The sequence below is a fragment of the Miniopterus schreibersii genome, assembly GCF_964146895.1.
Source record: "Miniopterus schreibersii genome assembly, chromosome: X".
NCBI classification, from domain to species: Eukaryota; Metazoa; Chordata; class Mammalia; order Chiroptera; family Miniopteridae; genus Miniopterus; species Miniopterus schreibersii.
In genome coordinates, this window is record NC_138104.1 from 71,924,929 (window position 1) to 72,912,619 (window position 987,691).

General features: G+C 43.5%; 12 protein-coding genes, 2 long non-coding RNA genes and 6 pseudogenes across 69 annotated transcripts; 10 read left to right on the top strand and 10 right to left on the bottom strand.

Annotated features, from left to right (window-relative positions):
• Positions 1 to 24,684: 24,684 nt before the first annotated feature.
• On the bottom strand, positions 24,685 to 25,123 carry LOC308551014 (nucleoside diphosphate kinase B pseudogene; annotated as a pseudogene). Its single transcript has one exon. The product of its transcript is annotated as a nucleoside diphosphate kinase B pseudogene (transcript).
• A 29,578-nt stretch (positions 25,124 to 54,701) lies between these two features.
• HUWE1 (HECT, UBA and WWE domain containing E3 ubiquitin protein ligase 1) lies at positions 54,702 to 196,229 on the top strand. 15 transcript variants are annotated; one of them, XM_081125940.1, is made up of 85 exons: positions 54,702 to 54,812; positions 55,011 to 55,109; positions 60,928 to 61,064; positions 86,054 to 86,122; positions 90,425 to 90,523; positions 91,181 to 91,387; positions 92,780 to 92,932; positions 111,432 to 111,494; positions 113,502 to 113,579; positions 114,440 to 114,487; positions 114,569 to 114,637; positions 115,183 to 115,282; positions 116,746 to 116,867; positions 117,171 to 117,321; positions 117,457 to 117,584; positions 118,200 to 118,340; positions 118,548 to 118,653; positions 120,768 to 120,887; positions 121,387 to 121,488; positions 121,950 to 122,030; positions 127,008 to 127,114; positions 127,372 to 127,549; positions 128,434 to 128,525; positions 129,268 to 129,479; positions 134,238 to 134,295; positions 135,262 to 135,438; positions 135,722 to 135,967; positions 137,053 to 137,186; positions 137,893 to 137,987; positions 140,521 to 140,712; positions 142,756 to 142,972; positions 143,312 to 143,434; positions 144,056 to 144,293; positions 144,676 to 144,906; positions 147,004 to 147,126; positions 147,645 to 147,740; positions 148,313 to 148,582; positions 149,771 to 149,923; positions 150,968 to 151,095; positions 151,272 to 151,353; positions 152,472 to 152,648; positions 153,127 to 153,286; positions 153,565 to 153,923; positions 156,219 to 156,414; positions 158,079 to 158,246; positions 159,483 to 159,628; positions 160,039 to 160,105; positions 161,808 to 162,022; positions 165,162 to 165,373; positions 165,771 to 165,953; positions 168,598 to 168,770; positions 169,123 to 169,271; positions 170,022 to 170,097; positions 170,929 to 171,027; positions 171,597 to 171,730; positions 171,919 to 172,087; positions 173,382 to 173,610; positions 174,253 to 174,431; positions 174,719 to 174,808; positions 174,973 to 175,127; positions 176,303 to 176,348; positions 177,835 to 178,122; positions 179,028 to 179,319; positions 179,482 to 179,612; positions 180,147 to 180,361; positions 180,439 to 180,727; positions 180,866 to 180,968; positions 181,776 to 182,319; positions 183,008 to 183,611; positions 184,350 to 184,465; positions 184,580 to 184,736; positions 185,819 to 185,951; positions 186,219 to 186,421; positions 187,009 to 187,136; positions 188,343 to 188,439; positions 189,476 to 189,625; positions 190,070 to 190,315; positions 190,578 to 190,695; positions 191,285 to 191,425; positions 192,340 to 192,627; positions 192,735 to 192,840; positions 193,395 to 193,512; positions 193,821 to 194,002; positions 194,289 to 194,479; positions 195,033 to 196,229. In XM_081125940.1, exons 4-85 carry the CDS (start codon positions 86,078 to 86,080, stop codon positions 195,133 to 195,135), a joined length of 13,290 nt encoding a protein of 4,429 aa, XP_080982066.1. In that variant the 5' UTR covers positions 54,702 to 54,812; positions 55,011 to 55,109; positions 60,928 to 61,064; positions 86,054 to 86,077; the 3' UTR covers positions 195,136 to 196,229. The 15 variants fall into 15 exon arrangements, with proteins under 15 accessions (XP_080982066.1, XP_080982068.1, XP_080982067.1 ...); XM_081125942.1 differs by having other exon boundaries at positions 187,009 to 187,091; XM_081125941.1 differs by having other exon boundaries at positions 179,518 to 179,612.
• A 44,172-nt stretch (positions 196,230 to 240,401) lies between these two features.
• LOC308551015 (high mobility group protein B1 pseudogene) lies at positions 240,402 to 775,883 on the top strand (annotated as a pseudogene). The gene is made up of 3 exons: positions 240,402 to 240,953; positions 775,407 to 775,499; positions 775,867 to 775,883. The product of its transcript is annotated as a high mobility group protein B1 pseudogene (transcript).
• Positions 259,158 to 261,665, top strand: HSD17B10 (hydroxysteroid 17-beta dehydrogenase 10). The gene is made up of 6 exons (XM_081125125.1): positions 259,158 to 259,239; positions 259,575 to 259,739; positions 260,530 to 260,694; positions 260,822 to 260,950; positions 261,033 to 261,141; positions 261,331 to 261,665. The coding sequence occupies exons 1-6, from the start codon at positions 259,213 to 259,215 to the stop codon at positions 261,519 to 261,521; spliced, it is 786 nt and encodes a 261-aa protein (XP_080981251.1). The 5' UTR covers positions 259,158 to 259,212; the 3' UTR covers positions 261,522 to 261,665.
• Positions 261,789 to 279,989, bottom strand: RIBC1 (RIB43A domain with coiled-coils 1). Of its 9 annotated transcripts, none has more exons than XM_081125117.1 (8): positions 279,798 to 279,989; positions 279,285 to 279,399; positions 274,289 to 274,405; positions 272,439 to 272,520; positions 271,652 to 271,996; positions 262,986 to 263,104; positions 262,173 to 262,363; positions 261,789 to 262,060 (listed from the first exon to the last, which is right to left on the bottom strand). In XM_081125117.1, the coding sequence occupies exons 3-8, from the start codon at positions 274,403 to 274,405 to the stop codon at positions 261,979 to 261,981; spliced, it is 936 nt and encodes a 311-aa protein (XP_080981243.1). In that variant the 5' UTR covers positions 279,285 to 279,399; positions 279,798 to 279,989; the 3' UTR covers positions 261,789 to 261,978. The 9 variants fall into 9 exon arrangements, with proteins under 9 accessions (XP_080981243.1, XP_080981241.1, XP_080981238.1 ...); XM_081125115.1 differs by having other exon boundaries at positions 262,173 to 262,426; XM_081125112.1 differs by having other exon boundaries at positions 262,173 to 262,567.
• On the top strand, positions 280,032 to 312,536 carry SMC1A (structural maintenance of chromosomes 1A). Its single transcript, XM_081125107.1, has 25 exons — positions 280,032 to 280,249; positions 285,283 to 285,471; positions 285,556 to 285,668; positions 286,511 to 286,714; positions 286,808 to 287,046; positions 287,968 to 288,226; positions 288,326 to 288,466; positions 289,255 to 289,337; positions 289,495 to 289,702; positions 290,661 to 290,846; positions 290,935 to 291,114; positions 291,205 to 291,351; positions 291,443 to 291,580; positions 292,324 to 292,440; positions 292,544 to 292,650; positions 295,829 to 295,970; positions 298,300 to 298,445; positions 298,537 to 298,690; positions 299,705 to 299,815; positions 307,059 to 307,215; positions 307,686 to 307,840; positions 307,982 to 308,133; positions 309,240 to 309,309; positions 309,575 to 309,685; positions 310,099 to 312,536. The coding sequence occupies exons 1-25, from the start codon at positions 280,141 to 280,143 to the stop codon at positions 310,180 to 310,182; spliced, it is 3,702 nt and encodes a 1,233-aa protein (XP_080981233.1). The 5' UTR covers positions 280,032 to 280,140; the 3' UTR covers positions 310,183 to 312,536.
• On the bottom strand, positions 314,024 to 355,562 carry LOC308551664 (small ribosomal subunit protein uS2 pseudogene; annotated as a pseudogene). Its single transcript has 2 exons — positions 354,865 to 355,562; positions 314,024 to 314,164 (listed from the first exon to the last, which is right to left on the bottom strand). The product of its transcript is annotated as a small ribosomal subunit protein uS2 pseudogene (transcript).
• Positions 357,098 to 435,111, top strand: IQSEC2 (IQ motif and Sec7 domain ArfGEF 2). 6 transcript variants are annotated; one of them, XM_081125106.1, is made up of 16 exons: positions 357,114 to 358,046; positions 381,892 to 381,921; positions 394,425 to 394,520; positions 414,873 to 415,134; positions 416,557 to 416,958; positions 419,223 to 420,118; positions 421,478 to 421,639; positions 422,098 to 422,220; positions 423,645 to 423,811; positions 426,009 to 426,148; positions 426,822 to 426,947; positions 429,189 to 429,288; positions 429,838 to 429,999; positions 431,574 to 431,747; positions 432,212 to 432,261; positions 432,854 to 435,111. In XM_081125106.1, the coding sequence occupies exons 1-16, from the start codon at positions 357,340 to 357,342 to the stop codon at positions 433,817 to 433,819; spliced, it is 4,563 nt and encodes a 1,520-aa protein (XP_080981232.1). In that variant the 5' UTR covers positions 357,114 to 357,339; the 3' UTR covers positions 433,820 to 435,111. The 6 variants fall into 6 exon arrangements, with proteins under 6 accessions (XP_080981230.1, XP_080981232.1, XP_080981227.1 ...); XM_081125101.1 differs by lacking the exon at positions 394,425 to 394,520; XM_081125103.1 differs by lacking the exons at positions 394,425 to 394,520; positions 432,212 to 432,261 and having other exon boundaries at positions 432,854 to 432,946.
• KDM5C (lysine demethylase 5C) lies at positions 442,906 to 475,554 on the top strand. Of its 9 annotated transcripts, none has more exons than XM_081125092.1 (26): positions 442,906 to 443,374; positions 447,124 to 447,201; positions 449,515 to 449,637; positions 449,947 to 450,117; positions 450,646 to 450,780; positions 451,517 to 451,640; positions 451,751 to 451,932; positions 453,154 to 453,312; positions 455,246 to 455,365; positions 455,497 to 455,655; positions 456,229 to 456,410; positions 456,505 to 456,667; positions 463,685 to 463,804; positions 463,915 to 464,109; positions 468,707 to 468,888; positions 468,978 to 469,102; positions 469,231 to 469,378; positions 469,988 to 470,093; positions 470,785 to 471,143; positions 471,727 to 471,865; positions 472,337 to 472,516; positions 472,676 to 472,813; positions 472,987 to 473,586; positions 473,856 to 473,925; positions 474,062 to 474,261; positions 474,365 to 475,554. In XM_081125092.1, exons 1-26 carry the CDS (start codon positions 443,225 to 443,227, stop codon positions 474,728 to 474,730), a joined length of 4,674 nt encoding a protein of 1,557 aa, XP_080981218.1. In that variant the 5' UTR covers positions 442,906 to 443,224; the 3' UTR covers positions 474,731 to 475,554. The 9 variants fall into 9 exon arrangements, with proteins under 9 accessions (XP_080981218.1, XP_080981222.1, XP_080981223.1 ...); XM_081125096.1 differs by having other exon boundaries at positions 469,997 to 470,093; XM_081125097.1 differs by having other exon boundaries at positions 469,997 to 470,093; positions 473,859 to 473,925.
• On the top strand, positions 478,861 to 491,363 carry LOC308551665 (WD repeat-containing protein 5 pseudogene; annotated as a pseudogene). The gene is made up of 3 exons: positions 478,861 to 478,878; positions 489,380 to 490,316; positions 491,316 to 491,363. The product of its transcript is annotated as a WD repeat-containing protein 5 pseudogene (transcript).
• KANTR (KANTR integral membrane protein) lies at positions 493,463 to 522,788 on the bottom strand. 3 transcript variants are annotated; one of them, XR_013997972.1, is made up of 3 exons: positions 522,644 to 522,788; positions 522,468 to 522,541; positions 493,463 to 494,300 (listed from the first exon to the last, which is right to left on the bottom strand). XR_013997972.1 is itself a non-coding variant. In XM_081125130.1 (3 exons), exon 3 carries the CDS (start codon positions 504,690 to 504,692, stop codon positions 504,462 to 504,464), a length of 231 nt encoding a protein of 76 aa, XP_080981256.1. In that variant the 5' UTR covers positions 504,693 to 505,524; positions 522,468 to 522,541; positions 522,644 to 522,752; the 3' UTR covers positions 501,123 to 504,461. The 3 variants fall into 3 exon arrangements, 2 of the variants coding, with proteins under 2 accessions (XP_080981256.1, XP_080981257.1); XM_081125130.1 differs by lacking the exon at positions 493,463 to 494,300 and adding an exon at positions 501,123 to 505,524 and having other exon boundaries at positions 522,644 to 522,752; XM_081125131.1 differs by lacking the exons at positions 493,463 to 494,300; positions 522,468 to 522,541 and adding an exon at positions 501,123 to 505,524 and having other exon boundaries at positions 522,644 to 522,752.
• LOC308550833 (small ubiquitin-related modifier 2 pseudogene) lies at positions 526,245 to 526,532 on the top strand (annotated as a pseudogene). Its single transcript has one exon. The product of its transcript is annotated as a small ubiquitin-related modifier 2 pseudogene (transcript).
• On the bottom strand, positions 528,844 to 535,262 carry TSPYL2 (TSPY like 2). Of its 2 annotated transcripts, XM_081125109.1 has the most exons (8): positions 534,914 to 535,236; positions 534,251 to 534,649; positions 532,928 to 533,005; positions 532,707 to 532,818; positions 532,478 to 532,623; positions 532,249 to 532,346; positions 531,308 to 531,960; positions 528,844 to 529,525 (listed from the first exon to the last, which is right to left on the bottom strand). In XM_081125109.1, exons 1-8 carry the CDS (start codon positions 535,088 to 535,090, stop codon positions 529,386 to 529,388), a joined length of 1,803 nt encoding a protein of 600 aa, XP_080981235.1. In that variant the 5' UTR covers positions 535,091 to 535,236; the 3' UTR covers positions 528,844 to 529,385. The 2 variants fall into 2 exon arrangements, with proteins under 2 accessions (XP_080981235.1, XP_080981234.1); XM_081125108.1 differs by having other exon boundaries at positions 534,251 to 535,262.
• On the bottom strand, positions 535,598 to 559,078 carry GPR173 (G protein-coupled receptor 173). Of its 4 annotated transcripts, none has more exons than XM_081125122.1 (3): positions 558,182 to 559,078; positions 557,508 to 557,576; positions 535,598 to 540,598 (listed from the first exon to the last, which is right to left on the bottom strand). In XM_081125122.1, the coding sequence occupies exon 3, from the start codon at positions 540,499 to 540,501 to the stop codon at positions 539,380 to 539,382; it is 1,122 nt and encodes a 373-aa protein (XP_080981248.1). In that variant the 5' UTR covers positions 540,502 to 540,598; positions 557,508 to 557,576; positions 558,182 to 559,078; the 3' UTR covers positions 535,598 to 539,379. The 4 variants fall into 4 exon arrangements, with proteins under 4 accessions (XP_080981248.1, XP_080981249.1, XP_080981247.1 ...); XM_081125123.1 differs by having other exon boundaries at positions 557,491 to 557,576; XM_081125121.1 differs by lacking the exon at positions 557,508 to 557,576.
• On the top strand, positions 589,432 to 698,984 carry LOC308550831 (uncharacterized protein). 8 transcript variants are annotated; one of them, XR_013997966.1, is made up of 9 exons: positions 589,432 to 589,551; positions 604,120 to 604,276; positions 604,531 to 604,654; positions 609,752 to 609,926; positions 643,480 to 643,627; positions 669,108 to 669,282; positions 688,449 to 691,824; positions 695,144 to 695,225; positions 696,398 to 698,984. XR_013997966.1 is itself a non-coding variant. In XM_081125127.1 (7 exons), exons 3-5 carry the CDS (start codon positions 604,564 to 604,566, stop codon positions 669,139 to 669,141), a joined length of 300 nt encoding a protein of 99 aa, XP_080981253.1. In that variant the 5' UTR covers positions 589,432 to 589,551; positions 604,120 to 604,276; positions 604,531 to 604,563; the 3' UTR covers positions 669,142 to 669,282; positions 688,449 to 691,824; positions 696,398 to 698,984. The 8 variants fall into 8 exon arrangements, 2 of the variants coding, with proteins under 2 accessions (XP_080981253.1, XP_080981252.1); XR_013997968.1 differs by lacking the exon at positions 695,144 to 695,225 and having other exon boundaries at positions 688,449 to 690,643; positions 691,649 to 691,824; XR_013997967.1 differs by lacking the exon at positions 695,144 to 695,225.
• On the top strand, positions 602,374 to 602,988 carry FAM156A (family with sequence similarity 156 member A; the record flags this gene model as incomplete). Its single annotated transcript, XM_081126337.1, is given in 2 exon segments — positions 602,374 to 602,730; positions 602,734 to 602,988. Coding segments are annotated over 2 exon segments (612 nt in total).
• Positions 673,419 to 685,490, bottom strand: LOC308550836. The gene is made up of 3 exons (XR_013997974.1): positions 684,039 to 685,490; positions 681,841 to 681,857; positions 673,419 to 674,730 (listed from the first exon to the last, which is right to left on the bottom strand). It is a non-coding gene; the product is annotated as an uncharacterized lncRNA (long non-coding RNA).
• Positions 695,200 to 742,585, bottom strand: LOC308550835. The gene is made up of 3 exons (XR_013997973.1): positions 742,257 to 742,585; positions 716,602 to 716,776; positions 695,200 to 695,284 (listed from the first exon to the last, which is right to left on the bottom strand). It is a non-coding gene; the product is annotated as an uncharacterized lncRNA (long non-coding RNA).
• Positions 775,884 to 787,770: 11,887 nt separating the features above from the next.
• Positions 787,771 to 788,389, bottom strand: LOC308551016 (protein FAM156A/FAM156B pseudogene; annotated as a pseudogene). Its single transcript has one exon. The product of its transcript is annotated as a protein FAM156A/FAM156B pseudogene (transcript).
• Positions 788,390 to 971,115: 182,726 nt separating this feature from the next.
• MAGED4B (MAGE family member D4B) lies at positions 971,116 to 978,937 on the bottom strand (the record flags this gene model as incomplete). Of its 2 annotated transcripts, XM_081124991.1 has the most annotated exons (13): positions 978,789 to 978,937; positions 977,573 to 977,809; positions 976,461 to 977,291; positions 975,794 to 976,033; positions 975,641 to 975,704; positions 975,358 to 975,437; positions 974,871 to 974,962; positions 974,185 to 974,264; positions 974,057 to 974,099; positions 973,589 to 973,651; positions 972,563 to 972,677; positions 971,515 to 971,945; positions 971,116 to 971,321 (listed from the first exon to the last, which is right to left on the bottom strand). In XM_081124991.1, exons 1-13 carry the CDS (start codon positions 978,927 to 978,929, stop codon positions 971,312 to 971,314), a joined length of 2,427 nt encoding a protein of 808 aa, XP_080981117.1. In that variant the 5' UTR covers positions 978,930 to 978,937. The 2 variants fall into 2 exon arrangements, with proteins under 2 accessions (XP_080981117.1, XP_080981118.1); XM_081124992.1 differs by lacking the exon at positions 971,116 to 971,321 and having other exon boundaries at positions 971,511 to 971,945; positions 978,789 to 978,897.
• Positions 978,938 to 987,691: the final 8,754 nt, after the last annotated feature.

A 987,691-nucleotide genomic window follows, 5' to 3' on the forward strand; every position in this document is an offset into this window, starting at 1 on the left:
GTTGAATAATATTCCATTATATATATGACACTTATAGTAGTTTCCATGTTTTGGCTATGGTGAATAATGATGCAATGAACATGGAGGTGCAGACATCCCCTTGAGATAGTAATTTCATTTCCCTTAGATATATATCCAGAAGTGGAATTGCTACATCATCTATTTTTAACTTTTTGAGGAATCTCCATTCTGTTTTCCACAGTGGATATATCAATTTACATTTCCAGCAACAGTGCACAAAGGCTGGCTGCCTTTCTCCAAATCTTCGCCAACACTTACCTTTTTTATTATAGCCATTCTAACAGATAAGAGGTGACATCTCATTGTGGGTTTGACTTGCATTTCCTTGATGATTAATGATGTTGAGCACCTTTCCATATATATATTAGTTGGCCATTTGTATGTCTTCCTTGGAAAAATGTCTACCCAATTCCTTTGCCCATTTTAAAAATGAACTATTCGTTTTTGTGATATTGGGTTATATGAGTTCCTTATATATTTTGGATACTGACCTCTTATTGGAGAGATGATTTACAAATAGTTTGTCCCATTTCATGGGTTTCTTTTTCATTTTATTGATTGTTTGTTTTGCTGTGCAGAAGCTTTACAGTTTGATGTAGTCTCACTTGTTTATTTTTGTTTTTTGTTTGACATATCCAAAAAATTGGTGACACATCCAAAAAATTTATTGCCAAGAACAATGCAAAGGAGTTTTTTCCTAAGTTTTCTTCTAGGAGTTTTATGGTTTCAGGTCTTACATTTAAGCCTTTAATCCATTTGAGTATACATACATAGATATATGTGTGTGTATATATATATTGTTATTGATATATATACACATAAATATATCTTTATTGATTTCAGAGAGAGGAAAGGAGAGGGAAAGAGAGATAGAAACATCAATGATGAGAGAGTCATTGATTGGCTGTCTCCTGCAAGCTTCCAACTGGGGATCGAGCCCGCAACCCGGGCATGTGCCCTGACCTGGGAATCAAACCCCGATTGCCTGGATCCTAGGTTGATGCTCAACCGCTGAGCCAAGCCTGGCCAGCATTTGAGTATATTTTTGAGTGGTGTAAGATAGGGGCCCAATATCATTCTTTTGTATGTGAATATCCAGTTTTCCCACACCATTTATTACAGATATTATTCTTTCCCTTTTGTGTATTCTTGGCACTCTTATCAAAGATTGTTTATTCTTGGGCTCTCTATTTTATTCTTTGGTCTATGTGTCTGTCTTTATGCCAATACCATACTGTTTTCATTGCCATAGCTTTGTAATATCGTTTGAAATTATGAAGTGTGATACCTCCAGCTTTGTTTTTTTTTAATTGCCTTGGCTATTTGTGGTGTTTTGTGGTTCCATATAAATGTGGGGACTTTTTTTCTGTGAAAAAAATATGTCATTGGAATTTTTATAAGGATCACATTGAAACTGAAGATTGTTTTGGGTACTATGGACATTTTAACAATATTAACTCTAACAACCCATGAGCATAGAATATCTTCATTTACTTGTGTCCTCTTCAATTTCTTTCATCAATGTCTTACACTTTTCAGGATACAGAACTTCACCTCCTTGTTAAATTTATTCCTAAGTATTTTATTGTTTTTAATACTATTCTAAATGGAATTTTAAAATTTTCTTTTTCAGATAGTTTGTCATTACTATATAGAAACACAGTAGTTTTTGTAAGTAGAATTTATATCTTGCAGTTTTACTGAATTTGCTTAGTAGTTCTAACAGTTTTTGGTGGTGTCTTTAGGATTTTCTACATAAATGAGATCATATCATCTGCAAACAGACCTTTTTACTTCTTTCTTTCTGATTTTATTTCTTTTATTTATTTTTCTTGCCTAATTGCTCTAGTTAAGATTTCCATTACTATGTTGAATAAGAGTGATGAGAGTGAGCACTTTGCCTTGTTCCTGATGGTAGAGGAAAAATTCTCAGCTTTTTACTCTTGAGTACGATATTATCTGTGGGCTTCTCATATGTGGCCTTTATTATGTTAAGTTATGTTCCTTATATACACAATTTATTGAGTGTTTTTATCATGAAAGGATATTGTATTCTTTTGTGGTTGTTGTTAATCCTTACCTGAGGATATTTTTTTCCAGTGCTTTTCAGAGAGAATGGGAGGGAAGGAGGGGGAGAGAGAGAAAGATAGAGAAAAACATTGATGTGAGAAAGACACATCCACTGGTTGGCTCTCACACACATGCCCTGACTGGGGGTGGAGAGTGAACCCACAACTGAGGTACATGCCTTTGACCAGAAATCTAACGCGAGACCCTTTGGTGAGAGGGCTGACACTCTAACCACTGAAACACACTGGCCAGGGCAATTGTATTCTGTCAAATGCTTTTACTTCATCTATTCAGATCATATGATTTTTCTTTCATTCTATTAATGTGTTGTATCATATTGGTTCTGACTCTTTTAATGTGCTGTTGAATCTGTTTGCTGATTTTGTTGAGGATTTTTGAATCTATGTTCACCAGAGATATTGGCCTGTAGTTTTCTTTTCTTTTTGTGTCCTTAACTGGTTTTGGTATCGGGGTAATGCTGATCTCATAAATTGAGTTTTGGAGCCTTTCCCCCTCTTTAATTTTTTTAAAGAGTTTAAGAATGATCAACATTAATTCTTCTTTAAGTATTTGGTAGATTTCACTGGTGAAACCACCTGTTCCTGAGTTTTTCTGTGTTATAAGGTATTGATTACTGACTCAATCTCTTTACTTGTTACTGGTCTGTTCAGATTTTCTAATTCTTCATGATTCAGTCTTGGTAAGTTTCATGTTTCTGGGAATTTATCCATTTCTTTTAGGTTATCCAATTTGTTGCCATATAATTGTTTGTAGTAGTCTCTTGTTATCCCATGTATTTCTGTGGTATCAGTAATAATGACTCTTCCATCATTTTTTACTTTATTTCTTTGGATTTCTCTATTTTCTTACTTAGTCTAGCTCAAAATTTGCCAATTTTGTTTTAATTTTTCAAAACAAAGCTTAGTTTCTTTGATCTTTTCTATTGTTTTTGTGTTCATTCATTTCTGCTTACCTTTGTTATTTCCTTCCTTCTGCTAACTTTAGGATTAGTTTGTTCCTTTTTCCTCTTAGTTCTTTGAGGCGTAAAGCTAAATTGCTTATTTGAGATATTTCTTTTTTCTTAATCTTGGCATTTATTGACATAAAATACCCTCTTAGAACTGCTTTTGCTGCATCTCATAAAATTTGATATGTTGTGTTCCAATTTTGCTTATATCAAAATATTTTTTATATCCCTTTTTATTTGCTTTGATCCATTTAATATCCATGAGAGTGCTGTTTAATTTCCACACATTATGAATTTTCCATGTGTCTCCCTATTATTGGTTTCTAGTTTCATACCATTGTGGTCAGAAAAGACAAAAGTTATTATTTCAGTCTCCTTAAATTCATTAAAATTTGTTTTGTAAATTAATATATAGTCTATCTAAGAGAATGTTCCATGTGGTGACTGACCTTGGTGTATCCTGAGACTGTTGCTGAGTGGCCTCAGACCGAGTGCTGGTGCTGAGTTTGGATCTGTATCAATCTGGTGGATACCACTTGCCCCTACCTGGTGACTCACTGAGAACATTCCTCATACAACTTGTGTACTCCCAGAGGCTCTTACAATGACTAAGCAAAACAGGCAGCTCACAGGCAAAGGCCATTCTTGGAGAGACTTGGGCCTTTTACTGAACTGCCCCCAGGCCTGGTGCTGGTTAGACATCAGCCTTGGTGTGCAGCTTGGCTCCTCCCATGCACACTCAGGCCCAGCAGAGACAGCCACAAACTGTGGATCACTTTATAGATTCATATAGGTAGCCCAGGGCAGTCACAAACAGGACCTGATAATGACCTGCACTGGAGTCCTTCCCAAGTGGCCCCAGAACCAACACATCTTATGGTGGGATTCAGACCAAATCAAAGTATGACCCAGTTAGTTCCACAAGTGGCACACACAAAGGAAGATCACGACAAGCACCATACTCAGCAACTCTATCATCTAAAATTGAACATGAAAAAGAGAGCTTCACAGACAAGAAAAAGCTAAAGATCATTCCCATCAAACCAGTATTACAAGAAATATTAAAGAGTCTTCTTTAGGAAGAAGAAAGAAAAAAAAGAAGCATACTAACAAGAAAGAATGGCAATAAATACATACCTATCAATAATTACTTTAAATGTAAATTAAATTCTCCAATCAAAAAACATAAACATAAGGTGGCTGAATGCCTAAGAAAACAAGACCCATAAATATGCTATCTACAAGAGACCTACCTCGAACAAAAAATACATACAGATTGAAAGTAAAAGGATGGGAAAAGATATTTCATGCAAATAAAAATGAAAAAAGCTGCAACGGTAATACTTATATCAGACAAAATAAACTTTAAAACAAGACTATATATGAGACAAAGAAGGCTATTACATAATGATAAAGGGATCAATTCAACAAGAGGCTATGACTCTTGTAAACATTTATGCACCCAGCATGGTTTGTCAGTATTGTTGATCTTTTCAATGAACCAATTTCTGGTTCTCTATTTCACTTATTTCTATGCTAGTCTTTGGTACATCCTTCTTTCTTGCTTTGGGTTTAGTTTGCTCTTCTTTACTTAGTTTCTTAAGGTGGAATGTTATTAGTTTGATTTCTTCCTTTTCAATATAGGTGTTTATAGCTATAAGTTTCCCTCTTAGCACTGCTTTAGTTGCATCCCATATGTTTTGGTATTTTGTGTTTTTAATCTCAAAGTGTTTCCTAATTTCCCTTGTGATCACTTTTTTATTATTTAAAAGTGCATTGTTTAATTTCCACGTATTTGTGAATTTCCCAAATTCCCTTTTATTATTGTTTTCTAATGTCATACCTTATGTTCAAAGAATGTATGATTTTGAGTCTATTAAATTTTATTGAGCTTTGTTTTATGGCCTAACATATGGTCTATCCTGGAGAATGTTCCATGTGCATCTGAAAAGAAATTATAGTTTACTGTCATTCTGGGGAGTGTCTTATGAATGTCTTGTTAGATTTAGTTAATTTATAACATTGTGCAAGTGTTTTATTTCCTTGTTGATCTTCCTAAGACTTCTATCAAATATTGAAAGTAAGAGATTGAACTCTCCAATTATTATTGTTAGTTTGTCTCTTTCCCTTTCAATTCTTTCATTTTTTTACATCATGTATTTTGGGACTCTACTGTTAAGTACATATAAATTTATAATTGTATGGTTTTCTGGCTGATCTTTTCATCATTATAAAATGTCCATATTTATTGCTAATAATAATTTGTGTCTTAAAATCTATTTTGTCTGATAACCAGATAGCCACTATCATTATGCATATGGTGGTTGCTACACTTGATTTCCCACAAGTCCATGATGCTCTGTTAATTTTTCTTTATTCTTCTTTCTTTCTTTTTCTCAGAAGGGATAATCTCAGTTGACCCATTTTCAAATATGCTGATTTGTTTTTTGTTTTGTTTTTTAAATATATCTTTATTGATTTCAGAGAGAGGAAAGGAGAGGGAGAGAGAGAGATAGAAACATCAATGATGAGAGAGTCAGTGATCGAGCCTGCAACCCAGGCATGTGCCCCGACCGGGAATCGAACCCCCATCCCCTGGATCCCAGGTCGACGCTCAACCTCTGAGCCACGCCCGGCTGGGCCTGATTTGTTCTTTTGCCAACCCAAATCTCTTATTAAGGCTCTTTAGTGAATTGGTCATTTTAGTTATTATACCATTAAATGCAAGAATTTCTATGTGCTTCATTGTTATAATAGCTATCTTTTTACTGATATTATCTAATTAATGAGGCATTGTTCTCACATTTTCCTTTAACTCTCTAGGCAAGTTTACTTTGCTTTTTGAACTTATTTATAATAGCTTACAAAGTATTATTTTGTAAGTTCAGTATCTGAGCTCCTTCAGGTTGATGGCTTTTCCCCCTATGTACAGGCCATACTTTACTCTTTCTTTGTGTTTTTATAATTTTTTGTTTTAAACTTAGGACTTTAAATAATATAATGTGGGAGCTCTGAAAATCTGATAACCCTTCCCCCAGAGTTTTTTGTAGTTGTTACTGCTGTTGTTGCTGCTTTTTGTTTGTTGAGTGACTTTCCTGGACTAATTCTGTAAAATTAGCATTCTTTGACATGTGTAGCCATTGAAGCTTCTTCTCATTTAGCTTACTGGTCCACTAATGATTAAAGAGATTCTCTTAAATTTATTGGACAAATAAGTGTTCTATAATTTCCCAAGGGGATTTGTATGTGTTGGGACATGCCTTCAACACTGGCAGTTTAAAATTCTGATTTGGCCTTCACTTCTTTCTTGTGTAAGTTCTTAGTGCTAGTGCATAGTGATATATAATGACCTTCTCAGATATTTTCTGGGCATGCTCACAGCCATGGGCATGCATTTGCCCTTCTAGATTCCCCAGAATATGTTGAAGTTTTTTTAACCCTTTTATGGACATCTAATTTACCAGATTCTTTTTTCATGGTTTTTGGCAAGTCTTTTATTTTCTATAACTAGTAACACATTTTTAGTCATCTGCAATGTTGAACAACTGTTGCTGATAAAATGAAAACTTAATTAATGAGTTAAACATCAGATTAGAAGTAGTTGAAAAGAGAATTGGTGAGTTGAAAGATATATGGGAACAGTTTATTCCAAAAACAACATACAGAGATACAGAAATGGAAGATGTTAAAGAGAGGTTAACAGAGATGGAGAATAGAGTGAGAGGATCTAACAAATGTTGGGAAACTCAGAAGGAGAAAATGGAGAGACAATATTGAAAAAAAATAATGGCACAGATTTCCAGGTTGCAATTATGCTAGGCTAGGCTATTTGAATCAACTGTCATATGTAAAACTAAAAATGTATAAGGTGTATACCACATTCTATCTATCTATCTATCTATCTATCTATCTATCTATCTATCTATCTCTATCTATCTATCTATCTATCTATCTATCTATCTATCTATCATCTATCTATTATCTATCTATCATCATCATCATCATCTATCATCATCTATCTATCATCTATTTATGTTGTGATATATATGTATGTGTATATATATATATGTGTATGTGTATATATACACACACGCACATATAGAAATTACATGTGTGCATATAGAAATTATAAAACAGTGAAGACCTAAAAAGATAGTTGGCAAACTGTTAGGCTGTATTTGGGTGGAGTGGGTAGAGGTTGAAGCAAAGTCTGAATTTATAGGGGTAAGGAGAATATCAGAACATCAGAGAAGATTTTTCCCTGAGGGCATTTGCCCCCAATCACACCTGGGCTTCTGTTCAATTTTGAGTGAGATGAAAGGGAAATCTCAGTTCTTCCTTCTGGGTAAAGGAGCATAGAGGAGACCTTACCCCACATTAACTGGGGACTCCAAAGGTCTGCGTTGTCAGGGTAAGGGAAAACCAAAATTAATTCTCCTTCAATCCCAGGGGGTTCAGAAAACGCCATATTAGCCTGTAAACCTATAATTATATGCCCATCTCCTATATCATTCAAGAACAAAAACAAATGAAGACATTGTCACAGAAACAACAATTAGAACTTAGAGAGTTCATCACCCTCAGACTTACTAAAAAAGATTTTATAAGATGTACTTCAGGAAGAAATGGGAGGTCTGAGGTGCAAGAAGGACTAAAGAGCAAAGAAAGTGGTAAATAAATGGGCAAATGTAAGTAAGCATTAATGATTAAATAATTAAAGTACCAGACAATAACATGTAGGTTGGGAGAGTATAAAGGGAGATATCTGGGATGAGGGTAAAGGTTTGATGAACTTTAGACTCTGATCAGATGCAGGGTAACCAGTAAACGAATAGAAAACAAGGACATAACTTTGAAACTAGTAGAGGTTTTAAAAAATGAAGTAATAGCCCAGCAGGGCGTGGCTCAGCGGTTGAGCGTCGACCTAAGATCCAGGCGATCTGGGTTTGATTCCCGGTCAGGGCACATACCCAGTCGGGGGCGTGCAGGAGGCAGCAAATGAATGACTCTCTCATCATTGATGTTTCTATCTCTCCCTCTCCTTTCCTCTCTCTGAAATCAATAAAGATATATATATTTTTAAAAAATCAAGTGATAGAAGTATTCAATCTAAAGGGAATAAAAGACATAAGAGGAAGTAAAAAGAAACAGAATTGATGTCTAAAGAGAATGCAAAAACTAAGATGGAAAATTTAAACTCCAATATATCGGTAACTACTTCAAAGACAAAAACAAAACAAAAAACAAAGTCTTTAACTTGATAAACAGTATATATAAAAATCTTCAGGAAACATCATACTTAGTGGAGAATTAATGGAACCATTCCATTAAAGTAAAAAACAAGGATTCTTATATTTTCTGTCTCAATATTGTACTAAAGCACTTGACCTATGCAAACATGCAAAAAATAAATAAAAGGTATAAGAATAAGAAATAAAAGACAAAATTGTCATTATGATTCAATATGATTGTCCACATGGAAAAATTCAAGAAAATCTACAAATTATTAGGTATAATAAAAGAGTTCGCCAGAGTTGCTGGATAAAGATCACCATAGAAAAATAACATCCCTATAACTACTAATAATCAATTGAAAAAGAAATTTATAAAAAGAAGCCATTCATAAAAGGAAACAAGCCCATTCACAGTAATAAGGAAATAAAAAGGAGGTACTTATTGATGAAATCTTACATAATGTAATCTAATAATGGGAGTGACTATAGGATCATATTCATATCTACAAACAAGGGAAGGTAATTATACAAGGCATGTATACCAGGGAGTAGAAATCTTGGGGGCCATCTTAGAATTCTGCCTACTCACTTAAGAATGACTATAACAGTCCTAGCTGGGTGGTTCAGTTGGTTGGAGCACCGTTCTGAACACCAAAAGTTTGCCGGTTCAATATCTGGTTGAGGCACCTATGGGAGGCAACCAATTGATTTTTCTCTCTCCCTTTCTCTCTCTCTAAAAATCAATAAAAGCATATCCTTGGGTGAGGATTAAAAAAATGACCAAAAATGTGCAAAATATTTTTGAGAAAAATATGAAACATGATTGGACATCAAAAAGAACCTATTTGAGCCCGGCCGGTGTTGGCTCAGCCGTTGAGCATCGACCGATCTATGATCCAGGAGATAGCATTTCGATTCCTGGTCAGGACACATGCCCAGGTTGTGGGATCAACTCCCAGTCGGGGGCATGCAGGTGGCAGCTGATTAATGACGACTCTCTCATCATTGATGTTTCTCTCTCTCTCTCTCTCTCTCTCCCTTCCTCTCTCTGAAATTAACAAAGACGTATTAAAAAAAAAAAAAGCATATTCTTGAAAGAAGAAAAAAAGAACCTATTTGAATAAATGGAGAACTATAACAAGTTATTGTATGGTAAGACTCGGTATCATAAAGCTATCAACTATCCCCAATTAATCTCTAAATTAAGTTAAATTCCAAATCCCAATAGGATTTTTAATGGAATTTGTCAAACTGATTTTAAAATTCATGTGGAATAGATTTGTTTGAGAATAACTAATTCAGTTCTGAGAACGAATGAGGGGAGAAGGTGAATGTTTTACCAGATATCAAGACTTATTAAATTATTATTATTTTTAACCCTCAGCCCAGGATATTTTTTCCATTGCTTTTCAAAGGGAGTGGAAGGGGGAGAGAGAGAGAGAGAAACATCGGTGTGAGACACACATATCTATTGGTTACCTCTCGCACAGGTCCCGATCAGTGCCAGGATCAAATCTGCAACCTACCCACATGCCCTTGGCTGGAATTGAACCCAAGACCCTTCAGCCTGTGGGCTAATATTCTAACCACCGAGCCAAATTGGCTAGGCCTCAAGATTTATTTTAAAACTATAATAATTAGAACAGTGTGGGTATGGTGTAGGAATAAACGAATTGACTAGTGGAAGAAAATAGAAAACCCAGAAACAGGTCCATGGAACTTACAATAGTACGGAAGGGACACTTCAAATACCTGGGAAAAGATATTGAATAAATGGTGTCGGACAACATATTTTTACATGGAAAAAACAAAATTAGATCACCTCCTTGTATCTTACAAAGAGAGCAATTCTAGTTGAACTAAAACTCTAAATGTGAGAAACAATTTTTTAAATGTATTAAAAAACACTATATAAAGATATAACATGACCTTGGAGTAAGAAAGGCTTTTTTAACCAAGATACAAAAAACCCAAACCATAAAGGAAAAGAATTGGTTTTACTTTATTAAAATTAAAACTCCTTTAAAATAAAAGCATTGTAAACAAATTTATAAAACAGGTGTCAGTCTGAGAAAAGATATTTGCAACACACATAGCAGACCAAAAAAAATGGTATAAAGAATTTCTACACTGCAATAAGAAAAGACAAAACTCAAAGGAGAAAGAAGCAAAGTATATGAACATACTATTACATAAAAGGAAAGAAAACCAAATGAAAAGATACCGAACTTCACTAAATGTCAAGAAAATATAAATTAAAACAATAAAAAACCATTTCATATCCATCACATTGACAAAAGTTTTAAGTCTTCTGTTACAAGATATGTGAACAACAGAAACCCTCATGTACTGCTGGTGGAAATGTAAATTGAGAAAGCCACTTTGCCAAGCATTTTGGCACTATTTAATAATATAAAAGGTGTATTTATCATATTTCACAGTAATTTCACTTCCAGTTGTTTTCCCTAGAGAAATTCTCCACGTGCACAAGGAGAAAATACTAAGCTCTTCGTCTCAGAATTGTAATAGTGTAAAATTGAATAATGTGTAAATGCCCTTCAGTAAATTAATGGATAAATAAAATGTGATATACTGCTACAATTAAATACTACACAGTAGCTAAAAGAAATGAACTAGATCAAAAGTGTTATCAACATTTGAGTGAAAGAATCAAGTTACAAAATAATATCTCTTCTAAACATTATTGTATATCTCTTCTATGCAATAATACATAAGTATGTATAATCTGAAAATACTTCTATAAAATCAAAAAGTGCACAGTGCAATACTTTGTTGCTTATAGTAACATAAATGTATGTAAGTATTATTAAAACATGAATACTAAATTCACAATAGTATTTGTGTCTGGGTGGAAAGAGGGGAATATTATTGAAGATGAGGGGACAAAAGATACTTTGACTTAATTGTTTTTAAAATTGCTTCTGGGGTTACCTATTCAGGACTCCTCTCACTGTGGTGGGAGCTTTTGTCTCTCCTTCAATAAACTTTTGATTTCTCTTAAAAAAATAAAAATAAAATAGCTTCTAAAATCATAGATTTGTAATAGATGTGATAAAATGTTAATAATCAATAATTCTGGGTGTATGGGCATTTGTTACACTATTTTTTGTACTTTTCTGTATTTTTAAAATTACAAAAGAAAATATTCCACAGAAGCCAATATTGGAGGCCTTTCCCAAATGATGCTGACACATTTTAGAGCCAATTCCAGGATGTTTGTGCTGAGCAGCAACCTAAAGTATAGAGGGAACAAAAGGGAAGGAGATGATATGCATAATCATCACACGGTTCCCATGGACACGCTACTCAAGTATTCTTGTCTATTTGTAAATCATATTAGTCCTCCCAAATCTCAAAACAATATGATGTGATAACTAATACACCCATTAATATGTCTATGTGTTCTATGAGAGCAAAACTCTAAGGCTCTGAGCAGCAGTTGTATAAAGTGTTAAATTTTATAGGAAGACAAAGTATATAGGTACAAAATTATTGAAAACCTTGCATATTAAAACAAGATTTCTTTTTTTAAAAAAAACATATCTTTATTGATTTCAGAGAGAGGACAGGAGAGGGAGAGAGAGATAGAAACATCAATGATGAGAGAGTCATTGATCGAGCCCGCAACCCGGGCATGTGCCCTGACCGGGAATTGAACCCTGATCGCCTGGGTCCTAGGTCGACGCTCAACCGCTGAGCCACGCCCAGTCGGGCTAAAACAAGATTTCTAAAGAGGGATTTAGTAGAATAGAAGCTCTCATATCTGATACAATTACAACTGTAGTTAGCCAGCTAATGGAAAAAGTCAGTAAAGCAGGGAGTCATAGACATGATACATTAATATATTAAAATATTTATTTTAAGTGAAAACATATAAATGTACATTTAGTCACCAATCTCTGTTTAGAATCAAGGCCTTTTCTTGGTGTATGCTTCCACTAATTGGTTTATTTTTCCTACATAATCTGCTTTCTTTTTCCTACGTAAACCATATTTGCAGTGCATTATCTATGAGTTATAGTTTTGGTTTCTTCAAAGTGGAGCAAGAACTTAGAGAGGACTCTGAAGCAATCTGAGAACAAAATCCTTTAAGAATTTTAGGAGTGGCTAATGATATTGAATGTCTTTTCACATGCTATGTGCCATCCACGTATCCCCTTCAGTGAAATCTCATGTGTGTTTCTGTTTAATGATACCTTGTTTAATATATATCATTCATGCATTAACATTCAACTCACAGCCAACAGCGTAAGTTCACCTAATGTGTGTAATTTCTCTATAAGGCACATCACAGTCTTCTTGTGCTTAGAAACACTAGACAGCACTTCAGCACTATGCTTGGGGACCATTTTAAACAGTGAAATCACCAACAAAAGACACAAAAATGTGAAAAATGTGGCACTAAATATACCCCAGAAAGAACACTTGTTTACAGTATAAGAATTTAAACAAGAAGGCAGAATGTAACCTTGTTTGACCTCAACTGGGAACATACATATTAGATAGCTCAAATTTTTTTGCCACTCTGCTTATGTGCATGTCTGCAAATGACTGTGAGTACTGTGAGTATTAATTTTAGGGTACGAATAAGTTTTAGAGAGTAAGTGAATTCACGAATACAGAATCCATGAATAATGGGAATTGATTGTATATCTAAAATCACTCCATAGGAAGTCTGGTAAGGGTTCCACTCTTGGCATACCAACTATCAATGGACTCTTGATGCTACTGTCACTTGTGTAAATAATTTCTCAACATCTTCTGTGCCTCTGTATCACCCTCTTTAAGATTCAACCTTGTGATGGAAGTATCTTATGGGAGAACCCTAGAGCCCTGTCTCTTAGCAAGACTCACAGTGGGAGGTAATCCTTGCATAGAAAGGGTATTGTAATGCTGAATATTACTCCCAATGATAAATGCCCACTGAAGTCTACCACCTTGCTCAAAGTCTGCAAACACCCTTATTTATGACTTTACACTTTGTGCCCCAAATTGCTCCTACCTAACATAATACAGCCAAAGTTCCCACAACTGAAAATAGGCTTATCCTCCCTTCAAAATGAGGAGTATCTCAATCTCATCAGTTACTGCATCTGGTTCCAGTTCTAAAATCTCTGAGTAATGTTCATCTTTTCTCTAATTCTGACACAATACTATGTCAATATTCTGCAACTATGGAGTAAATTGTAAAGTTCACCCTCACTACCAATATCCCCCACATGATGTAATGGAGAAAAAAAAAAAAAAGAGAGAGAGAAAAAAAAGGGAGATTCATTAAAATATATTAAAACATACATGGCATACTAAAAAGTAAGCTCAGGTGGAGTCTACAATTCTTAATTTTACATCTAATAAAGATGTAATTTGTACAACATTATTGGTACAAAGAGGAGGAGAAACAGGGATATATTGAGTCAATTACCTACTGTTTACAAGAAACAAACTAATTCAAAGGCACACATAGGTTGACAACATAAGAATAGAAAATGATATAACATGGAAAAACTACCCAAAAGAGAACTATAATGGCTGTACTAATAGCAGGCAAAATGGATCAGATATGGGTTTCAAGGGAAGCAAAAAGGAAAGCAGGGTTTTCCTTTTGGACATGTTAAATTTAAAATATCTGTGTGACATCCTAGCAGATATATCATGTAGGCAGTTGGATTATAAATATAGAGCCTGGAGGAATGGTCCTGGAGGAATGGAGTTTAAATTATGAATCTTCAGATTTAAGTCAGGAGACTAGACAAAATCACTTAGAGAGGACATGTAGAGAGAGAAGAGGGCCAGGACCAAGTCCTAAGGAGGTCCAATATGTAGAAGAAAAGTCATAAAAGAAGTATGAGAAAAGGAAGCCAGTGATACCGGATAGGGACAACCCTATAAGTCTTCTGTGACTGTGGTATCACAGAGCTGAGAAGGAAAACATTTCAAGAAGGAAATAGTGGTAAACTGTGCCAAATCCTGATGGAAGCAGGCATTAGAAATCAGCAAGCTGGCCATTGTATTTGACAACATGGAGTTCACTTGTCATATTGACAAGAGAAGTTTCTGTTGAGTTATGAGGGTAAAAGCCCAATTTGCATGGGCTAATGAGTAAAGGGAAGTCAAGAGGTAGTAGCAATAAAGAAAAATATAGACAACCATTTTGAAAAGTGTATCTGTGAAGGAGAACAGAGAGATTCATTCATTCATTCTGCAAATAGTTACTGAATGACTGATATAGGTTAGGCATTGTTCTAGGCTCTGGGGATATAGCTGTGTACAAGACAGGTTAGGACATGTCTTAATGAAGAAAAATGTCTGGATAAGGACTCAAAGGAGGATTTTTAAGCAGGAGAGACTAAGTATGTCAATAGGTGAAAGGGAAATACTATTATGCAAGAGAGGGGATAACCCGAGAAGTCCTTGAAAAAGCAAAAGATAATCATAAGCTCAGAAAATAAATATCCCCAGTACCTCCTTGTGAAAATTACCCAAAGATGCTCTCCAAACAAATGGTGAAGCAAAGTTAAGAATGGATTTCCAGTTTTAAAATAACGATTTTTTAACATTTTGTTGTGATTTTTTTTCAAACATACAGAAAAATTATAAGAATTATACCATGAACACTCATACATTCTACAGTCAATATTTAGCTATATTTGTTTTATCACATATATATCCATCAACCCATATTACTTTTTGCTGCATTTCAAAGTAAGAGACATCAATACACTGAGCACTTTAGTATGCATAAAAGATAATGGTTTTAGCACATGTTTAAATTCTTTCCTTTCATAATCCCATTGAAACAACTGAAGGACTATAAAAATAAGCCCTAACCAGTTTGGCTAAGTGGTTAGAGCGTTGGCCTGAAGACCGAAGGATCCCAAGTTCGATTCTGACCAAGGGCATGTACCTTGGTTGCAGGCTCGATCCCTGGCCCCAGTCAGGGTGTGTGTGGGAGACAATCAATTGATCTCTCTCTCTCTCTCTCTCTCTCTTCCACTCTCTGAAAAGCAACGGAAAAAATATCCTCAGGTGAGGATTTAAAAAAAGCAAACAGCAGTGAGTAGCCTACAATTCACCTCAGACAAAGTAGGGGTTCATCTAAGAAGTAAGAGGGCTATTCCCCAGAAGGGCTTTGGAAATATCCAAAGTCAGCAGCAGGGACTGGGAACACAGGAATGTCACAAGACAGATACCAAGGAGAAAACCAAAGAACTGGGTTAACTGTCCCAGCATCCCACATGTGGAAAACTTGCTAAAGTCTGACCCAGCAGCCTTCATTTGCTGCAGAAGCACCACCATAGCAAGATTTTAAAAACAGTAGTTGAACCAGTTAGCAAAGAGGTGTTGTGCCCCAATTATCTATAGGCTGTCACAATAAGCATTGGAACTTTCCTTGTTGTACTGTGGGCTCTCTATTTTCCATGGGCAATTAGACCTATGACTTACACAAGAACTCCAAATCTCAGACAACAGGAGCCCGAGGCAAGAGTGGAATGAAAGGTCACTTACAAAGAAAATTAGAGTCATGAGAGACACTAGGAACTAATACATCATTGTGCTGGCACATGGAATAGTTGGGGGGAGAAAGTGATTATTTAACAAAAGAGTTAATCTCCCTGGCACATGACTACCTTTTAGTACCTCATTCCATCCTTTTCATGTCCCAGTTGAATTTCCCCAATATAGCAAAATAAAACTACAGAAAACATAAACTTTCTCTTCTACCCATTGTCTAGGATACTGTCTCAGAGAGAACCTATCTCTAATGTCAGTAATAGACAAACATGCCCCCCCTTCAGAATGGTCAGAGACATGTTATGAGCTTGTGAAAAGACTGAAATTTAAGAGAGACCGTTCTTAGGGAATGCGTATCTTTGAAATGCTCTCAGTGGGATCTGAGAGAACAGTCCATCTTTGAAGAGGGATAATACAAGCTCACTTTAAGATGAAAAACATTATTATCAAATTTGAAACTGTAATGCAGATAGTGAACAGGACATTAGATACTGCTGTAATCCAAGTCAGTCATTGAGATAAACATTAACAAATCTTCTATAGCCAGAAAAATAAAAATATGATGATAATGGCTTAAAAGAAGAACAACATGAAAGAATTCCCTGAGTAAGGAAAGAAATTGTGTAAGAATCCAGAAAGAAAAAAGCAGATTAATCACAAAGGGGGGAAAAATCAGGTCACCCTCAGATTTGTCTTCCACACCACAAAATGTGAGTAGACAACTGAGTAATATCTATAGAGTTTTAGGTGAAACCAAGGTAGTGATCCAAGAATTCTATATCCCACCAAGCTATCACTCATGTATGAAGACAGAAAAGAAAGACATTCCCAGATATGCAGGGACTCAGAAGGTATACACTTTTATTTTTATTTCCTTTATGCCCAGTCTTGCTTCACAGAGAAACTTCCCTATACACAGACCATGGAAGGTGGCCCCAAACACCTGACCACAGCTCTTTGTACCAGTGATGGACGCATACCCCAGACTAAGTCAATCAGGTTATTCCGAGAACTGGAAATGGGTTTCTGAAGGACTGGTCAAGAAGATAGCTCTAGGCATTTGAATAGAGATGTCATGAGGTCATGTAAAATCAGGTCGGGAGTCACCAGCATTGTAAACCTTCAAACTGAAATTATTGTGGGGAGAGTGGAGAGGCGGGAACAATAGAAAAAAGGAAATTATGGTGGAGCAGTGTAGCTCTGAGAGAGAGGAAAAACCTGATTTGCAGAAAGAAACAGGAGACTGGAGTGTATCCGGAGAGAGAAGAAAAGAGGAACAATGATTTATTTTCCTATCCTTGGTTATCTAAAGAAGCTGCCTGTTGCTTTTGTTTTATAAAACTCTTTTTTGTCATTTTTGTGTGTTTTACCTCTGTATTAGTTAATATTTTTTATTGCAAATAACAGAAACAACTCAGATTAGCTTATGCAAGAAAGAGTGCTTTATAAAGATACAAGCGTGGCCTGAAAAATCCAAAGAAGAAACTGGGCCTCATGAAGGAATCCAAGTCTCAAACACCCAGGAAGTCCCCTCTTTCCATATCTAATCTCTGTTTCTCAATACATATTTGCTTCATTCCTCTCTCTTACTGCCCATTGATTCTTGCTGCTTCCTGGTCCACAGGGTGAGAAATGATTACCAGCAGCTGTAGAAGTTTCGTCTCCTCCACTGTTTAAGAGAGCTGTCAAACTGGGACTGGAAAGAGTCTCAATTCTAAGGACTACAGGGAAAAGGCTTATTAATTCTCTTTGGATCAGATGGCCACTCCCAGTTCAATTATCTGTTGCCAGAGAGCAGCATCATGTTTACAAACTTGGTGTCTGGAAGACCATACCTGCTTATCCAGGGTGGTTCTCAAAGTCCTCCTAAGAGGTCTCTACAATCGATTATTTTAATTGCAAAAATAAATACATTGGACAATAACAATGTTGGTGAGGATGTGGAGAAATCAGAGCCCTCATACATTACTACTGGGAATGTAAATGGTGCAACTGGTTGGAAAACAGTTTGGCAGTTTCTTAAATAGTGAAACATAAAGTTTCCATATGAACCAGCAATTCCACTCCTAGATGTATACTCAAGAGAACTGAAAACATGTGTCCACATAAATGCTTGTACACAAATGTTCATAGCAACATTATTCACAGTAGCCCCAGAGTGGAAACAACTCAAATGTTCATCGGTTGATGAATACATAAACAAAATGTAGTGTATCCATACAATTGAATATTATTCACCCATAAAAAAGAATGAAGCCCTGGCCAGTTTGGCTCAGTGGTTGGAGCATCGGCCTGCGGACTGAAGGGTTCCGGGTTTGATTCCCACCAAGGGCATGTACCTCGGTTGCAGGCTCTATCCCTGGCCCCTGCTGGGGCTCTTGCGGGAGGCAACCAATCCATTTGTCTCTCTCACATCAATGTTTCTCTCTCTCTCTCTCCCCTTTCCTTCCACTCTCTCTAAAATATCAATGGAAAAATTATCCTTGAGTGAGGATTAACAAAACAAACAAACAAAAAAGAATGAAGTACTGATACATGCTACAACATGGATAAATCTCAAAAACTGCTAAGTAAAAGAAACCAACATTAAAAGCCGCATATTGTGTCATTTCATTTATATGAGATGTTCAGAAGAGGCAAATCTATAGAGACAAGAAGCAGTTGCTAGGACTGGGGGAGGAGGAAAGGGAAGTAACTGCTAATAGGCATAGAGGTAATTCATGGGATGAAGAAAATAATCTAGAACATTCAGCACCTAGAATTAGGTATTGGTGATGTACAACTTTGTGAATACACCAAAAATCAATGAACTGTAAAGGAGTGAATTTTTTGGTATGTGAATAATATCTCAGTAAAGTAATTATATGAGAAAAAATTAGTAAAAGGGACCTTAAAAAAGAATACATGCTGTTCATTTTTTAAAAATTTATCTTTATTGTTGAAAGTATTACTAGTCTAAAAAAAAAAAAAAAAAAAAATCTAAACAATAAAAAACTCCATAAAGTGAAAAGTAGTAGTTTTCTGGTCACTTCTAAGGAGTAACCATTGTTCACTGATTGCTGTATATTCTTCCAGACCCTTTTTAATGCATATTAAATGTATATTCACTCTCTGTTCCCTGATTGCTGTATATTCTTCCAGACCCTTTTTAATGCATATTAAATGTATATTCACTCTCTGTTCCCTGATTGCTGTATATTCTTCCAGACCCTTTTTAATGCATATTAAATGTATATTCACTCTCTGTTCGCTGATTGCTGTATATTCTTCCAGACCCTTTTTAATGCATATTAAATGTATATTCACTCTCTAGAAATAGATTTGGTGAGTTCTCTTTTTCACAAAAATCAAATAGATGGAATCATACAATATGCTGATTCAAAATTTTCTCTGAACCTTGCATGAGTGCTATAATTGTGTTAACCAGAGCCTGTATTCAGTGTTGGAGGTGGGGCCGTCGGGGTGTCTCAACTTGCTGCTGGACAGAGTGCATTTATAGGTACTCTTCTATAAGGTATATTCCCTCTATAAGGAAGGTAGGAGAATTCCTTCCCTTTCAAGAGTCCTTGCTTCTGCAGCCCAAGGACTTCTCACACAGCTGCCCTTGTTTTTCATCTCACCCTTGGCTCTCTTTTGCTACAAGTTTCTATTATCTCTAAGCTTGAAACACCCCCTCCCCCAGGAGGCCTTAACCTTTTGTAGCTTTTTTTTTTTTTTTTTGCCTGCTTGTGTGATTCAAGGTTTGGTTTCCTTTGTCTTTCCAATCACTTTTGTCTTCTTTCTGTCACAGATTCCTCATAATTCTAAGTCTACTGGAATTACCTCTTCTAGTTTTCAAGCACTATATTTATTTCTTTTAAAAAAATATCATTTCTGTCATTTTCAAGTATTTAGAGTAGGAGCAGGATGCTGGAGCATGTCCTCAGTCCTCTACTCTCCTCCACATTGCTTTATGACTTGCTTTTTTCATTCAGCAGCATATGATGTATTGGTTAGGGTCCTTTAATCTCAAGCAATGAAAATCTACTTTAGTCTAACAAAAAAACAAAAGGAATTTACTGGAAGAAGAATAATATAACTCATAGAATCAAAGAAAAAAACTGAACAACAGAACCTCAGAAAAGACAAGAACTAGGCCAACTTCTAAGATCTAGGTAGTGGTTGGACAGGATGCCATTGCTGAGATCTTTACCAGTAATATCTTACCTGTATTTGTGTTATTACACTAAAAGAAAAACCTCATAGACACGGACAACAGCATGATGACTGCCAGAGGGAAAGGGGGAGGTAGAGGAGGGTAAAGGGGGACAAATGGTGATAAAAGGAGATTTGACTTAGGGTGAAGAACATACAATACAATATGCAGATGATGTGTTATAAAATTGTACACTTGAATCCTATATAATTTTATTAACCAATGTCACCCCCAAAATTCAATTAAAAGCATATATAAATATACACACATATGTGTAGCACATAAAGCAAGGATATTCAAGTGGAAATCTTCATTTCTACAACCAGTCAGGAGGCTGTGACTGGTATTTATGATTTCCTTCCCCCATTCTAAATTCTGAGCCCTTGGTGGTCCTGCTTATATGGAGTTGCTTTAGTATTCTACTACCTTTTATTTCTGGACATGGTAGTAGCAGGAAGTGCCCAGAAGATCCCCTGGTGCCATCCATGCTCATCCCTGTCCCACAGGACAATAGCAGCTGTATTTCTCCTTGATAGAGTCAAACATTCCAGCCTAATCAGTAACTCCCTCCCTTTTTTCTGGCCTATCTCCCCAATGGCATGAGAAGCTTGAAATGACCAGGTGGCTGTTGTCAAATAATACCTCGGGGAAAGCATTCCTCTCTTCAGTATTAAAACTCTAAACTGAGAGAGTTAAGACTCACAGAAACAGGAAGCAAAGCATTTACAAGTGATTCATTATGTGTAATTGTGAGATGAATCACTCTTCTTTCCATTCCTTGATTCCTGGATCCATGTGTTCTAGCTATGAGATAAAAGCACCACATATTTATCAGTTGGTGTAGAATAGTATCCCAACCTAACAAGGTATTGTTTCCCAACTGGTGCTACTGCTGCCCTTCCCATTCTATAAGGCTAGTTGTTTTTAGGTGATAGGATATGTGATAAAACCAATGAACACCAGCTCATTGTCTGACTTTTTCTGCTGTAAGATTAGTTCCTTGGCGGGAATAGTGTTCTGTGCAATATCATAATGGTGAATGAAGAATTTAATAAGCCCATGGATAGTGAGATTTGCAGAAGCATGGTGGGCAAGAAAAGTAAATCTATTTCCAGAATAATTAGACATTACAGAGATAATAAGTGACAAGGGAAGTGCTATAGTATAATCAATGTGCCACTATGTAGCTGGATTGTCCTCTTGAGCCATAATCCCTCATTGGAAGCTCATGAAAAGCAATCAGGTTTAACAAAATGGCCACTCAGCAAAGACCAATTCGGCTTTATGAGGGGAAGTTGGTCTTTTGTTCATGAGTCTGTCGAGAAAGCCCTGGGTGGCTGGGAAGGGAAGTTGACTGATATTTATAAGATGGGTCATCTTGTCCACCAGATTATTTAAAGCCTCTTCTACAGTTGGGGCCTTTGGTGAGTATTCTCAAGTTATATAAACAGTCCCAAGCTCTGGGACCATTTTGAGAGTTCTGTGTGCATGTGTTTTCCCTAGATTTCTATGCCATTATACCTCCAATCTTGTTCTTTCCCAGTTCCCAACCCTCCAACCAAACCATTAGAAATTGCCTATGATTAATGTAGATCCAAACTTCTGGCTATCTCTCCTTCCTGACAAAGTGGACTACCATTTTTATTGCTTATATTTCTGCCCACTGATAAGATGTCCCTTCAGCACTGCCTTCCCTGAGTAGAACTATAACACTATAGTGGTCTACTTCTGATAGCAAACACATCATGGAACAATCGGTAAACTAGACCAAATAGTTTTTTTTTTTTATTCCTCTATAATTTGGCCATAAGTAATTCTTCACGATCCCATAGGTATGGGATCCAGGGAGTGTGAGCTACCTGTTCAAGCAATTTACTTGTGCCTCCAGGATCTGCTTGAATGCAATTTCTATTTGCTTCTTTTTCATTATGGAATATTTGTAGGAACACCATATTTCATTGCTTAGTAGATCAGAAGTAAAAACTAATGGTAAGCAGTTAAGGTTGTATGCCTAAGGGTGTTGTATGCCTAGGGTCAGACATTCAGTCTCCATCAGAGCAAAGCAAGATATGCTACTCAAAAGGAGATTAGTGCTTGATAAAGGAACACAGATTTATTTCAAACCCCTAAAAATCTCAGTTGTGAGGCCCCTATCAGGGCCTTCTATATGATCCCTTCCCTTTGCAGATTAAACTGTTTATTCCATGAAGGAGATAAGGGAAAGAGTCTGGAAGGATTTCGAATTTTGCAATGGCTGCTGTTCCCCTCCCCCAACCAGAACCCCTGCCTGGGGTGGAGAGATTCCCGGAGGAAAATGCAGCAAGAAGTTAAGAACTTCCCTGTCGCTACAGTCCTAGGAAATCCATACTCTCATGATAACTCACACTTCAGCAATTGCCTCCAGCAATCCAACAAAGTTTCGAGTTTAAAGTTCTTGCTGTCTTATATGGCATCTAGCAGTTGTCTGCCTCAGGGAAGCAAATGCTCAGGTCCTGTGTCTCCCTGCAGTGCCTGACTCTCTCCAGGTCATTTGACTTGTGACCTCAGTTCTCTGAAGGGTTCATGAAGAGTCCTTAATTTGCACTCTGTCCACCTTTTTTCTCATTAGGGCAGGAGTGACAGCTTTCTAGCTCCCAACCTCAGTGAGTCAAAATGGGAAGTTCTTTGGACACTGAAATTTGAATTTTGTATAATTTTCACATGTCACAAAATATTATTCTTCTTTTGAATTTTTCATTCCTATAAAAATGTAAAAACCATTGCTAGCTCACAGGCTCTACAAAAGCAGGCAACAAACTGGATTTAGCCCACTGGTGGCAGTATGCCAACCCTTGGCCTAAGGGATTTCATTGATGGTCATGTCTTATGGGGAAAGATCTGCTGAGGGTCTTCCAAGAAACGCTTCCTCACTCTGAGAAACACATAGAAAACACAGTTTAGATTTTTCATTTTGATGTTGCACGTCTGAACATGATACACAGAACTTCAGCGGCCACCTTGCAACTCTGTGGGGACTAGCCTGAAGATAAAGCCAGAAGGCTGAGGATGGCAGAGCATAAAAAAGAAAAGAATCTGGTTTCTTGATGACATTGTTTAGCACTTAAATTAACAAACACTGGAACCATCCTACCTCAGAAATTTTTATATGAGATAATAAAATTTTATTATCTTTAATCATTGTTTTATCAGTTATAGTTTTAAAATTTATCTTGATTGTTGAAAGTATTACAGATGTCCCCCTTTTTCACCATTGAACCCCTCCACCCAATACCCACCCCCTGCCCCAGTCAAGTTATAGTTTTTGGTAAGCATTCTAACTAAAACAATGAGTCAAAAATTCTGTTTTTTTACATCATCAAAATGAAGCATTCTGCTCATTGGCAGACACTGCTAAGAAAATGAAAACACAGCCACAGAACAGGATCAAATATTTGCAAATCATATATGTGATAAAAGACTTGAGTCCAGAATCTATAAAGAGCTCTCAAAACTCAATAATAAAAAACAAACACAATTACAATTAAAAACAGGCAAAAGATTTGAGCAGACAGCTTACTACAGAAGATATATGGGTGGCAATGAGCACATAAGAAGATACTCAACATCATTAATCATTAGGGAAATGCAAATTCAAACCACAATGAGCTATCACTACTCCTTTGTTAAAGTGGCTAAAATTAGAAAGACTAATCAAACCAATTGTTGGAGAATGTGGAAGAACTGGAACTCTCATTCACTGCTGGTGGAATATAAAATGGTACAGCCACTATGGAAAACAGTATGGAAGTTCCTCAAAGAATTAGGAATAGAGTTACCATATTAGAGTTACCCAGCAACCTCTCCTTTGGATATCTACCCAAAATATTTGAAAATGCTTGTCCTCAAAGATACATGAAACCCTATGTTCAATGCAGCATTATTCATGGTGGCCAAGACATGGAAACAACCAAAGTGTCCCTCAGTAGATGATTAGATAGAAATGTGGTACAGTTATACAGTGGAATACTACTCAGCCATAAGAATAGATGAAATACTGCCGTTGTGACAACATGGATGGATCTTAAGAATATCATGCTAAGTGAAATAAGTCAGACAGAAAAAGTCAAGAACCATGTGATTTCACTCATATGTGGGATATGAAACAGAAAGCAAAATGAACAAACAAACAAAAACTCATAGACACAGACAACAGTATGGTGGTTACCAGAGGGAAAGCGGGGTGGAGGGAGGTAGTAAAAGGCAAAGGGAGTCAAATATATGGTGTCAGAAGATTTGATTTTGGGTGGTGGGCACACAATGCAATATACAGATGATGTACCATAGAATTGTACACTTGAAACCTATATAATTGTATTAACTAATGTCACTTCAATAAATTTAATTTTAAAAACATTAAATATTTATCTGCCATACAATTATAAACCATTCTTCTCCTAGGAATTTACTCAAGAGAAATGAAAGTATATTTTCACACAAAGATTTGTACAAGAATGTTTATAGCCACCCCCCCACCCCCCCCCACCCCCAGTTTCCAAAGGCTTTATTGGTAAATATGCTTTAGAAAAGAAAGATTGATCTAATTGCTTCCAAGTCAATGGAATGGAGCACTGTGTCCAGGGACACATCCAAGCAGAGCTGAAAGTAACTGATGCTTTGTGCACCTCTTAGTCATAGATCCAGTCAAAAGGACAAGACTTGTAGTCAATCAATTCTTTGGGCTTAAACCATAGGCTGATTTCTCTCTCAGCACTACATATGATGTTCCCATCAACTTGAATGCAAAAGTCTCCTCTGAATAGTGCCGGGCTTACAACCTGCTGGATTGGTCTCCTCAAGCATCATTCTCCTTATCTTCTTCACCTTCAACCCCTCCCGGACCATGACTACAACAGGCCCTGAGTTCACGTACTTCATCAGCCTGTAGTAGAATGGATGGTCTTTCAGGTCATTGTAGTGCTGCTTCAGGAGTTCTTCAGAGGCCATAAGAATCTTCATGGCCACGAGGTGGAACACCTTCTGCTCGAAGCGATTGATGATGTTGCCCACCAGACCGAGCTGCATGCCATCCTTGATGGTGACAGAGGTACGCTCCATGTTGGCCATGGTCTGAGGAGCTAGCTGGGAGTTGGAGGGACTGAGGGAGTTACCTGGAGAGACCACCAGAGCTGGGAGTCACCCCTATAGCCACTTTTTTTTACTTTGTTCCCAATTTCTGTGTTATTCTGATACCTATCTGGAGTCTTCTTTTCCCCCCCTCCCTGCTTTGGCTTGGGAATTGTGATCTCTTTCAACACTGATTTTTTTTTTTTTCCTTTTAGTCAGATAAAAAGTATTCTCTTATAAGGAAGCATCTAGTATGTAGCATCCTCTGACATTTAACAGACACGAATATTCGTGTGTATATAGAATCCTACATACATAACCACCTATATGCTATGTACTCTGAGTGTTGTTTTTTAGAATCTAAGCCCGAGTAGATGGTGATGCCATTAACAGAAATTAAGAGCACAGGACAAACAACAGATTTGGGGAGTTATCTACTGATAGCCACAAGAACACTGAAGCACTGTCTCAGTATCTTCTCAAAGGGTTTTTTCCTTTACAGGATGGGACAGAATTCATATGTTAAAGAGAAATGAGTGTTAATTGACAGAAAACTCAATGTGGGTCAACACTGAGATGTAGTTGCCAAAAATAACTGTAAGGTTATAGCCACTTTATTTTTAATAGTCTCAAACTGGAAACAATCCAAAGGCACATCAACAGGTAAATGGATAAACAAATTGTGATATAGCCATACAATGAAATTCTACTCAGCAATAAAAATGAGTGAACTACTGATACAACAGCATGGATAAATCTTAAAGTGTGCTGAGTAAAAGAAGTCAGATTTTTAAAAGAAGACTATGTACTGCATGACTCCATTTATGTGAAGGTCTAGAAAGTACAAACTAATCTATAGTGATAAAAAGCAGAGCAGTGGTTTCGTGGGGGTGTGGGCAGGGGGGCAAGGGTAGGTGAGAGGGATTACAAAGAGTCATAGGGAAATTTTGAGTGGTGATGGATATATTCATTACATTGATTGTGGTGATGGTTTCATTGATTATATATGTATATGGTTCATTGAAACATCAAATGTACATTCTAAATATGTGCAGCTTATTACATATTAATTGCATCTCAGTAAAACTCTTAAAAAATCTTTGCTTACACAAGTTTAAATGGGTTTTCTATTATTTTTAGCTAAAATTTTTAACTGATATGGCTGTCATACTTAAGCAAACTATGCCTAATTGATGCATTTAACTAATCTCCAATGGTGGAAGGAAAACCAGATAATTGAAATTAAAACTAGTATTTAGAAATGAGAAAAGGAAAACAGCATACAGCAGTCATTATCAGTCCAGACTCTACTAGGATAGCAAAGATTCCCTTCCCTGCTAGTAGAGTGTATTTCTTGATCAACCAGTCTATCTGCTCTCACTTCTGGGTCTGTCTTGGGAGAATATCTCTGGCTTGTTGTCCCCTTGGCCCCATAGAAGATGGTTATTGGGAAAAATACCATTTTAGTGGCCTACTTCTTGTTGGCAGGTTCAGTATTTCTGAAAGAATGTTCCGTAATCTGCTTGAATTAGAATCACCTGTTTAAAATGCAGACTCCTGGGCCTCACATCTGAACTACTGAATCAGAATTACTGGGAGCAGTGCTAGGAATCTACATTTTACCAAACAATCTAGGGGATTCTTAAGTATACTATAGTTAAGAAACATTGGATTAAGTCTTGAATTGCAACCCTCATGTCATACAAAGAAAAGTCTAATTTAGGTTTCGATATTATTTCTTTTCATTTTGACAGTCCCTTCTGAGACTGTCATAAACTGATGTTTCTCAGACTAGGGTCCATGACCTGTGAGGGGTCCAAACATGTATTCTCAGTTGCCCATAAATTCTTCATAAAATATTTTAATTTTGTATTTTTCTTTTGATAATAATCTAAATACAACAATTATAATTCTTACCCAGCCTGGCGTGGCTCAGCGGTTGAGCGTCGATCTAGGATCCAGGAGATCAGGGTTTGATTCCCGGTCAGGGCACATGCCTGGGTTGCAGGCTGCAGCCGATCAATGAATCTCTTATTATTGATGTTTCTATCCTCTCTCTCCCTTTCTCTCTGAAATCAATAAAGATATATTTTTAAAACAACAACAACAATTACAATTCTAGATTTGGATACCACTGCTTTTTGTAGTAAAGTTGATACCAAGGCATATTATTTCAGTTGTCAGGTGTATAAGAGTGTCTATGCCCCCTCTGTCCCTTGTAAGTGATGTATTAAACATGTCCCAGTCCTTGTCTCAAAGTGTAGATATAGGAGCTCCTCTCTGACATCAGGAGATGTCCAGAGTGACCTGAAAGCACCCTTTCAAGTGCCATAGCTAAGGGTCCTTAGACATTGGCTAGATGATTGTGGTACAAGATCTCAGGACACAGACATTATCTTTACATTCCTGTGACAGGAGGGCTGTGAGAAGGTGAGGTCCTGGGATACAAGCAGAACAACTATTCTCTCATGTAGATGCTTAGGTGGCAAGATCTCCAAGAACAAATAAGGCAATGCTTCCATTCATGGGACATATACCCTTGAGACTTAGCCCCTGGCCATGGTTCTGGGTTCTGGTCCAAATCAGTGCTTCTCATAGCAATACTGATCCATTGACCTGGCCCATCTCAGGCCACTGACCATCTGTGTAACTACACCCAGTGGCTGGTCTCTATTACCTTAAAGGACAGGTAAATGTTTTCATTTTTTCAAGATCTTGGCCTACCCCTAAGAAGAACTTGTGTCACAATTTGAGCTTCCAAAACGTACTACACAGTAAAAAAAAAAAAAAATTATTCCTCCACAAGGAAAATTCACTCCCTATCCCACAGCCCTCTCCAAGAGAAAAAGAATGGGTCATTTTCTAGAACTGGTTCAAAAATAGCTACATGGTAGTTTCAGGGTTGATTTAATCAGGAATCGAATGACATCATCAAAGGCACAGGGGCTTCTCTTTTTTTTTTGCCTTCCTCTACTGACAACAGATCTTTCTTCCTGGTTGCAAGGTGACTGTAGCAGTTCCAGCATTGCATGAAGACACAGCAACATCCTGTTAAGAAGAGGGGAGTTTCCTCCTATATATCTCCTTTTATTACTGAGGAAAACTATCCCAAAAGTCCCCCAGTAGACTTCCCCTCAGGTCCTAGGACTGGGTCACATACACATATCTAAACCAATTATTGGCAGGAGAATAAGCCCATCAATGACTGGCATTGACTATCCAACGTTCCACTGCCACCCCAACAAAGGGCTGGGGTAGGGCCCCTTCCCTAAGCATATGACCTCAGGACCATGCCAGAAAGGAAAAAGGGGGAGAAATGGATTTGGGCAAACAAGTAGCATTGTCTTCTTTACTCACCTACCTCCAGATTCCCCACATTCGAACAGTTTGTTTCAAAAGGTGCTGCACAGGATTCCCCAAGGCTGTCAGTGAGTGGGCAGCTTGATAGGTGGCTGTTTCCATCTTCCCACTCAAATTCACCACCAAATCCCTCACTCTCTGATGGTTTAGGTGCTGTTTCTCTCCATTTCATACAAAGCTGAATCCCTCAAAGGATTTGTTCTTGCCTTCCCTTCTGGGTGTGGAGAAATTGTTCCCTGTCTACACTGGGTTATGTGGGGGTAGTTTTCCTAAAGAATTCCTTTATGAGCAATAAGTTATTTTGGTAGATCACTTTATCTGGACTTGCCCTACATTCTGACTATATTTTGTACACAGTAGAGGGACTCAAGTTTCCTTACCACAAGCTAGGAGGTAGAGGTCTGGTGATGGCTCACAGGACAACCTCAAATTTCACAGCAGCATTCGGGCCTCTTATTCTGTCTTTTTTCTTTTTCTCATGGTGTGAAGTAGTAGTGGTTAGCTTACCAGCCACTCTAAAGATCGTAAGGGTAGATGAACACTGAGTGAAGTTCCCTGTAGTCTTTCCTCCCTCATTCATTCCAAATCAGAGCTCAGTGAGCAGCCAAGTATATGCCAAACACCAAAAAGCAATGGCAAAAGCTATTGCATTAATTCACCCTGATGGTATTCATTCATCCTGGTGGCATTTCTGAAGTGTGCCCAAAATGCTTCATATTGGTTCCACTGCCTTTTCTGATTAGGCCTGAGCACCCCAAATATATTTAATAAAAGTCAGTTAAACCCCTCTGGTCGTGGGTCTCCAAAGGGACAAATGCTCAGTTCTGAGCTTCTCATTGAAGTACTGTTGTCAGCAAATGTAAAACTAGGGGAAAGTTCATATGCTGAGAATTTTAGAGCAGAAATCCCCTAAAGTTGTTATACTCATGTTTTTTGGAATCAGATGGCTGCAATCAGAAAGTATACTGTGGTGCCTGATATTGTCCCCACGTATGGTCAGGTACATCCCATCAAGGGATCAAAGGCAATCACTTGCTGAGAAAAGTACTCTAATTCTTTCCTTCTACCCACTGCCACCACCCACTTTCTGCCAGATCACCCAAGTCATCATGCCAGGGTGTCTAGACAAGGAAGTTACCTTCTGAGAACAACACCTATTGCTTTCTCTGCCTTGTACAGGGCACTGAAGCTCCCAATACAGGCCCACCCAAAACCATTAGGCAGTTCTCCTTCCCCTAAATCTTGCAGCAAAATATTAAGGCCTTGAGGGAAAGAGTCCTTATTTCTTTCTTTGATCACTTTCTTCCGCTCAGAGTCCTCTACTCTGTCCGCAAATGAGGTAGCAATGACTAACTTGGTGCCACATGATACCAAGTAGCCCCCAACCGTCAGCCTGTGTTGGGTCTTTTGCTACTCTTTTTGGGTGTGCATTTGAACCCACTTCCTCTGGTTAGGGACTTCCCCATCTCATGATTCTTGGAAGGAGGCAGAGCCCACCTCCCTCTACAGACTTAAGAATGCCACATTTAGCCTCCCTCCTAGAGTGTTGGCACATAACCTAGACCAGTCATTCTAGACTTAGTCTTAGGAGTTAGAGACAAAGAATCAGGGACCCAGACAGACTCTCAGGCAACACTACCACTCACAGCAAGATACAGGTCTCTGCAGGGCAACAGTGGTGAAAACTGTAGATGAAGTGCTCGGAGGTGCTGCAGTGGGTTCCTCACCAGACCAGTTCTGCAGCGTGGTTTGAGTTTTGTTCCTGCCTGCAAACCTGCCTCTCCAGCCCGCCTGCTGATTCTGGGAGCTGCCCAATATCCTTTTAATGAGTTATTTTTCTGCCTGAATCATCCAGAGTTCAATTCTGTTGCTCACAATCAAGGATCTGGACTGATACACAGCTATACTATACTTCCTTCAGGAATTTGTCCTACTTCTGAAAAGTCCCAAAGGGCTTTCTTTGTCTCCAGGGAGAGTTGAAGGGGATTCTTTATAAATGTCCATTCTGTTATGAATACTAAAATTAGAACAGTAGAGCTACCCACCATTGTCCCACAGTATCTAGTTTAGTATCAGTGAGCACTTATGTTCTGAGCAATGCTGGAAAGCCCCTTTTAAAGAGATTTTACCCTGAAAAAAGACTTTATAATGCTTCTAGAAATAATAAATTTTATGGTGTCCTTTATATACTAGACCTGATCTCTGTGAACACATGATTTTGAAATTGGGATTTAAAATGTGTTTTCGCAAGAATCAAATATTCAAATGTAAAAAGTTTAATTGATTATGAGAGTGTCTCTTTTGAGATGATGCAATACCTGCCTGGTATTGAGTCTGCTGTTCCACTGTGTGCTGGCAGGAAGGCTTTCAGAGTTTATCTCGGTACATTTGAAATCTGGTAAGCAATTGGTTCTCTCTCTAAGCTCTGGTGTAGAATCTAGCCTTAAAAGACAAAGCACTAGCCATGCCTTGCTGAAACTTTGAATTTCAGTCATGTGGGTCTGTCTGCGAAGATCATGAGGCCATCTCCCCTCTGATGTCAGGACTCAACTTTTCCTCTTATCTCCATCTGCTGTACCCAATTCAGGAAGGTCAAAAGTGGGCTGTATTGGATGTTGTGCCAAAACTGTCCACAGAGCCCTAAGCTGCTGGGGCTTGTGGGGACAGATGAAGAGTGTCTTCATGCCAAGCATGCATGTGCTGGTAAGGGGATTTCAGGGTGTGATGGAACTATTCTATATCTCAATTGTAGTGGTGGTTATACGACTCTAGGCTCTGTCCAAACTCATAAAATTATACACTAATATTAGTAAATTTTATTATATGTAAATTAAAAATCAATTTAAAAAATTTTTAAAGAATATGAGTGCTGTAATACTTATTTTCCATGTGTGAATTTTGGCTGTGTAGTGGTGCAGGATGCAGGCACATGACCACAGTGGAGGACAGTGTCTCCAACTAATCTTAGAGCACTGTGTGCCTGTCAGTTCACATTTCATTAGCCACCTCATATATGAAATTCTAAAGTTTGTGAGTGACTGCCCATTTTAGGGTCAGGAATTCAAATTTGTAAGGAGGTTACTGGGTGTGGTTTTCTTTCAGGTTCCTGCTGAAGGTTGAAAGAATCTGTTCCCCTTTTGTCTTGATATAGTACTATTTATTCCTAGACCCTGAAAACTGACATCTGTGTGCTTGATGAAAGCTTAGTAGAATCACTGAATGCTGAGAAATCAGTTTACACTGTACAGTTGATAAGGTCTGAATTCCCAGTAATAGGACCAACTTTCCTTAAAAGTTTTGTGGGGTGGCTGGATTCCTACAATTTCCTGCTTTGTGGGTGAAGCCCTAGTCTCAATCATCTTCAGCCGCTATGCCACAAAACCCTTGGTTGACCTCCTGTCTCAGCAGTTCTCAATCCTGGTTATAGTTTAGAATCACCTGATACCCAGGCCACAACCCAAACTAATTAGATAAGAATCTTTGGGGTATGGGGCCCAAACATCAGTATTCATTTAAAACTCTTCAGGTGATGTTTATAACTCTAAAAGGGGGAAAGTTTCTACTTTATATACAGGCAGGAACATAGGAAGAAGGATGTATTAGTCTTCTCAGGCTGCCATAACAAAATGCCAGGTTAGGTGGCTTAAACAACAGAAGTTTATTTTCTCACAGTTCTGGAGGCTGAAAGTCCAAGATCAAAGTGTTTGCAGGGTTGATTTCCCCTGAGGCCTCCCTCCTTGGCTTGCACATGGACAGCCTCTTGCTGCCTCTTCACAGAGTCAGCCTTCTGGACAAACAAGCCCCTGGTGTCTCTTTGTGTGCCTAGTCTTACTTTTCTCTACTTATAAGGACACTAGTCACATTGGAATAGAGCCCTTCCTATCAGCCTCATTTTAATTGAACCTCCTCTTAAAGGCCCTATTCCAAATACAGTCACATTCTGAGGTACTGAAGGTTAGGGATTCAACATATGAAGGAGGGAGGGGTCACAATTCAGCTCATAACAAAGGAGATCATGGTCCCTCGAATACTCCTCAACATTTTCCTTATTTTAAACTATTGGGTTTAATAGCCAACCTCATGGTCTTTTGGGAGTGTGGCTGCCAGCATCAGGGGTAGGAGAATAGAGTTCAAAAGGGAAGTTCAGCTTTCACCTTCGCGAGACCACTCTTCCAATGCCAACAACTGTTCTTTTTAGGACCAACTTTGGGCACTTCTGCTTTGTCTACAGAAGGCTCTGAAGTGGAACAGACCATTAATCAATTTAACTCCAAGTTCTTTACTTCATCATAAGCTATAAAGTCTATCACTGTTATGTTTCTCATCCTAAATTATGCCTGGCCACATTGTCCAATATGGCTGACCAGAAGTTATGTGTTCAGCCCAAATGATAGCACAAAAATGTCCCAAGTAATGTATAAATGCCCCAAATTTGAACAATGTGAAATTCCTGGGAAACAAATAAATTTCATAACTCCAAAGAAATTTAAACTCACAAGAATTGCCTGATTTCTGTTTCTGCTCTCAGCTAGAAGGGTCTTACTCTGAGGTGTGAAGAGAGTGGGGGTTCCTTTGGCAACTGCAACCTGGATGGTCATCCACGGAAGTAGGTGAAGTTCACATAGGACCTCCAGAAAAGAATTAATCCAACTCCAAGATTCTCATATGTCCCACATTCTAAGAGTTCAGAAAGTTAATTGGACACAAGATTTTCCTGGCACCAATGCCACGTGTACAAAAACTTTAGAAGAAAATAATGCAAAGAAGCAACCAGACAAACACAGTTACGACATTCTGCAGAACCATTGGCCTGGTATCTTCAGCAAATCAGTATCATTAAAAATGGTATCTATGCTAGATTAAAAGAGACTTAAGGGACATAAGAACCAGTTGTAATGCATGGTCTGGATTGAGTACTGCTTTGGATGAAGCAAATGTAAGGGACATATTTTAGGTCATTTGGGGAAATATGAATGTGATCTGACTGCTAGATGAGTTGGGAATTTACTGAAATAGCAAAACAGAGGTTGATGACTGAAAAAAGCAGGCTACAGAACAGTATGTGTAGTAAGATCTCACTTTGGTAATGAAACAAAATCATGTATAGACAGAGAGAGATAAGAGAGAAATCTTGCAGGTTATGCACCAGGGTCTTACAGTGCTGATTTCTGGGTAGTAGAAGTTTTACTTGTTTAATTATTTATTTATATTTCTGCTTGTCTATACTGTTTAACTTTCTACAATGTTTCTGTATTAATATAAAGTTATTATTATTATTATTTAAATCTTTACCCAAGGACATGCTTTTCATTGATTTCAGAGAGAGGAAGAGAAAGAGAGGGGGAAACATTGATGTGAGAGAGAAATATTGATCAGCTGCCTCCCGCACACACCATGACTGGGGATTGAACCCGAAACCTTCTGGTGTTCGGGACAATGCTCCAATTGAGTCACACTGGCCAGGGCAACATAAAGTTATTTACAAGATAATTTTCTTTTTTGTTCTGTGAAGTTTTAAAATCAAAGTACTACTTTATTACATGAGTTATTTTACACAATATGAACATCAATATAATTACAACTGAAAAGAAAACTTTATAACAAGGATGGACTGATTTTCAGATTTCCGAATCAGAGCCAACTGTACATTTACACAGAATTGTTTTTGCATGAAGTCCAAAAGGAAACAGCATAAAAATAGGTGTTTCTGTAGCCCCCTCATGTTTGCTGATCAACAGTTTGTTAGAAAAGCCACTGCACGTTTGTCACCTAAGATCTGAGACAGTAGAACAGTCAAAGGTGTCATGAACTCAGCCCTAGACAAGTTTATGCAGGAACCTCAGCCAGTTCTGGAGGAAGTGGAGTCAGGACACTTCTCTCAAGTGCTGCTAGAAGGTCTTAGGGACTGGCGTTCGTGTCCTACAGACAGTGCAGGTATACATTAGGGCAGCTTTGGCAGCAGCCTTTTGGTCATGCCCTTGTTTCTTCTTTCATCCAGCTTGCTTTTTGGCATTTTTCTGCTGAGGCTGAATCTTCTGCAGTCCACAAGCCATATCCAGGCTTGGACAGCCTTGTGTCTTGTGTCTTATGTCCTGTGTCTTGTGTCGGAGATGACCACACAGAATGAAAGGGGAGGCGATGTCTGGAGGGAGAGGAAGGGGGAGCACGCCAAGCACTGCTTGGGCCTCATCCACCTACCAATGAGGGGAAAGAGGAAAAAGAAAAAAAATTCTTAGTCACAAGCAAACCTCAGCCCCTGAAGCAATTATCCCAAGCAAAATTATCTTCCTAGAAACTAGTACATAATACAGTCCAGCCTCACACTGCCATGAGAAAGCAAAGCTTATAGCAGAGACAGTGATATCTGGAGGAAAGAAGGGTAACCATAGAAAACGTGAGAGAAAGAGGAAATCGTCTTTCTTTCAGCCTCAATTGTAAGTGAATTAGATGGTGCTGTCTAGGGGCCATTACCTCTCAGTTTAAACTCTACTGCCTCTTGCTCTGGAATTTCTTGGTTGTATAAAGCCTGCCTCTCTGGGTGGCTTCCTCTCTCTCTTTCTCTCCCCCCCCCCTTCCCTTATTTTACTCCATGAATTACCCTTAGTGAATTCCTAAACAGACAGTCAAAAGCTTGTGCTCTTGGGTCCTGGTGAGGGAAAAATGCATCTGCCTTGGGCTTGCTGCCTTATGAAAAGCCTTTGACTTTTCCAGGCCTTAAATACCACTTCACCAATAGCAGAAACTGTTCTTTCTGTCCACTCTTCTGGCTTCCTTCCTCTGAAGCAGGCTCAATAGCATTTCCTCTTTTTTTAATTGTGAGAAATGTAAAGGCTACAGAAGAAGTATAAAGAATACTATAACAAAACCCCGCATTCCCCTCACCCAGAATTGTACATATTTTGTCCAATTGTACATATTAGAGACATAGATAATTTTCCATTTAACCACCATCTACATTGCCATTCTCCTCTGAGGCAACTGCTATAGTTTGGAGAGTATTCTTTCCAGTTTCATGCTTTATAAGCATATGTACATCCATAAACTGTATGTGGCATTTTTGTGCCCATTCCATTTACATAACTGTATGATTTTTAGTCAGCATTGGTTCTGAGACCCATATTGCTATATGGAGCTCTAGCACCATTTCGGTGTAGTATTCGATTGAATGACATCACCACATTCTATTTTTTGGACAGCATTTTGACAAATTGCTCTCCAAAGTGGTTGAAGCAGTTGATGTTCCCACCAGCAGGGTAGGAGTATGCCTATGTCCCCCCATTTCCCAACACTTGCAATAGTCAGATTTTAAAGTATTTGTCTACCTAATGGGTAAGAAACAGTACCTCAGTTTTGTTTTCATGGTCATGTGTGAAATGTCTCTTGTTCTAGGCTGATTTCCTGACTCAGGTAGGGCCTTGCTTGGCTTCCCAGCTTCAGCAGGAACTGGTACTCCAGCCCCTAGAGCCTGTGTCAGTCTTGGATCCCTTATTACACATGCATGCATGTCTATGTCACCTTTAGGGAGTCTTCTCTGTTTCTGACTCCTGGAGCGTTCCTTTTTTTTTCTTTCTTTTTTTTTTTTTTTTGTAGTTTTCAAGCTCAGATGTCTATTTTTAACTCTAAAAATATTTTATAAAAACATAGGACAACTGTTTCAAATCCAAACAAACTAAAAAGACATAACAAAATGCAATGCACGAAACTTGACTGAATCCTGGTTTTTTAAAAAAGCTATAGAAAAGAAACAGAGGCATGGATAAAAGCTGTCAGTGGGGAGGGGGGAGAGGGATGGGGGAACTGGATGAAAGAAGGTGAAGGGATTAGCCACAGAACATATGTGCATAACCCATAGACACAGACAACAGTGTGGTGATGGCCAGAGGGAAGGGGGGCGGGGGCTGGATGGAGGGGGGACAAAAGTGGGGAATGGGGACATCTGTAATAGTGTCAACAATAAAAATGAAGTTAAAAAATAAGATAAAAAATTAAAAAGCTATGAAAAGACATTTTGTGGACAACTAGAGAAATCTTAATATGGCCTGATAATAGATGATATTAAAATATTATTGTGAGAATATTATTGTTCATTCCCTTAGGTGTGATAAAGGTTTTGTAGCTAAGTAGGAGAATGTCTTTTCAAGATGTGCATTGAAGGTTTTAGGGATGATGGGAATCAACTCACTTTCAGATGGTTCAAAAAACTAGATAGATAGGTAGGCAGATAGATAGATGACAGATAAAGCAAATATGGGAAATGTTAACAGCTGACACTGAGTGGCGGGCGCAATGATATTCATTGTACTAATGTGAACTTTTCTACATATTCGAGATTTTTCACAATAAAAAAATAGAAACATTTTACACTAGGCTTCTAGGTATTTGAAACAGGGCTGAGGGCATGTTTTAGCAAATGCTCAAGTCACCATCTTGATCCAGAAGCTCAGCTAACTTTTTCACATTTTCATCTGCTTCATAGGTTGGTTACCTTTCCTCCTCTAATGTGTGCATGGCTGTATTAGTTAGGATAGAGGTCTAGCTTCTTGTAGCGGAGACCTAAATTAACAGAGGCTTAAATAAAACAAAAATTATTTCCCTCAGATGTAATAGACCAGAAGAAGGCAGCCCAGGACTACTATGGTAGCTGTTCTATGAGATTATCCAGAGATTCTGTCTCCTTGTCATCACCAGAATGATGCTCCCACCCACATGCTGCAAAATGGCCCCCATTTTAGCCAATAGGATGAAGGAGGGATGGGCTCTCACATTAAGGGCTGGATCCAAATCTTGTACACGCCATTTCCTGTCACATCTCCTTTGCTGACATTTAGTTACACCTCGCTGCAATGGGGAATAGGAAATGCAATCTTTAGCTGGACAGGTATGTGTATACCTAAAAAAACAAATTACTTTGAAAGAAGGTGAGAACATGTATTGAAGGACAATTGGTAGTGTCTAACGCAATGCTTACTACTTTTTGAATCGCAGTGTGTTCCTTCCTTTTTCTTTAATTTTGCTTTCAGGCACAGCCACTTATTTTTGTAACAAACTCCTTTGTATTTTGCCTTGTGAGGTCCATCATAGTGAAAAAGATGCCTTCAGAAATTCTAGTTAATTAAACCTATTATAGTGATCATTTTGCAATATATACATATATCAAATTGTTATGATGTACACCTTAGACTGAGATGACATTATATGTCAATTACATCTTACTAAAACTAGGGAAGAGGAGAAATTCTGGATCTGGCAAAAACATCCAGATTCAACAAGTCTTTTCTACCTTAACCTCCCAGAACCGAGTAATTTCACCAGAAGGTATTCTGCAATTAAAACCAATATCTATTCTAGGCTTAACTCAATCTATTATTTTCTTGCCTGAGTCCCCTGTTGTATGCCTTATCTTCCCTGGTTTTTTTCTTGGAGTCTTAACCCCGTACACGTTCTGAGTTTGTGCCCACAAGGACATGCCATACCAGCTTGCCCACCCATAATTGTGCTGCCTAGAAACTCATCTAAAATGTCTGAAGTACTTTACAATCATCTTCTTAGTCTCCCTTTCATAAATCTGTCCAAATTTTTTGTACCCTGTTAATATTATGGCATACAGCAGTTTTCTATTGCTATTGTAACAAATTACCACACATTTCAAAGCTGAATAATAAGAATTTGTTATCTCCCTATTCTGTAGGCCAGCAGTCCGGATTGGCTCAACTGGTTTCTCTGCTTCGAGTTTCACAAGGCTATAATCAAGGTATCGGCCAGCTGGGCTCTTGAGAGGCTCTGGAAAGAATCTGCTTCCAAGCTCACTCAGGTTGCTGTTAAAATCTAGTTCTTTCCACTAAAAGATCTGATGACCATGTTTCCTGTTGGCTGTCCGCTGGAGGCGGCCCCTACATTTTATGCTTGGAGTCCTTCTGACTTCTCCTTCTGCCATATCTCTCTTGCTGCCAGCCAGGGTAGGTTCTCTGCTTTTAAGGGCTCATGCTATTAGATTGGGCCTACCTGGAAAATCCAGGATAATCCTCCTATTTTGAAGTTTGTTCCCTTAATCATATCTGCAAAGTCCCTTTTGTCATGTAATATAAGGTATTCACGGATTCTAGGGATTAGAGTATGAACATCTTTGGTGGGGGAATGGTATTTTGCCTACTATGTGTGTGTTTTCCAGTTGTTTTAAATATAGACTCTAAAGTTAGCTTTCTGAGGATACTCTTATATGAGAATATCTGCTCAGAGCATCGTAATCCTAGACTCTCACCTATAGAGTAATTCCAGTGTGGTGTGTTTTTTTTCTCTTCTCCATATCTCCCCTTGATTTCTTTGGGATCCAGACGACCCCTCTGACCTAGTAACAATTAAAATATCTCCTTATTTTTTAGTTTCGTTTTTAAGAATCTTTAGATTTGAATGTATCTTCTTTTTCCCTTTTACCTGTTTAACTAGTTCTCCAAGGTCACTTGCTCCTATGAAAAGTCCTCTTTCTCCAGCTTAAGTAGCGTATGTTCCTGGGTATTTTCCTTTCACTCTCTCACTGGTCTTGTTCTGACAGTAAAACCAAAGCTTGTTTTTGTTTTTCAAATGTTTTATTATGGGAAACTTCCAACACACACAAAGTGAGAGTGATACTATAGCAAACCCCTATGAATAATATAATGAATCACTCGGCTTCAACAATTATCAACACTCTGCCATTTTTAATTCCTCTGTTCATACATTTTTCTGGATTATGCTTTAGCAGATCTCAGACATCATGTCACATAACTCACAAATAAGCTAGCATGAAGCATTATTTTGAAAGAAATCAGTAATTCCTTGATTTTGTGAGCAAACCATTCCTAGAGAAGGTGGTCTTTAAAGTTTTTTTGTTTAACTTCAGAATTTTAATAATTTAAAATTCACAATACAAGGTGCTCTCACTTCTTTATCTATACCTTGATAAAGATCACCTGCCTTCCTAGGTTAAACCCATAGTCTGGGTCTTTAAAATCCAAAGTCATAGTCATGTCTCATATAATTAATAAATCCAGAGCCAACCTGAGACCATGTGAAGGTGGTGTTTGGAGGGTGGGGGGAGTGAGTCTAGGAGTCTGTGGATGTGCCATAAAAATTCAAGAAGTCTCCTCCAGAGTTTTTTCCTTGTCTCAGGAACAAGAAGCAATTCAAATCTAGGTAGAGGAACAGCAATGATAGAATGCCACCTACTAAATATAAAAGATAGAACCTCACTCTCTAGGAATGTATGATTCACATGGAATTTAGCTACTTTTGCAGTTAAAAGCCCTAGCCTATAGTCCTAGCTGAGAAATGAGGAAAAGGGAGCAAACATTTTCTGCCCTCTGATACTGAAAAAGCCTGATTATTGAAGCTGTTTTAAGGTAAACCTTAACCAGGACCAAAATGTTATTTTCCTGATACTCTAATCCCTGTCTCAGCCACAGAAGCATGCACAGTCTGTCCTTACCAGGGTCCACTTGGCTCCACCTGCTTTCATACACCAGCCACAGTTGTAAGGTCAAAAACATATGAGGCCTGTGCTTTCTAAAGCTGCTGTTTATTAAAAGCAATTGTGTGCAGCAGACACCAATCGTAATATAAAGTGCTGCAAACTCCCAAAGTCAGTGATGTGCATGGCCAGTGCTTTCGAAGGCCTGCCCTAATGGGAGGAAGGCAGGTGCAACACCTGTGCATACCAGCCACCACGTACCCACAAAGAGAAATGCCTCCCTCAAATGTTACTCTAGATGGCAAATGCCAGCTATTGTATCCAATTCTCGAGGTTTCTCAACCAATACATAATGGGGATCTCTCTAAGGGCCATATAACCACATCACTCTCTCCCCTGAATTCTGAACTAATTAAGAAATAAACACGGAATCAAAGAGTGATCAGAATATTGAAATTTATTGTTGACCAGATTGGTTTAGAGAATGGATCTGTAGCCTGCAGCCTGAATCAAGTTTTCAAATTTTTCTTCCCAAGCCTAGACTTTTGCACCTTCCTGAAGGAAGAGGTGTGTCTGTACGGCAGCCCCTCATCCTGCTGAGCTCGTCCTAGTGGAACTGACCACATACAGGGACAAAGAGGAGGACACAAGCATGCTATAAGCAAGGGAGCTCTGAAAAGTAGAAAGCAGGGAGCACAGCAGAGGCTGAGCAATAAGCCCTCAATTACATTTCGGAATCTCACCCATCAGTCACTGTGGGGAGGAGGTAATGATGATTGAAAAGGGGCACAGGTGGTACTGGGAAGTTCTCTTTCCAATACTTTTGAAAGAGCAGAAGTTTCTAGTTCTCGTATAGATGGAATACTAGAAAGTGAAATATCACATAACTAATAAATATGGGCAAAGGGGAAGAACCAAGGAAAGGGTTCCCTCCGCTCCCCAGGGCTTTCTCCAGTGGCTGGCTGTATATCCTCGATGCATTACTGGAACAAACTAGAATGCAGTAATATGTAGAAATGGATGCTCCAGTGCCCAAGAGAAACAGTGGGACCCATTGGATTTACCCAATGAATATCTCTTAAGAGTCTAGCCTAATTACTGTGACCATCAGGGAGGAAGAAAACTTCGGAGCTAAGTTAAGCCCGTTATTGGTGGGGGTGGTTTGTTTGTTTTGTTTTGTGCTTTGTGGATTTTTTGGGGGGAGGGGCAGATGGCAGAAGACATCAAGTCCAAGTGCAAGACAGAGGATAAAAGAGGGCTTAAAACAGCTTGTAAACTGGTAGCCTGCTGAACAGATCCAGTCCACAGGTGTGTTTGATTTGCCCCATAAGAATTTTTAAAAATACTTTTGAAATTACTTGTCAGCATATAAAGGTGGTAGAGTTCATATAAAAACCCAGATTTCATAGTTTCTCTGGAAGAGTTGGAAGATTCTGGATTAGTGGATGTGCATTTCTGTATGGCAAAATCTGCTGGATGGAGTAGCCACTGCTTCCTTTAGAAAGGGGCAAAGTGCCCACTTAGGCTTTTGTGTGATATGCCTAGCTTGTGCCTACATTTGAGTTTGTGATGTCTGATTTAAATTGATCAGCATTAGAGATTGTTTGTGATCTGAGAGAAATTCAAAAAATCTATTTCTGTGAGTATTTAATCATGTCAGAGCGAGTGTTTGGCAATGTGGAGAGTGCCAGGGAGGTGTGCACCAAGAATCTGACCATCCATCAAGAGGGGGAGGGATGAGAAGACATCTGTTTATATAATGAGGATGGAGAAATTGTTATGAAAGGCAAGAGAAAAGGGGGGCCACAGCCTGAAGTGTGGAGAGGCAGGCTAGTCTGGAGCAGGTGACAGCAGGAGTCAATTACATCCAAGTGTTGCTAGGGCAACTCAGGTTCCATGAACAGCCTTGAGGGCCTCTGGCCTTCACACTGCTAAGGTAGCTGATTTAGATGGCCCGAACTCTGAGGTCAGGGAAGCTTATGAGGAAGAAAAATAAGGTTGCAGAAGCATTATCATGATTTAGGGCTCAAGTCTTGGTAATAGAGACAGTCACAACATCTCACACAAAGCTACTGTTGGCCACTCTAAAGGCCTCTGGAACTGAGAACAATTACATCTCCCTCCTTAAGAGCACTACTTTCCAAATTGCAGGCCATAACTCATTGGTGGACTGTTAATTTAGTGGGGCAAGATTAGCATTTTTAAATGGAAAAAAAAGAAAAGAAAAAGAATATAATTTTTTAAAACCAGAGTGCATTACATACAGTAAATGCTGTTTTGCGAAACATTGGTTTCAGATGTGTGTGTACATGTGCACAGGTGCACCTGTACTGAGTTGTGCTGTCAAATATATTTCTTACTATGTGATTGCACTAAAAAATGTTTGAAAACCCGAGAGTCACTCAGTCATTGTGACCAGCTGACTCAATTTGCCAAATTTGGCATGTCTAATGGATTTTTTCTTCTTCTTTTGTTTTTGCTGCTGTGAGCAAGAATGGCAGATGTAGGCCAATTATAACCTTCTAAGGAGAACTGTCTGATATCAGAAAAACACAGGTAATGTTGGGCCAGTTGGGAAACAGGTTTTGAGGTGTGGCTTCTCAGGAGAGGCACAACTCTACCAGACTTCTCGAGACTCCACCCCCTGGGAGTGGTGGCACTGCAGGTGAGTGTGCAAGTGAAACCAAAAAGAGCCTGCTCCACAGTGCCGGGCCCAAATTCTGTTCTTGTCTGGAATTTTCCAGGGTTTCTAGAAGCAACATCATTCCCACCATTTTTTGCATGACTCACACTGTTGGTACCCTCCCCAATAGCCATCCTTCACTTTCTTCCTCCATAATAAGCCCCCATTTTTGTTGATATTTACGATAAGCCTGCGCATCACAGGAGCTGGGATTCTCAAATGAAGACCTACAAAATATCAGCCCCCAGTTTTTATTATATTCAAAGGACATAACAATTAGTCATCTTGTTATAAAGTTTCTAAATGTTTAATCTCAATTTCTGCATTTAGTTTGTCACGGACTGGTAACCAACAGTTGGTAGACTAGCACCAGTCCAGGGACCACACAATGAGTGACACTGGTCCGAGCCAGTTAATCATGGTAATTCCATTTCCCTTGACAAATGATTGATTTAAGCATGGCCAAGAGACATGCTTTTCAGCCATCGAGATAAAAGGGGATGTCTACTTGGGCACCTGTGAAAAAGTTTCTCTTGGTCTTAATAAAGGACACATGACACGCATACTCTTTCTTCCAGCCTTTTGACGTTAGCGTATCACCATGTGGTGCTTGAATAGCTGCAGCCATTTTGGGATCATAAGGTGAAGGACAAACAGGCTGAGGACAGCAGAATAAGATGGAGGGAAACTGGGTTCTTAATCATATTGCCCAGCTGCTGAATCATTTACTTTCTTTTTTTTTTAATATCTTTATTGATTTCAGAGAGGGGAAAGGAGAGGGAGAGAGAGAGATGCAAACATCAGTGATGAGAGAGTCACTGACCAGCTGCCTCCTGCACGCCCCCAACTGGAGATCGAGCCCGCAACCCTGGCATGTGCCCTGACTGGGAATCAAACCCTGAATGCCTGGATCCTAGGTCAACGCTCAACCACTGAGCCACACCCAGCCGGGCTGAATCACTTACTTTTGAATCCCTCTATGTCTGAGATAATAAAATGATCTTATTGGTCCAATTTGATCCACATTTTATTGGCTTTACTGTTATCTGCCACTGAAAGAATTCTGATTGATGCCCCTTGCAAGACATGATAGAGTTACCTAGTTTGGGTACAGAGGTCTATCTATACTTAGGATATTTTATGGAGAGCTTAGAATTGCCAGGAAAAAAATTGTAAGGATAGTTACACAAATGGTTAAACAAAGCTGCAGTTGTCATTCTAATTCTTGCACTGTTTTTTGTATGTTTAACATACAGTAAATTTTATTTTTGTGTGTATAGTATCATGAATTTTAACACATGCTTAAAATTGTGTAACCGCCTCCACAGTTGGAATACAGAACAATTCCATCACCCTATAAAACTTCATCATGCTATTTCTTTTAAGTCATATCCTCTCCTCACTCCTAACCACTGATCTGTTCTCCATCACTATATTTTATTCTTTCAAAAATGTCATATAAATGGAAGCATACAGTATGAAATATTTTAAGATCATCTTTCACTCAGTGTAATGCCTTTGAGATTCATTCAAGTTGTTGCATGTTCATTGCTTTTTATTGCTGAGTAGTATTCTACTGGATGGATGTACCACAGATTGTTTATCCATTCATCCCTAAAAGATATTTGGGGTCCAGCTGGGCTTGTCTCAGCAATTGAGAATCAGCCTAAGATCCAGGAGATCGCAGTTCAATTCCCGGTCAGGGCACATGCCTGGGTTTCGGGCTTGATCCCCGGTTGGGAGCGTGCAGGAGGCAGCTGATCAATGACTCTATCATCACTGATGTTTCTATCTCTCTCTCTCCCTCTCACTTCCTCTCTCTGAGGTCAATAAAGATATATTTTTTTTAAAAAAAAGATAATTTGAGTTGTTTCCAGATTTGGGTGATTATGAAGAGAACACCTTAAATTTTTGTGTACCGGTTTGTGTGAACATAAGTTTTTATTTCTCTAAAATATATACCTAGGATTCAGATTGCTGGGTCATATGGTAATTGTATATTTAATTTTATAAGAATTTGCCTAACATTTCCAGGATGGCTGTACCATTTTGCATCTCCACCAGCAATATAAGAGAGTTCCAAATGTTTCCCTATATTTTCTTCTAAAAATCTTACAGTTTTATGATTTGCATTCAGATCTATGATCCATTTTGAGTTAATTATTGTATAAGGTGTGAGGTTCTGGTCAAAGTTTATTTCTTATATATGAATGTCCAATTGTTCCAGTACTATTTGTTGTCATTTCTCCATTAAATTGTTTGCACCTTTGTCAAAAATCAATTGAACATATCTGTGTGGGTCTACTTCTGCATTTTCTATTCTGTTGCATTGATCTATATGTATATCCCTTTGCCGATACTATACTATTTTGATTACTGTAGCTATATAGTAAGTCTTAAAATCAGGTGGTATGATTCCTCCAATTTCATTAATCTTTTCAAAATCACTTTGGGTAGTCTACTTCCTTTGCCTTTCCATATTAATTTTAGTGTAAACTTATCTGTATCTACAAAAAAATTATGCTGGAATTTTGATAGAAACTCCATTAAATCTATAGATCAATTTAGGGAGAATTGACATCTTTGATATGTTGAGTGTTCCAATCCATAAACATGGTTATTTCTCTGGTTATTTTAAGTCTTTGAAGATTTCTTTCATAAGCATTTTGTCATTTTCAGCATATAGATTCTGTACATGCTTTGTTAGATTTTTTTACCTAAGTATTTTGTTTTTTGGAGCTATTATAAATAGTATTGTTCATAGCTAGTATATAGAAATGTGATTGATTTCTGAGTGTTGATCTGGTATTCTGCAACCTTGCTAAATTCACTTACTAGTTCTAGGGATGTGTGTGTGTGTGTGTGCGTGTGTGTATTATTTGGAATTGTCTGTGTGGACAATCATGTCATCTGTGAATGTGGACAGTATTATTCCTAACCTCTCCTTTTTTCTACTCTCTCTCCCTAACTGCCTAGAGTTGAGATGCCTAATATGGATAAAATATAAGAATGGAAGATACTTATATTTGTTATAGGTCATCTCCAAATTATTCAAGTTGTTTAGAAGTAATTCTAAAAAAAGTGATAAAAAGATTACATGCAGATGATGTGATCATATACTATTAAAATGATAAAATAATAATAAAACTTTTAAAAGAATAAATATTACAAAAATACCAGTACTTCTTATGTGTCAGGGACTGTTCTAATAACTGTACATAAATGAACTTATCTATTAATCACAATCCCATGATGTGAGTACTATTATCCTCATTTTACAGATGCAGAAACTAAATGGCAGAACTAGATACAAACCCAAGTAGTCTGGCTCCAGAGCTTGCACTCTTTAGTTATTACACAATAGAACAGAAATTTCTAGAAATGGACTCCAAAATGCCTGGTAGATTAGTATTTCATAAATGGGGCATTTCAAATGAATGAGTAAAGTATCAACTATTCAATAATTATGTAGGAACAATTGGATAGCTACTGGGGAAAATTAAAGTTGGAAACCTACGTTTGTACTGTACTTCAAAATAAAACTCATAGGACATAAGTATTTAAAGGTAGAAATTAAAACCATAAAGGTGCAAGAAGAAACCATAGAGAAAGAGTTTTATAATCTTGCCCGGCCGGGCGTGGCTCAGCGGTTAAGCGTTGACTTAGGTTCCAGGCAATCAGGGTTCGATTCCCGGTCAGGGCACATGCCATGGTTGCGGGCTGCAGCCGATCAATGACTCTCTCATCATTGATGTTTCTAGCTCTCTCTCTCCCTCTCCTTTCCTCTCTCTGAAATCAATAAAGATATATTTTAAAAATAAAAAAATAATAATAATAAAAATTAAAATTAAAAAAAAAAGAGTTTTATAATCTTGAGGTAGAAGAAGCTTTCCAAAATACAGCACATAAGCCAGCTATTATAAAGTCAATGATTTGTAATTTGATTACATAAAATATTTAAAATTTTTATATTCTAAGAAACAAATTTACAAGGTTAAAAGACAAATAACAAACTTTTATATTTGGGAAATATTTGGGACAGACAGACAAAGAGTTATTATCCACAATATAAAAAGTTATTCCAAATCAAAAGAAAACACTAAATTCAATAAAAACATGAGCAAGGAACTGCAAACAGGCAACACATTTGAAAATAGAAGAATACAAAAGGTGCTCAACTTCACAAAAAATCAAAAACATGAAAATTAAAGCAATGAAATATCACTTTATATCAGAGTAGCAAAGAAAAAAATGAGTGAAATACACAGCTTTGGGAAGGTATGGGGAAAACACTTTAATACTCTGCTACTATGAATATAAATGTATATAATCTCTTTTGGAGTACAAGTTCGCAATATCTATCCAATTATAAAATGTATATCCTCATTGCAGCAATTCCATTCCCAGGCGTCTGTCTTACAGAAGTATATACATGTACTAAGCTATTTATAAGGATGTTCATTTTCACACTCTATAATAATGAAAACTTATTAACAATCCAAAGGATCATCTACTCTATGCAACTAATTAAAAAATAAGGTAAAACTTTAAGTATTGACATATTAAGAAACACATGATCGATTGTTACCTCATCCACTTATTTCTGAGAATCCTCAGGGGATTTCTTATAGGGTGACTGTTACTATTACTTAAATCAGCATAACTTTGTAACCTGTAAAGTGGGCATAATTGTAGTACTTGTCTCATAGGATGTTGATTCATTCATTCCTTCAAAAAGTATTTGTTGAACAGGTACAATTGCCAGGCACTGTGCGAGGTGCTGGGGTACAAATATAAACAAAACAGACATGGTCCAGCTCTTGAGGAGCTCATTATCCAGTGCAGAGTGTGTGGAGTGTGTGTCTGGGCAGGGCAGACATTAATCACACACACAACTGTACAATTGTCTTGGGTGCCTAGGGAGTAAAATAGCAGAGTATGATGAGCGTGTATTATGGAGTGCCCTGATCCAGTTTGGGGGAAGCAGGGAAGGAGTCCCTGAAGTGATATTTGATGTTTTTAAAAAAGATAATGATAGGCTATGCACTTTGTATAAATGTCAGCTCAGAGATTAGTTAAAAAGGATACGGTAGATGTATAATCACTGAGATAGAAAGAATGTCAAGAGAACATTAAGTCAGTAAAGCAAGTTGTAAAACATATAGCACGAGTACCCCCTTTTTCTGGTTTAAAAAAATCTGTATTATAATACATATATATCAATGTATAGATAGAAAAGAGATCTGAGGAATATATACCATACTAACAGTTGTTAACTCTATTTGAATAATTTATAAATTTGCCTGGCATTCTGTAATCAGGAAAAACACACAAAAAAGATATGTATATATATAGAAATGATAGTATGAACATTAGAAATATTAGTATCCAAGGCAAAAAGTTTTAAATAAGGTAAAGAGAGACACTGATAAAATATACTATCTACCAAGAACATCTTGTCATAAACATACAAACCAAACAATATTCCATTAAAATATATTTAAAAATTAGAGAAGCAGATAAGTTGTATCTTATAAAGTAAGTTTTTAATAAAAAAGATGTCTATGCAACCCTTGCAAAAATTGGTGGTGTACTGAGTCACAAAAGAAAGCAGAATACATTTTCAATATTAGAAATCATAAAAGTCACATTACTGGACCACAATGCAATATAACTAAGCTCTATCCACAAAAACAGCCACTTCAAAAATCAAATAACACGTTTAAATAACTCGCAGTCAAAGAAGAGATCGAAACCTAATATAATATTGTATGTCGACTGTAATTGAAAAATAAAAAATGATTTAAAAAAACAAAATTATAAACTAGAAATTAATGAGAATGAAAGCACTACATATTAAGGTCAAACACAGAAAGAAATTTACAACCTTAAATGCTTTTAGAAATAAGAAAGAATGAAAATGAATAAACCACACATTTAACATAAACCATTACAAAGAAAAGAGCAAAACAAACAGAGCTAGAAGAAGATTTAATAAATGTAAAAGCTGAAAATAATTTGTTAAAGTAGAGAATAGAAAAATGGTGGAATAGGGAAGTAAATCTGAGAAATAGTTCTTTGAAAATATCAAGAAGACAGAAACCTCTATAGTCTAGTTAAAATAGAGAAATGCGTCGAAAATATAACATGATTTGACTGATGGACATATAGATAGATGATAGCTATGTGATAAAGCAAGTATAGCAGAACATTAAAATATATGTTGTGGGTATGCAGGTGTTCACTGTAAACATTTCTAAACTTTGCTGTATGTATGAAAATATTTATAATAAAATAGATAAAAATCTATTATCATCCAGAACATCAGTTTGGGAAACATTACTCTAGAAGTTTCTTTAAAACCTGGAAAAAGACAAAGATGCCAACTGTTGCCTCTACTATTTAACATTTTTCTAGAAATTCAATAAAACACAATATGTCAAGTAAATGCATATAGAAATTACAAATAAAACAAAGGAGGAGAAATCATGATTTGCAGATGATATCATTATCCACCTGGAAAGCCAAAGAGAATGAATAGAAAAATTATTCGAACTGATAAGGAAGGTAGGTAGAGTGGCCAGTTACAAAAAGATGTTCTATTATGCACAAAAAATATAAAGGGCTACTTTTAAACAGGCATGGTAGGAGGGGAAGGATGGTGAAAGGCGTCTTTCATGTTTTGCTCTGATTACAGTACTTCTGTGATGTTTGAATCTTTTACAACCAAAATGATTCATGTAGTTGTTTGAAAAAGGGAAAATGAATCAATGGTAGGCGGAATCCTAAAAGGCTGCCCCCGCCCCATTTCCCACCCTAATTTCCGGACTGTGGCTGTGATGAGATATCTTGCCTGTAATTATGTTACATTATGTGGCAAAAGGGATTTTGCAGATGTAATTAAAGTTCCCCTTAAAATAGGAAGATTATTCTGGATTATTCCAATAGCCTTACTCTAATCACAAAACCCTTTTAAAAGCAAAGTTTTCTCAGGCTAGTGGGAGGAAGAAAAGTCAGAGAAATTCCAAGCAAAGGAGGGATTCAGCATGCTACTGCTGGCTTGAAGATAGAAGGGAGCACATGAGGGGAAATGTGGGTGGCCTCTAGAAGCTGGAAGCATGGGGATCTCAGTCCTACAAGTGCAAGGAACCGATTCATGACAACCACCTGAATGAACTTGGAAGTTGATTCTTCCCCAGAGTCACCAGATAAAAGCCAAGTCCGGGGACACTTTGACTCTGGCATTGTAAGATCCTTAGCAGCAAATTCAGCCAAGCCCACCAGGACTTCTGACCTATAGAACTGCGAAACAATAAGGTTGTTTTGAACTGCTAAATATGTGGTAATTTGTTATGTAGTAATAGAAAACAAATACAGATGCTACTCTACTTGCAATGGGGTTCCATCCTGATAAACACATCATAAGTTGAAAATACTTTAAGCTGAAAATGCAATTAATACACCTAACCTACCAAACATCATAGTCTAACCTAGCTTACCTTAAATGTGCTCAAAACACAATATCCGAAAAATGCTGGCAACACAGTACATTGTAGAGTGTCTGTTATCCTCGTGCTCGAGTAGCTGACTGGGAGCTGAGGCTCAGCGCCATCACCAGAGAGTATTGTACTAAATATCATTAGCCCGGGAAAAAGATAAAAATTCAAAATTCAAAGTATTATTTCTACTAAGTGAGTATTGCTTTAGACCACCTTAAAGTAAAAAAATCATAAGTCGAACCATTGTAAGTAAGTTGGGGACCATCTGTACAAAATACATCAGCAAAACAATGAGATGTGTTGCCTAGCAAATTTTCAAAGGTTCAACCCCAACAATGACCCAGTCCTGCAGTAGGGTAGGGAAATGACACACCCATACACCCCATGGGAATGTAAATTGGTAAAATCTTTCTTGAAAGTACATTGGGTAATACCTATCAACCTCCCCCAAAACTTGAATATGCTTTGCCTTATTGAAATTTATTGTAGTTAAATAATCAGAATGGTAAGCAAAGATTTTTCTTACTGTCTTTTATAGAACTGCTTATAACAGTGGTCAATTAGAAACAACAGGAAGGTACAGCCATAGAAGACTGGTTTGTCGAATAAAATATCCTACACCATTTGATGAAATAAATGTATGCAATCAAAAGCCCAGTAGGAATTCTTAGAGAACTTTACATGCTAATTTAAAAGTTCATCTGAAAGAAAATGCACATGAATAGTCAAGAAATTTGTGGGGGAAAAGACAGAAGGGCTTGTCCTAGCAGATATGAAGCAATAATTTAAAGCTTAAGTGCTTAAACTGTGGTATTGGCACTGGTACGGATTTTAGTACTATTGAACTGATGATTTACATTCAAATGCATATGTTTAGGAATTGGGTTTTTGATAAAGGGAAAGAATGATCTGTTCAATGAATGTTTAGGGCCCTAGAGAAATACCAAGAAACACCAAGTAGTATTACAATGGAATAATATTCACCTATTAAACATATCACTGTTAGAATATTTATTTAATGACTGAGGAAAATGTTTACAAAAAGCAATTTCAGAAAATTAAAGAGCTACATAAACAATTCTAAAACGTTGCGAGTAAATACAGAACAATGTTTAAATCTTGGTGTAGAAAGGCCTTCTTATGCAAGATTCAAAATGCAAAAGTCATAAAAGAAAGAACTGATAAATTTGAATACATCAACATTTAAACCTCTATACCCAAAAAGACCCCATAAGCAAAAAAAGTCTGCAAAAAATGTCCCCACACATGTAACAAAGATTTATTTCCAGACTACAGAATTCAATATTAAGAAGACAAACAACCCAACTGAAAAATGGATGAAAGATATGAACAGGCAAGTCAGGACACAACATGAGCAAATGGCCAACAAACACATGAAAATATTCCTTAACCTCAATAAAAATCAGGGAAAGCAAGTAATGAGACATTTTTTATCCATCACATTGGCAAAACATTCAAGTGATTGTTTAATAACCAGTATGGATAAAAATTTAGGAAAATGGTTATTCTTATTCACTGCTGGTGGTGTAAATTGAATCTTCCTACACGGCAATTTGGCATTACAGGCTAACATTTCAAAATGTGCTGTCTTTGAGCCATCTATTTCACTTCTCTATATTTATCTTACAGAAATATTTTAGTTAGCCCTGGCTGGGTAGCTCAGTTGATTAGAACATTGTCCTGATACACCAAGGTTGTGGGTTCTATCCCCAGTCAGAGCACATACAAGAAGCAACCAATGAACTCAGAAATAACTGGAACAGCAAATGGATGTTTCTATCTTTCCCTCTTCCCCCCTCTCTAAATTCAATAAATAAAAATTTTTAAAAAGAAATATTTTAGCAAATGCAGAAAAAGCATATACGAGGATTTTCACTGTAGCACTGTTGATAGTAAAAAATGCACTGTTATAGTAAAAGATTGAAAACAATATGTATTTATCAATAGGTAACTATATCAATAGTTAACTGTAGTACACTCATCCAATGGACTACTACTATTCAGTTCGTAAAATGAATGAGGTAGATTTATATATACTAACATGCAAAGATCTTCAAGCCATAGTAAGTGAATAAAGCAATTAACAAAACAATATATAAAATAGGATATCATTTATATATTTTTAAAAGTAAAAACACAAAATGAAGCTACGTGTTTCTATATGTGTATAGGAATGTATGAGGAATTTTACTGATTTTAAAGAAAGAAGTAGTGGGGGAGAGAGAGAGAAAGAAACATCCATGTGAAAGAGAAACATCCAGTGGTTGCATGGGGATGACACTCAATCAACTGAGCCACGCTGGCCAGGGCCTGTCTTGTGTTTTGTAATAATGCATTAATTCAGGTGTAATTAGGAAAACATTTTTTAAATAAAAAAAGAACAAAAAGCTAATTACATGTTAAAGAATTCTCCATGTTCCCATTAAGAGCATGTTATAGACAAATATTTAATGATATGACAATATTCACTAGGTTATTAAATAATAACATGCTATGATAATACTTTTGTTTAGAACTATAAATACATATGTAATGCAGAGAATAAGACTGGAGGGACATAAAACCAAAATCTTAATAGTGGTCCTCTTGTCTGGCTGGGCGTGGATCCAGGCGATCAGGGTTCGATTCCCCCTCAGGGCACATCCCTGGGTTTCGGGCTCCATCCCCAGTCAGGGGCATGCAGGAGGCAGCCGACCAATACCTCTCTCATTGTTGATGTTTCTATCTCTCTCACTCTCCTTTCCTCTCTCTGAAATCAATAAAGATATATTTAAAAAAAAATAGTGGTCCTCTCTACGTGGTGGTATTACAACTTTTTTCTTTTCACTTTTTCTTCATGCTTTCATATATTTTCTGAATATTATACAATGAGAAAAATAGAAACAACAGGTGTGTGTGTTGGAGTGTGTGTGTTTGTGGGAGGATGTTGGTTGGAATTAGGATTGTAAAAGAAGTGTAACTGGCAAGAGGACTAAAGGCTGCTGCAGGATGAAATTAAAACTAGGGTTGGGGGTATGTGGGATTTTAGAATTAGGAGTTGGGGAACTAGACTTTAAGGGGCCAAGGAATTAACAGTAGAAATGTAGGGATTAAAATTAGTAGCAGAGACCATGGATTATTAGAATTAGTGCAGATGCTGTGAGAGATTTTAATTAGAATCAAAGGCCTTAATAGATTAAAAGGTTTTTTGAAAACTATAATAGCAATATTGGTGAGGGTATGGAAATATCCAAATAAATTGGAATTCTCATATATTTCTGGTGGGACAGTATATTGTTCTGGAGAGCCTGTGACCTTTTAACCCTAGCTACTCCATTTCTACCTATTTCTCCTTGAGAAAAATCTTAGAAATATGCAGATATTTAGTTACATCAAAGTTCATGTCTATAATAAAAAAGACCTAAACGCGGAGTTCTTGGTTAAATAATTAGCATTACAATGGAATATTATTCACCCATTAAAAATAATATTGTAACCCAGGCCAGCGTGGCTCAGGGTTTGAGCACTAACCTATGATCCAGGAGATCTCCATTGGATTCCTGGTCAGGGCACATGCCCAGGTTGCCTGCTCGGTTTCCAGAAGGGGGCAGGCAGGAGGCAGCTGATCAATGACTCTCTCATCATTGATGTTTCTATCTCCCTTCCTTTCTCTGAAATCAATAGATGTATTTAAAAAAAACAAAAAACCCACATTGTAAGAATATTTAATGACCTGATCTATCTCAAAGGGGCTTCCACAAAGCTGAAATTTTACACAAAATTTTATGTGTAAATATATGTTTGACCGGCAGTGGGTCCATTTGTCAGATTCTCAATTCGGGGCATGAGCCATTGCTCTGAATTAGAACTGGAGAGTAAAATTACAGTTTTATTTCCCCTATGACTCCAGAGTATTTTGGATAGTGCTTTTGTCTTTATACTTTAAAATACTGAGTTAATACACGCTTTTTGTTAACAACTGAAACCTTACGGAAATATCTGGAGTTGCGAGACAAAGCTCCTCTCTCCTCTCTCACCCTGCAATCTTATTGTGCATCCCAGGTGAAACACAGTGAATAGTTAGGGGTATCTCCTAGGAGATGCATTTTCTTCCTATGCATTCACAAATACAGATCCTCTATAAGGTCTTTGTCAACCGCACTGCCACCCCAAATAATGCCAAGGAGAAAAAGAATGTTTATTGAGGGCTTACTTTGTGCTTAGAAGTAAGTGCTCCAAGGCTTTGCCCTTGTGAACTCAGTGTGGTCTGCGCCCAAGTTGTCTCCCGCCCTCAACCACGCTGTGTCCCCGCTTGCCCTCTTGCCCCCCATTCTTCACAAGGCAGCTGGAAAGATTGTTAATTTTTAAACGTAAATCAAATCCTGTTACCCTTCAGCGGCTTCCATCTTGCCTGGAATCAAATCCCTACTCCTTAGAGACCCTACTATCCTTTACGGTTGAGTTTGCTGGGCCGGGAGCAGCTCGGGCGCAGCCCCGGGTGAGAGACCAGGGTTTACAACAGAGGGAGCGCCCTCCCCAGGGGCGGGGGCGGGGCTTCTCGAGACGGGGGTGGAGCCTCGGATCCACTGTTAGCAGAGCCGGAGGGGGAGGCTTTCAGCGGAGGGCGAGCGAGGGGAGCGGGGCTGAAGCAGGGCCCCGGACCCGGCACGCTCCTGCGGGCCCCGCGGAGCTCTTGCCGACGAGGTGAGCGTCTTTCCCCCGGGTGAGGGGGAGGGCTTGGCTCCCGTAGCCCCGTCGGCTCCTCGCCGGGGTTGTTCCCACGGGACTCTGTGCGGAAGCTCAGAGGTGGCGGCCTTGGGGAGCCTGCGTGAGAGGCTGGTGAAGGGGCCGGACGGCCTGTCCCTGTACTCCCACCACCCCGCCTTCTTTCCCCTCCCCCAGGCCTCGGCCAGCGCCAGCGGAGAGCCAGCCGCATCTTCGGGGGCAGCGGGACAGTGGCCGGCAGCGCGGCGAGACAGCAGCCGACAGTGGGGATGCGAGGTACCGGCATTAGCCGTGGCCAAGTGGCCCTAGAGGGAGTACAGGCCGGGCCTTCGGCGTTTCTCTCACGGGTTGGAGGAAGGCGGCCTCAGGGGAGGGGGAAGGTGAGGGGCGGGCGGGCAGGCTTCGCGGGTAACTACTAGGCATTGTATATGTATGTTTTGAGATCTAAATGGTACTACAACACGCAAATACATATTCGTTTCGGCAAATTGCTTGTTAAAAACTTAATATGTCTTGTAGATCTTCCTATATCAGGGAATTTCAATTTGTCTCATGTATAAACAGCTGCATTGTATGATTGTACTACAGTTTATTTAACCATTTCCGGATTGATGTACATTAGCTTGTTTCCCTTTTTGGGGGAGGGGGCTATTACAAGCAATGCTATAATGAATGGATTTGTATATGTTTCATCCACATGTGTGAGTATTTCTGTAGGAGAAATTCTTAGAAGAGTAATCGCCGGGTCAAAGTGTATATGCATTTTGAATTTTGATAGATTTGTCCAAATTGCCATCCCAAAAGGCTATGTTAATTTACACTCTCCAATGTTGTGCGAGAGTGCCCATTTTTCCACAATTGTGCCAACACAAATTATTATCAATCTTTGTAATTTTGATCAATTTAAAGGGCAGAAAATGGTATGTCATTGTTTTCATTTGCATTTCCCTGATTACTACTGAAGTTGAACATATTCTTTATTTGCCAGAAAAGTAAATAGGCAAATATCAGTAGTCTTCCTATCTATAAACAATAAGCATTTTGAAAATTTAATACTAGAAAAAGCCCCATTCGCAATAGAAAGAAAACAAGTAAAATTACTTAGAAGTAAACTACAAAACTTTATTGAGGAATATGATAAAAGAACGTTTGCATACACGGAGAAGGGATACATGCTTCTAGAAAAGAAGACTCAATTTTGTAGCGATGTCCATTTTCCCCATGTTGCTTTATACAATTGATGCAATTTCAATAAATATACCAAGTTTTTGGAACTTAATATGATTCTAAAGTTCATCTGGAAAAAACGATGGCTAAGAATAACCGAGAAAATATCTTAAAAGATAAGTAAAAATGGGGGTATTTATACTACCAGGTATTAAAATGTACTCTAAAGGAATTATATTTAAATTACAATGGACAGAACAATGTATTAGAATAGAAAAGCCCACAATTAGAGCCAGATTGTATTCCCAGATTTATTGGAGAAACATTGTTGCCTAGACGTGGAAAAACTGCCATATTAAAAGCTACAAGCACGCACATCCCGCCCGCCCCCCCCCCCCCCCCCCCCCAGGAAGCTTCAATTTTCCTTTGAGGGCAGACTCCTTTGTTTGGAGAAAACCACTTTATTGGGTCTGTTGGTTATACCAAGGTAAAGCCTCAGGAGTTAAAATTAGTGACTTTGTAGCTAGAACTAGCGATGTGACCCTTTAGTTAGATTAAGATGGATTCAGGTTAGCCTGCAGTGCGGCGAGGGAAGGAGTGTGGATATTAAAGGTCTTAAAATTTTTTCCCGCGATCTAATGGGCAAAAACGTTATGTCATTGTTTTCATTTGCATTTGCTGCTTATTGTGAGATTGAACGTCTTTTATGTGTTAGTCCAGGATAATATGTGATTCCTGGTGGCAGGTAACAATGGGAGACCCATTGCTCCTCTTCTAGAATGGAGTTTGTCTAATTGGTACAGCTCTGCCCGGAAGCGTGAGAATAAACAGGTTGACTTTTTAAATTTTCCTCTAGCACTAGGCTCTAGACACCTTAGATCGGGGGCGGAGGCAGTTTTCTGGACATGGCCGAGATTTGGCGCTGAGCTGTGTCATCGCGAGGTTTGGCAGCCAGCACCGCAGTGGGTCGGAAACCTCGTGGTAGGCGAGATCCCTGCAAGACGGGAGGTTCCTCCCTTCCCCCGAAAAACTCCCAGTCATTTTCATGAAGCCCCGCCTCTCTCCTTTTTAGGAGCGTGCACTCGGTCTCGCGAGAACCCGTCTCCTAAAGACGAGGCGCGGGCGGCATCCTGCGGTGATTTCAAAGGTCTCGTAGAGACTAAAACGTAATATCGCGGTAGTTGTCACGGCGCATGCGGGAGCCAGTGGCGGCAGATTGACTCCGCCCCTCGACGCTTCGTGAGGTTGTGCGTCATTTGCTTTTCGCTTCGCGTAGGTTGAGAGCGGAGCCGTAGCGACTTCGGCTTTGGTGGGAGGAGGGGGTCTGGGAAGGGCTGGGCTCTGGCTTTTCCCGTCCGGTAGAGGTTCTCGCGGGATCGCGCTGAGGCAGCCGCGGTTCAGCCACGGACTGCAGCAGCCTTGGAGGCGACGGCAGCGTCTTCGGCTCGTGCTGTTCTTAGCCCATGAGTTCTCGCGGGAGTGGCGTTACGTCCTCGTGGGATCCTTTGGCGGTGGCGGAGGTAGCTTGGAGGTGGGGGGGCAGTGACTAGGGTCGGTCCGCTTGCTGTTAAGATGGCGGCGGAAGCTGATGTCTGTCCGGCCAGGACCAGAAACTGAGGTGTTGGCTGTCCGCATTTGTGACGCCTCTCAGGTACCCGACGGTATGGAGGTGACGGTTGGCGGAACGCCGAGTTGCCGAGAAACCGAACCTGAGGCAAAGACCATCCCGTCTCGAGTCGGTTGAGGCGACACCATTTCCCGGGCCTCAGCCGCGTGTGGGCCCGCCTTTGCCCCACTAGTCAGTCAACGCCTCCGTTGTCGCCGCCGCAGTGGGCGGATTGGGAAGGGTGGGGGCGAGAGTCCTGGAGTTCGTGGGGTGTGGGGTTGGGGGTTAGATTGGGCGGTCAGGAGACGAGGACTAACCTACGACGACTGGTTCCCTACCCCCCCTACCTTTTTGCGGGCCCGCCTCCGTTCTCCGCCCCTGCGGCCGCCCAAATCAATCACCTAAGTTTTTCTTGAAGTAGACTCTACTTCCCGAACTCCCATGGTCTTTGATTAAGGGGTCAAGCTTTGGTACTTCTGACGTACTCCTCCCACTTCTCCCCTAATTCTGTGGTCCCATTCACTCTTCCTTATCTACGTGGATATTTAAGGCTGTATTTAAGAGGAGAAGGTACCGCTTTTCCATGTCATCTCTTGCCCAGTCCTAAGTAAGAGCTTTGCCCAAGTCCCCTATCCTGTCCGGTTTCCTCTCTTCCATTGGTCCTCTTGACTGTTGAATAGAACCTTTTCCTTTCCCTTCATTTACTCCACCTTTATGGATGGAGCCATAGCAGTCTTTCATTTCCTCAGGTCTTTGCACTTTATGACTCCAATCTAAGTACAGGGCACCAATTCCTCCAACTCTACATGCTGTTCAACTTCTCAGGTGGAACAGTGAATGGGTTGATGATTGGATGGCTGCAATCTTCGTGACCTCTTCATTCTAGGGCCTGCTAGTCTTCCCTTCATAACAACCCCACGCCCCCAAAACAGCTAAAATACTGTAGAGGGTAATCCTCCTGTAAACCACATTTTTGTTCTACACCCCGCGAAACACCTCCATCCTCCATGAAAGCTCGGGAACCGCCCCTTTTCCCTGCCTTTCTCTGAGGTCTTGTGACCTGTTGGTCTGTGAAAATCTGTGTTTGCTTCTGACCACCTCTTACATGCTAGTCCTTTCTTAATCCTTCTTTTCCCTGCCCCCCCCATACTCTTTTTCTGCAGGAGCTGAATTCCCTAGAGAGAAGATACTTTCCTGTCCGGATCGACTACATTTCCCCACCCCCATTTGCTAGAAAATGAAATAGCTTTGATAGATTATCTCCTGCCTCTCAGTCTTTGCCCTGTTCTACTTTTTTTTCTACCCCCACCATTCCATCATTACTATAGGCCTATTGTTTCCTTTCTAGAGTACATGTTCAGTATCGTTTTACCCCCAATATTGTTAGGTTGAGGAGACACCAACATTCCCCAGTCAAAGGAAGGCAGCCTAGTATGGTGAAAATACTCTATGCTTTGGGTTCATGTTGAACTTTGTGACCATGGTCAAACTACTTTTCGTATTCTCAGTTTCTTCATCTGTATAATGGGGATAGTAGCACTTGTAGTTGTTAGAATTAGACATTTTGTAAAGTGCCTGGCTTGTGGTAGACACAGTAAATTGTGGCTACTTTTTCTTGGTGTAAGAATGCCTTGTCAGATACATCTGTGATGTGGTAGTTTTATGATCTAGGAATAAGAGATTTTGTTCCTTTAATTTTTTCATATATTTCTAGGCCAATCCTATCAGTTCTGTATTTTTTCCCTTTTCATAGGCCAAACTCTTATCTTTTTAAAATTTATCTTTATTGTTAAAAGTGTTACAGATGTCCCTTTTTCCCCCCATTGGGATCCCCTCCACCCTGCATCCACCCCACCCCCAGGCCTTCCCCATACCAACACCAAACTCTTATCTTGAATGGTTCCTGATGTTTGGATGTGATTCCCACCTGCGTTAACCTTGTAGTCAAGGAATTTTAGTGCAAAATCGCTATCCTGGAATAACCACCAGCCATAATGTTCCTCTCGAAAACACCCCTCCGTGCCCCCCCCCATGTTCTGTCTTTTAGAAGGGGTGCCTCATCCCTTGCCTCTTCCCACCTACTCCTTCAAAGGCAGTCTGTCCTGTTATTTATCCTAGATGAGATTTGGTGCCATGCATTTCATAGTAATAAAGGGAACTTTTGCTAGCTCGTTTTCAAATGTTCATAGTACTTTTCCCCTACTTCCTTTGTTTGGTACCTCAGATCATTGTAGGGATCTGGTATTTGGTCTTACCTGGGCAGGATAATTCCTGGCTGTGAGAGTTTAGAAGGGTTGTTTGGGATACCAGTTTTCTTTTCCAAAGGGAATTACTGTCAATTCTTTAATACATTACATTACCTTCTGTTACTCTTTTGACATTTTACATTTTCCAACATTCTGACTTAACAATATGGAGGTAGTTTACTTACTGTTATATTTTGATTAGAGCCATATTAAAATGAGTGCTTTTTTCTAGTTACCTTGGTGGATGATGAGGTTTGAAATAGGAATATGATTGTGAAAAGCTTACCTAGGATTAAAAATTTACCGTGAGTAACCATCCAGTAATTAACTATATGTGGACACTAGTTTTGAGCCTTAGGGTCTATTTAAAGTCCTTTGGAGGTAATAGAATTTCCCTCCTTTTTCATTGGAGGTCAGAGGATCACTTTCTGTTTTGAGATTTTGCCTAGGTGCTCTTTACAATGGGTCAGCAATGATTAGAAATTAACTGAACTTTAATTTGACTCTTGTCATTTAGAACTAGAATAAATCTGGGAATGACAATCTAGGTGTAGACTAAAAGGTTTAATATATTCTAGGTAGATCTCTGAGAAGAGAGAAAGGAGTGGAAATACCAGTTAAAAACTTTGTCTAAGGTTCAGTGGCAAAGTTCAACCTGAGTTTCTAGGGTGTTTATTGTTTGTCTCCCAGTGTGGCCAAAAAGCATGTATAAAGGTGAAAATTTTTTGTGTGTGCAATTTTTCTTTTACCAAAAATAATAAATTTAACACTGCCTTGTTACCAGTTTATCATGAGGATAAAAATTGTTTATAGAATAATCACTACCCCTATAATTTCATTTGGTTTGAGAACTGAGTTGAGTTTTCAGGGAGTGTTGTCAGATTAGAAGAATTGTTTTAGCTGTTGGTTCTGAATTCTTGTTACTGTTCAAAGCAGGTCCTGAAAAATGCAAATTGATATGTGAGGGCAATTGCTTAAGAAATAATAACTGTGATTATGTTTGAACATTGATATAATAATGGTTAACTCCCCTGCACCCTAATAAATGTTTGTATACCCCCACATTTTTTTGTAGGTACTTCAGTAGTCTGACCTGAGTGTGTTAGCACTCCAGAGGAACCAGCAGACCGACTTGGTCAGGAAGGTTCAGAAAGCTGTTGGAGCAGTGTTGGTATTTCCCACCAGGATGAGTATGATTGGCTGTGATTTTAGGTTAGTTTTTTAAAATCTTTGTGGGTAGTATTTGTATTTTACTTCCTGGAATGGAAATGTTGGAGGTGTGTACATTTTCCATTCTGAATTGAGTTACTCTGGTTTCTAACATTGATCTTAAGTGGCACTAGTTGGTTCTTGCGTTTAAGTGGAGCTTATTACTGAATTAAACTGTTTGAATGAATTCTGTCTGTACATGATTTTTTAATTCACCTTAAGTATCACTCAAAAAATAAAATTGCAAGATTTGTCTAACCAGCTCTGTTTTAAAGAGCTATGGAAATTTTCAAACATAAAAAATTGGATGGTATAATGATCCTCCTGTGTACCTATTACCAGCTTTTAACAGTTACCTACTTGTAGCCATTCTATTTCGTCTATATTTCTACCCAGTGCCCCCCCCCCAACTATTTTGAAATAAACCCCTGCTGTCATATTTTTATTTGCAGATATTTGTATCTCTAAAAGATAAGGGCTCTATAGGCATAACCTAAAACCATATCACAACTCAGAAAAATTAATGCTTTTTTAAAAATACCAAATATGAAGCTAGTGTTCCAATTTGATAGTTTGAATTAGGATCCAAAGAAAGTCCGTTTATCACAAAGGATTGATATAGCTCTTAAATCTATTTTAATCCACAGGTTCCCTCCCTTTTGTTTTTTTCTTCTGATTTATTTGTTGAAAAACTTGTCCTATAGTTTTTCCCACATTTGGTGATTATATACCAGTAGTGGTATCTAACCCATTCTTGCTAAGTTAAAGACCCTGGAGGACCCCATTATAATGGAACAATGACAGTAATCTCCTGTATCCCAGTTGGGGTTGATACTGCTGGCCTAGGCACTATCCCAAAATAACTAGTCATGGATTCTTTTTTCTGTGGCAGAGTCTGATTTAATTGATACCTGACTTCAGTTCCATGTCTTGGCGCTGCTTACTGCTCCACATGAAAAGTAGGCCTCCTTGTGGAAGAAGCTAATGTTTCCTAGATAATGACCTGATTGTGCCTTTGGGGTTTTTCATCATGGTTTCAATTTCCTTAGGTGGTTTAGTTATTTTTATACTATGTCATAATGCTGCTTTTTATTCTTTTGATGTTGGTATCTCAGCTACTCTGACCCATAACTTCTAAGCTACTAAGACTTAGTGATGAGTTCCTCTGGCTGGAATATACTTTTTGAACTGGCAGTACTAAACAACTTTTGAGAGCTTCCACATACATTCTGATTTTCAGTAATTTTACACAACTGTAGTTTTCCTGTTATTTTTCATTTTATTTCTTCCGGAAATGATGTGTCCCCGCCCCCGCCCCCCCGCCCCCAGCATAAAATCCTTTAAACTATTCATTTCTTTCCTTGTGTAGCATTGGCCATCCTGGGATCTACTGTCTGTCTTTTCTACCATCAAAACCTGAGAATGAAAGTTGGACACAGACTCCAGCCAGCCTTTGACTTAAGCACAGATGGGGACAGAGCAAGGCCATTTGTGCCTACCTGTAAAATGAGAGTGATTCCAAATTGAAGGGGTAGAGAGGGTGTAGAGATCATGAAAGTTTTTGAGGTATTAGATGAAATATGATTGTGAATCCAATGCTATGGATCATGACTTCAGACTTTTCAGTTCTTTATTTGTTAATGGAGAAATCAGATTGCTAATTGAAAAATAGACTAAGTATTAAAGAAGTGATTTCTTGGGAAATGCAGTGAAGTCCATTCATTTCACAAAAAAATTTCAGGCACATTAGATATGCTGATTAGATATTTACCCCTGTCCTATTTTCTGTAGTTAGAAAGTTTGAATAAGCTCACTTAAACCTTCTAATTTTGAGTTTGTAAAACTAGGATAACTGTAGATTTTGGGGACAGAGCTTTGCACATAGACATTTTATTATTTGAATTGTTTCCAGAGTTCTTAACAGTTAAAAGTTTACAATGGAAATGCTGTTGGCTTTTTTTCTTCTTTTGTTGTGTGTTTTAAACCATGGTTTCAAAGTATTATTGAAATGCCAAACTTGGTTGCTCTGGAAATATATGCTTTTTACAGTCCATATTACCTCTCCTGCAGTTAGATTAAGTTGTTAAAATCTAATGTGTAGTTGTAACCATATTAGGCTGCATTACAGTGGTCTCACCATCTATAAGGTTGATAGTCATAAACACTTGGGTTCTGGGTGTTTTGCTGTATTGTTCTCTGGCTCATTTTCTCAATGACTGGTTACCAGATGTTTATATGTTAATGTCAGGGATAATTCAACTCCAGAGATTCTTTGGAAGCCCTCTCATTTGATGTGTCATAGGGGTTGAGTTGCTAAAACTTGATGTACTTGTTGATCAGCTTGGTCTTCTGATTATAGCAATACTTTCAGATGGTGAAGGAGTGGCTCTCTGTGAGTAAAACAACTATGGGTTTTGTTTGGGCTTTTAACCTGAGCATTTTCAACTGTTAGTCCCCTTAAAAAAGTTTTTAACCATTTGGCTTTAAAAATTACAGTGGTGACATGAATTGTTCCCAGAATGTGATTTTACAGAAAGTTGGAATTTATTTTAGCTTCTTATGAATGTATCATTAAGTGGAGATTGATATTGTAGATAGATACAGTCTTGATTCTTGGTTGGACTACATGAATATGGAAATTCTTTTTCAACCTTGAGATTCTGATAGTGTAGTCTTAGATATTGAGAAAGAAAGCGATTTTTCTTTTCAATAATCTTTAAGTAGTAACTAAAAAGGACTAGGAGTAGGGTGATGCAAATTTTTTCTGGAATGATTTTTTAGTATAATCATTTAGATTTTAAAGATTGATAAAGTGTGAACATGCTGCCATGAACTTATGTACCATCTTTAGCATAACCCAGGCTTTAAGTCCTTATAACGAGATACCAGAGATAATTGCTCTGGAAGTACTTCGGCATATTGTATTTGGTGGCTCTTTATGTTTTGGAACACTTTTGGAAGACTGCTTTAATGATTTCATTATTTGCTGCGATTATTGTCTTTATAATGAGGCATATTTCTCCTGGTCTTTGCTTTTTTGTTTCTTACTTCCACTACTAATTCTTTATTATTAGATTTTGTTAATTGAGTTTTTATAGATGGTAGTACCTTTCAGCATAGCAATTAAGAACACTGGAGCCAGACTCCCTGAGTTCAAGTTCTAATTTCATTTCTTACCAGCTGTGTCATCTTGTGCAAATTATTTAACCTCTGTGCACAGTTCTTAATCTGTAAAATTACCTACCTCATAGGGTTTTGGAGAAGTTTAGCTGAGTTAATGCATATAAAATGCTTAGAACAGTGGTTCTGAAACTTTATGGAACATCAGAATCACTTAAGAGGGCTTGCTAAAACACATTGCTGGGCTCTACCCCCAGATTTCTGATTCTGTAAGTTGGGAGGTTGGGTGCTGAGAATTTGCATTTCCAACAATTCCCTAGGAGATGCAGTTGTTGATCAGGGGAACCACTGGAATAGAACAATGTGAGGCACAGTGTGGTTTTTTTCCTGGACTACCTTCTTAGTCTCTGAGTAAAAATACTTCACTCTTCAGTACTGTTTAGTACTGCCTTCTCTAGAAGCAGTTTTGAAATATTTTGTTGAAGTGGCTTTCAAAATATGGCCCCATATCAGTATCAGCAGTATCACCTGGGAATTTGTCAGAAATTCACATTCTCGGGTTCTACCCGTCTGTATTTTAAAAGTGTGTCTTGGCTTAACTGGGGTGTCTTAGACTCTTTCAACAGCTCTATTGAGGTATAATTCATGTACCATGTAATTTACCCATTTAAAGTAACCCGTTGGTTTTTAGTATGTTCACAGTTGTATAACCATTACATTTCAATTTTAGAACATTTTCATCACCCCTCAGGGAAACTGAGTACCCGTTAGTAGTCACTTCCCTTCTCTTTTCCAACTACTCCAGTACTTGGCAATCACTAATCTACTCTATGTCTCTATAGATTTGTCTGTTCTGGGCATTTCATACAAGTGGAATCATGCCATATGTAAGCAGCTTTCATGTGATTAAAATGTTTTTTATTGCAAAAAAAATAGAATACAGATACAGAAAACCACCCAAGCCTGGCCAGGTGTGGCTCAGCGGTTGAGCATCAACCTAAGATCCAGGAGATTGCAGTTTGATTCCCAGTCAGGGCACATGCCCGGGTTGCGGGCTCTATCCCCAGTTGGGGGTGTGCAGGAGGCAGCTGATTAATGACGACTCTCTCATCATTGATGTTTCTGTTTCTCTCCCTCTACTTCCCTCGCTCTGAAATCAGTAAAGATACATTAAAGAAAACCACCCAAAAACAAATTTATAGTTTAATGAATTATTTTAAGGCAAACACTTTTGTAACAGCTACCCAGATCAAGAATTAAAACTCTGCCTGTCACCCTAGAAGTCCTTCCATGTGCCCATCCCAATCACAACATCCTCCCTCGGAAACTATCTGCTGTTCTGATTTTATAGTAATCACTTCTTTGCATTTTGTTATGGTTTTATTATCCAGGTGTGTGTCCCTGGATAGTATAATTTGTCCGTTTTTGAAAAACTTGATTTGTCTTTTAAATATCTATAGCTTCTGTTTTTTGCTTTTCTTTTCCCTATACTATATCTGTTGAACTCAGGCCATTGACCTGTAGTTTCCCACAGACTGAATTTTTCTAGTTGCATACTTGGTACAGTTCAACATGTTCCTCTGTCCTCTGTATTTTCTCCAGATTAACAGCTGGATCCAGAGACTTAATAACTTCAAGTTCATTCCATTTGGCAAGAATTTTGGCAGTGCTGTTTTCATTCACAATATTCATCAGGTTGTAATGATGTCTTGGATTTTTTTTTATATTAACAGCCATTGTTGTCCAAAGCTTAGATCTGTTAATTCATTGAAAGTGTCAAAATGGTGATATTCTAACTCCATCATTTTTTTTTTCATATATTAGCTGGAATAATTTTATAAGGTTATACTCAGTGATATAACTTATATAAGAAGGGCAGGAAAAATGCTCGATTTAAAATTTCTTCTGGCCATTTACTTGTTCTGTCACTTTGGGCAAGTAACCTAACGTATCAGTTGCCTCTGTGTGGAAAATACCATAGTTGTGGGGTTATGGGGATTAAATGAGAAAATGTAAGGTGCTAGTACACTGTAGGTAGTCAGTAGATGGTAATTTCTTTAACATACAATTTTGCTTAACGCCTCCAACAGCTCAGAGATGGTCAGCCATGGTGGTGAAGTGATGGCCAATTAGCAAAGCGTGTCTGGACCCTTCAAGTCTGTGTTGGGGTCATCAGTAGTGGGAAGGAATGGGGTTTGTTCTTTGGTCATTTGGGGGCTAAGACTCTGGCCAATGATAACTAAATGTTCCACCAGAGTAGTTTTTCACTTTGACAAGCCTTGGGAGTCACATTCATACCCTGTGAAGTGTCTTATCCAGTTCTGTGGTGATATGCAATACATTGGTTGCCCTGATCTCCTTCCGTCTACACAGCCCCCTATTGTTCAAGTTTGTTCTGTTCAAGGTTCTGCTGTAACCTTAGTAACCCATAATGAATCTTCCTAATAGTCATCAGTATCACCACTATTAACATACTTGATTGGCATCATATATAGCAGGTTAGAAAAGAGGTAATTATTACTTCTGATATATGTTATCTAAAAAGTACAGCACTGGGTACATAGTAAGTGCTTAATAAATTGGAAAATATTTTTAAATTAATATTCTATCTTTTTCTCTCACATCTTACCTCTCTTCATTCAACTAAACAAATATTTACTGAGTATTTCTAAGTACTATGAGCTGGGAACAAAATGAATGAGAGTTGGTCTCTGCCTTTGAGAAACTCACAGTACAATTAAGGACTAAGTGAGATCATGTTTAAAGTTCCTTAGCCTTTTCCTTTGTGTTACCATTTCTTCCCCTGCATTGTCCATGCATAATGTAACCTATTGTTTCTCAAAGTTCTTCTTAGCTCTGTGTCCCTCCCCGCCCTTTGAGGCTGCTGATATGTGAGAAAGCCTGCAATTGTCTTCTGTGAATACAGACTAATATATTAAGAAAACTCTCTGGGCCAAGATTAGATTTCAAAGTGTTACATGTGACACTACAATATTATTTTATGGTGTTTAGATGGACCTACACCTTGTGTCCAGCTTCTGTCCTGTTGCTTTTAACTGCTTTCTCCCTTCACCTCTACCATCCCCCTAGATGTTTTTCCCCATAAAAATAAAGGCTCCTAAACCCAGTTAGTAATCTATCAAGTATGTAAAGAGACAGCTGTACTTCAGATAAACTAGGATTTGAGTGGGCCTATGATTTATCACTGAATTTTCATTCTCATCTATAAAATGGTAATCAGAAAGCCTACTTCATCAGCTGTTGTGAACATTAAAGTGAAATGATGTATTTTAAAATGTTTAATTATGGAGTGCCCTACAACGATAAAGCCATTATAATTTATGTAAAATAAATACTTAATAGCTATGTTACTTGGGGAAAATTACTTGATCATTAAGCCCGTTTCCTCATCCTTTAAATGGGGGTGATGATAACTCATTCACTCAACAAGTATTTGAGGACATAGTACTGCTAGATAATGGGAATAAAAAGATAAGCAACTGGAGAATGGAGGGCAGCATGGTCTATGGGAGGGAGACTTGTAAATCACAATCAAAGGGATCTGTGCAGTAACTTGAGGAGTGAACAAAATGGACTATAGCAGTTTACTGGAGGGCGTCAGAGAATGACACATAGTAATTTTGTTAGGCTTAAACAAGATACATGAAAAGTACATCATGGACTCAAAAGTGCTATACAAATGAAAGTTAAATGTATCCCAAATGAATCAATAGCCTCAATCATTGTTTCATTTCCTCACAATACTTGTACTTTAGATGTGTTTATTTCTTTTAGCTTGATTTTATAAACTCCTGAAAGGTGTTACCTACACCTGTAGTAGAGTACCCTGAAACTAATACTTTTTAATCTAAAAGGATTATTTTCAGCCATTTTGTCATTTTCAGTTTTTATTGCTGAATTAATTTAGGAAAAACTAGAAAGTGTGTTTTTATTTTGAGAAAAGATTCCTACTCTACAGCATATTCAGTCACCATTAACATTTTGGTTGGTGTGCTCTCATCTTTTTTAAAAATATGTTTTTATTGTAGAGAGAGGAAGGGGGGGGAGAGAGAGAAATATCGATGTGAAAGAGAAACATCAATTGGTTGCCTCCTGTATGCACCCTGACCCAAGATGGAACCTGCAACCTGGGCATGTGCCCTAGCCAGGAATTGAACCAGCATCTTTTCAGTGCACGGGATGACGCTTAGCCAACTGAGCCACACTGGCCAGGGTGGTGTGTTCTCATCTTAATGATGAGAGTAACATTTAGAATATTTGGGACATGCTTTTCCCAGAATAGGAACTAAAAAATGTCTAATAACAAGAAAAGATACTCAAAGTAAACATTGTAAATGCAAATTAAGATGAGATCTCTTTTAACCATTAGATTGGCAAAAAAAAGAAAAGAAAAAAAATGGAAATAGCAAGTCCTAGCAGAAATATAGGGAAGAGTCTGGTTTTAAATAATGCTCACAAGTGGTATAAATTAATACTGCTATTTTGGAGATAATTTTGGCAAGTTGCAAGATAGTATAGATTATATGATGCTATTTATATGTATTTTTAAAACTGGAGTAAACTGATACATTTATTTGGGAGGAGTGGTCAAGAGGAACTTAAGCTTGTTCTATAATGTTTGCATTTCTATTTCTGAGAAATATAAAATATATTATAGAGTAGAGAATAATATAATAAAAACTTACATACTCCCTCCCCAAATTGATAATTTTTAACATATATTTTTGCCTAAAGCCTTTTACTGGGGAGGTACTATAGGCAAAAGGGAAATACTTTTTCGGAATACTTTAACACAGTGTTCCCTTCAGTGATAATTACCATGAATTGCTTGGATTTTTATACTGTGAAAATGGTATAAAATACTCATGTAAGTAGAAATTCAAAAACTATGTGCTGTCTACACAACGATCTGTTATCTCTTGTGTAATAGTAAATTTGCATACTATTTTAGAGTTGTAAAATTAATAAGTGGTTTGGGAATGAGACTTTAGTCATTTGTTCATTTTATTCTAACTTGTTTGAAAACACTTTCTTGATTTTATCTTTACTCTTCTTCATGATTATAGAAGTATACATTGCTTATTGTTGAAAAATACAGATGAACACAGAAATCTGAAATTCTACCATTCAGAGATATGTTGGTGTACAGTATGTTCTTCCAAGGTTTTTCTTTATGCTTGTGTAGCATAAATGTTTTTAAATAATTTTTAAAAATATATCTTTATTGATTTCAGAGAGAGGGAGAAGGAGAGAGAGAGTTGAAACATCAGTGATAGAGTCATTGATCGGCTGCCTCCTGCACGCCCCCTGCTGGGGATCGAGCCCGCAACCCGGGCATGTGCCCTGACCGGGAATCGAACCTCATTTCCTGGATCCTAGGTTAATGCTCAACCGCTGAGCCACGCCTGGCCGGGCGCATAAACATTTTTTTAAAAAATAATTTTTTAAAATGTAATTCATTACCTTCCAACATTTTGTTTTGAAAATTTTAGAACAAAAATGCTGAAAGGAAGAGCACAGGAGCATTTGTATATATCATCAGCTGTATCCAACAATTGTTAAGAATTTGCCATATTTGATTTATATATATTTAACTTTTCTGAAGCATATGAAGTAAAATGATACCTCATCTTTAAATCCTCCAGCATATATGTTTTGAGAATAAGGACCTATAAAACCACAATACTATTATCACACCTGGGGAATTTATTCTTAATATTATATAGTATCCAGTCCATATTCAGACTTCCTTAGTTTTCTCCAAGTTGTCGTTTTTTTGTTTTTTGTTTTTTTTTAGCTGTTTCTCCAAACAAATATAGAAGTGGTATTTTTAAATTTGCTGTTCCGGGTTAATATATTGACTCCTGTTCTCTGTCATAATGTATACTTCTATAATGTTTTTAATGACTGCATTGTATTCTATTGTGTGCATGATTTATAATTTATTAACTAATTCCTTGTGTTCAAACCTTTAAGTCTTAGTTTTTCATTACCTTAAACAATGCTTTCTAGCACATAGTAGACGTTTTGTAAATATGTGTTGAATGAAGGAAAGAAACAGAGGAACATTCTAATAGAGAAATCTTTGTAACATCCATGTTTATTTCCTTAATAAATTTGTAGACCCCAAGTGCAAAAACAAGGCTTTTGATACTTACCATTCTTTAGAAAGACTATCCTGCATTATTCACTCTGCTGTGTTTAGAATATAGTCCATGTTGATTTATAGTATACAGCACCTCAGGGTAAGCCCTGATTGATACTTTAGTATTAGTAAAGAGCATAAGCCTGGATAGACAGACCCATTTTCATTGCTGTAGATGGCCCCCTCCTTATATCTGCTGCCATATTTTTTGCAGGGGCTACTTTGACTCCTCCAGCCTAGAGTGAATACCTGCAGTCTGTCGACCTAATTGGGGCTCCAATTTTCTGCTTTAATTTCCTTATCTGTCTTGAAGACGCATTTTACATAGAGCATTATATATTTGCTTTTTAAAAAGTAAAGGCAGACTGCATGGGTGAATTCAGATCTCTACCTCTAGCAAAACAAAATGATAATTTTCTCCATGTCCAACAGAAGAGTGGGATAAGACCTTATATTTGATATTATCCATTTCAGACTCCTTATTTTATAGGCCTAGATTTGGGGAAAATGACTTGTCCAAGGTAACAGGGCTGGTTAGTGGTGACGTCGGGCATTGAACCCAAATTACTTAGTTAACTTTCTACTGTGCTATATCTTTTCTTTAAACTTACCTCTATTTCTAAATGTGCCAACAGGTGTCGTCTATGGAAGTACAGTATAAGTGACTCCCTTCTAATAAAGTTCCCCCCTCAAAATGGGGAAAATTTAAGGGAGTAGAAAAGTAAATGATCAGTTCGAGCCCAAAGAAAGCTCAGTTTCTTTGCCATTTTGACTATGATTATTACTTTTCAATATGCGGTCAATTTGGCACTTTTTTATGGTACTAAATTTCCTGCTTGTAAAACTTTCAAATTAAGATGTTAGAACAAATAGCTTGACTCCATTCTTTTTATTGTTTGCATTGCATCCCAAAGCATGGACTTACTATAATTTAATCATTTCTTTTTGTTAGGCCTTAGAAGTAGAATTCATTCTGGGTCATTTAAATTTTAGATAGGTACTGCCAAAATGTCCTCCAGAAAGGCAATATATAGTATTGAATTTTCATTCCCACTAGCAGCGTCCGTGATTGCCCTTTTCTCCACCTGTATCTGCCAAAACAAGTCATTATTAATCTTTTTAATTTTGACCAGTCTGATGAGTGACAAATAGCACATCCTTGGTTTGATTAGCATTTTTGTAATGACTAGACTAGTGAGGATGAGCAAATATTGATATCTTCTGCAAATTGTAAGTTCATGCCCTTTTACTTGGTTTTCAGTCAGATTATTAGTCTTACTGAGTTTTGAGAGGTCTTCATATATTAGAAGTACTAACCCTTTCTTTATTCTATTGCAAGTGTTTTCTGCTTATGGTTTGGAATTTTTATGTAGTCAAATCTGTCCCCCTTTTTTCTTTCCTTTGTGGTTTCTAGATTGTGTATCTTGCTTGGAAGACCTTTGCCAAGATTACAAGAATGTTTTCCTATATTCTAATACTTTTATAGTTTAGTTTTTATGTTTGAGTCATGGTGTGAAGTAGGTATGTGCTTTTTGTTGTCGTTAATCCTCACCCAAGGATCTTTTTTCCATTGATTTTTAGAGAGAGTGGAAAGAAGGGAGGGAGGGGGGGGGGAGAGAAAAACATGGATGTGGTTGCCTTCCTCAGGTACCCCAACTGGGGCTGAAGATGGAACCTGCAACCCAAGTATGTGCCCTTTACCCGGAATTGAACCCTTGACCCTTCAGCGTGCGGGTCGACACTCTAACCAAGGGCACATACCTGTGTTGCAGGCTTATTTTCATCCAAATGGTTACCCAAAAGTTCCTATTTTTCATCTTGGGAAAACTTATTTGATCTTTCAGAATGTACTAAGCTTAAAAGTGAATTATTTGGAAAAGTGTAGTTTGTAGAGGGAGGACAAAGGGGGGGAAATGGGGGACACCTGTAATACTGTCAACAATAAAAAAAAAAAGTTGGAATTTATGCCAAGTAGAAAACTGGCTTGGTTGCTTTTTGCTCTTCAATTTTGAGAATAATTCAGATTGGTTGTGTTTAATACTTAACATTTATCTTGAACCAAAGGCAAAGTGTTATAGAAAGTGTTTCAAGGGATCTTAGTAATTAATTCCCATTTTATGTATATTTGAGGCCCAGATTGTCCTAAGGTCACAAAGTCAGTTGGTGGCAGGGAACTAGACTACCTTTGCATACTGTTCTTTCATTTTCAGCTAACACCTTTCATGTTAAAAGATACAAATATTTTAAAGCAGCCAATTGTTTGCATTGTTTGGTTTATTTAAAGAACATTCGAAATGATTATGTGCTGGGCTGTGTGTGGTACTGTTAAATTTACTCAAACAGAGCCAGTTATGTCTGTATATTGGGACATGATCTTTTTTCTAAACACTGTATTTTAAAGTTTTTTTTTTTTTTAATCAGTGAACTAATTTGATCCTTGTAACAAACCTGTGAGGTTGGAATTATTTTCATCATACTGAAAGGAGCTTACTATCATGTCGATAATTGCTATAAATAATTTGTTCTCTTAAACCGTATAAAAGAATTTGTCTCCGTTCCTCTCATATTCATTTGATTTGGCTTAAAGTAATTCAGATACACTTAAAATCTCTGATTGTTAAGTGGCATGGCCCAACCAAACATTATTTAGTAGACTATTTATAACTAACTTGAGAATGAGACCCAGAGCATCATCCTAGTTTAATTTTTTGTTTCATGAAACAAAAAATTGTTAGTATTTCAGGCTAACAAGTCTGGAGATTAATATGTACTTTATGTTCTCCTTCATATGCAGATAACATGTAGAAGGATTGAAAAGACCGGCTCTTTTTTGTTTTTTGGGGGGGGTGGGGTGAGGAGGGGAGATCTGGCATAAGATTGCTGCCCTTAGATTAATCTGGAGCTAAAAGAAATGTAACAAATAATGATATGGTTTACCCTTTGCCAGGCACAATCCTGTGGACAAACTGTGTTGTTTATTTTACAGAGGTTTCCTGACTCAGAGTGGTATGGTAACTTGTTTAAGATCATACAGCTAGTAAATAGAGTTTAAGCCCAGTTCTGTCTGACTCCCAGGCCTCTCCATTATGCTGTTGTCCTCTACTTCATTTTGACTTTGTTCCAGTAGTTTTTCATCACTCTCTGTCTTAAAATACAAAAATAATGATCAGTGTGTATGATAACAAATAAATACATTATTGAGGCCTCTCTTTCTTCCCCCATATAGATAAATCTTCTGTCGGAATATTTAAGACATTAAAGCCTAGCTTTTACTTAGCAATATACTTAATCTAGCTTTTCTATGGAAGGTTTGTGCCTTTTTCTACCTTTCAGGATACAGGACTAGAGGATTTTTTAAATCCAGGAATACAGAATTCCCCCTTACACAGAGGATATTTAATCATTAGAGATGCTGCGTATTTCTTTGAAAACTCAGGGATATGACAGAACTGGAGCTGAAGAATGCAAAAGGGTTAGAATTCTTTTTCTTTGGTTTCCTATCATGTTGCTTTAGGGGAAATACCATGTACCCGTGTTTCATAAATGAAAGTGAAAACATTGTACCACTAAGCAGACAGTGTCTTGGAGATATTTTTGTGGGGTGATGGTTCCTAATGTTTTTCAAGTCATGGATCTCTTTAAAGAAGCCAGTGAAAGCTATCAGTTAACTTCCCAGAAAAAAAACCAACACATGCAAAGATTTTTCAGAGAATTTTAGGATTTTTGTATTAATCCCTCAATATAGGACAAGAAGAAATCTAAAGATTTCTCCATGTCATTAAGAGGATGTCCAAATTGTGTCGTTTGTTCTTATATTTTCTAATTTTTAAGACTAAAGCACTATGGCCAAAGATAAAAGCTGGGCTAATTGTTTCACTTTTGCTAAAGGTGTTTTCTACTTTATGAAATTTAATCTCTACATCCAATTTTTTTTTAAAAAAAAAGGATTATGCTTGGTGTTACATAAGGATTTATTTAATGGACTGTGTTGATCTTGTAATTGATTGTTTCTCAGCTTTGCGTTGGCCACTAGGAAGTTGTAATTGTGCATTTTTGTGCACTAGAGTTTCATTGCTTTTATATTACCATTGCTCCTAATCTTCCTTTTTTCTAATTTTTTTTTACATTTATGTACACCCAGCTAATTCAGAGTACCCATTGCAGTGCCCTGCATATAGTGTGTTTATTTATGTAGTATTTATTGAGTGGAAAGATTCAAATCGAATGAATTGTATAAATAGGTGTTTCTCAGTTGAAAATTTCACCAAGTTTAATGTGACTTGGATTTTTTTTTAGCTTCATTAGACATTTACTGGATAGTTGTTTATTCATTTATTAATATACTAAATGACAGTCTCCGTGCTGGTGACAGGAATGCAAAGAAATAGATGCAGTCCCGTTCATGCTGAACTCTAATGGAGAGATAGACGTGTAAATAAACAGAGGTATGTTGATTGAGGCTGTATATGCAGGGTACAGTGGGGGCACAAAGGAGGGAGTAGTCAATTTTACATGGAGAGGAGATACCTGGAGTAGCTTCATAGAGGAGGTGACATGTAAGCTGAGTTCTAGGGGACATGCAAGAGCAGCAGCCATTTCAGCAGAGAGAGGAATAGCAACCAAGGCATGGAATCGAACCCAGGAGCCTTCAGTCCACAGGCCTATGCTCTAACCACTGAGAAACTGGCTAGGGCTGTTACCAAATTCTTTTGATACCAGTTTCTCTAAATAATTGGGAGTAATGACCAGGAAAATAACTTTTGGCTCTGCAGTTTCCCACGACAGCAGGGTAAAGGGTGTGTAGGGTATGCATTCTCAGACACCATTCCTACCTCCAGAGTCAGTGTTGAAGTATTGGATTCTTCTTTGGTGTCCCTACCTGTATTTTCTTTGAGTATACTGAAGTGCAGAAAAGCACCAAGAGCAAGCATATACACTTAGCTGAGGTATAGTGTTTTCAGGTTTTGAAAGATAGGCTCTGTCAAGGTATTTCTGCACATAATTTCCAAATTTGTCTTGAGTGAGTAAAGGCTATTTTTCAGTTGCTTTATTATTATTGTGTGTGTTTTCCTTAATAGCAAACATTGAACAGTTACTATGGACTGCTGTTTTTTCTGCATGTCATTTTTTTAAAAAAATAAATCTATTAGGGGTAACATTGGTTAACATAATTTTCAAGTGTACAACATAATTCAACATCTGTATACTCTTAGTTGCTTTATTATTACATCTTATTATCCATGTCCAATGAAATCTAGGACAGAAAATCCTCTAAGTTATGTTTTATGTTGCAAAGGATAGGGATATTGGTGTCTGTGGGGGGGGGGGGTGGCAGGGTGGACTGTGCATATAGACATTTTATATACTATAGAGTTGTGGAGCAACTTTGGTTAGAATCCAGGTTCTGTCACTTACTGGGTATGTGACTACTCTTGGCTTCAGTAAATTGGAAACAGTCTTCACCTCCAAGTTGTAAGAACCTAGAGATAATGCATAATGGTCAGTAAATGTTAGCGGTTGATAATAATAAATGGATTCTCATAATATTTTTTGGGTGGATATTAATATAAATAAACACTAGACTGGATGGAAAGGCTTGACCGTCAGGTGATGTCCCCTTTAACAAATCAGTTAACGTGATGTCTGCTGCTGGAATCAAATAGTGAATAGCAGGCTGGATTTCAAGATTCAGGTTGCTGCTTACTGACATGATGAATGGTTTAGACAGTTCTCACCTGAATTTACTTTTAGAGACCACAGAGAGGCAAAGGGAATCACTCATTGCAAGGCAAAAATCGAGTGCTTTGCTTTGTGGCATGTTGGAGTTGTGTTTTCTAAGCATTTTTTTTTTTTAATAAAAACTGCCATCATGTTTTCCCATGATTTCATTGGGAATTTTAGACTGATTCATCCACACTCTCATACTTGTGTGTAGCATTACTTACCCTACCAATAATAAACCAAACCAATAAATATTGAGTGTTAAACTCCAGGATTAAATAGCAGAAGGCATAGGAAAGAAGCTCCAAGAGCAGGCAGCAGCCAATCGAAGGCATTTGTTTAGATTATATTGTTCTTAATTTGGTGCATGCCCTTTGGCTCAGGGGTTACTGTTTTCTATCTTAAGAAAAATTGTACAAAAGAAAAATTCTCATAAGTGGATGCATGATTATAGAAAATTTGTAAGGATTTGAAAAGCATGAAGCAAAAATAAAACTATGTTATCCTGCCACCTAGAGGCAACCACTAATTAAGTTTCTTTCCTTCCCAGGTGGCTTTTTTCTTTGTTCCCCACCCTGTGGCAGGCATTCTCTCATTAATAGGGAAGTGATAGGTACAGGATACAATATAAACACATAGGGAAGGACACTCAGTCAAGTTTTAATAGATCAGGGAGAGGATTGTCCTAATTCTGGGTAGTATTCGTGCTATTCAAAACCCACGTAAGTGTTCATTATGTTAAGATGAAATAATGAAGGACTAAATGGTCCCCTACATTCAACTTTCTTAGGGATTTTCTTTCCATTCTCTTCTCTTCCTAGCTCTTCCCCACTACCTTTCAATGGCCCTATAATTCTCTGCTTGCATTCACAGCCAACCTTTCACAAGAGTTTTCTGCACATGCCATGTATATTGCCTCACTTCCCATTGATTTCCTGACTCACTCCAATCTGTTTTCCTTTTCCACCACCCCAGTGGAACTATTGCTCTCAAGTTATCTATTCCCAGTTTCAGTGGACATTTTCCTGGACATATCTCATTTTGACGTTTGACAAAATTGATCAGTCCTGCCATCTTTTGTCTTTCGTGATACTGTGAATTAGTTTTGCTTCTACCTCACTGGCCTCTCCTTTGCTGAGTTCTCCTCCTTTGCCTTACCTTTAAATGTTAGATCAAATAAGAAGTCAGTTCTGGGCCTCCTCTTCTCTGTAAGCAATTGTCTCCAGACTCATGTCTTCAAGTACTGTTTATATACCAACAATCAGATTTTTTTCCTCAGGGCATACTTCTTTCCTGAACTCGATTCTATAAATATATGTGTATCTATCATGTATTAGATGCTAAGAGCTTAACACTGTAGAATACCAAACCAGTTACATTAATCGATACTTGCTAGAAGAGAAAGAAGCAGGGTACTGTAATAGAAAAATAACAATTAGACCAGCTATAGGTAGGTTGCCATGAGAAGCCATTTTTTATCTTTTTTTAAAATTTATCTTTATTGTTGAAAGAATTACAGTTGTCCCCCTTTTGTCCCCCGTTGACCCCTTAAGTCAGTTCCTCAAATGGAACTGGTCATGGGAAGAATGGGAGTGTGGGGCAGAAGCATTCAAGTGGGAATAGCACTTGTAAAGCTTTAGAGGCCAGAAAGAACTTAAAGTGTTCCAGAAAGTAAACGGAAAGACTAATGTGGTTGTGGAGAAAGGAGTTTGGAGAGAGTTTTAGGAGCCAAATCATGCCAGAGCCCAGTGGGTCATGGTTAGAGTTTGGATATGATTCTAGGGAAACTGTTGAAAGGTTTTTAAGCAAGGAAGTAATATGAGCTGATTTATGTTTTAAGAAGATTACTTGTGCTGCTCTCTGGAGAATGGATTGGATGGAAGCGGGGAGATCAGTTATCCCTATTTCACAGTTGAGGAAACAGAAGTACACAGAGGCTGATTTGTCCATGTTCATACAGTAAGTGATAAAGCAGTGACTCCAACCAGGGTTTCCTGATTTTGAGCCTGTATTCTGATCTGATGCTTCTCAAACTTTAATACATGAATCACATGAAGGTCTTATTAAAATATGGATTGTCTTAAGGGGAAAAAATCAAGGAGATGCCTGTGGATTATAATAATTTAAGAGACACATCAATTTCAAGGGATGGAACTTATTTAGATTCTAATCTGAACAAAAACTATGCAAAACTATGAGACAAAAATGTGAACACTGGATATTTGATTACATTAAGGAATTATTTTTGATCTGATAATAGTAATGTGGCTATGTGAGTTTTATGTTTCAGAGGAACAGTTCTATAATAAATCATCTGTACAGTCAAACCTTGGTTCTTGAACGTCTCCCATTTTGAATAATTTGTTTCTCAACCAAGTTGTTCATGGAAAAAATGTCTTTTTTTTCTTTAACCAAACTTCCATTCTCAATCCAACAACCCTTTCATTCTGATACCTGTATGATCAGTCCCGCATCTCTCAGGCGACAAACAAAGGAGAGAATGAATGCGAGAGTATGAATCAGTTTACTGCTAAACCTCACATTGTTAACATCTCAGGAAACTGTGCTGTGAATATTTTCGCTCCCCCCCCTTTTTTTTTGCTTTTGTTGCTTATTATTAAATATGTACAGTAAGTCACTATGGGTCCTCAGAAGGTTAGTGATAGCAAAGTGAAAAGGAAAGTTGTGGAACAACAATAAGGCTTAGACATGCACTATATATAAGAAAAATTAAAACAATTGGGAATCTGGAACAGATTAATTCAATTTACATTATTTCTAATGGGAAAAAATGATTCAGTTTTCAAACAAATCATGTCTTGAACTGTGTTCCAGAATGAATTAAGTTCCACTGTGTGTTGTATGTTCACTATCGCAAGTCAGGTCTTCCATCACCATTTATTCCCCAATTTACTCTCTCCTACATCACCCCAAACCCCCTTTCCCTTTGATAATCACCATACTGTTGTCTGTATGAGGTGTTTATTTGTTTTTACTTAATTCCTTTGTCTTTTTCACTTAGCCCCCCTACCCCTGCCCCTCTGATAGCTGTCAGTCTGTTCTCTATGAGTTTGTTTCTATTTTTTTGTTGTTGTTAGCTTATTTGGTTCATTAGATTCGACATATAAGTGAAATCATATGGTATTTCTCTTTCTCTAACTGGTTTATTTCACTTAGCATAATATTTCCCAGGTCCATTTATGCTTTTTCAAATGGTAAGATTTCCCTTTTTTATAGCTGCATAGTATTCCATTGTGTAAATGTATCACAGCTTTTTAATCCATTCATCCACTGATTGGCACTTGGGCTGTTTCCAGGTCTTGGCTATTATAAATAGTGCTGCAATGAACATAGGGGTGCATATATTCTTTTGAATTAGTGTTTCAGGTTTCTTTGGATATATTCCCAGAAGTGGAATTGCTGGGTCATAAGGCAGTTCCATTTTTTAATTTTTTGAGGTAACTCCATACTGCATTCCACAGTGGCTGCACCAATCTGTATTTCCACCAACAGTGCACGAGGGTTCCCTTTTCTCCACTATCCTCTCCAGCACTTGTTTGTTGATTTATTGATGATGATAGCCATTCTGACAGGTGTGAGGTGATACTGACTGCATTGTGGTTTTAATTTGCATTTTTCTGATTAGTGACATTGAGCATCTTTTCATATGTCTATTGGTCATCTGTATGCCCTCTGTGGAGAAGCATTTATTCAGGTCCTTTGCCCATTTCTTAATTGGCTTGTTTGGTTTTTTGGTGTTAAGTTGTATGTGCTATTTATAAATTTTGGATATTAACCCCTTATCACATCTGTCATTGGTGAATATGTTCTCCCATTCAGAGGATTGTCTTTTCATTTTGTTGATGGTTTCATTTGCTGTGCAAACATTTTTTAGCTTGATGTAATCCCATTTTTTAATTTTTTAAATTTTTTCCCCTTGTCTGAGGAGATATCAGAAAAATATTGCCCCGGGAAATGTCCAAGATTTTGCTGCCCATGTTTTATTCTAGAATTTTTATGGTTTCGAGTCTAACGGTTTAAATCTTTAATCCATTTTGTGTTTATTCTTGTATATGGTGTAAGAAGGTGGTCTAATTTCATTTTTTTTGCATATATCTATCCAATTCTCCCAACAGCATTTATTGAATAGACTATCTTTACCCCATTGTGTTCTTCCTTCCTTTGTCAAATATTAATTGATCATAAAGATGTGTGTTTATTTCTGGGCTCTCTATTCTGTTCCATTGATCTATATGTCTTTTTATGCCAGTATCATGCTGTTTTGATTACTATGGCCTTGTAGTAGAGTTTGATATCAGGTAGTGTGATTCCTCCAACTTGATTCTTCTTTCTCAAGACTGCTGAGGCTATTTGGGGTTTTTTTGTGATTCCATATACATTTTTTGAATATTTGTTTTAGTTCAGTGAAAGGCCATTGGTCTCTTGATAGGAATTGCATTGAACCAATAGATTGCTTTGGGTAGGATGAACATTTTAATGATGTTAATCTTCCTATCCATGAACACGATATATGCTTCCACTTATTTGTATCTTGTTCATTTTCTTTCTTCAGTGTCTATAATTTTCTGAGTATAGCTCTTTTACATCCTTGGTTAAATTTATCCTAGGTATTCTATTTTTTTTTTATGCAGTTGTAAGTGGGATTGTTTTCTTAGTTTCCTTTTCTGATAGTTTATTATTGGTGTATAGAAATCCAACTGATTTCTGGACATTTATTTTGTACCCTGCTACTTTACTGAATTAATTTATCATTTCTAGCAGTTTTTTTAAAATGAGATTCTGCATTTTTAATAACTCCCAGGTGATGTTAGTGCTACTGATCCTTAGACCATACTTTGAATAAGAAGGCTAGCCTACCACTATACTCAACTTTAAAAAGGCTGGTAGTATATTGAAAGCCATTGTAAATACGATCAGTTGGAGGTGATTATAACTTTCCTCAGTCTATTTTAATTGTACACATTTGTTTTGACGTAAACCCTACAAAACCAGTATTGAAACCTCAAAGGTAAATGAAGTTTGGGGGAATGAGAAAGTGAAAAAAGAAATAGTCAATTAAATGAAAGTCATGGTAATAGCTACAGATGGTGGTTAATAATTCATTAGTTTCCTTAAAGTTGATCTTTCTAACCTTAGTTTAGGAAGAAATGTTTATTAAATATAGAGATTGCTTGGTGCTAGAGTTCTAGAGATTGCTTGGTGCTAGAGTTCTGATCTGATCCAACAAAGGCAGTAGACCATTTTCAGGGATTTTTTTAGAGCTAACTTCTTTTTGTTAGAGGCTTTTTTATGTAATGGGATTTTCATCTGTTTAACTTCTAAGCATTATATAGAACTCATTCCCTAGTTACTGTTCCCCTCATTATTAGGTTGACAATATCTCAGTTTCTTACCTTGTGCCCCAGTCTCCTCTCTTGCAGTAATTTTTTGAAGAGTGGGTTCCAACAGTGTAGAACTTGTCACAAGTTGCATTTATTGTAGTAATGAAAATAGTAAATATAAAGTGAACAGCATGTTATTAAAGCATGGGTATGGGAGTCAGAAAGGCCTGGATTTAGATCTTGGTGCCAACATTCACTAACCAGGCACGGTTATTGCCTGAGCCTCAGTTTTTTATCTGCAAATGGGGACAAAACTTGGCTTGAGTGGTGAGGATTGTATGAAAGACTATTATGAAACCCCTGTGCAGCATGTCTCAAAGTGTATTCTTTGGGGTACTTAAATCGGTGGAATATAAATAGATGTCACTTGAAAAAATGGTTTTGCACTGATAAGTTTCCTTTACCCAAAATTTCTTGGAGCCATTATTAATGTCAGTCCGTATGACTGTCCTAAAGGAAGAGAAATTCCTTTTGTAACATTTCCCAAATTATAGGAACCTTGTCGTCCTTCATGGAGCAAGATGCTCTAACGTGCTTTGGGAAACACCAGCCTAAGTATTGTCTGGCTAGTAATGGGCACTCCAAAATATTCTCCTTTCCCACTGTGAAACCAACTAAATGTAGAGTAACTAGGAATAAAAAAAACTTGAATTTCATGGAGAGTAGTAGATTTCCTTTTTAATCTATAGATGTTTCTTGCAATGAAGTTTTAGAAATCAGCTTAACATTGCACTTGTTATGGGGATATGTGTATTTGTTCATTTGTTTTGGCTTGGTTTTTGAATTGGGTGCTTATCTGAATCTGTTTATGAAAAGTTTGGAACCTGAACACCGTGGAAACTGAAAAAGCCAAATGCACTTGCTCTCCCAGAACCTCAGCTGTTAGGGCATGGGCATAGAACCTATGCTTGACCAGTCAGATGCTCACACTTGGAACTTTGCATCTAGAGTCACTGATACCTAAAACAAATAACCTGAGATCATTTAGAAATAATTCTGCCACTAGCAGTATCTTCTAGACATCTAGAGTCTGGTCTTGGCAGTGTAGGTACCCCCAGCTAAGCTGTATCTGTGGGAGGTTTTTTGCTGTAGTTCCAGGCTGTGTAGCTTCCTTGGTTCCTCCTCTTTTCTGAATGTGGATCTCTAAGTCTTCCTGTTGGTTCTGTGAACTATCAGTAATCCTTCTAGGAAATCACTTTTTAAGCCAGAGTCTATTGTTCTCAATCTATACTCTTTACGAGTACAGAATCGTAAGTCAAAACAGCCTTAGACAGACACTTGTGTGAAGATTTACAGGTCATCTCGTCTGCATTTTTTAAAATCAGTAAAGCAGTTTATTTGTGCAAATAACTCAGTGCTCTTGCTTTGGAGGATTGCTTTGTTTTGTTTTTCTGGGGGAGTTTTTGGTTTTTGTTTTACTGTTGGGTTTTGAGAGTTCTATAATATATATTCTAGATACTATATATGGTTTGCAGATATTTTCCGGTAAGTTATATAGTTTTACATTTGGGTTCATGATCCTTTTTTTACTTTGCCATTTTTTAATTCAGATATAATCAACATGTAACAGTATATTAATTTTAGGTGTACAGCATAATGATTCAATATAACTAGAAGTTTGTACCTTTTGACCACCTTCACCCATTTCACCCACCCCCACTTTTGGCAATGACTAATCTATTTTCTGTATCTGTGAGTTACAGGATTTTTTGTTTTATTTTTTTGAGATTCCCTATAGAAGTGAGAGCATACAGTATTTGTCTTTCCCTCTGTCTGACTTACTTTGGTTAGCATAATGCCCATCTGTGTTGTTGCAGATGGCAAGATTTCCTTATTTTTTATGGCTGAGTAATAGTTCATTTTTTGTGTGTGCACGCTTGTGCATGTGTATGTGTACACACCACATTTTCTATGTGTTGACTATTGTAAATACTGTTATGATAAACATGGGGGTGCATATGTCCTTTCAAGTTAGTGTTTCAATTTCTTTTGGATGAATACCCAGAAGTGGAATTGCTGGATCATATTTTTTTATTTTTTGAGGAACCTCCATTCTGTTTTCTGTAGGGACTGCATCAGTGTACATTCCCATCAACAGTGTGCAAAGGTCTTCTTTTCTCACCACATGATCCACCACATGAGTTGATTTTTATATAAAGTATTAGACTTTGGTTAAAGGTGTTTATTTGTTTGTTTGTTTTGCCTATAGATGTCTACTTGCTCTGGCACCATTTGTCAGTGAAACTATCTTTGATTGAATTGCTTTTTCCTTTGTCAAAAATCAGTTGGGCACATTTGTATAGGTCTCTGGTACACTGATATATGTGTCTATACCTTCAATAGTACATATACAGTCATGGTTACTGTAGATATATCTGGATATAAATGTAGATAGATATGTAACAAGTCTTAAAATTGAATAGAGTGATTCCTCCCTCTTTTCTTTTTTCAAAATTGCTTTAGCCCTGGCCGGGTGGCTTAGTTGGTTAGAGCATTGTACCATTCACTGGAGGGTTGCCGGTTTGATTCCTGGTCAGGGCATAAACCTGTGTTGTGGATTCGATCCCCAGTAGGGTGCATACAGGAGGCAACCAATCAATGTTTCTCTTTCACATTGATGTTTCTCTCCCTCCCTCTCCCTTCTTCTCTCTCTGAAATCAATAAAAACATATTCTTGGGTGAGGATTTTAAAAGTTGCTTTAGCTATGGTAGTCCTTTTAGAGTCCACATGTCCATTGCCAGTATATAGAAATATGATTGATTTTTATATATGTTTATCTTGTATCTGCAATTTTGCTGAGATTACTTATTCTGGGAGGTTTCTTGTAGATTCCTTGGGATTTTCTACTTAGATAATCTTTTATCATCTGCAAATAGGGACAGTTTTATTTCTTCCTTTCTGATCTATATATCTTTTATTTTCTTACCCTATTGCAGTGGCTATAACTTCCAACAGGTGTGAATAAAAGTGGTGAGAAGGGGCATTCTTACCTTGTTCCTAACTTTAGAGGGAAAGCATTTGGTGAGTTGGATTGTATGGTGTTATATGCAGCAGAGGCAACCAGTAGCCTCCCAGCAAATGATTGCTGTAAGTAATGGGTGTGAGAAAAAACAAGCCTGAGAGTAAGTGTATAAAAAGCTCACTTATAGTTTCTAACTGCATGGATCAAATTGTTGCCAGAATCCTGTTGGCCTCATTTTAGATATTTGGAAGTTATTGGCAGCAGGCATTTTACCCATTCTCTATTAGATGCTGAGGTAATTTTTTAAGAAGTAATCTGGATTCACCTTAAATGTGAACCATAAAGGGAAAACTTTTTTTTTTTCTTCAGAGATGGTCTCTACAGGGACATTAGAACATACTCTGGATTAAACATTAGAACAACTCTTACTAAATGCCCATTGGTTGAATGGATGCTGGCCACACATGCAAATACATGTTATTTTCACAGTACTGAGTATACTGGACTAAATCTAGGCCAAAAGTTGCCTAAAATTTATACTTGGCTTTGTCATCTTTGTATTATGATGGCCTTCTTGGGGGAGGGACATTGACCTCCAGTGACAGCTGTGTCGCATATATGTTATTGGCATCAGAATCTTTGGTGTGTGAAGAGCTTGCAATTCACCTCTACCTCTGTTCATGTGTACTAGTTACTAATAGGAGAAACCTTTATTTCTTCCTGAGCCTTGGCCAGAGCATCTTGAAGGACCTGTCTGCTATCAGATCTGGATCACCTAGATTTATGCTATGGGTCTAATTAGACTGTTGTTCACTTTTGAGCCTTTCAAATTCCATAGCCTTAGTTCTACCCTCAGGACATTTCTAGTGAGTCTTATACCTTCTTTTCTAATTAAAAAATAAAAGTATTATGTTTTTATTAGTTAAAAACAGTAAAAGATACAGAGATGCATAGATAAAACGATCATACATAATACTTCCGGTTAGCAATGAATTGACATTTTGATGCATTTCTAGCTATTTTTTAAGACATAGGTTTATAGTGTTCATTCTTTCTTGTAACTTTTTAATTTCACCATGAACATCTTTGTGTGCTGTATATTTGTAACAGTTGTGTGATATTTTATTTTAAACCAATTATGTTTCGGACATTTTATCATTTCCAATTTTTCACTGTTATACATGGTAATTCATTCAGTATGGATTCTTGTGGTTAAATATTTATGTACATCCTTCTGATTTTCTTTGGATAAATTCCCAGAAGTGGAATTGCTAAGTTTTCCAGAAAACTGCAAGGATATTGAAACTGCAAGGTGTTGAAAATATTGAACTCTTTTATTTTCAATTATAAGTTTAAGAGGCTTGTTATAAAAAAGACATTTTAATTTTGGCTTAAATTGATTACAGACTTTTGCAACATATGGATGTCAGCCAGTTTTATCTGGAGAGATTCTTTACCCCTCCCTACCTCATAGCTGTGCCTCCGAGTTGGCATGGCATCTTAACTATAGTTTTACTTTAAGCATTTTGCATGCTCTTCATTCTATATTGTCTATTTCCAAGCATGTAGAGTTCAAGATTGCAATTTTAATTCTCACTTCTTTTGGGATTTACTTTTCAGATCATAAAATAGAAAATCGAAAACATGAAAGTAGACAGAACTAAACTGAAAAAGACACCTACTGAGGCTGTAAGTATCCAAAAGTTTGCTCTATTTTTTCATTTCAGAAAAAATCCTTGCAATCTTCTCATCCATACTGATCTTCCAAATACATCATCACTTATATATATAGTAAGTGCAGTAAAAGAGTAACTTGTCTTGAAGCAGTCAGATTTTCTTTTGAACTTTTTTTGATTAAAAAAAGTGAATAAGCTAGTGACCAGTGGAAAGTGAGCCCTAAACAGTTTATGTCTACATATACCTGAAGTAGGCTTTCTGGCTGCTGTTTCTATGCATTGAAAGGCTCTGTGGTATAATGAAAGAACAGATGTGGGTTAAAATTGTTTCTATACTTGTTGAATCTTTCTCAGTTTCATTTTTTAGAAAATTAAAGTGGTAACACCTTTCTTACTGGATTTCTTGTGAGGCCAGCATTTTAGCTTTCCATATTAATGTTTCTTAATCATAGAATTCAGCTTAACCTCTGTATTGGTTGGCCATGTCAGTTAGTTGATCCTATGTCAGCAGTGGAAATCCTAGCTTCAGAACTGTATTTATCTCCTAGCTTAAACTGTGTTTGAGGTTAAGAAAGCATTGAATTGTAATGACACTCTTGTAGGCCCTATGTCTTGCAAGAAGTAGAAGTTTTGGAATTAAACATGGATTTGAGTCTTACCAGATTTTTGTGACTGAGAGTTCATTAACTTGTGCAGGTTTCCACAACTATAAGACAGGGTTGATAATCCCCGCCCCCTTAGTAAAGTATTTGGTACATATTCAAGTAGCTCATTTTCTAAATATTGGCCATTTGGTTTTTTTTAAAGACTGTAACTACCTAGCAAGTATTATTTACAGATACCACTATTAACATTTTGCTATATTTCTTCTAATCTTTAAAAGATTATTGCATGGGTAGTTCTCCTGACCTTTTCATTTAGCATTATACTAATGAGTGTGGGAGGTACTATCTTCCCATACCCTCTTCAGCATTATAGATTATCTTTTAAATGTTTGTTACTAGGTGGCAAAGAAATATTTCACTGTGCTAATTTGCATGCTTTAATATATATATTTTCAAATTTATTGGCCTTATATCAGTTTGTTATTTAATGCCATACATATTATTTATTTATTTTTCATGTTTGTTGCAAATATTTTTATTTCCTTTTGATTTTGTTTTTGATGTGTTTTGGCATCTAGAGTTTTTAACAATTATGTACTCAAATATATTTTGGAAACTGAAGAACAGAAAGAAAGCTTGCCTTAAGAAACTGTACAACTAATGGAAATGTAAAGTACTATATCCAAAGTAAAAAGGCACATGACAGTCACGGGAAAATATTTTAATGCAATGTATTTAATGTCTTTCATAGCTAAATCAGTAGGAGAGATAAATACTCCAGTAACAAAATGTATGTAGGCCATTTCAGAAAAGAACAAAGTTGGTAAACTTGCAGAATAATTAAACTTTGTAGATAATCAGATAAATGCAAATTAATTTTTTTTAACCTAGTGGATTTTTAGGATTTGTTCTTTGAGTCACACCTGTATACAAATTCCTGATTCAGAACATTTTATACCTACTAGCAAATTACTTAAGATAAACTCCTCAACCTGGAATTTTTAGGTTATTGATTATGTATGTTTTTATGGCTTGAAGATGCCTATTTTTTCAAGTAGCCCAATTTTCCCTTGCTGTGGTCAGTACTAGGTATTATTTTTAAGAAAGACATTTATGTTTTTAAATTTCAATTTTTTTTTTAACCTTTTGACTCCTTTAACCATTCCACCAATTCCCTACCTCTGGCAACCACCAGTCTGTTCTCTATGAATTTGGTTTTCTTGTTTGCTTTTAATTTTTTAAATTCCATATATAAGTGAGATCATATAGTATTTGCCTTTATCTCTGACTTATTTCACTTAGCCTAATGTTCTCAGGGTCCACCTGTGTTGTCACATATGGCAAGGTTTCAGTTATGGCTGAGTTAGTATTCTATTGTATATGTATACACACCACATTTTTTTAATCTATTTGTTCATCAATGGACACTTAGGTTGTTTCCATATCTTGGCTATTGTAAATAATACTGCAGTGAACGTAGGGGTGGATATATCCTTTCAAATTAGTGTTTTCATTTTCATTGGATAAAAATACCCGTAAGTGGAATTGCTGGATCATATGGTGGTTCTATTTTTAATTTTTCGAGGAACCTCCTTACTGTTTTCCATAGTGGCTGCCCAAGAAAGACATGTATTGATCACTTTGTGTATCAGCAGCTGTTCAAAGGATTTTTCCCCCTTGATATGATATCTTTATAGGAGCAAATCAATATAAACCATGGTAATTGGTATGCAGCCATTGAACTGGCAAGTGCTTTCTTTTACATTACCATGAGTAAAGATAGTCACACTCAGTTTGCATTTACTTAGCAGGGACATGATGCTAAAGGTATACTTTTGTCCCTGGGGCATTCCTTAAACTGCAGGGTCCAGAGGGACCTTGATACTCCTGATAAAACAGAATGTGCTGGTATGTTAAATTGATGCCATAATGTTACCTGGACCTTGTAAGCAGAAAACACAAGCAACTTAGATGCCTTAGGTGTGTGTTCCAGAGGGTGCCCTTTGAAGTTTGAGGGCCTGCCACATCAGGAAAGTTTCCAGGGATCCAGAGGTCTGGGAAATGTTGAGATTTCCCTTCTAAAGTGAGAGACAAGTTGCTGCACACTGTGAAGAAAGAGGAACAGTGTATGGGGTGCCTCTTTGGATTTTGGAGCTAACATATATCACATTTGGGCATGCTGTTTTGATCCATTTACTGGATCAAATCTAAAGTGATAGTGAAGTCGGGATCTAGAAAAGGCTCTACAATAAAGATTTTAACATAATGTTTTAACAAAAGAAAATCTGCCAGAGGTTCAGGCTGTGGTGCAAGCTGCCCTACTATGTGGACATTGTGACCTAGTAGATCTAGGTGTCTGACTTGGGTGTCAGCCAAAATGCTGTGTGATACCTCTGGCAAACCTGTGTAGAAGAATCACAGCTAAGACTCCTAGAGTTTGAGCCATGCTATCCTCTACCAACAACTATTTTAGCATTCAGAAAAGCAGCTTCTGGCTTGCTACAGGACCTTAATAAAGAATGAATACCTGATTATGATGTAGATAACAAGTGATTATAGGACCCACATGTTCATCATGAACTGGGTGTTATCTAACCCACAGAATCATAAAATTGGATCTGCATAGCTGCACTCCATTAGAAAATGAAGTGATATATTTGATACTAGGCACAAATGAACTGCATGAGCAGATGGTTCAGACTCCCAAGTTTTCTGTTTCTACTGCTTCACCACCTCTTCCTCAACCTATATGACTTCAAGAAGAGGAAGAAAAAGTACATGCCTGGTTTATGGAAGAATTTTATGCCAAGGACTTTACATACATTTAATTACCACAAAAATTTGAGGTAGCCTCTTTAATAATGCTCACTTTAGAGGGAGGAAAGTTTGGGGACTTAGCTTAAGAAAACCATTTACCTTTAAGCCCTTATTGTTCCATGTTCTGTTTTGAGTGCTGAAAATACTCCTAGTTCAAATCTCACAACAACATTGCTAAATAAATAAGTAGTGTTTGTTTTGCAAAAGAGGATACTGAGATTCAGAGGTAGCTTACCAACTCCCTGATTCCAAAACCCATGCTCTTTGTAATACTATTCTGTCTCACAATATTTAAGCTCCTTTTATGTGAGATAAGTGCTTTATGTATGTGGCAAACATTTGAGCTGCACATTACTAAAGTCGTTATTAGGTCTGTTTTTCTTGTAAGAAAACTGGGGCTTATAGGTTGTACTTGTTCATGATCAAACAGCTTAGTAAACATCAAGGTAAAAACTGAACCCAGATTTGTTTGCTTCCAAATCTAGGCCCATCGCAGGATACTATACTGCTTGACAGAGTTAAAGAGCAAATGTGGTCACTTCCAGGTGCCATCCATTAATAGAAGGCCTCTCTGTCCCTGTCCCTATCTCCTGCTTCACTTTCAGAAGCTTTACTATAAACTTTCAGTCCCCACCTTGTTACTTGACAAACAGGCTCTTTCCTCAGTAAAAGAGATCAGGGATGTATGGAAATGGAAACCCTAAGTAAGAATAGAGTCCTGGCTTTACAGCATTCAGAAGCTCTTTGCCCTCCTACAATTGGAGGGTTAAGTAGTTATTCTATTAAAAGTTAAATTTCTGAGTGTATTGCTTAAAGATTTATTTTTCCATTTTTTCTTCTTTGTGTCTTCCTCATATTCTGAAACACCCTTTGTGAATACCTGGTTTTCTCAGCCTGCAGACTGCAGAGCCTTAATAGACAAACTCAAGGTTTGTAATGATGAGCAACTCCTCTTGGAACTGCAGCAGATCAAAACATGGAACATTGGAAAGGTATGTGAACCCATGCTTCCAAAAGACAAAGCTCCTTGGACTAGTACATCATTTTGTATGCTCTGATAGGGAAAAAGATACTATAATGAGGTAGTCTCATTCAGCAGTCACTTAATAAGCATCTAGTGTGTACCTAGCACAGCTCTATACCAGTAACTTTTAGCCTGTGGATGGTTGCCAAAGAAATTTTGAAAGAGGAAAATTTTGCTAGCTGAGGAAGAGGAACATTTACATGGGCGATGATAATCTCAACCATAAAATTCCTTTAGTTTTACTGGCAGTACAAGTTTGAGATAGTCTTAGGATTTTTACTTTTAGTTTAAAAGTGTCTTTTTTAGATAACTAAAAATGAACACTTCAGAGAAAATGGCTTCTGGCAGGGAGAGTCTCTGTTGACCTCAGAATGTAGCCAGAATTCTCCCTCAGAAGACTTAGCAAGGGGTTTTGTGGCATCTAATGGTGTGCACATATACACACTTTGGATATAACAATGAATTCATGTCCACGTGGCTCAAAGTACAATCTTTCTCGTATGGGTTTCTGTATTGATAGATTGAAGAGAAACAAAGATGGGAAGTGAACTTGTCTAGGCATTGTGCTTAGCAATACATTGTAACAAAGCACCCACACAAACACCTCATTCTTTTCTCTCTCCAGTGTGAGTTATATCACTGGGTGGATCTGTTGGACCGCTTTGATGGAATTCTGGCAGATGCTGGACAGACAGTGGAGAATATGTCATGGATGCTCGTGTGTGATCGGCCAGAAAGAGAACAACTGAAAATGCTTCTCTTGGCTGTGTTGAACTTCACAGCCTTGCTCATTGAGTACAGCTTTTCCCGGCATCTGTACAGTTCCATAGAGGTAGGAGAGGTTCAAGCCTATGTGATCTGTTCTTAACTAGAATTGTTCATGTCCACAAATAAGGAAATTGCTGTTTCTCTCTGAGGATTACTTGTTTCCTTTTCATTATGGAACTCCGGGGTTTTCCATGTCAAAAACAATGGTAGGATGTTTCTTGGATATAGACATCCTTCACAGGATTGATGGGAAAATTGACTATCACCTTCACTCTGCCTTTTAAGATTCAAGAAATAATGAGAATGTAATACATGTACTGAAGTATTCTTGGGAATTTGCAGGAATTGATCTTTGTCCCAGGTTATTAGAGCAGCCTCAGATTACTTTTAAACTATTAGAAATAGTTTGATTTCCTTGACACATTACTGTACTTACTGCTTTTCTAAATTTCTGTGCTGCTTTTCAGTCTCTTTTCCCCAAAATGTGTATTAATATCAGGCTGTGCATTCTGAAAAAGTAAAGTGGGCACAGGAATCAGTGAGCTTTTGAATTGGTCAAAAATCACTATGAAAAGAAACTTTTCCTTTAGCCTGACTTTAGGCTTTTCTGTCACTATTGGTTAAGTGCCTTGTTGTTCTGTGTTAATTTTCTATAGACTTCGTAAAGAAACAGAATCAGAACAAACAAGTACAAAGAAAATAACTTAGGAAAAGAAGTAGAACAACTGGACTAAAGACCTAGCACCCAGAGTTTTAAGTGGGGAATGGATAAGCAGTCTGTTGGAGATGAAATAGATTAGCTGCTCATTGAATACAGCCTTTCCTGGAAGTCCATGGCCTTTGGGATAATCAGCAACTGAAAATACCTGGGTTCATTTCCAGTTGAATTACATACTGATTTTAATGCCGATCAAATGCTTCAATATATTGGTGATTTTTTATTGTATTAAAAAACCAAAATAGACACTCTTGTGTTACTGTTACATACACTGTACCATAACAGTCATATGCCTTCAAGTGTTGCTATCTTTAGCTTCTATATGAAGGACCCTGTGTTTTAATTCCACTTTTATTTGTCATAAAGAATACAGAAGAATAAAATTATCTTTCTTTTACAATACTTTTAGTCTAATTGGAGATGGTGTCCTTGAGTTCTACTATGTGTTAAAAGACCGCTTTTGTTTCTTTTGTAATCTCTTCCTGTGGGGACACCTTTGCAGTTTTGAACTGATGTTCAATTTTTTAGCTTTTATTGGACTTTCTGACTTGCTGCCAGATTGTAAGTTTCTTGGGGACAAGATTGCATGTTGTAAGTGCTCAAATACTTATATATGTTTTTTGTATTCTTAAACTTCTTGATAGCTTTGTAAATGTTGGCAAATCTATATTGGCATTTTAAGTTTTCAAGGCCTAGTGTGCTTGATACCATGAACCTGCCCTTTTTTGTCCCCTATAGCATTTGACAACTTTACTGGCTTCCTCTGATATGCAAGTGGTGCTGGCAGTCCTTAACTTACTGTATGTATTTAGCAAAAGATCAAATTACATCACACGCCTTGGATCTGACAAGAGAACCCCACTGCTAACCCGGCTGCAACATTTGGCAGAGGTGAGTCATGGGTGAAGAGTTGGAAGGGCACAAAAATTGGACCATGTAGTACCTTTTCACAGGTAATTCTTGCAATGTCAAAATGGATAGGAGCCCCTAAGTTACCTTTACTGGTCTAATTGGGTAGAACTGTTAGAGCCCACTTAGCTAGGCTCCAAAAAACCCTAAGAAGTATTCTCAACTAATGGAGTAGTTTTAAGGGATTTAATGAATCTCTGCTCACAGAGCAGAATCTCTCTTTGTTAAAAAATGGCAACTTGTCTTCTCGAAAGTTCAGAATCAGATTCTACTTGGGAAGGAAGTATGGGGCAATAAAAGATGTGGATTTGTGTCCTGGCCCTGCTTATTTATTAGCTCTGATGTAATTTTCATTTGGGAATTTAATATATCTACCGTAAAAGTAGTTTCAGAGTAAAAACATTTAAGGTACTTAGTGCTATTCTCAATAATTAATTGGTTTGTGATGGTAGTAATTGTAATTATAGAAGGTCCACTCGACCAAACTATTGTCCAGTGTTCCTAGAGCTACATTGATAATACATACTTAGGTTTGAGAGAGGTAGCCATTGCTAGAGAGCTTTCTTGGAAGAAAATTGATAAGGCTGGTGTTTAGAAGCTGATTCAAATAATAACTCAAGTTCCAGGCTGTTTTTAAGTGCATGATTACTTAAAAATATTTTTGTATGATTACAAATGTAACATGTATTGTGAAAATTCTAGGACATGTAGGGAAGTATTAAGAAAATATTAACCACCTGTAATTCATCCGGATGGAGCTTCCCTTAAGATTTGAGCATTTTTTCCTCTTGCATTTACAAATATGTACATACAGGTATACAACCTGTTTTCTTAACATATTGTAAATATTATCTTTTGCTGCTAAAAAATGCAAGACAGTTTAATATTGGATCCCCAAGTTAACAGTTAAAAGGAACAAGAAGCCATATCTCAATAGATGCTTCAAAAACATTTGATAAAATTCAGCACATTAATAAAAGCTAATACAAACTTTTAGGAAGCTAGGAAAAGAAATGTTAAGTTTATAAATTATCTACCAGAAGTCACACAAAAATGCCAGCTATTATCATTTGCCACTTAAATTTGTAGTAGAGGTCCTAAACAATACAATAAGAGGAAAGAGATGAAGGTTACATATAAAAAAAGAAAAGTCATTATTGGTAGATGATGAGATTGAGACTCTTGGTTTTCTGGGGAGAAAATATAAAATTATTAGAACTAATGAGTACAGTGAGGTAACCAAGTAAACAATTAATATACAGAAACAAATAGCTCCTCCATATATTAGTAATAGCCAATTAGAAATTATTAGAAAAATCCCATTCACTGTGTCAACAAGCATAGTATCTTTAAAATACCATATTGGGTAAAACTAAATTTAAGAGACAATGATGTAGAAAGATATATATAGGGATATACTGGTGAAGAAGGAATTCTTAAAAATCCCAAAGCATAAACCATATGGTAAAAATTTGTACTTTAGAAATTTTCCTTTTCAATGAAAGACATCACTGCTACTCTTAAGGTGCTTACACCGCAATGGAAATCGGCACACTGCTTTCTTCATGAAGAAAAATATCAATTGAACGATGTACTTACTGATGTGGTTGAATAGCACTCTGATGCAAACTCATTTTGTCATGGACCAGTAACATTCTAACAATTGGTGGAATAGCAACTGGTCTGTGGACAACATTAAGCAACACTGCCAAAGACAAAAGTTAACAGACTGGTGATAGATTGAGAGGTTTTTAGCAATGTTTTAAAACTATCAAGGGACTGTTAATGTAGAATATCCAAGGAGTGTCTCCAAATCAACAAGGATAAACAGACAAAGGATATGGATAGACAATTCACAGACCAGTGAATTTAGCACGTGAATAGATGCTCAAACTCATTAGTAATTAGAGAAATAAAAATAAAATGGTAAAACTTCATAAAGCTGTATCAGATTAGTAGAAATTAGAAAACTATATAATGGTAAGTGCTATCAGTCATCTGAAGCTATAGGCACTCTTATGTATTGCCGGTAAGAGTGTAGTCTGGTACTCCTGGGTATATATCTCAAAGATAATATCACATTGTTCCATAAAGTGACATCTGTGAGAATATTGCATCATTGTGGTAGGGAGAAGTTTGGGGCAATCTAGGTGTCCATTATTAGTAGATTGGAATGTAAAATGAGGTGCATGCAGCGCACCAAATAATACACATAGCAACATTAATAGCTTTCTAAAAGTGCTGAGTGCGAGGGGGGAAAGTTAAAAAATGTTTGCACTAAACCCTCAATTTAACAGACTTGGATTTAGCGGACAAAATTTCTGGTCTGTATGTCATGTGTAAATTTACAGGTTATTTTTTTGTTATTAATTTGCTGTTATTTTTAACAAATCTTAGTGAATAGGCCATATGTTGGAAAAAACACTGTAGTAATTTCACCGACATAAATAAATATTACATATCTACAACTATATTTAAATTCCAAGAGTCACCACTCCTAAACAGTGTTCTGCAAATGATTAGCACATGATCACACCACATTGCGCGCAGTAATTGGGTGGCGTGACTTTCTGCAGCAGTTTTAGTATGTGCTAGCCAATGTTCCCATGTGAGCTAAGCCATGCCCCAGCCCTGTGCATTTGTTTACTTGTGTTGACTGGTGAATGTACTCATTTACTAGACCTGTTTGGAATAAATTTAAAATTACAGTAATACATATAGAAAACTTTTCTGTGGAATTAAACTTTTCATACATAATTTTAATTACACAAATGTGTCTACATACGTAAAAACAGGTAAACTAACTAATTTGTCAATTTTTTAACATACGCATTCGGAAAACCTTTATTATATAATGGACTTTCAGCTTTAATGGACACCCCCCTCGCCCGAATTAGTCTGTTATATCAGGGTTTTACTGTATTGCTCAGTACCATTTCTGAAACTTAAAATGTACCCACAAGGCAAAATGGAATTTTGAGAAATCAAAAATTAAAGGATAGATACCAGTGAAAAGTGTTGCCTTTGGCAAAGAGAAAGGAATACGAATGGCAATAATGTGTCAGATGGGCTGTATAAGTAAGTAAAAGAAAATAAAGTGAACCAGCAATATTTAAGATCTGATAGAACAAAACTAAACCTTTACTTACAGATTTAAAAGATGATCTAAATTTGTTAACAGAGACAGGTATCATTTTTTGCATGGGAAAACTCAGTAGTACAGTGGAGGCTGTCTTTGATGAAATTAGAGCCAGTAGTTGGTAGGGTAATTATTTTTAAGATCTTGTTAAAGCAGAAACTTTCTTTAAAATGTGACTAATACATACTACTTTTAAAAAACTAAAATACAACTGGGTGGTGCTGCTCAGCAGTTGAGCATCAACCTATGATCCAGGAGATCCTGGTTCTGTTCCTGGTCAGGGCACATGCTTGGGTTTCGGGCTCAATCCCCAGCAGGGGGCATGCAGGAGGCAGCTGATCAATGACTCTGTCATCATTGGTGTTTCAAAGACATGCTAAAAAAAACACCGCCTAAAACAGGTGTCAATTCCCTTACCTGTCTTTCTCATGTAGAACCAAGGACTTGACTTTGAGTAAGAAACAGTCTGTTATCTTACTTATATAAACTACAACTATAATCTGTGGTTTCTTTAAAGTGGAGGAACAGTGTAAAGACTTTTTAGTATGTAAAGGAATCTCAATACAGAATTACAAATTTTTGTAGTTTACCCCTGAATCTCTTTTCCCTAATTCAACAGTATTTTTACTTTAGCATCTTGCCTTTTAGTCTTTGCAAAATTTTCAGTTTAGTTTTTATAAAATAATTCCCTTTTCAGTTTAAATCGCTTTACATAGTATTTAAAAGTACATAATTATAATACATACAATTGACATAAATGAGTTTGGGGATGAACACATTTGGCTTGGTACACTTACAGAAAACTGGTGGGAGCAAAAAAGTCCCTGCAGCAGGCTGCATCATGATTTACAGAAGGCATGGAGAATGCAGTTAATCTGTCAAATTGGTTAAGTGGAGGTCTGTTAATAGCATCAACTGGAAAGCAGAAATGTACAAAAATATCTAAGAAAACACTGATTAAGAATCAGAGTCACTTACTGTACCAGATAAAATATAAAACCATAGTAATTTTAAGTTTTTTAATTGGCACAGAAAGACAAGTATGTCTGCAGAATGAAATAGTAAGCCTTGTCTTGCATAAGATCAAAATAGTAGGACAGTTGACTGAGGGAAGAAAAATATGTTTAGATAATTTCTTCACACTATTCACATAAATCTTAGAAACATATTTAAAGGTAAACACGGGCAACTTTTAACATCTTTCATGAGGAATAATTTCCTAATAAAGTGAAGAAACCTAGAGGCCATTTTAAAAATTGACATATTTTATCATGTGAAAATATTAAAACTTCTGTATGACATAGTTCTGAATAAAAGTCAGATGACTTCTTAAACTGGAAAAATATATGCAATATATACAACAAAAGAATAATATAGCATGTAAATAACTTCTAGAAATGAACTAAAATGTAAGTAACCCAGTAGAAAAATATGCAAAAGCATATAAATAGACAATTCAGAGAGGAATACAAAATATTTCTTTAAAATTGGCCACTAATGTCTGTGTCCATGGGCTATGCAAAAAAAAAAAAAAATGGCCACTGAAACATGAGAAGAATGCACTAGAAATACTTAGGGTAAATGTATATTGAAGTGAGATAATTTGGTTAGGTTATGGGGAAACAGGTACTTACAAATTGTTGGTGTATGAATACCCTTTTGTAGGGTCATTTGGCATCACTTCTCATTTGAAATTGTGTTACAAGCAAATTTAAATGCACAGGAAAATGTATGCATGAGTATTCTCAATTGTACCATTCTTCGAAAAAATTTTGAAATTTTGTTTATAACATGCCATAAAGCCTATGTATGACCCTGAAACATATCAATGAAAAGATCTCTTAGCAAAAAAAGCTAGTTGAAGATCCCTATTTATGGTCTTTCAGAAGTCCAAAAATAAAACTGTATTACTAAAGTCCTGTAGGTTACATACCTAATTGTAAACTTAGACAAAGGGAATTGAATTTGGGGAGAAGAAGATGGGTGAGTTTCACTTTTTGGTTCTCTACTTTGAATGTTTTATAGCTATAGTATGTTATGTATTGCTTGTATAATTAAATGTATTTTTAATGACGCTTTGCAGATGCATTTTTAGTGACTGTTTGTACTGTAGTTCAGTTGTTACCTGATTTAATACCCATATGTAATCCTCTTAATATCTGAGGGTAGGAATTCTTTTATATAATTTTTTTAGTATATTAGGAGTTCTTTTTACTTTTTAATTTTTTAAGTACAGTTGATATTCAGTATTATTTTAATACAAGGTGTACAGCATAATTATTAGACATTTATAAGTGATCCCATGATGTTTTGTGCCCACCTGACACTATATTTAGTAATTAAAAATATTATTGACTATATTCCCTAAGCTGCACTTCATGACTATTTTGTAGCTGTCAATTTCACCCAGCCCCCTAATCCCCCTCCCCTCTGGCAGTCATCAATCTGTTCTCTGTATCTATGAGTCTATTTCTATTATGTTTGTTCATTTACTTTACTTCACATATAAATGAAATCTTATGGTATTTGTCTGTCTGTGTTTGACTTATTTCACTTAACATAGTACTTGGAGGGTGGGGATTCTTATACCCATTTTACAGATGAAGAGTATGAGGTTAAGCAAGGCGAAGTGATTTCCTGATAATTCCCACGATTAGGAAGTGATGAGACTGGGTATACCCTTTCCAAGTGCTGTACCATTTCACAGGGTTTTGAGATTTCAGAACAAGCTTTACATTTAGGGATGGAAGAACACTCCAGAGTTAATTTGGTACTATGTATAGAGCCACAACAGCACCTATTAGAATTAATATCTTATCAAATCATAACATCCCATCTTTAGGCTTATAATCGCACATTAATATTTCATACTTAATTAAATTAGAAGTTAAGATGTAGACTGTGCTTTTACATGGCACACATCTGTAAAGGGTGGGGTTTTTCTTTTGCTGTCGTTTTAAGTAGTTCAGGATTATCATGTTCTTTTCTTCTCTTGGATCATTCTTTCACCAGGGACGATTGCTTAGATGATTGCAGTTATCTTCCTTCTTATTTCGGACTCCTTTTAACTTTGACAGATTTACTTCTTTCTGAATTGAGCTAACATAGAAACTGTAGATTGAAGGTTGGTTTCTAGTCCTGTACAATTTGGAATCTTGATGGGTGCGGTACATTGCTGGTTTGGCTAAGTGATTTTGTGCTTGATGCTTTGCTATTACAAATAAAAGAATCTTACAGGTTTTTGAGGGGTAGAAATAATATGTTAGGTGTTTAGTAATAGTAGCTGCCATTACTAATGGCCCCCATTAAAATTTTAAAACTTTATTTTTCTCTAAAATGTAAAATTTCTATAAAAATGTAACGTTTTGCCCTACATCTTCCTTTTGATATGTAACTTTGGTTCTTATAACAGTAATCATTATAGACATTATTTTCCATGTCTTGATTATTTGGACAGCTTCCTAAATCTGAATTTCTTTTGTTGTCTCTGCCCTTGTGCATCACATACATTCCCTTCCATGTAGTTAAGAGCCTGGATTTAGGAATTGGTCCTAGTTCTGTGAACAGATCCATATTCATCTCAGCATATATATCTTTTAATTGGGGGTTTTGATATCTACCTCATCATTTTTAGGATTAAACTAAATGCGGTCATAAGTAAAACTCCTAGGTTTAATGTCAAAAGTACTTAATAAATGGGAGCTATCATTGGAGATGATTATGAGCACATAAACTACATGATATTTTCTTTTATATTTGCTTTCTTTTAAAGCTGTGTATGTACATTATTTGATATACATATTGTCACATGATTTTTTCAGTGCAGACTTTTTTTTCTTGGGCCATTTTCCCACAACTTAAAGTGTATCCTTTTGTATGTATTTTTATCTTTATATTATAGTGACATGCCCCTGACTGAGAATCGAACCTTCTACCCCTCTGTGTGCGGGCCAACTCTCTAACCACTGAGCAACATGGGCCAGGGCTCATCGCAGTTTTTTAGTGACTGAATTAACCCAGCGATGTGGGCTGACAGTGAATATGAACAGTGATTAGTGAACTGCAGATGTAGGGGAAGTTCTCCAGGAAGACTTGTTGAATAAGTTGAAAGCCAGTTGATTGGTTTTTGCCAAGATCTAGTACACAGGTTCTCACACTTGACAATGCAGCAGAATTACTTTATTGAAGTGTAGATCGGTCTCCCTCCCCTGCTCCCACCCTTTTACACCCCCCCCCACTTCCAGTTTCTGATTCAGTAGGCCTAGGGCGGGGCCTGATAATACACATTGCTAACAAGTTTCCAGGTGATCCTGAGGCTGCTGGTCCAAGGACCACACTTTGAGAACCACTGGTCTAGTCTATCCTATTTGATAAAGTTACAGAATTTTAACAAATTTTTATAGTTCCATCTTAAAGAGTATCAGGTCTTTAGCAAATCCTATCCAGTGAGATGGTGTCAAATATGCCTTTCTGGCATGGTTGATGTCTACTTAACTGCCAGGAACATATGGTAATACTGTTGGGTTTAGGTGAGGACAGTAAGATTCAAGTTATATTATTTTTGGGGAAAGCCAGTGGGCTTTTTTGCACCTGATAAAATGCAGTATCCGCTGTTCCTGTCTTAGACATTTGGAGTTGATTGAGTATGACTTTTATTCTAAATCTGGGTGTCAGTCTGAGACCTAATTCCCGAATCCATATCCAAACCTTCCAGTTGATATTATTCAAAGTATAGGACCAACCTTGTACTGAACATAGTATAAAACACATTCTTTTCTTCAAAAAGTTCACATGGTAGTTGAGAAAGCAGATTATGTACATAATAAAGAAGACAACTAGTTATTCTGAGTAGTACTGGCTAATAAGTAACCTAGAATCTTAAACATTTCATAGATTTATCTTGTTGGCTGCAAAACAAACTTTTTTCATATTAAAAATGCATGCTCAGTATTTTTAAAATGTAGAAATGTACAGAAGAAAATTTATAATGTGTATTCTTAGTGTTTTGGTACACTTTTCTTAGTCTTTATGCATATTTCTTTACATAGCTGAATGCATGTGGTATATATAATTTTATCTTACTTTATTTACTTACCATACTAACATTAGTGTTTTCCCATATTAACTTTACATAATTTTGTAAGAAATACTTCTTTGTATTTAATATAATGGTAATATATCATAAATGTCACAACATCACAGACTTTCATGAATCAAGTTTGGCTTGAACATGTTCTATTAAGGGTCCCAGCTTACCACAATTTTCTAATTATAGGTGCTTGATTTTTATTAGATCACAAAAGATAGAAAAGAGATTTTTGTGGTGACAGTAATAATAGAAATATTCTAAAATAATTGTGACTACAGAAGAAACAAAAGGAAAGCTGTTGTGAAGATATACAGCCTTTCAAGCTTATTCCATCTTGCAAATTCAGGTCCTTGGATTGAATTACCTTTTTTGTTATGTGGCATCAAGTGTTAATACCCTTTATCCTCATGGTTTTCAGCAAATTCCATGTTTCTTTAATGGAAGCCCTGGGAACAGCCAAGAAAATATTGAAAATGTAATGAGGAAGTACTTTTTAAGTATTAAAACTTTTTTTATAAAGCTATATGAATTAAAATAGTGTGGTAATAACAGTGGAATTGACCAGTTGAAAGTTTCCAGAAACAGTTCCAACATATAAGAATTGAATTTATAGTAAAGATGGCATGTCAAATTAGCCAAAAAATTATTGAATAAATGGTATTCTAACAACTGGCTAACTATTCACAAGGTAATTAAGGTAGATCCTACCTCATCAAAGTAAAATTAAGATGTATTAAAAGTCCAGTGTTAAAAGCATGAAGCTAAAAGCATTGAAAGAAAGTATAACTACATGTTTTTATGTTTGTTGTGGCCAAGGTCTTTTCAGGAACAAGGCTAATACCATCAAATAAGAAATTAATATTCTTCTATATGTAGATGTTTTAAATACTGTCACATTATGCTTTCATATGATTATCTCAGTTTTTTTATATTTCTTATATTGCCACAGTGAACAATACATTGATATTTGGCCATATTAAGTTCTTTATGAAGTAAGACCTTGTACTTTACACATTCTTATCTCATTTAATATTCTGAAAGATGCTACAGGCATCATCTCAATTTTGTACGTAGGCTCAATTTGTTTCATTTATCTCTGCTCTAATTTTTACTATTTCCTTCTTTCTGTTTGGATTTAGTTTGCTTTTGTTTTTCTAGTTCCTTAAGGTGGAAGTTTAGGTTACTACTGATTTGAGATCTTTCTTTTTTAAATGTAGGCAATTACAGCTGTAAATTTTCCTCTAAGCACTGCTTTCAGTGTATCCCATAAGTTTTGATATGTTGTGTTCTCATTTTTGTTAATCACAAGGAATTTTCTCATTTCCATTGTGATTTCTTTTACCCATTGGTGGTTTTCCAGATTTCCTTCTATTATGGATTTCTAATTTTTTTCCATTGTCGTTGAAGAAGCTACTTCATATGATTTTATTCTTTATAAATTTCTTCGTTTTGTGGCCTAACATGTGGTCTATGCAGGAGAATCTTTTACATGCACTTGAAAAGAGTGTATATTCTGCTGCTGTTGCATAGATCATTGATATACATATCTGCAAGGTCTAATTGATTTAATATTCAGGTCTTCTGTTTCTTGTTTCTCTTTTCTCTAGTTATTACTGTTTGACATATAGATTATGACTAACATCTTAACTAATGAAGTTAGTTGAACTTAATACCAACTTATTTTTATTTTTTTTATTTTTTTAAAATATGTCCTTATTGATATCAGAGAGAGGAAGAGAGAGGGAGGGAGGGAGATAGGAACATCAATGATGAGAGAGTCATTGATCGGCTGCCTCCTGCACACCCCCTACTGGGGATTGAGCCCGCAACCCAGGCATGTGCCCTGATCAAGAATCCAACCGCCATCTCCTGGATCCTAGGTCGATGTTCAACCACTGAGCCATGCCGACCGGGCTCTCCTACATTTTTGAAGGATAATTGTGCCAAATATAGAATTCTTGATTGGCAGTTCTTTCCTTTTAGCACTTTGAGTATATCTTCCCACTGCATTCTGGCCTCTGATGAGAAATCAGCTGTTGCCCAGCTGGGCGTGGCTCAGCGGTTGAGCTTCGACCTAGGATCCAGGCGATCAAGGTTCGATTCCCGGTCAGGGCACATGCCCGGGTTGCGGGCTGCAGCTGATCAATGACTCTCTCATCATTGATGTTTCTCTCTCTCTCTCTCCCTCTCCCTTCCTCTCTCTGAAATCAATAAAGATATATTAAAAAAAGAGAAAAAAAGAAAAGAAATCAGCTGTTGATTTTGTGGAGGAACCCTTGTATATAACAAGTCACTTTTCTTTTGCCGCTTACAAGATTTTCTCTGTCTTGGCCTATGACAATTTTATTATATTGTGTGTTTCTGGGGTTCTCTGTAGATTCATCCTATTGGAGTTCATTGAGCTTGAATTTCAAGATTCATATCTTTTGTCAAATCTGAGACATTTTTGCCCATTATTTCCTTAAATAATCTCTTCCCCTTTTTTCTGTCCTCTTCTGCTGGGACTGTCATTATACATATGTTGGTACACTGATGGAATCCCAGAGATCTGTTATACTATGTTTACTTTTTTCCCCCCTTTCTACTTTTCAAACTGGGTAATCTCGATTTATCTTCAAGTTCATTGAGTCTTCTTCACCTCCTCCCCCACCATCCAGTATTTATTTTTAAATATACTATTGTCCATATTTTCACAGAAGTTATACATGTTCAGTTTTGAAAATTAGGAAAATACAGAAAATTTTGAAGAAAATGACAGTAATCTTCAACCACCACTATGTAGAAAAAAATAACTATTAACATTGCGTTTCATATGCTTCTTCCTCCTCACCAACCTATGGTGAATATTTTCTCCCATAGTATTAAATATTCTTGAAAGTACCATTTTAAGAAACTAGATAATAGTCTTGGTTTCTAGTCCACCCTCCTGGTCCTCCTGAGTTTCCATGGCTATCCTGCTATGTCTGCTTGTCTGGTGCCTCATCCTTTGCTCAGTGGCTCAAGGCACCACCTCAGGCTTTCTGATCCAGCTACATTCTGCCTCAGTGATCTCATTCAGTTGTATGGTTTTAAGGACCTCTAGCTTCCCAAATTGTATCTGTTTTCCTTGAACTTCAAACCCTCATATTTATTGCCTTCTCTAAATCTCTACTACATATCTAATGAACACCTCAATTTTTAAGCATACTTTTCACCACCCATATTTTCCCTCAGGCTCAGTCCGTTCCTGAGACCTGGCCCACTTGCATTCCTGGACAGTGCCAAGCACACTCTCGCTGCAGGGCCTGTACATAGCCCTGTCCTCAGTTGTCTCTATGGCTTGCTCCCTCATCTCCTTTCAGTCTTAAGTTCCCCCATCTCAATGAGGTCTTTTCTACCATTCTGTTTTAAAATTGGAACACCCTCCACACTCCCTATGGCCCTTTATGCTTTATTTTTCTTTGTAGCATGTATTACCATCTAACATTCTATAGGGTGTCCCAAAAATGCGCACACACTTTGAATAATTATAAAGGCAGTGTTTGTACTTCAGCTGTGTTTTCAAGCTTCCAGCAGCATTTTGGGATGAATTTCCTTTGTTCAGAGCTTATTCTGCCTGAAAAGAAAGAAATATCAATTGAGCTATCAGCTGTTAAAGTGTGTATACATTTTTTTGGGACACCCTGTATATATTTAATTAGGTTCATGGATTAATTCTTCTCCTTGATTACATCTACTGTTGAACCACTCTAGCAAACTTTTAATTTTTAATTGTTGTGCTTTTCTATTTGCTTTCCTTCTTATAATCTCTTAATTCTTTATTGATATTCTTTATTTGATAAAGGCATCATTCTCATGGTTTCCTTTAGTTCTTTGTATATAATTTCCTTTAGCTTTTAAGTGTGTTTAAAATAGTTAATTTGAGTCATTGCCTATTAAGTGCATTGTCTGGACTTTCTCAGGAACAGTTTCTGTTTTAATTTTTCCAGCTTTATTGAGATATAATGGGCATATAACATTGTATAATTTTAAAGTGTACAGCAAAACTTGTACACTTACACATTGTGAAGTGATTACCACAGAAGGATTAATGAATACCTCTGTCAACTCACAATTACCATTTCCTTTTTATACTGAGAACATTTAAGATTTACTCTCAGCAACTTTTTGAACTCTATAGTACAGTATTGCTAACTATAGTCACCATACTGTATATTAGATCTTTAAATCTTATAGCTGAAAGTTTGTACTCTTTGACCAACATATCCCTATTTCTCACAACCCCTAGCCACTGCCAGCCACTATTCTACTCTCTTTTTCTATGGGTTGAGCATATATAATATATATTATATATACATATATAATATACATATATTATACATATATATGTATACATATACATATATACATATATGTACATATATAATATATATTATAGATATATAATATATGTGTATGTGTGTGTGTGTGTATATATATATATATATATCTCCCACATAGTTCGTTTTATCCATTCATCTATAGATAGGTTGCTTCCATAACTTGGCTAGTGTGAATAATGTTGCAGTGATATTAGAGTGCATATTCGATGTCCTCATTTCCTTTCCTTTTTAATTTTTTTGAGGAACCGTCATTCTGTCTTCTATAGTAGCTGTGCCAATTTACATTCCCATCAACAGTGCAGAGTGGTTTCCTTTAAACTTTTGCCGATATTTACCTCCTTTTGATAATAGCCATTCTGATAGGTGTGAGATGATATCTCATGGTTATGATTTGGATTTCCCTAATGATTAGTGATGTTGAGCACCATTTAATGTACCTGTTGGCCATTTGTATGTCTTTTGGAAAATGTCTGTTCAGTTCCTCTGCCCATTTTTGTAGTCATTTTTTGTTATTGAGTTGTGTGTGTTCTTTACATATTTTGGATAGTAATTCCATATCAGATATTTGGTTTGCAAATATTTTCTGCTGTTACCTAGGTTACCTTTTCATTTTGTTGATTTTTTTCCCCCATGTGCAGAAGCTTTTTGGTTTGTAGTTTCACTTTCTTCTTTTTGCCTTTGTGCTTCTTGGTGTCATATCCAAAAATTTGTTACCAAAAACCAACCATGTTTTCTTTTAGGAGTTTTAGAGTTTCGGGTTTTATGTTGAAGTCTTTAATCCATTCCAAGTTATTGTATTGTATTGTATTGTATTGTATTGTATTGTATTGTATTTTTTATTTTATTATTTTATTTTATTTTTGCGTTGTGTGAGATAGCGGTTCAATTTCACTTTTTTATGCATGTAGTTTTTCCAGTTTTACCATGTATTGAAGAGATTATGCTTTCTTCATTGATTATTATTGGCTCCCCTTCAGATATTAGTTGAGGGTTTATTTCTGGGCTCTTGATTCTGTTCCACTGGTCTGTGTGTCTGTTTTTATGCCAATACCATGCCGTTTTGATTACTGTGGCTTTGTAGCAATGTTTGAGATTGGGAAGTGCGATGCCTACCTTTAGCCCTTTAGCTTTGTTTTTCTTTCCCAGGATTGCTTTCTATTTCTGTGAAAAATGTCATTGGAATTTTCATAGTGATTACATTGAGTCTGCAGATGGCTATGGATAGTATGAACATTTTAATGATATTCTTCCGATTCATAAACACTAGATATCTATTCATTTTTTTGTGTATTCTTTAATTTGTTTCATTAGTTTGCAGTGTATAGATCATTTACCTCTTTGGTTAAATTTATTTCTATGTATTTTACTGGTTTTGATACTATTATAAATGGGCTTATTTTCTTTATTTCTTTTACACATAGCTCATTGTTAGTGTTTAGAAATTTGACTGATTTCTGTGTGTTGATTTTGTATCCTGCAACTTCACTGAATTTATTAGATGTACCAGTTTTGGTAGAGCCTTTAGTGTTTTCTATACATGATCATATCATTTGCAAGCAGACAGTTTTACTTATCCCTTTCCTCATTGGATGCCTTTTATTTTCTTGCCTAATGACTTCCAGTACTATGTTGAATAGGAGTAGTAAGAGTGGGCACCCTTGTCTTCTTCCTAATTTTTGAGGGAAATCTTAACTTCTCACTGTTGAGTATGATGTCAGCTTGACATATGTGGCTTCATTATGTTGATGTGTGTTCCATTTATACTCCATCTTTTTAGTTTTTATCATGAAAGGATGTTGAATTTTGTTAAATGCTTTTTATATGTCGAGATGATCACATGATTTTTGTCTTATATTCCATTAATCTGGTATGTATCACATTTTTTTATTTGCTTACGTTGAACCATCCTTGCATCCCAAGTATAAATCCTACTTGATCCTTTAAATGTCCTGTTCAATTCAGTTTGCTACTTTTTTGATGATGGTCTTGCATCTTGTGTTCATCAGGAAAATTGTCTTGTAGTTTTCTTTCCTTGCAGTGTCCTTTCTGGCTTTGGTATCATAGTAATTCTGGCCTCATAAAATGAGTTTGGAAGTATTCCCTCCTCTTCAATTTTTTGGTAAGAATTGAGAAGAATTGGTATTAATTCTTCTTTAAATGTATGGTGGAATTGGCCAGGAAATGCATCTGGTCCTGCGCTTTTCTTCGTTGGGTGTATTTTGATTATCAATTCAATATCCTTGTTATTGGTCTGTTTATATTTTTTATTTCTTCATGATTCAGTAGGTTTTATGTTTCTAGGAGTTTATCTAGTTCTTCTACGTTATCCAGTTTGTTCGCTTTTTGTTATCCAATTTGTGGGCTATTTATTTACCCATTCATCTTTATTGATTTCAGAGAAAAGAAAGGAGAGGGAGGGAGAGAGATACAAACATCAATGATGAGAGAGTCATTGATCGGCTGCCTCCTGCGTGCCCCCGACTGGGGATTGATCCCACAACCTGGGCATGTGCCCTGACCTGGAATTGAACCGCAGTCTCCTGGATCCTAGGTCAATGTTCAACTGCTGAGCCACGCCCGGGCAGGCATGGGCAATTTATTCATAGTTGTCTCTTGTGAGCCTTTGTATCTCTAACATCAGTTGTAATGTCTTCTCTTGTTTCTCATTTTATTTGACTTTCACTTTTTTCTTAGTCTAGCTGAAGTTTTCTCTGTTTTGTTTATCTTGTCCCCCAAAAAACAGCTGTTATTTTCATTGATCTTTTCTATTGTTTTTATGGTCTCTAGTTCATTTATTTCTGCTCTGATCTTTGTTATTTCATAACTTCCTTCTACTAACTTTGGGCTTAGCTCTTTTTCTAGTTCCTTGAAGTATTATAAAGTTAGGTTGCTTATTTGAGGTCTTTCTTGTTTCTTAATGTAGGCCTTTATTAATATAAAATTCCCTCTTAGAGTTACTCTTGGTATATCCCATACATTTTGATATGTTGTATTTCCATTTTCATTTGTCTCGAGATGTTTTTCTAAGTTTCCTTTTGATTTCTTCTTTTGATCCATTGGTTGTTTAAGAGTGTTATTGTTTAATTTACACGTTTGTGAATTTTCCAGTTTTTCTCCTGATTTCATACCCTTGTGGTGAGGAAAGATACTTGGTGTGATTTCAGTCTTCTTAAATTAGCTAAGACTTGTTTTGTGACCTATTATATAATGTATTTGGGGTTCCATGTGCATTTGAGAAGAGTGTGTATGCTGCTGCTGTTGGTAGAAATATTCTGTATATGCCTTGTGTAGTTCAAGTCTAAAGTATAGCATTTCCTTATTGATTTCCTGTCTGGTCGATTTATCCAATGTTGAAAATGAGGTTTTGACATCGCCTACTATTATATTGTCTATTTCTCCCTTGAGATCTGTTAGTGTTTGCTTAATATATTTAAGCGCTCCAGTGTTGGGTGCATGCATACTTACAATTTGTTATATGTTCATGATGAATTGACTCCTTTATCATTGAATAATGATGTTCTTTGTTGTTAAAGCTGTTGAGTAAAAGTCTATTTCGTCTGATACAAGTATTGATACCCCTGCTCTCTTTGTTTCCACTTGAATAGAATATCATTTTCCATCCCTTCACTTTCACCTGTGTGTGTCCTTAAAGCGGAATTAATTCTCTTGTAGGTAGTTTATAGTTGGGTCTTGTTTTTTATCCATCCAGCCACTCTATGCCTTTTGATTGGAAAATCAACCCATCTACATTTAGTGTAATTATTGATAGGCAAGAACTTAGTAATGCCATCTTATTAATAGTTTTATGGCTGTTTTGTATTTCCCTTGTCCTTTCTTTCTGCCTTTCTTTGTGAATTGATGATTTTCTGTAGTAGTATGCTTTGATTCCCTTCTCTTTATCTTTGTGTATCTAATCTAGTATTTTGCTTTGTGGTTGCCATGAGCCTTACATAAAACATCTTATAGATATAACAGTTTAATTTTATTTGCATACAATGTAAAGTTTATACAATTTAATTTTATTTACATACAAAACTCTACCTTCTTTCCACACTTCCCCTCCCTTTTATATTTTTGGTGTCACAATTTACTTCATTTTACATTGTGAATTCCTGAACATACTATTTTAGCTCTTATTATTTAAACAAAAAAATTTTTTTTATCCTTACCTGAGGATTTTTTTTCCATCGCTTTTCAGCAAGGGGAGAGGGAGAGGGAGAGGGAGAGAAACATCGATGTGAGAGAGACACATAGGCTGGCTGCTTCCCGCATGAGCCCCAACTGACAGGGGCCAAACCTGCAACTGAGGTATGTGCCCCTGGCTAGAATCAAACCCGGTACCCTTTAGTCCCGGGCCGACACTAACCACTGAGCCAAACCAGCTAGGGCAGCTCTTATTATTTGTAATACTTTTTTCCTTTCACTTTTATTACCTATTGGTGATTGTTTAAGACAGTGTTCTCCTGGGGCTCTCAGATAGCTTCTGAGAGTGGCTGCAGCCATTTCACAGGCCACTGTAGGGTCCACCTCTGGCACCAAAGTCTACATACCTATTACCCTGAATCTTTTGGCATATGGTGCTGGATTCCACAGTTTACACAAAGGCATTTTTGTCTGGATGGATGCCAAATTGTTGTGGGGGTAGGGAGCAAGAGACATCTTAATCAGCCATTTTGCTTATGTCGTTCCTCATGTTGCTACAATTTTTTTTTAAATATTATAATGTGGTTACTCTAGAAATCATTTTCTCACCCCTCCTGAGAGTTTATTATTGTTACTGTTTGTTGTTGTTTAGACTTTTCTGAACCGACTTCGTAATTCTTTGTTTTGTGTGGTCATTGATTTCTCTGTTCTATTAGCTTAGTGATTTGCCTTAAACACTTAGAACCAAACAAACCCAACCTCCCAGTCTTTGCAAGTGGGTTCTGTGTGTATTTTGGTGTCTTCAGTGTCAGTAGTCAGTATCTTCAATACTCAAACAAAAGCTTACAACTCTGCCTTAAGTCTTCATTTCTGGTTTGTGTAGAACCTGATGGTCAGCCAGAGGTGTGTGAACTTGAATCTTCTCAGATCTTTTCTGAGAATGTGCTTAGCCTTTGCCTTCCAGATTCGTAGGAATTAAAAAGCCCTTCTTTCCCAAAGCATTTCACTCCCCAGCTTTACTTCCCAGGCTTTTCAGTTTATCCCAGTTTTATGTCTTATTCCAGAAAGTGGGGACTAATGCATTTATTCTTGAATGTTTTCAACAAATGCCCAATTCATCCTTGGAAGAGTTCCAAATTAGGTAAAAAGAAATTATGGTTAGCTCAAATGCTGTTAAAAATGCAGGCCAGTTATTAAGAAAGATTATATGGTTGGAGTTTTGGATATGGAAGCCAATAATAGTTTACAGGAGCCATTCTCCCCCATTACCTTAGAGACTAGTACTTGTTGAGTTTTTTGACTTTGTGGAGGTAAAAGTACAATAGCGGTGATAAATGCAGAGACTTCTCCTTTGCACCTTGCCTCATGTAAGAAATGCATGTGCTGCCACCCTAGTGGGGGAAGTGAGCAGGATGAGTACAGTACTGAAGGCCTGATGGGACAAAACTCACCTGTCAGCAAGCACAGCTGCAGGCATGTAGAATGCAATTGCTTGCTGTAGCTGCCTATGTTCTCCCCAGTAACATCCTCACAGAACAGTGAACTTGATCTCATGGGAGAAATTACCTTTAGGCAGACCATCTTGCCTTGAGTCTTAAGTTCTTGCTTTTATTTGCTTCCTCTTTTCATTTGACTTTCACATTTTATGTCTTCTCAACACTGTGTTCCAGGCTGCCACATACTCTTAAATGTTTTATACACAGGGCTACCTTAAGCACTGTTTAAACACTGTCTTTTTCATTTTCCAAGAGCTGGGGTGGAAAGGAGAATGGCTTCGGACTTGCAGAGTGTTGCAGAGACTTGCATATGATGGTAAGTCACTCTTTTGGATGTGGGTGTCTTTTGGCAGAGCTCTGTGTGATCTCTGTTTGAGCCTTTACAATGAATATGTGATATATAAAGTTGCCACTCCACATCAGGACTTTTGAGGAACCTAAGATCAATTGGGACATAGTACACCTCATCTAGAAATGGTTGGCCCCTCAGTGTGCTGGCAGTAAATGAAGAACCTCAGAAGCACAGTATATATTTATACCCTGCTCTTGAGTAGAAAGCTGCATTGGGTGAATCAGTTTGAAACTGATGAAAATTCCCAAAAAGTGCATTTGTGCTTACATTCTCTCACTGGAGCTGTTTGGAACTCTGGACAGTCTGGCATGATTTAAGAATGTTTGAAGAACAATTCTACCATTAGAGTTAAGAACTTAACATGTTCTGTGTCCTTTCCATGTGTTACCCCTCATGCCCTGTCCTGCTCATACCTTTCATCCATGCATAGGTTATGAGCTCAGACCATCTATCCTCTGCTTTGATATGTTACTATGGGACCACAAAGCACAACTGGATTTGTTAAAACAATTCTGTGCCAAGAAGCAACTGGATTTTCCAGCAGATATACTTCTTTTATCAGTTTGTCGTGTGTAGGACAAGTGGCGTTGGTGAAATTTAGTGAATTTTAGCAAGCCTTTTTCCCCTAGCAAAATGGCTTTTTTTTCTGGTCACAGAAAATGACAAATTAAAACTAATTACTTTCCCATCTTAGCTGGTATATTTTATTTAGTGTGCATTATATTAATGGATATTGTATAATATGGGAGGTGAGTGTTGTCTGTTTAATAATCAAAGCTATATAAATCTTAACAGTGTATTTAGTTTGGAATTCTAATTTTTCATCTTGAAATTTAGTTGGTTAATTCTGAGCCTTCTTATGTATAAGAAGTTTGTTCTTTGCACCTTGGGCAAAACAGTATGATACACTCTGCATGATGTCTGTTACCCACTTTGGTCCCAGCCTATGTTAAGAAATCACATATCTTTTTTTACAATTTTTTTAATGGATTTTTAGAGAGAGAGGAAGGGAGAGAGAGAGAGAAACATCAATGCGAGAGGGAAACATGGTTCGGCTGCCTCCTCCATGCCCCCTAACAGGGATCGAGCCCATAACCCTGGGCATGTGCCCTGACCAGGAATCAAACCAGCAACCTTTGGGTACATAGTACGACACCCAGCTAACTGAGCCACACTGGCCAGGGCACACATCTTTTTATTTATTGATATTTGGCATGTTATGAGACTTTGAAAAATATGTGTACTTTAAAAGAAAGTAATACATAAGCATGTTAAAAATTTTAAGAATATAAAGGGGTATACAATAATTCTCTATTCCCAGATGCAACCACTGCTACTGGTTTCTTTCAAGGATGCATTTTAATGGGCATGCTGTTGTGGTCTTATTTTGTTTTTCACGTTGCTTTTCTATAGTTAAAGAGGATTTGTTGTCAGGGTCTGAATTATATTGATTTGGTATCTGCCTGTGCAGAAAAGCAGTTGGATATCATGAGAAGTGGTATAGAATGGTATGGAAAGGGAGTATATGAAGAATTATGAGGGTATACCCATGAGGCATAGTTTGAATAAAATATTTCAGTAGGCAGTGCTACACACTAAGGTATCCATAAGAATGTTTTTTTTTCCATTCTCGAGCTGGTGCCTAGACCCTTGTATTTGTCTTTTATCCTTTCTTGGATTCTTACTCATTACTGCTTTGCAGATTTGCCCCTCTTTTCCCTATTGAGAATAGTTACAGTCCAAATTGACTTATTAGTAAGAAATATGAAAGCTTTTGGAGCTCTGGGTTCCATCATCCTGATTCTGTATTGTTATATGATGTCTGAGCTCACTAGGACGGAATGAAGGCACTGTAGCTGCTGTCTACATTGCTCATTCTGCTGCCACAATAAGTTGCACAAAGTGGCTAGGACTTTGAGGGAAGACTTGGGAAAAGATGGTATCTGATTCTTTCATGTGCTTTATACACAGAAATACCCACCCAGTGCAACTACACTACACTTTGAATTCTATGCAGACCCTGGGGCCGAGGTCAAAATCGAGAAAAGGGTGAGTCTCAATCAGACTTGTTCTGATAGAGTCTATGATCTACTGTAACTGGGGTTGACTTTTCTAGAACTCCTCAGTTAAATGAGGGAATGGTTTTGAGCTACATTGCTGCCTTCCCAAGCTAAACATACCTAATAGCTTCTCAAGAATAAGTGTTCATTGTATGCCCAGCTCTGATAGGTTTGGGTCTTAAGGTTGGAGCTGCCAAAAGCAGGACTCCTTACATGGGGCACTGCTATAACTTGTATATTTTTCTCAGTCTCAGTTCCAACATGCAGTGTAATAATCTGAATAGTGATGGCTCGACTTTCTCTACTTAAGCCAGCCTGCAAGAAGTCTATATTGCTCACCAGGGTTCTGCTTCAATTATCTGGTCATTCCATATTCTTTGAGGAAATACTAAAATTCAATTTGGTTTAGAAGTGGCCTAGTGAATAAAATCTTTTTCCTTTTGCCTACAATAACAACAATAAACTTTCTAGATTATTGGTGCCTTGAAAAGAGCTCTAATGCATATTTAAAGAGAAACCATTTTCATGGATTTAGTTTTGCTATGAATATAGAGGTTGTGGGGATTAAGACAATGAAGTTAAAAGGGGACAAGGAAGAATATGAAATGTGTCTGGTTATGTATGTTATATTTTCACGCTACTGGTTTCAAAGAAGTTTCCTGAGAATAGTCTGTATATAAAATGGGTATTTTGGGAGATTCTAAAGTTATTATCTTGATTTTAAAAGCATTCAGTCAGGCTTCACCCTAGGGTGACATCTTGGTTTTCAGACAGCTCTTGCAGTCTTATGGCAGGGGAAGCTAAGGCATCCAGTGACTCCTAACAACGCTCCTATCTTTTTAATTTCAGACAACTAGTAACACACTACATTATATTCACATAGAGCAACTTGACAAGGTAAGAGGAATCTTTGACTATTGACTATTTTCTTAACATTTGGTTCACTTTTTGTTCCTAACTATTTGTTTTCTAATGTAGATTTCAGAAAGCCCTTCTGAAATCATGGAATCTCTTACCAAAATGTACAGCATTCCTAAGGATAAGCAGGTATGATGTGTCCTAAAAATAGCTAAAGGGTGTGGATGTTATTCATATAGATTAATCATATGTACTGGACTGGGAGACACCATAGCAGAAAGGATGTAATCAGACCATGGGCAAATTAGCCTCTGTGAGCCTTAGTTTCCTCATTTTTTTATGAGGCCAACACGTCCTAGGGTTCCTATGAGAGTTAAGTGGTGGTAGCACAACACTTCGGATACCAAAGGAGAAAATACTTAGTTTTTCTATTTTTTCCTGCTCATTGTGATGGTGATAAAATACTTAGTTTGATTAATATCAGAACTCTTGACAAATGTCTCTAGCTTGTTGCCTATCAGTTGGCTTATGTTGGGATAATAGAATTCTATGTGCCTCTGTTTTCTCGCTCCCATTTCATCAGCTAACCTCAGAGTGGGACTGTTCTGTTTGGCACCTTAAAAAATAGCAACAGTAAACCATTTCACCAAATAGTTCAACAGGTGTGTTAGCCCTCAGACAGTATAGTCATCTTTTCTGTTGATTTCCTAATTTAGGTCTTAATGTCTCTACAGATGCTGTTATTTACACACATACGGCTGGCCCATGGCTTTTCTAATCACAGGAAGCGATTGCAAGCTGTTCAGGCAAGGCTGCATGCAATATCTATATTAGGTAAGAGAACAACACTGTAATTAACAGGCCCTGGTTAGGCAATTTAGACTTGATTTCTTTTGAACTTCAGCTGTCTTTGTTGCTGTGAGGCTTATTCTAGTTACCTAGTTGGCAAGTTAAATTGTAAAATTGCCAGCATTCCCAGTGTTCACTGTATTCATTATTCCTAAACTCCTTAAAGTTGGATCAGAAAGAGCATAGGGTGGTTATTGATACACTACATGAGTTCAATCTTGATTTTGATCTTTTTTGGGTGTTCAGATAGTCATCTCCCCTGGCCCTTCTCTTGCCATTTAGTCTTCCTCTTCTCTGTCCTTCAGGAGTATAATTTTGAAATTATTCAGAAAGTATATGTTAAGTAGTTAATACTGTGCATTTTACTTTTACCGTAGGGTGGTAGAGTAGAAAGCACACTAGTTTCAGAATCCGTCCTGGGCTCTCACCCTGACTCTGCAGATTATTAGCCACATGTTTATGTTTTTGGCTTCAGTTTCCTCATTTAATACAGTACTTATTTTATAGGCTCATACGAGATTTAAACAAAAGCCTGTAAAGCACCTAGTATAGGCTGGGCACATAGAAGGTATAAAATGGTATCTACTGTTAATATTGCCAGTTTTCATTATGTTATTACTTGTCTGCTATTTTAAACTATGAGTTCCTTGAAGTGAAATTCCTACTCTTTGTACTCATACCTAGCATAAATTCTGGTTTGTTAGTGGTTACTCAGGCAATGTTTGTTGAAAACTAAACGTGCTTATGGTGATTGCCAGAGAGAAGGGGCATGCAGGGAGGTAGAAGAGAGTAAAGGAGGGATAAATGATAATGGAAGAAGACTTGGGGTGGTAAACTTATAGTACAGTATTGATGTATTGTAGAATTGTATACCTGAAACCTATATAATTTTATTAATGTCACCCCAATAAATTCAATTTTTTTAAAAAGAAAACTAAATGTGCTTAATCCCACTAATTTTCACTTCATGAGACTAGTCCAGTATAAATTATCTCCGTGTGGGTATTCATTGAAGGTGTATTACATGCTTTCTCAAGTTTTACTCCAATGTCATATAAGTTTCTGGCTTAGTCTACAATAGTCCATAAATTCTGTTCTTTACAGCTTGTGTTCCCAGTGAAAACAGAAGCATATGAAGAGACTAAAATGGAAGTCTATGTCCAAGGCTTAATAGAGTTATATCAAGTAGTGATATTATAAAAAATCAACTCTTCATTCTCTTTTCATACTTCTATTCCCAAAATCCTTGGTCAAGACAACCGATACCATTAATCGGAGACTCTGTCAGTGAAGTGGGTATTTAGAGTTCGTCATATTTGATTTGATCCTCTAGAATTCAGTAATTCTGCCCTCCAGTGCTGGTTGGAAGGGGATCCTTACCCAGAACCAGTAGGTGCCAAATGGTTTCTCATTGGGCAGTGGCTTGACCACTGCCTTCTTGCCTAAAGTGTTTATTTCTCCTTTTGCAGTGTATTCCAATGCCTTGCAGGAGTCAGCAAACAGTATCTTGTATAATGGGTTGATAGAGGAGTTGGTAGATGTCCTTCAGATAACAGATAAGCAGCTTATGGTAAGAATTCATTAATATTCTCCTGTGTATATTTAGGCTTGTTTGTATTTATTTGCCTTTTGGTATTTCTCAGGGGTCTAGAATGAACCCCAAGAAGGAATCTTGGCCCTTTTACTTCTTCCTCTGGGTATTTAGCTGCAAAGTTAATAAATGCTGGATATTTAACATTATTCTCAACAAAGTTCTATCTCCCTCAAGCAGTTACCAGTAGAATGACCTAAGTTTTAGAGTTTTTGGGTATTAGCAACTTGTTTTCGTCACTTACTTAAAACATATATCATTGTTTACCTTCTGTTTTCATAGGAGATTAAAGCTGCTTCTTTACGAACATTAACATCAATTGTCCACTTGGAGAGAACTCCCAAACTCAGCAGTATTATTGACTGTACTGGAACTGCATCCTATCATGGATTTTTGCCTGTACTTGTACGGAACTGTATCCAGGCCATGATTGGTAAATTTTGATGGTTATTACCCTAGACAACAAGAGGAATCCCACTCTTTGCTTGTCTGCCTTTGTTTAACATCCTGCCAGCTTAACAACAATCTGAGCTTATTCTTTCTCTCCCTCTCCCAACCTCACTTTTAGATCCTTCCATGGATCCATACCCTCACCAGTTTGCCACTGCTCTCTTCTCTTTTTTATACCATCTGGCCAGCTACGATGCTGGTGGTGAAGCCTTGGTCTCCTGTGGAATGATGGAAGCCTTATTGAAGGTGCTCTGCTTTTTAAATATATATATAGATTTGTGGGGAAATCGGCTAAGAGAGGGTGTAGAGTTGCAAGTTTGAAATGGTTCACAGTGAGAGCAAATAGCATAAGAAAGCTTAACCAGAAAATGTTATACTTAATTTTTATAGTTTAGCCTTCAAGTTATCTCATTAGCAACTTTTAAGGACAACTATCTCCATCATTAAGAATTGATCATGGTCCAGATGATATGATAGTAGGCCCCAGGACTAGTGAAGGCATTGCTATATCTTATCATGACCTTAGGTGTGACACTGAAGAAAATATAAAGGTATTTTGTTAAGTTGTCGGTTATATTAATAGGCTTTACTCTATATTGGGCACTGGGTGTCAGCTTTTTCCTCCTGAATATTTTATTTAATCCTGAAAAATATATCACCATTTTCTCAGGTCCTTGAGTTCCAGAAGTGATAGAGCTATCATTTAACGAGCACGAAAAATCAAACACTTGTTTTTTTCCTCTTATACCATGCATACTGCCTTGCTGAGATCCTAGAGCACATGTTTCCAAAAAGATTGCATTAATTACAGTTTTGTGTCTTTTCATTTGATTGTTTTTTATCTCTCTCTCTCCCTGATAGGTCATAAAATTTCTTGGCGATGAACAGGACCAGATAACATTTGTTACCAGAGCTGTCAGAGTGGTTGACCTCATCACCAACCTGGATATGGCAGCTTTTCAATCCCATAGTGGACTTTCTATCTTCATTTATAGACTTGAGGTATTATGCAAGGAGCACTTTGCATAGGCTTATACCCAGTGAGACCTGAGTATAGGAACTACCCTCCTAACCCTAAAGACCCATCTTATTCCTCTTCTGTTTTTAGAAACTAATTTTGTAATCTGCATGCGACATTCTTTCATTATAATTATTTTTAATCCCTGGTATATATGTAGGATTTTCTTACTACTTCTCCCTTGATCATAGCATGAAGTAGATTTGTGCCGAAAAGAATGTCCCTTTGTGATCAAGCCAAAGATCCAGAGACCAAGTACTGCACAAGAAGGAGAAGAAATGGAAACTGATATGGATGGTAATTAACAGTTACTAAGTCAATATTTTTGTGCTTGACATTTAGCTGTCATCCAATCCCACTTTTCATTCTTCCTCATAAATTCAAAAGTGCACAACTGACCTGATTATACATTTTCAACAACAAAACAACTTTTTTCTACAGAAATAACTTGCACGTTTTCATGAGGATAATTAGAAAAGGGAGGCACATGTTGGGAACAGAGATGAAAGGTGAAGCAGATGGTAGGGCTGCTATAAAGCCTTATAGTCATTCTAGGTTGCTAATCTGTTTATTTCGAGACTTAATAGCTGTTTTCCTAAGTATTGGTTCATTATCTTCTTATTCCCACTAAAATGTAAACTCCGTAAGATCAGGGTACTGTTTTGTTCATGGCTATATATCTAACAGTGCCTGGTAGAGTGTAGATGTGTTTTGTTTTATTTTTATTGATGAGAGAGAGAGAAACATTGATGAGTTGTCTCCCACATGAGCCCCGACTAGGGATTGAACCTGCAACCTGGGTATGTGCACTGACTGGGAATTAAACCCACCACCTTTTGGTGCACGGGATGAAGCTCCAACCAGCAGCCGCAACGGTCAGGGCATGTAGGCGTTTAAATGTGTGTTTGGGAAAGGTAAAGAAAATGTAGGCTCTAAAATGGGACTTTCTGAAACTATCTGGCTATTTTGAGAAGGGAAAGGAGAGGTGATGAAAAAGTTGTTGGATAGGGAACAACTTTTAAATCATTTAATGAGAAAGCTAGAAGACCAAATATTCTTAATCTGCATCATGTGTATCCTTTTTTTTAATACATATAAAATTCTCTTCACCCACATGCATAGTTCATAATCATAGTACCAAAATTCAAAAATTTCCCCAAAGCAGCTTTCTTATTATTTTAATTAATCTTAGCTTGGTGTCCCAGGTTGTTATTACATGTATCTTACCATGCTTATAATAAAGTTATTAGAATTTATAGTGCTTTCACTCTTGACACTATCAATAGGTTGTCATTCCTTCTTTTTTCTGAGCATAATTCCCAACTGCATTTCCGTCCCTAGAAGCCCCTTTATCCAGATTCTATCTCTAGTCTTATTATTGGGCAAGCTGGTATTTGAGTTAGTGGGTGAGATCCCAGAGTATTGATTAAAATGTGGCATTTAAATGGTGTGATGTAGAAGACTAAATATTTAAAGAATCACTGTTCGGTATAAATCAGTGGTCATCAAGCTTTAGTAAGCATAGGAATAAATGAAAGAACTTGATAAAGATTTAGACCTCTATCTAGAGTGCTTATTTTTATTCATTAAGTTTGTAAGTGGAGAGCAGGAAACCTGCATTTTTAACAACCAATCCAGGTGATTCTGATGTACTCAGAAAATTTATATTCAATGAAAAGCAGGTTACAAAACCATGAGTTTATGCTTCCCTTATATAAGTAGGCACAAGTATGTACGTATGTGTATAAAAATCTTGGAGAAAAAGTATTTCAGAATGTAAACAGTGGTCTATCACTAATGGAGCCTTATTGTATTTTATAAGTTGTAAGAAGTAATTATATTTTGTGCTCTATTAATTAAAGTTATTCAAGTCTTTAAAGTAGGAATGAATGCTTACTCTGTACTCAACATAGCTACTATTATTTGGGTGTAGTTTTTTTCTAGTTTTTCATGCATATTCAAGTACATGTTGATATAAGTATATAGTTTTTTAAATGGAAAGATGAGATCATTAACATACACAACGTTCATTCGATGTGTCATAGATATTCTTTCATATAAGTATATTGAGCATTTATGTCTTAATGCTTTTTATATTCATTAAGTTACCCTCCCAGCAAGCTCTACCTATTATCTACCTACTATTACCCACCAGTAGTATATGAAATTGCATGTTTTACTTGCCACTTTCTTTTCTCTCAAATTTTGTGGTTGAGAAATATTGAAGGACTTCTTTTATATGATTGTTTTTAATTTTCATGTCTTGAATAACTAATATTGTTAAATACCTTTCTGTTTGTGGAAAGCTTACATTTTCATGTTGGGTTTCAGTACCTTAATTCTTCTCCATTTTGATATCATTAATCTGACCTTTTATTCTAACTAGTTTCTTTATTATAACTTTTACTTAGTTGCAGATGTGACAATGGAAAATAGTCCTGGATCATCCACCTCTATGGAGAACCGTCTAGATGTTGAATTAAGGGCATCAAGTTCCAGCGTCAGTACTATCTGCCCTGGCCCCCGTCCTGGTACGTAGGCACATAGATGCACAGTGTCCTACACTGATTGAATTACTGGTGAAGAAGGGTGCTTCGGGTGGGGAGCTTTCATGAGATGTGACTGTGCATGTTACTCTGCCATTCTGGTGTTTGTTTTCTCATATTAACAGTTATTCCATAGCATTTGATAGCTTTCTAAAGATCGTACATAGATTATTTTATCACAACAGTGGTGTTGGAGGGCAGGTAATATCTAAAACGGAAACAGGATCAGAGTTTAACCCTTTTACTTTGTAATTTTTCTGTGGGCTTTTAACCTCAGCATTAGTTTTATGCAGTCCTTGGTGATTTATTTTTCCGGTGTTAAAGCTTAGGTAAGTATTCTTTCCAACATCCAGAGATCTCACTTCAAATGTTTGTTAGTGTTGCTATAGTGTATATGGGTCTCTTAAAAATTTGTTTTATTTGTTTTATGTGCTTGCTCACTGTGGTCTAATGGTAAACCCAATGTAATCCTCTTCCTTGCCAGGAGTCCAGTGTATTCCACAACGAGCAGCACTTCTCAAATCCATGTTGAATTTCCTCAAGAAGGCCATTCAAGACCCAGCTTTCTCAGATGGCATACGACATGGTATTTGATTGTAGATACCTTCTTGAAGGGTTTTTTACTCTAAAGATTGGTACTTTTCATACTTTCTGAAGCTACATTTGTAAGGCAGGCTTAGGAAAAGGCCATTCCATTTTGAATAGCTTATAGTCGTTTAGTGTCACTTTCGCCAAACCTAAGGATCGTTTAGCAATTTTCCTAATAATTCACTATTTTTTTCCTTTTCCAGCTTTTGACTCTGTACTCACTTCCAACTCTATGTGTCTGTATTCTTTAATTCTTTGACTCACTGGGGAAAGGTTATTACATGGACAAGGAATAAATAACATGATATGGGGAGGAAAGACAAGTAGAGGCCACTAGATTAGAATCAACAGAAACTTTGTTTACCACAGTGTGTTATATGTCACATTGCTCCATCATCCCCACCCATTAAACTACTACTGGACTGATCATATTCTCCTTAATATTCACCTTTTTCTTAGTGATGGATGGTTCTCTGCCTACCTCCCTGAAACACATCATCAGCAATGCAGAATACTATGGCCCATCACTTTTTCTCCTAGGTAAGTAGAGTTAATATTTGGTTATAGCAAGCTGGAATAACCTAGCAGGGTTCTCTGTGTGTTTTCTATCCTTATATATAAGATTTTACTATCTACATTTGTCCGCTGTGATTATATGTCTTTCAAGTTGGTGATGAAATATAGAAAGATCAGAATTCATTCTCAAATATCCATCTTTTTTTAAAAAAAATATCTTTATTGATTTCAAAGAGAGGAAAGGAGGGGGAGAGAGAGAGATAGAAACATCAATGATGAGTCATTGATCGGCTGCCTAGCCCGCAACCCAGGCATGTGCCCTGACCGGGAATAACCCTGATCTCCTGGATCCTAGGTCAATGCTCAACCGCTGAGCCACGCCCGGCCAGGCAAATAGCCATTTCTGAAACGCTAAATATACCTTCTATAACCAGTGTATTGTGAATCATTTGTAACAAACAGTAGTGTACATTTGGCTTTTTGTGCTATATTTTCACTACAAGTATAATTAGAAATGTGTCATTATTCAATGGTTAGTCCCTAACCTTAGTCTGGAAAATCCAATCAGAATGGTTTCCTTTCTCAGAATTGAATGTCAGACCCGCAAGCTTTAATATAGAAAATTGTTTCTCACTATAGGAAATGCAGTTTTAGATCCTGTGGGTACTTTGTAGTTACTTGCAATTTGATATTGGTACTACTTTGTGTATTCCTGCTGTTTAAACCTCATTTTTATTAACTGGCATTTATTCAGTGCCATACATATTCAGGACAATACACAAAATACATTGGCTTTTAGAATTCTCCTCAAAACTGTAAAGGAATTTAGTGGGCGGTATAGAAATGGAGAAGCCGCCTTGTACCAGTAGCAGGCATTTTTTTTTTTTTTTAATACTTTGGGGTATCTGGAGGGAGTTTTGATTACCACAACTTAGATATTCCTTTGCTGAAACAATTTAAGAGTTTTGTATAATAACTTTATATCCTGTGACATTGCTTTATTTACTTAATAGTTCATAATTGTTTTGTTGGTTTTTAAGATATTCTACATAGTCTTGTCATCTGCAAACAGACAGTTTTGCTTCTTTATAATCATTGTTCTTTTTGTTTGTTTTGTTGTGTTAATGAATTGGCAAAGATTTCTGCTACAGGGCTAAATGGAAGTGGTGAGAATGGGCATCTTTGCTTTGTTCCTGAACTTGGAAGCATTCAATATTTCACCATTAAGTTTGAGGTTAGCAGAAGGTTTTGAGTTGAAGGATTTGTTCCACTTTATCAAGCTGAGGAAGTATTCCTTTGTGTTACAGCAGCTTCACCTTGAAATGGAGAGGCTCCCTCCCAAGTAGTTAGGTTCACACGGCAAGACTCACAGCAGTAGTACTTTGATATGATCACACACACAAAAAAGGATCGGTTGTACCTGTGAAGTCCCCGGTCAAGGGGGAGGGAAGGATGGCTTTGTCTGGGAGAAAGCCCCTAACAGAGAGAGAAAAACAAGTGCACAGGCCTTTTTTATAAAGGGGAAGTTTAAAAGAGTCCACAAGAGGACAAAGTGCTTGTGGGTTAGGGATGGAGAGCAGGTAAGCTCTCAGGATCCTGTAGGAGGTAGGAAATGAGACTGAGAACACTAAAACAAACATGAGTGGAGGTCAAAATTCCTTCTCTAGAGTCTCATTTCATCCCTGACATTTGAATTAGCATAGCAACCTCCCAGGTTTCCTACAAAAAATCTGTACTTGTGAGAGACCGAATTTGTAAAGCCAACCCCAAATAATTAGGCCAGCAATTGTTATTTTAGGTCCATAAGTAATAGTTTAGAACCTTTCACCCCAGGCAGAAGGAGATGACCTGGAAAAGAAATTAAAGGGGGAGGGGGAGTCTGAGAATCTCTTGGGGTATTTTAGTAATAAAATTGGCTATTTTGGTAGGTGGTTGAACTATTCTGTGTGTCTTTCCTGTATTATTGACCCACATGCAGCAGGAGACCTTCTTTAAGGCACACCTCCACCTTGACATATTAGTGGCTAGTTTAATGCCAATCTGTTGTCAGCTATCTAGCAGCTAGACTGCTTTTTCCCTCATTAAGGGCTTCTAAGGCCTGAGCTGTTTGTTTTGTGAGATGGGCCAGGAGTTGTGCCATTGTCTGGACAGCGTTTTATGAAGTAAGTCTCTTAAAGAATTGAAAAACACCTAAGTTTGTGCATGTTATACCAGAGATGGTGATGAGGCCCAATATAATAGGTAAAAAGGTAGCCCAGTGCTCCCTTTTGTGGTAAGACTTTCTAGTTGGATCTGGGGTGCTGTGGATGTTAAATAAACCCATAGGAAATAGGTCAGGGTGTCAGAGTTAAAAGGGAGTGGTTGGTGGAATAGAGTGTATGACCTTGCTGAGCAGGAGTTGTGTCACTGGAGAACTAGTAGTCCAAGGGGGTTGTAAAGGAATTTTCTACTAGCCAAATTATATCAGGCCAGATATGGAAGGGCAAAATAGTCTCGAAAGGGGTTATTGTAGTATAGACTCAGTTGGTGGGGGAGGTTAGGAAGAGTATGAGGGCAGTCAGTAAGGAAGCACCTGGTGAGGTTGTGATGTCCTCCTGCAACAATTCCATGCTGAAACTCACCAAATAAAGATTCTGTTCCCTCCTCAATCCTACCTCTGGCTCTTCTACCACACTTATATACCCAACTATATTCTCTTTAACTTCTCAGCTGCCTTTTCTTCTCTCATTTCCTGTCTTAGCCCTGCCATGTTTTAATCTCTTCAAGTCTGCTTTTGCTCTGTTCCTAGTCTAGCTGATGCTAACACTGTCGTGGTTAGTGTGGACCGCTTAGCCAGAGAGGATGACAAGGAGTCAGTATGAATATTGAACACTTCCAAGGCGGCAAGTTGTTTGTATAAGTGGTTGCCTGAACTAGGGTACCTGGTAACATTGCTGGAGGTTTAGCGTTCAGGTGACATTTTCTGTTACTGTTATATAAACAGTGTCCATCAGATTGAGGAGGATAAGAAAGGTGGATAGTGATGGAATAATAGAAAGTGAAATGTGGGACTGTCAGGTGAGGGGAAATCAGTTGATGGGGCTGTGGAGTTGTGATGAGTGATGTGGCGGCAATGATCAATTGTGCTGAAATCATCATCGAAGATTCTGGGTTGATGGCAGTCCTGGCCAACTCCAGAACTTTGATGTAAAGTTTTATACATTTGAGAAATAATTACAAAAGTGACTGAAGATCAGTATTCCTTTGTCTTCAGGAGTTAGAGTAATTTCTTGTGGGGAAACTATAAACTGATTGAATACCCCAAACAAGTGAAGGCCACAGCATGGGCAAAAGAATCCCAAGGAGTTTGGCATTGAGCTGGAACTGCAGAATCCCAGACCCAGGCCATGAGCCAAATGAGGCATTTCCAGGTCTATCAGAGCCAGAACGTTCCATTGTATTTTCATACCTGTGGTCTAGCCTTGTCATGCTGGAAGTACCTGCTTATTATGGAAGTTACAGGCATTGTTATCCCAGATCCTGTAGTTGCTTCCCATTCATTATCTCTGTAATAGGGCGGATCCAGAATAAAGAATCCTATTTAAGAATGATGGAAAGTACTTCTTTTTGTGGCTAGAACAGGGAATAGAGAGGTCCTAGTTGCATTTTGTTTGGATATCACATGACTTAAAAGGTTGAGAGTTCAAGATAACTAAGAAAATGGGCAAAAGAGATCGATTTAGGGAGACCATTGTCCATTTTGTAAGTTTAAGAGGATGTCCTTGAGTAGGACATTATGTCTCTATTAGACCTGCTGTCTTCAGACAATAAGACAAATTGGAAGCTCCAAGTGATACCTAGGTTTTACGGCTTATGCCCAGACTGAATGAACAGTATAATGTATACCCTGGTCAGAATCACTGTTATCTGGAAGCCCAAAGGAACTAACATTTAGTAAGGCCTATAATAGTAGTGTTGGCAGTAGCATTGTAGGAAAGATAAACCGAGAGCAGGCTTGTATAACAATCTTAGTGAGGGCATAGCAGTTTGCATCAGCAGATTGAGGCTCAATAAAATGAATTTGCCAGTTAGAGAAGGGATGTTCACCCCTTTGTATTCATTCCTGTTGGTTGTGATGCCTGTGGCATGATGGTGCAAAGATCACATTGAGTTTGGGCTAGGGCTAGTGGCATGGGGATGCCATGGCATTTACTCCAAGTTTTAAAGGTCCAGGGACTGTGATGTCTGGAAGTTTCATGAACCCTTTGAGCCCTGGGCAGGGAGTAATATCTGAGCTTATTCGAAAAGCATGAGCAAGTTAATCAGCTATTACATCAAAATGAGCTTCCTCTATGGCAGCTTTGGCCTGAGCTGAGACATTAGAGACTTTCATTATAATATGCCAAGTCTGATCTGATATAGTGCAATGATTTCTACAGTCGAGCTAATTAACATATCCTCATGTAGTTGCCTTTTTAATGTGATGAGAACACCTGAAATCTGAACTATTAGCGTATTTCCAGTATTCAGTACAGTATGTTATTAACTATAGTTGTCATGCCTGTACATTGCTCATAAAAGTCTTGAAAGGTAGTCACTAATTTTTTTTTTTTTTAATCCTCGCCCAAGGATATTTTTTCCATTGCTTTTTAGAGAGAGTGAAAGGGGGGGGGTGTTCAAGAGAGAGATACATCAATGTGAGAGAGATGCATCGATTGCTTGCCTCCTGCACACACCCCGACCAGGGCCAGGGATCGAGCCTCCAACTGAGGTTCACGCCCTTGGCCAGCTCAAACCTGGGACCCTGTAGTCTACGGGCTGACTCTCTTAACAACTGAGCCACACCAGCTAGGGCATCACTAAATTCTTAATAACGATTAATCTCTGATGAGTAGTATTAGCAACTTTCATGTTAGGAACAAGCATTTGAACTGTTGTGCATTTAGCATGTGTGTTTTTTCAACCTTTGGAGTTTTGTTTTTAATACCTGTGAAGAATCATATTTCTTTCTGTTTTTTTAAGCTACTGAAGTGGTGACTGTGTTTGTATTTCAAGAACCATCACTGCTCTCCTCACTCCAGGACAATGGATTGACAGATGTCATGCTGCATGCACTGCTTATCAAAGATGTGAGTCCTATCTGCTGCTCTGTAAAGAATATTCCATGTATAACTCCCTGCAAAACACACACACATATATACTTGAAAAGCAGTCTTATGGCATGAAAATCTTACCTCATGTCTTCTGTATGTAGTATTGAAACTAATTGGGACCTGATTATCAAGATCCCTGCTATCTATCTATACAATATCCCTGGCCGAAGTTTTCTTAGCATCTACACCTGATTCTTTCAGGTGTCTTCAAACTCTCTTTACCTTCTCTCTAGGTTCCTGCTACCCGTGAAGTCCTTGGTTCCCTCCCAAATGTATTTAGTGCACTCTGCTTGAATGCACGAGGTCTTCAGTCATTTGTACAGTGTCAGCCTTTTGAACGTCTCTTCAAAGTTCTTCTGTCTCCAGATTACCTCCCCGCTATGCGGAGGAGGAGGAGTTCTGATCCCCTTGGTAAGCCACCAGGATTTATCTTACAATAAATAAGTGTTTTGTAGTTGTAATAAGTAATTGGTTTGCAGTTGTGCCAAGATTTTAGATGATTAAAAGTCACCAATTGGCAAGGAAACCCTTCCTTGACCTCACATCATTTCTCTGGCTAGGTGTGCTAAGTATAATGGGAATTATCACCATACATGAAATTGCAGATGGAAAGGAATACTTCATCCTTAGTCTCAGCTTATAATATTTCCTTGCTTCTCAACAGTTCACTGTTAAATGTACCATCATGATGGTGGTGAGAAATGGGTATTAGAGAGCAGCAGTAGATTTCCAGATCCATCATCTAGTCTGTAGCAAGAGGAGATATGGAGTCCCAAGATGATCTTGGTAATCTTCTGTTCTAATATCCAAGTCCCTAAGATAGTAAAAAATGAATAGATTTCCTTCTCAGTATGTTTGAGACCAGATCATTGAAGAATAGAAAGAAGATAAGACTCCAGAAAGAATCCAGTTTTCAAAAATGTGCTTTATGCTTCCAGTTACCATTGTAGCATTCTAGCTGCTATCATTCTTTACTGGGGCAGCCAGAGGGTTAATGGTTATGCTTCTTTCTTTTCTCTCTCTTTACTCTGCAATAGTAGTTCAGACCTTGATAAAGATTGCCAGGGTAGAATGTGGCATACATGGTTACTTTACAATGTTTACTAGACTGATAACGATTCCTTCCTCCTTCCCAGTGATTTAGTTGTTAAGGTTGGTTTGAATTTATTTAAGACAGCATGGCATTAGAAAATCACAACAGCCAGCTCATTTTCTTCTTTCCTCCTTATATTGGCACAAAATAGGTCAAGCTTTATTTTCTTCAGTCTTTCTAACAGTTCATTTTTTGCTTTAAGGGGATACTGCATCCAACCTGGGGAGTGCTGTTGATGAGCTCATGAGACATCAGCCCACCCTCAAAACGGATGCAACAACTGCGATCATTAAGGTAGGAAGTAATAAGGTTGTGACCATGGAGATGAGACAGCAGTGAAGGGGGGTAGTTTTTAGAAAAAGGCCTGGCCTACTGGAGGTCATTTGGATTCTTAGACTGTGCCTATAAGAGGATTGTGTCTGCCTCATTTTCTTCATGTCTTTAGGTTGGTCCTTTGCCCCTTCTCCCCTTCAAAAAAGCACTTAGTATTGCTTTCTAATACAGGGTGGGGCAAAAGTAGGTTTACAGTTCTGAGTATGTGAAACACATTTATTCTTGTATTATTATTTATTAATTATTGTATTGTTTCCCATACGAACAACTGTAAACCTCCTTTTGCTCCATCCTGTATAGGAGATGAAGAAGTTGCTAAGGCCTAGCTTTTGTTTGTAAAAGCATATTACCCTTCCTAATCTTTGTTTCTTGATTTTTTTCACATTTATTAGCCCTGCCAGTTCCCTGTCAGGATTGTTGAAACTAGTATATGCGTTCCTGGTGCTTAGTAAATTAGGACATGCAGTCATACCGGTCAGTCACTTAACAGCCATGTGACCCTGAACAAGTTGTTTAACTTCACAGAACTTCCCTAGTTTATAAAATGGGCTTAATGATGACATTTCAAGAATGGTGCATATAACATGCATACGATGTTTTGGCACTTCTGTGTGTAGCACATAGAAAATGGTCCAAATATTGTTAGTCACCCCCCCCCATTCTTTAATTACTAATAAATAATCTTATTTTGTGTACCTTTCAGTTACTTGAAGAAATCTGTAACCTTGGGAGAGACCCTAAATACATCTGTCAGAAGCCATCAATCCAGAAGGCAGATGGCACTGCCACTGCTCCTCCCCCAAGGTCTAATCATGCTGCAGAAGAGGCCTCTAGTGAGGATGAGGAAGAAGAGGAAGTACAGGCCATGCAGAGCTTTAATTCTGCCCAGCAGAATGAAACTGAGCCTAACCAGCAGTGAGTGTTTGCAAGACAGGTTCACTAGCCTTGTGATCTTGGGCATGCTGTTTTCATCTATAAAAGTGAGGGGTTTTGATTAGATGATTATAAGGTTTCTTCTGGCCCTAAGAGTCTATAGATGGGTTTTTTTTCCTTTGACCCTTGTGTGTCATTTGTGCTTTGATATTTAATTGTATTGGTTACCTTAGCAAACTCTCTTTTTTTTTATCCTCACCCGAGGGTATGTTTATTGATTTGAGAGAGAGAGAGGGGAAGGGGAAGGGAAAGGGAAAGAGAGAAAAATATCAGTGTGAGAGAGAAACATCAATCGGTTTACCTCTCACATGTGTCATTACCAGGGGTTGAACCTGCATCCTAGGTCTGTGCCCTCACAAGGAATCGAACCCGTGACCTTTTGGTGTGCATGATGACACTCCAACCAACTCTCCCACCCGGCCAGGGCCAACAAGCTATCTTTCTTAAAAGCGGTTCATAAAATTGAATCACAATTCATTATATCAAGTTAATGGGCTTTCCTCAGAGGTCTTATTTTCTTTTTGTTGATTGGGTATTTCATATCATTGACTGATTGTTTCCATAAGTGAGCACAAATGGGAACACATTATATTTTTTAAGCCTGCCTCCTAAGAAGTCCTTAAGAGTAGTAAGGAGATATGTTGTTGGCTGGACTTTGCTTTTGTTTTATTACTATCTGTTTATTCCAGGTAAATCAGATGGCTTTGGAATGTACTATATGATTTTCCCAGGCACAGTAGATTTTCTTTCTTATTCCTGTTTATTTGAGATTTAACATAATAATTGGCTATCTGGATGGTGGGCTTAAAGACTGCTCTCTGGTTATAGATAGTTCACCTGACTATTGAAGTTGTAACTTAATCACCTTCTTGCTAGAAGTGGGTGTGATCCCTCTGGACAGTCATGCATTCATTTAATAGTGCTCTTTTGGTATATAGATAAGTAGTTCTGAGAGAAACATGAGCATTTTATGCATGGATATGAATGGGTTTGAGCTCAAGACCTAAGAAATTACTATGGTGTAGACAGCAGGAGCAAAGGCCTAGACTTAAACTGGTGTGCCCTATTGGAACTCAAGAAAATATTGAGCCTGTTGGTAAGAGTTTTTTTGGAAGAGGCATTAACTTGCTTAAGTACATTGCCTTATTTGAGTAGGTATCTTACCTTGTCTGAGTAGGCAACCTTACCTTCATTTTAGCAGCATCTTCTGTTTAATTAAAATGTTTCTGGAAGAGGGTCATCCTAAAAAAAAACAAGACTATTTGTGCAAGTGTTAGAATCTTAGTGCTCTCTTGCCATACTCGACTATCAGCCAGTCTGCTGGGATAGTTTCCTTTGCTTGCTACAAACAAGGGAAAGATTTCTTAAACATTTGGGGGGGGGGGGGCTGGTTTTGAGTCAAGCTGTGTACATTCATCTGAACACAACTTCTTTTCTACCTGGATATTTTACAGATATGTTAGATCTAACATGCCCAGATTTCAAATTGTTGTGGTATATTGACATTTTCTCAACCCCTCCATGTCTTCACTCTCCATGATCTTGGGATATCGTGTGTCAACTGTGTTCTATCCATATTTATCCCCCATCCCTGAATTATCTTAATCTCCTTTTTCATCTACCAAATTCTGCAGGGCCAGCTCAAGTGTCTCATTCTTAAAGGAACTTTTCCTTTTACCTCCAAATAGACAGTCTTTTGTGTTCTTTCAACAGTTTTCTTAAAATTACTCATACATTCTAATGGTTTTGTCCCACTAACCCGTATGCTCCTTCAGGGCAGGGACAATGTGTCATTCAACAGTGTATCCCAATCACTTTGTATATAATAGATAATCAGTCAATAAATGTTTATTCAGTGGGTTGATTAAATGAATCAAGAGCATTAGATTAGTGATTTTCCTGAGTCTTAAATGCCAAGAGAGCTGGCCCTAATGAAACATGAATGAGAATGAAGAGATAGAAAAAATCTAGACCCACAGCATTAATACCCTACCATAGTGTTAGTTGTGTGTAGCTTATGAGATACAAAGGACTCTAGTAGTTACGTTCCATGGTATCAATATTTTTCTGTACTCAGAATGGTCTGGGTGTTCACCACCTCATTCACATAACATATCTAAGAGTCTCACAAATGTTGATACATAAATATTTTTCCACTTCTCCCACCTTGAGAAGCCTCAGTTGGAAGGATCACTATGTGAATTATTAGGGCTGGAAGGAAAGACTAGGACACTGTCTAGTAAACTCAACCTCTGTTTTGAAAGCTACAGTATTTTAAAGGATTATCTCAGGTAGTTGTTATGGTAGGAGCTGCTATATACTTTCTGCCAATACGAGAAGAGGCTTAGAAAAATTTGCAGTGTATGCCACCCCTCTCCCTAAAAGTCTTGTTTGTACCTGCCTCCAGTCACAAAATTCTTCAGTGGGATTCCCAAACAGATTCCTGTCTCCCATGCCCTAGTCTGTTTTCTAATGCCTTAAATATACGAGTAAATTTTTTCTGTTATTTTTTATCAAGGTATAATTTCTATGCAGTAAACTGCACAGATTTTAAGTTTTCTGTTTCCCCACCCTAAAATAAGACAACTAATCTTATTTCTATCATAGAAGTTTGCCTATACTAGAACATCATATAAATAGGGTAAATGGAGTGTTAATGTGTATCATGTGATGTGTGTACTTTCTTGTACCCAGTTTCTATTGCTCAATGTGTTTTTGAGATTCATTTTGTTGCATTTATCAGCATCCTTTTCATTGTTGAGTAGTATTCTATTGTATGAATATACTTCAGTGTTTATTCTCCTGTTAGCTTCTGAGTTTCCTCCTTTTTCCAGGCTAAGACAGTGTTCTTGTCCCTTATTTTTTTCCAAAATTCACAGCTAGTATTTGAAAATGATGTTTGTATTTGCTCTTGAGACACACAGTTTTGTGGTAGAGATCTGGAATAAGGAAACATAGGCACTACAGTCTCCCCCACATACATGGAGTTCTGTTCTACATTTGGAGGCATTCATCATAAGTGGTTCTAAATACTTGTCTTGACCTCTTCTGCCTTCTAAATTGTTTGATCTCAGCAAAACTAATATTGCTGTGAGTGAATATAGTTGCCATTAAGAAACCAGAGGTTTTAATTGGGGCAACATGGTGGGAGTTTTTGGTGGTCAATTCCATTTACTTTGCCAAACTTAACCTAAGCCTATCCTGAACAACTTGAAAGATACAGGTTATATAAATCCATGTAGTCTTGAGAACTTGAATAGCAGCTGTTTGGGCTTTAAAGGCAGCAAATGCAAAGAAGCAGTTGTTCCCTGAATCATGGCCCACTAGGAGGGCTTCTTTTCCAGAGGCAGCTGTTTCCTCAAGAGCTGGAAGAGACCTGGTTTCCCCCACCCACCTCCTCAAAAAACCCCATGAGGTCTGTTGTATTATGCACTGTACTATGACACTCACTTGGAATCCTCCTTTACTTCCGATTAAGGGCTTCGGCACCATAAATACACATGTAAAACTGACCAGAGTAAAATTGAGCTTGGGAATGTGTTCATGTTTGAGAGAGGGGAAAGAAGACAGGAAGTTTTTAATTTGATAGTTAAGATAAATTGTTTCATTCATCTTGGGAATGCAGTCTTTTATTGTTTGAAAAATGCTATGAGTCAAAGTTTCATACAAGTTTAAGATTAGAATGACTTAAAACCATTTTGTAGGAGAATTTCTACTGGAGATCGCTGATCATTTTTACTATTCCTATATGACATTGTGAGCCTGGAAGCCAAAAGATGAGGGTAGGAAGAAAAGTGGTTTCTGAACAAGTTTGTTCCTGGAGTTGGATTAGGAACATCTGTTGGTTTTTCTCTCTTGTTCTTCTCTCCAACTTCCATTTAGTAAATGAAGGAAGTACCTGGGTCCCATTTCTTGGTATTGCTTTGGCTCTTTGCCATTATATTTGGCTTCCGCAAAGGGACGGGTGTCTCAATAGGCTAGAGCCACACCTGTATCCCTTAGCTATAGAGGTGGATCTCTGGGTTCTTTCCAAGGAGGTGTAACCTATCTTAGTGTAAGTGGCAGGGAATGCTGCAATGGTTCCCCAAGGGGAACTTTATAGTTAAGGAAAGGTTTGCAATTTTCCCATGGAATTGTTTCACTCCTAGCTTTTGGATTCTCCCTTTGTACAAACCTCCTTCCCAAATCCTTCACTGAGTGTCTTTACAACATCCTACCAACTTTGACTGTTCTGAATCATTTGTCAATAAGCATAGGATTTTGAGCAAAATTAGATTCCATTTCCTGTTCTCTATAACTTCAGACCTGATACAAGAACATGGTCAGATGTTTATGAGTTTGTTTCTTCATCCAACTTCTTTCTTCAAGCATATGTTTAGTCTCTTAATTGAACTTGATTATTTAATATTTTCATATTGATGAATTCCTCCTATGGTAGTTTGCCTAAGATAGGGTCATTTCTTTTGACATACACACAAATGCTGAGTTTGTGAAGGCTGGTGGTTTTTTCTTGGTTTTTCTCAATCTAGTCAGACTAGGAAAGCTAGCTGCAGAATTGATTTTAGCTCTCCCTCTCCCACGCCCTCCCCCCCATGAGATAGACAGACAGATAGATATAAAAGGCTGTAAGTCTAGCTTAGAAAACGGCCTAGAATTTCATACTATTTTCTTTTCCTCACTTTGTTCTCTTGCACTGGTATTGTGAATTTCTGTGTAACTCACTCTTTTCTCCCTTAACAGGGTTGTTGGTACAGAGGAACGTATTCCTATTCCCCTCATGGATTACATCCTTAATGTGGTAAGATTCATGGTAGGGCCAAATGAGTAAAGGTTTGTGATTTTCTGGAAAATGTGTGGGGTTACCAAATAGTCCGGAGAGTTCTGTATTTTTATTTTAACTGGGGCCCTTAAAATGCAGAGAAGTGGAGAAAGATATGCAAACCTTGTTCTGTGAGACTGGTTTTCCAAAAATTAACCAACATCATCTTTTTTTTTTGGTATATTCCCGATTTTTGTTGGTTGTTACCATTCCCCGTTTGAATCCAAACAGGAAGAGTGGGATTTGTTAGGCCAATTCAGTATTATGTTCTTTGAATGTGTCCCATATATTTTTTCTTGTTACTTGTCATTTTTTCTTTTAACTTCCTGTGTGTCTCACAGGAAAAAGTGAAGAGTTTGAATTTTCCCAGAATTGTTTCACTATAAGGGGAGGCACACTTAACATTTGTTCTAGCCCATTAAACACTTCCAAGACTTCCAGAGATGATTTGTCTTGTGCATATGTGTTTGTTGCCCACATTTTACTTTCTTACCCTTATAAAATACTTTATTTGGTCTGAATCGCTCTTCCCGAGTTCTAAGTTTAATTTGCATCATGAACATATTTGAGGAAAAGTATCCATGATGTTTGCTTCCAGGGGAGAGCCAACATATTATCAATGTAAGGAGCACAAAATGAGGAAATTAAGAGATGAGACTTGATTCTGCCAGTAGTTGTGTGGCCCTGAGCAAGTCATTTAACCTTTCTGTGCTCTCAAATTATATGACTGTGTGTGTGGCTGAAAAGGTAGCTTGGGAAGAAGTTGCAATTATTCCTTTTTTCTGGATGTTTAGTGTCCATATGTATCCCTGTTTACCTGAGGTTTTGGTATTCTAGAAAATACTGATTTCGTGACTATAAGGCTACCCCTGTCCCTTACTCCAAGCTGGCCTTTTAGTTCCAAGTGTCAGACTCTAACTCTTTTTTAAACTTTTTATTACTTAGATGAAATTTGTGGAATCTATTCTGAGCAACAACACAACAGATGACCACTGCCAGGAATTTGTGAATCAGAAAGGACTCTTGCCATTGGTTACCATTTTGGGTCTTCCCAATCTGCCCATTGACTTTCCCACATCTGCAGCCTGTCAGGCTGTTGCAGGTGTCTGCAAGTCCATACTGGTAAGAAGCATCTGGCCAAATATTTTCATTTCTTTTTAGAAGTCTATTCCAGTACTTTTATCTATGTGTTTCTACTGTGGTTTCCCTTTTACCTCAACTAAAAAATGATGAAATCTGTGGTTAGGTACTGCATGTTTTGGCTCCACCATTTACCAAGTAAGAGACCATGGCCAAGTTTGAAATTTTGAGATTTCTCTTCCACGTCTTCTGTTGTGACTATTAAAGCTATGATGCATATGGAGTTCGTTGTACATTAATGCTTTAATTATTTTTCTTGTTTCAGACATTGTCGCATGAACCCAAAGTCCTTCAGGAGGGTCTTCTTCAGTTGGACTCCATCCTCTCCTCTTTGGAGCCCTTACACCGCCCAATTGAATCTCCTGGGGGCTCAGTGCTGTTGCGAGAACTGGCTTGTGCTGGCAATGTCGCTGATGCTACCCTCTCAGCTCAGGCCACACCTCTACTGCATGCACTCACTGCTGCCCATGCCTACATCATGATGTTTGTTCATACTTGCAGAGTTGGACAGGTAAGAATTATCTTAGGGGTGAACATGTTGGCTTAAAGCCAATGAAATACCTAGGGCATATACCTGGCATCTTACTGTACTTAGCAATTCTACCTGGGCTATCTGCAGAAAGAACAGTTTTAGGGTGAGATTTTTTTCCATAGGTGGTTATGCTTAAAGTTGCTTTCTAGTTTCACTTTCCCTAAGTTGTTGTTTTTTTTTAATTAGATATTGAGTAGCCATATAATTTGTTTTATGAATTGGATCTTCTTAAGTATAAAAGAGGTTGGTGTAAATAACAAGTAGATATGTAGCATTCATATAGGCCAGCTGGGATATATAGTTAATCTTTTTAGCAGACAAGCCTCAATAGGGTGCTCACCTGGCCAGTGCTTCCTAATCTTTCTACAGATGCATGAAGGCCTAATAAGGGGATGGCAAGAGGGAAGTTTGACAACAGAACATTTAAGTCAATATAAATTAACAGATTACTAAAGGTTCCTCTTGTGATTCCAGAAGGCCGGGTTTATTTGTGTGCTCACAGTTTTACTACCTTTAGTTCTCAAGTAATCGATTCAGAAGATTAATAATACAATATTTTAGCAGCCCTGTTTTATGCTGATGAGCAAGAGTATGTTCATTGAATCAAATGAAATGAAAAGTAGTTACACACTCTTTAGAAAAGAATTAGACTACATAAAGCATTAAATGAAATGTTTAATTCAAGGAATTAAATAAATATAAATATTTATTGAACTAAATAAGGGAAATAGCATGCCCCACCACCTAAAAATATTAGAACACTGTCAATGAATCTACAGAACTGTTTCTTTGATTTAGAAAAACAGAGTTGCCTGTGACTCTCTCACTTTACAAAAAGCGATGAGGGATGTTATAGGCAGATTATAAATATTGTAAGATAATATCTTACAGAATTGTGGTCTTAAATGTGGAAACTTTGATGAAATGATGAAATACATAACTGTGAAAATAACACAGAAGGGAAAATAGAATCCCTCATCGTTTTTAAACAGCTGAAAGTTGATTTTGAATATAATTTTTCAGAGAGCATTCCAAAGATCAGTTTCTTTTTACTTTGGTTGCAGAGTGAAATTCGTTCCATCTCCGTAAACCAGTGGGGCTCTCAGTTGGGTCTGAGTGTTCTGAGCAAGCTGAGCCAGCTATACTGTTCCCTGGTGTGGGAAAGCACTGTCCTCCTCTCCCTGTGTACCCCAAACAGGTAAGGGAATGGTCATCTCTTTTGTTATCTGTTTTCTTTACTAACAGAAAAACTAAGCTCAGTGAGCCTGGAGTATTGGGCTTTATTTAGTATTTTAGTCAAGGATAGAAGGGTATATATAGTAAAGAGTTCAGAGACTTCGTTATCTGTCTTACTGCTCAGTGTTCTGGAGGCTTGAAGTCTGAGATGGTGCCAGCACAGTTGGGTGAGAGCCCTCTTGCAGGTCACAGATTTCTTATATCCTCATATGGCAGGAGGGACTAAATACACTAGTTCCATTTGTGAGGGTTCTACCCTCATGACTTAAGCACCTCCCAAACGCCTTTTCTACTAATACCATCACATTGGGTATTAGGATTTCAGTATACAAATTTTGAGGGGCACACAAATATTCAATTCATAGCATTGTCCTTCCTACTTACCAGCCTAAGGACTTGCTTATAAAAGTCATCTTGTGTATCTTTGATCTGATTTATGGTGAGTCAATATGGTAGGTATTTAAAATTTGGCCCTTTTTTAGCCAGATTGAAAAAGTTGAGTTGGAAACCTTGTTGAATAATACCTCAGGAATTCGATCATTGCAGTTCTATTAGGCTAACGTACCTTCTATAGGAAGGGATAGTGTCAGCCAAGCAGGTTAGAGACCAAGCACAACATAAGAGGTGAACTATCCAGGTTTTTTGGCTCACTGTCTCTCTTGTTGCAGCCTACCATCTGGGTGTGAATTTGGCCAAGCAGACATGCAGAAATTGGTTCCAAAGGATGAGAAGGCAGGTACGACCCAGGGCGGAAAAAGAGCAGGTAACTCCAAGAAACTAAAATCTCAGTCATTCTCTTAAGTTCTGTCTGTCTTTATAGGTCTGTTGTGAAAATTTAGTTAACTCTCTGTCATCTGTGGTCCTCAATTTTTTTCCTTTCATCGATTTTTTTAAATATTTTTATTGATTTTTTTTTTTTTTTTTAAAGGGAGAGGGAGAGAGAAACATCAATAAGCTGCCTCCTGCACACTCCCTACTAGGGATCAAGCCTGAAACCTGGGCATATGCCCTGACCGGGAATTGAACTGGCAACCTTTTGGTACATGGGATGATGCTCAACCAACTGAGCCACACCAGCCAGGGACCTTTCATCGAATTTTAATTCTTTTAAAATTAAACTTTTTACTCGTTTTTGGTATAAAAATGTACACACACAATGGTAAAAATTAGAAGATGTAGCACCACAAAATAAATTTTTGAAAGTGTCTTCCTAATCTTTTTCCCTGAGGATATATTATATTAACATAGTTACAGTTATCTTAGATATAATATTTTATAGATCTCTTCTCACTTAACATTAAGTGCCCTGTAAAGGTGCAATGAATTAACCATTCCTTTAAGTTTCTAATGTACTGTTGAAAAGTGAACATCTTTGTACGTACTTTTGTGTAAGTCTAAGATTGATTCCTAGATCGTACTGTATCACAGGGTATGATGGGACTTTAATTTTTTGTATACTTATTTTTCAGAAGCTTAATATTGTAGCTTAAAATGGTAAAAAAAAAAAATATTTTAAGTGACTGTGGAACACTTTAAAACCACACTGTCCAATATGGTAGCCTCTAACCATGTGTTACTGTTTAATACTTTAATGTGGCTTATACATCTAAAAGACTGAATTTTTCGCTCCCTCCTTTATTCTCCCTTACCCTCCTTCCTCCTTCCCTTTCTCACTCTCTGTATCTCCTCCTTTTCTTTTTTTTCTTTTCTCTTATTTAGGGGAAGGTGTTATGGGTTGAAATGTGCCCTCCCCCCAGCCCCTCAGAATATGACCTTATTTGGAAATAAGGTTGTTGCAGATATAGTTAAGATGAGGTCTTAGGTTGTGTGCAGAAAACTTAATTTTTAATTTTTATTAATTTAAATACAACAGCTGTTACCCTGTTCAATAGTTAGAACACTTTTAAGTATGTTTAGAACAACTTAGGTATGTGAATTTTTTTTTCAACTAAGTTGTATGAAATATAAACACAGATCAGTTATTTTAATGAAAATTTAATGTCTTGATTGAGATATGCTATAAAGCATAAAATAGAGACCATTTTAAAATGTTTAGTGTAGAATGTAAAGTCTTAATTTATATTTGATTACATGTTGAAATAACAATTTTTATTATATTAAAATTTATGCTTGTTTGTTTTTACATTTTAATATGAATATTAGAAACTTGAAAATACGTGTGGCTCACATATTTCTATTAAACAGTGCTATTTTAGAAAATAGCTTTTATGTTATAGCACAATAAAAGTTCCAAATTTCAATAAGCAGAAATTATACACAGTTTTCTGACCCTAATGTAACAAACCTAAACTGAATAAAAGCAGCTTTTTTAGAAAGTTTTTTTTTCTCCTATATTCTGCATCAGGGAGGAAATACCTTTGATATTAAACTATTAAAACAATAATTTTATGTATAAAAACTTATCTGATATGTTTTAAAGTTTACTGAAATTACTAAAGGTAGGAATTAAGAAAGCAGACATAACTTGCAAAACAACCGATATGACAATATAGGAGTGGTTACAGAATTAATAAAATACATACATGCCTCTGACAAGATTAATTTTGGAGAAAATGGACCAAACCAAAAATAAGAATATCAGATTTAGTCAAAATAGATCAAATTTAACTCAAGGGAAAAAACTGAGAACAAAATTAAATTCACTGTCAAAGAATTGCCTTGCCTAACAATCCAGATAAATATTTTTTCCCAGCAGTATCTTTCACACATTTAACAAAGGACTCCATTTTCACATACTTTTTCCAGAAAATTTGGTGCTGTTTTATAATATTTTCCTAAAGCCAATTCTTACATCTAAGGGCATACACACACACCAAAAAAAAGAGAGGCATATCTCTCATATTATATACAAAAACCCTAAATGCTAGGATCTAGGAAATATATTTCTACAGTGGTATAATCTATGGTGTTCGATTTGAGTTTACTAACAAGCTATAGAATTCTAGCAGGGCATGCTCCTTGACCGCATAGGGGCACCATGCACATTGTAGTCTGTGTGAATGGTACCCCCTGTATCGTGCAGTGCCTACAGTCTTCCAAAGTAGCCCTGGGTTAAGACTCTTCTGTCATTGAAAGATGTCAGTATTAGCTAAAAAGGGCTAAGGAGAGGAGCATGTCAGTACAGTTTGGGACTTTTTTCTTTTCAGATTTAGGAAATCCTGGGCATTTAAGAGTAAGAAGCACCATAGGTAGCTCTTTTTTGGGACTCTCCAGAACAAGGAACCAGGTAAGTGCTAGCTCAACATGGTCTTACTGCTCCCCTTTTATGTCTACAGATGGGGAACAGGATGCAGCAGCTGGAAGTATGGATGCTTCTACTCAAGGCTTGTTGGAAGGTATTGGGCTTGATGGTGATACATTGGCTCCTATGGAGACAGATGAACCTACTGCTTCGGACTCTAAGGGCAAATCTAAAATCACACCTGCCATGGCTGCCAGAATTAAGCAAATCAAGCCTTTATTGTCAGGTAAATGACTCTTTTTCTACTCCCTTTTCTGGCTTTCAGAACCTTAACCAGTTCTCAAACAAATTGAATTGGCATGGCTGTGTTGTTTCCTTTAAGGAATTTTAAAACTTGGGCAGCTCCCCCTGGCTGATGCTGCTCAGTGGTTAGAGCTTTGGCCGGGGCACCGAAGGGTTGCAGTTTCCATCCCTGGCCCTGGTTGTGGCCCATGCTGGAGGCAACCAATTAATGTGTCCTTCTCACATTGATGTCTCTCTCCCTCCCCTCCCTTCCCTTCCACTCTTTCTAAAAATCATTGGGAAAAAATGTCCTCAGGTGAGGATTAACCAAAAAAAAAACAAACAAACAACTTCGGTGGCTTGTTTTTAGGTGTACTTTATTGAGTGTCTGCTATGTGACAGACTCTCTACTTATTGCTAGGGATAGAGATAAGAGAATCACTTCCTAAAAACCATCTACTCCCTCCTTATCTATAATTACTTTCCTCCGGTTCATTCTTCAATTGCAAATGGCTTCTGCTTCCACCAGTTCCACTGAAATGTCTTTCCTAGATACCTACAACTTCCTTGTTGTTGCTAAGTTTGTGGTATACATTTCAGTTCCCTTGTCACTTCTCTACAAAATGATAGTTGACCTACCACCTCCTTCTTGAAATGCTCTTTTCTCGACTTTTATGGTATAAAGCTCTCCTGCTTTCCACTTATCTGTCTTGCTATTTTACCCAGTCTCTTCTTCCTTTCTCTGTCCCTTAAACATAGCAAGTGGCGTGGTTAATTTGTATTTTAGTGAAGTCCCTTTGGCAGCTCTGGAAATTAATATGATACAGGACCACATTAAAGGTGTACACTAATCTGTCTCTGCCATCTTTTGCCCTTTAATGTAATTCTAATGTTTGGGGATATATTTTTTATGTTCCTCAATGTTTGCCAGTTTCTGACACCTTAACGTAGAGGAAAGTGAAGATGTAACTCCTGGGAATCTGGAGCTCTGCCCAAAAGCAAGCAGAAAATGGCCTTTGGCATTTCCATTTGTTATCTTAAAACTCCCTGAATTTTACATTCTGTTCTAATTTGCTTAATTCTACTTCTTTTGTTTTAATTTGAAAGTCTACCACTACTACCCCAAATTGAAGGAAAATTGACCAAGAAGACGGCCCATGTTTACCTCTCCTGTCTCTATTAGACCTCTTGTACTACTATGACCTTAGAACATTCTGGGGTTTCTGTCTGGGTCCACTTCGTGCTTTTGATTTCTATTTCTTTGTGGTTGCTGACCTTGCTGACTACCTTTGAGCCACTTTGGTGTCCATTCAACTGAAGGCAGTGTTGAAAAAGCTCAAACTTAGATTTGGATACATTAGATTTTCAGAGTCTGGGCATATTCAACCTCTAGCCAGGCAATGCAAATATCAAGAACAGAGAAATATTTTAAGAAAAGTGAGTTAACACCAAAATATATGTTTAAACATACTTTCTTTTTTATGCATTTCCTTTTACAATCTACTGTTAACACCTTAAGAATGCCACTTAAAGATTTTTATGCTTTTCCTAACCATCTTTTTTTCCTTTGGGGCCATATATGTAATGTTGTGATAGGACAATATATAGTGTGTATGATGTTCTCTTCTGGTCTAAGTTGTTAACACTTTTGCCATTTTTAAAGTTCTCTGTAGGCATTATAAGCGACTTCATAAACCAGTAGATGTATCATTTACTTAACTAGTTCTTATTGCTATGTTGCTCTCTGCAAAGGTGGTTTCAGTTTATACTTCCTCTAACAGTCTGAATGCTTATCTTGTTTGACTTTCACATTTGTTATATGTTGAGTGCAAAGACACTTCCCTGTCTCCTTCCTTTAAAAGACGTATTTGTTCCCTGTGGAACTTCCTTTTTGAATTATCATGTGTAGAGACAAGTCCAGGTGTTTCCTAGGTGTTGTGTGGGAGGAAGTGGTCAGTTATAAAAATGTATTAATGGTGATGTGTCTGTTATAAATGAAACTAAGTCTGAGAATAGTGTCAGCCTTATTCTAACTTTTGGATTCCAGCCTCTTCCAGATTAGGCCGAGCACTTGCTGAGCTGTTTGGACTCCTTGTTAAACTTTGTGTGGGGTCTCCTGTCCGCCAGAGAAGGAGCCATCATGCTGCCAGCACCACCACAGCACCGACACCCGCTGCTCGATCAACAGCCTCAGCCCTCACTAAGCTCCTCACAAAGGGCTTATCTTGGCAGCCTCCACCATATACACCTACTCCCCGCTTCAGGTGAGGTTCTGCTTAAGAAACAAAATCAAATTGACTTGTTGATCCCTTGTTTACTCTAGGTGTGTTACCCAAATACAGTTTAACATACTTACTGTGGTTCTTAGTCTAGAATATAGGGATTTTTTATGCATTTATAATCAGACTGCATTTCAATAACCTTGTAGTAGGTAGGAGCCTACTTAGAAACTTTAGAAATTTTAATAAGCAGACTAATCACCCACCTGCATTCTAGTCAGTCAGTTCAGTGCAATGTTAAATTTTACTCTTGGCTTCTACACGAATTTCCCATTGCTTTGGTGTCTGCCTCAGAGAATGTTAAATATTTTTTCCCTCTTTCAGGCTAACATTCTTCATCTGTTCAGTTGGTTTTACATCCCCAATGCTGTTTGATGAGAGGAAGTATCCCTACCATCTCATGCTGCAGAAATTTCTCTGCTCTGGAGGCCACAATGCTCTTTTTGAGTAAGGATCAAGTTGCTTCACTGAGAAGCATTTCTTGGAGTTTGCTCTTTTCTATGTGCCTTAGCAGCCCACAACTTTCTAAGTCACCTATGACAGTGGGATACATAGAGACACCCATCGGTTGTACCCTTTCACATTTTGAACTCTAGCCATATTTATCTATATCTTTGAGTATGTGGGATTCAGCATTTCTTATAGGTATTTCTAGGGTCTCTGTTTTTCCTCATGTGGTTTCCAATGTCTGGTACACATTTTCCTAATAAGCTTGTCTTTTCTATTGTTTCTCTTAATATGGTAATTTTTCTGCTTCTCTTTGTCAGAGTTTTAAGCTAAGTTTTATTTTTTTTTTTGTTTTGGCTTTAAAAAGTAATGCTAGAAGTGGTAATCATTTTGTAGTGTATATGTGTATCAAGTCATGACATTGTATACCTTAAACTTACATATGTTATATGTTAATAATATATCAGTAAAGCTAAAATGAAGACCAAAACCTAATAAAAATGTTAGATTGGAAGCAGTAGCTCTAAGAGAAGGGACATATAGTGCCAATATAAAGACTTCTAACACTACCCCATCTAAAATACTAATGTTCTCTCTATATTTTCTCTTATTTGAATTTAGAACTTTTAATTGGGCTCTGTCCATGGGTGGCAAAGTTCCGGTTGCTGAAGGATTAGAACATTCAGACTTACCTGATGGCACAGGTGAATTCTTAGATGCTTGGCTTATGTTGGTGGAGAAGATGGTGAATCCCACCACGGTGCTTGAATCTCCACATTCACTGCCTGCCAAATTGCCTGGAAGTGTCCAGAACTTTCCACAATTCAGTGCCCTCCGTTTCCTTGTGGTAACACAGAAAGTGAGTATTCAGCATTCTAAAGCCAAGAGGAATTTCTCGTGCTGCCTGCTAGGTAGCTCCCACTCTCCTTTGTTCTCCTTAATGAAATAACTTGATTATTGGAGAACCATTAGATCCTACTCCCAGATACGGCTGCATTACAGATGGGTATAGAGGTCATTTGAGAATTTTCTGTGGTGTACACACTTAAACTGTAAACTTCAGATTGGTACTTCCAGGTTGTATTAAATGCCCCTTCTCTGTGCTTGCTTAGCCTCCTAAGTACTGACCTAGGATTTTGTTGTTGGTACAGACTAATTGTGGGAAGGACTTTGGCTTATTCTTCCCGGGGCTTTGAATTGAGACAAAATGATTTTCACACAGCTTTTCAAATGATTTCTAGGCAGCTTTTACTTGCATCAAGAACCTGTGGAACCGGAAACCCCTGAAGGTGTACGGTGGGCGAATGGCTGAGTCCATGCTGGCCATCTTGTGCCACATCCTCCGAGGAGAGCCTGTAATTCGAGAGAGACTAAGCAAAGAGAAGGAGGGGTCTCGAGGCGAAGAGGATACAGGGCAAGAGGAAGGTGGCTCCCGCCGAGATCCTCAAGTCAACCAGCAGCAACTACAACAGGTAGAATGCTGGCTTAATACTCCAGGGCCCAGACTTTGCACCTGATAGAATGCGATGCTTGTGGGTTTTCTAAGTTTACATGCCACTAAGTGCCTGGTCCTGTTAGCCAGGAGATAGATTTAAATTTGCTCTTTATCTTACTGTTTATTTTTTCATCTTTAAATAAACATAAACCACATTTTGAAAATTGTAAGCTTAGAATCAGTGGGAAGCAGAGGTTGGGGGGAGGCACTTATGAACCTAACATTTCAATCTCAAAAGAGTATTTACCATATTCCACTGGGAATTTGTGTGTATGCATGTGTATTCTCTTTATGTTCAGAGTCCTGTTCAAATATGACTTCTACATATACATGCCACATTTTTTATCATAACAGTAACAAATACTTTAAGAAAATTTGGGAATACAGCAAAATATTTTTAAATGGCATTCATAATGTCACCACACAAGATAATTATTGTGTTCTTTTTTTATTACTTGGTTCTATGCCTAATTTTTATTTAACTTTATTGTATAGAGTATTACAGATGTCCCCCATTTTTCCCACATTGCCTCGCTCCAACCAGTTCCTGCCCCCACCCCACCCTAACCCCCCAGGCCTTCACCACACTATTGTCTGTGTCCATGGATTATGCATATATGCATATAAATTCTTTGGTTAATCTCTGCCCATTCCCCCTACCCCTCCCCTCTAAGATCCGTCAGTCTGTGCCATTCTTCCGTGCCTCTGGACCTATTTTGTCAGCTGGTTTAATTTGTCCATTAGATTCCACATATATGTGAGATCATGTGATACTTGTCTTTCTCTGACTGGCTTATTTCGATTAGCATAATATTCTCCAGGTCCCTCCATGCTGTCTCAAAGGGTAAGAGATCCTTCTTTTTTACAGCTGCATAGTATTCCATGGTGTAAATGTACCACAGTGTTTTTATCCATTCATCTGCTGATGGGCACTTGGGCTATTTCCAGATCTTAGCTATTGTAAATTGCACTGCTATGAACATAGGGGTGCATATATTCTTTCTGATTGTTGTTTTGGGATTCTTAGGATATATTCCCAGAAGTGGGGTCACTGGGTCAAACAACAGTTCTATTTTTATTTTTTTTAAGGTGACTACATACTGTTTTCCTTAGTGTCTGCACCAGTCTGCATTCCCACCAGCAGTGTACTAAAGTTCCCTTTTCTCCACATCCTCTCCAGCACTTGTTGTTTATTGATTTATTGATGGTAGCAATTCTGGCAGATGTGATGAAGTGATACCTCATTGTGATTTTAATTTGCATCTCTCTGATGATTAGTGACTTTGAGCACTTTTTCATATGTCTCTTGGCCATCTGTATGTCCTCTTTGGAGAAGTGTCTATTTAGGTCCTTTGCCTATATTATAATTGGATTGTTTGTCTTCCTTTTGTTGAGTTGTATGAGTACTTTATTTATTTTGGAAATTAACCCTTTGTCGGATGTATCATTGGCAAATATGTTCTCCTATACATTGGGTACCTTTTGCATTTTGAGGATGGTTTCTTTTCTATGCCTAATTTTTACGTAGTTAACATATATGTAGAATTGTACTGCTGCCTTTAAGAAAATTGGTTTTTTAATGTCTTAGTCATTCTTTTATTGCTGGGTGTTAATTTTCTTGTTTGTTGTTGTAAAGCTGTGGTATATAGTTTCTTTTTGTACAAATCTTTCTGTACATCTCATGATTATTTCCCAGTGGTGGGAAACCTGGGTCATTTTTTCAGGCTCTTTTTCTGTTGCTAGTTTGTTTTCCAGAAAAGTAGGACCAATTTTTGCTTCTTATGTTGTGATTTTCTAATTAGATTAATTCTCTAATGATAATAACCATCTAACACCATTTTCTTAGAGGATGGAATTCTGAATCATCTGCCCCATTGTGCAGCTCTAATGTTCAAATGCTATGGAAGCACTACATAGACAGGTCCATTCGTGATACCTGTCTTAGCTTTTAAACGTTCTCAGTTCACACGAAGTTAGAAAAACTTGTTTACATCTTGAAAGGGTTCCTTTCTTTTTAAAATGCATTTGGATTTCTCTTTTACTGTGGTTCTGAGGTCCTACATTCTTTTTGTAGCTCATGGACATGGGCTTCACAAGGGAACATGCCATGGAGGCCTTGTTGAACACCAGCACCATGGAGCAGGCCACAGAGTACCTTCTAACCCACCCTCCCCCGATCATGGGAGGAGTTGTTCGGGTGAGTTGGCTCAGGGGCTCTAATCTTGTAGGACATTGGTTTGGCTGCTGATGTGCTTTTTTCCTCTCATGCTTTCGTCACTGGTCTTCCTTATGTAAACTACTTCTCATTTGCAGACTTCTTTGTGCCAATATTTTCTTTTCGTGATAACTCTTCTAGCTCTAGAATGTAATGAGCAGAAGTTCCCTATCTCCCAGCCATGCAAATTACTGGACTTCGTTTGCAGAAGAACTCTTGAATTATCCACAGTCAGAAAGCCATGGAAGAGGCTCTCTTTTCTGAGATGCAGAATAGGTGGTCACATTAAAGCCTCCTTCCTATACTTAATTTCATTGTGATTTTCCCTCTCTGTTCTGATTTTCCCCTCTCTGTTTTTACAGCAACCAGGTAAGTCTAGTTTGTTTTAACTCAAGAGAACAGCATTCGGAGCCCATTCTCTAAAGCTTGAGCACAGGATGTCTGATTCCTTATGAGTTGGGGTAAGTATAGTTGCTGGATTTTCTGTTGTTGCTCTGTAGGATCTGAGTATGTCCGAAGAGGACCAGATGATGAGAGCTATTGCCATGTCTCTGGGACAAGATATCCCAATGGATCAAAGGGCGGAGTCACCTGAGGTAACTAGAATACAGGGCATCCAAAAGGGTCTGACACATTAATCTTAGTATTTCTATGAACATTCTGCTACCACTGCAAAGTAATTGGTAGAATTAAAGTCTAAAGAAAGACATGGGAGTACTCATTTATCACTTTGTCATTGCTGATCTGCATTGTATTTGACCTAAAGTTTTAAGTGGGAAAGATTAAGCATTTCTCTTTACTGTCAAATAAGAAACCCAAGATGTACTTGGTATACCCATGAGGTCAAACTTGGATGTCTATTCTTAAGTAACAGTTGTTTCTGTTTGCTATACTGGTAGAGAGTGCAGGACAAAGTCTACAGATGATTTTGTAGGACAGAATGTAGGATGCTGTAAATAAATTGGCAATGTTTTAGGGGTTGGAGGTGTCCTTCCTCTCTGCTTTCCTTGTCTTGCCTTAGCCTTTGTGGCTGCCCTCATACTCGTTGCTACACGAGCATATTGCTTGCTTGAGAAGGTAGAAGGTATTCATATGATAGGGCAAATGCATTCTTAGAGTCTTCCTTCACCTCTTCCATATGCTATCACTCTTCCTTCCCTGCCTCCAGGAAGTTGCTTGCCGGAAAGAAGAGGAGGAACGGAAAGCTCGGGAAAAGCAGGAAGAGGAAGAGGCTAAATGTCTAGAGAAGTTCCAGGATGCTGATCCATTGGAGCAAGATGAGCTACACACTTTCACAGATACCATGTTGCCAGGTTGCTTCCACCTTCTTGATGAGTTGCCAGACACAGTGTACCGGGTGTGTGATCTGATTATGACAGCAATAAAACGTAATGGAGCAGACTATCGAGACATGATTCTGAAGCAAGTAGTCAATCAGGTAAGCTCTCCAGGGACCAGAAGAGAGGAGTTTATAAAGTGGTTTTCCTACCATCTATCAAAACCTGATATCTTTTTAAAAAATTAATATTTTTACATTTCACCCAGTGTGGATGTATTCTTTTAAATCTTTAGATCTGGTAATCTACGTCTTTCTTGAGAGTGTTCCTGAAAAACGTAAATTAAGTATTTCACAAATACTTAAAGGACAAAACAAAGTGCTCTATTTCTAGGCATTTCTTCCTAGATTCATCTTAAATATCCAAAATGTGTCTTACTTCTGGGCCAAGATAGGCCCCCTGGACTAACAGTGAATACATGTTTTTGTCTCCCCCTCATATCCAACAACCACTTGGACAAATGAGTCTCCATCCTGATGGATAGTTGTGACCTAGTGTTTGTCTTTTTTGAGCAGTACTTTTCCTCATTATGAAATTAATATATACTAATTATAGAAGTAAGATAAGAAATAAATTCTCTAAATCCCCACACAAACAGATAGCCAGTTAACATTTTGGTTGTGTTTTCTTTACTATTTATGTATTTAAATCAATGTTTTATATATTTTTAAAGTTGAGAACTAGAGGAAGAAGTCAAAAAGTGATGCACATTGTAACCTGAGTGGATGGAAACATCACAAAAGTAAAAGGCAAACTGGATAAACCATTTTTTCCACAAAATATTACCAAGGTTTAGTTATCTTTAATCCATAGCAAGAGCATATAGAAATGACTTTAAGAAAACTAAAACTTTAATAGAAAAGTACAATTATATAAAATTCATTATAAGAAATTTAACATACAAACTAAACTAAGACCAAGATTTCTAACCTTCTGGATTTTTGTTTTTAATTCTGGGACAGAATATAGTGAAAGATTGTTGACTGAAGTATAAGTTGGTGGAATCTTTGTGGGGTTGACTATATGCATCAGAAATTTTTTCAATATTATTTTCCTTTAACTTAGAATTTAGGCTTCTTGTAATCTAGCCTAAGAAAATAATCGTTAGAGATTTTCCTGTAGTAGCATACATCATCTTTTAATACAGTCATTAAATCTCAATAATAAATATATTATTATTTACCCTTACTCCTTTGGCAAATGTGTTGAGGATGGGGGTTGAAAATGTTTTGACAAACCATATCACACTTTATCTACAGTTATCTTACTTGGCCAGTCTGCTTTTTTAGGTGTGGGAAGCTGCTGATGTATTGATCAAAGCCGCTCTCCCCCTGACAACGAGCGACACAAAAACTGTGTCAGAATGGATCAGTCAGATGGCCACCCTGCCCCAGGCATCTAATTTGGCTACTAGAATCTTGCTTTTAACACTGCTTTTTGAGGTAAGGTTTAGATCTTTTGTTTCCTCTTCTACATTGATCAGAAAATTAATTGAACACCTATTATTTGAGACATTGAAGAAAGTTAGAAATGTAAGGCATGGTCTCTGCCTTTCATGAGCCTGCAGTTTCTAATAGGCACGTAATTAAGTACAAAATACAGCATTCTGTGCATGGATGGTATAAATAGTCCAGGGAGGACATATACATCACTTCTGGATAATGAGAGATAGGCTTCTCAAAACAAGTGTTAATTAGTTGAGTATTAGAGGATTTGGGGGTTAGTCATTAAAAGCAAGGTTGGTGGTGAAAATCAGGTAATAGGAATCAGATAGAATCTGACTCTTCTTTTGTACCTGGCCAGTCAGCAGATTATTTAAGGAAAAAGCAATTTGACCAGGACATGTTCTTGTTCCAACCAACATAAGAATTAGTATGTAATTGATTTTGAACATATGACTCTTCATGTGTCATATTATGTTTAATAGTAAAACCTGAACTTAATGGAGTAAATACTTTCTAGCAACTTGGGAGAAAAGTTCAGTATGCGTCAAACTATGTCTACAGTCTTGGGGCTTTCCCTTATGGTGTAAGTGGTGGTTCTTATTATAGCATTTGTGAATAGGTTGCAAAGTACAGAATGCTAGGGATCCCTCAAAACATTGCAATATAAAGAGAAAATCACAAGTAACAGTCTTATATTTTGTCCTGGCCCTTTTTTTATATAGCCTAGATGACAGTCCTTAATGATACTAACAACAGTTTCCATATTAAGCACATACTAATGTGCCAGGCACTGTGTTGGGCACTTTGAATATATAACCTCATTTAATCATCACAATTACCTTGAAGGTAGAAATTATTATTTCCTGTGATCTATGAGGAAACGGAGGCCTAGAGAATTTAAGTAACTCATCTCAGATCACACAGCTGGTACATGTAGAGGTGGAATTTGAATTCAGCTAATTCTGTTAGGATTTACCCCTGTGATTATTGTCTAGAAGCTGGTATTTGTTTTATTTTTTTCCCCTTTGATTAATTAATCAGGAGTTGAAGCTACCTTGTGCTTGGGTGGTCGAATCTAGTGGCATCCTTAATGTCCTAATCAAACTCTTGGAAGTGGTTCAGCCCTGCCTACAGGCTGCTAAGGAGCAAAAGGAGGTCCAGACCCCAAAGTGAGTTACCCTGTATCCTGGTTTCACTTCTGTTTTTCTGGGGCATGTATGGGGCAAATCTTGTGTACCTTTTGTGGTTTGAAAATTGTGAGTTGCCTGATGATGTCAAGGTAAGTTTTCCCATGTTGTATATAGGTTTCTGGCTTGCTCAGGGTAAACCATTTCTCCTTTTGTAGGTGGATCACCCCAGTGTTGCTCCTGATTGATTTCTATGAAAAGACAGCCATCTCCTCAAAAAGGAGAGCCCAAATGACTAAGGTACATAACATAGTGTATATGGTTGGCATAACTGCTTAAATTCTTGAAGCAAAGAATAGGCCAGCAGAGAATACAGAGAGTGATAAAGAATGTAAAGCTCTCTGATCAACGAATATCGAGGGATATTGGTAGCTAGATTTCTCTTCTGAATGGGGTCTTAGAATTATTTTTTTTATGGAGCTTCTTGCTAAAGGTCCCAAGAACTTACCCAAGTGCAGTAAATGTTTAAGAAGTGTGCAGAGGAGGAGTGACTCTTCTATTGTGTAAAGGACTGAGTGTGCATTAATTCCTCCAAAAGCAAGTGCTCCTTATACGAAGATTACATATGTCACATTATGTCAGTACTTTCTCAGAAACAGAAATTTTGTTTCGGTACATCTAAAATAACTGTTCCCCTTTTGAGGAAAAAAATTGGAAACAAAAGGAAAGCAGAGGATTGTAGGACAAGGCTATAGAGGGTTTTGTGCTTGTGAAAAGGTTTAGAAATACGAGGGTTAGTGTATTAAAAATTATCTCTTGCCCAGCCAGTGTGGCTAAGTGGTTGAGTGTCAACTCATTAACCTGTATGATTCTCAGTCAGGGCACATGCCCAGGTTGTAGACTCAATCTCCAGTAAGGGGTGTGCAGGAGGCAACCGATTGATAGTGTTCCTCTCTCATTGATATTTCTCTCCCTCTTCCTTCCTCTCTCTTTAAAAATCAGTAAAAACTTATTTTATTTTATTTACTTTTTTATCTTCACCTGAAGATATTCTTTCCATTGCTTTACAGAGAGGGAGGGAGGGAGGGAGAGCAAGACATCAATGTGAGAGAGAGACATCAATTGGGGCCAGAGATTGTACCTGCAACCAAGTTTTGTGCTGTGCCCTTGGACAGAATCGAACCCGGGACCCTTCAGTCCATGGGCCGACTTTCTAACCACTGAACCAAACCAGCTAGAGCATAAAAACATACTTTTTTTTAAAAAAAATTTCTCTCTTAGTTTTCAAAATATACTAAATGTTCACTATATTTCTTTTTCCTGGAATTGCTTTATCAATAAACACTGGTGAAGTTGATATTCTTTCTAACAACCAACCTTGTAGAAAATACAAAGAAACTTTGTGCTCTTATATTTAGTACTTACAGTCCAACAACAACAACTGGCGCTGGTTTGATGACCGCTCTGGACGTTGGTGTAGTTACAGTGCAAGCAACAACAGCACTATTGATTCTGCCTGGAAGTCTGGAGAGACAAGTGTTCGTTTCACTGCAGGCCGAAGAAGATACACTGTCCAATTCACTACAATGGTTCAGGTACATACTTATTCAATGCTGTAAGTTTTATTGAAAAGAGGGGAAGGTACTCTGATGCCTTTTGGTTCCCTTCTTCCTGAATCAACAGTCCTGATGTGTTATAAGGAGCAGTGTTACCATACCACTGCTAAATTGGGTATAGTTTTCCAAAAAAATGAGTTTTCCTAAAGTCATCAGGTAGGCCATGAATCCGTGGCAATTTGATACTGTCCCACCTGGAAATGATTTTAATTGTTCACTCAAGGATTAGGGGTTGGTTAGGGATGGTGTGTGCTCTATTGGAAAGTTTCCAATTTGTTATAGGGCCTTGTGTATGCCCCTTCTGGGAGCCTTCATGTTTTCTCTCTGTAAATGACAGGGATGGTATAAATTGCCAGGGCTTCTCTCTTTTGTAGCATTTTGCCTGGGAGTTCTAATAGCCCCCCCCTTCTATAGTTCCTTTTTTGGTAGAGATATTTTTGTCTGCTTGAATTACTAGGTTAATGAAGAAACAGGGAACCGACGCCCTGTGATGCTGACTCTCCTGAGGGTACCGCGGCTGAATAAAAACTCTAAAAACAGCAATGGACAGGAACTAGAGAAGACACTGGAAGAAAGCAAAGAAATGGATATCAAGCGTAAAGAAAATAAAACCAATGGTATGGACTCTTAGTTTTTAATCTTTCAAGGAGTGTTTTACATGAAACTAGTGTGCCTTTATGGCTTAAATTCTGGCCAGTTTCATTGTCATTTCTTATCAGTCAGATTGCTTGGTGACTTAAAGATATGCAGTCCTCCTTTTTAAAGGCCTTTTCATCTGGCCTTAGAATTGGTGTTTGGTATATTTCTCTTCCTACTTGACTGGTTACTTAGGAAGGAAAAGTATGGGAGGAAATGTTAGGTTAAATTGTCTGAACTCTTACTTTCCCATTTGCAGATACCCCATTGGCCCTAGAGAGTACAAATACTGAAAAGGAGACAAGTCTGGAAGAAACAAAAATTGGGGAGATCCTGATCCAGGGCCTGACAGAGGATATGGTGACTGTTTTAATCCGGGCCTGCGTGAGCATGCTAGGAGTCCCTGTGGACCCAGACACTTTGCATGCCACCCTTCGCCTCTGCCTGAGGCTCACCCGAGACCACAAATATGCCATGATGTTTGCAGAGCTGAAGAGTACCCGCATGATCTTGAATTTGACCCAGAGCTCAGGCTTCAATGGGTTTACTCCCCTGGTCACCCTTCTCTTAAGACACATTATTGAGGACCCCTGTACTCTCCGTCATACCATGGAAAAGGTGCGTCTTTTGGTGTCGGATGTTGGTTTAGCTTTTACATCATATTTTTGTTCTCCTTGGTCTCAGAACAGGTAGACTTCTGGTTCTTCTTAGGGCCTATAGCTATATATGTAGACTGTATACCCTGCCCAGCAAAATTTCCCAGCTGTATGCTTAGGTGCTTGCTTAAATAGGGTAGATGATCCCAGTGAATGACATGAAAAAAGAACTAGAAAAAAAATATTTTCTGCCCTTAAATTTACTGTAGTAATAGCTCTTATCTAGTAAGTTCTTTCTGGCAATGTAGCTTTCTTGAACCAAAAAAAGCTGTTATTAAGGAATTGGAATACCTCCCACCAAGTTCATGTCTTAAAGATCATTCCAAACATAGTTTTTGGGATTATAAAAGTAGTAAAGTTTTTAGAATGTCTATGATTGCCAGACACTATGGTAGGCTCTTTACAAATACCTGTTGTGCAAATCAGAAAACTGAGGCTTGAATTTTTATTTTAGCAACATATAATACAGTGGGAGAAATGACAAAGTAATTAGAAAAAAATAACATAACATCAACATTAATGCATAAATGGAGGGGTGGAGAGAAAACATCGTACTAGTAAGGCTTTTCCTCCTCAGTACTTTTACAAAATTCTCTTTCCTCCTGCAAATTCTTTGTCAATAGTAATCATGTGAATGTTACTGGGTTTCACTTCTATTTTCCTCTCTTGGGACATTGTTTTCCACATGTATAATGTTATGCATTTTTGTGCATAGCTTTGTTACATTAAAGATTATTTTTCTTAGAGATTTCTAGAAATTGAATCAAAAGGTATAAATATTTTTAACTCATTTGCCAGAAAGCTGGCACCATTTCATATATATGTACGCATACATCTGATGTTCTTCAGATAGTTCTTTTTAGCCCAGCCTATTTGATTTCACCTGACATCAGCAAAAGCAGAAGAGCTTAACGTTAAAGGCAGCATATGCATTGATCCAAGGTCAGGAGACAGCCCAATAAGGAAGAAACAACTATATATAGACAGGGTTCTGACTTAAAACAAAATAGTTATAATGTTTAAAGTTTATGCAACTTTAAAAATGCTAGGAAAAAATACAGGTTCTTGTTGGATGAGAGGAAACACTGAGCTTAAAGGAAATTGTATTTGGGGGTGTTGGGAGCAAAAGGTCAGTGGCAATTTTAACATACCAAGTTGGCAAAATGTAAATGCTTGATAATATCCATTGCAGGTACGGGTGTGGAGAACCAGGCATACTCTTACTTTTGGTAGGAGTGGAAATTGGTGAAGCCACATTGGAGGGCAATTTGGTACTGTCAGTTTAAGATATCCTTTGACCTAGAAATTCTGTGGCTAAGAACTTATAACTAAAGTCAAGTATGCCAAGGTACATATACAAGAATTTTCACTCTAGAATTGCTTGTAATATCAAGAAATTAGAGATCTAATACCCAGCAGAGGACTGGATAAATAAATTATGGCACATTTTTATAGTGAAATTATACTTCTCTATATTTAAAAATTGAGAGTTGTTTTATAATTGCAGCCTGACAGGCAAGATATAGGCATTAATATGCCAAACTAAAGAGCATGGCTGATTTGGTAAGAAAAGCATTAAGATTCCAAAAGATGTTTATCTTTGTGAACATCGTTCATGAAAGAATGGATAATGGAAAATACAATGGGAATTGTTTTCTTTACATTTTCCTGTATTTTCCATGATTGACAAGTCATTTTATGAGAAGAGCAAAACCATAATGGATATCTAAGCCCTGTGGTATCAAAGCAAACAATCCATAAACAGTTTTATATCTCCTGTGGCTATCATCTGAAGTGGATGATTGGCTTTGAGGCATAAAGAAAATGTTTAATATTGTTCTTATGCACTGACTGGATATCAATATTACATATCTTTAGAGTTTGAACCATTCTGGTTTAAAATTAGGACAGCATTTGGGAAGGCTAGGAGCTGGCACTTAAATGTGAGAGCCATAATTTGGATAAATGATCAGCGGTCTAGATACATTTTCCAATTTATCTAAAAGGTCATAAGCCCATCTGGTCTAATAATGGATAATCTTGGGATATGCTGAATGCTATTAAGCCACATTTTTGAATTGGGAAGGAATAGGACTTGAAAGACCAAGTTTATCTTTCTCCCCAAAATCTAAAGCTGTCATCCACTGTCTTGAGGCAGAGCTTGGTTAGTATTTTAATCCTTGGAAACTTCCTTGAATGCAATTCTATTTTTAGAATGTGGTCTTGAATCAGCAGTGTTTCTCCCTCTCTTTACTAGGTTGTTCGTTCAGCAGCTACAAGTGGAGCTGGTAGCACTACCTCTGGTGTTGTATCTGGCAGCCTTGGCTCTCGGGAGATCAACTATATCCTTCGTGTTCTTGGGCCAGCTGCATGTCGCAATCCTGACATTTTCACAGAAGTGGCCAACTGCTGTATCCGCATTGCCCTTCCAGCCCCTCGAGGCTCGGGAACTGGTAAGTTTACCCTTCTCCTGGCCTTTGAGACATTGAAGTCTGTGGCATAGTATAACTCCAGAGATTTTCTGTGAAGAGGTCTGTAACTTGGAAAGCCTCCTTAGGCAAGCATTGGGACATTGGCTGATTGATCATGTGGGTCAGTTCAGAGGTACTACAATAGCTTCTGTGGACCTTGCCGCGTGATAATCCCTGTCAGAGATACCAAGGATTCATCCAGTCTTGTCCTTGCTTTCTAAGAACTCATCTTAGTGTGGCAGCAGGGCTTACATGCAATGAATGGTTTACAGATAGAATGATAATTGAGGAACAAGTAGACAAAGAACATGTGATGCAGAAGAAAATATACAATATCATCGGTATATTCTTGCCAAAAGTGTTTGGCCTATGTTTAATTATGAGGAAACAGACAAATGAATTGTGAGACATTCCATAAGAAAATGAAAATGGCCTAGATTCTTCAAAAATATTAATGTACTGAAAGGGGAAAAATGCAAGGATCTCCTAGATGTAAAACTAGAGAGGGATATCCAACAACCTTGATGGGATTGTGGATCCAAATAAAGGAGATTTGGAGAAATTTGAATACTGACTATTATTGTTAGATAATATAAATTGTGTTGGTGTTAAATTTCTTGGGTATTATGTTGGTATTATGGTTATGTAGAAAATATCCTTGACATTAGGAGGTATGGGTAGATATATTTAGAGGTAGACAAATGGTGATTCTATGTGAAAAGTATATTGATGTTTATTTACTAACCTTTCAACGATTCTGAAGGGTTGTGGGGGTTTTTAATTAAAAATTGGGTGGGCCCAGACGAGCATGGCTCAGTGGTTGAGTGTTGACCTAGGATCCAGGAAATCTGGGTTTGATTCCCAGTTAGGGCACATGCCTGGGTTGTGGGCTCTGTTCCTGGTTGGGGGTATGCGGGAGGCAGCCAATCAATGAATCTCTCATCATTGGTGTTTCTGTCTCTCTCTCTCTTTCTCTCTCCCTCTCTCCATTCCTCTCTGAAATCAATAAAGATCTATTTTTTTAAAAATAGGTTGGGTGGGGGCTATTTTTGGAACCTCAGTGTACCTGACCCTGTGCTGGGCATGTATGGTCTTGTTTAATCCTCAGATTTCAAGAATGAGAAATTTGAGGTTTGTCGGAAGTAATTGGCCATGACCCTGTAATAGAACTGGATTTTAAAACTGAGTCTCCCCAACTCCAAAGCCTGTACTCTTTTTACCATTTAGTACAGCTGAATTAAATCCTGTGGGAGCCCAGCCGGGCGTGGCTCAGCGATTGAGCATCGACCTAGGATCCAGGAAATTGAGGTTCGATTCCCGGTCAGGGCACATGCCCAGGTTGCGGGCTCGATCCCCAGTCGGGTGTGCAGGAGGCAGCCGATCAATGACTCTCTCATCGTTGATGTTTCTCTCTCCCCCTATCCCTTCCTCTCTCTGAAATCAATAAAGACATATTTTAATAAAAATCCTGTGTGATTTGAGGAAGGTAAAAGTCAGATATTCTGATAGGATACTTGAACATTGGAAATGGCCTCCTGTCCCAAGCTTATGTATATTATATAAGCCTCCTTCTAAGTCTTTACCAGTAACCAAGTGTAGGTACCGGTTCACTATTGACTGATTATTCTGTCTCACTTTGGCTTTAGCTTCAGATGATGAATTTGAGAATCTTAGAATTAAAGGCCCTAATGCTGTACAGCTGGTGAAAACAACCCCTTTGAAACCCTCACCTCTGCCTGTCATTCCTGATACTATCAAGGAAGTGATCTACGACATGCTGAATGCCCTGGCTGCATACCATGCTCCAGAGGAAGGTATGTAGCTAGCCCACCACAGGAGACTGGGCACTCTGCTTGGGTCATTTCAACAAACTCATGCCTTCGCACTCACTATGTGCCCATGCTCTGAGAATCAAGATGAGTAAGCCACACAGTTCCTTTTTCTAAAGAAGCTAATAGTAATATAGTATGACATGCCAATGTAGTAGTGAGTGCTAGAGCAAGGCACCTGACCTAGTGGAGGTGGGGCTGTAGGGAAGTTTCTTAAAATAAGTTTTTTCTGAAAGAATGCTTGAATGATAAGGTTAAGAAGATTGCCAGAGTTCTGTCATATGAGAATACATCCCATCCAATGGAGAAAATAAACAATTAAAAATGAGATAATAGCATCTTATTAGCAGGTTGAAAATAAAATACCAGCAAGTCTCTTATGTGTTCACTCTCAGAAATAAAACGTCTTTATTACCCAAAGATCTGGGAACAATATTAGATGTAGCTGGGCTGCCTGACCTTTGAGACCACCATCTCAATCCATCTTTATTCCTAGTTAAAATGCTGCATATACTTACTGGGAAATTCATGAGTAAATTGCTTGGAACCCAAGGTTCCATTCCAGTAAGATCCTTCTGGGTTTTATTCAGGACATACTTATTTGATAGGTACCACAGTATTGTCAAAAGTGGATGAATACTGCCTTCAATATATCAAGAAAATATGAGTCTTTCTTTGGTGCTTTTCATCCATACAGCATTCTGATGCAGAACTCCTGGCATCTACAACCACAGAATCTTTAACCAACTTTCTATATCCCTGCACAAAAATAATGTGGCTATCTAGCTATAGTAACCATTTATTGACCTTCCCACTGCACTAGGCATAATACCAGGTGTGTTCATTTAAGCTTAGTGTAGTGGCAACCAAGGAAAGTGAGGAGATTAAGTAAATTGCCTCTGGTCACAAAACTAGTTAGTGAATAGAATGAGGTACACAGCAGGACCTCGAATAAAGTCATTTTGTTATAAGGTTCATAAGATGCCTTAGGAACTTTACTTTTGTTTATATCAGTTAGCCTGTGGTAAAATTGCTTTTATTAACATCATTTTTGCTTAAAGTCACAGAACCTATCAACAACATTAAGTGAGAACTTAACTGTACTACATCTAGCAATACGACTGTGTAAACAGTTGTGGCAACTTGGAATGGAATTGTCCAAGCTACCAAATAGGCATTAACATTGCATAGTTACAGAATAGTTTTGTTTTGTTTTTCTAGCAGACAAATCTGATCCTAAACCTGGGGGCATGACCCAAGAGGTTGGCCAGCTCCTGCAAGACATGGGCGATGATGTATACCAGCAGTACCGGTCACTTACTCGTCAGAGTAGCGACTTTGATACACAGTCAGGTTTTTCCATTAATGTAAGTCAGTTCCAACTTCCCATCTTCCTTCTCCCTTTCCTATACTTGTGTGTTCTCAGTATTTAGGGTTATGCCAGGGAAATTTCTAAGGTATCAATTTTGATGTAACTGTAAATTATATGTTGCCTAAAAGTGAAGATAAAATTAGGGTGTCCTTAGTATTTTCTTCTCACTCCTTGGGTTGGAAATGTTCCCTTAATTCATTTTTCTTTCCCCCTATCTCCTAGTCACTGTTTATAATGATAACTTATAGCATATGAGGAAGGGAGGGTAGAGGTTAGATTGTTAAAAGATCAACCAAGAGAATATGTAGCATTTACAACCAGTACCCTGGGAAGGAAGGAGTCCTGCCATGTAGGGACAACTGTCTTTGAAATTAATAATGGCTCAGGAGTTTTCTTCTTCCATAGAGTCAAGTTTTTGCTGCAGATGGTGCCTCTGCTGAGACAACCACATCTGGGGCCTCCCAAGGAGAAGGTAATGGTTTGCTTTTCACCCTCTTTTGTTCTAATTTCTTGAGGACTAATTGAAGAAACTGGATGTCCTGGACAAGAGAGTAGAGGAATACAAGCATAATTGTCAAGTTACTTATTTAAGTGAACTTTCTCAAGGTAGTGCTTAGTGTTCTGCAAATAAAGGATTTCTATATGCTAAAGTTAATGGAACTATGACTTAACTAACCCAGTAATGGTGACTATGGTGATATTCTTTAGTTGTACTCTTTAAACCACCCCATATATATATATTTTTTTCTTGGCCTGGTCAGTTTCATCAGAGATTGCCACTGGAAGGGTACCTGGCCCGGAGTGGGTCAGCCTTTGACTGGGCAGTAGTGAGTAGGTTCTTGACTTTGTGCAGGAAAGATTTCACAAGATGAATCCAAGTAACTTTGAGAGCATGCTTATTAAAATGGGGGATAATAAAACAAAGGAAGGACTTAGGATAGAAGAAGCAACAGGAGAGAGTCTAGGTAGTACTCTGCTTTGACTCTCTAGAAACATTATAGGAAAGAAGTGAGCCACGGTGGGGCTGCTGTTAGCTCACTGAAAAGTCAGAGAAAAGTGGGCCTTGGAGACATTCAGGGGGTGAGCCCAGGACGAGCTGCCACTGCCCAGTGCTCCTGTGGTTGCAAGTCTCATGGGGACCCTTAAAGTTTAAGAGAGAAAAGTAAAGATGCTGGCCTGAGAGGAAAGAAAGGCTTGAGTGTGCTCCAAAGAGAAAACCAGCCCACTCCATATATTTTCTTGATGGCTTCCATGTTGACTTACAGAGCTATGGTTCCAGTGACAGTGTTCTAGCTATAAGGTTTGCATGGTGGATTCTTGCCTCCTAACAGTGTCAGCAGAGCTCATTGGCTACTCACCAAGAATTAAGAGAAATGTCATGTGGAAGCAATTCTAATGAGACTTTTCTAGAGCTGCTTCTCCTTAGATAGGAAAGATCTTTGCAATCTAAGTTAGGAAACATTGTACTTAATATCAGACTAGTCCCTGGAGATAAATCAAAAAGGCTGTTAATTGGTAAAATATTGGTTAATTCGTTTTGATGGACTTGCTGTCCATCTGTAGTATATAGTATGGGTGATAGTAATATCATTCAAGGGAAGCATTAGGTCCTTTATGTAGCATACTATAGTAAACACCAAGAAGAATCCGATTCATTCCCTGTACTTAAAGAATTTTGTCTAGTGAGGGAAACCTGTAGCTGTTACAGTACAAGATAACTAACTGCTGGAATGGAGGTATACTGGGATAAGGTATAGTGGGCATGGGATATAATAGCATCTCGGTATGCCTGGATGAGACGGGAAAGCATAGAGGGGATCAGCATTTCAGCTGAGCTAGGTAAGTAAATGTGTGCTAGGCAGACGTGTGGGGAGGAAGAGGTAAAAGAGTACACAAGGCATGTTCGGAGAGCTATTAGTACAGTATTTCTGGAGCATAACATTATATATAAGAGGAGGGAAGTGGCAGAAGATGTGTGCGCAGTTGGGCAAGCCTCCCTGATGTACTGTATCCATAGACCATGTCTGAGACCTGGGTTGTCCTACCTGTCTATCCTTCCACTTCAGTTTGTACCATTCACCTAAAGAGGAGAAGTGGTTTTCTTTCCACCTAAGGCTTGATTTTTCCAATATTCCAGTTTGGAATTGAACCAGTGTTTGACACTTTCTCAACAGCTTCAACTCCAGAGGAGTCTCGAGATGGGAAAAAAGATAAAGAAGGGGACCGGGCCTCTGAAGAAGGCAAACAGAAAGGCAAGGGCAGCAAACCTTTAATGCCCACCTCCACTATTCTTCGTCTTCTGGCAGAGTTGGTGAGATCCTATGTTGGTATTGCTACCCTGATTGCCAACTACAGCTACACTGTGGGCCAGTCTGAGCTGATCAAAGAGGTAATATTTTCAACTTCTGCATAAGATTTTATACTGTCATCATTTGATACCTGCTATGTGTTAGATGCTTTGCCAGGAACCTATGCATGTTAGCCCAATGACAAGAGAGGCAGAGGCCTCTTAAAACACACTAAAGAGTGAGGCCTTTTTCCCAAAATGTGGAGTCATCAGGCTTACTGCAGGGAGCGAGTTGATACAATTCATTAATTTGTTTTGTAGAAAATCGCTTGGTCTGCAGTATGGAGACTGCAAAAGGCAAGATTAGAATCAGAGCAGTTAGGAATCTGACCTAGTAATCTAAGTAATACAGGATCTTGGTTAATTTGGGGGAGGGGGTAGTTGGGAGATGTTTTAAAGGTAGAAATGGAAAGAATTGGATTTGGTGGATGAAGGCGAAATAAAGGACTCAGATATTTTTTGCTTTGGATTTTGTGTGTGTGTGTGTGTGTTTTTAATATATATTGATTAGAGAGAGAGAGAGAGAAACAAACATCAAGGATGAGAGTCATTGATCGGCTGCCTCCTGCATGCCCCATACTGGAGATCGAGCCCGAAACTTGGGCATGTGCCCTGACCAGGGATCTAACCAAGATCTCCTGGATCCTAGGTCGATGCTCAACCGCTGAGCCATGCCAGCCAGGCAAGGACTCAGATGTTTTGTTTCTTTATTCCTTTTATGTTACAAGAGGAAATGGTTTGAAAAGAAAATGTGGAATTTGAGAGGTTATCTGTGGGTCACTTAAAGGTGTCTGTGGGACAGTAGAATAAACCAAGTACATAAGAATATCGGTGTTTCTCTTCCAGATGTACTCACACCTATACAAAGATACCAGATGTGGTAATAGTATTAATAATACGTCATATATTATGTCCTGATATATAGAATTATCTTCAAGTTAGACTTTTCAAGTGAGAGCACTTTAAGAAACTATATCATGTTCCCACATATATAAAAGGGGTGCCCAGGAAGGTTTTTTCAAAAAGGGGACCTTGTTTTAAGGGTAACATAGTAATTTTATGGTTATTAAGTAGTGAAGGGTCTGAGAATGAAGCAGGAACAATAATGTTGCAAAGAATCTATGAAAGTAGCTGTCATTTTTTTAAGCTATTTTTACTTTAATTGAAGTTTTTAAAGCGTATAAAAACACGTGACTTCTAAGTGATTCATCAATTAATCTTTCTTGGATGACCACCACCCAAATTAAATAAAACATTACAAATTCCACAAAATCTACTCCCTCATACCTTCTTGCATCTCCCCCTCCACTTTGAGCTTCCATAAGTTCACTGTTATCTTGAGTTCTATTGTTGTAGATTAGATTTGCACTTTATATAAATGGAATTTCACAGTATGTACTCCTTTGTGTCTGGCTTCTTTTGCTTAACATGGTTGCAAGATTCTTTTTGTGTGTAATTTTAGTTTATTTTCATTGCTGTATAGAATTCCATTGTGTGAATGAATATAACAGTCTTTTTATCCATTAATACTAATAGACAATTGGAGGTATTAAAAGTAGTGCTGCTACAGTTATTCCTACACATGTTTTGGTGAACGTATATTAAGCATTTCTTTTGGATGGTATATGTCTAGGAGTAGAATTGCTGGTTTGTTCAGCTTTAGCAAATGGTGCCAAAAGTTTTCCAGAGTGGTTGTATCAATTTATATTATCACCAGCACAGCATATGGGAGTTCAGATTGTTTCACCTCCTTGCCATTACTCGGTACTTTTCCTTTTTGTTAATTTTAGCCATTCTAGTGGGTTTATAATAGTATTGCATTATCATTAAAATCTCCTTGTCTTTCAAAGTTTTTACTCATTTGTGCGAGATATAGTTATAATTTATAATAGCATTACATGTGGACTAAGACAGTTGCAAATTTATTAAGTATCTGCTTAATATGTGTCGAGTGACCCACTGGTACTGGGTACTCATAGGTGCTTTGCAAATACTCCTGATAATCCTCACCTCAACACTGAAAGGTGGTTGTGTTGTTCCCCTTAATAGAGAAGAAAGAAGGCTCGGAGACGTCATTAACTTGTCCAAGGCCACACTTCAGAGTAGTAGGACTAGAACTGAAACCTGGGTCTCTGGTTCCAAACCCTTTTTATTTTATCACACTGATTCCCCAAATTACAAAGTTTTCTTTCCAGTTTTTACTAATGTCACATAAGATTATTTACACTTACACTTTTATTCATAAAACTGTTTTAACTTTGTATTTTAGTCACTACTGGGAAATTTTTAATTCTAATAGTTGTCTTAACAAGGTCACCTTATCTAGTTTTCCAGACTCTAGAATTCTTCACTACATTTTATTGAGGTAAAATTCACATGAAGTTAAGCCTTTTAAAGTGTACAGTTTAATAGCATTTTGTACATTCAGTTGTGCAGCCATCATCTCTTATCTAGTTCCAAAATCATCAGTGCATTTTGATCCAAAATCTGCTTAAGTGACAACAGAACTGAGTTTTCTTTTTAAGATAAGGAATTATCGGGGCACAAATCATTGTTAGAGGGGAAAGTCTGACTTAATTTTCTTCCTTGCTGTTGGGCCTTTTTTGCTTTTTCAAGTAACCCTGCATTAAATGTTTTTGCATGTCCATGTCTATGACTGTGCTGTTTCTCATTCGGCTCCTGCCAGTTTCTAGCCCTGGGTCCTGGGCACATTGTAGATGTCGGTAATATTACAATTTTATTGAATACTGAAGGCATTCTAGCACTCTGTTAGGAATCAAGATTTGAATCCTTGCCATTGACTAAGTTCTTTTTGCAAGTCACATTTCTTTGGGCCTTATATTGCCCATCTGTTAGATGAGGAAAATAATGAACTGTCTTAACTCTTTTATAGGTTTGCTGTGAACAGTTGTATTTAAATATCACACATAAAAAATGTTTTAAGAAATGCCAAGTAATATCTAAGTGAAGATGTGTAAACTCTGTAGTAAGAAATGAATGGGATTTGGAAGCATAAAATCTGGATTTGGTACTCACTTAGCTCTTGTACCTTTAAACCGTAGTTTTCTCATCTGACTCAATGACTTCATGGATCAACTCAGTATGTGTGCACCTTGTTGATGTGCAAATGATATGGCATAATTGTGCTTGTGAATAAATGTCATGATTAATGACTTTTCAGGACTGCAGTGTGCTAGCATTTGTCCTGGACCACCTCCTCCCACATACCCAGAATGCAGAAGACAAGGACACGCCTGCCCTGGCCCGCCTATTCCTCGCAAGCCTGGCTGCTGCAGGGAGTGGCACAGATGCCCAGGTGGCCCTTGTGAATGAAGTAAAAGCAGCCCTGGGACGGGCACTGGCTATGGCTGAGAGTACAGAGAAACATGCCAGGTAAAATTTCATGCCTGACCTAGTGCTGATAACCAGTAGCATCCCCTTTATTCGTGGCCAATGGGATTTCTTGCATTTGAACAAGAGTTCTGGTTATACTGGCACTGTACACTCTCTGGTTTTCTGAAACTGATTACATTTGGAGGAGGTGGGTAAACAACTTAAAACAAAGGATTGTTTTCATCCTTCAAGCAAGTGGTTGAGCATATTATTCAATCTTGTTTTTTAAAGGAAGTTTAAAGGAAGTGAATGCTACCACCCAAGGAGTCCTCACCTGTTTAGTTGTTACTTTTAGGAGGAAACAGAGCACAGGAGGGTTATCTGAGGCAAGTTAGTGAAGATGCGGCCTAAGAATGGGCTGTATTCACATGATAGAGATGTCAAACTTCTCTCCCAGGCTTCAGGCAGTGATGTGTATCATCAGTACTATCATGGAGTCCTGCCCCTCCACCTCCAGCTTCTACAGCAGTGCCACAGCCAAGACCCAGCACAATGGCATGAACAATATCATTCGACTCTTCCTGAAGAAGGGACTGGTTAATGACCTGGCCAGAGTGCCTCACAGCCTGGACCTGTCCAGGTAAAATCATTCTCAAGCCCCAGCCCCAAGCTTTTGCCCTCTATTTAATCATGCTGCTTACTTCTCCATTTGCCTAATATTTCATGCTTTCTTGCCAGATTAGTCGTGAGCAGCCAGTGTGATAGGGAAAGTTTGGGTGTAGGTGGGAACCTGAGTTCTTAGTATTGTGGCTTTTAAGCACTTCCTCTTTTTAGGCCTTAGTTTTCTCATTTGCTGGAAACTAAAAACTATAGTGGACTATATCACCAAATTTTTCCCAAGCTTCCCTCCTTTAATTAAAAATAGCCTTTTGCTATAAGATTATATGTGTATCATAAGAATACAGATAAGCAAAAATAGACCACATATTCCTGCCACCCAAATACCACAGTTATTGTATATCTTTCAGTGGTTTTTTTCACACGCATAACTAAAACAGTATGTATGCTATTGTATAACCTTAGGTGGGGTGGGGGGTTTTTTTAGTTTTTGGTTTGTATTTTTTTGTTTTTTAGGTTTTTGTTTCTTTTAGTTACTAGCCTCTACCTTTCCGTGTAAATAAAGTTTCATCCTATCTAGTGCCCAAATCTATATTCAAAAATTTTTGTCTAAACCAGAGTTCAGTTATGGACCTTGCATTACATCTGATTGTGTCCCATGCAACTCTATTCTAACAAAGGTCCTTAATTTATTTTTAAATCTTCATTTTATTGCTGTTGTTCACGACACTAACTTGTTGAAGTGACCAGGCCTGATGTCCTCCAGAGTGCTTCATCTTCTAGATTTAGCCCATTTGGTGCCTTGCAGCATAGTTTAACTTGTTCCTTTACTCCCTATTTTCTGTAAACTTCTTGTTAAAGCTAGAGGCTTAATGGAGCAATTTAAACATTATTGGCTAGGATATATCGTAGATGATGTACATCTCATATTGTATAATGGGAAGACACATTCTCTTTGAACTACCACTATTAATCATGATAAGGTTGACCACTAGAGTGCTAATCATCACTGTGCTGTCACATTTCACCCCCTCTTACTAGAAAGTAATCTGTGTTATTACTTTGACACTGTACAAATGTCTATCAACCATATACCTAATTAATGGTCTTTACGCCAGTTGATAATCCTTGCGTGCACCAGTTAATTTGTTTGGGAGTTATCAGTGACAGCTTTCTAATTTCTATCATTCCTTCTATATTATTAATGGGCATTTTTCTGTGATTTAGCCCCAGTTAAAGAGGGAAAGTCCGGTTATTCTGAAATATAGTTCCTACTGAAAAAGCAAGATAAAAACTCAGTTTTTTTCCCCTTAAGTCACCAATTTTCAGAGTAAAATTTTTAAAATAGGTTAAATCACCACCTCAAATGTTAGTTTTTTCTGGCTTCCTATTTTTAGTAGTATGGACTCGTGACTTTTCATTCTTAAAATCAGTGATTGAATTCTTTTGATCACTACAGTTATTTTCCCTTTTTGTGCTCTTTTTCATTACACCTTTGGCCCTTGGGGCCTCTTCAGGCTGACTTCTTTGTCCTTTTGACACAACCTCATCAATTTTTTAAAAACTTGTAATATTTTTGCATTCACAGTAGTGTAATGAGCACCATATGTCTCACCTAGACTAACCAGTTGTTAACATTCTGTCCTATTTGCTTTAATTACCCCCTCCCATCCTCTTTTCAAGCGGTGAATGGGGGGTGAATTATTTGAAATTCATGTAAACAACTTGATGCTTAACCTCTGAATACTTTAGCATGTTCTCCTAAGAACAAACATTCCCTTACATGGCTAGAATACCATCATCACATTCAAGAAATTTACCATTATATGATAGTACTATATATATATTTCATATTCAGATATGCCCAATTATTCCAAGTATGTCTTTATAGCCTGGCGGAGAGTGTTTTGATCCAGAAAGCATCGCTCAGTTGCATTTGGTTGTCATGGATCTCTTGTTTTGGGGGTTTTTATGATACTTGACTGTTTTGAAGAGTCCAGAGGGCCAAATGTGTTATACTAATATCCCATAGTTTGGATTTGTCTAATTGCCTTCCTTATGGTTAGATTCAAGCTAACAACCATTTTGTCACAAGTAGTATATAGGTGATTTTTGTCCTCATTATATCACATCAGGAGACATGTAATGCCAATTTGTCCTATTATTGGTGATGCTACGTTTGATTGCATAAAGGTTAGATTTCCCCTTTGTATCAATAAGTTATCTGTGAGATGATGCTTTTGAGTTCATGAAGATCATGTGAATATCCTGTGTCCTGACGATTTTTAACTCAGTAGTTTTAACATTCATTGGTGATCCTTGCCTGGATCATGTACATTGCTGGTTGCAAAGTGATGATTTCTGATTCTCTCATTCCTTTGAATTTGCTGGCATTCTTGTAGGTTCTTTTTATATTTAATGTGTTATAATTATAGTCATTATTCTTTTTGATGCTCAGATTATCTCACATTTGGCCTATAGTAATGACCACATTAATTTTTTAAAGCCTTCTTGCTTTTGATAGCCTTCTAGCTCAACAGTATGTCCCAGGTTCACCTTGTACCTTCTGTGCCCCATTTTTGGGATAATTGTACTATAATGGGCCTTGTTGCCTTTTAGTGTGGATTTCTGTGTTCACTCCATCTCTGTGTCTTTCTTTATCCCAGCCCCAACATGGCCAACACAGTCAATGCTGCTCTGAAGCCTTTGGAAACACTTTCCCGGATTGTGAACCAACCCAGTAGTCTTTTTGGCAGCAAGAGTGCTTCCAACAAGAGCAAGGCTGAGCAGGATGCCCAAGGCGCCACTCAGGACTCCAATAGCAACCAGCAGGACCCAGGTAGGGATTCAGAGCCAATGGACTGGAGTGCTGGCCGGGTGGGCATAGTTATTTTATGGGCATGGCCTCACAACTGTTCTGGCTTGGTATTGTTTCCCTGGGAACTTGCTGGCCTTCCAGAGATCTGTCACAGTGGCGTGGGAATCTGCCCCACAAAGAATTGCTTAAAATTGCAGCCTTATTTGGCTGTCCTCACACGTAGCCTTGTCTTTTCCTTTGTCACCCATTCATTTATTTTCTGAGAACTTGTAAACTTGCCCAGGGAAGGAACCTTATTGTCTTCATTCTTGCCTCGTGGTGCCCTGCACATAGGCACCCTTTGATTATTTTGCTGGTTGGTTGACTGTTACAGGCGAGCCTGGGGAAGCAGAAGTGCAGGAGGAGGATCATGATGTCACTCAGACAGAGGTGGCAGATGGGGATATCATGGATGGGGAGGCTGAAACCGACTCAGTGGTGATTGCTGGGCAGCCTGAGGTGCTCAGTTCACAAGAGATGCAGGTAGGGAGGCAGATCACCCAGCATACCCCTTTTGCGGCGCTGAACCAAAACCCCCAATTGATGTGGGTGGGTGAGTACTTTAGGTCCTTGCCGCAATGCTGACTGCTTTGTAGAGGAGCACAGATGATATGTTTAGTAGATGCTCAGTAAATGTATTTGGACTATATTAAATGATGGGTGGGGGTAGGGCCAGTATGCTATGTACTATGATATGGAATAGATCCCAACAAGAAAACTTAGGCACAGGTGAAATGTTGGTGTAGAAAGCTGGCTTTTGAGCCCTTTGGATCCAGGGTCTTTGATTTATTTGGCTCTGGTATTAATGGAAGCTCCTTAACATTACTGCCATGCCTATAGCACCAACTCTCACTGGGGTATTCAAACAGTAGTCTTGTAACAACCCTAAAGAAAGCTCTATAATTTCTGAAGCTGGTAACAATGGTAAGAAATCAGGCCTATAGTCCTAAGCTGCTAGCTCTAGGGAGATCTGCATGTATTCCTGGACAGTGTAAAGACTAACCTGGTCTCAGATAACTGGGATGGATCCATTTGAAGGACAGTCTGAGTGTGGATTGGCAGCACGTGGTAGCTTCTGTGCTTTTAGCACCACCAAGTGTGTGGTATTTATATAACACCCTCTGTCACACATTATCCTAAAAATACATGCTCCCTTACCGGCTTTTTTTAGGGTTTCAGTGCTAGCACAATGATAGATTTGTGTGCATCTATGTATGTTCTATTTCTCTCCAGGTTGAGAATGAGCTGGAGGACCTGATAGATGAGTTGCTTGAGAGGGATGGCGGATCTGGGAACAGTACAATTATAGGTGAGAGCCCCAGAACTGAGTATAGCCTCTTCCTTTACCTCAGTCTCTCTTGGGAGGACCCTTTTTCTCATCATCTGCTTGCTCAGCTCTGCCTAAGGGCTCATAGCCAGCCTAGATTGCTGCTTGTCTTGATGTTGACTCTCTTACAGATGAGAAATTCACAATCCATCTACAGACCTGTGGTGGGTCTGAAGTGTTGCCTGTATGGGGGAGGTGGCGGGGGTGGCCATCAGTATAGATGATACATCAGGCACATTAAGAGTGTTTATTATTCATGGAGGCCTAGAGGAGGCTGTAAAGGCTGTAGGGTGAGAAAGTGCTTTCCTTTCAGTTCTTCAGCAAAATTCAGGGGCTTTCTGCCTCTGAGTCTCAGTAGTGTAAAAAGAGTGATCATTCCCTAAGGGTGGCCCTTTTTACCACTGAGAGGGAAAACGGCAAAGAAACCCTACTGTCACCTGGCTCCAAGGGTGTATGTGTTACTTGTTTTTATTTTATTGATGAAGGAAATCAAACGATTAACAGAAGTAAACAAGTATTAAATTTGACAAGGCTTTTCCACACCCATTATCCTCTGTGGTTTTATAATTAGTGGAATTGGCAGGTCAGATGTGATCATCCCATTTTACAGATGAGGAAACTGAGACTCAGACAGGTAAAGTGACTGGCCAAGCTCAAGTAGGTAGTCGAAAGCAAGAGAACCCAGGTCTTCTCCCTCATCAAAAAAATTTAAAAAAGGATATCTGCTGGGTGTATGTAGATACTTTAGGCGCACCCAATCTGGAAAGGGGAGTCCTCTGTTGTTCAGTGAAGGCTCTGCTCTGTAACCTTCAGTGAGCAGAAGTGGAGAGGATGAATCACAAGAGGACGTGCTGATGGATGAAGCTCCTTCCAACCTCAGCCAAGCTTCCACCTTGCAGGCCAACCGAGAAGGTGAGAGTGCCGAGGCCGGAAAGGCCTCCCTTCTTGCCCTGCACGTCTGACAGATACTACACTAGGGTTTTCCTGGAGGCAGCTGCCCAAATGTGCAGAATAAGGAAGCATCTGTCTGCATGCGCTGACATACACCATCCACTTTATCCTCAGCCAGTTTTTCAAATAACATGTTACTACTGCTTGCCCAAAAGTTTGTCACTTCTTACTTGGTTCGCTTTCTTCTCACCCACCTGCTATCATCGCTCCAGATCCCCTCTTACCAACAGGATGCAGTCAGTAGCAAAGTAGGGCTGGAAAGGCAAGGGGGCACCAGCAGACTTGGCCAAGTCCTAGACCATGGCTCTTCAAGCCTCCACATTCAGCCACCCTGCTCAGCGTTTGATGCACTGATTAGCACTTTCAGGAAATCGGGGCTGGCTCACTAAGTCTGTATATCACCCCAGATCTGATTCTTCCTCTCTTAGAGTCAGATACCACATCGCCTTCCCACTCAATCTGCCGGCCTGCACAGTAGCCTGTTTTCTAGCTACTGAGTATAGTCCTCCAATGTGCTCCCTTTGTTTTAGATTCCATGAATATCCTGGACCCTGAGGATGAGGAGGAGCACACTCAGGAAGAGGACAGCAGTGGCAGTAACGAGGATGAGGATGATAGTCAGGATGAAGAGGAGGAGGAGGAGGAAGATGAGGAAGATGATCAGGTGAGGGGGGACTGTGTTTGGGGTTGGTTCAGACAACCTCTTCCATGGGAACACAGAGCTGGAGAAAACCAACAGTCTGGGTTGCTAGCCTCAGCGCCTCCCTCCCTCATGCGCAAATGTGGCCATGACACCAGACTTCAGAAAATCCTTACCTCCAGCAATTCTCCATCTCCTATTTTCCCCTTAAGGAGGATGATGAAGGTGAAGAGGGAGATGAAGACGATGACGACGATGGCTCTGAAATGGAATTGGATGAGGATTACCCTGATATGAACGCTTCTCCCTTGGTCCGATTTGAGCGCTTTGACCGGGAGGATGATCTCATCATTGAGTTTGACAACATGTTCTCCAGTGCTAGTAAGATACAGGGGCTCAGCTGGGTTTTATCTCTTGATTCTTATACCCTTCTCCAGGGTAAGCCAAACAGTGAATGAAACAGCAGCTATCAATCTGATAGATAGCACTTCTTTTCCTATGCCAACTTCCTGGGGCAAGGGATATCTGAATCCATCTCTCTCAATAAGTGTATACTTAGAAGAAAGTATAGTGAGAGGCTGCTCTTGTTCTTTCCACCTCAGTAAACAGGCAGCCATTTTAGAGCCTGGACAACTTGATGATTTGCTTGAATTTCTAAAAAATGGGATACCAAGGCTGACTACATCAGGCACCCATGTGCACACTACAGTAACAGGGCATTCAGTAATCTTTATGTCTAACACTGGATCTTGAGAGTTTGGATGGACACCTCTGAGCTTGGCATTGGGGAGTAGATTTGAGCACATTCACTCTGTTCATCAAGGATGCATCTTTTCGGAGGAGAGAGTGAATCTCTTCCCTCCACCCCCATCAACGTCACAGTTCCCTTTTAGCATCGAGGTCTTAAAATCACCCTGTCTTGAGAAGGCAGCTCTTGACCCCAAATCACAAGCATGATATAGCAGAAAAGTCTGGACCATTCTGGTGGGTTGTCTTGGCCAAGTAGTCTCTTACCTCTTTGAGCCTCAGTTTGTCACCTGTAAATGAAAAGTTTGAAAAGGGGGGGAAAAATGGATTACATAATTTGGGGGGGTACCTTTTAGTCTGATTTTCTTTGCATTTTTGTGATTTCGGTCAATCTTATGTTGAGCCTTTGTTCATTCAACAAATTGAACAAATATTTGAGGAGTGCAAAGAAAACGGCCCTTTTCCCTCATAGGAGCTTATGATATATTAGGAATTATAAATAAGCAGGAACTACATTGTAGTATGGTAAGAAAGCACAGAGTAAAGGATTATTAAGCCAATCTATAGAGTCAGAGGAAGTGACATCTAAGCCAAGAACAAAAGAGCAGGTGAAGAAGAGGGAAAGGAGTCTTCAAGGTGGAGGGAGCAGCATGTTTTTGAGGGGCCTGAACATATCAGCTGTGGCTTAGTGTGGAGAATGAATTGGGAGAAGGTACTATTTAGGAGGCTGTTGCAGTATCTAGGTGAAAAATGGTAGTATAAGCTATGGTAGTGTCAGTGATTATAGATGAGGTGTGGGAATGAGGGAGAAAGGACAAAGCTCAGGTTTCCGTGTGAGGAAGTAAGGCCCAGGAGACACGGTTCTTCTTGAACAATCATAGAAGAAATTTCTTTTTGGCACTGACCCCTTTGCATATTGTCCTTGCAGCAGACATCCCCCCATCCCCAGGAAATATCCCTACCACCCACCCACTGATGGTACGCCATGCAGACCACAGTTCCCTGACATTGGGAAGTGGCTCCTCTACAACACGCCTCACCCAGGGCATTGGACGCAGTCAGAGGACCCTAAGGCAGCTGACAGCCAATACAGGCCACACCATTCACGTTCACTACCCTGGGAATCGACAGCCCAACCCTCCTCTCATACTCCAGAGGTGAGTTACAAAGGTTGTTGGGCTCACTGAGCTTCAGCATTGTCTTGACCCAGAGGAAGCAGTTCATCACTTAATGCTCTCATCACATACATAAATAACGTATTTGTCCCATTTCTTTGTGAACTGTATGTGCAGCTTTTTGGGGAATGTCAAATTGTATAACATGTTCTTTTGCTTTTGCTTAAGTGTCCTGTGTATTCAGCAGTCATTAAGCATCTCATATACCAAGCAACTTAAAACTTTAGATACAGACAGGTCAGGATTCATTCCCTAGTGTTTAGTGTTTCTTTAACTTCTAAAGTTACTTTTAAGTAACTAGAAGTGAAAGAAAGGGATATGGGTGGCATAATGGTCATTGTACAAAATACAGTGGGTGTGCAAGAGAGACATTATACCCTAACACAGTTCCTGGCATTATCAGTGACACTCTGTGCCAGGAACTGTGGAGTAATGTGCAACCTCGGCCCAAATAAAGTTCACAAGCTGATGGAGTAGTTACACAAAAGTAACTAAGACTTATGTGTAGTATGATCAGTCCATAACAGTGTTATGCATTTTGAGAGGATACAGAAAGGGTCTCACAGTAACAAGTTGTAGGGCCCCTATGTACAGTGACCATGGCTTTCCACCATTGCCCTACAGGTTGCTTGGTCCCTCCGCTGCTGCTGACATCCTTCAGCTGAGCAGCAGCCTTCCCTTACAAAGCCGGGGCCGGGCCCGCCTCCTGGTGGGCAACGATGACGTCCACATTATTGCCCGGTCTGACGATGAACTGCTGGATGACTTTTTCCATGACCAGAGCACAGCTACCAGCCAAGCAGGCAAGTTTGTATGGTGAAAGGGAGGGTACATTTTTATCAGATTCTACTTTTTCCGTGCAGAGGGAAAGCAGGACAGTATTTGCCCTGCCTGGAGGAAACCCCATTTTATAATAGAAGCCAGAAACACTCAATGACTTAGCCAAAGGCAACAAAAACTTTAATATCTGGTACCATGATGTGCCAATGCTTGTGACAGACACTGGGTCCTGTTAAAGAAATACTGATATTTTTGAATCAGTTGACATATGACAAGGCCAGGAGTCTCACTTTCCTTTGTTCCCCTACAGGGACCCTGTCCAGCATTCCCACAGCCCTGACCCGCTGGACAGAGGAATGTAAAGTTCTCGATGCTGAGAGTATGCACGACTGTGTTTCAGGTGTGTGGTGACAGCTTGGCTATCAGGGCAGTAGTGAGCCCTCCAGTGCTGGAACAAGTACATGGAAAGTGGTTTCCCTGGTTCTCTGTGGCCACGATCTCTGCCTCTTTGGTTCCTCCCCCACCTCCCCTGAGTAGCCTCTGATCTTTGCTTCTTTGATCCAGTTGTTAAAGTGCCCATTGTTAATCACCTGGAATTCCTGAGGGATGAGGAGCTGGAAGAAAGGCGGGAAAAACGCAGGAAACAACTGGCTGAGGAAGAAACAAAAATAACTGACAAAGGCAAAGAAGATAAGGAGAACAGAGATCAGAGTGCACAGGTGATTCTTGAGGGCTGGGAGGATTCATTTTTGTCTAGGTCTGCCTTAACTTTCTATGATTTTGACATACTACATGCCACCAAGAATCATTGAAGAATTCTTGGATGTTCACATTGAGCCTGAGAAATGACCCCCTTCCAAATTTGCTGCACACTCACGTGGTTTTAGAGGGAAGAATTCAAGCCAAGAGGGAATATAATTTCTCGAGTGTCTTGCTGGGGAAAATAAGCCAGAACCAGAGCGGCTCCTGACTCACAAGTCACACTGTGTAGTATCTACCTTCAGTGACTGCGACTGGGCAAGAAGAATAACCTTTACTACCACCATACTTTCGTTGGTTCAATTCCATTTCAGTAGATTGCCTTACCAAGTGTGGAGAGGGGACCTTACCAAGATAACTCCATTTCTTCATCTGCTTAGGCTTCAGAGCAGAGAAGATATTTCTGCCCTGAACTCCATCACCACATGTTGTTGTCTAGGGCTCAAAATCTCTACCATGATTTTGGTTTAGAAAGAAACTAGCTACCTACCTTTTTCTGAAATTTCTGGAACCTCCAACAGTATAGCTTTAAAATATATGAATTAAAAGCTAATAGAAATACAAAGAAATTAAAAGACTTTAGTGAAACACTTTATTACACCCTACTCAGCAGTTGCGGTATCCAATAGATTAAAAATAAGGACATTGAGATGTTCAGTTATGATAACAAGCTTTATCTAAGAAAAACATTTGTATAGGACTTTTACCTAATAAACAGTAACATTGTTTTAAACATGAAAAGGTATAGAAAATAAGCAAGCCTGGCATATTACTGAAAAAGCTGAAATGGACAAAATGAGCTCAGGGAAGGGAAATACATAGAGATGAGACAGAAATTCTTGCTGGTCTCATGATTGTGTTCAGGTCATGTCCTATGTCCAGCCCAGCTCTAAAGTGGTTTTTATTATCCTTCTCATTCTTCAGTCAGCCACCCTGCAGTTCCCCCTTATCCCCAAGCCATCCTTGAATATGAGTATATATTAGAGAAATTGTAGATATATTTGCACACTTAAGGGCTCATCTTCCATTCAGGCCATTGAACTCCTAGATGGCATATGTGGGGGCTGGTGCCTATTACAGTTGACCTCTAGTGTGCTTGCAGAGTCCCACATTGGTCTGTCCCTTCTCTTTGCAGTGTACTGCATCTAAGACAAATGACTCCACTGAACAGAACCTCTCAGGTAACTTTTCCTTCATCTTTCCCTTTTTTCTAATTGGTTGATTCTTTCTCCTGACCCTTCCAAGTAGCTGGCCCAAGTGGGCTGAAGATGAATGCTGGTGCTCTGTGGGATGAGGTAGTAGATTGTATAGTTTTAGGGTCATACCCCATCTTGGAGATAACTATACAGTCTACTGTCTTTCCCACGGTGGTTCACTTCCCCTTCGACGTGCTCTGTTCAGCTGCTCATTCTGATTATGCTATGTTGCCTTCTGGCATGTGTACTAAGGTCATATGTCCTGTCCCATTTGGTGGCCGTCATGGTCGGTGCTTCATGAGAACACCTGATGACGGTGATTCCCAAATGTGAGTCCTCGGTGGAAATGAAAAAAATACAGGAGGCTTAATGAGTTTTTCAGAAAGCTGAATTTATTCAACTTTTAAAGGACTATTTTTTTTTTTTTTATAGAGATTATGTCCTTCCTATTTCTTTGGTATTGAAATGTTTTTTATGAAATGATATCGATGAGAGTTTTTCTTAGCTAAACTAAAAGTTGGTAATGCTATGTTAGTCTCTCTTTACTTTTTACTTTCTGTATAAATTTTATGGGTCTGTGGAGTATAAAAGTCTAGGAACATTATCTTGAGCAACCTGCTGTTGGGGAAGGTAGCTTTGTAGGCTAAATGGCATTATTATTATATGCTTTCTATTCCTCCTTCTAATCTTAATGTCAGTAGCCATTTTGTCAGTGATAGGTCCATGTGGTATTATATGTCTCCCCCACCCCTATTTCCTCAGCAGAACTTCTGCTTCCCTATACCTTCTGTCTCCTTTGGCACTTGAGTTGGGAAATGATTGTACCAAAGCCTACACAGTCTTTTTTTAAAGCAGTGAAAGAGGGTAGGTGTCTTGGTGCCCTTAATCTAGCAAAAGGTCTTTGAAAGGGTCTGTCATCAAGCAACATGACCTCTTGCCTGCTGCCCTTGCTAGAGGATTCTGCTCATGCCGGGGTGAGGTAGTAAGTTGTATTGTTGTGGGGTAGGGATTTTAGGCCCCAATTAGAAGATAACTATACAACTTACTACTTTCCCTGGTGTGTGGCATATTCACACTTAGTCTTGGCACAGTTGTTTCCATCGGACAGAATTATAGATGTTCCTTGGGTAATCAGGACTGGAAGAAAGGAGTAGTGGAAGGGGGCTGGTGAGAGTGGAGCAAATATAAAGCGACAAACTTTTCCCCTTTCTGGGGCACAGAAAGGATTTAATTTTTAGAATCTACAAAGGGATCAACAGTTCTTGGGTCTAAGATAGCACTGTGCCTTAGCCCTTATCCTGGGTATACCAGACCAGCCACGAGCTGTTCCTAAGAGCAGTTGGTGGTTGGGGGGAATCCTGCATCACAGGCTGGGTGGGATACTTTCTCAAGTTGTGTGCTGATTGAGTAGCTCCCCCGGTCCTTGGCTGATTGCCCCGTAACACACCTATTGTCGTTCTTTCCGAGAAAGATGGGACTCCTATGCCTGACAGCTACCCAACAACCCCATCTTCAACTGATGTAGCTACATCTGAGTCCAAGGAGACCAATGTCACTCTACAGCCCTCACAACAGCAACCAACACTCCCACCTCCAGCAGCCTTGGGAGAGATTCCTCAAGAGCTGCAGTCCCCAGCTGGAGAAGGGGGGAACTCTGCACAGCTATTGATGCCTATAGAGCCAGAGGAATTGGGGCCTACAAGGCCAAGTGGAGAAGCAGAAACGACTCAGATGGAGTTATCTCCAGCTCCCACTATAAGTGAGTAGAGTCTCAAGGTTTTGAGGGGAGGTAGTATAGGAGGGGAAAATAGACATCTTTGTAGTTTCTCTTTCCTCTCTTACTTTAGAGAAATAGTAGGATCTCAGCTTGCACATTAGCTTTTTAGCTAAAGTTGAGATTTCTTGTTTGTGTCCCCAAGTGATTATACATCTGAGTGTCTAATGATACTAGCGGTGATGCCAACAGTTTATTGAGGTAGTCACTCTGTTCCTGGGCTATCATGATGGGCTTATTATTTAACTTCTTTAAAAACAATCCTCCAAAATAAGTGGTGTTATCTCCATGAATAAACTGAAACTTAGAAGTGAAATAATTAGCTCAAGGTCAGTGAGTAGTTGAGCTGAGATTAAAATTCAGATCCGTGTGACTAAAGCTTGCTCTCCTTCAGTAGTTCTAGGGATGGCAAGCATATGACCTCACACATACAGCTCTTCCATCCTGGCAGGCATATCTTATCTCATGGCACTATTTCCTATTCGTCTGAAATGGGACCTCATAATTCTCAGCAGTGTTCCAACAGGGTAAATTGAAACCTGTTTGCCATCACTGCTCTATACTATGCTTATGCTGTCTGTGATGTGCTTTGGAGAAGCCTTAAGATATGGGTTTTTTTTTCCTTCAAGAAACTTTGTTGAAACAAGTAGAACCAACATGCATATACAAATGGTACCTGTGGGAAATCTGCAAGTGACAGGATCCCTAACCTGGGGTGCCTAGGGAAGATGTTTCACAGGCATGCCTGGAATACCATAAATGTTCAACAGGTGATAGAAAGCACTGGAGCTGAGCCTTTTAAAGTAGATGAAATTGAGGGGGAACATTGGGCTAGCATGGTGTGAAGGTAAAGGAGTAAGAAGTCTAATCTGGCTGCTTCTTAATTCCAGGCAGAGATCTAACCTCTCCATGTGACTTCCTCCTAGCCTCTCTTTCCCCAGAGAGAGCTGAAGATTCTGATGCACTGACAGCTGTCAGCAGTCAACTGGAAGGCTCTCCTATGGACACCAGCAGCCTGGCTTCCTGTACCCTGGAAGAGGGTGTGGGTGACACCTCAGCAGCTGGCACTTCTGAGCAGCCCACAGCAGGCAGCTCTACTCCTGGGGATGCCCCACCAGTTGTGACAGAAGCACAAGGCAGGGGTGATAGGTCAGGGGAACCTGCCCAGGCCACTGAGAACGGGTAAGCATTGTGTGAGCAAGAGGAGGGCAAGATGTGTTGGTGGGTGTTTAAAGCCACGTTCATACTTGTTAACTAATGCACATGCTGAGAAAGGGGTATTGTAGGCGTATTTTATAAATGGGAAAACAATACAGAGAACAACGTGGAAATGATTTCCTTTAGCTCTACCCCTGCAACCTCTGAGAGTTCTTCCACCAGAGAGTCCACCGTGGCCATTTCTGGAGCAGATTCGCGGGGAATCCTAGAAGAGCCACTGCCTTCAACAAGCAGTGAAGAGGAAGATCCCCTTGCAGGTAAGCTGTGTGTGTGTTCAGGCCGTCCTGGAGTTGTTTAGGCTTCTTGTGTCCATTGGCTTGGAAATGCCCACCAATCAAATGGTTCTCTTCAGATGGATGACAAGCATATATATATATATATATGTATGAGGAGAACCAGCAGAAGGGGTATGCTGAAGCTACATAATGGAATGAGCCCAGGCTTTGGAGTCAAACTGATCTTTGCTCAAATTCCCATCTGCTACTTCCTGCCTTTAGGAACTTGGGGCCATTATGTAACTTCTCTGATCTTCTTGATACTGAGGGGGTGATAACTACATGATGGGGTCTTGATGAAGGTTAAGTGACAGTATACACACAGAACCTGGCATATAACAGGAGCTATTCTGAGCCTGGGGAAGGTGGGTGGGCTATGTGTATGTGTCATTTGCATGCAGTGAGGACAAAAAGCTGGTTTCCTCAAACAATGCCATGGGTTTCTTTCCTTCAGTTACATCTTAGGCATCAGTTAGAGGTGTTGTGAGTTCCTTTACATCTTGTATCTCCCTTCAGGTATCAGTCTCCCCGAAGGTGTGGACCCCTCTTTTCTGGCTGCTCTGCCTGATGACATCCGCCGGGAAGTGCTGCAGAACCAGCTAGGCATCCGTCCACCAACCCGGACTGCCCCCTCCACAAATAGCTCAACTCCTGCAGTGGTAGCAAATCCTGGTGTGACTGAAGTGAGCCCTGAGTTCCTGGCTGCCCTGCCTCCAGCCATCCAGGAGGAAGTATGTGAGGGGAAGCTGGTGGGGCCAGGCTGCCTGGCCATGAGTATTCTCCCCATTGACTTCTTCTGCTCAAATAGGTGCTGGCACAGCAGAGGGCTGAGCAACAGCGACGGGAACTAGCACAGAATGCCAGCTCAGACACCCCCATGGACCCTGTGACCTTCATCCAGACTCTGCCCTCAGACCTGCGCCGTAGTGTTTTGGAGGACATGGAGGACAGTGTATTGGCTGTGATGCCACCTGACATTGCAGCTGAGGCTCAAGCCCTAAGGCGAGAGCAGGAAGCCCGGCAGCGGCAGCTCATGCACGAGCGGCTCTTTGGGCACAGTAGCACTTCTGCACTCTCTGCCATTCTCCGAAGCCCAGGTATGAAGGGGAGGCTGTGGGAGGGCTCTCGAATGTCGAACTTTGGCCACATGAGGTTCTGTTGTTTTCCTTTGTGTTACCTGGACCTAGCTCACCACCCCCTTTCCCAATTTCAGTTTCCTTTTTCTTTCCTTTCAGCTTTCACCAGTCGCCTGAGTGGCAACCGTGGAGTCCAATATACTCGCCTTGCAGTGCAGAGAGGCGGTACCTTCCAGATGGGGGGCAGCAGCAGCCATAACAGGTACCTTTGTCTTTTTTCACCTTGCCATACCACCTCTCACATCTACAACTGGTCCATCTCCCTTAATATATAGGTGGAGAGATTGGATGACCTCTTTAGGGTGTTTCCTTAAATGAGTTGGGGGAGCCAGATCTTTGCACTCCTCCTTCAAAAAGCCACACTTGGTTTAGTGTAACTAGTATAGACAATAACCACAAAGTAAGGCAGACTGGCACTAGTTATGATTGTAACAAGGAAAATCAGCTTCCCATGCAAATAGTAAAACAGTGAGCCACTTGCCTTTGAGATTATAGTGTCTAGGCTGTGGAAGTAGAGAGGAGTTGATTATTAACCAGGCTGAAGTAGAGTGGAGTCAAATGGGAAGGGAATGATTAGTTCCTGCATAAGGCAGGCAACCTATAACCCTCTGGTAGTCTAGAGAAGGCAGAAATAAGCATTGTCTCCTAAGACTTTAGGTACAATCTGATTTTACCAATTGATAATACAGACCAGGGCTGGAAATCTCTGCTCTCTTCTCAGTCGCTGTGTGATGTAGGGCAAGTCACTAACCTGTTTGAGCCTCTTGTTTATCTCAAAAACGGGTGATTCTCTAGTCTTTACAAGCAACCCCTTGAGGACACTATTAGAAATTGTAGAGTACCTGGTACATAGTAGGCACTCAAGGGCAGCTCTTGTTATTTACTAATTAAGAGCCCTTGGACTGGACACCCTTCAGTCTTGAGCCTCCTTGGAGGTATCCAGCTCATTCCTCTCGTGATCCTAGAGCTCTAGCTGAAGTGTTAACCCAGAAATGATGCTCTGTTCCAGGCCTTCTGGCAGTAATGTGGACACTCTCCTCCGCCTCCGAGGACGGCTCCTTCTGGACCACGAAGCCCTGTCTTGTCTCCTGGTCCTACTTTTTGTGGATGAACCAAAGCTAAATACTAGCCGTCTACACCGAGTACTGAGAAATCTCTGCTACCATGCCCAGACCCGCCACTGGGTCATACGCAGCCTGCTTTCCATCTTGCAGCGCAGCAGTGAGAGTGAGCTATGCATTGAAACACCCAAGCTCTCAAGTGAGGAAAAGGGCAAAAAGTCAAGCAAGAGCTGTGGGTTAAGCAGTCATGAGAACCGGCCCCTGGACCTACTACACAAGATGGAGTCTAAGAGCTCCAACCAGCTTTCCTGGCTCTCAGTATCCATGGATGCAGCCCTAGGCTGCAGGACTAATATATTCCAGATCCAGCGTTCAGGTGGGCGCAAACATACTGAGAAGCATGCAAGCAGTGGCTCTACTGTCCACATCCACCCCCAGGCTGCTCCTGTTGTCTGCAGACACGTTCTGGACACACTCATTCAATTGGCCAAGGTGAGGAGCTTGAAGGAACTCTATTCCTGGGGTTGGAAGAAGGATGGCACCTACAGCCTAGGTGAAATCTGAACTCTGAGGGAGCTAGCAGGTCTTTCTTAGCTGTTATTGCTGAAGCCTGTATTGTTTCTGGGAAATTGTCCAGTAAATAACTTCGTGGGTTTTTTATTTCCTCTCTACAATTTTTATGCATTATCTCATTCAATCATCAAAACAACCTTCAGTAGTCTGGATTATTTCCATTTTACAGATAAAGAAGGTGGGATACAGAAATTTTTAGTGGCTCTGTCGTGTGACCAGTAAGTGATGGAGCTGATTGGACTTAGGACTTAGTCCTCTTTTTAATAAGCATTGCTGCCATTTGTTAGAGCCTGCCTTGTGCCAGGAACTGTGTAAAATATATGATGTCCTTTACTCTTTAATTTCACAAAGCGGCGTTAAGTGTCCTCCCCATTTTATAAGTACAGAGGTTGATGCTCAAAACGTTTGCTAATCGTCTCCCTACAAAGCCCTTGTTTCTAGGCTGCTTTGCCATCAGTTGGATAAAACTGTGTTACTACATCTCTCCTGTGTTACCAAAGCTGTCCAAAGGAGTGGAGAGCCTAGGAACCAGTTGTCATCCCTTGTCAGGAAGGCGTATTTTCTATGTAGATCCCCCCAGACAAGCTTGTTCTTCTATTCCCTACAGGTGTTTCCCAGCCACTTCACACAGCAGCGGACCAAAGAAACAAACTGTGAGAGCGATCGGGAAAGGGGCAGTAAGCAGGCCTGCAGCCCATGCTCTTCACAGTCCTCCAGCAGTGGCATTTGCACAGACTTCTGGGACTTACTGGTGAAACTGGACAACATGAATGTCAGCCGCAAAGGCAAGAACTCCGTGAAGTCAGTGCCAGTGAGCACTGGTAGTGAGGGGGAAACCTCCCCATACAGCCTGGAGGCCTCTCCGCTGGGGCAACTCATGAACATGTTGTCACACCCAGTCATCCGTCGAAGCTCTCTCTTAACAGAAAAACTCCTCAGACTCCTTTCTCTCATCTCAATTGCTCTCCCAGAAAACAAAGTGTCGGAAACACAGGCTAATTCTGGCAGCGGTACTTCCTCTACCACTGTAACCACCTCAACCACATCTACCACCACTGCCACTGCTGCCTCCAACACGCCCACTCCCCCTGCTGCAACCACCCCTGTCACTTCTGCTCCAGGCCTGGTTACTGCCACGGCTATTTCTACCATTACTGTAGCTGCTTCAACCACAGTGACTACCCCCACGACTGCTACCACTACTGTTTCAGGTAATTGTGGATGTAGGCTGGGAGCAGTGGGGTGTGTACACCCACCTCACTCCCCATCCAGTCATTCCTCCCTAAATGATAGTGATCGGCTTGGTTTGTGTTTGTGAGACCAAGATGTGTTCATTCTATTCATTCTCACCCTCATCGGTCCCAGTTCTCTCTCTCTCCTCCTCCTCCTCCCCTCCTCTTTTCCACCCCCCCCCCCCATACACACACACAGTCCTGTGAAGACCAGCAGGCATTCAATGAATGTGGCTTCTCCTAGGCTAAGCAACAAAAGGAGGAGAAATAGAAGGTTCCTGTCTTCAAAGAACTCCCAGCCTTTCCAGCCTGGTTGAGGAAGCCAGTTCTCAGAGGAAAGAGTTCAAGAGAAGGCAGGATACAATGTGAATCAGGGTAGAATAGAGTAGCCAGGCTGTTTCAGGAAATAAAGGGAATGAACCATATAGCAGACTAGTAAGAATTATGTGAAGAAGTAGGTTTTGAAGAGGGAACTTTCAGAAGGGACTTGGATAGTAGGGCAACAGTTGAAGCATCTGGGATTCTTTGTCACTTTAAAAGGTACAGTCATAAGAGTCCTTGGCATCCTAAGTCATTTGGCTTTGGTGGGTGGGACTTCATTTTCACTACTTTCCCATTTTGAATCCCTGGATAGTCAGTGATTCCTTGATTCTGCCACTTAAGTCTTTGGCATGGTGAGTCTCAGAGGCTTACAGTGTTCTGTTTGTTTCCTCAAAGCTACTACTAAGCCCAGCAAATCTCCAGCGAAGGGGGGTGATGGGGGCAGCAGCAGTGCAGAATTTAAGATGGTATCTTCGGGCCTCACTGAAAACCAGCTACAACTCTCTGTGGAGGTGAGTCCAAACTCTTCCTGTTCTCCCAAGATTGTGGGGAGAAAGGGTAGACAGAGGTGGATAAGGTTTTAGTTCTCAAGTTGGGGCTCACTCCTCCTCTCTTCCTTTTCCCAGGTGTTGACATCTCACTCTTGTTCTGAAGAAGGCCTAGAGGATGCAGCTAATGTGTTACTGCAGCTCTCTCGGGGGGACCCTGGGACTCGGGACACTGTTCTCAAGTTGCTGCTGAATGGAGCCCGCCATCTGGGTTATACCCTTTGTAAACAGATAGGTAATGATTGGAGTAAAGCCTTCCCTGAACCTCCAAGCTAAATTGAATGCCTATGCTTCTATAGCACAGCCCACATGCTCTCTCTTCTATCATAGCACTGATAGTACTGAGTTGTCATCTAAAAGAGCAAGGCTGGGCTTCTCTCTACATCCCCAGTGCCTGGCACATGGCAGGTAATCCATGCTTAGTGAAGACAAATGAGCATGCGTGGGACTGGCATGCTTGTTTCTCTTGTTTCTCCATTCCGGACACCTGTTAAGAACCCTGTGGCAAGCCTGCTGAGACAGCTTTGTCACCTCAGATGCACCTGCACTGAGTTCAGGCTCAGGAATAGAGAGTTAAAATAATACCCTCTGCCTTTGTGCGGTTTCAAGGATACAGAAATTCGAAGAACACTTGTAAATTACCTAGTTTTAGTCGTCTTCGAGTTTTACCAGGAAGAAAACTAAAATCCAGAGTGATAAAATGATTGAATCAAGGAGTAGAGCCAGATTTTTCTTTCAGCATAGTGTCCCTTTGCTCCGCTTAGTTATCTCCTCCTCAGGAGATTAGGTGATGAGAGTTGATTAGACTGAATGACCCAGGGCATGAGAATTGTAAGCTGCTTCTGGAAGAGCCCTCTGGCCTTCCTTGACTGCTACCATTTATTCAACACCCATGGGCCAGGCAACATGCTAGGCACTCTACTACACAGTTGCTTCCTGATTCTCAAAGCAGCCTTGTGAGGTTAGGCAGTATTAGTCCCATTAAGATGGGTAAGCAATTTGCCTGAGGTCACCACAAAAACCTCAGAAGTTCAAGTGGTATACAGGCTCCAAAACAGAAAATTTTGCTCTCTGCACTGAGCTGTGTTGCGTGCAGATTCATCAGATGTTTGAGGCCAGGTAAATTGGTGGTCCCTGGGTGATTGTGCATCTTGCTATGCGTGCTCTGGATGAATCAAAGAAAAATTCCTGCTCACTCTAGGTTCTTTGTAGCTGATCAAAAAGGATGCCCTGATCAGGTTTCTTGGAAAGGTTTGGCTTTTAGCTGCTTTACTGGGACAGTCTCTGAACACTTGCTGGCTCATCCTGCCTACCCAGGTACCCTTCTGGCTGAGCTCCGGGAATACAACCTAGAACAGCAGCGACGAGCCCAGTGTGAGACACTCTCTCCTGATGGCCTTCCTGAGGAGCAGCCACAGACCACAAAGCTGAAAGGCAAAATGCAGAGCAGGTGGGTGGTAGCTGCCCATTTGGCTGTGGGACTGGAATCTGGGACATTCTGAAAGGTGGCTCTTGCTGGTTTCCTGGTGGGGTTTTTCCTCCTCTCTGGGCAGATTTTCTTATCTGTCCTATACACATTTGACCCTATTTTTTCCTACTTGTGAGATTTCCTTGTGAGATTTCTTACTCCTCTGGTTGACACCAGAAAGCCCTGCTTGCTCTAAGTGTTTATGCTTTGATGCTGTCAGTATACGCAAGCCACCTCTACACTATCCAGGTTTGACATGGCTGAGAATGTGGTAATTGTGGCATCTCAGAAGCGACCTCTGGGTGGCCGGGAGCTCCAGCTGCCTTCTATGTCCATGTTGACATCCAAGACATCTACCCAGAAGTTCTTCTTGAGAGTACTGCAGGTCATCATCCAGCTCCGGGACGACACACGCCGAGCTAACAAGAAAGCCAAGCAGACAGGCAGGCTAGGTATGGAATTGGAGTGTCCAGTTGAGGGGCAGGGTTGGTGGTGGAGAACCCAGAGTCCCTGGAGGGCAAGACTTAATGTCATATCTCCTTCCTGTTTCACCTTTCCAAAAGGAAGTGATGATTCTTTCTTAAATGTTGATGGCTGCATTCTGTATCACTCAAGCTGCCTGCATAGGAAATTCATTAGTGCAAGTAGGAATTAAGGGGGAGTGGAAATCTGGCAAGGAAATTGAGGGTGGATCTTTTGCTGAACAAGATTTAACTCACTGAGTGTGCCTCCTTTCTGCTTCCTTGATCACTCCTAACTAAAACATTACAGCCATGTTGCCTCAGCCATGGCTTGCCAAATCCTACCTTCTTCCTCCTGTCCCATAGAACCCTCTCACCTGCCATCATCCACCTAGTACCTTGTCCCCTGCCCTTGTCTGTAACAGGAGCTCTTAGTGCCTAATGATAAGCACTCTGAAGCTGCCTGAGCTAAAGTTCAAAGACCTCAGTAAGATGCCCTGTGGCAGCCCAGGAGATGGGAGAGTATTGGGCATTCCCTCTTTTTACATTTTATATCTTGCCTTCTTTCTTTCTCCCAGGTTCCTCCGGTTTAGGCTCAGCTAGCAGCATCCAGGCAGCTGTTCGGCAGCTGGAGGCTGAGGCTGATGCCATTATACAAATGGTACGTGAGGGTCAAAGGGCGCGGAGACAGCAACAAGCAGCAACGGTTAGCATGATGCCTGTGGCCCCTCATTCATTTCTCCCCCTCCCCCCCCACCACACCATCAGTGGGGTTTCACTGCCCTTACCTTGTATGCTTTTGCATTAAGTTTGCTATATGAATGCTCTGAACAACAGGGTTACTTTTTGTTGGTGTTTTCTTTACTGTTTGTTCGTTGGTTTATTGGTTTGGTTTGGTTTGATTTTAAAGCTTGGCCATCATACCCCATTCCCAGCTATCCTGTCAACAGTGGCGCTTTTGCAAACTGCATAATGCTAAGTGTCTGGGTTCTGAGGGGATGTGGGATGAAGATTTTTCAGTCTCATGGAAAAATGCAGGTACATCAGAGACATCTCAGGAATCCTACCCTTGAAAGTTCCCCAAGCTTGGTACACATCCTACGCAGCCTGTTCTGGCTATGGCTGTTCCCTCCACCCTGGCCTTTGCCTCTGTTCTCCATACTCCCTTGGCGCTTAGGCACTCAGGTACTTTTAGAAGGAAACCTTCAGGTTCCTAGGTAGCCAGCTCATTATTGGGATCCCAGCACAGAGTGGATACAGGAAAGGCCTGGCATCGTGTATGTATGCTGTGGCACTCATTGTTTTCCTGTCCTTGCAACATGCAGGTCACCTTCCCAAGATCCAGGATAAAAGGTATCCTGAGGCCTGGTTTTTCTTTCTATACAGTACAATTTCATTGAGCATGCTGGGAACAGCCTAGAACTTGAGGGCCTTGACTCAGCAGGATAGAAAGGGAAATAGCTATTCTGGAGTATTAAGACATGTCTTTTTAAATAATCCCACCCATCAAAGGTTGCACTGATTCCCCTATTATTTACCTTTTGTGAACAAAGAGTAAACCTCCCTTCTGCCCATCGGAGCTTTATATTAGTGTACACATGTAAACTGTCCCCAGAAGAAATCTTGAAGTCTATATCCAAGAGGCTAGTGTATGACCGGACATAGGTCTGGAATAGAGTGGAGGCCATGCAGGCAGGCGTCCAGGGAAGGAGCTTGCTAGCTCAGGGTAGAGGACAGCAAAGGAAATGGGAAGGCCATTCTTTTGTCCTGGAGAGCTACAGTTTCCTGACCAGATATGGGAAACTTATTTCTAAGCCTATGATGTGTGAGAAGTGGCAGGACCAGCCCCTAGCCTGTCCCTGAGGAATGCAGAGTTGCACCCTTTAAGTGACTTTGTTTCCCTTCTATCCAGTCGGAGTCAAGCCAGTCAGAAGGATCTGTCCGGAGGGAGGAATCACCCATGGATGTGGACCAGCCATCTCCCAGTACCCAGGATACTCAGTCCACTGGTCAGTACTGCTGCTCATTTCCAGCCCAGCAAAAGGAAGAGTCTGTCTTCATGGAATACCTGCTGGAGGCCCTGCTCTTGACATACCATAAGATCAGTTGGCATTTACCAACCAGGATCACTAACTGTCACCACCTCACCGTCGTCTCAGATTCATAGCACACATTACAATTCCTGTAGTAAAGAAACTATGGGTCCAGCCAGTGTGGCTCAGCGGCTGAGCGTTGATCTATGATTCCCAGTCAGGGCACATGCCCCAGTTGTGGGCCCGATTCCCAGTAGAGGGCGTGCAGGAGGCAGCCAATCAGTGACTCTCATCACTGATGTTTCCATCCATATCTCTCTCTCTCTCTCTCTCTCTCTCTCTCTCAAATCAATAAAGACATATTTTTAAAAAAAAAGAAACTATGATATGATATGCATGGAGACAGCATGTATTTGACCCTTGCCTCCCCTGTTTACTAGCTCTGGCACCTGAGGCAAACTTCTCTTTGTTTCTGTTTTCTCCTTTAAAATAGGGATGTGTTCATAGTTAGGATTGAATGAGTTAATGCATGTATATAGTGCTTAGAGCAGACCTGGCACACAATGGATGCTGTTATTAACAGCATTTCTCAAAAATTAATTGCATATAGAATACTTGAACACATTCCTTTGGGATAATGTCATAGGACATCCATTTCTGGAACTATATTAAATAATTTAATCCACACCTACTCCAAGGGTTAATGGGGCAGTAAGTAGACCAGTACTATCTGGTAGAACTTTCCTGCAGTAGCCACTATTTCAGTAGCCTGCACTTGAAATGTGGCTAGTGCAACTGAGGAACCAATTTTTTATTGTATTCATCTTATTTAATTTAAATTCAAGTGCCATTCAGTGTAGGACTAGAGGTTGTTTTCAGATGTCACTCAGTATTACTCTAGCCAGTGGGCCAGTCTACTTGGTCTAATGGCCTGTGTATTTGGTCTGGGGGAAATCTAAATGAATGTAAAATCTCAAAGGCTTTCTGACTCTCTCCTCTCTGTGCCCTGTAGGCTCGGAAGTAAACTCACAGGGGGAGAAGGAAGAGAGGCCACCTGAGTTACCCCTGCTCAGTGAGCAGCTGAGCTTGGATGAGCTGTGGGACATGCTGGGAGAGTGTCTAAAGGAACTGGAGGAATCTCATGATCAGCATGCGGTGCTAGGTGAGTTACGGCCTAAGGGCCCAGGTCCCAACCCACTAACCTGCTCTGGGGCCCATTCAGCCCGCTTAATTTTCTTCCTTCTAGGTCTCCCCTCTTTCTCAGTGTCTCTGTAACGAGGTTTCAAAGGAGAGGGTTTTAGGGGTTTTTTTCTCTGACTTCAGTGTCAGGGGCAAAAATATTTTCCTCCTCTCTTTTTATGGCTGGTATCTTTTACTTTTTAGACCAGGAGACTCTATACAACTGGTTACCTATCCCATTTTTCTTTGGCTTCAAGGAAGCTCTGACGTGCTCTTTGGCCTCATTTGTCTATGCTACCATTATATTTCTCCTGCAAGTTTTCCTTATTTATTCTTCTGTATTGTATTTTTGTAACTTGATTATCAAGGAGAAGAGATTTCTGTGTTGAAGTTTGTAAAATGTCGCCTCTTTCATTGCTACCCCCAGTGCTCCAGCCTGCCGTCGAGGCCTTCTTTCTGGTCCATGCCACAGAGCGGGAGAGCAAGCCTCCTGTCCGAGACACCCGTGAGAGCCAGCTGGCACACATCAAGGACGAGCCTCCACCACTCTCCCCGGCCCCCTTAACCCCAGCCACTCCTTCTTCCCTTGACCCATTCTTCTCCCGGGAGCCCTCGTCTATGCATATCTCCTCAAGCCTGCCCCCCGACACGCAGAAGTTCCTTCGCTTCGCAGGTACAGGGAACTCTTAGGCCCCCAAATGTAGAGGGCTTCCTTTTTTACAAGGTCATTTCATACATTTTATCCTTAGGTGGGTGGGTGGGTGGGTGGATGTTGGTTGAAAAGTGAGGCTAGTGAGGTGTGGACTGTGGTAGCACTTGTTTGTCACAGTACCTTCTTCCCTAAAACAAGGAAGAAAGACTTACTGGCTACATAGCTGTCATCCAGTCTATGGGACCCATGATGTGCTAATTCCTGCTGTCCTTTCTCCCCTCAGAGACTCATCGCACTGTGTTAAATCAGATCCTACGGCAGTCCACCACCCACCTCGCTGATGGGCCCTTTGCTGTCCTGGTAGACTACATTCGTGTCCTTGACTTCGATGTCAAGCGCAAGTATGTGCCCTGGATGTTGGTGGGAATGAGAACTCTCCAAGTAGTTTCTCCCCTCCCAGAAAGGAGCCAAAGTTCCTCCAGGGGCAGTGTTTCCAGAAAAAGAAGTTTCCCTTGGTGGCACCCCTTGGAATGGTGCCAGGAGGGAGGGAATTCCGAGACAAATCTCTGCCACTGACTGTCATTGTGCCTAAATACTTGCTGGCCTTCTCCACCCCAGTCTCCGTTCTTTATCAGAGAAATGGGAACTGTAACTGTAGTACACACAGCGGGGCTCGGGGCTTCCAGAACACACTCATCTTCCCTGCTCTTCCTTTCTGTGCACCTACACATGCTTACCTGCTTGTTGCAAAAATTCCATGCCACAATCTCTGGGCCCTTACTTGGTGGAGATGGGAAAAAATGAGAGTTGGTAGTAAATGGCCTATCTCTCCCAGCTACTGGGCATTTCCCCAGGGGTATAGGTAGGGACAGGGATCAGAGTGGTTGGAAGATGGGGAAAGCATCATTGTGAGTCTTCATTCTAATCAGGAAAACAGAAGTTTGCTCTGCTACCCCCAATCCTGTTTTCCTTCCTTTCCTCCCTCCCAAGGTATTTCCGCCAAGAGCTGGAGCGTTTGGACGAAGGGCTCCGAAAAGAAGACATGGCTGTGCATGTCCGCCGTGACCATGTGTTTGAAGACTCTTATCGTGAGCTGCATCGGAAATCCCCTGAAGAAATGAAGAATCGATTGTAAGAGTCCAGAGCAGAGAACAAACAAGATGGGAGGGTGGGCCCCTTTCTCTGCCACAGTGAAGGTTTACTCAGGCCCCAGATGTGCAGAGGAACTTAGGGATGTGCTGCCCTCCCCACTAGGAATTCCTGATTGGAATCTACCTGATGTCATCGCACTGAGCTGCCTCCCATCTTCTTGGCCTGGTCTCATAAGACTGGTCTTCTGCAGGCCCTTGGGCTGAGCTACCCAACAATTCTCAGTCAGGAGTCTTTGGCGTTTACAAAGAGAGACCTGATGGCTTTGTAGAGAGCTTTTTTCCATTGTTACACTAGGAATGGGCAGCCTACTGAGCAAATGGTGCCTTGGGTTGGGGGAGATACTGCTCATTGATGATTCTGAAGCCACCTAGACAAGTTTGGCAGTTTGTAATACCAGATGTCATGGGAGCGATGAGACAATAGACCTATTAGTAGATGCTCCTAAACTGAGGAACTTGATTCCTCCCCTCCCTCGTGGCATGGGCTTACTATCCCTGTAATCAAACAAGAAGTCAGAAAGGCTTCTAAGGCAGACTAGGCCCTGCTCCTCCACTACCAAATCCTTATTCACCTCAGACTCTAGGTTCAGGACTCCGATTCCACTTGACCTTTCCCTGCTTAAATGAGGCCTCATTTAGGCCTCTATACCATTCCTATTGGTGTTTTTTAGAGTATTGGTCAGCCTTTACTGGTACTTCAGCATATCTATCAGTGATATCCTTTTTCATCCCAGAGCCCTCCTCCGGGCTCTCCTGGTACTCTGCATTCACGTCTGTCCTGTAACCTTGCACTCCCCAGCCACCATGTCAGTCACTCCCTCCCTCGGCCATACTGTGTGAGTGAGTGGCTTTGTCCTGGGCTTTCTGCACATGTCTGTTTCTGTTCTTATGCAGGTACATAGTGTTTGAAGGAGAAGAAGGGCAGGATGCTGGAGGGCTTCTGCGGGAATGGTACATGATCATCTCTCGGGAGATGTTTAACCCTATGTATGCCTTGTTCCGTACCTCACCTGGTGACCGGGTCACCTACACCATCAATCCATCTTCCCACTGCAACCCCAACCACCTCAGTTATTTCAAGTTTGTTGGACGCATTGTGGCCAAAGCTGTATATGACAACCGCCTCCTGGAGTGCTACTTTACTCGGTCCTTCTACAAACACATCTTGGGCAAGTCTGTCAGGTGAGGATGTGGCACAGTCCTGGGAATCAGGTCCTTTTCTTGTGTCCCACTCCATGCTGCCTCTCCTGCACCCCAACCCATGACCCTGTCTAACTGTGTTTTTCTAGATATACGGATATGGAAAGTGAAGATTACCACTTCTATCAGGGCCTGGTTTATCTGCTGGAAAATGATGTCTCCACTCTAGGCTATGACCTCACCTTCAGCACTGAGGTAGGTCAGGAAATCCTGACTGCAGCACACCCCAGCTAGTCTAGGAAACCCATTCCGGGATCGCCCTTGAATTGGTATTGGGTGACCTCATGATTTTAAGGAAGTATCTTGACTTCTTAAAGTCCCATGCCCCATCTCGCATCTGGCAGAGAGCAGTGGGTGTTGGTATAAGACATCACAAACAGAAAAACCAGAATTTGTAAACTAATCAAGGCTGTTTCCTGGTTTCCCCCTTTATAGAAAACACTGCTGCAGTGTAGTATTCATTGTAGAAAAATTATACAAATGAAAACAGATTTTTTAAGGTTACTCTTCCACCAAATTGTTTTCTATAGTGTTTTGTTGTGTTACATGTATTAGCCGTGCCTTTTTTTCTCCTTTTACCCTTGGCCTTTCCCTTTTAGGGAATTATGAGAAAAGTCACTGTTTTTTATGACTTTGCATTATCTCTCTGCCCAGGATATGGCAAAGAATTTAGGGTGTGTTCCCAGGTATATGTAAATCCCATCCTAGACCGAGCCTGATACATATGGTTGGTGTTTTGGGTGTTCTAGGTCCAAGAGTTTGGAGTCTGTGAAGTTCGTGACCTCAAACCCAATGGGGCCAACATCTTGGTGACAGAGGAGAATAAGAAGGAGTATGTTCACCTAGTGTGCCAGATGAGAATGACAGGTAGGGGACGCCCCTTATACCCCTTGTTGCTCAGTATGGGAAGTGGCCAGGTTTCATTTCATTTCAAACTTCATTTCCTCTTTTCCCCTATGCCAGCCACAAATGCCTTGCACAAAAAGGGAATCCAAAAGCTTAACCAAAACTATTTCCTTTCATCTACCCTCATGGGGACCCAGAAACAGTGGCAGGTGAGGCAGGCAGACCAATAAGCATCCTAGTAGCAACAGGAGGCAGATTGGGGGGATCTCTGACCTTCTGATAGGTTGTGTGGGTTCCAATGCCACATGGCTTGTTGATTCTCTCTCCAGGAGCCATCCGCAAACAGCTGGCGGCTTTCTTAGAAGGCTTCTATGAGATCATTCCAAAGCGCCTCATTTCCATCTTCACTGAGCAGGAGTTAGAGCTGCTCATATCAGGACTGCCTACAATTGACATTGATGATTTGAAATCCAACACTGAATACCACAAGTACCAGTCCAACTCTATTCAGGTGAGCTGCTGCTGGCATTCCCCCCGCTCCCCTTCATCCCTAAGCAGTACTAGTTTGTATGACACCAAGTAAACCAGCACTCTTAAGGGAAAGGCATTATGGATGACCACTTACCTATATGTAACTCTTCATTCTTCTGGATTGTGTTTTCAAGTTATGCTCTTGCTCATCCTATGAATGAACTGAAGCCCATCTCACAGAAGAGACTTGCCTAGATTCCAGGTCCCACCCCCACCCCTTTTTCTGGGAGCTATCTAAAGCTGGCTTCTTGTGTCCCTTCCTGCAGATCCAGTGGTTCTGGAGAGCATTGCGTTCTTTTGACCAAGCCGACCGTGCCAAGTTCCTCCAGTTTGTCACGGGTACTTCTAAGGTACCCCTGCAAGGCTTTGCTGCCCTCGAAGGCATGAATGGCATTCAGAAGTTTCAGATCCATCGAGATGACAGGTCCACAGATCGCCTGCCTTCAGCTCACACATGGTAAGAGGAAGAGTTCAGCATTCAGATTGAGCTTGTATATATGCCAGTTTTAGGTCCCTATCCAAGTTCAGGAACTTAAATCTGGCTCTGGCTACTTGGTGGTTTTTTGGAGAGGCTGATGTCTGAGATGAGAAGCTGGCCCAGACTTAATGGAGCTGTGGGGGAAACATTGTAGATGACCACCACCACATGAGACCACAGTGTGTTCCAGTGCTCAGTGTGGCTGGAGCAAGGAATTAGAGTTGCAAGGAGCACAAAGCTGAAGACTTCAGCAGGGGGGTCAGATGATCGATGGCCTCCTTTGAAGCTTGCACTTTAGCCCATAGATGAGGCCATGGTGTTTAAGAAGTGACAGGGTCAGGTTTATGTTTTAGGTGCCCGATGGCCAGTAATGGGGCCAGATTAGAGGAGGGCAGACCAGGCTAGGTCAAGATTGGGAGTTCACAAGAAGTGAGGAGTAGGTTCCCTCAGGGAGAGGTCAGGTGGCTGTCAAGGGAACATAGGGACTTAGTTATCATCTGTCATTATGAACTGATCTTTCTTCTTTTCCTAGTTTTAATCAGCTGGACCTGCCTGCCTATGAGAGCTTTGAGAAGCTCCGCCACATGCTACTATTGGCCATCCAGGAGTGCTCTGAAGGCTTTGGGCTGGCCTAATTAGCTCCCCACCACCATTGTGGGGTTTTTCTACCATTGTTGGACCTGGGAAGGGAGGGAATGGAAACAAAATGAACCAGAAAGAAAATGTTGATACCAATAAATGAAATCCAACCAACTCACCGTGTGTGTCCCAGCTGCCCCAACCTTCTCCAGCGCATACCTGTTCCTGTTCTCCTGCTCATTCTTTCTCCCCCTCTCCCTTTTTCTCACCTCCTCCCATTCCATGCCGTCCATGATCCCCAGCCCATGTGTTAAAAAGGCAGTAGCCTTTGCAGGGACCTGTTTGTCCCAACTGTTTGAACAGTGTGCTCCTCAGAGTCTGTGTTCAGAAGGATTTGCTGCATTGAGACTTGAAACCTTTGGATAGGGGAAAAAATTATATATATATATATTTTTTTGTTCTGTTTGCATTTCTTAATTTGTGCTTGGAATGTGTTGATGTGCACAGCTAATGATTCAATGCGAGACAAGATTGGCGTCTGTGTTGTGGAGGTTTCAAATAAAGAGCACTCTTCATAACTCATTTTTCACAATGGAGTTTTTTTCAAACTTTAAAAGAAAAAACCCTCGAGCACGTGCTAGACATCTGGAGAAGAGATCCAAATGGACTCTCCAGAAAACCATCTCTGCCACCACCACTGGTGCATCCTCTCAAAGTTGGTTTTCCTCTAGTCAGGAGAGAGAAGCAGCCACCAGGAATTGGGGGGAGTCTGTTTAGAATGGGATCTGCACTTGGGAGTGGTGATGGTGTTAAGAGATTGCAGCCAAGGACAAAGCATCTTGCTCGAGAGGAACCAATAGGTTGTAAGAAATGTTCTTAGAACTCACTCAACCCAACCCACCATTTTATTTGGTGAGTCTTTACAATAATAGTTTATTTCTAACAAATTTCAAATATGACAAGCTCTCCAGAAAAAGTCTTACCATCCTTTTTGTTTTGTTGTCTGCCTGTCTGTCTGCCAGTCTGTTCACAGATTACCCAGTAGTCTCCTGTGGTTGTTACTCCATCCAACCCTTAAAGCTAATCTAAAGGACTTTGGTTCCAGCCTCCAAAGAAAAAAAAATAAAAGTTTAGTTAGAAAAATAACCCCAAGTGGTGGTTTCTTTGTGTGGTCTTTCTCATTCTCTAAGGCTCTACTTAAAAGATTTTCCCCTTGACCATGTCCCAAAGTATGGATTTAGGAAAGCAGTGGTGTGTCTTTAACCTAATCCTTTGGTCCTGATGCAAATGGCTGCTGGACATTTTCTCCTTTTTTTCAAAATTCAACCTTGTCTGTCTGGCCCTGCTGATGACTGAGAAGACAGGTGACTCAACCCTGTCCCTGATACTGAGCTTCCAGTCAAGAGGAGGAGAAAACTGATTCTTTGAAAAATCAAAGAATAAAGTTTTCACATTTAAATTTGAAACGGGTGCAAGGGTTGAGAGTTGGATGTAGAAGCTGGGCACACAGGTGGAATAACCCTGAAGGAAATAAAAGTGAATCTAATTCAATGGCATACTACAAAACCCTAACAGGCAAAAGTAGATTTGCCTTTGGGATGTGCATATGATGTGGTAGTAATCACCTGAATGTGAAATGAGGAAAATCCTGTCAAACATTTGCTAATGCTCAATAACTATTCCTGGTAACTTAAAGACACTTCCTTGATGAGGTAGTCTCAGACCACAGCCAACATCACACTGGAAGCATAGGTGGCTAGCCCATTAGCACTGTTCTGCTCTTAAGCATTAACTAAAGCAGGAAATAAGTATAACTGTTGACTGCTAAACCAAGATAAGTTACTAGAACTTAAAACAGTCCAGCAAGAGGCTTGGTTATAATGAACAAAATACTCATGTAAACATTTATTGTCCAATGAGTATGAATAAATTGTAATAAATTCATACATTGGAATCTATACATTAAAATATCCATTCCATGTATCAATATGCACAATAGTGGTAAGCAAGAAGTATGAGGCATGTTTAAAAGTTACAAACAATACTACATACTTATGTACCTTTAAAAGCTACAAACTACTACATATTTACATATGAGCATGAAAACCACATCCATATGCACAAAGTATGAAAACGCATGCATGGGTATAACTAGTGCACTACGTTCAGGATGAGCTAGGGGGGCCATATGGGGATTCAGCTGGGAAGAGTGCTTCGTCTACATTGGTTAAGTTTTATTAAGCTGGGTGGTGCTGGGTATATGGCTGTTCCCTGTAATACTACATGCTATAATACTTTATAACTTTTATACCTCTGAAATAGTTCATAATAAGTTTGATAAACAATTCGTTAAGTTTCACAATGCATTTGAGGTAGGTAGCGGGGAGTCAATAACAGGCAGGCCTAATTTTACATGAAGGCCAGCAACAGCTTGTGTGATAAGATGAAACATGTCTCTGTCCCAATAATTTCCTCCACTGATCTGTCTGCATTGATTACCACAGGTTATCTCATTAAATTAGTCCCCTTCTCTTATAATTAGGGTGCCCATATAATTTATCACCCAAAGTAATGGTGCTATTAATAATTATGCTGGGGCTGGCATGGCTCAGTGGTTGAGCATGAACCCATGATCCGAAGTATATTCCCGGTCAGGGCACATGCCGGGGTTTCGGGCTCAATCCCCAGTAGGCGGCGTGCAGGAGGCAGCCGATCAATGACTCTCACCATTGATGTTTCTCTCTCTCCCTCTCCCTCCCTCTCTCTGAAATCAATAAAAAAAAAACAAGTTAAAAATAATTATTATGCTGGGCCATAAATGCAAACAAACCAGGTAAACTGATGTATGGCTCTATGCTTATGATGCTTATCTGTCTTGGCTGGGGAAACAATTATTACCCATCAGAAAGAATTTGAGCACTTACCATGTGCTGAAAACACTGAGAAGTCTGCTTTCCAAAAAGTCACTGAAGGGAAGAAGGCAGATGTTAGGCAAGTGCAAGGAGGCAATGCGTACACAAAGAGACTTAATAGGCAGGAGTAGCAAGATTAAACACCTCAAATACAAGCACTAACCAGTTAAAAAAATACGGATTCCCATTACCACACTAAGAAAATACTTAAGAATAACCTTAAGCCCTAGCGGGCTTGGCTCAGTGATTAGAGCTTCGGCCCACGGACTGAAAGGATAAGAAAGCTGTGGGACATTTACACCATGGAATACTACACAGCTGTAAAGAAGAAGAATCTCTTACCCTTTGGGACACTATGGATGGACCTGGAGAATATTATGATAAGTGAAATAAACCAGGCAGAGAAAGACAAACATCACATGATCTCACTTATATGTGAGATCTAAAGAACAAAATAAACTGATGAAGCCCAGCCGGGTGTGGCTCAGTGGTTGAGCATCGACCTAGGATCCAGGCGATCGGGGTTCGATTCCTGGTCAGGGCACATGCCCGGGGTTGCGGGCTCGATCCCCAGTCGGAGGCGTGCAGGAGGCAGCCAATAAATGACTCTCTCATCATTGATGTTTCTATCTCTCCCTTTCCTTTCCTCTCTCTGAAATCAATAAAGATATATTTTAAATAAATAAATAAATAAATAAATAAAATAAAATAAACTGATGAATAAAATAGGTCTAGAGACATGGAAGCATGGAACAGACTGACGAATCTGAAAGGGAATGGGGGAGGGGGGACGGGAAGAGATTAACCAAAGAACTTACATGCATACATGTATAACCCATGGACACAGACAATAGTGCAGTAGGCCTAGGGGCGGTGAGGTGGAGGGGGGAAAAGGGGGACATACGTAACACTTTGAACAACATATATATATAAATCACTAAGAGACAAACTCCCCAATAGAAAAACATACAAGGGGAAAAAAAGGCAATTCACAAAACAAGAAATATAAATGAGCAATAAGCATATAAAATTCTTACCTTCGGGATAATTATTACCTATATAATAAATAAAGATCCATTCCATGAAATCTCAATGAAAACCATTTACCAAATTGAAATATATAGGTGTGTGTGTTAACACAGGTGGGAGAGAATGTGAAGAAACAGGTACTCTTATACACTGATGAGAAATTGACACCACCTTTCTCGTGTAATTTTGTAGTAGCTACTGACAAAGAGAAAAGTACTCCTGACTTCCAGGAGCTGGCCTGACATTCACAGTTAGACCTTGGTGGCCTGTCGAACATAAATATTTCACAGAACTTAAAAATCAGACAAGGTAACTCCGTGATGGACAGATTAAGACAATTAAAATGACTCCATAATAATGTCTGAACACAGACAAAACAAACATTGTCCAAACCACAAAAATTAACCAAACATCCCCTATCCTGATTTATTAATCATACTTGAGGGACTGCTACTTTTTTTTACCAATTGCAGCTTTAGCATCTCTCTAACCTGTCCTCTCTATACAGAAGATGAGTATTAGCATATTCAATCATAAAATTACCCCCACTTCTAGATAGTATTCAATCTAGAGCAAAACCTCACTTCCTTAACCTGTTCCCAAATCACCTAACACATGCCCAGATCTACTGGCAGTTCCCCATGCCGTGCTCAGAGCAGGTTCATGTTCCCGGCCTTTGTCTGCAGGGGCAGACACTACCAAGAACCTTCAAACATACATAGTAAGATGCCAAATGGTATGTATCCTCTACTTCTGTTCATGCTTTCTAATATTCACAAATTCAGGAAATCTGTCAGTCCAAACTTTAAAAAAAATAATAATTTCACTCATTTCAGAGAGAGGAAGGGAGGAGGGAGAGAAACAGAAACATCAATGAGAGAGTCATTGATTGTCTGCCTCCTGCATGCCCCCTATTGGGAAATGAGCCCTCAACCCCGACATGAGCCCTGACCGGGAATCGAACCGTGATCTCCTGGTTCATAGGTCGATGCTCAACTGCTGAGCCATGCCAGCCAGGCTGGCAGCCCAAACTTTTTGGCTTTCAGACACAACATTGTGTGTGCCAATGTGAATGGTTTGAGGTGGACATCTCTAAGTCCCGTGGTCCCCACCACTCCTTTTTTTTTGAGGACCTTCCTCTTCTATTGATTTTTTTTTTTTTTTTTTTTTAGAGAGAGGAAGAAACAGAGAGTGAGAAACATCAATGTGAGAGAGAAACATGGATTGGTTGCCTCCCGCACTCGCCCTGACGGAGGATCAAACCCAAAACCTGGGTGTGTGCCCTGACTGGGAATCAAACCCACCACCTTTTGGTGTATAGGACGACACTCCAACCAACTGAGCACACTGGCTAAGGCACCACTACTCCTTTTTATTGCTTATACCCTCTTGCTCTGTTCACTCATTCATTCAACAAGCATTTATTGAGCACCTACTGTGTGCCAGGCATAAATTCCTACCATCATGAAGCTGACGTTCTAATGGGGAAGGCAAACAATAAACAAATATATCAGAGAATAAATGATATTTTCTCTGAAGAAAAATAAAGCACAGTAAAAGGATAGAGAGTTGAGGGGGGAGCCTTTTTTAGCTGGGGTGGTGGAGGAAGGCCTCTCTCAGGGGGTGACAGTTGAGCTTGGAAGACATGCTTGGAAGAAGTGAGGGTATAAGCCACTGGGGGAATCTCACGGAAGAGTGTTCCAGGCAGAGGGAACAGCCAGTGTAAAGGCTCCCATCCACATGACATCAAGAAGGAAGACCAGGCCCGGCCGAGGCGGCTCAGCAGTTGAGAGTCCACCTAGGATCCAGAAGATCGTAGGCCGGGGCACATGCGGGGGTTTCCGGCTCGATCCCCAGCAGGGGGCCTGCAGGAGGCAGATGATCAATGACTCGCTCATCATTGATGTTTCTATCTCTCTCTCTCCCTCCCCTTCCTCTCTCTGAAATCAATAAAAATATTTTTTAAAAAAAGGAAGACCAGTGGAGCTCCAGGGAGGTGAGTGATGAGAAGTATCATAGGAGTTGAGGTCAGAAAAGTAGACAGAGGTCAGATTCCTGGCCTTTTTTTTTACTCTGAGCAAGGTGGGAACTACCAAAGGGTTACTGCGCAGAGATGTGATCTGAAATCTCAGCTTCTCACAGAGAGTGCGTGGGAGGGGCCCGCATGAAGGCCCGAAAGCCTGAGGAGGTTGCTGCTCCCTTCTTCCAGGTGGGACACCAGTTGCCTGCCAGGACTTCAGAAAGAGTCCTTCATAGGCTTATATATATGCCCGAGCCATACAAGGCACTGTGAAAGGGATAGGGGTCTGGGGGCCTGAGGTGAACCAGAGTCTCACCCTTCACGCTTGAGGTTTTTGTCTGGAGGAGGAGGAGGAGGATGATTTCGTTTCCTGTTTTTCACCGTTGGCATGTATTTCTGCAATTAAAAATAAATAGCCTAGTTTCAGAGAGCACCCCTTGCCCCCCTCCCCTCCTAGACACAATCCGTTGGAATCAGAGGCATCCCGCGCAGCCCCCCGCGCCCGGCCGCAGTGCAGCCTCGCTCAACTCGTCCGAGTTTGCCCGAGGCCTCCCTGGTTTTAACGGTGAAAGTCCCGCGTCCTAGGAGAACTGTACCCCTCTGTGAACGGACTGGCTCCTCTGCAGCTGCGAGTGCAGGGACGCGGGGCTTCCCCAGGGCGCAGGGCCTCCAGCCAATGGCAGATCGCGACGTGGCGCCCAGGCGAGCTCTGCCTGGCAACCCCAGCACGGGACGCAGTGCCGCCGCCCAGAGCAGTACCGCCTGAGGCCCGGTCCTGGGACCGCATCTCCCGACCCCGCCTCCTCCTGGAAATCAGCATGTGTGACTCTGTGTTTATGTAATTTGGGGGAGGGGGCATTATTACTGTGTCGGGGAGGCGGTGAATACATCTAACTGCACGTGATTGTATGACTGGGTGTGACTGTGTACTGATTATGTGTAACCGAATGGGCTTGTGGGGGCAGTTACTGTGTCTGTGGTTTCAAGAGTGAGTGGGTGTTTGTGTTACTGTGTGACCATGCGTGGCCCGGATCTGGTGCCTTGAGTTATGGTGACTGTGTGAATGTCAGCAGTCAATACCTGATGGGAAAGATTGGCCATCACTGAGAGTCTGTGTTTCTAGGACAAGGGGTGTGTGTGTGTGTGTGTGTGTGTGTGTGTGACTGTGTGAGCACATGCCCTCATGGAATTGTGTTTGGAACTGGCTTTATTGCCGCCAAAAAGTGTCTCTGTATGTCCCTGCATGTTTCTAGGCTCCTGTGTGAGTTTTGGGTAGTAGTGAGGCCCATAGGTTCTGGAGTCAGCCAGACTGGTCTGGGTGCAATTCCTGCCTCTGCCACTTACTGGACAGGTAACCTTGGACTCTTTCTCAGTTTTCTCATCTGCAACACACAAATCCTAATCATTTCTACCTGCTGGAGCATAAAATGAAGCCATGCTTATCTGGTGCTCAGCATAGTGCCTGGCTTGCAGGACACACTGGGTAAACATCAGCTCATATTAACACATGGCCGTATCTGAGTATGCACCTGTGATTCTATCTGCACTTCAGAGATCATGCACCTGAGTGTGGCTCTCCTGGATTTCATCAGTTCAAGAAACAATTTGGCACCTACTAGACACCAGGCACTGCAGTAGACACTGCATAAGCTGTTATGGAAGAAAAAAACCCAAAAAAAACACAGCCTCTGCCTTCAATCAACTGCCACCTTTAGAATCTGACCACACTGACCACCTTTAACACTACAGATATATATACCTGATGATGGGCAAAATGGCATGGGCACAAAAGCATTGCAGGAAAGGGTTGGAGATGATTTTAAATCAATGGGTGACTACTTACACACCTATTATAGTCCATCCTCATTATGGGCTTTCTGCCTCTTGCTGTCAGTAATCCCTCACTCTTCCTCCATTTTTTGACTCTCTTTTCCATTCCATTCATCTGTCTTGATGCCAATACCATGCTGTTCAGATTACTGTAGTTTTATAATAAGCCTTGAAATCAGGTAGTGTTAGGCCCTTCAACTTTGTTCTTTAATTACAACATTGTTTTGGCTATTCTAGGTCCTTTGAATGCCAATTTTACCCCTACCCCAAAAGCCTCCTGGCATTTTAATTGGGATTTTATTGCATCTATAGATTAATTTGAGGAGAACTGACAGCAACAATATTAAGTATTCTAATCCATGAACATGGTATATCTCTCCATTTATGCAGATCTTCAATTTCTCTCAACAATACTTAGTGCTTTTTAGTGTAAAGGACTTGGAGGTCTGTTTTGTTCTGGTGTCAGCCTATCAATAACCAATGTTGTGGCCAGACCAGACCGTATGGTTCTTATTATGATTGCAAGATGCCCTTCAGCAATAACAATCAGAAAACTTTTAAAAGATCCAGGTTTATTACTTACAAGACCTGGAAATGACATAGCACACCTGGGGCCACACAGAGACATCACAGAGAGAGGAGGCTGAGGGAGGTGGGGTGGGGCGGGAGGAAGGGAGAAAGAGATAGAGAACAGTTCTGATGTTCTGCTTTTTTTTTAATCCTCACCCAAGGATAAGAGGATATTTTTTCCATTGCTTTTCAGAGAGAGTAGAAGGGAGAGAGAGAGAAACATTGATGTGAGAGAGACACATCGATTGTCTCCCACACATGCCCTGACCAGAGCCAAGGCTATAGTAATCAAAACAGCATGGTACTGGCGTAAAAACAAACACACAGATCAATGGAAAAGAATAGAGAGCCCAGAAATAAACCCATGCCTATATGGTCAATTAACATTAGACAAAGAAAGCAAGAACATACAGTGAGGTAAAGACAGTCTATTTGATAAATGATGTTGGGAAAATTGGACAGATACATGCAAAAAATGAAACTAGACCACCTTCTTACACCATATACAAGAACAAACATAAATGGATTAAAGACTTAAACGTAATACCTGGCCCGGCCAGTGTTGCTCAGTGGTTGAGTGCCAACTCATGAACCAAGAGGTCACCAGTTTAATTTTCAGTCAGAGCACATGCCTGGGTTGCAGGCTCGATCCCAGGGGGTGGGGAAGTGGGCCTGCAGGAGGCAGCCGATCGATGCTTCTCTCTCATCGATGTTTCTCTCTTTCCCTCTCCCTTCTTCTTTCTCTAAAATCAATAAAAACATATTTTTAAAAATAAATTAATAAATGTAAGACCTGAAATCATAAAACTCCTACAAGAAAATATTGGCAATAAGATCTCAAACATTTCTCATAGTAATATATATTTTTTGACATATCTTCTCAGGAAGGGAAACTAAAAAATAAACAAATGGCACTATATAAAACTAAAAAGTAGGTTTTTTAAAAATCTTCATCCAAAGATATTTTTTCCATTGCGTTTCAGAGAGAGTGGAAGGGAAAGAGAGAGAGAGAGAAACATCGATGTGAGAGAGACACATCAATTGGTTGTCTCCTGCACTTGCCCCATCCTGGGCCAGGGAGCGAGCCTGCATCGGAGGTATGTGCCCTTGGCCGGAATCAAACATGGGACCCTTCAGTCCTCGGGCCGATGTTCTAACCCCTGAGCCAAACTGGCTAGGGCCAAAACTAAAAAGTTTTTGCACAGCAAGAGAAACCATCAATAAAATGAAAAGACAACTACTGAATGGAAGAAGATATTCACCAATGAGACATCTAATAAGGGGTTAATATCCAAAATTTATGAAGAATTTATACAACTCAACACAAGCAAAACAAACAACCCGGTTAAAAAGTGGGCAGAAGACCTGAATAGACATTTCTCCAAAGAAGACATACAGATGACCAATAGACATAGGAAAACTTGCTCAACATCACTAATCATCAGAGAAATGCAAATTAAAACAATGAGATCACCTCACACCTGTCAGAATGGCTGTCATTAATAAATCAGCAAACCTCAAGTGTTGGCAAGGATGTGGAGAAAAAGGAACCCTCGTACACTGTTGGTGGGAATGCAGATTGGTGCAGCCACTGTGGAAAGTAGTGTGGAGGTTCCTCAAAAAGTTAAAAATGGGCCCTAGCCCATTGTGCTCAGTGGTTAGAGCATCAGTCCTCAGACTAAAGGGTCTTGGGTTCGATTTCAGTTAAGGGCACGTACCTCAGTTGCAGGCTTGATCCCCCTGGCCCTGGTCGGGGTGCATGCAGGAGGCAACCAATCGATGTGTCTCTCTCACGTCAATGTCTCTCTCTCTTTCTCTTCCACTCTTTCTGAAAGGCAATGGAAAAAATACCCTTGGGTGAGGATTAAAAAAAATCAAAATGGAATTGCCTCATGACCCAGCATTTCACTTCTGGGAATATATCCAAAGAAAACTGAAACACTAATTCAAAAGAATATACGTACCCCCATGTTCATTGCAGCGCTATTTACAATAGCCAAGATATGGAAGCAACCCAAGTGCCCATCAATAGATGAGTGGATAGAAAACCTGTGGTCCATGTACACAATGGAATACTACTCAGCCATAAAAAAATAAAGAAATCTTATCATTTGCGACGGCATGGATGGACCTAGAGGGTGTTTATTATGCTCAGTGAAATAAGTCAGAGAAATACAAATACCATATGATTTCACTTATATGTGGTTTCTAAAGGACAAAATAAACAAAATAGAAACAGACTCATAGATACAGAGAACAGACTGACAGTTGACAGAGGGGAGGGGATTAGGAAGCTGAGTGAAAAAGATGAAGGGATTAAGAAATACAAATTGGTAGTTACAGAATAGTCATGGAGATGTAAAGTACAGCATAGAGAATATAGTCAGTAATATTCTAATAACTATATATGGTGTTAGGTGGGTACTTGAAGTATCGGGGGAGCCACTCTGTAAAGTATATGATTGTTTAACCACTATGCATCTGAAACTAATACAGAATAATGCTGAATGTAGACTGCAATTGAAAGAAACATTTTTAAAAAAGAAATACAATTGATTTTTTCTATTAAACATGTATCCTACATGTATCCTAGCTAACCTCATTCAAAATAGTAGATTTTTGTAGATTCCATAGGATTTTCTACATAGACAATCATATTTTGTGCAAGTCAAAACCTTTTTACTTCTTCTGTTCCAGTCACTTTGCCTTTTATTTCTTTTCTTGCCCTGTTGCCCTGGCTAGACCCCCCATCCAGTGCAGTGTTAAACAGAAATGGTGGGAGTTGACATCCTTGCCCTTTTCTTGATCTTAGGGTGAAAAGACAGTCTTTTTTCCCCCCATTGCTTTTCAGAGTGGAATGGAGGAAGAGAGAGAGAAACATCGATGTGAGAGAGACAGATCGATTGGTCGCCAACCTCACATGCTCCAACCGGGACCGGAGATCAAGCCTGCAACTGAGGTACATGCCCTTGGCTGGAACTGAACCCAGGACCCTTCAGGCCACAGGCAGACACTCTAACCACTGAGCAGAACCGGCTAGGGCAAGACGTTGTCTTTAAGAATGAAATAAGCTGTACTTTTATGTAGATACCCCTTATCAGATTGAGGAAGCACCGAAATGTTTAATTTTCTAAGAGATGATTTTTTAAATTTATCTTTATTGTTGAAAGTATTATAGATGTCCCCTTTTCTCCCCCATTTATTCCCCTCCACCCCAATCCACCCCACCCCCAGGCTATCCCCATACAAATGTCTGTGTCCATAGGTTATGCATATAAGCATATAGATTCTTTGATTAATCTCTCCCCACTCACTCCCCAACCCGCGCCTTCCCTCTGAGGTCCCTCAGTCTGTTCTATGCTTCTATGTTTCTGGATCTATTTCATTCATCAGTTTATTTTGTTTATTATATTCCACATATGAGTGAGATCATGTAGTACTTGTCTTTCTCTTACTGGCTTATTTCACTTAGCATAATACTCTACAGGTCCATCCATGCTGTCCCAAAGGGTAAGAGATTCTTCTTTTTTACAGCTGTATAGTATTCCACGGTGTAAATGTCCCACAGCTTTTTTATCCATTCATCTACTGATGGACACTTGGGCTGTTTCCAGATCTTAGCTACTGCAAATAAATAGTGCTGCTATGAACATAGGGCTGCATAAGTTCTTTCTGATTGGTGTTTCAGGTTTCTTAGGGTATGTTTCTTGAAGTGGGATCACTGGGTCAAATGGCAGTTCCATTTTTAATTTTTTGAGGAAATTCCACACTGTTTTCCATCGTGGCTGCACCAGTCTGCATTCCCACCAGCAGTGTACTAGGTAGGGTGCCCTTTTCTCCACATCCTTGCCAGCACTTGCCATTTGATGATTTGTTGATGGTAGACATTCTGGCAGGTGTGAGGTGGTACCTCATTGTGGTTTTAATTTGCATCTCTCTGATGATTAGCGAGCGACAATAAGCATTTTTTCATGTCTCTTGGCCATCTGAATGTCCTCTTTAGAGAAGTGCCTATTTAGGTCCTTTGTCCATTTTTAATTGTATTGTTTGTCTTCCTTTTGTTAAGTTGTATGAGTTCCTTATATATTTTGGATATTAACCCTTTATTAGATGTGTCATTGGCAAATGTGTTCTCCCATACAGTGGGATCCCTTTTCATTTTGTTGATGGTTTCTTTTGCTGTGCAGACGCTTTTTATTTTGATGTAGTCCCATTTGTTTATTTTCTCCTTTGATTCTCTTGCCCTAGGAGATGTATTGGCAAGGATATTGCTAAGAGAGATGTCTGAGATTTTGCTGCCTACGTTGTGCTCTAGGATTTTTATGGTTTCCTGGCTTACATTTAAGTTTTATATCCATGGTGAGTTTATTTTTGTGTATGGTGTAAGTTGGTGACCTAGTTTCATTTTTTTGCATGTACTTGTCCAATTTTCCCAACACCATTTATTGAAGAGACTGTCTTTACTCCATTGAATGCTCTTGCCTCCTTTGTCAAATATTAATTGAGTGTAATTGCTTGGTTCAATTTCTGGGTTCTCTGTTCTTTCTACTGATCTATATGCCCGTTCTTGTGCCAGTACCAGGCTGTTTTGATTACAGTGGCTTTGTAGTATAACTTGATATTTGGTATTGTGATCCCTCCAGCTTTGTTCTTCTTTCTCAAGATTGCCATGGCTATTCGGTGTCTTTTTTGGTTCCTTATAAATTTTTGAAGTGTTTGTTCTAGATCTGTGAAATATGCTGTTGGTATTTTAATAGGGACTGCATTGAATTTATAGATCGCTTCAGATAGTATGGACATTTTAATGATGTTGATTCTTCCAATCCATGAACATGGTATATTCTTCCACTTGTTTATATCTTCCTCTTTCCCTTTTTGCAAAGTCCTTTAGTTTTCTGAGTACAGGTCTTTTACCTCCTTGGTTAAATTTATTCCTAAATATCTTAATTTTTTTGTTGCAATCCTAAATGGGATATTTTTTAGTTTCTCTAAAAACTAAAAGTTTAGTACATTATTGGTATATAAAAATGCCATTGATTTCTGGGTGTTTATTTTGTATCCTGCCACTGTGTCGAATTCATTTATTAAATCTAGTAGTTTTTTTTGGTGGAGTTTTAAGAGGTTATTTTTTGTTTCTTTTTCTTTAATCAGAAATGGATATTGGATTGTGTCAATTGCTTTACTGGCATCAATTTAGATGATCATATGGGTTTTCTTTATTAGTTTGATAATATGGTGAATTACAATTATTGCTTTTCAAACGTTAAACCAACCATGTATTCCTGGGAGACATGGTCATAATGTATTGGCCTCACTTGGTCATAATGTATTGTCCTTTTTATATATTGTGTTGGATTTGATTTGCTCAAATTTTATTAAAAATTCATATATCTATGTTTATGAGGGATAGTTGATCTGTAGTTTTCTTGTAATATCTTTGTTTTAAAAAGACTTTTTGAAAATATATTTTTTATTGATTTCTGAGAGAGAGAGAGAGAGAGAAACATCAATGATGAGAGAGAGTCATTGATCAGCTGCCTCCTTCATGCCTCCTGCTGGGGATTGAGCCTGCAAATAGGACATGTGCCCTGACCGGGAATCAAACCTCGATCTCCTGGATCATAGTCGATTCTATTTTTTAAAGAAGTTTTAGGTTCATAATCAAATTGAGCAGAATGTACAGAGATTTTCCTTATGCATCTTGCCTCCACATGTACAGCCTCCTCCATTTTCAATGCCCTGCACCAGAGTGGTACATTTGTTACAACTGATGAACCTACACTGAGACATAATCAACCAAAGTCCATATTCTATGGGTCTGGACAAATGTGTACTGGCATGTATCCACTACAGTATTACAGAGTAGTTTCACTGCCTTAAAAATCCTCTGTGTTCTGCCTATACATCCCTCCCTCCCTTCCCCAAATCCCTGGAACCACTAATATTTTTACTGTCTCCATAGTTTTTTAAATGTTTTTATTGATTTTGGAGAGAGAGGGAGAGGAAGAGAGAGACAGAAACATTGATCCGCTGCCTTCTGCATGCTCCCCGCTGGGGATTGAGCCTGAAACTCAGGCATATGCCCTGACTGGGAATTGAACCCATGACCGCCTGGTGCATGGTCTTAGCTCAACCACTGAGCAACACCAGCTGGGCTGTCTCCATAGTTTTGCCTTTTTGAGAATGTCATAGAGTTGGAATACAGTATGTAGCCTTTTCAGATCAGCTTCTTTTACTTAGTAATATGCACTTAAAGTTCCTCCATGTATTTTCATGGCTTGATGGCTCATTTCTATTTAGCACTGATTAATATTCGATTGTCTGGATATACTACAGTTTATCCATTCACCACTAAAGGACATCTTGGTTGCTTCCAAGTTTGCACAGTTATGAATAAAGCTGCTACAAACATCCATGAGCAGATCTTTGTGTGGACATAGTTTTCAAATTTCTTTGGGTAAATACCAAAGAGTACAGTTGCTGGATGGTGTGTTTAGAGTATGTGTAATTTTGTAAGAAACTCCCAAACAGTCTTCCAAAGTGGTTGTACCATTTTGCATTCCCATCAGAAATGATTGAGAGTTCCTTTGCCACACATCTTAGCCAGCAGTGTCAGTGTTCTAGATTTTGGCCATTCTAATAGCTGTGAAGGGTATCTCATTGTTTTCATTTGCATTTCCCTAGTGATGTAAGATGTGGAATATCTTTTCATATGCTTATTTGCCATCTGTTTATCTTCTTTGGTGACATGTCTAAGATTTTTGGCCCATTTTATTTATTTTTTTAATCTTCGACTATTAAGCTTTAAATATTCTTTGTACATTTTGGATATCAGTCCTTTGTCAGATATGTCTGTTTCAAATATTTTCTCCCAGTTTGTGGCTGGTGCCTTTCACAGGGTAGAAATTTTTAATTTTAATGAAGTCCAGCTTATCAGTTCTTTCTTTTATGGATCGTGCCCATGGTGTTACACCTAAAAAGGCATTGCCAAACACAAGATCACCTAGATTTTCTCCTTTGGTATCTTTTAGGGGTTTTATAGTTTTGCATTTCACATTTGGACGTATAATCCATTCTGAGTTAATTTTTTAATTTAACTTATTGGGGTGACATTGGTTCACAAAACCGAACAGATTTCAACTGTACAATTCAACAAAACAGCATCTGCACACTGCATCCTGTGCCCATTGCCCCAAGGAAAGTCTCTTTCCATCCCATTTTATCCCCCTTGGCTCCCTCCACCTACCCCTACCCCACTTCCACTCTGGCTATCACCACACTGTTGCCTGTGTCTATGTGTTTGTGTGTGTGGCGGGGGGTTGCTTAATCCCTTCACCTTCTTTCTTCAAGCCCCCCCAAACCTCCTCCACTCTGAGATCTGTCAGTCTGTTCCGTGTATCCATGCCTCTGTTTCTATTTTGTTCGTCAGTTTATTTTGTTCATTAGATTCCACATATGAATGAGATCATGTGATATTTGTCTTTCTCTGCCTGGCTTATTTCACTTAACATAATACTCTCCATTTTCATCCATGCAGACCTATAATCCAAAGGGTACAAGAACCTTCTTTTTTACAGCTGCATAGTGTCCCATGGTGTAAATGTCCCACAGCTTTTTTATCCACTCATCTACTGATGGGCACTTGGGCTGTTTCCAGATCTTAGCTATTGTAAATTGCTCTGCTATGAACGTAGGGGTGCATAAGTTCTTTCTGATTGGTGTTTCGGGATTCTTAGGATATATTCCTAGAAGTGAAATTGCTGGGTCATAGGCAGCTCCATTTTTAACTTTTTGAGGAAACTCCATTCTGTTTTCCGTAGTGGCTGCACCAGTCTGCATTTCCATTAGCAGTGTACTAGGGTTCCCTTCTCTCCACATTCTGGCCAGGACTTGTTGATTTATTTATCGTAGCCATACTGTAACATGGATGGTTTCTGTGGCTTCACCCAGCATTTTGTGCAGGGAATGGGGAAGCAAGATGGAAACAGGAAGAGAGCGAGTGAGAGGCTAATATAGGCATTTAATGCTATAAATTTCTTTTTAGTCCTCACCTGAGAATATTTTTTCATTGCTTTTCAGAGAGAGTGTAAGGGGGGGGGGGGGACATATCGATGTGATAGTGATGCATCGATTAGCTGCCTCCCGCACAAGACCAGGGCCGGGGACTGAGCCTGCAACCGAGGTATGTGCCCTTGGCCAGAATCGAACCTGGGACCCTTCAGTCCACAGGCCAACACTCACCCCTGAATCAAACTGGCTAGGGCTATAAATTTCTTTTTTTAAACACTGCTTTTGCTGCATTCCATAAATTTTTATGCATTATATTTTCATTTTAATTCCATTTAAAATACTTTCTAATTTTCCTTACGATTTATTTTTTTGAACTTTAATGTGCTGGTTTTCAATTTATTACTTCTCAACTTCAAATTCATCCTTTCTGTCTGTTCTGTGATAATGGAACATATTTTAAGTATTTTTCCTTTGCCAGTTGGCATTGAATTTTTCTCAGTAGAGTGTGCTAAAGAGTTATTGCAAGAGGAAAAGAGGTTTCCTTCCTGATTCTTATGTGTTTGCTTGGCAGTCTCCTTCTGCATGACTTTTTCTGGCATCAAGACTCTTGCAGGGCTGAGTTTGTGCAGTGCATGGCAGCCAGTAGCACCCAGTGACCAGCAGATTTCCCCTTGCCCCAGCACTCACCATCAGGCAGCTTTGTAGCAAGGAGAGGGCCTCTGGATACTGCAGCACTTGCAGCTTCCCCAGGGCCTGGCTCATGCAGGACACAGAAGCCAGCCACATTCTGTGAACAGCTTTCTCTCTTCCCCCAGCAGACAGAGTTCTGGCAAGTTCCAGAGGATTGATTTCCAACAAGATACATCAGTACAGCACCACAATACTTCTCTGGCCCAGCCGGGCGTGGCTCAACGGTTGAGTGTCGACCTAGGATCCAGGCGATCGGGGTTCGATTCCCGGTCAGGGCACATGCCCGGGTTGCGGGCTCAATTCCTAGCAGAGGGCGTGCAGGAGGCAGCTGATCAAGATCAATGACTCTCTCATCACTGATGTTTTTCTCTCTCCCTCTCCTTTCCTCTCTCTGAAATCAATACAGATATATATTTTTTTTAAAAAAGAAAGAAAGAAAAAATACTTCTCTGTTATCCAGTGAGCTACAGTCATACCTCTTCAACAAAATCTGGATCTCAGCTCCAGGGCCATTCTATCTTAGCCTAAGGATAGTGACTACATCTTAATTCTGTGATTCCTATGCTCTTTTTTTTAAAAAACCTCACTCAAATATATTTTTCCATTGCTTTTCAGAGAGAGAGAGAGAGAGAGAAACATCGATGTGAGAGAGAACATTGATTAGTTGCCTCCCTCATGCCCAGGCTGGGATCTAGCTTGCAACAGAGATACATGTCCTTGGCTAGAATCAAATCCGGAACTCTTCAGTCCTCAGGCCAACGCTCTAACCACTAAGCAAAAACTGACCAGGGCTCCTATACTCTTTAGAGTTCACTTTACATCTTATTAGCCAACTCCTTATCATTTTAATCCCCTGTTATAGGTAATTCCTTATATTAACTTTCCCTGTTCAAATTACTGTCATTCCTCTCTTCAGACAGGACACAGACTGACAGAATGGTTACCAGGAGTGGTCCCAGGAAAAAGACCTGCAGAGATGGGACTTTGGGGTTGGTTCATTCATACCTCTGAACTTGAGCACAGTGCTTGCCAATGGGAAATGAATAGCTAGTAATCCATGCCAATAAATGGCATCACAACTAATCAACCTATAATTGATTGTGATGAAGTGCACGTGGCTTGGAAGCCTTAAATGGCTGCTGCACTTGACTGTTATGGCACTAATCATGGCTATAAGGACTGGAATGCAGGATAGATTTTTTTTAATGCATTTGAGCAACTCAAGCCACAGTCGAAGAACTACAGAGCTTTCATGATGCCTGAAAGAGGCTCTTCTTTCTTATAGCTGCAGGGCTAATATTGCTGAAAATCAAACACAACATTTAATTGTGTAGGTTGTTGAATTGCAATGATGAAGTCACAGTCTTCACAAGTTTCTCATGTGAAAGTTAGAGTACTGACTCGTACTGAATGGGATCCCAAAACTTGGAATGGGGACAACTGTTTGGTCCCAGACGAAACTGACAATCTTGAACTACCAAGTCACTCTGAGCCTCCCTTAGTAAGTAGCTAGCCGGTTAGTGTCTGAGACAGCCTTTTTCTCCTTGAAAACCCTGTGATAAATTCACATGGTCCAGATGACTTGAAAGAGGATGCCCCTTCTCCTCAAGACCTACCACAACCACCGCTTATTGCTGACAGACCCATAACTGAAGTCAAAGTTCAGCATGTTCCTGGGGAGCAAGTGCACACTATGACCAAGGAGGAAATAGCTTATACACCAAAAGAATTGTAAGCCCTGGCCAGTGTGGCTCAGTTGGCTGGGTGTCATCTTGTGCATGGAGGGGTTGCTTGTTTGATTCTCAGTCAGGGCACATGCAGGGTTGCAGGCTCAATCCTTGGTGGAGGGCGTGCAGAAAGCAGCCAATCGGTGTTCTGCTCTCACATCAATGTTCCTCTCTCTCTCTTTCTCTCTCTCTCTCTCTCTCTCTCTCTCTCTCTCTCTCTCTCTCTCTTCAGTCAATGGAAATACTTTTTAAAAAAGAATTGTAAGACTTTGCTGGTATATATTGACAGAAACCCAGGGAACATGTGCAGAAGTAGATTTTAAGGGTGTTATATAAGGAGACCAGACTATAACACTAGATTGGGCAGAATTCATTGATATGGGTTATCTTACTAGAGATTCTACATGTACTATGGCAGCACATGCAGCTGGAGGTGGCTCTAAGGGCTTACCTGGTTGGCTGGCTGAAACTGTGACTCAGTTGTGGCCTACAGTTAATGAGGTTGAGGTGCCAGATGTGCCCTGGCATGATATGGAGGAGGGAATCCAAAGGCTTAGGGTGATAGTAACGTGGACAGAATTTATCATGTATGATCTGCACACAATTCCCAACTATGTTCCACAAAAAGGCTCAAAAGACACTCCTTTCACCAAAACATCGATGAATCCTTTAGTGAGGAGCATGTGCACCCTTGGAAAGCTTGTGGTCACTCTCCTTTGTAGGCCAGGTATGACTTAAGGGAAGAAGAGCCCTGAAGGTAATTCAGAGATCATCAGGGCTGCCTCTCTGATCACAGGACCACAGTGCAAGGGCCCTGGGACAGAGTGGTTTCAAAGGAGGGACTTCTGGAATGCCTCACATGGTGGGTTTCACTCCCACATTCCAGTATCTTGCTCCTCAGCTGCCCCAGGTGCAGCTCCAGAGGGCCCTGCAGAGCAAAGGAGGTAGTGCTTCCACCTAGATTTCAAAGAAAAGGCCTCCCGCAGGCTCAGGACATCAATCAGAGAGACACCCGAGGGCCGGCTGCCCAAAGCCTTGGGGCTCAACCTTTGTCCAGTAAAGCTGCAGGGCAGGCACATCACCCCAGTGTGCCTTGTTCCAGTGTATCCACAAGGCAGGGCAGAGCACCCAGCAAAGAAGATTATTCTCAAGCCTTAAGTCTTAATGGAATTTGCCCCTTGGATTTGAGACTTGCTCAGGACCTGACATTCCTTCCTTCTCTTCTATTTCTTCCTTTTGGGATAGGAATGTCTACCCTATGTCTTCCCAGCATTGCACTTTGAAAGCACATAACTTGCTGGGTTTCACAGGTTCATAGCTGAAGAATAATTTGCCTCAGGATTAATTGTACCTTGAGTTCCACCTATACCTGATTTAGATGAGATTTTGGACTTTAAACTTGATAGTTGACTTGGGACTGTTGGGATGGAATGAATATATTTTGCATTTGAGAAGGACATGAATTGGGTGGGGCCAGGGGCAGAATGCTATAGACTGAATGTGCCCCACCCAATGTGCTTCGGAATGTGCTTCGGTCATGATCCCTCATGAATGAGATTAGTTCTTTTATGAAAGAGACCCTACAGAGCTCCCTAACCCCTTCCACATGGGGACACAGAGTAGGAAGTGGGCCCTCACCAGACACTAAACCTGCCAGCGGTGTGATCTTGGACTTCCAGCCTTCAGAAATGTAAGAAATAAATGTTTGTTGTTTAAAAGCCACCCAGTACATGGTATCTTGTTATAGCAGCCCCAACGGACTAAGACACCTTGGCAGACTTCTTTGGATTTTGGAAGGAACATTTGAGTGTGCTACTTTGAACCCATCTAAAGAGTTGCCCACAAGATTTGAAGCTTTGCAGTTCAGACTACAGTGCAAACTGCTCTTGAACTTGGACCTAATGATCCAGCAGATCCAATGATATATGAAGTGTCTGTGACAAATAAGAATGCCGTACGAAGATTCTAGCAAGCACCAATGAGGGAATCACAGTGTCAGCCTCAGGATTTTAGACCAAGTCTGCATCCTCTTTTTCAGATAACTATTCTCCTTTTGTTTTTTTAAATATATCTTTATTGATTTCAGAGAGAGGAAGGGAGAGAGAGATAGAAACATCAATGATGAGAGAGTCATTGATTGGCTGCCTCCTGTAGGTCCCCTGCTGGGGAAGGAGCCCAAAACCCAGGCATGTGCCCTGACTGGGAATCAAACCGCCATCTCCTGGATCCTAGGTGGATACTCAACCGCTGAGCCACGCCCGGCCGGGCACTATTCCCCTTATAAAAAAAAATTTTTGAGGTTTAACTGACATACAATATTAGTTGTAGGTTGTAGTGTACACCCTGTCAGTTAGTTTATTTCTCTTTTGTAATGCAAGCGCCTGACTTAAACTTTGATCACTGAGAAATCCCTTTCAAAGATGCATCCATTTCAAAGGCAGCTGTCTCCAATAAACACAGTGCCAGCCAAAGGACTAAGGAGCCAGGCGCCTCCCCCCTCCCCCTAGGCTCCTCTGTTTTTCAGATCCTGGTTGATTTCAATAACTGAACATTTGGGCTCCTTGCTTGTTTTCTCTTACTGCATTTTATTTATTTATTTATTTTTATTTTTTTAATCGTCACCTGAGGATATTTTTTCCCATTGCTTTTTCAGAGAGAGTGGAAGGGGAAGAGAGAGATAGAGAGAGAGGAAGAGAGATTGATTGGTTGCCTCCCGCATGCAGGGATCAAGCATGCAACCGAGGTACATGCCCTTAGCTGGAATCAAACCCGGGACCCTTCAGTCCTCGGGTCGATGCTCTAACCACTGAGCAACTGGCTAGGGCTCTTACTGCGTTTTAAATTCCCTGCTTTTATGTTTTAAATTCACCAATAAAGAGTGAGCCCATGAAACCCTAGGCCCCCATGCTCAACCCCAATAAAAGGAGAACCCTAGAACCATTCTCTCTCTCTTTCCCCCTTCCTTCCCTCCGTCCCTCTCTCTCTCCCTCTTTCTTCCTCTCTCTCTTTTTCTTCACTTTCCTCCCTCTCTTCCTCTCTCTCCCCGTGACATCACTGCGTTGACCCAGGTGTGCTGTGTGCTACGTGCTGTGTCATTTCCAGGTCTCGTAAGTAATAAATCTGGACCTTTTCAAAGTTTCCTGATGGTTATTGTTGAAGAGCATCTAGCAGTCATAATAAGAACCACAAGGGCCAGCCTAGTCACAACGTTGGTTACTAACATTAGGGAAAGAAATATTAATCATGATCTGTTAACTGTGATTGTTCTGTTCTGATTTGAGAAAGCACATTCTAACCTGGCTGAGAGTTGTATGCCCTGGGACATGGGAGTTAAATTTGGAATGCAGTCTATCATACTGGGAAAATTAATAGCCTCGTTCCCAAAACAATGGAGTCCCAGAGTCACCAGCCCTTTGCAAACCCCAGACCACCTTGCCTAGTTCCCCATGCCTATAATTCCTACTTTTCCGTGTAATCTTTGTCCTTCTACTCAATATAAGCAGCTGGCTGGGGGGCGGGGGTCAGTAGAGCAGATTTTTCAGGATGACCTAACTGTTCTCTCATACTGCAGGCATTATTGGAATAAACGCTCATATATGATTGAACCCTGTCTCTGCTTAATTGGCTCAAGTGTTGACAGGCAGCCTGGACCCACTGTGTCTGGTTTCACTGATAGGCTGAGGTCAGAACAAAACACAGGTGTACAACATAATGATTCAGTCTTTGTATTTGTTTCAAAATGGTCACCACAATAAGTATACATAGTTACCCAATTTTTTTCTTGTGATGAAAACTTTTAAGATCTACTCTCTTAGCAACTTTCATATATACAATACAGTATTGTTAACTATAGTCACCATGCTGCACATTACATCCCCATGACTTATTTATTTTATAGCTGGAAGTTTGTACCTTTGATCACCTTCACCCATTCCATCCACCCATACCTCCTGCCTCTGCCAACTGCCAATACTATTCTTCTTTTGAGGAATAGCTTCTGGCTTAATACTAGGTCTCAGCAGAGACAGAACACCTAGCCATGAGATATATAATAATTGTAGGCAACGGGAACAGCACCAGGTGTTTGACTCGGGGGTCAGACCTGACCTGGGTTCAGCAACCTCAGTACTTGGGTTCTGGCTATGAAAGAATTCAGAGCTAAGACCCAAACTGTAAGATAACATTTATTTGGTAAATTATACAGGTGGAATAAATAACTTGTAGAAGAAATGGGCTTAGGAAACAAGTTATAGGGGCAAAGGAAGGGCCCTCAGAACTTGGGAGTGAGGGAGCTAAGGTAACATGCCTGGGGGTTACGGAGGAAGGGGAAGGGAAAGGCATGGTAGTGCTCCCAGGAGGGAGAGCACTGGGTCCTCCATCCTAAGGGTTTTAAGGATGGAGATTTTAGAGGAGGTCCCAGGGGAAGATCTCATTATAATATTCAGCAGCTTTCCTGGTGTGTCCTTTCAGCGTGGGGTTCTCCACTGATTGATTGGCCAGCACCTGGGCAGGGGGTCATTACCCAATACAGCTGGTCCTGAGGTCAGCTGTAGCTGGTTTTGTTGCTTTTCTGGGCCTGGAGCTGAAATGCAACTGAGGCCTAGATGTTATCTCTAGGGAGGAAAGGTCAAGGGGTACAAACCGCAGGATGAGTGATAGGCTAGGGGAAGAAAGGTGACCCTGGGGGTGAGGTCCCATCCTACAATAGTCCATTGCTAGGCATATGGAGCTTTCCACCATGATGACCTTCTGTACCTGGCTCATTGTCCTTGCTCTGCTCATATCTAACTGCCTACAGTGTAATAACTATACAGCCTGAAATCCCCATCATGAATGGGTATCTTGTCTGACTCACATAGCCATGAAATTAGGCATTCATCACGGCAATCTGTTATCAAATAAAAATGGTATAGAAGAAATAAAGTTGGGCAGGTCCAGAAGGTACAGTAAGTTGCATGAGCAGGTAGCTCAAACTCTTTTGACACCAACTGTTGTACTGCCTCCTCTCGTTCAATTCATGTCTATGGTGTCATGGGATGTTCCTTATGACCAGTTGACCGAGGAAGAAAAAAGTCAAGTTTGTCTTATATCTGGATCTGCATGATATGCTGGTACCATCCAAAAGTGCACAGATGTGCATTACAGCTTTACTCAGGGGTCACCCTGAGTGATAGTGGTGAAGGAAAATCCCCTCCAGTGAGCAAAACATGGAAAGCATATTTCGCTGTTCACTGTGTCTAGAGTGAGAGATGGACAGAAGTATGTATCTACATTGATATATGGTCAGGGACTTGGAAGTAATGTGGTTGGCAGTTAGACAGACATGAGCAGAGTAAGGATGATGAGCCAGATCCAGGTCACCAGGGCACAAAGCCCAGGTGCCTAACACCAGACAATTGTAGGGTGACTCTTGCCCTAGGGTGACATTTCCTCCCCTAGTATAACCGGTCATGCGGTTTGGACCCCCTGACCTTTCCTCCCCTAGCATATCCCTGGTCCTGCAGTTTGGACCCCCTGACTTTTCCTCCCTAGAGATAACATCTAGGCCTCAGTTGTATTTCAGCTCCAGGCCCAGAAAAACAACAAAACCAGCCACAGCTGACTTCAGGACCAGCTGCGTTGGGTAATGACTCCTGCCCTGGCCCCGACCAATCAATCAGTGGAAACCGCACCTTGAAAGGACACAAGAGGAAAGCTGCTGGGACCTCCCCTAAAATCTCCACCCTTAAAACCTTTAGGCAGAGGACCTATGGCTGCCTAGGCCTTTCCCTTTCTCTTCTCCCCCTGACCAGGTGCTTTACTATTACCTTCTTCACTCCCAAGCTTAAGGGGCCCTTGCTTTGCCTCTATAGCTTGTTTCCTAAGCCATTTCTTCTACGAATTACTCCTTCCACCTATGTAATTTTATAAATTTTTTAAATAAAGGTTCTGTTATAGTTTGGGTTTTGGCTCTGATTTCTTTCCTAGCCAGAACTCAAGTACTGAGGTTGCTGAACCCAGGTCCCATTTGACCCCACCAGACAAACACCTGATGCCCTTCCCACCTCCTACAACAGTTACTGAACTGGGATATTAGTGACAAAGAAGTCTGGGGAAGACAGAGGTGAATGGACCTCTGAGTGGACAGACAGTGAAGATATTTGTGTCCCATGTGAATGCCCACCAAAAGGTATACAGTGCAGAGGAAACTCTTAATAATCATGTAGACAAAATGAGTGCCCTGTGCATATTAGTCAGCCTCCTTTACCAGACACCTCACTGTTTGGTAAAAGAAACAATGGGCCTGGCCGGGCGTGGCTCAGTGGTTGAGCGTCGACCTAGGATCCAGGCAATCGGGGTTCGGTTCCCAGTCAGGGCACATGCCCGGGTTGCGGGCTAGGCAGCCGATCAATGACTCTCTCATCATTGATGTTTCTATCTCTCTCCCTCTCCTTTCCTTTCTCTGAAATCAATAAAGATATATTTTTAAAATAAATAAATAAAATTTTAAAAAAAAGAAACAATGGGTGCATGTATCTGTCAGCTCAGTCTGTCATCCAAAAATGGACAGATGTGAATTTCAGCTCTACTCAGAGGTCACCCTGAGTGATAGTGGTAGTGATAGCGATATACACCCTGAATGTATTTCTCAGAGTTCTAGAGGCTGGAAAGTTCCATGATCGGGGTGCAGGCAGATTCTGTTCATAGTGAGATCCCTTTTCCTGGTGTTTTTGTTGTTATTTTGTTTTGTTGGGTTGTGGGTTTTTTTGTTTTAATACATCTTTTTTTTTTTTTTTTTTTAATCTTAATTTCGGAGAGAGGAAGGGAGAGGAAGAGAGAGAGAGAAACATCAATGATGAGAGAGTCATTGATTGGTTGCCTCCTGCACATCCCCCACTGGGGATTGAGCCCACAACCTGGGCAAGTGCCCTGACCCAGAATCGAACCTCGATCTCCTGGATCATAGGTCGATGCTCAACTGCTGAGCCACGCTGGCCGGGCAACATATTTGTTTTGAGGAACTCAGTTCAGTCCATAGCAGCCCATGAATAAAGTGGCAAGGATAGAAACTATGCCTGGGCTCAACAACTTGAACTTCCCCTTACTGAGGATGCCATGGCTCATGCTAATTCAGAGTACCTAATCTGCCATTAGAAGAGACCAATATTGAGTCCTCGATATGGCACTATTCTCTCTGGGACTGGCCAGCCAGCCACTGGTAACAGGTTGATTATATCGGACCTCTTTCATCATGGAGGGGAACAGAGATTCATCTTCACAGGAACAGACACATTTTCTGGATATGGTTTTCCCATCCCTGCCCATAATGCTTGTGCCAGCACCACGATCTGTGGGCTCTTCTACACAGCATTGCATCTGATCCAGAAACTGAATTCACAGCAAAGAAGGTGTAGTGATGGGTCCATGCCTAAGGAATTAACTGGTCTTACCACACCCCACATCATCTGGGTGCAGCTGGCCTAATTAAAAGGTAGAATGGCTTTGGAGACTCAGTTATGATGCTAGTTATGAAACAACACCCTGAAAGAATGGGGTTTTGTTTTATAGAATGTAGTATATACTTTGAATCAGAGACCAATATATGGTTCTCTCTCCCCCATAGCAAATATAAATGGATCCTGAAATCAAGGGATAGAAGTAGGAGTGGCTCTTCTCACTATTACACCTAATAATCCACTCAGGGAATGTTCACTTCCCATCTTGGCAACTTTGAGCTCTGCTTGTTTAGAAACCTAAGTCCCTGTGATGGTTAATTTTATGTGTCAATTTGACTCAGCCATGTGGAGCACAAATATTTGGTTCAACACTATTCTGGATGAGATTAACATTTGCATTGGTAGACTGAGGAAAGTAGATGCCTCCCAAGGTGAGGGGCTCATCCAATCCCTTGAAGGCCTGAATAGAACAAAAAGATCAAGCAACAGAGAATTAATTCTCTGCTGGATTGTTTTTGAGATGAGACTTGAGTCTTCTCCTGCCTTCAGACTTGGACTCAGACTTGGGCTGGAACTACACCATCAGCTCTCCTGGGTCTCCAGCTTGCTGACTGCAGATCTTGGGACCTCTAACCCTACATAACTGCATGAACCAATTCCTTGTAACAAATCTCTTTATATATAAATATATCCTTTTGGTTATGTTTCTCTGGAGAACCCTAATACAGATTTTGGTACTGGGAGTGGGGTTAGAGGAACATAATGTTAAGAATGAGTTTTCTGAACTGGTTCTGAAGTTTCTGGAATTGGCTCTCTAATCTGATTATATTTAGACACTAATGACTCTATTCCTAATAGTAAAGAGAGCACTAATAGTCCATGACATGGACTGTGGAGATGCTCAAAATATCTCTCTTGGATACATAATCAACCACTTATAAGAAGCAAGGAGCTGGGCAACTGTGTGTATGACACTCATATATTTTTGGAAAACTAAAGAATATAATGAGATTGGCTGTCTAATGTCTCTGGACAAAGTGGTGCAAGAAAAGATGAGCTCAGAGATTGGAATTCCCAGCTCAAGCACCACATAAATGACCTGAAAGCTTCTAGGTGTGCCCTGAAAGAGAACCTAGCTCCTGTAGTTGGAGGGCTGAGATTATTGAAAATCAAACCCAGAATTTCATCACGCACCTGGCTGAATTACAAGGTAAATTAAGCTCCTAGCCTGGCAGTGTTTACTGTTAAAGTCAGAGCATTTATGGGGAAAGAATAGGATTCTGACAACTGGGAGGTATTTGTGTGGGAAGGCCCTAATGAAGCTAGGGACACTGTGCCCTAAATTCTAATAAGTCCTCTTTGCCAGTGGGTGAGGCCTCCACCAGGGAGCACAACAATGGTTCCATTGAATTGGAAAGTGAAAAATTTTGGACATTTTAGTCTCCTATGCCAGAAAAACTACAGGCAAAAAAAAAAAAAAAAAGGAGAGGAAGTAGAGTTAATTTGCTGGCTAGAGTGATTGATCTTCATTACTAAGGGGAAATCAGTTGCTGCTACATAGTGGAGGCAAGGAGAGTTATGCAACCCAGAGGAGTATCCCAGGCACCTCTTAGTACTTCTCTTGTAGACAGCCAGGAACACCAGGTGTTAGGCCGGTGGGGTCACACAGGACCTGGGTTCAGGAACCTCAGTACTTAGGTCCTGGCTAGGAAAGAATTCAGAGCCAAGACCCAAACTATGAGAACATTTACTTGGTTAATCACAGAGGTAGAAGAAGTAATTTGTAGAAGAAATGGGCTTAGGAAACAAGTTATAGGGGCAAAGGAAGGGCCCTTGGAGCTTGGAAGTGAGGAAGCTAAGGGTAACATTCCTGGGGGTAGGGGATGGAGGAAGGGAGTGGGAAAGGTGAGGGCATGCTCAGGAGAGGAAGAGCGCACTGGGTTCTCCAGCCTAAGGGTTTTAAGGATGGAGATTTTAGAGGAGGTCCCAGGGGAAGATCTCATTATAATATTCAGCAGCTTTCCTGGTGTGTCCTTTCAAGGTTGTGGTCTCCACTGATTGATTGGGTCAGAGCCAAAGTGAGGGTCATTACCCAATGCAGCTGGTCCTGAGGTCAGCTGTAACTGGTTTTGTTGCTTTTCTGGGCCTGGAGCTGAAATGCAACTGAGGCCTAGATGTTATCTCTAGGGAGGAAAGGTCAGGGGGTTCAAACTGCAAGACCAGGGATATGCTGGGGGAGGAAAGGCCACCCTGGGGACGAGGTCCCACCCTACAATTTTCTGTTGCTAGGCACATGGGGCTTTCCATGCTGATGACCTTCTGTACCTGGCCTAGCGTCTTTGTTCTGCTCAGGTTTGTGTAACTGCCTGCCACACTTCCATGTCCAATAGGAAAAGTTAATGGAGAACTGTAGCAACCAAACCCAGGCAGGATGATTGAGGACTAAGACTCTCGAGCAATTCAAGTTTGGGTGACTCCATCAGGTAAAAGAGAGCATCTGAAGTTCTGGAAGAAGGCTGGGAAAATACAGAATGGATAGTGGAAGAAGGAAGCCAAAGATGGCAATTACAGCTTTGTGATCAATTATAGAAATGAGTACTACTGTAGCTTTGCTTATTTTCTTCTTGCTTGTTATATTTATGTATTTATTTGTATATGCTAGCCATTTTCTTTTTCTGTCTCCTTTCCATTTTAATTTTATATACAAACAGTTGTTGGAAATTAATAATTTCATTTTTAGATACTAGAATACTAGTGGGACTGTGACTAAATTTGAGGAATAATTAATATAAACAGCAATGGATATAATGACTTGAGATTGTGTGTCTCCTCATTTGGGGGAAAGAGTGAAACTTCCTTTCTTGTGAGGATAGCTGTACCTTGTTAGATATATCTTGTAAAGTTGTTTTGTTGTACAAGAATTCAAATGTGTGTGGAAGGGTGCATATGGAAACTGAGTAATCAAAGGGGTGGACTGTGCCACTTATTGATTTTTGTCTCTTGACTTCAAATTCATTCTTTATGCCTGTTCTGTGAAAATGACTCTGGTCTGTTGAAATATTTTTCCTTTGACAACTGGTACTGAAGCTTTGCCAGTAGAGGGCACTGGAAAGACATTGCAAGGAGGAAAATGGTTTTGCTTCTGGCTTCTGGTGGCCCACTCAGCTTGTTGCTGCAGCATACGCAGCTTTCTCCAGCACCAGAGTCCTGAAGCATCACAGGTTCTGCAATGCCTGGCTCCTGCAGGGCATGGTGACCACCAGCACCCAGTGGCCAGCAGCTTCTCCCTGGAATCTCCCACCAGACAGTTTAGTATGCTTCTGGCTTCTAAAGCACTCACAGCTTCTCCATTTTCCCAGTTCTTGCTGTGCAAGGCAGCCAGCAGCACCCAGTGGCCAGCAACTTCCCCTGACACCTTCCCTCACATACAGTTTTGTAGCAGAGTGCCTCTGATGACTCACCTTCCCATGAACAGCTTTCTTTGGCACCCTAGATAGTGGATTTCTGGCAAGTTCCAGAAAGTGATTTCCATCCAGCCAGTTCCACCATTCAGTGAGTCACGACCATAGTTTCTTGAACAAGGACTAGATCTCAGCTCTGAGTTCAGGAGCAAGGAGCCGAGGGTGGAGGGTATGCAGAGTAGGGTCTTCCATGGGTGCCATATGTCAGCCATGTTCATGCTTTCCTCCACCTTCTTTTTTTAAAATATATTTTTATTGATTTCGGAGAGAGGAAGGGAGAGGGAGAGAGAGAGAGAGAAACATCAATGATGAGAGAGTCATTGACTGGCTGCCTCCTGCATGCCTCCGACTGGGGATCGAGCCCGCAACCCGGGCATGTGCCCTGACCGGGAATCGAACCTCGATCTCCTGGGTCCTATGTCGACGCTCAACCGCTGAGCCACACCCGGCTGGGCTGGATCATTTTCTATGGATTATTTTTCTCCATGTGGGTCATAGTCTCCTGCTTCTTTTCATACCTGATAATATTTTATTGCATGCCAGGCACTATAAATTTCACCTTGTTGAGTGCTGAAATTTTTTTGTACTTAAAAAATTGGGGCCCTAGCCAGTTTTCTCAGTAGTTAGAGCATCAGCCTGTGGACTGAAGGGTCCCAGGTTCGATTCTGGCCAAGGGCATGTACCTTGGTTGCAGACTTGATCCCCATGTGAGAGGCAACCAATTGATGTGTCTCTCTCACATTGATGTTTCTCTCTCTCTCTTTCTCCTTTCCACTCTCTCTGAAAAGCAATGGAAAAAATATCCTCGAATGAGGATTAAAAAAAAAAATTGGGGTGCATGGCCAGTGTGGCCCAGTTGGTTGAGCGTCGTCTCATGCACCAGGAGGTCAATGGTTTGATTCCAGTTCAGGGCACATACCCACAAGGGCTTGATCCCAAGTAGGGAGCATGCAAGAGGCAGCTGAAGGATGTTTCTCTCTCATTGATGTTTCTATCTCTACCTTCCTTGTTCTGAAATCAATAAAAATATTTTTTTAAAAATTGGGGTAGGGGGCTTTGTTCTGGGACACAGTTAATCAATTTGATACTTTTGAGGCTTGCTTTTAAGTTTTGTTTTTTTAGGGAAGGCCTGAATAACATTTAGTCCAGGGCTAATTTGACTGATAGTCTAGAGCTAACTTGGTATTGATGCAATACCCTTCTGAGATCCTTATTCAATGCCTCCTGTGTTAACAGGTTTTCCCACTTAGGCTGTTGTTGGGGAATGAACTCTTCCTGCCTCTGGGGATTGTTCTTTCTGACCCTTTTCAGTGGCCTTCCCTGGCCTCAGGCAATTTTCTCATACATGTGTGCTAATCAGTACTGGTTGAAGACTTGAAGGGAACACTTTGTAGATCTCCAGAGCTTTCTCTTTCTGTGCAGCTCCTTCCTCCATAGTACTCTGCCCTGTCCTGTGAATTCTAGCTGCTTTCAGAGTTCCCAGATGTCCACCTTCACCCTGGGGTGAACAATTGCATTTATCTATGGTTTATCCTTTGTATGTTTCTTTTTGCAAAAATAAGCAGATACGCATCTATATTCTTATTTCTTCTTTATTATCAAAAGATAGCACTTTATTTAAAAAAAAAAAACAAACAATAGATTAAATGGTTAATTCACCAAACCATCAACTCACCTAGAACCCAACTGATGAAAGCTAATTTGCTGAAAAATCAATGTGCTGAATTCTTGAGGATTTGGAGATCATTTGAATTTCACTCTAGTACTGGGTGGTAGGTACCAAACACCTTCAACCAAGTCTAGGTCAATTCACTGCTGCTCTTCTGCAGACAGAAGCAGCAACATGGATGATGGCAATGCAAAATCTTGGGGGGAAAATTCATAGACATGGGTTGACTTGGTCACTTGGCAATTGGGCACACAGGGAAGGATTCTTGGGAACGGGGTGAACTTCTTTCTATTGGGGTTTGGGGCTGGGAAGGAGATGGGGCCAGAAAGTGAAGATGAGAGGTAGCAATGTTCATCTCAAAGTGGAGCTTTTCCAAGATACCAAGAGCCACCCCAAGAAGAGGCTCCAGTAAATCTTCATGACCTTGGATTTGACAATGGAATTCTTCCCCCTCCCCCAAATCAATACATGGCTTTTATGGAAAATCTTCAAAATATCAAAAAAAGAAAAAGAAAGAGAAAAAACTCATGGACATGAACAACAGTGTGGTGATTGCTGGGGGGGGGGGGGAGGTGGAGGAGGGTATAGGGGGAATAAATGGTGATGGAAGGAGACTTGACTTAGAGTGGGGAACACACAGAACAGTGTACAGATGATGTGTTGTAGAATTGTGCACCTGAAACCTGTATAATTTTGTTAACCAGAGTCACCCCAATAAATTCAATAAAAAATAAAATATCGCAAAGAAATCTGAGGAATTATTTGGTATCTTGCTGTTTCTATCAACTGATCCAGCAATTCCATTCCTAGGTAGATTCCCCCAAAGAACTGAAAACTGGTACTCAACAAATACCTGTACATGCATCACTATTTTAAACAGCCAAAAGGTGGAAACAAACTGTATGTCCATCAACAGATGAATGGATAAACAAAACGTGGCATATACATGCAATGAAATATTATTCAGTCATAAAAAAGTATGAAGTACCTAATGCATGCTACAATGAACCTTGAAAACATTATGCTATGTGAAAGAAGTCAAACTAAAGAGGTCCTGCATTGTATTATTCTGGAATAGGTAAATCCATAGAGACAGAACACAGACTGGTAGTTGCCAAGGGCTGGGGGGTGGGGAATGCAGGCAACTGTTTAATGAGTACAGGGTTTCCTTTGGGGTGATGAAACATTTTTAAAACTAGACAGAGGTGGTGGTTGCACAACACTGTAAATATACTCATTGCCGCCTGGACAGCGTGGCTCAGCGGTTGAACATTGACCTAGGATCCAGGAAGTGGAGGTTTGATTCCCGGTCAGGGCACATGCCCTGGTTGCGGGCTCGATCCCCAGTCGGGGGCGTGCAGGAGGCAGCCGATCAATGACTCTCATCATTGATGTTTCTATCTCTCTCTCCCCCTCTCTCTTCCACTCTCTGAAATCAATAAAAACATACTTTTTAAGAATGAAGATTTCTGTTCAAGTGTGGTCATATGTTTAATCTTTAAAATATATATATATATACACACACACACACACATATATATACTCACTGCCACTGAATTGCTTACTTTATAATAGTTAATTTTATGTGAATTTCACTTCAATGAAAAAAAAGAAGGGGAAGAGAAGGAGAGGGAAGTGGAAGAAGAAACCAGCTCTCCAGGGGGACACAGGCAAGTAGGTTTTCCTTGAGACATTCTTTTCAGCTTTATTGAGATACAATTGATACATAACACTGTGTAAATTTAAGGGGTAGAATGTGCTGATCTGATACACGTGGATAGTGAGAAATGTTTACCACAATAAGGTTAGTTAACACATCCTTCACCTGACATAATTACCATTTTGTTGTTGTTATGGTAAGAATGTTAAAGCTGTACTCTCATAGCAACTTTCTTTTGTTGTTGTTTAATAAATCCTTTCCATTTTACTTAATCCACATGATCTTCAAGTAGGTGCCTTCACCTAAGTTTTAAAGATAAGAAAATTGGACTAAGCCTAAGTCACACAGCTGTTAGGTTTGGATCTAAATTTCAAACTCTGTCCGAACCTCAGACACTGTGTACATTTTTGTACCTTCAGTGTCTAGTAGGGCTGAAATGTTAAATTAAGCCTCATAATTCTTTATCAACCACAGACCACCTGTTTTAGATCCATGGCCTTAGCTTCCATGTTATAAGTCCTCAGGAAAACACCAAGGGAAACCCATCACTTCACCTTTCTCCCTTGGCACCACCATGGAAGATGCAAGTTCAAACGATCCAGTTATTAGTTTGTACAACGGAATAAAGCCTTCCTGACACCTCTTAACTCCCATTATTTAAATCAATTAAGCCTCCCCTCATGCTTCCTTATATTTGATGGTCCAGAATATCCACTAAAGGTTGTCATGATAGATTTGACCTACAGAAACCATGCTTCCCAGTATGATTCCCATAGAGCACTAAGGAAAGAACTCTCCACCAAACCAAACATAGCAGCTGAGTTTTAGTAGGTTTTAGTACCATCTTAACTATTTCTTTGGCCAAGGTTCCACTGCAATTTTTATTTTGGGTCAAAAAATTTTTAATCTTTAAAAGGACTATGAAAACTGTAGCAAATTATAATTTATCCTGAGATCACTGAGGGGCCTGTCTGCACACAAGCATTGGTCATAATAGTGTTTTGCAGGAGATACAAACCCTAGAAAACCTGATTCCAGTTTCTGGCCTTTAGGAGTTCTCAAATTTCTCTACTAGATACATTTCAGCCTAGAAGAAAAATTGTTAGCATTTCATGATGTATTTCTTTGAACATTAAAAGTCCTATACACGGGGACCTGTAAATCCTGACAACTGCTTTCTAGAATCCAAACCACTTCCATATATAAAATCCCTGCTGTGTTTAAAATTCAGATTGCTGAGCCTGATCTCAAGATTTTGGTTATGACTAGAATGGTTTAGTCCAAAGTCCAAGATGAGGGAGCCAGGTGGAAAAAGCTTAGGTTCAGGAAGTAAGTCCTGAAGAACTGCCTCAATCTTATCACTCTGTCCCTTCTTTAGAACATGACCCTTTAGGAACCCTCGTGCACTGTTGGTGGGAATGCAGATTGGTGCAGTCTCTGTAGAAAACAGTATGGAGTTTCCTCAAAACATTAAAAATGGGGCCCTGACTGGGTAGCCCAATTGGTTTGAGCATTGTCCCGATACACCAAGGTTGCAGGTTTGATCCCCGGTCAGGGCACATACAAGAAGCAACCAATGAAGGCATAACTAAGTGGAACAATAAATCAATGTTTTTCTCTCCCTTCTTCTCTCTCTCTAAAATCAATTTTAAAAAGGTTAAAAACATTAAAAATGGACCGCCTTACAACCCAGCAATCCCACTTCTGGGAATATATCCAAAGAAACTTGGAACACTAATTCAAAAGAAGATATGCACCCCCATGTTCATTGCAGCGTTATTTACAGTAACTAAGATTTGGAAGCAGCCCAAGTGTCCAAGCAGTAGATGAGTGGCCATAAAAAAGGAAACCTTGCCTGGCTGGCGTGGCTCATTGGTTGAGCATCGATCTAGGATCCAGGAGTTCGAGGTTCGATTCCTGGTCAGGGCGCATGCCCAGGTTGCGGGCTCGATCTCCAGCAGGGGGCGTGCAGGAGGCAGCAGGTCAATGACTCTCATCATTGATGTTTCTCTCTCTCCCTCTCCCTTTCTCTCTGAAACCAATAAAAATATATTAAAATAAAAAAGAAGAAACTCTTACTCTTTCGACAGCATGGATGGACCTGGAGAGCATTATGCTCAGTGAAATAAGTCAGTCAGAGAAAGAGAAATACCATATGATTTCACTTATATGTGGAATCTAATGAACAAAATTTTAAAGAAAAACAGAAACAGATTCCTAGATACAGAGAACAGACCGATGATTGTCAGAGGGGAGGGGGGTTGGGGGGCTGGGTGAAAAATATGAAAGGATTAAGGAAAAAAACCTCATGGACAGAGACAACAGTCTGGTGATTACCAGGGGGAAAGGGGGGTGGGGGCAAGTAGAAGAGGGTATAGGGGGGATAAATAGTGATGGAAAGAGACTTGACTTGGGGTGGTGAACTCACAGTACAATATACAGATGATGTGTTATAGAATTGTACACTTGAAACCTATATATATTTTTTGTTAATCCTCACCCGAAGATATTTTTTCCATTGATTTTTAGAGTGGAAGGGAGGGAGGGAAGGAGAGAGAGAGAGAAACATGGATATGAGAGAGACACAGGGATTGGTTGCCTCCCTCACGCGCCCCCACCCCCGAATGTGGCCGGGGATCGAACCTGCAACCCAGGTGCATGCCTTTGACCGGGAGTCAAACCTGCGACCCTCCGGTGCACAGGCCGACACTCTAACCACTGAGCACACTGGCCAGGGTGAAACCTATATAATTTTAATAGCCAATGTCACCCCAATACGTTCAATAAGAATTTTTTTAAAAAGAAAAAAGAACATGACCCTTCAAACTCCTGTAAAGACCATGTCCTATCAAAACTGAGTTTTCCCTTTTGAGCCCCATGGAGCAGTTAGGGGCACATTCTCACGCTCATCTTAAATTCAGAGAATACACGGCAAACAGGCCTTCCAACTCTTCCATATCTGTACATGAATATGTATAAAACCACCAGTAGCATTCTCACCTTATAAATGAAAAGGCTCAAGTTAGGCAACAGGCCAAGGACCCTAACAGTCTTTTGCACCCCTTTTTCCTCAGGGGAATTGGCAGAAGAGCCCAGACCCTTACACCCTTAACTCCTAGAGCCTTTAGGCAGGTTTCTGCTGCACAGGCAGGGAAATAGAGGTGCAAAAACCCTACGGCCAGACCAGAAGAGAAAAGCACCTGTGAGCACTCAATGAACTTTCCTCCATATGGCTTCAAGCTGCCAGGACACGGGCCCCCCACCTGCCCTGCCCCCAATACCCTTAATCTTCTTTTCAACTCTTTCTTCTGCTGAAGAATTTGGCCTTTGGGCCAACAGGCTGCTTTGGGAGCTTTCCCTTCCCCAGACTCTGTAGCAGCCCAATCGCGCCACATGGATAGGAGCAGCTCCAGTCTTGTTTTTGGCAGCATTTACCCCCGTCTGCTCACTGACCAGACTCCACTATTTACCAATGTTGACAATTGGGCAAAAGCTTTGGTTCCTCTTCAAGTGGTATTGCATCATATGAACTTTCCCAACTGGGTGATGTTTGTCGAAGCTGACTGTGTGATAATGCATGTCACCAGATTACCTTGGGCCTCCCGGGTGTTCCCAGTGCTGCCACAGAGTGGCTTGCATGGATGGCCCTGAAGTTCCTGGGTTTTCCTCAGTCTGGATGGCATGTTGACGGCTGAGACAAAAGAGCCATAGCAACTTTCAAGTTTCCAGCACAATACTGTTAACTATAATCACCATGCAGTACATTAGATCCCCTAGCATATCCATCTAATAACTGAAAGTTCAGACCCTTTGACCTTCAGATATTTTTATCACAGTAGCTCCTGAGCGTGGGAATAAGTCCCACAATCCAGAGGGGCTTTTGGTGAAAAGCAAGGTTGCTGCTTGCCCCTCCCTACTTCAAATCACAGCCCCAGAGACAATCATTTTTACCTCTTCAACCTCTTTCTGCTTTCCTAGTGCTTTCTGCCGTACCTCTGAAACAGCAATGTCCAGTAAAGCATTCTGAGCGATGGAAATGTTTTACATCTCTGCTATGCAATATGGTAGCCACTAACCACATATGACTATTGAGCACTTAAAATGTGGTAAGTGGAACTGAGGAATTGATTTTTTGCTTTATTTGATTTTTATTGTGGTAAAAGACACAAAATTTAAAACTTACCATCTTAACCATTTTTAAGTGTGCAGTTCAGCAGTATTAACTACATTCACACTGTTGTGAAACCATCATCCACCTCCAGAACTCTTTTTCTCTTACAAAACGGAAACTCTGTCCTCATTAAACAATCAGTCCCCATTTCCCCCTCCCACAGCCCCTGGGAGTCACCATTCTACTTTCTGTCCCTATGAATTTGACTATTCTAGGTACTACACGTAAGTGGAATCATATAGTATTTGCTCTTCTGTGGCTGGCTTATTTCACTTAGCATAGTGCCCTCAAGATCCGTCCATGTTGTAGCATATGTCAGATACTTTATTTAATTTTAATGTGTTGAAATGTAAACAGGCACATGTAGCCAGTGGCTACTGTATTGGACAGCGTAGTTCTAGATAATATGCTTCTAGTACTTCGTCTCAGTTCATCAGCCTGACATAAACTCTTCCAGAGTAGAGAAAAAGGTAATTCCCCAACTGACTTATTGTGGTTCAATAACTCTGTGTACTGGGAATTCATCTAGAAAATGTTGATAGTATCTTATTCTCCCCACTTTGGGAAAAGAGAAGCAGAAGTCATATTTATTGTATTTAGCATCGAGGAAGTATGTTTTGTGACAAAATGTGCAATAGCCTTTGAAGATGAGCTATGAGCCCTGCTTCTGCCTTAATGTCCTTGGAAGGAGGTGGAGCTTGGAAATGAGGCACCTATCTGCTTCTGATCGACAGAAAGCAGGTGGGAGGATTATCAGGAGGGCTGAGCTGGGCTGGGACTACTGCTCTGGTGCTCTGCCAGATCCATTCATTCTTGCAGACACTTACTCCACACATGTTTGTGTATCGCTTAACTCTGTACCAGGCCATATTCTAGCTGCTGGGGACAGAGCAACACAGAGATCAGACAAAGATCCTGCCTTCATGGATGCCACTTTCTCACAGGACATAGACAAATAATCAACAGGTAATAAAAATAAGAAACTCAGATGATGATATTGAGTGCAAAGCAGAAAAGGGGGAAAGGGTGGTTGGGGATAGGGAGGGCTTGCTATTTTATATGAGATGGTCAAGGCAGACCTCACTGAGGAGGTGACATTTGAGCAGAGACCTGAAGGAAGTCTGATTATTAGGCTGATTACTTCCCATGGTCTGTTCAATATGTTCTTTTGTCACCTAGATTTCTATAAACTGGTAGTTGGATCTAGACATTGATCTGCCAGTGGTTCAATTTTCAGGCAAGAATCCTTCATAGGTGGTGCTGTGAGTTCTTCTATCAGGAGGCACATATGCCTGCTCACTCTCCTGTAACTTTGTGCCCCTAGATAGCCATTGCCTGGACCCATTATTTCATTAGTGGTTTGCGAAGTAATGACAATCATTCCTTCTTCAATATGAGAGTTCTTATTAAACACTTTGGTGTACAAAGAATACTTTCTTTTTTTAATATATATTTTTATTTCAGAGAGAGGAAGGGAGAGGGAGAGAGAGATAGAAACATCAATAATGAGAGAGTCATTGATCGGCTGCCTCCTGCAAGCCCCCGACTGGGGATCAAGTCCCCAACTCGGGCATGTGCCCTGACCAGGAATTGAACCACAATCTCCTGGATCCTAGGTCGATGCTCAACCACTGAACCACACCGGCCGGGCCAGAGAACACTTTTGAACAATTCTCCCTGAAATCCCTCAGTTTTGATGCTCATGTTAGGACAGTCCCAATTTATTAAAGTAATGTGCCAACCCTCATTGCTCTAGAATTTTAGCTCCTAGATTACTATCACTCTCTCCAATACTACCTCTCCTTTGAACCTTGGTAATTTCATTTCCACTTAAATGATCCTTCCACTTCCACACAAAGACCTGGCCTCTCACTTCCTTAACCTCCTCTCCTCCAGTGATCTTCTCAGCCACTCACTCCCACAGAAATAACCTTGACACCATCACCCAAACTGGAACAAGTACATTATTAAGTTCATGCATCCCACTCTCAGACAACTTCTTCCTATTTTTCACTTCATTCCCTCTAGTACTCCAACTATAATAACCATCACACTCTAAAAATCAGACACTGACACATCTTAGAGACTTCGCACCCATGGATACAAACACCTTGGTGTATCAGTGATAACTCACCATGGAAAGATCTCCCCAGATCGTTTGAATTTCAAATCTTGACACAGTCATGAAAATCTCAGAAACCTCCCACAATGGACAGAACCCTCAAACTCAGGTACCTCACAGATTGGATACAAATCCCCTGAAATCAGAGACCTGACACATTGGGACAAAGACCCCCCCAAAAGTACAGGGATTTCACAACCTGGGAAACGGATCCCCAGTAGCACACACCTCATCCTCTGAAACATAGCTGCAAACAATTTAGACACCTAACTTGTTAGAAACATAACCCCCAAAAGTTCTGAGACCTCAAACACTGACACAAACCTGCCCAAATCTCAGAGACCTCAAAACCTAGAAAGAGAATGACCAGTCATTTCAGGCACCTCACACACCAGACAGATGCAAACCCTCAAAGAGCTCAGAGGTATCACACACCAGATCTCAAACACCTTGAAAACTACACACCCTAAAGCAGACCCACAAAGAGCTCATAGACCACAAATAGTAGGTACAGACCCCCCCAAAGCCTACACAGTGCATGCAGTGGACACAGAATCCCAAACAGATTTGAGACCTTACACCTTGGGACACAGAAACCCTGAAAGAATGCAAATATCAGATCCTGGGACAGAAAACTTGGTATTCTCATTCCACATGGCCCATTTCCAAGAAAGCACCATAGAGAACTTACCCAGAGACACAGCCTTGGAAAGAGTTCAGAGACATTTTATTCTGTGATGGAATGTCCCAAACAACCTTAGATGCCGCACGTCTAGGGATACAGACTCACAAAGTGCTTGGGCCTGATCATCTTGGACAGAAACCCAGACAGAGGAGTGACTTCACATTCTGGTTGTAGGTACTAAATCAGCTCAGAGGCCTGAAACATAACCAAGAATGAAAACCTTAAAATGCCCAATCCTCCATACTCAGGGACATAGACCCTCAGAATACCAAAAGCTGACCCTAAGGGAGAGTCTCAACAAATCAGCTTGAAGAATTCACAACCTACAAAACAGGGCACCAAACAGTTTAGAGACCTCACATCTGGGACACAGATCCCTGAGAAGCTCAGAGACTTCACACAACATGCCACAGGCCACAGGCTACAAAACAGCTCAGAGATTTCACTCCATGGAATAAAGACCCAAGTAATTCAGATAACACACACCATGGTGTAGAGGCCCTAAAAAATACAGATTAAAGAAATCACGACCTGGACAAAGGCCCTCAAGCAGGTCAGACACCTTGCACCCTGGGACACAGAATCTGCAAACAGCTATTATCACCATGTGATCAAATGCCTACATCAGCCTTCGAGATTTCCCCAAATTACTTGTGCATTTAACATCCGGCCAAGACACTAAAAATCTCAATGACCTCACATTTTGGACAAAGTTGCTAAATCAGCTCAGAAACCTGGCACACAGCTAAACATGCCTTGGAACAGCAACATGGCCTCAAAATCAAGGAGAGAACCTCAACAATTCTGAGGTGTTTACAGTCAGGGACACTGACCCTCAAACTATCAAACACCCCACAACCATGGAAATGGACCCATGAAGACTTCAGAGAACACATGCGACGATGGTCAAAAATAAACCAGCTCAGCCCAGCAGGTGTGGCTCAGTTGGGCATCATCCCTGTGCACCAAGAGGTCGCCAGTTCGATTCCCAGCCGGGGCACATGCCCTGGTTTGGGGCTCAAGTTCCAGTAGGGGGCATGCAGGAGGCAGCCAATGGATGTTTCTCTCTTATCGACATTTCTCTCTTTCTCTCCCTCTCCCTTCCTCTCTCTGAAATCAATAAAAACATATTTTAAAAATAAATAAATAAACCAGCTCAGCGCATGCACACACTAGGAAGTATGAGATGTTACATGTTGAGAAGTAGAATCCCAAGGGGATCAGAAGCCCCACAGCTTGAGATACAGCCTAGAGACCTCACATCGTGAAACTCAGACCCCAAGCATCCCAAGGTTTTCAAAGCCTAGGACAAAGAAACATCTCAATGACTTTACATCCTGTGACCCAGACTCCCAAACACCTCAGGATCTCATACTGTGGGCCAGCAACCCCCAAATACCTCAGAGGGCTCATACCCCAGAAACATAGACCCAAAGTACTCAATGTCTTCACATAGTAGAAAACAGGACCCAAACTGTGCATACACCCCCACACCCTAGGACACAGATCCTCAAAGAACTAAGATCTCACACCTGGGGCATGGTCCCTCAAACAGCCTAGAAGCCTTACACTGTCCCCTGCTAATAATGGGGACAGTCAAGGTGCTGACATTGTGGCTGCTGTCTCTCTCCTCCAGCCATGCAGCCAGCAAGGGAGCTTCCTCTGGATCCTCCCTTATCTTTCCTGTCATTCTGGTAGAGTTCCTAGAGTAAGCACCCCCTCCCATACTGTAGCCCCCAAAAGCTTTACACTCTCTCCCCAGCCTGTGTTTGGTCTCTAGCAACTTGTCCAAATTTCTAGTTTAATGTTCCTTTTTATAGAGGCGCTTATAATTTCCAAAGATTGAGCACCTGAATCTGAAATATAATTATATTTCTTATAAAATTGTAGAACACATATACTTATGTAAGCAGGGATTTAAGGTGTTTTTTTTTCCTTAGGCTTCTTTCTCCTAGGCCTTTGCACCCTGCACTCCCCTTAATCCCAGACTGAAGCAATTAAGGAGCTGGCGCAGCTGTAAACAATGGGTTAAATTATCACCTTATCAAGACCAAGATGCATGACCAGGCTGACCTAACAATGAGTCAAGATATCACCTTATTGAGATATCGCCAGGAGACCAAGATGAAAAGAATGACTTCTAGGACTACACGTAGCTGCATTCCATTCCCAGCCTCAGTTTGCCCCATATAACCCTCTCCCGCAGGTCACTCCTGAAGACAGGTTTCGGACGCTCGGATGCTCCCTGTCTTCTTGGTTGGCGGCCTTCTCCATAAACACCTTATATGATTCAACCCTGCCTCCGTTGAATTGGATACAGTGACAGGCAGCCCAAGCCCCACCGGGGTTTCCCAGTTACACTTTCGGTTCATATAGCATCTGGTGGCTTCTGCCCCAGGTGAGCAAATGCTCTGGTCCTGTGTTTCCGTGCAGGCATGTGGTTCTTTCCAGATTTCAGGATGGCTATTTGTCCTGTGACCTCAGTTCTCTGATGTGTCCACACAATTATTAATTTGCTACCTATAAAACTTCTTCTTTCTTGTAAGGATGGCAGTTCCTTTTCTTCAGGTTTTTACACATCCAAGTTGGAACCAGAAGTCTTTTTTTTTTTTTTTAAATATATATTTATATATCTTTATTGATTTCAGAGAGAGGAAGGGAGAGGGAGAGAGAGAGAGAAACATCAATGATGAGAGAGTTATTGATCGGCCGCCTCCTGCATGCCCTCCACTGGGGATCGAGCCTACAGACCCAGAATCGAACCGTGACCTCCTGGTCCAAAGGTTGGTGCTCAACCACTGAACCACAGAGGCCGGCCTAAGTAATTTTTTAAAACACTCCTACAAAAAAAAGACATCAACCCATAAGGACAAAAAGAATTGGAGAGGAAAGCCCTGAAATGCACTTTGGTATGTGGAAAGCGTATGGGTGAGCAGTAGTGAATAAAGCAGACCTTAGAAACCTAGATCATATACTAGCAGTTGGGATGGTGAAAATCAGTACAACATTGCGCAGTGAAAACCCTGACATTGGTTTTGTTCTCTTTTGTAATGCAAGTACCTGACTTAAGCTGTGATCACCTGAGGCATCCAATTCAAAGAGATACCTGCTTTCAATAAACACACTGCCAGCCGCTGGACTAGATAAAAGTCAGGTGCTTCCCCTATTGAGGCTTCTTTGTTTTAGAAATCTTGGTTGATTTCTTTTCCTTTTTTATTTTTTGAGAGAGAGAATAAATTATTGCTTTAAGCCACAAGTTTATTGTAATTTACTACAGCAGCCACAAGAAATTAATACAGCCCGGCCGGGCGTGTCTCAGCGGTTGAGCACCGACTTGGATCCAGGAGATCGTGGTTCGATCCCCGGTCAGGGCACATGCCCGAGTTGCGGGCTCAGTCATCAGTCAGGGATGTGCAGGAGGCAGCCGATCAATAACTCTCTCATCACTGATGTTTCTACCTCTCTCTCTCTCCCTCTTCCTTCCTCTCTGAAATCAATAAAGATATATGTTTTTAAAAAAGAAATTAATACAATACTTTGTATAAAACCCCAAACATTTAGAAGTTTTAAAATTCCATGGGGGCGGGGAGATAGAAGAAGGTAAAGGAGGGATAAACGGTGATGGAAGGAGACTTGTCTTGGGGTGGTGAACACATAATACAGTATACAGATGATGTATTGTAGAATTATGCACCTGAAACCTGTGTAATTTTATTAACCAATGTCACCCCAATATATTCAATTTAAAAAATCTTTTTCTGATTGAATGGAATGATTTCAATAACTGACCATTTGGACTATGCATTTGTTTTCTCTTACCACATTTTAGATTCTCGCTCTTACGTTTTATTTATTTATTTTTTTTAAAAATATATTTTTATTGATTTCAGAGAGAGGAAAGGAGAGGGAAAGAGATAGAAACATCATTGATGAGAAAGTCATTGATCAGCTGCCTCCTGCATGCCCCCTGCTAGGGATGGAGCCCGCAACCCGGGCATGTGCCCTGACTGGGAATGGAACCGTGCTCTTCTGGATCCTAGGTGGATGCTCAACCTCTAAGCCATGCCCGGCCAGACCACTCTTATGTTTTAAATTCACTAACAAAGAGTGAGCCAGAAAAACCCTAGGCCCCCACCCTTGACCCCAATAAGAACAGAACCCCAGGCCGATTCTTCCTCTCCCTCTCCCTCTCCCTCCCCCTCTTCCTCTGTGGCTCCAAGTGTGCTGTGTCATCTCCAGGTCTAGTAAGTAATAAACCTAGATCTTGTGAAAGTTTCCTGATGGTTATTGCTGAAGGACATCTTGCAGTCACAGTAAGAAGCACAAGGGCCAATCCAGCCACAACATTGGTTACTGATAGGCTGAGACCAGCACAAAACATACTGAAAGTAGAATCCCCAAAATTAATAGCACCAGGTACCTCTGGAAGTAAGAGTGCACTCAAAACTATAGATAGATTGGTTAGAAGTTTATTTAAGAAGAACTTACACCCAAGTACTTTCTTCCCACTCCAGGAGTCTGGAAGGATATAGAACATATAAACAACTAATGATTGACATACACAGGATATCACAGTCAATGACAACAGAATAAACTTTTTTGAAATCCATATAGAACATTTACCAAAATTAACCATATCCATAGCTATAGAGGAAGCCTAATGAATTTCAAAGGATTGAAATTCATCCTCTGATCATAGTGGAAATAAATGATATCATAAATAACAATATGATAACTAGAAGATCTAGAACTGTTGGAAAATTAACTAGTGTATCACTAAATAACAAAAGAGTCAGTGTAGAAATCAAATGGTAATGAGTATAAACTATATCAAAACTAGGGGGCACAGCCCTGACTGGGTGGTTCAGTTGGTTGGTACACCAACAGGTTGTCGGTTCAATTCCTGGGCAGGGCACATACCTAGGTTGTAGGTTTGATCCCCAGTCAGGGAGTGTATGGGAGGCAATCAATCAATGTTTCTCTCTCACATCAATGTCTCTCTCTCTCTCCTTTCCTCTCTCTAAATAAATAAATTAAAAAATATATCCTCAGATGAGGATTCAAAGCCAAACAAACTAGGGGGCATAGCTAAAGCAGTCCTTAAAGAAAATTTTATAATCTTGAGTGCATGTCTTAACAGAAGAAAAGCCTGAAGTTCAATTCATCTTAAGGAACTAGAAAAAGAAGAACAAATAAAACCCAGGGTAGTAGTAGCTGGCTCCTACTCTCAGGGCCATTGCAGTACACTGAGCTCCACAGAAACAGTGCCAGGGGCAAGAGCGAGCTGGGCACTGGGTAACTCTGTGCTCCCTGATGAAAAATAATTAAACATGGGCCAAGGAGATCCTAAGATGCTAAGAGGCAAAATGGCATCATATGCTTTCTTTGTGCAAACTTGCCCAGAAAAACAAAAGAAGCACCCAGGTGCTTCAGTCAATTCAGTTTTCTAAGAAGTGCTCAGAGAGGTGGAAGAGCATGTCTGCTGAAGAGAAAGGAAAATCTGAAGACAACACAGCAAAGGTGGGCAAGGCCCGTTATGAAAGAAATGAAAACTTATATCCCTCCTACAGGGGAAACAATAAAGAAGGTCAAGGATCTCCATGCACCCAAGAGGCTCCTTTGGCCTTTTTCTTGTTTTGTTCTGAGTATGGCCCCAAAATCAAAGGAGAGCATCCTGGCCTGTCCATTGGTGACGCTGCCAAGGAGCTGGGAGAGATGTGGACTCGCCCTGCTGCAGGGACAAGCAGCCCCAGACGGCTGCTGAGCTGAGGGAGAAATACGGAAAGGAGATCGCTGCCTACCGAGCCAAAGGAGAGCCTGGTGTGGCAAAAAGGGAGGCGTCAAGGCTGCAGAAAGCAAGAAAAAGAAGGAAGGGGAGGAAAATGCAGAGGATAAGGAGCAGGAGAAAGATGGAGAAGAAGGTGATGACAATGAATAAGTTGGTTCTAGCGCAGTTTTTTTATGTCTACAGCATTTAACCCCCCCTGTACACAACTCACTCCTTTTAAAGAAAAAAAAATGAAATGCAAGGCTGTGTAAGATTTGTTTTTAAACCGTACAGTGTCTTTCGATAGCCCTGTCCTGGTGGTATTTTTAATAACCACCAGTAACCTTGTCTGGTACAGTTTGGGGGTTGGAAATTGGCATGGAAATTAAAGCAGGTTCTTGGTGCACAGAACAAGTTAGTTATATATGGGGATAGCAGTTTTTTGTTTTCAGTTGTCTCTGATGCAGCTTATATGAAATAATTGTCCCATGAACTGAATACCACTGTGTAATTGGAAAAAAAAAAAAAAGTTGCAGCTAGGTGTGTTGTTGAAATTCTGAATGCTTCTAAGTAAATACAATTTTTTAATTAGAAAAAAGTCCAAAGTAGTAGGCAAAAAGAGGAAAAAGGAAGTACAGAAAAGAAACACATAGAAAACAGATGCACAAAAATATCTATAACCAAGAGTTGGTTATTAAAAAAATTATCTTAAAAATCGATAAACACCTAGAAAAATAAATAATGAATAGAGACAGGATACCGATAACAAATATCAGGAATAAAAAGGACATCCCTACAGGTCTTATGGACATTGCAAATATTAAACAACCTTATGTCAATCCATTTCACAATATAGATTAAAATGGGCCAATTCTTTGAAAAACACAACTCTCCAAATGAACATGAGAAGATATAGCTAATCAACTTTTTGTCACAGTAAGCTGACATCATAAAATGAGGTGAGAAATATTTCTCATTCTCTTTTCTGTAAATTATCATGTAGGATTGGTATTAAGTTTTCCTTAAATGTTACATTGTATTCACTGGTGAAGCCATATGGGCCTGAAGTTTTTTGTGGGTGAATGTTGTTGAATATAATTTCTTTAATAATTATATGGAGCAGTTAAGAGTTTCTATTTCTTCTGATGCCAATCTCATTTTCAGGGAACTTGCTTATTTTAGGTAAGATATCAAATTATTCAAGTTGTTTGTTGTGTTTACCTATTATCCTTTATATATCTGTATGATGTGTAGTGATGTTCTAATTTTTATTCTTGGTGTTAGTAATTTGAATTCTCACTTTCCCCCTCTTGACCAGTCCTGCTAAGAGTTTTCCAATTTCATTGATCTTTGAAATGATTAATAAAACTTGTTTCCAAAAAAAGTGCCTACATACTGGCATTCACTGCAGATAGGGATGCAAAATAGAACGAGAACCTATGGAGGATAATTTGGCAACATCTATTGAAATTTCAAATGCATATATATCCTTTGACCCAGCAATTCCTTTTCTGGGAATATGAAAAACTGCTGCATATACAAGGTTATTTATTACAGTATTTTGATAGAAACTCGAAACACCACAAGATTAAATAAATTATGCTACATGAACACAAACGAATACTAACAAGCTGTAAAAAAACAATGAAGAAGCTTTCTACGTACTGATTTCCAGGATATTTTGTTAATAAAGTAAGATACAGCCCTGGCTGGCATGTTCAGTGGTTAGAGCATCAGCCCTCCCACGGAAGGGTCTTGGGTTCAATTCCCAGTCAAGGGCACGGATCTAGGTTGCAGGTTCAATTCCAAGCCCTGGTCGAGGCACGTGCAGGAGGCAACCAATTGATGTGTCTCTCTCACATTCATGTTTCTCTCTTTCTCTCTCTCTCCCTCCATCCCTCCCTTCCTTCCACTCTCTCTAAAAATGAATGAAAAAAAAAATTCTCCAGTGAGGATTAACAAAAAATAAATAAATAAAGCAAGATACAGAACAGTGTATCTAGTATGCTACCTTTTGTGTAAGAAACAGGGGAATACATATTCATATTTGCTTATATATGCATAAAGAAATTCTGGACAGATACACTCTAAATTAATAAAGATGGTAACAGAAACAAACCCAAGCTCTTTGGCTTGGAATACACGTCTTTCTAGTATATGTTGGAAGCCAGACTGCCTGCCACTTACTTTGATATAGGATTTTGTTCAAATTACTGTTTACTCATCTGCCACACAAGGATAATACAGTGGTACCTCGGTTTTCAAACATCTCCATTGACGAACATTTTGGTTTATGAACGCGATAAACCCAGAAGTAAATGCTTCGGTTTTTGAACACGCCTCGGAAGTTGAACATGCCGCAGGGCTGCCGCTGAGGGCAAGATCCTGAGGCCCAGCTGTCGGCTGTTGATCCCTCGGTTTCCGAACATTTCAGAACTGGAATGGTCTTTCAGAATGGGTTACATTCAAAAACCGAGCTACCACTATAATACCTATTTTCACAGGGTGGTGAGGATTAAATAGATTAATAAAAATGTCTGCCACATAGTTAACTTTCAGTAAACGTTAGCCAACTTATCACTACTGTTATCTGGCTCTAGCCTACCTTTCCACCCATGTCCTAACTAGCTGCTCTACAACTATGGCTCCCAAGCCCAGCTGTATATTAGGATCACCTGGGAGCCTTCTTAAAAATATTGAAAAAAAATAAACTACTAAGGCCTGGGCCCCACCCCTGGACCATATAAATCAAAATCTCTACAGGAGGAGGGGAAGTGGGGCCCAGGCAGTGATCATTTCAAAAAGCGCCCCAGATGGTTTTGATCATTTCTACCAGATTGTTAGTTCCTCCACTGCACCTGACACATCAGGCTCATTCTGCCTCCACTCCTTTGCTCACACTGCTCCTCCTCCTCTCTCCACCCCCATCCATCCCACATCCCTGCTTGGTAAATTTTCACTCATCTTCCAAGCTCTAAATTAGATGCCCTCTCCTCCAGTAGAACCTCGCTGTTCTCTGCACACTCCTCCCTTCAATGAGCCTGCGCTGCCTGCAGGGTGAAGCCTGGACCCAGCATCGCACACGGGCCCACTTTCCCAGCCTCATCACCTACTTCTCCCTCATCAATTTATTCCCTGTGCTTCTACTGTGCCAAACTATTTGCCCTTCTGCAGGTGCACTGACACCTGAGCCTTTGCACATGCTCTCTCTAACCCCCAGCCTCAAGGATGCCCTCAGGCAACTCCTACTCGTCCTCTTTTTTTTTTTTTTTTTAAAAACATATCTTTATTGATTTCAGAGAGAGGAAAGGAGGGGGAGAGAGAGAGAGAGAAACATCAATGATGAGAGAGTCATTGATCGAGCCCGCAACCTGGGCATGTGCCCTGACCAGGAACTGAACCCCGATCGCCTGGATCCTAGGTCGATGCTCAACTGCTGAGCCACGGCCGGCTGGGCCTCCTACTCGTCCTTTAAGACCCAGCTCATGCAGCACTCCTGCGAAGCCCACTCAGCCCCGCGCTAGTCTCCCTGAGGTAAAGTTAGGTACAGCCTGCCCTCAGTTCCCTCGCACTTGGGACTTATCTCTAGCACTCAGCACATTATGCTCATTGCTGTATATGTGTTTGGGTTGCTGTCAGTCTGAGCTTGAGGACAAGGACTGGGCTTTTTCCATCTCTCTTACTTTCAGTGCAGCACAGACCCCGCATAAAGGAAACACTTAGAGAATGTTTGCTGAGTTCTATTACCCTGTGGGGATTTACTGGTAGTCATTGTGAAAATAGCTACTCTCCTCTTCAAGTAAAAGCCCCATAACTGAACACAATAGTTTAAAACTAGTATGAACAGCACTGAGGAAACCAGATTATGACCTCTCATTTTAGTCCATTTTTGTCGATAGACTCTGGAGCTAAGATCTCAGTACCTTATTTACATTGCATTATCAAGCCAGGCTTTGAGGTCTAAGATCTTATTAATGTTAACAAAACAGCCTTTGAGTACCACCCCCTCAGCCAATTCACTGCCTGACAAATTGCTTTGCTTACTCAATGGTTTGCATCCAAAATCCACTGGAAAGCTTTTCAACATCCTACTGCCCAGGCCACCCAGCAGGCCAAATGCATTAGAATCTCTGGGGGGTGGGTCCCAGGCATCTATGTTTTTCGAAGTTCGGTTGAAAGTCACTAGTAGATTTAAAGCCATACAGTTTCCTCCGCTGGCTTTGCCCTTTTATTTTGTCCTCCCTTGTCTACCCTCCCTTCCTATCCTCAACTCCACTCTCCTCTCCTCTCCCACTTGCCTGCTCTCCAGTTGCTCACACTTGTTCTTTTTTTATTATTATTAAAAATATATCTTTGTTGATTTCAGAGAGAGGAAAGGAGAGGGAGAGAGAGAAATAGAAACATCAATGATGAGAGAGTCATTGATCGAGCCCACAACCGGGGCATGTGCCCTGACTGGGAACCGAACCCCGATCGCCTGGATCCTAGGTCAACGCTCAACCGCTGAGCCACGCCTGGCCGGGCAAAAAATAAAATTTTAAAAAACAAAACACAAACAAAAAAATCAAATCTGCCCTGGCCAGTTGGCTCAGTGGTTAGAGCATTGGCCTGCACACCGAAGGGTTGCAAGTTCGATTCCTGGTCAAGCGCACTTACCTGGGTTGCAGGTTGGGGTACATGTGGGAGGCAACCTATCGATGTGTCTCTTTCACATCAATGTTTCTCTCCCCCCCCACCTCTAAAAATCAATGGAAAAAATATCCTCGGATGAGGATTAACAAACAAACAAAAAAATAAAATCTGACAAAAATGTGAAGATTTGATTGAAGTAGGGGTGATTTATAGTATTCTCTACTTTTCTGCACACTTGAAAAGAAGATAATAAAATAACTATATACAACATAAAGCTATAATATAAAAATATTTAAAGCAAAATAAATAAAAGGGATTATCATCATCTTGCCCTAGCTTAATTCTATTGTCCACCCTGGTATAGTGGCAGGAAATGATAGATCTTGGAATTGACAGTTGCTTCAAATTGATTTCGTAAGATAAAGATGTATAAATCAATAACTCAGTAAATTTTTAAAAATCTTGTCTGTTTCCTCTACCTGATTTTTAAAAATATGTCTTTATTGATTTCAGAGAGAGAAAGGGAGAGGGAAAGAGATAGAAACATCAATGATGAGGGAGAGTCATCGATCCACTGCCTCGGGCACGCCCCCTGCTGGGGATCGAGCCCACAACCGGGCATGTGCCCTGACTGGGAATCGAACCACGATCTCCTGGATCCTAGGTCGATGCTCAACCAGTGAGCCACGCCGGCTGGGCCAAGCTACTCTTTTTAAAGACAGATGCTCAACTTTTTCAATAATCTCAACTGATCTGCTACCCTGACAACCACTAGCTCAGCTCCATAGTTCACCCGTCTAGCACCTTCATTTTATTTAGACAAAGGTGCCCTTCTGGGCAGAGGCAGCCCCTCTGGCTCACAGTGTGGCTAGCTATGTTTAATAGAAAAAGGCACCCTTTCTCCCAGCTCATGCAGCCCTGCACCAGGATGCACAGCACAGCTGGGTGAGCACTTTCATTTTTATTTTTATTTTTTAAATCTTTATTGTTGAAAGTATTACAGATGTCCCCCTTCCCCCCCCCAATTGACCCCCTCCACCTCCCCACCCCCCTGGGTGAGCTCTTTTAGATCCCCATTCTCACCCCATCAGCACAAAGTGTCCTATACAGTGAAAACTTGCACGACCTTATACATGGGGAGGTCCTGCTGTGATTTGTGATTTGGCCCCTGTCTGTCTCCAAGACCTCAGGCTTCTATTATGCTAGCACCACTCTCATTCACTGCTTTCACTGTTACCTGCACTCCAGAACACTGGCCTTCACTCCTGCCCTAGCAGAACACAAGCCATTCCTGCCTCAGATCTCCTCATGTGCTCTTCCCTCTGGACTGCTTTCCTTCCCAGACCTTTGCATATTCGGGTTCTCAGTTCACCAAGAAAGTCAATCCCTTCTCCAGATCTCCCAGGTCTTCAATATCATCACTACCTGAAAGTTGAATTTTCATGCTTATTGCTGGTTCCACCTCCCTTGAGAACTCCAAGAACTCTCCGCATGAACACTCCATTCAAACACCCACCCCTACTTAGCTCAGTAAGCCTGGGTTGCTCAAAGCCTGCAAATTCTGAAGAAAGGCCTGTCTTCAGGACTGGCCCTTAGCTGCCTCCTGGGACATAACCTCTGAGCCCTGGGAATATCCTGTAGATGAGAATTGTTTTTAGCCCTAGCCAGTTTTGCTCAGTGGTTAGAGCATTGGCCCTCAGACTGAAGGGTCCCAGCCAAGGGCACGTACCTCGGTTGCAGGCTTGATCCGATCCCTGGCCCTGGTCGGGGAGTGTGCGGGAGGCAACTGATCAATGTGTCTCTCTCACATCGATGTTTCTCTCTCTCTCTCCCCCTTCCACTCTCACTAAAGAGCAAGGAAAGAAAAAAATCCTCAGGTGAGGATTAAAAAAAAGAATTGTTCTTACACATGAAGCTTTGGACCATACTCTATCAATGTGACCAAATAAATTCATCCTAACATTGTGAAGAAAACAAAACAAAAACACAACATCCACCCCTACCCCTGCACAAAGGGATTCGGTCAATCTTTAGCAACGCTTCCAGCAGCCTAAGCTCTAGTCAGTGGGATGACCCAATTGTCATCTGGAAAAGCTCAGGGGTGTCAAAAGAATTTACCTCTTCTTCTAGTGGATACCTGACATAGGCTCCAGACCTCCCTTGCTTAGAGCATTACTAAAAGGGGCTTCCAATTGTGAATTCTTCCCATGTATGTCCTACAATTCCTTTGTGTGTCTCTCTCTAGGGCCATTCTCTTGAAATGCAATCCCCAGGAAGCCTAGGGCCTCTACCTCCCGGTCTCTGTGGGAGGATAGACTCCTAACTTCAATAATTGACAGCTAGCAGGCACAGCTGGCCTAACTGCACCTACACTGGCCAACCCTTTATAATTTTTCACTTCCCTGACTCTACTGAGGCCCTGCTTGCTTCTCTCCCTCCTTTAAAACACCCAGACAGCCCTGCGCAAATGGGAATGGGGCCCAGCTCTTTCCCCTACTGTCCGTAGTGACTGAATAAAACCTTGTTTCACTGCTTTACTGTCCGCCCTTGGTTATCTTTGAAACCCTCCCTCAGAGACTCAGGACAGGGACCACATCTATTTTGTTCAATACTGAATCCTAAGTGCCTCCAAGAATGCCTGGTACAATAAACATTCACTGAAGGGACAAATAAATATTTGTTAAAATGCACATAGTAAAGGGGGGGGGGCAAGATTGGGAGATAGGAGACCTAGACTTTAGTCTCATTATTTGTCTTGGTCAACTAGTTACCTGAGTCAAATTGCTTCATCAACATGATCCAACTATTTTCTGTGTGAGCTGAGGCAAGATATGGAACCTCTCTGTCTCAGTTTCCTCAACCAGCATTTCCTTCCTCTCAGGGTTGTTGGGGGAAAATGAAAACAGTGTGAGAGAAACACAATAGTGTGGGAGTAGGGGCTCAGGAAATGAGTTCCAATCTTGACCTTTTACAGGATCTCTCTTACCTGATCTCTTACCGGGAGCAGCAGAGTTTGTGCTCTTAAGGGTATGGCCTTTGGAGCCAGAATGTCTGAGTTTGACGGTCCACTTTGCTCCTTACTAGTTATGTGACTTTGGAAAGTGGTTTAACTTTTCAGTACTCACCCTGGCCTGGTAGTTTGGTTGGTTACAGCATCGTTCCGAGACGCCAAGCTTGCACGTTTGATATCAGGTCAGGGCACATAAAAGAAGCAACAAATGAATGCATAAATACGTGGAACAACAAATTGGTGTTTCACGCTCTCTTTCTTTCTGTCTCTCTCCCTCCTCCTTCCTCTCTCTCTAAATCAATTTTAAAAAGAGAGTTAAAAAAAACTTTTCAGTACTCAATTTCTTCATCTATAAACCAAGGATGATTGTAATCATAGGGTTGTGGTGAGAATGAAGAGTAAACACACTCACAGCAGAGCCTGACATGTCATATACCAGTGTTAAATAGTATGACTGGGCCTCAGGATCCTCATTCATAAGAAGCATTAGGCTTTAAGGTCCCTGAAGCCTCTATGACGTTACCCCTGCAGCTGGAGCAGCCGATGGCTCCTTTCCCTTTGTTTGTTTCTTTCTTTTTTTAAATATGTTTTTATTGATTTCAGAGAGAGAAAGGGAGAGGGAGAGAGAGAGAGAGAAACATCAATGATGAAAGAGTCATCCATTGGCTACCTCCTGCATACCCCCTACTGGGGATCCAGCCTGAAACCCCTGCTTGTGTACTGACAGGGAATACGAACCGTGACCTTGTGGTTCATGGGTTAATACTAAACCAGAGCCACGCCGGCCCGGCCATTTCTTTGTTTTTTGAAAAGTTTTATTGAAGTATAGTTGGCATACAATAGTATATTAGTTTCAGGTGTACAACATAGTGATTCAACATTTATATACCTTACTATGTGATCCTCACACTGAGTCTAGTAACCATCTGTCGCCATGCAAAGTTATTACAGTATTATTGACTATATTCCCTGTGCTGTACATCACATCTCTGTGCCTTAGTTATTTTATAACTGAAAATGTGTACCTCTTATTCCCCTTCACCTTTTTACCCTCCTCACACCCACCCCTCCGAAAACCAGTTTGTTCTCAGTTTTGCTGAGTCTATTTTTGCTTTGTTTGTTCATTTTTTTAGGTTCCACATATAGGTGATAGCATAAGGTATTTGTCTGTCTGACTTATTTCACTTAGTATAATACCCTCTGGGCCCATCCCTGTTGTCTTTTTTTATTGCTGGGGTCTGGGGTCAGAGTTTTAACCCGATCTCACGCTGGGTGGCTTCGCTCCTCCTTCAAGCTTCACTTCCTGATAGGCGGTCTGAAGTCACACTTCACAGCACTTGCCCATAAAGAAAGCAGAGGTTCTTCAAGGCTACAGGGGCAGCTCCACAGCAGGTGTTTCAACTCACCCGCCTCGCCCTACGGGACCCCCTTTTTTACTCAGAGTCCTCCTGAGTGTGGGGTGGGCTCCTGGAACTGACTGGAAGATTGGGGGTGGGGTACGGCGCGGTTACAATCTAAGTCTAGCCTCCCTTTGGGGGATGATCTGGGGTGCAACTGGACCTCGGATTGAGTCCCTTCTAGGGCATGGAGACGTGAGGACCGGATTGAGAGGGGTTTCCTCTGGGTCTAGCACACCCACTCCCTTCCTTCCTCTGGTTTTCAGTCTCCCCAAAGGACCGCTAACTACCATCCCTGGCAGCTGCGCTTCTCCTCCGCGCTCTGTGACTAGTCGCTGTCACACGCCGCTTTGTCAACATTCCCTTATAGTCACCCCCGAAGTGTCAGACCGGATGGCACCTCCTGCTCTACAGGGGGCTCTCCAACCTCACGGAGAACAAGGAGTCGGACACGCATGCGCGGACCGCATTTCCACCCAGGACAGGCCAACCCCGCCCCAAGGCCCGGTGGGGGCGGAAGGCGCATGCGCAGGCGCCAGGCATCATTCCAGCGGGGAAAATGCCCCAAGTGGGTGGCCGCGCCAAGCTGAAGTTGTGCATCTCCGCGCCCCCTGCCGCCCCCTTTCTATCTCCGGGTCTCGTCTTCCCGCACTCAGGTCTGTAGGACAGCCCCGTATTGGAGTCTTAACGTGAATCCTTCCGTTTCCGCTGGCAGTCCCTCTAATGAAACGAATGAGTGAATGACAAGCACAGTGAAGCTAAGGTGCCTCTGCTTAGGGTGGGTACAGTCTGTACATGGATTGCCATCTAATCCTTGGTTTCAGACCGGGTGTCTTTTCTTCCCCACCTGGAAATGGTAGAAATAAAAGAGGAACTCGTCTCCTGCCTGAGTCCTTTCGCCAGACACTTTGGGTTCCATTAGGTCCTTTGAAGACCAGAGCACCCTTTGAGCTCCCAGTGATGACAGATCAGGGCCTCCACTGTCCCCTGCCATTGGGACAGTCTCGTATGGCGCAAGTGGCCTAGGGTGGAGGGCACAGCACTAAGACGGACCACCTTTTATGACAGACATAATACACTCGGATAGAGCGAGTATTCATTCCCACTTCAAGGCGGAGAAAATTGAGGCTGGGAGACCAATATGACGTGACCCAGGTCCCACAGCCTCTCCTTCCATGGGTGCATCGTCCAGATTTATTACAGATACTGCCTCTAAAGCCTCGCACCCGGAATGGACACCCCACCCCGCTGGCCCCCCACTTCTGATCACACCGGTGGGGATTTCACTCGCAGCTGCCGCCCGGCCCAGGCTGACTCATGCTCCCCCCTCCCATTTATTCTGTTCCAAGTCTTTCCTAATTCGACCCGGGCGTGGGGGAGAAAGGATTATCAGAGTCTCTCCCTGGTCCTCCAGATTTGGGGGCCGAGGCAGTGGATAGAGAAACTACTCTAACCCTGGGGTTGGAGAGCTGGGAGCCTCAGAAGCTGAAGGCCCTGGTGTCCCAGAGGGAGAATGGTTTGCCCACATTGCCAGAGTCTCCCTCCTCCAGGCTCCCATCCCCTGCCTGCAGCGGCTGTCACTCCTCACTCTGGTGCCAGCTGGCTCCCGGTTCCTCGCCTTCATTCCTACCTGCTTGCTTTCCTGCCTTCCATGGGCTGTCCACATCCCCTTCTCTTCCTTCCTCACAGCCTCCCTGGCTCTGGGCCTCTTTTTCTTTCTCTACCTCCATAGTGCCAGGATGCCATCATCTCCCTCCCATTCCTTCCCTCTCTCCAAAAACAAACACCCCCAACTGGTCCTCTAATGGCTTCAGGAAGCCTGCAGACACTCCCAGCTTTCTAGCTCTCCTGCTGGGTGGATATGTAAACCATGAGGTAATTCTTCCAAGGCTGTGCAGGCGAGGTGGGGAAAAGTGGAACTGACACTGCACTGATCACGATACTTACTGATTCCACCAGACGATTCAGGTTTAGTTCAATGTCACACATATGCATTCATTCACTCAGCAAACACTGCCATCTGTTCTGCCCAGTGCCCTGTATGACGTACCGAGGATACAATGATTAGAAAAGACCCCTGATCTCTCAGGAGGTAAGTATTGCTTCAGAGGTGGTCATACAGAGGTGGTCATACAGAGCTGCAGGAGTCTGGGTTGGGGGGCATCTCACGGTCCTGAGGATAATCTGTGGGGTAGAGTTGCCAGGTTTCGCAAATAAAAATACAGGATGCCCACTTAGATATGAGTTTAGATAAACAACTAATAATTTTAGTTAATAGCATAATTTTCATGATAGTATGTCCCAAATATTGCATGGGAGATACTCATCCTAATAATTATCTGATGTTTATCTGAAATTCTAATTTAATTTAAAAAATCATCTGGCAGCACTACTGTGTGTTGTTGCTGCAAAGTCCAGGATTATACAGGCTGAAGTCAGGAAATCAGCAGCTGTGGATTATGGAGAGCCCTAAAAGTGAAGGGGAACCACTGAAAGAGTTTAAAGTGAGGAGGGTAACATAATAAAATTTGAGTTTTAGGAAGAGGCTTCCGCTGGCTTCTTGGAGGGTCCCTTTAAGAGGGACGGCAGTGGGATTTGACCAGTTGCAATAGTACAAGAGATTTCGGATAGGAAAGAGGAAGTGCAGGATTCAAGAAGTATGTAGGATTTAAGTCAATAGGATTTGGCAATTGATTAGATGGTGTGAAAAGAACATTAGCCCCAGGGTCTAGCTTTGGTGTCAGTGAAGGTAGTATTGCTACCAACTGAGACAGAGCAAGTTTAGGGGGGGAATGACTGAGTTTAATTTAAGACATGTATTGGAGGTGCCTAAGAGCCATCTGGTGTAAGGGGCTAGCAAATGATCGGCTATCTCATCCTGAAGTTCAGTGGAGGGGTGAGCTGGAGGTAGAGATTGGGAAGTCCTCAGTAGAGAGTCAGTATTTTTAAAAATATATTTGTTTTTTTTAAAATATACTTTTATCGATTTCAGAGAGAGAAAGGGAGAGGGAGAGAAACATCAATGATGAGAGGGTCATCCATTGGCTACCTCCTGCACACACCCTACTGGGGATGGAGCCGGAAACCTGCCTTGTGTCCTGACCGGGAATACAAACCGTGATCTCTTGGTTCATGGGTTGACGCTCAACCACTGAGCCACACCAGCTGGACGAAAGGCAATATTGAAAGCAGGAGCCTGGCCGGGCCTGGCTCAGCAGTTGAGCGTCGACCTAGGATCCAGGCAATTAGGGTTTGATTCCCGGTCAGGGCACATGCCCCGGTTGCGGGCTTGATCAGTGACTCTCTCATCATTGATGTTTCTATCTCTCTCTCTCCCTCTCCTTTCCTCTCTCTGAAATCAATAAAGATATATTTTAAAAAAGAAAGAAAGAAAGAAAGAGAGAGAGAGAGAGAGAGAGAGAGAGAGAGAGAGAAAGAAAGAAAGAAAGAAAGAAAGAAAGAAAGAAAGAAAGAAAGAAAGAAAGAAAGAAAGAAAGAAAGAAAGAAACCAGGAGATTAATGAGCTTCCCAGTGAGGGGGCAGAAGAAAAGGAACTGCCCTAGCCTGTTTGGTACAGTGGTTAGAGCGTTGGTCCACAGACTGAAGGGTCCTAGGTTTGTACCTCAGTTGCAGGCTCAATCCATGCCCCGGTCGGTGTGTGAGCGGGAGGCAACCAGTCGATGTGTCTCTCTCACATCGATGTTTCTCTCTCTCTCTCTCTCTCTCTCTCCCTCTTCCACTATCTCTGAAAAGCAATGGAAAAAATAGCTTCAGGTGAGGATTAAAAATAATAATAAAATAAAATAATTTGGTTTAAAAAAATAAATAAAAGAAGAAAAGGAGCTCAGGTAGAAGACCTGGAAGGAACAGTCAGGGAGGTAGGAGGAACCAGGAAAGTGAGCTGTCATGGAGGCCAAGGGGGGTTTCTAGCAGGAGGGAGTAATCAACCATGTCAAAAACAGCTGGAAAGTTTTGATGACACAAAAACTGAACAACGCCATTGATTTGAGCATGACCTTAGACTGGCATCACACGGGCTCATTTAGATGACAGTCGTATTAATTCAAATGGTAAGCACTCAGCTAGCATGTGTCCTCAGCACACTCTCAGAGGCTAGCCACAGTCATTCTTATGTCCTGCACACTGCTTCAGAGTTTAAACCATTCACTCAAATTGTGCCCCAACTGCCCTGGCAGGTGTGGCTCAGTTGGTTGGAGTGTCATCCCGTGCACCAAAAGGTCACCGGTTGGATTCCAGGTCAGGGCACATGTCCAGGTTGTGAGTTTAATCCCTGGTCAGGGTACATACGAGAGGCAACCAATCGATGTTACTCTCTCACATCAATGTTTCTCTCTCTCTCTCTCTCTCTCTCTCCCTCCCTCCCTCCCTCTTCTCCCTCTCCCTTCCTCTTTCTCTAAAATCAATAAAAACATATTTTAAAAAATTGTGCCCCAGCTCACTCGGAAATTACAGGTACACATTTGAGTCCTCTCCATACTCATCATTTGAGGTCTTTTATAGTTGCCAGTGTCCCCTCAGAGCTAGCGGAACCAGTGCACCTCTGTCTTTGCAGGGGTAACTGCAGGCCCCCACAGGGGTTAAATGGTTTATCTTGTAGTTTTTATCTCCAGGGAGTGAAGACCACCTTTGTTTTTCTCTCATCTCCTGGTACAGCTAATACCCCTTGGGGATTATGAGGTAATGTTGGATGTTGCTGGTTCTGGTGTCCCTGACATGCCCCTTCGCTCACCCCTGGCCCTCATACACCCAAACTGATAATATCTGTTGTGTGCAAAAGTTGAGTTCGATCTGTTCCCTTTTTTCCAATGATCTTGAAACAGAGGTGAGAACAATAAAGACAGGGCATGCTCAATGGCACAAATCCCCAAGAAGTGGGAGAGGCTGAGACTCAAAGCCCAGTGGGAAGGGCAAGCCCCAAACAAGACCTCTGTTCTCTGAGGCCCAAGGAAAGGAGAGTGTAGCCAGAGAGAATGTTGGAGATGACAAGAGAGGAAACATTCACCTAATGGCCTCCATTTGCTCTAAACACAGGAGTTCTTAACCCAGGGTCCAGAGCCCCTTTGGAGTCTGCAGAGAGAATTTAAGGAGCCCATGGACTTGAATGGGGGGAGGAATTGCATCTTTATTTTCACTATCACTAACAGAAATGTAGCATGTCCTTCTAGGGGATGTGAGTAACAAGCTACAGCAGTATAGCAGTACCTATGGCTTTGTCACCAATGGAAGTCAGATTTTCATACCTTATCATGGTTGTTGCAGATCTCTCAAAATAACATCATTATTTTGAAATCATGCTAGTCATTAAATCTGTTGATAGAGTTGGTGTTTAAGGTATTAATAAAGAAGCACATATGTTAATACATGACAGATGTATTTCTTATTATTTTGATAATTGTATTTCTTTTCTTTTTTTTGAATCCTCATCCAAGGATATTTTTTCCATTGATTTTTAAAATATATATATCTTTATTGATTTCAGAGAGAGGAAGGGAGAGGGAGAGAGAGAGATAGAAACATCAATGATGAGAGACTCATTGATGTGCTGCAGCCCGCAACCCGGGCACGTGCCCTGATCGGGAATCAAACCGCTATGTCCTGGATCCTAGGTTGATGCCCAACCACTGAGCCACGCCCGGCCGGGCTCCATTGATTTTTTAGAAAGAGTGGAAAGAAGAGAGAGAGACAGAGAGAAACACTGATGTAAGAGAGACACATCGATTAGTAGCCTCCCACACAGGCCCTGAGGGGGGACAGAGATAGAGCCTGCAACCGAGGTATGTGCCCTTGACCGGGGAACCCGCAACCCTTCAGTACATGGGCCAAAATTCTAACCACTGAGCGAACCAGCTAGGACAATAATTGTTTCTTTTGTAATCCTCTTTATCTTATGCATGCATTATTCTGGGAGGGGGTTTCTTAGATTCCACCAGATTGCCAGAGGTGTCCGCAGCATAAAGAAGGCTAAGGGCCCGGCCAGTGTTGCTCAGTGGTTGAGCCTCGGCCCATGAACCTCTATGTCACTGTTCAGTTCTGGGTCAGGGCACATGCCCAGATTGCGGACTCGATCCCCGATAGAGGGTGTGTAGGAGGCAGCCGATCAATGACTCATCATTGATGTTTCTATCTCTCTCTTCATCTCCCTTCCTCTCTCTGAAATCAATAAAAACATATTTTTTTTAAAAGAAGAAGGCAAAGGGACACTGCTCTGAAGAGTAACAGTAGCTAACAAATATATAGGTCTTGCTAAAGGCCAGGTACTGTTTGAAGTACCTTTTTTTCTTATATAGTTGTTAACTCATTTATTCCTAACTGTACAAGGTAGGTACTTTTCTTATACCCATTTTACAAAACAGGAAACTGAGGCACAGTAAAGTAACTTGCCCAAGGTCATTCAGCTAGTGCATGATGGAGCTGGGATTCAAACTCAAGCCTTCTGGCTTCAGAGTCTATGCCAAAAAGTCAAGGACTTGAATTGGTAGAACACCAAGGGGCAAATGGGTTGAGGGTGCAGCGAGAATGGGTAAAGAGAGAGGGACAATGAGACAGGGTCTGCTCTGGCCAGAAGAAAAGTAGGAAGAGGCCACTAGGCTGGAAGAAAATAGAAAGGCCCACAGAAGAGCAGGATTCAAGTAGATAAAAGAAGTGGAGGAGACCCGAGATAAGTGGGAGAATAGGCCAGAGTGAGAGACGGTGGTGTGTAGATGCCAGAGGTGTGAGGAAGTCATTCCAGGGCATGACAAGGTGAATAATGTGGCATAGACAGAGGTGGTTAAAGTAGAGGGGAGGTAAAGGTCCCTAAAGTTGAGTAGTTGAAGGAATCATGAGGCCGGGCCTGCAGATTCTCCCAAGATTGCTTGGTTGACTGATTCACTCATGTATGCTTTTGTACTGAGTGTCTAGTACGTGCCAGGCAGTGTTCTTGGCATTGGGCAGCCAAGAGGTGAACCAGAAGGACAAGCCTCTGCTGTCGTGGGCTTACTTTCCAGCAAGGGAATAACTACACAAACACACAGACACAAACAAGGCCCAGTTAGACAAGGCTCAAAGCCTTTAGTCACAATTTCATACTGCCAGAAGTTCTGAAAAGCATAAGGTTTTTTATACTTTGGAACCCAAGCTCATTAGGTGACTAAACTTGACCTGAAGTAGCGTGAGGCTATTTATAGTCTTGATTCATGTTTAGTGTAAATTTTCATATTTTTCACTCTAGAAATATTGTCTAGACCTTTCTCAGTAGGTATGTAATATAGAGTATATGAAGTATGTAGAGTTACATAATATTGAGTATGTCTTCCTTTGTAGAATTGAAAACATTCTGAATTCCTCAACACATTTGGCCCCAAGGTTGTAAAAAAGATTATGGACCTGTAAGTGCTGTGCAGAAAATTAAAGTATGCACTGTGTTGGTTTGCAAACTGGCTCCTGTACACAGAGGGTAAGGAGAGATGGAAGAAAGGGGCAGACCACTCCAGATTGGTGGGTGGCAGGTTTAATAAGCAAGGGAGCTTACATCTGAGGCTTGTCTTGGGTGGCCACGAGATGAGTACATCTCTGTACCCACCCATTAGAATTTTAAAAATTTATATAGAGGACTTAACTGAGTTACCAGAAAGGGGACCTGGCCCTGAGTGGATCTGCCTAGGGCCAGCCAGTTGTGAGTTTGTACTTGACTTCATGCAGGAAAAATTTTACAACACGTGTCCAGGTGAATTTTAGAGGACATTTATTAAAGCTGGGAACAGTGAAACAAGGAAGGGCTGGGGACATGAGCCTAGGCTGGTCTGCTTTGGCTCACTAAGAAATCAGAGAAAAGGGGAACTTGGGGACAGGTTCAGGGGGTTTGCCCTGGATGAACTGCTGCTGCCCCCTGCTGCCCTGGTTGCAAGCCTCGTGGGGGCCCTTAGAGTTTAGGAGATGCATGTCTGTCTGTGGGGGAAGAAGAAGGGGAGGTGCGGGCATGCTCTTGGGAGGGAGAGCCTACACTAGCCCTTCAGTTTGAGGGACTTTAAAGGCAGGCATTTAGGGGAGGTCTTAGGGGAGGATCTCAGAGGGAACAGTTAATGCAAAGATGAACACAAAGAGGCCACTGTGGCTGGAGCATATTGGGCCTGATGAGGAGCTATAAATTGCCGGAAGGACTTCATGTAGTCAGAAAGATTGTGAGTTTGGTTTAGAAAGATCATGAGTTTGGTAACAAATCTTTTGATGAATATGGTGTAGTGACCATGAACGTGGTGGTTGTCAACAACCAGGAGGCCCAGAGGGAAGTTTTCCTGGGTGGGAAAACACAAGGGGAGATAGTTTAGTTAGAGGAAATAGAAAGCCAAACAGGGCTGAACATGTAGAGTAATATGGACTGAAGACCTTGGTTTGGGGGAAATTATAGAAGGAAGTCAGATTAGGTAGATTAGGTGGATTCAAGATTCTAATTGGGATGCTGGCTGAAAGATGTTCTAGGATGACCAAAGACCTGGGTCTTAAATGACAGCCTCTGCTTGAGGTCCAATCTGTAATGTGCCATCTGGGCTTTGGGGTTCAAAATACCTTAGACACAGAGGACAGTAGTAGCAAAGGTTGAAGTGGTGAAAGATCTTTTTGTTTCTTTTTATGCCTCTCTGGACTTGTGCTTCTCAGCAGCTCTGTCTCCGAATGTCTGTCTCCTAGCTTCTGCATCTCTTAGTGGCTCTTCACATCCCTATCTATTTCTGTGATCCATCCTGGCATCTGTGTTCCTCACAATCTCTCCCTCAACATATTCCTCTCTACGTGTCTCTCAGAATTTCCAACTTTGAATATTTATGTCTGTGTCCCAGAATCTGGTTCCCTTACCTTCCTTTGTGTTTGTACTGTAATTATCTCTTTTCCAACTGAACTGTCCTCTCCTGGAAGGCATGAACCCGTTATCAGTCCTCTGGGTATCCCCAGTGTCCCGCACAAAGCCTAGCCTATAAGTCTCTCAGATACATTTATACTTGAATGAAGGATTTTTCTGAGGAGTAAGGGACACTCGATTTCCTGCCCCCCACTCGCGCCCCTGGCCCCCGCGGAGCTGGCTGGCTGCCCCCGGGACAGCTAGGTACCTGGGCAGAGGGTGTGGTATTGTGCTGTTACTCTTGTGTTCTTTGCCCAGGTGACACAACTCTTTGAGGGCACCTTGCCATGTTCTAACCCTCTCCGCAGGAAACCGGGGCAGTCAGCACAGCCCGGGACGCCCCGCCCCCGCCTCGCCGGCCCCGCCTCGCCGGCCCCGCCCCCCGGCTTCGCCATTAGAGAAGCGCCGGCTGCAGCCGGGGGGGGGGAAAGGCGGGCGAGAAATGGCTGCGGTGTGTCGGAGCGTGAAGGTATCCCGGTCCTCGCCCCTGCGGCCTGCCCCGCTGCACCTGCTGGGACTGTCGCGTCCGTGGAAGTAGGGGGAAGAGATCGGTGCTGGGAGAAATGGTCACGCGTATCTAGGCCTGGTATTGCGGTGGTGGGGCTCGGGGGGTGAAGGTCAGCTCTCCGCAGCACGTGTGTGTGGGGTCACTGGATGGACTATCCGGGGATGAGAAACCTAGAGGGGCTCATCAGTAAGGAGAGGAGTCACACCTGAGTCATCTGCAGGGGCAACCAAGAGCCTCCCTTGCAGGCAGTTGAAAGGGTCTGCACAGTGTAAATGTTGTCCGTACCTTCTCCACAGGGCCTGGTCGCCATAATAACCGGAGGCGCCTCGGGGCTAGGTCTGGCCACAGCAGAGCGACTGGTGGGGCAGGGGGCCACTGCTGTGCTGCTGGACATGCCCAGCTCGAATGGGGAGGCCCAAGCCAAGAAGTTAGGGAAGAGCTGTGCCTTCGCCCCAGCTGACGTAAGTGGGGTCGCTTCACATCTCCCCAGGACACCGGCCTGGGAAGCCATGGGGTCCCCCCCCCCCATAGGGTACTGTCTATGTAAGGGGTGGGCCCGTCTCCCTTTCCTTTAAAAAAAAAAAAAAAAGTTTTTTTATTGATTTTTAGAGAGGAAGGAAGAGAGAGAAACACATCAATGTGAGAGCAAAACATGTATGAGCTGCCTCCTGCATGCACGCCCCCTACCAGGGATTGAGCCTACAACCCCGGCTTGTGCCCTGACCAGGAATGGAACTGTCAACCTTTCAGTGCATGCCCAACCAACTGAACCACACCAGCCAGGGCGACCCATCTCCTTTTCTCTTCACAACAGTGAGGATGGGGATTGAACATATCAGAATCTCCTGGAGGGTATAATTTGAAAATTCATATGGAGCTCTATAGTTTTATATCTACAAAGTTGAAAAACTTTTCATGAAACAAACTACAGACAGTAAAGCTTGATGCAATCATCTTAGCAGGTAGAGGTACAAAAAAGCTAATCTGTCTTCATATCACTAATTCTCAAAACAGTGCTCTGATCCACAGCAATTGAGACTCTCCACTGGTATGTGAATTCATCAAAAGAGGATATAGATTTGAAAAATGTTTTGAAACACTGTTCTGTAGTACCTAACATTTTCAGCTTTATCCCACTCTTGAGTTTTCTCTTGGTCTTTCTCTTGGTTATGTAATTCTGCTCTCCCCTCCCATAGGTTTAGTGGTGTGTGTGTGCTCTGGGTGATACCTCCTCCACTTCTCCCTCTAAAGGTGACCTCAGAGAAGGACGTGCAAGCAGCCCTGACTCTAGCAAAAGAAAAGTTTGGCCGTGTGGATGTGGCAGTCAATTGTGCAGGCATTGCACTGGCCATCAAGACATATAACTTAAAGAAGAACCAGGCCCATACCTTGGAGGACTTCCAGAGAGTTCTCAATGTAAGGCCTTGGAGGTTCTCCAAGGGTAGGAATAAGAGGTGTCTGGCTGTGAGTGTTCCCAAAGCTTTTAGGGGACAAAAGGCTGCTTCTGCCTCAGGTCCTAACCATGTCTCTACTGGTCCTCCAGGTGAATCTCACAGGCACCTTCAATGTGATCCGCCTTGTGGCTGGAGAGATGGGCCAGAATGAACCAGACCAGGGAGGCCAACGTGGGGTCATCATCAACACTGCCAGCGTGGCTGCCTTTGAGGGCCAGGTGTGTGAGTAGGGGCAAGGCTTGTGCCTCCTCAGTGACTTGCTGGGGGCCCTCCCACCTATGACCTCTACTCTTTCTCCAGGTTGGACAAGCTGCATACTCTGCTTCCAAGGGGGGCATAGTGGGCATGACACTGCCCATTGCTCGGGATCTGGCTCCCATGGGCATCCGGGTTATAACCATTGCTCCAGGTAGACATATCCCCTCCCTGCCACACCTGGGATTGGGTGGGATCCATGGACAATTGAGACGGGAAAGTATCCATCACCTAAGCAACAGCAGCCTTCCATCCCTGGGCATAAGGAAGTACTACAAGTAGGGCTGGAGTTGGGTAAACATGAAAGCGAGGGCAGGCCTCTGACTCTGTCTGTCTTGTCTAGGCCTATTTGGCACCCCACTGCTGACCAGCCTCCCAGAGAAAGTACGCAACTTCCTGGCCAGCCAGGTGCCCTTCCCCAGCCGACTGGGAGACCCTGCTGAGTATGCTCATCTGGTACAGTCCATTATCGAGAACCCATTCATCAATGGAGAGGTCATCCGACTGGATGGAGCCATCCGCATGCAGCCATGAAGGGAGAGGGCAGAGAAAATACATACTCTTCCACCCTTCCCCTGACATACTATACTCCAGCTTGGGAGGAAGCCCAGTAGCCATTTTGTAACTCTGTCCACTAGTCACCTTCTGTGCCTAATAAAGTCTATTTCTTACAGGAAGTATGCAGTGCTGTGCGCTGGGGGAACTGACATGGGGAAGAAAGGTGAATGGGTGAAGACTGACAGGGTTGGATGCACAGATCGCAGGGGTGGCATGGGAAAAGCAAGACCTCACACCTTTTGTGTCCTATTACAACACGTGGCCTTGATTTTAATGAACAACTTTATTACCTAGGCTCGCAGGTTGGGGTACGGGCTCAGCTATCTTCCTCTGGGGAATGGACTATGGTAGGGGTCTGCAGCATTTTCCTCTGACTTCTAGCTTCTGTGAGCTTGATGGGGGTGAGGGGAAGGAAGAGATGACCATCTGGAGTTCAGCGGCTGCTGGTGTTGAACTGTAGGTGATATTGGGCTGTAGGTTGATTGGTATAGATTACTGAATTCAGGTAATTCTGCCTGTGAAAGAAGTGCAGAGGCCTCAACTCATGGGCTTTCCCTCTCTCCCTGGCCCTCGCCATTCCTCCCCACCCCTTGGCAGTCATCCCGGCTGCCCTCCCCTAGAACTCACTGGGCTTTTTGCTCGCTAGCCAGCTGCTGGTTGAAGGAGCCCAGTCCCCTCCGGAATTCAGCACACAGTTGCCTCTCCTGCTCTTCTAGCTCCATGGCTGCTTGGGCCAGGCATATGGCCTGTCTTCCCCATTCAGCATCCTGTGCTTGTTCAGCCTGGCGCTGTGCCTCCTTTTCTCGGCATTGCGCCTCCTGGAATTTCTTGATATCAGTTTGCTGCTCTGCAGCCACGCTCTTCCCGCTATGGGGCAGGACCTGGTGGGGAGCCACAGAGCACTGGGCGATGTGGGGTTTCTCATTTAGTAGGTCACTCTTGATCTGGTTCTGGATCTCCTTCAAGTTGGCCTCCTGTTCACGCTGATGTTCATGGCGCCGTCTCTCAGCCACCTCAGCTGCCTGGTGGGATCCCCAAATGTGAGCATTTGGGTGCCCAACCTCAGGGAACTCTCAGTCACGGGAGGGGGAGATGTGGCCCTATTCTCCTCCATCTCAGAGCTATTGCATGGCCCTTGAGTGACCTAATGTGGGGAAGGGGTAGAATGGACAGGGAACTTCCCTGCCCTCTGAAAGCCCATAGACTGAGCAGCTGGGGAAGGGAGGGCAGTGTTCTCTTCTCAAGTCAGCCTGAGTCTGGAGGTAGGGAATGGCTTCTGCCCTAAGAGGGCCCTTGGGTAAAGAGAGAAGTCCTCAGGTAGATGAGAGGGTTGGTGTTGATTCGAGAAGTATTGTGAGGGGAAAGATGTGGCTAAGATTCCCCAGGACTTTGTTCAGAGGGTTAGGGAGAGCCCAGAGCACTGGATGGCTCAGGCCATACCTGGGCTTTGTTGGCGTTGGCCATGGCACACCTCATGGCTATGCGACAGGATTCCTCCAGCTTGGCCAGCTGGGCAGCCCGTGTTTCCACGGCTAGGCGCAGCTTCTCACGGAGATCATCTACACACAGAAATATGACCAGGGCACTGTACTGGCCTGCTTCATTCCTGGTCCACTCATTCAGCAGCCATTTGTTCGACAAGCGTTGTTGGTGTATGTGTATGCATGTTTCGGAGTGGGGGGTAATATCCTAATTGTAGGGATGTGCAAAGAGCTACTTTGTAGGGCTAAGGATAGCCAAAGTGGCAGTAATGAGGATTTCTCAAGTGCCTAACTGAAAGATGCCTCCAATGGACCTGGATCCCAGTGCCAGCTCTATTGCTTCTAAGCTGTGTCACCTTAGGGAAATCGTTCCATCTCTCTGAACTTCAGTCTAAGACCCATGTGTTGGGTTCTGAAGATACCATGGAATTAGATCCTATCCTCAGAGGGCTCCCTGTCTAGTCGGGGAGTTGGATCAAACATAGGTCATCACCATAGAGATGTGTACAGGGCATTATGAGAGCTTTAAATGATGGGTCAGAGGAAGGCTTCCAGGAGGAGGTGATCCTTAAAATACAGGTTGCATATAGGCATAAAGAGCAAAGGGCATTCCAGGCCACGGGCATAACATGAGCAAAGGTATTGACACTTAAATTGCCACACTGGTCTTGCTGTTTCTAAAACATGCCAGAGACTCCTGCCTCATAGATTTGCAATACATGTTACTCTTGACTCAGCTTTCTCACTTCCCACAGGTCTTTGCTCAAATGTTACTGCTTCAGTAACACCTTCCCTCTCCCTCCTACCTAAAATTACAACCTGCCTCCCTCCAACATTTATTTCCCTTTCCTGATTTTTCTCCCTAGCATTTGTCACCATCCAATATATTCTACATTTAAAATTATTTTGTCTATTGCCTGTCTCTCCTCACTAGAAGGTAACCTTTGCCCTTGCCAGTTTGGCTCAGAGGTTAGAGTGTTGAACCTGCGGACTGAAGGGTCCTGGGTTCGATTCCCGGTCGAGGGCATGTACCTCAGTTGTGGGCTTGATTCCCGGCCCCAGGCGGGGCATGTGCGGGAGGCAACCAATCGATGTGTCTCTCTCACTTGATGTTTCTCTCTCCCCCTCTTCTATTCTCTCTGAAAAAATATCCTCTGGTGAGTATTAAAAAATAGAAATAAAATAAAATCAATAAAAGTGTTTGGGAAAAAAAGAAAGTAACCTTTGTGAGGGCAGGGTTTTTGTCTGTTTTATTTACTACCATGTTCTAGCACCTAGTAGGTGCTCAATGAATTCATTTGACAAACATTTATTGAACACCTACATAGTAGGCTAGAGAGTTTTGCAGGGCTAGACTAAGGGCCAGAAACTTCACTTGAGGGTGGTGGGGAACATGGGAGGACTTTAAGCAAGGAGGTGACACAGATTTGCATTTTAGAAAGCTTCTGGTGGGAGACAATGGAGGTAGAGAAGCCATCTTGGAGGCTAGCAGTAGGCCAGTTGGCAGGACTCAAACTAGGCCAGTGATGGAAAGGATAGAGGGGAAATATATAGGAGGTTACATCAGCAGGACTTGGATGAGGGAGTAAGGGAGAGAAGACTCGAGTGCTTCTCAGGGTGCTGGTTTAGATGACCGGTGCATGGTGTGGCCACCACCGGAAGTAGAAGATACAGAATAAAGAGCAGGTTAAGGGGCACTGATGAATTCTGTTTAGGAAGCAGAGTTGGAGGCGGTCAGCAAGTATCTGGCTATCTGATTCTGCATGTAGAGAGCACAGAAGTGATGACATAGTAGCTAAAACCAGAATGGGGACTGAGGACATCTGAGGTTAGTGTGCAGGGTAAGGAGAGCAGTGTGCCAGGGACAAGGTCCCAAGAAGAAAGGAGTAGAAGGAAGAGGAGCCACAAAGGGCAGACAGAGAAGGATGGTCAGAGAGCTACGGGCAGAATGTGCTGTCACAGAAGCCACGGAAGAGAAGTTCAAGAAGGAAGATGTGATTAGAGTCAAGTGGAGCAAGAAAGATCCAGTCAAAGAGAAAAGAGTAAACAGAGCCTCTTGGACCTGAACCTGATAACACCAAAGGCCTTGGTGATTTTAGTGAGAGTGGTGGCAGTGAAGTTGTGTTGGGAGAAAGGAGATCTGAGGGACCTGAGGTGTGACTGGAAAGTACGGAAGAAGAGACAAGTGGAAGCAGATTTTTGCAAAAGCATAGTTGGGCTCGGCCAGGCGTGGCTTAGCGGTAAGTGTCGACCTAGGATCCAGACAATCGGGGTTCAATTCCCGGTCAAGGCACTTGCCCGGGTTGTGGGCTCGATCCCCAGTCAGGGGTGTACAGGAGGCAGCCGACCAATGACTCATCATTGATGTTTCTATCTCTCTCTCTCCCTCTCCTTTCCTCTCTCTGAAATCAATAAAGATATATTTTTAAAAAGAAAAAAGAAAAAGTATGGTTGTAAAGACAGCCGGCTAGCTCACAGCTTCTAGAGGAATCACAGGGTGGAGGGAGGCATCTGTCTCTTTAAGATGGTTTAGGCTTTAGCATGTTTATAGCCTGCACAGAAGGGGCCAGTGGAGGGGGAAGTTCGAGAACACAGGGGAGGGGACCCCTGAGGGAGCACAGCCTGGGGGTGGGGCAGGGAGAATGAAGTCTAGAGCACAGGCTGAAGGCTTGGCTTTGAAGAGGCACAGTGACATGGACTTCAGAGACTGGAGGGCTGGGGGTGGGGAGGGGGAGACAATAGGGGTGTGCTGTTTCATTTCACTCTTCACAGCAACCTGGAGAATCAGCCCAATTTTTCAGATGGGGACACAGAGAGGTTAGAGGTGAAGTGAAAATACCCAAAGTTACAGTCAGCAAGTAGCAGGTTGGGATTTGAATCCAGGTCTCTGAAGGAATCAGCCCATGTTCCTTCCATTGCACTAAACGGACTCTCACTTAGCACAGTGCTGTCCCTGTGCCCTGCTCTGCCTTCTCATATGCCTCCCTGCTGCCATCAGGCAGCTGGCCCCACAGTGCCACTACAACTGCTCCAACAAAAATCACCAACTACTGCTAATTTCCAAATCCAATACACAGGACACAGGGCTCCTTTGTTCCTGTCCGAACTGCTCCAGAGCATTTGACATTATTGACAACTCCCTCTCTGAAATTCCCCTCTTGGCCTCTGAGGCCCCACTTTCTCACAGAGACCAAGAGAAGGCTGGTATGGCGTAGTGGTCAAGAGCATGAGCTCTGTAGCCAGCCTGCCTGAGTTCACTTCCTGTTTCCATCACCCATAGCTATATGAGTCTGGACAAGTTACTTTGTTCTTCAGTTTTCTCTGCTGAAAGTGGGGATAATACTAGTACTTGCCTCATAGAGCTGTTGTGATGATTAGTTACATACATGGTAGAAAGCTTAGTATAGTATCTGCTACACAGTACGTGTTCAATGAAGGTTTGCTATTATCATTATTTTGTGCATCTTTTTCCTACCTCCCTGATCCCTTGTCAGTCTTTATTATAGGGTCCTTCTCCTCTACTCATTCACTCAAGATATATTTACTGATCATCTATTATGTGCCAGGCCCTGTGTAAGTCACTGGGGTTGTAATGGTTAGTAAGACAGCTTTGGTCTTTGGTCTCACAGGATGCACAATTTGCTCACTCTATTCCCAGGCACCAGGCTTAGCATTCTGCTCATTTGCACACACACACCCCCACCATGGCCCCCAAATCTCTCCCTGCAGCCCAGACTGGCCCTGGAACTTCAGGATCATATTAACTATGTAGCTGCCTGTCAGCCAACTCCTCTTGGCTGCAGTAGTCTTCTACCTGATCTCTTTGCCTCTAGTCTAACCCCCTCTAGTCCAACCTCCTCTTTTGGCTGACAGAGTTTGTCTAAAACACAAATCCTGTGACTCCAATGCTCAAAACCTTCCTGTGGTTCCTACCTCACTCAGTAAAAGCTGAAGTCCTCATTATCCCATAAGGCCTACTCGATCAGGCCCCTTTCACCTCTCTGACCTCACTTCCTACCATTATTCCCCTCACTCACTTTACTGCAGCTACTCTGGCTTCATTGTTCTTCCTCAAACATTCCAGATACCCTCTCTCCTGCCTCAGGGCCTTTGCACTAGCTATTTCCTCTACCTGGACAGTTCTTCCTTCAGATATTTGTGCTACTCACACCCTCATCTTCAGATCCGTTGTCAAGTGTTACCTCAGTGAGGTTTTCCTTATTTATTTTTATTTTTAAAAAATTTATCTTTATTTTTGAAAGCGCTAGATATCCCCTCTTTCTCTCCCCTTTGATCCCCTCCATCCCGCATTTGCTCTCCCCCAGGTCTTCACCACACTATTGCCTGTGTCCATGGGTTATGCATATATGTATATAAGTTCTTTGATTAATCTCTCCCCACCCACTCCCCCACCCCTGCTTTCCCATTAAGATTCATCAGTCTGTTCCATGCTTCTATGTCTCTGGATCTACTTTGTTCCTCAGTCTATTTTGTTTATTAGATTTCATATATGAGTGAGATCACGTAAAACTGAATCAGGAAGAATCAGAAAATCTGAATAGGCCAGTAACAACTGATGAAATTGAAGCAGTAATAAAAAAAACTCCCAGCAAACAAAAGCCCTGGTCTGGACAGCTTCACATGTGAACTTTCTAATTCTTTAAATTGTAGGGTTAGATAGTGTTGACTTTTTGTCTGGAAGATCTATCCAGTGAAGTCAGTGGGGTGTTAAAGTCCCCACCTATGACTGTATTGCTGTTGATCTCTTCCTTAAAGTCTTTAAGGTTATCATTGATAGGTCCTTATTTATTGCCATTTTAATTCTTTATGCCTATGTTTCTCTCTCTATTATTATTACAGCAGTCCCTTTAACATTTCTTGCATTGCCGGTTGGGTGGTGATAAACTCCTTTAGACTTTTTTTGTCTGGGAAGCTCTTTATTTCACTATCTGTTTTGAATGATAGCCTTGCTGGATAGAGTAGATCCTTGTTTTGCATTACCTTGAATGCTTCATGCCATTCTCTTCTGGCCTATAGAGTTTCTGATAAGAAGTCAGCTGACAGCCTTATGGGAGCTCCTTTGTGGGTAACAGATTGCTTTTCTCTTGCTGCCTTTATGATTCTCTCTTTGTCTTGAATTTTTGGCATTTTAATTATGATGTGTCTGGGCATGGGCCTCTTTGGATTCTTCTTGCTTGGGACTTTCTGTGCGTCCTCAACTTGTGTGACTTTTTCCTTCATCAGGTTAGGGAAGTTTTCTACCATTATTTCTTCAAACAGGTTCTCTAAGCCTTGCTTACTTTCGACCTCCTCTGGCATTCCAATGATGTGAATATTGTTACATTTCATGTTGTCCTACAGCTCCCTTAGACTGCCCTCCTGTTTTTTAATTGTTTTTTCTTTTTGGGTCTCTGATTGAGTGATTTTTTTCTACCCTGTCTTCTAATTCACTGATCCGATCCTCAGCTTCCTCTAATCTGCTATTTCATTCCAATATATTTTTTATTTATGCTTTGTCATTCTTAATTTCCTTCATAGTTTCCATATCTTTTTTCATGCTGTTGAGCATCCTTATGCTCAGTATTCTGAACTCTATATCTGATAGATTGCTATCTCCATTTCATTTCACTCTTTTTCTGGAGACTTCTCTTGTTCTTTCATTTGGGGCTTGTTTTTTTGTCTCCCCATTTTGGCTGCCTATTTGGGTTTGTTTCTGTGTATTAGGTAGGCCTGCTAGGACTCTCAGTCTTCTTGGAAGGTCTCTGGTGCAGGGCAATGCCAGATGCTGTTTGTGACTAGCCTTGAGTACCCTGTTTGGAGCTATCAACAACCCACAGCTTGAGGTCCCCTCTGTTGGGGCTGGGTGCATTTGGGCATGACCAAGGTGCCCACCAAAGACTGCTTTTCCAAGGCCCAGGTCCAGAAGCAAATCAGGCAAAGACTCAAAACACTGTGAAGTCTGCCTCTGCCTGCAGGCTGATCAATCTGATTTCTTAATGAGCCTCAGGCTATAGAAACTCCACAGGGTAAGTCGAGAGGTTTTCCATCAGGGTGAGGCTATTGCTTCCCCCTCAGGCAAAAGCTGCTTGGAAGGTAAATGACTGCCTGTGAAAGATGTCCTCTGCTAATAGGGGAATGACTCATCACAGGGATCCAGAGGGTAGCCCTCTGAGCTCTATCTCCAGAGCCCACAATCCTAGATTCTCCTCATATAGCGCCAGTCCACTCTGCCCTCCCTCTGCTGGAGCCCAGGGTGAGTGGCTGCACATGAAACTTAGTGCGTTGGCTCTTTAAGAGGGTGCCTGCAGTTCCAACCATCTCTCCCTGGCAGACAGAAACCCTGCTGCTTTTCACAGCCAGATGTTATGTGGGCACCTTTCTCAGTTCTGGTGCTCTTGGCTAGGAATCCCAGCCTGGGATTTAGGCCCCAGAGTCCTCAGTGGGAACCCCCCACAGCTGAGATATCCCTCCGGACTTTCAGCTGCTGCCTATAGGAGCCCTCTTGCGCCTCCACACTTCCTTCCAGTCTCTATGTGGTCTCCATTTTTTCTCCTTGATTATGAAGGTGCTCGCCAGCTTATCTTCAGTTGCAGTTGATTGTTCATGATGATTTTTCTATATTTTAATTGTAATTCCAGTTTGGTCCCGGGAGAGTGTCAGTGTAACTTCCACTTAGTCCACTACCATCTTTAATCCAGGTTTTCCTTTTTTAAAATTGCAATGGTGCCCCCCTCCAAAAGTTCCCATATACTGTATTGTGTGTTATTTTTTCCTAGCAATTGTATTAATTACCTTATATATTTCACCATTTTATTTTGTTTATGGTCTGTTTGTCCCCATTAGAGTGTGAACTCCATGACAGCAAGGATTGTTCTGTTTTGTTCACTGGGCCAGGCACAAAGTAGGTAGCTTAATATTGAAATGGTCTTGTCATTTCTCTGCTTAAAACCCTTAAGTGACCCTAGTTGGTTTGGCTCAGTGGTTAGAGCATTGGCCTGCGGACTGAAGGGTCCTGGGTTTGATTCCAGCCAAGGGTGTGTACTTCAGTTGCAGGCTGTATCCCCAGCCCTGCACAGGGTGAGTACAGGAGGCAGCCAATTGATGTGTCTCTCTCACATCAATGTTTCTCTCTCTCTCTCTCCCTTTCACTCTCTCTGAAAAGCAATGGAAAAATATCCTTGAGTGAGGAATAAAAAAAATACACCCCCCCCCCCAAAAGAAACAAACAAACAAAAAAAACCCTTCAGTAGTTACCCACTGCCTATACAGTCAGGTTCACAATTCCTTAGTTTGGTGTAAAAGGTTCTTACCCATTTTCTTTTCCTCCAAGTCCTCAACCCTGGGCTACACTAACACTAAACTGTGTATCTTAAAACTCCCCAACTATTCACAGCTTGCTGCTCTTCCTCTTGCTATTCCTCTGCCTAGAAGGGCCTTTTTGTGTTCCCTCTACCAATCCTGGAAAAATTGTACCCAACTTTCTAAAATTGGTTCATGACTGCTGACCTGTGCCACTACCCCCTGCCCCCCTTGCCTTGTAAGAATTGACCACTTCCAGGCTGATGGTCTCTCCGCGTTCTATGTGCACTTCTCTCACAGTACCCGTCCGAGTACCTAACACAGTGCTACAGCATAAATATTTGTTGATGAATGACTTCTGCCTGTATCTTTTCCTCTTACTCTAAACTGATTTTCTGGAAGGCATAGTTCTGTGGGCTTCTGAAGGGCAGGGGGCCTGTCTTGTTTACTTCAGTCTTCAAGTGATCATTCAGCAATGATTTATCGAGCTCCTGACACAGTGGCAGGCACTGTGCTAGACAACTAGGATACAGGTGTGGAAATGAGACATATGGCTCATCTTTAGTGAGCTGACATTTTGGGGAAAAGACAGACATCCCACAAATGCTTTCAGAGTTAGTTACATCTATAAGTGGTACAACAGAACAGAATGCTATAATAGGGATGATTTGATAGGTGGGCAGTATGTGTAAGTAAGAGATGCTCCTTGCCCTCAAAGAGCTTACTCTAATGGAAGAGGAGGCATGGCCACAGATAATGTCAAAGTAATGGTAGCTACTGGCCATTGAGCACTGACTTAAACCCTTAAGTGATTACCCACTGTCTACACAAAAAGTCACAATTCCATAGTTTGATGTTAGTTTTCCGTTCCTCCAAACACAACCCTGGGCTACTAACACTGAACTGTGTGTATCCTAAACCACCAGACCATTCACAGACCTAGTGCTACACATTGTGTTTCACATACAGAATCTCATTTCATTTTCCTATGAGCTCTGTTTGCTATGGATTATTATTACCATTTTAAAGATGATGAAACTGAAGCACAGAGAGGAAAATTCATTGGCCCAAACCACCTAGTAAGTGGCAGAGCTATTAGGCCTGTCTTCATTGTACTGTTTCCGGGTAATGAAATGCCAGGTTCATCAGGGACCAATGGCTACATTGTCAGTTACTGAAGGAAATCAGGGAGCTTGGGGTCTGATCAGTCTTTCAGCAGCAGCCCTGTGGGTAACTGGACACCCCCCCCCCCAATATAGTTCTTGTCTCCTGGGTGCTGTACCCAACTCAGGACTTTTTCCTGCCCTGGAGGGCCCAGCTGCTTACCTGTACGCATTTCATCGACCCTGGCTTGCTGTCGCTCCTGTATCTGCTTCTCCAGGCTGTACCTGAGCTGCTCCCGCTGCATTCTCAGGCATGTGGCCTTCTCTGGGTTGTCCCCAGAGAAGCACTGCAGGCTGGACGCTCCACAGTAGGAATCACTGTTACCACGAAGGGCTGGAAACCCCTTCCAGAGTTGGTCTGGACCCCAAAGGTTAAATTCACGCTTATTCTTGAGCTGCTGTTTCTGCTCCCGAAACTCCTGGACTTTTTTGGCCAGCCGGCGTGTCCGTTCTGCCTCTTCCTTCTCTAGCATCTGGGCTACCAGATCATACTGCATCTGGATGGTACCTGGGAGTGGTGGGCAGGGACATGGAGAAGGCCCCATCGGAGGGAGACCCCACTCAGCAGGCCTCTGCTCCCAAGGCCCATCTGGTTTGTTCTGCCACACCCCAGGCCTCAGGCCCACTCTGAGGTGGAACTGCCTCATCTCAGCCCACTCAGTCCCTTCCATCCTTCACCTTGGCAGGCCTCTGGCCTTGGGTTTTGTTTTGTTTTGTTTTTTTAAAATATATCTTTATTGATTTCAGAGAGAGGAAGGGAGAGGGACAGAGATAGAAACATCAATAATGAGAGAGTCATTGATTGGCTACCTCCTGCACACCCCCGACCAGGGATTGAGCCTGCAACCCGGGCATGTGCCCTGACTGGGAATCGAACCTTGATCTCCTGGATCATAGGTCGATGCTCAACCGCTGAGCCATGCTGGCCGGGTGAGGCCTTGGGCTTTTACCGTAAGCTTCATCCTTGCTCTGCTCTGCTGCCTCCCGAAGCTTCCGCTCTTCCACCTGGCTGTTCAGGGCTCCAACATCCACCTAATCCCAAAAGAAATGAGCTAAATCATGGCAGGGGCCCAGCAGCAGATTTTACACTGCTCAGAAATCCTGTTTCAAAATCCTCCTATAGCCTGGCAGGTGTGGCTCAGTGGTTGAGCGTCAACCCAGGAACCAAGAGGTCATGGGTTCGATTCCTGGTCAAAGCACATGCCCGGGTTATAGCTTCAACCCCCAGGAGGCAGCAGATCGATGATGTTTCTCTCTCTTCGATGTTTCTATCTCTCTATCCCTTTCCCTTCTTCTCTCTCTAAAAATAAATAAAAATGTGTTTTAGAAGAGAATAAAGTCCTAGCCAGTTTGGCTCAGTGGTTAGTGCGTCAGCCTGAGGACTGAAGGGTCCGGGGTTTGATTCCGGCCAAGGGCACATACCGCGGTTGCAGGTTCAAGCCCCACGTTCGTGAGGCAACCAATTGATGTGTCTCTCTCACATCGGTGTTTCTCTCATTCCCTCCCTCTTCCACTCTCTCTGAAAAAGCAATGGAAAAAATATTCTCGGGTGAGGATTTAAAAAAAGAGAGAGAGAGAATAAAATGATTTTTAAAATTCTCCTATAGATCCCTAATACCTACTAGGTAATGTTCCACCATCTCAGCATGGTTTGTAAACCCCTCAGTGGTCTAGCTTCTGCCTTGTTCTCCAACCTCATCTCAGTACCCTCTTCCCCTGTCCCACTCTCAGGAGCTCCGTGCTTACAGTTTCCTGCACATCTTATGCTGTTTTGCACAGACAGTTTTTGCTCCAGCCACTCCTTCTGCTTGGAACACTCTCCCCTCTTTACCGAAACTCCTAATCAGCCCTTCAGCTCAGGCTTTCACTTTCCCACTGTCCACATTATATTGAAGTTTAGACAAGTTTAGTCTCTGTTGATGATTTTCTCCACCAGACTGTGAGCCCATTAAGGGCCGAGGCTGGGCCTTAGCTTTGTGTCCCTCCTGTGCAACCCAGTGCTTGGCACAGAGCAGGCCTTAGGAAACGCCTGCCAACTGGATCTCAGTCACACCACTCAACCCTCAGCCAACTGCTTACTTGTGCCAGGCACTATGCTCTGGTTTCCAGAGCTGCTACCATAAGTTAATATTTCCTTTAGCCTCATTTTACCCGAGAGGGGTGGAGCTTAGAGCTCAGAGAAGACATTTGACTCGCCCAAAGCCACACATCTAGTACATGGCAGACCTGGCCCTTGAGCAGGTATGGGGTCTTCTCCACAAGACCATGCTGCATCGTCCCTTTATCCACCCCACCCAACAATCTATTTTTTCTTGAACTATCACTATTTTCTCTTTATTATTATAATTCATTCATTTAAAATGTTTCAAAATTGTGCCAAAGGGAATACAATCTAGCTAAGAATCAGTGTCCCTCCCACCTCTGTTCCTCAGCCTGCTTAACAGTTTCTTATGTAGCCTTCCACAGAGAGTTTAGACATATGCAATATCAAATATGCTTTAGACTTCTTTTGGCTCCATGCTGTTTGTCTCTCAAGAGCCAGGCCTCTTGGCCCAGAGCTGACTGGAGAAGAGTCAGCTGTCATGGGCTCTTCCTCCGCCAGTCTCTCCCCCTGCAGCCCAAACACCTTCCCAGGCCCTTCCCAAGCCTGAGGGCGGGTGACTTCTCCCCCTTGCCTTCCTTTCCAGCCCTAGGACCTGCTCAAATCAGGGAGGGGTTGTAACAGGCACTGCTATATTCCTCTCCAGGTGCAAAAGTGAGGTCGCTCTGGGTCCCAAGAAAGTCCCCCCTGCCCACTCACCCCTATGACTCGGGTCCGCACATCAAAGAATCGTTCCTGTCGCTCCTTTTCTCGATTTCGTCTAGCTTCAATGGCTGCCACCTCCTTGGGATCTGGTGGCAGGTTTAGTGAAAACATCTGGAAAAGGGGCAAGGTGGGATGGCCAATCAGTGCTATACTCAACCCCCATTCTTTTCTCCCCATAGTATCCCACTGGTTGTTGATTCCCATTGATTTTCCTTCCTGTTAATGTTGCATATTTGTGTCCTCCATCTCTGCCATCACCACCCAAATTCAGGCCTCACACTCTGGTGCCAGGCAATATTTCCAGGAGCCTCACTGGCCTCCCTTTCCTCAGTGCTCCCCTCCCTTGCGCCAGTGCTCCCTTGCCCCAGCTCTGCACTGGCTACCAGAGTGCTCCTTCTGAAAGTGAATCTGACCATGGCACCCCTCGGTTTAAAACCTTTAAAAAGCGCGTTAAAGCAAATGGCTTCCCAGTGTTCACAAGATAAAGTCTACCCCCACCTGCTAGATTTATAAGGGTGTTTCCATGACCTGATCCCTGCTCACCTTTCCAAGTCTCAAACTCATCCACAACACTCTCCCTTTCACATTATGCTTTACCCAGTTTTCCTCATTTCAGTAAATGGCATCACCATTCCCCCTTTATTTATTTTTATTATTCTGTGGCTGAATGAAAGGTTAGAGGGCTTAAATTTTCCTGTGTCCTTTCATATTTTGGGAAGCCCATTTTTGGAATGTGAGCCACACAAAGCCACAGCCAAAAATACAGTGCAAACATAAATCTTTTTGTGTCCCTCAGGGACTCTGCGCTAAGACATGAAATGTGCTCCTGAGGGTACAGAGCCCCTTGCCTCCAGGAAATCATCCTAACACAGAGGCCTCAGCTATTCTGAGGAAAGAAAACAGATTTGGGTTTTCGAAATCAAGTGGGATCTAAAGCCTGAAATAAATATTCTTACTTTACATTAAAAAAATTCTTACCATGTCTCTCACCTGCTTGAAACACTCCACTGCCTCCCCACTGCACTTAGAATCAGATCCAGTTCCTGTGCACCTCACCAGTTCATCTCATGCCAACAGCTCCCTTGCTTACAGCACTCCAGGTGCACTGGTATCAAGTCTTCCAGTGAAATAACTGTTCCTACCTCAGGGCCTTTATACACAGCCATTGTTTTGTTTGAAACACCATTTCTCAACCCCTTCTACAGCTAGTTCCCATCTTTTGTTTTTAAAACCATTTTATAACTAGTGAAATAGTAGATACATACAGAAGAATATATATAACTCATATGTAAGTTATGATAAAATAGAGACCCATGAACCAATTCTCCAATTTAAGAAATATAACATGATCAGTACTACTAAGTATCTTGTATCTCTTCTCCCTCATCCTTACCCTGAGAGATAACCATTGTCCAAAACATCACCACTCCCTTGCGAATATGCATTAATATACTGTGTGTACCATTCCATGAACAATAGTTTAAAACATTTTCATGTCTTGGAACTTCATAGAATATTATGAAGTATGTATTATTCCACATCTTGCTTTCTTCTTTTTTCTAATCTTGCTTTTTTCACTCATGTTCATTCTATCATTTAACAAATATTTGTGGAGTGCCTACTGTCAGACACTGTTTTAAGCATTGGGAGACATCAAGGAGCATAAGTGATAAAAATCTGAGTCCTTGTGGAGGTTATTTTTTAGTGGGGGCAGACAAACAATACAATAGAGTATATTAAATAGTTTGTAAGATGATCATAAATGCCATAGGAAAAAATATAGAGCAGAATAAGGGGAAATGAAAGTGCCAAGGAAATGGGGAGGGGTGTTTCAGTTTTAAATATGGATGTCAGGGGACACATAACTAAGAAGGTACTATTTGAGTGAATAGTTGAAGAAAGTAAGGGAGTCACCTATGCAGATATCTAGGAGGGGAGCACTCCAGGCAGAAGGAACAGCAAGTTTGAAGGCCTTAAGATGGACACACATTCAAGGGAACAGCAGGAGGCAAGTGTGTGAGCAAAGGAGAGGTAGGTAGGAAATGTCATTAGAGAGTTAATGCAGGGGCCAGAACATGTAGGACTTTGCAGACCATTGTAAAGGCTGTGGCTTTTATATATATATATATCTTAATTGATTTCAGAAAGAGGAAAGGAGAAGGAGAGAGAGAGATAGAAACATCAATGATGAGAGAGTCATTGATCGAGCCCACAACCTGGGCATGTGCCCTGACCGGGAATCGAACCCCAATCGCCTGGATCCCAGGTCGATGCTCAACCGCTGAGCCATACCGGGCCGGGCAAGGCTGTGGCTTTAACTCTGAGAGAAATGAACAGCTATTGGAGGGTTTTGAGAAGTGGAAGCAATGTGTTTTGCTTTTGATTTTTAAAGGACATCTCTGGTTGCTGTGTTAAGAATAGACTGGGGGTAGGAGAGGCAAGGCTAGAAGCCAGGAGACCAGACGGGAGGCTATACCAGTCATCCAGGCAAGAGATGATGGTGACTCACACCAGGTTGGTAAGAGCAGAGGTGGTAAGAAGTGGTCACATTCTGGACATATTTTGAAGGCAGAGATGACAGGACTTTCTGATGGATTGGATGTGTGGTATGAGAGCAGTATCAAGAATAACTTCAGCCCTAGCCAGTTTGCTCAGTGGCTAGAACATCGGCCCGAGCACCAAAGGGTCATGGGTTTCATTCCAGCCAAGGACACGTACCTCGGTTGCAGGGTCGATCCCTGGGGCACCTGTGGGAGGCAACCAGTTGATGTGTCTCTCTCACATTGATGTTTCTCTCCCCCCCCCCCCTTTCACTCTCTCTGAAAAGCAATGGAAAAAATATCCTTGGGTGAGGATTAAAAAAAGAATAACTTCAAGGATTTCAGCCTACAGAAGGATTATACACCCTTATCTCATTGCCCTCAAGGTTAGCCCAATTTGCTTTGCCCTTTCCAGTGTGAGAATTGACATGTGTCATTGCCAAGCAGAACTACGAGCCATTAGGTGATAGGCACTTTTTCTCTTCACTCTCTATGAGACTGGCAATGTCCCGGCTAAGGGTTGCTCCTTCAGCCTGCGTCCTGAAATGGTAACATAGAGCAGAGATGCAGTCGACCCACAGTGGACAAGAAGCAGGAGTGAGAAATAAATGTTTATTTTTATAAGCTGCTGAGATTTTGGGGTTGTTTGTAACCTCAGCATAATTTAGCCTATCCTGGCTGATACAAAGGAATTTAAAGCTATAAGGCTGTAAGAGACCTCTAAGGGAGTGAGTGTATGGATAAGAATGTCCCAGGGGAGACAGGGAGAGGAGGAGCCAGCACTGTAGGCTAAGGAGGAATGGCCAGTGAGGTGGGAGGAAAACTAGGAGTGTGGTGTCAGAGAAGCCAAGTGAAGAAAGTGCTTTTGGGAGGAGAGAGTGAGCAACTGATGATGAGTTAAGAGGAGAACTGAAAATTGACTGACTTAGTAACATAAGGGTTGCTGATGACTGTGACAAGAACATTTTTGGTAGAGTTGTGGGGATGAAAGCCTGATTGAAGTGGGTTCAAGAGAGACAAGGACTCTGTGGCACAAACAACCCAGTTTATTTATTTTTTTAATTGCAAGAGAAAAAGAGGGAGGAGGAATCTGTAGATTAAAAGAGACATATATACAGGTGGGAAAGTTTCTGTAGCGTATTGCTAGGAGTGGAAGTGCTGGATCCTAGCACTTAAAGCATATTTAACTTTACGAGGTGATGCTAACTTGTTTTTCAAGGAGATTGTACCCATTTACACCTTCACTATGGTGTATAAAAACTCTAGGCACTCCATATCTTCAGCAACACTTGGTATTGCAGACTTTTAAATTTTTTGCCCATTTGTGGGTATAAAATTATTATCTATTTTAATTGGAATTTTCCTTATTGCTAACGTGGTTGCACATCTTTTCACGTGTGTTTTGGTCATTTTTGTTTACTCTTCTCTGAAGTGCCCATTTACATCTTTCATTTTTTTAAAAATCAGGTTGTTTGCCCTTTTCTTATAATTTTAAGAGTTCCTTATGTATTCTATACAACAATCATTTCTTAGTTTATATGTGGCAAACATCTCCAATTTGTGGCTGGTCTTTTAACTTCATTATTTTTGATAATAGTTTTTATTATTTAAGAAATGCCCTGATGTCATAAAGATATTCTCCCATATCGTGTTTTAAATTTTCTAAAGTTTTGCCTTTCTCATTTAAGTTTTTAACCCATTTGGAACTGCATTTTGTATATGGGTAGAGATATAATTTTATTCCCCCCAAGCTCCATTTCCTGTCAGATTGCTGTCCTTTCGTCACTTTATTCCCTCAGCCTGATGGTGACTGTTTCTCCAAGTTGAATTTCATTTATTTATGGCTCCTCTGCTAGATTCCGTCAACCAAGTTTTCTCACCTTCTTGGACTTGTCCTAAGACTTTAGGACTCTTCTCAGCCTCCAGACATCATTTTTTAAAATAGATAGAGGAATGGTTAGGGCAACCACCAAACCCTTTCCATGTCTAAGTTTAAGCACCAACCCCAGCAGACTCATTCCATCTGTCATCACAATATAAGGTCACTGAAGGGGAAGATTCAGCAGACATTTTAAGATTCTTGGACTGCTAAGGCCATGGCCTTAGTAGTGAGTAGGTATAAGGTGATAGGGGAATGAAGGGATGGAGGAGAAAGATATAAAAGGTGGGGAACAGAGAGGGGAAAAGGACAGAGAGGGCAGAGTTGGGGGGAAGAGAAGGAAAGAGGAAGGAAGGCAACAGGGCGATTGACAGGGGTGGAGGACAAAGAGCAGAGAGAGTAGAGGAAAGGTAGAAGCAAGGGATGGGGCTGAGGTTGATGAAGAGGTAATGGAATAGAGGTGAGGCATGAAGAGAGAGATAGGAAGTGGGGAGAAGGGAAGAAGGATAAAGGTTAAAGGTGGAGAACATTGGCTTAGGGACCCTGACTCCCAAGAGTTCACACAAAATACCTTTCTCAGCAAGGACTCCCAACTTTGAAGCTCCTAGCTGGGGTCTAGGTTCAGGTAGCCAACGAGTGGCTCAGGTCCACGACTGCTCTTGGCCTACAGCGTCAGTCTCTGAACTCTGCTTGAAGGAACAGGAGGGAGACAGGGGATAGGGGCAGAACGTCGGGCCACAGCTTTCCCCAGCCCGCATCCCTGTCGCTTCAGAGTACTCTCATCTCCCTTCACACCCCATTTCCCTTCACACTCCATCCAAGCTCTAACTTCATCCCTTTCCGCCTCCACAACAGCAAGGTCTGAGCTCACCTAACACCGAATCTTCCCGTTGGCCCCTCCTTCCCGTACAGTCCTCGGCTCCCCGGGGTCCTTTCAATTCCCGACCCTGTTCTAGTTTTGAGCCTTCTAACCGGCCAGACTAAAGCCACAGCCCATCTCCCACCTTCCTCCTGCTCTAGAGACCATAACCCTACTGTGACTGACTCGTCTCAGCAAGCGTGATCTCTGATCCCGTCTGCTTACTCGGATCCGAGAATCTTCTCAGTCCCCTAGGAACTGCTACCTTCGCGATTCGATTTGTATTTGCGGCGGCTGGTGTTGCCCAGCAACAAGGAAGGGGGCGGGACCCAAACGCTATTGGTAAACTCGCGCCCTGGGCAACGGATCAACAAAACTTCCATGCCATCCGGAAGACCCTGCCCCTCGCTCCTGCCTGAGCCGGAAGTCGGAAATCCCGTTTGGCCTGGACTTATTCTCGCGAGGTTTACTATCCGCCCGGCCTGCACTGCGGTGTTTCCCGCGCAGGCTACTCCAGTTCCCGGCGTACGGCGCGGCCATTCGTACCGCCGCCGGCGCCGCCGCCGTCATGGGTTTCCTGAAACTGATTGAGATTGAGAACTTTAAGTCGTACAAGGGTAGACAGATTATCGGACCATTTCAGAGGTTCACCGCCATCATTGGACCCAATGGCTCTGGTGAGATAACCCTGCTGCGGCCCTGCGTACGTCCCGCCCCGGACCCCTATCCGGTGTCATAGTACAACCCAGCCCGTGCTACTTGAAATGTCGCGAACCGTAGCAGGTTCCTTGCACTTCCCTAGGGGGTTCGGCCCAAACCCGCTTTCCCCGCTCGGGTGCTCTGACTTGAACCTCTTCCCCTGGTGTCAGTTGCCCGCTCTTTGCGCGGCCCCGACTCCGGCCTGAGTGGTACGCTCCGGACTGTACGTTCCCCCTTCCTCTGCCCCCTCCCGCCAAAAGTGACGGTCCCAAGTCCGCTGCCAGCTAGATTCCTCTTGTTGTATGCACCCTCTGGAAGATGGGCAGCTGGTAGCCCTTTCGTGGCTTTCGGTCCCAAACGGTACATTTAATCCGTTCCGCTTCACATTGGTACGCTCCAATTTCGGTCTTTTTTTTTTTTTTTTTTTACTCTCCTTTGGAGGCGGGCAATTTTGAATTTGAGACCCAGCGCTCGCGTCTCCAGAGTGCTTGGGGTCTTGGCCCTCCATCCCTGTCCACTCCCCCCATCTGAGAGGCGGGGATGCCTCGAACTCGCCCCTCTGTTAGCTCTGAAGCCGCTAAAAAATCAGAACTTATTCGCTTACTAAATTAACTGGATGTTTACTGTTTTATAAGGAGTTATTCAAGGTGCTGTGGGAACAGCTGAGAATAGAATAAGCCTTGCTCCTGGGGAATTTACATAATAAAGAAAGAGAAAATAAGATCATTTTCAGCTGTGAAAAGTGCTTTGCCGGAAATGAGTCCGGTTGATGTGATAGAGTGACCTGGGTGGTGTCAGTAGTCAATAGAGTGGTCAGTAGTTAATAGTACTGTATTGTATATTTTAAAATTGCTAAGAGAGATCTTAAAAGTTCTCACAACAAAAAAAATTGTGATTATGTGAGGTGATGAATGTTAACTAAATTTATTGTGGTGCAGTATATACAGATATGGGATCATTATGTTGTACACGTGAAACTGATATAATGTTATGTCAGTTATATTTCAATAAAACGTGGGGGGGAAGGTTGGTCATGTCAGGCCTCTATTTCATATCTTAACTCTTGATCTCTAAATGATACACCATGGGTTCCATCGGTCTACCCCTTCAAGGGTTTGTTGGGGATCCTGCTGTGCTCCTCCACCCTTGAGTTCTAGCAAAATCATTTACTAGCCTGAGGTGGCTGCCTTTGTTGAAGTAGCTCAAACTGACGACCTCCCTTGGAGTCTCTTGCCTGTGTTTGGCTCTCAATGGAGATATGGGTTTCTCAACAGTGGCTATTGACATTTCCAGCGTGGTAATTCTTTGCTGTGAGGTTGGTCCTGTGCATTGTAGGATGTTTAGTGGCATCTACTCCTTGGCTTCTACCTACAAGATGACAGTAGCGCCCCCTCACACCCCCCAAGTGTGACAACCAAAAATGTCTCCAGACTTCGCTAAATTGTCCCCTGGGGGTTGCAAAGTCACTCCTCCTCCCAACCTCTTTAGAACCACTGGCCTAGAGGGCTAATGCTTGGGGTTCCACTTCAGTGTCTTAGGATTTGGGTATGGTGGAAAGAGGCATTCAATCCCCTCAACATAGGTAGATTTGTATACCCAGCTGTTCCAAAAAAGCCCTTGGCCTAACTGCCCCTCTTACCCCCATTCTTCAGTGACCACCTCCACAAGGCATTCTTTGATTCCCTTCAGTGAATTGCTTTTCTCTGGCACACAGACACTTGGTACACATTAACGTTTATTTTCTTCTGTCTTGTATTCATGGTAGGTATGTTTTTGTATCTTCATCACTGGTCTGTGAGTGTCTCAAAGAAGACATTTCTTAAAACGTTTTATCACTGCTCAGCTCATAATGCATATTATTAAAATGTTCATAATACTGAGTGATTTTGAGTAGGGAGGCCTTTGGTTGTAAGATGTTCTTACTGTCCTGGGAGAGCATAGGAGAAGCCCAAAGGGTTAAAAATGGGTGCCTAAAAGGTTGACTCCTGGTCTGCTTGGTGTGCTAGTCCTGCTGTGATGAGGGGAGACATTGCCGAGTCAGACTTGTTAGAATAGGACTGCCATTTATTGAGCACCTACTGTGTGTTGAGTACTTTGTTTATTGGGCCCCTTTACATTGCGATTCTCACAATGATCCTAGGAGAGAGATCCCATTATCTATGTTTTATATATGAAGAGGCTGAGACACAGTTGTGATCACTTGCACACATTCCCAGAGCCAGATCAGAACCCGTACCTGTCCAAGCCTGTGCTCCTGCCACTCCAACAGAGAACTATGTGCCAAGCATTGTTTTACATGTTTTACTCATGAGTCATGATTTTTCACATTTTCCAGGTGAGGTCAGCTAAGAAGTAGGGGAAACTAAGATTACAACCTGATCTATGGGACTAGTACCCAAGCTCTTTTTTTTTTTCTTTTTTTAAAAAATGTATCTTTATTGTTAAAAGTATTATAGATGTCCCCTTTTCCCCCCCCATTGACCCCCTCCACCCTGTACCCACCCCAAAACATCTTTTTTTTTTAAACAGTTTATTGATTTTTTTTTTTTTTTTTGTGATTTTTTTTTAGAGAGAAAGGGGGGGAGGGAGAGAGAGAGAGAAAGAAACATGGATGTGAAAGTGTAACATCGATTGGCCACCTCCTGCATGCCCCATACTGGGGATTAAGCCTGCAACCCTGGTATGTGCCCTTGACGGGGAACTAGTGACCTGGTGCACAGGATGACACCCAATCCACTGAGCCTCACCTGCCCAGAAACCAAGTTCTTAATCTGTCTTGTACTGCTTCGATGGAAGGACCTGGGCTACTTTTGTTTTTTAAAAGATATGTTTTTATTTATTTTTAGAGAGAGAGGAAGGGATAGAGATAGAAACATTGATGAGAGAGAAACATCATCAATCGGCTGCCTCCTGTACGCCCCCTACTGGGATTGAGCCGCAAACCCTGGTATGTGCCCTGACCGGGCATTGAACCCGTGACCTCTTGGTTCCTGGGTCGACGCTCAACTGCTTAGCCACACCAGCCGGGCCACGCTGGGCTACCGTTTTCATAGCTGGGTAGTAGATATGTGTTAGAAATCAGATCCTCAGTTCACAGTCACATAACATGTTTGGGGAGAATCTTGAGATACAATTTATAGAGATTAAACTGTTTCCCACCCCCTAACCACAGTCTAAATTTTTTAAAATCTTTTTTCGGAGTCTAAAATGAAGAAAGTAAAAACTGTGACTTCTCTTCTGAAGAGATAACCACTCTTAATGTTAAAAATCGTACTTATTTATTTGAATAGCTAATAAATGCACATGGTATAAAATTCAAAAACTCCCAGAGATTATACAGTAAAATGAAGACTCCATTTCTTCCTGACCTGTTACCTACTTTCCTTTCTGAAAGTGACCACTCTCAAGCTGTTTACATTTTCATGTATTTTTTTCCTGTGCCTTTCCTTCTCTCCAGGTTTTTATTATGAAAATTTTCAGATATACATGTGTGCTTTGCTTGATCATTTGCAAGTAAATTGTAGACTTAATGACATTCACCTCTAAGGGATTCAGCATTCATCTCCTAAAACCATTCTCCTCTGTTACCGATATACCATTATCACACCTAAGAAAGTTAATTTCCTCATGTCATCAATCATCCAGTTCATATTCAGGCTTCCCTAATTGCTCCCAAAAATGTCTTTTGGGGTTTTGGGGGGGATCCAATCAGAGTTTGTGTACTGCCTTTGCTTATGTCTCAGTAATCTCTAGTGTTCTGGAATGGTTCTCCTAACCTGTTTTGACATTGACTTTTTGAAAATCCCAGGCAAATTGTCTTGTAGAACATCCCACATTCCATTTGTCTTAAGGTTTCCTCATGGTGACATATAACATGTTCCCCTAACTGCTGTATTTCCTGTCAACCTGAAGGGAGGTCTAAAAAGTTGTTTAAATTCAGGTTAAATATTTTTGGCAAGATACTTCATAGATGATGTGTCCTTTATATTGTGTCACAATAGGAATATGCCTTTTAAAAAAAATTGGTAAAATACACAACAAAAAATTTATCATCATCACCACTTTCATTTTTATTTTTTTATTTTTTTAAATCCTCCACCGAGGATATGTTTTTATTGATTTTAGAGACAGGAAGGGGGGGAGAGAGAATCATCGATGTGAGAAACATCAATCGGTTGCCTCCTATATGCTCCCTGACTGGGGATTGAACCCACAACCCTTCAATGCATGGGATGACACTCCAACCAACTGAGCCACACCAGCCAGGCATCATCATCACTTTTAAGTGTGCAGTTCAGTATTGTTAAGTATATTCACATTGCTGTGCAATTGATCTCCTGAACTTTTTCATCTTGCAAAACTGAAACACTGCCCATTAAACAACTCCCCATTCCCCCTTCCTTCAGCCTTGTTTTTGTTTTTTAATAACTTGGTTGAGAGTAAACTATATTGGGTTTTGTATCTTACTTGTTTTTCCTATTGTGGGCATTTTCCCATGTCATTAAAGGTTGTAGAACAGCCCTGGCCGGTGTGGCTCAGGTGGTGGGAGTGTTGGTTGGAGCGTCATCCCATGCATCAAAGGGTCACGGGTTCAATTTCGGGTCAGGGTATATGCCCCGCTTGTGGGCTTGTTCCCCAGTAGAGGGTATGCAGGAGGCAGCTGGTCAGTGTTTCTTTCTTTCTCCCTCTCCCTTTCTCTCTCTAAAATCAATTAAAAAACATTTAAAGGTTGTAGAACAATCTATTCTGTAAATATGTATTTTCCTTAGATGGGGTTCTAGTTTTTGGATACTATAATAACTGCAGAGGGTCCATTTTTCTGAGCTTTTCACCCAGGACTTTGGTTGGGCTCCGTCTTTATGGGGGCAGTGCAATATTTTCTCCTCCCATGAGTCTGAGAACTGAGTGCTTAGGGAACATTCGTATTCCTCTCAATATCTCCTTTGTTGTTGTTTTTCCTTTCCCCTTCTTCCTGACTTTCCCTTCTCTTCTTTGTCCCCTCCTCCCTTAGGTAAGTCAAATCTCATGGATGCCATCAGCTTTGTATTGGGCGAAAAAACCAGCAACCTGCGAGTAAAGACTCTAAGGGATCTGATCCATGGAGCTCCTGTGGGCAAGCCAGCTGCCAACCGGGCCTTTGTCAGCATGGTCTACTCTGAGGAGGGTGCTGAGGACCGCACCTTTGCCCGTGTTATTGTTGGTGAGTGAGGCTGGCCAGAAGGCTCTCCTTGGCTAAGGAGGGAGGGAGACCTGACCCTTGGCCAACTCATGCATTGTCTTGTAGGGGGTTCCTCTGAGTACAAGATCAACAACAAAGTGGTCCAGCTACATGAATACAGTGAGGAATTAGAGAAGTTGGGCATTCTCATCAAAGCTCGTAACTTCCTCGTCTTCCAGGTGGGCATTTTTAACAATTATTGGCTCTCTGCTTTTTGCCAACCCTTGGCCCTGCTCCATCTCTGGCTTCCTCTCTGCCCTGAACTAATGTAGCAGCTTCTTCACTGGGCTTCCTAAGTACAGTCTAGCCCTTGTAGTCTCCAGATCAGCATCAACTGGGGAAATGTTAGAAATGCACATTCTCAGGCTCTATCCTACACCTACAGACTCAGAGACTATGGGGTGGAGCCCAGCAATGTGTGTTTTACCAAGCTCTCCAGGTTATGATTATACACACTGAAGTTTGTGAACCATTGCCTTAGCCTGAAATCCAAACTCCTGTCATTCAGGAAACACCATCCTTTGGTTTCTGCCTACCTCACTAGCCTCATCAGCCAATACTCTTACCCTCCAACCTTGCACTCCAGCCTAATTAAACCATTTACAGTTCCCCAGATTCGTCTGCTTTCTTTTGCCCGCAGGTCTTTTCACATTAATTCTTCTCTACATGGAATAACCTTGTCTCTCATTTTCTTGGCTAGTCCTTCCCCATCTTCCAAACTCAGCTTAGATGTCACCTTTGGGAAGCCTTTCCATGTAGACACTCCTACCCGTCTCCTAACCCCAAGCTTCCTTTAGTCCTTTTCTGTGCTACTTCTGACACTGCATGGTGTTGGCTTTGCTTCTGTCTCTTCTGTTTCCCATGCACCTCAAAAGGCTAGGAATGTGTCCTAAAAGCCCAGTGTGAAATGCGGCACCCAGTGTGGGAGGATCAGTGACCTTCTGAATGATTGAGTGGGAGCAGATTGGACGAACTGGGCTGGCTAGGGTCTAAGTGGAGAGGGTGTTTTTACCTTTACTAGGGTGCTGTGGAATCTATTGCCATGAAGAACCCCAAAGAGAGGACAGCTCTATTTGAAGAGATCAGTCGCTCTGGAGAGCTGGCCCAGGAGTATGATAAGCGAAAGAAGGAGATGGTGAAAGCCGAAGAGGACACACAGTTTAATTACCATCGGAAGAAAAACATCGCAGCTGAGCGTAAGGAGGCCAAACAAGAGAAAGAAGAGGTAGGTGGCCAGGCTACCTCTGGGCTCTGAGAGAGGATGGGGACCCAGTGCCTTACTGATGCATTTCCTGCCTCCATGTCCCTATTTGTACAGGCTGACCGCTACCAGCGTCTGAAGGATGAGGTGGTGCGAGCTCAGGTACAGCTGCAGCTCTTTAAGCTTTATCATAATGAAGTGGAAATTGAGAAACTCAATAAGGAACTGGCTTCTAAGAACAAGGAGATTGAGAAGGACAAGAAGCGTATGGACAAGGTAGAGGATGAGCTGAAGGAGAAGAAGAAGGAGCTGGGCAAGATGATGCGGGAGCAGCAGCAGATTGAGAAGGAGATCAAGTAAGAGGCAGGCCTGGGCGTGCAATTTGTGGGAAACCAAGAGGCTGTCCTGTTTCCTAGGGCTTCTCTGAGCCAGGAGTCCAGTGCCCATACTAGGTTTTTTATTTTCCCCTTGACTTGCTTTGGCCAGGACCGTGCGCATTTCTTGACTTGCATTTTATGTATGTATGTATGTATGTATTTAGTTATTTATTTTTAAAACATATCTTTATTGATTTCAGAGAGAGGAAAGGAGGGGGAGAGAGAGAGATAGAAACATCAATGATGAGAGAGTTATTGATCACCTGCCTCCTGCACGCCCCCTACTGGGGATCGAGTCCGCAACCTGGGCATGTGCCCTAACTGGGAATTAAACCGTGATGTCCTGGATCATAGGTCGATGCTCAACCGCTGAGCCACTCTGGCTGGGCTTGGCTTGCATTTTAGGCATATAGAGTATTTAAGTACTTAGGCTCCAGGTAGATAGGTACTCAGAAGAACATGAAAGGGTGGTTATTTGCCAAGTGAGAGGAAGCGACAAGAGTCCCAGGCACTGGAATGGTTGGGAATGCCTTCCTAGGAGAGGAAAACGGGCTAGGAGTTTAAGCGACAGGAATTTTAAAAGGTTAGGTCAGATGGGGGACGGCTAAGTGAACACAGGATATTCTTACAGTTGTTACTGAGGGTTCTGGCCTGGATGGTTGAGGCCAGGGTGGCAGCTTTACCTTATGGAGTGCCTGGAATGCCAAGTTGCAGGTTCCAAGGAGTAGTCAGACTGCCCCTTTTTTGAGGATCTGTGGGGCATCAGGTCCTTATTCTTTTAGGCAATTCCCTGAGGCTGGCTGGGGGGGGGGTGTTGGGCCCCCCTTTCTTTGGGTAGAATGCCTAGGAACCCTCCCTTCTGTATCAGTGCTGACTTTTCCCCCTCCCCTCTGGCAAAAGGGAAAAGGATTCAGAATTGAACCAGAAGCGGCCTCAGTACATCAAAGCCAAGGAGAATACCTCCCACAAAATCAAGAAACTGGAAGCAGCGAAGAAGTCCCTACAGAATGCTCAGAAGCATTACAAGAAACGTAAAGGCGACATGGATGAGCTAGAAAAGGAGATGCTCTCAGTGGAGAAAGCCCGGCAGGAGTTTGAGGAACGGATGGAAGAGGAGAGTCAGAGTCAGGGCAGAGACTTGACCCTGGAGGAGAATCAGGTAAGCTCTGGAGGGTTGGCGACGAGGAGGCTGGGGAGATTGCTGGACTGACATGGACTGACTGGTCATCTATGCCCTCCTTCCCTTTCTCTAACACAGGTGAAGAAATACCACCGGTTGAAAGAAGAAGCCAGCAAGAGAGCAGCTACCCTGGCCCAGGAGCTGGAGAAGTTCAATCGTGACCAGAAAGCTGACCAGGACCGGCTGGATCTGGAAGAGCGGAAGAAAGTAGAGACAGAGGTGGGCATTTGTTACAGGATTGGGGGTGATAATCCAGAGAAAAGGAAGTAATGATAGTTTTAACTGTAATGACAATAGCTAACATCGAGCAAGCACTTACTGTGTGGTAGGCACTATACTTTACATGTATTCACTCATTTGATTTCTCTTTTTCCAAATGAGGAAACTATATCACAGAGGTGAAGCAATTTGCCTAAGGTCACCTCATTATTAAGTGGCAGAACCAGAATATGAACCTGGGCAGTCTAGCTCTAAAGCCCACACTCTTTATCAATTATACCTCACTTATTGCCTTTCTAATAACAATGAGAGTAAGATAGTAATAATAGGAAATTGTTGTACTACCCCAAGAGCTTACAGCCTTCCAGGTATTCTGCTAAGCACTTCTTTTGGCACTAACCATTGGTATTAATAGCTACCCTATAGTAAGCACTCAATATGTATTTCTGAAGTGGAGGTTACCTGCATTTCACAGATGAGAAAACAGGTACAGAAAGGCCCAGAAAGCTTTACTTGGCTTTGGTTTGAGCCACCCTGAGTGGTGAGGAAAATAGCCCAGGCTGGGCAGAACACTATGAGAGGGTCTCATTGGGTCCTGGGAGGCCCCATCAGTTAGCAGAGCCACACCAAGCACTGTCTGTGTGTCTGCTTTTTAGTAGGCCTCCTGCAATAGTGACAGATTGTCCTGGGCTGTTGGACTCTTGGATAAACAGGCACATCGGGGCTGTGAGCCTGGGCCCCATTGTTTTAGAGTTAACTTGCTCAGCCCCTGGTGATGTCTCTTTCAGGCCAAGATCAAGCAAAAGCTGCGGGAGATTGAAGAGAATCAGAAGCGGATTGAGAAACTGGAGGAGTACATCACGACTAGCAAGTATGTGATTCTGCAGCCTTCCTTCTTAATTTCCAGGCCTGTTCTTGTGAACTCTACCTATCCCCACCCTCCCCAGGCAGGACCCCCAGAGGGGCCCTCTCAGCCCAGACTATTTCCTGACCAGCCATGGTAACCTCTGTGTCCCCTTACTCTGTAGGCAGTCTCTAGAGGAGCAGAAGAAGCTAGAGGGGGAGCTGACAGAGGAGGTGGAGATGGCTAAGCGGCGTATTGATGAGATCAATAAGGAGCTGAATCAGGTGATGGAGCAGCTGGGGGATGCCCGCATTGACCGCCAGGAAAGCAGTCGCCAACAGCGAAAGGCAGAGATTATGGAAAGCATCAAACGCCTGTATCCTGGCTCTGTGGTAAGTGGAGAGAGAACTCATTTCTTGAGCACTTACTTTCGCACTCAGTTGGGTCATTTTCTCAGCAGCCCTGTGAGGACAGGATTGCTAATTCCATTTTTCCAGCTGGGGCATCTGAGACTCAGGTTAAATTGACCTGCCCAAAAGAGCACAGTTATGAGTGTAAGAACTGCAATTCATACCCAAATTGTTCTGACTCAACCTCATGTTCTTTTTATCACGCCAGTTGCATCTTCCTTAAGGTTTTGTCTTGCTGTGTCCACTGTTTTGTGGGAGGCAGGGAAACTAGAGAGGCCCTTAGAAGGGGGTGGGGCCATGGGGTAGAAATTAGTCCCCCAGGAAGTAGCTGTGTGCAAGCTTTAATATGAGCTCCCTTGCTATGTACCAACTGGCTCGTTCGTCAGGCTTTATCAGATCTCTTGGCCTCTTGAACCAAATCCTGAGTTCCTAAGTTTGCTGAGTATTATCCCTCTATTACTATAATCTCATCCCTGGGTTCAACTTAATCGGGTTCCATAAATATTTCCTGATCTCCTCTAGACACTGCTGGGGAGTTTGTATGGGTGAATTAGGCTCAGTCCCTGCCCTTCAAGATCTTTCCCTTTATCTGATAATTCTTAGGGAACCATGATTGGTTTGGGGAGAATGGGGGAAATGAACTGGGAAAAGAGAGTTATTTTGCTGGGTACTTGTGAGAATTTGAGATAATGTATGTAGGGTATCTGGAATAGTGTCTGGGATGGCAGTGGTCTGTGAAATGATGAAAGTGAGGTTTAGAAAGATGATTTGGGATTTAGACATGACTGTCTGAAGTTGTTGCTTTGGGGCCAGAGTAGGCTTTTTCTTCATAGCCTGGGGGCTCTTTTCCTTATACACATTCTGATCTATGCGAGCTGGGAGTTGGGGTTTCTGAGCCAGCTCCCAAAAGCCTCATGCTTCTATTTTCTGACTTCCTCAGTATGGCCGCCTCATTGACCTCTGCCAGCCCACACAAAAGAAGTATCAGATCGCTGTAACCAAGGTTTTGGGCAAGAATATGGATGCCATTATCGTGGACTCGGAGAAGACAGGCCGAGACTGTATTCAGTATATCAAGGAGCAGCGTGGGGAGCCTGAGACATTCTTGCCTCTTGATTACCTGGAGGTGAGGCTGGTGGGGATGGGGTCAAGACAGTGTGTGAAGGGCCCTCTTAGCCCTCCATGTTTGACCACTACTGAACTTCTTCCTACAGGTGAAACCTACAGATGAAAAACTCCGGGAGCTGAAGGGGGCCAAGCTGGTGATTGATGTCATTCGCTATGAGCCACCTCACATCAAAAAGGCCCTGCAGTATGCTTGTGGCAATGCCCTTGTCTGTGACAATGTGGAGGATGCCCGCCGCATTGCTTTTGGAGGCCACCAGCGCCACAAGGTCTAGATTCCCTTGCCCAGATTGGAGCTGGACAGGCTTAGTTTTGGAGAGTCCTCTATTCAGCTTCTCTCTTCTCCCTTCTGTGTGTAGACAGTGGCACTGGATGGGACCCTGTTCCAGAAGTCAGGAGTGATCTCTGGTGGGGCCAGTGACCTGAAGGCCAAAGCACGGCGCTGGGATGAGAAAGCGGTAGACAAGTTGAAAGAGAAGAAGGAGCGGTTGACAGAGGAGCTAAAAGTAAGCCACAGGCAGCTCTGTCCCTAGGAGTGAGGGTCCTAAGCTCAGACCGGCTGCCACCTTACCACCTCACCCTTCTTGTCCACTTCAGGAGCAGATGAAGGCAAAGCGGAAAGAAGCAGAGCTACGTCAGGTGCAGTCTCAAGCCCACGGACTGCAGATGCGGCTCAAGTACTCACAGAGTGACCTAGAACAGACCAAGACACGACATCTAGCCCTGAATCTACAGGTGTGGGGTCTGGTCTCAGCCCTGTTTTCTAAAGGCCATCTTCCCATTCCTAGCCCAGGTGTCTTAGGGTAGGGAACTTGTAGCACTTCTCTCTGTCCTCCCAGGCTGCTCCAGGGAACCAAGCATAACATAGTCAGACAGCCAGGGGTTCAGATTTTGGCTCTGTATAACATTATGCAAGTTATTTAACCTCTTGGTATTAGTTTTTTTTATCATTAACTGTAAAATGAGAGTTAGAATACTACCTGCTTCATAAGGTAGATTGAATGAATTAGTACTTGTAAAGTGCTTAGACTGATTCTTTGTAACCAGTAAGTGCTCAGTAAATGTTAGATGCTATTATTAGCATAATTCATTCATGTAATAAGTACTTGAGCTTCTAAAAGTGAACTGAAAATGAGCTATAGGCATTTCAGTCCCTGTGGGTGGGGATACTCTTCTAGTCTTCTAGATATGTTAATGTGTTTAATCATGAGGTGCTTCCCCAGACCACCCTGGAGGTGTTATGTTTTTGTGTGTGTGTGTGTAGTTTTGCCTTTTTCTAGAATCAAAAAGTCTGAATTCTAACACATATCTGAAGCCATGTGGTAGTTGGAGAGACGACGGAGCTTTGGTGCTAAGTCACGTTCTCTCAGCGTGTAGAGAGCTAGCCCTTTGTGTCCATGGGGCCAGGGTGGTTGGGGTGGCTCTTTTACTCTAAGGAGCCTGGTCTGTCTGTACCCTCTCAACCCCGTTTCCTGCAGGAAAAGTCCAAGCTGGAGAGTGAGCTAGCCAACTTTGGGCCTCGCATCAATGATATCAAGAGGATCATCCAGAGCCGAGAGAGGGAAATGAAAGACTTGAAGGAAAAGATGAACCAGGTTGGTGGGGGATGAGCCATGCCAGCACGTGCATTGGCGTAGGACTGGGGCTGGAAGCAGCGCTCTGACTCAAAGGGCCTTTGCCCTCCTTTGCTTCTGTCAGGTAGAGGATGAGGTATTTGAAGAGTTTTGTCGGGAGATTGGTGTGCGTAACATTCGGGAGTTTGAGGAAGAGAAGGTGAAGAGGCAGAATGAAATCGCCAAGAAGCGGTAAGTGGAGATATAGAGAATGCATTGCCTTTGAGACCCCAGCCTGATATCCTGGAAAGTCACATGCCGTCATAAGGCTGGGAGCAGCTCTTAGAAAGATGGGTGTTTATTGTAGGTCAGCCTTAGAGAATAGGGACATTAGAGAGGTGGCGTTGCATAGTCTAGTGGTTAAGAGTATCAGCTTTATTATTTATTTATTTTTAATTTTTTAAAAACTATATCTTTATTGACTTCAGAGAGAGGGAGAGAGAGAGATAGAAACATCAATGATGAGAGAGTCATTGATAAGCTGCCTTCTGCACGCCGGTGACTGGGGATCGAGCCTGCAACCCGGGCATGTGCCCTGACCGGGAATCGAACCCCGATCGCCTGGATCCCAGGTCGACACTCAACCGCTGAGCCACGCCCGGCCGGGCAAGAGTGTCAGCTTTAAACGTGATTTACCTGAGTTAAAAATCCCAGCTCCACAATTCCTTATGTTAGGCAGTGACTTGATCTCTCTGAGCCCCAGTTTCGTTATCTATAAAATGGGATAATAATGACATCTGTCTCATGGCATTGTTGGGCAGATCAGGTGAAATAATCCTTATAATGTATTTAGCATAATATTTAGCACCTACTAAGAGCAATAAATATTAGCTTTTATTATTATTAACCTGATGGACAGTGCAGGGGAGTAGGAATGAAATTCTAGGTTGGAAGAAACAACAGTTTCTCCACTCTTCCCCACATCAGATTATTCATTTGTTCAACAGACCTTTCTTGAGTACCTATGTTGTGCCAAGTTGTCCTGTGTTAGGTACTGGACGGGGTTGGGAGATGGAGATAGGACAGATGAACACTATATAGTCTCTCTGAAGGGGTTCATCTGCTGGACCTTAGGCCACAGTCAGCAGTTCATCTAGCTCATAACCCATACAGTAAATATCCATTGCTCTTCTACCCCCAAGCCAAGCTCAAGGGATATAGAATTGAATCAGAGACTGTCCCTGCCCTCAGGGAGTTGAGTTATGGAGTAGTAGGGGAGACAAACAAGTAGATGAGTAATTTCAGAATAGTATGATCGACACTGTACCATAGGTAGATAGAAAATACAGAGGAAATGGTCAAGGAACTGCAAATCAAGAGAAAATCCAAACAAGACCCAATAGAAAGCTGGACGGAGGATGTAGTTAGCATTTCATGGAAAAGAGAAGCTTGAATGGCTAATTGCAAATTAATGTTCAGTCTCATTCCTAATCAGACAAATGCAAATTAAAACAACTAGTGGTATTTGGTGAAAATAAGTGTATGTAAGCCCTATGACTTAGCAAAGCCACTCCTGGGTATATATCCCAGAGAGTTTCTTGCTACAAGGTCACAAAGGAACACATTCAGGGTTGTTCATCTTGTCATAATTTGGTAGTAGGATGTTGTTGGCAATGTACCCAGCCATCACTGGGGGAAGTATACGTTAAATGTAATGAGTATATAGACTATTGAATACTGTATAGCAGTTTAGAGCAAAAACTAGATTTACGGGCAGTACCATGGATAAATTTATAAAACCGTGCATTTGTGTAAATAAAAACAATGACATTTTATAAGGATATGCATTTTAAGGCTACGTTTGTGTGTGTGTGTGTAGGTATGTCACTTTGGAGTACGTGCTCACTGTAAGGAAGATAATGGGAGTGAAAATCAGGGATTGAGCCAAAGGAGACAAAGGAAAGGTCTTGCGCAGACAGCAATCATAAGTTTGTTAGGAACTGTGGGATGTTATTAACTCAAATGGGCCAAAAGGGGAGGAATTCAACATAGTGTAATAGAAACTAAGAACCTGCTCACAGCCTTCAGGAAAGGTTTTACAGAACAAGAAATGATGAAATGGAGACCTGTAGAGTGAGTAGGATTTAGCCAGTCAGGCCAGCAGAATCCCAGGCAGTGAGAACAGCATGCTCAGAGGTGTGCGAGACCATGCCTTGTTCTGGAAACTAAATAGTTTTGAATGTCTGGAGCATAGAAACGGGGTCAGGTGGAAGGCGGGGATGGTGGAGAGGTCAGCGGGAGCCAGATCACAGAGGGCTTTATGAGTCATGCTTAGGAGATTGGACTTAAAATTGCACAGCTCAAAATTATAGAGTTAATTACATTCCATTTGGATTATAGTGACTAATAGGTTAAAACTGCTAGCATGACATCTGGCAGCATTTGTGACACCATATTGTGGGTGTGGGGCAGTTGGAAGTTACCCCTGCCTGGCCTGCTAGTATGTGTATACTGGTTATATACTCTGAATTTCTGAAGATATGGGGAGGAGGGCAATAGCAGGAATCTAATATTTTCTCCATGGTTTTTACTACCCAAGCTCTGCCCCATTGAAGTTCTGGAATTTTGGGGTAGGGGTGCACACATGGGGGTAGTAGTTGGAAAGAGTCAATATGAGTTGAATACCTGGCAATAATGATGGTAACTAAAATTTACTGAGTACTTACTAGGTGCCAGGCATGGTTCTAAGGACATTATACATATTAACTCATTTAAAAAACTCCCAGTAACTCTGAGGTAAGTACTGTTACTATTTCCATTTTACTGATGAGGAAACAGGCATGAAGAGGATAACTAACTTGCCCAAGAATGCACTGCTAGTAAAGGGCAGAGTTGGGATGCCAGCCTTCTTATCCCACCTCTCTGTACTGCAGTGATGCCATAGAAGGAGCCTGGGTTTGGTGCTAGACCTGATTTCAGTCACACATTTGCTATTTACTAGCTCTGTGGCCTTGGGCAAGGTCTGTTACCTCTTGGCCCAAGTTTCCTTATTTGTAAAATTAGGATAATAATGCCTACGTACTTGTGGCGCTGTTGATTAGAGGATTAGAGGTAATGTATGTAAAGTACACAGAGGCTTAATAAATAGTAATTATCATAGCTGGTGGGTTGAGGTAGACCTTTTTGTGCTTCCATCTAGGAGGTTAGGGGTGGGGGTTCTGGAGTCCTCCAGTGTTTAAAGGGAGACTAATGGATTTTGGCCAGTTTGCCCTACTTGTGCCATTTCTACAAAGCTAGGCTGAGGAACTTAGTTCTCCAACTTCAGGGAACAGTTTTATGTGGGTGTAGATGGATGAGCTGAGTGGTGACTGAAATTTAGCAGTAACCCTGGATCCCTATCCCTGGGCTTAGATCTCCTTTCTCCCCACAGTTTGGAGTTTGAGAATCAGAAGACTCGCTTGGGCATCCAATTGGATTTTGAAAAGAACCAACTGAAGGAGGACCAGGATAAAGTGCACATGTGGGAGCAAACGGTGAAAAAGGATGAAAATGAGATAGAAAAGCTCAAGAAGGTAAGGAAGGAGAGCATGAAAAGACATGAAAAATTGGGAGATGATAGAAGGATAGTATCCATAACTTATAAAGCTCTAATAGAAATAAGAAAAACATGGACACCTAAATAGGAAATGAAAAGGGGCAGAAACAGTTCAAGAGATTCAAATATCCCATAAACATACCCATAATTTAGTTACTAGAAATCAGACATATACAAATTAAAGCAACAATCAGATGTAATTTGTTTCCTGTCACATTACCCAAGGCTTTTTTAAAAAGGATAATGCTTAATACCACAGCGAACAAGACCAGCATTCTTAAGCCATGTGACGCCATCCATTGAATCTTGAGAATGTGTTGATCCCCTCTAACTCAAGTGGTACCCAAGGAACTCCAAATGCTGGCACAGCTTTGTGCACACAGGTTGATGTTTATTACAAGCATTTATAGTTTCATATGAAACTATCCAGTGCCCCCCGGGAATTAGGAATTTAGCACATTTATACTACATTCATACAAGTATTTTAATGGTGTTTAAATTTTAGTAATATATGGACCCCCTTTAAAGGATTTTTCCCAAGATCTCTACTATTGGCTTTTAAAAATCCTTAATGTTGCTTAAACATATATACAAACATACACAGGGTGGGGCAAAAGTAGGTTTACAGTTGCTTGGAGGGAAAATACAATAATAGAAGAATAAACTCTCAGTTTCTCGTAGTCACAACTGTAAACCTACTTTTGCTCACCCTGTATTCTTGGAACATTTAACCAGAAAGCCAAGACAGAGTTACAAATTGACCTTTATAATAATTAACCACGTTAATTCAGTGCACCAGGTAATGGTGTTTTGCTGAGACCTAGTCCCTTTTCACAGCACGCCTGTGCTAACTGCCACGGCTGAGTTCATGAGTCCAGGGTGCCTGTGCTACTGGGTATGGCCTGATGACTCACTTTTCCCACACCTCTTCTCTTTAAATTAAATTCCTCTGAAATCCCTGCTCCCCATGGCATCACCTCCTGAGGTGCTTTGATCCTCGCTTAGTTTGAACATATCGTGACTACTTTGTCTGCCTATGTTGTTGGTTTGTGGGTTTTTTTTTGTTTTGGTTTTTTTAAATATATCTTTATTGACTTCAGAGAGAGGAAAGGAGAGGTAGAGAGAGAGAGAAACATCAATGATGAGAGAGTCATTGATAGAGCCCGCAACCCGTGCGTGTGCCCTGACCCGGAATTGAACCCCGATCACCTGGATCCCAGGTCGACGCTCAACCGCTGAGCTACACGCCTGGCTGGGCAAGGGTTTTTTTTGTTTGTTTGTTTTGGTTCCCCCCCCCCCATTAAACCTCAATGGTTAAAGTAGTCTTCTTTGGCGTCACCAAAATCTTAAATGCAAATACAAATTGGACAGTGAAATCCTGGGGCAAGACTAGGTGGACATCTAGATGACCCAGAATCATAGATTTCTATGACTTTTTGACTTTTTATTTTGAAATCATTTTAAACTTAGCAGAAAGTTATAAGAATAGCACAAAGAACTCCCCTTACCCATCACCAAGATTCATCAGTCATTAACATGTTGCTATATTTGCTTTTGCACACTCTCTGTGTATGTATATTTTTTATGAGCCATTTGAGAGTAAGTTGCCAATACGTCCTCTTTATGTGACTTTAAGATCAAAATGAAAACGAAACAGTCTCCTTTTAAACAATCAGAACATTATAAGTAAGACTATAGTCCCCTTTGACTGACCACTCTTATTGCCAGTCCCCTTACTCTTCCTTGAGCTAACTCCATGGAGTGTGTATTCTTCCATATCTGCAGGTATTGATTGACTTAAATCCTTCTACATTCATATATGTGACTCATACAAAAAAGACATCATATTGTTTAAAAAAACACATTAATGTTATTATATAGCTCACAACAGTAGTTTTGATGTACAAAAGATGCTCAAGTATAACATTAAGTCAGAATATCAAGTTTTAATTATAATCTAAACTATGTAGAGCTGTCTATAATGCTGGGAGGAAATAGGCTAAAATTTGATTGGTTATCTCTAGCTGGTGGGATTATGAGTGATTTTTGTCACCCCTGCTTAATATTTTTTGTATATTTTGAACTTTTCTACGGTAGGCGACTGATAAAATGAGGGCAGCCAGATAATTTAGAATAAGATAAAAGAAGCTTGAGAGGTGGGGGGGAGGGGGTGTGTGTGTGAAAGCAGAGCTTATTGAAGAGAGGCTCCAACAAACTGGTGGAAAGGGTGGGGACAAAGGGAGAAGATCCTAAGGAGAGATAAGGAAAGCCTTCACTTCTTGTCCTGTTCCCTTTGCTGGGACCAGGAGGAGCAAAGACACATGAAGATCATAGATGAGACCATGGCCCAGCTACAAGATCTAAAGAATCAGCACTTGGCCAAGAAGTCGGAGGTGAATGACAAGAATCATGAGATGGAGGAGATTCGTAAGAAACTGGGGGGCGCCAACAAGTGAGTGGGTTCAGACCTGGGGTTGGGGCAAGTAGGTAAAGCAGACAGCCTGCTGGATTTGCGTCTTACCTGTCTCCCTGGATCTTCTCAGGGAAATGACCCATTTACAGAAGGAGGTGACAGCTATTGAAACCAAGCTTGAACAGAAGCGCAGTGACCGCCACAACCTGCTACAGGCCTGCAAGATGCAGGACATCAAGTTGCCACTGTCTAAGGGCACCATGGATGATATTAGTCAGGAAGAGGTGAGCATCATGGCTGGTGTTGGCAGTGGGCTGTGAGCAACATTAACCGGGGATGGGAGATGAAAGTGAAAGTGGCCAGGTAGGGCAGGAGAGAGAGAGAAGGATGGTGGGCAGCAAGGGTGGTGAGGGACATAAGGAGGGATGGCAGGGTGAGGCTATGGAGACAGGTGAGGAGAAAGGTAGTAGCCTGGTGTGAGAGGGAAGTTGCATTGGGGATAGACCTATATGCCAGTAGGTGGTGAGGGAGGTAAGCCAGGAGAAGATGAGACCATTCATTATCCTTAGGACTTGGGCTAAGTTAGCTCCAGCAGGTGATGGGTATTGGTAGGAGCGGGGTTTGAGGGACATTAGCCAAGAGTAAAGGAAGATGGAAGCCGGAGGACCTGAGGGATTATAGCTTAGCTGCAGTGAGGGAGGTTGGCCAGGAGAGACTTGGGTAAGAGACATCAGCAATGCAGAGGTGACGAAACATAGTTCTAGGAAAGGGAGGGTTACTGGCTGATAAAGGGGCCAAGGCATTTTAGGCATTTTATCCACTGAAAGTGAAGATTGGTAACAAGGGGTGTGAATGTTAACTGAGAGCAGGTTTGTGTAGGTCTCATCTTCTGCCTGGACATGTATCTCAGTCCCACATGTCTTTCTCCCTCCCTTCCTCCAAAATAGCATTTCAGTTTAATTGAGCAAAATATTTTGAACACCAGATCTCATGGTATCATGTGACATAATTACTCCTAATCCAAACCACAGCTCTGCCAGGCAGGCATTACCCCCCCCCCCCCCCCCCCCCCAATTACAGATGAGAGAACTCGGATCTGACAGTGTGACCTGCCCAGGATCACACCCTTAGGCAGTGATAGAGCTCAATTTTGAACTCAGATCTTTGTGCTTTCAAAGCTGCTATCCTGCCGCAAGGTGCTTTCGCAGTCATTGAAGGCTGCAGAGGAGCCCCCAGCCCCTTCTAGAGGGCCCTCTCATGGCCAGTCTGCTTCATTCCACTCCCTATTGCCATTGCAGGGTAGCTCCCAGGGAGAGGATTCAGTGAGTGGTTCTCAGCGAACTTCCAGTATCTATGCACGAGAGGCCCTCATCGAGATCGACTACGGTGACCTGTGTGAGGATCTGAAGGTGAGGATTGGCCTCTAGGGGGTAGGGGACATTTTCCCAGCTGTCCAGAGAGAGGGTCAGCTCATCTGGGGCCCACTGGAAACCAGGACCAGAAAGAAGGGCAAGCTGGCAAGAGAGGTAGGGTTGAGTTACGATCCAGGGTCTCCCTGTGTGCACACAGAGACAGCTGCACATCCTCCTCCTCCCCAGGTTGTGCCCATCCTTGCTGGTTGTTTGTCTTCCCCTTCCAGGCATGTACACGTCTCAGCCCCAATACAGAACAGGCTCCTGAACAGATAGACCTCGAGGATTCCTCAGCACTCCATCCAAGGCACTCTTTTCTTCTCATTTGGCTTTCTCTCATCCTGCATCTTTCACTCTCCTGCCTTCAGCTACCATCTCTATGCTAGGTCCCACAGGTACCTCAAACCCCCGCCCTCCTCCCCAAATCTGCCCCTTCTCAAAGCCAGCCACAGGTTCAAACCAGAAACCTGAGCCTCATGTTAGATTCCCTCTCTCACTTTGCCTGTTCAGTGAATTACCAAGCCCTACCCATTCTATCTCCTAAATATCTATTGAATTCTCTGTTTTTCTGTTCCCACTGGTATAGGCAGCTTTCACCTCTCACATGGACCTCCTAAATAATTTCTAATGCTTTCCGATCCATCATTATAGCCAGGGGGCTTGATTTTTTTTTTTAACTTTTTATTATGGAAATTTTCAAATAGACACAGAAGTATAGAGAATGCCAGCTTCAGCAATAGCAACATATGGTCAATCTCATTTTTTATACCCTTCCCTCTCCCTATTGGCCTATTTTATTTAAATCAAATTCCAGATATTCCATTCATAGAAGGGCTCTTTAAAAAACATAACCACAGTATCTAATCAAAAATAATTTTAGCCACAACTCTGTAATATCATCTAATACTTAGTAAATGTTTAGATTTCCATCAATGTCCCGTAAATCTTTTTTTTTTTTTTTTTTTGCACAGTTTGTGTGTTTAAATCAGGATTCAAGTGAGGTCCATATGTTAGAATTGGTCTCTTCTAGTCTGTAACATTCTTTTCTTCCTATTTATGGAAGAAACTGGGTCATTGGACCTGCACAATTTTCTGCATTCCAGATTTGGCTGAGTATGTCCCATGATGTTATTTAACATGTTCTTCCATCCCCTGTATTTCCTCTAAACTTGTAGTTAAGACTAGGGTTTGATTGGATTCAGGTTCATTTCCTATTTTTGACAAGAATATGTCATAGGTGGTGCTGTGTACTTGTGAACTTCCTTTTGCATCACATCAGTGTGCACTGTCTGTCAGTCCTGTCTTTGTCATGATAAGATTGATCATTGCTCAACATTGCTTATGAAATATTCTTGCCAAAAACTCAAGGATCTGATCAAGCTTTTATATCCACTGATTATAAGAAACACTGGTGCCAGAGGAACATGTTAAATAAAAGCTCAGGGATGCATTCAGCCAAATCCAGACTGGAAACTGAAGGACAAAAGATGTGTTCTCTTCCATAAATAAATGGGAAGAAAGAAAATAAATACAGAGAGAGAACTTTTATAGACTATAGGAAACAAATCAACCAGTTGGAATATGTGGCCCTCCCTTGAATCCGTTGCAAAGGAAAGATACAAAGGGGAACTTGTAGATTGAGATTTAAGGGACATGTCTGCCAGTTGCAATGTGTATACCTTATTTGGAACTTGCTCTGAAAACTTGTAAAAAAATTTTGGTAAAACAATCAGGACGATTTGAACACTGACCAGATGATTTATGATGTTCAGGAATTGCTGTTAAAATTTTTAGGTGAGTTAATCGTATTGAGTTTTATTTTAAACTGTCCTATCTTTTACAACAGTGGTTCAAAATGGGGGTGGGGTGGATTTTGCATTCCTAGAGGACATTTGGTAATGACTGGAGGTACTCCTCACACCCACTTGTCACAACTGGGGCGGAGGTTACTACTGGCATCTAGGGATGCTGCTAAACATCCTACAGCACATAGTACAGCCTCCACAGAAACAGTTCATCTCGCTCAAAATGTCAGTAGTGCTAAGATTCAGAAACCCTGTTTTAGAGGTCATGTTGAAATATTTATAGATGAAATGATATGTCTGAGATTTGTTTTAAAATAATTGAATATAGAAAGGAATTGGGTATAGATGTCAGAGTATTTTCCATGAGTTGATGATTATTGAAGCTGGGTAATAGGTACCTGGGAGTTCATTATATTCTCTGCATTTTTGTATAAGTTTGAAAAAAGAAAAACAACCATGGTCACTAGGTTTAGGTGTTGTTAGCCCCGTCCATTTCTACGAAGTTCTCTTATCAGCCTTTCACAAGTTGGTTTTATCAGCTCTTCATGATCATTGCCTAGATCCCCCTAAGGGTTTCAAAATGCTAATTTTGTAATTTTTTAATTCCTCCACTTATTAATTGGATATCTAAAAAGAACTTCTTCACATCTATTTAGTTCCCTTGCAATACATTTAGTGTAGAAAAGGTCAGATAAATACTTAATTGTTTTCCGTTATTTACCAGCTCTTCAAATGCGTTGGTTGCCCTTATAACCTTTAAAGATGACCAACGAGGTTTTTAATTTGTATTTATTATAAACAGAAGTATTTTAAACATGTTTTGATCTGTTTTAGTCTTTTGGCATTATTTTCCTTTTTGATGTTCAAATCGTCCCATCCTTGGCCACTGGGAACCACTTCAAGTTGATTTTTGTTTTTTTCCTTATTTTTTAGATTTTTATTATGGAAAATTTCATATGCAAAAGTAAAACAATACAGTGCTGTCTTATGTTGCTATGGCCAGTTTCAATAGTTACCAACTCACGGCCAGACTTGTTTCATATGCACCCCCATATGCTCCCTCCTTCTTTCCCATGCCCAGGTTATTTAAAAATAAATTCTGGACATCACATCATTCGTTTGTAAATATTTCAGAATGTATCTAAAAAAAAATAATTTCTTCTTTGTTTATTAGCTAGAATACTGTAAAGAGAAATTTCTCTCATTAATTATTTGGTTACCCTGAGTTACAGTTTGTATAGGAAAGGCAGGATATATGTGCTTGATTCTTTACCTTTATTACCATTTTATAAAATAATGAGTTATTTCTGTGGCATTCTCAAGATTTGTCCACTGAATTGTTTTCTCATCATTCTGAACTTAGCGGTTTAAACACACTTGGCATGTTGTGCTCTCTGATGCTGGCTATTCTTATTGATCAAGTTGGCATCTTTGGCCAGTGGGAACTCATTCAAGTTGGCTTCTGAATCATTTTGACACAGCTCTTGTAGTTGTTGATGTCTTCCTTGCTTCCTGGTACTTCCAGGCTCATCCTCTATATTTCCTACCCCAAGACCTGGAATTAGCCATTTTTCCCAGAAACTCTGACTTTTTTTAGTAGGAAATGCTATTATTTAGTGAATACCATCTGAACACTGGAGTGTTCATGACAGCTGGGTTGCTTGGTGCTTCTAGAACTTTACAGTAGACTGTATTTTTATATTTTGAAGGAAAATGTTTCATGAGTTTATATTGATACTTCCAAGTTAAATCATAATTCTCATAGTTCAACATCATTAACTTTATATTTGAGTCTCCAGTTATTCTTGCTGAAAATCTTGGTTCCTAGCAACACTAGCATAGTAACATACTTATCCTATTTTGTAATAGTTTGAAAATCACAGTAAGATACTCTTAGTAACAATTTAATTTTTGAATGCTGTTTAAGATTTCCTTGAGGTTTATTTATTAATTTATTTAAATATCTTTGTTGATTTCACAGAGAGGAAGGGAGAGAGAGAGAGAAACATCAATGATGAGAGAGTCATTGATCGGCTGCCTCCTGCACGCTACCCACTGGGGATCGAGCCCGCAACCTGGGAATGTGCCCTGACCGGGTTTCGAACCACGATCTCCTGGATCCTAGGTCGATTCTTAACTACTGAGCCATGCTGGCTGGGCTCCTTGAGGTTCTTTTTTGTTGTTAAGCTAATAGCTCATTGGGCATATACAGTTGTGTTTGTATGTTTTAAAGTAATTTGAAAGACTCAGCCAGTGTGGCTCAGGGGTCAAGAGTTGACCCATGAACCAGTAGTTCACAGTTTGATTCCTGGTCAGCGCACATGCCCGAGTTGTGGGCATGATCCCCAGCAGGGTGGTGTGCAGGAGATAGCCGATCAATGCCTCTCTCTCATCATTGATGTTTCTCTCTCTCCCTCTCCTTTCCTCTCTGAAGTCAAGAAAAACATATTTAAAAATAAATAAATAGGGGGGAAACAATAAAAAAAATTTTTTTAAAGTAATTTGAAAGAATTCTCTGTTTAACCAACTTAATATATAATTAGGTTTCTTTGTTTAGTTTTCAGTTTTTAAGGGACTGCTATTTTTAGCATTTTGATTTATTTTTCACAACTTTAATTTTGAAAATGTTCAAACCTATAGAAAAATTGAAAGAATAGTATAGTGAACATCCATATGCCTTTCACCTTAAATTCACCAATGAATTTTTCAGTGTGCTTTCTCTCTCATCTCAATTCCCTCCCTCTGCACTACACACTTTTTTTTTGTTTTTGCCGAACTATTTGAAGGAAGTTACAGACTTCAACTCTTAAGTATTTCATGCCAAAAACAAGGGATTCGCCTCCATAACCACAATTCCATATTACACCTAAGAAAAGTATAGTAATTTCATACTTGATATTCTGCCCATATTCAGATTTCCCTAGCTGTTCCAAAAGTGTCTTATAGTTTTTTTTAAACTATGACCCAATCATGTATTGATTTTGGTTCTGTCCCTTTAATTTCTTTTCATGTGGAACATTCTCCTCACCTTTTTTCATAACATTGATCTTTTGAAGAGTGTATGGTTGTCTTTTTCTATGTGTTGTCTTGAAGAATGGATATGTTATGGATATGTTCTGGATGTGTTAGTTTGTTTTCATTATTGCTTAACTTATTCTTCCTCCTATGAGTTGAAAGTTTGATCTAGTCTGGAGGCTTGATGCATTTGGGTTAAGTAATTTTTGGTGAGAACATTTCCTTGGTGATGCTTTGTACTTTGGATTGCATTATGCCAGGAGGCACATAATGTCAGGATGTCCCATATTCATGATGCTATGTTTGGTCCTCAGTTAAAGTATCAATTGCCAGCTCTTTCAACACTAAACATACACTTTAACCTTTGTACATAGTCATCGTTAGGATGATTCTTTGGCATCTTGTGAATATCTTGTTCCCCAACAATTAAAAAAAAAATTTTATTGATTTTTTTAGAGACAGAGGAAGGGAGAGAGAGAGAGAGAGAGAGAGAGAGAGAGAGAGAGAGAGAGAGAGAGAGAGAGAGAGAGAGAGGGAGAGAGAGAGAGAGAGAGAGAGAAAGAGAAACATCTATCCATTGCGTCCTGCACGCACCCCAACTGGGAATCAAACCTGCAACCAGGGCATGTGCCTTGACCAGGAATTGAATCGGTGACCTTTTGGAGCATGGGGCGACGCTCAACCAAGTGAGCCACACCGGCCAGGGCCCCAACAATTTTTTAAAATTTATTTTATTTAAAAAATTTAATGTCACATTATTGCAGTTGTCCCAACTCCACCCGCCTCTCCCTTCCTTGGACTTCACCAAGCTATTGTCTGTGTCCATAGAGTATACATATATGTTCTTTAGCTAATCCCTTTACCTTCTTTATCGTCACCCCAACCCCCACTCAACAATTCTTTTACCCAGTGTTTTTCACATTTTGATTTAATTTTGTCTTATAATTATGTAGTCTTCATATGGTTCTAAAACCAAAAGTATAGCACAAGGTACATGAAGAGAAGTTTAGCTTCCTTTCCTATCCCCATCACCTCTCTTTCTCTATGTGTAACCATTTTAATGTTTTTGGATTATCCTATTTTTGCTGTTGTACTTTTAAAATACAAATATATTTATATGCAAATATATTCATTCATATTCCTTCTCTCAGATAAAAGATAGCATTATATTGGGTACCTTTCATATTTCACCTATATTCTGGAGATCACTTTACACCAGTATTGAGAGATCTTCAGAAGGGCTTTTCTAAAATATATATATATATACACATACATACAGAGAGAGAGAGAGAGAAAGAGTCATTCCTGTGCTTAGAGTCATTTAGTGGAGCCTCACCTCTTGGATAAAGTCCAAACCTCTTACAAAACCTAAAAGGCCCTTCATTGTCTGGCTTCCATGTGGGCCTCCGGCCTTGTCTCCTTCCCCAGCACACATGCGCTGTGTACACGCAGTTGCTACTTTTACCACATTGAGTTGCCTTTTATGGAGTGGAGTGGGCTTTTGAAGTTTTTTTTATTTTTTATTGTTGACACTATTACAGATGTTGTCCATTCCCCGCCCCCTTTGCCCATCTCCACCCAGTGAAGTTTATTAAGGTTGATTACTCTTTTGAATTGCTTTGAATTCCTTGAATGAGCCATGAACAAACCCCTGGTTTTGCATATGATGCTCCAGTCTGCCTAGAAATCTGTTCCTTCTCTCTGACCATTCATTCTGTACGCCTGAGCATAAACATATTCCTAGAAGTCTTCCCTTGCCCCAGAGTCTGACTTAGGGGACCTTCTTGTGTGCTGACCTAATATGTCCATTTATCATATTTTTGGAATCACCATATAGTGTTCTGATTGTTTACTTATATGCATTCCTCTGTTAGTCTGCAAGCTCTGTGAGCACAGGAACCATGGCTCAAGGATCTGAGGGCCCCAGTGCCTGGCACTTGAAAGGCATTCAGTAAATATTTATTGACTAGAAGTGGCAGAAGGCATAAACCCAGACATGCATTGCAATATCCATAAAACCTAAAACCAAACTCAGATGGAATTTGCTCAGATGTAGTGATCTGGGCAAAAAACGTGAGTTGCTTTATTTATTGTGCAGTCCAGACCAGCCTGTGTGGGAGCCTCTAGGTCACCCTGGGATGGTGCTGGCTCATGGCCTGGGCTGAGAGCCAGAGAAGGGCACCACCAGCTGCTTCTCTTGAGAGATGGAGAAGTTGACAGGGCTTGGGGGAAGGGCTAGAGGTGAGAAAGCGGCATCAGCCTGTAATTCCCAGGGATGGTGGGAATGGTTACTATGGGAACGGAGCTGGGGCAGAACCTCCCTTCTACTCAGGAGCAGGTCCCCACGTGGTCAAGCATCTTTGGGTGCTTGGGCTTGGGGACCTGGCCTTCCTTGATGTTGTTGGGCCTGGGGTTTACAGGATGCCCAGGCTGAGGAGGAGATAAAGCAGGAGATGAACACACTGCAGCAGAAGCTAAATGAGCAGCAGAGTGTGCTGCAGCGTATTGCCGCCCCCAACATGAAGGCCATGGAAAAGCTGGAAAGTGTCCGAGACAAGTTTCAGGAGACCTCGGATGGTAGGATTTCCCCCTTTTACTTGGGCCTAAGATGAAGACAAGAGGCTAGAGGTGTGGCAAGGGCCTATGTTATACATCCCAACAGCTCCAGCTTTTATATGCTTTCTTACTTGAAATTTCCAAGAGGTCTAAACAGTAGGGGTTGTCACACCTATTTTATGGAGTGGAAAACTGCTGAGGTTCAGAAAGGGTGAATTACCTGCTAAGGTTACACAGCTGGTTGCTGGTAGAGCCCAGGGGAAAATCCATGTTTATGTGGCTCCAAGCCCGTGTTTCTTCCTTTGCACTACGTGGCCAATCCACTGGTTGTGGGACTGTCTTCCTTGGACTCTCCCTAGGCATTCATCTCTCCCTCTGTGGGATATCCCTGCTCTGTGGATTGTCATTTGCAGGCCATAGTCAGACAGCATGGTCCTCAGCCTTGGCAGAGCCTGGGCACTGAGGAGTCACCTGTCTTTCCCTTGTGGCAGAGTTTGAGGCGGCCCGAAAGCGAGCCAAGAAGGCCAAGCAGGCATTTGAACAGATCAAGAAGGAGCGCTTTGACCGCTTCAATGCTTGTTTTGAATCCGTGGCCACCAATATTGATGAAATCTACAAGGCCCTCTCCCGCAACAGCAGTGCCCAGGTAGGCTGGAGCCCCCTACTCAACCAGCCCCTATCACCCTCAGTTTCCCTTCCTTCTAGGCTTCCTGTCCCCATCCCCAACCCCAACCCCATCCCCATCCCCATCCAGACTCAGATCCTCACCTGTCTACCTTCTCCCTAGGCATTCTTGGGCCCTGAAAACCCCGAGGAACCCTATTTGGATGGCATCAACTACAATTGCGTGGCCCCTGGCAAACGCTTCCGGCCTATGGACAACTTGTCAGGGGGCGAGAAAACAGTGGCAGCTCTGGCCCTGCTCTTTGCCATTCATAGGTAAGGATGTGCCCTCCAGGGCAGTTGGTGGAGAGACTAAACTAAGGCCACTGGAGTCTCTCAAACCCAAGGATATGCAGAGATCTGCAGAGGTGAAAGTGTTCTGCTAGATTCTGGATTGGGTCCCTGTTTCCCTACCTACTACTTGTTACAACATATCTGGCCTTGGTTTCCTAGACCTGTCTTCCCCTTCCACTCTCATCCCCTCAGCATGTCCTCACTGGCCCCTGCATGTATTCAGTCCTACCACCAGGCTTTTGCTCACATGGTTGCTGGCTTATCAGCCTTTTTCATGCAAATCTAGCTTGACCATCACCTACCACCTCTTCATGTCTCATTTCCTCATGTTCCTCTAGGAAGCCTGCTTTGACCACTGTAGCATACCCTGACCTTCCCTCCCTGAATGCCAATAGTACTTTCATCTGACCCCTACAACTTAGTTATTCAGCAAACATTTCTTAAGGGCTGCTCTATACCACCAGACCTTCTGTGGGGCTTAGGGACACAGATGAGTCAGACATGGTCTCTGTCCTCAAAGAGCTCATGGTGTAGTGGAAGCCAGATGTGTAAATAGACAGTGAGCTAAGTGTTGTAACCAGGTGAGCATGTGTGCTGGGGATGCACAGAGGAGGGGCACCAACCCAATTTAGAGAAGGGTATGGGGGCCCATGGAAGGCATTTGAAGGTAGGGTAGGTAACACTTGAGCAGGAAATGTAACGGATGAGTAGAAATTGGCCAGAGAGGCTAGTAGGCATTGCAGGCGGATGGTGCAGTGTGTGTATAGGCAGGGAGACATGAGAGCATGGTACAGATGGGTGGGGGAGACCTCTAGGTAGCTTGGTCAGTATGGCCAGAGCCCAGGACAGCTTTATCTCCCCAGCCAGCCTGGAAGCTCTGGAGAGGACCATGTCTTCTGGTTCTGCAGGATCCAGGAGCACTGGGCTGGATGCAGAGGAGGGCTCAGTTGGTCTGTTGGCCTTAGGGGTTCAGGGAACATTAAGGCCTGGGTTTTTTAGTCTCTGAAGAAGTGGAGGGGAATCCGACCTGTGTGATAGGCCCTGGGGCTGTCCCATCAATGTCAGCTCACCTACTGGATCTCTCCCAGCTACAAGCCAGCCCCCTTCTTCGTCCTGGATGAGATTGATGCTGCCCTGGATAACACCAATATTGGCAAGGTGAGTGCAAGGAAAGCAGGGCCTGGGAGGGAGGTCCCTAGGTCGGGGCTGAGTTTTGGGGAGCAACTCCTGAGTGTGCCCTAGCTCTTCCGGGTGCTTGCTCTCTGTGCTTGGGATGCTAAGCCCAGGGTCATTCACACTGTACTAGTCACTGGCCTCTTCTCAGTATCTCATCCCCCTATACCATCCCCTCTGCCTCTGGTTCTGACTGGAAAACATAAGGTATTAGGGCTTCAGTCCTGCTGTGTCTTGGTCCTTCCCACAGGTGGCCAATTACATCAAAGAGCAGTCAACTTGCAACTTCCAGGCCATCGTCATCTCTCTCAAGGAGGAGTTCTACACCAAGGCTGAGAGCCTCATTGGAGTCTACCCTGAGGTAGGGCGGGCCTGGCTCAATAGCCAGCCCCACTCCTTGCCTGACTCCCCAGGGCAGGAAGGGAAAGCTGCAGTGGAGGGGCATGGGGTGGGGAAGCATAGAGACTCAAGTCCTGAACGGCCATCTGGGCTTGTTGGAGCTCTGCCCTGGAGGCTTACCCAGCCCAGCTGGGCAGGGCTGTTGCATTTGGGGACAGGTGGAAAGGCCAGGCATAGGCAGCCAGGCAACAGAAAAGGAGCTGCATGCAGAGGTAGGCAGGGAGAGAAGGCCCAAGCACATCCTCACACCCAAAGAGAACTATTGCTTGGGCTTTGGGCAGATATGTAGGGAGGAGGGTTTGAAGCCCCCAGTCCTGGGACGCTAGACCGCTCTTAATTCTGTCCTTACAATTTCATTTTTCTTTCCTCCTCCAGCAAGGGGACTGTGTGATCAGCAAAGTCCTGACCTTTGACCTCACCAAGTACCCAGATGCCAACCCCAATCCCAATGAGCAGTAGCAGTTCTGCCCTGTCACCCTATCTGGATCTCTAAGCTGCCTGTCTGCCAATCTCTGGATATTTGGCTCCCAACCTTCCCCTCCCTCCTTTCCCTGTTTGATATAGTCGTGGAATTTAGGCACTGCTGTTGAGCACGAAGAGGAACAGAGGTGATGCTAGGTCTGGAGCAAAAGTTCCTAAACTACAGGGAGCATCCTGGCCTCTGGAAGGAGGTGCTGAGCTGAACAGGGCCATTTGTCCATCCCCCCTTATCCTCTCCCAAACCTCTCCTTCCATCACCCATAATCATGGGTCTATGGGCCCCCTTGCATTTTGCTTGTGTGTGTCCATATGTGTGCATGTGTGTGTCCGTATGTGTGCATGTGGGTGTGTTTGCAAAATACTGAAGATATTGGAGACTCATTTTAGAAGGAAACTAGGTTGCCCCTGGCTGGTATCGCTAAGTGGTTAGAGCGTCTACCTGTGCACTGGAGGGTCACAGGTTTGATTCCCGGTCAAGGGTAAATACCTGGGTTGCAGGCTCGATCCCTGCCCCTGGTCGGGGCACATGTCGGGGGCAACCATTCGATGTCTCTCTCTCTCACACTGACGTGTGTGTGTGTGTGTCCCCCCAAATAAATGGAAAAATATCCTCACTCTGGATGAGGATTTAAAAAAGGAACCTAGGTTGAATTTGACTCCAAGAGAGCTTAGTATGACCACACCCCAGTACTGGGCAAAGGTATTCAGGACCTCATAGGAAGGAGTCAGGCAGTCACATGAAACTGCCTGCACTCATTTGTGTTTTCATTTATTTGTGTATTTGTCAAGCACATACTGAACATTCTATTTGTCTGGCTCTCTGATAGGAATGCAGAGCTGAATCAAACATGATCCCTCCTAAGGAGATGCAGTGGGTTCATGAGTTCCTGTGGTTAGCTGAATCGTGTATAGGCACTTTGAATTTGAGAAGACGATTACCTCCAGGCTTCCTGGAGAAGGTCACATTTGAGCTGGACCTTGATAAATCAGCAGGATTTGGTCAGTCACTAGGAATAGAGCCCGGGCACTAGGAGCAAAGCCCGGGCTCTGGGGACAGACAGTTTTAGGTTCTAGTCCCTTTTTTTTTTTTTTAATCACTCTAATTTGACATTGGGCAAGTCATTTGACCTTTCTGTGCCTCACTGTTTCCTAATCTATAAAATAGGGCTAACAATATTACCTACCTCACATAGGGTTTAATGATGTCAAGCTTCTCACTGGAGGCCTTATCCCTGCTTGGAGCCCACTAGGTGCTGAACCCTCAGAATACAGCCTTCTCATGCCTGGATCCCTGAGGGCTTCTAATCGCCGTTGTTAGGAACAGAAGGAGCCTCCAAATCTGGGAGATGCTGAATGTCCTGGTTACTAGGAAAGTTCCAGGGCACTGATGGGGGAGGGGAGGGTTACCTGGTAAGTGGAGGGCCAAAGGAAATCTGTAGCTTCAATCATGTATGATAACTGGGTGCCTGTGCCCCAACCTGAATTGTGAGGAAGTAGGGGAGAGGTAGCCGGGGCCACACCCTAGCCAAACACATGTCATGTTCGTTTTGGGAACTAACCGCATTAGCTTCAGGGACCGTGCAGAGGCGGCACAGGCTGCTGCCACGAGGTCAGTCTGCTTGCTCACACCCACGTCAGACCACCACCTTGTCCGGATCTGTGTACCGCGTTTTTGTTTTTGAAAAGTCAGTTCTAATTACTCAAGTAATTCATGAATCCACTCTTTTAAAGAAATCAGATTGTTACAAATAAAGCCAGCCTCGTTTGATTACCATTTTCCCTCCCTCCCTTAACTGCTGTTCCATTTGTTGTACATCTTTCTATCTAGACTTTAAGATTTTTACATATATTCATTGGCAATGTTACTGTGTTTAATGTGGACGGTAGATGGAAATGTCCTGCAGTTTGCTTTCTTAACCTAATGTTTTGGAGATCTGTGCATGTTGCTAATAGATTCATGTCATCTGTTGTAATCGCTGTATAGGTTGCCCTCATATGATGACAACATTTTACCCATTTATCTTGTGACAGTAAGACTATATTCTGGTTTTGATATTACAAAATACTACATAGGAGCATCATGTGTGTGTATGAAAATTTACCTATGATTGATTCCTAGAAGTTGAATTGAAAGAGTCATAGGCTATTTATATTTTTGTTTTTAATAGATACTTCTAAACTGCCTTCCTCTACTACTTACTCAGTATTTTTCTCAAGTTTGTCTTTGGTTTGACATCATTATCTACTTCAATTTCATCCTAAGTAGTGGTATCGTGAAACCACGGGTTTTATGTGTTGTTATGTTGTTTTTAATACATATTAAAAGGCATAACTATCAAAACAAATTTGTCTGTGTTCAGTCAAAAAAGTCCCATCCCACCAGTGGCACCTGTGCTGTAGTTTGGGAAGTACTGGCACATCTGGAAGAGCGCAACTTGGGAGTCACCCTGGTTTAAGTCGCAGCTGTGGAAACTTGCTCCTGTTATGTCTCCTGCATGAGCCTCAGTTTCCCCACATAGAAAAGGAGCTAACAGAGGCCCACCTCGTAGCCATGTAGGGAGGATGAATTGAAATCTGTTTGAAGCAATTTGGCTGGCACAGAGGATCACAGGCCTTTAAAGGTAGTGATTGCTGTTCTCCCCACTTACAGGCGGGGAAGCTGAGGCCCAGGAAGAGTAAATAACCCAGTTACCAGATAGAGTTTGAACTCAGGCCCCCCTGATTCTGTCTTGGGGTTTCTCCAAGACTGTGAGGGTGGTTATCAGCCTTGGCTTTCCACTTGAATCACTTGTGAAGCTTCTTCCTTTTTAAAAATCAAAGCAGTATGTACACAGGTTGGAAAATAAAGTCATGTAGAAGGGCTTGTAATCAAAAGCCCAGTTCCCTGCTGTACCTCCACAGCTCTGGTCCTGCCCCTGGAAATCTTACTCAGTAGGGTGTGGATAAGAATCTAGATCAGAGATTTTCAACCTTTTCCATCTCACGGCACACAAAACTAATTACTAAAATTCTGTGGCATACCAAAAATAGGTTTTTTGCCTATCTGACCAAAACAAAAAGTATAATTTTGATTCATTCACACAGGATGGCTGTTGTGTTGGCTTCTGTCACTTTATTTGACAATCTCAGGGAAAAGAGGTCAGTGCCCCTGACTAAATAGTCAGGTACTGCATGTTTTAAAAATTCTTGCGGCACACTGGTTGAAAATCGCTGATCTAGATAACTAATTCCTACCTCACTGGGTGGAGAGGACTACATGATATGCCTTGGGCTAAGGCCCTGGAACACAGGAACCCAATTGCTAAGAGGATCATAAATCCTGAGGATCAGAGAGGCGAGATGACTTGTCTGAGATCCGATTGTTTCAGTGTCAGAGCCTAGACTTCAAACTTGAGTCTTCTTTGCTTGCCCAGCGCCTTGCTGCTGAGCCTCACTGCCTCATAGCATCACAGGGTAACATGCTCAGTGAAGGCTGGGCTCAGAGGCAGGCAGACACCAGGGGATGTTTTCAAGAGGAAGCTGCATCTGAGGAGCATCCTTAGGGCTCATTGGAGGGCACTAGGTTGAGTCCCTTGTACTTGGGACCCTGTAGTCTTAGTCTAGGGAGTTGAGTGCTCCATGACAGGGTCTACTTTTAATTAACTGGGCACTTCACTCTGGGAATCATGGTGTTGTACACCAAGGATACACACGAGTCAAATCTCGATCCCACCACTGAGGAGCTCACTCTAGTTGGGGAGGCGATTCATAAAACAACCGTTAACCGTACAGCGTCAGTGTGATCAGTGTTCTGACAGGAGCACGGGAAAAGGAGGGGCATCTAGCTCAGGTAGAGGTTCAGGGAAGGCATCCTCTGGTGTAGGAGGTGACACCTGAGCCGAGTCTTGAGGGACTGGTAGGAATTAGCCAGTTGAGAAAGTGGGAAGAATTCCCAGGTAGTGGGAATGGTGCGCACAAAGACCTGAAGGCAAGCAGCAGCAAGCAGTTCAGAAATACTGAAGCATAAGGTTTCCTGGGGTGGGAACGAGCAGCAGGAAATGAAGCTGGAGAGGTAGTCAGGAACCACATTTGAAGCCTAAGAGCCTGGCTAAAGCGTCCAGGTTTATCTCATTGGAAAGAGTGGTTCCCAAACTGGCTGCACACCAGAAACACATGGGGCATCCCGAACCCAACCTCTAAAAGTTCAGTTTCAGTAACTGGGGTGGGGCCTCAGGATCCTGAGTGCTGATGAAGGTCAGCACACGACTAGTGTGCAGCTAGGTTAGAACTGCAGCATGAAGGCAGTGGGGGAGCCAAGGAGTGGTTTTAAGCAGGGGAGACTGGGTCAGATGTGAATTTAGCAAACCCCTTTCTGGCCAGTCAGTGTGGAGTGGAACAAGTTAGGTGCTCATGCCATATGCTCCCATGCCTGTAGCTTCCCCGTTGTTTAGTTCTCACAGTGTATTGTATTTGCTTATTTTATTTTATCTCTGAGTAAGCTGTAAGCACAAGGGTGGGCCTGGGCTTATCTTGCTACTGGTATTTTCCCAGCAAAAAGCACAGTGGCTGACCAAAACCAGACACCCAATAAATAGTTTCTGAATGAGTGAATGCACCAATGAATGCATTTGTGAGGGAGAGAAGGAGACGAGGAGATTAGTTAGGAAACTACTGAAAATACCGGGTGGCCTACTCAAGGGCAAGAGCAGCTGGGATGGCTTGGAGGTGATAAGCTGTGAACTGTTAAGGGACGATGATAACCCAGACAGTGACTAGTTATTAGATGTGGAGGGTGACCGAGAGGATAGAGTGAGTACCCATTAACAGCCAAGATGCCTACTCTATCCCAGTAATTCTCTTTCCTCATCTATCTGAACCAGAACCTCCTTCCAGACTCCTCAGCAACTGCAATTCCTCCCTCGAGTTAGTCATTCTCTGTGTGCTATGTGGTCTCTCCCTCTCCCCAGCTACTGATTCATTCATCCAGTTTAATAAATCTTGGCTAAGCACCTCCTGTGTACAGTGAGACTCTTCCGAGCCAGGGATCTGACTCCTCTTTCCTACCTCCAGAGATGTTTTTGAGGACTTCCCTTACATCCCTTATACAGTAACCTAAAGTGAGATGCCCAGATGTCAGACCTGTAAGGGAACTTACAGACTGTCCAACCCCCTCCTGAGGCCCTTGGAGAGGAAGGAACTTCCCCAAGGTCCCACTACTAGGAAGTGTTGGAGCCAGAACTGGAACCTAAGTTCCCTCTCTACATCACCCCTAGAGCCTTGAAGGTGGAACTTAGGTTGGCCTTGAGGGTTGGTGTACTGGACAGGCCAAACAAGAAGCTTTCCAATTACACTGCCCCTTTCTGGAAACCCTCAGCAAACCTGCCATGCCCACGGTCCCTTCCAAGGGGTTTCTTAAGTATGCGTTGCCATGGCCTATACCATGTGACCTCACAATCCTGTCCACTGATGGCTCAGTTGGGACAATATCTGACTCAAGGACAGCTGATCTCTAGGCTGGACAACGGCCTATTAGGTGGACTGATGTAAGAACTCTGCCTCATAGGGACGGCCTGTATTGAAGGACAAACGTATAAAACAATCAGATCCTTTTTCAGGGAGGCTGAATGTGAGGCATTCAGAAGAAGCGAACAATTAGATTTTTGTGCGACAGAGGTGGCAGTGGATGTGGGGTGTCAGAAACCAAACAGCAAAAGCAAGGAGAAAGCTGCAGAAACCTTGAGACATTTATATCATGAGAACACAGGGGGCCACAAGGTAGCAGAAGCCATGAAGCCACAAGGAACAGAAACCATGCGACAAAACCCTGAATCCATGAGATCCATCCAGCTCCAGTAGGCTTGGACAGACAGGATCCATGAGGCAGCAGAAGTGATGAGACTACGGGAGCCACAGGTAGCTGGAACCAAGTGGTAACAAGGCAACAGAAATTGAAGAGGCGGTAGGAGTTACAATGCAAGCAGAAGCTACAACACAGAGAAGCCCTGCACTATTTGGAACTGAAGCCCCAGAAGCCAGGAAGCTGCAGGCGACAGGACCCCAGAAGCTGTGAAGCCCCCGAAGGCCCTGGGGTAGCAAGGAGGGGAGCAGAATGAAGGTAGTGGCAGTAGGAATATAAATACAGTCAGAAAGAAGTTGAGTCACCATTTTGGGAAGCACTAGAGAAGCAACAGATGTCTGCAGCTGAGGGGGTGACAAGAGAAGCCAGGCTCTAGAGCTGCTTTGGATCATGAACCATTTTCAAGTTTCTGTTCTTCTGTGAGGCTGCCTGTGTAGCTGGTTGTGACTTCCTTATTGCCCTGTGAGTGCTTCAATAAACCATCTCTCACCTGAGTGGGTCTGTTCCTTGTCATCTAAAAGAGGTTAACACTGTGCTATGCACTTTAGATGGGTGGAGAGCAGGACAGAAGGTCTTCCAGGTGGGTTTGAACCAAGACAGAGGTGGGAATTCACTCATCCTCTCTCTCATACCCTCACTGGCACAGGCACTTTCCATCCGTTTGCTTATTGGCTTCTCTTTTTTTCATTCATTTATCCACCCATCACTTATTCACTTATTCATGCATAACTCATTCAGTCATTTATTTAGTCATGCATTACTATAAGCACTTATGCCTTTACTCATTTGTTCTCTCCCGTATTCACTCAGTCATCACTTTCCCATCCATTTGTTTAGCAAGTAGACATCAAATTCCTGCTGGGTGTCAGGCCCTGTGCTGGATTCTGGGGATAAGATATACTCCCTGAAATCCAAGAATTCACAGTAAACTGAAGGCTCAGATAAGTAAGCAGGCAAGTGCACCAAGTGTGACGGATGATACACAGAAGTCTAGATGAGGCAGGGAGAGAATATAGGACCATTGGATGATTCTTCCTGGGTGGAGCGGGATGGAAGTACTCAGGGAAGCCTTTATAGAGAAGAAAGCACTTGAATTGAGTCTGAAGGAAGAGTTGGTGTTTACCATGTGGAAATGGGTGAAAGAATATTCCAAGCAGAGGAGCTGCCTAAGTAAAGTTATGTGAAGAGTGTGAAAGTGCATGGGTTTGGGGGGCAGCTCACATTGTCCCATGCCATGGAAGAGGTGGCACAAGCCAGGCAATCAAGCTTAGTTTTGACCCTAGGGCAATGGGAAGCCATTGAAGGGTTTGAAGCATGGGAGTGGCAGAGCTAGAGTGGTATTTTAGGAGGATCAATCTTGGAGGTGTTTGGGGACATGAAGCACTGACCTAAACAATGTTCTTGAAGAAAAACATGTGTCATCATTAGAGGAATAAATGAATACTCAGGAGTCTGGGAGGAGGGAGGAAGAAGTTCTATCAGAGGACTAAGGAAGACTTTGGAGGAGGTGGAATTTTAGCTGAGCCTTGAAGAATAGGGAGGATTCCAGCTGGCGGCGATAAGGAGTAAGGGCTTTCCAGGCCTGGGAGACAGGGAAACAGCAAGGCGATGGGTGTAAATATGCCAAATTTGGGCTAACAAATATTTCAGTTTGACTGTATCCAGAGCTGCATATGAGAGAGAGGCAGGAAGGGAGACTGAAGGTTTCCCCCAAGTTGTCTAAATTCTGTTGCCATTAGATCTGCAGGGAAAAGGGAATTTGGGGGGAAGGGGTAAGTGGTAGGCGGGAGTGTCTTTTTTGTGTGTTTTAAAAACACAAGAGTTAAATGCTGATTAGACATTTTTATGATTGAAATAATATTTGAATTCCTATCTGCTAGTGGAAAGGGATTAATTATTTTATAACCTGAGGGCAAATTACCTTAAAGTCTTTCTCTTAAGTGATGGTTATTGAGATAATGTGTGTGAAGGTAATTTCTAAATTGTAAGGTGCTTAAAACATATGTTGGGATTATTAATAAAAGTGAAGCTGAATTGTTTTTAAAAAAATCAATTTTAGATACATGTTTCTTACAGGCCAATATCCCTGATGAGCATAGATGCTAAAATCCTCAACAAAATATTAGCAAACTGGATCCAGCAAATTATTAAAAAGATCATACACCATGACCAAGTGGGATTTATACCAGGGATGCAAGGCTGATTTAATATCCACAAATCAATAAATGTGATATATCACATAAAAAAAATGAAAGATAAAAATCACACTATCATATCAATAGATACAGAAAAAGCATTTGATAAAATCCAGTGCCCATTGATGATAAAAACTCTCAGCAAGATGGGAATAGAGGGATCATACCTCAACATAATAAAGGCCATATATGAGAAACCTGTAGCCAATATCATACTCAATGGGCAAAAACTAAAAGCATTTCCCTTAAGATCAGGAACAAGACAGGGATGTCTGGTTTTACCACTCTTATTCAACATAGTACTGGAAGTCCTAGTCATAGTGATCAGACAAGAAGTAGAAATAAAAGGCATCCAAATTGGAAAGGAAGAAGTAAAACTGTCATTATTTGCAGATGATATGATATTGTACATAGAAAACCCTAAAGGCTCCACTGAAAAACTACTAGATCTAATAAATGAATTTGGTGAAGTAGCAGGATACAAACTTAATATCCAGAAATTGGTGGCATAAATATACACCAATAATAAACTCTCAGAAAGAGAAACTAAGAAAACAATCCTATTTACTATTGCAACAACAACAGAAAAAATAAGGTACCTAGGAATAAATTTAACCAAGAAGGTGAAAGACCTGTACTCAGAAAACTCTAGGACATTGAAGAAAGAAATAGAGGAAGATGTAAACAAGTGGAAGTATATACCATGTTCATGGATTGGAAGAACCTCATTAAAATGTCCATACTACCCAAAGCAATCTAGAGATTCAACATAATTTCTATCAAGATACCAATGGCATATCTTACAGATCTAGAACAAATACTCCAAAAATTTATATGGAACCAAAAAAGACCCCAAATAGCCTTAGCAATCTTGAGAAAGAAGAACAAAGTTGGAGGGATCACAATACCCAATATCAAACTATACTACAAGGCCACTGTAATCAAAACAGCCTGGTACTGGCATAAACATAAGCATATAGATCAATAGAACAGAACAGAGAGTCCAGAAATCAACCCATGCTTTTATGGCAAATTAATATTTGACAAAGGAATACAATGGGGTGAAAACAGTCTCTTCCATAAATGGTGTTGGGCCCTTGCCAATGTGGCTCAGTTAGTTGGGCATTGTCCCATGTACTGAAAGGCTGCTGGTTCGATTCCTGGTCAGGGCACATATCCAGGTTGCAGGCTCAATCCCTGGTAGGGGGCCTGTAGCAGGCAGCCGGTAGATGCTTCTCTCCCTCTCTCCCTTCTTCTCTCCCTAAAAATCAATTTTAAAATGTTTTAAAAATAAAAATGTGTAGTTTTATTCTTAAAAAATAAAAAAAGGGCCCGGCCGGGCATGGCTCAGCAGTTGAGCGTCGACCTAGGATCCAGGCGGTCGGAGTTCGATTCCGGGTCAGGGCACATGCCCGGGTTGTGGGCTGTAGCCAATCAATGACTCTCTCATCATTGATGTTTCTATCTCTCTCTCTCCCTCTCCTTTCCTCTCTATGAAGTCAATAAAGATATATTTAAAAAATAATAAAATAAAATAAAATTTAAAATGGTGTTGGGGAAATTGGACAGGTGTGTGCAAAAAAATGCAGCTAGACCACTAACTTACACCATACACAAGAAAAAACTCAAAATGGTTGAAAGACTTAAATGTAAGACACAAAACCATAAAAGTCATAGAAGAAAACATAGGCAGTAAAATCTCAGACATCTCTCAGAGTAATATTTTTGCTGATATGTCTCTGAGGGCAAGGGAAACACAGGAAAAAATAAACAAATGGGACTACATCAAACTAAAAAGACTCTGCGCAGCAAAAGAAACCGTCAAAAAAAAAAAAAAAAAAAGAAAAGAAAAGGGAGGCCACAGTATGGGAGAACATATTCACCAATGATTCATTTGATAAGGAGTTAATCTCCAAAATATATAAAGAACTCATACAACTCAACACTAGGAAGACATACAATCCAATTTTAAAATGGGCAAAGGACATGAACAGACACTTCTCCAAAGAGGACATACAGAAGGCCAATAGACATGAAAAAATGCTCAAGGACATGCCAATTAAAACTACAATGAGGTATCACCTCACACCTGTCAGAATGGCTACTATTAATAAATCAACAAACAAGTGCTGGTGAGGATGTAGAGAAAAGGGAACCCTAGTGCACTCTTGGTGACTGGTGCAGCCACTGTGGAAACCAATATGGAGTTTCCTCTAACAATTAAAAATGGAACTGCCTTTTGATCCCACTTCTGGGAATATATCCTAAGAAACCCAAAACACCAATCAGAAAGAATATATACACCCCTATGTTCATAGCAGCGTTATTTACAGTAGCCAAAATCTGGAAACAGCCCAAGTGCCCATCAATAGATGAGTGGATAAAAAAGCTGTGGTACATTTACACAATGGAATACTACATGGCTGTAAAAAGGAAGGAACTCTTACCCTCTGCGACCTGGAGATTACTGTGCTAAGTAAAATGAGCCTGTCAGAGAAAGAAAAATACCATATAATCTCACTAATATGTGGAATCTAATGAAAAAAAATAAACTGATGATAAAAAAAAATAGAAGTAATGCATGAACATTATTTAGAAGACAACTTAATAAACTCAAATCAGTACAAAAGGACATTATGAAACGTAAGAATCTGCTGTCCCACATATCCCCGCCCTCCCTCTACCACTTTTAATTATTAGTAACCAATTTTATTTATTTCTTCTGATTGTTATATCTATATCTAAATATTATGCTATTTGGGCATTTGTCTTTTATCAGTTTCAGACATTATTCATTGGTATTCTGCTATGACAGATGAGGATTTAGATCAATTACATCAAATTCAACTCTTGTCCTTTCTGCTTCTAATATAATTTAGTTTTTCTATTAGATATCTTTCTGAACTTAAGTAACACCTTTATTTCTTGTTCCATGAACTAGAGACAATATTTCTGAACCAGAACTTTGTTAAATGAGAATATCTTTTCCTTTTGCTCTCTTCCTTACTGTCAACCTCCCAACTTCTGTCATCTAGTCTTTTATATTGTCTAAGTTGATAACATTGAATTCTGTAATCATGGTTAAGTTTGTGTGTGTTTGTTTTGTCCACAGTTTGAGAGTTTGATTCTAAAAGTTGAAAAACAATAAAGTTATTATATTAATGTGATTATAAATATTAAAAAGCGAGTTAATGTCCTTTTATAATTTTTCCTTAGTTTTCCTTAGCAGTTTTTCATTTTTCCTCCTTTCTAATTATTTTTTTCTCTTTCATTATTTTACTTTATCATATATTCCTTTTTCTCTTTTCAAAATCTCTAGTACATTAAGTATTTCATTAAGCCCACTTTTTTTCCTCCCAAGAGACCTTCTTTCTGGAGCCCTCTATCCCCTTTCTGAAATCTAGACTTAGTCACTCTCTAGGCCTGATGCATGGCTGTCATTTTGGGACTTTCCTTCACTGCTTTCCTTGGTATATATCCACTATTTACTGGTTATCAGGGTTTTTGTTTTGTTTACTTTTTTCATTGTTTTGATAGTATACATCCTCAAGTAACTCTCTCAGAAAGGTTGTATAAAAGGTAGACTTTCTGAATCTTCACATGTCTGAAAATATCTATTCCATCCTCACACTTGGCTATAAAGTCTGATGTTCAATGTCATTTTCCCATAGAACTTTGAAGGCATTGCTTCACTTTTTTCTAGCATCCAATTTTTATGAGAAGTCTGATATCAGTCTGAGTTTTATTTCTTTATAGGTGACTTTCCCCATCTCTTTTTCTTCCGTCCCTCAGGAACCCCAGTGAATATGAATCTTAGATCTTTTGTTATAGTCTCACAGGTCCCTAAGGTTCTGTTCACTTTTTTTCCCCAGTCTATTTTCTCTCCGTTTTCCAGATTGGGTAATTTCTATTGTTCTATCTTCAAGTTCACTGATTCTTTCCTCTGTCCTCTCCATTTTTATGTTAACGCATCTATTAACCTTTTTGTTTTGGTTATTGTATTTTTCAGTTCTAAAATTTCCATTTGGTTCTTTATATCTTATATTTCTTTACTGACAGTTTCTATATTTTCATTTTTTAAGCATGCTCCTAATTGTACATTGAGGCATTTTTATGATGGCTCCTTAAAAATCCTTGTCAGATCATTTTTAACATCGCTGTTATCTTGGTGTTGGAGTCTGTTGAGTATCTTTTCTCATTCAAGTTGAGATTTTCTTGATTCTTGATATGATGAGTACTTTTCTATTGAAACCTGGGAGTTTGGGGTATTGTGTTATGTGAATATGGATCTTATTTAGATATTCTGTTTCAGCTTGCCTCCTCAGACACTGTTCTGGCAGCAAAAGAGTGGTGCCTTGTTATTGCCAGGTGGCAGTGGAAGTCCAGGATCCCCACTCAGGGTTTCCTCTGAGGGTTTCCTCTAAACCTCCAATTAGTGTACTAGGATTACATTTCTTTGATCATGCATTTTTCCCCCTTTCTAATTGCCTTTTTTTTTTTTTTCCTTGCATCATTTGACTTATCTCCTTCTTAAGTTTTCCAAATTCTCAAAAAAAGTATAAAATCATTTGAATCTTCCTTTTCCCCTGGATACCTTCCTCCTGGAGTCTTCCATGTTCCTGCTCCAATTTGGACTGATTGCTCTGTAGGCCTGTGGCATTAGTGTTATCTTGGAACATCCCTTCAATACTCTTCTGGGCTAGACCCAATCTTTCCTGGACCTCATAGCTTCCTTTTTCTTAGTTTACTCCTTTGTACTGGACTTTGTGGTGGTTCTCCAATACCCATTTCTTGCCTCCTCCATTGTATAACAGCTATGCACTCTGAGCGGGGTTGATCCCACCTCCGGCTCTAGGAGTAGACCTTTATTGGTATAAACCAATCTGAGTAATCTCTCCTTCTCGCCACAGTGATGATTGGTTCAAGAATGATCCAATTAGTGGGAGGAGGAGGGAGGGGGAGGGGGAGGGGAAGGAAGGTATGGGGGAATAAATGGTGATGGAAGGAGACTTGACTTGGGGTGGTGAACACCCAATACAATGTGCAGATGATGTGTTGTGGAATTGTGCACCTGAAACATATAATTTTGTTAACCAGTGTCACCTCAATAAATTCAATAAAAAGGGAAAAAAATGTTCCCGTCACATTGAAGCTTAGGGCTTTGGTTCAGTTTTTGAGGGAAGATCTGGCCTGCTTTCCCTTGGCCATGAAGAAAGAAGTACAATTGCCTGGTTGCTGCTGTTAGCCATCCTGTGAACATGTGGAAGGCCTACCTGAGGACGGAGCGGACAAATGGAAGAGGCAGAGTCAAGAGAATCACTGAGAAACAGAACCATATTTCTGATCATGCCATACCTGCAGTCTGCCCTGCGTAGGGACTTCTCAGCTAAGTGAGCCAATAAATTCCATTTCTTATTTAAGCCAGTTTGAGTTGAGTTTTTTATTGCTTGCAAATGAAAGTTCTCACATACTTTTTGCTGCCTTCCTTTAGAGAGGGAGTGAGTGCAGATTGGGTTGTATGAGGTTCTGTATTAGGGGACACATTGTGTAAGTATGGGAAGAAGGGCATATGTGGATGTCAGACACCCAGAGAAGTGCACTGGAGTGGCTGCTCAGCATCTAAACCCCCATCCTATTTGGGGGGATTCTCTGCTAGTGCGAATCTTGTTGGGAGACAGGGCTTTGCTTTCAACTGTGGAAACTGAATGTGGTCAGATACTTCCTTTCCCTGCCCACCGTGTGTCAAGGTCTGGCTTTGAAGGAGACAGGAATATACAAAATTAACAGGTGGGTGATAAATTAGGAGAATATAGTTACAGTGTGCAAAACTGATAAAGTATTAACAACTGAAAAAAGAAGACAGTAAACCCAATAGGAAAATTAACAAAGGATATGAAGAGTAATTAACAGAAGGAGAAACTTGAATATTATTAAGAGATTTTCAACTCTGCTAATAATTAGAAAAATGAAAATTAAAATCATAGTGAGAAATCACTATAAGAATGGCAAGATGTAGAAAGCCAGATATCAAGTGCTGATGAGGATGGGAGGGAAAGGGAACCTGTGGGTGGGAGTGTAAACGGATGCAGATACTCCAGAGAGTGATTTGGTAGCACCACCTGGAAGTAAGTAGAGCAGATCCTCCAGAAACATTGTTTTGTTATAACGTTGATGAGATGATGATCTCAACTCTTGTTTATATCAATTAGCCTATGGTAAAATTGGTTTTCTTATATGTCATTTTACTTAAAGTCTCAGAACCTATTAATGACATTAAGTGAGGACTTACTGTCTATGTATAACTTACAATCCAGCCATCGTGCTCCTAGGTATATATTCCAGAGAAATTCTCACACAGGTCCTTAAGGAAATACAGTTGAGGCTGTTTGCTCTAGCATTGTTTGTGGTAGTGGAGAATTAATTGGAAGCAACCAAAGCGTCCATAACCGTGGGACTGGATAAGCAAACTGTGGTATATTCATAGGATGGAAAATATAAAACAATAAAAAGAAATGAGACAAATTTACTGCAGACACAGAGATGGGTCTCCAAAACCCAATGTTGAGGGAAAAAGGTGAAAAAACAGAATGAAATTTACACATAGTACCATTTATGTAAATGCAAAACAACACTGTATTTTCGTGGATATGCATATATCCAAATAAGCATATGGAAGATGGCTTGGAGGAAGCGTACGTACATGAAACACACTTGAGTAGCTCACTAAGGTGGGCGGGAGAATGGGTTGGGGATGGGGACCGACAGGGAGAAGTAATAATACAATGAAATAAAACAAAAGAGCAGCCTCAACGGACTGAGGACAATACTATGCCATAGATTTGAAGAGCGGGAGTAACACAGTCCCGAGGTGGACCACAGATAAATGAGGACAGACAGGAGGATACTTCACCTCGACTGCAGAGGCACGTGATGGCAGGGTGACGCCCAGGGGTCGCAGCAGCGGGCGGAGCAGTACCAGCAGCAGCTTTCTGGCCCAGCTGTTAGCACAGTGTGGCCTCAGTGTGCCTTCTCATGCCCGCTTCTCCAGACTTCTGTGAGCTACGTGACAACCTTGCAATAAATCCCCTTTCTGCTTTAATTAACTGGAGTCAGTTTCTGTTACTTGCATCCAAAATCCTGATTGATAAATCACATTTTGTTGGAAAACATCCTCAAGTTTTGCATGTCTGAAATGTAGCATTTTTTGACTTTCACATTTGAATAATAGTTTGTCTTTAGAATTCTCTGTTAAAATACTTTTCTTCTGAATTTTGAAGGTATTGCTTATAGTGTGTAGTGCTGCTGATGGGATGTCGGGTGCTAATATTATCCTCATTCCTTTGTGGGCAACCTCTTTTCCCCACTTCTGGAAGCTTGTCTTTTTCTCCTTTATACTTAGTGTTTTGAAATATCACAACGATGAGCCCAGAAATGTGTTTTCCCCCCTCTGCTTTGCTGGCACCTGCTGGTTGGGCCCTTTCAATCTGAAGAATCATGACCCTCTCCTCTGAGAAATCACTGTTTTATTTTTTTGCTAATTTTCTCTCCTTTATTTTCTCTGTTCTCTTTCTAGACCTCTTATTAGTTGGAGTTGGATCTCCTGGATGACTGTCTTTGTCTCTTTATTTTCTCTCACATTTCCTATGTCTTTGTGTTTTTTTTATTCTGCATTTGGGAACATTTTCTTGACTTTATCTTCTATTGAACTTTTTTTCCCTGGCAGTCGTTTTTAATTTCTAAGCAATCTTTCTTATTCTCCAAAGGTGCCTTTTTCATAGCATCCTTTTTTTAAATGGATGCAATATCTTCTGTGTATGTGAGCTTAATAGAACTTTACTGGAGTCTTGAGGATAACAGATGACAATTACTAAGCCAGAAGGAAAAATTTTAATGGATATCAGATATTACCTCTCCAAGAGAATGTCACCCATGCCTCTCTGAAGGCGGCTGCCTAGTGGATGTCCCTCTCCTTAGCCCCCTAGTATGATACTGTGTGTGGGAAGGATGACTGTTTACCAACTGGATGGTTTTGGGCCATGTGCTCCCTACCTGGAGTCCAGATCTCAGCTCCTACCTTGACATTAGAGAGAGGAGGTTATTGCTCTGTTCCCCACACCCAGGCCAACTGTATTTTCTGCTCCAGCATAATACTCTACATAACTATTTTCTTCCTTGGACATTGACATACCTGCCTCCCATCATGCTGACCTGGTCCGCAAGGCCCACCCAAGACAATCACAACAGTCAGCAGCATATTTCACAGAGTCGATTGTTTTTAATGTTAAATAACAATATATGACCCTGACTGGTGTGGCTCAGTGGTTAGAGTGTCAGCCCCTCACCAAAGGGTCGAAGGTTCCATTCCAGGTAAAGGGCAGGTTTGATCCCTGATCCTGGTCGGGGTGTGTGTGTGAGGCAACCAATTGATGTGTCTCTCAAACATCAATGTTCCTCTCTCTCTCCCTTTCTCTCCTTCTCTCTCCTCCTCCCTCCCTTCCACTCTCTCTAAATATATATATATATATATATTTTTTTTTTTCCTTGGGTGAGGATTAGCAACAACAAAAAAGTAATAATAAGCCCAGCCGGTGTGGCTCAGCAGTTAAGCATTGACCTAGGATCCAGGAGATCGAGGTTCGATTCCCGGTCAGGGCACATGCTGGGGTTGCGGGCTCGATCCCCAGTTGGGTACATGCAGGAGGCAGCCGATCAATGACTCTCTCATCATTGATGTTTCTATCTCTCTCCCTCTCTCTTCCTCTTTCTGAAATGAATAAAGATTTTTTTTTTTTTTAAGTAGTGACAATATATGTAGTGGAAACAATAATCCAGTCTAGTTCTTTTTTACTCTTTCCTCCAACTGGAGTCAACAGCAATCCAAGCCTGCATATCTCTTGATTGGCCCAAATTGAGTATCTTTGTGAACAAAGGCTTCGGAAAAAATGTGCACACACATCTCTCAAGAACAAATAATTTTCAGGGACAGTCCAGTCCAGACCAATGTTTAGGATAAAAAATGAACTCAGTGAAAGCATAGTACCGTTCAAGTATACCCAAATCATGTCACTGCTCAGAACAATCAGAGGGGAGAGTACTTGCTGAGTCTGACTCTGTGCAGCACCCGCATCACCTTCACTTCCTAAAGCCGGGAAGGTGTGGTGCCCAGGCGCCACTTACCAGGTCACAGAGGTCACAGTGCGCTTACACGGCAGGCAGGGGATGGGACCAGGACTCCCAAACCACAGCCAACCCAGGCAACTGCTGCAATGTGCTGGACTGCTTTCTACCAGCCATATTCAGGTTAATGGTGCAGCACAATCTACTCTAAGATAGGTGGGTGGAAACCTGAGTCTAAGTAAACAGCCTCTTCTGGTTAGTTTGCTTCCAAGTGAATTGATGTCCATTCCTCTGGAGACAGAAAACTGCCACCAGCTTTTATAACACTTTATTTCTAAATTTTAATCTTTAATCAAAGTAATACTAGCACACACTTAAAAAATAAAATAGTGCTAAAGAGCTCATAATAAAAATCCAGCAATATCCTGTTCCACTCCAACTGCAAGTCCTGCTGCCTAGAAGCAGCTACTTTAAACTATTTACCAGTCTTTGGCTGTTTCTTCTGGCACTTACCACTCCCAACCCCCTTCTCCCTGGCCTCTTCCACTTAGAAGCTGAAGAGCCAGATATGTGCTTAGCCTCCCTTGCAGCTAGAGATGGCTACGTGTCGCAGTTATGGCCATGAGATGTTATCCGGGGGCCTTCTGAAAAGAATTTGGCTTTCCTGAGACACATGGCTGACACTGTCCCCTTCCTTCTTCTTTCTTCCTTGGATATAGTCGTGCTGCCTGAAGCTGTGACAGCAATCTTGTGACCTTGAGGGGATGAGTATGAGGATAAAGGCAACACATTAAGGAACAAAAAATTAGAAAGAGCCTGGTTTCTGAATGGCATCTTTGAGCACCTGGACCCCTGCCACACTTTTGTTAATAATAAATTAACTTCCTGAGAAGGAAGGAAAGAAAAAAAGAAGGAAGGAAGGAGGGGAGGAAGGAAGGAAGGGAGGGAAGAAGGAAAGATAGAAAGATAGAAAGAAAGATGAAAGAAAGAAAGAAAGAAAGAAAGAAAGAAAGAAAGAAAGAAAGAAAGAAAGAAAGAAAGAAAGAGAAAGAGAAAGAGGGAGGGAGGAAGGGAGGAAGGGAGGAAGGGAGGAAGGGAGGAAGGGAGGAAGGGAGGAAGGGGAAGGGAGGGAGGGAGGGAAGGAGGAAGGAAGGAGGCAATATGTATTGAAGCCACTGTCAGCTCATTTTTTTTGTTATTGTTGTTATTACTTGAAGCTGAAAAACTTTTTTTTTTTTTGAAGCTGAAAAACTTTTAACCTCAAGGACCACCGTGTTTCTATATCATATGCTTATGCTACTATTTCTTAACAATTGAGTCATTATCTCCTGACGTCTTGTGATGGTGGAAGAGGATTTTATCACCCTCCACACACACATCCTATTTCTCCTCCCCTCACTCTTCCAGTATGTTTATATCCCAATTCCTAGTAAATCAGCAGTTGCTACAGAGCCAAGACATGTACTATAATTACCTGGATGTCTTTTACCTTGTTTTGTATTCCTGAATTTAATAATTGCTTGGTTTTTCCCCTTGAAATGTGCCCAGCCTTAGTTTTTCCCATTTCCTTCATCAGTTCGTTCATAAACCTATTCACATATTTTTTTCACAAGTATTCAAACTCACAGCTCATTGATTTTAAAGAAGATAACCAGTAAAAGTTGATTGGTTGGAGCCTGTGTAAGGGGAGGGGATTGGTCAAGGCCACTGCTAGCCTTCCCTTTAAGGTGACTGTGTAGGGACCTGCACATTCTGCTGGAGGCCTCCTGGGTCCAGAAAGGAAAGGCTTTGCTCGGAGACTGATTTTTTTGGGGGGAACGCTCTGTAATTTGCTTCAGCATAGATGCTTGGCTCTTGTGATTTCTACCCATGAGCACAGGGAAGGGCACAGGGAGGGTGGGAGAGTCAACTGTTCTAACATATACTTTCAATTCTCCCCTTGTTGGGGTCTCTACATCTCATTCCCACTGTCAGGACACCTTTTCTGTGCCAGAGCCTCACCAGGATTTTGCAAGGCAGTCCAGCGTTCTTCACGCAGATCCCTCCCACGGGTGGACTGTGCCTCTACCTTTCCCACCCTGCTTTCTCAGTTCCCACCCCCCATCCCCAACCCCTTTCTGCTTGCCAGGAAGTTGTTGAAGTCTCTTCCCCATTGATGGAACCTCCTCCAGTTTGTTTGGAGATGTGGGTTTATACACTTGATTCCTTCACTCTTATTTTATGGGGTGTCAGGAGTTAGAGCAGACAGAGGCATTCCACCTTCTGGAATGGAAGTTAGAATCAGAATTTTTTTTTTTTTAATATATGGTAGCAAACAACCCATGTACCAAGGTTAGAGTTTATAATCCATCATATCCTTAGTTTGAAAGTTTGTGCTTTTTTTAAATTATTGATTTCAAAGAGAGGAAGGGAGGGAGAGAGACGGAAACATTAATGATGAGAGAGTCGTCATTGATTGGCTGCCTCCTGCATGCCCCCTACTGAGGATAGAGCCTGCAACCTGAGCATGTGCCCTGACCAGTAACTGAACTGAGCCACATCAGCTGGGCAGAAACAGAATTTTTAAAAGCCTCAGACTACTTGGATAGGCCCCAAATGTGTAGACCAACTTTGTGAACCATTCACAATGGAGAAGCCTGGGTTTGGGATCCCGATGGATTTGAGTTTGAATTCTGACTCTCTGACCTCCTTACTCAAGTCACACCCATGGGCCTCAATTTCTCCCCTGCAAAATGGGAATCATAATGTTTATCTGATAGAGTTCTGGGAAGATTTCCTTAGCTATTATATATAAAGCATCCAACACAGGGCTTGGCAGACTGTAGGTGCTCAAAATTGGAGTGATCACTTTTTAATGGCAGCAAGTGGGAAATGTGATTGGAAAGATCTGAATTAGGTTTCAGCAGGGCCTCAGAAGCCAGGACTTAATCTTGTGACACTGAGGAACACTGGCAGGCTTGTGAGCAGGGAAGTGACTTGATCTCAAAGAATTTGTCAGATTGTCCCTCAGTCGGGTGTAGAGTGGGAGGAAGAGGCCCTTGGCCCAGCAGCTCTTGGGTTAAAATCTTCCTCTGCATCTGAGTTATTTGTAACCGTTGCCATAGCAACAAGTTTGGCAAGTGAGCCAGTGTTGCAAGCTCCTGGCAGTAGGGAGGGGAGGGCAGTGGGAGAAGACAGAAGATTTGGAAGGGGGCTCGTCTGTGACCAGCCTCACTTTCCTCTGATTTGTCTGAAACATTCAGCTGGAGATGAGGGCAAACGTCCTCCAGGGAGAATCATTGGACATTGGAGACTCTGCCCAATCTCCTGATATTCCAGATGTGAAAATAGATCCAGAGAGATCCAGTAGCTGGCTCAAGACTGCACAGGAAGTCAGGGACAGAGACAAAACTAAATGATTTAAAAAGGCTCAGGGTCATAGAACTGAAGCATAGTAAACCTATAGAGGACCTTTGGAAACATTTCATTCACTTCTCCACCAACACACATGCTTTTATTTTCGTTGTTGCTCATGTGGCAAACCTGGGACCCAGAGTGGGTTAGAACTGACTCAGGGTCACACAGCAACTCAGGTGCTGACTTGAGATCAGAACCCAGAGGCCTCGGGCCTCCCAGGCCTGGGTACTTCCTGAGGAAGTGGCAGTCTAGGGTTCACGGCTCAGAGACGCCGCTCACTGCCGACTTCCAAGGTAGGGCCTCCCAAGGTAAAATTGATTTGACTTCCTTGGCCTCTGACCCTCCTCAAAACCAACAGGCATGTATTCAGGTCACACTGCCCCTCCCCACACACCCTTCTTTGGCAATGCTGTTGCACAAAGCATAGCCCGGCCTCACTCCACCCTGGACCAAACACCCTGCCACAGGCCTCCGCCTTAAAGCATCCACAGGGCTAAGACTTACTGCACAGACTTTTATGTGATTCATTCCTCACAATCATCATTCTTTGTCTCCCAACTTGTCAGGTGGAAACCTAAAGGACCAGAGGGTCCAAGAAAACACAGTGAGTCTTAGTCTGAACCCCTCCACCTCCAGGATAGTGTTTCTGTCCCACTCTGGTTTCGTAGCACTCAGCGTTCTCCCCGCCGTTATCTTTGCCCTAATTACCCCCTTAACACCTGTGCAATAGTTTCCTCTGTATCTTCTGCCTTATGTGTAGCCCTAACCCCCTTCTCTCCTCATAGCCAATCCCTCACCAAGTCCAGATGAGTCTCCTTTCTGTCTCTCAAATCCAGAGTCTTTCCTCATCCTCTGCCACTGACCTGCTCCAGCCTCAACACCCCCCACATGAACGACCCCAAGTCCACTTCCAGGCTCCTGGCTTCTGGACTGGCCATCTTCAACCTACGTTCTGCACAGCAGCAGTGAGGGCATGGCAGAGAAGTCAACACATCACTTCCTCCTGTGACACCACCCCCCAAGGATAAAGTTCTAGCTCCTTTTTTGGCAATTAAGGTCACCCATAGATTCGACTTCACCAAACCTCTCAAGCCACATCTCTCGCCACTCTTGGTCTGACACACTGTGCTTTGACTACTGAACTAACTACAAGTAGTTCCTGCAATGCCCCATGCTTTCATTTGTCTAGGTGTTTTGCAATGTGCTCTACATGGAAGGCCCTTCATTACAATTCCCCAAACCTTATGAACTCACCTCAAGTGTCATTTTATCCAAGTAGCCTACCTTGATCTTGTCCTCTGGGCTCACAGGCCGGAGAGCTTCCCTCTGCCCCTACCCCATGTGGATTTCATGACTAGGATTCTCTCTCTTATCAGATCAGAAGCTCCCTAAGGGCAAGGCTTCTGTCTCCAGCAAAGCTTAGCACCTTGCCAGTCCCAGAGGAAGGGTCAGAAAATATTCATTTCACTGATTTAGGTGCATGAATGGCTGAGTAAGGAATGAAATTTGAGTTCAGCTCTGTCTGTGTGCACTCCTGCACAAAAGAGCTTGCTTGAGGTCTGCTGTTGCCTAGCTGGTTTCATTCTGCTCCTGGGCGTGGTTTATCCGGGAGGGAGTGTGACTTGGGTCAGCTGACACTGGCTGAGGCCAAACCAGCTAAGTCGAGAGCTGGAAGATGGAGAGAAGGGGTGCAGTGAGGGTTAGAAAATGGGGGTGCCCACTGAGGTAGGTGCTAGTATTTCCACTCCCCCTTATAGGTAAGTGAACCGAGGCACAGGGAGGCTTATGTCACTTGCCAAAGCCACACAGCTAAGTAACGTCGTGGTGGGACTCTAACTCTGATCAACTTCAAGTCACTTTTCACGTTGTCCCAGCCTCTCCCAACATTCCCTTTGGATAACAGATTTGGTAATGGTGGAATTGTGCCTCAAAAGAGGGTCTTAGAGTAACAATTGCCAAGGCAGAAGAGAGAGAAGGAATCATATTCTGAACAACTATTGTGACCTTGTGCTGTGGGGACAGCAAGAGGATGGGGAGGCAGGGGATGGAGCTTAAACATTTAATGAGTTTCTTTCTGTTATTTGCTCAGGACTCTATACATAACTTTCCCATGTTCAAAGCAGTCCCTTTATGTCGAAATTATTAATATCCTGTTTCATCTCTGAAAAACAGGCTCCTAGAGAGGAAGTGATTTACATAAGTTTAGGGAACTAATAAGCACCAAGGGCAGAACTTAAACAGATGCATCAGGCTCCACAATGAAAGCGGGGAACAAGGGCTCAGATGCAAAATGGATCTTGGCTTCTACAAGGGAGTGGGGCAAGAGTGGCTTTGCTGAGAGTGACCTGGCTACAGGAGGGACCGTCGGAGGCCGTGTTTTGAAAGAAAGGGTGGAGTTTGGTGGGGGGGGGGGGGGGGCAGAGCTAGAATGCCAAGTCCAGATAGGCACTTGCCATTAAAAATAAATATATTAATATATAAATTATATATATATATTCTTTCTATATGATAGAGAGAAGGGATACACTGTGAGCAAAGTTTTGTTAGGCAATTTTATTGTTGTGTGAACATCATAGAGTGCACTTACACAAACCTAGATGGTATAGCCTACTACACACCTAGGCTATATGGCGTGGCTTATTGAACCTAGGTTGCAAAACTGTGCAGCATATTACTGTGTAAAACAACATGAAATTAAATCAAGCACAAGAGAAAATGATGCAATCAAGAGACATGGTAAACACAAGAGGTATGAGGCTGCTGCCTGAGTAACAGGCATACTGTTTTACAGCAAACTTTTAAATTTTATTTTATTTTTTTATTTAAATTTGTCTTTATTGTTGAAAGTATTACAGATGTCCCTCCCTTTCCCCCCTTGACCCCTTCTACCCCGCACCCACCTCCACCCCAAGCCTACACCATTTCTTGTGCCTCTTAAACTTGTGCCTCTTAAACTTCATGCCATTGTCTGTGTCCATGGGTTAAGCATATATGCATATAAGTTCTTCAGTTAATCTCTTCCCACCCACCCACCCTTGCCCTCCCTCTGAGACTCTTTAGTCTGTTCCATGCTTCTATGTCTCTGGATCTATTTTGTTCATGGGTTTATTTTGTTCATGAGATTACACGTATGAGTGAACTCATGCAAAACTGGATCAGGAAGAAACAGAAAACCTGAAGGCTAATAACAACTGATGAAATTGAAGCAGTAATAAAAAAAAAATCCTAGCAAACAAAATCTCTGGTCCAGATAGCCTCATAGGAGAGCCCCACCAAGCATTCCGCTTCTTTTTACAGCACTCCCTTTAACATTTCCTACAATACTGGTTTGGTGGTGATAAACCCCTTTAGCCATTTTTTGTCTGGGAAGCTCTTTATTTCACCATCTAGCTTGAATGATACCCGTGATGGATAGAGTAGTCTTTGTTTCAGATCCTTGCTTTTCATTTCCTTGAATACTTCATGCCATTCCCTTCTGGCCTGTAGAGTTTCTGATGAGAAATCAGCTGACAGCCTTATGGGAGCTCCTTTGTAGGTAACAGATTGCTTTTCTCTTGCTGCCTTTATGATTTTCTCTTTGTCTTGAATTTTTGGCATTTTAATTATGTTGTGTCTAGGCATGGGCCTCTTTGGGTTCTTGCTTGGGACTCTCTGTGCCTCTTAAACTTGTGTGACTTTTTTCTTCACCAGGTTAAGGAAGTTTTCTGCCATTATATCTTCAAACAGGTTCCCTATCCCTTACTTTTTTCACTTTCTGGGACTCCTATGATGTGAATATTGTTACATTTCATGTTGTCCCACAACTCCCTTAAGCTGTTCTGCTTTTTAATAGTTTTTCTGTTTGGTTCTCTGATTGAGTGATTTTTCTACTCTGTCATCTAACTCGCTGATCCAGTCCTTGGGTTCCTCTAATCTGCTGTTTATACCTTCCAATGTGTTCTTTTAAAAAAAAAAAATATATATATATATATATATATATATATATATATATATATATATATATATATATCTTTATTGATTTCAGAGAGAGGAAAGGATAGAGAGAGATAGAGATAGATAGAAACATCAATGATAAAAGAATCATTGATTGGCTGCCTCCTGCACACCCCCAACTGGGGATTGAGCCCACAACCCGGGCATGTGCCCTGACCGGGAATTGAACCCCGATCTCCTGGATCCTAGGTCAATGCTCAACCACTGAGCCACGCCTGGCCGGGCCAATGTATTCTTAATTACTGCTATGTCATTCTTAATTTCCTTCATAGTTCTATATCTTTTCTCATGCTGTTGAGCATCCTTATGATCAGTATTCTGAACTCTATACCTGATAGATTGCTTATCTCCATTTCATTTAGCTCTTCTTCTGGAGAATTCTCTTGTTCTTTCATTTGGGACTTTTTTTTTTTGGTCCCTGCATTTTGGCTGCCTGTTTGAGTTTGTTTCTATGTATTAAGTAGATCTGCTATGACTCCCAGTATTTTTGGTGGGCCTCTGGTGCAGGGCAATGTCAGATGCTGTTTGTGACTGGCCCTGAGTACCCTGTTTGGAACTTTCAGGGATCCCCAACTTGTAGCACCCTCTGCTGGGGCTGGGTGTGTTTGGGAAGGACCAAGATGCACACCAAGGTCTGCTTTTCCAAGCCCAGGGTCCAGAAGCGAATCAGGCAAAGACTCAAAGCACCCAGAGGCTGATTGTTATTCAGTCTCTTAATGAGCCTCAGGCTTCAAGAACTCCACAGGGTGTGGTGAGAGGTTTTCCAACAGGGTGGGGCAATTGCTTCCTCACCAGGCAAAACCTGCCTGGATGGTAAATGTCTGCTTGAGAAAGATGTCCTCTGCAGCATGGGGGAATGGCTCAGCACAGGAGTCTAGACGGGTGCCCTCCAAGCTCTATTCTCACACAGCTCTAGTCCACTCTTCTCTCTCTGTCAGAGCCCAAGGTGAGTGGCTGCACATGAAACTTTGTGTGTTGGCCCTTTAAGAGGGTGCTTTCATTTCCAGATCTCTCTCCCTAGCAGAGAGAAACGGTGCTGCTTTTCACAGGTAGATGTTATGTGGGTACCTTTCAAAGTTCTGGTGCTGTAGGCTGGGTAGCCTAGCTTGGGTTTAGACCCCAGAGTTCTCAGTGGGAACCTCCACAACTGAGATATCCCTCTGGAACTTCAGCTGCTGCTTGTGGGATCCCGGCCAGCCCTCTTGCACCTCCGTACTTCCTAGCAGGCTCTATGTGGTCTCCACTTTAGGTCCTTGGTTATGAGGGTGCTCTCCAGCTAGTTTTCAGTTGATTATTCAGGATGGTTTTTCTATATTTTAGTTGTAATTCCAATTTGGTCCTAGGAGAGTGTTAGTGTAACTTCCACTTAATCTGCCACCATCTTGGAATCTCAACAATAAAACTTTGTGAAGAAAACATGGGGGTAAATCTTCATGACCTCAGGTTTGGCAATGGATTCTTGTGTATGACACTAAGAGCAGAAGCAACAAAAGAAAAAAGATACATTGGATGATACTTGCAAAAAAAATGAAACTAGACCAACAACTTACACCATATACAAGAATAAATTCAAAATGGATAAAAGACTTAGATGTAAGTCATGAAACCATAAAAATCTTAGAAGAAAACATAGACAGTAAAATCACAGACATCTCACATAGTGCAGTCTTCACTGATACATCTCCTAGGGCAAGAGAAACAAAGGAAAAAATCAACAAATGGGACTACATCAAACTAAAAAACTTCTGCACAGCAAAAGAAATCATCAACAAAATGAAAAGGGAACCTACGGTCTGGGAGAACATATTTGCCAATGATACATCTGATAAGGGGTTAACTTTCAAAATATACAAAGAACTCATATAACTCAAAAAGAGGATGACAAACAATCCAATTAAAAAATGGGCAAAGGACATGAATAGGCACTTCTCCAGAGAGGACATACAGATGGCCAACAGACATATGAAAAAATGTTCAATGTCACTAATCATCAGAGAGATGCAAATTAAAACCACAATGAGGTATCACTTCACACCTGTCAGAATGGCTACCATCTACAAATTATCAAATGGCAAGTGCTGGTGAGGATGTGGAGAAAAGGGAACCCTGGCACACTGCTGGTGGGAATGCAGACTGGTGCAGCCACTATGGAAAACAGTATGGAGGTTCCTTAAAAAATTAAAAATGGAACTGCCATTTGACCCAGTAAATCCACTTTTAAGAATATATCCTAAGAATCTCAAAACACCAATCACAAAGAATATATATACACCTATGTTCACAGCAGCACTATTTACAATAGCTAAGATCTGGATACAGCCCAAGTGCCCATCAGTAGATGAGTGGATAAAATGCTGTGAGACATTTACACCATGGAATACTATGCAGCTATAAAAAAGAAGGATCTCCTATCCTTTGGGACAACATGGATGGACCTGGAGAATATTATGCTAAGTGAAATAAGCTAGTCAGAGAAAGACAAATATCACATGATCTCACTTATATGTGGAATCTAAGGAACAAAATTAATTGATGAACAAGTTAGGACCACAGACATGGAAGCATGAAAGAGACTGACAGATCTCAGAGGGAAGGCGAGAAGGAGGGCAGGAAGAGATTGACCAAAGAACTTATAAGTACATATACACAGCCCATGGACACAGACATTAGACAGGAGAAGAACTGGGGAGGGGTGTGTGAAGTGAGGAGGGGGGTAAAGGGGAGAAAATGGGGGACATCTGTAATACTTTCAACAATAAAATAAATTTAAAAAGAAGTTTTAAAAAATACATTGGACTTCAAAAAAAAATTTTTGCATCATAAGATACCATTAGGAAAGTGAAACAATAACCTACAGAATAGAAGAAAATATTTGCAAATCATATCTCATAAGGGAGTTGTATCTTGAATATATAAAGAATTTCTACAGCTCAACAAGACAAATGCCCAATTGAAAAATGGGCAAAGTACTTGAATAATTTTTTTTGAAAAAGGATATACACATTACCATGAAGCACATAAAAATGCTCAATATCATCAGTGATATGCAAATCAAAACCACTGTAAGATACCACTTTATATCCCTGAGGACAGCTATAATTTAAAAAAGGGAAATAAGTGTTGGCATAGATGTAGAGAAATTGGACCCTGAATACATTGCTGATGGGAATGTAAAATGACATAGGTTCTGTGGAAATTAGTTTGGTATTTTCTCAAAATGATAAATATAGAATTGCTATATGACCCAACAATTCCACCCTTAGGTATATACTCAAAAGAATTAAAATCAGGTATTCAAACAAAGACTTGTACACAAATGTTTATAATAGTATTATTAACAATAGCCCAAAGATAGAAGAAACCCAAATGCCCATTAACTGATGAATGGTTAAAAAAGTGGTATATCCATACAATGGAATATTATTCAGCCATAAAAAGGAATGAAGTATTGATACATGCTACAACACAGATAAGCCTTGAAAACATTATGCTAAATGCAATAAAGCAGACACAATAAGCCATATACTGTATGATTACACTTACACAAAATGTCCAGAAAAATAAATTCATATTGTTTGCTTCTAGTGACTGGACACAGGAGGGAAATAGGGGGCGACTGGTTAATGGGTACAAGGTTTCCTTTTTGGGTGATGAAATTGTTTGGTATTCAGATCAAAGTGATGGTTGCATAACATTATGTATGTACTAAATGCCACTGAATTGTATACTTTACAATGGTTACTTTTATATTTTATGAATTTTACCTCAATTAAAAAAATATTGCTTCCATTTCTTAAAAATTTAAACAATTATTTACCATGTGACCCAGAAATTCCACTCTGCAAGAGAAATGAAAACATATGTCTGCATAAAAAAATTGTACTTGGATGTTCATGGCAGCATTATTTATAGTAACCAAAAGGTGGAAATAATACAAATGCCCACCAACTGGTGAATTCCTAAACAAAGTGTGACTATTTGGCAATTAAAAAAACAATGGAATGCTGATATATGATATGCCATGTATAAGCTTCAGAAACATTTTGCTCAATGAAAGAAAGCAGACACACAAAAAACACTTATTATGAATCATTTATATGAAAATTTCAAAAATCTCAAATCTATATAGAAAATAGATTAGTGGTTGCCTGGGGCTGAGGGTGTCAATGGGGAGTAACTACAAATGGGCACAGGGGTCTTTTGGGGAGATGGAAATGTTCTACAAGTGAATATGATGATAGTTTCACAGTTCCATAAATATGTTTAAATTAATTGAATTTATACTTAAAGCAGGTGAATTTTATGCTATATAATTATACCTCAATAAAGCTATGGGATTTTTTAAAGAACAGCACAGAACATTCCATCCAATAGCAGCAGAATACACATTTTCCTGCTGCTGGAATATTCTTGGGATAGATCACGAGTTAGGCCAAAAAACAAACCTTAATAAATTTAAGAAGATTGAAATCATATCAAGCATCTTTCCCAAACACAATTTTATGAAACTAGAAGAAGAAAACTGGAAAATTCACAAATGTGTAGAGATTAAACAACATGCTATCGAACAACCAATGGGTCAAAGAAGAAATCAAAACAAAAAAAATCTTGAGACAAATGAAAATGGAAATACAACATACTACAACTTATGGGATGTCCGGCTGGCATGGCTTAGCGGTTGAGCATCAACCTATGATCCAGGAGATCGAGGTTCAGTTCCTGGTCAGGTCACATGCCTGGGTTGCGGGCTTGATCCCTAGCAGGGGGCGTGCAGGAGGCAGCCGATCAATGACTCTCTCTCATCATTGATGTTTCTATCTCTCTCTCCCTCTCCCTTTCTCTCTCTTAAATCAATAAAGACATATTTTAAAAAAACTTATGGGATGCAGGAAATTCATAGCAATAAACACCTACATTAAGAAAAAAGAAAGATCTCAAACAACCTAACTTTACACCCCAAGAAACTAGAAAAATAAGACCAAAATAAGCCAAAGTTAGTAGAAAGAAGAAAATAACAAACATCAGAGTGGAAATAAGTGAAATAGAGACTAAAAAGACAATAGAAAAAAACAATAAAACTAAGAGTTGGTTTTTAAAAAGGTAAACCAAATAGACAAATCTTAAGCTAGACTTACCAAGAAAAAGAGAGAATCCAAATAAATAAAATTAGAAATGAAAGAAGTCATTACAATTGATACCACACAAATACAAAGGATCATAAGAGACTATTATGAACAAGTCTATACCAACAAATTGAACAACCTTGAAGAAATAGATAAATTACTAGAAAACATACAACCTACCAAGACTTGGAAAGATATTCCATGTTCATGTTCCATGTTCATGTGTTGAAAGAATTAATATTATTAAAATATCCATACTATCCAAAGCAATCTACAGATTTAATGCAATCACTATCAAAATTTCAGTGACATTTTTCAAGACTGAATCATGAAAAAATAGAAAATCAGAATAGACTGATTACCAATAAAAAGATTGAGCCCTTGCTGGTTTGGCTCAGTGGTTATGGTGTCAGCCCACAGACTGAATGGTCCGGGATTTGATTCTGGCCAAGGGCTTGTACCTTGCAGCCTTGATCCCTGGCCCCTGTCAGGGCTCATGCCAGAGGCAACCAATCAATGTGTCTCTCTCACATCGATGTCTCTGTCTGTCTGTCTCTCTCTCTCTCCCTTCCGCTCTCTTGGAAAAGCAATGGAAAAAATATCCTTGGGTAAGGATTAAAAAGTAAATAAATAAATAGAATGTACTTTGTGAAATTTAAAGAAATTAAGAAGATTGAATCAGTAATCAAAAACCTCCCAAAAAAGAAGAGTTCAGGATCAGATGGCTTCACTGATGAATTCTAACAAATGTTTAAAGAATGAATATCAGTCCTTCTCAAATTCTACCAAAAAATAGAAGAGGAGGAAACACTGTCAATCTTAGGTCAGCATCACCCCAATACCAAAACCAGGTAAGAACACTATAAGAAAGAAAAATTAAAGGCCAATATCCTGAATTCAACAATATATTAAAAGGATCATACAATATGATCAAGTGGGATTTATTCCAAGAATGCAAAGATAGTTCAAAATCCACAAACCCATCAATGTGATACACCACATTAACAAAATGAAGGATAAAAGCTATCCTTCATTTGATAATCCTAATAAATACAGGAAAAACATTTGACAAAATTCAAAATCCATTCACAAATTTTAAAACTCTCAACAAACTGGGTATAAAGGGAATGTACCTCAACACAATAAAGGTCATATATGACAAGCTCACAGCTTACATCATACTCAATGGTGAAAAGATAAAAGCTTTTCTTCTAAGATCAGGATCAAGACAAGGATGCCCACTCTTGCCACTTTTACTCAGCTTAGTACTGAAAATCCTAGCTGGAGCAATTAGTCAAGGAAAAGAAATAAAAGGTATCCATATTTTAAAGGAAGAAGTAAGTCAGTTTCTATTTGCAGATGACATGATATTATATATAGCAATTCCTAAAGAATCCACCAAAAAACTTTAGAACTCATCAAGAAACTTCGTAAAGTTGCAGGATACAAAATCAATATACAAAAATCAGTTGCATTTCTATACACTAACAGTGAACTTTCAGAAATAGAAATTAAGAAAACAATTATATTTACAATTACATCAAAAAGAATGAAATGCTGAGGAATAAATTTAACCAAGGAGAGGAAAGACTTGTACAATGAAAATTATAAGACATTGATTAAAGAAATTGAAAAGGACACAAATAAATGGAAAGATATTCCATGTTCATGGATTGGAAGAATTAATATTATTAAAATGTCCATACTATGCAAGCAATCTACAGATTCAATGCAATCACTATCAAAATTTCAGTAGCTTTTTTTTTTTTTTTTTTTACAGAAATAGAACAAACATTCTTAAAATTTGTTGGGACCACAAAAGACCCTAAATGGCCAAAGCAATCTTGAGAAAGAACAAAGCTGAAATAATCACACTTCTTGATTTCAAACTATATTACAGAGCTGTAGTAATCAAAATAGTATGTTATCAGATCCTAAAAGTTCTCATCACAAGGAAAAAAACCCACAATTTTTTGTAACTATATGGGGTGATGGATGTTAACTAAACTTATTGTAGTAATCCTTTTGCAATACATGTATGTCAAGCCATTATGCTGCACACCTTAAATTTATACAGTGCTGCATGTCAATTATATGTCAATAAAACTGGGAAAAGCAGTATAGTATTGTCATAAATACAGACACATTGATCAATGGAAGAGAGTAGAGAAGCCAGAAATAAACACATGCATATAAGGTCATTTAATTTACCACAAAGGAGCCAAGAATACACAATGGGGAAAGGAAGAAAGTCTCTTCAATAAATGTTATTGGAAAAACTGGACAGATACATGCAAAATAATGAAACTGGACCTCTATCTTACAACATACACAAAAATCAACGCAAAATGGAGTAAAGACTTGAACATAAGACCTGAAACCATAAAACTCCTAGAAGAAAACAAAAAGTGTATGCTCCTTAACATTGATTGGTCTTGGCAATGATTTTTTGGATTTGAAACCAGAAGCAAACATAACTAAAACATAAGTAAACAAATGGGACTACATCGAACTAAAAAGCTTCTGCACAGCAAAGGGAACCATCAAAAAGTCACACTCATGGAAACAGAGTAAAAAAGTGGTTGCCAAGGGTTGGCAGGGGGAGAAATAGGGGAGAGATTGACAAAAGGGTACAAACTTTCAGCTACAAGATAAAGTCTGAGGATCTAATGTATAACATGGTAACAAGAGTTGATAAGATTGTGTTGTACAAGTGAAATTAGCTAAGAGAGTAGAGCTTAAATGTTCTCAGCAAAAAATTAAATAAATAACAACAACACTGCCTCAGTGCCTCATCACTCTGGCTTCTACCTTACTTCTCTATTCTCTGTCTCATGGGCAAACAGCATTTTGCCTTCCACACCTTCCTTCCTAACCCATTGTAATTTGCCATTCACTCCCAGCACTCTATGTTCTCTGCAAGACTACCAGTGATGTTGTTGCTAATCTAGTGGATGGTTTTCAGACTTTGTTTTATGTGGTAGTTGGCATGTTGACCATTCCCTACATTTGAAAGATGATTTACCCTCCTAGTTTTACTGTTTACTCTTTGGCCACTGCTTCTTCATTCCACTTGTGGGTTCACCTTTCTCTATCCTTTCCTTAAGTGTTGGTGTCTGATAAGATTGTGTCCGAGGCTCTTTTCTCACTCTGCATAGTCTCAGTGGGTGATCTTATCCATTCCTATGGCTTTAATAACCATATACTTGCTGATGGCTCCCAACTCTATAGCTCCTGCCTACATTTCTTTCCTGAACTCCAGAGCCATATACCCAACTGCTTCCCTAATATCTCCCCTTGGATATCTCACAGACACTTTAAACTCAGCAGGTCCAAAATCTAATTCAGTACTTTCTCCTTGAAACCTGTTCTTCGGGTGTTCTCTGTATCAGTGAATCGTTCCATCATCCACCCAACCACCTCAGCCACAAATAACAGTTTCCTCTTTGACTCACCTCCTAAATATTCTCTTACTTAGAGATTCTGCAGAGGGGTTCATGGACCCTGGAGGGGTTCAGAGAATCCATTAACATGCTGAGTTGTAGGTAAACTTTGGTATAATTGTGTATATTAGCATTTCTCTGGGGAGAGTATGCAGGCCATAGCTTTATCATATTCTCAGACAGGTCTGTGACTCAACAAAAAGTTAAGCACCATTGCTCTAACTACATTCATTTTTCTTCATCCACCCTCCCACTCTGACCAGATGTAGTCACTACAGATGTCTATATCTCCATATAACAGTCTCTCTGCTCTCTTAGGGCTGCAAATAAGAAAGGATCTTGCTGAGGACATGAACTGAGGCTGCATGCACTCTGCCCCAGGGAACTCCTGTGTGCCATTGTGGCTGCTCCTCTCCCCACTTTCTACCAAGAGATAATTTATTCTTTCTCTTTTTCTCCCCTCCTCTGTATATCCTTCTTCCTCTTCTCCTTTTCTCTTTTCCTCGCTCTCTTTCCCTTCTTCTTTCTCTGCCCCAGCTTCTCCCTCATGCTTCATTAACACACTATAGGGTAATCAGATCTTTGACACACATAGCTTGAAACCTCTTAAAACCAAGACTGGAGGCAGCATTCACAGGGTTCGTTGGCTCTCACTTGCAAAAAGTCCCCAACACCCCTTTACAGAAGAGAAAGTGGGAATGGGGGGCTTGAGCTTGGAGGTGTGGGGTCAGTAAGTAAGGAGACCCCAACCCCAAGTGTAGCCGCCATGGTTCGGGAGAAATATGTGGGTCAGGCCAGGGAATCATAGACTTTACAAATTTTGTACTAAAACTTACAGTTGGGAAGAAATTTTTAAAAGCATCTAACCCAATCTTCCTCTATCTCATACAGATGATCCTTTTTGATTCCTTTCTTTTCCTCGCCCTGTACATCCATCAACAAGTTCTGTTGGTTCTACCTTGAAATATATTCCATTCTGTTCCATTGATCTCTGAGTCTGTTCTTTCTTCAATACCACTCTCTTGTGTACTGTAGCTTTATAGTACTGAGGTTGTCTTGAAATCAGGTAGTGTGAATCCTCCAACTTTGTATAATTTTGGTTGTGCTAGGTCTTTTGATATTACACATAAACTTTTTTTTGGTGAGTGCCAATAGTTTATTTTGGTGTGAAGACAGGAAGCTGGAAAATACAGTATTTAAACATCTTGGCACTTAAACTTTAGAATTGCTTTGTTTATATCTACAAAATAGCTTGGTGGGATTTTGACTGAAATTACATTGATCTATACATCAAGTTGGGAAGAACTGACATTTTTACAATACAGAGTGTGGCAAAAGTAGGTTTACAGTTGCATGTATGGAAAATAATACAATAATTAATAATACAAGAATAAACTCTGTTTTGTGTACTCACAACTGTAAAACTACTTTTGCAGCACCCTGTATTGAGTCTTCCTGTCCATGAACATGGACTATCTCTCCATTTATTTAGATCTTTTTTGATATCTTTCATTAGTCTTTTGTAGTTTTCCACATTCAGATCCTGTACATATTTTATTATATTTACACTTAAGTATTTCATTGTTTTGCAGCTATTGTAAGTAGTACAGTTTTCTTAAAATTTCAAATTCTAATTGTTCATTGCTGGTATATAGGAAAGCAATTGACTTTTGTGTATTGACCTTGTATTCAGCAACCTTGCTATATATATTCTTGTTAGTTACAAGAGGGCTTTTTTTTTGTAGATTGGGATTTTGTACAACCCCACCAATTTTGATTAATTGTATTTTCATTTCTATTTCACTCAAAATATTTTAAAATTTCTCTTGAGACTTCTTATTTGACCCATATGTTATTTAGAAATGTGTTGTTCAATTTCTAAACATTTGGGATTTCCCAGCAAATACTCTCTTACTGATTTTTATTTTAATTACATTGTGTTCTGAGAGCATACTTTGTGTGATTTCTGTTCTTTTAAGTTTGTTAAGATGTGTTTTGTGGTCCACAAAATGGTCTATCTTAGTGAGTGTTCACTGTGAGCTTGAGAAGAATGTGCTTTCTGCTGTTGTTGGATGGTATAGTCTATAAATGCCAATCAGATCAAGTTGATTAATAATGTTCAGATAAAAATACATCCCAAATCTGTCCACTTATCTTTGTCTATCATCACTATCTTAGTCAAAGCTATCATAGTCTCTTGCTTGGACCTCCTAACTGGTCTACTTGTTTCCAGTTTTGTCCCCACTATAATCCATTCTCCACACATCAAACAGAACAATTATAGATCATGTCACTCCCAGCTCAAACCTATTCTATCCCAGCATTGTACCTAGAATAAAACCTAAACACCTTCCCAGGGTTGACAAGGCCCTACATAGAACTTCTTTCCTACCTCATCCAATCCCAGTGCCTATGCTCTCTCCAGTCAGACTCTTTCCTGAAGTCCTTTGAATACACCAAGCTCATTCCCACCCCAGGGCCTTTGCCCTTATATTTCCTGCTGTCTGAAATGACATGACTCTAGATCTTCTTAAAATGGTTGGCTTCTTCTAGTCATTCAACTGTCACCCCCTTTGAGAGACCTTCTTTGGCTACTCTATTTAATCTTAATCCCCACTCAATCACACTACTATTGCACTTTTTCCCATTTGTTTTCAAAGCACTTTTGATCTTTTGAAATAATCTTGTTCATGTATTTGTTGGTTATTTGTGTTTGTCCTCTTTTCTCTAAAATGTGAGCTTCAGAAGAGTAGGGACCTTCTTCGCCACTGAGTCATCAGCACCTGGAACAGAGCTTGGGACATACATATTTACTGAATGGATGCACTTGTGCTTGAGCATTTCCAGTGACTTGGAGCTGCCTACTTTGACCCAATGCCTCCTTGGATGTTTTGTTTTTTTTTAATGTTAGAAATTTTATCTTTCTCTTGAGCTAAATACTGCATTCTTGACCATATAAATAGATTAGAAGAGAGAAAGAAACACTTATGATCATTACAAAAGATGCTGAGGAAACATTTAAAATTTAACCCCTGTTTGTGATCAAAAAAGTTCTTGGCATACTACGAATAAGAGGGAACTTTCTTAAAATGATAAAATACATCCTCCAGAATCCCGCAGCAAACATATCTAATGGTGAAATATTGAACCTCTCCCCTTTAAGATGAGTAACAAGACAGGTTTGCCCTTTAACGCCCCTTTTGCTCAGCACTGAACTGGAGATCCTGCACAGTAAGAGAAGGAAATAAAATAACAAGAATAAGGATTTGGAAGGAAGAAACAAAACTGTCATCTAAATCTGCTTTCTCATATCTTTCACCCACTGGTCCTCCTTCTGTTTCCTGGAGGCCCACAGACCAAAGCTGTCTCCTCTTCTGTGTGACAACCCAGGTTTTCTTCCCTATCTGGACTTCAGTCACCTCATCTGTGAAATGAAGGGTTAGGAATGGTTATTCTAAAAGCTCCTTGCGGTTCCATCTTCCATGATTCTCTGAGACCATATCCTCTCTCCCACAGCCTAAACATCTCAATTTTCCTCAACAGTTTCCAACAGTGATGATTTCCAGAGCCTTCCTTACTTATAAGCACACTCTATTTTATTTTTTAAAAATATTCTCTTCACCAGGGCAGAAGGTGAAGAAAAAAATAGGGCACGAAAAGTAGAGGGGGTGCCTTGGTTGGTGTGGCTCAGTTGGTTGGGCATCGTCCCATGCACCAAAAGGCTGCCGGGTTGCTGACACAATCCCTGGGGGGGGGGGGGGTGCAGGAGGCAGCCCAAGGATGTTTCTCTATCATTGATGTTTCTCTCTCTCCCTTTCCTTTCTTTCTCTAAAAATCAATAAGGTATTTAAAAAATAAAAAGTAGAGGGAATTAGACTGAAAACAGAGCCTAAAAATGGAATGGTAGAGAGAAGCAGCAGAGGGAACGGGCTGGGTGAGGGGCAGGCAGGGAACAGCATCTGAGGAAGGAGTTGCCTGGAATGAGAGAGCTACTTGACTTCTTTTCCTGGGATGGGAGGAAGGTTTGGCCCCTGCATGGTTTGGGGGACAGTGATGGGAACTGAGTTGGTGATTAGCCACAAACATTTAGTGGCTCCGTCAGTCCTTCCATACAGCTCTTCAACCCCTGGGCTCCAGGACCTTCCCTTCTGTAGCTGGGGTTGGAGGAGGGGTATTGACAAAAGCCAGCTCAGGATGGAAGGGAAGCTGCACAGAGCTAGGTCCCTGTCCAGGAGGCAGGAGCAGCCGCCACAGTGGGAGGGAGTAGCAAGCCAACAGCTGAGTGAGACAAGGCCTGGGTTATTTTTTTTCCAGTTTGTTGGCATGTGGGTGGATTTTTCTCCTTTTTTCTTCTCTCCTGCTCTCTGCCGTTTCCACAGAGATGTGGGAGTTTGCAAATTTGTCTCAGTGGAGGGGAGAGGCAAGAGCTGATTTGGGGGTCCTCATCGGGGACCAGGGGAGCAGGGAAGGACACTGCAATCCTGGTAGCAAGAAAACTAAGATCCATTCCCTGATGGTATCACTGGGGCGAGGAAGGATCTCACTCTCTCTCCTCTCAAGGCTGCAGGGACGCCTTCTTGCCTCTGCTCAGCTCTTGGCTTTCAAATCAATCCACCTGGTGATTGCAAAAGCCTCTCCTTTGCTTCTTCCCTTGTTCTGCAATGCCAAATGCCCTTCCTTCAGAGCCCTGGACAAACTGTGGGCACACCTGAAACTCTTCACCCCAGAGGCTGCTCTCCTCCCCACTATTTCCGGGGGGGTTGGGGGGGACGAGCTTCCTTTTTTTCCTGGTTATACATTTAAAGGATAAAAAAAACACACAAAAAAACCCCAGTACCTATAGCACATGCCAAGTGCCAAATGAGTGTTTCAGGCTTTCAGACGGGGAAGCTTTCTGAAAGGGTTAAGGGGTGGGTAGTTTGGGCAAGGCTTCTTGGAGGATATGGGACCTAGACAAGATAATGAAGTAGGGGATGGCACACCAGGCAGAGGCAAAAAGCCCCGGGCTGTGGGTCTGGGCACCTAGATCCCAGTTCTGCCTTTGATTTACGTGATGTTGAGCAAGGAAGTTACTTCCCTTCTCTTGGGCTTTCTTTCCTCACCTGGAAAATGGGCTGGATCTCTAAAGCTCTACAGAGCTGTGGAGACTGAGTCCTGACTCCTGGCCTTGGGGGTTATGTATCATCTAGTGAGATCATGTGTATGCAGAGTGCATTTGAATGCCATCAAGGGGTTAGGCTAACCTGGGATTTAGAGGCCCCTCCATCCCTGGGAAGCAGAACTTCAGTGCTAAAACAATCCTGAGCAGAACGGGATAGCTGGTCACCCTAGCAAGGACCACCTCCAAGACTTATCATTATCATCATCATCATCATCATCATCATCATCATCATCATCATCATTATTACCACTAGAGGGCAACATTCTCTTATGCCTGGAAGTAGGTCTAACCCCACCCAAAAGGTGCAGAACTGTCCCTTCATTCCAGGACCAATCAACCCTCTCAGTCTTTCTCTTTAGAGGACACTGAGGAACAGAGAGATCGTGAATCTCGAATATCAGGAGATTCCTGTCGGCTTTCCTAGCCCCATGTGGTCTGATTTTGCCAACTGTTCCCTAACCCCAACCGGTGCTCAGGTGCCCGGTCTGTCCAACTGTGGTGGAACTGACTTGCCTCTCAGGGGGCTGAGGACATAGAATGATTCTGACATGTAGCTTTGGTTTGTCTGAACACAACAGGCACTTTCACAAGGCTGTGCTGTCCGGCCCATGCTCTGGTTGTCTGGCAAGGTACACATTCTGCAAGGCCAGCTCCATTGATAAGGGAGCTGGCTTCCTCCTTCCTAGAGAACTGATTTCCTTATCACCTTATACCCCTTATCACATTGAATTGTAGTTATAATTTATCTATCTAGATGCCCCATTAGAATGTTGATTTAGGTATTCAAAAAACATGAATTACTTATTGCTCACCTACCGTGTCCCAGGCTTTTGCAAGATTCATACAAAGTGGGGAGCAAGAGACGGACTATCTGCCCTTGTCAAGCTAACAGTCTAGTGAAGGAGGCAGGAGGGAAGCAAATAAAGAACCTCCCAAATCAATATATAATTACACACTTGCTAAGTTCAGAGAAGAAGAAGGGCTCGCTGAGAGCCTGTATCAGAGGGATCTGCCTCATCTGGGAGTGAAAGAAGGTGCCGCTGATGAGCTGACATTTGAACTGAGATCTGAAGGATGAATAGGCAGTAAGTAGGCAGTGAAAGAGCTTTCCATGCCAAAAGAACAGCAGGTGCATAGGGCCGAGAGGGGAAGAACCCAGTGCCCAGGAGGAGCTGTTTCCTCCTTGAGGGCACAGCCTGCCTCTTGTTCATCTCTTGCCATAGCTCCAGGCTCGGCGCACAGAGATGCCAAATAAATGCCTCTCGAATTGAATTGGATTAATTTTTATCATGGAAAGCTTCACGGGCTGTGGGTCAAAAAGCCTAGCTTCTAGCTCCAGCCCTTCTGGGCAATTCGATCCAATTTTCCAACTGCTTGCTGGACACCCACCTAGTGCAAGGGCCTGGAGCCAGGCCCAGCTAGGGGGTTGAAAGGTAAGTAAAACTGTCCTTCAGCAGCATGTGATCAGGTGGAGTGGCTGCCAGGGAGCCAGGCCCCTTCTGCTGTCTGGACCTCTTTCTCTCCAGTCCTAAAATGAGGGATTGGGGTTGCGGGATCTCTAAGGCCCCTTCCAGCCCTAACAGTCTTGACCTGCCCTTCTTTGAACAATGGCCAGTTAGATGTCAATGGGAACAATGCCGCAGGTTCTTCTGTTTCTCCTGTCTTGTAGGAGTCGCGTGGACTAGGACTGGGGAAATGCGGGCTTGGGTTCTGCTTATGGGCCATTTGCCCTTTTACAAGAGTCTCAGGAGCAGTCAGGGTTCACTGCTTTGGGCTGGAATGTTCCAGCATTCGATGAACCTTTGTTTTGTTCTTTCCTGTCCCCTCTTCCCACTCCACCCCCAGTCTTCTTTTCTACATCTAGAACTGTTTTGCATATATCAGGGAGAGCCCTTAAAATCATCTTACCCAACCCCTCCACCCAGTTTTACATTCCCTGTGCAGTAGGCCCTCCAAATGAGGCTGGCCGGCCACTATCTGAAGACCTCCAGTGATGGGGAGCTCGCCGTCTTCATCAAGCGTAGCCTGTGAGAGGTGTCTTCCTTCCAGGAATCTGTGTCCCTGTAATTTTCACCTATTGCTTCTGGCTGTACCCTTTGGAGCTAAGCAGGCAAATTCCCCTACACCCTCCCCCCCACCACCACGGCCTATTGGATATTTGAAGCCAGTAATCATTTCTTCATAAGCCTGCCAAGCTCTAGGCCAAATATCATCTGTCCCTTTCGATGTATTTTATTGATTCAAATCCCCTTAGCATTTGTAAATAGAGTTTAGTTTATGTAAGAGTTATGTCCTGCCTACTTTAAAGGGGATATTAGGCCACTCATCAGTTGCAACATGAAGGAAGACAATTAGGAATAAAGACGTGGACGAAAACAGCGGAGACCATGCAAAGGAAGTGTGAACAGATGTTGCCAGGTACCTGAAATGAACTGGATTATAATTGGACTCTGAATTTGGCTTCAAGTTTTATGGCAGCTAGGACAAAATTGGAAACACATTGGGTTATGTGGTTTTATGTTCTGACAGGATCAAGCTTACAAATCATCTTCAGAGAGAAAATTTTTCCTAAATTGAAACTCCAGACTAGCCTATTAGGCTGGCTTTCTGTGAGACTGTTTGAGACTGACGGGTACTCCGGCTACGTCTTAGCCCTTCCCCTGGTGGAGGGAAGAGGGCTGGAAGGATGATTAATTAATTAGACAAATGCTGTCTCAGTTTTAAGCACCACTGTCTCCTTAGGGATCCCCACAGAGATGAGAGTCTTCCTTTTCCTTTCCCTTTTTCTTCTCCTATGTTTCTCCCAGATGGTCGCTTTCCTACCATCCTACTCTTTAAAGTCTACAATCTTAAGACTCTTTGGAACACCAGACCCCAGCAAATAGCCCAAATAAGAAACTGTAGCCTAGTGGTCACCCGGCAATTCTGTGCAAACCATTTCCCTCTGGTCCTCAGTGTCCTCATTTGAAAAACAAGTTCATCTCTGAGATCATGTCAGCTCTGATATTCTAGGCTGTAAACTCTTGGAGGGAAAGACCAATGATTTTTTTTTTTTTAATGTTTTTTATTGATTTTAGAGAGAGGAAGAGAGAGGGAAGGGGGAGGGGCAGAGAGAGAGAGATCAATTGGTTGCCTCCCGTATGCACCCTGACCAGGGATCAAACCCGCAACCCGGGCATGTGCCCTGACCGGGAATTGAACTGGTGACCTTTTGGTGCACGGCATGATGCTCCACCAACTGAGCCACACCAGCCAGGGCCATGATTTCTTTTTCTAAATTTGGTTTTCCCATCTCGTGTCTGGCAGCTAACAGGTACAGAAGATCTGCTTATGAGAAGAGCTGTGAGAATCCAATACGAAAAACCAATTTGAACAGATGCCACCTTTGCCTCTGAGGAAAATATTTCATGGTCCTCATTATCATGACAAGTTCCTGTTGACTGGATACTGGTGGGGCTAAGATGTGGTTTTCAGGGTTCTTTTCTGCTCTAGCTCCTCATTGGCAAAGCTGGCTCGAGGGTAAGGGGGATTGAGGCAGTCACACCAGGGACCAAAGCTCCGGGGAATTGCCTCTGGGAGGCAGTGGCAGGAAAAGAAGGTAGTGCCAGTGTCTGCTGAACAACAACAAGGAACCAATAGAAGGCTCACCTTGTAGTGTGCAATATTCAGTACATACAATATCCACGTGGACCCTCTCCCTTCCTACCATGTTACTCTCTTGCTCAAAAACCTCCCATGACTTTTCATTGTCTGTAAGAGAAGGTCCAGATGCTCCAGTTTGGTAATGAGTCTTCTCCAGACTGACTTGAGCCATGTCCTCCCACCTCCTCCTATCCCTTACAGCACAGACACACACACACACATGCACACACACACGTCTTGTGCTCTCTTCAACCAAACTGTATGTGGTTCCCTAAACACACACTGTTTTCCTGACTGTTCCTTTCTGACTACTGGACATGGCTCCCTTCAACACGTATTTCTCAGCTCTACCACTTCCAGGTAGAAATCTTAAGCTCAGCTCAAATGTTTTCACATCCATAAAGACATCCCAGCACAGCAGTCCTGGTGCCTCCACTCTAGCGCCTTGCACATTCTGTCTTGTTAGTCCTGTTTGCAACTGATGGTTGTAGCTCTCTGACTAGACTGGTCGCTCCCTGAGGGCACAGGCTCCCAGAGCTCTCCATAGTCCTTCCCTGCTTTGTTTTTCTCCATCGGTCTTAGTTTCCTAGAGCTGTAGCAACAAAGTACCACAACCTGGGTAGCTTAAAACAGCAGATATTTATTCTCTCTCAGTTCTGGAGGCTACAAGTCTGAAATCAAGGTGCCAGCAGGGTCATGCTCTCTCTGAAGGCTCTAGGGAATAATCCTTCATTGCCTCTTCCAGCTTCAGCTGGCTGTTGGCAATCGTTGGCGATCCTTGGCTTGTAGACTCCAGTCTCTGCTTCCATCGTCACATGGTGTTCTCAGTGTGTGTGTGTGTGTGTGTGTGTGTGTGTCCAAATATCCCTTTTCTTATAAGGACACTAGTCATTGAATTAGTCACACCAACAGAGTATGAGCTCACCTTAATTTTTATTACATCTGCAAAGACCTTTATTTCCAAAGAGGATTACATTTACAGGCTAGACATCAAGTTTTGGGGGATGCTACTCAACCCAGTACATCATCCAAAATGCTCTCTATAGCCTATTTGTTTGTCTCTCTCCCCCTGTGAGTTCTATGAGGTTAGGGATTGTTGTCAACTTTATTCATTGCTATATTCTTAGTGTCTAGAACAGTGCTTGACACATCATAGACACTCAGTAAATATTTTGTGAATGAATCTTTGTGCCCATCTGCCCCTACCCCAGGAACTCTGAATGAGAGAAGCAGGGATAAGGCAGAATGCAAGCATTGCCTAAAACATAATAAATGCTCATTAAATGTTCACTGGATGAATAGCAGTTTGGTGGATATATTAATTTAACACTTATGGAACACCAATATACAAGGTATGAGGAAAGGTATAAAGAAGTGAGAAGGAAACATCTGAGCATCCTGGCTATGCCTCTGTGTGACCTTGGGCAAGTCATTCAACCTCTGGGTTTTACTTTCTCATCTGTAAGATGGATGTAATAACATTAACTATCTCATTGGATTGTCATGAGGATTATGTGAGTTTGTACACGTAAAGAGCTTAGCACAGTGCCTGTCACATGGTGAGCACTATAGCTATGTTAGTTATTATTGTGGTTGCTGTGAGGTGCTAGACTCTGTCTGTGCACGCTGTTTTAAAAACAGCTTTATCAAGATATAATTCACATACCATAAAATTCTCCCTTTAAAAATGTATAACTCAGTGGTTTTTTATTGTTGATAGTATTACAATGTCCCCCATTTTCCCCTTTTGCCCCCTTCACCTAGCCCCTGCCGCCCCCCCAGGCCTACCACACTACTGTCTGTGTCTACGGGTTATACATATATGCATATAAGTTCTTTAGTTAATCTCTCCCCCCATCCCCGGCCCCTTTCCCTCTGGGATCTGTCAGTCTGTTCCATGCTCCATGCCTCTGGACCTATTTTGTTCGTCAGTTTATTGTGTTCATTAGATTCCCCATATGAGTGAGATCATGTGATCTTCCAACTCAGTGGTTTTGAATTAATGGAGCTGTACAACCATCACCACAATCTCATTTTAGAACATTTTCCTTCTCCCTTTAAAACACCATCCTATTAGCAGCCACTCCCCTTTCCCCAACCCATGCCCCAGCCCCTGGAAGTCACTACTTAGCTTTTTGTCTCTATGGATTTGCCTATTCTGGAATTTTATATAAAGGGAATCATACAGTCTGTGTCCTTTTGGGACTCTTTTTGCATAATGTTTTCAAGGTTCATCCATGTTTTAGTACTCATCAGTTCTTCACTCCTTTTTATGGCTGAATAATGTTCCACCGTGTGGATGTGCCACATTTTGTTTAGCTGTTCATTAATAGATGAACATTTGATTTTTTCCACCTTTTGACTATTATGAATAATGCTGCTATGAACATTCATGTACAAGTTTTTGTGTGGACATGTTTTCATTTCTCTTGGGTATATACCTAGGAGTGGAATTCCTAGGCCGTATGGTAACTTTGTGTTTAACATTCTGAGACACTTAAAATTGTTTTCCAAATTGACCACACCATTTTACATTCCCACCACCAAAGAATGAGGGTTCCAATTTCTTCACATGCTCGCCAATACTTCTCCTTGTCTGTCCTTTTTATTTTAGCTATCATAGTGGGTGTGAAGTGATATCTCAGTGTGTGTGTGTTTTAAGAAACTGAGGTTTATTTCTCAACAACCTTATTTTCATTTTCTGTTTAAGAGCCTTTGGAAGAACAGCTTAAGACCACCCAGTGGTTGTTCCTACCCATTCAGTGATCTTAGGTTGAGTAGCAGTAGATTTGGGAGCTGGAGGAGTCCAATCACCCTGAAACTCCTCCTTGGTCACAACCTTTCCAGCAGCAACATGCTCTTCCTTTTCAATCTCTTCAGGGTCTCTGTAGAAGTAGAGATCAGGCATGACCTCCCATGGGTGTTCATGGGAGATAGTCCGGCACATGAGCAGAACTTCCCAGGCCCACATCCACCACATCAGACCCACTGAGTGATCCCCTTGTTGCATAGGATGGCAACATCCACATGGCACAGAGGAGTCTGTGGGACAGAGCAATGGTGGGCAGGTTCACATAAGACGCCTCTGTGAGAGGCTGGTGGTCACCTGGGATAAGTAACCGCCGGAAGTCTCAGCTCCTAGAAGGCTGCCTGGATCTGGTTAGTGAAGGTTCCAGAAGTAAAGCAGCCAGCAATAGGAGTGGCCCTGGTGGCAGCACAGCTCGCTGGCTGGTATTCCTGGACAATACAATACTGACATCAGCAGGGTTTTCAGTGGCAACAAGGGCATGAGCCACCAGCAAAAGCTTCTCACAGGTTCTCTTCAGATTTCTGATGCAGATGCCATCACTTTTCCATTTGGAAGTCAAGGTTGGTGCCACCTAAGTGGGTTCCTGCTGCAAGGAATTTAAGGACATCCTCCTCCGTTTGCAGGACATCAGAGGCTCCGGACATTGTGAAAGTTCCCCTTTCAGTTACAACAGGACCCCAGAAAAACACCTCATGGGTAGCAAGGAAAGCTCATTGTGATTTTGATCTGCATGTCCCTGATGGCTAATGGTGTTGAGCATCTTTTCACGTGCTTATTGACCGTTTGAACACCTTCTTTGGAGAAATGTGTATTCAAATCTTTTGCCCATTTTTTAAAAAGTGGGTTGTTTTTTGTCATTGACCTGTAAGAGTTCTTTACATAATCTGGACACAAAGCCCTTATCAGATATGTCACTTGCACATATTTTCTCCCATTCTGTGGGTTGTCTTCTCCTTGCCAAATGTTTCTGCGTGATTTTTTCCAAGCCCACCCCCGTGAGGTAGGTGTTATTGATAGGGAAATGAAAGTTCAGAGAGAAGATGGAATTTAAATCCAGGTTTTTTTCTGACTGTAAAATTCATGCTTTCTCCTCTACCCCAACCTGCTCACAAAGATGAATGAAGACATGTTTCTGGCTTTGAGGAGTTCAGTCTGGCAGAGGATATAAAACAAGAACACAGCCCTGGCCGGTGTGGCTAAGTGTTTGAGAACCCTCCCGTGCACCAGGAGGTCACAGGTTCCATTCCAGTCAGGGCACATGCCCTGGTTGTGGGCTCCATTCCCGGGGGGAGGCGTGCAGGAGGCAGCTGATGGATATTTCTCTCTTTCATCGATGTTTCTCTCTCTCCCTCTCCTTTCCTCTTTCTCTGAAACCAATAAAAACATATATTAAAAAAAACAAACAAGAACACAAACGAATGTACTATAAAGCAGAGTTCCACTTGTCCCACGAATGCCACAAGAGAAGTGCAGTGGGAGGTCAAGAGGCGAGAAAGGGTAAGCACTTCTGGCTTGGGAAATCAGGGTTGGCTTCAGTAAGGTGGCGTTTAAGTCTTGAAAGATGGGTACAATTCCATTGGAAGGAGATGACGGGCTGAATGGAGGAGAGCATTTCCAAAGAAGAGCAGAAAATGAGGGTCGAAGGAATATACGGAGCTTTGATCCTAAGTCTGTCTGCGATGGTGAGTCCCAGGGCTTGTTGAGATAGGAGATCCTGGGACAACCTTGGTGGCACCCAGGCACTAGCTAAGATGGGGGTTATCTGACACTTGAGACTGGAAGACCCAAAGGGGATGGGGAGTCCGTGGGCTGCGTGGACCTGGCAGCTGCCTGGGATGGGGGTTCTTGGGGTGTCTTAGATGAGGATCTTGGGCCTGGCGGACCCGGGGCACATTGGAACGGACTGAGGTGGAGGGCTTGATTAGGTTGCGTTAGGTGAGGACACTGGGACCGGTGGAAGGGAGCGATTTCAGGCAGCCTGTGTGAGGCTGGCGCGGGTGCCTGGGGCGGGTCTCCCGTCGGGCGCTGGTGGCTGTGGCAGGTGGGGCGCGCGGGGGCGGGCCGGGCGAGCGGGATGGGGGCAGGGGCGGGGGGCGGGCCGGCGGCCGGGGCGGTCCCGCGCGGCCGCGCTGCGCAGTGACTCCGCAGCGGGCGGAGCGCCGTGGGCCGCGTCCTCCTGAGCCGTGGCGGTGGCGGTGGCGGTGGCAGTGGTGGCAGCAGCGGCAGACTCAGCTCCTGCTCCCCGTGCCGCCGGACCCAGCGCTGTCTCCCGGGCCCCCCCGGGCCCCCGGGCCCTCGAGCCCGGTGCGCGCCCTCGCGTCCCGCCGGCCCCCTCCCCCGGCTGGGTCCGGGGGAGGGTGGCGCCGTGAGCGAGCGGGGACCGGGCTCTCCTGCCCCTTCCCCTGCCCCTGGGCCGCTAGGATGGAGGCGGGGTCGGGGCCCCCGGGCGGCCCGGGATCCGAGAGCCCCAATCGGGCGGTGGAGTACCTGCTGGAGCTGAACAACATCATCGAGAGCCAGCAGCAGCTGCTGGAGACCCAGAGGCGGCGCATCGAGGAGCTGGAGGGCCAGCTGGACCAGCTCACGCAGGAGAACCGCGACCTGAGGGAGGAGAGCCAGCTGCACCGTGGGGAGCTGCACAGGGACCCCCACGGCGCACGGGACAGCCCCGGCCGCGAGAGCCAGTACCAGAACCTGCGAGACACCCAGTTCCACCACCGCGAGCTGCGGGAGAGCCAGTTCCACCAGGCGGCCCGGGACGTGGGGTACCCGAACCGGGAAGGCGCCTACCAGAACCGGGAGGCGGTGTACCGGGACAAGGAGCGGGACGCCTCCTACCCGCTCCAGGACACTACCGGTTACTCAACCCGAGAGCGCGACGTGGCCCAGTGCCACCTGCACCACGAGAACCCAGCCCTGGGTCGCGAGCGGGGCGGGCGGGAGGTCGGGCCAGCGCACCCTGGCCGCGACAAGGAAGGCGGCTATTCAGCGGCGGTGGGCGTGGGGCCTCGGCCACCTCGGGAGCGGGGCCAACTGAGCCGTGGCGCATCCAGGAGCTCCAGTCCTGGGACCGGCGGCGGCCACAGCACCAGTACCAGCACCAGCCCGGCCACAACCCTCCAGAGAAAGTAAGGAATGTGTGTTTATAACCCCCTGCTCTTCCCATCTAGTGCCCTCTCCAACTTGTCCAGCCGGTAAAGTAAGAACCTGGTGCCTGATTCCATGGCCTCCTCTCCTGCCCCAACCTGTTAGAAGAAGCCGGGGGCCCCCCATGCAGCAAATGCCCCTTCTCTAGCCACCCCAGACTGGGTTGGCCTGGTGAGAGCAGGCGTCTCTTCTTTCTCAGAACCATGGCCAGTGAGAGCCTACAGCAGTCATCACCCCTCCACTTTTTCACTCCCTAGCTGTACCCTTGCCAGAGGATAGCTTCCCACTTATTTATTTATTTATTTATTTTGGATGTATTTATTGTCTGTGAAGGTGCCAACTCAGAGCCCCAAGGAAAAGATCTCCCTTTTTTTGCCTGTTGGGGTCTCCTCTGCAGGTCCTGAGTGTAGGCCTGCTCTTGTCTCCTCTGGCAGCCTCAGCTCCATCCTTTCCCAGAGAGGCAGGTGGGGACCAGAATGGCTGCTGGAGGCTGAGACATCCATCTGAGGGGAACTGCAGCACATCCTGGCCTGGGGGGCAAAGATGGAAGCCTGGCCTTTGGCTAGTTCCTCAAAGACCACCCCCTGTCCACCCTCAAGAGAAACACCACCCAGTTAAAGAGCGGACAAGGAAGAGAAGTCTACAGAGCTTCCCTCTTGTTGGATCAGTGCCAGTTCCTGTGCTGGGGTCTATGTGTCTGCCTATCTGAGACACCTTGGCGTTATCTCTTGGGTTGGTGGGCCATAGGCTGGGTCCACTTCTTCCATGCACATACCACAGTAAGCTGGTCAGGATAAATGTCAGGCTGAGAGAGCCAAGGACATGCAGGCTCACAGGGCTGCCCTAAAGGCTCCCTGATTTCTTTTCTGCTCCATTGGAAAGAACACTGAACTGGGAGTTAGGAGACTTGGGTTCCCCTTCCAGCTCTGCTGCAGATTGGCTTTGTGACCTTGACTGAGTGCCTTCCTCTCTCTGGCCATCAGTTCACCTATATCTTTTTCAAAGGCAAGGTCTGCCTTAAATGTTCTTTAAGGGCCACTCCAGCTTCAATTTGATGGTTCTGTGACTAATCCAGCCACACTACAGAGCAAGTCTGAAGTCCTCTATCGAATGGACAGCCTTCCCCCTCCTCTCACTGCTCAGCTGGTCCTACCATGTGCCACAACCAGTGGAGTGTCTCTTGGAGGCTGGGCTGGGGGTGGGGAAGCCTTCTGCCTCAGGAAATCTGCCGGGAGACAGCTCTCTGCAACTCCCCCGTGGTGAGGCAGCAGACTGGGGTGCTGGGTTGAGATGGCTGGGCCCCAGAAGCAGCAGCTGCAGCTCCAGGGCCCGGCTGGGCTTCACTGGCTAGGCTTCACTGCAGTGCACTCTCAGCTGAGTTTTGGTGTGGACTGTCCCAAAGTAGTCAGTCTGGGGGAGAGGGAGATAGGCTCTACTGCCCAGGCGGGGCTGCTGGGAGCCCATTCCTGGAGGACTGACTGCATGCAGCTTGGAGCTCCACGCTGGAGGAAGGATCTGGATCGACCAAGAACGGTCTTGGTCTTCTTTCAGGAAAGGGCCATGATAGGGTGACGGCAGAGGGAGACTGGATGGGCATTGTGGTCCTCAAGCCTGGCTGCGGACTTTTCTAGAGTGGTCAGGCCTGTGACAGAGGAAGCAGCCTCATTATGTGTGGCTCCAGGGAGCAGAGCCAAGAGCAGTGGGAAAATGTGGGATTAAATCTGGAAGAACTTTCCAACCTGGCTGTCTGGTGATGCAGTGGACTGCCTCAAGAGGTGGGGGTGGGGGCTAGCTGGACGTGCCCAGCAGAGGCCCAGTGGGGGTCGAGGAGAGATGGAGAAAGCACAATTCCTGAATCAAGTGTAAAGCCCAATGAAATGACCTGGCCTCCCCCGATTCCAGGATTCCATGACGCTCAGATTCTCCATCCTGCAGACGTAGGTTTGAACCTCCTGGCTGGCTGGCAGCCCATTTGCTCTTGAGCTCTGTGTGTCTGCTGTCCACGCAAATCAACCTCTTGCTCTTTCCCAGTTCTTGTTGGATTTCCTGGCTTCACATTTCCTACAGGATTAATAAGGGGATTTAGATAGTTCTTTGAATTTCTCATAACCACATATTAAATATTTGCACCTCCATTATTTCCTCTTCTATTCTCACAACAGGCCCTGTGCAATGAGCACTAATAACTCCATCTTAGAGATGAGGAAACTGAGGCTTCAAGATGAAGGGACCTTGCTCAAGGTTATGCTACTAGTTCCTAATGGAGCTGGGACTAGAACCCAAGTCCACCTGTCTTCAATGCCTGTTATTTTTCCACTGCAGCTTTCCGACCCACAGGAATCTCTTGGCCTCAGGATGTGGCTGGGTCATGAAAACTGGGAGAGGCCAGGGGAGCCTTAGGTATCGAGAATTTGATCAGGATGAGTGGGGGAGTCGACGGGGGAGGGAAGAAGGCTGTGTCTCCCTCCTTTCCACTCTGCCTCCTGGCCAGGCGCTGGGAGGGCCTGTTGATGATGCAGTAGCCATTGCTGCCGCCACGGCTGCTGCAAGTGACTCCCCTGCCAGGCCTGTTCTGGGTTTATAGAGTGGGTGAGAAGGCTGCCGCTGGAAGCTAGGGCAGGCAGGGTGGGAGTTTAGCAGCAGAGGCTGCAGCATTGGGGGAGGATAGGTAGATGCTGGTACAGGCTGGGCGCTCCTGATCCCCAGGCTCCCTCTGGTGGAAGAAGAGGGGAGAGAGGGGCCTGGGTCCAGCTGCGGCTTGTTGAGGGCCCCCTCTCCCTAAGGACTTATTGAATCCTCCCAGTGACCCTGTGCGTCTGTGTACACAATGAACATTTTACAGCTGAAGCAACTGAGGGCTCAGAGAAGTGAAGCGACACAGCAGAAATCACACTACCCATAAGACAGACTCCCGATCCTGTGAACTTTCCCTCTACTGCAGTTGATAGCAGCTGTCACATCCACCCCCATCTATGTCATCCCCCCAGGATTCCCACATCCTCCCGCACTGTCTCTTCTGGACAAGTTCCCGGATGCCAGTATGCCTTCTGCTGTGCTCTGGGTGTGGCCTTTCTAGTACATCAGAGGGCGAGATGAGGCCCGACCTCCTTCTGGTCTCTTGGTCCTCTGTACACGAGGGCGTTGCTTATTTGTTTGTTTGTTTATTTGTTTAGTAGCTGCCGGTTGCTACCAATGCTCAGGTCTTTTTCCCTGGAATTGTTGCCCCCCCTCCCCCCCAGGGCAGATGACTAGAGAAGAGCCCTGCTTTCTTTGTTGATCTTGGCCTGGCTCCCCTTGCAGGTCAGGCACCTGGAATGATTTACAGGCATGCTGGGGGCCACTGCTGAGCTGCTCTACACTGAAGAGAGCTGTGTTCCCCACGCTTTGTGCATGGGCCCAGCTCCGGCGCTCTGCTGTAGGTGGTGGTGAGCTGAAGCTGGTTTGGTGGTAACTCTCCATCCTCTGCCCCCACCCCCTGCCCACCCACAACCACCCCCTGCCCACCCACAAGCTGGCTCACGCTGGGGGACAGCAACCAGAGGGCTTACCTGGTGTTCTTGACAGCCAGAGCAATGTCTGGTCTACCACACAGCTGTCTCCCACATGCCCTGGGGTGTCAGCATGCTCCCACAGGGACTGAGGGCACTGGGAGGGAGGGAGCGAGCCCAGGGAGAGGCCCTGGGGAAGTCTGTCTCCTGTGGGGTCTCGGGTGCTTTTCCCAGGGGGGTCTTTCCTTCTTCTCAGGAGGGAAAACCATTTATCTTTCCCCTACTGTGTTGGGAGCATTATACTCATGTGGGAGGAAATGATATTGTCAAGTTGAATGAGAATTAGAGGAGTCTTCCTTCTCTGTCTAGATCTGGGGCAAGAATGGGGTGGTTTTTATCCACAAACATTTCTCAGCTGTGTGCACACAGCAGGAGGGGCCACCAGGCTGAGCCAACACCATGATCTCTGTGCTCGAGAGCCCCTCCCCCCGGCCAGAGATACAAGGTTCCAGGCCAGCCCCTCATCATGATGGTGCCCAGGATAAAACGCATAGCAAGGATGGTGAGGAGTGGAGAGTCACAGAGGAAGAGTCAAGGCAGGCCAGGCCACTGGTTGAGGACCCGCGCAGGGGGCTTCGAAGAGAGCGAGTGTCTCCTGGAGGGGGAGGTGGGAAGAACACTGGACGTGAGCTTGCCTTCTGTTGCTCTTGATCTGTCCCACCCCGCCTGCTGTGGCTTCTGAATTTGCTGGGAGCACAGTAAAGGCCTGGAGCATGGAGCGGGGGCCGTGCCTGTGCTGAGTGAGTCTCAGCCTTCTGCGTGCTAGGCACCACCCTATGTGGCTTTATATAATAATAGCTAACATTTTTTTACTGCATTTACTGTGTGCCAAGCACTATTTGTTCTAAGCACTTTCCATGTATAAATTCATTCAAACGTCACCTGAATCCTTTGATGGAGATATTGTCATTAAATCCATTTTACAGATGAGCAAACCAAGGCCCAGAGAAGTTGAGTAACTTACCCAAGGTCACTCAGTGAATAAGGGCAAGAACTGAGAAGGAGCTAAAAGGAGCCCTGATGGCCGGACTCCAGAGTCCGTCCGCAGTGTTCTTACCCATCAGGGAGTACTGCCTCTAATCTCATTTGCACAGAGCCCCTGCCAGGTGGGTATTAGTATTATTCTCATTTTTCAGACAAGGGATCGAGGATCAGAGAGGTGTGGTTACATGCCTGAGGTTACACAACTGCATGGAGCCCAGAACAGTCTGGCTCCCGAGCCCATGCTACACCGTTGCCTCCCGCAGGCGGGGGGGGCGTAAAGCCACAACACTCCAGCTGTGGCTCAGAGCTTCCCCCAGCAGAGCTCCAGGGAACACTGCCCCAGTCAGGTTCCCTCTCCTGGATTGCCTCACGGATTTTTGCTGTAGTCTCCTAATAGATACCCCTCCTGCTCTTGCTTCGCCAAGCCTCTGATGAAGTGCAGCAGGCCAAGCTTTCTGCAGGGCTCTAATGGTTTCACTCTCTCTTTTTGTTTTTGTTTTTTTGTTTAAAGTATTACAGATGTCCCTTTTTCTCCCCAATGACCCGTTCCCCCCCCCCCCGTTCCTTCCCCCTCTTCTGCCTGCACGAGAATGGTCACTCTTCTGCTTGCCATGTGTGGTCCTCTTTGAATGTGCCCCCAACTTATCTCTCTTCTCTCATCCAGTTACAGTCCCCTTCACCCAGCCACACTGGCCCGAGTGCCACACTGTTTTCCCCCCCTCAGCCTTCGGATCGCTCCTGGGCCTTTGCTCATTCTCTCCCCTTCTCCTGGGCTGCTCCATCCACTTCCTAGCTCAGCTCTGCTGTCATCTCTCCCATGTTTGTTTGCTGGTCCCTCCTGGTGTTTGGCCTACCCCTAACCCTTGAAATGAGCACTTTGCCCCTTTTTATACCCTGATGGTTAATAGTTTACATCTTGTGTCCTCTCTACTAGATTGAGAGCCCCTTCAGAATGCGATTTAACAGATATATATTGAGAGCACCTATGCTAGGTGTTCTGAGCATAAGTGAAGGAGCTAGAGGCTTGGAAACACAGAGCACAGCACATAGTAGCTGCTTGATAAATGTTGAGTCGATAAATGAATGTCAGATTTAGTCCTGGTGCAGTAATGGCCACAGGTACCCAAGTTTTTCTTCATTCCAGGACTTCTACAGAGAGAAATGACTCAACTTCAGAATTCTCTTGGCTTCTGTGTGGCTTTTCTTCATGCTCCCTGATGCTGTTTGGCCTCTGATCTCTGTTCTTACACTCACCAGTCTCCCAGTTCATAGAATGTCAGGGTAACCGAGTCAGGCAGGACTTTGGAGACATTTGGGCCATCTGCCCATGGTTACCTCTTCATCCCATGCCGTGGCCATATCATACCATGGTCTTGACCCTCAATGGAAGGTATTCTGTTCTGAAAGGAGCAAAGAGGCCTGCATAGGACCTCTGCACAGTCCTCGCAAGCCAGTGGGAAGTTACTTATTTATCCATCAAATCTCGACTGAGCTCAGACCCTGGGCCAGGCACAGTGTCTTGGAGTGAGAATAAGATCCAGTCCCTCTGGCTCATTCCCTGATGTATTTTCTGGAAGGATAAACACTGGTCACAGGGGGGAAATGATGACTAAATGACTTGTTTTCTCTTTTGAGGTAACTCATTTTGGGCAAGATCATTTGCTAGTCACTCTCACTTCTTCGAAGCATTGGGTCTCTCTCCAAGCATCCATGTCAGTAGCTCCAGTTTGTACTGGAAGCCCATTCTCAGGCACCTCGGAACTGAAGCTTTCTGGGAACTTAACATTCTGAGAAAGTGGCGCCCTGCCGGGGAAGGGGGACTTTGTGTGACTCTAGGTGCCACTTCACTTTCAAGGCCTCTGTTTTCTCAAGTCGGAAGCAGGGATAAAACTGTTTTCTGATATGTAAGATTCGAGTTACCCCCTACAAAAATGCATCAGAAAATTTCCTGACTGCCTAGCACACTCACCAAGCTCCTGTTTGGATAGAAAGCTGAGGGACGAGGATGGAAAATATTATGTGAGGCTGCCCTGCCCCCTAGAGGTGGAGTTTAGCAACCAAAACAGCCCAGCCAGGATCGATGTCGCATCCTAGCCTTTTCAAAACAAATATGACAAGCCAGAGGTGCGCAGCTGACAAGGTGATTCCTCTAGCATTTTAGAAGGAAATCTATCACAGTTATCACCAGATATGTGCCATTTCAAATGCACTTATTTGTAGCTATGTGATTTTTCTGCCTTTTCTTTTTTTAAGGATAATATGATTGCATATCTAGGCCTTGTGATTTCCTACTGGATTCCAGGATGCAGTAAACCACATTCACCTGAAAGAAACCAGTATTTTTCTCTATATAACCACTTTAGAATTATTGTCATTATGTCTGTAATGGAAAGTGCCTAATTTCTTCCTTCCCCATAATTTCCTTATAAAACTGAAAGGCATCTCACACAATTGTACACATCTAATATGTGAGCCAGTTCATAAATAACCGATCTTATGGCGATTGTTGTGAGGATTAAATAAGATGACGCATGGTAAGTGTTCAGCACATAGTGTGTGTTTACTCAGTTCTAGGCAGTTTTTATTATTAATAGTAACTTGGCAAAACTCCGTGCCATGGAAGAGCACGGGGGAGAAGTCATATGGGAACTTACCACATGTCTGAGAGAGAGGTCAGTCCAGTGAATATTGTGTGCCTAGGATGTGGCATGTCTTGTGCTGTCACAGACAGGGAGTTCTGTGATTGACATACAGTTCCTGGCTTCAGGGCACTCACAGTTGGATGCAAAAGATGGTCATGGAAACAGATGATTGCGATCTAGTGTTCTGTATGCTATGCCAGAGGGGGCCATGGGTACCCAAAGGAGAAGCATCTATCCTGACTGTCAGGGAGGGCTTCCTGGAGGAGGTGATGCCTGCACTGAGGCTTGGAGGATGAGTAGCAGTTGGCTAGTTGAAGAAGGATGGCATGTGGTTGGTGGGAATTGGCAAAAGGAAGGTTAAGGCAGAGGGGACAGCATGAGTGAAAGCACAGAGGCTTGGAAGCAGCAGGGTACGGGGAGGGGAAGAGCACTTTTATCAAGTCAATATGAACTGGAGCACAAACTGGGAGGCAGGGAGTATCTGGAGAAGAGTCTGAAGAATCGGCCAGCCCAGGTCATGAGGACACTTGTATAGCAGGCTCAGGAGCTTTATCCTGTTGGTAACTGGGAGCCAAAGTAGGGATGTAAGCTGAGGGAAGAGGTGTGCATTGGGTGACCTGTTGAGAACCATGTTTTGGAGAGATCACACTAGAGGGCAATTTGGAAAATTGTTTGGAGACATCCAGTGAGGAGGCCCATGTAACAGTCTAGGTGAGAGATAAGGCCTGAGCTTGGGCAGTGGGCATAGAGATAATCTATTGAGAAAAAAAGGCAGTGACAATGCAATGACAAGTGCTCTGACAGAGGGGAATGCAGCCTACTGCGGGAGCTCAGAGGACCGGCAGCCATTCATGACCAGAAGGGTTTTAATAATACCAGCATAAAAGTCAAGAAACTTGGAGCTGGAAAGATCCTTAAAAATCAATCAGCCCAGGCTGTTCATTTTATAGATGAGAAGACTGAGGCTCAGAGAGAGAAAGGACTTGTAAAAGGTCACTCAGCGTGTGAGCAGAGGAGCTCGGATTAGAAGAGTCTCTCTGACATTAATGCCAGTGACCAAAGCATCGTTCCTTAAATGAACTATTTTATGCCTTGAAACCCTGTGGAAGTTGCAGGAGTCATTATCTTTGTGTTCTACAGATGAGAAAGCCGGGGCTCACGGAGGCTGGGCCACTTGTAGGGGAGGAAGCGAGGAAGAGGAGGCATCACCTAAATAAAGGGTCTCTTACTTCCAGGGCAGACAAACCCTCTGCCCTGGCTCAGCCCCTCAGAAATCAGATCTGCTAAATTCATAGCTGGGGTCTATGGTCTAGTTTCCTCAACTCAGGCCCAGCCTTCTTTCTGCTGCTCTCTGCCTTAGAGGTCTTCATTTAATGTAACAGGCAGCTCAGAGGCAGTTTCTGGCCCGACAGCCAAGCCTGTCACCCCCTTTTTCTGTTTTCATGGGAGAGGCCGGGGCTGGCTGTGCCTGTCATCGCTGTGTCCCCATTACCTTGGGCAGAGTGTCTCCAGCCTGGGTGCCTTCGTTTTAAGGCCCTATGGTATGATACATAAAGAATGAGCTTTGGAGCCCCAGCTGGTGTGGCTCAGTGGTAGAGCATCGGCCCACACACCTAAGGGTCACTAGTTCGATTCCCCGCCAAGGGCCCGTACTTGGGTTGCAGTTTGTTCCCCGGCCCTGGTCAGGGCGCATGCGGGAGGCAACCCATCCATGTGTCTCTCTCACATTGATGTTTCTCTCTCTCTCTCTCTTTCTCCCTCTCCCTCCCCACTCCCTCCCTTCCACTCTCTCTTAAAAAAAACTCAATGGAAAAAACAAACAAAAAAAATGAGCTTTGGAGACAGACCCAAATTTTAATCTAGGCTCTGCCCCAACTCACCAGGTGACCTCAGCTAGGTCATTTTGCTTGCTTTGAGCCTTAGTTTCCTCATTTGTCAAATGGGACAACGATGCCCAATTCTCAGGGTTACCGAAGATCATTGAATGGCACTCCCTGGTACTTCCAGGTGCTCAATAAAGAATCATTTCTGGGGGAAGAAAACCAGTGAAATAATCCTTGATTGTGCCAGAGCATATGCTCTTATACCTCATTTCATAATCATATTGCCAGGGATTCTTCAGGGGTTTTTTAATCCTCCCTGAGGATATGTTTTTATTGATTTTAGAGAGAAAGGAAGAGGGGCGGAGAGAGAGAGACACACTGACGTGAGAGAAACATGGATCCATTGTCTCCTGTATGTGCCCCAACCAGGAATTGAACCCACAGCCTAGGTATGTGCCCTCACTGGGAATCGAGCCCGCAACCTTTTGGTGCACCAGAGGATGCTCCAACCAACTGAGCCATCGGGCCAGGATGGATTCTTCAGTTTCTATAGGAGATAACTCATCCAAATATTTAAATAGCTTATCGTCAGAATAAGACAAAGTTGAAAAAAACAAAACAAGACAAAACCATTTTCTTCTCTATGAAATCTCGCATGGCCAATGAATCAAAGAATTCAGAGCTCGGCAGGTTTGCTTCCCCTGAAAACTGTTATATGCCCTCCTTCCTAACACGAGACTGTCATGGCTCATTGTATCTTGCTTTCCACCTCAGCCACCAGTTAATCTGAAGAACAGCTCTAGTATCTTTGTTGATCTCTTTTTCTGAGTTCTTATTTTCTAGTTTAATTTTTATTCTTTTCTTATCTGTGTTATTGGAGTAAGCCACCTCAAACCCTTTGTGACTCAGGCGGGTATAAATGACTAATGGGTGTAAATAGTTGAGTGAACGGAAGGCAGGAGAAACTGGACTGGCCAGGGTAGGGTTTGAAGAAGACCAGAGGGTGGTGCAGGCTGGGGCAGCTGAGAGGGCCGCATCTGCGTGGGTCACTGTGGTCCTGTGAGGAGTTGAAGGGTTAGTTAGGGAGGAGCTAGTCCTTCACTCTCCTCTCTTGCTACTGCTGTGAAAAGAAGCATGGATTGGAGAACAGGTCCTCATGTCACCTCCCCCCGGGATCATCAACCTCCCCCTTTTGTATGTACTGTGTGGGAGACTGAGGTCCAAAGAAAGAAGAGGGACTTGCTTTTAAAATTAAGTCAAAGAAGTACATTTACACAATTCAAAAAAGGCTAATAGTACACAAGGATGTATATAGTAAAAAGCCAGTCTCCCTGCCCCCACTTCTCAGCCCCCAGAAGAACCACTTTTACCATTTAGGTTTTTCTGGTGGTAACTTCCTGTCTCTAAATAACATGCTCCAAGGGTTATTTCTTCATTTACCAACTTTAAACATTATCTATTGACTTCTTCCTACAATGACAAATGAGAATTTAGCTTATTTATAACATTTGGCTCTTTCTCACCCCCTCCTAAATTCTGATAATTGTATTACTATTTTGGATCCTCTATTAGTTACCTTTGTAACTTTATTAAATATTATTTTAAAATGTGATTTCTTATTCCATCTGTGTTACACAGGGTCTCTCGACCCTAGTTCCTAGTGCCCCATCCTTCCCCCCATCTCTCCTCTGCCCTCCACCTCCCACTTTTCTGTGTTCAGGAGTTCTGCATCCAGTAAGGCTGGTTACATTTACATCCTGTTCTGTAACGATAATTAGGTTTCCAGTGCCTTATGTAGACAAATTGGTTTTAAAGTTGACCACAGAGACACTGTGTTTATGTGATGATGACTATGTCAATATTATTCATCGCAGGACCAAATAGTGTACTCTAATTGCCCATCACTTCCCACAGGCTCACTGTCACAACCTCTCTACTTCCAGGAAAATGTTTCTAGCTTCAAGATCAAATGAATTTTCCTTCCTTATGCTCTACAAATTGCTCACAATCATGCCGCTTTTTATTTTGTTTTATATTTGGACCAGGACTTCCTTTCGGCCTCTCTCCCTTCCTTCCTTCTTATTAATTTGCTTGGTTGCTTACTGTCATGTGGAGTTCTTGAATCCATGAGATACTCATAGCACATCTTCTGGGGAAATTTTCCTTGGATATTTTGAGGAGAGGGTTTTTTTTAACTTCATACTGAAATATAATATGCCTAAAGAAAAGCGCTCATATCACAAATGAATAACTTGGTCAATTTTCAGAAGCCAAACACTCCTTATGTAACCAGCACTCAGCTCAAGGTCTGCCTGTCATTCACCCCACCTGGCACTCGGTGAGCCCTTGCCGTTTGTTGCACTGTTTTTTCTTATGTAATTTCTCTGATAGTTTCCTCCCCTTCCTTTTCTCTGTTTTCTCTTTCTGGAATGTTGGATGCCGAACTTCCTGGATTGATCCTTGAGGCCACGCATCCTTTCTCTCGTATTTTCCATTTTATAGTTTATGAATGAGTTCATAGAAGGTCTGACTGAGATGTCTGTCTATCCAGGCAGGTTTGTTCACTCACTGGCTTTATTTTAGGTGAGCCACCGGGGAGCTGGCTGTTAGAATGGGTGTTCCCCAAATGGCAGAATAAAAAGCACTTTATTTGAGGGGGCACCAACATGTCAGTAGGTGCCCTAATTCACCCCAGATAGTTTAACTTCTTTAGCCGAAAGCCCTCTGATAATTTGCCTAAGGGTGAGTGCCAGGCAGCTTGTGCTCTGAGTCCGGGGGTTGGGGGACAGGAGAGGATTTCATGTATTTGCCTTCAGCTTATCCCCCTGTTTTCAGCCCCTCCCCCACACCTACCATTTCCAAGTCTACATTCTCTCTGGGCCTCTGATGACCCGACTGGCTCTCTCCCCAGCTGCAGCCCCCTGAGTGGTGTCCCTGGCTCTCCTTCCACTGTGAACGCTCTTCTGTTTGGTTTTTGCTTTCAGAAATTTGTGGAAATTTCTCACCCATTGACATCGACCTCCCTCTTGCATCCGCCTCAGTGTTATGAGCTCGTACCTTCTTCTATTCCTTCACTTTCATGTTAGTGGGGTCCTAGAAGAGAGGAGAGATATAAACACTTGTGCTCTTGAGGTCCAAACCAAGGCTAAAGCTACTTTTAAAAATGGTTGCTTGGTTTTCTCAGTCCAAATTGAGAATGGAAATTATTATTAAACCCCTCAAATACCCAACCCTGGATGGCCTCATTTTGGCATGTGTTGCCTCTGGCTCCAGCCCTGTCATGAGCATTCCCATGGCAGCCTTCAGAGCACCCCTTTTCCATAACCTCAGCCATCTAGACCATGCAGTCAAGAGAGTCCTCAACTGAGGGACTGGACACCCGCATTCTCTGACCCCTGCTTGCCACTGCCTCCCTCTGGACCCCCGGTCAGCTGCTCCGCCTCTCAGGATGCCCTTGCTGTGAATGAAGGGGGTATGGTCTGCTGTGAGCTGTGCTTTGGCAGGATTTGGGTGGGTGCTGGAGAGCAGCCCAGCCTCCTTTCTTAGGCAGTGGGGAGCAGGTGGGCCAGGGATGAGCCCCAAGTGCACAGGAGGGGGCTTTGAGGCTGAGCTAAGGCTTCTGCAACAGCAGGCTGCTCTAGCTGCTCCCCCTCCCGCCCACTCTCTTTCCTATCATGGCTGAACCTTCATCCCTCTTCCTCCAGCAGAGGGAGGCAAGAAAAGAAGGCAAGAAAGCCAGTTCCATTTTCCTGTTCTCTGTCTCTGTCTATGTGTCTCTCGCTCTTGCTCTAGCTCTCTCTCGCTCTCTGTGATAGTGCTGAGCTGACCTGGACTGCAATACCTGTGCCTAACTCCACTTTCCCTTTCTGGTGCTCTCCTATTCCATCCTTGAGTGATTACCTCTCCCAGAAGCAGTCCCTGAGTGCTCGTGGTGTGTGTGTGGGGGGGGGGGGGGGCGCACTGCACTGTGTGGAGGCAGGACCAGAGCCTGGTGAGGGAGAGAGGTCAAGCTTGCGGGCTGATACGGGAGATGAAGTGCCGCTTAGGTCTGGCCTGATAAAAGGAAGCCAAGGCTGTAGCAGTTAAAAGCATTGGTTTTGGAGTCAGACAAACCCAGACAAACTCAGCTGCACTATTCATTCTCTGTGTGGCTCTAAGTAGGTCCTACTGCTACTCCAAGCCTCAGCTTTCACAGCTATACAATGAGAAGAACTACCTTGCACAGCTGTTACGAAGAGAGTACAAGTCTTGGGCCATTGCAGGTGTTTAATAAATAGTCACTTTATTTGGGGGGGGGGGTATTAGAAGGCAGCATATGCTAAGGACCAAATAACGCTTGCTTTAGTGGTTGAAAGGAGTGGGCAGTTAGGGAGACAGCATTTGACCTTATCACTCCTTGGACCAAGCCTCCAGAGGCTCCCCGGAAATTACAGGATGAAGTTCACACTCTTACCTGGTGTTGGAAGCTCTTTGTCGTAGTCTCTGCTTGTCTTGCTTCTCTTTAAAATAAAAACATGAAGTGATACTTGCCTCTTTATTTCCTGAAGAAGAAATTTTAAAAGTGGTAGACAAATACTTCCTTTGAAGTATGCAGCCATCCTTAACATCACCCTTACCATCCCAGCGCTCCTCCAGTGAGTGGTGGTAACAAGGACTATGGGAAGACTCATCAGAAGCAAAACGCTTCTGAGTCATAATCGTGGTTCCATTATATTCTGATTGACTTCTCTAAGGAAAATGGTTTCCTGATCCATAAATGGAAATGAGTATACCTATGAATTTGGGTTGACAAAAATTAAAGAAGATTATACACACAAAGTGCTTAATACATATTATTATTTTTAAATAAGTCTTACTGATTTCAGAGAGGAAGGGAGAGAGAGATAGAAACATCAATGATGAGAGTCAATGATCTGCTGCCTCCTGCATGCCCCCTACTGGGGATTGAGCCCGCAACCCAGGCTCCATACATATTGGATACATAATTTAATACATATTAGATTTTCCATAGATGTTAGTTTCTTCTTTTGCTCTATGGATAATCAAGAATTAAATGTTTTAAATTCCTTTTAAAAAAAAAGAAAGAAAAAAAGAAAGAAAGAAAGAAAGAAAGAAAGAAAGAAAGAAAGAAAGAAAGAAAGAAAGAAAGAAGAAAGAAAAAGAAAGGGAAAGAAAGAAAGGAAGGAAAGGAAGCAAAAAGCTAGGCATCAGCTGAAACCACCGTGGCCTTCATTTCACATCCCTGCCACCATCTTGTCATTGCTGTTGCGTGAATCTGCTGCCGAAAGCAGTTACATTACCCAACACGCCTTTTGATTTGTCCTGTGGTTCATCTAGTTGTTATTCTCTTTGAATAAATCTTTATAAGATTTTCTTGCATGTCACCATTGCCTCATCCACCTGACTTCAGTACCCACCATGTTATCATTTCTAGGTTTGATTCCTGGTTCAGATGGGCCCCTTAGAAAGGAATCTTCCTCTCTACCTGAATTATCTTTCAGAAGGTTTTTACTTTCACCTTTCACATGGTGATGATTTAGGTGGCACTTGAACTTGGGAAGCAACTTCAACCTCTTCTCTAGTGCTTATCTACTTCCTGGCTATCACAAGTAGGTCTCCACACCGCTTGTGGTGTAGGAAAGCTCTTGTGTGCACCTTTGGATCAGACCACAGCCCTGCACGTCTTTCTAGCCACTCTGTTCCCTTCCTGACCTTGCGCTCAGGTTGTATTGAACTGTCTCTTCCTTAAGCATAGTGGAATTTTAAATATATATATATATTTTACTGATTTCAGAGAGAGGAAGGGAGAGGGAGAGAGATAGAAACATCAATGATGAGAGTCGTTGATCAGCTGCCTCCTGCACGCCCCCTGCTAGGGATCTGCATGTGCCCTGACTGGGAATCGAACCACGATCTCCTGGATTATAGGTCAACGCTCAACTGCTGAGCTGCACCGGCCGGGCAGCATAGTGAACTTCTTTATGCTTCCATGCCTATATTCCAGCTGTTCTCCTGGCCAAGAATGCCTTTTTATCCCTATCTACATGGCAGATACCTTCTCAACTGCTGAAGAACATCTTCACACTCCCACTGTTCCAGGCACTGGGAAACTGTGAACAATACAGACAAAACCTCTGCCCTGAAGAGCAGACATTCTAGTGTGTAAACGTAGGGGGCAGGAACAGAAAAGAAACAAACAAGAAGATACAGAATATGTCAGATAGTGGTAAGTGCTATGGAGACAAATAATGCTGGGCAGGGGGATGGGCGTGCTGAGGCCCAGTCAACTCCACCATAGCCAGTATTCACAGGACCATTTTAAAACAGCCTTTTCTCATTTAAGCATTTTCCAATGTTATTATATATTCATTACAACCATAATCCTTCCAACAACTTTATCAGGTTAGTGGTATTACTATCTCTATTATATTGATCAACGAACTGTGCCTTAGAGATGTAAATCACATAGTTAGGAGGGGCAGAGATAGGATTTAAACCTAGGCCTTTCTGACCCAAAAAGCCTGTGCCGCCAGCAAGCCTCACAACAACTCTATGAAATTGGAATTATTATACCTATGTTATAGTTGGGGAAACTGAGGTTCAGCGAGGGGAATGGACTCATCCATGGTTACAGAGCAAACAAATGGATTTGAACCCAAATCTGTCTAACACTCAAGGCTAGGCCCTTCTACAAATCCAGAGGCTTAGGAGGGACCTACGGACTTGCCTGCCTCTGTATTTCTGGGGCTCGGGCAAGGTACAGGTGAAGCCTTTGGCTCTCCGCCCTTCTCTTCTCACCTGTGGTTCATATGGAACCTTGAAATAGATACGGATACCCTAGCCCATGTCCAAGCCCCATCTATTTCTCCTTCCCCTTGGCCACCCATTGGGCCTAGCAGATCGACCTGGATAGTAAGGCCATGTAATTCCTACAAGTAAGCTCAAGAACTGTGGACCAGGAATTCTGGGGCCCTGTGTACCTGGAGTCTAGTCTGGAAGAGAGAGGGCCAAAGATCCTGATAGACATATTCCCTTTGCCTTACAGACCCTTCACCTCATGGAGAAGGACCTCTAAAGTGTGGGGCCCAGTGTAGGAGCCTCTGTTTCCCAATACAGCCTATGACAGTGTAATTTGTTCTAGGCAGGGCTCCCCCTTTGGCTTCCTGAGCTAGGTCCTGCTTTGTAGTGAGGATGGAGTTCCATGGGCCCAGGCCTTCAGGATCTCAGGCCAGTGAAGAACTGAGCCTTCCCAGCAAGCACTGCTAGATGTGCACACAGACCCTTAGGCCCCCTTCGCAGTATTTTGTTCATATCACTCTAAGGATACTTATCTTCCTTTTTAAAAAGCTTTTCAAAATTGCACATTTAATGTATTCTTCCATTAGAAAATTTAGAAAAACTTGGAAAAGTAGAGGAGAAAACCATTACCCATCATTACAACACACAAAGGCAGCCACTCTGAACATTTGGTGTATTTCCCTTGTTCTCTGCATTCTTTTCATATAGTTGAAATGATTCAGCACATATGATTTTTTCCTTGCTTTTTTTGTTTAAGCATTTCTCCATGTCACTGCATATTCTTCCTAAGCATCATTTTGAATGGCACCATTTTTTCTTAATTTTCACCCAAGGAATGAGGATATTTTTTCCATTGATTTTTGAGAGAGTGGAAGGGGAGAGAAAACAGTGGGGAAGAGAGAGAGAAATAGCCATGTGACAGAGACACATCAATTTTGGTTGCCTCTCACACGAGCCCCAACTGGGGAATCAGATCTGCAACCCGGGTAGGTGCCCTTGATCAGGAATCGGCCTCCAGTGTGCAGGCCGGCGCTCTAACCATTGAGCAACACCAGCCAGAGCAATGGCATGCTTTTTAAAAAATATTTTTATTGACTTTAGAGAGAGAGGAAGGGAGAGAGATATATAGAAACATTGATGAGAAAGAAACATCAACATCAATCAGCTCCCCCTGCACGCCCCCAACTGGGGATCAAGCCCTGACTGGGAATTGAACCAGTGACCTCTTGGTGCATGGGTTGATGCTCAACCACTGAGCCACACCGACCAGCAATGGCATCATTTTTAATGGCAAGGATATACCATATGTACTTAACCATCCTCTGAATATAGGGTGTAGAAGCTGGACCTTTTTTTTTTTTACTTTTTTTTTTTAAATCATGCTACAGTGGGCATCTTTGCACATACAGCTTTTCACAGCTTTTTGGAAACTGGCCTTATACAGGAACAATTGCTTTCAGCTTATTTCCCTTTCTAGATGGTCCCTCTGGCTGCTCTGATTCACTCTTATAATCATTCATTTATTCATTCATTCCATCACCTCATATTTGCTCTGTACCTCTGTGGACCAGATGCTGGGAACTTGGGGTATGGACATGACTAAGAAACAGCCCCAGACCAGCAGGAACTCCCAGTCTGCAGGAAGAGTTAGGCATGGAAATGGACACTTTCAGAATAGTTTGATCAGGGCTGTGCTAGAGTCGAGAAAAAGATTCCGTGGGAGAACAGAGGAAGGGCTTCTCAGCCAGCCTAGGAACATTGAGACAAGCTTCCTGAAGGAGGTCTTGCCTAAATAAGTTACTGGAAAGTGAATAGGAGTTGGCTGGAATAAGAAGGGGAACTTCCTGTTAAACACAACAAATTGAATAAATTTATTTACCTCTGTTGCTTCCCCAAATCCCACTGAAATATGAGTAAAGGAATAAAAAAGGTAGAAACACATAAGGTTGGAAATCCTGATCAGAAGTAAACTATTCCATCCAGAAAGCCCCATAAATGCTCAGGATTCAGAGGTGCTGTGAACCACAAGGCAGGGCAAGGTGTGGAACTGAAAACAGGGAGAACATTGAAAATCTGTTAACAGACTCTCTTGGCCCTTCCCCTATCCCACCCAGTGAGGGACTCTCTCCCACCCCCTACTCTGCAGCTGGAGGTTGATTCTTTGAAGAAATTGAAATTAAGAGGCCCTGGGCTTGGGAACACCAGGCACAACAGAGGATGGGGTGAAACAGGGCTGTGAGCAAAGGGATCTGCATCCTAAAACAGTGAGGCCCCAACTTCCTTCTACTCCCCTACTTCCAGGACACCAAAGGACCGCACAAAAGGGTGAAGGAGTCTTCTCTGAGGAAACTGGAAGGCCCCAGAAAAAGGCCTCCAAAAGATGACATTTTGCAGTCTTCCAGCAAAAGAACAGGCTTGCAGCTCAGTAACTCTGTAGTGAAGCCCACCACCTGGCAGGTGCCATCTACACACAGAGATTCCCACCAGCTTGTTAGTGTCATGGGAATCAGTTGCCAAGGATCACCAGGCTTGGACCCTTAAAATAGGTATACTTTATTTCATGTCAATTAAACCTCAATAAAACTGACATTAAAAAAAACCCTCAAGCCTTAGGTAGTCAGAGATGATCAGTTAATACAAGGCTATTTGAGGAAGACCATCAACCTTCAAGAATGACCAAAAGAGCAAACAAGCAAACAAACAAACATAAAAGAAGAACTTGGCGTGAACAGAGGTAATAAAGGGAGGAGAAGAAATCTGGGAGATAAAAGAGAGTGAAAGCCAAAATACAGATTTCGACAAAAGGACTAGAATATAAAAGGTGAAGAAATGTCCTAGGAAGCAGAATAACAAGATGAAGAGATGGATGGCAGAAGAGAAAAGATGAGGAAACTGGAGGATCAATTGGGGAACCTCAACGTCCAACAATAGGAGTTCCAGAAACAGAGAATGGAGGAAACAGCAGGAAAGAAATGATCAAAGACATAATACAAGAACATGTCCAGTACCAAAGGAACGAAAATCCCACTGAGTAACCAGCAAAGTAAATAATAAAAAGATCCGTACCAGGGTATGCTCCTGTGAAATACAAAGGATAAAGGGAGGATCCTAAAAGCTGCCAGAGTAAAACCATGTCATATACAAAAGATCAAGAAAAAGAATGACATTAGACTTCTCAAAAACAACTCTGGAAGCTAGGAGACAATGGAAGAGCATTCTCAAAATTCTGAGGGGACAATTAACAACTTAGAAGTCTATACTCAGTTGGTATCAATCAAAGGTGAGGGTGTAATAAAGACATTCTCAGGCATGTAAGATCTAAAGATTTTATGTCTCATGCCTCTTTTCTTAGGAAGCACTGGAGAAAGCGCTCTAGCAAAACGCAGACATGAACTCAGAAAAAAAGGCCAAGTAATCTAGGAAACAGGAAATCCAACACAGAACCCCAGGGTTATAGGTAAGGGAGAAGATCTTAGGGCAACCTTGTGCAGGCCTAGAGCACAACCAGTCTGGATTGCAGCAGGGATGATGTCTCAAAGGGAAAAAAAAAAAATCTGATGGATTACATATGTCAAAACATATTGAGAGGAGAATTGCACTTGTGACAGAGTTTAGGGAGAATTGATCATATATATGAAGAAAACTATGCAAGCAAAAATAATAATAATAAACAACACTAGGGAAAAAACTTATGTGAGAAAGGAAATATAATTATAGCATATGATATGATTTATCCACTATTAGTATCGAAGCAGTCATAAAAATAGAAACCACTAATATTGATTTAACCAAAACTTTGTGATATGACTACAGTGGTAGAATGAGAAGAGGGGATGTGTGCCACTCATGAGAACTGGGGGCTGGAGGTGGAAGTGTGTGTAAGAGAGCTGTATCCTCTCCCTGAATAGTAGGAATTCCGTACATTATACATAAAACTAAAAAATAAATCAAGAGATAGACGTATGTGTGTGTTCTTTAGAAAGGAGGAGGTAAATACCCAAAAAAGCAATGAAAAGACTTGAAAACTGTCTCTGAGAGTGGGAGTTGGGGGAAGGGCAGGTAGAGTGGGGAATTTGTGGGGGTTTTTGTTATAATTCTTGCAATACAGTGTGATGGGAAAATCTATATACATGTATTACTTGGTAAAAATAAAATTTGAAAAGGACATGCACAAAAATTTCAAACATGGATTAGCAATGTAAGCATCTATTTTAGAAATATCTACATGAATTCAGAAAAAAAAAATAGTTGACAAAAAGGCTATTATTTTGCTAAGGTTCTTTTACAATTTGACTTTTTAAACTATTTCATGTATCACTTTTTAAAAAATTAAAATATTTTTTAAAACCATAGAGAGGGCCAAGAGTGTTCCAGTTAGCAAATACCAAATGTGCTTTTTTTAAAAAAGACAAAAACAAACAAACAAACCAAAAAAAACAGATAGAAGGGCAGTGAGATTTAGAGCTTTAGACCTTTGGAGAGCTTGGGCTTGACCAGCAGGCATGTTGGTAGGGAAATTACTGAATGATGGTAGCAGAAGAACCACATCAACTGGTTTGCCCTTTAGAGAAGGGAGTTGTCCATTGAAGAGACTTGCAGTTAGATAAAGCGATGTTTGGGAGAGGAGGTGCCTGGCTGCCCCCAGGGCTGGATCTCAGCTTTTGAAAAGACCTACATGACTCCTGGGTCAGGCTACCCACCTCTTTCTCTTCTGGACACTTCTGGGAGGAGCCCTGTTCACGGTTGCCTTTCAAGTCTCCTTTTAAAAAATCTACTTTCATTGGTGTCCAATCTCCTTTCGTTGGACACCTGATTTTTTAGACATGTTACTCAAATCCTGGCTTGAGGACCAGTATGTTTCTTTCAGGTAATTTTGCATATCTTGATTCTGGTACATTTTGTGTGTGTTTTAAATAGTTTAGATCTCAGAGAACGACCTTGTTTATCTAATTCCAGGTTCTTGGGGAGAACTAATTATAGTTTCCCCAGGTACTGTTTACAGATTGTTTAGAGGATCAAAACCAGAAGCAGGAAATCCAGTCAGGAGGTGAAGACAGAAACCCCAATATGGCTATCGAGGACCTACATTTTTTTCAATTATTCTGCCCTGTGGTCCCCATAAGTCCCCAATAGATTCAGGAACTTTCTATATTTTGCCATTGATTCTTTCATCTGTCAGATTGTCCCTTCTGCCTGGAAGCAACAACATCAAAATCCTTGGTCAGGTTACATGCTTGAGTTTTTGGTTAAGAAAATAAGGTCACTATACTCATAGGCTTCAATATGTTATCATTTAGTGAGCATCACTCCCGAGGATGGGAATTGGCACAGTTGAGCCTTTGAGAAGCCTGGGGTCCTGAGTGGCCTTTCATTAAGAGAAGGCTGTGGGACTAGCAAGAGAAAACCATCTCTCCTGATGTGGATCGATAAAGGGAGGTCTGCTACCTGGGGCTTTGCTTCTTTATGTAGACAGCTGGCTGTGGTTGATAAAAGAGAGAAACTGGGATTCTGAAGAAACTAATGTTTTAGGGCCTGAAGATCGTTCAGAACTCAACTAATGCAGGCCCATTGTTTTATAGATGAGGAACCAAGGTCCAGTGAGCAGTGCCTTGTCCAAATCTCCGTATGCTGCCAGTTAAGGAAGGAGCCATAATAGAACCCAGCATTCTTTCTATGAGTCTGTGCTGCCCCCCCAAAAGAATGGAAGCCCAGCTTCCTGGAGTAAGAGCTGGATTGACCCCTGGGCAAGGCATTAGCCCTGAAGAGGTGTTGATTGTTATCTATACATAAGTACTAATATACTGCGTGCATAAAAGGCTGCAAACCCAAGGTGGAAGCACCCCACATTGAGGGTCATATGACGTCTTATATCTCAAACTAGTAAAAATCAGTCCACAGCGAGAACTGGCTAACTCACTCTGTGTCATGGCTTGAAGGGAGTTCTTTTGCTCCCCTTAGCTGCCATCTTGAGGACTGTAACATCTCTCAGAAGAAAGGGCCTGGAGAGGAAGTGTGTGCCTTGACATTGGGGAATCAGGATAAAGAAAGCCACCTTAACTGTGCGCATTGCCCAGCCCTGAGCTGCTGGCACAGTGGAGCCTGGTGGTAAGAGCACAAGCTTTGGGGTTCACACCAAGCTCCCCTTACTTGTGTGACATGAGGCGAATCATTTCAACTTCTCTTAGTCTCAGTTCCATCTTCTTAAAACTGGATGGGTAATTCCCACTTTGCAGGGTCAAAGGAGATAACGTGCTGAAAGAGCATGACACCTTGCCCGATACATGGCAGGTGCTTAGCAATTGTTCACATGAGAATGGAGATGAGTATGGATGTCACTCTACAGTAGACTGGGGCAGCGGCTAGTCCCCTGAGCTCCTTGAGGGTTTGTATTCCCGGGTCAGGACCTGGTTACAGTAGACAGCATAAGTGTGTGCTGGGGCTTGGGGTGGGGTAGGGTAGCAAGGAGACCAGCCTGCCTGGAGCAGAGGGTTAATATGAGGGAGAGAGGCTGAGGGGCGTGGCTTCCATCCTGTTGGTCGTTGGGGAGTCATTAAAGTTAGGCCCCTCCCATCTTGGACCAGGCCTCAGAAGCAATCTCCTTGTAGCAGAGTCAGATGGAAAGTTTAGTAAGTGTGAAAAGGTGCTCTGTGGCCCTGGTCCTCCATCCCTTTAGGGGGCTGTGAAGGCTTAAGGTTTGACCCACTGTCTTGCACCCTGTGCAGGGCACTAGGCTAAGCCAAGCCTCACAGCCCCACCCACAAGGGGGCAGATTCTTACCAACCCACCCCCATTTTACAAGGGAAAAGGCTGAGGCTGGACAGAGGGGAGTGCCTTCCCCAGGATTATGTGGCTAGTAAGGAGCAGAACTGGACATACTGTACTCACCCACTGTCTGAGCTCCAGCACGCTGCTGCTTGCCCCGCCTCGCTGGGGGTGCTCCATTCACTCTCCCAACAGTCTCTCCTGAGGTCCACCTGCTTCCTGCCTGCCCCTCTCTCATTTTGCACTCAGCATAGATGTCGCTACTCTCACTTAAGGTCACATCGCACTTCTCTCACCTGAGGACAGAGCCTGCAATGTGTTCATCTCTGTCCCCTTTGCGGCGAGTCACGGTTGGAGGAGGGGGGTAAAGAAGGAGAAAGGAGATAACAGGGGATGCGGAAGGCACTTCTCACACTGTCCCACTTCTTCCAAGTTCCCTGGTCCTTCCAACACACCAATGCACTTTTCCCCTTCCTAATCCCCCCTTCCCCTGCACGTGCGCGCGCGCACACACACACACATACACACACAGCTCTGGCATGGTTTAGACTTCACTCATCCCCTCATTTCCCTCGAAGCTGTCCCCCATTCTGTTCTCTTTTGTCGCCCTTCCTTTGCCCCTGAGGGGGCCTCAGATGAAGAGGCTTAGCCGCTGACTCACTGCCTCTCAGCCTCGTTCTCTTCATCTGCAAAATAAGCAGGTTGGACAAGGCAGTTGGCAAAGTCTTTCCTATGTTGTTAATAATACCTGGCATTTGTCTGCTGGGTTTCAAAGGGCTTAATCATCCCAACAGCCCTGTGAGAATTGGCCTCATGTTACAAGTGGGGAGACTGAGGCTCAGATTCCTAGAGGGGAAGTGACTTGCTCGGGTCCCAGGGCCCATAAGTAGCAGAGCCAATATCTGAGGTTCCGTGTGCTGTTCAAACCTCGGGCTTTGCCCCTGCCCACAGCAGCGAGCTGCCACTCAGCCACCCTGAGGGAGGCCTCACCCCTCACCCTGACCCACCAGGCCCACACGGTCAGCTCCTGGTGCCCCCAACCTCACCTCTGACCGCTATTCCCCTTGCTCACTGCACCCCAGCCACGCTGCCCTCCTCCCTGCCCCAACAACTGACCAGGCCCTTTGCCATCCCAAGTGCTTTGCTCTGGCTCGTTGCTCTGCCTGAAATACCTTATTCCTCAGCCTTCAAGGCCACTGCACAGGGTAAGAGGGAGAAGAGGTGAGAGCATATGCTGACTGTTGTTTTTTTCCTCTGTTTCCCTTTCAGATCTGATGGTGAGAATTCCAGAACAGTCAGGTCAGTACCTCCTTTCTTTAATAGTGGTTGGGAGATGGGACAGGGACTGGAGGGGGGGGCCTTTGGTTTGTTACTTCGGGATCCATGGGCAGGGCGGGGGGCCAACTCCAGGGGTTTTGTCCTGTTGGTATTAGGGGTGGGTATGGAGTGGGGTGGGAGGGCTGAGGTGAATGTAGCGGGCGTGGGGAGGGGATTGAAACCTCAAGCCCTTAGTCTTTCTGACCCTAGCTGACTCGGGGGCTGGGCTGAACCCCAGAGGGGTTCACGGGAGCTGCCCAGATGGGAAAGCTGACCCCCAGAGAGCTCAGCTCTGGCCCTGGGACCTTTTCAACCTTCTGCTCCCAGGAAAAGAGGGGACAATAAATGTGGGGCTTCCCTGGTCTGGTTTTCATGCTCCACCCTGAACGACTAGCCCTGAGTAGTGGAATTTGGATGGACTTTTGATGTGACACTTTCTATATATTAGAAATTTACATTACGGTGACAAACGCACATGGTTGGTTTTTTTGTTTGTTTTTTTGCGTGTTTGCTAAAAAGGTTTCCAAGCTTCAGTAAGTTTTCAGGGTGTGATCAATCTGCCACTTGAGCAGGCGGGAGCAAAACTGGGTTAAGGGTGAGGGCTATTTGCACATTTCCCAGGCCTTACCCATCTGAAGCCTCATGAAAACACAAGTGTTAAGTATAGGAACTAAGGGAGGATGTTGGGGGTCTCAGGGAGGGCCCATTAGTCTTAGCATTCGGGTCGGGGGTGTTGGGGTGGACCCAGGCAGCAGAGGCATGGGATGGGCCCACCAGGCCCCAGTCAGGGCTGCCACCGGCATATACAACACCTTCTCGAAGAGTAGAGTCCCCTGAGTGGGTCAGTTGGAGGAAGGTTCCCTTTCCACTGGGCTACTGTGGCCCATCATCAGGCTTTCCGGCTCAGTGAGCAGAGGACAGGTTGGATTCAGGCCCCACTTGTGCCTTCTTGGCTGTGAACACTTGTGCAGGGCACAGCTTGTCCAACCATATGCAGCAGCCCAGGTCCCAGCACCCTGGCAGTGGATATGGGAGGGGGCAGAGGAGCTTAGCCTACAGGCAGAAGTGCAAGAGACACATTGTGCCCCAGCCCCCAGGTGGGGGGATGGGGTGAGCGCACCTATGCCCAGGGCCAAGGTAGGGGCTGTGGAGCATGCTTGGGCTGGCAGGAAGTCAAGGTGAATGTGGTGGCCGCAGCCAGGCCCAGTATATGTAACAAGACAGTCAGTCCCTGCCCATGCACGCAGCAAAAGATACGGGATGGCCACAGCCCGTTCTAGCATTTAGGAAGTCACAGGTCTTGGAAAGGACTTGGATCCCACTGTCGCACCGTGTGTTTAGAGAAGGACAGCTTGGGCTGACTCCCAGCACAGGCCCCCAGGCATCTCTGTTGTGTTGATATGCCTCCTACTTGTCCAGCGACAGATTGGCAGAGTCTCTAGCTCTGAGCACTTCCCAGCAGGGGAGTTCCTGGGACCCGTAGCTCAGGGTATTTAGTAATTATCATAATCATAAATCATAGGGCGATGTAAGTTGGGCCTTTACAACGCGCTGAAGTAGTCAACGACTTTCTTTTGTTTGATCCTCCCTGTGACACTGTAGGCGGGACCTGGGCTGGCCTTGCCATCATTGTTTTACAGTTGGGGAAACTATGGCTCGGCCTGGTTTGCCCAAAGCCACTCAACTAATATTTGGCTGAGTCTGGATTCAAACTCAAGTCTGCCTGGCACAAAGCCCAGAGCCCGGCCCGTGACGGCCCTGCAGGAGCTGTGGGCCACCTTGTGGATCATAGTAACCCTCCTCCTCCTAATGTTAGTAATAATAGCAGTTATCATTTGCTCCTCGCATAATAAGAACTCTGAACATGTTTTTCTTTAATGCTCACAACAGCCTTATTAGGCATGGATTAGGACCCCTGACTTACGGATGAGGAATCCGAGGCTCCTGAGAGGGTCGGTGACTTGCCCAAGGAAAGAAGAGCAATGGGGCTGGGTGGCATCACTCTGACTCACACCCGGGGCTGTCTGGTTCCAAAGCCAGTGTCTGTGTTGGGTCCACAGTCAAGGAAGATACAGGGGCCTTGAGGACTCAGCAATTGGAGAAGTAGCGGTTAAACTCAGGCTGTAGAAAGGACCTTGAACATTGCAGTTGTGGGGCAAGATGTGGCAGACGTGAAGAGAAGACTCTAACTGGGAACCAGGGCAGGCGGGGCTGCCCGAGGGTGCTCTCAGTACCTGCATGTAAATTGTTGAGCTCACCTCAGTTAAGGGTCAGAAATGGCCTCCGGGAGAAGGCGGCATCTAAGCTGGGCTGTGGAGGAAGGACCCGAAGACCCTGCAGACGGAGGGCATTGCTGGAAGTGGAGCGGGCATGCCCAGGGAGTGAGGCTGGGCTTAGAGATGGTGGCAGTCAATCGGGCTAAAACAGATCTGGACAGGAAAGCCTCAAATGTTAAAGGTCTGAATGCTGGTCAAGGCTGGGTCAGACACCTTCTGTCATCAGGGGGGACCGGGGAGGTCTGGAGGAGAGGCTGGACTCTGCAGCATAGCAAGGGAAGCAAAGGGCCCCATTTATGGCTAGGTCGCTTTCTAGATAGGTGACTTTGGACAAACCTGTTCATGCCTTGGAGCTCCAGTGCCCTCCTCTAATGAGCATTGTGTAAAGGGGAGAGGTCAGGAGGACAGAAGAAACACCAAGGAGAGGGATTAGGCCGCGGCTGCGTTGGAAGCAGAACAGCAAGGAGCGAGCAGAATTGGTGGGTTGAAAACCCCGGTGGCAAGGCCCAGGCCTGAGGGCTTCCAAGTGTGGGTGCCAGAGGAAGTGTGGAGTCTAATTAGAGCTGAACAGCTGGTGTTGCAGGAGGGCTGTGGGTAGAAGAAGGTGCCTGGACTTCCTGTAGATCTGTGAGAAGTTGTCAGACCTCCAGGCACCTTAAACCAAGGTCCAGAGAGGGACTAGCGATGGCCCAAGTTCAGGAAGTTAGCTCTCAGCAGAGCCTGCTTCCTAGCTGTGTGTTTTTTGGGAAGTCACTTAACTTCTCTGATCCTTATTAGTTTCCTCATCAGTAAAATGAGGATAATAATTCTGACTTCTGTGCGTTGATGAGAGAACTTACAGTAAAGCAATGCTCAGCACAAAATAGTGGCTAACACACTGGAGTGCCCTCTGCCTTCCCCAACCTAATCTCTGTCATATGCTGAATAGTCAAGCTTGAGAAATGTGAAGTGTAGAACTTGAAAACAGAGGGGTAGGAGGGCCCAATACCTGTGCCACCAGAAGCAAAAGGACCCCAGGCCTGGAGGCACTGCTTCTGCAGTTAGGGTCAGGCTGGAACTGGGGAGTGGAGGGACCAGGGACGAGGCTGGGGTTGCTAGGCACGCAAGGATGAGAGCTGGAAGAGGTGGCCTGTTGCTAAGGAAGGAGGGAGGGTGTGGGGAGCCACTGACACCCAGTGGAGCCTGGGATGTCCCCATGGCAACAGGAGCCGCTGCAACCTCGGGAGGAGAGGTGGGAGGAGCAGCCACTGCTGGCTCTGTTCCCAGAGGCCTCCCACTCTGGGCCTCAGTGCCCTCATCTGTCCAACGAGAGTTTAGATTAGATCATCTCTAAAATTCTTCCTTGTTTTGACCTCCTGGTAATCTGGGGTGGCTGAGACCTCACGGAGGACTTTCCGTGGTTCCCACATTCGCATGTCCAAGACACCGCTAGTCCCCAGAGCCGCCCAACTGCATTGGCTCTTCCCTCCCATGCTGCCTCCTGTTCGGTGCAGCCCGGGGGCCTGCCCTGTCCAACTGTCCGTTCCCACCACTTCCTTTGCCTGGAACCTTGTCATTTACTGCCTGTCCAGTGCACTTTGGGGGGCCCAGCTCCAGTCCTGCCCTCTCTGGACAGCCTGCTTCCTCCCTCCTGGGCTTCTTTGGCTCCGAAGGTCTGAGCTCCTCCTGCTATCCTTAGTAACCACCGCTGCAGTTTATCAAGCCCCTTCTGGGAACTGGCTCCACACAGGACACTTGACAGGCTGAAAGCTTTACAGTAAATCTATGGTGTATTGCAAATCCCGTTTTACTGGAGAGACAGTGCTCTGAGAGCTTATGTGACTTGTCTGCGGTCCCTCGGGTACTATGTGGTGGAGCCAGGCCTGGCACTGGGTTCTGTGTGAGTGCTGTCGCCCAGGCCTGTGGTGGGTGTTAGCAGCAGCACTTGCTGGGTGATCCCTAAAGCTATGCTGGGCACCATGTTGGGTGCTTTCACATACTCTCTCATTTAATCCTCACAATAATCCTATAGGGTATATACTCTTGTCATTTTACAGATGAGGAAACTGAGGCTTAGAGAGCTAAAATAATCCTCCCCCAGTGGTAGAACTAGGATAGGAATCCAGACCATCAGAGTTGTAGTCACCACTGTGCTGTACTGAGGTTAACCCAGGCATATTCCAGAAGCACCACAGAGCATGCCCTGTGTACCAGGCCTGTGTTGTGTGATCCTTGGGGTGAGAGAGGGGGTGGATAAGAGCGGGGCACAGACACAGATGAGCCAGCTTTGGCAAGCCCAAATGGGAGTGTGCTGCTGAGGCGAAGCCAGTTGTAAGGATGAGAGTCTGGAGGGGGTGGAGCTGGAATCTGACAGTGGGACCGAGGATGAGGGAGGCGGGGGAAGTTGGGTAATTTTCCCAAAGAAGGTACCTTTCCAGGAAGCTCACCAGAGACAAGAAGGGGTAAGAGGGTCCTCCCTCCCCTTCCTGTTTGCAATCCCTTGCCCCCACCTGGCCCAGCTCCAGGAAGTGGGTGACCCCTAAGCTGGCTGCCTGCCTGGTTGGCACTAAAATAAACCTCTCTCTTCCCCTCCCCTCGCTTCTGTCCCCTCTGTCCTGGCTTTAATTAGCAGCCCTGGGAATGAGTCACTTGGCAGCTGGGGAGGGAGGCTGCACAGCACCCAGTCAAGCCTCCACTCCTGGCCCAAGCCTGCGGGCAGCGCCACTGTGTTCATGCACGTGGGTGCTTCCTGCCGGCCAGCCGGCCCCATCGGTGATCTGTGAAGAGGAAGATGGCAGGGGCCGCGCCGCCTGCTAGCTGGGCCCTGCTGTCAGGGTGTCCGCATAGGAGGAGCATAGCTGGTGTTGCTGCCTTTGTTTCTGTGCGCCACTGGATGTCAGTGCGTGCGCGCGTGGCTTTAGTGTTTGTCTGTGGTAGGAAGTGTCAGGAAATGAGGGAGCATTTGGGTGAACAAGCACAAATGCTTTATGATTGCATTCACCCCTCCCTACATAAGTGTTCTTTATGTGGTTTTGCTTGTGCAAGCCCTGCATTTATAGCCCCAGTTTCCCCTTGTCTTAGTCTGGGTCCATTTTGTTGCACGGAACAGAAACCCACTGAAACTCGGTCAAGAATAAAGGGTAGGGGGAACTCTTGTGAGGCTACATCTCAGGGAATCTAAGAACAGTAAATGAAGTATAGCCAGGCCACGACCCAACTGGAAGTGGGACAAAGAAGTCAAGGACCAAAACCAAGGGACCAAGATTGCTGGCGTTCTCTCTCTCTCTGTGTCTCTCTCTTTCCCTCCATCTCTGGGGCCCATGTCTCAGCTCTCATCTCTCATGTCAGCCTGGTCCCTGTCATCTCTTTGTCACTGACTTCTCTCTCTGGACTGGCTTCCTCTGCTTTCAAGCAATGTGACCTTCCAGCTTCAGGGTCCACCCCCATATGACTGCAGCATTTCTGTTTAGCCTATGGTAACACGAGGTGCCAAGGGGCTGTAGGTGGGAGTCGATTCTCTTGGAAGTGGGTGAGGGCAGAAAGGTCAAATACTTGGTACTTGGTCTTCTACAGTGACCACAGATTTGATGTTTCCACAGTGAGGTCCCAGCCTGGTGGCAGACTGCTCAGAGACCCAGGATTGTAAGATTGCCCATTCATCAAGGTTCTGGTTCTTACTGTAATGCAAATTAATTTTTGCTCTCTGTGCTTTCAAATTTCATACTCTTGTATCAGAACGCCCCATTTTACCTAGAAATTTCCCCTTATTTTATGCTGAAGCAGCTTTTAAGTGCACAGTGAATATTACCATTGCTCCCAGTATGTGGTGATTTTCATAGCCTCAGAATGACTGGCATAATGCTACCCATGGTACAGCTGCTACCAAGTTCTTGATTGCTTCAGGAATTTTTACCTTTTATTAGTGCAGTGACTGCATTTATAGTTATCTGCAGTATATAATTACAAGCGCACATTATCAATATTATCAGCTTGACGCTTGAGCTTAGTTTTCCATTAATACAAACCCTGCAGTTTTTACATTAATTACAGAGGGAATTAATGACCCCTTAGACAAGTTTTCACCTATGAGTAAAGAGTTGGGAACCAGCTGTGCCTGTAATGACTGGTCTCCAGACGCAGGGTCAATGCCCTCCGCCCTGACCTCAGCCCTGGCCTCCAATTCCCTGGCTGAGACTAGAGGCTGCTCACCTCCTCCTCCTCGGAAGCCTCCTGTTTCTGGTGTGGCACACAGCAGGTGCTGTCGTTATTTCTAATAAAAATGATACATTTCTTATTATTGTCAAAGCCCGTGTCTTCCCCATGTAAATGGTAAAGCCGAGTGTGTGAGATTGTCCCTACTCAGGGCCGAGTCTCCTTCAGCTCCTCCCATCCATTTTTTTACTATTCCAAATATTAACAATTGTTTTGATCCAAAAATGTCTGTTATGTGTCGGGTACTGTTAGAGAACACTCAGCACGTATTATCTTTAATCTTCCGAGTGCCCTGCTAAGTAGTGGTGATCACATCCACTTTATTAATAGGGAGCAAACCAAACCAGAGGGTAGAGTGAGCTGTTAGAGGCCGTGCGTCCATTTAGTCAGTCATTCATTCAAGGGTGATGGGCCAGGCACTGATGTGCTAAATTAAATGCAGTTTGTAACGATGATAAGTAATAACGGAGTCCGGAGTCGTGCTCTGAGGAAACTCACTGTCTCGTATGGAAGCAGTCAAGGAAACAGACAATTACAGACAATTACAGGGCAAGTGTAGGGTGCTGTGGGAGCACCCCGAAAGTATACCCAGCCCAGCCTGAGGGTCAGGGAGGCTTCTCCAAGCTGACATCTAAGCTGAGGGTTGGAAGATGAGTAGAAGTTGGCCAGGGGAGCTGTGGGGTGGGGTGAGACGAAGTGGAGGGTGTTGCAGGCAGAGCAAAAAAGAATGTACGCTTGGGCTGTGGGAGGGGTATTTGGCACTCGCATTTGTGAATTGCGAAGGCTGTGTGTGCAGTAGAGTGGCACTGTCATGACAAGTGGTCTGGAAAGGGGGCAAAAAGTAAATTGGGAGGGTGGAACAGGAACCCTGGTCAGTTAGGCCCAGAACTGAAGAGCTGCAGAACCCAAGAGCAGTTTCCATGCTTCAGGGCTCCTGGAGACAGGCGGTTTGCGTAGCAGGCCCTGGAGCCCCGGCCGGCCAGCGTCATGCCAGCATTCTAATAGCCACAGTGCCCTCTAGTGTCCACAAGCCTGTATTGCAGCTCCACCTCAGTGGATTGTGCGTCTCCTACCAACACTTACTGGCCTGTGTGGCTAGGTGCCCTGTGCCGAATGATAGGGACACTGAGATGAATAAGACACAGTCCCTGTCCCACAGAGCTCCTGGCCCAGAAGACGCAACAGACAGTGCTGAGAGAAGCACAGGGTGGGAAGGACACAGGGGAGGGGTCAGAGCAGGTTCCCAGAGGACCACAACTTCTGAGCTGACTTGTAAAGAACAAGGGGGAGCTAGAGAGGTGGGGAGGTGGCAGTGGGGGTTAGGGGGTGGGGAAGGGCCTTTTGAGCAGAGGGAAGGCACAGGCAGATAGAGGCTGACAGCAGAGAGCCAGAGAATTGCAAGCACTTGTCTAGATGGAGCACAGGGTGAAGATGGGGAAAGACTTTGACTAGCTAGAGATTGTGGGTAGGGGCCAGCTCACAGAAGGTTCTAGAATGCCTGCCACTAACTTAAGCATAGGCACTTGTGAATGGACTCATATAAGGAACTTCCCTATTATTTTGGGATCACAAACCCATCTGAGGACCTGATGAAAGCTATGCTCTCCCTGGAAACATGCTGTTATGCATAAATATTGGTCATACAACTTCAGGGGCTTCAGAGACACCCCTATGCCTATCCACGAACCACAGGCTGCCAAAGTATTCTTGGTATAAATACTAAAACTTTATCGTGGCCTCCGAGGCTCTGCATGATCGGGCCCCTACCCACATCTCTAGTCTCACCTCTCTTCTCTTTGTTTTTTCCACCCAGCCCCTTCGGCCTCTTTGCAGTTCGTGAAATACTCCCTCAGGTCCTTTGCCCAAGTTGTTTCCTCTGCCTGAAACAGTCTCCCTGCTAACTCCACTTTTGCCCAGCTTAATTCCATTAGTTGTTGAACATCTGTTTCCTCTCACTTGAATATAAGCTCCATGAGATCAAGACATAAACTACCTTAGTCACTGCTTGTCCAGCCCCCAACCCAGTGCTTGGTCCACAGGATCTGGGAATAAGGGACTGAAGCCCTTGCCAGTGCCCTGTCAAACTCCTCACCCATATAATTCCTTCTTCCCTTCCGTTTCTGGTGGTCATCCCATGAGTCTACCCAACATGCTCAGATAGTCTGAATTCCAAGAGTGGCCCAGATTAAGAGATATTTTCCTAGAAATTGTCCCATTCCTGAAACAAACAGCCTTCCCATGGGTCTCCCTTGCCTCTCTGGGAGAAGGGTCAAACTCTCTCAGGCTCAAGCTGAGATATTTCATCATGTCCACATTCGTTTCACTGAATCCTCACAAGAATCTGTGAAGTGGGAATCACCACTCATCTTTTATAGATGAATAAACTGAACCTCAGAGGGGTTAGCAGCTGAAAAGTGGTTGACGTGGGGACTTGTACTCAGCTCTCCCAGGCACCAAAGTGAAGGCTCTTGGCCTCACCACGGAGGGGAAGGGGCTTGCCCAAGGTAACACAGCATCAGCTGTAGGGCCAGGACCAGAATTTCTGTCTCTCAACTCCTGCCAGGCCAGGAAGAAGGTTTGGGCCAGAGGTGCAGCTCTTAGCAAAATAACTGCAAATGGGTGCCAGGTGCAGCTGTGGCAGGAACTAGGAGAGTTGCTGAAGGAGAGAGAAAAAAGCAGACGCTGAGTCCAGAGTCCTAAGGACCAAGGGGTGGGCCGAGGATGCCACGAAGGGCCCATAGATGCCAACTTTGTGGTGGTTTGGAGGGCCTATCTTGCTCAGCAGCTTTGGCTTTCTTGAGAGGAACCAGCTGCCCCAGCAGGGAGGCAGGAAGGCTGGCCTGTTGCCTGTCAGCTCCTATTCCTTCTAGATCACTGGCCCCCTGGCCCCTCCCAGGGCTACCTTCTGCTCAGAACAGCCAGGGGCCTGGTCTCTGGGGTTGTGAAAGGACAGGAACGCACTGAGCTGGATCTGGGCTACTCTTCAGGAGCCCCCACATCCTTCAAATCCTCCATTCTCTCCTTGCAACAGCCCCGCCCATGCGGAGGAGAGCGTGATTGCTGTGGCAGGTAGCTGGGGAGTCAGGGCACCTGGATTCTAGTCTGACTGGCTCTATGAACTTCAGTAAGACTCTTCCCCTCTTCAGGCCTCAATTTCTCCATCGGTAAAACCAGGCGGGGCAATTGCCTCGGAAAAACAGCCTCTTGATCGTGAATGGCTTTTCTGACTTTCTCTCTACTCTTCAGGGAGCTTTTCTCTCAGCCAGTCCAGAAAACAACACAGAATTGAGTGAGAACTGTTGCAGTGGTCAAGAATATTGTCCAGGGCCTCATCCTGATTTCTCAAAATGAGTGATTTGAATTTTACGTCATCTGGAGCATCCCAGAACAACAACCAAATGGTCTGTTTAGCTGTGCTGAAGATGAGGAAATGTGCGAAAAGCTTCCATGGAAAGGTTTCTGTGTTCGCATGGCCGAGGGGACAGATTCCAGGTTTGGGACTGGCCAAACCAGGTCCTGATCTTGGGGTTATGCCACTAACTGGCTGTATTGCCTGTGCCGTGTGTCCATCTCCTTTTCTCTTCAGGAGAATAGGGCTGTTGACACACACTTGACAGGGTGCTTGGGTGGATTCCAATGGAGGTGCACATAGGGAACCCAGCCTGAGGTTTTGCCCAGAGGAGTCACTGTGAGCTCTGAAAGCTGCTTCCTCTTACCAGGACTTCCTAGCCCTCCTGGGGGAGCAAGGGAAAGAGCAAAGTTTCCAGTTGCAGTCTGGCCTACAGCCCAGCTGGCCTGGCCCCGCCTCTTTGGTTCCTCCTTCTAGGGAAGGGCTGGGGAGGAGGGTTTGGTGACACCGTGGAGGCACCGCCCAGGGCCAGGGGGCGCCTGCCCTCGGGACAGGTCCAGACCCATGGAGCCCCCCGGGAGGAGTAGCAGGTAGGAACCTGGGCCCCCCAACCCCTGCAGCCTGACTCCCTTCCTTCCTGCTCAGGCCTAGACCTGGTCCCTGTGCTGCTGATTCAGCAGCCTTCTGGCTTCCTGGTTCCTGGCTCCCCTCTTGGACTCTTGGAGGCCTTTGGCTTGGGGGAGGGAGCCAGCTTGAGTGGGTAAGCCCATGGATATCAGGGTGCCCAGCACCGTAAAGACCCTGGAGCCCCGAGCAGTCCGAGGCCTGGGAGGGGTGTGATTGGTGGCTGCCCTGGAATGCTAGCCTGGCCCAGCACTGCAGGGCTCCACAGAGCCGCTGAGATTCCCTGATACCAACATTCCAGCAGCCTTAGGGTCTCTGAGTCTCAGGATTAATGAGATAACCAGTCAAGGACTTGGGCGGGTGACTGGCACGTTGATGGCAGTTGAGAAACTGTCATTCTGGCGATGATGATTCAGAGTCTCTGATAAGAAGTCTCGGAGTCCAAGATTCTGAAAGGTTCTAAGATTTGGGTATCCTCAAATTTGCAGCACGTCAGATAGTGAGCAGCTGGCCTGGCCTGCAGCCACGTCTTCAGGCCTTTATTTGGGCTCTTGAATGCCAGGCCCTGACCACAACCTGCCTTCAGGGGCTTGTGGGGGGCGGGGGCGGGGACGGGGGCAGGCTGCCTTGGAAGGGCCAGTGCCACTACCAGCATCTGTCCCTTGCTGGGTAGGGGCGGGACCAGCTCCTCAGCCTCACCAGCCAGCTGTCACTCTTCCCTTTTCATTCTCTGGACTTTAATCATGGGAAGCAGGAGGCAGAGGGGCCTTTGGACCCTGCACTAGGGGTGGGGACACAGCTGGGGGGCGGAGCATGGGCCCTGCCCTGGGCTGGGGGTGCAGAGCTGGCCTTGGAAGTAAAGACTTCTGCTCCTTGTAAGGACCCTATCCTCTGGTTAGCTGGGCCCCACCTGGGCTGCCCACCCCTAGTCCCATCCTGTCACCAAGACCACTGAGGCCTTGTCAGCTCTCCTCCGCCCTCTCCTCTCTCCTCTCCTCTCCTCTCCTCTCCTCTCCTCTCCTCTCCTCTCCTCTCCTCTCCTCTCCTCTCCTCTCCTCTCCTCTCCTCTCCTCTCCTCTCCTCTCCTCTCCTCTCCTCTCCTCTCCTCTCCTCTCCTCTCCTCTCCTCTCCTCTCCTCTCCTCTCCTCTCCTCTCCTCTCCTCTCCTCTCCTCTCCTCTCCTCTCCTCTCCTCTCCTCTCCTCTCCTCTCCTCTCCTCTCCTCTCCTCTCCTCTCCTCTCCTCTCCTCTCCTCTCCTCTCCTCTCCTCTCCTCTCTTTCCTCTCTTTCTTCTCTCTGCCTCTCCCTGTCTTCTCTCTGTGTCCTTTGTCTCACCCCTTTTCCGTCTTCCTCTTTCTCTTGTCTTTCTCCAGCTCTGTCTCACCCTTTCCTTGTCTCTTTCGGTTTCTAGCTGTCTCTCTCCCTCTCCTCCCACAATGTTTCCTCCACTCACCTGGCCTGGGCTCTTTGGACCCAGAGTTTCTCCTCTCTCCATCCCTCCCTTCCTTATTGTAAGGAGTATTTATAAGGGGGAGCCCCCCTACATCTTTTGCCTTTCTCTTTCATCCCCCCTCCCTCCCACCCCTCGTCCCTACTCGTGTGGCGTCTGGTGTGAGGAGGGCTCCCTTCCCCCTTCCTTGCTGTGGTGTGCCAGTGTCTCCGTGGCCAAGGTCCTCACGGAGTCACCTGGAACACAGGAGGCCCAGCCCGGCTCTTTTGTCTCTGCTGCCCCCTGTTGTCGTTGTGTTCTGTTTGTGGTTCGAGTGCCGTCCTCTCTTTCTTGACTTTGTGGTTTTTTCTTTTTTTCTTCCTTCTTTCCTTCCTTCCCTCCCTCTCTCCGGTTCCTCCCTCCTTTCCCTCCTTCTTGCCTCCCTGCCTCCCACCCCTCCTCTTCCATTCCGTCTCCTCCCCCACCCATTCCTCTCATCTTCCCTTCCTCCCTCCCCCACTCACTCTCATCTCATTGTCCCCATTCCCCACCCTGCCTCTTCCCTCCCTCCCTGTCTCTCTCTCTGTCTCTCTTTCTCTGTCTCTCACTGTCTCTCAGGTCCACAGCGTCTCATACTCTACACCAGTATTGCTGTCCTACTCAGGTCCTTGACTCCATGAAGCTTACCCCCTCAGGCAGGCTGGCAGAGAGCAGGTAAGAGCTAGACCCATCCCTCCTCCCATCCCTCACCCACCCAGACATATAAATATGCAAGAGCATTGCCAGACCCTCCCCCCATCTCCCTCTAGCCCCTGGAGTGACTGTGGAATGGGTGTCTGAGCGCATGAGCAGAATGACTGGAGGACCAGGTCAGGAGACCAAAGAGGACCTTCAGAACCTGTTTGTAGCTTGTCCTTCCTTAAAAATTCTTCCCTAGATACCTGTTGCCAAAAGCGGGAGTTTGGCCCTAGAATATGTAGCATCTGAACTGTTTTAATGGATGAGTAAGAGTCTGCCAGTTGGATAGGATGGGGAAGGGCATTCAGGCAGAGGGAATAATCTGCCCACACCTTTGAGGAACAGCATTATTTCCAAGTTAATTGGAAAACACATTTTACATTTTCTGATTATGATGCAATAAAATGAAATATTAATAGCAATGGCAGAAAAGGCTAGGCCCATTTGAAAATTTAAAAATACTTATGTTAAAAAGGAAAGAAGAATGGAATTTATGGACTATTTAGAATAAATGTCAATGAGAATACTATGCATAAAAACCTATGGGATGTGACCATGGGGTTCCCAGAGGAAAATTTGTTGTCTTAAATGCTTTTGCTAGAGAACAAGACAGTTTAAATGAAATGAACTTACCATTCCATTCAAGATTGTAGAAAAATAACAACCAAAAGAAAGCAGAATAAAGTAATTACTGTAGATAAAACCAGAAATTAATGCACTAGAAAACAAAAGATTTGATAAACTAAGAGGTAGGTTTTAAAGTGACCAGTAAACTGGACAGACCCCCCTCTGCCAGATATGTCTGAGAAAAAGGCAAGAAAACATAAATAAAATAAGGTTCGATGAGAGAGATTTAACCACAGATTCTGAGGAGACAGAAAATGTCATAAGAAAATGATTTCTGTAATTTTATACCAATAAATGTGAAAATCTAGGTGAAATGGGTAGTTTTCTAGGAAGATATGAATTACCAAATGTCTTAAGAAGTGGCAGAAAACCTAATCAGAATAGAACAGTATAGAATAAGTTTAAAAGATGGCCCAAGTTTTCTCCTGAGAAACAGTACCAAGCCCAGTTGGTAATTATGGAAGTTCTGATTATGAAAGGTCTACTGAATTTTTTTTTAATATGTCTTTACTGATTTTAGAGAGAGGAAAGGAGAGGGGGAGAGAGATAGAAACATCAATGATGAGACAGTCATTGATCGGCTGCCTCCTGCACGTCCCCGAGCCCGCAACCTGGGCATGTGCCCTGACTGGGAATCGAACCCTGATCTCCTGGATCTTAGGTCGATGCTTAACCTCTGAGCCATGCTGGTTGAATGATCAGATAGTAGGAAAAGGTCGACAGCTTCCCAGTTCATTCCAGAAAGCTAGTATAACTGGACAAGTTTAGACACACACAAAAAAGGAAAACTATAGCCTAATCTCAAGTATTAATAGAGTAACAAATATTTTAATTACCAAGCTGAATCCATCAATGTACTAAAAGAAGAATGTGTCATGACAAATGAAGGTTTGTCCCAGTAGTGCAGGGATTGTTCAACATTAGGAAAGATGTTATTGTAATTAATTGCATTAATAGATTAAAGAGAAAAGAGTGTGTGTGTGTGTGTGTGTGTGTGTATATATATATATATATATATATATATATATATATACACTGAGAGACAAGACCTCAGTTTTTATCTATGTTTAATTGCCTATAACTATCTCTATAAATGCTGAAAAAAATCAAGTGATAAAGTTATATATTCATTCTTGATTTAAAAACTCTTAGTCTTAGTTATCTCTTGGAGCATTGGGGTAATTTGTTACATAGCAATAGATAATTAGTACAGTAAGCTAGGGATCAATTAAAACTTCCTTAACTTGGTAAAGAATTTTTGTCAGTGCCCGACCAGCGTGGCTCAGTGGTTGAGCATCGACCTATGATCCAGGAGATTGTGGGCAGTTCAAGGTTCGATTCCCAATCAGGGCACAAGCCTGGGCTGCGGGCTCGATCCCCAATGGGGGACGTGCAAGAGGCAGCCGATCAATGACGACTCTCTCATCATTGATTTCTCTCTCTCTCTCCCTCTCCCTTCCTCTCTCTGAAATCAATAAAGACATTTTTAAAAAAAAAAAAATTTGTCATAAACCAAAGACAACCTTCAAATGTAACAGAGAAGTACTAGATAAATTTCCATTAAATTCAGGAACAAAATGAGGGTGACTGCTATCACTGTCATTAACCATTTTTTTTCTGGAAGTTTAACCAATGGGATTTTTTAAAAAAAGAAATAAGTGGTATAAATATCAGAAAGAGTCAGAGTTAGCATGATTTGAAGATGATATGGGTGTCTATATAGATAATCAAGCAGAATAAAAGAAAAAATTATTAGAATTAATAAGAAAATTTGGTGAGATGGGTAAATACAAGATAAATATACACCTAAACTATTAGCTTCTCTGAATACTAGCAATAACTAATTAGAAGACATAATAGAAAAAGATTTCATTCACAATAGCAAAAAAATTTGCAAAATTCCTAGGAATTTACAAGAAATGTGAAATAGTTTTCTATAGAAAACTAAAATTTCATCAAAGGCTGTAAGGAGACTTGAGTAAATCAAGAGCCCTCTCCTAGTCCTGGACAGGAGCATTCAACATGGTAAAAGTGACATTCCCCCCACCCCCCTTTCGGTCAAAAGGTTCACTGCATTTCTCATTAAAATTTCAGTGTTATTTTCTTTGAGAATTGGGCAATTCGATTTTGAAGTTCGTGAATTAACAAGAAAATTTTTAAAAAGAACAAACGGGGGGCTTGCCCTATTAGATACAAAAATTTACCATAAAACTGCAGTAATTAGAAATATTACATCATCACAGAAATAGAAGAATACATAAACAGAACAAAATAAAGAGTTTAAAAACAAATCCATGTATTCATATGGGAATTTATGATAAAGAACACATTTCAAATCAGTGGGGAGTCAGTAAATGGGATGGGACTATTGCCTACCAGTTGGGAAAAAATAAGTTAAATCCTTACCTCATGTATAACCGAATACAAAAAAATAAAGCTGTAAAACTGCCAAAGGAAAGTCCAGAATTTTTTTTCACTTTTTGTCAATGTAGGGGTTTTATTTTTTGCTTCCATGTATTCTTTTGCCTTTATTTTTGTTGACTATATTACAGATGTCTCCCATTTTACACACCCCCCCCCTTGGCGCCCTCCACCTGGCCTCCACCCCACCCCCTCACCCCAGGCCTTCACCACACTATTGTCTGAGTCCCTGGGCTATGCATATATGCATATAAATTCTTTGGTTAATCTCTTCCCGTCTCCCCTCCCCCCTTCCCTCTGAGATCTGTCACAGAATATTTAGCATTAGGGTAGCCTTTCTGAGCATGACTTAAAAACCCATAAGCCACAAAGGAAAGGCAACTAATTTTGACTACATTAAGGTTAAGAACTTTTGTGTGAAGATACTATATACAAAGTTGAAACGTAAACAGTAGGCTAGGAGAAAGTATTTGTTACCTAGATATCAGGCAACGGTTCCTATCTCTGTCTGCATCTACATCGTCTCCTGGAAATCAAGAAGAAAAAGGTGTGCAACCCATTTAAACTGGAGAAATAACCCAGCCGGTGTGGCTTAGCGGTTGAGCACCAACCTAGGATCCAGGAGATCCTGGTTCGACTCCCAGTCAGGGCACATGCCCAGGTTGTGGGCTTGATCCCCAGCAGGGGACGTGCAGGAGGCAGCCAATCAATGACTCTCCCTCATCATGGATGTTTCTATCTCTCTCCCTCTCCCTTTTTCTCTCTGAAATCAATAAAGACATATTTTTTAAAAATGGAGAAATAACATGATTTGACAACTCCAGGAAGAAATAGACAATTAGTTAATGAATGAGAAAGGATGCTCAAGCTTACTAATAGCTAAAGAAATGTAACTAAAACAACAATGTAATGATTCGAAAGTATAAAAATTTAACATATTGAAAGGGTTGTGAGGAAACAGAACCTCTCACCTTGATTGGAGTGCAAATTGGTACCATTTTTTAATTTAATTGTATTTTTTGGTTAATCCGCACCTGAGGATATTTTCTCCATTGATTTTAGAGAGAGTGGAAAGGAGTGGGGCAGGGGAGAGAGAGAGAAACATCGATATGAGAGAAACATCGATTGGCTGCCTCCCACATGCAACCCAGGTACTTGCCCTTGACCTCTATTTATTGAACCCGAGACCCTTCAATGTGCAGGCCGACACTCTAACCAGGGAGCCAGACCAGCCAGGGCAGTACCATTTTTTTAATGGGACAATTCATTGGTTGCCACCAGAATCTTAAATGTCATATACTTCCAAGCTGGGAACCATGTCTTAAAGCTAGATTTCTCTGAGGATTTACTACTAGATGGACCCCAATTTGGCCAGCAGAGGCCTCTTCTGAAATACCTCAATCCCAACTGCAAACATAAGTCATACTGTGCAACTGTTTATCATATGCCCTTGTAGTGTAGCATTCTCAACCAACTCTTAATGAAAAGGTTGCATATAATCAGTCTGTAAAAATGATAAAGAATTAACTTTTATCTACATTTTAAACAAAATGCATTCCTTTGGCCCAGCAATTCAATTTTTAGGAACCTGTCCTTCAAAATACTTCCAGACATATGCAAAGATATTCATTGCAGCATTGTTTGTAATAGAGAAAAATTTAAATGACCTAAATGTCCATCAGTAAGGAACAGCTTTTCCTTCGTGATCCATCCATACTATGGATTACTCTATAGCAGATCAAAAGAAAAAGATTTTTCTCCGTGTACTGGTATGGAAAGATCTCCAAGACTTCTTGTTATATGAAAAAAGCAAGTTGCAGAGCAGGGCTTATTGGAATGATCCCATTCTTATAAGGAAAACAAAATCTCCATAACAACAATAACATGTTATACACACCCTGTCACAATTTTAAAAGTACTGGCCTTTTTCTTTGGTCCCATTTCCTTGCTTTCACTAACTCATTTCCCTCCTCCTCTATATCTTTTTCCTGTATCCACTGTTCAGATCTTGCTTTTCCTTTTAATAACTAACTCAGAGACTACCCCATTCATTTAGCAAGCATTTGTCCTGCCTGCTCTTGGTTAGGCCTTGTGCTGAACCTTGGTGGGATATAGGAAAGAACTGTATCTGATTCCACCATTAGGGAGCTCAAGTTTAGAAGGGAGAAAGACAGATAGACAATGGCAGTGTAGTGTGGTTTGAGATGAGACAGAAGTAGGCTCAGAGGACTGCCAGAGGAGGGACCCCTAGCCCAATCTGTCCCCTATAGGAGGGAACATGTGTATTGAGTGTTGAAAGAATAATAGCTTTCCTTCCTCCCCCAACCCTGCCAGAAATAGTTGCCCACTTTTGGCTCTTCCAGGAGGGATGACCTAATGGGGAAAAAATTATTGAGTCAGTACCTTTATTCAAGTCCAGGTTTGGCCATTTACCAACTCTATGATTTTGAGCAAGACATTTAACCTCTGAGCCTGTCTCCTCATCTGTGTAAAGAGGATAATGCTTACTTACCTCCTCAGGGCTGACTTTAGGATTGGAGATGACACAGGTTAAATGTCTGGGTGACTATCAACTCTTGAAGGGCAGGGGCTATCTGGGTCTTGCTTTCCTCAGGGCCAAGCGTGTAGCCTTAGATTAGGTTGGATCTAAAAACTGTATGTGTCTGGGGATGGTTCTGGGGAAAAGGATGGGCCTGACCATAGTGGGACTTTGGGATGAGGAGGCTGAGAGCAGTGCATGGGATGGAGGGGATTGCACCAAAAGAGAGAGACCAGGTGCCTGGTTTTGCATGGTGACACAGGGAGGGAAAGTCAAAGTAGGTAGCTCTGGGAAATGGAGCTCAGGCAGGGCATTCTGACCTTGGTTCTCGGCCCTGTTTTTTGGCTGATGCAATCTCTCAATCTCACAGTCCAGGGCAGGGAAGCATGGTGGACCAATACTTGCATTGGTGCAAACACATTGGGTTTTCAATCCCAACTCTGTCCTTCACTAGCTGAGTGACCTTAAACTACTCACTTAACATCTCTTAGCCTAGCTCCTTATCTGTTAAAAAGGACACCATATCACCAGCATCATGGGGTTTGTTTATTGAGGAGTAGATGAGATCATAAATAGAATTCACCTCGCTGAGTGCCTGGCACACAAGGGGTACTCAAAAAAGTGTAGCAGTTGTTAGTATTCATTTCAGTAGACAATGGAGTTCTGCTGTGGCCACGGCCTATGTGGGGTAATGGTTCTTATCTTCCACAAGTTCCAGTCAACTGGGGAGACTGACAAGGGCTAAAATAGAAGAGAGCACAGAGGGCTGTGGAAGCCCAGAGGAAGGGAGCTGGCCCCATCTAGGTCTGGCGCAGGTCAATGCAGCCTAAAAGCTGAGCCTTAGAAGATGATTAAGAGTTAGGGACATAAAGGCGAAGTGTAGAAGAACATTGCAGGCAGAAGGAACAGTGTGTGCAAAAGAACCTGATGTTACTGGGTAGAGCCAGAGGTTCTTAACCTGGAGTGTATGGGCCCCAGATGGGTTCAAGTGGCCCATGAACCTCCTGAAATTGAGAAATGTTGTGTGTGTATACCTATCTGTATTTTTCATCAGGGAAATGGTTAATGACTTTCATTAAATGCATAAAGGATTTGTGTTTCTCCCAAAAGGTTAAGAACCAGTGTTTCTGGTGACCAACTGTCATGTGAATGGATTATAAATAGGAGAGAAATTTGGTAAAATTTGTGATTTAGAAACATCATATTAGCAGTATGAGAAATGGATTCTCTGCATGGAGGCCAGCTGGAAGGCCCAAACTGGAGTGCTAGCATAGAAGAAATGGATTTGAGCAGGGCTGCTCTTGCACTACTCTAGTGGGCACCATTCACATAGCAGCATTTTAACTTCAAATTATGGAATCTAAGTCCTTTGAGAGTTATTAATGAGGTAGGCTCAATAGAAGGTGAGGGAAAGGGAGGAGTCAAGGATGAGTCCGGTGTTAGCAGAGGTCTGGGGGACAGGAGTCCAGGGTAATAGTGCAGGAGGAAAAGGGAACCTCTATTAGTGCTAACCCAGTACCCAAAGTCTTTGGTCCTAGACATAATTACTGTCTTCCATCCTACTCCTGATACTCAGAGATCCTGAGGGATATTGGAGACACTTATTTCTCTAAGGATTTCAGAGAGGGATTCTGGTTTGTGAATTTTCTGAAGAAAGTAGTGTTTGAGCCAGTCATTCGAAGTCCATAAAGATTCTGAGATGTAGAAATGGGAGAGAATGCTCTGAGAGTGTAAACCAAGGCCTGGAGGTGAGAAATGGTGAAACTAAACATTGGAGTGTGCAAAGATTAGATATGCTTCAAACAGCTGTCTGGGGAGTTCAGGCTCCTTTTTTGTGGTAGGCAGCTGGAGAGCCATGAGCAGTTCTTGAGTAGGGAAAATGACATGATCAAATTAGAATGAAGGGAAGCTAGGGAGGAGGTTGTTGTAGTAATCCAAGAGAGAGGTAAGCTAAGGTAGTGGCCATGGGGATGGAGCAGAGGGGATGGATTTGAGAGGTGATTGGGAGGAAGAGAGGACTGGAGTTAAAGACTAAAATGATAATAGGTGGGGCAGGGAGGTGCAGATGACTGAGGGTGGAGTTCATAGTAAATTGTAGTGTTCAGACCTGGCAATGCACTCATTCATTCAACAAATATTTATTGGGTCCCAGGCACTGTGCCGAGGATTAGGGATATAGCACTGAACAAAACAGATGCCTGCCCTGATAGATCTTACAGTGGGTGAGACAGATAATCAATCAATAAATAACTAAATAAATATACTGTGTCTGGTGCCACACCTATCGGCAGAAGGAACATCAGTGCAAGAGCTCTGGGGCAAGAGTGTGCTCTTTATGTTTGAGGGACACCGGAGAGACCAGTATGACTGGAGAGTGAACAAGGGGCAAGAAGAGTAGAAAATGAGGTAGTAGGGGCCAGATGACATATATATAGCCTTTGGGAGCTATTTAGCGGGCAGAATCAGCAGGAATTGGTAGCTGGAATTGCTAAGGAAGCAGGAAGAATCTAGGATGCCTCTGAGGTGTGTCTCAGGCTTGGGTGACTGGGTGGATGGTGGTGCCTTTCTCTAAGGTGGGAAATGTAGGAGAATAGGTTCGCAGTGTTAAGATGGTGAGTTAGAGTTTCCTGTGAGCTCTGGAAGCCCTAAGGGGCATCCTGGTGGAGCCTCCAGAAAGGATTAGGCATGATGAGGCTGGGACCCAGGAGAGAGACCATGCTAGAGAGAGAGCTGCAGGGGTCCTCAGCCATTCCCGAAGCTATGGAATGGAATGAAGTCAATGACAGCGTGTGGAATGAAAGAGAAGAGCACCAGAGCAGAGCTGGGTAAGAGGTACTGGCACATAAGGAATGGGGAGAGGAAGAAGAGCTGGGGGTGGGCAGAGAAGTAGGAGGAAAACCAGCAGGGAGTGGGCTCACTGAAGCAGAGGAAGGAAAGAGCCCTCGTGCACAGGAGGGGCTTGTTAAGAGTGGCAAATGTTACAGTTGGGGAAGTAAGATGAGGGTGGAAGGGAGTCTATTGGCTTTAACCACTAGGAGGTCCTGGACGACCTTACTAAGAGCAGTTTCTGTGGCGTGGTGGGCGCATGAGGCAGATTGCAGTGGGTTGAAGAGCTTGTGGGAGGTACTGAAATGGAGATGGCCAGTGTAGACAAATTTCTCAAGAAGCTTAGCTGTGAAGAGGAGAGAGGGGCAGTAAGTGCTAGAGGGAGATGTGGGGGCAGATAGAGGGTTTTTTATTCCCAGATGGGAGAGACTTGAGCTTCTATAAATGTTGGTAGGAAGGAGGCACCAAGAGGGAGAGGTTGAAACACAGGAGGGAGAGGGGATGATTGCTGTGGAGGAGGTAGCAGGGGTGGGCTACAGAGCCCAGGTGGAGGGACTCGCCTTAAATAGCATAGGGAAGGAAAGCACAGGAGGTGGTGGTAGTGAGGGGTGGGGGAGAGAATACAAGGGCATTAAGAGACTTGGTGAAGGAAATGCTTCAGGAAAGTTCAAAACAATAAATGGATATCTCTGACCGACGGCATGGATGCTGGAGCTAGGAGGAAGCAAAGAATACTTCTGGTTGGGAGTCAGGGAGGGCTTCCTGCATGAAGCAGCATTTGAGCTGGGCCATGAAGTTCAGACCAGATTTCAATAGGCAAAGATCTGTGCAGAAGGAAGAAACAGAATTAGCAAAGGCATAGAGGCGTGAAAAGGCTGGACATGCTGATGGAATCAGGAGCAGCTAGTGTGATGAAGGCTGGGCATGAGTGAGCAGGATAGCGTTGATGCCACTGATAATGACAGTAATAAGTTATCCTGTGTGAGGCATCAAGCCTACCCTGTGGTAGGTAGGTGCTTTACATACTTGAATTTATTTAATCCCACCAAGCCCTGCAGGATAGGTATTTCTTCTTCGTTTTATCAGACAAGGAAAATAAGTCCTAGAGGTGAAGAGATGGGCCCAAATTCATCCAGGTCGTAGGTAGTGGGGGCTGATCATTCAAACCCACATCTATCTGACTCTAAAGCCCTTGCCTTTTCCACCTGACAGGAAAGGCCAAGTGAAGCCATAATGTGGGGGAAACTTGAATGCCAAATTGGGGAGTCTGAACTTTATCCAGGAAGCAATGGGGAGCCAAGGTGGGTGTCTGATTCCACCAAGGAGAGATTCATGGTTAAAGGTGGGCTTTAGGAAGGCTAACGTGGTTCAAGAGGGTAGAAAGAAGAAATCAGCAAGTGGCTGCGGTGTCAGGGTGAAGGGTAGCAGGGGCCTGGCCTGGATATGAGGGAAGTGAGCAGTGAGCCTGGACGATTATTTGTTCCTCATGACAGCCTTGAGAAGTGTGGAGTTTTCTTCTCCTTTTATAGATGAAGAATGGGAGACTCAGAAAGGGAGAGCTACTTGCTCAGGACTTGAGCCCTGGTTCATGTGATTTTGTTGACTCAGGGGCTCTGTGGAACAATGTGTCAGAGGGAACTCTGAGCAGGAGGAGGGTGTGCGTGCCTGCGTGCGCGTGTGTGCTGCCTGTGCGTGCCTGTCTGTCTGTGAGATGGACAGCAGTGCCTTCCCTTGCCTATCCTCTTTCCTTCCCACCTCTCCCAGGTTCCTGGATTCCATACTTACCGCCTCCCCCAAGCCAAGGGGTCTGGGAGTGGGGTGATACTGTTTCATTGGCTCTCCCCGGAAGATCAGGCTCTTCACTCCCAAGGCACCCGGTGTGTGTCCCCCGCCCACTGTCTGTCCATCCACCCCATGAAACTGTAGTGCAGCTCCAGTGACTGCCACATGCAGTATGGCCCCTGGTACCCCTCCGCAGTGCCCTAGGGACAGGCGTTTGTGCCTTCCATGACTCCTCCCTGCCTCTGTGTGCTTGCAAATGGCTACCTTGGGAATTAGATTCAGCTCATGAGCAGTGAACAAGAACCACCACCATATTCCCATTGCTCGTATTTGTCAGGCACTTGACATATGTTCCAGTCCTTTCAACAATCCAGTGGGGTTGTCATATAAGTCCCATTTTTACAGATGAGAAAACTGAGGCTCCAAGAGGGGTGATAATATGCCTAGGGACATACCCTGGAAGCACTTGTAGAGCTAGCATTGGAACCCAGGTCTGTTTGAGTCCAAGGCTGTGGGCTTTCCACACTCCAATTTTAAGCATTTCCTATTTTCCCAACCCTGAGCCTTCAGGAAATACAAATCTTTGTCCTTCAAGGGCAGGGTGGATTTTTGGAGTCAGTGCCAAGTTCACCCAAAGACTCTGGTCAGATGAGTCTGAGACTTGGAACTCCAGGGATTCCAGGTTTAACTCTTGACTCTTAACACTCATCCAGATATGTGACCTGGGGCAGTTAACCTACCCTCACCGAGCTTCAATTCCCTCATCTCTAAAATATTGCAGAGTTGTTGTGAGGTTGGGGGAGAGGGGAGTTAAATGAGATGATGTATATGCAAAGTGCCCCAGAGAGCAATTTGCTACTATTTATATTCAAATGAAGGTTGGGCGCCAGTCTGGTCTGAATTGGAGTTTGTACTTTCTCCCTAAGACCTGAAGACTGAGCCTTGCCTGGGTGTGGGGGAGGGTTGTCCTAGGAGGGGACCAGCCTCAGGCTCCTTTGACCTAGTAGGGTGTGGCCCTGGATAATCAATCACACTAGCCTCCCCATATGACCCCCATCCTAGCCCCACCTCCCTGGTTCCAGCCCTTCATGTATCTCCCCTGCTCTGCAAACTAATGCCTCTGCCTCTCTCTGTCACCCGCCGCCTGTGGCCTCTACCCTGCCCTTCCTGGTCCCAGGGAAGAGGAGGAGGAGGAGACTGAGGAAGAGGAAGAGGAAGACGCTCATCAGTTCTGCTGTCCAGCCTCCGAGTGCAGCAGTCCCTCCTCTCGGTAACTGAGAGGACAAGGGCCATTTTCTATGCAGAAGCAAAAGCCTTAACCAGCCCCCTTTCCCCCCTCCCCGCAATCCTCCATGGGACCCCATCCCTGCTTCAAGAACCAGATGGGCAAGCATCGTGCCCCTTCCTCCCCTACCTCCTTCTTGGAATTTTTACCCCCACTGCTGCCTCCCCTGGACTCCAGCCCCCAATTCTAAAGGCTGGAGCCCTAGGTCTGACTAAAATGTGGGAGCAGCAGAGCTTGGAGCTTGGAACCTGGATCGTCCCTCACCTGCACCCCACTTCCCAGGCACCCTGGAGCCTGCCACTCCTGGAGAGGTCTCCAAATGACATCCCAAGGACCTACCTCTGTCCTCTGTGAGCACAAACAGAGATGCAGGGTGCCTAGGGCTCAGAGGACCAGACGGGGGTCGGGGGGACGGGACCCAGCCTGCCTAGTTCCTGGTCACTCTCCCTTCCTGTGGCCATCGCTGCCATCTCTGCCACTGCTTGAGGGCCTTGTCCCATGCCCCGTGCCACTCCCATAGTGCTCTGTAAATATTATCAGGAGGAAAAGGCCTATCAGAGTGCTTGTCGCTGTGTACAAAGGAATTTCCATCAATAAAAGCTGATCTCTTCTCTCTGTCTGATGTATATTCCACCCCACCCCTGCTTCCCTCTCCCTATCCTCACCAGGGCCTTATCTGCTTTGCTATCCAGGGCTGGGAACAGTGGTTGGGAAAGAGAGTAGGGTTTAATTTTCAACACCCCAAAGGCACCCAATAAATGAATGAATTTTGTGGCGTTCTCACCATGTTTTCAAGCCTGGTGCCTTCTCCAGCCGGTCAGCCTTGAGGAAGCTCGAGCTGGCCAACTTGGACATGTCACTTGGCCTCTCTGCTGCCTGGTTTCCCCGTGTGTAAAAAGAGGAGGGAGGCTTGACCAGAGGGCCTCCAAGGGCTTCTCCAACTCTGACATTCTGTCAAACTGAGATGCTACAATTACAAGAAACTATGAATTTAAGATGTAATTCAGTGATGCATTTCATGCAATCCTGTGGCTTCTAATTCTACAATAATTTTGGATTCTCCAATCCCGTGGTTTTAAGATTTTATGGCTGTGCCATTTCAAAAATGTTCTGATGGTATGAATTAAATATTCTGAGATATTAAGAGTCCTTGATTCTGCACTTTCAAGATTTTGATTCTACAGTTTTAGGGATCTCTGAATCTGAGGGGAAGCCATTTGCCCCAGATGCAATGACCCTAAATGTTTCCTGCACCTGCCAGAAGCTGGTTCTAAGAATCCCTGGGGGCTGTCAGCAGGGGGATAAAAGGGGTCCTTTATGGGCTCTAGGACCCACATCTTTATGGGCTGTAGGACCCACATCTTCTGTCATGTGTCTGTTAGGAGCAAAGCCAGGAGACTCCCAAGTGAGTTCATACCCCGACTTTCCCTTTCTATGCCTTTGGCATTAGACAAATCTGAGTTTACCTCTGGTCTGCCTCTCGCTCTCTATGTAAACTGGAGCAAGGGTTTTATTCTTATGCTTCATTTTCCTCCAAGTACAGTGAGAATATATCTACTTCTCTGGGTTGTCATGCGAATTAGCAAGAAAACACAAGAAACCCAGTATAGGGTCTGGTGCTCTGTGGGCAGGTGGGCAGTGATCAGTGGCCCTTGTTTTGATTAAGGCCCAGGTGAGCGTCCTTCCTCTCCTTTCTTTGCTCTTTGCCTTCAGCATCTCCATCACATTGACCCCGTAGGTTTTCCAGAGGCTCACCTCATTCTCACTCACTGTTTCACTCAGTCAGTTCATCTACTCATTTACTCGTTCATGCTCTCATTTCTTTTCCTCCTCTCCCTTACTTACTCCTTCAGAAGGCATTGCTTGAGCACCTATTCTGTGCAAGACTCCAAGCTAAGTACTGTGAGGGACCAAAAGTAAGACAGCGGCTGTGTTCTCCATAAGTTCTCTGTCTCCCAGGGGAGATGAGAAATCTCTGAGGAAAGTAGGCAGGGTGTGGAGGGTTGAAATGATTGAGCAGATATGGCTTCAGTACGGAGCAAAATATATTCTTGACCCAAAAGGAGGGAGATGTCAAGGTGGGCTGAAGGGTGCTGTCCAAGAGGGCTTGCTGGAGGAGGAGGGCAAGAATGGAAGGCTGGGAAGGGTTTGAATAGGTGTCGAGAGGTGAGAAGGCATTACAGGAGAGAGAAAATGGACAAAAACCTGGTGGAGAGCTCTAGGGTCATGTTGAGGAATGGTGCGTAGACTGTTCTGTTTGGCTCTGCAGGGCATGTGGGTCTAGGTGACCGATGTCTGGGATGCGGAAGAACATTCTACCCTGCATTTGACTGGAGACAGAAGGAAGTAGGGGGAACAGGGATCCAACTAAATGGAGAGACAAGGCAAGTCAAGGTCAGATGGCCATCGTGGGAGCTGTGGTGTAGACTCCTGTGTAGGCAACTGAATTGGCTGAGGGTCTGTACTGCGGAAAGGGGGCAGGTTTCTATCAGCTGTGACGGAAGCGTTTGTGCCTATGCGCATGTGTGGGTGTGTTTGCATGAGGCAGCCAGTCTAACAGGAGCAAGAGACTGTGCACTGGCATGTATCTGAGGGAATGTGATTGTGTGAGGCTGGGTGCGAGGAATTCTGAGTGTGCATGGTCAATTGTGGGACATGGTGACTTTCTGTGCCTGGTGGAGATCATCACAAGACTGGATGTGGGTGGCTTTTGTGCATAGGGGGCTGCGGCTTCTAGAGTGATAGTTGTCAGGCAGGATGGTCACATAGACACGCATGGCTCTTAGGGTACCAAGATGGCTGCTGAGCACCTGCTGTGTGTTGGGCCTGGAGGATCCACAGAGATGAATCACACCAGCCACTGCTCTTGGGAAACAGGGGTGGGGGATGGACACTTTAATAGATAATTACAAGTTAGCTGGAGATGAGGACCACCTGTGACATGAATGTCAGGTTCGGAGTCAGAACCGACTTCCCAGGAGGGCTTTCCTGCCCAGGGTGCTGCAAGATGCAGATGAGCTTCCCCAGACAGAAGGAGTCTGCGGGTGAAGGGGAGAGAGAGGGAGGGCATCCTGAGCGGAAGAAACCAAGGAAGAACATAAGCACAGGCATGGGTGATGCATATCAGCTCGCCATGGCCTAGGAAGTGCAAGTAGCCGTCTGTTGCCTACTCTAGGAGCTTAAATGTGGGGGAGACACTAAAAAAAGCTAAAAGGGGGACACTGGCCTGGAAGGTAGGGGACTTGGATTCTTGGGCAGCAGAAACAGTTTGCAGAAGAGCTGTGGGAGAAGAGGGAGGTGACTGGAGTCCCTCCACCTCCCGAGGGGTCTGGTCTCCTTGCCCAGTCTTTCTCCAGAGCCCACAGCCCCTGGCCTCATCAAGGTGCACTGACCTCCTCATCTTGTTTTCTTGTCTCTCACTTCTGGTCCCCTGCTTCCAGCCCAAGTTGTCATGGGGATAGTCCTCAGCATCCCTGGCTTCCTCTTGCCCTCATCTTATGGTATCTATAGCAACAGCCCCCATTCATTTCCATGGCAACTGCATCCTGATCCCATCCCCTGCTGGCTGCTTGGCTCGGGCAGTGCCAGTAAAGGGAAGGAGGGAGAGAGACCTCCTATTAGGAGCAGCAACCGGGAGGGTTGGCGTCTCTGCCATGGGCAGGCTACCAGGAATCCATACAGAACGTCCTGCCCTGCTTCTCCCCATCTTAGAGCCTTGACTCACAAGGTCTTTCACTCCTCAACTCCTCTTATCCAAGGCCCCATTCAATAGCTTCCTCACTTAGGAAGCCTTCAGGCGACAGAGGAACTAACAGGGCTCTGGGCTTTGAGTCCCTGTTCTGCCACTTGCTGAGACCTTTGGCAGTTGTTTCCCCCTTCAGAGCCTTTTTCCTCACATTCAGAATAGGAATCCTAATTCTTCCCTCACATTTGCCATGTGGATTAAATAATGTGCAGAAAATGCCTGACACAGGGAAGGTGCACTGTAAGTGCGAGTTTATTTTTATTCTGCTCAGCCACCCCCAAGCAGAAGGAATCTCTCTCCTGAGCTCCCCCAGCACTTCCTCTGTTTCCCAGCCCTGAGAACTTTCAGCTTTGTACTGTGGTTATTTGTGAAACATGGTTTGCTTCCCCCGATGCAGAGGACGCTCTCAGTTCCCCCACAGAATAGCCCAGCAGAGAGTGCACCCAAGGGTGTGTGTGGTGGGGGTCCACCTGATCAGCATGTCCCTGAGTGTTTTGGGGACTCTGAGTTAAGGGATTTCACATCCCCAGGTCTCATTTCTTCAGCCCATAGGTCTGACTTCTGGAGTAATGCCCTCAAGCATTGTCCTTTTTGCCAGGCCCTCTAGGAGGGAGCCTGAGCTGACAGCCTGACCTCCCTGCCACTATTCCCTTTGCAACCAAAAGAGGGTGTCGAGAGCTCTGGGGGCTGGAAGGTTGGGGCTGAAATAAATGTCAATGAGAGGAGAGCCAGGGGCACCAAGGAGCCAGAAGTGGGGAAAGGCAGAGAGATGTCACGAAAAGACAGCTTGGGCCCTAGATTTGCATCCTCACTTTCTCACTTTATGGCTGTGTGGCCTTGAGCCAGTTTACATCACCTCTCTGAGCCTTAGTGTCCTCATCTGTAGAATGGTGCTAATGATGCCTGCCTCAGTAAGTTGCAAGGCTTCGATGAACTAACTAATGCCCTTGCCTTAAGGATCGTGGTGACTAGAGGGCCCTATGGCAGCACAGAGAAGGGCCCTGTAAGCCAACCTGTGTGGAGGGGACAGGCAGGCATGGAAGGGCACAACTAAGCTAACTGTTCAAAGGTGAGCAGGAGGTTGCCAGGTTGGGGTATTGGAGCAGTGGGTATAAGAGGCAGAGATCAGGTCAGGAGAGCATTGCATGGATATGGGGAAGAAGCTGGAGGTTATCCCACGGGTGATAATTCCTCAAACACCTGTTAGATCGTGTTCCCCCTCCACTCATCTCAATCAGAGTAAAAGCCAGTCTTTATTACCCTGGCCAGTGTGGTTGAATGGTTGAGCATCGGCTCACGCACCTAAGAGTCAAGGGTTCGATTCTCCATCAAGAGCACGTATCTGAGTTCCACGTTCAATCCCTAGCCCCGGTCGGGGCACATGCAGGAGGCAACCGATCGATGTGTCTCTCTCACATCGATGTTTCTCTCTGTCTCCCTGTCTGTCTCTCTCTCCCTCTCCCTCCACTCTGTCTAAAAAAATCAATGGAAAAAAATATCCTCCGGTGAGGATTAACAAACAAACAAAAGAAAGCCAGTCTTTATTGTGGGCTCAACGCCTTTCATGATTTGGCCCCTTATTACCTCTGATCTTATCACTTTCCTTCCTGTCACTCTGCTCCAGCTACATCTCCTTGCTATTCTTCAGTCACACCAGGCACAGTTCTACCTCAGGGCCTTTGCACCGGCTCTACCCTCTATCTGCACTGTTCTTGCCTCGGATAACCACACAGCTTACTCTTTCACTTCCATCAGGGCTCTGCTTATATGCCATTTCTTCAAAAAGCTCTCCCCTGACCACCACATCTAAAACAGCACCTTTTATTATTGTGCTGCAATTTCCTTCCTAGTCCTTATCTCTACCCGAAATGATAGTATATATTTATAGTCCGCTTCTTCCGCTAGAATGTCACCTCCCTGACGGAACAAATCTTATGTGTCTTGTTCACTATTACATTTTCAGCTCCCAGCACTGTGCCTGACACAGAGAAAGTACTCTATTGTTGTTTGCTGGTTGAGTCATGAGAAGCCATGGAAGGATTTTAGTAGGAGAGCAAAAGAGTCAAATTTATACTTTGCAAAGCTCTCTCTGGCCAAAGGATGGAGAATGGATTGGATGCTGTGGTCAAAATTTATCTGTCCTCTTACCTAATAAGCCTACCAGAGCTCATTCATTGACTCCCTTCCTCTGGAAGTTTTTCTTTTCTTTTCTTTTCTTTTCTTTTCTTTTCTTTTCTTTTCTTTTCTTTTCTTTTCTTTTCTTTTCTTTTCTTTTCTTTTCAATATATCTTTATTGGTTTCAGAGAGGAAAGGAGAGGGAGAGAGAGAGAAACATCAATGATGAGAGGGTCATTGATCAGCTGCCTCCTGCAGGCCCTTGAGTGGGGATCGAGCCTGCAACCCGGGCATGTGCCCTGACCGGGAATCGAACCCCGATCGCCTGGATCCTAGGTCGATGCTCAACCGCTGAGCCACGCCCGGCTGGGCTGGGAGTTTTTCTTGAGCACTTACTCTGCTTCAGGCCTTGTACTCTGTGTTAGTTAGGAGATTACTGAATTCTCTTCTTGTGCTGGGATTCTGGGAGTCATGACCACAAATAGCTGTCACACTTTGCCAAAGCTGTACCATAAAAAGGACAGACGTGCTGTGTGGGGGAGCTCAAAACAGGATCAGGCATGATTTCTGGCTGGAGGCGGGCTTCGGGAGGGCTTCTTAATGGTGGCATCTGACCTGAATCTTGATGGAACTAGGGTGTGGGGGGATTTCTCAGATTGCAGATGGCAGAGATGATAGGGACTGTATTCCAGGTGAAAGGTATTGTGTGAGCAGCTTTGGAGGTAGAAAGCAGAGGAGTATTGGGGAGAAACAGGGTCTGGGCCAGGCTGGAGAGAGGGGTGGGTGGGGTGCGGGACTGGCAGCCAATCCTGCAGCATGGCTTAATGTTGAAGAGTGTGAGCTCTGGAGTCAGGCTGCCTGGATTTGGATCCTGGTTCTGTTGTTAATAGCTGTGTGTGATCATAGATATGTTCCTTAACCTCTCTGGGCCTTGGTTTCTTTATGTGTAAAGTAAAGATAATAACAATACCTATCTTATGGGGTTGTTTTGAAGAGTAAACAAGCTATTAAATGTGAAGTGGTAAGAATGGTGCCAGGACATGCTGCGTGCTCTCTAAGCATTAGCTATTGTTACCTTGGAGAGGCCTCAAATGCCACAATAAGGAACTGGGGTGTCTCTTGTGGGCAATGGGAGCTATGGATGGTTCATGAACAGGGAGACTATTGATTAAAAATTGAGCAGGAGCTGTGTACTGAGAGAGAGGTTTGAGAGGTGGTAGGCAAGATCCTGCTGTCCTGAAGGGGAGGAAAGGTGCATATTAAATGCCTGGGGTAAGGGTAGGGGTAGGGGCAAGGGGCTAGGCTGAGTCTGACTCCTGAAGGGGGACTTCACAGGCCCCTGAGGCCCATGAGGAGAGAGAATTTGGGGTAAAGAGCAGCCCCCCAGTTTGTTTCTGCCTAGCTTCTGGTAGTGTTGCAGGCTGATACTTGGAAGGGTAGAATACGAACAGTGGGCGGGAGCTCCACCCCTGCAGCCCAGGACCCGCCTTGTGGGTGCAGCTTCGCTGCAGAGCCCAGCACCCAGCCCAAAGTGCTCTTCTGCAAAGGCTGGCAGGTCTGCTGCAGCTCAAGCTCCTGCACTGGTAGGGAGCCCCACCTCAGCTCTCCTCCGCCTTGCACCCTGGCCTTTGCCAAGTGGGAGCTGAGGAGTGGCTCCTTAACCCTTTCACCAGCCAAGAGCCCCCTCAACCCTGTGCCTACCCAAAAGAGACCATTACCTGGGCCCAGCCACACCCATCTCCCCCCTCTCCCCAGGCATCACTAGACCTCCCTCTTAATTCCCTCTCCTGTTCGCCCACCTCCGTGCTCCTCACCATGCCCTCTGGGCTCAGGGCGTCTGGGCTCAGGGCGTCTGGGCTGTGTCGCCACCTGGGTTCCCTGGTAGCCTGGTTGCCATGGCACCATGGGAGCAGGTCTGGTGGAACAACAGCTCTGGGTAACCAGGGCAGGCAAGGCCTAGGGCCCAGCTCTTACCACTCTTCAGCCTTGAGACCCTTGTCTCCCTCCCCCAGCCGAGCAGAGGAGGCCATGAGGAGAAAAAGGAAGCTGCCCCGCAGGGCAGCTCTTTACCTGTGAGGATGCTGGATGGGAGGCACCTCCCACTGCCTCTGAGCCCTGTGCCCGGGCAGCCAGGGAACCCTGGGAACTGTCCAGGCCCAAGTCCAGGCCTCTAAGGGCAGGGCTGGGGCTGCAGGGAACAGGACTGGGCAGGGAGGGGAGAGTTTGGATGCCCAGGATGCCAGGAGTGGGCCTCGGGCCTGGGGACAGGGCTGATCTGAGGTGGTGCTGGGGATCAGGCAGGGAAGGAAACCACAGCACAGGTTGTGTGGGGGAACAGAGCCAGGAGGGAATGGAGCTTTGAGGGGAAGAGGCCTGGGGGGAGGGGGGAGCTATAAGGGAAATGGCCCATCAAGGGAAGGTGGATTTGGAGGCGGACCTATTAGGACAGGATTATCAGAAAAAAATCAGACTTGGGACAAGACCGGGAGGAAACTAGTCTGGAGACAAGTTTGTAAGGGGATGTGGCCATGAGGGAACCAGGCAGTGAAGGATGAATAGGACTGCAGACAAAACTGAGAAGACCAAGCCTCAAGTGTAGAGGATGGAGCTGGGAGGGGATAGGGTCTGGGGGGGAGGGTGCAGAGGGCTGGGGGCGGGGTGCAGAGGGCACTGGAGGATGGGGCTGGGAGGGGATAGGGTCTGCGGGGGCAGAGGGCACTGGAGGATGGGGCTGGGAGGGGTGAGGCTGACGTGGCATGAAGATCGGGCTGTAGGGCAAAGGGACCTGAAGGCAAGGGACCATGAGGGCAGCGAGGAGACAGCTTGGGGGGTAGGATTCCTTTCTGGCCTTGGAGTATTGGGGTCCCTGTAACTGTGAGGAAGCTGAGGGGGATGGGGTTTCGGAAGGGATTTGGTCCACATACTCAGTCTGGCCCAGCAGGCGTCCTTTGTTCCCACATCCTGGCTTATCTTATCTAATCCCCACAGTGTGGAGGGTGATGCCCCAGGCAGTGACCTGAGCACAGCGGTTGATAGTCCTGGGAGCCAACCCCCCTACCGGCTGAGCCAGCTGCCCCCCAGCAGCAGCCATATGGGGGGTCCCCCTGCTGGGGTGGGCCTTCCCTGGGCTCAGCGGGCTCGCCTCCAGCCAGCCAGTGTTGCCCTGAGGAAGCAGGAGGAGGAGGAGATTAAGCGCTCCAAGGCCCTGTCGGACAGCTACGAACTCTCCACGGACCTGCAGGACAAGAAGGTACAGGGGAGATGGCTGTGGTTGGGGGTAGGAGTAGAGATGGGGGTATGCGGGAACTGGGGGGGATTGGGACGTGGCACTTGAGGGTTGTCTGCATAGTCGGCTAGTGAGGCTGGAATGGGAGAAGACTGGCTCCAGGACCCTTCACCCTATGGGGACTCATTCACCACTGATTCAAGTCTCACTTCCCTCAGCAAACGCGATTCAGCTCTATACTGGGCACTGGAGGTGCAAAAATGAATGAGACCTGGACCCCGTCCTCAAAAATCTCAGTTTAATGGGAGAAACACACACTTAAGTTGACAATTTCAGAAGAGTGTGCTACAGTATATCACAAGATATTGTTTAGCTAAAGGGGAGGGCACAAAATACTAAGTATAGAAAAATAACTGGAAGGATATATACCAAAATTTTGATTGTGGTTATGCCTAGGTGTTGGGACTTTAAGTGAACCAAATTTTTTCCCTTCCTTCTTTCCTCCCCTCTCTCCCCTTCCACACCCTCCTTCCCTCTCTTACCCTCTCTCCCTCTCCTTCCTTCCTCACCTCCTTCTTGCTCTCAATTTCATTCTTTCTTTTTTCACTTTTATTGAATTCATTGGAGTTACATTAGTTAATAAAATTATATAGGTTTCAAGTGCACAATTCTAAAATATATCACCTGTATACTGTATTGTGTGTTCACCACCCCAAGTCAAGTCTCCTTCCATCACTATTTATCCCCCCTATACCCTCTTCCACCTCCCCCCACCCGCCCCCTTCCCCTCTGGTAATCACCAGACTGTTGTCTGTGTCTGAATTTTTTGGTTTTGTTTTTTGCTTAATTCTTTCACTTTTTTCTTTCTTTCTTAAAAAAAAAATTTTTTTTATTTCAGGGAGAGGGAGAGAGAGATAGAAACATCAATGATGAGAGAGTCATTGATCGACTGCCTCCTGCACGCCCCCCACTGGGGATCGAGCTGCAACCCTGGCATGTGCCCTGACCAGGAATCAAGCTGTGACCTCCTGGATCATAGGTCGTCGCTCAACCACTGAGCCATGGCAGTCAGGCACCTTCCTTCCTTCCTTCCTTCCTTCCTTCCTTCCTTCCTTCCTTCCTTCCTTCCTTCCTTCCTTCCTCCCTCCCTCCCTCCCTCCCTCCCTCCCTCCCTCCCTCCCTTCCTTCCTTCCTTCCCTGTTTTTTCTAACTTTTTTGGAATACTGACTGTCTACTTCTCATAAATAATAAAAGAAAACCACAATCCAGTCCCGTGTGACAAGTGCTGTCTGAGATTAGAAAGAAAAGACAGTACTGAGAGCGAGGCCTGGCGCATTCAGGTGGCTGTAAACCGTTAGCGGTTACTCGGTGGTAGTGTGGTTGAGGTCCAGGGAGGTGAGGCCGTAGTGAGTGTCTGACCTTGTTCCCCTCGCCCCTCCCTGCCAGGTGGAAATGCTGGAGAGGAAGTATGGGGGCTCCTTCCTGAGCCGGAGGGCTGCCAGGACCATCCAGACGGCCTTCCGCCAGTACCGCATGAACAAGAACTTTGAGCGGCTCCGCAGCTCAGCTTCGGAAAGCCGCATGTCCCGACGCATCATCCTTTCCAACATGCGGATGCAGTTCTCCTTTGAGGAATACGAGAAAGCACAGAACCCCGCGTACTTCGAGGGCAAGCCTGCCTCGCTGGACGAGGGTGCCATGGCCGGTGTCCGGAGCCACCGGCTTGACCGGGGGCTCCCATATGGAGGCTCCTGTGGAGGGGGCATCGATGGTGGGGGAAGCTCTGTCACCACATCGGGAGAATTTTCCAATGACATCACAGAGCTCGAGGACTCCTTCTCCAAACAGGTCAGCATCCCTGAAAAGGGCCTTTCTGCCCCATCCCTATGCTCTGGTTACTCCTATGATTTTTTACCTAAAAGGTGTTGCCCGACAAACATTTAAGCTACCATGAGTAGGGACTGTGAGAACAGTGAGAAAGAATTGGCAAGACAAAAAATTATATTGTTAAAATCTGGGTGTATGGAATACATAAGAAAATTGAAGTTCTCACTCTTTGGAACTTGATCAACTATCAAATTAAGGCCTAACTAACAGGCAATGAGCCCCTGGTGTATGCACCACATAGTGACCTGTGAGATAGGGGTCCAACTTTACAGAGGAGGCGACTGAGACCCTGAAAGCTGAAGTGACTTTTCCAAAATGGATTGGAACTCAGCTCTGTGTTTCCAGAGCCCATGCCCTTTCACTTACACCACAGAGCTCCCCCTATGCTGGGCGCCATGGGGGAGACGGGTGAACCGCCAGGTTCCCTGTTCTCAAAGATCTCCCAGATCAGTAGCTCTCAAGGATCTAATGGCCGACACATGTGTATGTGACTGTCTCCTGAAATAGAGGTGTGCTCAGAGCCATGAGAAAGGATCACATATAGTAACCTGAGAACCCAGAAGAAGGAGAAGAAACTTTCTGGGAGGACCAGGGAAGGCTTCTTTGTCAAGATTTTGCAAGTTAGAGCTAGTTGGCAGGGTGTTGCTTGCATAGACATTTCATCAGCAAAAGCTTGGAAGGGTGGGAATGTAGCAGGCACTGATAGTGGGGCATCATTCTAGGCTTGGGTATGTCAGCACAGCTGCTTGGGTGCAGATTCCAGTCCTGCCACTTCCCAGCTATGTGACCTTGGGCAAACTGTTTAACCTTACTGGAACATGATGAATAAAATGGAGATAGCCCTAGCTAGTTTGGCTCAGTGGCCTGTGGACTGAAGGGTCCTGGGTTCAATTCCAGCCAAGGGCATGTACCTCGGTTGTAGGCTCGATCCCCGGCCCTGGTCAGGGCCTGTGCAGGAGGCAACCAATCGATGTGTCTCTCTCACATCGATGTTTCTCCTCCTCTCTCTCTCTCTCCCTTCCACTCTCTCTAAAAAGCAATGGGAAAAATATCCTCAGGTCAGAATTAAAAAGAATAATGATAAAATGGAGATAAAACTTTCCTTTTAGAGTTGTTTTGGAGATTCAGTTCAGCTGGGTAATGTATAGAAAAACACCTAGTATGTGGTCGGTACTAAGCACATGTTAGTTTCCTCCTTAAAGCCAAGAAGGTAAATTGTTGAATGAATGAATGAATGAAGCTTTATAAGAGAAGAAATCACTCTGCCTAACTTCTGTGATCTGGCCCTGCCATCAGCCTAGACATGCCTCCCTGAAGCTTGTGAAGGGGTATGTGGGGTGAGAGGTAGAGGGGAGGAAAGAAGTATTAAAGAAAAATCTAAATCATTCATCTATTCACTCATACAACCAACATTAGTTGAACATCTCTTCTGCATCAAGAAATGTGTTGAGCTGAGTTAGAAAGAGAGAAACTGGGCCTGGAACTATCCTTCAAGGGGGAGTAGAGGGAAGAAGCTCAGAGTCTGGTAGAGAGATCAAAGAACCAGGCCTAGGCCAAGCTCTCAGTGCTATCCAAGTCTGATGAGGAAGTGTATTAGTTATCTATTGCTGCATAACAAATGACTCCAAAAGTTAGTAGCTTAAAACTATATTTAAAGAGTGAGCTGAAACAACAAATATTTATTATCTCTGAGGGCCAGGTATCTGGGAGTGGCTTGGCTGGTGGTTCTGGCTCAAGGTCTCTCATGAGCCTGTAATCAAGCTGTAAGGTGGGATGGCAATCTCAGAAGACTTGACTGGGGCTGACAAGTCTGCTTCCAAGCTCAGTCGCTTGGCTCTTGGCAGGAGGATTCATGTTGTCACTACGTGGGCCTCTCCATAGGACTGCTTATGCCATGGCTTCCCGTAGAGCAAAGGGTCTGAGAGAGAGAAAGCACAAGCAAGCGAAAGCTCTCAGGACAGAAGCTGTAGTCTTTCATAACCTAATCTTATCTTAAGAAGTGATATCTTATCACTTCTGCCATATGCTACCAGTCCCACAGAATGGCTCCTGGGAGTTATTTTATATATTGCAGAGAGCCTGTGGAGGTGGGGGAGGGGAATCCCTTTTCTTGGCTGACCTTTCCCTCCTCCCTCATTCTCATCCTTCTTCCATCCCACCAACCTTCCCTTCATATTCCTTTTCTTTTTCTCCCTTTCCCTCCTCCCCTTTCTCTCCAAACACAGGTAAAGTCTTTGGCTGAATCCATCGACGAGGCCTTGAACTGCCACCCATCGGGGCCCATGTCTGAGGAGGCAGGGTCAGCCCAACTGGAGAAACGAGAGTCAAAGGAGCAGCAAGAGGACAGCTCAGCCACATCCTTCAGTGACCTTCCCCTCTACTTGGATGACCCAGTTCCCCCACCATCCCCTGAACGACTGCCCAGCACAGAGCCCCCACCCCAGGGCCGGCCTGAGTTCTGGGCACCAGCCCCTCTCCCGCCAGTTCCTCCACCAGGGCCACCAGGGACCCGGGAAGATGGTAGCCGTGAGGAAGGCCCTCGAAGGGGGCCTGGGTGCTTGGAGTGTCGGGATTTCCGGCTGCGAGCTGCTCACCTTCCCCTGCTCACCATTGAGCCTCCTAGTGACAGCTCTGTGGACCTGAGTGACCGCTCAGATCGCGGCTCTGTCCACCGCCAGCTGGTGTATGAGGCTGATGGCTGTAGCCCCCATGGGACCCTGAAGCACAAAGGGCCACCAGGCAGGGCCCCGATCCCACATCGCCACTACCCAGCCCCAGAGGGCCCAGCCCCAGCCCCACCAGGGCCCCTGCCACCAGCCCCCAACAGTGGCACTGGGCCCAGTGGTGTGGCTGGGGCTCGGAGGATGGGGAAGTGCGAGGCAGCAGGCGAGAACTCTGATGGTGGAGATAATGAGAGCCTTGAGAGCTCCAGCAATTCCAACGAGACCATCAACTGCAGCTCTGGCTCCTCTTCGAGGGACAGCCTGAGGGAGCCTCCAGCCACTGGCCTGTGCAAGCAGACTTACCAGCGAGAGACGAGGCATAGCTGGGACTCTCCAGCCTTCAACAATGATGTGGTGCAGAGGCGGCATTACAGAATCGGCCTCAACCTCTTCAATAAGTATGTGCTTCCCATTTCTGCCCCCCTTGCTCCTTCCTACCCTGCCACTAGGCGCTTTGACCCCTGGGGCTGAACTCCAAGCACTAATTTGCTTCTGCCAGCTTCTCATTTTGTGGATGTTGTTTCTCCCCAGCCGTTCAGTAAAGAGGATTGGCAACAGGGTGGCAGAGTAGAAATTCCCCCAACACACCCATAAGAGGTGCTGCTAGTCCTAGCACTGCCTCTGGCTGACTGTGTGATCTTGGGTGAGATGCTCCCCTCTCGGAGCCCCAGTTCACTATATATAGAATGGATTCTGATCCTGGGGTCCCCAACCTCCCTTTTTGGCGGGGAGCAAATGTGGTATATAAAGAGCTCTGTTCTGAGAAACAGGAGACTTGGACCCTATCCTCACTTTGGCCAGACTCGCTGTGTAGCTCTGGGCAAAGTGGGTTCCTTCCTTGGGCTTCAGTGTTTCCATCTATCAACTAGCAGGATGTGTATGTTTGAGGTATTGGGGGCAGGGTGGAGTGCTGGACTAGTCAGTAACCAGGACCAAGCTCTTTCTAGATGCCTGGTCCTGGGCCAGGTGCTTAGGAGTGGGGTGGGAGTGTGACATTTGATTTGAAAATAGAAAACAAATGCCTTACATCTGTAGCCTATCAGACACTGCCATCTATGTTTAGTTCTCAGAATAACTCAGCAAGGTGGGTGGTAGTGTCCCTATTTTATAGACAAGGAACTGAGGCATGGAGAAGTAAAGGGAATTGTCCCGAGTCATGCAAGGTAAGTGATGGGCCTGAGGCTCCAGTTGCACCAAAGTCTCTTCCAAATTTTAGCCTCATGGGGTCTTAAGGCTCTGGGATTCTGAATATGGGATAGCTCAACCCAGATTTGGCCTAGTGGAAAGTAGGGAGCGCCTCATCTATGGAAACGCTCAGAGGCTGGGTGATACCTGTATAGGTGGGATGTGAGATAAAGAACAAAGTCACCTCTTTACTTCTTTCCTACTTTGAGGGTCTGGGACTTGGAAAGAAGGGCTTAGCCTGAAGCTCAGGCCCTCTCCCAGGACTCCTCAGTGCCTGCTGGGAAAATCAAAGCTCTTGGCACAGAGTAGGCTCTCACTAAATCTCAGTTTTCTTTCCATTGTAGTGGCTCCAGTGAAGGAGGAAGTTGGGTTGAGGATGCCTTGGAATTTTGAAACTGTGAAATAAGAAAGTGGCTTCCTCTGCTTGGGCCTCAGTTTTCTGAAGGGACTGGACCAAATTATGTATTTGACTTCCTTGGTTCTCTGAGATCAGTTTTGGGCCCAAAATTAGTTCAGGCAATGGGACAGAGGGCAGAGGACAGTCATCTCACCTACCTCCCCTCTTTCTGCAGGAAACCAGAGAAGGGTATCCAGTATCTGATCGAGCGGGGCTTCCTGTCAGACACACCGGTGGGAGTGGCTCACTTCATCCTGGAACGGAAAGGCCTCAGCCGGCAGATGATAGGGGAATTCCTAGGGAACCGGCAGAAGCAGTTCAACAGAGACGTGTTGGAGTGAGGACCCCAGGATGGGGCAGGCTGGGCCAGGGATTCCTGGAAAAGGAGGGCAGGAGGAAGGGAGGGGGCAGCCTGTCCTTTCTGCTCAGATAAACTTGCTCCCATACCCCTCTGCACCAAAGAGGTCTGATCTCTCTTGGCCCTATTCCCAAAGTCTTCTGGGTGGCCCCAGGTAAGGCATGCTTATCCTATGGCCTTCCTTGGGCCTCAGTTTTCCCATCTCTGAAATGAGTGGGTAATGGAAAGGACTCTTAGTAACCATGTGTCTGGACCGGATTTTCTAGGGTGGATTCAATTTCAAATGCTCTGTCCTCATCTGTACTTACTTGGGCCATGGGTCCATATTTTGTGGACATCTGTCAGTGGAGGAGTTTGTCCATTTGAGCAGGTCAGGGTGGGTCAGAGGTTTTCTGCAGAGGAATTGAGAGTGCCACACCCCCTCCTTTGTTCCTCAGCTGTGTAGTGGATGAGATGGATTTCTCCTCCATGGATTTGGATGATGCACTCCGGAAGTTCCAGTCCCATATCCGGGTTCAGGGTGAGGCCCAGAAAGTGGAGCGACTCATCGAAGCATTCAGGTGCGCCAGCTTCCCACTGCTGAAGCTGCCTTTCCCTATTTCGGGGGGGAACATAGTGTGTCTTCAGATCACCTCTCTGAGCCTCACACTTTCCTCATCAGAAAATGGCACTTATAAATCTTATCTTGCAAGACAGTTAAGCTGTGAGGATCAGACGTAATGCACATAAAGTATCTAGCTTTGTATCTGGGACATGGGCCTCCAATAAGTGATGACGATGACATCAGCAACAGTAGCTAATGTTCGTTAAGCACTTACCAGGTATCAGGTGCTGAGCTGGGCACTTTACATGATTATTTTGCCGAATACTCACAACAACCCTATAAGGTAGGTGTTTGTATTATTATTTCCATTTTGCAGATGAGAAATTGGAAGTTTAGAGAGGTTAAGTAACTTGTCCAGAGTCATGCAGTGAGTAAGCAGTGGAACCAGGATTTGAACTCAAATATGTCTGACTCCATGTCCCTTAAACTCTTTTTTTAATCCTCACCCAAGGATATGTTTTTAGAGTGAGAGGAAGGGAGAAAGAAAGAGAGGGATATTGATGTGAGAAACATTAATCAATCTGTTGTTTCCTGTACGCTCCCCGACTGGGGATCGAACTCGCAACCTGGGCATGTGCCCTGACCGGGAATTGAAACTGTGAACTTCAGTGTTCGGGACAACGATCCGACCAACTGACCACACTGGCCAGAGCATGACTCTTCTTTTTTTTTTTTTTTTAATTGATTTCCAGAGAGGAAGAGAGAGAGAGAGATAGAAACATCAATGATGAGAGAGTCATTGATCGGCTGCCTCCTGCACGTCCCCTGCTGGGGATCAAGCCTCCAACCCGGGCATGTGCCCTGACCGGGAGTCGAACTGCGATCTCCTGGATCATAGGTCGATGCTCAACCAGTGAGCCATGCTGGCCAGGCTATAACAGAGCATGACTTTTAACTCCTATCCGCTCCTATGAGTGCTGTGGGGATTAGGCAGACCTGGGTTTAAATCCTGGCCCCACAACTTTGGGAGTATTTAGCTGAGAACTTGTTTCCCATAATGGGAGCATTTGCTTTGCAGTCAGAAAGATCTAGATTTTCATCCTGGCGTCCCCATTTACCAGCTCTATTACTTTGGGCAAGTTACCTTATCACTTGGGGTCTCAGTCACTTCATCTGTAAAATGGGGCTGTAATAGCTACCTTGCAGGACTGTGATAGGACTACATAAGACATATACATAAATCCTCTGGCAGAGTTCAGTAGAAGTTAGTGATTGCGAATTTTGCATGCTAGTCTTGGCGAAACTGAAGGAAAAAGACAGATCCAAAGGGCTTGGGAGTGCTTCTCGAAGGAGAGGGTTGGTGGTGCCAAACTGGGAGGATGGTGGGTCGGTGGAGATTACTGGTTCCTGACCCTGGCCCTGACCCCTCCTGCCCTGCAGCCAGCGGTACTGTGTGTGTAACCCTGCCCTCGTGCGCCAGTTCCGGAACCCAGACACCATCTTCATCCTTGCTTTTGCCATCATCCTCCTCAATACTGACATGTACAGTCCCAGCGTCAAGGCTGAACGCAAGATGAAGCTAGATGACTTCATCAAGAACCTGAGAGGTGACCCCACACGTCCCTATCAGCTTTTCCTGTCCTTCCTCTGGGAAGGGGAAGGGGAAGAGGCAGGGTGGAGGGTGGGGTAGGAAAGGCTCCCTGGAAATTAACCTGTGATGTTCTCACTTTCTGCTAGGACTGGGTGTTCCTGGGGCATTCGCTTATTAATTCATTCACTCGTTTGTCCATCTACTCATTCCCTCACTGAATATTGACTGAGCAGGTCCTAGACAAGAGAAAGAAAAGGCCTGACTCTTACAGAGCTTATACTATTCCACCCAATCATTCATGTGTCTGTTCAGTCATCACTCCCTCCTTTTCTCTCTTCATTTGTGCCCATAAATACTTACTTAATTATTAGTACTCTTTCCTCTCTTTATGCATTTATTTTTTAACTCAACTATTCAGCCAGTCAGTTGACACAAACCGAGTTTCTCGTGTGTTAGGAGCTATGATGGGTGCTAAGGACAGTGGAAGGGTGTCTGCCATAGTTCTTGCCCCAAGAGAGCTCCCTGTGTGTGGGAGAGACTGACTTATAATACCAGAGACACAACACAAGGCAGAAAGTGAACGGTGATGTCAGACCATGATGTCAGGCAGGCCAAAAGGACATCAGTGCTCAGAGGAGGGAGAACCCACCTCCAAAGCCATCCCTGGAGGAAGCAGTATTCATTTTAAGGTGGATCTTGAAGGCACAGATAAAGTAGGGCTTACCTGGTAGTAAGAATAACAAAGGCACAGAAGTAGGAAAATGCGAAGTTGTTTGGAAAACAGTCAAGATGGGGTAGATGATCCAGTTGGAAAGGTCAGTTGGAAACAATATGCGAGGGCCTTGAGTGCCAGATTAAAGGTGTCGCCTTGACCTTTTTTCTTGTTTTATTGTATTGATGTCAGGCCTGCTTCTCACCAAAGAGCAACCTCCTAAAAATGGCACAGATGTTACGATTACTGAAACAGAAACCAAAGAAGGAAATAGAATTGCAGAAAAGCAAGCAGACAAGACAAATTTGCTGACCTTCAGGGTTTGCACAGTCAATGAGCTTAAGCACCCTGACAGCTGAGGTCGAAAGGCAGTGTGATGAAGGATGTTTCTTTAGCACCTGTCCAAGGAAGAGGCATGGCATTTCCAAAGGAGAAGACATTTTCTCCAACAGAAGGTTTAGAGAGGAGTGAGTGGGTTTGCTTAGCAGACAGTCAGGAGTGGAGAAGGATGGTAGACGGGAGGAGGGAGGCAGATCAGAGGCCATCTGGAGCTGTCTCCCAGAATCCTGTCATTAGTCATTCATTCGTTCATTCATTCATTTCATTCATTCTCTCCCCTCCCCCCACATGTATATGTATGTTTATATGTTTTTTACGTGTGTGTATATATGTGTATCTTTCCCTTTCCACTTATTAAGTGGAATAAACAAATGAAAGGAATACCTGCTCACTCCTGAACTTTTGGAAATATAGAAAATTAGCGTATTTCTTTTAATCACCCAAAATTCTGCCCCCTGGAGGCAATCATGGTTGACATTTTGGGGTGTTCTAGTCTTTTTTGCTAGCTTATATACCTTTTCATAAAGTAAGGATCATATATCCAATTTATCCCGCTCTTTTCACTTAACTTGCTACAGGAATTTTCTTATGCTTTTTGTAAATGTCAGGTTCTTAATAGCTATAAATTATTTTATTAAACAGATGTACTCACCTTTACTTAGCTATTCCTCTACTGTTAGAACTTAGGTTGTTTCAAAAATGTCCCCAGTAGCACTTGTACATATGTCTTTGTACATATTTCTGAGTAGTTCCTTAGGGCAGATTCCTAGAAGAGGAATCGCTGAATATTTAGGTTCTTCCCAAATTACCTTCCATAGTTATGTTAACACATGTGCCCACTTCTTTGCACTCTTACTAACACTGGATATTATTTAACATTATTTTTGCTAGTTCGAAAGGCAAAAAAAAGTATCTGATTGTTTTAATCACAGTGTGATCTGAGTTGTTTAGACAAAATCTTCACACTGGGGGGAAAGCAACTGACTATCTGGGTGAAAGATGCCTTTCCTGGCTTATCCTAACAGAGGGGTCGAGGGTGCCTACTCCTTCTAGTCCTGGCCATTGTTGTGGCCCAGGCCTGCATGTGGGGTGCTGTGGAGAACCCCTGCCACCCATTCCCAACATTTATGCCATATATCTATTTGTTACTCCCCCCACCCAGGGGTTGACAATGGTGAAGACATCCCTCGAGACCTCCTGGTGGGCATCTACCAGCGAATCCAGGGCCGTGAACTTCGGACCAATGATGACCATGTGTCCCAGGTGCAAGCTGTGGAGCGCATGATTGTGGGCAAGAAGCCGGTAAGTGACTTGTGAAGCTTCAGAAGAGACAGGGTTTGGGTCAGCTTCTGCCACCAAGTGGAGTCAGTGCTGCTCTCTGAGCCCTAGGCCTACCTCACTTGCCGAACAGAGTGGGTGCTAATGCATTCCTTGGGGGTCACAGCGCACACTGAGTGAGACACTCTATGGGGATGCATCTAGCACACTGTGAGGCACACAGTGGGTGCTGTGTAAATCTTAGCCTCCTTCCCACCTTTGGTTTTGCCTATGCATCCCAAGTAAGGAGCCAAGCCAATAGTTGATAACCAAAGTCAAGAACATACTCTAGTCTTTTAGTCAACAAACTTTGACAGATGCCTTTCCACAGAGCCCAGCATTTCACTGGGCACCAGGAATGCAGATATGAATCAGACGTGGTGGTCTCTGTCCCTGGGGGCACTCACAGAACCTGGGGAGGGGAGTGTCAGACAAAGACAATATTCTGCTTTACAGTTAGTTTAAGGGATCACAGAGGAGGGAGAGGTCATTTTCAGTCCATGGAAAACAGGAATGGCTTCTTGGAAGAGATGACACTGGAACGTGTCCAAGTGACAATAATATGCATCAGAGGTAAATGTCCTCTTGTAGTCAGTGTTAAGGTGCCTAAAGCTGCCATGCTGGTCTTGCTGACACCTATTTCTTCACGCCTGTCTAGGTCCTGTCTCTTCCTCACCGTCGACTGGTTTGCTGCTGCCAGCTCTATGAGGTGCCAGATCCAAACCGCCCCCAGAGGCTAGGGTTGCATCAGAGGGAGGTCTTCCTCTTCAATGACCTCCTCGTGGTAAGAGCACTGTGAGGGAGGAGATGGAGAGGAGGTGGTGAGCTGGGCTCCCGTGAGCTGTGAACCATGTTAACATCAGTGGTGGAGATATGGTGGATGAGGTGTTCTGCCATGTGATCTGTGCAGTCTTGGATAAGGTGTAGGCCACCCCTGCCCTCTTTTACCTCCTGGATCCATTTGGAGGTAGTGACAGCCACATGGGGGCAGAAAATATGAGGAACAAGAGAGATGATAGGCTCACAGCCTGGGAAGTGATAGGAAATGTCCTGGTCCACGTCAGTAGCCTGGAGGGCTGGGTAGAGGGAGGTGACCCTGTGACCCTGGGGTCAGTCTGGAACCTTCAGGTGGTCAGGGTGCTTGAAGTGGTTCTTAAAACCGAGCTTGTGCCTGGCTGGTGTGGCTAAGCGGTTGAGCATCAACCTATGATCCAGGAGATCATGGTTCGATTCCCGGTCAGGGCACATGCCTGGGTTGCAGGCTCGATCCCCCAGTGGGGGCGTGCAAGAGGCAGCTTATCAATGACTCTCATCATTGATGTTTCTATCTCTCTCTCCCTTTCCCTTCCTCTCTCTGAAATCAATAAAATATATTTAAAAACAAAACAGAAATAAAACGAGCTCATCGCCATGCTGACCTGCATGTTTCAGAGCTGGGACTCTGAGGACTCTACAGGTGGGAAGGGAATTTCAGGGTCTCCTGCCCAGCATCTTACTCAGGGCCCCCTGCTTGTGTGACTGTGAGGACAGAAGGCTGCTAAAATCTGTCTCCCAATGGGTTTCCTCTGATAGTCACTCAACCCTTGGGATCACAGAGAACAAGTTCTCTCTCTGCTCAGGGATTTGAGGACAGTGACTTGTGCCCCTTGATCTTTCCTCCTTTAGAGCAGGTCTCTCAATTTGGCACTATTGATATTTGAGGCAGGATAATTTTTTGTTTTGAGTGCCGTTCTGTGCATTGTAGGATATTTAGCAGCAGCCTGGTCTCTACCTACTAGATGTCTGTCGCACTTTTCAACCAAAAATGTCTCCAGACATTGCTAAATGTCCCCTGGGGGGAAAAGTCACTCCCAGTTGAGAATCACTGCTTTAGATGAAGCCCCTTCAGTGCCCTCTCTGGGCCTTAATTTCCTACTCTGTGAAATGGGGCTGGCTGCTCCCTATCACGTAGGTTGTCCTAAGGATGAAATAAGAGGTCAGATGTGGAATACCCTAACCCAGAGGAGTGCCTGGCCCATATAGTTGTTGAGTAAATGTTTCAACATTCGCCATGCACTGACCCCTGTGTGTGTCCAGCCCTATGCTAGGCACTGAGTACACAGAGATGACTGAGACTCAGTCCTTGTTTTTTGGGGAGCTCACAGTCTGAAGGACTAAAAAAATATTTTGCCTAACTACACTGTAACCCTCCTAAAATCAAATAATTTGCTTTAAAACTTTTCTTAATCCTTACCTAAGGGTATGTTTTTATTGATTTTAGAGATAAAGGAAGGGAGAGAGAGGGAGAGAGAGAGAGAGAGAACGAAACATCAATGTGAGAGAGAAATATTGATTGGTTGCTTCCTGTATACCTGACTAGGGATGGAACCCACAACCTTTTGGTGTATGGGACAACTCTCCAACCACCTTGCCAGGGCCAAATAATTTGCTTTTAAATGCAAATTACAGACTGGTCTACTTGCAGACTGTCTGAGGTGTTCATAGCCTATGCTAGTTGGGTCCAGAGTGTCCAAGTACTTGATAAAGACCTTGGGTTGTTGAGAGGAAGACATTAACTGCATACATTGGTTCAGCGGAGATTACCATTGTGTGCTGGGACCCTTGAGGGTGGGTGAGATGCATGAAAACCAGACTCCCGCCTCCTCTGGTACGGCAGGGGGCGATCACACACTCAGAGCACACTCCTCAAGCCTGATTATGGTGAAAAGCACTGAACCAGCACTCTGGGAGGTGGGGGTGGATCTGTGTGGGGTGTTAGGACAGGCTTCCTGGGGGGGGCATTCAGTTACTTCCTGTGAAAACTATAAACGCCTGTTTGTGCATAGTCATTACTTCAGGGACTTGCATTTTCTCCTGTTGTGCTCCTCAAGCTTCAGCTCTCCCCAATTTGTGGGTATGTGTGTTTGTGTGTGTATATATGTCTGTGAGTGGCAGTGGGAGGAGAGGGAGGTGATGAGAAATAGGTGCCATTTGGAAATTCCCCACCCCAAACCCTGCCTCTTGTCTTTTTCCCACCCTGTGAAAGGTCACCAAAATTTTCCAGAAGAAGAAGATCTTGGTGACGTACAGCTTCCGTCAGTCTTTTCCCCTAGTGGAAATGCACATGCAGCTCTTCCAGAATTCATGTGAGTCCCTTCTTGGATCCCATCATCCCAAGAGTCTATGCCATGGCCCCCGTGCTCATCCTTCATCCACACCAACCTCCAGTTTGGGGAGTCATTTATAACTGGGCTAAGGTCACCTACTTGGTCCCAGGATGTAGGGCAGGCCAAGGTGAAGTATGGTTTGAGTCTGTGCCTGGGGAGCTCATGGTCCCACAGTGTGTATGTTTTCTGGTGGGCCGAAGAGATGGTAATAACACTGCTGTTTGAAGGACTGAGCCAGAGGAGCTTTGTTGGGTGGCATTCTGGGCAGAAAAAGCGATGTGAGTGGAGGTAGAGGTGTAAAGGAAGGGGTCCCAGAGGGCAGCCAGAGTTCGGTTTGTTGCTACATCCCAGAGTAGAGGGAGTAATAGGTCTATGACTCCCAGGAGGCTTTTGGGAATAAAGGAGAGCCACTGAAGATGCTTGAGCAGAGAAGAGGCTCAATCAGAGTTGACATTAGAAATATATTTTGCATATGAACCACCTTGCTTCAGTTCTGACAGAGGGGCCCCGCCTCCCCTTGCCCCACAGATTACCAGTTTGGAATTAAGTTACTGTCTGCAGTACCTGGTGGGGAGCGAAAAGTCCTCATCATCTTCAACGCCCCCAGCCTCCAGGATAGGCTGCGCTTCACGTCTGACTTGCGTGAGTCCATCGCTGAGGTGCAGGAGATGGAGAAATACCGCGTGGAGTGTGAGTAGCCCCACCGTGTCTCCTTCCCCCCATCCTGATACGGTGCCTTGGGGACACCAAGAATCCTGTCCTCTAAAAGTCTCAGAGCTGAGGGTTAGCTTGCCCAACCTTCCTACCCTCATTCCAGGAACCCTCCAGCCTCTGCTTGAATACCTTCAGTGACAAGGGGCTCATTACCTGTCAACCTTTGATTATCAATCCAAGGCCTAATTATGAGCAACTCTTCTTTCTAACGAAAAGCATCAGGGAGGTGAATCAGGGTATTGGAGGTGGCCTCTAGTTTCAGATCCCAGGTATGCTACTTATTATCTGGGTAAGCTGGAGCAACTTGACTCTCTGAGTCTCAATTTCTTCCTACATAAATCTGGATAATGAAATCTCTTTTATAGGATTGAGGCGATTCAATGAGATAAGGCCAACATAGTGCCCTCCGTGCTAGTAGGACATTCGTGTTGAACATCCTAGGTGACCAGCAAATGTCATTGTCCTTCCCACCCACTCCTCTCCTCTCCCCACATGACAGTGCCTCAGCTGAGTCCTGGCGGCCCATCCTCCCAGCCCCCAGCGAGCGCACCAAGTCATTTTGATCATATATGATGGGAAATAGTGATTACAACTCATCCTTCTCAATGCCGTCCAAGTTTTTTCTATTACAGACTAAGCAGTTACAGTTAAGTAACATAGTGTTAAGGACAGAAAGAGAGAGAGGTGGCTGACAGCTCCTCCGCCAGACCTTCACAGTTCCAGGGTCCACTCTACTCCTCAGCAAAGCAGGTCCCACATTTTCGTTCACCAGATCCTTGACATTCAGGGAGAGGGGCAAGCGTGCCAAGATGAGGGGAGGGGGATAGATGGCCCCATGACTTCCGCAGGGTGGTGGGGGTATAAGGAGGCCGAAGAGCACAGGCTCTGGACTCAGGCAGACCTGCCTCCAGATTGTCGGCTCCCCCGTTTGCAGCTGTATGGCCCTGGGCAAGCTCTGTGACTTCTCGAATTCTCAGCTTCTTCCTCTGAAAAATGTGGATGATAACACTGGCCTCGGAACTCTTGTGAGGATTGAGAGAGAGCAAGGGCGCACAGCACCCAGCCTACTGCGGCACATACTAGAGGGCGCAGTTCCCGTCCATTTCCTGCTCCTGCCCTTCCAGGAGCTCTCTGCTCTGGAGCAAAGTATCTGAGAGCCGAGCGGGCTCTGGAACGATTGCCCTTTGCCATAGTCTAGCGGGGCATTCGTGCCCCTACTGTGAGCCAGCCACTGTGAAGCTGTTTTGAAGGGCAGGGCCGGATTAGGAGACCAAACTGAGGGTGGGCAGCGGCAGGGGAAAGCAAGAGAGGCAAGAGGAGGCAGGGCAGGCACTGAGAGAGGAAGCCAGAGGAGATGGTGTGAGGAGGGGCTGGGGGCTGCAGGGGCTTTAGGAGATGTAGCTGAGAGTGGGGACGTGCTGGAGGTCCAAGGGGCAAAGCCAGAGCCCTGGAGACAGGGTGGAAAGGCCCATAGAGGCCTGGGGTCAATCAGGTGTCCTCTCACTCCTGTTCCTGACCTTGGATCCCTGTCTCCTCCCCCTGCCACCCAGCGGAGCTAGAGAAGCAGAAAGGTATGATGCGGCCTAACGCTTCACAGCCCGGAGGGGCCAAGGACTCAGTGAATGGCACGCTGGCCCGCAGCAGCCTGGAGGACACCTACGGAGCCGGTGATGGGCTCAAAAGGGGCGCGCTCAGCAGTTCCCTGCGAGACCTCTCAGACGCAGGCAAGCCTCCTGGGCCCCTGCCCTAGCTGGGGAGACGTGGGACCCGGTGTCCTCTTTGCCTCCTTGCACTGACTGGCTGCCCTCCCTGCACCTGCCACACACGCAGCCCCCTGCCTTCATCCAGAACCCGGGGTGCTGCGCTGCAGGGGGCCCCCGGAGCCAGGTCAGAACAGGTGGAGCCCAGGGTTGGGGCCAGGGCATGAAGCGGGGCCACAGTCTTCGCCCCTCTCTGTGGCTCCACCTCCTCTCTCTTCTATTTCTCCCGCTCCAGCTCTCCTCCTCCATCTCTTCCTCCTCTTGCTCCTCCTTCTACAGCTCTCCTCCTCCCCCCCCCTTCAGCGGGGGAAAGGGAATAGGGGTGTCCGTCCCCGGGAGGGGCCCAGGCTGGCGCCCAGCTCAAGAGCCCAGCGGAGTGGGGAGGGGGGCTGCCACTCTGACGTTGGGCTCCTTGCTTGTGGGCGCAGGGAAGCGGGGGCGGCGTAACAGCGTGGGATCGCTGGACAGCACCATCGAAGTAAGTGCCAGCTCCTGCCCAACTCGTCTCTGCATGAGCCCAGCCCTGCCCTGCGTGGACCCCCGAGGAGGAGGGGCCCTGTTGCTCCGCCCTCTTCCCTGCTGGGAACCCTGCGGCTACCTCTCCCAGCCAACCACTCTCTCCATCTGTCCTCAACTCTTGTCTGTCTTCACTCTGCCTGTCTCTCAGTCTGTCTTCCGCTCTCCCGAGCCCCCCGTCAACCCCTGGGCCACTCTGAGTAGTGAAGCCCTTGGAGTTGGGCCTCGAGGAGCTGTTGCCTCCAAGTCCTGCTCTTGGAGCCTGGGCGAGTCACTCTGTCTCTCTGGGCCTAACATTCTGCCTGCCTGCAAAATGGGGGTGAGGAGGAGGGACCGCTAATTTGTCTTCTCCCAGCTGAGGCTCAGATGAGATAGTGGATGTGACAGCACAGCTCTGCGAGCTGGGGAGCTTCATGCACAAGTACAGGACTGTTTTCATGATGCTGTGGGGCTTCCCGTCTCCCCAGCTCTAGCCTTCAGGGCCTGGGGGGGAGCTTAGGTTTGGGGATTTAGGATGTCCAGGCTGGCCTGACTCCCCCCCCTCCCCCTTCCAGGGGTCCGTTATTAGCAGTCCACGCCCTCACCAGAGGATGCCACCTCCGCCCCCACCCCCGCCGCCAGAGGAGTACAAGAGCCAGAGGCCGGTGTCCAACTCCTCATCCTTCCTGGGCTCCCTATTTGGAAGCAAGCGGGGCAAGGGGCCCTTCCAGATGCCACCGCAACCAACAGGCCAGGCCTCTGCCTCCTCTTCATCTGCTTCTTCCACCCACCACCACCACCACCACCACCACCATGGTCACAGCCACGGTGGCCTGGGGGCTCTGCCCGATGGGCAGTCCAAGCTCCAGGCCCTGCATGCCCAGTATTGCCAAGGACCAGGCCCTGCTCCGCCACCCTACCTTCCACCCCAGCAACCCCCTCTCCCCCCACCTCCTCAGCAGCCCCCACCCCTGCCTCAACTGGGTTCCATTCCACCACCTCCCGCCTCAGCCCCACCTGTGGGGCCGCATCGCCACTTCCACGCCCATGGCCCAGTTCCAGGCCCCCAACACTATACCTTGGGCCGGCCGGGCAGAGCTCCCAGACGGGGCGCTGGAGGACACCCTCAGTTTGCTCCACATGGCCGCCACCCCCTGCACCAGCCCACATCCCCATTGCCCCTGTACAGTCCTGCCCCCCAGCACCCTCCAGCTCACAAACAGGGCCCCAAGCACTTCATCTTCAGCCACCACCCACAGATGATGCCAGCAGCAGGGGCCTCTGGGGGGCCAGGATCCCGGCCACCAGGGGGCTCCTACTCCCACCCCCACCACCCCCAGTCACCATTGTCACCACACTCACCCATCCCACCGCACCCCTCCTACCCACCCCTACCCCCACCCTCACCCCATACCCCGCACTCGCCCCTGCCGCCCACCTCCCCCCATGGCCCACTGCACGCCTCTGGGCCCCCTGGCACAGCCAACCAACCCACTGGAAACCCTAAGGCCAAGCCAAGTCGGATCAGCACCGTGGTCTGATGAATGGAGAGCGTGAGCTGGGGCCCAGGGAGGTCTGGGGACTCCACAGGCGAGGGGCCTTGCACCCTCTCAGCTTCCTCAGTTTTCCCAAAATATATATACACATAGAAATGTCCTCCTCCCCACTTCCTCCCTACCTCGGCACCCCTCCTCTAACCCCCAACAGTTGCCATGGGGTTTCCTCCCAGATTCGAGGATCCTTGCCACTTGAAACCTGGACACAGCTCGAGCCCTGGGGAGTGTTGAGGACCTTTGGGGGAGCCTCATCCTCTTTTTCCTCTGCTCATCCTCCCTGCCTCCAGGTCTAGCTGGGTGGCCTCAGACCTCCCGGCCAGTGTGAGCTTCCTGTGGGCTCTGGCCGGTTTGGAAGGGCAGGTGTCAGGAAGGGTGAAGGTAAAGGCTTCCCCAGGGCGCCCCTGGCCACGAGTGGCTAGGAGGGAGCTCCGTAGAGTTGTGGCCAGACCTTCGGGCTCGGCTCTCTCTCTGACCTCAGGGCCTGGCTCCACATTTTCATGTGTCTCTCCGCCTGCCAGAGACATAGACTGTCCTCGCACTGGGTGGGTGGGCCCCCACTTATGCTGCCCCCAGATGAGGCAGTGCTGCCCTTGCAAAGCCAGTCCCCGCCCCAGCCCAGACCCCTCAGCTTCAGGACCTTGCCTCTCCTTGCAACGTTGTTGTCCTGATCAAAGTCCAGACAGGTTGGGGGGGGCTCAGGTCTGGGATGAGAAGGGCACTGCCCTCCTTCACCCATATTGCATGCCCTCCCCTTACACCTCCCCCACCTACAACGGAAGACAGTGCACTTTACAGATGTTACCCACACACACCTCGCTGGGGCAGGGCACCCAGCATCAGCCCTGGGGAAAGAGGCTCCCAGAGGGCCACCATGAGCCCAAGATGTCCCTCCCGAGGGAAAGATTGAAGCCATCAGAGCAGGGGCTGGGAGCCAAGATGCCTGAGTCCTTCTGTCCATCAAAATCTCTGCTGCCTCTCCAGCCCCTTTACAGCCCTGTTTATTTATTATAAATATATTTTTTACAAACTCCAGCTCCTCTTCTTGCCCCGTATTTCCAGCTCCTTTCTCAGCTCCTGCCTCCCTCTCCCCTCTCCACCATGGGCTGCAGTAAGGACAGACAGACCTGGCTGGCTGAAGGGCCAGGGACCGTGGGGCCTGGGCTCAGGGGAGGGCGGCAGCGGGAGGGGCTGTATGGACAGGAGCTGGGGCTCAGGCATTGTCTTTTTTCCTCCTTGTATATAAGAATGTATATTTGATGCCTCATAAAAGACCTTGTGCTCACCTCCGGCCTCTGCCTCCTCCTTATGCCCCCTCCCCCACAGTGCAGCCCATAGAGAGAGAGGCCTTAGCCCTGGGAGGTGAGGGTCTAATGGAGAAGCTCAGGAAACTGGGTGGGTGACATGCTTTGATTGGGTAGGAGGTTAGGGTGAGGGAAGTTTTCCTCTCTCATTTAATGGTCTGCATGAGAGAGTAACAAGCTCTGGGCAGTGGAGTTGGTCCAGTTCAAATGCTGGGGGGTTTTCTTGCTAGGTATGTGCACTTGGGAAACATACCCTCTCTCAGTGAGTGTCTCAGTTTAAAACGAGGTGATGAGCCATTGCCACACAGAGGTAACAAATGTCAAGCAGCCAGCGTGGAGTAGGTGCTCAGCAAGTTAGTTCCCTTCTCTTCCTTTCACTGGCTGGATACTTACCTTTCCTGTGGCAGGAATCCTCTCCCCTCCCCACAGCTGCCTACATCTCTGTCCTTGAGCAGAGTAGTGACTTGGGCGAGGAAGCCAGGGGCTAGATACGTTAGAAGAGCTCTGTGTATATACTTAGAATGTGAGATAACAAATAGCTGGGCTCCCTTTGGTTTACCGAGGAGGGGACAGGCCCAGACAGGGAAGGACCTTTCCCAAGGCCACAGACAGTCCTCCAAACAGCCTCCCTATGAAATGGACACGTGTCCAGCAACTGCTTATGTCCTGGGCCTCGGCACAGCCCAGGAGGAATGGGGCAAAGCAATGGCTCTTGGTTTGGGTCAGCAGGGTCCCCGGAGATAGCAGTCAGTAAATATTTTTGGTTCCTTTTTAGGTGCCTGGAATGGCTTCTAAGAGGGCATGGTTTGGATGACCCTACTCTTTAGCGTCGTGAACCAATACCTGTTTTCTTCCTCATATGCACATTTAAACAAAAGCAGCAGTTGAGGCCATCTAAGCATTTAATGCCTCCCAGAGGACCAGACAGACCTAAGTGTTTGCAGAGCTTAGACCCAGAGGGTTAGGAATTCAGTCCAATCAGCCCTTTTTTGTTTCTTCCCTGGTACACCAAGCTGCACTTGTCCCCCTCTTCTCCCACCTTCAATTTGATGCTGGCTTGTCTTTCCAAAGCTCAGTTTTAGCACTCAAATCCTGGCTCACTCACAGACTTGACTGTTGCTTTTGACAAGTCACCTAGCCCATCAGAGCTTGGTGTTTTACCTGTAAAATAGGGACAATAATCTCACAGGGCAATTGTTAATAGGTACATGTGAAATGCCTACCTCCTGCCAGACACAGTGAGCTGTTTTCGGCCACCTACAGAAACAAGCGTAAACTCCTTGTCTTGATGTTGGAGGTTCTCCACCACTTGGCCCCAGCTGATCTCTAGTCCTAACTCTCATTCCTCGCCCACATTTTGGACATCCATTCACTGTTCCCTGAAAAGGCCTGCGTGTAATTTATAAACTCAGTACAGTTGACTCTTGAACAACACAGGTTTGAACTGAACGGGTCCATTTATATGTGGATTTCTTTTTTTTTTTTTCTATTTTTTCCCTCCCTCACCCGAGGATATTTTTTCCATTGCTTTTCAGAGAGTGTATGGGAGAGAGAGAGAAACATCAATGTGAGAGAGACACATCAATTGGTTGCCTTCCACGTGTTCCCCAACCAGGGCTGACCAGGGCTGAGGATCGAGCCTGCAACTGAAGTACGTGCCCTTGGCCAGAATCAAACCTGGGACCCTTCAGTCTATGGGCTGATGCTCTAACTACTGAGCAAAACCGGCCAGGGCTATATGAGGATTTCTGATCTGCAGTGGGTCAGCACCCTTACCCCTCCCCCCCCCATTGTTCAAGGGTTAACTGCAATTTATTTTATTTTATTTTATTATTTTGTTATTAGTGTTTGCCCTGTAGATTATGACTAACATCTTACTAATGAAGTTAGTTGAATTTAATACCAACTTAGTTTTATTTATTTTATTTATTTTTAAAAATATGTCTTTATTGACTTCCGAGAGAGAGGAAGGGAAAGGGAGAGACAGAAACATCAATGATGAGTCACTGATCAGCTGCCTCCTGCACGCCCCCTGCTGGGGATCGAGCCCGAAACCTGGGCATCTGCCCTGACCAGACTCCAAAGTGACTTCCAGTTTCATGGGTTGATGCTCAACCACTGAGCCAAGCTGGCCAGGCGAGGGTTAACTGTATTTTACCTGTGCCTTTCCCCTGCCATACATGCTCTCCCCAACATCCCTGTGAGATGGGCTTAAAGGACCCATCCCTCACAAAAGGGCCTTTGGTCACATTTTTTGGAGATCTTCACATCATTATCTCTACCACCAGGCTATAAGTGGTTATGGAGTGACACTGGTCTGAATGATATCTGTCCACAGCATTGCCCAGCACAGTACTTGGTACATCACAGATAACACTAAAGTTTGGCTGATTTCAATGAATGAATGAATGAATGGTTCTTTCTAAGCTAAATCTTAGAGTAAGTTATCTTTGGTTGATTTATTGATTGATGTTCCTTTTGTAGGAAGCTTTTGGGTCTCTTTGGAACATCCTCACGTTTCCTTTAGCACTTTCTGATGTTCTCCTCCCCTCCTCATTGCAGTCTCAGCACTGGGTTGTCCTTGCCCCACCTTCCCCCTCTCCCTTGGAGGTTCACTCATCAGACTGTGGAGGGGGTAGTTCAGCTCCTCCCCTGATTTCTTTGAGGACCTGAACATAAGCCCTTTGGCTGTCCTCATATCAAAGGTTCTACTGCCAGTCACTTTAAAGATGGAGATGGGGAGGGACTACACATAACAAAGGACAAAGGTCCTAGAATATCTTACAGAGTTCTTACCTTTGTCCTAGACCTGTGCTGTCCAATAGGTCTTTCTGTGATGGTGGAAATGTCCTGTAACTGCGCTATCTGGTGCAGTAACTCTACCCACATGTGGCTACTTGAAACATGGTTAGTGCCACTGAGGAACCAAATTTTTACATGTAAATTTAAATAGCCACATGTGGGTAGTGGCTACCATATTGAACAGTGCAGGACAAGACCTTGAGGAGTGGACAGCCTGGTGGGGCTATGTCAATACAATATAATAAGTACAGGCCTAGAAGGAAGCACTGCATGGGGGCACAAAGAAGAGGAAACCCCAACTTGGGATGGGGTGGGGTAGGGCAGGGAAGTGTTTCTGGAACTGTGCCTTTCACTGAGTCTTGAAGGGTCAGTACAAATTGGCCTGATAAAGAAGGGCATTTGTCAGAGGGAGCAGCTTATGAAAAGGCATGGAGGTGTGGGAGTCTGTAATGTGTTTGTGGAATAATAAGAAAGGAACAGAAGAAGGCAACCCAGGGGTGACAGCACAGAGGGAGGCAGCCCAAGTATCCTCATACCTCTGTTGTCACAGGATTGTCTCACCTGGGCCTCAGTAGGAGCTAAAGTAAGACCAGGTGGAACATTGGGCCATATAGTGTCTCCACTGTAAAGTTACTATTTTTCCCTTCGTAATTAATGAGTATCTTGTGGAGTGATGCATTGACACTGTAAATATCCTAGTACTCCTCACACTTGCACCCACCAGCTTTAGCATTCACTGATGATTCTCCAGGTAGCCAAATAGTGGTTTTCAAATGCCATCACTCTTTTGACTTGTACTAACTGGCTTTCCACTATAAGGGAGAGCTCTCCCCTCTCCTACATTTATTTACTTATTTATATCCTGTCATGGACTCTTGGTTGCCTATTTTATTAATATCATTCTTTATTTTGATGCTCATAAGTCCCAGATTTGGCCATCCAGAGGTGCTCCAAGTTGGCGCCTGTGTTCTTTTGGCAAGTCCCCATCTTTCCTTGAACATTTGCTTGTTTTCTGGCACCATGAGATGTTCCAGGCCCATCTTATACTTTCCCTGCCCCAGCCCTGGCATCAGCCATTTTTTCCAAGAAGTCCTGGTTCTTTTGGATTGAGAATGGCACTTAGGAACCAAGATTTGGGCACTAGGTGTTGCAGCTGCTTGAAGAGTTTGCTTTTTTTTTTTTTTTTTTTTTTGAGAGTGGAAGGGAGGGAGGGAGAGAGAGAAAGAGGGAGAGAAAGATGGATGTGAGAGAGACACATTGATTGGCTGCCTCCTGCATGAGCCCTGACCAGGGCCAGGGATCAAGCTTGCAACCAAGGTACACGCCCTTGACTGGAATTGAACCCAGGACCCTTCAGTCCACAGGCCAACGCTCTAACCACTGAACCAAACCAGCTAGGGCAGGAGTTTGCTTTTTTATTTGAAAAAAGTTTGAGTATCTATTGATGATTTTCTAACTCCATCATTCCTTTAAGAAAGAGCTTTCACTTTTCACTCATTTTATTTATTTATATCAATGTGGAGTTATGGATTTTTATTTTATTCAATAAGTTATAATCCACTACTATTATAATTCATTTAGAATTATTATTTTGAATATATCTTTTTATTGTTAAACGTATGTACTGAGCACATAATATATATCTATATTTCTCTCTCTCCATATATATATATCCATGAGTTTCACACCTTGATACCTTGAGGAGGCTCTTTTAATACAGGCTAGAGATAGTAACTGGCTCTCAAAGGGGTAGATTAGAAAATGGCATGGCAGGAGGGATGGATTCCAGAACTCTAGGAGTCAGAACTCACAGCTGACACCTACTTCAGAACTAGGAGGGACATTATTTTACAAATAAAAAGGGAGGTACAATGTCACACTCACCCAGTTCATCCAGAAAACAAGGACGGGGTGAGTGTGATCAAGAGCCCACCAAGACTTCTAATCACAGCTCTGCACCAGCTCCATGCCAGACCCTCTCTCTCAGGGGATGCCCAGCCCCTAGTCCAAGGTGAGCTCCCTGGTGCTTGCCAGTTCTTAGCTCAGCAGTGCCCAGACTCAGGTTGGTCCTCAGCAAGACCTGAGACTTGGAAAAGGAACCCATTTCCTGAGCACCTTACTGTGTGTGTTGGGGGGGGGCTGTCTGAGACTTTTACAGGTAGAACTGTACGGCAGTCAGACTTGTGTTTGAATTCTGGTTCTGCCACTTACTAGCCATGTGACTTGGGTAATTTATACTTCCCAGAGCTTCAGTCTCCTCATCTGTAAAACACGGATAACAATACCTATTTCATAGCGCCTGGTCCTTGATGAACAGCAGTTATCATTATCACTAATCTTCGTAACTACCCTGTGAGGAAGGAATTCTAGCGCCACTGGATAGATCTGAAAATCAAGGCTCAGGGAGGTGAGGCACTTGGCAGATCTCAGTGGGTGAATTTCAGCTTCAGGAAAGCAGGGACCATGACTGTCCTGGTCACCATTATACTCCCAGGTCCCGGGAAAATGCCTGGTGCATAATAGGAATTTAATAAATATTTGTGAATGAATGAACTGGATGGAACCTGGTCCCCCAACTCCTGATTCATGCTCTTTGTCCTTCGCTGCGCTGCCTTCAGAAGAAGGGGCCGAACTTCCCCCAGCCTAGGATTCGGCATGTTCTCCCACCTTCTTCATCCTCCTCACCCTTCCCCTGCCCAGGTCTATTCCTGGTAAGAGCAAATGACGGGAAGCATTTGACCAGGAGTCAGCAACTTCCTGTGTAACAGCAGGCAAATTGTTTGATCTTTCTGGAACATGGTTTCTCATCTACAAAATGGGTAAATTGACCTGCATCTTTCCCAAGACTGCTGCAAACATTAAGGGAAATGATTGGTATGAAAGAGCTATGTGGGCTGTTCAATATTACACATATGAGAGGCTAGTGATTTTGCTGTTATTAGCATCACCTCGCCTAGCTTTCTGTTTTCCATCCAGACAGTTGTTCATTTGGGTTATTCACCTGTGTTTCTGATGGAAAGGGGCTGAGGTTTCTCTTGACACCTAGAAAACTGGAAAGATGTCACTTACTATGTGTATTACTTGGGACAAGTTTCTTCACAAGCCAAGTGAGGATAAAGATTCCAAACATTCAAGGTAGTATAAGGATTCAGGAGATAAAACAAAAATATATGAAATCACTAGGCACAGTGCCTGGAACAAAGGAGATTCTTAATGAGATTTGACATATTGGTTGTTGACTCTCAGAAATAAAAATAACAGTTAACAGATACCAAGGAACTTCTACGTGCCAGGTGGTATACAACAGCCCTGAACGGTAGGTATTATAATCCTCATTTGTTTCAGAAGTTAGGACTTGCTCAAGGTCACATAATTAGGAAATGGCAGAGAGCTGGTGGGACTAGAAGTTGGGCCTGTCTGACCACAGATTGTGAGCTCCTACCAGTGTGCTCTACTCCCACAGATAGGCTGTCAGCTCAGCCCTGAAGCAGGCAGAATGATGTAGCTAACTGGGACACAGTATGAGATTAGGAACAATTAATTGAATGAAGGAATGACACCCCCTACCCCTTCAAGCATATTCAAGCTTATAGCAGATGCTCAATACAGTATACACAAAATGTTTGCAAAGAGTTTATATTATCTTCAGTCAGTATACACTAAGGCTGCTCAAAAATATACGTTCATTTTTCTTTTGTTCACTCAACATTAATTTACTGCTTACCATGCCAAGTGCTAAGAATGTATAAAGCCACATTGTCCCTGCCTTAAGGAATTCAGTCTGATGGGGTGGGGGTGGGGGTAGGGGTAGGGCTGGGAGGGGACACAAAAAATAAGTACTTAATCAGCATTTATACAAGTACTCTATTATGTGCACAACAGATGTTGAAACTGTATGCAGTAGGCACACAACTGTTGAATAATAAAGATGACCCTTAAATGCAGTAGATACCTGTCTGGGTAAAGTACTGGTTTGATACTCATTTGAAATAGTTTCGATAAACCTATTCAGTAACTGCTCAATGAACATGTACACGAGTAGTAGATGTACACACAGTAGGTACTCAAATGCATAAGGCAGGGGCTATACACAATACAATCCATGTACACAGATGTTTGGTAAGTTCACTGTAGGCTCACAAATGTGCAGTGTTTCATATGAGAGGGACTAATAGGTGATAAGTATGCTGCTGCTAAACATCCAATAGTTAAAATATATACACTTAAGCTTATTTTGTAGGAGTACCTGCCACAAATGTGCACACAATAAAAGTGCATACAGAACAGTTGAAAGTGTGCATTAAAATGCTAATCGACAATGTCTCTTTGGGGTTAAGAATGGAAGCCCTTTGTGAGGCCTCTACGCATAACCTTGGATGAAATAAATATTTCTTCCTTTCATTGGGTCTTAAGATTCTAAAAATCCATAACCCCCTGAGAAGCCTCCTGCCTGTCTTCCTTCAAAGCACCAAAGGTGTCAAGGCGTAGAGCTGGGAGCTCCTTACACCTCCCCCAAACCTGCGGGCTAGCAAGACGGGTCGCTCGCAAAGGCCCACAACCGAAAGACCCAGGAGGAGAGAATGTTGGGGCGGGGCTCCCACCAGGGCTGAGGTCATGGGGGGGGCTGCCAGTTTCGGCCTACCGCCCACCAACCCCTGCTCCTCTTCCGGTCTGTCTTCATAATGCGCATGCGCACCACTGGCCTTTAAACGTGCACCGCTGGTCCATCCGGAAAAAGGATCCGGCATTTTAATTACAATTTTGCTCCTCCGCCACTGAGCAGAACTATTTGATCTCAGTCTGAGAGCTACTTTTGAGTTCCCGCTTCCAAATAGGGAACCCACGCCTTCGATTCTTCTCGATCCTCACTGAGTGAAGGCTTCCTAGGGCTTGGGCTCACATAAGATATACAAGGCTCGGAGGAACACCCCGCGGAGGGATCCGGTTTGTTGTGGTGTGGGAGGGGGGTGGGAGGACGCTGACAAACCAAGATGGCGGCGGCGGCGGTGAAGGCCGCGGCGGTTGGGAGGTAACTGTGGTGGTGAAGGCTGCGGGAGTTGGGAGGCAGCGGCAGAGTTTGGAAGGAACGGAGCAGGATTAAGAGGCGGCAGCATTAGGGTCAGCCTTTGCCTCTCAGAGCTCGGCACTCAACACGCCCCCTTGGCCCCCGGCGGGCGGCGGCCGCCCCGCTTAGGGCCTAGTCTCCGAGCTGTGCCTCGGTTTCATACAGCGGCATCCGCCATGAGCCCTTAAGGGCTGTCCGAGCCCTCCAGTTCTAGGGTCCACCATGGAGCCGGGGTCTGACGACTTTCTGCCGCCGCCGGAGTGCCCGGTGTTCGAACCTAGCTGGGCCGAGTTCCGAGACCCTCTTGGCTACATCGCGAAAATCAGGCCCATCGCGGAGAAGTCCGGCATTTGCAAGATCCGCCCACCCGCGGTAAGGCCGCGGGCCGGTGGTCCCTGACAGTATGGCCGGGGATGAGAAACTAGGGTAGCCGGAGGGGGAGTCATGGGCTCAGGGCAGCTCGAGATGTGGGGAAATGGGGTGGCTGGGACAGCGCGGGTCGGAGAAAGGATGCTGGGGCCAGGGGTCCTCGTGATGTGAGGCCCCCAAGTGACCTGGGCTCAGAAATCCACCCCCACTCCCACCTCCCCTTTCAGAATCATTCCTGGTAAGGGTCCAGACAGGGATGCCTGATGGGCAGGAGAGAGTTTACAGAGAAGCACACGCACAGTCTCTTAGTTACCCCGGACCACCTAGGCCAAGGCTGCACTAACTAAGGCCTTTCTGCCATCTACTGTCATCACTTCTCTTAAGGCAGATGGTTTGTGGTAGTGGGAAGATCACAGCTCTGAAAGGAGAGAGACCTGAGTTCAAAACCCCACTCTGCAGCTTCCCAGCTGTGTGACCTTGGACAAGTAATATAACCTCCCCAAGCCTGTGAAAGGGGTCCAATGAATAGTTATTTCAAAAATTCCATTAAACTAGATAGCGTCTGTGTGTAGTAGGCAGTAGATAAGTGGTAATTATTGTGACTGCGAAGGTGTTTGATGTAGTCATTGGTTTGCTCCTATGTGAGTTGACTCATATTTACTCACACCCTGCCAGGCCAATTCATCTATGATAATATCCTAGCCTGGTAGATCAGTCAGGAAATCAGTCTCACAGGGGATGCTCTATCTGTCTCCCCTGAGGTAGGTTCAGGGAATTGTCCCCTTCTTTTCCTAGTTGGACAGTATCAGTATCTCGGCCTTTCCTGCACATCACCCCTCCCTGCACATCACCCCCCCCCAGACTTGACTTCTGTGTAGAGGCTTGGACCAGTCGGCTTGGGGGTGGGGTATGAGTCCTCAGAGGATCTCTGCTCTGTCCCAGGATATAGGAGGTCCCAGAGGGTAGGGTATTCTTGGACTCCCAGAAACAGAATGGAACTATGGAAGTCTGCCTCCTTTGGAACACTTGATTCCCAGAGGTCAGGGACAAAGGGCATATCTTTGCTCCTAGGCCTGGCTTCAGGCCAAGAGAAGTCCCCCAAGGGCCAGGATAGTCTGTCATGGAGGAGAAATGATGATATGTGTATTCAGTCATCACTTGGGATTCTAAGGGCAGGAATTGAGTTTGTCTGGAATAGCTTGTTTTTGAGTATGTGTCTGGCTGAAACGGGTTGGGAAGCCTCACTGCCACCTGAGGAGGGCACCGCAGGCCTTCTTGTTCAACTTGGTGCTTTCTGGTGCTCTGCCACAGATCTAGGCTGGTTTCAAATGGATCCTCTGGGAGGTGTTGGGTAAACTAATTTCTTCCTTGTTGGAGCCTGGCCACAGATCTCTGAGGTATCCTTGTCCATGGTGAGGGAGTGGCCGTGGGTAGTGAAAGGTCAGGAAGGCTAGCAGAAAGGAGAAGTGAGAGTCCTGCGCAGCCTCAAGGAAGTAGTGTCTGACATAGGGGGTAGTTGAGGCCTGAATTTCCATTTTTCTATCTTGGATTTATCTGGGAAGCCTGGCCTTGTGCAAGTGTTACCTTCCGGGGGGGGGGAGTTAGGAGGGGGAAAAGTGACATGTCCCTAGTGCGTGTGACATGGGGGGGGCCATCGTCCTTTGTTATGCTTATCTTCTCAACCTCAACAGTGTATTTCTCTCCAATTCAGGAGACCTGACTCTGTGGTTTTGTTCTGTTTTTTCCTTATGTACGGCTGCTCCTACGCCAGCTTTAGGCAGCTAAGCCTTCAGGCTGGAATTTGAAGCACTCACCCAAGTGGTGCTTGGGCCCAGGGTGGGAACCTGTGTATGGGTGGGTTCTTGGAAATGAAGATTTGCCTGAGGAAGGACGATTTGGGTTCTGAATTGCTAGACAGGTAACTAGTACTCTTGGAGACGTTGGAGGCAAGTGTTGGTACCCTGGAGTAGACCCAGGGGAGCTTGAAAGTGCCCTGCTTCTTGCATCAGGTAGCCAACCTTTTTAGCACTGTCCTAATAATACTGACATACTGAGTGTTTGGCATATAGGAGTGTGAGACTGAAGGCAGGATGAGGGCGCTCATAGGTTGCAGGAAGAGCCAAGCAGGGAGGTTTGCTGGACCTCCCACGGCTATCTGTTGCACCCACAGCTCCTGCTCTAGGATTTCGGTTCTGCCATTTCCTGTCAGTTTGCTTGATGGTGCTTATTCTTATCTAGAACTCGATTCAGCAGGAAAGAAGGGTGCCTGGAGTTTGGGGTTTGAGCACCTTTCTACCTGGGTTACCTGCACTGAGAGGAATGTCCTATTAATGGGGAGTTTGTCTAGGCTTGAGCTGTAACATTTTAGCCTTTTTTTTTTTTTTTTTTTGTGCCTCTGCTTTACTGAGCCCCAAGTGTTTGCTACCTGCTTGGGGACTGGGGGGAGCATGTGTGGATACAAGTATGAATCCTCTGGCCTCTTTTCTAAAAATGTATGTGCAGTAGAGGCCAACAGCTCTTTCTCTTCTTTTACTGCCCCCCCCCCCCCATATGTATGCATGTGTATATGAACACAGGTAGCCTGGTAGAATGCAAAGAGCTTTGGACTGGCAGTCAGAGTCAGAAAACATGGGTTCTAGTCTTCACTCTACCACTAATTCAGCATGTGATTTTGGAGAAATCACATTTCTTTCCCATTCGTAAAATGAGGGCATTGGTTTAGGCTCCTCTAAGTTTTTTCACCACCCCAGCAGGAGCCAGGGCTTTGGGGTGGAGAAGACTGTATGGGAGGGCATTGGGGAGAGGATTCTCCCTAGCCACTCTTTGGGCAGGACGCAGCAAGCTCCAACTTGGCAGGACAGAGCCTTCCCCAGTTTTATTATCTTTCTCTGACTTCCCTCCTCCTCCCTAAAACCTTCCATTATCAGCCACGATAGTTGGACATCTCTGCCCTCTCAGCCCTGGGGCTTCCTCCCCTGCCTCTTCCTGTACCAGGCAGATGTTTGATAGAGGACCCAAGGAGCCTTCTAGGTGAATGATGGAGGTTCTTGCTCCCTTTTCGTTGCAGTGTCTGTCTCAGGCCCTGTAAACTAAGAGAACAGACATTAAGGCCAAGACCTTTAAATCCTGCCAGAATCAGAGCTGAGGTGGGGGTCAGTCTTAGATGTGAAATCTTAATGATGGCACCTTTGAATAACATTTTCATTTGAAAAACAGTTTAATTTTCCATATTGGTCTTGTGAGGGAGCTAGGGCAAGAGTTCATATTCCTGCTTTACAGATACGAAAGCATGTATAGAAAGGTAAAATCCTATAGCCAGTAAGTAGTGGAGCTAGAACATGAACCCAGGTCTTCTGACTTCAGGTCCTGTGTGATTTCCAGTAGTTTCAGACTGTGTGTCCTACGGTACATGTCTGGGGGGCAAAGGGTTAATGTGGGTATAGGGAGAGTTTGGGGTCAACTGTTTTGGGTCCCATCTCTATTTCTTGAAATCCTAGCACATTGTACTGTTGGGAGGGACTTGGGAGAAGTTTCCCAGGGCCTGTGCATAGGGCATTAGATGTGAACTTGAGGGGCTGCTACGGCCTTGTTGTGAGTTCTATATGTGGTGGTGTGGGTCGGGTGTTTGCCAGGTTAAAAGGTATCTAAGGGTCTGGGAAGGTGTGGATGGGGTATTGAGCTGCTTTTGGTGCCCTCTGGTCTTGCACTATGCTCGAATAACCCAACTCCCTTTCCCCTTTGTACCTCCTCAGGACTGGCAGCCACCCTTTGCTGTAGAGGTCGACAACTTCAGATTTACTCCTCGAATCCAGAGGCTGAATGAACTAGAGGTGAGAAGACTAAGAGCTGGTGGCAGGATTGGGAGAATGGATACCTGAGCTCTGGCCCCTCTTCCCTCATTCCTTCTCTAAGATACTTTACTGACTAGGCCTTTATTCTCTCTTCTCTGAAGTTACATGGAGGGCATGGAGGAAGCTTTAGGGCTCTGAATATAACCAAGAACATGAGCATTTAGCATTTCTGATCTGATGGTCCAAAGTCTGAGGATATCCCTTTCCCATAAAGGTTTACTACTGCTGAAGTTCCCCTGTCAACTAACCTACCCTATGTGGCTCAACAGAAGGGAAGTATGGAGCTGGCTGAATGTGGCCTCAGTATCCAATTCTTCCACCTCCCTGTGCTTCCTATCTTCCTTCCATGGTGCTTGATGATGCAAATGTGTGGGAGCAACACAAAAACTTATCTGTGTGGAGGCTGGAATGGTTACAAATTTGGGCACTGTGTCAGACAGGTAGTCTTCCCTCTCCCTTTTGTTCTGTACAGGAAGTCCAGGCCCTTTGCATGGGTAGGTGAGGTTTTCCACTGAGGGCTTGAGACTGTCCTGGGGTAAATGAGAATGGGTACCCTGAAGCCAGTTCCAGGTAAGATCCTGGAGTTTCCCAGGGAAGGTGGAGATTAGAAGTATGCTACCACCCCCCTCCCTCATTATTATGTGTCCACAGGCCTTTCTAAATGTCCTGGGGGGATATTAGACCCAACCGAATACCCATGACCTAAAAGCTTACTTGTTTCCTAGACCTTAGTTCCTCAACCTTGGCACTATTGACATTTTGGCCCAGATCATTTTTTGTCGTGGGAGGGCTGTCCTATGCATTGCAAGATGTTTATCAGCACCCCTGGCTTCTACCCATTGATGCCAGTAGTACCCTTTCCCAGTTGCAGCAACCAAAAATATCTCCAGGCATTGCTACATGTCCTTGGGGGCAGAATTGCCTCTCATTGAGAACCAGTGCTCTAGGATCAGTCTTGGTGCTGTTCAGATCAGGGCAAAAATCATCTCTTGTAAGGGTACAAATTTCTTAGAGAAATGGATCTGACAGATCTGTGGGGGTACAGCTAGGGCAAGGTGTTGCCTAATATGGGATGGGCAGGTTTTCTAAAAAGGTAGTGCTGGCTAATGAGGGGGAGGAGCAAGGATGAGGCCAAGGTTGGAAAGCTAAGGGGTTGAGCTGGAGGGAGTAGAGTTCCCGGCCCCTTAGGGGTTCTGACATCTGAGGAGCCATACGTTGTTTCTCTCTACAAATATTTCGTAGTTTTCCTCATTTATGAAATAGACCTGTCCCTGTTCCCCCCTAATAGGATCAGAGCAAGGTAGTAAATAGTAGTGACTTATCTAGGTCTCCCTAGAATCACGCCCTCTGACCAGGGTGAGGTGTTCTATAGACTTGCATCATGCTTTATTCCTTGGATCTTTGGCCCATATCCAGTCCTGGGTTGGCCAGGTGCCAGCGCTGCTTTGGTATACCATATCGTAGCTCTTCAGGCCATTCTGTCACTAACATGCACTCTCACCCTTCGGCTGCCATGGAACAAGTTTCATGGTACATAAGGAGATGAATGTGCTCTTTTGGAGCCTTCATTCTCTGAAACATGCCTAGAGCTTTAGATGAAATTCTGGAGTTTCCAGAGGGCCTCGTTGTTCCTCTCATAAGTCCACCCTTCTGGGGTAAGTGGACTGGGCACTTATTTTATTTCCCTTTTATAATTAGAAAATAGGGATCCAGAGAGTAAAATTGATTTGCTTGAGGCTGTTCAGCATATCAGTAGCAGAGGAAAAGCTGAAATTTATTATTTGACATTCAGATCTATCTCTCTTTTAGTAAATTTGACATTACAGTGTCATTGTGTAAGTTTCAAGTAACACAGCATATTAGTTTGATACATTTATGTATTATAATGTGATTGCTGATGTAGCAGTATTTATCACATTACATATTGTAGTGTTATATCATTATACTGACATTCTGATCTCTTGGTACCTGCTGTGTGACTTTTGAGGAAACCAGTTCTCTGTAAAAGAGATGATACTTATCCACCCCTGTCAGGGAGATTGAGAAAAGGAGTATATGTAAAGCTTTGGCTCTTGTGACCCGACCCTCTCCATTTTGGGACCTTGGGCTTGTCCTGTTGACCAGAAGGTGGCAGAGATGAGAGGTAGGCTAACCACTGCTTAGAGTTGGAGATCCATTTTGTTGGGAAAGGCCCTGAATAGTGGGCCACTTTGTACCCTTCCTCCTCCCCTAAGATTAGGCCAGAAGACAGGAGTTGAGTGGAAGGGTCAGCCTCAGTTATTTCTTTTCCAGGCCCAGACGAGAGTGAAATTGAACTACTTGGACCAGATTGCCAAATTCTGGGAAATCCAGGGCTCCTCCTTAAAGATTCCTAATGTCGAGCGGCGGATCTTGGACCTCTACAGCCTCAGCAAAGTAAGAACAGATTTTTCTCAAACCCCTCCTCACCCTACACCTTAATATCCTTGGTATTCTGGGCACTCTTTTGGTTTGGATATTGGATCTCTAGGCTGCAGTGGAAGGGGGACAGCCTGGTAGCACACATCAGAACTTCTGGGCATGTCTTGCTGCAGTTTGAGTCTTCGTGGTGGTGGTAGGAGGAGAGGGTAGACCCAGGTGCAGTGAGGGGCTGGAGTTGTCCTCATTGCCCTTCCTGCAGGCCTACTCCCTCATGTACATACATACACACAGCGCATCCACGTCCCTTCCTGCTTGTCCTTGCAGATCGTGGTGGAGGAAGGTGGCTATGAAGCCATCTGCAAGGACCGTCGGTGGGCCCGGGTGGCCCAGCGCCTCAACTACCCACCAGGCAAAAACATTGGCTCCCTGCTACGCTCCCACTATGAACGCATCGTTTACCCCTATGAGATGTACCAGTCTGGAGCCAACCTGGTGGTAAGGATGCCAGCCCGGGGTGGAAGGAGGCTTCCCCACCCCAGACACAGATTTTCACACTTGCTCTTAATGAAACTGGTTCAGTGGACTAGAGTCCTGGAATCTAGACTCCACCTTTTTCTAGCGGTGCACATTCTCTTTCCACACTGCCCAGGGTCAGAGGTCCTGCAGTTATCCGCAGGGCCAATGTACTATCTGTTATGCGACAAGGTTTTAACTTGATTAGAGGAATTCAGAGGAAGGAGAGATCTTTTGGGCTCGAGAGGTCTGGGAAGAGATGGAGTCTGATTTAGTTGGGGAGATGGTTGTGGGGAGGTGGTTGGAAGGAGGAACGGTATAAGCAAAGGAAGGAGAATTCCCAAAGTGTATGCTGGTGTCAATGGTAAAGATCAGTTGAGCAGGGCCTATTGGTGTGGGTCACGGAGGTGCAACCACAGCTTTGGTTGCCACTGGGTGAGGGTAGAGGAAGTCCTTGCTGTTGGGGACTGGGACTCCATGCCCTGACCTCTATCCCTTACTTCTCCCCAGCAGTGCAACACACGTCCATTTGATAATGAGGAGAAGGACAAGGAGTACAAACCACACAGCATCCCCCTGCGGCAGTCTGTGCAGCCTTCCAAGTTCAACAGCTACGGCCGGCGGGCCAAGAGACTGCAACCTGATGTGAGTATTTCCCTTCTGACTCAGGGCTTTGGAATGGAGAGAGTCCTCTCCCTCCCTCTGGCCAAGGCTCTGTTACCTGTTCCACTCTTCCTTCTCTCAGTTCTCTAGTTCTGAATAGTAGTGTGCCTCTCTGAATTCACTCTTGCTCTTCCCTTCACTCTCCACTGAGCTTCCGAGTTGGGTCTTGATCTGTTTATACAGTATCTTTTCTATAGCTGATCTTCTCGCCTGCCTTGTTTTTTTCCTGACTCACTCTGCTTATAGGGACAAAACTCTTCTTTCTCCTTTTACCTGTATCCTAGCTTCAGGCAGAAGCTTATATGCCAGGCATTCTTCTAGGTGCTGGGAATATGACAACAAGATAGACACTGTCCCTGGACTCATCAAAGCATGTAGTTTAGCACATCATTAGTCACTGCCATTTATTGGTAGTGCTAAACACTGATAGATTTCTTTATTTATGTAACCCCCAAACCTTCTTGTAACTTTAAGGTAAGAGTTAATATTCTCAATTTTAGAGTTGAGAAAATTGGGATCCTGTCTTAATTCATTTCCAAGAGAGGGCTGAGGAGAGAGCTCACTTACTCCCTGTCTCCAAAAAGCACCTCTGAATTCTTGTCCTGGCCCACCCATGCTTCAGCCCCTGGCAGTAGCTCAGTACTCTAAGCTATTGTTCTTTTAGGATAGGGCAATCTGCCCCAGTAGCAGTCTTGATTCATTTCCTTCTTTCTTTCAGCCTGAACCCACAGAGGAAGACATTGAAAAGAATCCGGAGCTGAAGAAGCTACAGATCTATGGGGCAGGCCCCAAGATGATGGGCCTAGGCCTCATGGCCAAGGATAAGACTCTGCGGAAGAAAGGTGAGTCTTGAAAGGCTGGGACAGTGTGAAGGATCGCCTCACCTGGAGATAGGAGGCAAGGCCCTAATTGTTCCAGACCTGTGCTTTAGAGCTGTTCTGCTTTCTCCCAGATAAGGAAGGGCCTGAGTGTCCCCCCACCGTAGTGGTGAAGGAGGACTCAGGTGGGGACATGAAGGTGGAGTCAACATCACCCAAGGCCTTCCTGGAGAGCAAGGAGGAGCTGAGTCACAGCCCAGAGCCCTGTACCAAGATGACCATGAGGCTGCGGAGGAACCACAGCAATGCCCAGTTTGTAAGGACCCAGTCCTGACTTCATAATGCTTTGCTTCTTATGCCTTCAGCAAGCATTTCCCCAGCATGGCACAGGACCTGATTGCATTAAGCAGAAAAGTGGGCCTGGTGGGCCCTGCCCTCAGGTAGCTTATTTAATTGGGGAAACAAGATGAACTGACATAGAACAGAGAACAAGAAAGGGTGATCAAATACTATCAACATGAAGTGCAGCAGGGGTCCACAGAAGGAGACTCCATCTCCATTGTTTCAGGATAAAGGCTAAGCTTCCAGTCCCTGCTGCTGTCTAGCCTCATTCCCCAACACCGCCCCCTCACACTGAACTACTTGTAGGTGTGTTCGTTTTTTTCCCCTGACACACCATGTTCTTTCCTTCCCCATCCTTTGCACATGCTGTTTCTTCTGCCTGGAAGAGTTTCCTATGCACTCTGCCCCATTGCAGTTTGCTCTCAGGTTTCGGTTTCAGGTGTTACCTTTTCAGTGAAGTCCTTAAGACTGTCTCTCCTTATGTCCAGCTGATTCGAGTGCTTTCTTCTCTAAGCTTTCACAGTACCCTTTATAGGCCACTCTTGGGAGTTTCTGCACTGCCCTTTATTATTATTTTTTAATGCGTCTATTGATTTCAGAGAGGAAGGGAGAGGGGAAGAGAGAGATAGAAACATCAGTGATGAGAGAATCATTGATTGACTGACTGCCTCCTGTAGGCCCCCTGCTGGGAATCGAGCCTGCAACCCAGGCATGTGCCCTGACTGGGAATTGAACCTTGATCTCCTGGATCATAGGTCAGTGCTCAACCTCTGAGCCATGCTGGTCGGGCTACACTGCCCTTTAATTTTTATGAACCTGTGTCTCTGGAGTACTGTATGCCTCTAGAAGGCAGATGCCATGTCATATTTCTCACTGTCCTGCAGAGTCCTTCCTACTGTAGAACATACAAGTATTCTGTAAGTGTTTATTGAATGAATAAAAGGGGGGAGTTCAAGATAGAATGATAAAGACTGCTTTCACAACTCTACCAGTGTGTCGGGAGATGTTGAGTGTATGCAATTAAACTCTAGACCTAGCATGACTAGCCTGTACAGGGCCATGAATGGTCCAGCTAACAAGCACTGTGGCTTTCTCATGGAGAGCTCTGTGGACCTGGGTCCTTTCTGGAGGAGTCTTCTGTATGAAGGCTGGATAGGGCTTAGGTGGATGAACTGTTTCCTCCCTCCCCTGGCAGATTGAGTCATATGTATGTCGGATGTGTTCCCGAGGGGATGAGGACGACAAACTCCTGCTATGTGATGGCTGTGATGACAACTACCACATCTTTTGCCTGCTGCCGCCTCTGCCTGAGATTCCCAAGGGTGTGTGGCGGTGCCCAAAGTGTGTCATGGCGGTAAGGCCTTCCCAGCCGTAGTCCATATCTGTCTCATAGGGTATCCTTGCTTTCCTTCATCTGGCTTTATTGTGAGCAGCCTCCTGGCTCAGCCACAGTCTTATGTTTTGGGTCCCTGGGGTGGGGCTGGGCTGTGCAGAACTCTGGGACAAAAAGGAGGAGGAGACTCAGCCTTTGCTTGTGTCCTCTGGGAGCTCTTAGACCACTTGGGGAGGTAAGAGTCCTGATTAGACACACTGTATGTAATGGCGTATAATCAAATGCTAAATTATGTTTTAGAAACTCGGCGTAGAAGTTCTAAGGAGAAGAAAATGACTAAGGGTAGATGTTGGGATTGACATTTGGAGGACAGGAATATGAAGAAAAAATTGTTCTTTTTATTTCCAAGTTTTTTATTACTTGTTTTTTAAGAAAGCTTGGAAAATAGACAAATTACCTATCATCTCACCACCTAGAGACAGCCATTGTTAATAGTCTGGTATATTTTCTTCTCATCTTTTTGTTGTTGCATTGGGGATCTTACTGTATATTTTCATTTGTCACTTTGTAATCATTTTTCTATACTATTAAATTTATTCATGGGTATAATTTGTTTTTCTTATAGGGGGTCCATCATATGGGTAATAATGTTTGTGTCCTTCTGTTGTGATAATGAAATTGGTTTGCGGTGATGTAGACTCACTAGAAAAGGTGGGCAGGAATTCTAGACTGGGGAATGGAGGACATGTGGAAGCAAGGGTATAGGGGGAGAATGTACCTAGTGCAAGAGGGGCAGTAACGAGAGCAGCTGAAGCAGCAGTAAAGGCTAAGTGGCCTGGAAAGTCCTCCAGGTCTGTTCCATGAGCTTCCTATCTTCATCCAAATTCTCGGTGCTCATTTACATTTCTCTCTGGTTTTCTGGAGAGCAGATGTTGATAATCTATCCTTATCGTAGGGACTCAGCTGTGGTCATAGACTAGGTGTGTATGTGCGCGCGCGCACACACACAAACGTGCGTAGAGATGAGGAAAGAGACCAGGGCAGTGCATAATGAATGGCCTTGGTAGTGGTGGAGATTCCTTTGGGGAGGAGTTTGGATACAAACAGTATCATAGACGGCAAAGACTGTCAGCTCTGCTTGGCTCTCTAAGTGATTGTGGGCCAGTGGACCAGATTGACATTTATTTTTCAGGCATGTAAAGAGTGTGTGTCTGACTCTGGGGTACATATACCTCTCATCTAAAACCATGACTGTAGGTACAAAGTGAGGTCGACCCGCATCCAGTCTTTGAGACAATCTAAGGAACAGGAACAATGTAGAGTTTGGCACTAAAAAATTGGTGCCTTTGTTTCCCATCCTCCACGCTACTGGAATATTCACTGCTGGTTTCCCAGGCCTGTAGTTCTAGTCTGGGCATAAAAAAGCTTCCCTAAGCACCCTGTGCAGAAGAGCATAGGATAGCATATTTAAGTCAGGGTCCATGGTTTAGATCAGGAGCAGGGAACCTTTTTTCTGCCAAGGGCCATTTGGATATTTATAACATCATTTATGGGCCATACAAAATTATCAACTTAAAAATTAGCTATGAAAAAAACTCCTAGATTTATTGAATTTTGAGTCCTGCCTGTGGTTGCCTTGGCAGGGCCAGACCAAATGATTTTGCGGCTGTATTCGGCCTGCGAGTGAGCATTCCCCACCCCTGGTTTAGCTTGTAAAGTCCTACAGGAAGAAAAGAACAGAAGCCTGTGGAAAGAGTGAGGTGGGAAATGAAGAGGCTAAGCTAAAGTGCTAGGAGAAAAGGTGGAGCTATTAAATGAGGCCTGCCTTGGGGACCTTGAGTGCAGACCTAGGGCTACTTTCCCTCCCTACTCCTACCCATATTCCAGCTCCGATTTTGAGGCTTCTCCACCTCTTTGCCTCTGCCTTGGTGACATGTTCTCCTTTGGGTTTCAGGAGTGTAAGCGCCCCCCCGAAGCCTTTGGCTTTGAGCAGGCTACCCGGGAATACACTCTGCAGAGCTTTGGCGAGATGGCCGACTCCTTTAAAGCCGATTACTTCAACATGCCCGTGCACGTAGGTGATGGAGGGCTGGGGTAGTGTCAGGGCTAGGGTCATAGGTGTTGGTGTCTGAGAGTCTTAGCTCTCCTGGGTCAGTGGGGCTAGGTTATGATGGGCCACAGTCATTTGCTACCCCTGTTCTCCAGATGGTGCCCACAGAACTTGTGGAGAAGGAGTTCTGGCGGCTAGTGAATAGCATTGAGGAAGATGTGACGGTTGAGTATGGGGCTGACATCCATTCCAAAGAATTTGGCAGCGGTTTCCCTGTCAGCGACAATAAGCGTCACCTAACCCCTGAGGAGGAGGTGAGTGGATGATTCATTGTTATACGTCAGCTCTGTGACCTTAGGCAAGTCATTCAGTGTCTGAAAGACTCACTGGCTATGTGGGGCTTAGGTGAGACGATACATGTGTAAAGAACAGCCTGGTATTGGCATGGCATCTCTAGTCATGAGATTGACTATTTCCTTGTCTGTAGAATGGGGATAGTATCTAACTTACAAATTTGTGATAAGAATTAAATGAGAAGATGTGTGAAATGCCTAGCAGAGTGCCTGACTTGTTCATAAAACGTTCAGGGACAGAAAAAAGTGAGGGCCCAAGCCTGCCTCAAGGGAAGGGTGCATTTTGGTTCAGAGCAGAGGTTTTTAACTTGCAGGTATTTTGGTGGGTGGATATATCTGTCAACGTCCCTGAAATTGAATTGAATTGAATCGAATCAAAATTTTATGCGTATGCATTTTGCGGGGAGAATACCTATACTATTTCTTAGATGTTTCAGAGAGGTCTGTGATCTCAAAATTAACATTCCCTGGGCTCAAGATCTCAGTTCCTTATTATAACCCTCATCCCCTTTCCACAAATATTTGACCTGGCAGGAGTATGCTACCAGTGGCTGGAACCTGAATGTGATGCCAGTATTGGAGCAGTCCGTACTGTGCCACATCAATGCTGATATCTCTGGCATGAAGGTGCCCTGGCTCTACGTAGGGATGGTCTTCTCAGCCTTTTGCTGGCACATTGAGGATCACTGGAGTTACTCCATTAACTACCTCCACTGGTGAGTTGGGGCCCTGGGGAGCTAGGAAAGCAGAGCAGACTCCCTGAGGACCACAGGTGTGACCATTCTATATGTCCCCTTTCCACTTGGACAGGGGTGAACCGAAGACATGGTATGGGGTACCCTCGCTTGCAGCAGAACATTTGGAGGAGGTAATGAAGAAGCTGACACCTGAGCTGTTTGATAGCCAGCCTGACCTCCTGCACCAACTTGTCACCCTCATGAATCCCAATACCCTCATGTCCCATGGCGTGCCGGTGAGTGCCCAGGAAACAGGGAAACGGGTAGGAATGACTTAGTGATGTCCTTTGTAGTGGTGGTGGTCATTGTCTGGAATCTACCCCTCCACCTTTCTTATTCCTGTTGGGTTATCAGTTTGATAACTCTAATAGAGACCCAAAATAATAGTGGTTAGAGATACAATGTGATGGTGAGCCTTCTGGGCTGCATGTTTGAGGGCAATACCTTAGGGATAGCTTCTTATCACATCACATCTACATTCCAGCAGTGCAAGAGGGAAATTGGGGAAGAACAGGGCAAGACAAGTCTCTTTACTTTTAAGGGCAGACGTCATTTCCTGTTAGTCACAACTTAGTCACATGGCCACATTTAGCTGCAGGGAAAACTGGGAAATGTGTTTTTGTTCTGGATGGTTATGTACCAGCTACAATTTGGAGGTCATGTTATTATGAAAGAAAGTGAAAGAATATCAGGGAGCAATTAGCAGTTCTCTGCCATACTTTCCATACCGTAACCCTTGGAGCAGTCTTTTTACTTATTTAACAGGTCTGAAGTTCAATCGTGGTAATTATTTTGCAATATATAAGTCTATCAAATCAATATGTTATACATTTTAAATTTACATGATGTTTTATATCTCAATAAAGCCTGGGGAAGGGGCGGGTAACCTTAAAAAAAAAGTACTAATATCTTTCAACATTTTGAAAAAAAGTTGAACACAGAGTCCTGGCTTATGCTGTCTCTGTGTACCTCTCCCGCCCTATAAAACGTTTTGCTGGGCATACAACCTGGCTTACCTATAAGAGACTTTATATTCCTGAGAATTTCCAGCATCAGTTAGCATCAGCTAGTTTTCTGGCGTGGATCTTAAAACAACCTGATCAACAGTCCTGTAGGAACATGGCTTAGTACGTTCACCACCTCTGCTTTGAGTCTTATTCTGTACTCCTCCTCACTCCCTTCTACCCCCCACCCTTATCTGCCCTGACAGTCTAATGCATGGGGTCATGTACGTATTGAGGTAGGCAGTCAGTACGTATTGAATTAATGTCTCCTCGAGATCCCTGGACATTTGTACAGTAGGGCTTTGGACTGGGTCACTGGTTCTCACCCAAATTTCTCCTTGCCTTCACCTTGTTTTAATATACTACATACCCTTTGAGTAATATTTTGTGTTATACATTTTTGTGATACTTAACCAAGGACTGAGATGTCTAGGAAATTAGAGGGAGCATTCTGCAGCAGTTCAGGCAGCCTTCCTCCATTTAAAGGTAGAGTACCCTTTTCCGTCTCCACCTCGCCCCATTTAAGAATTATTGGAGTTGAGATGCTGAGATGATCAAGGGCCCTTCCAGTTCTCTTCACAACTAGACATTGTGTCTGACCTTTCCTCAAACCTTGCCTACAATGTCAAGGAAAATTATAAGAGTAGAGGAGGAATCTCCTTAAGAATTCAGACAACTAAGATGTATATATAGCTCAACCGAGCGTGGCTCAGCAGTTGAGCATCAACCTAGGATCCAGGCAATTGGGGTTCGATTCCCGGTCAGGGCACATGCCTGGGTTGCGGGCTTGATCCCCAGTCGGGGGTGTGCAGGAGGCAGCCGATCAGTGACTCTCTTGTCATTAATGTTTCTTTCTCTCTCCCTCCCTCTCCTCTCTCTGAAGTCAATAAAGATATATTTTTTAAAAACAGAAAAAGATGCATATATAGCCCTGGCCAATGTGGTTCAGTGGGTTGGGCATCGTCCTGTGCATCAAAAGGTTGCTGGTCAGGGCACGTGCCTGAGTTGTGGGCTCGATCCCCAGTAGAAGGCATGCAGGAGGTAGTTGATTGATGTTGCACTCTCACATCAATGTTTCTCTTTCTCTCCGTCTCCCTCTCCCTTTCTCCTCTCTAAAAAAAATAAATAAAAAATGTTAAAAAAAAAAAAAAAAGATGCATATATCTGTAGCTGTTTAGTCCTTACCTCTTTTTTAAAAACTTTATTACAGACTTTTAAACATGTGCTCTTCCACAGCATTTCTCTTGCTCATGGCAGTATCCCTCAATCCAAGGCATCTGTGATTTTCATATTCTCGTGTTGGCAGGCTGTAGTTTAGCCAGTTGGAGCTCCCTCAGAGCTATCTTTAGCCTGCCCCCTCCTTCCTCTTTGGTGAGAAAAGGCCATTTCTTTTTATAGATACATAGTATAATTTTCATTATAAAAGAAATATGCCCCCTTCCCAAAAAATGGAAATAGGTCATCTTTATTTCCTTCACATTTTTTGTTTCCACCTGTTGTTTTTCTATGTAAATTTTGACGTAGCAGTAATCAGTGTATGGATTTAAAATCTTTTTTGTAAATTTAATCTAGGATGGCACTGTCCAGTTTGGTAGCCACTAGCCACATGTGGCTACTGAGCACTTGAAGTGTGGCTAATCCTAACTGAAATGTGCTGACAGAACACATGTTGGATTTCAAGACTTAGTACAAAACAAACAATATAAAATATCTCACTAATACTTTTATTTACCCATTACACATTGAAATAATATTGCAGCTATATTAAGTTAAATAAAATATATTGAAATTAATTCCACCTGTTTTACTTTTTTAATGTGACTACTAGAGAATTTAAAAGAGCATATGTGACTGGCATTATATTGGACAGTGCTGGACTGGGATGATTTTTGCTTCCTTACTATGAGCTGTTTATAGCCACCTTTTTAAAAATACCAAGTCTTGCCCTGGCTAGTGTGGCTTAGTTGGTTGGGCCTCGTTCCGTGCACCAAAAGGTTGCCTGTTTGATTCCCAGTCAGGGCACATGCCCAGGTTGCAGACTCATCCCCAGTAGGGGGCGTGCAGGAGGCAGCCAATCAATATTACACTCTCACATCGATGTTTCGCTCTCCCTCCTTTCCTCTCTCTTTAAAAATCAATAAAAATATTTAAAAGTAAAAATACCAAGTCTTTTTAAAAAGCAGCTTTATTGCAGTATAATTTACATACAATAAAATTCATACATTTTGAGTATACAGTTGAGCAAATTTACAGAATTGTGCTACTATGACCACAATCCAGTTTTAGAACATTTTTATCACTCCAAAAAGGTATTTCATGCCCTTTTGCAGTCACTCTCCATTCCAACCCCTAGTCCCAGACAACCACTAATCTGCCTTCTGTCTCTACAGATTTGCCTTTTGAAGACAGTTCATATAAATATAATAATATTTGGTCTTTTGTGTCTGGCTTCTTTCACTTAGCATAATGTTTTCCAAGTTCATATTGTAGCCTGTGTCAGAACGTCATTCCTTTTTATAATGGAATCATTTTCCATTGTATGAGTATACTATGTTTTGTTTATACATTCACCATTTGATGGACATTTGGGTCTTTTTTTTAACAGTTGCAGAAAGTGAGGAGAGCTTTTTAAAATAACTACATAGGAAACAGTAAAGTGACACTGCCAAAATGAGGGGGTAGGTTGAGACAAAGAGTCAGGAACATTAGTTTCTATTTCTGGCTCTGCTACTTGAGACTTCTCTGGGACTCAGTTTTCACATCTATAAAATTAAAGCTAGAACTGGATCATTCAACATGTATTGCTAGAACTCCCTCTATGTGCAAGGCCTCTGGTCATCACCCCGAAGGTAAATAAACCAGTCCCTGCCTATGGGTATGCACAGATGGGTGGAGGACAGAGGTGAGTAAACAAGTAGAATAAAATGTTAGAAGTGCTACAAAAGAACAACAGACTGGGTCCTTAGGAAGCAAGGTGAGATGATCAAGAAAGCATTTGTGCCTGGCCAGCATGGCTCAGCGGTTGAGCATCGACCTATGATCCAGGAGATCTAGGTTCGATTTCTGGTCAGGGCACATGCCCCGGTTGCAGGCTTGATCTCCAGTAGGGGGCATGCAGGAGGCAGCTAATCAATGACTCATCATTGGTGTTTCTATCTTTCTCCCTCTCTCTTCCTCTCTCTGAAGTCAATAAAGACATTTTTTAAAAAAGAAGAAGAAAGCATTTGTAGAAATGACTCTGGAAGGAAGAGGAAGAGTTTACCTGTCTGGCTGGGGCTTTATCATGTGGACATGGGGATTCAAGTGAGGGCTTCTCAGTAGGGTCAGATTTGCATTTTTTGGAAAACAATTCTAGTGGTTGGTAATGTGGCCCGGTGCAATAATACAGGCAAGAAATGCTAATGTTGCCTCTTAGTAGACATTTGAGAAGAAAGTGCGTTGGAGGCAGGAGTTGATGCATGACCCGAATAAACGTGTAGATGTTTTCACATGTGGGAAGATTCAGTATTTTTAGAATGTTAGTTCTCTCCACATTAATCTAGAATCCTAGCAGGGGAATCATTGGGTTGAAGGGTATAAGCATCTTAGGTTCTTGATATGTATTAGCAATTTTGCTTTCTAGAGAGTAGAAATTATTGATCCCCTTATTGACACTGTACCTATTTCACTTTGTCTTCATCAGCAATGAATATTGATCTTAGAAAATTTTATGAGGTTTCTCAGTAAAAATGGAGAATTAAACATACACATGGACACTTCCATTGTATACCGAAACTCCACTGAAATGGCACAAGGGTTTTTTATTTAAGGTAAAAGAACAGAGATGGATAAACGAGAGAACACAGTGATAAAATGGTTGAAACTAGAAAACATAAGAAACTCAACCTTAAGCCAGTACTGGTACATCTGATTTATACCTCACAGTCCCCTAAAGGTTTAATAGTTGGTGGCACCAGGCATTTTGGGGATAAAGAAAAATGAGATGAAAATCAGGATTGATTTGTATCTATATAAGAAGCTCTGAGATAACCCTCCTGTGCTGGGCAGCTGGAAATGTGCCCTCCCTCACTTTAGCAAAAGACTGGAAATTGACTTTTGAAGAGGTTAAAATAGAAGATGTCTGGATTGAGGTGTTCCAGGTACAGTTGAGGGTGGAGGTACAGTGAACATAGTCGGCTTTGTTACTGTATACAGACCGGAAGCTGAGGTTCCCAGCCACATTCCTCCACTTGGCTCTCAGAATACGGGCAGTGATGCTTTTCCTTCAGGAATCGCCCAAGAGGGAAGACCTAGAGTTTCCCAAGCTAAATGGCTCAGCCAGATCACCCTACAGTGAAGCTTACAGTTGACAGACTTTACCTATGCATTCAGAATTTCTCTTTACTCTTAAATATAAGTAGCCACAAATTAACATACAACCAAGGAACCTATAAAAAAACAAAATAGAACCAAACAGGAAAAAAAACAACTTGGAGAAACAGAGCATAGCCAGGGAGAAGTAAACTTTTAAAAGGAAAGGAAAAGCCTCAGTAATATCTTCAAAGATGAGCATATATTGCAAACATAAGAACAAATACTATTTTAAAAGCATACAGAGCACAAAAAAGAGCTCTTGGAAATTAAAATTATGCTAGCAAAGCTAAAAAATTTAAAAAACAAAAAGTTAGAAAATGAATAGCTATGGAAATCAGAATGAGTATAATAGAGGTAAAAATATAATAAACTCAATTTTATCATTAACTTTTAAATCACATTTGATAGTTGAAGCAAAAATTATAATTTAATATGCTCAATGTAGGTTGAGGAAATATGTAGGATAACTATTTTTTAAAGTGGGGATATTAAAAGGACCTAAAAATATGTAGGGTTTCTACATGTCATTAGGTTTGATATATTGTTGGTACCAGTATAATTTGATAAGTGATATTTGTATATTATGATATCTAGAACAACTACTAAGAAAATTATTCAAAGGGCTAGACTAAAAAATATAAATAAATCAAGATTGAACCTTAAAAAAAAATAGTTACGGAAATCTCCCACAAAAAAATAGGATAAAAAGATAAAGATGGGAAAACATAGAGAAAATTAGAGAATTTGTTTAGGAGGTTCAATATTTAAATACTAGGAGTTCTGAAAAGAAAATAGATAAAAATGGAAAGGATCAAATAATTAATGAAATCATTCAAGAAAATGTCCCTGAATCGAAAGACTGAGTTTCTAGAATCAAAGGGCCTACCCAGTACATGAATGAAAGTAGATCCACACCAAGATATATTTGGTGGATTTTCATATCAAACACTGGGACCAGAAAAATCCTACAAGCTTCCTGAGAGAGAAAACAGGTTTAAGTCAAAGTATTAGAAATCAGAATGGCTTCAGACTTTTCAAAAGCAACACTAGAATCTAGAAGACCAGAGCCATGCCTTCAAATCATTTTCAGCTTAGAATTCTATATGCAATTAAAAAAAAAAAAAAGTTCTTCCCATCATTTCTCAGGAAGCTATAGGAGAAATGTGCCCAAGCACAGCAAAGGAGTAAACCAACAAAGAGGAAACCATGGGATCTGGGACACAGGTGACCTGTCACAGGAGAGTGATAATCCAGGAAGGACATCTGGCACTGATTGGTCCAGATTGGAACAGATCGTAAGGCTCCATGAGCGACTTACAGAAATGTGAAAACTGATAGAGTTGGACACTTGTCCCAAGGGCGGGGATTAAATTTCTAATAACATTCGTAGAAAATTAGGCAAATTGAGAAGTAGGCTGTTTTTAACATAGTCTAGAGGCATGTTATTCAGTATTAATGTAAATGCCAAAATAATAAGAGGTGAAAGCATTTGGCTCTGGGGAGTGGAGAATGGCAGGGCCTGCTGATTTTATAATAAACCTTGTAGAACCATTTGGCTCTTGAAACTGCATATATAACTGATAAAAAGAATTATTAATGAAAAAACCTTGATTAGCTTAATGAAAGGTGATATTTTAAATTTTTATAAAAATTACTAGTGAGGTTGAAATATTTTCGTATGTACTGTCTTTCTTTTGACTAATTTTCCTGTCATCTATCAACACAAAACCTTGAGAACTAGAGACCATGGTCGTTCCTTTCAGAGTTTGAAGGTCTGGGAGTCTGTTGTCACTGTGTTCCCTGAGGCTTTCCTTTCTCTGTTAGAACCCTGCACTTAGACCAACTTTCTGCAGATTGTGAAAGTCTGTCTCAGTGACTTGGGCCTTTCTTCCTCAGGTTGTCCGCACAAACCAGTGTGCAGGAGAATTCGTCATTACCTTTCCTCGTGCTTACCACAGTGGCTTCAACCAAGGCTACAATTTTGCCGAGGCTGTCAACTTTTGCACTGCTGACTGGGTGAGTCTGGAGTATGGTGGGCTGGAAGGGAGAAGCAGGAGGGTTATGGGGAAGCTGAGGCACCATGGCCTCCAGACTTTGGCCAAACTCAACTTTGAACCTGTCCACAGTTGCCAGCTGGGCGCCAGTGCATTGAGCACTACCGCCGGCTCCGTAGATACTGCGTCTTCTCCCATGAGGAGCTCATATGCAAGATGGCTGCCTGCCCAGAGAAGCTGGACCTGAACCTGGCGGCAGCTGTGCATAAGGAAATGTTCATCATGGTTCAGGAGGAGCGGCGCTTACGGAAGGCTCTGCTGGAGAAGGTGAGTGGTGGGGAGAGTGCCCTGGGTCAGGCACCCTAGCATGGCAGAGGTGAGGGGAGGAAGGGACAGCCCCAAGAAGTAGATGTAGCTTCTACTTTGGGGGAGTGGTGAAAAGAACCAGATGCATCTTGATGGGGAACCATATTCCATTCCCTGCTCTTCCATTTACTAACAACCACGAGTAAGTTAATTTACTTCACTGAATATCGGTATCCCTGTCTGAAAATTTGGGATTATAATAAGGCTTATCTTTTTGAATAGTTGGGTAGATTAAGATGTTTATTAAGTAACTGAGCCATAGCAGGTGCTAGTATAGCTGCTGTTCATTATTATTTAAATAACGCAACTAGGCAGACTGGCATATACCGATTAGCTGGATGACCTTTTCAAGTCCCTTAACCTCTCATAGTCTCACTTTCCCACTCTGTAAAATGGAAATAAATACTTAACTTGCAAGGAGGTAAAGGTTGCGTAAGGTGGTTTATGTCAAAGCATCTATCAACTGCACTTGCAGTGTAACAGCTGCTATTAATACATGAAGAAAATGATTGAAATCGGAAACATTTCTTAGGAAATGCCATTTTATTCAGATGGTTTAGCAGCTCACACTGAGGTAATATCACCAAGTAGAGGGCAGCCCTCCTTTAATAGATTTCTCATAAGCATGTCAGTTGTGTGTGTGTAGGTGAGTGTAGTTCAGCTGCCCTCTTAAAGCATCACACTTGCCCAATTAAGGAATTAACTTCAGGTCCTCCATAGGATTACAAAGGAATGCTAGTTCTGAGGGATCCCTTGCTGCCCACTTTAGGTAACACTTTATTTTAAAGCTCCTTTATAATTTTTCCTATGAGCGTGGGCTTCAAGGAGAATTGTAGTAACAGTAAGAGTTGGAAGTGTGGGGCCTGTCAGTCTGTGGCATTAGTTGGTGGGCCCCTGGGTGTTGTCAGGCATCATTGTCTCTCTTTGTTCAGTACTGTTATTAAATGATGACCCTGCGGCCATGCCAGACTACAGGACAAAGCCAAAGCAAGGTGGGAGAACTAGCCGTTCTCATCCTGCCTTTCAGATTTCTTTACACTGGGCCCTTACCTTAGAGAACTGTTCTGGACCCTAAGTCTTGAAATTCTATAGAAGACTCGTGTCTGTGTGTGTGTGTGTGTGTGTATACGTACATACGTATGTGTGTATACATACATACGTACATGTGTACGCTTTTCTGGGGAGAGGGCTCATAGATGGCATCCAATTTTCAGAGGAGTCCATGATCCAAAAATACCTAGGGGGTTTCATCTTTAAAGCATTCTCTGACTGCAGAGTCAAAATTAACTGCAGTCAGATTCTCACATTGGGTAACTTAGTAACTCTGTCTCTGGGACTTACCTTCCTCCTTAGTAAAATGAGATAGTCCTGTGAAATAGGTATCCTATCTGAAAAGTAGAGTTAATAACAGTAAATATTTGTTGAGCACTTCTTCCCCCCCCGTAGTCACCATGCTGTACATTAGATCCCCCAAACTTACTTATAACTTTGACCAACATCTTCCCATTTCTTCTACCTCCCAGCTCCTGGCAACCACCAATCTACTCTTTGTTTCTATGAGTTCAGCTTTTTAAAATTCCACATATAAGTGATATCCTAGTAGTATTTCTGTGTCTAATTTCATTTAGTATAATGCTCTCAATGTCTATGTTGTCACAAATGGCAGGATTTCCTTCTTTCTCATAGCTGAATAATATTCCAGTGTGTGTATCACGTTTTCTTTCTTTTTAAACATTTTTTATTTTATTTTTTATAACTTATTTTTTAAAAAGTTGACAATTATGATATTAGTTTCAGGTGTACAACATAGTAATTAGGCATTTATATATGTTATGAAGTGATCACTGTAAATCTAGTACCTATCTGTTACCATACACAGTCACTGTATTATTGACTGTACAGGGTGAGCAAAAGTAGGTTTATAGTTGTGAGAACATGGAAGAGTTTTTCTTGTATTATTTATTAATTACTGTATTATTTATTTGTATTAAAACTGTAAGCCTGCTTTTGCCCACCCCTGTAACCTGTGCTATACAGTACATCCCTATGACTTACTCTGTAAGTGGCCATTTGCACCCATCCCCCATACCTGCCCCTCTCTGGCAACCATCAGTTTGTTCTCTGTATCTGTGAGTTTGTTTCTGTGTTGTTTTGTTGGTTGGTTTGTTTTGTTTTTTTAGATTCCACATATAAGTGAAATCATATGGTATTTGTCTTTCTCTAACTTACTTCATTTAGCATAGTACCCTCTAGGTTCATCCATGTTGTTGCAAATGGCAAGATTTCATTCTTTTTTATGACTGAGTAATATTTTATTGAATATACAGCTGACCCTTGAACTACACAGGGGATAGGGATGCCAACTGCACACCCTGCCCCCCAACACCCCATGCAGTTGAAAACTTATATCAAACGTTTGACCTTGAAGGATTGGTTCCAGGACGCCTGGCAGACACCAGAATCCACAGATACTCAAGTCCCTTATATAAAATGGTATAGAACAATGCATACAGCTGGCCTTCACATCTGCAGATCAGAAATACTGTTTATGATCTGCAGTTCGTTGAATCTGTGGATGCAAAATCCAGGGATACAGAGGGCTTACTGTGTATTTATTGAGAAGCATCAACATATAAGTGAACCTGTGCAGTTCAAACCCATGTTGTTGAAAGGTCAACTATATATACACCTTCTTTATCCATTCATCATTTGAAGGTTGCTTCCATATGTTGGTTATTGTAAAGAATGCTTGATGAACACACAGGTGTACAGATATCTTTTTGAATTAGTGTGTTTTATTTCTTTGGATAAGTACCCAGAAGTGGGATTGCTGGATCATAGGATAGTTCTATTTTTAATTTTCTGAGGAATTTTCATACTGTTTCCCATAGTAGCTGCACCATTTTATATTCCCACCAACAGTGCACAGAGGTTTTCTTTTCCCCTTGTCTTTACCAACACTTATCTTTTTTAGATAGTCATCCTAACAGATGTGAGGTCTCATTGTGGTTTTGATTTGCATTTCCCTGAAGATTAGTGATGTGCATCTTTTTATGTATCTGTTGGCTATTTGTATGACTTCTAAAAAATGTCTATTCAGGTCCTTTGTCCAGAATTGTTTGTTGTTTGCCATTGAGTTATATATTTATATCCTTGTATATTTTAGATATTAACCCTTTATTAGATATATGGTTTGCAAATATTTTCTCCCATTCCATAGTTGGCTTTTTATTTTGTTGATTGTTGGGATTTTTTGTGTGTGTTTTTTTGCTACATAGAACCTTTTTAGTTTGATTTAGTCCCACTTATTTTTGCTTTTTGCTTGTGCTTTCGGTGCCAGGAAGAAAAATTGTTGCCAAGACCAATGTCAAGGAGATTTTTTTCTTATGTTTTCTTCTAGAAGTTTTATGGTTTTGGGTCTTATGTTTACATCTTTAATCTAATTCAAGTTAATTTTTGTGAGTGGTATAAGATAGGGGTCCAATTTCATTCTTTTGCATGTGGTTATCTAGTTTTCCAAGCACCATTTATTGAAGAGACTATCCTTTCCCCATTAAATAGCCTGAGCTACCTTGCCAAATATTAGTTGACCCATATATATATAGGGGTTTATTTCTGGGCTCTCAATTCTGTTCTATTGGTCTATGTGTCTAAGTATTAAGATACTTTTCTAAGTCCTTAGTTGCTTTATCTTTGTTAATCCTCATAACACAATGAGGATGGTACCATTATCTCCATTTTACAAGATAGGGAGACTGAAACCTAAGAGGTTTAAATAATTTATTCAAGATCACACAACTATTAAGTGGCCAAGTAGGATTTGTAATATGCACTGGACTCATATCTTACGTAGAAGTTAGTTGTTAAAGTTAAAGAAACAGAAGATAAAAACTGTTAAGAATCAAAATGTCCTTTTAAAATCCCTAAAATTTCCCATAATGGTGGCATTGTATTATCTTTCAATTCCTCCCACAAAGCCAACTTGTCCTCCGTTTTTGGAATGGATTGCCTTTTCTTCATCTGTGCACCAGATGAAGTCATTGCTTAGGTTTGGAGGCCATGTTGTTAAAAAAATATATTGTATTTTTAAACAGTGGACACGGGCACATAGTTTTATTTCTGTAACTTAGGTATGTGCACATAGTGTGTCCTGTCTGCTAAACAGCAAGCATGGTGCCTGGAGCACAGTGGGTGCTGAGTGACTAGAAGCCATCATTGTTCTGCAGCATATGGCCTTTCTCCTGCCCACTGCCACACCTTGCCACCTCTCTGGTGCCTTGATCACCACTTTTCTTACCTTCTCCCACCCAAAAGGCCCTTTTAGCTGATCTGAATCTTACCTAATTTTTCTTCCGCTCAGCCCACTCTGATTCTTCCCCTGGTTCATCTCATTCACCCAGCTGTGCGAGTCTGGACTTCATACAGGCAGTGTGCTCCTTGAAGTTTGGTCTCCCTCACAGCTCTGCACAGATTTGTTTCTAACACAGGGCTCAGTAGTGCCTGAGGTGTGGGCCCTGTTCTGGTCCTATATAATGTGCATGGGTCAAACCGCTCCTAGGGCATCACAGAAGCTGAGCGAGAGGCTTTTGAGCTGCTCCCGGATGATGAGCGCCAGTGCATCAAGTGTAAGACCACATGCTTCCTATCAGCCCTGGCCTGCTATGACTGCCCAGACGGCCTTGTCTGCCTTTCCCACATCAATGACCTCTGCAAGTGTTCCAGTAGCCGGCAGTACCTGCGGTGAGCAGGGGGGCCTACCTGGAGGAAGTGGGCCGAGGAGGGAGATGCGGAGCTGGGCCAGAGTGCTCTTCCCTGCCCTCTTCCTCCAGGTATCGCTACACCTTGGATGAGCTCCCTGCCATGCTACATAAGCTGAAGGTTCGGGCTGAGTCCTTTGACACCTGGGCCAACAAAGTGCGAGTGGCCCTGGAGGTGGAGGATGGGCGGAAGCGCAGTGAGTGATGGGGGGGACGGAGGGACTCCACAGGCAAGTTCTACTCCCTTTTCTTCTGTGCCCCCCACCCTCTCCCTCTGCCTTTACTCAATACTGCATACTCCTTGCTGCTCTCATTTTTTCTCCAGGCCTTGAAGAGCTGAGAGCACTAGAGTCTGAGGCCCGTGAACGGAGGTTTCCTAACAGTGAGTTGCTGCAGCGACTGAAGAACTGCCTGAGTGAGGCAGAGGCTTGCGTGTCCCGGGCTCTGGGACTGGTCAGCGGCCAGGAAGCTGGGTATGGCAGCATGAGGTGTTGGGCACAGGTAGCCTGTTGAGACAGCACCTGGGAAAAGTGCTACAAGGGATGGACTCTGACCATTGGGCAGATGACATCAGTAGGAAGCTGAGAAGCACTGCAGTGCGAGGTGGCATGGGAGGTGGTGTGGGAGGGCAGAGAGACCAGGCAACTAGGATGGAGAAGCATCTCGGTTCGAGGAAAGCTAGAAATGCTTCATTTTGTCAGTTCCTGGAGGAGTTTGCAGATAGGCCGAGGGAATTTGTGTGCAGGACAGAGGTGTGGAAGTTTAAGGGCAAGAAAAGGACACAGAAGCATAACCCTTGACCATAGATCACAGTAGAGGATGGATTGGAAAGTCCAGCTTCTGTTACCATCAATTTCTAACCCCCCCCCTTCCCAAATATATCCTGTATCCCCTCTTCTAATTTTTCTCCCTCATCATTGGATGTGCCTATATCTGAGAGCCTCCCCCTACCCTGGGCAGCTGGGGAAGCTGACGCATGAGAGATCAAGGTGGGAAGGTGTGAGGAAAGGTGTTGTCTCAGCACAGACATGGAAGGAGGGGACTGGCTTTTGACCTGAAACCCCACATCTGAAACTTCACAGTCCCCACAGGGTAGCTGGTCTGCAGATGACCCTGGCTGAGCTCCGGACCTTTCTGGACCAGATGAACAACCTGCCGTGTGCCATGCACCAGATTGGGGATGTTAAGGTAAGTAGAGGAGGTCTTGGAGTGCTACTGAGTGCTCACGGGGATTGGGGGACCTGAACAGCAGGCCACGCTTGGCTCCCTTAAAAAGCATCAGTTATTTAGGCAAGACATGTGAGAAAATAATGGGAGATAGGAGGCAAAGGGTCTTGTGACTGTCCCTTAGAAATGGGATTTGAGAGACCGCCGGCAAGGGCATGAGTACAGGATGCAGAGTCAAGGGAAGGTTTTCTGGCGGAGCTAAAAGAGGAAAAGGAGGAAGTAAGGAGGGTGTTTGTGGGCCTGAGAAGCTGAGTCAAGTTCAGAAAGGTAGAGAAGTGGGATGGAGAAGCTGTGGACACTGGTGTGAGTGGAGGGGTTTGTGAGAAGGCGGAGCATGGAGCATGGTGGGTGTCCTGGTGCTGTACATCAGAATCCTCTGGGACTTAAACAAAGCAGAGACTCCTGACTGACCCCCTATTAATCTCTAGGGGTTGGGCCCAGGGATCTGCATTTTTAACAAATTCCCCAGAGTATTCAAATAGGCAGTGAGGGTTAGGAACCACTGGCCATGGTGAAGGAGGAGAGGCCAGCCCATGTTAGGTTCTCTTCCCAAATACTGAAGGGTGAGAAGGTCGGTGGGCAAGGGGATCTGGTGGTGGGACCTCTAAGTGAGCCCAGCTGAAGAGTTTGTTCTTCGTCTGTGTCCTGGTAGGGTATTCTGGAACAGGTGGAGGCCTACCAGGCTGAGGCCCGTGAGGCCTTGGCCTCACTGCCCTCCAGCCCAGGGCTACTGCAGTCCTTGTTGGAGAGGGGGCGGCAGCTGGGGGTTGAGGTGCCTGAGGCCCAGCAGCTCCAGCGGCAGGTGGAACAGGCGCGATGGCTGGATGAGGTGAAACGCACGTTGGCTCCCTCAGCCCGAAGGGGCACCCTGGCTGTCATGAGAGGACTGTTGGCCGCAGGTGCCAGCGTAGCACCTAGCCCTGCTGTGGATAAGGCCCGGGCCGAGCTGCAGGAGCTGCTGACCATTGCCGAACGCTGGGAGGAAAAGGCCCACCTCTGCCTGGAGGCCAGGTAAGTCCAGCCTCTTCCCTTCTCCACCCTACCCCACCTTCAGATTTAGTGAAGAAGCTGAAGATGACTCCCATGGGTGGCCTTGGGCACCAGACTCCTGTGTTGGTGTATTGACTCTCCTTCCCTTTTTTTAAAACTCCGTGTACACATAGAAGCAGAGACAAGCTTGTGGGGAAGCAGAGATGGACAGATACAGAGGCTTATAGAAGAGCTCTGCAGCTGACACATGTGCACACACACAAGCATGAGTACCAACAGGCAGATGGACACACGTTGGTAGAAAGACATTACGCACAGGGCAATCTGACAAACTACAGCACAAGAGTAATACCTCAGATTGTGTGTGTAGGCACTGCCAGCAGGCTGACAGACTGGCGGACATGCTGAGGCACGAGGGCTCTGGCAGAAGTTGGGTGCATACAGTCTGGAGCAAGCAGTGACTGGCAGCCACCCGTAGGCAGAATACATGCAAGTAGGCCCACGTGGCAGCCCCAAGGGCTCACGCCAATATACCTGGTGGCCAGGCTGGGTTTCTGGTCAGGCAGACCACCCCAGACTGAGGCCTCTTTTTCCCTACCTTTAGGCAGAAGCATCCACCAGCCACACTCGAGGCCATAATCCATGAGGCAGAAAACATCCCTGTTCACCTGCCCAACATCCAGGCTCTCAAGGAGGCTCTTGCTAAGGCCCGGGCCTGGATTGCTGATGTGGATGAGATCCAAGTGAGGACCCTGTCGCCCCCCTCCCTCCACCCCAAACCTTCAGTCTAACCAGCAGAGATGACATACATTGGGTTGTGGATTGGCTTGGCTTGGCCAGAGAGGGGCACGGCACATTGTGAAGAGGCAAAATGTGCTTAGTGAGTAGCATGAAGAGGGGTTGCGAGGCTGGCCTGAGAGAAGAGAGGAGGCTGGTGAGAGTGAGAATGGTGGGGGCAGGGAGGGTAGAAGAGGCAAACCACAACAAAATAGCTCGTCTGGTGGTCCTGGGGACTGACTGGATATCTGGGGGCTGAGCCTATGGCTGTAGGAGTTGTGAGGGAGAGCCACGTGGGTGTGCTTGTCTTAGAATGAGCCCTGTTTTATTCTGCCTCAATATTGCGAGTCCAATCCGTCTTCCCAGCTCAGGGCCGGGCACAGAGCATCAGTGGATGTTGGCATGTTGAATTGAGCTTTTTCTTGCCCCTGTCCCAGAATGGTGACCACTACCCCTGCTTGGATGACTTGGAGGGCCTGGTGGCCGTGGGTCGAGACCTACCTGTGGGATTGGAGGAACTGAGACAGCTAGAGCTGCAGGTACTGACAGCGCACTCCTGGAGGGAGAAGGCTTCTAAGACCTTCCTCAAGAAGAACTCATGCTACACGCTCCTGGAGGTGAGGCTGGAACCTGACCCACAGCTTCTCCAGCTTCGGGCCTGGCTGTCGTAGGATGGCTCATATAAGGACATGGGGGTTTAGGGGTGCTGGGGAGGGGAGGAGAGAGGGTGGGTGGCAGGGGAAGCCCATCATCCCTCCTCTGTGTGCCTCCCTCAGGTGCTCTGCCCATGCGCAGATGCCGGCTCAGACAGCACCAAGCGCAGCCGGTGGATGGAGAAGGAGCTGGGGTTGTACAAGTCTGACACAGAGCTGCTGGGGCTATCTGCGCAGGACCTCAGGGACCCAGGCTCTGTGGTAAGGAACTTGGGCCACATGGGGAGAAGAGCCTGGCGACCAGAGTGTCTGAGCTGGGTGACCACAGGCAGACCACTTGCTTGCTGGGCCTAGTTCTCCTGGTTTGGGGGTGGGGTGTTTATGACACCATACAAGGGAGGCTGACCTCCTCTCCCCTGCCCTGGGCATGGCAGATCGTGGCCTTCAAGGAGGGGGAACAGAAGGAGAAGGAGGGTATCCTGCAGCTACGACGCACCAACTCTGCCAAGCCCAGTCCACTGGCATCATCGACCACGGCTGCCTCTGCAAACTCCATCTGTGTGTGTGGGCAGGTTCCTGCCGGGGTGGGAGCCCTGCAGTGTGACTTGTGTCAGGACTGGTTCCATGGGAGATGTGTGTCGGTACCCCGCCTCCTTAGCTCCCCGAGGCCCAATCCCACCTCATCCCCACTGCTGGCCTGGTGGGAGTGGGACACCAAATTCTTATGTCCGCTGTGTATGCGCTCACGGCGCCCGCGCCTGGAGACCATCCTGGCACTGCTGGTAGCCCTGCAGAGACTGCCCGTGCGGCTGCCCGAGGGTGAGGCCTTACAGTGCCTCACAGAGAGGGCCATCAGCTGGCAAGGTCGTGCCAGGCAGGCTCTGGCCTCTGAGGATGTGACTGCTCTGTTGGGACGGCTGGCTGAACTTCGCCAGCGGCTGCAGGCTGAACCCAGGCCGGAGGAACCCCCTACCTACCCTTCAGCCCCTGCCTCTGATCCTCTCAGAGAAGGCAATGGCAAGGATATGCCCAAGGTGAGCTGCCCATTTATTGTCCTCAAATTCCTGTCACCCAGCTCCCTCCCTGTTTAGGCTCCGGCCCTGTCCCTGATCTCTGACCTTCCATCTCCTTTGGCCCACCCTCCCTGCCCATTCTGTATCTTGTCCAGATTCCTTAGACTGTTCCCTGCTGGTAGTCTGTGTCTGCCCTTCTCCTGGGGCGTTGGGGAGGGAGGAGTGTCGGATTGTGGGGAAGAACAGAGCCTGGTTCTTCAGTCCCCACTCCCCATTCTTGCCCTCCTTAGCAGGCCCAGGGGTTGGAGAACGGAGACAGCGTGACCAGTCCTGAGAAGGTAGCCCTGGGAGAAGGCTCAGGTAAGAGGCAGGTGTAGATGTGGGCAGGCTGTTTATTGGGTATCAGCAGACTTGACCCATGTGGTCGTTGGCTCTGTCGTAGTGGGGAAGTGGTCAGGGGCTGCCTCTAACACAACCCGTCTCTGCAAACCCCCAGACCTGGAGCTGCTGTCGTCACTGTTGCCACAGTTGACTGGCCCCATGTTGGAGCTGCCTGAGGCAACCCGGGCCCCCTTGGAGGAGCTCATGTTGGAGGGGGACCTGCTTGAGGTGACCCTGGATGAAAACCACAGCATCTGGCAGCTGCTGCAGGCTGGGCAGCCTCCAGACCTGGAGCGGATCCGCACACTTCTAGAGGTGAGGAAGGGATTGTGGGCAGGGCCAGGAGGTCAGGCCAAGCAGGCGGGAGCCCAGGCCTGACCACTGGCCCACGCCTCTTTCTGCCCCTCTGTGATCACAGCTGGAGAAGGCAGAGCGCCATGGGAGCCGGGCCCGGGGCCGGGCGTTGGAGAGGCGGCGGCGGCGGAAGGTGGATCGGGGTGGGGAGGGTGATGACCCAGCCCGAGAGGAGCTAGAGCCAAAGAGGGTCCGGAGCTCTGGGCCAGAGGGCGAGGAGGCCCAGGAGGAGGAGGAGCTGGAGGAGGAGACTGGGGCTGAGGGTCCTCCCCAACCCCTGCCCACCACTGGCAGCCCCAGCACCCAGGAGAACCAGAATGGCTTGGAGCCGGCCCTAGGGGCCAGTTCAGGCTCCTCAGCCCCTTTATCCACTCTGACTCCCCGGCTGCACGTGCCCTGCCCACAGCAGCCACCTCAGCAGCAGTTGTGACAGTGGCTGAGCCTGGCACAGACCCCGACAGAGACCCCCCCTTGGCCTCAAGGATCCTCTTTCTGACCATCAAGCCTGCTTCTTGGGAGGTGGGCAAGTAGGGGGGATGGCCACTCCCCCCCACCCCAGCCCACCCCTGAGTCCCTTGACTTTTATATTCTGACTCCAAGGTATTGTTCAGACCTCAGCTCCTGGGGGCCGGCCCCTGGAGTCCCCCTCCCTGGTAGCCTCTAACCAGCATTCCCAGACACCTGAGGCAGATAGACAGACGGATGGGCAGGGGGGCAAGGGGCAGGGTGTGGCTGGGGCTGGGCCAGCACCATTCCAGAGACAAGGCCAGTGCGTATGCAAACTGGGGGACTCTCCTCTCCCTGCCCCAGTTCCAGCCCTGGCCAGACCAGGCTACACTAACCTCACCTCCTCCCTCATCTCCTCACTCTCCCCGTGTCCCTCCTCCCTTTCCCCTTCGTCTTCCTCTCCCTTCTCCTGATTGATCCACCCAGGAGGAGGAAACTTCACACAGCTGTGCTCACAGTTCCTTTTAAATGATTCGGTTGGGGAGCTGACCAGGGCTCCCTGCAATCTGAAGAAAGCTTTTTTGGTGCTTGTCCTCACAGCCACCTGTACCTTCCCTCCCTGTCCACCCCGTCTCCTTTCCTCCTCCTGGGTTCATGTTGTAATAAAACAAGATTGTTGGTGTGTAATTAATTTGTTCAAAAGAAAAAAAAAAAAGCAAAACAAGAAACTTGGTTCCAGCTGAAGCCTATTTTAATTTTATTTTATTATTTTCCTCTTGTTAGAAATAAAACCCTTAGCAACATTTTTTGGAAACTTGTTTCTGAAGTGCTTTCTCTTCAAAGGGGAGAACAGGGAGTCTGCTATCACCCGTCAGTGGAGTGGCTGGTGGGGGTGCTCAGGCGGGAGCCCGCCAGCTCTGGCCTCTGGAACTGAATTCCACCAGGTTCTCCTGAACTGGAGCAGGACATTCTGAGTCCCCCACTCCCCAACGCAGTTTTCTCCACCTCCCAACAGATGGCCCTGCACCTCTCACTTAACTCCTCCAGTAGCCTTTGTCTGTCTTATTCAAGCCCCAGAGTGCTTTTTTGCTTTATTGAGGTATAATTTAGTCACTGTAAAATTTACCTGTTTTAAATGTACAGTTCAGTAGATCAGAGGGATATTTCTAAAGCTCAGATATGATCATGTCACTCTACTGCTTAAAACTGTCTGTGATGCTTCATTCCCCTCAAGACCAAGATTATATATATAATCTCACTCTGGAATGTTCTCTGGCCAATCCATGTGCCAGTCAGGGACCCTTCCCTGGTTTTTCTCCACCCTCAAGGGTTCTTTCTGCTCTATGAATGGGGACTGAAGCTCAGATGTGTGGTCATTTACAACCTGAGTTCACTTTTGAAAAACAGCTTTATTGCAATGTCATTTACATACCGTGCAGCTTGCCCACTTCAAGTATACAGTTCAGTGGCTTACATTCTAGTGCAACCATCTCCACAAAAGATTTTAGAATTTTTTCCATCATTTTAAAAAGAAATTACATACACCTTAGGCATCACTCTCCTCCCTCCAGTTCCCCATTCCAAGGCCACCAGTAATCTATATGGATTTGCCTATTTTGAATATTTTATATAAGTGGAATCATGCAATACATTACCCTTTGTGACTGTTCTTTTATAATGGTAATGGTTTCCAGCCCAATTTCCTTTTAAATGTAGGTATTAATGCTGTGTTTATATTACGCAGATTTTTTCCTCATCTGGGCACCAAAGTGAAGGTGTTGGACTAGCTCAGAGATCATCACAGGAGGTCGTTTACATATTTTTGGAGGGTTTGCATGCATGTTTTTCTGGCAAGAAGACTATCCAGCTTGCATCAGATTCATAAGGGGGTCCTTGTTCCTCCAAATGCAAGAACCACTCTTTGTGGTCGAATATTCTGTGTTCAGTCTGCCTGTGAGGATACAGACGAGGAAGCAAGAGCATTGAAGCTGCTTCAGTGGGGCAGCCCACCAGCTTCCCATCATGCCTGGTTCCACAAGGGGTGTTCCTCCTTGGGAGCTGGGCACTGCACCAAGGGCTTAAAGGCTAAAAGACAGGCCCTGATGCCTACAGGAGCCCAGCAACTGCCTCTGGCCTTTCTCATGTGAATGCTCAGTGGGTTCATTTTGCTCCACCCCATTCCCAAGATTGCCAGTTGATAGAAGCCTAGTGAAGACAGAAAGCACCTTTTCTGGCAGCTTTGATTGATGGGAGGGTTGGGCTCTGCAGTCTCCAACTTTTTTTTAAAATACATTTTTATTGATCTCAGAGGGAGAGAAACATCAATGATGAGAGGGTCATTGATTGGCTCCCTCCTGCACGCCCCCTGCTGGGGATTGAGCCCAAACCTGGGCATGTGCCCTGACGGAATCAAACCACGATCTCCTGGATCCTAGGTCGGCGCTCAACTGCTGAGCCACGCCGGCCAGGCTCCCTTCATCTTATAATTGGGATGCCCTGGATTGTAAAAGTAAGGGAAGTAGAGACCCCTGCCCAGTTTGACCCCAAGCCCCAATCCAGGGGAAAAGGCTGACCTTTTGTCTGCCCATCTATGTGGAATTGATCCTGAAAAGAGGATTGGAGGAGATGACTTCAAAAGAGATGGGCATAAGAGCAGGGATGGGGACAGGAAGGAGCTCAGGCTCAGCATTTCACTATCACTCCCCACCCCAAGGCAGCTCCCAGAAGAAGTAGCCTGACAAGAGGATGCCTACGACCTGTAGACCTGTAGCAGCTCCCAAGATGGGGAACTGTTAGGCTCAAGCTGGGGTCCTCCAGGGTATGGACCCAGCCCTCAGCAGTTTCCAACCTTTCCCATCTTGGCAACACCCGTGTCCCAACCCTCACGGTGGATATACATCCCACAAACTCTGCAGGAGAGACCCTACCCCCATCCTGCAAGACCCAGATCAAATGTGACCTCTTACAGCCCTGGCCAGGTGGTTCAGTTGGAGTGTCATCCTGTACACCAAAAGATTATGGGTTTGATCCCCAGTTGGGGTGCTTACAGGAGGCAACTGGTGTTTCTCACATCAATGTTTCTCATTAATTTTTTTAAAAATTAAAAACATGACCCTTAAGGGGGGACATATGTACTACTTTGAACAATAAAGATTTTTTAAAATGGACCAAAAAAAAAAAAGGTCACCCCTTCCAGAGAGCTTGCTCTGGTTGCAAATCTGTTTGTCTTTCCCAGATGCCCCTAGAAAGAGAGGAGTGACTGATTGGGGGTGGGGGGGAACAGATGAGTGGGAGATGGAGAGAAAGGATAGGGGAAACAGGGTATCTTCACTTCAAAGTCATTTTCTACCATAGACACCATCTTGCTGCTGTGTTCTCCCAGGTTGCCACATCCCCCAGGATAGCTCCTGAGTCTGCAGGAGACAAGGAGATGGGAACAGACATCACTTCTAACGACTTACCCCAACCCCTTCTCTCAGGCCCAGCCATTCCCTACCTTCCCCCTCTCTAGTGCCTCCACTGTGCCTCATGTAGCATCTGAAACACTCTAGGATTAATAGGTCTCTCTGTCCTATCCCCAAGCTCCCCATACTGAGAGCTGCTAGAGGGAAGGCAAGGCCCAGGCTTGAGTCCTCTGGCCTCACTTCCAGTCAGGGGCCTGCAGAGTCTAGGCTTGCAAGGGGCAGACGGGAGCAGCAGCTGGAACCCCACACTGTGCATGTGAACCCTGTTCCCTTTGCATCGCATAAAGCTCATTGGTAAGGGTGCTACCCCATGAGAGTGGGGTCTAAGGTCTGAGGTACATGGTCACTGGGGTTCTGAAGGGCCAGATAATGACCGTGCTTCCCAGAAGTCCTGAAATTGTTGAGATGAAAGGAGGGATTGGGAGGCAGAGAGATGGGCCCCTGCTCCTGGGACACTCATATTCCAGGAAAGGGAAGAGAGCAGCCCCTTGTGAAGCTCCTCCTGGGTGCCAAGTTCCATGTGAGATACTTGACAAAGTTCCTGGCAGACATGCAGGAAACAGACTCCTCGAAGAACTGGGCTGGCCCAGGCATATCAGCCTGGCAGAGCTGGGATTCCCACCAAGTCTCTGAACCTAGTCTGTGCTGCATGACAGAGGGGCCCAAGGTAATTAGCTTGCACCCAGGAAGTTGTTCACAGCAGGGCCCAGTGCTGATCTCTGTTGTGGTAGGTGGGAACTCAGTAGTGCTATAGCCAGATTGGCCTTGATAATCAGAAGTCTGTATTGTTGAACTTGTGCATAACCTCCGTGCTGGCCTATACTACTTACAGTATTGCTGCAGAATAGATTACTCCAAAAACTTAGTGGCACAAAACAACTATCCCACAGCTCCTGTAGGTCACAAATCAGGGCACAACTTAGCTGGGTTTCTATTTCAGGGTCTCTCACAGGCTGCAATCAAGGCATCAGCTGGGGCTGCATCATCTCAAGGCTTGACTGGGGAAGGATCTGCTTCCAAGCTCACTCATGTGGCTGTTGGCAGAATTCAGTTCCCTGTGGGTTGGACTGAGGACCTCAGTTTTTTTCTAGCTGTTGGTGGGAGGTCACCTTCAGTTTCCTTGTAGTGTGGACCTTTTCATAGGGCAGCTCACAACATGGTTGCATGCTTCATCACACCAATCAAGGGAGGAGAGGGGGTGGGAAGGAAAAGGGAATTGTGAGCGTGCAAGGTGGAAGTCACAGTCTTTATAACCCAATCACTGAAATGGCGTCTCATCACTTCTGCAAATATTCTACTCATTAGAATCAAGTCACTAGGTCCAGAGCACACTCGAGGGGAGATTACACATGGGTGTGAATACCAGGAGATGGGGATCATTGGGGGCCATGCTGGGGACTGACTACTGTAGTTCATTCTCTGGCCCCCAATGATTCACATCCTTCCCACATGCAAAATACATTGACTCCTTCCCAAGGTCTGTAAAAGTCGCATTCTGTTTCAGCGTTGCTTCAAAATCCAGAATCTTGGGTGTGAATAAGGATCCTTGGGTGTTGGGCTCCTTAAGTACTATTTTTCTCCATCTCTAGACCTATGAAACTTAGAGACAAATTATCTGTCCCCAACACATCCAACATACGATGATGGAACAGGCAGAGGATAGCTGCTCCAGCCATTCCAGTTCAAAAGGGGGGGATATGGGAGACACAAAGGAGTCACTGGTCTATAGCAATTCTGAAATCCAGCTGGGCAAATGGATGTTCCTTGATTAGGTTTCAAGGCCTGGGAATAATTCTCCATGGCTCTTGGCTCTGGTCTGGGGGCTCTTGGTTCCACCCTCAGTGCCCTTCTTCCTTTTTCATGTTTGCAGCTGAGTAATTTTCCCAGTCTGCTTCCTGCCGGTAGAAACTTGGGGGTCCAATGTACTGTCTCTGTAATTAGCTGCCACTGGGCAGTTATTCCATAGAGGGGTCTGGTGCTTCTGTGCTGATGGCAGGTTGGACACTCAGCGGTGGCTATAGCCAGATTGGCCTCTGTGTAAGCTCATACTGTGGAGCCCATACATCAACTCCATGCCTGCCACCACGGTGATTTTGTTCAGGAGTCCATTGAGTAAGGAAAGGGGTAACAGAGATAGAGGTTGACTGGGATCCACAGAATGGGACGCCTTGTCCATCTGATTGAGATCCCCACTCACAGTGGATTCACTCTGGTGCTCATTCACGTGGGATGTGAATATCCTCACACTCTGTGCTCATCCCAAGAGGGATACCCATATGCCCCTTCCCCAGGCCTTACTGACAATATTTCGATCCTGTTCTCTCCAAGTCCTTGACAATCTAACCAAATCATTGGAAACTACATGAATCGGTGGAGATCTATACCTCTGACCATCTTTGTGGCCAGCCAATCTTCCTATGGGAGAATTTCCCTTGTCACTGTCCTCAGGATCAACCCTAAGTGGGGCTGCAACACTGCAGCTAGCCACTTCCAGCTGGTGCCAGCATATCGTGCAGAACCACCCGTAAACCAAGCTTAAATATCGGATCCCTTAGTCATCTGGTCACAGGGAAAGCCCCAGGAGGCCTCGGGTGTGAGTGAGAAAGGGATGGCAGTGCACCCAGTGGGAGTAGGATCCACCTGTGAGGCAACGCATTTGTGTTTTCTAGACCTGCTTGTATAAACCTATTCTATTTGGTGGTGGGGTGCTGCTGCGGAGGCGACCTCACGGCTTGTGGGAACAGTAACGCAGCTCACATGGCGTCCTGCGCTCAGGCTTTCAGTCACCGAACACAGCTGCTTTTCCACTTTTGTCTCTGCTTCAGAGACTCCTGTTATCACGACGTGGCCACTTCTCATTTTATCCTCCACTTCTTTAGTCTTTTAAAAATATTTTGGCCCGGCCGGGCGTGGCTCAGCGGTTGAGTGTCGACCTAGGATCCAGGCGATCGGGGTTCGATTCCCGGTCAGGGCAACATGCCCGGGTTGCGGGCTCGATCCCCAGTGGGGGGCCTGCAGGAGGCAGCTGATCAATGACTCTCTCATCATTTATGTTTCTGCCTCTCTCTCTCCCTCTCCTTTCCTCTCTCTGAAATCAATAAAGATATATTTTTTAAAAAATAAAATAAAAATAAAAAATAAATAAAAATATCTTGTATCTCTTTATACTTTCCTGTTGCTCTTGCCGCTCGCTAATTCGTCCTTCAGCTGTAGTCCTCCCACCCTCTATCCCATCTAGACAGTGTCTACTCCAATAATGTGTCCGGGAACGAGGGAAATCACCCACAGGATGGGATTTAGGATTTCCTGGGCCCAATGTGAGAAGGACTTAGGCCGTCACTTAGGTGGACCACAGTGACAGTCTAGGTCACCCGAGATTAACAGTAACTCAGAACCAGTATCCAGTCTCTTTTAAAACGTATGGATATTTCCCTGTTCCCAGGGAGCAATTACGCTGGATGCAAGTCCCTATGGGAGGAGCACGGAGGGAGACTTTACCATATACACTTGTGACAAGTGTAGCAAGGTCCCTCTTCAAATGGACCCTCCCCTTCATTCAAGGGGCTCTAGTCCATGAACTGGGGGAGAGGCTGGGACTCTACATCTTGAGGACTAGATCAGGACTCTATTTGCTAGACTAAATTTTGTTGGTCATATGAATCAAATAGGACCTTAGTAGGTTGTTCATCTCTTTTGGAACTAGGGGAACCATGGTAATTAGCAACCACTGCAGATCCCCACAAGTCAAATCATTCTGATCACTGCCATGGCTCTGCTGTCTGTTTTAGGAACCAGACCCAGCATGTCTTTGGAGGTGACCCTTTCATCCCCATTGAAATCAGGGGCCCATTATCGTGGCTGCTCACCATGACCATGACTTCCAGAAAAAGGACACTGCAATGCTTTTTAAGAATACTGAAGGTTCAGACTGACGAATGTCAGAGGGATGGAGGAGGGCGGGGGTGTGGAAGGGGAGAGAGTAACCAAAGAATTTATATGCACAACCCAAGGACAGGGACAATGGTGGGGAGAGGGACTGGGGAGGGGGATGGGACTGGGTGGAATGGGCCATTGGAGAGAAAAAGGGACATCTGCAATATTTTAAACAAAAATAAAGTTTAAAAAAAAAAAAGAATACTGAAGGTCACTCATGTTAGTTAAGGTGAAGTTAGCTTCTGAGACAAAGAAAAACCAAGTCTGCGATTTAAGACAATAAAAGTTCTTGCTCCTTTAATATTCCGAAAGAGGTGTTAATAGTTGAGCTTCCCTCTTCTAAGCGATGATTCAGGGGCCTGGGCACCTTCTGTCTAGAAGGTCAGCTGTCTTCAAAATGTGATCACCATTGTACTTTTGTCAGCTCTATCTCAGAAAACCAGAAGAGGTGGAGACCACATGGGAGATTTTTATGAGCTAGGCCTGGGTGTAGTAGGAATTACTTCTGTTCACATTCTATTAGCTAGAACTCAGAGAGTGGTTATACCCAACTGCCAGGGACACTGGAAAATGTAGTCTGATTTGTCCCGAGGAGGAAAAGGAAACAGGCTAATGACCACCTAGCTAGTCTCTGCCACACTGCATAAGGTATTTCTCAAAACCCTGGTGAAAAGAATGTCCACATAGTTGGGAGTGAGTTATATGGGTTGCACGTGATAAATTGATTCCAACATTCTTATTGCCCTAAACATTTGGAAGGCAGCTGTGCCCACCACTATCCCACCACCACTAGCATTTGGATTCCTCCCTCTACAATGTACATCTAGCATTTTTAACACAGGCTGCTGTTGAGTCCAGGTTTCAATCAGTCAATAGAATAAATTTATAAATACCCTTAGCTGCTTCAGCTAACTACACCAAGGATCGCTGATAAGAGCACCCATATTGAAAAGTTTGGCCCTCCCCAAACCAAATAAAGACATCACAAGAAAAGAAAATCGCAGAGCAATATCCCTTATGAATATAGACGCAAAAATCCTCAACAAAATTCCAGCAAACTGAACCCAACAGTATATTAAAAGGATTATACACCGTGATCAAATGGGATTTATTCCAGGAATGCAAGAATGGTCCAACATCAGAAAACCGATCAAGGTTATACATCACATTAATAGAACAAAGGGAAAAACCTGCAAGATCACCTCAATTGATGCAGAAAACACACTTCAGACACAGAAAAAGCATAGAGCAAAGTTGCAGAGTACAAGAACAACACATAAAAATCAGTTGTATTTTTATTTACTAGTAATGAACAATTGAAATTAAGAAAGCAATTCTGTTTACAATAGCACCTAAAAAAGAAATACTTAAGAATAAATTTAACCAAGGGGGTGAAAGACTAGTTCTGTATATTGAAAACTATAAAACATTGCTGAAAGAAATTAAAGGACACCTAAATAAATGGAAAGACATCTTGTGTTTATGGATTGGTATTTTACATTGTTAACATGTCAAAACCGCGCAAAGCAATCTACAGGTTAACACGATTGCTATCAAAATTCCAACAGCCCTTTTGCAGAAGTGTGGGGATGCCAATCTTCAAATTCATATGGAATTTCAAGGGGCCCTGAATAACCAAAACAATCTTGAAATGAACAAAGTCCAACAGCCAAGTGGTTTTTGACAAGAGCACCAATACCATTTAATGGCAAAAAGATAGTCTCTTCAACAGATGGTGCTGGTACAGCTGTATTTCCATACGCAAAAAAAAGGAAGTTGGACCCCTACCTCACACTATGTACTATTAACTCAAAATGGATCAACAACCTAAATACAAGAGCTAAACCCATAAAACTCTTAGAGGTTGAAACCATAAGGGTAAGTCTTCATGGCCTTGGATTTGGCAACAGATACTTAAGTATGACTCCAAAAGCATGCGCAACAAAAGAAAAAAATAGATAAATTGGACACCATCAAAATGAAAAACTTTGTGTATCAAAGGACATTATCACTCAAGTAAAAAGATAACCTACAGAAGGGAAGAAAATATTGCAAATAATATACCTGATAAGGGTTTAAAGTCCAGAATATATAAAGAACTAGAACTCAATGACAGAAGACTAATAATCCAATTAAAAATGAACAAAAGATTTGAAAAGACATTTCTCCAAAAAAATATACAAATGGCCAACAGGCGCGTGAAAAATTGCTCAACGTCATCAGTTATAGGAAAATCAAAATCAAAACCACAGTGCGATACCACTTTATACCCACTAGATGGCAATAGCAACAAAAACAACACTGGGAAGGACGGGGAGAAACCGGCCCGGTTCCACACTGATGGTGGGAATGTACAGCCGCTGTGTAAACATTTCGGCAGTTTCCCAAAGAGTTAAACAGAGAGCTACCATATGATCCAGCAATTCCACTCCTAGGTACATACCCAAGAAAACTGAAAACAAGTACTCAAACAGATACTTGTACAGCAATGTGCATGGCGGCATTATTTGCAATAGCCAAAAGGTGGAGATGACCCATGCTCATCACCAGATGAATAAACAAAATGTGGTATATATGCATGCTGAGGTGCTCTTCTGCCATGGAAAGGAATAAAGTTCCGACACGTTACAACATGGGTGAACCTAAGTGAAATAATCCAAACAAAAGGACAAACACTGTAGGATTCCACTTACATGAAATATCTAGAATTGGCAAGTTCATAGCTATAGCAAGTAGGTTAAAAGTTACCAGGAGCGGGAGGAGGGGCAATAGGGAGCCATTGCGTCATGAGTACAGAGCTTCTGTTGGGCAGATGAAAAAGTTTTGGAGCTAGACAATAGCGATGGCCGCGGAGCGCTGTGAATGTACTTAATGCCACCTAATTGTACACTCAAAAATGGTTAAAATGGCAAATTTTATGTTACATATATGCTACCACAATTTAAAAGCTTGCCCCAATCTAAAGTTACATTCATTTTTTTTATTATTATTTTTTAAAAATATGTCTTGCCTGGCCGAGCATGGCTTAGCAGTTGAGCATCAACCTAGGATCCAGGAGACTGTGGTTCGATTCCCGGTCAGGGCACATGCCCGGGTTGCGGGCTCGATCCCCAGCAGGGGGCGTGCGGGAGGCAGCTGATCAATGACTCTTCATTGGTGTTTCTATCTGTCTCTCCCCCCTCTCCCTTCCTCTCTCTGAAATCAATAAAGATATGTTTTAAAAAATAAATAAATAAAATAAAATTTAAAATATGTCTATTGATTTCAGAGAGAGGAAGGGAGAGGGACAGATAGAAACATCAATGATGAGAGTCACTAATCATCTGCTTCCTGCACTCCCCCCCTGCTGGGGATCGAGCCCGCAACCCAGGCATGTGCCCTGGCCAGGAATAGAACCACAATCTCCTGGATTCTAGGTCCATGCTCAACCGCTGAGCCACGCGGCCGGGCTAAAGTTACATTTCATTTCTCTCTAATCTATCATACATAGAAGCAATTTGTACACATATTACTGAGGTTTCTGCCAATATAAATTAGTTACATCTTGTCATTTTGTATATATGTAGGCTTTCTCCTCAGAGGTCCAGTTCTACTTCCCCTGGGACATGTAGGAATCTGAATGAATCCAGTAATGGGTATGGAAGCACCAAGGGGTGATATGGGTGGAACTTGAGAATGGTTAGCCAAGTCATTGGAGGGTCCCCAGTCATTGGAGGGTCCCCAGGTTATGCGGGCCTGGCCCCATTAGTCTGGGGAAGAAGGGCTGCGGTTTAGGGAACTCAGATCTATCCCCAATCAACCCTGATGTTCCTGTTCCAGATGTTCCCATTCCAGTTCCCAAGGGCTCACTTGTCCCCCAATCAGTGGCATGTTGATTTCACATAAGAGACCTGGAGATCATGTGAATTCAACCTGCAGAACTTGCTTTCATATCTGATTTCAAACTACATCAGTCCTGTAACTAGAAAAGATGAAGCCTGGCCGGGCGTGGCTCAGCGGCTGAGCGTCGACCTGGGATCCAGGCGATCAGGGTTCGATTCCCGGTCAGGGCACATCCCCGGGTTGTGGGCTCGATCAACGAATCTCTCATCATTGATGTTTCTCTCTCTCTCTCTCCCTTTCCTTTCCTCTCTCTGGAATCAATAAAGATACATTTTAAAAAAAAAAAAAAAAGAAGAGATAAAGAGATTTCTTGTTTTTTAATACAGACTTAATTTTTTTAGAGCAATTTTAGGTTCAGCAGAGTATGAGAGGCCCTGTTGTTCCACATCCTTCCCAATCCTCAGTACAGTCAATTTTGAACTTTGCCAATCTGAAGAAAAAAAGATAAAAGTATGAATAACAAAATGGCAATAAATACATATCTATCAACTAGTACTTTCCATGCAAATGGATTAAATGCTCCAATCAAAAGACATACGGTGGCTGAATGGATAACAAAACAAGTCCCTCACATATTCTATCTACAAAAGACTCATTTGAGATTGAAAGACACACGCAGACTGAAAGTAAAGGGATGGAAAAAGGTATTTCATGAAAATGGAAACACAAAAAGGCTGGGGTAGCAGTACTTATATCAGACAAAAACAGACTTTAAAACAAAGGCTATAACAAGAGACAAAGAAGGGCCCAGCAATTCCACCTCTGGGTATTTATTAGAAGAAACACAAAACACTAATTTGAAAAGACGTGGGCATCCATATGTTCATGGCAGCATTATTTACAAATGCCAGGATATGGAGGCAAGATAAGTGCCCATCAATAGGCCAGTGGATAAAGATGTGGCACATATATTATGTGCCATACAAAAGAACGAAATCTTGCCATTTGCGACAACATGGATGGACCTAGAGGGTATTGTGCTGAGTGAAATAAGTCAGACAGAGAAAGACAAATACCACATGATTTCATTTATATGCAGAATCTAAAGAACAAAATTAACAAACTAAACAGAAACAGATTCATAGATGCGGAGAACATTTTGACAGTTGCCAGACGGGAGGGGGTTGGGGGGCTGGGTGATAAAGATGAAGAGATTAAGAAGCACAAATTGTTAGTTAAAAAATAGTCACAGGGATGTAGTATTGCATAGGGAATATAGTCAATAATATTGCAATAACTATGTATAGTGTCAGATGGGTATTAGATTTATTGGAGTGATCACTTTGTAGGTTATATGAGTGTCTGATCATGGGGTTGTACATCTGAAACTAATATAATATTGCAGGTCACCTATAATTGAAAAATAAAAATATTTGAAAATTTGTGATGGCAAAGAATTGGAAGTAATCTGGGTGGCCATCCTTGGTGAGTAGACAAGAAAAATGAGTTTGCACACCATGGAGTGCTGAGGTACTTGAGGTTGATGGAAAACCTATACATAGCCTCTTGAATATATCTTACGATATAGTGCTGCCATTATTCATGATAGCCAAAAAGTGGGAACAGCCCAAATGTCCATCACTGATGGAGAGATAAATAAGAGGTGGTATATCCATACAATGGACTATTATTAAGCAGTAAAAGGGGTGAAGTGCTGCCTCATGCTATAACATGAATGAAACTTGAAAATATTATGCAAAAGGAGAGAAGCCAGACACAAAAGCCCACATATTGTATGATTACATTTATATGAAATGTCCAGAGCAGGAAATCTATAAAGACAGAAAGGAGATTAGTGGTTGCCTGGGGAGGCAGTGGGAGGAGGTCACAGGGAAATGGAGAGTGAGTGGACTGCTAATGGGAACAGGGTTACTTTTGGGGGTGATAAAAATATTTTAAACTTAAATTGTGATACTGATTGAACAACACTGTGAATATGCAAAAAGACACTGAATTGTACCTTTAAATGGGTGAACTGTGGGCATATGAATTATATTTCAATAAAGCTGTTGTATGTACATATATCTTAATAAAACTGGTATATATATAAATGTATTACTGATATATAAAACATCTATCAATCTCTTATCTAAACATGTTGCTGCCTCTTTGGATAAATAGTTGATTCCAGGGATGGGGCCAGAGAGCTAGGAAGGGCTTAGAAAGGAAAAGAGCATGTCAAAAGCACGCAGAGGCCAACCTGAAGGACCTCCCAATGGGCAAACCTGGGGCACCTTAAGGACAACAAAATAGGGAATGGGTGTTATAAGTTATAGCCCATAAAATAAAATAAGAATTCATGAGCACATACAGCTATAAACAAATGAATGAATGAGTGAATGAATGAGGGAGAATATAAAGTCTTCTTTATAGTCGAAGTTTAACTAATAAAGTCTAATAAATGTAGAAGAAATGGTGGAAATAGAAAATCACTATTCGGCAAACACCACAGTAATAATTGTGTGAAGCATGAATCATCTGTGGATGCTAAAATTAGTGGGTAAAAGCTTGATGAAAAACAGGATGTTTGCTTAGGTACTTTGAGTACCTCCTCACAATTTAGTTACTAATTACAAAAAGTAAAAATAGCAACTTTACAGTGGCAACACCACCTTAACCAAGTGATGAGAATTAACGTCATCACTAACACATATAGACATCATATAACCCCTGTTATAATGGACTGAGTGCATTGTTTCTGTGGTTTTCTTGCCAAAAATGCATAGCCTAAATCTGATCATGAGAGAACATCAGCAAAACCCAATTGAGAGATATTCTACAAAATAACTTACCAGTCTCCTCCAAAAGTATCAAGGTCATAAAAGACAGGGAAGGACTGAGGAACCGTCACAGATGAGAAGATACTGAGGAGGCACGACAAGTAATTGTAATGTGGGCTCCTAGAACAGAAGAAGGACAGTAGGGGGAAATCTGGTAAAAAAATCTGAATAGAGTCACAGGTGAAATTTGAATAGATTAATTAACAGCATTGTATCCAAGTTAACTTCTTGGTCTTGGTAATTGCACTGTGATTGTGTAATATGGTAACATTTGGGGAAGCTGGGTGAAGGGTATATGAGAATTCTTTGTATTAGTTTTGTAACCTTTTATGTCTGAAATTACTACAAAACAAAAAGTTTTTAAAAATTAAAAAATTAAAAGCACATATTGGGCTCCCGCCCAGGCGGCAGCCTACGAGACTCCAGGAGCACTCAGCCCGCTTGGGCCCGCAGCAGCCCCCAGGTCCCCCACTGTACGTTTCGATTCGCCCACAGTTCTTCCCACTGTGAGTCTTCTGTTTGGAGCTGTGAACCCCTCTGCCTGCGGCTCCCTCACTGCTTGGTGGGCCTCAGAGCAAGTCTACACCTGTTAAACCAAACTATGCTCTAAAATTCCCCCCGGGCTGGCCACACAAAAGCTGTGTCCTCTGTGAAATTCAGCCCGAATGGGGAGTGGCTGGCAAGTTCCTCTGCAGATAAACTCATTAAAATTTGTCACACCTATGATGGAAAATTTGAGAAAACCATATCTGGTCACAAGCTGGGAACAACAGATGTGGCCTGGTCATCGGATTCTAACCTCCTTGCTTCTGCCTCAGATGATAAAACCCTAAAGATATGGGATGTGAGCTCGGGAAAGTGTTTGAAAACCCGGAGGGGACACAGACTTTTGTTGTAATTTCAACCGCAGTCCAGCCTCATTGTCTCAGGCTCCTTTGATGAGAGTATGAAGATGTGGGACTTGAAAAGGGGCAAGTGCCTCAAGACCGTCTGCACACTCGAACCCAGTCTCTGCTGTTCATTTTAATCGCGATGGATCTCTGATAGTGTCAAGTAGCCACGATGGGCTCTGTTGGATCTGGGCCACTGCCTCAGGCCAGTGCCTGAGGACCCTGATGGATGGCGACAACCCCCCTGTCCTCTGTGAAGTTCTCTCCAAATAAGTACATCCTCGCCGTGATCTTGGTCAACAGGCGAAACTCTGGGACTACAGAAAAGGGAAGTGCCTGAAGACGTTGTACTGGTCACAAGAACAAGAAATACTGCATATTTGCAAATTTCTGTGACTGGTGGGAAGTGGATTGTGTCTGGCTCAGAAGATAACCTAGTGTACACCTGGAACCTTCAGACAAAGGAGACTGTGCAGAAACTACAGGGCCGCACAGATGTGATCTCGACACCATGCCACCCGACAGAGAACATCATTGCCTCGGTCACCCTGGAGAACGACAAGGCCATTAAGCTCTGGAAGAGTGACTGCGCCCAGTCAGGCATGGCTCAGCGGTTGAGCGTTGACCTAGGATCCAGGCGATCGAGGTTCGATTCCCGGTCAGGGCACATGCCCGGGTTGCGGGCTAGATCAGTGATTCTCATCATTGATGTTTCTATCTCTCTCTCTCTCCCTCTCCTGTCCTCTCTCTGAAATCAATAAAGATTTATTTTAAAAAAAAAAAAAGAGTGACTGCTAGGCTCTTGGGTGCCATGTGTTGGGGGTGGGGGGAGTGAATGTCAGGAAGCTGGCCCGGATTGGCAAGGATCGAGGTGTCTGGGAGGGGTTCCTCTGGGCCTGGGCCTGGGGACCTGGGGGGGCCTCGACTTGAGCTGCCTTTGAAGACCCTTTGGCTAAGGTAGAGTGTTACCACCAGATAGTTCTAGAAGGTGACATTTCCTGCCAATCCTCTCACACTGACTGTCTGGGGAAGAATTCCTAGTCTGTATTGTGTTCAGTCAACAACAAAATTTAAGTTTTTATTACAAAAGGCTGAGGTGAAATTCAGTTTATCAAGAGTTGTGTTTTCCCCAGTAGACATTCTGTGCTGTTTTGATGTTTTATTACCCCGTGTAAGCGCTGTGACCAGTTGCCACTCAGCCTCTCGCAGCCGGGCTTCCGCAGGGTCCCCCTGGTCTGGCCAGTAGATGCTGTTGCGACATGATCCCTACTGCCACCCATTCCTGCCTGTAGTAGTTCCCAGTGGGTTTCAAAGTCTGGAAAACACAGACCCTGTGAGGCTGTGTATGTGTAAAACCCTGTGTGTTCAGGAGTCTGTGTACCTATGCTGATGGCAAAGTGGTGGCACTCAGTGATCCCTGTTTGTGTCCCCTGTGTTCACGTAACAAGCGGCGAGGCTGTAAGAAAAGGTGGGACCTGCGCACGGCGTGGCAGCTGACGCCTCGTGCAAAGCCTGTCTCCACTGCTTTGGTACAAAAGCCTCACGGCTGGCAGCAGGCGAAAGGACTTGGTCAAGGACAGGTGCCCCCAATGGCGCATCATTCTGTCCTTGTCCTCCAGAAGTGTGCAGCTGCAGAGGACAACCCCCTGCACATTAATATCGTGTAAGCGAGGGGGCAGGGGACGCTGTCAGGAGAGGGTCTTAGTTGAAAGGAGCCCACGGCCCTGAAACGTCCTGTTGAACGTTGCAGGCGGCTCTCGGGGACGGCTGGGGTGCAGGAGGCCCGGGTACCTCAGTTTCAGGTTTAGGCTCTGCTCTGAGGGGCACAGGCTGGTGACCGTCCTCCACTGCCGGCCTGAGGGCCAGCAGGCTTCTTGGAGTCCTCAGCGCCAGGGCGTTGGGTGTCACGCACCTGCCTGGCCCTCCCGCCCACCGAGCCTGTGCAGCAGTGAGCACGGGGCCAGGACTGCAGAGCACAGTTTTGTGGCTGCTGCTGGTCCATGGGGACCCTCAGGTGCAGCAAGGCCCGCCCTGGGGTTTGAACCCAGTCTGCCAGGACTGAGACCTCAGGTGGAGGCGGGGGGTGGGGTGCGTTCCCACGTGGGGCTGCGTGTGCAGGTGGCTGACATCGACGGTCTGGGTCTCAGCCCTCTCTGTATTTCCTAAGGCCCAAGTACCCCAGTTCTGGGGTTCTGGACGGTACCAAGTGGTGGATGAAGCCTGTAGGCCTTCAGTTGGATGGGCTGGCGAGGAAGTGGGGGCCGCTCTCAGACAGGCCTCCTGGGAACCCTCTGGTGGCCACTGTTGCACAGGGTGGGCATGACAATTCTGAAGGCATCTGGGAATCGGGTCCCATCCTCCTTTGGAAGTAGAAGTGCTCGTGGGTTGCCCGTCCTCGGGGATGAACTGCTGCAGGAAATGGGTAAAACGCTCAGGGGCTGGGACCCACACTCGTAGAGCGTCTTGATAGAAAAAGCTAAGGTGCCCCGGCCGGGCGTGGCTCAACGGTTGAGCGTCGACCTAGGATCCAGGCGATCGGGGTTCGATTCCCAGTCAGGGCACATGCCCGGGTTGCGGGTTCAATCAATGACTCTCATCATTGATGTTTCTATCTCTCTCTCTCCCTCTCATTTCCTCTCTCTGAAATCAATAAAGATGTATTTAAAATATATATATATTAATACTGACATTATTGCAGGTGTCCCCCTTACCCCCTTTTGCCCACCTCCACCCACCCCTGCATTCCCCTCTCCTGGCCTTAACCAAACTATTGTCCATGTCCATGGGGTATGTATATATGTTTTTTTTAAACTATAGAGGCAATTTCCAAGACACAGTCCAACATGGGACTGTACTTCTTTTGAGGTGTGAGGGTTGGTTTTTTTCCTTTTGTAGGGACACCAATTTAATCTCCTGCTTTCTCCTGTTTTGTTTTGTTTTTACTAAATTTATCGGGGTGACACTGGTTAATAAGATTATATGTTTCAAGTGTACAATTCTCTAATACATCATCTGTGTATTGCATTGTGTCCCCACCACCCAAAGTTTAGTCTCCTTCCATCACGATATATTTGACCCCTTTACCCTCTTCAACCTCCCCCGACCCCCTTGCCCTCTGGTAACCTCTCTCCAGTGGTTTTCAAGTTTTATTGTCAAATGGGCTCATAAGCCAAGGCTGCATCTGGAATCCTTCAGGAACACGGGGCAACAGTCCACAGATGAAACTTTGGAGAAATGACCATTCAGAGGGACCTTCAGAATCCTCCACCTTGGAAAACCTTCTGTAGCAACCATTTACTTGATTATAATAATCTTTAAAGTATTCATGTGATTTGGTTTTGTACCTATTGGTTTTGGACCAATCAGATTTAATAAGGCTCAGCTTCTTTATAACATTCAATACCAGGTGCAGAAGATAGAGGTAACTGTACCCCATGGTCACATTATTACATCTGATAAGTAGAATGTATGTATATTTTTTATTTATTTGTTCATTCTGTTTTCTCACCCTCTACTCCCATTTCCAACCCTCTCCCTCCAGAGGCAGATATTCTGGTGTTTTTATTGTGATTCCCTTTGATTCTATGTGCTCAGTCAGTTGTACATGTTATTTGGTTTGAAAACTGTGTTTCTTTTAAAATTTTAAATGCATTCAATATATGGGACAGTTTCTAAAACTGGTAGTTTAAGGATGAATAATAAAACTCCGGTATACCTACCAACCAAGTTAAGAACTAGAGCGTTAAAGTATTTTTTGTTTGTTTTTAAACTGATCTTTATTGTTGAGAGTATTACAGATGACCCCTTTTTCCCATTGACCCCCTCCACTCCGCCCCCACCCCCGCCCCAGGCCTTCCCCACACTATGGTCTGTGGAATGTTAAAGTATTTTAGACGCCTCCAGTTGCCCTTCACATACCACCTTCCCGTGCCCCAGAGGAAAGCACTATCCTGACCTTGATGTTCTCATTGTTTTTGCTTTCCTTGAAAGTTTTGCCTCCTGTGTATGGATCCCTAAACAATACATGCTTTTGTTTTGGAAGCCTGAGTGGCGAGCACACACCCTGCCGGTTACTGACGTTACTCTTAGGTGAAGATGCCCAGGAGAGGCTGAGCTGAACAGAGCCTCTCAGTCACTGTCAGGCTTCAGCTTCCCGAAGGCTTTACAAGAGCTGCTTCCGGGGAAGCCAGTGGATGAGGCCCTGCGCGAGTCCAGGGAACCGAACACGCGGCTCCCCTCAGTCAGTGCACTGTCGTGTGGGCCAGAAATTAGCTGTCTGGTAACAATAATGGTTGGAGAGGGAGTGGGCCCCTCTATCTACTTTTCATCTCCCCATGGCCCCGTGGCCCCCAAGAGTAGATGACAGCGGATAGCTTCTGCGGGGTGCAGTGCGTGTCCACCCCCGATCTGGGCTGTTGCGGTGCTTAAAGGGAGGGCTCGCGGGAGCTTCATTCGGCAGCACATGGTCCAGGTTAGTGTAGTACAGATGCAGTGACGCAGGCGCACCTGGGCCTTCTGTCCTCAGGTTAACAGACGACAAGTGGGGCTGTTTCCTGCTTAGTGAAGAGCAGATACTAAGGGGCGGATGTCACGGAGTGGGTAACCTAAGACAAGGGAACATACACTTGATTTTTCTTTCTCCCTTTCATGCTTATTCCGTGTTATCCACACTCCCATCCTTCCCCACGCCCTGCCATACAGGTATGTCTTTCATGTGTTTAACCTGTACCCTTTTGTTTGAGTTCTTGCAAGATGCATATTTGGTGTGTATATGCGTGCACTTGTAACTCCTGTGAACAGTGTTTTGTTATATGGCTTATTCTTTTTTGCTCAGTGCTATGTGCTGAAGATCATCAGTGTTGCTTTTGTAGGTTTTTTTATCCTTATTGGAGGATATGTTTATGATTCTAGATAGAGAGGAAGGGATGGGGGGAAAGGGGGAGGGAAGGAAGGAGGGAGGGAGAGAGGAGAGAGAGAGAGAGAGAGAGAGAGATCGATGTGAGAAACATGCCCCCTACCAGGATTGAACCCGCCACCTTTTGGTGCATGTAACCATGCTCCCGGCCAGGGCATTCTGTGTACATTTAATTCACTAATCTAAGTGCTGAAAGGCTGATTATGGAGCGCATCCCTTGCTATTTCCCTGTGCACAGCCCCAAATGATAGGCACCCAAAATGCCTTTAAGTCCCCATTGTTGCAAACCACACCATAGCCAACATTCTCCTACATGGCCGTTTCTGGACCTGTGTGAGAATTTCCTCAGAAGGCCCATGGGGATACTGAATGTGACTCATCTCTGGGATGGCTGCCAAAGTCCCTGCTACCACTAGAAGTTCATGAGGCTCCCTATGTCCCCCCCCCCATTGCCACTACAGGATTTGACATGATTCAACTTTTAAAATTTTGCTTATCTATGAGATTTAAAGTGAAATCTCATTGTAGTTTTCTTTTGTATTTTTTCTGACAAGTAATGCATTTGAGCACCTTTTCTTATGCCTGTTAGCTTTTTGGGTTTTCCACTTCAGGAAATTGCTCGTTCATATCTTTTCAGACCTGTTTGTGGAGGTCCCCCCCCCCCACTGTTTTTCCTGTCTATGTGGGCTCCACTGATGGTCCTGATTCTGTAGGAAGGCTGCACCCTAACCAGGGCTTCCCTACTCTGTATCAGGCACTATTATTTCCATATAAATTTTAGGATCAGCTGGTCAGGTTTCTTTTTGCCATATTTATTCCTAACTCACATTTTTAGATGTTATTGTAGCTGGCATTAAAAATTTTTCTATGTCTAATTTTTCATTGCTGTATACAGTTGGTATATACAATTGTTTTGTGCATATCGATCTTGTACATTGCAACTTGCTGGATTTACTTATTAGATGTAGTAGTGTTTTTGTTGTTGCTGTTGTTTTTGGTAGATTCAAACTGGATTTTCTATATAGACAACCATGTCATCTTCAAATACAGTTTTACTTCCTCCTTACCAATCCGGATGCCTTTTATTTCCTTTTCTTGCCTGATTGGACTTGTAAGAACCTCCAGTACAATGCTGAAGTGGTGAGAGCAGACAGGCCTGTTTTGTTTCTGATCTTGGGCAGCGGAACATTCAGTTCAGCACCATTAAATATGTTAGCCGTGGGGTCTGGGTATGCCCTGTGTCAGGTCAGGAAGTTCCCTTCTATTCCTAGTTTGCCAAGACATCCTTTGGTTTTTTTTAAATCAGGAATGAGTGTTGAATTTTGTCAAATGCTTTTCTGCATTTATTGCAATATCATATGAATTGTGTCTGTGATGGTTACTGAGGCTGGGAATGTTCTCAAACTCAGAGAGGACCCAAGGGAATTTAGAACAGAGATTGAAAGCAGTTTTGATAGGGTCAGTCCTACCTGTGAGACTGTGAATCAACTCCTGGCAGCAGCCTTGCCCCTCAACAGATATATGTCCCCAGCCTAAAAACCCATCACACCCTTTAAAGTCTCTTAGTACCTGGCAGGTTTGTTCTGAAGAGAAAAGCATTACTAAATGCTTAGGAAATCACTTACCCTCGTTTAACCCCTCACTGTCACTGCTCCCCCATTTGGTATCACTCTTTTCCAACAAGGAAACAGCCAACACTGGTCACCTCTCAAGAGGAGTCCACCCTTAAACACTGCTTCTTACTTCCCACTGACAAATCCTACCCCATTCTGACTACCTAATGCACTTGATACCTCATACCCTAAGGTGCCCAAATAATTGCTTCAGATTCCTGACTTTGTGCTGTTTTTTTTGTGTTTTGTTTTTTTAATCCTCACCCGAGGATATTTTTTCCATTGCTTTTCAGAGAGAGTGGAAGGGAGGGAGAGAGACAGAGAGAGAGAAACATCAATGTGAGAGAGAGACATTGACTGGTTGCCTCCCGCACAAGCCCTGACCGGGTTCGGGATCGAGCCTGCAACCAATGTACGTGCCCTTGGCCAGAATCGAACCTGAGGCCCTTCAGTCCACGGGCCGATGCTCTAACCACTGAGCTAAACAAGCCAGGGCCTTGTGTTTTTTTGTGAAGGGCTTTTGTTTCCAAGATACTGGGGGAAGACACAGGGCAGGACATACTTACTCTGTGCTCTCCTCATGGCACCACAGAAACTCTTCTCCTTTCAGTTCCCTCAGTACAAAAGTAATAATGGTAATAACAACACATATAGAGTGCTTACTATGCGCCAGACACTATTCTAAACATATTATATATATCAACTCATTTAATATCCTCAGTCATCCTATGAAATAAGTACTGCTGTTATCGTCATTTTTACAGAAGATGAAACTAAAGAATTGTAGAGGTTAAGTGACTTGCCCAGTAGCTATAAAATGGGATTTGAACCCAGGCAGTCCGGCTCCAGAGTCTACTGCACTATCATGCTTCAAGTGACAGAACTGTGGCACTGACCCATGCTTACACACTAGTACAGGGGCCCCTTCCCCCTCACCCTCACCCCCACTATCTATACAAACTCAGAATATGTTGTGTCTTTGGAATCTGTGGTGCCTTTGGCCAAATCTGGCACCAGTGAGAGTTCTCACTGATGCTGACACCCAAATATACATATTTGGAAACAAAAACTATGCAGGGAAGAGAACACTGGAAAAAAAAAAAGACACTTATTTAATGTCCTCAGAATGACCAAAAAAAATTGCATTCATGAAGCAAGATCAGGAAGCTATAAAAAGGAACATTCAGAAAACAACAAAATCTTAGAGTCAAGCAATAATCAAAGAAGGATCTTCAAAGCAGCCAGACAAAAAGGAAACCTAAAAAACCAAAAGAACAAGATGACAGCAGAGTCCTCAACAGCAATAATAAAAACCAGAAGATAGTGCCATAGTATCTTGTAATTGTTAAGAGAAAGGGGGTAATTTAGAACTGAGTACGCAGCAAACCTATCTTTCAAGAAGAATTAAGTGAAATAAAGGCATTTACAGATAAATACAGATTTGAGACAGTTTCCTCTTAAGAGATCTGTACCAAAGAATCTTCTAAAGTATATATTTCAAGAAGGAAAACCATCCCCCAAAATGAGGTCTGAGGTATAAGAAGGAAGGTGAACAAATAAAATAGTAAACAAGTATTTAAATCTAAACCAATGCTGTCTACATAAAATAATATTATTAATGTCTATTTTGTGTGTATGTTAATGACTTCCTTGGAAAAGAAAGAACTGAAATGGTAGACAACAATAACATGTAAATTGGAAGACAATGTTTTATAAAGCCCTTATTTTGTTTGTGTAGGGGATTATAATGTTGAACTTTAGACCTTAGGTTAAATATGTGTGGTAAGATTTCAAGAAAAACCACTAAAAAAATCTCTGGAGGGACTAATTAAGAAAAAAGAAAAAAGGCACAAGTAATCAGTATGAGCAACGTAAAATATAGAGAAGAAATTAAAAAATAAGAGGATATAATTAATTTTAAAATTTAGATGAACTGGACCAATTCCTATAAAATTCACTTATTTATTGGATGAGCCAACTATAATCTTGACCAAATATGGTATATGACCACAGATGCAAAAATCCTAAACAATTCATTAGTAAACCAAATCCAGGATGAATAGAAAAAGATTTAATATAACATGAAAATGTTGGGTCTAATTCTAGAGCTACAAGAGCTAACATTAGAAAGCTCCTATAACAAGGTGGCTCTGTGACTCTCAGTCCTCTTTGTCAGCCTTACAGAGAGGAGGAGGCTGGGAGAGGGGTAGGTCCCCTGGGGAAAGGGGACTCTGGAGAGGGCAGGCTGGGGAGGGGCCTGAGGCCTATGAACGCCCCCACCTTACATATTATACATTGCTATAATAATACACACAACTCTGAGGTAGGCACATTAACCTCATTTTACAGATGTTCAAACAAGGGCTAAAAGTGATTAGGAAACTTGACCAAGGTTACAATAGTAGTAAGTAGTTTAGCTGCCATCCAAATTGAGGTTGATCTGGATCTACAGCTCATGTTCTCAGCCACTAGGCTGTTCTCCCCTTAAAAGTGTGAACAGTAGGTGTTCGGTAAATGGTGGCCAGGTGCCAGGTACTTTACAAATACTCTAACACCCACAACAACTCTCTGAGTGGGCATTACTGATGAGACAACTGATGCTTAGAGAGGACAGGTGTAAGGTCACACAACCAAGACATGGGGGTGCCATGCTTTGAAAACAGTCCTGCCAGACTCCACAGCTCACTTGTCCTAGATTATTACAGGTGTGAATGAAGCCCAAGAGGAGATGAACACCAGTGCCTGAGGACAAGATGGGCAGGTCCATTCCTCGAAAGATGAGGTTCTCTGGCCCGGCCGGGCGTCGCTCAGCGGTTGAGCGTCAACCTGGGATCCAGACGATCGGGGTTCGATTCCCGGTCAGGGCCCATGCCCGGGTTGCGGGCTCGATCAATGACTCTCTCATCATTGATGTTTCTGTCTCTCTCTTTCTCCCTCTCCTTTCCTCTCTCTGAAATCAATAAAGATATATAAGAAAGAAAGAAAGAAAGAAAGAAAGAAAGAAAGAAAGAAAGAAAGAAAGAAAGAAAGAAAGAAGAAAGAAAGAGAAAGAAAGAAAGAAAGAAAGAAAGAAAGAAAGAAAGAAAGAAAGAAAGAAAGAAAGAAAGAAAGAAAGAAAGAAAGAAGAAAGAAAGAGAAAGAAAGAAAGAAAGAAGAGGTTCTCTGTACCATGGCTGGTGTCGAGAGTCAGAGAAACATCTCTCCACAAGGAGATCGTCACACATGGGACTGAGGGAAACTCCATAACCTACGGAACAGTGGGAATGACCCTAACCCCAGGGAGGTCTAAAGGGTGTGGTCACATAAACACCATGGTCCAGATAAGGAAGCCAAGGACATTGAAAGCTGGTGTGGACAAGCTCATAGACAATCATGTCTGACCAACTTTTCATTACCTTTCTGAAGAATTACCAGATTAGCATGTTAGCAGAGGCCACAGACTCCTCATGTTTGGATTTTGGTATGTGCCAGAGTCTCCCAGGATGATCTCATAGAAAGACAGGTGAATGGTGAGTGCAGTTAGGCAGGGTGGTGTACCCCCTGCTGCTTCTCATCTCTGGGATTTTGCTCATGCTATACCCTTTGCCTGGACTGCCATCCTCTCCCCTTGTTAGTCATTCAGAAGACTCATCATATTTTAAGCCTAAGTTCATATGTCATCTCTTCTAAGAAAACTTCCCTGGCCCCTTGACCTGGGTTGTATGTTGGATCCCACAGCCTATAGTGCCCACCACTGTTCCTGCACTAGCCACACCAAAGTTATGGTTTTGTGTCTGGGAACATACCTTGTTCATCAATGAGTACTCAGTGGAGAGCAGGAGGCCTGACACACAATAGGTGGTCAATTAATTCTGCTCAACTGAACTTACAGCTAGCTGGATTATACTAGGAATGATGAATGAATTGATGTTGGCCTGGAGAGGGAGATCTACTGGTGTGCCACAGGGCCCTGTGTATATTGGTGGCATTCTGATAAAATCAGTAGATGACAAAAAACTATGGGAGTAGGTTACACATTAGACAACAGAATTAACATCAAAACAGTCATGGAGCCCGGCCGGGCGTGGCTCAGAGGTAGAGCGTTGACCTAGGATCCAGGCGATGGGGATTCGATTCCCGGTCAGGGCACATGCCTGGGTTGCGGGCTCAATCGATGACTTTCTCATCATTGATGTTTCTATCTCTCTCTTTCCCTCTCCTTTCCTCTATCTGAAATCAATAAGGATATATTAAAAAACAAAAACAAAAACACACAGTCATGAGCAGGCAGAAACATTGGAGCCATGCTGGTCCAGAAGGACCTTTGGGGAAAAGTTGGGACTGAAACCTCACAGCCTTTTGGAGCCTTAACAGTGGAAAAAGTATTTTTTTGACCTAAAATTTACTTCCCTGTGGTGTCCACCATTATAACAGCACTTACTATGTGCCAGGCTTTGTACCAGCTCCTGTATTCCACCCCCACCAAGTACCACAGAAAAAGTCTAATGGGGTGATCTGCTTGGCCTGGGAACCAAGAAACAGTTCCTCATAGGGCAAGAGAAAGGGGGATCCTAGCTGTGATCAGAAGGCCCAGTGAGAACTGGCTCTTTCTTTGGTTTTCACCAAGTAATGGGCAGGCACTACAACACGGCAGCTTGAGGGCTGTTTGAGAAAGAGGCAGGTCCGCCTTCAGGAGCTCCAGTCATAGAGAACAGGGGGCCCTGTTACCACCCTCCCTACTGTGAACTTGCTTCTCAAAAGAACTCAAGAGCAATTCTCACTGCTTCTTCACAGTCCCCTTCCTTCTGATTGATGGCATCTAATCTCCTTAGCATGGCAGGAAAGGCCTTCATGCCTAGCCTAGTTCTCAAAGCATTCCTCTATCATCCCCATTAATTCATTCATTCAGTTTATTCCACAAATATTTATTGAGCATCTGTAAATATCACTATGCACTGTTCTTGGCACTGGGGATACAAAAGTGAACAAACAAAAATCCCTGCTTTGTGGAGCTTACAGTCTATTGGAGAGAGAAAAACACTAATCACAATAAATAAATATGAACTATTTCACGTGGCGATCAGTGCTTTGTAGAAAAACATAAAACAAAAAGTGAGATAAGGGAATGGAAAGCGCTGGTGAATGGGACTAATAGAGATATGCCCATCAGGGGATGCTTCTCCAAGGAGGTGATACTTCAGCATCCTGGAAGTGCGTGGGCACGTCACCAGATTATCTGGGACACATGTTCCAGGCAGTGAGAACAAGTACAAAGCCTCTGTGAAGGGAGGGTCCTTGACAGGTGTAAGAGCAAGGAGACCAGGGTGTCCAGAGGGCAGTGAGTGATGGGGAGAAGGGCAGGAAATGAAACCCGAGAGGGAATGGGACTGGACTGGACAGAGACTTTGGGCCATGGTGAGGGCTATGGCTTTTATTCTGAGAGAGCTGGGAGCCATGGGAGAATTTTGAGCAGAGGAGGGACATTATCTGATAGGGATTTTAAAAAGACTTTCAGAGAAGAATTAGTAATAGGTATTACAACACTAGGCAAGGGAAAAAACCCAGACAATTACTAGGAAAATGAAAAGGCATACAATAAAAAACATGTAATCAGAGTATGCTGCATGGTGGATGTGAAGAGTATTCAGTGTCGTCCTTATGCAAACAGTGATTACTGGTTGAACAAAAATTGTACAAAATGCTTAAAGAAATAACAGATGCAACCATAAAGATGAGCAAGCAACAAGGGATTATTAGGGATGACTAAGCAGATTAGAAAGTGAGATATATGGAGCTTATACAAATTAAAAATACAACTGTTGAAATTAAAAACTCAGTAGACAGATTAAACAGCAGATCAGCCATAGCTGAAGAGTGAAACAGTAAAAATCTGAAGAAATTTCCCAGAATGAAGTGCAGGAAGACAAAGAGATGGAAAATATCAAAAAGATGTTATAAGATACAGAAGATATAATGAGGAGGTCAAAAATATGACTAACTGGATTCTGAGAAAGAAAATATATAAATAATGGGAGAAGGCAACATTTGAAGAGATAATGGCTGAGAATTCTCTAGAAATTATGAAAAAAAAAACAAATCTAGAGGCATGAAGCAAGTGCATTTCCAAAGTAGAATAAAGGAAAAAGAAATGCATGCCTAACATCTTAGAATGACACTGTCGAGCCCCCATACATACCCCTCCAAAAGAGAAAGATAGAGAAAAGATTTTAAAGGTAGCCAAACACAAGAAAACAAAAACACCTACAAAAACAGCAATTAGACTGATAGCAGAATTCTAAATACCTATAACAAACTATCTTTTAAGATGAAGATGAAATGACATTTACACATAACAAAGACTGGGACGAGTTAACACCAAGAGAACTATACTAAAAGGGCATCTAAACACTGTATTCGTAATGAAGGAAAGTGATCTCAGAATGATGGTCTGAGATGCAAGAATGTAAATCCAAACAAAAGCTGTGCATATAAAATAATATTAACGATCATGTAGAATTTATGAGGCTAGAAAAAAAGAACTAACATATTTAACACAATAGCATGTGGTCAAGAGAGAAATGCCTACAATTGAAGGCTCCTGTGTTTCTGAAGAGGGAGGTTAAAATACTGCTTAACTTTAGACCTTATAAATTAAACACGCATGGTAAAATGTCAAGGATAACCACAGGAAGAACAGAAAAAAATGAAAATTCCAAACCGTAGGGAGGAAAGAAATTGAATAAGAAAGCAAACAAATTTCAAAACGAAAAAAGCAACAAGAGAAAAATGAAGCATAGAAGAGATGGTGGGAGGAAGTAGAAATAAAAAAGTATGATGGTAGAAACAAGTCCAAATATATCATAGTAAATGTAAACAGATTAAATTGCCCATTGAAAAACAGAGATCAGCCCAGCCAGGCATGGCTCAGCGGTTGAGCATTGACCTAGGATCCAGGAGATCGCGGTTCGATTCCCAGTCAGGGCGCATGCCCGGGTTGCGGGCTCGATCCCCAGTCGGGGGCGTGCAGGAGGCAGCCGATCAATGACTCTCTCGTCATTGATGTTTCTGTGTGTCTCCCTCTCTCTCCCTCTCCCTTCCTCTCTCTGAAATCAATAAAGATATTTTAAAAAACAAACAAACAAAAATAACCAGAGATCATCAGATTAGCTTTTTAAAAAAGGTCCAGCTAGCCCTAGCCAGTTTTGCTCAGTGGTTAGAGCGTCAGCCTGCAGACTGAAGAGTCTCAGGTTCGATTCTGGCCAAGGGCATGTACCTCGGTTGTAGGCTCGATCCCTGGCCCCTCTCTCATATCAAAGTTTCTCTCTCTCTCTCTCTCTCTCTCTCTCTCCCCACCCCCCTTCCACTCTTCCTGAAAAGCAATGGGGAAAATATCCTCAGGTAAGGATTAAAATTAAAAAAATAAATAAAAGGTCCAGCTATATGCCATTCCCAAGAGATATAATTACAGCATAAGAGCATGAAAATGTTGAAAAGTAAAAGGATGGGAAATTGTATGCCACATGAATCCTAACAAGAAAAAAAATCTTGTGTTGTTATATTAATGTAAGGTAAAATAGACTTCAAGGAAAAATGCATTATCAAGAATAGAGAAGGTCATTACATATTTACCAGGAATATATAACAACTCTTAATTTGAATACTCTTAATAAAATATTCTCAAAATATATAAAAATTTTAAAAAGAACTACAAGGAGAAACAGACAAATCCACCATCACAGTTGAATATTAATACACCTCTTACAATTATTGGTATATCATGACCAAAAAATCAGTATAGATATAGAAAATTTGAACAACATAACTAACAAGCTTGATAACAGACATATGTAGAACTCTGTATTCAACAATTAGAGAACATACATTTTTATAAAGCACATAGGAAACATTCAAAAATATTGATCATGTACTAAGTTATAATCAAGTCTCAATAAATTTCAGAATTGTTATCACACAGACAACATCCTCTGACCATAATGCAATTAAGACAGATTTCAGTAACAAAGAGATAAATCACCAAACATTTAGAAATTTTAAAACACACTTTGATATAACTCACAGGTTCAAAGAAGTAACCATGATGGAAATGTTGAAGTACTCGGAACCAAACAATTAATGAAATAGGACATGTCTGAACTTATAGAAAATCAGTATTTAGAAGGCAATTTATATCCTTAAATGTACAAATAAAAAAACAAGAAAGGCTGAAAATTAATGAGCTCAGTATCCATTTTAAGAAATTAGAAAAACAACAACAAAATAAATCCAAAAAATGTGGAAGGAAGGAGATCAAAAAAGATAAGAGCAGAAATTAAAGAAATAGAAAACAAAGACATAATAGAGAGAAGCAACAAAGCCAAAAGTTGGTTCTTTGAAAAGACTAATAAAATAGATAAACCTCTGGTGAGATTGATCATGAAAAAAAGTGAGAAGGCACAAATAACCAATATTAGCAATGAAAAAGGAGACATAACTACAGATTATATACAGCAGAGAATAAAAAAATAGGGGAAGTTGATGCCAATAAATTTGAGAATGCAGACAAAATGGACCAATTCTTAGAAAACTTTAACTTACCAAAACTGACTCAAGAAAAAGAAATCCTGAATAGTCCTCTAACTACTAAAAGAATTGAAGCAGCAGTTAAAACTCTTCCTACCAAAAATAAATGAATGAATGAATAAACAAACAAACAACAAATAGCAGGAGGCAGAATTTTCTAGTTGACATGTGGATTACAGGTAGATAAAGAGATACTGATTCCCTCGGCCCTAAAGGTGTCCATGTAGAACCTAATGCAGTGGAGACCCTAGGCAGGCTGCCTCTCTCTACGGGAAGCCTCCTGTGGAGATCCTTAGAGGCTGTCCCTTAGTGAAGCAGGGTCTGACAGATCCCTCTCCCTTAACTGCAGGTGGTGAGCACCAATGAGTAACATCCAGCACTCAGTTACTGCTCTGTGGTAAGTGTGCTAAGCAGGGCCAAGGAGGAGCTCAATCACTTGGACAGCCTCTTCAGTAGCAGCTTCTGTAGTCTTCTTCTCATTGAGGACAAGGGGCCTGTGGAGCTGCTGGAGGAGTCTATTCCAGTTGCCAAGAAACACCATACACAGCCACGTTGTGACTAGTTGGGGTGTGGTTGGGTGCAGGAAGGCCAAGCAGGGGCTTCTAGACAATGTAGCTTCAGGTAGAAGTCCTGAAACTGTCTTCACGAATATCAGATACTTTTATCCATTTGCAGCAGATGAGCCCTTTTAATGGTATCCAAGCTAGCTGCAGGGTGATGGTTCTAACAATGATGCATGTTCTGCAAATAAGAGCTTCATCATTATTTTGAAATCATTTATATGAAAGAGTTCAATTGGTTTGAAATCTAATCACATTATCACAAGAAATTTTAACAATATATTTGTTAATAAAACAAAGAGAAAAGCTCTCAGATACCATTTCAGTTTTTAAACATTTTTGAAGAATTTAACAACTGGTTTTCAATACTTTATCACCTACTTGTACATAGATTTTTGTTGATTGTGACTATTGAAAATTTGAAAGAACACATCGTTAAAAAGTCTTGATCAGAATTTGGGTGTATCCATTTCGGTAAAACAATATAAAATAAACATGTTATGCAAGCAGTTTTCAAATTTCTCATTTAAAAATCTGAAAAGACTTTATTCAGAAATTTAATATTAATTCAATATTAAAAAACACCAAACCAAGATGGTTTTACAGAAAAATTCTACCGGATAGACCATTCTAAAGCCATATAGCATCTTGCGGAATTCTGCAAAAGAGGGAAAACTTACTCATTCTATGACACCAGCAGAACTTGAGGTGAAAAGCAAATAAGGATGGTATGAAAAAGGAAAATTAAAGACCAGTTTTACTCATGGATACAGACACAACAATCCTAAACAAATATTAACAAACTAAACCTAGTACTGTATAAAAAGGAAAGATCAGAACCAAGTTGTGTTATACCAGAAATGCAAAGGTGGTCTAACATGAGGAAAATCTATAAATGGCACTTAACATATTATCACATTATTAAAGAAAAAAACAAAATCATCCTAAGAAACAGAAAAGGTATTTGATAAAAAAATTCAATACCCTTTCATGATCTAAAAACAATAATAAAGACTTCACAGCATAGAGTAACAGGATAGAACTTGTCATTCTGAATAGAGAAAGGTTAGTGGTGTTTCCTCTAAAATATCCAACAAGCTAAGGATGCCCACTATCCCCTTTTCTATTCAACACTGTCTTTTTTTTTTTTTTTAAATATATCTTTATTGATTTCAGAGAGAGGAAAGGAGAGGAAGAGAGAGAAAGATAGAAACATCAATGATGAGAGAGTCATTGATCGAGCCCACAACCCGGGCATGTGCCCTGACCAGGAATCAAACCCTGATCGCCTGGATCCTAGGTCGACGCTCAACCACTGAGCCACGCCCGGCCAGGCTATTCAACACTGTCTTATCTTACTAAGAAGTCCTGGCCATCTTAGTAAGGCAAGAAAAATAAATTAAAGGCATAAAGATTGGAAAGGAAAGAACAAAACTATCAATATTTATAGATGATATAGTTGTCAACATAGAAAACACAAAAGAATATACAGACATCTTAAAAGGAACCGTGGTTCCTTGAGAAATGATCAATTCTAGGGTTGGGGCAGGAAAATACAAGGTGAGTAGGAAGCACCTTGTAGTTCCAGCGAGTAAGGAAGTACTCAAAAACAAAAGGATGGGAGCATGTCACAAGGACACAGGAGCCAACCTGAAAGAGTGCCTAGTGGCCAAAGCTGGAGCAACTTGAGTAACAAGACAAATAACACACAGTAGTTTTGGATTTATAACTCAAATTATTAAATAAACATGCATGAGTTCATACTGATATAAACAAGTGACCAAATAAATAAGCACATAAATATATAAATAAGGAAATACGGAAAAAGAAACAAATCTTTTTTTAACAAAAGAATTCCAAATAATATATGTAAATATACCCCCTTCCAGAAGTGGAGCTTAATTCCTCTCCATCTCCTTGAGGTTGGGCTAGATTCTTCCAAAGAACAAAGAATGAAAAGAGAAAAATAGCAGCTGTACAGTGGAGGAACCTGGCAACCACCTTAACCAACTGATGAAGGTCAGTATCACCAGTGATGTCATGGAGATATCACATACCCCTGATACGATGTGATGCAAAGGCCACTTAAACTCTGTGGTATTTTTTCAAAAAGAAAACAATAAACCCCAGTCTAATTATGAGGAAAGCTTCAGACAAATCCAAATTGAGGGACATTCTATAGTACACCTCAAAAGTGTTAAGGTCGTGAAAAACAAGGAAAGGCTGAGAAACTGCCATAGACCAGAGGACACTAAAGAAACCTGACAACTTAAATACAATGTAGTATTTTGAATTGGATCCTAGAACAGAAAGAAGACATTAGTGGGAAAACTGATAAATCCATATAAAGTCTGAAGTTTAGTTAATAGAAACATACCAATATTGCTTTCTCAGTTTTGACAATATACTATGGTGAGGAGTATACAGTAACTCTCCAAACTATCTCTTTATTTACTTTTCTATTACTGTAAAATTATTCTAAAATAAAAAGTTTGCTTAAAAATATTTAGCAAGGTGAGTGGCTATCATATCAATATTTAAAAATCAACTTCAATAAGCCAGTCAGAGAAAGACAAGTATCACATGATCTCACTTATATGTGGAACCTAAGGAACAAAATAAACTGATGAACAAGATAGGACCACAGACATGGAAGCATGGAACAGACTGACAGATCTCAGAGGGAAGGCGGGAAGGAGGGCGGGAAGAGATTGACCAAAGAACTTACAAGCATATATGCACAGCTCGTGGACACAGACAATAGACAGGCGAAGGCCTGGGGGGGATGGGGGGGGCAAAGGGGGGGAAATGGGGCACATCTGTAATACTCTCAACAATAAAATAAATTTTTTAAAAATCAACTTCATTTCAATACCCCTGCAAAAGAAAACACATAACAAGATCTCACTTATAATAGTAGCAAAACCCACAAATACAAGGGAATAAATCTAATACAAGACATGCAAGACCTGTGTTACAGAAGTGTACACCTGAAACCTATGTAGTTTTATTAACCAATGCCACCCCAATACATTCAATAAATAAATAAAAAATAAAACCAGTGAAAGAAAGAAAAAAGATATGCAAGACCTTACGCAGAAAATTATAAAGCTCTACCAAAAGACATTCAAGAATTTACTTAAAATGAAAGGATACATCATATTCATAGCTAGGATATGAATTCTCTTCAAACTCATCTATAGATCACTGCAATTCCAATATTTTTGTAGGACATAAACTTATTCTGAAATGTGTTTGAAATAACAAAGGGCCAAGAATATATGATGCTCCTGAAAACTACAATGGGAAGATTTTCCTATCAGGTATCAAGGTTCTTTATGAAGCTAAGGTAACTATGGTAGTGTGGTACTGGTTTAGAGACAAAAAGCCAATAGCAGAGCTCTCAGAAACAGACCTATACAGATATAGAATTCAGATGTATGTCAGAGGTGGCACTTCAGATCACAGGCTATCCAAGTGGCAAATAATAAAACTGGCTCCCTACCTTATACCCTTATACCACACAAACATCAATTCCAGTTAGATTAAGGACTTACATGTGAGAGGCAAACTTTTCAACTTTTATTAGAAGAAAATAAAGAATATCTTTAAGACCATAGGTTAGGGAAGACAACACACAAAAAGTGCTGTCTACAGAGAAAAGATTAATTTCAAGTCAATTAAAATTAGGAAAGTCTTCTCATGCAAAGACACCATAAAGAAAAAAAACAAGCCACAGAGGGAAAATATTCAAGACATGTAACTGACAAATGATGAGTATCCAGGTAATTAAACAGTTCCTACAAATCAATAAAAATGATGAAAATAACAATCTCAAAAATGGGCAAAAGATGTTAATAGTCATTTCCCAGAAGAAGAAACATGTGTAGCCAGTAAACATGAAAAGATGCTCAATCACATTAGTGAGTGGGAAAATGTTAATATAGCACACAATGAGGTATCACCTTATATTCACTAGAATGACAAAAATTAAAAGGTGGGACAATATCAAGTATTGATTAGGGTGTAGGTCAACAGGGTTGCTTATAAATTGCTGAAAGGTATATAAATTGTTACCATCAGTTTAAAATACATTTTGGCACAATCTTGTTGAGCTGAATATTTCCATGTCCTATTAACCAGCAATTCTATTCCTAGGTACATACCTCAGAAAAATGGGTGTGCACATGTACCAGGAGACATGTATACGAATGTTCATAAGAACAAAATGCTGTAAATGACCCAAATGTCCATCAACAGATAAATGAATAATTTGTTTTACCATCACCCAATAAAATATTATACAGCATTGAGAAAGAACAGGCTATAGCTACATAATAAAACACAAGTGAATCTTGGAAACACAATAATGAGTGAAAAAGTCACAGAAGACCACATACAGTATGATACTATTTCTCACAAAGCTCACACAAGCCAAATAACCAATGCATTGGTTAAGCATCTCCACAAATATGAAAAAATATGCATATATCAAAAGAGCAAGGGAATGTTAAACACAAGACTTAGGAGAGTAGTAATTTCTGGCAGGGGGATGGGGAATGGGGCAGAAAATGACACAGGGATGGATGTTATTATTAATGTTGTTCTTGGTTAAGGCTGTGAGTTCTTGGGTTTTCATTATATTATTATCTTTATACATTATGTACATAATATATATATATTCTTTTTATTATATATCTAATATATTTCATAAGAACAGACAGAATGGGAGGAGAGCAGGAAGAGGTGAAAAATGACAACTCTTTCAAAGGGTGTTGCTGCTAGGGAAACAGAAAAATTAAGCCATAGCTGTAAGCGGATGTGATACAAAGAGGGTTGTTTTTGTTTTTCTAAAGATGGGAGCAATAGGAGATAGATACAATGGCAGAGTGAGGACTTTGGTGAACTAACTATCCCACTAAAACAATGAAAATATGGGTGAACCAACTAAAGTCAACCATCTCAAAACTCTGGCAATTAACCAAAGACACAGACAAAATGAAAATAATCTAGGCCAGCCAGGTATGGCTCAGCAGTTGAGCATCGACCTAGGATCCAGGAGATCAAAGTTCGATTCCCGGTCAGAGCACGTGCCTGGGTTGTGGGCTCGATCCCCAGTCGGAGGCATGCAGGAGGCAGCCGATCAATGACTCTCATCATTGATGTTTCTATCTCTCTCTTTCCCTCTCCCTTCTTCTCTCTGAAATCAATAAAGACATATTTTTTTAAAAAGAAAGAAAATAATCTATCCAAGACAAACTACTGAATCTTGGTAAGACAACAGATTCTGTGACATTTTAACTTGTGACTATTCCCATCCTCTCTCCTTTCTCAACTCAGTGGTTCAGTAGCCAAAAGCTGACTAAATTCTAGACGACAGAGAGAGATGACAGCTTTGGCTGGGAATTTAAAAAGCAATCCTGGAGATGAGACAACTATAGGAAACTTTGAAAAGCTCTGACATTTTCCTGGGGACCTAAAGGGATCACATTATATGAATGTCCAAGAAAGAAATGAAAAAGGAGAGAGCCCAAGTCACTCATGCCGGCTGACTGTGAGTCCCTGTGCAAGCAGAAAGTGGAAGCTAAGGCTGCCTTGTAAACTGACTGGAGTCTGAAGGCATGCCTTCTCACACAGGTCTCTTTGGCAAAGGGTAGGAGACATACAGACAAGGCATTTAAGGAAATGTATTTGACCAATCACTGGGTGGCCACCAAATTATACTTAACAGATGTAACCCCTGGGAATCTAAGCTTAAAAATAAAAACAAGCCTGGCCCAAGTGGCTCAGTTGGTTGGGTGTCATCCTGTGCACCAAAGGGTTTCTGGTTTGATTCCTGGTCAGGGCATGTGCCTGAGTTTCGGGTTCGATCCATGGTGAGGGTGAATGCAGGGGGTGGGGATACACTGATTGATGTTTCTCTCTCATATCAATGTTTCTCTCTCTCCCCTCCTTCCTCTCTCTAAGCATGTCCTCAGGTGAGGATTTAAAAATAAATAAATAAAAACAAGAACTTAAAAAAATTGGCAGAGAACTCAGGGGCCACATACAGTGTGGGGCAAAAGTAGCTTTACAGCTGCAAGTACTTGAAACAGTTTATTTTTGTATTATTACATTATTTTCCATATGAACAACTGTAAACCTACTTTTGCACCACCCTGTAATACAGGGAATAAAGAATTCACAAGTAAACAGCAATAAGAAAAATAACAATAACAACAACCACACATGCACAACCCAGAACAACAACAAACCTTGAGGATGGAAGAGTCTGATACTAGAGTTGAGTAGAGTATCTAAAATGCCCAGTTTTTGACAAAAATTGTGAGACATTCAAAGAAACAGTAAATTATGTTACATATATAGGGGGGAAAGCAGCCAAAAGAACATTTGGGACTTAATAGACAAAAACTTTAAATTAGCTATTATAAATATTTTCAAAGAACTAAAGGAAACTATATCTACAGAATTAAAGGAAAGCATGAGAACAATGTCTCACAAAATAGAAATCATAACAAAGAATCAAATAGAAAATCTGGAGTTGAAACATATAACAACTGAAGTGAAAAATACACTTTGAGGGGCTCAACAACAGACTTGATCTGGCAGAAGAGAAGGGTAAAATTGATAATATGCCAATAGAGATTATCCATTATGAAAAGCAGAAAGAAAAAAGAATGAAGAGAAAGAAACAAAGTCTCACAGACCTGTGAGATCACATCAGTGTACCAACATACGCATAACGGGAGTCTCAGAAGGACAACAGGAAGAGAAAGGGGCCAAAACATTACAAATTTGATGAAAAATATTAATCTATACATTCAAGAAGCTCAAGTAGAATAAACTCAAAGAGATCCATACCTAGATACATAGTGAAACTGATAAAAATCAGACAGAAAGAAAATTTTAGAGGCAGCAAGAGGAAAATGACATTGCATATAAAGGATCCTCAATAACATTAATAGCTGATTTCTCATCAGAAAATATAGAGGCCAGAAGACAGTGTGATGACATCTTCAAAATGTTGAAAGAAAAAGACTGTCAAAGGAGAATTCCACATCTAATTAATTGTCCTTCAAACATGAAAGAGAAGTTACGATAACAAAAACTGAAAAGACAACTACTTAAAGCAATAATAATAAAACTTTGTTGATGGGCTTATAATGTATAAAGAAGTAATTTGTATGACAGTACTACAAAGGAGGGGAGAGGAAACTGAGGTCTATTTGAGCAAAGTTTTTCACACATTATTGAAAGTAAGGTAGAATTAATTCAAAGTAGAATGTTTCAAGTTAAGATGTTAATTGTAATCCCCAGAACAACCACTAAGAAATTAACTCAAAAAATGTATAGTTAATAAATAAATGAAAAAGTTAAAGTAGAAAACATGTACTGAAAAAAAGGAAAAAAAGAAAGTATCTACTGAATGCAAAAGAGAGGAATTAAAGAACAAAGGAACAGAAAAGATTTAAGACATACACAAAGCAAATATCAATCCTCCACAAACTCATCCAAAAAGAAAACCAGAAAAAACAGTTCCCAATTCATTCTATGCAGCCAGTATTACACTAACACCAAAACCAGACAAAGACATCACAAGAAAACTACAGATTAATATCCCTTATGAATATATGGTAGGTATAAAAGTCCTCAGCAAAATACTAGCAAACCAGGTGCAGCAACACATAAAAAGTATTATATAACATGATCAACTAGGCTTTATTTCAGGAATGCAAGGTTGGCTTATCATCTGAAAATTAATCAATATAATACACCATATTAATAGAATAAAGCATAAACTCCACATGATCATCTCAATAGATGCAGAAAAGGCATTTGACAAAACCCAACAGCCGTTCATGACAAAAACACTCAGAGAACTAAGAGTAGAAGGGAACTTCCTCAACTTGATAATAGGTATCTATGTAAAACCCACAGCTAACATCACACTTAACGGAGAAAGACTCAGTACTTTCCCCCTAAGATCAGGAACAAGATAAGGATACCTGCCATTATTACTTCCAGTTAGCACTGTACTGGAAAGTCTAGCCAGGGCAATTAGTCAAGGGAAAAAAAAACATCAAGGCCTTGGCCGGGTTGCTCAGTTGGTGCGAGCGTCATCCTGATATGCCAAGGTTGAAGGTTCGATCCCCAGTCAGAGCACATGCAAGAATCAACCAATAAATGCATAAATAAGTGGAACAACAAATCGATGTCTCTCTCTCAGATTAAAAAAAAATTTAAAGCATCCAGATTAGAAAGGAAAAGTAAAACTATCTCCATTTGTAGATTACATGATCTAGTATACAGAAAATCCTAAGGACTCCACTAAAAAACTATTTTAACTAATAAACAAGTTCAGCAATGTGGCAGAATAGAGGATCAATAAACAAAAATCAATTGTATTTCTACACACTAGTAATGGACAATTAGCAAGTGAAATTAAGAAAATAATCCCATTTATAACAGCAAGAAGAATAAAATACCTAGGAATAAATTTAACAAAAGAAGTGCAAAACTTGTATACTGAAAACTACAAAACACTTCTGAAAGAAATTAAAGGCAATCTAAATGGAAAAAATTCTCATGTTCATTAACAGGAAGACGTAATATTGTTAAATGGCAATAATTCTAAATTGATCTATAGATACAATCTTGAAAAACAACAAAGGTGAAGACTCCATTTCCTGATTTCAAAACTTACTACACAACTACAATAATCAAGACAGTGTAGTCTGGCATAATGATAGATACATAGATCAATAGAATGGAATTCAGAGTCCAGAAATAAACCTTTAAATTTATTATTTATGGCCAATTGATTTTCACAAGGTTGCCAAGACTATTCATTGGGGGATAGAATACTGCTTCAACAAAAGGTGCTGGGACAACTAGATGTGCACATGTAGAAGAATAAAATTTGAACCCCTACCTTACACCACACACAAAAATGAACTCAAAATGGATCATCAACCTAAATGTAAGAGCTAAAAACCATACAATTCCTGGAAGAAAACACAGGAATAAATCTTTGTGACCTTGGGTTATAGAATGGTTTCTTGGATATGACATGAAAAACTCAAGTGACAAAAGAAAAAGTAGATAAATTTGACTTTGAAATTTAAAACTTTTGTGCATCAAAGAATTCCATCAAGAAAGTGAAAAGATACCCCACAGAATGAGAGAAAAGATTTGCATTTCATATATCTGACAAGAGACTTGTATCTAAAATACAAAAAGAATTCTCACAATTCAACAATAAGACAAATAATCTAATTTTTAAAGGGCTAGGAATTTGAATAGACATTTATCCAAAGAAGATGTACAAGTAGCCAATAAGCACATGAAAAGATGCTCAACATTGTTATTAGGGAGATGCAAATAAAAACCACAATGAGATACCACTTCATACTCACTAGGATGGCTTTAATAAAAAAGACAAACAATAAAAAGTGTTGGTGAGGCTATGGAGAAACTGGAACTTTCATACATTGCTGATGGGAATGTAAAATGGTGCAGCCACTTTCCCAAATGGTTTGGTAGTTTCTCAAAAAGTTAAACGTAGAGTTACCATATGACCAAGCAAACCCACTCCTAGGTATCTACCCAAGAAAAAAGAAAACATATATACATCTACACTAAAACTTGTACAGAAATGTTCAGAGCAACATTATTTATAATCGCCAAACATGAAAACAACTGAAATGTTCATCAACTGACAAGTGGATAAACAAAATGTGGAATACCCATACAATGGAATATTATTTAGCAATAAAAGGGAGTGCTACATACAACAACATGGATGAACCTCAAAACCATTATGTTAAGTGAAAGAAGCCACTCATAATGACCAACATAGCATATAATCCCACTTATCTGAAATGTCTAGACTAGACAAATCAATGGATAGAGACCAAAAGTAGATTAGTGGTTGCCTAGGGCTGGGGGGAGAGGAGTCATGGGAAGTAACTGCTAATGAGTATAAAGCTTCTTTAGAGGGAGTTAAAAATGTTCTAAAATTGATTATGGTCATAGTTGCACAATTCTGTGAATATACTAAAAACCCTTTAAAAGGGTGAATTTTATGGTATATAAAATATATCTCAATGAAGCTGTAACAAAAAGGTGAAAGCAATAACAATGTCTGTGTGCTAATGAGAATGATCTTGTAGAGAGGGGGACAATGATTCAGGAAAGAGAGGGGAAAACTGTTGGAACCACGTTCTCAAGTAGGTAAGAGAGGGTGGGATCTAGTGCCAAGGGGGAGGGACTAGATTTTGATGACAACAAAAATAGTTTATCCATAAGAACAGGAAAGAAGGCAAAGTATTTGAGTACAGATGCTGTTTGTGGTTGGATGTGGTGGTGGGAATCTGTACAGATTTCCTTCTGATGGTTTTAATTTTTCAGTCAAGTAGGCAGCCTGAGCATAGGGTGGGAGAGGAGGTGCTGGAGATTTGAGGAAAGAGAAGGTACAAAGTAGTCATCTAGGAGGGTGGGAAAGTGAGTGGCCTAGGGAAGTACAGTAGAGCAGGCAGTATTTAATTTAGCCAGGGCTGAGGGACTGCCCTATGAGTATGCTGAAGTGACAGAGGGCAAGGGAAGAGAGGATGTATGTAAGGGAATAACTATGATGATGGAGCATGGAATCTAAGCTGATTAAAGGGAGGACAAGGGAACATGGAGGAAGTAAAGGGTAGTGAAAGCGTTCCACCCTAGTGGCGCTGAAGGACTATTAAAGCTGGGGTGCTAGAGGGAGTGAACCAGAAGGGTAAGAGGTACTGGATGGATAGCAGGATGCCTGAAACTGAGATTATGGAGGCGATGTTGTCACAGGTACTGATAAGGGTATGGCTATTGGAGTGTGTGGCTGAGGTGGGGTTGAAAGGCAAGACATTGCAGGAGTGCAGATCACAGAAATGAGAGACAGGAACACTGGAAGGGCCACCTATGAGGATAATAAAATCACCAAGAAGCAGGACTGGGGCAGCGTTATACAGAGTGACAGAAAGCCGGTAACTAAATTCTCCCAGGAATGAGGGGTGAGACGGGCAGGTATGTGTGTGTTTGTACCTGACTATAACACAGATGGCTGGGTGATGGTATAGTCTGATGATGAGAGATTTCAAACAAGGTGGTTGATATTTACATAATCTTAAGGTATCTATCTACAAATTACTTATTAATTATAAAGAAAAAAATAACTATAGTGGAGAAATCTGGCAACATCACCTAAAACAAATAGTCAAAGTGACCCTGGCCAGTGTGGCTCAGTTGGTTGAGCATCCTCTCAGGCACCAAAAGGTCACCAGTTCAATTCCTAGTCAGGGTGCATGTCTCGGTTTCGGGCTCTATCCCCTGTAGGGGGCTTGTAGGGAGGGGGCAGCTGATCAATGTATCACTCTCACATCGATGTTTCTCTCTCTCCCTCGTCCTTCCTCTCTCTGTAAAATCAATAAAAACATATTTTAAAAAAATAGTCAAAGTGAAAAAACCAGTATTAGGACAAACTAATATCATATGCTTCCTGGTACAAAGCACTAGAGACACATCTCTTTTGTGGTATTCTTCCCCAAATTCCATAACTTTACTATAATCACAAGGAAACATCAGACAATCTGGGGAAATTCTCTAAAATAACTGGCCAGGACTCTTCAAAAGTATCAAAGTTGCCCTAGCCGGTTTGGCTCAGTGGTTAAAGCGTCGGCCCGTGGACTGAAGGGTTCCAGGATCGATTCTGGCCAAGGGCACGTACCTCAGTTGCAGGCTAGATCCCTGGCCTCGGTCCAGACGAGTGCAGAAGGCAACCAATCAATGTGTCTCTCTCACATCGATGTTCCTCTCTCCCTCTCTCCCTCCCCCTCCCACCTTCCACTGTCCCTGAAAAGCAATGGGAAAAATATATATATACTCAGGCGAGGATTAAAAAAAAAGTATCAAAGTCATGAAAGACAAAGAAAGACTAAAGGCCTGTCCCAGATTGGAAGAGCCTAAATGACAACTAAATGCAATGAATTCTATCCTAAAAGAGAAATATGATATTACTAAAAAAACCCTGATGAAATCTGATTAAGTTCTGCCATTAATAGTATTGTGCCAATGTTAATTTCCTAATTTTGATAACTGAACTGTAGTTGTATAATTTCTTAATACTTGGGGAATCTGAGTGAAGGATAAATGGGAATTCTTTGCATTACTTTTACATTTTAAAAGTCTAAAATTAGGCTGAGAAACAAGATGGCGTCATAGGAAACAGCTGCACCCGCCGCCTCCCGCAACCACATCAAAATTACAACTAAAATACAGAACCACCCTCACTCAGAGCCTCCTGAGATCTGGCTGAACAGAAGCCCTACAACCAGGGAGCTGAAGAAGCACCGAGACCGGCAGGAGGGGCGGAGACCGGGCGGATCGGGGCTGAATCGAGGAAACTCGGCCCCGGGCCCACACCCGGTGTCCGGGTTGAAACCCGAAGGGAATCTCGGCGGCAAAGGTTTCCCAGAGGAGCGAGGGGTCCCAGCCCCACAGCAGGCCCCCAGCCCAGGGCTCCAGGCCGGGAAGAGAAGTCCCCACAACTCCGGGCTGTGAAACCAACGGGGACTGTCCCTGAGGGTTGCAGAGGCTGCGGGAGCCCCAGCAGCTCCTCTCAAAGGGCCCGCGCACGGACTCACTCGGACGCGCTCCCTCTGAGCCCAGCGCTGGGCAGCAGCCTGAAAGGACCTGGGACACTCGGGGAGGAACTAACCTGCCTGAAATCCGGGCAAGAGGTGGCGGGGGCAGCTTTCTCCCAGGCAGAAGAGCTGGTAGACACCATTGCTCCTTTGGTGAGCCTTCCCCATACACTGCCGGCAGGCAGGCGCCATATTTGAAATCCAGCACCTAAATCACACCTTTGGCCCCTCCATGTGATTCCTGGAGACCCCGCCCCTCCCCACCTGCAGCTCATCCAGGCCATTTCCGTGCAAGTGGCCTCTTGAGCTTCATGCTTAGGACTTTCCTAAAATCTCTCAAACAAGCAGCAGAGGGCCCCATAGGGCTTGATAAGTGGCCCCAGGCTGGCACTAGCGGCAGCCTCCACTGGGTCATGGTTTGGCCTCTCCTGGGAACCTCCAAGCCCAGCACAAGCAGCAGCCATCTACGGTTTGCTGTGTAGCTCATGCTGGGTGGCCCTGGGCAAGGCACTGGCACAGGCTGACTTTCCACCTCCCCCAGGAGGCCCCAGAGACAGTGCACCTGGTGGTCATACTCGACCACGATGGATTACAACCCTACCACATCCACGAGTGACACTCAACGGGCGCACTTGGTGAACACCAAAGCTCCACTGGAGTAAATCCTGATCCATAGGGGTGTCTCCAGCACAGCAGCTCTTTGGCTGTAGTTGCAGCTGGTCCTCACAGCTGATTGGCCTGGGGGTCAGTTCCTCCCAGGGATGCCAACAGCAACCAAGGCTCAACTACAACAGGACAGTGCACACAGCCCACACAGGGGAGCACCTAGAAGGCCCAGCTCAGGTGACTCGGGAGGCTGAGCCACTGGACCCTGCAGGACACTTACTATACAAAGCCACTCTACAAATTCCAGAAGACATAGCAGCTCTACCTAATACATAGAAACAAACACCAGGAAGCAGCCAAAATGTGGAGGCAAAGAAACATGTCACAAAGGAAAGAACAGAAGAAATCTCTAGAAGAGGAACTAAATGAAACAGATCCAAGCAAGCTAACAGATACAGAGTTCAGAATTTTGTTTATAAGGATGTTTAAGCAGACTGTTAGGGAAATAACTGAGAAAATTGATAACATAATAAAGTACCAATTTGAAATGAAGGCTACAGGAACTGAAATGAAGAATAATTTACAGGGAATCAACAGTAGAGTAGAGGACACTGAGAATCAAATCAGCAGTTTGGAACATGAGGAAACAAAAGCACCCAACCAGAAGAGCAAAAAGAAAAAAGAATCCAGAAATATGAAAATAGTATAAGGAGCCTCTGGGACAACTTCAAGAGGCCCAACATTCGTATTATTGGGGTGCCAGAAGGGGAAGAAAGAGGCCAAGGAATTGAAAACCTATTTGAAAAAATAATTACAGAACACTTCCCATACCTGGGGAAAGAAATCAACTTACAAGTCCAGGAAGCACAGAGGGTCCCAAACAAGAGGAACCCAAAGAGGCCCACAGCAAGACACATCATAATTAAAATGCCAAAGGTTATAGACAAAGAGAGAATCTTAAAAGCAGCAAGAGAAAAGCAGTTTATTACCTACAAGGGAGCACCCATACAACTGTCAGCTGATTTTTCAACAGAAAATTTGCAGGCCAGAAGGGAATGGCAAGAAATATTCAAAGTGATGAAAAACATGGAACTACAATCAAGATTGCTCTACCCAGCAAAGCTATCATTTAGAATTGAAGGTCAAATAAAGAGCTTCACAGATAAGAAAAAGCTAAAGGAGTTCATCACCACCAGACCAGCACTACAGGAAAAGTTGAAGGGTCTTCTTTAAGAAGCTAATGAACAAAAGAATCTGATGAACTAAATAGATCCAGAGACATTGATGCATGCAACAGATAATCATATTTCAGAGGAAAGAGGGAAGGGGGTGGAGGGTGGGGAGAGATTAACCTAAGAAGTTATATGCACAACCCATGGACACAGTTAATAATGGGGTGAAGGCCTTGGAAGGGGGTGGGAGGGAAGTGGAGGGGATCAATTGGGGGGAAAAATGGGATACCTGTAATACTCTCAACAATAAAGATAAATTTAAAAAAATATAATAAAAAAGTCTAAAATTATTTTTAAATAAAAATTTAATTCTAAAAAAAAAAAGGTAGCTTAAGGAGGAGGAATAGAAAATGTCTGGGAAGGGCAATTAGAGTGAGGACACCTACCCCCATCTCCTGGACTCTTGGTAAGAGGAGTATGAGGAGGTTGCTGGAGCAGCAAAGTGCTCAGGGGAAAGCCAGATTTCTATTCAAGCAGTGGTTTTCAGTAGGGGGGTGGACAATCAGGGTGTTTCGGGGCATTTTTGATTGTCACAATAATTGGAGATCACTGGTGACATTTAGTGGGCATGGATCAGGGATGCTCAGCCGCACAACACAGCTCCATACAGCGAAGAATTGTACCACATTCCATACAACTTTAGAATGCCCCACCAGACAATCATGTATGTAAAAACAAACAAACAAAACCTCTTCATTCATTCATTTATTCATTCAGCATTTACTGAGAGAGCCTACTATGTGCCAGGCACTGTTTTAGGTAATAAGGATGCATCAGGGTGTGTGCGTGCACACACACACACACACACACACACACACACAAATGTCTGCCCTTCTAGAGCTAACAATCGAGTGGGAGTCAAACAATAAATAGCAAACATAATAAAAATGTGAATTTTATATTCCATAAGAGGGTGAGGAACACTATGAGAAAAATAGATCAGGGTATGTGCTAGGAGAGAGCTGCAATTTTACAAAGGATGGTCAAGGTAGGCCTCATTGAGAAAGTGACGCCTGAGTAGAGGCCTGAATGAAGCGAGGGCATGAGCGTTGTGTGAGAAAAGCATTTTAGATACAGATAATGCCCCAGTACAAATACTTGAGATGGAAGTGTGCCTAATATAACCAAGTATTGCAAAGGAGGCAAGGATAGATAGCATAGAGTGAACAAGTGGGGAGAATGGTAGGAGATCAGGTCAGAGAGGTTATTAAGGCCAGATCATAGATTTTTTAATATATACAACTACATAAATTCAGGAAAGATTGCACTATGTTTTATTTAGAACTTTATGAAGAACTGCTCATGATCTAGGAAAATTGCATCACCTTGCCTGTGGTTTCTAAGTCACCAATCAACACACATGTAGCTGTCACATTCCCAAGTTCAAGAATTATATGCAAGACCATTTCATTATGTCTTTTAGTGGAATTACATCCCAGCCTTTACATACTAAAATATATGTTCTTTTATTATAAGTTTCTCTTCCTTTACTTTTCATTTATATTACAATTAGGACATTATATTGGTTTGGGGGAATTATGTGTGTAGAGAGATCCTATTATCTATGCACTTCATTTCAGAATAGTGAAGGGGGCATTTCAAAATATACATTGTAAAAATGGAGTGTTGGGTCCAATAGCTGTGAGAACCACTAAGGATGGCAAGAAAACTAAGAGACTATTCAGAAGCCAGGGTAAGAATGGAGGGGATTTTGCTGATGATTGAAGGTGAGTTCCAGAAGGCCTAGTCAAAGGATTTCAGGATGGGGACAGAAGGATTGTATGGGGATGTAACTAGGAGATCCCTGGTCTTCTGTGGTGACTAACATGATATAGGATAAAGGACCTGATCCACTTTTTCATCTAAGTTGCTCCTCATCCCGGGGGTCTTTATCTGTTTAACACAGGAGGCTGGGGAACAAAGAGGCCAGAGGCAGCCAAAGTCCAGGTCCATTTTTTATCCATAGAAAGGTCTAGAGCCCCAGGCAAAGTTCACAGATGCTCTCAGGCCAAACTCACTGCTATAAAGAATGCACCTTTAATCTATTTAGGGATGGACAAGAGACAGGTAGAAAGACGAAAAACAGTAACAGAGAAAGAGAGAGCACACAGGAAGAAGAACCAATGGGGGTAGAGTCAGAGACAGATAAGGAGAAAATAAAGCCAAAGACCAAGAGATAATATTTTTTAAAATCACGACCGTCATTATTTATTGAATATTTTCTAGAGGCCGGGCGCTGGGCAAAGTGATGCTCATGTATTGTCTCAGACGGAGATTATTAGACTTCCATTTGACAGATGAGGAAACTGAGGCCCACCTGGGTGAAGTAGATGGCTCAAGGTCTCAAGGCTAGTTTTAACAGGATTCAGCCTTCTAGATCTGGGTTGTCCAGTATGTGTCAGGGAGGGAGAGAAACAGAAAGAGACAGAAAGATGGATAGACTGCGAGAGGGAAAGGCGGGAGAGAGAGAGATTGGGGGCGGGGAGAGAAGACTTACAAACACGCACGTAGACGACGACCATGTGAGCTGCAGACCTGCACAGAACCGTTTTCCAAGAGATTTGGGGGGGGGGGCGGGGGGCGGGCATGGGAGGTAGGCTCGGCAGGGCACTCACCTGGTCGCAGTCTGGGGCCACAGGGACGCTCGCCCTCCCTTTGCCACCCGCAGGATCCTCCGCAACCGGCTGACCTAGGGTTGAGAGGCCGCCCAAGTAAAACCTCGCCCAGGCCCCACCCCTCACGCGCTCCGGCCGGGCCTCGCTCCCCCACGGCCCCCGACCTCAGTCCTTACAGCCTTTCACTGGACACTTCCCGCCGTTCGCGCCACGCCGGAGCGGATTCCAGGAACAGGGAGCTGGATCTGGAGAATACCCAGGAGGCGTCCCTCCCGCTCGCTGGACCCCGGGCTCCACCGCTACTTACGGCCCCTGGGCTCCCATTGGAGGAGTGCCCTCCTGTCTTCCCTGGGATTGGCTGGAGATGGAAACACTTTATTTTTACCAACCCCCGCCCCCCAGCCAGGGTCCTGGAGGAAGAAAACTCCGCCCCTTTGGGGGTCTTTGATTGGCTGACGAGCCAAGCCCACCCGTTAGTAGGATTGGCCAGGAGAGGAGGACTCACCATTCTGTCTGTGGGTCCATTCGACTAGGCTTCAGGGGGTTCACTGGGAGCACTCAGGCGCTAAGCCCAGAGTGGGGCCTGGCGCGAGTCACCAAATGATCAGAGATCCTGGTTTCTTGACGTCTTAGTCTGTAAGCCCCTTTGCGTAAGCTACTTCCCAGCTAAGAGACGTGGCTCTGCCCTCAATTTCCTATAGCTCTACCCTCACTGCAGGGATTTCTGAGCTAGGTTTCTCTCGCTCAAATTGAGTGTCGTTTTTAATTTCATCCAAGGAAGACTAGGGGGTTATGGGAGTGTGGCCAGTCACCTACCAGCCACTGCTTACTTACTCAGACATTGGTCAGGTGGCAACCTCACTAGGAGCCTCAGTTTATCTGTGAAATGGGAAGACAATTTAAAAATCTCACCTGACACTATCGTGAGGATTAAATGAGAGAACATAAATTAATTGCCCGGAACGTTAATAGTTAAGGTCTCCCGTACCAATTCTTGCTTTCCCCATTGTTTCAGACTGAGGGAACTATGGCCCAGAGAGGCAAACTGATTGGCTTGCAGTTACACAGCAGTAAGACCTAGAATAAAACTCAGGCTTCTGTCCTCCAAATGACAGCTGTTTAAGAAGGCAGGAGACAGGAGGGACCTTCCTGTTACCTGGAGTTCTTAATTTGGGTTCACAGACCTCCAGTCCAGTCTGGGGACAGGGTTTGGAGGGGTCCATGAACTTGCATGGGAAAGAGAATTACATCTTTATTTTTCACTCTCCTCTAGTTGAAATTTAGCATTTTCTTCAATAAAGAATGTAACTAACCACAGTAGTAGTGCCTGTGATGCTGTCACCAATATAAGTCACAGAGATTTTCTTATCACATTATAGATGTTGCAGAACTCTTGAATTATCATGTAATCTCATCTCTATTTTAAAATAAAGATAGTTATTAGACCCTCCATTGGATCTTATAATTTAATAAATTAATGAGGAGCACATATATTACTAAAGCACACATTTGTTTTTCCATATTTTAATAACTATATTTCAATATAATGTTTCTTTTTTAACTAAAGGTTTTTTATGCATTTAAAAGATAGTATTTTCTGAAGAAAGGTTAATAGACTTCATCAGACCATCAAACAGATCAGTGGCATAAAAAGTGTTGAGAATATTTGTCTTGCACAGAGAGAGAACTGGTGGTTGCTGGAGGGGCGGGAGGTTAGAGGACTGGGTTTTCAAAAGATGGGAGGAGGGTTGGGGGGATGGGTGAAAAAGGTGAAGGAATTAAGAACACATTGGTAGTCACAGAACAGCATAGGGAATATTGTCAATAATATTATGATAACTATGTATAGTGTCAGATGAGTACAAGATTTATCAGGGTTGCCCTAGCCTGTGTAGTTCAGTTGGTTGGGCATGGTCCCATGCAACCAAAAGGTTGCCAGTTTGATTCAGGGCATGTTTCCCTCTCACATCCATGTTTCTCTCTCTCTCCCTTTCCCTTCATCTCTCTCTAAAAATCAACTTTAAAAATCTTTTAAAAAATGTATTAGGTGATCTCTTAGTTATATAATGTTCAATCACTGGGTTATACACCTGAAACTAATATAATACTGTATGTCAACTGTAATTTAAAACTTTTTAAAGAATTTTTTTAAAAGAAAGTAAAAAAAAAAAAAATAGTCACAGCAAAAATAATTAAAATAAAAATACTTGTCTTAAACTCTGGGCTCCAGGAGAGCAAAGACTTGGTATATTCTTGTTATATTCTTATCACCCAGTTTAGTACCAGGCACACAGTAGGTGCTCAATAAATGTTTACTGAATGAATAATAGGATTCCTTCCTAACATACCCCCAACTGAGGGAGTCAGTGCTGGCCCTTTTGGTGACCTAAGAAGGAGGGATAGTCCTGAATCTAGTTTTGGTTTAATTTTGCCAATCTTTGGTTCACAGAAGTGGGTAACATTTTAATAGTCTAGCCCCAGGAGATTCTGAGAACCTCACCCCCGGGAGCAGGGCCTTCTGTTGCAGAGGAATGGAGTGAGCTGTGAAGGACACAAAGACAATTAGCTTCAGCATGGGGACAGGCTCTGGGTGCACTGGGTCCATGACTTCTCCTCCTCCTCCTGGTCTTCCTCCTGGTTTCTGTTTAGGGTCCCAGCAAATGGGGCCCATCTTCTCTGGTCTTCAGCAAAGACTATACTTTGGAGTTGGATGTGACCTTAAAGACCTTCTAGCACAGTCCATTCCTTTTGGAGACCAGACATGGCAGGAATTGAAGCCACACCATACACTAAGGAGAGAGGGCACACGGAACAAGATGTCACTCTAGGCAAAGAACATTCTCTCCTCCCATGCCTCAGGCCAGGACATGAGCACCCTGGCTAACTATATTAGAATCCCATACTTAGCTCCTAACAGCGTCCCTGAAGCCAAAGGCCCTTTTTGACAGGGTGGGTGAAGAGGAGCCTCAAATACCAGAATGAGGGGCTGGGGATTTGATTAGGAAGACAGAGAGGAATCAGGGAAGAGCATGATGAAGGCCAGGCTTCAGAGGTCTACTTCAAGGCTGGATGCCATCTTGGGAACTTAGGCAGGTTGCTTCTCCTGGGCTAATGCTCAAGCATGATTAGCCTAAGTTTGCAAATGGGAAAACTGAGGCCCTCTAGAGAGGGTGAGAGGGCCACATTGTGAGGTAGAGCAGATTGAGGCAAGGATACCCAGGCCATTTGTCTCTCAGACTGGCTGGGATCCTCTTCTCCAGCTGACCTCTTCCTGGCCCACCCCAGGCCCTTTGCCCCTGCTGCTCTCTCCTCCCCTTCACTTCACCACCTGCTCATTGGGACTGGCTCCAGACATTGCACATAGTTGTCTCTTCCCTGTGCATAGGATCCCTTGACTCAGGATCTTGCACTCTCAGCTCTGGCAAAATGTTCCCCTTTCTGGGCCAGAGTCTCCTCTACCCACTTCTGACAGTGTGGCCCCAGGTCAGAACTAGAGGCATCCAAGCCTCCATGCTCTCCCCAAAACATTTATCAAAATCATGCAGTATGTCCAAGATCTGGTATTCCAACCATTTCACAGAGGAGGCCCAGAGAGAAAGGGGCCTTGCCAAAGGTTCCACAGCAACTGGTAGTCATGCCTGACTTCTCTCAGTCCTTCTTTTCCCATATCTAAAGTCTGTCAGTTTCTGCCACTCCTGGTGCTGCTTGTGTGCTTGTTTGGTGTGGGCCTGGTACCTCTTTTGTGAAGCTGATGCTGAGGAGACTCCAGCACTTGCCATGGCTGACAAAAAGCCCAAGGAAGGAATCAAGATTGAGAACACCAATCATATTAATTTGAAAGTGGTGGGATAGGACGGTTCTGTGGTGCAGTATGAGATTAAGAGGCATACGCCACTTAGTAAACTAATGAAAGCCTACTGTGAACGACAGGGTTTGTCAATGAGGCAGATCAGATCCCGATTTGATGGGCAGTCAATCAGTGACCCAGGCACACCTGCACAGTTGGAAATGGAGGCTGAAGATACAATTGATGTGTTCCAGCAGCAGACAGGAGGTATCTACTAAAAGGGGAACCTGCTACTTTACTCCAGAACTCAGTTCCTCCAGATCAAGAAGACAATCTCAATAAAACCACAATTTGGATCCACTACATCCTGACTACTACAGTAAAGTTTTCTTTATTCTTTCATTTCCTCCTTTCCCATTCCTTTATTGTACATAAAGTAACTGATGTGTGTGCACAAGAATTTGCATTTTTAACTAAATAGCCGATGGTATGTTTTGATGGACATCAAATGGAGATGGGATGGGGGGAAATACTGGTTCTATAAAAATACCCCCTTTCTCCATTAGTGGCATGCTCATTCAGCTCTTTACATTCCAACAAGTTATTCTGCTCTCACTGTTTAACAAAAAAAGAACATAAAAATCCTTGCATAATTTGCTCAATTGGAGAATTTTAATGTTTTTCATTTATCATTGTAAAACCAAGGACAATTTTATAACTATTTTATACATAGCTGTTACATGTAGGGCAATCTGTCTTTAAGTAGGGGTAAATTACTCTGAAGGAAATGAATCCTAGATAGTTTTCCCTTCATGTCCAGCATCTTATTGTTTAAATAAACTTCTTGTTTAAAATGGAAAAAAATAGAGCCTGCCAATTCCAGCATCTTAAAAGCTCTCATAGAATAGACACATTTCTAGTGCAGGACAATTCCAATAAATTTATGTAGATACTTTGCCCTGAGGAGAAGGAGCAGAGCCCTCCACTCCCTAAGCATGAGCTACACTTAGTGGCTTCCTTAAAAAACAGTATGGAAAGGGGGGGAGTAACTTTGCAGTGGAGAAACCTGACATACGCTACCTCAGCCAGGAGAGCAAGGTTAACATCAACAGTAATAAGGCATATTGATAGCACGTACCCTTATATGATGCAATGAGAATAACACTTTATTTCCATAGTCTTTCTTCCCCAAACCCATAGCCCCACACTAATCATGAGAAAAACATCAGGCAAATCTCAATTGAGGAAAATTCTACAAAATACCTGGCCAGTACTCCTCAAATGTTGATTACTCCAGGTCATCAAAAACAAGGGAAGTCTGAGAAACTGTCACAGCCAAGAGGAGCTTATGGAGACATTATGACTAAATGTAATGTGGCATCCTGGAACAAAGTAAATTAGATAAAAACTAATAACATATGAATGAAGTATGGACTTTAGTTAACAATATGGTATTAATACTGGTTCATTAACTGTGACAGATGTGCCATACTAATGTAAGATGTTAACACTAGGAGAAACTGGCTGTAGGGTATATGGGAACTCTCTGTATTATCTTCGCAGTAAGTCTGTAAATCTAAAACTTCTAAAAAACATTTTATTTTTAAAACCTCCTATATCCACCCCCATCACGCCCCTCTCAACCTGAGGTATTTGTAGCTTTGCTCACTGCTCTCCCTTCCTCCAATCCATTCTTCTGGCAACCAGCAGAGGGCACTCTCTAAAACGCAAATCTGAATCCTTCCAGCAAAATAAGGGTGTTGGATGGTAAGTTCTGGAGGTGTATGGCAGAAGACCGACCCAGATGGCTACATAAATTGTCATTATGATCCAGAAAGAATCTGGGTGGTATTTCTGGTGTACCTTGAAATAAAGTTACTGTATCCAAAATTTAAAACCTCTCAGCCTTTCCAAGGTCTCCCAGATAGAGCCTGCCTTTCAGGCCCCTGGCCCCATCACACAGCTACATAGTAATTTCCCTTTGCTTTGCCCTTATCTCTATGTAAATCCTCGGCCTGAGCCTTCTTTTCTTGCGTTCTTTCCCAGGCCCAGCTTCAGGGACCCTGCACCCCATCCCTAAGACAAGAGAGCACTCCTGCATTTTTGTGTTATGTCCCAATTGATATTTTTTTCTACTACATGCGCGCGAGAAAAATGGATTTCTCTGGCTCCCCTCTCCCCCGCCTAGCTCACACTAGGCCCGAGGAAAGGTTTGACGCATGATAAATTAAAAGATGAATCACTGAATAAAAGGATGTTCTAGGGCGCAGAGCATTTCTGCGCGTGTGCAAGGGGAAGGCGTGGGAAGCTGTTTGATACCTGGCTGAGTCCACTGCAGCCGCTGGGAGAGGGAGGGGCTTCCTCAGTCTCATCTTGCCATTGGTCAGAAAGGTCCGCATTGGCCTGACGCCACACCTCTGTGGCCTGCAGACCTGGACCCTGGCCAGCCAAATCCCCCCATCCCAACTCCTCGCAACTACCATCTTACTGGCCAGTGTGTATAGGAGCCAGCTGCTTGCGGGCCTATAGCAAGGGAGACTGGCTGCTGGGGACAGCGCACCAGGCGGAACAAAAGACTCGAAGCAGCACTTTGAATTTGCTCTGAATTTTATTAGGATTACCGGGGTTCACAGGGAATGAGGCAGGGCTTCTGGGGGTGGGGGGCAGGAATACCGCAATGGCGAAGCGGCCTTGCATAGACACCGATGCGGGCTAGCGGGCACAGCGGGGAAAGGTGAGGGAAAGAGAGAGACTTAGGACAACAGGGTGGCAGCAGAGCCCCCCAAGGCCACAGCAGCCCTCCCCGCTTCGGGATCAAGGGTGTCCACTCCATACAGCACGAGGAGGGGGAAAGAGGGGCCCTGGCCAAGGCATCACAATAAATACGTAGCAGCACACAGAAGCCTGCGAGGGAGGAGGGCCAAAAGGAAGGGGGAATCCCCCTTTCCCTTCCCCCAAAATAAGAACTCTGCAATTACTAAACCATAAAAATAAACTTCAAACCCGTGTACGAAGTCGGTCACCCCCCAGAAGTGCAATGTGGGGCCTCAAGGCCCTAGCTGAGGGGGAGGGCAAATGGGGCAGAGGGAGAGGAATACAGAGGCAGCGCCACAAGGGCAAGGGTGAGATGTTTATCCAGTTTTGCCTCTCTTCCCTGGGTTGGCCCAAGGGTTTTGGACCTGAAGCACTTCCTCCATGTCAGAGTCTTCCCAGTCTTCTTCGATTCCTTCCTCCTCCTCACTTCCTTCCTCATCATCGCTGTCCTCACCTCCTGGCAGCACAGAGGACAGACAGGAAAAAATCAGAAAATGAGGACGGTTAGATGGGCAAGTAGATGTCACTCTTGATGAAACAAAGCCCACAACCAGGGCTGTTGGAGGCCAGGGACCACTTGCCAAGCACCTATGCTTGGAACAAGCAGCCAAGTGTGGGGGGGGGGGCTAGTGGGGGCTAGTGGGAAGGAAGCAGAAAGGTAGGGTGGGCTCCTTGCCTCTGTCCTATCAAAATTGATACATCTCTGAAAGTAGCTTTTTCTCCTCCTGTATGTACCAATGTGTGTCTCTACCTGAGCTGTGACCTTAGCTGAAAAAACCTATTCATCCTCAGGCAGCTCCCTCACTCCTTCTCCATAGTCTGATCCAAACAGGCCCCAGTCTGTCTCCTTCAACTCAATTCCCCACCCCCTCTCCCACCCCAGGGCTGGGCTGATAGCTCTGCCTCTCTTCCAAAAGAAGAGGTGTCATCCAGGGGAAGGGGATGGGGCCAGCAACTCCCTCATTTTCCCTAGTCAACCTGAAATGTCTAGATTGAGTCTACTCACTCATTCAATGTCTCCTTCCTTGGTCCCCTAACCCTGCCCTCAATGGAACTTTTTGACTGCATGGCCAAAACCCCCAGGAGTGGTTGGTCTTCCCCCAGGGGCCCACTTTATGTCCACCAAGCCCTTCCAACTCCGTGTTTCTCCCTGCATCCCATCAATCTCACCACCATGCCCTTCCCCATCCCAGGAAATGGCACTTCCTTCTCCAGTCATCCAAGGCCAGAACCAAACCTGGGAGTCACCTTAAATACCACCATTTCCCTCAAACCCCATATGCATTTCCCAAAAGGCGTTCTTTGGTGAGCAGTGAACAATGGCTTGTGGTCAAGAAGCTTGAAAAATGCTGGGTTCCACAAAGTTTAAATAGGTTTCTTACAGCAGTACTTCTCAGAGCCTTTAAGGTGCTAGTGTACATGTGACTCTACATGAAGATATTACTGTATGTACTATTTTCCCCAACATATTCAACCACTGAACCTTTTTGTGAGAAGCAGCTTTCAGAACTGGTGAAGGGTCCTCGGAAGACAATTTGGGAAACTGTGTCCAACATACCACGCATTTTCACCCTTCCAGGTCCTTGTTCAAGTGAGCCCTTCTACCAAGAATGCCCCATAACACTCCTTAAGACGAATGCAGCCTCCAATTCAAATGTCACTTCTTCCTCTAGTTCTCCCCTTCCTCATTCTTGAGGTAGAATTAGCTGTTCCCTTCTCTGGGCTCACAGAGCACAACCTCCTCTAGGCTCACAGAGCATGATGTTCACTTTGCCCCCAGCTCCCCAAACAGGACTGGGAGTTCCCAGAAGGCTAGGGCTGGGTACAAAGTGTACCGAATTACAATGTGTTTGCTCCTTTTTTCCCCTGCGTGCGTGCGCGTGTGTGTGCGCGCGCACGTGAGCGCGGGCGCGCGCGCGGACACACACACACACACACACACACACACACACTAACCAGTCCTTAATTTTCCACCCACTCTCTCCTATCTTTTCCCTCCTCTTTGCTTTTGCTGTTACAACCTATCTATCCATCACCTAGAACTGAAATATGTTTCTTTGGTTTTGTTACAATTTGTAAGTTTAATATTCCCTGGCCTTGCTTTGTTTTAGAAGTTGCACAGATGTTTTTTTCTTTTCACCACAAGGGCAGATTGTGCTCATGCCTTGATTCCCTGATCCTGGCCAGCTTTTCTCTGAGGAAAGAGAAAAGAGGGAAGACAAGAGGGGGTCTAGCTCACCTTCCTCACTGCCCTCCTCTTCTTCCTCCATTGATGATTCTTCTTCAAAGATGTTCTCTACCTCATCCTCATAGTCATCCAGGTTGTTGCTATTCACCTGATCCTTCTCAGGTTCTTCAATGTCACGCTCATAGTAATCAATGTCTCTGTCATCATCATCACTGCTTTCATTGTCACCTTCATTGCCGTCATCATCACTGTATTCACTGTCATCATCATCACTGCCTTCATTGTCACCTTCATTGCCATCATCTTCATCATCACTGGTCTCGTCTCCATCGTCAATGTCGCTGCTGTCTAGGTTGTTGCCATAGCTGCCATCTTTAAGGTTCTTGTCATCACCATCAGTGTTCTCACTGTTGTAATCAGGATTCTCATTGTCATCGGCACTCTCACTGTCGGTGGTCTCACTGCGGTCTGGGCTCTCACTGTCACAGAGGCTCTCACTGATGTCAGTTATCTCGTTGTCAGTGGTCTCGAAGCAGTCGGTGGTATCCATGAAGTCAGAGATCTTGATGTCATGAATGGTCTCATTGTCGCTGATAACATCACTGTCTGAGGTCTCGCCAATAATGTCTTTCATCACTTGATAGTCATCAAAGTCATCCATGATCACCACCTCATATTTGTCCCTCTTTTTATTGTGGGAAAGCCTGCAGTTGAATATATGGTGGGAGGTGGTGTACCCAAGACAGACACTAAAAGGTGGTAAATAACTTGGGAGGCAGTAGGCTATAAGGGCTCCCAGGGACAAAGCTAGGGTGGGGAGAGTCCCATTTCTGCCCCTGAGTGTGTAAACTAAGGCCAATCACACCCCATTTGTGGGCACCATTCCCCGCTTGTAAAACATATTGGACTGAATTATCTCCAAGGTCCCTTTTGGTTTTATAAATCCAGTGTGACACTAACACATCACCTCTCAGCCTCTAATCCCCCATCACCTTTCTTTCTTTTCTAGCTTCTTTCTGTTTGCCCTGTAGCCGCTTTCTCCCATCATGTAGTAGCGCACAGGGTTAACCCACAGATCATTCTTGATAATCTGTTGAAAGAGAGAAGAGAAGGGAGAGAACAGAGCTATGAGTACAAGCCCCAGAACCTACTCCCAATTCCCCAGGCACCCAGAGGCAAGCCTAGCAAGACCTTCTCTGATAATACCAGGAGGGGCCTCACCTCAGCAATCCTGTCAGCCTCTGGGAGGCTGTGATTTGAGAACCAGGTGAAGAAGCTTTGTTTGGTGTTTTGGTTCCTGTGCCTCTGAGCCTGGGGTTCCTGGCCTCGGTGCCAGCGGATTGGGGTGGAGTGAGACACTAGCCGGCCTGGGGAAAAAGGAGGCTGTGGAGAGGGCACTGGACAAGGGTAGGTGGGGGTTCCACGGATTAGCCCCAGGACTGCCTCTTACCTGATCGGTTGCACTGGAACTCCTTGACAATCACCATGTTTGTGAAATAGGGGTTTGTCTGGAAGTACAGCTTCATTTTGTAGCCCATGGAGATATGTCTGAGATCCTGTACCTGCTCAGGGTGGGGGTAATGATGCAATCCCCACCCCACCATGCCCCCCCTCACCTCCAAGGATCAGATTCCTTGCCTGGCCTTAGTAAAAAAATCTCTTTGGCCTGACCTGCAGATTGGTCAAGTAGCGGAAAATGTCTTCATCACGTTGGTTGATCAAGATTGAAATTTTGGGGTGGTTGAGGAACTGAGGGAGGGAGCAGTTTAGGTCAAGGAGTGACTATTCTTTGAGAGAAGGAGGGAGGGAAGGCCAGGCAGGGCAGGGCAGGCAGGGCAAAGCAAAAGAGAAGCTGGAGCAGAATTCCTTCTGTGTGCATTTGATATGTGTGGAACAAGTGGGTCATGAGACATGACCTGTACTTTATTTCCATGATACTATGTAGTGAGAGCCTGTGTTTATGCTTTGTAAAACCTCTGCATTAGGTGGCCTTGCCATGGTTCTTATTTGTTGTGTCTGGGTACTGAGGGTCTATGTCCATGTGATATGTCTCCGGATGCTTGAGGGCTTCTGTTTGTAAGACATTGTGTGTCTGGGGGCTGAAGGCCAATGTCCAAGTAATGCTATATCTGCTTGCTGAGGGCCTATAGTCACATGATATTCTATATTTGGATGTTATGGGTCTTTGTCCAAGTGAAGTTATGTGTCTGGGTCTGAGGGTTTGTGTCGAAATGACACTGGGTACTAGGGTCTGTGATCATGGATACTTTATATGAGAGTGCCAAGGGTCTGTAGCTATGTACTTCTGTTAGGACAACCCATGTGTTCCTAACATGTTGCACGTCTATATGTGTGTCCTACAGAGATGAGCTTGTCACCAGTAGTGAATGGGATTTTCTTACTCTCCCCTTTCCTTCCTTTAACTCCTTGATATCCATTCCTAGGTACTCCTTCTTCTGACCCATTAGGGGCTCTAGTCCCTTTCTAGCCCCTTTTTCTCCAGCCAGGATTAGGGTTTCCCTAGTATCTAAGCAGACACCTAGGCTTGCAGAGCCATGTGTGAGTTGGGGCATCCATTCTGGGCAATTTCTCTGCTCTGATGCCCTTCCCGTCCCTCTTCACTGTCTCTGAGTCAGTTCATTTTCTGTGTGCCCCTCCCTCCTCTTTTCACCGTCTTTGGTCCAATTTTTCTATGTGCCCCTCTACTACCCACCCCCTTTCACTGTCTGTGATCCATTTTTTTATGTTATGCTCTTCATCTTCACCCTTTCCCACCTGTGGTCCAGTTTTTATGTTGTGTGCCCCCTCTCCCCTTCACCATCTCTAGTTCAGTTTCTCCAATGTTTTGCCCTCCTCCTTCCATCCCTCCTCCACCAAACCTAGTCGTTCTTTCAATAGAGGCCCGCCCCCACACCCTTTCACCCTGTCTGTCCCTGCCCCCACCCCCCTTTCTGTCATGGACTCTTGGCCCATGAATATAGATGACAAGGATACTGCTTTGACCCAGAAGCCTGGGATATTCTGGATGATAAGGTCTCTGCGCTCAAGGAAGGGTCTCCGCATCTGGATGAACTTGCGCTTGAGACGGAGAAAGGCCTTGCCTGCCTTGATGTTCACTGCCTCCAGGTCCAGCTGAATGTTTTCCAGTGCCTGCAGGACGTACTCTATCTTCTCGGGATTCATCTTTTTGCTTGCCTTCTTCACCTTCCTCTGCCTCCTCTTCCTCCTCCTCCTCCTCTTCCTCACACTTTCCTTTACCTCCTCCTCGTCGTCTTCCACTATGATGATGGCCTCTTCCTTCCCCTGTAGACCGGCTACCATCTGGTACTCCCGTCCCCCTATGCTACAGGTTTCTAGGGCCTTCTCTTCATCAAAGCCGCTGGGCTCCGGAACCTGAATGTCGATTTCCAGGCTTCCCCCAGAAACCTCCTCAGGAGAGAATGTTTCCAGGCTCTCCGTGGGAGGGGGCGCCCCCCCATACCCAGGCTCGAATTCAGGGGGCGCCCCTCCATACCCAGACTCAAAATCGGGGTCCCAGCAGGAACACCCAGCACCCAGGGCGAAGTACGCGCGGACTCCCCCCTCCTCCAGAATGACATAGGGGGGTGGCGGGGGCAGAGAGGGGCCCAGTCCCACCCCCCTCATGTCAGCCAGCACCTGTGCCGCCTCGGTTTCCTCCCGGAGCCTCGGGCGCTGCTCGGGTGGAGGCAGGGGCAGTCGCAGGAGTGGCGGTGGCGGCGGCGGCGGCGGCGGCGGAGGCACGTCGTCTTGAGGGGGCTCTGAGCTGCTGAGGCGGCGGGCCTTGGCCGGAGGCCCCTCATCCTGGCGGTCCATGGTGACCGCGCTCACACCGCTCAGGGAACCGCGCCCGCCCCTTCAGTCTCAGCCAGGTCGCTGCTGCCCGTCACACCTGAAGCGGAGCCGCCGCGCCTAAACGCGACCAGCTCCGCTCACAGCCCGGCTCTGGCGCTCCCTCCCCCGGCGCCTGCTCTACTCCCTCCGCGCCAAGTGCCCAGGCCCCGTCCCTCCCTGACGTCAAGGGCCCCTTCTGCCTTGCCATTGGCTGCCGGCCCCAGAGGCGGCACCCGGTTCCCAAGACCGCTGCCCGCTCTCACGCAATCTGCTTGCCAACGCCCCACCTCACCACTTTCCCATTGGCTCCCCTCGAGTCCACCAATCACCGGGCTGACTCCCCCGCGCGACCGGAGGGAAACTGCGGGGCAATTGGCTGTGAGAAAAGCAAGGGAAAGAAGCCCCTCTCCCTCACCCTTTCAACGTTTTATCCAATGGGAAAAGTACCAGTGGTTCTTTTTTCTTTCTTTCTTTCTTTTTATTGAATTAGAGGGTGTGGGGATAAATGGTGATGGAAGGAGACTTGGCTTGGGGTGGTGAACACAATACAATATACAGGTGATGTATTATAGAACTGTACCCCTGAAACCTATATAATTTTATTAACCAATGTTACCAGTGGTTCTTAAGACCAAAAAACAAAACAAAAAACGAACGCAGGCGCTGAGCACGACGTGCTCAGATCAAATTGGAGAGCTTCGCTGTAGTTCATTCCCCTCCTCCGCTTCCCTCCCCTCCCTTTCCCTTCGGCAGCTACGCACTTCTTAAATCTGCCGGGGCCCCAGCCCCAGCGCCCAGCTTTTGCCAAGCAGCAAACTCTGATGAGGCCCCTGAGGGCTCAGGTTGCTCTAAAGGAGCCTGGAGTTCAGTAGAGACCTAGGGCCTTTGGTTTGGGGCCAGGTTTTGACGTGGCGTTGCCCATCTCTGCAAAACGGCTCTAGAAATAATAATCATGAAGAAAAAAAAGTAACTTCCTATGCGTCATTAAAATGATGTGATTCAGTTCGTATGCTAGATTTTTCTAGGACTTTCTCTCTGTTCATCTATTCAATACTTCTCTCCCCCCGCCTTCTCTCCCTTTCCTCAGTGTATACTGTTCTTAATTGTATTTGAAACAGTTTTTTTGGCCAGATGGACGATCTCCAGTGAGGCATGGTGGTGGGGTTCTGCCTTTGGTAGGGATTCAAATCTCGGGTCTATTCTTCGCTTTGTAACTCTCTGAGCTTCAGTTCTTCCCAAGTTGGATCCCTAATTCCCAGTCCCCATTCTCTAAATGAGGTATCTTTAAAAAGAAGTATAGGAAACTGCCCATTGCCGCCTTGTTGTAGCAGAGAACTGGAAGCAACCTAGAGACCCATCTCCAGGGGAATGGGTAAGGAAAATGTGATATATGTGTATAAGATGACCACTAGGATGAATTAGATCTACATACGGCAACATGGCTGGATCGCTCAAAAACATAATGTTGAGTGAAAAAAGAAACAGAACAAGATTTATAGTACAATACTGTTTATGTAACTTAAAACACATAACAATACCATATATTTTTTCACAGATACACATATATGTAAATAAACACATGAATGGTGGATTGGAAGGACGTATGTTAAATACACGAGAGTGGGTGCCTATGTGGAAGGGGTGATGGGATCAGAGATGGGTGATAAAGGGGACAAAACAAAACAAAATAAAGAATAAAAGGGCTTCACATGAATCAATGATAATATAATTGTGCCAAGAACTGAGGAGTGTGGTCAACTCAATTCTGTGCACCTGAGAGAATAAGTAAATAAATAATAAAGTAATTGGGTGCCCAGGCAACAGGCTGGCTGTGTAGACTCCCAGGCTTGGGTTCCCTCCTGTGACATCCCTCCCTCTGAATTTAGCCAAAACTTACCAAAGTTCCAGCTGTATAAAGTGGATCCTTCAGCAGATCTCCCATCCCAGGCTGAGCAGTTGCTCCAGAAGCCATTACTTTGCGGGGGACATTTCCCAACCCCATCAGTTCTCCCCAAGTTGGATCCCTAATTCCCAGTCCCCATTCTCCATGGTGGTCCAGTTTCAGGAACACCTTGTTTGGGTTTTGGAGAGGAGACTGATCAGGATTTGAAAGTGGTACCTGGGGGCTCCAGGCTTTGGGAAGAGATGGGGTTCCCAAGTATTCTGTCTGCCATGTTCAGAGCCTGGGCCAGAGGAGGAAGATCTGATGAGATGGGAGTCTCCCTCTTGCTATGTACATACGTACAGTTTTCAAGTTCCATCTCTCCGACCACTCTACTTCCTGCTGCAGGCACATACTCTAGTTTGTCTCCTCTCAATTAGGTGCATACATGTACGTGTGTGTGCATGCCATATATGTCTCCACATACAGGCATTTACTCACATGTGTGTACCAGGCAGGGGTGCCTCCCCACACAAAGTCACACAGACACACTGTCTCACTCGATCATACCTCCCCACATGTGGTCATGCAGACAGGACACACAGACACACAGACGCACACAGACAGACACATACACACACACACACAGTCAGAAAGAGAAAACATCCAATATAGCATTGTTCATTTCAGTTTTCCATTTACAAAATCCAATGGTGAATCCAGGCAGTTAGAAAAAAGAAATGGAGGAAAACCCTCCTGAATGTACCCTATCTACCCCCACCCCTGTGGTCCCCCCACCCCACCCCCTGGAAAAGGCACCCCCATCACTATCACTGAGAGAACAGGTACCCCACCACCACCAGCCTCTCAGCCACTCTGGCCTGCCTTTCCAGGGCAACTCCACACCCAGGCTCATTAATGTCTCTCCTGCCTAGAGTGCCCTCCCCATTCTTCTGGGGTCAAGGCTTAGGACAAGGGTTTCAATAGGGAAGGGAAAGAGGGTGGATAAATACAGATCTCCCCCTCACACAGAGAACCTGGGCAAGACCAGGCAAAGAAATGCCAGCTTGGACTCCCAGTCCATAAGAATTGGCCTTGGTGTGATCCCAGAGAGGACTCTGCCCTGGGAGGGAAGCTTGGGATCAAACACCTGGGAATCTGGCTACAGTCTGTTCCACTTTGGGAGGAGGTAAGGGTGGAGGGAGGCAAGTTGGGGGCTGAGGGCCCAGAAGACCAAGGGCTACCACAGAGGGGCATGAGGCCCCTGAGGCTTGAGGAGGACATAAGGAGGTCAGATAGGAATGGACTCAAATCCAAAGTGCCTTGGAGCTTATCCACTATGAGATACCAAGGACCCAAAGAATTTTCACCTTTGGGAGAGTAGAATGAACGCAGGAGGCAATTGTGGGGTTGAATTCCGCTCTGATGCCAGGTTCTGGGATCCAGCTACTCTGGGGAGTTTGGCTCTCTCCCTACACTTCCCCTGGGGAGCTGCTCCTGCCTGTATGGCACCCACATCAGCCTTAGTGGGGCTGGAGTGGATTTCCATCTTCAGAAAGAAGAGTTGGGGGCTGGGGATCCAGGAGGCAGCTCGAGAGAATACAGTCAAGCTTATGTATCTTCAGCTCCAGGTGTGCAGCTCACATCCTGCTCTTCACCTAGCCCAGGCCCATCCTGGGGGCCCTTTTCCTTCCCCTCCTGGCTTCTCAAACAGATGCTCAAGAAACACTTGGGATGTCTGGACATGGTGGGAAGCAAGAAGAGATTGGGCTTGGGACCAGGGTTAACCTAAAACAACATTGCACACAACATAGCAATTAAACATCCCTGCCCCCTGGGGACCCTGCACCCCCTTTGGTCCCTCTTGTCAACAGATCAGTTTCTCCCTAAACATCCAGGCCTTGCTAAAGGACTTGGAAGAGGAGGGTGCACGGGAGCAGAGGGGGCCAGAAGAGCTCTGAAAGTCTATTTTACAGGACAAATTTCCCCATTCTGGACAGTGTCAGAAGGAGAGACATTAAAGCAAGAAAGCCTGATTCCTCAGCTGTTAGTAGAAAAACCTGCATTTTCAGTTTTGTTTTCTTTTTCTGAATTAGAAAGAAAGAAGAGAGAGAGAAGAGAGAGAGAGAATGAGAAAGAGAGAAGGAGAGAGATTGTAGGAGTGGAAAAGGAGGCAGCAGAGACAGGCCCTAGAACTAGAAACATCTCTTTCCCAGTCTCCCACCCCTGGGAGGTGTTGGCAAAGGTGCCTAGATTCTGGGTGGTTGGTTTGAGGGGCTGGGGCTGGAGCTCAGAAAGAAAGGCTCCTTTATGGGGCCCTACCCCTCCCTTACTGTTGGCCCCATCATGGTGGCCATGACCTCCCTGTCTGTCTGCCTACCAGCCTGCTTCACATGACACAGTAGGGTTCTCTGGGAGCCGGGGCACCTCCTGTGCCCCAGCAGGGGGCGTGAGTCCTCAGGCACTTCTTGAGGTCCTTGTTGAGCAGGAAGCAGACGATCGGGTTGACGGCAGCCTGGGCGAAGCTCATCCAAACAGCAGTGGCCAGGTAACGGTGGGGCACAGCGCAGGCCTTAACAAACACTCGCCAGTAGCAGGCCACGATGTAAGGTGACCAGAGGAGCAGGAAGAGCAGTGTGATCGCGTAGAACATGCGGCCCAGCTGCTTTTCACCCTTGACCTCGTCCATGCCCAGCAGCCGCCGGCTGGCTGCATGCCCATTCTGCCGGATACCCAGCAGGGTTGGTGGCATGGGCCCACGGCCAAAGCCAGCGATCCAGTTGGCAGCAGCCTGGCCGGTGGCCCCAGGGCCATGGAATGTCCAGTTCTGACTGATGGCCGGCACCATCTGCACTGGCTTCATCTTGCGGTGACGATACTCAAAGAGGAGCAGTTTGCCATAGACAGCATGTGTGGCTGCCATGAGCACAGCCAACATAAGCATGAAACCCAGCGTGTCATTGGCCTTGAAATAGCGGTGCTCAAAGATGCACTGGTCCTCCTCACGGATAAACTTGTAGGTGCCCACATCGAAGACAGGTGGGAAGGCCATGGCCACAGACAGGGTCCAGGCCATGCAGATGACGGCCGCGCATGTCCAGAGTGTCATGCGTTTGGCGTAGAAGCGGTGGTGGGCGATGGCCATGTAGCGGGTGACGCTGATGCAGAACAGCATGAAGGCCGCATGGAAGCAAAAGAGCACAGCCATGAAGGCCACAATCTTGCAGCTGAGCGCACTGAAGGTCCATGAGGAGCCGTGGCGCACAGAAGCCAGCACAAAGGGAAAGCAGACGGCAGAGCGGATGCCGTCGGCTAGGCACAGGTCCAGTAGAAAGTAGTAAGGAGCCTTGTGCAGGGCACGCTCCTTGAGCACCAGCAGGGACAAGATGGCGTTGCCCGCCAGGCTCACGCACATGATCAGTCCCAGCAGCACCAGCTTTACATAAGCCGATGCAGACGGCGGAGACAGTGCACCGCTCACCTCCTCGGGCTCCCCGGTGGTGTTGGCCATAATGAAGGGCAGGGGCTGCTCCCAACCCTACGGAGTCAGCCAGTCCAGTACTCGATGGGCTACGGGGGACTCCATCAGTTGTTCTGCTGGGCTGCGCCTGCGAACGGGAGCATGAGAGACACAGACATGCGGAGAGATGGGGCAAGAGAGAGAGAGGAAAACGCACACGGGGGCACAGAGAAAGAGTGAGAGAGGATAGACCAAAGAGAGGAAAATGGCGACAAGGATATAAACAGATAAAAAGGGGAGACAGAAATGGAGGGGATGAAAAAAGAGAAGAGATAAAGAGACAGAACCAGAGAGACAAGGAAAGGGGGAAAGGAGAGGGAGGAGACGGGACAGGAAGAGAGAGAGAGAAGGGGGAGAGAGGGAAGGAGGGGGAGGAGAGAAAGAGAGAAACAAGGAAAAAGAGACAGGGAGAAACAGATGGAAAGAAAAAGTGAGGGAGAAACAGAAAGGGCAGTGTTAGTGTGTCTGTGCAGTCCCCCCCCACACACCCTTACTTACACCCTGGCTAGTGTAGGCCCTGCCCCTGGCCCACTGCTGCTTCTGCCCCATCCCTGCCGAGTGAGGCGCCTCTATAACTCTAGATGTCCTTGGTCACCTGTTTCCTACATTGGTGGGTCTGTGGGGCAGGGATTTGGGTGTGGCTCTTCTCCCTTTTTGTAATGCCCTAAGGTTGTGTTCATCAAACTTTGCTGACTACCACCCATAGTAAGGTTTTACATCACAACCGGGGACACATACACACACATGTGCACACACAGCTGAATCAGCAGTTTCACAGAACAGCACTGAGTCTGTATCCAATGTATCCCCATTAGTTTCCATTCTATTTCATGTTGTTTTGTTGTTGTTGTCAATGCTGGTAGCCACTCATTAAATAGGCTTCTTTACTCCTTACCCTGCTTAAGGAACAGTGGGAAACAAGTGTGGTTGGAATAGGGCAGGCGAGGGAGACAGCGGCAGAAGGTAAGGTCAGAGGCGTCCAGGGCCAGGTCAAGGAGGCCGTGGGCCATGATGAGGACTTGGGTTTTCTTTTAAGTGAGGTGGAGAGTGTGTGAATATAAAGATGTAGGTATGCTTGTGTGTATTCATTCATGGAAAAAACATTTATTGCCCTGGTCGAGTAGCCCTGTTGGTTAGAGAGTCATCCCTATATGACAGGATTTGGGTTAAATCACTGGTCAGGGCACATACAAGAATCAACCAATGAACACGCAACTTAGTGGAGCAACACACCTCTCTTTCACTCTCAAGTCAATAAAAAAAATTTTTTTAAAGAAAAAAAGAAGAAAAACCATTTATTGAGTATCTACTGAGGGCTTCATAGAGGTGTCATCTGAGCAAATATCTGAAGGAGGGGAGAGAGTCAGTCATGTGGGTATCAGGGAAGAGAGGTCCAGGCAGAGGGAACAGCCAGAGCAAAGGCCTCGAGGTGGGACAGCAGATGGTGCGTTTGAAGAAGCGCAAGGAGGCCGCTGTGGGTGGAAGAGAGTGAGTGAGAGGCGAGTGGTGGGAGGTGAGGTCGGAAAGGTGGCAAGGCCAGATCCTGGAGGCATGGTGCGGACTTTGACTTTTACTCTGAGTGAGGTGGGAGCCATGGGGCTTGTGAGCAGAGGCGAGATGTGCTATGACGAGGGACTAAACAGGATCCCACTTGCTGCTGTGAGGGGCACCGACCATGGGGGCAAATGTGGAAGTGGGGAGACTACTTAGGAGAATCCTGCAGTAATCCAGGTGAGAAGAGCACCCTCGTGCCTTTTGCCCTGCTTTATTTCTTTTCCTAGAATTTATCTCTTTTAATGCACTGTGTTAATTTACTTTTAAATTTTGGTTTATTGCCTGCCTCTCCTTATGAGAACAAGAGCTCCACCGGGCAGTACTTATAGGCTCACACACTCTCCTCTAGAAAAGTGCTGCACAGCACCTGGTAGACCCTCAGTTCAAAGCTGTCAACCAATTGATTGAGGGACTAAATGGGCTGGTGGCTCAGGAAGGGCTGCCTGGAGGCATCGAGGTAGCATTTGCTAAAAGAGCAGCCTGGCCAGTGCATGAGTAGGAGGGCACAGGCAACACTTGGCAGGAAACAGGAAGAATCCTGGTGTGTGCGGGATGGGGCAGAGGGTGTGTGGTGTGATTAGGTAACAGGGCAGATCCCAGAAGGAAGGTAGCAAGGCAGAAGCTGGAGAAGATCAGAACTATTGTTGGAGCTGGGGTGGGCTTCAGGTTGGGGAAGGCGGAGCTCGAGTGGGTGTCTTTCTAACCCCCTCTCCCAGGAAAAAGTCTCCCATCTGCACTGTTTTCCAGCTCAATCCAACCAGGCTTGCCACAGCCACCTGGGGCCAGGCTTTTTTGATGGCACCCTGAAGTCTCAGAGCCAGTGCCAGGAGGCCACAAGAAGGTGCTGGGGCAGGGGCTCAGGAGAAGGGGGTTGACAGGTCCCTTTCAGCTGGCCCCTGAATGCCTGATAGCTCCCACAGAACTGTGGACCAGCCAACAGACACCTGGGTATTCATAAATGTGTACACACACACACACTCTCTCTCTCTCTCTCTCTCTCTCTCTCTCTCTCCTTAGCCTTGAGAGGAGGCAGGGGGAAAAGTTAGAGACAGAGAGAAACTGAATGTAAGAGAGAGCCAAAGAGACACACAGTGACAGAGAAGAGAAAGAGATAGGAGCAGAGAGACAGACAGAGAAAGGGGGAGGAGAGACAGAGACAGAGAAGGGAGAGAAAGAGATAGAAAAAGTAGAGAGAGTGAGACAGAGATAGAGATAGAAAAACAGAGACATAGACAGGGAGAGAAAGAGATAGAAAAAAAATAGAAGAAAGGAGGGAAGGAGGGAGAGATAGGTAGGTACCGAGGTAGATAGATAGAAGGGGAGGGATAATACTAGGAGAGAGAGAAAGATACAGAGAAATAGAGATGGGGTGGGGGAGTGAGAGACAGATGAAGAGATGGGGTGGAGGCAGAGGCAGAGACAGAGAGAAGCAGACAGGGAGACACACTAAGACCAAGAAAGTGGATAATGCGCAGTCCAGAGTCTCAGTGAAAACAAAAGCAAACGCTAAAATAAAAGAAAAACACAACAGCAGCAAATGAACAAAACCCTGGTGTTGCTTGGAAAGCTGGGGCAATTGTGTAAATAAATATGGAGAGAGTTCTTCTGAGCAGACTGGCAGCCTCATGCCCAGTCTCCCTTAGACACACATACACACAGACACCGCCACATTCACATAGACACATAGCCTACTGCAATGGAGACCCGTGGACAGCAACCAGCTCACACGTAGGGACATTACACACATACACACACAGAGGGTATACTGTGCAAGCTGCCTCAGTCACACAGGTACAGTGTACCCTGCCTAAACGCCAGTGCTTTGTCCTCAATTAAGGCATTACTGCCCCCTAGGGGGCATTTTGGAAATTTGTAGGTGCATTTTTGGTTGTCACAATACTGGGGTGTAGTGTCCTAATATTTAGGGGTCCAGGATGAGGATACTGGCCATCTAGTGATGTGCGAGGAGGCAGTCCCACACAGTCAACATATGTCCCGCATCCCCTAAGACTTTGGATTTGTAATTAACTGAACCTAGAATCTACCTCTATTTCACAGATAAACACAATTTCCCTCCTGCTTTCAATATACAGTAGGTCCTCAAATAACAATTCATCCAATGTTGTAGTTATAACGTCGATGGGGTGCCGTAGGAACTTAACTCTTGTTAGTACCAATTAGCCTGTGGGAAAACTGGTTTTGTTTTATGCTGTTTTGCTGCAGTTTCAACAACCTATTGACAACATTAAGTGAGGACTCACTGTGCCCTGAATCACCCAGGAATGTGGTTGCTACGTTAAGTTCACGGGAGACTGCACTTTGTTTTGCAGACACTTTCCTTGAGCTGTCCACTATTCCAGAAAACTCTCAGCCCTAGGCCTTTGCCTGCCATTTTCCTGCACCTCCTGCAGCTTCTGATCTTTCCCCTTCCCTCTAATCCACGTTTACTCACTATAAGATGTTATATGCTTTTAAGTACATCATTGAATCTCCTGGGGAGTGTCATGGCCAAGCACTTGCATACTGAGATACAAATTATTTTCTTATAAATATCTTTGTTTCCTTTTATGTTTTATCTATTTGTATTAATACAATGTGACTATTGTATAAAATACTACAGATTTTCTTTTGAAATTATATGTGCAGAAAGGTTATATTATTTAAGAACTTTGTGTCCAGATAGTAAAGGGGTGTTACAAAATATGTTGCATAAAAGAGAGTGTTGGGTATAAGAGGGCTAAGAATTACTCTTATACACAGACAGTCAGACACACTCACATATAGACATGTGCAATGGTTCATAAACCCACAATTATAACTCTCCTAACACACACATACACACAGATACACACACTTTTGAACTCTCAAATGCTGACAGATAGATACACACCTACAAACCTACTCACTATCACTCACACATAAACTCACATATCCCCTTTGTTTCAATATACTGATTATTCAAGTCCTCTCACATATTCAGTCAAACTCTTGCAACACAGGTATGTAAGCAGTGGCATACCTATATCATCACATATATAAACACTGTCACACACATTAACCCTCAGTTTCAAAGTTACTTCCGTAGGCCAGCATGCTCACGTGCACTTGAACCCTGCTACACTATACACACAAACACAAAGAGAAAGTCTGTCCATGTATATAGCCACACTCACAGACATGTGCACACACACAAACTTGCTCACAGATACACTTACATGATATACACATCCTGCAACAGGTATACACCAAGAGGCAGTCCTGCTCATGTGTACAGACCAGCCAACCCCTGCACACACAGGTGGAAACGTGCAGAGCTGCCAGGCTGGTGGCCACCTGCCACAGCAGGGGCCAGGGCAACACGGGGTTCTAGGGGGCCAGGGGAAAAAGGAGGTTGTAAACCTTTGGATCTCTTCCTGTTGAAACATCCCAGATCGTCTTCTGATTATTTCTTTGATTGCCACTTGTTCATCATCAGTGAGGTTTTTGGTTTTCCCCATAAGTATGCAATGTTTGTTTTTCTTTTCATTTGATCTCATTCTTATTTTTTCACAAATTTTTTCCTACGGAAATAGAAGGGCTGTATGATTGTTGCTGTTATTACTATTATATGGTATTAGGTGTTCCTAAGAGGAATATAATTAGTTTGTTAATTTCCTTGATTGTTGCTTCTTTATCAAGGAAACCTCTTTCCTCTAGACATTTGAAACAGAAAAAAGTAGAAGGAATCGTGTAATGAACCTCAGTGCACCCATCGCCCAGATTCACCAATGACCAACTCACAGGGTCTTATTCCACCTATAACCTTACACACTTCCCCCACTTCCAGAAAAGTGTATTTACTATACCATTTCATTCATAAGCATTTCAGTAAGCATTTCTAAAAGATAAGAACACGTTTAAAAACAGTAAAATAATGTCATTTTATTACTTCTTAGACTATTTATTGATTTACTTGCTATTGGCTTTTAATACTGACAATTAGCCAAATCTGATTCTTGGTGGGATTTCATAATTATTATCTTTTGTTTTTAAGTTAAAATATTTGTCAATAAATGAATGACATCTGATTGTAGTTGAATGGAATTCATTCATTAAAGGGAAAGCTAGGCTTTTATGGCTGTTTCAGAGTGCAGCTTTCTTAAGAATGCAGAAGACCTAAATTTTGTTTATTGAAAAACTCAGTTTTCAGAAGTTGCAAAGGTCTGCTGATCCCTTCAATATTTTATATTCAAGTATATTTACTTTTTAAGATTTCCCCCCATCATGATGGAGTTTTTGATTAAAGCTGGAAAATCAGGAGACTCACAAGACAAACACAGGAGGTTTCCCATCCAAAAAAAAATCCAGGATGTCCCTAATTTAAGCAATTTACCCAGGATTGTCTCAAATTTGGATTTAGATGCCTAATTAGTCCTTTTTTCCTCAGCCTAAATGTCTGATTTGTGTGGAAAAGTTACCAAAGGAGACTTAATTTCTCAGTGGGCTATGTTGGTCAACTGACCACAAAACCACAAAACACTAGCACACCGAGAAAGATTTGGACTTTTCAAAGCAACTGGCAGTGGCAAATTAAGAAACCAGGCCCGTTTATGAGATGGGTTAGAACATTCTTAGAGTTCAACCAGCTAGTGACAGGGTTGCACTATTAACAAGTAAAGGTAAAATGCCCCTCCCAAGAGAATCTCACGTGCCAGCAGTCTGCGAGGAAATTGTCCACACTGTATCTGAAACCAAGCAGGTAAAAAGAATAGGAAAGGGGCCACTTTCAATGATTGCTATTAGGAGACAGTGTGGACAGGTCAAAGGACATCAAGATGACATTAACCCAGAAGACTGTTGAATCAAAAGGTTTTCATTTTATATTGCTGCATCTCTGGATGTTAATTAACTGTGCTTGGTTCATAGAATTAGTCAGAAATCCTGAAGAGAAATGCAAGCAGCACCCAAAACACTAAGGTTGAAATACTCAAAGTGATACATGAATGTTTTGAAATACTGTGGAAACTCTGCATAAGTCTGTGGACTGATGCTGCCATTGTGATGGCAGGAAGTTGATATTTGGAATTTGTTCTGAAAACACCGAGATTCATTTACTGAGAAGCCCTTACCTTATAAAAGCTTGCATGCAGGTCTAATTTCCACAGTAAGTGATCCTGGGTGAATTTAATTAAATTCATAGCACCACCCACCCGCGTGTCAGTTTTCTGTGAAGAATTTGGACCAGTACACCCTTCTCTATTGTTTTAAGTCTAAGTGTGTAAGGATTCTGGAAAAATTTATGAGCTAAAAGAAAAATTTCAGCATTTCTTCGTGAATGATTTTCACTTTGCAGATTTGATCTTTACTGTTTTCAACAAATGGCTCTTTGAATAAAATTACATTAAAAATTTTTTTGGTATTAATCCTCACCAAAGGATATTTTTTCCATTGCTTTTCAGAGAGAGTGGAAAAGGGAGGTACTAAGGGGGAGAGAGAAAGAGAGAAACATTGATGTGAGAGAGACACATTGATTGGTTGCCTCCTGCACGTGCCCTGAGTGGGGCCGGGGATCAAACCTGCAACCCAGGTATGTGCCCTTGATCTGGAATCGAACCCAGGACCCTTCAGTGAGTAGTCCAACACTCTAACCACTGAACAACACTAGCCAGGGCTACATTAAAAAATTTAAAGACACTTAAGAATATATAAAGTTTTACTGACAAGGTCCTTTTTTTTTAAGTATACTGACAAGGTTTATGGATTCCAAGCCAAACTTCAGCTTAGAAGCAGTGAGGTCAAGCATGGCCCCCTGGGTGATGTTTAGTTGGCATTAGAAGCTGAATACTAAAAACGAACTTATTAAGATGAGTAGAGCAATATCTGTGTCTACTTAGGGGGAAAACTTCATCATTATTTTGAAATACTCAAAATGAAAATATTCTGTTGGAGTCAAAACTCATGAGCACTCGTTAAAAGAAATTTCAACATCACATCTGACTGAAACAAAAGAAAAAGGCATTAGATTTAAAGAAGGATCCCACCTTTGAAGCACAAAATTCAAAGACTAAAAATTATCCAAGTTCTGCCTATTGACCATTTGCTGCCACCTACTTATATAAGCAGTTTCCTGTTGATGGTGATTACCAAGAGACAGAAGAGATCATGTAGCTATTTCTGGCATAAAACCTGGGTCTCTGCCTGGCCGTGGCAAGAACACGTGAGTTATAAAAAGGAGGTGAAAAGAGGAGGTAATTGTTCCATTTTTTTAGAAAGATTGGGATGGTGTGGAAGCACCAGCCATAATCAACACTAGAAACTGCATCTGATGCGTCAGAGAAACCCAAATGGTACTTGAGGGCTCCAAAGCTCATGTTTTGAGGTGAGCATTGCTGACCTGCAGAACTATGCAGCTACATTTCATACATTCAAGCTAATCATTGAGGACATCAGGGCAAATTGTGCCTCAGCATCCTCCATGGAATGGATCTTACCTTCAGCAACATGCCTTCCAAGATCAAGAAGTGGCAGGCCATGATGGAAGCTTATATCCATGTCAAGCCTACTAGTTGTTTGCTTTCTTTGTTTTGTGCGGTGGCATTTTGTGTTTTTTTGTTTTTACCAAGAAACACAATAACTTGATGTAGAAAATCTATGCTCAGCACCAAATGATTTACCAAATCATGATAAAAATGACCATAGATAAATTAAATGACCATAAAATAAATCAAGGCAGCCATGCCCAAAGTCTCAGAAGAAGTGAACATCAACGTTGACCACTACAAATTTGTATGAGGAAATACAAAAGTCATAGTTCCAGAAGTGAGCCAAGTGTGCTATGAAAATATTTCATTTGAAAATTGTATACAAATTGTATAACTCCCCTAAAACTTTGAGTTTTTCTTTTTCTTACCGATTTGTATAACATAAAGAAAATGTCATTAAACCCCAGTACTCCTAAATCCTCTTCAGTTTACTCCAGTGTGCCATACACATATTTTACCTTCTCTGTGTGCTGGGCTTCGAATGCCCTGACACATTCCCATGTAGTCACACTGCATAAGCACACTAGCAGACGCAGGCAGAAACGTGCACATAGGCACATGTGGACATGGAGATGCGAATTTACATTCACATTCAGATTTACATCAGCTGATATGTGCAGTACAGTGTTCGCGCTCTCTCTCTCTCTCTCTCTCTCTCTCTCTCTCACACACACACACACAGAGGCACCCTTCTATAGAAATACAGACCTAGGCAAAGACACATTCACCACTCACATGGACACATGCAAACACATACACCGACAAACCAAATCGCATGGACCTACATGCTGTCCGACACAATCATGAATGCACAGACAGAACTGACATTCAGACACAACCAAGTCCTGCTCACATTCCTTCAGATCCAGGCCTTCCCCCACCTTAGGCTCTTACACTAAGAGATTAAAACTCACTCTCTTATACAAGCCCTGCCCTCCCACACATACATATATACACAGTATATAAATTGGCCCTGGCACATATACGCACAGTACAAACATGCTTGTACATACGGGCACATCACTCAGACTCACTGCTGCACACACAGAGGCACAAACCTTTTATTTTATATTTTATTTTATTATTTGATTTGATTTGATTTTGATTTTGTTAATCCTCACCCAAGGATATTTTTTCCATTGATTTTTAGAGAGTGGAAGGGAGGGAACGGGGTAGGGGAGAGAAACATAGATGTGAGAGAGACACATCTATTGGTTGCCTCCCACATGCACCCCAACCAGGGCGGGGATTGAACCTGTACATGCCCTTGACCAGAATCAAACCCGTGACCCTTTGGTGCACAGGTCAACTCTCTAACCACTGAGCCACACCAGCCACAGCAGCACAAATCTTTTATATACACACACACATCCACCCACATCATCATATATAAACATGGTTACCAACATTCTTACATTTACAGACACTCACAACAGAGACTTAGAAGGACATAGTTACATGTTGACCACTACAAACCTGTTTACATATTCAGATAAAAACACACTCTCGCACATATATGCAGACATACCAGCAATGCAGGGAACACCCACACTCACATGGACACAACACTATACAGATACAGGTGTGTGCACTCATACACCAGAGTCAAATCTCCTTCATCAACCTTTTAGACACACACTTCCTTCCTCATACATCTATGGTTTTATACACATACTGGGACACATCAAAGTACAAACTCAGTTTTATGTACAAACACTCTCACATACACACAGGATCTGCCCATTCTGTCATACGTACACATGGATACAGATGTAGCAAATGTGCATATAGAAACATTTCCACTCACACTCTTAGGTGGACAGGTAATATTACTTACACATCAGCACATGTAATAATGACAGCGCTGGATAGAACCTTATATGGCACAGAGGACTCATGTGCCAGGCACTGTCCTGAGCACATTGCAAATACGAACTCATCTGATCCTCACCCTCTGAAATAGGCTATATTATTGCCTTTACTTACAAATAAGAAACTGGAGATTAGTTGAGGTTAGGTGACTTGCCCAAAGCCACACAGCTAATAAATAGCAGAACTAGGATTCAAACTCAGAGTCCGGCTCCAGACACCTTGCAGATTCAACTTATTCACATGTAGAAACACATTCACCTCATGCACATATACAGATACAAACCATTCTAGCACAAGCATGTGCACATACAAGCCATGTACCAACACATTCAGGTACAGACAGCCACATACACGTACACATATACACATGGATGTGCTCACAAACACGTCAGCAGAGGTATATATGCCCTAGGAAAAATTATATACACACACACACACACACACACACAATCACACTCACACACAGATACACCCATGCTATCAAACACATAAAACACCCAGATACACCACCTACACACCATGCAGATAAGTCCACACTCACATATAGATACACCGCATTCTCAGATACATCCCCACCCAAATGCACCAAGCACTCTCACACACACTCACAGGCACACACCGCCACCCAGATACACTCACATTCACACACCCTGCACAGACTCACCTATACACTGTCTGTTTCTCATATGCCACCCAGAAAGAAGCCCACCCAGCACTGAGACATGCCCTCTCAGGCACCCGGCTCAGAGAGGTGCGCATTCTCTTTCACCCCCCATCCAGATACACCCACTTTCGCACCCTCAATACTTACATAGCAGCACTCCATGGCACACATCCCATCTAAACACACCCACCCTCATACACACACCTCAAATACACCTACAGTTACAGGCACTCCACCCAGATACAGCCACACTTATGTTAACTCCCAAATCAGTACACCCACACCCTCACATACAACATTAGGATACACTCAAACTCACCCCTCAACCCAGAGCCCTCATATCTGACCCAAGCACATCTACAATCTCTCTCCCACGCATTATCAAGACACACCCAAAATGACACACACACCATTCAAAGACACTACACTTCCACACACCCCACCAAGATACTCACGCTCACAATTCCCCAACCCAAATACATCCACACGCAGATACTCACCTACATATAATCCAGAGACACCCACTTACACCCAAGTCCTATCCATGTACACCCACACTTTCTCATGTTCTATCTCTGTCTCTTTCTCTCTCTCTCTCTCTCTCTCTCTCTCTCTCACACACACACTCACATACACACACCCCCAAACACAGCTCCAGTCACATGGCTCTACCCAGATCCATCCCCCCTCTTATATATACACATACCATCCAGATTCATCCCATATGGATCATTGAGATATACTCACCCCCCACACACATCATCCAGATACACCCACTCACAGCTCAGTACACTCACACTCACCCCCCAACTCATTTAAACCCAAACACTTACGTCCCATCCAGATTCACTTACACACGCCTCCTCCCAGACACATCTGTGCTCTCATACCCCCACCACACTCAGAAACACCTACTCTCTCTTACACATACACACAATCGAGATCCTCCTCTTTTTTAAAATTAAAAAAATATATGTGTCTTTATTGATTTCAGAGAGAGGAAGGGAGAAGGAGAGAGAGATAGAAACATCAATGATGAGAGAGTCGTCATTGATCGGCTGCCTCCCGCACACCTCCCGCTGGGGATCGAGCCCGCAGCCCAGGCATGTGCCCTGACCGGGAATCAAACCTCGATCTTCTAGATCTTAGGTTGATGCTCAACCGCTGAGCCACGCTGGCCGGGCCCTTTTTCTCTCTTAATCACCATCACCTAGAATACTCACAGTCCGTACACACAATGCAGATACACCCATACTCTCTCAATACACTCCCACACACCATCACAAGTACCCTCCAATTATATGCATTCACACACATCCCCACCCTCACCAAGATGTGCCCAAATCCTCTCTCTGACACACCGTCTAGATTTACTCCATCATAGACTTCCATTGCCTAGGTCCACTTGTGCTCACACCCACCTACACACCATCCAGGTCTGCTCACACTTGAATGCCCCCACCCCAATACACCCATACTCTCTTATACACATACTCTACCCAGAAACACTCACACCCTCTCTTACACATACAACACAAATACATGCATATTATCAAACATATACAGCATCCAGATACCCGTTACTCTCTCTTGCATCATCCAGATACCTCCACTCACATGCCTCATGCATACACACATCCTCACACTTATTCCCGCCCAGCCACACCCAATCTCTTACTCATACCTTCCTCCACCCCAACAGGCTGATGCTGTCATAGTATGTCACAAACACACCATTTACATACATCCACACTCACACTCATCCTCCCCAAATATAGGTTTCCCTGCTACCCAAAAGTAGAGCATTCCTATGAAAACTTTCGTAAGCCGAAATGGTGTAAAGTGAGGAGTATCCCCCGCTTTCCGAAAGTTTGCCTTACGCCACTTTGCTTCTGTGAAAAAAGCCATTACCTTACTAATGTAGGTCTTTCACGAAAGGGAAATGGCTTAATGAGAACTTTTGGAAAGTGACGTATACCTGTGCATGCCAATGTCTCACATATACACCCTACCCACCAAGAGAGAAACACCAAGGCTCTCTCTTACATCTACACAATCCAGATATTTTCTCTCTTCCTCTCCATCTCCCTCCCTGCTCTTCCCAGATATACCTTCACTTACACATACACATTCACATCTAGATTTTTGCCTGAATGGCATAACTTGGGTGCTCTCGGTGAAAATCATTTACAACCTGACACCACACAATGCCACTTTGTCCTGGGCCTTTGATGGTTAGGTGATGGGAAGGGAGGTCTTTGTTTCATGATATCCTTTTCTTTTTTAAAAATATATATCTTTATTGATTTCAGAGAGAGGAAAGGAGAGGGAGAGGGAGAGAGAGAAACATCAATGATGAGAGAGTTGTCATTGATCGGCTGCCTCCTGCAAGCCCCCGACTGGGGATCGAGCCCGCAACCCGGGCATGTGCCCTGACTGGGAATCCAACCCTGATCACCTGGATCCTAGGTTGATGCTCAGCCACTGAGCCACACCTGGCCGGGCCAAGATATTCTTTTTTAAAGAGATCACAACCCCCCTTCCCTAGTAGGACATCAGTCATGTTTGGTTCCTACTTCTTGAGTATGAATGATAATAGGAATTATCTTGAGACCCTCCCACAAAAGAAAACAGCACATGGTCAAGGCCAGAGAGGCCCCAGAAGGGGATCATGGATTGCTCAGGTGTTACAGCTTGCCAGCCTGTAGGACGTCTACACAGTTAGAACCAGGCATGGTCTAGCAGGGCACTACTGACTCTCAGGCATGTACATAAATACATGCTGAGGTACACAGAGCATCACACAGACTCATAAATATCCTCTTATCACTCCCTTAGTGGTAGAGCCTATCTGCACAAGCTCAAGGCCAAGGATCTCTCTCTCATACATATACCATCAGCGAAGCACATGCACAAATATCTACGCTCATCCCTACACACAGACACACTTATAGCCATGCACACTCACACTGCACTTGGTCTCACATGTGTACATCCATTTACTTTTAAACATAGGCATATATGCATGGCACACATTCACATGGCATAATAATGCCCATGAAGGGCACACATTCACTCACAAAGACCGGTGTACATAAAGTCATACTTACACATGCCCACAGACAGGCAGACTCTGTATTGCACCTACTGAGACAATGAACAAACATGACACGCAGGGGTGAGCTCCCAAATGTATATACATATATACACAGACATGACCACATAAGCATATTCACACACATTCACACATGGGTGTACTCACACATATAAACACCTAGATGTGTACATGCTTGTCAGTGAGATGATGTATTCACATACAGACATTCTAACACACATTGACTTATATACACAAGTGAACGTGTACACCTGTGAGCATATTCACATGCACATAGACTTGTGCAGCATTCATTACTCTATGCACACAGACATGAAGAAATAAATGTACTTAAAAACACACTCACTCAATCACAGATGTGCACACTGTGTATATTCTCACATGTCCATACATCCACATGAGAAGTGTGTAAACAAAAGAAGATTCATCTATACTTATATCCCCAGACAGACTTGGACACAAAGGTATGTTCGCACACATGCACACATGGAAGAACAGTGACATATTCTCACATCCTTGCACATGTGCACAAGAAGAATTGGTAACACTTATTGCAGACACACACATGCAAAGACATCCTCACACACACACACACACACACACACACACACACACAAACACTTTTGGGCCAATAGTGGCCTGCACAGACATTCATTTACACTGTTCCACAACATATATTCCAGAACAAATGATGGCATATAAACACAACACACATGCGCAAATAATTAGAACTGTACAAATTAGTACATTCACACATCTGTACATTCAAACAGGCACACACACAAACATATTCACACACACACACTTAGATGTGTGTGGACACACAAGAAATATACAAACATGTTCACTCAAATCCACACACAGCCAGATGTTCACACACACTTAGCATATACACAATATACACATTCAGTCACTCACATATCCACACTTAGAAATAAAAACAAGACATATGAGACATGTGCACCCAAGTATTATGAAATGTAGTTATTCATTCATATCACAATCAGACACACGCTCACACATAACAGTGTACCCACAAACAATGAGACATATACACAAATGCATCCATTCTCTTATGCACACAGCCTTTTGTGTATATATATACACAAGCATACGCCTCCCCAGCCCTACCCATCCATGTACATAATCAAATGTGCACACATAGGCATACCCACAAAATATATATTTATGCACAAATATGTATTCATGCACTCCCCCTTACCCACACAATTAGTCCTCCTCATACTAGTGCGGCCATCTGCACTAACATTTCCCCACTCAGATGTGAACCCATAGGTCTGTCTACAGACAAAATGTACTCAAACATGCACACATGGACGTATACATGATTAAAAACGCTGGAGAATCCACATGGACACTCACACACAGGCCTACTCATATGTATACATGACAGACACACCCACACAGAAGCATGTTCACACACATACCCTGCCATACATGCATGAAGATGCACATGCCCTTACACTCATAAACATACCACTTAGATGCACCTACACTCATATGCACACATAGGCACACAGATATACACAATGAGATACAACTAGGCATTCACCTATTTGAACATGCATAACCAGGCATTCTGGAACCCTCCCACTCACAATATATAATCACGCATTCACACTCAAAGGCAAATTGATACCACACACACACATACAACCAGACATTCAACAGGCTTATTGGCTCAGAGAAACACACCCTCACCCAGACTCAGAATCAAACATGTCTATTTGCTCACTCAGAGAGACATGCAAAGTCATACCCACTCCCCTATACACACACACAAGCCTACCCAAACACCCACACACTCACATACACCATCACGTGGCCTGTACACACACACACAGCCTCATACACATCCACAGTGCTCATGAACAGACACACAAACACAAACAGACTACACTCACAGCCACGTTTTCAGTTGCACATACACACCCACGCTGAGGGCCAGATGCCTCCAGACCACAGGCTGAGCCCTTTCCCTTCTGCAACAAATACTTCTTCAGAAAAGTCTACTCTATACCCCAAAGCCCCACCCCTTCCTGCCCCCCACATAGGGGGCTTTCTGAGCCTCAGTCTTTCCCATCCTCCTTTTCCCCAGCCTTTGGGACCTTTCTCCAGCCACCAACCCCTCACCCAGTATTCCACCACATCTCCACACCCAGAAACCAGCCAGCTGACCCCACTGTTTCCCCAGCCCAGGCTCTATGTTAGAAACTCCCTGGGACCCGTCCCCCATAGGTCTGGCTGCTGCATGGGCCACACCCCAGCTCTACCCAAAGCCCTGCGATCGCAGAAGCTACAGCCTTGTCTACAGGCCCTGCCAAACACTGACCATAGGCCAAACTCTTGCCAAGTCTCCCCTCAACAGGGAGACGCATACATCACCAGGGCCAGGAATGCTGCAGGCTGCAAGCCAGACCTCTGCTAGATCATGGGGGGGGGGGGGGGCAGCTCAAGCCTCTGTGTGTGTGTGTATGTGTGTGTGTTTCTGTACAGACAGGTGGTCAGGGGCAAATGCGAGGAAAGGAACCTGGAGTGGGTGGGGGCAGGAAGCTTTGCCCACAGCCACCACTTATCACTCCTTACAAATGAGGAGTTATAACACAGAGCTGATCCTGCCTCCATTCTACTACTCCCCCCCCCCCATTTGCCTACCTGCTGCCCTCGCCAGATCTCTTCCAAGACTCTGGAGAAGAGGGGTCAGTCTCTCCCCCAAATGATCAATAACAATATTAATCATGAATAATCAGCAGCAATATTGACCACGAGCGTTGCTGACATTGCTTCAGGGCCACTTCTATCCACATCCTTTATTCCCATGCACCAACTCATTTAGTCACTACACACATTCATGATGGAAGGGTCGCCAGTCTCTTTGACAGATGGGAAAACTGAGGTTTAGTAAGTGGCCCACTTTCACTAAAGTTGCAGAGCTAGTAGTTGGGGGTAGTGTCCCTGCAGAATCCATATTTTCCATGTACCGTACAGGCTTTCTTGCCCCTCCAGACATAGAGACCACTGGCCACTGTGCACAAAGCTATAGGATCTGGGAGTCCCAGACAACATGGGTGTCTGAAACAGAGATAGACAGCCTTGTGATAGAGACTGGGGTCCACACTGTAGGAACAACCACGTTGTGTCTGGCCCCTGCAGGTTGATGTGTGGTGTGGTCCTTGTCCCCACAGAGCCATCAGGCAGCTTAAGGCCTGGAAATGCTCCCACCCCCACCTCACCTTCCTTTTAGCCCTACCGTGGCTTCCTCCCCCTATCTTGGAATCGCAGCAATATCTTCAGTGGTGAGTGAGCAAAAGTCTACTACCTGTGGGGAGAGACAGGGGAGGGAGGGAGGGAGGGAGGGAGGGAGGGAGGGAGGGAGGGAGGGAGGGAGGGGTGAGGGGTGGTCTGGGCTGGGAGCAGCTTTTCTGTCATGTCTACCCACCTGCCTGCTCACACACAGAGATAGACAGACACACACCCTGCATGCAGGCCAAGGAACCTGGAGGAGAGTGGAGGAGGAGGGAGAGGGAGAGGTGGTAGCTGCAGGAGGCTGAGCCTGCCCAGGGTGCAGGCATTGTGGGGAGAGCACGGCGGGCTCCCAGGCATGCCTTCCACAGCTAGTACACAAGGAAATATTAACACAGCCTCTTGCCCAAATGCGACCAGAATGATAAAAACAGACCCTGGCGAGGGAAACAGGTGGTGGTTCCCTTTCTCATGGGACATTTGGGATTGGGAAAGATGAGGATGGCTAGTGGACTCTCTAGGCTTGGGTCCCCAAGTAGCCCTTGTGATGGAGCAGAAAGAGAGAGACTAAGAGTCAGAGAGAGACAGAGAGCATGGCAGTGATGGAGACTGAAATCTGTGTGGGGAGATAGAAGAGAAGTCCCAGCCCCCATCCTTGGTGGAGGGATGCTGACTACTTACCTGGGCTCTCTCAGCAGGGCTGTCTTGAATCCAGGGACGGGGCTCAAGCTGTCTCACCCAGGATAAATCACTGCCCAGACCACATTGTGGGACCCTCCGTGATCTGGCGGCCAGTGACACTCCTGCTTCTGTTGCCGTGGATACAGCTGGGCTGGTCTAAATTGCAGACATCAGGGGAAGCAGGCACCGGAGGGGTGCACTGAGCAGGGCTGGGGGTGCTGGGGAACACCAGGTGGGCAGCACACAGCTTTGGGGTGCCCAGCTAGCTGGCAGGTGGGGGTCCGGGCAGGTGCTTCCCTCACTACACAATCCCACCCCCATCTTCATGCCACCGCCAAGCTGGGAGGGGGGCCAGCGCTGGCCCCTGCTACCCGTCTGCCCGCCTGGCTGCCGGTCCCTCCCCCCACCCCCCCTGTCTGCCTGCTGGCCGCCGCCTTTTGTCCTCAGAAGACACGGTCCCCGCGGGGCCTCTGCCAAGCCTCTAGCAGATGCTCAGGGTCCGGGGCTCCTCCCTGGGAGCCCTCTGGCCATGGCCTGGGAGAGCCCCAGGTTGAGGGGCTCTCATCCAGGTTCACCCCACTCCCTGGGCCTGGCGGGGACGGGGAAGAGGTGCAGGTCCACAGCCAGAGGCAGCAGCAGAGGTGGTGTTGGGGAGGGATGGACGCCAGAAAGAGGGGGTGGGGTGGAGAGAGACGCTGGCCTGATAGCTGTGTCCCGGGTTTTAGATCCGGGTTGAGGAGGGTGGCTCAGAGCATCCGAGGGGGGGTCCTGATGCAAAACGGGGGCACCGCGGGCCTGCCGGAGGGACCCTCCAGGTCTGGGAACCACCGCAGCTCACACAAACCCAGGTGTCAAGATGCTGGGACACTCAGCCTGGATAGAGCATCAGCGGGGAGCCCAAGGCCCTCAGTTGGACCCCATCCTGACTGTCCGTCCCCCCTCTCCTCGGTTTGCACGGTCCCTGCCTCAGGGGCGGGCGGAGGGAGGAGGGAAGGAGGCAGGGAGGGAGAGGGAGGGAAGGAGGGAGGCTGAGCGGGCTGGGAGACTCCCAGCCTCCAGCCTGGTCCTCCCTGGGGCGGGGCTGGGAGGGGGGGCTGGGGAGGCTGGGGAGCAGCCGGCTGGCTGGCCGGCCTACTGGGTGGGGATGCTGGCGTGGCGGCTGTGCTGCCAGGACAATAGCTGGCTAGGGAAGGCAGACTCGGGCTTTTCTGAGATGCTCGAGAGAGAGAGGCATGCGTGGAGGTGGGGAGAGCCGGCTAAGAGGCTGCTGAGAGAGGAACTCACAGGGTCTGCAAGTGCAGAGGAGACAGGGGTGGGAGCTCTGGGGATGGGGTGGGGCAGAAAGGTCCTGTGGAAGTTTTTCAAAAGCTTTGGGATGTGAGGGATGCTTAGAGCTCTGAGACGTGGAGTACATAACCTTATTTAGAATGGGTTCTGTGGACATTTTCGCAGCCAAGGCCTGACGGTGGGCTTGGGCGGAGGGTGCAGGGCAAGGAATGCTGCCCAGCCCTGATAGACCCCTCTCAGGACTTCTCCTGTGCCACCCCTACATTCTTTGGGCCACTAGACAGGCAAGCACCCATACATAAGGCCATGTTCCAGGACAGCAGAATGGGACAGGTGAGGAGAAAGCCTGATAGGCAGAGATTTGAAGAAAAAAAAAAATTTCTGTTCTGAATGGACTAAATTGGGACCAAATGATGTCATAGTGGGTCCCCTAATTTATAGCTTTCAAGAATTCCAATTTTCTCAATATAAGCAACTTTATTTCCTTTCTCCCCTCACCCATTGGCTCACCCATTTTTTAAAAAATTTATCTTGATGCTGAAAGTATTACAGATGTTCCCCCTTTCCCCCCCATTAACCCCTTTTACTTCACACTTACCCCCTGCCCCAGGTCCCCACCAATTAGAAAGAATATATGCACCCCTACGTTCATAGCAGCACAATTTACAACAGCTAAGATCTGGGAACAGCCCAAGTGCCCATCAGTAGATGAGTAGATAAAAAAGCTGTGGGACATTTATACCATGGAATACTACACAGCTGTAAAGAAGAAGGATCTCATACCCTTTGGGACAGTATGGATGGACCTGGAGAGTATTATGCAAGGTGAAATAAACCAGTCAGAGAAAGACAAAATATCACACGATCTCACTTATGTGTGGAATCCAAAGAACATGATAAGCTGATGAACAAAATACATTCAATGACATAGAAGCATGGATCAGACTGAGGAATCTCAGGTGGAAGGTGGGGGTGGGTGGGGAGAGATTAACCAAAGATTCTATATGCATATATGCATAACCCATGGACACAGACAATCGTATGGAGAAGGCCTGGGATGGGGAGTGGGTACAGGGTGGAAGGGGTCAATGGGGAAAAAGGGGACATCTGTAATACTTTCAACAATAATGATAAATTTTTTTTTTAAAGCTGTGGGACATTTACACCATGGATTAACCTATTTTTTAAACATGCATTATGCTAGGCCCAGTGGTGGGTACTGGCAATACAAGAAAATCAGACTTGCTCTCTGCCCTCAGGCCCCCTTGCTCTGCTACCAGACTGTGGTCTGCAGCCCATTTGCATCTAAATCCTGTGGAGAGCTTGTGAAATGAGGATCCCCAGGCCTACCTCCCAGAAGTACTAATCTAGGTTTGAGATGAGACTCTAAAACCTTTTCTGGACAAGGCCTTCAGGTGGTTGTTTTTCTTATGCCTACTGAAGTTTGGGCACCATACTTTGGAGAGGGAGAAAAACCCATGAGTCAAAGAGAAATTCACAATGGAATTAAAATTTATTTTGAATTGACAGTTAATAAAAATATTACATCTGAAATCCTGTGGAATACTCCTCAGGTTATGCTTAGAGAGAAATTTATAGCCTTAAATTTATATACTATTTTTTAAAGACTGAAAATCCATCTCAAGAAGTTAGAAACAACAAATTAAACTTAAAGAAAGTAGAGGAGGAAAGTAACAGAGATAAGAACAGAACTCAATGGAATAGAAAACCAGACTTACAGCAGAGAGGAGCCATGCAGCTAAAAGTTGGTTCTTTGAAAAAAACTGGAAAAAATAATAAATCCTTGAGACTGATCCAGAAAAAATATATAGAAAGCACATAAGTAGTATCAGGAACACTACAGGGAGCACTAAAATATGGGTCACAGACGCATTAAAATATAATAAGACAGTATTATGAAGAATTTTATACCTACAATTTGGAAAATTTTGATAAAATGAGGAAATCCTTGTAAAAATACAATTCACTAAAATTCACAGAAGAAAAATTTAAATTTTAACAATCCTATAACTATTAATTGAATTTATAATTAAAAGTCTTTCCATAAAGAAACCTCTAGACCCAGAGAGTGTCGATGATGCACTCTACAAAATATTTAAAGAAAAAAATAACTTCAATTTTCTAATTTTACACAAATTTTTCCAGGGAATTGGAGAAAAATTATATGATCATTTCAATAGGTACCCAAAAAAGCATCATGACCCAAAAACTTAGCAAACTTAAATTTGCTATAAATATAAGGGAAATTCCTTAATTTAACATACATTGTCTACAAAAAACCTACAGCAAATATTATAACTAATGGGGAAATGTTGAATACTTTTCATTTAAGATTGGGAATGAGGCAAGGATGCCCACTGTAACAATTTTTATTTAAATTATACTGGACGTCTTGGCTAGTGCACTAAAGCAAGAAAAATAAGTAAAAGACATAAGGATTAGAAAGGAAGATATAAACATACAACTTCTTTGTAGGCGATGAAATATGATATAAAATCACACTCACTAGAATGACTAAAAAGAAAAAGACAAGCCCGGACGGTGTGGCTCAGCGGTTGAGCACCCACCCATGATCCAGGATCCAGGAGATCCTGGTTCAATTCCCGGTCAGGGCACATGCCCAGGCTGTGGCTCGATCCCCAGTCAGGGGCGTGCAGGAGGCAGCCGATCAATGACTCTCATCACTGATGTTTCTATCTCTCTCTCTCCCTCTCCCTTTCTCTCTCTGAAATCAATAAAGATATATTTTTTTAAAAAAAGAAAAAGGCAATGCTGAATGTTAGTGAGAATGTGGAGTGGCTAGAATTCTCATACGATGCTGATGAGAGTATAAATTGATATAACCACTTTGGAAACTACTTAGCTATATCTACTAAGGTGACCATATGCACACCCCATAACCCAGTAGTCCTACTCCTAGGTATATCCCCAACAGAAAAGCTGATATTTCTATAAAAATATATGCAATAATGTTCATAAAAGTATTGTTTGTAATAGTCCAAACTGGAGACAACCCAAATACCATCGATGGAAGAATGATAAATTGTGGTATATTCACACCGTGGAATACTACACATCGACTAGAAGAAATGCCTCACAACTACATACAACAATATGGATGAATTTCATAAATATTGTACTGAGCAAGATAAACCAAACACAAAGAACCCATACTGTATGGTTCCATTGAGATCAAGTTCTAAACCAGGTGAAACTAAACTATGGTGATAGACATCAAAATTGCCTGTGGGGTCTGAGTAGGAGGTCCAAGAGACTTTCCGGAATGCTGGAAATGTTCTGTTTCTTGATTTCTGAACTGATTACATGGGTGGTTACTTAGTAACGCTTCATTGAGAGCTGTACCCTTAGGCCTGGTGTACTTTTCTTTATGTGTCTTATACTGCAAGAAAAAGTTTTTAAAAATGAAAAGTTAAATAAGCAGTCAGATTGTTTCATCATAATGGCAGACAAAAATAGGAACTGGGAGCTGTAGGAGCTCGAGGATGTCATGGGCAGTGGGGCCTGGCGGGGTTGGGGAAGAAGTGCAGGTCCAATGAGATAAGGGGAAGTGGAAGTGAATTAGAAAACGCCTAAGAGGCAATATAGTGTAGTCTCTAATCGCATGGACCCTGGCTCTAGGCTGCTTGGGTTTGAATCCATGCCTCTCCCCCGGATCCTTTCACCTCAAGTTCCTTATCTATTAAATAGGGTCATAATAGTGCTTACAACATAGAGCTGTGAGGATAAATGAGGTAATCTTTGTAAAGTGTTCATAATCATGTCAAGCCACATAATTAGTATCATGCACATCTTGATTAAATAAAAATGATGCCTACGTGAGTGAAACAGCTCATACAAAGGCTTGAGGGTAGGGTAAGAGTCCCAGAAAGCCAGATGTGTTTGGAGCATGGTGAAAGCAATTATTGTGGCCTGGGTGAGGCATGCTCCTCCCCCATGGGCCAGACCCTGAATTGTAGGCCAAGGATCTCAGACTTTCTCTGGAAGACAGAAATATTGACCTGGACTCCTGCTATCTTGCTTTGCCCTCAATTAGCTTCCAACCCACATTCTTCTAAGGCCCTCAAGAGAAAGGATTGTTCTAGTGAGATCCTTGGAAATGGTGAGGAACAGTGATGAGGAAAGGAGGGTGGCAGAGGCCAGCTAGGCTCAAGCCCCCCACCTTACCCTCCACCCTGAAGCAACCTTCCTCCCTTGGCAGGGGGAAGAGAGGGTTCTCCAAAAAGGCTTGTCTCTATAAGATAAGCACACAGGAACCAACAGGCAGAGCTGTAGGGGTAGAAGGGAGGGGAAACTGAGTCATATATTTGTAGCTACTGTCCCTTATATTCTAGGAATGGAAAAACCCTGGTTCCCTTCTGCCGGTGCCCCTCTGTTTACGCCCCTTCACAGGTGGAGATATAAGCCCATTTTAGAGGATTTTTAAAGTACCTTATTTCTTGTTTCTTTCTCTAAAATGACAGTACTCTATCACTTTTGTGGGGCTGCTGTGGTCTGCTTAACCAGCCCAGCCTGCACTGAATTGGGAGAAAGAATGCCATGTTTTACCATTTAATTAGGTTTTTTAAAAAATTTAACATTTTCAAGTGTGAAATGTAATATACAGATAGAAATGTGCATAAGATTTATACATGCAGATTCACAAATAGTTGTAAACTGAACACCCATGTAACCACTGTTCAGTTTGTAACCAGAACCCAAGTTCAGCTGCCTGCCACCACAAAAGCAAACTCATGGGACAAATGCTGGTGAAAAAGGAAAGATTTATTCAAGTTTCAGTCACCTGAGGCGATGGGGGACTCTTGTTCCAGAGTTCATTTCCACATCTCAGTGTGGGCAGAGGTGTTCATAAGGGGGGAGAGAGAAAACAGAACAAAGAATTCAAGGGGAGGGGGTTGAAAAGTTCTCTACGTGGAGGACAGCACAGTCCATCCCGATAAGGATGTTGAAACAGGTCAGGTGACGGTCTGGTGTGCGTCACCCTGGTCTCATCATCCTGGTTCTATGTCATCCTGGTTCTACAGCTGAAGGTCAGTTAATCTCCAGGATCTGGGATGACTGAAGGTCGGAGTCTATGTCTTCTGAAGTTAGTTCCTAGGTTCTTGTAAAAACATGCTGTTTATCTACAAGCTACATATTAGTCAGAGTCAGCACTGACAGAAACAACGTCAAAACTATGGTGGGGTGGGTTACAATTCCCTGCTGTTACAAGCTCAAGAAATAGGATATTAACAGTATCCAAAAGCCCCTAGCATTAATGATTTTTTTTATTTTAAAAAACAAAAGACAACATTTCTATCATAAAGAATGTCCCAGATTGTTGTCTAAACAGCTGGGAATGTACCTAGGTTTGGTACATTTCTCACCCGTGTTTAACTGTCCTAGTTACTGAATCTAAACAAGGCTTTTAGCCCAAGCTTGAATAAAAATGCTTCTTTCCAACTTATTCTGGAATTTTTCTTAGTCAAGGCCCCCTTTCATTCTATCAACAGACTTTAATCATTTTTATTATGAACATTTCAAATATACGAAGCATAGAGTAGTAGCACGAACACACCCACCACCACCGTGATTGGACAAGAAGTAAGATTCTACCATATTTGTTCCATCGATTTCATTTTTCCTTTTGTTGCAATATTTCCAAGCAAACCTCAGTCACCATATTGCACTCCTATACACTTCAATATGTATTTCTAAAAAAGGACATAATTTAATAAAATCACTACACCATTACAGTTAAACATAGTAATGTCTAATAATGTCCTTGGTAATGTCTAATAATAAGCAAGTCCACAATTACCCAATTGTCTTCATAATCAAATGTCTTTTGTCTGTTAAGGGTCCCTTAATCTAGAGCAGGTCCTCTCTTCCCACTTTTTGTGTCATGCCCTTGACTTGTTGCAGTGGTGCCTTAGAAGAACTCATCTTCTGAATTTATCTGTTTGCTCCCTTGTGATGTCATTTAACATGTTCTTTACTCGCCCATCTTTCCTGGAGATGGAAGTTAGCACTGAGGACTCTTTTGTCTTCAGGTTATTTGTTTATTTATTTATTTATTTATTTATTTATTTATTTATTTAGTAAGAACACTTCATAGGTGGTGCTGTGAGGTTCCTATTTCATCACACCAGGAAGAATATAATATCTCGTGGTCCTGCTTTTAATGATGTTAAGATTCATCAGTGGGCTATGGCAGTCATCTGATCCCTTCATGGGAAATTTCCCCATCAGCTTATCATCTACCCAATGATTTCATTTACTGAAGATTATAGCCTGGATCGATTATTATATTTTTTAATATATCTTTATTGATTTCAGAGAGAGGAAGGGAGAGGGAGAGGAAGAGATAGAAACATCAATGATGAGAGAGTCAGTGACCAGCTGCCTCCTGCACGCCCCCGACTGGGGATCGAGCCCGCAACCCGGGCCATGTGCCCTGACCGGGAATCGAACCCTAATCGCCTGGATCCTAAGTTGATGCTCAACCGCCAAGCCACGTCCAGCTGGGCCTGAATCGGTTATTTTACTAGGACTTGCAAATCGATAATTTTTCTAAAATTATATCACTTTCCTACATTTAGTAACCAACATTCTTGTATACGTAAAAACTTTCCTTCATCAATTCTGGTTACCCAAAACACAGTTCATACAGGAAAGACAAGAGAAAGATGCACTGCTGTCACCACAAATGCCAGTATTAGAGGATGAAATTGATGCCTATGGGTCCAATGGTTCAAATGAGGTTCTTGTTTAGACTCTTTTTTGCTTCTTCTTGTTCTTAGTGTCCTTATGAACTCATTGTTCTTGTTTTTAAAATATATTTAGTGTGTTTTGACCCATTGCAATCATTATTCTGTTTGATGTTGAAATTATCCTTCATTTAGCCAGTGAGAGCCCCTTCAAGTTTGCTCCTGTGCCTTTTTGACATGGCACTAGGGGTCTTTGTAAGTTTTCTTGGTTTCTAATATGAAGAGATGTCCCAGGCCCATAATAAACATTTCCTGCTCCAGAGCTGGAATCAGCCATTTCTCCAAAGAGTTCTGGTTCTTTTGAGTTGGGATGTATTTGAACAAGATGAGGGTGTTAGGTGTGCACATTGATACTGGGTGTCACTGCTTCTAGCTGTGACTTTCAATGAACAGAGCAAGAAAATTTTTTCTTTGAGCAAAACAAAAAAGTCATTGGATCATATTAATATTTCCAGTTCAAAATTAATATTCCAAGGTATTTATGCAATTTTTAAATTTTATACTTCAGCCCGGCCGGGCATGGCTCAGCGGTTGAGCCTTGACCTAGGATCCAGGAGATCGCGGTTCGATTCCCGATCAGGGCACATGCCCGGGTTGTGGAACGCGCAGGAGGCAGCTGATCAACAACTCTCTCATCACTGATGTTTCTATCTCTCTCTCCCTCTCACTTCCTCTCTCTGAAATTAACAAAGATATATTTTTTTAAAAAAACAATAAATTTCATACTTCAAAAATGGCACTTTTTATAGTGAAAATCTTGGTTCCTGACAACATTCTTATTATGGCTTCTCTGCATTAAAGTAACAAAATCAATATTTCTACCAACAATTAGACTCCTGAAAGAAGTCTAAGATTTCTTAGTAGCTCTACTTGTCCTTGGAATATAGTTTACCAAGGATATGCATTCAAAACACTGTGTTCTAAGGCTGCTGGAAATATTATCTTTGGATGCTATGTCATGAATGTGATAAAGTGAGATTTATTTATTCTAGTTTGTTTTTAATTTTTAGGTATTGGTTTTTAAATACTTAACCAAAATTTAATTTTTGAATATGTAAAACATTTTTACGTTTCCAATAGATAGCCTAAACTATATAATATAACTTCTATCCTGTCCCTACACCTTGTTACACACCCCCTCTCTCAGGTCACTATTTTTTATTAGTTTTTTGTTTATCCTTCCAGTGTTTTGTTTTGCAAATATAAGTATCTACCTATATGCTTACATATGTATATCTACATATACTTTTACATAATACTTGTGCTTTTCATTAACTTTGTTTCCTACTCAAAGTTAGTGGACTGGATACACTGTTTTACACTGTCTGTACATCCACTGAGTACTTATTATGTTCCCAGCACTGTGCTCAGGTACTCAGGCAAGAGCAATTCCACTTATCACCATGTTCTAGTGTGTTTTTCGGTATTACAGTTAATTAGGGCTGCTGCTCTTATCTCTGTCTCTCAGGAGACAGTGCTCCTGGGTATAGCTTCAGTGCAACTTATTTATCTCCCACTATCTTGCAGTGAGCACTGACAGTGACAAACACTTGTCCCTCAGCACGTCAAAAGAATGAACATATTTCTAATTACATAAGTAATGCATGGAAGCACGCACGTTGTGAGGCGCTTGAAAAACACAGAAAAGCGTGGAATAACAAGCCATGGTTTGCCCTCTCGCCCAACCCCACTGCACTTGACTGAAGCAATTATTTCTTTGGTGGTTGCCAAATGGTGATTTTCTAATTCCATTATTCCGTCTACATTTATTCCTTCATCTACAATAAAGAAGAGCTTTCTCTTCTCATTTATCCATTCATTCATTCATTCATTCATTCATTCATTCATTCATATATTTAGTTTTGTCATGTGGATTTGTGGATTCTTTATTTTTTTTAAATATATCTTTATTGATTTAGAGAGAGGAAAGGAGGGGGAGAGAGAGAGAGATAGAAACATCAATGATGAGTCATTGATCAAGCCCGCAGCCCGGGCATGTGCCCTGACCAGGAATCAAACCCCGATAGCCTGGATCCTAGGTAGACGCTCAACCGCTGAGCCATACCCAGCCGGGCTGGATTCTTACTTTATTTAATGGGTTATTTAATGGGAATTGCTACATTCATTACTTATTTTGATTCCCAAATTGTCCCAGAAGTTGACAAGGGGGTTCTTTTCAAGCTCACTTTTGTGTCCTTTTAATATGCTCACCGTTCTTTGAACACTTCCTTACTTTCTGGAATGGTGTTCCAGGTTCATCTTGTACTTTTCCTGCCCCAGCTCTGGAACCAATAATTTCTCCAAGAATCCAGCCTTGGCCCCTTTTGGTAGAGATACCAAAATATGGGCAGCCAGGGGGTCATTGCTTCTAGGCCATCTCAGTGGACAGAGTTTACATATATTTCTACCCACACATATCCACATATTATCATATTTGTCTATCTATCTATCTATCTATCTATCTATCTATCTATCTATCTATCTATCTATCTATCATCTATCTATCTATCTATCATCTATCTATCTATCTATCATCTCTGTATCATCTTAAAAATGAGTTCATATTGGTACTCCAATTCCAATCTCAAACCACAAGTTTCATTCTAGCCTTTCCCTATTTCCCTTCTCTGACAGTGAGAAACCAAGTTCTCATTATCTACAATATATTTACTTATTTGTTCAGTCCTAAGATATGCATTCAGTAGTTTCAGAACTGCTAACCCATACCACTGTGAAAAATAAAGGTATATCAGTTAATTAGGGCTGCTGGGTTTAACATTTGTTCACAGTTCTTTCTGTTTTTCCCTTCAGTGTAATGCTATTCATTTGAAATAGGCTCATTTATTTCTGTTTGTATTCTATTTTGTTCTTCCCTTTGTTGATTAATTGATTACATGAAACATTAACATGATTTTAAAAGTCAAAACTATATAAAAAATTATACCCAGAGAAGTGTAATTTGCCCACCCCAGGTACCTCATTCCCAAGCTCTAAACATTTGCACCCCACCCCCTGTAGGTAATATATCCCACTTGTTTGTAGTTTACCCTTACTGTGTTTCTTTTTACACAAACATATATATTTTTTATTTCTACTTCATTCTTACACAAAAGATAACATACTGTAGATACTCTAGTGCACTTTGCTTTTGCATTATTTTCTTTACAAATATGTCCTGAAAAATGTGTGTACTTATAAAAACACTTTAATGGTAAAATAGAATATACATACTTGAAAGTACATAAAACATATATTCACTTTTTAAGTATAATTATAATGTTTGTTTTTTTAAAACTTTTTTATTGAATTTATTGTGATGGCATTGGTTGATAAAATTACATAGGTTTCAGGTGTACAATTTTATAATACCTCATCTATATATTGTATTGTGCGTTCACCACCCCAAGTCAAGAGGAGAAATTATAATTTAAACACCTGTATAACTACCACAAAGGTTAAGAAATAGAACATTAGCCCAGCCGGGCGTGGCTCAGCGGTTGAGCATCGACCTAGGATCCAGGCGATAGGGGTTCGATTCCCGGTCAGGGCACATGCCCGGGTTGCGGGCTCGATCAATGACTTTCTCATCATTGAAGTTTGTAGCTCTCTCTCTCCATCTCCTTTCCTCTCTCCGAAATCAATAAAGATATATTAAAAAAAAAAGAAATAGAACATTATTAGCACCCAAGAAGACCTGTGGTTGACTTTTCCTAATCATAGCTCCCACTCTCTCATCTTGAATTTTATGGTATTTACAGGCATACCTTATTTTATCTAGCTTCCCTTTGTTGTGCTTTGCAGATTTTTTACAAATTGAAGGTAAGAGCCTCAGGTGATGGTTAGCGTTTTTTAGCAATAAAGTATTTTAAAACTAAGGTATGTACATTGTCTTTTTAAATATAATGCTTTTGCACACTTAATAGGCCACAGTATAATGTAACCATAACTTGTATGCACTGGAAAATCAGAAGTATGTGTGCCTTTATTACCATATTGGCTTTATTGCGGTGATCTGGAACCGAACCCACACTATCTCCGAGGTATGCCTGTACTTCCTTGCTTTTCTTCAATGGTTACCCAGCTTAGTTTAGTTTTTCCTTTATTCAAGTACAGCACACATAAAAGCTCACAAAAATTATGGCTGGCTTGACGAGTTTGCACAAACCGAACATAGCCAAATCAAGAAACAGATCATGACCAACATCCCAGATGTCCCACCTGTGCCCCATCCCAGTGACTCTCCACCTCAGGGTAGCCACTGTTCTGACTTCTAAGAGCAGGGCTTAGTCTTGCACTTTATATAAATGGGAAACTAATAGAGGGTATGCTTCTTTTACTTCATTATGTTTGTGAGATTTATCCACTCTGTTGACTGAATTTTCATTGCTGAGTAGCATCCCATTGTGTGAATAGACCACAATTTAAAAATCTGCCTCACTGGCATTGTTGGGAGCTTGAGTTGTTTGCACATAGCTTGTAAAAAAGGGAAAAATTACCTGAAGATGGAAGCCCTGCAGTTAGATAGGTGAAGCGCAGAGCTGCAGAGGGAGTTCTCCACGAGAGTTCTCTGTGTGGAGATACTTGAGGTAAGTCTTGAAGGGTGAGAAGACAGGCTCTCCCTAGGGAGATGGGAGAGGGAGGGAGGGGGAGAGAGAAGGAGGGAGGGAGAGAGAGCGCACACCTGGTGAGGATCGGGGAACTGCGAGCATTTGGGGAAGGCTAGGTCAGAGGGCGCTGCATTTAGAGGTGGAGGGGAGGACTGAGGTTGCAGAGAACTTAGTAAAGCAAAGGACATGTCACAAAAGTCCCAAGGTGCTGGGTTAAGAAGATGGTACTTTATCCCTTTACTTCCTCCCCCTCCCCTCCTGCTCCTCCTACATTTTCTTATTTATTTATTTATTTATTTATTTTAGCACGGGCATCACGTGGCCTAATTTGCCGTTTAAAAGATCCTTCCAGCCGCGAGCAGGGAAGAAGGATTGGAGGTGTAAGCGCGGGAGGCACGGAGGCCTGCGAGAAAGTCACAGCAACATTCAGGGGCGACGCGCATCGGTGGGTAGGAGTGGCAGTCCTGGAGTCGGCGTTCCAAATTTTCTCCAGCCCAGTTCTCCATCCTGATCTCCAGACTCTCGTATCCAACTTTCTACTCAACATCCCCACTCGAAAGTCTAATAGGCATCCTCAAACTCCAGCCAACCAAAACCGAACTCCTGCCTGACCTTTCCCCTAAAGTCAGCCGCCCCCGCCCCCCGCCGTCTTCCGCTTATTTGGGTGGCAAGTCCACCCTTCCGGTTGCGCAGGCTACACTCTTAGAGGTGCTTCTCTGCTCTCTCTTTCACACTCAGGTCCACTCCATCCTGAAGTCTACTAATTTTCGTTTGCATTTCCTAGAATCCACACAAATGGAGTCATACAATCTGCTTTGTTTTCTTTTTCTTTGGTCTGGTTTCTTCCACTCAGCATACAGTAATTAGGTTGAGATTCATTTTTGCCCTTGCATGTGCCAATAGTCCATCCAGTCAGTGCTGAGTAGTATTCCATTGTATGTATATACCACTAATTCTTTTTTTTTTTTAATTTTATTTTTGTTTAAAGTATTACAGATGTCCCTTTTTCTCCCCAATGACCCATTCCACCCCGCCCCACCCCCCTCCCCAGGCCCTCTCCCCACCATTGTCCATGTCCTTGGGTTGTGCATATCTGCATATAAATTCTTTGGTTACTCTCTCCCCCTCCACCCACCCGCCCTCCTCTATCCCTCTGACATTCGTCAGTCTCATCTATGCTTCCATGTCATTGAATCTATTCTGTTCATCAGTTTATTCAGTTCTTTAGATTCCAGGTATAAACGAGATCATGTGATATTTGTCTTTCGCTGCCTGGCTTATTTCACTTAGTATAATACTCTCCAGGTCCATCCATACTGTCCCAAAGGGTACGAGATTCTTCTTCTTTACAGCTGCATAGTATTCAGTGGTATAAATGTCCCACAGCTTTTTTACCCATACCACTAATTCTTTAACCATTCATGTGTTGATGGACATGTGGGCTATTTACAGTTTTTTCTACTATAAATAAAGCTGCTATGGATATTTGTGCACACATCTTAGTATAGACATGTGCTTTCATTTCACTTCGGTAAATACATAGGAATGGGAAGGCTGGATTATATAGTAGGTATATATTTAACTTAGTAAGTACTTCTAAACTGTTCTCCAATGTGGTCCTACCATTTCATTCCCACCAGCAGTGTATGAGAATTCCAGGTCCTTCACATCCTTGCCAAAACTTGATATGGACAGTCTTTTAAATTTCAGCCATTTTAATAAGTATGTAATAGTACCTAATCATGCTTTAAATTTACATTTCTTTAATGACTGGTGATATTGAGCATTTTTAATGTTCTTATTTGTCATCTGTATATTTTTTTCAGTGAAATGTTTATTCAGGTCTTTTGCCCATTAAAAAAAATGGGTTATTTGATTTCTTATTATTGAGTGTTCAGAATTCTTTACATATTCTCAATACAAGTCTTTTATTAGATATGTGCTTTGCAAATCTTTTTCTCCTAGTCCGTGGCTTGTTTTCTTTTCATTACAGTCTGTTTTTGAAGAAAGAAGATTTCTAATTATGATAAAGTCCAAGTTATCAATGCTTCTTTTATACCCATGCTTTTGGAGTGCTAGTTAGAAAAAATTTGCCAAACCAAAAGTGGCTAAGATTACCTTCTGTGTTGTCTTTAATAAATTTGTGAAGTATTTGGTTTTACATTCAGCTCTATGATTTATCTTGCATTAATTTTTGTATACATTGTGAGATAACTGTCAAAGTTAAATTTTTAAAAATGTAGCTATCCAATTTATTAAAAATATTATTCTTTCCCTCATTGAATTGCATTTATAACTTTGTCAAACCATACATGGACAGGCCTATTTCTTTTTTTGAATTATATAATGTTTTAATATATATTTTTATTTTTCAATTATAGTTGACATTCAATATTATAATAGTTTCAGGTGTACAGCATACTGGTTAGATATTCATAAAAGTTACTAAGTGACCTTCCAGTAAGTCTAGTACCCACATGACACCATACATAGTTATTACATTATTGACTATATTCCTTATGCCATACTTTACATCCTTGTGACTATTTTGTAATGACCAACCAACTTATACTTCTTAATCCCTTCACCTTTTTTCACCCAGACCCCCAATCACACTCCCACCTGGCAACCATCAGTTTGTTTTCTGTATCTATGTGTTTGTTTCTGTTTGGTTTGCTTATTTCGTTTTTCAGATTCCACATATAAGTGAAATCATATGGTATTTGTCTTTCTCTGTTGGACTTATTTCACTTAGCATAATACCTTCTAGATCCATCCATGCTGTCACAAATGGTAAGATTTTGTTCTTTGTTATGGCTGAATAATATTTTATTGTATATATGCACCACATCTTCTTTATTTAATCTTCTATTGATGAACACTTAGATTGCTTTCATATCTTGGCTATTGTAAGTAATGCTGCAATGAACATAAGGGTGCATATATTCTTTCAATTAGTGTTTTGGGTTTCTTCAGATATATTCCTGGAAATGGAATCTCTGGGTTACAAGGCAGTTTAATTTTTAATTTTTTGAGGAACCTCCATACTGTTTTCCACAGTGGCAGCACCAATCTGCATTTCCAACAACAGTGCATTAAGGTTCCCTTTCCTCCACATCCTCACCAATACTTGTTGTTTGTTGATTTATTAACGGTAGCCATTCTGACAGGTGTAAGGTGATACCTCATTGTGGTTTAAAATTGCATTTGTCTAATGATTAGTGATGGTGAGCATTTTTTCATATATCTGTTGGTCATCTGTATGTCCTCTTTGGAGAAGTGTCTATTCAGGTCCTCTGTGTATAGGCCTATTTTTTTTTATTCTTTTTCGCTGATCTTTACACCAACAAGGCATTGTCTGATCACTATAGCTTGAAATCAGGTAGCGTAAGTCCTCTACATTTGTTCTCTTAAAAAATAGTTTTATTCTTCTAGGTCTTTTGCATTTCCATATAAATTTTAGAATTGGCTTGTCAATTTACGCATCTTAGCAATATTGAGTTTTCCAGTCTGAGGACATAGGATATATCTCCATTTCTTTAGATTTTCTTTATTTTCTCCCAGTTCTGTTTTGTAATTTTCAGTATACAAGCTTTGCACATCTTTTGTCAAATTTATCCCTACATATTTTGAATGTTGTGATACTATTACAAATGGTATTTTTACTTCAAATTCTAATTATTAGTTGCTAGTATATAGAAATGCAGTTGATTTTTAATATAGACTTTTATTTTGCAACTTTGTTAAACTTATTTGGTAGGGGTTTTTTTGTAGATTTCTTAGGATTTTCTATAGAAAATAAAGTTATATGTGAAAAGGACAGCTTTAATTCTTTCTTTACAATCTGGATACTTTTTATTTGTTTTTCTTACCACAGTTCAAGGGTTAGAACCTCCAGCACATTTTTGAACAGAAGTGAGGTCAGACATTCTTACTTTTTGGCTAATCTTAAAGAGAAAGCATTCAGTCTTTCCTCCATAGAGTATGATACTAGCTGTGGGTTTTTCAAAGATGTTCAGTATCACTAATCATCAGGGAAATGCAAATCAAAACCACAATGATATATTACCTGACTCTTACTAAGATGGCTATTACTATATTAAAAAAGAAAGAAAGAAAAGAGGTTAACACACTCTAATGAGGATGTAGAGAAAGTGGAACCCTTGGACATTGTTGGTGGGTATGTAAACTAGTATAGCCACTATGAAAAACAATATGGAGGTTCCTCAGGAAATTAAAAATAAAACTACTATATGATTCAGCAATCTTACGTCTGGGTATATATCCAAAGGAAATGAAATCACTATCTTGAAGAGATGTCTGTACTCACATGTTCATTGCAGCCTTATTCACAATAGCCAAGGTATGGAAACAACCTAAGTGTCAATAGATGAATGAATAAAGGAAATGTGATGTACATGTACACACACACGCAATGAAATATTATTCAGCCTTAAAAAGGAAATCATGCCATTTGCGACAATGTGGATGAACTTGGAGGGCATTATGCGTGGTATCACTTATATGTGGAATCTAAAACCAAAGTTGAACTTATAGAAACAGAGAGTAGAATGGTGGTTGCCAGAGGGTGGGGTTGAGGTGCAGAAAATGGGAGAGGCTGGTAAAGGGTATCAACTTTCAGTTAGGAGGAGAATAAAGTCTAAGGATCTATAATTGAATTTGCTAAGAGAGTGGAATTTAAATATTCTCACAAAAAACAAGGTTAATATGTGAGGTGATGGATGTGATGGTGGGAACACTTTCACCATGTACATTTATGTCAAATCATAACATTGTGCACCTTAAATATACTACAATTTCATTTGTCTGTTATACCTCAATAAAGTTGAAAAATGTTTTTTATTCTTTTTTTAATTAACATAAAGTATATATCTACAATTTATCACAATATATTTTTAAGTAATATTATACTACTTTGAATGGAACATAAGAATTTTCAATTGTACAATTCTATTTTACTTTTGCCAGCCTTTTTGCTTTTGTTGGCATACATTTTACTTTTATTTCTGTTATAAACCTCACAATATGGAATTATTTTAGCTTTAAAACACTGTCAATTTTTAAAGAAGGAAATCTTACCCTTTGGGACAGTATGGATGGACATGGAGAATATTATACTAAGTAAAATAAGCCAGTCAGAGAAAGAAAAGTATCACATGATCTCACTCATATGTGGAATCTAATGAACAAAATAAACTAACAAAATAGAAACAGATTCATACATACAGAGAAGAGACTTACAGCTGCCAGAGGAGAAAGGGAAGCGAGCTGGGTGACAAAGGTAAAGGGATTAAGCAAAAAAACAACAACAAGCAACTCAAAGACACAAACAATAGTATGGTGATTACCAGAGGGAAAAGGGGGTGGAGGGAGGTAGAAGCGGGTAAAGGAGGTAAAATGGTGATGGAAGGAGACTTGACTTGGGGAGATGAACACACAATACAATATACGCATGATGTATTAAACAATTGTACACATGAAACGTATATAATTTGATTAACCAATATCACCCCAATACATTCAATAAAAAATAAGAAATGAAGTGATTTATATTTACACATGTTTATCATTTTTGGTGCTTTTTCTTTGTGCAAGTTCTAATTTCCATCTGATACCATTTTCATTCTATCTGAAGGACTTTTAGAACCATTTTTTATCATGCAGGTTTGCTCATGAATTCTTTGAACTTTTGTATTTATAAAACTTCATTATTGATTCCAAGATGGTGGCGGATTGAATGGAAGCTACACTGACACTCTCCAGGACCAAACTGGAATTACAATTAAAATATAGAAAAACCATCATGAATAATCAACTGAAGATGAGCTGGAGAGCACCCTCATAATCAAAGACTTAAACTGGAGACCACATAGAGACTGATAGGAAGTACGGAGGCGCAAGAGGGCTGGCTGGGCTCCCACAGGCAGCAGCTAAAAGTCCAGAGGGAGATCTCAGCTGTGGGGGTTCCCACTGAGGACTCTGGGGCCTAAACCCCAGGGTCGGCTTCCCAGCCAAGAGCACCAGAACTGAGAAAGGTGCCCACATAACATCTAGCTGTGAAAAGCAGCCAGGTTTTTGTCTGCCAGGGAGAGACAGCTGGAAATGCTAGCACCTTCTTAAAGTTCCAACACATAAAGTTTCATGTGCAGCCACTCACCTTGGGCTCTGGCAGAGGGAGGGCAAAGTAGACTAGAGCTCTGTGAAGAAAATCCAGGAATGCTGGCTCTGAGGATAGAGCTCAGAGAGCAGCCATCTGGATTGCTGTGCTGAGCCATTTCCCCTTATGGCAGAGGACATCTTTCTCAGGTAGACATTTACTATCCAAGCAGCTTTTGCTTGGGGAGAAAGCATTTTCCCCACACACTGAAAACCTCTCACCCCACCCTGTGGAGTTTCTATAGCCTGAGTCTCATTAAGAGACTGAATAGCAATCAGCCTATGGGTGCTTTGAGTCTTTGCCTGATTACTTATGGACCCAGGGCTTGTAAAAGCAGACCTCAGTGCCCAGCTGGGTCCTTTCCAAATGCACCCAGACCCAGCAGAGGGAACCACAAGGTGTGGATGGTGGAAAGCTTTAAACAGGGTACTCAAGGCCAGTCACAAATAGCATCTGAGATTGGATTGGCACCAGAGACCATCCAAAAGACTGGAAGTCTTAGCAGATCTACCTAATGCCTAGAAACAAACCCAAACAAGAAGCCAAAATGGGTAGACAAAAAACAAGCCCCAAATGAAAAACAAAATAATTCTCCAGAAGAGCTAAATGAAACGGAGATAAGCAATCTATCAGATATAGAGTTCAGAATACTGCTCATAAGGATACTCAACAGCATGAGAAAAGAAATGGAAACTATGAAGGAAATTAAGAATGACATAGTAGAAATTGAAAAGCATTGGAAAGAATAAACAGCAGATTAGGGGAAGCTGAGGATCAGATAAGCCAATTAGAAGACAGGGTAGAAGAAATCAATCAGAGAATGAAAAGAAAAAATAATTAAAAACAGGACAACAGTTTAAGCAAGTTGTGGAACAACATGAAAAGTAACAATATTCACATCATAGGAGTGTCAGAGAAGATGTATAAAGTAAGAAAGGGTTAGAGAACCTGTTTAAAGAAGTAATGTAAGAAATCTTCCCTAACCCAGTGAAGGAAAAAGTCACACAAGTTCAGGAGGCACAGAGAGTCCCAAGCAAGAAGAACTCAAAGAGACCCACACTCAGACACATCATAATTAAAATGTCAGAAATTCAAGACAAAGAGAGAATCTTAAGGACAGAAAGAGAAAAGCAATCTGTTACCTACAAAACACCTCCCATAAGGCTGTCAGCTGATTTCTCATCAGAAACTCTACAGGCCAGAAGGGAAAGGCATGAAGTATTCAAGGTAATACAAAACAAGGACCTGACACCAAGACTACTCTATCCAGCAAGGCTACATACAAAATAGATGGTGAAATAAAGAGCTTCCCAGAAAAAGAAAAAAAAAATGGCTAAAGGAGTTTATCACCACCAAACCAGCATTGCAGGAAATGTTAAAGGGACTGCTGTAAAAAGAAGTTGAAATAGAGGGAATGAGAAACATAGGCATAAAGAAATACAATGGCAAGAGATAAGTACCTATTAAATGCTCCAATCAAAACATAGAGTGGCTGAATGGATAAGAAAACATGATCCAGTTATATGCTGCCTACAAGAGTCCCACCTCAGAACAAAAGACTTACACAGGCTGGGGAAAAAAACTTCTGAAGGACTTTAAAGGAGAGATCAACAGCAATACAGTCATAGTAGGGGACTTTAAAATTTCACTAACTTTACTAAATAGATCTTCCAGACAAAAAAATCAAAATAGAAACAGTGACTCTAAATGACACACTAGATTCAGATGGATTCAATTGACATTTACAGAACATTTCACCCCAAAGCTGCAGAATATACATTCTCCTCAAGTGCACGTGGGACATTCTCAAAGATAGTCCACATGTTACAACACAAAACAAGTGTCTACAAGTTTAAAAAGATTGAAATCATATCAAGCATCTTCTCAGACATTTACACCATGGAATGCTACGCAGCTGTAAAACAGAAGGATCCCTTATCCTTTGAGACAGCCTTGTGGGACCTGGAGAGTATTATGCCAGGCAAAATAAGCTAGTCAGAGAAAGACAAATATCGCATGATCTGACTCATATGTGGAATCTAATGAACAAAATAAACTGATGAACAAAATAGATCCAGAGACATAGAGGCATGGAATAGACTGACGAATCTCAGTGGGTGGACAGATGGGGAGAGATTAACCTAAGAACTTATATGCATATGTGCATAACCCATGAACATAGACAATAGTGTGGTGAAGGCCTGGAGTGGGGGGTGCAAAGTGAAGGGGGAAAAGGGGGACATCTGTAATACTTTCAACAAATTTTTAAAACTTCATTATTTTGTCTTTATCATTGAAAATTATTTAATCTCAGTTTTCAAATTTTTTACAATTCTTTTCTTTCACTATATTAATGATGTTGCTTCACTGTTTTCTAGTTTCCATTGTTTCTGTTGCATTTTATCTTTGTTTCACCTTACGTAATGAGTCTCCTCCCTGCCCCTTTAGCTGCTTTGAAGTTTTTCTGTTTTTCACATCTTTTAAACATTTGAGTTATAATGTGCCTTGGTTTAGTTTTCTTTATGTTTCTTGTGCTTGGGATCATGGAGTTACTTGCATGTGGGTGTATGGTTTGCATTAAATTTGGAAAATTTTTCAGCTGTTATTCCTGTAAATATTTTTAAAATAATTTATTGATTTTTAGAGAGAAAGGAGAAGAGAGGGAGAGAGAAACTTCCATGTGACAGAGAAACATCAATCGGCTGCTTCCTGCACGCCCCCTACTGGAGATTGAGCGAACAACCTTTTGGTGCAGAGGATGAAGACCAAACAACTGAGCCCGTAAATACTTTTTGTGTCCACATCCAACTTCAAAAATATGTGCATTAGGCTACTTGAAGTTATTCAACAGCCCACTGTTGCTCCATTCATTTTTAACAAAGCCTTTTAAAATGTTGCCAGCTTCATTTTGTATGCTTTTTAAAAATCTCATTATGTCTTCAATAAACTTTTCTTCTGAAATGTCTAAATATGCTCTTCATCAACCAATGTACTTTTTATCTCAGATCATTTATTTTCATATCTGGAAGTTCAATTTGGGTCTTTTAAAAATAACCTCAAGTCTCCTTATAACATGCTCACTTTTTCCTCTATTTTCTTCAACACATAGAAAACATTTACAAAGGGTATTTTAATGTCCTTGTCAGTTAATATTATCACTTGTGTTCTTTTCAGTAAGCTGTGGGTCTTTCTTCTATTGATTGATTTTCTCTTCATTTTTGGTTGCATTTTCTGTTTCTGTGCATGGCTAATAATTTTTTATTGGATGCCAAACATTGTGAATTTTACCTTGTTTGGGTTCCAGATTTTATAATAACAATAGTAATGATTCCTTTAAGTGACTTTGAGAGTCACAATAGGATGCAGTAACTTGGAAACAGTTTCATCCTTTTGAAGATTGCTCTCAAGCATTATTAAATGGGATCAGAACAGTCTTTAGTCTAGGGTGAAAGTTCCTGACTACTGAGGTAATAACTAGCTGAGAACACTACACCTACCCTGCTTATTTTAAGGTTTTCTTACCTCCAACAGGTGAGAAAGATGAAGTATTGCCATCCCTCTGTGAACCCTGGGGTTGTTCCATGCACTCCTTTTCATGTTTTTTCCCAACCTTGGATATTTGGATAGTTTCCTCACACATGGGCACTGACCAAAAATCAGCTGGAGTCTCCATGGGAACCCTCTGCAGATTTCCAGAATGCTCTCTGATGTTCTCTCCCCCTACCCCCTCTCAATTCTACCTCTCTTGGCCTTCCTGGATTCTCATCTGTTTCCTCAACTCTGGGACACCTCGGGCCACAGGCTTCTATTTGGACTCCCTCTCTCTGCGCTGATGCCTGGAAACCCTGTCTGGGAAGTAAGCTGTGGATATTGTAGTGCTCACCTCAGTTTTCTCCTCTCAGGTATCAACGTCCCACACTGCCTGTTGCACCAAGTCTGAACAGTCTCTTGTAGTTTTTAGTTATTTAAAGTGGGAGAATAAACTCTTCCAGACCTGGCCACTCCATCATGGCCAAAACCAATTTTTACTTTAGTCTTGAATTAGGTCTTGAATGAAGTGTTAAGAAGATTAACTATCTTTCTCACATGACATGTGTACGTGTCTCCTGTGATGAAGAGATTGGGAGAAACTCTCAAGGCTCTGTTGGTGTAAAAATGTAATAGCTGTTGTTATCGTCACAATTACGCTTTTATGAGGAGGAGAATCGTAGAGACATGGTGTATAAAGCACATGGTACCTGAACACCATTTAAAGAGCAACTGCTACTAGAGGCAGAGAGAATGTTGTTTTAGGTCAGGACACCTGGAGTCAGAAAGGTCAGCATTCACAGGTTTGCCATGGACTTGCAGGGGCGGGACCATGGGCAATTGCCTAACCCCTTGGTACCTCAGTCTCCTCGTCCACTGGTCTATTAACAGAATCAGGTAGTGAATGTGGGCTGCTGCAGCCACTCGAAGGGGCGAGTGCTAGGAATGAGGTTGCAAAGGGTCAGCTGAGTCCTGAGGCAGAGGGACCCTAGGACAAGGGGTCTCAGCATATCCCACCCAGCAATGCAGGGACAGACCCCCACCATGATCCTGCAGGAGGAAAAACCTACAGCATGGATTCTCCAGCCCATAGTACATGCACAGAGATGGCTCACTGAGCCTGACAGTGCTGCGAGCACTGAGCCTTTCCACTTCATATTGTGGGGCTCATGCTTGTTTCAGAGACGGTGCAGGTGGGCTCTTTGCTGGGCTCTGCCTGCCATTCTTATATCAGTGGCTGCCACTGTCACTGCTACAGCTGTGGAATAAGGCACAGCTGGGGGTTATGCACAGGAGTTCTGGGGACAGACAGACCTGGGCATGAGTCCTGGGACTTCCTCGCCTGGCTCTGGTGAACCTGAACAAGTTAGTTAGCTCGGGCACACTACATCGGCGGGAAATACTGACTAATAATAACCACCACCTCCCAAAGATGTTATGAGTATTAGAGGAGTTAACTGATGGTCAAAATAGAGCATCTCTGGAAACAATAATAACAGCCAAAACAACAAGAATAATACTGGCTAATGTTCCTCTCACATTTATTCTGTGCCAGTCCCTGGGAAAACTCTTACTGGGATCACCTCATTCACTCTTCATGACAATCTGTGAGGATTGGCACTGGTTCACAGTGGAGAAGACTGAGGCACAGAGAGAGAAAGGGAATGGCCCCCACTCACACAGCTGATGCGAAGAGGACACGCTGAGATTGTCACTCAGGACAACACCAAGCTCCTGGTCATGGCTGGGGGTGGACGTAGGGCATGGAGAGGTCCATCCCAGAGCAAGCTCTGCCTGGGAGGAAACGGAGGAGAAGGAATCAGAGTGGCCTGCTGTGGGCAGTGGGTACTGGGAAGACACTCCAAGTGCATGAGGCCGTCAGGAGACTGCTGGTGATGCCCACCAGACGGTGGGGATCAGAGTGTCAATGCAGGACCCCAAGAACACAGGAGAAAGAGGCAAAGATGGGTATCACAGAGAACATCCCCGGCTCGGAACAGGGGTCCTTCTGCAGCTCTGGATGTTAGCACCTGAATTCACTTGTTCGTTTGCTTGTTTGTTCCTTCCTTCCTTCATTATTTCAAAGGCATTTCCTGAACTCTCCTTCTCTTGTGACAGGGCTCCAGAAGGGTTCCAGAGAACCCTGCAACTGAGTGGAGGTTTCAAATCTAATCCCACTGCCAGAAACATTGTTCTGTGTGGCTTATACAGAGATAGACTGGACCACAGTTTAAGTCCTTTTAATTTGTTTGTATCACTAGATAAAAAACAAGAGATGACAAGAAGCCGGACTTCCAGCTCCTCTGGGAAAATCATAAACCCTGGCCTGACAGGAATCTCATTCCCGCACTGTTGGTGCCCGGCCATGGGGGGCACTGTGAGCACCCCCTCTGAGCCTGATGGGCAAGGAACAGGCACCCAGCCATTGTGCTGCTCCCCACCCTGAGATCAGCTGGGCCTTGCGGCACGCAAGTGTGAGGTCCCCGTGTCCTGACACCCTCCAGATGCCCTCACACGTGTAAATGCTCTGTGGCTCAGGTACTCTTTCAGTCACATGACTTTGCTTTATAAAGAGTTACACAAATAACATGTGGATGTGGGGCTGGCGAATAAGTTCCATCAGTACCTCAGCGCGGGCACTGCACAGGCCATGCCCCTCCTCCACTTTCTCTCCCTCCTGCACCTACCACTGGGCTGAGTTCTGGGGGGTTCCTTACTTCTTTCAAACGTATTCCTGTGTTTAACCCACATACTCCACCCAGACACCCACACACAGACACACACACCTGGCGCCACTACGAGCATCTCCCACTTGCTCTCCACCCCCCACCCCCACATTAACAACATGTCCTGATCAGTACACACAGTCCCTCCTCTGGTCCATGGCCAGGGGGCACTCTGGGGATCACAGGAGCCCATCGTTCACTTACCGCCCACGTGTTTGCTCCTGCCTTCCCTGCACAGGCAGCTCTGTGCGTGTGTGTGGTTATGATATAATGTTTTACGTGGAATTGCTGCGTCAAGCTTCAGTCAGTCACTAGTCACCCAGTGAGCACCTACTAAGTGCAGGCCTGGGAGAATGAGGAAACTGGAAGGACAAACGTGCCTGCCCTCTCAGCCCTGCACTGAAAGGCTTTCTCGCTTTGCTAGATGCTGCCACCCTGCTGTCCATCAGGGGTGCAGGGGAGGAAAAGCCTGCTGACTGGCGTCCTCACACCGTTCTTGGGGCAGGACCTCCATGGCAGTAGACTGGATGCTCAGACCTTCGCACCTTCCAGATCTTCAGGGTCTGGTGAAGGGGTTTTCATCTGGGTGAGCTGGGGAGCGAGGAGGGAGGCACGGACAGAGAAGGGCCGGTTCACTAGTAACCTGGTGGAGGGAGATGGAAATCAGTGAGTTGTGTGACCAGGAGGCAGATCCTGATTAGAAATGGAGAGTCTTGGGCCCCACCCTGGACCCACTGAATCAGAAACTCTGGCGGGGAGGTTAGGCAATGCCCTCCGTTGATTGTGAGGCACGTTCAAGATTCACGTGGCATTCGAACCACCAGAAGAACCCACAGAACAGAAGTGAGACACAGCCCTCCTGGGTATCACCTGCCAGGAGTGTGTGGGGGTGGTGTGTGAGGATGGAGCTGTCCCCCACCTGAGGTGCCACTGCAGGTGCAGAGGTGGAGCCACCACTATGGGAGGGACTGCAGGGGAGGGGGGTGGATTTTGTAACAATACAAAGGATGTGTATGAAGGGTCAGTAAAGTCCGCCCCACCCCAGGGTGATCAGCCCCGGCCATTGACAGAAGTGGGGATGACCCTGTCCTGCTGTCCCAGCCCCCATCCTGGTCTCTGGCGACACCCTTTTTCTAGCTTCCCAGGGGGCCGCTCCCATTCTATTGGGCCACCCTCATCTACTACAGATTTTAATAAAAGGGGAACCAGTGGCAGGACAATGGATTGGTTGTGGGACCAGGAAGGGTAGGAATCCAAGCTCCCTCTGGGCGGTCCCCCTCTGACCACAGCTGTGGCTCTTGCAGGGGATGGGTCAGATACCCAAAGCCAGGTCTCTGCACTTGCACAGGAGGGCACTGTGGTTGGTGCTCTGGCCGCCTCGCCCTGAGCACTGGGGGCCAGTGGCACCCAGCCTCCATCATATGATCAGCTGCCCAGTGGCAGGGCTTAGTGACATCACCACCTAGAAGTCAGCTGGCTCTTGGTGGGCAGGGCTCTGAGTTTTAGGGAATCCTGGATCTGATTTGCAGCATCCTAAGTACTCCTTAGGTTCCATCTCAATCCACACTAGGCCCCTTGGAAGAAAACGATGTCACCGATGAGGACACTTGGGCCCAGAGAAGGCAGGTAACTGGCTCAGGTAGCCCAGCTAAGGTGGGGCAGAGCCCGGCCAGCTAAGGCAGTGGAGGCACTCCTCATGTTCAGGCTCCACTGTCGCTCTGAGAGTCCCTTCCCTGTGCTCACAGACACAGCACTGCACTGTGTCATCCCCCTTCCTGGGACCCTCCTCTCAGAAACAGTCCCCTCCCCCCAGCCCTGGAGCAATCGCACTGGACTCCCACCCTGGGTCTAGAATTTCACCTAAGGCCCAGAGATTTTCATTCTGCTCTAACAGGGCCTTTATAAATGACACGTCCCTGTGTGGGCAGGAGGAGAATCTGTCCTGCACAATGTCCTGCGCTTCCAGGAAGCAGGGAGGGCCCCGAGGGCAGCCGCTGGGGCCAAGCTGGGTGCTGGGAGGGAGGCTGCAAAAGGGGATGAGTGGATATAACTGAGGCTCCTTGAAAAGAGCCAGGGGAAGGGAGTCAGAGGCCCCCGGGGGCGGAAGGCAAAGGCTGGTGGCTGGTGAGGGGATTGGGGAGGTTTGGGGAGAGAGGTGTGGCGGCTGCACCAGGAGGAGCTACAGGAAAGGACGGGATGTCCGGAGGGATTTAACGGGGTTGCCTCAGGCAGTGTAGAAGGAGAGCTCTTATCACTGGAGGATCCAGTACCACACAGCCTGTGCTGAGAAATGGCAGAGAAGACAGGGTGTGGGCCAACTCCTGTATATCTGAGCTTCACCCTCTCCCACGGGGCAGGATGCCAAACTGGCCATGACCAGAGGTGAGCAAGGTTGGTCAGGCCACGGCCCTTCCCAGGAATCAGGCATGAGAGGTCACCCTCAGAACCCCTCTGCCCCAGAGGCCCTCCTCAGCCCTCCTCACAAGGACATGGTGTTAACCGCAGACAGTGGGGACTGCAGCAACTCAGGCCTGTCACCCACAGGGTGGACAGAACGAAGGCTCACTGTCACTGTCTACACAGCAGCTCTGAGCTGTGGATTTGCTGCCCTGTGCCCCTGGGTGCAGCCTGTAGACCCTGTGGGCAGGCACGTGGCACCTGTCAGTGAAGGGGAGCTGAGCCCTCGCGTAGGGATTCTCTGAGCTGGTTGGGGTCTATGTCCTCAGCTGTGACATCCTTGAGCTGTTTGTGGCTGGTGTCTAGTGTGAAGGTCTCTGAGCCGTGTGTGGGTCTCTGTCTCAGATCGTGAGATCTCTGAACTATATGGAGAAGTATTTCTTTGTCTAGAGGGCTGGGGCTCTGAGCTGTTCCTGTACCTGCATCCCAGGATGTTGCTGGCAGAAAGGCAAGATGGACCTCACTTGCTCAGTGCTCTCACTAGGTTTGTGAATCCACCTTGGCTGGCATTTCTGCCACCCCTGCCCTGGTGCCAAAGAGATGAAAGCTGAGGATCTTCACCCTCAGGCAAGGCACATCCTTAGGCATGTGCAGCTCGAAGGAGCCCATGGTAAGAATACTATAAGATCACCACGTGCTGACATCACCCCCTCCTGTACTCAGCACTGTGAGAAACCTATGTCCACATGTTAACTCACGAAATCTGCCCGAATTCCTAAGAGGGGGTCACCGTTTGCAGATGAGGCCCTTGGGGCCCATTGAAGATGGGAAATCTCAGCTCCTGAGAGGGGAGGAATGGATGTAACCTGGGCTCCTTGGAGAAAGTGGGCAGGGGGGGCTCAGAGCAGCTGAGGCCAGGGGGCATGACTAGGAAGGGGAAAGGTTGAAGTCTGCCCAGGACCACAAGGACCCTGTAACTGACTCGCTGTCAGGTCTGTCCCTCTGTCTCGCTCACACACCATGCCTGGTACTTGATGTATGGAATGTGATCTGCACGTTACCTGTGGACGGGGTGGTGGGAGGCAGAGAGGGGAGACTCCACGGAGGTAGGGAAATGCCTCAGATTCATGAATTGGCACAGGTGCCACTGCAAATGTACAGTCCCCTGGCTCCAGTTCCCCCTTTAAAGCATTGTTGGCACTGGGATTAGCAAAAGGGCCATCAAAGGCTTGAGGAGATCTGGGGGACCCTGTGTACAGCATGAGCCTCCCCATGACTGGCACATGTCCTTGTCCAGATGGGCAGAGTGTCCTGATGTGTGTGAACACAGTGTGACCGAGGCCCAGGCCATGGGCAGCTGAGTCAGTCAATAGACACAGTCCCAGGGGAGGGGTGTCCTTTCCCCTGAAGAGGCAGCACAACAATCAGTAGCAGGGCTGCGGGCCCACAGGGGGTGCTAATTCCGTGGCAACACTGTCTTGCCATAAATAGTCTCTCTGTCCTGTCTAATGCTCTCTCTTTCTTTCTCTCCCTCTCCTCTGGGCCTGTTACTTTGTCTCTCCCACATACCAGCCTGGGTGTGACCTCACTCATGCCATGAGGGTCCTCACGCCACCTGTCCTGAGCGTACCATCCTTTTATGTGCGTCTTTGTGGGCAGGCAGCACAAACGATCCTGAGTGCACAGGACCGCCCAGGGGAGGCACGTGCAGGTGGAGAGGTGCTGGGGCTGGGGTTCATCCTTGGGGCACACCGGGAGCACCTCCTCATATATCAGGTGCCCTGCGCATCTGGCCTCTGAAAGAGGCATGGGTCTTCTCTGCTATAAAACCTCCCGGGGTCCACTCAGAGTCTGTCAAAGTCCTCACCGTGGCCCAGAAGGCCATAGGTATTACCTCTCTGACTTCACCTTTGACCTCTCTCTCCCTCGATCATGCTGTGCCGCCACACCGGCCTGCACACTGTTCCTCACACACGTGAGCCTTAGTTCCACTCCCGCACTTGGCCACTGGCTCCTCCCTCTGTCGGGGATGCTTTTCTCCCAGGTATTTATCTCCTCAAGGTTTTAGCTCAAATGTGACAATCTTAGAAAAACTTTCCTGACCACTCTTTCTAGAAATGCTCCCCTCCTATTTAATTTTAATGGCAGCAATTAACAACACCTGACAGATTGCTTACAATTTTCGTGCAGTACGATTCCAATAGAATGTAAGCTCCAGGAAGGTTTCTGTCCCTTCCCACACGGCTCTATTCCTAACTCCCATTAGAGTGCCTGATGTGATTGGGAGAGAATGAACATAAAGACGGAAAGTAAATTGCACCGCATGAGCATTGCTAAGAAAGTCCCTTACCATGGAGTCGGGGGCTCGTAGGGAAGTGGGATCTGTGCACATCCCGCGTCTCAGGCCCCAGAGCTGCTAGGAAGTTGCTAACCCAATGCTGAACTCAGCACAGGGCATAGCCATGCACATCCTGGAACAACTGCTGTGTGGACACTAATGGACTTTACCTCCTTCCTGTAGTTTTTGCCTCTCTTGTTTCCATACTGTAACTAACAAATCCCGCTAACATAGCCAGCATTGGTTCATTTGCATGAAAGAATTAGGCTTTGTGGGGTTTGCCTTTACAAACCCCGCTTTACTTTGTTCTTTTCAGAGTGCAGTATGGGTTGCTTCCTGGACCTACAGCTCCCGGTGGCAACTCTTTTTGTTCAAATAAATGCTTCCTGTCCTTTATTAAACCTGAACGAGAGAATGAATGAACAAATGCAAAGTTGTGGCAAGAGGCATAGCTAGACAGGCCGAGGCTTCTGCTAGGGAACACGTTCAGGAGTGACAAGATGGTGACAACGCCTCTGGTCCTATCTCACTAATGCAGTGTCCTTGGGAAATGGCCCTTTCCTAACAAATCCAAAGATCCTGCCCGCCCACACCAGGACTCTGACCCCAGGGAGGAGCTCAAGCCTTCCTGCCTCCTGAGGGGATTTTGCGAGCCCCTCCCCGCAAGACCTATTCTTCGTTACCCAGGGAGGCCCAAGCAAGCACTGTGCCCAGCACAGAGGGAACGCTTGTATTGCCCCTGCTATCATACTGGTCACTGCAGGGAGGTAAATTTCAGTGTAGGAAGACTTTTTCTGGAGTCCAAGACTGCAGCGAACTGTGAAGTTGTCTTTTTTTTTTAATCCTCACGAGAGGATATTTTTTCCTTTACTTTTCAGAGAGAGAGTAGAGAGTGGGGGTGGGGGAGAGAGAGACGTGGATTGGTTGTCTCCCCAAAGTGTGTTTCCGGACCAGGACTGGGGATGGAACCAGGCTGGAATCAAACCCTCAACCCTTCAGCCCGAGGGCCGCTGCTGTAACCACTGTGCCAAACCAGCGAGGGTACCTGTGAGGCTTTCATCTGACTTTGCCCCGCCACCCTTTGGCTGCCAGCCTAGAATGGTCCTTGGGCGTCCGCATGGACGAGCTGTTCCCGGTCCCCACCACCAGGAGGCGCCCGCGGGAACAGTTCCTTCCCGGGAGGTACCACTGAGGGGCTCAGAGGTAGGACTGTCCACTCCGGAAGCTACCTGGTCTGAGGCTGCGCCCCTCTTTTTCCACTTCTCTAGCTCCACCCTTGGGTTTCGACGTGGTCGCATCCAGCTGGGCCACCACTGGGTGAGAGATTGCTTCCCAGATGTGGAGGGTGGGGACAGGGACCGTGCCGGGTGGTGATTGGCCGCGGCCAGGTTGACTGACTAAGCCCTTCCAGGGCGCAGGCTGGCTCCGGCTGGACCCCTAGCCGGGGCCCCTTTCTTCGCCCACCCAGTTCCCAGGGGCCGTCTCTCCGGGGCGGCGACGACTGCGGACCCGGAGCTGAGGGTGAGGCGCGTGCGCGTGTTCGATGTGGCTTTTCAGAGTGTAGAGTTTTTCTCGGAGTTGACTGCTCCCCCCACTGACTGTCCCGACGGGGCTGACGACGCGGTCCCGGGCAGTGGCGAGGTTCGGCGCCGTCGCTGGCTCGTAGCCGGAGTCCGGGCCGGAAGCGCGGGGGACGCGGCGCTGTGTCCACGCGAGCTCTTAGCCCTGACTCGGTCCCCAGCCCGGCGGGGCGCGCTTAGCCCGGCACCGGCAGCCCTACCCATGCAGGCAGTTAAGGTCCAGCGAGGTCTCTGAGCGGGATTGGTGTCTGCCCAGGAAGTAAAGCGTGTCAGGCCTTTGGGGACATGTATCGCTGGGTGTGACATCACAGATGCTGCTTGGGTACGCGCGATCTCTCCGAGGCCTTGGGGGATTGTGAGTGAACGGGATATTTTATCTGAGTGGATGTTGTGCACCGTGGTCCAAGCGCCTCTTAGACTTTGTGTGCCTTTATCCCTGGGTGTGCATTTTCTGAGCTTTTGGGCATTTGTGTCCCTGGATGTGAGATCTCTGTGTGGGTGTTTGCACCTGCGGGTATGCAGTCTCTGACCAGTCTGTGATTCTGAGTCCCAAACTGATGGCCAGACTGGGTCCCAAACTGAACTGCTTGGAGGTGGGGGAGGTTTTATCTTAAGGTGTAAAGTATCTAAGCTGTTTGGAGGTCTGTGTCCAGGGTGTAGGTTCTCTGATCTGTCAGGGGACATTATCTTAAGGTTCCATGGTGTTTCTGAGTTACTTGAGCTGCTGTCTTTCTGTTTGTGCGGTGTCTGTATTAAGTTGGGGGGGTGTCTGTGTGCTTTGGGAGTCTGTGTCTAGGATGTGGGCTGGCAGCAATTTTCCTTCCTGGGATGAGGGCTTTGGTCTCTTGGGGAGGGGTTGTCACAGTGAGTATGGTCTCTGCTTTGTTTGGGAGGCTGTGACTCAAGTTGTGCACTCTCATGCAGAGATTTTTTCCAATGTGTTTTAGGTTGTGTTGAGTGAGCTATTTTAGTGTCTTTGGGTATGTGAGTGCCTGTCTCTGGTAATATCTTTTATCTTTTTGATTGTGAGGTCTCTGTCCAGGAACTGAGGGTTTTGGAACCTGGCAGGTACGATTCCAAAGCCTGGAGCACCAAGTCCTGGTTGTGTGTCCTTGGGCAAGTCACTTGTCTCCTCGAGCCTCGGTATGTATCATAATCAATAAAATGAGGCAAGTGCCCATACTGGAGCGTACAGTACATCTTAGCAATGTGTGTCAAGAGCCTGGGTTCCAGTCTTCCACAACGATTCTCTGAGCACCTGCATGTGTGTGAGCACTGATCTAGGAGTTGGGGTACAACAGAGAAAGAAATGGCAAAGTCTCTGATTTCATGGAGTTTGTCAGGAAATCTATAACATATGTGAGTGGCAAGTGCTATGGAGAAAGAAAAGTACAGGTCAGGGGAAAGAGTATTTTATTCAGGGTGCTCAGGGAAGGTCTCCCTGAAAAGGTGATTGAGCAGAGACCTGGAGGAAGTGAGAGAGAGGCCGCAGATGACCTGAGGGAAGAGCATGCCAGGCAGAAGGAACAGCAAGTGCAACAGTGCTGAGGGGGAAAGGCACTCGCAGTGCTCCCGGAGGTCGGGGGGCCCGTGATGCCGGTGAAGCCGTCATCACTGGGTTCGACACACAGCGCTCCTGAGAGGTGTCTGGCGTTGCCATCTCTATTTCTCCTCCAGCTCTGAGGGAGTTAGGGTCATGCTCATGTTCCAGACGAAGAACCTGAGGCTCCAAGAAGTGGCCTGAACTTGCTCTCCTGCTCACACCTGAAACTGCTAAAAGAGGGAGAAACGTTCGACTGTGTCATGAGGCGAGGGCTTGAGTGTCAGAGCTTCAGGAAGGACACCATCCCCACTGAATGTCAGCCAGCCAGCCTGCGTAGACGAGAGCACAGGAGTCACATAGACGAGAGTACAGGAACCATGCCCATGGTAACGTCTCTACTCTTGATGGAGGGGAGGATGTTAGCAAAGACAGCGAACCTGGAGCAGAGGGGAGAGGCAGGAAGGGGAAGCTGGAAAACAGTGAGAAACAACACAGGGGCTTCATATCGTTCCCCTGATTGGGCCCGATTCACTTTAATAACTGATTAATAAGACGTAGTCACCTTTCCCCCTTCCTTGCCCTTTGGTTTCCGTCCCTTCCCTTTTGCACCAGAGCAGTTCTGTCCTAAAGCGATCATGTCAGGTGTGGCAGAGCAAGGAAAGCAACTCTGGGGGTCAGAGCCCGGGCACAGGGAGGAGGGCACCCACACGTAGGGACAAGATGCAGTGGGTGACAGAGCCCCAGGCAGTAAGGAGGATGTCCCTTGGGTCGGGTGGCACAAGGCTGCCTGGCTCAGGGATGCAGCGCTGAGGGGGTTGTGAAGGTCAGGGCCGGGGGATTCTTCAGCACAGCAGCGAGGACGGCCTCTGTGTGGGGAAGGGCCGGCTTCTATCCACCAGGATTCATCGGCTCAGGAAGTGTATAAGGACACTGGCAGCCGTGCCCCTGGCTTCGGGAAGGGGACTTACCGATGTGGAAAGGAAGCACACCAGAACAGACTCGGAGCCGTTAGACTGGAATCGGAGGCCTCCATGGGAACTCGTGGTTTTCAATACACGCACACACGGTTGCGTGGATAGGGCAAAGGTATAGGTGCATATATTTACGTGTGCGGGTGGGTATGAGATTGTGTACCTCGTATGTTCTAATAGGTTTGGTCACAGCAACATTCCAGTAGCAACAGCACACCTAGCCCCCAGATCAGGCTTCGAAAGACGATGCTGCACGAAATGATTGGTTCCAGCCCTGCGGAGGGAAAGAGGAGAGAATCTGGCTCAGTGCGCGGTGTCGATAATAAGGGAAACTCCAAGGACTCATGGGAAGATGTCAGAGGGCACACAAAATAGCTTGAAGGGACCCACTTGACAGTCGGGACAATTTTATTTTTTCAGCTTTGAGGCATTATTGACATGTAACATATGTAAGTTTAAGGTGTACAACGGGATGATTTGATACACATTTACATTGTGAAATGGTGACCTCAATAAGGTTCGTTAAGATCTCCAGCCCCTCATAATTACCGTTGCGTGTGTGTGGTGATAACATGTGACATGTACTCCCTCAGCATCTTTCAGTATGTAATACGGTGTTGCTAATTGTGGTCCCCGTGCGGCCAGTCAGATCCCTACAACTTATTCATCGTGTAGCTGGAAGTTTGTAGCTGTGGTGAGCATTTCCCCCAGGCCCTGGCAACCACCATTCTAACCTCTATTTCGATGGGTTTGGATTTTTTAGTTTCCACACATGTGATGGCATACAGTAGTTGTCTTTCTCTGTCTGACTTATTTCACTTAGCATAAACCCTTCAAAGTCCATCCATAGCTGCAAAAGGCAAAAGGCAGCATTTTCTTTCTTATGGTTGGATAATACCATCGTTGATGCCCAGGATGGTTCTGTACGAGTTGGGGCTCTTGGCTCCTGGGACTGGGGTCGTTCCCTGTGAGAACAAGGCCTCTCCAGGCTGGGACACCAGGGGAAGGGTCCAGTCTGGGTTTTGAAGCTAGTGGAGAAAGCTGTCTGGTTTGGGACAGCAGCTGACATCAGGAAAAGACAGCTGAAAGGAGAGGGAGAGGCGATGTCCTCGGGTCAGGCGAAGGCGTCTGCTAGGTGAAGGGAAGACATTTGCCCTAGTTGCAGATGCTCTAGGCTCGCGTGGAATGGACTTGGGTGCCAGAAAGGACCAAAGGCTGACAGGAGGTGGGATAATAGGTCGCATAACCTCACGTTATGTCTTACATGGTCCCCGAGAAAAGCTTATGCCATTATGGGGGTCTAAGATGTCATCTCCTGTCCCAACGGCCGTCCAGCGGCCATGAGGAGAATGGATTTGAGATAAACTGCAGCCTTCGGGGGGAAGGCCAGTGGGGTTGTGACGTCCTCTCAGAGATCCACTGCCCTGCCCGTGCTTTGACTCTCACGCTGTGTTCATATGTTGTCTTCCTGGCTGCTTTCAGGTTGGTCTCCTCAACTGTGTGTCTCTCCCAGGAAGGGTCAGTACATTGGAGGCAGGCTGGCTACCAGAGGATTTAATAATACTCCTGAGAGTCCCCCAGCAGAGTAAAAAATCACTGTTTCTAGGGCACTGTGGTGGCCACACGGAGATTCCCTGGGTGTGGATTGCACAGTGCACATTTTTAAAAGTGAAGCACTTACCCAAAGTCAGCTACCAGCAAGGGAAGGGTCACAACTGTACTGAGCCCAGAGAGAACCTAGAGAAACGGGGGATCTGACCCAGAACTCTGGAATGCACCCCAGTGTCAGATGCTGTTTGCATCAAAGGCACGTGAGCATGCGCAGTAGCATTCATCAGATTCCATCGGATGTGCGTACGGACTGGACATGATGTCTCCTAAGTGCATGAAATACTGTGGGTGACCAGTCAGCGTACACACGTCACAAGGAACGGTTTGTGCTTCCTAGCAAGGCCTCTACACAGATTTGCTGCTGTTGATGTAGGTACCAACAATGTCATCGTCATTATCATCATGGAAAGTAGCTTGTGGTATTAATTGAGCCAGGAAAGCAACAGATACAATATTATAAACACATTACCACCACCACCCCCCAGTCTCACAATTGTAAAAATGCTTAGAAAGTGCTGGAAGGGAATAACCATGCAGTAAGTCATTTTCTCTAAGTGGGAACCTCTAGATAATCTCCAAATAATGTTATTTATTGTTTTATTTGCTGTAACATCATCATTACACAGCCAGTGTTTCTATTATGATTTTTTAAATAGTTTTTCTGAAGATTCATTGTCTTAATAATCTAAGATTGATTGTCAATGAATCTTGGGATTAGCAATGAATCTCGGGTGACTCCAAGCAGAAACGAGAAGTCACTGCGAAGGTGAGAGCGCAGTAAAGGGAACAGGCAGCTAAGTGCCGTTTTCTGGCTGCTGTTGCGGTCAGAGGACCCAGTGGTCCATTATGGTGGTGACAGCGCGTCCTGGTCTGAGGTCTGGGAGCGCAGCGCTGCACTTAGTGATGAGAGTTCTGAGGACCCGCCATCAGCGTTAACAAGGGGGCACTGAGTGTTTGAAGGCACGAGGGCCTCAGCCTTTATCATGGGCAGACGCAGAAGCTTCTAGCAAAACCACCCGTGCCTTCGACTTCCTCGACCAGGTCGGAGTGACTGCTGAGACACTGCTGACTGTTCTGGATAACTGTGAAGATAACCTTGTGTGTGTGTGTGTGTGTGTGTGTGTGTGTGTGTTTAACAAACAGAAAGAAAGACTCTTCATTTATTTAACTACGGTTCACTAAGCTCCATCTATGGTTTAGGCACTGTGCTGGGTGCCCGGGTGTTAAATAAAATAATAAATAAAATAATAAAATAAAATAAAATAAAATAAAATAAAATAAAATAAAATAAAATAAAATAAAATAAAATAAAATAAAATAAAATAAAATAAAATAAAATAAAAAAATAAAATAAAATAATAAAATAAAATAAAATAAAATAATAAAATAAAATAAATAAATAAAATAAAATAAAATAAAATAATAAAATATAAAATAAAATAAAATAATAAAATAAAATAAAATAAATAAATAAAATAAAATAAAATAATAAAATAAAATAAAATAAAATAATAAAATAAAATAAAATAAAATATAAAATAAAATAAAATATAAAATAAAATAAAATAAAATAAATTAAATAAAATAAAATAAATAAAATAAAATAAAATAAAATAATAAAATAAAATAATAAAATAAAATAAAATAATATAATAAAATAAAATAAAATAATAAAATAAAATAAAATAATAAAATATAAAATAAAATAAAATAATAAAATAAAATATAAAATAAAATAAAATAAATAAAATAATAAATAAAATAAAATAATAAAATAAAATAAAATGACACATTCCTGCCCTCATGGGGCTTAAGTGAAATCATGAGAAAGTAGTGAATCTAATGATTACACAAATAAATATAAAAGTTACTCCTGTGATTGGTGGTACCAAAGAGGCGCACTCCACGGCTTGGGAAGAAATGACTTTAGCGAGATCTTTAGGGAAGTCTTCCTCAAAGAGGCATCAGCTGAGTTGAAATATGAAGGGTGCACAGGAGTTCGCTACTCAGGAGCCTTCAGGAAGAGGGGACAGTGTAAGTGGAAAACCTTGGGGAATTGGAAGATGTGAAAGGAGCCAGTAAAAGAGACAAAGGAGGGAGCTCTGCTTTGCACATGGCTAGAGAGGTGGGCAGGGGCTAGGCCATGCCTTGAGGTCCTTGTGTAGGAATGTGGTCTTTATCTAAAAATTAATGGGCAAAATGGGCAAAGGACCTGAATAGACACCTCTCCAAAGAGGACATGCAGATGGCCAAGAGACATATGAGAAAATGCTCAACATCGCTAATCATCAGAGAGATGCAAATTAAAATCACAATGAGGGATCACTTTACACCTGTCAGAAGGGCTGCCATCAACAAATCACCAAATGACTCCTGCTGGAGAGGGTGTGGAGAAAGGGGAACCCTGGTACACTGCTGGTGGTTATGCAGACTGGTGCAGCCACTATGGAAAACAGTATGCAGGTTCCTCAAAAAATTAAAACTAGAGCTGCCTTTTGACCCAGTGATCCCACTTCTAGGATTATATCCTAAGAATCCTGAAACACTAATCAGGAAGAATACATGCACCCCTATGTTCATAGCAGCACAATTTACGATAGCTAAGATCTGGGAACAGCCCAAGTGCCCATCAGTAGATGAGAGGATAAAAAAGCTGTGGGACATTTACACCATGGGATACTATGCAGCTGTAAAGAAGGTTCTCTTATCCTTTGGGACAACATGGATGGATGTGGAGAATATTATGCTAAGTGAAATGAGCCAGGCAGAGAAAGAGAAACATTACATGATCTCACTTATATGTGGAATCTAAAGAACTTAATAAACTGATGAACAGAATAGATTCAATGACATGGAAACATGGATCAGACTGATGAATGTCAGAGGGATGGAGGAGGGCAGGTGGGTAGAGGGGAAGAGATTAACCAAAGAATTTATATACATATATGCACAACCCAAGGACATGGACAGTGGTGGGGAGGGACTGGGGAGGGGGATCGGAAGGGGTGGAATGGGTCATTGGGGAGAAAAGGGGACATTGTAATATTTTAAACAAAAACAAAACAAAACAAAAAGTAATGCGCAGACCAGCCGCCGTTGCTCAGCGGTTGAGTATCCACCTATGATCCAGGAGATCACAGTCTGATTCCCGGTTACGGCACATGCCCAGGTTGCGGGCATGCTCTCCAGCAGTAGAAGTGCAGCAGGCAGCCGATCAATGACTCTCTCATCATTGATGTTTCTCTCTCTCTCCCTCTCTCTTCCTCTCTCTGAAATCAATGAAGGCACATTTTAAAAATAAAAATAAGAAGTAATGGGCAGCCCTGCAACTGTGAGAGGGAGGGGAAGGGAGACGGACACAGGCACCCTGAGTGGATGTGAGGGAGCAGTTAGAAAGCAGGTTTGACCATCGAAGGGAGAAAGCCTTTGGACTAGAACAGATGGAGCAGACATGGGGAAAAGTGTCAGCATTAGACAGATATCTGGGAAATGAAATGGACAAAACTCAGCAAGGATTTGGGCTCCAGGTGGAGGAGAGGAAGATGTAAACCATTAACCCCGAGTTTCTGTGTTTGGTAATGAGTACAGAGGTGCCACCCACCGACATGGGGAAATGAGAAGAGGACCAGGTTCCAAAATAAGACTTTATTTGTGTGAACTCGTGATCAGAATGGAACACAATGACCAGTATTTAAGTACTTTCCTTAACGGTTCCTTTACCTGTTTAAAAAAAAAAAAGTCAGAGGTATTGAGATATAATTTACATTTGAAGTGTACAGTTTGTAGAGTCTTGACAACTGTATAGGATTGCTAACCACCGCCACAATAAAAATATAGAAAATTTCCAACGCTTGAGAATGCTCCATTGTGCCATTTGCTGTCAGGCGCCTTCCTTCGCTCCCATGCCCCGGCTGCCGCAGGTGCGCCCTGTGCCTGTAGCTGGGCCCGCTCCAGAATGCCATCTACATGGACGCAGAGGATGTGCAGCCCTTCGCATCCGTCTTCTTTAACTCAGCGCCCCCGAGACGCAGCCCCGCTGTCACTTGCGCCGGTAGTTCGTTCTTATTACTGTGGAACAGTCCCTTGTGTGGGCGTTGGTTGCCTTTCGTCCGTATACCAGTTGTGCACTCTCCGGGTGGCTTCTCGGTTCAGCATTACAAATAAAAGTGCTGTGTGTGGACATTATGTTTTCATTTCTCTTGGAAAGAATTCTCTAGGAGTGGAATTGCTGCGTGGTATGAAAAATGGATGTTTAATATTCAAAGTAGGTGCCTGATATTGGATACCCACTCCAGCTTCTTGTGCTTGTTGGTTTTATGATGCATCTCTTCCCCTACTTCCACTGTCAATCTGTTTGTATCTCTGAATGTCAACTGTGTCTCCAGTAGAGGACATAAAGTTGCACCTTGTTTTTTCAACCCAGTCTATCGATGCCTGCCTTTTGATTGGCCTGTTTAATCTGTTCACATTTACTGTTCTTACTCACATAGGTGGACTTGCATCTGCCATTGCACTTTTTCTTCTGTGTTTCGTGTGTTTTTGTTCCTTGGTTCCTCCTTTACTGCTTTCTTTGGCATTCAGTGGATGTTTTCTAATGTAGCATTTTAATTTCTTTAATGATTTTCTCACTATATTCTTTGTCTCCCTTATCCATGGGGGACACATTCCAAGGCTCCCGGTGGATGCCGAAAACCATGGAGAGCACTGAACCCTGGATCCACTGTGTTTATGCGTATACACATATACATTTTAGGACTTCTCTTTGGCATATCCGATTGCCATCATCACTCCCCTCCTGCTTTTGGGCCATTGTTATACTAAATGACGGTTACTTGAGCACAACCACTGCGATACCTCAACAGTCGGTCTGATAACTGAGATGGTTACTAAGTGACTAGCAGGTGGCTGGTAGTGGATACAGCGTGGGTATGCTGGGCAAAGGGATGGATGGTCCACCTTGGGGGCGGGGAGGACTGGAGTTGGATAGCAAGAGATTGCATCACACTATTCAGAATGATGTGCAATTTAAAACTTATGAATTGCTACTTTCTGGTATTTACTCTTGGGGAATTTTTCCCAAAGATTTTTTTTTTTAATTTATATTTGTTGTTGAGAGTATTACAGGTGTCTAATTTTTTCCCCCCGATTGGCCACCTCCACTTCGCTCCCACCCCCTCCCCAGGCCTTCACCCTGTTATTAACTGTGTCCATGGGTTATGCATATATGCATACAACTTCGTTGATTAATCTCTTCCCACCCTCCACCCCCCTTCCCTCTTTCCTCTGAAATATGATCGTCTGTTGTATGCTTCAGTGTCTCTGGATCTATTCAGGTCATCAGATTCTTTTGTTCATTAGCTTCTTCTTAAAGAAGACCCTTCAACTTTTCCTGTAGTACTGGTCTGGTGGTGATGAACTCCTTTAGCTTTTTCTTATCTGTGAAGCTCTCTATTTTACCTTCAATTCTAAATGATAGCTCTGCTGGGTAGAGCAATCTTGGTTGTAGTTCCATGCTTTTCATCACTTTGAATATTTCTTGCCACTCCCTTCTGGCCTGCAAAGTTTCTGTTGAGAAATCAGCTGTCAACCGTATGGATGCTTCCTTGTAGGTAACTAACAGCTTTTCTCTTGCTGAATTTAAGATTCTCTCTTTATCTTTAACCTTTGAAATTTTACTTATGATGTGTCTTGCTGTGGGCCTCTTTGGGTTCCTCTTGTTTGGGACCCTCTGTGCTTCCTGGACTTGTAAGTCTATTTCTTTTCCCAGGTAAGGGACGTTTCCTGTCATTTTTTCAAATAGGTTTTCAATTTCTTGGTCTCTTTCTTCCCCTTCTGGCACCCCAATAATACGAATGTTGGGCCTCTTGAAGTTGTCCCAGAGGCTCCTTATACTGTCTTCCTATTTCTGGATTCTTTTTCTTTTTCTCTTCTGGTTGGGTGTTTTTTGTTTCCTCATGTTCCAAATTGCTGATTTGATTCTCAGCGTCCTCTGTTCAACTCTTGATTCCATGGAGATTATTCTTCACTTCAGTTCTTGTAGCCTTCATTTCAAATTCGTGCTTTATTATGTTATCAATTTTCTGTTATTTCCCTAATAGTCTCCTTAAACATCCTTATAAATAAAATTCTGAACTCTGTATCTGTTAGCTTGTTTGGATCTATTTCATTTAGTTCCTCTTCTAGAGATTTCTTCTGTTCTTTCCTTTGTGACATGTTTCTTTGCCTCCACATTTTGGCAGCTTCCAGGTGTTTGTTTCTATGTATTAGGTAGAGCTGCTGTGTCTCCTGGAATTTGTAGAGTGCCTTTGTGTAGTAGGTGTCCTGTAGGGTCCAGTGGCTCAGCCTCCCAGTCACCTGAGCTGGGCCTTCTAGGTGCTCCCCTGTGTGGGCTGTGTGCACTGTTCTGTTGTAGTTGAGCCTTGGTTACTGTTGGTGTCCCTGGGAGGAATTGAACCCCAGGCCAATCAGCTGTGAGGACCAGCTGCAACTACAGTGAAAGAGCTGCTGTGCTGGAGACATCCCTGTGGGTCAGGATTTACTTCAGAGGAGCTTTGGTGTTCACCAAGTGCACCCCTTGAGTGTGACTGGTGGATGTGGTAGGGTCGTAATCCAGCGTGGTCAAGTATGACAACTGGGTGCACTGTCTCTGAGGCCTCCTGGGAGGTGCAAAGTCAGCCTCTGCCAGTGCCTTGCCCCAGGGCCACCCAGCATGAGCTACACAGCAAACCGTAGATGGCTGCTACTTGTGCTGGGCTGGTGTTGTCCGGGAGAGGCCAAGCTATGAGCCAATGCAGGCTCCCACTAGTGCTAGGCCTGGGCCAGCTGCTGCTTGTTTGAGGGATTTTAGGAAAGTCTTAAGCATGAGGCTGGAGAGGCCACTTGCACAGAAAAGCCCCTGGAAATGGCTTGGATGAGCTGCAGGTGGGGAGGGGCGTGGCCAAAGGTGTGAGTCAGGTGCTGGCGATTCAAATATGGCGCCTGCAGGCTGTGTGCGGGGAGGACTCGGCAAAGGAGCAATGACCTCTGCCAGCCCTTCTGCCTGGGAGAAAGCCACCCCTCCACCTCTCGCCCCAATTTCAGGCAGGTTAGTTCCTCCCCAAATGTCCCAGGTTCCTTTCAAGCTGCTGCCTGGCGCTGAGGCTCAGAGGGAGCGTGTCTGAGTGAGTCCGTGCGCGGGCCCTTTAAGAGGAGCTGCCTGGGACGCCCGCAGCTTCCGCGAACCTCAGCCACAGTCTTTGCTGGTTTCACAGCCCGGAGTTGTGGGGACGTCTCTTCCCGGCCCTGGAGCCCTGGGCTGGGGGCCTGCTGTGGGGCTGGGACCCCCCCCCCTCAATCCTCCAGGAAACCCCCACCGCCGAGATGTCCCTCCCGGGTTTAAACCGAGGCACCGGTGTGGGCCCGCAGCGAGTCTCCGATTCAGTCCCCACGCGCCTGCGTCTCCGCCCCTCCTGCCGGTCTCGGTGCTTCTTCAGCTCCCTGGTTGTGGGGCTTCTGTTCAGCCAGATCTCAGGAGGCTGAGTGATGGCGGTTCTGTATTGTAGTTGTAATTTTGATGTGGTTGTGGGAGACGGCGGGTGCAGCTCTTACCTTCGCCGCCATCTTGATTTCTCCCAAAGATTTTTAATTATCATTTAGATTTATATAAAAGATATGAGACTATGCACACTATTGTATCTGGGTACGTTTCCGTACTTTATGGTTTTTGAGCAATCGATTCATTTCTTCTAAGTTGTTGCATTTCCTTATGGAGAGCCGAATGTAGCATTACCTTATTGCCCTTTCATATTTGCTGGATCTGTAGGAAAATCACCTCTTTCACTCCTGCTGTTGGTAACTTGGTAACTTTTCTCCACCCCACCCCGCATCTGCTAGAGGTTTATTAATATTATCGATCCTTTCAAAGAACCAGTTTTTATTTAATTGTGTTTCTCTACTCTTTTTTCTGTTAGAAATGTCATTGATTTCTGCTCTTATTTTTACTAAAATAAATTTGTATTTATACTTCCTAGGAATTTTTATTTCTATAATCTCAAGCAAACTTTTGACTATATGAACAGCCAGTGAGGATGAAGGTGAAAATTTTAAAGTGTGTGTCAGTGTGGTACAAATGCGTAGAACTGAGTAAAAGTCTACTTTTTGAAAGACTAGGAGCACTTACGAGAAGAGCGTGTGTCAGTCACACATTGATAGTTGTTAAAATTATGCTTGGGGATAGTTTGTAAAAAGTCAGAGGGCATTGGCACGGTTGACTGTGGCCCATCATTTCGCATTGCATGTCATATGGATGGAATAATGGATCTCATTTCTAAATCCCTTACCGTATGCCATCAGTATGCGGAGCTCTTGAGACGTATCATCCCATTTAACACACAGAAGGATCCTAGGAGGTTAGGCTCATGATTATCTCCATTTTACAGCTTGGAAACAGAAGGGCATAAAAGTTAAGATGAATAATACTGGATTTCCTTTCTTCTCTTATCACCATTTGCTGCATTCTGGGTTCTTCTGGTGGCACATGTCCCTTGCTACCTTCTCCTCTTTGGAACCTTCATCTTACCTTCATGTCCAGACCCAAGGGCCGCCTGGAGCTTTGAGCACAGCCTAGGCCTACACGGATCCACTCCGGGAATGCAGCCCAATGTGGATTTCTGCATCTTCCCCGATGACCTCTGAAGAAACTTCCCGGGAAGTCACAGCAGCCTCCCTCCCTTCCTTCTCAGAGCTGCTAATAATGGACCTCAGTGACCCGAACCCCATTCCTGGCCCCACCGGCCCTGCCCCTCTACCAGAGGGGCTCCTCCAGCAGCGGTACAGAGATGGGAAAACCCTGCCAGATAGACAGTGGGAAAGGTCAACGTCCCCTCAGAGGAAGAAAACTTTTCTTGGCCCTGTGAGAGGGCGACACCTCGATCGCTTGGCACCTTATCGGGTTCAGAGGGAAGCCAGAATCTCTTCATCCAGTGATAGAGATCAGAATCGATTTAGATGCAGATGTTGATACTGCCAGAGGCACAAGTCAAATGCTTGCGGGATGCTTGGGGAGAGGAATGGAGCCCCACATCCTTCCTCCTGGGAAAGCCTCATGCAGGGCCTCAGTGGCTTGACCCTCAGCCTGGGTGGCAATCGGCCCGGCCTTCTGCCAGAAGGGCTGCCCCAGCAGCAGCAGGGAGAGGAGACGTGCCAACTGGAAAGGCACCAGGATAGCAAAAGAATGTTCCAGAGGCTCCTGAAACAGTGGTTAAAACAAAACTGACAGTCTCACCTCATGTGGCAGAGACCTGGACAGTTTCGACAGGGACGCTGGAGTTGCCTGACGCTGGGCATGGACTCTTTTTGGGGACCAAACAGTAAGCCGTAGTCAGAGGAGGAACTCAACCGGTTTTGACCGGAAATCCCATGAGCATGTGTTGATCTGATCCTAGGAAGGTCATGACTTTTCCTGCCAAGAATTAGACCGCTCTGGGGCATTCTGAGGCCAGGGACACTGCATATAGGTGGTCCTCAGCTCCTATATCCCAGCTCCCGTGATGCATGGTGTCCCTTTAACACCCCAGATCTCTGTCTTTCCTCCACGTGCTGCTCTCCATGAGATAGACAGTGTCTCTGCAGTGTGAATGCCCTCCCTGGTGGTGCCCATTGCTTTTGTGCCATTTTATTGACTGCCTCCAAATAGCAGCCCCATGAGCACTGGAATACATGTGTGCAAATATGAGATCAGTTTCAAGACTCTAAGGCTGAAGAAAGCGTGGAGAGCAGATGTGCAGCTGGAACACAGTAGCTGACTTTTGCGTTCTTTGGGTAAGCCATGCCGCACAGGAGCCAGATGCAGGGAGATGTTGCCCTGCTCCTGAACATTGAGCGGCATTCCTCCTTGGAGGAGTGTCTGGTGGACTACCTCATTGTTGGTACCACATAAACATACGTATGAAAGGAAACTGACTTTAGAACTCAGGTTTGTTCATCCATATTGGTTTATTCTTTGTCAGATCTGAGATCATTATACATAAGTCCCAGAGCAGCAGATCTGGAATGGGGGAAGAGGGAGGGGTCCAGAGAACAGGGTCAAGTCACTGTTGGCAGGAACAACCTTCAGATCATCCGGGCGGAGCAAATGGAAGAGTCCTGCTGTCCAGGGAGAGTTGGAAGCAGAGTCCGTGCCCACAGTAGGGGGTCCTGGGAGCTAGTGCTGGTGCCCCTGGCCTAAGGCTCCAGGGGTTGTTCCTTGGTGCCTGGCGTCCCCAGGTTGGTGAATGTGAACAGCATTTCATGCCTGCTGCATGAGAACCAGAACAGCATTGAGTTATTAAGAGTTGGGATTTGGACATACTGTCTTTTCATTTCAGGAGGCACGTACGAATGGTTAAATCTACCTTTTCCCCCACAGAACCTGATGGCGTGTACCCAGGCAGTGACGGTGCAGCTCATCTGAAGTGAAGTGAAAAAAAAGTCTGCATTCTGTCAGTGGGTTTTCAGGTGGCCCCAGAGCTGTATTGCCGCAAACATATACGTGTCTGCTGCAGACAGAAGTGGCTTGAGAACAGGTACGTTTATTAGATTCTGAACTTGTGATCTCATCTGAGAGCTCCATGGACCCTGCCAGGCTTGTCTCGCAACCCCAGGGGAGAAGGTCAGTAGAGCGGAGCCCATCTTTCTTGAAACACAAAGGCCTAACTGCAGCCTGGTGATTTGGGCTGTGTTGTGAGCAGGGCTAACGTGGCATTTCACTGTTATTGGTCCTTTGCTAGGTGTCAGATAATATGCTACACATGTCAGTTTATTTCATCCTTTCCCACAGACCCATCATTGAGCAAGATTTCCATCCCAGTGTATGAGATGGGAAGCAGAGTACAGAGAAGGTGGGACCATGCCCAGCTGGCAGAGGTCAGAAAGGAATGGCCTCACTCCAGCAGCCACACCAGGTCAGTCCTGCCAACCACAATCAGTCGTTTACCACCCGTGAAGGTTTCCACTGTCTCCCTTTTCCTCCCCCCAGCATGCTAGGCTGGCTGTTGGCATGGGCAAGAGGAATTGCAGAGCAGGTTCCTGCCCTGGGGAATTGAGCTTTTAATCAGGGAGAGAGATCTGACACCCCTAGATGTGGTAGAGAGTGTATCATGGTCCCCTGTGAGGCTTGGTGGCCAGGAGAAGAGAGGGGTGAGTTGGAACTAACTGCTGACTTTTCTACATCAGGGCACACGGAGAATGGGTGGGCAGGGGTAACCTAGGGAGTCAGCAGCCACCCCCTGCCCACCTAAAGGCTCTGTCCGCATACCCAAGTATGGGGTATAGGAGTAAATCTGGGGTCACACCTGAGACAGCATACTTTTCCAAGTGACAGACTAGGAACCGGGATCCAGTGATGCCCAAATATGCCCAGCATGTCAAGTTCTAGACCAGAGACTGAGCCAAGGCCACCGGGAGGCAAGATAATATTGGGAGAAATGTAGCGCATGAGTCAGTTGATATGAAATGCCCAGAAAAGGTAAATGTAGAGAGACAGAAATTAGATGAGAGGCTGTGTGGGCCTGGACGTGGTAATGGGGATTGACTGCTAACAGGAACATGGCATCTCTTCCGGGTGATAAAAATGTTCTAAAATTGCATTGTGGTGATGGTGGCACAACTCTCTAAATTTACAAAAAGTCTCTGCATTGGACACTAACTGTACATTACACCTCAATGAAGCTATTTGCAAAATGTAATGCAAATGTCCCAGTCAGTCATGGAGGGCAAGTTGTGCCATTGGCCCTGCTCCTTCTCTGCTCTGGGTCCTGCCTGCATGACCCATCATCGCCTGCCTCCTGCACGTGTCCTGGATGCTCCCACCAGAGGGAGGCACTGTGCAATAAGGCCAGGAGGAGTGCTGGTGACTGCGTGTGTCTGGGCGTGTCTCACTGAGTCTCTGTGTGTTCGTGCACAGGCGCCCTTTGGGGGGACGTAATGGTCGAGTGGCAATTCCACGGCCGAGGGCAGCTCCCATAATCCATCCTGCGCCTGGAATTCCACTTAGGTGTTTTCTCTTCTTCACGAGTCCCACAGACCCAGCTTCTCTTTCCCTGGCAACCAACCTCTGCCCTTAGCTTCAAGCTCTGATCACAGGAAGACACACAGAGTGGGGAGGGGTGCCGGCCCCTTCATAGAGCTCCCTGCCCCAGCTCAGCGACCCAGCGGGGATGCGCGGCATAGCGGTAACCAAGGCGAGATTCCGGCTGCATTTCCACCAGCCTGGCCCTTCTCCCTCCACTCTGCCTGCCTGGTGTCAGGCAAGCAACGGGGCGTTATGGCATAAACTCCTCAGTCCTTGAAATTGTTCTAAATATGAGTGTGATGTAAAGCAAGTATTCCATAAGCTGCTCTCGAAACACAAGACACATCACACAGTTTTTTAAATTTCTCAGTAATAACAAACATGGCCGTAAAGTCCAAGATTCTGAGAGCAGTACAGGTGAGGCAGAGCGTGTGCTCAGGCTTCCTCACTGCAGCTGTGCCTCCAGTTGCCCCGGGAGTGTCCTTCAAAGAACAGATGCTGGCGCCCAGCCCCAGAGGCTGAATTAGTAGGTCTGGAAGGTGGCCCCAGCAGGAGCATTATTGGACACTTCTACTGTGAACCCTACGTTGCCCCTGTCAAAACAGAACTATCCTTGCCGGAGGAAACCTAGCACTGGAACAGTGAGACTCCTTTACAAAGAAAGCAGGTTCTCATCGTTACCTGCTGGGCTGGGCTGATCCCTTAGGATGAGGAAAGGAAAGCACATGTCAAAGTGAATGTGTGTTCGAAAACCCCCTTTGTACTTGCTGTTCTCCGTGTTCCTGAAGCCAAAATCGTAAAGGTAAAACCTCACATTTGCTAATGAAACGTACTACTTTTTATTTCTCGTCAAGATCCCTTGTGTTTACTTACTTGAAAAGTTTGTAAAACATAGAGAGGACTCATGAGAAAGGTCACAGTAGTTCTGTGAGAATTACAGATGGCTGACATTTCCACCGGTTCATGTAGAAGGATCAGCTGTCAGGTCTTTCCACTGCGTTTGTGGAGTTACATTTTTCACTTTTTATTATAATTTATGTTTTCCAGTTAACTCATGCTCTCACGGAAAGACCAAATAGGTCAGGATGTTTATGATGAAAAATAAAACTGAGCAAACCCTTGTTCCCTGCATAGCCCTGGACACTCGCCTCAGCAAACGTTCTCCTCCAGCCATGATGGGCTGACACTGCCCTGTCCTGATTCCTTGAGTGTAGACAATGCCTGTCAAGTGCTTGTAGAAGATGAGCATTTCATAATTTATGTTTTCCAGTTAACTCATGCTCTCAGGGAAAGACCAAATAGGTCAGGATGTTTTTGATGAAAACGAAAACTGAACATGTCGTGTAATGAGTGTGTCGGGAAAATTACAGGGTACAGGTTCTCCGACTTCCTGTGAGGGACCCAGCCAACCCAGGACATAGGCCCCTAGACGCCTTCAGTGACTGCCAAGAAGGAGCCCTCACAGGGGATTTTAGGAACAACTGTGGCAACAAGAGGATCATGGTTTAGCCTTTTCCAGAACAGGACCAGGGGTGTCATGGGGCAATGGAGATAACACCTAGTGGAATTCCTAGGATTTTGGTTTAAGGGCACCGGTGGATGGCAGTGCCCACCCTTGGACAAGGAACATAGCTTTCGCGTCACCTGTAGATTTGCAGGGCTTGTGGGACAACTGGGGGGAGATGCCCATAGGCCTCAGCCTGTAGGGGCTCTGGGGCCCAGCTGAGATGGCTTAGGTAGACTTGATGATGCAACAAGCCATCAGCATACTAGGGGATACAGATGAAGAGAAGTCAGATAGGTAAGAGCTCTGGGAAGCTCTGGTCACCGAAGGATCATGTGTAGAATGAGAAGAGCACAGGGCAAAGGTTGGAAACTAGAGATGGGTGTCGGGAGTGAGACTATTTAAACAGGGATCAAAGAGAAAGTACCAACAGAGACCTAGTCTGAGAGAGAGGAGGAGAGCCAAGAGAGGCTGCTGTCACAGAAACTGAGAAAGGAGAGCGTTCTGAAGAATGGAATGTTGACTGCCCCAGGCAGCATTGAGTACTTTAGTTTGGCAACATTGAGCTCTTTGGAAAAGTTAGCAAAGGGAATTTTCCATAGATGGGGACACTGAGGAGGATCCAGAGGTGACCAAGTAAGGATACTACTGGAGTATACACTATCAAGAAGCTTGACTTGAAAGGAACCAAGACACAAGTATGAGAAGCAGAGGCTGTGTGCTTTCAGGGTATGGTATGTCCCCCATAACAAGAGAGAGGACACCACAGGTTGTAGGCACCAGAAATCTCTAAGGATCCTAAGGATGCTGAATAGGTGACAGAGTGTTGGAGAGTTGGCGTGAACCTCAGAGTAGATGCTTTAAGGTGAGGAGGTAGGAGCAGGGGTTTCAAGCAGCACCAGGTCTGCAGGAAGACCCCATCCTCACTCCTACCCCATTCTTACCTCTGTGACCCACTGAGCTATGGGTGGGGAGATTCAACATCTTCCAAGTAAAAAGCCTCAATAGGTGGTGAGAGGGAGAGCAAGACTGTAACTTTCAGGGTATGGGATGTCCCCCAGAAAATGGAAGTATTGGGAGGTTTGGGCCAAGGTAGCATAAGAGGGAAGGTGAGTTATACTGAGATGAGGGCAGGGGATGCAAGGACATGGGTTTGGGGTGATGGCAGGAGCTGGAGACACGGGCATTTGAATGGTCCAGAGATTCACACAAAATGTCTTCTGCAAAGACATTTCTTGTTTCAGGAACACAGAGGAACAGGAAGCTATGAGAACATAGAAGGAGTTTACCTTCTCTGTGTCCTGGACTTGGATGGACTTAAAGCATTTGTAAATCTAAGCCCTGTTGATGAGATTGGCCTTGATCACTCCTATCTGGTGGTGATGAGGCTGTGCTCTGGGGTCCCTCAGATGAGGAACAGAGGGCCGGGCCATGGAGCAGTAGAAAAGAACTCCCCCGTGATTCTGGCCCCTGCAGAGGTGGGGTATCCATCTAGCTTTCAGATGACAGCAAAGGGGATGCAGCGCCAAGGTCCATGCGGGTTGTTGGAAGTGGAAGAGAGTCACAGATCTCAGGCCACCGTGAGATAACTGGGGGCATGTGCTCCCTGGTGAAGGAGCAGGGCCCAATCCACTGAGATTTCTGCCATTGCTACCTGGCCACAGTCAGGCACTATAAGAACTCAAGGTCTTTGTGGGGGAATCCTGTCCGTCTAAAACTCCTTAACCCCTGTTTGGGGGGTAAGGTAGAGAAGGACCAGATTTGAGACAGCAAAAGATGACAAAAGCAGATGAGGAGAGGCCATGACCATGAAAATGGAAGAACGAGGACTTTCCCACTAGTTGACTGCGTTAGGTCACCAGGTTGAAACCCAAGATTCCTGTGGCTTCTCTGGGACTAGACCCGGCTGTCCCCTTGAGAGACTCTACAGACTCAGCACACTTTTTCTCCTTAAGATGAAGGGGGTAGAAGGTATGATTTTCTGAGGTGCAGGAACCAAATGGGGCAATGGGATGAAAGGTCTTCTAAGTCACGGAGCCCCATGTACAGTGAGCCTGTCAGCCCTGACCCCGTTTCTCACATGTAATTGTTGGGTCTGCAGTATTCAATGGGCTCTCCTCTGTGGCAAACGCACTGAAGGGGCCAGGGGCACCTGAGATGCGCAGAAGTGGAACCTGAGACCTGCCCATCACCAGGAGGGTTTGATTGCTGCTCTCCCTGGACAAAAGGCAGTGCCCCTGCTCAGGGCCCAGTTGTGTAGGAGATGAGGGCAGCGTCCCCCTTGAAGAGGAGGTTCCCTGAGGACACAGCAGGCTGAGCAAGAGATCTTGGGTCATACTCTGGGTCTGTCAGCAACTACTGCGATTCTCACCCCAGCCTCTCAGCTCTAGGGAGGACTCTGGCACGATTTACCTTCCAAAGAAATAAGAAGGAAAACACCACCTTCTCCTCATAAAAATACTGACTTTCTGCACCTTCCCGCAGGCTTCCATTCCTGGCCCCGGAAACCTTTTCCTGAAGCCCAGCTCCAGGACTCAGGCCTTGGAGTGAAGGCCCCTGTCGTTAACGGACAGGAGCCTGGCATGGCCTATGGAGGGAAGGACAGCCTTGCTGAGACCCTGGTCGCCTCAGTGACAACCCTCATCAGCTCCTCCACTCGGTGAGTCTGGCTGGGCCTCTCCTCTTGCTGTGATGTTTTAGGGGTCTGTTGATGGCATGCTAGATAAACGTTGTCCTGGATTAAAGGCAGGAGGACGCAAGGACCCCAAGGTCCCCTCTCGCAGGGACAGATTGGATGTGGGTACAAGAGGAGCGTGTGGGGACAGTGTGCTGACATCCCAATTTCACGGGTGCCCCTCAGATGCAGGGGCCCTTTGGTCTGTTTATTCTGCCCCACTGTGCTGATCATAAGCAGGCCCGCCCTCTGAGCTGGAATAGGGGGAGCAAAGGAGCCCTGAGTTTCCTTCCAGTGTGGTAAGTGATTTGATATGCAAACATGTGAATGGTCCATGTGTAGATGTGCTCAGTGAGCTTCAGTGAAAATGCTCACTCAGATTTCTACCCCACATCCCCAATTCTTTGTGAGGGTTGGGGAAGGGGCATGTGTCACTTGTGAGTCTGTACCTTGCTGCAGGAAGGGGAGCTAGGACACACCATATGTCTCACTGTGCCCTAGGCCATCTCTGCGGAAAGAATACCTCTTTTTATTTTATTTATTTTATATTTGTGGGGGTTTTTTTACTAATGATTCCAATTATGTTGTATTTTTTTAAATATGTTTTTATTGATTTCTGAGAGAGGAATGGAGAGGGAGAGAGATAGAAACATCAGTGATGAGAGTCATCTATCGTCTGCCTCCTACACGCCTCCTTTGGGGATCTAGCCTGTAACCCGGGCTTGTCCCCAGCCTGGGAATGGAACCGTGACCTCCAGGTTCATGGGTCTACACTCAACCACAGAGTCACACCAGCCGGGCAAGGGACCTCTTTTTAAATTTATTTTTCCATTACAGTTTACATTCAGTATTATTTTGTATTAGTTTCAGGTGTACAGCATAGTGGTTAGACAATCATATGCTTTACAAAGTGATTCCCCCATATTTCCAGTACACTCCTGGCACCATACATACATATTACAATATTATTGACTATATTCCCTATGCTGTACTTTACATCCCCATGACTATTTTGTGAGTGTCAATCTGTACTTCTCAATCCCTTCACCTTTTTACCCAGTCCCCCACCCCTTCTCCTCTGGCAACTATCAGTCTGTTCTCTGTATCTATGAGTCTGTTTCTGTTTTGCTTTTTAATTTCTGTTCTTTAGATTCCACATATAAGTGAAATCAAATGGTATTTCTCTTTCCCTTTCTGACTTATTTCACTTAGCATAACACCCTCTAGGTCCGTCCATGCTGTTGCAAATGGTAAGAATTCATTCTTGTTTATGCCCGAGTAATATTCCGTTGTATACATGTACCACCGCTTGTTTACACACTCGTCTATTAATGGGCACGTGGGTTGCTTCCATATCGAGGCTACTGTAAATGAGGCTGCAATGAACAGGGGTGCATATATTCTTTTGAATCAGTGTTTTGGGTAACTTCAGATATATACACAGAAATGGCAATGCTGGGTCATAAAGCAGTTCCATTTTTAATTTTTTGAGCAACGTCTATTCTGTTTTAAATAGTGAGTGCAGCAGTCTGCGTTCCCAGCAGCAGTGCCCGAGGGTTCCCTTTTCTTCTCATTCTCACCAACACTTGTTGTAAATTTATTGATGAAGCCATTCTGCCAGGTGATCTCTCATTGTGGTTATAGTGTGCATCTCTGATGATTAGCGACGTTGAGCATTTTCTCATATGTCTCTTGGCCATCTGTATGTCCTCTCTGGAGAAGTGTCTATTCTGGTCTACTGCCCATTTTTTAATGGGTTTGTTTGAGGGGTTTTTGGTGTTGAGTTGTATGAGGTCTTTGTAAATTTTGGATATTGACCCTTTATCAGATGTATTATTGGCAAATATCTTCATCCATTCAGTAGGTTGCCTTTCCGTTTTGTTGATGGTTTCCTTTGCTGTGAAAAACCTTTTAGTTTGTTGAAAGTCCCATGTGTTTATTTTTTGTTTGTTTCTCTTGCCCAAAGAGATATATCAGAAAAAATATTCCTAAGAGTAATGTCAGGGATTTTATTGCCCGTTTCTTTGAAAACTCAGTTATACACTTTTGAAAGTCGCTTATATATTTTTAGTTACCTGACTGAAAAATAATGGAGACATACCACAAACTATTGAAAGTTACTGTAAATCTTAACTTGAAGGTGCCATATCCTATGATCCAAAGATAGCACGGCCCCTTTGTGAGTGTAGGGGCTGTAGTGCATGTCTGTTGCACTCTTTCCCTTAGCACCTGGAGGAGTTTGTAGCACTTACCAGGTACTCAATAAATATTGTGAAATGTTTTCAAAATTTATTTTTTGGTCATTTTTCGGTATGTATATCTAAAATTCATCTTTTCCACCCAGCCGGGCGTGGCTCAGCGGTTGAGTGTCGACCTAGGATCCAGGCGATCAAGGTTCGATTCCCGGTCAGGGCACATGCCCGGGTTGCGGGCTCGATCAATGACTCTCTCATCGTTGATGTTTCTCTCTCTCTCTCTCCCTCTCCTTTCCTCTCTCTGAAATCAATAAAGATATATTAAAATTCATCTTTTCCTAGTACTAGATTCCTGGATTATAGTATACAAAAAATTTTTCTACATGTTGTTTATTGTTTTTTCATTTGGCTCTTTGCAGGTTAGCATTTCTCTATGTCATGAGCATTTCTTAAAATCAGATTTTCTGACCTCGGACTGGTCACTTGACTACCTGGAGGCCATTTAACTTGTTGGTAACAGAATCAAGACAGATCCCAAGTCTTAAGGCTCTTTCCTTCATTCCATAAAAACTTCAATGGGACTTAAGTGAACAAGATGTAGCACAGAATGACCTTGGTAGAGAAAGTGTATCTTTTATTGTTGCTCCCTGGTTTCATTAGCTGTCAGTACATTGGGAGCCTTTCCAAAAGGAACCTGCCCTGAAGCATATTCACTTCATGGAACTTTGATTCTGCAACACATCCTTAAGTGATTTGATCCAGTGTTTAAAAACTGCATTCTCCCTAGCCTACTACCTTGGAGGGTTGATTTGGGTTATGTAGTAACGGGAAGGGTGGATAAAAGAACATGGACTAAGGGGCCCTGTGACCGACATGCTATAGGAATTGGGAACAGGGACATCTGACAATGAGTAGTGTGTATGAAGCAAGCCTGGTCTGACTGCAATGGTCTTTCTCTCCCCAAGTCCACATAATACTTCTAATGCTGCTTTGGAAGGCCTCTCACATAACTGGAAAAAGTCCAATATTTCTTATCAAAGTTTCCTTTTAAAGTATAGCATACACAAATAATTTGAACTCATTTATACTGAAAACTTCTTTACCATAGAGGTGTCCTTTGATTGGACATGCAGTTCTTCCCTAATACTTTCTTCCTGGAGTTCTCCTGCAGGGCCTTGGGTCAGAGCTTCACAGAACTCCCTCCCAGTTTCAGCTCTGCCAACCTTCCTGTTTTTGATCTTTAATTTTCTTTGCTTTCCGGGCCTGCTGTTTCCTTAGTTTTAAGAAGAAAGGTCAAGCTAAGTTGTTAGTTGAACAGGAGGGCACATCTAGGAAAGGGTGTGGTGAGAGAGCCCCTACTGCCAGTACAAAAACTCCTCTTTTTTCTTGTGTGGATTGAAATTCATTCCCGGAAACGTTTATTTTACTTTCACAAAGAATATAATATCTCTTGGTCTACATGATTTCAAAGATTTCCTCTGTGCTCAGTCCCACAGACATAACAGGAGAAATGGAGAGGAATGAAATTATAAACATGAATAGATTGGGCCATCCTCAAGAGTACCAGACACTAAATGAGCTCTAAGCCTACATCCCCAATGCTGTCAAATTACTATACCTGTCCTTGTGGTAATGAAAACATTATCTGAAAGCCAAACTCACATCTTTTTTAAAGCTAAAGTAGTTTGGCTCCGTTATTCAAATGACTACACTGTACCCTGAGTTATATAAGTGCATGGACTTCAACATCACTAAAAAATGTAACTCTGCATTCCAAGATGGCAGTGGATTAAATGGAAACTACACTGACACTCTCCCAGGACCAAACTGGAATTGTAACTAAATTATAGAAAAACCATTTTGAATAATCAACTGAAGACTAGCAGGATAGGACCCTCATAACCAAAGACGAAAAGTGAAGACTGCATAGAGTCTGGAAGGAAGTGCGGAGGCGTGAGAGGACAGGCATTACTCCCACAGGCAACAACTGAAGGTCCTGAAAGATATCTCAGCTGTGGAGGTTTCCACTGACAACTCTGAGGACTAAACCCCAAGCTGGACTCCCCAGCCAAGAGCACCAGTACTGAGAAAGATGTCCATATAACATTTGGTTGTGAAAAACAGCAGGGGTTTCTGTCTGCCAAGAGAGATGACTGGAAATGCAAGCACCCTCTTAAAGGGCCAATGCACAAAGTTTCCTGTGCAGCCACTCACCTTGGGCTCTAGCAGAAAGAGGACAGAGTGGACTAAAGCTGTGTGAGGAGAATCCAGGGCTGGGGGCTAAGACGATAGCGCTCAGATTCCTATCCTGAGTCATTCCCCAATACTGCAGGAGACCTCTTTCTCAGGAGACCTTTATCATCCAGGCAGCTTTTGCCTAGGAGGTAAGCAACAATTGCCCCACCTTGTGGAATTTATGCCTTGCGGTGGTCTACAGCCTGAGGATCAGTAAAAGATTAACAATTAGCCTGCAGACAAAAGCAAATACCTGTATGCTTTGAGTCTTTGACTGATTTGCTTCTGGACCGAGGGCTTGGAAAAGCAGACCTGGGTGCACTTCTTGGTCTTTTCCAAAAGCACCCAGCTCCAGCAGAGGGATCCACAAGTTGTGGAGTGTGGAAAGCTTCATATGGATTTTCAAGGCCAGTCACAGTGTCTGACATTGACCTGCAACAGAGACCCTCCAAAAAACTGTAAGTGCTGGACTGGAGTATGTCACTATGTAGTAGAAATAAAGATGGCATTAGAAAGCATAAAAAGCAGATTAGGGGAAATGAGGATCATATCAGTGAATTGAAAGACAGTAGAAAAAAATCACTCAACCAGAGATCCAAAAAGAAAAAACAATTTAAAAACAGGATAGTTTAAGGGAGCTGCAGGATAGCATGACTTTTAACAATATTCGTATCAGAGGACTGCTAAAAGATGTTGAAAGTAAGTAAGGGTTAGAAAACTTATTGGAAGAAATAATGGCAAAAAATTTCCCTAACCTGGTGAAGGAAAAAATGACACAATTCAAGATACACAGAGAGTCCCAAGCAAGAAGAAACCAAAGAGGCCCATGCCCAGACACATCATAATTAAAATGCCAAAAATTCAAGACAAATAGAGAATATTAAAGGCAGAAAGAGAAAAGCAATCTGTTACCTACAAAGGAGCTCCCACTACAGGCCAGAAGGGAATGGCATGAAGTATTCAAGGTAATGAAAAACAAGGATCTGAAACCCAAGACTTCTCTATCCAGCAAGGCTACATTCAAAATAGATGGTGAAATAAAGAGCTTTCCAGAGAAAAAAAAGGCTAAAGGAATTTACCACTACCAAACCAGCTTTGCAGAAAATGTTAAAGGGACTGCTATAATAAGTTGAAATAAAGAGAAAGATAAATATATGCATAAAGAAATACAATGGCAAAAGATAAGTACCTATCAATAATAACCTTAACTATAAATGGATTAAATGCTCCAATCAAAACATAGGGTAGCTGAATGGATAAGAAAACATGGCCCCCCCAAAAGGGCTTGTGTAGTGATTGACAGACATAACATAGCTCAATCGCTCTATGTGGGGAATGGACATGAAGAGATTTCAGAAGCATAGTTTTGTGGTACTTCAGCAACTACTGATGTTGGTCCTGGAGCCTGCAAAAAGGACTTTAAAGGAGAGATCGACAGCAATACGCTCATAGTAGGGGACTTTAACACCCCACTGACTTTACTGGATAGATATTCCTGACAAAAGATCAAGAAGAAAGCAGTGAGTCTAAATGACACACTACTAGATCAGATGGATTTAACTGGCATTTACAGAACATTTCACCCGAAAGCTACATAATATATATTCTTCTAAAGTGACATGGGTCATTCTCAAAGATGAACCACATGTAAGGACACATAACAAGTCTCTACAAATTCAAGAAGACTGAAATCACATCGAGCATCTCCTCAGACATTTACACCATGGAATACTATGCAGCTGTGAAAAAGAAGGACCCCTTACCCTTTGAAACAGCATGGTGGAATCTGGAGAGTATTATGCTAAGCGAAATAAGCCAGTCAGAGGAAGACAAGTGTCACATGATCTTACTCATATGTGGAATATAATGAAGAAAATAAACCTATGAACAAAATAGATCCAGAGACATAGAAGCATTGAACAGACTGACAAGTCTCAGAGGGAAGGCAGGGAGTTGGGTGGGGGTAGAATAACCTAAGAACTTATATGCATAACCCATGGACATAGACAAAAGTCTGGTGAAGGCTTGAAGTAGGGGGTGCAAGGTGGAGGGGATTAATCTGGGGGGAAAGAGGACATTTGAAATATTTTCAACAATAAAGATAAATTAAGACAAATTTATTTTAAAACATTTTAAAAAAATAATAATTAAAATGGACCCAGCTGGAGTGGCTCAATTGTTGAGTGTTGACCCATGAACCAGATCACAATTCAATGCCCAGTCAGGGCACATGCCCGGGTTCAAGTGTAACCACAAGTAAAGGGTGTGTAGGAGGTAGCCGATCAGTGACTCTCTCACATCACTGATGTTTCTATCTCTCTCTTTGAAATCAATAAAAACTTTAAAAAAGAATTAAAATAGTACCTATCAATAATAACCTTAAATGTAAATGGATTAAATGCTCCAATAAAAAAACCTAGGGTAGCTGAATGGAATAGAAAACGTGACCCAAGTATATGCTGTCTACAAGAAACCTACCTCAAAATGAAAACAATAAAGGTGACTATATAATATTAAGGGGAATGATCGCAGAAGAGGATATAACCCTGGTAAACATATATGCGCCCAATATAGGAGCACCTAGATGTATTTTACTGCTGGAGGACTTTAAGGGAGAGATAGACAGCAATACAATCATAGTCATGGACATTAACATTCCACAGACTTTACTGGGTAGCTCTTCCAGACAAAAGTTCAAGAAGGAAACAGTGACTCTAACTGACACATTAGATCAGATGGATTTAATGGACATTTACAGAACATTTCACCCCAAAACTGCAGAAGATGCATTACTCTCAAGTGCACATGAGACATTCTCAAAGATAGACCACATTAGGACACAAAACAAGTGTCTACAAGTTCGAGGAGATTGAAATCATATCAAGCATCTTCTCAGATGACAATGGCATAAAGTTAGAAATTAACTACAGTAAAAACACTCAAAAACATTCAAATACATGGAGGACCATATGATCTCACTCATATATGGAATCTCTTGAACAAAATGAACCGATGAACAAAATAGATCCAGAGACATAGAAGCATGGAACAGACTGACTAATCGCTGAGGGAAGGCGGGGGTGGAGGAGTGGGTGGGCAGAGATTAATCAAAGAACTTATATGCATATATGCATCACCCATGAACACAGAAAATAGTGAAAACATTGTGGAGAAGGCCTGGGGGGACAGATGTGAGGCAGAGGGGTCAATGGGGAGAAAAAGGGGACATCTGTAATACTTGCAACAATAAATTTTTACAAATGGAACTCTATAGAAATTTGAGTCACACTTTTTTTAATATTTGTCAACTAATGGCAGTTTTGGATTATTATTTTCGCACATACACCCTTTTTTGTAATCTTAGGATGTATGGGAATTCTTTACCCCCCACTAAAATTATCATTCCACACCTTGTGCTCTTAGGTGTTACAAAAATATGGGGCTAAAATGTATTGAGAATATACTATGTGTCGGGCACTCCACTAAGTCCTTTGTATTTAGTGTGGTGCCAGTGGTGACAGAAACCTCACATGTAAAGTTAGTATGATTATACCCATTTAACGGATGAGAAAGAATATTGCTACTTAGATCACTGTGAAGGGTGTCTCTATAACACGAACCCTGTGATGACTGAGAGAGGTTTCCCTGGAATCTCATTATCAGGAACACTGGTGCTTGCCTTGAAATGTTTTCTACCCACCCAGTAGTGACTGTAGGTCATGCAAGTGATCCTGTAGAACTCTTTGCTTTGGATGCTAGAAAATTAGGGTGAAATTAGTGGTAGAACTTGGTGAGAAATTTTAGTACAAGCGATTCAAACTGAGGTTAATGGCTTCATTGAGCTAATGTTTATCTCTGTAAGACCAGGTAACTCTGAGCTAAAGCCAAATGTAGGTTGTACAGGGAAAGGGGATGAGAGGTCCATTTAGAGGGAAAGGCAAATACAGGTCCATGACTCTGGTGTTCCTCAGGTTTCCATTTCTTTTACTTGTCACAAATGAGTCATTGCAATGGCTGGCAATGGATTCAACTTCTTTTTAAAAAAATTATGTTGCCCAGCCAGGAATGGCTCAGCGGTTGAGCGTCGACCTAGGATCCAGGCGATCAGGGTTCGATTCCCGGTCAGGGCACATGCCCGGGTTGCGGGCTGCAGCCGATCAATGGTTCTCTCATCATTGATGTTTCTATCTCTCTCTCTCCCTCTCCCTTCCTCTCTCTGAAATCAATAAAGATATATTTTTTTAAATAATAATAATAATAAATAAAAGATTTATGTTTATTGTTTAAAGTATTACAAATGTCCTCTTCCCCCACCACCAATAATCCCCTCCATCCTGTACCCCCCCTCCAGACCTTCACCACACTATAATCTGTGTCCATGGGTTATGCATATAAGCTCTTGGGTTGTTCTCTTCCCACCCACCCCTGCCTTCCCTCTGAAATTCGTCAGACTCTTCCATGCTTCTCTGTCTCTGGATCTATTTTGTTCATCGGCTTATTTACTTCATTATATTCCAAATATGAGTAAGATCATGTGACACTTGTCTTCCTCTGACTGGCTCATTTTGATCAGCATAACACTCTCCAAGTCCCTCCCTACTGTCTCAAAGGGTAAGGGATCCTTCTTTTTTACAGCTGCATAGTATTCCATGATGTAAATGTCTGAAAAGATGTTTGATATGATTTCAGTCTTCTTAAACTTGTACAGATTTTTAGTGTCCTAACATGTAGACTATCTTTGAGTATGACCCATGTGCACTTGAGGAGAATGTATATTCTGCAGCTTTGGGGTGAAATGTTCTGTAAATGTCAATTAAATCCATCTGATCTAGTGTGTCATTTAGAGTCACTGTTTCCTTCTTGATCTTTTGTCTGGAAGACCTACCCAGTAAAGTCAGTGGGGTGTTAAAAGTCCCCTAGTATGATTGTATTGCTGTTGATCTCTCCTTTAAAGTCCTCTAGAAGTTTGTTGTTGTTTTCAGCCCGTGTGAGTCTTCTGTTCTGAGGTGGGACTCCTGTACACACCGTATAACTGGATCATGTTTTCTTGTCCATTCACCTACCCTATGTTTTGATTGGAGCATTTACCAATTATATTTAAGGTTATTATTGATAGGTACTTATCTATTCCCATTGTATTTCTTTATGCATGTGTTTCTCTTCTCTTTATTTCAACTTTTTATTACAGCAGTCCCTTTAACATTTCCTGCAATGCTGGTTTGATGGTGATAAACTCCTTTTGTCTTTTTTTTTCTCTGGAAAGCTCTTTATTTCACGATTTATTTTTAATGTGGCCTTGCTGGATAGAGTAGTCTTGGGTTTCAGATCCTTGCTTTTCATTATCTTGAAAAATCAATTCATGCCATTCCCTTCTGGCCTGTAGAGTTTCTGATGAGAAATCAGCTGACAGCCTTATGGGAGCTCCTATGTAGGTAACAGATTGCTTTTCTCTTTCTACCTTTAATATTCTCTCTTTGTCTTGAATTTTTGGCATTTGAAGTATGGGGGAATGACTCAGCAGAGGATTCCAGATGGCTGCCCTCTGAGCTCTATCTCTAGTGCCCACAACCCTGAATTCTCCTCACACAGCTGTAGTCCACTCTGCCTTTCCTCTGCTGGAGCCCAAGGTGAGTTGGGTGCGCAGGAAATTCTGTGTGTTGGCCCTTTAAAGGGTGCCTGCATTTCCAGCTGTCTCTACCTGGCAGACAGAAACCCTGCTGCTTTTCACAGCCAGTTGTTATGTGGGCACCTCAGTTCTGGTGCTTTTCACTGGGAAGCCCAGCCTGGGGTTTAGGCCCCAGAGTCCTCAGTGGGAACCCCCACAGCTGAGATCTCCCTCCGGACCTTCAGCTACTGCCTGTGGGAGCCCAGCCAGCCCTCTCACGCCTCTGCACTTACCACCAGTCTCCATGTGGTCTCCACTTTTCCTCCTTGCTTATGAGGGTGCTCTCCAGCTCATCTTCAGTTGCAGTTGATTATTCAGGATGGTTTTCCTAAATTTTAGTTGTAATTCCAGTAGAGTGTCAGTGTAGCTTCCACTCAGTTTGCCACCGTCTTGGAATCTGATTCAGGTTCTTCGTGCCTCTTGGGTCCTTGTAGTCTCATTCCAGCAACTGCCCCAAGAGTTCGTACTTATTTATTTATTCATTTATTATTTATTTTTAAATATGTGTTTATTGATTGTAAAGAGAAAGGAAGGGAGAGGAATAGATAGAAACATCAATGAGAGACACTTCCACTGGTGCCTCCTGGACTCCCACCACTTGGGATGGACCCCAAAATCCGGGTTTGTGCCCAGACGGAATCAAAGTGAACACCTGTTGGTTCAGGAGTTGACGCTCAACCACTGGGCACAGCGGCTGGAGAGAGCTCTCTTTATATGCTATGTTGATTTTTAAGTGTTGAGGGTTAAAGGAATTAACAAAAGACATACACCAGGGGAGGGAAGTGAAAAACATTTTAAGGCAACAAGGCTTAAAGGAAGGAAAGCTGGGGCCTGGTATAAGCATTCTACATTGTGTCCTCTTAGACAAGATGAAGGCCTTTCATTCTCACCTGATTCTTTTCAGAAAGTAGCCCACAGATGTACAAGGTTCAGGAATTTAGTCTAGAAGGCCTGTGTATTTTTTTAAAATATATATTTATTGATTTTAGAGACAGGAAGGGAGAGGGAGGGAGAGAGATAGAAACATCAGTGATGAGAGAGTCACTGATCGGCTGCCTCCTGCACGCCCCCGACTGGGGATCAAGCCCGCAACCCCGGCATGTGCCCAGACCACAAATCAAACCCCGATCGCCTGGATCCTAGTTGAACGCTCCACCGCTGAGCCACACTCGACTGGGCAAGAAGGCCTTTGTATAGAGTTGGAGGAGCTGTCTGTTCTTCAGTCTTCTGTCTTTGTCCGTAGCTTGGATGAACTGTTTGAACAGGGCACTGCTGCAGGGCTTCATTAGATGTGATCGGGTGCCCCAGAGAAGGAGTATTCCTATCGGAGTGAAGAGAAGGAAGGCAAGTTAGACATTGCCTTAGTGAATTTATTAAACTTATGTCTACCATCATTTTGGTTTTGTTCTCTTTTTTTCATTTTATTTTATAATTCTCAAATTTTTTTCGTATTTTCTCAAGTATTCAATTTAAAATTAATTAAATCTCCTTACATGAATTGTCATTAATCATATTACATAAGGAGAATTTCAAGTAAATACATTGATATTAAATGTATAAAAGGATTTTGGATCTTACAAATAATAAAAAAAAATTTTAAACTATACGACATATATTTTACCTAAAAACTTAGCAAATTGCCAGATTTAATTCTCAATACTTGCAAGATACAACAATGCACGCCCTGACTTATGTTCCTGGGTAAAGGAATGTGGCAATATGTTGCAACTTGTAGAATTCTGTGCAAAGCAGATTGTCTAAAATGTGGGCATAGATTTACTCAAAAAGTTTGTAATATCATTATTTTTTGTACTTCAAAAACCATGTAGGAGTAGTGAAATATACATTTGATTCAGTATAAATAAAGTAGAAGTTTAAGAAAATATCTGAAGGACCTAACGTCAACCATAAAATCTTCACAATTCAATATTGGATACAGAACTATCCCAAGGATATAAAGCTGAAGATGATATGCAAACCATGTTGAAAGTGGTTGGGATATGGGTGATTACTCTTCTTTTCTTTTGACTTTTCTCTGTCTTCACAAATGACTACAATAGGAAGAATATCTTTTACACCCTGAGGGAAAAATACTGGCATGAACATATGACAAATGTCGGTGGGCTTTGTAAATTCCCAGGCCCAGTGGACAGGAGCAAGGGCGTAGTTGGCCTTCACCCATAAGGACAATAAAGTGAGGATGCTGGAACACACACAAAACAAGTGAGTTTCCTATTTGAAAATACAATGTTAAGCAAAAACAAACCGAGAAATATATCTCCTGTCCTTAGGAAGGTTACAGGTTGATATTTAAAGTTGAGATAGGAGTCATGCGGTATTTCTTATTTCTAAGTTGTCCAATATCACATTTTCCGTTTTTTGGTTCTTTTCTGAGACTGGAGAGGGAGAGGGAGAGATAGTGACATAAAGGACAAGAGAGAATCATTCATCAGCTGCCTCCTGTGTGCCCCTCTTGGGGATGGAGCCCACAACCTGTGCATGTGCCCTGACCAGGAATCAAAGCATGACCTCCAGGTTCATGGGTGGACGCTCAAACACTGAGCCACACAGCCAGGTGCATTTTCACTTTGACTACATAGACTACTAAGAGAGAAGTGAATAGAAATTCTTCAGGTCCTATCCAGTGATTTTGAGGACACCTAACTCATGCGAAAAACCCGAGATCAGTAAAAGATGTGAAGCCTCAATGCAACAGGCATCTCATTCTGTCTGCAATACACCTGTATGGATGGGCAGACCTGGAAAGAAATTTCTCACAAACTATTAATGGTCATTGGTGGGTGATAAAACTGTGGTTTACATTACTTTATGTTACCGGTCCTCCAAATATTCTACATTGAGGTTTGACTAGGGTAACTGAAAAATAAACAGATAAAAGCCAATGAGCAGACCATTCAGGGAATCACAAATACGTGATGCTCAGGAACTAAGGCTCCAGGTTTTCAATAGGGACCAGGAAGAATGGAGCAGTTCAGCCCAGGAAGGAGCAGGCCAGCTCCTGTGCTGAAAGAGTTGAGCAATTCTCTCAGCAATGGTTTCAAGCTGTTTTTTTCAAACATAAAAGGAGGGGGAAGGAAACTTTTTATGTTTCCACACTGCCACCTGGTGGCCAGAGAAACTCAGACACATCATTCTTCAAGGAAAAGTCTACTTTTTTCCTGGATTTTACAGAAAACAAAACACTAGAGATGATATGTCAGGAGACAATACCTGATGACAGTGATGGTCAGACACCTCAGGGATGAACTGCACAGACTACTGCAAAACAACACTAACACCTCCTCTTCTTTAGTCCCCCCCCTGGAAAAAATATCAACAATAAGGGAAGTCCCAGGACACAGAACCCACCAGGGGACGAAGGGCTGCTTGGCCTTTGCGGGGTTCTAAACCTGCCTTTGGAGAAAAAGTAAGGGCAATGCTAGTCTCTGAGCAACTCTCAGCTAGAACTTTCCTTTGTGTCCCTGTTGAAAACTGTCAGCTGATGGAAAGGAACTGTGATGTCCAGATGCTGTGCCTCAACTGCCCAATCTGCCTCACATATGGGGCTATACCAATTCCCTGGTCACCCTTCACCCACCCTAGCCTGTGAACATGCTGCTCCCTTGGCACAATCACCTACTTCCTCTCAACCCTCACTCTTGGGGAACCTCCTGGTATTATCAGGCCCAGAAGCCTGACTCCATCAACCCTGGAGCCTCTCCAACTTCAGGGTTGTTCTTCTGAAAACCTGAGGATCACCTTGTGCAGAGTCATGCCTTGAATCCCCTGCCCATCCATAATGTCCACCTCTAGCATTGCCCTCTGTCAACACCTCAACACTATGCAAGGCTCAGCCAGCTGCTTCCTAATCTCTCTGCTTAAACAATCTTCAAAGTTTTCGGGGCCTCAAGTGTGGACCCCCACAGCCTTCCTCACCTTCCCCCAAGTTGCTGCTTGCCCAGCCTCCCTGGGGTTATAAACTCCCCATCTTACACAACCTCTTACTCCAATCTCCCCCCATTTATGCCCTCCTACTGTACCCGAATTAGGGACACAACCCTGCCTGTACGTGAGCACCTGAGTAAAAAAATTGTAACCTTACTGAATTGTTTTAAATTCATGAACAGGATAGCATTGTCTTTCACTTTCAGCCTCATCCAAACTACATCACTACCTCACCCTCTAGCAACCGTCCTCCAATCTAATACAGAAGACAGGATCAATGAGAAGACAGGGGTGAATTTACAGAGCTTCCAAAACGCAATCTGCCGTTATTGCCCAGGCATTTTCTGCTGCTCCTGGGCTTACCTGCTCCTGACTGCAGCCAGCCCTCACCTGTGCTCAGGATCCCCTGTCATCCACCCGCTCACGAGCTTCACTCCTGCGCTTAGCATCACTCCTCTCTCCTGAACCTTCACTGAGGAGCAATGGAGAGGTAACAGAAAGGGGAAATCTACTTGAGTGTACACTTCCTAGAGGCTTGATTCCCAAAGAATCAAGACATGGGTATTAGAAGTAGAGGGCTGTTTGCTTTTCAGTATATATTTTACTTTCCCCAAAGAAGACGGAACACCCCAGATGCTGGCAAAAGAAATCCGTAAGGATTCTGAGCATGTTGAATAGGTGACAGAGTGTTGGAGAGTTGGCATGAGCCTCAAAGGAGATGCTTTACAGTGAGGACGGATGTGCAGGGGTTCCAAGCATAAATGGGTCTGCAAGAAAACCCCATCCTCAGTGCTGTCCCACTCTTTCTACAGATGTAAGACAAAACCTTCAATAGATGCTGGCAGGGCGACTGGCAGCGACCTCACTGCAATCACTGCGCATGCCCAGAAACGCTCCAATCAGGACGCAGCACCTTGGGTCTGCGAGCTCCTGGTTCCTCTGAAGGGACTGTGGAAGCCGCGGGGTCGGGCTCTGTGGGCGGGTTGTTTTGGGTTCCCTGGTACTTGTCATCATCCCCCTTCCCTTCAGCAGCCAGCGGGTCTCTGACCAGCGAGAAATGGCAGGTAGGAACAGTGATTTCCCATAAAGTTTGCGGCCTTCGGTTTCTGTGGCCTGCAGAGGGCAGTGTTGCCTCACCTGCCGCACAGGCCTCCTCCTCCCCGCCCTTCCTACTGGAAAAAAATGGGCCCAGTCTCAATTCTCATTGGTCGCGCCTTCCCGAGCTTCAGCCGCCATCTTGGCGGAATTACTCCCTCAGCGGGTTGGGCACTGGAAGCTTCTAATCCCTAAGCGGAGCGCTTTGCTTTTCATCTGCCTTCTCTTCGGAGCTGCATCTTGCTTGCTTCGAAACTTGTTTCTGCATCTCTGAACGGGGTATTCATTGCATTTCCCCAACTGATTTTGGGATTTACGACCGTTATGAATACAGACTGCAGTTATCAGTCACTCAGACCTCACTGTAGAAAACTTGGGGGCAGATAAAATATAATGAACTAATTAAAACCGCAGTCCCATTACCCAATATTGAGCATTAAGAGTATTTTGTCATCAATTTCTTAGAGATTTTTCTTTTTTTTAGTCCTCACCAGAGGATGTTTTTTCCATTGCTTTTCAGAGCGAGTGGAAGGGGAGGAGAGAGGAAGAGGGAGAAAGATGAGCGCGAGAGGCTACAATAGGTTCCATCCTGCCTGTGCCCCCACCAGGGCTTCGGATCTAGCGACCAAAAGACATTTCGCAAACTGTTGAAAGTTTCTGTAAATCCTCAATTGAAGATGCCAGGTCCTGAGATCCAAAGGTAGCAGCACAGCCCCTTTGGGAGAGCAGCCTGTAGTGCGTGTCCGCTGCACTCTTTTCCCTCAGCATGTGGAGCAGTACCAACCATTTAGGGATGCTCAGTAAATATTGCAAAATGTTTCACAATGTTACTTTTTTCCTTATATATCTATTCCATCTTTTCTTACTCCTTGATTATCGTGTACATTTTTCTACTTGTTGGTTTCTTTTGAATTTGGCCCTTGGCAAGTAAGCATTTGTCTACGTCATTAGCCTTTTTAAAAATTCCATTTCCTGACCACAGACAGGTAAACTGATGACACAGATGCTAGTGAAAAAGGAGAGAGTTCTGTTCGAGTGTCAGACCCCTGAGAAGATGGGGTCTCCCCTCAAACATCCACCCTCACATGGCCACCACATCTCAGTGTAGGCAGAGGATTTGACAAGAAGGGACAGGGAAAGAAGAGCAAAGAATTCAACGGGAGGGGGTTGAAATGTTCTCTTCCTGGAGGCCAGTCCATCCCCATAAGGATGTTGCAACAGGTCAGGTGATGGTCTGGTGAGCGTCACCCTGGTCTTCATCCTGGTTCTATGGCTGAAGGTCAGCAAACCTCCGGGAACTGGGATGATGAAGGTCAGAGTCTGTATCTTATGAAGGTAGTTCCTAGGATTCTTGCCCAAACATGCTGTTTATCTACAAGCTACATTTACAGGGAGAATGTCAAAAGAATGCTGGGGTGGGTTACAGTTTCCTAAGGTTACATTCCCAAGTGACAAGAATCAGAAAAATTTCCTTTATGCCCTGAGGGTAAAATGATGGAGTGACTAAATAACAGATCTTCTCAGTATGTTTTGTAAAGTCCGGGCCCCACTGGACAGGATCAAGGGAGCAGTTGGCTCTTCCCATTGGGCCAAATCAGGTTGCTGGAAGACACACAAAACAAATAGATTTCATACACCTTTCTGTGCCAAACTCAAGTGACCTTTAGTGTGGAAATGGTAGAACAATTCTGGTAAGTGGGAGTTACCGCTGTAATGGAAGCCCTGCCATCATCTGTTTCTTTGAGGTAAAATCATCTCTTGGCTACCCCGCCCCAACCCCTCCAATGCTTGGCCCCTGCCATCTGTTCTGAAGAATTTTGCTCCCACAACTGGCACCTCTCCCTTTATGTGTGGAGTTTAAAGTAATGTTCATGCCTCGGCCACGTACTGAATACCAATCCGTGCAGTAGGACATTTTTGGTAAGAGAAAGCTCAAGCCGCAAATGAGCGAGATTATAGAAGAGGGTCTATGGGTGCTAACACCGCTAGTCCATAAGCACAGAAAAAAAATGTGCATTAGGGCCTGGAAAGGCAAAATCCCATGTGATGTGTTAGCGACTGTGAATTTTCATTTGTTTTGGGTCTTTGAGGCCCTTTAGTGGGGAGTTTCGTCAGGGGAATGGAGTCAGAAAGAACAGGGATGAAAATGACACGAGAGGTAGATGAGCAAGGGCCTTGCCAGCTTTGGGCCACAGAGTAAAACCGCGCAGGAAAGAAGGTCGCTCTCGATGTGACTGCATACACTTTTCATTTTCTGGAGGATATCTCAGAAGAAGGTATCAATGTGCTTTCCTCATGTATATCTCCATCACTGAATGTCCCTCCAAGGCACTCGTGAGTTCTCCACCACAAAACAGACATGGGTGATTGAACAGGTAACTGTTGTAAGTGAATTTAAAGAGTATCTTTTATCACACTCGGTCTCGTGGCTGGGAATTGTGTACAGACTACACACATCACAGGGAATACTGGAGACAGCAGCCACGGCGAGAACATGAGCTCTGCAAGGGCCCAGCTACGAGCTGCTGGGTGCTTTCTGCTGGCCTCCACCCCGTGAAGCAGATGCTGTTACCGCCCTGGTTTTACACCTGTGGAAACTGAGGCACCCAGGAGGAGTCGCTTGTCCAGGGTCTCAGGGCTCCTTACAGAGGGCCCCAAAGTTCAGTCAGACACTGCCGATTGCACACTGCTTTGCAGGATGCTTTCCTGCCCCCAACGTGAGTATGAAATAAAAGACTCTCTTGGGAAGAGGGTCAAACAGCCAGCCAACTTTTCAAAGCGCGTCAGAACATACTTATTGCTCACCACAAAGCGCTAAATGGAAAAGGGGGAGAAGCCAGGTGGGAAGTCGTTCATACAGTGTGATCCCAGGATTATGAAACAATAAGTATCTCCAAAGAGAAGAACCTGAAAGAAATCAGATGCTTGCTCAACTATTTAAAAAATATATACTGAGAACACACTGCTACACACAGTTTTCCCCTCAGTGTTATTGAGAAATAATTGACACACATCACAGTGTGACTGTCAGGCGTGGAGCGTGATGGTTTGATTTTCATACACTGTGAAATGATTACCACGGTAGGTTCAGCGAACACCTATCTTCTCATGCAGATACAATAGAAAGAAGTAAATATGGACAAAACGAAAACAATTTCCTCCTTGTGATGAGAGCTCCTAGGCCTGACTCCCTCAACCCCTTCCCCAGGCATCCTACAGCAGTGTTAGCTAGTCGTCCTGTCGCAGTTACATCCCTCGTCCTTATTTAGCTTATACCTGAAGCTTCTGCCTTTGCATCACCTTCCTCCAATTTCCCTTCAGCCCACCCTCTGCCCCTGGCAACCACAAGTCTCATCTCTTTTCCCTGGACTTTTCTTTTTTTAAAGATTCCACATAAAAGTGAATCATACAGGATTAATCTTTCTCTGACTTATTTCACTTAACATAATGCCGTCAAGGTCCCACTCATGTGCTTGCAAACAGTAGGATTTATTCTTTTCAATGGCTGAATAATATGCCAGTGTCTCTCTGTGTGTATCCATAGCCATATGTGCTACAGCTTCTTGTCCACTTATCCATCAGTGGACACTTAGGTTGCTTCCTTATCTTGGCTATTGTAAAAAATGTTGCTATGTCCTGAGGATGCAGGTATCTTTTCAAGCTTCTATTTTCTTTTTGTTTCTTTTGTTTTGTTGCTTTTTGGGATATATTCCCAGAATCCAAATTGTTGGGTTATATGATATTTCTATTTTTAATTTTTTGAGGATCCTACATGCTTTTTACATAGTTTCTGCATCAACTTACATTCCCACCAAGAGTGCACAAGGGTTCCCTTTATTGCACATCCACACTAGCATGTTTTTATTTTTTGTCTTTAAAAAAAATAACACATAGTTGACATGCAATATTTTATCAGTTTCAGGTGTACAACATAGTTATTCGATATTTGTGTACCTTATGAAGTGATGACCACAAAACGTCTAGGAGTGATGTTTATTGGACTTATCTTGTCTTTTTTATGTTAACCATATTAACAGGTGTTAGGTGGCATCGCATAGTGGTTTTCAAAACAGTATTTTTATTCATTTTTAGAGAGAGAGGGAGGGAGAGGGATAGAAAGAAAAACATTGATGTGAGAGCAGAACACCGATCAGTTGCCTCCTGCACGCCCCTACCTGGGATCGAGCCTGCAACCCTGGCATGTGCCCTGACCAGGAATTGAACCAGCAGCCTCTTGGTGCACGGGATGATGCCCAACCAACTGAACCACGCAGGCCAGGGCTTGAGGTGGTTTTGATTTGCATTTCCCTAATGGCTAGTGGTCTTGAGCATCTTTGCATGTACCTGTTGAGAAATGTCTATTCAGGTCCTTAGCTGATTTCTAAAAGGGTTATTTGGATTTTTGCTATTGAGTTGTACGAGCTTTTTATATAGTGTGCACGTTAACCCCTTGTCACGTACATGGTTTGCAAATACTTTTTTACCATTTCTTTTCACTTGGTTGTGTCTTTTGCAGTGGGCACTCTTTTCTTGATATTTTGAAAATACAATGGTGAGCAAAAAATGTAGCCCAGGTCTTTGGGAAGATTACAGGTCAGGGATTATTTCTGATTTCTCTGTCAGACTTTAAATATAATTTTTAACTCTTATAGGCTACTTTTATGAATAGAAATGAATAAAAACATGTCCAACTCTTTACAAATGATTTTTCAAAAAAACCAATGTGAAAAATCAATGTTTAATAAAAGATGTGGAAGAGACTATGCCATAGGAATTCCCATGGTGTTTACAAAGCACCTAATGAACTTAAGGATGAAAAACTGTAAGAAAATGCATTACTAAATAGTATTAATGGGCAGTTGTGGGTGATGAGACTGGTTTAGACTGTAATATTTAATCAGTCCTCCAAATTTTCTATAGTGAGGTTTGAGTGACTAACTTTTCTGAAGAACTTACTGATGAAGGGTCAAAATAACTTGGGGAAAAGCCATGAGGACCATTCTGAGAATAAAAAATAAAAAAAATTGCACATCCAGGGCACAATTTTCTTTCTGGATATCACCTAAGAGAACAATGCGGCCTCCAGATCAGTCAGGCCAGAGCAATCACGAAGATCCACAACACATGTTGCACAAAAATTGTCTTATAATTTTTTTTAAGCACAAAGGGAGGGGGAGATGTAAGCAATCCCGAAAAAAAGAGCAACACTGCCACCTGCTGGCAAAAGAAACATAGACCGCTCATTCTTCCAGGAAAATTCCCATTTTTCGCTGGATTTCCAAGAAAACAGGACAAACAATATCTCAGGTCACCATACTTTATGACAGTTATAGTCAGAAAAAGCAGGGATGAGCGCAAGGAACCGGTGGGAAACTACACCACCGCCGCCATATTCCGCAGTCCCGCCCTGGGAACCACAGCTACTTTCTTTCAAGTCCCTTGTCCCAGAATGCACCCTGCCGCCGGGGCTGCATTCCCATTGGACAGTTCTAGACCTGCGCCTTGTGCAAAACTGAGGCCACTGCCAGTCTCGAGGCCTCTGTCAGCTACCAGTTTCCTCTGAGGCCCTGTTGCAAACAGCCAGCTGATGGACAGGGCCTGTGCCTCAACTGCCCAATCTGTCCACGTATGGAGCCCTACAAATTCCCTGCTCACCCTTCACCTACCCCAACCTGTGAACACCCTGCTCCCTTGGCACAATCACCTCCCTCCCCTCAGCCCTCATTCTTGGAGAACCTCCTGGTATTATCAAGGCCCAGAAGCCTGACTAGGTCAGCCCTGGAGACTCCGACCTCAGGGGTGTTCTCCTGATCACCTGAGCGGCACCTTGCACAGGGGTCATGCCATGAAGCGCCTTCCCCTCCACGATGGCCACTGCCAGCATGTCCCTCTGTCAACACCTCACCACTGTGCAAGGCTCAGCCGGCTCCCTCTTTCTAATATCCACTTAAAAAGACTTCAAAGTCTGATGGCCTCTAGTGTGGACCCCACAGCCTTCCTCACCTTCCAGCAGGGCCAGCCTTTCCCAGACTACCAAGTCCTATAAATCACGGCTTTCTGTATCTTTTCTCCCTATTCTGTTGTACCGCAATAATGGGTCAACCCTGCTGTATGTGAGCACCTGAGCAGAGGATAAAAATGTTTAACCTTACTGAGTTGTCCTAAATCCATGAAAATGACACCATGGCTTCTCCCTGCCTCACTAATCCTACCTACATCACTCCCTCACCCTCTAGCAACCCTCTTCCATTCTGATGCACAAGACAGGAGCAATGGGGGTGACTTCTCCGAGCTTCCCAGACACACTGGACCTGTTCTGCGCTCACATTCTCTGCTGCTCCTGGGCATGCCTGCTCCTGACTGCAGCCAGCCCTCCCGTGTGCTCAGGATCCCATGTCTTCCACCTGCTCAGGGGCTTCACTCCTGCACTTAGCATCACTCCTCTCTCCTGAACCTTCACTGAGGAGAAATGGAGAGGTAGCAGAAAGGGAAATCTACTGCAGCCTACACTTCCTAGAAGCTTGGCTTCCAAGGAATCGAGACATGGGTATTAGAAGCAGAGGGCTGTTTGCTTTTCACTATGTTATTTACTGTCCCCAAAACAAGACAGAACACGCCAAGATGCAGGTAGCTGAAATGCCATAGGATCCTGAGGATGTGGAATAGATGACAAGAGTGTGGGAGATTCGGTGTGAACCTCTTAGAAGATGATTTACAGTGAGGACAGATGCGCATGGGTTTCAAGCAGCACTGGCTCTGCAAAAAGATCCCATTCTCTCGCCTGCCTCATCCTTTTTTTTTTTAATACATTTTTATTGATTTTAGAGAGGGAGGAAGGAAGACAGAGATATAGCGTGAATGATGAGAGAGTCATTGATCGGCTGCCTCCTGCACTGCCCCTGCTGGGGATCGAGCCTGCAACCCGGGCAAGTGCCCTCACCGGGAATCGAACCTCGATCTCCTGTATCCTAGATCGAGGCTCAAACTGTGGGCCATGACCGCGGGGCCTGCCGCATTCTGTGTCCTGATCCTGGACAAAAACCTTCAGTAGAGGCTGGCAAGGAGGCTGGCAGCAACCTCCCTGGGCTCCACCGCGCATGCCTAGAACCCTCCAATCGGAATGCAGTACCTGCTCCCGTTAGCCCCTCGCCGGGCCTCCTCTTCAGGCCCCATTGCCCTGTTTCCGAGGGCGGGACTATGGAAGTGGCCTTGTGGGGGCCTTTGGGCAGGTTGTTTTCCATTCACCGACACTTGTCATCATCACCCTTGACTTCAGCAGCCCGAGGATCTCTGACCTGGGGAGGAATGTCAGCCAAGACGACTGACTTTCCATCACGTTTTCGGGACTGCAGAGGACAGTGGCGCATCTTGGTTTTGGACAAGCCGCCTGTTCCCCGCCCGCAAAACTGGGATGAGTCCTTTCTATAATCGGTAGATACTTTCTGAGACTCAGAAGCCTCAGCAGACGAGGTACCCATCTTGAATATACGGCTCCTTCTTTGGGTTCAGCAGTGAAAACTCATATTCTATAGCCTGGAAAGCTTTGCTTTTCAAATCTTCTCTTCTAGGATGCTGCCGAGGTTGCTTAGCAACATTGATTTCTGCTTCTCTGAAGGGGATTGTCGTTGGTTTTCCCCAACCCATTTTGAGTTTTATGGGCCTTTATGAATATATATTTCAGTGATGCCAGTCACTCAGACCTCACTGTAGAAAACGTGGGAGGCAGATAAAATATAATAAAGTAACTCAGACCACAGTCCCATCACCCAAAATTGACCATGAAGAGTATTTTCTGATCAATTTCTTAGAGATTTTTCATCAAACACAAGGTGCATTTTGAAGATACTAACGTTCATTTTTGCATCATGATTTCAACCTCCTCTTTGAAAACTCAGTTATACATTTTGGAAAGTCGTTTTTATATTTTAGTTATCTGACTGAAAAATAATGGGGACATATTGCAAACTGTTGAACGTCTTTGTAAATCTTAACTTGAAGACACAACAACCTATGATCCAGAGATGGCAGCACAGCCCCTGTGGGAGAGCAGGGGCTGCAGTGCATGTCTGCTGCCCCTTCCCTCAGCACCCGCAGGAGTGCCTAGCATTTTGGGGGTGCTTAGTAAATACTGTGAAATGTTTTCAAATATTACTTTTCTGGTCATATGTATATACACACACACACACTTACATATGTATATATTACATCATTTCCTAGTCCTTGATTATAATATACAGTTTTCTACAAGATTTTTTTGTTTTGTTTTGTTTTTGTGTGTTTTTTAGTTTGGCCGTTTGCACATCAGCATTTTTCTATGTCATTAGCATTTCTCAAAACCAGATTTTCTGATCACAGGTAAACTCGTGAGACAGATGCTGGTGGTCCAGTCGAGTGTCAGACACTTGAGAAAATGGGGACTCTCCACCAAAAGCCCATCTCCACATGGCCACCACATCTTAGTGCAGGCAGAGGATTTTACAAGGAGAGACACGGAAAGCAGAGCAAAGAAATCAAGGGGAGGGGATTGAAAGTTCTCTTCCTGGTGGCCAGTCCATCCCCATAAGGATGTTGAAACAGGTCAGGTGATGGTCTGGTGAGCGTCACCCTGGTCTTCGTCCTGGATCTATGGCTGAAGGTCAGCAAACCTCCGGGAACTAGGATGACTGAAGGTCAGAGTCTGTATCTTCTGAAGGTGGTTCTTAGGATTCTTGTACAAACATGCTGTTTATCTACAAGCTACATTTACAGGGAGAATGTCAAAAGAATGCTGGGGTGGGTTACAATTTCCTACGGCTACATTCCCAAGTGACAGCAATCAGAAGAATTTCTTTATACCCTAAGGGGTAAATAATGGAGTGACTATATCACAGATCTTCTCAGTGTGTTTTGTAAAGTCCGGGCCTCACTAGACAGGATCAAGGGAGCAGTTGGCCCTCCCCATGGGGTCAAGTCAGGTTGCTGGAAGACTCACAAAACAAGTAGATTTCATACAGGTTTTCTGTGCCAAAAACAAGTGACTTTTAGTGTGGACATGTAGAATAATTCTGGAAAGTGGGAGTTACTGCTATAATGGAAGCCCTGCCATCATCTGTTTCTTTGAGGTAAAATCATCTCTTGGCTACCCCGCCCCAACCCCTCTAATGCTTGGCCCCTGCCATCCCTTCTGAAGAAGAATTTTGCTCCCACAGCTGGCACCTCTCCCTTTATGTGTGGAGTTTAAAGTAATGTTCATGCCTGGGTGACCTACTGAATCCGAATCTGTGCAGTAGGACATTTTTGGTAAGAGAAAGCTCAAGCCGCAAATGAGCCAGATTATAGAAGAGGGTCTATGTGTGCTAACACCGCTAGTCCATAAGCACAGAAAAAATGTGTATTCGGGCCTGGGAAGGCCAAATCCCTTCTGATGTGTTGGGTACTGTGAATTTTCATTTGTTTTTGGTCTTTGAGGCCCTTTAGTGGGGAGTTTTGTCAGGGGAATGGAATCAGAAAGAACAGGGATGAAAATGACACGAGAGGTAGATGAGCAAGGGCCTTGCCAGCTTTGGGCCACAGAGTGAAACCGCGCAGGAAAGCAGGTCGCTCTAGATGTGACTGCATATACTTTTCATTTTCTGGGAGGATATCTCAGAGGAAGGGATCAATGTGCTTTCCTCATGTATACCTCCTTCACTGAATGTCCCTCCAAGGCACTCGTGAGTTCTCCACCACAAAGCAGACATGGGTGATTGAACAGATAACTGTTGTAAGTAAATTTAAAGAGTGCCTTTTATCACACTCGGTCTCGTGGCTGGGAATTGTGTACAGACTACACACATCACAGGGAATACTGGAGACAGCAGCCACGGCGAGAACATGAGCTCTGCAAGGGCCAAGCTACGAGCTGCTGGGTGCTCTATGCTGGCCTCCACCCCATGAAGCAGATGCTGTTACCGCCCTGGTTTTACACCTGTGGAAACTGAGGCACCCAGGAGGAGTCGCTTGTCCAGGGTCTCAGGGCTCCTTACAGAGGGCCCCAAAGTTCAGTCAGACACTGCCGATTGCACACTGCTTTACAGGATGCTTTCCTGCTCCCAACATGAGTATGAAATAAAAGACTCTTGGGAAGAGGGTAAAAGAGCCAGCAAAACTTTTTATTCATTTTTTTTTAAGTATTACAGGTGTCCCCTTTTCTCCCCAATGACCCGTTCCACCCCATCCCACCCCCCTCCCCAGGTCCTCTCCACACGATTGTCTGTGTCCTTGCGTTGTGCATATAAATTCTTTGGTTAATCTCTCCCCCTCCACCCAACCGCCCTCCTCCTTCCCTCCGACATTCATCAGTCTCATCTATGCTTCCATGTCATTGAATCTATTCTGTTCATCAATTTATTAAGTTCTTTAGATTCCACAGATAAGCGAAATCATGTGATGTTTCTCTTTCTCTGCCTGGCTTACTTCACTTAGCATAATATTCTCCAGGTCCATCCATACTGTCCCAAAGGGTACGAGGCCCTTCTTCTTTACAGTTGCGTAGTATTCCACGGTGTAAATGTCCCACAGCTTTTTATCCACTCATCTACTGATGAGCACTTGCGCTGTTCCCAGATCTTAACTATTGAAAATAGTGCTGCTTGGAACATACGGGAGCCTATATTCTCTCTGATTAGTGTTTCCAGATTCTTAAGATATATTCCGAGAAGTGGCATCACTGGGTCAAAACGCAGCTCCATTTTTAATTATTTGAGGATTCTCCGTACTGTTTTCCATAGTGCTTGCACCAGTCTGCATTCCCACCAGCAGTGTACCAGGGTTCCCCTTTCTCCACATCCTCGCCAGCACATGTCATTTGTTGATTTGTTGTTGGCAGCCCTTCTGAGGGGTGTGAAGTGATACCCCATTGTGGTTTTAATCTGCATCTCTGATGATTAGCGAAGTTGATCATTTTCTCATGTGTCTCTTGGCCATCTGTCTGTCCTCTGGAGAAGTGTCTATTCAGCTCCTTTGCCCATTTCTAATTGGATTGCTTGTCTTCCTCTTGCTGAGTAGTATGAGTTCTTCGTACACTTTGGAAATTAGCCTCCTATCAGATAGATCCTTGGTAAATATGTTTTCCCAGACCGTGGGGTTGCTTTGTATTTTGAGGCTGTTTTCCAGCAAAACTTTCCAAAGCATGTAAAAACAGTTATTTCTCACAACATAGTGCTAAATGAAAAAGGAGGACAAGCCAGATACGAAGTCGTTCATACAGTGTGATCCCAGGATTATGAAACAATAAGTATTTACAAAGAGAAGAACCTGAAAGTGATCAGATGCTTGCTCCCAACATGAGTATGAAATAAGAGACTCACTGGGGAAGAGGGCATCCTACAGCAGTGTTAGCTAGCCGTCCTGTTGCAGTTACATCCCTCGTCCTTATTTAGCTTATTCCTGAAGCTTCTGCCCTTGTATCACCTTCCTCCAATTTCCCTTTTCCCCACCCTCCGCCCCTGGCAACCACAAGTCTCATCTCTTTTTCTAAGACTTTTTTTTTTTAATTCCATATATAATTGAAATCACACAGGATTTACCTTTCTCTGACTTATTTCACTTAGCATGATGCCCTCAATGTCCATCCATGTAGTTCCCAATGGTAGAATTTCTTCTTTAATAACTGAATAATTTTCTTCTGTGTGTGTGTGTGTGTTTGTATGAATATATACATGCTGTAACTTTTTGTCCACTCATCCATCTGTGGACACTTAGGCTGCTTGTTTATCTTGGCTGTGTACAAAATGCTGCTATGAACATGAGGATGCAGATATATTTTGAAGCTTGTGTTTTCTTTTTCCTCTTTTGTTTGTGTTTCTGGATATATTCCCAGAATCCAAATTGCTGGATCATATCATAGTTATACTTTTAACATTTTGAGGATCATACTTACTGTTTTCCACAGTGTCACTACCAATTTACATCCCCACCAGCATTGCACAAGGGTTGCCTTTACTGCACAACCAGACTAGTGCTTTTTATTTCTTCTAAGAAAATTAACATATAGTTGATGTGCAATATTATATCAGTTTCAGGTGTACAGCATAGTTATTTGTTATTTATATACCTTATGAAATTATCACCAACAAAAACTTTAACACTGATCTTTACTACATTTACCTTCTTGTCTTTTTTATGGTGGCGATATTAACAGGCATGAGGTGATAACTCATAGTGATTTTGATTTGCATTTCCTAATAGCTAGTGATCTTTAGTATCTTCTCATGCACCTGTTGACCTCTCCTATAGCCCTTTAGAAAACTATCTATTCAGGTACTCACCCAGTTTTACAATGGGTTACTTGGATTTTTCCTGTTACTTGTATGAGCTCTTTATATAGTTTGCATGTTAACCCCTTGTCACAGATATGGTTTGTAAATATGTTTTTCCATTCCATAAGTGGTCTTTTCACTTGGTGCGTGGTTTCTTTTGCGGTGGGCACTCTTTTCTTGACATCTTGAAAATACAATGGTGAGCAAAAACAGCAAAAAATACAGCCTCTTTCTTTGGGAAGATTACAGGTCAGGGGTTATTTCTGATTTCTGTGTCAGCCTTTAAATATGATTTTATACTCTTTTAGACTACGTGGATTTTTAGGAAGTGAAATGAATAAAAACATGCTCAGGTCTTTTCAAATGATTTTTACAAAAGGTAACTAATGTGAAAAATCTCAGGTTCATAAATTATGGGGAAGTGACAATATCATATGAATATCATTGTGTTTAAAAAGCACCTTAAGGTATGAAAAATCTCTAAGAAAATTCATCACTAAATATTAATGCTCAGCGGTGGGTGATGGGACTGTGGTTTAGATTATTATATTTAATCAGTCCTGCAAATTTTCTACAGTGAGTTTTGAATGACGAACGTATCTGAAGAACATTGATAAAGGGTCAAAACAACTTGTGGAAAACCAATGAGGAACATTGAGAAGGCGAAATACCGATAGTGGAACCGGGGCACAAGGTTTTGTTTGGAGATACCACCTAAGGGAGCAACTGGGCCTCAAGATCAGTCAGGCCCGCTTAATCTCGCAAACAATGCGCCATTTCTTGTACAAAAATTGGCCTATCCTTGTTTTTATACGAGCGAAGGGAGGGGGAGAGGTGAGCAAGGACAGCTGCAAGGTGCAACACAGACACCAGCTGATCGGAGGAACTGAAGGCCCCCAATCACGCAACTAAAGCGTCTTTTCCGCGATTTACTCGTGCAGACCAAGGGGATCCAAGGCTGAACCCAGGGGGACTATGAAAAGACCAAGGAAAATTAGGGAATATACCTACAGGTTCCAGCCAATGCGTCCCAGTAAAGTCAATTGCATAGTCCCGCCCTTAGAATCACAGCAACACCTGCTGGGAGTCCGGAAGCCCTTACGGGAAGCTCAAGCAGACCAGGCTGCGCACTGATTGGCCAGTGCTGGGCATGCGCACTAGGATTCAGTGAAGTTGCTGCCAGTCTTCCCGCCGCCCTACTCGAGAGGCTGTGGGCTCCATAGTGGGGGAAGCGCCGGAGCCCGGAGGAGGATGACAACGGCGCTTGTACAGATGCTACAGGTGGAGCGCTGGGGCGCCTGAGGCAGTGGGGAGAAAGGGCCTGGACGTCCTGATGCAGACCCGTAAACTGATAGGTTGCAGCGGGATCCGGGCCTAAACCTCCAGTGGACTTTGGCAGGTAGCCTGCCTGAGTGCAATGAGCTCTGGCGGGCGGGCGGCCGGGCACTCAGAGCCCAGCACCAACTAGACACCGCTTTCGGGTTAACTTGGACTTTGGATGGCACTAGGGATGAGGCCTCCTGGGGCCTTTTTTGCAGGTTCTTTTCCTTTTATCGATACTTCTCAACCTCCAACGCAAAGTCTGCAGGCCAAGGAGCCTCTTAGGCAAACAAAATGTCAGCCCTGAAGGTTAATGTACCCTGCAGTTTGCGGCCTTAGGTTTCTGTGGACTGCAGAGGGCAGTGTTGCATCAGGTATCAACGCAAGCCTCCTCTTCCCCTCCTTTCCTGTTTGAAAAAAATTGTTAGACTCTTTTCTCTAGTAGGCAACTTCTGAGCCTCAAAACCTCAGCAGCCATTGTGGCCAAATTGCTCCCTCAGTGGGTTCAGCAGTGAACCTGGGTATTCTATACACTGGAACAATGATTTTCAAATCGCCTTTTCTTCTGAGCGGCTGCTTAGGTTGCTTAGCAACATTTATTTCTGCTTCTCTGAAGGGGTTCTCATTGGCTTTCTCCAACTCATTTTAGGTTTTCTGGGCCTTTATGAATATATACTTCAGTTATGGCAGTCACTCAAACCTTACTGAAGAAAACTTGAGGGGCAGATAAAATATAATAAAGTAATTCAAACCACAGCCCCATTACCCAATATTGACCATGAAGAGTATTTTGTGCTCAAGAAAACAGCCTGAAAATGCAAAGGGACCCCACGGTCTGGAAAAACATATTGGTCAAGGATGTATCTCTCATAAGGGACTAATTTCCAAAGTGTACAGAGAACTCATACTACTCAGCAAGAGGAAGACAACCCAATTAAGAAATGGACAAAGGACTTGAATAGACACTTCTCCAAAGAGGACATACAGATGGCCAAGAGACATATGAGAAAATGCTCACCGTTGCTAATCATCAGAGAGAAGCAAATTAAAACCACAATGAGGTATCACTTCACACCTGTAAGAATGGCTGCCATCAACAAATCAACAAACAACATGTGCTGACAAGGATGTGGAGAAAGGGGAACCCTGGTACACTGCTGGAGGGAATGCAGACTGGTGAAACCACTATGGAAAACAGTATGGAGTTTCCTCAAAAAATTAAAACTAGAGCTGCCTTTTGACCCAGTGATTCCACTCCTAGGAATATATCATAAGAATCCGGAAAAACTAATCATAAAGAATATATGCACCCCGATGTTCATAGCAGCACAGTTTGCAATAGCTAAGATCTGGAAACAGCCCAAGGCCCCATCAGTAGATGAGAGGATAAAAAAGCTGTGGGACATTTACACTGTGGAATACTACCCAGGTATAAAGAAGAAGGACCTCGTACCCTTTGGGACAGTATGGATGGACCTGAAGAATTTTATGCTGAGTGAAATAAGCCAGGCAGAGAAAGACAAGATCTCGCTTATATGTGAAATCTAAGGAAAGTAATAAAATGATGAACAAAATAGATTCAATGACGTGGAAGCATAGATCACACTGATGAATTTCAGAAGGATGGAGGAGGGCCGATGGGTTGAGGGGGAGAGATTAACCAAAGAATTTATATGCAAAACCCAAGGACAGGGACAGTGGTGGGGAGAGGAACTGGGGAAGGGCATGGGACGGGGCGGAATGGGTCATTGCGGAGAAAACGGGACATCTGTAATATTTTAAGCAAAAATAAAATTTTTTAAAAATGACAACAGCCAACACACACACACACACACACACACACACACAAAGAGTATTTTGTGCTCAATTTCTTAGACATTTTTGATCAAACAAAAGTTGCATTTTAAACATAATAAGGTTTATTTTTGCATCGTGACTTCAACCTCCTTTTTCAATTCATTTATACATTTCCAAAGTTGTTTTTACATTTTTCATTATCTGATTGAAAAATAATGGAGACATATTGCAAAGTGTCAAAAGTTTCTGTAAATCTTAAGTTGAATATGTAATGACCTATGATCCAGAGATGGCAGCACAGCCCCTGTGGGAGAGCAGGGGCTGCAGTGCATGTCTGCCCCTTCCCTCAGCACCCGGAGGAGTGCCTAGCATTTAGGGGATGTTCAGTAAATATTGTGAAATGTTTTCAAATTATATTTTTCTGGTCATTTTTCTTTATGTATAGATAAGATCTCTTTCCCTATTCCTAGATTATAATATACAAGAAGTTTTCTCCGTGTTTTTCTTTGTTTGCTTGTTTTTTGTTTTTTGATCTGGGCCTTTGTACGTCAGCATTTCTCTATGTGAATAGCATTTCTAAAAATCACATTCTCTGACCTCAGGCTGGTCAGTTGACTAATTGAAGGCCATGTAGAGCCTGTTGGTGACACACTCAGGACAGAGGCCAGGTCTTTCCAGTTCCAGGGCTCTTTCCTTCATTCCATAACAAGTTCAAGTGAGATTTAAGGGAACAAGAAGTAGCACAGACTGGCCTAGGTAGAGAAGGTGCATCTTTCATTGTTGCTCCCTGTCTTCATCTCCTGTCAATACACTGAGAGTCCTTCCAGAGGGAAGCTGCCCTGCGGCATATTCACTTGGTTAGAACTTCAGTTCTCCTATGCACATGAGGTGCTTTGGTCCAGTGGTTAAAAACGACAGTCACCCCAGCCTGCCACCTTGGATGATTGACTTGGGCCATGTAATGAGGGGCAGGGTGCATAAAGGAAAACAGACTGAACATGGACTTAGGGGCCGTGTGACCGACATGCTATGGGAATTGGGAACAGTGACATGTGACAGTGAGTAGTGTGTATGAAGCAAGCCTGGTCTGACTGCAACAGACTTTCTCTCTTCAAGTCCACAAACACTACTGACGCTGCTTTGGCAGGCCTCTCACATAACTGAAAAAAAGGCCCATGTTTCTTACCAAATGTTTCAATTTACAGAGTAGTGTACACAAATCATCTGATCTCATTTATAATGACAACTTCTTTAGCACAGAGTGTCCTTTGATTGGACCTGCAGATCCTCCCTAATACTTTCTTCCTGGAGGTCTCCTGCAGGGCTTTAGGCCAGGGCGCCAGAGAACTCCCTCCCAGTTCCAGCTCTGCCAGCCTTCCCGTTTTTGCTCTCTGAGTCTCTGCTTTCTGGGCCTGCTGTTTCCTCAGTTCTAAGACTCAAGCTAAGCTGTTGGTTGAACAGGAGGGCACATCTAGGGAAAGGTGTGGTGAGAGCCCCTGCTGCCAGTACAGAAACTCCTCTTTTTTCTGGTATGTATTGGAATTCTTTCCAGGAAATGTTTATTTTACTTTGACAAGGAGTATGACATCCCCTGGACTACATGGTCTCTAAGATTTTCTCATTGCTCAGTCCACATGACAGGGAGCATGGAGAGGAATGAAATTATAAAGATGAATAGACGGGGCCGCCCTCAGGAGTACCAGGCACTAAAATAAGCTCTAAGCCTAGGTCCCCAAGGCTCTCAAGTTACTCTTCCTGCCATAGTGGTAATGAAAAGATTCCTTGAAAGAGAACTTCCATCATTTTTAAAGCCATTGAATTTTGCTCCCTTTTCCCAAACACTAGACTGTACGCTGGGGTATATAAGTGCATGGACTGCAGCATCACTGAAACAATGAAACTGTATAGAAATTTGACTCCATATTTTTGCTTATTGACTTTTCCAAGAAATATCTTTTCAAATTGAAACTCATACTTTTTTAATATTTGTTATCTAATGGGATACGTGGTTGTATTATTTTGGCACAGACACCCTTTGTTTGTAATCCAAGGGTGTAGGGAAATTCTTTAGTCCCCCTAAAATTTTGATTCCACAGTTTGTGCTCTTGGCTGCGCAAAATCATGTCACTGAAATGTATTGAGAATACACTGTGTCAGGCACTCCTCTAAGTCCTTTGTATGTAGTGTGGTGCCATTTATGACAGAAACCTTCTCTTTTAGGTTAGTATAATTATCCCCATTTAACAGATGTGAAGGAAAACTGCTAGATAACTGCTCATGGGATCTGTATAACATGAACGCTATGATGACTGAGGGGAGAGGTTTCCCTAGAATCTCATTATCAGGAATACTCGTTCTTGCCTTGAAACGTTTGTATCCACCCAGTAGTGACTGTAATTCGTGCAAGTGATCTCCTAGAGCTATTTCCTTTGGACGCTAGAAAATCAGGGTGAAATTAGTGGTAGAACTTAGGGAGGAAAAACCTAGTAAAAGAGATTCAAGGAGAGGTTAGTGGCTTCATTCAGCTGATGTTTGTGTCTATAAGATCAGGTCACTCTCTGAGCTGGAACAAAATGGAGGTTGTACAGGGTAAAGGGATGAGAGGTCCGTGTGCAGGGAAAGAGACAGGTCCATGACTATGGTATTGCTGAGGTTTCAGCGTCTTGTAACTCTCAAAAATGTGTGGTTGGAATGGCTGGGAATTGGTTCAACTTGGCTATCGCTCCCAGGCTTGGTGCAATCTCTTTCTAGCAATGGAGTTTTTCAGAGCTGTTTTTGTGGGCCTTTTTGCTTTTTACATTTTGAGGGTTATAGGAGCTAACAAAATAGGTGCACCAGGGAAGAGAAAAGTTTTCTGAGACAGGGCTTGAAGCAAGGAAAACTGGAATTTAATTAATCTACATTGTCTCCTCGTAGACAAGTAAATCTGAATCCTTTCATCAGCCTATTGTGTTTTTGAAACCATCTTTATTGTTGAGAAAACTAGAGATGTCCCCACTTTTCACCAGGTTCCCACTCCACCCCGTTCCGGAACCGGAGACGTTCACCTTACAAAGACCAAGCGGCACTCGGAGGCTCCGGGTCCAGGAGACTTGACTTAACGCCGGCGGACCCAGAGGAGTCCAACGCCAAAGTCTGAGCCCCGAACATGAGCAGGTAAGAGGTTATATAAGGTACATACTTCCATCTCTGTAGAGGCCAGAACTTGCTTAAAATGAGGGCGGGGTGAGCCTTCTATTGGGAAGTTTCTATCCAGCTTGTCGCCTGGGGGAAATGTGGCCAGATGAAGCAGGGGAAGACCCGGTCACCTTTAAACTAAATCTTCTCTGTCAGTCCCCCTTTGATGCCCCTGAGACGTGCTTCAGAGCGCGTCATCTAGGTGACCTTGCGGCCGGTGCCCACGTAAGGCCAGAATCTTAGCTGTGGTTAGGGGGGAGACTGAATTCTCCATAAACTTCATTAGGAGGTTAAGGATGCAGGGCCCTATTGTGACAGAAAGGATGGTGACAAGGGGTCCCGCGAGGGGGAGTAGCCAGGAGGACCATTGCCCTAATCCTCACCACCCTCTGGCGGCCTCTTGTTCCCTACGTTGTTTGATTCTTGCTCTGAGTTCTTTTACTTTAGGAATTACTATTCTTGACTGGTTTACAAAGTAGCAGCATTCTTCTCGTAGGAAAATGCATGTACCTCCTTTCTCTGCAGTCAGTAAGTCGAGGGCTCTTCTATTCTGGAGAGTTAGTGCTGCAAGGGAGTTTAGCTGGCTTTGGAGCAACACGAGAGAGAGAGTCGGCGACTCTTTCTATGTCATCATTGAGCTCCTGTGACGGTTTATGGTAGAAGTCTCCCGAGGTCCCTAGCCCAGCTACTCCTGTACCTACTCCCGTTGCTATACCAGCCAAGATCAGAAGAGGGATAAAGGCTGCCCGCTTGGACCTGGCCAGGTGGTTTAAGGCAGTTTCGAACTCATGCTCTGTGAGGATCGAGATGTCAGGGGTGAGAAAGATCTTTATGCAGATTCCCGTCCAGTTCATCTCTAGACATTTGTAGGCTGAGGTGCCACAAAGGAAGATTTCTAGTGGTGCACAGAGTGTTTCCTGTGCAAGAGTCTGGTTCAGTGAACACATGTCTGCGGGATCCCTACCATAGTCTATATGGTACGGTTAGAGTTTGTCACAGGGCTACAAGGCATGTGAGGTTGGAACTTATGGGGTTCACCTGGACCCCCCGTACAGCAGGCCCAAGGAGTGCTGTCTGAGTCTCATCGTTAAGAGTTTCATTCCAACTGCCTGGGACTAGGGTCCCTGTGTCCTATCCCTTCATGTAGGCCCTTCAAGGTGTCTATGGTCTTCTGCACGGTTTTCTGGATCTGAGCCTCGAGGGCCTGATCCTGGACTCCTCCCCCATCTGACATTCCCCAATGAGTAAGGTAGGTCCAACAGACTCTCTTTCCTTTGTGGCCATATTTCCCGCAGTTGTTAGTGTGAGTAGAAATCTGCCCGGTCCAATACTTCTTACTGTGGTAGGTGCACAGGGTAGCCTGGCTAATTTGGTAACAGGCAGCGGGCATGTATGTGTAGGCTGTATGTTCCGCCCAGTTGCCTCTTACCCTTTCTTTACAGTTACACTGAGGCATGGTGGGGGCCTCAGAGCACACCAGGGTCCCAAGGAGCAGAAGCAGAGTGAGTGCATACATGATGCCCAGGGACAGTCAACAATAAACAGTACAATTCTAGGGAGTACGGTCCAATTAGGAGGGGCAGTCGCAGCGAGGCCGAGTCCGAAGATCAGGGTGACAAGTACACCTAGGAGCAGGAACCACAGAGGTCTCCACTGTCCGTCAGGTAGTTGTTCACCTTAGCGGGATCCTGAGGGTGTCATCTGGGTCTGGGTCGGCCTTCCAGTCATCTGAGTGTCCCTCTTCAGGCGCGTCGTGGGCTTTCTGGACTCTGGAATGATAGACCCACGGGGTGATACCTGTAACTTTAAGAGTAGTGGGGGTGGTGAGGACTATGGTGTGGGGTCCCGTCGAGCGTGGCCTGAGGGGTTCCTTTTTCCAATCCTTGATCCATACTAGGTCTCCAGGCCTGGAATGGGTGTACCGGGGTTCCTAAGGGAATGGGGGCTCTTTCAACTACGTACCGCTGTAACTCTGACGGGTGGTTCCTAGGGCCTGGAGTTGCTCTGTCAGACTCCTGTCTCCTACCTGATGTAGGTCCCCCGGGATGCTTCCTAAACTTGGGGGAGGCCTTCCATATACTAATTCAAAAGGGGAGAGACCTAATCTTCCAGGGGTGCAGCGGGCACGCAGCAGGGCTAGGGGTAATAGGTCTACCCAGGGGAGACCGGTTTCTTGGCTGTACTTGGCTAATGCTTCCTTAAGGGTACGGTTCATGCCCTATCCTTTCCCTGAGCTCGGAGGGCGGTAGGCTGTGTGGAGTTTCCACAATATGCCAAGGGCCTGGATGACTTCAGCTACGAAGGCTGGTCGGTTGTCACTGTGGATGCTCAGCGGCAGGCCAAACCTGGGGATGATCTCCCGTAGGAGGGCCTTTGCTGCCTCTCGGCTTTTCTGTCCTGGTAGGAATGCTTATTGTGCCAGGCGAAATTCGAGAGGAACGGATGTCCTTGGCCGTTCATAAGTGACACGACCGAGTGGGGCACTTTGATGCTTAACCCCTGTCCTAGGGTGAGTTTGTCAGCTTCCTTGATGAGGAGGACAGTGGCTGCTAAGGCAGGGAGGCCATCCAGAGGCTCCCGGGTCCAGCTTCTTAGACAGGTATGTGATGGGTCTCTGCCATGGACGACAGGCTGTGTGAGTTACCCCCAAGGCTATTTTGTCCTTGTCGTGGACGAACAGGTTGAATGGTTTCCCGATGTCAGGCAGTCCTAAGGCGAGGCCTGTCCCAGGGCTGATTTGATGCCTCGGAATACTTCCTCTGTCTCTTCTGTCCAGCCCAACGGGCTTCGGTCTGTGCCCCTTAGGGCATGTGGAGGGGTTTGGCCATTGCCGAGAAACCCCGAATCCAGATCCGGCAGAACCCGGGGGCTCCTAGGCGAAGCAGGTGACCCACACGGCAGTGCCAGGGACCTAGCTGAGAAGGGTGCACGGGTTTGGGACCACCGGGTGCAAAGAGACAGTCACTTTGTTGATAGCGCCGAGATGCTGCACTGGCCCGTATCCGCCCCCGGGTTTCCTGACAGGCAGTAAAGAGGTGTTCCAGGCTGATTGGCATCTGACTGGAATACCAGAGTCTCTGCGTTTGGTTAGGTGGTCTTGAATGCCCAAATGCGCCTCCCGGGGATGTGATACATCATGGATGCGCCAGGCTGAACTGTTCGGTCCTTGTCCCGCCTGTCGGGCTCTCGGGACTCTCTGGCTGGCATCTGAAGGGCCCCCTGACGTGGGCAAAGTCTCCCAGCGGGTCCCGGTGTGAGAGGGCCTTCTCCTCCGTGGGGTGGAGGCGATGCCCACGGTGGTGGGGTGTCCTGATCTAGCACTGGAGGGGCCGTGGGTTCTCCCCTGGAATAAGGGGGTGGCATCATGGGAGGCTCGTCTTCTTGATCACCCATGAAAGCTCGTCTCCCTTTGGGTCAAGCGACGAAGACCTTAGCCTCTCCCTGCCTATTTGTGCAGAACCGTACCCAAGGGGGAAGGGTCTGTGCTATTTCTAAATAGGAGTGTACCTAAGGAAGCTGATCTGGGTGACCAGGGTCCCCAGTAATAACCTGCCAGACTCCGCGGATTGTGGGGACATCTAGGGTTCCTTCCCAAGGCCGCCCGACCTGAAAAGAGGGCCACTCAAGCTCGCACAAAGTGCGAAGGGTGCCAAGATTCATACTGATTCCATAATCCCCGGAAAAGCCCTTTTTCAAGTGTTTCGGCATGCAATCCACAACTGCGGGGTTTCCTTGACGCCTGCTTATGCTTCCCCTGTGCGATGTCACAGAACAAAGGGTGTGGATTCCCGGGGGGAACCTCTCAGACACCCGTCCATCTGCTGCCTCATGGCGATTTGGGTCAGCCTTGACTAAGGTGCACCCGTATAATTCCCGGGTCAGGTCAGGCGAGCCTGAGTCACCGTTATGTCGTTACCGCCGACCATGGACACGGTTTGGGGCCAACCCGGATCCCGTAGCTCACGCCCTGGGATCACAGACACACTCAGTCTCACAATCATTCAGAGGTTCTTACATTCCCTCCCTGGTTAACCCTACCTGGGGGCCACTAGAGGTCCTTGGGAGGGCATCAGGCTCCCCTCTACCCCTTCGGTCAGCCTAACTAGGTCGGGGCCTGGGGCCTTACCGTGTCCAACGCCTGGTCCTGGTCCTGGTCCTGGTCCTGGTCCTGGTCCTGGTCCTGGTCCTGGTCCTGGTCCTGGTCCTGGTCCTGTCCCGCCTCGCCTCTCCTCTCCTCTCCTTGCCTCGCCTCCGTGAGTCCCCTGGAGACGGCTCTGCGGGGCCCAGTGAGGTCAGCGGGGTTAGAGACTTTCAAATCAGGGCCAGGCGCACCTTCTCCTCTGCGACTCCTTCCACCGCCGCCACAGGCTCTCACGCAAGCCAGTGGCGACAAGGGGCCAGCACCGTTCGGCCCATGGGCCCAGAGGAGTACATCTCCAAAGTCTGAGCCCCTGACTTTAGCAGACAAGAGGTAATATAAGTACGTACTTCCGTCTCCGTAGAGGCGGGAACTGGCTTAAAATGAGGGCGGGGTGAGCCTTCTATTGGGAAGTTTCTATCCTGCTAGTTGCCTGGGGGAAATGTGGCCAGGTGAAGGAGGGGAAGACCCAGGTGGGACCCTCCGCCACCTTTAAACTAAATTTTCTCTATCAACCCCAGGCCTTCAATGCACTATTGTCTGTGTCTGTGAGCAATGTATACAACATTTGGATCAATGGAACAGAACAGAGAACCCAGAAATGAACCCAAGCCATTGTACTCAGTATTGCAAAAAGGAGGCAAGAGCCTACAATGGAGTAAAGACAGTCTTTGCAATCAGTGGTGGTGGTAAATATGGGCAGGTATATGCAAAAAAAAATGAAACTAGCCCGGCCCGGCGTGGCTCAGCGGTTGAGCATCAACCTAGGATCCAGGAGATCGGGGTTCGATTCCCGGTCAGGGCACATGCCCGGGTTGCAGGCTAGGCAGCCAATTGATGACTCTCTCATCATTGATGTTTCTGTCTCTCTCTCTCTCTCCCTTCTCTCTGAAATTAATAAAGATATGTTTAAAAAAAAATGAAACTAGACCAACGTACACCAAACACAAAAATAAACTCAAAATGGATAAAAGACTGAAATGTAAGTCGTGAAAACATAAAAACCCTAGACTGACCAGAGTGGCTCAGCGGCTTAGCATCGACCTGTGATCCAGGAGATCAGGTTAGATTCCCAGTCAGGCACATTCCAGGGTTCCGGAATCAATCTCCTGTGTGGGCTAGGGAGGGGGCAACCTATCAATGACTGTCATCATTGATGTTTCTCTCTCTCTCTCTCTCTCTCCCCCCCCCCCTTCTCTCTGAAATTAATAAAATATATTTTGAAAATAAAAATATTAGGAGAATAGCAGGCAGCAAAATCTCAGACATTCCTAGAAGAATTTTCACCCAAACATCCCTAGGGAAACACAAACAGTTTGTTCTTTTCTAAGAGGATAGGATTAGGATTCACTGCCTAATGGCAAAAAGCACTTGGCACTTTTTGCACAAAATGTAGGCTATCAGTTTTTTTTAAGAAAGAAGGGCGGGGGTGAGAGGTGAGCAGAACAGTTGCAAGGTGCAGCACTGCCACCTGCTGACCAAAGAAACAAGCCAGGACGCCAACGACAAGTGCACTTTGCTTGATTTTACTCCCGCAGTCTCGGCAGCCCTGGTTTAACACTAGGGGCACTATGGAAACCTCACAGAAAATCACAGAACTCCATGATAGGTTGAAGAAAACCTCCACAGTAAAGCCACCTTTATAGTCTCGTCCTCGGAACCACAGCAACGCGGCCGGAGGTCCCAGCACCAGAAAGGAAGCCTCGGAAAACGGGGCTGCCCACTGGTTGGCCGTTCGGGACACGTGCGTGGGGTTCTTCGTGCCATTCTTGGAGTCTGCGTAAACACATTCTTCCTTTTCCTTTTGTTTTGTTCTTGCGGACACTGCTGGAACCTTAGGCTGAGAGAACGAACTAATGATTTCCACATGCTGTGGCCCGACTGTCACAGCTGCCCCACAGTCACACATGCAGGACCCTTAGCAAGCCGGTTGCCACCCTCCTCCTGCTCCCCCATTCCCGATCCCAGAGAGAGCTCTTCCTAGGACAGGCTCGGCCTTCATCCTCCTGAACCCTCCTGGTAACCTCCAGGTCCCGGAGCCTGATCCAGCCAACCAGGACAATCTAGGTTCCCAAGCAGGTTTCACTCTTCCTCCCCACGCTCTGTCCCCCTAGTTGTAGTCATTCCCTGGGCATCAGGAAACCCAGTGCTGCTCAGTGATATCCTTTCTTAGCATTCCCTCTCTGATCACCTCCAACACCCTGCTCTCATCAACCAGCTCCCTTCCTCTAATGACGCTGCTTAGAAACCCTTCAACCTCTAGGGGCCTCTAGTGGGGACCCTACAGACCTCTTCACCATCCACCAGGCCCCTCCTTACCCAGCCTACCCTGGCCTATAAACTCTGCCTCTAACATACCTCTCTAGCTCCTTTCTCCCCCTTCCACACTCTTCTACTGTTCCCCAGTAAAGGACACATTGCTCTCTGTATGTAAGCACCTGAGCGTTGATGCCAAAAATTTTAACATTACCAAATTGTCTTAAAACCACGAAAATGAGACCATCGATTCTCACTGTCACCCTCATCCTACCTACATCACTACCTTACCTTCTAGCACCGCTCTTCCATTCTGATGGAGAAGACAGGAGCAATGAGGGGTGACTTCTCAAAGCTTCCCACACCAATAGACTTGTTTCTGCCATGACATTCTCTGCTGCTCTTGGGCATGCCTGCTCCTGACTGCAGCCAGCCCTCACGTGAGCTCAGGATCCCATGTCTTCCACCTGCTCAGGGGCTTCACTCTTGCACTTGGCATCACTCATCTCTCCTGAACTGTCACTGAGGAGGAATGGAGAGGTAGCAGAAAGGGAAATCTACTGGCATTTACAATTTCTACAAGCTTGACTTCCAAGGAATCAAGACATGGGTATTAGAAGCAGAGGGCTGTTTGCTTTTCACTATGTTATTTACTGTCCCCAAAATAAGACAGAAAACCCCAAGATGAAGGCACCAGAAATCCCTAAGGCATGAACCTCAGAGGAGATATTTAAGTTGAGGAGGGAGGAACAGGGTTTTCAACCAGCACAGGATCTGAAGGAAGATCCCCATCCTCACTCTTACCCCCATTCTTACCTCTGTGACCCAGGGAGCAACAGGTTGACAGACACAATGTCACCCAAGCAAAAGACGTCAATAGGTGATATTGGGGGAGAGAAAAAGATTGAATGAACTAACTGAAGACGAGAATCCAAGTAGAAGAATTAGGAAGATTTGGAAAAAGTAGCATAAGAGGGAAGGTGAGTTATACTGCAGGAGTAGACAGCAGTCCTGAAATGAGGGCAGGAGATGCAAGGGGCCTGGGTTTGGGGTGATGGCAGGAGCTGGAGACAGCGACATTCGAATGGCCCTGGGATTCATAGAAAACGTGTTCTGCAAAGACATTTCTTGTTTGAGGAACAGGAAGCTATGAGAAAATACAAGGAGTTTGTCTTGTCTGTGTCCTGGACTTGGATGGATTTAAAGCATCTGTCAATCGAAGCCCTGTTGATGAGATTGGCCTCGATCACTCCTATCTGGTGGTGATGAGGCTGTGCTCTGAGGTCCCTCAGAGGAGGAACAGAATAAACCGATGAACAAAATAGATCCAGAGACATAGAAGCATTGAACAGACTGACTAGTCTCAGAGGGAAGGCAGGGGGTTGGGTGGGGGGAGAATAACCTAAGAACTTATATGCATAACCCATGGACGTAGATAAAAGTGTGGTGAAGGCTTGAAGTAGGGGGTGCAAGGTGGAGGGGATTAATAGGGGGCGAAAGAGGACATTTGAAATATTTTCAACAATAAAGATAAATTAAGCCATAAAACATTTTTTTAAAAATAATAATTAAGCCTGGCAAGGCGTGGCCCAGCGGTTCAGAGTCGACCTGGGATCCAGGCGATCGGGGTTCGATTCCCGGTCAGGGCACATACCCGGGTTGCAGGCTCGATCAATGACTCTCTCATCATTGATGTTTCTGTCTCTCTCTCTCCCTCTCCTTTCCTCTCTCTGAAATCAATAAAGATATAACAAAACAAAAAAACACTCAAAAACATTCAAACACATGGAGGACCATATGATCTCACTCATATGTGGAATCTCTTGAACAAAATGAACCGATGAATAGATCCAGAGACATACAAGCATGGAACAGACTGACTAATCGCTGAGGGAAGGCGGGGGTGGAGGAGTGGGTGGGCAGAGATTAATCAAAGAACTTATATGCATATATGCATCACCCATGGACACAGAAAATAGTGAAAACATTGTGGAGAAGGCCTGGGGGGACAGATGTGAAGGAGAGGGGTCAATGGGGAGAAATAGGGGACATCTGTAATACTTGCAACAATAAATTTTTTTAAATGGACCTCTATAGAAATTTGAGTCACACTTTTTCCTATATTTGTGAACTAATGGCAGTTTGGGATTATTATTTTTGCACGGACACCCTTTTTGGTAATCTTGGGATGTACGGGAATTCTTTACCCCCCCACTAAAATTATCATTCCACACCTTGTGCTCTTAAGTGTTACAAAAATATGGGGCTAAGATGTATTGAGAATATACTATGTGTCGGGCACTCCACTAAGTCCTTTGTATTTCGTGTGGTGCCAGTGGTGACAGAAACCTCACATGTAAGGTTAGTATGATTCTACCCATTTAACAGAGGAGAAAGAATATTGCTACTTAGAGAGATCACTGTGAAGGGTGTCTGTATAACATGAACCCTGTGATGACTGAGAGAGGTTTCCCTGGAATCTCATTATCAGGAACACTGGTGCTTGCCTTGAAATGTTTGTACCCACCCAGTAGTGACTGTAGGTCATGCAAGTGATCCTGTAGAACTCTTTGCTTTGGATGCTAGAAAATTAGGGTGAAATTAGTGGTAGAACTTGGTGAGAAATTTTAGTAAAAGCCATTCAAACTGAGGTTAATGGCTTCATTCAGCTAATGTTTATCTCTGTAAGACCAGGTAACTCTGAGCTAAAGCCAAATGTAGATTGTACAGGGAAAGGGGATGAGAGGTCCATTTAGAGGGAAAGGCAAATACAGGTCCATAACTCTGGTGTTCCTCAGGTTGCCATTTCTTTTCCTTGTCACAAGTGAGTCATTGCAATGGCTAGCAATGGATTCAACTTCTTTTTTAAAAATTTATGTCTATTGTTTAAAGTATTACAAATGTCCTCTCCCCCCCACCACCACCACCACTAATCCCTTCCACCCTGTACCCCCCTCCAGACCTTCACCACACTATTATCTGTGTCAATGGGTTATGCATATAAGCTCTTGGGTTGTTCTCTTCCCACCCACCCCTGCCTTCCCTCAGTCTCTTCCATGCTTCTCTGTCTCTGGATCTATTTTGTTCATAGGTTTATTTTCTTCATTATATTCCACATATGAATAAAATTATGTGACACTTGTGTTTCTCTGACTGGCTCATTTTGATCAGCATAATACTCTCCAGGTCCCTCCATGCTGTCTCAAAAAGTAAGGGATCCTTCTTTTTTACAGCTGCATAGTATTCCATGATGTAAATGTCTGAAAAGATGTTTGATATGATTTCAGTCTTCTTAAACTTGTACAGATTTTGTGTCCTAACATGTAGACTATCTTTGAGAATGACCCATGTGCACTTGAGGAGAATGTATATTCTGCAGCTTTGGGGTGAAATATTCTGTAAATGTCAATTAAATCCATCTGATCTAGTGTGTCATTTAGAGTCACTGTTTCCTTCTTGATCTTTTGTCTGGAAGACCTACCCAGTAAAGTCAGTGGGGTGTTAAAAGTCCCCTACTATGACTGTATTGCTGTTGATCTCTCCTTTAAAGTCCTCTAGAAGATTGTTGTTGTTTTCAGCCTATGTGAGTCTTCTGTTCTGAGGTGGGACTCTTGTACACAGCATATAATTGGATCATGTTTTCTTGTCCATTCAGCTAGCCTATGTTTTGATTGGAGCATTGAATCCATTTATATTTAAGATGATTATTGATAAGTACTTATCTATTCCCATTGTATTTCTTTATGCATGTGTTTCTCTTTCTCTTTATTTCAACTTTTTATTACAGCAGTCCCTTTAACATTTCCTGCAATGCTGGTTTGATGGTGATAAACTCCTTTTGTCTTTTTTTTCTCTGGAAAGCTCTTTATTTCACCATTTATTTTTAATGTAGCCTTGCTGGATAGAGTAGTCTTGGGTTTCAGATCCTTGCTTTTCATTATCTTGAATAATCAATTCGTGCCATTCCCTTCTGGCCTGTAGAGTTTCTGATGAGAACTCAGCTGACAGCCTTATGGGAGCTCCTTTGTAGGTAACAGATTGCTTTTCTCTTTCTGCCGTTAATATTCTCTCTGTCTTGAATTTTTGGCATTTGAAGTATGGGGGAATGACTCAGCAGAGGATTCCAGATGGCTGCCCTCTGAGCTCTATCTCTAGTGCCCGCAACCCTGAATTCTCCTCACACAGCTGTAGTCTACTCTGCCTTTCCTCTGCTGGAGGCCAAGGTGAGTGGCTGCGCAGGAAACTCTGTGTGTTGACCCTTTAAGAGGGTGCCTGCATTTCCAGCTGCCTCTCCCCCTGGCAGACAGAAATCCTGCTGCTTTTCACAGCCAGATGTTATGTGGGCACCTCAGTTCTGGTGCTGTTCGGTGGGAAGCCCAGCCTGGGGTTTAGGCCACAGAGTCCTCAGTGGGAACCCCCACAGCTGAGATCTCCCTCCAGACCTTCAGCTGCTGCCTATGGGAGCCCAGCCAGCCCTCTCACGCCTCTGCACTTCCCACCAGTCTCCATTTGGTCTCCACTTTTCCTCCTTGCTTATGAGGGTGCTCTACAGCTCGTCTTCAGTTGCAGTTGATTATTCAGGATGGTTTTTCTATATTTTAGTTGTAATTCCAGTAGAGTGTCAGTGTAGCTTCCACTCAGTTCACCACCGTCTTGGAATCTGATTCAGGTTCTTCGTGCCTCTTGGGTCCTTGTAGTCTCATTCCAGCAGCTGCGGGAAGAGTTCTTATTTATTTATTCATTTATTATTTATTTTTAAATATGTGTTTATCGATTGTAAAGAGAGAGGAAGGGAGAGGGATAGATAGAAACATCAATGAGAGAGACATCCACTGGTGCCTCTTGCACGCCCACCACTGGGATGGACCCCAAAATCCACGTTTGTGCCCAGACTGGGAATCAAAATGGACACCTGTTTGTTCAGGGGTTGACGCTCAACCACGGGGCACACCGGCTGGAGAGAGCTCTCTTTATATGCTATGTTGATTTTTAAGTGTTGAGGGTTATAGGAATTAACAAAAGACATACACCGGGGAGGGAAGTGAAAAACATTTTAAGGCGACAAGGCTTAAAGGAAGGAAAGCTGGGGCCTGGTATAAGCATTTTACATTGTGTCCTCTTAGACAAGATGAAGGCCTTCCATTCTCACCTGATTCTTTTCAGAGGGTAGCCCAGGGATGTACAAGGTTCAGGAATTGAGTCTAGAAGGCCTATGTATTTTTAAAAAATATATCTTTATTGATTTCAGAGAGAGGAAGGGAGAGGGAGGGAGAGAGATAGAAACATCAGTGATGAGAGAGTCACTGATCGGCTGCCTCCTGCACGCCCCCGACTGGGGATCAAGCCCGCAACCCCGGCATGTGCCCAGACCACAAATCAAACCCCGATCGCCTGGATCCTAGTTCGACGCTCCACCGCTGAGCCAAACTCAACTGGGCAAGAAGGCCTGTGTATTGAGTTGGAGGAGCTGTCTGTTCTTCGGTCTTCTGTCTTTGTCCGTAGCTTGGATGAGCTGTTTGAACAGGGCACTGCTGCAGGGCTTCATTAGATGTGATCGGGTGCCCCAGAGAAGGAGTATTCCTATCGAAGTGAAGACAAAGAAGGCAAGTTAGACATGGCCTTAGTGAACTTATTAAACTTATGTCTAGCATCATTTTGGTTTTGTTCTCTTTTTCATTTTATTTTATAATTCTCAATATTTTTCTTATTTTCTCAAGTATTCAATTTAAAATTAATTAAATTTCCCTATATGAATTGTCATTAATTATATTATATAAGGAGAATTTCAAGTAAATACATTGTTATTAAATGTATAAAAGGATTTTGGATCTTACAAATAATTCAAAGAAATTTTAAACTATACGACATATATTTCACCTCAAAACTTAGCAAATTGTCAGATTTAATTCTCAATACTTACACGATACAACAATGCAGGCTTTGGCTTATGTTCCTGGGTAAAGGAATGTGACAATATGTGGCAACTTGTAGGATTCCGAGCAAGAAAGATTGTCTAAAATGTGGGCATAGATTTATTCAGAAAGTTTGTCATACCATTATTTTTTGTACTTCAAAAACCATGTAGGAGTAGTGAAATATATATTTGATTCAATATAAATAAAGTTGAATTTCAAGAAAATATCTGAAGGACCTAACGTCAACCATAAAATCTTCACAATTCAATATTGGATACAGAACTATCCCAAGGATACAAAGCTGAAGATGATATGCAAAGCATGTTGAAAGTGGTTAGGACATGGGTGATTACTCTTCTTTCCTTTTACTTTTCTCTGTCTTCACAAATGACTACAATAGGAAGAATATCTTTTACACCCTGAGGGAAAAATACTGGCATGAACATATGACAATTGTCAGTGGGCTTTGTAAATTCCTAGGCCCAGTGGACAGGAGCAAGGGCGTAGTTGGCCTTCACCCATAAGCACAATAAAGTGAGGATGCTGGAGCACCACATAACAGGTTGATATTTAAAGTTGAGATAGGAGTCATGCGCTATTTCTTATTTCTAAGTTATCCAATATCACATTTTCCGTTTTTTGGTTCTTTTCTGAGACTGGAGAGGGAGAGGGAGAGATAGTGACATAAAGGACAAGAGAGAGTCATTCATCAGCTGCCTCCTGTGTGCCCCTCTTGGGGATGGAGCCCGCAACCTGGGCACGTGGCCTGACCAGGAATCAAAGCATGACCTCCAGGTTCATGGGTGGACGCTCAAACACTGAGGCACACAGCCAGGTGCGTTTTCAATTTGACTACATAGACTACTAAGAAGAGAAGTGAATAGAAATTCTTCAAGTCCTATCCAGTGATTTTGAGGACACCTAACTCATGCGAAAAACCCGAGATCAGTAAAAGATGTGAAGCCTCAATGCAACAGGCATCTCATTCTGTGTGCAATTGGCCTGTATGGATGGGCAGACCTGCAAAGAAATTTATCACAAACTATTAATGGTCATTGGTGGGTGATAAAACCGTGGTTTACATTACTTTATGTTACCGGTCCTCCAAATATTCTACATTGAGGTTTGACTGACTAGGTTAACTGAAAAATAAACAGATAAAAGCCAATGGGCAGACCATTCAGGGAATCAGAAATACAAGATGCTGAGGAACTAAGGTCCAAGTTTTCAGTAGGGACCAGGACAAAAGGAGCAGTTCAGCTCTGGAAGGAGCAGGCCTGCTGTGGTGCTGACTCAATTGACCAATTCTCTCAGCAATGGCTTCACGCTGTTTTTTTCAAACACAAAAGGAGGGGGAAGGAAAACTTTTATGTCTCCACACTGCCACCTGCTGACCAGAGAAACTCAGACCCATCATTCTTTAAGGAAAACTCTTGTTTCTCGCTGGATTTCTTTTCTTTCTTATTTCATTTTTAGAAATATATCTTTATTGATTCCAGAGAGAGGAAGAGAGAGCGGCTGCCTCCTGCACGCCCCCTGTTGGGGGCTGAGCCCACGACCAGACATGTGCTCTGATGGGAAATTGAACACCAATCGCCTCGATCCCAGGTCTATGCTCAACTGCAGAGCCACGCCTGCCCAGATTTCCCGGGATTTCAAAGAAAACAAAACACTATAGATGATGTGTCACGACACCATACCTCATGACAGTGATGGTCAGAAACCTCAGGGATAAACCCAAGGGACTAGGGCAAAACAACAAGGACCTCCTCTTCCTTAGTCCCCCCCACCGCCTGAATAAATATCAACAATAAGGGAAGTCCCGCCCCGGCCGGGTGTGGCTCAGCTGTTGGGTATGCACATAGGATCGAGGTTAGATTCCTGGTCAGGGCACATGCCCGGGTGGCCGGCTTGATCAATGACTCTCTGATCATTGATGTTTCTCTCTCTCTCTCTCCCTCTCCTTTCCTCTCTCTGAAATCACTAAAGATATATAATTAATTAATTAATTAATTAATTAAATCTTTTTTCTTAAAAATAAATAAATAAATAAATAAATAAATAAATAAGGGAAGTCCCAGGTCACAGAACTCACCAGAGACAAAGAGCTGCTTGGCCTTTGCGGGGTTCTAAACCTGCCTTTGGAGAAAAAGTAAGGGCAATGCTAGTCTCTGAGCAGCTCTCAGCTAGAAGTTTCATCTATGTCCCTGTTCAAAACTGTCAGCTGATGGAAAGGAACTGTGATGTCCAGATGCTGTGCCTCAACTGCCCAATCTGCCTCACATATGGGGCTGTACCAATTCCCTGGTCCCCCTTCACCCATCCTAGCCTGGAAACATGCTGCTCCCTTGGCCCAATCACTTACTACCTCTCAACCCTCATTCTTGGGGAACCTCCTGGTATTATCAGGCCCAGAAGCCTGACTCCATCAACCCTGGAGCCTCTCCAACTTCAGGGTTGTTCTTCTGATCACCTGAGGATCACCTTGCACAGAGTCATTCCTCGAATCCCCTGCCCATCCACAATGTCCACTTCTAACATTCCCCTCAGTCAACACCTCAACACTGTGCAAGGCTCAGCCAGCTCCCTCCTAATCTCTCTGCTTAAACAATCTTCAGTCTTGGAGGCCTCAAGTGTGGATCCCGCAGCCTTCCTCACCTTCCACCAGGTTGCTGCTTGCCCAGCCTCCCTGGGCTTATGAGCTCCTCATCTTACATAACCTCTTACTCGGATCTTCCCCCATTTATGCCCTCCTACTGTGCCCCTATTAGGGACACAACACAGCATGTATGTGAGCACATGAGTAAAAAAATTGTAACCTTACTGCATTGTTTTAAATTCATGACCCGAAGAGCATTGTCTTTCACTTTCACCCTCTTCCACCTACATCACTACCTCACCCTCTAGTAACCCTCTTCCATTCCGATGCAGAAGAGGAGCAATGAGAACACAGGGGTGAATTTACAGAACTTCCCAAACACAATCGGCCTTTTTTGCCCAGGCATCTTCTGCTGCTCCTGGGCTTAGCTGCTCCTGACTGCAACCAGCCCTCCCCTGTGCTCAGGATCCCCTGTCTTCCACCCGCTCAGGGGCTTCACTCCTGCGCTTAGCATCACTCCTCTCTCCTGAACCTTCACTGAGGAGGAATGGAGAGGTAGCAGAAGGGGAAATCTACTACAGTCTACACTTCCTAGAGGCTTGGTTCCCAAGGAAACAAGACATGGCTATTAGATGTAGAAGGCTATTTGCTTTTCAGTATACATTTTACTGTCCCCAAAGAAGACAGAACATCCCCAGATGCTGACAGAAGAAATCCTTACGGATTCTGAGGATGTTGAATAGGTGACAGGGTGTTGGAGAGTTGGCATGAGCCTCAAAGGAGATGCTTTACAGTGAGGACGGATGTGCAGGGGTTCCAAGCATAAATGGGTCTGCAAGAAAACCCCATCCTCAGTGCTGCCCCACTCTGTCCAGATCCCAGAGAAAACCTTCAATAGATGCTGGCAGGGAGGCTGGCGGCGACCTCACTGCAATCGCTGCGCATGCCCAGAAACGCTCCAATCAGGGTGCAGCACCTTCTTGGGTTATCGAGCTCCTGGTTCCTCTGAAGGGACTGTGGAAGCCGCCGGGTCGGGCTCTGTGGGCGGGTTGTTTTCGGTTCCCTGGTACTTGTCATCATCCCCCTTCCCTTCAGCAGCCGGCGGGTCTCTGACCAGCGAGAAATGGCAGGTAGGAACAGTGATTTCTCATAAAGTTTGCGGCCTTCGGTTTCTGTGGCCTGCAGAGGGCAGTGTTGCCTCACCTGCCGCCACAGGCCTCCTCCTCCCCGCCCTTCCTACTGGAAAAAAATGAGCCGAGTCTCAATTCTCATTGGTCGCTCCTTCCCGAGCTTCATCCGCCATCTTGGCTGAATTACTCCCTCAGCGGGTTGGGCACTGGAAGCTTCTAATCCCTAAGCGGAGCGCTTTGCTTTTCATCTGCCTTCTCTTCGGAGCTGCTGCCTAGGTTGCTTGGAAACTCTTGTTTCTGCATCTCTAAACGGGATATTCATTGCCTTTCCCCAACCCACTTTGGGATTTACCACCGTTATGAATACAGACTGCAGTTATCAGTCACTCAGACCTCACTTTAGAAAACTTGGGGGGGCAGATAAAATATAATAAAGTAATTAAAACCGCACTCCCATCACCCAATATGGAGCATTAAGAGTATTTTGTCATCAATTTCTTAGAGATTTTTCTTTTTTTTAATCCTCACCCCAGGATATTTTTTCCTTTGCCTTTCAGAGAGAGTGGAAGGGGAGGAGAGAGGAAGAGGGAGAAAGATGAGAGCGAGAGGCTACAGTAGGTTCCATCCTGCCTGTGCCCCGACCAGGACTTGGGATCTGGCGACCAAAAGAGGTGCTTCCCTGGGCCAAAATCGAACCTGGGATCCTTTAATCCGGTGACGTACGTTCTAACCACTTTGCCAAACCCGCAAGGCTCCTAGAGATTTTTCGTCAAACATAACCTGCACTTTAAGTGCAGTAAGGTGCGTTTTTGTATCATGACTACAACCTCCTCTTTGAGCTCAGTGATATGTTCTGTCCTGTATTGTTTAGCACAGTGGTTAGAGCATCAGCCAGTCGACTGAAGACTCCCAGGTTTGGTTCCATCAATGTTTCTCTCTCTCTCTCTCCCCCTTCCACTCTCTCCCAAAACCAATGGAAAAATATCCTCCAGTGAGGATTAAAAAAAAAGAAATTTTTTTTAATAAACTCCGTTCTACATATTGGAAAATCACTCTTATATTTCTAGTTATCTGACTAAAAAATAATGCAGGCGTATCACAAACTGTTGAAAGTTTCTGTAAATCCTAAATTGAAGATGCCAGGTCCTGTGATCCAAAGGTAGCAGCACAGCCCCTTTGGGAGAGCAGCCTGTAGTGCGTGTCCGCTGCACTCTTTTCCCTCAGCATGTGGAGCAGTACCAACCATTTAGGGATGCTCAGTAAATATTGCAAAATGTTTCCCAATGTTACTTTTCTCCTTATATATCTATTCCATCTTTTCCTAGTCCTTGATTATCATGTACAGTTTTCTACTTGTTGGTTTCTTTTGAATTTGGCCCTTCAAAAGTAAGCATTTGTCTACGTCATTAGCCTTTTTAAAAATTCCATTTCCTGACCACAGACATGTAAACTGATGACACAGATGCTAGTGAAAAAGGAGAGAGTTCTGTTCGAGTGTCAGACCCCTGAGAAGATGGGGTATCCCCTCAAACAGCCACCCTCACATGGCCACCACATCTCACTTTAGGTAGAGGATTTTACAAGGACGGACAGGGGAAGAAGAGCAAAGAATTCAAGGTAAGGGGTTTGAAATGTTCTCTTCCTGGAGGCCAGTCCATCCCCATAAGGATGTTGAAACAGGTCAGGTGATGGTCTGGTAAGCTTCACCCTGGTCTTCATCCTGGTTCTATGGCTGAAGGTCAGCAAACCTCCAGGAGCTGGGATGATGAAGGTCAGAGTCTGTATCTTCTGAAGGTAGTTCCTAGGATTCTTGCCCAAACACGCTGTTTATCTACAAGATACGTTTACAGGGAGAATGTCGAAAGCATGGTAGGATGGGTTACAATTTCCTACGGTTACATTCCCAAGTGACAAGAATCAGAAGAATTTCCTTTACGCCCTGAGGGGAAAATAATGCAGTGACTATATCACAGATCTTCTCAGTGGGTTTTGTAAACTCCGGGCCCCACTGGACAGGATCAAGGGAGCAGTTGGCCCTCCCCATGGGGCCAAGTCAGGTTGCTGGAAGACTCACAAAACAAGTAGATTTCATACAGGTCTTCTGTATCAAACTCAAGTGACCTTTGGTGTGGAAATGGTAGAACAATTCTGGTAAGTGGGAGCTACCGCTGTAATGGAAGCCCTGCCATCATCTGTTTCTTTGAGGTAAAATCATCTCTTGGCTGCCCTGCCCCAACCCCTCCAATGCTTGGCCCCTGCCATCTGTTCTGAAGAAGAATTTTGCCCCCACAACTGGCACCTCTCCCTTTATGTGCGGAGTTTAAAGTAATGTTCATGCCTGGGTGACCTACTGAATCCGAATCCCTGCAGTAGGACATTTTTGGTAAGAGAAAACTCAAGCCGCAAATGAGCGAGATTATAGAAGAGGGTCTATGTGTGCTAACACCGCTAGTCCATAAGCACAGAAAAAAATGTGCCTTAGGACCTGGGAAGGGGAAATCCCCTCTGATGTGTTGGCCACCGTGATTTTCATTTGTTTTGGGTCTTTGAGGCCCTTTAGTGGGGAGTTTCGTCAGGGGAATGGAGTCAGAAAGAACAGGGATGAAAATGACACGAGAGGTAGATGAGCAAGGGCCTTGCCAGCTTTGGGCCACAGAGTGAAACCGCGCAGGAAAGCAGGTCGCTCTCGATGTGACTGCATATACTTTTCATTTTCTGGGAGGATATCTCAGAGGAAGGGATCAATGTGCTTTCCTCATGTATATCTCCTTCACTGAATGTCCCTCCAAGGCACTCGTGAGTTCTCCACCACAAAGCAGACATGGGTGATTGAACAGGTAACTGCTGTAAGTAAATTTGAAGAGTTCCTTTTATCACACTCGGTCTCGTGGCTGGGAATTGTGTACAGACTACACACATCACAGGGAATACTCGAGACAGCAACCATGGCGAGAACATGGCCTCTGCAAGGGCCCAGCTACGAGCTGCTGGGTGCTTTCTGCTGGCCTCCACCCGTGAAGCAGATGCTGTTACCGCCCTGGTTTTATACATGTGGAAACTGAGGCACCCAGGAGGAGTCGCTTGTCCAGGGTCTCAGGGCTCCTTACAGAGAGCCCCAAAGTGCAGTCAGACACTGCCGATTGCACACTGCTTTGCAGGATGCTTTCCTGCCCCCAACGTGAGTATGAAATAAAAGACTCTCTTGGGAAGAGGGTCAAAGAGCCAGCCAACTTTTCAAACCGCGTCAGAACATACTTATTGCTCACCACAAAGCGCTAAATGGAAAAGGGGGAGAAGCCAGGTGGGAAGTCGTTCATACAGTGTGATCCCAGGATTATTAAACAATAAGTATCTCCAAAGAGAAGAACCTGAAAGAAATCAGATGCTTGCTCAACTATTTAAAGTATATATACTGAGAACACACTGCTACACACAGTTTTCCCCTCCGTGTTATTGAGAAATAATTGACACACATCACAGTGTGACTGTCAGGCGTGGAGCGTGATGGTTTGATTTTCATATACTGTGAAATGATTACCCCGGTAGGTTCAGGGAACACCTATCTTCTCGTGCAGATACAATGGAAAGAAGTAAATATGGACAAAAAGAAAACAATTTCCTCCTTGTGATGAGAGCTCCTAGGCCTGACTCCCTCAACCCCTTCCCCAGGCATCCTACAGCAGTGTTAGCTAGTCGTCCTGTCGCAGTTACATCCCTCGTCTTTATTTAGCTTATACCTGAAGCTTCTGCCTTTGGATCACCTTCCTCCAATTTCCCTTTAGCCCACCCTCTGCCCCTGGCAACCACAAGTCTCATCTCTTTTCCTTGGACTTTTCTTTTTTTAAAGATTCCACATATAAGTGAATCATACAGGATTAATCTTTCTCTGACTTATTTCACTTAACATAATGCCTTCAAGGTCCACCTATGTACTTGCAAACAGTAGGATTTTTCTTTTCAATGGCTGAATAATATGCCAGTGTCTCTCTGTGTGTATCCATATACATACACGCTACAGCTTCCTGTCCACTTATCCATCAGTGGACACTTAGGTTGCTTGCTTATCTTGGCTATTGTAAAAAATGCTGCTATGTCATAAGGATGCAGGTATGTTTTCAAGCTTCTATTTTCTTTTTGTTTGTTTTGTTTTGTTGCTTTATGGGATATATTCCCAGAATCCGAATTGTTAGGTCATATGATAGTTCTATTTTTAATTTTTTTTTTGATTGTTTGTTTCATTTTTGTTTTTTAATTTTATTATTGTGTAAAATATTACAGACATCCCTTTTTCTCCCCAAGGACCCATTCCACCCCGTTCCTTCCCCTTCCCCAGGCCCTCTCCCCACAATTGTCCATGTCCTTCGGTTGTGTATATATAGACATAAATTCTTTAGTTACTCTCTCCCCCTCCACCCACCCGCCCTCCTCCATCCCTCTGACATTCATCAGTCTCATCTATGCTTCCATGTCATTGAATCTATTCTGTTCATCATTTTATTAAGTTCTTTAGATTCCACGTATAAGCTAGATCATGTGATACTTGTCTTTTGCTGCCTGGCTTATTTCACTTAGCATAATATTCTCCAGGACCATCCATACTGTTCCAAAGGGTACGAGATTCTTCTTCTTTACAGCTGCATAGTATTCCATGGTGTAAATGTCCCACAGCTTTTTTATCCACTCATCTACTGATGGGCACTTGGGCTGTTTCCAGATCTTAGCTATTGTAAACTGTACTGCTATGAACATTGGGGTACATATATCCTTTCTGATGAATGTTTCAGGATTCTTAGGATACATTCCTAGGAGTGGAATCACTGGGTCAAAGGGCAGCTCCATTTTTAATATTTGAGGATCCTACATGCTGTTTTCCATAGTATCTGCACCAATTTACATTCCCACCAAGAGTGCACAAGGGTTCCCTTTATTGCACATCCACACTAGCATGTTTTTATTTCTTCTCTTTTAAAAAAAATAACACATAGTTAACATGCAATATTTTCTGAGTTTCAGGTGTACAACATAGTTATTCGAACTTTGTGTACCTTATGAAGTGATTACCACAAAAAAGTCTACGAGTGATATTTATTGGACTTCTCGTCTTCTTGATGGTGACCATATTAAAGGCATTAGGTGACATCGCATAGTGGTTTTCAAAAAAATATTTTCATTCATTCTTAGAGAGAGGAAGGGAAAGGGATAGAAAGAAAAACATTGATGTGAGAGCAGAACATCGATCAGTTGCCTCCTGCACGCCCCTACCTGGGATAGAGCCTGCAACCCTGACATGTGCCTTGACCAGGAATTAAACCAGCAACCTTTTGGTGCACGGGATGATGCCCAACCAACTGAACCACGCAGGCCAGGGCTTGTGGTGGTTTTGATTTGCATTTCCGTAATGGTTAGTGGTCTTGAGCATCTTTGCATGTACCTGTTGAGAAATGTCTATTCAGGTCCTTAGCTGATTTCTAAATAGGGTTATTTGGATTTTTGCTGTTGAGTTGTACGAGCCATTTATATAGTTTGCACGTTAAACCCTTGTCACATATATGGTTTTCAAATATTTTTTTTTACCATTTCTTAGGTGGTCTTTTCACTTGGTTGATGGTTTCTTTTGCAGTGGACACTCTTCTTGATATTTTGAAAATACAATGGTGAGCAGAAAATGTAGCCCACGTCCTTGGGAAGATTACAGGTCAGGGGTTATTTCTGATTTCTCTGTCAGCCTTTAAATATAATTTTTAAATATTTTAGACTAAGTTTATGAATAGAAATGAATCAAAACGTGTTCAAGTGTTTTCAAATGATCTTTACAAAAGATAACCAATGTGAAAAATCAATCTTTAATAAAAGATGTGGAAGTGACTATGCCATAGGAATGTCATGGTGTTTACAAAGCACCTCATAAGGTGCTTAGAGATGAAAATCTCTAAGAGAATTCATTACTAAATAGTATTCACGGTCAGTGGTGGGTGATGAGACTGTGGTTTGTTATAATATTTCATCAGTCCTACAAATTTTCTATAGTGAGGTTTGAGTGACTAACCGACCTGAAGAACATATAGATGAAGGGTCAAAACAACATGGGGAAATGCCCTTAGGGCCATTCACAGAATGAAAAACACAAATTGCACATACAAAGCACAAAGTTTTCCTTCTAGATACCACCTAAGGGAATCACCTGGCCTCCAGATCAGTAAAGCCAGACCAATCACTTAAGAAACGCACCACTTTTTATAGAAAAATTGTTCTCTGAGTTTTTTTAAGCACAAAGGGCGGGGGAGAAGTAAACTATAAGGAAGATAGGAGCAACACTGCCACCTGCTGGCAAGAGAAACTCAGAGACGTCATTCTTGGAAGAAAATTCCTATTTTTCGCTGGATTTCCAAGAAAACAGTACAAACAATATCTCCGGTCACCATACCTTTTGACAGTTATAGTCAGAAAAGGCAGGGATGAGCCCAAGGAACCCGTGAGAAACAACACCAGCGCCGCCATCTTCCTTAGTCCCGCCCTCGAAACCACAGGTACTTTAGGGCCAATCCCTTGTCCCAGAATGCACCCTGCCGCCGGGGCTGCATTCCCATTGGACAGTTCTAGACCTGCGCGTTGTGGGAAACTGAGGCCACTGCCAGTCTGGAGGCCTCTCTCAGCTACCAGTTTCCTCTGACACCCTGTTACAAACAGCCAGCTGATGGACAGGTCCTGTGCCTCAACTGCCCAATCTGCCCCACCTATGGGGCTGTACCCATTCCTGCTCACCTTTCACCTACCCCAGCCTGTGAACACCCTGCTCCCTTGGCACAATCACCTCCCTCCCCTCAGTCCTCATTCTTGGGGAACCTCCTCCTATTACCAGGGCCCAGAAGCCTGACTAGGTCAGCCCTGGAGACTCCGACCTCAGGGGTGTTCTCCTGATCAACTGAGCGGCACCTTGCACAGGGGTCATGCCGTGAAGCCTCTTCCCCTCCACGATGGCCACTGCCAGCATGTCCCTCTGTCAACACCTCACCACTGTGCAAGGCTCAGCCGGCTCCCTCTTTCTAATATCCACTTAAACAAACATAAATTCTGGTGGGCTCTAGTGTGGACCCCACAGCCTTCCTCACCTTCCAGCAGGGCCAGACTTTCCCAGACTACCAAGTCCTATAAACTATGCTTTCTGTGTGTTTTCTCCCTGTTCTTTTGCACCCCAATAATGGATATAACCCTGCCTCTATGTGAGCACGAGAGCAGAGGATAAAAATGTTTAACCTTACTGAGTTGTCCTAAATCCATGAAAATGAGACCATGGCTTCTCCCTGCCTCACTAATCCTACCTACATCACTACCTCACCCTCTAGCAACCCTCTTCCATTCTGATGCACAAGACAGGAGCAATGGGGGGTGACTTCTCCGAGCTTCCCAGACACACTGGACCTGTTCTGCGCTCACATTCTCTGCTGCTCCTGGGCATGCCTGCTCCTGACTGCAGCCAGCCCTCCCGTGTGCTCAGGATCCCATGTCTTCCACCTGCTCAGGGGCTTCACTCCTGCACTTAGCATCACTTGTCTCTCCTGAACCGTCACTAAGGAGGAATGGAGAGGTAGCAGAAAGGGAAATCTACTGCAGTCTACACTTCCTAGAAGCTTGGCTTCCTAGGAATCAAGACATGGGTATTAGAAGCAGAGGGCTGTTTTCTTTTCACTATGTTATATACTGTCCCCAAAACAAGACAGAACACGCCAAGATGCAGATAGCAGACATCCCTTAGGATCCTGAGGATGTTGAATAGGTGACAAAGTGTTGGAGAGTTGGCGTGAACCTCAGAGTAGATGCTTTAAGGTGAGGAGGGAGGAGCAGGGTTTTCAAGCAGCACCAGGTCTGCAGGAAGACCCCATCCTTACTCCTGCCCCATTCTTAATTCTGTGACCCACTGAGCAATGGGTGGGGAGATTCAACATCTTCCAAGTTAAAAGCCTCGATAGTTGGTGAGGGGGAGAGTAAGATTGAGTTAACTTAGAAAAGGTGGGAAACATTAGCCGTTCTTGGCTAAGGTGACATAAAAAGGTGAGTTACACTATAGGAACAGGAAGCAGTCCTGAGATGAGGGCAGGGGATGCAAGGGGCTGGGTTTGGGGTGATGGCAGGAGTTGGAGATATGGGGAATTGAATGGCCCAGAGATTCAGACAAAATGTCTTGTGCGAAGACATTTCTTTTTCAGGAACAGGAAGCTATAAGAACATAGACGGAGTCTGTCTTCTGTGTGTCCTAGACTTGGATGGATTTAAAGCATCTGTCAATCTAAGCGCTGTTGATGAGATTGGCCTCGATCACTCCTATCTGGTGATGATGAGGCTGTGCTCTGGGGTCCCTCAGAGGAGCAACAGAGGGCCGGGCCATAGAAAAGAACTCCCTTGTGAATCTGGCCCCAGCAGAGGTGGGGTATCCATCTAGGCCCAGGTCACCACAAAAGTCCTGGTGGATTGTTAGAAGTGCAGGGAGAAACATGACTCAAGTCTTTCAATATCTTATCGAGGGCCACGTTTCTCAGGTCACCGTGAAATAAATGGGGGCATATGCTCTCGGGAGCAGGAACACGGTCCAGTATCCAACAGATTACTGCCATAGCTACAGGCAGGAACTATAAAAACTCAAGGTCTTTGTGGGGGAATCCCTGTCTGTCCAAAGTTCCTTAACCCTGTTTCGGGGGTAAGGATCAGAGGTGAGACAGCAAAAGATGAGGAAAGGGGATGAGGTGGGACATGACTGGAAATAGTAGAACCAGCCCTTCCTACAAGCTGACCCCTTTAGGTCACCAGGTAGAGACCCAAGATTCCTGTGGCTTCTCTGGGACTAGACCCTGCTGTCTCCTTGAGAGACTCTACAGCCTCAGCGCACTTTGTCTCAAGATGAAGGGGGTAGAAGGTATGATTTTCCGAGGTGCAGGAACCAAATGGGGCAATGGGATGAAAGGTCTTCTAAGTCACGGAGCCCCATGTACAGTGAGCCTGTCACCCCTGACCCCGTTTCTCACATGTAATTGTTGGGTCTGCAGTATTCAATGGGTTCTCCTCTGTGGCAAACGCACTGAAGGGGCCAGGGGCACCTGAGATGCGCAGAAGTGGAACCTGAGACCTGCCCATCACCAGGAGGGTTTGATTGCTGCTCTCCCTGGACAAAAGGCAGTGCCCCTGCTCAGGGCCCAGTCGTGTAGGAGACGAGGACAGCGTCCCCCTTGAAGAGGAGGTTCCCTGAGGACACAGCAGGCTGAGCAAGAGATCTTGGGACATACTCTGGGTCTGTCAGCAACTACTGCGATTCTCACCCCAGCCTCTCAGCTCTAGGGAGGACTCTGGCACGATTTACCTTCTAAAGAAATAAGAAGGAAAACACCGCCTTCTCCTCATAAACATACTGACTTTCTGCACCTTCCCGCAGGCTTCCTTTTCTGGCCCCGGAAACCTTTTCCTGAAGCCCAGCTCCAGGACTCAGGCCTTGGAGTGAAGGCCCCTGTCGTTAACGGACAGGAGCCTGGCATGGCCTGTGGAGGGAAGGACGGCCTCGCTGAGACCCTGCTCATGTCACTGACAACCCTCATCAGCTCCTCCACTCGGTGAGTCTGGCTGGGCCTCTCCTCTTGCTGTGTTGTTTTAGGGGTCTGTTGGTGGAATGCTGGATAAACGTCCTGGTTAAAAGGCAGGAGGATGCAGGGACCCCAAGGTCCCCTCTCACAGGGACAGATTGGAAGTGGGCACAGGAGGAGTGTGTGGGGATGGTGTGCTGACATCCCAGATTCACGGGTGCCCCTCAGATGCTGGGGCCCTTTGGTCTGTTTATTCTGCCCCACTGTGCTGATCATCAGCGGAGTCCCTACTTTGAGCCACAATACGGGGAGCAAAGTTGCCCTGAGTTTGCTTCCAGTCTAGTGAGGTGAGATGCAAGCATGTGAATGGCCCATGTGCAGACGTGCTCAGTGAGTTTCAGTGAAAATGCTCGCTCTCAGATTTCTACCCCACATCCCCAATTCTTTGTGAGGGTTGGGGAAGGGGCACGTGTGGCTTGTGAGTCTGTGCCTTGTTGCGGGAAGGGGAGCTGGGAGGCACCGTATGTCTCACTGTGCCCTAGGCGGTCTCTGTGGAAATGATGGCCCCTGTGTCCCAGATCCAGTTGGTGAATCTCAGCCATGCATGCGGCTGGTGAAAGTTGCATTTCTGATTCTCACCTCTTGTTCAGGAATTGGTGCTCCCTGGCTGACTCAGTGTCCCACAGCTATGCTGACCGCTCTGAACCTGTGTGTCACCGTCCATACCGGGCCTGGGCAGGAGTGCCCTCCTCCATAACCTCAGCTGCAGGCTCATTACCGCTTGCCTGCTTCCACTTCCCTCATGAACCCCTGCCTTTGGTCAGCCACTTTCTCCATACCCCCTTCAAGAAGGGCGGTCCCCGGGGCCTCACCTACGGCACAGCAGGAACCAGGATCAGCTGCAGAAGGCTCCATTCCTAAACTCCAGCTGCCCCTCTGCCCAGATGCACTGCTGGCTCATTGTGCAGTGTCCTCCTGTACGCCCCTACTGTGAATGAGGTGTGACCCTCTTTTACGTGGAGGCCGGGTGGAAAGGGAGGAAGGCCGTGGTGTTCACACAGGAGGTCCCCAGGAGCTTGAAGGCTAAGTGGACACATTAGGGAGCTTTAGGAACAGGGCATGGTTTGGAAGTCATGATAGAGGAGAATGCCCCGAGTGGGTATCATGGAGTGGCAAGGGGTTACCTGATGCCCGGGACTGGCCCTGGGCAGGGCGGTGCAGGCTGCGGAGGAAGTGAAGAACGTCCCTCTGAGGACCCCCCTGGATCCCTGTGCACCTAGTCAGGCTCTAGGGCCCTGAGGTCTCCGAAAGGTCCCGAGGACTGGGGACCCCGGGAGAACACCTTGGAGACGGCAGAGGGGGCGGAGGGGAGGGCGGGAGGGGGACGCAGAGGGGAGTGGTACAGGTGCACGGGCGGGATCCTGGGGCGCCTGGGGCAGTCCGAAACCAGGACTTGTCCACCCTGGGTCCCATCCCTCAGCTGACAGTTTGCAGCCAGGTCCACGACCAAACCTCCGGTAGACCCTGGCATGGAGACTGGCAGCTACCTCACTGCGCAGCTCGGCGCATGCCCAGAACACCCCAATCCGCGCTCAGCACCAGCTCCTGGCCCGACCTCCGTCGGTTTCAAGCCGTCAGGCCCCGTCGCCCTGGGTCCCAGGCCAGGACTAGGGATGTGGCCTTTTCGGGGGCTTTGGGGCAGGTTCTTTTCCTTTCTTCGTTACTTGTCATCATCCTGGTGACTTGGGAAGCCAGGGCATCTCCGACCTGGGGCCGAATGTCAGCACAGAAAACGGATTTTCCCTGCGCTTTGTGGGATTCAGTATCTCTGGACTGCAGGGGGCAGTGGTGCATCGCGTTGTGCGGCGGCGCTCCGTGTCCCCGCCCTTCGTGTTTGAAAAAAAGGCTCGGAGTCTTTTCTCTAATTGGCCGACACTGTCCGCGCCTCCCGCCCTCAGCCGCCATCTTGGCCAAATGGGCCGTTCGGCGGGTTCAGCAGAGGGAACTTGTGTTCTCTACGCTGGAACACTGCTTTTCAAATCCCCTTTTCTTCCACGATGCTGCCCGGCTTGCTTAGCCACGTTTATTTCTCCTTCCCGGAAAGGGTTGTCATTGCGGTCCCCGGACGCATTTTGGGTTTTCCGGGCGTTTAAGGACATATCCTTCAGTTCTGGCAGTCGCTCAAAGCTCACTGTAGAAAACTTGGGGGGCAGATGAAATGTAATAAGGTCACTCAAACCACAGTCCATCACCCAATAGTGACCATTAAGAGTACTTTGTGCTCAGCTGCTTAGGGATTTTTCATCAAACACAAGGTGCATTTTAAACATATTACTGTTCATTTTTGCATCGTGACTCGAACCGCCTCTTTTGAAATTCATTTATACATTTGGGAAAGTCGTGTTTGTATTTTTAGCTATCTGACTGAAAAATAATGAGGACATATTGCAAAGTGTCGAGAGTTTCTGAAAATCTTAACTTGAAGATACAAGGACCTATGATCCAGAGATGGCAGCACAGCCCCTGTGGGAGAGCAGGGGCTGCAGTGCATGTCTGCCCCTTCCCTCAGCACCCGCAGGAGTGCCTAGCATTTTGGGGATGTTCAGTAAATATTGTGAAGTCTTTTCAAAATTTATTTTTCTGGTTATTTTTCTTTATGTATAGATAAGATCTCTTTCCCTATTCCTAGAATATAATATACAAGAAGTTTTCTGCGTGTTTTTCTTTGTTTCTTTGTTTCTTGATCTGGGTCTTTGCAAGTCACCATTTCTCTATGTGAATAGCATTTCTAAAAATCACATTCCCTGACCTCAGGCTGGTCAGTTGACTAATTGAAGGCCATGTAGAGCCTATTGGTGACACACTCAGTACAGCCCAGGTCTTTCCAGTTCCAGGGCTCTTTCCTTCGTTCCGTAAAAAGTTCAACTGAGACTTAAGGGAACAGGAAGTAGCACAGACTGGCCTTGGTAGAGAAGGTGCATCTTTCATTGTTGCTCCCTGTCTTCATCTCCTGTCAATACACTGAGAGTCCTTCCAGAGGGAAGCTGCCCTGCGGCATATTCACTTGGTTAGAACGTCAGTTCTCCTATGCACATGAGGTGCTTTGGTCCAGTGGTTAAAAACGACAGTCACCCTAGCCTGCCACCTTGGATGATTGACTTGGGCCATGTAATGAGGGGCAGGGTGCATAAAGGAAAACACACTGAACACGGACTGAGGGGCCCTGTGACCGACATGCTATGGGAATTGGGAACAGTGACATGTGACAGTGAGTAGCGTGTATGAAGCAAACCAGGTCTGACTGCAACGGTCTTTCTCTCCTCAAGTCCACAGAACACTACTGACGCTGCATTGGCAGGCCTCTCACATAACTGAAAAAAAGGCCCATGTTTCTTACCAAACGTTTCAATTTACAGAGTAGTGTAAACAAAAAAATCTGATCTCATTTATGGTGACAACTTCTTTAGCACAGAGTGTCCTCTGATTGGATCTGCAGTTGCTCCCTAATACTTTCTTCCTGGAGGTCTCCTGCAGGGCTTTAGGCCAGGGCTCCAGAGAACTCCCTCCCAGTTCCAGCTCTGCCAGCCTTCCCGTTTTTCCTCTCTGAGTCTCTGCTTTCTGGGCCTGCTGTTTCCTCAGTTCTAAGAAGACTCAAGCTAAGCTGTTGGTTGAACAGGAGGGCACATCTAGGGAAGGATGTGGTGAGAGCCCCTGCTGCCAGTACAGAAACTCCTCTTTTTTCTGCTATATATTGGAATTCTTTCCAAGAAACGTTTATTTTACTTTGACAAACAGTATAATATCCCCTGGACTACACAGTCTCTGAGATTTCCTCTGTGCTCAGTCCCACAGACATGACAGAGAACATGGAGAGGAATGAAATGATAAAGATGAATAGACCGGGCCGCCCACAGGAGTACCGGGCACTAAAATAAGCTCTAAGCCTAGGTCCCCAAGGCTCTCAAGTTACTCTTCCTGCCCTAGTGGTAATGAAAACATCATCTGGAGGCCAAACTTCCATCTTTTTCAAACCTAAAGTAGTTTGGCTCCCTTATTCAAAACACTGGGCTGTACCCTGGCTGGGGTAGATAAGTGATGGACTGCAGCACCACTAAAAACAAAAAAAACTCCGCAGAAATTTCCGTCCTTTTTTTATTTTTTATTTTAGCTTCTTGAGTTTAACACAACATATCTTTTTTCAAAGAGCAATTCATCCTTTTTCCTATATGTGTTAACTGATGGCACATGTGGTTGTGTTATTTTGGCACAAACGACCTTTGTAATCTAAGGATTGTAGAGAAATTCTTTACCACCCCCTCCCCGCAAAATTGTGATTACACAGTTCTGCTCTTTGGTGTTAAAAAAAACTTGTGGCTCAGATTTCCTGAGTATATCCTATGTGTCACACACTCCACTGAGTCCTTTGTACGTACTGTGGTGCCATTCATGAAAGATACCTTACCTGGCAGGTTAGTATGATTATGCCCATTTAATAGATGAGAAAGAAAAGTGCTACTTAGAGACATAGCTGCTCATGGCGTCTGCATAACATGTACCCTATGATGACTGAGGGGAGAGTTTTCCCTGGAATCTCATTACCAGGAACACTGGTGCTTGCCTTGACATGTCTGTATCCACCCAGTAGTGACTGCAGTTCATGCAAGTGATCCTGTAGAGCTGTTTGCTTTGGATGCTAGAAAAGTAGTATGAAATTCGTGGTAGAACTTGCGGAGAAAAAACCTAGTAAAAGGGCTTCAAATAGATGTTAATGGCTTCATTCAGCTCATGTTGGTCAACTTAACACCAGGTAACTCTGACCTGATGCCGAATGCAGGTTGTACAGGGAAAGGGGAACAGGGCCATGTATAGCAAAAGGGGGTGAGAGGTCCACGTACAGGCAGAGTTGAAGACAGGTCCATGACTGTGCTCTTCCTCGGGTTTCCCTTTCTTGTAACTGTGACCAATGTGTCACTGGAATGTCTGGGAATTGATTCAACTAGTTCATGCCTCTTGGGTCCTTGGTGCAGTCCCATGCCAGCAGCTGCCACAGGAGTTCTTTGGGAGATGTTTTCTTAGGCCTTGTTGTTGTTTACATTTTCAGGGTTATAGGAAGTAACAAAAAAGGTACAGCAGGGAAGAGAAGTGAATACAATTTTAAGGAGAAAAGGCTTGAAGCAAGGAAGAATGGGGGCTGTTGTAAGGATTTTCATTGTGTCTCCTGAGACAAGATGAACTCCCTTAGAAGATCACCTTCTGGCCAAGATGAAGTCCTTTCATTCTCACCTGATTCTTCTCAGGGGGTAGCCCAGGGATGTACGGGGTTCAGGAATGGAGTCAAGAAGGCCTGTGTATTGAGTTGGAGGAGCTGTTTGTTCTTAGGTCTTCTGTCTTTGTCCCTAGCTTGGTTGAGCTGTTTGAACAGGGCACTGCTGCAGGGCTTGATTAGATGTGCTTGGGTGCCCCAGGTAAGGAGTATTCCTATGGGAATGAAGAGAAAGAAGGCAAATTAGACATGGACTTAGTGAATTAATTTTACTTATATTAAAATTAATTAAATCTCCTTATATGCATTCTCATCAATTATTATACATAAGGAGGTTTAAAATAAACACATAGGTATTAAAGGTATTAAACATATGACAGGATATTGAATGTCACAAATATTAAAAAATTATTTCAAAATAATGCAACATCCATTTCACCTCTGAACTTAGCAAATTGTCAAATTTAATTCTCAGTACTCACAGGATACAACAGTGCAGGCCCTGGCTTATGATGCTGGGTATAGGAATATGGCAATATGTGGCAACTTGTAGGATTCCGTGCAAGGCAGATTGTCTAAAATGTGGGCATGGATTTATTCAAAAAGTTTGTCATACCATTATTTTTTATATTTCAAAAACCATGTAGGAGTAGAGATAGATATATTTGGTTCAGTATAGGCAAAGTTGAATTTGAAGAAAATAATAGTGACCTAATGTCAACCATAAAACTTCACAGTTCAATATTGGATACAGAACGATCCCAAGGATATAAAAATGAAGGTGAGCCCTACCAGGTTTGGCTTAGTGGTTAGAGAGTTGCCCTCAGTCCTTGGGTTCGACTCTGGTCTAAGGCAAGTACCAGTACCTAGGTTGCAGGCTAGATCCCTGGCCCCAGTCAGGGCATGTGCGGGAGGCAACCAATGGATGTGTCTCTCTCACCTCCATGTTTCTCTCCCCCTCCCTTCCACTTTCTGAAAAGCAATGGAAAAAATATCTTCTGGTGAGGACTGGAAAAAAAAGAAGTTGATATGCAAAATGTGTTGAAAGTGGTTGGGATGTGGGTGATTACCCTTCTTTTGTCTTTTCTCTGTCTTCACGGATGACTACAATCAGAAGCATTTCCTTATATCCTGAGGAAAAAACAATGGCGGGAACACATGACAAATCTCAGGGGGTTTTGTAAATTAGCAGGCCCAGTGGACAGGAGCAAGGAAGCAGTTGGCCTTCACCATGGAGACAAAAGAGTGAGGATGCTGGAGGACAGACAAAACAAGTGGATCTCCTATGTTGAAAATACAATGTTAAACAAAATCAAAGCCAAAAATATAGCTCCTGTCCTTAGGAAGGTTACAACATGGTGGTTTCCTTTGAGATAGGAGTCCCAGGTTATTTCTGATTTCTAAGTTATGAAATACGGCATATTCACTCCTTATTTTAAAATATTCTTTAACATTGATTTCAGAGAGAGGAAGGGAGAGGGAGACAGAGAGAGAGAGAGGTCAGCTGTCTCCAGCATGCCCCTTACTGAGGATCAAGCCCAAGCTCCCAAGCAAACACACAACCCCCACCACTTGTGTCCCGACCAGGAATCCAACCTTGACCTCCAGGTTCCTGGGCCCACATCATCCACTGAGCAACAAGGGCCCCGCACATGTTCACTCTTTAAGCCCACATAAACTACTAATAGGAGAAATGAATAACAATTTTCAAATCCTTTCTAATGATTTTGAGGACAGCTAACTCATGCGAAAAACCTGAGTTTAATAAAGGATGTGAAGTCGAAATGCAATAGGCATCTCCTTCTGTGTGCAATGCGCCTTTACGGATGGGAAGACCTGTAAGGAAATTTATCACAAACTATTAATGGTCATCGGTGGGTGAAAAACTGGTTTAGATTACTGTGTTATATGTTACCGGTCCTCCAAATATTCTACAGTGAGGTTTGACTGACTAGGGTAACTGAAAAATACACTGATAAAAGCCAATGGGAAGAACATTCAAGGAATCAGAAATACAGGACGCTAAGGAACCAGGGCCCCAAGTTTTGAGAAGGGACCACGGAGACCAGAGCGGTTCAGCCCCGGAAGGAGCAGGCCAGCTCCGGCGCGGACACAATTGACCAATTCTTCCAGCAATGGCTCTAGGCCGTTTTTTTCACACAAAAGGGGAGGGGGAAGGAAAATTTTGATGGCTCGACACTGCCACCTGCTGTCCAGAGAAACTCGGAGCCATCATTCTTGGAAGAAAATTCCTGTTTTTCGCTGGAATTCCAAGAAAGTAGGACAGAGAATATCTCAGGTCACCATACCCAGTGACAACTATGGTTAGAAAAGGCGGGGATGAGCCCCAGAAACCAGTGCGGACGAGACCAGCGCCGCCATCTTCCTAAGTCCCGCCCTGGGAACCACGGGCGACTTTGGGGCACGTCCCTTGTCCCAGAATGCACCCTGCCGCCGGGGCTGCATTCCCATTGGACAGTTCTAGACCTGCGCCTTGTGGGAAACTGAGGCCACTGCCAGTCTGGAGGCCTCTCTCAGCTACCAGTTTCCTCTGAGGTCCTGTTGCAAACAGCCAGCTGATGGACAGGGCCTGTGCCTCAACTGCCCAATCTGTCCACGTATGGCGCTGTACCCATTCCTGCTCACCTTTCACCTACCCCAGCCTGTGAACACCCTGCTCCCTTGGCACAATCACCTCCCTCCCCTCAGCCCTCATTCTTGAAGAACCTCCTGGTATTACCAGGGCCCAGAAGCCTGACTAGGTCAGCCCTGGAGACTCCGACCTCAGGGGTGTTCTCCTGATCACCTGAGCGGCACCTTGCACAGGGGTCATGCCATGAAGCCCCTGTCCCTCCACGATGGCCACTGCCAGCATTCCCCTCTGTCAACACCTCACCACTGTGCAAGGCTCAGCCGGCTCCCTCTAATATCCAATTAAACAGACTTCAAAGTCTGATGGCCTCTAGTGTGGACCCCACAGCCTTCCTCACCTTCCAGCAGGGCCAGCCTTTCCCAGACTACCAAGTCGTATAAATTACGGCTTTCTGTATCTTTTCTCCCTGTTCTGTTGCACCGCAATAATGGGTCAACCCTGCTGTATGTGAGCACCTGAGCAGAGGATAAAAATGTTTAACCTTACTGAGTTGTCCTAAACCCATGAAAATGACACCATGGCTTCTACCTGCCTCACTCATCCTACCTACATTACTACCTCACCCTCTAGCAACCCTCTTCCATTCTGATGCAGGAAACAGGAGCAATGGGGGTGACTTCTCAGAGCTTCCCAGACACACTGGACCTGTTCTGCGCTCACATTCTCTGCTGCTCCTGGGCATGCCTGCTCCTGACTGCAGCCAGCCCTCCCGTGTGCTCAGGATCCCATGTCTTCCACCTGCTCAGGGGCTTCACTCCTGCACTTAGCATCACTCCTCTCCCCTGAACTGTCACTGAGGAGGAATGGAGAGGTAGCAGAAAGGGATATCTACTGCAGTCTATACTTCCTAGAAGCTTGGCTTCCAAGGAATCGAGACATGGGTATTAGAAGCAGAGGGCTGTTTGCTTTTCACTATGTTATATACTGTCCCCAAAACAAGACAGAACACGCCAAGATGCAGGTAGCTGAAATGCCATAGGATCCTGAGGATGTGGAATAGATGACAAGAGTGTGGGAGATTTGGTGTGAACCTCATAGAAGATGATTTACAGTGAGGACAGATGCGCATGTGTTTCAAGCAGCACTGGGTCTGTTAAAAGATCCCATTCTCTCGCCTGCCTCATTCTTTTTTTTTTTTTTAATTAAATACATTTTTATTGATTTTAGAGAGAGGAGAAGGAAGAGAGAGAGCGTGAAATGATGAGAGAGTCATTGATCGGCTGCCTCCTGCACTGCCCCTGCTGGGGATCGAGCCCGCAACCCGGGCAAGTGCCCTCACCAGGAATCGAACCTCGATCTCCTGGATCCTAGATCGAGGCTCAGACTCTGGGCCATGACTGCGGGGCCTGCCCCATTCTGTGTCCTGATCCTGGACAAAAACCTTCAGTAGAGGCTGGCAAGGAGGCTGGCAGCAACCTCCCTGGGCTCCACCGCGCTTCCCTAGAACCCTCTAATAGGAATGCAGTACCTGCTCCGGTTAGCCCCTCGCCGGGCCTGCTCTTCAGGCCCCGATTGCCCCATCTTTTCCTAGTCGTTGATTATAATATACAGTTTTCTACAAGATTTTTTGTTTTGTTTTGTGTTTGTGTGTTTTTTAGTTTGGACTTTTGCTCATCAGCATTTTTCTATGTCATTAGCATTTCTCAAAACCAGATTTTCTGATCACAGGTGAACTCGTGAGACAGATGCTGGTGGTCCATTCCAGTGTCAGACACTTGAGAAGATGGGGACTCTCCACCAAAAGCCCATCTCCACATGGCCACCACATCTTAGTGCAGGCAGGGGATTTTACAAGGAGAGAGAGGGAAAGCAGAGCAAAGAATTCAAGGGGAGGGGGTTGAAAAGTTCTCTTCCTGGTGGCCAGTCCATCCCCATAAGGATGTTGAAACAGGTCAGGTGATGGTCTGGTGAGTGTCACCCTGGTCTTCGTCCTGGATCTATGGCTGAAGGTCAGCAAACCTCTGGGAACTGGGATGACTGAAGGTCAGAGTCTGTATCTTCTGAAGGTGGTTCTTAGGATTCTTGTACAAACAGGCTGTTTATCTACAAGCTACATTTACAGGGAGAATGTCAAAAGGATGGTGGGGTGGGTTACAATTTCCTAAGGTTACATTCCCAAGTGACAGCAATCAGAAGAATTTCCTTTATGCCCTGAGGGGAAAATAATGCAGTGACTATATCACAGATCTTCTCCGTGGGTTTTGTAAACTCCGGGCCCCACTAGACAGGATCGAGGGAGCAGTTGGCCCTCCCCATGGGGCCAAGTCAGGTTGCTGGAAGACTCACAAAACAAGTAGATTTCATACAGGTCTTCTGTGCCAAACTCAAGTGATCTTTGGTGTGGAAATGGTAGAACAATTCTGGTAAGTGGGAGTTACCGCTGTAATGGAAGCCCTGCCATCATCTGTTTCTTTGAGGTAAAATCATCTCTTGGCTGCCCCACACCAACCCCTCCAATGCTTGGCCCCTGCCATCTGTTCTGAAGAAGAATTTTGCTCCCACAGCTGGCACCTCTCCCTTTATGTGTGGAGTTTAAACTAATGTTCATGCCTGGGCGACCTACTGAATCCGAATCCGTGCAGTAGGACATTTTTGGTAAGAGAAAGCTCAAGCCGCAAATGAGCCACATTATAGAAGAGGGTCTACGTGTGCTAACACCGCTAGTCCATAAGCACAGAAAAAAATGTGCCTTAGGGCCTGGGAAGGCGAAATCCCCTCTGATGTGTTGGGTACTGTGAACTTTCATTTGTTTTGGGTCTTTGAGGCCCTTTAGTGGGGAGTTTCGTCAGGGGAATGGAGTCAGAAAGAACAGGGATGAAAATGACACGAGAGGTAGATGAGCAAGGGCCTTGCCAGCTTTGGGCCACAGAGTGAAACCGCGCAGGAAAACAGGTCGCTCTCGATGTGACTGCATATACTTTTCATTTTCTGGGAGGATATCTCAGAGGAAGGGATCAATGTGCTTTCCTCATGTATATCTCCTTCACTGAATGTCCCTCCAAGGCACTCGTGAGTTCTCCACCACAAAGCAGACATGGGTGATTGAACAGATAACTGTTGTAAGTAAATTTGAAGAGTGCCTTTTACCACACTCGGTCTCCACGCTGGGAATTGTGTACAGACTACACACATCACAGGGAATACTGGAGACAGCAGCCACGGCGAGAACATGAGCTCTGCAAGGGCCCAGCTACGAGCTGCTGGGTGCTCCAGGCTGGCCTCCACCCCGTGAAGCAGATGCTGTTACCACCCTGGTTTTACACCTGTGGAAACAGAGGCACCCAGGAGGACTCGCTTGTTCAGGGTCTCAGGGCTCCTTACAGAGGGCCCCAAAGTTCAGTCAGACACTGCCGATTGCACACTGCTTTGCAGGATGCTTTTCTGCCCCCAAAACGAGTATGAAATAGGAGAGTCTTCAGAAGAGGGTCAAAGAGCCAGCCAACTTTTCAAAGCGCGTCAGAACATACTTATTGCTCACCACAAAGCGCTAAATGGAAAAGGGGGAGAAGCCAGGTGGGAAGTCGTTCATACAGTGTGATCCCAGGATTATTAAACAATAAGTATCTCCAAAGAGAAGAACCTGAAAGAAATCAGATGCTTGCTCAACTATTTAAAATATATACACTGAGAACACACTGCTACACACAGTTTTCCCCTCAGTGTTATTGAGAAATAATTGACACACATCACCGTGTGACTGTCAGGCGTGGAGCGTGATGGTTTGATTTTCATATACTGTGAAATGATTACCACGGTAGGTTCAGCGAACACCTATCTTCTCATGCAGATACAATAGAAAGAAGTAAATATGGACAACAAGAAAACAATTTCCTCCTTGTGATGAGAGCTCCTAGGCCTGACTCCCTCAACCCCTTCCCCGGGCATCCTACAGCAGTGTTAGGTAGTCGTCCTGTCGCAGTTACATCCCTCGTCCTTATTTAGCTTATACCTGAAGCTTCTGCCTTTGGATCACCTTCCTCCAATTTCCCTTCAGCCCACCCTCTGCCCCTGGCAACCACAAGTCTCATCTCTTTCCCTGGACTTTTCTTTTTTTAAAGATTCCACATAAAAGTGAATCATACAGGATTAATCTTTCTCTGACTTATTTCACTTAACATAATGCCTTCAAGGTCCACCCATATGCTTGCAAACAGTAGGATTTCTTCTTTTCAATGGCTGAATAATATGCCAGTGTCTCTCTGTGTGTATCCATATACATATATGCTACAAATTCTTGTCCACTTATCCATCAGTGGACACTTAGGTTGCTTCCTTATCTTGGCTATTGTAAAAAATGCTGCTATGTCATGAGGATGCAGGTATCTTTTCAAGCTTCTATTTTCTTTTTGTTTCTTTTGTTTTGTTGCTTTTTGGGATATATTCCCAGAATCTGAATTGTTGGGTCATATGATAGTTCTATTTTTAATTTTTTGAGGATCCTACATACTGTTTTCCGTAGTGTCTGCACCCATTTACATTCCCACCAAGAATGCACAAGGGTTCCCTTTATTGCACATCCACACTAGCATGTTTTTATTTCTTGTCTCTAAAAAAAAAATAACACATAGTTGATATGCAATATTTTATCAGTTTCAGGTGTTCAACATAGTTATTCCTTTTTTGTGTACCTTATGAAATGATTACCAGAAAAAAGTCTAGGAGTGATACTTACTGGACTTATCTTCTCGTCTTTTTGATGGTGACCATATTAACAGGCATTAGGTGGCATCGCATAGTGGTTTTCAAAACAATATTTTTATTCATTTTTGGAGAAAGAGGAAGGGAGAGGGATAGAAAGAAAAACATTGATGTGAGAGCAGAACACCAATCAGTTGCCTTCTACACGCCCCTACCTGGCATAGAGCCTGCATGTGCCCAGACTAGGAACTGAACCAGCAGCCTCTTGGTGCAGGGGATGATGCCCAAGCAACTGAGCCATGCAGGCCGCCGCTTGAGGTGGTTTTGATTTGCATTCCCCTAATGGCTAGTGGTCTTGAGCATCTTTGCATGTACCTGTTGAGAAATGTCTATTCAGGTCCTTAGCTGATTTCTAAAAGGGTTATTTGGATTTTTGCTATTGAGTTGTACGAGCTTTTTATATAGTGTGCACGTTAACCCCTTGTCACGTACATGGTTTGCAAATACTTTTTTACCATTTCTTTTCACTTGGTTGATGGTTTCCTTTGCAGCGGGCACTCTTTTCTTGATTTTTGAAAATACAATGGTGAGCAAAAAATGTAGCCCAGGTCCTTGGGAAGATTACAGGTCAGGGGTTATTTTTGATTTCTGTGTCAGCCTGTAAATATAATTTTTAACTCTTTTAGACTACTTTTATGAATAGAAATGAATGAAAACATGTTCAAGTCTTTTCAAATGATTTTTACAAAAGATAACCAATGTGAAAAATCAATGTTTAATAAAAGATGTGGAAGTGACTATGCCATAGGAATGTCATGGTGTTTACAAAGCACCTCCTAAGGTGCTTAGAAATGAAAATCTCTAAGAAAATTCATTACTAAATAGTATTCACGGTCAGTGGTGGGTGATGAGACTGTGGTTTGTTATAATATTTCATCAGTCCTACAAATTTTCTATAGTGAGGTTTGAGTGACTAACGGATCTGAAGAACATATGGATGAAGGGTCAAAACAACTTGGGGAAAAGCCCTGAGAGCCATTCCGGGAATTGGAAACACAAATTGCATAGCCAGGGCACAAAGTTTTCTTTCTAGATACCACCTAAGGGAACAAAGAGGCCTCCAAGTCCGTTGGGCCAGACCAATCACCTAAGAACAACACCACTTTTTGTACAAAAACGGTCTCATCATTTTTTTTCAAGCCCAGCGGGCGGGGGAGACGTAAGCAAGCCGGAGGGAAAGAGCAACACTGCCACCTGCTGACCAGAGAAACTCAGACACAGGATTTTTATAAGAAAACTCCTTTTTTCGCTGGATTTCCAAGAGAACGGGACAGAGACTATCTCCGGTCACTATACCTGATGACAGTTATAGTCAGGAAAAGGAGGAATGAGCCCAAGGAACCCGTGCCAAACAACACCAGCGCCGCCATCTTCCTTAGTCCCGCCCAGGGAACCACAGCTACCTTGGGGGAAGTCCCTGTGCAACCAGGGCACAAAGTTTTCTTTCTAGACACCACCTATGGGAGCAGTGTGGCCTCAAGGTCAGTCAGGCTCACTAAGTCCGTGAAAAAATAGTGCCATTTTTTTCACAAAAATCTGACCTGTCGTGTTTTGTTTTTTTTACATTTATCTTTATTGTTGAAAGTATTACAGGTGTCCCATTTTCCCCCTTATTGACCCCCTCCACCTGGCTCCCACCCCCTCCCCAGGCCTTCACCCCATTGTGGAAATCAAATCAGGTGCTGGAGATTCAAATATGGCACCTGCCTGCTGGCTCTGTGGGGTGAGGGCTTGACAAAGGAACGATGGCCTCTGCCAGCTCTTCCGTCTGGGAGAAAGCTGCCCTTCCAGTTCTTCCCCCTCCCCCCCATTTTAGGCAGGTTAGTTCCTCCCCCAATGTGCCAGGTTCCTTTCAAGCTGCTGCGGGGCCCTGGAGCTCAGAGGGAGCGCGTCCCAGCGAGTCCCTGCCCGGGCCCTTTAAGAGGAGCTGCCATCCTGTCGCTCAGCAACAGCCCCTATTGGTTTTCCACAGCCTCAAGTTGTGGGGACTGTTTTCCCGACCCTGGAACCCTGGGCTGGGGGGCCTGATATGGGGCTGGGACCCCTTCGCTCCTGCGGAAACCCTCCACCGCAGAGATACCCCTGCGGGTTTTACCCCGCAGCACAGAGTGTGGGAGGCCCACCGCCTCTCCCTGATCCAGCCCTGACCCGCCCGGTCTCCGCCCCTCCTACCGGTCTCAGTGCTACTTCAGCTCCCTGGTTGTGGGGCTTCCGTTCAGCTAGATCTCAGGACGTTCTGAGTGATGGTGGTTCTGTATTTTAGTTGTGATTTTGAGGTGGTTGTGGAAGGCCTAAGGTACTGGGTTACCTAGCAGCCATCTTGTGGTCTGGTGTATTTTTTTTTTGAGAGCAAAGGGCGGGGGAGAGGTGAGCTGGCCGGGCTGAAAGGAGCAACACTGCCACCTGCTGGCGAAAGAAACTGAACCCGGCCAATCACACCATAAATGAGACCTTGGGGACCCCTGACTGAACACAAGGGGCACTGTGGAAACAACACAGAAAATGACGGATCACGCCCTGGGAATCTTAGCTACACTGGAAAGCGGTCCTGGGACCCCAAATGGAACCGCCAGAAGACCAGGCTGCGCCCTGATTGGTCAGTTCTGGATACGTGCTGGGGGTCCCACTGAGGTTCCTGCCCTTCTTCCAGCCCACCTACACCAGAGGTTTTCTTGCAGACAGTGTTGGAAACTTAGGCCGAGGGACGTGACCAATGATGTCCACGTGCTGTGGCCTGACCGCCGCAGACACCCCACCGCAATGCTTACAGGAACCTGACCAGTCCCTTGGCCATCCCCCTCCGGCTCCCCCATTCCCAAGCCCTGAGAGAGCTCTTTCTATGACACAGGCTCAGCCCTCATTCTTCTGCACCCTCCTGGTAACCTCAAGGTCCACCAGCCTGATCCGGTCAACCCGGACACTCTAGGTTCTCAAGGAAGTTTTCCTTCTCCTCCCCTTGTGTCCACCTAGCTGTAGTCATTCCCTGGGCATCAGGACACCCAGTGCAGCTCCGTGACGTCCCTTCCTACCTTTCCCTCTCTGATAACCTCTGAAGCCCGCCCGGGTCAACCAGCTCCCTTCCTCTAATGCCTCTGCCTAGAGAGCCTTCAACCTCTGGGGTCTTCCAGTGTGGACCCCACAGCCGGTCACTGTCCACGGGCTTGAAGGCTAAGTGGGGGCATTTTAGGGAGCTGTAGGAACTGGGCATGGTTCTGAGGTAATGATAGAGGAGAATGCTAGAAACGGATATCATGGGTTCCCTTGACCTTCGGCGGGCGGGCGGGGGATGCAAGCTGGGGAGGAAGTGAAGAAAGTCCCTGAGCAGGCTAGGCTCGTGGGCCCTGAGGTCATTAATGGGCCCAGAATGGTTCCAAGGAGTGATGGCCAAGGCAGAACATTTCAGGAGGCCCGCTGGTTCAAGACTAGGGAGGGGGAGGGCAGGAAGAGGATGAAGACGCGATTAGTACCGATGCCGCTGGTGGGACGCTAGGGCGCCTGGGGCAGTTGGGGGACAGGACCTGGACAACACGGGTCCCATCTGTAAGCTGATCGGTGGCAGCCCGAGCCAAGACAAAACCTCCAATACACCCTGGCAGGGAGACTGGCAGCGAACTCACTGGGCTCCGGCGCGCATGCCCCGAACCCGCCAATCGGGCCGCAGCCCCGGCCCCCTGACGTGCTTCCGGTTAGGTCAGGCCCCGTTGCTGTGGTTCCGAGGGCGGCCCCGGGATGCGGCCTTGCTGGGGCCTTCTTGGAAGGTTCTCTTCTGTTTGCAGAAACCCCCTCTCATTTTATTTGAGCTCCGCAGCCTTGGGGTCTCTTACTTGGTGCGAAATGTTCCGGCAGAAGACGGGTTTTCCATACAGTTTGTGCCCTTGGGTTTCTCTGGACGGCAGAGGGCAGTAGTGCATCGTGTTCCGCGCCACGCGCCTCTTCCCCGCCCTTCGCGCTCGAAAAAACTTCTCGCAGTTTTTCCCTTCATTGGCCGACGCTGTCTGGGCCTCGGCGGCCTCAGCAGCCATCTTGGCTGACGTGCTGCTTCAGTGGGTTCAGCGGTGAAAACTTGTACTGTGTACACGGGAACGCTTTCTTTCCAAATCCCCTTTTCTTCTGAGCTGCTGCCTAGGTCGCTTAGCAACGTTTATCTCTGCTTCTCTGAAGGAGTTGTCATTGCGCTTCCCCAACTGGGGGTTTCTGGGCCTTTATGAATATATGCTTCGGTTATGACAGTCACTCAAACCGCACTGTAGAAAATTTGGGGGACAGATAAAGTTATTCAAACCACAGTCCCATCATCCAATAGTGAACATTAAGACTATTTTGTGCTCAGTTTCTTAGAGATATTTCATCAAACACAAGGTGTATTTTAAATATGGTAAGGCTGATGCTTGTGTCATGACTTCAACCTCTTTTTAAACTCATTTATACAATGTGGAAGGTCGTTTTTACATTTTTAGTTATCTGACTGAAAAATAATGCAGACATATTGCAATATGTTTGAACGTTTCTGTTCATCTTAAATTGAATATGCAATGACCTATGATCCAGAGATAGCAGCACAGCCCCTTTGGGAGAGCAGGGCTGTAGTGCAGGTCTGCTGCCCCTTCCCTCAGCATTCGGGGGAGTTCTTGGCATTTAGTGAATGTTCAGTAAGTATTGTGAAATGTTTCCAGAATTTACTTTTGCGGATATATATTTATATAATATGATATAATGTGTATATATAATATATATATGATATATATGATATGATATATGATATATATGATATATATGATATGTATATTCTGTATAGATATTTGTGTGTGTGTGTGTGTGTGTGTATTGTCTTTAACTGGTCCTTAATTATAGTATACCAACAGTTTTCTATTGGGTTTTTGTTTTAATTTGGCCCTTTTTGGGTCATTTTTCTTTTTCTTTTCTTTTTAACTTATTACATAAGCATTCCTGCCCGGCGGGGCGTGGCTGAGTGGTTGAGCATCTACTGGGTATTCAGGCGATCAGGTTCCATTCCAGGTCTTGGCATGTTCCCGGGTTGCAGGCTCGATCAATGACTCTCATCATTGCTGTCTCTCTCTCTCTCTCCCTCTCCTTTCCTCTCTCTGAGATCAATAAAGATATATTTTAAAAAATTAAATGTAATAAATTTATATATAAGCATTGCTTTTTATTTTTTTATTTTTTAAATATATCTTTATTGATTTCAGAGAGAGGAAGGGAAAGGAAGAGAGGTAGAAACATCAATGATGAGAGAGTCATTGATCAGCAGCCCCCTGAACGCCCCTGACAGGGGATGGAGTCTGCAACTGGGGCATGTGCCCTGACCTGGATCTTAGGTTTAGGCTCAATGGCTGAGCCATGCCCGGCTGGGCTGGGTCATTTTTCTTTATGACCATTTTCTTATCTTTTTTTAATTTTTCAAAATATTACAGATGTCCCATTTTTCTGCATTGAACCGTTTCACCTTGCACCCACTTCTTGCCCTGGACCTTCCCCACACTTTTGTTTGTGTCTATGGGTTATGCATATATGTATATAGATTCTTTGCTTAATCTCTCCCAACCCACCTGCGACCTTCAGAGTTTCCTCAGTGTGATACATGCTTCCAGTCACCGAATCTATTTTGTTCATCAGTTTATTATGTTTTTATATTTCACATATAAGTGAGATCATATGATATTTGTCTTTCTCTACCTGGCTTATTTCGCTTAGCATAATATTCTCCAGGTTCATCCATACTGTCCCAAAGGGTAAGAGATCCTTCTTCTTTATAGCTGCTTGGTATTCCATGGTGTAGATGTCCCACAGTTTTTTATCCACTCATCTACTGATGAGCATTTGGGCTGTTTCCAGATCTTAGCTATAGTAAATTGCACTGCTATGAACATAGTGGTGCATATATCCGTTGTGATTAGTGTTGCAGGATTCTTAGGATATATTTCTTGGAGTGGGATTACTGGGTCAAAGGGCAATTCTATTGTTTTATATTTTGAGGAACCTCCATACTGTTTTCCCATAGTGGCTACACCACTCTGCATTCCCACCAGCAGTGTACCAGGGTTCCCCTTTCTCCACACCCTTGCCAGCACGTGTCATTTGTTGATTTGTTGTTGGTAGCCCTTCTGACAGTTGTGAAGTGGTACCTCATTGTGGTTTTAATTTGCATCTCTCTGGTAATTAGTGACATTGAGCATTTTTCCTACGTCTTTTAGCCATCTGTATGTACTCTTTGTCAAAGTGTCTATTTGGGTCCTTTGCCCATTTTTTAATTGGATTGTTTGTCTTCCTGTTGTTGAGTTGTATGAGTTCTTTGTACACTTTAGAAATTAGCCCCTTATCAGATGCATCCTTGGCAAATATGTTCTCCCATGCCTTGGGGCTCCTTTGTATTTTGAAGCTGATTTCTTTTGCTGTGCAGAAGCTTTTTAGTGTGATTCAGTCCCATTTTTTATTTTGTTTCTCTTGCCCTAGGAGATGTATCTGTGAAAATTCCACTAAATGAGATTTCTGTGACTTCACTGCCTATGTTTTCTTCCAGGATTTTCTTGATTTGTAATTCCACTTTTTTTTTTTTTTTTTCAGAAAAATTGCTCTTTCATTTTTTTTTAAGAGCGAAGGGTGGGAGAGAAGTGAGCAGGATTCTTGCAAAGTGCCACACTGCCGCTTGCTGACCAAAGAAACAATGCCACCAATCACACAAGAAAAGCGTCTTACCTGGAAGATTTTTGCAGAGAGCCTGGGAATATGCTACCAAAATTGATTAGGACTATGGAAAGAACACAGAAAATCACACAATAAATGCAAAGGCCCCAGTAAGGCCACTTTCATAGTCAAACGCTCAGAATTACAGCAACACCATGAGGAAGTGCTAGCACCCAAAAAGGAAACTCTTGAAGATGGGGCTACACACTGATTGGCCACTTCTGGATGTGCACAGAGGGTCCTACTGAGATCCCTGCCAGTCTTCCATTGGGCACACACTAGAGGTTTTCTTGCAGTTTTGGAATCTTAGGCCGATGGACCAGACCAGTGATTTCCAGTTCCTGTGGTCCAACTGCCACAGCCACACATGCAGGACCCTTTCCAATTCCCTCCCTATCACCTGCCTGATACCCCTGGCCCCAGCCATGAAAGAACTCCTACTATGACACAGGCCCCATCCTCCTCTCAGCCCTCATTCCTCTGAACCCTCCTGGTAACCTCAAGGTCCAGGAGCCTGACCTGGTCATCCCAGACACTATAGGTGCTCAAGGAGGTTTTACTTCTTCCCATGTTGTGTCCACCTACCCATAGTCATGCCCTGGGCATCAGGAAACCCAGCGCTGCTCATTGATGTCCTTTCTTAGCATTCCCTCTCTGATCGCCTCCAACACCCTGTCCCTTCTTCTAATGCTGCTGCTTAGAAACCCTTCGACCTCTAGGGGCCTCCAGTGTGGACCCCACAGCGCTCCTCACCATCCACCAGGCCCCACCCTACCCAGCCTACCCTGGCTTATAAACTCTGCTTCTAACATTCCTCTCTAGCTCCTTTCTCCCTCTTCCACACTCTTCTACTGTTCCCCAGTAAGAGATACACCCCTGCCTATATTTGAGCACCTAAACACTGATGCCAAAAATTTAAGCCTTACTGAATTGTTTATCTTAAAACCCATCACCAGGAGACCATTGCTTCTCTCTGTCACCTTCATTCTACCTACATTACTACTTTACTCACTAGCAACCCTCTTCCATTCCAATGGAGAGGACAATGAGCTGTGACAGCTCAGAGCTTCCCACACCAATAGACCTGTTTTTGTCCTGACATTTTCTGCTGCTCCTGGGCATATCTGCTTTTGACTGCAGCCAGCCATCACCTGCGCTCAGGATCCCATGACTTCCATCTGTTCAGGGGCTTCACTCTTGCACTTAGCATCACTCCTCTCTCCTGAACTGTCACTGAGGAGGAATGGAGAGGTAACAGAAAGGGAAATCTACTCACATTTACAGTTTCTACAAGCTTGACTTCCAAGGAATCAAGACATGGGTATTAGAAGCAGAGGGCTGTTTGCTTTTCACTATGTTTTTTACTGTCCCCCAAACAAGACAGAACACCCGAAGATGCAGGCACCAGAAATCCCTAAGGCATGAGCCTCAGAGGAGATGCTTTAAGTTGAGGAGGGAGGAACAGGGTTTTCAAGCAGCACAGGATCTGCAGGAAGACCCCCATCCTCACTCCTACACCCATTCTTACCTCTGTGACCCAGGGAGCAACAGGTTGAAAGACATAATATCACCCAAGTAAAAGGCCTCAGTAGGTGATATCGGGGGAGAGATAAAGATTGAATGAACTAACTGAAGAGGATAATCCAGGTAGAAGAATTGGGAAGATTTGGAAAAAGAAGCATAAGAAGGAGGATGAGTTATATTGGTAGATCAGACAGCAGTCCTAAGATGAAGGCAGGGGATGCAAGGAGCCTGGGCTTGGAGTGATGGCAGGAGCTGGAGACATGAGCATTTGACTCGCCCCGAGATTCATACAAAATATCTTCTGCAAAGACATTTCTTGTTTCAGGGCCACAGAAGCCCAAGAAGCTATGAGAAGCTAGAAGAGCTTTGTCTTCTCTGCGTCCTGGACTTGGATGGATTTAAAGCACCTGTCAATCTAAGCCCTGTTGATGAGACTGGCCTCGATCACTCCTATCTGGTGGTGATGAGGCTGTGCTCTGGGGTCCCTCAGAGGAGGAACAGAGGGCCGGGCCATAGAAAAGAACTCCCTTGTGATTCTGGCCCCTGCAAAGGTGGGGTATCCATCTAGTCCCAGGTCACCACAAAAGTTATGGTGGGTTGTTAGAAGTGCAGGGAGAAACACGACTCGAGTCTTTCAATATCTTACCCGAGGGCCACAGATCTCAGGTCACCGTGAAATAACTGGGGGCATATGCTCTCCAGAGCAGGAACAGGGTCCAGTATACAAGAGATTTCTGCCATAGCTACAGGCAGGCACTATAAGAACTCAAGGTCTTTGTAGGGCAATCTCTGTCTGTCTAAAGCTCATTACCCCTGTTTCCGAGGGTAAGGATCAGAGGTGAGACAGCAAAAGATGAGGAAAGGGGATGAGGTGGGACATGACTGGAAATAGTAGAACCAGCCCTTCCTACAAGTTGACCCTTTAGGTCACCAGGTTGAGACCCAAGATTCCTGTGGCTTCTCTGGGACTAGACCCTGCTGTCCCCTTGAGAGACTGTACAGCCTCAGTGCACTTCGTCTCCTTAAGATGAAGGGGGTAGAAGGTATGATTTTCTGAGGTGCGGGAACCAAATGGGGCAATGGGATGAAAGGTCTTCTAAGTCACGGAGCCCCATGTACAGTGAGCCTGTCACCCCTGACCCCATTTCTCACATGTAATTCTTGGTCTGCAGTATTCAATGGGCTCTCCTCTGTGGCAAACGCACTGAAGGGGCCAGGGGCACCCGAGGTGCCCAGAAGTGGACACCTGAGACCTGCCCATCACCAGGAGGGTTTGATTGCTGCTCTCCCTGGACAAAAGGCAGTGCCCCTGCTCAGGGCCCAGTTGTGTAGGAGATGAGGGCAGCGTCCCCCTTGAAGAGGAGGTTCCCTGAGGACACAGCAGGCTGAGCAAGAGATCTTGGGACATACTCTGGGTCTGTCAGCAACTACTGCGATTCTCACCCCAGCCTCTCAGCTCTAGGGAGGACTCTGGCACGATTTACCTTCTAAAGAAATAAGAAGGAAAACACCGCCTTCTCCTCATAAAAATACTGACTTTCTGCACCTTCCCGCAGGCTTCCATTCCTGGCCCCGGAAACCTTTTCCTGAAGCCCAGTTCCAGGACTCAGGCCTTGGAGTGAAGGCCCCTGTCGTTTAATGGACAGGAGCCTGGCATGGCCTGTGGAGGGAAGGACGGCCTTGCTGAGACCCTGCTCATGTCAGTGACAGCCCTCATCAGCTCCTCCACTCGGTGAGTCTGGCTGGGCCTCTCCTCTTGCTGTGATGTTTTAGGGGTCCGTTGATGGCATGCTGGATAAACGTTGTCCTGGGTTAAAGGCAGGAGGATGCAAGGACCCCAAGGCTCCCTCTCACAGGGACAGATTGGATGTGGGTACAAGAGGAGCGTGTGGGGATGGTGTGCTGACATCCCAGGTTCACGGGTGCCCCTCAGATGCAGGGGCCCTTTGGTTTATTTATTCTGCCCCACTGTGCTGATCTTCATCAGCGGGGCCCACCCTCTGAGCCGGAATGGGGAGAGCAAAGGAGCCCTGAGTTTGCTTCCAATCTGGTAAGTAAGGTGAGGTGCAAGCATGTGAATGGTCCATGTACTTCCTGACTCACCCCCGTTCTCTGAGGTCTCTGATCTCTGCCTGTCACTGCTTCTGCAGGTCGTCCCCCAGTGACTGGAACAGATGCTCTCTTCTGTGTTTTCTCTTTCATGTTGACTCAAGATTTCCCATACTTTGTGCAGGTCAATGGAGCATACTGTGGAATGTGTACCTTGTCGAGAACAACAGGAGAGTATGTTGTCATATGACTCTTTCTTCTTTCCAAAAGAGATAAATAGAGTGATAGAGAATGGAGTGGGTAAAGGTGCCAGAGGCATCAGAGCGGTTATCTAAGATGAGCATGAAAATTGATTGTGGATCAGGAAATATGGATATTAAGGATGGCCTTGAGTAGACCAGTTTCAGCAGAGTGATAGGTTCAAAAGCCTTATTGAAGGGGATTGAGGAGCAAATGGTCTCAGGAGAAGCTGAGACAGTTTTGCTTTGAACGTCATCCATTAATGTGCCAGTAGCTGCAGAATGACATGTAGGAAGGGGGTTGGGTTTCCTCCATTAGTTGTGGGATGGTCCAATATACAAAGAACAGGTGATATTTCAGGAGAGGGTTGATTAGTGCAGGAGCAAAGCCCCTGAGCAGGTGGAAGGCATGGGATCCTGAGCACAGGTGGGGGCTGGCTGCAGTCAGGAGCAGGCATGCCCAGGAGCAGCAGAGAATGTGAGGTGAGTAGCCCTACCTCATAGCTCCTGTTCTGCATAAGTTATTAGGGAAGATCATTGGAATGGAAGAGTGCTGCTAGTGAGTAAGGCACTGGTGTTGGTAGGATGAGGGTGAAAGTGAGAATCAATGTTCTTCTAGTAATGGATTCAAGAAAATTAAGTAAGGCCTGGCCAGGCATGGCTCAGGTTGAACATCAACCTAGGATCCAGGCGATTGGGGTTTGATTCCCTGTCAGGGCACATGCCCAGGTTGCAGGCTCGATCAATGACTTTCTCATCATTGATGTTTCTATCTCTCTCTCTCCCTCTCCTTTCCTCTCTCTGAAATCAATAAGGATATATTTAAAAAAGAAAATTAAGTAAGGCTTAAATTGTCATCAATACTCAAGTGCTCAGGTACAGGTAGGGATATATGCCTTAATTGGGGCACAGCAGGAGACGATGGAGGGGATGGAAAGGAGCAAGCAAGGTGTGTCAGAGGGGGAATTTATAGCCCTTGGTAATGTGGGTAAGGACTGGCTTGGTGGAAGGTGAGGAGTCCAGTGGGGGCTAGTCCCAGGTGGCCCCCGCACGCAGCTTGAAGGCTATCTAAAGGGAGGCATTAGCCCAGCCGGGCGTGGCTCAGCGGTTGAGCATTGACCTAGGATCCAGGAGATCGGGGTTCGATTCCCGGTCAGGGCATATGCCCGGGTTGTGGGCTAGGCAGCCTATCAATGACTCTCTCATCATTGATGTTTCTATTCTCTCTCCCCCTCCTTTCCTCTCCCTGAAATCAATAAATATATATATATTTTTTTTTTTAAAAAAAGGGAGGCATTAAAGGAAGGAAGGTGGAGGAACTGGCATGGTTTTGAGGTGATATGAGTGGAGAAAGCTGAGAAAGGGACACCATTGATGGATGTGGGGTTTTCTGGTGCCCAGGGCATCATCATGGGCAGGGCAGAGAACATACCTGAAGTCGGAGAGATTAAGGACTTCACTGAGTCAGGCATGTGACTCCTCAGCTCACTGGGAGGGTTCAGAAGAGTGAGAACTGATAGGAGGACGGTGAGTATGCCATGGAAACACCGTGATCACAAGCTAGAGAGGATGACCACAGGATTTTTACAGGCCCTGAAGGTAGGGTGATGGAGTGGCTGGAACATTCGTGAGACAGTTCCTCTCCATCACCTGACATTTGAAATGCGGGGGACGAGCGGCAGAATTCTAGGAGAGATTGGGTGGGAAAGTGGCACCAATTTCACTTCGCTTTGGTGCGGGCAGGCCCAGAACCTGCCAGTCTTAGGGCAACATGGGCCATGGCTTCCTTGGTCCCTGGTCCCTGGGGTAGGATTTCCGGCCTCTATTGCTGTATCATTCTGAGAGCGGGTCTAAAGAAGTGGCCATACTGGTGCAGGTTTGCAAGGGTCTATCGGGCTCCTCTCTGCTTTTTCAGAGCATAACCATCACCTGGTAGTGGGTCCTGAAACAAAGTATGTCGTCTTTTATGAGAAATCCAGTGAAAACCAGGGATTTCCTTCTCGGAATGATTGTGCGGAGTTTTTATGGACAACAGAGGGCAGTGTCAAGCCATTAAATGTCCCCATTCCTCTCCCTTTGTGTTTGAAAAAACTAAGCTGAGCAATTTCACAGAGAATTGGCACTTCCTTTCTGTTCTGGGGCCTATTCTCAAGCTGAACTACTCCATTCCTTGGCCGCCCTACTGAAAATTTGAAGCCTAGGTTGCTTAGCATTTTTTATTTCTGCTTCTCTGAATGCTCTTGTCACTGGCTTTCCACAAGTTGTTTGAGCTTTTATCAATATATTCTTCAGTTACCCTACTCACTCAATCCCCACTGTAGAAAATTTGGAGAACTGATAAAATATAATAAAGTAATCTAAACCAGTTCCATCACCCACTGATAACCATTAATAATAATTTGTGATAAATTTCTTCAGAGATCTCATCCATAAAGTTGCACTGCACATACAATGAGATTCATGTTGCATTGTGACTTCAACATCTTTTCTAAAACTTAGATTTTTAGCATGAGTTAGGTGTTCTAAAAATCATTTGAAAAGACTTGAAAATGTTTTTCATTTCTCTTCCTTAAAGTGTAAGTAGTTTAAAACAGGGAATATAGATACATACCTGAGATAAAAGCAGAAACACCCTGAATCCTATCTCCAAGGAAAATATCATACTGTAATCTTCCTAAGGACAGAAGCTATATTTTTGGCTTTGTTTTTGCTTAACACTGTATTATCAACATGGGAAATCCATTTGTTTTGTCTGTCCTCCAGCATCCTTATTTTACTGTTGCTATGGTGAAGGCCAACTGCTCCCTTGATGCTGTCCAGTGAACGTAGAAGTTTACAAAACCCAGTAAGATTTGTCATATATCCGCTCCATTATTTGTCTCTCAGGCTATAAAGGAAATTCTTCTGATTGTAGTCATTTGGGAAGACAGAGAAAAGAAAAAAGAAAAAGAGAGTAAATCATCCATGACCTAACCATTTTCAACATGTTTTGCATATCACCTTCATTTTTACCTCCTTGTGATAGTTCCGTATATAATACGCACTTGTGAAGTTTTTATGGTTGACATTAGGTCATTCATATATTTTCTTAAAAATCAATTTAGCCTATCCTGAATGAAATGCATCTTCCACTATTCCTACATGGTTTTTGAAATATGAAAAATAATGGTATGACAAGCTTTGAATAAATTTATGCCTACATTTTAGATAATTTGCATTGCAGAGATTCCTACAAGTTGACACATATTGCCACATTCCTTTAAGCTAGAACATAAGCCAGGGCCTGCATTATTGCATCCTGAAAGTACTCACAATTTTTTAAAGTGTTGCCAAGTTCAGAGGTGAAAAGTATATCACATTGTTTTATATTTTAAGTTTTTTATTGATTATAGAAGGAGAAACATCGATTTGTTGTTCCACTTATTTATGCATTCATCGGTTGATTCTTGTATGGGGACTGAACCCTCAACCTTGGCATATGGGGATGATGTTCTAACCAACTGAGCTACCTGTGCAGGGCTGTTTTAAAATAATTTTTTATTGTTTGTGAGATTCTATATCCTTTCATATGTTTAATACCTACTTATTTATTATATATACTCATGTAAAATAATTGATGACAATTCATATAAGAATTAATTTTCAAATTAGTACTTAAGAAAATAAGAAAAAACAGAAAACGTAATTAAAAAACAAAATGAGCCCTGGCTGGTAAGGCTCAGTTCCTTGAAGCATCCTCCAATGCACCGAAGGGTCAAGGGTTCAATTTCTGGTCAGGATGAGTGAGGAAGCAACCAATCCAAGTTCCTTCCTCCCTCCCTCCCTCCCTCCCTCCCTCCCTCCCTCCCTCCCTCCCTCCCTCCCTCCTTCCCTCCCTCTTCTCTAAAAGTGAAGTAAAATACACATCCTCCCGTGAAGATTAAAAACAGGAAAAACAAAACAAAATGAAGTTAGATAGAAGTAAATTCACTAATTCCACATCTTCTTTCCTTTTTGTTTCTTTTTTCCTTCTGATAGGAAAACTCCTGATCAGGGGCATCCAATCACATTAAACAAGACCTGAGGCACTGTCCTGTCTGAATAGATCATCCAAGCTATGAAAATCAACCAAGAAACAGATTGCTTCAACTCACCAAGAGAGCCTTCTTGACACAATTCCCAAAACTTTTACATCCCTGTGCTTTGCTATCAGAAATAAAATTAGCTTATGATGAAAGGACTTACACTTGTCCAGGAGTAAACCTTGTCTAAGAGGAAATACTGTAGATTCATTAAAATAGACCTCAGTTTTCCTTTCTATTCTCATCCCTGCTGCAACTTGTTTGTTAGCTCCTATAACACTCAATATGTAACAAACAACAAACCATATAAAAACAGCTCTCAAAGGACTCTTCCAACAGAAGAGGGAATGAGACTGCACCAAGGATCCAAGCAAGAGGCATAAATAAGTTGAACCAATTCCCAGCCATTCCAACGACACATCTGTGACAGTTAAAAGAAATGGAAACCTGAGGAATCGCAGTCATGGACCTGTCTTCAACTTTGTCTGTACATAGACCTCTCACCCCCTTTTGCTATACATGGCCCTGTTCCCCTTTCCCTGTACAACCTGCATTGGGCATCAGCTCAGAGTTACCTGTTCTTATGGAAACAAATGTCAGCTGAATGAAGCCATTAACATCTATTTGAACCCCTTTTACTAGATTTTTTTCTCCCCAAGTTCTACCACTAATTTCACCCTAATTTTCTAGCATCCAAAGCAAACAGCTCTACAGGATCACTTGCATGAATTAGTCCACTACTGGGTGGATACGAACATTTCAAGGCATCAGTATTCCTGATTATGAGATTCCAGGGAAGCCTCTCCCCCTCAGTCATCATAGGGTTCATGTTATACAGACCCCATGAACAGTGATCTAAGCAGCAATTTTCTTTCTCATCTGTTAAATGGGGATAATTATACTACCTTGCCAGGTAAGGTTTCTGTCACCAATGGCACCACACTACATACAAAGGACTTAGTGGGGTGCCTGACACATAGTATATGCTCAGGAAATCTCAGAGGCATGATTTTGTAACAGCCAACAGCACACACTGTGGAATCATAATTTTAGGCGGACTAAAGAATTTCCCTTCATCCTTACATTACAAAATACGGTGTCTGTGCCAAAATAACACAACCACACATGCCATTAGTTGACAAATATAGGAAAAAGTAAGACTTGCTCTTCGGAAAAGATATTTCATGGAAAACTCAACAAGCTAAAAAACAGACTCAAATTTCTATAGTTTCATTTTTATAGTGGTGCTGCAGTCCGTCACTTATATACCCCAGGGTACAGCCTAGTGTTTTGAATAAGCGAGCCAAAATACATTGGCTTTAAAAAAGATGGAAGTTTGGCTTTCAGATAATGTTTTCATTACCACTAGGGCAGGGATAGTAACTTGAGAGCCTTGGGGACCTAGGCTTAGAGCTCATTTTAGTGCCCGGTACTCCTGTGGGCAGCCCGGTCTATTCATGTTTATAATTTCATTCCTCTCCATGCTCCCTGTCATGTCTGTGGGACTGAGCACAGAGGAAATCTCAGAGACCATGTAGTCCAGGGGATATCATACTCTTTGTCAAAGTAAAATAAACGTTTCCTGGAAAGAATTCCAATACAAACCAGAAAAAAGAGGAGTTTCTGTACTGGCAGCAGGGGCTCTCACCACACCCTTCCCTAGATGTGCCCTCCTGTTCAACCAACAGCTTAGCTTGAGTGTTCTTAGAACTGAGGAAACAGCAGGCCCAGAAAGCAGAGACTCAGAGAGGAAAAACGGGAAGGCTGGCAGAGCTGGAACTGGGAGGGAGTTCCCTGGAGCCCTGGCCCAAGGCCCTGCAAGAGACCTTCAGGAAGAAAGTATTATGGAGGATCTGCATGTCCAATCAAAGGAATCCCCTATGGCAAAGAAGTTGTCACTATAAATGAGTTCAGATTATGTATGTACAGTACTCTTTAAAATAAAATTTTTTATGTACTGGCCTATGTTCTCACTGGTTAGAGCATCTGCCTGCGCATCCAAGGATCAAATCAAGGGTTCCATTCCCAGCCTAGGGCTAGTACCTGGGTTGCAGGTTCAATCCCCTGCCCTGGTTGGGGCGAGTGCAGAAGGCAAACACTTGGTGTGTCTCTCTCACATTGATGTTTCTTTCCGTCTCTCTCTCTCAAATCAATTTTTAAAGTTTTTAATAAAAAAAAAAGAAAGAAACTTTTCGTATGAAATATGGGGCTTTTTTCAGTTATGTGACAGGCCTGCTAAAGCAGCATCAGAAGTATTATGTGGACTTGGGGTAAGACCATTGCAGTCAGACCAGTCTTGCTCAGATGTACGTGTTCCCAATTCTTATAGCATGTCTATGTCAGTCACAAGGCCCCTTAGTCCATGTTCACTGTATTCTTCTTTATGCCCCCTGCTGCTCATTACATGGCCCAAATCAGTCATCCAAGGTGTCAGGCTAGGGTGATTAGTTTTTAACCACTGGACCAAAGAACCTTATATGCATTGGAGAATAGAAGTTCTATAAAGTGAATATGCTGCAGGTTAGGGTCCTTTTGGAAAGACTCCCAATGTATCGACAGTTGTTGAAACCAGAAAGCAACAATAAAAGCCGATTTTGTGTGGACAAATGCCACTGCTCTCCCATTTGCCGGCAAAAATGGAATAAATACTCATATTTGATTCAACCTTGTTTCCACTTAATTGGCTGAAGTAGCGACAGGCTGTGTGGACCCATTGTGTCTGGTTTCAAACTGAACAGGCTGAGGTGAGAAGATCTGATTTTAAGACATGCTAATGACATAGTGAAATGATGACTTGCAAAGGGCCAAAAAACAAAACAAAAGAAACCCCGATACAAAACAGTTGGCATATTATAATCAAGGACTAAAGATAGAAAATATATATATCTCCGCGAAAGTAAATTCTGGAAACATTTCACAATACTTACTGAACATTCACTAAATGCCAAGAACTCCCCCGAATGCTGAGGGAAGGGGCAGCAGACCTGCACTACAGCCCTGCTCTCCCAAAGGGGCTGTGCTGCTATCTCTGGATCATAGGTCATTGCATATTCAATTTAAGATGAACAGAAACGTTCAAACATATTGCAATATGTCTGCATTATTTTTCAGTCAGATAACTAAAAATGTAAAAACGACCTTCCACATTGTATAAATGAGTTTAAAAAGAGGTTGAAGTCATGACACAAGCATCAGCCTTACCATATTTAAAATACACCTTGTGTTTGATGAAATATCTCTAAGAAACTGAGCACAAAATAGTCTTAATGTTCACTATTGGATGATGGGACTGTGGTTTGAATAACTTTATCTGTCCCCCAAATTTTCTACAGTGCGGTTTGAGTGACTGTCATAACCGAAGCATATATTCATAAAGGCCCAGAAACCCCCAGTTGGGGAAGCGCAATGACAACTCCTTCAGAGAAGCAGAGATAAACGTTGCTAAGCGACCTAGGCAGCAGCTCAGAAGAAAAGGGGATTTGGAAAGAAAGCGTTCCCGTGTACACAGTACAAGTTTTCACCGCTGAACCCACTGAAGCAGCACGTCAGCCAAGATGGCTGCTGAGGCCGCCGAGGCCCAGACAGCGTCGGCCAATGAAGGGAAAAACTGCGAGAAGTTTTTTCGAGCGCGAAGGGCGGGGAAGAGGCGCGTGGCGCGGAACACGATGCACTACTGCCCTCTGCCGTCCAGAGAAACCCAAGGGCACAAACTGTATGGAAAACCCGTCTTCTGCCGGAACATTTCGCACCAAGTAAGAGACCCCAAGGCTGCGGAGCTCAAATAAAATGAGAGGGGGTTTCTGCAAACAGAAGAGAACCTTCCAAGAAGGCCCCAGCAAGGCCGCATCCCGGGGCCGCCCTCGGAACCACAGCAACGGGGCCTGACCTAACCGGAAGCACGTCAGGGGGCCGGGGCTGCGGCCCGATTGGCGGGTTCGGGGCATGCGCGCCGGAGCCCAGTGAGTTCGCTGCCAGTCTCCCTGCCAGGGTGTATTGGAGGTTTTGTCTTGGCTCGGGCTGCCACCGATCAGCTTACAGATGGGACCCGTGTTGTCCAGGTCCTGTCCCCCAACTGCCCCAGGCGCCCTAGCGTCCCACCAGCGGCATCGGTACTAATCGCGTCTTCATCCTCTTCCTGCCCTCCCCCTCCCTAGTCTTGAACCAGCGGGCCTCCTGAAATGTTCTGCCTTGGCCATCACTCCTTGGAACCATTCTGGGCCCATTAATGACCTCAGGGCCCACGAGCCTAGCCTGCTCAGGGACTTTCTTCACTTCCTCCCCAGCTTGCATCCCCCGCCCGCCCGCCGAAGGTCAAGGGAACCCATGATATCCGTTTCTAGCATTCTCCTCTATCATTACCTCAGAACCATGCCCAGTTCCTACAGCTCCCTAAAATGCCCCCACTTAGCCTTCAAGCCCGTGGACAGTGACCGGCTGTGGGGTCCACACTGGAAGACCCCAGAGGTTGAAGGCTCTCTAGGCAGAGGCATTAGAGGAAGGGAGCTGGTTGACCCGGGCGGGCTTCAGAGGTTATCAGAGAGGGAAAGGTAGGAAGGGACGTCACGGAGCTGCACTGGGTGTCCTGATGCCCAGGGAATGACTACAGCTAGGTGGACACAAGGGGAGGAGAAGGAAAACTTCCTTGAGAACCTAGAGTGTCCGGGTTGACCGGATCAGGCTGGTGGACCTTGAGGTTACCAGGAGGGTGCAGAAGAATGAGGGCTGAGCCTGTGTCATAGAAAGAGCTCTCTCAGGGCTTGGGAATGGGGGAGCCGGAGGGGGATGGCCAAGGGACTGGTCAGGTTCCTGTAAGCATTGCGGTGGGGTGTCTGCGGCGGTCAGGCCACAGCACGTGGACATCATTGGTCACGTCCCTCGGCCTAAGTTTCCAACACTGTCTGCAAGAAAACCTCTGGTGTAGGTGGGCTGGAAGAAGGGCAGGAACCTCAGTGGGACCCCCAGCACGTATCCAGAACTGACCAATCAGGGCGCAGCCTGGTCTTCTGGCGGTTCCATTTGGGGTCCCAGGACCGCTTTCCAGTGTAGCTAAGATTCCCAGGGCGTGATCCGTCATTTTCTGTGTTGTTTCCACAGTGCCCCTTGTGTTCAGTCAGGGGTCCCCAAGGTCTCATTTATAGTGTGATTGGCCGGGTTCAGTTTCTTTCGCCAGCAGGTGGCAGTGTTGCTCCTTTCAGCCCGGCCAGCTCACCTCTCCCCCGCCCTTTGCTCTCAAAAAAAAAATACACCAGACCACAAGATGGCTGCTAGGTAACCCAGTACCTTAGGCCTTCCACAACCACCTCAAAATCACAACTAAAATACAGAACCACCATCACTCAGAACGTCCTGAGATCTAGCTGAACGGAAGCCCCACAACCAGGGAGCTGAAGTAGCACTGAGACCGGTAGGAGGGGCGGAGACCGGGCGGGTCAGGGCTGGATCAGGGAGAGGCGGTGGGCCTCCCACACTCTGTGCTGCGGGGTAAAACCCGCAGGGGTATCTCTGCGGTGGAGGGTTTCCGCAGGAGCGAAGGGGTCCCAGCCCCATATCAGGCCCCCCAGCCCAGGGTTCCAGGGTCGGGAAAACAGTCCCCACAACTTGAGGCTGTGGAAAACCAATAGGGGCTGTTGCTGAGCGACAGGATGGCAGCTCCTCTTAAAGGGCCCGGGCAGGGACTCGCTGGGACGCGCTCCCTCTGAGCTCCAGGGCCCCGCAGCAGCTTGAAAGGAACCTGGCACATTGGGGGAGGAACTAACCTGCCTAAAATGGGGGGGAGGGGGAAGAACTGGAAGGGCAGCTTTCTCCCAGACGGAAGAGCTGGCAGAGGCCATCGTTCCTTTGTCAAGCCCTCACCCCACAGAGCCAGCAGGCAGGTGCCATATTTGAATCTCCAGCACCTGATTTGATTTCCACAATGGGGTGAAGGCCTGGGGAGGGGGTGGGAGCCAGGTGGAGGGGGTCAATAAGGGGGAAAATGGGACACCTGTAATACTTTCAACAATAAAGATAAATGTAAAAAAAACAAAACACGACAGGTCAGATTTTTGTGAAAAAAATGGCACTATTTTTTCACGGACTTAGTGAGCCTGACTGACCTTGAGGCCACACTGCTCCCATAGGTGGTGTCTAGAAAGAAAACTTTGTGCCCTGGTTGCACAGGGACTTCCCCCAAGGTAGCTGTGGTTCCCTGGGCGGGACTAAGGAAGATGGCGGCGCTGGTGTTGTTTGGCACGGGTTCCTTGGGCTCATTCCTCCTTTTCCTGACTATAACTGTCATCAGGTATAGTGACCGGAGATAGTCTCTGTCCCGTTCTCTTGGAAATCCAGCGAAAAAAGGAGTTTTCTTATAAAAATCCTGTGTCTGAGTTTCTCTGGTCAGCAAGTGGCAGTGTTGCTCTTTCCCTCCGGCTTGCTTACGTCTCCCCCGCCCGCTGGGCTTGAAAAAAAATGATGAGACCGTTTTTGTACAAAAAGTGGTGTTGTTCTTAGGTGATTGGTCTGGCCCAACGGACTTGGAGGCCTCTTTGTTCCCTTAGGTGGTATCTAGAAAGAAAACTTTGTGCCCTGGCTATGCAATTTGTGTTTCCAATTCCCGGAATGGCTCTCAGGGCTTTTCCCCAAGTTGTTTTGACCCTTCATCCATATGTTCTTCAGATCCGTTAGTCACTCAAACCTCACTATAGAAAATTTGTAGGACTGATGAAATATTATAACAAACCACAGTCTCATCACCCACCACTGACCGTGAATACTATTTAGTAATGAATTTTCTTAGAGATTTTCATTTCTAAGCACCTTAGGAGGTGCTTTGTAAACACCATGACATTCCTATGGCATAGTCACTTCCACATCTTTTATTAAACATTGATTTTTCACATTGGTTATCTTTTGTAAAAATCATTTGAAAAGACTTGAACATGTTTTCATTCATTTCTATTCATAAAAGTAGTCTAAAAGAGTTAAAAATTATATTTACAGGCTGACACAGAAATCAAAAATAACCCCTGACCTGTAATCTTCCCAAGGACCTGGGCTACATTTTTTGCTCACCATTGTATTTTCAAAAATCAAGAAAAGAGTGCCCGCTGCAAAGGAAACCATCAACCAAGTGAAAAGAAATGGTAAAAAAGTATTTGCAAACCATGTACGTGACAAGGGGTTAACGTGCACACTATATAAAAAGCTCGTACAACTCAATAGCAAAAATCCAAATAACCCTTTTAGAAATCAGCTAAGGACCTGAATAGACATTTCTCAACAGGTACATGCAAAGATGCTCAAGACCACTAGCCATTAGGGGAATGCAAATCAAAACCACCTCAAGCGGCGGCCTGCATGGCTCAGTTGCTTGGGCATCATCCCCTGCACCAAGAGGCTGCTGGTTCAGTTCCTAGTCTGGGCACATGCAGGCTCTATGCCAGGTAGGGGCGTGTAGAAGGCAACTGATTGGTGTTCTGCTCTCACATCAATGTTTTTCTTTCTATCCCTCTCCCTTCCTCTTTCTCCAAAAATGAATAAAAATATTGTTTTGAAAACCACTATGCGATGCCACCTAATGCCTGTTAATATGGTCACCATCAAAAAGACGAGAAGATAAGTCCAGTAAGTATCACTCCTAGACTTTTTTCTGGTAATCATTTCATAAGGTACACAAAAAAGGAATAACTATGTTGAACACCTGAAACTGATAAAATATTGCATATCAACTATGTGTTATTTTTTTTTTAGAGACAAGAAATAAAAACATGCTAGTGTGGATGTGCAATAAAGGGAACCCTTGTGCATTCTTGGTGGGAATGTAAATGGGTGCAGACACTACGGAAAACAGTATGTAGGATCCTCAAAAAATTAAAAATAGAACTATCATATGACCCAACAATTCAGATTCTGGGAATATATCCCAAAAAGCAACAAAACAAAAGAAACAAAAAGAAAATAGAAGCTTGAAAAGATACCTGCATCCTCATGACATAGCAGCATTTTTTACAATAGCCAAGATAAGGAAGCAACCTAAGTGTCCACTGATGGATAAGTGGACAAGAATTTGTAGCATATATGTATATGGATACACACAGAGAGACACTGGCATATTATTCAGCCATTGAAAAGAAGAAATCCTACTGTTTGCAAGCATATGGGTGGACCTTGAAGGCATTATGTTAAGTGAAATAAGTCAGAGAAAGATTAATCCTGTATGATTCACTTTTATGTGGAATCTTTAAAAAAAGAAAAGTCCAGGGAAAGAGATGAGACTTGTGGTTGCCAGGGGCAGAGGGTGGGCTGAAGGGAAATTGGAGGAAGGTGATCCAAAGGCAGAAGCTTCAGGTATAAGCTAAATAAGGACGAGGGATGTAACTGCGACAGGACGACTACCTAACACTGCTGTAGGATGCCCGGGGAAGGGGTTGAGGGAGTCAGGCCTAGGAGCTCTCATCACAAGGAGGAAATTGTTTTCTTGTTGTCCATATTTACTTCTTTCTATTGTATCTGCATGAGAAGATAGGTGTTCGCTGAACCTACCGTGGTAATCATTTCACAGTATATGAAAATCAAACCATCACGCTCCACGCCTGACAGTCACACGGTGATGTGTGTCAATTATTTCTCAATAACACTGAGGGGAAAACTGTGTGTAGCAGTGTGTTCTCAGTGTATATATTTTAAATAGTTGAGCAAGCATCTGATTTCTTTCAGGTTCTTCTCTTTGGAGATACTTATTGTTTAATAATCCTGGGATCACACTGTATGAACGACTTCCCACCTGGCTTCTCCCCCTTTTCCATTTAGCGCTTTGTGGTGAGCAATAAGTATGTTCTGACGCGCTTTGAAAAGTTGGCTGGCTCTTTGACCCTCTTCTGAAGACTCTCCTATTTCATACTCGTTTTGGGGGCAGAAAAGCATCCTGCAAAGCAGTGTGCAATCGGCAGTGTCTGACTGAACTTTGGGGCCCTCTGTAAGGAGCCCTGAGACCCTGAACAAGCGAGTCCTCCTGGGTGCCTCTGTTTCCACAGGTGTAAAACCAGGGTGGTAACAGCATCTGCTTCACGGGGTGGAGGCCAGCCTGGAGCACCCAGCAGCTCGTAGCTGGGCCCTTGCAGAGCTCATGTTCTCGCCGTGGCTGCTGTCTCCAGTATTCCCTGTGATGTGTGTAGTCTGTACACAATTCCCAGCGTGGAGACCGAGTGTGGTAAAAGGCACTCTTCAAATTTACTTACAACAGTTATCTGTTCAATCACCCATGTCTGCTTTGTGGTGGAGAACTCACGAGTGCCTTGGAGGGACATTCAGTGAAGGAGATATACATGAGGAAAGCACATTGATCCCTTCCTCTGAGATATCCTCCCAGAAAATGAAAAGTATATGCAGTCACATCGAGAGCGACCTGTTTTCCTGCGCGGTTTCACTCTGTGGCCCAAAGCTGGCAAGGCCCTTGCTCATCTACCTCTCGTGTCATTTTCATCCCTGTTCTTTCTGACTCCATTCCCCTGACGAAACTCCCCACTAAAGGGCCTCAAAGACCCAAAACAAATGAAAGTTCACAGTACCCAACACATCAGAGGGGATTTCGCCTTCCCAGGCCCTAAGGCACATTTTTTTCTGTGCTTATGGACTAGCGGTGTTAGCACACGTAGACCCTCTTCTATAATGTGGCTCATTTGCGGCTTGAGCTTTCTCTTACCAAAAATGTCCTACTGCACGGATTCGGATTCAGTAGGTCGCCCAGGCATGAACATTAGTTTAAACTCCACACATAAAGGGAGAGGTGCCAGCTGTGGGAGCAAAATTCTTCTTCAGAACAGATGGCAGGGGCCAAGCATTGGAGGGGTTGGTGTGGGGCAGCCAAGAGATGATTTTACCTCAAAGAAACAGATGATGGCAGGGCTTCCATTACAGCGGTAACTCCCACTTACCAGAATTGTTCTACCATTTCCACACCAAAGATCACTTGAGTTTGGCACAGAAGACCTGTATGAAATCTACTTGTTTTGTGAGTCTTCCAGCAACCTGACTTGGCCCCATGGGGAGGGCCAACTGCTCCCTCGATCCTGTCTAGTGGGGCCCGGAGTTTACAAAACCCACGGAGAAGATCTGTGATATAGTCACTGCATTATTTTCCCCTCAGGGCATAAAGGAAATTCTTCTGATTGCTGTCACTTGGGAATGTAACCTTAGGAAATTGTAACCCACCCCACCATCCTTTTGACATTCTCCCTGTAAATGTAGCTTGTAGATAAACAGCCTGTTTGTACAAGAATCCTAAGAACCACCTTCAGAAGATACAGACTCTGACCTTCAGTCATCCCAGTTCCCAGAGGTTTGCTGACCTTCAGCCATAGATCCAGGACGAAGACCAGGGTGACACTCACCAGACCATCACCTGACCTGTTTCAACATCCTTATGGGGATGGACTGGCCACCAGGAAGAGAACTTTTCAACCCCCTCCCCTTGAATTCTTTGCTCTGCTTTCCCTCTCTCTCCTTGTAAAATCCCCTGCCTGCACTAAGATGTGGTGGCCATGTGGAGATGGGCTTTTGGTGGAGAGTCCCCATCTTCTCAAGTGTCTGACACTGGAATGGACCACCAGCATCTGTCTCACGAGTTCACCTGTGATCAGAAAATCTGGTTTTGAGAAATGCTAATGACATAGAAAAATGCTGATGAGCAAAAGTCCAAACTAAAAAACACACAAACACAAAACAAAACAAAAAATCTTGTAGAAAACTGTATATTATAATCAACGACTAGGAAAAGATGGGGCAATCGGGGCCTGAAGAGCAGGCCCGGCGAGGGGCTAACCGGAGCAGGTACTGCATTCCTATTAGAGGGTTCTAGGGAAGCGCGGTGGAGCCCAGGGAGGTTGCTGCCAGCCTCCTTGCCAGCCTCTACTGAAGGTTTTTGTCCAGGATCAGGACACAGAATGGGGCAGGCCCCGCAGTCATGGCCCAGAGTCTGAGCCTCGATCTAGGATCCAGGAGATCGAGGTTCGATTCCTGGTGAGGGCACTTGCCCGGGTTGCGGGCTCGATCCCCAGCAGGGGCAGTGCAGGAGGCAGCCGATCAATGACTCTCTCATCATTTCACGCTCTCTCTCTTCCTTCTCCTCTCTCTAAAATCAATAAAAATGTATTTAATTAAAAAAAAAAAAAAGAATGAGGCAGGCGAGAGAATGGGATCTTTTAACAGACCCAGTGCTGCTTGAAACACATGCGCATCTGTCCTCACTGTAAATCATCTTCTATGAGGTTCACACCAAATCTCCCACACTCTTGTCATCTATTCCACATCCTCAGGATCCTATGGCATTTCAGCTACCTGCATCTTGGCGTGTTCTGTCTTGTTTTGGGGACAGTATATAACATAGTGAAAAGCAAACAGCCCTCTGCTTCTAATACCCATGTCTCGATTCCTTGGAAGCCAAGCTTCTAGGAAGTATAGACTGCAGTAGATATCCCTTTCTGCTACCTCTCCATTCCTCCTCAGTGACAGTTCAGGGGAGAGGAGTGATGCTAAGTGCAGGAGTGAAGCCCCTGAGCAGGTGGAAGACATGGGATCCTGAGCACACGGGAGGGCTGGCTGCAGTCAGGAGCAGGCATGCCCAGGAGCAGCAGAGAATGTGAGCGCAGAACAGGTCCAGTGTGTCTGGGAAGCTCTGAGAAGTCACCCCCATTGCTCCTGTTTCCTGCATCAGAATGGAAGAGGGTTGCTAGAGGGTGAGGTAGTAATGTAGGTAGGATGAGTGAGGCAGGTAGAAGCCATGGTGTCATTTTCATGGGTTTAGGACAACTCAGTAAGGTTAAACATTTTTATCCTCTGCTCAGGTGCTCACATACAGCAGGGTTGACCCATTATTGCGGTGCAACAGAACAGGGAGAAAAGATACAGAAAGCCGTAATTTATACGACTTGGTAGTCTGGGAAAGGCTGGCCCTGCTGGAAGGTGAGGAAGGCTGTGGGGTCCACACTAGAGGCCATCAGACTTTGAAGTCTGTTTAATTGGATATTAGAGGGAGCCGGCTGAGCCTTGCACAGTGGTGAGGTGTTGACAGAGGGGAATGCTGGCAGTGGCCATCGTGGAGGGACAGGGGCTTCATGGCATGACCCCTGTGCAAGGTGCCGCTCAGGTGATCAGGAGAACACCCCTGAGGTCGGAGTCTCCAGGGCTGACCTAGTCAGGCTTCTGGGCCCTGGTAATACCAGGAGGTTCTTCAAGAATGAGGGCTGAGGGGAGGGAGGTGATTGTGCCAAGGGAGCAGGGTGTTCACAGGCTGGGGTAGGTGAAAGGTGAGCAGGAATGGGTACAGCGCCATACGTGGACAGATTGGGCAGTTGAGGCACAGGCCCTGTCCATCAGCTGGCTGTTTGCAACAGGACCTCAGAGGAAACTGGTAGCTGAGAGAGGCCTCCAGACTGGCAGTGGCCTCAGTTTCCCACAAGGCGCAGGTCTAGAACTGTCCAATGGGAATGCAGCCCCGGCGGCAGGGTGCATTCTGGGACAAGGGACGTGCCCCAAAGTCGCCCGTGGTTCCCAGGGCGGGACTTAGGAAGATGGCGGCGCTGGTCTCGTCCGCACTGGTTTCTGGGGCTCATCCCCGCCTTTTCTAACCATAGTTGTCACTGGGTATGGTGACCTGAGATATTCTCTGTCCTACTTTCTTGGAATTCCAGCGAAAAACAGGAATTTTCTTCCAAGAATGATGGCTCCGAGTTTCTCTGGACAGCAGGTGGCAGTGTCGAGCCATCAAAATTTTCCTTCCCCCTCCCCTTTTGTGTGAAAAAAACGGCCTAGAGCCATTGCTGGAAGAATTGGTCAATTGTGTCCGCGCCGGAGCTGGCCTGCTCCTTCCGGGGCTGAACCGCTCTGGTCTCCGTGGTCCCTTCTCAAAACTTGGGGCCCTGGTTCCTTAGCGTCCTGTATTTCTGATTCCTTGAATGTTCTTCCCATTGGCTTTTATCAGTGTATTTTTCAGTTACCCTAGTCAGTCAAACCTCACTGTAGAATATTTGGAGGACCGGTAACATATAACACAGTAATCTAAACCAGTTTTTCACCCACCGATGACCATTAATAGTTTGTGATAAATTTCCTTACAGGTCTTCCCATCCGTAAAGGCGCATTGCACACAGAAGGAGATGCCTATTGCATTTCGACTTCACATCCTTTATTAAACTCAGGTTTTTCGCATGAGTTAGCTGTCCTCAAAATCATTAGAAAGGATTTGAAAATTGTTATTCATTTCTCCTATTAGTAGTTTATGTGGGCTTAAAGAGTGAACATGTGCGGGGCCCTTGTTGCTCAGTGGATGATGTGGGCCCAGGAACCTGGAGGTCAAGGTTGGATTCCTGGTCGGGACACAAGTGGTGGGGGTTGTGTGTTTGCTTGGGAGCTTGGGCTTGATCCTCAGTAAGGGGCATGCTGGAGACAGCTGACCTCTCTCTCTCTCTGTCTCCCTCTCCCTTCCTCTCTCTGAAATCAATGTTAAAGAATATTTTAAAATAAGGAGTGAATATGCCGTATTTCATAACTTAGAAATCAGAAATAACCTGGGACTCCTATCTCAAAGGAAACCACCATGTTGTAACCTTCCTAAGGACAGGAGCTATATTTTTGGCTTTGATTTTGTTTAACATTGTATTTTCAACATAGGAGATCCACTTGTTTTGTCTGTCCTCCAGCATCCTCACTCTTTTGTCTCCATGGTGAAGGCCAACTGCTTCCTTGCTCCTGTCCACTGGGCCTGCTAATTTACAAAACCCCCTGAGATTTGTCATGTGTTCCCGCCATTGTTTTTTCCTCAGGATATAAGGAAATGCTTCTGATTGTAGTCATCCGTGAAGACAGAGAAAAGACAAAAGAAGGGTAATCACCCACATCCCAACCACTTTCAACACATTTTGCATATCAACTTCTTTTTTTTCCAGTCCTCACCAGAAGATATTTTTTCCATTGCTTTTCAGAAAGTGGAAGGGAGGGGGAGAGAAACATGGAGGTGAGAGAGACACATCCATTGGTTGCCTCCCGCACATGCCCTGACTGGGGCCAGGGATCTAGCCTGCAACCTAGGTACTGGTACTTGCCTTAGACCAGAGTCGAACCCAAGGACTGAGGGCAACTCTCTAACCACTAAGCCAAACCTGGTAGGGCTCACCTTCATTTTTATATCCTTGGGATCGTTCTGTATCCAATATTGAACTGTGAAGTTTTATGGTTGACATTAGGTCACTATTATTTTCTTCAAATTCAACTTTGCCTATACTGAACCAAATATATCTATCTCTACTCCTACATGGTTTTTGAAATATAAAAAATAATGGTATGACAAACTTTTTGAATAAATCCATGCCCACATTTTAGACAATCTGCCTTGCACGGAATCCTACAAGTTGCCACATATTGCCATATTCCTATACCCAGCATCATAAGCCAGGGCCTGCACTGTTGTATCCTGTGAGTACTGAGAATTAAATTTGACAATTTGCTAAGTTCAGAGGTGAAATGGATGTTGCATTATTTTGAAATAATTTTTTAATATTTGTGACATTCAATATCCTGTCATATGTTTAATACCTTTAATACCTATGTGTTTATTTTAAACCTCCTTATGTATAATAATTGATGAGAATGCATATAAGGAGATTTAATTAATTTTAATATAAGTAAAATTAATTCACTAAGTCCATGTCTAATTTGCCTTCTTTCTCTTCATTCCCATAGGAATACTCCTTACCTGGGGCACCCAAGCACATCTAATCAAGCCCTGCAGCAGTGCCCTGTTCAAACAGCTCAACCAAGCTAGGGACAAAGACAGAAGACCTAAGAACAAACAGCTCCTCCAACTCAATACACAGGCCTTCTTGACTCCATTCCTGAACCCCGTACATCCCTGGGCTACCCCCTGAGAAGAATCAGGTGAGAATGAAAGGACTTCATCTTGGCCAGAAGGTGATCTTCTAAGGGAGTTCATCTTGTCTCAGGAGACACAATGAAAATCCTTACAACAGCCCCCATTCTTCCTTGCTTCAAGCCTTTTCTCCTTAAAATTGTATTCACTTCTCTTCCCTGCTGTACCTTTTTTGTTACTTCCTATAACCCTGAAAATGTAAACAACAACAAGGCCTAAGAAAACATCTCCCAAAGAACTCCTGTGGCAGCTGCTGGCATGGGACTGCACCAAGGACCCAAGAGGCATGAACTAGTTGAATCAATTCCCAGACATTCCAGTGACACATTGGTCACAGTTACAAGAAAGGGAAACCCGAGGAAGAGCACAGTCATGGACCTGTCTTCAACTCTGCCTGTACGTGGACCTCTCACCCCCTTTTGCTATACATGGCCCTGTTCCCCTTTCCCTGTACAACCTGCATTCGGCATCAGGTCAGAGTTACCTGGTGTTAAGTTGACCAACATGAGCTGAATGAAGCCATTAACATCTATTTGAAGCCCTTTTACTAGGTTTTTTCTCCGCAAGTTCTACCACGAATTTCATACTACTTTTCTAGCATCCAAAGCAAACAGCTCTACAGGATCACTTGCATGAACTGCAGTCACTACTGGGTGGATACAGACATGTCAAGGCAAGCACCAGTGTTCCTGGTAATGAGATTCCAGGGAAAACTCTCCCCTCAGTCATCATAGGGTACATGTTATGCAGACGCCATGAGCAGCTATGTCTCTAAGTAGCACTTTTCTTTCTCATCTATTAAATGGGCATAATCATACTAACCTGCCAGGTAAGGTATCTTTCATGAATGGCACCACAGTACGTACAAAGGACTCAGTGGAGTGTGTGACACATAGGATATACTCAGGAAATCTGAGCCACAAGTTTTTTTTAACACCAAAGAGCAGAACTGTGTAATCACAATTTTGCGGGGAGGGGGTGGTAAAGAATTTCTCTACAATCCTTAGATTACAAAGGTCGTTTGTGCCAAAATAACACAACCACATGTGCCATCAGTTAACACATATAGGAAAAAGGATGAATTGCTCTTTGAAAAAAGATATGTTGTGTTAAACTCAAGAAGCTAAAATAAAAAATAAAAAAAGGACGGAAATTTCTGCGGAGTTTTTTTTGTTTTTAGTGGTGCTGCAGTCCATCACTTATCTACCCCAGCCAGGGTACAGCCCAGTGTTTTGAATAAGGGAGCCAAACTACTTTAGGTTTGAAAAAGATGGAAGTTTGGCCTCCAGATGATGTTTTCATTACCACTAGGGCAGGAAGAGTAACTTGAGAGCCTTGGGGACCTAGGCTTAGAGCTTATTTTAGTGCCCGGTACTCCTGTGGGCGGCCCGGTCTATTCATCTTTATCATTTCATTCCTCTCCATGTTCTCTGTCATGTCTGTGGGACTGAGCACAGAGGAAATCTCAGAGACTGTGTAGTCCAGGGGATATTATACTGTTTGTCAAAGTAAAATAAACGTTTCTTGGAAAGAATTCCAATATATAGCAGAAAAAAGAGGAGTTTCTGTACTGGCAGCAGGGGCTCTCACCACATCCTTCCCTAGATGTGCCCTCCTGTTCAACCAACAGCTTAGCTTGAGTCTTCTTAGAACTGAGGAAACAGCAGGCCCAGAAAGCAGAGACTCAGAGAGGAAAAACGGGAAGGCTGGCAGAGCTGGAACTGGGAGGGAGTTCTCTGGAGCCCTGGCCTAAAGCCCTGCAGGAGACCTCCAGGAAGAAAGTATTAGGGAGCAACTGCAGATCCAATCAGAGGACACTCTGTGCTAAAGAAGTTGTCACCATAAATGAGATCAGATTTTTTTGTTTACACTACTCTGTAAATTGAAACGTTTGGTAAGAAACATGGGCCTTTTTTTCAGTTATGTGAGAGGCCTGCCAATGCAGCGTCAGTAGTGTTCTGTGGACTTGAGGAGAGAAAGACCGTTGCAGTCAGACCTGGTTTGCTTCATACACGCTACTCACTGTCACATGTCACTGTTCCCAATTCCCATAGCATGTCGGTCACAGGGCCCCTCAGTCCGTGTTCAGTGTGTTTTCCTTTATGCACCCTGCCCCTCATTACATGGCCCAAGTCAATCATCCAAGGTGGCAGGCTAGGGTGACTGTCGTTTTTAACCACTGGACCAAAGCACCTCATGTGCATAGGAGAACTGACGTTCTAACCAAGTGAATATGCCGCAGGGCAGCTTCCCTCTGGAAGGACTCTCAGTGTATTGACAGGAGATGAAGACAGGGAGCAACAATGAAAGATGCACCTTCTCTACCAAGGCCAGTCTGTGCTACTTCCTGTTCCCTTAAGTCTCAGTTGAACTTTTTACGGAACGAAGGAAAGAGCCCTGGAACTGGAAAGACCTGGGCTGTACTGAGTGTGTCACCAATAGGCTCTACATGGCCTTCAATTAGTCAACTGACCAGCCTGAGGTCAGGGAATGTGATTTTTAGAAATGCTATTCACATAGAGAAATGGTGACTTGCAAAGACCCAGATCAAGAAACAAAGAAACAAAGAAAAACACGCAGAAAACTTCTTGTATATTATATTCTAGGAATAGGGAAAGAGATCTTATCTATACATAAAGAAAAATAACCAGAAAAATAAATTTTGAAAAGACTTCACAATATTTACTGAACATCCCCAAAATGCTAGGCACTCCTGCGGGTGCTGAGGGAAGGGGCAGACATGCACTGCAGCCCCTGCTCTCCCACAGGGGCTGTGCTGCCATCTCTGGATCATAGGTCCTTGTATCTTCAAGTTAAGATTTTCAGAAACTCTCGACACTTTGCAATATGTCCTCATTATTTTTCAGTCAGATAGCTAAAAATACAAACACGACTTTCCCAAATGTATAAATGAATTTCAAAAGAGGCGGTTCGAGTCACGATGCAAAAATGAACAGTAATATGTTTAAAATGCACCTTGTGTTTGATGAAAAATCCCTAAGCAGCTGAGCACAAAGTACTCTTAATGGTCACTATTGGGTGATGGACTGTGGTTTGAGTGACCTTATTACATTTCATCTGCCCCCCAAGTTTTCTACAGTGAGCTTTGAGCGACTGCCAGAACTGAAGGATATGTCCTTAAACGCCCGGAAAACCCAAAATGCGTCCGGGGACCGCAATGACAACCCTTTCCGGGAAGGAGAAATAAACGTGGCTAAGCAAGCCGGGCAGCATCGTGGAAGAAAAGGGGATTTGAAAAGCAGTGTTCCAGCGTAGAGAACACAAGTTCCCTCTGCTGAACCCGCCGAACGGCCCATTTGGCCAAGATGGCGGCTGAGGGCGGGAGGCGCGGACAGTGTCGGCCAATTAGAGAAAAGACTCCGAGCCTTTTTTTCAAACACGAAGGGCGGGGACACGGAGCGCCGCCGCACAACGCGATGCACCACTGCCCCCTGCAGTCCAGAGATACTGAATCCCACAAAGCGCAGGGAAAATCCGTTTTCTGTGCTGACATTCGGCCCCAGGTCGGAGATGCCCTGGCTTCCCAAGTCACCAGGATGATGACAAGTAACGAAGAAAGGAAAAGAACCTGCCCCAAAGCCCCCGAAAAGGCCACATCCCTAGTCCTGGCCTGGGACCCAGGGCGACGGGGCCTGACGGCTTGAAACCGACGGAGGTCGGGCCAGGAGCTGGTGCTGAGCGCGGATTGGGGTGTTCTGGGCATGCGCCGAGCTGCGCAGTGAGGTAGCTGCCAGTCTCCATGCCAGGGTCTACCGGAGGTTTGGTCGTGGACCTGGCTGCAAACTGTCAGCTGAGGGATGGGACCCAGGGTGGACAAGTCCTGGTTTCGGACTGCCCCAGGCGCCCCAGGATCCCGCCCGTGCACCTGTACCACTCCCCTCTGCGTCCCCCTCCCGCCCTCCCCTCCGCCCCCTCTGCCGTCTCCAAGGTGTTCTCCCGGGGTCCCCAGTCCTCGGGACCTTTCGGAGACCTCAGGGCCCTAGAGCCTGACTAGGTGCACAGGGATCCAGGGGGGTCCTCAGAGGGACGTTCTTCACTTCCTCCGCAGCCTGCACCGCCCTGCCCAGGGCCAGTCCCGGGCATCAGGTAACCCCTTGCCACTCCATGATACCCACTCGGGGCATTCTCCTCTATCATGACTTCCAAACCATGCCCTGTTCCTAAAGCTCCCTAATGTGTCCACTTAGCCTTCAAGCTCCTGGGGACCTCCTGTGTGAACACCACGGCCTTCCTCCCTTTCCACCCGGCCTCCACGTAAAAGAGGGTCACACCTCATTCACAGTAGGGGCGTACAGGAGGACACTGCACAATGAGCCAGCAGTGCATCTGGGCAGAGGGGCAGCTGGAGTTTAGGAATGGAGCCTTCTGCAGCTGATCCTGGTTCCTGCTGTGCCGTAGGTGAGGCCCCGGGGACCGCCCTTCTTGAAGGGGGTATGGAGAAAGTGGCTGACCAAAGGCAGGGGTTCATGAGGGAAGTGGAAGCAGGCAAGCGGTAATGAGCCTGCAGCTGAGGTTATGGAGGAGGGCACTCCTGCCCAGGCCCGGTATGGACGGTGACACACAGGTTCAGAGCGGTCAGCATAGCTGTGGGACACTGAGTCAGCCAGGGAGCACCAATTCCTGAACAAGAGGTGAGAATCAGAAATGCAACTTTCACCAGCCGCATGCATGGCTGAGATTCACCAACTGGATCTGGGACACAGGGGCCATCATTTCCACAGAGACCGCCTAGGGCACAGTGAGACATACGGTGCCTCCCAGCTCCCCTTCCCGCAACAAGGCACAGACTCACAAGCCACACGTGCCCCTTCCCCAACCCTCACAAAGAATTGGGGATGTGGGGTAGAAATCTGAGAGCGAGCATTTTCACTGAAACTCACTGAGCACGTCTGCACATGGGCCATTCACATGCTTGCATCTCACCTCACTAGACTGGAAGCAAACTCAGGGCAACTTTGCTCCCCGTATTGTGGCTCAAAGTAGGGACTCCGCTGATGATCAGCACAGTGGGGCAGAATAAACAGACCAAAGGGCCCCAGCATCTGAGGGGCACCCGTGAATCTGGGATGTCAGCACACCATCCCCACACACTCCTCCTGTGCCCACTTCCAATCTGTCCCTGTGAGAGGGGACCTTGGGGTCCCTGCATCCTCCTGCCTTTTAACCAGGACGTTTATCCAGCATTCCACCAACAGACCCCTAAAACAACACAGCAAGAGGAGAGGCCCAGCCAGACTCACCGAGTGGAGGAGCTGATGAGGGTTGTCAGTGACATGAGCAGGGTCTCAGCGAGGCCGTCCTTCCCTCCACAGGCCATGCCAGGCTCCTGTCCGTTAACGACAGGGGCCTTCACTCCAAGGCCTGAGTCCTGGAGCTGGGCTTCAGGAAAAGGTTTCCGGGGCCAGAAAAGGAAGCCTGCGGGAAGGTGCAGAAAGTCAGTATGTTTATGAGGAGAAGGCGGTGTTTTCCTTCTTATTTCTTTAGAAGGTAAATCGTGCCAGAGTCCTCCCTAGAGCTGAGAGGCTGGGGTGAGAATCGCAGTAGTTGCTGACAGACCCAGAGTATGTCCCAAGATCTCTTGCTCAGCCTGCTGTGTCCTCAGGGAACCTCCTCTTCAAGGGGGACGCTGTCCTCGTCTCCTACACGACTGGGCCCTGAGCAGGGGCACTGCCTTTTGTCCAGGGAGAGCAGCAATCAAACCCTCCTGGTGATGGGCAGGTCTCAGGTTCCACTTCTGCGCATCTCAGGTGCCCCTGGCCCCTTCAGTGCGTTTGCCACAGAGGAGAACCCATTGAATACTGCAGACCCAACAATTACATGTGAGAAACGGGGTCAGGGGTGACAGGCTCACTGTACATGGGGCTCCGTGACTTAGAAGACCTTTCATCCCATTGCCCCATTTGGTTCCTGCACCTCGGAAAATCATACCTTCTACCCCCTTCATCTTGAGACAAAGTGCGCTGAGGCTGTAGAGTCTCTCAAGGAGACAGCAGGGTCTAGTCCCAGAGAAGCCACAGGAATCTTGGGTCTCTACCTGGTGACCTAAAGGGGTCAGCTTGTAGGAAGGGCTGGTTCTACTATTTCCAGTCATGTCCCACCTCATCCCCTTTCCTCATCTTTTGCTGTCTCACCTCTGATCCTTACCCCCGAAACAGGGTTAAGGAACTTTGGACAGACAGGGATTCCCCCACAAAGACCTTGAGTTTTTATAGTTCCTGCCTGTAGCTATGGCAGTAATCTGTTGGATACTGGACCGTGTTCCTGCTCCCGAGAGCATATGCCCCCATTTATTTCACGGTGACCTGAGAAACGTGGCCCTCGATAAGATATTGAAAGACTTGAGTCATGTTTCTCCCTGCACTTCTAACAATCCACCAGGACTTTTGTGGTGACCTGGGCCTAGATGGATACCCCACCTCTGCTGGGGCCAGATTCACAAGGGAGTTCTTTTCTATGGCCCGGCCCTCTGTTGCTCCTCTGAGGGACCCCAGAGCACAGCCTCATCATCACCAGATAGGAGTGATCGAGGCCAATCTCATCAACAGCGCTTAGATTGACAGATGCTTTAAATCCATCCAAGTCTAGGACACACAGAAGACAGACTCCGTCTATGTTCTTATAGCTTCCTGTTCCTGAAAAAGAAATGTCTTCGCACAAGACATTTTGTCTGAATCTCTGGGCCATTCAATTCCCCATATCTCCAACTCCTGCCATCACCCCAAACCCAGCCCCTTGCATCCCCTGCCCTCATCTCAGGACTGCTTCCTGTTCCTATAGTGTAACTCACCTTTTTATGTCACCTTAGCCAAGAACGGCTAATGTTTCCCACCTTTTCTAAGTTAACTCAATCTTACTCTCCCCCTCACCAACTATCGAGGCTTTTAACTTGGAAGATGTTGAATCTCCCCACCCATTGCTCAGTGGGTCACAGAATTAAGAATGGGGCAGGAGTAAGGATGGGGTCTTCCTGCAGACCTGGTGCTGCTTGAAAACCCTGCTCCTCCCTCCTCACCTTAAAGCATCTACTCTGAGGTTCACGCCAACTCTCCAACACTTTGTCACCTATTCAACATCCTCAGGATCCTAAGGGATGTCTGCTATCTGCATCTTGGCGTGTTCTGTCTTGTTTTGGGGACAGTATATAACATAGTGAAAAGAAAACAGCCCTCTGCTTCTAATACCCATGTCTTGATTCCTAGGAAGCCAAGCTTCTAGGAAGTGTAGACTGCAGTAGATTTCCCTTTCTGCTACCTCTCCATTCCTCCTTAGTGACGGTTCAGGAGAGACAAGTGATGCTAAGTGCAGGAGTGAAGCCCCTGAGCAGGTGGAAGACATGGGATCCTGAGCACACGGGAGGGCTGGCTGCAGTCAGGAGCAGGCATGCCCAGGAGCAGCAGAGAATGTGAGCGCAGAACAGGTCCAGTGTGTCTGGGAAGCTCGGAGAAGTCACCCCCCATTGCTCCTGTCTTGTGCATCAGAATGGAAGAGGGTTGCTAGAGGGTGAGGTAGTGATGTAGGTAGGATTAGTGAGGCAGGGAGAAGCCATGGTCTCATTTTCATGGATTTAGGACAACTCAGTAAGGTTAAACATTTTTATCCTCTGCTCTCGTGCTCACATAGAGGCAGGGTTATATCCATTATTGGGGTGCAAAAGAACAGGGAGAAAACACACAGAAAGCATAGTTTATAGGACTTGGTAGTCTGGGAAAGTCTGGCCCTGCTGGAAGGTGAGGAAGGCTGTGGGGTCCACACTAGAGCCCACCAGAATTTATGTTTGTTTAAGTGGATATTAGAAAGAGGGAGCCGGCTGAGCCTTGCACAGTGGTGAGGTGTTGACAGAGGGACATGCTGGCAGTGGCCATCGTGGAGGGGAAGAGGCTTCACGGCATGACCCCTGTGCAAGGTGCCGCTCAGTTGATCAGGAGAACACCCCTGAGGTCGGAGTCTCCAGGGCTGACCTAGTCAGGCTTCTGGGCCCTGGTAATAGGAGGAGGTTCCCCAAGAATGAGGACTGAGGGGAGGGAGGTGATTGTGCCAAGGGAGCAGGGTGTTCACAGGCTGGGGTAGGTGAAAGGTGAGCAGGAATGGGTACAGCCCCATAGGTGGGGCAGATTGGGCAGTTGAGGCACAGGACCTGTCCATCAGCTGGCTGTTTGTAACAGGGTGTCAGAGGAAACTGGTAGCTGAGAGAGGCCTCCAGACTGGCAGTGGCCTCAGTTTCCCACAACGCGCAGGTCTAGAACTGTCCAATGGGAATGCAGCCCCGGCGGCAGGGTGCATTCTGGGACAAGGGATTGGCCCTAAAGTACCTGTGGTTTCGAGGGCGGGACTAAGGAAGATGGCGGCGCTGGTGTTGTTTCTCACGGGTTCCTTGGGCTCATCCCTGCCTTTTCTGACTATAACTGTCAAAAGGTATGGTGACCGGAGATATTGTTTGTACTGTTTTCTTGGAAATCCAGCGAAAAATAGGAATTTTCTTCCAAGAATGACGTCTCTGAGTTTCTCTTGCCAGCAGGTGGCAGTGTTGCTCCTATCTTCCTTATAGTTTACTTCTCCCCCGCCCTTTGTGCTTAAAAAAACTCAGAGAACAATTTTTCTATAAAAAGTGGTGCGTTTCTTAAGTGATTGGTCTGGCTTTACTGATCTGGAGGCCAGGTGATTCCCTTAGGTGGTATCTAGAAGGAAAACTTTGTGCTTTGTATGTGCAATTTGTGTTTTTCATTCTGTGAATGGCCCTAAGGGCATTTCCCCATGTTGTTTTGACCCTTCATCTATATGTTCTTCAGGTCGGTTAGTCACTCAAACCTCACTATAGAAAATTTGTAGGACTGATGAAATATTATAACAAACCACAGTCTCATCACCCACCACTGACCGTGAATACTATTTAGTAATGAATTCTCTTAGAGATTTTCATCTCTAAGCACCTTATGAGGTGCTTTGTAAACACCATGACATTCCTATGGCATAGTCACTTCCACATCTTTTATTAAAGATTGATTTTTCACATTGGTTATCTTTTGTAAAGATCATTTGAAAACACTTGAACACGTTTTGATTCATTTCTATTCATAAACTTAGTCTAAAATATTTAAAAATTATATTTAAAGGCTGACAGAGAAATCAGAAATAACCCCTGACCTGTAATCTTCCCAAGGACGTGGGCTACATTTTCTGCTCACCATTGTATTTTCAAAATATCAAGAAGAGTGTCCACTGCAAAAGAAACCATCAACCAAGTGAAAAGACCACCTAAGAAATGGTAAAAAAAAATATTTGAAAACCATATATGTGACAAGGGTTTAACGTGCAAACTATATAAATGGCTCGTACAACTCAACAGCAAAAATCCAAATAACCCTATTTAGAAATCAGCTAAGGACCTGAATAGACATTTCTCAACAGGTACATGCAAAGATGCTCAAGACCACTAACCATTACGGAAATGCAAATCAAAACCACCACAAGCCCTGGCCTGCGTGGTTCAGTTGGTTGGGCATCATCCCGTGCACCAAAAGGTTGCTGGTTTAATTCCTGGTCAAGGCACATGTCAGGGTTGCAGGCTCTATCCCAGGTAGGGGCGTGCAGGAGGCAACTGATCGATGTTCTGCTCTCACATCAATGTTTTTCTTTCTATCCCTTTCCCTTCCTCTCTCTAAGAATGAATGAAAATATTTTTTTGAAAACCACTATGCGATGTCACCTAATGCCTTTAATATGGTCACCATCAAGAAGACGAGAAGTCCAATAAATATCACTCGTAGACTTTTTTGTGGTAATCACTTCATAAGGTACACAAAGTTCGAATAACTATGTTGTACACCTGAAACTCAGAAAATATTGCATGTTAACTATGTGTTATTTTTTTTAAAAGAGAAGAAATAAAAACATGCTAGTGTGGATGTGCAATAAAGGGAACCCTTGTGCACTCTTGGTGGGAATGTAAATTGGTGCAGATACTATGGAAAACAGCATGTAGGATCCTCAAATATTAAAAATGGAGCTGCCCTTTGACCCAGTGATTCCACTCCTAGGAATGTATCCTAAGAATCCTGAAACATTCATCAGAAAGGATATATGTACCCCAATGTTCATAGCAGTACAGTTTACAATAGCTAAGATCTGGAAACAGCCCAAGTGCCCATCAGTAGATGAGTGGCTAAAAAAGCTGTGGGACATTTACACCATGGAATACTATGCAGCTGTAAAGAAGAAGAATCTCGTACCCTTTGGAACAGTATGGATGGTCCTGGAGAATATTATGCTAAGTGAAATAAGCCAGGCAGCAAAAGACAAGTATCACATGATCTAGCTTATACGTGGAATCTAAAGAACTTAATAAAATGATGAACAGAATAGATTCAATGACATGGAAGCATAGATGAGACTGATGAATGTCAGAGGGATGGAGGAGGGCGGGTGGGTGGAGGGGGAGAGAGTAACTAAAGAATTTATGTCTATATATACACAACCGAAGGACATGGACAATTGTGGGGAGAGGGCCTGGGGAAGGGGAAGGAACGGGGTGGAATGGGTCCTTGGGGAGAAAAAGGGATGTCTGTAATATTTTACACAATAATAAAATTAAAAAACAAAAATGAAACAAACAATCAAAAAAAAAATTAAAAATAGAACTATCATATGACCTAACAATTCGGATTCTGGGAATATATCCCATAAAGCAACAAAACAAAACAAACAAAAAGAAAATAGAAGCTTGAAAACATACCTGCATCCTTATGACATAGCAGCATTTTTTACAATAGCCAAGATAAGCAAGCAACCTAAGTGTCCACTGATGGATAAGTGGACAGGAAGCTGTAGCGTGTATGTATATGGATACACACAGAGAGACACTGGCATATTATTCAGCCATTGAAAAGAAAAATCCTACTGTTTGCAAGTACATAGGTGGACCTTGAAGGCATTATGTTAAGTGAAATAAGTCAGAGAAAGATTAATCCTGTATGATTCACTTATATGTGGAATCTTTAAAAAAAGAAAAGTCCAAGGAAAAGAGATGAGACTTGTGGTTGCCAGGGGCAGAGGGTGGGCTAAAGGGAAATTGGAGGAAGGTGATCCAAAGGCAGAAGCTTCAGGTATAAGCTAAATAAAGACGAGGGATGTAACTGCGACAGGACGACTAGCTAACACTGCTGTAGGATGCCTGGGGAAGGGGTTGAGGGAGTCAGGCCTAGGAGCTCTCATCACAAGGAGGAAATTGTTTTCTTTTTGTCCATATTTACTTCTTTCCATTGTATCTGCACGAGAAGATAGGTGTTCCCTGAACCTACCGGGGTAATCATTTCACAGTATATGAAAATCAAACCATCACGCTCCACGCCTGACAGTCACACTGTGATGTGTGTCAATTATTTCTCAATAACACGGAGGGGAAAACTGTGTGTAGCAGTGTGTTCTCAGTATATATACTTTAAATAGTTGAGCAAGCATCTGATTTCTTTCAGGTTCTTCTCTTTGGAGATACTTATTGTTTAATAATCCTGGGATCACACTGTATGAACGACTTCCCACCTGGCTTCTCCCCCTTTTCCATTTAGCGCTTTGTGGTGAGCAATAAGTATGTTCTGACGCGGTTTGAAAAGTTGGCTGGCTCTTTGACCCTCTTCCCAAGAGAGTCTTTTATTTCATACTCACGTTGGGGGCAGGAAAGCATCCTGCAAAGCAGTGTGCAATCGGCAGTGTCTGACTGCACTTTGGGGCTCTCTGTAAGGAGCCCTGAGACCCTGGACAAGCGACTCCTCCTGGGTGCCTCAGTTTCCACATGTATAAAACCAGGGCGGTAACAGCATCTGCTTCACGGGTGGAGGCCAGCAGAAAGCACCCAGCAGCTCGTAGCTGGGCCCTTGCAGAGGCCATGTTCTCGCCATGGTTGCTGTCTCGAGTATTCCCTGTGATGTGTGTAGTCTGTACACAATTCCCAGCCACGAGACCGAGTGTGATAAAAGGAACTCTTCAAATTTACTTACAGCAGTTACCTGTTCAATCACCCATGTCTGCTTTGTGGTGGAGAACTCACGAGTGCCTTGGAGGGACATTCAGTGAAGGAGATATACATGAGGAAAGCACATTGATCCCTTCCTCTGAGATATCCTCCCAGAAAATGAAAAGTATATGCAGTCACATCGAGAGCGACCTGCTTTCCTGCGCGGTTTCACTCTGTGGCCCAAAGCTGGCAAGGCCCTTGCTCATCTACCTCTCGTGTCATTTTCATCCCTGTTCTTTCTGACTCCATTCCCCTGACGAAACTCCCCACTAAAGGGCCTCAAAGACCCAAAACAAATGAAAATCACGGTGGCCAACACATCAGAGGGGATTTCCCCTTCCCAGGTCCTAAGGCACATTTTTTTCTGTGCTTATGGACTAGCGGTGTTAGCACACATAGACCCTCTTCTATAATCTCGCTCATTTGCGGCTTGAGTTTTCTCTTACCAAAAATGTCCTACTGCAGGGATTCGGATTCAGTAGGTCACCCAGGCATGAACATTACTTTAAACTCCGCACATAAAGGGAGAGGTGCCAGTTGTGGGGGCAAAATTCTTCTTCAGAACAGATGGCAGGGGCCAAGCATTGGAGGGGTTGGTGTGGGGCAGCCAAGAGATGATTTTACCTCAAAGAAACAGATGATGGCAGGGCTTCCATTACAGCGGTAGCTCCCACTTACCAGAATTGTTCTACCATTTCCACACCAAAGGTCACTTGAGTTTGATACAGAAGACCTGTATGAAATCTACTTGTTTTGTGAGTCTTCCAGCAACCTGACTTGGCCCCATGGGGAGGGCCAACTGCTCCCTTGATCCTGTCCAGTGGGGCCCGGAGTTTACAAAACCCACTGAGAAGATCTGTGATATAGTCACTGCATTATTTTCCCCTCAGGGCGTAAAGGAAATTCTTCTGATTCTTGTCACTTGGGAATGTAACCGTAGGAAATTGTAACCCATCCTACCATGCTTTCGACATTCTCCCTGTAAACGTATCTTGTAGATAAACAGCGTGTTTGGGCAAGAATCCTAGGAACTACCTTCAGAAGATACAGACTCTGACCTTCATCATCCCAGCTCCTGGAGGTTTGCTGACCTTCAGCCATAGAACCAGGATGAAGACCAGGGTGAAGCTTACCAGACCATCACCTGACCTGTTTCAACATCCTTATGGGGATGGACTGGCCTCCAGGAAGAGAACATTTCAAACCCCTTACCTTGAATTCTTTGCTCTTCTTCCCCTGTCCGTCCTTGTAAAATCCTCTACCTAAAGTGAGATGTGGTGGCCATGTGAGGGTGGCTGTTTGAGGGGATACCCCATCTTCTCAGGGGTCTGACACTCGAACAGAACTCTCTCCTTTTTCACTAGCATCTGTGTCATCAGTTTACATGTCTGTGGTCAGGAAATGGAATTTTTAAAAAGGCTAATGACGTAGACAAATGCTTACTTTTGAAGGGCCAAATTCAAAAGAAACCAACAAGTAGAAAACTGTACATGATAATCAAGGACTAGGAAAAGATGGAATAGATATATAAGGAGAAAAGTAACATTGGGAAACATTTTGCAATATTTACTGAGCATCCCTAAATGGTTGGTACTGCTCCACATGCTGAGGGAAAAGAGTGCAGCGGACACGCACTACAGGCTGCTCTCCCAAAGGGGCTGTGCTGCTACCTTTGGATCACAGGACCTGGCATCTTCAATTTAGGATTTACAGAAACTTTCAACAGTTTGTGATACGCCTGCATTATTTTTTAGTCAGATAACTAGAAATATAAGAGTGATTTTCCAATATGTAGAACGGAGTTTATTAAAAAAAATTTCTTTTTTTTTAATCCTCACTGGAGGATATTTTTCCATTGGTTTTGGGAGAGAGTGGAAGGGGGAGAGAGAGAGAGAGAAACATTGATGGAACCAAACCTGGGAGTCTTCAGTCGACTGGCTGATGCTCTAACCACTGTGCTAAACAATACAGGACAGAACATATCACTGAGCTCAAAGAGGAGGTTGTAGTCATGATACAAAAACGCACCTTACTGCACTTAAAGTGCAGGTTATGTTTGACGAAAAATCTCTAGGAGCCTTGCGGGTTTGGCAAAGTGGTTAGAACGTACGTCACCGGATTAAAGGATCCCAGGTTCGATTTTGGCCCAGGGAAGCACCTCTTTTGGTCGCCAGATCCCAAGTCCTGGTCGGGGCACAGGCAGGATGGAACCTACTGTAGCCTCTCGCTCTCATCTTTCTCCCTCTTCCTCTCTCCTCCCCTTCCACTCTCTCTGAAAGGCAAAGGAAAAAATATCCTGGGGTGAGGATTAAAAAAAAGAAAAATCTCTAAGAAATTGATGACAAAATACTCTTAATGCTCCATATTGGGTGATGGGAGTGCGGTTTTAATTACTTTATTATATTTTATCTGCCCCCCCAAGTTTTCTAAAGTGAGGTCTGAGTGACTGATAACTGCAGTCTGTATTCATAACGGTGGTAAATCCCAAAGTGGGTTGGGGAAAGGCAATGAATATCCCGTTTAGAGATGCAGAAACAAGAGTTTCCAAGCAACCTAGGCAGCAGCTCCGAAGAGAAGGCAGATGAAAAGCAAAGCGCTCCGCTTAGGGATTAGAAGCTTCCAGTGCCCAACCCGCTGAGGGAGTAATTCAGCCAAGATGGCGGATGAAGCTCGGGAAGGAGCGACCAATGAGAATTGAGACTCGGCTCATTTTTTTCCAGTAGGAAGGGCGGGGAGGAGGAGGCCTGTGGCGGCAGGTGAGGCAACACTGCCCTCTGCAGGCCACAGAAACCGAAGGCCGCAAACTTTATGAGAAATCACTGTTCCTACCTGCCATTTCTCGCTGGTCAGAGACCCGCCGGCTGCTGAAGGGAAGGGGGATGATGACAAGTACCAGGGAACCGAAAACAACCCGCCCACAGAGCCCGACCCGGCGGCTTCCACAGTCCCTTCAGAGGAACCAGGAGCTCGATAACCCAAGAAGGTGCTGCACCCTGATTGGAGCGTTTCTGGGCATGCGCAGCGATTGCAGTGAGGTCGCCGCCAGCCTCCCTGCCAGCATCTATTGAAGGTTTTCTCTGGGATCTGGACAGAGTGGGGCAGCACTGAGGATGGGGTTTTCTTGCAGACCCATTTATGCTTGGAACCCCTGCACATCCGTCCTCACTGTAAAGCATCTCCTTTGAGGCTCATGCCAACTCTCCAACACCCTGTCACCTATTCAACATCCTCAGAATCCGTAAGGATTTCTTCTGTCAGCATCTGGGGATGTTCTGTCTTCTTTGGGGACAGTAAAATGTATACTGAAAAGCAAATAGCCTTCTACATCTAATAGCCATGTCTTGTTTCCTTGGGAACCAAGCCTCTAGGAAGTGTAGACTGTAGTAGATTTCCCCTTCTGCTACCTCTCCATTCCTCCTCAGTGAAGGTTCAGGAGAGAGGAGTGATGCTAAGCGCAGGAGTGAAGCCCCTGAGCGGGTGGAAGACAGGGGATCCTGAGCACAGGGGAGGGCTGGTTGCAGTCAGGAGCAGCTAAGCCCAGGAGCAGCAGAAGATGCCTGGGCAAAAAAGGCCGATTGTGTTTGGGAAGTTCTGTAAATTCACCCCTGTGTTCTCATTGCTCCTCTTCTGCATCGGAATGGAAGAGGGTTACTAGAGGGTGAGGTAGTGATGTAGGTGGAAGAGGGTGAAAGTGAAAGACAATGCTCTTCGGGTCATGAATTTAAAACAATGCAGTAAGGTTACAATTTTTTTACTCATGTGCTCACATACATGCTGTGTTGTGTCCCTAATAGGGGCACAGTAGGAGGGCATAAATGGGGGAAGATCCGAGTAAGAGGTTATGTAAGATGAGGAGCTCATAAGCCCAGGGAGGCTGGGCAAGCAGCAACCTGGTGGAAGGTGAGGAAGGCTGCGGGATCCACACTTGAGGCCTCCAAGACTGAAGATTGTTTAAGCAGAGAGATTAGGAGGGAGCTGGCTGAGCCTTGCACAGTGTTGAGGTGTTGACTGAGGGGAATGTTAGAAGTGGACATTGTGGATGGGCAGGGGATTCGAGGAATGACTCTGTGCAAGGTGATCCTCAGGTGATCAGAAGAACAACCCTGAAGTTGGAGAGGCTCCAGGGTTGATGGAGTCAGGCTTCTGGGCCTGATAATACCAGGAGGTTCCCCAAGAATGAGGGTTGAGAGGTAGTAAGTGATTGGGCCAAGGGAGCAGCATGTTTCCAGGCTAGGATGGGTGAAGGGGGACCAGGGAATTGGTACAGCCCCATATGTGAGGCAGATTGGGCAGTTGAGGCACAGCATCTGGACATCACAGTTCCTTTCCATCAGCTGACAGTTTTGAACAGGGACATAGATGAAACTTCTAGCTGAGAGCTGCTCAGAGACTAGCATTGCCCTTACTTTTTCTCCAAAGGCAGGTTTAGAACCCCGCAAAGGCCAAGCAGCTCTTTGTCTCTGGTGAGTTCTGTGACCTGGGACTTCCCTTATTTATTTATTTATTTATTTATTTATTTATTTTTAAGAAAAAAGATTTAATTAATTAATTAATTAATTAATTATATATCTTTAGTGATTTCAGAGAGAGGAAAGGAGAGGGAGAGAGAGAGAGAGAAACATCAATGATCAGAGAGTCATTGATCAAGCCGGCCACCCGGGCATGTGCCCTGACCAGGAATCTAACCTCGATCCTATGTGCATACCCAACAGCTGAGCCACACCCGGCCGGGGCGGGACTTCCCTTATTGTTGATATTTATTCAGGCGGTGGGGGGGACTAAGGAAGAGGAGGTCCTTGTTGTTTTGCCCTAGTCCCTTGGGTTTATCCCTGAGGTTTCTGACCATCACTGTCATGAGGTATGGTGTCGTGACACATCATCTATAGTGTTTTGTTTTCTTTGAAATCCCGGGAAATCTGGGCAGGCGTGGCTCTGCAGTTGAGCATAGACCTGGGATCGAGGCGATTGGTGTTCAATTTCCCATCAGAGCACATGTCTGGTCGTGGGCTCAGCCCCCAACAGGGGGCGTGCAGGAGGCAGCCGCTCTCTCTTCCTCTCTCTGGAATCAATAAAGATATATTTCTAAAAATGAAATAAGAAAGAAAAGAAATCCAGCGAGAAACAAGAGTTTTCCTTAAAGAATGATGGGTCTGAGTTTCTCTGGTCAGCAGGTGGCAGTGTGGAGACATAAAAGTTTTCCTTCCCCCTCCTTTTGTGTTTGAAAAAAACAGCGTGAAGCCATTGCTGAGAGAATTGGTCAATTGAGTCAGCACCACAGCAGGCCTGCTCCTTCCAGAGCTGAACTGCTCCTTTTGTCCTGGTCCCTACTGAAAACTTGGACCTTAGTTCCTCAGCATCTTGTATTTCTGATTCCCTGAATGGTCTGCCCATTGGCTTTTATCTGTTTATTTTTCAGTTAACCTAGTCAGTCAAACCTCAATGTAGAATATTTGGAGGACCGGTAACATAAAGTAATGTAAACCACGGTTTTATCACCCACCAATGACCATTAATAGTTTGTGATAAATTTCTTTGCAGGTCTGCCCATCCATACAGGCCAATTGCACACAGAATGAGATGCCTGTTGCATTGAGGCTTCACATCTTTTACTGATCTCGGGTTTTTCGCATGAGTTAGGTGTCCTCAAAATCACTGGATAGGACTTGAAGAATTTCTATTCACTTCTCTTCTTAGTAGTCTATGTAGTCAAATTGAAAACGCACCTGGCTGTGTGCCTCAGTGTTTGAGCGTCCACCCATGAACCTGGAGGTCATGCTTTGATTCCTGGTCAGGCCACGTGCCCAGGTTGCGGGCTCCATCCCCAAGAGGGGCACACAGGAGGCAGCTGATGAATGACTCTCTCTTGTCCTTTATGTCACTATCTCTCCCTCTCCCTCTCCAGTCTCAGAAAAGAACCAAAAAACGGAAAATGTGATATTGGATAACTTAGAAATAAGAAATAGCGCATGACTCCTATCTCAACTTTAAATATCAACCTGTTATGTGGTGCTCCAGCATCCTCACTTTATTGTGCTTATGGGTGAAGGCCAACTACGCCCTTGCTCCTGTCCACTGGGCCTAGGAATTTACAAAGCCCACTGACAATTGTCATATGTTCATGCCAGTATTTTTCCCTCAGGGTGTAAAAGATATTCTTCCTATTGTAGTCATTTGTGAAGACAGAGAAAAGTAAAAGGAAAGAAGAGTAATCACCCATGTCCTAACCACTTTCAACATGCTTTGCATATCATCTTCAGCTTTGTATCCTTGGGATAGTTCTGTATCCAATATTGAATTGTGAAGATTTTATGGTTGACGTTAGGTCCTTCAGATATTTTCTTGAAATTCAACTTTATTTATATTGAATCAAATATATATTTCACTACTCCTACATGGTTTTTGAAGTACAAAAAATAATGGTATGACAAACTTTCTGAATAAATCTATGCCCACATTTTAGACAATCTTTCTTGCTCGGAATCCTACAAGTTGCCACATATTGTCACATTCCTTTACCCAGGAACATAAGCCAAAGCCTGCATTGTTGTATCGTGTAAGTATTGAGAATTAAATCTGACAATTTGCTAAGTTTTGAGGTGAAATATATGTCGTATAGTTTAAAATTTCTTTGAATTATTTGTAAGATCCAAAATCCTTTTATACATTTAATAACAATGTATTTACTTGAAATTCTCCTTATATAATATAATTAATGACAATTCATATAGGGAAATTTAATTAATTTTAAATTGAATACTTGAGAAAATAAGAAAAATATTGAGAATTATAAAATAAAATGAAAAAGAGAACAAAACCAAAATGATGCTAGACATAAGTTTAATAAGTTCACTAAGGCCATGTCTAACTTGCCTTCTTTGTCTTCACTTCGATAGGAATACTCCTTCTCTGGGGCACCCGATCACATCTAATGAAGCCCTGCAGCAGTGCCCTGTTCAAACAGCTCATCCAAGCTACGGACAAAGACAGAAGACCGAAGAACAGACAGCTCCTCCAACTCAATACACAGGCCTTCTTGCCCAGTTGAGTTTGGCTCAGCGGTGGAGCGTCGAACTAGGATCCAGGCGATCGGGGTTTGATTTGTGGTCTGGGCACATGCCGGGGTTGCGGGCTTGATCCCCAGTCGGGGGCGTGCAGGAGGCAGCCGATCAGTGACTCTCTCATCACTGATGTTTCTATCTCTCTCCCTCCCTCTCCCTTCCTCTCTCTGAAATCAATAAAGATATATTTTTTAAAAATACATAGGCCTTCTAGACTCAATTCCTGAACCTTGTACATCCCTGGGCTACCCTCTGAAAAGAATCAGGTGAGAATGGAAGGCCTTCATCTTGTCTAAGAGGACACAATGTAAAATGCTTATACCAGGCCCCAGCTTTCCTTCCTTTAAGCCTTGTCGCCTTAAAATGTTTTTCACTTCCCTCCCCGGTGTATGTCTTTTGTTAATTCCTATAACCCTCAACACTTAAAAATCAACATAGCATATAAAGAGAGCTCTCTCCAGCCGGTGTGCCCCGTGGTTGAGCGTCAACCCCTGAACAAACAGGTGTCCATTTTGATTCCCAGTCTGGGCACAAACGTGGATTTTGGGGTCCATCCCAGTGGTGGGCGTGCAAGAGGCACCAGTGGATGTCTCTCTCATTGATGTTTCTATCTATCCCTCTCCCTTCCTCTCTCTTTACAATCGATAAACACATATTTAAAAATAAATAATAAATGAATAAATAAATAAGAACTCTTCCCGCAGCTGCTGGAATGAGACTACAAGGACCCAAGAGGCACGAAGAACCTGAATCAGATTCCAAGACGGTGGTGAACTGAGTGGAAGCTACACTGACACTCTACTGGAATTACAACTAAAATATAGAAAAACCATCCTGAATAATCAACTGCAACTGAAGACGAGCTGTAGAGCACCCTCATAAGCAAGGAGGAAAAGTGGAGACCAAATGGAGACTGGTGGGAAGTGCAGAGGCGTGAGAGGGCTGGCTGGGCTCCCATAGGCAGCAGCTGAAGGTCTGGAGGGAGATCTCAGCTGTGGGGGTTCCCACTGAGGACTCTGTGGCCTAAACCCCAGGCTGGGCTTCCCACCGAACAGCACCAGAACTGAGGTGCCCACATAACATCTGGCTGTGAAAAGCAGCAGGATTTCTGTCTGCCAGGGGGAGAGGCAGCTGGAAATGCAGGCACCCTCTTAAAGGGTCAACACACAGAGTTTCCTGCGCAGCCACTCACCTTGGCCTCCAGCAGAGGAAAGGCAGAGTAGACTACAGCTGTGTGAGGAGAATTCAGGGTTGCGGGCACTAGAGATAGAGCTCAGAGGGCAGCCATCTGGAATCCTCTGCTGAGTCATTCCCCCATACTTCAAATGCCAAAAATTCAAGACAGAGAGAATATTAACGGCAGAAAGAGAAAAGCAATCTGTTACCTACAAAGGAGCTCCCATAAGGCTGTCAGCTGAGTTCTCATCAGAAACTCTACAGGCCAGAAGGGAATGGCACGAATTGATTATTCAAGATAATGAAAAGCAAGGATCTGAAACCCAAGACTACTCTATCCAGCAAGGCTACATTAAAAATAAATGGTGAAATAAAGAGCTTTCCAGAGAAAAAAAAGACAAAAGGAGTTTATCACCATCAAACCAGCATTGCAGGAAATGTTAAAGGGACTGCTGTAATAAAAAGTTGAAATAAAGAGAAAGAGAAACACATGCATAAAGAAATACAATGGGAATAGATAAGTACTTATCAATAATCATCTTAAATATAAATGGATTCAATGCTCCAATCAAAACATAGGCTAGCTGAATGGACAAGAAAACATGATCCAATTATATGCTGTGTACAAGAGTCCCACCTCAGAACAGAAGACTCACATAGGCTGAAAACAACAACAATCTTCTAGAGGACTTTAAAGGAGAGATCAACAGCAATACAGTCATAGTAGGGGACTTTTAACACCCCACTGACTTTACTGGGTAGGTCTTCCAGACAAAAGATCAAGAAGGAAACAGTGACTCTAAATGACACACTAGATCAGATGGATTTAATTGACATTTACAGAATATTTCACCCCAAAGCTGCAGAATATACATTCTCCTCAAGTGCACATGGGTCATTCTCAAAGATAGTCTACATGTTAGGACACAAAATCTGTACAAGTTTAAGAAGACTGAAATCATATCAAACATCTTTTCAGACATTTACATCATGGAATACTATGCAGCTGTAAAAAAGAAGGATCCCTTACTTTTTGAGACAGCATGGAGGGACCTGGAGAGTATTATGCTGATCAAAATGAGCCAGTCAGAGAAACACAAGTGTCACATAATTTTATTCATATGTGGAATATAATGAAGAAAATAAACCTATGAACAAAATAGATCCAGAGACAGAGAAGCATGGAAGAGACTGAGGGAAGGCAGGGGTGGGTGGGAAGAGAACAACCCAAGAGCTTATATGCATAACCCATTGACACAGATAATAGTGTGGTGAAGGTCTGGAGGGGGGTACAGGGTGGAAGGGATTAGTGGTGGTGGTGGTGGGGGGGAGAGGACATTTGTAATACTTTAAACAATAGACATAAATTTTTAAAAAAGAAGTTGAATCCATTGCTAGCCATTGCAATGACTCACTTGTGACAAGGAAAAGAAATGGCAACCTGAGGAACACCAGAGTTATGGACCTGTATTTGCCTTTCCCTCTAAATGGACCTCTCATCCCCTTTCCCTGTACAATCTACATTTGGCTTTAGCTCAGAGTTACCTGGTCTTACAGAGATAAACATTAGCTGAATGAAGCCATTAACCTCAGTTTGAATGGCTTTTACTAAAATTTCTCACCAAGTTCTACCACTAATTTCACCCTAATTTTCTAGCATCCAAAGCAAAGAGTTCTACAGGATCACTTGCATGACCTACAGTCACTACTGGGTGGGTACAAACATTTCAAGGCAAGCACCAGTGTTCCTGATAATGAGATTCCAGGGAAACCTCTCTCAGTCATCACAGGGTTCATGTTATACAGACACCCTTCACAGTGATCTCTCTAAGTAGCAATATTCTTTCTCCTCTGTTAAATGGGTAGAATCATACTAACCTTACATGTGAGGTTTCTGTCACCACTGGCACCACACGAAATACAAAGGACTTAGTGGAGTGCCCGACACATAGTATATTCTCAATACATCTTAGCCCCATATTTTTGTAACACTTAAGAGCACAAGGTGTGGAATGATAATTTTAGTGGGGGGGTAAAGAATTCCCGTACATCCCAAGATTACCAAAAAGGGTGTCCGTGCAAAAATAATAATCCCAAACTGCCATTAGTTCACAAATATAGGAAAAAGTGTGACTCAAATTTCTATAGAGGTCCATTTAAAAAAATTTATTGTTGCAAGTATTACAGATGTCCCCTATTTCTCCCCATTGACCCCTCTCCTTCACATCTGTCCCCCCAGGCCTTCTCCACAATGTTTTCACTATTTTCTGTGTCCATGGGTGATGCATATATGCATATAAGTTCTTTGATTAATCTCTGCCCACCCACTCCTCCACCCCCGCCTTCCCTCAGCGATTAGTCAGTCTGTTCCATGCTTGTATGTCTCTGGATCTATTCATCGGTTCATTTTGTTCAAGAGATTCCACATATGAGTGAGATCATATGGTCCTCCATGTGTTTGAATGTTTTTGAGTGTTTTTTTGTTTTGTTATATCTTTATTGATTTCAGAGAGAGGAAAGGAGAGGGAGAGAGAGAGACAGAAACATCAATGATGAGAGAGTCATTGATCGAGCCTGCAACCCGGGTATGTGCCCTGACCGGGAATCGAACCCCGATCGCCTGGATCCCAGGTCGACTCTGAACCGCTGGGCCACGCCTTGCCAGGCTTAATTATTATTTTTAAAAAAATGTTTTATGGCTTAATTTATCTTTATTGTTGAAAATATTTCAAATGTCCTCTTTCGCCCCCTATTAATCCCCTCCACCTTGCACCCCCTACTTCAAGCCTTCACCACACTTTTATCTACGTCCATGGGTTATGCATATAAGTTCTTAGGTTATTCTCCCCCCACCCAACCCCCTGCCTTCCCTCTGAGACTAGTCAGTCTGTTCAATGCTTCTATGTCTCTGGATCTATTTTGTTCATCGGTTTATTCTGTTCCTCCTCTGAGGGACCTCAGAGCACAGCCTCATCACCACCAGATAGGAGTGATCGAGGCCAATCTCATCAACAGGGCTTCGATTGACAGATGCTTTAAATCCATCCAAGTCCAGGACACAGACAAGACAAACTCCTTGTATTTTCTCATAGCTTCCTGTTCCTCAAACAAGAAATGTCTTTGCAGAACACGTTTTCTATGAATCCCAGGGCCATTCGAATGTCGCTGTCTCCAGCTCCTGCCATCACCCCAAACCCAGGCCCCTTGCATCTCCTGCCCTCATTTCAGGACTGCTGTCTACTCCTGCAGTATAACTCACCTTCCCTCTTATGCTACTTTTTCCAAATCTTCCTAATTCTTCTACTTGGATTCTCGTCTTCAGTTAGTTCATTCAATCTTTTTCTCTCCCCCAATATCACCTATTGACGTCTTTTGCTTGGGTGACATTGTGTCTGTCAACCTGTTGCTCCCTGGGTCACAGAGGTAAGAATGGGGGTAAGAGTGAGGATGGGGATCTTCCTTCAGATCCTGTGCTGGTTGAAAACCCTGTTCCTCCCTCCTCAACTTAAATATCTCCTCTGAGGTTCATGCCTTAGGGATTTCTGGTGCCTTCATCTTGGGGTTTTCTGTCTTATTTTGGGGACAGTAAATAACATAGTGAAAAGCAAACAGCCCTCTGCTTCTAATACCCATGTCTTGATTCCTTGGAAGTCAAGCTTGTAGAAATTGTAAATGCCAGTAGATTTCCCTTTCTGCTACCTCTCCATTCCTCCTCAGTGACAGTTCAGGAGAGATGAGTGATGCCAAGTGCAAGAGTGAAGCCCCTGAGCAGGTGGAAGACATGGGATCCTGAGCTCACGTGAGGGCTGGCTGCAGTCAGGAGCAGGCATGCCCAAGAGCAGCAGAGAATGTCATGGCAGAAACAAGTCTATTGGTGTGGGAAGCTTTGAGAAGTCACCCCTCATTGCTCCTGTCTTCTCCATCAGAATGGAAGAGCGGTGCTAGAAGGTAAGGTAGTGATGTAGGTAGGATGAGGGTGACAGTGAGAATCGATGGTCTCATTTTCGTGGTTTTAAGACAATTTGGTAATGTTAAAATTTTTGGCATCAACGCTCAGGTGCTTACATACAGAGAGCAATGTGTCCTTTACTGGGGAACAGTAGAAGAGTGTGGAAGGGGGAGAAAGGAGCTAGAGAGGTATGTTAGAGGCAGAGTTTATAGGCCAGGGTAGGCTGGGTAAGGAGGGGCCTGGTGGATGGTGAAGAGGTCTGTAGGGTCCCCACTAGAGGCCCCTAGAGGTTGAAGGGTTTCTAAGCAGCGTCATTAGAGGAAGGGAGCTGGTTGATGAGAGCAGGGTGTTGGAGGTGATCAGAGAGGGAATGCTAAGAAAGGATATCACTGAGCAGCACTGGGTTTCCTGATGCCCAGGGAATGACTACAACTAGGGGGACAGAGCGTGGGGAGGAAGAGTGAAACCTGCTTGGGAACCTAGATTGTCCTGGTTGGCTGGATCAGGCTCCGGGACCTGGAGGTTACCAGGAGGGTTCAGGAGGATGAAGGCCGAGCCTGTCCTAGGAAGAGCTCTCTCTGGGATCGGGAATGGGGGAGCAGGAGGAGGGTGGCAACCGGCTTGCTAAGGGTCCTGCATGTGTGACTGTGGGGCAGCTGTGACAGTCGGGCCACAGCATGTGGAAATCATTAGTTCGTTCTCTCAGCCTAAGGTTCCAGCAGTGTCCGCAAGAACAAAACAAAAGGAAAAGGAAGAATGTGTTTACGCAGACTCCAAGAATGGCACGAAGAACCCCACGCACGTGTCCCGAACGGCCAACCAGTGGGCAGCCCCGTTTTCCGAGGCTTCCTTTCTGGTGCTGGGACCTCCGGCCGCGTTGCTGTGGTTCCGAGGACGAGACTATAAAGGTGGCTTTACTGTGGAGGTTTTCTTCAACCTATCATGGAGTTCTGTGATTTTCTGTGAGGTTTCCATAGTGCCCCTAGTGTTAAACCAGGGCTGCCGAGACTGCGGGAGTAAAATCAAGCAAAGTGCACTTGTCGTTGGCGTCCTGGCTTGTTTCTTTGGTCAGCAGGTGGCAGTGCTGCACCTTGCAACTGTTCTGCTCACCTCTCACCCCCGCCCTTCTTTCTTAAAAAAAACTGATAGCCTACATTTTGTGCAAAAAGTGCCAAGTGCTTTTTGCCATTAGGCAGTGAATCCTAATCCTATCCTCTTAGAAAAGAACAAACTGTTTGTGTTTCCCTAGGGATGTTTGGGTGAAAATTCTTCTAGGAATGTCTGAGATTTTGCTGCCTGCTATTCTCCTAATATTTTTATTTTCAAAATATATTTTATTAATTTCAGAGAGAAGGGGGGGGGGGAGAGAGAGAGAGAGAGAGAGAAACATCAATGATGACAGTCATTGATAGGTTGCCCCCTCCCTAGCCCACACAGGAGATTGATTCCGGAACCCTGGAATGTGCCTGACTGGGAATCTAACCTGATCTCCTGGATCACAGGTCGATGCTAAGCCGCTGAGCCACTCTGGTCAGTCTAGGGTTTTTATGTTTTCACGACTTACATTTCAGTCTTTTATCCATTTTGAGTTTATTTTTGTGTTTGGTGTACGTTGGTCTAGTTTCATTTTTTTTTAAACATATCTTTATTAATTTCAGAGAGAAGGGAGAGAGAGAGAGAGACAGAAACATCAATGATGAGAGAGTCATCAATTGGCTGCCTAGCCTGCAACCCGGGCATGTGCCCTGACCGGGAATCGAACCCCGATCTCCTGGATCCTAGGTTGATGCTCAACCGCTGAGCCACGCCGGGCCGGGCTAGTTTCATTTTTTTTTGCATATACCTGCCCATATTTACCACCACCACTGATTGCAAAGACTGTCTTTACTCCATTGTAGGCTCTTGCCTCCTTTTTGCAATACTGAGTACAATGGCTTGGGTTCATTTCTGGGTTCTCTGTTCTGTTCCATTGATCCAAATGTTGTATACATTGCTCACAGACACAGACAATAGTGCATTGAAGGCCTGGGGTTGATAGAGAAAATTTAGTTTAAAGGTGGCGGAGGGTCCCACCTGGGTCTTCCCCTCCTTCACCTGGCCACATTTCCCCCAGGCAACTAGCAGGATAGAAACTTCCCAATAGAAGGCTCACCCCGCCCTCATTTTAAGCCAGTTCCCGCCTCTACGGAGACGGAAGTACGTACTTATATTACCTCTTGTCTGCTAAAGTCAGGGGCTCAGACTTTGGAGATGTACTCCTCTGGGCCCATGGGCCGAACGGTGCTGGCCCCTTGTCGCCACTGGCTTGCGTGAGAGCCTGTGGCGGCGGTGGAAGGAGTCGCAGAGGAGAAGGTGCGCCTGGCCCTGATTTGAAAGTCTCTAACCCCGCTGACCTCACTGGGCCCCGCAGAGCCGTCTCCAGGGGACTCACGGAGGCGAGGCAAGGAGAGGAGAGGAGAGGCGAGGCGGGACAGGACCAGGACCAGGACCAGGACCAGGACCAGGACCAGGACCAGGACCAGGACCAGGACCAGGACCAGGACCAGGCGTTGGACACGGTAAGGCCCCAGGCCCCGACCTAGTTAGGCTGACCGAAGGGGTAGAGGGGAGCCTGATGCCCTCCCAAGGACCTCTAGTGGCCCCCAGGTAGGGTTAACCAGGGAGGGAATGTAAGAACCTCTGAATGATTGTGAGACTGAGTGTGTCTGTGATCCCAGGGCGTGAGCTACGGGATCCGGGTTGGCCCCAAACCGTGTCCATGGTCGGCGGTAACGACATAACGGTGACTCAGGCTCGCCTGACCTGACCCGGGAATTATACGGGTGCACCTTAGTCAAGGCTGACCCAAATCGCCATGAGGCAGCAGATGGACGGGTGTCTGAGAGGTTCCCCCCGGGAATCCACACCCTTTGTTCTGTGACATCGCACAGGGGAAGCATAAGCAGGCGTCAAGGAAACCCCGCAGTTGTGGATTGCATGCCGAAACACTTGAAAAAGGGCTTTTCCGGGGATTATGGAATCAGTATGAATCTTGGCACCCTTCGCACTTTGTGCGAGCTTGAGTGGCCCTCTTTTCAGGTCGGGCGGCCTTGGGAAGGAACCCTAGATGTCCCCACAATCCGCGGAGTCTGGCAGGTTATTACTGGGGACCCTGGTCACCCAGATCAGCTTCCTTAGGTACACTCCTATTTAGAAATAGCACAGACCCTTCCCCCTTGGGTACGGTTCTGCACAAATAGGCAGGGAGAGGCTAAGGTCTTCGTCGCTTGACCCAAAGGGAGACGAGCTTTCATGGGTGATCAAGAAGACGAGCCTCCCATGATGCCACCCCCTTATTCCAGGGGAGAACCCACGGCCCCTCCAGTGCTAGATCAGGACACCCCACCACCGTGGGCATCGCCTCCACCCCACGGAGGAGAAGGCCCTCTCACACCGGGACCCGCTGGGAGACTTTGCCCACGTCAGGGGGCCCTTCAGATGCCAGCCAGAGAGTCCCGAGAGCCCGACAGGCGGGACAAGGACCGAACAGTTCAGCCTGGCGCATCCATGATGTATCACATCCCCGGGAGGCGCATTTGGGCATTCAAGACCACCTAACCAAACGCAGAGACTCTGGTATTCCAGTCAGATGCCAATCAGCCTGGAACACCTCTTTACTGCCTGTCAGGAAACCCGGGGGCGGATACGGGCCAGTGCAGCATCTCGGCGCTATCAACAAAGTGACTGTCTCTTTGCACCCGGTGGTCCCAAACCCGTGCACCCTTCTCAGCTAGGTCCCTGGCACTGCCGTGTGGGTCACCTGCTTCGCCTAGGAGCCCCCGGGTTCTGCCGGATCTGGATTCGGGGTTTCTCGGCAATGGCCAAACCCCTCCACATGCCCTAAGGGGCACAGACCGAAGCCCGTTGGGCTGGACAGAAGAGACAGAGGAAGTATTCCGAGGCATCAAATCAGCCCTGGGACAGGCCTCGCCTTAGGACTGCCTGACATCGGGAAACCATTCAACCTGTTCGTCCACGACAAGGACAAAATAGCCTTGGGGGTAACTCACACAGCCTGTCGTCCATGGCAGAGACCCATCACATACCTGTCTAAGAAGCTGGACCCGGGAGCCTCTGGATGGCCTCCCTGCCTTAGCAGCCACTGTCCTCCTCATCAAGGAAGCTGACAAACTCACCCTAGGACAGGGGTTAAGCATCAAAGTGCCCCACTCGGTCGTGTCACTTATGAACGGCCAAGGACATCCGTTCCTCTCGAATTTCGCCTGGCACAATAAGCATTCCTACCAGGACAGAAAAGCCGAGAGGCAGCAAAGGCCCTCCTACGGGAGATCATCCCCAGGTTTGGCCTGCCGCTGAGCATCCACAGTGACAACCGACCAGCCTTCGTAGCTGAAGTCATCCAGGCCCTTGGCATATTGTGGAAACTCCACACAGCCTACCGCCCTCCGAGCTCAGGGAAAGGATAGGGCATGAACCGTACCCTTAAGGAAGCATTAGCCAAGTACAGCCAAGAAACCGGTCTCCCCTGGGTAGACCTATTACCCCTAGCCCTGCTGCGTGCCCGCTGCACCCCTGGAAGATTAGGTCTCTCCCCTTTTGAATTAGTATATGGAAGGCCTCCCCCAAGTTTAGGAAGCATCCCGGGGGACCTACATCAGGTAGGAGACAGGAGTCTGACAGAGCAACTCCAGGCCCTAGGAACCACCCGTCAGAGTTACAGCGGTACGTAGTTGAAAGAGCCCCCATTCCCTTAGGAACCCCGGTACACCCATTCCAGGCCTGGAGACCTAGTATGGATCAAGGATTGGAAAAAGGAACCCCTCAGGCCACGCTCGACGGGACCCCACACCATAGTCCTCACCACCCCCACTACTCTTAAAGTTACAGGTATCACCCCGTGGGTCTATCATTCCAGAGTCCAGAAAGCCCACGACGCGCCTGAAGAGGGACACTCAGATGACTGGAAGGCCGACCCAGACCCAGATGACACCCTCAGGATCCCGCTAAGGTGAACAACTACCTGACGGACAGTGGAGACCTCTGTGGTTCCTGCTCCTAGGTGTACTTGTCACCCTGATCTTCGGACTCGGCCTCGCTGCGACTGCCCCTCCTAATTGGACCGTACTCCCTAGAATTGTACTGTTTATTGTTGACTGTCCCTGGGCATCATGTATGCACTCACTCTGCTTCTGCTCCTTGGGACCCTGGTGTGCTCTGAGGCCCCCACCATGCCTCAGTGTAACTGTAAAGAAAGGGTAAGAGGCAACTGGGCGGAACATACAGCCTACACATACATGCCCGCTGCCTGTTACCAAATTAGCCAGGCTACCCTGTGCACCTACCACAGTAAGAAGTATTGGACCGGGCAGATTTCTACTCACACTAACAACTGCGGGAAATATGGCCACAAAGGAAAGAGAGTCTGTTGGACCTACCTTACTCATTGGGGAATGTCAGATGGGGGAGGAGTCCAGGATCAGGCCCTCGAGGCTCAGATCCAGAAAACCGTGCAGAAGACCATAGACACCTTGAAGGGCCTACATGAAGGGATAGGACACAGGGACCCTAGTCCCAGGCAGTTGGAATGAAACTCTTAACGATGAGACTCAGACAGCACTCCTTGGGCCTGCTGTACGGGGGGTCCAGGTGAACCCCATAAGTTCCAACCTCACATGCCTTGTAGCCCTGTGACAAACTCTAACCGTACCATATAGACTATGGTAGGGATCCCGCAGACATGTGTTCACTGAACCAGACTCTTGCACAGGAAACACTCTGTGCACCACTAGAAATCTTCCTTTGTGGCACCTCAGCCTACAAATGTCTAGAGATGAACTGGACGGGAATCTGCATAAAGATCTTTCTCACCCCTGACATCTCGATCCTCACAGAGCATGAGTTCGAAACTGCCTTAAACCACCTGGCCAGGTCCAAGCGGGCAGCCTTTATCCCTCTTCTGATCTTGGCTGGTATAGCAACGGGAGTAGGTACAGGAGTAGCTGGGCTAGGGACCTCGGGAGACTTCTACCATAAACCGTCACAGGAGCTCAATGATGACATAGAAAGAGTCGCCGACTCTCTCTCTCGTGTTGCTCCAAAGCCAGCTAAACTCCCTTGCAGCACTAACTCTCCAGAATAGAAGAGCCCTCGACTTACTGACTGCAGAGAAAGGAGGTACATGCATTTTCCTACGAGAAGAATGCTGCTACTTTGTAAACCAGTCAAGAATAGTAATTCCTAAAGTAAAAGAACTCAGAGCAAGAATCAAACAACGTAGGGAACAAGAGGCCGCCAGAGGGTGGTGAGGATTAGGGCAATGGTCCTCCTGGCTACTCCCCCTCGCGGGACCCCTTGTCACCATCCTTTCTGTCACAATAGGGCCCTGCATCCTTAACCTCCTAATGAAGTTTATGGAGAATTCAGTCTCCCCCCTAACCACAGCTAAGATTCTGGCCTTACGTGGGCACCGGCCGCAAGGTCACCTAGATGACGCGCTCTGAAGCACGTCTCAGGGGCATCAAAGGGGGACTGACAGAGAAGATTTAGTTTAAAGGTGACCGGGTCTTCCCCTGCTTCATCTGGCCACATTTCCCCCAGGCGACAAGCTGGATAGAAACTTCCCAATAGAAGGCTCACCCCGCCCTCATTTTAAGCAAGTTCTGGCCTCTACAGAGATGGAAGTATGTACCTTATATAACCTCTTACCTGCTCATGTTCGGGGCTCAGACTTTGGCGTTGGACTCCTCTGGGTCCGCCGGCGTTAAGTCAAGTCTCCTGGACCCGGAGCCTCCGAGTGCCGCTTGGTCTTTGTAAGGTGAACGTCTCCGGTTCCGGAACGGGGTGGAGTGGGAACCTGGTGAAAAGTGGGGACATCTCTAGTTTTCTCAACAATAAAGATGGTTTCAAAAACACAATAGGCTGATGAAAGGATTCAGATTTACTTGTCTACGAGGAGACAATGTAGATTAATTAAATTCCAGTTTTCCTTGCTTCAAGCCCTGTCTCAGAAAACTTTTCTCTTCCCTGGTGCACCTATTTTGTTAGCTCCTATAACCCTCAAAATGTAAAAAGCAAAAAGGCCCACAAAAACAGCTCTGAAAAACTCCATTGCTAGAAAGAGATTGCACCAAGCCTGGGAGCGATAGCCAAGTTGAACCAATTCCCAGCCATTCCAACCACACATTTTTGAGAGTTACAAGACGCTGAAACCTCAGCAATACCATAGTCATGGACCTGTCTCTTTCCCTGCACACGGACCTCTCATCCCTTTACCCTGTACAACCTCCATTTTGTTCCAGCTCAGAGAGTGACCTGATCTTATAGACACAAACATCAGCTGAATGAAGCCACTAACCTCTCCTTGAATCTCTTTTACTAGGTTTTTCCTCCCTAAGTTCTACCACTAATTTCACCCTGATTTTCTAGCGTCCAAAGGAAATAGCTCTAGGAGATCACTTGCACGAATTACAGTCACTACTGGGTGGATACAAACGTTTCAAGGCAAGAACGAGTATTCCTGATAATGAGATTCTAGGGAAACCTCTCCCCTCAGTCATCATAGCGTTCATGTTATACAGATCCCATGAGCAGTTATCTAGCAGTTTTCCTTCACATCTGTTAAATGGGGATAATTATACTAACCTAAAAGAGAAGGTTTCTGTCATAAATGGCACCACACTACATACAAAGGACTTAGAGGAGTGCCTGACACAGTGTATTCTCAATACATTTCAGTGACATGATTTTGCGCAGCCAAGAGCACAAACTGTGGAATCAAAATTTTAGGGGGACTAAAGAATTTCCCTACACCCTTGGATTACAAACAAAGGGTGTCTGTGCCAAAATAATACAACCACGTATCCCATTAGATAACAAATATTAAAAAAGTATGAGTTTCAATTTGAAAAGATAGTTCTTGGAAAAGTCAATAAGCAAAAATATGGAGTCAAATTTCTATACAGTTTCATTGTTTCAGTGATGATGCAGTCCATGCACTTATATACCCCAGCGTACAGTCTAGTGTTTGGGAAAAGGGAGCAAAATTCAATGGCTTTAAAAATGATGGAAGTTCTCTTTCAAGGAATCTTTTCATTACCACTATGGCAGGAAGAGTAACTTGAGAGCCTTGGGGACCTAGGCTTAGAGCTTATTTTAGTGCCTGGTACTCCTGAGGGCGGCCCCGTCTATTCATCTTTATAATTTCATTCCTCTCCATGTTCCCTGTCATGTGGACTGAGCAATGAGAAAATCTTAGAGACCATGTAGTCCAGGGGATGTCATACTCCTTGTCAAAGTAAAATAAACATTTCCTGGAAAGAATTCCAATACATACCAGAAAAAAGAGGAGTTTCTGTACTGGCAGCAGGGGCTCTCACCACACCTTTCCCTAGATGTGCCCTCCTGTTCAACCAACAGCTTAGCTTGAGTCTTAGAACTGAGGAAACAGCAGGCCCAGAAAGCAGAGACTCAGAGAGCAAAAACGGGAAGGCTGGCAGAGCTGGAACTGGGAGGGAGTTCTCTGGCGCCCTGGCCTAAAGCCCTGCAGGAGACCTCCAGGAAGAAAGTATTAGGGAGGAACTGCAGGACCAATCAAAGGACACTCTGTGCTAAAGAAGTTGTCATTATAAATGAGATCAGATGATTTGTGTACACTACTCTGTAAATTGAAACATTTGGTAAGAAACATGGGCCTTTTTTTCAGTTATGTGAGAGGCCTGCCAAAGCAGCGTCAGTAGTGTTTGTGGACTTGAAGAGAGAAAGTCTGTTGCAGTCAGACCAGGCTTGCTTCATACACACTACTCACTGTCACATGTCACTGTTCCCAATTCCCATAGCATGTCGGTCACACGGCCCCTAAGTCCATGTTCAGTGTGTTTTCCTTTATGCACCCTGCCCCTCATTACATGGCCCAAGTCAATCATCCAAGGTGGCAGGCTGGGGTGACTGTCGTTTTTAACCACTGGACCAAAGCACCTCATGTGCATAGGAGAACTGAAGTTCTAACCAAGTGAATATGCCGCAGGGCAGCTTCCCTCTGGAAGGACTCTCAGTGTATTGACAGGAGATGAAGACAGGGAGCAACAATGAAAGATGCACCTTCTCTACCAAGGCCAGTCTGTGCTACTTCTTGTTCCCTTAAATCTCACTTGAACTTGTTATGGAATGAAGGAAAGAGCCCTGGAACTGGAAAGACCTGGCCTCTGTCCTGAGTGTGTCACCAACAGGCTCTACATGGCCTTCAATTAGTCAACTGACCAGCCTGAGGTCAGAGAATGTGATTTTTAGAAATGCTATTCACATAGAGAAATGCTGACGTACAAAGGCCCAGATCAAAAAACAAAAAACAAGCAAACAAAGAAAAACACGGAGAAAACTTCTTGTATATTATAATCTAGGAATAGGGAAAGAGATCTTATCTATACATAAAGAAAAATGACCAGAAAAATATAATTTGAAAACATTTCCCAATATTTACTGAACATCCCCTAAATGCTAGGCACTCCTGCGGGTGCTGAGGGAAGGGGGCAGCAGACATGCACTGCAGCCCCTGCTCTCCCACAGGGGCTGTGCTGCCATCTCTGGATCATAGATCATTACATATTCAACTTAAGATTTACAGAAACTTTTGACACTTTGCAATATGTCTCCATTATTTTTCAATCAGATAATGAAAAATGTAAAAACAACTTTGGAAATGTATAAATGAATTGAAAAAGGAGGTTGAAGTCACGATGCAAAAATAAACCTTATTATGTTTAAAATGCAACTTTTGTTTGATGAAAAATGTCTAAGAAATTGAGCACAAAATACTCTTTGTGTGTGTGTGTGTGTGTGTGTTGGCTGTTGTCATTTTTAAAAAATTTTATTTTTGCTTAAAATATTACAGATGTCCCGTTTTCTCCGCAGTGACCCATTCCACCCCGTCCCATCCCCTTCCCCAGTTCCTCTCCCCACCACTGTCCCTGTCCTTGGGTTGTGCATATAAATTCTTTGGTTAATCACGCCCCCTCAACCCATCGGCCCTCCTCCATCCTTCTGAAATTCATCAGTGTGATCTATGCTTCCACGTCATTGAATCTATTTTGTTCATCATTTTATTACTTTCCTTAGATTTCACATATAAGCGAGATCTTGTCTTTCTCTGCCTGGCTTATTTCACTCAGCATAAAATTCTCCAGGTCCATCCATACTGTCCCAAAGAGTACGAGGTCCTTCTTCCTTATAGCTGGGTAGTATTCCACAGTGTAAATGTCCCACAGCTTTTTTATCCTCTCATCTACTGATGGGGCCTTGGGCTGTTTCCAGATCTTAGCTATTGCAAACTGTGCTGCTATGAACATCGGGGTGCATATATTCTTTATGATTAGTTTTTCCGGATTCTTATGATATATTCCTAGGAGTGGAATCACTGGGTCAAAAGGCAGCTCTAGTTTTAATTTTTTGAGGAAACTCCATACTGTTTTCCATAGTGGTTTCACCAGTCTGCATTCCCTCCAGCAGTGTACCAGGGTTCCCCTTTCTCCACATCCTTGTCAGCACATGTTGTTTGTTGATTTGTTGATGGCAGCCATTCTTACAGGTGTGAAGTGATACCTCATTGTGGTTTTAATTTGCTTCTCTCTGATGATTAGCAACGGTGAGCATTTTCTCATATGTCTCTTGGCCATCTGTATGTCCTCTTTGGAGAAGTGTCTATTCAAGTCCTTTGTCCATTTCTTAATTGGGTTGTCTTCCTCTTGCTGAGTAGTATGAGTTCTCTGTACACTTTGGAAATTAGCCCCTTATGAGAGATACATCCTTGACCAATATGTTTTTCCAGACCGTGGGGTCCCTTTGCATTTTCAGGCTGTTTTCTTGAGCACAAAATACTCTTCATGGTCAATATTGGGTAATGGGACTGTGGTTTGAATTACTTTATTATATTTTATCTGCCCCTCAAGTTTTCTTCAGTAAGGTTTGAGTGACTGCCATAACTGAAGTATATATTCATAAAGGCCCAGAAAACCTAAAATGAGTTGGAGAAAGCCAATGAGAACCCCTTCAGAGAAGCAGAAATAAATGTTGCTAAGCAACCTAAGCAGCCGCTCAGAAGAAAAGGCGATTTGAAAATCATTGTTCCAGTGTATAGAATACCCAGGTTCACTGCTGAACCCACTGAGGGAGCAATTTGGCCACAATGGCTGCTGAGGTTTTGAGGCTCAGAAGTTGCCTACTAGAGAAAAGAGTCTAAGAATTTTTTTCAAACAGGAAAGGAGGGGAAGAGGAGGCTTGCGTTGATACCTGATGCAACACTGCCCTCTGCAGTCCACAGAAACTTAAGGCCGCAAACTGCAGGGTAAATTAACCTTCAGGGCTGACATTTTGTTTGCCTAAGAGACTCCTTGGCCTGCAGACTTTGCGTTGGAGGTTGAGAAGTATCGATAAAACGACAAGAACCTGCAAAAGAGGCCCCAGGAGGCCTCATCCCTAGTGCCATCCAAAGTCCAAGTTAATCCGAAAGCGGTGTCTAGTTGGTGCTGGGCTCTGAGTGCCTGGCCGCCCGCCCGCCAGCCTGCAGGAGCTCATTGCACTCAGGCAGGCTACCTGCCAAAGTCCACTGGCGGTCTAGGCCCGGATCCCGCTGCAACCTATCAGTTTACGGGTCTGAATCAGGACGTCCAGGCCCTTTCTCCCCACTGCCGCATGTGCCCCAGCGCTCCACCTGTGGCATCCGTACCAACGCCTTTGTCATCCTCCTTCGGGCTCCGGCGCTTCCCCCACTATGGAGCCCACAGCCTCTCGAGTAGGGCGGCGGGAAGACGGGCAGCAACTTCACTGAATCCTAGTGCGCATGCCCAGCACTGGCCAATCAGTGCGCAGCCTCGTCTTGTGGAGCTTTGCTTTTGGGCTTCCGGACTCCCAGCAGGTGTTGCTGTGATTCTAAGGGCGGGACTATGCAATTGACTTTACTGGGACGCATTGGCTGGAACCTGTAGGTATATTCCCTAATTTTCCTTGGTCTTTTCATAGTCCCCCTGGGTTCAGCCTTGGATCCCCTTGGTCTGCACGAGTAAATCGCGGAAAAGACGCTTTAGTTGCGTGATTGGGGGCCTTCAGTTCCTCCGATCAGCTGGTGTCTGTGTTGCACCTTGCAGCTGTCCTTGCTCACCTCTCCCCCTCCCTTCGCTCGTATAAAAACAAGGATAGGCCAATTTTTGTACAAGAAATGGCGCATTGTTTGCGAGATTAAGCGGGCCTGACTGATCTTGAGGCCCAGTTGCTCCCTTAGGTGGTATCTCCAAACAAAACCTTGTGCCCCGGTTCCACTATTGGTATTTCGCCTTCTCAATGTTCCTCATTGGTTTTCCACAAGTTGTTTTGACCCTTTATCAATGTTCTTCAGATACGTTCATCATTCAAAACTCACTGTAGAAAATTTGCAGGACTGATTAAATATAATAATCTAAACCACAGTCCCATCACCCACCGCTGAGCATTAATATTTAGTGATGAATTTTCTTAGAGATTTTTCATACCTTAAGGTGCTTTTTAAACACAATGATATTCATATGATATTGTCACTTCCCCATAATTTATGAACCTGAGATTTTTCACATTAGTTACCTTTTGTAAAAATCATTTGAAAAGACTTGAGTATGTTTTTATTCATTTCGCTTCCTAAAAGTCCACGTAGTCTAAAAGAGTGAAAAATTATATTTAAAGGCTGACACAGAAATCAGAAATAACCCCTGACCTGTAATCTTCCCAAAGAAAGAGGCTGTATTTTTTGCTGTTTTTGCTCACCATTGTATTTTCAAGATATCAAGAAAAGACTGCCCACTGCAAAAGAAACCACGCACCAAGTGAAAAGACCACTTATGGAATGGAAAAACATATTTACAAACCATATCTGTGACAAGGGGTTAACATGCAAACTATATAAAGAGCTCATACAAGTAACAGGAAAAATCCAAGTAACCCATTGTAAAACTCAGTGAGTACCTGGATAGATATTTTTCTAAAGGGGTATAGGAGAGGTCAACAGGTGCATGAGAAGATACTAAAGATCACTAGCTATTAGGAAATGCAAATCAAAATCACTATGAGTTATCAGCTCATGCCTGTTAATATGGCCACCATAAAAAAGACAAGAAGATAAATGTAGTAAAGATCAGTGCTAAACCTTTTGTTGGTGATAATTTCATAAGGTATATAAATAACAAATAACTATGCTGTACACTGAAACTGATATAATATTGCACATCAACTATATGTTAATTTTCTTGGAGGAAATAAAAAATGCTAGTCTGGATGTGCAGTAAAGGCAACCCTTGTGCAATGCTGGTGGGGATGTAAATTGGTACTGACACTGTGGAAAACAGTAAGTATGATACTCAAAATATTAAAAGTATAACTATGATATGATCGTGCAATTCGGATTCTGGGAATATATCCAGAAACACAAACAAAAGAGGAAAGAGAAAACAGAAGCTTCAAAATATATGTGCATGCTCATGTTCATAGAAGCATTTTGTACACAGCCAAGATAAGCATGCAGCCTAAGTGTCCACTGATGAATGAGTGGACAAAAAGTTACAGCATGTATATATTCATACAAACACACACACATAGGAAAATTATTCAGTCACTAAAAGAAGAGATCCTACCGTTTGCAACTACATGGATGGACCTTGAAGGGATCATGCTAAGTGAAGTAAGTCAGAGAAAGGTAAATCCTGTGTGATTTCACTTATATGTGGAAATAAAAAAAAGAAGAGTCTTAGAAAAAGAGATTAGACTTGTGGCTTCCAGGGGTGAAGGGTGGGGTAAAGGGAAATTGGAGGAAGGTGATCTAAAGGCAGAAGGTTCAGTTATAAGCTAAATAAGGACGAGGGATGTAATTGCAACAGTATGACTAGCTAACACTGCTGTATGATACCCTCTTCCCCAGTGAGTCTCTTATTTCATACTAGTGTTGGGGGCAAGCATCTGATTTCTTTCAGGTTCTTCTCTTTGTAAATACTTATTGTTTCATAATCCTGGGATCACACTGTATGAACGACTTCCTACCTGGCTTCTCCTCCTTTTTCATTTAGCACTATGTTGTGAGAAATAACTGTTTTTACATGCTTTGGAAAGTATTGCTGGAAAAGAAAACAGCCTCGAAATATAAAAGAATCCCATAGTCAGGGAAAACGTATTTGCCAAGGATCTATCTGATATGAAGCTAATTTCCAAAGTGTACAAAGAACTCATACTACTCAGCAAGAGGAAGACAAGCAATCCAATTAGAAATGGGCAAAGGATCTGAATAGACACTTCTCCAAAGAGGACACAGAGATGGCCAAGAGACATGAGAAAATGTTCAACTTCACTAATCATCCGAAATGCAAATTAAAACCACAATGAGGTATCACTTCGTGCCCGTCAGAAGGGCTGCCATCAACAAATCAACAAATGACATGTGCTGGCGAGGATGTGGAGAAAGGGGAGCCCTAGTACACTGCTGCTAGGAATGCAGAGTGGTGCAGCCACTATGGAAAACAGTATGGAGGTTCGTCAAAAAATTAAAACTGGAACTGTGTTTTGACCCAGTGATCCCACTTCTAGGAATATATCTTAAGAATCCTGAAACAGTAATCAGAGAGAATATAGGCTCCTGTATGTTCAAAGCAGCACTATTTACAATAGCTAAGATCTGGGAACAGCCCAAGTGCCCATCAGTAGATAAGTGGATAAAAAGCTGTGGGACATTTACACCGTGGAATACTATGCAGCTGTAAAGAAGAAGGACCTTGTACCCTTTGGGACAGTATGGATGGACCTGGAGAATATTATGTTAAGTGAAATAAGTCAGGCAGAGAAAGACAAACATCACATGATCTAGCCTATATGTCGAAACTAAAGAACTTAATAAATTGATGAACAGAATAGATTCAATGACATGGAAGGACAGATTAGACTGACGAATGTCGGAGGAATGGAGGAGGGCGGGTGGGTGGAGGGGGAGAGATTAACCAAAGAATTTATATGCACAACGCAAGGACACGGACAATGGTGTGGAGAGGGACTGGAGAGGGGGATGGGACAGGGTGGAATGGGTCATTGGGGAGAAAAGGAGACATCTGTAATACTTAAAAAAAAGAAAAGAATAAAAAGTTTTGCTGACCCTTTGACCCTCTTCCCAAGAGAGTCTTTTATTTCATACTGGTGTTGGGGGCAGGAAAGCATCCTGCAAAGCAGTGTGCAATCGGCAGTGTCTGACTGACCTTTGCGGCCCTCTGTATGGAGCCCTGAGACCCTGAACAAGCGACTTCTCCTGGGTGCCTCAGTTTCCACAGGTGTAAAACGAGGGCGGTAACAGCATCTGCTTATGGGTGGAGGCCAGCAGAAAGCACCCAGCAGCTCGTAGCTGGGCCCTTGCAGAGCTCATGTTCTCGCCGTGGCTGCTGTCTCCAGTATTCCCTGTGATGTGTGTAGTCTGTACACAATTCCCAGCCACGAGACCGAGTGTGATAAAAGATACTCTTTAAATTTACTTACAACAGTTATCTGTTCAATCACCCATGTCTGCTTTGTGGTGGAGAACTCACGAGTGCCTTGGAGGGACATTCAGTGAAGGAGATATACATGAGGAAAGCACATTGATCCCTTCCTCTGAGATATCCTCCCAGAAAATGAAAAGTATATTTTTGTACATACATATTTAACCATCTCTGACTGCTTGTAATACATTCTCAGAAGTAGATATAGTGGATTGAAAGGTGTGAACATTTTTAACGCTCTTGCTGGCCACTAGAAGAAAGAGAAATCCGTTTGTCTTGCCACCAGCATCCTGTGAGATTCTTGTTTCTCCATTCTCACACCAGCACTTATTCCTGGTTGGAAAATGATGAGCTTATTGCTTTTAACAGCTATATGTATAGAAACTGACCCCCATTCTGTCAGATATGGTGCAAATACTTTCCCTGGTTTTTTACCTTTTAATTATGCATGTGGCTCAGATTCACGGATAAATTCATTTTTATGCAGTCACATCTAGAGCGACCTGCTTTCCTCCGCGGTTTTACTCTGTGGCCCAAAGCTGGCCAGGCCCTTGCTCATCTACCTCTCGTGTCATCTTAATCCCTATTCTTTCTGATTCCATTCCCCTGATGAAACTCCCCACTAAAGAGTGTCAAGGACCCAAAACAAATGAAAATTCACAGTAGCCAACACAATAGAGGGGATTTCACCTTCCCAGGCCATAAGGCACATTTTTTTCTGTGCTTATGGACTAGCGGTGTCAGCACACATAGACCCTCTTCTATAATGTGGCTCATTTGCGGCTTGAGCTTTCTCTTACCAAAAATGTCCTACTGCATGGATTCGGATTCAGTAGGTCACCCAGGCATGAACATGAGTTTAAACTCCACACATAAAGGCCGAGGTGCCAGCTGTGGGAGCAAAATTCATCTTCAGAACAGATGGCAGGGGCCAACCATTGGAGGGGTTGGTGTGGGGCAGCCATGAGATGATTTTACCTCAAAGAAACAGATGATGGCAGGGCTTCCATTACAGCGGTAGCTCCCACTTACTGGAATTATTCTCCTATTTCCACACTAAAGGTCACTTGAGTTTGGCACAGAAGACCTGTATGAAATCTACTTGTTTTGTGAGTCTTCCAGCAACCTGACTTGGCCCCCTGGGGAGGGCCAACTGCTCCCTTCATCCTGTCCAGTGGGGCTCGGAGTTTACAAAACCCACTGAGAGGATCTGTGATATAGTCACTCCATTATTTTCCCCTCAGGGCATAAAGGAAATTCTTCTGATTGTTGTCACTTGGGAATGTAGCCATAGGAAATTGTAACCCACCCCACCATCCTTTTGACATTCTCCTTGTAAATGTAGCTTGTAGATAAACAGCATGTTTGGGCAAGAATCCTAGGAACTACCTTCATAAGACACAGACTCTGACCTTCAGTCATCCCAGTTCTAGGTTTGGTGACCTTCAGCCATAGATCCAGGATGAAGACCAGGGTGACACTCACCAGACCATCACCTGACCTGTTTCAACATCCTTATGGGGATGGACTGGCCACTATGAAGAGAACTTTTCAACCCCCTCCCCTTGAATTCTTTGCTCTTCTTTCCCTGTCCCTCCTTGTCAAATCCTCTGCCGGCACTGAGATGTGGTGGCCATGTGAGGGTGGCTGTTTGAGGGGAGACCCCATCGTTTCAGGGGTCTGACACTCGAACAGAACTCTCTCCTTGTTCACCAGCATCTGTCTCATGAGTTTACTTGTCTGTGGTCAGGAAATGGAATTTTTAAAAAGGATAATGGCATAGACAAATGCTTACTTGCCAAGGGCCAAATTCAAAAGAAACCAACAAGTAGAAAACTGTACATGATAATGAAGGACTAGGAAAAGATGGAATAGATATATAAGGAGAAAAGTAACATTGGGAAACATTTTGCAATATTTACTGAGCATCCCTAAATGGTTGGTACTGCTCCACATGCTGAGGGAAAAGAGTGCAGCGGACACGCACTACAGGCTGCTCTCCCAAAGGGGCTGTGCTGATACCTTTGGATCACAGGACCTGGCATCTTCAATTTACGATTTACAGAAACTTTCAACAGTTTGGGAAATGTCTGCATTAGTTTCTAGTCAGATAACTAGAAATATAAAAGCGATTTTCCAATATATATAACTGAGTTTATTTAAAAATAAAAAATTTTTAATCCTCACTGGAGGATATTTTTCCATTGATTTTGGGAGAGAGTGGAAGGGGGAGAGAGAGAGAGAGAGAAACATTGATGGAACCAAACCTGGGACTCTTCAGTCCACTGGCGGATGCTCTAACCACTGTGCCAAACAATACAGGACAGAACATATCACTGAACTCGAAGAGGAGGTTGAGTCCCGCCGGCGTGGTTCAGCGGTTGAGCGTTGACCTAGGATCCAGGCGATCACGGTTCGATTCCTGGTCAGGGCACATGCCCGGGTTGCGGTCTGCAGCCGATCAATACCTCTCTCATCATTGATGTTTCTCTCTCTCTCCCTCCCTCTCCTCTCCTCTTTCTGAAATTAATAGATATATTAAAAAAAAAAAAAGTGGGGGGGGGAGGTTGAAGTCATGATACAAAAATGAACCTTAGTGCACTTTAGTGCAGGTTATGTTTGACGAAAAATTTGTAGGAGTCTTGCAGGTTTGGCAGAGTGGTTAGACCGTAGGTCACCGGACTAAAGGATCCCGGGTTCGATTTTGGCTAGGGAAGCACCTCTTTTGGTCGCTAGATCACAGACCCTGGTCAGGGCACAGGCAGGATGCAACCTATTGTAGCCTCTCGCTCTCATCTTTCTCCCTCTTCCTCTCTCCTCCCCTTCCACACTCTCTGAAAAGCAATGGAGAAAATATCCTAGGGTGAGGATCTAAAAAAGGAAAAAAGAAAATCTGTAAGAAAGTGATAACAAAATACTCTTAATGCTCAATATTGGGTGATGGGACTGCAGTTTTTATTATTATATTTTATCTGCCTTCCCAAGTTTTCTACAGTGAGGTGACTCATAACTGCAGTCTGTATTCATAACGGTCGTAAATCCCAAAGTGGGTTGGGGAAAGGCAATGAATATCCCGTTTAGAGATGCAGAAACAAGAGTTTCCAAGCAACCTAGGCAGCAGCTCCGAAGAGAAGGCAGATGAAAAGCAAAGCGCTCCGCTTAGGGATTAGAAGCTTCCAGTGCCCAACCCGCTGAGGGAGTAATTCAGCCAAGATGGCGGATGAAGCTTGGGAAGGAGCGACCAATGAGAATTGAGACTGGGCCCATTTTTTTCCAGTGGGAAGGGCGGGGAGGAGGAGGCCTGTGCGGCAGGTGAGGCAACACTGCCCTCTGCAGGCCACAGAAACCGAAGGCCGCAAACTTTATGGGAAATCACTGTTCCTACCTGTCATTTCTCGCTGGTCAGAGACCCGCCGGCTGCTGAAGGGAAGGGGGATGATGACAAGTACCAGGGAACCGAAAACAACCCGCCCACAGAGCCCGACCCGGCGGCTTCCACAGTCCCTTCAGAGGAACCAGGAGCTCGCAGACCCAAGGTGCTGCGTCCTGATTGGAGCGTTTCTGGGCATGCGCAGCGAGTGCAGTGAGGTCGCTGCCAGCCTCCCTTGAAGGTTTTCTGTGAGATCTGGACAAAGAGTGGGGCAGCACTGAGGATGGGGTTTTCTTGCAGACCCATTTATGCTTAGAACCCCTGCACATCCGTCCTCACTGTAAAGCATCTCCTTTGAGGCTCATGCCAACTCTCCAACACCCTGTCACCTATTCAACATCCTCAGAATCCTGAAGGATTTCTTCTGCCAGCATCTGGGGATGTTTTGCCTTCTTTGGGGACAGTAAAATATATACTGAAAAGCAAACAGCCCTCTGCTTCTAATACCCATGTCTTGATTCCTTGGGAACCAAGCCTCTAGGAAGTGTAGACTGTAGTAGATTTCCCCTTCTGCTACCTCTCCATTCCTCCTCAGTGAAGGTTCAGGAGAGAGGAGTGATGCTAAGTGCAGGAGTGAAGCCCCTGAGCCGGTGGAAGACAGGGGATCCTGAGCACAGGTGAGGGCTGGCTGCAGTCATGAGCATGTATGCCCAGGAGCAGGGGAAACGTCTGGGCAAAAAAGGCAGATTGTGTTTGGGAAGCTCTGTAAATTCACCAGTCTTCTCATTGTTTTTGTGTTCTCCATTAGAATGGAAGAGCGTTGCTGGAGGGTTACCTAGTGTTGTAGGTCGGAGGAGGGTGATTGTGAAAGACAATGGTCTCTGGGTCTTGAATTTAAAACAAGGTGTAAGGTTAAAATTGTTTTTACTCAGGTGCTCACCCTCAGGCCGGGTCGTTTCCACGATTCCGGCACAGTAGGAGGGCATAAATGGGGGGAGATTGGAGTAAGAGGTTGTGTAAGATGGGGAGTTTATAAGCCCAGGGAGGCTGGGCAAGCAGCAACTTGGTGGAAGGTGAGGAAGGCTGCGGGGTACACACTTGAGGCCCCCAAGAGTTTGAAGACTGTTTAAGCAGAGAGATTTGGAGGGAGCTGACTGAGTCTTGCACAGTGTTGATCTGTAGACAGAGGGCAATGCTAGAGTGGACATCATGGAGGGGCAGGGGATTTGAGGCATGACCCTGTGGAAGGTGATCCTCATGTGATCAGGAAGAACAACCCTGAAGTTGGAGAGGCTCCAAGGTTGATGGAGTCAGGCTTCTGGGCCCTGATAATACCAGGAGGTTCTCCAAGAATGAGGGTTGAGAGGAGGTAGGTTATTGTGCCAAGGAAGCAGTATGTTCCCCTGCTAAGGATGGGTGAAGGGGGACCAGGGAATTTGTACAGCCTCATATGTGAGGCAGATTGGGCAGTTGAGGCACAGCATCTGGACATCACAGTTCCTTTACTTCGGCTGACAGTTTGCAACAGGGTCACAGAGGAAAGTTCTAGCTGAGAGCTGGTCAGGACTAGCATTGCCTTACTTTTTCTCCAAAGGCAGGTTTAGAACCCTGCAAAGGCCAAGCAGCTCTTCGTTTCCTGGTGGGTTCTGTGTCCTGGGACTTCCCTTATTGTGGACATAGCTTCCTTGGCGGGACTAAGGAAGAGGAGGTGCTAGTGTTGTTTTGTAGTAGTTCCTGGGGTCATCCCTGAGGTTTCTGACCATCACTGTCATCAGGTATGGTGTCCTGATATGTCATCTATAGTGTTTTGTTTTCTGTGAAATCCAGCGAAAAACAAGTTTTCCTTCAAGAATGATGGGTCTGAGTTTCTCTGGTCAGAAGGTGGCAGTGTGGAGACATAAAAGTTTTCCTTCCCCCTCCTTTTGTGTTTGAAAAAAATTGCATGAAGCCATTTCTGACAGAATTGGTCAATTGTGTCAACGCAGGAGCAGGCCTGTTCCTCCCTGGGCTGAACTGCTCTATTTTTCTTGGTTCGTGAAAACCTGGACCTTAGTTCCTCAGCATCATGTATTTCTGATTCCCCTAATGGTCTTCCCATTCTTTGGGTTTTATCTGTTTATTTTTCAGTTACCCTAGTCAGTCAAACCTCAATGTAGAATATTTGGAGGACCGGTAACATAAAGTAATGTAAACCACAGTTTTATCACCCACCAATGACCATTAATAGTTTGTGAGAAATTTCTTTCCAGGTCTGCCCATCCATACAGGTGTATTGCAGACAGAATGAGATGCCTGTTGCATTGAGGCTTCACATCTTTTACTGATCTCGGGTTTTTCGCATGAGTTAGCTGTCCTCAAAACCACTGGAAAGGACTTGAAGAATTCCTATTCACTTCTCTCTTAGTAGTCTATGTAGTCAAAGTGAAAATGCACCTGGCTGTGTGCCTCAGTGTTTGAGCGTCCACCCATGAACCTGGAGGTCATGCTTTGATTCCTGGTCAGGCCACGTGCCCAGGTTGCGGGCTCCATCCCCAGGAGGGGCACACAGGAGGCAGCTGATGAATGATTCTCTCTTGTCATTGATGTCACTATCTCTCCCTCTCCTTTCCATTCTCAGAAAAAAACCAAAAAAAAGTGGAAATGTGATATTTCATAACTTAGATAGAAATAAGAAATAGCCTGTGACTCCTATCTCAAATTTAAATACCATGCTGTAACCTTCTTAAGGACAGGAGCTATAGTTTTGGCTTTGTTTTTGCTTAACACTGTATTTTCATTCTAGGAAATCCACTTGTTTCGTGTGTCCTCCAGCATCCTCACTTTATTGTCCTTATGGGTGAAGGCCAACTACGCCCTTGCTCCTGTCCACTGGGCCTGGGAATTTACAAAGCCCATTGAGATTTGTCATATGTTCATGCCAGTATTTTTCCCTCAGGGTGTAAAAGATATTCTTCCTATTGTAGTCATTTGTGAAGACAGAGAAAAGTCAAAAGAAAAGAAGAGTAATCACCCATGTCCCAACCACTTTCAACATGCTTTGCATATCATCTTCAGTTTTACATCCTTGGGATAGCTCTGTATCCAGTATTGAATTGTGAAGATTTTATGGCTGACGTTAGGGCCTTCAGATATTTTCTAGAAATTCAACTTTATTTATACTGAATCAAATGTATATTTCACTACTCCTACATGGTTTTTGAAGTACGAAAAATAATGGTATGACAAACTTTTTGAATAAATCTATGCGAACACTCTGGACAATGTGCCTTGCACGGAATCCTACAAGTTGTCACATATTGCCATATTCCTTTACCCAGGAACATAAGCCAGGGCCTGCATTGTTGTATCGTGCAAGTATGGAGAATTAAATTTGACAATTTGCAAAGTTCAGATATGAAATGTATGTTGCATTATTTTGAAATAACTTTTTCATATTTGTGACATTCAATATCCTTTCATATATTTAATATACTTGATACTTATGTGTTTATTTTAAATCCTCTTTAAGTATAATACTTGATGAGAATACATATAAGGAGATTTAATTAATTTTAATATAAGTAAAATTAATTCACTAAGTCCATGTCTAATTTGCCTTCCTTCTCTTCATCCCTATAGGAATACCCCTTACCTGGGGCACCCAAGCACATCTAATCAAGCCCTGTAGCAGTGCCCTGTTCATCCAAGCTACGGACAAAGGCAGAAGACTGAAGAACAGACAGCTCCTCCAACTCAATACACAGGCCTTCTTGACTCCATTCCTAAACCTTGTACATCCCTGGGCTACCCTCTGAAAAGAATCAGGTGAGAATGAAAGGACTTCATCTTGGCCAGAAAGTTGATCTTCTAAGGGAGTTCATCTTGTCTCAGAGGACACAATGAAAATCCTTACAACAGCCCCCATTCTTCCTTGCTTCAAGCCTTTTCTCCTTAAAATTGTATTCACTTCTCTTCCCTGCTGTACCTTTCTTGTTACTTCTTATAACCCTGAAAATGTAAACAACAACAAGGCCTAGAAAAACATCTCCCAAAGAACTCCTGTGGCAGCTGCTGGCATGGGACTGTACCAAGGACCCAAGAGGCATGAACTAGTTGAATCAATTCCCAGACATTCCAGTGACACATTGGTCACAGTTACAAGAAAGGGAAACCCGAGGAAGAGCACAGTCATGGACCTGTCTTCAACTCTGCCTGTACGTGGACCTCTCACCCCCTTTTGCTATACATGGCCCTGTTCCCCTTTCCCTGTACAACCTGCATTTGGCATCAGGTCAGAGTTACCTGGTGTTAAGTTGACCAACATGAGCTGAATGAAGCCGTTAACATCTATTTGAACCCCTTTTACTAGATTTTTTTCTCTGCAAGTTCTACCACGAATTTCATACTACTTTTCTAGCATCCAAAGCAAACAGCTCTACAGGATCACTTGCATGAACTGCAGTCACTACTGGGTGGATACAGACATGTCAAGGCAAGCACCAGTGTTCCTGATAATGAGATTCCAGGGAAACCTCTCCCCTCAGTCATCATAGGGTTCACGTTATACAGAAACCATGAGCAGTCATCTCTCTAAGTAGCTATTTTCTTTCTCATGTGTTAAATGAGCATAATCATACTAACCTGCCAGGTAAGGTTTCTGTCATGAATGGCATCGCACTACGTACAAAGGACTCAGTGGAGTGTGTGACACATAGGATATACTCAGGAAATCTGAGCCACAAGTTTTTTTTAACACCAAAGAGCAGAACTGTGTAATCACAATATTCTGGGGGGTTGGGTAGAGAATTTCCCTAGAATCCTTACATTACAAAGAGCGCCTGTGCCAAAATAACACAACCACACATGTCATCAGTTAACATATATAGGAAAATGGATGACTTGCTCTTTGAAAAAGATATTTTGTGGTAAACTGAAGAAGCTGAAAAAAAATAAAAAAAGGACTGACATTTCTACAGAGTTTTTTTTGTTTTTAGTGGTGCTGCAGTCCATCACTTATCTACCCAAGCCAGGCTACAGCCCAGTGTTTTGAATAAGGGAGCCAAAATATTTTAGGTTTGAAAAAGATGGAAGTTCGGCTTCCAGATAATGTTTTCATTACCACCAGGGCAGGGATAGTAACTTGAGAGCCTTGGGGACCTAGGCTTAGAGCTTATTTTAGTGCCCGGTACTCCTGTGGGCAGCCCGGTCTATTCATGTTTATAATTTCATTCCTCTCCATGTTCCCTGTCATGTCTGTGGGACTGAGCACAGAGGAAATCTCAGAGACCGTGTAGTCCAGGGGATATCATACCCTTTGTCAAAGTAAAATAAACGTTTCCTGGAAAGAATTCCAATACAGACAAGAAAAAACATAGTTTCCTGCCTGGCCGGGAGTGGCTCCGCAGCTGAGCCTCAGCCTAGGATCCAGGAGATCAGGGTTCGATTCCCGGTCAGGGCACATTCAGGGCACATTCCGGGGTTTTAGGCTCGATCAATGACTCTCTCATCATTGATGTTTCTAGCTCTCTCCCTCTCCTTTCCTGTCTCTGAAACCAATAAAGATATATTAAAAAATATATATATTAAAAAAAAAAAAGTTTCTTTACTGACAGCAGGGGCTCTCACCACACCCTTACCTAGATGTGCCCTCCTGTTCAACCAACAGCTTAGCTTGAGTCTTCTTAGAACTGAGGAAATAGCAGACCCAGAAAGCAGAGACTCAGAGAGCAAAAAAACGGGAAGGCTGGCAGAGCTGGAACTGGGAGGGAGTTCTCTGGAGCCCTGGCCTAAAGCCCTGCAGGAGACCTCCAGGAAGAAAGTATTAGGGAGGAACTGCATGTCCAATGAAAGGACACTGTGCTAAAGCAGTTGTTACTATAAATGAGATCAGATTATTTGTGTACACTACTCTTTAAAATGAAACTCTTTGGTAAGAAATATGGACCTTTTTTCAGTTATGTGAGAGGCCAGACAAAGCAGCGTCAGAAGTGTTATGTGGACTTGAGGAGAAAAAGACTGTTGCAGTCAGACCAGGCTTGCTTCATACACACTACTCACTGTCAGACGTCCCTGTTCCCAATTCCCATAACATGTCGGTCACAGGGCCCCTCAGTCCGTGTTCAGTGTGTTTTCCTTTATGCACCCTGCCCCTCATTACATGGCCCAAATCAATCATCCAAGGTGGCAGGCTAGGGTGTCTGTCGTTTTTAACCACTGGACCAAAGCACCTCATGTGCATAGAACTGAAGTTCTAACCAAGTGAATATGCCGCAGGGCAGCTTCCCTCTGGAAAGACTCTCAGTATATTCACAGGAAATGAAAACAGGGAGCAACAATGAAAGATGCACCTTCTCTACCAAGGCCAGTCTGTGCTACTTCTTGTTCCCTTAAGTCTCACTTGAACTTTTTATGGAACGAAGGAAAGAGCCCTGGAACTGGAAAGACCTGGGCTCTGTCCTGAGTGTGTCACCAATAGGCTCTACATGGCCTTCAATTAGTCAACTGACCAGCCTGAGGTCACAAAATCTGATTCTAAGAAATGCTAATGACATAGAGAAATGCTGACCTGCAAAGGCCCAAATGAACAACCAAATAAACAAAGAAAGAAAAACATGCAGAAAACTTCTTGTATATTATAATCTAGGAATAGGGAAAGAGATCTTATGTATACATAAGGAAAAATGACCAGAAAAATAAATTTTTCAGATTTCACAATATTTACTGAGCATCTCCAAAATGCTAGGCACTCCTCCGGGTGCTGAGGGAAGGGGGCAGCAGACATGCACTGCAGCCCCTGCTCTCCCAAAGGGGCTGTGCTGCCATCCCTGGATCATAGGTAGTTGTATCTTCAAGTTATGATTTACAGAAACGTTCAACAGTTTGCAATGTCTCCATCATTTTTCAGTTAGATAACTAAAAATATAAAACCGACTTTCCACAGTGTATAAAAGAGGTTAAAAAGTGAAGGTTTAAGTCCTGACAAGAAATGAAACTTAATATGTTTAAAATGCAACTTGTGTTTGATGAAAAAAATCTAAGAAATTGATCATGCCCTAAGCGTGACTCAGCGGTTGAGCCTTGGCCTAGGATCCAAGAGATCAAGGTTAGATTCCTGGTCAGGGCACAGGCCCCGGGTTGCATGGCTTGATCCCCAGTCGGGGGCGTGCAGGAGGCAGTTCATCAATGACTGTCTCATCATTGATGTTTCAACTCTCTCTCCCTCTCCCTTCTTCTCTCTGAAATTAATAAAGATATATTTAAAATTAAAAAATAGAAATTGATCAGAAAATATTGTAAATGGTCAATATTGGGTGATGGGACTGTGGTCTGAATTACTTTATTACATTTTCTCTGTCTCCGAAATTTTCTACAGTGAATTTTGAGTGACTGCCTTAATTTAAGTATATATTCATAAGGGCTCATAAATTCCAAAATGAATTTCGAAAAGCTAATGACAACTCCTTCAGAGAAGGAGAGATAAACGTTGCTAAGCAACCTAGGCAGCAGCTCAGAAGAAAAGGGGATTTGAAAAGCAAAGGCAGTGTGCACAGTACAAGTTTTCACAGCTGAACCCACTGAAGAAGCACTTTAGCGAAGATGGCTGCTGAGGCTGCCGAGGCCCAGACAGTGTCGGCCAATGAAGGAAAACAGTTCGAAAGGTTTTTTCGAGCGCGAAGGGCGGGGAAGAGGCGCCTGGCGCGGAACACGATGCACTACTGCCCTCTGCCGTCCAGAGAAACCCAAGGGCACAAACTGTATGGAAAACCCGTCTTCTGCCGGAACATTTCGCGCCAAGTAAGAGACCCCAAGGCTGCGGAGCTCAAATAAAATGAGAGGGGGTTTCTGCAAACAGAAGAGAACCTTCCAAGAAGGCCCCAGCAAGGCCGCATCCCGGGGCCGCCCTCGGAACCACAGCAACGGGGCCTGACCTAACCGGAAGCACGTGAGGGGGCCGGGGCTACGGCCCGATTGGCGGGTTCGGGGCATGCGCGCCGGAGCCCGGTGAGTTCGCTGCCAGTCTCCCTGCCAGGGTGTATTGGAGGTTTTGTCTTGGATCAGGCTGCCACCGATCAGCTTACAGATGGGACCTGTGTTGTCCAGGTCCAGTCCCCCGACTGCTCCAGTCTCCCCACCTATGGCATCGGTACCAATCCCGTCTTCATCTTCCCCGTGCCACCCTATAACCCTTTTGGACAGAAGAAAACCTCTAGTGTCCCCCCCACTGGAAGACAAACTTGCACCTCAGTGGGTTCCCTTGCGCATGTCCAGAACTAGCCAATCAGCGCGGAGCCCAGTCCTAGGTAGCTTTCGGTTTGTGCACCAGGATTCCCTGCCAGTATTGCAGTGGTTTTCCGGGCTGAACGATAAAATAGGCTTCTGGGGGGTCCGTTTGCCGGAAACTCTGCACTTATCCCGAGGCTTTTTGTGATGTTTCATTAGTCACCCTCGGGTTCAACCAAGGATCCCCAGGGTCTGCAGGAGAAAGTCACAGTTTTGTGTGATTGGTGGCGTTCAAAGATTCTGTGGTTAGTAGGTGGCAGTGTTGCATCTTGCAAGTCTCTTGCTCACTTCTCCCCCGCCTTTTCCTCTTACAAAAAATATAAGGTTTTTTTGGGTTGTTTTTGTTCCAAAAAAGGGCAGGTTGTTTCTGTGATTAAGTTGGCCTGAAAGATCTAGAGATCACATTTCTCCTTTAGGTGGTATCTCCAAAGAAAAGGTGGAGCCTTGGTTCCACTTTTCATATTTCTCCTTCTCTATGGGCTTTATGGGTTTTCCCCAAGTTATTTTTACCCTGCATCAATGCTCTTCAAATAAGTTTGTCACTCAAAACTCACTGTAGAAAATTTGCAGGACTGATTAAATATAATAATCACAGTCCCATCGCCCACCGCTGAGCATTAATATTTAGTGATGAATTTTCTTCGAGATTTTTCATACCTTAAGGTGCTTTGTAAACACAATGATATTCATATGATATTGTCACTTCCCCAGAATTTTTGAAACAGATTTTTCACATTAGTTACCTTTTATAAAAATCATTTGAAAAGACTTGAGCATGTTTGTATTCATTCTCTTCCTAAAAGTTCACGTAGTCTAAAAGAGTGAAAAATTATATTTAAAGGCTGACACAGAAATCAGAAATAATCCCTGACCTGTAATCTTCCCAAAGAAAGAGGCTATATTTTTTGCTGTTTTTGCTCACCATTGTATTTTCAAGATGTCAAGAAAAGAGTGCCCACTGCAAAAGAAATCATGAACCAGGTGAAAAGACCACTTAAGGAATGGTAAAAGAGTATTTGCAAAGCATATCTGTGACAAGGGGTTAATATGCAAAGTATAAAAGAGCGCATACGAGTAACAGGAAAAATCAAAGTAACCCAATTGAAAAATCGGTAAGGTCCTGAATAGACATTTCTCTAAAGAGTTATAGGACAGTCCAACAGGTACACGAAAAGATGCTCAAGATCACTAGCCATTTGGGAAATGGAAATCAAAACCACTATGAATTGTAACTTTATGCCTGTTAATATGGACACCATAAAAAAGACAAGAAGATAAGTCCAGTAAACATCAGTCCTAGATTTTTTTGTGGTAATTACTTCGTAAGGTATACAAATATCAAATAACTATGTTGGACACCTGAAACTGATATAATATAGCATATCAACTATGTTAATTTTTTATAAGAAATAAAAAATGCTAGCATGGATGTGCAGAAATGATAACCCTTGTTCAGTGTTGGTGGGAATGTAAATTGGTACAGACACTGGAAAACAGTATGTAGGATCCTCAAAAAAACTAAAAATAGAAGTATCATATAACCCAGCAATTCTGTTTCTGGAAATACATCCCGAAAACAAACAAACAAAACAAACAAAAAGAAAACAAGCTTGAAAAGATATCTGTACCCTCATATTGACAGCAGAATTTTTTACAATAGCAAAGGTAAGCAAGCAGCCTAAGTGTCCACTGATGGATGAGTGGACAAGAAGTTGTAACATACATACATACAAATATATATATATATCTCAATACACAGAGACACTGGCATATTATTCAGCCATTAAAAAGAAGAAATCCTACCATTTGCAAGTATATGGGTGGACCATGAAGGCATTATACTAAGTGAAATGTCAGAGAAATATTAATCCTGTATGATTCACTTACATGTGGAATCTTTAAAAAAAGAAAAGTCCAAGGAAAAGAGATGAGACTTGTGGTTGCCAGGGGCAGAGGGTGGGCTAAAGGGAAATTGGAGGAAGGTGATGCAAAGGCAGAAGCTTCAAGTATAAGCTAAATAAGGACGAGGGATGTAACTGCGACAGGACGACTAGCTAACACTGCTGTAGGATGCCCGGGGAAGTGGTTGAGGGAGTCAGGCCTAGGAGCTCTCATCACAAGGAGGAAATTGTTTTCTTTTTGTCCATATTTACTTCTTTCTATTGTATCTGCATGAGAAGATAGGTGTTCGCTGAACCTACCGTGGTAATCATTTCACAGTATATGAAAATCAAACCATCACGCTCCACGCCTGACAGTCACACTGTGATGTGTGTCAATTATTTCTCAATAACACTGAGGGGAAAACTGTGTGTAGCAGTGTGTTCTCAGTATATATATTTTAAATAGTTGAGCAAGTATCTGATTTCTTTCAGGTTCTTCTCTTTGGAGATACTTATTTCATAATCCTGGGATCACACTGTATGAACGACTTCCCACCTGGCTTCTCCCCCTTTTACATTTAGCGCTTTGTGGTGAGCAATAAGTATGTTCTGACGCGCTTTGAAAAGTTGGCTGGCTCTTTGACCCTCTTCCCAAGAGTCTTTTATTTCATACTTGTGTTGGGGGCAGGAAAGCATTCTGCAAAGCAGTGTGCAATCGGCAGTGTCTGACTGAACTTTGGGGCCCTCTGTAAGGAGCCCTGAGACCCTGGACAAGCGACTCCTCCTGGGTGCCTCAGTTTCCACAGGTGTAAAAGCAGGGCGATAACAGCATCTGCTTCACGGGTGGAGGCCAGCATAGAGCACCCAGCAGCTCGTAGCTGGGCCCTTGCAGAGCTCATGTTCTCGCCGTGGCTGCTGTCTCCAGTATTCCCTGTAATGTGTGTAGTCTGTACACAATTCCCTGCCACGAGACCGAGTGTGGTAAAAGGCACTCTTTAAATTTACTTACAACATTTATCTGTTCAATCACCCATGTCTGCTTTGTGGTGGAGAACTCACGAGTGCCTTGGAGGGACATTCAGTGAAGGAGATATACATGAGGAAAGCACATTGATCCCTTCCTCTGAGATATCCTCCCAGAAAATGAAAAGTATATGCAGTCACATCGAGAGCGACCTGCTTTCCTGCGCGGTTTCACTCTGTGGCCCAAAGCTGGCAAGGCCCTTGCTCATCTACCTCTCGTGTCATTTTCATCCCTGTTCTTTCTGACTCCATTCCCCTGACGAAACTCCCCACTAAAGGGCCTCAAAGACCCAAAACAAATGAAAATCACAGTCGCCAACACATCAGAGGGGATTTCGCCTTCCCAGGCCCTAAGGCACATTTTTTTTCTGTGCTTATGGACTAGCGGTGTTAGCACACGTAGACCCTCTTCTATAATCTCGCTCATTTGCGGCTTGAGCTTTCTCTTACCAAAAATGCCCTACTGCAGGGATTCGGATTGAGTAGGTCGCCCAGGCATGAACATTAGTTTAAACTCCACACATAAAGGCAGAGGTGCCAGTTTTGGGAGCAAAACTCATCTTCAGAACAGATGGCAGGGGCCAAGCATTGGAGGGGTTGGGGCAGGGCAGCCAAGAGATGATTATACCTCAAAGAAACAGATGATGGCAGGGCTTCCATTACAGCGGTAGGTCCCACTTACCAGAATTGTTCTACCATTTCCACACTAAAAGTCACTTGTTTTTGGGACAGAAGACCTGTATGAAATCTACTTGTTTTGTGAGTCTTCCAGCAACCTGACTTGGCCCCCTGGGGAGGGCCAACTGCTCCCTTCATCCTGTCCAGTGGGGCTCGGAGTTTACAAAACCCACTGAGAAGATCTGTGATATAGTCACTCCATTATTTACCCCTCAGGGTGTAAAGGAAATTTTTCTGATTGCTGTCACTTGGGAATGTAGCCGTAGGAAATTGTAACCCACCCCACCATCCTTTTGACATTCTCCCTGTAATTGTAGCTTGTAGATAAACAGCCTGTTTGTACAAGAATCCTAGGAACTACCTTCAGAAGATACAGATTCTTGACCTTCAGTCATCCCAGTTCTCGGAGGTTTGGTGACCTTCAGCCATAGATCCAGGATGAAGACCAGGGTGACACTCACCAGACCATCACCTGACCTGTTTCAACATCCTTATGGGGATGGACTGACGCCCAGGAAGAGAACTTTTGAACCCCCTCCCCTTGAATTCTTTGCTCTGCTTTCCCTGTCCCTCCTTGTAAAATCCTCTGCCTACAGTGAGATCCGGTGGCCATGTGGAGATGGGCTTTTGGTGGAGAGTCCCCCTCTTTTCAGGTGTCTGACACTCGAATGGACCACCAGCATGTGTCTCATGAGTTTACCTAGCTTAGATCAGAAAATCTGATTTTGGGAAATCCTAAGGACATAGAAAAATGCTGACGTGTAAAGGGACAAATTTAAAATAAAAAACGTACGTAGAAAAGTGTTTGTATATTATAATCTAGGACTAGGAAAAGATGGGTTGTATATATATATATATATATATATATATATATATATATATATGGAAAAATGGCCAGAAAAGTAACATTTGAAAACATTTCCCAATATTTACTGAGCATCCCCAAAATGCTAGGCACTCCTGCGGGTGCTGAGGGAAGGGGCAGACATGCACTGCAGCCCCTGCTCTCCCACAGGGGCTGTGCTGCCATCTCTGGATCATAGGTCGTTGTATCTTCAAGTTAAGATTTTCAGAAACTCTCGACACTTTGCAATATGTCCCCATAATTTTTCAGTCAGAAACTAAAAATATCACAATGACTTTCCAAAATGTATAAATGAGTTTCAAAATAGGAGTTTGAAGAAGTCCTGACGAAACATGAACCGTAATGTATTTAAAATGCACCTTGTGCTTGATGGAAAATCTCTAAGAAATTGAGGATAGAGTACTCTTAATGGTCAATGCTGGATGATGGGACTGTGGTTTGAATTACTTTATTATATTTTATCTGTCCCCCAAGTTTTCTACAGTGAGCTTTGAGCAACTGCCGTAACTGAAGTATATACTCATAAAGGCCCAGAAAACTCAAAATGAGTTGGGGAAAGCCAATGACAATCCCCTTCAGAGAAGCAGAAATAAATGTTGTTAAGCAACCTAGGCAGCAGCTGATAAGAAAAGGAGATTTGAAAGTCAAAGTGTTTTAGTGTATAGAGTACAAGTTTTCATTGCTGATCCCACTGAAGGAGCAATTTAGACAAAATGGCTGTGGAGGCTCTGAAAGTATCTGGCAATTAGAGCAAAGACTGGTCAGCCCCGTTTTTTGTAGAGGGAAGGGCGGGAAAGAGGGGACCTGGCATGTACATGGTGCACCATGGCCCTCTGCAGTCTAGAGAAACAGAAAGCCACAAACTGTACAAAAAGTCCTTTTTCTGTGCTGACATTTAGCACCAGGTTAGAGATGCCTTGGGTGCTGAAATGAAGTTGGATGATGAGGAGTATCAGTAAATGGAAAAGATACAGAGGAAAATGACCCAGCGAGGCCAGTTTCCTATTCTAGCCCCTGAAGGACAGGCACAGGGCCTGCAGTTCAAGCCAGGCAACTAGGAAAGCTGCTAACAGAAGCCTGTGCTGCATTCCGATTGGTGTGGTCTGTGCATGTGCAGAGGAGTCCTGTGAGTTCCCTGCCGGTTTCCCTGCCAGAACTATTGGAGGTTTTGTCTTGGATCAGGACCAAGAAACGGGCAGGAGTGAGAATGGGGTCTTCTTGCAGACCCAATTATGCTTGAAACCGCTACGCATCTGTTCCCACTTTAAAGCATCTCCTTTGAGGTTCATGTCAACTCTCCAACGTCATGTATTCCACATCCTCAGGATCCTATGGCATTTCAGCTACCTGCATCTTGGAGTGTTCTGTCTTGTTTTGGGGACAGTAAATAACATAGTGAAAAGCAAACAGCCCTCTGCTTCTAATACCCACGTCTTGATTCCTTGGAAGCCAAGCTTTTAGGAAGTGTAGACTGCAATAGATATCCCTTTCTGCTACCTCTCCATTCCTCCTCAGGTTCAGGGGAGAGGAGTGATGCTAAGTGCAGGAGTGAAGCCCCTGAGCAGGTGGAAGACATGGGATCCTGAGCACATGTGAGGGCTGGCTGCAGTCAGGAGCAGGTAAGCCCAGGAGCAGCAGAGAATGTGAGCGCAGAACAGGTCCAGTGTGTCTGGGAAGCTCTGAGAAGTCACCCCCCATTGCTCCTGTCTTCTCCATCAGAATGGAAGAGGGTAGCTAGAGGGTGAAGTAGTAATGTAGGTTGGACGAGGGTGACAGTGAAAGGCAATGTTCTCCTGGTCATGAATTAAACACAATTCAGTAAGGTTACAAATTTTGGTCACCAGTGATCAGGTGCTCATACAGGCAGGGTTGTGTCCCTTACTCGGGCACAGTAGGAGAGTATGGGCAGGAGACAAAGGAGCAAGAGAGCTATATAAACTTGGGAGCTTATAGGTCAGGGAAAGCTGGTTTAAGGAGAGGCCTGGTGGAAGGTGAGGAAGGCTGTGGAGTCCACAATGGAGCCCCTGAAAAGGCTAAAAGTTTTTAAAGCAGAGATATTAGAAAGAAGGAGCTGGTTGAGCCTTGCATGGTGTTGACACACAGGAATGCTAGACACGGACATCATGGAAAGGCATGGGGTTTCCTTTGGTTCAAAGTATCACCCTATACAGGTTGATACTCAGGTGATCAGGAGGAGAGCAATCCTGAGGCCAGAGTCTCCAGGGCTGACCTAGTCAGGATTTTGGTCTGATAATACCAGGAGGTTTCCCAAGAATGAGGGCTGAGAAGAGGTAGGTGATTGTGCCACGGGGTCAGGGTGTTCACAGGCTGTGGTAGGTGAAGGGTGACCAGGGAACTGGTAGAGCACCATACATGGGGCTGATTGGGCAGTTGAGGCACAGGCCTTGTCCATTAGCTGACTGCAACAGGGTGTCAGAGGAAACTTCTATTTTAGGTGGACTGGGCTACTGGCACTGTCCTCACTTTTTGTGAAAGTGTAGGCCTTGAACTCTTCAATGGCAATGCAGCTCTGTGTCCTCTGGTGGGTTCTGTGACCTGGGAAATCTGCTAATGTTGCTATGGTTCCAAGGTGGGGACTAAGGAAGATGGCGGTGCTGGTGTTGTTCTGCAATGGTCCCTTGGGCTCATCCCTACTTTTTCTGACCATCACTATCATCAGGTATGGTGTCCTGAGAAATTGTCTTTTTTTTTTTTTTAAAATCAAGCTTAAAAAAGGAATTTTCCTCCAAGAATTATGGCTGAGTTTCTCTGGTCAGTAGGTGGCAGTGTGGAGCCATGAAATCTTCTCCCCCCTCCTTTTGCGTTTGAAAAAAACCACCTGGACTACTTTCTGGGAGAATTGGTTAATTGTGTCAGCTTGGCAGCGACCAGCTCCATAAAGGGCCAAATTGCTCCATTCTTCAAGGTCCCTACTGAAAACTTGGAGTCTTAGTTCCTCAGCATCATGTATTTCTGATTCCCTGAATGTTTTCCCATTGGCTTTTTTCAGTGGTGTATTTTTCAGTTACCCCAGTAGGTCAAACCGCAATGTAGAATATTTGGAGGACTGGTAACGTATAATAAAGTAATCTAAACCACAGTTTTATCACCCACAAAATTAATAGTTTGTGATAAATTTCTTTACAGGTCTTTCCATCCATACAGGTGCATTGCACACAGAATGAGATGCCTATTGCATTGTGACTTCACATCTTTTATTAAACTCAGGTTTTTCGCATGAGTTAGCTGTCCTCAAAATCACTGGAAAGGACTTGAATAATTTTTATTCATTTCTCTTCTTATTAGTCTATATAGTCAAAGAGTGAAAATGCTATGTTTGATAACTGAGATAGACATCAGAAATAATGTGTGACTCTTATCTCAAAGGGAAATAGAGTACTGTAACCTTTCTAAGGACAGGAGTTACATTTTTTGCTTTGTTTTTGCTTAATATTGCATTTTCAAAATAAGAAACCCACTTCTTTTGTCTGTCCTCTAGCATTCTTACTTTATAGTCTCAATGGTGAAGGCCAAGTGCTTCTTTGCTCCTGTCCACTGGGCCAGGGTATATACAAAACCCACTGAGATTTGTCACTATTTTTCCTCAAGCTATAAATGATATTCTTTGGATTGTAGTTATTTGGGAAGTCAGAGAAGAAACAAGTGAAAAGAAGGGTAATCACCCATGTCTCAATCACTTTCAACATGCTTTGCATATCACCTTCAGTTTTACATCCTTGGGATAGTTCTGTATCCAATAGTGAATTGTGAAGTTTTTATGGTTGACATTAGGTTACTCATATGTTTTCTTGAAATTCAACTTTACCTATATTGCCCCAAATGTATATTTCACTACTCGTACATGGTTTTTGAAATATAGAAAATATTGTATGACAAACTTTTTGAATAAATCTATGCCCACATTTAGGACAATTGGACTTGCACAGAATCCTACAAGTTGCCACATTCCTTTACCCAGGAACATAAGCCAGGGCCTGCATTGTTGTATCCTGTGAGTTCTGGGAATTAAATTTGACAATTTGCAAAGTATAGATATGAAATGTATGTTGCATTATTTTGAAATAATTTTTTAATATTTGTGACATTCAATATCCTTTCATATATTTAATATACTTGATACCTATGTGTTTATTTTATTTTATTTTATTTTATTTATTTATTTTTTAAAAATATATCTTTATTGATTTCAGAGAAAGGAAAGGAGAGGGAGAGAGAGAGACAGAAACACCAATGATGAGTCATTGATTGAGCCCACCACCTGGGCATGTGCCCTGACCGGGAATCGAACCCCGATCGCCTGGATCCTAGGTCGACGCTCAACCGCTGAGCCACGCCCGGCCAGGCCCTATGTGTTTATTTTAAATCCTCTTTATGTATAATAATTGATGAGAATTCATATAAGGAGATTTAATTAATTTTAATATAAGTAAAATTAATTCACTAAGTCCATGTCTAATTTGCCTTCTTTCTCTTCATTCCCATAGGAAAACCCCTTACCTGGGGCACCCAAGCACATCTAATCAAGCCCTGCAGCAGGGACCTGTTCAAACAGCTCAACCAAGCTAGGGACAAAGACAGAAGACCAAAGAACAGACAGCTCCTCCAACTCAATACACAGGCCTTCTTGACTCCATTCCTGAACCCTGTACATCCCTGGGCTACCCTCTGAAAAGAATCAGGTGAGAATGAAAGGACTTCATCTTGGCCACAAGGTGATCTTCTAAGGGAGTTCATCTTGTCTCAGGAGACACAATGAAAATCCTTACAACAGCCCCCATTCTTCCTTGCTTCAAGCCTTTTCTCCTTAAAATTGTATTTACTTCTCTTCCCTGCTGTACCTTTTTTGTTACTTCCTATAACCCTGAAAATGTGAAAAACAACAAGGCCTACAAAAACATCTCTCAAAGAACTCCTGTGGCAGCTGCTGGCATGGGACTGCACCAAGGACCCAAGAGGCATGAACTAGTTGAATCAATTCCCAGACATTCCAGTGACACATTGGTCAAAGTTACAAGAAATGGGAACCGGAGGAAGAGCACAGTCATGGACCTGTCTTCAACTCTGCCTGTACGTGGACCTCTCACCCCCTTTTGCTATACATGGCCCTGTTCCCCTTTCCCTGTACAACCTGCATTTGGCATCAGGTCAGAGTTACCTGGTGTTAAGTTGACCAACATGAGCTGAATGAAGCCGTTAACATCTATTTGAACCCCTTTTACTAGATTTTTTTCTCTGCAAGTTCTACCACGAATTTCATACTACTTTTCTAGCATCCAAAGCAAACAGCTCTACAGGATCACTTGCATGAACTGCAGTCACTACTGGGTGGATACAGACATGTCAAGGCAAGCACCAGTGTTCCTGGTAATGAGATTCCAGGGAAACCTCTCCCCTCAGTCATAATAGGGTTCATGTTATGCAGACCCCATGAGCAGCTATGTCTCTAAGTAGCAATTTTCTTTCTCTTCTATTAAACGGGCATAATCATACTAACCTGCCAGGTAAGGTTTCTGTCATGAATGGCACCACAGTACGTACAAAGGACTCAGTGGAGTGTGTGACACATAGGATATATTCAGGAAATCTGAGCCACAAGTTTTTTTTTTTTTTAACCAAAGAGCAGAACCGTGTAATCACAATTTTGCCGGGGGGTAGGGTGGGTAAAGAATTTCCCTACAATCCTTAGATTACAAAGGGCGTCTGTGCCAAAATAACACAACCACACATGCCATCAGTTAACACATATAAGAAAAATGACTTGCTTTTTGAAAAATATATTTTGTAGTAAACTCAAGAAGCTAAAAAGAAAGAAAGAAAGAAAAAAAAAAAGGACTGAAATTTCTCTGGAGTTTTTTTTTGTTTTCAGTGGTGCTGCAGTCCATCACTTATCTACCCCAGCCAGGCTACAGCCCAGTGTTCTGAATAAGGGAGCCAAAATACTTTAGCTTTGAAAAAGATGGAAGTTTGGCCTCCAGATAATATTTTCATTACCACTAGGGCAGGAAGAGTAACTTGAGAGCCTTGGGGACCTAGGCTTAGAGCTTATTTTAGTGCCTGGTACTCTTGTGGGCGGCCCGGTCTATTCATGTTTATAATTTCATTCCTCTCCATGTTCCCTGTCACGTCTGCGGGACTGAGCACAGAGGAAATCTCAGAGACCGTGTAGTCCAGGGGATATCATACTCTTTTGTCAAAGTAACATAAACGTTTCCTGGAAAGAAAGAATTCCAATACATACCAGAAAAAAGAGAGTTTCTGTACTGGCAGCAGGGGCTCTCACCACACCCTTACCTAGATGTGCCCTCTGTTCAACCAACAGCTTAGCTTGAGTGTTCTTAGAACTGAGGAAACAGCAGGCCCAGAAAGCAGAGACTCAGAGAGGAAAAACGGGAAGGCTGGCAGAGCTGGAACTGGGAGGGAGTTCTCTGGAGCCCTGGCCTAAAGCCCTGCAGGAGACCTCCAGGAAGAAAGTATTAGGGAGGAACTGCATGTCCAATCAAAGGACACTCTGCTAAAGAAGTTGTCACCATAAATGAGATCAGATTATTTGTGTACACTACTCTTTAAAAAGAAACTCTTTGGTAAGAAACATGGCCCTTTTTTTCAGTTATGTGAGAGGCCTGCCAAAGCAGCATCAAAAGAGTTCTGTGGACTTGAGGAGAGAAAGACCGTTGCAGTCAGACCAGGCTTGCTTCATATACACTACTCACTGTCAGACGTCCCTGTTCCCAATTCCCATAGCATGTCGGTCACAGGGGCCCTCAGTCCGTGTTCAGTTTGTTTTCCTTTATGCACCCTGCCCCTCATTACATGGCCCAAATCAATCATCCAAGGTGGCAGGCTAGGATGACTGTCGTTTTTAAGCACTGGACCACAGGACCTTATGTGCATAGGAGAACTGAAGTTCTAACCAAGTGAATATGCTGCAGGGCAGCTTCCCTCTGGAAAGACTCTCAGTGTATTGACAGGAGATGAAAATATGGAGCAACAATGAAAGATGCACCTTCTCTACCAAGGCCAGTCTGTGCTACTTCTTGTTCACTTAAGTTTCACTTGAACTTTTTATGGAATGAAGGAATGAGCCCTGGAACTGGAAAGACCTGGGCTCTGTCCTGAGTGCGTCACCAACAGGCTTTTTGACATGACCTTCAGTTAGTTAACTGACCAGCCTGAGGTCCAAAATCTGATTTTAAGAAATGCTATTGACATATGGAAATGCTGACTTGCAAAGGCGCAAATAAAAGAAAAAAACATGTAGAAAGTGTATGTTATAATCAAGGAATAGAAAAAGATGGACTTCATATACTATATAAAGAAATATGTTGAGAAAAGTAAATTTTGACAGCATTTCACAGTATTTATTGAGCATCCACTATGTCCTAGGTAGTCCTCCAGGTGTTGAGGGAAGGGGCAGCAGACATGCACTACAGCCCCTACTCTCCCAAAGGGGCTGTGCTGCTATCTCTGGATCATAGGACATGGAACCTTCAAGTTAAGATTTATAGAAACTTTCAATAGTTTGTAGTATGTCTCCATTATTTTTCAGTCAGGTAACTAAAAATATATAAGCGACTTTCAAAAGTGTATAACTGAGTTTTAAAGGAGGATATTGAAGTCATGATGCAAAAATGAACCTTTGTATATTTTAAATGTACCTTGTGTTTGATGAAAAATCTATAAGCAATTGATCACAAAGTACTCTTAATGGTCAATATTGGGTGATGGGACTGTGGTTTGGATTGGTTTATTTTATTTTATGTTTTCTCCACGTTTTCTAGTGAGGTCTGACTAACTCTCATAAGTAAACACTATATTGATGAAAACCCCTAAAACAAGTTGGGGAAAGCCAATGAATATCGCCTTCAGACTGGCATAAATATAAGTTACTCAGTAACCTAGGGAACAATTTAGAACAATCGTCCATTTGGAAAGCAGTGTTTTTATCCACAGCAGGAAAGTGTCCTCTAAAGTCACTGAAGGAGCAACTGGGTCACAAGAACTACCTGGGCTGCTCACGGGCAGAAAGGCTGTAACCTCTGCTGTGGAAATGACTGTGGAAACTTTTTTCTTTTTCTGTGCTCCAGTGTTTTTTGAGGCAGGAAAGGCGGGGAAGGGGAAGGCTGGTACCTACACTGCGCTCCGCGGGTATCTGCAGGCCGGAGAAACCGATGTCTCCAGTGAGGGCCCCAATCCTTCTTTTCCAGCGAGTTGCCAGTGGAGCCGGGTGACCAGGCGAGGAGGAGGAGGAGGAGGAGGAGGAGGAGGAGGAGGAGGAGGAGGAGGAGGAGGAGGAGGAGGAGGAGGAGGAGGGGAGGGGAGGGGGAGGTGAGGAGAAGGGGGAGGGGGGAGGAGGGGGAGAGGAGGAAGAGGAGGGGAAGAGGAGGAGGGGAGGAGGGGAGGAAGGGGAGGGGGAGGGGAGGGCTAGGGGAGGAGGAGGAGGGGGAGATTACGGAGAAGGGGACTCAGGCACCTGCCGAGGGGAAGTTGCTTCTTCATTCCCGCCCCCCCCTCAGAACCAAAGAAACAGACCAGGAGGCCCAGGTGCACTGGAAGGACGCTGGAGGGGCCGTTCTGTGCTCTGATTGGTGGGTTCTGAGCATGCGCGCTGGAGCTCAGTGAGCAGAGTGTGCTGGAGGTTTAGTCTGGGTCCTGTTGCAAACTGCCAGCTGAGGATTGCCCTGGTGTTTTCCAGGTCCTGCTGCAGGATGACCCTGGTAGCTTTCCTGCCCCACCAGTAGAACATGTACCAATCCCCTGTCGTAATCCTCCTGCCTGTCCCCAGCTTGTGAACACACTGATCTCCTGACACTCACGGTCCTCTCAGCCCTCACTCCTCAGGACCCTCCTGGAGCCTCAGGGCCCAGGAGCCTAACACAGACAACTCCGGGCCTCTCTGCATTCAGGAGTGTTCTCCGCAGCAGAGCATCCCCTGCCCAAGGCCATGCCCTGGGTATCAGGAAACTCTGTGCTCCTCCATGATGTCCTTTTCTAGCATTCCCCTCCGTTATCACTTCAACACAGTCCCTTGGATATCTAGCTCCCTCCCTCCTTCTAATAATGCTTTTGTTTACACAGCCTTCAACCTGTCTCATGCTTTTAGGTTACACCCCACAGACTTCCACACCTTCCACCAGGCCTCTTCTCACCCAACCTACCCAGGGCTACAAATTCTCCTTTAACACACCTCTCTTGTTCCTTTCTCCACCCTTCCTACTCTCCTGTTGTGCCCCAATAAGGGACACAGCCTTACTTGTACCCGAGCACCAGAGCACCCATGAGAAAAATTATAACCTGACTGAATTATCTTAAATCCATAACCAGGAGATCATTGCTTCTCCCTTTCTCTCCCATCCTACCTACACCACTATCTTACTCGGTAGCAACCCTATTCTATTGCAGTCATGGCCCCTAATATTTCATGCAAAACACAGAAGCAATGAGGCAGGTGTTCTCAGTGATTCCCAAACCCAATGGACCTGTTTTTGCTGTGACTTTCTCTGCTGCCCCTGAGCATACCTGTTCCTGACTGCAGCCATCCCCACCTGTGCTCAGGATCCCATGCCTGCTCTTTGTACATTGGACCACCCCACAACTAATGGGGGAAACCCAACCTCCTTCCTACATGTCATTCTGCAGCTACTGGCAAATGATTTTCCAAGGGAAACTGCTTCGACTTCTCCTGACCCATTTTGCTCCTCAGTGTCCTTCAGTGAGGCTTTTGGCCCATCACTCTGCTAAAACTGGTCTATTCAAAGGCCACCATTAATATCCATATTTTCTGATCCCACATGAGTTTTCTGTGCTCATCTTAGGCAACCAATCAGTTGGTCACATTTGACCATTCCATTCTTTACCACTCTATTGTATTTAATATTTTTAGGCGAGAGGTTATGTGCCAACTATGCTCATATTGCTCTTGACAAGGTAGACATTGCACAGTATACCCCACTGACCTGGATAGAGCATGGGAAGTCTTCGGTCATCATGAAAGACAAGCCACAGAAAAGAGTGTCAGTTCCAGTTACAGGAGTAAGGCCCACAGAAGTACAGGCATGGGGAGGTAAGACAGCTCAGACAAGGGAGGTGAGACAAGAAGTGAAGAGAAGCTCCAAGTAAATGAGGGTTTCACCCCATTTATACTGAGACACAGAGGAGGACACTGCACAATGACCCAGCAGTCTCTCTGGGCCGAGGGATGGCGGGAGTTAAGGAATATAGCTTTCTCTAGCTGATTTTGCTACCTGCTGTGCTGTAGATGAGACCCAGGGGACTGTTCTCCTTAAAAGGGGCTGTAGAAAGTGGGTGACCAATGGCAGGGGTTCATGAGGGAAGCCCAAGCAGTCAAGGGGCAAATTACCCTGCAGCTGAGACTGTGAAGTGGAAACTCCTGCCCAGGCGTGGTTTGGAGGATGACACACAGGTTCCTAGTGGTCGGCAGAGTGAGCTGAGAGTGAGTCAGCCAGGGAGGACCAGGCCTGACCAAGAGGTGAGAATCAGAAATGCAAGTTTCACTAGTCACACACATGGGTGAAGTTCACCAGCTGGAACTAAGAGACAAGAGTTATCTCCTTCTGTCATTATTTGCAGATGACATGACACTGTACACAGAGAACCCTAAAGATTATACCAAAAAAACTACTACAACTGATACATGAATTCAGGAAGGTAGTAGGATACAGAATAAATATTCAAATACCAGTTGCATGTTTGTACACCAATAACGAACTATCAGAAAGGGAAACTAAAGAAGTAAGCCCCTCTACAATTACATAACACACACACACACACACACACACACACACACACACACACCCTGAAGAACAAATTTATCCAAGGAGGTAAAAGACCTGTATTCAGAAAATTAAAACACACTGAAGAAAGAAATTGAAGAAGATACAAATTAACAGAAGCTTACAAACACTATGCTCATGGATAAAAAGCATTAACATCATTAAAATACTCACAATATTTGAAGCAGTTTATAGATTCAACCAATTCCAATCAAAATACAAATGGCATATTTCACAGAACAAGAATAAAAAAATTTATATGAAACAACAAGAGATCCCGAAGAGAGACAGCAATTTTGAGAACGAAGAACAAATTTGGAGGAATCATGCTACTTGATATAAACAATACTACAAGGCCATAGTAATCAAAACAGCATGGTACTGGCCCTAGCTAGTTTGGTTCAGTGGTTACAGTGTCGGCTGACAGACTAAAGGGTCCCAGGTTCGATTCCAGCCAAGGGCATGAATCTCCGTTGCAGACTCGGCCCCTGTCGGGGCATGTGCGGGAGGCAACCAATCGATGTGTCTCTTACATCGATGTTTCTCTCTCTCCCTCTCTCTCTCCCCCTTCCACTCTCTGTGAAAAAGCAATGGAAAAAATATCTTTGGGTGAGGATTAAAAACAAACAACAAACAAAAAAAAACAGCATGGTACTGGCATAAAAATTGACATAGATCAATGGAAGAGAAGAGAGAGCCCAGAAATAAACACACACCTATATGTTCAACTAATAATTGACAAAGAGGGCTAGAACATGCAATGAGGTAAGGACAGTTTATTCAAGGAATGGTGTTGGGGAAATGGGACAGATACATGCAAAACAATGAAAGTAGACCACCTTCTTACATCACATACAACATTAAACTCAAAATGGATAAAAACTTCCATGTAGGACTTGAAATCATAGAACTCCTAGAAGGAAAAGGGCAATAAAATCCCTGACATTACTCTTAGGAATATTTTTTCTGATATATCTCTTCAGGCAAGAGAAACAAACAAAAAATAAACACATGGGACTTTCAACAAACTAAAAGGTTTTTCACAGCAAAGGAAACCATCAACAAAACGGAAAGGCAACCTACTGAATGGATGAAGATATTTGCCAATAATACATCTGATAAAGGGTCAATATCCAAAATTTACAAAGACCTCATACAACTCAACACCAAAACCCCCTCAAACAAACCCATTAAAAAATGGGCAGTAGACCAGAATAGACACTTCTCCAAAGAGGACATACAGATGGCCAAGAGACATATGAGGAAATGCTCAACGTCGCTAATCACCAGAGATGCAAACTATAACCACAATGAGAGATCACCTGGCAGAATGGCTTCATCAATAAATTTACAACAAGTGTTGGTGAGAATGAAAAGAAAAGGGAACCCTCGGGCACTGCTGCTGGGAACGCAGACTGCTGCACTCACTATTTAAAACAGAATAGACGTTGCTCAAAAAATTAAAAATGGAACTGCTTTATGACCCAGCATTGCCATTTCTGTGTATATATCTGAAGTTACCCAAAACACTGATTCAAAAGAATATATGCACCCCTGTTCATTGCAGCCTCATTTACAGTAGCCTCGATATGGAAGCAACCCACGTGCCCATTAATAGACGAGTGTGTAAACAAGCGGTGGTACATGTATACAACGGAATATTACTCGGGCATAAACAAGAATGAATTCTTACCATTTGCAACAGCATGGACGGACCTAGAGGGTGTTATGCTAAGTGAAATAAGTCAGAAAGGGAAAGAGAAATATCACTTGATTTCACTTATATGTGGAATCTAAAGAACAGAAATTAAAAAGCAAAACAGAAACAGACTCATAGATACAGAGAACAGACTGATAGTTGCCAGAGGAGAAGGGGTGGGGGACTGGGTAAAAAGGTGAAGGGATTGAGAAGTACAGATCGACACTTACAAAATGGTCATGGGGATGTAAAGTACAGCATAGGGAATATAGTCAATAATATTGTAATATGTATGTATGGTGCCAGGAGTATACTGGAAATATGGGGGCATCACTTTGTAAAGCACATGATTGTCTAACCACTATGCTGTACACCTGAAACTAATACAAAATAATACTGAATGTAAACTGTAATGGAAAAATAAATTTAAAAAAAGGTCTCTTGCCCGGCTGGTTCAACTCTGTGGTTGAGCGTAGACCCATGAACCTGGAGGTCATGGTTCCATTCCCAGGCTGGGGACAAGCCCAGGTTACAGGCTAGATCCCCAAAGGAGGTGTGTAGGAGGCAGACGATAGATGACTCTCATCACTGATGTTTCTATCTCTCTCCTTCTCCATTCCTCTCTCAGAAATCAATAAAAACATATTTTAAAAAACACAACATAATTGGAATCATTTGTAAAGAAAAACAACAAATATAAACTAAAAAAAAATAAAAAGAGGTATCCTTTCCAGAGACGGCCTAGGGCACAGTGACACATATGGTGTGTCTCCTAGCTCCCCTTCTCGCACCAAGGTACAGACTCACAAGCCACACGTGCCCCTTCCCCAACCCTCGCAAAAAATTGGGAATGTGGATTAGAAATCTGAGAGCGAGCATTTTCACTGAACCTCACTGAGCACGTGTACACATGGACCATTCACATGCTTGCATCTCACCTCACTTACCTATTAGAAGGAAACTCAGGGCTCATTTGCTCCCCCTATTCTGACTCAGAGGGCGGGCCTTGCTGATGAAGATCAGCACAGTGGGGCAGAATAAACAAACCAAAGGGCCCCAGCATCTGAGGGGCACCCGTGAATCTGGGATGTCAGCACACGGTCCCCACATGCTCCTCCTGTGCCCACCTCCAATCTGTCCCTGTGAGAGGGGACCTTGGTGTCCTTGCGTCCTCCTGCCTTTAACCCAGGACAACGTTTATCTAGCATGCCATCAACGGACCCCTAAAACATCACAGCAAGAGGAGAAACCCAGCCAGACTCACCGAGTGGAGGAGCTGATGAGGGTTGTCACTGAGGCGAGCAGGGTCTCAGCAAGGCCGTCCTTCCCTCCATAGGCCATGCCAGGCTCCTGTCCGTTAAACGACAGGGGCTTCACTCCAAGGCCTGAGTCCTGGAGCTGGGCTTCAGGAAAAGGTTTCCGGGGCCAGAAAAGGAAGCCTGTAGGAAGGTGCAGAAAGTCAGTATTTTTATTAGGAGAAGGCGGTGTTTTCCTTCTTATTTCTTTAGAAGGTAAATCGTGCCAGAGTCCTCCCTAGAGCTGAGAGGCTGGGGTGAGAATCGCAGTAGTTGCTGACAGACCCAGAGTATGTCCCAAGATCTCTTGCTCAGCCTGCTGTGTCCTCAGGGAACCTCCTCTTCAAGGAGGACGCTGCCCTCGTCTCCTACACAACTGGGCCCTGAGCAGGGGCACTGCCTTTTGTCCAGGGAGAGCAGCAATCAAACCCTCCTGGTGATGGGCAGGTCTCAGGTGTCCACTTCTGGGCACCTCGGGTGCCCCTGGCCCCTTCAGTGCATTTGCCACAGAGGAGAGCCCATTGAATACTGCAGACCAAGAATTACATGTGAGAAACGGGGTCAGGGCTGACAGGCTCACTGTACATGGGGCTCCGTGACTTAGAAGACCTTTCATCCCATTGTCCCATTTGGTTCCTGCACCTCAGAAAATCATACCTTCTACCCCCTTCATCTTAAGGAGACAAGTGTGCTGAGGCTGTACAGTCTCTCAAGGGGACAGCAAGGGCTAGTTCCAAAGAAGCCACAGGAATCGGGTCTCAACCTGGTGACCTAATGCAGTCAACTAGTGGGAACGTCTCTGTTCTTCCATTTTCATGGTCATGGCCTCTCCTCATCTGCTTTTGTCATCTTTTGCTGTCTCAAATCTGGTCCTTCTCTACCTTACCCCCCAAACAGGGGTTAAGGAGTTTTAGACGGACAGGATTCCCCCACAAAGACCTTGAGTTCTTATAGTGCCTGACTCTGGCCAGGTAGCAATGGCAGAAATCTCAGTGGATTGGGCCCTGCTCCTTCACCAGGGAGCACATGCCCCCAGTTATCTCACGGTGGCCTGAGATCTGTGACTCTCTTCCACTTCCAACAACCCGCATGGACCTTGGCGCTGCATCCCCTTTGCTGTCATCTGAAAGCTAGATGGATACCCCACCTCTGCAGGGGCCAGAATCACAGGGGAGTTCTTTTCTACTGCTCCATGGCCCGGCCCTCTGTTCCTCATCTGAGGGACCCCAGAGCACAGCCTCATCACCACCAGATAGGAGTGATCAAGGTCAATCTCATCAACAGGGCTTAGATTTACAAATGCTTTAAGTCCATCCAAGTCCAGGACACAGAGAAGGTAAACTCCTTCTATGTTCTCATAGCTTCCTGTTCCTCTGTGTTCCTGAAACAAGAAATGTCTTTGCAGAAGACATTTTGTGTGAATCTCTGGACCATTCAAATGCCCATGTCTCCAGCTCCTGCCATCACCCCGAACCCATGTCCTAGCATCCCCTGCCCTCATCTCAGTATAACTCACCTTCCCTCTTACGCTACCTTGGCCCAAACCTCCCAATCCTTCCATTTTCTGGGGGACATCCCATACCCTGAAAGCACACAGCCTAACTCAGTCTTGCTCTCCCTCTCACCACCTATCGAGGCTTTTAACTTGGAAGATGTTGAATCTCCCCACCCATAGCTCAGTGCGTCACAGAGGTAAGAATGGGGTAGGAGTGAGGATGGGGTCTTCCTGCAGACCTGGTGCTGCTTGAAACCCCTGCTCCTACCTCCTCACCTTAAAGCATCTACTCTGAGGTTCACGCCAACTCTCCAACACTCTGTCACCTATTCAACATCCTCAGGATCCTTAGAGATTTCTGGTGCCTACAACCTGTGGTGTCCTCTCTCGTTATGGGGGACATACTATACACTGAAAGCACACAGCCTCTGCTTCTCATACCCGTGTCTGGGTTCAAGTCAAGCTTCTTGATAGTGTATACTCCAGTAACACCCTTATTTGGTCACCTCTGGATCCTCCTCAGTGTCCCCATCTATGGAAAATTCCCTTGCTAACTTTTCCAAAGAGCTCCATGTTGCCAAATTAAAGTACCCAATGCTGCCTGGGGCAGTCAACATTCCATTCTTCAGAACGCTCTCCTTTCTCAGTTTCTGTGACAGCAGCCTCTCTTGGCTCTCCTCCTCTCTCTCAGACTAGGTCTCTGTTGGTACTTTCTCTTTGATCCCGGTCTAAATAGTCTCACTCCCAACACCCATCTCTAGTTTCCAATCTTTGCCCTGTGCTCTTCTCATTCTACACATGATCCTTCGGTGACCAGAGCTTCCCAGAGCTCTTACCTATCTGACTTCTCTTCATCTGTATCCCCTAGTATGCTGATGGTTTGTTGCATCACCAAGTCTACCTAAGCCATCTCAGCTGGGCCCCAGAGCCCCTACAGGCTGAGGCCTATGGGCATCTCCCCCCAGTTGTCACACAAGCCCTGCAAATCTACAGGTGACACGAAAGCTATGTTCCCTGTCTCATGGGTGGGCACTGCCATCCGCCCATGTCCTAGGAATGCCACTAGGTGTTATCTCCATTGCCCCATGACTCCCCTTGTCCTGCTCTGGAAAAGGCTAAACCATGACCCTCATGTTGCCAGAGATGTTCCTAAATTCCCCTGTGAGGTCTCCTTCTTGGCAGTCACTGAAGACGTCCTGTGCAGGGGCCTATGTCCTGGGTTGGCTGGGTCCCTCACAGGAAGTCGGAGGAGAACCTGTACCCTGTAATTTTCCCGACACACTGAAATTCTCATCTTCTACAAGCACTCAACAAGCATTGTCTACATTCAAGGAATCAGGACACGGCAATGTCAGCCCATCATGGCTGGAGGAGAACGTTTGCTAAGGCGAGTGTCCAGGGCTATGCAGGGAACAAGGGTTTGCTCAGTTTTATTTTTCATCATAAACATCCTGACCTATTTGGTCTTTCCCTGAGAGCATGAGTTAACTGGAAAACATAAATTATAATAAAAAGTGAAAAATGTAACTCCACAAATGCAGTGGAAAGACCTGACAGCTGATCCTTCTACATGAACCGGTGGAAATGTCAGCCATCTGTAATTCTTACAGAACTACTGTGACCTTTCTCTGAGTCCTCTCTACGTTTTACAAACTTTTCAAGTAAGTAAACACAAGGGATCTCGACGAGAAATAAAAAGTAGTACGTTTCATTAGCAAATGTGAGGTTTTACCTTTACGATTTTGGCTTCAGGAACACGGAGAACAGCAAGTACAAAGGGGGTTTTCGAACACACATTCACTTTGACATGTGCTTTCCTTTCCTCATCCTAAGGGATCAGCCCAGCCCAGCAGGTAACGATGAGAACCTGCTTTCTTTGTAAAGGAGTCTCACTGTTCCAGTGCTAGGTTTCCTCCGGCAAGGATGGTTCTGTTTTGACAGGGGCAACCTTGGTTTCACAGGAGAAGTGTCCAATAATGCTCCTGCTGGGGCCACCTTCCAGACCTACTAATTCAGCCTCTGGGGCCGGGCGCCAGCATCTGTTCTTTGAAGGACACTCCCGGGGCAACTGGAGGCACAGCTGCAGTGAGGAAGCCTGAGCACACGCTCTGCCTCACCTGTACTGCTCTCAGAATCTTGGACTTTACGGCCATGTTTGCTATTACTGAGAAATTTTAAAAACTGTGTGATGTGTCTTGTGTTTCGAGAGCAGCTTATGGAATACTTACTTTACATCACACTCATATTTAGAACAATTTCAAGGACTGAGGAGTTTATGCCATAACGCCCCGTTGCTTGCCTGACACCAGGCAGGCAGAGTGGAGGGAGAAGGGCCAGGCTGGTGGAAATGCAGCCGGAATCTCGCCTTGGTTACCGCTATGCCGCGCATCCCCGCTGGGTCGCTGAGCTGGGGCAGGGAGCTCTATGAAGGGGCCGGCACCCCTCCCCACTCTGTGTGTCTTCCTGTGATCAGAGCTTGAAGCTAAGGGCAGAGGTTGGTTGCCAGGGAAAGAGAAGCTGGGTCTGTGGGACTCGTGAAGAAGAGAAAACACCTAAGTGGAATTCCAGGCGCAGGATGGATTATGGGAGCTGCCCTCGGCCGTGGAATTGCCACTCGACCATTACGTCCCCCCAAAGGGCGCCTGTGCACGAACACACAGAGACTCAGTGAGACACGCCCAGACACACGCAGTCACCAGCACTCCTCCTGGCCTTATTGCACAGTGCCTCCCTCTGGTGGGAGCATCTAGGACACGTGCAGGAGGCAGGCGATGATGGGTCATGCAGGCAGGACCCAGAGCAGAGAAGGAGCAGGGCCAATGGCACAACTTGCCCTCCATGACTGACTGGGACATTTGCATTACATTTTGCAAATAGCATCATTGAGGTGTAATGTACAGTTAGTTTCCAATGCAGAGACTTTTTGTAAATTTAGAGAGTTGTGCCACCATCACCACAATGCAATTTTAGAACATTTTTATCACCCCGAAGAGATGCCATGTTCCTGTTAGCAGTCAATCCCCATTACCACGTCCAGGCCCATGCAGCCTCTCATCTAATTTCTGTCTCTCTACATTTACCTTTTCTGGGCATTTCATATAAACTGGCTCATGTGCTACATTTCTCCCAATATTTTCTTGCCTCCCGGTGGCCCTGGCTCAGTCCCTGGTCTAGAACTTGACACGCTGGGCATGTTTGGGCATCACTGGATCCCGGTTCCTAGTCTCTCAGTTGGGAAAGCATGCTGTCTCAGGTGTGAGCCCAGATCTCCTCCTACACCCCATACTTGGGTATGCGGACAGAGCCTTTAGGTGGGCAGGGGGTGGCTGCTGACTCCCTCGGTTACCCCTGCCCACCCATTGTCCGTGTGCCCTGATGTAGAAAAGTCAGCAGTTAGTTCCAACTCACCCCTCTCTTCTCCTGGCCACCAAGCCTCACAGGGGACCACGATACACTCTCTACCACATCTAGGGGTGTCAGATCTCTCTCCCTGATTAAAAGCTCAATTCCCCAGGGCAGGAACCTGCTCTGCAATTCCTCTTGCCCATGCCAACAGCCAGCCTAGCATGCTGGGGGGAGGAAAAGGGAGACAGTGGAAACCTTCACGGGTGGTAAACGACTGATTGTGGTTGGCAGGACTGACCTGGTGTGGCTGCTGGAGTGAGGCCATCCCTTTCTGACCTCTGCCAGCTGGGCATGGTCCCACCTTCTCTGTACTCTGCTTCCCACCTCATACACTGGGATGGAAATCTTGCTCAATGATGGGTCTGTGGGAAAGGATGAAATAAACTGACATGTGCAGCATATTATCTGACACCTAGCAAAGGACCAGTGACAGTGAAATGCCACGTTAGCCCTGCTCACAACACAGCCCAAATCACCAGGCTGCAGTTAGGCCTTTGTGTTTCAAGAAAGATGGGCCCCGCTCTACTGATCTTCTCCCCTGGGGTTGTGAGACAAGCCTGGCAGGGTCCATGGAGCTCTCAGATGAGATCACAAGTTCAGAATCTAATGAACGTACCTGTTCTCAAGCCACTTCTGTCTGCAGCAGATGCGTACGTTTGCAGCAATACAGCTCTGGGGCCACCTGAAAACCCACTGACAGAATGCAGACTTTTTTTTCACTTCACTTCAGATGAGCTGCACCGTCACTGCCTGGGTACACGCCATCAGGTTCTGTGGGGGAAAAAGTAGATTTAACCATTCGTACGTGCCTCCTGAAATGAAAAGGTAGTATGTCCAAATCCCGACTCTTAATAACTCAATGCTGTTCTGGTTCTCATGCAGCAGGCATGAAATGCTGTTCACATTCACGAACCCGGGGATGCCAAGCACCAGGGAACGTCCCCTGGAGCCTTAGTCCAGGGGCACCAGCACTAGCTCCCAGGACCCCCTACTGTGGGCACGGACTCTGCTTCCAACTCTCCCTGGACAGCAGGACTCTTCCTTTGCTCCGCCCGGATGATCTGAAGGCTGTTCCTGTTGCAGGGCTGCCAACAGTGACTTGACCGTGTTCTCTGTACTCCTCCCTCCTCCCCTAATCCAGATCTGCTGCTCTGGGACTTATATATAATGATCTCAGATCTGACAAAGAACAAACCAATATGGATGAACAAACCTGAGTTCTAAAGGCAGTTTCCTTTCATACGTATGTTTATGTGGTACCAACAATGAGGTAGTCCACCAGACACTCCTCCAAGGAGGAATGCCGCTCAATGTTTAGGAGCAGGGCAATGTCTCCCTGCATCTGGCTCCTGTGCTGCATGGCTTACCCAAAGAACGCAAAGGTCAGCCACCGCGTTCCAGCTGCACATCTGCTTTCCACGCTTTCTTCAGCCTTAGAGTCTTGAAACTGATCTCATATTAGCACACATGTATTCTAGTGCTCATGGGGCTGCTATTTGGAGGCAGTCAATAAAATGGCACAAAAGCAATGGGCACCACCAGGGAGGGCATTCACACTGCAGAGACACTGTCTATCTCATGGAGATCAGCACGTGGAGGAAAGACAGAGATCTGGGGTGTTAGAGGGACACCATGCATCATGGGAGCTGGGATATAGGAGCTGAGGACCACCTATATGCAGTGTCCCTGGCCTCAGAATGCCCCAGACCGGTCTTATTCCTGGCAGGAAAGGTCATGATCTTCCTGGGATCAGATCAACACATGCTCACGGGATTTCCGGTCAAAACCGGTTGAGTTCCTCCTCCGACTACGGCTTACTGTTTGGTCCCCAAAAAGAGTCCATGCCCAGCGTCCGGCAACTCCAGCGTCCCTGTCGAAACTGTCCAGGTCTCCGCCATATGAGGTGAGACTGTCAGTTTTGTTTTAACCACTGTTTCAGGAGCCTTTGGAACATTCTTTTGCTTTCCTGGTGCCTTTCCAGTTGGCACATCTCCTCTCCCTGCTGCTGTTGGGGCAGCCCTTCTGGCAGAAGGCCGGGCCGATTGCCACCCAGGGTGAGGGTCAAGCCACTGAGGCCCTGCATGAGGCTTTCCCATGAGGAAGGATGTGGGGCCCCGTTCCTCTCCGCAAGCGTCCCGCAAGCATTTGACTTGTGCCTCTGGCAGTATCCACATCCACATCTAAATCGATTCTGATCTCTATCACTGGATGAAGAGATTCTGGCTTCCCTCTGAACCCGATAAGGTGCCAAGCAATCGAGGTGTCGCCCTCTCACAGGGCCAAGAAAAGTTTTCTTCCTCTGAGGGGACGTTGACCTTTCCCACTGCCTCTCTGGCAGGGTTTTCCCATCTCTGTACCGCTGCTGGAGGAGCCCCTCTGGTAGAGGGGCAGGGCCGGTGGGGCCAGGAATGGGGTTTGGGTCACTGAGGTCCATCATTAGCAGCTCTGAGAAGGAAGGAAGGGAGGGAGGCTGCTGTGACTTTCTGGGAAGTCTCTTCAGAGGTCATAGGGGAAGATGCAGAAATCCACATTGGGCTGCATTCCCGGAGTGGATCTGTGGAGGCCTAGGCTGTGCTCAAAGCTCCAGGCGGCCCTTGGGTTTGGACATGAAGGTAAGATGAAGGTTCCAAAGAGGAGAAGGTAGCAAGGGACATGTGCCACCAGAAGAACCCAGAATGCAGCAAATGGTGATAAGAGAAGAAAGGAAATCCAGTATTATTCATCTTAACTTTTCTGCTTTTCCGTTTCCAAGCTGTAAAATGGAGATAATCATGAGCCTAACCTCCTAGGATCCTTCTGTGTGTTAAATGGGATGATACGTCTCAAGAGCTCCGCATACTGATGGCATACGGTAAGGGATTTAGAAATGAGATCCATTATTCCATCCATATGACATGCAATGCGAAATGATGGGCCACAGTCAACCGTGCCAATGCCCTCTGACTTTTTACAAACTATCCCCAAGCATAATTTTAACAACTATCAATGTGTGACTGACACACGCTCTTCTCATAAGTGCTCCTAGTCTTTCAAAAAGTAGACTTTTACTCAGTTCTACGCATTTGTACCACACTGACACACACTTTAAAATTTTCACCTTCATCCTCACTGGCTGTTCATATAGTCAAAAGTTTGCTTGAGATTATAGAAATAAAAATTCCTAGGAAGTATAAATACAAATTTATTTTAGTAAAAATAAGAGCAGAAATCAATGACATTTCTAACAGAAAAAAGAGTAGAGAAACACAATTAAATAAAAACTGGTTCTTTGAAAGGATCGATAATATTAATAAACCTCTAGCAGATGCGGGGTGGGGTGGAGAAAAGTTACCAAGTTACCAACAGCAGGAGTGAAAGAGGTGATTTTCCTACAGATCCAGCAAATATGAAAGGGCAATAAGGTAATGCTACATTCGGCTCTCCATAAGGAAATGCAACAACTTAGAAGAAATGAATCGATTGCTCAAAAACCATAAAGTACGGAAACGTACCCAGATACAATAGTGTGCATAGTCTCATATCTTTTATATAAATCTAAATGATAATTAAAAATCTTTGGGAGAAAACAAGATGGCGGCGAAGGTAAGAGCTGCACCGGCCGCCTCCCACAACCACATCAAAATTACAACCACAATACAGAACCGCCATCACTCAGAGCCTCCTGAGATCTGGCTGAACAGAAGCCCCACAACCAGGGAGCTGAAGAAGCACTGAGACTGGCAGGAGGGGCGGAGACGCGGGCGCGTGGGGACTGAATCGGAGACTCGCTGCGGGCCCACACCGGTGCCTCGGTTTAAACCCGGGAGGGACATCTCGGCGGTGGGGGTTTCCGGGAGGAGCGAGGGGTCCCAGCCCCACAGCAGGCCCCCAGCCCAGGGCTCCAGGGCCGGGAAGAGACGTCCCCACAACTCCGGGCTGTGAAACCAGCAAAGACTGTGGCTGAGGGTCGCGGAAGCTGCAGCGTCCCAGGCAGCTCCTCTTAAAGGGCCCGCGCACGGACTCACTCAGACGCGCTCCCTCTGAGCCTCAGCGCCAGGCAGCAGCTTGAAAGGAACCTGGGACATTTGGGGAGGAACTAACCTGCCTGAAATTGGGGCGAGAGGTGGAGGGGTGGCTTTCTCCCAGGCAGAAGGGCTGGCAGAGGTCATTGCTCCTTTGCCGAGTCCTCCCCGCACACAGCCTGCAGGCGCCATATTTGAATCGCCAGCACCTGACTCACACCTTTGGCCACGCCCCTCCCCACCTGCAAGCTCCTCCAAGCCATTTCCAGGGGCTTTTCTGTGCAAGTGGCCTCTCCAGCCTCATGCTTAGACTTTCCTAAAATCCCTCAAACAAGCAGCAGCGGGCCCAGGCCTAGCACTAGTAGCAGCCTGCATTGGCTCATAGCTTGGCCTCTCCCGGACAACACCAGCCCAGCACAAGTAGCAGCCAACTATGGTTTGCTGTGTAGCTCATGCTGGGTGGCCCTGGGGCAAGGCACTGGCACAGGCTGACTTTGCACCTCCCAGGAGGCCCCAGAGACAGTGCACCCAGTGGTCATACTCGAACACGCTGGATTACGGCCCTACCAAGTCCACCAGTCACACTCAAGGGGTGCACTTGGTGAACACCAAAGCTCCTCTGAAGTAAATCTTGATCCATAAGGGTGTCTTCAGCACAATAGCTCTTTGGCTGTAGTTGCAGCTGGTCCTCACAGCTGATTGGCCTGGGGGTCAGTTCCTCCCAGGGACGCCAACAGTAACCAAGCCTCAACTACAACAGAACAGTGCACACAGCCCACACAGGGGAGCTCCTAGAAGGCCCAGCTCAGGTGACTGGGAGGCTGAGCCACTGGACCCTACAGGACACCTACTACACAAAGGCACTCTACAAATTCCAGGAGACACAGCAGCTCTACCTAATACATAGAAACAAACACCTGGAAGCTGCCAAAATGTGGAGGCAAAGAAACATGTCACAAAGGAAAGAACAGAAGAAATCTCTAGAAGAGGAACTAAATGAAATAGATCCAAGCAAGCTAACAGATACAGAGTTCAGAATTTTGTTTATAAGGATGTTTAAGTAGACTATTAGGGAAATAACTGAGAAAATCGATAACATAATAAAGCACCAATTTGAAATGAAGGCTACAGGGTCTGAAATGAAGAATAATTTACATGGAATCGACAGTCGATTAGAGGACGCTGAGAATCAAATCAGCAATTTGGAACATGAGGAAACAAAAAACACCCAACCAGAAGAGAAAACGAAAAAAGAACCCAGAAATAGGAAGATAGTATAAGGAGCCTCTGGGACAATTTCAAGAGGCCCAACATTCGTATTATTGGGGTGCCAGAAGGGGAAGAAAGAGACCAAGAGATTGAAAACCTATTTGAAAAAATGACAGAAAACGTCCCTTACCAGGGGAAAGAAATAGACGTAGAAGTCCACGAAGCATAGAGGGTCCCAAACAAGAGGAACCCAAAGAGGCCCACAGCAAGACACATCATAATTAAAATGTCAAAGTTTAAAGACAAAGAGAGAATCTTAAAAGCAGCAAGAGAAAAGCTGTTAGTTACCTACAAGGGAGCATCCATACAGTTCACAGGTGATTTCTCAACAGAAACTTTGCAGGCCAGAAGGGAGTGGCAAGAAATATTCAAAGTAATGAAAAGCATGGAACCACAACCAAGATTGCTCTACCCAGCAAAGCTATCATTTAGAATTGAAGGTAAAATAAAGAGTTTCACAGATAAGAAAAAGCTAAAGGAGTTCATCACCACCAGAGAAGTACTACAGGAAAAGCTGAAGGGTCTTCTTTAAGAAGAAGCTAATGTACAAAAGAATCTGACGAAGTAAATAGATCGAGAAACACTGAAGCATGCAAAAGACGATCATATTTCAGTGGAAAGAGGGAAGGGGGTTGAGGGTGAGAAGAGATTAACCAAAGAAATTGTATGCATATATGCATAACCCATGGACACAGTTAATAACAGGGTGAAGGCCTGGGGAGGGGGTGGGAGCGAAGTGGAGGGGGTTAATTGCGGGGGGAAAATTAGACACCTGTAATACTCTCAACAATAAATATAAATAATAAAAAAAAACCTCTGGGAAAAAAATCCCAAAGAGTAAATACCAGAAAGTAACAATGCATAAGTTTTAAATTGCACATCATTCTGAATAGTGTGATGCAATCTCTTGTCATCCAACTCTGGGCCTCTCCGCCCCCAAAGTGGACCATCCATACCTTTGCCCAGCATACCCACGCTGTATCCACTACCAGCAGCCTGCTAATCACTTAGTAACAGTCTCAGTTATCAGATCATCTGTTGAGGTATCGCAGTGCTTGTGCTCAAATAACCGTCATTTAACATGACAATGGCCCAAAAGTACGAGGGGAGTGATGATGGCAATTGGATATGCCAAAGAGAAGCCCTAAAACGTATGTGTGTATATGCTTAAACACAGTGGATCCAGGGATCAGTACTCTCCGTGGTTTTAGGTATCCACTGGGAGCCTAGGAATGTGTCCCCCATGGATAAGAGGGACAAAGAATATAGTGAGAAAATCATTAAAGAAATTAAATGCTACATTAGAAAACATCCATTGAATACCAAAGAAAGCAGTAAAGGAGGAACCAAGGAACAAAAACACACGAAACACAGAAGAAAAAGTGCAATGGCGGATGCAAGTCCACCTATGTGAGTAAGAACAGTAAATGTGAACAGATTAAACAGGCCAATCAAAAGGCAGGCATCGATAGACTGGGTTGAAAAAACAAGGTGCAACTTTATGTCCTCTACAGGAGACACAGTTGACATTCAGAGATACAAACAGATTGACAGTGGAAGTAGGGGAAGAGATGCATCATAAAACCAACAAGCACAAGAAGCTGGAGTGGGTATCCAATATCAGGCACCTACTTTGAATATTAAACATCCATTTTTCATACCATGCAGCAATTCCACTCCTAGAGAATTCTTTCCAAGAGAAATGAAAACATAATGTCCACACACAGCACTTTTATTTGTAATGCTGAACCGAGAAGCCACCCGGAGAGTGCACAACTGGTATACGGACGAAAGGCAATCAACGCCCACACAAGGGACTGTTCCACAGTAATAAGAACGAACTACCGGCGCAAGTGACAGCGGGGCTGCGTCTCGGGGGCGCTGAGTTAAAGAAGACGGATGCGAAGGGCTGCACATCCTCTGCGTCCATGTAGATGGCATTCTGGAGCGGGCCCAGCTACAGGCACAGGGCGCACCTGCGGCAGCCGGGGCATGGGAGCGAAGGAAGGCGCCTGACAGCAAATGGCACAACGGAGCATTCTCAAGCATTGGAAATTTTCTATATTTTTATTGTGGCGGTGGTTAGCAATCCTATACAGTTGTCAAGACTCTACAAACTGTACACTTCAAATGTAAATTATATCTCAATACCTCTGACTTTTTTTTTTTTTTAAACAGGTAAAGGAACCGTTAAGGAAAGTACTTAAATACTGGTCATTGTGTTCCATTCTGACCACGAGTTCACACAAATAAAGTCTTATTTTGGAACCTGGTCCTCTTCTCATTTCCCCATGTCGGTGGGTGGCACCTCTGTACTCATTACCAAACACAGAAACTCGGGCTTAATGGTTTACATCTTCCTCTCCTCCACTTGGAGCCCAAATCCTTGCTGAGTTTTGTCCATTTCATTTCCCAGATATCTGTCTAATGCTGACACTTTTCCCCATGTCTGCTCCATCTGCTCTAGTCCAAAGGCTCTCTCCCTTCGATGGTCAAACCTGCTTTCTAACTGCTCCCTCACATCCACTCAGGGTGCCTGTGTCCGTCTCCCTTTCCCTCCCTCTCACAGTTGCAGGCCTGCCCATTACTTCTAATTTTTATTTTTAAAATATACCTTCATTGATTTCAGAGAGAGAGAGGGAGAGAGAGAGAGAAACATCAATGATGAGAGAGTCACTGATCGGCTGCCTGCTGAACTTCTGCTGGAGATCATGCCCGCAACCTGGGCATGTGTCCTGACCGGGAATCAGACTGTGATGTCCTGGATCATAGGTGGATGCTCAACCACCGAGCAACGGCGGCTGGGCTGCCCATTACTTTTTGTTTTGTTTTGTTTATTTTTGTTTAAAATATTACAGATGTCCCTTTTTTCCCCCAATGACCCATTCCACCCCTTCCCATCCCCCTCCCCAGTCCCTCTCCTCACTACTGTCCGTGTCCTTGGGTTGTGCATATATGTATATAAATTCTTTGGTTAATCTCTTCCCCTCCACCCACCTGCCCTCCTCCATCCCTCTGGCATTCATCAGTCTGATCCATGTTTCCATGTCATTGAATCTATTCTGTTCATCAGTTTATTAAGTTCTTTAGATTCCACATATAAGTGAGATCATGTAATGTTTCTCTTTCTCTGCCTGGCTTATTTCACTTAGCATAATATTCTCCACGTCCATCCATGTTGTCCCAAAGGATAAGAGAACCTTCTTCTTTACAGCTGCATAGTATCCCACGGTATAAATGTCCCACAGCTTTTTTATCCACTCATCTACTGATGGGCACTTGGGCTGTTTCCAGATCTTAGCTATTGTAAATTGTGCTGCTATGAACACAGGGGTGCATGTATTCTTCCTGATTAGTGTTTCAGGATTCTTAGGATATAATCCTAGAAGTGGGATCACTGGGTCAAAAGGCAGCTCTAGTTTTAATTTTTTGAGGAACCTCCATACTGTTTTCCATAGTGGCTGCACCAGTCTGCATTCCCACCAGCAGTGTACCAGGGTTCCCCTTTCTCCACACCCTCTCCAGCAGGAGTCATTTGGTGATTTGTTGATGGCAGCCCTTCTGATAGGTGTAAAGCGATCCCTCATTGTGATTTTAATTTGCATCTCTCTGATGATTAGCGATGTTGAGCATTTTCTCATATGTCTCTTGGCCATCTGCATGTCCTCTTTGGAGAGGTGTCTATTCAGGTCCTTTGCCCATTTTGCCCATTAATTTTTAGATAAAGACCACATTCCTACACAAGGACCTCAAGGCATGGCCTAGCCCCTGCCCACCTCTCTAGCCATGTGCAAACCAGAGCTCCCTCCTTTGTCTCTTTTACTGGCTCCTTTCACATCCTCCAATTCCCCAAGCTTTTCCACTTACACTGTCCCCTCTTCCTGAAGGCTGCTGAGTAGCGAACTCCTGTGCACCCTTCATATTTCAACTCAGCCGATGCCTCTTTGAGGAAGACTTCCCTAAAGATCTAGCTAAAGTCATTTCTTCCCAAGCCCTGGAGTGCGCCTCTTTGGTACCACCAATCACAGGAGTAACTTTTATATTTATATGTGTGATCATTAGATTCACTACTTTCTCATGATTTCACTTAAGCCCCATGAGGGCAGGAAATGTGTCATTTTACTTTATTTTATTTTATTATTTTATTTTATTTTATTTTATTATTTTATTTTATTATTTTATTTTATTTATTTTATTATTTTATTTTATTTTACTTATTTTATTTTACTTATTTTATTTTATTTTTTATTTTATTATTTCATTTTATTATTTTATTTTATTTTATTATTTATTTTATTTTATTTTATTAATTTTAATTTTATTTTATTATTTTATTTTATTTTATTTAACACCCGGGCACCCAGCACAGTGCCTAAACCATAGATGGAGCTTAGTGAACCGTAGTTAAATAAATGAAGAGTCTTTCTTTCTGTTTGTTAAACACACACACACACACACACACACACACACACACACACAAGGTTATCTTCACAGTTATCCAGAACACTCAGCAGTGTCTCAGCAGTCACCCCGACCTGGTCGAGGAAGTCGAAGGCACGGGTGGTTTTGCTAGAAGCTTCTGCGTCTGCCCATGATAAAGGCTGAGGCCCTCGTGCCTTCAAACACTCAGTGCCCCCTTGTTAACGCTGATGGCGGGTCCTCAGAACTCTCATCACTAAGTGCAGCGCTGCGCTCCCAGACCTAAGACCAGGACGCGCTGTCACCACCATAATGGACCACTGCGTCCTCTGACCGCAACAGCAGCCAGAAAACGGCACTTAGCTGCCTGTTCCCTTTACTGCGCTCTCACCTTCGCAGTGACTTCTCGTTTCTGCTTGGAGTCACCCGAGATTCATTGCTAATCCCAAGATTCATTTACAATCAATCTTAGATTATTAAGACAATGAATCTTCAGAAAAACTATTTAAAAAATCATAATAGAAACACTGGCTGTGTAATGATGATGTTACAGCAAATAAAACAATAAATAACATTATTTGGAGATTATCTAGAGGTTCCCACTTAGAGAAAATGACTTACTGCATGGTTATTCCCTTCCAGCACTTTCTAAGCATTTTTACAATTGTGAGACTGGGGGGGGATGGTAATCTGTTTATAATATTGTATCTGTTGCTTTCCTGGCTCAATTAATACCACAAGCTACTTTCCATGATGATAATGACGATGACATTGTTGGTACCGACATCAACAGCAGCAAATCTGTGTAGAGGCCTTGTTAGGAATCACAAACCGTTCCTTGTGACGTGTATACGCTGACTGGTCACCCACAGTATTTCATGCACTTAGGAGACATCATGTCCAGTCCGTACGCACATCCGATGGAATCTGATGAATGCTACTGCGCATGCTCACGTGCCTTTGATGCAAACAGCATCTGACACTGGGGTGCATTCCAGAGTTCTGGGTCAGATCCCCCGTTTCTCTAGGTTCTCTCTGGGCTCGGTACAGCTCTGACCCTTCCCTTGCTGGTAGCTGACTTTGGGTAAGTGCTTCACTTTTAAAAATGTGCACTGTGCAATCTACACCCAGGGAATCTCCGTGTGGCCACCACAGTGCCCTAGAAACAGTGATTTTTTACTCTGCTGGGGGACTCTCAGGGGTATTATTAAATCCTCTGGTAGCCAGCCTGCCTCCAATGTACTGACCCTTCCTGGGAGAGACACACAGTTGAGGAGACCAACCTGAAAGCAGCCAGGAAGACAACATATGAACACAGTGTGAGAGTCAAAGCACGGGCAGGGCAGTGGATCTCTGAGAGGACGTCACAACCCCACTGGCCTTCCCCCCGAAGGCTGCAGTTTATCTCAAATCCATTCTCCTCATGGCCGCTGGACGGCCGTAGGGATAGGAGAAGACATTTTAGACCCCCATAATGGCATAAGCTTTTCTCGGGGACCATGTAAGACATGACGTGAGGTTATGCGACCTATTATCCCACCTCCTGTCAGCCTTTGGTCCTTTCTGGCACCCAAGTCCATTCCACGCGAGCCTAGAGCATCCGCAACTAGGGCAAATGTCTTCCCTTCACCTAGCAGACGCCTTCGCCTGACCCGAGGACATCGCCTCTCCCTCTCCTTTCAGCTGTCTTTTCCTGATGTCAGCTGCTGTCCCAAACCAGACAGCTTTCTCCACTAGCTTCAAAACCCAGACTGGACCCTTCCCCTGGTGTCCCAGCCTGGAGAGGCCTTGTTCTCACAGGGAACGACCCCAGTCCCAGGAGCCAAGAGCCCCAACTCGTACAGAACCATCCTGGGCATCAACGATGGTATTATCCAACCATAAGAAAGGAAATGCTGCCTTTTGCCTTTTGCAGCTATGGATGCACTTTGAAGGGTTTATGCTAAGTGAAATAAGTCAGACAGAGAAAGACAACTACTGTATGCCGTCACATGTGTGGAAACTAAAAAATCCAAACCCATCGAAATAGAGGTTAGAATGGTGGTTGCCAGGGCCTGGGGGAAATGCTCACCACAGCTACAAACTTCCAGCTACACGATGAATAAGTTGTGGGGATCTGACTGGGCGCACAGGGACCACAATTAGCAACACCGTATTACATACTGAAAGATGCTGAGGGAGTACATGTCACATGTTATCACCACACACACGCAACGGTAATTATGAGGGGCTGGAGATGTTAACGAACCTTATTGAGGTCACCATTTCACAATCTAAATGTGTATCAAATCATCCCGTTGTACACCTTAAACTTACATATGTTACATGCCAATAATGCCTCAAAGCTGAAAAAATAAAATTGTCCCGACTCTGTCAAGTGGGTCCCTTCAAGCTATTTTGTGTACCCTCTGACATCTTCCCATGAGTCCTTGGAGTTTCCCTTATTATCGACACCGTGCACTGAGCCAGATTCTCTCCTCTTTCCCTCTGCAGTGCTGGAACCAATCATTTCGTGGAGCATCGTCTTTCGAAGCCTGATCTGGGGGCTAGGTGTGCTGTTGCTACTGGAATGTTGCTGTGACCAAACCTATTGGAACATACGAGGTACACAACCTCATACCCACCCGCACACGTACATATATGCACCTATACCTTTGCCCTATCCACGCAACCATGTGTGCGTGTATTGAAAACCACGAGTTCCCATGGAGGCCTCCGATTCCAGTCTAACGGCTCCGAGTCTGTTCTGGTGTGCTTCCTTTCCACATCGGTAAGTCCCCTTCCCGAAGCCAGGGGCACGGCTGCCAGTGTCCTTATACACTTCCTGAGCCGATGAATCCTGGTGGATAGAAGCCGGCCCTTCCCCACACAGAGGCCGTCCTCGCTGCTGTGCTGAAGAATCCCCCAGCCTTGACCTTCACAACCCCCTCAGCGCTGCATCCCTGAGCCAGGCAGCCTTGCGCCACCCGACCCAAGGGACATCCTCCTTACTGCCTGGGGCTCTGTCACCCACTGCATCTTGTCCCTACGTGTGGGTGCCCTCCTCCCTGTGCCCGGGCTCTGACCCCCAGAGTTGCTTTCCTTGCTCTGCCACACCTGACATGATAGCTTTAGGATAGAACTGCTCTGGTGCAAAAGGGAAGGGACGAAAACCAAAGGGCAAGGAAGGGGGAAAGGTGACTACGTCTTAGTACAATCAGTTATTAAAGTGAATCGGGCCCAATCAGGGGAACGATATGAAGCCCCTGTGTTGTTTCTCACTGTTCTCCAGCTTCCCTTTCCTGCCTCTCTCCTCTGCTCCAGGTTCGTTCTCTTTGCTAACATCCTCCCCTCCATCAAGAGTAGAGACGTTATCATAGGCATGGCTCCTGTACTGTCGTCTCCGTGACTCCTGTGCTCTCGTCTACGCAGGCTGGCTGGCTGACATTCAGTGGGGATGGCGTCCTTCCTGAAGCTCTGACACTCAAGCCCTCGCCTCATGACACAGTCGAACGTTTCTCCCTCTTTTAGCAGTTTCAGGTGTGAGCAGGAGAGCAAGTTCAGGCCACTTCTTGGAGCCTCAGGTTCTTCGTCTGGAACATGAGCATGACCCCAACTCCCTCAGAGCTGGAGGAGAAATAGAGATGGCAACGCCAGACACCTCTCAGGAGCGCTGTGTGTCGAACCCAGTGATGACGGCTTCACCGGCATCACGGGCCCCCCGACCTCCGGGAGCACTGCGAGTGCCTTTCCCCCTCAGCACTGTTGCACTTGCTGTTCCTTCTGCCTGGCATGCTCTTCCCTCAGGTCATCTGCGGCCTCTCCCTCACTTCCTCCAGGTCTCTGCTCAATCACCTTTTCAGGGAGACCTTCCCTGAGCACCCTGAATAAAATACTCCTTCCCCTGACCTGTCCTCTTCTTTCTCCATAGCACTTGCCACTCACATATGTTATAGATTTCCTGACAAACTCCATGAAATCAGAGACTTTGCCATTTCTTTCTCTGTTGTACCCCAACTCCTAGATCAGTGCTCACACACATGCAGGTGCTCAGAGAATCGTTGTGGAAGACTGGAACCCAGGCTCTTGACACACATTGCTAAGATGTACTGTACGCTCCAGTATGGGCACTTGCCTCATTTTATTGATTATGATACATACCGAGGCTCGAGAAGACAAGTGACTTGCCCAAGGACACACAACCAGGACTTGGTGCTCCAGGCTTTGGAATCGTACCTGCCAGGTTCCAAAACCCTCAGTTCCTGGACAGAGACCTCACAATCAAAAAGATAAAAGATATTACCAGAGACAGGCACTCACATACCCAAAGACACTAAAATAGCTCACTCAACACAACCTAAAACACATTCCAAAAATCTCTGCACTAGAGCGCACAACTTGAGTCATAGCCTCCCAAACAAAGCAGAGAGCATACTCACTGTGACAACCCCTCCCCAAGAGACCAAAGCCCTCATCCCAGGAAGGAAAACTGCTGCCAGCCCACATCCTAGACACAGACTCCCAAAGCACACAGACACCCCCCCAACTTAATACAGACACCGCACAAACAGAAAGACAGCAGCTCAAGTAACTCAGAAACACCATGGAACCTTAAGATAATGTCCCCTGACAGATCAGAGAACCTACACCCTGGACACAGAGCTCCAAACAGCTTAGATACTTTACACCTTAAGATAAAACCTCCCCCACCTCCAAGCAGTTCAGTTTGGGACCCAGTCTGGCCATCAGTTTGGGACTCAGAATCACAGACTGGTCAGAGACTGCATACCCGCAGGTGCAAACACCCACACAGAGATCTCACATCCAGGGACACAAATGCCCAAAAGCTCAGAAAATGCACACCCAGGGATAAAGGCACACAAAGTCTAAGAGGCGCTTGGACCACGGTGCACAACATCCACTCAGATAAAATATCCCGTTCACTCACAATCCCCCAAGGCCTCGGAGAGATCGCGCGTACCCAAGCAGCATCTGTGATGTCACACCCAGCGATACATGTCCCCAAAGGCCTGACACGCTTTACTTCCTGGGCAGACACCAATCCCGCTCAGAGACCTCGCTGGACCTTAACTGCCTGCATGGGTAGGGCTGCCGGTGCCGGGCTAAGCGCGCCCCGCCGGGCTGGGGACCGAGTCAGGGCTAAGAGCTCGCGTGGACACAGCGCCGCGTCCCCCGCGCTTCCGGCCCGGATTCCGGCTACGAGCCAGCGACGGCGCCGAACCTCGCCACTGCCCGGGACCGCGTCGTCAGCCCCGTCGGGACAGTCAGTGGGGGGAGCAGTCAACTCCGAGAAAAACTCTACACTCTGAAAAGCCACATCGAACACGCGCACGCGCCTCACCCTCAGCTCCGGGTCCGCAGTCGTCGCCGCCCCGGAGAGACGGCCCCTGGGAACTGGGTGGGCGAAGAAAGGGGCCCCGGCTAGGGGTCCAGCCGGAGCCAGCCTGCGCCCTGGAAGGGCTTAGTCAGTCAACCTGGCCGCGGCCAATCACCACCCGGCACGGTCCCTGTCCCCACCCTCCACATCTGGGAAGCAATCTCTCACCCAGTGGCGGCCCAGCTGGATGTGACCACGTCGAAACCCAAGGGTGGAGCTAGAGAAGTGGAAAAAGAGGGGCGCAGCCTCAGACCAGGTAGCTTCCGGAGTGGACAGTCCTACCTCTGAGCCCCTCAGTGGTACCTCCCGGGAAGGAACTGTTCCCGCGGGCGCCTCCTGGTGGTGGGGACCGGGAACAGCTCGTCCATGCGGACGCCCAAGGACCATTCTAGGCTGGCAGCCAAAGGGTGGCGGGGCAAAGTCAGATGAAAGCCTCACAGGTACCCTCGCTGGTTTGGCACAGTGGTTACAGCAGCGGCCCTCGGGCTGAAGGGTCGCGGGTTTGATTCCAGCCTGGTTCCATCCCCAGCCCTGGTCCGGAAACACACTTTGGGGAGACAACCAATCCACGTCTCTCTCTCCCCCACCGCCACTCTCTCTCTCTGAAAAGTAATGGAAAAAATATCCTCTCGTGAGGATTAAAAAAAAAAAGACAACTTCACAGTTCGCTGCAGTCTTGGACTCCAGAAAAAGTCTTCCTACACTGAAATTTACCTCCCTGTAGTGACCAGTATGATAGCAGGGGCAATACAAGCGTTCCCTCTGTGCTGGGCACAGTGCTTGCTTGGGCCTCCCTGGGTAACGAAGAATAGGTCTTGCGGGGAGGGACACGCAAAATCCCCTCAAGAGGCAGGAAGGCTTGAGCTCCTCCCTGGGGTCAGAGTCCTGGTGTGGGCGGGCAGGATCTTTGGATTTGTTAGGAAAGGGCCATTTCCCAAGGACACTGAATTAGTGAAATAGGACCAGAGGCATTGTCACCATCTTGTCACCCCTGAACGTGTTCCCTAGCAGAAGCCTCGGCCTGTCTAGCTATGCCTCTTGCCACAACTTTGCATTTGTTCATTCATTCTCTCATTCAGGTTTAATAAAGGACAGGAAGCATTTATTTGAACAAAAAGAGTTGCCACCGGGAGCTGTAGGTCCAGGTAGCAACCCATACTGCACTCTGAAAAGAACAAAGTAAGGCGGGGTTTATAAAGGGAAACCCCACAAAGCCTAATTCTTTCATGCAAATGAACCAATGCTGGCTAGGTTAGCCGGATTGGTTAGTTACAGTATGGAAACAAGAGAGGCAAAAACTACAGGAAGGAGGTAAAGTCCATTAGTGTCCACACAGCAGTTGTTCCAGGATGTGCATGGCTATGCCCTGTGCTGAGTTCAGCATTGGGTTAGCAACTTCCTAGCAGCTCTGGGGCCTGAGGCACGGGATGTGCACAGACCCCACTTCCCTACGAGCCCCCGACTCCATGGTAAGGGACTTTCTTAGCAATGCTCATGCGGTGCAATTTACTTTCCTTCTTCACGTTCATTCTCTCCCAATCACATCAGGCACTCTAATGGGAGTTAGGAATAGAGCCGTGTGGGAAGGGACAGAAACCTTCCTGGAGCTTACATTCTATTGGAATCGTACTGCACGAAAATTGTAAGCAATCTGTCAGGTGTTGTTAATTGCTGCCATTAAAATTAAATAGGAGGGGAGCATTTCTAGAAAGAGTGGTCAGGAAAGTTTTTCTAAGATTGTCACATTTGAGCTAAAACCTCGAGGAGATAAATACCTGGGAGAAAAGCATCCCCAACAGAGGGAGGAGCCAGTGGCCAAGTGGGGGAGTGGCAGTCAGGCTCATGTGTGTGAGGAACAGTGTGCAGGTCGGTGTCGCTGGCACAGCATGATCGAGGGAGAGAAAGGTCAAAGGTGAGGTCGGAGAGGTAACACCTATGGCCTTGGGCCACAGTGAGGACTTTGACAGACTCTGAGTGGACCCCAGGAGGTTTTATAGCAGAGAAGACCCATGCCTCTTTCAGAGGCCAGATGCGCAGGGCACCTGATATATGAGGAGGTGCTCCCGGTGTGCCCCAAGGATGAACCCCAGCCCCAGCACCTCTCCACCTGCACGTGCCTCCCCTGGGCGGTCCTGTGCACTCAGGATCGTTTGTGCTGCCTGCCCACAAAGACGCACATAAAAGGATGGTACGCTCAGGACAGGTGGCGTGAGGACCCTCATGGCATGAGTGAGGTCACACCCAGGCTGGTATGTGGGAGAGACAAAGTAACAGGCCCAGAGGAGAGGGAGAGAAAGAAAGAGAGAGCATTAGACAGGACAGAGAGACTATTTATGGCAAGACAGTGTTGCCACGGAATTAGCACCCCCTGTGGGCCCGCAGCCCTGCTACTGATTGTTGTGCTGCCTCTTCAGGGGAAAGGACACCCCTCCCCTGGGACTGTGTCTATTGACTGACTCAGCTGCCCATGGCCTGGGCCTCGGTCACACTGTGTTCACACACATCAGGACACTCTGCCCATCTGGACAAGGACATGTGCCAGTCATGGGGAGGCTCATGCTGTACACAGGGTCCCCCAGATCTCCTCAAGCCTTTGATGGCCCTTTTGCTAATCCCAGTGCCAACAATGCTTTAAAGGGGGAACTGGAGCCAGGGGACTTTACATTTGCGGTGGCACCTGTGCCAATTCATGAATCTGAGGCATTTCCCCACCTCCGTGGAGTCTCCCCTCTCTGCCTCCCACCACCCCGTCCACAGGTAACGTGCAGATCACATTCCATACATCAAGTACCAGGCATGGTGTGTGAGCGAGACAGAGGGACAGACCTGACAGCGAGTCAGTTACAGGGTCCTTGTGGTCCTGGGCAGACTTCAACCTTTTCCCTTCTTAGTCACGTCCCCTGGCCTCAGCTGCTCTGAGGCCCCCGCCCACTTTCTCCAAGGAGCCCAGGTTACATCCATTCCTCCCCTCTGAGGAGCTGATATCTCCCATCTTCAATGGGCCCCAAGGGCCTCATCTGCAAACGGTGACCCCCTCTTAGGAATTCGGGCGGATTTCCTGAGTTAACATGTGGACATAGGTTTGTCACAGGGCTGAGTACAGGAGGGGTGATGTCAGCACGTGGTGATCTTATAGTATTCTTACCATGGGCTCCTTCGAGCTGCACATGCCTAAGGATGTGCCTTGCCTGAGGGTGAAGATCCTCAGCTTTCATCTCTTTGGCACCAGGGCAGGGGTGGCAGAAATGCCAGCCAAGGTGGATTCACAAACCTAGTGAGAGCACTGAGCAAGTGAGGTCCATCTTGCCTTTCTGCCAGCAATATCCTGGGATGCAGGTACAGGAACAGCTCAGAGCCCCAGCCCTCTAGACAAAGAAAGACTCGTCCATATAGTTCAGAGATCTCACGACCCGAGACGGAGACCCACGCATGGCTCAGAGACCTTCACACTAGACACCAACCACAAACAGCTCAAGGATGTCACAGCTGAGGACATAGACCCCAACCAGCTCAGAGAATCCCTACGCGAGGGCTCAGCTCCCCTTCACTGACAGGTGCCACGTGCCTCCCCACAGGGTCTATAGGTTGCACCCAGGGGCACAGGGCAGCAAATCCACAGCTCAGAGCTGCTGTGTAGACAGTGACAGTGAGCCTTCGTTCTGTCCACCCTGTGGGTGACAGGCCTGAGTTGCTGCAGTCCCCACTGTCTGCGGTTAACACCATGTCCTTGTGAGGAGGGCTGAGGAGGGCCTCTGGGGCAGAGGGGTTCTGAGGGTGACCTCTCATGCCTGATTCCTGGGAAGGGCCGTGGCCTGACCAACCTTGCTCACCTCTGGTCATGGCCAGTTTGGCATCCTGCCCCGTGGGAGAGGGTGAAGCTCAGATATACAGGAGTTGGCCCACACCCTGTCTTCTCTGCCATTTCTCAGCACAGGCTGTGTGGTACTGGATCCTCCAGTGATAAGAGCTCTCCTTCTACACTGCCTGAGGCAACCCCGTTAAATCCCTCCGGACATCCCGTCCTTTCCTGTAGCTCCTCCTGGTGCAGCCGCCACACCTCTCTCCCCAAACCTCCCCAATCCCCTCACCAGCCACCAGCCTTTGCCTTCCGCCCCCGGGGGCCTCTGACTCCCTTCCCCTGGCTCTTTTCAAGGAGCCTCAGTTATATCCACTCATCCCCTTTTGCAGCCTCCCTCCCAGCACCCAGCTTGGCCCCAGCGGCTGCCCTCGGGGCCCTCCCTGCTTCCTGGAAGCGCAGGACATTGTGCAGGACAGATTCTCCTCCTGCCCACACAGGGACGTGTCATTTATAAAGGCCCTGTTAGAGCAGAATGAAAATCTCTGGGACTTAGGTGAAACTCCAGACCCAGGGTGGGAGTCCAGGGCGATTGCTCCAGGGCTGGGGGGAGGGGACTGTTTCTGAGAGGAGGGTCCCAGGAAGGGGGATGACACAGTGCAGTGCTGTGTCTGTGAGCACAGGGAAGGGACTCTCAGAGCGACAGTGGAGCCTGAACATGAGGAGTGGCTCCACTGCCTTAGCTGGCCGGGCTCTGCTCCACCTTAGCTGGGCTACCTGAGCCAGTTACCTGCCTTCTCTGGGCCCAAGTGTCCTCATCAGTGACAGCGTTTTCTTCCAAGGGGCCTAGTGTGGATTGAGATGGAACCTAAGGAGTACTTAGGATGCTGCAAATCAGATCCAGGATTCCCTAAAACTCAGAGCCCTGCCCACCAAGAGTCAGCTGACTTCTAGGTGGTGATGTCACTAAGCCCTGCCACTGGGCAGTCGATCACATGATGGAGGCTGGGTGCCACTGGCCCACAGTGCTCAGGGCTAGGCGGCCAGAGCACCAACCACAGTACCCTCCTGTGCAAGTGCAGAGACCTGGCTTTGGGTATCTGACCCATCCCCTGCAAGAGCCACAGCTGTGGTCAGAGGGGGACCGCCCAGAGGGAGCTTGGATTCCTACCCTTCCTGGTCCCACAACCAATCCATTGTCCTGCCACTGGTTCCCCTTTTATTAAAATCTGTAGTAGATGAGGGTGGCCCAATAGAATGGGAGCGGCCCCCTGGGAAGCTAGAAAAAGGGTGTCGCCAGAGACCAGGATGGGGGCTGGGACAGCAGGACAGGGTCATCCCCACTTCTGTCAATGGCCGGGGCTGATCACCCTGGGGTGGGGCGGACTTTACTGACCCTTCATACACATCCTTTGTATTGTTACAAAATCCACCCCCCTCCCCTGCAGTCCCTCCCATAGTGGTGGCTCCACCTCTGCACCTGCAGTGGCACCTCAGGTGGGGGACAGCTCCATCCTCACACACCACCCCCACACACTCCTGGCAGGTGATACCCAGGAGGGCTGTGTCTCACTTCTGTTCTGTGGGTTCTTCTGGTGGTTCGAATGCCACGTGAATCTTGAACGTGCCTCACAATCAACGGAGGGCATTGCCTAACCTCCCCGCCAGAGTTTCTGATTCAGTGGGTCCAGGGTGGGGCCCAAGACTCTCCATTTCTAATCAGGATCTGCCTCCTGGTCACACAACTCACTGATTTCCATCTCCCTCCACCAGGTTACTAGTGAACCGGCCCTTCTCTGTCCGTGCCTCCCTCCTCGCTCCCCAGCTCACCCAGATGAAAACCCCTTCACCAGACCCTGAAGATCTGGAAGGTGCGAAGGTCTGAGCATCCAGTCTACTGCCATGGAGGTCCTGCCCCAAGAACGGTGTGAGGACGCCAGTCAGCAGGCTTTTCCTCCCCTGCACCCCTGATGGACAGCAGGGTGGCAGCATCTAGCAAAGCGAGAAAGCCTTTCAGTGCAGGGCTGAGAGGGCAGGCACGTTTGTCCTTCCAGTTTCCTCATTCTCCCAGGCCTGCACTTAGTAGGTGCTCACTGGGTGACTAGTGACTGACTGAAGCTTGACGCAGCAATTCCACGTAAAACATTATATCATAACCACACACACGCACAGAGCTGCCTGTGCAGGGAAGGCAGGAGCAAACACGTGGGCGGTAAGTGAACGATGGGCTCCTGTGATCCCCAGAGTGCCCCCTGGCCATGGACCAGAGGAGGGACTGTGTGTACTGATCAGGACATGTTGTTAATGTGGGGGTGGGGGGTGGAGAGCAAGTGGGAGATGCTCGTAGTGGCGCCAGGTGTGTGTGTCTGTGTGTGGGTGTCTGGGTGGAGTATGTGGGTTAAACACAGGAATACGTTTGAAAGAAGTAAGGAACCCCCCAGAACTCAGCCCAGTGGTAGGTGCAGGAGGGAGAGAAAGTGGAGGAGGGGCATGGCCTGTGCAGTGCCCGCGCTGAGGTACTGATGGAACTTATTCGCCAGCCCCACATCCACATGTTATTTGTGTAACTCTTTATAAAGCAAAGTCATGTGACTGAAAGAGTACCTGAGCCACAGAGCATTTACACGTGTGAGGGCATCTGGAGGGTGTCAGGACACGGGGACCTCACACTTGCGTGCCGCAAGGCCCAGCTGATCTCAGGGTGGGGAGCAGCACAATGGCTGGGTGCCTGTTCCTTGCCCATCAGGCTCAGAGGGGGTGCTCACAGTGCCCCCCATGGCCGGGCACCAACAGTGCGGGAATGAGATTCCTGTCAGGCCAGGGTTTATGATTTTCCCAGAGGAGCTGGAAGTCCGGCTTCTTGTCATCTCTTGTTTTTTATCTAGTGATACAAACAAATTAAAAGGACTTAAACTGTGGTCCAGTCTATCTCTGTATAAGCCACACAGAACAATGTTTCTGGCAGTGGGATTAGATTTGAAACCTCCACTCAGTTGCAGGGTTCTCTGGAACCCTTCTGGAGCCCTGTCACAAGAGAAGGAGAGTTCAGGAAATGCCTTTGAAATAATGAAGGAAGGAAGGAACAAACAAGCAAACGAACAAGTGAATTCAGGTGCTAACATCCAGAGCTGCAGAAGGACCCCTGTTCCGTGCCGGGGATGTTCTCTGTGATACCCATCTTTGCCTCTTTCTCCTGTGTTCTTGGGGTCCTGCATTGACACTCTGATCCCCACCATCTGGTGGGCATCACCAGCAGCCTCCTGACGGCCTCATGCACTTGGAGTGTCTTCCCAGTACCCACTGCCCACAGCAGGCCACTCTGATTCCTTCTCCTCCGTTTCCTCCCAGGCAGAACTTGCTCTGGGATGGACCTCTCCATGCCCTACGTCCACCCCCAGCCATGACCAGGAGCTTGGTGTTGTCCTGAGTGACAATCTCAGCGTGTCCTCTTCGCATCAGCTGTGTGAGTGGGGGCCATTCCCTTTCTCTCTCTGTGCCTCAGTCTTCTCCACTGCGAAACAGTGCCAATCCTCACAGGCTGTCATGAAGAGTGAATGAGGTGATCCCAGTAAGAGTTTTCCCAGGGACTGGCACAGAATAAATGTGAGAGGAACATTAGCCAGTATTATTCTTGTTGTTTTGGCTGTTATTATTGTTTCCAGAGATGCTCTATTTTGACCATCAGTTAACTCCTTTAATACTCATAACATCTTTGGGAGGTGGTGGTTATTATTAGTCAGTATTTCCCGCCGATGTAGTATGCCCCAGCTAACTAACTTGTTCAGGTTCACCAGAGCCAGGCGAGGAAGTGCCAGGACTCATGCCCAGGTCTGTCTGTCCCCAGAACTCCTGTGCATAACCCCCAGCTGTGCCTTATTCCACAGCTGTAGCAGTGACAGTGGCAGCCGCTGATATAAGAATGGCAGGCAGAGCCCAGCAAAGAGCCCACCTGCACCGTCTCTGAAACAAGCATGAGCCCCACAATATGAAGTGGAAAGGCTCAGTGCTCGCAGCACTGTCAGGCTCAGTGAGCCATCTCTGTGCATGTACTATGGGCTGGAGAATCCATGCTGTAGGTTTTTCCTCCAGGGACCTCTTAGCCACCTGCAGGATCTTGTCCAAGGCTGACCCTCAGCAACACCCACCTGTCCCTGCATTGCTGGGTGGGATATGCTGAGACCCCTTGTCCTAGGGTCCATCTGCCTCAGGGCTCGGCTGACCCTTTGCAACCTCATTCCTAGCATTCGCCCCTTCGAGTGGTTGCAGCAACCCACATTCACTACCTGATTCTGTTAATAGACCAGTGGACGAGGAGACTGAGGTACCAAGGGGTTAAGCAATTTGCCCATGGTCCCACCCCCATAAGTTCATGGCAAACCTGTGAATACTGCACTTTCTCACTCCAGGTGTCCTGAAATAAAACAAGATCAATATAAAAAAATCAATTTTATTTCTATATACGCGCAATAAAATTTAAAATATGAAATTAAGAAAACAATTCAATTTACAATACAATCAAAAGGGCTATATACTTAGGAATAAATTCAATAGAAGTATACAAATCTAGCACATTGAAAACTACAAAACACTGTTGAGTGAAATTAAAGAACACCTAAATAAATGAAAGAACATCTCACAATCATAAATTTAAAGATTTACTATTAGTGTTAAGATGGCAATACTCCTCAAATAGATTACTGAGTCAATGCAATACCCATCAAAATTTGAACTGCTTCCCTCCCAGCCCCAGAAATTAACAAGCTGATCCTAGAATTCTTACAGAAGTGAAAGGTCGTGGAATAGGCAAAACAATCTTGAAAAAGAACAAAGTTGGATTACTCATACTTCCTGATTTTAAAACCTACTACAAAGCTACTGTAATCAACATGGTGTGATACTGGCATAAGGATAACATACAGATAGATAATGGAATAGAATTTAGAGTTCAGAAGTAAACCCATATCTCTCTGGTCAACTGATTATTGTCAGGAGTGCCAAGGTAACCCAATGGCAAAAAATAGTCTTTTCAACAAGTGGTTCTGGGATAATTGGACGTTTACATGCAAAAGGATGAATTTAGACCCATACCTCACAGTAGACACAACAATTAACTCAAAATGTATCAAAGACCTAAATGTGTAAGCTTAAACTATAAAACTCTCAAAATGAAACATAGATGTAAAGATTCATAATCTTGGATGAGGCAATGATTTCTTCAATATGATATGGAAAGTACAAGCAACAAAAGAAACAAAAATAGGTTATTTGAAATTAAACTTTTGTGCTTCAAAGGACAGCATCAATAAAGTGAAAAACAGAGAGAGATGAGATGCCACAGAAGAATAAGAGGAGGAGATAGAGCCTTATGAGAAGTATTTCATCTGCTGTTGTTGGTTCTGAGATGTATGGACCCACAAACAAATACCAGGAAAGAGGCCTCTGGGAGCTAAGGCAGGGCTCAGGTGACAGCCAGGAAGAAAACTGGGCCTCATGCAAATGGTATTGAATGCTTCCAACAACTTGAATGAGTCTGGAAACAGATTCTTCCCTAGGGCCTCCAGAGAGGAGCACAGCTCTGCTGAAATCATGATTTTGACCTTGTGAGACACAAGCAGATAAATAAGTCAAGTACAGTGGACTTCTGACCTACAAAACTGTGAGAAATAAAATTGAGTTGTTCTATGCTCAAAAAAAGTTTTAAAAAACTATCCAAAGTATAGGACAAAACCTTTGCAAATCATATATGTGATAAGGGACTTGTATCCAGAATAAATATATAAAGAACTCTTACAACTTAATACAAAAGACAAACCAATTAAAAAGGTTCTGAATAGAAATTTCTCTAAAGAAGATATATGAAAGGCCAATAAGCTCATGAAAAGATGCTCAACATTATTAGCTTCAAAGAAATGCAAATCAAAATCAAGTGAATCAAGTGAATCACATCACACCCACCAAGATGATTATAATAAAAAGACAGATTATAACAAGTGTAGAGAATTTGAAACCCTCATATAATGCTGGTTGGAATATAAAATGGTACAGCAGCTTTGGAAAATAGTCTGGCAGTTTCTCAAAGGTTAAATATAGAGTCACCATATGATCCAGCAATTTCACTCCTAGGTATATACCCCAAAGAAAAGAAAACTTATGTCTACCCAGAAACTTGTGGATGATGCTCACAAGAGCATTATTCATAACTGCCAGAAGTGCAAACAATAGAAATATCCATGAACTGACAAATGGATAAATAAATTTGGTATATCCATACAATGAAGTGTTATTCAGTAATAAAAAGAAATGAAGTACATCTGAGTGAGCCTTGAAAATATTTTCTTAAATCAAAGAAGCCAGTAGTAAAGAATAACATGTGTGAAATGTTCAAATTAGGAAAATTTATACAGATAGAAAATAGATTAGTGTTTTCCTAGGATTGGTAGGTAAGGGTGAGAAGAAAGTTGGGAGAAAAGAGGAGTGACTGATACAAAGTATAGGGTTTTTTTTTTTGGGGGGGGGTGTTAAAATGTTATTAAATGCTCTTAAGTTGTGGTGATGGTTGCACAATTATGTGACTATATTAAATATCATTGACTTTTTCACATTAAGTGTGTGAATTATATGTGAACTATATTCCAATAAAGCTTTTACAAAAATTGATCAAAGTAAATAAAAAAAAATAAAAATAAAGAAAGAAAATAAATAACACTTCAGTCAATGTCAGATACTTCAAAAGCTTCACTGGAAATGACTGATTCTGTAAAGGCTGGCATATGGCATGTTGTGGGTAGATAATTGTATTAGTTACTGTGTGATAACAAAGGAAAGTGAGTCAAAGTTCTATTCCTTTATCAACTCACAGCTCAGTACAAGAGGTTATCCAACACTTTGTACACACAATTTATATATTTGGTGCCTACACAGATATCTCCTTCATACTGACTCAATAATTGAAGGGGGGCCCTTCCAATTAGGATAATAAAAAGATTAGTTAAATAAATATTCAGGAAGGCTCACCATACTACTGGCAGTATCTTGAATCAGCAACCCACACTCTATGTTCCTGCCAACCTGAATATCTTTCTGTTCATTCGATGGCCTGTGCTCTCTCTGATTTCCACAACCTCATACACGCTGTTGTACACAACTTCATACATGTTCTTTCAGGGGTGCTTCATTTTTAAAAAAAATTATCTTTATTGTTGAAAGTATTACAGGTATCCCGTTTTTTCCCCCATTGACCCCCTCCACCTTGTTCCCACCTCCTCCCCAGGCCTTCACCCTATTATTGTGTGTGTCCATGGCTTTTGTATATATGCATATAAATTCTTTGGTTAACCTCTTCCCACTCTCCACCCCCCTTCCCTCTGAGATATGACCGTCTGTTGCATGCTTCAGTGTCTCTGGATCTATTTAGTTTGTCAGATTCTTTTGTTCATTAGCTTCTTCTTAAAGAAGACCCTTCAACATTTCATGTAGAACTGGTGGGGTGGTGATGAACTCCTTTAGCTTTTTCTTATCTGTGAAGCTCTTTATCTGATCTTCAATTCTAAATGATAGCTTTGCTGGGTAGAGTAATCTTGGTTGTAGGTCCTTGCTTTTCATCACTTTGAATATTTCTTGCCACTCCCTTCTGGCCTGCAAAGTTTCTGTTGAGAAATCAGCTGACAGTAGAATAGGTGCTCCCTTGTGGGTAACCAACTGCTTTTCTCTTGCTGCTTTTGAGATTCTCTCTTTATCTTTAACCTTTGGCATTTTAATTATGATATGTATTGCTGTGGGCCTCTTTGGATTCCTCTTGTTTGGGACTCTCTGTGCTTCCTGGACTTGTAAGTCTCTTTCTTTCCCCAGGTAGGGGAAATTTTCTGTCATTATTTTTTGAAATAGGTTTTAAACTTCTTGGTCTCTTTCTTTTCCTTCTGGCACCCCAATAATACAAATGTTGGGTCACTTGAAGTTTTCTCAGAGGCTCCTTATACTATCTTCATATTTCTGGATTCTTTTTTCTTTTTGCTTTTCTGGTAGGGTGTTTTTTGCTTCCTCCCTTTCCAAATTGCTGATTTGATTCTCAGTGTCCTCTACTCTACTGTTGATTCCCTGTAAATTTTTCTTCATTTCAGTTCTTGTAGCCTTCATTTCTGATTGGTATTTTATTATGTCATTGATGATCTCACTAGTTTCCTTAATAGTCTTACTAAAATTCTTGAGAGTCCTTATAACCATAATTCTGACCTCTGTATCTAGTAGCTTGCTTGGCTCCATTTCATTTAGTTTCTTTTCTGGAGATTTCTTTTGTTCTTTCCTTTGTGACATGTTTCTTTGCCTCCACATTTTGGCTGCTTCCAGGTGTTTATTTCTATGTATTAGGTAGAGTTGCTAACTCTCCTGGACTTTGTAGAGTGGCTTTGTGTAGTAGGTGTCCTTTAGGGTTCAGTGACTCAGCCTCCCTAATCACCTGAACTGGGTCTTCTAGATGCTCCCCTGTGTGGGCTGTGTGCACTATTCTGTTGTAGTTGAACCTTGGTTGCTGTTGACGTCAATGGGAGGAATTGACCTCCGGACCAACCAGCTGTGAAGACCAGCTGCAACTGCAGCCAAAGAGCTGCTATGCTGGAGACACCCTTATGGAGCATGATTTACTCCAGTGGAGCTTTGGTGTTCACCAAGTGCACCCCTTGAACATGTCAGTCGAGGGTGTGGTAGAGTTGTAATCCAGCATGGTTGAGTTTGACCACCAGGTGCACTGTCTCTGGGGCTTCCCGGGAGGTGCAAAGTCAGCCTGTGCCTGTGCCTTGCCCAGGGCCACCCATCATGAGCTACACAGCAAACCGTAGTTGGCTGATAATTGTGGTGGGCTTGGAGGTGCCCAGGAGAGGCTAAGCTATGAACCAATCCAGACTGCCACTAGTGCCTGGCCTGGGGCCACTTATCCACATGTATGGGGTACGCTGAGGCCAGCTGCTGCTTGTTTGAGAGTTTTTAGGGAAGTCTCAAGCACGAGGTTAGAGAGGCCACTTGCATAGAAAAGCCACTGGAAATGGCTTGGATGAGCTCGCAAGTAGGGAGGGGCTGGGTCTACGGGAATCACCATGGTGGGGTCAAAGATGTGAATCAGGTGCTGGAGATTCATACATGGTACCTGTGTGCTGGCTCTGTGGGGGGAGGGCTCACCAAAGGAGCAATGGCCTCTGCCAGCTCTTCTGTCTGGGAGAAAGCTGACCTTCCAGCTCTCACCCTGATTTCAGGCAAGTTAGTTCCTGCCAAAATGTCCTAGGTTCCTTTCAAGCTGTTGCACAGTGCTAGAACTCAGAGGGAGTGGGTCTGAGCGAGTCCATGTGCCAGCCCTTTAAAAGGAGCTCCCTTGCAACTCCTGCAGCGTCCATGTCACTCAGCCATAATCCTCGCTGGTTTTTATAGGCTGAAATTGTGGGGAGATCTCTTCCAGCCCTGGAACCCAGAACTGGGGTCCTGTTGTGGGGCTGGGATCCCTCACTCCTCTGGAAAACCTCCACCACTGAGATATCCCTACCGGTTTTAAATTGTGGCACTGGACTTGTTGCTTCTTCAGTTCCTTGCTTGTAGGACTTCTGTTCAGCTAGATTTCAGGAAGTTCTGAATGATGGTTGTTCTGTATTTTAGTTGTAATTTTGATGTGGTTGTGGGAGGCAGTGGATACTGTGGTTATCTATGCTGCCATCTTGTTGTCTCAGGGATGCTCCATTTGGATGGTTGTTACTTACCTTCAACTCTCAGGTTACATTTCTCTTTCCAGGAGGCTATCCATATTTCCAAAATTAGGTGATTTCTTGCTGTGTGCAGACAAGCCCATACAATTTCTTTCTGTCTGATAGAAAGCACTGTCAAGGTTCCTTGTCAGGGCTTGTTTTATTGAATGTCTTCTATCAGACTAGGAACTCTTGAAGGCAGAGATTTTGTGGGTCTTTTCCTCTCTTGAATTCTAGAACCCAATGTAATTTGGAACACATATCCAAATATCAGATGTAAGGATGGGGAAACAATCAAATATGAAACCATACAGCAAGTTCCTGTTCATCCAACAAAGGTCAAATCTGAATGGAAAAGTGCAGTTCATAAATTTGATGTTTTTACTAAATGAAACATTATAAAATCCACAAATATCTCAACATTTGTTCAGACAGATCTAAGTTCAAATGCCATTTGATACCTGGGTGCTTTGGGTGAAAGCTTCCTGGTTCAGAATAGGATACACACAGCAAAGGTCAGGCCCTTGTTTTCCATTGAAAGTTGTTGTATCTGGATATGGTACCTAGACTTGTGGCCACAATTTTGGTACCACAAGGAGAGCTAGACTTAGAAGGAGTCCATCCAGTGTTACTTTATGTCATCATTGGCCTTCAAAGTTAATCATGCCTTGAACCACTCTGCCCATGGACATTTTGCTACATGAGATCATTTTCCATCAAAAGGTAAACCAATTTAAAGCTCTATAAACTCTAAAGGGGCTATACACACCATGACCAAGTGTGATTTATTCTTGGGATGCAAAGATGGTTCAACCCACAGAAATCAAAAAGTGTAATAATAATCACATGATCATCACTGTAGGTGTATAGCAAGCATCTGACAAAATACATCTTTTCATGACAGAAACCCTCCACAGATTGAGAATGGAAGGAGCATACTTTAACATAATAAAGGCCATAAAGAACACACACCTACAGCTAACACTACTCAACAATAAAAAATTGAAAGCTTTTTTTTCTAAGCTTCGAAACAAGAGAAGGATGCTCACTCTTATTAGTTTTATGTGGTATAGTACTGGAAGACCTAGCTAGAGCAATTAGTCAAGGCAAGGAAATAAAAGGCATACAAATAGGAAATGAAGAAGTAAAATTATTGTTATTTACAGATGATATAACTTTATATAAGGAAAATCCCAAAGAGTCAACCAAAAAACTGTTGAATCTAATCAACAATTTCAGTAAAGTTTCAAGATATAAAATCAACATACAGAAATTAATTGTATTTCTGTACATTAATAATGAAACATCTGAAAAAGAAATGAAAAAAATCTCCCCAATCACAATAGCATTAAAAAAAAATACTTAAGAATAAATTTTACTAAGCAAGTAAAGATCTGTATAATGAAAACTACAAGGTGGTGTTGAATGCAATAAAAATACAAACAAATGGGAAAGACATTCCATGTTCATAGATTGGAAGTATTATTATTGTTAAAATGTCCATACTACGCAAAGTATTCTGTGGATTTAATGCTATCCCTACCACAATGCCAATAGCATTCTTCACAGAAATAGGACAATCTTAAGGTTTATATGGAACCACGAAAGACCCCAAACAGCCAAAACCATCCTGAGAAAGAAGACAAAAGTCAGAGGTATCACATCTTTCTGGTTTCAAGCTATACTACAAAACTATAGTAATAAAAAAGAGTGTGTTATGGACACAAAAATAGACCATAGATCAATGGTGCTTAACAGAGATCCCAGAATTAAAGCTTTGCATATATGATCAACTAATATTTGATAAGGGAGCCAAGAAGACACAATGGGAAAAGAATAGTCTCTTAAAAAAATGGTGTTATGAAAACTGGATAACCACATGCAGAGGATGAAATTGGACCTCTATTTTACACCACTTACAAAAATTAACTCAATATGAACCAAAGACTTAAACATAAATTATATCATAGAACTCTTAGAAGTAAATGTAGGGAAGAAGCTCCTCAAAATTGGATCTGGCAATGTTGTTTTTTTTTGATACTACACCAGAAGTACAAACAACAAAAGCAAAGATTAACAAATGGGACTACATCAAACTCAAAAGCTTCTGCACAACAAAAGAACAGTTAACAAAATGAAAAGACAACGTAGAGAATGAGAAAAAAAATTTTACAAGCCATATATTTGATAAAGGGTTAATATTCAAGATATGTAAAGAACTCATACAACTCAATAACCAAAAAGCAACCTAATCAAAAAATGGGCAGAGCAAGCAAATACTTTTCCAAAGAATATATTCAAACAGCCAGTAGGTATATGAAAAGATGCTCAATATCACCAATCATCAGGAAATGCAAATTAAAACCACAATGAAATATAGTGTATAATCAAGAAGACAAGAGGTAAGTTTTGGCAAGGTTGTGGAGAACATTGTTGGAAATGTAAATTGTTGAACCACATTAAAAGAAAAGTCCATGGAGATTCAGAAAAAAATAGAAATAAATCTACCATATGATGCAGCAATTTCCCTTCTGGGTATGTACCCAAAAGAAATGAAATCAGGGTATTGAAGAGGTATTTGCACTCTTATGTTTATTGCATCATTAGTGACAATATCCAAGACATGGAAACAACTTAAGTGCCCATCATCAAATGGATAGATAGAGAGGATATGGGATATATATACATCAGAATATATTCAGCCATGAGAAGAAAGGACAGCCTGCCTTTTGTGACAACATGGATGGACCTTGAGCACATTATGCTAAGTGAGATAAATCAGACAGAGAAATACAAGTACTGTATGATACCAATTATATGTGGAATCTAAAACAGAAAACTTGTAAAAACAGAGAGTAAAATGGGGGTTACCATGGGATGAGTGTTGATAATAAGACAGATGTTTAGGGGTACACATTTAGGTTAAGGGTAAATTCATATGGTCATCTGAATCAATGCAAAAAAATCACTGGACAAAATTCTACATTCTTTCATGATAAAACTGCTAAACAAATTAGGTACAGAAGAAATGTACTCAAAGACTCCATAAGATATCTTTTAGAACTAATAAATGATTCAGCAAAGTTGCAGGATATAAAATCAACATGCAAAAATCATTTTCTTTCCTATATCCTAACAAATTAAGAAAACAATTCCATTTACAATACCATCGAAAGAATAAAATACTTAGAAATACATTTATTTAAGAAGACGAAAGACTGGTATACTGAAAACTATGAAATACTGATCAAAAAAATGAAAGGGATTGATGTTTTGACCTTGAAGAAGATATTTATCTTCTTTTATTCTCAGTGATGTTGAGACAGGCCAGTAAGCCAGGACAAGTGGAATAGGGAAACTGGAACAGCTGAACAAACTGGCAGAACAATTTATAGCAGATAAAGAAGGTCATCTTAGAAATAACATCTAGGCCTGTTGTATTTCAGCTCCAGGCCCAGAAAAGCACCAAAATCAGATGGGCAACACCAGGACCAGCTGCAATGACTAACTACCTCCTGGCACTGACCAATCAGTGGAGACCTCGACCCTGGAGGAGCACACCTAGAAAACTGATGAATATTCTGCTGAAACCCTCCCTTGAGACCTCCCTTAAGATTCCTGCTTGCAAGAAAGAGATAAAAGCCTTAAGACAAAAGACCTAGTGCATGCTCTCCTTCTGGGGAGCAGCCCCCATCATTCCCTTTCCCCTCTTCTTCCTCTCTTCTTCCCCCACAGAGGTGCATCTCCTAAACTCTAAGGGACCTCAGGAGACTTGCAACCAGAGGAGCAATGGGCAGTTGCAGCTTGCCCCAGGATAATCCCTGAATGTGTCCCCAAGGGCCCCTTTTCTCTGACTTCCCAGAGAGCTAAGGCAGCCCAGCCTAAGCTCTCCTGTTGTTTCTTTTATGCTAAGCCCCTTCTTGTTTTACTGTCCCCAGCTTTAATAAACATTCCCTCATAGTCACCTGGACTCATGTTGTGAAATTTTCCCTGCACGAAGTCAAGAACCCACACACTACCAGCTGGCCCTAGGGAGGCACGCTCAGGGTCAGGTCCCCTTTCCGGTAACAATGTCACTAATAAAATAGAGATAACTGAGAAGACAGATATAAATTTTAGTCAAAAGGGACCATTCAGATTATTTTAGTTTTAAAATATGAGGCCAACCTGATTATTTTAAAGTGTTGAGGCATAGTTGTCACCACCCTGATAGCAGAATCAAGTGTATAAACTCAGGGACCAGTGGATATGGGAAGTCCAGCTGACCTCTTTCACTCTCAGGAGTCTCCTCTCCTAGTTTTCCTTCTGCTTCCTGCCCCCCCCCCCCCAACTCACTGTTGTTGTTTTTTTCTGGGTTCCTTTTCTGTGTTTCTCCTTTGTACCTCAACTGTTTTTCTGTTTATGTGTCTGTTTGCTCCACCACTGTGATATCCCCTATTGCAAGCACCACTGCTTTTGGTCTTTTCATTTCAAGCATCCCAGATACTTCCTGAAGCATGGTAGGAATAAATTCATGTCTTCAGAATTTTAATCTTCTGACCCTGAGAGAAAAAGTTTCTCCTGCATTTGAAAGTCAGTATTATAGGTGTTTTATTTTCAGGCACCATATATATGACCTTTTATTTTGTGCCAGATATTGTAGGGGAGTGGCTTTGCCTTGGTGCCATGACAACTGTGAATGTCTTCACTCAGGTCATGTAGGTAAAGCTAGACTGTAGGCTGACCAGAATCTTGGCAGATCACTTTGTGATTCCCCTGGAGCAAAGGGAGATAAGCAGCGAATTGAGAAGCTACCACTAAATAGTTTCTCACCTGCTTCCCACCTAGCTGGGTGCTGAAAGTATTACAGATGTCCCCCTTTTTCCCCCCACTGATCCCCTCCACCCAGCATCCACCCCTGCATCCCCAGTCCTTCTCCACACTATTGTCTGTGTCCATGGGTTATATATATATGCATATAAATTCTTTGATTAATCTCTCCCTCCCCCACTCCCGCACCCCCGCCTTCCCTTTGAGTTGGTGGTCTAACTTCATTTTTTTGCATGTGCCTGTCCAATTTGGCCAACACCATTTATTGAAGAGACTGTCTTTACTCCGTTGTATGTTCTTGCCTCCTTTGTCAAATATTAATTGAGCATAAAGGCTTGGGTCTATTTCTGGGTTCTCTGTTCTGTTCCATTGATCTTTATGCCTGTTCTTGTGCCATTACCAGGCTGTTTTGATTACAGTGGCTTTGTGGTATAACTTGATATCTGGTATTGTGATCCCTCCAATTTTTTTCTTTCTCAAGGTTGCCGTGGCTACTCGGGATCTTTTTTGGTTCCATATAAATTTTTGGAGTGTTTGTTCTAGATCTGTGAAATATACCATTGGTATTTTAAGACAGATTGCTTTGAATCTATAGATTGCTTTAGGTAGTACGGACATTTTAATGTTAATTCTGCCAATCCATGAGCACAGTATATTCTTCCACTTGTTTATATCTTTCTCTGTCTCTTTTTTCAGCACCCTGTAGTTTTATGAGTACAGGTCTTTTACTTCCTTGGTTAAGTTTATTCCTAAGTATCTTAGTTTTTTCTGTTGCAATAGTAAATGGGATTATACTACTGTGAGTTCACTATTGGTGTATAAAGATGTTATCGACTTCTGAGTGTTAATTTTGTATCCTTCTACCTTGTTGAATTAATTTAATAAATCTAGTAGTTTTTTGGTGGAGTCTTTAGGGTTTTCTATGTACAATATCATGTCATTTGTGAATAATGACACTTTTACTTCCTCTTTTCCAATTTGAACACCTTTTATGTTTCTTCCTGCCTGATCCTTGTGGCTAAGACTTTCAGTACTATGTTGAATAAGAGTGGTGAAAGCAGACATCTCTGTCTCGTTTCCGTTCTTAGGGGAAATGGTTTTAGTTTTTGCCCATTGAATATGATGTTGGTTGTAGGTTTGTCATATGTGGCCTTTATGTTGAGGTATGATTCCTCTATTCCCACTTTGCTGAGTTGTTATCAGAAATGTGTGCTGGATTTTATTGAATGCTTTTTCTGCATCTATTGATATGATCATGTAATTTTTGTCTTTCAATTTGTTTATGTGATGTATCACATTTATTGATTTGTGAATATTGTACCAGCCTTGCATCCCAGGAATAAATCTCACTTGGTCATGGTGTATGATCTTTTCAATATATTGCTGGATCCAATTTGCTAATATTTTTTTGAGGATTTTAGCATCTATGTTCATGAGGGATATTGACCTATAATTCTCTTTCTTTGTAGTGTCTTTATCTGGTTTTGGAATTAAGAGTAATGCTGACCTCATAAAAAAAGCTTGGAAGTGCTCCTTCCTCTTGGATTTTTTTGAAATAGTTTGAGTAGGATAGGTGTTAGTTCTTCTTTGAATATTTGGTAAAACTCCCCTGTGAAGCTTTTGTGTGTCGGAAGTTTTTAAATTACTGCTTCAACTTCATCAGTAGTTATTGGCTTATTCAGGTTTTCTGACTCTTCCTGATTGAGTTTTGGAAGATTGTATTTTTCTAGGAATTTGTCCATTTCATCCAGGTTGTCCAGCTTGTTGGCATATAGTTGTTCATAGTATTTTCTAACAATCATTTTTATTTCTGTTGTGTCAGTTGTTACTTTACCTCTTTTGTTTCTGATTTTACTTATTTGGGTCCTCTCTGTTTCTTGATGAGTCTGTCTAAAGGTTCATCAATCTTGTTTATTTTTTCAAACAACCAGCTCTTGGTTTCACTGATCTTTTGTATTGCTTTTTAAATGTCTATTGTCATTTATTTCCACTCAGATCTTTATTATTTCCTTCCTTCTACTTTGGGTTTTCCTTGTTCTCTTTATAAATCTTTAAGTTGCAGAGTTATATAGTTTATTAGAAGTTTGGGCTACTGTCACTCATGTGATCACTCATAAACATCCTAAAAATTATTAAGATGCAGATTATTCAAAAGAATAATATATCATCACCAGCCACCACCCTCCAAGGAATACAAGATTTGATTAAACCTAGGAAGTTATCTATGTAACTCACCACATTAACAGGTTAATGGAAGGAAAAATCCTGTGATTATCTCAACAAATGCACAGGTGTCTAATGGAGGTCAACATATATTCTAGATTAATATTCTTACCAAACTGGGATTGGAATGGAACTTCCTTTGCTTCACAGTGAATATGGTGCAATGTTAAAAATTTTCCATCTCCTCCCAGGAATAAGACAACTTTGGTACACTAATCCCAACTCTACTAACACTGTACTGGGTGGATCTGTACATTGTTGTAAAATGAGAAAAGGAAAAAAAAGCATAATTTTTAAAAAGGCAGGAAAAATTTGTTAGCATTCAAAAATGATTTGATTGTGCATAATGAAACTTAGAAGCTTTCTAGAAATAACCTTTTGGAAATAATAAGCATATGTAGCAAAGTTGTTGGCGAGACTACCAATGTACAAATATATCTGCATATGAAAGCTCCATTGGAGTATAAAATTTCAGAAAATGATATAATTTTCAATAGTATCAAGTACTTGGGAATATGTTTCACAAAAGATTTGCAAGACTCTTTGGAGAATGCTGTAAAACTTTATTGAGAGAACTTTAACAGTCAAATGTCCAACATAAGAACAGTCTGCATGTTTTCCGATCATCTTCCTTTAAACTGGTGGTTTCCCTTCCCCTGAAAGAGAAACAGAACTGTTGGAAATGTTACTTAGTCTAATTTGATTTAGGTTACATTAAAGGCATACAAAGCACAAAGTTTTGGTTTTATAAGACAGGCTTCCAAGCATATATTTTACCAATATTTATTAAGCACACCACTCTTTCTATTGGTTCTCAGAAACAAAAACACTTTTCAAGTTCAGAGCACATGAAATGAACCTATTAAGAGGTGGTTTAAAATAGTAAGCAAAAACTGTGTAAACTTTTTTGAAAAACCCAAACGTCATCCAACAGAAAACCCCTAAGAAACAAAAGAAATTTACAAGAAGTGCTTCGACTTGAAATAATATTCTGAATATAAGATAGCTAAAACAGTAATGTCACATTTGTTCCTGCCTATGTGAAGTGACTAGAAAGGCCCGCACTACCTTTGTTTCTTCTTAATCGTGCTCAAATGCAAGAATGTTTCTGGGGCTCATTTAGCCCTTATGTGATTGTTCAAGCAGGGAAACCATGTGTCCCCAATTCCATCCGTAGTCCTAGTGTAGTTGTGAATAATGCCTTTCTCACACTTGAATGAGTTTCAATTTGTATAAGATCTTTCACAATGATGCTAGTTTTAAGTCACTATCATCATTTTTAAAAGATATGTTTTTATTGATTTCAGGTGGAGAGGAAGGGAGAGAGAGAAATGGAAACATCGATGAAGAGAGAGTCATTGATAGGCTGCCTCCTGTACGCCCCCTACTGCGGATTGAGCCCGCAACCTGGGCATGTGCCCTGACCTGGAATCCAACCATGTCCTCCTTCTTCTTAGGTTGATGCTCAACCACTGAGCCATGCTGGCCAGGCTCATTTTCATCATTTTTGACACTAAAATGTGAAGCTCATATATAGGATGCCTTACAGTAAGGCAAAAACCAAGAAAGAAAGAAAAAAACAAAAACAGCAAAAAAGAAGAAGAATGAATCTAGAGAGGGAAGGGGAAGGAAAATCGAAAAGGAAGAAAAAAGAATAAGAGAGATATTTAAGCCCCAAACAACTTTTGCTGCTAGAAGTAAGTGCTTTAAAAAAAAACTTTATTGAGGAATAATTACCAAATATAATTGTATATATTGATAGAGTAGAACATGGTAATTTGCTATATGTATGCATTGTGGAATAATTACCAAGGTAAATGTATATCATTAATCCATCCTTCCCCACGCATAGCTAACATTTATTTTTTGTGGTGAGAATGCTTAAGATCTGTTCTCACCAACTTTCAAGTATACATTACCATGTTATTTACTAACAGTAGGAGCTTAGGAGGGACAACTCTGAACAAATTTCTGAATTTTTCCTATGGTACCTCTCTTGTTTAGATTTTCAGCTCCTACTGGGATATATTATTTAATCTATGTATGTTTTCCTAATATATTATCCATTTCATCCATATTTTGAAGGAGTTCAAGAATGTCTTCACTCTTGATTATATAAAACACTCAACATTTTTAGTTTTTTGTTCATATTCCTTATAGGTACACTTGGGCTTCTTCCATTTTTTTTCAGGTTATGTGAAAAATGGATATGTTTCACACTTTTTTCAGTGTCCTGAAGACCAATACTTAATTTCTTCACAAATATTTTAAAAATGAGTATTCTTTCTCATTTATTTATTGAATTATGTTTCTTTTGCCTATGGATTTATGCTTTTATTATGCATCTCATAGCTTATTCCTTCTTTTTATTCTGTTGTACTTTTTTCTTAACTTTTACATTGGATGGCCATTCAGTTTATTATCTATTTAGTAACATATGCATTAAAAAGCTATGATCTGCCTTGGCTGGGTAGCTCAGTTGGTTAGAGCATTGTCCCAGTACACCAAGGTTGTTGGTTCCATCCCCGGTCAGGGCACATACAAAAAAAATCAATGAATGCATAAAGAAGTGGAACAACAAATTGATGTTTATCTCTCTCTTCTTTTTCCTCTCTGTTTAAAATCAATCAATATAAGAAAATTTCAAAAAGGCTATCATCTTCCTATGAATACATTTTAACCATGTTTAATAGGCTCCTGGAAGTAGTCTGAGCACTATCCCTTAATGTAAATAGTCTAATAAAATATTTAAGCAATGCAGAGTAAAATGGTTGAGAAGACTAATGCGAACAATTTCTTCTTAAACAAAAAGTGCTTCCTTTAAATTCAGAACCTGTTGTAATTAATGGTAAGCAGTTTGGAAAACACTTAAATTGTATTCATAATGCATAGAATACCTGCTTCTGGCATGTAAACGGGTTCTGGTTTTGGTGAAATCTCCCACTTGAACTGCGGATCATCTGTGTCTTCACCCCAAGTCTCTGACTGAGGCAGTTCCGGGAGATCAATTTCTGGGTCAGGCCCTTAAAAGAGAAGTTATTTTTTGCAGCAATCATGCTTAAGTTGATTACTCAGAAATTATTCAGGTTATAGTCTTTGAACTTCCAATCTTATCAACAGAAGTTTCAAGGAAGAATTGTATACTATGCCACATTTGTTATGGTTAGAGGTGATTATATCATAGTGTCCACATTTTTATTAGGGACAATAACTCATTAAGACTGACAGTGGGGACAGGGAGCATGCTTAGCATAGGTATCTTACTTATACCTGCCTTCACATCAGTGATTGCTTGCACAGACTCTGCTTGATCCGATAAAAAAAATAGAAACTAGACTATCTCTTGCCATTTCATGATTTAGACATTTGAGGCTTCCATGGAGAAAGGATTTTAAATGAAATTGTCTTCTAAGAGCCAGAAAGGATTCAGAATTTGAAAAAATCTGACAAGAGGTATCCTGTTCTCTGTATAGAAAAAGAAACATTTTACTAGCTATGAAGTCTCAATTCAGATGTTAATGTTGCATTTAACATATTTTATGACATATAAGTCATGAAAACAGAATGTGTTTGTATTCACTGTATTCTATGCAACAAAAGCAGAGAATGCAAAAAGCAGCCTTGAAAAAAATTTTAATATCTCTGCTTTTGATTCACTATTTATATAAGAGTAAGGATGGGTTTAGAAGGTAAGGGATTCTCTAAGAATCACACAAGTTATATTAAAGGTGGTACTAGAACTTACTTCAGTGTCTAGAATATTTATAGAAATTGATATTTATCACAAATGCATTATGTATTTGTTAAATCAGAAAATATGAAAAGATTTCAAAGTTATTAGCTGTTGCTTAATGTACTTATATTCAAGACAAAATGCTTTCAAACTTTTAATCTAACATGGCTTTGATCTTATTTATTTCTGTATCTCATAGTCTATAAGTCTGTTAATCAGTATTTTGAAGTCTGAACTACCTTTCAAAAAAAATATTTAGATGTGAACTCTGTTATTAAAGTAACAGTGTGTTATCTCTATATTATTAGAGATACCATTGTTGGAAATGGAAAACACATTTAATTGCATTCTTAATGTGTAACATACCTCTTTCTGGCATGTAAGTGGGTTCCAGTTTATCTAAAATCTTGCACTTAACATCAAGACCATCTGTGTCCTCACCCCCAGTCTTTGGCTGATCTTGTTCCTGGAGAACAGCTTCCGGGTCAGGCCCTTAAAAAAAGTTATCCATTTGTGCAGTAAACATCCTTAAACTGATTGAGGTTGCATCCTTAGCAATTATTGAGGTTGTAGTCCTTGAACTTCCAACCTTATCAATTGATTTTCCAGGGCAGAAGCTTACAATATGCTACATTTGACATGGTTAGAGGTGATTATATCACAGGGAGCACATTTTTATTAGGGAGAGCTACTCAGTAAGGTTGACAAGGTGACAGGGAGTGTGATTAGCATGGGAATCTTATTCACACCTCCTTGACATCAGCAATTGCCGGCATTCTCTCTACCTGATCAGACATAGAAACTAGAAACTAGAATATCGCTTGCTATTGTATGACTCAGTCATTTGAGGCTTCATTGGGGGAAAGATTTAAAATGCAATTGTTTTCTAAAAGCCAGAAGAATTCAGAATTTGACAGAATCTAAGAACAGTTTTCCAGGTCTCCATATAATAAAAGGAATATCAAATGAATTGTTTAGTCATTATCTTACTAGTAATAAAAATCTCAATTCAGATCTTACAATGTGACTTTAGAAGATATTTTGACAAATAATGAAAACACAGTATCTCTGTATTCTTTTTATTGCATTCAACAGAATCAGATAATGCAAAAATCAGCACTGAAAATGATTTTGGTATATCTGATTTGATTTCACTATTTATATGAGTAAGAGCAGTGTAGAAGTTGAGAGATTCTCCCAGATTCACACAAGTTACATTATAGCTGGTACTAGAACCTACTTCAGTGCCTCAGCATGTTTCATACAAACTGATATTTATTACAAATGTTTTATGTATTTGTTAAAGGCAGGAATTATAAAAGTATCTAAAAATTATTTGCTGTTAGTTAAAGCACATATACCCCAAAGCATGAACATGTTTTCATATCCTGTAATTCAATATACTTTGAGCCAATCTGCTTCTTTGATAGAATATAAGTCAGGCAGTCAGACATTTGGGGTCCGAACTACCATTCAAAAACCTTGATGTGTGAACTCTATTAAAGTCACACTATGGTACCTCTATATTATCAACTATATAACTGTGGATGTGGAATCTACAGAACTTAATAAACTGATGAACAGAATAGATTCAATGACATGGAAGCATAGATGAGACTGACGAATGTCAGAGGGATGAAGGAGGGCGGGCGGGTGGAGGGGGAGAGAGTAACTAAAGAATATATATGCACATATGCACAACCCAAGGACATGGACAATGGTGGGGAGAGGGTCTAGGGAGGGGGATGGGTCTGGGTGGAACAGGTCATTGGGGAGAAAAAGGGACATCTGTAATATTTTAAACAAAAATAAAATTTAAAGAAACAAAACAAAACAAAACAAAAAACTATATAACTGTGGAGAAGAGAAACCACATAAATTGCATTCATAATGGCTAACACACCTGCTTCTGGCATTTCGGAGTGCTCTAAGTTTGGTAAATTCTTCCCGTGTACATCAGGACCATCTTTGACCTTGCCCTCAGTCTCTGGGTGAGCCAGTTCTTGGTAATCAGCTTCCGTGTCAGGACCTTAAGAAAAGTTCTCAATTTGAGCAGTAAACATGGAATATAAATAAGGAAATGATAATCTTTCTTTCAGTTAATGAAATATGAAAGCCTATATTCTAGTGTGATAACATCGGTGATGGAAAGATGGAGTTCATCTGTTTTCCTGTAGTGTGAATCTTACAGTAAATGGCAAGCTGAAGATAAACCAATGACATCTACATTTCTTACATATTACCATAGTGTGCTAAGAGTAGAGAGCATGAGTTCCATCTAAGAAATCTGAGGTGTACACCATGGATAGTATTGGAATTACAATTAAAATGCAATTTACTGAAGGATTAATAGGGCATCTGTAGGTCTATGATAAATCTTATAGTAGTGACATCACTCCCTTATCAGAATAATCAGAAACTTACTACGTTAAAATAACTAGTTATATTTAGGTGCAAAGGTCCCAGGTATAACTTTCCAGAAATGAGTCTCATTCGGAGGAAAGCAATGGCCCCCCCACGAATTATTAGTGATAAACAGCAAATTTTCTGTTTTACAGTGAGAATAAAGGAAGTAGGATGAATGAAATTAATGGCCTGTGTTGTCAGTCATATTGTGGAAAGCTCTTAACAGCAAACTGCTAAAATAATCCATAGCTTGAACTATGTAAATAATTCACTACTAGCATTTGATGAAAATAATATATAGTGTAAAGAAATAATTTGTTTGGTAAATATTTAAATATACTTTTTATTTTCCTTGATTTAAAAGTAATAAACTCCCTTTTAAGTCATTTAAAAATCATATTCTTATGTTACCAATATGCAAATATCCTGAATTATATAGCTTTTACCGAGGATACCATATGAAAATGTCACTCAAAGGGAGCAGTGGCCATCTTCCACTGAGCTCCTTCCTGAGGCTCTTACAGTTCAGACACACTTGAGTATTTAGCATTTCATACAATACCATTCACTATTTTGTACACCAACAAAAATAGTAGGAAGACCACTAACCTTGGAATGAAGTATAAATGAGTCAAGTGCTCAGCCTCAGTTTTCTCACTTATAAAATGGGGCTACCATCCCTATACAAAGAGGCTTGGTTTCAAGTGTTCTACAATATGCTGGCTTGGCATTCTGCACATGCTAATAAACACTGCTCATATATACTTGTGATGGAATGACTGAGAAGGCCACACAACAACGGTCTAAGAAGGACCAATTAAAATAGAAAACCAATACACATTATTGAGTTAAAACTATACTTTCCTCTGGTTTAGCAAGGATTGTACTTTCAAAAACAAAATAAATCTTGAAGAAAAAGGGAAAACTCATAGTGAAGGACTGCTCACAGCTGCATATTATACAATCTTCACATTTTCAGGAAATGTTTGTGTTGCTTTTTTATGCTTTCTTTCCAACAGCTATGGTATGTCACTATACATGACAGACAGATCCCCTCCCCATCACAGGCAGTCTTCTTCCCTTTCCCTTCACCTTGAACCTCAGAAGCTCCTGCATCTCCTTTCTCTTGATGAGGTGTAATATCCTGAGTCTCAGTGGATGACTCCTCTTTCTGAGGTTGTTCATCACTGGGCTGCTGGTCCTAAGTGTATGTGTGTGAAAATGAAAAGTTTTGTTAATACATGCTAATGATAAAAATACATGTGTTCTATATATGAAATCATAAATAAGAATAAGGACATTTTAAAAACTTGATGTATTAATTATTAATGATGTTTCTCTTCCCTCAGCATGGTTCCTCAAAGGTGCTGCTCACAAAGACTTCTGAAGCTCTTTTAAACTCTGCTGGGATGGATGTGATAATAAGCAAGAGAAAAAAGTCACAGGGGCTATTTCCATTGGCAACTCCAGAATGGAAATCTCCTGGAACAATGCCTCCCTACTAAGGAATCCTCCTGGGCATCAGCACTGAAACGTTGAACACTGTACCTGTAGTGTTCAACAGAACTTACAGAAAAAGAAATTTCTGGTAATAGAATCAAATATCAAAGCACTCACAACCACGGGTCCAACTGGTTGGGCAGACTCTTCATCTTCTACTAGTATTATACTCCATTTGGCTCTTGATCTTACATGCCGACTCATATTTCACACTGAAAGAAGAATATTTTGATTTGGAAAATGTACTTGTTGACAACTATACCACTCCTGTAGCTAAATGTTTTCTTTAATTTTTTATGTTTTGAAATTCCCTTATTCGTTTTTTGGTGTTTCAAAATCATTATTTAAAAAATTATTCAGAGGGAAGATGGCAGTACCCTGACAAGCAGCAGAGTGCCCTTGCTCCCAGCCACAGACTTGATTTACCAATAAAATACTGTGTAACCAGTTTGGAAAAACAAGAGAAATATACCTCAGTGGACATATTCTGAGTAAGGAGCACTAAAACATCATAGAGTCTGGTAAGAGAGGGGGTCCGTAGAAAGGGGGAGTTCCCCTGAAGCCAATGCTGGGCTCCATGGCCCAAGGGTTGGAGGCTGAAAAGCTCCCTCCCCTTGGGAGTGTGGACTGGCGTCCAAAAGCTGGGATCTCAAACCCCGAGCAGAGGGGAAGGGAAGGAGAGCCTGTGTAGGGCAAGCAGAGGGAGCCAGAGGAACAGTGTGCGTGGGAGGAGGGGACCACGCCTTCTCAGTGAAACAATGTGTCTAATGGCAGCAGACGAGACAAGACTCTTTCGCTCTGGGTGCTGACCATGAAAAAGGCTGTCCCACGGTGTGTGGCTTCCCAACATAAAGGGGGCAGAGGGCTGCACCCAGCAGCCACCTACAGGGACTCTCTACTTTCCTGTAAGACATTGTGTTGAACCCCAGAAAACATTTGATCTGTGTGGCCCGAGGAAGGGAATGAGAGCCCTCCCACCGCCAGAGAGAGACTGGAGATGATGGTGGGGTGGATTGGGAATACAGCCACCAGAGCTGCCTGTGCGGCAAATCAGGTATTTTTGACCCACCCTGAAGGGAGCCTGGATAGTGGGCAAGGAGCTGCCACAACTTTACTGAAATCATCTGTGCAGGGAGCTGCGTGGGGCTGACTTTGTAACCCCTCCTGCTTGGTACTGAGGAGCAGGGGTGACGGGACCTCGCAGGGAAGGTTTTCTGCCTATGTGATGCTTTGTGGGTTTTTGAGTGTTTGATTGCTGAACCGACGTCCACCTTCCTGGCTTGCACTGGGGAGACAGACCAGTGAAAACTGTGCTTTATGTCTGCACAGTGGAGAGTTCGAAATAAGGGCCCAGTGACATCAGCCAACCAGATCTGGGAAAGGAGAGGTGGAGCAGGCTTACCTCTCCCACAGGCTAAGAGCACCACCCCCGACAGGAAAGGGGTTGGTTCAGCTCACTGAAACCCCAAGTATCCCTATAGAGCACAGTCCTGAGGGGGAAGGGAGAACAGCTCACAGGACGACAATACAAGAATAAGGCACTCAAGGCCTATTGTTTGGGAACTGGAGGAAAAGCTTAAAACCCCTTCTGGGGGTTGGGAAGGCAAAGTGCTCACAAGAGTCTTATTTTAATCGAACCCACTGAGCCCAGGCCACTGAAATTGCCCATACAGAAAAGGCAACAGACTGAATACAATCTGAAACTGCAGCAGGCCATTGTATGGGGACCTAGAATTGGAGGACAGGGTAGAGACTGAGGAGTTGGCTTTGAAGCAGAGATTAACTTCCCCACAGTGAGTGCCTGACAGAGAAACCTCTAAGTAAGGGGAGCAATATCCCGAGCTATACTGGATGGTCTGCACCTCAAAGACTCCTCAGAAGCCTCTGGAGTAAGACTAAGCAACCACAAGGGGGAGACAAAATAGCTGACAAGTGGAGGTGGTCCCAGAGTGCCTCAGATCAACCAACTACCTAAGGACACCGGAGCCAAACCTAGACAGCTTCTGACATTGGCTGATACACAAGTACCTCACAGGAGAACCAAAATCAGCATACAAAACTGAGCCTCAGACAATATAAGCTGCCTAGAGCAAGCTCACCTGATTGACTTATTTTTTTATTTTTATTTTTTTAAATATATCTTTATTGATTTCAGAGGGAGGAAAGGGGAGGGAGAGAGAGATAGAAACATCAATGATGTGAGAATCATTGATCGGCTGCCTCCTGCACGCAACCCAGGGATCAAGCTCACAACCCGGGCATGTGCCCCGACCGGGAATCGAACCCCGATCTCCTGGATCCTAGGTCGATGCTCAACCGCTGAGCCACGCCCGGCCGGGTGACTTTAAAAATAAAATAAAATAAAATAAAAATTTCTTTTTATATTTTTAATTGTTTTTAATTTTTAAAATTTTTTAAAATTTGTTTTGCCCCCCTCCCCTGCTTTGTTTTGTTTTTCTGTCCTATTATCAAGATTTTATTCATATTCTCTGCATCATTGCTGGGATATTATCATTATAACCAATAAGCTTACTGTTTTTCTCTATTGTTTCCCTCATATGTCTTACTGGACCTCTTTCCTGCTCTTGATTTATCTCTCTCTCTTTTCTTGTTCCACTGGGATAACTTTTTTTCCCTTTTTTTTCCTCTGTCTTTTCTTTTTCTCCCTTTTTATTCTGTCTTCTTCCCTTTTTGTTTGTTTCTTTTTGTATCTTTATTTTATTTTTATTTTTCAACTATTTTACTATTCCTACCCTTAAATTTTTGCTCACCCTACTTTCAGAATCTTTTCTCTCTCCCTTTCATCTCCCAGTAGCTTCTCTATTTTTTACTTTTTATTTTCTTTTATTATTTTTAAATTTTTCTTTACTATTAGCAATAATATCTTTTCCTCTGTCTCTCTGTTTGTTATTTGTTTTAACATTTGTGTTCTTGCCTCTCTCTCCCAATTCTACTTTCCTCGTGGGGTACTTCGATTACGACTGTCAGGATATTTTTAAAGATACTGTTTGTTTCCTGGCAGTTTGGTTGTGTTTTGTTTTGTTTTGCCCTGTCAGCACCTGTACAACAGCTCATACGATGTGGTAGTGGCTGAGCCACACAGTAACGAACCTGAGAGGAGAGTCTTCCTAAGAACGAGTCAACAACAATATAGACCCAATCACAAATTGGGAGCCCAAAGAACCCATAAAAGGGACACCCATAAAAATGACACGCATAGAGCAAATAGCTCAGAAGTGTAAGGAATAAACACCTCTGGGCTCCACTGCACATACACTAGAAGAACTCACCCCACAAGACTGGGAGACAGCAAATATGTTTAATATACAGATACAAACACTAAGAGTCACTAAAATAGAGAGACAAAGAAACAACCTCCAAACTAAAGAAAAGAAAAAATTGCAAGAAAAAGACCTTGATGAGATGAAGTTAAGCAAGTTATCAGAAAGAGAGTTGAGAGTAATGGTTATAAAAATGCTCAAGGAAACTAAAGAGAACTACAAGACACTTAATGGGAAGTCCAGGAACTCAGTGAAAACATGAAATAAGTGCTAGATACGATAAATAAGAACCAGGCAAAAATGAAGAATACTATATCTGATATCAAAAATATGCTGGAAGGAATTAAAAGCAGGCTCAGTGAAGCAGACGATAAAGTGACTAAGAAGATAGGGTAGAAAAAACCCCAATCAGAACAGCAAAAAGAAAAAGCACTTAAAAAGCATGTGGACAGTCCAAGGGAGCTTTGGGAAAACATGAAATGAAACAATTTTTGCATCATAGGGGTGCCAGAGGGGGAGGAAAGAGAGCAAGAGATAGAGATCTTGGTGGAGGAAATAATGACAAAAAACTTCCCTATGTTGGCGAGAGAGAAAATTCAGGAAGCACAGAGGGTCTCAAATAAGAGGAATCCAAAGAGACCCTCTCCAAGACACATCATAATTAAAATGGCAAATGTTAAGGACAAAGAGAGAATATTAAGGGCTGCAAGAGAGACACAAGCAGTGACCTACAAGGGAACCCCATAGGGCTGAACAGCAGATTTCTCAATAGAAACACTTCAGGCTGGAAGGCAGTGGTATGAAGTTCTCAAAGTAATGAAAAGCAAGACCTGCAACCAAGACTGCTTTATCCAGCAAGGCTATCATTTAAAACAGAAGATGAAATAAAGAGCTTCCCAGACAAAAGGATATAAAGGAGTTCAGTACCACCAAACCAGCATTGCAAGAAATGCTAAAAGGACAGCTTTAAGAAGACGAAGGAATATTGAGAGAAACATACACAGGCATAAAAATAAAAAATGGGATTAAATAAGTATATATCAACAGCAATCTTAAATGTAAACAGAATAAATGCTCCAATCAAAAGACATAAGGTAGCTGAATGGATAAGGAAACAGGACCCATATACATGCTGTCTACAAGAAACCTAACTGAGAGCAAAAGATTCACACAGGCTGAAAGTGAAGTGATAAAAAACAATATACCATGCAAATGGAAAGGAAAAAACAGTTGGAGGAGCAATATTTATTTCTGACAAAATAGACTTCAAAATAAGGGCCATAACAATAGACAAAGATGGTCACAGCATAATACTAAAGGAATCAATCCAACAGGAGGAAATGACCCTTATAAACATATATGCACCCACTATAGGAGCACATACATATATAAAAAATTTCTTGGTGAACTTTAAGGGAGAGCAACACAATCATAGTGGGGGACTTTAACACCCCAATGTCAGCACTGGACAGATCATCAAGACAAAAAATCAACAGGGAAACACAGACCTTAAATGAATCACTAGATCTAATGGATTTAATTGACATTTACAGAACATGTCATTCCAAAGCAGAAGAATACACATTCTTCTCAAGTGCACATGGATCATTCTCAAAAATAGATCACATGTTAGGGCACAAGGCAAGTCTCTACAAATACAAGAAGATTGAAATCATATCAAGCATCTTGTTGGATCACAATGCCATGAAACTAGAAATCAACCACTATAAAAAAACCCAAAAATATTCAAACGCATGGAAGCAAAATAGCATGCTATTAAACAATGAATGGGTTACCAATGAGATCAAGGAAGAAATCAAGCACTTCATGGAAAATAATGAAAATGAACAGACAACAACCCCAAATCTATGGGACACAGCAAAAGCAGTCCTGAGAGGAAAATTCATAGCATTAGAGGCCTATCTCAAGAAACAAGAAAAATATCTAATGAACCACCTAACACAACAACTAAAAGAATAGAAACGGAACAGCAAGAAAAGCCCCGAGAAAGTGGAAGGAAGGAAATAATAAAGATCAGAGCAGAAATTCATGACATAGAGACTGAAATAACAATGCAAAAAATCAATTAAACCAAGAGCTGGTTCTTTGAAAAGATAAATAAGTTTGATGCACCTTTAGCCAGACTTACCAGGAAACAAAGAGAGAGGACCCAAATAAATAAAATCAGAAATGTAACAGGCAATATAACAACTTATCCAACAAAAATGCAAAGGATAGTAAGAGAATACTATGATTAACCATATGCCAACAAACTGGAAAACATGGGTGAAATGGACAAATTCCTAGAAACATACAGTCTTCCAAAACTGAATCAGGAAGAATCAGAAAACCTTAATAGGCCTGTAGCAAGTAATCAAATTGAGGCAGTAACAAAAAAAACTCCCAACAAACGAAAGTCCAGGGCCAGATGGATTTACAGGCAAGTTTTACCAAACTTAGAATAATATCTATTCTCTTTGGACGACTCCAGAAAATTCAAGAGGAGAGAAAACTCCCAAACTCTTTTTATGAGGCCAGCATCATCCTAATTCCAAAACCACATAAAGAGGCTACAGAGAAAGAAAATTATAGGCTAATATCCCTGCTGAACATAGATGCTAAAATCCTCACTAAAATAGTAGCAAAACAGATCTAGCAATACATTAAAAAGATCATAGAACACGACCAAGTGGGATTTATTCAAGGGATGCAAGGTTGGTACAATATTCGCAAATCAGTAAGTGTGATTGGTCATATAAACACAATGAAGGACAAAAATCATATAATCATATCAATAGATGCATAAAAAGCATTTGACAAAATCCAGCACTCATTTTTGACAAAAACTCTCAGCAAAGTCGGAATAGAGGGAACATATCTCAATATAATAAAGGCCATATACGACAAACCTATAGCCAACATCATCCTTAATGGTCAAAAACTAAAACCATTTTCCTTAAAAACACGAACAAAACAGGGATGTCCACGTTCACCACTCTTATTAAAACATAGTACTGGAAGTCCTTGCCACAGCCATCAGACAAGAAGAAAACATAAAAAGTATCCAAATTGGAAAGGAGGAAGTAAAACTGTCATTATTTGCAGATGACATGATATTGTACATAGAAAACCCTAAAGACTCCATCAAAGTACTACTAGATTTGATAAGTGAATTCAGCAACGTTGCTGGATACAAAATTAACATCCAAAAATTGTTGGAATTTTTATACACCAACAATGAACTTTCAGAAAGAAAAACTAAAAAAGCAATGCAATGTGCCATTGCAACTAAAAAAATAAGATACCTAGGAACAAACTTAACCAAGGATGTAAAAGACCTGTACTTAGAAAACCATAAGATATTGAAAAAAGAAACAGAGGGAGATATAAACAAGTAAACGAATTGATCATGTTCATGGATTGGAAGAATTAATATCATTAAAATGTGCATGCTACCCAAAGCAATCTATAGACTCAATGCAATCCTTATTAAAATACCAACAGCGTATTTCACAGAGCTAGAACAAAAATTCCAAAAATTTGTATGGAACCAAAATAGACCCCGAATAGCCACAGCCATTTTGAGAAAGTAGAACACAGTGGGAGGGATCACTTTCTGGACATCAAACTGTACACAAAGCCATTGTAGTCAAATAAGCCTGGTATTGGTACAACAACAGACAAAGAGATCAATGGAACAGAACAGAGACCCCAGAAATAGACCCACGCCATTATGGTCAGTTAATATTTGACAAAGGAGGCAAGAGCATAAAATGGGGGTAAAGACAGTCTCTTCAATAAATGGTGTTGGGAAAATTGGACAGATATATGCAAAAAAATGAAAGTAGACCACCAACTTACACAAGAATAAATTCAAAATGGATAAAAGATTTAAATGTAAGTCATGAAACCATAACAATCTGGTAGAAAACACAGGCAGTAAAGTCACAGAATTCTCAGGTAGTGGAATTTTCACTGATACATCTCCTAGGGCAAGAGAAACAAAATAAAAAATAAAAAATTTGGACTACATCAAACTAAAAACTTCTGCACAGCAAAAGAAGCCAGTCTCAAAATACAAAGGAATCCCACTGTATGGGAGAATATATTTGCCAAGGATGTATCTGATAAGGGGTAATTTCCAAAGTGTACAAAGAACTCATACAGCTCAACAAGAGGAAGACAAAGAATTCAATTTAAAAATGGGCAAAGGACCTGAATAGACACTTCTCCAAAGAGGATATACAGATGGCCAAGAGACATATGAAAAATTGCTCAGTATCTCTAATCATCAGAGAGACGCTAATTAAAACCACAATGAGGTATCAGTTCACACCTGTCAGAGTGGCTACCCTAAGCAAATCAACAAATGACAGGTGCTGGCAAGGATGTGGAGAAAGGGGAGCCCTGGTATACACTGCTGGTGGGAGTGCAGACTGGTGTAGCCACTATGGAAAACAGTATCGCAGTTTCTCAAAAACTGCTCTTTGATATAGTGATCTCACTTCTAGAAATATATCCTAAGAATCCTGAAATACTAATCAGAAAGAATATATACTCCCCTATGTTCATAGCAGTGCAATTTATAATAGCTAAGATCTTGAAACAGACCAAGTGCCCATCAGTAGATGAGTTTATAAAAAAATTGTGGGACACTTACACTATGGACTACTATGCAGCTATAAAGAAGAAAGATCTTGTACCCATCGGGACAGTATGGATGGAATTGGAGAACATTATGCTAAGTGAAATAAGCCAGGGAGAGAAACACAAACATCACATGATCTCACTTATATGTGGAATCTTAAGTACTTAATAAACTGATGAACAGAATAGATTCAGTGACATGGAAGCAGGGAACAGATTGATGAATCTCAGAGGGAAGGTGGGAGTGGGGAGAGATTAATCAAAGAATTTACATGCATATATGCATAACGCAAGGACACAGCCAATAGTGTGGTGAAGGACTGGGGATGGGGGTGAGTAGGGGATGGAAGGGGTCAAAGGTGAGAAAAGAGGACATCTGTAATATTTTGAAGACTAAAATAAATAAATAAAAAATGATGATTTATAAAAACTAAAAAAAATTATTGAAATCATTAGGGTGACATTGGTTTATAAAATTATATAGGTTTCATGTACTCAATTATATAATACTTCATCTCTATGTTGTATTGTGCATCTCCAAAGTCAAGTCTCCTGTTACCATTTATGCCCCCTTTACCCTATTCTACTTCTCCCCAACCCCTTTTAGCTCTGATAATCATCATAGTTGTTTGTGTTTATGATTTTTTTCTTAATCCCTTCACACTTTTCATCCACTTCACCAACCCCCTCCCCTCTAACAGCTGTCGGTCTATTTTTGTATCTATGAATCCTTTTCTGTTTTGCCTTTTTGCTAACTTTATTCATTAGATTCCACATGTAAGTGAAATTGTTTTCCTGGATAGGAATAATTAATGTGGTTAAAATGCCATAGTTCCCAAAGCAACCTATAGATTCAACACAATTTGTATCAGGATACCAACTGTTTATTTCACAGAAGTAGACGAAATATTCCAAAAATTTATGTGGAACTGCAAAAGACCCCAAATTACCAGGGCAATCTTGAGAAAGAAGAAAGTTGGAGGATTCACCCTACCTGCTGTCATACTACAAGGTCATAGTAATCCAAAGAGCATGACACTATTATAAAAATAGACATATAGATCAATGGAACAGAACAGAGAGTCCAAAATCATTATTTGAAAAACTTACAGTTTACTTTTAACTTTGAAAGTACTTCAAAAATAAGTCTCAGGGTAAGTAAGTGTAAGTGTACAGGCTTTCCGGTTATACTAAATGCATAGGCTTGCAAAGCCATTTATGTCACCGCCAAGCTGGCTGTGTAATCACCTCTAGCACCTGACAGAAGACGACGTTTGGTTTCACAACTGGATTCCCCTTTATGAAGTCATTTAGGAAAATATTGCTTGAAACTTGACAGTTGAGTCACTACTGCTTTTGTCACACTCCCATGATAAGGCCCATTTCCCCTCTTAAGTAAAGTTCAGTTGGATCACATAGAAAGGTTCAAGGCTCTCCATGCTGCCTGTGCTCTTTCGGCACCAGGAGACAGAGGTGATTAGCTGCGGTACTTATAGATGTGCGGCTTCTCCCCGGGCACTCTGCTTGGTGCACTACAAGTCTGGGAGACGCAGTTAGTCCCACAGCATTCCCGTTTCTAGGCCCTTCCTTTACCGCCCGCCCTGCCCCCTGCCCAGGGCCCCAGGGAGGACTCGGGATTCTGTGTTCTGCGGGCAGTTCCCGGTGCCTCCAGGACCCAGATACCTGACATAATGCCCCCAAGACTCTTTCTCTGTCCCCTCCCCTCGTCGGGCCACCATCTTCCTTGTCCAGGTCACGCCAGGACTTCAAGCGCCATGGCGGCCTTGATGCCTGAGAGGAGAAAGGCGATGACTCGAGCACCTTTCCTCTGGGAGGCCGCAGATCCCGCAGCCCGCGGGCATTCTCACACTCACTTGTCCTTAATTCAAGTCTGGGAGGGCTGTTTTGTGGACCTACCAGTTGAGTCTCAAACAGCAAGAAGGAATCAAGATGGAAGGAACACGGCCGCCTCTTGCACAGCTTTTCTCCCAGAACTCAGGCAGCAAGGCGCATGCGCAGCAACGGACATGGGCTGCAATGGGCATGCGTGGAAATGGGCATGCCCCCGCAATGGACATGGTTTGAAGTGGGCATGCGCAAGTATGACCATGTGCCCTGACTTGTGCTCCTGAGGTGGGAGCTGAGGTTTTCCAGCTAAGGCCACATAGCCTTGAAAGCACTTGTTCAGCCATGACAGGAAATAGGGTTTGAAGTGTGATCGTTCCCGTCCCCAGTCATAATTATGCGTCCAGAAACTTTGTGGACAGACAGTCCAAAGTTACCCTTAATGGAGAATGTGTCTCAAAAACATGGCCGTGACAGAAATATATTTTAGGTATTTTATTAACATTTGTACACATGCTTTGACGAATCACTTCCTTCTGTGCTTCTGGGTTTTGTGTCATGCATACAAGGAATCTGTTCACTTTCATAGATTAAATACATTCACCCCTGCTTTCTTAACTTCTTTGCTTGCGTTACTGCGCATAAATCTCTAGACAGAAATGATTTCTCTGATACACCTGTGGTCGTTCAGTCCGTGTATCGTTCAGAAATACCCTTAGATAATGATGCTAGGGTTTATTAGGCTCAGTCCTCTGTCACACGGTGTACAGCCGTACAGCATTCTGTACTAGCCATATATCAGACAGACAGCTTCATAGGCAAGATGACAATAAGGTGTAACATTGGCAGCGAATCTCAGGACTCGGACAGACCCTTAGGAGAGTCTCAGAGGTGGCAGGGCAGGAGATATATTTATTCAGCTTTTCAGGTATGGTGTAAAGCAAGTCTTTCGATGTGGCATGAGGGTGTGATTAGGATTGTGTAAGAATGTTGACACAGTGGTTTAGGGTTTGTGGACACTGCAAGGCAAAGTTTTTAAGACAAATTGTTCCAAGAGTGCTGAGGTTGAAAAATCCCATTTAGCCTCTTTTGATGAAGAGTGTTTCTTTTGGGTAACTGCTGTAATGAAGAATAAAGATACCTGCAACTTTTATGTTGTTAGGCAAGAGATTTCTGGATCAGTACAGTTATGTTGATGAAGACAATGAAATACAAAGTGCTGTTAATGTAGACAATAGCTGTGTGCAGGTTTCCATTCCATTATTTTTACATAACCATCAGTTTGGTGTGGGAAGTATCATATGTAAGGGAAAGACTGGAAGGTCAGTGCAACAGTGTGTCTTAACTTACAAAAGGCAACTTCCTGATTTGGGTCCTCTTCTGTTTTTTCCCTTATATATGAACTTTAAAAAAAATTTTTTTTATTAAGAGAGAGAGAGGGAGAAACATTGATGTGAGAGAGAAACATAGATTGGCTGCGTCCAGCACACGCCCCAACAGGGGATCAAACCCACAACCTGGGTATGTGCCCTGACGTGGAATGGAACCAGCCACCTTTTGGTGTACAGGATGATGTTCCAATGAACTGAGCCACACCAGCCAGGGCCATTGAGCTTCTTTTAAGGAAGTACCTTAAATGAGATACCGGAGGAGTCTCAATTAATCCTCTTCTCTTCTCTCTTCTCTCCTCTCCTCTCTCCTCTCATCTCCTCCCCTCTTCCCCTCCCTTCTCCTCCCCTTCTCTCCCCTCCCTTCCTTTCTCTTCTTCTCTTCTCTCTTTGTCTCCCTCTGTCTGTCCTGTCCATCTTCTCTCCTTTCTTCCCTCTTTTTGTGTCTCCCTTCTTCTTTTTGTAAAATGCTAGTAATTGTGGTTCTTCTAAAGTAATTTTATTAAGAGTTTGAACAGTTGTAATTCTCATTTTTTTATTTAATTTTTTATGTTTATTGATCTTTCTCATCAAGAACACTACCATTACCCAATTTTACTTACTGTTCTTCCTCTTAACTACAATTTTTAGTGTAGTTCATTCAAAGACTGCTTAAAGAATGGGAAATAGTGATTTCTACATTTAGGCTTTCTGTAAGCACCTAACCAGCAAACAGTCAAATTCATGCCATCAGATGACTGAATAGCTGTAGGTCATGAGGACATGGTCTTTGATGATTCCAGAACTATTTCCCTCTACTTCAAATGGCAGACTTCAATGTGACGCCAATCTTTAGCTTTTCACCACCACTCTTGTGGGAAATAACCACTATCCACCTTGACATAGGTGTATAATTAGATATGGCTAGAAGCAAGTTGTGAAGTAGCTCTGGTGTCACACAGAAAGCAGCAAAAGTATGAAAGACACTGTAGAGAAAAGAAGAGTTGCCTGATAGTGACTCCAGGATTTGTTTCTGGGCTGATGAGCAAGGAGTTAGACATGGGACTGCCAGCAACTCTTCTACCTGTGGATGTCATTCTGCAGAAGGTGGGAGGAAAATGCCATAGGCATCTGTCCTAGAACTCATGCAGCAGGATGAGACCAGCCTACACTGCAGTGTGCATCTCAGCCATGCCCTCTAAGGGTTTAGACAGTATACTTGTTGGGTAGCTCCAGAGAAATAGTAGCAATTAGATATATGTATGTACGTACGTGTACATACTGCATATGTGTCAATACATGCACACATGCACCTATGTTCACCCTCCCGCCCACATTCATATGTGTGGAGGTACTCTGTGTGCAAATTCCTGGAGCCGGGGAAGTGCCTGATGTCCCATAGTTAGAGCTCTGTCAAGTGTGACTGGATACTCAGCAGTCATTTTTCAATCAAAGTGCTCACAGCAGATTGGAAAGGCTGCAAAAGGAATATTTCTTATGAAAGCTGGGAAAATTTTCAAGAAGAGTTTCGGCAAACAGAATTCATCAGTGTCCTCATATCAGCTCCATCCTCTGCCTTTCCTCAGGTGCCAGAATTGTGCTTTCTCCATTGTTAGACAATCACCGTGGCTCATTATGAAACCAAAATTTACATTTCTTTAATTGATCCCTACTGATCTGCAAACCTTTTCTTACTTTATTTTATTTTTTTAAAATATATCTTTATTGATTTCAGAGAGAGGCAAGGAGAGGGAGAGAGAGAGATAGAAACATCAATGATGAGAGAGTCATTGATCAGCTGCAGCCCACAACCCAGGCATGTGCCCCAACCGGGAATCGAACCCTGATCGCCTGGATCCTAGGTCGATGCTTAACCGCTGAGCCACGCCTGGCCGGGCCTGCAAACCTTTTCTATGAAAGGGTTGTATGCAAGAAGGACAAAAGTATTTTCTTGGAAAAAACCATGTTTATGTAACTCAACCAGAAAGACACATTATCTTCAGGAATTGATGAGGATAAAACCCTCAATGTAAAAATAAAATTTACATGGGTTTTCATAACTTCATGTCCCCTTTGCCTCTAACATTTATTCAGTGAGAATGCTGTAAAGATGAATTCCATGCTGAAGGCAGTTACAGTTACTAAACCAGCTGCCTTACTAAGGTGCACACAGCAAGAGAAAGGTAAGGGTCAGGACATCAGTCTATTGTTGCCAACTGCACTTAATATGGAAATTGGAACCCAAGTCGATAAATGGTGAGATACTTTGAGTGTTAGGAGTGGTTGGAGGGGTCTCACTCTTTGTGATGTGTTCTCCCTCAAGTTGCAGCTTCTGATAGGAATCACAAATTAAGAATGCCACTAACCTCTGCATTAGAAATATAGAGGTGATCAGCAGCTCAGTTTTAGATGGTACCATCAGAGAACAAGTCCTTTCCTTGGGCAAGTGACTTAGACATTCCAGGCAGCATCCCCGTTCTCTTTGTTGATGGGCTCACAGAGGGATTTCTTCAATCTGCAACCTCTTTTGAGTTCAGCACAGCTCCTGCTGAGGCCAAAACAGCCCATTATAGCGAAATCAAGTTTCAGCATAGAGTCAGGTGGGCCATTCAGGATCTGTGAATTTAGGGTTCCAAAGAAGCCAGCAAGCAAAGCTAGAAGCTAGAAGGCCCGACAGTTCTGTTCAATGTCCAGGTGACAAGCAAGGCTATCGTAAGCCTCGTTGATCTTTTCAGTCTTAGAGTCTAGTTGACCCACTCTGAAATATGCACACCTGCTGACATCATCAGCCTCTATGGACCAGATATCTGATTTCACAGGAGTTAATTAAAAACTGAAAACTGCTTCAAGAACCCCAAAGTGTACCTCCATCTGGACATTGTCTCCCTTTTATGCTGTCTCCTTTATTCCAGAGTCAACCATCTGAGCAAAAATCATCAGTTATATTTTTAGTATTCAGAGGGTTTAAATTCCAACCTGCTCACCAGAGAAAAATAACAAGGAAGGTATATCCCATTAATATTCCCTTTCCCCCCATGTTCCTGGATGGAGATGATCCCTGTAGCATTTCTGAAATTACAAGTATGTAACATTTTACATTGATTTTGTCATACATCCAGATTCAGTAGCCCTAAAAAAAGCCATTTTAAAATTGTCCTGTTTGGTCTTATTGCACTTACGGGGTTAACATCACAGCTTCCATGGCAGATGCTGTCTGGCATGCTGGGAGGTGGCTTCAACAGCAGCAAGAAAGCTGAAGAAAAGGCTTGAGCCCCCCCACCCCCCTTTGCATTATCTAAAGCTTTTCTTCAGCCCAGGGAACTGATTTAATTTTTTCTCCCACTTGGAGGAGATAGAAACTCAGATTTTTAACATGTTTTGCCAGCCCAAAGTTTACCTTTGTGAATCTTAAGGTCTTTTTTCTCCTTCCTGGAGAAGAGAACAAAAACCAAAGTCATCACCTCCCTAAGCTTTTTTATTCCTCCTCTCCTCCCTGATTATGCAGCATGGCAAAAGAAGTCAAGGAACACAGTGATATCACTCTCCAAAAGGTGGATCTATTATTTTTCATGTCTGTAACTAACACATACTTTTCATTACAGACAAAAGTGCAGCTGCTATTTCATATCGTGGGTAAGTCGATAGCCAGGTACCAAAGGTTCATCTATGCCTGCATCCTTCCTTTACTCAACCAAGGTTTTTACCATACTCTAGTGAATCAAGTTCCTTCTAGCAATTCTCAACCTCCTTACCACAATGTCAGCAGTTCTTAAGACTGTGCTCATTTTTTATTATGTGCTAGGAAAACTGACAGGACTCAGCATATAGTTGTACTCATGGCCGAGATTTATTACAGTGAAAGGATAAACTAAAACCATCACAGAGAAGGCATATGGGTGATGTCCATAGGGAACCAGACCAGTTTCCAGAGTCTTATTCCTGGGGAGTGACAGAATTCACTCTTCCAGCAGTGAATTGTGACAACACATGTGATGTGTTTTCTCTAGGGAAGTTCATTAGAGCATCCGTGTCCAACGCTTTTATTGGGGGCTGGTCACATAGGCACCCTCTGCCTAGCACATACCAAGATTTCAGATTCTCAGAATGAAAGTCCCCATTCAGCATAAGTTTAGGTTTTGTACAAAGTATCTGGGCAGAGCAAATCGTGTTTGTCCATTAGGGAACTGTAGGAACACTCTCAAATCTCAGTTTCTTGATGCCAGGCAAAGGCTAACATTACAAGCTGGCCTGTCTCTGTATAACAGCTTGAGGCTTGCTGTGTTAAACCTTTTCTTCCAGAATCCAACTACAGAGCTTCAAAATACAGTCAATCACAGTATGGATGGCCCTGGAGAATACTATGCTAAGTGAAATAAGCCAGGCAGAGAAAGACAAATATCACATGATCTCGCATATACGTGGAATCTGAAGAACTTAATAAACTGATGAACAGAATAGGTTCAATGACATGGAAGCATAGATGAGACTGATGAATGTCAGAGGGATGGGGGAGGGCGGGTGGGTGGAGGGGGAGAGTGTAACCAAAGAATTTATGTGCATATACACACAACCCAAGGACATGGACAATGGTGGGGAGAGGGACTGGGGAGGGGGAAGGAACAGGGTGGAACGGGTCATTGGGGAGAAAAAGGGACATCTGTATCATTTTAAACAATAATAAAATTAAAAAATAAAAATACAGTCAATCAATCAATCAATCAGGCCCAGCTAAAGGAGAGATAAATAAATCTCCAACTACACTTGCAGACTTCAACACTCTCTCAGGATTGTAGAACTAGTGGGAAAAAATTAGCTACAATTTAGAAAAACTGAGCAACACCATCTATTAACTGGATCTAATTGATATGTGCAACATCTTCATCTTAACAAGAGGAGAGCAAACATTCTTTTCTAGTACATATGAAAGTTATACTAAGATGGTCCACATCCTGGGTCATAAAACAAATCTTATGAATTGTAAAATATTTGAAGCCATAGAAAAAATTTTGACTGACTGAAAGAGAAAAACTACCAATAAGTAAGAAATTAGTAAGAGGAAAATCTTCAACATAAGGAAATTAAAACACACATTTCTATATAATCCATGGGTCAAAGAGCAAGACTCAAGGGAAATTAGAGAATATTGTGAACTGAAAATACAACATATTAAAATTTGCATGATGTAGCTAAAAGCAGTTCTTAGTGAAAAAGTTATAATATTAGATACTTGTAGTATTCAAAAAGAATAAATGACCTGATCAATAATGAAATCTTCCAGCCTAAGAAACTAGAAAAAGAAATTAAAAATAACCAAAAGCAAGCCAAATGAATGAAGTAGAGACCTTACCAGAAATAGAGGAGATTTAAAAGAGAAAAACAATAGATAAAACCAATGGCCCCACAAACATGTAAAAAAAAAAAAAAAGATAGAAGTTACCAATGTCAGGTATGAAATACCTCATAGACCCAACAGAACTAAAAAAGATACTAGGAACTAAAAAAGATACTAGGAACAACTCTACACATATCCATTTGACAGTTTAAATGAGATGGAACAATTACTTGAAAGACACAAATTCACAAAGCTTATCCCAAATAAATAGATAATCTGAGTAGATAAATATCTATTGGAAAATTAGTTCATAGTTGAAAATTTTCAAGAAGGACATCTCTAGGCCCACACTTTGCACTGGGATACCCTACCAAACATTAAAAAACCACAAAAAAACAGCCATTTTATACAGTCTTCCCAAGAAAATAATAGAGAGGGAATGCTTCTCAAATCATTTTATCAGATTAACTCTATCCTTACACCCAAATTGGAAAAAGACAAAACAAGAAAAGAAAACCTTGGTCCAATCTCCCCCATGAACAGAGTTGTAGAAAACTGCCAATGAATTAATGCAATAAACTCTAATAATATTCCAAAGAAATAGAACCACATGTTCATATCATCTGATGCAGAAAAACCATTGACAATATTCAACAACCATTCATGGCTAAAAAATACTCAGCAAAACAGGAATAGAAGGAAACTTTCTTACCTTGATATAGAGCAACTACAAAATAATTACTATATCTTGTATCATACTTAATAGAAAAGACTAATTGCTTTACTCTAACATCAAGAACCAAGCAAGGATGACCCACTTTCACCTTTGCTACTCTATATTGTACTGGGATTTTCAGCCATACAGTAAGGCAAGAAAAGGCAATAAATGACTTATAGATTGGGAAGTAGGAAATACAACTACTCCAATTCACAGATGACATGATTATCAACATAGAAAATCTTATAGAATCTATAAAAAATATTCATAGAAGTAAAAAGTGAGTTCAGCAACTTACAGGATATATATTCTACAAACAAAAAGTGAACACATGCAGATTCCAAGATGTAGGCAGGACCAAACTTGAATTACAACTAAAACATAGAAAAACTATCCTTAACAATCAATTGAAGACTACCTGGAGAGAATCCTTAGAGCCAAGGATGTAAAGCAGAGACCACATAGAAACTGGTAGGAAATGCAGAGCCATGAGAGGGCTGGCTGGGATCCCACAGGCAGCAGCTGAAGTTCGGGAGGGATGTCTCAGCTGTGGGGGCTTTCAGTGAGAACTCTAGGGTCTAAACCCTAAGCTGGACTCCCCAACCCAGAGCATCAGATCTGAGAAAGGTACTCACATAACAACTGGCTGTGAAAAGCAGCAGGGTTTCTATCTGCCAGGGAGAGGTGACTGGAAATGCAGGCAACATCTTAAAGGCCAACACACAGAGTTTCCTGTGCAGCCACTCACCTTGGGCTCCGGCAGAGGGAGGGCAGAGTGGACTAGAGCTGTGCGAGGAAAATCTAGGGCTGCTGGCTCTGGGGATAGAGCTCAGAGGGTGGCCATTTGGATTCCTATGCTGAGTGATTCTCCCATAAGGCAGAAGACATCTTTCTCAGGCAGACATTTATCTTCCAAGCAACTTTTTCCTGAAGGGGAAACAATTGCCACATCCTCTGAAAAACTCTGGCCCCACACTGTGGAGTTTATGGCATGTTGTGGCCTACAGCCTCAGGCTCATTAAGAGACTGAGAATAACAATCAACCTGCAAGCAGAAGGGGATCTCTGAGTGCTTTGAGTCTTTGCCTGATCTGCTTCTGGACCTGGGCCTTGGAAAAGAAGACCTTGGTGTGCATCTTTGTCCATTCCAAACCCACTCAGCCCCAGCAGATGTAGCCACAAGGTGTGGATTACTGATAGTTCCAAACAGGGTACCGAAGGCCAGTCACAAAAGTGTCTGACATTGGCCTGCACCAGAAACCCTCCAAAAAGAGTGGGAGCCCTAGCAGATCTACCTAACACGTAGAAACAAGCCCAAACAAGCAGCCAAAATGGGAAGACAAAAAAACAAACCCCAAATGAAAGAACAAGAGTATTCTCCAGAAGAGATCAATGAAATGGTGATAAGCAATCTATCAGATAAAGAGTTCAGAATACTGAATGTAAGGATGCTCAACAGCATGAAAAAAGATATGGAAACTATGAAAGAAATTAAGAATGGCACAGCAGAATAAAAAAGTACATTGGAAGGAATAAACAGCAGATTAGGGGAAGCTGAGTATCAGATCAGCGAATTAGAAGACAGAGTGAAAAAAAGCACTCAATCAGAGATACAAAAAGAAAAAACAGTTAAAAAACAGGACAGTTTAAAGGAAGTGTGGGACAACATGAAACATAAGAATATTCACATCACAGGAGAACCAGAAGGTGGAGAAAATGAACAAGGTATAAAGAACCTGTTTGAAGAAATGTCAGAAAACTTCCGTAATCTGGTGAAGGAAAAAGTCACACAAGTTCAGGAGGCACAGAGAGTCCCAAGCAAGAACCCACAGAAGCCCACTCCCAGATACACCATAATTAAAATGCCCAAAATTAAAGACACAGAGCGAATCTTAAAGGCAATAAGATTAAAGCAATTTGTTACCTACAATGGCACTCCCATAAGGTTGTCAGATGATTTCTCATCTGAAACTCTACAGGCCAGAGGGGAATGGCTTGAAGTATTCAAGGTAATGAAAATCAAGGATCTGAAATCAAGACTATCTAGCAAAGCTATCATTCAAAATAGATGGTGAAATAAAGAGCTTCCCTGATGAAAAAAGGCTAAAGGAGTTTATTACCACCAAACCAGCATTGCAAGAAATGTTAAAGGGACTGCTGTAATAAGAAGTAGAATGCTTGAAAGAGCTCCCCTGTGAAGCCATCTGGATCAGGGCTTTTGTTTGCTGGGAGTTTTTTGATTACTGCTTCAATTTCATCAGTTGTTATTAGCCTATTCAGGTTTTCTAATTCTTCCTGATTCAGTTTTACATGATCTCACTCATATGTGGAATCTAATGAAAAAAATAAACTGATGAACAAAACAGATACAGAGACATAGAAGGATGGAACAGACTGAGGAATCTCAGAGGAAGGGCGGGGTGGGGGAGTCGTTCCGGAGAGATTAATTGGAGAATTTATATGCCTATATGCATAACCCATGGCGACATACAATAGTGTGGTGAAGGCCTGGGTGGGTGCAGATATGGAATGGAGTATATCAAAGGTGAAAGAAAGAGGACAGTTGTAATACTACCAACAACAGTGAGAAATAAAAAATACACTCCCCCCAAATAAAAAAAGTGAACACATTTCCATAAACTAGAAATGAACTATTGTAAACAACCATTTAAAAAAAACACCCAATACCACTTATATTGTGGTGGCAAAGTAGGTTTACAGTTGTTAGTGTGTGAAACACAGAGGGGTTTTTTTGGTGTGTATTGTTATTTATTTGTTAATTATTGTATTATTTGTGATCATCATTAATCTACTTTTGCCCACTCCCACCTTGCAATCTAACAAGTAGTGCCATATGAAACTAATGAAATAAATAAAAGAAGACTTAAATAATTGGAGGGATACATTGCATTCAGAGGTCCATAGTTTCAATATAGGTAAAATGTCAGTTGTCCTCAAATTGATGTATGGTTAAAGCAATTCCAATCCACTTCCAGCAGGAATTTTTGTAGATGTAGACTAACTGATTTTAAAATTTATGTCAAAAGGTCAAAAGACTAGAACAGTCAATATAATTCTGTGACAGAAAACATTCCAAGAATTATAATGGTATAATAATCTTAACAATGAGAGACACAGCCCAGAGATAGGGACCCCTCTGTAAAAAATCAAGTGGAGATGTTTTTGTGGGCAACTCAATAAAAAGAGTATATATAAATGGTGTTGACAAAAATTGGACCTGTAGGTTATATATCTAAGGTGAATAAAAAGTTAATTTCACACAAAAACTCATGCATGAATATTTATGGAAACTCTATTCATTATTGCCCCAAACTGAAAATAACTCAAATGGGTGAAAGAATAAACAATATTTGTTATCTCCATACAATGGAATATTTTTCATGAAGAAAAAATGTACCACTGGTACATTCAACAACTTGGATGAAACTCAAATGTATTATGTGTTGTTGTTTTTTAAAAAAATATATCTTTATTGATTTCAGGGAGAGAACAGGAGAGGGAGAGAGAGAGAGAGAGAAACATCAATGATGAGAGAGTCATTGATCGAGCCTGCAACCCGGGCATGTGCACTGACCGGGAATCGAACCCCGATTGCCTGGATCCTAGGTTGATGCTAAACCCCTGAGCCACGCCCCGCTGGGCTCAAATGTATTATGTTGAGTGAAGGTGTCTCAAAAAGATTACAGGCTGTATTATTTTCTTTATATGATATTCTTGAAAAAATGAACTTATGGTAACAGAGAAAAGATCAAGGGCTGCCAGGGCTTAGGGGTGGGGTAAGGGGATAACTGTACAAGGGCAGCATAAAGAACTCAGGGAGTGACATAAAAATTCTGGATATTGTTTACAGTGCTGGTTAAATGAGTGTATACATGTGTTAAAATCCATACAGCTAGCTGTACCTTCCCAAGTGTCAATTTTGCTATACAGTTAAAAATTTTGATAATCTGCCCATTAGGTAGGTATGAATACTTGATGTCTGTAAAACTGTTTTAACACCAGGCTATTATATATGCCTAAATAGTCATTTTGTCTGATTCTGAGTTATATATAAAGGGAATCCTAGCATGTCCTGTTTTATATGTTTACTCAACGTTGTCTGTATGTGGTTTAGTTCATTCCTTCTCATAACAGTACAGCATTCCATGCTCTGAATCTAACACAATTTATTTACGCATTTTTTCTATTGGTTTATAATTGCTTTACTTCCCAGATTTTAGCAACTACATATAGTTACCATATGAGCATTATTGCATGTCTAAAAATGCTCACCACAGCAAGTATAAGATGGCAAAAGTGTAACTCATACACCACCTAACCATCCAATAAGAGGATGACTGAATGAGCTCTGGCTATAATAAATGATGACACATTATTAAAACCATTTTGCCTGTAGGGGCCACAATTTGGATAAGTTACACGTATTAACAGACACTCTTGTGATGACTCATGGTTTTAAGGACTGCAGAATGGTCACAGTAACCTTTGGGGCAGTGAGCTCATCTAGGGGCTCCCTGTGGGCACAGATGAAGACAAACAGGAAGGAGCCTGTGATACAGGCAGCTCGTCATCCATGAGCGCTACACAGACGACCTCAACTGGCCCCTGCCCATGGTTCTGATGTCAGAGCTTCCCCACCTGCCTACAGCCTTGAGCACTTCCAGGAAGACAGAAGGGGCTGTGCCTGAGGTGGCCCAGTTCACTCCTTCTCCACCAACTCTGACCTGCTCCTTTTTCTCTTGGGCAAAAACTGCTTTCTCATTGACTCAGATTCCCCTCCATTCAGGAGCATGTCTTACATGGTGAGAGTGTAATTGTGGCAATTGTGCAGGTGAGCAGACAGGACCAGAGAGGGCAGGAGCTGGGCCTGCAGCCCCATAGAAGGCGAGTGGGCAGATTGTGGGTTGGCTTTTCTTGCCCTACAGACACACATACCCTCAAACCACAGGGAGCTTTCCTGCTGCTTCCTTTTCTAGGCCCTTGTCTCCCTCAGACCAGTAGCTTTGATACATCTACTCACCCTAGCTAGGGTTTCTAGATCAAGCATTCAGGCCCTGGGAGGGGATTGGATAGAGGCAGAGCTGGCAGCTGGCTAGGTCTGAATTGGGATTTGGTGGCTTTTGCTAAATGCCAGGTTTGGGTGGGGCTTCCCTCAGTGCCTTCAGGACCCAGTGCTGTGCTCCCAGGACAGTCTAACCTGTTACCTGACTTGTGTTGGGGTCCCAGCCATAGAGCCAGTCCATCTTGTGGAAAAAAGCCTATAATGCAACCTTGCAATGAGAACAAGATTATATGAGTCCTTCCTTTTCACCATGGAAATGAGTTTCTGGCGAAAGGAACAAGCTCAGCAGGTGGAGGAAGGCCATCTGAAGAACACTCTGAACACCACTGACTAGTACCAGGGTTTTCCAGGAGGAAGGGTAGAGCTGGCCCTAGGCTGTCCCCTGGTGTCCACAGGAAGAAGGGCCCAGAAGCCTGTGACTCCGTCGGGTGTGTATTTTACATGTAGGTCTATGAACCATTTTGAGTTAATTTTTCTGAGAGGTGTAAGGTCTGTGTCTAGATTCATTTTTTTCCAAGTTGGATGTCCAGTTCTTCCAGTACTAGTCGTTGCCACACAGACTATTTTTCCCGTTGAATTCTTCTAGTCCTTTGTTAAAGATTAGCTAACTATATTTATGGTAGTCTATTTCTGGGCTCTTTTTTGTTTCATAGTCAGCTGGGGTCCATCCTCCAGCTTTGTTCTTCTCCTTTAATATTGTGTAAGCTGTACTGTATCTTTTGCCTCTCTAAGTAAATTTTGAAACCAGACTGTCAATATCCGTCAAATATTCTGCTGACATTTTTTAAAGATTGCATTGAATCTATAGAAAAAGTTGGGAGAAACTGACAGTTTGACAATATTGAGTCTTCTTATTCATGAACTTGGAACACAGATGTTTATAGCAGCTCTTTTCATAACTGCCCAAACTTGGAAGCAACCAATATACTCTTCAGTAGTTGAATGTATAAGTAAATTGTGTAATGTGCAGAGAATGGAATATTATTCAGGGCCAAAAGAAATGAAGTATAAAGCAATGAAAGTCATGAATATTAAATGCCCCTTACTAAGTGAAAGAAGCATATATGGAAAAGTTACGTATTGTAAGGTTGCAACAATGTGATATTCTGGGAAAAGTAAAACTATGGAGAGAGTAAAATGATCAGTGGGTGCCAAAGGTTAGAGGAGAAAAGGATGAATGGGCAGAGCACTTTTTTTTTTGGGGCAGTGAACTTATTCTGTATGATACTATAATTACAGAAAACCCATGTGGATATGTGTTATTATACATGTGTGAAAACTCATAGAATGTACAACACCAAACTTATTTATAATGTAAACTATGGACTTTTGTTGATTATGATATGCAGTTTTGTTGATTTTATCTAATGTACCACAATGGTAAGAAATATTAAAAGTAGGGGAGGCTGTGTGTTTTGGAGGACAGGGTATATGGGAACTGTGTACTTTCTGTTCAATATTGCTTTGACTATAAACTGCTCTGAAATCTATAAAAAATTTTGGTGAAGGGATTCTGCCTTTGGTCAACATGGAGTTAGCTCACTATTGCCTATGTCTCCCACTGATTATAACTAAAATTCTAGACAAAATACCAAAAACACCTACATGAGGAATTTGAAAAGCAAGCAGAAGCAAATGCCTTGTAGTAGAGCGTGAATCTAGGCTTCACTGACTGGTACAGGTTGGATGACCTGCTCTCTCTTACCCTTTTCTCTTCATGGATCTGTATAGCAGCAGTGGCACAGGACAGCTGACAAAGGAAGAGAAAACCAAAGCCGGGATTACAGATGATTTTGCACAATATGCACGGACCAACTGAAAGTGGACAGTGGTGAAGGAAAATCATCCAAGTGGCCATAACTTTTAAGTGTTTCGGTACCAATGATTTCTTCAGGGCACCTGAGGGCTGTGCTACATGTACATTTTGTAAAACCTTTCCATTTGGAGAAGAAAAAAGTGTATATATATATATATATATATATATATATATATAAAATCACACCCCACATATATGAACATTTCTGAAAATATCATATTATCATTATAGTCATCATGTACATGTTTTCCTGCATACAACTCTTTTAGAATTTTCACTTTGAGAAACAAGAAGGCTTTCTAACTTAGAACTTGAACCCCCAAATCTGCTTCTTACAGGATTCAATGAAGAATTTTGCGTACACTTTGGCTCACCTTTATCGTGAGGATTAAATGAGGTCATACATGTGTGGAACCTAGCTCAGAGAAGCGGTAATGGATACTATACACTGTCAATGTGACTTATTCCTGTTGTTATGAAAGATAACAATAAACGGCACTATTGTCATAAGTGTACACAGATGAGGGTTTGGTCAGCTTATTCACGACCAAGGAGGAGAGATTGAAATTATACAGGCAAGTTAACAGAGCCATGACTTTGACCTAAGTGACTGTAGGAGGTCAGTGTCAAGATAGAGCCAGGAGCAGGCAGTTTTCTGAGTGACAGCATCATTAGAGGTATCTTTCAGGAAGATAAGCATCTCACAAAGGAAAAGTGATGGGTATCTGAAGCATCCCCTTCTGTCTCTTCCCTGTAAGTAGGCTCTGATACTAAAAAGAGCTGATCATAGGAAAGCTTATCACTATATTCCTGCCAGCCTTGTTGAGATTTGCATTCCAGAGAACAGAAGAAGAGTTTTTATATACCAATTCATTTCATGAAGCTAGTGTACCTTCGTACCAAAGTCCAAGAAAGAGAGTACATGAAATAAAATATGGGCTAATGCCACTCACGAGGTCATTCGTAAACATCCTAAATAAATTATTAAGATGCAGATTATTCTGGAGAGTAATAAACCATGTCCAGCTCCTTCCCTACAAGAAATACAAGATTTGTTTAAACCTAGGAACTTAAGGAAAAATCCTATAATCAACTCAACAAATGCACAAGTGTCTGATGGAGGTCAACATATATTCTAGATTAATATTCTTAACAAACAGGGATTGGAATGGAACTTCCTTTGCTTCACAGTGAATATGATGAAATGTTAAAAATTTTCCATATCCTTCCAGGAATAAGACAACTTTGGTACACTAATCCCGAGTCTATTAACACTGTGCTGGGTGGGTCTGTACATTGTTGTAAAATGAGTAAAGGAAAAAAAAGGCATACTTTTTAAAAAGGCAGGAAAAATTTGTTAGCATTCAAAAATGATTTGATTGTGCATAATGAAATTTAGAAGCTTTCTAGAAATAACCTTTTGGAAATAATAAGCATATGTAGCAAAGTTGTTGGCGAGACTACCAATGTACAAATATATCTGCATATGAAAGCTCCATTGGAGTATAAAATTTCAGAAAATGGTATAATTTTCAATAGTATCAAGTACTTGGGAATATGTTTCACAAAAGATTTGCAAGACTCTTTGGAGAATGCTGTAAAACTTTATTGAGAGAACTTTAACAGTCAAATGTCCAACATAAGAACAGTCTGCATGTTTTCCGATCATCTTCCTTTAAACTGGTGGTTTCCCTTCCCCTGAAAGAGAAACAGAACTGTTGGAAATGTTACTTAGCCTAATTTGATTTAGGTTACATTAACCCTTTGTGGTCTTTTTTCTACTCTCAGCCACCAAAGCTTTTTTACCGTTCCGGTCGTATGTCTGCTCTCAGTCACCACAGCAACGAACCGTACGAATCTTAACTCTATTCATTCATGTATCAGTTCATAATTTCTCTGAAAGCTCTTAATTCCGACCAGTACGACACCCATGTCCAAATTTAATACGACCGCAAAGGGTTAAAGGCATACAAAGCACAAAGTTTTGGTTTTATAAGACAGGCTTCCAAGCATATATTTTACCAATATTTATTAAGCACACCACTCTTTCTATTGGTTCTCGGAAACAAAAACACTTTTCAAGTTCAGAGCACATGAAATGAACCTATTAAGAGGTGGTTTAAAATAGTAAGCAAAAACTGTGTAAACTTTTTTGAAAAACCCAAACGTCATCCAACAGAAAACCCCTAAGAAACAAAAGAAATTTACAAGAAGTGCTTCGACTTGAAATAATATTCTGAATATAAGATAGCTAAAACAGTAATGTCACATTTGTTCCTGCCTATGTGAAGTGACTAGAAAGGCCCGCACTACCTTTGTTTCTTCTTAATCGTGCTCAAATGCAAGAATGTTTCTGGGGTTCATTTAGCCCTTATGTGATTGTTCAAGCAGGGAAACCATGTGTCCCCAATTCCATCCGTAGTCCTAGTGAAGTCGTGAATAATGCCTTTCTCACACTTGAATGAGTTTCAATTTGTATAAGATCTTTTACAATGACGTTAGTTTTAAGTTACTATCATCATTTTTGACACCAAAATATGAAGTTTCTATATAGACTGCCTTATAGTAAGGCAGAAAAACAACAACAAAGAAAACATATACACACAAAAGAAAAGAAGAATAAATGGAGAGAGGGAAAGGGAAGAGGAGAAAGGAAGAATGAGAGAAAGAAAGATACTTAGACTAGTCAGAAAACTTGTTTCTAAGTGTCATTGCTTTTCAAAAACTTTACTGAGGAATACTTAAAACACTACTGTATAAATAGAAAGAGTAAAACATGGTTATTTGCTATATGTATGCATTGTGCAATGATTACCAAGGTAAATGTATATCATTAACCTATCCCTCTCCTCACATAGTTAACATTCATTTTTTGTGGTGAGAGTGCTTAAGATCTGTTCTCATCAACTTTCAAGTATACATTACCATGTTATTTACTAACAGTAGGGGCTTAGGAGGCACAATTCTGAACTAATTTCTGGATTTTCCCCTTGGTATCTCTGATTTTTAGATATTCAGGTGCTAGTGGGTTATATTAGATATAATAAGTTTTCCTGGTATATGAGCCATTTCATCCATATTTTGAAAATATTAATTTAGAGTTCAAGAATATCTTCACTTACAATTATATAAAATACTTAATATCTGTTAGTTTCTTGTTCATGTTCCTTATTAGGTTCACTTGGGCTTCTTCCATTTTACCAAGATTATATAACTAAAGGAGGAGGGAAGATAGCGGCCCTGTGAGAAGTAGCAGAGCACCCCCCCCATCCCAGCTCCCAGCCACGGACTCGATTTACTCCTAAAATCCTACATGGCCAGCTTGGAAAAAAACAGAGAAACATACCTGAGTGGACTGTGTGCGAGGAGGTAGCACTAAATAAACATCATAGAGTCCAGTAAGAGAGGGGGGCCGTAGAAAGGGGGAAGCCCTCTGAAGTCTGTGCTGGGCTCCAAGTCCCGAGGCTTGGAGGCTGCAAAGACCCCTCTCCCCAGAAGTGTGGACGGTTCTCCAAAAGCAAGGATCTCACACCCAGAGTGCAGGAGAGGGGAAGAAGTGCCCCGCGTGGAGGGCAGAGGGCCCCAGGGGAGCCGTGAGTCCACGAGGAGGGGACGGTGCCTTCCTAGGAAACAAAGCTTCCAGTGGCGGCAGGGACTGACATCTAATGCTCGATGTGCTGACCATAGGAAGGGCTGTTCCAAGGTGTGTGGCTCCCGAGTAGTAAGGGACCAGAGATTAGGACAGAGCAGCTGCACACAGGGACCCTCTGCCTCCCTGTAAGGCATTGTGTTGAGCTCCAGAAAGAACTGAATCTGCATAGCACAGAGGGAAAGGAGGAGCCCTCCTGCCCTGAGCTCCCGGTGCGGAGAGGCTGGGATCTGTGACCAGCTCTGCCGGGCGCTGTGGTGGCGTGTGAAGCTGCCCCAGCTTTGCGGAGATCAGCGGTGCAAGGAGCTGCATGGAGCTGACTTTGGGTCCCCTCCCACTTGGTGCCTTGGCACCTGGGCAGACGGACCCTGCAGGGCAGACTCTCTGCCTGTGTGTTGCTTTGTGCATTTTTTATTGTGATCACTGAACTGGCTCCCACCTTCCCAGAGTGCACTGCATGGACAGACCAGCAGAGGCTAGGATTAGGGTCTGTGCAGTGGACTGTTTGAGGGGGGGCCTGGTGGGACCAGCCAACTAGAGCTTGGAAGGGAGGGGTGGAGCCTGCCTGCCTCTCTTGCAGCCTGGGAACACTGCCCCCAACAGGAAAGGGGCTGGTTCAGCTCACTGAGGCCCCAGACACCCCTGCAGGGCACAGTCCTGAAGGGAAGGTAGAGCAGCTCACTGGAGGATATTACAAGAATGAGACTCTCAGGAACTGTTTGTTGTTTGGGAACTGGAGGAAACGCTGAAAATCCCAGCTGGGGACTGTGAAGGCAAAGGGCTGACTGGAATGTTCTTTAACCCACTGAGCCAAGGCTGCTGAAGCGGCCCATACAGAAAAGGACACAGACTGAAATCAATCTGAAAGTGCAGCAGCCAGAGCATGGGGAACTAGGATTGGAGGACAGGGTAGAGACTGAGGAGCTGGCTGTGGAAGAGACTAACTCCCACACAGTGAGTGCCTGACAGCAAAACATCTAAGTAAGGGGAGTGATACCCTGAGCTACACTAGCCATCCTGCACCCTAAAGACTCTACAGAAGACTCTGGAGTAAGATCAGACAAGTACAAAGTTGCAAAATAGCTGACAAGAGGAGAGCCTCAGATCAACCATCTACCTAAAGACACCAGAGCCAAACCTAGACGGCTCCTCACATTGGCTGATACACAAGTACCTCCCAGGAAAACCAAAATCAGCATACAAAACTGTGACCCGCAGACAAAATAAGCTGGCCAGAAGAAACCCACCTGATTGTTTTTTTCTTCTTCTCTTTTTCCCTTGGGAAGAAGAGAAAGAGAAAAAAAATCATATGTTTTTTCTTCTTTTTAAACTTTATAATAATTAAAAAATTAAAAGAAATTTTTTTAATTAATTTTTTTTAAATTTTATTTTATCTTTTCAAAGAATTTCTTTTTGCTTAGCTTGTTTTTGGTTTTGTTTCTCTCTTTTGGTTTGTTTCTTTGCTTTGTTTTGTTTTATCCTTGCTTCTAATACCAAGACTTTCTTGATATTCCTGCTTAATGGCTGGGACTTTATCATTATAACCAACAAGTTTACTGCTTTTCTCTATAGTTTGCCCAGAACTCTTATTGGATTCCCTCCCTGCCTGGGATTTATCTCTCTCTCCTCTCAATACATTAGAATAACCTTTTTTTTTTTTCTTTCTTTTTTCTTCTTCTTCTTTTCCTTCTTGCTTTTCTTTTCCTCCCTTCTGTCTTCCTGTCTTTTTGTTAGATTGTTAGTTTCTCTTATTCTATTTAATGTATTTTTAGTTTTTCATTTTCATCTATTATCCTATTCCTATTCTTTCCATTAATTGTTTGCTGGTCCTTCTTTCAGAATCTTTTCTCTGCCTCTGTTATCTCCCAGTAACTTCTCTATTTTTTACATTTTAGTTTAATATTATTTTCTAAATTTTAGGCACTATTAACAACAAAATACTTCTCTCTCTCGAAGCTTTACTTTTCTTTTTCTTTCTTTTTTTAAGCTATCCCCCCCCTCCCCCCGAACTTGTGTTTTCCCTTCACGTTCCCAGTTGTATTTTGACTTGGGTTGTCTTCATTGTGACTGTCAAGGTATTTTGTAAGATACCCCTTGTTTCCTGGAAGTTTAGTTGAGTATTGTCCTGACTTGCCAGCACCCATACAACAGCTTACATGACAAGGTTGAGGCTGAGACACACAGTTAGCCAACCTGAGAGGGGAGTCCTCCCAACAACACTCTAGACCAAACCACAAAGGGAGAACCCAAAGAACCCACAAAAGGGGCACCTACAAAAGGGTCACGCCTAGAGCAAAGATCTCAGAAGTATAAGGAAAACACACCTCTGTGCTCCACTGGTCTCAAAATACAAAATCCCTCCCCACAAGGTTGGAAGACTGCAAATATACCTAATATATAGATACAAAGACTAAGACCGACCAAAATGGGGAAGCAAAGAAACAACTCCCAAATTAAAGAAAAGGAAAAATCACCAGAAAAGGACTTTGATGAGATGGAGGTAAGCAAGTTGTCAGAAACAGAGGTCAGAATATTGATTATAAAGATGTTCAAGGAACTTAAGAAGACACTAGATGATAAGATCAAGGACCTTAGTGAAACCATGAAAAAAGAGATACATACCATAAACAAAACTCAGACAGAGATAAAGAATGCTGTATCTGATATCAAGAATGCATTGGAAGAATTAAAAGCAGGCTCAATGAAGTAGAGGATAGAATAAGTGACTTAGAAGACAAGGAAGAAAAAAATCAATCACAGCAGCAAAAAGAAAAACCACTTAAAAAGCATGAGGACAGTCTAAGGGAGCTTTGGGACAACATGACCCAAAACAACATTCGCATTATAGGAGTGCCAGAGGGGGAGGAAAGAGAGCAAGGGATAGAGAAGTTCGTGGAGGAAATAATGACAGAAAACTTCCCTATACTGGCGAGGGAGAAAGCCACACATGTTCAGGAAGCACAGAAGGTTCCAAACGATAGGGACCCAAAGAGACCTACTTCAAGACACATCATAATTAAAATGGCAAATGTCAAGGACAAAGAGAAAATATTAAGGGCTGCAAGAGAGAGACAAGCAGTGACCTACAGGTTACCCCCATAAAGCTGACAGCTGATTTCTCAACAGAAACTCTTTAGGCCAGAAGACAGTGGCATGAAGTTCTCAAAGTAATGAAAAACAAGGCTATGCAACCAAGATTGCTTTATCCAGCAATGCTATCATTTAAAATTGAAGGTGAAATAAAGAGCTCCCCAGATAAAAAAAACGCTAAAGGAATTCAGTACCACCAAACCAGCATTGCAAGAAATGCTAAAAGGACTGCTTTAAGAAAAAGAAAGAATAGTGAGAGAAAGGTACATCTGCATGAAGGGGAAAAATGGCATTAAATGAGTATATATCAATATTTACCTTAAATGTAAACAGAATAAATTGTCCAATCAAGATATATAAAGTAGCTGAATCGATAAGAAAACAGGACCCAAGTCTATGTTGTCTACAGGAGACCCACCTGAGAGCAAAAGACTCACACAGGCTAAAAGTGAAGGAATGGAATAAAATATTGCATGCAAATGGAAAGGAAAAAAAAGCTGGAGTAGCAATTCTTATTTCTTACAAATAGACTTCAAAACAAAGATCATAACAAGAGACAAAGATGGTCATCACCTAATACTAAAGGGATCAATCCAACAGGAAGAAATAATCCTTATAAACATTTATGCACCCAATATAGGAGCACCTAAATATATAAAAAATTTCTTGGTGGACTTTAAGGAGGAGAATGACAGCAACACAATCATAGTGGAGGACTTTAACACCCTACTGTCAGCAGTGGACAGATCATTGAGACAAAAAAAACAACGGGGAAACACAGACCTTAAGTGACTCATTAGACCTAATGGATTTAATTGACATTTACAGAACATGTCATCCCAAAGCAGCAGATTACACATTCTTCTCAAGTGCACATGGATCATTCTCAAAAATAGATCACATGTTAGGGCACAAGGCAAGTCTCTACAAATACAAGAAGCTTGAAATCATATCAAGCATCTTCTTGAATCACAATGACTTGAAACTAGAAATCAACCATTATAAAAAACCCCAAAAATATTCAAACACATGGAAGTGAAATAGCATGCTATTAAACAATGAATGGGTTGCCAATGAAATTAAGGAAGAAATCAAGCACTTCATGGAAAATAATGAAAATGAACAGACAACAACCCCAAATCTATGGGACAGAGCAAAAGCAGTCCTGAGAGGAAAATTCATAGCATTATAGGCCTATCTCAAGAAACAAGAAAAAGACCTAATGAACCATCTAACTCAACAACTAAAAGAACTAGAATGAGAACAGCAAGAAAAGCCCCGAGGAAGTAGAAGGAAGGAAATAATAAAGATCTGAGCAGAAATTCAAAACAATACAAAAAAATCAATGAAACCAAGAGCTGGTTCTTTGAAAAGATAAGATTGATACACCTTTAGCCAGACTCATCAAGGAACAAAGAGAGGACCCAAATAAATAAAATCAGAAATGAAGGAGGTGATATAACAACTGACCCAACAGAAATGTAAAAGATTGTAAATAAATACTATGAGCAAATATATGCCAATAAACTGGATAGCATAGGTGAAATGGACACATTCCTAGAAGCATACAACCTTCCAAAACTGAATCAAGAGGAGGCAGAAAATCTGAATTGGCAGATAAGAACTAATGAAATTGAAGCAGTAATAAAAAACCTCTCAGCAAACAAAAGTCCTGGACCAGATGGATTTACAGGAGAGTTGTCCCAAACATTCAAAGAAGAATTAACACCTAGTCTATTCAAACTATTCCAGAAAATTCAATTGGAGGGAAAACTCCCAAATTCTTTTTATGAGGCCAGCACCATCTTAATCCCAAAACCAGATGAAGACAATACAAAGAAAGACAATTACAGGCCTATATCCCTGAGGAAAACAGATGCTAAAATCCTCACTAAAATATTAGCAAACCGGATCCAGCAATACACTAAAAAGATCTTACACTACGACCACGTGGGATTTATTCCCGGGATGCAAGGCTGGTATAACACTCGCAAATCAATAAATGTGATACATCACATAAACAAAATGAAGGACAAAAATCATATGATCATATCAATAGATGCAGAAAAAGCATTCGATGAAATCCAGCACCCATTTCTGATAAAAAATCTCAGCAAAGTGGGAATAGAGGGATCATACCTCAACACAATAAAGGCCATATATGACAGACCTACAGCCAACATCATACTCAATGGGAAAAAACTAAAACCATTTCCCTTAAAAACAGGAACAAAACAGGGATGTTCACTTTCACCACTCATATTCAACATAGTATTGGAAGTCCTCGCCATAGCCATCAGACAGGAAGAAAACATCAAAGGTATCCAAATTGGAAAGGAGGAAGTAAAACTGTCATTATTTGCAAATCACATGATATTGTACATAGAAAATCCTAAAGACTCTGTGAAAACACTACTAGATTTGATAAACAAATTTGGCAAAGTAGCTGGATACAAATCAACATCCGGAAATCAATGGCATTCTTATACAGCAACAATGAACTTTCAGAGAGAGAAACTAAAAAAGCAATACCATTTAGCATTGCAACTAAGAAAATAAGATACCTTAGGTATAAACTTAACCAAGGATGTAAAAGACCTGTACTCGGAAAACTATGGGACAATGAGAAAAGAAATAAAGGAAGATATAAACAAATGAAAGAATATGACATGCTCATGGATTGGAAGAATTAATATTAAAATGTCCATACTACCCAAAGCAATTTATAAATTCAATGCAATTTCTATTAAAATACCAACAGCATTTTTCACAGACCTAGAAGAAAAATTTTGAAAATTTATATGCACCAAAAAAGACCCTGAATAGCTGCAGCCATCTGGAGAAAAAAGAACAGAGCGAGAGGGATCACGTTTCCTGACATCAAACTGCACTACAATGGCATTGTAATCAACACGGTTGGGTGTTGATACAACAACAGACATAGAGATCAATGGAACCGAATAGAGTCCCCAGAAATAGACCCACACCATTATCGTCAGTTAGTATTTGACAAAGGAGGCAAGAGCATACATTGGAGTAAAGACAGTCTCTTCAATAAGTGGTGCTGGGAAAATTGGACAGCTACATGGAAAAAAGTGAAACTAGACCACCAACTTTCAGCATACACAAAAATAAACTTAAAATGGATAAAAGACTTAAACGTAAGTCATGAAATCGTAAAGATCCTGGAAGAAAACATAGGCAGTAAAGTCACAGACATCCCACATAGTGGAATTTTCACTGATACATCTCCTAGGGCAAGAGAAACAAAAGAAAAAATAAACATATGGGACTACATCAAACAAAAAGGCTTCTGCACTGCAAAAGAAAACAGCCTCAAAATACCAAGGAACCCCATGGTCTGGGAAAACATATTTGCCAAGGATGTATCTGATAAGGGGCTAATTTCCAATGTGTACAAAGAACTCATACTACTCAGCAAGAGGAAGACAAACAACCCAATTAAGAAATGGTCAAAGGACCTGAATAGATGCTTCTCCAAAGAGGACATACAGATGGCCAAGAGACACATGAGAAAATGCTCAACATCGCTAATCATCAGAGAGGCAAATTAACACCACAAAGCGGTTTTACTTCACACCTGTAGGAATGGCTGCCATCAACAAATCAACAAATGACATGTGCTGGTGAGGATGTGGAGAAAGGGGAACCCTAGTACACTGCTGGTGGGAATGCAGACTGGTGCAACCACTATGGAAAACAGTATGGAGGTTCCTCAAAAAATTAAAAATGGAGCTGCCTTTTGACCCAGTGATCCCACTTCTAGGAATATATCCTAAGAATCCTGAAACACTAATCAGAAAGAATATATGCACCTCTATGTTCATAGCAGCACAATTTTCAATAGCTAAGATTTGGAAACAGCCAAAGTGCCCATCAGTAGATGTGTGGATAGAAAAGCTGTGGGACATTTACACCATGGAATACTTTGCAGCTATAAAGAAGAAGGCTCTTGTACCCTTTGGGACAGTTTGGATGGACCTGGAGAAAATTATGCTGAGTGAAATAAGCCAGGCAGAGAAAGACAAACTTCACATGATCTCACTCATATGTGGAATCTAAAGAACTTCATAAACTGATGAACAGAATAGATTCAATGACATGGTAGCATAGATGAGACTGATGAATGACAGATGGAGGGAGGAGGGCAGAGGGATGGAGGGGGAGAGAGTAACTAAAGAATTTATATGCATATAAGCACAACCCAAGGACACGGACAATGGTGTGGAGAGGGACCGTGGAGGGGGCTTTACGGGATGGAATGGGTCATGGGGGAGATTAAAGGATATTTGTAATATTTTAATGGAAAAAAAAGAAAAAAAATCTTAAATGATGGGAAATGCTTACTTATCCTCAATCGTAATAAAATAAATGTACATTAAAATTTCAAAAAAAGATTATATAACTAATGGAATCTCCTCTTTAATGTCTTTCATGAGAGCCATCTTTTTTTTTTTTTTAATATATCTTTATTGATTTCAGAGAGAGGAAGGGGGAGGGAGAGAGAGTGATAGAAACATCAATGATGAGAGAGTCATTGATCGGCTGCAGCCCGCAACCGGGGCATGTGTCCTGACCGGGAATCGAACACTGATTGCCTGGATCCTAGGCCGATGCTCAACCGCTGAGCCACGCCCGGCTGGGCGAGAGCCATCTTTTTGATTTATTAATTGCATTAGGTTTCTTTTTCCTTATTATTTATACTCTTATTACATACCATCTTCCTTTTCCCTTAGGTTAATTTCGTTGTTCTTTTTTCCTTATCTTTCATGTTGGATGGTCATGCCTTTTATTATCTATTTAGTAACAACTGCATTTATATTCTATGATTTTCTCTTGGGCCCATTTCAGCCAAATTTAATAGGCTTATGGAAGTAGTCTAAAACCTATGTCTTATTGCAAACAATCTAATTAAATGGTTCAACAATGTAGAGTAAAAAGTTAAGACTAATTCAAAGTAATTTCCTTCCTTAAAAATCAAGTGCTTCCTTTAAATTAAGAAGCTCTCATTTTTAGTGATCAAATTTGAAAACATGAATTGCATTCTCAATAAATAACATACCTGCTTCTACCATGTAAATGTGATCTATATTTGGTAACATCTCCCCCTTGACTTCAAGACCATCTCTGCCCTCACCCCCAGTCTTTGGCTGAGCCAGTTCCCGGAGATCAGCTTGCAGGAGTGGCTTTTAAAATTTTTATCCATTTGAGTAGTAAATAAGCTACATTTGATAGGATTATAAAAGATTATGTCAGAGCACCCACATTTCTATCAGGGACATTAACTTATTAACTCTGACAGTGCTGAAAGTGAGCATGCTTAGCATAGGTGTGTTACTCACACCTGCTTCGTGCATCAGTGATTGCCCACATTCTCTCTACTTGATCAGAGAAGCCAAAAAATAGACTATCTCTTGACACTTTTATAATCCAGTCACTTGAGGCTTCATTGGGAAAAGGAATAAAAATTCAATTGTTGCTGAGAGCCAGAAGAATTCAGAATTTATCAGAACCTAAGAACAGGGATCCACGTCTACATATGAAAAAAGAAACATCAGGGGGTGTTTACTCATTATTTTAGTAGCTATGTAATCTCAGTTTAGATGTTACAATTTGACTCAAGAAAATAATTTATGACAAAAAAGTCATAAAAATAGATTAACTTTGTATTTTATATATTCTTTCCAATGCAACTAGAGAATACAAGAATCAGTGTTGAAAATTAATTTAATAATTTGATTTGAATTCACTATTTGTATGAGTAAATATCAGTTTTGAAATTAAGGACTTTCTCATGATTATACAAATTATATAGAGCTGTTACTACAATCTACTTCAGTGTCTCAGCACATTTCAAATAATCTGACATTTACTACAAATACTTTATGTATTGGTAAAAGCAGAAATCATAAGAAAATCCAAAATTTATTCAGGTTTTTTTAAAGTACTTATACTAAAAAGTAAGAAAATGTTTTTATATTTTATATTTCAATTTGGCTTTGACTCAATTTGTTTCTGTATCTGATTATCTATAAGTCAGGCAGTCAGTCATGTGGAGTTTGAACTACTGTTTGGAGTATCCTTATATGTGAAGTCTATTCATGTAACAGTATGTTATCTCTGGTTATTAAAGGTATAATATTGTGAAAAACATAAAACACATTAAATTGCATTCTTCATTAGTAATATACCTGTTTTGGGCATTTCAGTGGGCTCTAGATTTGCACAAGTGTGCCCGAGAACTTCAGGATCATCTCCACCCTCGCCCCCAGTCTTTGGTTTCACCAGTTCTTGGAGATCAGCTTCCAGGTCAGTCCCTTAAAAAGAAAGTGATCAATTTGAGCAGCAAATATAACATAAATTAGGAAATGGTAATATTCATTTCTTCAGTTATATGAAAGAAATCCTGGAATATAGTGTGATAATATGTGTGATAGAAAGATGGACTTCACATCCTTGTTTTTCTGTGCTATGAACCTTGTTGTGAACGACAATCTGAAGATCAACCACACGATATCTACATTTCCTATATATGATCATAGTGCACTAATAAGAGTAGTGAGCATCAGCTATCAAAGAAATCTGAGGTGTACACCATGGGTAGGATGTTAATTACAATTAAAATATAATTATCTAATCTCAAGTAAACCACCTAACCTTACACCTCATGGAACTAGAAAAAGAACAACAAACAAAGCCCAAAGTGAGCAGAAGGGAGGAAACTACAAAGACCAGAGCGAAAATAAATAGAATAGAATAAAAAAATACAAAAAATCAAGGTATAAGCTGAGGGACATATATGCATACCCCATTGGCCTTCACCAAACAGTTTGGTGAAGGCCAAGGGAAAGAGTGATGGGGGTGGGTGAAGGTGGACAAAGGGAGGAGGGAGTTGGACAGCTGAAATAATGTCAACATTAAAAATTTTAAATAATAATTTAAAAAGATCAATAAACCAAGAGCTGGCTCTTTGAAAATGTAAAAATCCATCAATAAATCTTTAACAATACTCAAGAAAAGAAGAGAGAGGACTCAACTAAATGAAATCAGAAATTAAAGAGAAGTAACAGCAAACACCACAGAATTACAAAGCATTATAAGAAAATATTACGAATAGCTATATGCCAACAAATTGCACAATCTGGAAGCAATTGATGAATTCCTAGAAACATAGAATTTCCAAAATTGAATCAAGAAGAAAGAGAAAATCTAAATAGACCTATTATAACTTATGAAACCAAAGCTGTAAAAAAACCCTCAACCACTCACAACAAACAAAAATTGTGGACCAGATTGTTTCATAAGTTATTTTACCAAACATTCAAAGAACTAACACCTACCCTTCTCAAACTATTCCAAAAATTCAGGAGGAGGGAAAACTCCCAAGTTAATTTTATGAGGCGAGCATTATCCTAATTCCATTATCCTACAAGAACATAGATGCAAAGTTCCTCAACCAAATATTGGCAAAACAAACTCATCAATAAATTAAAAAGATCATACTCCATGATCAAATGGGTTTTATTCCTGGGATGCAAAATTAGTGCAATATCCACCAATCAATTAACATGATACAACACATAAATGAAATGAAGGATAAAAATTATATGATCATATCAATAGATACAGCAGAAAAAGCATTTGATAAAATCCAGCACACACTTATGATAAAAACTCTCAGCCAAGTGGGAATAAAGGGAACATACCTTAAAATAATAAAGAAGGCCATATATGATAAACCCACAGCTAACATCATATTCATGGGTAAAAACTAAAGACATTTTCCTTAAAGATGTAAAGGGAAGCATAGAAAATATAGTCAATCATATTGCGGTAATTATATATGAGTACTGTAAATAGTGAGATGAAATACTATATAAAGTACATGTTTAACCACTAATTTGTACACCTGAAACCAATACAAAATAAAATCAAAAGGATAAAATTTTAAAAATGAAAATATTTCATAAAGATTAGGAACAAGTTAGGGATGCCCACTGTCAACACTCTTATTCAACATTGTACTGGAAAATCCTAGTCACAGCAATCAGATAAGAAGAAAAAAAGGTATCTAAGTTGGAAAGAAAGAAGTGAAACTGTTTTAAAGTGCTGACGACATGATACTGTATATAGAAAACCCTAAAGATTTCACTGGAAAACTACTAGAACTGATAAATAAATCCAGCAAAGTGGGGATACAAAATAAATATTCAGACATTGGTTGCGTTTTTATATACTAGCTGGGTTTTGTGCCTGCATGGTGGAGAGTTTGAACTGAATACCCTGTGAGATCAGCCAACCAGAACTGGGAAAGGAGGGGCTGAGCAAGCTTACTTCTCCCCCAGGCTAGGAGCACCAGCCCCAACTGGAAAGGTGCTGGTTAAGCTCACTGTAGCCTCAGATATCTACCACTGGGTACAGTTCAATGGGGCAAGGGAGAACAGCTCATTGGAGGACATTACAAGAGTAAGACTCTCAGGGACTATTGTTTAGGAACTGGAGGAAAAGTGTAAATCCCTCTGGGGGCTGGGCAGGCAATGTGTGCACCAGAGTCTCTTTTGATCAAACCCACTGAGCCAAAACCTCTGAAACTGCCCATACAATGTGAACCTGCAGGCCATTTCATGGGGAACTAGAACTGGAGGACAAGGCAGAAAGGGAGGAGTTGGCTTTGAAGCAGAGATTAACTTCCCAACTGTGAGTGCTTGACAGCAAAATCTGTAAGTAAGGGGCGCAATCAACAGCCCGAGCTACACTAGTTGGACTGTACCCTAAAGACTCTTTTAGTAAGATGCTGGAGTAAGACTAGGAAACCACAAGGGGGAGGCAAAATAGCTGACAAGTGGAAGTAGTCCACGAGAGACTCAGACCAAACAGCTACCTAGGGACACCAGGAGCCAAACCTAGTCAGCTCCTGCATTGGTTGACATAATACCTCCCAGGAGACCCGAAATCAGCATACAGAACGGTGAGCCTCAGGCAACATAAGCTGCCCAGAAGAACCTCACATAGTTGGCTTTTTTTTTAAAGAAAAAAGAGGAAAAGAAAGTTTATATAAAAAATTTTAAAAAAATTAATTTTTGTTTTGGATTTGTTTTTTCTTGCTTTTTATTACCAAGATTTTCTTGATATTCTCTGATTTATTGCTGGGATGTTATTATTATAATCATTAAGTTTATTCCTTTTCTCTATTGTTTCTTCCATAGCTCTTATTGTCCTCCTTCGTTACCCTTGCTTTACCTTTCTCTATTTGTTCCATTGTCATAACTTTTTTTCTTTGTCTTTCCCCTTTCATTCTGTCTCCTTGTCTTTTTTTTCCTTTTTCTTCAACCACTTTCCTGTTCTTACTCTCTACCCTTACTTTTTGCCCATCCTTCTTTCCTTTCAGAATTTTTTCTCTGCCCCTTTAATCTCCCAGTAGCCTCTCTATTTTTTTTTTTTTTACCATTTATTTATTTATATTCATTTAATTTTTACTACTAAAAATAATATCCTTTTCTCTCTTTCTCTTTGGCCTTAGAATTTGTATTCTCACCTCGCATTCCTAATTCTACTTTCTCTTGGGTTATTTTCATTGTGATTGTCAGGATATTTTGTAAGTTCCTGTTTGTTTCCTGTCAGTCTGGTGGTGTTTTGTTTTGACACCTCACCACAAAGTGGTTGTGGCTGAGCCTCACTGTTAGAGATGAGTCCTCCCACAAACGGATCAACAACAATCTAGACCCAATCACAACTGGAGAGCCCAAAGAACCCACAAAAGGGACATACCTAGCTCAGAAGTATAAAGAAAACACACCTCTGGGTCCCACTGGACATTCACTATAAAAGCCCTCCCCACAAGACTGGGAAAAAACAAATATATCTAATATACAGATACAAGTACAAAGAGGCACTAAAATGAGGAGACAAAGAAGCAACCCCCAAACTAAAGAAAAAGAAAAAGACCAGAAAAAGACCTTGATGAGATGAAGGTAACCAAGTTATCAGAAATAGAGTTCAGAATAATGGTTATAAAGATGCTCAAGGAAATTAATGAGAACCACAAGACACTTAATGGGAACATTCAGGAACTTAATGGGAAATAGAAACAACTTAGTGAAAACTACATCAGCATAAAAAAAGACATAGATACTATGAATAAGAACAAGGCAGAAATAAAGAACACTATATCTGACATCAAGAATACAATGGGGACGGGAAGATGGCGGCACTGTGAGAGGAAGCAGAGCGCCCTTGCTCCCAGCCATGGGCTTGATTTAGTGCTAAAATACTGAGTAACCAGCTTGGAAAAAGTAGAGGAATATACCAGAGTGGACATATTTTTAAATTAAATTAAATTAATTTTTTTTTATCTTTGTTTAAAATATTACAAATGTCCCTTTATCTCCCCAATGACCCATTCCACCTTGCTCCAACCCCCTCTCCAGTCCCTCTCCCCACAATTGTCCGTGTCCTTGGGTTGTGCATATATGCATATAAATTCTTTGGTTATTCTCTCCCCCTCTACCCACCCACCCTCCTCCATCCCTCTGACATTCATCAGTCTGATCTATGCTTCCATGTCATTGAATCTATTCTGTTCATCAGTTTATTAAGTTCTTTAGATTCCACATATAAGCGAGATCATGTGATGTTTGTCTTTCTCTGCCTGGCTTATTTCACTTAGCATAATTTTCTCCAGGTCCATCCATACTGTCCCAAAAGCTACAAGAACCTTCTTCTTTACAGCTGCATAGTATCCCATGGTGTATATGTCCCACAGCTTTTTTATCCTGAGTGGACATATTTTGAGTATGGAGCACTGAAGAATTATCACAGAGTCTGGTAAGGGGAGGACATAGAAAAGGAGAGTCTCCCGTGAAACCTGTGCTGGGCTCTGAGGACTTGAGGGTTAGAGGCTGTAAAGCTCCGTCCCCTTGGGAGTGTGGACTAGATTCCAAAAGCTGAAATCTCAAACCCAGAGCGGAGGAGAAGGGAAGGAGTGCCCCACGTGGAAAGGCAGAGGGACCCAGGAGAATAGTGTGCCTGCAAGGAGAAGACCGCACCTTCCTAGTAAAACAAAGCTTCTAATGGAGGCAGCGTCAGTTGCATTACACACAAGGTGCTGATCATAGGAAAGGCTATCCCACAGTGTGTGGCCCTTGAATAGAAAGGGGCCAGAAGTGTGCACTGAGCAGCCACATACAGGGACTCTCTGTCTTCTTGTAAGGCATTGTGTAGAACCCCAGAAAGCTCTTGATCTGCGGGGAGTGAGGAAGGGGAAGAGAGCCCTCCCATCACCAGAGATGGACTGGGGCTACCTGTGGGGCAGAGTTTTCCTCCAGCCACCTGAGCTCCCGGTTGGGCAAGTCTGGGATTTTTGACCAGCCCTGAGGGGGGGTACCAGGACAGAGTGCCAAAAGCTGCCCTAGCTTTACAGAGATCAGCTGTGCACAGGGGCTCCATGGGGCTGACTTTGTGTCCCCTCCTGCTTGGTGCCTTGGCGTGTGGGCGGTGGGACCTCGCAGGGCAGGTTCTCTGCCTGTGTTGCTTTGTGCCTTTTTGAGTTTTTGATTGCTGAACTGGCTTCTGCCTTCCCGGCTTACATTGGGCAGATAGACTGCGAAAGTTGAGATTTATGTCTGCATTGAGGAGAGTTTGAAATTTGCACATCCCATGCAACCAGCCAACGAGATTTGGGATGGAGGGGTGGAGCACGCCTACCTCTCCTGCAGGCTAGGAGCACTACCCCCAACAGGAAAGGGGCTGGTTCAGTTCACTGAAGCCCCAGATATATCCCCAGTAAGGTACTGTCCTGAAGGGGAAGGGATAACAGCTCACAGGAGGACAGTACAGGAACAATAGTACAGGGACTACTGTTTGGGAACTGGAGTTAAAGCTTAAAACCCTTGCTGGGGGTTGAGCAGGCAAAGTGCTCACTAGAATATTTTTTAATCGAACCCACTGAGCCCAGGCCACTGAAACTGCCCATATTGAAAAGGTGGCCTGGCCGGGAGTGGCTCAGTGGTTGAGCATTGAGCTGTGAACCAGGAGGTCAGGGTTTGAATCCCGGTCAGGGCACATGCCCAGGTTGCGGGCTGCAGCCGATCAATGACTCTCATCATTGATGTTTCTATTTCTCTCCCTCCCTCTCCTTTCCATTCTCTGAAATCAATAAAGATATATTTAAAAAAAAGAAAGAAAAGGCAACAGACTGAATACAATCTGAAACTGCAGCAGGCCATTGTATGGGGGACTAGAATTAGAGGATAAGGTATAGACTGAGGGGCAGGCTTTGAAGCAGAGACTAACTTCCCCACAGTGAGTGCCTGACAGTGAAACTTCTAAGTAAGGGGAGCAATATCCCAAGCTACACTAGTCATCCTGTACCCTAAAGACTCTTCAGAAGACTCTGGAGTAAGACCAGGCAACCACAAGGGGGAGGCAAAATAGCTGGCAAGTGGAGGTGGTCCACAGATCAGCCAACTTCCTGAGGACACCAGAGCCAAATCTAGACAGCTCCTGACATTGGCTCACACACAAGTACCTCCCAGGTGACGCGAAATCAGCATACAAAACAGTGAGCTTCGGACAACATAAGCTGCCCAGATGAAACTCACCTAATTGACTTTCTTTTTTTCCTCTCCTGTTTTTTTTTTTTGTTTGTTTGTTTATTTTGTTTTGTTTTGTTTTGTCAAAAGAGAGAAAGGAAAAAAAATTTCTCTTTTTAATTTTTAAATTTTTAAAGTTAATTAAAAAAAATTTTTTTTTTGCTTTGTTTTTTCTTTTGCTTGTTTTGTTTTGTTTTTGCTCAGTTTGGTTTTATCTTTTGTTCTACTATCAAGATTTTCTTGATATTCTCTGCTTAATTGCTGGGACATTATCATTATAACCAGTAAGTTTACTGCTTTTCTCTATAGTTTCCCCCATATCTCTTACTGGACTCCTTCCATGCCCTGGCTTTCTCTCTCTCTCTCTCTCTCTCTCTCTCTCTTTCTTCTTCTTCCATTGGCATAACTTTCTTTCTTTCTTTCCTTTCCTTTTTTTCCCTTTCTTTCTTTCTTCTTTCTTTCTTCTTTCTTTCTTTCTTTCTTTCTTTCTTTCTTTCTTTCTTTCTTTCTTTTTTTTTCTTTCTTTTCTTTCTCTCTTCTTTTATTCCCTTTTGTCTTCCTGTATTTTTGTTTGTTAGTTTCTGTTTGTCTTTTAATTGTATTTTTATTTTTTCATTTTCAACTAGTATCCTATTCCTATGCTCTACCCTTAATTCTTTGCTTGCCCTTCTTTCAGGATTTTTCTGCTGCCCCTTTTATCTCCCAGCAAGTTCACTAGTTTTTACATTTTATTTTAGTTTATTATTATTATTTTTTAGTTTCTGTTATAATTAACAATGTAATTTTCTATTTTTTTTTCTTTAGCATTTGTGTTCTCACTTAATTCTCCAAGTGCTATTTTCACTTGTTTTTATTGTAATCGTCATGATATTTTGTAAGATACTCCTTGTTTCCTGGAAGTTTGGTTGTGTATTGTCTTGCCTAGCCAGGACTTGTACAACAGCACATATGACATGGTTGGGGCTGAGAAACAGTTAGCCATGCTGAGAGGAGAGTCCTCCCAAGAATGGGTCAACAACAATCTAGCTCCAATCAACTGGAGAGCCCAAAGAACCCACTACAAAGACACCCACAAAAAGGATATGTCTAGAGCAAAAGCTCAGAAGAATAAGGAAAACACATCTCAGTGCTTCACTGGACACACACAACAAAATCCCACCCCACAAGACTGGGAAACAGCAAATATATCTAATGTATAGATACAAACAGTATGAGCCACCAAAAATGGAGACAAAGAAACAATCTCCACACTAAGGAAAAGGAAAAATCATCAGAAAAGGACCTTGATGAGATGGAGTTAAGCAAGTTATCAGAAATAAAGTTCAGAGTAGTGGTTATAAAGATGCTCAAGGACATTAGTGAGAACAAAGTGACACTTAATAGGAAGGTTGGGGAACTTAGTGAAAAGATGAAAAAAGATAAATATTGTAAATATGAATCAGGCAGAAAGGAAGAATACTATATCTGATATCAAGAATATGTTGGTAGGATTAAAAGCAGGCTCAGTGAAGCAGAGGATAGATTAAGTGACTAAGAAGATAAGGTAGAAAAACCACTCAATCAGAGCAGGAAAAAGGAAAAATACTTAAAAAGCATGAGACAGTCTAAGGAGGCTTTGGGACTCCATGAAGTGAAACAATTTTTGCATCATAAGGGTGCCAGAGGAGGAGGAAAGAGAGCAAGAGATAGAGAACTTGGTGGAGGAAATAATGACAGAAAACTTCCCTATGCTGACGAGGGAGAAAGACACAAAAGTCCAGGAACCACAGAGGATCCCAAATAAAAGGAATCCAAAGACACCCACTCCAAGACTCATCATAATTAAAATGGCAAATATCCAGGACAAAGAGAAAATATTAAGGGCTGCAAGAGAGAGAGACAAGCAGTGACCTACTAGGGAACCCCCATAAGGCTGACAGCTGATTTCTCAGCAGAAACTCTTCAGGCCAGAAGGGAGTGGCATGAAGTTCTCAAAGTAATGAAAAACAAGAATATGCAACTAAGATTTCTTTATTCAGCAAGGCTATCATTTAAAATTGAAGGTGAAATAAAGAGCTTCCCAGATAAAAAAAAAAGGTAAAGAAGTTCAGTACCACCAAACCAGCAGTGCAAGAAATGCTAAAAGGGCTGCTCTAAGAAAAAGAAGAAATAGTGAGAGAAACATACATCAGCATAAAGGGGAAAAATGGCATTAAATAAGTATATATCAATAGTAACCTTAAATGTAAACAGAATAAATGTTCCAATCAAAAGACACAGGATAGCTGAATGGATAAGAAAACATGACCCAAATATATGCTGTCTACAGTAGATCCACCTGACAGCAAAAGATTCATACAGGATGAAAGTGAAGGGATGGGAAAAAATGGAAATGAAAAAACAGTTGGAGTAGCAATAGTTATTTCTGAAAAAATAGATGGTCACTACATAATACTAAAGGGATCAATAAAACAGGAGGAAATAACCCTTATAAATATATATGCACCCAGCATAGGAGCACCTAAATATATAAAAAATTTCTTAGTGGACTTTAAGGGGGATATTAATAGCAACACAGTCATAGTAGGGGACTTTAACATCCCACTGTCATCATTGGACAAATCATCAAGACAAAAAATCAACAGGGAAACAAAGACCTGTAATGACACACTAGATTTAATGGATTTAATTGACATTTACAGAACATTTCATGCCAAAGCAGCAAAATACACATTCTTCTCAAGTGCACATGGAACATTCTCAAAAACAGACATGTTAGGGCACAAGGCAAGTTTCTACAAATTCAAGAAGATTGAAATCATATCAAACATCTTCTTGGATCACAATGCCACGAAATTTTAAATTATCCACTATAAAAATACCCGGAAATATTCCAACATATGGAGTCTAAATAGCATGTTAAGAAACAGTGAATGGATTACCAATGAGATCAAGGGAGAAATCAAACACTTGGAAAAAAATGAAAATGAACAGATAACATCCCCAAATCTATGGGACACAGTGAAAGTAGTTCTTAGAGGAAAGTTCATAGCAGTACAGGCATACCTCAAGAAACAAGAAAAAGTTCTACTAAACCATCTAACACAACAACTAAAAGAACTAGATGAGAGGAACAAGAAAAGTCTTGAGGAAGTAGAAGGAAGGAAGTAATAAAGATTAGAGCAAAAATTAATGACATAGACACTAAAAAAAAAAAAAAATACAAAGAAACAAGGCTGATATAACATTTGCAAATCAATAAATGTGATACATCACATAAACAAAATGAAGCACAAAAGTCTTATATTCATATCAATAGATGCACAAAAAGCATTTGACAAAATCCAGCACCCATTTCTGTTAACAACTCTCAGCTAAGTTGAAATAGAGAGATCATACCTCTACATAATAAAAGCCAAATATGACAAACCTACAGCCAGCATCATATTCAATGGGCAAAACCTAAAATCATGTCCCCTAAAAACAGGAACAAGACAGAGTTTTCCGCTTTCACTACTCTTATTCAACATAGTACTGGAAGTCCTTGCCACAGTGATCAGAGAAGAAGAAAACATAAAAGGTATCCAAATCGGAAAGGAATAAGTAAAATTGTCATTATTCATAGATGACATGATATTGTACATAGAAAACCCTAAAGACTTCACCATCATACTACTAGATTTAATAAATAAATTCACCAAGGTTGCAGGATACAAAATTAACATCCGAAAATCTTGGCATTTTTGTATACTAGTCATTTTCTCTCAGAAATAGAAAACTTTGCAGCTAAAAAAACCCCAAAAACCTAGAAATAAAGTTAACCAAAATTGTAAAAGACCTGTACTCGGAAATCTACAGGACGCTGACAAAAGAAATAGAGGAAGAGATGAACAAATGGAAAAATATACCATGTTCATGGATTGGAAGTAGTAACACATTAAAATGTCCATACTACCAAAACCAATCTACAGATTCAATGTAATCCCTATTTAAATACCAACAGCATATTTCACAGAACTAGAACAAATATTCTAAAAATTTATATCAAACTGAAAAAGACTCCAAATAGCCTCAGCCATTTTGAGAAAGTACAGAGTTGGATGGATCACATTACCAGATATCAAACTGTACTACAAAGCCATTTTAATCAAAACAGCCTGGTATTGGTACAACAACAGACATATAGACCAATGGAACAGAACAGAGATGCCAAAAATTGACCCACACCATTATGGCCAATTAATATTTGTCAAAGGAGGGAAGAGTATACAATGGAAGAAAGATAGTCTCTTCAATAAGTGGTGTTGTGTAAATTGGACAGGTACATGCAAAAAAATGAAACTAAATCACCAACTTACTTCATACACAAGAAAAAATTCAAAATGGATAAAAAACTTAAGTCGAGAAAATCCTGGAAGAAAACATAAGCGGTAAAGTCACAGACATCTCACATAGTGGAATTTTCACTGGTACATCTTCTAGGGCAAGAGAAACAAAAGAAAAAAATAAACAAATTGGACTACATCAAACTAAAAAGCTTCTGCACAGCAAAAAATCATCCTCAAAATACAAAGGTACCCCACTGTATGGGAGAACATACTTGCCGAGGATGCATCTGATAAGAGGTTAATTTACAAAATATACAAAGAACTAATACAACTCTACAAGAGTAAGACAAATAATCCAGTTAAAAATTGGGATCCCTTTCTGGTTTGGCTAGGTGTTTGGAGTGTGGGTTCATGGACTGAATGGTCCAGGGTTCGATTCTGGCTAAGGGCATGTACGTCAGTTGCAGATGCGATTCCTGGCTCCAGTCCGGGCTCTTGTGGGAGGCAACCAACCAATGTCTCTCTTAAATCGGTGTTTCTCTCCCTCCTTTCCCCTTCCACTCTCTCTGAAAAGTAATGGAAACAATATCCTTAAGAAGATTAAAGATGGTGATTTACTGAGTGAAAACTATACTGACACTCTCCCCGGACCAAACTGGAATTACAACTAAAATATAGAAAAACCATCCCGAATAATCAACTGCAACTGAAGATGAGCTGGAGAGCACCCTCATAACCAAAGAGTAAATATGGAGACCACGTAGAGACTGGTAGAAAGTGAGGAGGTGCGAGAGCACTCCCTGGGGTTCCATAGGCAGCAGCTGAAAGTCGAGAGGGATATCTCAGCTGTGGGGGGTTCCCAGTGAGGACTCTGGAGCCTAAACCCCAGTCTGGTCTTCCCAATCTAGAGCACCAGAACTGAGAAAGGCGCCTACATACCATCTGGTTGTGAAAATCCGCTGGGATTCTCACTGCCAGGGAGAGACAGCTGGAAATGCTGGCACCCCCTAAAGAGCCAATCCACAAAGTTTCGTGTGCATCCACTCAACTTGGGCTTCAGCAGAGAGAGGGCAGAGTGGATTGGAGTTGTCTGAGGAGAATGTAAGGTTGTGGACTCTGGAGATAAGAGCTCAGAGGGCATCCCTCTGGATTCCTGTGCTGAGTCATTCCCCCATACTGCAGAGGACATCTTTCTCAGGCAGACATTTATCTTCCAAGCAGCTTTTGCCTGGGGAGGAAACAATTGCCCCATCCTGCTGGAAAACCTCTCATTCTAACATGTGGAGCTTCCACAGCCTGAGGTCTTTAAAATAATCAGATTAATCAGCCTGAAGCCAGAGGTAGACCTCAGAGTGCTTTGAGTCTTTGTTTCTGGACCTGAGCCTTGGAAAAGGAGACTTTGGTGTGCGTCTTGGTTCTGTCCAAATGCACCCAGTCCCAACAGAGGGGACTTCAAGCAGTGGGTTGTTGATAGCTTCAAACAAGGTACTCAAGGCCAGTCACAAAGAGCTTCTGACATTGGCTTGCACCGGAGGCCTTCGAAAAAGTCTGCAAGTCCTAGCAGGCCTACCTAATATATAGAAACAATCTCAAATAGGCAGCCAAAATGGGGATACAAAAAACAAGCCCCAAATGAAAGGACAAGAGAAATCTCCAGAAAAAGAGCTAAATGAAGTGGATACAAACAATCTATCAGATATAGAGTTCAGAATACTGATTGTAAGGATGTTTAACAGCATGAAAAAAGATATGGAAACTATGAAGGAAATTAAGAATGACACAGCAGAAATAAAGAATACATTGGGCCCTGCCGGGCGTGGCGCAGTGGTTGAGATTCAACCTAGGATCCAGGTGTTCAGGGTTCGATTCCCGGTCAGGGCCCATGCCCGGGTTGTGGGCTCGATCCCCACTCGGGGGAGTGCAGGAGGCAGCGGATCAATGACTCTCTCATCATTGATGTTTCTATCTCTGTCTCCCTCTCCTTTCCTCTCTCTAAAATCAATAAAGATATATTTTTAAAAAAGAATACATTGAAAGGAATAAACAGCAAATTAGAGGAATCTGAGGATCAGATCAGCTAATTAGAAGACAGGGTAGAAAAAAATCACTCCATCAGAGATCCAAAAAGAAAAAAAAACCAATTAAAAAACAGGAGGACATTCTAAGGTAGCTGTGGGACAACATGAATCGAAACCATATTCGCATCATACAACTGCCAGAAGAGGTCAAGGTAAGCAAGGATTAGAGAACCTGTTTGAAGAAATAATGGCAGAAAACTTCCCTAACTTGGTGAAGGAAAAGTCACACAAGTTCAGAAGGCACAGAGAGTCCCAAGCAAGAAGAATACAAAGAGGCCCACGCCCAGAAACATCAACTAAAATGCCAAAAATTCAAGACAAAGAAAAAACATTAAAGGCAGCTAGAGAAAAGCAATCTATTACCTACACAAGAGCTCCCATAATATTGTCATCTGACTTCTCATTAGAAACTCTACAAGCCAGAAGGGAATGGCATGAAGTATTCAAGGTAATGAAAAGGATCTGAAACCAAGATTACTCTATCCAGCAAGGCTATCATTCAAAATAGATGGTGAAATAAAGAGCTTCTCAGACAAAAAAAAGGCTAAAGGAGTTTATCATCACTAAACCAGCATTGCAGGAAATGTTAAAGGGATTGCTGTAATAATAAGAAGAAATAGAGAAACATAGGCCTAAAGAATTACAATGGCAATAAATAAGGACCTATCAGTAATAAACTTATGGACTTTAAGGGAGAGATCAACAGTAATACAGTCATAGTCGTGGACTTTAACACCCCACTGACTTCACTGGATAGATATTCCAGAAAAAAGCCAACACAGAAACAGTGACTCTAAATGGCACACTAGATTAGATGGACTTAATTGATATTTACAGTACATTTCACCCCAAAGCTGCAGAATATACATTCCTCTCAAGTGCACATAGGTCATGCTCAAAGATAGACCACATGTTAGGACACAAAACAAGTCCCTGCAAGTTCAAGATGTTTGAAATCATATCAAGCATCTCAGATTACAAGGGCATGAAATTAGAAATCAACTACAGTAAAAACACTCAAAAACATTCAAGCACATGGAGGCTATATAGCATGTTATTAAACAATGAATGGGTTACCAATAAGATCAAGAAAGAAATAAAAAACTTCCTGAAAACAAATGAAATTGAACACACAACAACCCAAAATATATGGGACACAGAGAAAGCAGTCCTAAGAGGGAAGTTCATAGCACTGCAGGCCTACCTCAAAAAGCAAGAAAAATTTTTAGTAAACTGTCTCACCCTACAACTTGAAGAATTAGAAAGCTCCCCTGTGAAGCTGTCTGGAACATGGCTTTTGTTTTCTGGGAGTTTTTTTGATTACAGCTTCGATTTCATCAGTTGTTATTAGCCTATTCAGGTTAACTGATTATTCCTGATGCAGTTTTACACGATCTCACTTATATATGGAATCTAGTAAACAAGATAGTGTGAGGAACAAAACAGATCCAGAGACATAGAAGCATGGAATAGACTGGTGAATCTCAGTGAGAAGGCAGGGGTGGATGAGTGGGTGGGGAGAGATTAATCAAAGAACTTATATGCATATATGCATAACCCATGGACACAGAAATAATGTGGTGAAGGACTTGGGGGTGGATATGGGGTCGAGGAGATCAATGGGGAGAAAATGGGAGATATCTGTAATTCTTTCAACAATAAAAATAAATTTAAAATATGGTCGGAGCACATGAATAGATACATGGAATACAGGTGGACAAAGGACATATGAAAAAAATCCTCAATGTCACTAATCATCAGAGAAATGCAAATTACAACTTCAATGAAATACCACCTCACACATGTCGAAAGAGCTATTATTAATAAATCCACAAACACTAAGTGTTGGTGAGGATCTGGAGAAAAGGCAACCCTCATGCAGTGTTGGTGGGAATGCAGATCAGTGCAGCCACTTTGGAAAACACTATGGAGGGTCTTCAAAAAAGTTAAAAATTGAACTGCCTTATGGGCCATCAATTCCAATTCTTAGTAGATATGCAAAGAAACCCAAAACAGTAATTCGAAAGACTATATGCACCCCTATGTTCCATTACAGTGTTATTTACAATATTCAAGATATGGAAGCAACCTAGGTGCCCATCAGTAGACAACTGGATAAAAAGTGGTAAACATATATAATATATACCATGAAATATTACTAGGCTAAAAAATTTGACATTCGTGACAGAATGGTTGGACCTAGATGGTATTACGCTAAGTGAAATAAGTCAGATAGATAAAGACAAATACCATATGATTTTACTTCCATGTGAAATCTAAAGTACACTACATATGAACAAACAAAATAGAAACAGACTCATAGATACAGAGAACAAACTTATGGTTGCCAGATGGGAGGAAGGTTGGGGGACTGGGAAAAAAGGTGAAGGATTAAGAAGTATAAGTTGGTAGTTACAAAACAGTCAAGGGGATGTAAAGTACAACATAGGGAATATAGTCAATAATATTGTAATAACTATGTATGGTCCCAGTTGTTACTGGAAATATTAGTGTTAGCACTTTGTAAAGTATATGATTGTCCAACCTCTATGCTGCCCACCTAAAATTAATATGAATTATTATTGAATTGTAAACTGAATTTGAAAAATAAAATAATTTAAAAACAAAAAAATATAAAATTTGCTGATGGAATAACTGTGCATTTGTGGACCTAGGACAAATCTTAAGTAGTGACACCAGTCCCCTATTGGATCAACCCAAAACTAGTCATATTTAGGTGCAAAGGCCCTATATGTAACTTTCTATAAATGAGCGTCATTCAGTAGAGAGTGGCAAAAGTAGCATCAAATTTTTATTGATAAACAGCAAAAATTTCTGTCTGACAGTGAGAATAAAGATGGAAACAAACTGATGGACATTCTTGTCAGGCTTGTTGTGGAAGCCTCTTAACAGTGAATAGTTAAAATAATCCATAGCCTGAATCATGTAAATAATTCACTGATAGTGTTTGTTGAAAATAACATAGAGTTAAAAATAATTTCTGTTTCATGATAATTTGAAGATTCTTTTCATTTTCCTACATTTAAAAGTATTTAAACACCTTCCAAGGCCACTTAAAAATCATACACATATAATTACCTGTATGCCAGTATTCAGAATAATTCAGCTTTTACCAAACTTACCATACTAAATATCAAAGGAAACAGTGGCCATATTCCACTGAGCTCCTTTCTGAGGCTCTTACCTGCTCCACTGAACTGCATCTATGTCTGAGTCAGTACAGTTCAGACACACTTGAGTATTTAGCATTTTATACAATACCATTCACTATTTTGTACACCAACAAAGATGGTAGGAAGACCACTAAACTTGGAATGAAGTATAAATGAGTGAAGTGTTCAGCCTCACTTTTCCCACTTATAAAATAGGGTTACCATCCTTATACAAAGAGGCTTGGTTTCACGTGTTCTACAATATGCTGGCTTGGCATTCTGCACATGCTAATAAACATTGCTTATATGTGTGATGTAATGACTGAGAAGGCCACACAACAACTGTCTAAGAAGGACCAATTAAAATAGAAAACCAATACACATTGTTGAGTTAAAATTATACTTTCCTCTGGTTTAGAAAGGATTGTACTTTCAAGAACACAAAATAAATCCTAAAGAAAAAGGGAAAACTTATAGGGAAGGATTGCTCATAGCTGCATATTATACAATCTTCACATTTTCAGCCAATTTCCAGGAAATGTTTGCATTGCCTTTTTATATTTTCTTCCCAACAGCTATGGTATGTCACTATACATGACAGACAGACAAACACCCTGCCCCCCACAGCCAGTCTTCTTCCCTTTCCCTTCACCTTGAACCTCAGAAGCTCCTGCATCTCCTTTCTCTTGATGAGGTGTAATATTCTGAGTCTCAGTGGATGACTCCTCTTTCTGAGGTTGTTCATCACTGGGCTGCTGGTCCTAAGTGTATGTGTGTGAAAATGAAAAGTTTTGTTGTTAATACATGACAATGATAAAAATATACGTAATACATACATATAATCATAAATAAGAAGGGCATTTTGAAAACATGATATATTTAGTTATTTTTGTTGTTAATCCTATTTTTTCCACTGATTTTTTTGGGGGGTGGGAAGTGGAGGGAGGGAGGTGGAGAGACATAGAGGAAGATTGATACAAGAGAGACACATCCATTGGTTACCTCTCACTGTGCCCAGATTTATGGAACCTGCCACCCAGGTACATGCCCAGAATTGAACCTATGACCCTTTGCTCCCTGAGACAAAGCTCTAACCATTGGAAAACATAGGCCAGGGCATGATATATTTATTCTTAATGATGTTTCTTTTCCTTCAGCTTGGTTCCTACAAGAGGAGCTGCCCACAAGGACTTCCGAATCTCTTTTAAACTCTGCTGCAATCGATGTGGGCAGTCTTAATAAGCACGAGAAAGGAGTCATAAGGGTATTTCCACAGGCAACACCAGAATGGAAACCTCCTGGAACAATGTTTCCTTACTAAGGAATCCTCCTGGACCAATGTTTCCTTCTCTTTACCAGCAGGGAAGCTTTTGGCTCTGTATCTATATTCTTGTAACAGAACTTTCAGAAAAATAAATTTATGTTAATAAAATCAAATATTAAAGGACTCACAACCACGGGTCCTGCTGGCTGGGCAGACTCTCCATTTTCTACTAGTTTTATTTTCCATATTGATGTTGTTCTTACACGCCGACTCATTTCACACTGAAAGTACAACATTTTGATTTGGAAAATGTACTTAAAAAGATAACTATACCACTCTCATGGTTAAATGATTTCTTTCTTCTTCTTCTTTTTTTTTTTAACATTGAACGTACTTTAAAAATAAGTCCCAGGGTAAGTAAGTGTAAGTGTACAGCCATTTATGTCACGGCCAAGTTGGCTGTTTAATCACCTCAAGCATATGACAGAAGACGACGTTTGGTTTCACAACTGGATTCCCCTTTATGAAGCCAGTTAGGAAAATACTGGTTAAAACTTGACAGTTGAGTCACTACTGCTTTTGTCACACTCCCTTACGTAAAGTTCAGTTGGATCCCACAGAAAGGTTCAAGGCTCTCCATGCTGCCTGTGCTCTTTCGGCACCAGGAGACAGAGGTGATTAGCTGCGGTACTTATAGATGTGCGGCTTCTCCCCGGGCACTCTGCTTGGTGTACTACAAGTCTGGGAGACGCAGTTAGTCCCACAGCATTCCCGTTTCTAAGCCCTTCCTTTACCGCCCGCCCTGCCCCCTGCCCAGGGCCCCAGGGAGGACTCAGGATTCTGTGTTCTGCGGGCAGTTCCCGGTGCCTCCAGGACCCAGATACCTGACATAATGCCCCCAAGACTCTTTCTCTGTCCCCTCCCCTCGTCGGGCCACCATCTTCCTTGTCCAGGTCACGCCAGGACTTCAAGCGCCATGGCGGCCTTGATGCCTGAGAGGAGAAAGGCGATGACTCGAGGACCTTCCCTCTGAGAGGCCACAGATCCCGCAGTCCCGCCCCTACCGAAGCCCGCAAGCCTTCTCCTCACACTCACTCGTACTTAATTCAAGAGGGCTGCTCTGTAGACCTACCAGTTGAGTCTCAGATAGTAAAAAGGAATCAAGATAGAAGGAACACGTTCGCCTCTCGCCTAGCTGTCGTCCCAGAACTCGGACAGCAAGGCGCATGCGCAGCAACGGACATGGGCTGAAATGGGCATGCGCGGCAATGGGCATGTGCACTAATTTGGGGCAAGCAGTGACTTTTCATTTTCCCTCCACTCCTGCCAAGACTTGAAATTTACCTGGTTGTCTTAGAGTGAGGAAAGGTCAAGAGTTTTTATTTTTATTTTTTATCTCCTTCCCAGTCTTTCTTATGATTCCAGAAAGTTTTTGGACAGACTGCCCCAAGGTTGTTTTTGTGGAGAATGTGTCTCAAAAATATGGCTGTGACAGAAATTGATGTTGTTTTAGTACCTATTTTTACGTCTGCCTCAATTAATCACTTCCTTCTCTGCTTCTTGGTTTTCCCTCATGCCTACAAGGACATTGCTTACTTCTATAGATTATACATACCAGTTTTCTTTACTTTTTTCTTTTCTTGCTGCATATTTAAATCTCTGGATAGGCAACTGATCCCCCTGAGTACACCTGTGGTCATTGAGTCAATGTATTGTTAGAAGTATCCTTAAATAATGGTTCTAGGGTCTGGACTCAGCCCACTATCCCATTGTGTGCAGCAATGGTGACTATGCTCATATTATACTTCTCTAGTATAGGTCCTTCCGGTAGCTCTGAAGTAAACGAAAAAGTTATATGCAACTTTTATCTTCTTAGGCAAGAGATTCCTCCATTAGTAAAGTGATGTGGATGAAGCCAATGGAATATTACTTTTGTTAATCTAGACAATACTCTGTGTTCAGGTTTCTATTCCATTACTTTTACATAGCTTAGCAGTTAGTAGTGTATGTAAGGCAAGGAGAAGAATGTGGCCCTAATCAGAAAGTAGCACTTTATGAATAAATTAAGATATATTGTTGCCCTAACTCCTGTGTATTTCATCCTTTGGGCTTCTGAATTTATTGGAGTGATATTTGTTTAATAAAATTACACAGGTTTCAAGTGTACAATTCTATAATAAATCATCTGTATATTGTATTGTGTTTGCACTACCTAAAGTCAAGTCTCCTTCTGTCACCATTTATCTGCCTTTAACCCTCTTCTACCTCCCCCACCCCGTTTTTCCTCTGGTAATCACCATATTGTTGTCTGCGTCTATGAGTTTTTTTGCTTAAGCCCTTCACTTTTTTCACCCAGCCCCCAACTTCCTTCCCTCTGATAGCTCTTAGTCTGCCTCTATTGTGTTTGTTTATTTTGTTCATTAGATTCCTTGGCTCATTTTTAAATTGGATTGTTTAGGTTTTTTTTGGTGTTGAGTTGTATAAGTTCTTTATAAATTTTGGATATTACCTTCTTATCAGATGTGTCATTGGTGAATATGTTCTCCCATTCAGTGGATTGTCTTTTCTTTTATTGTTGGTCCTTTCTTTGCTGTCAAAACATTATTAATTTAATGCAGTCCCATTTTAAATTTTTTTCTTTTGTTTTTCTTGCCCGAGGAGATGCATCAGTAAAAACATTGCTTTGAGAAATGTACAAGGTTTTACTGCCTATGTTGTCTTTTAGGATTTTTATGGCTTCAAGTCTTACATTTAATCCATTTTGAGTTTATTGTTGGGTATGGTATAATTAGGTGGTCTTGTAATCCACTCTTCTATTTTTGAAATATTGTCTCTGTTAAAGTGTTTTTGTAAAAGATAAATTGTTAACTAATACGTAACCCATAGATAAACAGCCTATTTGTGAAAATGTTTCAGGAACTGACTTCAAAGGGAGATGACTGTAGCAACTGGACATTCTGGCTCCAAGACACTTGTTGACTTTCAACCATAAAATCCAGACCTCCACTTGACCAGTTTTGAGATAACCATCAAAATGGACTGTGCTGACTTACACATTGAGAACTTTGAATCTCCCTCCCTCTGATTTCTTTGTTCTGCTTTCCCTCTCTCCCCTAATAAAACCCCCTGCTTTCACTTAGATGTTAAGGTGGTCTTTAGAACCAGAGTCTGCCATCTTCTTAGGCTGCTGGTACTTGAATAAACCTTTCCTTACATCAGCACCTCCCTCTCCAGTATTTTCTTTCAAAGCAGCTGGCAGCCAAACCCAAATTCAGTATCAGCATTTGGTGAGCCAGCCAGGAGTAACTCTCAGCTGCTGGAGCAGGCTGACCCTGTGGCAGGGACTGCAGGGACTTCCAGCAGCTGCAAGAGTTCCTTATCTTTGGGACTCTCCCCACTCTCCCTCTCACAGCATCAGCTGCCTATAAATACTTTGCTGGTGAACGGAAACGATCTTAGGGGGTGTCGATGGGCTCCAAGTCTGCTTAAGTTGAATTGGTGTGCACACTGTAAATCCTCTGTTTCCGCTGTTTGGGCCTTGTGTCATTTACACCTTACCAGGGTCATTTGTGGTAAATGTTGGTGTGAGATGAGATTCTAAGGCTAGTGTCCCAGTCCCTCCTTTGGGAGGATTTAGTTTGAGAGCACTTATTTGTTTGAACTTTGTCTTTGCTTTGGGTTTTGTTTTGTTTCTGTTTTGAAATGGGCAGCTTGGTCTCCATCCTATCAGAGAGTCTATTAGATTCTTTTTTAGCTGACTCATCAACCTACTGCTATAAGCCAATGACTAAGAAAAAGATGATTCTATTGTAATACTGCATGGCCTATATATGTGTTAGATTCTAAAGAAAGGTGACTTAAGTGGATCCTTGAACTATTACACTATCTTACAATTGGAATTGTTTGGACAAAGGTCTGGTAAAAAAGATGAGCTATCTCATATACAAGCTTTTATGTCATTGCATAACAAAGATTCTGCTCAGAAAGGAACCAAATTAATATTTCACAGTGGGGAGGGAAATGATCCCATCCCCCTCCTGATAGCAAAACTCTAGAAGGAGAAGAGAATGAAGAAATGAGTTTCTTGAACACCCTAACCCTGCCCTTGAGGTTCCTGGAGCATTTTCGATCTCCAGGGAGATCATGCCACCCTTAAACTCTGTATTAACTGCAGAAGCAGCAGCGGTGATTGCCCCACCTCAATATGAAAGAGAAATAGGAATGGCCTCCCTTACTAAAACCCACAGGGCACTCACTTTGTCCAGGGAGTTTCCTATTTTGGGGCAGGGCAAGAGCCTTCGAGGCAATTCCCTTTGAATAATACCCAATTGGAGGCATAAAGCAACAAGACCGACCAGCAGGATACTATTCGGCTTACACTCTATTTTTGACCTCAGATCTCAATTGGAAAAATACAACTTCTCACATAAGGATCACACACAGAAGGTGGATAATATGTTTACTTCTATTTTTGCCACTCACCACCCTACATGGGAGGATCTATAAACCCTTATTTATTTATTTATTTATTTAATTTATTTATTTATTTATTTAATTTTTATTTAAAATATTACAAATGTCCCTTTATCTCCCCAATGACCCATTCCACCCCATCCCATCCCCTTCCCCAGTCCCTTTTCCCACCATTGTCCATGTCTTTGACAAACCCTTCCTTTAAAAAAAATATGCTTTTATTGATTTCAGAGAGAGGAAGGGAGGGGCAGAGAGAGATAGAAACATGAATGATGAGAGAATCATTGATCAACTGCCTCTTGCATGCCCCCTACTTGGGATCAAGCCTGCAATCTGGGCATGTGCCCTGATGGGGAATCTAACAGTGACTTCCTAGTTCATAGGTCGATGCTCAACCACTGAGCCACACAGGCTGGGCTGATTTTCTTTCTTTTTAAAAAAATAATTTATCTTTACTGTTGAAAGTATTACAGATAGCCCCCTTCCCCCCCACCCCCCCCATTGATCTCCTCCACCCCACTCCTGGGCCTTCCCAATACTATTGTTTGTGTCACTGGGTTATGCATTTATGCATATAGGTTCTTTTTTTTTTCTAAATATATCTTTATTGATTTCAGAGAGAGGAAAGGAGAGAGAGAAACATCAATGATGAGAGAGTCATTGATCAGCCGCCTTCTGCACCCCCATGACTGGGGATGGAGCCCGAAACCGGGGCATGTGTCCTGACCGGGAATTGAACCACGATCGCCTGGATCCTAAGTTGGCACTCAACTGCTAAGCCACACCCGGCCTGCCTGCATACAGGTTCTTTGATTAATCTCCCCAGACCCACTCCCCCACCCCCAGTGATCCCTCAGTCTGTTTCATGCTTCTGTGTCTCTGGATCGATTTTGTTCATCAGTTTATTTTGTTCATTAGATTTCACATATGAGTGAAATCATGTGATATTTTTCTTTCTCTGACTGGCTTATTTCATGTAGCCTAATACTCTCCGGTTCCATCCATACTGTCCCAAAGAGTAAGAAATCCTTCTTCTTTACTGCTGCATAGTATTCCATGGTGTAAATGTCCCACAGTTTTTTTATCCACTCATCTACTGATGGGCACTTGGGCTGTTTCCAGATCATTGCTATTGTAAATTGAGTTGCTATGTACATAAGGGTGTATAAGTTGTTTCTGATTGGTGTTTCAGTTTTCTTAGGTTATGTTCCAAAAAGTGGGATCACTGGGTCCATACTTAAGTTTTGAGGAGACTCCATACTATTTTTCCATAGTGGCTGCACCAGTCTGCATTCCCACCAGCAGTGTACTACGGTTCCTTTTTCTCTACATCCTCACCAGCACCTGTCATTTGTTGATTTGTTGATTGTAGCCATTCTTACAAGTGTGGAGTGATACCTCATTGTGGTTTTAATTTGCATCTCTCTGATGATTATTGACTTTGAGCATTTTTTCATATGTCTCTTTGCCATCTGTATGTCCTCTTTTGAGTAGTTTCTGTTTAGGTTCTTTGGCCATTTTTAAATTGTGTTGTTTGTCTTCCTTTTGTTAAATTGTATGAGTTCCCTATATATTTTGGATATTAAACCTTTATCGGATGTGTCATTGGCAAATATGTTCTCCCATACAGTGGGCTCCCTTTTTGTTTTGTTGATGGTGTCTTTTGCTGTGCAGAAGCTTTTTATTCTGATACAGCCCCATTTTTTTTATTTCCTCCCTAGTTTCTCTTGCCCTAGGAGATGATATTCTTTTTTCAGTGTCCTGTAGTTTTATGAGTACACGTCTTTTACATCCTTGGTTAAGTTTATTTCTAGACATCTTATTTTTTCACTTGCAATGGTAAATCATATTCCTTTTTTAGTTTTTGTTTCTGAGAGTTCACTGTTGGCCTATAAAATGCCATCGAATTTCTGATGTAAATTTTGTATCCAGCTACCTTGCCGAATTCATTTATCAAATCTAGTAGTACTTTGGTGGAGTCTTTAGGGTTTTCCATGTACAATATTATGCCTTCTGAGAATAATGACAGTTTTACTTTCTCTTTTCTTTTATGTTTCTTCCTGTCTGATGGCTGTGGTGAGGACTTCCAGTACTATGTTGAATAAGACTGGTGAAAGTGGACAATCCTGTCTTGTTCCTGTTTTTAAGGGAAATGTTTTTAGTTGTTGACCATTGAATATGATGTTGGCTGTAGGGCTGTCATATATGGCCTTTATTATGTTGAGGTATGTTCCCTCTATTCCCAATTTGCTGAGAGTTTTTATCAAAGACGAGTGCTGCATTTTGTCAAATGCTTTTCCTGCATCTATTGACATGATCATATGATTTTTGTCCTTCATTTTGTTTATGTAATGTATCACATTTATTGATTTGCGGATGTAATACCAGTCTTGCATCCCGGGAATAAATCCCACTTGGTCATGTCCTATGATCTTTTTAATGTATTGCTGGATCTGGTGTGCTAAATAAGATTGTTTACAAACTCAAGAGGAAAGAAAAAGAGAGTACTGAAATAAATAAAATCAGAAATGAAAGAAGAGATATAACAACTGACCCAACAAAAATACAAGGGATTGTAAGAAAATATATTAGCATCTATGATGATTGAGGATTTTAGCATCTATGTTCATCAGGGATATTGGCCTGTAATTTTCTTCCTCTGTAGCCTCGTTATGTGGTTTTGGGATTAGGATGATGCTGGCCTCATAAAAAGAGCTTGGGAGCTTTCCCTCCTGTTTTGTTTTCTGGAATAGTTTGAGGAGGATATGTGTTAATTCTTTGAATGTTCGGTAAAATTCGCCTGTAAATCCATCTGGTCCTGGATTTTTGTTTGCTGGGAGTCTTTTTTATATTACTGCTTCAATTTTATTAGCTGTTTTTGGCCTATTAAGGTTTTCTGATTCTTCCTGATTTAGCTTTGGAAGAGTGTATGCTTCTAGGAATTTTCCATTTCATCCAGGTTGTCCAGTTTGGTTGGCATATAGTTGCTAATATATTTTCTTACAATCCCTTGTATTTTTGTTGGGTCAGTTGGTATATCTCTTCTTTCATTTCTGATTTTATTTATTTCGGTACTCTCTTTTTCTTTCCTGTTGAGTTTGTAAACAATCTTATTTATATTTTCATCAATCTTATTTATCTTTTCAAAGAACCAGCTCTTGGTTTATTGATTTTTTATATATTTTTTTTTAGTCTCTATGTCATTAAGTTCTGCTCTAATCTTTATTATTTCCTTCCTTCTACTTCCGTGGGGCTTTTCTTGCTGTTTTCTTTCTAATACTTTTAGTTGTTGTGTTAGATGGTTTGTTATAGCTTTTTCTTGTTTCTTGAGATATGCTTGTACTGTTATGAACTTTCTTCTCAGGACTGCTTTTGCTGTGTCCAAAAAGATTTGGGGTTGTGTGCTCATTTTCATTTATTTCCAGGAAGTTTTTTTTTTTGAAATATGTCTTTATTGATTTCCATGAGAGGAAGGGAGAAGGAGAGGGAGAGAGAAACATCAATGATGAGTAAGTCATGGATTGGCTGCCTTCTGCACAGCCCCGAATGGTGATTTAGTCCGCAAGGCGGGCATGTGCCCTTCCTAGGTTGATGCTCAACTAGTGAGCCACACCCGGCAGTGCTGTTTCCAGGAAGTTTTTGATATCTTCTTTTATCTCATTGCTAACTCATTCATTGTTTAATAACGTGCTATTTAGATTCCATTTGTTTGAATATTTTTGAGTTTTTTTTGTAGTGGTTGATATCTAGTTTCATTTCATTGTGATCCAAGAAGATGATTTCAACCTTCTTCAATTTGTAGAGACTTGTTTTGTGCCCTAACATATGGTCTGTTTTTGAGAATGTTCCATGTACACTTGAGAAGAATGTGTATTCTGCTGCTTTTGAATGGAATGTTCTGTAAATGTCAATTAAATCCATTAGATCTAGTGTGTCATTTAAGGTCTCTGTTTCCCTGTTGATTTTTTGTCTTGATGATCTGTCCAATGATGATAGTGTGGTGTTAAAGTCCCCCACTATGATTTTGTTGGTATTGATATCTCCCTTAAAGTCCACCAAGAAATTTTTTATATATTTAGGTGCTCCTATGTTGGGTGCATATATGTTTATAAGGGTTATTTCCTCCTGTTGGATTGATCCCTTTAGTATTATGTAGTGACCATCTTTGTCTATTGTTATGGTCTTTATTTTGAAGTCTATTTTGTCAGAAATAAACATTGCTCCTCTAACCGTTTTTTCTTTTCCATTTGCATGGAATACTGTTTTTTATCCCTTCACTTTTAGCCTATGTGGATCTTTTACTATTATGTGGGTCTCTTGCAGACAGCATATATTTGGGTCACTTTTTTTTAATCTATTCAGTTACCCTATGTCTTTTGATTGGAACATTTGTTCCATTTACATTTAAGGTTACTATTGATATATACTTATTTAAAGCCATTTTTTCCCTTCATGTTGATGTACCTTTCTCTCAACATTCCTTCTTCTTAAAGCAGTCCTTTTAACATTCCTTCCAATGCTGCTTTGGTGATACTGAACTCCTTTAGCCTTATTTTGTCTGGGGAGCTCTTTATTTCACCTTCCATTTAAAAGATAAGCCTTGCTTGGATAAAGCCATCTTGGTTGCATGTTCTTGCTTTTCATTACTTTGAGAAATTCATGCCACTGCTTTCCAGCCTGAAGTGTTTCTGTTGAGAAATCGGCTGTCAGCGTTATGAGGGTTCCCTTGTTGGTCACTGCTTGTCTCTCTCTTGCAGCTTTTAATATTCTCTTTGTCCTTAATATTTGCCATTTTAATTATGACGTGTCTTGGAGTGGTTGTCTTTGGGTTTTTCTTATCTGGGACCCTCTGTGCTTCCTAAACTTGTGTGGCTTTCTCCACCAGTTTACGGAAGTTTTCTGACATGATTTTCTCCACCATGTTCTCTATCCCTTCCTGACTCTCCTCCTCTAGCACCCCTGTGATACAGATATTGTTTCATTTCGTGGTGTCTCAAAATTCCTTTAAACTATCCTCATGCTTTTTAAGTATTTTTTCTTTTTGCTACTCTGAGTGTGTGTGTGTGTTTACGTTATCTTCTAATTCACTTATTCTATCCTCTGCTTCATGGAGCCTTGCTTTTAATTCCACCCAGTGTATTCTTTATATCAGATATAGTACTCTTCACTTTTGCTTGGTTCTTATTTATCATATCTAGTTCTTTTTTCATGTTGAGGGAGCTCTCACTAAGTTCCTCGACCTTCCCATTAAGTGTCTTTTGGTTCTCACTAATTTCCTTGATCATTTTTATAACCACTACTTGGAAATCTATTTCTGATAACTTGCTTAACTCCATCTCATCATGGTCTTTTTCTGGCCATTTTCCTTGTCTACAGTTTGGGAGTTGTTTCTTTGTCTCCCCATTTTAGTGATTCCTAGTGTTTGTATCTATATTAGATACATTTCTGTATCTCAGTCCTGTAGGGTGAGATTTTGCAGTGTATGTCTGTTGGAGCCCATAAGTGTGCTTTACTTATATTTCTGAGCTATATGGTCTAGGCATGTCCCTTTTGTGGGTGTCCCCTTTATGGGTTCTTTGGACTCTCCTGTTGTGATTGAGTCTAGATTGATGTTGACCTGTCCATGGGAGAACTCTCTTCTCAGGTTGGCTAACTGTTAGGCTCAGCCACAACCATGTGGTGTGAACTGCTGTACAGGTGCTGATAGGGCAAAACAAAACATGATCAAACTGCCAGGAAACAAACAGTAACTTGCAGAGGGAAGATGGCCGCACTGTGAGAAGCAGCAGAGTGCCTCCGCTCCCAGCCATGGACTCCATTTGCTCCAAAAATCCTACTTAGCCGGTTTGGAAAAACCAGAAAAACATACCTGAGTGGACAGAGTGAGAGTAGGGTGCACTGAAAAAACATCATAGAGCCCAGTAAGAGAGGACATGTAGAAAGGGGGAGTCCCCTCTGAAGCCTGGGCTGGGCTCCGGGCCCCGAGGCTTGGAGGCTGCCAAGCTCCCTCCCCTCGGGAGTGCAGACTGGCATCCAAAAGCAGAGATCTCACACAGGGAGAGCAAGAGAGGGGAAGAAGCACCCTGCGCAGAGGGCAGAGGGACCCAGGGGACCAGTGTACCCGTGAGGAGGGGATGGCGCCTTCCTAGGAAACAACGCTTCTAGTGGAGGATGCGACCAGTGTCTATTGTTAGGTGTGCTGACATAGGAAGGGCTGTCCCAAGGTGTGTGGCTCCCAAGTAGTAAGGGACCAGAGGTTGGGACTGAGCAGTTGTACTCCCGGACCCTCTGCCTCCTTGTAAGGCATTGTGTTGAGCCCCAGAAAGCACTGAATCTGCATAGCATGGGGGAGGGGAAGAGAGCCCTCCCACACAGAGCTCCCGGTGCAGAGAGGCTGGGATTTGTGGCCAGCCCTGAGGGTGCCATGGTGGCACGTGGAGCCGCCCCAGCTTTGCTGAGATCAGCCATGCGAGGAGTTGTGTGGAGCTGACTTTGGGTCCCCTCCCGCTGGGTGTCTTGGTGCACGGGTGGTAGGACCTTGAAGGGCAGACTCTCTGCCTACGTGTTGCTTTGTGCATTTTTTATTCTGATCACGGAACTGGTTCCCACCTTCCCGAAGTGCACTGCATGGAAAGACCAGCAGAGGCTGGGATTGGTGTCTGCCCAGTAGTCTGTTTGAGGGGCAGGCCTGGCACAACAAGCCAACCAGAGCTGGGAAGGGAGGGACAAAGTCCGCCTGCCTCACCTGCAGCCTGGGAGTACCACCCCCAACATGAAAGGGGTTGGTCCAGCTCACAGAGGCCCCAGATACCCCTGCAGGGCACAGTCTTGAGGGGGAAAGAGAGAACAGCTCACAGGAAGACATTACAGGAATAGTACTTTCAGGGACTGTTGTTTGGGAACTGGAGGAAATGCTGAAAACCCCTGCTGAGGACAGGGCAGGCAAAGAGCTCACTGGAATATTTTTTAATTGAACCCACTGAGCCTATGCTGCTGAAACGGCCCATACAGAAAAGGACACAGACTGAAATCAAGCTGAAGCTGCAGCAAGCCATTGTACGGGAAACCAAAATCAGAGGACAGGATAGGGACTGAGTAGCTGGCTGCGGAGCAGAGACTAACTCCCGCAGAGTGCCTGACAGCGAAACCCCTAAGTAAGGAGAGTGGTACCCTGAGCTACACTAGCCATCCTGCACCCTAAAGAATCTACAGAAGACTCTGGAGTGTTATCAAGCATCTTCTCGGATCACAATGCCATTAAACTAGAAATTAACCACTATAAAAAAAACCCCAAATATTCAAACACATGGAAACGAAATAGCATGCAATTAAACAATGAATGGGTTACCAATGGGATCAAGGAAGAAATCAAACACTTCATAGAAAATAACAAAAATGAACAAACAACAACCCCCAATCTATGGGACACTGCGAAAGCAGTCCTGAGAGGAAAATTCATAGCATTACAGGCCTATCTCAATAAACAAGAAAAATATCTAATGAACCACCTAACACAACAACTAAAAGAACTAGAAAATGAACAGCAAGAAAAGCCCCACGGAAGTAGAAGGAAGGAAATAATAAAGATCAGAGCAGAAATTAATGACATAGAAACTAAAAAACAATACAAAAAAATCAATGAAACCAAGAGCTGGTTCTTAGAAAACATAAATAAGATTGATGTACCTTTAGCCAGACTCATCAAGAAACAAAGAGAGAGTCCCCTAATAAATAAAATCAGAAATGAAAGAGGTGATATAACAACTGACCCAACAGAAATACAAGGGATTATAAGTAAATACTATGAGCAACTATATGCCAATAAACTGGACAACGTGGGTGAAATGGACAAATTCATAGGAGCATACAACCTTCCAAGGCTGAATCAGGAAGAGGCAGAAAACCTGAATAGGCCGATAAGAACTAATGAAATTGAAGCAGTAATCAAAAAACTCCCAGTAACAAAAAGTCCTGGACCAGATGGATTTACAGGTGAATTTTACCAAACATTCAAAGAAGAATTAACACCTATCCTATTCAAACTGTTCCATAAAATTCAATAGGAGGGAAAACTCCCAAAGTCTTTATGAGGCCAGCATCATCTTAATGCCAAAACCAGATAAAGACACAACAAAGAAAGAAAATTACAGGCCAATATCCCTGATGAACATAGATGCTAAAATCCTCACTAAAATACTAGCAAACTGGATCCAGCAATACATTACAAAAATCATACACTATGGCTAAGTGGGATTTATTCCAGGGATGCAAGGCTGGCATAACATCCACAAATCAATAAATGATACATCACATAGACAAAAGGGAGGAGAGAAATTATATGATTATATCAATAGATGCAGAAAAAGCATTCATTAAAATCCAGCACCCATTTCTGATAAAAACTCTCAGCAAAGTGGGAATAGAGGGATCATACCTCAACATAATAAAGGCCATATATGACAGACTTACAGCCAACATCATACTCAACGGGCAAAAACTAAAACCATTTTCCTTAAAAACAGGAACAAGACAGGGGTGTCCACTTTCACCAGTCATATTCAACATAGTACTGGAAGTCCTAGCCATAGCCATCAGAGAGGAAGAAAACATCAAAGGTATCCAAATTGGAAAGGAGGAAGTAAAACTGTCATGATTTGCAGATGACATGATATTGTACATAGAAAACCCTAAAGACTCCATCAAAGTACTACTAGATTTGATAAGCGAATTCAGCAAGGTAGATGAATACAAAATCAACATCCGGAAATCAATGACATTCTTATACACCAACAATGAACTTTCAGAGACAGAAACTAAAAAACAATACCATTTACCATTGCAACTAAAAAAATAAGATACTTAGGCAGAAACTTAATCAAGGTTGTAAAAGACCTGTACTCATAAAACTATGGGACAATGAAAAAAGAAATTGAGGAAAATATGAACAAATGGAAGAATATACCATGCTCATGGATTGGAAACATTAATATCATTGAAATGTCCATAGTACCCAAAGCAATTTATAAATTCAATGCAATTCCTATTAAAATACCAACAGCATATTTCACAGATTTAGAACAAACATTTCAAAAATTTATATGGAACCAAAAAAGACCCTGAATAGCTGTAGCCATCTTGAGAAGAAAGAATAGAGTGGGAGCGATCACGTTTTCAGACATCAAACTGTACTACAAAGCCATTGTTATCAAAACGGTCTGGTATTGGTACAACAACAAGCATATAGATCAATGGAACAGAAACGAGACCCCAAAAATAGACCCACACCATTATGGTCAGTTAATATTTTACAAAGGAGGCAAGAGCATACATTGAAGTAAAGAGAGTCTCTTCAATAAGTGGTGCTGGGAAATTTGGGCAGATACATGCAAAACAATGAAACTACACCACCAACTTTCATCATACACAAAAATAAACTCAAAATTGGTAAAAGACTTAAACGTTAGTCATGAAACCATAAAAGTCCTGGAAGAAAACATAGGCAGTAAAGTCATAGACATCCCACATAGTGGAATTTTCACTGATACATCTCCTAGGGCAAGAGAAACAAAAGAAAATATAAACAAATAAAACTACATAAAACTAAAAAGCTTCTGCACAGCAAAAGAAAAGGGCCTCAAAATATAAAGGAACCCCACGGTTTGGGAAAACATATTTGCCAAGAATGTATCCGATAAGAGGTTAATTTCCAAAGTGTACAAAAAACTCATACTACTCAGCAAGAGGAATACAAACAATCCAATTAAGAAATGGGCAAAGGACTGAATAGACATTTCTCCAAAGAGGACATACAGATGGCCAAGAGACATATGAGAAAATGCTCAACGTCGCTAATCATCAGAGAGATGCAAATTAAAACCACAATGAGGTATCACTTCACACATGTAAGAATGGCTACCATCAACAAACCAACAAAGGACAGGTGCTGGCAGGGATGTGGAGACAGGGGGACCCTAGTACACTGCTGGTGGGAATGCAGACTGGTGCAACCACTATGGAAAACAGTATGGAGGTTCGTCAAAAAATTAAATATGGAGCTGCCTTTTGACCTAGTGATTCCACTCCTAGGAATGTATCCTGAGAACCCTGAAACATTCATCAGAAAGGATATATGTACCCCGATGTTCATAGCAGCACAGTTTACAAGAGCTAAGATCTGGAAACAGCCCAAGTGCCCATCAGTAGATGAGTGGATAGAAAAACTGTGGGATATATACATGATGGAATACTGCACAGCTATAAAGAAGAAGAATCTCATACCCTTTGGGACAGGATGGACGGACCTGGAGAAAATTATGCTAAGTGAAATAAGCCAGGCAGAGAAAGACAAATATCATATGATCTCACTTATACTTGAAATCTAAACAACTTAATAAACTGATGAACAGAATAGATTCAATGACATGGAAGCATAGATCAGGCTGATGAATGTCAGATTGATGGAGGAGGGTGGGTGGGTGGAGGGGGAGAGAGTAACCAAAGAATTTATATGCATATATGCACAAACCAAGGACTCAGACAATGGTGTGAAGGGGGACTGGGGAGGGAGGTGGTACGGGGTGGAATGGGTCCTTGGGGTGATAAATGGATATTTGTAATATTTTAAATAAAAAAATTAAATTAAATTACACCCCCCCCCCCAAAACAGTAACTTGCAAAATATCCCTACAGTCACAGTGAAAACAACCCAAGAAAAAGTAGAACTAGGAGAGGGAAGTGCGAACACAAGTGGTAAAGCAAAATAATAATAATAATAATTATAATAATAATAAAGTAATATAAAAAGTAAAAAATAAAGAAGCTACTGGGAGATTAAATAGACAGAGTAAAGATATTAAACAGCAAGAAAAGCAAGTAAAAAATTAAGGGTAGAGAGTAGGAATAGTAAAATGGTTCAGGAAGAAAAAATAAAAATTATGTGCAGAGACAAACAGAAAGAAATAAAAAAAAAAAGTGACAGGAAGACATTGACTCAAAGGGCAAAAAAAGAAAAGAAAAAAAAAGAAAGTTATGCCAATGGAACAAGTACGTAGAGAAATGTAAAACAAGGGCAGGGAAGGTGTCTAATAAGAGATATGGTGGAAACAATAGAGAAAATCAATAAACTTATTGGTTATAATGATAATATCCTAGCAATAAAGCAGAAAATATCAAGAACATCTTGCTAATAGAAAAAAACAACAACAAAACAAAGCAAAAAAACAAGCAGAGCAAGAGAAAACATATTTAAAAATTAATTAAAAGTTAAAAGCAATTAAAAATTTAAAAAAATTTTTTCTCTTTTCTCTTTTTAAAAAAAAAAAATCCACCCCCCCCCAACCAAACCAAACAAAAGAAGACAGAGAAACAAAAAAACAAACAAACAAAACACACCACAGAAATAAAAAAACCAAAGTAACCAGTCAATCATGTGAATTTTGTCTGGGTAGCTTCTGTCCTCTGAGGCTCACTGTTTTGTATGTTGATTTCGGGTCTTCTGGGTGGTAGTTGTGTGTCAACCAACGTCAGGTGCTGTCTAGGTTTGGCTCTGTTGTCCTTAGGTAGTTGGCTGATCTGAGGCTCTAAGTGGACCACCGTCACTTGTCAGCTATTTTGTCTCCCCGTTGTGGTTGCCTGGACTTACTCCAGCATTTTCTGAAGGCTCTTTAGAGTGCAGGCCTGCTAGTGCAGTTTGGGATATTGCTCCCCTTACTTAGAGGTTTTGCTGTCAGGCACTCACTATGGGGAAGTTAATCTCTGCTTCAAAGCCAACTCCTCAGTCTCTATCCTGTCCTTCAATTCTAGGTCCCCGTACAATGGCCTGCTGCAGTTTCAGATTGTATTCAGTCTGTTGCCTTTTCTGTATGGGCAATTTCAGTTGCCTGGGCTCAGTGGGTTTGATTAAAAAAAGATTCCTGTGAGCACTTTGCCTTCCCAACCCCCAGAAGGGGTTTTAAGCTTTTCCTCCAGTTCCCAAACAATAGTCCCTGAGTGTCTTATTCTTGTATTGTCCTGTGAACTCTTTTCCCTCCCCTCTCAGGACTGTGCCTTGCAGGGAATATCTTAGGCTTCAGTAACCTGAACCAGTCCCTTTCTTGGTGGGGTTGGTGATCTTAGCCTGCGGGAGAGGTAGTCATTCTCCGCCTCTCCTTTCCTAGATCTGGTTGGCTGATCTCGAAGGGTATTCAGTTCAAATTCTCCACAATGCAGACACAAATCCTTGCTTTTGCTCGTCTGTCTCTCCAGTACAAGCCAGGAAGGTGGACGCCGGTTCAGCAATTAAAAACTCAAGAGGCACAAAACAAGGCACAAGCAGAGAATCTGTCTTGCAAGGTTCCATTGCCCCTGCACCTCGGTGCCATGTAGGAGGGGTCACAAAGTCAGCCCCACACAGCTCCCCTGCACAGCTGATCTCAGTAAAGCTGGGGCAGTTCCTTGCTCTCTATCTAGGCTCCTCTCTGAGCGGGTCAAAAAAAACACCCCAATTTGTAGTGCCGGCAGCTCTGGCGGCTGGAGTCCCAATCCACCATTCTGGTGGCTCTGGACCATCTTTGGCAGTAGGAGGCCTCTCGTTCCCTTCCCCACGCCACACAGATCAAATGCTTTCTGGGGTTCTACACAATGCCTTACAGGAAGGAAGAACGTCCCTGTATGTGGCTGCTCTGTGCAGCCCTCAGGCTCCTTTCTGTTCGGGAGGAGCACACTGTGGGACAGCCTTTCCCACAGTCAGCACCGGGGGTGGAAGAGTCCTGTTCCATCTGCTGCCATTAGATGCTTTGTTTCACTGAGACGGAGCGGTCCCCTCCTCACAGGCATACTGTTCCCCTGGGTCCCTCTGCCTTCTGTCCATGGGCTCTCCTTCCCTTCTCCTCCTTTCTGGGTTTGAGATCCCAGCTTTTGGATGCCCGTCCACACTCCTAAGGGGAGGGAGCTTTGCATCCTCTAGCCATAAAGCCTCGGAGCTCAGCATTGGCATCGTGGGAACTCCCACTTTCTATGACCCCACCCCCCCTCTTACCAGACTCTATGATATTTCTTCAGTGCTCCTTCCTCGAAATATGTCCACTCAGGTATATTCTCTGTTTTTTCCAAGCTGGTTACACAGTTGTTGTTTTTTTTAGCAGTAAATCAAGTCTGTAGCTGGATGCAAGGGCACTCTGCTTGTCAGTGTCACCATCCTCCTGGACCTCTGAACCACACTTTTGAAAGGATGCTGGCCAAGATATGTTAAGAGACTCACTTAAAATCGGACCAAGTCCTTCCTATTGTCTAGCTCCAACTCAGGGTAGTGTCCCGAGTTGGGCTTAAATTGAGCCCACTTGAAATAATATATGGGAGACCCTTCGAAGAGTCCATATTAGGAGACCCACTTCCAGATATAGAAAAATGAATAAAAAATTAAAGAATATGTACAACATTTGGGGCAAACATTGATAACCCTGCATGAGTTTGCTCTTTCCCAGTCCAGTTATCCATCCAAAGAACCTCTCCACCTGTTCCAACCAGGGGATAAAGTAATTTTGAAGACCTGGAAAAATCACGGACCTGAACACCATTTGGCTGACAAATGAAAAGGTCCATATGATGTACTACTGACAACTCACACCTCTTTAAAGCTTGTGGGGGTAAAGTCTTGGATCCATTACCCAAGTGAAAAGGTCCTGGTCTGAAGAGGAAGAATCCTCCACACTCATAGTTGCAATGTAGACTTGTGCTTTGGTAGTAGATTTCAAGTTTCTGTTTAAGAAGCAGAGCTCTTATGCTCTAACCGGTTTGTAAAGTGGTTAGAGCGTCTGCCCGAGGACTAATGGGTTTCAGGTTCAATTCCAGTCAAGGACACGTACTTCAGTTGCAGGCTTGATCCCAGCCCCCCCTCCCCCATTAGGGTGAGTGTGGGAGGCACCAATCCCCCCCCCCCCCCCCCCCCCCGCCTGCACTCTCTGAAAAAATATCCTTGGGTGAGGATTAAAAAAAAAAAAGAAGCAGAGCTCCTAGAGATAAGTGACTATGCATACAATAGCTGTCTTATTCTTATTTTATTTCCCATTTAATTTTACTAGATTAAAAATGCTCTAATCCGAATCTCTTAATCCATAGCTTCTTCTGCTAGCCTATCTCTGCTGGATTTGCCAGCCAAAACTTCATTCAGGACTGGAACACGAGGATCCTCTTTTGCCCTCTGTTTACAATTACACAGGAATTACCCCTTGTTCCCACAGAAATCCTTTGCCAAAGGGCTCGTTCTGCACCCCATTGGTCAGTTACTGGGTACAGGTGGTCAGACCACTCTCAAGAATGTATACACCTCCTTGATTTGTCACCCCTGTACAGAAAAATGAGGACAAAGCCTCAATCAGAATGTCCCTTTTTGGACAAAAAGACCTCTCAATTTATGATCAGGACAGCATTCAACTGCTTTTACCTAGGAATGAGGAAGAGGAAACTCCTCCAACAACATACCTCCTCTGGCTATTAAAGTCTGCCATGACCATGACAAGCACTAACCATGTTAAGCAGTGTGCCCCAGAAGGTTACATGTTCATATGTGGTTCATGGGGCCTGCCCTGGGCCTATAACTGTTTATGGAACAAGCTGATGCTGGATAATATTTTCTAGGATTATTAGTTACTCTTTTATCAGTCCACCCAGGAAATGAGATCCACCATAGGACTAGCTCACTCAAGCTATTCACTTGAGTAACTGAAGGTCTTCTAGGGTACTTCTTTGGTTATACCCTCTTGCCATGGTGGGGAGTGGTGGCCCACCAGCATGTTTTACATAACCTACCTAAAACATTAATTATAGCCAATGAAAATGCTACTTTACTTGCCAATCTGCAAAAATCTTTAGATTCATTAGCAAAAGTAGTGTTAGATAATAGAATAGCATTAGATTATATTTTAGATGAACAAGGAGGAGTATCTATAACTATCAGTTCATCTGTTGTGTCTATATAAATACTTTTTCACAAGTTGAAACCAGCACAGATAAGATTAGACAGCAAGCCACTTGCCTAAAACAGACTTTAGATCACCATACCTCTCTGTTTCAAGGGGTAGAAGACTGGTTTTCTTACCTATTCTCCTGGATACCCGCTGGACTGAAGTCTCTCTTAGGAGGAATTATAAAATTATTCCTAACCCTCATATTACTAATTTTAATCCTTTATATAACATTTAAGGTAATCATGTTATGTATCACAAAAATATGTAAAGGAGCCTCAATGTTTGAAAAGCAAATGCATCTTGAGGCTTCTCATTCTGATAAAACTACAAATTATATCTCACAACAGATTTGGGCATTTCAAGTCAAATTAATGTCCCAAGGCTGTGCTACAGATTAGTCAGGAAAAAAGGAGAGAAACTTCTATAGAAATGGAAGAAAAATTGACAGTGGGAAGTTGTAATCCACTTCTATATTCTTTCAATATTGTTTCTGTTAAAAATGTTTTTGTAAAAAATAAATTGTTAACTAATATGTAACCCATAGATAAACAGCATATTTGTGAAAGTGTTTCAGGAACTAACATCAAAGGGAGCTGACTGCAGCAACTGGATGTTCCGGCTCCAGAAGACTTACTGACTTTCAACTATAAAAACCAGACCTCTGCTTGACCAGGTTTGAGATAATTATCAGAATAAGTTGTGTTGACTTACACATAGAAAATTTAAACACCCCCCCCCCCCCGATTTTTTTGGTCTGCTTCCCATCTCCCTCTTAATAAAAATCCCTGCCTGCACTGAGATGTTAAGATGGTCTTTATGATGGGAGACCACCATCTTCTTAGGCTGCCAGTACTTGAATAAACTTTTTCCTTACGTCACCAGCTGTCTCTCGAGTATTGGTTTTTTGCTTTTTTTTAATTTTTATTTTTGTTTAAAGTATTACAGATGTCCCTTTTTCTCCCCAATGACCCGTTCCTTCCCCCTCCCTGGTCACTCTCCCCACCATTGTCCGTGTCCTTGGGTTGTGCATATATGCATATAAATTCTTTGGTTACTCTCCCCCCCCACCCCCCCACCCCCTCCATCCCTCTGACATTCATGAGTCTCAACTATGTTCCCATGTCATTGAATCTATTCTGCTCATCAGTTTATTAAGTTCTTTAGATTCCAAGTATAAGCTAGATCATGTGATATTTTTCTTTCGCTGCCTGGCTTATTTCACTTAGCATAATATTCTCCAGGACCATCCAAACTGTCCCAAAGGGTACAAGAGCCTTCTTCTTTATAGCTGCAAAGTATTCCATGGTGTAAATGTCCCACAGCTTTTTAATCCACTCATCTACTGATGGGCACTTGGGCTGTTTCCAGATCTTAGCTATTGTAAACTGTGCTGCTATGAACATTGGGGTACATATATCCTTTCTGATGAATGTTTCAGGATTCTTAGGATACATCCCTAGGAGTGGAATCACTGGGTCAAAAGGCAGCTCCATATTTAATTTTTTGACGAACCTCCATACTGTTTTCCACAGTGGTTGCACCAGTCTGCATTCCCACCAGCAGTGTACTAGGGTTCCCCTTTCTCCACACCCTCGCCAGCACATGTCGTTTGTTGATTTCTTGATGGCAGCCATTCTATCAGATGTGAAGTGATACCTCATTGTGGTTTTAATTTGCATCTCTCTGATGATTAGCGACCTCGAGCATTTTCTCATATGTCTCTTGGCCATCTGTATGTCCTCTTTGGAGAAATGTCTATTTAAGTCCTTTGCCCATTTCTTAATTGGGTTGTTTTTCTTCCTCTTGCTGAGTGCTATGAGTTCTTTGTACACTTTGGAAATTAGCCCCTTATCAGATTCATCCTTGGCAAATATGTTTTCCCAGACCGTGGGGTTCCTTTGTATTTTGAGGCTGTTTTCTTTTGCTGTGCAGAGCTTTTTAGTTTGATGTAGTCCCATATGTTTATTTTTTCCTTTGTTTCTCTTGCCCTAGGAGTTGTATCAGTGAAAAGTCCACTACATGGGATGTCTGTGACTTTACTGCCTATGTTTTCTTCCAGAATTTTTATGGTTTCGTGGCTTACATTTAAGTGTTTTATCCATTTTGAGTTTATTTTTGTGTATGGTGAAAGTTGGTGGTCTAGTTTCATTCTTTTGCATGTATCTGTCCAATTTTCCCAGCACCCCTTATTGAAGAGACTGTCCTTATTCCATTGGATACTCTTGCCTCCTTTGTCAAATATTAACTGACCATAATGGTGTGGGCCTATTTCTGGGGTCTCTGTTCTGTTCCATTGATCTATATGCCTGTTGTTGTACCAATAGCAGGCTGTTTTGATTACAGTGGCTTTGTAATACAGTTTGAAGTCTGGTAATGTGATCCCTCCCACTCTGTTCTTTCTTCTCAAGATGGCTACAGCTATTCAGGGTCTTTTTTGGTTCCATATAAATTTTCAAAATGAAATATGCTGTTGGTATTTTCATAGGAATTGCATTAAATTTATAAATTGCTTTGGGTAGTATAGACATTTTAATGATATTAATGTTTCCAATCCATGAGCATGGTATCTTCTTCCACTTGTTTAAATCTTCCTCTATTTCTTTTTTCAGTGTCACGTAGTTTTCTGAGTACAGATCTTTTACATCCTTGGTTAAGTTTATTCCTAGGTATCTTATTTTGTTAGTTGCAATGGTAAATGGTATTGCTTTTTTAGTTTCTGTCTCTGAAAGTTCATTGTTGGTGTATAAGAATGCCATTGATTTCTGGGTAGTTCTTTTTTTTAAAAAAAATATCTTTATTGATTTCAGAGAGAGCAAGGAGAGGGGGAGAAAGAGAGAGAGATAGAAACATTAATGATGAGAGAGCCGTCATTGATTGCTTTCTGCACTCCCCCGACTGGGGATCGAGCCCACAACCCAGGCATGTGCCCTGAGTGGGAATCGAACCCCGATCGCCTGGGTCCTAGGTCCACACTCAACCGCTGAGCCTCACCCAGCCGGCCTCTATTTTTAATTTTTTTGAGGAATCTCCATACTGTTTTTCATAGTGGCTGCACCAGTCTGCATTTCCACTAGCAGTGTACCAGGGTTCCTACTAGCAGTGTACCGGGGTTCCCCTTTCTCCATAGCCTCGCCAGCATGTGTCATTTGTTGATTTGTTGATGGTAGCCGTTCTTACAGGGATGAATTAATACCTCATTGTGGTTTTAATTTGCATGTTCTGATGATTAGCAATGTTGACCATTTTACATATATCTCATGGCTATCTGTATGTCCTCTTTGGAGAAGTGTCTATTCAGGTCCTTTTCCCATTTTTAAATTGGATTGTTTGTCTTCCTCTTGTTGAGTTGTATGTGTTCTTTTTACACTTTGGAAATCAGTCCCTTATCATATGCATCCTTGGCAAATATGTTGTCCCATACTGTGGGGTTCCTTTATATTTTGAGGCCGTTTTCTTTTGCTGTGCAGAAGCTTTTTAGTTTTATGTAGTTTTATTTGTTTATATTTTCTTTTGTTTCTCTTGCCCTAGGAGATGTATCAGTGAAAATTCCACTACTTGAAATGGCTGTGACTTTACTGTCTATGTTTTCTTTTAGGATTTTTATGGTTTTGAGACTTACATTTAAGTCTTTTATCTATTTTGAATTTATTCTTGTGTATGGAGTAAGTTGGTGATCTGGTTTCATTTTTTTGCATGTAGTTGTCCAATTTTCTCAGCACCATTTATTGAAGAGACCGTCTTTACTCCATTGTATGTTCTTTCCTCTTTTGTCAAATATTAACTGACCATAATGGCTTGGGCCTATTTCTGGGATCTCTGTTCTGTTCCATTGATCTATATGTCTCTTGTTGTACCAATACCAGGCTGTTTTGATTACAATGGCTTTGTAGTACAGTTCAATATCCAGTGAACTGATCCCCCCACTCTGTTCTTCTCTCTCAAGTTGGCTGTGGTTATTCAGGGTCTTTTTTGGTTCCATATAAATTTTTGGAATATTTGTTCTAGCTCTGTGAAATATGCTGTTGGTATTTTAATAGGAATTGCATTGTATCTAGAGATTCCTTTGGGTAGTATGGACGTTTTCATGATGTTAATGCTTCTGATCCATGAATATGATATATTCTTCTACTTATTTATATCTTCCTCTATTTCTTTTTCAGTGTCCTGTGGTTTCCTGAGTACAGGTGTTTTACATCCTTGGTTAAGTTTATTCCTAGTTATCTTATTTTTTTAATTGCAGTTCTTTTTCTATTACTATAACCTTTGTTTAAAAGTCTACTTTTTCTGATATAAGTATTGCTACCCCAGTTTTTTTTTCTTCATTTCCATTTTCATGAAATATCTCTTTCTATCCCTTTACTCTTAGTCTGTGTGCATTTTTCATTTTGAGGTGGGTCTGTTTAAACAGCATATGTATGGGGCTTGTTTTCTTATCCACTCAGCTACCATATGTCTTTTGATTGGAGCATGCAAACCATTTACATTTAAAGTGATTATTGATAGGTATGTATTTATTACCATTTTATTTTTTATAACTTTATTCCTCTGTTGTTGTTTTTTTCCTTCTTCGTCATAAAGAAAACCCTTTAACATTTTTTATAATACTGGTTTGGCAGTAATGACCTCCTTTAGCTTTTTCTTGCCTGGGAAGCTCTTTATTTCTCCTTCAATTTTAAATAATAGCTTTGCTGTGTAATGTAGTCTTCACTGTAGCTCCTTGTTTTTCATCACTTTGAATATTTCAGGCCAATTTCTTCTGCCTTGAAATGTTTCTGTTGGAAAATCAGTTGACAGTCTTATGGGAGAGCCCTTGTAGGTAACTGTCTTCTTTTAAGATTCTCTGTTTGTCTTTAACTTCTGCCATTTTAATTATGATGTGTTGGTGTGTGCCTGGCTGTGTTCGTCTTATTTTGGACTCTCTGTGGTTGCTGGACCTGTGTGTACTTTTCCTTCACCAGGTTTGGAAAATTTTATACAGTCATTTCATCAAATAGGTTATTGAATTCTTGCTTTCTCTTTTTTCTGTCTTGTATCTCTATATGCAGATGTTGTTAGCTTCATGTTGTCACAAAGGTCCCTTAAACTATCCTCATGTTTAAAAATTGTTTTGGATTTTTGCTGCTCTGATTAGGTGTTTTCTGCTACCTTGTCTTCCAAATTGCTCATTTGATCCTCTGCTTCATCCAACTAACTGTATCTTTCTTGTGTATTCTTCATTTTGGATATAGTTTTCTTCATTTCTGACTGGTCCTTTTTCATGGTTTCTATATTTTTCTTCAAGCTGTTGATGCTCTCTCTATGTTTCTTGAGTATCCTTATAACCATTTTTTGGGAACTCTATATCTGGTAAATTGCTTGCCTCCATTTTATTAACTCTTTTTCTGGAGATGACTCCTGTACTTTTATTTGAGGCATGTATATTTGTCTCCCCATTTAACTTCCTCTTTGTGTTTGTTTCTGTGTATTAGTTAGATCTGCTATGACTCCCAGTCTTGGCAGGGTGGTTTTCTGCAGCAGGTGTTCTGTTGGACTCAGTGGTACAATCTCCTTAATCACTTGAGCTTGGCCGTCCAAAAATGTTCCTTGTGTGGGTTATATGAGCCCTCCTGTTGTCATTGAGTCTTCGTTGCTATTGGCCCATTCGTGCATGGTATCGACCCTCAAGGTGGCTGACTGTGAGAATCAACTCTGACCACAGTGTACGAACTGTTGTGCAGATGCTGAGCACACATACTGGGATTTGCCTCACCAGGGTCTGGTGCCTGCTTAGATCTCCCTTTGGATATGCTGTTTATAAACTTAATTGGATCCTGCTCTGATGTAGTCTGAATCTGGTCATTGGGAGTGTCTGTTCTGGGGCTTCTTGGGATGGATTCTACTGCAAGTCAATGTTAGACACTGTCAGTGACTCACCCTGGGCAACTTGTTTGATGTTACTAAGTGATCCATAGCCCCTGGCTGTGTCTACTTCGCCATGGTGTGCATGGAAAAAGACCAAGTTGCACAACAAGGCTAGGTTCCACCACTACTGAGCCCAGGGGAAGCTCAGCAAAAGTCCCAAGGCACTACAAGACCTGTCTTCACCTGCCTCCACCTGCCATCTGCTTATTTGGCTCAGCTGCCTGAAAAAACCTGTGACAGCACTTGAGTTGCATGAAGTAGGTTCTCAGTGAGTCACCAGGTAAGGGCATGTGGTATTAACCAGATTGATACAGGTTCAAACTTAATGTCAGTGCTGGGTTTTAGGCCACTCAACAAAAGTTCTAGGGTATATCAAGTCTGGTTGTTTCTTGCCAGGTGCCCACAGGCTTTTGTGGTGGGGTGGGGTCTTGGGGAGTCATCAGGGTGAGGCCAGCAGAATTTATCAGGCTCAAACAGAAAAGATTTGGCCATGAGAAGGAAAGGTTTTGCACCCGTTGGGCATTTGAGGGAAGTATGGCCTCCGTACTAGAGCCACACAATTCAGTTTGTCCTATATTTTGTCAGGAGCCTGAGCTCAGCAGGGCAAGCCAGCTGTGAATTAAGAGTGGGCATATCGGATCTTCTGTGAAGGGGACACACTGGTCATGTTCATGGGAAAGTGGGGACAATGGCCCCTTCCCCCAAAGCCACAGAACCCAATAACTAATACTCCTTGAGTTTTCCCAGATCTCTACACCTTAGCCCAGACAACTGACTCCTTAGCAGGGCACATGATCCCCAGTGTCATGCGACAGAGAGTGAATACTGTGGGTCTATTGCATTTCCCTAGACTGATGTTGTAAAGAGATAGTGCTCCACCCAAGAAAGATGGCGTCTGAGGGGTGGAAGAGGGACTCAGCACAAGGATCCTGGTGGCTACTCCTTCAGCTGTCTCCTGAGAGCCACAAACTCCAGTCTCTCCTCACATGACTCTAGTCTTTTCTGCCCTCCCTCTGCCAGAGCACAGGGTGAGTGGCTGCAAACTAGATTTTGCGTGTTGGTCCTTTAAGAGGATGCCTGTTTTTCTGGCAGACTGCTGAATCCCCATTGATTTTCACAGTCCAGTGTTTTGTGGACAACTCTTCCTGGCTCTGGTGTTCTGGGCTGGGGAGCCTGGCATGGATTTGAGATCCCATACTTCTCAGATGGGAACTTTTTAGGTGAGATATCCCTACAGAATATTCGCCGCTGCACATGGGATCTGGGGCAACCTTTTTACCATCTTTGCCCTTCCTACCAGTCTCGATGTGGCTTCTGTAAATCCTTGGTTATAAGACTTCTCTTCAGCTAGTCTTCAGTTGGCTACTCAGTTAGGTTGTTCTATATTTTAGTTGTAATTCCAGTTTGGTCCTGGGGAGAAGGGAGTGTAACTTCCACTTAGTCTGCCACTATCTTGGATCCTCTATTAGGCTTCTTTTAAGGAAATAGCTTAAGAGGGTCAAGGGAGATGTACTAACTTTAGACTATTGTGAAAATTAAGTTAGTGAATCCAAGGAAAATGCTTCTAATGCTGCTTGGCTCATGGCAAGTATTTATATAATTATTATCACAACTAAATGTTTTCTTTTATCATAATTTTGAAAAAATAAAACTATGTACACCTTAAAAGTGACAAGTCTTTTCTGGAAACGGGCCAAGTGCCCATTAGTAGGTGAGTGGATAAAAAAGCTGTGGGACATTTACACCATGGAATACTATACAATGGAAAAAAGAAAGATCTCTTACCCTTTGGGACAGCATGGAAGGATTTGGAGAGTATTATGCTAAGTGAAATAAGCCAGTCAGAGAAAGACAACCATCACATGATATCACTCATATGTGGAATCTAATGAACAAAATAAACTGATGAACAAAAAAGATCCAGAGGCTTTGAAGCATGGATCAGACTGACAAATCTCAGAGTGAAGGTGGGGATGGGGGGGTGGAGAGAGAATAACCTAAGAACTTATATGCATGTATGCATAGCCCTTGGATAGACAATACTACAGGGAAGGCCTGTGGAAGGGTAGTAACTGGGTGGAGGGAGTCAATGGGGGGATAAAAAGGAGACATCTGTAATACTTTCAAAAATAAAGATAAATTTAAAAAGTCACCATCTTAGATATAATTAGAGTATAGTAAAATGATGTAAAAAGGTATATCATACAACACTTAAAGAAAAACTATTGTAGTTTTACTAATATAATAAAAAAGTAGGCTTAAGCAGAGAAAGGCAAACATCACATGGTCTTGCTTATATGTGGAATCTAAAGAACTTAGGCTGAGGAACAGAATAGATTCCGTGACATGGAAGCATAGATCAGACTGAGGAATGTCAGAGGGTTGGAGGATGGTGGGTGGGTGGAGGGAAAGAGTAACCAAAGAATTTATATGCATATATGCACAACCCAAGGACATGGACAATGGTGGGTCATTGGGGAGAAAAAGGGACATCTGTAATATTTTAAACAAAAATAAAATTTTTAAAAAGTAGGTTATAAAGCATGAACCATTATCAGTGACAAAGTATTATAATCATAAATGCGCCAATCCCTCAGGAACCTATAAATGTTCCAATTTGTATTCATACAACAACATAGCTGAAATATACATAGAGCAAAGATTAGCATTACTGAAAAATGAATCTAAACTCCTGTACGTATTAGAACAACATAGATTTCTGTAAGGATATAAGAATATATAAAGCACACAATTAACATACTTGATTTAATATTTACATAGCACTGCATACAAGGATGCCAGAATACACAATTTGTTTAATGACTACCAGTAATATTTAACAAAATCTTTCACATGAGTAGCTTAGAAGATTTCAAAGGAAATGAAAGTTATCTGACAACAGGGATGTTAAGGTAGAACTTATTTAAAAAATAAAAAAAAAATCTCTGACCACTGGGAAATTAAGGAATAAACTTTTTAAGTAACCTATGACTGCAAGAAAAATGATACTGAAAATAAGAAATATTTTAAACATACATTACTGAAGATGAGCCACGATCTGTTTTGGATATAGTTGAAGCAATGCTTAAGGGTAATTGATAGTCTTCACTGCATATAAAGGGTGTCCCCAAAATGTATACACACACTTTGAATAATTATAAAGGCAGTGTTTATTAAATTATATTTCATTTTCAAAATTGAGTTATCAGCTGTTAAAGTGTGTATACATTTTTTTGGGAACACCCTGTATTAGAGAACAAAGTGTGGATGTCAATGATTTCAGCCTCATCTCAGAACTAATAAAAAAGAATGACAAATTGAACTCAAAAGAATTAACAAATATGAGAGCAGAAACAAACAAAATGAATAATACAGAAACACCAGAAAGGCAATAGTTGATTCCTTAAAAAATAATAGACTTGCCATGTATGATTTCTGTTCCTCAACTACCCATTCTCCTTCTGAAATCTAATTCTCCATTCCCCCATTTTTCCTTTGTCGAAAAATATCTCATTTGCCCAATGTTGCTTCACTGTCTTTGGAATTTTCATGCCTTTGTTTATTCCCTATGTGCATGTATTAAAACTTTCATTTTTCTCCTGTTAAAAAATAATAGACTTGATATATGCTCAATAAGACGAATCTATTAAAAATGGAAAAATGATCAATAACCAATATTGAAAAAGGGGGACATCACTAGAGATCCTTGAGTTATGTTATTCATTCATTCTATAGATCTTTGTAATTTCATAAAGATAAGATTCACCTTTATTTTTCTAAAAAATATATAAGAATTCTTTATATGTCCTGTACATGACTATTTTGTGTTTTCCTTTCACTCTCTCAAAGGTGAATTTTGAGGAATAAAATTCTTAATTTTAAGTGAGTACAATTAATCTAAGTTTAATTTTATAGGTCATGCTTTTTGTTTTCTGTTAAAAATATCTTTGAATACCCAAAGTCTTGAAGATATGATACTATTTTTTTTTTCTCCTAGAAAGGTCTTGATTTTTTTTTTTTCATATTTAACTTGGTGATACATTCAAATTCTGGACTTTGTCTTCTATTGCACTGCTCTATTTGCTTATTCTTATGCTAATACAAAACTATCTGAATTGCTACAGACTTATAGTAACACTTGATAACTGACTGTCTAATATAACCAACTTTTTTCTTCAAGGCTGGGCTTGCTAGTTTGCATTTACATATGTATTTTAGCAGAAGTATGTCAATTTCCACACCAAAAACACCTGCTTTGATTTTGATTAGTTTCATAAGAGCTGTATATCTAAATATACATTACCTATAAATACTTAGAATATAACTAGAGTCATAAGAAGCATATAATCAATTAAACTACTATATTCCTGGAAAAAATACACCCCAACTTATATAATCAAATTAAGCCATGAAACTCCAAATGTATGAAACCCTTTTTTTACATTGTCCCTTTGAATTGTGTTATAAAACATACAAGATTACTTTAACTCTCACATTCTCTGAGGAAATCACAAGACTGTAATACAATCCATGTTAATTTATATATCCTAAAGTAATTTCCATGTATGAAAATGTCATGGGTTGTTTTTTGGGGTTTTTTTGCAGTGTCACACCACTGAAACTGCATAAGAGAGCATTTTCTCCAGAGCTAAACCTACTTTTCATTAGCAGAATGCTATATTCTGTGGTGGAATAACTGTCAGAAATTTCTACAAGAATACAATTGAATTAATTTCATGTCACGAAAAGCCAAACACATATCTAATATCTGCCATATTTTGGGAGAAATATAAACAACATCATGATTCTCTTCATCCCTTATAGCCAACATGGGCTTGCTGGTTGTACTAAACACAGAAGGGGCACTAGAGAGCAATGAATACTAAACCAGTGGTGGCTGCACATCAGATAGATGCTCACACTATGGTCTGGATATTCTGTTTCCCATTACTACCTGCATGGAAGAGTTGGTCGATCTAATTGTATGACAGCTCCACATGCCTTCCTGACTATGGTATCCAAAGAGTAATACAGATGTGTTAAAAATCTTTTTCCTACACCCTTATTCTAAATCTACAGGTGTAGTGCCCCTAGACAAAATATAATCCAGGCAATATTGAATAAAATATCCTACTTTGAAAGAGAGACTTTTTTATGTATGCAGAGATATTTGGTGCTGACTGTTGACACAACATATTAGAATTTTTTTTTCCAGGGTGGATATTAATACTCAATTATAAAGGGGCATAAAATATCTTCTTACACTTACCTCATAACAAGTATGTTTTATACAAAAAGTTCAATGTCAACCCACAAATTCTATTTACACATCCCTTTGCAGCACATTCTTTTGATTCAAACCCTTAAAAGTGAATCTCCTCTCATCGTTAACTTCAGAATTCCAAAACACACATGCATTTCATCAGAGTGCTTTTTGTTGTGATCAATTAATAAAAGAGACAAAAGCACTTTGCAACCAGCAAAACTTTCACACTACATGGATCCTTAATATCTTATTAGCAAAAGGATAAGGGGGGGGGGGAGGGGATGATCCAAGAAGGGAAAAAGACAGTTTGCATTGTGAAAACTTAGTAACAGGAAGTTAAGAAACATTATTTACCCATTTTTCTAGCTACAGGGTAGATCCTCTGAGAAAGACACATGGAGGCCTTAAAATCAATGGAAGAATGTTGTTGTATGCTAATAGGATTTTTTTTGTGTGTGTGTCAAGGGACTGGATCGTGTGGCTTCTGCTGACCATTTCTAATTGTTTGGTCCCCCGAAATTCTACCCAAGGAACTGGCTAAAAATCAGAATCACACATTTCTGAATCATTCTGATCTCATCACAGGGGGATGAGAGTTTTGGTTTATTTCAATTATTATTTCAGGTTCCTCTGAGGAATTCTTTTGCTTTTCTTCTCCTTCTCTTGGTGGCTCTTCTCTCTTTCTGAGACTTGTGGCAGCTCATTTGGTAGACAGCAGGCTTGTATGGTATCAGGGTTGAGATTCAAGTGGGTAAACCCCTCTACTAATGCTTTCCAAGAAGGTGGATTCTGCCTTTCAGGGTTGCCAGAAATATCTTCCTTTTGGGTCTGGCAGTAATGACATTGACATTTTTTCTGATATCTATTATAGGAAGAAGAGATTTTTCCTTTCCTTTGAACCTGATAAGGTGTCATGTGAGTGAGAGTTTTCTGTCTCATGTTCTCCACGTAGGCCGTTTTCCTGTGAGGAAATGCTGACCTTTCCCCTTGCCCCTCTTGTTGGGTCATCTCATCTCTGCATTGCTGTTGGAGCAGTCCCTCTGGTAGAGACATAAGGTAGTTGCTATCAGGACTGGCTTTGAAGTTAATGAGACTCAGGGTTTTCTCTTCAGAGAAGGATAATTGAGAGGTTGATGCAACTTCCTGGGATATTTCTTCCAATGAATTCAGTGATGAATCCGAATTCAAAGTTGCAGTAACTCTCCGTGTTGGATCCATGGAGGTGCAGTCTAAATTTGAAGCTACTCTTGAATCTCAGGGATGGACAGGAAATTGAAGCTCGTGGTTCTCAAATTGCTTGAATTTAGTGAGAAAAGGACTGCAGCCAAGTGTTGCCAAACTGCAAAAAATGGTGGAAGGAGAAGAAAAAACAAGGAGGGTCACAAAACAGTATTTTTTTAATGCAGAAAAATATCTTTATAATGCTAATGGAAATGATAGCAATGGTAGTGAAGCATGTTAATGATTAAATGTACTGTGAAAGCCATATTGCAGTGACTTCTTTTGCCCAAGGTCTGTTCCCCTCCTGTTGACATAGAAGCCAACAATATATAACTTTTTCCTTTTTATATAAAAAATGTATCTTTTTTGGTTTCAGAGAGGAAGGGGCAGGGAGAGGGAGAGATAGAAACATCAATGATGAGAGAGAGTCATTGATTGACTGCCTCCTGCACATCCCCTACCGGGGATTGAGCCTGCAACCCGGGCATGTGCTCTGACAGGGAATCGAACCTTGATATACTGAATCCTAGGGCAATGCTCAACTACTGAGCCATGCCCAGCCGGGCTATACAAATTTTTCAGTTAGTATCCTGTGTCTTAAAGAGTTTTGTTTGACTGTGCCCTTGACTAGAATTGAACCCGAAACCCTTCAATCCATGGGCTGATGCTCTAACCACTGAGAAACCGGCTAGGTCAACAGGCAGCAGTATCTTTTTTTTTTTTTATATATGTCTTTATTGACTTCAGAGAGAGGGAGAGAGAGAGAGATAGAAACATCAGTGATGAGAGAGTAGTCATTGATTGGCTGCCTCCTGCACGCTCCCAACTAGGGATCAAGCCTGCAACCTGGGCATGTGCCTGACGGTAATCAAATCGCAATTTTCAGGATCCTAAGTCAATGTTCAACTGCTGAGCCACGCCCGGCCAGGCGGCAGTAGTATCTTGAATCAGCAACCCACACTCTATGTTCCTGCCAATCTGAACCTCTTTCTGTTCATCAGATGGCCCATACTCTCTCTGATTTCCACAGCCTTTTGCAAGCTGTTGTACACAACTTCATACATGTTCCTTCAGGGATGTTTCTCCTCTATCTTCATTTGGATGATTGTCACTAACCTTCAACTCTCAGGTTACACTTCTCTTTCTGCAGGAGACTCTGTCCCTCTGAAATTAGGTTATTTCTTGCTGTGCGCAGACAAGCCCATACAATTTCTTTCTGTCTGATAGAAAGCACTGTCAAGGTTCCTTGTCAGGGCTTGTTTTATTGAATGTCTTCTATCAGACTAGGAACTCTTTGAAGGCAGAGATTGTGGATATTTTCCTCCCTTGAATTCTAGAACCCAATGTAATTTGGAACACATATATCAGATGTAAAGATATCAGATGTAAGGATGGGGAAACAATCAAGTATGCAACCATACATCAAGTTCCTGTTCATCCAACAAAGGTCAAATCTGAATGGAAACTTGTAGTTCATAAATTTGATGTTTTTACTAAATGGAACATTATAAAATCCACAAGTACCTCAACATTTTATTCAGGTTCAGACAGATCTAAGTGGAAATGCAGTCTGATACCTGGGTGCTTTGGGTGAAAGCTTCCTGGTTCAGAATAGGATACACACAGCAAGGGTCAGGCCCTTGTTTTCCATTGAAAGTTGTTGTATCTGGATATGATGCCTAGAACTGTGACCACAATTTTGGTACCACAAGGAGAGCTAGACTTAGAAGGGGCCCATCCAGTGTTACTTTATGTCATCATTGGCCTTCAAACTTAATCATGCCTGGAACCACTCTGCTTATGGACATTTTGTTATGAAAACATAATTTTCCATCAAAACGGAAACCAATTTAGTCATATTTTCTGCTATTTTAAGAATGTATCTTATCCAATGAACAAAATAAACTGATAAACAATATAGATCTAGAAATATAGAAGCATGGAACAGACTGATTCATCTCAGAGGGAAGGCAGAGAGGGGGCCTGGGAAGAGATTAACCAAAGAACTTATACGCATATATGCATAACCCATGGACACAGACAATAGTGTGGTAAAGGGCTGAGGGGGGCAGGGATGGGGTGGAGGAGGTTAATGGGGAAAAAAAGGGTACATCTGTAATACTTTCAACAATAAAGATAAATTTTTAAAAAATAATATTTTAATTAAGTCATCCTAGCTCTGTCTAGTGGTTCATTCCTGGTCCTACTTTGTCACCAAGGAGATAAGGATCAGTCCTCTGCTGAGTCCTGGGGACCCTCCCAAGGACTTTAACAAACCTCATTTATCCTTTTTGGCATTTTTACAAGGTCCTTGAACCTACCAAGGCTGTGCCAGTTCCTATGATGTCCACTTAAAGGCTGGGACCCCACTGAGTGTACAGCTGGCTACAGAATAAACTATGAGGCCTGTCTCCATATCTTTACAATATATTACATTATCTCCCCTCACACAACTCACCCAAGGATAAATGAAGTGTGTGCCTTTGTTGTGTAAACAAAAAGAAAATCATAGCAGGGACTCTCCCACCCTAGCACACTGAGAGGGCACTAGTTAACTGGCTCTGGAGGGGCTGTAAAGGACGGCACTCGTCTGTAACATTTCCTGATTCATTTTTGTGGTGTACACACTACTACCTTTGCTGATGTCGAACTGCTAAAAACTAACAACTGGTTTGTAAAACCCCTCAATGTTTATGAATCAGATATTGTGAATCGGCATGATCCGACTCCAGCACTTCACTTTATGCTGTGAAATTAAAGGCCATTTTCAGGAGTCCTGGCACCCTTCCCTGATGAGTGACTTTCACAGGCCCAGCATTAGTGGACCTCTTGTACCATAATGAGGCTGTTTGCATCCTCACACTTCCCGTACTGGGGACAGCAACAGGGTAGGGTTGGGTCTCAGGGCCTCATCTTCACAGGAGGATGGAATGCCAGGTGCAATGTTCAGTTCTCTGATCAAGGCTCAGAACTTGTGTATGTCTCTCACACCTCCTACCCCTCAAGTATGCACAATGAAACTGAGGCAGCCAGAGCTACAGGAGCTTGCCTGACTTCACATATAGTTACTAAGTGATGGAACTGGGCTTCTATTTCAGATATGCCTTCCCCCAAAGCCCTTATCAGTGCAGCCGCATCTGTGTTGTGAGGCCTTTCTTAGGGGGACAGGTAAAGTAAATCAGAACATTTTACTGACTGGTTCTGGGGACCAGGACTAAGGCACCTTTGATTCAAGGACATACTCTCTCTTGAAAGTTTGAAGTGCAGGAAAGCTTCAGCTCTTTTCTTTAACAAGGAGGAAATTATTCTCCAGAGAATAAGATTGTTGTATAAAGCCCGGGAGCTGCTTTACTTCCCTTTTAATCTCATCCATTCAAAAATAATATAAGCACAAGTAAGCAGTAAAAAAAGAATACCGGAGAGGAGAAGAGGTAACAGTTACACTTCTGGTGAGCTTGGGAGGCAGGGTAGGAATATTTATCAAGATTAAACTTTGTAGGATCCACACATTTTCTATTTGAATGTATTCTAATCAAATGATTATACCATGTACAAAGATTTCTGAACAAAGTTATTTACCCTAGTTATTTTTGAAAGGGTCAAAAATGCAAATAACTTAAATATACATTCATAAAGGTTTGATCTAATGAAATAGACTGATTCCATGTGTGAGGTAATATGCATTTAAAACTCCAAGTATACCTTGAAATCTTCAGGCCACACTCAATCAATAAAGCTTGGCCTATCTAGAGAAAGTGTTAACATCACAAAGAACGAACTCTCCCTGTGTTGTTTCTGGGTCACATGTGTTTGCGTTAGTCCATAATCTTTTGAGAAGCTGATGCTAAAACAAATTCAAAGTGCAAGAAATGTATCAGAGGAAGCAACTGTGAGAGAAAAGGGGAATTCTGGGAAAGCTGGGAGCGCCACCAAAACATGAATCTGGTCTGAACTCCAGTAAGGAGAGAGAAGGAATAAAGACTGGGTGGAAGCATCTGAGACTGCACAGCACTTCTCTGCAGAGTTTGGAAGGTCACTGGGGAGTCCTTGAGCCAAACTGGCCATCAACTTCGGTTTCTATCTAAAATGGTGTAACTAGCTTTAATCTCCCAATTGTAAGAACCAAAAACCAGACCAAATATATAAAACAGTGGCTGGCAAATCATGGTACATCAGGCAATGTGAAAGGTAGTGATCCCTCAGAAGAAGAAACAAAAGAGACATGGACATTGATTGCCTCAAGTCACTGCCTAGAGAGAGGTTTCAGTTTGCAGAGCATGGAGGGGAACCCAGTGGAAGACTCCTTGTGTTGTGAGACAGAACAATGTGTGAGGAGACCAAGGCAACTAGAGTTCAAAGGGCACCAGAGAGGAGAAAGCTGCAAAGAGAGGGAACCCCAGGGATCTCTTCATGTATTCAGCACATGCACGTGAGGTCAGGGAAAGTACCAGCTGAAAGTATTAGAAGGAACACTGCCTAATGCTTGACCTTGGTTGGTCATAATGCCTGTTTAAATCAGTCAGACTGGAAAGTCTTGGGATTCATGGGTCACTGTGTTTGTATTCTGATGAGCCTTTAAGATTCAGTGCTAATGGGGAATAATTAGCCTTCCTGAGAGCACTGGCACAGTTCCACCTAACAAATAATATTAAAGGTAAGTAAATGAATGGATGCACAAACAAGCAGACAAACAAATAAATGGGTGGATAAAAAAATAATATTTGGAGAAATGAGAGATAATGGTTACTTTCATACACTGCTGGTGTGACTGGAAGGCAGGCTAGGAATAAGCATCAAGATTTAAATGTAAACTGTAGGATCTTAGTAGGCTCCCTGCCCATACCTGAATATGAGGTAACTCCCTAAAGCTAGAGAAATAACCATATCAAAGGATTAGGGAAGACAATACCTAGTGCTTGTACAGGGATATGACTAGAACCTCTTCCCAACAGCTAGGCTGGAAAACCTCAGGATTCATGAAGCATTGGTTAGAGTACTTAGAAGGATATTTTCTCTGTCATGGAGGATAATTTTCCATCACTGACCACTATTCCAGTTCTACCGAACAAATCATAAAGGGAAAACCCAAAGGATCAAAGTGTTTCCAAGAAGTTTATCTGCATACTAGAAAAATCACAAAAATATTTTCAACAGTGGAAAAATATACACTATTCCAGAAGTAACATTTACAATCAGACATGTAATCAGATCTTATCAGGCATGCAAATAAACAGGAAAACTCATAATGAAATGATAAATGAATCAGTTGAAACTCACTCAGAACTGACACGGATGATAAAAACAGTAGATAAACCTGGCCGGGCTTGGCTCAGCGGTTGAGCATTGACCTAGGATCCAAGAGATCGCAGTTTGATTCCCGGTCAGAGCACATGCCCGGGTTGCGGGCTCCATCCCTAGTTGGGGGCGTGCAAGAGGCAGCCGATCAATGACTCTCTCATCATTGATGTTTCCCTCTCTCTCTCTCTGAAATCAATAAAGATATATTTAAAAAAAAAGCAGACAAGAACATTAAAAGAACCATTATAACTGTATTGTATATGTTTAAATGTTAAGATATTAAAAGTATTAAAAAGACACAAAGGAACTACAGATGAAAACTACAATATGAAATATAAAAAACACACTGGATGGAACTGATGGCAGATTAGATATTGCACAAAAATACTGAACTTGAAGACAGCAATAAAAATTATCTAAAATTAAACACAGGGAGAATGGAAATATTTTAATAAATTAACAGAGCAATACTGAGCTGTGGGGCAATTTCAAGCAGCCTCATAAATTTGCAATTGGAGTCCTTGGAAGAGTAGGCCAAGAGGTGGTGATGAAACATTTGAAAAAATAATGCCCTTAATTTTCCCAAATTGGATGGAAACTGTAATTCCACAGATGCTAGAAGCTCAAAAAAACCTGAACACAAGTAACATGAAAACTACACTAAGGCACATGACTATAGAATTGTGCAAAACCAGTGATAAAGAGAAAATCCTAAAGCAACTAGAGAAACAAGACATGTATTTTAGTTTACTTTTAATTATAGTTGATATACTATATTAGTTTCATATGTACAACATACTGATTCAACATTTATATACCTTACAAAGTGATCACCATAAAAAATCTAGGAACCATGTGTCACCATATATAGTTATTATATTGTTGACTCTATTACGTTTGCTGTATATTACATCCTCATGACCTTTATTTTATTTATTTTTATTTTTAATTTATCTTTATTGTTGAAAGTATTACAGGTGTCCCATCTTTTTCCACCCAATCGACCCTCTCCACCTCGCTCCCACCCACTCCCCAGGCCTTCACCCCACTATTGACTGTGTCCATGGGTTATGCATATATGCATATAACTTCTTTGCTTAATCTCTTCCCACCCTCCACCTCCTTCCCTCTTTCCTCTGAAATATGATCGTCTGTTGCATGCATCAATGTCCCTTGATCTATTTAGTTCATCAGATTCTTTTGTTCATTAGCTTCTTCTTAAAGAAGACCCTTCAACTTTTCCTGTAGTGCTGGTCTGCTGGTGATGAACTCCTTTAGCTTTTTCTTATCTGTGAAGCTCTTTATCTGACCTTCAGTTCTAAATGATAGCTTTGCTGGGTAGAGCAATCTTAGTTGTAGTTCCATGTTTTTCATCACTTTGAATATTTCTTGCCACTCCCTTCTGGCCTGCAAAGTTTCTGTTGAGAAATCAGCTGACAGTCGGATGGGTGCTCCCTTGCAGGTAACTAATTGCTTTTCTCTTGCTGCTTTTAAGATTCTCTCTTTGTTTTTAACCTTTGTCATTTTAATTATGATGTGTCTTGCTGTGGGCCTCTTTGGGTTCCTCTTGTTTGGGACCCTCTGTGCTCCCTGGACTTGTAAGTCTCTTTCTTCCCCCAGGTAGGGGAAGTTTTCTGTCATTATTTTTTGAAATAGGTTTTAAATTTCTTGGTCTCTTTCTTCTCCTTCTGGTACTCCAATAATGCAAATGTTGGGTCACTTGAAGTTGTCCCAGAGGCTCCTTATACTATCTTCCTATTTCTGGATTCTTTTTTTCTTTTTGCTCTTCTGGTTGGGTGTTTTTTGTTTCCTCATGTTCCAAATTGCTGATTTGATTCTCAGAGTCCTCTACTCTAGTGTTGATTCCCTGTAAATTATTCTTCATTTCAGTTTGTGTAGCCTTCATTTCAAACTGGTACTTTATTATGTCATTGATTTTCTCAGGTGTTTTTGTAATACTCTTACTAATATGCTTGAGCATCCTTATAAACAAAATTCTGAACTCTGTATCTGTTAGCTTGCTTGGATCTATTTCATTTAGTTCCTCTTCTAGAGATTTCTTCTGTTCTTTCCTTTGTGACATGTTTCTTTGCCTCCACATTTTGGCTGCTTCCAGGTGTTTGTTTCTATGTGTTAGGTAGAGCTTCTATGTTTCCTGAAATTTATAGAGTGGCTTTGTGTAGTAGGTGTCCTATAGGGTTCAACGGCTCAGCCTCCCCAGTCACCTGAGCTAGGCCTTCTAAGTGCTCCCCTGTGTGGGCTGTGTGCACTGTTCTGTTGCAGTTGAGCATTGGTTGCTGTTGGCTTCACTGGGAGGAACTGACCTCCAGACCAATCAGCTGTGAGGACCAGATGCAACTACAGCCAGAGAGCTGCTGTGCTGGAGACACCCTTGTGGAGCAGAATTTACTTCAGTGGAGCTTTGGTGTTCACCAAGTGGGCCTCTTGAGTGTGTCATTTGTGGATGTGGTAGGGTTGTAATCCAGCGTGGTAGAGTCTGACCACCAGGGACCTCCAGGGAGGTGCAAAGTCAGCCTCTGCCTGTGCCTTGCTCAGGGCCACCCAGCATGAGCTGCACAACAAATCGTAGTTGGCTGCTACTTGTGCTGGAATTGGAGGTGTCTAAGAGAGGCCAAGCTATGAACCAATTCAGGCTGCCACTAGTGCCAGGCCTGGGGCCACTTATCAAGCTGTATGGGGCATGCTGCTGCTTGTTTGAGAGATTTTAGGAAAGTCCTAAGCATAAGGCTTGAGAGGCCACTTGCACAGAAAAGCCACTGGAAATGGCTTGGATGAGCTTGCAGGTAGAGAGGGACAGGGCTTCCGGGAATCACCTAGTCAGGGCTAAAGGTGTGAATCAGGAGCTGGAGATTCATATATGGTGCCTGCCTGCTAGCTGTGTGCGGGGAGAACTCGCTAAGGGAGCAATGGCCTCTGCCAGCTTTTCTATCTTGGAGAAAGCTGCCCCTCCACCTCTTGCTCCAATTTCAGGCAGGTTAGTTCCTCCTCAAATGTCCCAGGTTCCTTTCAAGCTGCTGCCCAGTGCTGGGGCTCAGAGGGAGCGTGTCTGAGTGAGTCCATGCACTGGCCTTTAAGAGGAAAGCCTGGGGCTCCCACACCCTCCTTGACCCTCAACCACAGTCCCTGCTGGTTTTCACAGCCCGAAGTTGTGGGGACTTCTCTTTCTAGCCCTGGAGCCCTGGGCTTGGGGCCTGCTGTGGGGCTGAGACCCCTCAGTGCTCCGGGAAACCTCTACCACTGAGATGTCCCTCCCGGGTTTAAACAGGGGCACTGGGTGTGGGCCCGCGACTGAGTCTCTGGAATTCAGCCCCGATCCTCCCGCATCTCCGCCCTCTTACCGGTCTCGGTGCTTCTTCAGTTCCCTGGTTGTACAAGTTCTGTTCAGCCAGATTTCAGGAGGCTCTGAGTGATGGTTGTTCTGTATTTTAGTTGTAATTTTGATGTGGTTGTGGGAGGCAGCCGGTGCAGCTGTTTACCTATGCCACCATCTTGTTTCCACCCATCCATGACTTTTATAATGCAAGCTTATACTTCTTAATCCCTTTCCCCTTTTCTGCCCATCCCCATTACCTCCCCTCTGGCAACCATCAGTTTGTTCTCTGTATCTACGAGTATGAAACAAGACATTAATTGCAGAGGAGATTTTTCCCCTTGGAAACAAACTAAGTGATGGCTGTAGCAACATCTTTCAAGTACTGAAAGAAAAAAAACCTATCAGCCTAAAATCCTATATGAAGTCAAAATATGTTTAAAAGGGAGTTGCAAAATAAAGTCTTTTACAGACACAAAATCTAAGAGGATTCCTCACATCCAGGTCCACTCTACAAGAACTATTAAAGCAAGTCCTTCAGGCTGAAGGAAAATGATCCCAAATGGAAATACAGATCTATGCAAAGAAATAGAAAGAACTCGAAATGGTAGTTGCATGAGTAAAGGTGTAAGATTTTTCTCACTATTTAAAGTCTTTGAAAGATATTTGACAGTTTATGAAAAAAATAAGAATGTGTTGTAGGCCCTTAAACATATATAAAATAAAATGTATGAAAAAACATGCAAACATTGGGAGGAGAGAAATGGAGTATTACTATAATGTTCTCACTGTACAATTAAGTTAAAAATAGTTTCATCTTATCACAGTATATTGTTAAGTAAAAGTAATATAAGTAATAAAGATATATGTGGTAAGTTCAAGATCAAACACTAAAAAAGAATACAAAAGTGATTGCTAATAATCCTACAAAGGAGATGAAATTGACCTCCCCCACACACATAAGTAATAAAAAAGCAAAAGGGGAACAAAAGGCAGATGGAACAGAGAAATCCAGCTCCCACTTTCTGTGTCTTTAGAGTTATATGACTCTAAATATTCTACCTTTATCATTAAAACATGATCAATAAAATAAAATTAAATACTATTCAAGCAAATAAACTATTTTATATGATACAATACCTACTATGTACTTGAAAATTAAAGATTCATATGTTATCTCTTAGGTTGTATATATCAATTGATCCTCTATATGTGAGTATGGTTATATGTATGTATTCTTTAAAACATTAAAAATATAAATACAATTCTTGCTCAGCATGTTTTGTTAAATCTTTTTATTGTTAAATTGATTTATCTACCTTTAAAATGCAGTAAGTTTAAAAGCAAATATCAAACAGTGGACATGTAGGAAAGGAGAGCAGTAAGGGAAAAATCTGTGATAATATAAATCTTATATTAAAATTTATGTGAAATAAACTCTGAGTCACTGGTTGATTGAAAAGACATGATCTTTGTGGATCACTATTATGTGCTCAGAAGAGTAAGAGAATCAGTTGGAAAATATCTTAGAATAAAATACTGAGAAAATCCAAAATGAAATCTGTAGTACTTCATAGAAGAAAATAATAAAATTTACTCACCGCTTAAAAGAAGTATTTCAGTGAATTAAGAGATTCTCTGGATAGCTTGGTGGTGAAGATGGTAGTAGGCCAGGGTGGTGATGAAGAGTGACAGTCACCATGGACCTTCACAGTTATGAATTCTACAGGACCCAGTGACATCATGGACCTACATCACAATTACAAGGCTGTGTTGCTATGGCACACCAAAGGTGCATTGGGGGGAGATATTTGTCTGTTTTGGGCACTACTGTATCTCAAAACATCTAGAAAGAACATTGTCTGGCACATAGTAGGCTTTTAATAAATACATTAAATTGAAACTATGAGAACCTCCAAGGTAAGGACCTTGGTCTTTGAAAACCCATTCTACAGGACACTGATAAAATTCTGTGAGGTATCATTGAATGTTGACTTGATCAATCAAATGATTCCCAGAACTCAGTCATTATCATCTTCAGAGTTATTATTTCTCTGTATTCCACCTTAACAGTGACTTGATATTTTTATTTAAATTAAAAGTATCACTTGGCAAAAAACGCCAAACATCCAACTAACTAAAATTACCTGGAGATTATTATGCTAAGTGAAGTAAGCCTGTCAGAGAAAGACAAATACTGTATGATTTCACTTATGTGGAATCTAACGAACAAAATAAACTGAGGAACAAAATAGAAACAGAAGCATGGATACATGGAATAGACTGATAGCTGTTAGAAGGGAGGAGGAACTGGATGAAAGAAGGTGAAGGGATTAGCCAAAAAACATATACGTAACACATAGACACAGACAACAGTGTGGTGATAGCCAGAGGGAAAGGGGGGTGGGGGCTAGGTGGGGGTGGGCAAAGTGGGGAGGAAATGGGGATGGGAAAGAGACTCCTTGGGGCAATGGGCACACAATGCAGTGTGCAGAAGATGTATTATTGAGTAGTACACTTGAAACCTGTAAGGTTTTGTGAATCAATGTCACCCTAATAAATTCAATTAAAAACACCGGCACAAAAAATAAATACAACAAAGCCAAATAAGACTACAAAATTTAAAAAAAAAAAAAAGATTCAGATTGGGTATAAGTAGTAGTAAAAATTGTATAATTCTACAAATTCATAGAGACAAAGTACAATGATGGTTGCTAGTGGCTGGGGAAAGAAGTAGGGAGAATGAGGAATTGTTTGATACAGAGTGTCACTTTTGCAAAATGAAAAGCATTGTAGAGATTGGTTGCACAACAATGTCAATGTACTTAATACTACTGAACTGCACACTTAAAAATGGTTAAGATGTGCCCTGGCCAGTGTGGCTCAGTTGGTTGGTGTGTCATCCCATGCACCAGAAGGTGGCAGGTTTGATTCCTGGTCAGGGCACAAACCAGGTTGCAGGTTGAATCTCAGGTTGGGGTGCGTGCAGAAGGTAGCCGATGGATGTTTTTCTCTCATATTGATGTTTCTCTCTCTCTCTCTCTCTCTCTCTCTCTCTCTCTCTCTCTGTTTCTCTCTCTCAAGTCATTAAAAAAATTGCTTTTCAGAAAGAGAGAGTGAGAGAGACAACATCAAAGTGAGAGAGACACATCCATTGGTTGCCTCCAGCACGCACCCTCATCGGGGCCAAGGATCGTGTCTGCAACCGAAGTATGTGCCTTTGGCCGGAACTGAACATGGCACCATTGAGTCTACGGGCTGATGCTCTGACCACTGAGAAAACTGGCCAGAGCCAATGAAAATTTTAAAAAATGGTTAAGATGATAAATTTTATGTTACGTGTATTTTAACACAATTTAAAATTTAAATAAATAAATAATTCCAAAAGTAAAAACAACGTTGTATGATTCTATGTACTTCTTGTATCTCCCCTCCTTTGATCATCACAATTATTCGAAGAATATATAGTTAGGTCTATTGCCATAGATGAGAATACTGAGACTCACAGAAGTTAGGTGCCTTCCTCAGGGTCACATTACTAGTGTAAGGAAAGACCATGACTCTAATCCAAGTCTATTTGATGCTAAAGCCCACATGGAGCGCACTGTATGCAGTCCCCAAATTTATTATTCCCAAGTACTTCTCCTGATTCCTTTTCCCCTTTTCTCATGGATCCAACCCTCCCTGGTTCTCAGGTCATCTCCTCTTCATGCTTTCAACAGCTCCTCATCCCACTCCCTGAATGCTTTGGCCCACTGCCTATACATCCAACACTGAGGTCAGCTAGAACAAAAGAACATGAATATTTTTTAATCTTTTGAGAGCACAAAACAATTGTTATTTACCCATTCATGAGGACTATTAAAGAATAAGCATCTGAGGAAGGCTCTTAGTTGCAGACCTGTTTTATGGGAGAGAATTAAGAAAGGGACCTCAGGGTGAGATAGAAATTGTTCTCTTAGGGCAAAGTGCTGAGGAGGGGATAAAGCCTGGGGATATAGAGGCTTCTGTGGAGGGAGAGAGGGATGGAGGAAAGATGAGCTATTGGTCTGCAGAAAATATAAAAGACAGGAAAGGGCAAAGGGGCCAGTTCATGGTAGACAACTAGCAAAAGTCCTTAGAATCTAACTAGAAGGAGATGTGGTAAATTGTGGGGATTCGTATGAGGAAATCACCTTACAAACTGAAGCTGTGACCAGCAGCTATCCCTCTGACTTTACAAAATCTTCACCCTATTCTCAGAAACTGAGTGATCAGATGAAGGAAGCTTGTGGCAGAAATGATTTAAGGTGAGATAGGATTCAAGATATAATGGGTCTGGGTCTGGTAACTGAAGCCAAAGAATAGAATATGCAGGAAGAGGAAAGGGAACTATATTGTTCATTTGTGCTCTCCCTTTACTGTGTCAGAGAATTTCTGTATATTATTCCATGAAGTCTTCAGAGACAATCTGCAAGGCAGATGTTATTTACCTCCACATCACAGATGAAGAAACAGGCTCAGAGTGGTTGAAAGTCTTGCTAAACATCACACATATTGAAAATGTCGAAGTCCTGAATATTAACCTCTATTTATTTGTTTCCCAAAGAAAAAGTTTATGAGGACTCCTGGATTCTAGAGTAGGAATGTATGTTTGATGAAAGCCTCTCTACCCCCTTGTCAGAGAGCAGTGTGGTTCCCTGGAATAGACCCTAGAGCAACCACGGGGCTGATCCAGGAAATGCTCAAGTTCCTTAGACTCACATAATCATGGTCTAGCCCACAGTTCCCAGTCCTGGTGAAGCCGAAACAAGCTATGTAAGTGCGTAGATCACAGAAAGAACCTGGGTCCTTACTATCATTCTTCAATGAAACTCAGAGCCTGGTGACAGTTAAGACCAGTAAATGGTCACTTTTCAGAATTATCTTGTCATAGAACCTCTGAGAAGCTGAAGATCTTGGGGAAAGGCTGACTTGGGTCAGGACCATGTGTCAGAGCAGCCAGGACAGACTTTGATTCAGTGAGATCACACCATGCAATTGAGGACAAGTCACCTAACATCCTTGAGTCTCACTTCTGTAAAATGTGGATGCTCTTATGTGCTGCCAGGACTTTGTGGGGAATGGAGATAATATTAGCCAAATGTCTTCAATTTCAGGAACTTTCTTAGCTTTATTTCAGTGCACCTTGCAATAAGTGTACATATCTGCAAATTACTGATACTTTTCTGTCAAATAAACTTATAGAACACCAAAAATCAAGTAATGGTCATCTTAGGCATTATCTCTGTGTCTTGAAAATCATAGCTAATAGGTAATTTAAAGATCTTCTACAAGTGACATGATTCTAGGGAGCAACTATGGAAAATGAGGGAAAGATAAGGAGCCATCATTGCCTAGTATCTTGATCAGCTTTGTAAGAAGGCCCTTTCCTCTGCTTTAAACTTGTATTTTTGTTGTTTTATTTGTTTTATAATGACACCTAAGGAAGAGGAAATTGGCCAGTAGAATGCTGTCAAGGATCTTCTTAAAGAAGACTGTTGTGACAAGTGTTGACAAATTAGTGCTTCTAATCCACTTCCATGCAATGCACTGTCTTTCTCCAGTGATAGGTCACAGTCTGGGATTGTCTACAGTAGTAGCAATAGCAATAATACTGGTGCTCCTTGGCTGACTCAGACTAACCTCACTGTGCTGGCATCTGCAGAGGCCCCTGAATCTGGGTCTTATCCTCCATCCCACCCCTGGTCAGGACTGCCCACTCCACAGCCTCAGCTGCAGGGTTACTTGCCTCTTGCCTGCTTCTACTTCCCTCATGAACCCCTGCTTTTGGTCAGCCAATTTCTACATCCCCCTTCAAGGAGTACAGTTCCCTGGGGTCTAACCTACAGCACAGCAGGTAGCAAAATCATCTTCAGAAAGCTATATTCCTTAACTCCCGCCATCCCTCTGCCCAAAGAGACTACTGCCTCATCCTGCAAAATGAACTTCTTTGAATCCCAAATATGAGTGGGGGAAAAATCCTCTCCACTTTTCTGACGTATCTCATGAGTTCCACAGAAGGGAGACTGAGATCTGAGACCCTTACCTTCATCTGCCACAGACTTTATGTCTTCTACTCCCCTGAGACTGGGACAGAACTTTCTTTTCTTTTGCTTGTCCATCAGGCTGACACATAGTATATTCAGATCATAAAAGGAAGGCTGTGGGATTTGCCTTTTTTCTTTCTTTCTTTTTTCTTTTTAGGAAAAGAGATTGGTTAACTGATAAAGAGACATAAAATAGAAGGGATTACCAAATCTGAACGTTTGCACCATCATCAGCAGGACAAGATCTAGAAAAAAAAATTCAAGTTTAAAGAGAGAAAATATGTTTTAAAAGGGCCAGAGGAGAAGCTGTGTCAACAATTTTAAAGCGAATACCCAGAGAGCTTCCCACCTAGGCAATCTGTCCCCATCGCCTGGTAGCTGGTAAGGATAGTCCTGCAGCAGAGATGAACTACTTTTTTTTTTTTTTAATCCTCACTCGAGGATCTTTTTTCCTACTGATTTTTAGAGAGAGTGGAAGGGAGGGGAGCGGGGGGAGAGAGAGATAGAGAAACATCAGTGTGAGAAAGACAAGACACATCGATCCGCTGCCTCCTGCAAATGCCCCAACCGGGCATGGAACCTGCAACCTAGGTGTGTGCCCTGACCAGGAATTGAACCTGCAAACATTTTCATGCTTGGAATGACACTCCAACCAACTGAGCCACCGAGCCAGGGATCAGTAGTTTAATTTTAAAAAAGAAATACTTTTCTCATTACCAGGTTGAGTACATTCTACATTATTGGAAAACAGAGTGAAAGTACAACTGCTCTAATTATAAAATTGATGAAATGAAAATGTTTGCTTGAAAACTTAACATTCTGGGGAAAAAGTCTTCGGTGGCCTTCCTCCTGAACATGAATACAGGTTCCTGGCTCAGTCCAAAACAAGGCATTTATATCCTACGTAGTTTTATGAGTGTTGGGTCCTATTATGACAAGTGTGAGCACTCTGGTATCCTGCAGATTTTTCTTGGGCTCCTGAGTTCTCCAGCTGGTAGCTGCTAATAGGAAATATAGTGATGCTATCGAACGGCATGTTGAGAGCTCCCAAGTGCCTGTACAGTTCTGAGAATGGATCTTCTTGGTCACACTAAGGGTACATACCCTGACTGCCCTATGTGCAGATGGGGAAACCGAGGCACATAGAGATTTTAATGAATGTACCTGATGCCATGAAGCAAGAGAACTTCCTGGATGAAGTCATGATGGCACCACTGTCTTCCCTAGGTAACTTATGATTGGCTAACATCTTCTTTTTCCCTCTCATTTATCATGGGTATGCCATTTAAAATAGCATAAAATAATTTAATAATTTAGAAGAACAGCAAGGCAGGGCAAGGTCTTTCTTGTTTTAATACACACACCTAGAAACCTCCAGGAACTATTGTGGGGCAGTTATGCATTGCAGATTAGTGGCCCCCTCACCAACCGGCAGGAAGCAACAACAGGTCTCAGGTCACCCTTTATTCAGCGTTCAACAATATTGATGGAACTTGTATTAAGGTGTTTGCTACTCTTATAGAAGCTGGTAATTTAGCACTTAGCTGGGGAATGAGTGAATACCAACTGACCAATAAATAAATAAGTTAGTGTGGTAAGAGTTAAAAAGAAAATAATCCAAGTCCTAGGCCAGGAACAAATGACTTTACACAGAGTGGTCAGGGAAAGCCTCTCTAAGAAGGCAATAATGGAACAAAAACCTCAGCGTTGAGAATGAAGCCATCATGTAAAGATTTGTGCGTAGACTCTTCCAGGCAAAGAGAACTGGGATTACCAATGTCTTAATGAGGGAATATGCTTGCCTTGTTCAAGGAACAGAAGTAGGCCAAGTTATTGCAGTGAAGGCAAGAGGTGATGAGAATGTTTGGATATTAAAATAGTAGCAGTAGTTAGGCAAAGAAGGGGATGGATACTAGCTGTATTAAGAGGATCAAATCTAGAAGACTTGGTGTTGTGTTGCAGAACAAACAAACAAGATGCAATAGATATTAGAGGCATGCTTGGGACATGTTAAGTCTATGATATCTTCTTGTCATTCAAACAAAGAGAGAGACAAACCTGGATCTCAAGTGAAAGGTTAATGCATGAGATATGAATGTGGGAGATCACATTATATACATGCTCTATGATGGCAAAACAAATTAAACAACCCAGGGAGAGACTGTAGATTAGAAGGGGCCCTGTTAAACTTCATGTGGAAAGGGAGGAATAAGCAATGGATACTGAGAAAGAGTGGAGTGGCATTTGGCACTGAAGAATAGCACCTGGAGGGTATATTGTCAAATATACAAAAATACAAAATAGAGCAAAGGAGGAAGGGAGAAAGGGAGAGAAGGTAGGAAGGAAGAACAGTTTCAAAAAGTAGGGACTTGTGAAATGTTGCAAAGGTATCTGAAAGATATAGCAAGTTGAGGATGTGGAGGTGATCACAGGAGTAGGAAATATGAAGTTCATTGGTGCCTTTGACAAAATCAGGTTTCTTTGGTTGGGGGTGATTTGGCTGATAGAAGATTAATTGATTTGGTTAGCAACAAAATGGTTATAGAACAAGGGAGACGGACTTGCTGTTTGGAGCATCAAGGAAATGTGACAATATCTTAAAAGTACATGAGATAAGGGATGGCTTTATGTTTTACTTTATTTTGTATAAGGTGTGAGAAATATGAGCACATTTGCATAAAATAGAATGATCCAGAAAAAATGGGAAACATGACTGTTCAAGACTCAGGAATGATCAATGCAAAGCCCTGCTCCACGAGAAGATGAGAATGGGATATACCTGAAAGGATCAGGTCACTTCCTCCAGTGGAGGAGCTGAGAAAACAAGTGCACACCCAGTGTTGCTGGGAAATGGTTAGAGTTCTTATGTGATCTCTTTTCTTATCAATGAATTATAGGTGAATATCATGGGAAGAGTATGTGTGGGTCTAACGGAAGGCTATTACAGGTAAAAAGAGAGAAGATACAGGTTTGGAGGGTGCAAATCTCTTGTCCTTTATTGGGTATACTGCAGGAGAGTAGAGAGGATGGAAAAAGGAGCAAAAGAAGTGTGCTTGAGAGGGAAATTTATAGCCCTGGGTACATTGGCTGAAGAGGGGCCTGGTGGAAAGTAAGGAAGGCTGTGGGGTCCATGGACTGGAGGCTCCCAACAAATTGAATGTTGTCTAAGCAGAAGCATTAGAGGGAGGGAGCTGGATGAACAGGGCATCATGTTGGGGGGGATGAGAGTGTGGAATGTTAGACCATCATGGAGAAGTGTGGAGTTTCCTAATGCCCAGGGCATAACTGTGGGCAGAGGATACTGGGGTGTGTAGGAGGAGAACATCCTTGAGGATTGAGAGGCTTTGGGTCGACCAGGTCTGGGTCTTGGGCCTTGAAGTCACTGGGAAAGACCCTAGGAGTGAAATCTGAGAGGAGGACTGTGAATGTGCCCAGAGACTAGCTTGTTTTAATGCTGGGGAGTGGGTGGGAGGTGAATAACTAGGGGATTGGTATGGGTCCCGCACTTGGAGTGGAAGGGCGGCTGGGACAGTCGTGCAAGAGGACCAGGACATTACCGGTCTGATCCCCTTGCCCACAGTTTCCACCAGGTTCCTGGAGGTAAACTACTGGGAACACCTGCAGGGAGACAGGCATCTCACCCAGCTCCCATGCGCGGGCCCAGAATCCACCAATCCAATTGGAGGGCTGCCCTGGTCCCGGAACGTCCTTTCCTAACCGGGTACTTCTGCAGCTGTTGCTGTGGTTCTCAGTGGGGGAACAGCTAAGCTGCGGAGCTCTGTTCGTCAGTTCCACTTTGGTGGGTTCTCCTGCGTTCTCCAGCCTTCATCATCATCCCGCTTGGTTTCCTCAGCAAATATAGCCAGAGTGCTGTGGAGAAAACTGACAGAAAAGATGGATCTTCCTTGAGGATTGGTGGCACTTTGTCTCCCTTGACCTTAGATGGCAGTGTTCACCCGTGTTTCTGAAGTTCCACTTTCTTGCTGGGAAAAATGTGATGGTGCCTTTCTCCCCTGATAAAATTAGGCTTCTTTTTTTCTTTTTTCTTCTTTTTTCTTTTTTCTTTTTTTCAGAATCACAAATATGTTCATTTCTTTTATGGAAGGAAAAGGGGAAGGAAAAAAATGATTTGGCGCAAGACTCACAGTCTTTTTTATTATCTGGATCACAGTGAAAATATAGACACAATCTATGTTTTGTTTTTGTTTTTTAAAAATATATATACATATATATGTATGTATTTAATATATTATTTAGCAAGTGAAATTAGGCTTCTTTTTGCATCCGTGTGAGCCAGGCTGATCTTGGGGCTGGGTATGCTTCCTTAAGTGGGGTCCTTTGTTAAAATTTACTGCTCAAGGACAAAAACCCTTTTGCTTTTCAAATTGGCCTTTCTCCTGCGGACCTGCCTAGTTTCCTTAGCATCTTGTATTGCTGTTTCTTGAATGGTCTTGTTATGGTCTTTCCCTGGGTTGTCCTGGATTTTATATATAACATTTATTCTCTCATTACAGGAGTCAGTCAACCTCAGTATAGAAAATTTGGAAGATAAAGTGGACCTAGAGGGTATTATGCTCAGTGAAATAAGTCAAACAGAGTGAGGCAGATACCGTATGATTTCACTTATATATGGAATCTAAAGAACAAAATAAGCAAATGAACAAAATAGAGACAGACTCATAGACACAGAGAATAGACTGACAGGTGACAGAGGGGAAGAGGTGGAGGGGCTGGGTGAAAAAGGTGAAGGGATTAAGAAGTACAAATTGACAGTTACAGAAAATTCACAGAGATGTAAATTACGGCATAGGGGATATAGTCAAGAATATTGTGATGAGTATGTATGGGGCCAGGTGGGTACTTGAAATATGGAGAGGTGTGACCATTCTGTATAGTACATGATTATCTCACCACTATGCTGTATGTCTGAAACTAATATAGAATAATATTGAGACTGGTTCAAAGATGGTGGTGGTGGAGGCAGACCTTTCTTACACTGCCTCCCAGGGCAAGACTGGAAATAATACTAAATTGGGGAACATTCATCTAGAATTACCAACTGAGGTCGAACTGAGGAGGAGACTTATAACAAGGAAGGACAGCAAACATCTGGAGACTTGTAGGAAGAGTGAGGTTGGGAGAGGGGTTGACCCAGCTTCCACAAGCAGGAAGCCAAGAGTGACAGGGATCTCTGGTCTGTGGGGTGGGGGATGGGGGTCCCTGGGAAGATGGAGGCCTGGACCCCAGGCTGGGCTCCCCAGTCCAGAGCACCAGAGCACAGAACAGCAGCCCATGTAACAACCAGCTGTGAAAGGCAGCAGAGCTTCTGGCCACCAGGGAGATCAAAGCCAGTCAGTTGGAGATAAAGCCACAGTTTGTTTGTTTTTAAACCCAGAGCACAGGATTTTCTTTGTGGCTACTCACCGAAGGCTTTGGTGGAGGGAGGATGGTGCAGACTGGAGTTGCCTGAGGAGAGGCAGGGGTGGGGTGCACTGGGGGGAGACATGGAAAAGCGAGGCTGGGAGACCCGCAATGGGTAATATCTCCCCCCCACCAAAGCAGCCATTTTTCCTGAGAGTCGCAGGTACCTTCCAGCAGCCACAGCTCAGGAAAAGGCAAATACCCCACCCTAGGGGATACAGCTCACCCCACTCTCAGGAAGCCTGCTTGCCACATCCTGCATTTCAACCCCTGCAGAGGAGACTGTAGCAGAGGCCAAGCCTACAGGTTTGAACAATCTCAGGGAGCATCAGTAACTAAGAACATCAATCTCACTGTCCCAGGAACCTGATTGGTGCTTCCCCCTCATGGGAGAGCTGATAGAAACTCCTGCTTTCCAGCAGATCCCACTGGACTGCATACAAGGATCTCCGCCCAACCAAGGACAGGCAAATATTCTGGGACACTCTCAGAGGAGTAGCTCTGGGATGGGGAAACACACCACCATTTCCCCTGAAATCTGAAAGGCACCCCACTTCACCCTCTCACGAGAGACCCAGAGGTCTCATACTCCTGATTCTGCCAAAACCCCTTTCAGAAAAAGCCTTTTCAGTGATTAAGATTGACAACTGGCCGGCAGGCAAAGGCGGATCCTGTGGGACCTGAGGAAGTTTGCTGACCAGTTTCTGGGCCCCATGCTGCTAAAAAATTGGCCTTATAGTACAGCTTTGCCTCTCCTGTGCACAGCCAAAGCCTGTGGAGACAGACACAAACTATGGATTGCTTGAAGCTTTGAACAGGCTGCTGAGAGCCAAACGTGGACAGCTTCTGACAGTGGCTAACACCAAAGTACCTTCTGGAAGGGCCAGAAACAGCAGACAAAATAGTCAGCCTCAGTCAACAGAAGAGCAGAATCCAAAGGGAGTTCTCAGGAGGCACTAAACTCTGCTGAGATGAACACCAACCACTTCATTTTTTTTCTCATTATCTTCTTTATTTTACTTCTTTATTGCTTCATTATTATTTCTCTCTCTTTTTTTCTATGATAACTCTAAATTTCTCTTTCCTTTCCTTACTCTATTTTTCTTCTTTCTCCTGCTTTCTCTTCTTTTTTCCTTTTCTTATTTTATGTCTTTCTTCTTTCTCCTCTTTTTCCTTTTTCATAATTTTTTCTTCCTCTTTTCTTTTACACCATTTTCTTTCCCCTATTCATTATTCTTATTTTCTTTCTTTCCCTTCTGCCCTTTCATCTTCCCTTTTCTTCCCCCTTCTTTCCTTTTCATATTTTTTCTTTTCTTTTCTTATTCTCTTTTCTCTTTCCTAATTGTCTTTTCTTTTGTGGTTACTTTTGTTGTTGTTGTAGGGGCCATTTGTATGTGTTTGTTTTGTTTCTTGTTATGTTTTATTGTGTTTTGTTTTGTTCTGTCAACGTCTGCACAACAGCTCACATGATGTGGTCAAGGGTGAGCCTCACAGTCAGCCAGATTGAGAACGAGACAACAACAGTCAAGACCCGGTTACAACAGGAGAGCCCAAATAACCCACACAAGGGACATTCCTAGAGCATCCAGCTCGGGAGATCAAAGACACTGCACAACTGAGTCCCACAGAACACTTACTACAAAGGCCATCCCAGAAAGACTGGGAGGCATAGCAATTTGATCTATTACATAGAAACAAATACAAAGGGACAGCAAAAGTGGGGAGACAACGAAACAACTCCCAAATGAAAAAAAAAGAGCAATCTCCAGAAAAAGAGCTAAATGAAATGGAGGCAAGCAATTTATCAGATATACATTTCAAAATAATGGTTATAAGGATGCTCAAGGAACTTGGTGAGAATTATAAGAAACTTAGTGGGAACTACAACAGGATGCAAAAAGCAAGCGAGAGACAGAAATTTACCTTCAGGGTAAAAATCAATACAAACAAGGCTGACAAATCAATAGAAACACTGACAAAAGTGTGGAACAAATAATTCACAATAGAAGATTCCAAATGACTAAAACAGATGACAAGGTGCTAGGCAACAGGAAATTACACCTACAATGACATCCCACTATATGCCTAAAACTCCGATGGTTAAAAGCAAAAAATAAACAACAATGCCTAATCTGTTGAAAATGTAAGGAAATGCACTGTCAAACATAGTTGATGGGAATGTAAATTAGTATGACTGTTTTGGAAATCTCTTTGGTAGCATATAATACTTTGAATATATGTATTGTCATATGAGCTAGCACTTCCCCTGCTGGGTAAATACTTAGAGAAACTCATGTACATCAGTACAATTATCACCAAAAAATATGTACAAGTTTGTGCTCAAGAACAATATGTAATATCTCAGGCAAAAAAAGACATAAATGTCCATAACAAATAGAAATAATGAATAAAGCTACATTCATGTAATGGAAACATGTCATTAAAAATAATTGTTTCAAACCTGAATTCCTGAATTGTTCCTGACAACCTCTGTCTTTAATCTTGGAAGAAACTTCTAGGAATTAATATCTCTCTAGTTAAAGAAATCTTTAAAAAAGGTTCACCTCTTTCTTTTCCTCTTTCCTTAAATTTTGTCATTGTCTAATAAAATTAAACCTAACACTTTTTATTTGAATAGCATATATGGTATAAGCTCATCACTGAAAAAATTAATTTCTGTAAAGTCATCTCTCTTTTACTGCTTTCTACCTACTAGCCTATCTGTTTATTTATAAGTGAAAAGAGAGATGTTTGTAATGATTTTGACTCAGTGTTAGAACTACATAACTCTGGGTGTTGCAACTTGTTATAGTTCATTGACTTGCCTTCATATTTTCTTACAGTGCTTGAATTTAAAAAAACAATAAAGATAGTGTGATAAATTTATGAATTCACCAACTTTTATTTTTAATTTATATATACGTTACACCATTATATTTTGTAAATGTATTTATATGTTGTCAATCAAAACAAGTGGACAATTTCCAGCATCTTTAAAAGCTTTAATCCTGAGGATTTATATGCTAGATTTTGATATTTTACTTTTTAATGAAAATTCACTCTTCAAAATTTTGTTTTGTAAACAGGCCTACATTTGAACTATTTCCAGATTTGCTACATTTGTCTTATAACATCAATATCAATTTTTACACATAACACACTTTTTCTATGATCAAATCAGTTTCTATCCATGGTACTAGGTCACTGGAGTAGGGGTCAGGCTTCTCTTTCCACTAATCCTCACTCCAAGGAGAGATTCCCTTCTCCCAAGTCCTTTTTCTCACTCCTCCCTTAGAGGGAAGACTGGTGGGATGGGTCAGATTCCGGAGCACTGTGAGCAGGACCAATGTGCACTGGGAGGTGACACCCACGCATGGAAGGATCCATGCTCTTCTCTCTGATATGATACTAAGTGGCAAGCTGAGCTGGTGCCTAGCTGTGCAGGCCGGGAGACACTACATTACTCTCTCTAACGTTCTTCTCGCTGGAGATTTGGGGTTCTGTCTTTTTTGCACATTAGGGATCAGCTGGTGGTAAGAGGCAGAATTAGACTCAAAGAGATCCTGCTTTATTCTTGAACCAAGGCTGGCAACAGGCCCAGGCGATGATATTCTATGTCCTTGTGTGTATGTCTCCTTTAGGGAAAGCCCTGGGAGAGGGCCCTCTGAAAAAATACTAGCCCCATACAGTCAGATTGTCTCCAGGAACTCCACACCCTCACATATTTCTCACTCTACTGCAGATGGTGAACACATATACCCAAATGCCATGGCCCACATTGACATGTCACACATACCGATTCAAGTCCACATGCCCTCTGGTATTGCCATAGTCTCATCCAGAGGTCAACAGTTGGTGTTTGTGGGCATAGTGGTGGACTCAACTCATGAAAAGCTAAGCTAAATGTTTGTTGATAGGAGCACTAGATCTTAAAGTCCCCTGAATTTCAGTGGTTCTCCCACACCTGTTTTTCCATCAGGGGCTCATGCACCAACATCGGATACCCTGCAGCCAGTGTTCTCCTTCTTAAACTGGTTTCACAGTAAGCAAGTTGTTCTCATTCAGGCTTCATTTTACCTCTCAGAACTTTAAACTTCAAATTTAGACTGTCCAAACTGACAACACAGCCCATGGTTGGCTCACTGGATTCTGGTATCTCTCACATAAAACTAGACATTTTAGGTCATCCTCAGTAACTATTACCACATTTCTAACTAATTATTTTCTCTTTTTGCACCCAAAGTTAATTATTTATCTCACATTGTACAACTGCCTTGAAAAAGACAAAATATATTACCACTGTCCTTTTAGAAGAGCTTTCGCTATCACTACGTTGAATATTTAAAATTTTCTCCCTTCTTACAGGTAGCCCAGCTGTCCTACAGAGTCACTCCCAATGACCAATATACACTATTTCCCTTGCACAAAAACTCACAGTCACAGGACCATGTCCATTGTTAATATATGCAGAGTCAAATAGCGTAACTTTCTCTTTAGTGATGAGTTTCCAAATATGCCTCCACAGGGGCAGCCGGGGGCTATTCTATAGCCTCTATAATCCACCCTAAAGTGCCTGCTCCACAACGTTTTCTACACTATTGAAAAATCAACCCTCTGTTCCCACAGACTCTGGTAACGTTGCATTCCCCTGTGTCTCAAAATAAATCCACGACTGAGATCACAACCCTATCACATGGGGCCATCACTCAAAATGAGTCCTAGCGCAATCGCCATACACAAAGTACTCCTTATACTTGCTCAGGAAAGAGGACTGGAAACCCTCATGACAAAGCTAAGGCAGGCATGGTAAAGTGGTTGCAGGACAGGAATCAGTTTTGCATTGAGTTCATCCAAATACTAATAATCTCGGCTAAAAGACTCTGTTCCCACCTATGTTAAAGCTATTTTCTCATAGAGAACTATAGTCCAACATAACTTGAGAAACATTGACAACATATTGTAGTTTTTTAAAAACCGACCTTAATGTTTAATAGTTGATAACAGTTGTGTGTAAGAGAGGAATGTTTTCTTGACTCCTGAATATAAAATCCTTAATCAGTGGGTTTATTTTTATGTAACAAATTAAAAATGCCAGTATGAACATTTTGCTAAGAAAGGGGATTAGATAAATCCCAGTGTCCCAGAAAGGACAATGGATGCTTCTTTATGAAATATTCAAAGAATTCCCAAGAGAAACATTTTAGCAATGACAAATGCAACAGTTCATGCTATTCATTACTGGACAGAGGAGGCCTCTACCACCCTAGTCTGTTTCCTAAGGTGCTGCCATGAGGAATTTTCTAAAAACACCTCCTGATAAAAAATTCTTTCAGCCATCACCTACAAGATAAAGTCAAAAGTCTTTGGCATGTGACGTTTCAAGACTCTCTGTGTTCACACCAAAACAACTTAGCAGGCCCATCTCTCACCTCATTCCCCTGAGATTTACCTCTCCCTCTTTAGCAGGCACCCATAGCACCAAAGAAGTCTCTGTCCTTTTCTAAGTTACTACTTCAAAGTTCCCAAACCGAGTCTCATTTTTGGTGGCCTCGCTCTGTCATCCTTGCAGCCACTGCAGTTTGGTGGTTGACTGTTTTCACTTGTCAGTGCTCTGTGATGGTTTGCCCTGGATCCTGTGGGAGAGAATGTCCCTATCCTTGAGTCAGAAAGGAAAGGAAGCCCTTTGACTCGGTGGTCTGGCTCTGGGCAGGGTCGGGGGCTGAGCATTACACTTTTTCTTACTTTCCTGATTTCAGAAACATTATATCCCTGGCCTCTAAATATTCTACTTTGGGGAAACTGGGTGCATTCCAATCAAGGAGGAATTTATCAGGAACCTCCCAAGCTGAAGGTCTCTTGGTCTGCTTATTCTGTTCTAATGAGAATCCCCCCGGTCCTGAGGGGTTGATGTTGTGTTTCCAATCTTTAATGGGATTTTTGGGACTCCTCAATCTTTCGTGAAAGGTGTTGGGGTGCAAAGTTCATGTCAAGGTGTCAAGCAGACGATGGCAGTTCCCTCTAGTACAATGCAGGAAACTGGTAAAGGGTGAGTCCATTTCCCCATGCCTTTTCCTCTCCATGCCCACTGCCTCCTGGATAATCAAAACTGCTTTCTCAGCTCCTAGAACGGGAATTTTTTCACAGCATTCCCCAAACAATGCTGCTGCCTTGGCTTTCTTTTTTGCGCTATTTTGAGAGACGAGACAATTGACTTATATTTAATTCTATTTCCGAGGTCAAGATGAACAATCCGAACCCCAAGACAACCAAGCAAGACTGTAACAATTCTGTAATGTCTGTGTGGAGTGCAAGTGGACAACCTGCTTCAGTGTGGTGATCAGCTCAAGGCTGAAACTTCTACATAGCTTTCTCAACCTCCGGCCCTTCTAATTCTGGAGGAACGGCCCAACTTTGCCATTGCCAAGGTCAGTGGCCTTTGGCACAACCAGATTCTTATCAACGTCAAGTGGGCCTTTTGAGGTCAGTACTTGTTAGGCCATCACTGGTCAGAAGGAGGGTAAGTGCTTGGTTCCCGATTATGGATGATACAAGGTCCACAGGCAAATTTCTAACTTCAGCAGAGCAACATTTTCCATTATTAACTGACTTTTCCACCCATGATTTCTTGTACTCCTCTGCATTTTCACTATGGAATCAGTCAGTCAGTCAGTCAGGCAGTCAGTCAGTCAGTCACTGCCTGGAGAAAAACAGAAAAGAGAGGTTCTGCCACCCTCCTTACATTATAAGGTTGACTGTATAGCAATGAAACCCCCTTAACACAGTCCCACTCTATGAACTCAAAGATTGCTTCCCCTACACCAGAGATTAAATAACCTTCTCTCGGGAGATGATACAGAATTTTTGGGTCTAGTATTGTTTCTAAATTAATCTGTGTTCTGCAAAAAGTGTTTCAAGTCTGGTTGGACATTCAATTTCTGCCTCTCAATAGAATGGTGACTGAGATTTGGGAAACTTGATACCAGCTGGTCTATCACAAAGTAGCTGGTCCCTGGCATGCACTTACAGTATAAATAACTGTAAAACTGTACACAATTCATTAGGGGATTGTTTGGCATCATGGGACAACAGGGAGTGCAGAATTGGGATCTTTGAGAGAAGGAAGTGCACAAGATGAACCCATGTTTGCCACCACTTGCTGTCTGGAGGCACGTACCAGATGGTGGCAGAAGGAGGTGGAACCTAAACAAAGCACAGACACCTCAACAAGTTGAGGAGATTGGGTTTTGCAGCTGCCGAAGCCTTTGAAATGTACAGGTCTTATATGGAGAGGAGGGAGCTGTTCCTTTCCTAGGCTGAGGGCAAGACTCCAAGAAGCCTCTGACGGAGCAGCTGCTGTGGGGCTGAGTGCAGAGACCTTGTTAAACATTGTGGGCATTCAGTTCAGGTGACAGAGAGGTCAAGCAGTAAGAATAAAATACTCTGGCCTAGTACAAAGTTCAAAACTGATTCACACCCACCCTTGCAAAGACTGAAAGCAAGCCTGACGGGCCCTAAAGGACCCAACAATAACTTAATTAGCTGCCAGTAAGAAATTGAACAACCTTTATGGAATATGACACAGCCCAAATTTCAAGCAATGTATCATTTGCAATGTTCTGTATAAAGCATAAAAATTTCTAGACCTACCAAGGGGCAAAAAAGAGTGAACCGGAATCAACAAAAACAGCACTTAATAGAAACTAACTCCCAGACGTGTAAACTGTTGAAATTAGCAGAAAAGTTGAAGTAAAACATGCCAAGTCTCCCCTCTTCTCCCATCTGCACCACCACAGCTATGACCACTGGTCCGTGTGAATCTGTGAGGTTTCTTTAACCACTTGCACAAGGTCACAGAACTAGAGGTGGAGCCAGGATTTGAACCCAGAGAATTTTTTTTTCATTACACTGGTATTAGCAATCATTTTTGATGCCAAATCCTCTGTTACTATTCTCTTCCATACTTAGAAGTTTAAAAAAATAGGTTTTTAATTTTGCATGGTATTAAATGAAATGAAAGCAAGCTATAATTTATTTTACATCAGATATTTTATAAGTTCATTTTAAATGCATTTTAAATTTTCTTCAATTTTTTATTTATTGATTTCAGTGAGAGAGAGGAAGGGAGAGAGACAGAGAGAGAAACATCAGCTTGTTGTTCCACTTATTTATGCATTCATTGGTTGAGGCTCGTATGTGCCCTGACCCGGTGTGTTTACCGTTGATTTACAGAGAGTGGAAGGGAGGGAGGGAGGGGGAAGGGAGAGAGTCATCTTGACACACATCACCTTCATTCCCACCAAAATCTGCTCTCGCTGACAGCAGACTGTGACTCGGCAGTGCCTACAATGTCATACTAACGAAACTTTAAAAATCAAGAGCCTTTACAAGCTATCTATATTGCTATATCTCCTGAAAAGTGTTGTTTTTTTCAGGGGGGGCTCTATAAAACATGTAACATGCACACCATGATCCCTCAAAGGAAATTTATATGGAAAATGTCCTCCATCAGCTGGCCTTACAAGAAATGGAAGGGAAACATGGCAGGGGAACCATGAGAATCACTAGACCAGCCTCACCACCCTGTGACCTTCTCCCCACCTCACCAAAAAATAGAAGCCCCTCCCTGAAAGGGTGTACCTGGGACCTGGGTTACTATATAATGAAGGAAGGAGAACTGACCTGAGAAGAGATGACCAGTAGTAACATAAACAATGATAATAATAGTAGCTAACGTTTATTGATCACTTACTCTGTGTCAGGTATTTTGGTAAGGACTTTGAAAAGAGACTCTTCCTTAATTCTCCCAACCACCTGGTGACTGGAATTTCGCGGAGGAAGCATTTGGAGTTGAAAAAGCAAAAGCAATTCTCTTAAAGTCCCATGGCCAGAAAGTGGGTAACCTAGGATTTGGACCCAGGTCTGTCTCCAGTACCCTCACTCTTAATGACTATGCCAGTGTTTCCTAGACATCAGTAATCTGTTTACTAACTTTACTCTTTGTACCATATTCAATCATGCTAAATTCTATTCTGATACCCAACGCCACCAAGTGACATCTTTTGCTTGCATATGTTATATCTTTACTAAGACTTTGAACTTATTAATCTCATTATTTCACTTATAAGGTCTAATATTTTCCTTTGAATTAAATCACTATACATCAGTAAGTATATTTCAAAATGAAACTTTGTAACACTGCCATAAGTGCAAAACCCTCGTCACTTATCAAAAATGGCAAAAATGACAAGTGAAGAAGCAAAACATACAATTTGTTTAAAAATGATTAAACGTGAAATTTTAAAGGGTTCATCACTGATTATTTTATGTGCCATCTGGGTGTAATTTGGGAAGGTTTTATCAATGTGAGTGAGTCCTCTGAAGTCTGATTCCTTCTGGAAATATGAACAAAATTTAATTTCTGGGCCTACAAGGCTGGGAATAATGGTGACTATACCAAGGTATTGGCTTCCCCTGTGGAGAACTGACTGGACCACAGGATGGCCTATTCCGAAGACTCCCCATGAGTCATGCCTTTTTAAGTTATGAGAACTGGTTTGTGAACGTTTTCCTTACCAGTCCAAGGTACATGGATTCACCAGTGACCTGGATAGAGGCCATGTTAATTTTCCTCTGTAGCCCCAGAGCCTTGCATAGTATTTGGAGGAGGTAAAATTCTCAGTAAATATTTGCCAGACAATTGCTCCTGAATCTTTGCAAATTCTGTTCCTGCCTCCTGGAATATTATTCCCACAGTTTTGATGGTTGATAAACTCCAACTCAGCTTTACAAAACAAGCCCAATGGCTCCTGACTCCCTCAGGAATTCCCCATAAAAAGATGAGGAATAGTATGAACAATTTCGTGCCAACAAATTAGATGACCTAGATAAAATGGACAAATCCCCAGGAACTACTTAAACTGCCTTGAGGAGAAATAGAAAATCTGAATAGACACAACAAGTAAAGAGACTGAATTAATAGCAAATATATTCCCACAAGGAAAAGTCCAGGAGCAGAGGGTTAACTGGTGAATTATATCAAATATTCAAAGAAGAATGACCATCAAAGCTTCACAAGATTATGCCAACAAATAGGAAAGGAAGAGACACTTCTCAACTAATTTTAGAGGCCTGGATTTAATCTCATTTCAAAATCAGACAAGGCATCACAAGGAAAAAATAAAATTAAGAACAATATTCCTTATGAGTACAGACACACAAGTCTTCCACAAATTACACTCACACTGAATCCAGCAACACACTCAAAAGAATTATACACAAAGACCAAGTGAGATTAATTCCAAGAATGTAAGTTTGTCTCACCATACAAAAATCAGTCAATGTAATATGCCATGTTGATAGAATAAAAGGAAAAACATTGTAATTTTAATATACATGGAAAAAGCATTTGACAAATCCACAACCATTTCTTGATAAAAACAATGAAGGAAATAGGAAAAGAAGGGTACATTCTCAAGTCCATAAGAGGAATCTACCACAAAGTCCTACCATAACCCTCAACTATGGAAGACTGAAAACTTTTGCCCTAAGGTAAGGAAAAAGACAACAATGTCTGCTCTCACCACTTCCGCTCAACATTGTAATGGAGCTTCTAACTAATGCATTTAGGCAAGACAATTAAATAAAACACCTCCAACTTAGAAAGGAATAAATCTGTCCTTATTCACAGTTGATATGATCTTGTGTATAGAAACTACAAAGGAAGCAGGAAAAGAAAATACTATCAGAAGTTATGGTCCAGTTTAGCAAGGTAGCAAGATATGAGGTCAATATAAAAATTCAGAGTTAGGGCAGATGGTGGTGGACAGGACCTGACTGAGGGTGAGATTGTGAGTGGGATGAGTGTGTGCTAGGGAGAGTGTGCGTGAGCGTGAGTGCGGGAGCTCCCAGGGGTTAGGGGAGCTCGTGGTGGAGGAGCACTCCTCAGCCGGACGCTTCTCTGATTGAGAGTGGACTGTACACCACTTTGGAGGTTCCTCAGGGTCCCCCTCGGGAGGAGGCTGCGGGGGGCAGCACCGACTCGGTGCCCGGAGGCCACCATCGGGTGCCTGGCCTTGTGGGCGAGCACCCAGTGCTGGCCACACTGGCCTGATGCTGTGACGTGGGGGGCCTGAACCAGTGTCCTGGGACAAACCCACCCCCTCATTGATGCGGCGCACATAGTTTGCCTGCCTGCGTGCTTGACCTGCCTCCTTGACAGGGCATGCCCTGGTGAGGCAAAGAAACAACACCCAAATGAAAGAAAAGGAGAAATCACCAGAGAAAGAAATAAATGAAATGGGGGCAAGCAATTAATCAGATATAGAGTTCAAAGGAATGGTTATAAGGATGCTCAAACAACTTAGTGAGAATTACAAGCAACTTAACGAGAAATTCATAAGCTTGAATAAGAATCAATTGCACATGAAGAATGACATAGCTGAAATAAAGAATACACTGGAAGGAATCAACAGTAGATTAGAAGCTGAGGACTGAATCAGCGAATTGGAAGACAAGGTAGGAAAAAACAACCAATCAGAGCAACAAATAGAAAAAAAAAAATTAAAAATCAGGAGGACAGTTTAAGGGAGCTTTGGGACAACATGAAACCTAACAACATCCACATCATAGGGCTACAGAAGGAGAAGAATCCAAGCAAGGATTAGAGAACCTGTTTGAAGAAATAATGACAGAAAACTTCCCTAACCTAGTGAAAGAAAAGGTCACTCAATTCAGGAAACACAGAGAGTCCCAATCAAGATGAACCAAAAAAGACCCACACCTAGACACATCATAATTAAAATGGCAAACATTAAAGATAAACAAAGAAGCCTAAAAGCAGCAAGAGAGAGGACAGAAAGTTACCCACAAGGGAGCTCCCATTAGACTGTCAGCCGATTTCTCAGTAGAAACACTTCAGGCCAGAAGGGAGTGTCATGAAATATTCAAAGTAGTGAAAAGTAAGCGACTGAATCCAAGACTACTCTATCCAGCAAGGCTATCATTCAAAATTGAAGGCCAAATCAAGAGCTTCTCAGAACAAACAAACAAAAAAAGCTAAAGGAGTTTATTACTACTGAAACACCACTACAAGGAATGCTAAATGGGCTGGTGGAAGAAGAAGAAGAAATATAGAGAAAGAGAGGAACACAGATACAAAGAAAGAATGGCAATAATAAGTACCTATCAATAATAACCTTAAGTGTAAAAGGCTTAAATGCTCCAATCAAAAGACATAGGGTAGCTGAATAGATAAGAAAACATGACCCATGTATATACTGTCTACAAGAGACCGACCTCAGAACAAAGGACTCATTCAGGACGAAAGTGAAGGGATGGGGAAAAAATTTTCATGCAAATGGGAAAGAAAAGAAAAGAAAAAAAGAAAAGAAAAAAAAAAAAGAAAAGAAAAGAAAAAAAGAAAAGAAAAAAAGAAAAGAGAAGAGAAGAGAAAAGAAAAGAAAAGAAAAGAAAAGAAAAGAAAAAAGAAAAGAAAAGAAAAGAGAAGAAAAGAAAAGAAAACTGGGGTAGCAATACTCGTATCTGACAAAATGTACTTCAAAATGAAACCCATAAAAAGAGACAATGAAAGTCACTACACAATACTAAAGGGGTTGATCCAACAAGAAGATATAACCGTGGTAAACATATATGCACCCAATATAGGAGCACCCAAATATATTAAAAATCCTTCCGGAGGACTTAAAGGGAGAGATTGACAACCGTACAATCATAGTAGGGGACTTTAACACCCCACTGACATCACTGGATAGATCTTCTAGACAAAAAAATCAACAAGGACACAGCGATCCTAAATGACACACTAGATCAGATGGAATTAATTGACATTTACAGAACATTCCACCCCAGAGCTACAGAATATACATTCTTTTCAAGTGCACACGGGACATTCTCAAAGATAGACCACATGTTAGGACACAAAACAAGATCAACAAAATTGAAATCATATCAAGCATCTTCTCGGATCACAATGGCATAAAATTGGAAATCACCTACAATAAAAACACTAACAAACATTCAAACGCATGGAGGCTAAATAGCATGTAATGAAACAATGAATGGGTTACCAAAGAGATCAAGGAAGAAATCAAAAACTTCCTGGAAACAAATGAAAATGAACACACAACAACCCCAGATCTATGGGACACAATGAAAGCAGTCCTGAGAGGAAAGTTCATAGCACTACAGGCCTACCTCAAAAAACAAAACAAAAAAACTCCTAATAAAACATCTAACCCTACAACTTAAAGCCTTAGAAAGAGAACAACAAGAAAAGCCCGGAGTAAGTAGAAGGAAGGAAATAATAAACATCAGAGTGGAAATGCATGACATAAAGACTAAAAAATAGTACAAAAGATCAATGAAACCAAGAGCTGGTTCTTTGAAAAGATAAACAAGATTGATGAACTTTTAGCCAGACTCATCAAGAAACAAAGGAAGAGGACCCAAGAAAGCAAAATCAGAAACTAAAGGAGGTGAAGCAACAACTGACCCAACAGAAATACAAAGGATTGTAAGAAAATACTATGAACAACTATACGCCAACAAGCTGGACAACCTGGATGAAATGGACAAATTCCTAGAAAAATACAACATTCCAAAGCTCAATCAGGAAGAGTCAGAAAACCTGAATAGGCCGATAACTACTGATGAAGTTGAAGCACTAATCAAGAAACTCCCAGCACACAAAAGCCCTGGTCCGGGCAGCGTCACAGGGGAGTTTTACCAAACATTCAAAGAACTAACACTTATCCACCTCAAACTATTTCAAAAAATGCAAGAGGAAGGAACACTTCCAAGCTCTTTTTACAAGGCCAACATTGGCCTAATCCCAAAATGAGATACAGACACTACAAAGAAGGAGAATTACAGGCCAATATACCTGATGAACATAGATGCTAAAATCCTCAACAAAATACTAGCAAATCAGATCCAGCAATATATTAAAAAGATCATACAGCATGACTAAATTGGATTTATTCCAGGGATGCAAGGCTGGTACAATATGCACAAATCAATAAGTGAGATACATCACATAAACAAATTGAAAGACAAAAGCCACATGATCATATCAATAGATGCAGAAAAAGCATTCCACAAAATCCTACACCCATGTTTGATAACAACTCTCAGCGAAGCAGGAATAGAGGGATCATACCTCAACATAATAAAGGCCATATATGACAAACCTACAGCCAACATCGTACTCAATGGGCAAAAACTAAAACCGTTTCCCCTAAGAACAGGAACAAGACAAGGATGTCAGCTTTCACCACTCTCATTCAACGTAGTACTAGAAGTCCTAGCCACAGTGATCAGACAAGAAGAAACAATAGGCATTCAAATTGGAAAAGAGGAAGTAAAAGTGTCATTATTCACAGATGACATGATATTGTACATAGGAAACCCTAAAGACTCCACCAAAAAACTACTAGATTTAATAAATGAATTCGGCAAGGTAGCAGGATACAAAATTAACACCCAGAAATCAATGACGTTTTTATACACCAAGAGTGAACTCACAGAAAGGGAAAGGAAAAAAAAAAAATACCACTTACCATTGCAACAAAAAAATTAAGATACTTAGGAATAAACTTAACCAAGGAGGTAAAAGACCTGTACTTGGAAAACTATAGGACGTTGAAAAAAGAGATAGAGGAAGATATAAACAACTGGAAGAATATACCATGTTCATGGATTGGTAGAATTAACATCATTAAAGTACCATACTACCCAAAGCAATCTATAGATTCAATGGAATCCCTATTAAAATACCAAAGGCATATTTCACAGATCTACCACAGACACTCCAAACATTTATATGGAACCAAAAAAAAGACCCTGAATAGCCACGGCAATCTTGAGAAAGAAGAACAAAGTTGGAGGGATCATAATACCAGATATCAAGTTATACGACAAAGCCACTGTAATCAAAACATCCTGGTAATGGCACAAGAATAGGCATATAGATCAATGGAACAGAACAGGGAGCCAGAAATCAACCCAAGACTTTATGCTCAATCAATATTAGACAAAGGAGGCAAGAGCATACAACGGAGTAAAGACAGTCTCTTCAATAAATGATGTTGGCCAAATTGGACAGGTACATGCAAAAAAATGAAGCTAGACCACCAACTCACACCATACACAAGCATAAACTCAAGATGGATTAAATACTTAAATGTCAGCCGTGAAACGATAAAAATCCTAAAGAAAACGTAGGCAGCAACATCTCAGACATCTCTCATAGCAATGTGTTTGCCAATACATCTCCTAGGGCAAGGGAAACAAAGGAAAAAATAAACAAATGGGACTGCATCAAAATAAAAAGCTTCTGCACAGCAAAAGAAACCATCAACAAAATGAAAAGGGAGCCCCCTGTCTGGGAGAACATAGTTGCCAATGATACATCTGAGGTGTTAGTTTCCAAAATATATAAGGAACTCATACAACTTAACAAAAGGAAGACAAACAATCCAATTAAAAAATGGGCAAAGGACCTAAATAGACACTTCTCCAAAGAGGACCTACAGATGGCCAAGAGACATATGAAAAAATGCTCAATGTCACTAAACATCAGAGAGATGCAAATTAAAATCACAATGAGGTATCACCTCACACCTGTCAGAATGGCTACCATCAACAAATCAGCCAATGACATGTGCTCGTGAGGATGTGGAGAGAAGGGAACCCAAGTACACTGCTGGTGGGAATGCAGACTGGTGCAGCCACTATGGAAAACAGTACGGAGGTTCCTCAAAAAATTAAAAATGGAGCTGCCATTTGACCCAATGATCCCACTTCTAGGAATATATCCTAAGAAACCCAAAACACCAATCACAAAGAACTTATGCACCCCGATGTTCACAGCAGGACAATTTACAATAGCTAAGGTCTGGAAACAGCCCAAGTGCCCATCAGTAAATGAGTGGATTAAAAAAGCTGTGGTACATTTACACCATGGAATGCTATGCAGCTGTAAAAAAGAAGAATCTCTTATCCTTTGGGACAGCATGGATAGTACTGGAGAGTATTATGCCAAGTGAAATAAGCCAGGCAGAGAAAGACAAGTGTCACATGATCCCACTCATATGCGGAATCTAATGAACAAAATAAACTGATGAACAAAATAGATCCAGAGACATAGAAGCATGGGACAGACTGATGAATTTCAGAAGGAAGATGGGGGTGAGGTGTTTCAGGGGAGAGATTAATCAAAGAACTTACATGCATACATGCATAACCCATGGACACAGAAAATAGTGTGGAGAACGCCCGGGGATGGTGTGAGGGTGGATGCTGGGTGGAGGGGATGAATTCCAGTGGGGGGGAGGGACATTTGTAATACCTTCAACAATATTGGTAAATTAAAAAATATATATATATATACACGCACGCACACACACAAGTGCATTTCTATACACTAGCAATGAAATACCTAAAAAGAAATTAAAAAATAATTTTATTTATATTAGCATCCACAGGAATAAAATATTTAGGACTATATTTCACAGAAGAAGTACAAGGCTTGCATGCTGAAAACTACAAAGCATTGTTGAAAGAAGACCTAAATAAATGGAAAGTCATCCCTTATTCATGGACTGGAATTCTTTACATTGTTAAAACGGTAATATTCCACAAATTGATCTACAGATACAGTGCAATTCTTATTTAAAAACCCAGCTGGGTTGCGCAGCCAGCGTGGCTCCGTGGTTGAGTGTCGATCCCTGCATCAGGAGGTCGCCGGTTAGATTCCAGGTTGGGGCTCATGCTCGGGCTGCAGGCACGATCCCCAGCAGGGAGCGTGCAGGAGGCAGCCTATGGAAGTTGATGTTTCTATCTCTCTCTCCCTCTCCTTCCTCTCTCTCTAAAATCAATAAAAACATATTTTAGTGAAAGCCCAGGTGGCTTGCCCTTGCCGGGTGGCTCGGTTGGTTGGAGTGTCATCCCGTACACCAAAACGTTGTGAGTTCAGTTCCAGGTCAGTGCGCATACCTAGGTTGCAGGTTCGATCTCCCGTGGGGCACTTATGGAAGGCAACTGATCCATGTTCTCTCTCTCATCTCTCTCTCTCCCCCTCTCGCTCTCTGTCCTTCCCTTCCTCTGTCTCTACAATCAATAAGCAAATCCTTGGGTGAGGATTAACAGTAAAACTTACAACTGAATAATGAAGAGACAAATACCCAAATGAAAGGAACAAAGAATTTTAATAAACATTTCTCGAAAGAAGATATACAAATGGCCAATAAGCACAAGAAAAGATGTTCAAGTTCATTAGTCACTAGGAAGATGCAAATCAAAACCACAAGGAGATACCACATCACACCCAATAACTAAGATGGCTAAGATAAAAAACGATGGGCAATAACACATGTTGGCCAGGATGTGAAGAAGCTGGAATCTTAATACATCTCTGATGGAACTGTAAGGTGGTAGAGTAACTTTGAAAAAGAGTTTGGAAGTTCCTCAAAGAGTTGAACATAGGGTTACTTTACCACTGAACAGTTCCACTTGTAAATGTCTACTGAAGCAAACGGAAAGCATATGTCAAGCAAAAACATGTGCATTAGTGTTCATAACACCTTACTCACAATAGCCAAAGTGTAGAAACAATCCAAAGGCTCATCAACTGATGAATGGATAAACAGTATGTGGTATATCCAAATAATAAATTATTATTTGACAATCAAAGGAACGGAGTATTGATACGAGCTACAACATTGATTAATCTAGAAAACATTATGTTTAGTGAGGGAAGCCAGTCAAAAAAGGCCTCCTATTGTATAATCCCCCTTATACGGAATATTAAATACATGCAAAATCAGGGAGACAGACAATAAACCAGAGGTTCCCAGGGGATGGAGGAAGGAGTGGGATTAAAAGTACTTTAATACCTACTGGGTTTCTTTTTGAACCATAAAATGTTGTTAAATTACATTATGGCAATAGTTGCAAAGCTCTCTGAATATACTAACAACCACGGCGCCTCATACTTTAAGGGTGACATATACGGTATTTGAATTATATCTCAATAAAGATTTTAACAAAAGAAAAAGAATTTCTAAAAACATCCAAAATGTTCATAACATATTGCTAGGTTTACGGACAGATATGCATGAATATTTGTCAGTATAAAAATTACAGGATTAGCTTTAAATTATTTACAAGACAAATAAATTTAAGGGCTTCTAGTAGGAAATAATATGGGGCAGATATCCTCAAAAGCAACCTCTCTTCCAGATTAAGAATATTGTACACAGAAATGTCAAAACTAGGCTGTTCCTGCCAGGCATGACCTTCATAATTGGTTTTACCTCTCAGACTCACGTAGATCCTGCTTGCTTTCCAATCCTGGTTCTCCATCTCTCTTATAGACCATGTGTGCAACCTGATATGCCTGATTAAGATTTTTTTTTTTTTTTTTTTGGTTGAGCAAACTTCAGTATTTTTCTGTTGTTCTTAACCAAACACGCTGATTCATACAGAGGTTGGCAGGTGTAACTGTTCTCTATAGTCATAAAGGGAAAAAACCACAGATTTTATTCTATTTTTAGAACACTTTATTGAGGTATGATTCACATACAAACAGCTGTACATGTCTACTCTATACAAATTGATTTTTAAAATTTTTAAAGAGAAAATACAGAAAAGAGGGAAAGGAGAGCCCAAAGCCATATCCTAGGACATGTCAAACTGTGGAGAAGTTTAGAAGAAGAGGAGCAGAAAAGGAAAAAAACAAACAAACAGTTGAAGAATAAAATACACACAGGAAGGAAGAAAACCAGAAGAGGGTGCTTTTCTGAAATCCAGAATATTGCAAGAAAGAGGAAATAGGCAGCATGTTCAGTGCTATTAAAAAGTGAAACAGGGGCAGAGGAATGATATTTTGATTTGACATCATGCCAGTTATAGGAGAACAAGAAAGAAAGCAGTTTAGAGGACCGAAGGGGATGCAAACACATTGGACGGGGAGGTAAAGAAGCGGACAACCCCTTTAGAGAAGCTGTCATGAAAGTTTTGCTCTGAAGGGCAGCACGTCTGTGGAACACCAAGTGGTAGGGAAATGTCCTCAAGGGAAGGCATTTGTTTACAATGGAGAGTAGTGGAGTATGATTGTATGCTGATGGGAATCACCACTACAGCAAGAGAGTGTGAAGATCCAAGAGAAAGAATGTTTATTGGCAAAGGTTAGATATTAAAGCATGAGAGTAAAGATTAGATCAAGAGGAGGTGCTGGTTTTGTTAAAATTATGACCCACCTACCCCTTCCTTCATACTCTTATTAAAGACATGTTGATACCTACATGCTTGTGGATGGCCAAACTGAGAGTGAGGGATTAGCAAAGCAGTAGTGGTCAGAGGATGAGGGAATGAGGTTTGAAGTCCATGAGCGCCAGACTGTCCGTACTGGCGGTTAATATAGGCTGACCAATTTAAATTTTGAGAAATAGATCAGTTAGGGGTATCGTGTCTGTGTGTGTTTGTATGTTCAGAGAGTGGTGGAGGCGTGGATTGATCCCGTTGTCAAGAAAAAAAGAAATGCCTGCAATGAAGCAGATTAAGGAAGGGGACTTTCTCATTTTCAGGTTTGGAGGACAAAAGGGAAGTCCTCAAGACAGAGAAGACATGCTATGAACAGGGATCAACCCAGACTGGAATCTCCCCAAAGGCCTTAACTTTTGGGGGAAAGCAGAAGATGGGTGATCTTCCCTGGTTCTTAGGAACATTCATATTTGGCCACAACTTCCTGGTAGTTTTGTTCCATCCTATAATTCCCTCTACTCACCTTTCACCTGTCATTAAAATCTGCTGCCTGTAGAGTCTAAGAGTGGTGTTTGAGGAGATTTAGGACCAGGGCATCAAGCAAACATGCCTTCCTTGCATGACTCTTCCTATTGGTCTTACTCTGAGGGAACCTCCTCCCAGACATTCAGAGAGAGACCAGCATCCAAGCAGATCTTGGATCCCCTGAGAGAGGTGTGAGGCACAGGAGCAGCTGGCAGGTTGATACTGGCGGTGGATCGGAGGCAAAATTCCTTCCTAAAAACAGACTGGGTGTCTGAAAAAGACCCCGAGGTCAGGAGAATGTGCAATCTTTAGGTTTCGTTCAGTGCGGGTTTTTCAACTGAATGGGGAAATGAGATGGCTTAGATTTATTTTGCACTGAAAGGTTCCAGTATATGGAACATGGTGGGCAGCTGGGACCCGGGAAGAGGGCGAGGCTGGACAAATGGACTTCCAGAGACATCTTACAATACTGGGATGAGAATGGAAGAGTAGATGGGGACATAGCTCCAACTTTTGAGCTGCCTCTTCTCACAAAATTGTGCCCTGGGAGGTCTCGTGCCCTGCCTGGCATCTTGCTTGTCTGGCCTGAGAAATGGGGAGAAAATGCAGAGGAGGAAGTTGGCGACTTAGCATAGGGGGCAGAGAAGAGATGTGTTCTTCGTTTTGCAGGTGTTGTGTTTTTTGTTTGTTTGTTTTTGTTTTTAAATCAGGAGACTGGCAGAGACCTCCCTCCTCTGAGTCTCCCCAAGGCCCTGGTAAAACAGGAGTGGGGCAGGAAGTGGGAGACCTATTAACTGTTCTCATGGTCTGGGTAGAGGTCTCCCAGGCTGAAGAGGAGAGCAGGGGGTGGTCCGCACTGAGTGACACGCGTACTGGGGATCATGGAACTTTTCTGGGGGCAGCACTTCTGAAATCTGGCTGGAACTAAGGCTTGTGTCAGAAAATTGTGCCAGAAAACTGGAAACCCCCAGAATGTGACAGAGGCTACAGGGTGGGAACAGAGGGAGTGGGCTGGGGAGCAGTAATCCTGAATTGAATGGGCACGGTTTGAAGGGGAAACAAATTGTTGGTAAGTACGTGGCTGGGGTACAAGCAACCTTGGCCTCCCGACCATGTAGGTGCATTGTGAAGGTGCAGAAATTCTAGGTTTGTGTTGGGTCGCTCTGCAATTTCTATCCTCCTCCAGCAGGCCGCGGGCACAGGGCAAGGTGGAGCTTAAGTAGAATGTGCTTTTCAAACCCTTGAATATGGGCTTGTGTGCCTCAGAGGAAGGCAGAGCTCACACATTTCTCCACCTTTCTGTGTGTCTCTTCCATAGTTCCTAGACATGACAGGAAATGGATACCTTGGTTACCATGGAAACTGAAGCTAAGTGATGCATTAGAGTGTGGGAGAAAAGCAGAGGTGGTTCTGATATAAAGGCCCCTGGGAGAGTAGGTTTGAGCAAAACACTCCCATTGAAAGAATTTTAAATGTCCACAGGTACATTGATTCCTGTGATTATTATTACACACAAAACACAAAGGTGCATGTGTAAACACACACACGCGCGCGTGCACACACACACACACGCAGATATACTTCATCTTCTGCATCATGCTGGTTGGCCCATAGGATTCTTGTGGGGTCAGGCTGTGCCATGACCACGTCAACATAGATCATCACCCTCTCATCTTTTCACTCTTTTTCCTCCTTCCCTCACTCCTACTTGCCTTGTCTTTCAGTTTCTCCTCCCTCTGTTTTTTCCTATGCCTCATGCCTTCTCGCCCTCCTTAGTTTTTCTTTCTTTATATTTATTTATTATTTATTTATTGTTGACACTATTACAGAAGTCCCCCATTTTCTCCCCCTTTGCCCACCTCCACGCAGCACCCACCACCCCTTCCTTCTGACCGACCATCACCACACCGTTTTTTGTGTCCATGGGCTACGTTCTTTGGCTAATCTCTTCACCTTCTTTCATCCAGTGAGCCTACGCCCCACTCCCTCCGCCCCCCAAGCTGTCAGACTATTCCATGTATCCATGCCTCTGATTCTATTTTTCTCATCAGTTTATTTTGTTCATTAGATTCCACATATAAGTGAGATCATATGATATTTGTCTTTCTCTGACTGGCTTATTTAGCTTAGCATAATAATCTCCAGGTCCATCCATGCTGTCACAAAGGGTAAGAGATCCTCCTTAGTTTTTCGTTATGGTCCTCCTTTCCCTTCCTCTTTCTCTTTATACTTTGTTGTGGCTAAGAATTAATTCATTCTATTATGATCGCCATGAATATTGAGCTTTCAGCTCATTGGTCCGTGCAATCACAAAATTAATTTCAGACATCACTCTTTCACTGCAAATTACGATAAGTGATGTGAAATTAAATGACAAGGAGTCATGAGTGTGAACAATAAGGGAACTAATTTCCATGCTGAGCTCAGTGAAGGAAATGTCATTGGCATTTGGTTTTCTGCCATCCAGCAGGTTCTTATTGCCTCTTTAGGTAACTGCCCTCCCTTTCATGTTGGGGGCTGATACCCTCTTCCTTTGTGTGCAGCATGATGTGACTGTCACCTATGGTGTCCTCCCCTCCCCTGATCGAGGTGTGAACATGAGGTCCAACTAGATGCCCACACCTTGGGATCCGCTGGCAAACAGACCACAACAGGGTGAGGAGCTGTCTCATCTTGTCAGGGACCCTTGTTCCTGCTACCAAGTCCCCCAGGGGCACCATTTGCATGGCCTTCATCCATTGTCTTTCTCATTCTTTTTTCTTCCCTCTCTTTCTCCTCCCTTGCTCTTGGCTAGATCCTTTTCGTTAGAGTCCTAACCCCACACGGACAAAAAGGATGGTTGAGGAGACAATGCTAATAAAATGTTAGAAGATGGAAGGCAGACAAATGACTTAGCTGATCTAAGCGCTTAATCCTAACCCAGCAGTGAGGAATGCCCCAGAGCAAACATCTTTAACCCCGCTCACCAGACTTCAAACTGTCTGTGAGCTTGGCAGTGGCCTGTGCTCTTGCAAGTTAGGGGAAACTGCGCTATTGCTCTAAAGTAGAGTTACAGAACATTTCGACGATACCCACGACCCCTCTCACCTCCCAGTAGCTGGGCAAATTACTCTCCCCAGAACCCTTGGGGTTTGAGGAGAGACTTACTCCCTGGAACGGATGAGCCAGCAGATTTACGGACTTTGGAACCTCGGGCACCCAAACCCAATATAGGGATTTAAGAGAAAAATCTACCTGAAAGTTCAGCCCCTAGCCTCACCCCCAACTTGGTGTACAAACTGAAGGCATCTTGCCTTTTCCCACGGATACAGGAGAGTCTAACCTGGTTAATCTAACTATCTCAAGCGGAGAGGTCACTAATTTTGTAGGGAAAGGACTCCCAAGTTTTCGATATTAGTCAGTTCAAAATATTTTCTAATTTCAGTGTGATTTTTCTTAGAGCCGTGGGTTATTTAGGACTCTGTCTTCATTGACAAACATATGAGGGATTTTCTAATCATCTCTGTTATTAATTGATAGCTTAAACATACAACTCACTGAAGAATCAATTATTTTTTAATTTTACTTTTAAATTACAGTTGACTTTCAATATTATCTTTTATTACTTTCAAGTGTACAGTGTAGTGGTTAGACAATCATAAGATTTACAGTGTTCCCCCCGATATTTCCAGTACCACGCTGGCACCATACATAGGTATTACGATATTTTTTACTACATCCCCTATGCTGTAATTTTTATCCCCTTGACTATTTTGTAACTACCAGTCTGTACTTTGAAGAATCAATGTTTTATATACGCTCTTGGGGGTTTATGTCTTTAAAATTTGTCATGTAACTTTTCAGTGGAGTACAACACAAAAGTGGAATTGCACAAAACAAAAATGTACTGCTCAGTAAATTATTCCATCACAAACATCTGAGTAACTTCAGTGCAGGTCAAGTGATTTGGCCTGGCCAGCGACCCAAAAGCACCCTCGTGCCTTTGCCCGGTCACTACCATCTGCCCCCTCAGTAAACCTAACCAGTATTTTGACTTTTAGCACTTTAGTTTTGCTTGCTTGTAAACTTCATTACACATAATTAATAAGATCCTTACAGCGCATATCCTTATACTCTAGCCCTCCTTTGGCAACATGATACTTCTATTTATTGCTTTTCTTTGTGTTGTAGTTTGTTGTGTGTTGTAGTTCATTGATGTTCACTACTGAGTAATATTTCAGTGTGCCTGAATATACCACCATTGTATTATTCATTCTGCTTCTAATGGGCATTTCAGTAGTCTTCAGTCCTGGAGTACTAAAAATGTTACTGTGGTGAATGTTCCTACACTGTAGGTATGTGTGCTTTGGTTCACATGTGTAAGCATTTAAGGCTGCACTTGCTGGATCACTTTTATTACTTTCTTCCCTTGTGACTTGTCTGTGATGACAGTGGATATCCTGGTCTTTTTCATGATCTCAGAGGGAAAACTTTGCAACTACTACTAAACAGACTTGTGTATTACATCTCTTCTAAATTCTGTCAGTTTTCGCTTTATGTAATTTAAAGCTCTTTTATCCAGTGCACTAAGGATCGCTATGCTTTCCTGATTATTTGACACTTTTATTATTCCTAAATGCCCCTGTTTATTACCCCTGGTCCTAAAAACTGCCTTATCTGTTATTATCCCTTTTCTTTTTCTTACAATTCATTTTCACATGAATGTGTCTTTCAAACCTTTCACACTGAACCTATCTCTGTGTCTATATTAAAGTGAATTTCTGTTCAAGAGCGTATTGTAGTATCTCCCAGCTATCTTGCCTAGAAATCACTGCCTTCTATTTGAGAGTTTAGCAGATTTACATTTAGTTTATGTATAAGTATGATTGGCTTGAAACCATCATCTTATTATGTGTAGATTCCTTCCTCCCTCCCTTTCTTTCTTTTTTACTTTCAGCACTCTTAGTGCAGGAATACTGGTACCGCCCCTTAGTTGGGATTTGCATTTGCCTGAGAGTCAGTGAGGTTGAACATCATCGGTTCATGTGCTTAGTTGCCAACCACACACATGCACACACACACACACACAATTTTCTTACTGTTGAGTTTTAACAGTTCTTAATATATTCTGGTAGCAAGACCTTAGCTGGATATGCAATTTGCAGATACATTCTCCCAGCTTGGGGTTTGTCTTCTCAAACCCTTACCAGTACCTTTCACAGAGGAAAAAGTGTTTTTTGGTGTCATGCTTAAAACACCTTTGCCAAACTCCAGGTCAAAGACTTTCTGTTGTTTCCTTCTAAAAGTTTTACAGTTTTAAGTTTGTGATTTATGTCCAAGTTTTATTATTAGCGTTTCAGCATAAGGTGTGAAGTCCTTTTCCCTTTAATTATTTTTATATTAAATTTATTGGGGTGACATCAGGAGGTCCTTTTATTTTTAGATGGACATCAGGTAGTTTCCACACATTTGTTGAAAAGATAATCCTCTCTTCATGGCATTTGCATTGCTTTGGTGCCTTTGTCCAAAAGGAATTGTCCACGTTTTTTGAGATTAGTTCTGGAATCTCTCCTCTGACCTATTTATGTGTTTGCGTATCGTCACACTGACTTTTGTTTACTGTAGCTTTATAAGTTTTAAAGTGAGGTAATGTGATTCCTGCAACTTTATTTCCTTCGCAATTGTTTTGGCTATTCCAGTTTCTGTTACTTTCCATATACGTGTAGCATCAGCTTGTCTACATCTAGAAAGCATCCTGCTGGGATTTTTATTGGAATTGCACTAAATCTATAGATAAATTTCAGGAGAACTGACATCATCAAGATGTTAAATATTTCAATCCATGACCATGGTGTGTTCCTCCCTTTATTTGGGTTATCTTTTATTTCTTTCTTCGGTGTTTTGCTGTTTTCAGTATACAAATGCTGTGCATCATCTGTTGGATTCGGAGCTCAGACTTGTCCTTCTTTTTCTGAGTAGTAAGAAGTACTTTTCTCTTAAAATGCATTTCCAAATTCTCCATAAATTCCCTTATTAGCTCTGGTGTGTGTGTGTGTGTGTGTGTGTGTGTGTGTGTGTGTGTGTGTATAAATGAATGAAAAAAGAATTATATGGAAAGAGAATTCTAATCCACAGTGATACAGAAAGCAGATCGGTGATTGAATAAGGCTGGATGTGGATGGCAGTCATTTACTGAGAAGGGGTGCAAGGGGATTTTATTAGGCGTTGAAAGTGTTCTCTTTCATGATTGGAGTGGTAGTTACACGGATGGTAGCATTGGTCAAAGACTGTGGAACTGTCCACTTAAAATGGGTACTTTTAAACTTTTTAAATTTTTATTTATTATTTCTTATTATTAAGTTTATCTTTATTGTTAAAAGTATTACAGATGTCCCTTTTTTTCCCCATTGACCCATCTAGCCGGCACCTTCCCCCCGCCCCAGGCCTTCACTACACTATTGTCTGTGTCCATGGGTTATGCATTCTGCACCCCCACCCCTGCCTTCCCTCTGAGATTTGTCAGTCTGTTCCATGCTTCTATGTCACTGAATCTATTTTGTTCATCAGTTTATTATGTTCTTTAGATTCCACATATAAGTGAGATCATGTGATATTTATCTTTCTCTGACTGGCTTATTTCACTTAGCATAATATTCTCCAGGTCCATCCATGCTGTCCCAAAGGATAAGAGATCCTTCTTCTTTACAGTTGCACAGTATTCCATGGTGTAAATGTCTCAGAGTTTTTTTTTTATCCACTCATCTACTGATAGTAGAACATACTTGCCAAAGATACATCTGATAAGGGGCTAATTTCCAAAGTGTACAAAGAACTCATACAACTCAACAAGAGGAAGACAAACAATCCAATAAAAAAAAAATGGGCAAAGGACCAGAATAGACACTTCTCCAAAGAGGACCTACAGATGGCCAAGAGACATATGAAAAAATGCTTAATGTCACTAATCATCAGAGACATGCAAATTAAAACCACAATGAGGTATCACTTCACACCTGTCAGAATGGCTGCCATCAACAAACGACTCCTGCTGCCGAGGATGTGGAGAAAGGGGAACCCTGGTACACTGCTGGTGGGAATGCAGACTGGTGCAGCCACTATGGAAAACAGTATGGAGGTGCCTCAAAAAATTAAAAATGGAACTGCCTTTTGACCCAGTGATCCCACTTCTAGGAATATATCCCAAAAATACTGAAACACTAACCAGAAAAGATATATGCATCCCTATGTTCATAGCAGCACAGTTTACAATAGCTAAGATCTGGAAACAGCCCCAAATGGGCACTTTTTTAAAAACAGAAATCAAAATGTTGCAGCTGTATATTTGTTAGACATTATAATAAAAAGGAAAAGTATAATACAGTACATCATTTTGTACAACATGAACTTAAAGAGTGCTCAAATTAATCATGATCAGAATAAAAATGTGTTTTCAACAAAATACTGAATGACACGGCGTCATATGTCCCTCACGTCAGAGGCCTTGGAGTGCTGAGCCTGCACGTGCCTGTCTCCTTGTCCTCCCCTACACTGCAGACCTGAAAACAAGGCTGAAAGGAAAAAACAGTTTTCTTCTGGTAGAAACAGTTTACTTTGGGTCTTAACCGACCCCAACAGTCATCTCCTTAGACACCAAAGAGTGAAGTGTGTCCTCTGGCGTCTCCTCTTACAGCTAAGTGCGGCCAAGATTTCACCAGTGTGTGTGATCTTGCTCCTCTCACCAACACAGCAGGTAGTCTGGAGCTGAAATTCAGGAAAGTCCCCCAATGAATGTTCAGTGTCGGTATCAAAAATTAAGCACAGGGAGAAACAAGATGGCAGCATAGGTAACAGCTGCACCCGCCGCCTCCCACAACCACATCAAAATTACAACTAAAATACAGAACCACCATCACTCAGAGCCTCCTGAAATCTGGCTGAACAGAAGCCCTACAACCAGGGAACTGAAGCAGCACTGAGAGCGGTAGGAGGGGTGCAGACGCGGGCGGATTGGGGCTGAATCCCGGAGACGCGGCCACCGGCCCACACCCGGTGCCCAGGTTGAAACCCGGAAGGAAATCTCGGCGGCGGAGGTTTCCCGGAGGAGGGAGGGGTCCCTGCCCCACAGCAGGCCCTCAGCCCAGGGCTCCAGGGCCGGGAAGAGACGTCCCCACAACTTCGGGCTGTGAAACCAGCAGGGACTCACTCGGATGCGCTCCCTCTGAGCCCCAGCGCCGGGCAGCAGCTTGAAAGGACCTGGGACACTCGGGGAGTAACTAAACTGCCTGAGATCTGGGCAAGAGGTGGAGGGGCAGCTTTCTCCCAGGCAGAAGGGCTGGCAGGGGCCCTGGCTCCTTTGGAGCGTCCTCCCCACACACAGCCGGCGGGCAGGCGCCATATTTGAATCACCAGCACCTGACTCACACCTTTGGACCCGCCCCAGCCATTCCCGGAGGTCCCCCCCCCCCCCCCCCGCGCAGCTCATCCTGGCCATTTCCGGGGGCTTTTCTATGCAAGTGGCCTCTCCAGCCTCATGCTTAGGACTTTCCTAAAACCTCTCAAACAAGCAACAGCGTGCCCCATACAGCTTGATAAATGGCCCCAGGCCTGGCACTAGCAGCAGCCTGCACTGGTTCATAGCTCGGCCTCTACTGGATAACGCAAAGCCCAGCACAAGTAGCAGCCAACTACGGTTTGCTGAGTAGCTCATGCTGGGTGGCCCTGGGCAAGGCACTGGCAAAGGCTGACTTTGCACCTCCCGGGAGGCCCCAGAGACAATGCACCTGGTGCTCAGACTGGACCACACTCGACCACGAGTGACACTCAAGGGGTGCACTTGGTGAACACCAAAGCTCCACTGGAGTAAATCCTGATCCATAAGGGTGTCTCCAGCACAGCAGCTCTTTGGCTGTAGTTGCAGCTGGTCCTCACAGCTGATTGGCCTGGGGGGTCAGTTCCTCCCAGGGACGCCAACAGCAACCAAGGCTCAACTACAACAGAACAGTGCACACAGCCCACACAGGGGAGCACCCAGAAGGCCCAGCTCAGGTGACTGGGGAGGCTGAGCCACTGGACCCCACAAGACACCTACTACACAAAGCCACTCTACAAATTTCAGGAGACATAGCAGCTCTACCTAATACATAGAAGCAAACACCTAGAAGCAGCCAAAATGTGGAGGCAAAGAAACATGTCACAAAGGAAAGAACAGAAGAAATCTCTAGAAGAGGCACTAAATGAAATGGATCCAAGCAAACTAACAGATAGAGAGTTCAAAATAATGGTTATAAGGATGTTTAAGCAGACTGTTAGGGAAATAACTGAGAAAATCGATAACATAATAAAGTACCAATTTGAAATGAAAGCTACAGGGTCTGAAATGAAGAATAATTTACATGGAATCAACAGTAGAGTAGAGGACGCTAAGAATCAAATCAGCAATTTGGAACATGAGGAAAGAAAAAACACCCAACCAGAAGAGCAAAAAGAAAAAAGAATCCAGAAATATGAAAATAGTATAAAGAGCCTCTGAGACACCTTTAAGAGGCCCAGCATTTGTATTATTGGGGTGCCAGAAGGGGAAGAAAGAGACCAAGGACTTGAAAACCTATTTGAAAAAATAATGACAGAAAACTTCCCCTACCTGGGGAAAGGAATAGACTTACAAGTCCAGGAAGCACAGAGGGTCCCAAACAAGAGGAACCCAAAGAGGCCCACAGCAAGACACATCATAATTAAAATGCCAAAAGTTAAAGACAGAGAATCTTAAAAGCACTAAGAGAAAAGCAGTTAGTTACCTACAAGGGAGCACCCATCCGACTGTCAGCTGATTTCTCAACAGAAACCTTGCAGGGCAGAAGGGAGTGGCAAGAAATATTCAAAGTGATGAAAAACATGGAACTACAACCAAGATTGCTCTACCCAGCAAAGCTATCATTTAGAATTGAAGGTCAGGTAAAGAGCTTCTCAGACAAGGAAAAGCTAAAGGAATTCATCACCACCAGACCAGCACTACAGGAAAAGTTGAAGGTTTTTCTTTAAGAAGAAGCTAATGAACAAAAGAATCTGATGAACTAAATAGACCAAGGGACATTGATGCATGCAACAGACGATCATATTTCAGAGGAAAGAGGGAAGGGGGTGGAGGTTGGGGAGAGATTAACCAAAGAAGTTATATGCATAACCCATGGACACAGTTAATAACAGGGTGAAGGCCTGGGAAGGGGGTGGGAGAGAAGTGGAGGGGATCAATTGGGGGGGGGGATGGGATGCCTGTAATACTCTCAACAATAAAGATAAATTTAAAAAGTAAAAAAAAAAATAAAAAAAAAATTAATCACAAATTCTTCTCAGAAGAAAATCTCTGTGGCCTGTGGAATCTTGTCAAGTGCTTGCTTGATGCATCTACCTCCCAAATGGGCACGTTTTTAATTTGTAAATTAAACCTCAGTAAAGCTGATCAAGGGAAACCTTGACAGGCACGAGGGGGGGATCTCATTGTGGTTCTTATTTGCATTTCCTTGATGATTAGTAATGGTGACCATCTTTTCAGGTGCCTGCTGGCCATTTGGAAGTCCGCTTTGGAAAAAATACCCATTTAGTTCTTCTGTTCATTTTAAAATCTGATTGCTTACTTTTTTTGTTATTCAGTTGCTTAAGTTCCTCATATATTTTCGATATCAACCCCTTATCTGGTATACGGTTTGCAAACTTTTCTACCATTCTGTAGGCTGTCTTTTCATTGTGTTACTGTTTTGATGCACAGAGCTTTTGAGTTTGCCACACTCCCCCGTTTGTTGGTTTTTACTTTTGTTGGCGCCTTTGGCACTGTGTCCAAAATAGTCATTGCCAAGACCAATATCGATGAGTACCTTTCCTGTGTTTTCTTCTAGGAGTCTTATAGCATCAGCTCTCATGTTTGAATCTTTGATCCCTTTCGAGTTAATTTTTGTGAGTGGTGTGCGACCTAGATGTCCAATTTCATTTTTCTGTATCTTTTTCTCCAACCACTATGGAAAACAATATGGAATTTCCCACAGAATTAGAACATAGATCTGAAAAATAAACGCATGTAAAAGTTTAATGGTAACAAAATACACTATACACACAAACACACACCGTGTAAAAAAAATAGATCTATCCTATGATCTGGTTATTCCACTGGTATAAATATATATACCCTAAGGAATGAAAGCAGGTGTTCGAAGAGATGTATGCACTTCAATGCTGATCGCAGCATTATTCACAATAGCAAGATATGGAAAGCACCCAAATGCCCATCAACAGATGAATGGATAAAATGATGATGTGGTATATATACAGAACAGAATATTATTCAGCTACGAGAAAGGAGGATATGCTCCCTTTTGCAGCAAAATGGATGAGTCTTGACTACATTATGCTAAGCTACGTAAGTCAGACAGAGAAAGACAAGTACTGTATGATATCACTTATGTGTGCACTCTAAAATGTCAAACCAATTTTTTTAAAAACACAGTAAAATGGGAGATTCTAGGGTATAAGTGTGTGTGTGTGTGTGTGTGTGTGTGTGTGTGTGTGTGTGTGTGTGGAGGGGTGTGGTAAGGTTGATGGTGTTTAAGGGTATAAGCTTGTAAGGAGCATTACATAAGCTATAGAGATCTAATGTACAGTATGTATCGAATGTAGACAATAACATTGTACCATAACTATATAATGTGATAAATATTGTTACAACCATACTACAATATATAAATGTATGACAGTACCACACAATACGCAGTGGTACATGTCCAGTTTATTCAATATAGGAGAAAAGAGAAACCTTAACTATTAGCTTAATTCAGAGGAACTCAGTTTGCTAATAACAATAGCCCCAACATAGACATCTTATGAAGAAAACGTTCAAGGCTTTATCAGTCATTCAAGGATTCTACTTAAGTGCGCCAAGTAGGGGGCTCTAGCCAGCCTCTCTTGCTCTGCTGCCCCCCCCCCCCATACAGATGAACCAAGTGTGCTTCAGGGCAAGAATTTGAAACTACAGCTGAGGTTAGACTCTATCTTCTGGGGAACGTCCTTCTACATTGATTCTTGCTCTTGACTTCGTCCTTCGTCCTATTGCATCCCTGCCTTGTGCCCTTTTCCCATGTGGAGGGAAGGAAGCAAGAGGAGATTTGCCAGGGTCACCTAGCCCTAGGGCTCCTCCCTTGTGTCCTCATTCCTTGTGCTATGACCACACAGTTGCCTGGTCAGCTTCATAAACAGGCACATGATCATTTAGCTCTCACCTGTCTCAGATTACTGGCTAAAAACAATGAGTAACTCCGAGTAGAGTCACATCTTCCTACTTCTTGTCTCTCTGGCTTCAGAAGGTTCACTTTTGCCAAGACCTTGTCTCTGATATCTCCTCCTTCAAGGCTGCCTGAAGTATCAACATGCTATGATCCCTAATGTTTTCCAAAGGCCTCGTGCAAGTTGAGTGCCATGGACAGTGTAGGGGAGTTCTTTGTTCCGTATCCTTCAACTCTTAGCACCCACAGTCTTTTACATTTTCTTTTATGTGGCCATTGAGTGTGTACACACCATTTCATTTCTCGAACTTTGTAAGCTGTGGATATGTCGACTATTTCGAAATAAAATTACCTGCATTTGCTGAAACACATACTAGGACAGGTCGGGCGTAGAGTCCACTTGCTACGTGGATGCTGAAGTGTTGGCACCTCCAGGACACTGTGAGAGTGTGTGAGGACAGCGCAAAGCCATATTTGAAGTGGGCAACGTTTGCCGATTTGTATGGTTTCTATGTTGTTAAGTTTAAAATCAAGGGCACTTGTAATATGGAGTCATCCAGAATTGGAAGCTTGACATTGGACAAATCATTTCCTCAATCTACTCACTGAGAAAAGGTGGTAGGGATTGGGGTGGTGGTTCCCGTGCTACTGGATTTCTGATACTGTCCACATACCTACTGCTCGGTGCTGTCTGAGACGGCGAGGCGGGCACAGTAACCTGACTGTGGAGGTGAGGAAATGGGGGCTCTGAGAGTGAAGTGACTCCCCACCTAGGTCACGGGGCTCAGAGGGGCTGGAGGGACATGAATCCCATCTGCATTCCAGCAGCCCCCCCCCCCCCACACACACACATGCATGGAGTGTGTGGGTAGCAAGCGCGTGTCCTGTTTGCACACTACCCACTTCCTACCTGCTCCCATGCACAGGCCACACCACCTGCTCACAGCTGCCCTGGGAGCTGAGCCAGGCAGGCTGAGCACATGCTCCTGCCCCTATTACTCAGGTGAGGAAACAGAGGCCGAGAGATGACGAGACTAAGGATGCAGACCAGGGGACCTCAGAGCTGGGGCACCCTCGGAGGACATCTAGTCCAACCCTATGCTGTGAGAGATGGGAACCCTAAGGGCCAAAGGGAGAAAAAGCAGGGCCAGGCCACTTGTGGAGGCGGTGGCAGAGCGGGGTGCCAGAACTCAGGCAACTGAGTTCCCTGCTGGGAGTCTCTTCGGTCACCTGTGCCACGAGGAACAGTAACTCCCGCAGAGCATCAGCGAGGTTGGAAGCAGATAGTGCACCAAAGTGCCGGACCCAGGGCCTGACGGTGATGCTGACCAAGGCGAGGAGGAGGAGCAGGATGGGCGCCCAGGACATTGCCAAAACAGATGTCTCAGGGGGCTGGCAGGGCATTGGCTGGTCCCTTAGAAGTGTAGGAGGAACCTCCAGCGTGGGAAGCCGTGAGGGGTTAGGTTTTGGCTCAATGAAGGGAGACGAGGAGTGGTACGGCCAGTCCAGGTGGGTGGGCAGGTGGGTGTGATCAGAGAGTGCTGAGAGGTGGGGGTGTTGCCCCCAAAACACTGTGAGCCCCTCGAAGGCAGTGAAGGCAGACTGCAGTGGGCAGAGCACACATTTGAACTAAGAGGGTTCTGGGTTCCAGGCCCAGCTCTGCCACTCCCTGGCTGTGTGCCTTAGGATGAGTGTCTTCACTCTGAGAGCCTCGCTTTCCTCATCCGTACAATGGGCATGACCCTGAGGGCTGTCCGGTAAATAAAACCTAGGCCCTCACAAGAAATGGTAAGTGGACATTCAGGGAACTTTATGCATAATAGTCAACAACCCGAATCGGTGAATCGAGGAGTGCTTGTCCATCAACCAGAGTGAGAGGAGTCAGAGGGCGCAGGCCTGGGTGGGGAAAAAGCTGTGGGAGCCTCCCAGGTACCCGCACACCTCATCCGAGGGCCTGGTGCACAGTAGGGTCTCGGGAAACACATGGGGAGATGCACTGTGGGCCTCTGTGGCTGGGGAGCCTGTGGAGGAACTGTGGCTGGGGTGGGGGCTGGGGTGGGGAGGCCTGCCTTGGTGCCATGGTTGCCCTGTGAGTGAGGAGGTAGTTCACCTCCAAGGTGACCATCCTGACCATCCTGGGGGACCCACAGTCTGGCTGCATTCCCCAGGGCCCTCCTGCCTCCCCTCTGCTCTCCTCCTCCCTGGCCACCTTGCAGGGTGCAGGGGAGTGGGCCCCTGGGGAGGAAGACCATGGGGAAGGGGTGTGGACAGGGGAGAGTGCTATAAACCTGCAAGCCTGGGGGCTTGGGGATGGCTGCTTTCACCCCCTTTCCACATGAGCTGCCATATCTCAGGTGCCCTCAGACACACACCTGAGGCTTGAGTGAGAGCCCCACATTCATCCAGGAAAAGGCATGTGTCTACTATGTGCACAGCAGGGCCCTGGGAGTTTTCCGGGTCATCGAGGGTGCAGAAACATCATGTATCATTCATCACACCAGGGCTGGGGCCCCAAGCATCCTTCGCACCCCACCACACACTCAGGCCGTGCACCTGGAAACCTAAAGGGAAGGGGACTCCATTTCGTTCAGAACCACAGAGTGTCCCTTTGGCCAAGCAGGGACCCAGCTACCAGGGAGGCAGAAATGACAGCACCTGGCAACAAGGCAGAAACCCACCCGAAGCTTGTCTTTAGGGGAAGGGTGCCGAGTAGCCAGTATCCTGGGGGTGCGACCTCTGCAGTCCCCCGGGACCCTGTGCTCCGAAGGGCTCCATGTGTGATTCAATGTTCTCTTGGAACTCTTAATAATTTTTGAGCAAAGAGATCCACCTTTGCATTTTCCAAGTTGTGTAGCTGGGTCCAGGTCAGGATCCAGTCCTGGCAGAAGAGAGGAGAGCCTCTTCTCAGGGAAAAGAGGCAACGGGGGCAGGGGCCCTTTCACTACTCTCTCCCTGCACTTAACCTGGGGTCTTGTCCTGCCAACATGTGGCTATCACTGGGGAACCCGAGGAAGCTCCGAACACTGTCCCTGCCTGCTCCCGACCCCTTCCCAGGGACCCTCTGTGTCTCTGCGCTCACTGTTGTCTGCTGGAGGAACTGCAGAACCAGCCACACCCCCCTCCCCCCAGCAGGGATCCCCCAGCCCTTGAAGATGCAAGGACCTAGGCCTGGCCTTGGCCTCTCTGGGACAGCCCTGGTCCCACTGAAGGGCTCTGCAGCCCCAAACAAGCTTCAGGTCACGGCCACAGGCAATGGGCTTTCGAGGTCTGTAGTAGCTTTGTTTTCATTAAATCTACTCTCGGCAATAGTGATCCTCCTTCTCACTGCTAGAGGGGAGAGAATGTCACCTTTAGGCCCAAGGGACCGACAAGTTCAGGGATGAGGTCCTGAACTTGTGTGGATGTTGAGGGAAGGGCTCCGGTGCAGCACCTCCAGAGGTGGGGATGGGGAGGTGCGTCCTGGAGGGTGCCTGTGGACCCTGCCCCTTGGTAGGAGGAACAGTGGCAAAAACTCATAGCCTCCATCCCATCCCTTCCCCCGCTTTCCCCGTTGGTGTCTAACTGGCGCTGCACCGTGTAGAAAATCACAAAATTATGTTGACCGAAGCGTCTCAAAACTCGTGGTCTCCACACTCACAAACACCTCCACCCCTCCCAGCGCCCTGCTTGCCTCTTAGGCAGAGGTGAGCCCGCCCCCACCCCCATCCCAGAGAGCCAACCATGGGCCACTCAGAGCAACACGTGCACAAGTAATGGACGAAACATCCCAATTCGTTTTGCAACTTTAATGTGACACTGATACCAAAAACACGACAGCACGACAACAGCACACAGTGAAAGCAGGAGGGCAAAGAGAGCTTTGTTTTGCATGCCATCTTTGATGGGCAGGCAGAGGTTGCTTAGAGTGCTATGTGGACACGGAGTCTGAGGAGGCACTCTGGCTGGGTGAGTGATTGCTGCAGTTCGTCAGCGTTGTCTGTAAACACAGGACACAACAGCGAAAACAGAAGTAGAAATACAGGTGAAACAGTGAGGGATATAAAGAACAAAGCAAGGGTCTGTCCACACTCTCATCGTTTTCCCCTCTCCACGCCAGGCCTGCCACCGACTCCTCACAGCCCCTCCTTGGCCCGCCCTTCAGAGTCTCACTGATCTCCCGAAAACCTTACTGGATCCAGGAGAAGAAGTCGGCACTGGTTCTGGCGGCATTTCTGGTCCGGATGGTGGAGCTGGTGCTAGGGCCATCTAGGATGCTGGTGTTGGCCCCACCGTTGGTGCCACTGCTGACGCCAGCTCTCCAAGTGGTTCTCCTGTTGGCACGGTTGCTATTCAGAATGTACTGATGGTATCTGGCCCAGAAAGCAAAGGGGATCCTGGCCCAGGCATCGCCAAAATCTCCGTCCTCATCCCAGGTCAGGAGCTCCGCCTGTATGTCATCCCAGCTCCACCGTCCAATTAGAGCTTCATCCCCGATGTTCATCTGGGCCCTCATCTGGGCCCGGGCATGCTCCTCGGCCATATCCACATCCATCGTCTTGAAAGCATCATCCACAGCCTCCAAGAAATGAGCCTTCCAGTCCCGGGGGTCTCGGTTCTGATACTGTGATGGAATAACAGCAACCATCCTAACCACTACCCCACATTCACTGAGCACCTGCTTCCCGCCACACGCCCTCCTGTGCACTGTGCGTAATCATAATAAAAATAAAGACCACTGGGCCCGGCCAGGCGTGGCTCAGCGGTCGAGCATCGACCTTGGATCCAGGAGATCGTGGTTAGATTCCTGGTCAGGGCACAGGCCTGGGTTGCGGGCTCGATCCCCAGTCAGGGGCGTGCAGGAGGCAGCCGATCAATGATGACTCTCTCATCATTAATGTTTCTATCTCTCTCTTTCCCTCTCCCTTCCTCTTTCTGAAGTCAGTAAAGATATATTTTAAATAAATAAATATAAATAAATAAATAAATAAATAAATAAATAAATAAATAAATAATGCCACTGAAGTCGGGCTCCTCTTATTCTGGACCAGACCTGGGATTTCACTCCATCCCTCACACGTACTACATCTGTGAACCTGAGCAAGTCACCTAGGAGCCTTTCTGAGCCTCAGTGTCCTCGCTGGACAGACAAACAGCATAAGGAGCCCATGACCGAGAAACAGACAAGGTGTGGGAAGTGCCAACCCTTGGGCCCGGCCCCCAGCAGAGGCTCTCCGTTACCTGGGCGATGAATCTCAGCACCCTCATCTTGCTGGTCTCGTGGCGGGCCCGCAGGCCCCAGAGGAATTCATACTCGGGTGGGCTGCTATTGGGGATCTTCTTGTATTCCAGGTACCTCAGTGGAGAGGAAAGTAATAAACTTTGCCTCCAGCCAGGCAGACCTACGGTTGCACTAATGGCTCCCAGGTGGCCCCTTCCCAGTCCCGAAGCTGCAGCTCAGCTCCTGCAGGACTGCCCTGGACCTCCGGCAGGTGCTCCACTCCTGAGCTCACTCCCAGGGCTTCTGCCTCCAACACTGAGGCCTTCAAAGCCCTGGGCTGTCGATCCTGCCCGGCAGCCATGTGAAGGTACGGGGGGACATGTAGGGTGTTTGTTCATGGGAAGGCCACAAGCTTTGTGCCCCCTGTCACAATGACCCCGGATTCCTGTTGGGTGTGTTGTAAACAGAGAAGCCATTTCTTCAGGCCCCCTGCTCTGAGCACACCCCACTGCAGGGTCTCATCCGTGGCCGGGCTGAGCCCTGGGACAGTCCGCCATAGAAAAGGACTGTGAAGGGAGGAAACAGTCCACCAAGAGCAGCGAACTCCGTATATACTCCTGACTGTGTGCGCACGCACATGTGCTAGTGCACCAGTGTAGGTGCTCACGTGTTCCCCCAGGACCGAGGACAGGGTGGGCCCTGGCCAGAAAGTCAGGAGGGCCGGGCTCCAGGCCTGAATGGGCCCTGTACCAGCCGGGGCCATGCTCAGACTTCCACTCTGCAGCCCCAGGTTGCTGGGATGTAAAGCAGGGGATATTCTCCTATAGCCTGCAGGGCAGGTGCTGAATGGTGTGGTGGTTGTAACCTTTCCTCAAGAATGCCCCGGAACTCTGATCTCCCCGGCACTCACACACCCCCACCCACACTCACCCCAGAGACTCCATCCCTCTAGTGTTAAGATCCAGGATGGGGAATGGCTTCCTCAGCCAGACCAACACACCAGGAAGGCACGAGTGCGAGACAAAGTTAACTCGGTTAATACTTACTTCTGCTTCACAAAGTCGTCTGTAATGAGCTTCCTCAGATCGCCAAGGAATGGATGCCTCACCCTGAGGGCAAGGAAAGGAATCCATGACTAGAGCCAGTGGCAGTGCCCAGATGTGGGCAGCAGCACTCCCTACCAGGATTGAGAGCTTCCTGGCCTGTGGGGGCAGCCCCATGAGGCCTGGGCATGCAGCAGAGGTCTGACGGCCACCTGTCAGCAATGGCCTACATAAGGGTTTGTTGGAGCCCCAAATGCTGGCGGTTTCTCTTAGATCTCCTCTGGGGACAGAAAGGGGGCATGGAGCAGAGAGGGGGTTGAGAGTTCAGGGCCATTTCGCCACGCACCCTGGTGAGACCCTGCGTGCTCTGCCTAGTCCGGGACGCCCACTCCCCTGCACCAGAAGCCTGGGGCTTCCTGTGCCCAACGACAACGTTGAGGGGCAGCGAGAGCCCAGAGAGTCCAATCATACCCAGGGCGCAGTCCCATCTTGCGTAGTGCCTCCCAGAGGACAGCTGCCAGTGGAGATGAGGTACAAGAATTTAGAACACGAAGGTGAGACAGGGGACAACCCCCACAGCTGCAGGTCCAGCAACTCACCCTCGCTGGCACGGTTGCCATTCATGAAGATGACTCCCAGAATCACCAAGAGGAGACTCAGCCTGGGAGTATCCTTGGTCCTAAAGGTGTAGAAAGAGGGATCCTGTCCAGCAGTCATTTGCCCAAAGGACTACAGCCAGCTCACCCAACTAGCCTTTCCCAGATTGGTCTGCTACAGGGCAGTTCTTCCCACTCTGTGCATGGCTTGCTACCCGACCCAGACAACTCATTCGCCCCCTTGAGATTGCATCACTTCATCCATCAAAAGTGGATGCTCACCCCCCCCCACCCCCCACCCCCCCACACACACACACTGGGGATTCTGCCAAGGATGGGGCTAAGCAGGGGGAGCAAACACTTGCCAAAGGTGTGTCCAGAGGTTCATCCACACCTTCCCTGCCCTTTGCCCATGGGACTTACACTGGATAGGAAGCTCCCCAAGGACCAACCACTCTGCCAAGCCCAGGCCAGGCACTTAGCATGAAGAGGAAAGCAACAAGAAGCCTGCTTTCTTGGAAGGAAGGGGGTGGGGCGGGCGGGGGTGGGACCTTGACCGCAGCAAGGCCTCGACCACCTGGTAATCACTTGGCACCACTAACTGTGGGTGCGCACAGTGCTAGGCCCTCCAGCCCTGTTTCCCTGTTTCTCTGAGAGGAGGAGGCCACAACCCTCCTGCCCTTTCTCACTTTCCCAGGAGGCGCGCTGAAGAATCCCGCGTGCAGACGAGAATGTACAGATGTTCTTCTTTGTCTATCTCCTTCAGGTGGATCCCGAACTTCTACACGGGGAGAAAGCAAGAATGTGAGGTAAAAAAATCCATGCTGGGTGTCCTGCAGGCGGTCACTCCATTCCCTGTCAAACGTTTCCTAGGCGAGGTACCCAAAGTCCTGGGGGTGGGCAGAAGGAGAGAGGACGTGGAGGAACTGGCCTGTGGGAGCTCTGGCACTGGCTGAGGCAACAGGACCCACTTCAGGAGACAAGAGGCCCCCAAGAGCACCAGGGGGTGGGTGACAAAGGGGAAGAAGTATGCAGTGGAAGCTCCCAGGTAGAGAAGCTAGGCAAGGCTTCCAGGAGCAGGCAGTACTGAGACTGGGCCTCCAAAGGCTGCAGGGTGCAAAGCTTCCCCGCTGCTCTTGTTCCACAGAGCTGTCCCCAGCCCATCCCCACGCCCACCTTTTCCAGGGTGTATGTTGCTCGTTCAATGATCTCAGGGAAGTGTTCATCGTATTCTCGGATGACGTCCTTCAGCATGTCTGCAGGAGGGAAGAGGTAGGGAAAGTATCTGGGCTGAGCAGGAGCCACAGAGCTGCGGCCCCTCAGTCACCCCTGCTGAGGGGGGCACAGTCAGAACCCATCAGTCAAGGCCTGATAATTGGGAGCATCTGATGGGGAGGCCACTAGGGAGGACTGGGGGAGGAGGGAGGGCAGAGCTCAGGGACGGGGTATAGCTGTCCACCTGAGCGCTTGATGGGGATCTTCTTGTAGTCCTTAATCATCAGATATTTCACCAATTTATTTGCCTGGAGAAGGAGAGGTGAAGGCATGGGTGAGCTCAAAGAGCTGGCCAGCAAGGAAGGAGGAGGGGGAGGGGGAAGGGCAGACTCCTTACCCTCTCTTGCAGAAGGGTCACGTTGCGGGGTGGCAAGCACAGTATGTGCCTCGAGGGTACCTGGGATCTCAGGGCCACCGGGGGCCGAGGGGCCATCTGAGCCCATGGGGCCACCTGAGCGCGTGGGGCCATCTGAGCCCGCACTGTCAATGGGGGCTGCGATGCTCTCCAGGACGGTGGGACCGCAGGAGGCTCTCTCTCCTCCTCACTGCTCTCATACTCGTCATCCAGGTGCTTGGACTGTAGCATTGGGGAGAAGAGAGACCCAGGGCTACCAAGCTTACTGTGCCCAAGCCCCTGGCAACATCTTCACCAGAGCAGGTACTTGGAAATAAGAGAAGCAGGAACATCGGATGGCGTGTGCAGAGGACTTACTAAGTGTCAGGCACTGAGCCAACCTCTTCTCCCTCCAGGCCGGAGGGTAGGGACTACGTGTAGTAAAAACATGCTGGCACACTTGTGTTGTAGAAACTTGGACAAGTTGAGAGAAGAAGAGGGGAGAGGAAGGGAAGGCAAGGGAGGACAAGAGGGGAGGGGAAGGGAAGGGAGGACAAGAGGGGAGGGGAGGGGAGGGGAGGGGAGGGGAGGGGAGGGGAGGGGAGGGGAGGGGAGGGGAGGGGAGGGGAGGGGAGGGGATGGGGATTTGGAGAGTACAGGGAGGTCTCACCTTCTTTGTTCTCTTGCCTCCCATCCTGGCCCAGGGCTCAGCACTGTTCTGAGCAGTGGCAGCTGCACCCTCAGGCTCAGGGGCGCTCGTGGCCGTCTTGGCCTTGGCAGCAGCAGCTGCCACAACATTCTGAGGCTCCACCCACCGAGTCTTAGCGAGAGCCTTCCCAGACTTGGTCGTCTTGGGTCTGGTGGCTGCCCCCTCCCCAGCAGATGCTGCCTGGGGCACCCCAGAGGCAGCACTGGGGCCCTCCGAGGCAGCCTCTTGGGCTGGGGCGGGTCTCTTGGGGCGTGGGAAGGCTATGCCACTGACACCTGCTGGCTGGGTGAAATCAAAGACATCATTCTGACCCAGAAAGGCTGTCTTGGGCTGGGTGGCATCCACCTCACTGGCACATGGAGCCCGAGAGGAAGCGTAGGCAGTACTGGGACCCTCGGTAGCGGCCCCCGGGGCCTGGGAGGCTGGCTGGGATTGTGAGGAGGTTGCTGGAGCCCCAGAGGCAGCCATCTCACTGGTGACTGGTATCTGGGGGCTGTGCGGAGAAGCAAGGGTTGTCTCAGGGGTGGCTCCCTGAGCCTCGACCGCATATGTCATGGGCTGGGTATCTTCTCTCGAGGCCTGGTCTGCGGCCAGCGGGTAGTTAGTGACCACCTGATTGTAGAGGGCACGGGCAGCAGAGGCAGCAGCCCGAGCAGCACGGTTGGAGGCGGCAGCTCGGGCTACATTGGCAGCTCGAGCCTCCGCCTCATTGGCAAGTGTTTCTGGATCCAGCTGAAATGCCTCCACCAGAGTCTGGGCCAGCATAGGGTTTTCCAGTTCCCAGGGCTCATTCTGCAAGGCCGGAGAGAAGGGTAGGGGAAGGCAGACAACTTTGCACACTCGCATCCTGCTTCCCTGTGCTTGCCAGCCTCCTCCAGGCAGCCAGCCAGCCAGCCAGCCCCAACCACCCCCAAGACCCTCCCCGATCCCCCTTTCTCCCAGCAGGAAAGGGAAGGTTTGGTTTAAAGTGGCTAGGCAGTCCTTCCTCATCAACCCTTCCCTTCATCCACTCCTCTCTGCGCACCCCCGCCCCAGATTAGCAGGGCTAGCAGGTGGCCAAGAAGGGGCCTCACCGCCAAGAGGCGAAGGCCTGAACCCAAGCTCCCAAAGGCTCTGAGGAGATGAATGTCAAAGCTGGTGAAGGTGCCATAGCCTCCGAAAGCACCAAATTCTTCATAGTCGTTTCCTTCAACCATCTCTTCTTCCCCAACTTCATCGCTACCCTCATCCATGTCTTCAGCGCTGTAGCTTTCTGATTCCTTGCGGAAGCTTCCCTCAGCCATGCTGGGGTCCCAAGAAGAGAGCTCAGCCTGAGAGGGAGGGTGAGGCCTCTTCAGGGGGAGGAAGAGGGATCCAGTGGAGGCGGGATTTCTCAGGAGGTGGGGGTGGGGCTGGCGGCGGCCGTCGTCCCCTTACTGGGCAGTAGGGGTGGGGGGTGAAGTCTATTGGGGTAGGTTCTGTCAGAGACAGAGCCCTAAGAGAGGGATAGAAGAGGCCGGAGGAGATCTCCCCATCCACCCGTCCGCACTGAAAGGGGAGTTGAGGTCCGAGCAGGATCTCCATCCCAGCGACTCGATTTGAAAGAGGGGTGGACTGACAGGCTTGGGTCTGAAGAGCCCCAAAGGGGATGGATGCATTGAGATAGGGGAAACAAAGGGCCTGAATTTAAGGGCTGGAGCAGGCAGCCAGGATGAAGGGGGAGCACATGAGGTGTGAGGGCTCAGACACATGGGGACCGCGGAAAGCGCTGGGAAACTGAATCCCAGGGACCCTTTGGCGAGGTCCGAGGTCCCGGTAGGTGGGGGCGATTCAGGGGATTCCGGTCAGATTGGGCTCACACAGGAGCGCTAGGGGTAGATGGGGAGGGTGCCTCGGGCTAGGTGAGGCTCCAATTGGACCAGTGGAGGTCTCAAAACGCAGGGTTGCAATTCCAGGAAGGGGGCAAAGCGGTTAGCTGGGTAAGAGTGATCTAGGAGTTGTTGGGTGGGGATGGGGCCCGTGTCTAAGGCAGCTCAGCCCAGAGCACGCGCACGGGTCGGGTCGTGGGATCCGGTGTCACCAGGGCTCGGATCCGGGAGCCTGGGTCTGGCGGCGGGGAGAATGGGGCTCCTGTCTAGACCGCGGGTCTAATGTGGTTCGGGTTTTGAGTGCTTGGGTTGTGTTCAGCTCCGGGTGGGGGTGGGGGTGGGAGCATTGCTGGGGGGTAGGGTGCGTTGTCCAGGGAGGAGTGGCGCAGCGCGCCGGGTTCCACTCGCCCGCTCCAGGTCCTGTCTGAGGCTGGATCCTTACCTTCCCTGGGGCTCCAATGGCGTCGCTCCTCAGCACCAGGAACCCCGCAGCCGCGCCCTCGCCTACTGCTGCCAGCACAGCAGCTCCGACCACCCCGCCCCTTTTCTCTGCACACCCCCCGCAGCTGGGCAGCCTGCGCATGCGCCGACCCCTTCAGCCCGCCCGCTTTCCCAACAAAAGCCCTGTCCACCAGGTCCCCAGTGCGCATGCGATTCCGCGGGTGTGCGGGCTGGATGGCAGGGCGTGGGGGCGTTTTCTCCTTCCCGCCAGATTCCCCTTTCCACCCCCGCCTCTGACTGCAGGGGCGCGCACTCACACCCTGTGGTGCAGTTCAACCCACCCAATCATCTACCCTCAATACCCCCCACTTCTGAAGCTCTGCCTTCCCCCTTTCCCCTAAGCTCCTCCCGTGTGGTCTGGAATCCACTATGCCCTGCTTCCCCAAGATGACCCCTAGGTCACAAATGCAGAGGTCTCTAGCAACAAGGGAAATGTAAATGGCCAGAGGATGCCAGTTCCCTTTGTGTCCCCCTCCACTATTCATCCCTGTGGCCTCCAGGCACACTGGGAACATTTGCTTCTTCAGTCGCTCCTTATGCAGCTTGTACATCACAGCCATATCTGTGCTGGGGCTTGTCTCCCTCTCACGGCTGCCCTGGGAGGTGGATGTCCGCATCCCCATTTTACAGATCAGAAAGCTGAGGCACAGACACATTCATTGCATGGACTGATTACACGAGGCCACAGAGCCAGGAAACGGAAATGCAGAATTTGGGCCCCATGTTCCACTAGTGCTGGCCTGGGGACTGAGGCACCCTCCCCTCTTCAGTTTCAGCGACAGCTCCACCACCCACCTGCCCCGCCCCGTCAACATCTGTCCCAAACAAGCAAGGTTTGCGTTCTGAGACCTAAGCTCTTGCTCTGCACCGGGGAGAACACAGGTAGAGGCCCCCAGCCCCACCCCTGCCTACTCTATGTGGATCCATTCAGGTGTGGGAATTGCTCCTTGGGGTCCACTCCCCACACCCACTGTCAGGCCTTTTCCTGAGTGGCACAAACACGCTGCCCCTGAGGCCTTCCTGGTGCCCACTGGAGCAGCCAGGACAATCAGGCACTTGTGTGTCTGAGCCATGGCAAGCCCTGATTCAGAGTAAATGTTTGTCCTGGTTCCTTCCAGGGCTGGGGCCTGGGGCAGCTGTGGTCTTGCGGGAAGAAGCTGGGCCGGGCTTCAGAATTCCAGGGATGGAATGCCAGTCCAGTCTGTCGCTAGCTGTGTGAGCCTGCTCAGGTCACTGGACATCTCTGAGCCCAGTTTCTCAATCTGCAAAATGGGAAGCACAAGGAGCGCTCACTGGGGTCCTACCCAAGGACACACGTGCCACTGTGCTTCCATAATGTCTGGAGAGACTGCTTTGGAGGCAGACAATGCCATGTTCACATCTCAAATCGAAACTGTACTTTTTGCACAAACCGTACTGGACTTTTATATGCATTTTTTATATCAGCCTCTCCAGGACTCCTGTGTATGAATAGAAACTATTGCTAGAACCACAGCTTTTTCTCTCCGGTGACCGATATCAATTGTGCCTGGCTGAATGGCTTTCCTCTGCTGTTGCATAGCAACCTCCCTTGTCGGCTGCCTGTGTCTCTTCAGCCCTTCCTGGGTAACACATTTCTGTGGGAGGTGAGCAGACCCTAGACACAAAAGCCTTGACAAACCGCCATATGCTGATAGAAAAATGCTATGTTCCCATCTCAAATTGACCTGTGCTTTTTTTTTTCTTTTCTTTACAAAACCCATAGTGGACTTTTATATTCCTTTTTCTTTCCATTTTATTTTTACTTTTTATTGGAACTTAATTGACATATTACATTACATTAGTTTCAGGTGTACGACACAATGATTCAATATTTGTATATATTGCAAAATGCGCACCACAATAAGTCTAGTTAACATCCATCACTACCCATAATTATACATTTTTTCTCATGTTGCCAACTTTTATCCCATTCATTTTTGTATCCACCTCTTTATATGCTATATGTTATGTAACTAAATATGCTAATATGCTAATAACTCCAAAATCTATATCCTCAGCATGAACTTCACCTTTGGGATCCAGATCCATATATTCACTCTCCTACATGACATCTCCACCTGGATGTCTCAAGGGATCCTCATAGAAAGTCTGTCTAGAACCGGTACTACCCACCCCTTCTGCACACTCACCCCCTGCCCCGTCTCTCTTGTTTTTAAAACTCCCGTCTTTACATTCTCAGTAAATGGCACTATTTTCCACACGACTAGTTTTCCAAGAAACTAAGTCAACTACCAACACTCCCTCTTTCCCATACGCTGCACCCAGATGGGAAACCTCTGCAGCTCTCCAGAGCCACCTCTCTGTGCAGCTCTCTCCCCTCCATCACTCCCAGCAAATTCTAGTCACATTGGCCTCCCGGAATTCTCAGCTCTGTGTCCTTCACTCAGATTGTCCATTGGGCTCTGTTTGTGTTCAGTCTCCCTGTGCTGCAGCCTGTAAACTCTATCCAGGCAAGAAGCTGGGAAAACTGGGCTATCTGAGGGCTCACCTTGTTAGTTTCCCTTCCCTAGGGAATCACTGTCCTGTGTGACCCGAGATGCCATGACATAAAGCTTTATGATTTTTTGTTGTTGTTGTTGTTTATTCAGGTGGGAGAGCAAATTGGCTTCTGGGTAATTCATCATGTATATGTGTGCATCCTGGTTTTAATTGTTTTCACTGATTCTTTTGCTTTTTAGATGTTATAAAGTTGTTACATACAGCTAAATCACAATGTGCATACATGACAGTTTTCTATTTTGCTCCCCCAACTATTTACTCTATCTTCGAAGCAGTAAACCAGAAAAAATATAATAAATAAAATAAAAATATAGAAGAATTTAGAGGACAAGTGATAAGAATTACAGGACATTTCTCATCGGAAGCAATGCAAGTCAGAAGAAAGTGGCATGCCATCTTTAAAACTGTGAAACAATAACTTTCAGAAGCTTATACTCGAGGAATATTTTTAATGAAGCTAAAATAGAAGTTTTTCATACATACCAAATTTGAAATAATTCATCATCACTTGATATGCACTACAAAAAATGTTAAGGGATGTGCTTCTGGCATAAGAAAAATAAAAGTAAATGGAAATATGCCCCCCGTAAATGAGTAATCAATGCTGTCCACTGTAGATATGAGGATAGATATAAAATATTTGCTTTCTTATGTTTAAAGTTTTAGTTATAATTGATGGTGTGAGGCAAAAATTCATAGCAATGCATTATGTAGTTTTAAGTTATGTAAAATTAATTTCCTGGGCAAGAATAGCCCAAGAAATAGGGGAAATATAAATATACTGCTGTGAGATTCTAAATTTACATATGAAGTGGTACAATATTACTTAACAGTAGGCCGTGATAAGTTAAAGAAGCATCAAATATAAACCCTAATGTACCTATCTAAACAATTATGGCTAATAAGCCTACATCAGAGATAAATGGAAGCACGAAATGCTCACTGAACTTAAAATAAGCCTTAAAAAAAGAAAAATATAAGACAAATGGATGAACAAATAGAAAACAAATATCATGATAGCTTTAACTGCAACCATATTAATAACCATATTAAATGCAAATTATCTAAATGCACCAATTGAAAGGTAGAGATTGACAAATTGGATTTTTTTTTTATTTTAAATATATTTTGTTTTGTTTTTGTTTTTTTTTTTCAGAACAGTTTTAGGTTCATAGCAAAATTGAGCAGAAAGTACAGAGCAATCCCATATACTACTGCCCCTACAGAGACATAACTTTCCCCAGTATCAAAACCGTGCACCAGATTGGTATACTTACAATCAATGAACCTACAGTGACACATCATTATCACTCAGAATCCACAGTTTTCATTAGGGTTCACTGTTGGTGTATATTCTATGCGTTTGGACAAATATGTAATGACATGTTTCCATCGTTATGGTATCATACAGAATAGTTTCACTGCCCACCCCCAAATCCTCTGTGTCCCACATAATCATACCTCCCTCTCTCTTAAGCACTGGCAACCACAGATTTTTAAAAAACTGTCTACATAGTTTTGTCCTTTCCGGAATGTTGTATAGTTGGAATCATACAATATGCAGCCTTTTAAGATTGGCTTCCTTCACTTAGAAATACGCATTTAACGTTTCTCCGTGTGATTTCATTGCTTGAGGTTTTTTTTTATATCCTTTTAGCACTGAATAATATTCCATTGTCTTGATGTGCCACAGTTTACATATCCATTCACCTACTGAAGGACATCTTGGTTGCTTCCAAGTTTTGGCAATTATGAATAAAGCTGCTATAAACATCCCTATGCAGGTTTTTGTGTGGACAGACACTTTCAGCTCATTTGGGTAAACACAAAGGAGCACAACTGCTGGATCATATGGTCAGAGTAGGCTTAGTTTTGTAAGAAACTGCCAAACTGTCTTCCAAAGTGGCTGTACGATTTTGTATTTCCACCAGCAAAGAAGGAGGGTTCCTCTTAATTCACATCCCCACCAGCATTTGGTATTGCCAGTGTTCTGGATTTGGCATCTCATGGTTTTATTTTGCATTTTCCCAATGACATGTGATGCTGGGTTGTATGGTAGATCTATGTTTAGCTTTAAGAGGAATCTCCATACCCTTTTCCACAGTGGCTGCCTCAATTTGCAGTCACAGCAAGAGTGCACAAGTGTTGTCTTTTCCCCACATCCTCGCCTACACTTGTTGTCTGTTGACTTTTTTTTTTATTGTTGGCAGTATTACAGATGTTCCCCCTCCCCCCCTTTCCCCCCTTCCACCTAGCCCTCACCCCACCCCAGGCCTTCCCCACACTATTGTCTGTGTCCATGGGCTATGCATATATGCATGTATGTTCTTTGGTTAATCTCTCCCCGCCCCCTCCGCAATAGCCATTCTTACTGGTGTGAGGTGGTATCTCGTGGTTTTGGTTTGCATTTTCCTGATGAGTATAATGTTGAGTATCTTTTCATACATGTGCTGGCCATCTGTATGTCTTCTTTGGAGAAATTTGTCTTCATGTCCTCTGCCCATTTTTTGGTCAGATTGTTTAATTTTCTTGTTATTGAGTTGTATGAGTTCCTCATATTCTTGGAATAACAACCCTTACCAGATAAATCATTTGTGAATATATTCTCCCATTCAGTAGGTTGTTTTGTTTTGTTTTGTTTTGTCAGCAGTTTCCTTCACTGTACAGAAGCTTTTTAGTTCGATGAAGTCCCGTTTGTTTACTTTTGCTTTTGTTTCTCTTGCTTGAGGGGACAGACACAAAAAGATACTATTTGGACTTACATCAAATAGTTTACTACCTTTGCTTTCTGGGCTCTCTATTCTGTTCCAGTGATCTATGTCTGTATTTGTGCCAGTACCATACCGTTTTGATTATTATAGCTTTGTACTATAGTTGTCTGGGTTATCAGATTGACTGTCACAGTGTCAAAGAGCTTGTGTTCAAGTGACCTTATTTTAATTAATGTCATATTCATATGACTTTTATTACAGTATATTATTATAATTGTTCTATTTTATTTTTTAGTTATTGTTGTTAATCTTTTTATGTGACTAATTTATAAATTAAACTTTACCATAGATATGTACATAAGAAAAAATATAGTATATACATGGTTCAGTACTATTCGCAGTTTCAGGCATGCACTGGGGGTGTTAGAACATATAATCCATGGATAAAGGGGGAACACTGTACAGGCATTTTTGTACTATAAATTTGTTTCTAAGAAGTGTTTTAGATGCATCCTAATTCTACAAATTTTAAGAAATTGTGCTTTCCTTTTTTCAGTTCAAATTACTTTCTAAATTTCTTTTTATTTGTGAGGCCCGGCCAGGCATGGCTCAGCGAGGAAAGAGGAAAGGAGAGGGAGAGAGATAGAAACATCAGCGATGAGAGAGTCATTGATCGAGCCCACAACCCGGGCATGTGCCCTGACCGGGAATCGAACCCCGATTGCCTGGATCCTAGGTTGACGCTCAACCGCTGAGCCATGCCTGGCCGGGCCTCACTGTATATCCTTTTGTACTACTTGTTAAATCACATTCATGATAAAATTGCTTCTTCAATAAAAACTAGCAATCTAAAAATATTACATAGTGACAAATAAAATAAAATAAATATTAAATTTAAAAAAAGAAAAGAAAGAGAACATCAAGAAAAGCCCAGAGTAAGTAGAAGGAAGGAAATAATAAAGATCAGAGTGGAAATATATGACATAGAGACTAAAAAAAAATACAAAAGATCAATGAAACCAAAAGTTGATTCTTTGAAAAGATAAACAAGATTGATGAGCCTTTAGCCAGGTTCACCAAGAAACAAAGAGAGAGGACAGAAATAAAATCAGAAACAAAGCATGATTTTTTTTTAAATGCTCAATAAATATTTGTTGATGGATAACAATATATAAACAAATAAAAAGAAATTTAGAAAGTAATTTGAACTGAAAAAAGGAAAGCACAATTTCTTAAAATTTGTAGAATTAGGATGCATCTAAAACACTTCTTAGAAACAAATTTATAGTACAAAAATGCCTGTACAGTGTTCCCCCTTTATCCATGGATTATATGTTCTAACACCCCCAGTGCATGCCTGAAACTGCGAATAGTACTGAACCATGTATATACTATATTTTTTCTTATGTACATATCTATGGTAAAGTTTAATTTATAAATTAGTCACATAAAAAGATTAACAACAATAACTAAAAAATAAAATAGAACAATTATAATAATATACTGTAATAAAAGTCATATGAATATGACATTAATTAAAATAAGGTCACTTGAACACAAGCTCTTTGACACTGTGACAGTCAATCTGATAACCCAGACAACTATAGTACAAAGCTATAATAATCAAAACGGTATGGTACTGGCACAAATACAGACATAGATCACTGGAACAGAATAGAGAGCCCAGAAAGCAAAGGTAGTAAACTATTTGATGTAAGTCCAAATAGTATCTTTTTGTGTCTGTCCCCTCAAGCAAGAGAAACAAAAGCAAAAGTAAACAAACGGGACTTCATCGAACTAAAAAGCTTCTGTACAGTGAAGGAAACTGCTGACAAAACAAAACAAAACAAAACAACCTACTGAATGGGAGAATATATTCACAAATGATTTATCTGGTAAGGGTTGTTATTCCAAGAATATGAGGAACTCATACAACTCAATAACAAGAAAATTAAACAATCTGACCAAAAAATGGGCAGAGGACATGAAGACAAATTTCTCCAAAGAAGACATACAGATGGCCAGCACATGTATGAAAAGATACTCAACATTATACTCATCAGGAAAATGCAAACCAAAACCACGAGATACCACCTCACACCAGTAAGAATGGCTATTGCGGAGGGGGCGGGGAGAGATTAACCAAAGAACATACATGCATATATGCATAGCCCATGGACACAGACAATAGTGTGGGGAAGGCCTGGGGTGGGGTGAGGGCTAGGTGGAAGGGGGGAAAGGGGGGGAGGGGGAACATCTGTAATACTGCCAACAATAAAAAAAAAAGTCAACAGACAACAAGTGTAGGCGAGGATGTGGGGAAAAGACAACACTTGTGCACTCTTGCTGTGACTGCAAATTGAGGCAGCCACTGTGGAAAAGGGTATGGAGATTCCTCTTAAAGCTAAACATAGATCTACCATACAACCCAGCATCACATGTCATTGGGAAAATGCAAAATAAAACCATGAGATGCCAAATCCAGAACACTGGCAATACCAAATGCTGGTGGGGATGTGAATTAAGAGGAACCCTCCTTCTTTGCTGGTGGAAATACAAAATCGTACAGCCACTTTGGAAGACAGTTTGGCAGTTTCTTACAAAACTAAGCCTACTCTGACCATATGATCCAGCAGTTGTGCTCCTTTGTGTTTACCCAAATGAGCTGAAAGTGTCTGTCCACACAAAAACCTGCATAGGGATGTTTATAGCAGCTTTATTCATAATTGCCAAAACTTGGAAGCAACCAAGATGTCCTTCAGTAGGTGAATGGATATGTAAACTGTGGCACATCAAGACAATGGAATATTATTCAGTGCTAAAAGGATATAAAAAAAAACCTCAAGCAATGAAATCACACGGAGAAACGTTAAATGCGTATTTCTAAGTGAAGGAAGCCAATCTTAAAAGGCTGCATATTGTATGATTCCAACTATACAACATTCCGGAAAGGACAAAACTATGTAGACAGTTTTTTAAAAATCTGTGGTTGCCAGTGCTTAAGAGAGAGGGAGGTATGATTATGTGGGACACAGAGGATTTGGGGGTGGGCAGTGAAACTATTCTGTATGATACCATAACGATGGAAACATGTCATTACATATTTGTCCAAACGCATAGAATATACACCAACAGTGAACCCTAATGAAAACTGTGGATTCTGAGTGATAATGATGTGTCACTGTAGGTTCATTGATTGTAAGTATACCAATCTGGTGCACGGTTTTGATACTGGGGAAAGTTATGTCTCTGTAGGGGCAGTAGTATATGGGATTGCTCTGTACTTTCTGCTCAATTTTGCTATGAACCTAAAACTGTTCTGAAAAAAAAAAACAAAAACAAAACAAAATATATTTAAAATAAAAAAAAAATCCAATTTGTCAATCTCTACCTTTCAATTGGTGCATTTAGATAATTTGCATTTAATATGGTTATTAATATGGTTGCAGTTAAAGCTATCATGATATTTGTTTTCTATTTGTTCATCCATTTGTCTTATATTTTTCTTTTTTTAAGGCTTATTTTAAGTTCAGTGAGCATTTCGTGCTTCCATTTATCTCTGATGTAGGCTTATTAGCCATAATTGTTTAGA

Excerpts from the sequence above, each read along its gene's own strand:
- HUWE1 (XM_081125940.1), top strand. The coding sequence starts at position 86,078 with ATGAAAGTAGACAGAACTAAACTGAAAAAGACACCTACTGAGGCT. Across the intron at positions 173,611-174,252 it reads CCTCCTCTCATACTCCAGAG|GTTGCTTGGTCCCTCCGCTG; the intron begins GTGAGTTACAAA and ends ATTGCCCTACAG. Across the intron at positions 176,349-177,834 it reads CACTGAACAGAACCTCTCAG|ATGGGACTCCTATGCCTGAC; the intron begins GTAACTTTTCCT and ends TTTCCGAGAAAG.
- HSD17B10 (XM_081125125.1), top strand. The coding sequence starts at position 259,213 with ATGGCTGCGGTGTGTCGGAGCGTGAAG. Across the intron at positions 260,695-260,821 it reads ACTTCCAGAGAGTTCTCAAT|GTGAATCTCACAGGCACCTT; the intron begins GTAAGGCCTTGG and ends CTGGTCCTCCAG. Across the intron at positions 261,142-261,330 it reads GGTTATAACCATTGCTCCAG|GCCTATTTGGCACCCCACTG; the intron begins GTAGACATATCC and ends TGTCTTGTCTAG.
- RIBC1 (XM_081125111.1), bottom strand. The coding sequence starts at position 274,405 with ATGTTTTCACTAAACCTGCCACCAGATCCCAAGGAGGTGGCAGCCATT. Across the intron at positions 272,521-274,288 it reads TGCGGACCCGAGTCATAGGG|GTGGATGTTGGAGCCCTGAA; the intron begins GTGAGTGGGCAG and ends TTTTGGGATTAG. Across the intron at positions 262,568-262,985 it reads CCAACGCCAACAAAGCCCAG|GCAGCTGAGGTGGCTGAGAG; the intron begins GTATGGCCTGAG and ends GGATCCCACCAG.
- SMC1A (XM_081125107.1), top strand. The coding sequence starts at position 280,141 with ATGGGTTTCCTGAAACTGATTGAGATTGAGAACTTTAAGTCGTACAAG. Across the intron at positions 295,971-298,299 it reads AGATAGAAAAGCTCAAGAAG|GAGGAGCAAAGACACATGAA; the intron begins GTAAGGAAGGAG and ends TGCTGGGACCAG. Across the intron at positions 299,816-307,058 it reads ACCTGTGTGAGGATCTGAAG|GATGCCCAGGCTGAGGAGGA; the intron begins GTGAGGATTGGC and ends TGGGGTTTACAG.
- IQSEC2 (XM_081125106.1), top strand. The coding sequence starts at position 357,340 with ATGGAGGCGGGGTCGGGGCCCCCGGGCGGCCCGGGATCCGAGAGCCCC. Across the intron at positions 423,812-426,008 it reads CTTCATCAAGAACCTGAGAG|GGGTTGACAATGGTGAAGAC; the intron begins GTGACCCCACAC and ends CCCCCCACCCAG. Across the intron at positions 432,262-432,853 it reads CGCTGGACAGCACCATCGAA|GGGTCCGTTATTAGCAGTCC; the intron begins GTAAGTGCCAGC and ends TCCCCCTTCCAG.
- KDM5C (XM_081125092.1), top strand. The coding sequence starts at position 443,225 with ATGGAGCCGGGGTCTGACGACTTTCTGCCGCCGCCGGAGTGCCCGGTG. Across the intron at positions 471,866-472,336 it reads CTGATGTGGATGAGATCCAA|AATGGTGACCACTACCCCTG; the intron begins GTGAGGACCCTG and ends CCCCTGTCCCAG. Across the intron at positions 473,587-473,855 it reads ATGGCAAGGATATGCCCAAG|CAGGCCCAGGGGTTGGAGAA; the intron begins GTGAGCTGCCCA and ends TGCCCTCCTTAG.
- KANTR (XM_081125131.1), bottom strand. The coding sequence starts at position 504,692 with ATGTCTCCTTTTTCATTGCTAATATTGGTTATTTGTGCCTTCTCACTT.
- TSPYL2 (XM_081125108.1), bottom strand. The coding sequence starts at position 535,090 with ATGGACCGCCAGGATGAGGGGCCTCCGGCCAAGGCCCGCCGCCTCAGC. Across the intron at positions 532,624-532,706 it reads GTTCCAGTGCAACCGATCAG|GCCGGCTAGTGTCTCACTCC; the intron begins GTAAGAGGCAGT and ends CTTTTTCCCCAG. Across the intron at positions 531,961-532,248 it reads AAGCTAGAAAAGAAAGAAAG|GCTTTCCCACAATAAAAAGA; the intron begins GTGATGGGGGAT and ends ATTCAACTGCAG.
- GPR173 (XM_081125121.1), bottom strand. The coding sequence starts at position 540,501 with ATGGCCAACACCACCGGGGAGCCCGAGGAGGTGAGCGGTGCACTGTCT.
- LOC308550831 (XM_081125126.1), top strand. The coding sequence starts at position 604,564 with ATGAGATGGGAAGCAGAGTACAGAGAAGGTGGGACCATGCCCAGCTGG. Across the intron at positions 604,655-609,751 it reads CACTCCAGCAGCCACACCAG|GCTTCCATTCCTGGCCCCGG; the intron begins GTCAGTCCTGCC and ends ACCTTCCCGCAG. Across the intron at positions 609,927-688,448 it reads CTCATCAGCTCCTCCACTCG|AAAAATTGCTCTTTCATTTT; the intron begins GTGAGTCTGGCT and ends TTTTTTTTTCAG.